Source organism: Python bivittatus, unplaced genomic scaffold (assembly GCF_059951505.1).
Source record: "Python bivittatus isolate LINGU-HERP-01145 unplaced genomic scaffold, Pbiv_v1 ctg000200_np1212, whole genome shotgun sequence".
NCBI lineage: Eukaryota > Metazoa > Chordata > Lepidosauria > Squamata > Pythonidae > Python > Python bivittatus.
Window position 1 is genome coordinate 863170 of NW_028277040.1, and position 1025296 is coordinate 1888465.

Here is a 1025296-nt window from a genome sequence, read left to right on the forward strand (position 1 = left end):
GCACAGGGACAGCCAGAGGACACGTCCACGTGCCATTGCCTGCATCTCATTGTAGACCTGCAGCTGAGGCAGCCCGAGGACAGCTTTAGCTTTTGCTTCGCTCTGGAAGCTTTGGCTTCCCTCTTATTCTGCTTCCAGACACTTCATGTGACTCCAAATTAAGTTCTTACAGTAACTTCTATTCATTGTAAAGGTTCTTAAGAAGCATAATGGCTTATTCTGGCACACCCAGTACTTTAGTACATTCCACATTCTGGTATGGCCCATACAAACAAAGGTGAATTTCCTGATATTCTCTTCCTTTCTCCATCTTATGTTTGCTATCTGACCTCATGTCCTGCTGCCTTTTCTGAAACTTGTCTGTTCATTTGGTACTTCTCTCTTTCATTTGGCTTTTAAAAGGATTTAATTCATAAGATCTTAAGTAAAACTTTGCTTGGGTAAGGGTTTGGTGCAATTTGTCAGTAATTCACACATTTATTTCTGTATTTGTTAAACTTACATACCCTGATGCGATATAATGACTGTCAGTGGTGGGCCCTGCATCTCCCTTCTTCAGAAAATATAAATAAATGCATACCTACATACCTAAGTACATATGCGTGCACAGAGACCTTTTCCAGTTCCAGGCCACACAGACTTATTCCATACAGAATTGCTGCAGAAGAGGTACTTCAACCACTCAGTGGGCATCGCCTGTGCAGCTAGTGCTTTCCTATTTAACAAGTAGTCTGTGCGGAATTGATTCCTGACAGGAGAGTTCATGGTGGGCTCAAAAAGTCAAGGCGGCAATCTTGGCCATGTGATTGAAGCCCCATTCCTTTGTATGTGCATGTGACATCTTTACTTTTTGATCCCCCTGTGGATGCCCCAGGTTCCTGAATGTATTGTCTCTGTGCAAATGTTTCTCTTAATTTGTAATCCCATTTGTAAATGGGTTTCAGTGTAGTTTTTCCATCCTCATTTGTCTTTATGATTACTTTCAAGTATTCCTACTGCTGTAAATTTTCCTGTGATTTTCTCTTTTCTTTTCTTGTTATTTCTTCTACTTACTATTTATTTCTTGTGATCTTGATAGAGATAAACTTTCTTGTTCTTCTTTGCTTGATGTTGAGTCTTCATTCATCTTCCTTGGTGCCTAAAATTTTCAACTTTTCTTTGGCTATTATGATAATTTGTACTGAAAGTTACTTGGATCTTTTCCTCTGAACTTTTAAAGATTTTATTCACTTTGGTTTATTTATTTATATAATTTAGAGGTTGCCTGACTCCAAAGTATTCTGGGCAGCTTAAACTTTAAAAACAACAAACAATAAAAATTAAGAAATAGATCATGGGTATCCAGAAAAGAAAACCATACAGAACAACAAAAAACAACATACAGGCTCAACAACCATCCTGCCCCAAAACCTGGGAGAACAACCAGGTTTTTCAAGGATGTTTGGAACATCATCAGGGTAGGCACTGTACAGATCTCTCAGAGGATACTATTCCAGAGGGCAGGTGCTGCAGCAAAGAAGGCATACTTCCTAGGTCCCAATAGGTGACATTGTTTAATCAAGGGGGCTTGGAACTCACTCCCTCTGCCCAATCTTACTAGATGGGCAGAAATAATAGAAGATAGGTGGTCCTTCAAATAGCCAGGTCCTATGCCATGAAGGGCTTTATAGGTGATACCCAGTAACCTGAATTGCTCCCAGAAGCCAACTGGCAACTAGGTGCAGCTTGTGGAGCAATGGGGTAATGGTCATACCGTGACATGCCCATCGCTTCCTGTGCCACCATATTCTAGGCCAGCTGTAGTTTCTTCAAAGACAGCTCCATGTAGAGCATGTAGAACATGTTGCAATAGTCCAACCATGAGGTGACTTGGGCATGAGTGACCATCTGAAGGGCTTCCTGATCTAGGAACAGGCACAACCAGCACAGGAGATGGATCTGTGTAAAGACCCTCTTGACCATGGCTGCCACCTGCTCTTTTGGTTCAGCTTCACTCCTTAACTCACAAGACTATGCCCCAGGCACCTCAACTGGATTTGCCCAATTCGAGTCCAACACTGAGTGAATATGAGTGACTTTATCTGACAGATAGATTGAATATTCTTTACAACAGCTTGTAGATATTCCTGTGGCTCATCTCAGGAACTCAAGAAATGAGTTACCTTAAACAGGGCCACCAAACAGTTCTCAGCAGATGTAGTAAGATAGGAGAAATAACACTGTTTTCCCAATGACTGCTTTGGATGATAGCCAAGCGCCCAACTCAGCAACCTAGCTGCCCCATTTTGCACCAGTGCAGCTTCCAGCCCAAGCTCAAGAATAGTCCTGCATAGAACATACTACAGTAATCTAAATAAGAAGTTACCAGTGTGCAAACACACCACTCATGACCACCCCTAGAGACTTTATATATATCTAAAATAGCACTGGGACAAAATGGTACAAACAGGTGTACGGTTCTGCGGGGAGTTGCCACGGGCAGGGGCTACAGAGCACGGGGCAGGTGAAAAAGCGGCAGGAGCAGAAGCAACTTCTGACTTCCTGCCAGCTTTCCCATTGACTTTGCTTGTGGGAAGCTGGCAGGCAATGTCGGAAATTGCAATCATGATTACAGCTTGCTGCAACATCATAATTGCGAGCTGGGCACCGAATGCCCAGATCATGATCACATGATCATGGAGATGCTGCAACAGCTGCAACTTCATGGACCAGTTGTAAGTGCCCCTCGTTCAGTGCCACTGTAACTTTGAATGGTCGCTGAACGAGTGGTCGTAACTTGAGGACTACCTGTAATCTGTTATGGTGACTACAGCTAATTCTGTCCCCACATCAAACCTGAACCCAAAATTTGTATGCCAGTCACCCAGAAGTACTATTATGTCCTTTCTTGGCAATGCAATTAGCATCCCTTACCATATGTCATAGAGGTCCTCAGTGTCTCCCACCAACTGCATCTGTAATAGAGGGATATACAGCCATGTGAAAAAGAAAGTACACATGTCATGTGTTGTTATTCATCTGAGGTTGTATTTACCTACTTTTGAGAACTGCTAAGGACCAGATGATTTTTATTATGTCCTGATACATAAAACCATAGAACTCAAAGGGGGTGTACTTTCTTTTTCACATGACTGTATCTGTATAATGCTGATGTTCACTGGATATCTACTAATGCTAATATAAGTGATTTTGAGTTATGGTGGAGCATATATTTAGTTATTTCATTGGTTCATGATTCTCATATTCCAATTTAATATTGTAAAATTATAAATGGTTAAATGTAAAATGAGGAAATGGTTAAGGGCTTAAAATAATATTATGTTTCTTATGACTAAAATTCCATTATAGCAAACATCTAAAGGACTCTATCAAGATTCAAGAGGATTTTAATAAGATGGAAAATGAGCAGAAACCAGCAAAATTAATTTGGATAGGGAAAACCAAAGACATGAGGATAGGTTAGGGGAAGGACCCATACCAGGCAGCAGTTCATGTGAAAAAGATCTGGATCACAAGCTGAATATGAGCCAGCAGTGTGAGATAGCTGCAAAAAATCCAAATGTAATCCTAGGGTGCATCAACAGAAATATAGTGTCAGAATCACAAGAAATCATTGGTCCTCTCTCTATTCTGCATTGGTCAGACCACACCTGCAATATTGACAAACTTTTGTGTATCCAAGGGTGACAGAGGAACTGTCATCCAGGGTGACAGAGGAACTGGCAGGAAAATTATGAGGAACTAGGATGTTTAGGTGTACAGAAGAGCTATGAGGAGACATGATAGCTGTCTTCAAGTACTGAAGGACTGTTATGTAAAAGACAAAGCAGACTTGTTCCAGAAGAAAGGACAAAGAACATTGTCTTAAATTATAAGCATGTAGATTCTGGATGGACACCAGGAAAAATGTTTTACCAATAAAAACTATTCAACAATGGAACAGACTGCCTTGGGAGGTGATGGACTCTCCTTTATTGAAGGCGTTTCTGTAGAAGCTGAAAGGGCCGCCTGTCAAATATGCTGTAGTAGTGCACTGGATAGGGGGTTGGACCAAATGATCTACTAGACCCTTCCAATCCTTACATGCTATGATTCAACAGTTCTAAAATTTGGTTAAAATCTTCAGCAATAATTATCTGATCCACATCTAAATTTCAAAAAATATTCAGAACTTCTGTGCAAAACATTTGGATGCTGCTTAGCAGGGCTTTGTTTGTTTATAAGATTTATAAGGCTGCCCAACGCAAACAATATAACTCTGGGCAGTGTACAACAATAAAAAGTGAACAATAAACCAGCCCATTGTTGTTGTTATTGTTATCATTATTTATTAGTATGTATTACTGAAGCCTGGCTGGAGCCGGGGGGGTTCCCCTTTCTGAGATGTGCTCAGCTGGATTTCGGATGTGGCATCAGCCAAGACCCCAGACACTTGGGAGGCATCTAGGGGCAATGCCCCACAGATTGCCGGTGTGAGACCCTATTTATTAACGTGGGCTCTAGGAATCAGTTGGGATGGTTGCTACTGTACTAGCCCCCCTGCTGTGTACCAACCTCCCTGCCTGAGCTCCTTGACTCTCTGGCCAAGTTGGCGGTGGAGTTCCCCAGGCTTATGGTCTTGGGGGACTTCACCTTACCCTCTCTGGGGGCAGGATCTGAGGTAGCTTGGGAGTTCATGGCCACCATGATAGCCATGGGCCTGTCCTAGGTCATCCAGGGCCTGATGCATAATAGTGGTCATATGCCTGACCTGGTTTTTCTTTCAGAGCAGTGGCAAGGTGTTCTGGATTTGGGGGAGATATTAGTTTCTCCCCTGTCCTGGTCAGATCACTCCCTGGTGAGCCTCCAGTTCTCTGGCACCACCCCACTGCAGGGAGGCTGGACCTATTAGATCGGTCTGCCTCAGGTGACTAATGGACCTGGTTGAGTTCCAGAGGGAGCTTGAGGTTTTCTGGAAGGTCTGCTGCATGGTCCAACTGAAACCCTGTAGGCTGCCAGGAATGGGAAGACAGCTGAGGCTTTGGATCAGAACAGACCTGAGTGGCCTCTCTGTACCCATGGAGCCCGGAACCCCCCATGGTTCACAGAAGAGCTGAGGGAGATGAAGCAGGTGAAGAGATGCCTAGTGCCACTGGTGGATGACAAGGAGCAAACCTGCTCAAACATGAGCTAGAGCCGCTGTTAGAGCCTACCTCATGGTGGTAAGGCATGAGAGCCACCTGACAACCCTATTTCAAGTAATCCAGACCCTCCTTGGAGGGAGCAATTCTGGTTTATTTACAGGACCACTGTGAAGAATATGCCAGGCATCTGGATAAATTCACTTGGATTTGCTCTGCGTTGGACTCTAGGTTTGAAGCAGAGCCAGTGGTGGCTACGGGGGTTAAGTCTTGCATGGTTATCTGGGAGGAGTTCGATTCTGTTAAGCCTGAGGAACTAGACAGGGCTCTTGCAGCCACCTCTGTATTAGATCCATGACCCTCTTGGTTGGTCAAGGCTGCCCGGGAGGGGATGTGTGATTGGGTTCAGGCAGTAGCTAATTCTTCTTTGAAGGAGTGGTGGTTCTGTCAGCTCTTAAGGAGGCAGTGGTGCACTCCCTATTCAAGGGGCCATTGCTCAACTCAACCAGTCTGGACAGTTTTGTTCAGTTTCCAGCCTTCCCTTTTTAGGGAAAGTTGTGGAGAAGGTGGTCGCACTGCAGCTTCAGTGGACTCCAGATGAAGCAGATTATCTAGACCCCTTTCAGTCAGGATTCAGGCAAGGGATGGGGTGGAGATGGCATTGGTCGCACTCTTGGATGACCTCTGGCAGGAGCAGGATGGAGGTAGTGTGTCTTCTTGACCTCTCAGCGGCTTTCAACACCATCAATCATGGTATCCTTCTGGACTGGTTCTCGGAGTTGGGGATGGGTGGTACGATGTTGTGTTGGTTCTCCTCCTTCCTCTGGGGCTGGTTCCAGTCAGTGTTGATGGGGGAGAGAGGCCCAATATGCAGCCCCTACTTTGTGGGGTGCTGCAGGGCTCAGTCCTTTCTCCCCTCTTGTTTAACATCTACATGAGGCCACTGGGTGAGGTCATCTGACGGTTTGGGGTGAGGTATCACTAACATGTTAATGATATCCAGCTTTATATCTCTACCTTAGGCTGCCTAAGTGATGTTGTGGACATTCTGTCCCAATGCCTGGAGGCTGTGAGGGCCAGGCTTCAGCGCAACCCAAGTGAAACTGAGTGGCTTTGGGTGTTTGGATCTTCTGGTGCTGGGAACCTTCCATTGTTGGTCTTGGATGGGGCAGCACTGCCTCAGACAGACCCAGTGTGTAATCTAGGGGTCCTCCTGGACTCATGGCTCCTGCTTGAAGGTCAGGTGGCAGCTGTGGCTAGGAGGGGCTTCACACACCTTCGGGTTTGTGCGCCAGCTGAGCCTGTTCCTGGACTGGGAGGCCCTGCTCACTGTCACTGATGCCCTAGTGACCTCTTGTCTGGATTACTGCAATGTGTTCTACATGGGTCTGCCCTTGAAGGTGTGGAATGCAGCAGCATGGATTGCAAAAGGCACCAGTTATTTGGCAGATATAATACCACTACTCTATGTGCTACATTGGTTGCCGGCGTGCTTCTGAGTGCAATTCTAGGTGCTGGTTGTCACCTTTAAAGCCATTCATGGCTTAGGACTGGATTATTTGAGGGACTGTCTCTCCCCAGTTGTTTCTAACCCGTCCGATCCGGTCAGGCACGATGGGCATGCTTTAAGTCCCATCACCAACGTACCTTTTCTACCGTAGTGCCCACCTTATGGAACATTCTTCCTCCAGAGATCAGGATGGCCCCGACTCTGCTGGCCTTTTGTAAGGCCCTAAAGACCTGGTTCTGTGCCCAGGCCTGGCACCCTGAGTGTGTGCAGGGCCCTGCTTCTTGGTTGTGTTAGTGATTTGGGTTGTTGTTTCTTGGCTGCCTGTATTTTTTAATTTTTATAATATTTGTTATTGTTTTAATCTATTTTAATTCTGTTCGCTGCCCAGAGTCACTTGTTGAGATGGGCAGCCACATAAATTGTATAAATAAATAAATAAATACTCCCCCCCACCCATAACATTAAAACATATACAGTATATTATTTTTTTCCCTGGTGCCTTTGAATCAGTCTTGACTCCTGGCAACTGCCTGGATAAGTCCCTGCAGTTTGCTTGGCAAGATTTCAGAAGTGGTTTGCTTTTGTCTGCTTCACAGGGCTGAGAGAGAGTGACTGGCCCAAGGTCACCCAGCTGGCTTTGTGCCTGAGGTAGGACTAGAACTCACGGTCTCCTGGTTGTTAGCCTGATGCCTTAACCACTACACCAAACTGGCTCTCTATAAATATGAAACACAAAATATAAAAATGGCAACCAAGCACCAACACAAAATAACCAAAAGGGGACTCCACTCAACTGGCTCCTAAAGCCTGGGAGAAATTAATAAATGCAATACAGTTATTTAATCACCTATATTAAGAAATATCTTTCAGAATAATATATTTATCATTATTTTACTCTTGCCCATGGATAAGGGGTTACTGAGAAATTCCCTTTTTAAAATAGCGAAGCTAAAACTCTAGGTATAGAGAGGAGCTTATTGGGAAAATGAAAAAGAGGAAAATCAAGTAAAAGGCAGCAAGCAAACACACAAAATTCCAAATAAAACCAGTACAGCCAACTTAGCTAAACTAGTTACTTATTACCTGTTTGAATAAGCACTTGGATAACAGCAAAGGTTCAGAGTTCATTGGAAAGAGACCACCTGGGCCTACCACTGGGCTTCCCTTCTTCCTGCTCTGCTTTCCCATCTTCTTTCTTTTTTCTCCTTTGAGCAATATCCTCAGCTACATATAATGTGGAGTATAAACAAAAGCCAGCCCCTGTGGGGAGACTGATTACTGCTTTGTTCTTTCAGACAAAATTCTTTATCTCTTATGTCCTGGGTCTAACCAAATAATCAGAAATTATCTTGCGGCTAAACCCATCTTCCTTACAATCCTTTGTAGAATGATAGTCACAGTGTAATTTTCATCAGTTGTGCCATTCCCATGGGAGAGTTTTCTGGGACACAAAAGCTGAATTCTATTTCTTCAGATCTTTCAGCATGGGATCAATTTACCAGATGCTGTTGTGCCATACCAAAAACCTGGGGTTTTTCAAAACCCCCTATCTGATGTATGAACATGGAAGAAAAAACAGCCCAGTTAGATCCTGTTTAGGCTAATAAGTCTCCAAGAAGAACATAGGTGTCTTACTGAACAAGTGTTAAAAGCATGTTAAAGGAGCAGGACTGCAGCTAGAGAGTGACAGACAAATGAACAGGGAGTTCCTATTGGGTTAAAACCTTCAGTATTCATACTCAAATATATGAGTTGCATCATTGGTACTAGCAGAAATTGCTGAGAGTCCCAATAAAATGTTATCCATTATCTCTTAGAGATCATAGTGAAGGGGTAAAGTACAAGTTGACTGGAAGAAGACAAATACCGTTTTTAAAAGGGGGAAAGAGGACTACCAACTGGTCAATCTGATCAACATAAGGGGACGTGGTGGCGTAAGGGCTTAATGACGCTAGAGTTTGCTGGCCAGAAATGGTCACCACTCCAGCAGTTTGGGCCCAGCTCTGCGTGACGGGGTGAACACCCATCATTCATCCCTAGCTTCTGCCCACCTAGCAGTTCAAAAGCATATCATCTGCGAGTAGATAAATAGATACTCCCATTTCGGTGGGAGGAACCGGTGGCGCTTTGCACAGGGACCAGTTCTGGACCCGAATGGTGGAAAAAACGCCGGACACCAGACACAAGTGACATGATGGCTGGACGCTGGACGTGACTGACGCGGTGGGCGGAAAAAGATCATTGGTGGAAGAAAGCCTGGATAAGATGACTCCCTTGTGACCGCTGCTGGCCACAATAGAGTAGGGCTGCACTAACTGTAATTAGAATAGGCTTGTAATTTGTAATTGTTAAGTTGTATATATGTTGTACTATGTGAGCCGCCCAGAGTCCCTCATTAGGGGGAGATGGGTGGAGATAAATTCGATGTAATAATAATATCAATATCTAGGAACTGATCCATCTCTAAGCATTGAAAACTATGCAGCAATTGAAGTCAGCATGAATTTGTTAAGAACAACTACTGCCAGACTAACATTACTGCTTCTTATTGTTTGATATTTAGTGGACTCTTGGCATGCTGCTGACAAAATAGATCTGATCACAGGCCAGTAGATGCAGGATCCTGAAGGTATTCTGGATAGTTGAGTGTAGGCCCGATAGCATAATTATTATGTGGGTCCAAAGCTGGCTTGAAAACTGTAGTGAAAAACTGTTCTTCTGAGCTTCTGCAATGAACTGGAGGATGGGTCTGAATTAGAACAAAGGGTGATGCAATGGTGGAAATGCTGATGACACAAATTGGATGAATAGTTTTTCTAGAATATAAGAAAAAATACAAAATAATCTTGATAAGATAGAGATATGGACTAAGAATGACAGCATAAAAGACCTTTGCATAATATTCTTCATTTAGGAAAAGGACATCAGATTAACAGACATACGATGGGGAATACCTGATCTGACAATGCTGTCTGTGAACTATATTGGATTACAAGCTAAATATAAGGCAGCAGTGTGATGTGACTACAAAAAGCCAACACAGTTTTAGGCTTCCTTTAGTGAATAATTGGTTACTTGATTCCTTTAATGAATAATTGTTACAATGGGACAAGGATCTCAGAGTAGCATGAGATGCAGGCAGAAAGAAGTAACTTACACTTATACTTTACAATTATAAAAGGACACACATTCAGAATTAAACTGGGAATTAAAGAATCTCTAAAAGGATAGCTATTTTAGTCTGTACAGTAAAAATAACTAAAGTGTTGTTGGTAGTCAACACCACACACATAAACACCTGAACCTCTATCTAGAAGAGATGAAGATCAAATGAAAAAGGTTATGTGGCCCATGTGGTTTGGGGTTGCAAGGATCTTGCATTTGCATAACAAGAGTGCATAACTGGCAAAAGGTTTGTTGTACAATATCTCTTTGCAGCTCTCTGAGGCTCAGAGGGGAGATGTGTAAAGTACAGCGGATACATTCTTGCAAACAGCGAAGACAGCCAGAATGCAGTCGGATAAACTCAAATGGCAATACACCCACATTCCCACTCAGAAAACTGCTTCCTTCCTTTTCCTGGGCCTCAGACTGCAATGAGTGCAAGATGTATCCCATCCAGTTTCTATCACTTTGCCAGCAGAAGTGGTTTATTATAAAGTAAATGGTTTATTTTCTACATGTCCAACTGCTCAAGTAAATGTGAGCAAAATGCCTCCAAATCCAACCTCAGTCTCTGATGTCCTTGGATTTGGAGGCATTTTGCTCACATTGGCTCACAGTTTCCCACAATGCCTCCGGCTCTGACTTAGCATTGCTTTGGGACACTGCGAGAAGTTTGTGGCTGTGCCATTTATGTTTTCCGTAAGAATCTGGAGAAAAACACCAAACCTGGAGCATACCATCCTTTTTCCATCTCTACAGTTTAGCAATATATTTGCTTGCAGTCCCCTATTCCCGTTGGAATAACTTTTATCCTGTCATATGAGTTGGATTTTCTTCTGTTAATCTTCTTCTTACAGCCCAGCAATCTTTGGCCTGCACCTTTCCTTAGGCTGAAAGTGTTGTTCCTTTTATTAAAAAAAACTTTGAATGTTCTTAATTATTTTACTCCTACTTTACTCTCCTCATTGGCATCTTCACCTCTGAAGAATTTGCATATTGTTCAATAAGAATATAAAGAATCCTGTTTTCATCTGGTTTGCTTCTGATAGTTTGTTCTGAACGAAACTGCTCGTTTTATGTTCCTTCCTTGTTTCATCTATGTTTAATCTTCATACTTAGCTTCCAGAGTTTCTTCACTACCAGTAATTTGTGGTATAAAAACCTAAATGTCTCTGGCACTGAAAAGTGAATGCTATTTTGTTAGAAGACACAGGACAGCAATAGAATGAATAGGAAGGAAGGAAGGAAGGAAGGAAGGAAGGAAGGAAGGAAGGAAGGAAGGAAGGAAGGAAGGAGCATTTCAACCAATTTTCTTACTATGGGATATCTGCTTTCACAGCTCTGACAATGAACATAAATACTTAACAGTCTGGAATTAACACAGATGTTCCTGTGTTCAGTTAATTTAGGTACAGAATTATGGGACAACATGGTAGAGAGTGCCTCTGAGTGAACTCTCAGAGAATTAAACACCCACTGCAAATGCATTGTTATGTTTTATCCCATTCTAAATGGAGCTCTTTGCATTTAAGTTATCTTTAAAATGAGTGGACAAAGGTTGCTAGTGAATATAATCTTTTTCCACATAGGAGAAACACACATTTGGATTTATATGGTAAACACCATAGTCTTACATATAACGTTACATATACTATAAAATGAAATATGGTTTGCATGTGAAATCAAAAGCTTTTGCATTTCTTAGTTGTAAAAAGCAGTCAGAAGAAGTAGGAAATAACAATTTTTCCTTTTCTCATTCCTGTCTACATTTTTATAAGTACATATTTTGCATGATGATCAGCAACATTTAGTGTGGACATGGTATTCATTTAGCATCATTTTAAACCCAACAGCATGTTCTGCTAGTGGAAACCAAGGAGGGAAAGGCTTGTTTGGCTGTGTGACTGAGGGGTAGGAGGAGCAGCAGGGAGTGCAAGCGGGTGCTGGGGGCAAGAATAGTCATGAAAAAGCCACTAACACTTAAGTGCGAGCAGCTGTTTACATCCAGCCAAAGCAGCTTTGTAAACAGGATGTGCTTTGTTCCCTATCCAGAGTGCAAAACTGCTGAGGCGATACCTCTTCTAGAAAAGAAAAAGAAGAAAAAGACCCACTTTCTCCCCTTTATTTTAAAGCATGCAGATAAAAATATAACACATCAGTCCTGCTAAAGAATTGGAAGCTTTCAGCACAAAAAGACAAAGAGTCGGGATCTGCTCTCTAACTTTAACATCAGTTCTGGCAAGGAATGCTAGAAGGCAGTTTAACATGGCCAAGTTGTGGATTCTCTCCCTGCTGAACAAAACTTTGGAGACTACTTAATTTTTTCCCCTTCCCATTCTTTGTTCGAAAGAACTCTCTGAAACAACCATAATAGAGGGAATACTGGATTATCCCTATGAGCTTTTTCAACTCCTTAAGCGTCACTGCCTGGGTTGTGTTTACCAATAGTGTGGACGGCTGCTAAGCTCTCATCAGGAATGAGTGAGAAATATAAACCTTATGTTCTGTAATTCTTGCAGTTCTTTTCTTCTTCCCAGCAATATGGATAAAACATTTGTATATGTCCATAAGCAGTCATGAAAAAGAATTTCAGAGCAGAAGTTAACAGAATTGCTGAACTGAATGTTTTTACCAACTTTCAGCCTTTTTTTAGTTTTATTTAATAGGCAATCAATATGCACCAACTTCATATTGAAGATTCAAGATCAAACCCAAGTTTACCTAATATTAAGGTCTTTGAAAGAGTGGCATGGAGAGACACTGGTAAATAATAATAATAATTTTAAAATCACTGATAGATACTGGCATTTGTCCAAGCAAGAAAGGAGCAGTCTTCAGGGCTTACTCAACAATCAGTCTCACAATATTGTCATAAAGCCAGCAGGTAAAGGGGGAGCTTTTGTAATATCAGACATGAGATCATGAGAAAACTTCAGAATTTATCCCTTTTATTTGCAGGTTAATATGGATCCTGCCAAAGAAATAGTATAGACCATTAAGGTTACTGTACAGAGAAAGTTTCTATTTCATTGATAATGAAATCCCTGCAACTTCCAGTATTTTATGTCCTTCTGAAGACCACCATCAGAACACCCTGCAGTTTCCAGTACAAATTCTATTTTTCAAGTATTAGTTAACTGTCTAGATTATCATTTGCAAACTTTGTTAGAAAATACTACTGCTTACATAAAAATCATGAAATATTGTCATTAGGAAAATACAAAAGATTGGGATGGGCAACGCATGTATATTAGAGACTACGTATGTTTAAATATGGATGAAAGGGCTAATATACAATATATATCAAAAAAAGTATTAATTGTGTTTCCTAGACTATTATGTAGGCATATATAAAAATAGAAATTCATATTTTGAAATAGCTGCATGTTATGTTCCAGGGACGAGTTTTGAGAAATCATTCACATGCCACATTCTGAATGATCTAGGGGAAAAAAATTCTGCTAGGTGACATGAGTGAGAACAAGATGACATAGTACCAAAAAGTGATTGGACCATTTGGAGACCCAAGAATGAATGAACATTTTATTTATTTTATTATTAATCAAATGTATATGGCTGCCCATCTCACAAAAAATGATTCTGGGTGGTGTACAAAAATGATGATTGATTAATATCTGCTTAGAAAAAGGCCTGTTAGTTCTGAATATGTTTACAGGTGTCCTTGCTTACTGTCTCATTCAGTGACTGTTCGAAGTTACGATGGTGCTGAAAAAAAATAACCTTACGACCTTCGCAGTGTCCCTCAGTCACATGATCACCATTACAGTCAGTATGCATCGTCCTGTGCCTCACCTGTTGCTTTTCTTTTTTTCCCCCTTTGCAGAGTGGAAAGATTGGAGAGGAGGGGATTACAAGAGAGTAAGCAGGCATACAATAGGGAATACACATTGAAAGTAATGTGCTGGTGCCAGCAGCCACTATGCAAACAGCCCATTTTATTTCCCATTCCCCTCTTTATAATCCCTTCCTTTCCAATGAATGTAAATACAAACATTAATTCCCTTCTTGCTAATTATCCCAGCGCTGGGGTGAGTATTCCAAAGGGTGGAGGAGTGGGGAAAAGGAAAGCACAGTCACAGTCATGTGATTTCCCACTTAGCAACCACTTCACTTAACGATAGAGCTGCTGGTCCCAATTGTGGTTGCTAAATGAGGACTACCTGTATTCAAATATAAGTCTATTCATGCATATACGTGAAGAAGGAAGGAATCTAAATATAAAAGAATGACTATTTTATTATTTATGATGAAAGACTAAAAATATTAAAGAGGGATACCAGGTTTTGAATGTGAAAAAAGTCTTTTTTTTATTGAAGTCAAGAATGGATTTTGGAGAAAAATGGACATGGATGAAAGTAAAGAAGCTAGACTACAGGAAGAGAAAGTACAAATATGAAAATGTGTTAGAAGATAAATTAGTCTTCCAACAGAATACATGGAAAGTAGATGTAAGCAAGAAGTGGAAGCTGCTTGGAACAGAATGAAAAGATGTATGTTACAAAGTACCATGAAAGAAAGGAATGCTTGCAGTGACAGTAGAGATAGGTTGGTTGGGGACATACATGTACATGGACTTTTGTATGCAGATGACGCCCTGCTGTTGGCTGAGAAACAATGATTTGCAGCAAATGTTAGATTTATGATGCAGAGGATTATGGATCTAAAAATGAATGTATTATACAACAACATGGAGTGAAAAATTAGAAGTTATAATTAGAGTAAGTATATTAATTTGCTTAGTAAAATGTTTATTAAAGATAGGGAAATGAATGGAGGAATGTTAAGACATGCAAAGACTGGTAGAAAGGTAGTAGCTATTATATGATGGGTTATATGGAATGAATGCTTGTTGCAAGAAGTAAAAATGGATGTGGGTAAGAGTGTGCTTCTGCCCCCTTTGTTATATGGAAGTAAGAGTTGTATATTTTAGGAGAATCAAAACTAGGTCAGTGCAGTGGGAATGGCTTATGTATGTGTGCCAGAACAAGAGATAGATTCAGGAATGTATGGGTGATGTACAAATATAGACTGAATATATTGAATGAGTGTGGACTAAAAACAAAAGTAAGTAATGAACAGGAAAGAAACACATTGAGGTGGCTTGGTCACACAGAGAGAATGAATGAGGACTGAGTTGCAAACCAACATATACTGTAAAGTAAGAGTGAATGGGCTAAGATGCATTTGTTGTTAAGGCTTGGTCTTGTGCAGCCAGAATTAGCCCCTGTCTCTTTCTTCAACTTTCCTGCTCTTAGCCATTGCCAGGTCTTCTTGTTATCTGCTTTGCCTGATAGTTTTCTTGTGTACTGGCCATGTAATATTTGCCTTGCCATGTCTCTTTTCTGTTCTTCATTTGGTGGTGGTGGTGGTTGTTTTTATTATTATTATTACATCTATCAAACTCAAGGCAGTGAACATACCTCATTCTCCTGCCTCCTATTTTCCCCACAGCAGCAACCCTGTGAGGTGGGCTGGGCTGAGAGAGAGTGACTGGCCCAAAGTCACCCAGCCAGCTTTCAGGCCTAAGGCAGGCCTAGAACTCACCGTCTCTTGATTTCTAGGCCAGCACCTTCATCACTACACTATGGTTTATTTGAAAGTTGGTTTTGAAAACTGTTGAAAACTGTGACTTGCTGCTTAGGGATTTGAATTTAATGAATCTCCCTCAAGTATTCATGGCATACAATTCCTCTTAAATCACTTTCACCCACTTTTCAATCACTCTGGAAACTCTCCATCTCTCACAGACTCTCCATGAAAACATCTTAATGGCAGCCCTACAGTATTGAAAAACAGGCTTGTGCTCAAAAGGGTGACACTGGCCAGCTCTGCAGCCTTAAGGATCCTCAGATGCTTGTTCCTCTCAAGGAACTACCTGACTGTTTACATGATCTGTGCGGCTCTTCCAGTTCAGTTGCTTCTTTCCTCTTTCAAAATGCTCATCAGTGCTTTTTCTTCCTTATGTTGACCAAGTGGTAGCACTGGTAGCCTGTGACTACCGAAGACATGGGTGAGGGGATGTATAATACCCCTTTATCTCTAGTTGTATTTTAAGCCGTCCTTGCAATCAAAGGATCTTCCAACAACACAGGATGGTTGAGGAAAGCAGGTCTGAGATTGCTGTATTGCTTGAAACCTAGCAGCCAACCAAGATGGTAGCCAAGAAGGGCAAAAACATTTGAGAATGGGATTCTCCAGATTGATAGGGTCCATTTAAAAACATTTGAAGATTAATACATGTGCATCTTCTACCCATTTGGGCACACATATGAGTAGATTGCAAATAAATATAACAAAAATGCGAGGTAACATACAGTTATATAGAATGTTGCAACCTCATTCAGAAAACTGGAATTCAGAAAGCCAGAGGTACTTTTTAATACTTTTTTCAATAAATATATATTCTTATAGTGAGGCTTAAAATGCTTTTTTAAAAAAGAAATATTTTGTTTATTGGTTTGTTCAATTAATACCTTGACTTCGTCAAGATGTTCAAGGCAGTGTATAGAGTTTTCCCTCCTCCCATTTCCCCATAACAACCCTGTGAGGTGGGTTGGGCTGAAGAGAGAGTGATTGGCCCAAAATCACCCAGGGAGCTTCGGCGGCTGAGCAGAGACTCAAACCTGGTTCTCCCAAGTCCTGGTGCAACACACTGATCACCACACTGTACCTGAGGTGCATCATTGAGAGAGACAGTAAGCTGAAGAAACTGGAATTGGAGAATATGTTATAATTATCAGTACAAACCATAATTGGGGAAATCAGTCACTTCAAATGGAGAAGGAGGACAAATGGAGGCAATTGCTTTGCTTTCTAAATGCTTCCCTAAGGAACCTGTAATTCTCCATTTTTTAGACTGGTTTTTGGTGTTCAAATTAGGGAGATTGATGTCTTACATTTTTAAATGCAGGCTAAAGAGAATTCCAGACAGTGATACCATGGTATAACCTTACACTTATCCCATCTTTTCACAGAACAGACGAAGAATCTACATCTGCTCTGAAGTTCTTTCTTCAAAAGACACCTTAATAATATAAGAATAATAACAATAATGCAAAAAAGAACAACAAAGGAAAACAAATCATAAGAGAAAGAATTGTAACCTCAGCAGTTGTTAGCATCAGTTATTTGACCCCATTATTAACTAGAGTTAAGTATGTTTTTCAAGAGACCATTTTTCACTTGGCTGCAACTTGAATGTTGTTCCTTTTTTGGTATTATTTTAATCAAACACCACGAAGAAGATGAAAAGTCGGGCTTAGCAAAAGTCATATTTAATTGCTGTATGTTACAAGTGAGAAATCACTCGCCCTGAGAATACGCAGACTGGGGAGGACTGCAAACACTTAGAGGGTCATCTGCAATGTCCTGTTTACCCGCTTTGCAACTGCCAGTTTCATTACCATTCAAATGAACCAACTCCCTGGTTTGTTTACTGGATTTTGATGTGGCTTAAATTGGGACTAACAAATCACCAGAGAGATGGCTAATTACAGCAATTGCTCTCTGGCAGTTTACAGGGCTGTTGTCTCAGGAACTCTGGGGGGTAATGATAGGGCAAGTAAAGCAGCTGGCAGCTGCTGTGCAGTAAGCAGGAGGAAAAAAAGTTTCTGGCAGCTGCGCAGTAAGGAAAAAATACCTCTGGAAGAGTTCACTAAAAGCTCAGCAGTTGTACACCACCCCTGGGTGGAGAGCTAATATTATAATTAGCTTTAGTAATGAGTGCACAGTAGGGACGTGTGAAGAGAGAAGAAAGTGTGCAGATGCAGCTTGTGAGCCGTGTGCAAAGGGTTAACAGTGTGTGTGAGCAAGAATCAAGGAGTAAATGATGTAAGGCAACTGAAAGTGATCAGGATGGCATGTGCAGGCGTCTCTTTAGTATCTGTAAAAAGTGTAGGTATAGAGTAGAGGGCAATGCAAGCATATCTACGGACTGAGAATTTCACACTCTGCGTAGCTTATTGCTTTGTGGCTGAAGGATGTACAATTTATGACTTTGTTTTTCACTTGTTGCAAGAATGTATAAAAACTCTGTCAACTTGAGAACTTTTGTGCCTGCTCTGGAAATTATTCCCGGGCACCTTACTCTGAGCAGAATAAATACTTCATTATCTCCACCCTGGTGTGTTTATTGGGCAAAATTGCATGCCAGGCAAGAATCCCTCAGAGTTCCTGGGACAACAATTTCTTGGTGACCCCAAGATGGGGCTTGCCTAAAGAGTTTTGCCTGGCCCCCTGGATCTTCAGTTCAGCATTCCATGACGAAGGACAGTGTGCACCAAAAGGATTATTTTGGAGTCCTCAAGCTTGAGGGACTTTGGATGGTTGAATCCCAGGAGGCTCAAAGTTGTAATGCCTAAACTGGAGTGGGGAATTCAGTCTTCTGGTGCCTTGGTTAGCTCTGTTTTCCTAAAATTTTTAGGAATCTGGTAAGGGTGTAAGTCCATTTCTATTTCTGACCATCCAGCTGGCTGCCTGATGAGGGCCAGTATCTGTAGTTGTTTTGGCCATCTGGCTGATTACCTGAAAGGGGCGTCAGCAATCTGTAACTATTCTGGTAGGGTCAGAAGATAATAGAGGGCAATGCAAAATGGAAAGAGGTCACAGTAAAATCAAGGACTGTACCCCACTAGAATGTGTGTTGAAACACTGGGCTCAGTTAACAGGAAGAAGTGAAAAACAAAGTCATAAACTGTACATCCTTCAGCCACAAAGCAATAAGCTACGCAGAGTGTAAAATTCTCAGTCCATAGATACACTTGCGTCGCCCTGTACTCTATACCTACACTTTTTGCGGATACTAAAGAGACACCTGCACATACCATCCTTATCACTTTCAGTTGCCTTACATCATTTACTCCCTGATTCTTGCTCACACACGCTGTTAACCCTTTGCACATGGCTCACAAGCTGCATCTGTGCACTTCCTTCTCTCTTACTGCCCTGTCAGGACCCCAGGGAAGCCATAGGAGCTCAATAGAAAGACGACCACCCTGCACTTTCCATTTTCCCTGTCAATGGAGAGTTCCCCATGTATTATTGGCAGGATTTTTGCAAGGCATGGAGGCATGAGGAGCTTGCCCAAAGAGCCTTTGCAGATCTTTCCCCATAGAGATCAAGGTGTGGTATACTTTCAGAAGATGACTTCCCAATCCAGCAAAGCCAGGTGTGCCCATTTCTTCTGACGCACAGGCAGAAAAGAGCCTTGCAGAGCAAGCAGAGTTTTCATTGGCCTGCAGGTGGCTGTGTGAAAGCATTCTTCACATCTGGCAGAACCCAGGAAAACCAGGATCACCATTAGCATTTTCTTTTCATGCTAAACACAGAGAGGGTGGGGGAACCAAAGGTCCAGTAGGCCTGAAAAGCCAAGGATGCATTTTACAATATGGAAAGAGGCATCTTGATCTTTTCTGTCAGTTACTTCCTGACAGAAAATCACTGGGATTCTGCTTCTGGTTTTCCTTTTGTATACTACTGATTTTGCTATATCTATTCTTTACCAGGGAATTTTACCAGTGATATTTTCTAATATCATGAAGTTTATGGCTAAAAGTACTGAAATCAATATACCTTTGTTGATTTAATGAGAATGGAAAAAAATCAGTAGAGTTATTCAAGTGTAGTGGGAAGATGCCTGCCTTTTTGGTCAGGGGAGATGGACTTAAATTTGAATGAATGAACAAATGAATGAATGAATGAATAATTGTAACCAAGCAGAATCAATAGCCATGGGGAAAGGATAAGTACTATTCCACAGTAAGAGAAACATATAGGAAAAGGAGCTCAAAAAGGGTGGGAGTTTCTAAAAAGGAGATATTAAGGGTTCAATTGTAATCAGAAAAATATATCAGTGTGGCTGCACAAAAGGCTTATGAAAATGTGAAAAAGGACTCGTATAAGAGGTAGAGGAAGGAGACCTGGGTCACCAAGGAAGAGGACATATAGGCAGCCCAGAACTTCAGAGAGGATGTCAGGATTGCTGAGCACTTGAAGAAGGAATCAGGGAAGCTGAAATAATTTCCAATAAGGGGCAGTGAGGATGATGAAGCATAATGGAATTCACTGGAAATGTTTAGCCTTGAAGAGACAACTGAGGAAGGATATGGTAGCATTGTTCAAATTCTTGAAAGGATGTCACAGAAAAGAAGGTCAAGATCTATTCTTCACTGTTCCGGAATACAAATCCCAGAATAATAGTTTCAAATTACAGGAAGGCAGATTCTAGTTCAATATTAGGAAAAACTTTCTAATGATAAGAACTGTTTATCTGTGGAAGTAATTATCATGGAAGGCAGTGAGCACTCCTGAGATGGATGTGCACAGAAACAAAGAGCCGTTGGTCAGGAGAGCTTTAATTTGGCTTCCTACATTGAGCAGGGTGCTTGACTTATGGCCTAATTGCCCTCTTCCAACTCTATGATTTTTTTTCTCACTTAAACTTTTTTCTCACTAAATACATGCTGAGAACAATGAATGTGATTTATCTTTCTCTACTGAACTTTTTTTTTTAATAAACATTGACCTCCATCAAATTTTCTTCAAATCCTTTGCCTTCTGGTCAGAAAACACCTTGGAAAGAAAACTTGTAAAGAAACGTTTATGTACATCTTCCTAATACAGATGCAATGGTCAAAATCTGCAGTCACATTGCTTCATTTCTATTTATCAGGAAGAGTCTGTTCATGGCTCTTGTACATTCATGCTTGTTCTTGAATAATCAGGGAGTAAAAAACTTCAACTCTACCTTCCCAAATAAATGTAGGAACTGAATAAAATGCTATGTTTGTGCTAGAGCTAATCATTACATACTCTTCGGGGAAATACACTGGTATTTATAATACTAATGTGAAAGTTTCAACCATTTGTGGTACACTTCATGATTTCAAAATATCTTTGTACTTCAAGAAGGAAACAAAATACTTTTTTTAATTGTCTGAACATTGTGAGTGTGGAATTAGCTGCTAGAAATCGCAAACAGAAGTATACTTTTAGTGTTATCGTCTTAGAAGTACATCTGATTTAGAATGTTTAAACATACTTAACAATGTTTAGAATCAAAGTGCCAATCACATCTAGAACAGTGCTGTTATACAGTACTGTAACCACTTTGTTTCTGCTTCTGAGGAGTGAATGTTGGTAAAAAGAAACTTGAACAAATCTGGAGCCAGCAGATATCTAGACCCAAGTTAAGCCTTTTGATTCATCTGTTTGGATAGGAGAATCTGCATATATTTACAGTCCTCCACTAAAATGTATGGAATTTAAAAGTGTTTGGTTTGATCATGTTAACAGATAAAGAGTTTATATTCGCGTTTGTTTAAATTAAATAACATTGCATTTTCTCAGATGGATCTCACTATATAGGCCAGCTCTTATCCTGACTCTTCCTCTGGATTGCAAAGTTTGAATAATAAAAAGTATTTAAAAAGTACTACTCAAAATGGAGGCTATTTTCTCTTTTGACTCCGGAAGCAATATTTCTAGCTGCAAAAAGAACATGACGCTTGGTCAAAATTCAGGATGTGGATCTTTGATGCTGATGCAGCATGGTGTGTGAAGTTCGGTTAATGACTAGAGGCTGAGCAACTTGCTTGAGTTTCAAAAGAGATTTCTGATGAAAAAGACAATCAGTAGCTCTTGCCTTTTGCAAGCTTAAATGGGCTTTTAGAATTGTGACTTGTGTCCCTAAGTACAAAAAAACCACATTCATCTGTTTGCTGTCATCCAAATATAAACATTTTGAGTGATTGACTCATATCTTGGATCATTTTACCTGCAGAAAGTCAACAACTTTGGATTTGAAGACTGAATTTGTATGTAGTATATATGTATGTACTCAGAGATTTGTACAACTTTTTGACATTGATTATTATAAGGTTTGTTATAGAATAGCCCTATGCATGTTTACTCAAAACTCAGTTCCTGTATTGGTCATGTTTATACTATAATAGGCTTGCTTAGAGTTTCTCTGTGTGTGATTGTACATGTCCATCCCTCCCTGCCTCCCTTTGAATAGCCAGACAAGAATACATACAGATACAGCTCAAAATGGCAGTTCAGTTCTAGCAGTGGGGGTTAAAAGATGAGGGATTCAGTTGGCAATGGCTGGAATGCGGCTGACTCAGGTTTAACAGATGATATGGCTTTCACAACTTCCTGGATCACTTCAGCTCCTAAAATATTCAAATGCTAAAACCCTAACATTTTGTATCTGAGTTATTTTGTTTAGATGAACTACTCAGATGTAACTTAGCAGTAGCACCACCCTCCTTGTTGCTTGAGATATTGGGTGAGCTGCTTTTATTTAAATACTGTATAAAGTTCGGTTAATGACTAGAGGCTGAGCAAGGAGAATTCAGCAGAAGACAGTGCCCTTTCATCAAATAGTACATTATGGTCTCTATTTTGGATTTACGGAGCAATCTATCTCCTGTTCAGTTTGGCAGCATAAGCCAAATTGATTTTCACCAGCCTTATTCAACATTTTTATCCTGGAGAAATCTTGAAACAATGTTCAGGTCTCGGGGAACCTCTGCATGAAAATTATTATATCCACAGCTCATGGTGCATTAGTGTGATCAGTAAGTTGTAGATATAATTATTCAGTAATAATTGTCAGTGCTCTTTTGAGGAGAGAATGTTACTTTCTTGGGGATCTGTTTATTCTGGACCACATTAGCCTCCTCTTTTTGTTTGGTTCCCGCTCCCCCACAAAGGACATCTACTCTAATTCAAGCCAGGTAGATGAAACCTCCATTTTCCCTTTTTAAAAAGATTTCCTACTTATTTTTTTACCTTATCCAAGTAGATCTGAAAGTCTTAACACAACTTGCTACTCTACAGTACAAGATGCTAATGAAGAATGGTATGTGCAAGCATACTTTTTTCCTCATTTAAAACTAAAAATGACTTTTTAGCCCCCCCACTTTCTTTTTTAAAAAAGTTATGTTTAGCTTACCTTTCTTGAAATTAATCTGTTTCCCTTTCATAAATTTTAAAAACTCATAAGGCCAACATAATACATTTCTGTTAAATAACTGGCTTAGACAAAAAACAATGTTGATTTTTTCACTCATGATCTCTTGCAGAATTCCTAGCAACCTGTCTTGGAACCCCAGCTGAGAAAAATTTCAACTGAATGAATTCATTTATTTGATTTATATCCCACCCTCCCTTCAGGAGCTCAAGATGCTTTATAAGGGGATCCCTCTTCATTTTACCCCCTAACAACCTTGTGAGGTAGTCTGAGATAAAGCAACTGTCCCAAAGTCATCCAGTCAGCTTCCAGAGCTTGCCCGTCTCAGTCTTAATATTTTAACACTACACCAAATGACTCATAATTGTTGTTTAACAACAATTCTTTCCTCTGAGCTCAAAACTATATTGCCTACAACTACAGCTTAATTATAAAAATAGTGTGTGTGTGTGTGTGTGTGTGCACCTTCGAGTCAGCATTGACTCCTGGCGACTGCCTAGATATGTCCCTGCAGTTTTCTTGGCAAGGTTTTTCAGAAGTGGCTTGCCCTTGCCTGCTTCCCAGGGCTGAGAGAGAGGGACTGGCCCAGGGTCACCCAGCTGGCTTCGTGCCTGAGGTGGGACTAGAACTCACCGTCTCCTGGTTGCTAGCCTGGTGCCTTAATCACTACGCCAAACCGGACCTCTGTAAGAATAGTAGGTTACAGTAATTAAATATCATTTCTTGCAATCAAAAGTCAGTTTTTTAAAAAAAATACTATTTAAATATCAAAAGAAACGTTCTTTGATTATGTAGATAATAAAATCTGATTTTCAAAATGTAACTAAAATTTTGTCACTAAGCACTCTTCTTAAAGAGTGCTTTAATAACGTAACTCATTAAAATGGCTATGTGGGAGGTTTTTTTATAACATTTTATTGTGTACAGTACACCATCCAGTATCTTCTGAGTAGACAGAACAAAAATGCTGTAAAATAAAAAAAGAATGCAAGACATAAACCAGGATATGCAAAACACAAATGTGTGCTGAATTCACACAGTGCTAAGCCAAAAGTCAACAAACCCCATGGCTTAATGCAGGGATGGACCCCTTTCTCATTTGGTCTCTGGCAGGCAGAGGGATCATTCTAAGCATCATTGGAGGGGGTGCAACCCAAGTTTTTTCCTGTTTTTTGGAGGGCAGGGGGTTAAGACAGGGGGCTTTGGGCAGTTCCTTATACCTCCCTACCTCCTGGCTGAAAATGTTGACTCCTCCCATTCTAGGGGTGTCCTGGGCATCACAAAAAGGATGCTTTTTATGCAAATTAGTTTATAGCAGGATATGAACTAACTCACTAGAATTCTCAGCACTACACTTAAGCATGTGTATGCTTACATCAGTCTTTTGCCATGACATTAAAAAAGTTTGACCATTAGAAGGCAACCTCTAGAGAGCTCGTATTAATGCAGTGGATGAGAGACTCGTCACCGTAGGCAGGACATTTTTTTTTGTTCAGGCCCTCAACTTAAACATATGCATAATCATACAGTTGTAAACATTATGACAGTAAAATTAATGTGAAGTAAGCTGAACATGTAAAAATGTTATACTCTTATTATATATATAATAAGAATATAATAAGTTATATGCTTGTTGTTACTTCTCTTTTCCTACTGGGGCAAAGCATTCAATCCTCACATAAAACTTCTGCTTGAAATGATCATGTTGTATTGCATCCTACCATAAGATCTGCACAATTGATCCTCTATCTAAACGGGATACATTATAATGATGATATTAGGTTGTGGAGTAAGTTTTGCTAGATATTTTCAAGGCAGAGGGAGAATTTTTCAGAAGGCTGATACTTTCCCCAATGTTCTTTGAAACATTTAGTTGTGTCCAGAAACAAAAAACTTATTTTGAGGATTCTGACATTATATTGATCCGATAGCTCCAGAAAAACATAATCTGCTGATATTAGTTGAGGAACAACATTTAAATTCAACAACAAAAAAATAATTTGAGAAAGGCATCTGTTTTAGCTCAATAGTAACATATGTGCTTGGCAGAAAGGTCCCACAGTCTTTTTCCAGGATCTCCACTGGATGGATTCTCAGGAAGGAGAGTTGAAAAAGGCTTCTGCCCGAGACCATAGAAGCAATGTTGCCAGGCAGAGAAGACAGGAGAGGGCTATATGGGTCAATAGTCTAGGCCAGGAGAAGCAGCTGCGTATATTCAGTTAAGCTTAGCTAGGGTCCAACAAATGCTGAAATGTCAACTACTGGTCATACAGAGTTTCACTTCCAGCTCATAACAGGGCCTCTTGCAAAACATCTGATAACTCTGGATCATTTCTAGGTGTCACACTGTGTCATGGAGGGAAAAAAAAAACTCTTTTAGTGGGATTACCACATGAGGGAGAAGACAGAGATGCCAGATAAAATAGTGATTACACAAACATTGCCTCTTTCGCAATGATTTCCTGTGGTTCTTCCAGTTCAGACATCAGGTTCCCAATTCCTAGTTTAAATTTCTTTATGGTAACAAAATAATGAGCTAAGTAAACAGAAGGCAGAGATAATGCAATTTCAAAATGTATGTGATGCTACCAGTGCATTTTTGCTTTTATTTTGCAGCATAACCATAAATCTTAGGTATCAAGATTAGGAGAATGGAGGAAGCAGCCTTGCTTCTCAGCAGCTTTCAGTGAAACTGAAAAGGCTGCAGTTTGGAAGAATCCCATCTGATACGAACGATCCAATACATCAAGTGTTCAAATTCTGTTCCTTCCTGGGATTGGTTGTTACCTTCTGCACCTAGATTTTTAGTAAACTGTACAGAAATCAATACAGGTGAATACAGAAATCATCACGGGATGCTCTGGAGAGGCTTTTTCAACCCCGTTGATAAATGGTTAGCTCTCAATCTTATTATTTATATTCTCTATTCATTGAGAAGCAAAGGAAAGAGGAAATGGTTGCAAATGGCAAGCATGAAAGAGACAGTGGATGAAACAGAAATTAAACAATTTCCCCGAGGAAAGAGTGAGATGGTACGTCACTCATATTAGCCCAAAATATTGACTGGCATCAATGCTGTCCTGAGTAGTTTAATCAATGGAACAAATTGTTCTCCCAGTCACCCACATGTAAAATCATAAGCTAATAAGACTGCCCACTGTGAGCAAGAGAGGAGAATGTGTCCTACTGTGTGAGAGTTTTGTTGGCAGATGATCCTATTGGGCAAGGCAACATCAGGAGAACATCTTAAGTATGCCTGAGGTGGTTTCTAGAACAAATAAAGATTCTAAAGGGACGAAGAGAACGTTTTTAAGGGTGAATCTGGCAGTCGGCCTCAAGTCTAAGAATTCTTAACTAAACGAAAAGGAATGATTTCCATTAAGGGCTAGGAGATACCACTAAAAGGCAGTTAAATATTTGGATTATTCATTAAGCTAAACTCACCAGCAAAAATGCAGGTGGTGGCTACTCTGAAGCCTCATTGGTTCAAAAGGATAATTAATCATAATCTACAGTGGGGAGAACCCCAAAGCAGACACCAAAAACGTCCTGAAATAGGAAGAAGGAAAAGCTAATATCAACCCACAACATTCTTCTTCTAATTACTGCTCTTGATACAACATAATGGTTAACATGATAGACTTTCTCTGGGAGAGATGTGTTGACATAAGATGGTTGTGAATATCTAAATTTGACACTGGCTTGAAATCTAAATATAACAAGGCTGCAGTTCTAAACATACTTTCCTGAAATCAGTGGGACTTGTGAGTAAGGCATGTCTATAGCTAATATTACAGCATCTAATAATAAAATGCAACAGGCTAATTGAGATAAAGAGATTAATTGCTATAAGTGATGGGTTAAGAAAATATGATTTAGCAGATTTGCAGAGGACACAAATCAAGCACCTTTAGGACTATCAAAACTCAGGAGGATCTTGATAAGCTGCAATAGTGGACAGAAACATGATGAATGTCAACAGGAACAAATGCTAAGTCCTACATTTTGGTGGGAAAAATCAAAGGCATGGGGGGACATACTGGGCAACATGTAAAAAAGATCTGAGGATCTTCATGAATCAAAACTGAACATCAGCCAGCAATGTGATGCAGCTGGGAAAATAGGTGGATAAAATCTCAGGTTGTATCAACAGAAATATGTCAAGAGAAAGAAAGGAAAAAACAAACAAACAAATCAGATGTAGACCACTTAGAGGCTGGGTATGTTTAGATATATGATAATTCTTTTCAAGTACCTGAAGGATTTTCATGGTGATGGACTCCTCTCTGCTAGAGATGTTGAAGCAGATATTGGATGGCCATCTCTCAGGGATGTTGTAGTAGCAGATTCCTGCACTGAGCTAGATGATCTTGTAGATCCTTTCCAATCCTTATATTCTATGATTATATTTAATTCTTGTGAAATGAATCAACAGTTGTAGATATTAAGGGAAAAGTAATGGAAGAATCAAATTATTAGCCATAACCTCTAAATCACTTTTATAAATATGATAGATAGATAGATAGATAGATAGATAGATAGATAGATAGATAGATAGATAGATAGATAGATAACTGTATGAGGGTTTTCCTATTTTAGTTTCATCCATTTTCCTCAGTAAACATCTGCAAATGCTCATATAATAAACATAACTGAGGGTAGTTGAAATTTCAGTACCAGACACCAGGGACTCCACAGTTTTTTATTGCTGACCTATGTTTCATTGTTAATCTAGCATCAAATCCATTGCATGATTGTGGACTGATCAAAGAGTTGTCATATACACTGGATTGTGAATTCACTAGCTGTCTTAGACTGTCCAATCTGGATATCATAGTCGATAATCCAAGTTATTGTAAAGATTTGTATGCTAATGTATGTGGCTCATGGTCATTGTGATAATTAAATTATAAGAGATAAACTCTTTAATTGCGTTGCCTGGAGTAACAATTTCTTAAAAGTATCTGAATTGCTTAATCTTATTTTGCAACTTTTCACATTGCAACTTTCATTTCTTTTCCCAGGTAATACTGTATAAGTAGTAATGTAACCATGCATAAATGAATAAATGCATTAAAAGAATATTATACAATCCCTATGGTAACTGGATTTGTCTCTCAAAAGATATTTTTGAGATTCTGATTTAATCCATTTTATAAAATATGGGTCTTTTAATCAAGATGTGTTTAAATACCATCTTAAAATATGATTTTTCCCCTTAAGAACAACTAATAATGTAACAGGTACATGGTCAGAAAACTGGATTTTCATCAGGATGGATTCAAAAGTCACCCTATTCACCAAATTAAACTCCACTAGGTGGATTTGCATCATTTTCCACCAGTTATGTCTCAGTTTACTTGAAATGGTTATATGATCCAGTGAAAGGTCTAAGACTTGATTAAAATCCCCAACCATAATTACTTGATCAACAGCAAGCGTAAAAAGATGTGCAAAACAGCTTTAAACATTCAATTCCATTTTGAGGTTGTTGTAAAATCAAAACTAAATCATCCGCAAAGGCTCTTAATTTAAAATTTTCTTTTTTGATTTGTAGACCCTTTATATTCACATCTTGTCTAATATCTCTATTTAACACTTCCAAAACTAGAATAAAAAGTAGAGGAGACAAGGGGCAACCCTGTCTTGTCCCCTTTTGTATCTCACATGGTTTTGGAAGTTCATCATTAACAATAATACTTGCCTTTTGGGAGGTATATATCAATTTAATCCCTTGTAGAAAATTCTCACCAAAATCCATGTCCTCTAAAACTTTAAACAGGAACAACCAATTCAAATTATCAAAAGCTTTCTCCGCATCCAAGAAAATCAGTGCTGCTTGCTTCTCATTATGTTGTAAATATTCTATTATATCCAGTACAATTCTTACATTGTCTCTCAGTTGTCTTTTAGGTAAGAAGCCACACTTATCTTCACGTATAAAGTCCAATAAAATCTTTTTCAGTCTCTCTGCTAATATTGATGTAAAAAGCTTATTATTTACCAAAGAGATCATTCTATAATTTTGAGTCATAGTTGGATCTTGACCCTCTTTTGGCAGTAACACTATGTTAGCTTCCTTCCAAGTCTCTGGTATTGCTGAGCCCCTTAAAATAGAGTTCATCACCCACTTAAGTGGTAATAACAATTCATCTTCAAAACATTTATAATATGAACTCGTTAGCCCAACTGATCCAGGGGCTTTCCCTATTTTAGCCTTTTTGATAGCTTCTGATATTTCAAAAGTAGTCACAGGATTATTCATAATTTGTTTTTGAGCTTGTGTGAGTTTTGGTAAATTTTGTCTTTTTAAATATGCATCAGTGTGGTTCAATGAAACTTCTTGTTTTTTATACAAATTTGAAAAAAAAGTTATGAAAAGATTTTTGGATGCTTGGATTATCCATGAGTGTAACATTTCCTTCTTGTATTTTCATTATCATTTTCTTGTCTCTCTCCTTTCTCAGTTTATATGTAAGCTATCTCCCTGGTTCATTTGCAGATTCAAAGTATTTTTGTTTTGTATATTTTAATTCTGTCTCTATTTCTTTTATAGTTAACGTAGATAGTTGCTGTTGTAGAAGCTTAATTTGGTGCATGCATTTAATGAAGAAATTGAAAGACTTTGGTGCATTTGCTGGATTTAAGGTAAACAGACAAAAAAACAAAGATGTTGGTTAAGAATATGACTATGAAAGACCAAGAAATATTGATGAAGAAGTCTGGCTTCAAAATTGAAAAAAAGGTTAAGTATCTGGGAGTTATATTGACTAATATGGATCATATGCTATATCAAAATAACTATGTTAAAGTTTGGAATGATATTAAAAAAGATTTATTAAGATGGGGTAAACTGCAATTGTCATTGCTAGGTAGAATCTCAGTCATTAAAATCAGTGTTTTACCAAGAATGCTTTCTCTCTTTCAGACAATACCGATATTGACAAATGGTGTACCTTTTAAACAATAGCAGAATGATATTTCTAAATTTGTATGGCAAGGTAAAAAGCCAAGAATAAAATATAAACTTTTACAGGATGCCAAAAAAAGAGGTGGGTTAGGTCTTCCAAATTTAAAGTTATATTTTGATGCCTCCTGTCTGGTGTGGATGAAAGAATGGGTGACTTTACAAAACAAGAGGCTATTGAAATTAGAAGGACACGAGTTAAGATTTGGATAGCATGGATATTTATGGTATGACAAAGTGAAAGTTAATATTGATTTTAAGAACCACTTTATCAGATGTATTATATTGAGAATCTGGAACAGATACAAAATAAAACTGTCTCCAAAAATTCCTCTGTGGTTGTTACTCCAAGAAGCTTTTTATAGAAGAGAAATGACACTTAAGCAACCATGGTTGATATATGTAATTCTCTTATCATTTTCTGAAGGAGAACCTAATCTGAAGAAGAGAGAAGAATTATAAATGGAAGGTTATGCTTGCCGATGGTTCACATATGCACAGTTGTTGGAAAGATTTAAACTAAATAAAAGAAGTTATGAATTTACCACTGAGAAAACTGAGTTTGAATATGCTTTGTGTACTAATGATGAACATCTTATTGCTAAAATGTATAAACTTTAGTTAAAGATGAATCTGGAAGATGAATATGTTAAAGACTGTATGCTTAAATGGGCAAAAAACTTTGGAAATAACATAATGGTAGACCAGTGGGAAAATATGTGAAACAAAGGATTAAAGTTCACTCTTAATTATATGTTAAAAGAAAATTTTAATAAAATGACATACCATTGGTATTTGACACCAGATAAATTGTCAAAAACATATAAAGGAATTTCAAATGTCTGTTGGAAATGTAATCAATGTCAAGGTACATCTTATCACTTATGACTTCTGAAAAGGCTAAGAAATATTGGAATATGATATGTATTTTGGTTCAAAAGATTTTGAAATTAGACCTGTAATTGAAACCAGAGACTTTTCTTTTAGGTATGATGGATAAACAAATGGAAAGACAACATGGAAATTTATTTCTTTATATGATAACTGCGGCAAGATTTTTATATGTGCAAAATTGGAAGGACTTACAAATACTGTACCTACAGCTGAAGAATGGCTATTGAAATTAATGGAACTGGTGGAGGTGGTGAAACTGACTACTTTGCTCAAAGAGAGGGCACTGTCTAGCTTTGTTTCTAACTGGAAACCACTCTTAGAATTTTTGCTTGACACTCAAAAAATGCAATTTTGATCTTAGGATTCAGTGAATGATTGATGTTATAGAAATATCTTGTACAAATTTACAGCTATGTAAAATATGTGGGTGATCTCCAGTAGGACTGTACTGTAGTAATAAGCACTATCCTTTTATTGCTTATAATTACTTTTAATTTTTAATTAAATTTTTAATTACTAATATCAAAAGAAATTCTTCTGAATGACTAAGGAGTAGCTGAATGTATGGAACTGTATGTACCTTAGATTGTGTTTCACTTTAACTCAGTCAAAAATAGAAGTGAGAGATGATTGTATTTGAGAATGCAAACTGACCATTTGCAAAGAGATGGGGGTACCAATGGAATCAAGCAATGCTGTCTAAGAGTGCCCTTTAACTGACATTGGAATCCAATTATTTATCCATTTCCATATGTGGGTGTTTTAGAATACATATCAGATCTGCCTGTTGTTGACCATAGTTCCAAAAGAAACCCCAGTGTCCATCAACCAAGCCTATGGTTTAAACTGCTGAAAGTAATTGTGCAAGGTTGTAACATCTTTTTCTCTAGGACTCTAATTCACTCATTTAGGTATCCTCTTATCAATGTTACCAGTGAAACATTTTTTAAAAGTTGTACTACCTTTCCATTGATACACCTCCAAAGTGTGGGGCATCTTTCTTCCAAAAAGAGTTGGGGGTTTTGGGTATTGAATCGCTTCCACTCTACACAATAGCTCAGCATTAGCACCTTCTCTGGTGGCAGGGGGCTTCCTGGGGTCAGGATTTCCCAGCCTCAAAAGATCCAGTTATGGAGATCAGGTCCAAAAGCCTTGCAGGGGCCACAGAAGGAAGGTTATGGCCCCTGCATGGCTGTCCCAAGAAGCCCGGGGTTGTCATGATTGAGAGTCACAACTTTTGCATTTTATTTCATTTCCTTCTGACTTCACACCTCACCACTTCTTACACATTTGCAACAATAATCCTGATAATAAAATTATATTTACATTACATTGTATGAAACAAAATATCAAGAATTGGTAAATTCTTTTAAATATTTTTCTTTTGAATACACTAAAAAGCTTAGCCAGTCAAGCTTCAGAGCCATATTCTCTTCAATACGTTTTATATTTTGTTTGATTGTAAACCATTAATAAAGTATAACATTTACTTATGATAGTTTTAATCAGAGGAGTTAAAATGCATATTTCTATACAGCCATTTTCCCAGCTGCACTTATGTTGGCTTGTATCGTGATGAACATAGAAATGCTGAAACCAAGGAAAACGCCATCCATGCATGTTGTAGTGGGTCGGGGGGGGGGGGCTTGTGGGTTAGGGAATGACTTTTATATGAGTGACCTGCTATAGCTAAAATCACTGTTCCATTCCAATGAGATATAGGGGTGGGATCCAGAGTGAGAGTGAATTAGATGTTTCTTTGTCCCCCAGGAACTAGAATCAATAAGATAAAGTTGGCAAGGAAAATTTCAGGAAGCTTTTATTTCTTTTCAAGGCTGTCTTTCTGTGGAGCATATCTAACTTGGCTTCTTTGTCCCTCTTTCTCTTTGTTTGTTTGCCCAGTCTGTTTAGAGGCAAACAGATTTTAGCTTTGGTATACAGATCTACCCAAGTAATAGATGAGCAGATTCATAAAGTTGGAAGGTACCTTAGAGGTCATCTAGTCCAAACTTCTGTTCAGTGCAGGATCAAGTACAGCCTCTCTGGCAGGAAAGGAGAATTCACCACTTCAAACATGGCAGCCTGTTCCACTGGCTGACAGCTTCAACAGTCAGGAATTTCATTCTGATATCTAGCCTGCACCTCCTTCCTTGTAATTTTAACACATTGGTTCTGATCTGGCACAATATAGGTAGTTCTTGCTTAATGACTACAATTGGGACTGGCAACTCCATCACTAAGTGACACGGTAATTAAGCAAGATATCAGGTGACTATGACTTGTGATTCACTGCCAGCTTCCTTATTGACTCTGCTTGTTGGAAGTTGGCTGGAAAGTGCGCAAATGGTGATCACGTGACTGTGGGGCATTTGTAATACCAGGACCGGTCGTATATTTACTTTTTCAGTACTGTGGTAACCTTGAATGGTCACTAAATAGGGCAGCTGGTAAGCGAGGACTACCTGTAGAAGGAAAACAGATGCAAAATAGAAGACATTCTCCCTTCTCACCATCACCCATAACCATTTCACAACCACCTTTCTTCTTGCAAGGGATCTTACACCCTCTTTGACTTTCTTTTTGTTTCTAACTTACTCAGTCCTTTTTTGTTGTTTTTGATATCTCTCACAAGCCTCAGCTCATTCTGAGCTAGACTATCTTGTAATTCTTTATTATGTTTCCCTCCTTCCATTTCTTATACATGTCCCTTTTTCTCTTCACATTTTCGGAGAGGTCTGTATGTATCCAGGCAGAGACATTGGGATTGTTAGCGATTGGGAACAGAGGCAAAGAGACGCAAGATAGGGATCAATGATGGAGACAGCAGATTGTTTTTGGCTGACTTAAGAATGAAGAACACTTAAACTCATCGGACAGAAATGATGTTGGGGAGAAACCAGGACTTAGAATCAAGTGTAAGGTAGTGTAAGTGTTTTGAAATAGTGTGCCTATTTCTCACCCTCCTTGAAATATCCAATCTTTTCTCCAGCATTTGTAATTTAAAGGCTTTGGATATTACTGTGAATTTTTTATCTGTTCACACCCATTCACACTTCCACTTTCTCAGCAACAAACAAATAAATAAAAATTGCCAGAGAGGAGGAAAAAAAACTCACCAAAGAAAAAAAGAATCCGAGGGAGAGAGGGATGGAAAAGGGAGAAAAAGAAAGAGAAATGGAACTGGGAACTGATACAAACAGTGGAGTCCTTGGGGTTCTCTGAGCTTGGTTCTTTTCTTGCAAACGTTTCATTATCCGGCTAGGTAACATCTTCAGTGCTGGAATGGGATGGGGTTTGCTCTCTGTTTATACGCTGTGGTCTGCCTTGCCAGTGCTGGTGAGGGTGGGGGTTTTGTTTTGCAAAACAAAATTTTAGTTTTAACTAGGAAACTATCAGCATTTTAGACCAAGCTAAATCCAAACATGCAAGGGAATGCTTGGAAGCTTAGTATTCAGACAAGGCAGCCATCAACAGACACACAGAGATAAACAGCATCTACACACTATTCAAAAGAGGCAACAGAAAAAAAAAACAAAAGACCAGAACATCTCCTCACCAGCAATCATCATCCAGATAAGCAGAGGTTACCACCAGGCACACAATCAAGCAGGGAACAATATTCTAATCAAGGAACTACCAGAGGAGCAAAACAAAACCCCCACCCTCACCAGCACTGGCAAGGCAGACCACAGCATATAAACAGAGAGCAAACCCCATCCCATTCCAGCACTGAAGATGTTACCTAGCCGGATAATGAAACGTTTGCAAGAAAAGAACCAAGCTCAGAGAATCCCAAGGACTCCACAGTTCAACCCTGAGCTACACATATTCACCTTTATTGATACAAACAGACCCCATGAACTGGGATCTGAGCGAATAAATTGCCTTAATGGGGAGGGGGGGCGCAGTGAGACTATTATCCCAGTTTAAACTAAGCCTATTAAAGCCATCGGTCATATTCATACCCATGATCAGTACACCTAAGTGCATGTGTATAGAACTTAACTGCAGATTTCATGGAGAAGTTACCATTCCATAACACTGGGACGGAACTATGTTTAGATACTGCAAGCGAGGGCTAAACTCGTCGCCCAGTCTTCCTAAAACTCGGAGCCTTTTCGTGACACCTCGAAGGCTTCAGTGACCCACTGATATCCCGGGGGTGCAGATGTGACCGGCTGGCGGGCATTCGTCAAGTTGCACTAAGCAAGGCAGCAGCCCCTGCTTTCACTCCCCAGAGCCCCTCTAGAATTTGGCCCCGTCCAAAGCCTTCGGAAGCGGGATCTTTGTTTGCTGTGGAATGCAACTCCCCAGGCCGTGACGCTATCACGCCGCCTGGGCCAATGGGAAAGGCGTTGCGGTCCGAAAGGGGTGTCCCCGCCGAGGCCCTCCTCCTCCTCTCCCCTGTAATGCCTCGCGGGGGTCTCCGCGGCTAGGAACGCTATATAAACCCAATGTGACCCAGGGATCTGCCCTTCTCGCAGCCTGTAAGGTTTGCGCCAGACAGGAGGAACGAAGGCTGAAAGGCGGTAAGGGAATTTGCACGTTTTTCTTCATCCCGCTTTACCAACCCAATAAAATTGGTTTCCCTCCTGTTTCAAACACGACCCGTTTATTCTCCCGACAGCTTTTCAAGATGCCCGACAGCCGATCGAGGCGACCGCTCCTCTTGGTGCTGACCCTTTGTTTGGGGGCAGGGGTCTGGGGTTCGCAACCCCGCGCCGAAAAAAGCAGAAGGCAGGCGCAGCATATCGTCCAGCCCTCTCTGCCGGGCGGCCAGAACAAACGTGAGTAATCCTGGGATGGGCAACTACGGCTTTGCAGGAGGGAGGAGACGGTCAGATCATGGACGGTTTGATAACAGCGAATTCAAACTTCAGAAGCCTACCGAAAATTGCAGCTTTGCATGGCTGTGGAGTTAGGGGGATAGATTTTCCCACATGAATGTGTTAATAGATCTTTCCTGAGTCTACCCAGATTAAGAGAAGAAGGAAGAATTTTGCAGAAAACAAAACGGATGATGGGGAGAAGTTTTTTTGAGTTTGGCTTTGGGTAGGAGTTTAGCGATGAGTGTCTCTTTAAATGCATTCCTTACTGAGCGTTACAGCAATTTAGGAGAACCTTTTAACCACGCTTAAATATGCCAAATTTACGTCCCTTGTGATCTCATCTCTCCAGTTAGCAGTTGCAATTTGATAATCCATCATAGGTTTTTGGATACGAGGACACTCTGGCTGTAAAGAGACAGCTAGAACATTTCCAGGCGCCCAAAACTGTTAAATGGTGAATCAGCTTTTTCAGGGAATTTGCAAGATTAATTGAACTGAGTCGCGTTATTGAGAGGGGAATCCTCTTGGTTATTGCATTTATACCCAGTGTGTCGGCCATGGAATTCAAGCTTGGGTTTCCCTTGAGACTCAAGCCTAATTAAGGGTGAAGGTTTATGGCTGGAGTATAAATTGCATTGCATTGTACCCAAAGGTAACGATGTCTGAGTGCTGAATGCCTGCTGATTAGATTGGGCATATCTAATCTTAGCGAGGTCTGGTGGAGGATTTGCCCCTTCCCAAGCTTTGCCAGTTTGCTCTGGCTGGGGTGGAAATGCTTAATTTTTGTATTTTTCTCATTGACTCCAGTGAGAAGAAAAAAACCTCACCAGTTTAGGCAAATTAAGTGTGAAGATGTTGGGAGAACAAAGTTTTTGGTTTTGGTTTTTAATCCAGTAGGAGGTGGGCCTTGATGGTTGAAATCCATTATTTCAGGGCCTGCTGTTGGTGGAAGGCTGACTTGCATAAGCATAGAGCCTCTGAAAGAAAGGCTCCCTAGTCTGCTGTGTTCTTCATTACTGATCAAGGGGATTCTTGTCCTGTCTCTCTTCCACATGTTTGGCTGGTTTAGGGTAAATTAATTTTCCTCATTTGAAATCCCAAGATTTCTCAAGAACAGTGTAATTAGCATTGCTTTTTTTTTTTTCTTCAGTGCAGTTATACCTGCTAAAGAGACATATGAGATCATGTAAAATGGATAGATTTCTATTTGTTTCTCCTTTTTCCTATGGAAGGACTCTAAGCAAAATCCCTTAGCGGAAGATAAGGGCCTGCCACAGAGTTAGGATTGCTGAACATGCTGAAGCCCACACATGCAGAGATAGCCAGTCTCCAAAGCAGCTGCATGAGCCTGGGAAAAGATGCAGCTGCTTTAATAGTTCAGAAAAAGTATTTGGTAGGTGCTCCTGAGCGTTCCAGAGCACCTCTTTCAAAGGATTTGCACAATCCTACACTTAGTCAGATAAACTTTCTGCATTTAATTATCTTTCTGTTCATCTCAGTGTTGTTTAGTAGATAGCTGTACAGTAAGTTAAAATGGCAATAACTTGTATATTGTTATAATGATTGATTTGAAAGTAAAAGGGGAAAAACCCTCCATGCTGTTTTTTGATATAGAAAACATTTTAAAATTAGGGTATTTGAATTAATTTTTAAAAGTATAGAATATAGTGTTACAGGTAGATTTCATTTTAAAATCTGCCTGTATGTGAATTGGGAAAAGTGATGCTGAGATAACATTTTTTAAAATTGTTTAGAAAGTATGATTTTTCATGAAAAAAAAAACATCTCAGGAAACGATAAAACTGTAAATGTAAGTTAGGAAAAACACTTGGAAATTTTAAAAAAAAACCAGTACTGCTTGGCAAGGATAAGCCTGCTTAGGGGAGAGAGCCAAGGTTTCTTTCAAATCTTTTGGGGTCTTTCCATAGGCTTGCATGAAACATTGGATTAAGCCTCCCAGCTGAGCAATCTTTTCCAGCTGTTAACATGCTCCTCCAGAATGTGAAACCTCTAGTGGTTTAATTCTGTACATTTAAAACATGGTTAAAAAAAGAGATGGATGGAACTGTTTTGAATTTAAGTCCAGTCTTGATTTGCCTGCATCTAAAGCCTCATTTCACAGAGGTTTCAAGATGTAGAAGGAATGTGGGGCCTGAAGTTAATGTCTATTCCATGCATGTGTGGGCTGACACTGCCTCTCTCCTCCACATGCTTTCTCCTTACCAGGAGAACCACCTTGGGTCTGGATGAAGGGATGTAATTAAACATTGCTTTTTCTTTCTCAGAGGGATGCTATGACAATGGGCAACATTATCAGATAAACCAACAATGGGAGCGCATTTACTTGGGGAACACTCTAGTCTGTACTTGCTATGGGGGCAGCCGAGGATTCAACTGTGAAAGCAAGCCTGAGCGTAAGTTGTAGGCCTCTTTTTACAATCTTCTGGCACAATAACCACTTTTTTTCTAAAATAAAAAGTAGACATTTACATGTATAGAACTATCCTATTGTTAGGTCTTGGAAAAGGCAGCATCTACATTTAATGTTTCTCCTTCATGTGAGATAGGTTACTGTAACTGTATTTTTACAGTTCAGTCTCTCCAACCTATCAATTTCTAACTGTTGTTCCTGTCTACTGCAGATTGGGAGTATTCTGGACAAAGTCTGCACTATTTTTTGCAACAGATTGTTCCTACTGTACAGTTTTCACACTAAGTAGGCTCAAGAACTGCTTGCATGGATTCATTTATCAATAAGCCTTTGGGGTTCCAATAGGGAGCTCCCAGGTATTGTAGAAGATGCTGGGGCATATTCTGTGACCCACAGATAATTTGTATGGAGCTTCTTGAGCCCCCTTGTTTTTATGACATGAACTCACTGGGACTTGAATTGCTTGACACATCCTTATGTATTGCAGAGACAGTTATTGTCGGCCCTTCAAGGCAGACCAGACTAGGAAACAAATCATGCATTAATACTACTTTTATTATAAGGTTATAGAAACAGAATCTTGCAAGTCTGAATGTGCTTCCCCGCCCCCCTCCTTTTAGCTTCATGAGAACTAGGGAGGGTCTTGTCTGAGGTGCTTTCTCAAGGTACAGTTCTGTCCCAGACTCAGGTTTCTTTTATCTGACTGTTGTCTTAGTAGTGGCTCTTCCTCCTGTTCCTCAAGGTCATTCCTTCTACCCATTACAGATATGTAGCAATAGGCAAGCTGTCTCTCAAGAAAGCTTTGTCCCTGGACTTTACTCCTTCTTTCTTTACATGACTTTCAAAAGAACCTTCAAATTCAGAGGCTATCCACCTCTGGATAGGACTCTTTGGCCCCTTGTGCTCTGCTGTTTAGCTTCTTGAAAGTGTATGACTTGGTCCTGTCAGAAAGAAGTCAGAGCACTCATGCTGTACAAGATAAGATAAGAAGGACACGCCCACATAAAATAGGACTTTGGAGGAAACAATGCAGCAATAAGAATGGGGGTGCAATTAAAAGCTGGCAGGTCAGGTTTACTATGGAAAACATTTTGAAGCAAAAGAAAAAAAAAGCATTTCCAAAAAGCTGTCAAGACCAAGGAAAATTTCTACTCATGCTACTTGAAGGAAGCCAAGTAGCGTTATATTCAGGTGTCAAACAAATTAAATTTATTAATTTTTTATAAACTTTATTGCCCCCTTGTTAAAAAAAGTGATACCAAAGTGGAGGTGCAATAAGATGAAAATAATAAAACTGTATACAATTTCAGAATAAGATAACCAATGGAAATTACAACAGATTACAAGCATTTTGCATGCTACCACACAAACTTCATGATAAAAAGAAGCCTTCAAAACAGATGTTGTATATTCATGCTGTCTTGTGCCTTTGAGGAACCTAGCCATGGTGTTCCACTCTAATGGCAAGTTCCTTGCCAGCCTCAGAAGCAGTCTCCTGTCAAATCCATTGCAGTTCTTTAGCCATGAGGTTACTGGTGCATAGAACTACAACCAGTCTGTCCCAAAAACAGTTATAGGGAGCAAAGCAGACAGCTTTGGAAAAAGGTGCTCCTTATCAGAGGTCATGTGTGCACCCACTGACAAACACGGGCATAGAATCATCCTCGAAGGGCATACCTACTCTTTCAGTGAGGGTGCAGTCCCATTCAGAATAGGCAGCCTCCCTATTTACTGGCCTAAGGCGCTGCCTATTCGTGGTGACTCTGTCTTCCTCTCTTTACTGACCATCATCCAGCCTACTGCTGCATTCAGTTGCTGGTCAAACATCCCCTGATTCAGGTGATAACAAATTATTTGAGTTGGGTATCATTAACAGAGAACTTTACTCCAAATGGATCTCTCTCTCTTTCTCTGTCTCTCTGTAACATAGCATTAAGCAGAATTGTACCTCAGTACTTAATTGTCCTGCAACTGACATATAATACTGTCATCTAAATACTACCTTGCACAGTGCTGTCTGAGATTATGTGTGTCAAAACATGTAAGATGGCAATTGTAGAAGTGAAACCCAAGCCTTGCCCTTTTGTATGTATTCCTGTGTTCATACTGCACACATGAACAAAGGGTGAGTCTTTGATCCTGACATTGCAACCGCCATCTTGCCTTGGATGCTGCCAGTCTGGTCAGCAGGAACTGAGTCACTGTAACATCATGCCCTGAATTCCTGATCCTCATGGCTGACTCATTAGGGAGACCAAATTTGTTTTGATCACATATCCAGGCTTGCGCCCAGACTGGAATGAGTTCAGAGAGTCTGCTTCTTCCAGGAATGTCTGAGCTGTATCACATCATCTGCACAAGCAGTTTCCTAAGGGGATATTAGCAACTGATGGATTGCTGTTAAGAACTCAAAGTCTAATGTGGGTTTCTTGAAGCCATACTATCACCTCCTTTAACATATCTAGCATCTACTGCTTCTATAAAATTTTATTTACTGGATCCATCCAACTCAGCTGAGTCAGCAATAATGGGAAGGTCTGAAAAGTCCATGCAATTGGGTGCATAGCTTTTAGTGTCCTGTTAACATATTCAGGCTTTAAAAGCTGAAACTAATCCCACAGAACTAGATCAATCAGAGCACCAAACAACAGACCTGCATAGCAATGAGCAATGTTATGTCTAACCTACCTTGCAAACATATCACACCATATCTTTGTAAGTTCCAGTACGGTCTTGAATCACAAAAAAAAACAAAAAAACAAAAAAAAGCTTTCCCGAGGTTGCAGTGGCAGCAGCAAAGAAAATATTTTTTGTTCCTTCATTGCCACATTATTTACCTATCTTGTCCTCTTGATAATGTGTTTGGCAAAATGTACTGTCACCAGACCTGCTTCCTCATCCATAGACCCTCTGAGTTCCACAGTGGTGGAGAGTATTTGGGAACAATTTTATTGACAGCCCATCTTGTTTCTCTGTTCCATAAAGAGACTACTCTTATTCTTGGGCAAGAATACCGTCCCTGTTACCTGAAAAATCCCTTAGACTGGATTTCATACATTCCTACGGGCAAAGTGTCTCCATGGATCTCTTTCCTTGTAGGTGGGCAAATTAGCATACCTGATTGAGAAGTTGTTTAGCCATGATAGTAGGATAATGACAGATCCCTCCAGTTTCAGATCATCTTGAGAGACCCAAAGCTTAAGAAGACTGGTGTGACAATCCTTTGGATAACCAGATCCCAACTTATTTACTTGACCCTTGTAATCTACTCTAGTGAGGGACTAAATATTTGACTAAAATATGTGAATTCAAACACATATTTTAACTTTGGTTTTCCTCACTTCTGTTCTGTATTTCTTGGTAGAATGCATCCTTCTTTATAGTCTTTCTCCCCTCTTTTTTACCTTACTTTTATACAACATTCCAAACCAATTCCCTGGAATCTCCCTTACATTTTCTGCTATGTTGATTTTTCAGCCTTCTTTCTTCTGCTTTCATTGGTCCAAGCACCTCTCCTATTCTTTGTGTTGTAGGCCTTCTGAGCAGCTACACCATTGTCATCCAAAGAGTTTTCTGCTTGTCACCACCATAGCAATCACAGTCAATGCCATGTTAATTTTTTGTGTATGCTTATATGAATGAGATAGGGGTAGGAGGTTAGAAGCTGCAAGCTGTAGATTTCTCTGTGGTCATTCTTCCTTTCCTTCCTACACAGCGGAAGAAACCTGTTTTGACAAATACACTGGAACTACTTATCGAGTAGGGGAAACCTATGAACGTCCAAAGGATTCCATGATCTGGGACTGTACTTGTATTGGGGCTGGCCGTGGTAGAATCAGCTGCACTATTGCAAGTACGTATTAGATCCTTAACTGAGATGCTTAGATGATATCCTCCAAAGTAAATGTTGATGTCTGTTTTAAGCCATTTATTCATGTTGCTGGAGCGTCACAAAAGTTAGTGGTTTTCCCAGTAACAAAAGGTAGGTACAGCACATAATGTTGCATGATTGTAAGGAATTTGTCAGTGGCAAAGTTCATAGAGCAGTCAAGATTATCAACATATGAACACTCAGAGAAGCACAAGCTATTCTCTAATTCTTTTCCTCTTTGCTAGAATACATAACCAGGCAGCATTGTTATAATAGCTGTGTGAAAAGAGACCACTGACATTTGTAGTATGTCAGCTTTATGAATAAGTGTGTAGATACTGTCTGATATTTTCTCCTGCATGAAGAAAAAGGGAGGAAGACTGAAATAAATAGTGGTTCAAGGAGGTGCTAGACTTCCCCCCTCCAAACTTTATTCCTTACCATACAGCCCATTGAGGCTGGCTTTGGTTCCCTGCCCTGATATACATAAAGTGGAACCCATATCTATGCAGCTGTCATGGCCTTTGTGGGGCTGCTCCTTATTCTTTTTTATATTGAATGTTTCTCCTGAAAGATTATTTTTCATTACTGCATTTCAGATCTTTGCCTTTATTGTAAAGCAAGGATAAACTGTTCTGTAGATGACTCCTGATGTCTGACCCCAATTCCTAGCAGTCCTAGTTAATATGGTCAATATGAGGGATAAAGGGAAATGCAGCTCAACATCTGGACTATACAACTATAAGAAGGGAAGCTAAATGTTTTCAACAAGGTTAACTGATGCTGATCTAGGGACACTTCTGATATGACAGGAAAGTGCCACATTACAGTTATTAGACATATTTATGTATTAAGTTATACTTATTTCCATTGTGTTGGAAAGAGCCCAGCTCTGGTTCTGGGAAGGGACTTTCTTATTGGAAATGTTAAGAAATTGGCTACTTTTCATAGCTGACAGCATTATGAAGAAATGCCCAATGCTGAACTGAATAAAGGAATCTAAACCTTTATTATCTTCCACCATGGAAAAGGGAACACTGCAGTCCAGAGCTAAGGCAAAGGTGCTCTACCTTACAGACACTATCATATAGTTTTCTTGGTCTCCCCTTCAAATATTAACCAGGCCCAACCCTGCTTAGCTTCCAAGGTCAGACCAAACTAGTCAAATGCTGCAGAATGCTGAGATCAGTTCAGTGGTAGACATGATTTTTATACAGTAGGTCCCCAATTCAATCACTGCTTAAAGGGGTCTCAGTAAAATAACTGGGACAATCTTAAAGAGTTACCAATAGGTAATATTGAAGTAGATACACTAATGATATAACTTGGTAAAAAACAGCTTTCTGTGCTCCATTTTTCAGATCGCTGTCATGAAGGTGGCCAGTCTTACAAGATTGGTGATACCTGGCGCCGGCCTCACGAGACAGGAGGCTACATGTTAGAATGTGTGTGCCTTGGCAATGGGAAGGGCGAATGGACTTGCAAACCAGTTGGTATGTATTAGTTTTATTTTATGTATTTCAGAGATCAAAAGTGCTAGGTATTTCAGTTGTTAATAGAGCTGTTTATGATAGTGACTTGAAGCAGGCTTTTGATTCTTTGTGATAACATGCTTTTTTATTTGCTATCTCAGTTGATGTATATAAACACTCAAAACACATATACAACCTTTTTAAAAAAAATATTTCTTTAAGTAGATTATAATATCACTAGCTTGATACAATATATAGAAAAGCAGTCTATATATTGAAATGATCAATCTCTACCTGGATTTTTGAATTGCAGGTGGTGCTTCTGAATATCCTTCTACACAATAAATACATAATTTCACCTAGAAAATAAGTATGTCATAGAAAAGATGCCTGGCTGAATCTGTTTCCTGCTGTCTAGCTTTTAGAATTTTTGATATGGAAGAGCATACTTGGTTATGAGATTCCTGCCTCAAAGTTTGATGTGCTTTATTGACATAACAGAAAATTCTCCCAATCGTTTCCAAATATAAAACTTTATATTGTATAGATCTAAATTCAAAAGGAGCATAAAATAAAACAAAGCTGACTGCAACTCCAATATTACAAACACTAAGAGACCTCTATTTCATGGAATCACCAGATTTCTGCATGCTGTTTTTTAATCCAAGTACAAAACTTATGGAAGCGGTTTCTTTCTTCCCTCCCCAGTTAAGAAGTTTGGGTCTTTCCTTAATGAAATTCTAAAGAAAACAGTGCAGTGAGGTTGTTATTTATTTTTCACCTTTGAAAATTAATTTCCTTTAGCTGAGCGGTGCTACGATAATACAGCTGGGACATCCTATGTTGTTGGAGAAGTCTGGGAAAAGCCATATCAGGGCTGGATGATGGTGGATTGCACTTGCTTAGGAGAAGGCAGTGGGAGGATTACTTGCACTTCCAGAAGTAAGTATGGACTCATGGCAGAGCAGCTGTAGAGCATCAGCATGAATTATGCTGTTAGGTATTCTTCATGTTCCCTGCTAGGATGAGGGAGGGCCCAAAGTCTGGAATGTTTTGCACACACTGGTTGGCTGTCTGGCTGTCTGTGTTCATGTCATCTGTGAAGCTATAGCAAATTATTAGCCTGAACAACCCTCATTTAGTGGCTGCTGCCTCCTCCAACCAAGTAGTGTGGCTAAAATGCCTGTCAGTGGTTTCCTTAAGTCAGGGGTGCCGGCCTTTCCCATTTTTTTCAGTACTGTAAAGCTACAAGGGACATGACAGATGCACAAAGACGTCACCAGAGGGGGTAGAATTTTCGCAGAACAATCATGAGGGGGATTAGGGTTGCAAAAAAAAAAAAAAGGATAAGCATATAATGTAACCACTGTTTTGGGGCCATACTAACTACAAAAGTTAGTTTTAGACAAATTCTGGTTTGCATGACTTGGAAGTAACAATTGAATGACACATTTCATCTTAACAACCTATGGATAGGAAATCTTACAGCTGTATTGCTTAGAATAAAGAGTTGTGGGCACAAGGAGGCAGGTCTGCACTTATTTACTGTGGCTTAGTTCACTATTGGGCAATCCATGAGCAGCTCTGTTTACCTCCAAAACCTTTTTTTTTTTTTTGGTAGCCCTAGAGCCTCATGAAATAGCATATCTAAACACTGAAGGTCTGATTTCTGATTTTTGTCAGGCAAAAAAATGGGTGTAAAGAATAAGTTTACCAGATTATAAAAAGCAGAGTTGTTTGGGAGTTGGGTGGCCTAGAAATGCAAGACATAAGAGTAGTGAAATCAACGGTCTCCTAGAAATCCTTCCCAAGTGTGTATGTGATATTACCATATCAGAATAAGACCATGTAGAACATTTTCAGGTTGGCTTCTAAGAAAATATGCATCAGACTGAGCTACATCAACTGACTCAGGTATACGTTAGAAGAAAGTACTGTACTATTATTTCCTGTGGATCTCATCCCTAAATAAGTACCCACAGGATTCTAGCAGAAGTGACATTTATTCATATTCTTTCAAGAAGATACATTTTATCTTCTTGTGATTCTGTCGTATCCTTGCTTTTTCTTGTTAATATCTATTTCTCTTATGTCTCTAAGATCATAGTTTGTCTTGTTTGTGCTGTTCTTGGACTTTGTGCTGGGAATAGTGTCTTATATTATTTAACAGTCATGGGAATATAAAAACAATCAGGAAAGCTGAAACAAGCCTTTTATTTTGGAGAACATGGAGATATGCCTTGAATTTCAGAGGAATTCAACTTCTTCAACTCCAGCTAACATAATTATTGGCTGTGATGGAGTTTATGAAATTGTACCTACTGGATATTGGTAGAAAGTAAGCCTTGGCACTATTCTGAAGAAGTTGGCTTGGATCCCAAAATAAATTTGTGAAAGTTTTGGTCATTTCTTTCATATATTTGAAGGTATTGAGAAGGTTCCGCTAAACAATATGAGAGTACTTAGGAAGAAAGGCAGTGTGAAAATTTAGTTTCATACTTAAGTTACCATAAATTGACAAATCAATCTTTTATAGAATTTCTCTTTCTCAGGAGCCCTTCCCTTTCCCACATTATTCAGGTGGGTCTCCTGGCTTTTCACAGAAGTTTTTTGATGGCAGGTGACTGCATGGCAATAGAAAAAATGGGAAAATGTTCCTTTGGTGAATTTTCTTAAATTCTAAACCATTATGAATAAGACTGACATTTTAAAGATAAAAGAATCTAAAAAGAATCTTTGAAATGTTCTTTTTATATGAAGATGTTAGCTTGTGATTAAAACTACTATAGCAGGGATCCAGTTATATGCAAGATAATCATTTACATGCATAGGAAGTATTTAAAAGTACAATCATTGGTTAAGTATAAACTCTGCTTAAGCTGTCTTGGGACACACCTAGTCTTTTAAAACTTTTGTTTGGTAGACTTTGAGGTTATACTGTTTAGCTTTTAATTGAGACTAATAACTTTTTATTAGCATAAACAATAAGATTATATAAAGTAAATCCTCAGTTTGAGATTAAACTTTAAAACCATAAAAGGCAACACTTTTATTTAGTGTTTTCCTCTGACTGGAAACTTGTGGAGGAAAATACGTAGGTTAGTGTCAAATGGGAAAGATACAGGGATGGAATGTTCTCAGCTGCCAGGAAAAGCATGATCAAATGAATCACACTGACAGTGTGTTTTAATACAGTATATGGTCCAGAAGTCTGTTGTTGGATTCAACAGGAATTCTGATTTCTTTTCTAAATATTTATCATTTGTATTCTTCGAAACTAAAACAAGCACTTGGCTCTAGTATAATAGTAATCTTAATTATTTATTCAGAATGCAAAGGTTATATAGTTATCCCAGCAGCCATATTAAATAAATAATTACTTGTAACAGGAAAATAGGTGTATAGGGTAAGTAATCATTTCCTAATGACATGCATTTGGGCAGATTGGATTTCTGTGTGCAGCCCTTTCTCTCTGAATGTTATAAAAGAATGGATCACCAGCATGATTCCTTAATTTAACATAGACTGTTTAGGATCATGCATCCTTGGAACAGACTCTGAAACTTTCCTCAGTGTTTTAGATCCCTTTATCTTCCTCTTAGAGACCTTCTATTCATCTGTTTCCATTTTCCCAAAGTTCATAATAATTTCTTTCTATCCCCAGATTAACACTCAGTTTGTAAATATATCTAGTAGGGACTGAGAGCATTGAGCTTAATGCTACTTTATAATGCTACTTTACTTTATAAAGAGTAAACATGTTTAAGTTTGCATTACAAAGTTTACCATTACATTATTTTTATTTTGCATTTTGTTTGACTAAAGTATATAGTTACTGAAATGATGGAGAACCCCTTATAAGTATGGTCAAGATACTTTTAAACATCCAGAAGGTTAACCCACTAGGTTTTAAATCCAGGCCAGTCCATTGTGTAACAACTGGTTCCCAGCTTTGAATATTTTAAAAAATATGTCAATCCATACAGCTGAAGCCGCAGACCAATTTCCTGGCAAGCTCACATACTCCATCAATCAGACTTCATGTCTTTCTTGAACATTTCCCTTATGTTCATTTTTTGTGGTCAAAGCACAGCAGCTGAGTAACTGTTTGGGATGACACAGTGATTTTCTTCCAGAATTGCGTGATAACAAATGGGGCAGAATTTCTGGAAGAAGGGGGGCAATTTGTCCCAGGGGAGATAGATTATTGTCCTCGTATTTTTCCCTTTCAATTCAAGGACGATTGATTATATCTGTTTATTTATACAATTTACATAGCCATCTACAGCAGTGACTATAGGTGGTGAACACAGGATTAAGAACAAGAACAGCAATACAATTTTCTAGAATAAGCACCCCAAAACTATAAAATGAAATATGCCCGAGGTCTTTAAAAAACAAAAAACAACCCTAACTCCATTTCTAATCAGTCAGACAAGAACTAACAAATAAACCAACAGCCTTGTTTAGCCTCCTGGCCTGAATGCCTGAGGGAATAGCCAGGTCTTTAATGTCAGCTGAATCAGGGCTGTCCAGAACTCCAGGGAGATGCTGTTCCACAGGGCAGGTAGTGTGGCAGAGAAGGTGCCACTCCTAGGTCCCACAAGGTAAGACTGCCTAACAGAGTTCTAATGGAGTGAGCAAAGCACACATAACCTGGTCCTGTGCCATGTAGACTTTGTAGGGAATAATTAGCATGTTGAATTGCCCTCGCTGGAAGCCAGTGCAGAAACCTGCTGGAAGCCAGTACAGTTTGCCACACAGAGGTGTTACATGAGAGTATCAAGAAGAGCCCAAAACTGTCTGTGCCATTGCATTCTGGACCAATTGCAGTTTTTGAATGCTTTTTTAAAGACAGCATCATATAGAGCACATTGTAGTAATCCAACCAGGAAGTGATTAGGGTGTGAGTGACAATGAGTAGGGCCTCCTGATCCAGAAGCAGGTGCAATTGATGCACAAGCTGAGCTGGTGCAGAGGCCTTCCTAGCCATGCCTGCCACCAGCTCTTTGAGCAGAAGTCCAGAAGGACCCCAAAATTGCATGGCAGCTCTGTCTGGGGGAGTGCAGAAAGGTGCGTGGCCTTAAGAGTTAGTTAATGGGGAAGCACAGAAGAGTCAGTAATGTTGCACAAAAGAGTCAGACATTGCAGAAATACACCATGTGGTTTGTTTGGTTTGACCTAGCATGCTGCCTAAACCCAGCTATTATGGCTTGTAAACCATTATTTATGCATGCAACCCAGCACCCTTTTTTGTGGCCCTCAGCATTTCCCTGGAATGACTGGAATCAAACTTTTGAATCATTTTAGTATTGGGGAGTTGCTTGGGATTTTTAAGGAACAAAAACTCTGACCTTGCTTTTCTTATGTACAAAATTAGAAGAGGACTGTTTCTCACACAACTGTACTGAAAATTTTTAAAAATCCATTTTCAATTTGAGCAGTTAAAATATGCCAGTGGTAGTTTTGGACCAGGCTGTATGAGAGCATTGGTTACGTTAAAAAATCCAGTATTATCAGTCCAAGGGGATAACCATCACAAATGGGTACAGACTGTTGAAATGGCACAGGCTTGATCCTCTGGTGCCTGGGCCCCCTTTCCTACAGACAGATGCAATGATCAGGACACCAAGACATCCTACAGAATCGGAGACACCTGGAGCAAGAAGGATAACAGAGGAAATCTGCTTCAGTGCATCTGCACAGGGAATGGCAGAGGGGAATGGAAATGTGAGAGACATTCATCTTTGCAAGCCACAGGCATAGGTAGGTGATATATCTGGGTATTTATTTATTTATTCTTTATTTGCTTTTATAAAAACTGCTTTGGAAAATCATACATTCAAATTCAAAATGATAATACTGTGTTAGAATCTGAAAACAATAAACCCAATACAATATATAAAACAACTATAAAGCCCATAAAAACTAAAAAAAACCTCTGCCAACTAATTAAGTCTGGCAAAAAAGAAAAAGCTAAAATCACTAGCATCACTGAGTCTCTTCCTGCTTGGTGGGCTTGACTTGATTTAGTTCTTTGGAATGATGGGAGCTTAACCAAAGGCTGAAAATATAGACTCAGTTACCCACAGAAATGTACTCAGTTTGGGATGTGCTAGTTATAGCTATCAGAAATGTTACTGAGGGGAGGCATTTTAGCAACCATGTGGAATCTGTATTAATGAACAACTGCAAGATATGTAAGTGGCAAAACCATGACCATGAATATAATCCAATAAAGCCTCGATTTAATGGACTATTCAGGGAAAAAGGATGTTCGTTAATCCAGGATGTATCTTAAATCCAAAGGTTCCCTTCTGTTTTGTTTTGTTTTTTAATTTTCCCTTTCCAGAAATCAACTACAGAGAAAAGGGCTCTTTCCTAACATAAAGAATATTTCTTAAAATATTTGAGTTATAGGAAGGTAGATTCCAGTTGAATGTTTTGAAAAATATCCTAACAATAAGAGTAATTTGGTAGTGGAACCAGTTACTGATGGACATACTAAATCCCCGCTTTGCTGCCTGTGTGCAAACAAAGGCTGGATCTTCCAGGGGATGTGTACAATTGGGCTCTTTTACTGGATAGTGGGTTGGAATTGATAAGCCAATTGGCCCTTGTCATCACGAGGGTAAATGCTTTGTCAAGATAATCTTAGAGCAAGGTGATCAAAAATATTGCTGCATTCCCAGCAGAAAGCATGCATTCAGGTTTGCTGTGATGTTGAGAAGACAATCTGGATGATAATTTTGGTTCCAGCCAAAATAGTAAAAACAATATTTTTATTATTAATGTTGGAAGTTCCAAAGTTCCACATTAATTCAACTGCAATAGATTAAGTGACTCATAGGAAACTATCAAGATTCTGTCTCTCCATCCGTCCATCCATCCATCCATCCATCCATCTATCCAATTATATGGCTCCCCATCACAAATCCATGACTGGCTGGCTAACGATGATTAAAAAGAAGATAAAAATAATCATAATCTTAATCAAGTGATATATACACTATTTCTTGCTGACTGTTGCAAAACTTAATTGCTTTTTTTTTTTAATGCAGGAAGTGCATCTGCAACTATCACAGATGTACGAACTGCACTCTACCAACCCCAGCCCCAGCCTGCTCCTTATGGGCATTGTGTAACTGACAGTGGCATAGTGTATACGCTGGGAATGCAGTGGCTTAAGGCCCAGGGAAACCAGCATATGCTTTGTACTTGTCTGGGCAATGGAATCAGCTGCCAGGAAACAGGTAGGACATATTTTTAAATATTTATTGGCATACAAAAGATGTTTCGATCATTTACCCTATGATAATGCGTGTTCCTAATGCACGGGCATAGGTTGGACTGAAGGTCACTACAGGTAGTCCCTGTGTTAAGAACACCCAGTTTACAGATGACCCATAGTTAAGAACGGAGCCTATTGTAGCAAAATTCGAGTTAAATACACAACGGTTTGAATTCATTGCACAATATTACTTACACAGTATTATACAGTAACACTGTTTCAGCTTACATATAAATTTGACTTAAGGACAGACTTTGGGAATGGAAGTCATTCCTTAACTGGGGACTACCTATACTACACTGAGAAAAACAGAAATTATTAGCATCATTTATACATGGTCATGTGATCGGTCTGGCCTTCATATGATTAATCCTATAAAAGCATGATCTCCAGATCAATGGATTTGATGTGAATATAGTTTAGTGTGGCTGGCCTTGGGGTCCTGTTATCTTCTCCCTCCAAAACCAGCTGACATTTTTTTATACACCCCCCAACACACCCAGAGTGAAATCTTGATTTCTTGGACCTCCGTACAACAGACTTTGCTAGCAATTTCCACAGTGATTTATGTCATTTGTGTAGTGAAATAATCATACAAATGACATAAATTGATGCAATTAACATAATTTGCATCATTTGTGTGATGACATCATATACAAACAATGACATACTCCAAGATTTAATAGTCAGGAACAATGATCATAATCCCACTAGTCGGTATAATTGAGGTTTCACTATAATACATTTTGTTGTATAAATGCCAAATATTATTATTAAATATTGCTCTGAAACCAGATAACACCAATTTATAGTACACAAAGTTATGTTGCCTTATGCCTGTAAGTAGACAATAGGATTATAATGTGATTCTGTGTTTTAAAGCTGTGACCCAAACTTATGGTGGCAATTCCAATGGAGAACCTTGCGTTTTCCCATTCACCTATAATGGAAGGACTTTCTACTCATGCACTTCTGAAGGACGTAATGATGGGAATCTCTGGTGCAGTACAACCTCCAACTTTGACCAGGATAAGAGCTACTCCTTTTGTACAGAACAAAATGGTAACCTTTTCAGAGGAAAAATCTCTTGGGGAGAAATAGGATGCAGATTTTAGCATGCATTGGGAAAGTGTGGGTAGTAGTCGAGACCATATTAATAGAAACCATATTAATTATAATTTTGCATTATTTCACTGAGTACAGTTAACACATGCTTTTTTAAACAGTCTGGGACTGCTACCTTTCCCTGGATCTCTTGGAAGGATCTAGTTGACTATTACCAGAGGCAGAATATTTATTTTAGCTACTTTTTACCTTGTTAAACTTCAGTATCCTACGTTTTCTCCTTTGTTCCTGCCCACTTTTATCCTGAGCATGCCCACTTTTGGAGTGTGGCCCTCAGTCTAAAAGTAGTTGTCTGCTCCTGTTGTAAATGATTGCTCCTTGTTTTTAGACTTTCAGAAAGTCTGAAACTTTTGTTTCTTGTTCCATGCTAAAGTAAAACTGGGCAACTATGGATTGGAGTCAATGTTGCAATTATTTCCTAGCCAAGGAATCTTGTTCATTAGGAATTATTGGGGCTAATCAGTGTTAGGGGGTTTGCCAAAAGTTGTGTGTTTTGTGGTCATCTCACTAACTAATCCAGTGAAATGCATACAGTATGCAGAAATGTTCACAGATAAAAATAGGGCGTTTGTGCCATTCTGCTCACTTTGTGTCTCCTACATTTGTGAGGAGGAGGGGGATTAAGAAGAAGTAAAACTAGTAGTCTGCATCTTTGGTTTTCTGTCTGTGTTTGGCTGGCATTTCTTTTTCTTTTTTTAAGATAGAAGTCCAATGACTATATTAGGCTAGAAGGGAAGAAGTCTCCTGAGTCTGATGAGTGCAGTGCTCTGATGTCACTCCCTAGTCAAGCTGGAATTCCAAGCCAGGTTGCCATATATAGCAGCAGTCAGAACTAGCAAGGCGCGACGGTGGCTTTTTTAGCCCACAAGGTCTGGAGGGACATTTGCCTTAAAACTGGGATTCATTCGTGTAGTCTAATACTTCAATGTCATTTTATTAAAAGAGAAATTGCCGACCCAAATAATGTTAAAAGTTTTTTTTTATGACTATCCACTATATAAAGGAAGCATACCACGTGTTAAATTGGATTAAATCAGGCATGCTTGTGAAATTCACATCTGAATTTCTCCTCAGACTTTGGGGGATTTTAAATGATAAGAGTATATTTTCTTGTTTCATCATAGCAGAGAAGCTTTAGCAATATGCCTTCCTTTAATTTTTGATCTTAGGAGGTAGGAACAGCATAATTCTGCTGCTGTCATGTACATGACAGTTCGTCTTGCAGAGGACTGTGTGCATAACCTGAAAACGCTGTGTTAAAATCTGCCTTACAGTTTCTCAAAAATTTCCTTTCCTGTACCAGAGGTTTCTATTTTTCTACCATATTTTCAGAGTACTTGTGATTTTGAAGTTGACTGGAGATGGTTGTTCTTTATTATTATTGTTATTAGATTTTTATCCCACCTTTTATATATTTTGGTCAACTCAAGGTGGTGAACATACCTAATACTCCTACCTCCTATGTTTCCCACCACAACAACCCTGTGAGGTGGGCCGGGCCAAGAGAGAGTGACTGGCCCAAAGTCACCCAACCGACTTTCCTGCCTAAGAGAGGCCTAGAACTCATCACGCACCATCATTCCAAAGCTCCCTAACTGTCCACACGTTCCTGATTGTGGATTTCCCATTTTTACCCATGAGAATTTTCCCCCAGTTGTCCTCTTTCAGTGAAATTCTGAAGCAAATAGTTTTTCATGAGATTGAATGAGACCTGGTAGAACAAAACTAGCTTGAATTTTTGGCAAGGAGCTACTGTACAGACCAGCTATAGATCTGCAGATGCTTTCATGCATTTTGGAACCAAGACAGGTGTGAGGGTAGAGTCTCCAAAAGAGGATGGAGCAAAGCATTCAGCCCATTTCTCCACGGGGAGAAGGAATGAACAGAAGTAAAATGGGTGCTTCAAGCTTTGCTGTAAGGTACTTGACACCAATTTCATCCCTTAACGTTCTTGAAGCCCCCCTTCCCAAATGGGGCCTAGTTGTGGCCACTTGGGAAATATAGTCTTTGACATGCAAAGCCCGGTGCAGCTCTTCAGCTGATGGAAGCTGCACGCTGACCTGACCTAGGAGTTCCATAACATGTCTGTTAAGTGCTTTGGAACTCTAGAAATCTGGCATCTTACTTTACAAATATGTTCCCAGCTCTTACACTTATAGTCAAAGACTTGGAAATGTGACCAATTTTTATTAGATGGCTGATAAGTAAAAAAAAAAAAGCTCTTTTTCACACTTTATCTTCCCAATAGTTCACATAAAATGGCAAAGGTTATCATTCTTTTTCTTTGTTTCTCTTTCCCATTCCTCAGTTTCTTATTTCATAACATTTATTACATTTTCTTTAAATGGTGATTTCCCATTTGCCAGAAGAAGAAAAATGATTTCCTAATAGAAGAAAAATGATTGTAGTAAAATTTTCAGAAATAATTTTTATGACTGTGGTATGCTGGACAATAGATACTAAAGTAATTGGCAGGTACTAAGCTTTAGTTATAGCATTTATTTGAATAACAACTGTTTCCTTGCAGTGTTGGTTCAAACACGTGGTGGCAATTCCAATGGTGCCCTGTGTCATTTTCCTTTCCTCTACAATAACCGCAATTACACTGATTGTACTTCTGAAGGACGAAGAGATAACATGAAGTGGTGTGGAACTACCCCAAACTATGATGTTGATCAGAAGTTTGGATTTTGTCCCATGGCAGGTATATTGCATATATGTTTTGTTAGGACTCAGTGTTATTTCTTAATTCTTGGGGAATTATGAAATATGATGTGTTATAAACATTCATTCAACTTGTATATCAAGTTAGGTGCTGCATATAAAGATTAACCTCACTAAATTTGTCTACAGTTTTATTGTGGGAATAAAATTTGTGGGAATCTATTCTTCCCTTAATGGACATTCAGAATACAGGGTTCAAATAACTGCATTATGAATTAAATTAACTCTTCTGAATAAACAGAGATTCATATTTGACGTGCTTGGAAGAAAATGGATATTATTAGCACTGGTATAAAGTCAGTATGGAGAAAAGAAAATTCCTAAGGGTTATTTTCATGAACAAGAAGCATGTAATAACCAAAATAAGCCTAATTCATTTTTATATGTTGACTAGCTCATGAGGAAATTTGCACAACCAATGAAGGTGTTATGTATCGTGTTGGAGATCAGTGGGACAAACAGCATGATATGGGCCATATGATGAGATGCACTTGTGTGGGAAATGGACGTGGGGAATGGACCTGCATTGCATATTCCCAGCTCAGAGGTATTTTTGGTTTGGTTTGTCATTATGCATAATTTGATATAGCCAATTAGAGTTTGTGCAGTAGAGAGTATGTTGGAGTTGGGAAATCCTTGGTTCTCCAGATGCAGTGGTTACTCACAGTAGCTCAAGTAGTATAGTCAATAGTGAGAGATGCTGAGAGCTGTCTCTGAAGGGCCACAGGTAACCCTCTCCTGAATTAATTTGTAGACTGCACTTGGGAAAGAAGGCTATGGTATAGGATCAATTTCATTTAGCTGTTAAATTTGTCTCATATACAGCCAACAATGAGTAATAATTTACAGAACTTCATTTCCTAAGACCTACTACAGCAGGAAAAATATGAGGAATATACTACAGTACATGTGAAAAAGTCAGTTCCTTGAAACCTCAGAGAATCATAAGCAAAGCCTCTGTGACAACATCTCATGCACAAATCTCTTATTTACTGTGTGTGAATCTCAGATTTGGTTCTCCGTGTCATTGTCCAAAGGAAAGTATGCACAAAGCCAAAACCAGTCAAAGGACATGACAAGATGTGTGAATGAAACCATTGTTATTTGTAAACTATGGTTTATGGCTTAATACCCATATAATGTGATTTGTTCACTAAACCATTATTAAACAAAGCGTAGTTTAGCCTGATGAATGAATCAAGTTACTTTATGATATAAGCAATTGTAGCCAGCTTACTACTAAGTGATAGATAGCAAGGTAGCGTTTATGTGGGTATGGGTTGGAGTGAATAGTCATTGCAACTTTGAGGAAGGAATAACATATTAGTGACTCAAGATCTGTTCAAAGATGATAAAGAATATGAAAGCTTATAGAAACTGCACATCATAATTGATTTCTTTTACACTTTATATGCCATTCTTGTTTTTTTTGCTGGAAGCTTTTTGAATATTTGAAAAACATGAACAGTTTGATTCATGAGAGAGTATGTGGAGAACAATATGCAGCCATGCAAAGTTGCAGCCATTATTTGTTCAAAGTAATCAATGATACAAATATGCTTCTCTCTTGAAATAGATCAGTGTATAGTTGATGGAATCACATATGATGTTAATCAGACTTTTCACAAACGTCACGAAGAAGGACACATGCTGAACTGTACATGTTTTGGCCAAGGTCGAGGGAGATGGAAATGTGATCCTATTGGTAAGTTCATTCCTTTCATGCTTATAGCAACATAAGGGGTTACCATCATGATTACATCAGTAATTTTAGGCCTGCTGCAAAACTGGCAGTAACAGTTTGTAATCGAATATTACCTTTCTAGAATTGTACTTCAAAGGAACCTCTGTGACTTATGTATGTCTATATCTTTCCAACACCCTCAGCCTCTTGCTTCTGTTCCCTTTTCTGTGCTTTCCACTCATTTGTGGGCTGCAGAAGACAGCCAAACAGTTGCTCTTTTTCCTAGTATGTTGTTATTCCAGCCTTCATGTAATCCTAGTTAGACGGTCCTATGTCTCAGTTTAGAAATCTAAAGTTTTGCTAAACTCATCAGAAGTATCTGGGCTGGGTTAATGTAGGCTTTCGCAGAAGGGGGCAGGGAGGGCAAGCGATGACGTGTACATCACAACACAAACTTCCCTTTTCTTTGTGACATTTGATGCAAATATATAAGGGGCAGAGCTTCAGTTGTGACATCAGAGTGCACATTGTCATCATCACAGCTAGTGACAAGCACCTCTGTGATTACGGCACTCCTGATCTAACACTATTTCTTCCTAAGAATGAAATTGCTACTTTTTTCTGTCAAAAACGCCCATAAATTCTGGTTCAGGAATTAAATTAGATATTTGAGCTCTGGGCTTTTAATATATTTTTTCTCATAATGAGTTCTCAGCACTCCACTAGCATTTTGTGATCATATAACACGAACTACAAATCAGCCAGCCCAAATTTAGCCTAGTATGTTGTGTGAACCCAGTCTGTGTGCTTAGTTTATGTTTCACCGTGTGGTGTGAACCAAAAAATTGGATTGAGGAAACTATGGTCAGGTAATGTGTGGTCATAGATACTAAGTTTTTTCTTATTTAAAAAATTGGCAGGTTTACATATTACATTAAGCCATTGTTAGCTGAATAAATTGTTATGTGGGTTCACACACTGTATCACATGAAAGTGTATTGGGTTAGCATGTTGTATGAATCCACTCAGCATGGAATGTAAACTATGTTTATGATTTGCAGACCATATTAATTCAACCATGTTTTTCTCAATCTAGTATTCTGAGTTTGCAGGACCATAAACCAAACATGTAAGCTGTATTTCTACAACACATTAGGTTAAAATGTGGTTAACTAGTTTGTGGTTCAGTGCATTGTGCAAACTAAGGGTTGCTTTACCTTTGGTGATAGAGACAGTCAGAACTTTTAAATAGTTGGTGTACTCTCCCCTTACTCCCTTCCTTCTCAAGATTAGATCTCATTTCCATCCCCTTCAGCTATGTCCCATGATCCATTTATCCTGCAGTTCTCAGTTTTTAAAACAAGATCATTACTTAGGCTAAAATTAGGACATTACATTATTAATTGGATATCCTTCTTCTCTGGTATCAGATGTATTCTGCATCTTTTCAGTGACACTCTTTGGCAGATTTACATTTCCAAAATAAAGGCATGCATATTTAACTAAGTACCTCTGATTCCAGGAAAATGTTGCTTCTAAAAATCCCACCCATTTATTACCCTGAGCACTTTTTGGCCATTCCTCACCTGGTCTCAGGAAAATCTCTTTTTTGTTTCCTTAGCTGTTCATTGTATTTGTCACACTGATTTTTATCGTTCTCCTTTCATGCCTGGGTAAGATGAGAAGGATATAAATTGAGGTAAAGGAGGAGGATTTGTCTTAGGATAGGGTGAAAGAGATGATAAGAACAAGGCTACGTGAGGTAGAGCTTTGAGTACCACTGCAGTTGGGGCCAATTGCTGTGATTTCCGACAGCTTTTCTGGGACTATATCATTTTAGGCTGCAGATTGGAATTAAGCTTGTCTGAATGTTCTCCTTGAGGCTGTTTATCTTCTCAGGTTTTTTTCTCTGAGGTTTAAAAAGAGCCTGATTTCACTAGGTTAGCTTCTTAGAAGCAGGACACTTTTTAAATGGGTCAATGTTTAACTATACAGTTGATTCCCCTCACACTGAATGGGCACAACTCCAGTTAGGGCCATATCAAGTGAGTCTGTGTGTAACGCATCCTTTAGGACTTAAAACATTTGTAAACACCATTTTTCCATCTTGTGCAGGCAGTACTGACACAAATTAGGACAGAAACTTTTCTTCTTCTTATCAAAGGCTGCAATAGTGTGGAGGCAGCAGAGAGAAGTAGAGGGTGCTGCCTACCCCATGGGGCAGGAATGAGAATGATGCCTCGTGTCTTCCCCGGAGGAAAGACACTTTTTAACCACTGCTTCTGCAGCACTTGAATCCATTCACTGGCACAGCTTATTGCCTCCATGTTAGAGGGGCCAAACAAACCCGTTTTCTCTTAATTACAGGAAGGAATGTCCAGAAGGTCCATAAATCCAGGCTTTTTACAACCTGTCCTCCCTCTTCTCCCAGCCCCCCAGAAGCTGTTCAGCTGTCTGCTGAACTGATAAGTCTCTGGAATGCAGCGCCCACCAGCCGGCAAGCTCAGACCTGGGGTGGGGGCTTGGAAGCAACTTACTCTGCCAGTGGCTATGCTGTTGAAAACAAGCACTAGGCACTGCTGCCTTTTTTCCCCATAGCAGTATCCTATAGCATACTGGCTTTCCGGAGCAGGACATTTTTAAAATTACTGAGCTGCTTTCTGAGGGTCCTTCCATCTGCTGTTGATCAGATTATCTGGTTTGTGTACAACGTACTAATTTGTGGTTTGTTTAACCATGGTTTATTGAATGAGCCACAATAGTTTGCTTCACCCATTGCACTAAAATGGAAACTATGTTTTACAATAGCAACCGTTGTCTAGTGAAACTGGGCTGCAAAAATCAGGATGGCTCTGGCTAGCAGCAGAGAGATCCTGATGACACAAACTCTGTCTTCTGCAGTTTCGCAGCCTGGATCTGGTAGCCCTACCATTGTGCTTACACAACATCCTAATATAATGTCAGGGAGATGTTTTTCAGCATATTTCCCTTTTTGGCTTTTAATCTTCATTAATGGCAGCAATGCTGAAATATTGATGAGGAATCAGTCAGCCAAATTATTAGGAAGTTTATGTATACAAAAGTATATAGAGCAGGAAGATGAGTTTATGGATTGTTTTAAATAAGGATCTTATTATTCTGTTTTTCTCTCCTGAAGAGGATTTCTTCATTTAGTGCAACAGACTGCCAATAGAGGCGAATATGATTGCTGCACCACTACCAGAGTATTAGATTTTGTTTTAGCATTGCAAATAATGGAAGCATTATAAGCCGTTATCTGGAGGTTGAGTCACGGCAGCTGGACTCCTCTTCTTTTGGTTTGGTACGTTTTGCTGCTTGTCCAAGCAGAACTGAAGAAGCTGCTTGGACAAGCAGCGAGACACATCAAAGCAAAAGAAGAGGAGTCCAGTTGCCGTGACCCAACCTCCAGACAATTCCACTTGGATGACTGAGAACCTTCATCAACTTACTATAAGCCATTACATTCTTAAGTTGTGTTTTTTGTTTGTGTTTCAAATGGTATGGTATCTTGTCTAAACTAGAATAATTTGTATGACAAGGTTTTATGAGCTATTTTACCTGAGTTTGTTTCACATGACTGTGTTTTGCAGTGCCCTTGGTAAAGGGTTATATCCAAAATACATCAGGCTCCTCTAATACAATGTTTCCCTGGGAATCAGGATATATTCCTTTTCCTTTTTTTTCTCCCTTTTTTCCTTTTACCGAACATACTGAACCAGGAGCAAACACATCGCATTAAGCTTAGTCTGACATATTAACCTGAAGTTTTTTGATGTGGAAAGGTAGCTCAATATGTTCTGCTCAAGTCAGAGGATAGGGTAACTCACACAATCTTTTCTTAAGATCTTTTCAAAAGTAACTTGGGATCAAATTCATATGGAAATTTCAGCAGCCATCAAAAGACCTGCTTAGTCTCTAAGCCAGCAGACCCCACCCTTGTAATAGGCCTGAAATAACTGCTTGGTGTTCTGTTTTTAGACCAGTGTCAAGATTCAGAAAGCCAGACCTTTTACCAGATTGGGGAGTCATGGGAAAAGCACGCTCATGGAGTGAGATACCAGTGCTATTGCTATGGCCGGGGTATCGGAGAATGGCACTGCCAGCCTTTGAATACATACCTAGGTAAGAATCCAAATCTATGAATGAGAGATGTCACATGACTTGTTTTCACATGACTCGTGGCATGTTTTCTGAGTAGATTGTGATACAACTTTTTAAATCACCATTTTAAATAGAGAAAAATTCAGAGGTCATTGAGTCAAACGTAAAGATCCCGTGATAGCATCAGTGGCTAGGTTTGTAGTTGTGCTAACTACTCCTTTTGAAATAAGCAACATTACACAGAAATAAGAAATGGTCAGAGAACGTAATGCTTCCACTGCATTCATATAACAATTTGTTCTTTAAAATTCTCATGCTTTTGTTTTTGAGGAACTCTACATATTTTTCTCTCTTCCCATTTTGACATATTCACTCTCCTTCAAATATTTGGTTTGCAGTTTGAGCCTTTTTCATTCTCTCTGTGTGACCCAACCAGCTCAATGTAACTTGTTTATACTGGTCACTCACTTTTATACTTAGTCCACGTTCATTCAGCATTCTTGAATTCATTCCTTCTTGACCTTTTTTACATACATTTATACACACTTCTTAAGTAACTGATTCCTATTGTATTAAACTTTTATGTCTTTTCTGACACGCACAACTCTTATTTCCATTTAACAAAGTGGGCAGAAACATACTCACCTGCAACCATTTCCACTTCTTTTAACAAACATACTACCAGATACTACCGACACCTTTTAGCAGCATTTGCAAATTTTTCCATCCATTTTCCCACCTTTAGTAACTTGGAGTTGTTACTATCAGACACAACTGCCTTGACTTTTGATACATTAATTTTCAGACCATCTTCCTTATTTCATCTGTCTTAACTTTGCTGCAAATCATTCAGGTTCTCAGCCAACAGTAGCATAGCATCGACTGCATTACTTGTATTTTTATCCATAAATACATTAAACAAACAAGGGGACATCACACCTTCTTGTCTTACTCCCTGATCAATTTTGAATCAGGGAGTTGAATTATTCACACTTGCTTTACTCCCCTCATATACTGCTTTTATTACATTTAGCAATCAACCTTCAACTTCATATCCATCCAGAATGTTCTGTAATTCAAACCTATCATATGTTTTCTCTGAATCAACAAATATAAAATACATTCTCTTTTGCACAGTCATATGTTTCTCAGTGATCTTCTGAAAAGCAAAAATCAGATCTGCACTGTACTTCCCTAGTGTTGCTTGTTATCACATCTCATACCCTTTCAATCAGAATCCTGCCAGACACCTTGCCAGGCACATTTAACAAGCCAATCCCCTGTAGTTTTTGCATTCAGTTTTGTTACCTTGTTAGCAGAAAAGAACAGTAATGGCATTCTTCTAATCCTCAGGCACAGATGCAGACTTCATGCACATTTAAATAAGTTGCACAACCAGCCAATGAAACTGTACTGGTATTTTAACATGGTCTCCAATTCCACCATCAGCATTTGCAGCCTCATCATTCTCAAAGATTCCCTCATCATTTATGACTCTTTTCATCAGTTTTGCCTTGGACACTAACATAGAATTCACTTCAGTTTTGCTCTTTGACATATCTTTATATTTCCCACACAAATATCTAAAATATTTATTTGAAGTATTCCTTCACTTAGTCTCATTCCAAATCATACCACCTTAATTTTTAATTCATTTCACTCTGTTACAGGCTCCTTGTTGAGCTCTTTTCACTCACTTCTAAAATGTTTTTATTTCCATTAAAATTACTGCATTTCCTCTGACTCTTTTAAGCTTAAGCATTCCTTGCTCTTACAGTCTTTACAATCCTGTTTTTTCTGTCTTTAGACAACATATGAATCTTCCTCTTATTCTCATTTTTTGCACCAATTATTCTCTCTGATGCATTTTTTCTCATCCAGTCTCTTTCACTTACTAATTTCATGCATTCTTTTTCATACTTCCCATGACTGTAATTGTACCTACTTCTTCAATACTTTGTAATGTAATCCTTTCACTGTGTTCCACAAAGCTTTCATACCGTCTTTTCTGCATCCAGCTTTCCATTCGTTTGTTGGGAGTAATATGTTTTCTAACTTTTTTTCATGCAGGACTTGTTCTTTCTCTTCTTGCAGGCACTCTGCTTTTACTCTAGTTTCTTTCATTTCTTTTCTTCTATGTTCACTTTTTCCCAAAATGCACTCTTAACACTACCAAATTCTGGCCTATCCTGCATTCAGAATTTCTCCTCACCTTTGTTATTCTCAGTAATTCTCTTAGTCTTTCATCATAAACAATTCCTTTTCTATCTGTGCATATTAATAGACTGATGCTTAAGCCACGCATCTGAAAAAAGCAGACTCTTTTCTAAGCAGTTGCTCAACAGTCACCATTCTGATTCATTCTTGGGTTGCCAAATGGTCCAGTCAGTTTTTCTTGTACTCTCTCATCTCATTTCCACCCATCCATTCTTGTCCCCTGACAAACTAGTTTTTGTTTTTGTTTTAACTTCAATCACACTCAGAATGTTGAATTTTTCCCAGAACATCTCCCTAGTTCTTCCAGTAACACCACTGACTGGAACTTAACATACAACTAACCACAACCTATAGTGAGTTGTAACCACAGGTATGGTGTGCCATAACATGCAATAAAATAACAGTAAAATAGTAAGATTGTAAAATAAAGTAATAAAAAGAGTATTAGATGTTACAGCAAAATGAGGCCAAAGCTGCAACTAAGAACTTAAGTAGTTATTTCTAAGTTTAAATGACAGCAGAACAAAAGTAGCAACTTGGTTGCAGACAGTTGGGAACACATCTGCAAGAAGATAGTTCAATTTTTCAAGGTCTAAGCCCTTGAGCTCACCTACGATCAATAATTTGTCCCTGATCTCATTGTTAATGGGGCAGTGGAAGGCACAATGGGTAATGTCCTCCACTTGACCAACACCACAAGGACAGAGACATTGTTCAACAGGGAGCTTACAAAATCGCCCTTTGAGATATGCTGAAGGCATGGTTTACAGATTCCTACTTTCATCACCATCCAGAACAACCTAGATGGCACTAGTTCACATATTCTGACATAGATTTTAGACCTTTCATTCACTTCCTTGCATGTATTCATCATGTTACATCCTTCCATTTCCCTTAGTTTTACAGATACACAACTTGCCAGCATACTTTTGTCTATATCCCACCAACTAGGAAGTACATATGTGCTGACGATGCATTCATGGATGTATGCTAGTCATACTCTCATGTATTTGGTTCATACAAAGCTAAGAGTATACATATATGTATAGTATAACCTTGATTTATGACTTTGTATTGGGTAAATCCAGGAAATTATAATTTATTCAGTAAAGCCTGGCTAAACTATGACTTAGTGCAAGGTGTGGTACAGATTATTGCCATTCTAGCTGAAGTTTTAGTGGCATCAGTTTCCAATGCATACTCAAATCTTACCATGAACAGACCTTTCTTTCTTGTAGCTTTCCCCAGTCTGGGTGCATAAACACTTTTTCATTAAGGAAAAATGAACTGGCAGTACTTTGGCTTGGAGAAGTAATATAGGGTAAAAGTTAGTTTCCCAATTTTCTCCTTCCATTCAGTTGTGAAAGGCTTCAAAACCACATTTGGTGGCAGTGGGGAATTGGTATTGCTGTTTTCCTTAGTTGAGTATTATGTTATGTTTTGTCAGTACCTAAAGTATAATGTGAAACTTTCCAATTTTGTTCTATACTATTGAATGAATTTTACCAAAATCCTAATAAAATATTCTAAATTTCCTTAAGAACTGGAACTAACTTTTGATTCAACTATCTTTGGCTTAGTATTTATATTGGAAGTTCAAGTGTTTAAAAAACTTTACATACACAATCTTGTAATTTGTGTAACAGCCTTGTAAAAAAGAGGTTGTATTATCTGATATGCTAATGGAAGATGTGAAATTAAAGGAGGCTTTCTAATATATGACTGAAATCCAGACTCAGTTAATGCTTAGGATAAAGCAAAATATCCCACAAGAGCCAAACATTCAAGTTCTGCAGAGTTCTTAATCTCAGTCCAGATGTTACAAAAAGCAGGAGATGAAGAAGAAATGTGAAAGTCCAAAAATTAGGCTGGATGTTTCAAACTCACTCTGCAATTCATAATCAGTGCCAAGATGGAGGTTGTGGACTGGATGCATTTTTGTTAGTGGTAGATGTTACTTTATTATTTACTATTCCTTACTTGATTTTTACAATATGCTACCTTTCTTCACCTAGTGTTAATCTGGAGATAGCAGCATCTGTGGGAGGAGCAAAGAAGGTGGGGTCAGACTGAGAAAAGTAGCATAACGGCACAAGCCCCGCCTCTTTTCTATATGCACATACATACCCTCAAAATGGGCAGAGCTTTTGTCATTCTGATGAAAGCAAGGGAGAGTGCAGATGCTGCTGTCTGAATGTTAAATATTCCTGGCATGATCAGATACCTGAGCAAAAAATTTTAACTTGACATCTATTTCTAGGAACTCTATAGATATGGATGATACCATTTGTTTATTGTGCTTCAGTGTAACGCACAGTCTTTGATTAAGAATGCAAATAACTAACATTTGTGCTTGAAAACCACAATTATTGCTGCAAATAAACGGGATAGCTCTAGTATAGTATTCCTAAGTAACAAGATCTGATTTAGGGTTGGGTGATCTTTATTTTTCTTATAAAACTATGGCTGATGTATGAATAGTTTTCAAATTCCATGGAACTTACATGAAAAGCTAGGTGTAACTAAAATATTTGCTTATCTTTATATCAACAATGATGCAATAAAAGGCCTTTCATCAGATTTACATCCAATATGAACTTAATGCTTCTTTTTAAGTGTTTCATTTAGTTAGGGATATGGAATGTGGGCATCTGTCTGTAGGGCCAGAAAGTTCTGAAAAGCAGTTAAGAACAGAGATTGCAAGGGCATTTTGATTATCCAGAGCTGCAGTGATGCTCATGCTAGAAGCAAGCTGAAAGCAGGAGTGATCCATCTGCCTCACACCAGGTTACGCTGCCATATAGATGGCCCAGTCACTTGAGTGATGGACTAAGTTAAATATCTCGAGAGAAAGCAACCTCACTCAGTTAATCAAAACAAAACAAAAATCCTGAGTCACGAACTAATCTAGAAATCATTTCCAAATATAAACATGAATGTAGCAACTTGAGTCAGATCATGAAGCAAACATACTTTCCATTTGGTTGGGAATCATCTTATCGAAACACAGAAAATTGCCTTAATCAGTATCATAATGTGAAGTTCCTGATGCAATGAAGCTTCTGCCTCTAGGCAGACTATTTCCCACATTTCTTTATTCTAACTTAAGAGCTATTCCTATATTATTCCTAACATACTATGTTACATAGTAACATACTAACATGAGCAAGAGATGTAGAGCTTTGCATGACAGACCTGCCATAACATTACCCAGGCCCCATAATAATTCACAACAAAGTTACAGTCAGTCTGACACATCACCATTCAAGGATAGTTTGATCTTACTCATCCCAAAATGCCTTCCTGAAAAGTCATGTTTTCATGGCTTTTCAGAAACATAATGAGGAGGAGGTGGTCTGGATATCGACAGATAGGCTGTTCCAAAGACTGTACGAGGTGGTTGCTGATAAGGGATCTCACATTCTCATGGATGAGAATGCGGACTCCTTGCATAATAGAGAGACTTGGCTAAGAGAACAGTTGAGACATTTCCTCCCTAGCGTTATCTCCCTAATCACTGCCTGTTTTGAGCCCATGCTGCTGAGACTGGGTGGCTGGGACTATATCAAAATCCTGTTGCACTATCCACCCTGCTGGTATCTCTTACTCTGGGAAAGGGAATTGAGAAAGTCACCGCCCCCAAACTCCAAGCAGTCCTCATGTGAGTTGGAATAATATTTATGAAGGTTTACAAATGTAAAAAAGAATTCTTCTCACTTTCAAAGACCAAAGACACCACCCCCCAGCATGGGGGTTTAGGGATTTTCAGGGATCCCATTCCTCTTAGTTGTGCTGATATATCCCATTTAACATCAGTGCCCGTTTAAGGCCTGGCATAATAGCCCAAGGGGATGAACCTGTGACAAGAAGATAAGATGAATTAGAAGGGGTTTTTTTTCTGGTCTGGTTTCTAGGCAGGTATAAATGAGGACTCACCAAAGCATTGTGCCATGCAGTTAACTGGTGGTTAGGAAAGGGCCAGGTCCCATTTGTCTGATTTTTTTCCCCCAAGGAAGAGTGAGGAAATAGAACTTTCTGTAGGCAGGATTTTATTATTGCCAGATAATGTGGCAATAATATGACTCAGGACTTGGACACCTATGAGACAACCTACTCCCCGTGGCTTTTGCCCATCCAGTCTCATTCCAGGTCCCTTCCTGTAGGGTCATCTACAGGGAACCAGGCTTTCTCTCTTGCAGCCACACTTCTCTAGAACAGCTTACCACCAAGATCAGACTAGCTCCCCTGCTGTATAGTAAGACAGCCATTGAGGTCTGGCTTCTTAACAAAATCCTAGGAGCAGATCTTGGGTAAGGTAGATTCTGAGCACTGAGTTGGGCTTGGATAATTTTGCTATTATTGTGTACCACAGTTTTACATTTTTTGTACCATTTTTGTATTTTAAGCATTTTATGGTAAGAAGAGGATGTAAGTCACTCAGCATCCTGCTGGATTGGAGTGGCATATAAGTCCCTAGGACAGCAGGTTTAAAATGGCAAACTGTTGGGGATGGGGGGACTTAAGCAGTGTGATTCTACACCTGTGCTGACATGGAATGTTGTTTGTGTGCAGCCATGTATAACCTTCAGTTGAGATGAATAGCACATTCTGGTGAACACTGAAGAGAAGCAGTATAAATTAAACTCTTAGATTCCTTTCATTGGCTTTTGAAATGATACTTGTTGAGCCCCAGGAAGTCTTATCCAACTGTTAAAACAAACTTCTAATGAAGTTATGTGAAACATGTGTACTCTCAGAGGGGTGGTCAATGCCTTTCCTTACATATACTTTGTTTGATGGAAAAGGAGAAATAACCGAGCATTGCTTTGGGAGTTGGGATGCCTTTGAAATGGGGGTTGTTTTTATGGAAGCTTTTTAAACATTCCACAGGTATGTGTGTTATACACTTATCCAAACAAATACATAAAACGGGGGACTTTTTAAAAAGGAAGAGTTTAATTGCTAAAATAACAGAGGTTTTTGCAGAGTAGACAGTTGTTTGCTGATGTGCTGTGGGAATTTGTGTCTTGTTCACAAAATTCTGTAGGCTCATTCAGTAGCTAAATGAATCAGTATTTAACTGGAAAATTTATGCATGTGGTTAAAAAAAGTAAATAAACTAAATAAACTAAAAACAGGAGCTGTGAATTTAGTGACCTTGACTACTTTTGAGTGATGTCAGCCAGTCAGTAAAGCTCCTGCTGAACCATAGAGTAGCCAGACACATTTTAATCAAGCATATAATTAGATTATGACACACTGTATCATACAAACCTAGGAAATGAAGCTAATTGAGCAAGCTACAATGGTTAATTTAGAGTTAATCTTAGAGTTCCATAGAGATCTGGGCCATGTTCAGCCTCTGAGGCTAAACTCTTGCTGAAAATAAAAAAGATAACATATGAAAACAAAATAAGAGCCCTTGAAAAGAGAGGGAATGCAATAGTTTTTAAAAATACATTTTAAAAAGCAAATGGCTAAACTTGAATTCTTTTAGCTTGAGAGGAAGGCCAAATGGCCATCCTGTCCGTCACTCTGCCCCACTGCGGTGGGGGAGGGTATATCGAAAGTCTCTGATTGCCTATTAAGGGTCTTGTATTGGATTCCAGTTAGAATTATTTTCTTTCTCTTTTTCTTAGCTTATTGTAAGCCACCCTGACCATACATATGCTATAAACAAACCAACAAACCAGAGATGTGGTGTAAACACAGAATCTTATATTCTATAGCCAATGGCAACTAGGATTGGGTTTTTAGGTTTAAAAAAAAAACGGAAGAGAAGGATTTGATTGGGGCTTTCCTCCCCAGGCTTCTACTTTTGACTTACTTCCTTTCCCACTCATGGGGGAGTATTTTTTTCTCCAGTGCTTAAGGCTGAATGTGGGGGGTGATTTTGGTGAGAATCACAATGAACTGTCACTTTACTTTGCAAAACCTTAGATATAGCTGCTGGTTCCCCACATACATAACATAAAAGACAGATTGGCTCTGTATTTCAGTCTAATTTTGTTCACCTGGTTGTGAGGAACGTAAAATGGAAACCCAGGAGCCCTTCAAGACTAAACGAGCAATAATGCGGTAAAATAAATATGGAAAGACGTACAAGTATGGCTACAGGGTCCACATGACCACTAGATGGCAGCAACGAGATAAAGAAAAGTGCTGTCATCCCACAATCCTTTGGGTTTTTGCAGCCCAAATTTAGAAGCCCCAACACTAAGTTCTGATGATTAATTTATAAAGATTACAGTACCTTTGAAAAGCATTTACTTGTGCCCTTATGTGGCAGCAGCTCTTGACTGGGTGCCAACTTTTTAGTATAGCTTTCCTCCTGGCCATAGAGCATTAGTTGCAAACAAATGTTAGTACAGGATTTAAATATACACCTATTTTCCCCCTCATCCCACTTTCCTGTAAATTGTCTAGGGGACTAGTTCCTAAAGAAAGAGAGGAAAGAATAATATTAAAAAGCTCCACATATGGAGTCATAATTTTTGATGCATAGACTCACTGACAGGCTATACCTTTTACTTGTACCCTCCCTTAATCAGTTTGGCTACAGATCTCATTACAAAGGTAACTAAAAGTGAAATGATTTGTGAAAAATAGTTCATTAAAACCAGGGATACCCTGTCTGGGCAGCCAAAATTGGGAGGACTATTAAATGGCAGCAAAGAGACTCTAAACTAATAAGGATAATTTTAATTTTAGGTTCCTCTGGTCCTGTCCAGGTGATTATCACAGATGTTCCAATTCAACCTGATTCTCATCCTGTCCAATGGATTGCACCTGAGTCCTCTCACATTTCCAATTATATTCTTCGCTGGAAACCGGTAAGCCCATTTGTCACATAGAACTCTTCTTCTTAGTTCAGACATTCAGAATTCCTTGCAAATTTATAACTGCAATTCAACAAGATCATAAAAAAGCCTTTTAAATCTAAGTTTAGATTTGTGTTAATACTTGGTTGTGCTTTCTAACTTGGTTAAGGACATATTTTGTGTGTTGCAAGAGATTCAGCAGCATGGAACATCAGTTGTATCAGCGTTGATGGGTGAATTCCTTAAAGGAACCACCTCTTTTTCCAGACTTGTGTGCCTTTCTATTTAGAAAAATGGTCCTTGAAGTGGGCAACATAGTTTATAAAGCACAGCTTTATTTATTTTTAAACAAAGTCACTTGGCTGGAACAGGAATAGATGCTGTGTTTAATTATGCCAGAAACAGGTGTTACGTTTATCTTCCCCTCTCTCCTTCTGGGTTTTTGATGTTAAGTTGCCCTGTGCAAGAGTGGATAGTTGATACCATCTTAGCCTTAGGCTAACACTAATTGTTCATTAGTGGAAACTGAGGCTAAATAACCATCTGCTGGAGATGCTGTAATAGTACATGCAGGTACTGGGTAGGACGTTGGACTGGATGATCTCTAAGGTCCCTAAGGTCAATATTTGCATTCTATGATTCTAATCCAGATGCTGTCTACAATATTACTATTCAGATATTTAAGCAGGGTGTGTATATTTTTATCCTAGAGTGTACCTCTTCCCTTTTTCTTGCTTTTCCTTTTCATCATTTTGTATTTTATTGTTATATTCTAATTGAGAAATCATCTCACCAGATCTCATTTTCAACTGTAGTCACATTTGCCATCCTTTACAAAGAGTACAGATTCATTTTGTTCATTTCCTATACTTTGAGCGTCAGTGTATAGACAATGAAGGTAATGATGAATTCTTCATTGACTTTTCATTGGGTGGTTTAATAAGCTCTGTTTCAGTCACATTCCTACATGGTTTTAGGATAGAAGAATGTTTGTCTGAAGTAAGACTTCAGGGCTATTTCAGCTCTTAAAGGATTCAGTTTAAAGCCTTTCTGAACAAGCTTGTCATCTCTGGTCAAACCCTTTTTTACCAATCTTTGTGAGATGCCACCAACTTGTCCATCTTCCAAATAATTCAGATTTTTTGGAAGTCCCAGAAATCCATTTCTTCCCTTCTTCCATTGAAATGCACATAGAGTTTTAAGACAGATATTAGCATTCTGTATTTTTGCAGATGACTTTTTGTTCCTTTCCAAACATTGTTGCTAAAATAATCTGGTAGAAATTAAAGCCAGTAGCAATAACCCCAAGGATGGCACATGTAACACCTTTGCTGTGGGAGCTGCATTGGGTGCCAGTTTGCTTCCGGGTCCAATTCAAGGTGTTGGTTATCACCTTTAAAGCCCTACATGGCATGGGACCAGGTTAATTGAGGGACCATCTCAACCCTGTTACATCGACCCATCCTACCCGGTCAGGTAGGGAATATATGTTACGGACCCCATCAGTTAGGGAGTGTAAACTATTGGGTCCAGGAAGAGAACCTTCTTTGTTGTTGCTCCCGCCCTATGGAACACACTCCCCCCAGAGGTGAGACAGGCCCCTGCTCTCCTGGCCTTCCAGAAAGGAGAGAAGACCTGGCTTTGCGTGGGGCTTGAGGAGGGGTAACCAACCCGGGGGGAGGCTGGCACCCTGAAGACGCTCCCGTAGGTCAATAACTTCTTAAATACCACCAATTCCTTGGGTTGTATTATTTATTTATGAACGATGTTTTTATTGTATTTTAAATGGTTTTTTATTCTTATTGTTTCGTAAACCGCCCAGAGTTGTTCTTTGAGTGAGATGGGTGGTGACTAAATTTGAAATATAAATAAATAAAAATAATCCCAATAGAAAGAAATATTGCAGAATTCTGCTACTAAAAGTTCTCATGCTGATATCCATTATGTTTAATTCCTTTAGAAAAATTCTGGAGTGCAATGGAAAGAAGCTAAAATTCCAGGCTATTTAAATTCTTACACAATCTCAGGTCTGAAACCTGGTGTCCTTTATGAGGGACAGCTTATAAGTGTGCAGCATTATGGCCAGAGAGAAATCACCCGTTTTGAATTTACCACCTCTAGTACAACAGCTATTTCCTGTAAGTGTGCAGATTTGCCTTTACTACATTTTATTACCCTGAACTGTTTGTATCATTTTCATATTTTATTGTTTCAATTTATATTTATATGTTGATGTAAACCGCTGGAGTTGACATAGCTTTTTGATTTTGACAGTGAACTTTGACCTGGAGGGCAAAGCAATGTACTTTTGTCACATCTTTTAGGTCTGTTTAGTTTGTATCTCTTCCAACTCTAAAACAGAGGGAGGACATAATTTATTGCTTTGGTAATTACGTTGCTGGCTTGTACCACTTTCTCTGTGTTGCTGTTTTCCAACAAGGTTACTTGCATCTTCCCTAAACTGAAACCAGAATATAATTTTTCTCTGCTTCTGCTGCTCTAAATGGGGTGCTAATAGCTGTAGAAGTTTTGCCTTAAGCCTTCATTGCCCTTAATTATTTTCCATCTCCCTTTCCCTAAAGAACAGGATTCAGCTAAGAATTTCTTATATTATTGGGATGACATAAAGCAGTATATGCCATCAGTGTTAACCCTGAATTAATAACAATATTATAGTACTAACTATAGCAGTGATAGTAATGAGGATAAATCTATATTCATTTTTAGGTTATTAAAAGATTGAGGTTTTTTTCACAGTTGTCATCAGCTGAGTATCTGTCCCTATATTTGCAGATTTTAATTACTTGTATGTGGTTGAAAGTCAGACTTGCCTGTCAAACATGGTTACTCTACTGTTTTCTGCACATCCAATCATGGATGGAAATACTTCTGTGTTTCTGAACATGATTTTTTTGCTAACAGTTTAACTGTACAGTTTATAGTTAAAAATATATAGAAATGATACTAAAACTTATTTTTTTATAAACAGAAACGAAAGCGAGGAACCAAGTCTTGTTACCTTATGACTTTCCTCCATGAAAAATACTGCTATTTTATACTTTGATCTTTGCTTTGCAGCTAGTCGTGTGACGGGAGAAACAACAGCCCCACCTTCTGTCGTCTCCATTTCTGAATCTGTCACAGAAATCACAGCCAATAGCTTTGTGGTCTCTTGGGTTTCTGCCTCAGACACTGTGTCAGGATTTCGGGTGGAATATGAACTGAGTGAAGATGGTGATGAACCTAAGTATCTTGGTAAGGAAGATACTCAATCTAATGAGTCACAGAGTCAGACGCCATAAATAGAGTTAATCTCTCATGTCCTAAAAGTCTTGTATTGTATAACTAACCTGCATAGTATCTGCTATTCAAAACCCAAACCTCAGAAGCCTGAATTTGAAGGTTCATAGAACTTCCTGAATGTATATTCAAATGCGTTTATGGCCTGCAGCCATGCAAATCTCTATGGAAAATTTCACTCCAAACTCCTGGGCTATGTCATTCCTTCAAAAGTGGTGCTTCAGAACATGCAGATACACATAGGAAGCATCTCTTTCTGAATCATTAAAAGTGTTTTGGGGCTCATGTGACTGCTTCAAAAGATGCTCCATGAGTGTGACAGAAGCAGCTACCCAAGCCTGCCAAAATGCACAATGTAACTCATCCACCAAAGTAGTCTCAATATCATATCCCAGAGGAAACAGTAATTGAAGTGAGTCCACACAATCAGTTTCATCCAAACAGATCTGAAGTTGCAAGGCCACTATGTTCTCCATCACCTTACATAAGAATGGAAGAGTACAGACTGCCCTGTAATTAGAGAGATCTGGGCCAAGGGAGAGCCTATTCAAATAGAATCCTTTTAATTCTTGCATCCTTTAAAGAAGGTAGAAATGGGTTGCATGCTAAAAGAGGCATTGATCACCTCTCTTTACCATGGGGCTAGTCCCAACCTGGCCAGTTTAATCAGCCAGGAGAAGCAAGCATCAAACAGACGGGCAGGAAACCTCATCTTCCTCCACTTCCTGAGATCTGCAAGCTGCAAATAATCCATAAGTTCAGAATGAGCAGTTGCCAAAGTTACCTCCCTATGACCAGCCCCAGCACTGGAGTCCATGTCAATGGCACATCTTACAACAGCAGGTCATAGTTGGTAAAGCCTACCAATTAAAACTCCTCTTCCCTGTTTATCTCCTGAGGCTCATACATAAAGATCAACTGCTTGGCTTCCCCAAGGGAGAGCTTCCTTCAGAATTGCCCCTTTAAGGGTAACATTCCTTTACATGCAGGCAGTAAGGGGGCTTCAGCTGGGCAATCCTGGCCCTGCAAAAAAAGCAGGCAGGGCAGTTGTTACCTCCAGATCTTCTCTCACAATGTTTACCCAAAATAGTCATTTTAAAGAAATACATCTATGGAATCTATGAAAGTATTTGACATATCATTCTGATCTGAAATTTTGCTAGGTAAACAAAATTCTAATGCCATTCAATTTTCTGGTACTATAGATGTATGAATTGAATGAAGTTTTTGTTCATTTTCATTAAATAATGTATCTTATAACCTTCAATTTTTTTGTCGTCTTCTTAAAGATCTTCCAAACACAGTCAATTCAGTTAGCATTCCCAATTTGCTTCCGGGTCGCAACTACATTATCAAAGTCTATCAAATTTCAGAGGAAGGGGAGCAAAATCTAATTCTTTCAACAACACAGACAACAGGTATGTTTGTTCACATATTATCAGATAGGGATAGATGGGCATAGGCATTTTCTCTCTGAAAACTAAAGATTTTCTTGTGCTCAGTCAGCATTCTTAATGTCATCTCTTTACACAGCACCTGATGCTCCTCCTGATCATCTTGTAGAAAGTGTTGATGATACTTCAATTCTTGTCAGGTGGAGCAGACCAGAAGCTCCAATCACAGGTCTGTATTGTCAGCCTATATCTGTTTTGGAACTTGGGAGGCTGGGATGGATTCCTTCCACTTGTAAGAGAGGCAAGATCATTACAGCATAGCTAATTATCAAATAGAATTGTACATCTGAAGCAAGACTGGCTTTTCTGCCTGTCTGACTGATGCTGGGGACCATCTAGAATTTGATTTATGAAGGGACCTTTTTCTTGTTTCTAAATTATGCTTGATGTAGACTCACTGTCTCTCTTTTATCCAAACCTATGGATTACCAAATAAAGACAGTGTGAACAAAGATGGGTAGTTTAGCATACAGAGGAGCACCATTCTGTTTTGACTGTGCTATGGGCTGACTGCATGTTTTGCTACACAAGGTTACCGAATTGTTTATACTCCATCGGTGGAAGGCAGCAGCACGGAACTCAACCTCCCCGAATCTGCTACATCTGTGACACTCAGTGACTTGATGCCTGGTGTTCAGTACAATATCAGTATTTATGCTGTGGAAGAGAACCAGGAAAGCACTCCTATCTTCATTCAGCAGAAAACCACAGGAGTACCACGGGCAGGTATTAATCTAATGCGTTTCTGTAATTTTGTGATTTTTTTTTGTCTGTGTGATTTTTGTGATTTCCTTTTTCTTTCCAGTACTCCAGAATTGTTCTCTTGAAAGCAGTATTTATTTATTGCATGTATGCTTTCCCTTTTTGACAACCCACTTAAAAAGGTTAGTTCTAGTTATTACCTGGTAGCCTTTTTTTGCCGAATAGAGCTTAAACTGCACTTAAGATTTCTACTATTTATTTATTTTATTTTTATACCACTGTCTGCTTCCCAGTGATCTTGGTCAGGTATGGGGAGATGATGTACAACCTATAAACTGGTTTTATCTTCAGTAAGAACATTTTTCATGGACAGTCTCCATGAGATTTCAAGGAACATTGAAAAAAGGAGCAGCGACAATTTTTGCTGAGAGATTAATTTTGAAGTGGGACAGAAGGAAGAGGGTAGTTGTGAGGATAACATTCTCAGAGTTTTTGTTTTCCAGCATGCAGTCTTACCAGTCATTAAAGGTTTTATCTTGTACATCTATTTGGCTAGATGAGATTCATCCTCCCCAGCATCTTCAATTTCTGGAAGTTGCCAGTGACAAAATTACCATCATGTGGAGCCCTCCTGATAGTGCAGTGACTGGCTATCGTGTAGAGGTTATTCCAGTTAACCGCCCTGGAGAACATGGTCAGAAGCTGCCTGTTAGTAGATATACATTTGCTGAGGTCACGGAGCTTTTGCCTGGAACAACTTACCTCTTCAAGATCTATGCTATAGGACAAAACACAGAAAGTGAACCATTAACTGGAGAACAAACAACAAGTAAGTCTACTTCCTCTAGTTCAGTGTATAGATTTTCTCCAAATTCATCCTGTCAGAAATTTAATCATTTCACAAAGTCTGTAATAAAGAATTTAGTAGGATGAATCCATTGGTTTTGCTGGATAAGCAGTGGGAGGTCCATGGCCCTGTAGCTCGAGCCTCTCCCCTCAGCAAAGTTTCCCTAAAGGGGCTGGTGAGAGGAGGTGGGAGGAACACCCAAGCCTTTCCAGCATCTAAGCAGCTATTTCTTTACACAATGCACAAGTCCAGAAGGTGGGCTGGAAGCTCCAGGAAAATATGGCGTTCCTTAGAGTAGCAACAGATAAGGGAAATGACATAATCTACAAGTGCTATGTAAGTCATCTACTCTCTTCCTTGTCTCCATTTGTCTTGGAGGGGGAAAGAGGAAGTGTCAATGTAGAGTAGAGTCTGTCTTTGTATGCCTGGTCCTTTGTTGTCCATATTAGCAGCAAGAAAGGAGAAAAGTGCATGTATACGTGTGTGTGTCTGTCCATCCATCCTTTCTCATGCTTTTGCTTTTCTTCCTCAGAATAAGAAATCTCCTTTTTACCATTCTTCCCCCTCTCCCCTTCCCACCCCCAACATACCTCTTCCTCCTTGTTTCTGGTCTTTTGAATGTTCTTATCTCCTGTAAGCAGTTAGTAGCAGATTAATGTGTGTGTGAGTGAGAGAGAGAGAAGAAAGGTGACAGTTCAGTCTACTTACAAGTAAGTCTAACAGGAAACTGTCTAGGGCTGCAGCCTTAAATCAAGTCTTGTCCAAATCTTGTTGCAACCAAAGCTGAATCATTTAATGCTTTCAAATCTTCACTTCCAGTACTGCCTTCATCTTCCTCAATATTGCATTCAAACAAATAAAAGAAAAAGGAATCTTCAGGTGAGAGGGAGAGGCTATAAGAAAGAAAATTATTTGGGATTTTGTTTCCTCCTGGATGCAGTCAAAGAAATGCATTAAAATAGTATTGGGGAGTTCAGAGGCAGCAATGGAACAAGGATCTGCAGCCCCCTTGACTCTGGCAGCACCATTGGAAGCAGCAAGAGAACCCATATATTTGGGGTACTTTCACTTGAAACCATAAAGTTCCTCATTCACAGAATTTCATAGTGTCTTTTCTTTCATTTGTAATTATCCCACCACTTCTCCCATTTCTTTACTTTCCACTACAAGCCACCATGGAGAAAAAGAGGAAGCAGTGGCCTAATGTATTTGAATTGACAGGAGCCCTTCATTAGAAATCATTCCATTTGTAAGGCACTGGTTGCTTTTCCAATTTGAGAGATCCTCATAATGAATAGGAAACTGCTGTTTTAGATTGTGATGTTTTAAAACCTATGGGTCAAATTATATCAGGCATTCACGTCAATCTCGTCTTTCATTATTCATGTTCACAATAGCTTAATTAATGCAGAGTGTTAGTACGACTTTGAAGCAAATTTAGTAACTTTCTATGCTCTCATGTGAGTTGATTTGTGTACTGAGAGCAAGATGCAGCAGAGAATGATGAATTTTATTTATTCATTTATAAATCAAATTTATACACTGTTCATCTCACTATCAGTGACTCTAGGCAGCTCACAAATAAGCATAAAAACATTTAAAAACTACAAAACACATTAAAAGACTACAAGTTAAAAGATGGAGAAAGCATCCTCAAGGCGCCAGCCACCCCCAGGGCTAGGAGCCCCCGTTGGATCCCCAGTTGGATGAATTGGATACCAAATGCTATTTTAAAAGGAAGCACACTTGGTTAGAGCTAATAACAGATCTCTGGCACTGCATTTTCTGTGATTCAGTTATCTGAGGAAAAGAGATCAGTTATTCTTTTATCACATTTTTCCCATGGGGAAGCCAGACTAATGTTTCCAATGCTGAAGAAAACTAATTCTTCAAAACATTTAAAAGCTTGCTTGGGAAATCTACATAAGTTTCTCTGTACTTGCACTGTAAACATATGTGCTAGTCTGTTTTCAAGCATATTGATCACGGTATAAACAGCAAGGCTTAGAATAATTAAAATATTGTGCATGAGGGAACAGTATAGAAGTGAATGTGTATTACTGTAAGAAACATGCCCAGAGGTTAAAAAAAAAAAGCCCTTAGGGATAAGTATGTTATGCTTATTTAGTTTGAATTATTAGTTTAAGAGAATAGGGATCTTAGGCTAATTTAAGTTTAACTCATGGCTTGTGTCATTTTGAACAACAAACCCACAATCTACTTACTGAAGCAGTAGACATCTGTGTGGCCATTAATAAATCAAATTATAGAAAGGTCATTTACAAAGGCTGAATTAATTGTTTTTCTTTAGCAGTATTTCCTTAAAATTTAACATCATAGAACACCAAACAGTATTTGTCTCTATCTATCTATCTATCTATCTATCTATCTATCTATCTATCTATCTATCTATCTATCTATCTATCTATTTATCTGTCTGTCTGTCTGTCTGTCTGTCTGTCTCTCTGTCTTAATCAGATGTATAAGTTTCAGCAATGCCCAGAATAGAATTTGTAGAGATAGTCTTAGAGTCAGCATTATATTCAGCATATTGATTTTGGTTTAGTGAGTGCTGAAAGAACCTTCAGGTCTTTTCATCTAAAAGCTCATATTCTCTGTTGAACTTTCATCCAAAAGTCTTTTTACTGATTATTTTTCCTTAATTGTGCAGTGGGCAGTTGAGGAGGGAATGCCAATTTCTCTTTTCATTCATTGATAGGGTACTTGTTTGACAAGTGAAATTGAAGATATAAGACATGATAACAAAACTTACCTTGGGATCAGCTTACAGGATATTTTAAGTTATTTAGAAAATGCTGGTGTTTTATAGAACAAAGTTTGAGAAATTATATTATGTCGGCTAGCATTCAGTCTGGTAGGACAGAGGTGTATAACACCTTCCAGGCCAAGGGCTGCATTTAGCTTCTGGGTAGCTTGCCAAGGACCAGACAAAAGGGATGTGGCTGGTATGTTGATGTGGCAAGAACACAAAAATAGGGGGGCCTAAACAAAAATAAGTTAAAAATTAATTCATGCAATAGACTAGAATTAATATAATTATGTCCCATATATTTAATAGTTTTCTGTTTTTATCCCCCCTGCCAAATATTCATTGGCAACTTTTTTAGGGCTTCTGGTGGCTGAATGCAGCTCTAATTCAAACCCTAGATTGTAGTTTGAAGTAGTTAACCTCAGATGCACATTTATACCTCAATGACCCGTTGGGAGATGGGCAGCATACAAGTCTGAAAATAAATAAATAAATAAATAAATAAATAAATAAATAAATAATCTTAAGGAACTGTATCGTCAATGTGTAGAATTTGACTAGGCTGAAAACTTAGTGGCATATGTGGTGCAATAGCGTAGCAGGTTATCCTATTCCAGATGCCACTTCCCTAGATTTGGACAAAGTGAGAGTGATGTGAAATAAGCAGAATGAAGGAAAAGATTGGGCAGGCAGAAGTTTTGTAAAACCCATTTAACTATAGATAACTTAGAGGTTGTAAAAAGTCAGTGTCTGCTAGCTTACCTGCTAGGTTATTACATGTTCCTAGTATTAGTAGTAAAGTGTTCATGCATTATGAAGAAATTCATGCATTATGAAGGAAAGAAAAATGATTTCATTCATTCATTCATATATATAAATTTATTGTGGTTTAATGGAATCCCTTGTTTTTATTTTGTTCACCAGCTAGAGTTTCTTGGGTAGATGGGTGGCCATATATATTGGATAAATAAACTTATATTTTATTATAATATTATCTAAAATCCTTTGGCTTTCTTTTCTAGAACTTGATGGCCCAACCAATTTGCGGCTTGTCAATGAGACATCCTCTACTGTGCTAGTAACATGGAGGCCCCCGCGAGCCCGTATTGGAGGATACCAACTTTCTGTGCAGTCCACCACAGGCAGTCACCCCAAGCAGTACACTGTGGGGCCATCAGCCACCAAGTATCTGTTGAGGAACTTGCAGCCTGGCTCTGAGTATACCGTGTCCCTAGCGGCTGTCAAGGGTAACCAAAAGAGCAATCCAGAAATAGGAATCTTCACAACACGTAAGTGTGAAGCAGTCTTTGTTTCACTAACCCTGCCCCCTCCCAAAAATGAGTCTGAGAACTACTTAGTAGCTAAATAAAGGGGAAAAAAATCAGAATGGAACATGTAAGATTTCATTAGAGAGGTGTTCAGATTAAATGTAACATTCTCCCATCAGTGGATTTTTTGAATTGGGAATTTTGTCAATCCTAAATATTTCTTTATGTTTAACAATGCCAAGTGCCTTCTGCTGGATGTCAGAAACAGAAAACGTTATGTATGTCTCTCTTTTTCCCAGGACTTAACTTGGGAGGCAGCATAAGGTTGCAAAGTCTTTAATGAAAACCACAGATTTCTTCTTTGGCTTCCTTTAATTTTAGCACCCTCCCTCCCAGAGCCTATGAATGAGAAATAGTTATAGGCTACAGGAAAGAAATGGAGCAGACTTCCTCTGGAACCCTGTAATTTCAGCACTTTTCCTGCCTAATATACCTGAAAAATATCTGTTATTAGTTAAAGAAAAATAGTAAGTTGTAGTTTTATGGCATGTCTCTCAGTCATCTATTTTGGTAAAAACTTATTGCCAATTTTTAGGCAAGAACTTAAAAGCCATCAGGAAGGCATAAAAAAAGGGCTGTAATTCCATTGTACCAGGAACGGCTTTGTTGCTTTCTTTAGGGGAATTGTTTTTTCTTTCCTATTATACAAAGATAACTAGAGTGTCTTCAGTCTGATTCTATAGTTCTTGTATTTTTCCAGAGAAGTCGTTCTCTTGAATGCGGCACAGCTTGAATTACCCATTTGAGGTAACCCCTATGCCTCATTCTAATATTGTTTTAAGTGAAAACATAGGCTGCTGCATAACTGTTGACTTAATAAGCTGAACACAGCACACTGTCATGAATAGCAGCCTTTCAGAAGCTCAGAAAATCTGCTTTTCTTGCCTTCCAGGCCCATGTTAGGATTTGTGTCTGATAAGCTACTTTTGTCTTGGTGGGTCACAAGTTATATTGAACTGAGTAGACACCCTAGTTAACTGCAGACTGTCGATCAACAGTATGGTTAAACCAGACCTGCTTGTTTTGGAAGAAACCACTAGATCAGTGAATTAACCATTGTATAAAAGCTGTGTTTGGCTGATAGATGTAAACATTTTCCAATTTAGAAAGGTTAGCTCATATCAGACTTGACTTACACTGTTACTGGCTGTTTTCTGGCTTGTGTATATTCCAAATTAAATGTTCCTGGTGACTGGGATCTAAGATGCATGCCCATTTATATTCCAAGGTCACTCTAGACTATGATTCAGTTGTGGTATCAAATATTCAAAATAAAATCAGAAGGTGCTCTAAAATATTTATATCACAGTTGCTACACTGTCATTTTAATGGGAGAGCAGACATACTGGATATTTTGCTTTTTTTTAAAGATAGGTTTTGATTCCTAAGCAGCTGTTTTGCTCAATTCCCTCAGCTGGTTTGAAATAAATAACGAAAACCGTTCTACTTTGCAAATGTGAAATAACCCAAAAGAATTATATTACTCAGTTGTAAAGTGTTATATTGAAATGGATAGTCCGTGATTATCACAGTACTCAAGACTAGCATAATCAGTGATTAGTATATGTAATGTAAGATGATATGCATTTTTAAAATTTGTGGTTTTAAATTTCAGTTACAATTTAATTCTATATTAGAATTAAAGGTGCTATCTCTAAGCTTGGCTTTACATTTCATTTGACAGTGCAGCCCACAGGCTCAGTTCCTCCCTATAACACTGAAGTGACAGAGACATCCATTGTTGTTACCTGGATACCTGCACCTAGAATTGGTTTTAAGGTAGGAAAATAGACTCCCCCAGTGTCCACCCCACTGTTAGTTCAAGAATTGCTTACTCATAGCAATTGTGGATAATTTGGTCAGGGAGGGTGTTCTGTGTCTTCAGGGTATATCATTACACATAGCTAGTGATAGTTTAACAACCTATGGTAGCTTTTGGTAGATTGATCAAAAGCCATACATTTAAATTCTAATGTGATGGAGGAAGAGGATAATGTTCACAGAGATCTCAGGCTTACTATGGTCCTGATGAGCTTTTAATAGCCATCCTGATTCATTTTATTTTAAAAATGCCATACTGCTTTCTAGCTAAGGACCATTCCTGAAATAATAAATGTTTTAATTTGCAAATGATAAAATAGTTAAAACAGTGTATAAATATAATTTTCTAGAACAATAAAAAACAAGAAGCAGTAAGAAATTAAAAGAAAACAAAACCACCACTTGATGAATTGAGGTTGAAAAACAGTGCTAGCATGTGATGTCCTTTTCACGTGGCCTTGTAGTTAAAACTGGCACTTTGTTCCAACATGTGCAAAGTTCTTCTTTTGTGGCTAGGGCATTTGTTAATCATTTGCAGTGCTTAGGCCAAAGTAATCCAGACTGCATTCCAGGAAAAATTAGATTCTGGGTCCAGAATGAACAATTCTACAGTAATATTTAATAAGAATAAAAGCTTTAATTGTTGATATTTCAGAGTTTTATAATAATCCTTTGGAGTTCCCAAGACAAGGGACAAAGAGAGAAATAAGATAAAGAACACTGAAAAAAAAACCCATTAAAATATACAAGAGGACAGAAACTTTTGGTTCTAAGCTTTTAACACACAATCTATGGAACAATTTCCAGCTTGATGAGAAGGAATGTCAGTTTTCGCAGTTAAAGTTGAGTGTAAGGAGAAGAGGGACTGGACCATGCAGACTGAGGAATTCTGGGAGTTGAAGTCCACATATCTTAAAGTTGCTAAGATTGAAAAACACTGGACTGTTTGCTGCCTATAATTATTTGAGTTCATTCTTAATATATTATTGTTAAAGCCATAAAAAACCTTATCCCTTCTCCTACCCATGCCTCTCTTTAGTCCTGCTTTGGCAACTTTAATTCCCTGTGTATTTCCAATGTGCATTTCCTGAGAGGTGACCAGATTCTCAGAAAGTTGTGGTTCATTATACTAGCATTTGACAAAAACAAATTTGTCTCAAGAACAATAGTATATGAACTATAGTTATCAGCAAATAATTTTTCATTCTTTTCCTGCTACAGCTAGGGGTGAGACCAAGCCAAGGTGGAGAAGCTCCAAGGGAGGTCACCTCAGAATCTGGAAGCATTGTTATATCTGGCCTAACTCCTGGTGTGGAATATATCTACAGCATTACCGTTCTTACAGATGGTCAAGAAAAGGACACACCTATTGTCAAGACAGTAGTCACACGTATGGGTCCTTTAAGTATCTCATTATATTCTGAGGCAAAGACACCAAAGCTACTTATTCCCTGAATGTCTCCCTACTAACTTCAGTGGAATTATTTTGGGCCAAACGGTTTTCTTAATAAAATATATCAGGAAAATATCTGATATAATTTGAGAAAAGGAAAGGTGGGAGTAGTGACATGACTTCATAACTATGTTTTCTTCTAACATAGTTGTATTGCGTGTCATCATGTTCTGTGATGGCAGTGGTAACCCTTTAAGGTTGGAGCTTCAGTCAATGTTCAGAATTGTGCCACAGTCCCATAATAGGTGCATCATTGACAATACAGATTGGTCTTATCAATTTAGAAGGAACCCTGGGGGCTGCAGTTGCCTACCCTCTATAGGATTAACCCACAGGGATCAGCTGCTGTTATTATTAAGCTATCACTAAGTTTCTAGAACTGAGTTTAGACTGTCACTTTACCATGTCTGTAGCACAGAGAAACATTGCAAATGAAAAGAGCAACTGTTGAAAACTTTTCTGAGTTTAGATTTTGTGTTTTTAAAGCACAACAAATGATAGTTGCATTTTTAGACAAATCTAACATATTGCTTTTATTCTTATAGCACCATCTCCTCCCACAAACTTGCATCTCGATTCTAACCCTGACACTGGAATCCTTACTGTTTCTTGGAAAAGAAGCACTACTCCAGGTATCTTTATCCTTGCCCAGGAATCCCCTTTTGACTGGAGCCCTCCAGCTCATGGGAATAGCTCACCAGTGGCTTATGCCAACTGAGCTGAAGTTTCCAGTGCTGTTGGTAATCAGGTTATTGGTACAGAATAGCTTCTGCAGATAGCTTACCTAACAGGAAGTGTCTCATTTTCTAGCGCATTTTGCACACCTTGAGATACTCTGCTGAGTTTTGAGCTTCAGGCTTTTAAAATAAAAGTAATGAAAAACAACATTGGGTGTGGTGGAATAAAAATACCTTGAAGTTTGATAGCCAGAACAGTCTTACTCTAATCTAGAAATAATCTACCTGTGGATTAATCTAGAAATAATCCACCTGTGCTATAATAATTAAATCTCATTATTTCAACAGTGACCAGAATGAGGATACTAAATACTGAATGAGCCTAAATCAATATTTGAAAAGCTATATAGGCAATTATAGTTGCTTGATTTGGAGTGTTAAAATAATTGGATATCTTAAAATAACCGCACTGATTTCTGTATTTTAAAGAGTATGTGTGCCTATTTATCATTTTGCTTTAGATATCACTGGATACAGAATTACTACTGTCCCTACAAATGGGCAACAAGGCTACACTCTGGAGGAGCAAGTTCAAGCAGAGCATACATCCTGCATTTTTGAAAATCTGAGTCCTGGTGTGGAATACAATGTCAGTGTTTACACGCTCAAAGATAACCAAGAGAGTTTGCCCGTCTCAGAAACCATCACACAAGGTAAATAAAAACTGAGTGATAGATCTCGCAAATTAGTCCTACAAGTGCCTCTATATGAAAGCTGCCTTTCCATGATTTTCCTCTGATTCACATACATTTACTCACAAATAAATCCTTCAGTACAATTAACCTCCAAGTAGAACTCTGGACTTTGAAAACAAGATTTAGCTTCTTTGAACTTTTTTCCATATCATAAACCTCTTTTAATTGATTAAATCAATAATCAGATAAAGCCCCACACATGCTTTGTGTAAGATTTTCTTTGCATAGATACAAAACAGTAGCAAGCGGATCACTCCTCAGTTCAGTGTCCCTTGGCGCGCACAGAAGGAATTGTTAACTGCTTGTCTCTGTGTTGTTCTCTGCCAGGTGTGCCACAGCTAGAGAAGCCATATTAGACATTATTCATCCAGAAAAGAGGCAGGAGAGTATTCTAAAACAAAGGTTCTACCTGTTTTGTTCATGAGTGGGCAACCATGGACTGCAGGCCGCATTCAGTTTTGTATGAAGGGAAAGGGGGCTGTAATTCATAAGTAAGTATGAGGACAGAGTAAAAATATCAGGGTATAAAATAATGCTCAGTACATTACACAAATGAATAAAGTATTCAGCCTTTGGCTTCTTAAAAGAGGTCCAAGAGATGGAGGTGAATACTTTCAGAAACATGACAATCTTACATTCTTTTGTTACTGTTGCTTAATATTACAGAATCAGGTACAGACCTAATCCGTTTTGTAATTAGGCAGGGCATTTGAAAATATAGAAGAAAAAATCCAAAATATTTCTGAGGATTACTGTAATATATCCATTTCCTTAAAAAACTATTACTATACTCTTCTTTTGATAAAGCTTTACATAGTTGCCAAGTTGATTACCACTGAAATTAGATGGAAAATGGCTTTGCCATTGATTTTCAGTGGCAAATGGGAAAGAGACTCTGGAGGTACAGCAAAACTTCAGGATTTACCCAAGGTGTAGCTATTGTTCGTTCATATTGTTTAGCTACTGACATTGCTATTGACTATTGCCTAATATTTGAAACATATATTGGGTCCATTCTTGATAAATATTACGAACTGAATGGGAACATGCCCTTAGCTATTATATCAAGAAAACTTCTGTTGAAGAAAACCTTTCATGCTATCAGGTTGCTGTCTAAGTCGAGATACCACCACATGGACCATGAAACACAAAATGAGCAAAGTGATCCAACTGACCCATTTAAAAATAGTCAGCCTTAATGCACATATTTACTCAGAAATAAGTCCCATGATGCGGCTTACCTCTTGAGAAGTGTGCATGTGGTGGCAGTTGTTATTTCTCTGCTCTTTTGCTATGGCCAAAGGACTATTTCAGAGCTGAAAATGTAGTTTAAATTTTATGAACGTTGGGCGCTATAAAATCATGTAACTATGAGATAGTCAATAATTAATGGATTTTGCTTTATTTTTATTTTTAATCTCAAGATGGCTCCAGCTGCTAGACTTCACAGATGCTTGCTGTTAACACTGCTTGACATTACTGTGCTTGCATTGGATATGTTTTGATCTTGTGATACCGTGATATGATATCCTGGTATAATTCATACATCAAGGGCTTAATCCAAAACCACTCTTTTAAGCAAGGAAGTTCTAAAAAAATATGTGTCTTGTGGTGCTTCTTTTAGGTGATATGGTAAGCACATCTCCTAGAGAAAAGTTTTAATGTGGCCAGTTCTTTACATTATACTTTGGTAGGTTTCCATTGCAGAATGAGAAGTGTTTGGTCTTCTTTAATGATTTGTTAGTATCCAGATTCCCTTTCTTACTATTTCCATTAGTGCCAAACAAAATACAGGTTTTTTGCTGCAGCCATCAAATACTCTGTCTCCTTCATGCTTCCCATCCTTCTAATGTCAGGTCATGAAAGGTTTTCAAATACAGTTGCCAAAAGAGACAAAGAACAGGCTTTTGTTGTGTTTGTTTTGTCTGCAGTTTTGTTAGATAGTTCTTAATTTAATGTGATCTCACTGAATCATTAGAGGAGCGTCCTGTGACATCTCAAAATACTCTCCAGTAGCACTGATGGGGCAGAAGAAATCCGTGCTCAAAGGAGCTGTGTGTGATGAATGTTGATCACTTTGAAGAGGGTCTGAATTTGGAGACATAACATGAAACATCTTCCCAGCCCCCTTTAGCCCCTGCCCCCCCCAAGATTGTGATGCCAAAATTCAGCAACAGGCTGTGGAATACAATAGCATATTCTTGCTCTACAAAACAAGTTGGTTCAAGAGATTCAGCATATCTGTTTTATATATGAAAGAAGTCTTGCCTCTGGCTTCAAGAAGATTGCTTGTCCTTGACCTGGCTCATTCCTGCCAGGTTCTCTCCCAAATTTGGAAAGAGCTGGACTTGGAGGAAATCAGGGAGAAGACACACAGACACACACACAGACACCCCCCGCCCCCATCCATCCATATACCCATATGCATATATTCACAGTTACAGACACACTTCTGGAAGACACAAAAATTCTAAGGCCAAACACCAGCTGAGGGAACAATCCTATAAACCATCAGTGAAAATACATTAGAATTCCCCCTTTGAGATTAGACCTTCTGGAATGAAATTCAACATTGCTTTGAGCCTTTGTTGCATCTGGTAGTTGTTGTCTTTTTTTGCATGGAAAAGCAATAAACTATCATAGATTGCTGATGGTTTTTACAAAGCAAACTTGATACTGGCAAGCACATATGCTGCAGTTGAAGAATTAAGTGGCAAGACAAGAGGGTGGAAGGTTGTTTTGTTAGATTTATATCCTGCCTTTTCTCCAGGAGTTCAAGGTTGAATATATAGTATTCCCTCCTCCAGATTTTTCCTACAACAACAGTCCTGTGAGGTAGGCTGGGCTAAAACCACCCAGTGAGGGTGGATAAAGCTGGGTCATCCTGGTCCTGGTCCTGGTCCTGGTCCTGGTCCTGGTCCTGGTCCTGGTCCTGGTCCTGGTCCTGGTCCTGGTCCTGGTCCTGGTCCAACACCTTCACCCCTCCACCTTGAGAGCAGCTCCTACGTTCTTGCCAAGCTGGTAATTTGTCTGGGAGATTTCTCAGAAGCCCTTTGGTGGTCCTTTTTTTTTAATCTTTGCTTAATTTTTGGCAGTATTTTTGTAGGATTGGACTCTAAATCTTAAAAATATTCCCTTATGATATGTAAAACAGTTTTGCAAAACTGGAAGAAGAGTTAGATACCTAGCCAAATATTGTCACTGTAAATTGTAGGGTTATTACTAAACCAATATTACAATATCACCATAAGTACTTTACTCTTTTCTTCATTTTTAGTTGAAGTAACCTGATGATCATTGCTTTTTTTTTTCTCTTGTTCTTTGTCATGTTTTGCCTCTGTTTGTCACTGCCTCCCTATTTTGCTGTCTAACTCAATAGAGGTGCCCCAGCTTACTGACTTAAGCTTTGTTGATGTAAGTGATACAAGCATCGGCCTAAGGTGGACCCCAATAAATGCTTCTACCATTATTGGCTACCGCATCACAGTAGTTGCCACAGGAGAAACTGTCCCCATTTTTGAAGATTTTGTGGATTCTTCAGTAGGATACTACACGGTTACAGGCTTGGAGCCGGGCATTGATTATGAAATCAGTGTAATCACACTCATTAATGGCGGAGAGAGTGCCCCTACTACGCTGATTCAACAAACGGGTGATTAGTGAAAAATTACTGTATTCAAGTGCTGTTTCATGGTGTCACTAGCTGCTTGGATGACAAGTAGATATAGCCCCTTTGCTGCTATTTTGGGGTGGGGGTGACCAGTAGGTAATTTTTGATTTTAGATAATAGATGGAAGTCAGAACACTTTGTATTACAAACCATTTATAACAGTCTGCATTTGGATTATTTAACTTGCAGATCTGCAATTGAAAATCTCAGTTTTCATCAGATCCTATTTTATTAAACTCTGATATTTGTGCCTAATTCTTAGGTTGATGGAAACGTGTAACATTCACTCTCATAACTTTCCTGTGAGAGAGGGCAAACTATACAGTACAATATTCCCCGCCATATCCCAGTTTCAAGTGTGCAAAATTTTAGCATGTATCATTCTCACATAGTGTTTAGATATTGCAGCAGCCCAAGTGTTGAAATAAATCCCCCAAATGATGTGGGGAAGAAAACATCCTCCAAACTCATGCTAGTGACAAATATGACAGTATGGGAAGATTCTAGGTAGTGCATGTACCAAACATGACCTGAGAATTCATTATGCATGGCAGACTAGTGTTTACTATACGTCTGTGGATACTTTATAATGATGAAGTAGTTTGAGTCCTAGAGACTTCAGAAATGCTGTTTAGCCGCCTCTTCTGCATGTGTGTGAAATGTGATAAAAGAAGTTATGTACTGTTTCCATTGTTGTGCTGCTGTAAAGTAAATTGAGCCTCTCTCATTTTATACTCTCAAAAGCTGTTACATAGAGACGCAAAGGATCTCAGTGTCTGTCTGTGAAGAAAAACAAAATAATAATAATAATGATAATGATAATGAGGATAATAATAAGAAGGATATAATTAGGATCTTTGAAGGCCGAACTGAGAGGCTAAAGATGCTTTACACAAGCTTTGATTTGAGTGGAATTAAAGACAGCAGTTTAGAAGGTTCCTTGCATGGGTTTGACTCAAGAGTGGACTTCCTTTGTGCATGAGCTTGACTATTTTTGAACCACTATGGAATCCACCTCTGCTTCCTCTGAAAATACGTAAGTCATTGTTCTTTGGACTCAGCTGTTCCTCCACCGACCAATCTCCGTTTCACCAATGTGGGACCTGACACTGTGAGAGTGACCTGGACTCCACCAGCATCTATTGACCTGAGCAGCTTCTTGGTCCGCTTCTCGCCTGTGAAGAACAAGGAGGATGTTGCAGAGCTTTCCATTTCACCTTCAGACAATGCCGTGGTTTTAACAAGTAAGAAGCTTCTTCAGACCGGAACCATTTGATCTTGTAATACTGCTATTTTGGGAGATGTAGGAAAGGGCAGGTACCAGGGCTTTAGCCACCATGCATTTTCTTCCACTTTTCGTAGGATTTTCTTGCTAATGATAAAAACAGTTAAACTTCCTGAGAGAATTTGCAGCATCGTAAATTAGAGGAGACAAAATATTGAATTATAAGGTCACACAGCTATATCCCTGAACATTTTTTCATTCTTATAGGTTTATCTAACCTTTTTTCAAGGTAGAGAAACTGGTTTATCAGACATTGAGCCAAAGTTCTCATCTTTCCTCACCATTGGCCATTTAATTCAGAAAAGTCTGGAAAGCCAGCAGTTAACTATATTAGCCTTCTTATTTTACTTGATATGATGGAGTAAGGGTAATTGAAAAGTTTGTGCTTAAACTCAACTTGTTGAGATACTGACTTCCCTGTGATAATCAGCTTATGGTAGCATTTTTCACTGATAACAGAATTTCTCAGAGGCTCCATAGCTACTGCCCTTCTCAACCTTTGGACCCTGGGGGAACCTTTGAATTAATTTTCAGATCTCAGGGAACCCCTGCATAAAAATGGCAAAGAATACAAAAACTTCACAGTACGATTCACCTCACCTGCGCAGTCCACATTTTACAATGTTTACAACAATAGCAAAGTGGTAGGCTGGCAGCTGAATTGTGATGTATATAAATTTCCACTGCTGCAAATGCTAGCATGCAGAGTTCAAAAAACAATGTTTGAATCTTTCTGTAATTTAGCTGCTATGTGTATTTTATGTAGTACTAAATGAATGATGGAAGGAATGAGAAATTCTCTTCAGATTCAATAGAATTTGAGGAAATCCTTGTAGATGAAAGCAATAATCCCAAGGAGCAGGGGCATATAGAGAGATTTGGGGTTAGGAATGAAAATGACCTTGACTAACTCTTGTATATCATTGTGGCTGTAATCTTTCAGATCTCCTTCCTGGCACAGCATACTTGATCAAGGTCTACAGTGTATATGAGCAACATGAGAGTAAGCCTCTAAGTGGAGAGCAGAAAACAGGTCTGTGAAATGACAAATATAAAATAAGTGTTTCTTTAATTTTTGCTTGGAAATAAAACTGTATTCATTATATATATGTATATATGTATATATGTATATATGTATATATGTATATATGTATATATGTATATATGTGTGTGTGTGTGTGTGTGTGTGTGTGTGTCCCTTTTATGATTGTACCATCAGTTTAGCTAGAGGAAAAAACCCCCGAAGATTGTTTCTGTATTGATATTGTAAAACATTGCAAAATATAGGACTTGGACCACGGCTAGCCAAGTTTCAGCTGGAAAGTAAAGGAGGGGCCTGGCAGTCCTTGGGTGGGAGACCTTCAGAGAATACCAGAGTTCGAGTTGCAGAGAGAAGTTGTTCTTTCCCAAAATGGATGTAGGCTTCAGTCTTTCAGCAAGCTAGCATGGCTTAAATTATTCCTGTTTACAAGCTGCACCTTTAATGGTTGTAAGGTATATGTAGTTTTCTCTTTGCAAAAAGACATTAACCATTTTTTGAAGTTTGTGCTTCTATTGTAATTTCATGTGAAACAGGCCTTGATTCTCCCACTGGACTGGATTTCTCAGAGATAACAGCCCATTCTTTCACTGTCCATTGGATTGCCCCTCGCGCTGCCATCACTGGCTACAAAATACGCCATCATCTTGAGCAGGGTGGAGGCAGACCCAAAGAAGTCCGTGTTGCACCATCTCGCAACTCCATCACTCTCACGGATCTGATTCCAGGGTCAGAGTATGTGGTCAGTGTATCAGCATTCTATGGCAAAGAAGAGAGCTTGCCTTTAATTGGACAGCAAAGTACAGGTAAGAGTTGAATAAGAAAAATAATTGCATATTAAGTTCTTGGCCTGCTGAAACAGATCTCACAGGGCATCACTGAAAAAACAAATCTTTCCCAAAAACTAAATAAAAATATTGGGTCAGAAACCTCAGTTTAATGGGGTTGAATACGCTATAAAAAATACAAAAACCTAAATGTTTACAAATGACTTTTTGAAATGTGAAAAGATATATTGTATCAATTTAATTTTTATAGGGATGGACTTGTAAAGTTTTCTTATGTATCTATCAACACTACACACAGAGATCCAAAAGATATAATCTTATCTTTCTGCAACTTAAATGCAGTGAGACTGTGAGAAAGTGGCCCCAAATGAAATTATTCTTCCTTTGATCGCTTTCTGTAGTTTATAACAAGTCAAGGAAACAAGTGAAGAGTGTTCACTACTGTCAGGTCTGATGGAGTTCATTGCATAGTTTTGGATGGCAGTTCAAGAGTTGCAGACTTCGTTGAACTTTATTTTGCTTTCACTGGGGGAGATGGGCAGTGTACAAATTTAATAAATAAACAAACACATGCATGTGTGCACACACATGCAGATCCTTTAGAGCCCTACTGAGGTTTACCCCATTATTCTTGAAGCTTGTCGGGCTAGATGTTGGCTGTTGGAAGGCAGGCTGGCTGACTGGCTGTAACTGACAAACAGCCCTGTATCTCTGCTTGCTCTCTATCCAACATGAAGAAGATGAAAGATGTGGCAGCATATGCAGCCAATGAGCTGGGGAAACCTGGAACATAGTGACAATAAATTTCACTTCATTGTTTTAGAAGAAGGAGAAGGAGGAGCTTTAAGTGATCATGACAAATGTGAATAAGATAAGGAATCTTTGGATTTTTTTGTGGAATACCAATCTAAAATACTGATGCTATGCAGGTTTTGAGAATGATTCAGATGAAGTGTTTTGGACCTCATGTGAACACAGGATCTCCCTGCTCTTAATGTTGCAGTGGTTTGTGGGTTTTTTCAGACTCCTATTAATGAATAGTAGCTGGCAGACATTGTGGGCATGTATGCAACATTGTGATGCATGTAGAAAAGGGCTGGGGCTTGTGATTTAGTGCTGCAGCACCCCTTGCCAGACACTGGTGGGTACTGTATGTATGAGATATCTGAATAATTTCTTCTGAATCATTTCAAAGCAGGCAACCACTAATAATAATCTCTGCAATAAGGACATTGGTAATTACGTGATACAATTTAGTGCAGGGCAAGGCAACTTTATTCAGGTCAGGGCCTGTACTTTTTTTTTTTTTTACAAATTGAACCCCAAGGGCACTAGAGAACATGACACTGAAGCAGTGGTGTGCCTTGAGGTTTTGGGCTGCCCCAACTAAATGTGCAAAGACTGCCTGTACTTATTTGTGTCTTAATTGCTTTAAAAAGAGGAGGAGGAATCCCATGGCTGAAAATTACTCCTTTGCCATTGAATCTTGGCAGCATGATTTTGGGAACTTTGAAGTCTGCAAAAATGGATCTAGACAGCTGCATGTAGTGCCATGGTCAAAGCATTAATGAGATAAATGTTAAATGTTGCTTTCCAAAAAAAATCCCTAGTTTCTGATGTCCCGAGAGATCTACATGTGACTGCCACTAGCCCCACTAGTCTGGTCATCTCCTGGGATGCACCTGCTGTTACAGTCCGATACTACAGGATCACGTATGGAGAAACAGGTGAGTGCCGTTTGATGCTGGTACCTGCCAGAAAAGATTAGCCTCCAGCTGAGGAAATAGAGGGACAGTAACAGCAATGCATAGAATCGGCGATTTAAGAATACTGCATCACGTTTAATTATTATGCAGGTCCTGAAATCCTGTTTGTTTACCAAGAGATACCTGGCAATGGAATATGAGTTAGAAAGGGAGTGAAGGGTCTTTTTTTCCACAAGAACACCCTCCTTTCCCATTTTTTTATATCAATAAAACATAGTGGATCTGGATCCAAGTTATGACTCACAGAAAATCTTGGTGTTTTACAGATTTGCATGGTTTGATCATGATGTAACGCAAATACAAAAACACTTAATGGACCACTTCACACGTTACACTTTAAACTGTAGCACATTGGCATACATACATTACGTTTGTTAGGCAACGACTTCTGTTCTGTTTGGAAGCACACTCATTGGCAAGTTTAGTTTTCATTTTGTGTGATGCCCGAAATGGCTCTTCAGTGTTACTCAGGATATCTGCTGGGTATAGTCCATGGATAAAGAATTTAAATAACTAGGGAAGATGGACTATCAGTTTAAAGATAGTTTTAGAGTCTAAACCTTTGGAATTTTAAGAACACTTTTGAAATAGTATATTTTGGGGATAACTTTGGTGTAAGTTATCTTACGAGAGCTAAGAACTAGTTTAAATTATCCATTCTGGTTTTTCAGATATTTTATAGTTTAGTTAGTAAATGTCATTAAGGCATTAATTGCTGTGGCTGGGTCATAACACTATATTAGTTTTTCCCAGTTGTGGGAAGTTAATGGAAAGCATTTCAAGATGATGATGATGATGTAATCTCTGATTGTTTTGCGCTATTACTCCCAGGTGGTAGTGGGCCTGTTCAAGAGTTCACTGTTCCTGGCCATGTCTCCACTGCTACAATTCCTGGTCTTAAGCCTGGAGTGGATTATACCATTACCGTGTATGCTGTCACCGGGCGCGGAGACAGTCCTGCCAGCAGCAAACCTATCAGTGTCAATTACCGAATAGGTAAGCCTGTTTTCTCTCTGGATTAAAGAGGCACAAAAGCAGTCCATTGCCTTCATTTAATCTGTTGTATGTTCAGATCTTTTTCTAAGATCATTTGCAACTTAATGAAAATATTCATATCTTGCTTTTATGGTGCACTGAAATGTTTTGCAACAGTAAATGAAAAGCATGGTTTTTTATTTCTGTATTTTTTTTATTAGATCAGAATGGTTAACAGTTATTTTAATTTAAAAAGGTTCACTGTCATTAGAAAGGATCCAAATAAACTGAAACAGGCACCTAAGAGGGATGCAGACAAACTGAAATAGGAAGGGCAACAAGGATGATTAGGGTTCCTAATGGTAAACTTCAGTAGAACCAGAATCAACAAAGGTAGTGAGCTAGAGGCTGAAAACCAGATAATTAATTAATTAAATAATATATAGGTATATTTTTGTGTGTGTGTGTGTGTAAAACTTGTAATCAGAACAGCAGTATTCCCTTGTTGGTTTTCTCTAGCATCTGGAATTTAGATCAGCAAGGGTTCTGTTGTCCTAAATATACATTCCAATTATCTGCTGGAGTAGGAAAAAGGAACCCAACATCATTGAATTTAAGATGATGAAAGATCCCCAACAATTGCTATCACTTTACCCTAAGCTGGATGAGGCCATTGTTAGGTATACTTGTAATAACCAAACTACTAGCAGCAATATAATATTACTTGTAGTTAATATATTTCTTTGCACATCATATTAAAATGGCATGAAAGACAGGGGAATAAACTATACAACAAATTTACAAAGAAAGCATTAACTAAAAACACAAAAGAATTGGTATGATAATTTTTAAATTTTTAAAAAATAATTAATGTTTAATAATAATATCATCATCTTAGTATGACACCTCAAAAGTTACAGAGCTGCCATAAGAAATCTGAAAAAGAACTGTATGAGGAATGTCCTTTCTCTGTATTAGCCTTCTGCCTCATCTCTCATGATGGGGCATCCTAAGTATTTTAAATTGGTAGGAATATTTGATTGATACAACCAAGAATTAATGTAGAGTATACATAATGCTGTGTATTTCTTTGGCTGTCAGATTTATTGAATAATTGCAGTGATGTTTTTGATTTCTAATCCCCTCTTTTGAAATGGCAGTTTTGCATAATTTTTAACAAGCTTAATTTTGTGCTTCACTGATTCTTGTTGTATTGGAATTGTGATTTTTAATGTGTTTTTTTTTGTGCATCAAGAGACCTTCTGATCAAAGGTATCAATAATAATATATTACATTAGGATTTAAGGAAGTTGGAGCCTGAAGGACAAAATCTAACATAGGAAGTTAATTTTTCATGTACAGAGATTGATACACCATCACAGCTACAAGTTACTGATGTTCAAGACAACAGCTTTACTGTGCAGTGGCAGCCTTCCTCTTCCCCAGTTACTGGTTACAGAGTGACAGCCACTCCTAAGGATGGCCATGGCCCCACCAAAACTAGAGTTCTCTCTGCAGGTAAGAACAAAGAAAGCACAGGAAGAGGGATGCTGTCTGAGTGTTCGAATGGAAGAAAAGCAATCTGTAATTTTAACTTGACTCACTTGCAAGCATAATGTGGGATTATTATTCTCTATTATGCCTGAGTAGATTTTTCTCCTTGGGAGCTTTTGTAGAAGGCATCTAAAGAGACTTTGTGTTGCTCTCACCTTCTGCAACAACATGTGGAAAAGAATAAGGGCTCACCATTGTGAAAGTGGAAAGATGATGCTCAGATCTCTGAGAAAAGTGGGCATCTTACCATGAATACCACATGGTCCACCTAAGAAACATTCTTAGATTGAACGAGCTTGGAGACCTTTCTGCTTCACTGGTTAGCATAATTGTCAGAGCTCTGGCTGCTCTGTAGAATACAGAGCCACCAGTTTGGTAAACCTATCACTCCTAAGTTTGGTAAACCTATCACTCCTATCACTCCATTCTTTCTTTTGCAGAGTTGAGCTAGCCTTATTTTCATGGGGAATTAAGAGCAATAAATTAAGAGGGATGACAAATGGAAGAAATCTCAGGTCAAATGAGATCAAGGGTGTGTTACCACCATGGAAATCTACTCCATGGCTGTGGACTAAGTAAAGAACATTTACTGGCCACAAAATAGGCTGGCCAGAACACTCTGGCTACAGAATAGGCCAGGCTTTCTTTTCTATAGCTTGTGGGATCTTTTTTACCAGGAAAGGCTTCTAGGAGGAATTTATATGATTCTTTTCAGATCGATCTTATCTTTGTCTTATCTTGGGATAGGCCATGGCAATATACCCTTAGCAACTACTTTTTATTTTGGATTCCTTTCAGCTTGTACATTTTCAGAAAATGAGAATGTGGGCTTTACTATTTGTTCACTCAGTGCTCAATTAAATCAACCATAACAAGAGTAAACAAGGGAAGTGAACAAGGTCTTCTAGTGGGAGATGTGAATTATCTCTTGCTTAAAAGAGACACCCATAAGACATTTATTAAATGAGCCTTTCTTAATTGGCAAGAACTAGAAAGCCATAGTAGCCTGTGGTATTAAATAGTTCACTCCTGGACAAGGTACTTGTAGTTGCACTTGGACTTGTAATATAATTAGATTTATTTATTTTTTTTGCTACCTTGGTGAAGTGTGAATTATTCGCTGTGTTTGGGGGGTTGTTTTGCAGGATTGGGCCACATCCAGACAACATTGCTGAAGGGTAACTGTTGGGTTTCCACAGAATCCCATTTTGTCCCTTATGCTGTTTAATATTTAATGAAGCTATTTCTTTCATTGTCATGCAGAATGTTGATGTAAAATCCCACCAGTATGCCGGAGCACCTTGATCTGCTTCTGTTTGATGTGTAACTCTGTGGAAGCATTTGATTCCCTGGGTGGTTGCTTATGCTTGATAATGGAGTAGATGAGAATGAATAAGCTGGAATTGCATCCAGAGACAAGATAGAGGGCAGTTGGTCATTAGAAAATGGGGCTGGATCTCTGAATGGTGGCAGTAGCAAGGAACATATTTGCATATTATATCTAACATGCAGGATGCAACTGTTCCTGGGCTGGTCTGATTACAAAGCAGCTATTGATGCCTTGAACACAATGTAATTAAATGACACAATCTGTGTAGGACTATCTTTTAAGAATGCCCCAAAACTTCCATTGATGCAGAATGTGGAAGCTAGACTTAACCAGAGCATTAGACCAAAACATTGCCATGTCCTGCTGAAAAAAGCTACCCTAATTGCCCATTTTTTCCTAGTACAGTTGAAGGTGTTGGTTTTAACCTTTAAAAACCCAAACCATCTAGGATCTAATTATCTGAGTGACTGTTTTCTCTCCTTTCCTGTCAAGACATTAAGGTCTGAAAGACAGCCCCTCTGCTTTTAAAAGCAGTGTTCTTATTGTTACCTGCACAGTGACCAAAATTCGCTGAGTAGAATATAATATTATTAAAACATCAATTATGCTGGTCTGTGACCATAAAAAGATTTGATTTGATTAAAACATTAAAGAACATTTAAAAGGAGGAAACAACTGGTAAAACAATAAAACGCAGTTGCTAAGTGGCACAGTAAATATAAAATCCACTGTTCCAGTGCAAAGTGGGCATTAAAAATACCCCCCCCCCAAAATGCTTGGGAGAAGAGAAGTAGCTTGACAGCCACCCCCTGTGATCTTGGTATGTAGAGGAGAGTCTCCTCCTTAGTTGCCCTTATACTGTAGAATGTGGCATTCCATGAACTCTGAGTTTGATCCACATTTCCCCAGTACTAGAAAAAAAATGAGTAGCTACCTCTTTATACAAGCATTTTGAATGTTTTATAAATATGTTAATAATTATGTTATTAATCATGTCATAATCATTCTAGTTTATATTTTTTGGAATGTTGATAGCCATTTGGTTTGTTTGAACCCATAGCATAGGGCCTAGCCTTGGATGATAGACAGCCACAGTGACCACCATCTGAAGAAGAAATGTGTTTTGGTTCATAAATTGTGGTGGTTTTGGCTTAGCATGTTATGCAGATCAAGCCAGATGCAGTTTATTCAATAAACTATGGTTAAGTAAATGGCAGTTTAGTATGAAGCATGAATCAAGTCTGTGTATCTCAAGTAACAAATACTTTTTGAATCTCTTTTTGGAGGATTTAAGCAATTTGTGTTAGGCATGGGGACCCACTCTTTAAAGAAAACAAAATATCTTAGTACATTTGAAACTTTGCATACCAACAGCTGCTACCATCTATCTAAAGGTCATATGGAATGAACTCATGGATCGTATATAGATAAGCCAGGCTAATATTTAGGTCAGCTTGAATGGCTCAGCTTTCCTATGTTGGGCAGATCTTGAGATGTTGCCCTAAAAGAACACTTGCCAAAAATATATTGTTAAACATGTAATTTATGTGTAATTAAAACTTCTGATGAATATGTTTTTTTTTAAAAAACCCTAAAGCGCAATGGACACCACTGGACTGTTTCTAGAGAAAAGTATTTCTGCATTTTACATTGTCAAAATATTTGTGAGTGTGAAATGTGTTAAAATTGTTTCTTTTGCTCTGGGACAGTTTCTATGCATAAATAATCCCATCCTAGTTTAGAGCTAGTTGCCTTTCTAACTGGAGGAAAATTGAGTAGTAGAAGACTAAATTTGGTTAAGATGAAAAGAGACCATATATAATTTTTTTTATTTATTGCAGAACAAACAGAAGTTACAATTGATGACCTGCAACCTACAGTTGAGTATGTGGTTAGTGTCTATGCCCAAGGGCCAAATGGAGAAAGCCAGCCTTTGGTTGAGAAAGCTGTTACAAGTATGTGCTTTAGATTTCCCACATTTCACAATAGAAGTATAATATATACAAACACCTGAATCCCCTGGGACATGTTTATTATCAGAATTCTGAGAAGATGGCAAAAAACAGTATTATTCTCATTGCTGTGTCATGAAGAAGCCAACTTACTACCTATTCACACACAAACTGGGCTTATAGTAGAACTCAAAATTATCAGCATTGAAAAAAATCCTTAATTGGTAAATAATTTGGAGAAGGGTAATCTGACTGGAGAAAATTAATTCTTCTTTATGTACTATTTGCTTACAATGCAACATTTTATTTATTTATCAAATTTAATATAGCCACTCACTCTGGTGGACTCTGGGCACCTTACAAAATAAAATACTATTTTGAGGTCATACATCTAACCTTTTTATTCTTCTCGAGAACTTGTGAGGAGCAGATAAGTAATAAAAGGGGCCTTTGCATTACAGAATTTGAAGCAATTTAAATCCAAACTTTAAAATCAGAGTATTGGGGTTTTTTCACTGAAATCTGGCTTTGTTTGGCACAAAACCAAATAAAATAACAAACTGTTTGGGATTTTTATTGCTCTCACACTGAAGCTGTCATCCCACAAATAAATGTGTATCTGGGCAATACCATTGTGGCACAAAGATCTTCTGGTGCCTTCCTGAACTGATAAGGTTGCTCCCAGCTATCTGCTCTGTCACATGGTACAGAATTGTCACAAAGGGTATGTAGGAATCAGCAGAGTTCTGAAGTTTCTCACTTAAATGCATTCACGGAATTTGACCAAGTAGAGGACAGAGAGCACTAGATAAGAACATGAGGAGAACTTTGATGGACCATGCCAGCCCCATCTGACCCAGCATTTTCAAAAATGGCCACTGATTGCTTTTGGGAAGCCCACAAGCAAGATGCAGAAAATGTTCTCAAGACTTCCATTCCCTGCATGGGAAGAAGGGGAAAAGCAGGGCTTTGTTTAATCCTGGGGATCTCTCTCCATTTACAAATATGCCTTGATAGGGAAACATCAGAAAGCCAGAACTTTTACTGCTGAGCTCTATTCAACCCCAAAGACCTGAAGAGCACAACATTTGCTTCACAATACATGGTGATGAAATGAAATCATAATTTGAATCTTCTACTGAAAATGGAGAGCCTTATAAACTCTTCTAGAAAAGGAGGTCCACTGTGTCCGATGGAGGTTACTCTCCAGGGTGTGTAGGATTGCAGTGTTACTATTCCTGCCTTTTTTTACGTGAATTCTTGCTGCTTCCAATGTTACCTGATATTATTTCAGAATTCTTGAAACAATATAGGTCTGTTCCAGTGCTGATATTAAGCATTAAGGCATGGGAGTAATTCATTAACATGCTGAAACATCAAAACTGATGTTTTGGCCAAAATCTTTCTATAATGCACAGTATCCTTTTTTTAGGCAAACATCTTATGCTGCCTTCTATCAATTGCAAAATTAATTTTATTGTTAAATAACTGGTCTGCGTGATCATTAATTTGTATAAAGGAATAACCCTAATGCATATTGCTATCAATTACAGCTCTACAAATTGTCTGATTTTGTTATGCTAGGCACAACACTTTTCTGTGGCAGGCTAAGAAAGGAGGCTATTAAGTAAAACTTTAAAAAATAAAATAAAAATGGGAGCAGGCCAACAGTAACTGGGTCTGTGGATAACAGAACTACATATAGCAGTCTTAGAAAGCCTGTGTTCATTTTAGTTGGAGTTCTTCTGTGACAGGAGATTTCTACATCCATCCATACTTGCTGCTTATTCTATTTCCTGGACTGCAGCAAAATCATTGATGTCAAAAAGAGCATTTCAGTTTGCTGTGATAACATGTCATCATATAAGTCTAAGGCTGCAATCCTATTCTCACTTAACTGGAAGTAAGCCCACTGAACAAAATGGGACTTCTAATCAAGTAGGTACCTGTAGGATTACTCTCTAATTAATAAGCTATGGTGCTGTAAGAGCCTTTGTGTGGTACCTCAGGCAGGACAAAAATAAAGAATATTTGTTAATATGCAAAAACAGAAGAGTGCTTTGCATGCTTATAACAAGAGTGCTTTGTGCCACCCCAAATCTGCTTTGCATCCTCCTCTGCTTAACTTTTCACCATTAATTTGCCTAACAGACATTGACCATCCTAAAGGACTGGCATTCACTGCAGTGGATGTCGATTCCATCAAAATTGCTTGGGAAAGCCCACAGGGGCAAGTCACCGGATACAGGGTGACCTACTCAACCCCTGAGGATGGAATCCAGGAACTATTCCCTGCTCCAGATGGTGAAGACGACACTGCGGAGCTGCATGGCCTCAGGCCTGGTTCTGAGTACACTGTTCACATTGTTGCCTTGCACAATGGCTTGGAAAGCCTACCTCTGATTGGGACCCAGACCACAGGTACAAGTGAAATAACGTCACCTGCTGGCCATGACAGCTGTCTCTTCTTGAGAAGGAATCCAGTTGCAACTAATTGTCTGTGAAGAGCTTGGTGTATGCAATGCTAAGGGCATGGGATCAGAGACACATGAGAGGGTCGAATAAGGAGGATTAATAGTTTCAAAACTTACTGTGCAACAAGTGAGACTTGGAGTCACCTATAAACTTCTCCCACCCATGCATTAAAAAAAAGGAAGACTTTGTAGTGATAGATTATTTTCCTGAAACCAAAGATGTAAAGCTGTTCCTCCTCTCAGTCTCCACAGCTTCCCTCTTCTTTCTGCAGCTGGTATCATAGCGCAGATATTATATATCTAGATATAATATATATGTGTATGTATATATAAGATATGATATGATATCAGCTGTAATAATAGATTTTGAGGGGGCATAAGTGGCTCAACAAGGAGTAGATCAGGATCTGTGACATTTGTGAACTTCTGTTTCATTTTTTTAAGTAAGGATTTCCTCTGACTCAGTTCTTGATCAGAATAATTGGGGCAGGATTCTTCATATTCCCTTTTCTTAAACCAAATGTTATGGAACAGAACTAGGCAATTTTTTTGAGATAGTGGACATATTTGGAATTTTGAAAGCATTTTTGCAGAGCTCTTCCAAAATGGCTATCACAGTGAGTTTTATCTAACCATAATATTGGTGATATGGTGACTGTGGCCAGTCTCAAAACACTCATTTTCCAGCAAGAAAATGGGCGGGGTTGCTTTGCACCTTCACCTTTAGTCTACTACCTCTACCATGCCAACTTATTTTGTCATTTTCTGGGCATGCATATGTTTGTATCTAGATTAAGTTGTGGTGTGATGGCTCACTTGTCATTTTGCACTGTGGGACCGTCTTTTACAATCTCCAAAGAAATAACTCATGTTTTGAAATTTAATGCTTTTTCTTCAATAGGGAAGTTGGGTTTAGACTTGTTTTTTAGCTTCATTTACAATGCATGAAAACTTTCAAAAAGCTGTTGTAACTATGCCATGAAATGGAAATACTGAATTGATAGTAGTTAAATAACCTAGATGTTTTTTGTATTCATGAGTACTTTCCATGTAATCTCAATTTGTAATTCTAAATTTAACAGCAATCCCATCTCCTACGAATCTGAAGTTTATTCAGGTTGCTCCAACAAGTTTCACAGTAACCTGGACTGCACCAAATGTGAAGCTTACTGGATATCGAGTGAGAGTAAATCCCAAGGAGAAGAATGGGCCAATGAAAGAAATTAACCTCGCTCCAGATAGCACATCTGCTGTTATCTCTGGACTAATGGTAATGCTTCCTTTTTTACTTTGCTGACTTGAGGTACTTGTTTAGCAGCAACTTAATATACTGTGGGAGAGAAATACAACTTATATACAGTTTTATTTAATGTTTAAAAAATCAGTTGGACTAGAAGATAATTTTTTATTTTTATTTATTTATATGTCAGATTTATATCACCACCCAACTCCCGCACAAGGAAGGGACTCTGGGCAGTTCACAACAAAACAATTTAAAATCAATAAAAACATAAATAATACAAATATAAAATACAATTATTAAATACAATAAAATCCAAGAGATGGTGATATTATTTCAGCCTGTGGCCAGATAACATCGGTCAAAGGTAAGACTAGGGAACCAGCGAACCCCAAAACTGACTATTCCCATCCCTACCCCATGCGTGATGGCAGAACCAGGTCTTCAGTTTTTTTCTGAAGTCTAAAAGGGAGGGGGCCAACCTCACTTCTGGGGGAAGAGTGTTCCAAAGGGCAGGGGCTGCTGCAGAGAATTATTTAGAAGACGCAAATTAAACATGAGCGTTTTTCATCCTTGTTTTTCTTCATAATTAACATTACTGTAATCTTTTGAAGGAAAACATATTTTAAAGGTAATAGAAATACATTCAGATATGTAGCAAGTTGTGTAGGATAAGGCCTTCTTCTCCTTGTAGAGCATCTAAGATACTCAAGGAGAAATAAAGGTAGGCACCAATATTGTGAAATAGGATTTCCTTCTCCTCTCCTTCCCCATTTCAGGCCTTCCCCATAACTTTAAAATCTTTGAAGCAAATTTTGAAGACCAAGGGACTGTAGTAGGAGAGAAAGAATTGCTTCCCATTCCATTAATAGAAGCCATATCCAAGCTAGGCTTGGGTATTAGTGTTTCGGTTGATGGAGCAGAGGGAGATAAAGTAGACAACCATTTGGTTGAAAAAAAAAATTCCACATCCCATTTTAGATGTTAATACAGCAGATACATAAAGTACATAATCTTGCTAAGAGCTGAGGTGAACCGAAGTGGCTTGTGCATCAGCTTTTTGTACTTTTTTGAAGGATGTAAATTTCTTAACCATGCACAATTTTTTTAAATGTCTAGGTGGCAACTAAATATGAAGTTAGTATCTATGCTCTGAAGGACTCTCTGACCAGCAGACCTGCCCAAGGTGTAGTTAATACTCTGGAAAGTAAGTGGTCACACATAATCAAAATTGCCATGAATTACTGAGCTGAAAGATGAAATACTAGGGCTTTTTAGACTACAAGTACAAAGAAGGGAGCATGAAGTCAAAATACATAAAGGCATTTTCCATCTCTGTCATAACAGAATTTTATGTCATTCAGTAAAGTTAACTGGTACAGAATTCAAGAGAGATAAATGAATGCCGCTTCACACAGCATATACAGTGGGGCAAAAAAGTATTTAGTCATCCACCAATTGTGCAAGTTCTCCCACTTAAAAAGATGAGAGAGGCCTGTAATTTTCATCATAGGTATACCTCAACTATGAGAGACAAAATGGGGGAAAAAATCCAGAAAATCACATTGTCTGATTTTTAAAGAATTTATTTGCAAATCATGGTGGAAAATAAGTATTTGGTCACCTACAAACAAGCAAGATGTCTGGCTCTCACAGACCTGTAACTACTTCTTTAAGAGGCTCCTTTGTCCTCCACTCGTTACCTGTAGTAATGGCACCTGTTTGACCTTCTTATCAGTATAAAAGACACCTGTCCACAACCTCAAACAGTCACACTCCAAACTCCACTATGGCCAAGACCAAAGAGCTGTTGAAGGACACCAGAAACAAACTTGTAGACCTGCACCAGGCTGGGAAGACTGAATCTGCAATAGGCAAGCAGCTTGGTGTGAAGAAATCAACTGTGGGAGCAATAATTAGAAAATGGAAGACATACAAGACCACTGATAATCTCCCTCGATCTGGGGTTCCATGCAAGATCTCACCCCGTGGGTTCAAAATGATCACAAGAATGGTGAGCAAAAATCCCAGAACCACACGGGGGGACCTAGTGAATGACCTGCAGAGAGCTGGGACCAAAGTAACAAAGGCTACCATCAGTAACACACTATGCTGCCAGGGACTCAAATCCTGCAGTGCCAGACGTGTCCCCCTGCTTAAGCCAGTACATGTCCGGGCCTGTCTGAAGTTTGCTAGAGAGCATTTGGATGATCCAGAAGAGAATTGGGAGAATGTCATATGGTCAGATGAAACCAAAGTAGAACGTTTTGGTCTAAACTCAACTCGTTGTGTTTGGAGGAGAGAGAATGCTGAGTTGCATCCAAAGAACACCATACGTACTGTGAAGCATGGGGGTGGAAACATCATGCTTTGGGGCTGTTTTTCTGCAAAGGGACCAGGACGACTGATCCGTGTAAAGGAAAGAATGAATGGGGCCATGTATCGTGAGATTTTGAGTGAATACCTCCTTCCATCAGCAAGGGCACTGAAGATGAAACGTGGCTGGGTCTTTCAGCATGACAATGATCCCAAACACAACGCCCGGGCAACGAAGGAGTGGCTTCGTAAGAAGCATTTCAAGGTCCTGGAGTGGCCTAGCCAGTCTCCAGATCTCAACCCCATGGAAAACCTTTGGAGGGAGTTGAAAGTCTGTGTTGCCCAGCGACAGCCCCAAAACATCACTGCTCTAGAGGAGATCTGCATGGAGGAATGGGCCAAAATACCAGCAACAGTGTGTGAAAACCTTGTGAAGACTTACAGAAAATGTTTGACCTCTGTCATTGCCAACAAAGGATATATAACAAAGTATTGAGATGAACTTTTGATATTGACCAAATACTTATTTTCCACCATAACTTGCAAATAAATTCTTTAAAAATCAGACAATGTGATTTTTCTGGATTCCCCCCATTTTTGTCTCTCATAGTTGAGGTATACTATGATGAAAATTACAGGCCTCTCTCATCTTTTTAAGTGGGAGAACTTGCACAATTGGTGGATGACTAAATACTTTTTTGCCCCACTGTAACTAAATTATAGAATTCATACCACAAGATGTGATGTGGTCAATATTGAACATGTTAAAAGGGGATTCAACAAATAAATAAGGGGGGGGGTGCGTGTGTTTATCAATAGCTATTAAGGAAGATGGCTGTACATGACCTTGAGATTCAGATACCTTGAAATACAGTTGTGCAGGGGGATTTTGACATCATATGGCTATTGTCGTCATATTCTGTGAGGGGCTTCCCTGTAGTCATTTGGTAATGCACTGTGAGAAACTGGACACAGTCTTAAGCTTTTGTCTGATCCAGTAAGACTACTGTTACAGTCTTGTAAAATTGCCAGGAAAAATGTTCCTAATCTATGAGGTGTAGACTGACTGCCATTCAGTTTAATATATTTTTCTCTGAAACTTCTAAGCTTGGTATGACCATTACATTAATGATGGACATTCTACCTTTTTGGTGCAGATGTTAGCTCTCCCCGTAGGGCTCGTGTCACAGATGTCACAGAGCGAACCATCACAATTACCTGGCGCACCAAGACAGAGGCCATCACAGGTTTCCAGATAGATGCTGTCCCTGCAGGTGGTCAGAATCCGGTTCAAAGAACAGTTAGCCCTGATGTTAGAACCTACACCATTACTGGTACGTGAGCATCATTCCTGTACCCCAAAAAGTTCTATGATAATACTTTGCAGGAAGGAAGAGAAACTTATTGCTTGAGGATATTGTGCAGAACAAAACCAGATCAAACCCCAATAACTTTCTAGCTCTTAAACCTTAACTGGGCTATTTTGTCCCTTTTTTTATTACCACATTTAAAACAATATAAGCAGCTGGGCAGTTCCAAGGAGAATTCAGAAAACACTGACTTTGATACAGCTGAAGGACCAAGTCCTGTAAGGCTTTCAGTATTTACAGTTTGTCCACCAGGATCATTTCTTCAGAGCTCCCTGTCCTTCTGAGTAACGAATACTTAGGAGTCACATTCCCTGTGAGCATTTGATAAATCATTTCCCTCATCACATCACCATGCAGTAGGTAGGAGAAAAGCAATTGTTGGTGGAATTTTCCTTTCAGGGCAGCTTGTAAAGGTCCCTTTTGGTTCCCCTTTGGGCTCCTTTGTCCTTTGTGATTTTGGAGGCTTGGGTTTTACAGCTTCCCTGCCTGTGCACGTGCATTTCGTTCTTGCCATCACGTCTTCTGCCCTGGGCCCCGCATCATCATTATAATCTAGTTCGACTTTCCTTCTTTCAGTTTCCCTAGTGCCCTTAGTTATTGTTTCTTCATTGTTTGCAGAATGATTTCAGAATTGTGCAAGCATTTGAATACAGCTGTGCACACTGCAGTCCAAAGAAAGCAGCAGAAGCTGCCTCAGTGTTTCTACTCTAGAGCTTGTGAACTGAATTTCTTTAACTCCTTGCTGCTTATTTTTACTGAATTTTAAGATGTAGCACCACTGATTTATTTTTTAATACTTTATCTTGATTTACAGGCTTGCAACCTGGCACTGACTACAAGATTTACATCTACACACTGAATGACAATGCTCGCAGCTCCCCAGTAGTGATTGATGCTTCCACTGGTAATGATACTTAGTAAAAATTCCTGTGGACTGAAAATAGGGCTTTGTTCTTTTGTCATATCAGTCCTTTCTGACGGGAGACAGCTACGGTTTCTGTCCCCACCCACCTTTTGAGAATGAAAAAAGGAGGATAGTGGCTGAAATACATGGAAACTGCAATAGTTGACATCACCTTATCTAATATTCATTTAAATGGTTTTGCTCCTTAGCCATTGATGCACCTTCCAATCTACGCTTCCTCACAACTACAAGCAACTCCTTGTTGATCAGTTGGCAGCCACCCCGGGCCAAGATCACAGGCTACCTAATCAGATATGAGCAAGTTGGGGGCCCAACCAGGGAGCTACTTCCTCGTCCTCGTCCTGGCATTACCGAGGCCACTATCACAGGTATGAACTTTTCATGATCGACTCTGCAGTGGAACATCAAACAGTATAGGGGCAAAGGTAATTTGGCGGTATCTCTAATCTCTGGGGGTTGAAGGCAGATGAGAATTTGTTTTTTTAAAAACAATTTATAATGCTGTAGTTATATAGCACTTATAATGCTGTAATACTGTATCCTACCAACATAAAATATTTAAAATAAAGTAACACATATTAGAAAAAAATAATGAAAGGTAAAGCAATAAAACCACAGAAACAGATAAAATTCTTATATAGTTTGACTATCAAAAACTGAGCAGGCTTTGCTTTTCTGAACAAAAAGCTCCTAAATCCTGAACTGACTCTAGTGCCCTTTTAAAATGATTTTCTTCCATCAGATCTGGAGCCAGGGACAGAATACATCATCTATATAACTGCTGTGAAGAATAATCAGAAGAGTGAACCATTGATTGGAAGGAAAAGAACAGGTAATATTGGTTTAGATTTCACTCCTATGTTTTGGAACAAATCTGTTGAATTCAGTGAGAAATATTTCTTGAGTAAACTTACATAGCGTTGCATGGTCAAATCAATCTCAAAAGAAAAGTCAAAAGGAACCTATTTTTGAATTTCTGTTAATGCTAATATGAGGCAATCAATTGTATAGTACTCTTACCACTTCACTGGCCTCTATCAGTTATATATCTGGATACAAGTGGATATACTGGTCTTTTATAATACGTATAAACATTGTTTACCACCTCTCATTTCTTAGATTTGATTTATACAAAATATAATAGAATTTTAGCTTATTATACTTTCATGGATTTAATTAACCTTTCTTTCAGCTGTATGTTCTTTGAAAATGATTGAGTTAAAGTGCTACCTAGGCACTTTAGGCACTTTAGGCTACCTAGGCACACATTTGGCAAAAGCTATGATACAATCTATTCCAAATAAACTGCTTTAGTTCAAATGTCTGTGCCCCACCCCAAAAGGAGTCGGGTCAATTTTTCACTCTCTCCTCCCACCCCCTGCAAGATGGACTTCTATGAATGCTAAAACCTCAGAAATATCATACCACTTCACCCCAGGTAAATAAGAGAATATTACATTATAGTTTTGAATTTGATTTCAGCTGCAGTTTAGTATTTCCTTAACTTACTTCCACTGAATCAGTAAAATTGAAAAGGGGATAATTTGGTTTGGACCATTGCTTCCAGTGGATTAAAAATCAATCTCTCTCACTCTCTCTTTAAATATTTTTAATACTTTCATTAGGTCTGAATCAGCTACTTTATATTTTATGAAAAATAATGGTTTATAATGAATACATTGATCAATTTTTCATGAAACTATACACTTCATTGATGAAAGAGAACTGCTGTTTTATGGTATTATCTCTTAACCAAAGGGCAGGAAGTAGATCCATAAGTCTCTTACGAATAATTTATTGGCTCTCCAGTTGAGACTGTTCAGCTGTGATTCACTGTTGAAGTATAGATGGGGACCCAAGGGTTGACAACTTAGGAGAACTGATTTTGTAAATATGCCCCAAGTGTAATGTGATATATAATATTTCTCCCCAAGGGAAAATATTAAAATAACAGTATAGCAGCAAAGGTGGGTAAGATGTTAAATCCATTTATTTATAAATATAGCAATAGAGCAATATTTGGTACTTTTGCTTTTTATGGATCGTTCAAGGCACTTTGGTTATCATTCTAACTTGGCTTTAGTTCCAAAACCCAATGCTTTCTTTCGCCTTCTGATTCAAGTGCTGTGAGATTAATTTAATCAGGCTGTGTAGAATAATGTTGCTCTTTTGAGAATGCTGCTAAGATTTAATTGCTTGAATTAAGGTTTAATGGGGCAAGTTTCCTCCATCACAAATGCAGCCCTTGCTGGAGCTTTCAGCATCTGGCTTTCACTGCTTCTAACCTTTCTTTGGCTAGATGAGCTTCCCCGGCTGGTAACGCCACCCCATCCTGGCAAAAGGGTGACGGATGTCTTGGATGTGCCTTCTGTTCTGGAGAATGTACCTTACCTCACAAACAACCCCTATGACAATGGAAATGGTATCCCAATTCCAGGTTCTTCTGGTCAGCAACCCTTCCTGAGCAACCCAAGTCAACAAGTCATTGTAGAAGAATTTGGGTCTCGAACCCCCACAACTGCAGCAACTCCAGGAAAGGCTAAACCGAATGGGGAACAGCCAGTGGTGGTGATCCATCATCCTATTCAAGTTCCTGATGTTGACCAACCCTCTTATCATCATACCCTTCTACCCAAGAACAATTATACAAAGCCCCAGGAAGCACTTTCTCAGACAACCATCTCATGGACACCTTATACAGATAGCTCCGAGTACATTATTTCTTGCCAGCCTGTTAGCGCTGAAGAAGAATCTACTGAGGTAACTTAGATGAACTGCCAGTGATGAAACAATATGCCCATTATTGCTTTTACTTTAGTAATACCCCCAAATATAAGATCCACTAGGTAAGCTGAACCAGCTGTGTTGGGGTATATGTCTGCTAAAGGCAACAATGAAATTGCATATATTGAAGATACAGTTTAAGAATGAGGATTTAAGGAGAAAAGTGGTAGTACTACCTGGGGTTGAGGATTAATGTGTGCTTAGAGAGGGAGTTCTGAGAAACAAATGGCTCACTGCCTGGAAAAAGTATAAGAACCAGTCTCCTATATTGCTAGAAAGCAAACAAGTTTTTAAAAACTGCATTTTAAACAATATTTTCTTGAACCACAGATCAAAGTTCCTGGCACGTATTCTAGTGCAACTCTTACTGGTCTTACTAGGGGGGCCACCTACAACATCGTAGTAGAAGCAGTTAAAAATCAGAGAAGACACAGAGTTCTTGAAGAGATGGTCACAGTGGGCAATGACAGTGAGTGGAAATGAAAAGATTCTATTCTTATTTTATGCTAATTTTATCTCAGGATCATTGGCATTTTTGACTTTGTTTACTAGGTGATGATTGCACTGATATCCTGTTACCTTCATAGTCCTTTAGAGAGCACACATGAAGCCTCTTTTTCTCAGTCTTATGTACACGCATAGTCCTGTTTATCTTTACAACAGTCCTGTGAAGGGACCCAAGTCTGAGAAAGCAAAATGGGTAATCCTATGGGAATGCTCCTTGTTCTAGTCCAGGATACTACCTACCATAGCCCCTCAGTTCTTCTGTAGGCTAGTGGGACAGAGTTAAAATGACCTGTTCAAAATACTTCTTGATTTTTCCCTGGCTACTACATCAGTGTTTGGGGATACTATTTCATGTTTCAGATGGTGATTGCCCATGTGACTGAAAGCTGTTCTCTATTAAAAAAAAAAAAACATTAAGGAAAAAAATATGTTCAAAGGGAAATATCTTAATGATAAGAACCTCTGCACAGCTGGGCTGAGTATCTAAGAAAGGCAGAAATCTGTGTTCTAAATTCTTCCTGTAACTCTAAATGCTCTTCTCAGCATTTGCACTGGCAAGCAGCAGTTTCCCAAGGTGGGAATGTTCTGCACACACAGGAGTTTCTCTGTCACTGACCTTTGGCCGTTTTTCTTCCCTGTAGCCTTGGCCTGTGGGACTTGAACTCCACTCCTTTCCCTGGACTCTCTTTGAGGAGAGTAAAGCCTTAGGGGTTGCAAGTGGACCTAGCAACTCTCCACATGAGATACAGAGTTCAACGTGGGAAGAGTTGGCGTTAGGGAACATAACTGCACCCAGTGGGAGCATTTACAGTCAGTTAAGAAATGATGTCTCCCATCGGAGAACCTTGGATACAAGCAAGAGTAATAAACGTTCAGTTTAGGGCAGGTCTCAAAATTCTCCCTTTCCCCTGCCCCACTACAGAAGAATGCATTCTTTCAGAGATGCGGGGCGATTTCTCTTTGTTCCTCTGCACAGAGACAGGGTTGTGCAAAGGTGGAGAAGTCTAGCCTCTGACAGCTGGCTTGTTGGACCATGTGAAGGGAACAGGTAGCCCTTTGGCCAGTTCAGTTCCCCATTCTGGGTTACAGTCTGAACCTAATCCTTGAATATGCATTTCAGCTCTTTAAATATGGTAGCATATTTCACTGCCTCTTAACAGTGGGAAGTACTGATTTATTTTGAAAACAACAAGGGAACCTGGGTGAGAATTCCGTGCCACATATTTATGATCTGTTTAGTGTAAGGAGGCTTCATCATTACTTGCAGAATGTGGGGGAGGAAAAACCTAAAACATAACAATGTTTTATTTACTTTGATTTCCAGTTTCTGAAAGATTAAGCCCGCCCACTGATGATGCATGTTATGATACTTTCACTGGTTCTTTCTACTCTATTGGGGATGAGTGGGAAAGGATGTCTGAAACTGGATTCAAACTCTGGTGCCAGTGTTTAGGCCTTGGTAGTGGACATTTCAGATGTGATTCTTCAAGTGAGTACCTTCTTGTACATCTTTTCCCCCAACAGTGCAGTCATACTTGAACTAAGAATTGACTTAACTACTCTTTCTACACCAGAATAATGCCCATACTTTAATGTCCCTTTTTTAAGTTAAGTTCCCTTTTTTCTAGTGCACTTTGTCATCTGACTGGAGGTTACTTTGTTGTACATTTGCATTCCCGTATTTATTTCTTTTATTACTGGCTCTTTAGCAGTTGACAAGAGTTGTTCTGAAAGTGTGATTCTTGGTTGGCTTGTAGCAGCTAGTCAGAAATATGGTAAATTAAGCTCTGATTATTCTCCTGAAGACATTCAGGAAGAGGGAATGTACAAATGTGGTGCAACTTACATGCTGAGAACCAGGATTCTGTATTTTTTAAGGTATGGGGCTAGGAACAGGGAGACTTAGGTTCTAGTCATTGACAGGGGGGACTTTGAGCTAGTCATTGTCTATCACTCAACCTACCCATTCATGTCTGTCACATGCAATTCCACCAACCTGATTTTATCAGAACTCTCAGACTGTATTGCTGCTCTTCAGGGGGCTATGGTCCTAGGCAAAAGAAGCAAAATACCTACCCCCAGAACCTCTGCCTAATTATGATTTAGTCTCAATTTAGTACCCTCCCCCAATGCAATCCATCACTATATCCAGGCAGTCACATAATGCAATCCATAACCACCATTCTTGCAACTTAAAACCTATATGATAATTTAAATTGATTGATTCAATCATACTGTGGGTTATTGCTGAGCCTTTATTCCCCCATGTTTCCAACCCACATGGAGTCATAAAGCTTGCTAAAACCACAATCATCATCACCTCCTTGAATTAGTTTTACCGTCTAAATGTATTTTTATGTTCAAATACTGAATCAGATATTGAGATGAGCTATTGAGAAGAAATTCTGGCTGACTCTGGGATGTGGATGCATAAATTGTTACACATTTGAGTAGAGGTCATAGTGGGAACCTTATCCTGAGTGAAGGCGTTGATTCACTGAGCTCAGTGGCAGGAGCTATTCTGGGGTTCAATCAGGGATTGTTCCAGCTCTGTGTACCCAGCGATGCTGGTAATTGAACCAGGGAACTTCACCACAATTACTAAGTTGTGGCTTGACCGTAGAGCAAGAATTCATGTTTGCAAAGGTAGGAAATGCTGTCTGAAATTTGCGTGGGGAGGACTGTTGTCGATAATCAATGTGCAGCCAACCTTTCTTAGTATGTCCAACTGTGATTAAGCTGTTGTTTCATTTCAGTATCTCTGGAGCAGAGCTCTTGCTTTCTCAGCTAAAATGTTGCTCTGTGTAATTTTATATCACCAATGAGCCAGTTTCAGCGGATAGGCAGTAGTCAACACGTATTGAAAGCTGCTGCAGTTGCAGGTGATCCAACTTCCACCTATTGTTTTGTTTCATCCAGAGTGGTGTCATGACAATGGGGTGAACTATAAGATTGGTGAGAAGTGGGACAGGCAGGGAGAGAGCGGGCAGGTGATGAGCTGCACTTGCCTTGGAAATGGAAAAGGAGAATTCAAGTGTGACCCTCGTAAGTATTTCTGATGAGTATTGTCTCTTCTTGTGCCATACTAAATGGAAATATATGGATTATTTTTCTGAATTCAGATAGTTAAATATACAGTAGTACCTCGGTTCACGAACTTAATTTGTTCCACGACTGGTCGCGACCCGAATTGGTCGCGACCCGAATCAAATTTTCCCATAAGGTTCAGTGTAAATACAGTTAATCCGTTCTGACCCCTCCAAATTTGGTCACCAACCAATTTTGGTTGCGACCTGAATCAAATTTTCCCATAAGGTTCAATGTAATTATGGTTAATCCGTTCGGAACCATATGTATTTTTTTTTTTAAACCACAAAAACATGACACAAAGTACAGTACAAAGAGAGAGAACGCTAACCTTGCTCATCACGACTTCTGGCGTGGAGGACAGGAAGGTGGGTGGGAAGGTGGTTATTGCTTGGAGGGAGAGTCCCCCTCCCTACAGGAAGCCACGACCACGTGTCACAGCAGGGAAAATGGCCGTGGATCCTGTTCGTCACCCAATCCGGCGTTCGCGAACAGAAGCAAAATTTTGCGGACGGTGCTGTTCGTGACCCGAATTGGTCGTGAACAGAAGCGTTCGTGACCCAAGGTACCACTGTAATAAGTTGGGGTACGACTCCTATTGTAATAGAAAAATGCCACCCCAAGCAGTCGGAAATCTGCGCTCTGATACACTGCTAGATTCCCTACAGCCATAATGGGGCTACAGTTTCCTTCACCCTTGATTGCAGCAGGAGTCCAACATTTTTGTAGGATATGGATTCCCAACTTTTTTAGAATGGGCTGAAGGCTGCCACTTGGCTTTTGAGGGCCAACTTCCAGAAAGTAGATGTGGTCAGGACAAAAAAGTGGCTGGGTGGGGACAAAGGCTAAACTTGCCTATATTTTAAATACTTAAATATAGTTTATTCCTCATGTTAAGCATTATCCCCTTCTCTCCTATTAAAAGTCGCAATCAATAACAACTTTTGAAGGGATTTTGAGAGCCACACATGGCCCTGGAGTACTAGATTGTGCACTATTGACAAACTCAGAGAGTTCTGGAATTGGACTTTCTTTTCCTTCTAACTTTCTAAGAGGGAGGGCGTTTCTCTCTTGCCCTAGAGGGCAGGACCAGAACCAGTGGATTAAAACTACAAGGGAGGAGGTTCAGGATAGACATCAGAAGGAACATCATACAGTCCTGGCTATATGAAGTCTCAGCCAGTGGAACAGGCTTCCACATAAAGTGGTGAGTTCTTTGCTAGAAGTCTTCAAACTGAACAGGAGGATGGATTCAATGATTTCTGTGGTTACTTCGAACTCTATAAAACGTTTTCTCTAAGATTATATGAAACGTTTTCTTCATAGATGATCACAGGGAAAGAATCTGCAAAAATACACTTGTAGCAGAAAACTATAGAATTATAGTAATAGAATTATAACTATATAATTAAGAATAGTTTGGCAATGTTTTAGGATGAAACTAATATTGGAGGTAATGACAATGTATACTTAAGTTAACAAAACATTGTTAGTCCTCCAATTTTTAAAACATTTATTGATTGATTGCAGATGAAGCAACTTGTTATGATGATGGCAAGATGTATCAGGTAGGAGAGCAGTGGCAGAAGGAATATCTCGGTGCTATCTGCTCTTGTACTTGCTACGGAGGACAGCAGGTAGGTATTTCCATCCTATGTCATATTCTTTGTCTATTTAATCATTCAATTTTTACCATCTTATGCTCCTGCTGAAAGCACTCAAACTGATTGTCCCCAACCAATTTAAAAGATGAACGTGTGTCTGTGTCTGTGTAACCAGTGGAAACTAGCCAAGTAATTAAGTTGATCTGATAAATAAAATATTTCAGTTTCAGAGCCCTGACAGAAGATTTTATGTAGTAAATTTTATACTCATTATAGTTTACTGTATCTTCATCAAAGCAAACTTAATGAGAAATGGCAAATCAGATAAAATTATCAAAAGGGATAGTGGAATTTTTTTTAAAAAGTGTGATATTTGTATATGATATACCTGTAACAACTATTATTTTCAGAAATTGGTATTTGCAACAATGCTTGATAAGAACAGCCATAAGACATGCTGGAGTGGGCAGCTATAACAACTTTAAATTAAATCTGATAAAATGCTTATCCTGGAGTTGTTGAAATTATATTATTTTCATAATACATTGTATAGCCACCTCATTGAAATCCGCATACGAAAGCAGATTTATCTCTGCTCCTCATATGCTTTTGGACTCTAACTATCAAGAGCCCCAGCCCAAAGGCCCAGGCCAGGAGAGAGGTATAGTCCAACAACGTTTGAAAGCAGCCCTTGATAACATAGAGGTTTTTCTTTTGTATTTGTAAAGGGCTGGCGTTGTGACAATTGCCGTAGACCTGGTGCAGCTGAAGGTTCTCCTAGTCAAACCTATTCACAGAGAGAGCAACAAAGCACGAACACAGTAAGTGAACATTTTTCATCTATACGATCATATATGGCTCTTAAATTCTAGCCAATACTTAGAATACAGAGTATTTTTCCACTAAGTGGACAACTTATTCCTGCTTCATTGAACCATCCTATTTATTATGTTTTTTCTTTCTCTTACATGAAGCTTGAAATGGGGTTCCATTTGGGAAATAGATCACATCAGAACTCCTTAGCTTCTGCAGCTAAGAGTGGCCTTCTCCCTTGCCCTTTGTTTTTTTAATGTTTAAGAATTTTTTTTTTTAAAAAGTTCTTTAAATGGAAGGCTGATACACAAGTTCTTGCCTCCAGTGCCATCTTTCATTTCCAGTGTTTTAAAAGTGCCAAATGGTAGTGAGATATGTTTTGTTTTTTTAAAAAAAACATGCCCAGCCATCCTACAAAATCCCCTTATTGCCAGGAGTATCCTAGTGATGGTGGATGGGGAGAGATATATTTATTTTTATTTATTTACAGGACTTACATGGCCACTTATCTCATGTATCGATTTTGAGATGAGATAAGGTATCATAGGGAATGAGCAGATGTTTTCCCTGTAGATATTTTTTTTTAAATGTATGCTAGGCTTTTAAAATGTATGCTCTCCTTTGATGTGTGTTTTATTTTGTTTGGTGTATGTTCTTTGGAGTCACGATGGCTGCGTACACTATGTTTGCATATTTTGTCCTTTTGATTATGGGTGAGTGTCTTACCTGTGTGCATGTTTCTCACAATATCACCCACTTGCCTTCTGTGAAATGGGAATGTTCTACTTTATGAGAGTAAATATGAAACACTGTCTTTTGTGCTCAGAGTCCCTTTGCCATATCCACTGGCCAAAATGCTGAAGCATATATGCTAACCGTTCTAAAGCAAGTTCCTATCAATATTAGCATGATTGATAGGAAGTACACATTAATAAGTAAACTCCATTGTGTAACCAGGCAGCCTTTGCCTGTCATAGACTTCCACTATATTTAGGATTCCAAGATCTTTTACTGTCAAAGAGACGGATATTTGAAAGATAGTTGTGTTAGAGTTCAACTAATTTCACTTTCTTTGGTAAATTGTATGGAGCCATTTGCATTCTGCACAGTAGAATTGCAGTGATATAAACTAGATGAAGGTGAGGTTTATGCAATATTTAAAACACTTTAGGTAAAGCACTTTTCCATGGAGTCCTAAGCATCATAACATTGGCATAGGTGTCCGTTGGTGTCAAGTGATAAAACATCCATCATAATGCAAAGTCTGTGATTATGTGCTTGGGCCAAACATCGGGATCTAAGTACACGAGGGCAGAGTTTGCATCCTAATGTCACCACACACATGTATTTTGATCTAATCTCAGGTTGCTGCAGGTGCTGAGCCACGCTGGGTTTTCCTTCTGATCTGGAATTGTCATTTTAAGATTCTTCATGAAGGGCCTACAGTGTGAATGTTGGACAGATTCAGATTGTCTACCATTTCAGTAAGATAATTGTTGTCTTTTAGTATTATGAGTGCTAATTTTATTTATCCATGTTTCCTCCAGCAGAATATCCATTGTCCAATTGAATGCTTCTATCCCTTACATCTACACTCGGATGCACAGAACCGACGAGGAGATTAATCATCAAGATTTGAACATCAAACAAAAAGAAGACTATCACTGTAAATGCTGCTAGAAAAAAGCAGATCTTATCTTGTGGAGATGAAAGCCTTTAGCTACCATATTTGGGTTTCATAAAATCTGGATGACCACAAGTTTGTAGCAAAGAGGTACAAAAAACTTCAGATTCTTTCCTGCCATCTGGTGGTCATCTGGAATTTTCCAGCCCAGATCTGATAGCTTTACAACAGCTGCTTTCTCCGCTTTTGCTCAATTCACAGCTTGTCCAAAGGAGACTCATCTTGATGTGTTTCAGGTCTTCTTTTCAGCAAGGAAACATATATGCTGTCCATTCTTTTCTCAAAGTGTTTCAATACTGTTCAGTATTTTCCTTAAAGCAACTATTGCTAATAATAAACGCTCAGCAATTAGTAAATATCCATGGGCCCATAAGAGATGGAGAGAGAAAATAATGAAAATTCAAATGAAAATCCAAAAAGAAATATGTTCTCTTAACTGCGCAGCTCTCAACAGGAACTGCATATCCTATTACTGTGATATTTATAATATGCACAGTCTTAATCTTTATAAATTACCCTAATTTTTTTCCCTAGCGGTATGTTTATATCTCGTACTGTTATTTATCAACATCAATTTCCTTTTATACCTTCCCCCTCCATCTCTTAATGTCTTTTGTATTTTTCTACAAGAAAATACATTAAAGACATTTAGTATACCGTTGACAGAAGAATTTGGTATGATTATGATCAGTGGTTATTTTTATACTGTGCCAAAGTGCCAAAGCTTTCTGCTGCGGGAGACAATTCTTTTAATAAAAGGTTTCACCAAACTGTTTTTTTGAATTACTGACTTTGTTAGGTATTTATCCCAGTAACCAAAGAGCACTGTGATATTAGGTACTGTAATTAGCCATAGAAATAGTTTACCAATTTTTTTTAAATGCCCTGCCCGTTTTGTTTTCAAAATAAGCCTCTGAAGGAAATTAGATTGAGAGTTGATTATTGCCCCATTATTGCCCAGTGAGCTTGATGCCTGAGTGGAAATCTGAACTTTGTCTTTCTAAACATCCATATTTTGGTCCCTATATGGGGATCAGAATGAAAGAGAATGGCTGGCTGGGGAATTCTGGGAGTTGAAGTCCACTCATCTTAAAGTGGCCAAGTTTGGACAATACTGTATTAGGCTTCTGGGACCATAGTCTGATAGCTTTGTCATATTCACCTGTAATGCATATCCAGTTTCCAAGATTCTATAGCCTAAACCCTTTTTCCTTGCAATAGATGTGACTAATGAGACAATGACCACCTTTCTTTCTCGGTTGTGAGCAGCCTTGCTGGAGCCTACTGTGCAATCCCACAGGTCCTTTAAAGGAGGCCCTGACAGGGGCTGTGTGCACATCCATGCTCAGTCCAAAGCACCTTCTCGGCTCCAAGGTGCTACACATCCCTTGGTGCACCTGTTGGGAGAAATCCTATGATTGGAATATAGTTGATCCTTCACCTGATGCTAACTAATAGGGAAGACTTACTTGGGGAAGTGGAAATATGCAGAAACATTGAGGGGAAATGACCATACAGTGCTGCAGCTCTCATATAATACTTGGTCACATCAGAAGCTGAGATGATCAGCCTGGAAGACTTCATTGATGTCAATTTGCAAGATTCAAGTTGCCCCTTCTTTAACGCCAATACACCTTTTTTGTTGTTAAGAATAGTTTTTTGCATATATGATTTTACATTCAAACTGCCCATAGAAACCATTAGTTGAGTTGAACCTTGAGACAATTCAGGTTGCATGAAGGGTGAAGAAGAGCATCTACTTGTGTTTGGGTGTGCAAAAATTTTAAAAATTGGCAAAAAAAAATTCTGAGATTTTGATGATTTATGAACCATATTTTCCATGATTTCTTGGACAGATTCCTGATTATTTATTCTGTAAAGTCCACTGTAAACACTTAAACTCACATAAGACTCTTGCATTCCATGACCAGCTCTCTGTCAAGCTGGAGAGATGGCCCACCTCCTCATGTTCATTACCCTTTCCCATTTTTGTGTAAGGTGAGGAATTTAAACACTTTCTGGATTCTCACCATCAGCAAAATCAGGCTACAGTATTTGATCCACTGAAAGGGATATACAGACTTGAGATCTTGTGACTTGTACATATATCCTACCCAATTCAATTTACAGTAAGCAGCTACCTGACTAGTCCACACAGGAGGTAACTACAGCTCAGATTGTGATGGAGAAAGGAAAATGGGATAAATGAAGGTATACATTCCAGGGTTCCACTCCAAGAGTTGCTTCTTAAGGAATCATTAAGGCTACTGGTGAAGTAGGAGTGTGGGAGGGTGGAGGCCACATCTCTCAACTCCATCTCCAGTGGTGATCCAATAGTTGGATTGAGAAAGCTGAATTGGGCAGGAAGGGAGCAGTTTTGAGAGGACAATGATATTAAGAATTCCAAAGGCAAGTGAAAGTACCCAATCTAAGAGCATTGTTTTAACTAGTTGGAAGACAACACAGCATTCAACTGCTCGAACAGAAGAAAGGTAGTGGTGAGAAACTGAAAGCTAGATTATATTTGCATAAAGAGAAGGATGGGAAGAGAGTCACTGCATTTGAAAATGGACTGGATATGCTTTCTTCACTGGATAGATATATGGTTTCTTTCACCTGCTGTCAGAGCTGGTCAACCTACAGTGCATTCGGAAAGTATTCAGATCCCCTTCGCTTTTTTCAATTTTGTTATGTTGCAGCCTGATACTACAATTGTTCAAATTCATTTTTTTCTCATTAATCTACACTCAGTACCCCATAATGCCAAAGTGAAAACAGAATTTTAGAAATGTCTGTAAATTTATTTAAAAAAAAAAAAACAAATATCACATTGGCCTAAGTATTCAGACCCTTTGCAACACTTGAAATTTAGCTCAGGTGCCTCCCACTTCTCTTGATTGTTGCTGAGCTGTTTCTACACCTTGACTGGAGTCCACCTGTGGTAAATTAAATTGATTGGACATGATTTGGAAAGGCACACACCTCTCTATAGAAGGCCTCACAGCTGACAATGCATACTGTATCAGAGCAAAAGCCATGAGGTCAAAGGAACTGCCTGCAGAGCTCAGAGACAGGATTATTGCAAGGCGCAGGTTTGGGGAAGGCTACAAAAAAATGTCTGCTGCACTGAAGGTTCCCAAGAGCACAGTGGCCTCCAAAATTCTCAAATGGAATAAGTTTGGCACAACCAGGACTCTTCCAAGAGCTGGTCGCCCGGCCAAACTGAGCAATCGGGAGAGAAGAGCCATAGTAAGAGAGGTGACCAAGAACCTGATGGTCACTCTGACTGAGCTCCAGAGATCCTGTGTGGAGATGGGACAAAGTTCCAGAAGGACAGCCATGACTGCAGCCCTCCACCAATCTGGACTTTATGGCAGAGTGGCTAGACAGAAACCTCTCCTCAGTGCAAAACACATGAAAGCCCGCTTGGAGCTTGCAAAAAAGCACCTGAAGGACTCTCAGACTGTGAGGAACAAGATTCTCTGGTCTGATGAAGCCAAGATTGAACTGTTTGGCTTCAATTCTAAACGTTATGTCTGGAGGCATCGCTCATCATCTGCCCAATACCATCCCAACAGTGAAGCACGGTGGTGGCAGCATCATGCTGTGGGGGTGTTTTTCAGCAGCAGGGACTGGGAGACTGGTCAGGGTTGAGGGAAAGCTGAATGGAGCAAAGGACAGAGATATCCTCATGAAAACCTGTTCCACAGCGCTCAGGACCTCAGACTGGGCCGAAGGTTCTGTCTGAATACTTTCCAAATGCACTGTATATGGCTATCACTCCTGATTGTAACAAAACATATTTCTTGGCCAAGTACTTGTAGAAGCTGCTTCAGAATTTCAGTCTTGGGATAAGCCTAATAGCTAGGCAGAACACTATTTAAATAGCTATTTTTAAATCATTTGAAAACATGCAATGCAATCTTTCTTATTCTGATCTTTTACTTCAAATCTCAGTGTCATATTTTGTAATTCTGGTGGTCCATAGATACTGCCTAGGAGCACTGCTGATATCTGCAGTTTCTGTGTTGCTGACTCCTGTTCTAGTCCAAAAATAGTTTGAATAACATGTCTAGTAATACTGTTTTCAGCAGTTTCATCCCATTTTCATTCCCCCTTAGCTAAAATCAGGCATGTGAAGGGCAACATCTGATTTGCAGGTCCTCCAAAGTTTCACTTAGATTTCTTGCCAATTTTGAGGATTCTGGAATACAGTAAACTGATAGTTCATGTTTCCCAGTTTAATAAATTGCAAACAAATGGCCTTTACAATTAAAAAAAAAAAACTGATTCAGTAGTCCAGTGAGGTAATTAGTAGTCAGGTGCAAGTCTATGCCACCAGGTTTTTTCCTAGACACTTTAACAATTTTCTATAGAAACATAATTTAGAAATGAAACTAATTATGCCTATAATGAAGATCTTTTGATTTTTAAAAATACTCATTTGATTATGGCAGACAAAAACATACCATTTGTTATTGAAATCTCACAATGGAGATTTAAAAGAAAAAAAAATTAAGACAACATGCAGACAGTTCCTTTTCTCCTAGTATTATTTCTACCTATCCCACTGTCAAAATGGCAAAAGATACTTCAGTCACTTTAAAATGCATTTATTCATTTAACAATTGGTACCATTCATATTCATCTTGCAGCCTGTTATTATCTCCCTATTTTAGAAAGAATGAATTTTAGCGCATTGAGGTTTCTATAATAACAGAAGAGATGTGGATATATTATGGAATACTAGAAATTGTAGAGATGGGACTGCAGGAAGGGATGAACTAAAAATGATCCTCTTCACTGTTCACATACCAACTTTATATGCTGACAAAATATGCTAAAAGACTTCCATCATACAGCTTTGCTTAATGAGGGGTTTTCTTTGCATGAGTGCCTGCCTTTGGATCAGTCTTGACTCCTGAAGACTGCTTGGACTAGTCCCTGCAGTTTCTTGGCATCAATTTCAGAATTAGATGGATGCATGTACACATACTAAAGTGATGCCAACATCCTCTTTCCCCATTCATTATGCTGCTGTTATCCACCCTTCTAAAAGCTATCTACTCTTAACAAATCATCATAAACATATTTCTATCGGCATGGGATCAATTTCAGGAGAAACTGTAATTCTACTGTTAATGAACATCTCAATCAGGTTCACTAATTTAAAAGTACAAATTTCCAATTTGTACAATGCTTAGTTGAACATGATAAAAGCAGTAAGTGATTGATTTTGCATGCTGATAGAAGCCATATCCATGACCTGAGTTCTTAAAGAATTCAGATGCACTATTGATAGTTTTGCACTTTTATTTTTCAACGAAGTTTTCAGAACTTTTTATCTTACTTTGGAACTCTCAATGGATTATATGTAGATTTTGGCATTATATGCAGATTTTATAAAGAATATGCTTTCAAATACTGATTTTTAAACATCAGTGGTGAAATAGGCGAAGATTGGTATGAATAAGAGTTATTCCCAGTTCATCACAGGCTTCAATCACAACTTGGTCAGCAGCAGAACCAGACGGGGAAACAATGAACTGGACTCCACTCTGAAAAAGGAAGACAAAAACAATCACCTTATTAACTTTTTTTGTTAGGTGTTACACAATTCAGCACAAGATACTCCCACTTAAACATGATTCAGCTTTAGCTTTTTGACCCTCATCCAATCTACTATTCCTCATGGACCAGTTTAGGTGATACACCCTCCCTCCCACTTCAGTCAATACAGAGAAACAGGGAAGTGACATCAGCAAAGCAATTAACATCTCAGCCCAACCCCCTAATGACACCACCCAGTAGTTTCATAGACAGGAGATATTGAATTGTATCAAATAGTATCAAGGACAGTATCTTGGGGCACTCCACAGTAAGACTCCAGGGGACCAACCTTCAGTCTCTCAATACGAATCTCAGGAACATACAATAAAAAGCAGAAGTATTACATAAAAGTCCCCCCAGTTCATACAGGTGATTGTGGAGGATACCTCTGTCAATTGACTCAAAAGCCAGAGGTAGACCAAGTTACAGTAAGAGACTGACCATCTCTGTTTCTCTCCTGTAAAAATCAACCAAGTCAAGGCCAATTTTCTTCACATAACCAGGATGAAACAGAGACACGGCCCTACAGAATCACTTGCCTCTAGGAATGCTTTCAGCTGCATCACCACCCACTTCTGGATCACCTTGCCCAGAAAGGGATATTTGCCCTTCAAACCTTTTGGCCCAGAGCAAGCAACTTCATGAAAAGAGTAGTGAAAGCACTGCCTCCTTATGGTCAAGATGAGCCACCTCTTTGTGCAACAATGCAATCAACCTCCTCATCAAGATAGCCTGATTGGCCGAGATGGGCAAGTGAGCAAGCTGCAGTATTCTGGCTTGTCTGGATCCTCAGCCTATAAAAATTTAGTTTGTTCCCATAAAACTGGGCAAGAGGCTGCTTCAGACATGCCATTTGGACCTGAAACAATGGCAGCACTTAAATAATTATGAAGATGAATTATTTTATCTTGACATGCCTTGCAAATCTCCCTTATCATGTAACACAGCAGGCCTTTGAGGAGTATGATACTAATCTCCATGTAACCTTAAAAAGCTCTGTAGATTTGCTTCTTGAGAACGCAATGGAGGCATCAAGAAAGTCCTTTTTATCACCCTCATTGCAATACAGTAGATGTAATAATCTAGATGTTTCCTTCAGCCTCAGTGACGTTCTAGACATCATCCTCCTTGCTTCCCTGATCGGAGCTCTATAAAAAATCTTAGCATTGATGAAGGCACTCAGGAACAATCATGTCAATGGCCCATCACATCCCACTGGATTCCATAATTTCAGAGGACAGACTATTTTGTCTTCCAGCCCTGCAAATTTCACCAAAAATGTGTGATCATGACAACTGAGTGATTACAATCCTGATTACATCCAGATTGCCTATCCCATTGCCTGAGGCAAAATCTAAATTAAAGGTGTGTCTCCTTAAAGGGTAACTCCCAAAGTACATTGCACTTGGCTAAAAGCTGAAATGGAAAACTGTAGAGAGACTTATCCTGAGTGTGCTGGGCTGGGCTGCTTCTGTGGGCTACTTTGCTAAGAACAGAATGGTGTCAGAAGTGGCTACAGATTGCTGAGCTCAGAGTAATTTAAAAAATTCAACAGTCAGTGAGAAAAGGAAAGGGGAGCAGAAGCAGCCGTAGAACGTAAGCCTAGGACTTATTTGTCATGGAAAGTTGTATGCCACCACTTCTATCCTTCTCAGGAAGCCTTACATGGCCCTGGAGAGGAGGGGAGCATCTCAGCAGATGATGAAAGGTCAGAGGACTTTCAAGTTTCTCCTTTGTGATACATGGTAGGAGAAGTGAGTCCTGGCTTTATTGAACTCACGCTGATCAACATTTTTTCCTTCCCTCTCCTTTGATTGGTAACATGCCAGTGCTGGGTTCTTCTTTAAAATTGCACTAATGTCTTATGTTAGTCAGTCAAGGTATTATGAATTTGGAGATTCAGAAGATGAGATGAAGCTTGTATTTAGTGTTAGTGCTAAACTGCCAAAAGAGAGACTGTTAAGGAGCCTGATTTGGAATTGCAGGAAGTAATGTTAAGTATCAGCCTGAAATACAGGTTACTATTTGTTCTCTAATTAACACTTGCCCACAATCATCCCAGTGTGGAATATCCAGCTTGCTTGTTACACTTCAAGCACGTTTCAAGGAGCAAAACATTTCCATTTAGAGTACGAGTAGCTGATTAAACAAGAACACTTTTCATTATGTGACTTGAACAAGAGATCACAATGTCACCAACTTACCCGATTTGCTCTATCCACATTATCCCTAAAAGGGAAAAATGCATCAGAGCTTAGTGAGACACCATTTAATTTTCCAATCCAGGCCTTTTTTTCTGCTTCAGTAAGCAAACTGGGGACTTCCTCAAATTGTGCCTTCCACTTGGCAAAATCTTCACCCTGCAAAAATGTATTTTTTAATCATCTGCTAGATGGAGGAAATCTCTTTCAGAAAAACATGGCAAATACAGTGGCAATTCTTTTTACCAGCCTCCTAATTTGAAACAGCACTCTTCTAAGAACTGCAGCATCAGTTGGAATGCTGGAATGTATCATAATTTAGGCCAAATATCATATACTGTTTTTTACTTCCTTGAGCTCCCAACTGCCTCAAGAAATTAACACAACTTGTTGACTTGTGTGTGTTTTATTATTCAATCTCATTTGAGTTAAATTGTTTTCTGGTACAGATAATAGCATTCAATTGCCTTATAATCATTTCAGCAGAGAGTAACAAAACTTTTCTGTGCATTAGTGTTCCCTCTTTCAACATAAACTTTTCTGGCAAAGAGAGCTCAGATAGTCCTGTTACTTAAACCCATGGTCAGTTCTACCATGAAATATTTTGGGCAATGAGTCAAGCTGTCATCTTTGGTGACCAGATTTGCCACTACCTTACTGGAGGGTTCCACAGAGTGAAGGCATGGCTCTTTCTGGTCGAGTACTCTCTGATGAGTCCTTAGAATGAGCCGCTGCTCCACAAGCCATGCCAGGTACCCCCATCCCTTCTTCTTAGGGCTCTTCCCCATGGAAATGTATCTGGATAGGCCACTTCCTGTGATACTTTGCTCTGAAAAGTCCTCTGAGCTAGGCATCTGGAAAGCCAAGCCCTCCAGGAGGCTCGTGTGCACTCCAGACAGCACAGTATGGTGATTCTTCAGGACCCTGCACCAGGTCTCCCAGTAAAGTGCTCGTAAGGAAGGGAGAGTCGTGACAGCAACCACTAGATGTGGTCTCCCACCCCTGACTGAGAGAGATGTCACGAGACCACATCACTTAACAGCAATCCCGGCAATTACTGTTGCTGTCGTTAAGTGAATTCCACCAGTTGTTAGCCAAGGACTCAGCCCAATCCAAGCCATTCCAAGCTTGGTCCCTCCCAGCCTTGAGCCTCAGTAAGATAAGGGACTGCCTCCAACTCCCCCCTGCCTATTTTCCCCCCATCTTAGCCCTTCTGCGGCTCAGGGGCTTCTTGGTCCTCCTTCTCATGCTGCGGCTCAGGGGCTTCTTGGTCCTCCTTCCCCTTTCACTCGCTTGCATGCACCAGCACCCTCCTTCCCCCTTTGCTCGCTCAAGGATTCTCCAGGGGCGCTTCCGGCATGTGCTCTGCAGCTCACATTGGAAGCTGCTGGCCATTCGTGAGGCTTTCTCCTTCCTCCTGCAAAGCCCCAGAACTGCAGCACAGCGTGAAGGGAGCAGCGGTGCATGCGAGTGAGTGAAGGGGGAAGGAAGCATTTCTTTTATGCAGTCCATACAAAATCTCATACTTAAAAATACAAAAAATCATCATCATTTGTATGGATTTTATGGACTGATATGAAAAAGGTACGAAATTCATGCTCTCTGAATTATTTTCTTCTAGTAATGCATGGAGATGTTAAATAGAGACATGATTAAATTTTCCAGGAAGATATGCCAAATGTTACCAGAAGTTACTCATCACTTCTGGAATTTAGCTTCCGTGAAGGACCAGAACCACCACAAAATAATGTCCCTATGTCCTATTCTAGACCCCTTCCCCAAATCTAGAATAATATAATAGCCGACAGTGTCCCAAACCTTTGAAAAACACACTAACTTCAATAGGACTCATTCCCATGTGATCCTAATCTAGCTCATCCACTAGGAATGACGCACGTGTGCAGCTACAAAGCTCCTCTTGGACATGCATGACATATTTTGGAAGAAAGCAAAGATAAATTTCACCATAGTTAATTAGGAGCAAACTGTAATGATACAGAGCAGTTTTTTCCCCCAAAGTTGGCAACTTTAAGATGTGTGGACTTCAACTCCCAGAATTGGAATTGAACTTCTCAGCACTCCCCAGCGTGGGAATGGAATTCTGGGAGTTGAAGTCCACACTTGATTCTGGAGTTGTTTCTAGTTATATGTCTGATTGTTTTACCTCACCAATGGTCCCAGTAACATACTGATCAACAGCATTGGAGATTTCTGCTCTTTTCACTCCAGCCTTGAATTTCATGGAGAGCACTCGTGGGTGATGTCTGAGCCACCAGTAGTTTGCCTTGTCTCCAGCCAGGCGGGTGCAGTGGATACGGGATTGCTGCCCTGCCCCAATGCCAATCACCTGAAACACATGGAGCAATATAATTAAAAGGCATATGAAAAACTTTTGTCTATACTTCTGCATTAAGTCAGCATCACTAAAGGTCATGACTGTAGAACCATGTTCATTTATCTTTGTTTTCCTTACAGCATTACCAGTAGAAAGGGTTTTATTACTTCAAATATCAGGCTTTCAAGTTAGTTAAGTTAGTCAACTTAGGGCCCTCTCACTACTGAACTTTTGTTAGCTTGGTCTCCACTTGTAAAGTTACCTTATTCCCAGTAAGCTACATTTCTCCTCCAGTGTCTGCACCAACATCCTCTGCTTACTCAACAGAAAACAATTATTCAGTCATCTCACTTTGCAAACCTCTCTCAGGCTTTCAGAATAAACAAATACACACCACTCCCTTACAGGCAACATTTCTTACGGAGCTCCTGCCTGAACTTCTCCACTGAAGTCACATTAACTGACTCTCTGGAAACTGACTTATATTCCTTCTACAGGTAGTCCTCACTTAACAACTGTTCATTTAACGTTGGTTCAAAGTTACGACAGCCTCGGAAAGGGTGCTTTATGGAACTAAATCTCTGTCTGCTTTTGGATGTCCCACCCAACAACACTAAATACGTAACAATCTTTTTAAGCTGTGGGACTCCAAGCAAATTCAAGTAGGGACAGATTTGTTATGTGTGCCCATAACCATCATCATTCTTTAAATCTATAAATTGGCAAACAAATCTCTGCCTAGGCCTATGGTATCTAAAACCATTAAAATTTTGTCATTCTAGGTATAGCCAAGATTTTTGAACATCACAAGCAGTTAGCTCAAGCCTCAGTAAACATGTATACAACCAAAGTATACTAGTCAAGTATGTAAGTGTCTGGAATACTCACCTGAGATCTGTCATTTCAACTGAGAAAGAGTTTGTATATCAGCAAAAGATCTCAGCACATTCTGACTGATTCTCTTAGTACACTTTCATGAGTACTACATAAAGTGAAGGGCAGCACTTGCCCTCATGTACATAAACTGAAATGGCAATAGATCCCTAGAAGATATATTACCCCCTGCCCCTGCTCAGCTCAGCTCAGCTCCTGAATAACCTCCTGAGGGCACAAACAAATCATAGGATGCAGTGAACTGAAAAGCTTTTGACTGAGGAAAAATATGCATGTTCTTAACAAGTTTGAGAAACTGCTGGCATAAAACAGAAATCCAAATGTAAGCACAGCTCTTTATTTACCAGCATCAGGGATTAAGCTCGTTCAGGTCAAAAACATGCTGTGCCAAAACAGAATGAAGATGTGTGTTATTTGCCAGCTAAATGCTTGCTTTTACTTAAATTTGCCCGGAGTCCACCTCTTGCCAAATTGCAGCTGCGAATTCCCTTATGACCACAGCGTTATTTCTGCAAAGACCAAAGGGGCTCCCGCACAGAACATGTTAAGATAAAGAGGAGATGAAAATGCTTGAACAAGAATGTGTTTTTTAAAAAATCCACTTTTATTTGATTAAACGTCTGTGAAGAAAATGAGCTTGGAATGAGATTAAAAGCTGTACATTTATAACCCACGTGGCTTCTTTAAAAATAAATGAAAACAGTAAGATGCCATTTGATGCCTTCACTTGAGAGAAGGCCCCATCATGCAACTCTGCCATTTATATCCAAGTAAACAGGCAAAGGAGCAAACTTCATGGTCATGGAAGCTTGCTTTTCTATCTCACTCCAAATGTTTTGTCCTTCGATTTGTCCTTGTGCTTAACAGAATCAGGTGGAAAGAGCCATTTACCTCATTCAGTCCAACCCTTCCCTCAGTGCAAGAATCCAAATTAAGCAACCCTGACAGATGACTGTTTTCTGCTGACTGAATACATCTGGTATAGGGAAGAATCACCACTTTTCTCAGTAGTTGGCTCCATGGTCAAACTGCTCATACTGTTAAGAAAAATTTCCTTTTGATCAAGATGTGCCTTCCCTGAGCTTAAATCTATTATTCTATGTCCTGTACCATGGAACAAAAGAGAACAAGTCTTGATATGCTGATGTGTGACATCATTTCATTTATCTGAAGAATGCTATTATCCCCCCATAGTCTTTCCCTTACGAAAGCTAAACTTTTCCAATTGAATCTTGGTAGCGCAGAACTTCTACTCTTATCAGCCTCACTGCCTTTCATCAAATCTCTTCTGGTTTGTAAGAATCCTTGTTAAAGTGCGGTACCACAAACTGGACTCAGTACTCAAGCTGGGGTTTGATCAAGCAGAATAAAGTGAAATTATTACATTCCATAAACTGTACTTCTGTTGATGCGGTCTAAAATTGCATTTGGGTTTTCAGTCGTACATACTATTACAATTCAGTATGCAGTCAGCTAGTATTTTAAGACCTTTTTCACAATATGAGCACAGTATTCCACATTCTATACTTCCACATTTTATTTTTGGACTTAGTGTCAGCCACTTAACATTTCTCTCTAATTTGCTAAGGAACACTTTTGATGAATACTTTTTGAGTATGATTTTCAAGCCAACTATGTATCTTCTTGATTGGCATGCTGCTCAACTCAATGTTCAATTAGCTTACTAATTAAAATACCGTAGGTTACTTTGTCAAATATTTTTGCTCAAATCAAGATACAGTACATGTACAGTATACCCACAACCTATTAAAGTTTTCTTATTAAAAAAATAGATCAGGTTTCTCTAACAAATCTTATTCTTGACCCATCCTTTCTGTCTACTAGTAATCACTGTACTCAAGGTACTTACACATCATTAACACCTTCATGATCTGCCACAGAAACTTCCTAGATAATGCCAGATGTCTGTAGTTCCTCAGATCCTTCTTTTCCCTGCTTTGCAATCTGGCACCAACCATTCTTAAGAATAATTTTATTTTCATTTCAATAAATGAGGTAAGCTCTCTCTCCCAATTATTTGGACATGTTTATGAAAGTACTTGTTTAAACCAAGAAAGGCTTAACTTCACATAATCTTCCATGATGCACATAACTGCATTTTCTAAACAGAAAGGGCCACGTACCAGCTTTGGCTTTAGGGACAGATAAAAAAACTGAACTCCTTTCTCTGTCCAGGTTAATTTCCCAGGATCACTATACAAAGTTGGGGAGATGACTAAGATGAATGAGTGCAGCAAGAATTCTGATTTGAGCTGCTGAAGGCCTGGAAGTCTACAACAATGGCAGAATGTACAGTCTGGTGTAGCATCACTGATTGCTCAGTAATTCAAAATATGAATGAAGCCTTATAACAGAAAGGCAGCCTTGTGCTTTTGTGCAATATTCAACTTTACTGTATGTGAAAAAATATTTATATCAGATCTGAGAATCTGATGATGGTGAGATGTTGTTGAACAATCAATCCCTGTCTATAGATCATGCTGGCTGGAACTCAGAAATATCTGAAGGATTACATCTTCTTAAATTAAAATAAATTAAATTATGAGCTTTTATGGAATCTATAAATACCCTCATCCCTTTTTGTCTGAGGGGAGATATTGTAGCACTCTTCAAATTCTTGAAAGATAATCTCACACAGTAAGATGAAAACTGTTATTTTAACTGTTATTGTTAGAAATGTTAGGAACAATTTTGTAACAGTAAAATCTGTTTTGATAGCAATCAGTTTTAAAACTGGGCTTTCAATGAGGAAGAACAACAAAATACTCTCCCTTAAATGTCCCTATGTACCTACCTGTCCATTCTTGGCATAACAAACGGAATTAGACTGAGTATATTTAACAGCAATAGTGGCAACAATCAGATCTCTGATAGCTGGATCAGGCAACTGAAACAAAGAAGAGATTATTACAAAGACATCTTGGAACTTAGCTGCAAATTAGCAAGGAAATGAAAACACTCACTGGCTAGTCAGAATTCTTGAAGGATATAACATGCTGGCCTAGGTTTCTGGCAATCTTTCCAACTCCTTACTAATAGCTCCTCTCTGGTCACATGACCAGGAAGGGGAGGGAAGTTTAGAGTGGAAGACTCAGCAATATTCCAAGTCACTGCCAAACTGCCTCTCTCATAGGGTTACACTAGGGAACATTTTCTTTCATTTTTTGTCCTCAGCCCAGCTGGATCCACACCATTTTCAAATTTAACTATTTCTTTTGTTGGTTTCTCTGCACACCAAATGTGGTCCGATTCTGTTCAGTTTTCAAGAGAGTTATCCTGCTGATGGGCAGACAATGGGCAATTAATTAAAGGCTGTTCTGAGCCCTGACTTTAAATAATCCCCAAATTGTATCATTCCAAATACAAAAGGTTGGATAGTTGAATTATAATAAAAATGGCTTCTTAATGGAAGGCAATTTCTGAAAATGTCAGAGTCGTGAACTCCAGTTTAAAAAGGTTACCAATATCTCTTTGTGTATATGTTCCACCAACATACTTCCCATCTCCTGCCCAACCATTCTGTTTCCTAATGTTCATCTTCTGCATACATGTATATAGCCAGGTAGAGCTGCAAAGGTGTGATTAGGTGGTTCTGCTGAATGCCAACTAGGTTTAAACATGTGCTGTAGCTCCACAAGCAACTATATCCTCTGTATGCAGATGATCCCAGGTTCAAACCTGGTGTCTCCAGACACAGCTACCAAAGAAATCCTAAAAAGCTGTTTTGAATAAAAGTTGCCAGTACTGAGCTAAACAGGAAGGCAGCTTCCTCTATTCCTAGCCAAAGTCAACATTTAAGCTTTGGCAGTTCTGAAAGCCATCTTGCCTTGCCCAGCCCAGCCCAAAGTTGCTGTTGTTGCAACTGGACCTTGAACACCAGAGAAGGCAAAGTTTCAAAGGGGCAAAACACAGGAGTGTTGACTTTTAGAGTTTGAATGGATATCTGGCCTGTAAGAGTAAACTGTTTCATAAGTCATTCACACAGGCGTCACGTGGAAAGGAATGGTTTATGTCAGTGGCACAGAAGACTCTCCTCCTGCATGACATTTTAATGATGCAATTGTAGGAAATCAGCAGCATGGCTTTTGGCTATTCTGGAGCAAGCATAAAGTGCCCAAAAATAGCAGTGTGAAGCCTAAAATAAGCTTACCCTAATTTAAAAAATAAATCCTCCCCTCTTCCCTAATCCAGATGAAAGCAGAAAATCCAAAACTTTTTTTTCAATAGTTACTTGCTTTTGAACCTGCCACATCTGTAGCAGCAACTGATTTGTCAGTATGTGTTCTACAGAGAGACATTAGAGCAAAGCCTGCCAGCTACATCCTCTTGGGGCTGGTTCTCTATAGAAGGAACTCCACTTTCTCTTTTGTAATTGCCACCCAGCTCTGACAAAGTGATCTTAGCGCCTAATATTTCAGGTCTTCTGTTCTTCTCCGTGCTGTTCCGTTTACACAGAACTTGCACAAACATAGCAGTTTTCACTCAGCACAGTATATTAAATTGTCTTATACTGTTCCATTACCTGGTTCATAAACAATCTTGCCCAGAGTTTTCAAAACAGATTGTTAATGGCCCTGTTGACAGAGATCCTTTTAACAGCAGATGCAACAGGACTAATCTTTACTACTGAAACTAGTCCCATTTTCATTCTAGGGGACCCACCTGTTATGTACCTGTTAGATACCTAACCTGCAGATAGCCCTTTTTCCTACTTACATTTTTATTTTTAGTAACAATGTTTTTGAATAGCGATCGATCAATCACACCATCATTCCTCTTCTGCATTAGATGCAATCCGAAGAGAGTGCGGATTTCATTTTCCTCCGGCTTGTAAGTTGGATCCATCTAAAATGAGAAAAAGATTTCACTTCCTTGACTCATTATTTGGTGTCAGTGAGAGAGTTACTGGAATATCCAACTCCCATGAATCACGAGGATTAACCTTTTGTTATTGTTTCATTTGAAAACTTCAAGAATGAATCTTAAAGTGTACTTATTACACATCAGGTACACTCATATTTTATAATCTAAATGTTGTAATAATAATAGCAATTTATTAAACTTGTATGCTGCCTGACTTCCAATGACTCTGGGTGCTCACAACAATCAAACAAAGCAATTACAGTAAAACCAATAAAAGATAAAAGATGACAAGCACAGGATGGAATAACACAAGGGGTCTCCCTCTCCTTGGCCAAAGGCCTGGGTGAAGAGCCAGGTCTTCACAGCTCTTCTAAGTAACAGCACAGTGGGAGCCATCCGGATCTTTGGGGGAACCTTGTTCCAGAAGGCAAGCGCTGCTAAAAGTTTCATGCTGATTTTTTGTTCGCACAGAAGCTTGAAACACCTATTTTGCCCTTTAAACCCCACCAAGAAAAAAAACAACAAATAAAAGGAAAAATCTGCCAGTTTGGTAGTGGTAGTGGGGAAAATTCAGGACTTGCCAAAAGGCCTGACACTCAACTACTTGGGGGGGAGGGGGCTAGAGAGGTGGGGCTACAGGGAGTTTAAGTGAGGTACTTGAGGAAGGAACATGCAGCCAAGGGATGATCAATCAGGATTGATCAGGCTATTCAAGCGTACTGCACTAACAAACCTTTGATACTCTAGTATAAAAACCACTGCATGCAGTTTAAATGGGTTTATGAATGAGAGCTCGTGGTTTTGTGATCTATATCTTTTTTTTAGTTTTGTTTGTATGAACACATTTGGAACAGGCAAATCAAGAAATCAGATATAGTATAAAATAGACATACATCTAAATCAATTATCATCAAGTATTTTGAAATATAAAATACTAACCTGGAGTACACAGTAGCTGCCATTTTTCTTTTTGGACAGAATTTTGAGAGCTTCTTCATCAAAGCCTGGAGCCACAATCCCATCAGACACCTACATGAATAAAGGTTAAACCACCAAGTGGGACAAAAAGACAAAGTCTGAGTGCTGATTCTCACATAGCAGAAACAACAATTTTTGCGTACAGTACAAAGGAGCAGCCAGAATTATACTAATGAGGAGGGAACTCAAAAGGACTGAGCTTGGAGGGAGAGGGAGAGAAAATCAGAGGAAGAGGCAATGGAATGAAGAATTTGGAGGAGGTTTTGGCTGACTGGTACTTTGAACATCTTGCCAGGCAACATTTTGCTTGTATGCATGGCACAGATTCACTTCATAAGAGTGATCTGAGCAGTGGAGACAATCAGATTTGCAAAACCAAGACATCACCCATCAACAAATTGGGGGTTCTGAGGCTCAGCAGTTGCATTCCATGCAGGGCCACTGCCTTTGCTGGTGGCTGTGGACCCAAAGTCCCATCTTGGCATATGCTGTGGGGCTCCCCACAACTCACATTGGAGCTGTCCAGCCTGGGAGTTCTTCTGTGCATACTGAGGAGTCTTTGGGCCGGCTGTGGATTTCTTGCCTCCTAGGTGTGCTGTGCAATTCCCTGCAGCCTGCGTTGGAGTCACCCAGCCTGAAAGACCCTTAAGTGTACAGAAAAGGCTCCCTTGATCCCTGCTGGAGTTGCCTAGTCTGGGACCCCTTAACCAACACTGCAGAAGTAGGCCTCTCTCAGCATTCTATGAGTTCCTTGCCATTTTCATAAAGTCCTTTTTCAATTCCTTCTTTGAAATGACTAGTTTCCCAATTTCCACTTTTCTTTGTTATGAATATTGGAAGCAGAATACTGATCAATCATCTAGGGCAGGAGCACATAACTACTGTGGCTGGGACCATTATTAGAGCCACAGGGCATGTAGCCATGATGCTGGGATGTCATGTAAATTTACAATCTGTGTTTTGGTTGCTGGGGGGAGAGTAAGGGACAAAAATTGGCCTTGTTTGAGGGGTTGGGGGAGGGGAAGTCAATCTCTTAACATTCCACAAAGGTTAAGATATCCTTCTGGCTCCTGAAGCCCCCCAACAGTGTCCCCAAACTATCCCTGAATGTATGGTCATGCACTGATAGACTTAATTTCAATTGCAATTACGACTGTAGTAGAAAATGCTAGAGTTACTGACCTCCCTGGAAATGATCTTCGCTGTAGGGACATCACAGATATCAGACAAAGCAATGAAGTCCCCAAAAGATGACATCCTATCAGCGCCTGGGAAAAAAGTAATGTTTTCAAACTAGGAAACTCTCAGGAGTAAGATCCAAGTCATATATATAAGAAAAAACATAGTAGCTGGATGGAACCTCGCCCAGGAGGGGAGTTTCTTCTCTGCACAAGCTTATCATGCAAATCTAGCAATTTCCAGCATATCATTTTTTGAATGCTGCTTTCTGCAGGTTGGTATGGTCATACTTTTTCTATATATGTCCAGTCCACGATAAGTATGTGCAAGTGTGTATAGCAATTAAAGTTAGATCCATTCATTGTAGATTTTTAAAATATGTAGATGCCTTTTATTTGCTGCTTGAACAAATGACTTATCTTTCAACTATTTCATAACAACTGGCATTTATAAAGTAACTAAACAGCATGAGGTTGGTAGTCTTTTGTATAAGTTAGATGTGAGAAAATGCCAAATAAGCCTTAAACAATCTGGCTGCCACTGCTCTACACCATCATTATATGGATAGGAAGAGAGGTGATTCTACCAGAATGTTAAATGAAAAGATCTGGCCCTCTTTTGAGACCCCACTCACCTCTTGCTCTGGCATATGCAGTTGCCAAGGGTGTAAGAGTGGGATACAAGTCGTGCACCATGCAGACTTCAGCTTCTTCTTTGGTGAGGGGTACACCAACAGCGGCACCTAGTAGACAAAGTAAGTGAAAGATGGTAAGTCTCTTCTCAGAGGTCTGAAGGTGACTTTTCAAGTCACAAAGGTATGACATTATTTCACATGTTGTCCTGAGGCCTGCAGTGATTGTTTCTATTCCACTTTAATAATGCACATCACTTGCTACACACAACTTTGCTAAAAAGTCAATTTCTCTAACTAAAACCCTGAACATGTTTTTTACAAACCCATCTCAGAAATGCAGCATCTCTTAAAATGTGAGCTAACATGCAGCCTGAAGAAAATACACCAGCAAGCAACCAGACCAGAACTTGGAGTTTCAGTATTACCTGCTGGACTGACATGCTTGAAAGAGGTGGCGGCAGGAATGCCCAAGGCTTGTTTCAGCTCCCTGACCAACTGCCAGGCATTCAGAGCATCACACAGGTTTATGAATCCCGGGGAACCATTCAGAACTGTAAAGAGATGAAAAAGCTCACTCAGTCAAAAAGGCCATACTGTAGGCACTACAAGAATGTGTAAACTACAGCTGCCATCAATTCAGGCTCAGAACACCAGTTCTGAAAGGTCTACACCTTAATCCTACTGGCTGTAAGTTAGTGGTGGTTCTTACTTCTTCTGCTTAACAAAATTATGTCACCTTGCTGAATTCAGCTTAATTTTCTTACTGTAAGAGGAAAAAAAGATCTTTACAGAAGGTATCCAACATAAGAAGGAGCCAGCAGAAATATGCATAACTGTTTCTAATAGAGGCGAATATGTATAGCTCAGGGTTGAACTGTGGAGTCTTTGGGGTTTTCTGAGCTTGGTGGTTTTCTTGCAAATGTTTCATTACCCGGCTAGGTAACATCTTCAGTGAAGATGTTACCTAGCTGGGTAATGAAACGTTTGCAAGAAAAAAACCAAGCTCAGAGAACCCCAAGGACTCCATAACTGCTTCTGCTCCCTGGATAAACCCTACAGCATGCCCTACGTGCCTGATGTGTAAACAAACTCTGCCTGAAGGAAACCACTCTCAGCCCTGCAGAGGTTTCTACAGAGGGACATGATCTGTGTCTGGCTTATTTCAGATAAAGGCAATCACACATTGGCTTGGGGGTGTTATCAGGGTAAGCAGGACAGCGATCCCTAGTTATGTTCCCATTAGCCTCTTTATCCATACAGAAGCAAACCCCAGAACAGGACTATTAACTTGTAAAAATCAGATGCAGATACATTTGTTTTAAATAAATAGGATCCCTATCTAGGTTGAAATCTGAAAGTTACTATCTGAGGGAACAATGAAAGAAAGAAAAAAAGAGGTAAATCTGAGAATAAGGGTAGAGCCACAGACTAGAGCGCAAGAAGGTATATGAATAGTTGGGTATGGAAAAAGAGCTAGATGTTAAATGCATCTATCGATTTATCCTAGGGTTATATGAGGGCTGAAGTTTCATTTACTGATTTAAAATAATTTTATGTAAAACTAAGATTTAAAAATACATATATAAATCTTATATTCCAGAGTTCCAAGAAGTATTGGTATGCAATGTATGTCAAGTCACAGGCAGGGAAGAAAACTCCAAGTGAAATCTAAGTCTAATTATCAAGATTTCTACAGCAGCCCAGAGCAAGCAGTATAGTTTTCATACTTAACTCAGAAGAAGCAGAAGAGTTAAGCCTAGAGACACTTATTGGAAAGAAGTCTTCCAGTAAACATGAACCTGAACCTGTGTCTACCCAAGTCATAGTCCAACTTTACCAATTAGACTGTGCTGCCTCTACTGCTACCAAGAGCTGGGAATCAGATTTTAGAATCAACTCTAATCCTGCTTCCAACAGCATATTTGCTTTTTCAAAATAGAATCACAGAAGAGTCCCCTAGAGATGGAAGGAACCACTTAGGCCACTGAGCCTAAACCTCTGATCAGTACAGGAACCCAGGTCAAAGGATCCCTGAGAGATGGGGATCTGTTGAAGCCACAGCGTCAACACATCCACTGAAGGGAAGCCCACCATGTCTCTGGGTAATTAGTACTACTGTCAAACTGCTCTTACATTAGGACATTTTTGCTAACATTCAATTAGAATCTGTCTTGCAATAACTGAAATCCATTTTTCCGTATTCTGCACTATAGAATGAGAGAACAGGCCTTGATTTTCTTTGTGACATTCTTTCAGTGTTATCGTATATTATCTCAGTCTTGTCTTCTCAAGGCTAAACATTTCCAGTTCCTTCAATCTCCCTTCATAAGGTTTTGTCTCTAGTCCTCTGAGCATCCTCACTGTGTTTCTCTGAGCCTGCTTTACTTTGTCTTCATTATTTTTAAATGTGTTACCCAGAACTGAATATAATATTTGAGGTGAGTCTGACCAACACAGGGGGAAAAAAACAACAGAACTATAACTTCTTGTCATTTAAAAGCTTTGTTTTGTTGATGTAGCATAAGATTATATTTGCTTCTTTTGTAGGAACATCACACTGCTCACTCACATTCCATCTGAAATCAAATATGATTTACAAGTACTATTGCCCAGCCAAATATCCCCCATCCTATACCTGTGCATCTGATTTCTGTTTCCTAAGTGAAAACCTCTGCATTTGCCTCTCTTAAATTTCATTTTGTTATTTCAGTACATTTCTCCAGCTTCTCAAGATTGCTTGAATTTCATTTTCTCTTTTAGGGCATTAACTATCCCAATTAACTTTGGGGCATTTGGAAATCTGATAAACATTTTCTCTATGTCCTCATCCATGTAGTTAATAATTGTCAAAGGGTACAGCATTTGATATTTCTCATGAGTTTGATGAATAAGCACTTTCTGAGTACAATTTTCCACTCAATCCAGCACACATTTAACTAACTTGCTCATCAGAATATCGTGGAGAATTCTGTCAGATGCTTTGTCTTCATAATCATTGCATTTTTTTTCAAGATGCTTACAGGCTGAGCTCTTTATGATCTCTCTAGAATCTTCCCAGTTACTGAGGTCAGACTGAACTGGCCTTTAACTCCTGGGATCCTTCTTTCCCCCCTTTTTGAAGACGGGGGTCCTGTGGGCACTTGTTCTATTCTCCACATAGCAAAGCTTTAGCCAGACTATCAGTACACTGCTTCAGATGCTACAGTGCAATTCATCAGGCACCAGAGATTTAAACTTAAAAACTCAGGCAGTTTTAAGCATAAGCTATTAGCATAATGAAAATAATGAAACTGACCTACCTGACAAAATTATTGTGAAGACTATGGCAACTTATTATACTTGAAATACTTTGAACACTATTGCTATTTATTAATGATCCTGCTGCAGCGCCTTCAGAGTGGATTTGGAGTGCATCTTACCTGAGAGAGGAAGTTGAGGCCTCAAAGTATAGAGTTGAGCAGGAGTCTGATGGGGATTCATGCCGTATCTCAGTGGAAGTTGAGATACTCCTTTGCTGTATTCTTTCCTAAAGTAGTCAGAAATTGCCGTATCGTACTGAGCAGTGTGAGTAAAGGCCTACAAAAAGTGTGACAGAGATGCAGCTGTCATCAAGGTATTTAAAAAACAAAGGTTGTAATAGGCACACTATATAGATTGTGATAAGTTACCTTCAATGCCAGCTGACGCCGAGTTTCCAAACTGGTATCTTTACCAGTGAAGTTTTTCATTTCCTTTGCTACAGTAGTATAATCCCCAGGATCACAAACAACAGTCACACGGGCATGATTTTTTGCTGCAGCTCTCAGTAAAGCAACACCTCCTGTGATAAAAGGAAACACAGAAAATATCATATACGCACTTCAGACACCAGCTCACTGTCTTTCACATCTACAATTTATAGCACAGGTATTACAGTCAGCCTTCCAATAACTCAAAAGAATGTATTACTAACAGAACCCACACAACAATATATCTGCAACCATTTCTGAATTGCCTTCTCAAAATAATGCAACAATAACTTTTAAAAAAAGTCTAGCACGGACATTTGTTTCACAGTTTCCAGAGGAATCATTCTGTTTGCATTATACTTTCATTCATGGGGATCAGGGGATCCTGCCCTCCCCTCATGAGAGTGAGCAGCATTCAGAAAGCAAACCAGGCCAAGTGCCAGGACACACTGGTTGACCAAGATGCAGCTATGGCCATCTCAACTGTCCCAGGAGGAGGGACGGAAGAGAAAGGAAACCAACAGCTAAGCTAGTAGCACTGGAAGCTGTAGAACTGTATCAAGCCCATGGAGACATACCACCTGGTCCATGAAGCCCCACCATTTCACAGAGAGTTGGAAAAGAATACAAGACTGGCAAGGCCATCTGATCCATGGCTGCGTGGAGGAAACAGGACAAAGGACTATCAAGATGTGTTTGAATCCCTTTCTCTCAAACTGAAGCATGAGGAAGGAAGGTTGTGTCTGCCTCCTTTCTCTAAGGAAGAATAAATGTGGCAAAGTTTTCTCCTGCTTCCCACTAAAACATTCACGTTTGTGCAGTACTGTGAAGTCATGCTTAAATGTTCCTTCATTAAAATTCTGATTTACAAAAAAATGTGCACATTAGCAAAAAACAGATGTGCAATCTTCTTATATAGTGGAGGGAAATTACCTGTACATTAACTTCCACTTGCAGTCTATGCACAGATCAATCACAGGCTGACCACCTCAGTGGAACTGAGGCCTAAAGATGTCAATACAGTAACTGATGCCACAAAGGAAGATGAAGAGAGAAAAGAATACAGTTGGAACACAATTACCACTCATTGTTTGATATCTGAACCATGTTATTATAGACAAGAGGAAATATACAATTGAATACTTAGTCTCAAAAAGCTCAGAGACTCCAGACAAACCCAATACTGTCAACATAAGCTACCCCTTTAAAACAATATCAGTCTCACAAAATCTGATCCAGTGGAAACAGTGATTCATGACATTTCATCACCCACTGATACCAAATAATCTGTCAGAATCAAAAGTCTTGCCTTCACAGACATTTAATGCTATCACATGCAAATCAGATCAATGTGCACGTTGATCTCTCTCTTTAATATACCTCCATACTAGCAAAAGGGGGGGAGGCACTAACAGGAGTTTGCCAAAGCAAACTGGCAAGGAAATTCCTAAAGGTGTTTTTCTCTAATTTAACAACATGCACTGGGCTAACCTGATAAGGGAACAAGAATGAACAAAACCCTTCTACTGGTGGAACCTGAAATAACAAACGTAACGATATAGGAATCTGCAGGAGTACCTGCAACGCTTGTGGCACAGTTCTGCTCCTGCACGAAATAACCTGGCATATATTTGCAGCATGTGCAAGCTTGCAGAAGTTCTTGAAAAAGTCAAAAGAATGGTCACACTTCAGCCGATGAGAGAGGATTTATCAGATGAAAGAAAGAAGAAAACAACTCTCTCTGATACTCAAGCAAAGGATTAAAAGTGACAACCAAAAATGAGATACAAAAGATATTTTGCACCACTGGAACTCACTGTTTTTGCATCCTACTATCAGCAGGTCTTTGAAAAAGGCACAAAGTAGTAACGATTTTAATTTCTACAACATATTTTGGAGGACAAACTCTGCAAACTTTTAGGAAAGCTGCTAACAACTTTCTCTTTCACAAGATGGTAGAAGGCACAAGAGGTTCAGCTACCCTTCACTTCTTGCTGATCACTAGGAAAGACTTAATGAAGTATCAGCAGAAAGAATACTGGGGAGAGAAATCATGTAATAACTAGTTCTTGACTTCAAGGAAAACAGAAACTGAGCACAAATATGTATATTGGATATTAACAAGGTCAATTCCAACAATAATAAGTAGGCAGGGGAAGTTAATGAAGAAAGGAGTTGAATATGGCAAAGTGTTATCAGGTAATGAAGAAAAGTTAGAGCTTTTAAACTTTATTTTTGTTCACTCTTATCCAACAAGAAGGTATCCATCTCACCAGGCAATTGGAAAGAGCAAGGTGAAATGGTAGGATTGACATGCGACCATTGAATATCTCTTGATTCTGAATGAATTTAAATCTCTTATCTTCAAATGAAGAAAAAAGACCCAGGGAATTAATGAGGACAGATTGAAGGAACCGGGAATGTTTAGCCTTGAGAATAGAAGGCTGAGGAGGGACATGACAGTGCTCTTCAAATATCTGGAATGATCAAGATCAAGACTCTGCTCCACAGTTGCAGAGTGCAGGATGCAAAATGATGGGTTCAAGTTCCAGGAAGGCAGATCCCAATTAAATGCTAGAAAAAAATTCTAACAGCAATAGTAGCTCAATAGCAGAACCCTTTTACTCAATGAATTAAAGCCATGTATTGGGATACTCTGATTTAGATCCCTTCACTGAGGAGAGACTAGGACTCAGTAGCCTGTGTGATCCCTTCCAACTCAATAATTCTAAATCTGTCCTTGGCAGAGTATCATTCAACAAGGTTCATGGAAGGAAATATATGTGAACACAATATGTGAAGGCTGTTTTCACTTAAGAGGTGTTGGTACCCACAAAGTACTGACTCAAAGCAAAATGTGTTTGCAATACATAGTCCATATTGACTTACCAATGTCAATCTGTTCAACAGCTTCTTGGATAGTTACATTTGGGGAGGCCACCGTTTTGACAAACGGGTAGAGATTACAAACTACAACTCTAGAAAAAGAAGCATGGAGTAATTTTAAATTAAATCCAAAAGACAGAACTATCATCTGCACAAGTGTTCCCCCAAAACATCACATGACGTTCTGCTGACCCAAGAATTTTTATCATGTCTCAGTGTAATGCAACTGTCATTTTATCCCCGCCATGGCCCATGAAGAGTCTCACGCTAGTTAAGACTCCCATGAATCAACACCTGACAATTGCTTTCAGGAAGTTCAAAACACTGGTATTTTGGTGATAGGGATCTTCCTAAAGTTTCTATCTAGTATGGCCAAAGGAAGAGCCCTGCAATAAGCTAGGGAAAAGCACTTCTGTGATCATGGGCTTCCTGCAGGTTAATACATGCTGCTGATACTATTAATCCCTCAGATTTCACTAATGGAATGTTTTGGGAACTTGCCTACATCAAACCAATGGTCTGCCTCCGTTATATGCTGCTTCTAGGGTGTTTGTAAACTAAGGAAAATAAATAGAGGGGGAATAGCCCAAGTAATGATAATTTCTCAGATATATTCCAAATAGGATGCTATTCATCCACCAGCAGTAAGGGGCTTAATTCTATTGAAAAATGGGATAATATTAACCAAAAGTTGAGTACAGCAACACTTACAGCTTCTACTTTCACAATGACTGCCTTCTGTTATAATCCAGCATTTGACATACATCAGAGTGCCTGACAAAAACTTTAAAGAAGCTTTGTCAGGGCAAAGTGGGAGAGGAGGTCTTATTGACCTCCAGAGAGAAGTGCTGCCAGAAATTTAGCTTGAAAGAGTTTTAGTGAGTCTTCCAAGTGCCAGAGGCATGGAAAACTACCAAGTGCAAATATCCCAAAGTCCGTTAGATGGCAGCAAAGCAATTCAGAACATTCTTAACACACCTTTCCAAAAGAGCTGTGCATTTCAGACTGAAATATTTTTATAACTGTTTGCTTTGATTTATTATTCAAGCTGTAGCTATGGTTGACTTATTTTCCCAGAACTGATAGCTCACAAATGGTTTTCTTTCAGATTTATATACTAATGTTTATTTCGTTTCACTCTTCCATAAGGGTCAATAAACCATATACAATAAAACACCATCCACCCGTGTGCTCTACACTGTGAAGTACTGAGCCCAATTACTTTTTGAAACTATGCTGTTTTATTGGAAAAGGAACATTCTTATTAAAGGATGTTGTGCTATTAAGAGTGGTATTAACTTTAAAATAGTACCATGTTTAAAACCGGAATACCAAGCATTTTATTTGTATATCTTCTTGGAATACATATGACTCCAATACTGGATTCACCGAATTTCATTTTTCTTTCAATGGTTGATTAAAGAAATGGACAAGAGTTATGTAGTGGCAGACAAAGGAAAGTGACAGACCAAAATCTCAGCATCAAAGACTGGCCCTGAAACTTTGTACTCTTACTTCTGAAGTTGATTTACATGTTGAAATCCAAATAAAGCTAGGTAAATCTCAAAAGGGTATATTTGCCAGTGTTTCAAAACAAATGATGAGAAGTCAAGATTTGTCAATCTCTTGCATAATTATAAGGAACCGTCCTTTCACAAAAAAAGCATCAATTCTGAAAATGTGTGTGCACCCACACACAGAGAAGAGAGGTATTTTATATTGGAAAACAAACTTTAATCTCTATACAAGTTAGCTTCCATCAACTGATGTCAAAGGTTTACTTCATAATTATTTATTAACTCACAAACTACCCTTTTTACCTTACAAGGCTGAAATCCAATTTTTCCATGTCAGTTTTATCTTGTGGAATGTCACGAGCCAGGATGCCTAGTTTTTGTATGAGGAAAAAGAAGGAAATGTTCAGAAAGTGTAAGACAGTCCAGTGACCCCCAAACCCATGCTAAAGATGGCCAGTGGGGAACTGCAGTATGACCTATAAGAAAATCAGATGAATATAGTTGGTGTATGAAGAAAAAAATATATCATCACATTCTTCTGTAAAGATTTTACTTCTGAAAGACAGGCTCGCTTCTCTTCTTCTAACCCTAGCTATCCCAATATTGCTTTGAAACATCCCAAGAAGTAATCTATTAAAAATGTAAACTGAGAAACGCTATCTGCAATGCACACTATCATAAGTTATTCTATAGAAGACTTAATTTCAGTCTTTGATGTGTGAAAGAAGGTGTCACAGAAGAGATTTCTATCATGTTGAAGAAATGCATTTGTATGGAAGCATCTTTTATGTTCCCAGCTGACAGTCTGAACTGATGTAACTGTGACACAAGTTAGCCATCTGAATAACACCAGTTTTCCATCAACCTTCCCCAACTGGCTGTTCTTAAAATGCACTGGACTTCAATCCCCTGAATCCCTTCAACATCCCCATTTTGGCTAAAATAATGATGAGAGTAAAAGCCCCAAACAGCTAAAGGCAACAGGTTGAGGAAAGCTGCTATAGATCAACTGGAACTTCAATCAATCCATCTTTTTGCAGATGCCATGCAAATTAAAGGATCAATTTCCTGTAAGAGAATATGTTCTTTATTATTAACTGTATTTTCATTGCATATTCATTCACAACAGAATTATCAACAGAGTAATATACTGATACAAACATACCTGCATGCACTGCAGGATGAAGAGTTTTCACACGTCCACCCAGCATTTCTGGAAAGCCAGTAAGATCGGAAACATCACTGTTCAAAAAAGGAGAGAGGAATAAAAACATTATATAGCCCCTACAGCATTCATGTAACGCAAGGGTCAGCATCCTACCTTCAGTTTCGCTGCCTCTGGATTGCTTTATTATTTACAAGAATACGTTAAGTCATACATCAAAAGCAAAGTGCCTGCTCTGTGGAATAAAGAATGATGGATACCATTTGCTTGCATGAGTTTCAACTTATTTCATGGCAAACTGGGATTCTTTGGGAGAAAGTGAAGGACTATTAATACTTTTGGCCATGTCTGTACCACCTGTAGAACATTTTGTATCAATTTTCCCTCAGATTGTAGCTTGGTGTAAATTGTATTGATTTGTTCCATAGACTGTTCCACTGTTATTGTCTCTTTGAAATTTTGCATCCATTTTTTATCTGTTCTGTCTCCATGTCATATTTAAGTAACAATTTGTAAATACATCCTAATAAATAACTTTGATTCTGTTTAAGTATTTCAAATTTTGTCATCTTTTTCAGGGACCCTCCTTCTTTAAGATCGCATTTTTTCAGCTATTTGCAAATACATTAACCATGGTAGATTCCTTCCTTTATTAAGCAATTCTTGTTGTGTCTTTAGTCTGTTTCTTGGGTCTAGATGTATTATGTTGGCATATGTAATCAGTTCCTTCTTACTGTAATTGTTTTTGAAATAAAAATCATTTGGCGTTAATGGTGAAATCATTCGACTTACCCTTGCTTTTAAGGAATTCCAAATTTTTCACAAAATGCATTTGTGATGGTCAATTTTTATATTTGCAGCATATACACAGTGATTTTTCCAAGCTGTAGTCAGGAATTCCTATTTTGTTTTTCGGATACAAGGCAGAAGTTGAAAGAGAATTATTTATTCTAAGCCAGCCTTATAATTCAGTGAGTGAGAATCTGAGTGCAAGTAATGAAGTCCAGTGTATAGAATGCTACTTGGATACAAAAATGGGTAAATTTTAAAGAATAATTAAGAGTAAAACCTCTGACCTTGGAGAACTAAAGCTGCTTCTAACATAAATATATTTTCCAAACTGATTGCCATTATTGATACCCACACTTCTTTTGCACTCTCCAGAACATTATAATTTTTTTATTTTTTCTGTTCTGATAAATTTGCCACTTCTTAAGACACTATATACATTATATAATTTTACTAAGGCATAGAATTACAGTCTGGACTTGGGTAGCAGACTCAAACTTTGTAGGAGACAAGTACCCATGGGAGAGGTACAATGCTTACTCTTGGAATAATACTTAGTACAGTAAAATGTTGATTTAATGGACCATTTTGGAGAGAAAGGACAACTCTTTATGTCACTGATGTAATTTATGTCACATGTAATTGATATTGTTATCTGCATCAATTTACCTCATTTATGTAGTTATGCGATCAGGCAAATGACATAAATGGCATGCCACACAGTCACGTATGGGAGATGGGTAACTATATAAATTTACCAAATAAATAAATAGACATGAATGATATAAAGCATTAATTACGCACTTATGCAAATGCAACTGTCTGCTTTGGAAACAACAGAGTTGGCTTGTTAGGGGATGAAGTCTAAAGTAAAAAATTGTCCACTACATTCAAAATCACTGATTCTGGAGATTAATGTTTCATTATATTCTATAAATAGTTGCTTAATATTCCTCTGGCTTTATGTACTTATTTCTTTTAACTGTAGAAACACTCATGAAATAATCCATAATATCAAAAGAACAGAAAAGCTTTCAACATATTTCAGAAAAGGAGGCTTTTTGAACCTCTAATAAGAGTTGGATGCCTTTCACATTTTCTTCCTCAAATTTTTAACTGAGAGACTATCCTTAGAAGATACATAAAACTAAGGTAGTTTATTCTGAGACAGACCATTCTGGATTTCTTTGGAAGGAAGAGTGGTATATTAAATAAACACATAGCAATCAATAACTTCTAAGAACGCTCAATATTTAGAATAAAATAATTTAAGTCAATATCATTTTTTACATCAACGTTCAGAGTCATCCTGGTCAATGCCCTTCCACAAGCTGAGCACAGCAGATGAGGATTCTTTGCCATTCCCATTGTTTCTGTTCCTTTGTGTGCTGTGGAGTTACCCTTCCAAATGGTGTGCTTGACAACTTAGTAATGTCTTTCTTAACCCAATTTCTTGCCAGCTCAGCAGAACAGAGGACTATCCTCCCCTGAGCTGACAGATTCTGGTATCTCCAGAAGAGCCACTAAATTCACTGTAATGGCCATTGGTATCAGAAGTCCAATTCTTAGGAATGTTGATCAGTACAATACTTTTTAATGTAAGTATTTGACTATAATTTTTGGTTATATGTAATGGATTTGTTGTTTTCTGGAATATTTGCTTTGGTCTTTGATCATAACATTAATAACATATTTCAACTACTCTATTCTAATCATAGGATCAACTGTTCAGTTATATCTACTAAATTGTATTTGCCTTCCTGTGCTAAGAGCTCAAGCTCATCTTAAATATTTCCTATACTCAATATAAATTGCATGAAAATTCTTCACAATAGTAGCTTGAAACTTTTCTCTGAGATACTTAACTTCCATTCACAATCTTCATCTCCAAATCCCATAAGATTCTATTTAAAGTCTAAGCAAACCTATGATGCTTCAGTTACACACATTTTTTAATAGACCAGGTAAGGTACAACCCATCTCATGCCAGCAGTTTATCATCCATCTAGTCCCCTGAAATAGAAATCAAGTATTTCCTGTAAATACCATAAATATTCTTATATTCCTTGCCCATCCTCTTCCAAGAACTGGAAAAATGGATTGAGCTAGACATCTTGATCCCCCAGGATCTTGAATTTTAATTCCTTTATCTTCAAAATCCAAGATGATTGGGTTGTAGTTGCCCCCAGAAATATAATTTGTCCTGACATAGGTTTGCAGGAAGGTAAAACTGTCAGGGGACTTGAGAAATCCTGAAAATTCCTGTCACATTCCTTTTCTGCATTCCTATTTGATAAACCTAGGCACTTTTCTTCTTTCCGTTTTTCATAGTAGTAAGTTGCCAACAACTACAAGCCTTTCTGTCCTCTTGCTGGGTGTGGCTGCTTCTCTCTATCCTTTAGGTATCGACCATCCTACCTCCTGTTCAGCAGTATCCCTTTTTGCCCCTGAAGACTCAGAACATTTTTTTTTTTTTTTTTTGCAAACATCTAAAAGCAATTTCTGAGTTCCAAAGTACAAAGTATCTTCTTTTCCTCTTGTTTCTGGTTCTCTCTCATCCACTGTTCTTGCTTCCTTAGTTTGATTTTCTTCCTACCAGAGGGTCTCCATTCCTTGATTTGATCAATCTTTATCTTGGCTGGTGTGGGTCTTCCGGGCTGTGTGGCCGTGTTCTGGAAGTTTTGTTTCCTAACATTTCACCAGCATCTGTGACCGGCATCTTCAGAGGGCAGGAGCACAGACAGGAGCAGTTCTCTCTGTGCCCAGGTGAAACGTTAGGAAACAAAACTTCCAGAATACGGCCATGCAGCCCAGAAGACCCACACCAGCCATCGTATTCCGGCCGTGAAAGCCTTCGGCAATCTTTATCTTCTCACATCAGTTTAAGTGTGGCCACTCATTGCTTCCATTTTTTTTTTTGTACTTTTCTTCAAACACTACTGTGTTGAGGGGGAGGTTGGTTGCACAAACATAAAGTTTGCTCATCTAGGATCAAATTTCGTTTGCTATGTGAAACAACAATCCAATTAAGAGAATACAGAACCAGGGCAGATCAATTACTTTCAGGTACTCAGTGTGAAATGTGATCTCATGAACAACTTTTACCTGACATTCAAACCTGCATCCCGAAGGACTTTTGCTGTTCCTCCAGAGGCAACCAAAGCCAAACCCAAAGAATTCAGACATTTTGCAAATTCCACCAGACCGGTTTTATCTGAAACACTAAATAAAGCTAAAAAGAAAGTAAAACAAATTCTTAGAAGAGAATATTAACATATAGCAAAAACCCACATTTATACAGGAGAAGTTATACAGCTAAGTTCACTACAGTTATGATTTTAAGAACTGCTAATCACCAGTGAAGAAACAGATTGCTGCTTTTTAAGAACTGATGTATTCACAATATATTCCCTTTCCTGCCACTCCCCAGCACAACTCTGCAATAACCTTCTACAATCTGGCATTTCCCACAGATGTTGGACTATAGTGCCTATCATCTTCCGTGTTGCTGGAGTTGTAATTCACCACTTCAGGAAGGCATGGGGGGGGTACTTTTGGGGAAGCAAGGGCGGACTGAAGACAGCTCCGCCTTCAACGACCAGAGTGGAAAGAGGAGCTGGTAAATGGATGGCTCCCCGGAATTCCTCACCAGAGCAAGGAGGGGCCAGGATCGCCCGCAAGTGCTCCATATAGAGGCTCCCCACAAGGAGACCATAAGACAGCAGTCTCCGGCGGGTTTTAGAGCTCTGAGAGCCAGGGGAAAGTCATCTTGCCTAAGCTGAGGTAAAAGTAAAGGACTATGAAATTGATTTATTTGATTAAGGCTAAAATATATATGTTATTATTTCTGGTAACTCTTAATGGACTTTTGCTAATTAGGACTAAATAAGACTTTATAACTTGTTTATTGATGAGAGATAAGATATGGGAAGAAGAGATATTGTGTTGAAATATCAGAGAAGGTCATATGTTACTGAAGTTGTTTGTACTTGTCTTGATGGAGGGGGAAGTCATTTCTTTATATATCTTTTTTTTATTTTTTCCCTTTTTCTCTTCCTTTATTTTACTTTTTATATTCTTCTTAGTTTGTATTAGTTTTTTTATTTTTGTATCTGCAAACTTCAATAAAAATTATTATTAAAAAAAAGGAAGGTTTGTGCAAAAGACATTTTGTTTATCACCAGAATGAAGAGGACTTGTATGACAAACAGCCTTATAGCTTTTACAAAGGCATTTACAAAATTTCTTCTGCCTTCTAACTGGGGTACTGTTTGGGATAACTGAGAATAATGGGGCAGCTGCTATAGCTCTTCCTTCTGTTAATTTGCTCCTCCTCACAAATAATTTCACGCATGTTTCCCAGGAATTCCAGAGGACAAAATTGAGAAAATGTATTGTCCATAAATAAGTGGGCAAAGTGCATTGTGAATGTGACATAACAGATCCAGGATGAAAAAGATAAATTTAAACCTAACACATGGCCTTCAAAATTTATTATTTTATCCTCCTAGGATGATAGAGGAAGCCTAACCCTTTCCACCTCCATTTTTTTCCCCTGGATTTAAAGTGTACCTCACAAAAGTAAGTCTGTCTATGTATATTGTTGGTATATTGTTACCAGCCTGAATCAATCCACTAAAGGATGAAGGCCTCTTCATTGACCATAATCTACCATGCTGTTCCAGTGCGGGTTGGCAGATACAGGTAGCCCCGAGTTAAGAGTGCCTGGTTTAAGGATGACCCATAGTTACGAATGGAGCCTACTGTAGCAAAATTTGAGTTAAATACACAAGGATTCAAGTTAAATACACAATGGTTCAAGTTTATTACACAGTACTACTTATTTAGTATTATACAAGTAGTACTGTGTAATGAACTCGAACCATTACTACTGTTCTGGTTATATACAAATTCGACATACGGATAGACCTTGGGAAAAGGTTAACTGGGGACTACCTGTAGATGTTTTTTGACTTCCTAGTCTAAGGGCCAAGAGAGAGAGAGTGCCTGATCCAAAGTCACTCAGCCATTTTCTGTGCCTAAGGAAGGACCAGAACCTGGGTCTCCCCACTCCTGGTCCAGCACCTTAACCACTGCACCGCACTGGCTGATCTACCCAGCAGGAAGCAGCAAATTCTGAATGGCAGTGACAGAGAAGGAAGAATTTTATACAAAACCTTGAATTCAGTGCTACTTTCTCTCTCCGACCTGAACTCTGCCCCCAGTTGCTTTTCCCCATCTCCACCACACATCTTGCTGGAGAAATAACCTCCCGTTCTCAGCACTACAGCCCTAATCCAATTGCAGATTGTTGTACCTATTTTGCAATCCAACCAAAAAAAGGCTCTATTTAGTCCTGAATAAAAAGTGGAAAGAAGGGCAGTTGGTGGGACTGTGTATTTGTTTTATTTCTCACACTTCTTCCTGCCATTCCAAGCAGTCATCCAGGGTGCTTCACAACGGGAGATAATAGCTCCCCCACTCTTAAGAATGTGTTGGTTTGTACTGTGTCCTTCAATAGGATTCAAAAGGCAACTATTTAGTTCTGAGTTTGCGAATCTGCACCTCAGAGTCCTGAGAATCAAATGGCGAAGAATGTGTTGCACTTTACATTTTAGACTGCAAATTGTCCCTGCATATTTGAAAGCTCTTCCCCAATACATCTGCAAAAAGGAAACCAGCAAACAAGGGAGGAATTGCTTTCCTCGGGAGCCAAAGGGGAGGCATCGAAAAATACAACCTTCCACCAATAGCTGAAAAGGATTCAACCAAGGAACAGAACTCCCCCTGATTCTGGCGATCTCCAAAGTGGGCCTTAATTTACAACTTGGACGGGGCGGGGTTAAAACTTTTAACCTATCAGGATACTGATTAACTTTGCACATTGATTTTTACCACACAATGAACAAGTAGTCCATGCAGATCTTGTATTTCCTAGCTTCTGCAGCTTTTGTGCACCAGTTTCCCTTCATCTGAGAACGCAACCCTGTATTTAGTCATATGGGAGAAGGCGCCAATACAGGTAGCGAGGCTTGCTTCTGGTAGGGTCGGACCCAATTAAAGCCTTGCCAAGCTAGGGGGCAATTTGAGCACACCGCCTGCAGCAGGCTAAAGAGGAGCCCTCCGCTGAGCCAATCATAAAACGGTTGGTGCTCCGTTCTCCTTTCAGCGAGGGGCGTGTTCTGCTGCTGCGAAAGTAAGAGAGCAAAACTTTTGCAGGGCAGCGAACCCGCAGCGCCGAGATGCCAGGCGTGGCGATCGAAAGACTCACCCAGCTGCTGCCTCGTAGCCATGTCTGCAGACCCTCCGCCCGGAGGAGAAAAGGCAGCGAGATGGAAACTCTGCCGCTCGCGGGTGGAAATAAATGAGGAGGTGGTAGTTGGAGTAAGGAGGTGGGGTTACGATTGCATGCTGGGAACCGGGGAGGGGGCACCTGAATCGCTGCCGAGGCTTCGGGGCAGAAGAGGGAGGAGGTGCCGAAAACAGGGCGCAGAGATCTCGCTCGTCCCGAACGAAAAGGAGAGCTCGGTCGCAGATGCTTTCCGTTCTGAATTGTCACCTCGGACTGGGTGGCTTTGATGCAGTAACAATATCTTCCCGCTCATTTGCACCATGCAAAACTCCCTAGTTCCACCATTGGGTGCAGTTTCGGTATACGATTGTTCTCAGCCTGCAAGCTTTTCTTTAGGTAAAGCGAGTTCTATAGCTATGATTTGCATGTTTCAGTAATGTGAGTAATAAGGAGTAGATAGGGCAATTATTTTTAGATTCTAAGGCTTTATATGTTCGTATAAGCTGCTTATATTACTGAGGCAAGTTCCATGTATTTCAGGGATCACAAATAAATATAAACTATTCTATATTACAAAATAAATACCTGAATAAAGTATAAATGCATATAAATATGTATTCATGTATATCTGAACATACTTATACAAACGTATAAATTTAAATATAAATATACATCACATAAAAGGAATACTTTTGTTTGTATAAATTTTGCACAAATAATAGAATATATCTGCTTTCTGTTAAATTCGGTTTTTCATTAGTATGAAACATCACAGAGCAGGTCTTGATGCTACTTGAGTGTGATATTCTTTTAAGTACTTTAACACCCCCAGTCTAAATCTTTTTAAGACAAAAGATACCCAACACCTCCCATCTTTCTTAATGGGATTTATTTTCAAGTCCTGATTACTTTTGTCTGCCCTCTGAAACTGTTCCAATAAAGGGTGGTGCGCAGAACTGGATACAATATTGAGGTCAATCTCACTCAAAGTGGACTGATTACTTAATGCAATTTGGAAATCAAATTACATAAACATGATTTGCAATCAACTATCTGTGCATTTGATTTCTTGTTCCTAAGTAGAAAACTTCGTACTTTTCCCTATTAAATTTCAAGTTACTTTCAGTCCAGTTTTCCAACTTACCAAGATTATTTTGAATGTTATTTCTATCTTTTAGCATATTAGCAATTCCAATTTTATGTCATCTGCAAATTAGAGGTTCTGCCTCAGCTTCTTCATTCAAATCATTAATAAAATTATTGAGGAGTAGAGGATGCAGTATTGAACCTTTTGGCACCCAATTAATATCACTCTCCAATTTGATAAAAAATGATGGATGTCTTTTCAGTATGCTTTTCAACCCAACTATGCATCTGCTTAATTGTCATATTGTCCATTCTACAATCTATTAGGGAAGTTACCAGATGAAAAAATGAGGTATGGTTACTGTTTATAACAAGCACCTCTAACAGTGCAAACGTCTAGAGATTCCTGTTGGGTCAGAATGCATCAAGAATTTACCTATAAATCAGTTCCTTCTACCTCTAGCAAAGAAAACCTGGGGCAGGTGGTGGGTTGAATCCCTTAGCAACTTCTCTTTAAGTAATGGGGGAGGAGTTTGATGAAGGCTTTAATTCTTTTGAATTTTCTGGGGAGCTGAGGGGAAGAAAAGCATCTAAGTGCTACCTCAGTTGTGTGGTGAAATCTTCCAGGACACAGGAATATGTAACCCATATCAGACTGTTAAGAGTAAGCAGATGGAGTGGCTTTAGGATTTGGTTGTATAAGTGCCCAGTTTCCTTCAAAGCTGTTTTTTCCCTCGGAGACCTAATAACTATCTGAGATGGATCTGCATACCCATTTTTCCTTTGTTCACACTCTTTTGCAGTATAATTCTGTCCTTTACACCTAATCCCCACATGTGTTTTTCTTTGTTGTTGTGTTGCCTTAATAAGTAACAGTTGGTGCCAATTTGTGTCTTGGGGTTGATCTACCAAAACTTCTTCTTCTTCTTGTTCAGTTGTTAAGTCGTGTCTGACTCTTCGTGACCCCATGAACCATATCGCGCCAGGCCTTCCTGTCCTTCACTGCCTCCCTGAGTTTGCTCAGTTTCATGCTCATTGCTTCAGTGATGCTATCTAACCATCTCATCCTCTGCCATCCCCTTCTCCTTTTGCCTTCAATCTTGCCCAGCATCAGCGTCTTTTCCAAAGAGTCCTCTCTTCGCATTAGGTGACCAAAGTATCTGAGCTTGAGCGTCATTATCAATCCTTCCAATGAGCAATCAGGGTTGATTTCCTTTAAGATTGACTGGTTTGACCTCCTAGCAGTCCAGGGGACTCTTAAGAGTCTTCTCCAGCACCCACAGTTCAAAGGCGTCAATTCTTCGGCGCTCAGCCTTCTTTATGGTCCAGCTCTCACAGCCATACATTACTACTGGGAAAACCATAGCTTTGATTATGCGGATCTTTGTCTCTGCTTTTTAATATGCTGTCTAGGTTTGCCATAGCTCTCCTCCCAAGGAGCAGGCATCTTTTAATTTCATGGCTGCAGTCTCCGTCTGCGGTGATCTTGGAGCCCAAATAAATGAAGTCTGTTATGCTAGACAGCATATTAAAAACTTAGACAGTTTAGCTACCCAGATCCTGAGCTTAAATGGTATTTTTGGATTAAAAGAAACAAGAAGCCATTTTCCAAAAGCCTTGCTCCTAACCCTGGTTGAAGAGAGGAAAAGAAAGGGGCAATAATGAATGATGTAATAACTGCTGCATCACCCCAGATTATCCTGATTGTATAGGACAGCAGAGACCCTTTATACAGTTACTCTATAAGACTTGTTCTTGACAAATCCATGAGGACTTCGAGTTACTGTGGTATTGTTTTTGAGGTGAATCTTTGTATAATTTGCTCTGAAATCTTTCCAGGTATTGATGCCAAACTGGCTGCCCCACCAATCATCTGGCCCTAATTCTCTGGAATTTCTTAAATATAATACATAAAGCTTCAGCCAATCAGTTAATTACTCCAGGACCGTAGGATGTAATCCAGCTGGTACTAGAAATTTAAATTTATTCAAAGTAACAAGGTATTTCCTGACCATGTTTCTGTCAGTCTTCAATCCTGCTCTTTACAGTTAAAATACTGCAGAATACTTTCTTGTTAGAAAATACAGAACCAAAATAGGAGTTGGAGTGACCTTTCTTTATTGTATTATGTCGTAGCCCTTAACTGTTCACTGAGTGGCTGATAGACCATTTCTTTGGTTTTCCTTTTATGTAAGTCATCTTTGATTTTCTTAGTAATTTTTGCCATCCTCTGCTCATTCTGAGCTTTAGCATTCCTGACATTCATACAGTTCTAAGCTGTATTCTTGTTCAGTATGTACTCTTCGTTGATGACTCAATCCTCATCCCATTTCCTATACGTCTCCTTTTTGGGGTTTAGATTTTCACCAAGTTGTTTGGGTAGCCACATTGTCTTTTTCTGACATTAGACTCCATTTTTCCCCTAATTGGAATTGTGTGCAGTTGTACTTTTAGCATGTCCTTCTGTAGAAACTCCCACCCATCTTGAGCAACTTTTCCTGTTACCGCCTTCTGTCAAGGAAACCTCTTTTATGAAAATCCAGAGTCCAACATATATGGTCAGCAACACTCAGCTTTCGTTTGTTAGATGCCATCAAGTTGGCTTTCATTTTCAGTGACTGCACAGACAAACACCACTTGATATGTCTTTAGCAGTAACTCCTAGTTTTTCCAAGGACATCTGAACAATGTCTTTGATTATTCTTTCTTGCCAAGCGTAATCACTTTTTCTAGTCTATATCCGCTCATATCACATGCCTTAAATTTGTGAGTTTTTGCTGGCTGAACGTACTTCAAAGCAATTGTCAGTCTATATTAGGAATGACTGAAGTCCATGAAACTCTCATTAACATTTCCAGATCCACAATTCAAAGATGTCTGTCCTTTTTTTCTCCGTATCTCATTGTCCTGCTTTCACAACCATACATTACTATGGGAAAAACTATTCCTGTAACTCTTCTGCTCTTTCATTATTCTGAAATCTTTACTTTTCCAGCATCCTGTCCATTTTTATCTATTCCTGAATCTAAGAAAACTATCTGCCACCTTCACTTCTTGAGCAACTTAAATCAACTACAATTTCACTAAGCGTGCAAGTTGATACTACTTTGTCATCTTAATATTTATTATTAAATCAGATGTTTCACTTTCACTTTTAATTTCATAATGGGCTTTTCAAAGCCTTCCTTTCTTTTGGATAATAAAGTGGTATATCTATATGTCTCAAATGGTTACTAATTTGATCAAAGAAGTTAGTTTATCCATTTCAGCAAGATCTGTCAATTTCACCAGTCATTCCTCTATAGTGGATAGTGTCGAATTTTTCCATCTCTGTGCATATAATATTCTCACCACAATAATCATATATTGAAATAATCTTCCATGGCTTTTTTCTAACTGTTTATCTATTAGTCCTAAAAGGAAAGTTCTGGCTTCAACTGAATATTAATCTTTAAAATCCTCTGTATCAAAAGTATGTATTTGAATCCAAAATTGTTTAGCTTTTTTGCATGTCCACCAAGCATGATAAAATGTCCCTTCATGTTGTTCACATTTCCAAAATTCTTTGATTAGAGAAAAGTCATTATCTACATTTGTTGGTGACTGGAAACCTCTTATGGACTTTTTGTGGAAAAATGAAAAAAAACTTGTGATTTATGGCTTTGATGATTAGACAGGATAGATTATAGAAAGAAGATTAATATGATGTAACTTTAGAGAAGTTAAAATATAATTGTACTTATAACTGCTCTGAAGAATATTGGAAGCCACTTCTTTGTATCTTTTTTCTTTTTTTTCTATTTAACTTCTTTTCTTGAACTTTTTACTTTTTCTTTGCTTTCTTTTTCTTTTTTCTTCCTTACTTTATAGTAGTTTGTGTTAGTTTTTATGTTTTTTAAAAAGTTTCAATAAAAATTATTACTATATTGTTACTAATTTGACTACAACAATCTTTTTCAACCCTGTCTTCAGTAAATACATTCTAAGAAGTGAACAGCTATGGAGACAATATACATCTTTGTTTCCCTTCTCATTCCAAACTACTGTTTCTCTCAATTCAGTTCGAACAGAAGCTTCTTGTTTATTTTGAGGACTCTTTACAATAAACAAATGGATTGGCATATTCATTGACCTTGGTACAGTCTACATTTTGGCATGATCTACTCAAAAGCCTGTTGTCACTAATTTAACAAGACAAACCTCTTTCTTGTATCCTCTTGCTCTATTCATTATCCTTCTTATGATCACATGTTCTTTTGCCATTTCTAAAATCTGTCTGTTAGATTTGGCATATCTCTCAAGGTTTATCCTCACATCCTGCTAACCACAGCATGAAAATGCCTTGCTACCCATTTTTAAGGGACATGTCTATATGACACTGCCTCTGTCTCACCCCAGCCCACTGAGGAGGGAGCTTTAACTCATTTTTAGTTATTCTGCTATTGAAGTGGAGTTTTCCTTCTTCTCCCAACACATCTTGCCATACAAACAATCTACAACTCAGTGTCAAGACTTACAGAGACATGGTAAGGATCAAGAATCTACCCAATTCCTAGTAGCTGCTTTTGATGCAGGGACACCCCTTCCCAGTTTGGTCATTGGACATTATGGGCATTGCCCTCATGACTGCAAGAGTGACTGGGCATCTGGCTTGTGCAGCCTTTTTATTGCTGTTTTTGACATAGAAATATCTCCCTCCTGGCACTTTTTAAATGAATGTCAGTCTTTCATAAGATCAATGCACTCACGTCAAAAGCAGATGATTGACAAGTCAAGATTTAAACACAACAACAAATGTCCATTGATGTTGTGGAAGATTGACATTTTAATTTTTCTTTTTTAGCATTAACATCGAGCACCTGGCATTGCCCTCAAAGTTATTTTGACTTGGGCTGAAAGAAAAACTGAACATCTGGCTTGTACAGAGGAGATTTGCCAGCCAGGATGATGATGATGATGATGATTTGTATTGCTATATCTCAGACTGATAATCCTACAGTCTAATGGCAAAAAAAAAAAAATCTGACCAAGCGGGAGTAGAATGAAGCAGGAGGGAGCTGTTGATCTTCATGTCAGCTCCATCCCAACTGATAGATTTGGGTTTTTTTTTGTTTTTTCTGTTGTTTTTGACACAGGACTATTAATCTCCTGGAAGGAGTGCCTAGAGCCTCCCAACTCTGCCCCATTGTAAGTTATTGAGAGCAATTGGTGGTGGTTTTCCTTTCCCTCTGGATGGGGGGGAAAGGAATGCACATTAAAGCAGCCATGAGGAATTGCTCTCCAAGTTTGAGTTTATTATTTTCTGTAAGATGTTAAGCAAAACCTAGACTGTATGAAGAATTAGTGCAATGGTTCAGTAATTTGCATATTCTTTTACATCTCTCTTCAGACCTTTTCAGATCTCTACACCACAGTGTCTCTTTACATAACTCTTCGGATAGAGTTCTTAGCACTTGAACTGCCTCATCTGCAGCTTTAAATAATTCCATGGCCCTTTCATCCCTCTATTTTCCTATTTGATGGTCTGTTGCCTGACATACCTTATTTTTCTAATGGAATCAGTTCCTGAATATATTAACTTTCAACAAATGCTTCTATTATTCTATAAACCCATTTTAAAGGGTTTTGGTACAGTCTTTCCATCTTCCTTTAACTTCATGTGTCTCTGTCAGATCTCTTCTGTGGTTATTGTTGAGTATTCCTACCCTAGCTATAAATCCTCCCATGATCTGTTTGATCTTAAAATATTTCTCATTTTTCTTTCCTTGTTATTTGTTGACATTCTTGGTTCACCTATCTTTCCTTCCTTGGAAGTCTGTCCAGTCATCATATATCCGTCTAGTGGCCCAAAATTTTCACCCTTCCTTTTCATGATAGCTTATTCTGAAAACTACTTGGACCTCTTCTGCTTTGAAATTTTTGAGTTTTTTTCCACTTCAGTTTTCACAGTGTCTCTTATCTCTTCCTGGGTCTCTTCAGGTTCACTTCTGTAAAAGTTAAATATACTAAATCTGTTCTTTACATTGTCGTATTTGATTATTGTATATTCTCTAGGTCAAATCTTACTAATAATTCATGGTCTTTTCATAGTCTGCATTCTGGCTGATTTGATTGCACTTCACTTTTTTTCCTATTATGTAGGAAATTCAGACCTGGTAATAACCATGTATAAAGACTGTGTTTATGTTGCTTAAACCAGTTGTTGGCATTGGACAAAGCATTCCATTCACAAACTGTATTAACACATACTGCATCCTTGAACTTAGCAAATCCAAATCTTTCTGTAATTCTAGGCTTCTGATGGTTTGCATTTTAGTCACCTATTAATACTACTATATCCATGATGCAATTAGCACCTCTTACAAATTGTCATAGAATTTCTTAACATCTACCTCCATTGTGTCTTGCAATAGATGTGCATGCTTGTATAATGCAAATGTTTACTGGATATCCACTAATTCTGATTGATATAATTTCTGCTTATTGAATTATAGCTGTACACATATATAGTTATGTCCTTTTTGGATATCACAGTCTTTTGACTCCTTTTGCTATGCTCTAAATAATTTAACATGGAGTCATCTGAGTTAAAGTGTCCCATTCAGGCCCACCTAAATTCACTTATTTCTAAGACATCGAATTTGGCATACTTTATTTCTGCTTTAACAATTATAGGTTTCCCTTGGTTCATGCTTTTCACATATTATGTTCAGAGAGTACCTGTCCTTTTAAAGCAAGGAATTCCTGCTAATATTGGCACCATCGGTGACCAGAGTTCCTTGCTGGTTTTGTCTGGCCACATCATCATCTTCCAATGTACTTATGGAAGTTCAGTGCACTTCCTAGTAACTAGACCCCTTTCAACCTGGGATCTTGTCATCTGGCACCCAAACCTGTCTCAATATTTCATGTTTATGCAGTTTTCTTGGCAGTAATGCAGAAGTGGTTTATCTCCTTCTGGTTTTAATTTTGGAATTGTTTTTCCTAGGTGGATTGGTCTCCCTCTTGCCTACACAGTCCCACCTGGCCTTATTGATTACTCACAGCTTTGCCCTTTCCCTTTCAGATTTACTGGCAGTGTTGCTCCCCTGCCTTTGGAGCTGCCAAGCCTTTCTATCACCTCAAGGTGGCAGTCTCCCAGAAGAGACAGACTGCTGAAATGCAAAGTGCATTGTCTATATTACAGTATACAGCTGGTGCCTAACTTTTCAGATTGCTAATGCTCAATCTATTTTTATTGAGCTTTGCAAACTCAGAATTATGAACTGTGTGCATTAACAGCTGTTGAGCTTTCAGGTTGCAAAACAGTAAATGCAACCCCCCCCCCTTTCTTTCTGAGCGACGGTAGGTACCAAAGTATGCATTGTACAGTATGTCTGCATTAGAAGAAACCTCAAGTCAGTCTCCCAAAAAGCAAATTTTGTTGCTGCTGTTGTGATCATGGAATGTTTTAAACTAAGTCTGATTGTTGTTGCTCAGTTCTTTGCTAGACTCAGATCTGTAGCTGTTTATGTAGAGCAGGCTGGAAGACCCATGGTTAATAGTTGCTTCAATTGTTTGCTATGAGATATATAAAGATATAGATATAGATACATGATATGTATCTATATGTATCTTATACTAAATTGGCAGTCTTTTTAAGTTTAAGCACTGTACTGCATTGTTGGTAAAGATGTACTTGCAAATTAGAAATCTAAAACATGAATGATAAAACTACATAGCTAAACTGACAGGCAGCTACACTGTAACTGAACTTAAGGGGAGTATTTCATGCCAGTTTAGGGCCAAATGACTTAGACTTGTCATCTGAATTTTTAGCAGCATCCTCTAAAAGACATCTACATGGTGCAGTTTACTAGCAAAATGGATCTCTCCAATTTAAATGCAACTACTACTGAGATAGTTTACTGGGAACCATATTTTTAGGGCTGGATCAGACTGAACACTAATGACTACACAATTCTCACTCAGGAACTTTTAAATCAGCTGGTAAATTTTACACTTGCTTGTTGCCCAGACAGTAATAACCTACCAATAATGTTGAGCCTTCACCCAACAGATAAGTATCTGTTTGTTAATCGCTCACTTTCATCAATTATACAGGTAGTCCTCACTTAACAACCATTTGTTCAGTGAGCATTCAAAGTTATGACAGTGCTGAATGAATGGTAGTTACACCTGGTCCTCAAAGTTACAGCCATTGCAACGCCTCTGCAATCACGTGATCAAAATTTGGGTGCTTAGCAACTGGCCTGCATTTACAACCACAGCGTGTGCTTCAACCCCCCGCCTATCTCTCCCTCATCTCTGCACTCTGCCACCGCCTCCTGCTGCTGCCCCCCACTGCCTCAGGCTGGCCTTTGCTGTCTTCTTCCTCCCACTGCTGGCCTGGGATCTAGGCTAGCACTGCAGGACAGTGGAGTCTCATCTGCCAAAGGGAGTCCTCTAGGCCTAGCCGGGGAGGAGGCAGGGTGGTAGTACAGGCAGTGGCTCCCTGAGCGAAGGTAGTGGCTGTCTGCACTGTGCAAGGCCTCTTGAGGTCAGCTGGGGGCAACAGAGGGCAGCAAAGGTAGGCCACGGTGGCAGTGGAGTACAGGGCATCCAAAAGAGCAGAGATGGGGGGAGATAAGTGGGGGGAGTTGAAGCAGAGGTGAACACGACAGGGCAGTGGAATTTTGTCTGCTGAGGGGAGGAGGCAGCAGGATGGAGCCAGCAGTTCACCTAGGGCTGGAGAAGCATGAGGTCCTCACCTAAACGATGGCACAGACCTTGGCTAACAACCACAGCCAGGACCATGGGAATTGCCATCAGTAAGTGACACAGTCATGTGATGTTTTGTGTAACAACCCTTTCGCTCAGTGATGGAAATATTGATCCCAATTATTCCAGTAATTAAGCGAGGACTACCTGGAAATGCAAGTCATGCCCTTGTATAAAATGGTCAAATGTGAGCACATAGTCAACATTTTAAACTAACCAATTACTTCAGGCCTATTGCAAACATATTACAGATGACCCAAATGAAAAAAAAAAGTGAGCACTATGAGAGATTTGGTTCCGACAACAGATAATAACTTTTTTCTTTTTCTTTGCATTCATAGACTCTCAGAATCCTATTGTTAAAAAGGGATGTAGAATTTGTTATTTTTTCCTAACATTCCATCAGAATCTGTCTTCCTGTAACTAAAATCCATTATTCTGTGTCCTGCATTCTGGAAAGAGACAGAGCAGGTCTAACCTTCAGTGTGACATCCTTTCAGATATTAAGTGTGTGTGTGTGTATCCCTCCATTATCTTTTCTTAAACAGTGTCTTGGGGGTTTAAACATTTTTATTTGCTTTCTTTTACAAAATTTTTTAAAAGATTTCCAAAACAGAGGAAAAAAGAGGGTAAAAAGTTACTATATAAAAGTCAGCTCAATGTCTAACCCACATTAATTAATCTTGATTATTTTTTCCACTATATTACTATAGAGCTAGTTTGTACGCAGAGAGAGAATACATGTCATCCATCAAAAACCATACATTTGGTGTGGCACTATCTTTGAATCATAGCAGAATAATTTCCTTCGCAGAGCTCCATGCTCAGTAACTCCAAAGCTCTTCATACATTGATGAATTCCAGATTTTTGATATGTAATGCAACACTGGGTTGTGTAAAAGAGTATTCATCTTGAAGAAAAAATGCTAGAAGTATTAGATAAACATCCACTTAGCCCTGGGAAGGAAGAGGGAATGAGAAAGAAACTCAAGGTAATTCCACCTTGATTCTTTTTAGCATAAGAGAGCAGAGGGAAATTCTGTCAGGTTGTTATACCCTCAGCAACAGAATTCCAGGAGTCCTTGCAGTGTCCTGACCCAGCCTACCTTGGAGGGCTGACACACTGGCATCTTTAAACCTCATTTTGCTTCTTAAGACAATATTAACAAATGTATGGATATTAAACCAAAATGGGATTATAACAGGACAAGCACATATATGTTTAAATATTTCCTCTAGCATTTTATACTTACAGCATAATGAAACTGACAGCCAGTACTTTCTAAACATTCTCTGAGGTGTCCAATACACAAGAATACAAAATAATTTTGGATTAAATTACACCCAAAGATAACAAAAATATACCTAATGTTTTTAAGATTGTTAACCATTGCTTTGTTAATATGAGTTATTCCAAAGTTCATGCAAATAATCAATATCCCCCTTAATAATATTTTTTAATTGCCTATAAAAAGAACACTGGATTTGCAATCATCCAAAACGCATTTCCTTGGTAATAGTACTTCAGGAGTTTTAGATGTTGCATGTGCATCCAGACCAAATAGCAAAGTAGAGCATGTGCTGGTGACTTGAGCTTCCTAGCCTAGCAAGAACAAAGGAGGGTTATTTACATCCCAGGCAACATTTCTCAAGGTTGAATACAACCAGTTCCTTTTACCTTTCTTCAGTGATCTTAGTTTCTAAATCTTTTGGTCATCTTTGCTGCCCTTTCTTGAACCTGTTCCAATTTCTCTGTATACTTCTTAAAATGTAATATCCAGAACTGGACACAGTATTCAAAGTATGATCTGACCAATGCAGACTAGAGTGTAATAAGTTCTTCCTATAATTTGGAAATTATACTTCTGTTGATGCACCCTAAAATTGTGTTTCACAAGTACCATTATCCAAGCAGGTGTCTTCCATCCTATACCTGTACATCTGATTTTGACTTTATTAAATGTCATTCTGTAACTTTCAGCCCACTTCTCCAACCTATCAAGATTGTTTTCACCTTTTTTCTGTCCTTTAGGGTACTAGCTAGCTCATTCAGTTTTATATCAACTTCAAATCTGATAAGTATTTCCTCTATCTCTTCATCCAAGTCATTAATTAAAATGATTTTTTTAAAAAATAGTACAGGCACAGGAAAGGATCTTGTGGCAACCATTTAATAATTTCTCCAATTTGACAAGGAACCATTGATTAGGATTCTTTGAGAATGATTTTCAATCCTAGTACATATGTATTTATTTGATTGTCCTGCCATCCAGCCCACACTTAACTAGATTACTTGTCAGCATGTCATGGAATAATTTGTCAGATGCATTGCTGAATTCAAGATATATGATGTCTATAGGATTTCCACTACTTTATTAAAGAATAAAATTAATCTGGCCAGATTTGTTTTTGACAATTCCATGCAGACTTTTAGTAATTACTACACCGTTTTCAAAATTTCTTTCCTTTCTTTTCTTATCAAACTGACTGGTCTGTACTTTATTAGATTTTCACTATCCCCCCCCCCCTTCCTTTTGAAGATAGGGACAGTAGTTGCTGTCCTCCAGTTATCTGGCATTTCACTAGTTCTCCAGGGTTTTAGAAAGGAAATATATAAGGATTCAGCCACACCAACAACTATTTCTTTCAGTTCTCTAGATGCAGTTCATTTGGTGTGGGAGATTTAAACTCATTCAAAGTCAAGAGGTATTTCCTGACTATGTTTCTATCAATGTTAAACTTCAGTTTTGCTCCTTCATCCTGCTCTTCACAATTTTCATATGGAATACATTTGCTAACTTCAATTTCAGTGTGTAAAATCGATTTATACTTCACAGAAAGCACAAATTATTGTTAATGGAGTTAACAATACCATGTGAGATACAAAAAGGAAAAAGACAGGGCTACCCATTGTCCCTTCTTCTGTTTATTTGGTTCTTGAAATACTGAATAGAGACATAAGACAAGATGAGAGGATTGTGGGAGTAAACATTAAAAATTAAAAAAGTGATTTATAAGTTAAGAGCTTTTGCAGATGACTTGGTGCTGGCTTTGGAAGATCTTTAAAGAGAATGGAAATATTAATGGATAAATTAAAAGAATTTGGTGCATTAGCAGGCTTTAAGATTAATAAACAGAAGACAAGGATATTAACAAAAATATGAAAATATAAGATTAAACAGAATTGATGAATAAAATGGGTTTTAAGATTGAGAAGAAGGTAGAATACTTGGGTATTACTATGACAGTTATGAATTGTATGTTATTTCAAAATAACTATGTTAAGACATGAAATGAAGTTTAAAAAGATATGTTAAATTGGGAGGAAATACAATTGTCATTACTGGGGAGAATTTCTGGAATTAAGATGAATGTCTTACCTAGAATGTTATTTTTGTTTCAGACAATACCTGTGTTGACAGCTGATGCACCATTTAAACAATGGCAGATGGATATATCTAAATTTGTGTGACAGAGAAAAAACCACAAGTTAAATATAAGGTGTTACAAAATGTAAAAGAAAGAGGAAGAATGGGTTTACCTGATTTGAAATTATACTTTGTAGCTTGTTGTTTAGTTTGGATGAAAGAGTGGGTGTTGCTGAGAAATAGAAGGCTTTTGGAGTTAGAAGGACATGACTTAAGATTGGGGTAGCATGGATATTTGAGGTACAACACAGCTAAGGTTAATGTAGATTTTAAAAATCATTTTGTTAGAAGTGTCATATTGAGAATATGGAATAGATACAAACCCAGATTGTGCCCCAAAGCACCTTTGTGGCTCTCAGCACAAGAAGCGTTTTATAGAAGAGAAATGATAAATAAACACAAATGTTTACCTATCATGAGATATTAGAATTTTGTCAAGGGGAATGCAAAATAAAATCAAGAGAAGATCTGATGGCAAAAAGATATACTGTCAATGGTTTTCTTGTATTAAATTATTAGAAAGATTTAAAGTAGACAAAAGAATTTTTGGTTTTGAACAGTGTAAGACTGAGTTTGAAATAGAATTGTGATGAACATGTAATTGCTAAAATATATAAACTTACTGAAATTTGAAACAGAAGAAGAACAAGTGAAAGAATATATTATAAAGTGGGCTAAAATTTTTGGTTACAGTATACAAATGGAATAATGGGAGTATATGTGGCTGAAAGGGCTGAAATTTACAATGTTTTCATCGTAAAGAGAATTTTTATAAAATGATTATCATTTTAGTATCATATTAGTATATGTCACTAAAGAAATTTTCTAGAATGTATAGCAGAGAAATTGTCTAGAATATATAAAGGTACTTCAAATTTATGTTGGCAATGTGAACAACAAGAAGTGACATTTTTTCATGTTTGGTGGACATGTAAAAAAGCCAGAAAGTTTTGGATTCAAGTACATATGCTAATTCAGAAGATTTTAAAGATTAATATACAATTGAAACCAGAGGCTTTTCTTTTGGGACTGATGGATAAATAGTTGGAAAAAAGTCATGGAACTTTGTGTTTATACATGCAGTGAGATTATGTGGAAGGTGGAAAGATTTGATGCCTCCCACAATGGAGGAATGGATGATGAAGATGATGGAACTTGCTGAGATGGCCAAATTGACCTCTTTGATCAGAGAAAAGACATTATCCATGTTTATTACTAACTGGAAACCCCTTATAGACCTTTTGCATGAACAGAAAAAAATGAACTTATGATTTATGGTTTCAATTATTAGAAAAAATAGATTATAAGAGTTATGTTGCAACCACAGAGTAAGAGGTAAATTTATATTCATACTTATAATTACTGTGCAGAACATCGGAAACTACTTCTTTATATTTCTTTTCTTTGACACTTTTGGCTTTTTCTTTTTCTTTTTTTCTCTCTTATCTTTATTCTATATTATTCTGTTAGTTATTATTTTTCTTTTTTAAACCTTTATTTAAATATATATATACCCTTCAACTTCAGTGTGACCCTGCTCCATGAGCTGCACTGGCTGCAATTCAAGGTGCTGGTTGTTATTATAAAGCCCTTCATGGCATAGGGCTTGGCTGTTTGAGGGACCGCCTGTCTCCGAAAGTGTCTGTTTGTCCAGTAACATTTGTCAGAGGGGTGCACTTTAGGTCCCCTCAATTAAACAGTGTCACCAACTGGGGCCTCAGAAGTATGCCTTCTCTGTTGTAGTGCTTGCCTTCGGAACAGCATTCCCCCAAAGATCCATATAGCTCTCATCCTGTGATGTTCCAAAAAGTATGAAAACCTGGCTTTCTCCCAGGCCTTGCAGCAAAGTGGTGGGTGAGCCTTTGTACGACTTTTTATGTTGTTTCTTATGTCTTTTCTGGACGCATATCATCTGTTTCTCCTATTTGTTGTTCTGACTTCTTTTATGTATAGTACCCAGAGTCAGACTTTCATTAAATCTGTGTAATAAATAAATAAAACTCATTCTGAAGTTTTGCTTTCCTAATATTAGCTCCACAGTTCTTGGCTATCTGTCTGTATTCTTCTTTTGAGCTCAACTTTTAGCAAGCACATTGATCAAAAAGACTCATTTTTTATTCAACATCCCTAGTAATGCCCAGCAAGATGAGAGTATGTTTCCCTCTCTTTAAAGAAGGTTTGTAAACATGGTGTGCTTTTTCTTTCTTGAAAATATTTGCAATTAAATTATTATCAAATTCCATTGTTGAAAGTTTCTGGAGATAGGAAATGGCTGTAGTTCATTTTCTGTCCATTGGAGGTACTAAAAAGCTTTACCGGTCTCTGAGAGCTTAAGGGAAGATGGATGGTACGTACCATTCTGATATTGTTTGTAGACCGTGTTCCATTAAATTTTAGAGCAATCAGGGAACAGCCCACATCAGCTATATTTGCCCTTTCTAAGTGTTGTATACTATGCTTGTGATTCAGTAAGTTTAAAGCAACTTGAAGATTTAGAAATACTGGGTGTTGTGGGGAAAATAGGAGGAGGAAGGAGTATTAGGTATGTCCGCCACCTTGAGTTATTTATATAAAATAATAAAGGGACAAAACATCTAAAAAAACCTATTTACAATTAAACAGTATCATCTTAGAGGCCTAGGGAACATATCTTCTCTGTCGTGGTGCCTACCCTCTGGAACAGTATCTCCCAGAACTTTGTACAGCCCCCCATCCTAATGATGTTCCAAAAATCTTTGAAAACATGGCTGTTCTCCCAGGCCTTGGGGTGGGGTGGCTACTTAGCCTTTATAGGTTGTTTTCTATTATTTTGTGTGGTTTCTGTCCTCTTCTGGACATTTATGATCTTTTCCTTATTTTTAATTGCTTTTAAAATGTAAGTCATTTGTGTAAGGAATGCCCCATTCGTCAAGAGAAACTCCTGTGACACGTGTGTAGCACAAAGAGGTTTACTCAAGCATAACGCAACAGTTACAAACAAAGCCAGGACTGGCTTGGCACATTTCTTGTTAGAATATATAGCTCTCCCCTTCCCGCGCTTCGCCCCGTCCTCGTGTTACATGTTGCGGCTTGTCGGTACCCCAGTAATCCCCCTTAATGGTCCAAATGGCAGGTTCAGCCAGTTTCCCATTGTCCCTTGATGGCTCTGCCCTCTGGCGTGGTCTTGTTTCCTCCGGGTCTTTTCAGCTGTGCACAAAGCCGGGGTTTTCTCGATCACACAGTGATCGCCTTTCCGGGGCTCGTGGCTTTGCCCTTTGTCTCGGTGTGCGCTGCACCGGAGTGGATACAATACATCCACTCTGCGGTTTCCTTGTTAAGTGGGCGCAGGTGGCCCATTAATCAGCCGCGGCTCTCACTTCCTCTTTTTCCCCGGCTTGCGAGTGGCCGGTAGAATTGGCCGGGTTTCCTAGCAGTGCCACACCGGCTGAACCTGACAATTTGGGGTTAAGCAGCTTTTATATTAATTAAATCCAATCAGTCTGAAAAATCTCAACTCTTCCAACAGCTAAACCAAATCATGAGCAGCTCTGAATGCACAAACATGACTGGAGGTGTGACCAGTACAAATGGTTTAAAAAGAATGGCAGTTGTTGCAGTGTGTGCATGTGTGTGTGATCCTTTTGTATAAACAATTTATATTAAGCCAAACAAGAAACTTTGCATATGAAGTGTGGACAAGATAAATGATAATGAGGTCTGAGCAAAGTGTGCCCCATGGAAATAGGAAAAACTGCACTCCAGGTCCCTTCCCCAAATGGTGTCATTGGTGGGACCTTGGAGCTGTTTCTTCTCTGGAGCCGTCCCAGCCCTTTGGACCCACCTCCCACCCGAGATCCATCTTTCCATCCCACCCTTTTAGCCTTCCAGAAGGCCATGAAAACCTTGGCATTGGGCTAGGAAGGGGCTGCGTCAGGGGATCCACAGTCTAGGTGATCCGGCACCTGGTGAGAAGGGGATGATCTCTTTTTATATTATTTTTATTGGCTGTTGTGAGGCACCTAGGGTCACTGTGTGAGATAGGTGGACATATAAGTTCTTTAAATAAATAAATAAAATATCCCCTGGTTTCATGTCATCCATACTATCAGAAGGTATTGAAAAGAGACTTCTTGGCTCATATAAAATTTTCAAGTAGAAAAGAGCTACAACCATCGCTTCACTAGACTACATCAAAGTGATACTATTCACAGGTATGCCGCAAATTAAAAAAAAATGAAGATGTGAAAAACAGAAAGAATCAGTCACAATTATTTACCTAATGTTACATAATAAGCACACAACAAATAGGTATGATGGGGTTTTTTTTTCATTATAAAAAACATCTGCCCCAAATCAGAAATGTTTCAGAGACTGTCACAGGGAGCAAGAATGGAGAGGGGCTTCGCTTAGCTGATAACAGAGGAAGAAGTCTAATCAGTGTAAAAAAAAAGGAGGAGCCATAGTAGAAACTGACAGCTGCAGAAGTTCTCCATAACCTTACTTTTATCTCTTCTCTAACCCACAGGTGAAACAGGTTAAAGCTATCTTTAGTGGTTCCAGTTTTATAGTAGTGTTTTCCCTCTTCTCCCCATACATATTTTGCCCTGAACATACTCCAGCATGGAGTTTCATTGACCCTGGAATTGGTAACACAGTCAGAACTGGGATACCCCCAGCTCCTATTCACCACTTTGAGCTGCTGCAGGCATGCCCCCCCCCCCGCTTTTGGGTTGTTCGGCATTGCCCTCTGTGGCCATTTTGGTGTGGGCTGCAGGATAAATCGAACACCTGGCTTTCCCAGAGCCATCTCCTTGTGCAATGCTTAGCTAACACTTTCCTAAGAGCTGCTCAGATCGTTTATAGGATCCTTTTTGGCAGAGCACTAAACCAGTTTTTTAAAAATCTCAGAAAAAAATTACACATTGTATTTCCAGCTAGCCAAATATGCCATGGAAATTAATACTTCATTAAAACTTTCCATGATGCCACATTTAAATCATATGGCTACCTCAGAGCCAAGATGGTGGGCATGACTGCATGTTCAAAGCCCCTCCCTTTTGTACAGACATGTGAAATTGATGCATGTGCAAAGGGACAGAACCACCTTGGTCCCTTCCCTACCCCCCACAAACACCCATGGGGTATAATTTGGTAGATTTAAATGTCCCCAATCCTGTATCCTATTGGTTACAGGATTGTAATTGGAAATGGTTTTTGTTTTTGTTTTGCTTCCAGGCTGACATGAAGTATGAAAACATCACTTCTGGTTGCAAAAGACTCTGACTTCATTATTTTTCAATCTGTTGCTATCATCTCCCACCCAGAGCTATCTGAATACAGTTAGTCCTCAGGTTATGACCACTTATTCAGCGACTGCTCAAAGTTACAATGGCACTGAACAAGTGATACTTATGAACAGTCCTCAAAGTTCCAGCCATCACAGCAGTCACATGATCGCCATTTGCAACCTTCCCTAACAGCTTCCCACAAGCAAAGTCAATGGGGAAGCCAGCAGGGAAGGTCACAAGTCACTCCTGTAAGTTGCTCCCACTTCTTTTTCTCTCGAGGAGCCCCATGACAGAGTAGGGAGAAAAATCCCCCCAGCCATTCTTCCTGCTTAACAACCTGGGTTACGACGACAACTGGGACTGCCGTCACTAAGCAATGTGGTTATGTGACATTGCGGTTAGCAACAGAAATTTCAGTCCCAGTTACTGTCGTAACCCGAGGACTACCTGTATGGCCCTTTGGAAGTACCTACTAAGGCTATTTCCTGCCAGCGGAAAGCCATATTTAGCACAGTTTAAATGATCTTAATAGGTCATCTCTGAAATTTAAAATCCAATATATCCCAACAGATATTTATCTAAAGAAAATTGTGGTGGCATCAAAGCCCTAAGCAACAAAACACTTTTTCCAAAAGAGGAGAGGTGTTTCATGAAACAGTCTGCAGAATTTATTGTCCCATTATTAGGGTTGCCATCCCTCTGATTACAGGATTTTTAACTGACTGAAAATGTAATATACAAGAAAAAAAAATCTTGATTCTACTGCTCTAGGAGCCACCCCTAAAAAGAAAAATAGGAGGGCTATAAGCTGTTCCTTAAATGTTAACATGCAGAACATTCTTCAAAGGTCTGACTCAGAGTACAAGAAAACTAAACACTATGAAGCTTTCCAAATATGAAACTCATGACAGACAAAGGCAAAATGAAGCCTGTTTTTGTCTTGGCTGCAGCAAATTCTTGAAACAGCTGCAATTCTGATGTAGTATTCCAAGAGCTGGACAGCCTACCCACATCTAACAAGAAAAAAGGCTTCTGGTAACCAAAATGAAGCAAGAGAAGACTATTTCTTCCTGAGCTGATAGAAGAAAGTGAAAATTGTTAAATGGTTCAAATGAGATGGATTTGGTCAGCCTCCAGCATATTACCACCAAACCTACCTTTAAAGGCTGGGGTGCTTTTCTGTAGCTAAATTAAATTCTTTAATAGGTGTTCTGTCAGTTACCCAAAAGTTCTGATTAAGTCCAATTGCTCAATCTTTCTCATGTGTTGTGTAGGACAGGGTAGGGGCAAAGTCATTTAACTGGTTTAATGTATAGTCCTGTTGTGCTTGATTTCTCAAAACACAACATTGCTGTTTACAAATGGTTCCTTTGTGGGTAGCGCAGTGGCACAGACAATCTGTGCTAAGCTTATTGGGGAACATGGTTGTGAAACTTAAGATAAAACCTCCCAGAGTCACTGGGAAGAATATAAATTATTATGATTGGTCATGCAGTCAGCCAGATGTTTAGACTGGATTTGGCATGATGATGACAACAATGATGATGATAACAGAAAGCTTTACGTTTTGTTTTTATTTTTTCTTATATACCATAATTTGATCATTTATTTCTAAATCACAAGAATGATCTCTTGAATTTTCATTTTAAGAGCGTTGCTACTGAAATAATGTACGTTGTTAATGGTGATCAAGGAATCTGGTGCCTATATTTTTCTGGGCTGAAGCAGGCCTTGCTGGCATTTTTTCTAAAAAAAAATCTCATGATGATTAAGCAAAAGGGATAGATTAGGGGATTAGGCCCTGCTGTCCTCTGTCAAATAGCTTTCCAGTTTTCTAATAGACTGTAGAACAGGATATTGACAGTCAGTCCCAGACATCACTGTAACAATTTCTCTTTGGCTAGCACTTAGAAAGAAATGCGCAAAAGAAAACATTCTGAGTGCAGAGGTTTCAAGATAGGATATGCTGTCCATGTGACCTGTAGCCCAACAAGGCATTTCTTCTGTGGTTTATTTCTATAAGGTGGTCAAAACACTACTCACTATCATATTGATTGCAGTTGGCAAGACTCAGCAAATCAAAATTCTGCTCTTAGTTTCTTATCTTAATCAAAGAATAGCAATCTCTCCATTCTTGCTATGATCAAATGGAGCTTTTGCATATTACTTCCAATTCATTAAAAGATACTTGTCTTTCATATCCTGGCCAACTATCAGTACTGTGACAGTTTCCATCTTCAAAACTGAGCTGGAACAGTTTCGTAGGATTCTGCTGTCTACCACCTAGATTGCTGTGAGTTGGTATCATCATGCTAAATTAACACAATTTTTAACCGTAAATATTGCCAAAAGAGTTATCAGCCAAATCTATAATTTATAATTGACCCCAGAAGAGATGTTCATGACTGTTGCCGCAGTTTCCTCTTGGGAAACTAAATATTCTCACACTCAGGTTGTGCATGTCAAAGTGTGTGGCAGTGGCTATCAGCAAAACCAGGCAGCTGGGATTATCGTCATCTTATTTTGCAACAGGGAGGCTCCCAAAATGTGCAATTTTTAATGGCTGTTATTTGACACATCTGACATTAGGCTCTTTCTTACCTATCAATTCAGTTTTCACATCTAAGCCATTTAACAGCCGTTTTTTTTTCCCTTTGGGAGGAAAATGTTCAGGATGGAAATTCTCCACAGATCTAATTTTTTAGTCTTTTTTAGTCAGTGTGTTACTGACTTTTGGCCTGTTGAAATAATGGATTTTCTCTCCAAAATCTCCTGACCTTTCCTGGAGTCTAATAAGCATTCTTTAGAGATTCTTTATGCTGTGCCATATTTCAGATTACTGATACACAAAGTTTAAAACAAAATATTTGTATTGATATCAACAAGTTTATTTCCTAGGATCCAGGCAAGGAATGAACCTGTAAATCATATGTTTATACTATGATTATAAACTCTTGATGGGGATGGGTAGATTATCAAGATTTGCCTTCATTACATCTTTCTGTATTAAAAAAAAAAACCCAAGGAAATAATTGAAAGATGGGCCAGTGTTGCCACCCACTGACCTACAAGTAGGCAACTCTGTGTCTTCCCTGGGTTCTTCATGGTCACTCATGGGGCTGGTCTTGTATGACACTTGGTTCCAGCAGCCCTGATATCTCCTCTGACTGCAGATGAGGGGTTGTGCATTTTGGCAGAGAGCTTCTGAGCATTCAGTGTGCTGTATATCAGAACAGTGTGGGAGAGCAGCTGAAGCATTGGCATTGCAATGAGTGGCAGAAGGGCAGGCCTTGCATCAAGGCTGTGTTCATAGTGGCTGGAGGGGAGGGATTAGATGCATCCCTGGGATCCAATGGGCTTATTAAAATGATAGTTGTGATGTAACCTTTTATCCATGTCACAGTATGGATACAAAAGGAACAGAGCTGATGGTCCGACACTTGTTTTCTCATTTGTCCTATAGATGCTTTTCCTGTTGAACAAACAGCAGAAAAAGAAAGCATAAAAGCACCCAGGATTAATATAAGTTTTCAAAGAAAATGTAAAAGGTTCAAGAAAGAAAGACAGAAAACATGGTAATCAATTACAGAATAAACCACAATATCCTCAGGATGTTACCTTGACCTCTCAAGGCTTTCCTACAAACCAAAACGACCCCCTTGAGTCATAGACTGTTCCTGACCAAAACATGTATGTGTTCTAATCAGTGAAGGGGGCCAGGAAGGCAACTAACAGCAGCTCTTATGTCATCTTGGCTTTGCAGATGTTCCCCACTGAGTTCTGTTTAGCAAACCATGAGTGCTGGTATTATTTGAAACTGATCATATCAACCACCTGATCCATTTCAAGACCTTTCCATACAACCCCAAGCACACCTGGCTTGCAAGTCCAATGGCAACATCTCTGCTATTCCTCAACTTTAGACCAAAGCTACTGCCAGACATGTTGGTATTTTTCAACCAGGTGCAAAAGGAGTTGTTGGGTGTCTGGTATTCATGACTGGCCGCACTCGACCCAGGAAGCTTCAAATGTCTACCTCCATGTCATATGATTCTTGAGCAGGGGTGCTCATAGGACACACTGACATGGAATCCAGTAGGAGAACCCAAAGAGAAACAAACTTTTGGAGGCAAGTGCTTGAGAGAATTATCACTGTCACATTGATTTTAATCCTTCTGCTCTTTAGAGGTCACAGAGAGCATGTTTTGTGCTCAGGTGGATCCCATGGAAATTTTCTCTCAGTTGTCAACCATCTGACTGAGCTAATTCTCCTGGAAAAGAGGGCTAAGATAAGGAAACCAAAACTCTGAAATCTCAAATGGAGAAGTTCCAGTTTCTATTTTTTTAAAAAATGTTGGAACCTATCAACATTTCATTTACTGATGTGGCTGCAAAGGTGTTCCAGGCTGTCTTAGTAATTTGCAAGATTCCACACCATCATGCGTGATAGTGCTCTGGGAATGTCTCTGTCCTGAGATATATTTCAACACTTGGTGGGCCTTGTGAAGATTAAAGCCCAACATCTGCAGAAGACCAACTCACAGTAAATATGGAACATAGCAATCTTTCACATAAAAGATAGATTGGCAGGCCTAAATAAAGTACTGTACTTTCTACATTTTGTGCCCTGCATTCATTGGTTCTGATGTCAGCTTCTGATGAGAAGATGTATGCAGCTGCAGAACTTCTTGCCAAGAAATAACATAGCAACCTGTTGGTTACAATTCTTGGGTAATTGCTGTTATTCTATTCATTACCAACATCAGATATTGCTAAAAAATCAATAATAAAGGAAGTTGCAGAATTTCTAATGGTAGAAAACCATGCTTTGTCATCAAAATTTACTGAAGTCCCTGTTGCACGCCTTTTTTTTTTTTTACTATACCTGGGACAGTCGCAGTTGCAAAGAGGTCATTCTTTAAACTTAAAAAAAAACTACCTACAAAGTAATATGCCATAAGTGTGTCTAAGAGGCCTGTTGGTCCTCTTGATTGAGAACGAGCATGCTAGAAAACTGACTATTCCAAAAATTTGCAGATGGAAAGTCACAAAAGAGTGATTTTTTACAATCTTGTCCCACAGCTGCACACAGCCAAGGATGATTGCTGGGGCCCATTCATTGAATCAGTTTAGTTGTACTGGCCATGAGGCTGCACAACCCATATCTACAACATGGATGCCCCATCCAGAGATTATAAAGCTGAGAAAGAAAAAGAGAAGAGAGAGAGGAGGACCAAGTAAATCTCTTCATACTGCTTACCTGGAAAGTAAGCCTCTGTTGTTTCAATTTTTAAAGATATAGTTGGAATGTTGACTTACAGTATCATAGAATTTAATGGTTGGAAGATACTATAGAGATAATTTAGTCCTCCTCATGCAGGAATCCATTACTATAGCATCTCCAACAGATGACCATCCAGCCTCTGTTTAACCCTTTCAGTGAAGCAAACGCCACCACCTCCCAAGATAGTCTGTTCCATTGTTAAACACTGTCACTCATGCCCTGGTCACTTCCATTCAGATTTTGTAACGTGCTCTACATGGGGCTGCCCTTGAAGAGTATCTGGAAGCATCAGCTGTGCAAAATGCAGCGGCGCAGGCAGTTATGTGTGCCCCTAGGGTGGTACATGTTACACCTCTGCTCCACAAGCTGCACTGGTTGCCAGTTTGCTTCTGGGTCCAACTCAAGGTGCTGTTTTAGACCTTTAAAGCCCTTCATGGCATGGGGCCAGGTTACCTGAGGGACCGCCTCTCCCTGATTACATCTGCCCATCCCATCAGGTCTGGCAGAAAAGGCATGCTGCAGATCCTGTCTGCCAGAGAATTACATTTGGTGGGTCCAGGAGGCGGGCCTTCTCTGCTGTGGCGCCTGCCTTGTGGAATCTTCTCCCCCCAGAAATGAGATTAGCTCCATCCCTTTTAACATTCTGCAAGTCCCTCAAGACCTGGCTATGTGATCAGGCCTGGGGCTCCCAGGGGACTGGGGAGATTTTATGATGGCTCCCTTATTAATTTTATCCCTTCAAATTTTGTGTGTTTTTACAGTTTTTTTATTTGTAATTGCTTTTATGTATTTATTCTTTTTAATTGTTGTACACTGCCCAGAGTCACCTTGTGTGAGATGGGCGGCTATATAAATATGATAAAACAAACAAACAAACAAACAGCTCTCTCCCTTAGGGCACTTTTTCAGATATCCAATCCGGTAATTTCTTGTCTTGTCTTCTGCCTCATATTCTCCAGAGATTTGAAGACAACTATTGCATTTTCTCTTCAGCAGGGCCCAATGCCTTCAACTATTCAACAGATTTTTCCTTCCTATGGTTGCTCGCCTCTGGACACACAGCAGTTTACATGGCCTTCCTAAAATATACTGTGCAGAACTGGATATAATATTCTAGGAGTGGTCTGACCAATGCAATGGAATATCAACTTCCAGTATCTTATTTCTGAGAGATTCTCAACCCTTCCAGACCCTCCTTGGATCTGAGGATTTTTTTTTCAGGGGATCCCACCTATCACTTTTCTAGGTTTCTTAAAATTGGTTTCCTAAAGTTCTAATGTGCATCAATAACTACTTTCTGTAGTATCTTGAACACCAAGATGATGTGCTCACTTGTTCCCAAGGTTCTCCTTGTTTTACTTCTTCAACCCACTCCTCTATTGGTCAGGCTAAGACCTAGGAGATCCAATCTTCTTGCCTTTTCTTCAACTTTATGGAGAGCGAAACATTTAGCAAAACCACTAGAAATACTTAACTGGGATTGTATGAACACTATGTAAGCCTGTTAAAAGATTAAACTTCTTTGAAGAGCTTTTGACAGGTACAGCATGTGCCCTCGTGCATCTGTCTCACTTTGTGTCCAAATAGCTGCACATTTGTAGCCTCTTTTTCCTGAAGTTTCTGTAATCTGGTCTAAGAGGGCATTATCTTGAACCTTTGCCTGGCTTGGTGGTCTACAACATATATCTACAATAATATCTTTATTGATTTCCTTTCTTTGTATTGATTTCCCTTCCTTGTATTCTCAACTGTATCCTCATGCTCATACTCCTAATCTCAATATATGGATGCACTTCGTTCAACATAATGTCACTCCTCTCTTTTTGTCTGGCCTATTCCATTTGTTTAAGTTGTACCCATCTGCCTTGCATTCCACTCATGAGTTTCATTCCACCAGGTTTCAGTCATGCCTACTAAATTAAATTGGCCTTCTTGCATTTTCTAATCTTTCCTGTTTGTTCCTCATATTCTGTACATTTGAATACAGACATTACAATCTTTATGTCTCATGACTCTTTATATTCATTCTTACATTTAAATGCTCATTACTGGGTGCCTCCACATCCTGTACTTGGCATCACACTTTCTCTCTCCCCCATAGGATTCTGTTTAAATTAGGTGTGCGAGGTACCTTCCAAAAACGTTCTTCCCAGTTCCTGTGAGGCGCATCCCATTTCTTGCCATCCCTCTCAAAACATATCCTTGTATCAGTGAATCCAAATAGTTGCCATTGGCACTATTTGTTTATTTTCCACATTCTTCAACAGAAAAGAGTGAAGAAAATACCACCTGCATCCCTACCTCCTTTAGTCCCTGTCTAGCACTTTGTACTCCCTTGCACTACCTTCAAGTGCAAGGCTCTGTCTGACCATGTCATTTGTACCCATACATATCAGGAGAAATGAATAATTGTCAGCACTGATCCAAATGTGTGCCTCTGGAAGGCATCACATTTCTTTTGACAGACTATATAGCTGACTGATTGCTCCTTCAGCCCTTCTCAGTAGGGAGTCTCCAATAACCACCACCCATTATTTTCTCCTTTTCAAGACAGAATCAGGAACTCCTTTGTGCAGTCTGTAGAGTCCTCTTCCTCGGTTCTTAAGGCCTGCAGTGGCTTCTCTTCTTTCAGGAGTCTAGAAACATCATTAAAGGGGAGACCTTAGATTCCAAGGCCTCCCCTTTGATGAAGTTTCTAGATTCAGTTAGACTCAACTACAGACTATTCTGAAGTTCTGGGAAACAAGAGCTCTTCTTAGAGGTTTGGGCTGTTATATCATGTTCCTCCATCTTTCCATCTGCCTGATTTTATTCTATCTTTTGTGAGGATGCAGAAACCTCTGCAAGTGTCCTGCATCTGGTCCAAGAATTCATCTCTTCCCTGATAAGCTGTGATGGGGAGACGGTTTTCCTTGTCTAAAATGCCCCTTGTATGTCATGAGAGCAATTCCCTCCTTTTTCATTTTCCTCAGATGAACAACAATTGAGCAAAAATAGCAAGTGCTCCCCTCCCCTTTTGACCTCCTCCACTAAGCTTCTGGTAGGTCCCCACACTTGTTTGCTCTGTGTGTTGTTTTATTTTATTATTGCACTCTGCATGTTCTTCATCTCAGTAGACTCACTTTGTTATCTGTGTTCTCTTATCTGTAGGCTTAAGGAGAGCGTTGAGCTGGAATTGGATGGGTTGGAGAAGAAGATAGCTAAGCAGTCTTATCTAGTTGGATTTTGATGATGGATTTTTCTCTCCACAAGGAGGGAGTTTTCTATAGGCTGTGACTTTCTCCCTTCTGCAAACTTTGAGAAGCACCTCTCTTTTAGGCATTTTGTGTGCACACACAGAACTTCTTTGTCCTGATTTTTTAAAAAAACTTGTTATTGTTATTACTTTACTGGTTTATGCATTTGTTGAATCCTTCAAATCTGTACATAGCCAGGACCTAAGCTTTCTGTTTGTAGAAACAAGATTTCAGTGTGGTTTCTATCTATGCATCAGTGTGCACCAAAACAGGAGAAACTGTTCTTTCCAGAGGATATTCAGCCATCTATCACAGATGCTTTAAACTTGGATTCCTGCAATGGGATGGACTCCATGGTTTAAATGCTCCTTTTCAAGTCTATGATACAGTCCAGACAAGGTAAAGGTTCTGTAAGACTCTAGTAATCTTTTACTACATTAAGCAGAGACAAGCAGGACTGTATAATAACCCACCTCCTTGTAATCTCTTTACAGGACTACTGCAGCATATTTCAAGTGGGTCTGCCTTCAATTAATGCAAAACATGGCAGCAAGCACTGATGGAAATTCAGTAGTGATAATGTGCAACTTGGAGTAGTACATGTCTGAATCCATTTGGAATCATAGTATTTGAAGGAACACCTCTGATCATATGTTCCTCCCTATATCCTTAAAATCTAGGGTTTATAATTGATAATTGTTGATAATTGTTGATAATTCTCTCCATGCACATTCTCACACAGAAGTATGATGGGTTATAGGGAGTATCCAGGAATAGGGCTTATCATTGGGATGTCAGGCCTATTTTATTATCTTTCCAGTGACCTTTCTGTTTTCTTAGGCCTTTATTATGTTAATGCTAATACTTAACATTTTTGCTGCCACAGAACTTCTTAATTAATTTTCTTTTTACTGTTTTACTCCTTATGTTCTAGCAATATTTTGAATTTTACATTTTAGCTTAAGCAGTTCTAGGAAAAGTTTGTTTTGCAAATGTGTGTGTGTGTATGTGTGTGTTTATGTATGAATTCTACTACCTAGAAGTAAGCCTCACTGAATATAATTATTGCACCCTTAAGAAGAAATTGAGCATCGTATTTTAAGACATATACTACAGCCTACAAGTTTAATACATTTCACGCTGGGTGTCTTTTTCTCCTTCAGAAAGATATAGTACAAGCAAAGACAGAATTGCAACAAGGTAACTCTACAAATGATTTCATGGGCTACATGTGGCCTGCTGAGACTCAGGTTGTGGATCCTTGTACATTTGTTTGGATTATTATTTTTTCTTCTTACACATTAAATAGATTTTTACTTTGCCCTATAATTCCAGAAATTAAAACTTCATTAAATAAGAATGAAAATAAAGTCTAAGATGCTCTTAAGAAACTCACCTAGAAAGTTATGGTAATTTATTTAATTACAATCATGTTATAATTTCTTATGGTCCTCTACCAAAGCACTCAATTCCTTCTTAGCTTATCCAGAAAGTCCCAGATTTTAATAACTGGTTGATCTGATTTGTGTGACATTTATAATGAGACACTCCTTAATGTCCGCTGCTGTTTTATTTGATTGTTTTAAATGGAATCATACTTTCCCCCCTGTTTTGATGGCAAACAATATTTATTGGCATTTTTAAAAAACAGATTTTTAAAAGTGAGTAGCTTTTAAGCCTCTCCATGACCTACAGTGTAGGAAATTTGGCACATTTCATCTACTTACAATGTGTTAACTTTCCAAAAAATTTCATCCTGTATTGTTACACATCCATTTCTGTATTACTACAATTTCATCCTGTAGTATTATTTTCTTTGTCATGTTTCCCAGGCTTGGTAATAAGAGGGTAGGGTTCAGTTTATTCTGATCCATGCCCTAGAATGTGGAGCTGGGCTGGGCCCTCCTCCTCAGACTGACACAAAGCCAGTTGAACTGCTTTCAGTGCCAGGGATCCAGCTGTCACAAAGCAGGTTAGACAATCCTTGAGCATTTCTAATATCCGCAGACTTCAAGCAACTGTTCAAGGATTCATTCAGAACGCATGTCTCACATAACAGAGTCTCCAACTAACCCATTTTATTAAAAGGCATAAACTTTCCTGAGCTGCAGCTTACTTCATCAGTTCACAAGAGCATATTACTTTTAATTAAGTTTGTTAATTGGAAAGGGTGCTGCTGGATATTTTTTTATCCCCACAGATTAACACAGATCTCTTCCTACAATATATTTCATAACAAGTAACTCTGATTCCAAAAAAAAAAAAAAACAGCCTACAGTGTACCATTAAAACTCCAAAAGAGCACAGCTTGGAAGCCAGTGTTTAAGAATGTAAATCAGATGCAATTATACAATGCTTTGAACTCTCTCCCTTTGCTGTAATAGGGAAGATTTCATTTCCTGTCTTCTGTTACTCAACAATCATGGTTGTTTTGCAACAAACAAGCTGGCAGGGAAACAGACCCAACAGACCTGTCAGTGAAGCCTTCCCACCCAGTCACATTACACAAGCAGCAGTGTGCTGACAACCATCAGCCAGGATGAATATTCAGCTGGTTTGGGCAATCAGCTGTGATGACACCGGCAATATGCTATCTTCTCTAATTGTATTAACTTTGCTGGACAAAAATGAGATGCTTTCAACTGCTTTCACATAGAAAGTTCAACTGGAAGCTTGGTCACTATTTGGTGACAATACACCACCACTATTATATATACAGAGGAAACTAAGATGTGTCCTATCTCATGTGAGCAATGCAGCCAGAGTAGAAGGATCTTACATGTGTCACATATCTAGATGTGTTGTCCTCATGGAATTCTATCACTTTCATATTTCTTGTTAGACTGACAAGGAAATAATAGAGACAAGACTTGGGGGCACTGGAGATCTATGGAACACGTGTACAGTGTACAATTACCACTGAAAATTGGTTCTGTAGCAGGGCTTGTAAAATTGAGTCCTGTTGTGAGGCAATATCTATAGAAATGTAACATCTTCTTGGGGACATACGTACATTAATTCAGAAATCCATATAATGTAAGAATTGGAAGGGAAGGTCTAGGTCATCTAGCCCAACCACCTACTTCACACATCTACTGAACCATCACTAAACCAAGTGGCCATCCAGCCCTGTTTGGAACCCACCAACAAGGGAGAATCTATCATGCTCTATAACATAAAATGTTTCCACTGATTAAAAAGCTCTTGCTGTCTAGACTAACTGAATTTTCTGAATCTCCATTCTTTTAATGCCAACATGTTGGCCCCTCTCTTGTCCTCAGTTTTAGCACAGAACAGGTTTATCTCATCTTGCACATGACAACTTTTTGGATATTTGTAGACAACAATCATAGCTCCCTTCGGTTTTCTCTTTTGCAGGCTAAGCTTGCCTAGATCCTTTAATTGTTGTTTGTAGGGCTTGGTTTCCAGGTGCCTCACAGCCTGATAGCTCTTCTCCGAACCTGCTTCAGTTTCTCCATGTTTAGAACCAGACTGCTTTTTAGACTGCCTATTGCCTTTCTTTTTTGTTAAATGAACTTTCTTTTGATTTTTGTATTTATTTTTGTAAAAATGCATTTTAAAAATGATTATTGCAATGGGTTTGTTTAAGATAGTTTTTATTGTCTTGTATATTGTACCAGCTCCTCCTAGATGAAGCCTTTTATAAATGTGGCTTCTAGAGAGAATTAGATATTGTGTCCAACCATGCAATTATCAGAAGAATCCTTCTTTATCTGATCAAACAATTGATTACTATTATCCAGTATTATAAATAACTCCTCTGCAACTTGACTGGCCATTTCTTTTTGTTCCTTGTCAAAATGACTCTATCACTTTAAAGTATATTTAAAGTATATAATGTGTACACTATACACATTAAGTATATTTGTGCTTGGTAAACCTAAGAAGGGAAAGTCTGCAAATACAAATAGCAACTAAATATCAGTAATGGGACAAGAAAAGGCAGACCAAAAAAGAGGAAATGCAACAAAAACATTTGTACAAAATTATCTTGAGTTCGCACATGATACTCAACTATGCCGTTTTAATCATATAACCTACAATAGATAAGCTGATCTTTTCCAGCTTGGGCACCTCCATATGAGTGAACAAACTCCCAGAATTCTGAGCAATGGCCAAACTGGCTAGGGAATTCTGGGAATTGAAATCCACATATCAGAAGGGCACCCAGGCTGGGGAGGATTGTATTAAGCAATACCAAAGTTAGAATTAGCAAGATATTTGAGTCAGTTCCAGCACTAAGATTGTGATTAAAAGAGAGAGTTGAATTGTGATTAAGACTTTTTATATTAACCATACTGTAGTACTATGGCTTGTAATTAGATCACTGTATGAAACCAGAGAAGCTGTTAAACACTGGTTGATTTTTTTTCTGCCTCCAGACTCTAGTCATACAGTCAAATATTGAAAACCAGAATCATTCCTGCTACAACATCTCCCTGCCCCCCTCGCCCTATTAATGTACAAATGGGGCTGTGGAAAAGATCAGTCTTCCCCTACCACACATAAAACTTCATTTTTCATCATTTTGCACTGTGCTTACTTATAGGAAAAACAAGACTACCACTATTACATAGAGTAATTATGGCTCCTGGCTTCAATTAGGTCACCATGTCTCTTTGCATATGACTGTGGGGAAAAAGGAGCCAATTAATCAGCACTGCAGGAATCACAGAATGGAAGGGTTGGAAGGAATCCTGTAGATCAGTGTTTCTCAACCTTGGGAACTTTAAGATGTGCAGACGTCAACTCCCAGGATTCCCCAGACAGCCATGCTGGCTGGGGAATCCTGGGGGTTGAAGTCTGCACATCTTAAAGTTCCCAAGGTTGAGAAACACTGCTGTAGATCATCTAGTCTAATCCCCTCCCTAGTACAAAAAACACTATTACAGCATCTCTTATCCAGTCTCTGTTTAAACATCTCCAGCAAAGGAGATTCCACCATCTCCTGAGACAGTTCTTGCTGCTGTTGAACAGCACAGGGAAGAATGGCTGGCATCCTGGCTGGCAACAGAAGAAACTGTCTAACTAAGTGGTTTGGCTAGGCCTACAGCTGCAACAGGATGAGATGGGAATGAGATGGTACAATTCTGATACAGTCAAAGGGATTTCATCACTTGTGACCGCAGGGGAGGATCATATTTTGAATGCTCTCTTGCATGTGAAAAGTTCCCTACAATTAGAAAACTAGTACAATAGTTTACACATTGGGCAAGGACAATTATCTCTGATGCCCTCACTCTTCCCTGTTGGAAGGATTTATTTTACACAAGGGAACATTAAAATAATAACCCACAATCTGCCTAAATTAAAGGTCTTCTTCTTTCCTGAAAAACCAATGGCTTTAGTTTTGACCAAATCTGGGAAATAGCACATAGGGCTGTCACCATCCTGGACCACAAACTCTTGAATGCTGTGCCGTAACATGTCAACTGCAGTGGCATTAATTATGTTTTAGTGACCATAGTGCAGATTTGTCATTGTCATGATCTAAGTTCTTCTGAAACTACCCAGTCTAAATTCTTAGAAACTCTCTTGAGAGTTCCCCAATGTGTTTCTATTTTTCTGCTGAGAATAGAATCTACGGACTCACATAAGACTTTGCTGCTTACAATTTTGCACTCAAATTAGTTTTTGGTGGCAGCTCTCTAGTTTTCTTGACTTTGCAGTGTAACTTTATATCATCATAGAGTGCAGGTAATGATCTAGATTAGCATTATATATGCTTATCAGCTTAGTAGTTGACTTTGCTTGGCCCTAAGAGAGCTTGGTTAGTAATGAGGATCCTTTTCCAATGCTAAGAATCTAGTTACTATTTGCTGGACCCACAGGAGAGCCCCTAGACTCATTCGATTTAAAGTTTTGTTGTTTTTCTCTACTGGAAGGAAAATATAATGATATTCCTGTGTACAAGTGAATTTGTTGTTGTCTGGGGATGGGCAAAAAAAATCAATTTATCATGTGTTTTTGTGCTGCTCTTTTTATAGAACTTGGTGAAATGAGCAAATAATGCTTTTATTAGCTAATATTTATGGGAGTTCACAGGGGGAGAATATTCTTCTTAACAGACAGGTCATCTGAAACCTGTCCAGTTCCTACTGTTGCTCAATACTTAACCTTTTATTTTACTAATAGATTTTTATTTGTATTTTTAATTCATTTTTTTTTTAGTGTATAACCCTTGGTTAAGAGTAAGATTGTTTTTGTTTGTTTTTGGTCTTTGATTACAAATCAGTAAAATAAAGTAACAGTGATGATGGTCTGCCCAACATATTTTATCATCTGCTATCATGCGACCTGCTGTTCAGAAGCAGACCTGAATGGTATTAAAGGATTATGAAGTTAATAATGCAAAAAATGGTCACATCTTCAAGATTGTCATCAGTCAGGCACCCTTATCTCTGATTATTTTTTGCTAAGATTGTTTATAATACTATAGCACAAAACAAAATAAATAATATAGGGGAAAAAACTTTTTCTATATGTGCTGATCTTTACCCTTTAGTGTTTATCCTAATTTCCCTTGTCTCATTAACATAACTTCAATAACCTACTTTGCAGACTAGGTCATTTTGAAAGTACACTGGAGGTAGGCAGTGGTATGATTTGCTGCTGGCTGAATTTCCAGCAAGCTGAGACTTGTCTTCAGGAGAATCTGGATGGCAGCTAATCTCTTTTCATATTTGCTCTTTTGCATTTGATTTCAGAAGAAGCTTGTCTGCATTTTCATTCATCAGTGAGTGGACTATCCCTGGAAAATTAATTTTAGGGTGTTTACTAAGTAATACCAAAAATGGCTTCTGTTTGGGGAATGGTGACTTGTAAATTTGCCTAATGTTGTATAAAAGGGCCATGGCAATCATCTGTATTCATACAATATGTCTAGCCAGGCTAGCCAGAAGGCTGGTTCTCAGCTGTCATTGACAAGACAGACGTGCATATTGGAATTTGTGCAATCCAACCTCCCTGCCCTGCTCAAGCATCCCACGTTCTTTTATGACTCCATAATACTGACAGTCTCTCACAGCAGCGGTCTCTTCCTCGCTGGCCAGGCCAGCGCTGGTGGGCACTGGAAATAGCAAAGGGGAAAAGTGCTTTAAACTCAGAGATACCACAACCCAGGTCATCTACTCACTTAGCCCACCAGTCCCCATCTGGCAGCTTTTTTTTCCTGCCATCATCTTCTGTTTATTGTCTCCCCTCCCTCTCACAACTGGCACTACATTTTACTCCCACTTTATATTTGCAATGGGAGTCGAACACCTGCAGTTGAATATCTCCAGCATCACCAGCCCATGTGCTTTGTTCTGACCAGGAACACAAACACAAACAAAATCACAATTATCCAACACTCCTAGGGCACATGACTGCAGCATCAGACATACATTCAACCAGGAAAAAACAACACAGTACACCAATGGCTTACTTCTGTATCTCTTTAGGTATTAAAAGTTCCAATGTTTAATTTAATTTAATTAATTTAATTTAAAATGCCTCCTTGGTCATCTTTTCTCAAGGCTAAACTTTTTTTTTAAGTTTATTTGCTTTAATGAACAGAAATAAAGAAGAAAAGGATACAAAAATATAAAAAGATATAATAAATAGAGAAAACAGATCAGTTTTTAAATATATTAAATAAATTAAATCATGACCACACAGAATACTATTACATTCATTCATTCCATGGGTATACAATCATTTATTTATTTATTCAATTTATATAGCTGCCCATCTCAGACCAGTGACTCTGAGTGGCTAACAACAAAAAAAGCAGTCAACACAAAACAGTATAAAAAAAATATAAACACAGCCAAGAGATCTTAAAAAACCATCGGTATCAGCAGAACCATGAAACGGGGCCCTTTGCATACTTGGGGCCCCAGGCCTGGGCATAAAGCCAGGTCTTCAAGGCCTTCCAAAAAGCCAAAAGGCTCGGGGCCATCCTAATCTCAGGAGGGAGGATGTTCCAGAGGGCAGGCGCCACAGCGGAAAAGGCACATCTCCTGGTCCCTGCCAGCCAACATTCACTGGCTGACAGGACCTAGAGCATGCCCATCCTGCTGGACTGGATTGGATGGGTAGAAACAACTGGGAAATGATGGTCCCTAAGGTAACCCAGTCCCAAGCCATGAAGGGCTTTAAAGTGACCACCAGCACTTCGAATTGCACCCAGAAACACACCGGCAACCAGTGCAGCTCCTGAAGCAGTGGTGTTACATGTGCCGAGTAGCTGACACTACAACCTGGGCAGCTGCATTCTGTACCAGCTGAAGCTTTCAAATGCTCTTCAAGGGCACCTCCGTGTAGAGTGTGTTGCAATAGTCCAAACTGGAGGTCACAAGGGCATGAGTGAAAGTGAGTAGAGCCTCCTGGTCCAGGAATGGGCGCAACTGATGCACAGCCCAAAGGTGTGCAAAGGCCTTCTTAGCCACAGCTGCCACCTGCTCTTCCAGCAGGAGCCGTGAGTCCAAGAGGACCCCTGGATTGCACACTGGGTCCATCTGGGGCAGTGTCACCCCATCCAGAAACAAAGATGGAAGAACCTTGGTACTGGGAGGCCCAAACACCTGAAGCCACTCAGTCTTGCTTGGATTGAGCCGAAGCCCACTGTGCCCCATCCAGGCCCCTACAGGCTCCAGGCACTGAGATAGGACATCCACGACATCACTCAGACAGCCCAGGGAGGAGAGATAAAGCTGGGTATCATCCAGATCCCGAACTGTCCGATCACCTCACCCAGTGGCCTCATGTAGATGTTAAATAAGAGGGATAAGAGAACCGAGCCCTGTGGCACACAGTAGGGGCCGTGGACTGGACCTCTCCCCTCCTACCAACACTGACTGGAACTGACCCCGGAGGAAGGAGGAGAACCAGCACAACCCAGTGCCGCTCACCCCCAACTCCTGAAGCCAGTCCAGAAGGATACCATGATCAATGTTATCAAAGCCACCAAGAGGTCAAGAAGAGCAACACTGTACCCCATCCCACTCCTGCCAGAGGTCATCTAAGAGTGTGATCAATGCCGTCTCAGTCCCATATCCTGGCCTGAATCCTGACTGAAAGGGGTCCAGATAATGTGCTTTATCCAGAGCCCTTTGAAACTGCCGTGCAACCACTTTCTCAACAACCTTCCCTAAAAAGGGGAGGTTGGAGACTGGCGAAAACTATCCAGATTAGTTGGGTCAAGTGATGGCCCCTTGAGGAGGGGATGCACCACTGCCTCCTTAAGAGCCGGTGGGACCATTCCCTCCCTCAAAGAGGAATTAACCACTGCCCAGACCCAATTATGTGTCCTCTCCTGGGCAGCCTTGACCAGCCAGGAGGGGCACAGATCTAACACAGAAGTGGCTGAACTAACAGCTACAAGAACCCTGTCTGCTTCCTCAGGTTCAATGGGCTCAAATTCCTCCCAGATAACCATGGCAAGACTCAGCCCCCGTAGCCCCCACTGGCCTTGCATCAGGGCTGGAATTCAATGCAGAGTGAATGCGAGCAACTTTACCTGCCAGATGGTCAGCATATTCCTCACAATGGCCCTGAAGGTAGACCCCCAAATTACTCCCCCTGAGGAGAGCTTGGGTTAAACAGGGCCACTGGGCGGCTATCTGCAGATGCAATAAGGGTGGAGAAATAATTACGTTTTGCCGCCCTTACTGCCACAAGGGTAGGCTCTAACTGCAGCTCTAGCTTGTGTTCGATTGTCTTCACTCCCCTTCTTCTGCCAGCGGTACTCTAGGTGTCTCTTACCCTCTTAAGCTTCCTCAGCTCTTCCGTATACCATGGAGAGCTACAGGAGCCATGGGCATGGAGAGGCTACTCAGGCACAGTCCGATCCAAAGCCGTGGCCACTCTCTCATTCCATGTAGCCACCAAGGCTTCGGTCGGACTGTGCAGCAGACTTTCCAGAACAACCCCAAGCTCCCTCTGAAACCCAATTGGGTCCCAGTTGCCTGGGATGGGCTGCAGGTGGCGCCAGAAAACTAGAGGTTCACCAGGACAGGAGAGAAACCAATTTCACAAACTCCCCCAATTTCACAACACTCTGCCACTGCTCCGATAGAAAAACCAGGTCAGGCGAATGGCCACTATTATGCGTCAGCATTATCCCAGAAGAGTTGGGATAGGTCCATGGCAGCCATGGTGGCCATAAACTCCCAGGCTACTTCTGACCCTGCCCCCAAGGAAGGTGTCAGATTCAGCCGACATGGCACAGTGAAGCACTGCTCAGCTGCGCCTAGTCAATTTCACCACCCCGGCGCTAGCCGAGAAAAAGGGGAAGTGAAACCGCGAACTGATTATGGCCAGGTGGCGACGCTTAACTCAAAACCGCAAGCGGATACTTTGTATCAGCACTTCGATCACTTTGCGGCAAACAGGCAAACCCAACAAAGGCAACAACAGCACAACCCATAGACTGCAATCAGAAAGACAAAAGCACCGGACTGAATCTGCCATTTGGGAGAGGGGGGATTACTGCGGGTAATCTGTAACTAAGCAACGGGTAAAGCGCGGGAATGGGGAAGCTATAAAATACCATGTAAGCTATGCCAAGCCAACCCTGGCTTTGTCTGTACTTACTTACGTTACACTTGAGTAAACTTCTTTGCTGAACACACGTATCACGAGAGTTTCTCTGAGACGAATGCGGTAAACCTTACAGAAGGCAGGTTGAAATCCCCCAAGACCATAAGCCTGGGGAACTCCACCGCCAACCCAGCTATGGACTCAAGGAGCTCAGGCAAGGAGATTGCTATGCAGCAGGGAGGCTGGTACAGTAGCAACAGTCCCAACTGATTCCTCTTAGAGTCCAATTTAACTAGGGTCTCGTACCCAGTAATCTGAGGAACAGCGCCCCTGAATGCCTCCCAAGTATCTCGGATGATCACTGCCACCCCACTGCCCCTACCCTGGGGTCTTGGCTGGTGGTACACCTGGAAACCAGCTGGGTACATCTCAGAAAGGGGAACTCTCCCTTCCTCTCCCAGCCAGGTCTGTGTAATATATGCCAGGTCAGCTTTCTCCTCCATGAACAAATCATGGATGACGGTAGCCTTATTACAAACCGACCTGGCATTCAGTAGCAGCAGCTGACAGCCCAGGGCCTTGAAAATCTGCCATCTGGGGCCTGGGAGTGAGCTCGAGGAACTGGAGCATGCCATAGGAACAATATACCTCTGGCCCGTTCCCCTTGTGCAGCCTGCTCTTCATCTCCCGCCAAATTTTCCCATACCTGTCACTACCAGGATGTTACAGCCTGTCCCCACTCCTCCAAGACTTTCCCCTTCCACCTGGCAAAATTGATCCATACCCAAGCCTGTACCCCCCCCCCCATCATACATACACCTCCAATTACAGCCTCCTTCCAGGCCGGGGTTCTTCTGCTTCCATTTAGCACTCAGCACCTCCAGAGAAACAGCCCACCCCACCCTATACTCTCATCCTCCCCCCACCAATCCACTCTCACTCGATTGGCAGGTGCTCACATAACCAGCATCAGATAGCTCTGAGGGTGATCAATCAGTCCCCTTCCCTCTGGCTCTCACCCGGAGGCAGGGAAACAAACCCTATTCAGGAGAAGAAACACCCCCTCCTACTCCCAACCCTAGTCCATCTAACTATAACTCCTGGAGATTAACAAAAAACCATACATAGTATTAAAACATCCATAGTAAACTATAATTGTGAAATTAATAGTAATATGCAGGTTTTTTTTTAAAAGTTCAGTAATGACAAAACTTCAATATCAGCTGCTAACACTCAAGCTAGACTGAAAAGGTGGCAGTTGAATGGTCTATATATAATAATTGCAAGAAGGTATTTAAATTGAAGTGTCAACATGAATTAAAAAGCTTCAAGCCAAACTAACTCATGATGTTCCTTTATTTAGAGTTTGAGATCCTAGCAAAGCATTTATGAGAGGATTGTTTATTTCTTTGGCATCAAATTTTGGCATCATATAGAAAGAAAACCATACCAGAAACAAAAGAACATATTGATGAATGAATTGAAGCAACTGAATGAATTGAAGCAACTGGAATCAAGACATAAGCAGAACCTGGTCTAGGACGTAAAGTAAAAAATCAAAGTGATTTGTAATCATTTGGACCTAATGGAAGCAAATGCAACTTACAAAATGAGTTTTGCTGAACAGAAATATTTTGAAAATGATAATAAACCAGAAAAACTGGTAGCCTATTAACTATGAAAAAGAATAGGAGAAAAAAATATTATTTCTATTTGGGATGGAAAGACTCATGTTTTAGCTACAGAGAGACAATGAATCAATTTATTAAATATTACACTCTATTATACAGAAAACAGACGTCAAACCCAAAGAAGATTTTTTTTTTAATCCGTTCAGTCACGTCTGATTCTCAGAGACTGCCCAGACAAATCCCTGCAGTTTTCTTGGCAAGGTTTTTCAGAAGTGGCTTGCCCTTGCCTCCTTCCTAGGGCTGAGAGAAAATGACTGGCCCAAGGTCACCCAGCTGGTTTTGTGCCTAGGCAGGACTAGAAATCATGGTCTCCTGCATTCTAGCCGGATGTCTTAACCACTACACCAAACTGGCTATCAAAAAAACCAGACATCAAATCCAAAGAAGATAGAATGCCTAAATACAACAATTAAATTTACAAATTCACAAAAGGAAGATTTACTTTTGGAAAACTACCTAACTGTATCTGGAATGCCTGGCTCAAGGGGTGTCAACCCCACTATGTAGGCCAAACCAAGAAATCAACTTCACAAGAAGGCTAAAATTGCTTTTATTAATATTAGCTATAGTAACAGAATCTTGGAAGTCTGACTGTGCTTTACTTCCCTGCCCCCCCCCTTCACAACCAGCTTCTGACAAACAGAGTCAATGGAGAAGCTAGCAGTAAAATTGCAAGTAATGGTCATGTGATGTCTCTCTTAACACCCATGGGTGATATGTTTAATGTCCACTGCAGAAATGAGGTCATAATGTTTGTGTGAAGTCTCCCTTAACAACTGTGTCACTTAGCAATGGAGTTGCTGGCCCAATTATGGTTGTTAAGTGAGGACTACCTGTACATTGATTCATTTGATATTTTGGATATATAATTCAACATGTTGACATCTTTACATCACTTTACTTCTCAAAAACATATTAACAATTTTATGGATATTAAACTGAAACAGGATTATAATAGGCCAAGCCCATCTCATACATATAAATATTTCCTCCATCATTTAAGTTCCACCATAATGAAATTAACAACCAGCCCTTTGTAAACATTCTGTGAGAAATGTTTATTTTAAGATCATAAACTTTATAAGACTCTTAACCTGCACATGGAAGAACGTTGAAAGGATGTCAGCCACTTATACAAAGACTTCAAAGGAAGAAATTGGAGGGCTCATAAGAATGATACATGAAAACTTCTCAAGCTAGCCATGATGAAGAAAATCATAGGATGCAAGTGGGTTTTCAAGGTGCCATATAGCCAGACCGGTGGCCAAGGGTTACACTCAGATGTACTGTATGATGAGGATTATGATAAAACTTCTGCGCCTGTAATCAAGGATGCTATTTAGTATAACAGAAGCAAGAAACACACAAGTAGATTGTTTTGATATAATTCCTGCATGAAGAAATTTAAGAAAACAACTATATGAAGAAGCCACCCAGGTTTGAGGAACCAGGATCTAATGTGCAAGCTTTTGAAGGGCATCTACTATCTGAAGCAAGCAGCTACAGCCTGAAGTAAAAAGCTGAACCAGAGGCTCATCAAGCAAGTCTTCATGTAAGGTATTGCTAACCCCTATCTTTACTCCAGATTTAGTTTAAAAGCAACAGAATACATCCTAACTTATATGGATGATGTAATTATCTGCCAGCAAGATCAGAAAAGTAGTCAATAAATTCTAAAGAATTTCAAGAAATAAATCAAAGTGAAAAAGCTAGGAAGCATACCATTCACACAGAAAGAAAGAAGGATGGGAATTACCTCATCAACCAAAGACAGGCAATAAAGTATCTTCTTCAGTGTTTATGCACAAATGACCAGACCCAAATTATCCTACAGGTAATCCTCGGGTTATGGCCACTTGTTCAGCAATCATTCAAAGGGGGACTTATTACTCGCCCACGAAGTTGCAGCTATTGCAGTGTCCCCACAGTCACATGATCGTGATTCAGGTGCTTGGCAACTGGCTCACACTTATGACGCTTTTTCTCCCAAGGAGCCCCCTGCTGGCTTCCTCATTGACTTTGCTTGTGGGAAACCAGCAGGAAGTTGCAAGTTGTGGTCACATGAGGTCCTTGATTAACAACCCGCAATCCTTGCTTAATGATGGCAGCAGGGACTGCTGGAATTGCCGTTGCTAAGCGATGTGGTCACATTACATTGCGCTTAGTGACTGCAATGCTTAGTGACAGAAATTCCAGTCCCAATTACCATTGTAACCTGAGGTACCTGTACTTTGGAAGCATTATGCAAAGACCTAGCTCTTCAGAGAATGCTCTAATGCTGGGAAAGGTGGAAGGAAAGAGAAGAGGATGACCAGCAGCAAGGTGAATGGTCTCAGCTATAGTAGCAATGAGTGCACTGTTGGGAGACCTGAAAAAACAGGTTGGGATAGATTGTCATGGAGAAAATCTATCTGTGTGGTCACTAGGAGTTGAAAACAACTTGATCATACATAATCAATCATTCAATCATGCTTATTGCTGACTGAAGCCAACAAAGTCAAAGAGTGACAAATATAGGACTGTAGTTGGAAAGTAACAGTCAGAATCCTGCTGTCACAAGACTCTGTCTGCTACCTTGAAACAGAACCTGCGTAGGAAAGTGAGTACTCCAACCAAAGGGGACTGAATTGGAGTCAAGAGGGTGGAGCAGATACCTAAAGGCCGTTGTGAACTTAGCTCTGAGATTTCCAGGCAACAGCAAAAACACAGGCTAGGCAGAAGACAGGACAGATCGTAAGTTCACAAGTTGACAGCTACTCCTGTATGGGATAGGGCAAGTTAGGCAAGCCACAAACAATCGTCTATCGTCTATCATCCACTAAAGCAGAGTATGTATCTGCAGCACAAGTGTATCAAGAGACTGTGTCAAGAGATTTGCTATATAAACTCTTAATGGACCTTAGGATACATGAGCCAAAGTGAACAGTTATGCTTGAAGACAAACAAGGATATCTCCAAATATTAACTACATTCAGGGCAAGTATATAGACATTGATACCACTAAGTGTGAGATTTTCAAGAAGAGGGAGCTACTGAACTGAAATACTGCCTGCCAGAAGAGATCCTGGCAGATGGACTCACAAAGTCCTTGCCCAGAGATTGCTACAAAATCCTCCAAGAGATTGTGGGAGTTGTGGATTGGTGCATGAGTCAGCGAGAAAGGGTGTTGTGAGATCTCAGTGACAAAGACTATTCAGCAACCTACTAACCACAAGGGACAGTCATGTGTATGTAGAGAGATAATGTAGACAACCTCATTCATATAATTGCTAATTCAGGTCCTTCTTCCTTTGTTTCCAGAAAAACAAATAGAAGTGTTTGCTTTCTGAGCTTTTGCCCACCCCCACCCCCAATGTTTTCTTCCTGTTCTCAAGAGAAAGAGCAGGCCAGTTTGAAAACCACTGCTCCCAGAGTGGTCTCCTTGCTGTGCCTCCAAAATGAGCTGGTAGAGTTGCTGTCCTCCCTCAGAGGCAAGGGCTGTGGCTGTTGGAGGCTGTTCTGGGGAGAAGCATGGAATTAAGGATAGATGCAGCCAAGGGGAGAAGAGCAGGGAGGGCAAAGGATCCCAGTCTCCCTAGGTTTTTTCCCCCCTCTCCAGCAAGTCTCTGTGCTAACTGCAGAGGAAAAACTACGGAGACAGAAATTGCTTGGAGAAGGCAACAGCGAGGTTACCAGCAGAAACAGCAACCCTGTAAAATACCTTCCACAAAGTAACTATTCTTATCTGAGCCTTAAATTAAAAAGAAAACAGAACAAAAAAGAAAACTTTGGTTGACAGGGAGATCCTGTTCTGGCAGTCAAAGCAGAAATGACCTTGGAGGCACGGAGCCCTGTGGCCAGAGGAGTGAGGAAGTCCCACAGCAGGTTTCAGGCCTCTCTCAGGCTCCTCCATGTAAATCAGGGAGTTCACTTAGAAGGTGGCATTACATTTTCCTGCAGGGCTCCAGTTGGCCAAAACTCCTCTTTCTTGCCCGATCATGTGATTACAGCCTGCCCCAGCATGTCCTCAACAAATTATTAGGGTAGAATTATTTTTGTCATAAGCCTTTTTCTCTAATCATTGCTCAAGTTACACACTCACTCATATGCCCACACAAATGCTCTCCTTCCAATGCCATGTTCTAGAATAGGAAAATGGGAAGACGCTTTATATAAGGCAGACCATGGACTGTAACTCAAAATTGTCTTTTTAAATTACTGAATTGCATCATGGAGAAGTTCAATTTCACTTAGATTTTGGAAAGCCCTTCCCCCCCCCCCATAAAACTTTAACTCAAGTGAGGCCATTCCATAGCTCTTTGTGCACTGCTTAATCTTTATACTCTTTCTTACATACCTGCCTTAAAATATTGCATAGTATTACTTGGATAATGCAACACTGCCCTGATTATTCTTTCCAAATTGTTTCACTGCCAGTCAATGTCTGTTTCATACTATGTTCACATTTCTGTTTTTCTTCACCATCTTTCTTTGGCTTCTTTAGTATTTCCCTTTATGCCTAATATTATGAACTCTTCTTTTTACTTATTTTTAAAAGTAAATACTGTTTTACTCTTTATTAATTTGCACAAGCTAAAAAGCCAGTTTTAGATTGCAAGTGAAGGGCTGCACATTTTCAGTGCACCCTTGCAACAACAACAAACCACAAAGCAGCAACTACAACACCTGAAAAAGCTGAGAAAAGCATTTGGTTTAGTCCACCCATATGTACTAGATATGTTTTCCATAAGAACTTAGGAAACACTAGAACAGGAAACTCTCCTCCTACAAGTTAAAGTGAACAGTTCAGGAGATATATTAGTGTTCATTTTGTAATCGCTTAAAAACCAAGACACTGTCTTGTCTTATCTTTTCAGTCTTTCCATGCCTCTTCCTTGATGCTTTTTTTGTCATGCTACTACAGTTTTCAAGCATTTGTTTATTTTATTTCGATGGGTATCAATACACAAAGGCTTTCTGCTGGTTTGGAACCAACTGGGATAGAACCGGGGCAGCTGGCTTTGAGAGCTTTTTCTCTCCTGACTCTGAAACTGGAGCAAAATCAGCATTTTCTTTGCAAGGCAAGCTGCTGGATGGCCTTTTTTCTCATCCGTAGGAACTCATCCTTTGCTCTGTAGAAATTTATTTATTTGTTTATTTATGCAATTTAGAGGCTGCCCAACTCTCAATGACTCTGGGTGGTTTACATTTAAAAAGCAAGGAATAAAAACAAAGGTACAAATGATATGTCTCCAAGCCATACTTAACAAATAAAACATCCCATAGGGGTTCAACAACCTCCCTACCCCAAGGCCTAGGAGAATAGCCAAGTTTTCAATGACTTTCTGAATGTCCTAGAAGCCAGACCAATCTCAGAGGGCAGGCACCATGAGAGAGAAGGCATACTTCCTAGGTCCCAATAGATGACATTGTTTAATCAAAGGGACCAGAGGCATTTTTGTTTTTGAAGTCCAAGATACTTGTTTGACTACATTCAATTTTAGTTTTACTCAAAATCAAGAGCACAGGATTCCATGGTCACTTTCCTGCAGTGTTCCTATGACTTGTCTTTCCTTGACTAAGTTTTCCCTGTTATTAATATCAAGGGATAGACGATTCTCTTATTCCTTTTTTGCTGTCAGCTTCATACATAAAAAGAAAACATGCTTGGCAGAGTCCTCCATCACTATTATTTCATGCCCCTCTGAAGACTTTGCTGGTTGCTTTCAGAAGGCACTATCTACAGCTGCTTCTTGGATGGCTGGATGATACTAAACACCAGCAACAGTGCTGTTCATTCATTCCTCTATTTCTTTTAACTCAGGTGCTCTTTACTGTATCATGATAGGATACAAGCTGATCTGTTTTTTGGAGTATCATTTATGCCCACATGGATTAGCAATTAAATAATTGTCAGTGGATTTGATAAACCTTATGTGTCATTCTGTTACATCCCTGATCCTCCTCCTAGCAGAAGGCATACTTCATGAACTATGAGTTCACTTGGCATTTTAATTGATTGGTTGATTATAAACCATCAAATTGGTGTTGATGCTTACTGACCACGTAACAATTTGTTTCCAACGTGTTCCTTCAGATTTTCTAACAGTGCTCCCATTACCATTGTAATTAAGCTCCTCTCCTCTCCTCTCCTCTCCTCTCCTCTCCTCTCCTCTCCTCTCCTCTCCTCTCCTCTCCTCTCCTCTCCTCTCCTCTCCTCTCCTCTCCTCTCCTCTCCCCTCCCCTCCCCTCCCCTCCTCTTCTCTTCCACCTTTCCCAGCATTCTAAACTTCTCCAGAAAGCTAGGTCTTCACATAACGTGTCCAAAGTACAAAAATTTGAACCTGTACTTTGGGCCTCAAGTGCATTGATTTGTTTGGTTTTTTGCCCATCTATGGTATTCTCAGCAGTCTTCTCTAACACCATAGTTCAAAAGCGCCAATACCTTTTCTTATCCTGCTTCTTCAAAGCGCAACCTTCACTTCCATCGAGTGTCACATGGAAAATCACTGCCTGCATGATTCTGATCTTTGTAGGTATAGACATGTCCTGGCATCTGAACGCCTTTTCCAAGCTTTCTTTGGTACTCTGTCAAATGCTAGGGACACTGGGACATATTTTTTGACTGCTGCTGTACACTTATTTTTATTTATTTTTATAAATGTATATCACTGGGGATGCTATTCCTCATAGTAGTTAACCACTGACTTTTCTCTTTGTTTTCTCATAGGGTGCACTTGCATACTGGGTCCTGTCTTTTATTTCTTAGTGTCTCTCTTAATCCTTCTGAAGATTCAGGGCCAGTTTCTTCTGCAGGGCTTGAAAGCTGATTAAATTCTGATGCAAAATATCTTCTATGCTTCTTACTTCTGGGTATTTCTACTGGGTTTATTCCTTTGATCATCTTCCTTATGGAGAGTTGCTTCCCATGTCAGGACATATTTCAGAGTGTTCTTCCTTTGATCTGATAAATCTTGGACCAGCTGTGGTGTGGCTGTACCAATCCTTTGGCTTTTTCCTTTAAGAATTACTAGAACCTTGGATTTGCAAATGCACGTCAGGTGGTATTCCTGCTTAAAAACAAAACAGGCCACACTGTATTGCAGATCATGGCTGAAGATCTCCATCATGCATAATTTAAGAGTCATATCTTTATTCTTTCTTGTCCCATTTTCCAAATTCCACAGGTTAGCCAAGTGCACACTGCTTATTTAGAAGGAATATTTCTTAGGAATTACTTATATTCCAGAAGACATTTTGCCTTTTGAAATCCTGTAGCTAGCAGTTTTTGATATATACAGCTTCTCCTAACCCTTCTTTCCCAAAGATTCCAAACAGAGCCATGTGGCAAGGAAGTCATATTTTGGGGCCCACAAATGGTTTGTTTCAGAGTATACTCTTTTGCACACACTTCCACTCCTTTCTTCCACTAAACCCATAGACCAACTTGACTTTCACTATCAAACTGGGATTTCCCAGGTAGATTTTTCTGACAGTGTCCCCAAACCATGACTGTCCCAACTAATCCATGACAACACTGTGTGGTGATGTGCATAGTTTTGAGGGAAGATTTCATTTTTTGTTATACTCAATTTTCTATTATGTTGGGAGGTAATTATCTCACCAGAAGCTTATCTATTATCTCCAACTGGACCACAATTCATCTGATTTAAGACCTAACTGCGGGCCTTTCCTCAGTTACATCTAACTACAGAACAAACATGTCCTGACGCTATATTGTTTCTGCTGAATCCCCACTGCCTTTATCTCATCCCCATCTCATGAAGGAGACTGGGTTAAGCTTGTCCTTAGTGCAGTATTTTTGCCCTTATTCTGACACTGTCCAAAGGCAGACTCAAGGGGTATAAAATCTCTTAGGTTTTCAACTTGGAAGAAAGGGGTGTATTTTCAATGACTTGGAAGAGAGACAATGGAGGCAGGATAGAAATCAGCAATGGGCACAGCAAATTCCACGCTGATATAATTTTATGCTGGCTCAAGGGTGGAGTACACTTCAGCTCAGCAGTGGAAAAAGACCCAATGTGTGATATAATGATAATTCATGAATCAGTCTAAGCTGTTTATTGAGAACTATCATGAACAAGTTTATGGTCTAGAATTTTTTACATGACCTCATGGAATAAAATGTTCTATCTTTTGACTTAGACCAACAGTAACGTGACTTTTATTTAAACGAACTACAAAGAATGCCTGTATCTATTTTTTATCATTCCTAGCCAATTTGTGTGCATTAAGTCAGGGAAAAGAAATAAAACAGGCCCGACTGGCTTGGGAAGCCACTTGGTTGCTTGCTTCTTTTGTCAGTTCTTCTGTAGGCTATATGTGTGGGTGGTAGGGAGTTCCTTGTAGGGGAAAAGATACGCTTCTTTAATTTCAGCAGAAGCATCTTCTTGGAACGACACCAGCCTTATCACACATGGATAGGAAGAAAACTGAGAGAGAGTACATAGTATTATAATTAGCACTCTTTGCTTCTCATTGGATGAATCAACCTGTTGTATGTGCTAGGAGCTATTGCAGTGGGCAAGTCAATGATGTGCACACAGCAGAGACAAAGGGATGAACTAGCTATCTGGGTTGTATAGAAAAAGTGCATAGGCAAAGTAATACAAATCTTGGTCACAGCATACATTTTTGGCAACCTAAGGCTGGGTGGGAGAGAAGACAAGAACTTGCTTCTTTTCCTGGAGCTCTTCCGAGGATGGCTTCGCTCTTCCGACACCTGTGGGTGTTGCTATGGAAGAACTGGCTGAGTGTCAAAAGGCAACCGGTAAGTACAGAAATTAAAATGAAAGAGTGTTAAGTCCCAGGGAATTCAGGAGAAAATATTATTTAAGAAAAGGGTAGTAATAAACTTTTTGGAAATTGTGAATGTCAAAAATATTTTCTTTAGTGAAATTTGATTATGAATGTGGTGCAATTCCATGTCTGATCAATGAGTAAGATTCACACATGCACACACACACACACACACACACACACGATCAATGAATAAGAGCGTATTTTTAAATTTTATGTTACTCGAGCAGAAAGCCAGCTTGGCAAGCAAAGTTTGGGGTCAGGATTTTTTCTCCATTGCTAAATTTCTACATTTTTGTTTTGATGAAATATTAAGTAAGCACTTCTTTGTGCTCTAAATATTATTTCAGTGTAATGTTTCTACTGAACTGCATATGTCTGTAGCTGCTCATCTCAAGAGTTGGCAACTTGTATCAGAGAGTATTTTGCCATTTCAGTAATTAGATCATCTTCCCATTTTTGGGGCTCATCTACTTCTATGCTGACTGGAAATTCTGGAAGTTTGGTCCCAGCACCAAGTTGGGGAAGACTGGTTTAGATTAAATTAGAATCTACACAAGGAAGCATTTATGCAACAAGTAATATATTAAAGGCAGCAGAGATGCTGATGGATTTTAGTTATTTATTTTTTAACCTTCTCTGTGGTGTATTCTCTTTCCCTTTATGAGGCCAATCCTTCATGTAAGAGTCTTTCATTCTTTTTTTTTTTTAACTAGGATATTTTTGTTCTATATCCCATCAAGGCTGATCCTTGGCATTTTTCATACATGAAGCTTTGAGGTTCCCCCACTCCCCCCCTGCTATTTAAACAATCATATGATAATTGCTGATAGGGGACAGCAGTATTTGTAACAATTTCACTTTAGCTTTCAGCCACATAAGCAGAGCTAGGCTGAAGTAAGGATGAGTATCTGGGTCAGTGTGGGCCCTTCCTCCAAGTATTCCCTGCTATCCCATTCTCTCTCTTAACAGTATACAGGTATTGGAAGTCTCATTCAGTTTCTCTAGACTTGCCCCTGGGGCATTTACCCCCTCACCTTTCCCAGCATATTTTCTGGTTTGGTAAGTACTAAAGTGCAGCCATCCACCTTGAGAAAGCGCATCGTAGAGTAAAGCAGCTCCACTCCACCGTAGAATAAAGCAGTTTCCTCCAGCTACTGACAGGGAGGAAAAGGAGAGGAATAAGCCCCGGCCCCAGCAAAGGCAGAACAGGGGGAACAATAGGAAGAGAGTGAGAAATGGTAGCAAACTTTCTATTAAGATAGCTGTTCTCTTGGCTTGCCACTAAAACTCTGGAGATTTTTTAAAGCCCATTCATCCAGTGATGTGTTTATTAATATACTTTTAGTATACTTTGTCTACAGTGTTTTTTTTCTCCCAGGTGGCATATGTATGTAAGTGAAACCCAAAGTTTTACTGATATTGTTCCAATATGTTAAGCATACAGTTCATTCCTTATGAGAGGAGACTGCAGTAAATGCATTTAGCTGATAAGCTATACATTGCTTGTGTTTTGCTGAGGAGATCAACATTTCACACTTGAGTTTGGTTTAGGCAAGTTTTTTAGCATATTTTAATTAATTAATTAATTAATATTTATTTATTTTAATTAATGATTATTCTGTTTTTACTGTAAACTGCCCAGAGTCACTTTGTAGTGAGATGGGTGGTGACAAATTTGAAATATAAATAAATAAATAAAATTTCTCATGCCACCTCAAAAAAAAATTAAGAGAAGCAAAGTTTGTTGAAAAATCATTATTACATACACCTAAATAATTTTAACAGTTTTTAAAGGAAGGATATTTGGATGTTTGTAAATACCCATTCCTGCACCAAGGATCTCTGTCTGCATCATTACACACTGGTTTGGTGGAACTGTATTTTAAATATATTAGCCGTGAACATTCCAGCTCGCCTTCATGCTTTCTGAAGTTATGTGTATTCTAGTATTTTTAGAAATTTATTGCCAAGCCTATTCTTGCCAAAGCCATGTGACCCCATAGATGCTTCTCAATCCAGGAAAAAGAATAAGTTTATCCATTTTTATAGTAATTTTATTGAACATTACAATTAAAAATATAAAAATACAAACTAAAAAAAAGAATAAAAAGGAAAAATAGAAAGTCCAGAAAAGAGAAAAAATAGGAAGTAAAATAGAAAAGAAAGAAACAATAAGAATATAGTAAAGAAAAAGAAAAGAAATATATAAATAAATGACTTCCCCCTTCATCACAACAAGTATAGACATTTTTAGTAACCTATCACCATCTCTTAAAACACAACAAATGATCTCTTCTTCCCATATCCCATCTCTTATCTATAAACAAATCCTTAAAACCTCGTCATTTCAGTCCTGATCAGCAAAAGTTCATTAAGGGTTACCAGAGATAACAACCTATCTATTTTAACCTTGATCAAATAAACCAACTTTATATTCATTCCTTTTACTTTAACAAACTTGATCTTTAATCCCTTCAAAAAATGTCCTAGAACTTCATTTCTTTTCATTTTTTCTTTGCCCTTTCTCACAAAATTCTACAAAACTCTTTTGTAAAGCCAATATAGGAAGGTTATCCAGGTCACTCTTTTGGTTTGTTATTTCTATATCCCTTTTAATTATTAAGACATCAGCTGGTTTCATTTGTATATCCAGTGTAGCATCTTTTTCCATATCATTCTTGTAGCCTGTCATTTTTAGATCCACTTTCAGGTCAGTCTCAGTCTGGTCTGATAAAACTTGTTCCTCTTCCATAACATCTTTTAAACACAGCCTATCTATAATGACAGACTCTCTTAAAATTAACTTCTGGGTCCACTGTTCACAAATATCCTTCAGTACATCCAATGTTAAAGTATTTTGCTCCATTCTGTGTTAGTAAGTCAGATTCTTCTCCTTTAATTGTAATCTTTAGTTTCTTCTGGTTCCCTCTAGTGTCCAACCTTCAAAGTCTCATCCTATCATATTTTTTTTAAAGAACAACAGCATTTACTTACAGGAAGGATTCTTATAATTAATTTCAAAATCTTATCTAATCACCCTTTTGCTGTTTACTCCAAAAGAAGTTTTTTAAAGTCCTTAAACTTGTATTTAAAACTTATTTTGCTAAGGATTAAAGGAAAGTCCCCCAGTGGTATAAAACTTGTAATTCCAAAGGTTCCTTATAGCTGAAAAGCAGTTAACATGCAATTTCCAAAAGTGATTAGAAAAGGAAATATGCAAACCCAGGGTCCTCAAAGGCGCTGAGCATGGGTTGAGCAAGGTGGCTATTCCATCCTCTCCCAGAGCTCCAACCTTGCCAAAGACTGCTGACTAGTGAACTCCTCACAAAGAGCAACTGTCTGGAGTACTTGTGACTGATCCCAAGTCCTCTCCTTGTCCGGAGAGGAATCATGAAGGACCGGTCCACTCACCAACTCTTCATTCTGCTGCGGTCATTGGCTCCAGTCTCAGCGGAGCTGTCTTCAGTTCACTATTCCTTCCCCGGAAGTCCCGAAAAAGAATAAACTTCTATGTGCACAAGATAGATTTTGTCAGGTTCAGCCCAAGAACAACAGTGAGACAGTCCAGAATCAGTCCAGCTCCTTTATTAACTTACACCTAATAGACAGAATCTCGCCAGACTAATTCTAATCCCCCACAACAGCAGCTATAACCATGATGCTCTTAGGGAGGGGCCAGTCTCTTTCTCTTGACTTTCCCACACTCCAGCTGGGGGCTGAGGAGGTGCTTTCCCTGGAACCTCTCTTCCCCCTCCTGGCAACCTTGAAGCTCCATTCCAGAATCCTCCCCGCTCATGTCTTCCATCACAGATTTAGGCCCATTCCATATCTCGGTTTTTCAGTTCATTGGCAGCACATGACTGAATTGGTAACTCATTTGCCTCTCCACGAACAGACGAGTTTCCCAGATGGTCTGGAACATGATGGGAGGCACTGCTGGAGGTTATAGGGGGAAGGAGGAATTGGAGAAATTTGTACCTTCTGTTGTCAGGAAATTTGTTAAGCTTAAGTCCACTTCTAATTCAACCATTTCATTTTGGCACCTTCTTTTAGAAAAGGAGTGGGTAAATTGTTTTCAGTGGAAGGACCCAGTTAATTTTTTAGAGAACAAATTCCACCTCCAAGAATTGCAAAGGGAATGGTAGAGGCATGTAACTTCACCAACTTCAGATCATTTTTCCTCTTAACAGTGATAAACAACATAATTCTGATGTTGGAAGGACAGAGCATGAAGAGAACTTACTGATTTTCTTGTTCATTTTCATAACTGTTGGCATTTTGGATAACCCACCAAATGTCCCAGTGTAACTATATTCCTTCCAACAATTTTTAGATACAGACCTTAGCATTTTTGTCAAAAAGATTAGAGTCTAACACCACTGGTGTATTAGTTTCAGTGGATTTTTCTAACACTGTCAGAACCAAATCTTAATGGTTTTTGTCTCCATGAAGTATTTTATTGCCAATATTTTTCCTAAGCTCCCATTTCCATAAATGTTTCAACATCCAGAGATCTTATTTCAAAGACAGAAGATGTCAGGCTATTTCCCTTGTCTCTTCATTGTTAGTTATAATAGAGCTTGGGGATGTTGTACCCAATTTAGACATAAAGTATTAGCTCTGTGGTTTATCTTAGGTATCATTCCTCCATTTATAAAACAGTCTTTTAGCTTGTATAAATCTGCCTGTTTCATCTCTTTATCTGGAGTGCCTTTAAATTCATCAGGATGATTGATGGCCTGCAAGAGGCATTAATGGAGAGTGACAAGGTGCTCAGTTCAGGTACTACTTTGACCAGATTTCAGTTATGTATTCCAGGAAAGCATTTTGTAGATTTTTTCCCCCTGCCAATTGAAATTTGATCTCTTGTTAAATAATACAGTATTATATACAGGTCTTGGCTATATGCAGTAAATGTGATTCCTCAAACTATCCATTTTAAAAATTTACCTTTCAATACAACGGAGAGTGTTTCAGTTGAAAAGATTAAAATTATAACTTTATATTAGGAAATCCCTATCCGCCTTTCAAGATTTTATATAATTTTTCTATTTATGTATGACCTTTTCCTTTTGAATGCAAATTTTATAAATATGTTTTGCCATGACACTAGGTTGTTCCTAGTTAAGGAGACTGGCAATGTTTGAAAAGTATATAATACTTTAAGAAGTATAATCATTTTAAAGGATGCAATGTTCTCAAAATAAATAGGCTTAATGAGTGCCATGCTTAAATTTACCCTTAATTTATAGATAAACAGATTATAATGTTTTCTACTAATAGCATTATGTTCACAATTTAGAACTAATTTGTTTCAATTAAAATCCCAAGATGTTTATGTGTTTATGACAAATCTTAAAGTAATATTTATCCTTTAGTGTTTTCTGTAATTTGGGGCCAATGAAGATAAACAGAACATCAGTCTTTTTAAAATTTATTTTAAATCCCACCATTTAACAATATTTTAATATTTCCTCAATAACCTTGTTTGGCTTAGGCAGCATCAAAGCAGTGCCATCATCAAAGGTACAAATATTTTTTTAATTTATGGAGCAAATATCTCTCCAATATTTGAATTGTTCTGTAGTTTCCATAGAAGGGAGCTCACTGACATTATATAGGGTAAGTAAGAGGATGGGCAACCTTGTTTTGTTGCTTGTGATATAAATTAGAGGTTATGGATAACCTTTATAACTGATTTTGATTTAAAATATTGCTTATATGAATTTTTTCCTAATTTATATTTTTCCAATGTCTTGAGAAAATATATATATATCAAGGTTCCTTGTCATTATGGGGGAATAAGGCTGGTATTTTTTTTTCTCTTTTTTGTTCCAATGAATCTGGTTTGCCCTTGATGAATTCATATTGATCCAAAATAATGTAGTTACCAATCAATTAATTAATTAGCCAATATTAATGTAATACTTTGACATCGTAGTTCAGTATAAAAGAGAGAAGAACACAGCAGCCCACAATACACGTTTTTCCATGTTCCTGCCCTTTTCAACGTTATATTATTTTTAAATAGTATATTTTAGCTACTAGTCAGTTTTAGTTAAATAAGTATATTAGGTTACTGTAGATTCTAATAAGATATTTATGGGGCTTACTAGACTATTTTAAATATACTCACAACCTTTTATGGTGTGACGGCAAAAGGTTTTACTGGTTGCCAGAAAGGCACTTGCCATAATGATAAGCTAGATCACTCTTATTTACTTACTTACTCATATTACAATTTATGTATAACATTTATATAATATAACCCCCCTCCAAAGACTCTGCCCTCCCACCCTGCACAATGAAGTAATATACAATGTATGTAGAGTTTTTTGGTTAAAGGACTTTTGTATGTAGTGAGCCTGCTGCCTCTGACATTGGACTAGCTTAATATGTCTTTGGGCAGGCAGACTGGGTAGGAGGGTAGGATACTCAGATGATCAAATGCCAGCACTAGTGGGAGAACTGTAATGCAGTAGTGTAAATTAAATTAGAATCATATCCATGTTGTGTAGGAGGGTATCTAGATTTTTTGCTTTGTTTTTATGGATCTTCATATAGGCCCCTAGCCCTAAAGAGCACCTAAGTTCATATCCTGGAAAACCTACAATAAATCACCCAATAATGGCACTGATTTCCCAATTCTTTTAATTGTCAAATGAGACAAACGTCTCCAATGTTCTTAAAGCATGAATAAACCATTTAAAAAAAAACTGTTCCAAGGAGGCAAAAAAGGAAGCAATTATCTGGCTTTGCTTTCGAGCAATGTCCTAAGATCATTGCCCTGTCCACAGTAGCTCATCAGATGAGCCCACCTAGCTCAGCTGGTCTGCCTTCTCTGGCAGGGCATGTCAGAGTTTTCAGCACTGAATCTTTCCTAGCCTAGCAGAACCTGGGGCCTCCTACAATGACCACTTGTTCTTTGTGCTAAAATAGAAACTAACTTGCTACAGAGTTGTTCTTTTGTGCAATTAATATTGTTAAAATGTTCCAAATATATCAAACTTGAATATAATTTGTTCTTCTTTCACAGCTTTGGTCTTTTGTATTGATTTCTTGGCCTGTATTTTCATTCATTCTTGTGGCCGTCATTCGAATACGATTTCCTCCAGAAGCCCAGTCAAACTGTAAGTAATTGTTGTATTCCTTTTATTCCTTAATTATTTTAACAAATATTAGTCCTGATTTTGTAAATGCCAATTCTGTGTCATTAGGGCTGCCCATGGAAAAGGAGCCCTCGGATGAGGCACATTTTTCTTATTCACTACCCATCTTTAAATTTCCAAGGTGATGATAGCATGAGATGAGGTGTAATGAGGAATTCCATTATGGCAGATATTCTCATGGTATCTGTCACAAACACATGACACAAGCCTGCCAGATCCCTTCCTGGAATCTCCTTCCTCCCCCATCCTCTACCTGAGTTTTGAGGGGTCTGGGTAGAATGTTCCACCCAGAATAGGCATTTATGCCACTGACACCTGGTTTTGAGCGAGTGGGAAGATGGCCCCCATTTCCCCATGGTTCTCAGGCGTCTTACGGGTCAGAACAGGAGATCCCACTTTCCCAGGACTAAGCTTTGAAACAAATGGCTCCAGTTTAGCAGGACCCAATGAGTAAAGGATTTTTTATTTTAATAAATCCAACAAAGTCTGTACTTGTGGAACAGGAAAGCTGCCCCAAGTGATAGAAATCCTTCCTTCTGCATAGAAATACTAGCAATCATTAGTCAGCAAAACAGACAAACAAAAAAATAGAGGGACAAAATTACCCAACTGAGCAAAGCAGCACTGAAAAGAAAACAACACCCTGAGAGTTTTCCCTATACAGTATTTCTCCTGATAAATTTCCTTTACTGATTCCAGTTCTTCCAAGGCTTTTAGGCAGAGGGCCTAAGTACAGAACCAGTCCGGAAATGTGTTCCTGTAGTCCTTGCTTCTCTGAGGACCCACAGCCAACAACTGACTAGGGAAAAAGAAACTTCTAGCTGCCTCTCTCTAAGCTTGAATCTCCATCCCCTGCTTTTCACTGGAAGATGACAGTATTTCTCTAGTTTTTTTCTTCTTCTTAGCATTTTTTCCCACAGGGGCAGGGTCCCCTTTTTTGGATCAACTGAATGTTGATCTGTTGTTATGACAGGAATTGACCAACTGGTTTGTTGCCCAAGCCTGACATTGTGGGCTGAGAGAGAGGGACTGGCCCAAAGCCACCCACCCAGCCGGATTTCATGCCTCAGGTGGGACTAGAACTCACTGTCTCCTGGTTTCTAGCCTGGACCCTTAACTACTAGACCAAACTGGGTAATCAGCTAACTTGCAGGACTCCATTAGTAGTTTTTTTCCAAGCTATCTTGAGAACATAGGGTTAGACCTGACATTATATACTAGCAGATATTTAATACAATTTAATACAACAGAGCTTCCTCTTACTCGTCTCACTCCTATACCTCCTGTTTGTGTCCAGGCTAATTAAGTGTGTGCTAAATGATGTAAACATGAGATAGATAAATAATTGGTTCAAAAATCACACTCAAAAATGTCTCATCAACATTATTGATTGTAAAGAGGTTCAGGTCCTGGGCCTCGTACTCTATCTTTATTAATGACTTGAACAATGAGGTGGAGGGAACGCTTATCAGATTTGAAGATGCACATAATTGGGTAGGGTAGATAATATCCTAGAAGACAGAAACAAAACTTGCAAGTTACAAAATAGGGCTGAAAGTAATAGGATGAAATTTAAGAGAGACAAATGTAAAATACTTCATTCAGGAACTACATAATCAAATGCACAGATATGGGATATTTGGCTTGATAATAACAACTGGTAAAATTATCTTGGAGTATAGTTGGTTGCAAACTGAATATAAATTAGCAGTGTGAGTGTCCTCCCCCCACCCCCAAAAAAGGAAATGCACGTTTAATTTGTAACAACAGATGTATAATTTTCACACCTTATTTGTTCTACTCCATTCTGTTTTTGGTCATACCTTGCCTCAAATATTGTGTCCAGTTCTGTGCACAAACTTAAAGGTTTCAGACAAGGAACAAATACAGAGATGGGTGATGATCAAGGACTAGAAATTAAGTGCCATGAAAAAAAAATGGAAGGACTGGGAATGAGATGGGAAGTCTGAGCAGGATATGATAGGACTCCAAATATCTGAAAAGAAATCACATAGAAGAAGGTCAGAACCTCTTGTATAGAATACTGAGCAATGGGTTCAAGTTACAGGACAGGAGATTCTGACTGAATATTATAAAAAGCTTTGTAGAAGCTTTGTAAGAGCAATTTGACAATAGAAGAATGGTAGTGGGCTCCCCCTTCACTGGTTGTATGCAAACAGAGCTAGACAGATATTCAACTAAGATGCTTAATTTGGGCTTCCGCACTGAGCAGGAGCTTGGATGTAAGAGCGGAAATACTCCCTTTTGATTCTGTGTTTTCAAATAAATTGCCCCCTCTAGCACCCAGAATGTTCCAAAACCATATTGACAACGCTAGTGGTAAAATGTCCAAATGTTGGCGGTGCAATTTTTGGGTCAGTTTTTGTGTAAGGAATGCCCCGTTCGACAAGAGAAACTCCCGTGACATGTGTGGTTCACAAAAGAGGTTTACTCAAGCGTAATGCAACAGTTACAAACAAAGCCAGGACTGGCTTGGCACATCTTCCCACACAATTTACAGTCGTCCCAATCCCCCGTTAGCCCCGTTGCTAGGTTACATAGTACATGTTGCGGATTACAGATTGCCCACTGTAATCCCCCCTTTTACTCTAATGTCAGGTTCAGCCCAGTTCTGTTGTTCTTTGATTGTTGTTAGCCGCTGGCGTGGTCATTGCCTTCATTGGGTCTTTGCGCAAAGCCGGGGAACTGATTGCTCTTCCTCGATCCGCGGGTCTCCCCTTTGTCCATAGCGCCCACAGCTATCCGGCGTTAATGCAACGCATCTGCTTGCAGTTAGTAAAGCGGTGCCAGCTGGCCCATTCATTAGTTTGCGGTTTCGCACTTCCTCTTTCTGCGCTAGCGCTCGAGCGGTAAAACTGACTAAAGCACAGCTGGGCAAGTTCCTAGCCGTGCTGCACTGGCTGAACCTGACATTCGGGGGTTCAGATGGATTAAAGGTAGAAGTAGGAGTGGTTTGCCTCCCACTCACACTTTTACCTTTATTTTGAATAAAATGTTGGTGCCATTGAATTTTGTATGATTTCTGATTGCTGTGGCTTGTGGACCATGTGGTTTACCATCCAATGCTAAATGGCAATCTTGAACAAAATGTTATATCTTGTCCTCATGTTAAACAGTTTATGAATCTTGCATTCTTTCCAACCCAGTGGGATGCTGGAAATAAATTATGCAAACAAGATACATAAACCGAGGGAGATATGGCAGAAGACAGGGGGTTCCACTCTTGGAGAAGGTGTCTTTGATGTTCAGTATCAAGTTGTCCTTCAGGCTCCTGTGCTCTGTCTCAAGGCCTGGTAATCAAGGCCCCAGAGACCTTGGGTTCTGGCTGCTGCTACTTAATGCATGGTCAGCCTGTAACAAGGCTTGCCTCATCCATGATTTAATTGTGGATGAGAGGGCTGACCTTATTTGCATTACCCAAACCTGGCTGGGCGCAGAATGGGGAGTTTTCTCTTCTGGAGATGTGCCCAGCTGGCTTTAATGTGTGGCATCAGCCACAACCCTAGGGTTGGGGTGAAAATGTGCTGATTATCATCTGGAAAACCTTAGTGGCTTTCTGGGGTGCTGCTCCGCATTGCCAGGTGCGAGGCCTTGTTTGTGAAGTTGGGCTATAGGGATTAGAAGGGACTGTTGCTTGTATATCGGCTTCCCTGCAGCATAGCAACCTCTCTGTCGGAGCTGCTAGAATCTGTGGCTGCGTTGGCAGTGGAGTTCCCCAAACACTGAAGTTCTGGGGGACTTCAATCTGCTGTCCTTGGGCTCAGAGTCAGAGGCAGCTTGGGAGTTCATGCACACCATGGCAACCATCGACCTGACCCAAGCCATGTCTGGTCTAACTCACAGAGAAGGCCACACATCAGACCTATTCAAATGGTCTGCCCCAGGCACCTGATGGACTCTTTTGGGTTCCAGAAGGAGCTTGGGGTTGTTCCTGGGGCTCTAGTACACAGTTCAATTGAGGCCTTGGTCATTGCCTAGAATGAGAGGGTGACCTTGGCCTTGGAACAGATTGTGCCTATGCAGCTTCTCTATGCTTGTGGATCCCAGTGGGCCCCCTGGCTTTTGGAGGAGGTCTGGTTGATGAAACAGCATAAGAGACACCTAGAGCACTGTTGGAGAAAAACAAAGAGCGAACCCAACTGAGCACAGGTACAAGGACTACCTTGTGGCAATAAGGGCAGTGAAGCATAGTTAATTATCTACCCCTATTGTGTCCACAGAGAGCTGGTCACTGGGCAAGAGAACTCTTGCAGGGCTGCTGTGAAGATTATTCTAGGCACCTGTTGGATAAAGTTGCTCAGAGTTAGAATTCTGTACAGGTCCTGTGGAGTTACCTGAGGCATAGTCTTGCCCCATTATATTGTGGGTTTTTCTGTGTATGTGCTCTGTATGCTTTCCCTAACTTATTGCATTAGATCTTTTGCAGAATTTTCGTAGGTGACTTAACAATTTTCTTATACAGGTAGTCCTTGTTTAGCAGCTGCCTCAGATAGTAACCATTCACAAATGTGACAGCAATAAAAAATCGTTTTCCAACCAACGTGCATATTTAAGACAAAAAAAGCCTTCAGTGTGAAACTGATTAAGGTCTGGTCTGTTTCAGGCAGCAGCTATGAGCAGCAGGAGGATTCTAATCAACTAATTAAGGTCACAGAGCTGAGATTGTTAACTTGCAGTTAGCATTTTTTAGGGATACTGCCCTTGTGGAAAAAGCAGCTCAGGAAGAGATAGCTTGTTTAAGCAATCTCTCTATTCTGCAAGGGAGCAAAAAAAGGGGGGGAAAGGGTCAGGCACAAGACACTATCTGAGAGAACGTTATCTGAATGAGACAGCAGCAACCAGAGATCTCAGCGTCTCTCTCTCTCTCTCTCTCTCAGTCATGTGATGGTGTCGCTTACGACCATTTTGCTGGAACCAACTGCAGTCAGTAAACGAGGACTACCTGTATATAGGCACTGTGGACAGAAAAGGTCAGAGTGATGGTGGATGTAGAATGTTTCATACAGATCAAGAACAACATAAGTAACCAAAGAACTTATTCATGGCAGAAATCAATGAAGAAAACAACACACATGCACACTTTTTTTTTTTTTTTTGCCTTGCTTCCTTTAACCTGAGAAGATTAAGGCTTGTCTTGGTGCTAGAACCTTCCCCCACCCCTTTTTCCTTGTGCTAATTACAAAAACACACCTTAAAAATAATATTTTTCATCAATAACAGAAAAGAAAGCCATGCTGATGACATTAAACAGTCTCAGGACAACTATGTTTCTTGATAAACTCATGATTTTTTAAAGTCTGGAAATCTAGAAACTATTGTCAGCTGCTGGTAAGGTAGCCAAACTTAGATTTCTACATTTGGATGGGCTAACAAGTTGTCAGGTAGATTAGGGTTACATCTGTGCTTGAATAATTGTGCTGTCATAAAATGCAAGGCATTGTCTTCTTACAAAAAGTGTTGCTCAATCCTGGGAATCAGTGCCAGTCTCCTAGTAACTGGCTTCTCCATCGTTGCTGTTGCTACGATTCAGTCCCTCTTTTCTACTTTTCTCTCCTGAAACACAGTACTACGGTCTTCGTGTCTGTGCTGTTTCAGCAAGCTGCACCTGCAATCCAGCCCTCTTCCCGCGTTCTGCACCTGCACATTCCAACCTTCCAAAGCTTAGATTTTGGCAGGAGCCTGCCCTCCATCACTGCATATCCTGGACATGAGTCCTACTATCTCTTCAGTTTTGTTTTAGGGACACAGTCTGTTCTTCAGGTTGTTTTCTACTTACTCGTCTCCTATTTCCATTGCCTCCTTCTCGGAAAGCCTATAAAGTAAAGGAGAGGACAATGTGTTTGTAAGATGAGATCCCAATATGTGACCAGCTACTGCTTCCAGGCCCATTGCAGAAATTTTGTAAATGCCAGAGCAAACCTTCTCACTCCAAAGGTCACATGGTTTGTCTCAGAAAAAATAATGTGGTAGAATTCTTCTCTCATGCCATGGAACACTTACCAATATCACTATCTCCCAGTCTGGGAAGAGTCATGGCTTCATCGTGTCCTTCCCTGAGAAAAAGGAATAAAAGACCAGATCTGCCCCAGTTTGCTACTCCCCCATACCAAAATCCATTTTGGAGCCGCTTGTGAGAAGATCTGACTCATCATCCTTATTTTTCTGACTTGTTGCTCAAGCATTTTGTAAAAGGGTGAAATAACTGAAGCAGGTATAGCACTCCTCCCCTTCCAACATGGAGCCTTATGCCTAAGGCTCTTTGGAGCCTCTAACCACATGCACCTTCCATCTTTTTCCTTGAAAGACAGGTGCTGTCTTTTAGGTCACTGCTTGAACTGATTGAGTGAACTAAGTACTTTCTGTTCCATCCAATTATATTATTTATGTGAATGGGTGGCTACTTTCCAGTGCATCAAGTTCTGCCAGATATATGTGTTTACTATTACACTCTACCTCTCAGAGGAGCTCACAAAATGAATGCCATCTCACATAAAACCATTACAGTACTGTAAGACTTAAAACAGTAAGCACTAGAAATAAAACAAAATTCAATTTAAAAACTTGAGAAGCAGCATAACAGACAATATGAAAGAGAGTCTGGCCCCAGAGTAGTAGTTATCCTACAGATGGCTGGATGAATAGGCCTGTATTTGGTTCTTTTCTGAAAACAGACAATGCAGGTATCAGCTAAACTTCCCTTTGGAGAGAGGAATTTTTGCTGGATAACAGCTGCTCCAGCCAGACTGCCTTTTAGACAATACTTTAAAATGAACATTAACTGTTACAGCCTTATTTGTCATCTGGGTAGGCAACTGAGATATAAGTAATAATCTAGAATAATAAGAATACTAAAGACTTTTACTGAAGATCTGTATCTGGTACTCTGGGCTACAGGAGGAAGAGTGGCATACAAAGACACTCAAGTTATGCCCAGTTATATTTTTCATTCCCAAGTGTGGCTCAAGAGATTGTTCTTCCCCCATTCTGATCACACAGTGCTCCTAGACAGACCTTGGCATACCCTGAATATCTGAAGCATGGTGGGGTTTTTATCTGAAAAGCATTACTACATTTCAGAGGGACATTTCTTTGCATTCAAGGGCAGCCTCTTTCCAAGTGGTTTGTTGCAACGATGATCTCTTTTAGCAGCTTGACAGTAGCCTTAGCCCTTTTCCAATTAAGAGATTCTCTACCTGGACTGTTTTTGTATTGGCAGCTATTATGAGACATAATTCCCTCTGCTGGAGCCCTACCAACCAAGTTGGAACCTGGTCCCTGCCTTTGGCCACCATTCAACACTCTGAGCTTGAACTTTGTGCCAAAAACTGCACAGTACCAGTACAGCTGTATTTCCTCCTGATAACGCCCACTTTCTGTTAGGCAATTTGCTATTCACCCAGTAATACAAATCACAGAAACTAAACTGAAGAGTTATGGAACTATGGCTAGGACATGTGTGGTTGAAATGGAGAGTAGGGCTTCTAACCAAAATCTAAGCTTGGGAGGTCTGATCAGAGTTTTGTGCAGATACAACCCATCAGTATGAATTCACAAGTGACCACTTAAAAGCCCATAATTACAACGGCAGTTGTTCCCTTTTATTATTGCTGTTATGATCCATCAAGTCAACCCTGACTCCTGATGACTACAGAGATAGGTCCCTGCAGTTTTCTTGGCAACTTGTTTTGGAAGTGGCTTGCCAGTGCCTTCTTCCTATGGCTAAGAGAGAATCACTGGCCCCAAGTTACCCAGCTGGCATTGTACCTATTATTTAGATGCATTTCTTGATCTGGGCAGACTGCCTCCTCAATAACAAGCAGCGCTTCAGATCCAAGGTCTTCTTTTGTTGAGCTTATCCCTATAGAGTTTGGGAGTGGTAAAGGAAGAGCAATACAAACAAAAAAACAAACAAACTGCAATACCCATATTCCTCCTTCTATTCTGAAATGTTAGCTGGCCACCATCACTTTCTATTTATTTAAATGTTTTTTGAAGAAAAAAAGAATGTGGTGGCACAGCCATAGTCAGAGCCACTATACACACGGGTGAGAAATGTTGGGCTTCCCTATTTTACTTGATTTCATCTCTGGTTGATACTGTCCCTACATCTTGTGTCTGTTGAATATAAGATTCTTTTTACTGTTCTGTTTCATATTTGCATGTTACTGTTTTACATATTTTAGATTAATTGCTGTTTTTCCATGTTAATTATTATTGTTGCAAATTCTGTGACATCTTTTAACTGTTTTTAAAAAATATCTCCAAGAAAAATGTTAAAACTGGACTGTAGTTAAACATTTAAAATTTGCTAATAAGAATAGTTGTTGCTGTGATTTTTTTTTTACTGTAAGTCTGCCTCTACTGTGTTTAAACTGCAGTGTCACTGGGGTATGTGTGTTGAACTCATCCACTCCCTAGTTTTGTTCTATTAAACTAGGTATGTAAAAGAAGCATTGGGGGAGAAAAAATGGGGACAGGAAATAGATTCAACATCTGTTTCCATACTCATTATTGCATTTGAATTGTATCAATGTATGTTGATATATGTATGCTTCAGATCAATAACTGTTTAATGATAATGATAAGAGGATTCTAGGCTTAGAGTAGATTCACTGAAATAAACAGGGCTTCTGTTAATCACATCTAGTTTAATCAGTTACAGGTAGTACTCATTTAGCCACTGCCTTGTTTAGCAACCATTCACAGTTATGACATTAATGAAAAAATAACTTTACAACCAATCCACACATTTATGACTTTCACATGTCTGTAAAACAAAGGAAAACTGAAGTAAGATAATAAGCACCATCACGCTTTCACTTAGCAACCACTTCGCTTATCAACCAAGTTGCCGGTCCCAAGTATGGTCTCTAAACGAGGTCTACCTGCATTTCAGTGGATCTATTGTAAATACTGAATGCAACCTATGGATTTTGATGAATTTGGATTAATTTAAATTAATTGAATCAATATAATGTAATGGCATTATTAATTACTTTTATGCACCTTATAGACCATGTTTGCACTACAATCATTTGTGGCAGGAGCCCAAAATGAGGAGTCCCTTTGTAGCAGCAGGACAGTCTTACCTGTAGGATTCATTTCTGTGCTGCTTGAATCTCTGCTTTAAAAAAATCCTCTTCTTCATTTGTACCATTTCTTTTTGTGTATGATTCTGTTCTATTTCCTTTTGTCAGAAACTTTAAATAATTTTTTTAAAACCCTGATAAGTAGTTTCTCACTAAATCTCCTGGTTATCATTTTTGTGCCCTTTTATTTCATCCTTTTCAGGTCATCTGGCCCCTCGGAATCTTCCCAGCACAGGTTTCTTGCCATTTCTCCAAACTGTGCTTTGCAGTTCTGATGCCACCTGTAGAAGTACACCATATACTCCTGAAGATCTGCTGCCCAAACTGAATATTTCACTTATAAGCAGGTAAAAAAATAAGTTGCTTGGCTTCCTACAACTACACATGTGTGCAGTATATTGTACATGAACACGCTAATTAAAATGATGAAACATGGAGGCCACTGGCCTAATCTCCACTGAGACAGTCATCCTCTCTTGGAGGTTTAACCTCAGACTCACATGCTCTTTTCTAAGAGGAGAAATTTTCTTCCTGGAGAAGCTTCGGGGGGGCGGGGGGGCTATTTTTTGTTAAAAGCACAGAGCAACATGAAACTAGGCAGGGTCAAAACCAGAAGGGAATCCCACTAAGGATTTGATCCCTTTGAAACTCTGTTGAGATTTGAAATATGTTAATATGGACCACTTGGACTCTTCCAAAGTAGTGTCTCATATCTGAAAAATGGAATAATGCTGGATGTGCACAGCAAAGACAATACTGACTGAGCACAGTTGTGTGTATGGATGCAGTCTGGTTTATTCTGGCTTATTCTGCCATTACTTTGGCCTGGAATATTGGGAAATTCCTGTCATGCCTTGAAAAAAAAAAGCTGTAAAATTAGATTAGATACCTTGATGCGCCTAACTGGAGATCCCTTTGCAATTGGTTGCTGGGTGACATACGGAGCAAGGAGATGGAGAACTGCCTCTCTTCTGGCCTTGAACATGGTTTGTGATCTGCAAGGTTTTTTGTGGCCACATGGAATACTGCATGGACCCAGAAAGCAGTCAGGACACTGGATGGTCATTGGCAGGCCAGTAAAAGGAGGCCTCTCCTGGTCCACCTCAGGAAAATGAATTCAGGACTTCCAAAATGAGGTCCTTCTACCCTCTGTATATCCCAGACATGCTCCCTTTGTTTACTTCACATTTATTTTCAGAGCTGGAAATGCATTTTTACCAACAGATTTCTAACTCTTGGCATGCTCATTTTCCTTATAGCAATATACTATGTTGAACGGCTACATTATGTATTTCCTTGTATACATGTTTCAAATATAACTTGTTACCTGAGGCACTGGGGGCTTTGGGTGAAATCCATTTTGTAGGAAATTGGAGTTTGAGACAATCTACAGCTGGGGTGAGGTCCCATAATTGAGTACGGCATCCGTTCTTTAGGCTCTTCTGTCTTCCAGCTCAAGACTGATATTCTGACAATGTTCAGGTAGATGGAAGGGTTGATGTCATCAGCTCACATCAGGGTAACTAATTTCTTTTGCCTAAATCACCAACTAGGGAGAGGAGGACCGACTGATCTTTTCATGAATTATGCCAGAACAAACCTCTGTATGCTAAAATCAATACATCTGTAGTAATTTTATTCATGCAAATATGTTGCAGTTGCCTCTGGCACCATAAGAGAACACTGTCATGAATTAAAGAAGTGAGAAAAAAAACTATATTTTGTGAATGAATCATTTAACCTTATGAGAACTTACTTCATCTGTCTTTTATTACACATTCTATTATAACAAAGAACCTACATTGGAAAATGAAACATTTAGTACAAAATTATTCATAGAATCATAGGATATAAGGGTTGGAAGAGATACTGGAGATCATATAGTCCAACCTCTATATTGCTCCGTGCAGGAATCCACTACTATATCATTTATTTATCTATTAGCTAAAGCACCAAATAATGCAAGGACGTCTGACCAAATTGTCTCAGATTTCTGTCAACTATTCATGGGAACCTGAAAAACTGAATTTATTTTTCTTTCTTTTGCATCACAAGATGATTTATTCTTCCAGCTCTGTAGAGTCAGTCTCCTTGCTATAAGGAAGACACTGCCATTTTATATAATCAAGGCATATGTTTGAGATGCAAAGCAAATATTTAAGATGAAACCAATATGAAATGGCTTTTGTTTCATAAATCGTAAGCAGAGAACCTTTTTTCTTTTTAAAGACAATATGATTTCAGAGCCTCAGAGTCTTAGGTCTATCCCACAAAATTATTACAAACTGACAGAAAGAGGAAATTATTAAACATAGGGACTAATCATAGCTACTATATTTATGTTGTTTTCTTTAATGTTAATTCAATTTGACCACTCTCCCTTGGTCATATCCACTTTTTGGGGTGTAATACCTGGCAAGCTGTGGCTGTGTGCAGGTATTAAGTGCAGCCCTCAGGCCAAAATGGATGGTGCATCCCCCCTTTTTTACAAGAGTGTTTAAAATGTTGAAGATTCCAAAGGCTGTGCATTAGAGTAGCACATTTACTCCTTTAGAAATGGTTTCACTTGACATTTTCAAAAATTCAGCTTTAATTTTCTCCTATTAAGCTAACATCTTGCTTGTATGATTTACTGCTAAGGACTGCTATGGAGGAGTACCCATGTCAATTGCTTTCCAGTAATCAATATATTGGGATGTATGGGTATTGTGCAGGTCCATTTCTAAGCCCTGGGGCAACTTAGACTATTGTACGTTTTTGAATTCCAGATATTCTGTGGTTTCAATCTTGCATGGAGATCCCAATTTTGCCAATGTGGATCAGGTTGCAATTACACCCTTATTCATACCTCATCATGCTCAAACTTTTGCCAGTATTTGATTAATTTTCTTTGTCATAGTCATATAATCATAGAATATAGGAATTGGAAAATCATAAGGTACGAGATCATCTAGCCCACTGCAGGAATCTACTAGTACTGCATCCCCAACAAATGATCGTCCAGTTTCTGTTTAAAGATCTATAGTAAAGGAGAAACCACCACCTCCTGGGGCAATCTGTTCCATTGCTGAACTGCCCTTACTAATTTTTCTTGATGGGCAACGAAGTCTACTTCCTCTGGACAATTCTTCCCCATCTCCTATGACAGCCTTTAGATACTGTTAGGTACTTGTCTTCTGTCTTCTCTTATCCAGGCTAAATACATCCAATACTTCCACTTGTTCCTTGTATTTTTCTTCTTGGTGTCTTATCAACTTGATTGCTCTGCTCTGGAGATATATTGATGACACTTCAAGCCAAACTGCTGAATGAGCTCCTCCAACAGTTTCACGTAGATATTAAATAACATGGGGGATAGTAATGAGTGAAAGTATTCCACTCTTAATTTCCCAGAGATTTAAGCACTTATCCACAACCCAACTACCAACTGGAACTGCCTGCCCCCTGATGTAGACCCACTACAGAAAGGTGTTTCTCACTTCCGACCACTACAAGCTGTCCAGAAGTATAGGCAATGGGACTAAACATTGCTGAAAGGTCTAACAGGAACAAGACTGGTGCACTCCTCCCTTCTAGGTCCCAAAGGGGGTTACTGACCTGAGCAATTGATGCCATTTCTGTCCCATAACCAGGCTTGAATCCTGACAGAAAAGAGTCCAGATAATCTTCTTTCATTTAGGATCCCTTTTCAACCACCTACTCTATGACTAAAGTTAAACTCTTCCATTGCAACAGTTTTTCCATGGATTGAAATACGGTATTTATCCAAAACAACTTTAACTTGTGAGAAGGTACCTTTTCATCCTGGTGGTTTGAAGAAGTCCATTGTACTGGAGCTTCCAAGCAGTGCAGCAATGCAGCCCTTCAAACAGTATCTTCCTTCTGGTCTAGAGCTTGTACTCTAAAATCAGGTCACAACACCTAAGTGAGGCTTGATCATCATTTTTGGCATTCTTAGAGGGTTCTTCACATAGACTCCCAGAGAAAGTTGTATCTTAAAAATCTTTATTGCACCATAGTTTTAGACATAGCTCTCTCTTACTAGGACTTATGGATAGTCAGTTAGAAAAGAGTCATGGACGATTGGTTTTATATAAGGTAACTGCACCAAGGTTATTATATGCACAAAGATGGAACAATACAGAAAGACCCACAACAGAGGAATGGACTGTGAAGATGACAGAACTTGCAGAAATGGCTAAATTCACTTGTTTGATTAGGGAGGGAACAACTACTACTTTTATAAAAGACTGGAAATCCTTTATGGACTTTTTGCTGAAAGTGGACAAAAATGAACTGGAGATTTCTGGATCTACCAATTAATAAGGGTTGAATATGGGGAAAAGGGAACCATGTTATATAATTTAGAAGTGGGGAAACAGTTTCAAATATGTCTATAACTGCTGTAAAAAAGAACGGAAGTGGCTTCTTTAAGTATTTTTTTGTTTTCTTTTTCTTTCTCTCCTCTTTCTATTGTTTTCAACATTTTTCTTTTTCTATATTGTTCTGTGTTTATCTTTTAACTTTGTAAAAAAATTATGTGTTTTTTATTTTGCTTTATTTAAATGCTTTTGTCAATCATAATAAATTATGTACTATTGTAGCAGATGATATTTTTACTTCAGACATCCTATCTTCATTAGGAGGAGGATTTGACCGTGTGTCTCTTAGGTCCTCATCCAGCAATTTTACTGGTACAGCACACTGGCTGTTTGTGTGTATCAGAATATATTTAGTTTGGTGTTGCTGGGGAGAATTTAACACTACCCTTAATAATTTATTCATCATTATTACTATACATATGCATGAATGTCTGCTCATTCAAAATTTTGAAATTCATGATATTTCCAAATTTAGTAATATGGTCAATTGCCAAACTGACTAAATTATAAATTCAGATTTTGATTCCTGTAATTAAAAATATAATCAGAATATTGTATTGTTATTAATAGATTATAATAAAATGATATGTAGTTTATTTAATAAAAACAAAGCAAAGATTTGAATATACAAATAAATTAATGCAATTAAACTTGGATTCTTGACAATATACCAGATAATATTTCAGGTGGAAGCTTAACAGGAAAATTATTTGAAACAATAAATATTGTTTGTATTTGATGCAATTGTATTGCTTGAATTTGATGCAATTGAAACTAAATATAATGATGATTCTGATGATCAGGACTGGTGTCAGAAGTATTACACATCTAACAAAAGGTTTGTTTGTATTTTCTCATCATGTGTACATATTAAATTACAGTGTTCAGTGAATGTCAGGCTTCCAATTATCAGTAAATACTGAACTTATTCTTATATGAAATATTAGTTGATACTGAGGAATATGCAAATTTTGCAATTTATGTTGATTCTATTAAGACTGCTAAAATAACTATTGCACACACTGGAAAGCGCCTAAATATATGTCCTTAATCAGAAAATATGGGATTAACTTCGCTTTTAAAATTAACTAACTTATTTTGTTGGATGTTAAAACAACTCAAGCAATAATAAATTGACCAAAATTATGATAATTTACATAGTATTTTGCTATGAAAAGATATGATTCTTTTTTATATATATTTTGGATTTTTCAGAGAGAGAGATAGCTTCTTGGCCTTTTGGCTTAGACCAAGTGGTGTGTGTGTGTGTGTGTGTATAAAGTCTATGTGGTAGCTAAGATGGCATATTATCTGTCTGTCTGTCTGTCTAGTTTCATTTTTAAAGAAAAATTCGCTGCTGAAATAAACTGAGTGCTTTATTAGATGCCCATATTCTGAAATGAGTTTTTAATATGCTTGATATATATGTAAAAGCAGTGGGAAATTAAATATAAAGGATGATATAGATTTCTTCTTACTTCTTCTTTTCTTAGCAGAAGACAGAGGAAGTCAGCTAAACTGTCAAAAGGTAGCAACCTATCATCCTGGACTGATGATGTTCTCCAAAATAAGAATGGTCTATTGGGTAGGTTACTCAATTCCACATGAGTTTAGTAGGCTTTCTTTCTTGTTCCAAAATAAAAATTTTTATGGGAAATTTTCAAGATGGGTCAGTTTTTTAAAAACAATTTCTTGGCTTTCAATGTATACTTGAATGTGAGTAAGTAGACATTTTAATGTTAAAACACAGGACTTTGTTTTCATAGCCTTCCTCATGCTGGTTCCAAAGGAAAGAAAATGAAGACAGGAGCTGCCAAAGGCCTTTGTGGTGTCAATTTCATCCCATCCCAATTCCCCTCCTGAAATTGATTATGGTGGTAGTTAGACTTGCTCCGCAAATTATTTTTTTAAACTGTTGGGAATAGTTAAGATGTGCTTTTAAATATCCACAAAGAAATGCCTTAGACTTTACAAATTCAAGACTGAAACTTGGTTTCTGTCAATTTGTGTGCATTTTATAGGAGGAGAGAAACTTTGCACATCTAGAGGTAGTTTGAGGACTTGAGCAGAAAATGACCTCCTGGACAATTACAGTCATAAAATATATAGATGCATTAATAAATTATACTGGATGAAGAGTTCTGTGTAGCTAAAATTTTCAAGGTCTTGCATTAAAACAAGTGGGCTGGTTTTTAATGTTATATCAGCATAATAATAGATTGGATCATATATTGAAACTTCATTTAATAAATGGTAATTTAACAACAGGGCAACTTAGAGAGATAGAGTGATATCTGCCTGAAGCACCTAAACCTCCACTTAAGTATTTAAATGTCACTAATTTCAAGAGAAGTTTACTTCTCCTGATAAATTATATGCCTCCTGATATACAAATTAGAAAACAGTACTTTGGAAAGTATGTTATGTTGGACATATCTGAGCTTCATGTTTTTTATATGTAAGCGAAGTAGGGAAGTGGGGGTCTGCTTCTTTTCCATTTATTTTAAAAATATTTAAAATTTAAATTTAAATTAAATTAATTAAATTAAATTAAATTAAAATTAAATTAAATTAAATTAAATTAAATTAAATTAAATTAAATTAAAAATTTAAAATTAAATTAAAAAATTAAATTAAATTAAATTAAATTAAATTAAAAAATTTAAAAATAAAAAAATATTTATTTTAAAAATTTAAAAATAAAAAAAAATTTATTTTAAAAATATTTAAAAAAAAATGCTTTTAAAAAAAGAAAAGAAACAGTTTTCAATGAATGAAGTAGAATGTTTCCTGATTTAAGTTCAGATTCCCCTGTACAATTACCTCTTTCTTTATAGAGGATGGAGAGAGTAAAAGACAGAATAGGAAAAAGAGAAAAAAAGAAACAGAGGAAAGGATAGAAAAGCACATAGAATGCAAATTGAAAAGTGATGCCATATTGCTGAATTGGAGGTATGTCTCAGAACAGAGAAGCCTGAAGGCCCAAATCTACAAAGAAAACAATTTCAGATCTCATAGAAAGTTAATTTTTTTTCAAAGTTTATCCAATTCTTTAAAAAAAATTATTCTTTATCAAGGATTTTTGTAACCTCTACCATTTTTTAAAAAAAGAAACAAAGCAGGTTATTGTTCTTCATATACGTTCACCTGGTTTCATTCCACCTTATACAGTAATTAAAATGTATACGTAACACCTTTTATGACTGGTACATTTATGTTTTCTAAATTATGCCATAATTTAAAATTAGCATCTCTTATTATTTCTCACATATACACACTGCCAGAAGTAAAACAGTAGTATAATACTAGTAAAATCTAGTAGTACAACATATAATATAATCACTGTTGCCATTATTTTTTTTATCCCACCTTTATTATTTTTATAAATAACTCAAGGTGATGAACATACCTAATACTCCTTCTTCCTATTTTCCCCACAACAACAACCCTGTAAGGTGAGTTGGGCTGAAAGAGAATGACTGACCCAAGGTTACCCAGCCGGCTTTCATGCCTAAGGCAGGACTAGAACTTGTCTCCTGCTCTCTAGCCTGGTGCCTTAACTACTACACCACACTGGCTCTCTTATGTATAAATATGTATATATTTATCACATAGGCATATATGTTACTTGATATTTATTAAAACTATTGCACAAACTGAGGTATTTTCCTTACATATACTGTGTGTGCAATAATAATTTGGTTTGAGTCTGTAGCAATACACCTCATTTACTGAGGAGTTATTCTATAATGTTAGCCATTGCCTCTCAGGGCCATGAAATATTTCTTGTTACAGTAAAGTTCATGGGATATATTTTTTCTCAAATATTCAGTCAGCTTGAGTGATTTGGATTCTTCCTCTTTATATTTCATTCCAAGCTGTATATATTAATGGTGAGATAAAACTTCTGCAAAGAATCATCAAAAGCAAACTTATGAAACATTTTCTTCTTTCGTTTACAGAGATACATGATTCAACATTCAGTCTGAAAGCCTTTATTGAAAATATTTCATCATCACCCAGCTATGCCAGTATATATTTGCTTAACGAGATTCTCACTCTGGCAGAGGTAATTGTCTATATGTAGGTCATCTTTAAAATGCATGTTTTTACCTAATGTTAATGTAGGTACATGCATTTTAATATTCTTATGAGGAAATAAAACAATTATTCTAGTTTTAAAGAGCACCCAAATTTAGTTTGCTTAAGCTATAAGTATGCTCCTATATGTGCTGCATGTAGATAGTGCAGAAATTATAATTCTGATCATCAAATAAAAAACAAATTATATTAATGCTGCAAATAGTACAGCATGAAACAGTTATTTTTGTTTAAACTTGAAATAACTGAAACCTTAACTGTTCTGAAGAAAGCTAGGGCATCTCATCTTTTCTACAGCTTCAAACTTCACACTACATCTGATTTCCAAGTGACACGTAAGTGAGAGAGAAAGTGTCTGTTTCTAAAAGGCTGTATATACTTGGAAGCCGTAGCAACTGTAATGTTAGATGATGGGACAGGAAGCATTACCCAGTTCCCTGACTAAGAGGTCTTCCATACAGCAAAAGTATCAATAGTATTGATCCCCCAGGAGAACTTGCCACCTGCTGGTTGTACCAACAATGCAACAGCTATCCTATCTGTAAAGCAATTTATGTACCTCCCTCTCTCCCAATAATAGAAACACTTGATTGATGGGATTGGATTGGATTGGATTGATATCCAGCCTTTCATACAGCAGCTCACAGTGGCATATACAGTGCTCCATCTTTGCTTTAAGTTTCAGCATCTTTCCAGCACTGTTTAAGTCACAACCCAATAGACGCTTGTTTTTTTAAAAACAATTATAATTATTTAACAAGGAACCATTCCAATGCCAAGTATTTGTTATTTTAGAAGAATTCCCCAGTTGCAAAGGGTAGCCTGTTTTCCACTGGATGAAATTCTACTAATTTTATACAATCTTATGGTTATTGAAAGCATGCTCAGAAGTAGTGAACAGTATGTGTATGAACTGTTTAAACACATTTTCCTCCCACACAGTTTAATACCTTACAGTCAAAAGACTTCTGAGACTTCTAAATGCATTATTTTTACTTCGTTCAAATGAGCTTCCCTTGCGCACAGACTGAGACAAATATACATGACTACATGTAGACAAAATCATGGAGTGTATGTGGACCTTTTGGGTTGGGGGGATTCTAGAAAGTAGCTTCCTTCATTTCTGTAAAAAGGATGAAGGGATGAAGAAAATCTGATTCACAGACCTGGTGAATGGGAGGGACACTGAGCTATTTTCAACCTTGAAGAAAGAAAGTGAGCACAGGCTCTGCAAACTCTTGAATTGCAAACATGTAGATAGGGCCATCCTCACAGCATTTTAAAGCAAGAATAGAATTACTTTAGGCTTCCTGTTACTTCTGAAATCCTGTTGTTAGCCTATATTCTAATCTTTATACTAAATGTCATGCTCTTCCAAACTTTTGATCAACTCATTTTAGAAAATCTAGATCTAGTCAGAACTAGATCTATAGATATCTATATCTAGTCAGAACAAAATAACTCTATTTCATTATTTCTTATATGTAATTTTACTATATAGATGCAGAGGCAAAACTCTTCTCAAGCAAGCCTTAAAGTTGCTATCTGTGAGGTTATATCAGTGAATGCATCTTTGCAAAGTCTCCTTTGGGAAACCCTTGGAACAAACATCTATAAGCCATTCTGCCTCAACAATATGTCTCTTATGGAATCATTTTTTCAAGAATTCAGAACTCAGATTTCTAAAGTAAGTATCGGTCCACCTCTCATTCTCTCTCTCCCTCCCCTCCCTCTCTCCCCCGAGGGCAAAAGTGTTTACTACATATGACCTTTATCAAACTGCTTAGAAAAGGGCTCCCCCCGTCCAGTTTCTTTATTTAACAGGCTTCCCACTCTCTTAACTATTTAATCACCCTGCATATACAACCTTGAATCTGGTTATTTTGTAAAAGAGATATCATGAATTCCAAGAAATGAAAAAGAGTCATGGATGAAAGAGTAGCATTCATCTGTCTGAAAACAGGAATAGAAACTTCTCTCAGGTGAAGGATAAAAGCAGAAGATGAAAAATGTTGGAAGTAGTTGTTAAAATAGAAGCCCACCCATATGACGACAGCAGATATTGGTATTTAAATACTGGTCTGCTCTGTCATTGAGAAAGAAGGGATGGGTGGGTGGAGCTAGCAAATTAGGTGAACAAGAAACACTGAGCTTTCCTTTTCCTGTGATTAGCACAGATGAAATTCTTTCAGCTGAGTTATGATAATCAATGTGAGCTGAACTGGAATAATAGAATCAGGGAGCTGGAAGGGGCTATCTTGTTCACTGATCCAATTTCAGGGTAGGAATTCACAGGAAGAAAGGAAGACAAATACAACAAGTGCAGTAGTCATAGGAAGAGTTTGATTCTCCCCACCTGTATGGCCCTTTTCTTTAAAAACTGCTTTTCTACTATCTGCCACCTCTGTATGTGTCTCTTGGTCATACCACTTTGTCTTCAGACTAGTGAAAGATCCTAAGAAGAGAGGAAAAAAAATTAATGGAGAGAAACCTCTGTATTCCTGAGAAATATTTCAGTAAGGGCCATCCCCTATTCTGGTGTCATTCTTAAATCAGCAGAAAACTATGCCAACACAAAATCTGCTTACCCCTATTGCCAATCCCTATTCTGCCTCCACTGCCTGTGTTCTGACTCATGGCTGAGTGATACTGTCCTGATGGTGCTTATGCAAAGTATGATAAGCAAGGTGATAAATCCATTCCTCCAGTTTAGCGAGTCTTCCTCTTCCACATATAACCAGTTTGCAGGAAAAAATGCCTATCAATTATAGCATAGCAGCATAATTGGGGTGGGACTGGCTGCAAGACTCTGCCCATCATCTCTACATTCCTTTCTGCGCCCCTCCCTCCATTCTGTTGTATATGCCTGAGCTGAATGAAAGTCAGTGGGGGTGTAGTGGGATTTTGATCCCATAACTCCACTGTTTCACTCTTTCAGCCTTGTGCTATATCCTACAAAGGATTTAAAGTACCAATAGATGACCAATCTAGCCCTATACACAATTCTGGGCCTACAGCACAATGCTGCTGTATTACAACAGCAGAACGGTGGCAGATGAAGGGAGGGGAGGGGTATACTTGCATGAAGCTGTAACAGCCAAAAAGCCATTCTCTGATCTTATCCATCCCTAGTCACCTGATATAATGGGTGCTAACAGCGTAACATATTTTTGTACACCTTGTGATTACATTACATTTATGCTAGTACAACTGTGGACAACTTAAAGCTTTGGGGACTGGGAATGAGATAAAGGTACACTGTGAGCTAGTTGCTGAGTGCCTGAGTTGCAATCACGTGACCGTGGGGACACTGCGATGGCCTCAACTTGGAGGACTGGTCATAAGTCCCACTCTTTCAGAGCTGTTGTAACTTTGAACAGTCACTGAATGAATGGGTATAACCCGAGGACTACCTGTATAGCAAGAAAAAGGGTGGTCCATCTGTTACTCCTTTTTAAAAAGACGTCCTTTGCTTTCTCATTCTAGTTACAGAAGGATCCTTCTTATCAGAGGACTTTTGTCCAGGAAGCAGCATCATTTTTATCACTCATCTCCCAAGTGCAGAATGAAACTTCTATATGGAACCTCCTCCTGAGGGCCCCGGATATCATTCAAGGTGCCACCAAAGTGAAAGATATGGTTGATACCCTTCAGAGCACAAAAAGGTAAAAGAGAGGAAAGCTAAAAACTGTTGTGCTCAGTATTTCACTTACAGTAGTTCTGACTGTTGCACAAATGAACTCAGTTTTGGTGAACTGAGGTATTTTAAGGTTTCTTTCTAAATATCAAATTGGGTCCAATTATTCCCCAGTGGGTAGTGATTATTTCCATATGAAATAAAATAATGAGGGAAAAGTTTATCACTTTATCCTGAATTTATAGACTTTCAGTAAGATTTTTTTATAAAGCATGGTAAAATTAAATTTTGGCAGGAAAAAGGCCTGCATTATTATATTTATGAAGAAATGTGACAACAGAAATATACTTCTACTTTATAATGAATGGAAAATTGAATCAAATGAGTGCAGTTGAGTTCATTCTCATTATCCCACTTTTCTTGATGGGGGATGTTTCCTTTCAGTAGTAGCGGTTTCATTAGTGGCTGTCTCCTGGTAGCTGCCATTTTATCTTCCTAAAATGCCTTAGGCATTGGTTGGAAGTAACTTATTTTCTAAAGAGCCAACAGAATCAGCTCCCATGCTGTCAAAATCTTTTTTTTTTTTTTTTGGCCTTCAAGTCAGTGTTGACCCCTGGCAACTGCCTGGACAAGTCCCTGCAGTCAGGCAGTGGGGAAAAAAGAAAGGACTGTACAGGGAGCAGGGAGGGAATCACTGAAATAAATATGAGGAACAAATTAATACATTCTGCAATGTTTTCTCAAAGGCCGCTTCATATATTATTACACTGGTGTCTCGTTATATGAGAAAGCCACAGATGAGAATGCTGCTTTTAAACCAGTCCCTTCTGGGTCTTTCATGGTAACATTTTTTTGCAGATGAAAGGGGTTAGAAAAGGAGCAAGGGTCTGGCTGTAGATTTTATGTGAGTGTTGTTTTTCTGCTGCTATGAATTCTAGTTCTTTCAAGATTTTTTCAGGGACATTGCCTAAAAGCTTTTTAAAAATGTATATCATAGAGGAGCTGGGGATGTCCCTTACATGGAAACTTGTCAGTTTCTTTGGATATATTACATTATGCATTATTTTGGACAGGCTATAGGGAGTTAACCTTGGTGCCTACTTGTCAGGTTCATATGGATTCTTTTTGGCTTATAGAGGTGGACAAGGTAAATGGAGAAATGAAGGCCACTATCTGCTGTAGCAGGATGATGAAATTAGCCAGGTTGAGGAATGTATCCTTAAGCATGAGATGTATCTCTGCACACTTAAAGAAGGCTGTTTTCAGACCTTTGCTTAAAAAGACTACCCCTGACCTGGAAGATCTTTTAAATTATAGATTAGTTTAAATATTCCACCCTTGGGCAAGAGATCAAGAAAGTAGTGGCCTTACAACTACAGATACATGGGATTTTATCTGGGATACTATAGCAAGACTGTTTTGGTCACTGCAGTTAATGATCCATGCTGGAAATTAGATGGGGAAAATATGACACTGCTAGGTCTCCTGGGCCTCTCAGCAGCTTTCACTACCATTGACCATGGTGTCCCTCTGGATCCTCTGGTTGTATTGGGGTTCAGGGTCACTGTCTTGCAATGATTCTAATCCTACCAGTCAGGATGCATGCAAAAGATGGTGCTGGGGGGACCACTGCTTAACACCTAGGTGTCCTTCAGGGTTCTCTATACTGTTCAATACATGAAACCATTGGATATTATTTGGAGCTTTGGAAGGGTGCTATCTATTGTATTGTCGAAGGCTTTCACGGCCGGCATACGATGGCTGGTATGGGTCTTCCGGGCTGTGTGGCCGTGTTCTTGAAGTTTTGTTTCCTAACGTTTCGCCAGCACCTGTGACCGGCATCTTCAGAGTGCAGGAGCACAGACAGGAGCAGTTCTCTCTGTGCCCAGGGTGATGTGACCCTTTTGTGGGTATTTATAGAGATCTGGGGGGAAGGGGGATTGGGTGTGTGTGGGGGGGTTGAGTTACTGAGTGGGTGCTTGTGTATCTTCCTGGGGATTAGGCAGGGTTTTTTCTTATATTGAATTGTTAACATTGAATTGTAACTCAACCCCCCACACACACACAATCCCCCTTTCCCCCTCAGATCTCTATAAATACCCACAAAAGGGTCACATCACCCTGGGCACAGAGAGAACTGCTCCTGTCTGTGCTCCTGCACTCTGAAGATGCCGGTCACAGGTGCTGGTGAAACGTTAGGAAACAAAACTTCAAGAACACAGCCACACAGCCCGGAAGACCCACACCAGCCATTGGTGCTATCTATTGTTCCAATTCTAAGAAAATTATCAGTACCCTTGAAAGTTACTTAATCTCAATAATGGGCTAGAGAGAGAATAAGCTGAAACTAAATCCAGGCAAGGGGGTTGCTGTTGGTAAGGAACAAGCTAGACTCTGGAATCAAAGGGAGGTTGGTTCTGGATGGGGTTGTTATTCCCTCCAGAAGGCGCACATTTGCAGTTTGGGAGCGCTGCTTGATCAACAGCTATCAATGGATTTATGGGTAGCAGAGTACATTTGCACAATTATGGCTAATGTGCCAACTGTGATCCTTTGTGAGCTGGCTGGAATTAGCAACAGCATTCCTTTTACAATCTTCCTTGAATATTGCAGTGCACTGAACATGGAGCTACAGTTCAACATGATAAATGCTTTTGAATATCCTCCCATACCCAGAAGCACAACTATCTTGTATGCAAGAAAAGTCTTTCTCCTATGTGGTTCTCAGGCTGTAAAACATGCTCCCTAGGGAGATACATTGACCCCCCCCCCCATTAAGGAATATAAGAAAAACCCATCTCATCTGCTATGACTTTTATTGTTGATTTATTTCAATGTTCAATTTAAATTCCAATTTTAATTGTTTTAATGTTGCTTTAGTTTATATTTTTCATTTTTGTAATTGTAAGCTGCCTTGATTGTTGAAGAAATAGAAAAGCAAGGTAGAAATATAATAAACAAACAAAATCATTATAAATTAAAGGTAAGAGATGGAGGAGGAACCTGCTGATTTAGGAAACTGGATTACTTAAAGTCAAGTGATTGATAATTTCATGTTGCATTGTATTTAACACCAATGAAGTTGGGGATCAACTCAATATTAATTAGAGAGGGGAAGTGGGAGACCGGATTTGTGAAAGGCACAGAAAAGACAATGGGATAGAGAACAGATAGACTGGCTATAGCTATCTGCTTCCTATAAATATGTGGATTGGACCCTCCCTGCTAATGATATCTGCTTCCATGCAGTTCTTCTTGGTATAAGGAGAGGAGAAATGGAAAAAATAAGGCCTTCCTATAGTCGGGTGTCATTTCACAATCCTGCCAGATATGGGGGAAAAGAATAGGGTGCCTATTTTCTACTCTTCTCTGTAAGAGCTGATGACACCAATATATAAATAAGGACCAAAAGAGACCAGAAGCAGATGGAAGGGCAGAGTGTCTTTCTGTAGCCCAAATAAGTTTGGAGGGCATAATTATCAGATAGATTCCGTTCTCTATGTACGTGTCACTGTCTATGTTGATTGCAGTATTCTAATTTAGGGATGGGCAACTTTGAGTGTTTATCTTCTGATATTATTAATTTTTAGATTCTGAGGGTCGCAGAGGTTGGGTAGGGCTGAAAATTGTGTCCCCTTTCTCAAACATGATGTTTCATGTTGGCTTGACACATTCAATTTGTGATTTATTTTGAATGAACAACTTCATTAAAAAAATAAGTGCCAATTTTTGGTGGAACAATATGGGGGAGTTGCAGAAGTAGAGTTCTGGGCATGTGCAGATCATACTCAGGACATTTGCATGATCCAGTTGCATGATGATACTCAGGACATTTTCTTTCTTTTTTTAAAGGTTTATGAATACAGAAGGAAAGAGTGACAATAGTCCCCAAATGATTCTAAATATGATTAGCTGGCTGTCTACTTTGAACTGTTCAGAACAAGGTAAGACTAGTCCATTTGGTTATGCCTTTATCAGAGACCTAACTAATGCTAATGGAAACTCCTGTAAGATAAACCAAAATAATTGTATTCAGACTTGTAATAAACCATGTTCTTGCTTAAGGTCTCTTAGATAGTTAATTGAACATAGACAAAATTCTCCCCCAATACAGCATTTGGCAAGAGAAAAGCTGACATTACTGTAGAGTATTGTAGCCAATGTGTAAGATTCTTATTTTAAATACTAATCTGTTAAATATGAAAGAGATTCTCTTCACTCATTCTTCCTGATGAACTTTGGCAGTGGCATGTCAGCCCCGGTTTGTCTTACCAGATTTCTCAATAAACAAACAGATACTGCATAATGATCTGAAACAACCCTGAAGACACACATTAGCAAGGTGGAAGACATGCTTTGTACTCTTCTTGGGAAAACCACAAAAGAAGCAGTTAATCTCAGAGAGGCATCTGTGAGGTTCCTTCCAATGTTATTATTTTATGGGCAGAGAGATGGCACATACATTTTAAGTAATAAAACAATAATATCATCACACAGTTGAAAAGACTGCAATTAAAATTAGTGATTTAACTCGTTTCTTGGTTGGCTTGTTTTTGTAGACAAAAATAATTTCTCAATAAATTACATTTGTGAACAACCCGTTTCCTGGAAAAAGATTCAGAGTTTATTTGCTAAAATGAAAGATGTTTTAAGGTAAGTTCTGAGTCAAAGTCATTCTTTCTGCTGCTGTAAAATGTTATGTCAAAAGAAATGAATATTCAGTGGAGAACTTTCCAGAAATTACCCTGTTTTCTTCCAATCATTTGAGTATTTCTCTAGTTCCTGTTACATTATTAAGAAAACACGCATATAAACTTATCAGCATTTGACTGAAATATACAGTACACACGTGAAAGCTAGTATTCATATAAGATCAACAGGAGAACTATGCATTTCTACCCAGAAATGAGTTCCATTGTTTTCAGTGGATTAATTAATTTATAAAGTAAACTGATTTGTAATTTCAGCATATGACAATAAACTTCATAAAAATATAATTCAATGGAACAGACATGAACTTTGAATTGCCACATTTCAGCTGAATGTGGAGCTGCTTCATGGGTAGCTACTTCCACTGAAAATGCTCCCATGTGTCAATGTGCCTTAAAATAGCAAGGACTACTATTTGCACATTGATTGAAGTAGTAGGAAAGAGCAGATTAGATCTCCTCTATACATCAGCAACTGTATCTTTTGCAGTAAGCATTTAAGATACCATCCACAGACATTAATAGAGGCTATTAATAGAGTTTTTTTAATATTTCTGGTTTGGGCAGAGAAGAGGAATCTGAGGATTGAAAAGTGACAGCGCCTTGGAAGAAGACAAAAAGCTGGGTCAGGAACCATGAGGGACAGTATTTGGCTCTCATTCTAGCATTCTCCATGTCTGATTGGAATCTTAGTTAAAACCAGCCCTAAACATAAGGCTTATGTTTAATGGCAAAATATGATTGATTAAAAACAGAAGCAAATGCTTACAAGGTGTAAGGAGGAAATGGGTGGGGAGACAGTTAGATTATAAAAAGACTATCACAAAAAGGCAAAAATTTGACACCTAGATAGTTGTTCTGAAAGGGGAAACATATTTCATGGCATTTTCATCATTTTTATTCTAAGATAAATTATGCACTGAAAATAATACACTGATTTTATATTTCTGTATATTTTTATTACAGGAATCTTTTAGCTCTTGATTTTGCTGATGAAGATTTTAAGACTGGCCATTTTTTAAAGGATTTTAAAAAATTTACAAAATCTCAGAATAGCTTGAAGAGGATGCCATTATTTGACTTAATCACTGACTTAAAAGAAATTCAAAATATCCACAATTTAAACAGGAGCATCAGGGATCCAGTGCTTTTAAATAAGATTATTTTTAAAGCCAAAAAGGCATGGCAAACTATTAAAATGAGTACTGTCCTCAAATTCCGTTTCCTGCCTGAAAAATCTAGAAGTTACTTAACTTCACTGAAAGAAGTGCCATCATTGTTAGTAAACTTTCTGCTTAAACCTGCAACAACTGACAATTTTCTTGAGAAATTCCTGGTACTTCAGAAAATATTTGATATCATAGCAAATAGCAGCAGAAATCATAACTACTTACTGTTCTCTTCCCTGATCCACATGATGCAGAAAATCCAGAATTCCATTAATGAATCTCAGTGGAATGAATTCAATACTTATTGGCATATTGGTGAAAAACTGAGGTCTGCAAAATGGAGTGATACAGCCTTTCTTGTCTATAGACAGATTTTAGATATATTACATGACAATCTGTATATCAACCATGACAACTTTGGACTTCCATTGGAAATAGAACTTGAGCAAATGATTAAATTTGTAAACCATTTATTGAATGAGTATGATATAGGGAGCATTAAGGGAGCAAATGTTTCAATGGTTTTAAACACTATCTTGAAAAGTTTACAAGTGTTAGAGAACCTGGAGAAAAAGTACATCAGTGAATTCATTATTGTTAATCCACTAATGAATACCAGTAATGAAACTGTACAAAAATTATTTCAGATAATTAAGGAGGGCATAAATATGCTTTCTGATCCCAGTCTAACAGAAACATTCAATATTAAAAAAATTGATACGCTCCTCAGATATTCACAAGCATTATCTTTGCTGGATTTATATATGACTCCAGTGTGGCAAAATTCTTCAATGCAAGCAAAAATGTTGCAACTGTTGTATTTAACACCAAGCCTTCTAATGGGAGACATTCAGACTAGCAAAAGGTTCTCAAACTGCACTGTTAAGGACTTCCAACTCATTGCAATTGAAGTATTTTTCAATAATGCCACACTAAAGGAAGCCTTAAGAGAAAGCAAATGTAATTTCCTTTTCTCTTCTCTGGATTTTGAAAACCAAACAACCTATCACTATACATTTACTCAATTGTTTCAGCTTGCAATAAAAAATCTGAAATCAGCATCACTTTTTGAGACAGTCCAGGAAAACAAAAGGAAACACTTCTCAGATGAATTTCAGTGTCTTATCAAATCATTACAAGTTTCATCAGGTTTTCTGTCCAAATTAATTGAGTTCCATAAATATCAGAATCCCTGGGTACAAAAGATGCATAGAAATCTAAGAGCCCTCTCTCTTGACCTGTCTCAAAGTAATCTGACTTGCAAAGAGCCATTGCTTAGCAATATCATCGACAAAATTTCTGCTTTACGGATTCAGAGTCCTTTCATTTTGAACAGAACAGAAGTGGATGCACAAAATCTCCTGGATAACCTGTCAGTTTGGAATCAAACTTCTGTACCTTCTTTTTTGCTACATAATAAACACCAAGAGATTGCAGCAAAGATTTTAGAAGTGAGCAAAATGAGTAAAAATTTTGTTAACCAATCAAAGTGGAATGATTTCTCAGAGCTCTTGAGTGAGACTGCAGAAATATTGAACTCCAAACAGAATGTGACAAATACAAAGGAGTATGTTCAACTGCTAGAAATGTCCAGAAAAGCACTAATTCTTGTTGGCATAGGATTAGCCAACAAGGAAAAAGAAACATACAAGTTTCTTGAAACTTTAACCTGGGGGATGCAAGTTTCCTCTTTAGAAGATGCATTAGATTTGTTAACATTGTTCCTGAATTCCAGCTCTGACATAGATTACAAAACCTATTTTGGAAAAAAAATTAATACTTTTTTATCCCCTACTGATGCTCTCTCTCAAAGACTTTTCTACATTAATCCTTATCGAGAACAAATCAAACAGGCATTAAACAAAACTACAAGAATATTGAATAAATTGTTTTTAAATAAGATCAACTTAAAACTTGCAATGATATGGAGAACTATCCAGAAGATGATGTCTATAGCAACCACCTGGTTTCCAGAGAATATACCATGGGCTTTTGATGCAAGAGAAGAAATTCCTTTGACATTTTCAGATTTTCTTCTTAAATCTTCAGTAATAGAAGCCATTCTGGAGCCATTCCTGACCCCTCAGAATAACTATCATAGTAAAACAAGCGTAAACCTGATTACTTATCTTTCAAGATTAATGCAAAGAATCCAAAATGCAACAAAAAAATCCTGGTCAAATGAGTTGAAGGCCTTTGTGAATATTCATAGTGATCTGAGACCTGTAATATTGCATAACGCACTTATTTTAAATACATTATATAAACATTTCTCTTTACTGAATAATGTTTCTAATCTTCATTGTAACCCAGAACTGCAAGGGTTAACTCGATTTTTATCCCACATACTACAAAAATATGATGAAGAAAACCCACAGAGTAACACCTCAGAAATAATCAATATTGCTGTTAGGAATCTGTTATTTCAGCAAAAGTTTGGACATCAATTTAACCTCAGTCGATTAGAAACCATCCCCCCATTAGCTAACAATAGCCATACAATCATTCAAAGTGTGTATGACATACTGAATCAAGGAACAATAATACTATCCGACAGCAAATTGGAAGAAACTGATAAAGGAAAAATTGCCTCCTTGTATGGTTTTTCACAATTTCTGTTTCAAAAGGAGTTCAATGAGTCTTTCTTAGGGCATAGAAATTCAGCAGAAACAAAAATAGTGGATGTCTTATATTTAACTCTGAGTCCGTTTTTAGATATTTGGAACAATAGAACTGGAATGCCACATAACTGCAGTGTCCAAGATGTAATTCACATAATTTTTCAAGTGCTGTTCAAAAATATCACTCTCTCTGAGGCACTTAAACAAAGCCATTGTGAACTGCTTTTTACTTCTGTGGACTTTGAAAACAGAACAAATCAAACATTGATTGACTTGTTCCTTTTCTCCCTAAGAAATTTCCAGCAGACTCTAAAATTAACAAATCTTTACCAAAAAAATAATGTATATTTTTCAAATGATTTGTCATGCATCATCAAATCACTACAATTTTCCTCTGGCTTGCTTTTGAAAATGGATATACTCTTTGATTTCCAACATCCTTGGATAGAGGAGATGTATTCAACTTTAGCAACAATTTCTAAAGAGTTACCATCAAGTAACTCAAGCTGTTTCATCCCAGTTCTTGATGGTGTAAATAATGTAAATTATAACCCTTCAAAAATTGCCTCACTTTTTTCGGGTAATGAAACAGAATATTATATACAAAATTTCACTGACAAATTAGTAGACTGGAATGATTTATCAATATTCTTCAAGCCGCTTCAAAACTATGCACATCTAAACATTCCTGTGACTGATGCCACACAAATAGATGAAGAAGAAATCTCTATTCCTTCTAAAAGTAATTTTTCAAAGATTTGGACTATGTTGTCCAAGTGGTACCATACAGAAACTGAGATTGCAAGATATGGCTTGGAAATTATGGGAAAAGTTCTGGATCACAATGAGTTAATTCCAGAAATATTTAATGCCAGTATTTCTATTTTAAACTATTGGGATTTACTGAAGGAGCTTAAATCAAATCCAGATCCAAATTTGCTGTCAAAGAGAACTGAGCTGCAATATAAATTTGACCATGCTAAGCATCCTTTTGTCATGGTTGCAGAAACACTTTTGAATAAGACATTTTGGAAAGAATGGGAACAAGCACCATCTCCAAACAGTTTGATTGCACAGTAAGTAATGTTTCATAATTAGTTGAAGGAAGAGAAATTCAGGCAAACATTAAAATAATAAGAAATATTTTTGAGATGAGGTTGACATAAGAAACAATATTGTACAAAATATTCAGAATAATGCAGAATAACAGAGGTCTGGTTCATAATTATTTTTTAAATGTATTTTTATGTATAGTTGACAGGATGAACTCACAACAGAGCAGAGAGGGGCTTCATATGTAGTAGTACGCTTGTGTATCTTTTGGTAACCTCATGTGACTGCCAAAATCCATTTTCTGGTCAAACAGTAATTGCTCTATTTCCTCTTTGTGTTGGATTAGATCCCTGCAATGCTATGTTTGCTTAGCTGGAAATGTCTCACGGCATTCAGTGGTATGCAAAGGACTGCAATCTCAATTAGCATAAGGATAGTATGAATATGGAGAACTATTCAGGAGAATTCTAGAGTGTTGGATGGGAGCATTATAAGAAGAGAGTCTTGGGTGAGAGGAGGACAAAGAAACAGCAGATCAGGGTGTGCCTATTGGAAACAAACCAACTCTCCCCCTCAACTACAGCTGCCTTTACAAAAGTCCCAGGCAGCAGTTTCTCTTCCTTTCCTCTTGGGTGCTGTATCTGTCTTGCACCTCCTCCATCCTTGCCTCCATCTGAATCCAGTCTGCTTCTCTTCCTCTCAGCTTTGTAAGGTATGATCCTCTCCCTAACAGAGTTAAGTAGGCGTTCCCTTGCTAGTGAAACTTGCCAGTCTCTCTGTGTTAAAGTTGATCAAATTACCAACTGAACTGAATCCCCCCACCCCACCCCAAGTTGCTCATTCCCTTTATAGCTGCAGGGAATGGAGTATCAACCAAGCCCAGTACTGTTGGCTCCCTTTTGAGTCATCGTTCTCTGTCTTGAAAGTTTATCTCAGATTCCCTTTATTTCCCAGTTTGTTTCCCATTAGGCTAACCATTTCCATTTCTTTCGCCTTCTCCTAGCCATTGCTCCCAGGCTATGCTTCTTTTGCTCCTCTCCATTCTCCCCAGGTGCGTGTGCATGGGAGTCAGTGTGATGGACTGTCTAACAGACCCCAGGAAAGTGGAAGAGGAAACAAGATCATTACAAAAGAGACACCCAGCCCAGGGGAGGGGGGAAGCATCAGCAGGAGACTCAGAGCAACTCTGTTTACACATGGTATATCACAAAATGGAGTCTTCAGATTCATATAATGTATGGAATATATAACCTTAACTGTGCTTTAGTAATGCATAGACAGTTGAGATTTGGGAGATAAGAGTAGTGTGTTACATATAGCTAACCTGCATGAATGTCATCAATTGGCCTACTCTAAACAACTGCTTTAATGTGTTTTCTATACAATACAGAAGTTCCATAGAAGTTGCTAGGTATACGTTGAGCAGGAGTATTGCTTTGATAGGCTTTCAAGATCCTGTTACGTTACCCTAGTAACAGTAAACATCTTTTGAGAAATCCAAGTGGTTCTTGTTTTCTGAGTTGGCCAGCTTTGTGGGGCTTGACAATAAGTCCCATGCACCCACAGCTTTTTATACATTTCCTAGCTGATCTAAGTTTTGTTTCTTCCCTCTTTATTCTTTAGGAAACTCTCTCCTTTCTGTATATCTTCAATTCTGGTTTCTTGGTGGGCCTCATGCTGTCTACCAAAAAGCCCCTTTCTCCTCCTGTGATCTCTATTATCATAGTATATCTGAGTATTTCCTCTGCTTCTGCCTTTTCCCAGTTACAGCCTTGTGCAACCAGATCCCTAACATTCAGTTTAACATCCCTGTTTTTTCCTTGCAAAGCTCTACAAATTTGCACCAGATGCATTTATTACCCAACTCTACTGCAATTCTCTGAATTGCACTAGCAAGAGAGAGATTGTGTGGGACCTAGAGTTTATGGATATACAGCTTGTAAATGGCTGTCTGATAATCTTTGACAGTGACAATGGTCAGGTGTGGCACATGATCTTTGATGTAGTCTAGAGAATTTTGTGTTTTCTTAGTTCCAATAAAAATAATTGCAGCACTTAGTAAACATTTTACTAAGCAAATCTCAATAGTTTCAGGATTAAACTGCAATCTTAAATTCACTCAGAAGAAAATCCAATTGAATAGATTAGAACCAATTTGTTTAGGGTTGTGTTGTGCAACTCTATAATCTCAGTGGATTTTTAGATCTGTTCATTTGGTCTGTTACAGAATCAGAAACTTCTTGTTGCACTAATATCTAAGATTATTTGGAAAGATCTGGGAGGGTCTTACTGATTGTTTTTTCTGAGCCCAAATCTAAGAAGTTTAGAAAATGATTCTTGGTAATTTGTTAATTATGGTTGAGTATTCAGTGATATAAGTCTACTGAATTAAGTAGAACTCTTCTTATTTAGGATCTGTTAACTACTAGAAAGCAAAATTTTGGTACGATTCCTGAATTAAACTGGTTTAGTGCCACTCTAAGTAAGCTGCAGACTTTCTTTGATTGAAATACTTTGATTGTAAGCCATTCTTTAATGTGTGCAGCTTCACATGAGATGGGCCTGTTTTTTGTTTTGTTTTGTCCCAGGTTTCTGTTTTCAGAATTTGAAAATGTCTTCCTAAAAACATCTCATAATGGTGACTTCTCATCATATTTTATTTGCATACTGAATGTGTTTGAAGGGCAAGATGGTGAATTGCCAGGTAACACATATTTCGATAATAGCATACAGTATATTTGTTTTTAAATCTTTCCCTTGTGAAAGAGTTTAATGCCTCCTATGGCAGCTGGATGCTCTATGGCCACACTAACTGCAGTTCATGCCCAGATAAAACCCAGGAAGCCTGATCAAGAAAAACCTACTGGATCTGTTCCCCCCACATTTAATAAATATGCATCTGCCATTTATGCTGATAACAATAGTAGCATAAGTCTTAATGCAACTGTGGTAGAAACATTATTTCATAAAGTTTTATTGGGGACTTATCTTAAGAAAAGTGACTGAAGACCCCATATTGCAGTGGCATTAGAAGTTGGTGAATTAAAAACTTACAGAGAGAAACATTTTTCATTTTAGTTAATACAGATTAATGGTTCTAGGTTAAACCTAAAGAAAGAAAATACATTCTGAATTCATTCAACGGAAAAGCTATTTGATGAAAGAAAGAGCATTCTAAAGTTAACTCAGGATAAAAATATGTGATGGGTTTAGAAAGTTTATCCACTGGATGAACCTTAGAATGTTCTTTGGAAATGAACAGCCAATGCAAAGACTTGTTTCTGTTTGTGACAAAGAGCTGGAACATGAAACAGGGCAATAAAGAAGAGGGGTTTGGGGCATTGTTTAATGTGCATGCAGATTTAATTCCTACATTTTCTTTTAAAGCTTGATTCAGCTCATGATGGTTAAATGTATATTTTTTTTCCAATTCTGTTTTTATCTAAAGGAATTTCAGGTTTAAGTGGAAGATATGGGTAGGGAAACTGTTTCACTTCCAACTATTTTAAACAGAAATCAAATACAGTGGTACCTCGGGTTACGAATTTAATCCGTTCCGTGACTCTGGTCGCAACCTGATTTGTTCGCAACCCGAAGCAAATTTTCCCATAAGGTTCAATGTAATTACCGTTAATCCATTCCGGCGTCCGCGGACCACACGGCAGGGCGGAAAAATGGCCGCGGACCACGTGGCATGGGCGGAAAATGGCCGTGGACCACATGTGATGGCGGAAAATGGCCGCAGATCCGGTTCGTACCCCGAGGCAGAGTTCGCAAACCGAGGTAAATTGTTGCGGCCGGAGCTGGTCGCAACTCAAAAAGTTCGTAAGCAGAGGCGTTCGTACCCCGAGGTACCACTGTATATCATAGTTGCCATTCAGTGAAGCTAATCTAAGGGACAAACACTTGCTGGTACAACATTGCTTTTGCTAGTTTGCAAAATGCCTGTTAGTGTTTGTTAGGGATAGTGGAAATCTACCAAAAAGAAATGCAGTAGTTACAATTAACTAGCTGTTGTTGTTTCTTACAGGAAATTGTACTCTTCCTCCAAAAATAAAAGAGCTAAAAGGAGTCCTTTTTACTTCCCAAAATGCTTATGCCACAGTTCCAGAGATTCTGATGTTAAAAGTAAGTAAACGTATAATTTGGATGCGAAAAATAGCAATGATATGAAAGTGCACGCTCTAAGCTGTTACTAAGGCTTAACAAGTTTTCAAAGTTTAGATGGCCGCTTTTCCTAGGGAAAAATAAGATTGCAAGGGAAAAGGACAGAGAGGTGCTCCCCACCCGCTGCTTCTCTGCTCCCAGTTCTTCTGCCCCTTGCTTCTTCAGCTATGCATCCGAAGTCCTGCACTGAGCGCAGTTTGGAGCAGGAGTGAGAAAGGGCTAACCTCTTTTTTCAGAGCTAGAAGAAGCCAGTTCTTCCGCCTGTATTTTATCAGGGCTGTCTCTAGATATTTAGGCGCCCTATGCAAAGTCATATTCTGGCGCCCCCTGCCTTTTGGCTCATCTTCCGATTTTGTTAGGAATTTCGAAACGGCGCCCTCTTGTTCTTTTCTTTCTTTGAGCTTTTGAGGTATACCCTTATGATTTTCAGTTCGGACATTTTTTTTCTTTTCTCAGACATTTTCACCCTATTTACACAGTAAGTAACTTTAATTGCATCAGCACCCATTGTTGTCTTATGGCAACCATTCTGGCCATTAAATTTTATTTAACCCTTGAGTGGGCTGGCTGGCTCGCGGAGTGCGCTGTTACCTCTTGTAACTTTGATAAGCTGATAGTTACGCGACTCGTTCGCTCAGGACTTTCCTTTCAGACTTTGTCTTGCTTCAGTAATATTATCAGCTTCCTGAGGTCAATAATTGTAATAATATATTTTTTTCATGATCTGCAGCATCTGATTAGTGTGCTGTTCACTACCTCTCCACCGACTTTGTGGATAAGTGTTTTCAAAAAGCGTAGAAAGAAGTTCTAAGGCAATAAGGAAAGATTATCATATGTTATACTCATATTGTGTATTTTAGAAGTCTTTTCAATTTTAGTGCCCTCTAAAATTTGGTGACCTAGGCGACTGCCTAGTTTGCCTAGGTCTGGGCCCTGATTATGTGCAAAGGCTTTCACCATTCTCATGAAATAGTATTTCCCTGCAGTATTGCCTAGTTTTCTTTCATTCTTTTTATTACTCATTTGTGACTAATTTTGTGTCCATTTTGATTGTTTAAAGCTAACCCGACTGCAAGGCTTAACATCACTCCTTTGCGATTATGAGAGCATTAGATGGTTGCAGCAAACATGCCAGCTCCCTGATGTTAGTTTTGCAAAGTTGTGCAATCAAAGTGAATTCCACAAGACACTTCTTCACAGCAGAAAACGAAGCGATCCTCCACTGACCAATTTAATTAGCCACAGAGGTCTCTTTGGAGAATTTCAGGAAATAGTGGTTGGGAATCCCCAAAAGCTTCTGCAACAAATTAAGTGGTAAGATCTTTTGCAAGTAATCTGTATCAATTAATGTCTGTTGGAGAGGGCAAATACTTACTCCTTTCTTTTCTTCAAAAAGGTTAAAAGAAAATGTCCCTCAACTTAAATATTTCCGTGATATCGCTAAGCATATCTCTTCCTTGAATTCTATAATGAATATCACTAAGAATACACCACATTCCAGAAAACAAGGTAATCTTTGCTTCCAGCAATTATTGATTGATTGATTTTTCTTTATTCTGGTTTTCTGCCTGCACCATTTTTCTAAAGTTTTAAACTAAGTTTGTTGGAGAACTTAGGTGTGATAAGATAGGTGGGTTAAACCTTATGAAAGTTAGATGTATCCATTTTGTTTATTGATTTTGCAGCCAGAAACACCCCCCCCCAACTTTTTAAAATCTCCAGTGACTGTTGGTGGGGGCATAGTCAGTAACATGATGACAGCATTTGAAAGACAAACTTCTTTTTTATTTGGTGGAGGTGTGTAGATGGTTGGTTTCATTTAATATGGGGAAAATGCCATCAAAAATTGCCAGGGCTATCTGGGGGTGTGTTGGGTAGAAGAATAGGGCTGGGAGGGCCTTGGGTTACCAACCTCCAATCTAGAGTGAAAAATTGTGAAGAGTGGGGCTAAAACCAGTCAAGCACAGGAAAAGCCATGTGACATTTTTATACAATGCTTAAGTACACATATGTTAGGTATGCTGGCCAAACACAAAAGCTGTACAGTAATTATATAAAAATTTAGTTTTGCCATGTGAATGGAATACTTCTAATGGATAAAAACTTTGTTCAGAATTCTGTCCCCAAAATAGTTTTTTTAAAAAACTAAATATTACCATAGAGCCTCTTGGTCCTTTTAAAAAAACCATTTGGGCCAATATATTTGCACAATATATTATATTTTATTTGGCATTTTAGATTTTAAAATGCCAAATAAAATATAAGGAATAGGAAGGGGAAGGAAAATGATTGCAGTATGTGTTTTGGGATGCCACCCTGGAAGATGATCCAGGGAGTAGAGCTGGACCAGAATGCAGTGTCCCAGGTGTAGTGCTGCTTCTCCAAGATCCCAGCAACATCCTTGAATGTTTACTGGCTTGGTGGGTTGGGGGGACTAATTTAAAGGTCTCACAGTGAAACCACACATGGGTGAAGCCCAGGCTACCTACAGGAAGATCTACTCCCATGCCTTCTCCATTTGTCAGTGTGGGTTGTGCCCTGAATATGTTTCAGCTTTTTTGTAGTAAGGGAAGAAACTGCCTCTTCAGAGACAGTAAGCCTCATCCTTGTTATAGTTTAGAATCACAGATTCAAATCAAAGAGTATGTTTCTGCCATTTAAGCCATTTATGGAAAGGTTAAAAATAGCCAGCGTAAGCAACACTCTGAAAATGTTGGCTTTGACATTTTATGTGGTTCTTTATGAGGGTCTCAACAAATGAAGCATTGAAATGCTTACATATCTGACTTGAGAATAACAGAACATTCTAAGGCCACTCAGAACTAAGACCAAACAAATAATTGAGATAACGATCTATTGTGTAAATGCCACAGTGTTCCAGTATGATAGCAAATGCTACAAACAACGGATTGCATGGCTATGTAATGTCATATCTCCCTTCTCAAACTGCCTTTTCCCAAAGCTGGCCATATGCAGCTCCTTCAATCTCTGTTCATAGGATTTCTTTTCTAGTACTCTGATCATCCAAATTACCCTTCTTTGAACCTGCTCTAATTTCTCTGAATCCTTCTTAAATTGTCATGCCTTGAACTGGACACAGAACTTCAGGTGAGGTCTAACTGAATCAGAATACTTACTTAAAATGTATTTATTTATTTATTAAATTTATCTCCGCCCATCTCCCCCTAATGGGGGACTTTGGGCGGCTCACAAAATCCATTAAAACAATAAATATATAAAACATAAAAACTATACAAAACATTACCAAACAAGAAAAAGTCCAAGAGGCTGATGGTTACCACAGCTGCAGACGACAGGCCTCTAAGGGGCTAGCCATCCCCACACTTGGTGACTTCCCTCCCCACCCTAGGCCAAGTGGCAGAGCCAGGTCTTCAGATCTCTCCGAAGGCCAGGAGTGAAGGGGCCAATCTCACCTCCAGGGCAAGATATTCCAAAGGGTGGGGGCTTTCTGCCCCAAAATTGGAAATTATACTTCTGTTGATGCACCTACAACTACACTTGCCTGCTTTGCAGTTATAACATACTGCTGGCTCATATTCAGTTTGTAGTCAACTGAAACTGTTAGGACCATTCATTCTGCAACTGTTTGAAATTACAGTGGTGCTGAAAAAGAAAACTTATGACCGGTCCTTGAAGTTGTGGCTCTACCAGCACCCCCACTGTCATGTGATCCGGATCTGGGCACTTGGCAACCTGTTCACACTTACGACCAGTTGCCAAGCATCCTGCGATCACGTGATTGCCATTTGCAACCTTCTCTGCTGGCTCCCCCAGAAAGTCAATGGGGAAGTCAGTAGGGAAGGTCGTAAATCATGGGTAAACCTCCCCAACGCCTCTGCACTCACACCACACTGGCCATTCATGCACCCTCCCTGTCCTGCGCCACACCCATGTGCACTTCCCCTGACCCATGTGGCACCTTTTGCACACCTCTGTGTACCCCTGCACACTCTCCGTGTGGTACCTCTTGTGCACCCCCACGCACCCTCCCCGACCCCCACAGTGCCTCTTGCGAACTGCTGCGCACCCTCCCCAGCCCATGTGGTGCCTCTTGTGCAACCTCCACAGCTCGTGTGGCACCTCTCATGCATCCACCCCAACCCGTGCAACGCTTCTCACGCACCTCTGCACCCTCCCCAACATGTGCATCCCTGCACATCTCCACACACACCCCAACCTGTGTGGCACCTCTCACGCACCAATCCTGATCTGTGTGGTGCCTCTCGCGCACCCCTGCTCACCTTTCCCGACATGTGTGGGGCCTCTTGTGCACCGCCACACACCCCTGTGCACCCTTCTTGACCTACACAGCACCTCTTGTGCATTGTGCACACTCCCTGACCCATGTGGGAGGGACCCATGACCCTCTTGTGCATTGCCACACACACCCTGCACCCTCCCCAACCCATAAAGTGCCTCTTGTGCACTGCCGTGCACCCTCCCCTTGAATTTTTTTTTTTTCAGTGGGGACTGGTAAAGAAGCAAATAGAATATACTGCCGATCACCAAACATTCAGCTGATATGATTTGAACAAGATGGGAAATTAAAAATGCATTTAAAGAGATGCATTTCTTAGGCTTCTGGAATGAAAGTGTCAGATAAAGTTTAACAGGTATGAAAGTACTGTCTTGATTTTCCATAAACAGATATGATTTCTTTTTTAAATAGTGCCACTTCTATGTTTCTAAAATGTCTTTTTTTAAAAAAAATATGACCTAAATACTGTATGAATACTAAATAACTTGAAATGTATGTACTTGCTCAAGTTTCTCTTTAGTATAGAAATACAAATTATTTGTAAATAGGGGAATAAACGTTTTGAATATTTTCTTGTTCAGTTTATTACCTTATAGCATAAGGCATTTTTATTTTCCAAACCATCTTTTAAGTACTCTGTTTATAACATTTTCTGAAGGCTGGAGTAAAACAGACTTTAATTTTAAACTTTTATTCTATGATGTTTTAAAGATATGATCGTAGATCTGTTCCGAAACGTTGATGGCCTCAAGAATGATCTCAAAAATATTGTAGGAATGTCTACAGACAGTATCAGTGCTTTGACAGAAATGCCTCTTCCAGAAAACAAAACACAGGCAAGTTTATTATGAATAATAGCTACAACCTTAGCTGACTTTTCACAGAGCTTATACCATAGACACTCATCTGCGTAAAAACTCAGTGACTGAATGATTGATATCAGTGGGTAGCTCATCTTTTTCACTGATGTATCTGTCTATAAAGTGTGTTCCCCCCTAAATCAAATTGCAATATTTCAGCCTATGATAGTCTGACATTCTATTCAGCAGGCAAAAAAGTGATGCTGATACATAGATGAAAAAATCTTCAAATTCCAGTGCTACTGCTGTAAAGGTAATTGTTGAGAGAAAGGGTCATTAAAGAATAAACTGGCTGAATGTCAGATGATGTCCCAAACTGACAGGCACACACAGAGAACTAGGCAGTGCCTTCCAGAAGGTTTAACCTCTGTTTTTCACATTTTTTATCAGTCTGTATGAGTAAGGCTTATAAAACGCTATGCTGCCTTTCAGGGTTACTGAACATGGTGTATGTTTCTGATTTTGCTTTTGGAAAGTATACCAGGCAGGTTTTTGAACTGGTAAACACACATAGCTTGTTTCACACTGCAATAAAAAAAGAGATGTGTATGTGTTCACCAGAGGAAAGAAAACCTATGTTAAACCACATCCAGCTCAGGAGGTGTTAGGCCAGAGAACAATATTGGAAACAGGAATATAGTTTATTGCTTGCTCTTCGTCAATAACTTCTTGTTCTTCATCATAAAGTACCAAGATACAAAAATTAATATATTGACAGTAAAGGCCCCAAGAAACAGAGTGCTTTGATTTGTATTTTTGCTTACAAGAGATTAAGAAGCCCCCTGATATGCAAATGGTATATAACTGCTGCTTTGCTATGTGGCCTAGGTCAGTGGTTTTTAAGAGAGCTGCTCAGTTCATCCTCATTGGAAAGAGTTTACTATTTACCATTCTACTTTTTCCCATGCCAATACAGCTGATATTTCAGATACTGCAGCTGGAGTCCTGTGATACTGATGCTGCTGATGCTAAGCTGGAATTTATAGCAAAGCAATTCTGCAACCTCTCCCTTGCAGAAAGGGCTCACAAGTCTTATCTTTTGGGGATCACACTTCTGCGTCACTTAGATGTCTACAAATTCATCTATAAGGTTTGTCTTGTGCGTTACACAACATATGTTTGGTTTTCTTTGCCATTCCATACATAATGGGAAAGAGATCCAGAGGATCAGCAGCCTACTTTAATGGATGGTGGATATATCAGTTTAATGGGACCAGATATGGTCTGGGCAACTACTGTGCTCCAACATGATTGAAACTAAAATATTATGAATATGATTAGAGATGAACAGCATAATCTTTAGCAGGTTTATTAGGAAGGGAGGAAATCCCACTAGCATTGATGGAGATACTCCCCAATAAATAGATGGCAGACAGAATTATGGAGCACAGGATGCTTCATATAAACTCCTCTTATGAGTGAAAAGTAAGGTGAGCATAGCAGTAGTATTTATAATACATGAGCATACATAATATTTATTTGTTCATTAACAAGTTATGTATGTTTTCTGTAGCAGAGGGCAGAAAACAGACTACTTATACTTATGAAATACATAAAGTAGCCTGAATGTCACACTCCTACACACATATAGATGCATTTTGCTTTAAAAGGGTTGTACTGGATTTATGCCTGAATGTTTCCTTTATACCATTGCACATGGCAACACCTAGCTGACTTTGGCTGATCACAAATAGCTAAGCTGATTTAAACCTGGTAAAAACTTCCATGAAAGGTCATTGGGAAATCTCAGGCCTATAAGCTAGACTGGGAAGTTGAGAAAACATGCTGGAAGAAGGCAGTGGCAAGTCACTTCCATGTTTTTGCTAAGGAAATCATATGCACATGTCCTTGTAGTCGCCAGGAGCTGGACTTGGCTTAAGGAGGACCATGCTTAATTCCCCCATTCTGCTGTATGCAGGCACTGATCTTCCTTCACCTACCTGGGCAGAGGCATGCAACAGGTTAAGGGAAGTTACCTTCGTTTCACCATAGAAGGTTTTAAAAGTTGGGGACATAGTAGTTTTTGAGGTCTCTCTTCAGTGATTGCTTTGGTAGCAGATGGAAGGGTCAAATCCCTTTACTTCCTGTCTGAAGCAATCCCTGGAAGAATGAAATTAGATTCTTTGGAGCTGTTTTTTTCTGACTTTATTTTAACTTCCAGTGAAATAAGAATAATAAAAAACAACCCTACTTATGTATTTTTTCTGGATTCCCACTTAAAATTACTCCAATCATTTAAAAACAGTACCCTAAAGAAATATAGTTTATGATTATGCTCAAAGTCTTTGTGTAACTATTGCCACTACTAATTACTGCTGTGCTTCCATGGCTTATATGTATTTGAACAGTGTATGTACACCTTTGTAGAAGATTTTTAAATGTGTAGAATTCATTGAAACATTTGGAATTATGTGAATATTTAAATTTGAAACTAAAGTACATATTACATTTATGCTGCAGTATACAGTGCTCAAATTAGCATCTGCAAACCTCAATGCAAAATCTAAATACATTTTGCTTCACAGACAGGGTGGATGTATTCAAAAGGAATACTATTACTTAACTAATAAGAAATCTGAAACAAGACATTGTTCATTTGAAATACCTTTTCCCATCATTGTAGCAAGAGAAGTGCTTACATTATTAGGTCTCTTGAGGTTCTAAGCCTGGAAGTTAATGGGCGATATGTTGCAGATCAGGAAGTGGAGTGAAGGGAAGTATGGTTGGAGCTTAATGTTGCTTGCTGGAGGCAGAAAGTTGCAACTTGGCAGGTCAAGGATTAGCTGTGTTTAGTGTCATGGTAGGTCTGATGGATGTAGGGTGGGACAGGCTGAACAATAGGACAAGTCAAGTTTGTTCTCTTGAGTCTAGCCCTGCATTTTGATTGAGAAGAAGTCTACACTCATTAGGTTAATGTTGTTTATTTGATTCATGAGGATGCCTTCACACAGCAATAGACTAGCAAGATACCCAAAGTTCACGCCCTTAAATTCAGCAGGGAGAACCTTGAAATTAAGAGTACTGTAGTTACTGACTTCCTGGCAAGGGGTAGAACCAGGAATGGTAAGTGATGGAGCCAACAACTGCATACTGATTTAAAAGGATGCAATAGAGTGAAGCATGATGAACTTTGCATGGATTGGAGAATACAGGAATAATTAAAAAAAATTCTTATTGAACTAAGCAGAGAATAGACTGTAGTTCCATTCGCTTTCTCAGATATATGAAATTTGATATTTTGAGAACATGGCCTCTAGGCATATAACCTTTTAAGTCCAATTCAATCAAAGAAGGCTTAAAGACATTTTGGTTTGAGCAAGAGAATTGATTAAAAATAAATCCTTCATTTGGTATCAATAGAATGAAAAATATCACAAATTTTCCTAACATGTACCTCTTTTAAAAAATATGTTTAGTTTGGATTGTGATATTGTTTTTTGTGGGCTTCTCTAGATGCTTTTGCCTAAGGAACTCCAAATTCCTCTAGATAAAGGATTACAACTTCTCAAAGATTTGGATCACTTGAGGATGCAAGTTATATCAGATGTTCATCCACTCTTAGATGCAATTCATTCCCTGAAAAAGCTGAGGCTGTCAAGACACGCACCACTTTCTAAGGTTTGTTTTTAAAATGTGTTAATTCTTAGAAACTAGAATTACAAAAAAAATAATGAACAGTATCAGAGGTCTAGAAAGTGTATAATTTGCATAGAAGTCAGAATATCAGCTCCAACATATATTATGGAAGGGATTCTTAGTAGGACACTAGAAACCACAATGTCACATTGAAGGAGAACATCATTTCAGCATTTGAGAGAAGAAATACTGTATTTACCACTTTTTATTTATATATTATTTTACCCTGCCTTTCCTATAAAAACAATAAAGCTGATGTTAAAGGTTAAAAAAAGAATCTAAAAACCAACTTAACCAAATAAATCTTACACTAAGGATTAAAAACAACTGATCCAATAAGATCATTTCATTTTAAGAATCCTAAAAAAACAGCCATTAATTTTTGGAAGGGGAAGCAGAACCATTTTAACCTGAAGAGGATCAAATTTAGTTTGAAAATAATAGGTCATAAAGAGAATTCTATAACTCTTTCCTCTCATAACTAGCCAGTGGACTTTAGAATTTAGTCCATAATTTCCTATAGGAATGGGTGATGAAATTTTTATGCTCAAATGGCTGAAGCATATGTTGGAATCAGAAAACCTGCATGCAACCCTCAGACACGTTTTTCAATCCTGCAGAACCTCTAGAAGTCACTGAGGCATAAAGTTGGAAGGAGGTATTGAGGACCACTGAATCAATTGTCCCCTTCTTGAAACCAGGTTAAAGCATCCATGGCAGATGGCTGTCCAGGCTCATCTAAAGACCTCCAGGGAGTTCACCATTTCTCTCTGTTCATTATTCTGTCTCCTGCATTCTGGGATGGTAGAAAATAGATATTGGCTTTCTTCTGTGTAGCATCTTTTCAGATACTTGAGTACTATCAAATCTTTCTATCTATTTATCTGATTTATAAAGCTGCCCAACTCAACCAGTGTAACTCTGGGCAGCAAACAGCAAGAAAACATCTTCCAGGGCATTAGCTCTCCCACCCAATTTAAGTCATCTGCAAATTTTCTCCACCTCTTCATTCAAATTAATAAAAGTATTGAAAAGTAGAAGTCTCGGGAATGAAACTTGCCCCTTCCATTTTAATGAGCATTTGAGAGTTTTCAAAGCAGCCATCTGGCCTACACTTAACAAGCTTGCTAATCAGAATTGTGTGGGTACTTTGTGAAATCCTTTGTAGAAAGCAAGATATATTAGGTCTATACAGCATTTCCACACTATATTGAGGAAGTTACCTGATTCAAAAAAGAAAAAAGAAGACAGAAGGCTAGTCTGGTAAAATTTGCTCTTGACAAATCCATGCCAATGTCTGGTAATTACTGTGCTATTTGAAGGTGCTAACACATTAATCTCTTTGTGATCTACTTTAGAATTCCAAGGTTTTTATGTCAGACCAATTAAGCTGTAGTTTTCTTGATCATAATTTCTTCCCTTAACAAAACGGAGACAAGGGGCTAAGAACAGTTAATTTTTGGCTACTTGTAACATACGGTACAATTCTTACTTCTAAGTTTTCATCTCCATAAGATTCTGTTTAAAGTCCTTCTAATCAAGCTCACTTTGATGACACATTTTTACCAGTCCTTGTGGGATGTAACTTATCTTGTGCCAGTAGTTCTTCAACTAGATAAGTTACGCTGTGGTCTCCAAACCCAAATCTCTCCAGTTAATACCATTCACACAGCCAGTCATTTAACTTGCAATATTTTCTTTCTCTTTCTAGTCCTCTTGAGGTACATGTAAACGTTACTTTAGCTTCCAGGTTCTTGAGCTTTCTTTCTAGATTGAAAGCCTATGGTGTGCAGCTGTAGCTAATCTGGGCATTGCTGTTTGTCCCTATATGAATTAGGATAAAAGAATAATTGTAGGTGGATTTGGAAGTTGTTCTGTCACTTGCCTAATTCCAATTATTGGTAATTCACAAGTTGTAATTGGAACTTGGTCTAATTAGAACATATATTTTCACTTCCTCACAGTTTTACCACAACTGTTTCTATTTTCTTGCAAGATGCAGCTGCATCCCCTCTGCTTTTTAGTGATCCGCTATTTTGTCCCCCATTTGATCCACTGAAGGTTCAGAGCCTTATTCATCTGCAAGGTTCTGTTAATGGGTTCCAGCAGTTTAGAGTGTTTTCTACATTTCTTGCACCTATCATTTTTGTCCACTGGACTTGCTCCTTTGTTTCATTCTCTTTCTTATGGGCAATCAGCTGGTCTCAGGATATTCCTGTAACAATCTGTAGCTATTTGGGAGAAGACCTTTTCATCGTACACAGTTGAGCACACAGTCATGTAGTTCTCTGGTCATTCCCCCCCCCTTTTTTTTTCTCTACCTGTTGAAGTCTGCTGCCAAACTCTTATTAGCTCTCCCTTTAACTTGGAATTGTAATACCTTTAATATATTGCATTCTATTATTTCAATTTTTTTAGTGGTTTCACAGAATAGCATCTGTGGGCGTTTGTGTGTCACAATCAGCAAGATGGTGGATGGAGTGTCACAATGCAAGCCTTACCCCTTTTGAACATGCATGCAACATGGACAAGTGCACAGAAGGGATGCAGCTCACATCACAGCAGTCTTAGTCCCATGTTGCTGATTTTGAGAATTTCCTGCATAGGTCTCTGTTTTCACAGTGGGTTGCAATGATTTAGGCATCCTGTTGCAATGTGGCTGCATGCAAAAAAGCTTTGCATTTTTATAATTCATGAGCACCACCATGGTGGCTTTCCCAAAAAGAATAATATAATGTTTTTAATAATGTATATCATCAAATAAATATAACTTTTTCCATTGAAAGGAGCAGAAAGTAACTATATAACATTTTTTTTAGCATTTTAACAGCTAACGTCATCATGGCACAATGTCCCATGCAATAAAATCAATTTCCTCTGATACATGAACTGTTATTCTGTGTTAGCAGAAGGTAAAAGTTGTAAAACAACAATGTAAGTAGAAGATGAAATGCAAAGCCAACCAACTGTGAAAATTATGTTGTGCAAATTCTTACAATCACTACTCTCAAAGCAGTGCTGATAAAAACATAGTTATTTTGGTACTGATAAAGTGACACCTCTTAGTAGGATGAAAACTTGTTATCATAATTCACAAGGGATTCAGTAAGAATGGATTGTGTAATTCAACTAAATATAGAGGACAGTTTACAAGTTACAACATTTCATCCTGTCTTTGTTACATTTATTAAGAATTTCTCTATTGTTTCTTTATAGAGCCTGCTCTATTATTCTTGTATTCTTTATCCATACATATCCTTTGCACTGCAGATTAGGATGAGATTCAAAGCCATTTCTATATGAATTTCATGACCCAGAGACAGATATAGCCTAGTATTAACCATTTTCACCCCATTTTGGCTTCCAATGTTAGATGGTGCCATGTAAGTGTTATATCCTAAGTAAATCTGTTCTTTCTTTCTTTCTTTCTTTCTTTCTTTCTTTCTTTCTTTCTTTCTTTCTTTCTTTCTTTCTTTCTTTCTTTCTTTCTTTCTTTCTTCCTTCCTTCCTTCCTTCCTTCCTACCTACCTTCCTTCCTTCCTTCCTTCCTTCCTTCCTTCCTTCCTTCCTTCCTTCTCTCTCTCTCTCTCTCTCCACACATACATACATACCTTGGTACCGTGTGACTCTAGACTGACTCTAGGTTTCCACCAATGTAAAAAACAAATACAAATAGATAAACACCATAAGGGAAATAAACAAAATGGAAAATCAGGCCACTAACATCAAAATATACAAACATATGTTAAATACATCTAACAAGGGATTCCATCCATCCTACACTGAGGGACCTGGGAAAAGAGCCAGGTTTTTAAGGCCTTCCAGAATATCATCAGGGTGAGAGCTGTCTGGATCTCAGTGAGGATCTCATTCCAGGGGTCAATTAATTATCTCATTAATTTGCTTTCCTTTCTGTCAATATGCCTTCTGTTTATTTTCACAGGCTTTGTTTGAGGCTAACAATCTAACAATAAATAGCAGAATGTTTAAAACTATATCAAAAACTCTCTGCAACCAAGAAATCACTCCCTTGTTTTTTGAATCTCTGCTACCTGATTTTGAAGAGCAGAATGTTCACCATTCTTCTGCACAAGAGGAACATGTGCAACATATTATGAAGAAATACAGTATTCCATCTGATTCTAGTAAGTTTGACAATTGAAGCTCCTTGCAAAATCTAATGGGCCCCCTCCAGCAGATGACCAAACAGAAACAAATTAAAATTAGTGGGAGTGTGGGATAATCTCATTTTACTTCATTATACTGTTTTTATAGTATATAAAAGACAGTAGACTTTTATAACTTTCTTTGCAAACTTTCTTTGCAAAGACTTTATAACTTTCTAGACTGCTTTCCAAATTCAGACAATGAGGGATGACAATTTTAAGTTTTTTAAAGGCTTAAGAGATCAAATCTTATTCTAATTTCATAACTGATATTAAAATTGTGCTCTGTTTCTTTTTTAAAAAATTATGTGGGCAAGATTTTAATAAAAAAGATGAAATAAAAAATAACTTTTGTTTTGTGGTTTACTCCTAATTGGCATATGTAAAGACTTAATCCAATGCACGGGAAAGAACTTCAAATAGGAAGCTGAGTTAAATCTATCACCAGGGCCTTGAAGAGCTTTGCTGTCAGAAACTGGCCTTGATGGACTATCAGTCTCACTCAATGTGATAACTTTGCATGATTGTTAGAAAGTGAGAGCAATCTTTGGCATAGCATAATTCTATATAAAAACAGGCATTCTTTAGAAAAGGGAAAAATTGACACTGTACTGGCAGTTAGTCCTTCCAGATTTCCATTTACTCTTAAACAAAAGGGATTTTCCTGAACATTAAGACTTTCTGGCTGAGTTCAGCAAAGGGAAATCTTTGGGGAGGGTTAGCTTTGTCAGAAATTATTACATTGGTATATGACCACAAGACTATGAGAGGAACCAATAGGTTTATGTTAGTAACAGACCGGTGTATTTCACTGAATTGGGTGTGCTTAAATTGGTTGGCCCAATATTTTTCTTGTCTTTTCTGTAGCACCTTTCTGCTTATCGTTGTTTCTGGACTTGGTTAAGACACCTACTGGGGCTTTAATTTGGTCTTTCTTAAAGCCCATGTTGCTTGGGCGCATTCTGTATTCTCCAGATACCCCTGAAACTCGTGCAATCATGGAAAAGGTAATGCCATATTAAATAAAATTAACAATTCACTGTGATTAGAATATTCTTGATAAAGCAGCAGAAACTGATTAGAAGATTGCTTCTACAGTGACTTGTTACATGAAAAATTCTATTACACTGGTACCTCGGGATACGAACTTAATCCGTTCCATGACTCTGGTTGCAACTTGAGTTGGTCTCAAGTCGAGGTAAAGTTTCCCATAGGGTTCAATGTAAATCCGGTTAATCCGTTCCGTGTCCGAATTTGGTCGCAACCCGAGGCAAATTTCCCCATAGGGTTCAGTGTAAATCCGGTTAATCCGTTCCGCCCTCCGCCCGAATTTGGTCGCAACCCGAGGCAATTTTCTCTTCAGAGCCTTACTCCCGCCAAGCCTGCTCTGCATTTTCTTTGGAGCCATGCTAACACGCACACCAAAAACCTTCGCAAAACACCGCAAAACACACCACAAGCCTCACCGAACGTCTCCTTGCTACCGTGACCTCGCCCACAGGAAGCCGCGACCGTGTGGCAGCAGGGAAAATGGCCACGGATCCGGTTGGTAAGTAGAGGCGAGTTCGTAACCCGAGGTACCACTGTAGTCTGTTTCTAGAGTATGTAACTTGGTGGGTTTTACAAAAGCAGCAACTCAGAGATTGTTCTTAACTGAAATGAGAAGGGGCTTAATTGGGGAATAAACTAAACTTTCCAAGCCTCAAATTCTGAACATTTGTACTAGCATATTTGTCTTCAGAGCTATTGTTATCTTATTAGCAATAGTCCCTTGTTTTTATGACAGCATGAAAGCAAAAATTTGTGCCAAAAGCATTAATCTTTAAAATCACTTATTTGCCTGCCTACAAAGTGTATTAATGTTCAAGTTGTTTGTTTCAATTCTATAAGTCTAATTCAACATTGAAACTGATGGCTGATTTAAGACAAAAAGCCCAGGAGTGGCTGGACAGTTCACCGTTGCTCATGGATTCACTAACTGTGTTAAATGACACTCTTCCAATGGTGAAGGTATGAAATGTCAACTTGTTACTCTCTTTCTTATATAACAATAGTTTGGTTTAATAATTATTCTACACATTCAGTGTGCAGATCTTATCCAGAACTTACAGTAAATTATATGGTGAGATATTGAGATATATGAGAAGTTATCTCTTCAGATAGAAAGCATTATTGCCCAAATATCCAAGTGTGAAAACTTTTCGTAAGCAACAACTGTCCATAACAGAGAATATTATCTTTTCTTCCAGCATTAAAGTCATGGAAGGAAATGGGCCAAAAAATAATTTAGAGTAAGCAATGAGCCTTTATTTGTATGTATTGTAGCTGTGTGTATGTGTGAGTTATATGTACGTAGATAGATGGAAAGATAGGTGGAGGGAGATGTGGGGGGAGCAAGCAAAAGAAATAAATTTGGAACCTGAAATGATTCACCATTGAAATTCTACTGCATAAGTATCTAAGTATCCTGCCCCAAATCCAGGGCATTGGTCTATCAGTATAATGATGACAGTGAGTTGTTGCGCTGATATATTTTCAAGAGGTGCTAAAAGCCTTCAGGGTAATGGTGATTTATCACTTTAATTTTTTTATTATGCCTGTCATTTTCACTTCAAATTTAAGTTGCTAGGATATGCATACATGGTGCAGGATTTTTGTTACTGTTGGATTTTACAAGGAACAACTCTGAAGACATGGAAGCTGCACTACCTATCACCAGCTGGAATTGGGGTCCATTGTGGTTCATTTTCTAATAAATAAACAACTCTAGTTAAATAGCTAAGATTGTTAGCTTTTGTTTTAAATGGAGTTCTTACCAGGCTGTTAATTATTTTGCACAGTTTTTGGATTGTATCAGATAATTTTAATATGTAACTGTTTAGAATCTTACTTTACATCGATTTATGCTATTATTTTATGGAAAAGAATGCAATCTAAAGGTTTCACTTTCCCCCCAAATTAATGAACTTTTACAAGGATTTCTCTAGAATATATTCTCTAGACTGTATTCTTTTTTCTGAGCACTATAATATGAGAAATTCAAGAACTGAAATATTTCTGTATCATAAATCACAATATGTCTGAATTCAAAATATAAAATTCAGAAATATAATTTCTTCATAAATCAGTGTTTAATCCCAAAAATACAGATATGGCTTCTATTTTCCTCTGGAAATCGTATTTACTATGAAGTTGCAATCAATCTTGCTGTCATTATTCATACATAGCAGCAGATGAAATTCATGATAGTATAGCACATTCAGTAAAGCTTATATATTTATTCCGCCTTTCTTATTTTTATAAATAACTCAAGGTGACGAACGTACCTAATATTCCTTCCTCCTATTTTCCCCACAACAACAACCCTGTGACGTCAGTTGAGCTGAGAGAGTGACTGGCCCAAAGTTACCCAGGCAGCTTTCATGCCTAAGGTGGGACTAGAACTCACAGTCTCCTGGTTTCCAGCCTGGAGCCTTCACCACTAGACCAAACTGATAAACAAATAGATAACCTTCAAGTGTTTTATGTTTTAGGACATTGAGAATTATCTGGGTAGCAGAAAATGCAGGTCCTTCCTAATGGCTGGATGAAGCAGTACTAATGTTTTTGTCCCAAATATGCCCCTTAGAAAAGTTCATACAAAAGATGTTTGTTGGAGCTATTAGTAACAGAACTCTCTACTTGGATTAGGAAAGTGTTTTCCTTTCTGTTTTTGAGAGAAATTATTTTTATAACTTTTTTATGGCAGCATTTCCATGGATTCCAACCCTAGTTTAGATATATCATATCATATAATATATCATATTTTTACTTAATTAAAATGTGATTTATGGTGTGAGTTTGTGAGTCCACTTGCTTTCCACTGAGTTATCAACAGCTGCATAGCTTATGGGGAAACAAGTCTTATGAGGGGATGTTGTGTCAGAAATACAGGTAGTCCTCATTTAGTGACTGCCTTGTTTAGTAACCATTTGCAGTTACCACGGTGCTGAAAAACCTTTACAATCAATCCTCACATTTACGACCTTTGCAAGTCTGTAAAGCAAAGGAAAGCTGAAGTAAGATTGTAAAATTGTGATGTTTCACTTAGCAACCACTTTGCTTAATGACCAAATTGCTGGTCCCAATTGTGGTTGCTAAACAAGGACTACTTGTAGAGAGCTTTTCTTTCTCATTTTTGCATATGAGTGTGGCTTGATAGCAACCACAAATGTTCCATTTATTTTATTTGTGGTGTAGTTAATATAACAAAATAAGATTAATTCTGAAATGATCCTCTACATAAGAATGACTAATCCCGTGATCTGCTCTCAACTCCTAATTCCAGTCTGAACTAACTCCCTCCCTCCCTATAATAATAAGACCATCGGCATTGACAAAATCACCATCAGTCAATTGCAAAAGGCAGCTTTCTTGGAACAGCTTACATCCTGCAACAATACCTTTAACACCATCAAACAACAATATCTGCCTATCCCACGTCCTTGGGAAGGACTCGATAGGTGGATAAAAATGCCAAATCCAGTCTAAACATCTGGCTGACTGTGCAGCCAACAATAATAACTTTAATTCTTAAAATTTGGTCCCTGATTCTCAGTCAGGTTGAAAGGACACTTCATTGGGAAGCGTCAAGCTTTTTATCTGAAGGGAATAATTTCCTGTTTTCACAACTGCAATTTTGAAAAATGGCTTAATGTACTTGAAGTTGAATATTAAATAGACTCATCCTGTCGTTTGACAGAATACATTGCAGAATCCTTTCGTGCAAGTGTTCATCAAACTCATGGTGAAGCTGGATGCTGTTGAACTGTTAAATCAAATTAATGAACTGGGTAAGTTGTTACATATCTTCATCTTACCAATCAGGTATAGATTCTTGTCTGAATGGTGATGGCGATAGATTAGGAAAGTGAAAATATATGAGGAATATGAACATATAAGATAGGTATATTCTTCATAAATGTTGAAAGATTGAAAATAAATTTAAGACAAAAGAGCAGAGGGATTTTTTAAGGGACTAGGGATCTGGGAATGCTAAGCACTGAGATTATTAAATAATGAATTACACTTTGGGTCATAGTTTTCTAATTCCATATCACTGAATTAAAATGACTATCTTTTCAGGATAGTCAAGTCAAATGAGCTAAAGTAGTGATTTAAATCCAGTTCTGCTTCATTTATATAGTAGTTTCTAAATTGGCAAAAATGCCATCAGCTAGTTCCTTCTGTACCTTAGGATGTAGTTCATCTGATCTTGGAGATTTAAACTCATTTGAAATAAAGAGTTAGTCCCTGGCCATGTTTCTGCCAATCTCAAGCTTCAATACTGTCCTTACATCCTGTTCATCCAATTTGCTAGAGGAACAGATAGTTTTTTGTTGGAGAAAACAGGACCAAATGGAAGTTGAATAGGTTTCCCTTTCTTTTGATTCCTTTGTTCTTTTCACTGAACTGTAATATACTGATTCTTTTCTTTGTTTTTATTTTGAACATACCTAAAAAAGTCTGTTTCTGTTATTGACAGTAGATACCCCCCAAAATATGGCATTGCTAAGTTCATTGTTTTGGATTTCTGAGCAGAAATATTTTTGATGTGAATGTTGATTAATATATGGCGCAACTTTCCCTTTTTATTGCTCTGTTCCTTTAAATTGCTATATTCCAGTCATAGAAGTCACCCCATCAGTTCTCTTTTTCTTTCTCTCTCTCCTCTTTTTTTTTTTTTTAATGCTTTCAAGTCTGCCTTGACTACTGGCAATTGCCTGGAGAAGTCTATGCATGCTTCTTGGCAGCGTTTCCGGAAGTGGTTTGCCCTTGCCTTCTTCCTAGGCCTGAGAGATTGTGACCAGCCCAAGGCCACCCAGCTGGCTTTGTGCCTAAGGCAGGACTAGAACTCATGGTCTCCCAGATTTTAGCCTGGTGTCTTTAACCACTACACCAAACTGGCTCTCACCAGGTCTCTGTTGTGCCTGTTAAATTGTATTTGCCTTTCTGTATAAAGAGCTTAAGCTCATCTTGCTTATTTATCACACTCTGACCATTTGCGTCTGACCAGTTGAAGACCATGAACTTTATGAGCCTACATTCTTCTGATGATCATTTGAATGGTTTAAGAGGCTCCATTTCAACAATACTTCCAGTTTCTATAGTTTAGCTGAGGACTCTACTTCATTTCCATCTCCTTCAGGATTCGGTTTAAAGCCCCCCTAATCAAGACGGCTGTGCTTTGGCCAAACACCTTTTTACCAAAGTTTGTGAGCTGCAACCCGTCTTGTGCCAGCAGTCTATCATCTAGGCAATTCAGACCAGGGTTCCGGAATTGCAGTATTTTCCACTGTCTTTGTTTCCATATCCTTTCATTGTCCTACAGTATATTGTTTTTCCCTTGCTGGTCATCTTCCATGAATTGTAAAGATGGATGAGAATACCCCCTGAGCCCTCAAGATCTTCAGCTTCCTGTTGTGATTTTCAAAATCCATGGAGATATGGTTGTAAATGTTCTTTGTAGTATCATTTGCCTCAGCTATACATTTTTGAATTTTTTCCTCTCACATTCTTGTTCCTGACAAATTGAAGTTCCATTTGGCTTATGTTTCGTTCAATTCTCCATTAGCAAGTCACCAACTACCATGACTCTTCTGTTTTTCTTCTTCTGTGGCACAGTTTCATCCTCTTTGCTTTTTAGGGATCCATCACCCTGTCTCCTATTCTGCTTTGCCTCTTTTTGTTCCCCTTAATGCTCAGAGTCTGTTTCATCTGGAAGTGCCTGAAAATTCTGTGTATTAAATGAAGCATCTGCTATGTAGTGTCTTAACCTTTTCTAGCCACTGGAGTATGCTGTTCTGCCATAGTAATGTAACAAGTTACTTGAAGGGCTGAAAATAACTATATGGTCCTTATAAATGATTTTTGCATTAAGTATACGTTATTCTCAGTGAGACAAGTTATCAGAGAAAAAAACCTACATTAATCCTTCACCTGTTTCCTTCTTTGGAATATAATCCTATGAGTTTCCCAATATACTCTCATCCTTATAACAAGAGAATAGAAATCAAGCTGGAAATATTTTTGTTGTTGCAATTGTAGTCATAATAGTAATAGTTATAAAGTGGTAGATTTTTTTCCACACTTGCTTACATTAGCTAAATATTGTACAAACATCAAAATAAAAAAGAGACCAAAAGAAAGGAAATAGGGAAAAGATAGGATGGAAATCAGTTTCTCAATACCCAAAAAAGTGACGACTTCTAATAGCAACACATATGCAGACTAACCTCTCTTTGCTGAGGTTCTTGTCTGGACAGAGGTGATACAACAGAGATTCTCTGGTCAACTACTTCTATGGGGATGCTCCACCATTATGCTTGGGAGTAGACAGAACCAAGCACTGAGCGATAGATGCTTAAGGTTCAGAATGATAGATAAGATGAATCAAGGTAGTTCCATGTTATAAGCCTCCATATCTGAGCTTTCTGTTATAATGGGAGAAAAGAGAAATGGGAAAGCGCTTGTTTTATGTCTACATGCTGAAGGGGGGAGAATTTTCCAATTAGGAGAAAGCAGAGCAGAGTAAAAAAAAAAAAAAAAAGGAACAAAGGGGGGAATATTTGCTTGCTGCAGTATTTCTCCTCCTAAAGCTCCTAGTGATCAGTAAGATAAGAAGCTTCTGGAACTGAATCTCTAACAATCACCATAGTCACAGAATGATTGCAGTTGGAATTGTGTTCTTTTGCACAGGAAACAAAGAAACAAATCCTTGGAGTTATTCCTTTTCTGAGGAGGGAAACTAACTGTTCCCTTGCTGTGGTGTACACTTCCCCCAAACCACTGAAATTGCAGTGCTCTGTGGTTATTAATACCCATGGCACAAATTTCAAGAGTTGGATGTGGTAATTTACTGTATGTCATTGAACCCAATCCTCTGGTCAGTGCAGAAATTGAAATTAAAACATCTCTGATAGATGGTTGTGCACTCTCTGGTGAAAGAGAACCTACACTTTTCCAATTCCACTGTCAACTGCTCTTAATCTAGGAATTTTGTTTTAAGTATTCAATCAGAAATCTTCCTTCCTGTAATTTAAAGCTGTTGTTCTGTGTTCTGTATATGGAGAGACAGAGAATCAGTTTAATTTGCTTCCATGTGATATTTTTGAAAAGTGCCATCATATCTCCACCCCATCACCACTCCGTAGTCTCAAGGCTAAACAACTGCAATTATTTCAATTTTTCTTTATATGACTAAGTTTATGGTCCCTTGATCATCCTCATTGCTTTTCTATTAACTCATTCCAGTTTGAATTTTTCTTAAAGAATGGTCTCCAGAACTGGACATAATTATGAGTACTGACCAACCCTGAATGAAGTGGAATGATTAATTCCAGTGTTCTGTTGATGCATCCTAAAGTAGCATTTGCCTTTTCTTAAAGCTGTATCATTTTGCTGATCTGACCCATATTCAGTTAACAATCAGATTCTATTCATAGGTGTCTGCAGCTAGAAATGGTAGCTCCAAAATGATGAAATGTGCATCATGACCTCAAAATGCATATATTGTCACATGTCCCCCAGATACCTGTGCTCCTATTCCAAGATTTCAGTAGGTGGCAATACCTGGCCAGTCTTCCCTGAGCTCAGAAGCTAAGGTGGGTGAGGTCTGCTGAATACTTGGGTTGGGGACTTCTGTGGAATGCCAGGGCTGAAGTTGGTGAAACATTCCAGAAGAAGGCAAACCATTTCTGCCTTAACTACCAAGAAAGCAGTACAAGCGTGTCTATGAAGTCACCAGGAGGCAGTGGACTTAAAGGCGATTTTATTTCTATTCCAACGTTTTTCACTGTTGCCAAATCAGATACTCTGAATTTTAAAGCTCAGCATCTAAATTTCATTCTTTCAGTCATGTTCTCTAACCAATATTTTTTTAAAAAAATATTTCTGTGTTCTAGTGTATTGTCTATCCCATGAGGAGATGGAGGGAATGCTTATCATTCTTTTCCAAAATATTCCTCGTCCTACTCGTGATGTTGAAGAGTAGAGGACCCAAGACTGTACCTTGTAGAACCCTATGCAATGCGCTCTCCAGTTTGATGAGGAATTATGGATAAGCATTTTAATTTATTTTAATTTTACCTTCCAGTCAATGTTGTCTCCTGGCAACGGCCTGGACTAGTCCCTGAAGTTTTCTTGGCAAGATTTTCTGAAGTGGTTTGTTTCTGCCTGCTTCCTAGGACTGAGAGAGCATGACTCGCCCAAGGTCACCCAGCTGGCTCTGTGCCTGAGGCAGGACTAGAACTCACGGTCTCCTGTTTTCTAGCCTGGTGCCTTAACTACTACATCAAACTAGCTTGTTCTCCCTTTTTTAACACTACATATCTATTTAATTCTAATGTCATCCAGCCCACAATAAGAATGTCATGTAGTAGTTTTCAAATATTCTGCTGAAATCATAATATATTATATCTACAGCATACCTATATTCTATTAAGGAAGTTATCTGATTAAAAAATAGATAAATATTACTCTGGCAAGACTTGTTCTTAATAAATCAATGCTGACTTCTGATAATTTCTGCATTGTTTTCAAGGTCCTTACAGAATGATCAGTCTCTTAATGATCTGCTGTAGAATCTTCTCAAAGTTTAATGTTAGACTGTCTGTAGTCCCTGGATCATTTTTTTCTCTTTCTGACGATATTATTTGCCCTCCAGTCATCTGGCAAGGAACCAGTTCTTTACAGTTTCTCAAAGATAATAACTGAGATTTCAGCCTGACCATCAGCAAATCTCTAAGATGCAGTTTAGTTGGTCCTGGGACTTAAACTCATATAAATAGATATTCCTGACCCTGTTTCTTTCAGTCTCAAGCTTCAGTCCTTTCCCTTCATTGTTCATCATTTGTTCACAATTCTATGGAATACATATACTCTGGTTGAAGAAAACGGACAAAACAGAAAACAGAAATTTAGTAATTCTTTATTTTGCCATCTTTGCTGAACAGCTAGTATACCAATTCCTTTGTTTTCCTTTAATTTTGAATCTATATTATCAGTCTGTCCCAATGTACCTGCTACTTCACCTCTCTAACTCAGTCTTCCCTCTTGGTTAATATAAACTCAAGAATAGCTGATCGTTTGGGGCCTTCTCTGCCCTCTAAAGAAGAAAGTCAGTAGTGCAAGTGAAAATTTCTTGGCAGGAACATGGGCAGAACTTGTCTCCCAGTAAGCATCAAGATAATTAAAGTCTTGTATAACTGCATACTTTAAAGATTTGCAGTTTGTTTTTATTTTAATTCAAGTCTTTCCACTCTTACCAACTCCGTGCACTCCAATATCTGAGCAGGAATAGATTCTTTTAACATATACTGCAACTTTTTCTCCCATTCTGTTGTTCTGTTCCTTTTGAACAAATGATATCCTTTATGTATGCCAGTCATGTGACCCAACCCACCTGGTCTCCATTATATCTAATAAATTATATTTGACTTCATGTACTATGAGTCCAAGCTTCTTGTGTATTTTCCCTACTTGGAGCGTTAGTGGGTAGACAATGATGGCCGTAAACTTTATGAGCCAATATCTATTCTTAGTTTTCATTGTATTTTGTAATAGGCCCTATTACAACAGGACTCCAATTTTCTTCTATAGTGCACCATGACTAAGCTTCAATTACAGAATAGGTCAGACTTGTTCCTGCCTGGAAGCAGAGGCAACTAGAAGCAGAGGGCGCTTTTAGCCCCTGATTATACAGTTACTGTTATCACATAAGTGGACATTTGGCATTCATCTGTAAGGAAAATGATTCCTTCTAATATTCCGTAACCCAATCCTCACAAAGAGAACCTGGCAGGTTGCCTCTGGAGAGGCTTCCATCCCTTTGAACCCTCTGCTTGAATGATTAATGTGAGGTAGTTTTTCACCACTGTTCTCTGTGACACATAGTATTTAGATGGTGATGGCTGCTCTTTAAGAAGACCTATGTCTGTGGTGACCATATTTTCTTGAAAAAATAAAGGACAAACCTGAAAAAGGGGCAAATCTGAAAGAGGCTCATCAGGATAACAAATTTTAATTGTTTAGGTTTGTTACTTTACTTTACAAAGGAAAATTCAAGAGAAAAACCAAGAAAAACTTTACAAAAACACATATTCTAATAAAAATATCTAAAATCAAAGAGAACTATAAATTTATTTAAAAAGATAATTCAATTTCCATATTTTTCACATGAATGTGAAAGACTGCATTAAGTGTTACCATTTGTATGGTAGAAGTTAAAAAACCAAAATAAAGGACAAAAGTGAGTTTTTGAAAAGGAAATAAATCTAAAGGACAGCTTTCTGAAATAAAGGACTGTCCTTTAATAATAAAGGACATATGGTCACTGTACCCATGTGTGAAGATATGTCTCCTAAAAAGAGGCTTTGATTAGTTTCAGTAGTTCTACCTTCCAGAAAATTGTTCCAGATTATTTCTGCTAGGAACACTTAAACAGAGACTCAGGAATCATTGTGTTACAGAGAATTCTGGGAAGGGTTTAACTGCATTATTCTGCCATATAAATTAAAAATGAAGTATAACTACATCTCATTTTAGAGGATAATCAGAAATTGTGGCAAAACTCACAAAAGCTGGTCCTGCAACTCCTTATCTTCCTGTTAAGAAATGTTGTTAAGATTCTGAGAAACTCTGAGATTTCTGAGGCAAACCTTGCCATTGATGAAGCATCTCTGAATAGTACTACTTAGGACAAAGTCTATTATATGAGTATTTGTGTATATTCTGGCATATACGTACTCATATATGTGTATACCTATATGTAGAAAGCTGTGTGGATAGAATGCTAAGATACAATTTTCTGTGTAAAGAAAATATTTCATACAGATAATAAGGAAATGAGGAGCATTTACTGAAAAGTCCCTTGTCTACAATCTGAAACAGATCACACCTGCAGCAGCCTTACTTATTTCGTTGTATCATCATCATCATCTTATGAGAACAAATCTATTGACAAAGAGCAGAGTGTTTAAAGCTTTAAGAGTTTTAGAACTAAATTTATTAAACTAATTACTGAAAATTTGGGGGGGGCTTTTTGTGAATTTTTAAAGTGGGTGAGACATAATTTAGAGTTTAAAGTTTTCTTACTTAATTTATTTTATTTCAGATGATATACGTTTGGAACTACAGAATAGCACTGACATCATAAATCAACTTAACATTTTAGCAAGACTGTCAGTAAATGCCTCTTCATGTGTGCTGTTTGATCGCATTCAGCCAGGCAGAACTGTAGAGGAAATGGAGATGATGGCAAAAGATCTGTTTTTGAGAAATGAACTTTTGGCAAGTAAGTAACATCATATGAACTTAGATGTTTTTCCACTTGAACTAAATAATCTTTAAAGAAATAGCAAGATCAGACATATTACTTGAGCTAAATGTAGTCTGCCGTGCCTGTAATTTCAGAGTACTCATCCAATCAAATCTGATGCACAATGACATGTTTTTCAATTTTCAATGAGTCAGAACTTCTACAACAAATAAACTATCCTGGAACACATATATGTGCAAAAGCCAGCAGACTACATACACCTCACTGTAGCCCTCTGGAAACATTTGTGTTTCATGAGAACAGGCATAGAATTTGGGTTGAATGAAACCTCAGTAGTATCTGAATTACAGAAATCAGGCGAAAATTACACCAACTTAACTCTGACATTATTCATTTTTATTTTATTATTCTCCCTACATTTGTTTCCCAAGGGAAACTCGAAAGAACTAGTCAAATTAATGAAGTGAACTGTTGCTCAGCAATGCTTATGGGCTAATAAAGTTACTTAGTCTTGAATGTGCTATCACACTCCATGTCTGCTTTGTTGCTGTAGACTAACATGGCTCTTTCCTGCATCTCTGCATAGAATCATATATATTAACCCCATTCATTAGATAAGCAGAAATGGAATGTGGGTACTACATTGTGACAAGAACATTACAAAATAATGCATGTTGAAAAATTTTCTCTTGAATCATGAGGCTTCACTATTAACATAAAGAAACAGAATTAGCTTAAAAAAAACCCTTTTTATTAGCTTACTGCCGGATATTGAATTGGCTCATTTTGCCAATAGAGCAAAGCTCCAAACTATTTGGTATCAATTTTCTGGGGCCAAAATTATGTTTTTTGTTTGTTTGTTTGTTTGTTTGAATGTTACCTGTTTTTAAAGATCTTCATCACAAATATGTAATGGATTTGGGAGAACATTTTAAGAGTCACGTTTTGTGAGATGGGTGGCTATATAAATCTGCTAAATCTGCTAATAACTGACATCTAATTTTGCTTATTTAATAGCAAATTTGATTCTACAATATTTAAAGAATTATGCAGTTTCCCATGTGTGCTGGAAGGGCTCCCACTGATACATCTGGGACATTCTTGATAGAAGTGCTGTTGTAGGAGGAGAGTCATGTTAATCTGTGGTAGCCAAAAATCAGAAAGAATCTGGTAGCACCTTTTCCAACCAACCAATTTTATTAAGTGGGCGAGCTTCAGCTCACTTCATCAGATGAATAGAGTGGATAGAGTGATGTAGGATTTAAACAGAAGTGGGGGGGGGAAGATAGGTTAGGCAGATATAGATTAAATGTGAGACAGATTACAAGTACCTGATCAATTAACAGTTACAGTGTGTTCAAAACCCATTGTGTTTGTTGATATCTTGGGCAACTTAGTTGGAGTCAAATTGCCAGCTTGTTGAATTTTCTGACTTTGGTTGCTGCTGAACAAAATTAAAGTAACAAACGTGCAATGTATTTAAAAAGAAATTAAAATGGTGGATCATCAAGGATGGATCATCAAGAAGCCTCTGTTACATATGTTCTTTTCATATGCTAGGTATATTTGAGAATTGCAAATGTTTCTCCCTTTTTTTTAAAGGTGTCATTTTCAAGTTACCTTCACATGGAAAAAGAAAGCGTGTAACACCTAGTGGACTTTCCCTTCCACTACTAGTCAATTATACTATCCGAATGAGCAGCAAGATTTCCCAAACAACAAAAAGAATACGGGAAAAAATTTGGACAGTGGGACCACATAATTCAGCCTCACAAAGCCAAATCTACAGTCGAGCATTTGTCTACATCCAGGATAGCATTGATAGAGCAATAATTGAACTACAGACTGGGAAAAGTGCAGAAGAAATAGCTGTGCAAGTTCAGGCTACACCATATCCTTGTTATAATAAAGACATGTAAGTCTGTGATGGTAGGCTGGGTATCTAATATCTTAACAGGACAAAAAAAAAAAAAAATAGCTAAAGCTCCATTAATTATGTGAGGGTCCACTAACAGAATACATGTGGTTTGTTTTTAATCAAAACTTTATTATATCTGAACTTGCAAATTATGAGTGGGACTTCCAAACTGTGATGTGCAATCATGTGTGAGAAAGTTTATTCAAACAGCAGTTGGCTTGGATATAATGACACTCCTTAGCATAATCCAAATCGTGGACAATGAAATATTTTAACGCATTGAGCCTCTATTCAGTCATTCCATTCTTTTGTGATTTGCTTTATTATGTAATAGACTGCAATAACAAAAGATTTAAAAAATCTCAGAAAATATATTCTCACTCAAAAACTCCACCAATGGTTGACTTATTTCAGCTGAACCCTATAAATTAGATTGCTTTCTCTCTTAATTTTAACAATAAAATCATTTTTTTATTTCTCAGCTATGTGTTGCATCTTAAACAAGTATCAAATGATAGTTGGGATAAAGTTTGGTTTATGGTTTCCATTAACATTAATTGTAATAAATTATTTTTAGTCACAACTGTGTTTATAAAGTTAGGTCAATCAATGTAACCCCTGCTTAATTGCGTGAATTCTTGACAGATGGCCATCTAGCTTCTGCTTGACTGAGTACAACTCATCACCTCCTTTAATAATTGGCTTTACTGTCAAACGAATCTTTACTTTTATGATTTTTTTCCCCCTAACATTTAAGAGGAGTCTGCCTTCTTCTAACTTAATCCACTGTTACATGTCCTGCAGTTTGGGATGGCAGAGAGCGGGATATGGCATTCTTTTGTGAGGGACTCCTTCAGGTATTTGAAGTGTTATCATATGCCTCCTCATTTGTCTTTCATCTATCTAGTCATTATGTACTGAATAGGATGCTTTGCTTTGCATAGGATGAATAGGATGCTTTGCTTGCATATAGGAGAATATGTGTTGTTGCAAAACCCAATATATGGAATGGAATGATCTCCCTGTTATGATCAGGAAGGTTACAAGCGTGAAGTGATTCAGGCAAAAATGAAAGAGTGCTATTGCCTGGTCAGTTCCATGATTCCATCACTGCCAGCTATATGTAATAATCATTGATAGGAGATGGCTTTAATGTTTTTATTGATTGACTTCACTGTACAGTGCATTCAGAAAGTATTCAGACCCCCTTCACTTTTTTCAATTTTGTTATGTTGCAGCCTGAAACTACAATCGTTCACATTCATTTTTTATGGGGTAGTGAGTGTAGATTGATGAGGAAAAAAAATGAATTTGAACAATTGTAGTATCAGGCTGCAACATAACAATTGAAAAAAATGAAGGGGGTCTGAATACTTTCTGAATGCACTGTATGTTACTGTATTATATCATTGTAGTTTGATGGCTTCATTGTGCATTGTTCTGGGATCTTTAATGAAAGGAAAAGTTGTAAAGTGCTATGTGGGCATTAATATGTTGCTATTTTGAACATATAACTAGATATTGAATTTTAGGGAGAATATTGAAATATAGAACAACAGTTCCCAAACGTTGGCTTTTGTGGACCATCTTACATTAGCTATTTCTAAGAATTTAGTATGTTCACACATAAGCATATATCATCTGTAAAACACATTTATCTGTACTTAGCCTACCAGTGGGAAAAATATTATTTTTATTAAATACTTTCCCCACAGACCATAGTGCCTCAATAACTTCTCCCAACAAAGAAGTTCTTGTCTTTTTACAACTTTCATTCCATTCCAGTTGATTTATTTTGTTTGCATTAATTCCATCACTTATTATATGGAAGTATATTTGCAAAATACTGAGACTCTTCAAGTTGCTTTATTATGAAGCTGAAGTTTTAAACTCAGTTTTAGGCTCTGATCTTAATATAGACATGTAAACAAACTTCAAGAATTTTCACACTTAACATAAAGTAACAGTTTAGACTGAAACATTCTTTCTCAGTGAGTTCAGTAGGATTTGCTTCAGGATACAGTAATTCTGCGAAATCTTGTTGCCTACTCACACATAGTTCTTAACAGGAGCTCAGATGTGTTTTAACAATTCAGTTCCTCCCAGGCATTGTTTGTATGACTTTAATTTAGTTTAAATATTGCATGGCTTATAAAAAGTTGTTGGGGATTTTTGATTTGGATTGATTCACTTCTTTGATTTTTAGGGGGTGTGTGTAAAAATCAAATCAGTGATCAGGAGTGATGCAAGATGCAAATGGTTGTACATATAGTATTGTGCAATGTTTTGCAGTGCAGGGGTTCATATCTCTGTACCAATGTGACTGCAGATTGAGGGAAGATATGGGATATTGGTCAAAAAAGGCTGAAGTTGTATAGTGACCATTAAATTTAATGTAGTTTTCTATTTTACAGCAAAATATCTTTCTGTTCTTAAAATGATGAAGTACTTTTTAATTATAGGCTGTGTGTGAGAGAAAACATATTTTTACTGTTCAAAGGCTTTTATTTTGAAAATTATCTTAATTATAATTCACTAAGGGAAACTACTTTGCATTTACTTAAATAATTACTTTGCCTTTTACAGGTTTCTGACTAGTGTGACCTACTCTCTTCCATTTACATTAATGGCTGCTTGGACACTTTTCATTGCAGCTTTTGTGAAAAAGCTTGTTCAAGAAAAAGACCTGAGACTTTATGAGGTAGGCTGAAGGTTTGAATACTTGCCAAAACCTGCAACTGTACTTGCATATTAGTCCTGCAGAATTGGTCTATCTGGGTGTGGAAAGGATCTAGTCATAGTCTTTCTGGGCAGTAAAGCTCTGTCTTGACTTGTTCACAGAGATAATAAAAATCCAATCTTCTCTCCAAACAATACAAGCAAATTCACTGGGAATTGCTCTTAGAGGCATGGCTATGGAGTACATAATGTCCTGAGAACATTAAAGACTTTATTGCTTAGGTAGGCTGCTCATAGGGCTTCAGTGGGGGGCTAATAGAGTAAGCCTTCTGCAAATGCAGAGAGGCACATGTGTGAATAGTGTGCTGCTGGTTGATATCTAGGACCCTCAGGCTTCCTTTCTGAATGCTTCTTTGGTATGGGATACACATTTAACACATATCTTATCTGCAATGTGTGCTTTATTTATTACTTGGCTTACAGATTCCTCCAATCATAGTAGAGTCTGAGCAATGTATATACCTAATACAGCAGTCAAACAATATATAAGAATAACACCTAAAATACCCCAGGCACTGTTACCAAACAGTTCATGTACAAACATTTTTGCTGCAGAGAGGAACAAGATAATATAACAAGTTCAAAAGGCACAGAGAGAGAGAGAGAGAGAGAGAGAGAGAGAGAGATGGGTAGATCTTTTCAAAACCTTAGGAGCATGAGGACTGATCTAATCTCTGGGGGAATCTTGTTCCAGAGACTGGGGGAAGCAACAGAAGTCTATCCTCCATGGACCTAGCAGATGTCAGTCTGTAAGAGAGGGGACTTGTATGAAGCCCTCTCTTCCTGAGCTTAATGGATTGGCAGAAAGTACTAGGCACAGGCGGTTGTAAAGATACCCAGGTCCTAAGTGATGAAAGGAGACACCAGCACTCTGAATTCACCCGAAAGCAAACTGGTAACCAGTGCAGCTCTCAGAGCAGTTGTGTTATGTGGCTGAACTGATTCATGTGCATAACACCCTGAGCTACTGCATTCTGAACCAGCTGTAGCGTCTGAGTGGTCTTCAGAGGCAGCCCCATGTGGGGTCCACCAGAGTAGGGATTTTTTAAAACAAATAACCTAACCTCCTCCCAGTGAAGGATATTTTAGGTCATAATCTAGTATAAATATGATGGCATAAGGAGTGATCACAGCTTAAGCTTCATTCTCAGGATTTCTCATATTATTTTTGTATTACATGTAAGAGAGCTTGGTTCCACTGAGTACTCTGCACTGTAAATACAGCATGGAAAAAAGGTGGTTCTTAGATTTCCTGTACTTAAAGAAAACCAGAGCAAAGCACTTTTCACTACACTCTAGCATCGAAGTCCATTAAATCTTCTCAGATTAAGACAATCTACCAACTAACAATTAGTTATGAATGTTCACAATAGAGAAGAAAAAAAGCCCCCAAGGAAATTTAATTTGGCTGTATTTCAGAATGAGCTATGTGATTTGTTCAGTGGATTGGCTCCCACTAGAATCAGGGGTGTTTTTTTTCTGAGATAGGAGGTAAACTATTTGCTATTTAATTATTTGGCTGATTTTTTTTTTTTTTTTTTGGTACAGTTCATTGCAAGCTAGAGACTCCCACTTCTCTCACTGTTTATTAAAGTTTAGTGCAGGGAAGAGGACCTGCCAAGACAAATTGGCAGAATGATAACTAATGCATTACTCAGCAATCTCTATTGGGAGAGCAATCCAGTGATCTGCATATTCGATCCCTGGCCGTGTAAATCAGGCTCATGATAGGTGTTCTGGCTTGCTTCTTGGTCTGAGACTGCAAAAATAGGAACTGGGAATGCAAAGGATTTGATCCGCAGTTCATGAAGTGTGGGCTGTATTGGGTTGCCATTTGCATGTGACCTATAGATTGGCGTTTCCAAGTCTGTAGAAATGAAATTAATAATGCATGCTATTATCGACCCCTTCTGTTTTAGAAGAGAAGGCAATGAAATGTGTCTTAATAAGCCTGTATTTAAGGATTACAGCTGAAGTACAGATTATGTGTTTTACTCATTAAGAAGTTTTCATTTTTTTTTTCTTTTCCATAGTATATGAAGATGATGGGTGTAAATTCCAGCAGCCATTTCTTTGCTTGGTTCATTGAATGTACCATATTTCTCCTGCTTACTATCACATTTCTTATTTTTATCCTGAAGTTTGGGAATGTCCTTCCAAAAATAAATGTTGTGATTTTGTTCCTGTACCTTCTGGACTACAGCTTCTCCATTATAGCCATGTGCTACCTCATCAGTGTTTTCTTCAACAATACAAACATCGCTGCTTTGGTTGGGTGCCTGGTCTACATCCTGACCTTTTTCCCCTTCATTGTCCTACTAGTTGTTGAGAATCAGATGAGCTTCACCGTCAAGAGCCTACTGGTAAATCTGTCCTTGTATGCATTTTCTGGAAAAAGAGACATTCACAACTGGACTTTTGTGGGGGAAGCAATTTATAGTACCTATAGATCTGGGTTTGCTTTGCTTTGTTTTGCAACCACAGACAATAGTAGTATGAATATATAAAACTGTTTTTGCAGTATGTCAAGTGATGGCCCATCCAACTTAATATTATCTGTTTTAATTAGATGCAGTACTTCTCTGTTTGAGATGGAAATTGATGAGGACTTCTAAATTGTTCATTTGACTTCCCAAGTACTGAATCTGACAACACAAAACATACTTTCTGTGATGGTGCTTCTCCACCACAACTGTAATCCTTATTCACTGAGCACCTAATATAGAAATGTTTAAAAATTTATTTCACAGGCCAATAAAATAGGGGGGAGGGAGGGAGATAGATAGATAACTATTTTAAACCATATATATGGTTTAAATAAATATTTATTTTAAATATATATATATACAGTATGTATGTATGTATGTATGTATGTATGTATATATATACTAAAATAGCTTGCCTATTCACAAAATTGTTGTCTGACTAATAATAAAAAATTGAGAGGATATCATTCCCACCACTTCTATATGTTGAAGACTCCTCAGTGCTCTTCACTATCCAATTTTAACTTTGTCTCTTTTTCTGAGTAAGGGTGCCTTTCCCAACAAAACAGTGGGCTAGAGACCCAGAGACAACTTGGTACATAAAGATGAGACAATAAATTGGCAATAAAACCATCTATCTATCTATCTATCTATCTATCTATCTATCTATCTATCTATCTATCTATCTATCTATCATCTATCTTAAAAGTAAAAAGAAAGAAACATAGCATCAAATGGAAAGGGTAGTAATAATATATTACTAACAAAGTGCCCATGGCCATCAGGGCACAGTCTTGGATCCCTGCCAAACCCTCTCTCACACCTGATTTCTTAATATTGTTAGCTCCCGTCTCATCTTTATGTACCAAGTTGTCTCTGGGTCTCTAGCCCACTGTTTTGTTGGGAAAGGCACCCTTACTCAGAAAAAGAGACAAAGATAAAATTGGATAGTGAAGAGCACTGAGGAGTCTTCAACATATAGAAGTGGTGGAAATGATATCCTCTCAATTTTTTATTATTAGTCAGACAACAATTTTGTGAATAGGCAAGCTATTTTAGTTCTGAATAAGCTATTAAAAATCCTTCCAAAAATTGCTTACTCCAGTATAAATGTCTTCAGAAGGTTGATGTCTGTGACTGTTATCTACAGGGAAAATGAATATTATGCATCAGTTCTAAGTCAAGTTAAAATCTGATTTTCAACAAATGTTTATTTTCTAAACATATGGTATAATGATAGTGTGGTGAGTTTGAATTCATTAAGTCCTAGTTAATTCTGTGCTGGACTATGAACCTTACTAGGCAACTTAAAATAAGTCATTGCCTCTAATCCAGTTTCCTCAAGGATAGTTGTGAACATGTTTCTTGTTGGAAAGATGGGACTTAAATTAAAATCCATAACTATTAATAATGAGTTTGGATAATGAGTTTAAATAATCAGACCATCACAACCAGAGCCAAATGGACATGCCTTTCCTGTAGAAATAATTTTTTTTCTCCTTGTGTTCTATTACTACTATGTTTTCTATTATTCAAGACTGACTAAAATATGTTGTAAATTTCCACATGTTTGCAAATATTTCAATTAATTACCTTTCTTCCTGCTTTTCTTCCAGAGCCTGTTATCTCCAACTGCATTCAGCTATGCAAGCCAGTATATTGCCCGCTATGAAGAACAGGGCATTGGTATAAATATCTACGTATAATTTTTTATAAGACAAATCTCTTAATAGCCCAAATGAAATATGTTAATTTGCTAATGCAATAGTTATTCTGTGTATCCCTCCTCTCCTTTTTTATAGGTCTGCAGTGGGATAATATGCACGATTCACCAATGTCAGGGGATAACACTAATTTTAGCTGGATGTGCTGGCTAATTCTGATAGATTCTTTTATTTATTTCATTCTGGGCTGGTACATCAGGAATGTTTTTCCAGGTATGTAAAGTGATCTATTAAATCTACTGGATTTTGATGGATACCATCTGACAATTAAAAATGTAAAGTTAGGACAAATTATATTATAATAACCATGCTATCATTATTTCTGGGAATTCATTAAAAGCATCTTCTGCATAACATCATCTTCCTTCAAATGACATGTATCTATCAATATATATATATATATATATATATATATATATATATATATATATTTAAATACATACATGAATATATATATTTAATGAGAAAAGATTTTAATGGGAGTTTAAGGTAGGTATCATTGTGTTTAGTACATACAGAATAATGACTAGTGACAATGAAGAAATAGTTTTTGAAGCATTTCAAGAGTGACATAATATGAAGATATAAGGCCCCTCCAAACACACTGCATGTCACTGCTAGATTGGCTCTGGATAGTCAGTCCTCATGATAAGGAGTTGGTATTTTTCTCATTCTGTACTGATTTATCTGAAGTTGGTTTTGTTATGCTGGCTTTGGGTTGGGTTGGGTTGGGTTGGGTTCAAGGAAGATTTTGCTCTTCCTTGCTCAGAGGTTGCTGAAACTATCTGGGAAAGGAGAACAAGTAGTTTTAACAGCACATGTGACTTTACTCCTTCTGGTCATTTCCAAGAGTCCCTGAAAAAAATGAGCTGCTGTTCTCCATCCCACCCATCTCCCCACATGTAAGATTGTCTACTGCAACCTGGTTGCAAAAATGCCACCATGCTCTCCTTCTAGCTTCACAGTTAGCAGAGGCTTTTTAACAGAAACAGAAGGAATTAATTCTTCATAGCAGGGTGCTTCCTGTTGTAACAACTGCTATGTTCTCACAAAGGCATATTCAAATGGATTCTGCATTACACTGTTTCCTGCTCTATTTTCATAGATTTCATTTCAGATGAATTCAGGAATGCCTGCCTTCAATTTCACATACATATTTAGCAGCCAAGTGTTCAGTTGAAATAATCTGGCCTTCATTTTCTGGGGAGAGAACAGTATTCTCATACTTTGAGATGATGAAATCACACAAAACTCATCTATTACTTTCCTTGGGCCTGATACTGTTGAGATAGTATCAAAACGCTACTACAGAACTTTTCAAATCTCTCTCCTACTTTTTGTCACTATTCTCATTACAGGGAAGTATGGCATGGCAGCTCCATGGTATTTTCCACTCCTTCCATCTTACTGGACCGAGCGCTATGGTTATTTTCCATTGTTGAGTGAGAAGTTAAAAGGCTATCTTTTCACCAGTTTCTTCTTGAGAAAACAGCCCACTTTCTCTGAAAAGATGTGTATGTTTGCTAAACTTTTAAATGTAAAAAATATCTTTTGACAGATTGGATGAATGAAAATATAACTGTCTTAGACCGGAATGCAGCTAAAGTGAAATCAGTATAAACCACAAATTAATAGATAAAAGCAGTAGTAAAATAATAAGAAATCAATATATTCAAATTTTTAGAAATCTTGTCCTAAAATTCTACATAATTATTTCAGCCCTGGGGTTACAAGGCTTTTGCAAATGAATATGAAACTTTTGAAGTCTTTGTCTCTGAATAGATATTAAATGTAAAATTTATCTGGGTGGCCTGGAAAACTTATTTAATAAAGGCTGGATTAGCCTTTGCCAAGGATCAGGATAAAATTTTCCACATAGAATTGTTTCAGTTTCTCTTTACACAGGTAAAGCCTATGGGGTACGGTTACCAGATATCTGAATAGGCAAAGGAGGACACAGACAATTAGAAAAGAAGACAAATGGGGGGGAAAGAAGGACACCCTAACTGTTTACCTTTCTTGGCATCCGCTACAAAAATTACAGCAAAAAGCTGCAAAAAATGTAGTTAGGCCTACCTGTATATGAAATAACTTTTTCCAGCATCAGAAAGACTGGTTTTTCAATCACAATATTTTCCCTCATATCTTTAGTTTCAAGAACTTATGGCTAGTGATAATATAAAATCAACAACATGCTTTTCAAATTTCACCATAGAAATGTATGATGAGTCATGTGATCTACAGACTACAGTGATCATAGATTCGAAGGAGGCGGATTGAACCTGATTGCTGGAATCACAGAAATAAGTAATGTAAATCTAGGCTGTTGAGTCTGTCGACGGGCAAGGGAAAGAAAGAAGCAGACAATTTACAAGATCACAATATTGTACACAAAAATTTGACTACAGTTGTGAAAGCAGTCCATTTTTTAAAAAAGACAACAAAACACTCAAAAATCCAGACAGTATTTGATTTTAAGGTTATTCCTACCAGGTGGAAGACATCAGGGCAAAAAGGAGAACATGTCCTCCTTTTGCCAGACATCTGGTAACCCTACTCTTGAGGGACTGGGATAGCATAGTGTGTACCCTCTAAAAATGGTGAGGGGAGACCATTCTAGAGAGCACTCTAGAAATTGACCATTGGTACTTGGGATAGATTTGTGTGTGTGCCTATGTGCCTTCGAGGTAGTTTTTTGACTCCTGGCGACTGCCTGGACTAGTCCCTGCAGTTTTCTTGGCAAGATTTCGGAAGTGGCTTGTCATTTCCTACTTCCTAGGGCTGAGAGAGAGTGACTGGCCCAAGGTTACCCAGCTGGCTTTGTGCCTAAGGCAGGACTAGAACTCACAGTCTCCCATTTTCTAGCCTGATACCTTAACCACTGCATCAAACTGGCTCTCTTGGAAGAGATGAGTAAAAATAAATAGGCTGCTGGATTCCCCAGTGGGTCTACAGATCTCTGTAATTTGACTTGTTATTCTGTGACTCTGTATGCTAGATCCACTTTGATTACTTCTTATGCCCTGTCACAACCTAATAATAGTAATTACTTTGATGATAGGCTGTGGGAGAGCTGATTAATTAACTGTAGAACAGCCTTCTTTGACAATGCATGATTTCTGTGGATGATGGGGTCTTGTTTTAAGAAAAGGAGATTTGGCACAACTCAAAATACTTACATCAAAGCATTATGAGATGGAAAAATAAACTTTAAGGGCAAATTGAAATCCTCATTCTACAAAACAGTTTGTATTTACCATAAGATTGCCTCTATTTGTACATTTCCTACTTTAAAAACACATTGGCTAATCCTCATCAGGAAATGTAAAGGTCAATTTAGAACTGATTCCTGATTCGGGGGGAAGATATCACAGACATTTGGAAGGGCAATTGTTTATATTTAAGTTTTTGTATGTAACTATATCCTTTTGTGGTTAAAAAGCTCTTGAATGTGCTGTTGTTAAAGCCAGAATTGCTCTAGTATGCATATTAATTTATTTAAAATCTCTACATACTGTCCGTTGGCTGTGTATAATGCTGTTGTGCATCAGAATTTAGTAAAAGGCCAAGTAAAAAAGGTTTAGGAGGAAATATTCTTTTTTAGAAAGAAGAAAGAGAAAGGGAGAAGAATGGATGACAGGACAGAAAATTAAAAGGTGTTTCAGTGATCCATGGGGATAACTCTCTTGTTTTGAGTTTGCTGCACAGATTTTTCCTTGCTCAGAATCTCTTGAAATCCTGAACAGTTCTTGCACAGTGCAACAGATTCTGACAGGCAAGCAAGCGGGAAGGAAAAAGGCACAGCAAAAGCAAAACAAGACCATGATCCTTTCAACTTGAGTTTATCAGAGAAAGGCTGGAATCAAAAGCTAGACCTGGTTCTAACTTCAAACGTGGTTCAAAAATAGCGTTCCCCCTCCCTGCCACTCCAATCTACACAGGGGAGGAAATGACAACAGGGAAAGGAGAGTTGAAAGAGGCCATTCCTGGGGTATGCTCATCAATAGAGGCATGGCTCTCACTTGGACATGCTAATTTAACTTAACTACAGGCAAAAATCAATGTAAATTATTTCAGTTCAGTTCAGTCAGTCAGAGACCTGAACAGTATATACACGGCTTCTTGCACTTTCAAAATCTCTGTGAATTCTGACCAGACATTTCAAACAGAGTCCCTGAATTGAATCAAGCAGAGGAGAGAGATGTGGACAGAGGGAAGATGCTATATGGAGTTCTTTACAAATTTGGCATCTTCTGTTTCTTTAGATGGCCACAGTGCTTTGCCTTCTAACCTTGAACCTGAACCCACTCATCTCAAAGTGGGAGTTTCTCTCCATGGAATAACAAAGATTTATGAATCCAAAGCTGCTGTTCAGAATCTCAACCTGAACTTTTATGAAGGAAATATCACCTCATTGCTGGGTCATAATGGAGCTGGAAAAACTACTACAATGTAAGTTACTTTTGAAGAAAAATGGCTGAGAATGGCTAAAATAGTTTATTGACACAACATGATGTAATCTTTCTTTATTTCTGTTATCTGCCAGGCTGGGACCCAGTACATTCCCCTGAGCTCAGGGGATCTTTTTGCTTTCAGAGCTGGGTTGAGGATGCTGGAAAACAACCATTTTTCCCCTTTATCTCTGAATTCTGTAACCCGATGTTTTCAATCTCCATGTTGAGAGTCGTTTTGAAGACTGATTGAAGCTTTTGGCCTTATTTCTGGACTTTCCTAATTCCTCCCCCATCCCTGGAGAATTCAGAAGAAAGGTTTTTGGGCCATTTTGGATGAAAGTTTTGGTATAGTGTGTATATCGGTCTTTTCCAACTGCTTTTGTATCACCAAAGCCGGGGAGAGCAGCTTTCCAATTTGCTGGGTCCAAAACTGCCCCATTCCAGTAGATGGCCATTCGAGGCAGCCAGATTATCCCAGGCCTGGGGTTCTGCTCTCATGCTATTACTGGCAGTGGATGAATTATGATTACAAAGAATTACTGGCAGTCTCAGCTTCACCCTGATCCCACTTAGAATTAGTCTGCTTTTCCCATCTTTCAGTGTCTATGCTATAGTGACTGCTAAACTGCGACAGAATAAAATGTTGGTAATTTTTCTCAAATTTTCTTCCCTCTCTCCCACATAGATCTATACTGACAGGTTTGTTTCCTGCTTCATCTGGCACTATATTTGTTTATGGCAAAGATATCAGATATGACCAGGATTTCATCAGGAAAAATATGGGAATTTGCATGCAGCACAACGTATTATTTAATTACCTCACCACAAAGGAGCACCTGCTTTTATATGGCTATATCAAGGTACCCCACTGGAACAAAGAAGAGTTACAGGAAGAAGTAGAACGGTATGTCATAGTTCCTTTAACAGCAGACAACACTCTTCCTTTTATGTTTGTTACATGTTATCCTTTTGCAAAAATTGTGTAATGGTATAATTAGTAGCACTAAATACACTTCCATGTGGAAAATAAATGTTCTGTTGGTCATGTACATTTATATTGGTGTCTTTAAAATATCTACCTTTAATCTGTGGATTGCTCAGCTCTTAATATTTTGGGGAATCCAAGAACCATAATAGATTGGACTAGTATTTTCATGGGGGTTTCTCTAGGCTTCAGAGAATTTGACATTTTTTCTCTTTGTTTTTTAACAACATGCATTTTATGGCTTCTGCTATGGTTTGCATGAGTTTTCTACCTTAGAATGGCAGGAAACGGCTCTCAGTTTTCAGTAACTGTAGCTGGAGGGAGTTCTCAAGCAGAGTAAAATGGGTGCAGGGCTGTATATAGGCCTGGGGCTTCATGTTCCCCATCTCCGCCCTAGCTTAGTTTATCACTGAGGACTGAATTTGAGGGAAATGCTTATATACATACATATATACATACATACCTGTAATGCTAATTCCTTTTGGGATAAGCAATAGCATACAAAACACACTAAAGAAGTAAAAAACAATAAACGAAAGAAATCAAAGGCATAAGAAGAAAAGGAAATAAAAATAAGCCTAGTCTACACTAACACCATTCACTATACAGTACCTGTCCACATCTTTCATTTCTGCAAACCATTCTTGTTTCTACTATATCCACAAACTAATTCATACATTCCCTTTTGTTCTTTAAACTGATCTTTCTCTTCTTGAGGATCTCATCAATTCCATTGTCTCACAACTTTCTCAGTCTTCGCTTCCTTTCAGCCCATTCACTGTTCCTTCATATATTTGTTTTGCTGTTCAGACCATTCAATCTTTCTGCATGACCAAACCATCTCAACACACATCTTCTGTACAGGTCACTCACTTTTTCTTTCAAATCCCATTCATTCATTTACTCACTCTATACATTATACAGTATATTTTTATCATCCTCATTTCTTGCTCCCCATTTGTATAACTCAACCTTAACAAATTCCAGATGTGTGGACTTCAACTCCCAGAATTTCCCCATCAGCATGGCCATTGGTGAGGATGTAGGAGTTGAGGTCCATACATCTGGAAGTTCCCAAGGCTTGGAAGCACTACTCTAACTCTTCAAGATTGCTTTGAATTTTATTTCTGTCTTCTATCATGCTAGCTATTGCATCCCATTTTTTGCTCTCTGCAGACTTGATAAGCATTCTCCACCTCCACATTCAAGTCAGTAATCAATATATTGAGGAGGAGAGAGCTTGTGAATGCTTGTAACTGCCCTTTTTATTCACCTTCAGTCAGATTATGATTTTCTAGGAAGTGACAACAGAACTAGAACAAACATTTCTTACATGGAAATATACTCTGAGCCACTAACATTCTGGCTCTGTTGGCCAAGATCTAGTGTATAGATAGTTGGGACTTACTACACACTTGATGGAAGCCTTATAATGTTCTGATATCATGCTGAGTTTGCTAGCATTTGTCCACTACACAAGTGGGTATTAAGGTCCTTTAATGCTGCCAATTTTTTAGTAATGTGTCATAATGAAACACCTCATTTAAACAATACTTGGCTGATTCTCAGTGAAAACCAGCAGGATGCTAAATAACTCATAACATTTTCTACCTCTTCCTTGGCTGGGGGTTTTTATGCTGGAACTAAGATATGTTGTTAAAAGGAGAGTGTAGTAAACAAAGGAAAGTGATTGTAGTTTAAGGTTTATTTCAGGAACTTTGTTTTGCTTTAAAAAAGTTTATTTTTGTAGTTATGACTATGTAGTGCCTCCCTCACACTGAGATCATTCTGTTGTTTTTGAGGTTGTACCCCATTACTGCCTTTCCCACTCTCTTATTGACTATAAGACTCAGTGCGAATCCAAGGCAAACCATTCAACATCACAGTAATCCAAGTCTATGCCCCAACCACTGATACTGAAGAAGTTGAAGTTGACCGGTTCTATGAAGACCTACAACACCTTCTAGAACTAGCACCAAAAAAAGATGTCCTTTTCATCATGGGGGATTGGAATGCTAAAGTAGGAAGCAAGAAATAATCGGAATAACAGGCAAGTTTGGCCTTGGAGTACAAAATGAAGCAGGGCAAAGGCTAATAGAGTTTTGTGAAGAGAACAAGCTGGTCATAGCAAACACTCTTTTCCAACAACACAAGAGATGACTCTACACATGGACATCACCAGATGGTCAATACCGAAACCAAATTGATTATGTATTTTGCAGCCAAAGATGGAGAAGCTCTATAAAGTTAGTCCAGGAGCTGACTGTGGCTCAGATCATGAGCTTCTTATTGCAAAATTTAGGCTTAAACTGAAGAATGTAGGGAAAACCACTAGACCATTCAGGTATGACTTAAATCATATTCCTTGTGAGTACACAGTGAAGGTGATGAATAGATTTAGGGGATTAGATTTGGTAGGCAGAGTGCCTGAAGAACTATGGACGGAGGTTTGTAACATTGTACAGGAAGCAGCAACTAAAACCATCCCAAAGAAAAAGAAATGCAAGAAAGCAAAGTGGCTGTCTGATGAGGCTTTACAAATAGCTGTGGAAAGAAGGAATGCAAAAAGCAAGGGTGAAAGGGAAAGATTTAAGCAACTGAATGCAGATTTCCAGAGAATAGCAAGGAGAGATAAGAAGGCCTTCTTAAATGAACAATGCAAAGAAATCGAGGAAAACAATAGAATGGGGAAGACTAGAGATCTCTACAAGAAAATTGGAGATATCAAGGGAACGTTTTGTGCAAGGATGGGCATGATAAAGGACAAAAAAGGCAGGGACCTAACAGAAGCAGAAGAGATTAAGAAGAGGTGGCAAGAATACACAGAAGAACTATACAAGAAATATTTTAATGTCTCTGATGTTCACGCCAGTGTGGTCACTGACCTTGGGCCAGACATCCTAGGAAGTGAAATCAAGTGGGCCATAGGAAGCATTACTAACAACAAAGCTAGCGGAGATGACAGTATTCCAGCTGAGCTATTTAAAATACTAAAAGATGATGCTGTTCAAGTGCTGCACTCAATATGCCAACAAGTTTGGAAAACTCAACAGTGGCCACGGGATTGGAAAAGGTCAGTTTACATTCCAATTCCAAAGAAGGGCAATGCCAAAGAATGCTCAAACTACCGTACAATTGCACTCATTTCACATGCTAGCGAGGTTATGCTCAAAATCCTACAAGCTAGGTGTCAGCAATACATGAACCGAGAACTACGGGATATACAAGCTGGGTTTCGAAGAGGAACTAGAGATCAAATTGCCAACATTCTCTGGATCATCGAAAAAGCACGAGAGTTCCAGAAAGACATCTACTTCTGCTTCATTGACTATGCAAAAGCCTTTGATTGTGTGGATCACAACAAACTCTGGCAAATTCTTAAAGAGATGTGGTACCAGACCACCTTACCTCTCTCCTGAGAAATCTGTATGCGGGCCAAGAAGCAGCAGTTAGAACCAGTTATGGAACAACCGATTGGTCCAAAATAGGGAAATGAGTACAACAAGTCTGTATATTGTCACCCTGCTTATTTAATTTATATGTAGAGTACATCATGAGAAATGCTGAGCTGGAAGAATCACAAGCCGGAATTAAGATTGCAGGGAGAAATATCAACAACCTCAGATATGCAGACGATACCACCCTAATGGCAGACAGTGAAGAAGAACTCAAGAGCCTCTTGATGAGGGTGAAAGAGGAGAGTGCAAAAGCTGGCTTGAAACTCAACATTAAAAAAACTAAGATCATGGCATCTGGACCCATCAATTCCTGGCAAATAGATGGGATAGAAATGGAAGCAGTAACAGACTTTATTTATTTGGGCTCCAAGATCATCGCAGACAGAGACTGCAACCATGAAATTAAAAGCTCCTTGGGAGGAAGGCTATGGCAAACCTAGACAGCATATTAAAAAGCAGAGACATCACCTTGCCGACAAAGATCCGCATAATCAAAGCTGTGGTTTTTCCAGTAGCAATGTATGGCTGTGAGAGCTGGACCATAAAGAAGGCTGAGCGCCGAAGAATTGATGCCTTTGAATTGTGGTGCTGGAGAAGACTCTTTAAGAGCCCCTGGACTGCTAGGAGGTCAAACCAGTCAATCTTAAAGGAAATCAACCCTGACTGCTCATTGGAAGGACTGATACTGACGCTCAAGCTCAGATACTTTGGCCACCTAATGTGAAGAGAGGACTCTTTGGAAAAGACCCCGATGCTGGGAAAGATGGAAGGCAAAAGGAGAAGGGGACAGCAGAGGATGAGATGGTTAGATAGCATCATTGAAGCAATGAACATGAAACTCTGGGAGCCAGTGAAGGACAGGAAGGCCTGGTTCACGGGGTCATGAAGAGTCAGACATGACTTAACAACTGGGGAAAAAAAAGTGCCTCCCTCAAGGCCTCCCTCTGGTTTTAAAGAATCGTAGAATGCTCAGGGTGGAAGAAACATTGGAGATCATCTAGTTCAACCCCCTACATAGTCCTACAACATCTCTGACAAGTGGCTATCCAACCAACATCTCTAGTGAAGGAGAGTTAATCTCCCCCTGTGAACAAGTAAACTGTGAATGTAATACCTTTGTTGCGTTGTTGAACAGGTCTTACTAATAGGAAACTTCTTCCTGGCGGCCTACCAAAATCTACCTCCTTGTAATGTAAACTTATTGTTTCTTTTTTCTTGATGAGCATTTTGCTTTATGTAATAATTTCTTCTAGTTACATGTAAAATAATGTTTTTTTTCTGGGTGCTATTTTGAAGAATTTTGAAGGAAACTGGATTATATAACCACCGTCACAAGTTGACTGGCTCTTTATCAGGAGGGATGAAGAGGAAGCTGTCAATTTCAATTGCTCTACTTGGAGGTTCAAAGGTTGTAATTTTGGATGAACCAACCACTGGAGTTGATCCCTGTTCTAGGAGAGGCATTTGGGAGATCATATCAAAGAACAGAAAAGGTAATATGGGCAGGTATACTGTCATTCTAGCTTTTCAGAGCAATGGCATGTAATACTATAATATTAACAGAAAAAACAGGATAAACTTGAATGAGTATAAAAAATACAATCACAGATGTGGGAACCACAAACACACATTAAAGAGAAGATTTTAAGCCTTTAAGCTTTACCTTTGATAGGAGGGACAAGCGCCTGCAGCTCCCCTCCAGTCAGAAAAGCCAAAAGCATCCATGGACTTTGTCTCTTCCTGCTTCATGTGATGCAGATTAGAGGCCAAGGCATCATTGCCTGGCTAGGCTCTGGCAGGTGAAGCATCATCACAGAGAATGCTGTAGCCAAGCACGAGGAGCTCCTTTTCTTGGGGGGAGTAGAGCCACCAACACATACACATTAGAGACCAGTCTGGTGCACCTTCCCTTTCCCATCTCCTTCCCAGAAACCTCCCCATCAGTGGCAGCTGTCCAGGCAGCCTTGGAAGTGCCACAACCCTCTTGATGCTCTCTGGGTGAAGGAAGAGAAATGAGATAAGCAAAGAAGCACTGCACATGGGGAAATCAAACCATTGGCAGGAGGAGAGGTGGTGGCAGAGATCTCTTGGCTCAGCAGGCACTGCTAGCCCATGCGGTTTAACATGTAGATGTAGGCCTTGCAGTTGGGGCAGGTATGGGTCATGTCCTTCAATTCATCTATCAGGCATGGGATAAAACAGCAACCTAGGTCACTCCCTATAAAGCAGCAAAAGCCCAGCAGAAAGTTCATGAAGCCAATTTCATGAGTGATATTGCTGGTGACGGCCTGCTGATAGTGCAGGCACACTTTGAGGATGGGGGCAGCCTGAAAGATCTCACCCTGCAGGACTGTTGCAGTGGTTGTAGTCCCTGCTGGCATTAGAATGGTCACTGCCCTCCTGCAGGGGCGTAGAGGCCAGTTGGAGGGTAATAGCCCATGGAGGCATGTGGCCTGGGGGAAGGCAGTAATCACCAGGGGAGAGTTAGGGCATTGAGCTATCCACTGGTGCAGGTGGGAGGATGAAACCCAACTGGGGTGGTGATATTATTTCATAGAGTGGAGGGCCAATATTTGAAGGTGGTTGTACCATGGCTGGAGAGCACCTACCCGCTAGGAAAGGGAAGCCATCCTTCTCTTCTAGGAATGATGCAGATGGCCCCCCCAGGGTAGGGTGGAAGAGGATCACTGGACATGCTGCAGCTGCTGCAGCGGATCAAACTCTTCATTATAGACCTTCCAGACTTAGGAATGGTCTGCCACTGAGGGCCAGTTGCTACAGAGCAAAAGACATGGTGCAGCTGAAGAGGCGACGGGATATGGTTGAGTGCCACTCACTGCCATGGACAGAGAACCAGCAGCCCCATGGCTCTCGAGTATAAGGTTGGATCACAGGTGAGGCTGATGAACTGAGTAGTAGGTAGCCATATGATGAAATGTGCTGAAGATCTCAAATTGGGGTTTCTGGTAGCCAATCTCCAGCATTACTGGAGGCTGAACTGTTCTAAGAACTTAGAAGAAAACTGGATTAAACAGCCATTGTCACACGCAGGCTGGCTCTTCCCCGGGAGAGAGGAAAGAACTGTCAGTGGTTATTTTGTTCTTCCCAGTGGTTCCAAGGAGAGGTATAATCCTTTTCTGGCCTTTGTACCCAATGAGTTCTTGAGTCTGAGCAACTCATTTTCCACTTGGCAATTGTTCTGCTGCCTCAAGAACCTGTATGCAAGCGAGTGTTATTGCCCTTTTTATATGTTCTTTTCAGGCAGGACGATAATTCTTTCTACACATCACTTGGATGAAGCGGAAGTCTTAAGTGACAGGATTGCATTCTTGGAACATGGAGGGCTCAAGTGCTGTGGGTCCCCATTCTACCTTAAGGAAACTTATGGTAGTGGATACCACCTGACACTTACTAAAGAAAAGGTTTGGAACAGTAATACAAAACACTGTCAAATTGTAATAAATTCTAACAGAGCTCAAAGCAAAAGTAACCCCAGGTGAAAAAAAAAGTATCTTAATGAAAATGTTACTGAAAGTGGCTATAAATAATGTATAGGTTTCAGTGACAGGGAAGATGAAATCTGGAGACAGTCTAACCATTGCTCCTCATGGTATCTGTAATTTTTGAACAAATGCTTTAGACGTGGGGAATGTTTAATCCACAAAATCTTGAGCGAGAACTCTTCCTTTCCCAGACAGGTTAAATACTGAGCTTCTCTAGGTTGTACTTTCTCCCTGTGGGAAAGGCACGGGGTTATTAAAGCCACTGAGAGCCATGCTTGTGGCTGCTGCCCAGAGTGCATGGAAGCACAGCTTTGCTTTGGCCTCTGTGTGCCTGTAACAGAATATCAGGAAGTGAGGATTTGCTGTTCTTTGTGCAGGAGGAGACGGAGAGTTCCATCTGGGATCCCTGTTTCATCCTGCATCAACTGCCTTCTCCCAGGATATTCTCACATTCTCCTAGCCATCAGTGGAGATGGATTTAATAATAATTTATGAAAGTCCCCAACTTGGCTAATATAGTCAATAAAGGGCTATGGATACAGCACAGTAATGATAGTTGATGAATCACTATGACTTGATTACCTGCCTTCGTCTTTGCTGCCCAACTCCTCCTCAGGCAAAATTGCTAGAATCTAGAAGTAGTTAGTTGTTCACATTGAGTTTCTTTTAGAGTATGAGAAGACACTAACTTTGATAGTTAATTTTCAAAAACAGATTTTCTTGAGTGTCTAGGCAAAAAAGGTATGTTTTAATTTCTGTCTTTTAAGTTGACTGAAGTTCAAAGTTTGTGTTGCTTGAGGAATTTAATATCCAAAAATGCCTAGGTGGTTCATAATACTTGGGCAGTTTGGATGTGGTACAATTTAAACTTATCAAAATATCTTTTAAATACCAGTATGTGTTTTAAAAGAAAATAGACATATTTAAATATGTGCATTGTATGGACTTTTTAAAAACAGAGTAATTAATGAAACAACAAATTAAATTAAATATCAAACTTTGGCATGATCAGGTTTATACATACCATGCATGTTTTAAAAGAATTTCACTGGATACCTATTAAATTTTGGACTTTGTTAAGGTGCTGGTACTTATATCTGAAGTCCAATATTGCCTATAGCAACCTGCTAAAATCTTTTACCAAGGCTCTTTTTCAAAGATTCAGAATGAGACAAAAGTTAAGAGCATCTGCTTCTGCTTCTTTGTAGCTATGCTCCCATAACCAAATGCCCTCCATAAAAAGGCCCACTTGTTGCCCATGTTGAATCTTTTTGGCCAAAGCCTATGCAAGTTAGGATGTCTAATCTAGAGACTTACCTTGCAAGCCAACTTACTGTTGCCCATATCCCACCAACTAGAAGGTGCAGTTTATTGATGTACTCAGGATGCCTGAATATCCAATACCCAAGAATACCCAATTGTTTCAAAACTAATTTCCTTCTCATGTGTCATGATTTAAATGGTATATTATGAAAATTAACATCTCATAATGGGGTGTTTTATTGTCTCCTTATGCTTTCCCAGAGCTCAGCTCTGAATGTGGCAGAAGAATGCAATACCTCTACAGTGACAGCCATGATACAGGCTCATCTTCCAGAAGCCTATCTCAAAGAAGATATTGGTGGAGAACTTATCTATGTACTTCCTCCATTTAACAGTAAAGTCTCTTCATCCTATCAGTCTCTTCTGAGAAGCCTGGATACTAGTTTAAGCGATCTTCATATTGGCTGCTACGGAATTTCAGACAGCACTGTCGAAGAAGTGAGCACCTAACAGCTTTTAACAATCAGATGACCTCTTACTAGTGTTGCTATTTTATATTTTATTTTATATATCATTTCATTTCATTTTTTGTTTTATTTTATGCTTTAAATCTTGTAAGTAGCCTGAAGGGTGGCAAATGAATATGTGGGTGAAGGGATGTGTATGAAACAAATCTTCCCAGAATGAAAAAGTTATGATCAAGATGAAGAAAATTAAATATGAGTATATATTGGATTGGTTCATCAGTTCATTATAAAATTATGCTAGGAATGCACAGAAGCGTGTAGAACAGCCTTTTCTGGTACTTTACAACTCATGACATAGTTTGAAGAGAAGAACCTGAAATTAAGAATTAGGAAACAGGGTGGCAACCAAACTTCGTAGATGACAAATAGAAGAGTTGCCATGTATAGCGGCCTGGCCAGTGGCCACTTGAATTTAGTCCTTCTGTTAATTTCTACTCTCTCTCAGCCAGAAAGAGAGGACAGAATGAACTGATTCAGGAGCTGATTGATAGGATGATGCCACCCCACAGAAGCAAGCCTATAGTTGTTTTACTGTTGATTTAATTTCAGTTATTATTATTCACTGAATATTTAATTATGTGTAAAGATAGGAGACAAATTTTGTTCAGACTTCACTTTAATATATCTCATATGTATACAACCTATATATAATTTGTATACCAAAATAGATATTTGAAAAATTGCATGTAGTTTTGCATCACAAGATTCAGTAATATATTAAGTAAATTGCATGTGAAACCATTTGAAAAAAATGTACACATTAGGTGAAAGTGCATGTGGACTTTTTTTTAAGTTGCAAACTGATTTGAAAATGAAGGAATAAACTTAAGATGGGAAACAAAAGTGACACTTTCCCTAATTGTAGGGTGTTCTTTATTTAGTAGTATATTCTTGTCAGTCTGTGCCAAACTCTGGGTGCAAAAATCTTCATAGAGGAAATTGATATTTTTTTCCCCATTATGTCTGCATGTTATATCTATGCCATGCCTTCTTGTGAGGATGGCCTTTTACAAAATGAAAATAGTATCGATAAAAGTTGATTACAGAACCATGAACTGGCGTAAGATTATGCAGACAAACTAGAAATAATCAGTCTAAGTTAAACATAAATAGAATATATTTCACTATGCAAGGGGGAAGTTGCCTGTGTGCTCAGTCTTCTGTCCAAGTAGCAGCTGTTAGTAGCAAATCCAGGGTCCTCACTTTCCTTTTTAATGGAACTTTATTTTTAAAGTTGAATTATTTAATGGCTGCCCTCTTTAAAACCATTCTATGGTTAAAACCATTTATGACCATTCTGTTGTTTCTACCTTCCATACTGCTAAAGAGCAGGGAGTGCTACCAAAGAAATGAACTGAGTTAAAGTAGGATTTGTGAGAACTGAAATTAAAATATTTTTAATATTATTGTTTTGCAGGTGTTTCTTAATTTGACCAAAGATTTTGCAAAAGATGAACAAATGGATGCAGAGTTGTCTCAAGAAGGGCCCAGTTTTGCTGTGGATAGTGATGGCTTGTCCATGAACTCTAACAACTTCTCTGAACAAGATGGTATTAAGATTTAATTAAAATTTAATCAAATTTTAATTTTCCACTGGCTGACGTTTTTACCAAAGGAAAAGCTCATAGTATCTAGAACAGTGTACAGTGAATTAGAGCAGGATGGGACTTTTTAGCAAGGCATAAGGTTGTGAAAGATCAGTTTGACTTCACAAAGATGCAAGCTGAATTGATGATAAAATGGGGGGACAGGGCAGAATCAGTCAGTATTGCTGGTGATGGAGCAGTTTCAGGCTACAGTTAGAGATAAGACAGCCTTGTGAGAATTCAAGTACCTCTTAACCTAAAATCAGACATTGATCATGGCTAGAAATATAGTGGGAAGTTCTTCCGTGCCATTTTATCCTAGATAAAATCTGCCTGGCCCTTCAGAAATTAGCCTACCAAGAAAAGCTAATTCCACCTCAGACATTGGTGAGAAGGGGGAAAATACTGACATAATCTAATATGACCCTATGCCTAGATTAAGGGATGGATCCACTTGCTACTTACATTTCAGACAATTGTAAAAAACTGCCACAGTTCTTTAAAGAATGATCAGTTATTGAGATATGGGCTGGGTTTTAATTAAGTACAGGGCAATCCACAAACTCCCAAATCACCTTGTTTTTTTTCAATTACCCTATGACACAAGAGCACTGAATGACTCAGGGCTACCACTAACTTTTTAGATCTTGTTTTTGCCAAAGATTGTCCCATCCTCACAAGTATACCTTGTGGTGCTAGAAACCATAGCTGATTCAGGAAACCAGACCTCTAACACCTAGAAGTCCTGGCTGTAGGGAAGAAATTCAATTTTCAGTATATCTGGCAGCAGCACCTCACTTCCTCATAGTCTAGGAATGGCCTTATTGAAACTCTGTGATCCCTCAGGCTGTTTAATCTGCTGATCATGTAGCTTTTCATTCTTTCCACTGTAAGGACAATGCAGGCCTAAGGAGAGAATGTTGGCAATCCAGGATGAGGGGGTTGGACTGGTTGGCTTGCCAAAAACAAAAACAAAACCCAGCCACTCCCAGAAGTAAATTTGGAAAGGAAGAATCATAGTGTGGGTCCTAACACTGCTAATAAGGCAGCAGCCAGGATTTAGGATTGCCAAGGATTTTAAAAACAGAAATAATACTTTTCAAAGTGGTTCACATGTTCTGGTGGGGTGAATTGGGTAAAACTAAGTATAATAAGGAAACAGAACTAAACACTTATGGATTGTTGTGTCTCTTTCCCTTTTTGATCAATAGATCAAGCACTGTTTAAGGTGGGAAAGCCAAGCAACCTTTCTCTTCTGCTGAGGAAGGCCACAGCCTTGTTCATTAAACGATTCCATCACACTCGGCGCAACAGGAAAGGTTTTATTGCTCAAGTTATCCTTCCTGTGCTCTTTGTGACAGCTGCTATGGGCCTTGGCACCTTGAGAACAAAAGTGGCAGAATACCCAGCTCTCCATCTCTCACCAGCCCTGTATGGCTCCTCTGGCCAGTCAGACTTCTTCGGGTGACTATCTGTTTTTAGTTATTCAATTAGCTTGAGGAAACGTCATGCACTGGGAGCAAGGGAGCTGACCAGACCTTCACCAGGGCATCTAGAATCTGAATATATCCTTGTGTGGCAGTATGAGATGTGCTAAGAATATGATTGGGGAAGGTTAAGAGAGAGAAAAAAATAATTTTTTTTAAACCCAGCAATATAATACTTTCTAGAGTTATAGGAGTAAAGCAAATTATGAAATTATTATTATCATGGTTTATCAATACAGTCTATCAATTCAGTAAACTATCAGATTATTCGATGGCTGGTGTGGGTCTTCCGGGCTGTGTGGCCATGTTCTGGAAGTTTTGTTTCCTAACGTTTCGCTAGCACCTGTGACCGGCATCTTCAGAGTGCAGGAGCACAGACAGGAGGAGTTCTCTCTGTGCCCATTATTATTCAATTATTATTCAATTAACTGGAGCAAATCTCATATATTTGCCATAACTCTTATATATCTTTGAAACCATTTATTAATTGGGATTTTACTAAGCATTTGGAATATTTTAAATATCTTAGAATATATTCAAAATAATCCAAAATAAACTCTTTTTCTTTCTAGCTATAAGTATTTCTGTGGCCCACCTTGTTTTTTTTAAATGTTTATTCAGTATTAGAAACATTACAATTAATATTTGTTTAACAACCTCTTAAGAAATGTGTAATATTATCTTTTAACTAAATAGCAATATAACTATATAATTACTTTATTAAACACCCATATCCTTTAAAAAAGAAACCAAAATACCAAAGTTCCTTCACATGTATTACATCTGCAGCATAGAAAGGATGAGAGCCAACCTTTTTAAAATATTGTTAAGGTGTCCAATCCTAATGAAGATTTTTTTTTTGCTGAACTAAACAGTAATCTCTCTCAGATTAATATTTATATAAATAGGTGATTCAAAATCTCAGTTTGTTTATGGGAAAATATAAATGTTGTGACAATGAATATTGTTTCAAGAATGATAAATGGATTTAAGGCATCCCCTTGTAAATCCTTTAAGGTATTGCAAACAGACTGATACATTATTAAGATGCTTTATGGAATTCAAGTAACCAGATTTAAAAACTATTACAGGCATAATTAGAAAGATACTATTATTCTCCTCGGATATTCATTTGTTCGTTCATTCATTCATTCAGTTTACATGGCTGCCATCTCACATATATGACTCTGAGCAGCTCACTACAATTAAAAACAACAATGGTATCTTGGCAGGGGCTTGGTTCCTTTCTCTGTCAAAAGTTGTATTTTAAGTATTAAAGGTTTTAAGACATGTTTGGAAGGTGTTAGGACAGAAGTATAATTTTATCCCTTACACCCATGGTAAATTTATATTCTGGGATAATTCCAGTTTGAAAATTGCAAGTAAGTATTTATTGTTGAAATTCATAGTCTAATAGGAGCATTGGTACTTAAATCAGCTTATTGCCAATCAAGTTTTTAAACCATTTGAGTTATTGAAGGAGGAATTTGGATTGTCTAAAACTTCAATATATTCAATTTTACAATTTGATTTCACAGTATGGTCCAGATTCATTAGCAGCATCTAAAATTCCAAAATTATAATCAGCCCTGAAATGTGTTTTGAATGATTCCAGGTCTACATTTTTAACAGACAACTAATTATTAAGTGGGTTATTGGTTACAGTATTTACAAGAATATTGGAGTATTTGGAGTAAAGTATTGGAAAACTCTGTGTTATCAAATCAGTGGTCAAGAATTTAGTTTAAAAATATTAAGTATGCTTTTTTTAGAATCTAAAGATGAGATTTGCCCAACAATTACTCATTTACTTATTGGACATCTCAGAGAATATTTTAAAAGGATCGAGTATCAACTTTATTATGCTGGAGGTGTAGAATGATGAGACTTTTACATACATAATATAAGTTTGCCTCACTCTTGTCCAATTTGAATACCCATGCTTGTTAAAATAGGCCCTATAGAAGAACTACACTTTTTGTGTTGTGGCAAGTATTTTATAGCTTTTGCATGTTTCCTGTTTCAGAATAACAAGAAACTATATTTCCTGTTTTCAGCAAACATGCCATTGAAATCTAGCTGCATGGCCAGACATAAACAAGAACACACACAACACAAAACATACAGAGTGAGTGAGTGAGTGAGTGAGTGAGTGAGTGAGTGAGTGAGTCTGACAGCTGCATGAAGCTCTAGGGTTGAAGTTGACCATTCCTGACCTGAAATTTAATCTGACTAAGCTTTTGTTATATAGGTGTTAACTTTAACATGGGATGTAGAGATTCAAAAGAATGTTAGACTATCCTGTTTATTATTTATGGTTGTCTTGAAATTACAGTTAACCATTTGGTTTGTTTATGTGCTTAACTTTAGGAATTACAATCAAACTACAGATGCTTTGGTTGCTTCAATGCTCTCTTTTCCTGGAATAGATAATACCTGCCTAAACAAAAGTAATTTGTAAGTAGCTCTTCTCCCACTTGTCCCTCCCTACTTTCAACAACTCCTAATGTAGGAAGACAAATGACTGAAAGTTATGAGTCATCAGGATAACCTGCACAGCTATGATACCCAGGAATATTGGAACAATATTCTAACAACAGTCAGATGGTGATTTGTAAAAACTGCAATCTAAGGCACACTTAGCTATTAAAATTAGGTCCAACTAAATATCTACTACTAAATGTGCAACATTCTGCATCAAAATACTGTGTCTAGATTTTCAGGTCCCCTTGGTATTAAATACTATCAAAATTAAGATATTGTTTTAGATGTGTTGTGTCATACCTTGGTGGTTTTCAGTAAAGCAGTATAAAATTTACTAGAATAATGGACTTGTAGTATATTCCTGTGCTTGTTTACTCAAAAGTAAACCCAAGAACCTCAAACAGGCTTATTCCTAAATCAATGTGCATAAGATTTTAAGCATTTTTAAATATTTGCTTATTTCCAGCTAATGGAGCTCATTATGATGTTAAGCAAGCATAGATATAGTCTTACTAGTCTATATCTTCTGATGTCTAGTCAGAAGTAAATCCCATTGAATTAAGCAGGATTGAGAGAGAAGGGTCTGTAGGACTGCAGCTTTAGTTACCCATCAAGTTATAGTCACTGATGGAAGAGGAGGGTTTGAAATAGGGAGGTGTGAAGATTCTTGTGGAACAGGGGTCAGTAGGTTTTGGATGGTGTCTGTAGATTGCCAAAATTAATTTACTTGTTAATTTAAAAAAAAATTGAAAACTTCTGTTCATCACCATATGGGACATTGCTGGCATTCTCATGTGAGCTTTTATAAGATTCTGTGCAATTTTGATGTTTTTGCATGAGATCTCAGTGGTGAAATGGATGACATCTTATGTATCTTTGGTCATGTGTGTTGTCAGTACCTTTACTATCGTACTACATCACATAATGGCATCCAGCACTTGAAAAAGTTGCCACCCTTGCTGTTTGAGGGAACTTTTGGGTAGACCAAGAATGGGAAACCTTTGTGTGCCTATGGTAGCTCTTAACATTTGAGGGGAGGGTGAAGGCCATGGTAGGCAGGACAAGGATGCAAAGTGAACTGAGCCAGGGTTTTATTTATCTTCTCTTCTTCAAACTCTATTAAATTTATTTTAAAGGCATGCACTACAGTTTTTGCTGTAGAGTACAGTACAGTATTTTCCCACCACAGGTGACAAAAATTATGCTTTTGATTTTCAGCTATTATTGGATGGGGCTCCCAAGAACTATAAAAAAGTGATACAGTATGTGGGCCCTTTTATTTATTTGTACATATAACTATTTTTTGTCTGGTTTTCATTAAAATAATTGTGACATGGGCTGTACATACAGTAGTTGTAATGTATCACAGGATTTTATGGGCAAGCACTTATTAGACAGTCTCTCAGGGCACAGGATTCCCTTCTGCTTTCAATATATTTTTTCTTAATTTAATGTTACTGTCTGTAATTTTTTGCTAAGGGGAAAACAGGTCTCATTAAACCTTTCCACTCAATTTTAGTATTGAACGAATAAAAAAATATGAACCATTAAGAACCAAGCAGAGCTGACTGAATTTAGCTTCCCTTGAAACAAGTTGGAAATGCTTTAGAAAATTAATAAAATGAGGCATTCCTGCCCAGGGCTCTATATTACATAGGAATTTCCCACTATGCTGTGTATGCAAGTTTATAGGAAATGTCAGTGTTAAATCTGCTTGCTTTCAGAGCTTGTGTCAAGGAAGATGTGGCTGATAAGTGGATATTCAGTGGGAATCAGAGTGCTCACTATGCTGCCTGCAACTGCACACTCAGTGGAGAGGTAAATCCAAATTAGAATCTCATGAGATGAGATCAGTATAAGATAGAAATCAAAAAGTAAAGTTCAGTTTCCAATGAAGATTAAATAAACTGATTTTTTTCTCCAAGCCCCAACTTTGAACAAAAAATAACAGATACGCTTAACATCCATCTTTTGTAGAAGCTAATTTCCCAAACTGCCAATTAATATACTTAACAATACTGCACACATGTCATAGTAATGTATGGTTACAGCTGTTGCTTCCAGTAGAATCCTTCCTTCACTTTCTCAAACGTCAAAACTACAATGGCAGCCTTGGAGACAAAAATAAATATAATGTTAATTTCTATTTTTATACGAAAAGCCTTGGGAAGCTTAAGAGTTTTGGGAACAGTAGGAGTCCTCTTTCTGACACAATCCTGACCAAAAGAAGTCCCTTCTCAGAAGCTGTAATTTTCATTACAGGGAAGTTTTTGTGGATGAGTTTTTGTAAGGGTGGAAATAGAGGAAAAAAGAGTAAAACTTCTCCAGGCCCACCTTTGCCTTTGAGGCTTGAGAAGGCTTGAGGTTTGGGGCAGATCCATACTTTCTGCTCGGCCCATTGCCAGTACAGGCCGCTCACTGCTTCCTGAAGACAGGATGGATGGTGTTGTCCTCCTCCCGCTTCCAGGCCATTGCAATTGTTGCAATGTGTTTTCCAGCTATGGTTCAAAACTCCTTCTGACCTGAGCCAGAACATAATGGCCCATTACATCAATAAACTATCCTGGCCTCTAGAAGCTCATGCCCCATTCAACCCTTACTTCTCCCTGGGGGCATGCTTTCAGTTTCTATTGTGAAGCTTCTGTTCCCTTCCCATTTTTTTTTTTTTAACATTTAGGTTGCAATGTGGGTACATTGATGCTGTGTTTCTATGAAGCTGAATTATCAGTTCTTCCTTGCTACAACTTTTCCATGGAGCTACAGAGGAACATAGGAGTAAAAGAACAAGCTGTTCTCGATTACTTTGTTTATTGTAGCATCACAGCAACAATGGAATCATAAGGAAAAAAAAGAAAAAAGAAGGGGTCTGTCTTAGTGTCAGAGGAAAATGGGGGTGGGGGTGGGGACTAGGAAGGAGGAAGCAATCCCTAAAAGGAAAAAGCAAGCACGGGTAGATCAGTCTGCACAGCAGCCAGTCAGTGAGCTTTGCCTTCTCTGCAGGGATGAGAAGGGTGGGAAGCAAGGGTGGGAACCAATCCAATCTTGCAGTACAATCTGGCCTGGAATTTCTGAAGTTGGTTTCAGAAATAATTGGGAGCAACATGCAGAGGCAAGTGCCTTAGGCTGCAGTGTGGAATTGCCCTTCCCCTCAAACTATAATGTGTATTTAATCATAGCAGCTGGCAGCATCTCACTGACCTTGATTGATCTCAGCAGGCTAGATCAGAAAACCCAGGGTCATAGACTAGACTGAGAAGCTGAAAAAATATCCTAGCCAACCACTTCTACTTCTATATTGCTGCTAAGAAAACTACGTGGCCAGAGCCATTAAGCTTGACTAGAGGGGCTTTTTATGTGCATTTAATTGCAGTTGCACACTTAAAATCAGTTTGATCCATACTGCACATGGAAGGAAAGCAAATATGCAGAAAAGTAAAAGGAATGATTTGCTTCAAACATCTTGATTCTTGAGATTAAAAGAACAACATATGTAGACAGTACTTACAGTTTTTTTAAATTTTAGATTGGTTTCACAGGGGGAGCTAGTAGATTAACCAATAAATGTAGTTAATCATTGCCATACAATATAGAAAAGTGTATGTGCCCACTGAAAATAAGTATGTATATACATGTTTTAATTTTTAGAAGCAAAGGAACATTAAGTTATAAACCTTTCTCTTGTTTCAATTGCATGAAGTATTATGCATGATCATGATATTGCATAGAGACACTAAAGAATATATTAGTATTAATTGTTTGTCAAAATAATGTAATTTTTAGGTGTAAAAAACTTCTGTGTTCACAGATTCCTTTTCTTTCTAGACTTGTCCAAAGCTGAACTTTTTACCACCTCACAAGAGAACATTCTCTTCCCGGACAATATATAATCTTACTGGGCATGATGTAGAAACTTACCTTCTAGTTACTGCCAAAGATTTTATACAGAAGAGGTATCTCTTTTATTTTATTGCTGTCTCTTGCTAGCTGTATTCAAGCATTCATCTTTAGCAGAAGATCCCGACTGAAAGCATTATTGCCAAAGCAGCATTGCATCATCAATATGTAAGCCCCACCCCTTTCTTACATATATATAATAACATGATGCATATACAAAAGTGGCAGAACCTGTGTTGCAACAGTGTGATGCCATTGTCATCATTGCCCCCTTGAGATTCCCACCACCATTCCTGATGCCTCTCGTTACCACCATTTCTCCTAACACCAGCTCAGGGAGAGAATGGGATTGCAAGTCCAACAGATGGTGGTAACACATTTTCTCAGTTAGTGCCTTCCTTAGCATTTGCTTTTCTTGCAGTAATTATAATTTTTAGTTGCATCACATAATTAAAATTGATTTAAAGGAGTAATCTGTGGTGGTATTTCTGAAGATATATTATGCTATAGCAAGACAGTATTTGATGTGTTATATTTACATAACTTCTTAGTCACCAATTCAGTGAACAGAAGGGACTTAGGTTGCTTAGATTGTTCCTGTGGCCATAATCTTTAATACAGATTAAAAAGTCAGGAAGCACCCATAAGAAATTAGGATTCTAGAATTATTTTGTTTCTCTTTTTTTTTTAATGCTAGTCCATAAATCTTAAAAGATAATCATGAAAATGTACATTCAGTTTTGATTAAAATCTTGAGATTATACATTTCTTGGTAGCTCTTCCAGTATTTAGAAAAGAACAACTTGGTGCCGCTGAATACCTTATCTCCTTAGGACCTGGAAAAGGGATGGGCTTTTTTTAGATCTGAGTCATGAGCCTGCAGGTTCCTTGTGGGCTTGATCTCCCTCCTTTCTGTACAAGAAACCCTTCATGGGACACATGATATTAGCATATCCAGATGGCACAAGACTGTGGGAAACTTGCTTAAGGAAAGAAAACTTGATGGTGCCATGGTGATAGAAAGCATTGGCCATTGCCTACTATGTCAAGCTGTCAGAAGTGATGTACAATTTATGACTTATATAACCTGCATGGAATTTGATTATATGAGATCTAAGATGTCTAAATCATGAGAACTTGATTTTCTAAGGTGTTCTTTTTCCCCTCCCACATCTAGATATGGTGGCTGGAGTTTTGGGCTGCCTTTGACTAGTAATCTCCAATTTGATATAAGCCCAGTGCCTGCTAACAGAACAATAACAAAGGTAAACTATGGGCAATGCATTGTCACGAAATATAGCAAATCAATAGGTGATTATTAAATTTAATATGTATATAAAACATCTTGTTAAAATTTGCTGTTTAATTGCATTAAAAGCTAGGTTCTTATTGCAGATTTCTCAGGTAGGTCAGTATTACTATTTTGGTGTTGTAGACAGAAGAATTGAGAAGGGAAAGAAGGGCTCTATTAAGGCAACTTAGCAAGTCCTTGAAAGACGTGAGATGCAAACTGATGACTTCATGATTCATAGCTCAGATTCACAGTCACTATGTTTTATCAACTTTACTGTAATTTTGTATTAATAAATTATGTTTTATAACAGTATATTATATGCATAAAATATTTCCCTTGACTTCTTGGTCTAGGGGATAATGGTCCATTTTGGGAGGGACCATTCTAGCAAATGTGTTATGTGCAGTTTCTGTTTCTTTCCACTGTGTTGTTCTCATAATCTTCAAGGGATGTATATGCTGCAATAGCAGGAAATCTACTTTTGGGCTATATCAGCATTCATTTAGTGAAGGAATTTTTATTTGTTCCTAATGTGCTGAGAAAGCCTGTCAATGCTAGAAAATTCCTCTGACAGTACTTGCTTCAGGTCTAGTGGAATTGGACATTGACTCTTATCTGAGCTTTCTCAGCAAAGTTATTTTTAAATGCACTTTCTGTCCTCAGGTATGGTGGATGAAAGAGCTCTGACTCTACTAAAACTGCACCTTGAGGACCTGCTTTCTTGCTACCTTGTTTGATTTTTGAGAAGAACTGTGTTTCTATTTTGCAAAGATTTTTTTTGGCCAATATAAATTTTATTTTGCTTCTACAAAATGAGGAAGAATCTCTTTAAACAAACCCTAAAATTTGAACTATAGATTGGAACTATTATCACGCAACTCATGAACTTACTAGCTGAACCTAGATAAGCCATAGTTTTCTTTAGTTCTACAAGGATTCACAATCTAGAGCCCTCCAAATGTTTCAGAATCCCCATTGACATAAATATAAACACAAACACACACTTTAGTTTATTAGTCTTACTGTTGTCTTATGGAATAAAGCCATAGGCATATTCTGTCTCTTTGCTCACTTAAGATCTAAGCTTCACTGTGATCTATTCAGTTTTAGATAGGAATTGTAAAAAATTACAAATGCATATATATTGCCTGTTATTTTTGTGTCTGAAATTTAAATATAGGTCTGGTATAATCCAGAAGGATACCATAGCCTCCCAGCCTACCTTAACAGCTTGAATAACTTCATTCTCCGTGCTAACTTGCCGGAAGGAAATTCCTCTGGATATGGTAGGTATCCACCTGCCACATAGTTTTTAATTTCAGGATGAGAGCTTTTGTTTAATACATTATAATGTGTAAAGCATTATGTTATTGTTCATTCCCACTAAGAATGAATGTGCAGAATAGTTGATCCAAGTTTTAGGTTTTTCAGGGCATCATTTATTCCTTTCCTAATTCTGCTATAAGGTGTTGGAGAAAATACAAATTGGTCTGCATTGCTGTAAGGTGAAAATCCTTACAATGAAGTATATTTTTTAAAAAAATTAAGATAAAAAATTATCTTAAATATACTCAAGTAATAAGGTATGGCAAATCCAATGAATTTGAAATAGAAGAGGTGCTCTGAAGGGACTTTTGCCATCAGCCCTTTATGTTGCACACGTTGCTTTGACAAGACAACTTCAGGAATACTCGAAATGTCCAGTTAACTATTATTATTTTATTGGTTTAAAATAGATAACAACAATCCAGAGCCTGGCCTCTATCACTGTGTTTTCTAATTTTAATCTCCAGTGCAGCTTTAAGATTAGAATTAGGATAGAAGCCAAAATCTGGATTGCAGCTGAAGTACAGTGGTACCTCGGGTTACGAACGCCTCTGTTAACGAACTTTTCGGGTTACGACCAGCTCCAGCCGCAAAAATTTACCTCGGTTTGCGAACTCCGCCTCGGGGTACGAACAGGATACGTGGCCATTTTCCCTCCCGTGACACAGTCCACGGCCATTTTTCCGCCCCTGACACGTGGTCCACGGCCATTTTCCGCCCCTGACACGTGGTCCGCGGCCATTTTCCCCCCCCGACACATGGTCCGGAGTCATTTTTCCGCCCCTGACACGTGGTCCGCGGCCATTTTCCACCCCTGACACATGGTCGTAGGGAGGGGGACTCTTCCTCCAAGCAATAGCCGCCTCCCTGTCCTCCACGGCAGAACAGATTAATGGTAATTACATTGAACCTTATGGGGAAATTTCCTTCGGGTTGCGACCAATTCGGGGTGCGACCAGAGTCACGGAACAAATTAAGTTCATAAACCGAGGTTCCACTGTACTAGTTTAGTGTTGTCCAAACTTGGCCACTTTAAGATGAGTGGACTTCAACTCCCAGAATTCCCCAGCCAGCCATGAAATAAAATGTTGAAATAAATGTTTACCCCAGTGGGGCTGGTGTCCCTGATCAACAAGGATAGCTTCCAATCAATCATCAGAGGAAAATTGACTGGCTGTGGCTTCTCCAGTGAACCAATTCAGAAAATGGAATATGATCAAGTAAAATGAATACTGATTCTTGACATGGGATGGCAACAAGATATTAGCATGGCACTACTCTTGCAGGCTTGCCTTTACTGTTAAGCCAACTGAAAAAGGAAAGGGGTGATGATAGCCAGAAGCTCAGTGGGCATAAATAGAACATAAAAAATAGAGTAATTTCAAGATATTTTTACTATTTTTGATTTTTAAGTTAATTTCATTCATTTTCAAACTTCCATTTTTGCATGCAGTATGCCATATTGTAGGATTCTCGCTTTAAACATGAATAATGTCATAAATGACCTTGTTTAATTTTCCCAATATTGGTAAAGGCACTAGAATTAGATCTAGGTTTCGTGTAACACCTTGTATTGGAAATGGATTTTTATAGTGTTTGATAAACTACCCTTGATGGTATTTTAGCCTTAGCCCAGATAATTCTGACTGGAGATAAAAGATAGGTTTGTGAAAATCCATTTAGGCATTTTGAATAAGTTTTTAATTATTGTCGGTTCCAATCTGAAAAATGCAATTATTGCATTTCTGTGTCTCATCCCTTTTTATTCTCCCAGCAATGCAATAAGAAACAGGACAAGATGAGGCTCACAGCTGCCCAGTGAGCTTCATCATTAAATTGTGAAATCAGATGTCCACATTCTGAGCATGAGACTCTAGCTGCCTAATAAGAATCTCTACCTCTACAGTAAAATGACATTGTTAGCTTATCTCCATCCCAGGTCAGGGATTTGCATCCCAGACAGATTGCCTCCATTTTAACACATCCACCATTCTCTGGGCTTCTACTGCTTCCTGGCTTTTACTTACTTGCTCTTACTGTGGCTCTAACACTCCACCAGAATTTGCCTTCCTGTAACTTCAGTCCATCATTCCCTGCCCCACACTCTGGAATGAGAGAAGACAGGTCTTGACCTCCTAATGTTTGACTTTAGGTATATGAAGAGTGATGTCTTATCCTCCCTCAGACATTTTTTCTGGAGGCTGAAGGGTTGTGCAGCAATCTAGATATGAAGGGGGAAAGTAATTTAGAGGATGCAAAAGAGGACCTCTGTCAACACTTCCTTAAATCCAATGCATGGTTCTTAATTGATACACAGCTGTACTAAACATACGCAGCTTCTTCATTCTCTCTTGGTTTGGTCCTCTGATTATCCCTGTTCCCCTGCTCTGAATTTGTTCCAATTTCTATTAATTGTTCTTAAAGCGTGACCAGAACTGGATGCAGTACTGTGCTCAGAGTGGAGTCTGACCAAAGCCAAATATAGAGGAGTGATTATTTCCTATCATCTGGAAATTATGCTTTTGTTTAATGCAGCCCAAATTTGCATTTGGCTTTTCTTGTGTTCCCATCACACTCTTGGCTCTTACTTTATTCAGTTTACAATCTACTACTATTCTGAGATCATCTGGTCTTTTTAATATAGTGGTATGCATGTATCAGGGATAAAATGTTGCAAACGACACTGGCAACACAAGCCAACAAATGCCAAAAGATCTCATATGGGTAATAACGGCATCCTCACTCCCTTTAAAATGAATTTGGTCATGCATAAACCAGAACTCCATATTTGAGTTATTTCTCATATAAATATTAATTTGTTTCCATTGCAGACAATACCTGATTGCTCTTTCCTATTTTCTGCATGTTTGGTTTTCCAGTATATTACCTCCTTCAGCATCTATTCATTATCTACATATACCATCTTCTTCCAGTTCAACAAGTCTGGCACCAATTTATTAACTTCATTCCTATGTTTCCTTTTACTTCTAACCACCAAATATTTTTTTAAAAGATCCAGCCATAGCTATTTAGTACTTTTTCACAATGCTACCACATGACACAGGTTTATGAAAATCAGATCTTTTATGTTTCAAGTGAATCCTAGTTATTATATTTAATATCCATTCCTTTGGAAGTTCAGACCGACTTATGTAGGGCTGCCAGTGAATTTTCATTAGGCAGAGATAAAATCCACATCTTCTCTGAAACACTTTGCATATAATTGTGGCATTGTGAGTATATGCCTGGATGGAGACACGCTTTTCCCACTGTTGTTCCCCTGCAACTGATGTTTGGAGGCATGGTGTCCACCACTCATGAGTGGCAATCAGTGGTTCTCAAGCAAGAAAGAATCACTGTGTAAATATAGAACAGATGTCTTCAGCTCTCAGAACTGGGAAAAGAATGCCCTTTGACTCAAAACGGTAGGAGGAGGAACGTTTTGCATGTGTTAATTATGCATTATATGAAGAACTTTCTTTAGTCTGTTCTAAATCTTCCTCCAATCAGCTGAATGGGATGACTCTGATCATTCAATATTTGAAAAAGGAAAAAAACAACTTCCCCTGTCCACTTTCTAAATGACACTCATGATTTTATACATCTTGATCATGATCCCATTCATTCATCTTTTTCCTAAATGAGGTTCCCAAATACTCTCTTTCACAGTGTTTGAGCCACTGATCATTTTAGTTGCCTTTACCTTTATTGCAGAAGATGGAAACTAGTGACAGAAATTAATCTGTCAAGCTTTCAGTTTTTGAACTAGCACCTGTATTCAATAGTGAAGTAAAGAAATTTTCTAAATGTATTTTCATTATTACTGTAGGCATTTCTGTTGTTGCTCATCCATATCCTGGTGGAGAGAGTCAGGAGCAAGCCATGTAAGATGTTAATTTTATCATTTTTCTCCTTAATACAGTTGTAAGAAAAGTAGACTGATCTTTTCCATTATAGATATTTTGAAGCATAATCTACATTACATTATATGGGTGTCAGTCACTGTGAAGAGGGATTGCTTATGTTTTGTATGAATTGATTATAAATATTATCCAGAACAGTAGAAAAAGTGTCTTGGATGAGTTGCATAGTCCTAAAGATTACTATATATGTATTTAAATATTTATAAACTTCTGTAATTTTTATATCTTTCCATTACAATCATTATAAACAATGCAATAAAAAACAAGTAAAATCACCTGATTAAAAATAGAGTAGAAACTGAGTTATTATAACTGCAATTGAAAGCATGGGTTGATAATCTGGTCTTTACTTGGCACTGGAACCTATTTTGATAGTAGTCTGGTCTCCAGGGAGGAAGAAATTCCATAATCAGGATGTCATAACCAAGAAGGCCCACTCTTGCCAGTTCTTGTTATTTGTGGTAGATACGTTCTATAAAGTCACCATGAACACTAAATTAGCAAATACTGAAACCTCAGCTGGGAACACACGCATCAGGCAACTCAAACTTTTTGCTGCTCTGCATGTCCGCAAACGACCACAAGTATTGATTTTGTGGTTATAAATACATTTTAGGGAGTAGGCAAATTCGCAAATACAGAATCCATGAATAACAAGAATCGACTATATTCTTAAGAGACAGTCCAATCAGCAGATCTTAGTACATGGGTGAATATCAAGAGAGGTGCTGAAATAATCTATGTCTCCAACTATTTAAAGGTTTAAACACCATCACTACTACCTTTAACATACATAGCACATGCATTTCTAGCCAGTGCACAATATGTTTTCTAAGTAAAGTTTCGATAGGAATCTAGCTGCTATATTCTGCTCCAGCAATAACCTTGATAGCACAGGTAAAGCAAGCAGGAGTGAAATTGAACCAAGATTCTGCCTGTTTCTCCTTTCTTTTGGAACTTTAGAAAGCTGCTTTTTTCCAGCAACTGCCTCATGGAGGGTGGGGGAGTTGCTTGGAACTTCTTGTCTTTCCCTTTTGTGTGGAGTATTAGGGTGAATTATCTTTGCTATTCCAAGACTTTTCTCTTCACACTCACAGCTTCACATCTACACTTTTGTAGCAATAGCTTGGTGTTTGGTGTTTGTTTTTTGCTTTTTGTTTTGTTTTATGTTTTGCAGATAGGCACACACAGCAGGTTTTGGAAAGATAGATAGGAGAGGGGTAGCAAATGATTTTATTTCCTTTTGCATTGAGTGGGGAATGAGAGGATTTTTGTTTCTCCAGGGCCTGCAGTAGCACTGATTTTTTATAGTCACATACTGGTCAGGTGGAGAGAGCACTGATTCATGGCTAAACCAAATCCGTTTTCCTGCATTCCAAAGTTTTTGGGAGTGAAAAGAATTACACAGCTCGCATCAAAATTGGTTGGAAGGACTGGGGAATGGAAATAGTACCATGGGCAAAAACCCTTGTTTGAAGGTTCTCCCTTACAAAGAGAATACTTCTCTGTGATATTTAGAAATATGGAAGGAATGTTTGGGCACCAAATCGTATGGCATTAACTCTTTCAGACCTACTAATGTTAGTAATTGTCATCCTGAATTATTTTTGACAGCAGTTGTCAATTCAGTTATGAAAAAGGATTATGGAATACAAATAAATGTTTGTATTTTATTAATTATATCTCTGAAATATATCTGCATACAGTGCCATTCATTAACATCTGACATCCTAATAGGGCTCATTGTTGATGCTTAACTTTACTCCTTCCTTTTTTATTTCCTGACCAACTTTCTTAGAAACAATAGACATTTACCTCCAGCCAACCTTGAATTTCTTTCAGTGCCTCCAACCTAATTTTACTCTGGGCAGTGCAGGAAATTAAGCTGGCCCGCTGGAAAACTCCAGCAGAAGCTAGGCCCACTGGAAGATTCTTCGTACTGTAGAGAACATCTTCAAAGCTGGAGCTGGCCATGGCTTGCCTGTTCATTTTAAACTTTTTTCATTACTTTTTCCTCTCCTCAGGCTTAGTAGTTTACTGGATATCATAGTGTCCATGTCAGTCCTGATTGGCTACTCCATCACAACAGCTAGCTTTGTGCTTTATGTGGTCAAGGAACATCAAACGAAGGCAAAACAGCTGCAGCATATCTCTGGCCTCGGTGTGACCAGCTACTGGGTGACTAACTTCATTTATGACATAGTAAGTAGCTTATCTCTTAAATATACATGGATAATACCGCATGATGAAATGCAGCAAAGAAACTACTTTTAAAAAATGCAGGGTTCAGTTTTATCTGAGTTAATTATTCTGACTCATATAATTCCATGCTAGGTTTGTACAGTTTTTAAAATCTTAGAATTAAGCTGTTGTGCCATGCTTGGTAATACATGGACTCCATCCCCCTTGTTGTTGTTGTTTTGTTCCTATGCTGTATGCATAAAACTCAGCATCTTTATACTGTAATAGTCAGTCTACTACTAAGACCAGATTTTCACTTTATATTTAACTAGTAAGCAGTAAAATTGCCCTTAGGTTAAATTGTAAAAAGATAAATAAATCTGAAATATTTTCTCATAGGAATTGTCACAAACCATTTCTTATAGGCCTGTATAGTTCAAACAAGTTGCAGAGAGCTGCTTAGAACTGAAAAATTAACCAAACACATTTTTCTGGATTTAAATTCATTATAATAGATCTGCCTCTTTCATGCTTTGGCGGCTTGGTCTGAAATGGCACGTTTATGCATTTTCTGTTGGACAGCACCCCAAATGAGCTAACCGAAGCCAGCATTCAGCAGACTGAAACTAATGTAGTGATATGTTGTTACTTGATACCTTTTCACTGAACTCCTGCTGCTAAAAAAATCCTCATTACTAGAAGAAGAACTGGAAAATCTTGTGGGTCCTGCTAATTAGGAACCAGAATAGAAACTATATGAGACACCAATATCCATGCTGCTTGTGGCCCTTCGTAATTTATATATGCCCAGAATAAAAGAAAATAATATGCATGGATCTCAAGGGTTAATGTGGCCCAATTATTAAATTTTCCTAGGCTACTAACCTCAGGACACGTAAGATGCTGTATATTTCAGGGAATCAAATTCCTAGAATTGAAAAAATGTTCTAAAATGTGACACAAAGTTCTTAGTGGCTTAGCTATTTTACTGTTTTGGCTAATTGCATTCCACCTTGTGTATGGGGTGATTTATAAATATTTTCAAATAAATAAGCATCAACATAAATTCAGTCAAGAAACTTGACTCAGCAAAGATTTTGTGAAAAAAAACTCAACTGCAGAATTTGGCCTTTCTATAGGTTACATAATTACATAAATTTTAAATGTAAACTTAATTGTTTATATTAATCTTTTCACACACATTTTCATAATGTGTATACCCATTTTTCTCTTTCTCTAGAAAAAATATATACCTTTTTCTCTATTCCCATTATTGCTACCATTTCATGCCTAACTGACCTTATAAAATGATATGTAAAATGTAATACAAAAAACAAATAGTCTCTTTAAGCTGTCTGCTGAATGATACAGTCTTGCCCAGCTCTACAATTTAAAATGTACTTTATATTATTGTACTTCTTTTTTCTTAGACTGGACATGTAAGAATAATTAATAACAAAATAATTATTAATGCAGTATGGAAGAGGTTGACACACCAGTAATTTCTGAATAATGCAAAGAACACTTGAGATGGAACTGCTGATTATGTTGATTAATCCATTTTTCTTTCTGGTTGGCAGGTTTTGTACCATTTCAAAACTCTGTTCAACTAGCAGACACAAATAACCTTCATCCTTCTGAAACACACTGCTTCTCTCAAATTGCTTTGAGCTGTCTTAGAAATGTTGATAGTTTTCAGGTTAAAGTTATCTACAGCGATTGTTTTCTCAGACCCCTGTAAATAATGTCTGCTTCCTTTGTTACCTAACTTTTCCATAGTTAGAAGAAAATCCAGTTGTTTCAAATTTTTAGGCAACTCTCTGAAGTGGTAATTCAATTCCATGATAATGACTGAGCAAATAATGGGGAATGGTGACTATTCCAAAATAAAAATGGATGATTCTATATTTATATCCTATGAAAGGGTTTTTTTCCCATGCAGCTTGAGCCACATTTGATCCATACGTGGTCTATAGTATATAGTACTACAATGAACAGGCTTAGTATTCGATCTGTGATAATCAGTCGTATTTATAAACATTCTACAGGTTTACTTTCTGGTGCCTGTTACACTCTCAGTGGGAGTTATTTCAGCTTTTCAGATACCAGCTTTCTTCAATGATAATAACCTGTTGGCTGTATTCCTGCTTCTTCTATTATTTGGGTAAGGATTTGGTTCAGTTTAATTCTATTTGAATTGAATCTCCAATTCTAGTTCTGAGCAGAGCTATTGAAATTTTTTATTTTTAAAACAAATAATTTTAAAATGTTATTACATTTTTTTAGATAGCTAGCTATAAACAAAACATAAAAGAGGGTAAATAAAAATCAACCAACCAACCCTAGAAATAAGGCATATACATTGGAAAAAGCCAGTCTAGCTGATGGGCTTCATGGATACTTATGGTACGGGATTATGAAAGAGGACAAAAATTTAAAATGACATATTATAAGACAAAGCTTGATGGGAATGGAAGCTTATGGGAAAAATAATTCGTCCAACAATCTCACCACTAGCCTCTCCTTTAAATGCTTTTCATGTCAGAGATAACTATAGTAGGAAAAGTACAATTACATATATGTGTACATCTCTGTGTGTGTGTGTGTGTGTGTGTGTATAATTATATGCAGATATGGTCCATTATTATATGCAGATATGGTCCACATGATCCATTATTATATGCAGATTATTGTATGGTCCATTATTATATGCAAATATGGTCCATATGGTCCATTCACACCCCATGAATAGACAAAAGACACAGCAAGAACTACTTCAAAAGGCCAGGATGTATCATGATTGATGTACCTACAGATTGCAAATGACAGAATTTGAAATGCTCATACAGCATCAGGACCAGATACTAGGGCATATATATAAACTGTTACTCAGATAGAACATGGAGACAGAACAAATAAAAAGTTGCATGATAAAATGGATGCAAAACTTAAAAAAAAAATAGACGCAATGCAATAATGGAAAGAATTATGGAACAAATCAGTAAAATTTACCCCAGGTTATAACTAGAGTAAACTGGTATAAAATGTTTTATAGATGGTATACAACTCTGTCAATAATTACCAAGATAGACAAATCATATAGTAATAAATGTTGGAAATTCCATGAGACAGAAGGAACATTTTACCATATGTGGTAGACATATAAAAAACCTGGAAAGAAACACTCAACACTATTCAGAGAATTTTAGAATACTAGGCATAATTCCAAAACATATAAACAAAAAAAAAATCACAATTTATTAAGATAGGTGTTTATGGCAGCAAAAATAAATTTAGCACAACACTGGAAAAGAGATACGTTACTGAAGATATCAGACTAGGAACTTAAACTTGGAGAATACGCAGTAATGGCAAAATTAACAGCATATATTCCCAACAGTAATCTAACTGAATTTACATAATAGCTTCCTTATTTATTTATTTATTTATTTATTTATTTATTTATTTATTTATGTATACATCACATTTATATATAGTGATATATATATAAATGCAAGGCATTTAAAGTATGGTTTTTAAGGGGAAAAACTGACTAAAGAATTGAAATCAGAAACATACAATCATTTAAAACGTCTATAAATATTGTACATTAGTCAGAGTACAACAAAAGGGAAGTTAGAAACTGATATTTAGTAGGGGGTTTTTTTTACATTCTTAAACAACAATTAGATTTTGGCACTTAGCTCAGAGATTCAAATCCTTACGTTGTTAATGATTTAATGTAGTTTGTTTTTTATGGTTAATTCCTCATTAGTGATACATTGAGGACTAACTGTACAATCTTGTTAATTCCTTTGTCTGCATACAGATATTATATTTCTGTGTCAATTTTTTTGCATGTCTGTTTGAGTAGAAGTAGAAGAAGGAATAGGAAGGTACAAATAAATAAATAAAATAATAAATTATGGCTGTCAGAAAAAATGTAGATCCTTGGCAATTAAATTAGTTCCAAAATAAGAAGATTTATTATTTCTCATCTTTTCTACTTATTACATTAAAAAAGTCATGTCAACAGCAGACAACTTATGGTTCTTAAGTTTTTGTCAAGAAAAGATGAATGAAACAGACCCCTTTTATTTTTAGCTATACAGAATAGCTCACAGAAAACTGGACTAGAAGCCAATTAAGTGCTTTGCTAATCTGGATTGTTTGCTTTATTTTACTTGCTGTTTCTAATGATCTGCAGATATGCAACATTTTCATGGATGTACTTATTGGCTGGAATCTTCAAGGAAACTGGGATGGCCTTTATTGTTTATGTCTGTATCAACTTATTCTTTGGCATCAACACAATCATCACTCATTCAGTTGTTTTTTTACTTTCCCAAGAAAAAGCTACTGATAAGGTAATAAACCCACAAGCATGTCACTGGCACCAACATCCAATTAATGACTTGGATGAGGAGGTGGAAGGAATACTCATCAATTTTCCAGATTATATAAAATAGGATAGAATAACTACAGTAACGTCCTAGAGGACAGAAACATTAAACATTGACAAGTTGGAGAAAATGGAATTTTAAAAAAGAATAAATTCTTATACAGACAAATGCAGAATTCTTCACTGAGGAAGAATAAATTAAATTAACAGTTATCCTTTATGTGGCTTGGTAATGATTCGCATGAAGAGGGTCTTAGATAAATGTAGTATCACATATGAATATGAGCCAGCAATGTGATATGCAATAAAGGCAAATTCTATTTGAGCTTGCATCAAAAGAAATAAAGTTTTCAAATCCCAGGAAAAAATAGTTCTGCTCTGTTCTGTCTTCATCAGATTCCTTCTCAAATACTGTGTTTTGTTCCAATCTTTAAGAAAGATTCAGACTAAATGGAACAGACACAGAGGAGGTCAGTAAGAATGATTAGGGACTGGAAGCTAAGTCCTATGCGGAGAGGTTGAAGAAATGGAAACTGGGTATGTTTATCTTTGAGAAAAGATGCCTGAATGGAGATGTGGTTGCACTTGTTAAGAGTCCGAAGAGGCATCAGGTGCAGTTTTCTATTCTCCCAGACAGCAAGGCATGGAATTATGACTTTCAGTTTCTGCAGTTAAGTGTTAGAGAAAAAGTTATTAATGATAAGAGCAGGCCAGCAGTGACCAGTTTCCTAGGAAAGTAGTGAACTCCATTTCCCTGGATGTATTGGATCCTGTCACAAAGCAGTTGAACATGATAGCTGAAATATCTCTGCCTGGGTGGAAGTTTTGTGCGTCTCCTTCCTCTTCCTCTTCTTTCCTTTTGGGAGAAATTTTAGATGCTCCAGAACTGTCACTCCACTCTCCATCGCATCATCAACTAGTGAATTTGCACTAGTCACACTTTCTCAGCCCAGCCTACCTAGTTAATGATCACCACTGCTTACCAATAATACAACACTGAGTTATAAAATACAGTCTGTTATACAGATTTTTTTTTAAAACAATGCAGGTTATTTTGTATTCACAAAACAAAAGTACAATAACCAAAGAATATTTGTTTCCTTCAGGACTTGCATGACCTTGCTGAAACACTGAGACATATTTTCCTGATATTCCCACAATTCTGTTTCGGTTATGGGTTAATTGAATTATCCCAGCATCATGCCCTGATGGGTTTTTTGAAAGCCTATGGAGTGGTTTACCCTGACAAAACATTTGAACTAGACAGGACAACTTCCAAACTGCTTGGGATGTTCATCCAGGGCACTCTGTTTTTTACCATCCGCATTTTCCTCGATGATGGAACAATTCAGAAAATCTGGTATAAAATATTAGAGTAAGTAACCATGAGGATATGGGGAAAGTTTCAAAATTGCAAATAAAATGAGGGGTAGACAAAGAATAAGTTGCAGGCATAAACTTGCTATGATTTCTTGTTTTAACAGGGCTTTATAAAATGCTTTATTAAATTAAACTGGTTAAGTTTATTATTAAATTAGGATTATATTGTAACAGGAACTGTCAAGTACACTTTGATCTACTTTGCAGTGAAAAGGCACAATGTTTATTTTTTTGCATCAAATACATGCAATTATGGAGATGCTTTATTACAGTGCCAAAATGCCAGAAACAACAAGGAAATTACCTCTGTTCTCATGACAGCTCTTTGATCCACAAAACAGTTTAAGCAAGTAGTTGTTGTATTTGGTTTAATCTAGCCTGGGCTGCAGATTAGATTAAGCCACATATCTATTCATCTAAGCATATGCCCCACTAAGCTTCACCAGTAGGTGGAAACATCTGGTTCTCTCACTTGAGCTCAGATGCTAAGTCAGGTCAGCCTGATTAGTACTTGGATGGGAAATTACAGGGGAATTCCAAGGCCATTGACTGTTTGAGCTCAGATTGCACCTTCAGCTAAATGTATAAGGCAGGGGTGGGGAACCTCTTCTCTTAATCTCTGGTCATTCTGGTTGGAATTGCTATTCCTAGTCTAATTCAGCAGTACCTTTCCAGTCATAACAATTGGGAATAAGCAGTGATTGCAAACTCAGCCCTGTTTTACTGCTTTATACATTTCACGAGTATATGAAGAAGATGGATGTTAACCAAAATGCAGCAATGGGTAGTTTTCAGTTGAGAAGCATGGGCTTCCCACTTAAATCAACAGAATTATTTTGATTGGACTGTGTCTATAATTGGGACACTACGTTCCTGGAATGCTTAAGCACAAATTACATAATATTTAATGTTTATTGACCGGTACTAAATCATTGAATTTTTAAAAAGCTTCTGCAAAGGGCTCTTGTTACATCCACAAAAAATATTTCATAAAATAACATTTAAAAATAAGGAGATAAAAATAATGATACTTGGTTTTAATTTTTGATAGATTCTTATTTAATAAAGTGCATGGTAAGTCTCCACTCTATCTTGAAGACACTGATGGGGAGGAGGACAAGGATGTCCGTGCGGAAAGAGAGCGAGTAACATTGGGCTTGGCAGATTGTGATGTGTTACAGCTCCAGAATCTTACCAAAATCTACCATCTTCCCCACCGAAGGATTGTAGCAGTAAAAAATGTCAGCGTTGGAATCCCAGCAGGAGAGGTAAGTCAGTAAAACCAAAACTACTATTTCAAAATTGGGAATTATGAGAGGTCAGCACTCTTAGTCACAAAAAATTGCTCACAGCATAAGAGCCATCTTCAGGCATTCACCTGAATGCATGAGGCACACATAGCCTGCTCATTTCTTTCCTTGCCTTCCTTATGTTCAGCAGTAGCAACACATATATAAACATAACCAGTTAAATAACCTTTTGCACTTATTTCACGTGGATCAAAATCTGCTGCATAAGGCAGATACCTTACTTTGTATAAGGGTGAGGCTGATCCTGCACAGAACTCAATCAGCCAAATCAACCCTGGCAATCAATGGGCTGACAGATGATGCGGCCAGATCACACTCATATCCCAGAACTCGATCATTTTAGGATTAGAATGGGAGGACTGCGAAAAAGTGAAGCATTTGTCTGAATGTTTCTGCTGTTCCCCCCTTGAAACTGATAATTTGGTAGCTATGAGTGCATATAAGCATGCTGTTTTCTAGATTTCTTGGGCTTTTGTTTAGTTTGTTTAAAATTGCAAATGTTATGAATAATATGAAACAATGTTTGTGTTTCAAATGGATTTTAAGTCAAAGAAACTTTGAATGCCTTAAAACTAAATGTTGGTCTTTCCCCCCCATAATTCAGTGCTTTGGCTTGCTTGGTGTGAACGGGGCTGGGAAAACCACCATCTTCAAAATGCTGACAGGAGACATTGGTCCAACTGATGGAAAGCTACTGGTGCAAGATGAAGCTGGGTATGGAGGACAGATTCATTCTCCACAATGGAAAATAAGCAAGTTAGCTGAGAAAATACATCCAATATGGAACAAAATAATTTGTGTTAAAAAGAAATCCAAATAGTAGAATAGTTTTCAATTACTTTGATGGTGCTTATTTCTGTAATGCATTTCTAACTATAATACAGAGATTGAGGCCATATGAAGCTTAAACACAAATTTTGCTTAATTATAGCATTTCAGAGTAATTCTCTTTCAACAATGTTATTTTTAATAAATTCACAAGAACTGCAAGTCACAGTTGCCAATCTCCCACTTCAGCTGAATAACTATGTGACAAGTGCTTAGCCATGAGTGACTCCCATGGTGTTCTTATGCAGCTCTTGAGCTCTTGAAAATGTGGCCTTAAAAGGGAAATGCAAAATGGACACCAAAATCCTCTTAGATTCCCCCCAAAAAACAGAGAGAAGATTGGTCTTTTACAGGCTGGATGTGTTAAGTGCAATGAATTGGCTTAAGCCAAAATAAAATCATGCTTTATAAGCCAATCAATAGAAGATTATCCATAAATGTGGATTTAGCCAGATGCAATCTCAGATGTGTAGAAGTCAGGTATGATGAGATAGCAATGCCAGGGACTGTGTACCTCCTACTATAAATGCTTGTACAAGTGTTTGCACAGGACTTGCTGCTAATGTTAACTTCTAAGCACTTTTGAGAACAGTAACCTTTCCAGACTTAACAAAGAATCAATTTTTGCAACTCAGATCCTTGAGTGAAATTAATGGTATGCACTGGTCACGATTTGGGTACTGTCCTCAGGAAGATGCTCTAGATGATTTGCTGACTGTTGAAGAACACATGTATTACTATGCACGATTACATGGCATCCCAGAGAAAGATATTAAAGGGGTAAGTAAAATTAGGATTAAGTAGAAGTACAGGTGCTTTGCTGGGAAGTGACATTGTAATGCTGGAATTTTGCTTTTAAAAAAGTTTAAAACTGAATGTAGTCAAATGCATATTTTGGACTGAAAACCCTCTAACTACTTCATGCAACTTCTCCGTGGTGTTCAGTTGGGTCTCTTTCTTAATTTTCCCCTTTGAGGCTTGTCCAGGCTGTATTTTCAAGAGTTGCATGTCTGGTCCCAGCTGCATTTCAACTGCTGGCCTGCATTTGGAAGCAGGTTTGATTGAAAGTAGAGGCCAGAGTTTGGCTGTCTATAATTAATCTTTGGCTATGATTATCTTTCTTCCCAACAGACCTAGCTCCTTTCATGGTGGAGGATGAATTCCATTGCTCATGGAAATGGATCCACTTATAACTTATTCTGGGCTACATGGAACATTTCTTCAAGCAGCAAATAACAGATCTAGGGTGCCTTGTGCTGTAGCTCATTTCATCAGATGCATGCAGTGGCTGTATCAGATCAGCCACTCTGTCCATCAGTTTACCAGACTTCTGGCTACTACAGACTAACACAGCTCTCCTATTAAATCACAGGAACTAATTATTCCATTTCATTTGGCATTAATAAAGATAACTTAGAACAGTGTTCCTTAAACTTTTTTTCTCTCAGGACCCTTTCCCACTTTTACAAATTATAGACGACCCCAAACGAGCTTATATTTATTGATATTTATGGTATTAAAAATTAAAATTGATGCATTCCTAGAATATTTATTTATTGAAATGTAAAAATAATATTAAACTCTTTAGTTATTAATATAAATAAAATGTTTTTTATGAAAAAACCCTATATTTTTAACAAATAAAAAATAATAATGATTTAACTTTTTGTAAATACCTTAAATATCTGGCAAATAATTTTGATTTTGTGGACACTTGAGAAGATCTTGGGGTGACCCCCAGGGGTCCTAGGACCTTCTGAGTACCACATTTTACAAAGGATTTAGAGAGATTGGAATATATTCACAGCAAGATGATTAGGGAACAAGACTAAAGGAACTGGAAAATTTTAACCTTAAGACAGCTCTCTTTAAGTATCTTCAAGGATGTCACTCAGAAGAAGGCCAAGGTTTGTTCTCTTTCAACCTGGGAACATGGGATCCTGGATATAAATTACAAGAAGGCAGATTCTGATTGAATATTAGAAAAAAACTTGCTAAGAGTAGCATGACAGTGGAAACAACTACCTAGAGAGTGGTAAGCTCTCGTTCACCAGATGTGTTTAAGCAGAAACTAGACATTCATCTACCCTAAATGCTTTAATTTAGATTCCTTCATTGAGCAGATGGCTGGACTCAGTGGCTTGAGTATCCTCTTTCAATGTTATGGTTCTAGGATTCATGGTTTAGTCTTAAACTGCAGGAAGGCTGTTAGTTAGTTTACTGCAAAAGATTACCAAAGCTTACTTTAAATTCTCATTTTAAAAGATTTTAAAATGCCTTGTATTCCAAATGTTCACTCTTTGAATTCTGTCTAATTTGAATAATTATATGCATATAATTAAAAACAGGGACGGGAATATAAAGGTAGTACCATATAAATATTTGCAGTGAGTAGAAAGTTTTTCTTGTCTGCATAAAGAAGCTGTTGTACATGATTAGGAGGCCATTAACTTATTCCTACTACTTGCCAGAAGCAATTTTTAAAATGGAAAAAGGGTATACTTAAAAATAAAGGAAAAAAGTATGTATATGTAATTTGACTGAATAAATATAGACATACAGATCTTTTGAAAAGTTCTGAATCATAATGGAGATTAGTAAAAGACAGACGTTATGTCAGGTTTGGATTTACTGCCCAATACATATGTTATATGGATTGGGGGGGGCGGAGAGTATGGGAGCCGAGTTCAAGTGGCACGAGAACAAATATGCAAAAATACAGCCTTACAAAACAAAGTTAGCATGAGAGTCTTGTGCACACAGTTATGTCTTCTTTTCTAATCCCAAACTGGTTGCTACAGATTTAGCTATTTTTGATTTTAATGTGTTTGCTTAAAACTGAGGGTTAATTAACATTAAGGATGAACTTTAAAAAGCCAACAATTGATAATTGTAAAACTGGCAAAATAGTTCTTCTACCTAAAATTAGGTACAACTAATTATATTGTCATACCATAATTGTTGAAGAATGATCATTTTTCTGAATCTCTTCTGCACAGATTGTGCTTCACCTTCTTTATCGACTTAATCTGATGCCTTACCGACGTAGAGTCGCCTCTATGTGTAGTTATGGCACCAACAGAAAGTTATCAACTGCTCTAGCCCTTCTGGGGAAACCATCAATTTTGCTATTGGTATGAAATGTAAACTTTATATAGTGGGGAATTATTGTGATTTTTCATATTCTCTAAAGTCTTGCAAAGTAATAGCTGCAACAAGATAGAGAATACTGTTTTGTTAAAGCCAGAGATTGTGCTCAGCATGTTTAGACAATTAATTACTGTTCTGCACAGAAAGAGCTTATTCGAGCTTGACCAGAGAAGATCTCCCCTTAACACAGCTGGAAATATCCTATTTTCACTTATTTTCTTTTCTAAAGTCTCCTGCTATTTAATACTGAGAGGTTCTAGGGGTAGGCAAGTGTTTAGTTTCCTTTTGTTTAATTTTATGTAGTGCTCCATGGGTTTGCATACTTTAAACTTTCTGTCCATAGAACTATGGATCTGATCCACATGTCCTGACAACTCCACCTTTTCCTTTTGGTTGCACAAATAATAAACATTATTAGGTTGCCACTTGTTTAACGGTTTAACAGAATAAACTATTAAGCCTACACTCTCCACTACAACTGCAAGGTGTGTACAAACTGTCACGCTTTGCTCCCCATGATTTTGGAGGCAAGTAGATTATGAACCCACTTGTGGTAGGGTTACTTTGAGACATGCTCCCTTCCTTTTGGATGCTAGCCGGTGTTTCATCTCTCTACTATCATTGTTTCACCTTCGCTCCCTCCCTCAATCTTTTTGAAACCAGCTTCTCTTCAGCCTTTAAATAAGCAGCCTCACTTTTTCTCAGTGCAAGGTCTGGATAATAATGGAAGATCTCCAAGTGGGCTTTTGTCGGCTTGTTTGCCAATTTCCCTGTATGTGCTGGTTTCAGTCTCTTCTCCCCCTCTCTCCCAAAGCCAGATCATGCGGTAACCCATCAGCTACAGTTATTCTGCTCTATTGAATCTAGCTAGTTCCACAATGATAATGTTAGGAGGTCTGCCTCCATCCTCTCTGACGCTATTTCTGGCCTGTTCTCTTCCTGTGTGTCTCTTGAGTTCATATTATTTTACTATCCCTGACTGGGATATGGAAGGCAGACATACAGCACAGAGAAGTCCTAACACAGATCTTGAAGTTATTCCCACCCCATTTGTTCTGTATTGCCCCATTTTTGAATGTTTCCACTGCTGGATGGTCATGTGCTGAAAGGAAATGGGAGCAAAACCAGAGAATAAAACCAATCACGCTACTTATAATGAGCGGCACACTCACCAGTCAGGACAACAAGATGCAGGAGAATCCACAAGAGGGGCAATAGAGGGAGGATAGGGATTGGTGATGGGAGCAGCAAAGTTATGCTGACAATGTTTTATGTCAACACAGAGGGCAGTAGTGTGGAAATGAGCACTTAGTCAAAAAACACTATTTCATAAATAAATTCCGGGGGGGGGGTGCCATATAAATAGAAAAACAGTGTTTAGAAAAGAACCTGACCCAAGTGTCAGTAGGAAACATTTCTATAATGAGCTGAGGAACAATTTCCTCCTTAGGGCAATGGCATTTAGCCTTCTATCTGATTATCAGACTGTAATGTGTCTGGATAATATGTTACCACCAAATACTTTTATCTCTATCACTAGCTTCCAGTCTTGCACATCTGCATTGCTACATTTACTTTCAACCCTGTAATATTCTTTAGATCTCTTTTATAATACAATGTGCCTATATCCAATGTTACTTTCATCTATTATATGGTTAGAATTGACTTCAGGTTTGCCATTAAAAACATTTTTGACATCACTCATTATTTTACTGCTGTTTTTGATATAAACTCTGAATCTTCTATGCTACCCTGGGTTAATACAAAGGTATATATTAAATCTCCAGGGATTGCTCTCATTTAGATGAAATTGTGGCTCAACCCCTCCCTAGAAACTCCTGGGACCCCATTTGGACCCTCCCTCTTCTCCATTCATCCAGGTTGTTTCAGTCCCTCTCCTGAGCACATTGAAGTTATGGACAACCAACAGTATTTAAATTAGCAAACAACAGTGCATTAACAATAGATTGGTAACATAAACCAAGCTGCAAAAATAGAACAAAACATCCTATTTCCTCTCAAGATCCAGGTTTGCTAAATGGCTTTCTATATCACTCACCTTATTCACAGTTATTCCATGCCTGCAGCAACACAGAGACCACACATTTACAAGCATTGTATATCCAGTAATTCTCCATCTTAATGGCATAGGTTGTTTCCCTTCAGCTTTATATATGTATGCTTAAATAGGGAATAAGTCCCACTGAGTTCAAAAGATGAATATGCACAAGACATATTTTTCATCCTATTGCTTATTGGGCAGTGGATAAGCTTGTTGGCATTATGGATTATTTCTGTGTTCTGTATGCTCTCCACTTCCCACATCTGTTCTGGTATGTTGGGAGAACCTTCAAAGCATATTTGGAGGGATTGAAGAAAGGGTATCAAAGGTGTTTGCTTGATATTGGATTCTACCTTTTATGTTTATGTTATACAATACAATATGTATAACATAGTCCCATAAAAAGTAAGTGCTGGTGTACATTGTATGACATCTAGCCTCACAGCACCATATCTGCATTGACATTACAGTGGCACAACTCTGTGTCCCCTGAGTTTTTGAGAAGAATTCAGAAAAAGAAGAAACTTCATGTACTGCTTATTTTTCTTTCTATTTTCAATCATTAAAAGGAAAAGGAAAAAATAACCAGTTACATTTCAGGTCTAATGGAATTCAGCTCATCCTTAATTAAATCAGAAGCTCAGCTTTCCTAGCTAAGAATTCTCATCTTTTTTTTTTCTTTCTTTCTTTTGTACAATGTCTATCCATTTTGTTGCTTAACAGTGAAGTCCTATGACTCTTTACTCAGTAAGAAGCCCTTCTAAGATGGCCTTATTCACAAGTGAGTGAAGAATTTCACTGTATAGCAGCAGTTATGTTGTAAATGTTTAGGGTAATGTTCAACAAAATTGCTGGAAGAGCTAACATGAAGGCTATTGGTGCTTTTAAAAATATTAAGGAAAAAAACCTTTTCTTGTAATATTCATTGTCAAATGATTTTATTTTAGGATGAGCCGAGTTCTGGCATGGATCCTAATGCGAAGAGGCATCTGTGGAAAATCATCACTGAGGAAGTGCAGAACCAGTGTTCAGTGATACTTACTTCACACAGGTAGAATATATAAACGGATGCATAATGAAAACGCTCAGCTCTACATATCGTATTTCTTTGTGAGGTATAATTTAGGCAATGTGTTGGAGGAATTTAGTTAAGTTTCTTTAAACTCCAGCGATCTCCTTATAATTGTAATGGCAAGTCTAACTCAGTGGAGAACTCTGATAGACCTCTGCACATTGGGGATCACTGCACACTGGCTGGGCTCAAATCCAATCCATGAAGGTTTCATGACCTCAGATGGTTTAAAGAGGTTTTTCTCCGGGACAAGCAAAAGGCTGGCAATTGGCCAGGGTGGAGTGGGGGTAACATCCAGGGTTGGCTGCCCTGCTCCACATGTCTTCTGAGTGGATGTCTCTACTAAATAAAAGGAACTCAGTGACCTTAATTGCCCCTTCCAGCTCCAAAATCAAATGGATCCTATGGATCCTCAGAAGTCTACATTGCACAAAAGGAAGTTGTTATAAAATCGCATGTAAAAAGAAAGATAAGGAAAAAAAATCACGATTGAATATGAGTGGTAATTAAACATTAATTAATGAATAATCACATATTTGTCTTCAAACAAGTTATATCATGAAATTGCAAGTTTTATTTATTTAATGACTTAATCCCATCTTTCTGCCTTTAGATAGAAAGAATTCATTGTCTGATCCAGCCAATTGATCTTCATCCCGGTAGAAGTCTATTCTTTTCTATAAGCTCAACTCCATTCCTAGGTCCATATACTGTTGTTACTACTGTTGTGCAGCAGGTTCATCACTCAGCCAAGTGCAATATAAACTTGTGGGACCTTGCACTTAGTGGAACCTATCCTCCAGGACCTGGATAAACCAGAGGTGACAAGTGGAGGAACATAGTTGGAGAGTGAGATTAGAATCACAGAGAATGGCCCATTGAGGCCACTGAGTCCAACTCTCAGCTTTCTGCAGGAATCCAAACTAATCCCAGACAAATGGCTACTCAACCTGTACTTTAAAAATCAGGGGAACTCACCTTGAAAATTGGTTCCACTATTGATTAGCAAGGCCATTGAGTGATTTGCTACTAAAGTAATAGAAAGCATCTCTTCTTCCCTATTCCTGGTGTTTTCATCCCTAGAGAATCTTCCTCTGATTATCTGATTAGCCTGTCAAGCAATTCCAGTCCTTCTTCCAAATCTTGTGAAATGTGATTCCCACTATCTTCTCCATGAGAGGACAATGCTTCTGATTATAACTGTATTGTACAACTATCCTGCTAAACTGATAAGAATTCATACTTTTCAGTCCCATGTTGCTTGTTATTGATCGATATATAGATTGGATATTTTTTAGAAGATTGCAGAGAACAAGATGTGTTCCAGTCATCAGACATTGTTCTAGTTTTTCATGCTGACAATGCAGTTCCTTTTGGTTTTCAGCATGGAAGAATGTGAAGCTCTCTGCACACGCCTGGCTATCATGGTAAATGGACGTTTCCAGTGCTTGGGTTCACTGCAGCACATAAAAAGCAGGTTGGTAAAATGTCTCTTTTGTGACAGCTCTTACAGATTACTGTGCCACCCAACTGAGCAAGGAGTAAACTATGTAACAGCAATTTTTGCTCTTTTATAGGGCAAAGGGAGGAAATGATACAAAAATTACTGAACAAGTCATGTTTTAGCTTTATGGATAAGTGAGCCAAGGGCATCTAATATCATGATGTCATTGCTTTACACCACATCTTTGTACCATAACTTAGATATTCAGAGCATGATTTGTCATACTCAAGCACCAAGGCTGAGCGTAAGAGTCAGCATGCTGTAGTAGGAGCCCTCCCTATGCAAAACAGCTACGCTGCAGCTCTCAGATCATTCTAACCTTCTGAAATGTAAAACTGACCCAGATCCTTAATGTGCTTTTGGTAGTACTGGAAATTAGATTTCATCTGGTTTTCTAGAAGCACTGCTTGGGATTAGTAGAATTTTTATTTCACTTTGTATTCAATAAAATATATTTTTCATGTTTTCCTCTAGATTTGGAAAAGGATTCACTGTGAAGATGCATTTGAATAACAGTGCAGACAGTATTGAGAAGCTGACACAATTTTTGCAAACAAACTTTCCAAATGCACATTTAAGGGTATGTATTTTTACATGCCTATATTATGAAATGCCTCTGTGTCCCATTAACTACGGTCAAGTTTTCACTTAAAAGTCTGGTTACGTCTCTTCAGGCTGCAGGGAGGTTTCTAACATGATGGAATATTCTTTCATGCGCTTAAACGAGCAGCGTATCAATAAGGCTAAGCTAAAGTGCAAAAAAAGTACAAGGAATGTTTTGTATAGAAGAGAATGTAGTAGTATGAGTACCTGTCCAGCCACAGACTAAGAAGAGGCCAAATTATTCTTATTAATGCTCTGATAGGAATTGTTAGTATCCTGAATTGCCTGCAGCACTCACAAGGTAATATTACCAGCCAAATATTATCACGGGTCATTTTTGTATAAAATTAGAGTATGCCATGAGCTTTATAGCCTTTTTCTCATTCAACTTTAAGGATCTCACCACATTCTTGTAAAAAGAGGAAAACAGAAGTCAACATTCACACTTTTGTAAGGTTCCTTTGCAAGTTTGGATGAGTCAGTTTTCTAAGAGGCTGGCAGCATAAAAGGACTAATGGTTGAATTAGTTCCTGATTAATGCCACCTACTAACACTGGATTCTTATTTATTTATCAAATGTATGAGGCCATCCAGCACTTAATGACTCTGACTCTTATGGTTGATTCTCAAGCTCCTTGTAGAGAAGTTGTGAAAAAGCATCCAGGATTAATAGAGAAGGCCCTGGGAATAGTTGTACACTAGTGTTATGAAAGAACTGGCACAATCCTGTAAAAATGCCAGGCACAAGTGAACCAAGATTGGAAACATGCTGACAGGTGGACATCGGTTAATTTCCAAATCTACATTTGTCTGCATTTAAATTTTATTTATACAGGACCATCAACTGAACATGGTGGAATACCACATCCCAGTGTCTGCAGGAGGTGTGGCAAACATATTTCAACTTCTAGAAATGAACAAAGCAGTCTTTGAAATTAAACACTTTTCTGTGAGTCAAACAACTCTGGAAGAGGTAAGCAATAAACTTGTCTGACTTGTTATTGACATAACCGCCCAGAGCCACTCTGTAGTGAGATGGGCGGTGACAAATTTGAAATATAAATAAATAACAGAGTTAAATTGTAAGAAACATAGACTTCTGGATTGCAGCCCCTGGAATATTGAGTCTCTTTCTCTAGTTTGAGGCACGATAGCTTACAACTAAAGCTTCCTGACATAAGCAATTTAAGTCCATTTCTGAAAAATTTACAAGAAAGCAAATTAATTTCTTTTTCTTTTAAAGTATTCCATCTCATTTTAGTGTATTTTCAAAATAGTTAATAAATTGCTATTGCAAGCAATATAAAATACCATACTAACATCTGAACACTACAACTTCAGTATTAATGTATTCAGTATTCCTAATGATCAAGGACTTGGAAAAATAGGTGAATTTTAGCCTTATACCTAAAAAATAACACTCTTGATATTTGGGCAAAGAATTCCACAGTAAAAGCACAATCATCTTAATCTCCAATGGTCATTGGCGTAAGGGCTGAAATGTGAAGGCTGATACAGGAGACGTGTTCCAATATGAACTGCATTTGTGCTCCACCTCTCTGGGTGGAATGTAAGCCCTCAGCCCCCAGCATAGGAATCATCTGTTGATACCAGCCAGAGGCACATGAGTCGGTCGGCTTTGTCTGAATTCCTTCCATCCGATCTCTGAACAGGAAGAAACCACAATGTACTGTTTGGTTCATTGAGGTTTAATTTTACAAATGTGGTATGTGAACTGCCAAATATGAGATATCCTAGCAATAGCTGCAGATTTCTTAGTCCTTCATAAGCAACTGTTTTATTTTAGCAACCAGGACATAAATGCTTAGATTTCATACATAAACTAGTTATACATATGTACATATATATCCATGTGGCAAGAAATCTCATATGTTTTCTGAGTAGGAAGATTAACATATGTTTTAACTAGTAGGAAAGTTATCTTTATATGCTCATAAATATCCTGACTTGTATTGATATCACTGTTTGTTAAATTAAATACCAGACGGCACTCACAGCCAGTCTCTTTTTTACAAAAATGTTCCTCAGACCTCCTCCATGCATAACAATTGGCATGAGAAATTCCTTGGTGCTAATGGTACTGTTTTTCCTGTTGCTAATTGTCAAATCTGGGTGGAATTGCTATTGATATTGGACCAGAGAGAGAACTCCCATTCCCAAATATCTGGTATTTGATTTTTTAAAACAATCTGATTGGTAATCATGTTTTTGGCGACTAAATGTTGCCTTCTAGCTGCAAGGATTTGACATACGTTCTATGTACAAACTCTTATTTCGGATCAAAGGGACTTGACCTTCCTGGATGTTGCCAAATACTATTATGCTGCCCGCAAGATAAGATCCAAATTGACTTAAGCCCCACAATTGTAATATAGCACAGTTGTGGCTAACTCTTGAATAATTTGCAATAAATATACACATAGATAGATTTTACATTTTGCCTAGTTCTGTCTTAGAATCTTAGTTTTATGTCACTAATGTTAAGTACTTAAGACAAAAACCCTGTTTCCTAGCATTATAGACAGTTTATAATATTCTGAAGTATTAGAAATTGTAATATTCTGTTCCAGCCTTTTGCTTGTGTTTCATATCTGGCCTTTGACTTCTACTTTTAAACTGTTAATTGTTTTGTTCTGTGCTGGTCTTTGAAGTAAACATTGAATTGAATTGAATTGAAGACTTTGATATATGATTATATTGATTAATGTTTATTTGACTTAGATTTTTGACAGTGGTCTGGATACTATCTTATTTAATGTTACATTATATTACTTTTGTTTAATACAGTTATCACATTTTATTTTGACTTCTATTACGTTTTTGTCCTGTTCTGTTCCTTGACCATAATAAAGTTTGTTGTTGTCCTAAGTAGGTACACTAGGTGTAAGAAGTGCATCTAGAAACTCTATAAAACAGAATATATTTAATTACATATAATATGTTTTTGTTTCATTTTAGGTTTTCATCAACTTTGCTAAAGCTCAGACTAGCCCTGATATTTCAGATGCAATCTCCAATACAAGTTCAGAAGCTTAAGGGAACACAACTGCTATTTACTAAGCCTTATGCCAAAAATTCCCGACTGCTCTATTAAGGCTTTATTTTTTGCAAGTTATTTTATGTATTCATTTTGTAATCCTACCATGAATCCTGAACGAAAGCACTCCTCTTTATATCAGATTGCTCTTTTACTTCTTTCTCAAGTTTCATGAATTACTTACATAAAGAATACAGAGCAGAAACAGGTATATTTCTCTTTGTGGGTTCATGAAGTTTTTTTTCCCTCTCCAGTTCCCAAGAAGTATATTGATTAAAAAAGAAGAGCTGTGTGTTCAGGAATATGAACTAAAGATTGCTATATACATGGTTTATGACAATGTTAAATAAAATTATTTAAAATGATTGCATAATCTGTTAATTTCTAGAGCCTTCGTTTAGCCTTTTGGCAGAAGAGAGTGTTTGTATTTCCTTTTTCCTTAAATGCTTTAAATGTATTTTTCTTACTCCTTTTCCTTAAACAATGTTGCTTACCTGAAAGGGAATAGCATGATGATGGTTATGTATGAATGTATGAAAGTGTGGCAAAAGATATTTCCTTACAGTGGCCAAAATTTGGCCACCTATAGTATATTCTGCATGGAATTTGGGGTAATATTGCATAATATTAATGAGGACCTTACCATTTCATACCTGTCTCTTTGTAGTAAGTATTCTTTTTTTTTTCTTTGGAAATAAATAAAAGCACACACTGTACTCTGTAAACATACATGAGTACTAACAGTTTATTTCCTGGGTATGGAGTGCAGGGTAAGAGGACTTTTGCTGCAACAGGATTTGCAAGTAGTTTGATCGGACAGGGCACTGTGAATTATATTTCACATTCTTCCTGTTGGTGAGCTGGGGAGAGGGCAGTGATCTGCCCAAAATGGTCTTTGCCTGTTTGTACATTTCAAGATCAGTGGAAGGTCAGTGTTAAATTGGTGAATCAGCAGGGGAGAAGTGGAAGAAATGTAGAGTGGAAATGCCCTAAAAGTTACAGCTGCATTTAGTCAAACTTCCTTTGAGCTTGAGTCCTAGTGATTTCAAAGTCATGTCCATGCAATTTTCTTGCTAAGAGGATAAAACAGTTTGTGATTGCCTTCTGGAATGTTTTTGACTCCCAGACTAGCCTACAGCTTTAGAATTCTCTAGATCTCCCATCTACCAGGCCTGATGGTGCTTACCTTCTGAACCTGACAACACCAGCTGGTTTCTATCACCTGCTGAACAATAAATATAAATGTGCCACAGGTTCTTCTTCAGTCCTCAATGCATCTTAATATTGCTACAATCACCATCCTTTTCCCTGCCACAATATTATAGGTGATTGACAGACAAGAATGGGGGGGGGGAGAGAGAGAGTCAAGTGTATGTGCTTTCTAATTCCTCTCCCCAAAAGAAAGAAAAGAGCATAAACACTTTGCTAGCAGAGTTCAGTCTCTCCAACACTGAGGAAGAGAAGGAGGAAGCAGAAGCAGACCAGAAGGCCACTTGTCATGAATTCTGGTCCAGCAGGAGTGGCATCTGTTAATAAGATGCCCCCAGGTTCCACTCTGGACTCCTCAGAGCACCACCCCAAGTACATGGTGACACTGGGTTGAGAATCTGAAGGCTGAGAGGAAGAAAAGCCCTAGGATGGGGAAAAGCCAGTGCTCCCAAGTAAACCAGATAGACGTGATAACCAAATACAGTACACCTACATAGACTGGGTGGGTGGGTGGATTGGGCTTAGAACTTGGGCTAGGAATCTTAATATTTAGGGGTGACCCTGCATTGGGAACATCTGGCTACCTGCAATCCTGTCCTGAATCTTTGGATTAATGGGACTTCTACCTGATTTTGCCTAGGTTTATTCCTCTTGGATTAGGGTCTTGCATGTTTTGGGTTGATTAAAATATTGCACTGCTTTGGGACCCCATTTCTGCCTGCCTCTTGTAGCTTGGAAGGTCCCTCTCTGCCCGAGCATGGCTTGTGGGGACAGAACAAATATTGCCAGGGTTTTTGCAACATGTAGAAAACTGCAGGGACTTGTCCAGACGGTTGCCAGAAGTCAACAGACTCGAAGGCACAATAAAATTGTTTTTACTTTTTGATGTTTTGAAAGTCAGAAAAGTATCTTTAAAAAAATTTAGAAGTCTTTTAGAAAGATATCTTTAGAAATTCTAAAAAGTGTTAGAAATGTTTCAAAATTACAGAAATGCCTGCCTTTGCTCTTCCCTTTTCCTTCCAATCCTTTTTTTTTTCCCATCTCTTTCTGAAGGGACTGCATCATGAGAAAGTACAGTGCCCTGACATTTGGGTGTTTGTAGGAGAATCAGCAACCTAACAGCCAATGAAGTATTTTATCTTCATTCTTTCAGTTTCCAAAAACTGCTTACATGTTGCCATCAAGACCTTTCTTATAAAGAACTGTATTTTGTTCTCAAAACTATTTTAGTGCTTGATCCAAAATACTATTTTCTTCTTAAAAATTGCTTGTGCTCATGTTGTTTCTTCCAAATGCTATTTTATTCTTAAATCTTATTATTTTGTTATGCTGAAACCAAACTCCAAACAAAAACATCATGAAACTATATTCAGTTCCTCAAATTCTGCAGAGGACTGAATTATTATAGCCTTAAGACTGTAGATAACATGACCAGAATTACAACAAGCTACTTGCAGAAAACAGCATAATGCATTTTCAAGTTCTTCCTAGCTCTTTTTCTGCTTTTCAGTATTATTGCTGTTCCCATCTTGCATTCTATTGCATGACACACAGCATCAAATTGCCCGTTTCTTTAATGATAGACTTGCTGTAGCTGCAACGGGTTCAGGGAATGAATGCTAATGCTTTGAAGCCAATCTCTAATTCCAGGCAGCACTTCTCTTCATGATGTCAGTGGCATATTGCTGGGTAGAAGAGGAGTCTTCATTCTGATTTGTCCTGTGCTGTTTTATGTTTGATTGAGAGGGGTGGAATGAGAACGCCATCCTTTGAAAAAATAATCTATTGAAATGGTTTAGTGAACTATAGCATTACGTTACTACTTACATGAAAACAAGTCCACTTATCCTGGGATGTCATTAAATTTAATAAGACTCTGGAATGTGGGGTGAGATTATTAAATTGTTGCCATTTCTAGCTTTAATAACAATTTTTAAAGTTTAAGTATGCATTGGGTGGCAGCTTAATGCATATGCCCGGCAATGAACAGAAGATACAATATAAGAGTGTTTCTAGATTGTTCAAGACCATCCCTTGAGAATAAGATTTTTCAATTAAGTTCCAGGTCTTATATCCTGAATAGAGAATAAAACTGTAATTAGTGCTCCCACAATTTTATGTTGTTTAAATGAATCTAAGCTTATAGTATAATTTCCAGTACTTGAGATGTTATAATTCCACTTTATTCTGCATTGGTCAGAACCCAACTCAAGTGTTAAGTCTAATTCTGGACTCAGCACTTCAAGAAGTATTTGGAGAAATTGGAACAATTCAGTGAAGGTTAAGAAGGATGATCTGGAGATTAGAAAGTAAATTCTATATAGAGAGACCAAAGGAGTTGACCATATTCAGCATTTAGAAGAGAAGATTCAGGCACTACAGCACGCCTGAAATACTTGATGTCACACAGAAGAATATCACACTTTTTCTATTGTTCCAGAATGGAAGTGTCAAAATAGTGGGCTTTATATAAAGGCAGATTCTATCTGAATGTTAGAAAAAACTTCTTATCACCTAGAGCAATTCATGACTTATTAGGAGAGATGGTTGGCTCCTCTTCACAACAACCTGTCATGGATACTTTTATCTGGATTTTCACACTCAGCGAAGGCTAGCACTCAGTGATTTAAATGGTCCCTTCCAACTTTATGATTCTGTATCTAGAGTCAAATTATTTCTTTAAACTCAATATTCTTTGGGGTTCTTCTCTTTCTCACCTCTGTAAAATGAAAAATAAAATCAATGGTAACATGGCTCCCTTAAAGATGAGATGCAAAAATCTATTTATAATCCACAATGACTACCTGCCAAAGTTAATATAAAAGTTATTTAAGAAAGATTGAAAAATAAGCATGCCATTCCTATTTGCAGATATTCCTTACAAACTTGACATTCACAGGTGGAGAATTCATCATGGACACAACCAATCCAAATTATTGTGATTAGAAGTCTTTTTTTTTTATTCACCAATTTGCTTTTGCCCTTTGCTTTCATCTGTATTATTTAATTTCAGGACTTCAAAGCATCAATGCTTCTTTTACTTTTTGGAGAAAGTACCTAATAGATTGATGATGTGTCAAAATGTCCTTGAACTGTGGTGCCCAGTGTCCTGGAGTCTCTAGCTATGATCCCACCAATGTAGAATAGAGGAGATTAAGACCTTCATATGCTGCTTCTAATGCATCCCAGAAGTCTGCTAGCTATTCTAGCAGCTGTTTCGCAATGACGGCTTGTGTTATGCTTGTTGTCAATGAACCCACTCAAGTCCTACTCCAGTGTAGTGCTTCCAAGCTACAAATCCCCCATCTTGAATGTGTTCTTTCTATCTTTCCGCCAAAATGTAGTTTTTCCCTGGAAAAGGACATCTTGTTCTTCTTAGTCCAATCTTCCACACTATCTGAATTAAACTACAGACTCATTCTGTCATCCTGGGTATTAAGATAATCACAAATGTGATACCTAATTTGATACCAGCTACCCATCCATCCTTTCACTAGATCATTAATAAAAAGTTGAATAATACTTTTCAGACAGATCCCTGAAGGACCCCACTGATTACTGCTGCCCAGTTCAATGTAGATCCATTAATGCTGATTCTCTGAGTGTGGTTAGCCAGCCAGTTGTGGAACCATTTTACTGTAGCACCATCCAAACCACACTTTAGCAGTTTGTCAATGTCATCTGCAACCTTGTGAGAAGCTTTGCTGAAATCACAGTAGCATCTCGTCCACTGAAATACTTAACTTGTTAAAGAATAAGACAAGTTTCATCTCAGTTACCTGTTTTTGACAAAGTCATGCTGACTCTTACCAGTTATGGCATTGTCTTTGGTATGCTTACAAACAGCCTGCTTTATTACCAGTTCTAACATCTTTTCAGGTACAGATGTTAGTACTGGTTGATACTTATTAGGATCCTCTTTTTTCCCCTCCCCTTCTCCAGTCTTGGCATTCCCCAAGCTTGCAGGATTCCTCAAAGATAATTGACAGGAGTCCTGACAGTTTTCAGCCAGAACCTTCAGTATTCTAAGAACTTGAAGGCATTCAAAAGAGGATCTTCTACGACATCTGTTCTGACCTGCATGCTCTCCCACTCTATGCCACTCAAATCACCATTTCCTTTCAAAGTAAAGACGGAAGCAAAATAGGAGTTGAGTTCCTGTGTTTTCTCTTGGTCATCTGTTCAGATTTCTCCATTTGGAGTGAGCAATGAGTCCACCACCTCCTTTGTCCTCCTCCCACTCTTGACATATTTAAAGAAATCCTTCTTGCTGGATTTTGCCTCTCATGCTAGCCTCAGTTCATTTTCCACCTTTGCTTTCCTGACTTTATTCCTACATTTCTGAGCTGAAGCTTTATATCCTTCCTTGGCTGTTAGCCCTTCCCTCCATTCTCATTAAGCATCCTTCTTTAGTCTCAGCTCATTTGTAAGTTATCTAAAGGAGCCAACTTGGTTGATTGGACATCTCCTAGATATCTCTTTAATTTCTTTGTCAAATACCTGCTGGCTATAAGTCTTCAAAGGCATCTTCTTACTATTTCTTTTTTACTTATTAAAATAACCCCTTTACTGTTTTTTTTAAACCAAGCTTTTTGTTAAACCATGCATGGTACCCCTCACTGCCCTCCTCAGGGTTTTGAAAGAGAAAATGATTACCGATGCAAGCCAAGAATTTATCTGACATTTTTAATAGAATTACTCTTCCAATAAAAGCCTGGGTAGTTGAATCCTCCAACACCACTGCTCCGGAATTTTTTAAGGCTTCAGTTACCTGATTTAGTACATCTTCATCTATCTTTTCTGGCTGTTTTCGTGACCCGTGGCAGACTCCAAGCAAGAGCCCCCCTTCTGTTAGCTTGCCCTTTTTTTCCCAGCCAGGCTGGTTCAACAGCCCAGCACTGGACCATCAGGCCAGTGGATTCTGCACAAGTAAGCCCATCCCTGACACACACAACCTCCTCTCTTGGGCTGCCTGTTCCTCTGAAACAAGGTGTACACAACAAGCCCGATGTTCCACAGGTATGTCATCCCACCACGTTTCTATAATCCCAAAGATATAATACTTGCCTTTGCACTCCACAAAATCCGACTCATCTTGTTTGTTACTCATACTTTATGCACTGGCATGGAACATTGAAAAGAATGAGTCTTATTCTCTTTGTTCAGTTTTTCTTTTCCTTTATGCCTGTATTTCTTTGGTTTCTTTGTTAAATTAGTAATTTCCAAAACACTTCACTTTGCAGCTGTATTCAATCCATTAGTTGCCGATTCGTTACTCGCCAATGATCTTATGACTCCCACCCCCTTTTATTCTAGTTTCTAGATATAAACTACAACCAATCTCAGCTTTTAGAAGAGATCACCAAAAACCAATTTAATTAAGTAAAAACACCAGGTTACTTTGTTCAAAGCACTTAAAAACTTTTGTTAACAGTTACTTATATTTATTTAGTAATTATAAAAAGAAGTAACTGGCTGCACTGCAGGGATAAAATTTAGGGAGATGGTTTACCTCCCTTCCCCCTTTATGTATAATAAATATACTTAGCAAGGCAAACAGCAACTTCAGTTTGGGTCTTAGGACCATATAATTGAGATGTGTCTTTTCAATACCCTGGCTCTCATAACAATCAGAGTGATTTCAGAGATTGGAAATAGAGGATTGAATAATTGGGAGGAAATGGGGGGGGGCTACTAGGTGGATGGGATTTAGCAACTCAGTCAAATCCATCCCTTGCTAGGAAGTTTAGTAATGGAACAAAGGTTTAAGCTTTAGACTTCAGAAGTGTGTGAAGCTTGTAATAGTTTATTATGATGGTGGAGGTGTTTAGAGTAACATCTTTTAACGTTCAGGTTTAAGGAGATACACTGAAAAGATACAAACTTATATTTAATTTTTATTTAAAATGTGTACTTATGTTTCAGTAAATTTTTAAGCTAGATAGAATAAATATTATGGCAAACAATATTCTGCTCCAGGTCAAACAAATTAAAGGCATTAGTATTCTTATCAAACAAATATAGTTTTTAAACAAGAGAGAGAGAGAGAGCGTGAATATGTGAATATATGTGTAAAACATATTTATTTGTTTAAATGGGAAATTGTACATGTTTGTATTAATTTATTCACTTAGACCATTGCACAAACCCAGTCCTTGTAGAAAATGGCAAGGAAGTTGAAAAAAAACTAATCTGAGAGGTATAAACCGAAAAGAGATCAATAAAACAAAAAAGTGGAAGCTATAATCAAATTTAAATATTTTAAAAAGAAACACTGGGAACTTTTAACCTTTATTTTATTTGGTGAGACATCATTCTCTATAGATTATATATGAATTGAAATCACTATTAAACGGAGTACAAAGAGCCACAATTGGGCATATCTGAATTACAGATCATACTCTGTTTAATGGAAATGCAGTCAGTGGTAGGTAGGCAATTTTTTTTTTTTTTTTGGAAATTTAATCCCATCCTATTATCCAATCAACAAAGGGAAATATTCATAGAAATTTAATAAACATTTTAAAAGAAAGTGATTTAGCTGAAACATCTATTTTAATTCAATGGTAAGCAAGGAAGTGAGTAATGAAAGGTATTATGAGTCAATTAAGTATTGTTAAAAGATTCACACCAAAGACAATAATCTGATTAGCTAAGGAGGAAAAAAGGGTTAAGAAACAGGGATATCCACTGTAACCACTATTAATTTCATTAATCATCAAATCATCTTTGGTCACCCTATGTGCAAACAAGAAAGATAGGGATATTAATATTAATGGAGCATAGTATCTCCTAGCTTTTTTTGTAGAATCTATTATCTTAACCATATCTAAAGTCTAACAAGCTATGCCAAATTTGAAAGTCTTTCAAAATTTTGCCTTGGGCCATCAGAATTATATGACCATCAGAATCATTTGTTTTGTTGTTTAGTCGTTAAGTCGTGTCCGACTCTTCGTGACCCCATGAACCATATTGCTCCAGGCCTTCCTGTCCTTCACTGCCTCCCTGAGTTTGCTCAGTTTCATGCTCATTGCTTCAGTGATGCTATCTAACCATCTCATCCTCTGCCGTCCTCTTCTCCTTTTGCCTTCAATCTTTCCCAGCATCAGGGTCTTCTCCAAAGAGATCTCTCTTCGCATTAGGTGACCAAAATATCTGAGCTTGAGCTTCATTATCGATCCTTCCAATGAGCAATCAGGGTTGATTTCCTTTAAGATTGACTGGTTTGACCTCCTAGCAGTCCAGGGGACTCTCAAGAGTCTTCTCCAGCACCACAGTTCAAAGGCATCAATTCTTCGGCGCTCGGCCTTTTTTATGGTCCAGCTCTCGCAGCCATACATTACTACTGGAAAAACCATAGCTTTGACTATGCGGATCTTTGTCGGCAAGGTGACGTCTCTGCTTTTTAATATGCTATCTAGGCTTGCCATAGCTTTCCTCCCAAGGAGCAAGCGTCTTTTAATTTCATGGCTGCAGTCTCCGTCTGCGGTGATCTTGGAGCCCAAATAAATGAAGTCTGTTACTGCTTCCATTTCTACCCCTTCTATTTGCCAGGAATTGATGGGTCCAGATGCCATGATCTTAGTTTTTTTAATGTTGAGTTTCAAGCCAGCTTTTGCACTCTCCTCTTTCACCCTCATCAAGAGGCTCTTTAGTTCTTCTTCACTTTCTGCCATTAGGGTGGTATCGTCCGCATATCTGAGGTTGTTGATGATTCTCCCTGCAATCTTAATTCCGGCTTGTGATTCTTCCAGCCTGGCATTTCTCATGATGTACTCTGCATATAGGTTAAATAAGCAGGGCGACAGTATACAGCCTTGTCGTACACCTTTCCCTATTTTGAACCAATCGGTTGTTCCATGACCGGTTCTGACTGTTGCTTCTTGGCCCGCATACAGATTTCTCAGGAGACAGGTAAGGTGGTCTGGTACTCCCATCTCTTTAAGAATTTGCCACAGTTTGTTGTGATCCACACAATCAAAGGCTTTTGCATAGTCAATGAAGCAGAAGTAGATATTTTTCTGGAACTCTCATGCTTTCTCCATGATCCAGCGAATGTTAGCGATTTGATCTCTAGTTCCTCTGCCTCTTCGAAACCCAGCTTGTACATCCGGTAGTTCTCGGTTCATGTATTGCTGAAGCCTAGCTTGTAGGATTTTGAGCATAACCTTGCTAGCTTGTGAAATAAGTGCAATTGTGCGATAGTTTGAGCATTCTTTGGCGTTGCCCTTCTTTGGAACTGGAAGATAAACTGACCTTTTCCAATCCCATGGCCACTGTTGCGTTTTCCAAACTTGCTGGCATATTGAGTGCAGCACTTTAACACCATCATCTTTTAGTATTTTAAATAACTCAGCTGGAATACTGTCATCTCCACTAGCTTTGTTGTTAGCAATGCTTCCTAAGGCCCACTTGACTTCACTCTCTAGGATGTCTGGCTCAAGGTCAGTGATCACACCAGCGTGGACATCAGGGACATTAAGATCTTTCTTGTATAGTTCTTCTGTGTATTCTTGCCACCTCTTCTTAATCTCTTCTGCTTCTGTTAGGTCCCTGCCTTTTTTGTCCTTTATCATGCCCATCTTTGCACTAAACGTTCCTTTCATATCTCCAATTTTCTTGTAGAGATCTCTAGTCTTCCCCATTCTATTGTTTTCCTCAATTTCTTTGCATTGTTCATTTAAGAAGGCCTTCTTATCTCTCCTTGCTATTCTCTGGAAATCTGCATTCAGTTGCTTATATCTTTCCCTTTCACCCTTGCTTTTCGCATTCCTTCTTTCCACAGCTATTTGTAAAGCCTCATCAGACAGCCATTTGCTTTCTTGCATTTCTTTTTCTTTGGGATGGTTTTAGTTGCTGCCTCCTGTACAATGTTACGGACCTCCGTCCATAGTTCTTCAGGCACTCTGTCTACCAAATCTAATCCTCTAAATCTATTCTTCACCTTCACTGTGTACTCACAAGGAATATGATCTAAGTCATACCTGAGTGGTCTAGTGGTTTTCCCTACATTCTTCAATTTAAGCCTAAATTTTGCAGTAAGAAGCTCATGATCTGAGCCACAGTCAGCTCCTGGTCTTGTTTTTGCTGTCTGTATAGAGCTTCTCCATCTTTCGCTGCAAAGTATATAATCAATCTGGTTTCGGTATTGACCATCTGGTGATGTCCATGTGTAGAGTCGTCTCTTGTGTTGTTGGAAAAGAGTGTTTGCTATGACTAGCTTGTTCTCTTGACGGAACTCTATTAGCCTTTGCCCTGCTTCATTTTGTACTCCAAGGCCAAACTTGCCTGTTATTCCGATTACTTCTTGACTTCCTACTTTAGCATTCCAATCCCCTATGATGAAAAGGACATCTTTTTGGTGCTAGTTCTAGAAGGTGTTGTAGGTCTTCATAGAAGCGGTCAACTTCAGCTTCTTCAGCATCAGTGGTTGGGGCATAGACTTGGATGACTGTGATATTGAATGGTTTGCCTTGGATACGCACTGAGATCATTCTGTCGTTTTTGAGGTTGTACCCCATTACTGCCTTTCCCACTCTCTTATTGACTATGAGTGCAACTCCATTTCTTCTAAGGGTTTCTTGGCCACAGTAGTAGATATAATGGTCACCCGAATTAAATTCACCCATTCCCGTCCATTTCAGTTCGCTGATTCCCAAGATGTCGATGTTCAATCTTGTCATCTCATGATTGACCACATCCAGCTTGCCTTGGTTCATAGATCTTACATTCCAGGTACCTATACAATATTGTTCTTTACAGCATCGGACCTTCTTTTCGCTTCCAGATACATCCACAGCTGAACGTCCTTTCGGCTTTGGCCCAGCCGCTTCACTCTTTCTGGAGCTACTTGGAATTGCCCTCCGCTCTTCCCCAGTAGCATATTGGACACCTTCCGACCTGAGGGGCTCATATTCCGGCGTCATATCTTTTAGCCTTTTAACATTGTCCATGGGGTTTTCTTGGCAAGGATACTGGAGTGGGTTGCCATTTCCTTCTCCAGTGGACCACATTTTGTCAGAACTCTCTGTCATGACCTGTCCGTCTTGGGTGGCCCTGCAAGGCATAGCTCATGGCTTCACTGAGTTACGCAAGCCCCTTCGCCACGACAAGGCAGTGATCCATGAAGGGGATCAGAATCATAAGAAATCAGAAATATTATGTGTTTATACATCCCCCATATACACCAAGTTTTTACTTTAATGAATACCCCATTAGCTTATAAGAAAATTACATATCTAGGAGTAAATAAATACACAAATACCCAAGGATACCATGGCAAAATTATACAGACTGTTGCTAGTCCCTGAAAGAAACAGTGAAGAAGGGTTGAAACAGATATTGTGGCTGAAATTAAGGAACATGTTGTTCACATTTTGAGTGAGGAAAACTTCAATTTTGTTATCAGCAAAAATACAAGAAATGTACCTTAAAATACTTTATAGATCATATTTTACACTGATGGAAATCCCTCATAGGACAATCACTGTTCAGTTTTATATAGAAGATACAGGAAATGGGGGCTTTCATTCATTTTCTATAGACGTTTTGATCAGAAGTCTTTCTAGAGGTAAGTTTAATAACTGGTTAAGGGGTAGGAACAGGAAGACCCAGGTTCCCTTAGCCATGGAATCTTCCTGGATGGCTTTAGGCCTGTCAGTCTCTCTAACCCTACCTCACAGGGTTGTTGTGGAGGAAAATAGGAGGAGAGAGTGCTATGGATACTGCCTTGAGTTCTTGAGTGAGAAGGTGAGATATAAATCTGACAAAAATAAAACATTTTTACGCAAACACCACACCTCAAACTTTTAAATATATTTAATATAGAGAACAAGTATTTAAGAAAGGGAGAAAAAAGCAAAATATTACAGTATTTCTCTTTTTATCGACAGCAGCAAGGCAAGCTATGGGTAACTACTAGAAGTACACAAAATGGGTTTTGTTAAAGGTTTGGTGCACAAGAATTTAGAACTTAGCTTTTATGGAAAAGATAATTTATAAATATAAACTATTAGAGAAACGAAATGGAAAGGTCTATTTTATGCAGATTGGTATAACTTTTATGTCCTTCTTGAAAAGTCCAAATATAAGGAATCTACATTATTTCAGAAACTTTGAAAAGAATGAAAACCGAAATATAATGAAAAAATGTACAATTTCTGAAGGTTAGTTGGACAGAAACTGTATTGAACATTTGGTTTCCATTAAAACACGGTTGCTTGTTCAGACACTCCATGTGACTTGGATTGTTTGTTATCATAATCCTGGTAAGATGGAAAATTATCCTTCTGAAACTAGGTAAAAGTGGGGAAAAACTCTTTCTTCTCTGCCAGAGAGGAGAGCATTAGAGACAGTAAAAGCATCTGAAAAATGAGACAAAGGAAAGGAGAGGCAAAGCAGGAAAGGATAGGGAAACAAATTAAGAGCATTTTTTTCAGCAGGGAATTTTCTTTAGATCCTGTTATCTCAAATGTTCTTTCTGGTGTTGGGAATCAATTCCGCATCCAATTTTCTTGAGAGGATTTTTAAGGTAAGGCTTTTCTCCCAGTTCAAGTACTGCGAACACCCGTATTGGGGACCCATGATTTAAGCACCAACACTAAGACCTCCTATCCTGCAATTGTGCTAATAGGTTCAACCAACGTTGGCCGAACTGTCAGTCGCAAACCACAAGCAAGCTACTGAAGCAGTGTGCCAGCAACCTGCCCATACAATGCCATGGAGGATTTGCAGGGACTTAGATTGCCATCATTCTAGGAGGTATGTGAGTTAATCAAGGAAAAGAGCACCCTGTACAGTTATAAATATTTATGTATGCATAAAAGTGCCCATACAAAACAAAGAAAAAACATTTCTACCAATTCTGAGATTGATTTGCATTTCCAGGCATAGACAATTATGTCCTCAATGACTCTTTCATCAGGAATGGAAACAGATTCAAAATCTGTTTCAGCCACACAGAATAGCTATTAACATGCAAGTTTCATTCTGAACCAAACCCGGTGCCCTATTCTTGTTCTGCTGCAGCTGTCGCGATGCGGATACAATGAGCTTTCTTTCATTTTCTATCTTTGACCTTGCACATCAAATGCAAAGCTACTTAATTCCCTTCTGGCACATTGTGTTGATGAATTCTTACTGGTTTAGGTGAATCAGTCTCAAAGAGGGGGACAGGTCTTAATGGCAGAGTGTAAGATATTTGGGAAGGATGAATTCTAGGACAAAATGGAGAGTCCTGCAAGAGGCAGGGCCTTTCTCCTCAGGAGCAGATCTTCACAGGCACACAAAATACAAAGGCTGCCCAAGGGAATGATGGAGGCTACAGATGACCCAGGAGCTGCTTCTGGCATCCTTTCACTGCTTTAATTGGCTCGTTAGCTTCAGGAGGGACATCCTATTGTGTCCCAGCTCATCAAACTTTTTATCTGTACAGTATGCATTTATAAAATTATCTTTATGGATATTCTTCTCAGTACTGAAGATAGATTGACTAGTATGCCAGCCAATCTAAAGGTGTTTAAATCAAATACGCGTATATCCTATTCCTCGGTATAAGAAAACCTTACACAAAATGAAAATAACAAGACAACAAATCATTGTTTGGCTTCAGACTTTTAAAACTCACAATATTGTATTATTTTCCCCACTTTAATAATGGCACATCATTATTTTTCCGGTAGCCATTGGATAAAAGACTTTTCATGCATATATTCTCTGGAGAAGCCAGAGCAATGCTGCCATTCTTCAAAGCAGCGGCATAAAGAAATGTCAGATGTGAAAGGAGAAATCCTCAGCCACTCAGGGTCTGTGATTCAAAAACTTTGCTATTGTAACAATTTTGAGATAAAGATTATAGCCTTTGGAGTGAGGCGGTTTATCAGTCTCACAAATAAATACAGTAGTAGCAGTTCTCTAAACAGGAAATTCTTATTTGAAGATACAGCCCTCAAATTACTACTTCATTAGATAGCCTTATTTCAGCAACGTAGGGCAATTTTGCACAGCAGCCTTAAGCTGCTTGCCTTCCATGTTGATACCAGTTGGAAATGAAGAAATCACAGATTTCAAGCTTTGGCAATGGTGCCAGCCAGGTGTTTTGTCTGGATGGTGGTTACCACAGCCCCTGATTGGCAGACTCCCTGCTTCTTTATCCCTCCCACCTGTGCCAGGAAACCAAGTGCCAACGGCTTTTTCATTTGCATGAGCCAACCACATCCAGTGTTCATAGAACTGTACAGTTGCAACTGACCTTCAAGGTCATCCAGTCCAACCCCATGTTCAGCACAGGACTTGTTTCTCCCAATGAATATTTCATTTGTCCAGTGGTGGGGAAAAATAAGCCCATTATCCTTTCATTGTCCCTGCTGTCATATGAGGTACAAAGGGAAATGGAAAAACTCTTGTGTTGAGTCCAATGAGATGCATTCTCCCAGCAATTGGATTTATAAGCCTCAATAGGAGAGATTCCAAAGGCCAAAAATGTTACTGGATTGAATAGCACCATTTTCCCATAGGTTAACTTAAGGAAAACAAAAAAAGCTGTAACTTTTTTGGGTTTTAGCAAATAGGATGTCACTTGCAGATAAGGTAGAACATTATGAAGAGCAGAGGGTTACCAAATTAAGCAGAACTTTTCTTTGAAATCTTACTTGAATTGGCTGGAACTTAAAAATATTACATTTCTGGCAATTATGGACTCTACTGTAGAGAACATTTTGCCAAATTTGAGTCAACTAGGTGAGTGGATTTCATACAAAAGAGATCATACCCTTCCTGAATGCTAGGGGTGAAGTATAAGGGGCATAAGGGATGAACCTATTGGTAGAATAAATCTGTTGGCAGGGTAGCTCACTCAGATCTTGCAGTTCACACAACATCATTGGATAAGCATTCAGTACAAAACACTGGGAAACAATGAAATGAATGGTAAGCAAAGGATCCTTCTCCCAAGTCCTCTCTACTGTCAAGACTGCTGGGAGGTTCACAAATGGCCTGATCACAAGGATCAGTCAGATTTCAGAGCAGATCTGTTGATCAGTGCACACAGTGCTCTCCATTTCTCTATTGCCCACCGTGGCATTTTATGTAAAGCAAGAATGGTTTCCTCCCCAGCTCTACTATCTTTTCTATCACATCTTCAGTGTTCTAAAGAGCAAGGCTGTAATCAAAGCTCCAGGGAGGCCCAGAATTAGAATGGGTTCAAACCTACCTGTTCTATTCCAGGTACGAAACTGTCCTGCTCAGTACCGTGAGAGGCCTTAGCCAAATCCCAACCCCCGTTTCCTCCTATTCCTCACCACCCTTACCTTTAGGCTTTCTGACTCCAGTCCAACAGCCTCTGGCTTCCATTCCCTATACATCTCCTTTTGGCATCTCAGCTTGTGGAACCTCTACAGGCCTCTTAAGGCTTTTTGTATTTTTCCTTTTCATGGGGATTTTTTCTGCCTGGACCCTCAGTATTCACTTTCTCCAGATCTTCTCACTTTGACTTGTTTATCCTTTAGGATTTCAAGTCATGGGATACTGCCTCCGCCTGAGTTCTTTAAAACCTGCCTTCTTAAACTCCAAGTGATGTGACTGATTTCTCTCACTTCCTCCTCCAGCTACTTTCACTCAACATGAGGGGGTCGCAGGCCCCAAAAGTGTCTGGTATTTTCATCCATCCATCAATTCTTCTCTGTTGGCCCAGGATAGCTGACCTACTTGTTTCTTCTTTCACCTGCTGAAAAATGAAGTTGTCAGCAAGAGAGAGAGAGCTAGATTAGTTTTCTAGCAGATACAGTTATCAGGGTGGCTGGTCTGCCCCCATTACCAGTACAGCCTGCCCATTTCAGAACTTGGTGAGCTGATCTGGAACAGCACTGTCCACATCTTCTGCCTGGGAAGGTGGCCTATTACGTTTGTTTCTCATTTCCTTTCATCTTTTCCCCACAATACCTTATTGAGCCCTCATGATTAACAACATGATTAAGAACTGGGGTGTTTAGGAGAGGAAACTGGGTGGAAAGGGAGATGATAAGCAAAGCAAAGAAAGCTAACCAGAATTTGGCAACAGAGTTCCATAGGAGGAAGAAATAAAGAAAAGAGAAACGGTTGCATGTTGCAGTTCCCAAGCCTGGGTTTTTGGGGTTACTGACAATTCATTGCCCTCCTAGGCGACAACATCAGTGTAGGAGCTTTAGAGAGGTCAGGTTCATGGGTGGGTGGGGATTACTTATCCTTCTGTCTTGCCTGCTTGGCAGGTGCTGGATGGCATGGCCCTGTGGGGGAAAGTTGTTTTGCAAGGGATTTAATTTATTCCTTAACTTTCACAGATGTGGTATCCCCAGATGCCAGCCAATGGTATTTGTAATGCTTTCTATCAGACTATCAGCTGCTTCCCAGAAACCTTTTCTGCTTTTTGCCATTTTTCTTTATTTACATCATTAATGATCTCATCCAATTTCAGTTGTGTGGGTAGTATTACTTTTGTTTCACTGGCATATTGGAGCCCAGAAGATTCTTGTCAATACGGATGTTTTGGACAACTGCTTTGAGATGTCAGAGGCATCCACCACACCCACTGTATCCAGAGTTCTGATTCCTGGTTTTGTAACCGTCACTGCCTGGTCCTCCCCACCCTTCATTTCCAGGACAGCTCAGTTACTGGGATCTACAAACAATAACTGAGCAGCCTTTATGCTTCAGCTGATGCCTCTGCTTTTTGCCACCCTTATTCGCCTGGTCCCTAGAGTCTGGCTGTTTGGGACCAGGTAGCCCTTGCTCCATATCCCCTCTTTGCTCCAAAGTGAAACAATAGATATTAGTCAAGGCTGGGGGTTCTCCTGAAGCATGTCCTCCTCCTCTACCACCCAACAGCATCTCTTCTGCCAGGAAATGGATGCAATCCTGTTTGTACAGCTTAGGGCTTTACCATCTTATGTTTCTATAACACAGCTTTTTGATAGCCTCCCCAGCATGCATAATAAATTCTCTCTCTAATCCTCACTACATTCAGTAAAGAAAAGCTGCTGTTTGTTGAACCTATTTTGCATTTTCTCAGCCTGGGCAATTAACAAAACTGTTCCAGATAACTATTTGAATCTGCAGCAGGCTGTGTATACAAGTAGTAAAAACACCACACATTTTGGCATGAAGAGAGTATCCTAAAAAGATCTCTTACCGGTGATACTGGGTTATGCAATGGATTTCTGATGCAGTTCTGAGCTCTCTCAACTGACATGTAATTGCAATGGCAGGCTTGATTTATCAATTAATTTTCAGCCATTAAAGCCTGCAAAACTAATACTAGTTGCTCTACATTGTTTTAAATCACCTGTCAATTAGTCCCAACTGAAAAGAAATCACACACACTTATTGTCATTAAGCACAACTGCAGCATGATTAGTCTATCATTTTTTATTTATTTTTATTGCTTTTAAAATAATAACAGAAAAAGAAAAGGAACAAAACATGAAGATAATTATGATAGAAATACATGCATTGTCAAAGAAAAAAATGTTATGCTTTTTTTCCCTATGATTAGTAGTCTATCATGTCTCTAGATGAAAGACTTGATTTTTACTTTGTTGACAAGAGTCTTCAGATTCATCTGGGGTTACATGTTAAAAGTGGCCACTAGAAGACACCACATTACCAGTTTCATCCTTATTGGGAATCCTCAGACACAGGTAGCCAGATGTTATTCTGCTGAGAGCGCAAAGGGAGGCGGACCCTATGTACCATTCTGACCAGAGCTCTTAAGATATCCCTTTCTGCCACCGCTGGGCACCTAGACAGCTTCTAAAGTTAATCTGCTGTACATACCCATCTAAAGCGTGAAGGTCCATGATTTCAATTTCTGGAAGAGGGTTTGAGCCCATAAAATAACATCTGGCTAGCCGTGCTTAAGGGAAGGTGGGCTCTATAGTATACCATTATGATAGCTCTGGCGATACGTGAGCTCTCTAAGAACTAGTGCTTAAAAGCAGCTGCTCTTATCATGTTCAATGCTGGATACAGTAATTATCTTCTTGCATACAGTAATTGCCTGTGGTGTTTGCAGAGGTGTGATACCATACACTAAGGGGCAAGGTGGACCATTGTGTCTACAGGATCTGACTGGAAATGCAGGTGTCCTACAAGACATCTGTGGAAATGATATGAAGCCATTCTGTTTTACACAGAAGCCTGCACCATGAAAAGATTAAAAAAAGGGGCTACAGGAGAAGATTTCTAGCTGGGTATTCAACTTTTACAGGGTAAAATGTTGTGCAGTAAACTGCCGTTATGGTAAACAACTGCAAAAAATTAAAAGATGGGTAATTTTGAGTCTGAAATGGACTACAGATTTAGCTAAATACCTTTCCAATTATACAAGTCTTTGTCAGGTACAAATGCCCACCTCTAAGAACTAATCTGATTGTCCACTAAATCCTATTTGGATTCCATAACCTGCTGCATTTGAGTCAATTTCCAAGTCTGTCAAATTAACTGTACTGCTTCTTCTTGGAATTCTGAAGTTGTTCAAAGTTAGAATCACTACAATCAAGTTAGGCCACGCACAAGTGTTCCTACAATGCTGACATAGCATTTTCCTATGGCTATAAGCCTCAATGAAAAATTGTTATCTAATAATTCCGACTAGGTGATCTTTTCTTTATTATGACTTCACATATGCTGAATTTAAAGCCATATACAGTTTACTGCTCTGTGAGTAATTGTGTAAGTTAAACTAACTCACCAATTTGTTACTATATTTGAATCCATAGCACATCACATCCATTACCTCCTCATCCCAGCAAATATTCTGCCAGGCAGGTCAACATTACTGTATAATGCCCACAACTTACTTCAGTGAATTTGTAGCAGATATAATTGCATTTATTCATTATGAGGTAATGAATAAATGCAATTATAGTAAATGAAATAAATGTCTATTATATTTTAAACTTGAACAACTTCACAACTAATCCTTGAAACGTGATTTCTTGAAATACTCTCTTTTTGAGTGTCCCTCACAGTTTTGAAGTAAAATCAAGTAAAGCGTAAAATCCAGTATTAATATCCAGGTTATAGCAAAGAAGTACTGGTGATAGATTCACTTGTCTGCCTTTCCTGGCACTCTATTTATCTCCTAACCTGCTGCACCAAAATTGTCTTTGCTTTATAATCATGAATAATGTGTGTGAGAATGAAACTGCAAAGAAAGGCAAGATTGTTTTCTTGCTTCAAAGCAGTTTCTTTCTGATGCTTTGGTGATTGTGAGCTACCCTCATTAATTTATTACTTCCATTCCTGATAAGCTTGTGAATGAATCAGTAAAGGAAATTAGGTAAAAAGTGAAACAAGTACACTCTTCCAACTGTTCTGGGAAGAACTTAAATTGTTCCAAGTCACAGTTCACTAAGTGGTAAAGGGATGGATTTAAAAGACTGTCTTAGTATCAAGTCAAGAATATTTGATCCTCATGTGTCTTCTACAGCCACTGTAGAACAAAGTTGTCAACAAGAATTATCTGGAGGATTATCCTTGGCAATTTCTGACCGAAGAGATGTTGGGATAATTGATAACTGGGATAATTCATTACTGTTTCGTATCGCCACAAAATATCAACAATTTGCTTTTGGAAGGCATCAACTATATCCTCCTTGGCTGGATAGGTGATGCTAAGCACCAACAGCTTTGTTGTTATTTACTCCTCAATTTATTTTAACCCAAATGGATTTCAGAGCAGGAGCAGATATATATGGTGCAATTCATTCAGTTTTTCTATTTCTTCTCTTCCTTTTGAGCAAGTTGATTTCTTCAACAGCTATACAGTATTCCAATCCTGAGACTCACCTCCCCAGGTTGCCTTCAGTGAGCAGGGGGTTGAACTCAATAGCTAAGTGATCTCTTTCAATCCTAGGATTTTATGATTTTAATACAAAGCAGTGTAATTGTCTCTAGAAAAATTATATAAAGGCTGCACTTGAGCATATAGATGAACTCAACTCTCAAACTCTCTTTTGTCTGTTCTTCCCATGTCTATTCTTTCTTCCCATTTTATGCATTACATATTTAATCACTCTTTCCTCTTTTCCTCTCCTCTTTTTTGGTGTTCAAGCTATTTTCTGTCTAAGAAATCAATGGTTATCCTGCCATTTAATGAGTAATTGTTTTAAGTACATTACAATATATCTAAATAAAGGGAAAAGTGTTTAAATAGTTTCTATGTTTGGGCCCCACTTTTAATTAATACTATCAAGAAGATTTCAGTTAAGAAATAGAATCAGAGAGCATTCAGAACTAATGCTTCTTGTCATGAGAGTTGTTTCTTGCAAGGAAATAAAATCTGATGATGGCTTGCCAAAAAGAAAATAGCTGGAAGCCCAATCCAATAATTAGTAGAACTTCACTCAGATACAGAATTCTGCTGCTTTCTGGCATTTTGTTGCACCTTTCCACCCAAAAGGTATAGCTGAGCCATCTACCTCTATTTCTTTTAAGATCTGGGTTGAACATTTTAGGGTTGTTTAGCTAAGGGTCAGTCACTAGGGTTGGCCTGACCAAGGCCCAAGGCTCCTGTGGAACAGTGGGCCCCATATTTTTTTCTCCAACTCTTATTCAAAAATGGAAGAAACAAGGATGATTTTTGGCTCTCCTCTTTTTAAATTTTATATTAATTATTTGGTTCACGTTTTGACTTGGGCAACTGATCTGTTTTGGTTCTGTTGTATTTTGATTATGCAACTTTTCTCTACAGCTAGAGAAAACTTCTAAAAAGTTTGCCATTTCCATTGCTCCTGAAAAGTCAGTAGTTTCTCTATTGATCAAACTAAGGCATTTCAATACCTGGGTGTCTCCTTTTAGTCTTCAGATCTTTCAGATCAACTAAGGGCTGCCTCTGCTTAGACCCATGCTGCAAATGTTATTTTGTGTTATGTCAAGTGGAACAACAGTAAATATGCACCTGCCATAATAAACGTTTTCAGAGCAAATGTAATTAGTTGTTATATGGAACACAGTCCACAATTACTAAGACATAAGACCTTGAGAAGCTATCCAGTGCAATTTTTAAGCTGAAAGTTCACAAGTAAGTCCCCAACTACAACTGAAACCTAGTCTAATTTATACCAAGTCTCAGTTGCCCCAGGTTCTGGCTCAAATTAATCTTCACTGACAAGTCTGATTCTACAAGATAACTTTATTTCAGCATGGAAGAAATGGATTATTGATCAGGACTTAAAATTTTATGGCTTATCTATTCAATCCTTGACTTTGCTTGGCCTTGAAAGTACCTGGCTGCAGCTGAAACAACAGATCTTTGATAATGATCACAGAAAGATTTGAGCTCAAACCACACCTTATATAAAGGTTTGTTTGGAACAACTTTTTCCCATGCTAGTTATTGACGTTGACTCATCAATTTAGTATTCTTTCTTCCATGTTATTGGATGGAAAATGTAACACTGCTGTGCGAGAGTGTCTATGTCTCTCTCTGGTAGGGGAAATAGAAACTGTTGCATATGTACACAGCCTGGTGGACCGTTCTGATAATGTCACCCTAACAGCCAGCCACGATAGTTTGGAAGAAGAGGACACTTTCACATATCATACTTATTCTCTTGACATTTTAATTAGAGAAATATGCAATAGTAGTTATGAATTCATTTTTTAAATTAATTTTTATTGAAGGGATTTTTTACAAAGTAAAAATGATACAAATTTAGAAAAGAAAAAAGTAAATGATAAGTTAAATAAGGAAGAAAAGAAAAAGAAAAGAAAAAGAAAAAGAAAAGAAAAAGATATAAAGAAGCAGCTTCCAATCTTTAAAGCAATTATAAATGCATTTGTATTTTATCCTCTCTCTAAAGTTATATTGTGGCTCCCTTCTTTCCATATTCTACCTTTTGTAATTGTCAAACCCATAAATCACAAGTTCATTTTTATCCTTTTTCAGCAAAAAGTCCATAAAGGGTTTCCAGTTGCTAACAAATGCAGTTATTGCCTATTCTCTAATCCAGTGTTGTCCAAACTTGGCCTCTTTAAGATGAGTGGACTTCAACTCCCAGAATTCCCCAGCCAGCATGGCTGGCTGGGGAATTCTGGGAGTTGAAGTCCACTCATCTTAAAGTGGCCAAGTTTGGACAACACTGTTCTAATCAAAGAAGTCAATTTTGCCAACTCTGCAAATTCTGCATTCTTCACCTCCATTGTGAGTATTTCAGGGTCTTTTCATCTTTGTGCATATAATAATCTCCCTGCATTTACCATGTACAAAAACAATCTTCCATTAAGTCTTTTCTAGTTGTCTGTCCATTAGTTTCAGCAAGAAAAGTTCTGGTTTCAGAAAAGTTCTGGTTTCTTGACATTTTAATTAGAGATATATATTAGTTATGAATTCAATTTTTACTTATTTGTCTATATATAGATTTCTCTTCAGTAACTGTGGTCTTCAACTGCAAAATAATGTAATGTAATATAATAAGTCTCCATTGCTTGTGTAGTGGGAGCTGTTTGTTATGTTCTACTGACAGTTATTATTTAAGGAATATTGTCAACTAAATTTTACTGCTCTGCGTCACAAAATTCTTATGATGAAGCTCCCTCTAAGAATAACTTGCCTGCTCTAAACACATTTGTATAGAGATTTATGACTTGAGGTAGGATTTCATGACACAAAATGTCAGTGAGCCTGTTATAAATTGCTTTTGGCATCCCCATTCTATCTTTTATTGGGCTTAGAGTATTTCTATCTGAAAGTGATAAATTCTCCTATAACTGCTTTGTATGCTTCAGTAATTACAAATATCGGTAGAGGTTTGGGTATGCAGGTTTCTACAAAGGTGTCTTTAAAAAAAACAACAGTATTCAGTAAAAAAAATGGGATGGGCTGAACCATGAAATGTTACTGCAGAAAAATAATGTGTCAAATAATTTGATAAATGAGTGAGATATATAGAAAAATACACGTTAATAATGCTATGACATACAGGTTTTTCAAGCACCAAGTATGGGTATTTGAAACAGACTGTTTTTATTTTCTACACAATTTTTGTCCTTTTTATCCAAAAAAGCAATTATGCAGATTAATACTCATGTTTAAATTTTGCTTAAACTTGGATGAGCTATAGTTTATTTTACCATCTCTTGTTCCTATTTGGATGCTCAAATGTAAGATATTTTAGGAAGCATCTGTGTAGCAGCAGGATGAATCTGGCTCTGTGAGAAGCAAAAGATACAGGATGCATAGATAATAGTGTGAATTACTGGTAGCCGTATCATTGGATCAAGCACTTAAAAGGCTCAACTCTTAGAACTTCTTCAGACAATGAATTTAATTTCAAACATCTCTCTCCACCAGTTGGAGATGAGGAAATATTTTAATTGTCTTTCTTCCATTTAGAAAATTGACTCCAATGAAATTGGTTAGAATAATTGTGGTGTTTCCTATGATCATATAATATTGTATAGGATTTAATCAGTTGTGTTTCTGAGGCACTGCTGTGTGGCAGTGCTTTTCCAAGTGGACACATCAATAAACAGAATGCACCATGCACTGTTTTTATAATACCCTTTGGAACACCATCCCTAAAGACGTGGGTGTGTTCCCAACCATGGGAGGCAGGAAGTTAGTTTGAAGCCCATACGTTGTGGTCATTTTAGTGTGCGTTGGAGCCTTGCCTCGGCTGTCATTGCAGATTATATATATATTGTTCTTTTTGGGGGAAAAAATTGTGCTGGGTTTTTATGTGGTCTTAGCTGTCCAGAGTCACAATGGGGAGATGGGCAGCGATGTAAATCAATTTAATAAACTAAATCAATAAATATGAATATCAATTGTAGTGTAATCAGTGAAAAAGTAACCAGTGTTTGAAATATCATATAACTTTTATCATGTTGTATGGCACCATATTATTATTGCATTGATATCCTGTTGTTACTTGGTACAATTCAATTAGCATACATAATGCTCCCACCTCCTGTTTTCCCAACTACCCTGTAAGTTGGGCTGGGCTGAGTGCAACTGGCCCAAAGTCACCCAGTTGGCTTTCACATCTAATAAGATACCTACCGCTCTGCAACTGCAGATAAAGGTGGAAGTCATATTGCCAGGTTTCTTTTTTAAATGCCCAGAAACTTCCTAAGACCATAAGCAGTCTGTACTCACAGTGGTCAACCAGCTGCACAAGGAAGCCCTCTACTCGACCTTCAGGTGGCCTTCAGAGGCAGTCCCACGGCCATCAAGGCTAACAGACTGATCGATTGAGCAGGGTGCATTGCCGCAAAACCACGGCAGAATTCATGCTGGGATTTCAGACTGCCTCAAACAAAGGTATGGTAAGGAATAATTATTATCTATGTGCTTATTTAAATCTACACTCACTGTTAAACCATAATGCTGCTGGAAGGAACACTTTACGATGCACAGAAACTGCAACTGTAACAAAATACACGCATTTCCAGACATCGACAAACGTTACTGGAGATTATAGTATCCTTTGTCTCCCAAAACTCTCTCTTCAGATTTTTTTCTTAAGTCATCGTTTGGAGGAAAAAAATCTTGTTAGCTTAACACTTAGAAACCACTTCTGCAATATTCAGCTTTACGACAATTAACGAAAGTATTCGGAAAAGCTCCACACGGGGCTGGCTTAGCACCACAAACGAACGGAAGCAAATTCCGTTCTTTCTGCATACGCGCTCACTTCATTTCCACGATCAAAAGAACGAAGACCAAAGATCTTCCTTCTCAATAAACCCGCACACCAGCAAGCGGGAAAAGCCCTCTGAGCTCCTATCTGGCCGCCCCGATCAGCGAATGGAACAATCAACCAGAGGCGCAAAACGTCGGCGTCATCGCAGACGCATGCGCACACATGCAAAGTTTTCCCGGGCTCGGGAACGTTCCCTTCGTCGGGTTTCCCGCGCGGATGCCGAAGGCGGGGAAAAGGTCTTCTTGCAAACGCTCCGCTTTAAGCGCCTCATACAGCTGGTTTATACGTGGCCCTGGCCCTTTCTTCTCTCTGTTAACTAAGCGGGGATTAGAATTGCCATAAGGATGAAATCACTGTTTTTTCATATATGTTGTTTACAGGGGCCAATTAAAAAAAAAGCTTCAAGCGGGGCGGGGCTAGGAAACCGAGCAACCAAATCTCTGCGAGTATTAATCCGTCCTCTCTACGGTTCCACGCGTGCGCCCTCTTCGACTGACATGCGCGTCTTGCGGAGGTTGGAAAGCGCAGAATTTGAACCAGCTCTTCGGGGCTGAATGAGTTTGTCCTCCGGCCTATAGCTGGGCGGGAAGGGAGAATTATGAGACCTGCTAAACTCCGGAGCCGTTCCGGTAATGAGCCCGCCGACCATATGGCGCAGAAGCAGCATCCGCACTCCGGACCCCAGTGGAAAGAGACGCGACTGGCTTTGAGGCGGTTGGCGGAGAGCCTGAGCTGCTCCCTTTGGTAACCGTTTATTCCTGAGCAAGAGGAGGGCGGAAGGGATGGTAGAGGGGCTTTGGATGGGGAAAAGGATTTGGAAATGCGGTCCTATGAAGTAAAAATGGTTATTTGGCATATACAAACGGTTCGGTCAACGGGCGCTTCTTTCAGAAGTGTTGCACGTTTGAAATTAATGACTAAGCAACGAGGCTTAACCACAGTTTATGGAGTAAATTGCTATGATTGGGTTTCACACATCATCTAAGGCAGGGCGAGCAGGTCACAACTGCAAACATCCAGACGATATCAAGCAAAGAAGTACAGAAAGCTTCATCTCTTTGCTGCTATTCAGTGGTCGTCCGGATGTTTGCAGCCCAGAACTGGTTGCCCTAACTAACCTGTGCCAACAGACCATATTGTTTAGCGAGTTGTGTAAAGCCTGTCAATAGTACCAAGCTAGGGGGATTCATGATTTGAGGCAGCACCCACTCCAGCCTTTTCCCACTCCATATAAAATATTCAGCAAGTGGTATTTTTAACAGAATCAAGTGGCACAGACAGTATCTAGCCATTAGCAAGGGATTTTTTTTTTTTTTGGTGCCTTCAAGTCAGTGTTGACTCCTGGCGCCTGCCTGGACAAGTCCCTGCAGTTTTTTTGGCAAGGTTATTTTGACCTGTTTCCTGCTTCCAGAGCTGAGAGAGAGGGACTGGCCCAAGGCCACCCAGCCAGCTTTCATGCCTGAAAGCTCATGGCCTTCTGGTTTTTAGCCTGGTGCCTTAACCACTACACCAAACTAGTTCTCAGCAAGGGATGTACTGCAAGCAAAATTCTTTTAGTTTTTCTTTTTAAGATTTGGTTCTCCTTGAAATGGGACCTTTATTATTTTGGGTGGGGTTACTTTAATTGAGTGCTCTTCCACGTGTCAGGGAATTCCCTAAAATATAGACATTTTCAGTTTAGCATGCTAGGTTTTTTATGTGCTGGGGATGACTTTCTTTGGAAGAATGTTCAGTGATGCAACTCCCTGACTTACAGACTTCTCAGATAGCAGTTGATTGCTCTGTTGGCACTGGTCAGCCTTCCTCAATGTAATATCCATCAAATGAATTAGGAATTGCAGCCTTAACATCTAGACAGTGCCAGGTTGTAAAGGCTGATCCAGGCAAGGAAGGTTGCTCTAGGGTGTACTGTATGTATGTCATTGTGTTTGGGTCTGATGTTTCAATGGCAAAATCACTGCAATATTGCAGAATGAATAAAGTATGTTTCAACATAGTGCACATCCTGTACATTCGTTACAGAAGCAGGTTTACAAAAACAGTCTGTAGCTTCCTATCAGCACATTAGAAGGCTCTTTCAGATTTATATGGAGGTTTTCAGCACAGTTGAATTATACTAAAGAACTTACCATGAGAAATATTCTGAACAATGCTGTAATGAATTGATTGTGAGAGAGCATGTAAAAGACGCTCTAATTTCTGGGTCTTTAATATGGATTTTGTGGACCCCTCTGGTCCTACAGGGCTCTGTGCCTCACCTGATTTTATTTTTCAAATTCTTTTAATTAAATAATAATTAAGAAGATAATATGCTGCAAAGTACCAACCTGATGCATAAACTTCATTTTCAGCAGTGCTTCTACATTCTGTATATTCCCTGGAGACATTTTGAAAAAGTAAAAATAACAAGGTGCTACTTTATTAAAAGAGGGCTGGGGGTGATTTGCCCATCTGCTCAATAGTGGTGGGGGATTAGAGGGAATGTAATTTAGCTGCTTTGCTGCTACCACATGGGTATTTTGTGACTGGCTGTAGCCATTGGGTGAGTGGGCCCATAACATGGTTTCAAAATTCCAGATGTGCTCCCAACCTAAAAAGACTAAGATTCCTGGTAGTTAATAGCTAATGAGTTTGAGGTGTCTTGACACAACCAAACAAAGCTTCCTTTAATTATTGTAAACCCACTTGCTTCTGCCTTAGAGGGAAGTTTAAACAGTCCTCCAGATTCTTAAAGCACACCCATGGGATTTACAGCCCATCATTGACACCACATTGCCAGCCATGTTTTGTTATATGGGAGGTGGAATTCTTTGCATGGAAAGCTCCCAACGAGCAGCTGCCTGGAGTGACATTATTTTAGTAGAAAGAAAGAACAACACCATTTTTTCTTAATATACAGTTTGTTTTTCTTTATGTAGAAGAAAACTGTGTGTTACTGTAGCTTGTTTATCTTGATATTATTTATCTTGAGGATGCATTGGAAATGCATTGTTTCAAATATTTAGGACAAATAACTCAATTCTATTTAATCTATTCTCTTTTTGACAGCAGTAACATTCTGAAGAAACCTGTGAACCTAGGAAGTTGTGAACATGTCTTCTGTCTGTGAGTCATGACATAATGAGCTGTTATGAATCTTCTCCCAAACTTGCCTATTTTCATCATGTTTTTAGACTGAAGTTTCTCTAAATATGCTGTGTTGTTGTTTTTAATTTGTGACTGCAGGGTATGTTTTTATCTCCTTGTGTAACTGTACCTGTCCCTCTCAGCAAAACACTGATTTGCTATGGTGCTTTTTTTTTCTTTTTGCCATTGTAGATGAAATAAGGATTAAATTATTTAAGTATCTGCTAGGCTTGATATACTTATGTTGCATTTAAATGCCTCCAATCTCACACACACACACACACCTACCTGTCCTCTGGAATTGTCACCCTATCACCACAATATTCATGAAGCACTCAGAACCTATATATACAAACTACAAATAGCCCTCACTTACTGACTACCTCATTCAGCGACCATTCAAAGTTATGACAGTGCTAAAAAAAAAAACCTTTACAACCAATGTCCACATTTATGACCTTGGCATCATCCCTCAGTCACATGATTGCCATTAGAGTCAATATATGTTGTCCTGCTCTTGACCTGTTGCTTTCCTTTTTTTTTTCCCCTTGCAGAGCAGAGAGATTGGAGAGGAGGGGATTACAAGAGACTAAAGAGGTACACAATGGGGAATACACTTCAAAAGGAATGTGGTGTTGCCAGCAGCCCCGAGCACGCTTGGGGCTGGGAGCCACAAGCTCACCACACAAACAGCCCAGTGTATTCGCCATTGTGTGCCTGCTTACTCTCTTGTAATCTCTTCTTCTCCAATCTCTCCGCTCTACAGGAGGGGGGGAGGAAGGAAAAAAAAGCAATTTCTGTAGGCAATCTCCTGTGCCTGACCTGTTGTTTCCCCCACATTGCTTTCAATGTGTATCCCCCATTGTGTGCCTTACTCTCTTGAAATCTCTTCCTCTCCAATGAATGTAAATATAAACATTAATTCCCTTCTTGCTAATTATCCCAGCACTGGGCAGAGGAGTGGTTAGGAGGCAAACAAAAGCTGAAGGAGTGAAACTGGTTAGTCTTGTCAGTTTTGAGCTGGAAAGCACAGTCGCAGTTGAGTGATTTCCCACTTAGTGACCGCTTTGCTTAGCGATGGAGTTGCTAAAGGTCACTAAATAAGGACTACCTGTATATACAAAATGGCCATTGTCTGTAACTGTTTTAGGACTATTTCTATCTGTCTTTAGAAATAGTACTTCACATTGCATATGATAATGGTTCCACTACATATGAAAGTTTCATCTGGACTGGATTTCCCAGAATAAAATCAGACTCAAATGCAATTACCCATTGGGTTGAAACAGTTTGTACTTTCTTTTAGTTTTATCTTGAATTATTCTGTAAACCTTTTCATGTAATATTTGTAATTTCTATTTTTTTCTCTCCTTCTCTCCTCCTTTTCCTTTTAAAATAGGTAAATAAATGTTTTTTTTAAAAAAATCTGGACAATTCTAGAGAAGACTGTAAAGAGTTTGTCCTCTAGCATCTTGAAAACAATGTGGCAGCAAGTCATGCTTGCCAGCAATCAGCATGTCAGTTTAATCTTAGTTGGCTCTTCAATTGGTTAACTTCATTAATAGATTGTAGGAATTTTGTAGGTATAATATATCTTGTTTTCAGGAAAATATTTGACAAAGTATTGCATGATATGCTGATTAGTAAGCTAGTTAAGCAAGGGCTGATTGGCTTGCAAATTACACTGGAAGAGTGCTCATAATTAGTTCCTCATCAAGTTAGAAATAAATATCGAGGGTGCCTCAAGTTTCAGTTCTGGGCCATCTACTTGTAAGGGTGATAACTCTTCAATATCTTTATTAATGACTTGGAGAGTTGGAAGGAATGTTTATAAGATTTGCAGGTTACACAAAATTGGGTGAGATAGCTAATACTCTAGAAGATAAATAAAATTCAAAATGATCTTGATAGGGTAGAAAAATGAGTTGAAAACAAAAGGATAAAATTTAAAAGACAAATGGAGACATTCACTTAAGAAGCAAGCATCAAATGCACACGTATAGCATGGGGGATACCTGGCTTAGTAATGATAATACTTGATTTATTGCTTAGCTATTTATGGTCCTAGACCAAAATTAATACTCAGCTGAATGTGAGCCAGGAATCTATTGTGGCTACAAAAATGACATATGCAATTCAACAACAAAAAGTGTCCAAATTACAGGAAGGAAATGTTGCTTGAGTCAGATCTCACCTTGGTGGTATATCTGGTTCTGGGCACCATGCTAAGTGAGATTCAGATTAACTGGAACAAGCTCAGAGAAGCTCGTTGAGGATGATGAGGAGAGTAGAAATTAAGTCCTATGAAGAGAGATTGAAGAAGGTATCTATGTTTAGCTTTGAGAAACGACAACTAAGAAGTATGTGATAGCATTCTTCAAATACCTAAAAGGATGTCACACAAGGCGTCACATGTTCTCTCTCTTTACATAGTGCAGGAACTGGAATAATGGACTTATATTATAGGAAGTCAGATTCTAATCAATGCAGAAAAAGCTTTCTAACAGAATGAACTGTATGACAGTGGAACTAATTAAGCAGAGAGGAGGTGAGCTCCTCCATATTGGATATGTTCAATTAGAGCTAAACAGCCACTGTCTGAGATACTTGAATTTGGATTCTTGCACTGAAAAAGACAATTATAAAATTGCCCTTTCTACCACTATGATTCTAATTATTGGGAATAATTCTGAAAAGCCTTAGCTAAGGATATTCTGTAGGCACAATGAGAAAATGGAACAATTTGTCTTAATGCAGACATGGCTTTTCCCTAAGTAGAGAGTCGCTTTTCTAGAATCTATCTTTACGCTTACGTTTCTTTTATCCTACACTGTAGAACCTTACAAAGTCTTGTTTATTGTTCTCATTTGAAGAGTTAACCAGAGCTCATTAGGTAGGATGGGGATTAAAAATCTATTTTGCTGATTTTATACCTCAAAACGTTTTTGGCCTAATTATGCAAACATTAAGCATTTCAACACCTCACTGATAACTTATATCTGATAACTTATTTTTCTCTTGATTTTGGTCAGATTTAAAATGTGCTTAATTCTTGGTTAGATCATGACCAGTTTTCAGCACAGTTACTGAACCAGTGTCTCTAACAGAAAACAAAAGCTTGCTTTTTATTTGAAGCAGATTTGGTTTTTAAAATTCATTTATAACCTGTTTACCTTGCTAAAACTTATTATTAAAAACAAAACCTATAGTAATATTCAAAGCAACTTTATACTTTGTTTTCATACCAGTGAATGCTGAGAGGTTGTATAAGTTGAATATATTTTAACCATTGTTAAATACTGAGTGAAATGAAATGAACCCACAATTTCCTAATATATTGCAACCTGTCAGCAGCTATGTTGACATAGATTGTTTGTAATAATATGAAGTATCAGAAATAGAGCTTCAGAGAACCTTGACTGATTTGTTTTGACTACAGTGAGTTTCCTGTTTGATCCAGGGATTGTAATTATCACCAACTATGGTTTAAATAAACAAGTTAGCTTCAGAAGCAAGTATGAAGCCAGCTTGTTTGAAATATTTGGTTATGGATAGCCTCAGTTAATTGTGCCTGGTGACTCCAGAAAGTTAAAATATATGATCTGCACAAAAGGAGAGAACATGCAAAAGTTAAAACTACGGTCTTTCTGTCTAATTTCTTCTTACTTGTGCATTTTGCTCTAAATTACGGTTTGGTGTGATGTGCGAACATAGCTAGTATATCAGACTATTAACCTATATAAGCTATCAGTGAAGACTTCTGCATTTTAAGTGAATTGTAAATGATTGTCTTGTTCTTATGTAATCTTAATTTCTAAGGTAAAGACTTCCTTGACCACTTGTTAGAAATTGTTGCTTGTCCCTGTGAAAATTTCATGTTTACATTTTTCAGAACTTGTGTAGACAACTGTATTGGCACAGCTTGCCCAATATGTGAGGTGCCAGCCATGAAACAAGATATGAAAATAAACAGGAAGCTAGATAACATCATCAAACTCTACAGCAAACTGCAAACTCTGCAGGACAAGGACTTCTCAGGTGAGTGAAATAATGCTTTTTTGAAACCTGGAATGCTGTAGTTTGAAAGAACAAAAACATCTTATTGTGAAAGACAATTTAGTGCAATGTTTGGGGATTTACAGCAGAATCCAAATGTATTTTTCTCTTTTCCAAAATCCAGCGAGATGTTCAGTAAAATAAAAGGGAAAGTCTAATGCTATAATTCACCAGGATCTGCCAAATTTAGATAGAAGTGTTGCATTGTATAAATGACTGCCAATGCATAAATATTTAGGTTCTTGGATTCTTATGCTGAAGGTTCTAAGGTTAGCTTGCCCGTTATGTATATTAACCTCCACAAGTTGATCATCTGTCTTGGGATCAATTAACTTTCACGTTCTTTATGATGTAAGATGTGTTTCTACATAATTTTTACATTGCAAACTTTTTTCCAAGGTAACTGAACGTATTGCATATTTGTATGTGATGTTTTCTATTAATAGTCATTATTCATGAGTAATTCTATTGTATCTGGAGACTTAGAAAACTTCTTGCAGAATCTCTTGCAGATCAATTATCCTTTTCCTGTATTAGTTGCACTCTTTCTAAAAATGTTCAGTTGAATATATAAAAAAGAGAAAAAAACTAAAAAGAAAAAAGAGAAAAAACACATTGCATACAAGAAATCATTCAGCCTGGTTTTAAATAAATCATTACAGCTTGGCCATAGAAAATAATATTGATATTGTTTCCATTATATTGAATGTAGGTAGTATAATATAATGTAATGCTAGCTCATAAACAGAAAAAGTACACATATTTTAAATTTAGGGTCACAATGTTTTTTTTCAACATTGAAGCATGATTTTTTTTTGCTGTCCCCAATACTTGATATTCCACAATTCTTTATACAGCATTGGTCGCACTTTTGGTTGATCTCTGGCGGGAGTGGGATGGGGGTAGTGCATCCATCCTTGCTCTTCTTGACTTCTCAGCAGCTTTCGATACCATTGACCATGGTATCCTTTTGGGTTGGCTTGGGGAATTGGGGGTAGGTGGCACAGTTTTGTGCTGGTTCACCTCCTTCCTCCAAGGCTGGTCCTAGTAGGTGTTGATAGGGAGTGAGAGGTCCAGCGGCCCCTCCTTTGTGGGGTGCTTCAGGGTTCAATGCTCTCTCCACTCCTTTTTAACATCTACATGAAACCGCTGGGTGAGATCATCCGCCACCATGGGATGAGGTATCATCAATATGCAGATGATGCCCAATTATACATCTCCATCCTGGGTGATTTGAGGGATGCTCTGACCACCCTTTCGTGGTGCTTGGAGGCTATGGAGTATGGGGATGGAGAACAACAGGCTTCAGCTGAACCCTGGTAAGATGGAGTGGCTGTGGGTTGGGGGCTCTTCTGTATCTAGGAGTGTTTGGTTCTGGATGGGGTGGCACTGCCCCAGACAGACCCAGTGCGGAATCTGGGGTTCCTCCAGGACTCACAACTCCTGCAAGGAGCAGGTGACAGTCGTGGCCAGGAGGGCCTTTGCTCAGTTTTTTGTTGCGCACCAGTTACGGCCTTTCTTGGATTGGGAAGCTCTCCAGTCAGTCACTCATGCCCTAGTCATCTCCGATATAGACTATTGTAGTGTGCTCTACATGGGGCTACCCTTGAAGAGTATCTGGAAGTTACAGGTAGCTCAAAATGCAGCCACACAGGCAATTTTGGGTGCCCCAAGGATGGCACTTGTAATACCATTGGGTGCCAGTTTCCTTCTGGGTCCAATTCAAGGTGTTGGTTATCACCTTTAAAGCCCTACATGTCATGGGACCAGGTTACCTGAGGGACTGTCTCATCCCCTTTACATCAACCTGTCCCACCCCTCAGGCAAAGAAGGTATGTCATGGACCCTGTCTATGAAAGAATGTTGACCGGCAGGGCCCAGGAGGAGAGCCTTCTCTGCTGTTGCCCCTGCTCTATGGAACACTCTCTCCTCCAGAGGTGAGGCGGGTCCCCACTCTCCTGACCTTCCAGAAACCTGGCTCTGTCAACTCGCATGGGGAATCAGGAGGGGTAACCAAACCTGTGGGTGGCTGGCACCCTGAAGACACTCCCGTTGGTTAATAATCTTTATTTACCATCAGTGCCTTGTAAGATATTATTTATTTATGAGCATTGTTTTATTATATTTTAATTAGTATTTATTCTTATTTTATTGTAAACCACCCAGAGTCACTCTTTGAGCGAGATGGGCAGTGACTAAATTTGAAATATAAATAAATAAATAAATAAATAAATAAGATTTTTAAAAATTGTATTCCATATGTTTGGAACAGAATTCCAAAGTACAGTACATTCAATGTAATATTGCATTAATAGTATTACAGAAATTAAATCAAAAGGGGGCAATAACATGATAAGTCCTTATCATATGAGCAAATATGCAAGTAGTAGACTTAGGCATAATAAATTCAATAGCTATCCTTTTTAAAGCATTCTCTGGGGAATCCAGTATACATGGAAAATAATCTTTCCTTGAATTAATTTCATTTTAAAACCATAAGAAATATGCTTAATATTCTTTAAGACTATTTATTCTTAATATTCTTAATATTCTTTATTATTTAAAGAATATATATTCTTAATATTTAATATTTATTCTTAATATTCTTAAATATTTATTCTTAATATTAATATTTAATATTTATTCTTAATATTATTAATATTCTTTAAGCTATTTATTGATTAATATGGGACAGCCCATCTGTGTATTCTAGTGTTCTTGCAAGGAATAATATCTGTTTAGTAATAGTAGTAATTGCTTTTTAAAATAACAATTAAAAATATTGTAGATTTAGAATAATCTGAAGGACTTTTAATACTGCTACTAGTAATTTAGATCAAATTGTGAAATCAAGAAATTTATCTGACTATTGCAGAATCAAAATGCAGGACACAAGTGCAAAATAATCAAGGCTTCGCTGCAGTGTTTATTAGGCAGTATGTACTGGAGGGGGACCCCATCAAAGATTAGTGGGAGACACTCCCCTGTAGGCAAAATGGATGCCCTGATATTTATACAGTTCTACAAGAAGGGGAAGGGAAAAAGAACGCATGCGCGTACATATTCATATGATGATGCAGGCATAACACCTAAATGAGCAATACTTGTCAAGTTACCTTCTGCCCCTCTGTTATCTGCTATCTTCAAGGACAACTGCTATCTACCAGGAAGAAGAAGAAAATTAGTTCAAGGTGCCAAATGCCAGGAAGAAGGCATCCTCCCTTAAGTTGCTATGGGGATGTTTGTGATAAGGAGTTTACAATCCGCTTAGTTCACACCAGCTTCAAAGGTGCTGCACGTTCCTTTATGTTTCAGTTTTATTAAGGTGACCCCATTCATCTGAGGCCTCTAAAAACTTGCCTCTTTCACCCAAAAACTTGCTTCTTTCACCCAAAGGTATATTTTCCTCATACTATACTGCTCTTTCGTGCTTTTAGGCAAACCAAAATCCTCTTGAAATAACTCTTGAGGTTTTTAAAGCATGAATGGCAATAAGGTGATCTAAAGTAGATACTTATATGAAGTATGCCCCAACTTGTCTGTTACTTTTACTTTCTGTATTCAAACTGGGATTATCCCACAGTGTAAGTTTGTTGGGTTAATAAGGCTCAAACTTCCAAACATGCCTCAGACTTTATTATAAGAAATGCAATATATCTGTTGCTAAAAATGGAGCCAACCCCTGCCATGACATCAAGTGTAAATTTTCTTATGCTGACTATAGTGATTTTTACTTGGTCAGTTGTGGTTGATAAAGAAATTGAAGTTGAACTATATGCCTGATGTTAAAGCTGAAAGTCAGGAAAGTTAAAATATTATAATTGTAATTTAGATAAAGAAAATCTAGGGATTTCTCCTTCCTGCAGAATTTTTTTTAATATGGTAAATCCTCAACTTAACAGACTAATGGGGGAAGGAAGGGAGATGTTTGTTAAAACATAATGCCTATTATATCTGAATGGGATTTTTATGCCAGCACATTTTATGCATTCATAAAATGGAAATGGGATTTATACATGTATAGAAGCATACATTATATGGGCAGATTTTTCTGTTGCATACAAAGTCCATTAAACTGACATGTGTAACACTGAGAGTTATATCTTATCTATCTACTTGAAATGTTGAAGGTAGTAACAAGAATATATCTAAGTAGACATATCCATCTTGAAATCTTACTAATTTTAATCTATCCCCATAAAATCAGTGAGATTTCTAATTACCTGTTCGTATCAGTTTTCCTCTGGGATAAAAAAAATTGCTATGTATATAGCCATAGGTTTTCTTGGAATAACTATTCCCAATATTTAAAACAATTTTAAAGATGTTAAAAGAATTAAAACAATTAATTGGCAACAATTAAAATCCCAGTTATTGCAAATTTCATAGAGATTATAGAGCCAGAGGATGCATATGGGACTTAATCCAGTTAATTTAACCTAATATATTACCAAACTACTGCACAATATCAGTGTTTTTTGTATTAAAAATAAAATGTGATATATCAGTACAGGTAGTCCCTGGGTTAAGAACACCTGGATTACAGGTGACCCATAGTTATGAACAGAGCGTATTGTAGCAAAATTTGAGTTAAATGCATTCAAGTTAAATACACAATGGTTCAAATTAATTACACAATTCTACTTATACAGTGGTACCTTGCATTACGAACGCCTCTGCTTATGAATTTTTTGTGTTACGACCAGCTCCAGCCCCAAAAATTTACCTCGTGTTGCGAACCACCTCGAGTTACGAACCGGATCCACGGCCATTTTTCCTCCCGTGACACGTGGTCCGCGGCCATTTTCCGCCCCTGACACGTGGTCTGCGGCCATTTTTCCGCCCCTGACACGTGGTCCGCGGCCATTTTTTCGCCCCTGACACGTGGTCCGCGCCCATTTTCCGCCCCTGACATGTGGTCCGCACCCATTTTTCCGCCCCTGACACGTGGTCCGCGCCCATTTTTCCACCCCTGACTCTCCCTCCAAGCAATAGCCGCCTCCCTGTCCTCCACGCCAGAACGGATTAACGGTAATTACATTGAACCTTATGGGAAAATTTGCCTCGTGTTGCGACCAATTCAAGTTGCAACCAGAGTCACGGAACGGATTAAATTCGTAACTCGAGGTACCACTGTAATTGTATAATACTGTTCCAGCATATATACAAGTTCAACTTAAGGACAGGCCTTGGGAATGAAACCTGTTCTTAAACTGGGGCCTACCTATATATAATAAAATTTATATTCAACTTCAGCCACAGTTCTATCCCACATGTCCCTCTTTTGTCTAATCATACTTCACAATTCCAATACCAGGCTAAAAATAAGAGGAGATGAGAAATGCCTTTCACATGTTCTGTGAAGTAGAGTACCATATATTGATCCAATTGATCAATCCATATTGAAGGAGAACTTTTTTCAGAAATTTTTACTACATTATATGAAAGGCCTTTTCTGTGTGACATGAATCCACTTCTGCTGAAATTTGACTTTACTGAATGTACAGGTGGTCCCCGCTTAACCACCACTTGTTCAGCAACCGTTCGAACTTACAACGGCACTGAATGAGTGGTATGTATGACCAGTCCTTGTATTTACAACAGTCACAGCATCTCCATGGTTACATAATCACGATCCAAGAGCTTGGCGAGTGGCTCGCAATTACAGTGTAACAGCATCCTGTGGTCATATGATCGCTATTTGCGACCTTCACTTCCAGCTTCAGATGAGCAAAGTCAATGGGGAAGCTGGCAGGAGGTTGCAAATGGCAACCACCCGGCATCATGCTTAACAACAGTGTGGGATTCACTTAATGATGGCAACAGGAAGCACCAGAACTGCCATTGGTAACTGGCGCAGTCACTTTATAACTGCGTTGCTTAGCAACAGAAATTCTGGTCCCAAGTACCATCGTTACATGAGGACTATTTGTATATCCAGAATATCAAGAACAAAAATTAATATTATTAGACACTTAACAACTGATTTTAAAACCAAATAGTGCAGGGTGACAATGTACTCTATATGCCAGAGTCATTCTCTAAATTTTTGTGTCAGCATTTAGCAAGGAATTTGGACTTTCACTAATCCAGTTGGTAGAGTCTTTATCAGACTTCAGAATCATAGGTATGTAGGTCTTGAAGTGGGGAAAAGCTTTTTTTAATTCAGCATTATAAATCTTTAGTAATATTAGGTAAAACCCAGTGTACATCATCTCCCACTTTGTAGGATAACCATCCAGACCAGGAGCTTTTTCCTATTTTCTTGGATTTATTGGTATCTTATTTCTTGGAAAGGACATAAAGGAGCAGTTAATTAGGCAGGTTGACAGACCTATATTATGAAAAAATGCATTCATTTCTATATTACATCTAACTCAGTATTCATTATAGAGTTAAGAGTAAAAATAGGCTGTTGATTTATTCAGACTCATTGTGCATTTTATCCTGGGTGTCTTTAATAATCAAAATTGTTGCAGTTGTTGCAGCTGAGAGGCTAATAATCTTTGCTTTATATCATTCAGTGAATAGTCTGTTTCAAAAGGGAATTAAATTCCTGTTTTTAGTACTCATAAAAACTTTGTATAAATCTGATGTAGGTCATTTCTCATACATGCTTCAAAGTGCCTTAGATTTTTTTCCAAATATATTTATATTCTGCCTTTCATTCAGGAGCTCTTGGTTCACTTTTTGGGCTTTCTTTTTCCATGAAGCAAAAGCAATTTTGTGTGTGTGTGCGCGCGTGCACACACCTTAAAGGCATCCCAAACACCAGTACATTGCAAAAGTCTATCATTGTTCAAATTTGTGTTGCATCTGCTTCATTAAAATAAAGATTTAATTAAATATCATCTAGAAAAAATGGAACATTTGTTGTAATTTGTTATAGTAACTGAAAGTCATGGCATGGTCTGACATAGGTATAACACCAATATCACATTTATTAATTCATTCAACTAAAGATCAGAATACCAAAAATAATCTAATTGAGAACTACCAAATGAAGGTAATGATTAAAAACAAAAATCACCCAAGTATTACCAGTCCTTTTAAAATAATTAATCCAAACTGTCAGTTTCTTCCAAGAAGAAATATAAAATTTCAGTTTTCTGTCTAGCAAGGCAGATAGGTCTAACCACTTTCAGTGAGGGACCAAGATGGGAGTGGTGCATTCCTCCTGGCCTGCCTTATTTCTTGGTGATCAACACCATTGATCATGGTATCCTTCTGGACCAGTTCAAGGGTTGGGAGTGGGATGCATGTTTGCAATAGTTCTCCTTCCTCCAAGGTTGGTTCCAGCTGATGTTGATGGGTTATATGCATGCATGCATGCATGTCTGTCTGTCTGTCTATCCTCATTCATTGTATGTATACTTAACTTTTCAAGTGAACCTTATTACTTGTATATATTTATTCTTTATTTATGAGAATTAGAATTACTTTATTCATTCTGATCTCAAGGCAGCATAGATACCATTCCCTCCTCCTATTTTTCCCCACAACAAGAGCCCTGTTAGGTAGTTGGGGTAAGATATGAGGGACTGGCCCAAAGTCACCAGGGAGCTTCCATAGCTGAGGGTGGAGTAGAACCTGGTCTTCCTGCTCCTTCTAAAGGTTATAATTAGTGCAATTAAGGAGAGTAATTAGGAATAATCTACTTATTGTGTGACATAATAGATGTTGCATGCTAAGGATGAAGAGCATTGATTTATAGGAGTGTTTTCAGGGTGAAATTCGCAAGTTTATTCTGGTTCTATGTATTTTAAAATGCACTTGTCTGACAGGTAATTTTTTTAAAAAAAATATTTGAAACAAAAATATGTTTTCAAAAAAGTTATCTACAAGTGGACAGATAATTACTGAAAATATTCAGTTAATGCTCAATATAACATTAATAGAAGATACCAAACACACTGAGTTGATTTCATAATATAAGAAAGAAGTATACATTTTTTAGCTTAATGCCAAAATTTCCACTATATTATTATTTATAAATGTTCAAAAAACAAAATTATTTACCCATATAAATAATATGGGTAAATAATTAATTTCTGACCTCCCCCTTCTTTATACTTCTTTATGCTGACTTCCCCCTTCTTTATACTCCAACCAATTTGAAGTATATTGGCCTGCTTTAGAATCCAAGTATTTATCTTGCTGCATAATATATAGTATATATGGAAGCCATTCTTGCTTAAATTTAGTTGAACTTATATGTGTGTGTGTGTGTGTACATACATACATACATACATATGCTCACACATACACATAGTGTTAGTTTTGCTATTGCTGCATGTTTTCCATGTTTAAGTTCCCCATCAGATATCGTCAGTACTATGTCTTTTTCAGTGTGGCTCAAAGCTTGTCCTCACAGCCATAAGCATGTATTTTAATAAATTATGTCATTTTTTGTTGATGTGTTCTAGAACTATATCTAGTAAAAAAAAATGTGGTTTCATTTTGAATTTGATCCCTAAAAGTTTTTGAATGTGTTGTGTATATGTTGTGTATATCTTTCCAATACTTCTGAGGTTTTTTACATGTTCACTGTCTGACAGCTTTTCCTTCATTCTAATGAAGCACTTAAATATTTTTAGTTACCTAAATTGGTAGATAAAAAGATGGCTTGTTAGTGCTCTCTGCACTATTATAAGTGCATTCTAATCCAAGTGGACAGGACTACAATATATAAATGGTCCTAATTTTCTTGCTTGGTTGAGATGCAGTTTTAATGCTTTTCTGTTTCATATTATTTGATAAGGTTTTCATAAAGGCTCAAAACAGGTGTTTAACTAGCTGGAGATTTCTCCTAATCTTTATTTAAGATTTATTTATTTATCAGTGTTTTAGCTATAAACATTTGTAGCTCTCATTTTTCTGCTTTGAAGTATTTTAAAATTCAAGAATTATATTAAATTCCAGTGCGAGGTGACTTAGTTGTGTTACTTTTCAGTCTGGGCAAAAGTTATTTTTTAAAATTACATTATTGAAAGGTTTATTAAATCTAGTAATACAGAATTTTTGGTAGATGGGTTTTATTACTTAACAACTGTAAATAAATCCTTTCCTGTGTTAATGTTATTATGACTGTATCCAGTTATTCAGGTCTTTTAACTACTGAAGACTAGGAAATTGATATTAAATTTAGTAAACCTCATTTTTGAAGAGTTGATTTTCATGTGATAAACATACTGTTTTGTGTTGAGGTTAAGACCAGACTAAACATTATGGAAATAGGTATGCGTTCAAATATATTGTCTGTACCATTTGTATCTAGAACGGAGTGGTTAATGTAGTTTCTGGAGCCAAAGGTACATTAGGTGATATTGTTTTCTCTCGCTGCTTTTAACCATCTTCCAGCTTATGGCACTTAGTGCCATATAATCAGAGCTATAAGGTGAAGAGTGTATGTCTGGAGAGGACAGAGAACATGGGGTTGAGTGATGAGATGCTTGGAAGAACAGAATGTGGGGCAGTTGGTGAAGATCAAGTTTGAAATAGAGTACAGGCACTCATTTTCTGTTAATTAGCCTGTCATCCTGGACCTTGGACTTTTGTTTTAAGTCTGCCATAAAAAGCTGGAAGTAGTCTGCTTGGTCAGCTTATTCAATCCAGCATGTATTCCAGAAAGGCTTAATCCAAAGATATCGAGAAATAAATATCCTGTATTCTTGTCTGCTTCTGAACAGCCAGCTCCAAATGGCTCTCTCCTGAGACAGATCAAAACTGTATTTTTTAGGTGTAGTACTTTATGGAGCTAAATGTGCATCATCAACACACAGATACAAACAATTTTGGCCTTCTCAGTCTTGAAAGCTTCTTCCCATTCTCATTGTGCAGCAGGTTGATAACTGTAAGTATAATTTGTCATTTCAGGCATTAAATATGAATCCATTAGCACAAATCTTGTCCTTTAAAAAAAACATTTTTTTTTTTGCCCTCGACAAATGATAGTTTTCATCTGGCCATTGCAACAAATTGCAGCTCAGTTTCTTTAGCCAAAGATTGATATGGTGCCTGAATAAAACCATGCAGAATTTGTTTAATATACACATCTTTCACTAATGGCTAAAATATTAATGTACAGGCTCTCTGCAAATGTGTGGTTTTGATGAAGAATAAAAAATATTTGCTTACAAATGCAGGCAATTAAAAACAAAGTTGACAGCAATCCCCTTCCTGTTTTCTGCATATGAATATTTATATCCAGGTAAATATTTTGCAATTAATTTTGATGAGGGTAAATAGAGAATAAGAGGAGTAAATATAATGTGTAGAGTGCTTGTTTCTAAGCTTGCTGGCAATCAGACTTCGCAGATGCTGTTGTTAGGCTGGAAGATATTATTTAAACTTTTCCTAGTGATGGAACAGTGTCTTATTTTTGTTTCCGTTTTGTTCTATCCATGGCTTCTAGCCAGTTCTTTAATAGGTGAGACTAAATGTACCAATGAAAAGTTTCTACATTAATTGGTCATCATTGCCTTAGGCTATGTTAATAACTTATCAGTGCAACTTCTTTTATCAACAAATATGAGATTTGCATTAAATTGAATATATTAAATTTTATATAGGATGTTATGAAAGTTACAACTTGATGCCCTATGTTCTGTTAATTTACTCTGCAAATTTAGATTGCATATGCTGCCCTTGAGACACAAATCACAGAGATTTTCAGCCATAAAAATAAAATACCTACAATAGAAAATTAAAATAAGAGTCGTTGAGCACGAATCCATTAAGAGGAGCCAAGGGCCATTGTAGTTTGATTACAGTGATTTTAATCTTTCTTTTAAATGGAATGTTTTATACGTTTTATTCCTCTGGTTACATTAAATTGTTAATAAAATATCCTAAAAATATATAACTGGGATTTTAATGCAGTGTGATGTAAGTAATGTTAAATTCAGTTAGTCTCAATGGATTCCAATTTTTGAAATATTGCATATTTTAACTTGCATGCCCATGTCCCAGTATGTTAAGTAGCTAAAATTTTCCATAATATATAATGTCCTTGTCTTTCACTTTTTAAAACGTTTTGTATTAGGCAAGATACTTACATAGTGTTTGAGCTTCTACAGTTGTTTGTAGTAATGGATGTACAGTGATGCTTAAAAGTTTGTGAACCCTTTTGAATTTTCAATATTTCTGCATAAATATGACCTAAAACATAATCTGTTTTCCACGCAAGTTCTAAAACTAAATAGAGAGAACATGTATCATGAATATTCAGAGGTGACATTGAGACAGATATGCATGGTACTATAGATATTAATGGGGTTGTTGCATCCATGGAAAAGCTTATAATGCTGGGCAAGTTGAGTGAAGGGAGAAGAAGAGTGACAGCATATGAGATGCATAGAGTACTGGAAGCTACAGAATGTCGCTGGAAGAATTGCATAATGTGGTAGGTTACAACTCAATGGAATGTAATATAACACATTCTAGATATGGATGCTGAAATGCTGAATATATGCACCTACAGTTAGAGCAGTGATCTGTGCAGCTCACCAGACTGGCTGTGGCTGTCCAGGAGTATCAAGAGATATTTTCCCTAGACCTGTCTGGATAGCTCATATCTTCTGTAAGTAAAGAATGTGCTGTACCATTAAACAACAACTTTATCCTCCTTCCTTTGTTCTTTGTTTGGAGGCAAATCTTAGTTTAATGTAATGGCAACATATATTTTGCTGCAAATCTGAAAATAGTTATCTAGGTAAGAGGAGGAACAACAGGACATACTGTACTGTGAGTAACCACAATACCCATCTCTGTGGTGCTGAATTGTGATACGACCTTGCATGGAAACTAGCTCTATATGTATGGATATGTGAAAGTATTCTGATTCTTTGCAGAAATTTTGGTCATATATCATACCCAAACATGATAAGGAACTGTGGAGAAATTGGAAGGAAATGTTTACCTAGAGAAAACTAGCATGCCAGAGATTGTTGGGAGATGGAAAAGCATTTCATTACAACTGCAGCCTGAAGTGAGACAGTGCAGATACAGATAATCCCACCAGAAAATTGTTATGGCTCACGTATAACCATTAATGTTTTTTCCTCCCTTCCTTCTGTTTCCTTGTTAGGTCCTGCAGATAACCTGTCTGCTTTGGGAAAGAAAATTGGAGAGGCAGAAGCTAAAAAGAAACAAATAAAAATGAGGTTCAGTCCTCACAGTAGGAGGATGAGATTCACCCTGAAGACAAGCCCAAAGAAATTAGAGCAGGTGAAGAAACCAGTCAAGGACAGCTGGCCTTGTAACTTAACCTCCATCTATGACTTTGTTTCTTCACCTCCTCATCAGAAGCCTTTCAGAAAGGAAAAGACACCTTGGCAGGACTGTAAGAAGGAGCTAAGAAAAAAGACTTTAACAAACCTCAACAAACAGGGGGACATGCTCAGGGGCCAACAGGAAAACTCCGGTGGGAGGAATAAAGTGAGCCTAAATGAAAGCAAGGACCCAATCCTCAGCTCTGGCTCAAAAAATATCTCAGGGGTGAGGCTGATAACCAGGACAGAGCTTGCAGAGAATGCAAGTGAACTTGCTACAAGTGGTGGTGGACCTGTGAAACCTGAAGAGAAGAGCAGCAATTGTAACTTTTCTGCTACATCTAACGTTGGAGGAGATCTGACTTCTGAAGAGTGGCTTTCCTTAGCAAGGGAAACAGCTCAGTTGAAGTGTGGCAGGCAGCCTTCTGGATCTCCCATTTCTTTGCCTAAGCATCGCAGAAGGAAAGAGTTGACCAGCCACCAGAAGTCACAACTGCGAAAAGAGGCTCCATGGCAGTTGCCTGGGAATTCCCCTGTTGTGACCTCTCCTCTTGGGGACTGTGCAGTTTCTTCCCCATCTCTGCCGTTGTTTGGAAGCTCATCACCCCTGAGAAACTCAGAAGACTTTCCATGTGCCAATGATCCAAAAGTTTCAGAAGTGCAACCCCTGTCCAGAAATTGTGCTGAAAGGGAGACCTTCCTCAAGAAATCCCCCAATATTTCAGCCAAGAGAAACCATAAAGGGGAGTCTTTACTCCATACTGCTTCCATTGAGGTAAGCAAACCTCTGCTCTTGAAACTTTTTAAATGTATAAAACAACTTATTTTTTTCTGTTTCTCTATTACAAAAGAGCAAGAAATATTTCTAAATCATTAACCCATGTGACAGTCTTATTTTCCAGAGATACTGGACTATAGTATATGCATGTGTACTTGCTTTCTATCTTTCTGTGTATATTAGAGTCATGCAAATTCTTTCAAAGAAATGCTTTTCAACATTGGGAGTGTATGTAAGGCTGTTTCAATTATTTGAAGAGAGATGCTTCATACTTGCTCCTGTGGGTTGCAAGAATATCTTCCAAAGGATTTGCATTGTGTGTGTGTGTGTGTGTGTGTGTGTAGCTCCCATTTGTATGACATCTATTGATGTCCTAATTAAAATGTTCACTTCCCACTGCTCTACAAAAGAATACTTTTTACCAGTTTCCTGAAGGGCAAAAGATTGGGGACCGATCTATCCTCAGGGAATAAATGATACCAAATGCTGCCACTGAGAAGGATATCCTTTGGCTCTCCCTGAGTGGAAACCCAGAGCATCTGCTCCTTGCTAACCTGCGTAGGCCAGGTAATTCTTTCTGGAGAAAATAGCCCCAAGGGTAACAGGGCTCAAGCCATATAGGAAACTGCCAAGCCCCTTGAATTAGGCCCAGAGGCCTCCTGACAACTAGTGAAGCTACTGCAAGATAGATGTTTTTCTCCTGAACCAGCTAGCTTCAGTCAACAACGGGATAGCTGCATTCTGGACCAGCTGCAGTTTCTGAGTCTTCAAGGGCTGCTCCCCCCCACCCCAAGTAAATTGCAGTAGCTTAGCAGATAACAAGAGCATGAGTCTGCGGTGTCAAATCACAGCAGCACTATAGAAATGAATATTATAGTTACTCATAGTTAAGCTGGCCAAAGCTTCTCCTGGCCTCGGCTTCTATCTGCTGTTCCATCGGAGATTGCAAGTCCAGAAGAACCCCAAATTGCACATCAGCTGCCTCAATTTGAAAAAAAAATAAAAATGGCAAATTTCCAAGGTTATCAAGGCTTACAAAATTTTGCAATATTGGCTGTCTTATGAGATTTCAGGCTGTTTGCAGGATGGGAATATAGACTCTCAAGTAACATTGCACAGTTTTGCTCAGGACCTGAAAATTTTGTTGATCCCTTAAGTATAGCTTACTGTACAGGTAGTCCCCAGTTTAAGAACGAGTTCCGTTTCCAAGGTCTGTCCTTAAGTCGAATTTGTATGTAAGCTGGAACAGTATTGTATAATACTGTATAAGTAGTATTGTGTAATTAATTTGAACCATTGTGTATTTAATTCAAATAATTGTCTATTTAACTCAAATTTTACTGCAATAGGCTCCATTCTTAACTATGGGTCGTCTGTAAACCAGGTGTTCTTAATCTGGGGACTACCTGTATGTGTATAATTGATTTTACTGGATTTTTGTGTAACCAAATGTTTTGTTTTAATTGGAAATAGAATCTATGCATTATTGCATATAAATTCCCTACCTGAAATAATTGATTTTTAATTATTTGTTGTGGGACAAAATTGTATGATGAAGGTGCATCTACTTAGTTGGAATTATTATTGTTTTGGTTCATTGAAATCATTATTCTGAAATCATTGAAATGCCACATTCAAATTATCCCTGGACTTTTTCCATAGAATTTTTTGTAAAGAAAGATGCTGAAGTATTGTAGATTATTCTGGAAAACAACTTGGTATAGCAGCTTTCTTTTAATGAAAATCTCTTTCCCTCAGATTTGCAGTATAGCTGTATATTTTGAAGAACAATATAATAATGGTGGGAGTGAACAATATGAGCAGTCGCATTATTTTTCCAATACTCTGCTTTTTGGAGGAAAATTCACATAAAGCTAGGTAATTAATTTGTTTTGCAAATACATTAGATAAGAAAAATGAAGTTGAAGTTCTAAGTAATGTATTCTTCCTGGTTCTTCCTGTATGACCCTAGATAAATATTCATGTTTCTGATCCATGAAAAAGGGTAGAAATCATTCTGTATACATTCTAACTAAATGGAAGGAGGCATGCATATTTTTCCCCTAAACCCAGGTTCAGTGTCATGGCTGAGTAGTTCTGTGTACTACTTTGTTTACTTTTTCTGGTTAAATATCAGTATTATTTGTTCCTTCTAGGATGTTGAAGGAACCCAAATAGTTCCATACCTTGCATAAGAGGAAAATGTTAACAGGCTGGCTTGGGACATACATATCTAAAACCATTTGAAATGATTTCCTTATTCTGGAAGTACTCTTTCAGCAGCAGCTGCCCATTGCTTACCTATTTGTTCCTGCCTCTACTTTCCTCCTCTTTTTCTGTTGTTCAGATGGGACAAGGACAAGCATCATATGTCCTTGTGCATTATTAGTATTCTCAGTAACAAGTGGCAGAGTGTTGTTTTTTTAGATTTTTTATCCCGTCTTTCTTATTTTTATAAATAACTGAAGATGGCGAACATACCTAATACAGTGGAACCTCGGTTTACGAACTTAATTCGTTCCGTGACTCTGGCCGCAACCCGAATTGGTCACAACCCGAAGCAAATTTCCCCATAAGGTTCAATGTAATTACCGTTAATCTGTTCTGGTGTGGAGGACAGGGAGGCGGCTATTGCTTGGAGGGAGAGTCCCCCTCCCTACGACCACGTGTCAGGGGCGGAAAATGGCCACGGACCACATGTCAGGGGCGGAAAAATGGCCACGGACCACGTGTCAGGGGCGGAAAAATGGCCGCGGACCACGTGTCATGGGAGGGAAAATGGCCGCGTATCCTGTTCGTACCCCGAGGCGGAGTTCGCAAACCGAAGCAAAATTTTGCGGCCGGAGCTGCTCATAACCTGAAAAGTTCGTTAATAGAAGCGTTCGTAACCCGAGGTTCCACTGTACTCCTTCCTCCTCCTATTTTCCCCACAACAAGAACCCTGTGAGGTGGGTTGGGCTGAGAGAGAGGGACTGGCCCAAAGTCACCCAGTGTTTCATGCCTAAGGCAGGACTAGAGCTTACCATCTCCTGGTTTCTAGCCTGGTGCCTTAACCACTAGATCAAACTGGTTCTCAGTTTAGTACTGTCCTGTTCATGTAAGAATAATGAGGAGAATGGAGTTGCCAAGGGAACTTAAGGAGGATGAGAATCAGAGGGAAATTTTAAAGATAGTGTTGTTCATTTCTAAGTCCTCTGTTAGCCTTCATTTCCCAAGGGATATGATGGATAGGCCTGGTGAGGAGCATCCATGAACAGTTGTGAGGGTTATGGACTCAGAATAGTCCATAAGAGTTAGGAGTGTACACTCACATTCGTGATCATCAAATCTTTGCTTTGGAGTATTGTGTGAATTGAATCATGAGGTTGTCAGAAAACGACAGACACGGGTTCGGTTGTCCAGTAGACAGAAGTTTTTATTGGGCACGTTTGCAAAGGTGGGTCCCTCCTGCAGCAATGGAGGAACCCCGAAGCAAGGTCTGACAGGTTTTTATACCCCCTATCTGTCCTCCCCCTCCTACGAGGGCTTGGCTCACAATCTCACCTTTTTTACCGCCCCGGAGCACCGCTAATTAACCGCAAAACCGCAGACATTCCACTTTCCGAATCCAATCAGCGCAATACACATTCCAATCCCCACTTGACCCGACAGCCGCCCCCTGCCGTTTCTCTTCACTCTGGAGCGAACGTGCCTCTTGCCTGCAGTCTTTCCTCCCTCCTGCCATCCCTCTCCACTCTGGTGCGAGTGTGCCTTCTGCCCATCCTCCCTCCTGCCACCCCCCCAAGGCTGCCCCATGGTGCACAGCGCTCTCCCCTAGCAAACATGGTTCGTTTGAGGCCCTCACTTCTCCCTGCCTTCTCACAAGGTGATTAGGTAATAAACCCTCACTAAATGAATGGCCAGGACATGGAGATTCATGTCCAGCAGCAATTGTAATTTACAGTGATATTAGACTATTTTTGTGCAAGAAAACACAAGATGATTTTATAAATGAACAAAACTTGCTATTTCAGTTTTGTTTTGAACAAGCAACTTGATTCTTTGGAATTCTAAGGCTGTTTCTCATGTGATTTTTAGAAGTGAAATTCAAGGAACGAATTCTCTCAAATTGTCCAGGTGTTTTCTGGGGATCAGCTGTGCAATGTGATGAAATTCCTTTCTCCTAGTGCTTTACAAAGATGGAGTGGGATGACCACAAATAAAGCTGTGGTTGCACCTCCTATAAATGCTTTTCTCACACATTTTCTGCACATACCACAAATTTGGGAAAGAAAAAGGTTGCTATTACCTACATGCAGTTGTTGCCAAACCAAGTAAAAAATTACAAGGTTGTTATATTAGGCACTTCACTGAGCCTAAATCAGTAAACTTAAGTGGCTGTGTCTGTACATACATATAGACCAGATGGGAGCAACATCTGGAAACGGACATGGTTACTTTAGCAATTTTTCAAAGATTTGCATAGCCTCAATCTTAACTGGCCAAAATGAGGCCAGCTAAATTGATAGTAGATTGCTGGATCCTGCCATTCAGGATGGGGGTACTTTAAGAAGGAAATTAGGACTTTTGTATGTTTGTTTTAGTTCCCACTGGATTAAATTTGTTGGAAATTAGTTAGGGCTGCCCTTAGTTTAAATATCTCTTGCCTGGAGGAAGTTTACATGTAGCAGGAATTGGTTCTTCCCTCTTCAGCCTTTTCTGGATTCGCTTGTTAGCCAGTCTTTGCTGATAAGGCTGATCAAGAACTCCTGCTAGCATGTCGCTGGTGGAATTGGCATGTAGTTTCCCTTCATACAGTGCAATTGTGATTTCATTTGTAGTCAGCTTTTACCATATGTGACTCCTAATTAATTCCTTAATTTTTTAAAGTAATCTTTTACTTGTGAAAATGGAAAACAAAAGGAAAATGCCCAAGACTACCTTTAAAGCATGATAAACTCTTTTATGAAGGATAATGATTTCTATCAACCTATATATGCCACCCCAGTCGCATGAGTAATCATGGACAGTATACAAACTAAAGGCTAAAAACAGCAAGTAGACAGCTACATAATGAAAACCAAAATGTATTGATGCATACATACAGCACTTTGGGGAAAGACACTGTCTTGAAAGGTCTGGAATTAGCTAGTAGGAAAAGTTTCCTGTTTCATCCTGTTCCCCACCCAGCCATATATCGTTCCGTTTCAACTGCACTGCTAAATAGCTGCAAATGTTTTCAGAATTTCTTATCCAATTAAGCTTGTCAGTGTAATAGAAAGTCTCATGGGAGGGTAAATGGAAATTACATTTAATTCTTCTGGGACTTCATTAATTATCAAATAAATCTATATTATTTTCATTAGTTTGTAGGGCTTAATACACCAAATGTAATAAAAATTAAATGAGTTGTACTTTTGGATTGTTAAAGAGAGACTGTTAAAGGCATTTAAAATTAAATATGTTGGCGTATCCTAGATCAATCTAAATCCGAATTACAGGGTGGTCTTTCCCATTTTACAACTTTGACACTCATATTAAATATCCTAAAAGCACATTGGCTCTGAAAAAGGATTCCAAAGTTCGATGAGTTTGCAGTTGAACTGCCTTAATAAATTGAAACAAATGTAGCCATTTGCGTAGTAAACTGGAATCCATGTTTTTTATTACTCATTAAAAGTAAAATGAAAGTAGTTTAAAAAAAGCCTTATGCTAGACAAAATCTCTAACTTTCCTTCCTGCGAACATGTCATGCACTCTTGATCTTTTGCAAGAATTGCTCTACTTTGTGTAAGTGTGTGTAAATAAATCATCTTTTTATGGATACACTGCTCATCTTTTATATGGATACACTGAATGATATCATGGAGCAACCGCACCAAAAGCCTGCTCTAAAATATTATTCTAAAACCAAGTAAAGCCAGAGATCTATGGATAAAGTCACTGAGAACTTAACATGTTTAACTAGGTTTGTTGGTTCACAAGGTACAAAAAGCAGTAAAAAGTGTTTTGCAAAATGATTCATGATTTTGCTTTTCAGTTTCATGCTTCTTGATAATGTACACAGCAGCAGCCAAGGAGTAGTTTGGATTTTTTTTTTTCATTTAGATGGAAATGTACTCCACAGTTTTAGAAGATCTCAGATCCTTGCAGATTTGTATTCTGTTGTATTGAGATGACATTTACTCTACGTATCTGTGTAAATCTCCATTAATGCTGATAACTGCCCACAGATCGAACTTCCAAGTTCTAAAATATCCATTTCATAGATGGAAGCACTACCTAACATCTACCACAAATAAAGTTTACTAAATGTGGATGTCTCAGCAGGTGGCAACAGCACCTGATGAACCTGATCTGGGCTTGGAAGGTAAGAAGAGTTAGACGTCCTTAGCATTTGCGCAGGGATAGCAGTGGAATTCCAGGGCATAAGCTAGACTGGGATGCTGAAAACTGGTCTGAAAGAAGAGAGTAGAAAACCATTTCCATATTGCTGCCAAGAAAACAAGTGTGGATGTGATCATGTTGTTGCCAGGAATTGAGCTTGATTCAAGGGGAGATTTTCTGTAGTTTTGGTGGATACGGTTACCACATAGCAAGAAATCAGTTCTTTTGTATGGACTTCAGTAGTCATTACAGTTAATAAAGAGCACAGTTTCTTAGATTTCATGTTCCTCAGACTGCCAGTTGTAAACTTTTGTGCAAGGAAAAATAAGGGTAAGAAATCAGGAAAATAGTTCATAATGTAAGGCAACATTTGAATAAACAGCAAGAGATGGAAAGCTGCTTGTGAGGTCAGGAACCTGACTGAACTGAAGTAGAGACACAAGAGTTCATTTAATGGCAGTTTTTGAGCACAAATTCATAGCAAATCAAGTTGAGCCCTCTCTAGAAAGGATCCTTTTTATAAAGTATATATAATTTTTATTAAAGATTTTCACAGAACTAAAAGATAAACATGAAACGATATGGAGTAAGATTTTTAAAAAGTGTGAAAAGTAATACAAATATTTTATATTTAACCCTTGGTTTCTTACCCTGCCGTATACATTTAGATGTGTCTTTTTGCCATTGCTTAAACAGTGCATCCTTTGTCAGAATAGATATTGTTTGAAATAAAAACATCATTCTAGGTAATACATTCATTTTTAGCACAGAAATTCTCCCCAACAGTGATAATTGTAGCTTTTCCCATCTTAACATTTCCTCCTTAATTTCATTCTGTAATTTAACATAGTTATTTTGAAATAACATACAATTTATATTAGTCATGGTAATACCCAGATATTTTATTTTTTTTCTCAATCTGAAAACCAGTTTTTGCAATCAATTTTTTTGATTGTCCATCTTCATATTTTTTGTTAACATCTTCGTTTGTTAATTATCAATTTTAAATCCAGCTAACACACCAAATTCCTTTAATTTTCCCATTAATAATTATCTATTCCTTCCATAATATTTTCCAAAATTAAAACTAAATCATCTACAAATGCCCTTAGTTTATATACTTCTTTTTTAACCTTCACCCTAGCAATTCTCTCATCATGTCTTATGTCTCTATTCAGAACTTCAAGAACTAGAACGAATAACAGCAGTGAAAGCGGGCATCCTTGTCTTGTCCCTGATTCTCACAGGGTTTTGTTAGTTCCCCATTAACTATAATTTGTGCCTTTTCTGAAGTATATATTGATTTCACTCATTGAATAACATTTTCTCCAAAGTCCATATCTTCCAGGATTTTAAACAGAAAAGTCCAGTTCAAATTATCAAATGCCTTTTCTGCATCAAGGAAGATCAGTGCGGCTTGATTTTCATTATGCTGCTCCAAGTATTCTAATATATTAAGAATATTTCTAATATTGTCTCTTAGTTGTCTTTTGGGTAAAAAGCCACATTAATTTTCATGAATAAAGTCTTGCAAGACACTTTTCATCCTTTCAACTAAGATCATTGTAAATATCTTATAGTCATTATTCAGTAAGGATATTGGTTGATATTTTTTTGGTAAAAGCAGGTCTTGAACTTGTTTTGGGATTGGTGCTGAATTTGCACCTGTCCAGCTGTGTGGTATCCTTCCATTATCTAGAATAGAATTCATCATTTTTTGAAGAGGTTGGAAAAATTCACTTCAGAGTATTTGAAATAGTAAGCTGGTAGTCCATCTGGACCAGGCACTTTCCCTATTTTAGCCTTTTTTATAGCCTCACAAACTTCCCTTATTGTTATAGGTCCATTCATCATCTGCTTTTGTTTATCTGTTATCTTTAGTAAATTTTGTTTCTTTAAATATTTGTCCATTTCTGCTGGGGAAATTTCTTCTCCTTTATAGAATTTTGTGTAATACTGATGGCATGCTTCTCATTCAGCTAGCTATATTAAGAAGGAGTTAGAGGAATCTGCAGAGGTGTCAGGAGTGTCAGTTAATTTTCAAAAATCACATTTGATGTTTTTTTATACACTCCCAAAAACTCAAAAGGAAATTTCCAGAGTTTTAGGTATTCCAATAGTATTGAAATCTTTAAACTATTTAGGCGTTACCAAAACTAAAATATTAATAAAATCTTTACAAATAATTGTGTACCAACTTGGAAAAAATTAAAGAAATGAAAAACTGGGCTTCAAAACATTTCAATATTTTAGGGCAAATTGCAGTGGTTAAAATAAAAATTCTTGCATGGCTTAACTTTTTATGTCAGTGCCTCCCAGTGGTAATTCCAGAACAGGCTTTAAGACATTGGCCAAAAAAAAAAAAAAAAAGCTTATGTTTCCAGGCAGAAGAACTGAGACTAAATAAAAGGATTTTATATAGACCTCAGAAACAGGGAGGCCGGGGCATGCCCAGTTTGTTAATATATTATCAGGCAGCACAGGTAGGGCATATGATTCCATTTATTATGGGAGACTTTTCTGAACAATGGGTTCATATGGAAACTATGCTAGAGCCAGATAAGTGTATAAATCAATGGTTTTTTCACCCAAAATATTTTTCTAGAATAAAACAGATTGAAAATGTTTTTACTAAAACAATGCTTCAAATTTGGAAGAGTAGATACACAGTTTTGATAAAGGATGCTTCGCCTTTAGCTCTTCCAATAACATATATCAATCAGGATGATTATTATGGTTTGGCTGAAATAAAATCTTTGAGAGAATATGATCTTTATATACTAAAGGATTTTTATAGTAATAGGGAACCTTTCAATAAAGATCAGATTGGGCAATGTATAGGTGATAAGTTACCATGGCTCTTCTGGTATCAACTTAAATCTCTTTTGGCCATCAGAAATATTAGAGACTCAACAACATGGCCTATACCAATTTCAAGAATTTATTACTTCATTATTTAAAACAACCAAAAGGTACAATTTCAAAAATGTATAGGTTATTATTGCAATCAGAAATAGGGGATCCACCATATGGTTTAAAGGAAGCTTGGGATACTGATCTTGGTAATCCCATACAGGAGACAAACTGGCAGAAGTTATGGAAACCGGGCAGATTTACTTCAGGTTCAGTGCAAGAATTGCAGTGGAAGATTATACATTGTTGGTATTTGACTCCTGTTAGGCTGGCTCATATATATCACAACTATTCTCCCAAATGTTGGAGAGGTTGTCAGAAAAAAAGGTCATTTTTTTCATTTGTGGTGGTCATGCAATAAAGTTATACCTTTTTGGCGAAAAATCTTTGGGGAGATAGGTACTATCACTAATCAAAGAATTGAATGCTCCCCAGAGCTAGGCTTGCTGCATTTATTTACAGGGCCAAACCATAAGCTTAAAAATAAAGAACTTATTATTGATTTAATCTTAGCAGTCAAAGTAATAATTGTGCAACATTGGAAAGCTCTAGGTAACATAAATGAGTTGTGTATTAATAAGGCCTCTACTGTTGCTACATTAGAAAAAATTACAAAGTTAAATTAATGAGACACCAAAGGCAGGAACCACAGTTTTATCAAATTTGGATGGATTTTATGGTTTATCTCACTAGCAATAGATTATAATATGGTATACTTTGTATACATGGCAAAGTTTCATATGTATAGTACCTGTCTCTTTATTAACATTGTAATAGATCTCCATTCTATATATTTTTTTTCTCTATAAGTATCTTGGATTTTTGTAAACATAGTTACCTGATATTGTTTGGTAAAAACTAATAAAATATATAATAATTAAAATTGTTTTCTTCTCACTTAATAACTTAGGCAAGTTCTTAGACTGAGATTCTTGTTGAGATCTCAAAGTAAAACAAGAGTTTCAATAGCTTTCTGATCCCAAACTGAACATCAAGAGGATCCTTCAGTGCTTCTTCCCCAGCCAGCTCTTACTCTGAGTTTCTTGTCTACAGGCTCCTGATCTGGGTAGCCAAAACTCTTGTCCTACTTGCCTGTGAAAAACAGCTCTGCCTTCAGAATACTTTCCTAACCCCCATAACAAGGAATCTTTCTTTGACTTAGAAGGCTCTAATCAATTATTCTATAGAAAGCCAGTTTGGTGTAGTGGTTAATGCATCAGGCTACAAACTGGGAGACCATGAGATGTAGTCCTGCCTTAGATATAAAGCCAGCTGGGTGACATGGGGCCAGTCACTCTCTGTCAGCCCTAGGAAGGAAGCAATGACAAACCACTTCTGAAAATCCTTGCCAAGAAAACTGCAGGGACTAGTCCAGGCAATCACCAGGTATCAAAAACTGACTTGAAGGTACCAAAAAAAAATCACAAGGCTGGGGAAATTGCAGCCCTCAACCCCCAATTTACTTTCCCCAGATCTTCCAGAAATTGCCTCTCTGAAATGAGAGAGTAAATCATCAGTACAATTTCATGCTGGTTGTGTGTGCATATCTGTGCATGTGTAAAAGCATTAAAAACAGTGAATGATTTTAATTCAAATGCTAGGACTGCCTACAGAGCCCGCATGCCTGCAGAAATGCCTATCTTACATGCAAACCTATTTTAACTATCTTCTTGCCCTATAATGAGGGGATATACACTGAATGGTAATACAAGACGTGGCCTTGCATCTTTACCCAGGCATTTGAGTAGCTAGTATTACAATCTCAAATGTATTGGAATCTAATCTCTGCTGTTTCTTTTCTATACTGGCTGATTTTATTGATGCATTGATGGTTTTATAGATTGAGTTTAATGAAAGGCAAGATAAAAATAGGCACAATTAAATAAATAAGGGATTTGACAAGACTGTGATGCATATTTCTACATTAGTGATTGCTGACTTATTTTGGAAGCGGACAGGTGACTGACAAGTGTTACAAGCTGAACTGTGAACTCTGAGTATAGCCGGGCCTGTGGTTGAAAATCAACAGTGGCTGTATGTATTGCCACAGGTCGGTCAGCATGCCTACAGTTAATTTGGGTAATCATATTTTCATCATGTTTGTAGCGCACAATTTTATCCCAGACTTGAATTCTTTAACCATCTTTTTTTTTAATTCACAGAATATTTCAGGCATTTTTCATTAATGGAGAGGGAAATTTAATTTCAAAAGAGGAGTAAGAAGGGATTGTAACAATTGTATAGTTCCCTAGATGAGGGAAATAAGCAAAATAACGGCTCAGAAATTGGAATTAATTTATCTGCAGCATATATTTAGCATTATTTAATATAGTGATTTTTAAAAATCTGTATTTCTAAAAAACTTTCTCGTGCTTACTTTTTTTCTGTTGGATTTTTGATTTCCTCTTCCCTTATTGGTCTTCCTATTTTTTTTATTTTGGCGTTATATTTATTCAGTAAACTTAAATTGTTTATTAAAGTTTAATAAACTTTAATGCTTTATGTTTTTATTTCCTTTTTCTAGGGGGATCTTTCTGCTGTTGAATGCTTGTTGAAAAAAGGAGCTGATCCCAACATTAAAGACTATGCTGGTTGGACACCACTGGTAATTTAAATGGTTCATTCTTTCCATACTTCCTTTGTTCTTTGTATCACTCTTGTTGATACTAAGTGACACAAGGGATGATTTAGATGACCTTTTTTCTCTCAGATTGCTCTGAAGAAGGAAAAACTGCATTTGCTTTAATAAACTCAAACAGTTTTGAGATCTTCTTTCTCTTGCTTTTCCTTCTATTTGTTCCTACATTGTTATGTCTGAACAAAACCAGTGTCTGTCGTCTGATGAATTTGTATTGCATTTTCAGAAGCAAGAGAATGGATTTTAAAAGTCTAACCTGAATCTGGAAACTGTGAAAATACATTACTGATAGCTATTGTATTAAAATGAGTTCACTTTTTTCCTGCTAGATAAAGTTCAAACACAAGCTTTTTCCATTACTTATAGCAAAGATTCCCTAGAATAGTTAATTAGAGCTGTAAGCTACCTGGGAGTCAGACTCAGTTGTAATAAGTTAAGTAAGTAAGTAAGTACATACATACATACATACATACATACATACATACATACATACATACAACCTGTAATTTAGGGGCATAATTTTCCTGCTTTGTCAAACTTCAGTTTTTAATTGATCTGATTCTTATTCTATCACTTCTGTGTTACTTTTACCCAACATTAGCATGAAGCTTGTAATCATGGACATAAGCAGGTAGCTGAGTTACTGCTACGACATGGAGCACTGCTGAATGTGACTGGGTATCAGAACGATATGCCGCTTCATGATGCTGTCAGGAATGGACATACAGAAATTGTGGAACTGTTGCTTTTGCATGGAGCTTCTCGAGATGCAGTGTGAGTAACTGTAAGAACTCTTATCTGTTTTTAAACAGATTAAAAATCTGGAGGTTTTTGCATCCCCATATTCTAGAAAAGTACTCTCTGGCATCTGATTTTTTGTTGATGAGGCTGTGTTTATTTGTATGGAGGAGCACATGATGTGAACCCTTAGCTACCATCTAAATGGGCAGTCAGAAACTTACCACTACAGAGAACAAGCCTTTGCAAAAAAGATGGAATTCTCTGTTTCCCCAAGATTTTAATTAGAATTTGAATCCATATCTCCCTCACCCAACTCAAAATGCATTGTGCTCATCCACACTGTAATTTCAAAGTAAAGATGTTGCGTTTAACCAACACTGCCAATCTGTAGAGCATGGAGTGGCAACCTAGTGCACAACCACGTAGTGCACCACAGCGTTTGTAGAGGCTTAGGACATTACTAGCATGCCCTAAAAGTCTGACTCTCTTCCCCTCCCAGTCAGGTCATTTTTGTGAAGGGACAAAATTAGGGTTAAGAGCCTTAAACCTCTGTAGTTTGAATGAGAATATAATTGTCTTTGTGATTAGATACCCTGTTTAATCAGAAAACCAGAATGTGTATGGGATACATTCTGTAGGCTGAAGTTGGTGAATTTTTGTCAAGTATCTCCTCCTTTGAAAATCTGGCCTGTCCAACAATTAATCTGATGCTTTTTATGTTTGAAATAGAGATTGTGAAGAGGTTTTCTTCTTTGGCTGCTTCTTAGTGACACTGATCAGTAACTGTTGATCGTCTTCTCCTTAGCAGTAATGAGGAAATGCCTGTTTGATGTACCAATCACAGATGATGAATTGTAGCATATATCTGTTCCTTGGTTTTATACCACTTTCTCTTGCAGCTTGAAAAGCCCACTTGAAATTCTTCTGAATTTAGTATGCATTTTACTATATGTAGTGTGTGTGTGTGTGTGTGTGTGTGTGTGTGTGTATGCATACTATTTAGATATTGGGGAGGAAAAGAAGCTCCATGAATCCAGGACTGCTTTTAGCTTATACAGCAGCTAAGAGAGCTGGAGACTGAGGTAGGCAGTTTGTGATATAGAACTGATGGCCACACCTATTTACAAAATTATATAATGTGACTTTGTTACTGCCTAGAGGTTCTGCAGTAAGGCAGTTTATAAATCTTACAAACAAACAAATAGATAAAATTAGGGATTGGTATGGTACCCATAGCCTCTCTGATACTCATAATACCACATAATGGTATCCTTTGACTAGGAGGAATATGTGGCTGTATATATTGACTGGAATTTAACAAGATCTATGTTTTCACATGAAAATTTGCAAGCTTTCAGTCATTTTTTATTTTTTTTAAAAAGTTGTTTTAAGTTTAAGAAATGGGCACCTATGGTACTGTGCCAAATTTCACAATGGTCTTTACCACCTGAAAAGTTGCTGACTGGTCTTATAAACTTTAAACAAGCTTGCCTTATTTGATTCTCTGCTTCTAGCCAAAATATATTTTATTGGAAAAATGTGTTTGGACAATTAATTAAATGGGAGAGGGGAAAATCTCTGTGGGCTGACTCAGGAGGTCCAGTTTGAAAATAATAAAGATGTGTCTCCCTTGGAATCTGCAAGGTCCTACTTTTTAAAACTTTCCTCTGACTAGCAAAACACACGAAACTACAAGCAGAAACTATTATATGAATCAGTGGACCTGTTAATTGCTCTGCTTGGCCTAGTTGATTTTTTTAAAGTTAATCTTCTGCATAAGCTAATTTATATTTTATAGCTTTTTTGTGTGTTTGCTCCTTTGAATTTCCTGCCTGTCTTGCTTCACAGCCAGCCAAGTGACGTGAAAAATTAGCTCTTGGCATTTGCGATTTCACTTGTTCGTAACATATTTCATTCAAATTGGCTTTTTTTCCATCTTTTCCTCCATGCACAGTGTGATTAACATTAATAAAAGATGTCTTGCTTCCTTATTTTTTAAGCAAAGAATGAATTTGAATCCAAAAAGTTTGAATCTGCTATTCGAAAGTTATTGAAAACATTTTTTAAGATCAGATAATGCTGCTTTCCTTTGCCAGCGCTTTGCTCAGATACCTTCTAGCTGCAAGATTTTTGGAGAATTGTGGCTCATACATCCTTGCAGACAATGGCATTGCTCCTCTCCACTTGGAGCTTGATGTCAGATGAATGGAGTGAAATCTTTGAGGTTACCTGGGAATGTGTTTGACTCTGTGGATCCTGAGAAAGTAGAAAGGTCCTTTGCAGCAAGAGTTCTTCCTTTGTGAGTTGAACCCCTGCCCTGCCTAACTTATTCAAGAGTGGAGGCTGGATCAGGGAAATTATGAATGCTTCTTTGAGGGAGGAGGTATTGCCAGCCACTTAAAAGACATGTTGGTCTCCCATCCTGAAGGGACCTTTCTAGATCTGGCAATATTGGACAACTTCTACCCCTTTGTTAACCTTCCCTTTTTGGGAAAGGTTCTGGAGAAAGCAGTTGGGGCCCAGATACAGAGGATCTGGGAAGAAGCAGATTACCTAAATCCTTGCCAGTTGGGTTTTGGGCTGGCGTAGGACAGAAACTGCATTGGTCACTCTTGTGGATGACCTACATTGCAGTATTTGATGGGGAGAATACAACCCTTCTAGTCATCTTAAATCTTTCATTTGGCCTTGCCATCCCTGCTTTCTAGGCTACCTTTGTGGGGGTGCGGGGTGTGTGTGGAGGCATTGCCTTTAAAGTGGTGGAAGAGGGTTCAAGATGCTAATGTGAAGTGCCTCAGGGCTCAACCCTCTCCTCATTTTGCGTAACATCTATATGAACCCACTGGGAGAAGTCTTCATTTGTTCAATTTATAAGCTACCTTAATTGTCCAAGCGACTTTGGGCAATTAAAACGATAAAACAAGTAGAAAACATTCAAACACAACATATAATATTATGTCAGGGTAGGAAACACCAAGAGCCAAGAAATAAAATCTCAGGGCTCACAGGCCTGTTGAAAGAGCCACAAACTAGGCTGAAGCCATGCAGACTTTTGGCAGGAGGGGTGTGTGTGTGTGTGTATGTGTGTGTGTATAATACTAGTCCACAGAGGAAGAATGGCCACAGAAAAGGCACATCAAGATGATATAATTTTGACTATGGAATTTGGAGCATGCCTGCTCTACTGGATCTAACAGGTTGTGTAAACATAAGAAGAAAGCCAGTTCCATCTTTGTCAAAGCAAAGAAAACTATGTGGGCATGTCCATAATGTCATCAGGAGTCAAACTGCTTGAAGAAAACAGTCACTAGTAAGTAATTGTTTAATGAAGAAACTCCCCTGTGAGTTAGTCACTTTAACATGGTCAGTGAAATCCCATGAAAATTTATAAAATAAGATGGAGACCTATTCAAATCTAACACTGATTTATTTCTCCTTTGGGTAACGAGATCATTTTATGGGAATATTCTATTCATGAATCTCTGCCTATAAAATTATATTGCCTCAAAAGGTCTTATCTAAAATGGTCAGTGTACTTATTCAGCAACAGTGCAGTCTTACATATGTCTACCTAGAAATCAAGACCATAAAATGAGATTTAATTCCAGATACATGTATAAGATTGGAACCAAAATATTTATTTTTATAGCTTCTGAAATTGTAATTAACATTTCATGTAACCTTCATTGATGAACAATATGCTTTAATTTTTAAAAACTTTATATTATTTATTATTTATTTCTTAACAAGTTTTACAGAAAGAAATAGAAAAATTACAAAATAAAAAAAAAATCCAGGAAAGAAATACATGAAAAACTACAAAAACAAAAGAAACAAAGAACAGAAAGGGGGGAAAATATTGATATATGTTACATATTAATCAAATGACAGATTCTTGAATCTATATTAGGGAAAAATAATAATTAACGATTGTCTGACTTTGCAAAATATCATAAAATCTGTGCCACAGAAAAACATATTGAGTCATTTTATGAACAGATAAAATTGCCTTTTCAAAAATGTCACACATCTCTTGAATCCAATCCTTAATATCAAAAAAATTACTAATTTTCCAAGTTCTTAAAATAATTCTCTTAGCAACACCCTAGGCCTGACACAACACAACTCCTCAAAAATAATTAAATTTCAGAGTCTTGGAACATAATTTAACATAATATTAGCACGTTTAACATACAAAGAAATCCCCATAAATCTTTTCATGTACATTAAATTATTTTTCCAAAAGGATGTGAATGATTCACAGGACCAAATCATATAAGTCAAGTGGTCCCTCAAATTTTTTATATCACCAACAAACAATCCGATGTCTTTCTTCTGAATACATTCTTTGGGGTGCCCAGTAAACTTGAAATAAGATATTTTGATGAGTTAGTTTTAATTTTAAATCCATTGAAGCAAACTTAACATTTTTTAAAGCCTGGAACCATTGATATTCCATTATTGGGTGTTTCAGTTCTTTAATCCATGAACCATAAATGTCTTGTGTCGACTTTAAGCATGTTATTTCAGTTTTTGATACAAAAAGAATGTGGTTTTAATTTCAAGCATCAACTCCATCAAATAAATTAGCACCTTGGGTTTCTCAGATGCAGCCCAAGCATCTGGTCCATATTGAGACATTAAATATACGCTTGAATTGAATATATTTTCATGCTTGTGATTTAGGAGCCAGAAGCTGAAAAAAAATCTTTAAAATAGTAGTTACAAAGTATGTATTTGAGATTCCACCAATAGCTTTCAACAAAATGTTTTGCCTTCTATTTTTTGGATAGAGTCTTTCCATAAAATTAAATATTCATGAGCCTCAACATAAAAATCCAATCTACAATCCAATAAGACCCAAACATGTCTAGCTGCTCGTAAACTGGGGAACAAAATACCTGTCTGCTATATATCGACCCTACCAATTGTCAGAACCTTAATAGAAACCATAAAGACTTTCCACAGAGCAAGGTTGATGATCTAGCAGGTGTCTACTCCACATACCGTAGATTTATTTGATAAAATATAAGCCCAATTATATTTTTGAAAATCTGGTAAATTAAAACCACCATCCTCAATAGATAATCTCAGTTTAGTTAACTGAATCCTAAGTAGTCTCTTTTCCAATATGAATTTCCTCGGTGATTTATCTGTCTGAAGAAAATATTTATTTGGGATTAACACTGGAATATCTCAAATTAAAAAGATTAATCTTGCAGCAATATTGATTTTAATAACATTAATTTAACCCAGCAACGTAATGGAATTTTGATCCAACTAAGGCACCGTTCTTTAAAACTTTAAATACAGTGGTACCTTGGTTCACGAACGCTTTTGTTCACGAACAATTCAGTTCACGAACAGCTCTGGTCGCAAAATTTTGCCTCCGTTCGCGAACTCCGCATCGAGTGACGAACAGGATCCACGGCCATTTTCCCTGCTGACACGTGGTTGTGGCTTCCTGTAGGCAAGATCGCAGTGGCAAACAGACGTCCTGTGAAGCTTTTTGGTGTGCTTGTTAGCATGGCTCCGAAAAAGGTGCAGAGCAAGCTTGGTCAGAATAAGGTTTTGAAGAAAATAACCATTGAATTGAAGAAGGAAACTGTAGAAAAGCATGATCATGGTATTTGTGTGACTGATCTGGGCTCGGAGTACAAGATGGCGAAGTCGACAATCTCGACTATTTTGAAGAATAAAGATGCCATCAAAGGAGCTGATGTGGCAAAGGGAGTAATGACATTAACCAAGCAGAGGACACAAGTGTTGGAAGAGGTGGAAAACTTTTGTTAGTATGGCTGAATGAGAAGCAGCTGGCAGGTGATAGCGTTAGTGAAGCTATGATCTGTGAAAAAGCCAGGAAATTGCACAGTGATTTACTGCAAAAAAAAACCCTCTACAAGCGCAGCAAGTGAAGAATTTAAAGCCAGCAGAGGCTGGTTTGAAAAATTCTGCAAGAGAAGTGGCATCCACAGTGTGACAAGACATGGTGAGGCTTCCAGTTCTGACAAGGCTGCTGCAGAAGCCTACCAGAAAGAATTTGAGGAATTCATGAAGGCGGAAGGATACGTCGCTCAGCAAGTGTTCAACTGCGATGAAACAGGGCTCTTCTGGAAGAAGATGCCAAAGAAAACCTACATCACGCGGGAGGAAAAGGCACTGCCAGGGCACAAGCCCATGAAGGACAGATTGACCCTTTTGCTGTGTGCGAACACAAGCGGCGAGCTGAAGATTAAGCCACTACTGGTGTACCATTCCCAGACCCCTCGTGCATTCAAGGAACACAATGTGAACAAGGCCAGACTGCCTGTCATGTGGAGGGCCAATGCGAGAGCTTGGGTCACAAGGCAATTGTTCATGGAATGGCTGCACGAGGTGTTTGCACCCACCGTTAAAAAATATCTTTCTGACAACCAACTGCCTGAAAGGTGCCTTCTTCTGATGAACAATGCCCCGGCACACCCTCCAGCCTTGGTGGATGATATGGACGCCGAGTATGACTTTATAAAGGTCAAGTTCCTCCCCCCCCAACACCACACCTCTTCTGCAGCCCATGGACCAGCAAGTGATCTGCAACTTTAAGAAGCTGTACACAAAGGCGCTCTTCACCAGGTGTTTCAATGTCACTGAAGAAACATCCTTGACTCTGAAAGAATTCTGGAAGAAACATTTCAATGTCCTCCATTGCATCAGCCTCATTGACAAAGCCTGGGAAGATGTCACCTACCAGACCTTAAACTCAGCCTGGAGGAAACTGTGACCAGAACGTGTCACTGAACGTGACTTTGAAGGGTCTGATGTAGAGGTAGCGGAGGAGATTGTGTCCATGTGCAAGAGTATGGGTCTGGTTGTCGATGGTGCAGACATAGAGGAACTTGTTGAGGACCATAAGGAGAAGCTGACCACGGAAGAACTTGCTGAACTCCAGAGTGAGCAGCAGAAAGCGCTTGGTGAGGAGCATTCCACTGAGAAAGAGGAACACAGGGAAGAGGTTAGCAGTGACATGATTAAATCCATTATGGAAAAATGGAATGAGTGCCAGGATTTCTTTGAGAAGCACCACCCCGACATAACTGTAATGAACAGAGTGCTGAATCTGATGAATGATAACGTGGTCTCTCATTTCCGGAGGGTTATGCAGCGCAGGAAAAAATAACTGACTTTAGACAGATTTTTCCCCAGAACTGAGCGTGCAGCTAAGAGACAAAGAAGAGAGGAAACCCCTGAAGGAGATCTCCCCGATGTCCTTTTGGAGGGGGACTCTCCCTCCAAACAATAACTGCCTCCCCACCCACCTTCCTGTCCTCCATGCCAGAAGTCACCTCGAGCAAGGTCAGCGTCCTCTCTCTTCATACTGTGCTGTATTGTACTTTGTTTCATGTTTTTGTGGTTTAAAAATAAAATACATATGGTTCAGAACGGATTAACCGTATTTACATTGAACCTTATGGGGAAATTTGACTCGGGTCGCGACCAAAAATCGGTTGGCGACCAAATTCGGAGGGGTCAGAACGGATTAACCATATTTACATTGAACCTTATGGGAAAATTTGATTCGGTTCACGACCAATTCGATTCGCGACCAGAGTTGCGGAACGAATTAAGTACGTGAACCGAGGTACCACTGTATATTTACTTCCACATACTTAGAAATATTTTTAGGAATATAAAGTCCTAGATATTTAATATAATCTATGGCAATTACAATTAAATTCAGATATATTCTCATCTCACTGTCTTTCTGTAAGTGATTAAAAGTGGAACTTTCCAGAGAGCTTATGGAGAGTGAGATGTGCATCTCTGTGTTGCTATGAGTATTGGTATTATGTTGATATTGTGTTGCCCTGTGATACCTCAAATTATGTATAAATTATTGGCTTAGTTTTTAATTTAAATTATCCTTCACCATGGATGTTTTAGTTATATGGTTTGGATTATGCTGCTATTGTTAACCACCAACAGCCTGATCTGACTATGGCGGGAACAGTTTCAGGATAAGAATCATTATGCAGAATAGTTTAACATTTGCTGCAAATTATTTGGGTTCTTAGCCAACAACTCATCATTTGCACATACTTATACATTTGCAACCCCAAACTACACACCTCTGACAAGCACTCCATATACAATTATCCATGAATACATTCAGGTACCAAGGGGATATCATAAGTCCATCTTATTCCCTGTTCAATGTTGAACCTTGAAATATTTTTCAGGCCTCAGGGACCCCCTGCACATTCAGACTGAAATATAGCCCAGAAGTTACAAATTTATTATATTTGTTTCATGTGTAGCCCTATATATGTGCATTAACAGTGTTCCTAAACTAAAAATAAAGAATGAAACTTACTTCTTTAATGTGAAACCTGTGCTTGTTTTTTGCTGCACAAATACTCAATTCTGGGCCAAATGTGAGATAAGCACACATGGATTTCATCTTCAACTGAAATAAGACAATTTCTATCTTTGCTTTTGATGCTTGTTAAATAAGAAAAAGCTTGCTCACACATGTAAGAAGTTGAAAACTTCAGCAAAATGTTCAGTGCCTTCCTATGAATGGCAGAATACTCCAAGTTTTCAGGCTGAGCAGAAGATGCAGAGAAACGATCCCTCACTCAGTACTGATCAGTTTTGTTCTGCAGTACTTCCAGGTGGTTTTCAATTAGATTTGAGGCTTTCTGGTATCCTTACTCACTCTCAGGCCCAAGCAGCAATGGAAACATTTCAGTATTTCCTTTTGCAACATGAGTTTTTGTCACTTGAAGTCAAAACATTTTCTCCAATGCCTTACAGAGACCTGTTCAGCTGGTTCATGTGATGGAAGATGTCCACTAAGTATGTTAGTTTCTACAACATTCTCCATCTTCAAAGCACTCAGCAAAATGTGGAATACTATTTTCTTGAAAGTACTCTTGCAATTCTGCCTTCAGCTCAACACCCTGTTGAGAACTCTTCCCCTGCCGAGCCATCGTATTTCTGTGTGTAACAGGAGACTTATGTGCTTTTTGTCCAGGTTTCACACAGTTTTAAAACATTCTTGAGTGAATTGGTCTTTATTTAATAAATTTAACCATTTTTGTAGCATCATTCAGAACTTTTTCATTTCATCTCCAAGAGTTTTTGACACCAACACCTCTCCATGAACAACGCAGTATGTTGTGACAACCTCAGGATTTTCTTTTCTTACAAGAGAAACAAAACCTCTCATGGAGCCAACCATTGATGGAGCACCATCAGTACAGATGCCAACACAGTTCCTCCAAGACAGACAAAACATTAAATACATCTTGGTCTTTGCATGTTTCATGTAGTTCTTTGCAGCAGAAAAAGTTTTCTTGAATTTCACCATCATTTACAAATCTTACAAATGCCATAACATGATGAAATCTGTTGACTCATCAACTTGAATAGAAAAGTTGATGTTCTTCAGTTTATCACACAAACCTCTTCAGCATGTGACATGTCATCAATATGCTGACTTACTGTACTTTTGACAGTGGAACCTTTTCAATTTCTTGTATTGCATCTGGTCCTAGCATTTTTCCCACTATTATTTTACATGTTGGCATGATTACTTTCTCACCCAAAGCATGACTTTTCCTTTGCTGTGTAATATGTTCTGCTACTAAATAACTAAATAATTCTTGTGCTTTTTTACTGACTGTCATTTTATTAACAAAAGCTTTACTCTGTTCTGTGATTCCAATAGCTGTTTAAAATAATCAGAACTTTTACTTGTGATACAGCTGTGATTTGTAGTTAAGTGTCTTTTTTAATTTTTCTGGAGCCATTGCTACATTTGTAAGTTGTTTTCCACAGATGAGGCACAACGAAATAGGACAACTTGGACCACCAGTCCACGTAAAACCCGTTGATAAATAGCTTTCATTGTAAAGACATCCTCTTCAAAAATCGCCACATTGGACCCTCAGACTTGACTGAATAAACATGTATGAAATTTATTTAAAATACCAGGATAAAATAACCAGAGGAAAACTGCAGGGAAAATATACAGGAGGGAGAGACTGATGTCCATTAATTTCTTGAAGAATGCACTTCTCCCTCCCTTCCTTCAGTACATTCCTCCTTTCCTGTAATAGATTCCTCCCTTCCTGCAATATAGTGTTCACCTGTTATCAATGGTCTCCCCTTTGTCACATCAAAAATTAAGAATGGATTCAACCAAATAAACACAGTCCTACAGTGCAGTACCAGAGAGCTCAGAAAGAGTTGTAACTAGATTTTTGTGTGGTCTCTGCTTATCACTGTGAGAGTGCATTGCCTGAGTTTGAATTTTTTTTTTAATAAATCATGACCTCCCAGGGAGCTCCTAGTGACCTCTCGTGGAACCCTAGGGTTCCACAGAACCCTGGTTGAGAAACCTTGGTCTAGAGGAATAGTAATGGCATTTTGCCAGTCATCAGGCACAGATACAATTGTCACAAGCACATTACACAGGTTTATTATTTATCCAATTTATATAGCCGCTCATCTCAACAAATGACTCTGTGCAGCGAACAGAATTAAAATAGAATAAAACAATAGCAAATATTATAAAAATTAAAAAATACAGGCAGCCAAGAAACAACAACCCAAATCACTAACACAACCAAGAAGCAGGTCCCTGCACACACTCAGGGCCCCAGGCCTGGGCATAGAACCAGGTCTTTACAAAAGGCCAGCAGAGTCAGAACCATCCTTATCTCCGAAAGGAGAATGTTCCATAAGGTGGGCACTGTAGTAGAAAATGTATGCCTTCTAGGCCCTGCCAACTGTTATTCTTTGGTCAACAGGACCCGAAGCATGCCCATCTTGCCTTACCAGGTATACAGGTTATACAGCTGCTCCATTAACCACATCTATATTTTAATATTTCTCCAATTACTTCATCTACACTTAGAGCCTTACCCTTTTTCAACTTTCTCACAGAATTTATAACTTCCATTTTATCAGTTTCTGTCTTGGACACTAATATTTATAGCTTTCATTTCAATTCTACTCTTTGGCATAGGACTGTCTTTCCTATACACATTTCTAAAATATTTCTAGCATTCCCTCCCCCCAGTTTCATCCCAGATCATTTCTGTTCATTTTGCTGGAGGTTCCTTCTTTAGCCCTTTTCACTCATATCCTAAATTCCAAGCAGCTTCCATATCCTCCTTTCTCATGTCTGCTTTCCATTCATTCTGTTGGGAGAGTAATCTGTCTTCTAATATTTTTTTCATATAAGACCCATACTTTCTCCTCCTTCAGTCATTCTGTTTTTACTGTTGTTTCTTTCCTTTTTTTCCATGTTCATTTTCTCCCAAGATCCATTCTTGACACTGTCAGATAAATGTCTTTGTTGCATTCAGAAACTCTCATCTTTTTATCCTTCACTAATTCCTTTATTCTTTCATTATACTCTTTTAGATTTCTATGCATTCCTTTTCCATGTATGCATATGAATAGCTTAAACCACAGAATTGTTTATTTCCTCCTCCTCCTCCTCCTCCTCCTCCTCCTCCTCCTCCTCCTCCTTGACAAAGGCCATTCCAAGCACAATTTTCTATTTTAAGAAATCCAAATACAAAGCAAAATAACCTGTAGGGAAAACATCAATTTCATAAGTTCATTTATAAGCATCAAAAATGGAATGAATAGTGACAGTGAAACTAAGATATCTTAAGGCACAATGCTAAAAAATAGGAGACCTGCTTTAGGCACAAAGCCAGCTGGGTGACTTGGGCCAATCATTCTCTCAGCCCTAGGAAGAAGGCAAGGGCAAACCATTTCTGAAAATATTGCCAAGAAAACTTCAGGGACTAGTCCAGGCAGATGCCAGGAGTCAACACTCAGTTGAAGGCACCAAAAAAAAAAAAAAAAAATCAGTGAAAAGAACTGAACTCTAAAATAGATGAGTGGTTATCAACACATCATGCATAGTTTGGGGGTGCTAACATGTATTAGTTTATCAATAATTTCAATACTTGGGGAAAATATCAAATTTTCAAGTAACAAGGCAAGATGCTATTCTCTTTATACATCTTTACATTAAAATAATTCTATATAATAGTTTTATACATTATACATTATACATAAACCACATTAAGCATGTTTAAAGTTTTTCTGTCAGATATTCCTGGTGAAATGCTTGTAGAGTAATGTGATAAAAATTAATAAGGTATACCTATCATTAAATAAAAGTAAAATGAACATACTGAATTAGACAATTTTCTAGAGCAACAGAAAATGTTGTAATGGAAATTATTATATGAAAATTAGCCTAATGTGTATTGAAAATTGCAGCTTATGCTTTTCTGGAAAACCCACAAGTAAAGCTAGGATTCATTGTTATTTTACTCTACCCATTATGCTCTCACCCTTTAATCTGCTGCTATTTTGTTCATATAAGGACGCCAAACTTTCTTGCTATGAGCAGCAAAAAATGGCTCTCATAGATGACAGAAGTGCCTTCATCTCTAAAAGGTTGATGACTAACTCCTCTACCAAAATGTTTTCCTTTACTGGATAAAATGAGACTTTTTTTTTAAGAGTCAGCATAAATCTCATAGAAAAGTAGATAATGGGAAAGATTTTCAATAGCTCCATTTCCACAAAATCATAAATGGCATTCAGGAAGTTTGAGCATGCCTCTCATCAGTCATTGCATAGAGAATTATTTGAAGCCTTAACTTATAAATGACCCTTCAACATGAAAGAATTAGATTGTGGATAAAATTGTTTATTGTGACTTTTTTAAAGGGACACAATAGAAAAATCTGTAAATAATTAACACCTTGTGTTAACTGTCCAATCATAATTATACGTATAACAGCATCACATAGCCAGTATCATGTACTGGTAAAGGTGTTGGACTAGGAGCGGAGAGACCAGCTTCTGCTTCACTCTGAACCATAGAATCTAATGGGGAGACTTTGGGCCAGTCACCCTCTCTCAGAGGAGAGAGGAATGCTGTCATAGAGAAAAGAGCAAGGGAACGTTGTATATGCCACCTTAAGCTCATTAATGAAAAGGCAGGATATAAATCTGACTAAAAGAAAAAATACTTTTGGCTCCAGATGTGGAAATTCATTCATTCATTCATTCATTCATTCATTCATTCATTCATTCATTCTAATCTTGGGAGGAATGGACATTGACTGAAGGGGAATGAGGAAAAATATGTATAACATTTTTGTTAGTCAAATCTGTGCCCAGCCCCTCAATTATTTCTAAATACCATAAGGCAGAGTAATGGTATTCTGGCATCTGAGTCAGCCTACCACATTAACGCAAAGTTGACTTGTTGATTCTTTTCTTAACGGATAATAGACTGTCTTTGTCTAAAGTATCAGGCCCTGTCATTTCCTTATTCCTTATATCTGCATACTGTACAAAATTTGAATGATTGCTTTCCCCATATAAAATGTTAATGTAGGTCGACAGTGTTCGGTTATTATAGATATTGGAACAAGGATGTATTCTCAAACAACTTTCCCCAGCCTGGGCACCCTCCAGATGTATGGGCCAATTCCAAATTTCCTAGCAATCTTAGCAATCTACATGCTGGCTGGGAAAATCTGAAGTTCATACATCCATTATGTCTAGATGTCCAGGGTGAGTGTGCTCCAGGTCCCATTGGTTAAGTAGTATCCTCAGAAATGTGCCTTCTCTGTCATGATGCTTGTTTTGTGGAACAGTCGACCCTGATTCTGCTGGCCTTCCAGAAAGTCGTGAAGACCTGGCTGTTCTCCCATGCACTGGGGCCAGTGTTTTAAAGGAGCTCTGATGTTGGTGCAGATGTGTCTGTTTTTAGGCACCTCAATTTGTTTATTGCAGTATGGACTGTAATTTTATTCTGTTTTTATCCACCCAAAGTGCCTTTGGTTGTTGGGCAGCCGAATAAATAAATTGCATGAGAACTAATGTATTCTGATATTCTATTGCTGATGAACAAAAGGACAGATGTTAATATTTAAGCTGGAAAGAAAGTAGGCCTGAGTGCATCCCTGTTGAAACCCATCTATCAATTTTTATTTCTACCGATAGGAAGGAAAGGCTCCAGTTTGGTCTGCAAATAATTGTAATGGCATAGTTTCTACATCAAAATCAATAATTTAAGTTCATATACTGTATGTTTAACAATATTGTCCACAATCTTTACCTATTCACAAAGTGAAATGCAGATGACAAATCCACAAAAGAAGCATGTCTTTATTTATGCTTCACATATTCTTGTATTCACAGCTAATTGGTGCAAGGCAAAACTGACAATTTGTGCTCTTTTTCTGAAGCCTGCATTTACTTCCTTCCATTCTTTCATCTTACGTAGAAAATGTTTACTACCTATTATACAGCTTGGATGCAGTATACTGTTACCGAACATTTTAGAATATGTTTACTTTTGTTTGTTTGTTTATAAATGGGAATAGTTACACTGAGGTATCAGCCTCCTGGAATATATTTGCCAGAGAAGCTGTTCACAATATAACTGATTCAGTTAATGAGCATGCAGTTGACAATGATGTCTCTACTTCTGGAAAAAAAATTCCTTTCTATGGAGACCTCTTCAAAACTCTTTTTAACAAATTGCCATAAAATCATACAATTGGAAGGGCCATTGAATCCAACCCCTTGCTCAGTGCAGGAATCAAAATTAAAGCATCCTCAAGAAACAGCTGTTCAGCCTCTGCTGGAAACATTCAGCAAAGCGGAGTTGCCACCTTCCTTCATAATGGGTTTTACTGGCAGACTGCTCTTGCTGATAAGGTTTTTCTAATATTTTATCAGGCTGTGTCATTTTTAAGACTATTATTCCATGTCCCCACTCTAGGATAGGAGAGAACAGGTCTTAATCATACCTTGAGTTGACCAAAATATATAAAAGGTAGGATAAACATCTAATCATCATCTTGAGGGACAACTTTTCAAATACTTGAAAACTGCTGTCATATTGGTCATTTTTTTCCTCATAACTAAACACATCTATTTTCTTTAGTATTATCTCCTAAAATTTAGTTTCCAGTCTTCTAATTGTCTATGCTGCCATTCTCAGAATCTGTTCCAGTGCATATGTTAAAGCATGAAACCTAGAACTCTTAATATTTCTTGAGGAGGAATTGGACTATGCAAAACACAGCAAGAGAAGCTACACTCTTGTTGATGCAGCCAGGAATTACATTTTCCTTTTTAGCAGCCACAACATATTGCTGATTCAAATTTAGCTTGTGACCAGTCACAGTTCCAAGATCCTGTTCACATGTATGATTGCCAAGCCAGATTCCCTCCATCCTGTATCTGTATTAAATTTTATTCTATTATTTTCAATCCATCAGGCAAATGTGAACAGCAAAATGAAATGGGTTCAATAGAAACTTTGTAAGCAAATACTCCATTTACTTTATGTGAATTTAAATGTTGAGGACCATGGGGATTGTTTACTAGAATACTGAAGAGCTTGCCAATAATATGACTGAATGGAGAGGTGGAGAGAATAGTCATTCAATTTGTTAAGTTCATCAGTACCTTTGCAAATGTTCCTATAGCCCTATTAAGTTTTAGAATCCTTTGGTTTGGAAAACTGAAGCTCTTCAAGAAAGTTAAACACAGATCAACCAAATAAAGTGTTGGAACAAACGAATCAAGAAAATTATCAACCTCCACTGATTGAGGCAAGGAAAATCAACTTGGTTTTCCAATTATTCATGTCAGCACTCCCCAAATCCCTTATTTAGGCTGAATCTGGTTCTGCCTTTTTACTGTGAGGGACTGAAGAGACTTGTTATCTTATTCTTTGGGATCTGCAGAAGGGGAATGGGGGTTTTACTATAGGATTTTACACTGCATCCAAATTCTTTGTATCAGAGTTATATATAAAAGGAGGCTTCTTTGAAACTTTATATTGAAGCTTAGTGATTACCTTTCTAAAAATGGCTTAAGAAAAGAGGGAACAAAGTGTAGAAAAGGAAGGAAATACGGAGGATCTTTTCGGATTCCACTCTTTGATTTTGGTAGAATTTTTCTTCAACAAAAAATACAATTCTAAAATAATGTTTACTGGAAAAAACAAGGCTTTCTCTGCATGCTTCCAACTGTGATGTCAAGGCACTGATGTGTGCAAGCCTGCTTTGAGGCAGTTGCAGATAGACAGCTTTAATTCATTCAGGTTTGTGTGGGACAGTTATAGCATGAGGCTTCCAAGCCCAGCAGTCCCTACCCTTAAACAGGGTGGACAAGTATCTACAGCCTCCCGTATCCTCATCTCCCCATAAGATGGACAGTGCTGAATTGTTTGGACTCTTTAAGGGACGAAATGGATGTCTTTTAGAGCTTCAGACATCCGTAGAATTTCTTAAAACTGAAAAATCAAACGGTTTAGTTCCATGGGGGTTAAGGTATCAAAGGATGCCTTGAGCCTGGTAGATTTTGTGATCTTAAAAGAAAACCCAAAGCTGAAGAGACAAGTCCAATCACCTTTGTCTCACCCACTCCAGTGATGTCAGAATGTCACTGATTAACTCAGTGTATTCTCTAGGAAGGGAGAAAGAGTAAGAAAAAAGAAAATTCCCTATTTCTAACTTAAATTAGCAAAAGGTCAAGTGTCTCTCCTGATAATAAATGACAGCTCTTACTGGTTTGATGAAATTCTCTGGAGTAAAACAAGGATTTATGTTTTGCTGTCTTCACCAGATGACTTTTACAATGTATCTGCTCACTGGAGGCCAACAGAGCAGTAAAATGAAATGTCAGCCAATGTTGAGGGAAGGTGGTAAAGCAACCAATTTCACAGAAAACTATACCTGGGAATAAACAATAACAGACCAAGTGCAATTCTTTGTGATAGATAAGAGTATATGGCAATCTGGGTGGTGGTTTCTTTGGACTTCCATATTTTCTTGTAAATAAGTTGCACAAATTTGTTCAGAAAAAAAGCAGGCATGGCTGTGATAAGAGGGAAGAAAGTTTTTAATTCATGGTAAGGTTCTTAACTTGATCTAGAACCTTTATTTCCACTGATTTTGGCATTGCACCAGTCACCACGTTGAAAGATTTGATCATTGCATAATGTGAGATCACTGAAAGGACCTGCTTAGTAACAGTTTGCAGTCTTAATATATTGCTTCCTTTTTACAGTGGGGCAAAAAAGTATTTAGTCAGCCACCAATTGTGCAAGTTCTCCCACTTAAAAAGATGAGAGAGGCCTGTAATTTTCATCATAGGTATACCTCAACTATGAGAGACAAAATGGGGGGAAAAATCCAGAAAATCACATTGTCTGATTTTTAAAGAATTTATTTGCAAATCATGGTGGAAAATAAGTATTTGGTCAATATCAAAAGTTCATCTCAATACTTTGTTATATATCCTTTGTTGGCAATGACAGAGATCAAACATTTTCTGTAAGTCTTCACAAGGTTTTCACACACTGTTGCTGGTATTTTGGCCCATTCCTCCATGCAGATCTCCTCTAGAGCAGGGATGTTTTGGGGCTGTCGCTGGGCAACACGGACTTTCAACTCCCTCCAAAGGTTTTCCATGGGGTTGAGATCTGGAGACTGGCTAGGCCACTCCAGGACCTTGAAATGCTTCTTACGAAATGCTCCTTCGTTGCCCGGGCAGTGTGTTTGGGATCATTGTCATGCTGAAAGACCCAGCCACATTTCATCTTCAATGCCCTTGCTGATGGAAGGAGGTGTTCACTCAAAATCTCACGATACATGGCCCCATTCATTCTTTCCTTTACACGGATCAGTCATCCTAGTCCCTTTGCAGAAAAACAGGCCCAAAGCATGATGTTTCCACCCCCATGCTTCACAGTAGGTATGGTGTTCTTTGGATGCAACTCAGCATTCTCTCTCCTCCAAACACAACAAGTTGAGTGTAGACCAAAACGTTCTACTTTGGTTTCATCTGACCATATGACATTCTCCCAATTCTCTTCTGGATCATCCAAATGCTCTCTAGCAAACTTCAGACGGGCCTAGACATGTACTGGCTTAAGCAGGGGGACACGCCTGGCACTGCAGGATTTGAGTCCCTGGCGGCATAGTGTGTTACTGATGGTAGCCTTTGTTACTTTGGTCCCAGCTCTCTGCAGGTCATTCACTAGGTCCCCCCGTGTGGTTCTGGGATTTTTGCTCACCGTTCTTGTGATCATTTTGACCCCACGGGGTGAGATCTTGTGTGGAGCCCCAGATCAAGGGAGATTATCAGTGGTCTTATATGTCTTCCATTTTCTAATTATTGCTCCCACAGTTGATTTCTGCACACTATTGCAATAGGCAACTGCTTGCCTATTGCAGATTCAGTCTTCCCAGCCTGGTGCAGGTCTACAAGTTTGTTTCTGGTGTCCTTCAACAGCTCTTTGGTCTTGGCCATAGTGGAGTTTGGAGTGTGACTGTTTGAGGTTGTGGACAGGTGTCTTTTATACTGATTACAAGGTCAAACAGGTGCCATTACTACAGGTAACAAGTGGAAGACAGAGGAGCCTCTTAAAGAAGTAGTTACAGGTCTGTGAGAGCCAGACATCTTGCTTGTTTGTAGGTGACCAAATTTTCCAGCATGATTTGCAAATAAATTCTTTAACAATCAGACAATGTGATTTTCTGGATTTTTTCCCCCATTTTGTCTCTCATAGTTGAGGTATACCTATGATGAAAATTACAGGCCTCTCTCATCTTTTTAAGTGGGAGAACTTGCACAATTGGTGGCTGACTAAATACTTTTTTGCCCCACTGTATATTTGTTTTCCAGTTCTTTATCCATCTGTCATAAATATTAGTGGTTTAATTGTTTTTTATGCAGTTTTTCCTGGAAATACCTTGTGAAGAAGATAAAAATCCTACAGTGCAATTATAATCAGGTGATTAGTAATCTAGTTTCATCCGTTGTTTATTTAAAATCCACCTGTCCTTCTTTCACTAGTAATATATTTGGTCACAAACCTGTGGATTATGCTGAAACAGAAGAAATGAAATCACTTCTAACGCTACCAGTAAAGAATGATTCAACTTCAGTTATTCAGTATGTAGAAGTACGTATTCTTTTCTTTTCTTTTACTAACTACAGTTTGGAATTATGTAAAACTAGCTTTGTTAAGTAAGGGCAATGTACAAATTTTGACAATGTTATTTCTAATACTTCTCACTATTTTATCAAAGTACCTAAGTCATAGGAAATAAGAAATTATAATGTGATAAGAAAGAAGATATAAAACAGAGGTTCTCAACCTTATATGATGGTTCTCAACCTTATATGATCTGTTCAGTCATGTCTGGTTCTGGACAATTCTATGGACCAGCTCTCTCTGCATTTTCCGATCTTATACGGCTTCTTTCAGTTGTTTTATGCGGTTCTGAACAATTCTATGGACCAGATCTCTCTGCATTTTCCGATCTTATACGGTTTCTTTCAGTTGTTTTATGCTCTGGGTGGTGTCAGCTTTGATGATGTCTAGCCACCGTGTTTTTTGGTAGCCTTGTTTCCTGTTACCGCTGACCATTCCAAGCATAACTGCCTTTTTCAATTAGTTTGATCCCATGACATGGCCGAAATAAGTAAGGTGGAATTTTGTGATTTTGTCTTCCAGTGATATGTCTGGTTTTAAAACTTGCTTGTTTGTCACCTTTGCTGTCCAAGGAATGCACAGGAGCCTTCTCCAACACTACAGCTCAAACAAGTCAATTTTCCTCCTGTCTAGTTTTTTTATGGTCCAACTTTTGCAACTGTAGGTAGCTATGGGAAATATGACAATGTGGACTAATCTGCATTTAGTTGCCAGGCTGAGGCCCTTGCTTTTCCATATTTGATTGATGCTCATAATTGCTGTGCGACCTACTACGATTTGACACTTTATTTCTGGACTGCATTCACTGCTTTGATCGATCTGCAATCCTAGAAAAGTGAATTTTTGCATGCATTCAATCTCTTCACCGTCACTTGCTATTTTGATATTTCCGTTCCTTGCAGTAGTCATGAGCTTAGTCTTTTTGATGTTCAAGAAGAGGCCGAATTTCCCACTTTCTTTTTTCAATCCTTTTGATTAGATGTATCAGGCCTTCTTTGGTTTCTGAGAGGAGAGTTGTATCGTCAGCATATCAGAGATTGTTGATGTTTCTTCCTCCAACCTTTACTCCGATTGTTGATTCTTAAAGTTCCAGCTTCCTTGTGATCACTTTGGCATACAGGATGAATAAGAAAGGTGAAAGAATGCAACCTTGGCACACTCCTTTCTCTATCTTGAACCAATCAGTGTCTCCATATGATGTTCGCACAGTGGCTTCCTGATTTGTGTACAGCATCTGCATCAACTTGACCAGATCTGTTGGCACCTCCAGGTCTTCTAGGACTCTCCACAGTTTGTCATGGTTGACATAATCAAAGGCTTTCTTGTAGTTAATAAAGCAAATGTAGATGTTATTTTGATATTCTTGAGATTTTTCCATGATCCAGTGTAGATTTGCAATATGGTCATGAGTGCCATGACCCCATCTGAATCCAGCTTGAACATCTGATAATTCCCTTTTCATGGTCAGTGCCAGACGTTGTTGTATGATCTTAGGGAGAATCTTGCTAGCGTGAGGGATGAGGGCAATTGTGTAGTAATTGGAGTAGTCCTTGGAGTCATCCTTTTTTGGCAATTGAATGAACACTGATAGTTTCCAATCCTGTGGCCATGTGTCTGTTTCTAAAACTTTCTGGCACAAGGCTGTGATGGTTGTGGGTGGTACAGGCCACAGCAATTCTGCAGGGATGGTATCAGCACCTGGGGCTTTGTTGTTTGGCAGTTGGCTCATTGCCCACACTTCTTCCTGAAGGATGGCTGGTTCTATTTCTGCTTCCCTTTCCTCCTCATCCTGAGGAGGCTGGGCCTCTTTGCTGCTGGCGTATAGCTCTTCATTTACAGTGGGGCAAAAAAGTATTTAGTCAGCCACCAATTGTGCAAGTTCTCCCACTTAAAAAGATGAGAGAGGCCTGTAATTTTCATCATAGGTATACCTCAACTATGAGAGACAAAATGGGGGGGGAAATCCAGAAAATCACATTGTCTGATTGTTAAAGAATTTATTTGCAAATCATGCTGGAAAATAAGTATTTGGTCACCTACAAACAAGCAAGATGTCTGGCTCTCACAGATCTGTAACTACTTCTTTAAGAGGCTCCTCTGTCCTCCACTTGTTACCTGTAGTAATGGCACCTGTTTGACCTTGTTATCAGTATAAAAGACACCTGTCCACAACCTCAAACAGTCACACTCCAAACTCCACTATGGCCAAGACCAAAGAGCTGTTGAAGGACACCAGAAACAAACTTGTAGACCTGCACCAGGCTGGGAAGACTGAATCTGCAATAGGCAAGCAGTTGCCTATTGCAACAGTGTGCAGAAATCAACTGTGGGAGCAATAATTAGAAAATGGAAGACATACAAGACCACTGATAATCTCCCTTGATCTGGGGCTTCATGCAAGATCTCACCCTGTGGGGTCAAAATGATCACAAGAAGGGTGAGCAAAAATCCCAGAACCACACAGGGGGACCTAGTGAATGACCTGCAGAGAGCTGGGACCAAAGTAACAAAGGCTACCATCAGTAACACACTACGCTGCCAGGGACTCAAATCCTGCAGTGCCAGGCGTGTCCCCCTGCTTAAGCCAGTACATGTCTGGGCCCATCTGAAGTTTGCTAGAGAGCATTTGGATGATCCAGAAGAGGATTGGGAGAATGTCATATGGTCAGATGAAACCAAAGTAGAACGTTTTGGTCTAAACTCAACTCGTTGTGTTTGGAGGAGAGAGAATGCTGAGTTGCATCCAAAGAACACCATACCTACTGTGAAGCATGGGGGTGGAAACATCATGCTTTGGGGCTGTTTTTCTGCAAAGGGACCAGGATGACTGATCCGTGTAAAGGAAAGAATGAATGGGGCCATGTATCGTGAGATTTTGAGTGAACACCTCCTTCCATCAGCAAGGGCATTGAAGATGAAATGTGGCTGGGTCTTTCAGCATGACAATGATCCCAAACACACCGCCCGGGCAACGAAGGAGTGGCTTCGTAAGAAGCATTTCAAGGTCCTGGAGTGGCCTAGCCAGTCTCCAGATCTCAACCCCATGGAAAACCTTTGGAGGGAGTTGAAAGTCCGTGTTGCCAAGCGACAGCCTAAAAACATCCCTGCTCTAGAGGAGATCTGCATGGAGGAATGGGCCAAAATACCAGCAACAGTGTGTGAAAACCTTGTGAAGACTTACAGAAAACGTTTGACCTCTGTCATTGCCAACAAAGGATATATAACAAAGTATTGAGATGAACTTTTGATATTGACCAAATACTTATTTTCCACCATGATTTGCAAATAAATTCTTTAAAAATCAGACAATGTGATTTTCTGGATTTTTTCCCCATTTTGTCTCTCATAGTTGAGGTATACCTATGATGAAAATTACAGGCCTCTCTCATCTTTTTAAGTGGGAGAACTTGCACAATTGGTGGCTGACTAAATACTTTTTTGCCCCACTGTAAGTGACCACTATGTAATCATTAAACCATAGAGAACTACTGCCTGCTAAAAGAAACTAATTAATTTTTGATTTCCTGTGCAAGTAAGTAAACATATTGTTGTAAACATAGGTCATAACAATATAACAGAGCAAAAAATACAATAAAATAATAATAGAATAATAAGAATATAAAATGAAGTAATAAAAAAGAGATAAAGAAAGTTAAAGCAAGATAAGGCCAGAGTTACAACTAAGAGCTTAAATATTTTTCTAAGTTTAAATGACAACAGAGTAAAAGTAGCAACCTGACTACTAACAGTTGGAAACACAACTGCAAGAAGTTAGTTCATTTGTTCAAGACCTGAACCCTTGAGTTTACCTACCAGCAATAATTTGGCCCTGATTGCATTATACATGGGGCTGTGGAGGACATAATGAATAATATCCTCCACTTGACCAACACCACAAGGACAGAGATGTTCAATAGGGAGCTTACAAAACCTCCCTTTGAGATATGCGCAGGGCATGGTCTGCAGGCAAAGGGATGTTAAAGCTCTTCTTAGTGAAGCACTGGTTGTATTAACCAGGTACTGGGAGAGGCTTCTATGTTTTTTATAGTGATGTTACCAAGATTAAAATTTGGGTGACTGTACTGTAGTGGCATCTTTATTGGCATGCAACATCTATTCTAATAGTGATGGAAGTCCTTAAATGTGGGGGTGCCCTGGAGGAAGTCCAAATCTTCCTTATGAAGTTGTTTTGGACTACTTCCAATTGGGCAATAACTTTCTCATCCCACAACCAGATCTCAGCCCCAAACAGCATCTGGGCAATCACCTTGCCCTGGAATATTCAAAGTGCAGGGGCTACTAGCTGCCCTCATTTGGAATAGAAAAACTTCAGAATAGTGCCCAGTTTACGCTGGGCAATTGCTAAGAGAGTAGATAAATGTGTTTTCCATATAAGGGACTTATAAAAAGTGTTGCCTAGGTCTTTAAAGGAAGGGCATTACTGTATTTGTTGGGCATTAATTGTCCATCTGTATTTAGTATTACTTCTGCCAAAGACCACTAGTTTGTTTTACTATAATTTATCCTCACTTTTTCACAATAATCACCTAGTCTGACCCATTATCTTCTAAGGTCAGTCTTGATACAGGCAATAAGAGCAATGTTGTGGGCATACATTAACACTGAAATTTTGTCCATTAAGTTGGGGGGGGGAGGACTTTGTGACTTCATGGCCACTACAATGTCATAATAGAAAAGTTAAATGAGAAAGGAGCAAGTAAACAGCCTTGTTTGACTCCTTGCTCCAATTAAATAGGGTCTGACAAGGACCCTTGTGGGCCCATTCTTACTCTAGCTGTAATGACAGTATGTAATTCAATTATTAATTTGAGAAGGCACCTATTGATGTCTGTCCTTGCTAGTTCCTCCCATAGTTGAGACCTGTCAATTAAAGGCAGAGATAAGATTTATAAATATGACATAGAGTTGTTTTGAATGTCCATTCTTGTATTTTTGAATAAGAGTGTTCAAAGTGACACGGTGATCTACTATGTATTGTCCTTTTTGAAACTCTACCTGTTTTGGATGGAAGAATTGTGTTTCTTCCTCCCAATCTTCTAATTTATTCAGAAGATGTTTGGCATACAACTTAGAAGAGATATTTAGCAAACTAATAGGACAATAATTGGCCTATTGCCCTTTTTTGAAGATTAGGTATATTATACTTTGTTTCCAATGGGGAGGTACAAACATGGTCTCCCATGCAGACCACCAAGTCTGCAAAGGATGTGAGTTCGAATTGCTATCGTGCAAATATGCCACTGTGTACATCCAGATAATAAAAGATATTTACACAACAGTGTGAAACAAGTTACATTATGAATAGTATAATCCTTAATATAATACGTAAGTAGTAGACAGAGTAGTTATATTTTATTATTTTCTCCTCAAACTACCTACAAAACCCTCACAGGCCATTGCTGCTTCACGGACCATCAATTAGGAAATGCTGCAGTAATATAATGTAATCCCTGCAGCAACAGTATGCAATTTCATATCAAATAATTTCCAGTCAATTGTACAACTGTAAAACAATAATGCAAGGATACATAAAATCACCCCCAAGATTTAGTACCATGATTTTCCATATTCTAAATCTCCTGGTGTTTGTGTCTCTGCAGAAGAAACTCCCAATGGCAAGCATTTACCCTCTATAACCACAGATTGGAGTTGATTGTAGAAAGTGGCAGGAGGCTATGTAGGGAACTTAGTTCTTGCAAGACAAAAATAGATCATTTATATTCAGTATGACCAGTATTAATAACACTCAACCCGTTCCATCTTGACTCTTTGAATTCCATATTAAAGTTGAGCTGATCTACCTCAAGGGCTTCACAGTTAGAATACATAAGGTCAGACTGTCTTATGTACAAAAATTACATTTACACATATAGAGCTAAAACAAAAAAGAAAAATGCAACATTTCAACTGTATGAAGGTGTTTTGTTTTGTTTTTTGAAGTTACAAGAAAGCTGTACCCTAATTGGCCATGCTTTTGGGACCAATTGAATTGCTGTAGGGATAATCGGTTTTTCAGAGTTCCATGAAAAGTTTTCTCTATCCAGCTGTGGGAGATGTCTTAAGTAACAAGAAATGGCTTTGATAGTCTAAAGCATGACTTCTAAGTGAGGAAATGGTGAACTAGACATCTCTGTCTAGGACAAGGAGTGGAGATAATGCTGAGGCCAGGACCGACAGACAACAGAACCTCTCCAGATAAAGGAGAGGGTGAGAGATTGGCCACTTGTGCTCCAGACAGCAGTTCCTCATGAGACAGGATAGCTGTTTCCCATTGAGTGCCAGATGAGGGAAGCTATCAAGTTTTCAACCACAGTGGAGCCTTTTAGGGACACTAGGTTTGTTAAGCCTCACTTTCTAAACACCTTTGAAATGTAATTACTTTAAACTTGAAAGAGATCTTCAAAGCAACGAGTTTGAAAAACCCGTTGAATGGGTGAATTAACCTTTGTTCCTGTACAAAAGACAACAGCCTAAATAATTTAAAGAAATTGAAGTAAACAGCAAAAAGCTTAATAAGGACTCAATCTAAGAAAGTTACAAATGAATTAAGGGACTAGACAACTTTGGAATATTAGGACTTTTGCTAAAAGATTTGGGAAATAATTAAATAAAACAATACCTTCATGGAAACTTAAATTGTTTAGTCTATTAGAAAATAAACAATAGATATTTGAAATTTTGCAATTTTAGAAATGAAGCACTAGAGGAGACTAAAGACTTCAAGCAGGAGAAAGAAGGAAGGGGAGGGGAAAAGAGAGAAAAGCCCATCTTTCGTGGAACCTACAAAATGACAGACAATGCCATGACATTTGAGACATTTCAGGGGATTTTTGAAACTAGTAGCTACAATGTCAGCAACAATGTTTACTTATATCGATGTATTATTTACAAAAGATTTTAAAGAAGAAATGAAAGATGTGAAAGAGAATATTTTGGAAGACCAACAGGATGAAGGGGATAAACAAATATTACCTGATGCAGAAATACTGAAAATAAATAAATTCTGGATTATAAAACAGAGATGACAGTCAAAATGGAAATACAAATGATAAGCCAAGAGAATGACCTGGATATTGACTTTTTACTAGATTTACAAATGAGGGTTGTTAAAAACTTGAAGAAACCTTTGAGATGGGAGAAAGAAAAATTGAAGGGAGATCAAATCCTACAACAGCATCTGAATGAATTAAGGATTAAGATTGTTAGAAGCATAAGGAAGGAATACGAAGTCAATTTGTTGATCAGGTTTAAAATAAGACGTACTTTTATAAAATTTTGGGAACCCTTTACAGACTTTTTGCCATCATCCAGATAGAAACATTAATGTTTCATGAATTTGTGAATGGGTTATGGGAAGAAGTGATCCATGTATGTAACTTTTTAGGAGGTGGAGAAATATTAAATTTGTATTTGTGATGAAGATTGGAAGTCACTTCTTTAAATATTGCTTTTTCTTCTTTTTTTCTTTTCCCTCTCTTTTCCTTTTTCCTTTGCAGTTTTTATTTCCTTTTTTCCTATTTTTTCTCTCTCTCTCATTTCAGTTTGTATTATCTTTTATTATTGTTAAAATCCTTAATAGAAATTATATATCTCCACCCTGGACTGCCTGAGTGATGCTGTGGATGTCCTGTCTCAGTGCCTGGAGGCTGTGGGGCCTGGATGGGGCACAAATGGGCTTTGGCTGAACCCAAGCAAGACTGAGTGACTTTGGGTACTCAGGCCTTCCAGTACTAAGGTTTTTCCACCTCTTGTCCTGGATTGGAGGCAGTGCCTCAGATGGACCTAGTGTGCAATCTGGGGATCCTCTTAGACTCACAGCTCCTGCTGGAAGAGCAGGTGGTAGCCATGGCTAAGAGGGCCTTTGCACACCTTCAGGTTGTGTGCCAATTGCACTCATTCCTGGATCAGGAGGCTCTGCTCATGGTCACTCATGACCTCCAGTCTGGACTACTTCAATGTGCTCTACATGGGGCTGCCCTTGAAGAGCATTCGGAAGCTTCAGCTAGTACTGAATGCCACTGCCTGGGTTGTAAACCCTGTTGGCTATTCAGCACATGTAACACCACTGCTTCAGGGGCAGCCTTTGTTGCCAATGTGTTTTTTTGGTTCAATTCAAGGTGCTGGTTGTCACCTTTAAAGCCCTTCATGGCTTGAGACTGGGTTACCTGAGGGACTGTCTTCTCCCAGTTGTTTCTACCTGTCCAATTCGGTCCAGCAAGGTGGGCATGCTCCAGGTCCCATCAGCCAAGGAATGTCAGCTGGCAGGGATTAGGAGATGTGCCTTTTCTGCTGTAGCGTCTGCCCTCTGGAACATCCTCCCTCCTGAGATTAGGATAGCTCTGACCCTGCTGGCCTTTCAGAAGGCCTTGAACACCTGGCTTTGTGCCTGGGCACAGGGTCTCAAGTGTGTGAAGGGCCCTGTTTCCTGGTTATGTTGACACCAACATATTATAATATCTCTTGGCTGCTATTTGTATTTAATTGTATTGTGTTTTAATTGTTTAATTGTTTTTATGGTTGTTCGCCACCCAGAGTCATTGGTTTGAGATGGGCAGCTATACAAATTGAATCTATCTATCTATCTATCTATCTATCTATCTATCTATCTATCTATCTATCTATCTATCTATCTTTGATAATCATAAAGTCCTTTTGGCCCTATTAATGCTATTTTATTAAATACATTTCACCTATTTTTATCTATGTCCTGAAATTATACCACAAATTATGCTCATTTTGAAATAGTTCTTTCTTATGTAATAGAAATGTTGAGTAAAGTTTGGTTATTTTTTAATAAAGGAGAAAGAAATATAGACTGTTTGAAATGTAATGCTTCTCTTTTGTCTTTAGTCCATAAACCTAAATTACTGTAAAAAAGGGCCTATTGTTCTCCTTGGGAGTGGTCTGGATCCAGGTCAACAACTACTGTTAAGCAAATTGGCTACATTTTTGAAGGCTAGAGTATGTACAGAATTTAACAGCTCCGGTAAGTTATCATCTTTATTTAATATAATAATATTTTATTGTTTAGCCATAAGGCCATAGCAGAATACAAGATACAGAACAATAATAATAAGACCATGTGTAACAAGATACAGTAAAAAGCAAAACTAGAAGGAAATACATACCATATTTCTGTATCACCCCTACAGTTTAGGGGGTGCTGTACTGTACTGTTCAATTTAGATAAAGGGCCACGTTATATGTAATATTTGGATTCTGGACTCACATGAAATGTTGTTTTAATGTATGGATCCCAATAGGCTGTTCATCTAATGTGTAATCCAAGATATTGATCTCTCTCTCTCTCTTATACAGTTGGCATTCAAATAATGTATGAGCTATGTCCTCTATCTCTGGAGTTCCACAAATACATGTACATTTGTCATAAGGAACTTGGTTAAACCTTCCATATTTAACCATTGTGTCCAGCTGCTCAAATCTTGCTTGAATAAATACCCCCCTAAGATGCTTGGGCATTTCTTTATTTAAAAATTTTGCAGTTTGGAAGGTGTGTTTATAGCAGCTCATCCATTTCAGTGTGCTGGCCTTACTGAGGGTAGCTATAGCTCTCTGAGCTTCTATATACAAAATTCTTTGTGTAGCAATCATTTTGACTTGTTTTCCAAAGACAGTTGAACAAGAAACAGGGAGACCACAACTTCTAATATAGTTTGTGAGTTGTTCAAAGAGATCTTTAATTGAGATTTACAGGTACTCCTCACTTAATGACCGTAATTGGGACCGGCAAATCTATCACTAAGTGACACGGTCATTAAGCAAAAATCAAGTGACTGTCCTGCTTAGCGACAGCAGTTCCAGCAGTCCTAGTTGCTATCATTGAGCAAATCCCACGTGGTTGTTAGGTGAGGACCCACCCAGATTCAAGTCATTCTTGGAAGAAGGTAAGGGACTGCCTTCACTTCAATTCACCCCCCACCTATCTCCCCCCCAACTTTGCCCATTTGGCCACCTGCCCCTGCCCGCCAGCACGCCTGCTGCACCACATGCCACTACCAGCTGGGGCCTTCTTTCACACTACCTTACTTTGCACCAGCACAGCCGGGGCCTTCTTTCATGTTGGCCTCCTTTCATGTACTGTCCAGGGCCTCCTTTCATGTACCGTCCAAGGCCTTCTATTGCATGCCGGCTGGGGCCTTCTTTCACAAAGAATATAATTCCTTTTGAAAAAGGAGTTTGGTGTACTCTTGAATCTGTCACTGTCACAGCTTTGTATGTGGGGCTAAGTTAGTTTGGAAGTTTCAATCAGTCCAAAACAACTAAACATTTTCTAACTGGAGTGCGTAATGTGATATTAGGACAATGATTTGTATTTCTACTGGCTTCCATTCTCATTTTCAGTTCAGTTCAAGGTTTTTGTGCTGATTTTTAGAGCCTTGAATTCCTTGAAGCCAGAGAATCTCATGAATGTATTCTCTCTTATCTGGGTGGCCTATCAAATGGAATCTATCTAGTCTTACCCTTTTGAGTATAGAATTGCTATAATAGTGGATTTCCCTGATAGAAGACCATTCAGCCTCTGTGTAAACAACTCCAGCAAATGAGAGTCCATCATCTCCTGAGGCAGTTCTTGTTATATTGAATAGCTCTTACTATTAAGAAGTTTTTCCTTATGTCCAATTTAATTCTACTTCTCTGTAATTTAAGCACACTAGTTTCTAATATTTTAGAACTTTTTAAAGTAACATTTTAGCTATTGGATTATTGAGTAGATTAGGAATATAATGATAATTGTAACATACTAGCAAGAAGGACACCTAAAAAGATACACATCATTACTTTCCTCCTCATATCATTAGGGTTTATATACAGCAGCAACTGAAGAAGTTCTGGTAACCATTTCTCAGAGGTTGAAAACTTGAAAATAATGGCAATGGGTCTGTATATTTATCTGTTCACTTCTCTCCCTTTCGTGGGACCTATTCTGCTTGTGTTGTAGGCTAGTGGCTGTAAAATTGAATTATCCTTCGGGTGTGAAGGATCAGTTGTGGTTCCTTTACATAGGGAAGAATTCATCCTGCAGTTTATACATTTTAGCAAACTCTCTTTCATTGTAGTGACACACGTTGTTGTTCCTGTATATCCTGTGCGAACTACTATGAAGTGCATGCTGGCAGTTTTAACTGGAAGTTGGATCTTGACATTTATGTGTAAGTAATTAAAATTATTTTGGTACTTAAGAAAACGTATGTTTGAGATGAAGGCACAAAGATAACAGGAATGTAGCACAGATCCTGTTTTTTCACACACTTCTCAGAAGCAATAATTCTAAAGTTGTGCAAAATGTTCTGAACCTGAACAATTCCAAGCTTAGAATAGTTATTCCAAGTTCAAGGCAAGACAATGTGTACTCACATGTTTGTTTTAAGATCAGTACAAAACATGTATGCATTGATTGTAATTGATTATCAAAAACTGCTTACAAGATAGCAATAAACAAGGATCATAACCTGCTTTGATTTTGCCAGGGTAGGTTAACAGTATTGTGAAAATAAAATGGGTGTGCAATTTGAAAGAGTAAATACTGTCAGGTTCAGCCCAAGAATCACCACAAAACAGTCCAGAATTCAGCTTAGCTTCTTTATTAGCCTACATCTAATAGACAGAATCTCACCAGACTAACTCTCATCCCGCAGCGATAGCAACTATAACCATCATGCCCTTGGGGGGGGGCGGTCTCCTCCTCTTGACTTTCACACAGTCCATCTGGGGGCTGAGGAGTTACTTTCCTTGGAATGTCTGTTCCCCGTCCCTGTAACCTTGAAACTCCATTTCAAAATCCTCCCGACTCATGTCTTCCATCACAAACACTAGCCTTTGGAAAGAGAGAATTAATCTTTTGAAACCAGCAATGATATCCTAATGCACCAGGTCATTTTGGAAACATTCTCATACTTCTCTGGTAAAATTCCTATTCATAATAGGATAACACAAATCTATTTTAGAGTATTGTTATAAAGATTAGATTCCCCAACTCTGTTGTTTAGAAGAGCTGTAAAGACCTGGCTCTTCATCCAGGCCTTTGGTGAGGGAGAGTGAGAGTTTATCTTTTATTGATTTTATTGTAATTTCTTTGATTGTTGTGAGCCGCAATTTAATTGAGAAATTTCAAGTTTTGTATCTGTATAGGAAAAATATAAGAGATACAAGTACAGGATGAGGGAGACATGGCTTGGCAGTAGTACATGTGAAAGACAGCTGGTGTCCTTGTCAACTACATTAAACATGACCCAGCAATGTGATGCAGCTGTTAAACACTATCTTCAGGTACATTAACAAGAGCATAGAGTCCAGATCATGGAAAGTAATTGTCCCACTCTACTGTGTCCTGGTCAGACCCCATTTGGAGTACTCTGTCCTAGGCACCAGGTTCAAAAAGGACAGTTGACAAAATGGAGTGAATTCAGAGAACAGCTACCAAGATGGTGAAGAATCTGGAAAGCGAGCCTTATGAGGAATGGTTAAAGAAACTGGGTATGTTTAGCCTACAGAAAAGAAAACTGAGATGAAATATCATTTAAATTATGATATTTAAATATCACTTTAAGTATCTGGAGGTTGTACCCCGAAGAGGGACTATACTTACTCTCTATTGCCCCAGAGGGTAAGACCAGAACCATTGGGCTAAAATTACAAGAAAGGAAGTTCAGACTAGATAGCAGGAGGAACCTCTTGACTGTATGAGCTATCAGTCAGTGGAAGAGGTGGCTATATGAAGTGGTGGGTTCTCTTTTGCTAGAGGTCTTCAGACAGAACCTGGAAGACCATCTGTCAAAGGTGTAGTGGATCCTGCACTGAGCAGGATTAGACCCAATGGCCCTTAAGGGCCTCTTCCAACCCTAGGATTTTATGAATCTAAGACCTTAAAAAGTGTTTATTACCTCATAAGCTGTTATTTTTATTGAGCATGTCAGAAAATGTTTGATAAGGGTTGTTTGCAGAAACCTAATTCAAAAAATGTACTTCAAGAGTAGAAAAATTGATTCATGTGGTCTGGTGCTTTTGCCATATCTCACATGTAGCATTCCTTTCAGTATAGCATCTTCTGCCAACAGCATTCTGTGCTTCTCTGTAATATATTCTTTTTAGATTTATGACAAGTATCCCAGATGACTACTTTGATTATTTAAATCTCATCTGGTCTTGAGCCTGTCTGTTACACTGGCACGTGTTCCAGCCAGTCATCTTCTGGCCATCTTCTGGTCTTCTAGTCCTTCAGTTCCCTCCCCCTCCCCCCACAAATCACTTCTGGGTTTGCAAGAAACAACCACATTTTCTTTTCTTAAACTTTGTTTTCCTACTTACAGGGGTAGAGGCCAGCTTGAAGAGAGGCGCTTGGGAACAAGAAGAGAAATATGAAATAGATGGTGGTCCTCGGCAAGGCCGCTTGAACAAGGAACAGCTTGTGAGGACTTATTTACTGATGTTTCAGTTACTTTGGTGTTATGGTTTAGAATTTTTTTCATTTTACTTTTTCTCCAAACAAAGGAGGAATAGTGCTTCGTACCAGCATTTGGTTTTGAGAAATGATAGACAGATAAATTAAATTAGAAAAGTAATTTCTAACCATAAATGGATTTCTATTGTCAATAAAAGCTGTTAAATATTGTCAGTGCTTTTTGGTAAGTTTTGGAACAACATATACAGCTTTTTTTTGAAGTAGAATGGATTCATAAACTTTAGTACATTGGTGTTTTTGGTTCACAAAACGTTTTGGTAGCCTCGTCCCTTCCCCTGTGTACGTTTGCGTGCAAAAATGGGAAATATAGTCAACTTGTCCTACTGAATCTTCAGTTTGTTTTTTCCCCACATCTAGTTATACTTTGTAATAATTTGTTAATTAAGATTCAACACATGCATACAAAGATCTAGCTGATTATTTTTAATCCATATATGAAGTTTAGCCCCTTTCATTCTCTCTACCTGTTTCCAACAGCTTTTTCTATTGCAAAGTTCCATGTGACTTTTTTTTTTTTTGGTCTGTTTAATCTATTTCCTATCCCTCTTTTCTACAGCACAACTCTTTGAAAGTTGCTAGTGGCCTGATGTGAGATTTTTTCACAAGACATTCTTGTTCCTTTTTCTCCCTTTCTGTTTCTTCCAGCCACAGGACTGTTGACTCCTTTTTTATCCCTTAGAATACAGACTACCTGTCAATTTTCCTCCTTTGGAGCTACTCCTCTTGGCTCCTTCTTTGTTGCTGATGAGCTTTTTTTCCTATTTTTGCCAATTCTGGGCTCTTCTTTCTATCCTCATCCACTTTCTTTTAACAGCTTCTAATCCTTAGTTTGCTCCTGCTTGATTTGGTATTTTACATGCCATACAAAAATTGTATTATTTGTTGCAGTATAGCTCACAGATCAACAAAAGCTAGTTAGCTTAATATTAAACTAATATTCAGACTGGGACATGACAAAAGAATTGATTGCAGAGGTTCAATAAATAAGAAATTATGGCTTCATCTCTGAATTGTCAGCTGTATAGATAAGAACAATCTGCTCTTTATTTCAGTTGCCGAAACTTTTTGATGGCTGCTACTTCTATTTCCTGGGAATATTTAAAGAGCACAAGAAAGATGACCTCAAAGAATTGGTGAAAGTTGGAGGGGGACAGATTCTCACGAGGAAGCCTAAATCAGATAATGATGTGACACAGACAATCAATACAGTAGCTTATCATGCTGAGATTACTTCTGACCAGAGTTTCTGTACACAATATATAATCTATGATGCCTCTTCTAACTACAAACCACAGAAAGTTCGTCAAGGAAAAGTTTGGGAAGTACCTTCCAGCTGGCTTATCAACTGTGTGATGTCATTTCGACTGTTACCTGTTCAGAAATGATTTTCCCAGCATTGTGATAACATAATTGTTTGGATTTCAATTCTACTGAAATTTTATTAAAAGATACTGAAATTACATGCTGAAACAAGAAATAGATATTTTTCTTTACTCCTTAGACTTATTTGTGGAGAGGAAGGATGTATAAAATTGAGTTACTCCTCAAATCTTAAAACGTATATTTTAAAAAATAATAACTGAAGATTCAGATTCCCAAAATTTATTGTATGTTGATATTAGGGAGGTTCCCCTTTTTTTTGGTCTGTGTTTCTGCAAACCACATTAATTATTATTGGATATTCTGAAATTATGCTCATTCTACACTGAACTTCTATGAAGTCCTCAGAAAGGTCAGTCAGGACCATTCTGGTTATCAAGATCCTAATATGACCTTCAGCATGCCAAAATTATTAAAGAGTTTTTTCCCTTTTTGTATATGGTGAAATTAACATTGTCATTAAGTTTATTTAAAGGGATTACTTGGGTCTATAATCATGATTTCCACTGAGAGAGATTCCATTGAGAGATATGTGTTTCCATTGAGAGAGATTCATTCACTTTTAGTGTTTTCTATATCACAAATAATAAATCACATTCTGAAGCATTACCATGTAAACTGCATTTGTATGTGTGTGTGAGAGAGAGAGAGCAAGTGCGAGCGCGCACAGGCAATATAACCAGTCCTCACGATCAGTAGAGTCCTTTCAATTATAGGCCAGGGTTGAATTGAATCAAATCGTTTCACAACTTAAAAAGATAGGGATCAGCTTTCTCAAATGGTTTAGGCCAGGAAGTTAATTTGCAATCATTCAAATGTTATTGAAGGGCAGGCTAATGGAAGTTAGAGTTCAACTGCATATTGAAGACCATATTTGGTTGCTTTTCCCTGGTTTAATTGGAGGGTTACAGTTCATTGTATCAGAAACATTATTTGACACTCTCTGGACATTTATGTCATCTTACAAGGTGCAAGAATCAATATATTTGTAGAGAACCTGTGGCCTTACAAATGTTGGATTTTCCCCCAGCCCCAGGCAGTATGGACAATGCCTTGAAACAATAGCATTCTCTAAACACAAATACAGGAGTAGAGAAATACTGAACTTCTGCCTCAGGCAGAAGCAATGGAGGAAAGCTGATTCTTATTCAATCTCTGTTGTGTATTTTTTTTTACTGTATTGGGGCATTGTGAAATCACCTTTGGGAATTCTAAAACTGTACCTCTCCAATTATGTATCCTCATATAGCTGAATATACCACATGAATAAACTTTGCACAGTTTCTCCATAAAGAAAGTCATAAGTGTGCAGGCATCCCTTATTATATATTAGAACAGGTTTTGAATCTCTTCCTGTCTTGCAGCTGCCAGAAGAATGTGCTGAATTCTATAGTGATACACTATGTTATGAAAACATACATATGTTCAGTAGTGATTTTTTAAAAAATGGCTTCAAAATGGCTTCAGGCTTCAAAAACCAGAGTTTGTAATAAAGGAAATCCCTCATATACTGTACGTCATGTAAATTGTAAAGAGTTTGTCTGCACTATGATGGACTAGAGTGGAGGAGGGGCATTTCTGCCTGTACAATTACCATGGGAGATGAATTTTGGGAAGATATGTCTGTCAAATGTTTGAGGAAGAGCTTCTGTTGAGTGTTGGCTTGCATGAAATCTCTCCTGAGCCCCAAATCAACATAAAAGAGGAAGGCAATATTCATGCATGACTTCTGTATAGAACAGAACAAAGTCTCAATGGTTTATGTAGTGTAGGATTATAAAATGTCTTTCTTGTAGTTTGGTTTTTGAAGCATTATACATTATTTTTTAAACATTATTGTTGAATTAGATGACAGGTGAAGAGTTTTATCCTAGGCTGTTGGTTGGATTTTTGTTTCAGTTTTTCTGCTATACTAGCTATTGATGAGCGGGAACATTCTGTGTATAGAGGCTTTAACCTGTAGGCCTTCACCAACTATCTGAAGTGATACAGTGTGATCCTGCAGATCAATGTCACAAAAAACTTTAGCTAGATTAAAGCCATTGCATATTATTTGCATTCAGCCAGTTTATTCTGAACATTTATTGGTGATAAGGATTTCAATTTATATTTTGATTTTTTAATCCATAGTCGCTCATATTAAGATATGGGAACAAATTTATTAAATAATGAGATTTTTAAAAGATAAATTTATAATGAGTTCTCAAATATCTTCCTCTGACTTTTGGGTAAACAGGCAAAACTAATCCTAATCTAGATATGAAGATAAATTATCTCACCCAAAGGACAATCCTGGTTTGAATCAACAGGAGGGAAAGGCAAAAAAACTATTTCTTTTATTGCTTTGTCTACTAACAGAAGGAAATTAGTGGGGTTCAGAGGCTATCTGACATGCTTCATGGGTGGGAGCTGAGGCTCTGGAAATAGCCAACCCACTCCAGGAAGTCTGACCTGATTCTGTTTAGTTTCCAAAATGTGATTTTTATATATGATAACTGCAGCGAAACTTTTACATGCTCAGAGGTGGAAAGACTCAATATTACCTACAATGGAAGAATGGATGGTGAAGTTGATGGAACTAGCTGAGATGGTGAAATTGACATCTTTGATTAGAGTAAAGGCATAATTTTAATGCTAATTGGAAGCCCCTTTTGGACTTTTTATGGGAAACAGAGAAATGAAACTATAATACAGTGGGGCAAAAAAGTATTTAGTCAGCCACCAATTGTGCAGGTTCTCCCACTTAAAAAGATGAGAGAGGCCTGTAATTTCCATCATAGGTATACCTCAACTATGAGAGACAAAATGGGGGGGGGGGGGAAATCCAGAAAATCACATTGTCTGACTTTTAAAGAATTTATTTGCAAATCATGGTGGAAAATAAGTATTTGGTCACCTACAAACAAGCAAGATGTCTGGCTCTCACAGACCTGTAACTACTTCTTTAAGAGGCTCCTCTGTCCTCCACTCGTTACCTGTAGTAATGGCACCTGTTTGACCTTGTAATCAGTATAAAAGACACCTGTCCACAACTTCAAACAGTCACACTCCAAACTCCACTATGGCGAAGACCAAAGAGCTGTTGAAGGACACCAGAAACAAACTTGTAGACCTGCACCAGGCTGGGAAGACTGAATCTGCAATAGGCAAGCAGCTTGGTGTGAAGAAATCAAATGTGGGAGCAATAATTAGAAAATGGAAGACATACAAGACCACTGATAATCTCCCTTGATCTGGGGCTCCACGCAAGATCTCACCCTGTGGGGTCAAAATGATCACAAGAACGGTGAGCAAAAATCCCAGAACCACATGGGGGGACCTAGTGAATGACCTGCAGAGAGCTGGGACCAAAGTAACAAAGGCTACCATCAGTAACACACTACACTGCCAGGGACTCAAATTCTGCAGTGCCAGATGTGTCCCCCTGCTTAAGCCAGTACATGTCTGGGCCTGTCTGAAGTTTGCTAGAGAGCATTTGGATGATCCAGAAGAGGATTGGGAGAATGTCATGGTCAGATGAAACCAAAGTAGAATGTTTTGGTCTAAACTCAACTCGTGTTTGGAGGAGAGAGAATGCTGAGTTGCATCCAAAGAACACCATACCTACTGTGAAGCATGGGGGTGGAAACATCATGCTTTGGGGCTGTTTTTCTGCAAAGGGACCAGGATGACCGATCCATGTAAAGGAAAGAATGAATGGGGCCATGTATTGTGAGATTTTGAGTGAACACCTCCTTCCATCAGCAAGGGCACTGAAGATGAAATGTGGCTGGGTCTTTCAGCATGACAATGATCCCAAACACACTGCCCGGGCAACGAAGGAGTGGCTTCGTAAGAAGCATTTCAAGGTCCTGGAGTGGCCTAGCCAGTCTCCAGATCTCAACCCCATGGAAAACCTTGGAGGGAGTTGAAAGTCCGTGTTGCCCAGTGACATCCCTGCTCTAGAGGAGATCTGCATGGAGGAATGGGCCAAAATACCAGCAACAGTGTGAAAACCTTGTGAAGACTTACAGAAAACGTTTGACCTCTGTCATTGCCAACAAAGGATATATAACAAAGTGTTGAGATGAACTTTTGATATTGACCAAATACTTATTTTCCACCATGATTTGCAAATAAATTCTTTAACAATCGGACAATGTGATTTTCTGGATTTTTTCCCCCCATTTTGTCTCTCATAGTTGAGGTATACCTATGATGAAAATTACAGGCCTCTCTCATCTTTTTAAGTGGGAGAACTTGCACAATTGGTGGCTGACTAAATACTTTTTTGCCCCACTGTATATGGATTTGATTATTAGTAAAATTAATAGATTGTAGAAAAAATTGATGTTATGTTGTAATCCTAGAGTAAGAGTTTAAGGTATGTTTTACTTATATCTGCTGTAAAAGAAGTCAGAAATCATTCTTTTTTTTTTGTATTTCTGTTTCTATTTTTCTGCACTTCTGCTTTCCTTCTTTCTCTTTATTCTTCTATTCTTTTTCTCAATTATCGGTTCTCATTAGTTTTTATCTTTCTGTTTTTAAAATTTAATAAAGTTATAAACAAAACAAAATGTGATTTGGAGAAAACCTCCTTTCTTGCTTGGCAGATTTTCCACGTAGCATTTTAAAAAATGTACCCTCTGCTGAGGTGAGCATCTCTCTTTGGGCATGACTTTTAATTTAATTCTTATCGATAAAGAAAATGCAACTCCAGAGATGTTTGTGATCTTAGACCAGTCCTTTGTCCCTTGAGATCAAAGGAACAACCAAAGACAACCCTTTCAATGAGATTTAAAAAGAGCTCTTAATTGTTATTGATTGTGGGTTAAAAAAATTAAATTTCATCAGCAACTGCATCTTTGTAAAGTCTAAATGAGAAAAGCAGTTAATGGGTCTGATTAACCCAGTGCTACAATTAATCAAAAAGGGATGAGAACTTTAAAAAAAAGATTGGAATCTGACTGGATAGCTTTGGAAGCATTCATATCAAGACAACTTCCATCCACAAAAGAATATAAATTACATTTGTGAATTTTAATGTTGTGAAGAAGGAAAAAAATCCATACGTTGATTAGACTGAAGAAAGGTCCTACATGCAAATGTGTATCTAAAGCCGGTGGCTGTTTTGTTTTTGGGGAAAAGACATTTCTAGAAGGTATGGTTTTCATTAATGTTGCTTTTCCTGAGGTTCCTATTTTTCCTTGCCTCTTTTTAAAGTAAGGCAAAACAAGAGTGCACCATTTCATCATTTTCCTGGTCACTTGAGATAGAAGGGTTTCACTCCCACCTCTCAGATGTACCTTATTTGGCCTATTAAAAAAAAAAAACAAAAGTTCAGGTAGTCTTCGCTGAACAACTGCCCTCTTAGGGACCATGCTGAAAAAGTAACTTTACAACTGGTCATCGCACTTGTGACCATCACAGCATCCCCACAGTCACATGATCACCATTTGCACACTTCACAGCTGGCTTCTGACAGTAATGGAGAAGCTGGCAGTAAAATCACAAGGTGCAGTCATGTGATGTCTTGCTTAATGAATGTGGGTGATTTGCTTAACAACCGTAGCGTAAAGTGAGGTAAGTCCTTGAGAGGGGTTGTTTACTTGTTCCCCTGTAGCTCAGCTGAATACAAGCAGATGCAGAAATTTGGATCAACTGTGGTAGTAGTTGAATCCTCCTTCAAAACAGTCTAAAGGTGATTAGCACCCTGCCAAGCACCTACAATGTTTTGCTATGTTGAGGACACTACACTCACATGGAGGTGAGTGGGTTGGTGATTGTCCCCATTGTTTAATAGCTTTTGAAACAAGTTTATGAGATTTTGAAACACTGCCTTTCTAGAAATGTAGCTGTGCCACTAGGTGGAGGATGGAAAGCTGATTCAAAAGTCCCATCTCTGAACCAGGCCAAGCTAGACGGAAGTGATGGCAATGAGTAATATGTTGATTTAATTTGTGGATCATACAATAGGACCATAAGTTCTGCAAAAGCAGTGTGTGGAGAAACCCAAAATAATTCATTCTAGCTAGAATAAAAAGGATCAGCTGGAATATCAACTGGAATGAAATATTTTGGATGGAGCCCCTCACTGACTGAATGGTAGTTTAGTTGGAATTGTGAGAGCATATCATGGTCACTTTCACAGGTAACCAGGCCACCAAAGAAGCAGATTTTGATGGCCAGTTTCAGAAGCATGCTTTCTGAGCCCTTGCTATGCCCTGCCATTCCAGCTAACTCTCGCGTTTGTTTTTCTGAACAGATGGTCACATTTGCCAGGAAAGTATTTGGCTGCAACCACCCACCTTTTTTATTTTAAAAAATCCTGTTTTGGGGGGGGGGGGGGGTACAGGCATGCTTTGTGAATAAATACTATTCTAAAGGCTAATGTCTTGCAACATTTCATTTGTTAATTAAAATTAAAACCTGATAGGCATAAAATTGCAGAAATCATGGTGACCGTAGGTATCACATTACATACTCCTGCTTCCAGCGTAACACCCCGGGGCTTGAAAAAGACATACAGGAGCTGATCACCTATTTCCTTCCACTGCTGATCACTGGAGTCCCCCACCATGCCATCAAATGATTCTTTCTGACACTCTCACATAGCAGATTGTGAATGTTACTAATCATAGCAAAGCTATGGCAGGTAAATGTTCTGTCTGGCCAATGCAGCCACAGTGGAGAGTTTGCCATTTAATTCTGCTTTCCTTTGAAATTATCCCCAGCACTTGCATTGCCATATTTGTATTCCTGTCCTGATCAGCATCTAAGCCACTCACCTGCAACAAAATGAGCACAACCTGCCAGAGTCTCTTTATCTCCACCATTGCTCTGATTTTCCACTCTAAGCGCAATGTCATTAAAAGTGGTCTAAAGGCAAATTTCCAGCATGGAATTTTAGTAGCTTTGCTTTTATTTCCCATAATCCAAACCCTCCAAAGCCTACTCAATGAGGCAGGAAAATCTCATGTGGGGGACAAATAATACATATTTGTCATATATGATTACATATTTACATATATAATACATATTTATCATATATGATTACATGTAATACATATATGATTCCAAAATGCACATTAGACAGGGCCAGCAAACTGAAACTGCCTGATGACCCCGAGGAAAAGACAGATAACCAAGGTCAGGTGGTTGTCTTTTTGCCAGGTGTGAAGGGAGTCAATATATGGGTATAGTAAAGGACACTCTTTCTGTTAGAAGGTGCTAATACGGGCAGAAAGGATGGGCCTGGAGTCTCTTCAGAAGAGCCAAATATAGAGGCACTGGGTCAGCCCTCAGCAAGGTCACCCTGTGTCGTTATCAGATCCTACATTCCTGCAATAAGGGTCCTGCTACAATTTACACTGATCTTGTAAATCCTATGTATCATTTCTAGAGGGTGTGTATAACCTGTAACCTTGGGGCCTTGCGGCTCTTCCACATTCTTTTGACGAGAGTCTGGTGATCACTGAAGTTGTGCGTGCGCATACAATGCATTTTGTTGCGTCTATCTCCAAATGCTTTGGTTCCTTACTTAAGTGGATGTTGAAACTGAAAAGAGAAGCCTATGGGTGTAGTGCAGGGAAGAACACAGGAGACATTTGCTGGATAACATTTTATATTTAACAAAATATTTTAATATATTTTTTCAAATATTGTTTTCTAGAGTCCTTTTTTTTACAGTAGCGTGTTTTGTTTTCACTAGTTTTCAGGCACACTATTGTTTAAAAGTGTAAAAAATCTGACAGGTATCCTCTTTATGAAGAACACAGCTCCCTCTGTTTCATTAGCAGTTTAAGTACTTAATCTGATCTCCAAGCAAGTAGGGTACAGCAGAGCTTTATTCAAAACAGGTAGATCAAATTATACCAACATAATGATCTGGCCCTATGCTATGGCATGTATATGTATGTACACGTTTCTGGAGCCTCACTCTGCACAGGATCCACCCCTATATAATGGTAGGTACCTTTATTCCGATGCACATGCTTGGGGAACTTCTTGAGCTCCAGACCTTGTGGTAAGCAACGTTTCTTCAGTCCTTCTAAGATTCCAGTAAGCTCCAATCAGTGACCAATGGTCTAGTAGGATAGGACTTTGTAGTCCAGAATACCTGAAGGACCTCAGGTGGAAGAAGCTGTGCAAAAGGACAATTAGCTTCTTCATCCTAATAGGATAACTGTTGAATTTCCCTCATGCCTGCACATCCAGGGTATGATCTGAAGGCACATGCTAGAGTATCTGTGCTGGAACTAAGCGGATAGTGTCTGGTCAGTAACTGAATGGGAAAATACTTGAGGCCACCTTGATTTCCATGCCAGGAAAGCATGTGAAAGAAATACACAAATTAAATTTTTAGAATGATCAGTATACATGACCAACATTTGTAAATTGCAACATACTTTTTTGATTAGTTGAAACACTATGCTTGAGAGTCAGTGATGAGTGATTCTTCAATCAAGCAAGACATTTATGTACAGACATATGACATAGCAATTATTCATAGCCGCTTGAACAACACAGTGTAGCCATTATCTGTAGTGTAGAAGGACTGGAAATGACTAATGCAGAGCTTTCTCACCAGTTCACTAGACCCACCAGCTTGCTCCAGGGAAGATGGAAAAAAGAGAATAACCCTAACCCTTAAGAGCACAGCACAAGACTTTTAATAAAATCAGCCAAGCCTATTTTAATTATTGAACTCTCCCAGTCACTTTCTCTCAGCCCTAGGAAGGAGGCAATGGCAAACCACTTCTGAAAAACCTTGCCAAGAAAACTGCAGGAACTAATCCAGGCAGTCTCTGAAAATTGGACATGATTGAATGGAATGAATGAATGAATGAATGAATGAATATATATATATATATATATATATATATATATATATATATATGGAAAATATGAATATCTTTGGCTTTCATGTGCCACAGAAATGGTATCTGACATAAAAGCAAGGGTGATTATCCATGTTCTCCAAGGGCAGTCAATGATTCCCTTAAAATCCAATATTACTTACAAAAAAAATCCCACAGTACAGCTTTTCTAGACAAGTCCATTCAGATGGGAATAGCATGTTAAAAGGCTTTCCCCACATTCAGAACATTTTGTTGTACATATAATGCAGTAAAAAAGGATAGAAGTCAATCTGGTTGACATGCTATTGACATGGAATTTTATTTTATTTCATAAAGCATTTAATCAGTGGTCTTTTCACTAGCATTCAGACTGGGTGCACTTACCACAGGACTTTTTTTTTTAAAAGCCTAGTAATTTTTTAAAATGTTCAGATTGGTCCTCAGAGTAACAGAAAAAAAACCCCAAAACCCTAGGGCTGTGCAGGGCTTCAGATGTGAAAGGGAAAAGGTGCTTTGGTGCACACAGAGGTGGTCTCACAGAACCTGTTGACAACTCTTTAAAGCAGCTGCATCTTTTCCCAGGATCACCTGGCTGTGAAAAAGGTAAGCAGATGCCAGAAGTTGGTAGATTTAAAGCTGGTCTAGATGCTGCATGGAAGAGAACAGAACAATTTGGGAAAGAAGTACAGCTGTTGAGCCATCTGAAGCCAACAGTTGCCTTTTCCTTCACTAGGAGAAATAAGCCAAAATCGTATGGCTTCCATTTTTCCCAGAGAGGGAGCTGAGGGCAAAAGCGGGGCTAATTTATCAGTATCGGGAGGGTCAGGCTGAAAGGAAGCCAAGGAAGCAAGGGAAAAATTGAATGGAAGAGAAAAGCCAAAGACAATACTAATTAATTTCTGACTGATACAAATAGATAGTCCAAAATCCTGTGAAGCAAGAATGGCATTCAAGGGTCATTTACACTTACAATATTGTAAAATAGTGCCTCCTGCAAAAGTGAGGATTTTTAAAATGTCTCCTTGCAAAAGAAAGTAATGTCTATCAACCTGGCCTTCTAGCGAGGCAACAAAATATATAACTGTAATTCTGGCTCAAGCCTCAATGAAGCTCTTGACATGATTCTTCCCATGCAGAAAGGCAAATAAATAAAAAACAAATGCTTCTTTCCAAATTATAAAGTTGTAACTCTGAACTTCTTTGTAAGAAATGTGGTATTATGAAGTGCCCCTTAATGTATCTCATGGTAATAATTCCAGGCAAAGACTTCTTGTTAACAAAGGTCTTATCCGTGTAGTTTCGTGTGAATTCAGACTTCTCGGCCCCAATAAATTCTCTGTACCACTTCTAATATGCTTGCCTTTTGATGGATCTTAGCCAATGTTCTCTTTTCCCCTAAAGATTCGGGAGATTCATTAATAAAGGTAGGCTGCAATACTTTATAACTCTACTTAGCATTCTCATGGTTTTTTAAAAGCCCAGGTAAGCCGTTTATTTTTTATTCAAAGATCTGCTTTAGCTTATTTGTATCTAAGAGGAAACAAAAACAGAGAATTAATTTATTATGAAATGGGAAAGTGAGAATCTCTCTGCTCTTTGTAGAAAGATGGCTAGTGGGGAAGAACAATGAGACATAAATGATTTACTAATCTGCATTCATGAATTCATGGCCACAGCTGCCAACCATTCTTCAAATGAGTTTATTAAAGAAGAATTGTCTGGTGCAATGTCAGATGAACACAGCAGGTGTAGGTCCCTCTCGATTCAGAACACTGTTGCTTTTAGGACTTCCTATTAGTATGAGCAGAAGCCATATCAGCTTGCTTATATAATAGGATAAAGCCCCATATCAGTGCTTCTATATGAAGGGCACTAAAGTACAGGAAAAAGAAAAAAAAAAGCTTATGGATGAGAATCCACAACAAGGTAATGTGCTAGCCAAAACTTACATGGCATTTGGTATTCACTTTTTTTCATACATTCTTATGGTCAAATTACAAAAAAGTGGGGAGCTGTGACTGGACTGTCCACATTGCTAAAAACAAATGGCAACCATGGGGATGAGAGTAAATCAAAACCAGAGGAGGAGATCCTAACTTAAATTTGCCATTACCACAATTTATTTCGACTGCTAAAAATGTGGAACTTTGAGGTTAATTTTCAATCATTATTGCTCCCGTAACTAAGTAACTTTGCATTTTATACTTTTGTTTATAGGGTGTATCTTCTTGCTTTAATAACTGACTCTACTCTTAGGGCACAAAATATGATTATCTGCACTTTGTGTACAATATAGCTTCTTAACCCAAAAGTAAGCAATATTTCATTTGCTTGAAGCCATATATGGATGGAGCCTGGATTAAAAAAAAGGAGGCAGGAAGGTTGGGGGTATTTTGGTATGTTAGGTGTTTAGTATGCTAAGTTTAAGCAAATGTCTGCATTCCTGGTGAAAAAAAAAAAAAAGCAAAATCAGATTGCTGTTCCATGGTGGTTCCTCGCTGACATCCTTTCTAAGGGCTCTCCAGGTTGTAGAAACTGGGAGTGTGACTCATTTGGCCTACTCAGTAACATGGTTGATGGAAGATGGAAAATTTGATTACATAGTACATATTTCTGTGACTTTGGTGTTTCAGTCACTTTCCAGTTAATACAATTTTTTCTCCACGAAAGATTTTGTTATCTATACTAATGTCCCAAAGAAAACTACTGTATGGGAAATGTTCTCAACCTTTTGCAAGAAATTGCAAAATTTTAAATGGATTTTGGAATGTTAGATCTTGATGTTTATTTCATGAGATATTCTTACCTAAGAGAAAATGGAGCAATGGACAAAAGCTTGTCTGTATTAATTTAGCCCCATATATATGCATTTGTAAGCTCAAGCAAGGAGGACGTCTTCACTGGACTTAGAACCATACATTGTAAGGAAAAATAAAAACACAATTTTAATTCAGGAAACTTGAACAGTTAATTTTCTTTGGGCTCTTAAGCCAAAGAAATTGGATTACATTGTATCTTAGTTTCCAGACATCCTGGTCAAATAAATCTCTTGTGATCCCCCCACACCATCCAATTTATAGGAATGTAATTCAGTGTTAAATGTTTTAAAAATATCTTTGTGCTGATAAATAACACATGAATAATCATGAATTGCAACTCCATGTCAGATGGTTTCTTCCAGTAGAGATGTACGTATTATCTCTTAGGACAAGTTGATTTCTACATTCATGCTGAGATTATTCAAAGGTGGTGAGAGAGCAAAGAAGGCAGTAATTGTCGCTGAAATTAATCTGAGTAGGCATGTTTAGTCTGATGGGTTAGGGAAAAGCAACTCTCTAGGAAGCTTCAGCTTCTTTCCTCCTTGCCTAGAACCGAAGAGATGGGGAAAATGATAATGCAACAGAGTGACACTGGTATATGCTGCTGAGTGATGATCTTGAGGGTTGACTTTCTTAGGTTGTATAATCTCTTTCAAGAACATTGACTGCTTACACTGGTTGGCTTTAGCTTGGTTTCTATCGAAATTACAGTATACATTTTTCTTTTCAATTATCCCCACGTGGTGGAGAAAACATAAGCCATCACCAGAAAAAGAAGCTCTGTAGAACATTCTTCTCCTGACCTACTTTACCAATCTGTGTTGCTTGCTGTAATGTCAGGCATCTACGTAGATTTTCTCAGAGAGGAAAAGAGAGTGAGAGAACAAGCTCACAGGTAAAATAGTCTTATTTAACCCTAAAAGATTTTGCTGGTGACCCAACTGCAGCTGGCAGATTTAACATGGGAAGCTGTCACAGTGGGTATGCAAACATCATTGCTTGGGGTTTTGCCCTATGCAGCTGGCTTGCCTTGGCATTCACGTTTGGAACACTGAGCAGGCTTCCACCAGTCCCCGTGATGACAGTGACAGATGTTACACTCATCCACTTTGACTTCGATGCCAGCCGGAATGATGGTGGTTCCTGCAAAGCAGTTTGGACCTGGAAATGTATATACATAAATAGATTAAATAGTTAAGTAGATTGGAGAACATGGGCTTGATTACACTGGGCACAGTCCATCCAAAATTAACACTTTTAATTCCACTGTAGCCATCAGAAAGACTGGAACCCAGGTTTAGAATTGCTTTACTTATAAATAATAATAATTATTATTTATAAGTAAAGCAATAAATAAGTAAATGGTAAATAATAAGTAAATAATAATGTTATTATCCATGAACTTTGTGTCCTTTTATTGATAGTAGAAAGCTCATCTAAATACTGTATTCATGGTGTAACATTTAATGAAAAAAAGTAATTTCATTCCATGTACAAAGACCAACAACACCTTACCAAAAATGGGAAAAACAGAAAAATCACCATATGATATTTTGAAAATATTTTCAAAGCCATTTTATACCTATTACAAATAGCCATCCTCTTTTGTCCTCTTCTTTGGTGATGTGTAAACAGATACTTTAATGCCCAGGGTATTGAATACAGAATTCATAATGATAGGCTTTGGTGAGCTGTTAGCCTCCACATAATTATTTGAACATCTTTTTTCCCAGTCTTTTTCTAATGTTTGGAGAGGAAACAAATCCAAATCTATTTACTGCATATATATCTTGCCTGTTCTCTGACAAGGATCTCCCCTAATTTTATTTCCTCAGCAATGTGAGGTAGATTGGCCTTGAGAGAACCCCACTAATCCAATTGAGGATAGTGATAATCCATAGTTTATTTAAGCACAGTACGGAAAACATAAATAGCTTCATCTGGCAAAGCAAACCATGTTTTCAAACTTCAGTGGCTGGGTTCAGCCCATGCATCAATTCAGCATGTGGTTCACTTTCTGGACAAGCCAAAGTTGAGCCACCAGATGTCTCATCTATACTCCCAGGTCTTGCCTAAATAAGGCAATATTTTGCAAATTCCCCACTGATGATTGCAGGTAAAAGGAAAATATGTAGCGCTTTCTACTTGCCTTTATTTTGATGGCAGAATGTTGACCCTGTTGGCAGAATTCTGATTCACCACATGGAATGCCCATGTCTGATCCTTCTTTATATTATCTTTCTGTAATGTTAGGATAACATCTACTAATGTATATGTCATAGCAAATAACTACCATTACAATGCTAGGTAGGTATTTGTTTAATTATTATTTCTATATCAAGGCTGCCAGCTCCACAGTGACTCTGGGTGGCTTACAATTAGAAAAAGAAAACAATATATATCAAAGAAAAAGAATACAGCTAACTGGAAGGCAAAACCCAAAACCAAAGGGGAGAACAACCAGGCCTTAGTAGAAGAGAAAATAAGTAGCCCAGGGTTGAACTATGGGATTCTCTGAGCTTGCTTGTTTTCTTGTAGACATTTTGCTACCCATCTAGGTAACATCTTTGGTGCAGAGCTCCATACTTAAATGCAACAAAGTGAACTCTCCTGAAATCTTTCTATAGTTGCAAAGACCACCACCAGCCAAATACTAGTTGGAAGCATCTCCAGCTTTTTATTTTTGAAGTCCTAAATTGGTGATTTAGCAATGAATTATTATATGGCAAAAATGATTTATTCATATATATTTATTACATGTATTATATTATACATGGGATTTCTTAATCTGTTTATCTTTCTTTCCCCTTCAGTTATTCATGAGAAAAAAATTAAAGACAAGCCATTTCTAAATCAGTAGGAATTTTACTTCCATGCTAATTAAAGTTGTGCTAAAAACAATGACCCACACCATGTTTTATACTTGCAGAAAATGTTTAGCTCACACATACCCATTTATCATGGGATATTACCTGAGGTAATATCACAACAAATGCAAAATGAAGCAGAGGCAGAAGTTTGGGCAATCTGATAACTGGAGTCAGAGACCAAACCTGCCAGGGACCTTAAGTGCTGTCCTCAAATCATGCTCTTTACTGTTTGGCTCCTGATTTCCTCACATCTAGGAATCAAAACCTGGGGGACATTAATATTTCACTGGATTTGAGTCTACTGCTAGAAACTAGTGGGGTGTCTCAAGAAAAGCCACAAGTTAGTGATAAACTCCGTTCTTTGCATGTGATGCCCTAAGTCAGTGATGATGAGCCTATGGCACCCGTGTCAAAAGTGACACGCCAACATTTTGGGTGACACGCCAACAACGTTTTGGGGGACACGCCAGCGTTCATCAACACCTGACAACTGTTCTCCCTGTTTGAGTTACCAAAGAAACTGAGTTTGTTTTACTTGTATTTCATTTTTGTAATTATTTGACATTTCTTCATATAATACATAGCACCACACATGACTGGACTGTATTTTTTAAAATAAATCAATATGTAAAGAATTATTTCTCTTTTGTTGGAGGGGGGTGACATGCCGGCAGAGTCAAATTCGGCATTTTCCGAATTTTTGACACGCTGAGCCCAAAAGGTTCGCCATCACTGTCCTAAGTTCATTTTCTACTACCTTCACTTCAAAAAACTGGTCTCACCTTATCTTGGAACTGCATCGCCATTCAACTTACATAATTTTTTAAAAAGCAAACCCATTTCTAATGGATGTGGTAAGGACAGAGGAAAGCCAAACTTGGAACGCACCGAGGCTGAAGGTAAGATACTCATACTGCAAATATCTAAGTATCCCCAGGATCTCAACATCCAGGCTGGGCATGAATAGAGATCGGAGTCGCAAGCCAAGCCCTCCGCCGATGGCTCCCCGGAGCTTCCGTTGCTCCCGCTGCAGTAGCAGCGCTAGAGAGGCAGCTGCTACGGCCTTCCCCGCACCCCTCCTCGCCCCGTTTCCAGCCGAGCCGTACCGAGCGGCCGCCGCTCTCCCACCTGCCAGCGGTCCGCTCGGGGGCCGCAGGCGCTCACGAGCCCCCGACGAGAGCGGGGAGCACCGGCTCCCGACAAACCGAGATGCCTCCACCCTTGGGCCGCCCGAGCAACTCAGCCTCTCCCACCTTGGCAGCTGACCCCAGCCAGGTTTGTTCTTTTCCTTCCACCCCGCCCGAAAGACAGAGGGTTGCCCGGGCCTCCTGGGCTTGCGGGCGGGCGGCCGCCTCCCCTAGGTTTACGACGCGGCCCGGGCAGCCGTGCGACAGCGCACGTGGGCGTCAGCAAGCATCTGCGTGATAAACCTGCTGTTGCACTGAGACTTAAAAACCCATCGAAACTGTATTTTGTGCCGTAATTACACTCCTAGAGATTCGTAAATTAACCAGAAATAGCTTTGTGTTGAATATTTTTCCCCGATTTAAAGTAATGGAATACAGTTAAGTGGGCTTGTCTCTGAAGTAGTTGCAGTGCACGTTTCTTTCACATTTAACTTTTGGGTGAAAAATCTGATATTTATGTTTTCTCGACCAAAGGTAAAAGTTATGACATTGAATTTCACACCGTTTCCTCCTTTCCTACTCGTTATGGCTGCCTGTAAATAGGTTATTACAGACAAACCGCTGCCATCTGCGCTGTTAAACTGTAGTCTAATATGGAGGTCCCGACCTGTTTAAAGGGAGAAACGAGCCGCCGCTGCGTAGTCCTGTTTTTCGTCCCTTGTTGCCTGACCGGCGTCTTGTTGCAAAGGCAGTGGGGTATCTGTGGACTGCCTTCAGCAAAGGCCGTTGCGTTTTCCGGCATTATATAGGGTTGGAAAGGCCTTGGAGGTCTTCTAGCCCCCCCCCCCCAGTTCAGGAATCCTCAGACCGTCCTGGACAAATGGCTGTCTAGTTTTTTCTTGAAAACCTCTATGATGGAGTACCCACAAATTCAGGAGGCAGGCTGTTCCACTGCTCAGTGGCTCTCACAGTCAGGAAATTCTTCTTCTTCAAAGTTTGGATCTCTCGCTGTGAAGCTTCCACTCACTGGGTCTTGTCTTACCTTGGGGTGCTCTGGAGAATAAATCCACACCCTCTTTCCTGTGACGTCCCTTCATGTACTGGAACACTGCTATCACGTCTCCCTTCAGCTTTCTCTTCTTTAGGCTAAAAGTTCCAAGTTCCTTTAACCACTCTTTGTAGGATTTAGCCTCCAAGCCCCACACAATCCTTGCTGTTCCTTCCACTTCCTGAGTGGCCTTTTTGAGAGCAGTATTATCATTTCCTGTGATCTTGACAAGATACCTCTGTTGATGCAGCCCCAAACTGCATTGGCTCTTTTGGCAGCTGCCATTTGATAATTTATCTCAGCTTCTCAGAGAGTTCGGCTTTTTAGATTGTAGAAAGGCCTGAGTTTTATCTCCTGGGAGGTAGAATAAGAGATCATTCCTGATGTTGTCCACATCAAAAATATTGCTTCTGATTTGTTTATAACCACCACCATTTTGTTCCTATTTGAACCTGCTTCTGCAGCCCCTTACTAATTGATAAATAATGCATAGTAAATAAATAATAGGATAAATAAGTTGTCCTCAGGTGACTGTCACAACAGCTTCTTAGGTTCATGGCAGTCATAATCAAGTTGCTGATGTTGAATACTATCTTTGTTTATTTCTGACTGTCTTTCAAGCAGTATTCATTGGCTCAGATTTTTGTGACATATGTGAACTGATATGTTATCAGTATGATATGTTATCATTCAAAATCCAGTCTTCACAATGCCAAATCTTTTTTGTCAGAAAAATGCAAAATGTTTTATCATTCCCTAGTTATAAAATTCAGTTTAATCATTGTCTGTTACCATGTCATTTAAATAACCCTTTTCATCATCTCATTGATTTCTGTAGGTCTTTTGATCCATCCAATGGTCTTTGGTCCATTCTAGATTAATGGAGTTTTAATCTAAACATTAAGTAAAGGCAGTTAAATTGAGGCTGAGCAGACAGTGACTGCTGAATTCTCAGTGGTTCCTACTGAGTTTTTGTGGGATAAATAAATGGTACAACTCAGGAACTGACCCTCTTTGTCCAAATACTGGAATCCCCTGGAATAAAATGCATGTTTGGCTCCCTTTTGAATGAGATTCCTTCTATATTGTATGTGAATTCTATTCATTTTTATGTAGAAACACCCAGCCATCATCCATATAACCCTCTCATACTGGATGGTCACTGTGGGGCTCTCCAATTTATATGGTTGGATTACAATTGGTGCGGACCCTCAACATTAGCCACACCCTCTAAATCATCTGCATTGCATTTTCTGTCCTGCAAAATGAATGCAATATAGAGGAGCTTCCACATCTGGCTTTTAAGATCCTTTTTAAAATTTATCAACTTTTGATAGTTTTGTCTTTGCAGTGCTGACTAGAAAACTGATTAACTTTGCATGCATGTCATTTTTGTATCTGTATAAGTAGACTCTTTGTCACAGGCTATTTTCTGCGTTCTACTTGATTTCACAGCCAAGTTGATGAAATTCAGTTTAGGTTTTATGTCCTAGCTAATAATCATTTCTGTAAAAAACAGGCAGCAGTGACCAGAGGAACAACAGCAGTCCAAAATCAGAGTGCAAGGGTGAGCAACATTTTAAGGAGCACAAACTACAAAGTTCTTCACTTTGGAGACAAGTGAAATGCACAGGTATAGAATGGGGATATCTGGTTTGTTGATAACACTTTAAAAAATAAGAAGAAACAGTTAATTGGAAACTGAATGAGGCAGTAGTTTTCAACGTGAGATGCTTTAAATTGGGTTTGAGCAGTAAGCAAAGGATTGGACTCAAGGACTCTATGATCTGCAGATGTGATCCTATCACAGGAAGGGATGGGGCTGAGATTTGAGGCCTTTTTGTTGGGGCTGGGTGTTGTTCAAGATGGAGTGGCTTTCCAGTCCCATTCTCACCCTTAACTTGAAGGAAGGGATGAAAAGAAAACACTGCTAAAGTCCAGCCATTTTTGTGGAACTATAAATGGGGTCTTGGGATGGAACCTGCAGCCTTCAGACCACATGATTTCACCCTTAATCTAACAGAAGATTAGCTTGGAGAAAGAAGATTTGTCCTAAATGTTGATCCCCATTCAGCTGGGTGAGTGCATTTCCATGTGATATCTGAGAAAATGGCCATTGCCAAACTACTGGGCTGAGATCAGATCCCATTTTATCCCAGCCTTCCTGATCAGTCAACTCAGAATAACTCCAGAGGGATTTTGTGTAGGCAACCTTGGCCAAAGAATTCAAGCTGCCCCCATCACATGATCATTCAAGTTTACTAGTTCCAAGTCTCCGCAGCATGTGAAGTAGGCTTGTGGTTTCTGTAAAGGAAAACAGGAAGCATCCCCTTCTTTAAGACTCATCTTGACATCTTGTCAAGTTACTCTTGACAAGAGTAACTCCAGTATCTTTGAGATGGTACTGTTGCCCATTAATTCAAGAAAGGTATCTTGCTCATGCTTTGCTTCTGTTGCCATACTGTTCTGAAAGCTTCATTTAGTCCTAGGTGAGAGCACTGCTTCCCTGCCTTTTCTTCATCTCTCTTCTCCTGCCACATGGTTTTACCATCTATGTAAAGCCTGTGATGGAATGGGCTTGTTTTCTCTGCCTGTGCAATTGCATTGGCACCTCTTGAAATGATAAACTGAGGCTAGGGCTTCATGGAGACATCATCATTGGAACCATCCATCCTTCTGTCCCAAGTATAGACCCAGGTTGGGGCTTTGTCCTAATATTCTGGAAAATTTTAATCTCAATCTGCAAAATAATATCCCACCTTTATATCCCACCTTTTCTTCAGAAGCTCAAGGCAGGTTTTGGGGGAAGCCTCCTGGATGCCACATACACCTTTCCAAACCAGCCAGAAGCAGGACCAACCAAGCAGCAGCAGGAGCAACAGCTTCCATTTTTGCTGCTCATTGCAACTGCATGGATACTTAACTATCAGGACTATCATAATAGAACTGTAAAAATCCAAACAACCCTTAGATGGGAACTTTGATGTAGAAAATATGAGCTGCTGCACTGAGGCACCAGAAAGGTGGAGGAAGGTAAAAAAGATGTAGAAATGCATTTTTTCTCTTGTTCTATAAGTACCTACATAATATCCTTGATTTTACCTTTTAGCCAACAAAGCCTAAAATATTTACTATCTAGCCCTTTACAGAACAGTTTCCATTTCATCAGAGACAGAGGGGCATTGTCTATGCAAAAGGGACATTTGATCATATCTACAGTCAGTAGAAGATCCCTGGGTGACTTTGGGCCAATCAGTTCCTCAGGAGGAAGTGCTATGAACACTGCCTTGAGCTTCTGAAAAAAAGGTGGGATATAAATCTAACAAATGAGTGAATGAATGAATAATATCATTTTGCACACAACATAAGAGCACAGTAGGGAACGGGAAGTGTTTGACATTACTCAGAGCTGCTTCATTTCAGAAAAGTCCTTCCAAGCATTAAATTCCACAGTTTGTTTCTGCAATGTTCAATTGGGACTCTTGGGAAATTACCGATTGACAATAAGTATGCAGATGAATGAAAATTAATAACAAGTTTTACTTGATGTTTACTCATACTTTGCATTCTCTATTGTTTTATTAAAAGAAATGTAAATCTGGAAATAAGGTCTAAAACATCAGCAGAATAATTGGTAAAAGTATCACCAGATAATACGGAAAATGTAAACAGCACTAAAAATATTTAACGCCTGGGGAAACGAGAGTTTGCAAGCTGGACGACATTTAGTAGCAATTGTTTATTACTGTAGTATTTTGATGTATACACTAAACTGAATTGTCTAGTCATCTCAGTGTATGAAGAAGCAGTATTACTTCTTTGGATGCTACATTTAAAATGCATCCTCTTTTTTTCTCCAGCAGTGTTTCCCTGCATTAATGTTAAAGTTTTCAGATGATTTAACTTTGGGGAGTTCTACAGATGAGTTCTAAAGCAGCGAAGGAAGGACGGGGAAGCAGCTGCCTTGGGGCCCTGCGCTCTCCTTGCCCCATGCTTCAACCACACTGGTTGCATATGCAGGGCCTCAGGAGGACCTACAGCTGCAGAGTGGTGGCAGGGGAGCGAGGAGGGCCAGAGTGCCCCCACTACATATGATTGCCATAGGGGGATGCTAAATCTTGGCAATTTAAGCCATTATTTAATGTTTTAATCAATGAATTGGCATTTTGGAATTGGCACTTTTGGAAATATTGTAATGTGAAGTGACTGAAGGACCATGCATTAATCTGTTGCTTGAATTTATGTTTCTTGGACCCAGTCCATTCAGACCCATGGACTGGAAAGTCAAGAAACATTCACCAAACAACCCACACTGGATCCGCGTGGTACACTGTGATCCATAATCTGTAAGAGGCCTTCATTCTTCAGTGGATTGATTTGGACTGATGCACACACACACACACACACACACAGAGAGAGAGAGAGAGAGAGAGAGAGAGAGAACTGCTATGCAAATCTCTACACTCTTTTGCCCAGCCCTTTCCCCAATATGAAATGGAATATGCAGTAATAAGCAAAGATGCTCCTGCAGTTACAGCACTTAATTCTCTGCTGCAGGAACATCTAATCTGCAGGAAGAGATTTGCAGCAAATCACTAACTCTTTATATGAAATCAGAACCGCTGTGCTGCCAGAGCTTTTCACCCCTAGTGATTTACAGCATCACTGGAATGGTCTGGCAACCCTAATTTTACCCCCTGCTTGCATGACACTAATCATGCCTCATCCTAGACCATGATTTAAGCTCGCTTCTCCTGCTCTTTTTTGTCCCGTCAAATGCCAGCCAGCGCGAAAATACAAAGGGATAACGTGAGTCAAGACAAGGCTTCCTGATGCTGGCAGCTCTTCTGGTTGCCACAGCAAGAGCTGAGTTCCACCAAGGCCTGCTGGTGGGGAACGGCTCTGCAATTGCTAAAACAACGTTGGGATAAGTTCCACAGCTGAGAACAATTATGATAAACAGCCGTTCTTTTTCAAAGTAAAACACCAGATTGCTGTGGCATCTTGGAAAAATATGTGTGAAAGCAAACTGGAAGCAAAAAGCATGTGGCTTAATTGTTTTTAAAGCACTAAGCATATGGCAAAGTGCTAGTATTATGCACATTAAAGAGTTGCACATCAGATGCCATAGCAGTTCCAAAACCCAGCAGAGATTAAATGTGATTTTGTTATCTCAGGACTCCCTCTGCTAGCCAGAGACCTCCACCAGGAATTCTGAATGTAAAATAAATCCCAGAGTATGCACAAGGGGAAAGCGGGGGGAATGCCCTTGGTACTGAGTAATAGATGAAAGGCTGTGAATCGAATACCCTGTAAATTATTTTGGAGCATTAATAAAAGTATGATCTGGCCCTTATGCAGTTTTTGACCTGGTTACTGAAAGAAAAGGAATTTCTGCATTTCTGTTACTTGATTCAATTATTTGTATGACAGCCAACTTATGGCTCTGAAAAAGTACAAAAAAATTTAAGCCCTGCACAGTATTTTAAGAAAATAGTAGCACATATATTTTAATATTATTTCACCACACTCATTTTAAATCTGTTGGTTACTCAGGTCCTTCCAACAGCTCCCAATGACCCAGCTGTGACTTCCATATACTAAGCTGGGAGGAATATATAATTCAAAAAGTTCTACTGCATTAACTTTTGCTATTGAAATATTGAGAAATGCATGCACATAACCCATTCAAGAATGGAAAAGTAACCATGACCAATTCTATCATTTTTGTTTAGAGACCCTGTTTGAAATGTGCATCTCCTATGCTAAACAAAACCAAAATAGTACACATATATCATTCTAAAAATGGAAATTCTCTGACATTTAGCATAATATTGCAAAGCAGATTTCCAAAGCAAGCATAAGAACACAAAAACTGCTTAGCTAAATCACCCCGAAGGCATATTTCAGAATGTTTGCCTTGCATAAAAAGCATTGATATGATGCCTCTGGAAACTCAGAAGCAGGTAGGAAGGTGACCCCGCAGCCATGTGGTATTTATTCTTTATGGCACATGGCTATGCCAAGAAGGAGAAAGGCCGGATGCGTCAAGCCTCTTTGTGCTTTGACCCACCTCCTTCTCTGGGGTCGTGCTTGTGTAGCTTCTGCTAGCCTCACCTGTTTTCACCTGGCATCTTCCTTCTCACCCTTGCGTGTAAGAGAGAGAGAGCTCCCGCGACCTGTGCTGTTTTTCTAGCAATTAAGAGGTGCAAAATACAATAATTTCAGTAGCACTCTATAGTGCTTTGTAGGGTAATGGTGTGTAGCTAGATGGTTTAGCCCTCCCTGTCTCCTAAGAGACAAATATAATTTACCATTATTCTAAGAAGAAAGTTTAAATACAACCCTTTTCAAAACTTTAAATATTAAAAAAGAAAACATTTGAGTAGTGAAGTAGATCAATTACGGACGAGGGAAGGAAGGAGCCGGATGATTTGGTCTAGTGGTTAAGGCCCCAGGCTAGAAAGCAGGAGACGGTGAGTTCTAGTCCCGCCTTAGGCATGAAAACCAGCTGGGTGACTTTGGGCCAGTCCCTCTCTCTCAGCCCAACCCACCTCACAGGGTTGTTGTGGGGAAAACAGGAGGAGAAGGAAGGAATATTAGGTATGTTTGCTGCCTTGAGTTATTTATAAAAAAAATAAAGACGGGATTTAAAAAAATCTGAAAAAAGAAGGAAGGAAGCTCCAGGCAGCCACAAATAGAGGGAACTCTCCCCTAAAGTCTCCATTAAAAAAAGAGAGAGAATGATGGTTTCCTAATTAGTATTAAAGATCAACAGAGGATTTCTGTAGAGGAAAAAAAACATCTGGAACATAGTCTGAAGTAGGAATCCAAGCCGAGATTTAAGCAACTGATGATAAAAGGTATTAGAGACAATGATACTTAGCAGCACACAGGAAAAAGAACCAACATTCCTTTCAAAATCCTTACTTATTTCCTCAGTTTCTATTTCTCTGCTTTAATTTTACTCAAGTTCCCAGTTTCTTGGAAATTCCAAATTTCACTACAGGCTGTTGGGGACCAGGTAGTTCCCTATTTTTTCCCAGCCTGAGGGCACAGCTTTTCCACAATTCCTGCTTTAAGTTGTAAAATGACCCATTTTTTCCCTGTATCTAGCAGAGGGACTGGAGTTACCTGCCTTTGTGTACATAACAGAGAGCATCTGTCACTTGAGGGAATGTGAAATGGGAACCTCTGTGGTCTGCAGAAGGCAATATCTGTAAGGAAAGCCTGAGTTCTGTTGGCTGGCAAGGGAACTGCATTCACAATATTCCTGTCCACATATCTTTAGTCTGTTCTGATATTAGGTTGATAATCTGTTATGTCTTGGACATGGTCATTTTAGGAATAACCATAAAATACCCAGAAAATCTACTGACATGATCCAGCATGCTAAGTAATGCCTAAAAGTGCACTTGGAGGGCATTTGTGACATCTGTGTGCACAGTATGAATTGAGGCTGGACTTTTTCCTTTCTCTTTGCTCCTGGTCTGTCCTTTCCATCCCATCTCAATGTTGGCCGTTATGCTGAGACAGCACAACATGCACCTGCTTAGAAATCAGTGCGTTCTCATACATTATAGCAGCAGAGAAAGCCACTTTTTTTGTTGTTTAATTGTTGTTAGCTACCTTGAAAACATGCCAGAGAGGGTCAGATATCTTACTTTTAAAATGAGTATTTTTTCTGAGTTTCTAAACATTTAAAAAGCATTTTATACAATGAATGCATACAGATGGAAACCCACATTTATTGCAAAAAAGAAAAAAAAAGGGATGGTGACTGAAAACCTGTGTTACAGTGGGGCAAAAAAGTATTTAGTCAGCCACCAATTGTGCAAGTTCTCCCACTTAAAAAGATGAGAGAGGCCTGTAATTTTCATCATAGGTATACCTCAACTATGAGAGACAAAATGGGGGAAAAAATCCAGAAAATCACATTGTCTGATTTTTAAAGAATTTATTTGCAAACCAAAGTGGAAAATAAGTATTTGGTCAATATCAAAAGTTCATCTCAATACTTTGTTATATATCCTTTGTTGGCAATGACAGAGGTCAAACGTTTTCTGTAAGTCTTCACAAGGTTTTCACACACTGTTGCTGGTATTTTGGCCCATTCCTCCATGCAGATCTCCTCTAGAGCAGTGATGTTTTGGGGCTATCGCTGGGCAACACGGACTTTCAACTCCCTCCAAAGGTTTTCCATGGGGTTGAGATCTGGAGACTGGCTAGGCCACTCCAGGACCTTGAAATGCTTCTTACGAAGCCACTCCTTCGTTGCCCGGGCGGTGTGTTTGGGATCATTGTCATGCTGAAAGACCCAGCCACATTTCATCTTCAATGCCCTTGCTGATGGAAGGAGGTGTTCACTCAAAATCTCACGATACATGGCCCCATTCATTCTTTCCTTTACACGGATCAGTCGTCCTGGTCCCTTTGCAGAAAAACAGCCCCAAAGCATGATGTTTCCACCCCCATGCTTCACAGTAGGTATGGTGTTCTTTGGATGCAACTCAGCATTCTCTCTCCTCCAAACACGACGAGTTGAGTTTAGACCAAAACGTTCTACTTTGGTTTCATCTGACCATATGACATTCTCCCAGTTCTCTTCTGGATCATCCAAATGCTCTCTAGCAAACTTCAGACGGGCCTAGACATGTACTGGCTTAAGCAGGGGGACACGCCTGGCACTGCAGGATTTGAGTCCCTGGCGGCGTAGTGTGTTACTGATGGTAGCCTTTGTTACTTTGGTCCCAGCTCTCTGCAGATCATTCACTAGGTCCCCCCGTGTGGTTCTGGGATTTTTGCTCATCATTCTTGTGATCATTTTGACCCCACAGGGTGAGATCTTACATGGAGCCCCAGATCGAGGGAGATTATCAGTGGTCTTGTATGTCTTCCATTTTCAAATTATTGCTCCCACAGTTGATTTCTTCACACCAAGCTGCTTGCCTATTGCAGATTCAGTCTTCCCAGCCTGGTGCAGGTCTACAATTTTGTTTCTGGTGTCCCTCAACAGCTCTTTGGTCTTGGCCATATTGGAGTTTGGAGTGTGACTGTTTGAGGTTGTGGACAGGTGTCTTTTATACTGATAACAAGGTCAAACAGGTGCCATTACTACAGGTAACGAGTGGAGGACAGAGGAGCCTCTTAAAGAAGTAGTTACAGGTCTGTGAGAGCCAGACATCTTGCTTGTTTGTAGGTGACCAAATACTTATTTTCCACCATGATATGCAAATAAATTCTTTAAAAATCAGACAATGTGATTTTCTGGATTTTTTTTCTCATTTTGTCTCTCATAGTTGAGGTATACCTATGATGAAAATTACAGGCCTCTGTCATCTTTTTAAGTAGGAGAACTTGCACAATTGGTGGCTGACTAAATACTTTTTTGCCCCACTGTATGCCAACCTTGCAAGGTAACCCATAATTCTTACACCCATGACTGAGGAGTGGAAGGAAAAGGACCGCTGTAGGACCATATGCAGAATAATCTAGTACAGGTAGTCCCTGGATTAAGGACGCCCGGTTTACAGATGACCCATAGTTAAGAATGGAGCATATTGTAGCAAGGTTCAGGTTAAATACACAATGTTTGAGTTAATTACATAATACTACTTATACAGTATTATATAATAATACTGTTCTGGCTTACATACAAATTCGTGTCCTTGGGGTTCTCTGAGCTTGGTGGTTTTCTTGCAAACATTTCATTACCCAACTAGGTAACATCTTCAGTAGACAGACCTTGGGAATGGAAATCATTCTTGAACTGGGGACTACCTGGGGAAACTGTAATCCAGTTTCCTAACACATTGGTTTCTTTTTTTACCTGAATGGGTATATGTACCTCGTTGATTAGTAGTGCAATTTTTAAGGTCTGGAGGGACTACAGGCTATCCCAAGGGGGGTAATCTCAAGGTCAGGCCTACCTATTTTGATAAATCTGTTACCCAGGTTAATCTGTCAGCAGAACTTGTAGGCATTACATAGCTGAGGCATACCAAGGAAAATGTTTGATTTGTATCCTATCATTTTTTTCCAGAATAACAGTAAGTAGAGATGCAATTTCTTGACTGCCTTTGACTAAAAGCATCTGTGTCATTTGGATCACGCATAATTTATTTTCCTTCAGTAACAAAAAATGCGGTGGCACAGTGGCTTAATGACGCTGGAAGTTGCTGGCCAGAAATGGTCAACACTTCAGCAGTTCGAGCCCAAGCTCCGCGCAGCAGGGTGAGCTCCCATCTTGCCCCCTTAGCTCCTGCTCACCTAGCAGCTCGAAAGCGTGAGTAGATAAATAGGTACTCTCACCCCAGTTGGAGGAAAAACGCTGGCAGCGCCTTGCACAGGAAAACGGGAATCGGTTGCCAGTTGCTGGATGCAATGCAACGGAAGAGACTCGATTTCTTGCAACCGCCAGCCTAGGAAGGAGGCAATGGCAAACCAGTTCCGAAAAAACCTTGCCAGGAAAACTGCAGGGACTCGTCCAGGCAGTCTCCATAGAATTGGTCATGACTGAAAGCGGGATTAAAACAAAAACGAACCCCCCCCCCCAAACAAATGACTGTTCTAGCACCTTGTCCCTGAGGATTTTAGTTAGAGGTGGGAAGATCATTGTTTAGATCCCAGGTTGATAACTGAAAACTTAGTACACTAATGTCTGTCTGTCTTAGTATGCTTGCAGTTATGCTTTCTAAAGCTAAATGTTCAGTCATACACCAATCCTACACGTATGCAACATAACGCTTAATGCAAACATGTTATGTTACCTAATGAAAAAAGTGGCTGGCTGGCAATATCCCAAGTAAAATGAGCTCCAAAACTTGGTCAAATACATTTCTCTTCATCTTCACTGAAAAAGACACTCACCAGAGATTTCACTAGTTGGAAGTTGAAAGTTGGAAGTAAACACAATAGTATAAAAGAAGCTTGACAGTCAAGAAGCAAAAATAAGAATTTTAACTGAGAAAGTACAAATTATAATTCAGAATGACCAAATCCTAGGAGAAATTTGGATAAGATTTTTGTAAACATCACTATTAATTTTGTATTCAGTAGTTTAACATATACTGCATTATTTTAATGCTTTTATTTAAAAAACCGCTACAACTGGAATGAAGAAGAATATTGTGCATATCAATCTGCAGGGCCTTAGGCAGATTTTTATGCCATCCCATCTGCTATCCGGAATGCTAATCACTTGCTCGCTCTCTTACTGTTATGTTGATATTTTCCAAGCATTCCTGGCCATAGAGCAAACAGGAAATGTCTTCACTCAGAGAACCCTCTTAGTTTACCTTTCAGAAGCCTATTTGCACTGTTTTAAATACTTCCTGTTGTGGGAAATAACTCTTGTTAGTTAATTTGTTAGGGACAAGGAGAGGGAGTGAGAAATGCAATTTTTTCTCCAGGATATTTTTTTTTGTTTACTTATAAAAATGAATTATTCTGTAAATCTTTTGGTTTGATAATGCAGATATTCCTCACTTAGTAACCACAGTTGGGACCCGCAACTGACAAGACTAATCAGTTTCACACCTTCTGCTTTTGTTTGCCTCCTAACCACTCCTCTGCCCTTTGGAAAATGCTCACCCCAGCTCTCGGATAATTAGCAAGAAGGGAATTAATGTTTGTATTTACATTCATGGGAGAGGAAGGAATTACGAGAGAGTAAGCAGGCACACTATGGGGAATTGAAAGCAGTGCTCCGGTGCTGGCAGCTGCAGGTGTGCTATGAAAACAGCCCAGTGTTTTCCCCATTGTGTGCCTGCTTACTCTCTTGTAATCCCTTCCTCTCCAACCGCTCTGCTCTGCGAGGGGGGAAAAAAGAAAAGCAACAAGTCAGGCACAGGACAACACATACTGACTGTAATGGTGATCACATGACTAAGGGATGCTGCAAAGGTTGTAAATGTGGGCATTGGTCGTAAAGTTATTTTTTCAGCACTGTTGTAACATTGGTCGCTGAACGAGGCAGTCGGTAAGTGAGGACTACCTGTATACAGCTTTCAGAAAACAAATACATATAAGAAGCAGTACTACTAGCTTCCTCCTTCAATACTACTTAAATAAGAGCTAGTTAAACTTTGCTGTTATTTAAACTGCTCTTTTTAAAAGTGATTCTACATTCTGTATATGCTTCCTTAAGGGGAAACACCATCAAGAGACTTGGACACTACCTATGCATATAATTGTGTTTGGTGCCCATGAGAGACAGGTTTAGACCTTTCTTTTTCATTAAATGCTGGGAAATTTTGCCCATGCATTAACAAAAGATATAATAATTCACATCATAAAATGGGCATAGAAGTAGACATCACCTGCCTTGAGGAGCAGGGGGATTCCAAGGGCTAAAAAGAGTATTAGAAAAGTTTAATTAAATAAAGATCAAACAATGAATCAAAAAGTTTCTATTAAGAAATAGATTACCTGGCAGGTTGTACCACTCAAAGGCTGTGGGGCTATTATAGGTCAGATGACTTATCTGAAAGGTTCAAGGAAAGATTGGTAGGCAAGCCAACCAGCCCGCTGGTCACAAGGGAGTTATTCACCATGAAATACTATTTTCTACAGTAAGATTGAGAAGAGTTTGTCAAAAGAAGTACATGTTGACTGTGGTAGTACTTTGAACCTGGTTTGTAACTTCTAACTCTCAGCTGAGTGTAGTGCATTAGCAGGCAAATTCCCATAGTATTCAGGGGCTTTTTTCCTTGGGGAGCATGTAAATGAAGACACCAATGTTTGTCAGTGAATTTGCATAAATAGATCTTTAAATGATTTCCCACCTTATATATTAATTGAGTTTGTACATGAGTGTTTCTGTAGAATATCTTAAACTCAAGGAGTGAACTTTTTAGATTTAATTTGCATTTGCTTGGTGAATGAGTGCCCAACAAAATTACTTTATGTATGAGAATTATAATCTAATGTATGAAGTATAATCTAGCTGTTTTTGTAAGTAAATCCTTTATTAGTCTTTTGTGCAATATATACTGTACCAAGGAGTGATTTTCAATCAGTATGTACATACCATAATTTATGCTTGGCATCTATACATTACAAAAATCACATCCTTTGTCTGAAAAATACAGGGGGGAAAAATACTTAGTGAAGAACTTGCTTATATTTATTGAGCAATGACTATGATCTGTTTTTGAATGACTATAAAGCATCATTCATGACATTCAAAATAACCCATTCTGATTCAAACTAAAATAAGCCTTAGAAAATTAACCAGGATCATAGATATAATATAGAGTAATCGAAATCTCTATAACAATCCTCTGAAAATCACCATCCCAGTTCTCTTCTGGCTCAAAAGCCAAATTCATGAAAGGGTACATAGGATCATGTGAGGCTATATTCTGCCTTTGATGCATCTGCCAAAATGTAATCAAATCTGCTAAATAATAATTGAGATTTTTACTTGGGTGTTTATGGATCAGATTCCCTGTTGAACCGAATGAGAAAGTTTATTTCCATGAAAGCAGTATCAGTATCTGCTAGATACAACAGTCTTGTTTCTACGTTAATAAAATTAGAGTGGTCACCATGGTAGACCTCCAGTTAAACCCCACCTCAGATGACATCGCTCCAAAAGATGTCATTCTCCTGCAGTCTTATATTCAGAAAAAGATTGAGAATAAGCCTTCATTAACCTCCAAAAGAGAAGAATTGATAATAATAATAAAAAAATATTCCAACGCAAAATCTTCTGTAGAAAACATCCACAAGGAGGAGATCATTCTGGTCTATCATGGTTCAGAATTCTTTACTACAAATTACTAAGAATAAATATTGCTTTGGGATATAAAATTTTCAAATGCAATTTTTCTATAGCATAAGTAGGAAAATGGACCTTTCAGCTGTTATTTTCCATCAGACTCTGCCAGTGTTGATGGAAGCTTTAGTCAGCATCTGTAGGGCAACAGATTGTCCTCTGATATGCAAGCATTCTTCCATATAAGTGGAAAATATTGTGCAACCCCATGAATATAAGGGAGATAGAGACAATCTGAACAGGTTTCTTTCCCCCATTCCATATGAGACATATGAGATGGAAAATGCATCTGAATAGTAATTGCTAGAAAAGATGAATAGAAGGATGCCATGGGCTTTTATCCTCTCCACTCCTAGACCAATACCTAGTTGGTATTGTGCAATGTCAAAACCAAATGATTTTAAAAGATATATTGTGCTTCCTTTGAAAAAAACTAGTATGGTTTTTTGGGAACAAATAATACGTAAATTAGTTACCTTCAAAACCTTAATTATAATCAATGGACAATTTGGCATGCACTTCACCAAGATCAATTTGATGTAGTGACAGTGTAGTGACCATACACCATCACTATCGGTTCTCACTGAGTGACCTTGAGTCAGTCACTATCTGTCATCTTCAGCTGCCTCATAGGGCTGTTGCTGTAGGGAAAGACAAATAGGAGGAGATTATATATGGCATTGAGGAAAGGCCAAATAAAAAGCTACTAAATAAATATGTCCAGCAAATAAAGTGAGTTGGCTTTGAAATCCTGAAGAATCTGTCAATAAGATCAGCAATGGCCTAGATTAGGCTGGATAGATGTCTACTTTGTTTATTACAGTAATTCAGTATATAAAAAATGCAAACCTATATTTCAGTCAGAGACCATTTCCAGAGAATCAGCCTTACAATACCCGGTCTTTGGATGTCACAATTAAAATGCAACAAGAATTGAGCAGATTAGATATGTTTATACGCCTGAGAGTATAACTGTTGGTTGTATAGCTGAACAACAGCTGATCTTCATCTGCCAACAGTTGTTCACAGAGAACTGTGAATCAGTCAGAGCTTGTTCTCCATCAAAACAATATCCCTTCCTTCTGGTAAAAAGAAATGAAAAATAAATGTATTTATTTATTTATAAATATTTTTATTTATAAATATCTTTATAAATAAAAAATAAATATCTTTCTATATGTTGAGAAATAAAAAAAGATAAATAAATATCTTTCTATATGTTGAGAAGGATATAAATATCTTTCTATATGTTGGTCAGTTTGTGTTTGCAATAATGTTGTGCTTTCTCTTTAATGTTCTCATACATGTTGTTTTATGTTTGGTCTCATTATAGGAATGCTGTCATCCTGCATTGTGTTGGTTTAAAACATTCCATAGTGCAAACTCTTATGAAATTATTTTACAAAACTGCATTTTTAATGCTTCACTTCAACAGATTTATGTTTTTCTGGCCAATTAATTACTTAATTAGCAGGGTAACGTAAGAATAGGCTGTGAGAATCCTGTTCTTTGTGCAGAAGCCTTTTATAATGGCTAATTAAACACTGTAAGAAAGACCTGATTATACTGCTAAGTACTTCCTAATCTTAGAGAAAGATAACACTGTCTACAATCTATGCAATAGAAACAGAAATTGACAGCTGTTTGGCTATTTCTCAAAGAAAAACCCTAGCAAGAACAATTGATAAGCGATGATAAACATGGTTGACATAATCTATATTTTTATGCCCTCCCACATTTGGTATCCAAAGACATTTAGATATGTCTTTAGAATATTAAATTTTGGATAGTAAGATAGTACTTTCAGCCAGTGAAAACGAACAGTAGTGTGAATAAGTTAAAGGGAACCCCCCCACACATATAAACAACCCCCCCCCCAAGCTGGACAAATTAATGCATTAATTATAAAATTTCCAAACAGATTTCCAGGTGGCTATTAGTTTTTTTTTTTCATACTCATTCAGAACCTGTAAAAGTTAGTCTTTTCAAGGGGATTGTAATTTTTCCAAGTTTTGAAACCATGCCTGCTTTGAACACTAATCAAAACCTTTTATCTCTTGTTCTCATTCAAATTGTTTTAACTATTTGTCATTGGAACTACAGTAAAAAAATCATAAATAGCACTTATTGTTTTGGATGTACCCTCCAGGGGGATAGCCATGCTGATGTGCAATTTCAGTGCCTCAGAGGTGACACTGGCAGCAGCATGAGCTTCAGGGGGATTCACCTTTGCTGATAAGGTGAAATGGGAGGGGGAAAATAAGAATAGTCCATAACAGGGTGAAGGGCGGTGGGGCTCTGAAGGCATCAGGGAAGCCAATCCACCGAGGGAAGGAACTCCAGATTTCCAACCCAGGAGAAGGCAATGGCAAATCACTTCTGTATTGTTATCAAGAAAACAGTATGCTCGTGACTGCAACAGTTTGGGTGCCAGATGATGAGACACCCATCTCTTTAAGATTAAGTTATCTAGTTATTGGGGAAGATTGTTAAATATCCATGAATAGATTTGCAGGGGAGGACATTGCAAGACTAAACCCATAGTAGTGTTACTAATAGATGATTGGAAGGAAAACATTGGAAAAATGAAAGAACCTGGATTCATCAGACAATTCGTTTTGTACAAGCACAGAAATGCAGGAGAAAGGCTTCTAGAGTTTTGTGAACCATTGTTTATTACCAGCACTTATGTCAAACAATATAAACAAAATCTGTGCTTGGACTTTACTGGATGGACAACATCAGAATCAAATAGACTACATAATCAGAAACAGAAAATGGAGAAGTACTATCAATCAGATTTTGGTGTCCAATATAAAAGTTAAACATGAGATCAGAGAGCTAAAATAAAATAAAATAAAATAAAATAAAATAAAATAGATAATAGCAAAAGAATACAAGAAGTTGGTTCATGATTGTTCATTAATTGTAGCAAGGCCTTTGTCTATCTAGATCATGCCAGAATGTAGACTATATTAAGGCTAATGGGAATGTCAGAACATATAATTAGTCTTCTGAAGAATGTTTACAATGTATGAAAAAATAATATAAACATTGAATTTGGAGAAACAAAGTAGTTTAGAAAGGGGAATGGAGTGAGATAAGGATATTGTCTGTTTTATAGCAAACGTAACATATAAATGGTAATAGGTAGGTCCAGAAAAGATCACAACTGGAAAAGTGAGAATACACTATACCTATTTTTTTTTATCTGCGCTCAGTCGTTACCGACTCTGCAGTGACTGCTTGGACGAGTCCTTTGCAGTTTTCAAGGCAAGGTGTTTCGGAAGTGGTTTGCCAGTGCCTCCTTCCTAGAGCAGAGCCCAGCTGGCGAGCGCAGGAGGCGGGGTTTCCGTTGCTTCGCGCCCTTTTCGGGCGCATGGGGTTTTTCGCGCTTACCAGCAACTGCTCCCGACTCCTTTTTGCAAGGCGCCGCCAGCATTTTTCCTCCCACCAGAGTGAGAGTACCCATTTATCTACTCACGTGAGTTTTTGACCTGTTGGGTTGACAGGAACTGGGGAGGAAACAGGAGCTCACCCTGCTAACGCGAAGGCTGGACTCGAACCGCTGAAGCGTCGACCATTTCTGCCCAGCAACTTTCAGCGTCATTAAGCCGCTGCGCCACCGCGTCCCCCTCTTATACCTATACCTATACCTATACCTATGCATGTATATGATATATACAGATAACACTCCTTTATTGCCCAAAAATAAGACTTAGAAGACTTTATTATAAAGGTAAAAATGGAAGGTGAACAGTCAGGGTTAAAGTTAAATGTTAAGGGCAAAGGTAATGTCAGTGTGCATGTGAACTTATAAAGGGGTGGTTCAAGAATAAAAATGGACAATATACTGGAGAGGTAAAAAGATTAATCCTAGGGAGAAAGGCAGTTGCAGTCTTAGGCAAGATCATGAAGGAAACTCAGATACTTTGGGTGTAGGATTCAATATGAACTAGAAAAAATGGTTGCGGTATGAAAGTGAAGATCAAATTAGCAAAGGTAGACAATGGACAGGATCAAAGAGGTTACTGGAGTATCCTTGGAAGAAACAGGTTCAGATGGCGAGTACTTGTCAACGAGCTGTTGAAAGTGATTTGATGGCATATAACTTACAGACTTGTGTCTCTGAATTGCCTTTTGTTTCCTTTCTATATTTTAATAAAGCTGTTTCTGGTCTGTGTCTATAACAGTAAAATACAATTGTAATATGGTAACCAACATTGCCATATAACGCAGACTTAATTATTTTTCCTTTCATCTTCTTCCTGTCTCTTTCTGGTTCATATAATATCTATATCTATATATCGCTATCTCTGTGTCATCTATATCAACATACATGTACCAGAGAAGCTTTGCAGTGGTAGACTACCACGTAGTGTTTTTTTTTAAATCTCAAATTTTGTCTCCCTGCCCCCCACATGCCTTCAGTCCTCCATCTTGTCTTCCTCCTACACAGCTGGGCAGCTTGACTTAATGGGATGACATAAACATGGCAGATAGCCAGCTTCATCCATCCATTCTGCAATTGCTTTTGATGACAAAAATAAACAAAGGAACAATAGACCTAACCATGCACTGTGGAGAAATGGTAAAGCTGTCCTTCTTAGGGCAATATTCTAAAAGGGGGCAGGTGGGAAAAGGACAGATGATGCCCACCAATGAGAAATCTCTTGCCCTCCAATGAGAAATTGTCTTCTCACTGATTGTTCTGAAGCAGGACTGAGCTAGTCCTTCTTGAGCTTCAGACAAATCCTGTAGTAGGAATCTCACATTGGCACAGAACCTACAGTTGGAAGGAGCTTCATACTTTTCCAAAGGAACAGCAAGTCCTGCAGAAAGACTGAGTTGTGGAGATGTCTGTAACTTGCAATTCTAAACATATGCAAAGGATATTATACTTTTGATTTGTAGGTTTTCTGTTCTTTCTTAGATATTGGTTTAACGTAAAAGTAATCCTACCATGGACTTACAGAACAAATACACAGTTGCTTTCAGAATTTTTATACCAAGGAAAGGGTTCATTGAGAGCCAGTTTGGTCTAGTGGGTGCTGAACTAGGAGTGGGTAGACCTGAGTTCTAGCCTTGATTTAGGTGTAAAAGTCAGCTGGGTAATCGTGGGCCACTCATTCCCTCTCAACCCTAGGAAGGAAGCAATGGCAAGTCACTTCTGAAAAACCTTGCCAAAAAACAGCATGACTGACTTGAAGCTGCCAAAAAAAAGCGGGGGGGGGGGATGGGGGGATAAATCATATAATATTTGAGGGGAGGATCTGGATCAAATCTCATACATGTAAATTACCCATAACCTAATTTGCAAATGTGCCCTGCCCCAGCCAATTCTGGGTAGTCCCTGCCATAGCAACTTAATCAAAATTGTGAGATTTTGCATAGCAGAATTATCTGCAGTTAACACAGAATGCATAAAGCACACAGAATTCAAGTGTTAAAGTAATTTCTTTGGGGAATAGCAAAATATATTATTTGAGGTGGGGAAAATCAGTAATTAATATCGCTTGCAGATTGGGTGGGAGCATCTGGAACACTGAAGCACTTTGGTAGTTAGTTCAATCTTGGCACCTAACAAGGATAAGCTAAGGTGCCTTGGAATTGTGTTGGTAAGGACAGTGCATGCCATTCTGTGTGCAAGTCCTGTGTGTCTGACAGAGTGCACTGGATGCATCAATTTCTGTGATCTGTGTGTGTCAGGGATTTGTGGGTGAGAAGTCACAAAAATGTCAGAATTTGGTTGTTAGCACTGCAAATTTGAAAATGTTTGGCTTTGCTTAGAAGTAATTGCAGTGGTATTCCCCCATCACTGATGTCAGAGCCATATTGGAAAGGGAGAGCAATGTGCAATGTAAATTGGAAACTTTAAGAAAGTTTCAATAAGAAAGAATTAATGTCTGGGGAAGCTCAGTGTTTTGAAAGCCAGTGACCACAATGAATTGACTAAAGAGCTGACAGTATGAAATGGGACTTCTGAGAGTTTCAGATGAACTGCTCTTTTGAAAAGTGCTGATGCAGATAGATGAAAGGTGGTGTCAGGACAGATGGAGAGGGATCCTGAGGTTGCAAAGTCTGAGTGGCAAAAACACAGATGTGAAGTGCAGTTTGAGTTGTGAGAGGCATGAGGCTGAGATTAGTAAGCTTAATGGAGCAGGTAGTCAAGCATCAAGGTGGAAATGCTGCTGTGGGCTTGGAAAGCATTGGTGATTTTGAGTTAGATTTTTCTGCAGAGGAAGAATGATGGTTGCATAACCCAGACTGGCAAAGTAAATTGCTCCAGTTTTGGACAACACATTGCTGCTAATGGTTATGGATTTAGGGAGGAAACTGCAGAACCTTTTAGGTGGCTATCCAGTCAGATAAGGCTATTACAGAATGATTGGACCCTCTACATTTTAAGATTGGCATTACTTGGCTCTCAGAGGTGTGACAAAGATACTGTCCAAATACTGAGAGCATTGACTTTTCCCAGATTGCGATGGCCAATGTGACTTCATGTGATGCTCATTCTGGAGTCTGATATCATGCGGAATGTCTGAATTTTAGTGAGCTAGTGGAAATTAATGGATGAAGACCAAGCAGTTCTCAGGTCTCAGCAGAGCTTTATGAGGACTTTGTTAGTAGGAAAAAATTGATAGCAGTTTTTGTCTGAGAGTGTTACCAAGTTATTGTTTTACAGTAATGGACTCTATGTGACCTCTTTTTGTTAAACATCGAGCGTCAATGCCCTTTCCTCCTAGAAAGCTTGTGCTTTGATTGCAAAAGTCAAGATATTCTCTTACAACAGTTCTGAAGCCAGAAGCTCAAGTTAGTTGCCCCGTCTCAAGATACCTCAGAGAACTTTGAGTGCCTGGCCACTGTGCTTAATATAGGCAAATTACTATGTCCATCTGAACCGCCAGTTAGTAACTTGATATATGTACTGATGGCTCAGGAATCTTTTCTATTTTATATACATTGTTTTGTGTGTTCCTTTCTTGCAATACTGTCAACTCAGTTCCTCTTTGTTCTTTTTATTAAGTTTTGAGTTCTGATATATTCTTCACCGTAGGGAAATGTCTTCGGGTTGCTAATCAGAGACACTTTGGAGAAAATAACAAAGTTGGTATCTCTAATACTTGAGGCTAAGGCCTCTCCAGGGTTTGTAACTGATGGCAGGTATTCCTGAATTTGGGAGAGATCATCTTGTACTGCTTGTGCTCACTTTGCACTCCATTAACCTTGCGGCTCTCCTCAATTCCTTGTAGTGGTATGCAGCCTTCCTGCCTTTCCCCTGATCACAGCTCCACCAGATGAAAACGAATGATTGGTTGAGGTCTCGAGCAAGGCATTCATGGATCCTTGCTCATGCTCATCCCAATAAGGCTGGAATCGGCAGGTCGCACTATGCCAGTGTTGTCCAAACTTGGCCACTTTAAGATGAGTGGACTTCAACTCCCAGAATTCCCAAGCCAGCCATGCTGACTGGGGAATTCTGGGAGTTGAAGTCCACTCATCTTAAAGTGGCCAAGTTTGGACAACACTGCACAATGCCAACAAGATAAAAGCAAAATGTACAAAAATCTCCCCCCCACACTTTTCCATATACACTTTTGGCTGTTATCAAGCATGAATGACAAGAAAGGTACCAAACGTCAGTAGGAAAATAAGGAATTCACAAGTTGTTATACTATGGATAAGAGTGAAGTCTTTTTAAGGCCCTCATTACGCCTACCATTGGCTTGGCAGAGCAGGCAGAGGCTAGAATCCAGAAAGACAAATAAAGGGAGGTTACCACTGTCTGGCCAAAACTCAATTTTAAATGTGACCACCATTTTCAATAAACTGCATGAGATCAGCATATAATCGATTGTACTTGATCCCTGGACCCCCAGTACACATGATCACCTTCAGGATCACCTTTTCCTGGACTATTTAATATACAGAGAGAGAAATTCCTGGCAAGCTGTACCAAGGGCCATAATATCATAGTTCTTCCAGGAAGCCACTTTGTTTTGGTGGACTAAAGCCAATCAAGATATTTTCCAGCCTTTCTTTTATTTGTTGCTAATTCTATAATTGTAGTCTCTTAAGAACGGCAGTTTGGAATTCAACTGTCTACTTTGTTTGGGCCACACCTCCACTGTAAGCCAGCAGAATTGAATGTCCCCAGATCCCCAAAGCTGTATTTACTTTCCTACTATTTCTTGAGCAATCCAAGAAACTGTAGCAACAGTGTTTGCAACAAGCCACAATGATAGGAAAATGATCTCTCTCTTTCACATGTGCACACATACACACAGAGTGACATCATGATGCAAATCCCACCCTTACATATCTGCATCCTGATGTCTGAAGCAAGTCTGTAAGTTGTAGTATTTGCATCATGATGCAAACTGAACCTCCTTACCCTGCATCATCCATAGATTACAGTTGAGAAGAGCCCCACACTATTGCTGATATTGGAAGCCTTGTCGCTCTGGTGAGGTATGAGTCCCATGGATAAGAATTTCCCTGCTTTTCCCAGACCAATGTGTCCTGGTCATGCAGACAAATGTAATAAAAACCTGTGATATTAAAGCTGCATAGCTAATATATTTGGGGCTTCATTTAATTTTGCACTTTACAGTCTTTGTGTTTTGAACTGAATGATTAATTTCCCTCATTTAAAATAATTAGAATTTGTTGCATTGTTGTTAATGCCCAAAGAAATTACTTGAATATTTTAATTCTGTTTATCATATATGTATCCATGAAAACATTTGGAAGACATTGTACTATGTTGGGTATCTGTATTCAAAATCACTGCAACAAGCAGTGTTTAAAAATCTCTTGCTGAATTTCTAAAATGAGTTAGTTGTCTAAAGTTTGAACCATTTAACTGAATATACTGGGAAATGTTTCAATTCAGAAATATTCTCTGATGTTCCTCAATTACTAGATTTGCAATTCTTGAGACTATAGCAGTATATCCCAAATCATGGGGGCAAATTTTCAAACACAACTTTGCATACCCATTCAGAAATAAGTCCCACCAAGATAAATTAAATATTTTAGTTGGTGTTGGCAGGGATAAATCTTATACATACAAATTCACACACATGAATATTATACAATTTTACACTTGGCAAAAACCTGTTTGGATGTTAATATCAGTCAGTTATATTTTCTTGTTTTTAATTAACAGAACAAACTCCATAATTCCTTATCTGGTTTAGGATGGGCTAGGGCAGATTACATTAATGCAGCATTAAATTAAGGAAAACCATCTGTTATATTAATTTTATGATTGTTGCAAAAATCACTATAATGTTAAGGAAGTCTCCATGTGAAATGGCTTATTTTTCTCCATACTCTTACCAGCCACACTGAAATGAAAGGTATGGTCAGATTCTGACACTGAACTTGTACCTCTAAATGGTTTGGCAATTGGATTGTCCTGCATGCATTTAGCCTAAATGTGTGCTAGTTTTTAGGAAGCATTAATTTTTTCTTGTAATTACTTTTTCATTTCATGTGTGAAAATCCTGCATATATCCCTTTCTTTGTATTAAGTTATTTGGTGAATGGCTTCTTTATAAGCTCAATTCTTGTTTGATGCACAATTCCTTTTACACATCGAGTCTCTGTACCACCACAGAAACAGTTATGGAGCAATGTGTCCCCACATTAAATTAATTTTTAGTTCAGCTGTAGTGTATTTAAAATCACCCCCCTCCAAAAAAAGTTATGTTTCAGTTTGCAGTCATTAAGCATTTCAGGATGGTCTGCTTTCTGTGCTCCTAAGCTTCACTTGATGTTAGATTCTGTTCACAGGTCCTTCAAAGTGAAATATTGCTTGATGGCTGTTGTCTGAAGCCTTCCAGAGAACCATCTGTCTTTCAAACGATGTCCTAATGATAGGCATTTGGGATGTGAAATATATGTGAGACCGATACATTATCGGTATTTCATTTCCCTTTACTCCAACAGAAGAGACTATATGTAGCTCAGGGTTGAACTGTGGAGTCCTTGGTGCTCTCTGAGCTTGGTGTTTGCTTGCAGATATTTCATTACCCCACTATGTAACATCATCAGTGCTAGTGAGTGTGGGCTTTGCTCCCTGTTTATATACAGTAGCTTGCCCTGCCAGTGTTGATGCAGGTGTGGTTTTCTCCTTGGTAGTTCCTTGACTAGGGTTTTGTTTTCTGTTTGATTGTTTGTCTGGTGTTAATCCCTGCTTATCTGGGTGTTGGCTGCTGGAGAGGATTTGTTCTGGTCTTTTTGTTTCCTTAGTGTTTATTCATTTATTGTGTGTGTGTCTGTATAAAATCTGATGTAGCATATATAAAACAGATTTGGGAGAAATAGCACTGAGATTCCATTTCCTAATGTCTTTGGCAGTATAGATAATTTAATTCTTAGTCTAAATGAAAGACTAATATTATGCATTGAGTCCTAATCTGATCTAACCAATCATTATTCCCATGGTTTGGTCAATTGTAATTTCCACTATTTATATTAAAAGTTTAGGGAACAATCTAGTTGAAAATTTTACCTCCAATGACTTAGATGAAGAATTTTTAAGCAAGAGTTTTAATTATCCTATTTAAAGTATCTTACTGGGACTTAATATAGTGTTTAATTCCAGCTGGATCATACTCTTAGCTTTTACTGTTGTGTGATAGTACTTTTGATACTCCAGTCAAGATTATGAAGGAAAATTAGATCAAAACAATTTTTCTCTGTGATTTTATAGTCCTTTTTCTGTACATGCTGCTCCACAATTCAGTCCTTTTGTTAATTTCCCAGTTACTCACTGTATTTATTTGTTTGTTGATTTAATATTAGATTGCCAATTACCAAACATATTTTAAATATTTTAACATAGATTCTTAGAGCAGCTTTTTCCAGCTTGGTGCCTTCCAGTTATGTTGTACTGCAACTCCTGCAGCCAATGTGGTTAATACTGTTCAATGCATTTGGAGGTCTAAGGCAGTTATGGACAGTATGCATTGCATCCACAAACTCTAGCATTAGTATCCCTCAAGAGGTTTCACAACAATTTAGTTCACAGCTATGGCCTTTCGGAGAGACACTGCCTATTTCAGAGTAAAAATGAAGGTACAGTGCAAGAGACAAGCTGCCTTGGAGTGTGACACTAAATAAATTCCCTCTGTTCTTCTCCCCCAGCAGAGTCACACATCTGCTGGTTGAGTGGGGAGACTGGCAAAGCGTTTGGAGCACATTCTGAAGGTGGGTCAGGGGCTGCAGGCCACTCATCTGCTCCAGTTTAGAGAGTGGTTGAGAAATGAAAAACAAAGACTGTAGCTCTTTGTGTTAGCAATTCGATCAAGGGAAAGGTTTTTTAAAAATGCTGCTTAATATTCTAATGCAGTAAAAATTCACAAAAAAGGCAGCTCTGATTTAAAGAAATGTTAAAACAGTAGCCTAGCAATGACAGATTTTTGTTTTGAATCACACCTTCTTTCAGTTTTTAAAATAATTTCTATTCTACATTTCCTGTAACACATTTCTTTTATGCACAGAGACCACTTGAATGGTAACCAAACATTATGTCCCTAGCCAATTTCCTTTCCCTGCAACTTTTATCACAACACAGGAGATATGCAAATTAAATGGAGGGCCTTAAATGAAGAGAAATAACATTATTTCATGATTATATGACATTGGCTGTCCTGGTCTGTATTTGCAAAGGAAAGACATCTGCAGTTACCAACAGTCTTGAGCTATTCCGGGACTTGGCTGCATTACTCAACTAGATAATCTTCACTTGTGTGAATCGTGTAATGGCTCCAGAGGAGCTTTTTGTGTGTGCAAGAATATTCATGCAGCTACTGTGCCCAAAAAAACATATGCAACAAGAACGCTCAGGCTAGCATCTGAGGATTATTTTGGAATATGATTAAAGATTTTTAAAAAACCACTTTATTTTAGATCATAAATGAAAAGGCACTGCATGCCTATATATCCTACATAGCAAGAAGCAAATCTGAAGGGCCAATAACTCTAATTAGGAAACATCCTTCTCAAAATTCAGAGATAACCCAGAAGTTATTCATATAGAGCTTGGATGGCATCTCCATTCCCCCAAAATAGATGAGCAGGTATTTTATGAGTGTTCACCTGCATTTTCATATATTGCATAATTATAATAAAATGGCCTAGTTCAGGACTGGCAGACTTTCAGCTTCAGCTTTGCTTTTTACTAAAGGCTCATCTATACTGTCCCATCACTAGAACAGGCAGGCAGCTGTTTCTGGACAATATCAGACTCTGTTAATCCCCCACTAATCATCAAACTGACCTGGGCATATTTCTCTGCTCCACTTCTGAAGTATACTTTTCCATGATATGGCACAGATCTTTGGTTTGTTGTAGGCTAACCCTAGCAATTCACTGGCTACTTTGCAAGGAAGGGCTGCCCCTTCAACTGAGTCAAAACGTACATGCTCTCTAATACGTTTTAAAGCTGCTTTTTATCATTAGGGCTATAATGACACAAGGTTATAACACTTGCTGATTGCAGATTTAAAGCCTGGCAGAAATGTTTTTAATGCTATTCCTGCCCCCCCCCCCAGCTCTTCATGTGCTTTTTTTTTTTTTGCAAAGAAAAGGTTCACTGCTGCATTGTTTTACCATTTTTCCATTCACTTGGAATGAAAGGGTTTCACACCCAGCCCCCAGACCACTAGAGGGTTTATTTTTAAAAGCAAAGGGAAGCAGGAAGCTCAGAGAAAGAAAGGGGGGGAAAAAATCAAAAAAAGGTTCTTTCCAGTCTTCAAACCAGCAACTTGCTGGTTCCAAGGCAATAGTACTCAAGTAAGGGAAAGTCTGAAAGACGTTAGACAATCTGACTACTTTGTGGAGTCCTTGGTGCTCTCTGAGCTTAGCTATTTACTTGCAGACAATTCATTACCCAACTAAGTAACATCACCAGTGCAAGCGAGTGTGGGGTTTTCTCCCTGTTCATATACAGTAGCTTGTCCTGCCAGTGTGCTGGGGTGGTGGTTTCTCCCTCTGTGGTCCTTGATTACAGTATTGTTTTCAGCCTGATTTTTTGTCTGGTGTTGATCTGAGCATTGACTGCTTGGAGGGGATGTGTTCTATTTTTTGTTTGTTTGTTTGTTTCCTAGGTGTTTTTATTGTCTCTTTTGAAGGGTATGTAAATGCAGTTTATCTCTATGTGTCTGTTGAGGGCTGATTTGTCTGAATGCCAAGCTTCCAAATTGTTGCCTGTCTGGGCAGAATTTTCTTAAACCAGTTTAGAGTCAAATCAGCATGAATACAAGACAGGAGCAGCTTTAGTGGAAACTGTGGCTACACCTTAAAATATTGAGGTCCACAAAGCAAAATCAAGTGAAATATGTTGCCTTTGAAAGGTGACATAGAATTATTGGAAATTGCTCCTGAGCCTAAGAATTCACTTTCATTATCAAAACTGTAACTTACAGAACTATCATTTTATGTACACATCTACTTGTATTTTTTCTCAAGCTTTTTTTACTTTCATCAGTCTAATTTAGGAGGAAAACAGCCTTTTTGTTATGACTTCTGTTAAACCATTAGGAGCTTGAAATCATGCTGATCAACAGCAAATCACCTAGCCCAGTTTTACCTTGTGAATGCTGATAATCATAATGAAAAAGTATAGCCTTGCCACACACCTTTCTCTCACTCGTTTTCTTATTAGGTTGGTATCCCAATTAATGGGGTTTCTGAATCAACAATTGGGTTTTGCTGCAAAAAAGGTGCTAGGATTCTAGTTAGCAAATGTAAAGAATAAGAAAGCAGATGTGTGCATGCATAGGTTAATTCTAGTTTAGGACACTATTAATATTGTACAACTTATTGTAAGTACAGTGCATAAATATTAGTGGTAGGTTTTTGGAGTTACACTTGTTAAATTTTAATTGACTCTAGTATCCCCTGGTAAGCACACACTGGATATACAAAGGAAGCTACCCAGAGATCAATCAGATCTCTGGACAATTTATTTTTGTCCATCCACACAAAAATCAAAACAACTTTTATTAGGATATATAAAAAGTACAGTTAAAATACAAATCAGAAAGTATAGAAAGAAGATAGAACTAAAAGAAAAAGACAAAAACTAAAATAGTGAGATCGAGTAGAAAGATGAAATGGAAAGTGACTTCCGACTATCTCCAATACAGATATGAGTACAAATTTGAAAAAAGTTAATCTCTTACCACTAATTAATCCAAATTCACATTATTTCTATCAACACAAACCATCTAATCATTAAATCCCACAATCATTTTTTCCCAACCCAAGCATGTAATCTAGGAAGGGTTGCCAAGAGGAGACAAATTTAGAAATGGTATTATCTCTTATTAAAGCTGTTAACTTTGCCATTTGAGCCAAGTCCATTAGTTTGATAATCCATTCTTCCACTGTAGATATTTGTGAGTTCACACAAAAATCAAAACAGAAGGTTCTGTAGTTTTATTTTTACTGCAAGAGTCCCTAATAGGATAGTGATTTCTAATTATGATCTGTATGTAGGCATTCAAGTTAGGAGAAAGAAGTTCTCACAGGATATGACTAAAATGGGAATAAGACTGGAGAAACTGCTAGATAATAAAGCATTCCAGCTTCCAATATTGTTAAAATGCAGTTAAAAGCTGTATGATTACCAGAAGTGTTCGTTCTCTAACCAAAAGCACCTAGAAATTTTCACAAGCTGGTCACATATCATGTCACACATTACCAACATGACAGTAAAAAATAATATGGAAAAATATATCTCAGGAAAATGTGTAAATGAAACATGAAAGTTTGGAGGATAAATATATAGAGTAGGATAAAAGAAAAGCAATGTCTTGGAACATAAAAAGCTGTAGAAGCTGCTAGATTATATTTGAATGTTGGGAACATTAGTCCCTGTAACAGAGGGGAATCAAAATTCAAAAATAGTACGAAAAGGAACAACAGGAAGCAAAAATCACTGGTCCTGGACAAAACTAGAGAAACTACTCCATTTAGTTTTGTAAGAATTCCAGGTTCATAATTTCCATGCTGCTTGTAGAAACATCTGTTACTCCAGTTCTTTGTGCTGTAAGATAGAAGGATGACAGGTCTGGATCACAAAGACTTGGAAGGGGCCACTGAAGACACTGAGTCCAACCTCCTGTCTAAGCTAAGGGACTGGTTCTCCTGTTACCACCCTGTTCAGTTGTTAAGATATACAAACTCTTTTGAAGATGTCACTGCTGTCAGTGGTCCAGCTTTCTGGATACAAGACTTTCTCCAGGGCTATGGAATTCACCCCCTGAGAGACTGTGCTTCACCCCCACTGTTGGTATTTTGAAAATCTATAAATCTGAATTTATTTTGCCAGGCTTTTAATTGTGCATTCTATAATTTTGGATTGCCACAGGAAAAGGATTCTCATTGCAGACCTTAATGTCTAGACACGTTCATAAAAGCAAAGTTGGTTCCTCAGAGAGACCAGCATCTTTTAGGTTTTTTTAAATGATATTGTATAGGCCTATATAAAGTGGCTTAGATGTGCCTTGATGAAGAGCTGACTGCCACAGAGGTGGTAGGATCTTTTTCCTCAAGACAAACATAGAGCACAGTTTATCTCATCAAAGCTCTCTGCATCTTTTTTCAGCCTCACACCCTTCTTCTGGACTCTCACCTCCTCTCTGCAGCATCCTCCACCACTCGCAAAGCTAGAAGCTGCTGGGCAGATGCTGCAGTTTGCAGAGGCCCATTCCAGCGCTTGCAGGGATTTCTTCTGGGCATCAGAAGGATGGGGGAGTCTGCGGGGTGGTGGGGAGTAAGAGAAGCAGAGTGAAGTAACGCAGCTGCTGCTTGGGTGTTTTAGAACCAAGAGGTGCATTACTTTGCTGAACAGCTTCAAGGCTTGAAGCAAAGCACCTACCCATTCAAAGATTGGCACAGCCCTAAAAACCTTAAATGTTGCACAGAAAACTATTAGCAGCAATAAATCTTTGAGTATGGACCTGATATACAGTGGGGCAAAAAAGTATTTAGTCAGCCACCAGTTGTGCAAGTTCTCCCACTTAAAAAGATGAGAGAGGCCTGTAATTTTCATCATAGGTATACCTCAACTATGAGAGACAAAATGGGGGAAAAAATCCAGAAAATCACATTGTCAGATTTTTAAAGAATTTATTTGCAAATCATGGTGGAAAATAAGTATTTGGTCAATATCAAAAGTTCATCTCATACTTTGTTATATATCCTTTGTTGGCAATGACAGAGGTCAAACGTTTTCTGTAAGTCTTCACAAGGTTTTCACACACTTTTGCTGGTATTTTGGTCCATTCCTCCATGCAGATCTCCTCTAGAGCAGTGATGTTTTGGGGCTGTCACTGGGCAACACGGACTTTCAACTCCCTCCAAAGGTTTTCCATGGGGTTGAGATCTGGAGACTGGCTAGGCCACTCCAGGACCTTGAAATGCTTCTTACGAAGCCACTCCTTCGTTGCCCGGACGGTGTGTTTGGGATCATTGTCATGCTGAAAGACACAGCCACGTTTCATCTTCAATGCCCTTGCTGATGGAAGGAGGTGTTCACTCAAAATCTCACAATACATGGCCCCATACATTCTTTCCTTTACATGGATCAGTCGTCCTGGTCCCTTTGCAGACAAACAGCCCCAAAGCATGATGTTTCCACCCCCATGCTTCACAGTAGGTATGGTGTTCTTTGGATGCAACTCAGCATTCTCTCTCCTCCAAACACAACGAGTTGAGTTTAGACCAAAACGTTCTACTTTGGTTTCATCTGACCATATGACATTCTCCCAGTCCTCTTCTGGATCATCCAAATGCTCTCTAGCAAACGTCAGACGGGCCCAGACATGTACTGGCTTAAGCAGGGGGACACGCCTGGCACTGCAGGATTTGAGTCCCTGGCGGCGTAGTGTGTTACTGATGGTAGCCTTTGTTACTTTGGTCCCAGCTCTCTGCAGGTCATTCACTAGGTCCCCCATGTGGTTCTGGGATTTTTGCTCACCGTTCTTGTGATCATTTTGACCCCACGGGGTGAGATCTTGCATGGAGCCCCAGATCGAGGGAGATTATCAGTGGTCTTGTATGTCTTCCATTGTCTAATTATTGCTCCCACAGTTGATGTCTTCACACCAAGCTGCTTGCCTATTGCAGATTCGGTCTTCCCAGCCTGGTGCAGGTCTACAATTTTGTTTCTGGTGTCCTTCGACAGCTCTTTGGTCTTGGCCATATTGGAGTTTGGAGTGTGACTGTTTGAGGTTGTGGACAGGTGTCTTTTATACTGATAACAAGGTCAAACAGGTGCCATTACTACAGGTAACGAGTGGAGGACAGAGGAGCCTCTTAAAGAAGTAGTTACAGGTCTGTGAGAGCCAGACATCTTGCTTGTTTGTAGGTGACCAAATACTTATTTTCCACCATGATTTGCAAATAAATTCTTTAAAAATCAGACAATGTGATTTTCTGGATTTTTTCCCCCATTTTGTCTCTCATAGTTAAGATATACCTATGATGAAAATTACAGGCCTCTCTCATCTTTATAAGTGGGAGAACTTGCACAATTGGTGGCTGACTAACTACTTTTTTGCCCCACTGTATTCCTGCTATTATCCCATACTTAGTTACCAATTAGCTAACCAGTCGGTTGCACAAGTTATACCTACATAACTACTAAGTATTCTTAAAGATGACATAATAATTATTTTACCACACTATAACCAATATGGGATATATTTTCCCAAATAAGTACACTAAATATAACCCTGCGAATGTGGTTCTTGCATAGAATTGCTGAGGATTATGGGACTCAATAATTAAAACTGAATAGATGTTATTGCTGCTGTTTCCCTGTTAAAGAGAAAGATGGTATACGTATACAAGTCTAATTCAAAACAAGTCCCACTGAATTCAGAGAAGTTTGCTCAAGTTTAGATATTCAGCCTAAAAGATATTATAGAGCCTCCTTCCTGTTCTGTTTCAAAATGGAAGGCATGATGGATTTCTCATCCCTTTCGTTAGCAGAAAGTCCTGGAAGAGCTGTTCCAGACTTAATGGCTGGGTGTTATGGAAACTGAAATCCAACACATGTAGAAAAGAGCTACTAGATGAGAGTGGAAATATATTAAAAGACAGTGAAAGCTTCAGAGGATGTGATGGTAGTAATGATTTGCAGATGTAGAATTGTTCTTTTTTGGTGTTGTTTGCTATTACAGGTAGTCCTCACTTAACAACCACAATTGAGACCAGAATTTAGGTCTCTAACTGATGTGGTCGTTAAGTGAGACATCACATGACCACTTGACTTAGGAATGGCAATCGCCAACAATTCCCCTTGCTGTCGTTAAGCAAATTTTACCAGTTGTTAGCAGAGGACCCACCCCAATCCAAGCCATTCCAGGCTTGGCCCCTCCCAAGCCTCAAGCCTCAGTAAGGTAAGGGACTGCCTCCAACTCTCCCCACCTGCCCATCTCCCTCCACCCCACGTCTCTGCCCTTCTGGCCGCCCTGCACCCTGCCTTGTGGGGCAGCGACCAGCCCCAGAACCGCACGGCTCTGCCACTGCTTGCCATGCCCTGGGAAGCCGCAGCCGCCCCAGCCCGGTCCCGCCTCCTATGTGCCCCTCCATCTATGCCTTTCTGGCCCCGGCCTCCCTGCGCTCCGTGGCTCCAGCTGACCTTGCCGTCTTCTTGCTCCTGCTGCTGACGAGGCGTGCCCGGCTTGGCTGCTGGTCTGGTCTGGTCTGGCTTTGGCTGCAGAACAACAACAAAGAAAGCTGAAGGCAGCCCCTCAACGGCAGCATTCTAAAATGCCTCTTTTCGCCGCTCTCCTGGGCAGGGCTGGAGCTGGCTTCGGCTGCAGAAAAAGGAAAAAAACCTCCCAAACCTGTCCCTTTGCAAAGAGCTCTTGGGCAGGGCTGAGCTAGCTTTGGGTTCCAAAAAGGGGGGGAGAAAACCCCAAATCTTTCCCTTTGCAAAGAGCTCTTGGGCAAAGCTGGAGCAGGCTTTGCAAAGGGACCGCTTTGGGTTTTTTTCCCCCCTTTTTCCACAGCTGAAGCCGGCTCCCATCCCACCCAGGAGTGTTGTGAAAAGGGGTGTTTTAGGACGCTGCCGTTGAGGGGCTGCCTTTAGCAGTTTTTTTTCTTGTTCCACAGCCACAGCCAGCCTGGCCCAGCCCAGCAGCCCGGCTGGGCACGCCTCGTCAGCAGTGGGAGCAACAAGGTGACAAGGTCAGCTGGGGCAGCGGAGTGCAGGGTGGCAGGAGGCCAAAAAGGCATAGATAGGAGGGAGATAGGTGGGTGGGGGTAGTTGCAGCACCCCTGTGGTCACAAGTGCGGGTGGGCTGCCAAGTGCCTGAATTTTGATTGTGTGGCTGTGGGGGCACTGCAGTGGCCGTAACTTTGGGGACTTTTTTCAGCAGTGCTTATCTTCAAATGGTTGCTGAACGCATGGTCAAGTAGGCGAGGACTACCTGTATTTATATTGTATTTTATTGTTGTTACATTGTGAACTGCCCAGAGTTGTCTGGAGTTGGGAGGCACCTAAATAAAGTAAATTAAATTAAATGCAAGAGAGAGAGAGAAGGAATATTATTGAGCTGTATTTAACGATATAACGTAAAAAGGAGAGTCTGAAGAAAATTTTAAGAGCCCTTTTAAAGTTAATTCCTTAATTTCCTATAAAAAGGCCAGACCAAAAGTAAATTATGTATTACGGTTCCTTTTACATACCTCCTTTTCTCATGTCTGAAGAAATCAACAGGAAAAAAAACATTAACTACAGCATTCCTCGTTTAGCAGCTACCTCATTTAGCGGCTGTTCACAAATACAGCGGTAATAATAAATGTTTAAAAAATAATTTTATGACCAGTGCATGCATTTATGCCCAAATTTCTGCACCTGACAGCAATGCACAGCGAAGTGAGAGCTGGCGTAGCTGTATGAGAGAGATTTATCTAAATGAGACAGCAGCAACCAGAGATACTTGCAGTCTCTCTCTCTCTCTGTCATGTGGTTCGCTTAGTGACCCTGTCATTTCCGATTTAGGGAATGAATTGTGGTTGCTAAACGAGGAGAGGGGGTGTTGACTCAATTACAGACATGCAAATATATAAATGTTTAGAAAAATAGATAAATGCTACAAATCTAAGAAAACAGTATTTCATCTCTCAGTGTTTGTAATGATTTCTCCATTACTTCTGTAGTCCCCACTTGGAAATGATTCTTAGAAATAATGATTTACAGAGTCCAGTGGATGACTTGTACTTCATGGTAGGCCAACCCCTCTCCCCAAACACATCTATCATGGCTTAGCATGAATTGTGAACTAGCATTGCCAGGGTTGCTTCTAATGAGCAAGAAAAATGATTGATTCAGGGATTTTGATCAACTGGTCTGGTTTACTGATAAGTTTTTGGCAACTTTGACCCTATCTGAAGCTGTAGATAAGAGCATAGAAAAGGTGTGCCGAGACTCTTAGCAAAACATGTGATAGCCTGGGGAAACAAGAAAGCACAAGAAAGAAACTTAAAGTTGTCTGGCTTGACTCTCTTTGGAGTAAGAGGGAGGGTTGTCAGGCTGCCAAAATTCTGCTACTATAGTCTATCTCAGTAAAGTAGAGTTCTAGTATTTCTTGTGGTGCCTGTCTCCTGACCTGGCCTATCTCGAAGGGCTGACACAATTCCAGTTCACATTGACACATGAAAGCTTTGACTGCATGATGTACTCCAAACTGCAGGTAGAGATACACACAACAGAGTGCTTCTGTTTAACCCAAAAAAGTCTTTGTGCATAGAAAAGAAGGCGGTCAAAGGCTATTCCATCAAGTCTGTTATTGGCATCAAGCAAAGCCTATGACTTTGACAATGTGTTTGTCCAAATACACATCTGTCTAAATGTTTATGCAGGGAAAGAAATATGTTCACTGTTTAACTTCATCAAAGCACATAAAGGTGTATTTTAAAAAAGGAAGGCAATGCCCATGTTGGTAACTGATAGGTCAATATCTGAAAATTGGGAAATGCTCAGCACTGTGAGGAAACATATACATGAAAAGGCTTTCTGAAGGAGTCCTAAGATCCATTTAGTTCAACTTTTATTCCAAATCATGGACATTCAAATTTCTAAGAAGATTATGAACTGATCACCAGGGCAATATCCCCATTTGTTTGCCTTCTTGAAAGTGAACAATGCATATTTGTGTCTTCTGATAGCCGTGTTTCATAAATTATGTGATGTGGTGAAAATATATTTTCTTATATGCTAATATTATGCTAATCAATTAACTGAATTAATTTTCAGACAGTTTCTTGCATTTATTATGAGTTTACTCACATTGGAGATATGCAGATAAATGTCCCGTGTTTGTAAGGACTCACATAGTAGGAAAGTGGTGCATTAGTAATAATCACAAAGAACTTATCTGAAGGAATTAACTGAATTGTTTCATGTGTAATTTTTCATCAGCTGCCTTTATCTATTAATATTTATTTGATACATTTCAACATGCCTCCCCCTCCTCCATTTTGTTGGATTATCTGAAATAATGGAGGATATCCAAAATCTTCCCATCTGCACTGTAACTACCTCATTGTACTTTAGAAGGCTTTTCTGTTAGTGGTGTCTATTTCTTGGCAGACTAATATAATTCAATATCACTTAGTGTTATTGGAAGAATGGGAATTAAGAAGGGATGGCAACTTTGCTCAGTATATTACCAAGCAGTTCAATCAAAATGGTTACTAAATGGTATAGTAGCACACAGAGGATCAAGAGAAATTCCATCATATGAAAAATCTAAGATGTGAGATCAGAAATAGTTACATTTCTTTCACTACAAAAATGGGGTTGGGGGGAAGGATATTATTAACTAAATTTGAAATGAAAACTCTCAAGTAAAGCACTATAAGAGCTATAAATAATACATTTCCAGAAAAAAAATGGAAATCCCAAAATACGATTTCTTAATAATTGATCCATAAAACATTTTCACTTTTTTTCTTAAAAAAGTAGTAGCTGACGTTGTTTGTTTCTATGAGGATTTTCTTGGAGATCCAGACTATTCTTCAGACAAATGAATTTGAAGTCTTCTGTCATCTCTTCTACTCCCAAATATTCTGTGTCGTCTTTATCCTGCAACAGTTGTATACAATCAAAAGGCAGATAAAACAGCTTTCCATTCTTCAATGATTTAAAAATCTTGTTGACCTAATGCCCTGGTGAACCATCCCTTAAATAATTATGGAAGGGAAATGAAAGAGCAGTGAAGGGGGCAAGTTTGATTGGATCTGAAAAATTTGCAGCACAAAGCTATACCTGTTTCCTCAAAAATGCCGCAATTCATTTACTCTGTGCTCCTTACCAAGGGAGTTCACTATCTCCACGGAGACACAGGTTCTGTGCCATGTGGTTAGCTGTTCAGATGGAGATGCAGAAATGCAACCCCAGCCACAGCAGCAAGCACAGAGCCATTGAACTCAATGAAACACAAACGAGCATCCTCCACTCTTTCAGTGGCTTCTCTCTTCTCTCTCCCTATCAGTTTTCTAGTCGAAATAATTCAAGGTGCCATCAGTAAACGGTTGTGATGGTATAGGAAGCCAGTACGGTGAAGTGGTGAAGGTGCTGGCCAAGAAACCGAGAGACGGTGAATTTAGGCAGAAAAGCCGGCTAGGTGACTTTGGGCCAGTCACTCTCAGCCCAACCCACCTCACAGGGTTTTTGTTATTGTGGGGAAGATAGGAGGCAGGAGAATTAAGTATGTTCGCCACCTTGAGTTTTATTTATATGTATGTATGTATGTATGTATGTATGTATAAATAAAAGGCAGGATAAAATAATAATAATATAATAATAATAGTGGTGGTGGTGGTGGTGGTGGTGGAGGAAAGATTCAATAGGTGGATAAAAATGCCAAATCCAGTCTAAACATCTGACTGTGTGACCAACCATAATAATAACAATAATAATAGAAAATCACAAAATACAAAGATTTGCAAATGGAAATAGAATGACTCTGGCAAAAGAAAGCAAAGATAGTACCAATAGGAATAGGCACCTCCAAAACATCTGGAACAGCACTTGAAGACCATGGGCATTGACAAATTCACCACCAGTCAACTGCAAAAGGCAGTTTTACTTGGAACAGCTTATATCCTGCGACGATACCTTTAACACCATCAAATTACAACATCTGCCTATCCCAGGTCCTTGGGAAGGACTCGATAGGGGAATAAAAATGCCAAATCCAGTCTAAGCAACTGGCTGACTGTGCGACCAACAATAATGATAATATACTGAAATGCATGTTGCAAAATAAATTGTTTTAGCAGTTTTTATGGCCTACCCATGCTTGAATATCTGAGAGTCCAGGGATCAGTGTTGTCTCTTTCCAAATATGATCAATAGCACAGTTTGAATATGACAGCCTAAAGCTGCCAACTTGAAATAGGAAAGCAATTATATACATTTCCAAACCTAGCCTTGATGGTATTTTTTTAAAAAATATTGATAGCAAGGAACATATAAATAGCTATTTCACTAACTGTTTTGATACTATATTAATGGAGGTGTAAATATGTGCATATGTTTCTTCAGTATTGCTTGCTATATTGGTTTGGGGGAAGAATCAAACAGAGCCTTGTGATGCAAGCCCCAGTCCTTTGGTCTGTGTGTAGTTGTACCCATGCTTCAAAGGGGTGGGGCTCGCATTGCAACACTCCCTCTGCCACCTTGCCAATTATGACACCCCCTGCTGTGAATGCTGAGGACGCTTTGAAAATATCCCGAGTCAGCCCTGTGTGGTCTAGAAGTAGTCCATTTCCAATCCAGACATTAGTATCTGGATATAGATCTTCTGTTTGTCTGATCTAGATGAGTTGAAGTAATCTTGCTGACTCTAGAAGGCAGTATCTATGAAATAGATCATCAATTGCTTGAGAGATAGATTGCCCAATCCAAAGGAGTACATAGTAGTAGATAATAAAAATTAAGCCTTGAACCTCCAACTCCACCCCCATCACATTCAGGAAAGCAGTCAGTGGGTGATTTCCTCATCAGTAGAGGACACAAGATGGAAAGGGAAAAGATGACAGGGATTCCACCAACAATTGCCCCCAAAGGAGCCCTCCATTAATTTTTGTGAGGATAGCAACACTACCCAATCTCTTTGCTGAGGTTCAGTAAAAGTAGCATGTGGGGGCAGTCTAATCTATGATAGTTCAAGGATGGCAGTAAAGAACATGCATGTGGCTGCCAGAAAGAGCTAGGTCATCCCCAATCATAGAATTCGACACAGAATCACAGAATTGGAAGGGACCTCAGAAGCCATGTAGTCTAACCCCCTGCTTGGTACATGGTAACTGCAAATTACTCCTAAGCCCTAGTGCATCCTGGATGTACTATTGCTTAAGCAACTAATTGTCTGCATTTGTATTTTGTTTAGCCACTTAATTTATAAGGACTCTTCTAGCCTATCACATCTTGACCCAGGGAAAGCCTATCACATCTTGATATTAGGGAAAGGGAAGGAATAGCTATTTAATCAGAAGCTTTTAAAAAGTAAGATTTTGTTAAAACAAGAGAGTCCTGAGTTTTGCAAAATCCCCAGATTGTTCTATAGTAGCTTCAATTTATTGTCTTCTAGATTACTGATTTATTTACACTTATTTCCTCTCAATAATGCCAATATTTACAAAGCTTGAAGCAAAATTATTAAAGGCACAATTTTGCAGTCAACCCCAAATAAAGCACACTAAACACTCTAATGAGAAAATAATGGTAGCACACGCTTTGACTCTATCTGCTTGCAATTTTCTTAAAAATGCTTTCTAAAACTATTAGCTAAGGTTGTGGAGATGATGGTGAAGTGTGAAATTCATATTTACTTAGATTAAAAACCTTCCATCAGATTAGACAAAGGTTAGAATAATTTGCCTGTTGCTGCCATGGATCTGTAAGCTATTCATGCATTCAAGTGTGGTCCATTTGTTTGGGATCTTCAGTTTGGGTGAATTAAGTAGGGATCTATTTGGACTAGCAGACAGCATAAGCCAAAGCATGGGTCTAGAGCAGCTCTGTTGCTGTCAGGCCCAGCCCAAAAACAACGATGAAACAGTCCAGTCGAGTATAGTTCCTTTATTTGCTTACACCTTATAGACAGAATCTTGCCAGACTAAATCTATACTCCTGCAACTAGTGGATATAACCCTGGGAGATTCTAGGGAGTGGCTGTCCTGAATCTCTTACTCTTCTCACATTCCCCCTGTGGACTGTGTTGTCTTCTGCCTCCTTTCCCTTCCTGGAATGTGCCCCCTCCTTCCTGATAGCCTTGCTCTCCCACATCACTCTCCTCCTGGTAGATACATTCCATCACAGTTGCCTTGAGCTAGGAGCTTCCATCCCAAGTGGGAAGGAAAGAAGCCTTCTTCTACTGTGGGATAAGTGTGCATCCAGAAACTAAGCAAGACAAGCCAAAGTGAAACATTAAAAAGGCAAGTGATCCAGTGACAGAGTGCTGAAAAAGCACCTCATCAGTTTGATCTAGGAGGCTAAATGGAACTTGAACATAATCTGAAATCTTTTCTATCCAGAGCTTCCTCCAATGAAACCAAGAAATAATGGGGGTGTAACATAATAAACTCAGGAGAGTTAAAACAATAGCTTTATAGTGATGCTATAGCTAGTCTCCATTGCCACACCTCACAGGAGCACATGAAGCAACTGAAAGATATCTGACTCTGATATATTGATTCCCTTTTGTAATCCGCTGCTGCTCATTGTCAGCTGTGGAGGGATTGCGATTGTATAGTCTGGCCATCCCATTCCATGCTACCTTACTCCACTAGTTCACCTCTCTGGCTCTTTAACAAATTCACAAATATACAAAAATTATTTATAATGGTCAGAGCATGGTCCAACCAACATATAACATTAACAAATAAAGTTAAAATTACATAACAGCAATACAATCAGTATGTACCATACTGTATTTACAGTCACAATAAAAATTACATTTATACAAGTAAAAAATTGTAAATCTACCAACTGTCTAACTTTACAGCAAAATAGCCCTGCCAGCATTCTCAGCATCTGCTCACTACCATGTCCAGCAATGAGTCTCTTATATTACATAAATAAGTTTACAAATCTCATTTGAAGTTGTATATATAAACACTGACTATATAAAAAATTCTGACTGTTGTCTGATGACATAATATTCAGATCCTTGGATAATTGGTTGTTGTTATGGATGACCTACAGCAGGAGATGAATGAAAATGGTGTACTTGCCTTGGTTCTGCTAAACTACTCAATGGCATTCAATATCACTGCTGAACAAATGTTGGGATACTGTTTTGTAGTGATTCCATTCCTTTCTGAGTGGGATTCTAATCTGTGATGGTAGGGAAAAAGTGTCTGAATCCTTAGGCACTCCAGTGTGGGTGCCCTAAAACTTGGTCCTCTCCCCTATTCTCTAACATCTACATGGGAGAGATCTTCAATCAGCTTGGAGTGAGAGATCATCAATATGTTGATGACACCAGTTATATATGTCTAACTTGGGCCAAGCAGGAGATGTGTTGGAAATGTGTTGGAAATCCTGATCTGGTGCTTGAAGTCTCTGAGGGATCTCTTTTTCTATTTCATAATGAATCTATTACTTAGCCAGGATGCATTATCCTGTCAATGTGATGCAGTTTTATCTATTTTTTAAAATCCAACCAAGGAAGTTTTAAAACTGGAGTAATTAAAAGCTCTTATGTCATTATTTATTTACTGAATATAGAGGCAGCATCTTCTGGACAGTACATACAATAAATTGAAATCAATATGTTATTTAAATAAATATTATGGTGCCATAAATCAGAAGAAAAACAGTAGGCAAGCTCCTGAAAATATAAGAATCACCACTGGAAATGCAAATTTGGCTCCCAAAGGAATATTGTGTTCACCTCAGAAGAATTTTTCTTGAGAAGGAAGTCCAAAGTCGTGGTGCCATCAGAATGAAAGCCTTTTCTTTGTTATATATATATATAATGTACTTTTCCTATAGATTAAACATTGAGATGTGTCTTCTGCAATGTTAATTCTCAACCTGAAGGTAAATGTTCTTTCATATATTTGGAATTTATGCCATTTGCTGTTTTTAAAGTATGCTCCACCAAATTAAATTGAGTCAGTAGCAATTAGGTAGCCACTCAGATATAATATGGTTCCACCAAGACTTTTTAAAGATGTTGAGTATCTGCTCCTTGTTTGAGTCGAATGGGGGGATATAACCAGTGATAGATGTCAGGCAGTAGATAAGCCACATAAATAAACCAAATACATAAATGGATACCAACTGTGTAAAATAAATAAAATTAATAACCAATGCCTATGTATCAATTGAGAAATTTGGAAGTTGCAGCCCTAACACACATGGAAAAAACTGAACCAGAATTCTAGCGGACAAATACTGTACTAACTGAAGTATCCCAACTATTTTCAAAGACTGCCCCTGTATGTTCATAGAAATTACACTGCATTATAGCAATCCTGGTGTTTACCAGGGGATGAACCCCTGTGGCCAGACTACGCTTATACAGGAAAGGAGGAAGATAAGGAACAAATCAACATTGGAGAAGGTGCTTCAAGTCACTGAGACACTTGGATCTCTAGTGACAATATACCAAGGAGCATCACAGGTTAGATGCTTTGCTTTCAGGACAAGCAGGTTCTCATTTCAAACAGGCAATACACTCGTTCCCTTTATGCAGGAACCATGCACCCACAATACTAACCTGCATGTCTGTTTCTAGCAATGTTTCACTTCAATCCATGTCTGTCTCCTTCAACACTACTAGTTCTTTGCCCAGAATCCCAAAGCTTAGGGGACAGTATCTACCAGTTTCACAGACAACTTTAATCAGAAGTAGATAGCAAAGAGCAGCAAGTTATGATCTTCTCTTTCAACCCATAACAGTTACCTCCACCACATTCATGAAAAATCATCATCATCATCTAGAAAAGACCTTCTTGCACAATAATCCTTCAACCTCTCATCTGAAAGTTAAAATTGATAGCTTAAAACTCCATGTATTGTTCTCTAAGCAATTTGTAACTTACCTGAAGATTTCACACCATACTGCTGAAAATCAAATCAAATCAAAATAAAAATGTCTATAATTTTTTTGCTTTTGTGTGGCTTCTATTGCTAGACAATGGGATGAATTATTTCTGTTTAACTGTCCTGTAGATTCAGATGCAGTTGAAATGATATATGATCCAGAGCAAATCAGGCCATTCCAAAAACTCCAGATACAGCCTTTGAAATTACCTATTACCCATGTGTATTTTCTTTTATCTTTTAACTAATACAAACTAAAGAAAAAAAGAAAAAAGAAAAAAAATAGAAGGTACAGAAAAGAAAAAAAATAGTAAAAATAGAAAAGAAAGGAAAAATAAGAATACAATAAATAAAAGAAATATAGAAAGAAATGATTTCCTCCTTCATCACAAGTATAAACAATTTTAGTAACTTATCACCTCTTAAAATACAACAAATGATCTTTTCTTCCTATATCCCATCTCTTATCTATAAACAAATCCTTAAAACCTCGTTATTTCAGTCCTGATCAGCAAAAATCCATTAAGGGTTACCAGAGAAAACAACATATCTATTTTAACCTTGATCAAATAAACCAATTTTACATTCCTTCCTTTTACTTTTAACAATCCTGATTTTTAGTCCCTTCAAATAATGTCCTAGAATTTGATTTCTTTTCATTTTTTCTTTGTCCTTTCTCACAAAGTTCTTCAAAGTTTTAACAAGCTTCTTTTGTAAATCCAATATAGGAAAATTATCCAGGTCATTCTCTTGGTTTCTTATTTGTATATCCCTTTTAATTATTAAGACATCAGCCAGTTTCTTTTATATGTCCAGTGTAGCTTCTTTTTCCATATCATTCTTGTAGTCTGTCATTTTTAAATCCACTTTCACATCAGTCTCAAGCTTGAAGTCTATCTATATTAACTTCTGGGTCCATTGTTTAAAAATATCCTTCAGTATGTCCAATATTAAAATAGTGTGCTCCATTCTGTATTAGTAAGTCAAATTTAAGTGTTTTCTCCTTTAATTGTAATCTTTAGTTCCTTTTAGTTCCCTTAAGACCAACCTTCAAAGTCCCATCCTATCATGTTTTTTCTAAAATAATTCAAAACAGAAGCATTTTCTCACAGGGATTCTTATAATTAATTCCTAAATCTTATTTCAATTCCAACTGGACCCTCAGTCCATTTGTAACTTTCCAAAATCAAAATTCTAATCACCCTTTTGCTGTTTATTCCCCCCTCCCCATTTTTTAAAGTCCTTAAATTTATATATAAAACTTTTTTTGCTAAGGATTGAAAGAAACTCACCTCGTGCTGTAAAACTTGTCAATCCAAAGGTTCTAATAGCTAAAAAGCAGTGAACAAGCAATTTCTGAAAGTGACTAGAAAAGGAAGTATGCAAACCCAGTGTTCTTTTGCTGGCACCAACCATGGTTTGAGCAAGACAAAGCTATTCCTTTGTCTCCCAGAGCTCTAAACCTGTTGGAGACCACTGTCTTGTGGTCTCCTTGCAAGAAGTAACTGTCTGGAGCACTTGTGGGCAATCTTAAGTCCTCTCCATATCCAGAGAGGAATTAGGAAGAGCTGGTCTACCCGCCAGCTCTTCATTCCGCCACGGTCGTTAGCTTCACTTTTGTGGAGCCATCTTCAGTTCACCATTTCTTCCCTGGAAGTCTGTTACCTATGTCTATTTTCCATATTTAATTATAAACTACATTACAAGTAGTCCTCGTTTGGTGACCACAATAGGGACCGGCAACTTGGTTGTTAAGTGAAGCGATTGCTATGTGAAAACGTGACTGTGCTTACAATCTTTTTTCAGCTTTCCTTTGCTTTGCAGACCTGCAAAGGTCGTAAATGTGAGGACTGGTCATAAAGTTACTTTCTCATCACCATCGTAACTGCAAACATTCACTGCATGAGTCAGTCAGTAAGCGAGGACTACTTGTAGCTTGTATTCATCCCAGTCAATGTCCAGGTGAATATTAGTCTACAATCCATCCCTTCCTCTCTCTCCGTCCCATATACCATCGTCCTTTACAATCATCTATACAACAACCCCCAACTTGTCATCTGCCTAATCTTTTCTTGCCTCTCACCTATTATCTGGCCTGTGATTGAAAGAATGGAAAGAAGAGAGGAATGTCTCCCCCCCCCCGAGAAAAATTGTGTACAGAAGTACCACATGTGGAGACAACTGGAGCAACTTACAAAGCAGCTGAACCTTCCTGGAAGAAGTTGTGGCTGCTTTATTAATTTGAAGAGGTGTACTTTATACCCAATTTTGCATGTTGCAAAAACATTCTTTCCAAGGATTGAACAGTCCTATTTAAAACATCAGCCCTATTTGAATTCTATGCATTTTAAATACATGCATAGTTGCACCCAACATGATACTGGGTGATTGTCTCAGCCCCAAATTTCCTTTTTTCTCTGTATAGTTTTATTCATTGTTTTAGCTAGAGCAGAGTTCTGCAAAAAGAGCCAAATCCACAAGAATAACATTTCTTATCAAAGCACAACTCTCCTTGGGTTGTTAATAACGATAATTTTATATGATCATGTATTGATACATACATGTTTTCCTAACCTGTGATATGTAACCTGTAATTCACCTGTAATCATTAGCACTTAGGGAAAAATGTATATTTATCAAACATAGTTAATGCCTGGGTTCCTACCATGATAAAAATCAAGGACTTATATGCACTTCCATCCAGATACTGATTTGCCATGACAATTGCTGTATATAATCACCAAATCTTATCTGTACTGTGGAGTTCTTTCATTGATGAAAAAAAGAGGGTATAGGTGGAAATGTATATGTTAGATTAGTAGACAGAGGTCTGCTATAGTGGGTTAATGGCAGAAATCAATAAAGAGGATGAAGCCTTGTTTAATGGCTGATGTCTCCTTGATACATGACACCCAGTACAATGGAGTTAAAGCACATTTTGTTACAGCAGTCTAGATGAAAAGGTAGTAAACCACCACATTAGTCCTTAGTCCATTAGATCTATATCCTGAAAAGAATTCAAAATAATAGGACTTCAAATTGCTGAGGATTTATCATTGTTACGTGCCTCGAAAGTGGAGTCCAAATTGAGCAGATCCAGTTGACTTTTTCCACAAATAAAAGTGGATAAAGACCCCCATCTACAATTCTGACTTTGAATGCAGAGCATAACAGGATTCAAAATTTTTGCTCACTCTGATTCAGTCCAGGAACTCCTCTGCTTGAGTTCTAGCTGCTGGCTTAAGTGTTTCGCCTGTTTCAACTCCCTGTTAAACCCAGGAATTGATTTGCTTCTGCTAGAAAAGAGAGGGCACTTAAGGAGTCACAACGTCAGCTACCCAGACTGTTGCTATATTCCACAAATTAGCCAAGGTTTAACAGTATCATCACAGATGTGTTAGGAAGATCCATTCAGGAACTATCCATTTTCATCAAACACTTAGGCTGAACCATTTTAATCAGTCTTCCTCCCCTGTAGAGATTTGTGCCATCCAACAGCTAAAGCTGACCATTGTATCTCTTCAGGAAGCAGGGGAGTGGAGTGACTGCAGGCTCTGTTCTGAAATAATAGGGAACAGGGTCCAGGGACTCTTTGATCAAAGAGAGAGGATGTGAATGGAGATATACTGAAAAGTACCATAAAGGTTCATTGCAGTGTACTGTTACATTTTGAAAGACCCTATTTTACAATCCATCTTCAGATCAACACAGATTGAACATATTGTACCTGTTTTTAGGTACAACATCCCCACAACAAAATTTTGGTTGAAACAGTAGTCTTCCCAACAGATACCGTATAAAAAAAGTATTGTTCATAATCTGGCAGGTTTCTTGCTGAAAAATACCGCTAACGTGTTTGCAGTTTGTATTAGCCATTGGGGCCGTGTGTGTGTGTGTGTGTGTGTGTGTGTGTGTTAACCACAGATTTGTAAAGAATGCCTTTATGCCAAAAAACACCACAGATTGGTCAGAAATTTAAAATGCTTTGTTCCCACAGAAGGATTGACTATTCCTTCGCATGTCCATCTAAAACTATCTAAAAACCACAAAGTATAATGCCCTTTTTTTTTAGAAAACCCAGAATATAAAAGTACCTACCTGCAAATGCCCTGCAGCCATTTCTAAAAGAAAGCTGGGGAGGAGAGGAGAGAGAAATGGCTTTTTACTAGGACTGTGCAAAGCTTCCACAAAGCTTCCAGCAAAGCTCGCCTTTAAAGCTGCTTTGCAGAGCAGTGTTGCCCAGCCTCCTTCTTCAAAAGAGGGAAGCGAGAATCTCATCTTGCTTCACTTCCTGTTACTCTAAGCCTGAGCAGAAACCTCCTGTGGTTCTTCCAGAGACCTAGAGGAAGTAGCTTCCATGAATGTGCAATGCACAAGGGGAAGTCCCTTCCAGAGTTCCTGGATGTCCCAGAGGAAGAAATCAAACAGAATGTGAACACAAATTAGGAATCTAGTATTGTACTTTATGGGTTGTGTGTCCTTCCAAATGGAAGCTTTTGCTGTCCCCACCCACTCAATAAATCCATAGTTTTTCATATGGTGACACATTTAGGTTTTCTTGAATACCATTCAAGAGTCCATTCACATCTTTCGACAATAGTGATCTCTGTCCCACAATGTTAACTCATTCGTGGATATTAAAACTAAATGGCACAATAGTGGGAGAAGCCCATATTACATATATAACTTTCTCTTCACCCATTTTACACCCCCAGCATAATGAAGTTAACAACCAACCTTTTTAAAACATTATGTGTGAAGTTCAGTAAATATTAAGAAAAATCTTTCATTGAATAAGTCTCATCTTAAGATCACAAGAAACATATGTAATATTCTTCAAGGTCTTTAGTTATAGATTTATTAATATGGAATAACTTTATTCCAGAGTTGCTACAGGTAACTAGTGTCCACCTTAGCAATATTTTTAATTGTCAATTAAAATTAGACTAGATTTAGATTCCATTCAAATCATAAATAAAAATATGGAAGGGTAGAAAGCCCAGGGCTGAACTCTGTGGCACCTACCTTGATACCTGACTCGACTTTAATATGGAGCCATTAATAAGCACCGTCTATTATTTTAACCCCTGAGATCCAGACAGTTCCCACCCTGAAGATGTTCAGGAAAGCCTTAAAGACCTAGTTGTTCTCCCGGGCCTTGGGGTAGGGTGGATGGAAACCCCCTTGTTAGAGATTATTAGTATTTTTTGTTTTGGGGTTTATGTCATCCAGATTGCCAGTGTGATATTTCTCTTACTGTATTTTTTATTTATGTCATTGTATTTGTATTATGTTCTGTACTGTGAGTGACCCAGACTTGCTCTGGAGTTGGTTGGTGCCAATGTCAAATAAATCAATCAATAACTTTTATGAACCAGCTGTGAATCCACTTAATTGTTATGCCATCTACTTCACACCCAACTTTCTAATCTTAATGCCATGGAGCACTTTATGAGATGCTTTGCTGAAATAGAGGTCTAGTACTGTCATAATTGATTAAGGCTTAAGGCTAGAGTGAGTTTAGTTTGGGCAAGCCATCTTGAGAAATCCAGGCTAACTTCTGCATGATTCTCTAAGTGTTTACAGATCAATCTTCCAAGGTATAGATGTTAGAAAGGCTATCTATGGTTCTCCAGATCCTCCTATTCTCCCTTTCCCCTCCTCCAGCCATTTATCATTTCTCAAAGATAGTGCAGGAAGATTCAGTTACATCAACAGCTAGTTCTGCAGAGCCCTACAATGCCTTTCATTTGATCCTGGAGATTTGAACTCATTCAGAGAGAGATAGAGGTGTTCCCTGAATTTGCTTCCATCATAGTCTTCAATTCTGTTCCTTCATTGTGCTCTTCAAAACTTGGTGGAACAGATAGCTCTGCCTTAAGTAGCTGAATTCTGATTCTATCTATTCTTTTTATTTTACCATATAGAAAGATGTTTTTTCTTGTTCTTAGTAACTTTCCCTATCCTTGTTCTGAGCTTTAGCTTTCTTGCCCCCCTTTCTGTAGTGTTAGGCTACCGTATGTTCTCTTCCTTGAGAGCCTGGCTCTCTTTCCATCAGACATGAACTTTTGGTTTTGGGTTTTCACTAAACTATCTGTGTTGCCACACTGGCTTTTTTCTCTCACTATATTGTATTTCAGTGGTGATGATGATGATAATAATAATAATAATTTTCTGTTATTTCTGATTCTGGGTGTTGTTCTTTTCAAAACTGGTGCATTCTTTTCAGATACCCTCTTCTCATTGGACTTGATTTGTAATAGCAGATCATTATTTTTTTGTTTACAGTCTTTGTATATTTGTGATGGTAATCAACTTTTCTTTCAGTTCATAGCTCCTGGCCCTGGTTGCTTAGCCAACAGTCCTGAGTCCTGTATCCCAAATGTGCAGGAACTAGAACACCTAGCACGGTCCTTGTTCACCCGGGCAGCAACTGATCCGGTATAGGTTTCTGTAGATTATGTCTCACCATATTGTTTATGAGACAGACACTCTTTGTCTGGTTTTATTAATATATAATAATAATTATTATTATTATATCACCCTTTTTAGGAACTCCCTCTTAAAGTGAGTTCCTTTTCCAATTAACTTTTCCTGCTGTGGAATCCTACTTATCATTGTTTATATTAAAAAATCTCTCTTTTTTGAAATCCAAGACATATTTTTGACGAAACTCAGCTTTAAATTTTATTTAAAATTAAAAGCTCCAGTATTCCATATGGTCATGGTCACTTTCCACAAATACTTCTAGGGAAATACTTGGACTTACTTTATGAAGTCTTCCCTATTGGCTAGTTTCTGCTCAAAGATAACTGATCATTTCCCCCTTTCTCTTCCCATCTAGGAAAATGTTGCCTACAAGACAAGCCAGGAATTTCCTGGAAAGACCATGTTTAGCAGAGTTAATATCCCAACAGTTGTCAGGATAATTAAAGTACTCCGAAATCCATGCCTCTGCAAATTGCTTTTGGAATGAATTGTTCAGTCCTCTTTGCTGGGTGGGTAACAGCAGACACCATCACTCACATCACTTTTATATGCTCTTCCACTTATTGTAATCCGGATGGCACTTTCAAGTTTGCTAGGATTTACTGAACAGTGCAACTGCTATATTCCCTTTCTACTGCTTCTCTTCTTTTTGAACAAACTGTATGCCACTCATGAGACTGATCCCATCAGATCTATGTAGTACCTAATAAATTGCATTTGCCTTCTTGTGATAAGAATTCAAGTTCATCTTATTTTCCATTCTGCGAGCATCAGTATATAGAAAATGAAGGTCATAAACTCCATAAACCTGTGTTCTTTCTGATTCACTCCCATTTCATTCTACAGTTCACAAGTCTTTATCTGAGATCCTTAGCTTATTTTTCATCACTCACTCTCAAAGAACAGTGTAAAGTCATCCTAATCAAGCTCTCTATGCTTTGGCTCAAAACATTTTTACCATTCCTTGTGAGGTGCAGCTACAGTAATAGAAAGGCTCATATTTCCTTTTGTTGTTTTCTTTTCAAGCTCTCAGGTTAGCTACTTTTATTTAGAGGATTTTTTTTCTATGACCTCCCCATTAAACATTTCCAAGGAACTCCAGCAGCTCATGTTAGATTTCCCTGTTTGTTCACTTGTTGGCTGCCTTATATTTCTTCTACAGTCTCTGCTTAATCAGGAAACTCAAGAAGCTATCATTGCCACCACTTCAATTATCCCCTTCCTTAGCCTGAAGAAATTAGTACATTAGTGATTCCCTTAATTGCAGCGAACTCTTAAGTGTAAATGTAATGCCAAACTAAGAAAAAAAGATGAAATACACAACTGGTCCATGCATGTTTGTTAGTGCTTATTACTAAGCATCTATGAAGGAGGGACAATCCAAATTTGATTTAAGCTTCTTTTGTCCACATCACAGTCCAGATGTGGATCTACCCAGCTTGTGCAACTCCTATTTACAAATGAAGAAAATTGTTACTAATGCCAATGAAGCTTTCCCATCAAATAACAAATAGAATCCCAGGGGAAGGGAATCTGAATTGGGAGTATGCCAGGACCAAGGATGATGTCTTTCCCTACACTGTAATACTAATCTGGATTCTTCCACTGCAGCAGCTAACTTATAAACTCAAGCCAGGGGAAAATCCCTACTGTGGGGATACTCCACTGAAAAGTTTAAAATGCTCATACTCCACATGTCAATTAATTGTTTGTGTACTGTACTTGCCAGTCAGCACTACCACACTTGAGCCACACATAGTTGATACACAAATCCTGCAGATAGCTGTATGGAGCCACAAATGCAGCAGAATGTATGATACATCAATTGGGTCAGTAGCTCAGTGTTGTCCCGACATGCTTGAAGGTAAACGTCAGTATCAAATTGAAAGGAGATTTAGGAAAGAAATGAAATGAAATGAAAGTCAGAATATGTTAGCTTTTGTGTTTGCTTTGTATACATATTAAAATGGCCCCATTTCTTAAGATAGGATCTAGTTTGATTGAGCACTGGTGCCACCTTTGCATGATAGCTGAAATAATCATGTGGCAAAAATAAAGGGTTAGGAAAAGGAAAGATGTGCCTCTCTTAAGAATCTTCAAGGCAAGATGGTAGGTTCAACAACTTTCTGCATTAACCTGACATTTGTTTAGTTTTCTGTTCTTGGCAATTTATAACTAAGAAAGGCATAAAATCAATCTTGCTATACTCAAAATAAATTATTGGCCAGTTAATTGTCTGCAGTATTTTTGCAAACAGGTAGGCCAAACTGCATAGCACAGCAAAGTACTGAAGGAGTCTATCCTAGCCACAAATAATTGGTATTGTGTTAAAATAAAAAGAACCAATAACTTTGAGACATCATAATGTATGATCTCTAATAACATCTTATTTTTATACTGTCTTTCTAAAATAGGAATGAAAATGACAGAACACACTCAGATATTACGTTAGCCTTGAAATAAATGTATTGTCAGCTTCCTGCCTTGAAGGAGACAATGGCATGTCTTCTGAAAAAGCCATGTCTTATCTGGCCATGCTGGATAACTTCCAGCTGGTATCCAACTCTCCTTTTGTGGAAAGCATGAAAAGTAGTTCTCACAACCTAATACCACATGATATCTTTACCAAAACAAGGACAGATGGATACTCTGTTTCCTATCCCAAAGATTATCTATTTTAGCCTTTTATCTAGAATGGGTGCGAAAAGGACACTACAGTAGAAATTTGAACATGGATCAATAGAATTTGCATTTGCTACCCAAGAATTGCTGGAGTTCTTTTGTGATGGCTTCTTAGCTTTTCAACAGCAAATTGCTTATTACTGGATTCCTGTGTGCCTGTGTGATCATTTCAAGTCCAGCCTGCAGGAAGAAATTGATGGATGGTATTGGAGCAGGTGCAGCTGCAATGAATCTTGGAGGAAGTGGCTTGTCTCGTTTCCTTTCAATCATGTTAACCTTGGACCAGATAGGAGATCTGGTGAATGTTTCTTACCCCATGTCTGGAGGCAGAAATAGACCGGATGGGATGAGACAACTGAATTCCAGCATAATGGAGTTGTTTGTCCTGAAGCTGTCAGAGTTGATCACAACCCCTATCCTGACTCTGGATTGAGGTATACTTCCTTGGAAACAGCAGGCCCCAATTTGGGAGTCTTCCTGGGCTCATGGCTTCTATTTGAACAGCAGATGGAGAAGGTGGCCAGGGAAAACGTTGCCCAGCTTTGGCTGGTGTGCCAACTGTAGCATGTTTTGAAATGAGAGGCACTGGCAGCCATGACTCATGCCCTCATGATTCCACACTAGATTATTGCAATGAGTGTACTTGGGGCTGCCTTTGAAGAGAATCCAGAAACTGCCACTGATCCAGCTTGCAAGCTGGCAGGTGAGAGCTGTTTCAGCAGTGCTACATCTATATTGTTCATGCTGCACGTGTTGCCACTATATGCTTCTGAGTACAATTCAGAGGGCTGCTTTTGACTTAAGTCTTATGTGGCTTAGGTCCAAGTTTCCCGTGAGACCAAACAGAGTCTGTTCATCCTGTACCATCAGCCTGGGGAGCAATGCCTTAAGTGTCCTTTCTCAGGATGTTAGAGGACTGGGGGTCCAGGGCAGGCATTGTTGGAGGCAACCTGGTCACTTTGGAACATGCCGCCCCTGAGGTCCACGTACTTTTAAGAGGCAGAGAAGAAATAGTTGCTCCACTGGATTTGGGGAACTTGAATAGCCTGTCTTTTTATAGCTTTCTTTTAGGATGCTTTTAATTGATTGTATTTATTATTTTATGAAGGCTTTTGGCTGGAGCATGTAGAACTGAATGGGGCATAAATTATGTATGAAAGTAAACAAAATCAGCTATGGTTTTACCTCCCAGCTTCTTCTCCCTCTAAGCAACTTGCGTGGCAAAAAATTATTGACATTCAGGAACTTGCAGTGAGTTTTGTAACATTTTCTGTGGTCTAATGAAAATGGATTTTGGATTTTTTTTCAGAGTCAATGATTTTATTATTGTTTCTTTTGGTTTAAAGTTGGCTATCAACTGTTCTTTTGAAATATAATATTCTGCATCCAAGAATTATCCCCCAGAAGGTGGATAATTATCTAAAGTATAGTATCTAAAGTATCTAAGTATCTAAAGATTTACAAGGAACGATTCAGGGTCCAAGAGCCTTTGAAACAAAAGAGTAGCATAGAAAATTCAGGAAGGTTTCTTATCTAAGTGAGTGGATAAATCTTAAACAGCCTTTTAGTTCATGTGGGACAGATTTTCAAGGATGTTTATATCCTGTCAGTGTGATGACTGCCTTACTCATGAATCATACAACACATCATCCATTTTCTTCACTATTATCTCCTAAAAAGTCAGATTTGGTTCCTGGTATTTTTTGTAATGAATCTTTTGGGAAATTACACCATCTGTGCACTGCTGAGTATGTTGTCTTTCAATATTGTTGTAAATGTTAGTTTTACCTCTGAGATGCTGCTCAGAAAATTTCCAGGTTACCTTTCTAAGCAGCTGAAATCAAATGGGGAGGGTGGGGTTTCTCTTCCTTTTTCTTTTTTTAAGGAAGGTGAAATTGACTAAGACTAGATCATGTTCTCCAACTGGGAAATTGACTAAAGAATTGGCAAACTACTAAGAGCATAATGAAAAAACACGAGCATCCTGACCTCTAGAGACCAGGATTTCCCAAATTCTGAGCTGCACCTCCCTTAGATAGTCCAGGGGAGGTGGGAAGAACCATTTAGTTACATTGTTACAATAAATCCTTTTCCCCCCAAAGTTTCATTGTGTTGTTTTCATTGTTCTTTTGTGTTCGTTTTAGTGTTTGGATTTTTAGGGGAGGTGTGTACATTAAGATTACACTAAAGGGTGGTGTGATGGCAAAAGGTTTAGGAACCCCTGCTATAGACGTTGGTGTATAGAAAAGAACTGATTCCTTTCATTAAAACAAAATTACATTAAATATGCTGGAACCTTGGAGCAGCTGTTCAAACTTAGGAACTCTTGCAGACAGAACAGTGAATTAAATGCAAACACAACAGCAATTCTAGCTTGCAGTTTGAACCTTATTGGCCACCAAAGACACAAGGCCTGTCTGGAAATGTTGGCTTCTTCTGTAGTTACAAGGTGTATTTATCATGCTCATGTTCTAAACACAAGGGATTTTGTATTGTCCTTTGGTATATGCTGAAGAGTGCTTCATATATGAAAGAGGATCCAGTGTAGATCCTGACCTGTGTTCTGTAAGATAATTTCATTGATTAGACCTTCAGTTTAGAATTGCAAAGAAGACCCTTCTAGACTGCTTCTTTGCACATGTACTATGACTTAGTGTTTGAGACTCTAGTTTAAGACATAACAAACTCCATTTTAATATTGGAAAAGGCCAGAAGCATCAGAAGCTGCTGAGTAGTGACAGTCCCAGGAACCATTATGTTTTTTAATGTAGTGTTTTAAAGATTTCTTTAATCAGATTGCAATTAAAATGCTACATTCTCTGCATCAGGAACCACTTATTAATATGGATTGCTGATTACTTATGACAAATACATCCCAAGGATAAGAACCTACTGAAAATGAACTTTCCTAAACTTGTAAACCCAACAGAGAAAAGCCACCCACAATCTCATGCATTTGCTGGATGTTCTTTTGTTTTCCTCTACTAAATATTTTCAAGATACAGCAACATGTAATGTTGGCCTTTGTATCTTTTTAAAGGATTTTTTTGCCAGAATGTTTTTTTTTAATTGGGTTTCATCTCATGTTGCCAGCCAAGTCTGAGAAAAGCTTACCTTAGAGGAGGAGGATTTTTTTCCCCCCTGAATCACTTAACTTTCCCAGGGAGACAGAGCCAAAGCAGCATCATGGAAACTTTTTATTTCAACTTTTTATCCATGATGGAAACTTTTTATTTCAACTTTTAGTTGAAAGAGCCTTTTGCACAGAGCATTGGGTTGTGAGAAACAAGCCTACAGTATTCACTAGACTTTCAATGTTTCCCATTGATGGCAATTTCCAAGTCTGTGGACTTCAAATCCCAGAATTCCACTGCCAGCATGGCCATTGATGAGAATTCTGAGAGTTGAAGCCTACAAACCTGGGAAGTTGCCAAGGCTGGGAAACATTGCACTAGAGAAAGCGAAATTCCTTGAAAATATGATGTTCTCGAATAGTAGCTGATATAATTTGCAGTGAAGGAAGCCCCTGTGATAAGATTCTTTTATAGCCCAAAGAGAGGAAGTCAGCAAAAGGAATGATGATACCTGGCCCCTTGTAAATGTAATGGAGCTGATTTTTGAGTATTGAAGGAGAGATATAATCAATTAATTAACTGTATTTGTCAAAATATTTTATTGCACTGTTGTGGCTGTCATTTTGACTTTTTTTAACCACACCCTGCAGACACTTCTATCTTTCTTCCTCCCTGTCTCATTGTGGGGGTTTTCATCAACAACTGAACACTCTTAGTCAGCACTGCCATGTGCAGCATGCTAGAGCTCCAGAGAAACAAATCAAGACTAAAATTTCATGGAAGGTTAGGGATCAGAATGATGTGGATTATACCACCTAGCCCACTTGGGATGAGAGAAAATATACTCCAAATAACCCAGTTTTTCCCAGGCTTTGTCCATATCCCATGGTTGCTTAGGAAAAACAATGGACAATCAGTATTTGTACCTCTGGCATGTGTGACATTAACTTTGTTATTGCAGTAGCTGTCCTGTTGGTTTGGACTTAAGGGAGGTTGTGGAGAAACAATTCAGAAGTGGATGAGAGGACTATTTAGATGGAGGGAAGGTGATGGCAAGAACTATCTAATTTTCTCTTTGGCCTTGGTGGAATTAAGGGTTAGGTGGTCCTTGTCCAAACAGATTGTTTATTCATTTCACCCTACGGGAGCTATTTTCTGTGTAATTGTGGTTTCAACTGAAGATGTTTTATTCATGTAACATCCTTTATAAATATTATTTCATATAATATGGATTCACACAGGCAGAGGATATAATTATAATAAAGCACATAAGGGGAAAAAGAAGAGGAACTTTCCATATGGAGACCTCCAAGTACTTTATTTACATTTTAATATGTATTAATATAAGCAAGTTGTTCCAGATTCCCCTCTTAGAAGTCACACTTGTTCTGATGAATTTCTGACATTACATTCAGTCCACAATTTTAAGACAAGTAATTAAGGTAAAGGTAGAATATTATCTTTGGCTGATTCTATTTTTTTTTTGGTTGCAAAGTCTGTGGACCATGGAAATTATAGATACCTTGGAAATAGAAAAAAAGTATTGATGAACTAGAGATGCATTCAACCTTTAGCCCCAATTTAATAATCTTTATCTAATTAATAAATAATCATCATCATTTAAATTAATATTCTAAGTATTTTTAGGAACAGGGTTTTTAGTAACAAGATTACTTAGCACAGATGGAACTGGATTTCCTAATAGCCAGAAAGACCAAAATCCATGAAGTTCTCTAAAGCAGCACATAGCTTGCTGTGTCACTGCAGCTTTTCTGTAAGCCGATGTGACATGACATTTAACAAAGCCAAAATGTGACATAATTCTTATAATGAAGCCCAGTTTATGGTATAGCTTCAAGCCTCAATAGCAATCGCATCACTGGATTTTGATAAATAGCACTTTGGAATACAGTTCATCTCTGTCTCCCCTTCCACTAATATACGAACCTTCATCCTGCTGTGATAGTAAGCTAATTAAAGGATTAAGGAACAGTAGGAAATAGAGTTTTCCCAATATGTCTGATAGATGTCAAGGAGGAGTAATGGGGAGGAGTTGTGCCCCTTCAAGCTTCTGGCAATATCATTGGGTGTGGCCAAGGCCAACTGGCGTCACCACTACATTTGGAATATCTATCCTTGTTATGACATATGAAATATTAATGTTTATTAATCCAGTTATGATATAAACCCGAGAGTACTCATCGCTCCTTTATTCTTTTCAGATTAGAATTCCATTAACTGAAAATAGTTATTTAGCTATGGAAAATAATAATTAAAAAATCCAGTTCTCATAATTTTTAAGGTGTCTCAGCAAACTTTAAGAGATTGCTCATCTGTGTCTTGCATTGTGACCTGTCTCTCTTATAGTTACCAGTTGTCCAATCCAAGTCCATAAACCTTATAGGTACCACATATCTTGGTGCATATACCAATAAAGAAGTTTACCCATCATTGACATACCCTTTGTGAGTCTACTCTACAAATAATGGTCTTTCCTAATGAAGTTAAGTTTCTAAGTGTTGTCAAAACCTTAAAAATTTTCTGATGACATGTTTCTTTTTATGTATTGAAAGCTTACCATTTTTGCAGACTGGACAACACTGTTCTGGTTCATAGACTGGGTTGACACATTCAGGGACGGCACAGTCTGCTACAACACAGTGAACTTCATTGCTGGGCTCACAACGGCACCATTCGCATGGCGAGGGCTGGGAACAAAGCTCAAATTAGCCCATTTCAACCCTTCTGGTAGTTCAGTAAATAAAGATACTCTGATCTAGAGTTATACATTTCACTTAACTTATTCATTGCACATATTTGGATAATACAATGTATGTATATAATGTTATAAAATGACCTTTGTTTTATAGACAACTGTTCAACACTTACTCACAGATTCATCATAAGGCTCCATAGCAGTCTTTGTTCCTGCTGCTTTTTGTGGTCATAGGAGCTGCTGACTAGTTAAAGGGCCTAACAGCTCACATTAGGTGGGAGATAATGTGCTTTTACTGCTTGTGTTCTCACACCTCAGAACCACATTACTCTCCTGCCATTGTTCTTCTGGAGCCGGCATTTGGAGGAATGCTGTGCTGCCCCCAATGACACTGAGTTTCAAAATGAATAGCCCCAGATAGATCTACCCTTCATGAATTTATCAAATCCCCCTTTAAAGCCATCTGTGTTAGTTGCCATCAGCACATCTTGCGGGAGTTAATTCCACTGGCTAATTGTGCACTGTATGAAGAACTACATTGGTCTGTTCTAAATCTTCAAGGGAAGGCTCCTGGGGGACCTAGCATTCTGAGAGAGGGAGCAAAATGTATCTCCGCCCACTTTCTTTACACCATGTGTGGTTATATACACTTTTATCATGTCCCCACACCTAGTCTGTCTAAGATAATATGGAGAGACCACAGGATCTACTTCAAGCAGTGCTGTAACTCTGTAAATAACTCGCCAGCTCTGGATCACTCCAAGGGTACACTGAACTGCAGACCAGAAGCTCTGCCTTCTTGTCATATAATACAGGGAGTGCATATAGGCCTTTCTTGTTCATTGCAGCTATGCTTTTATAAGCACAGAAAGTGTGCTGGCTTTCACAGAATAGAGTTTTTAAAAATGGCAATTACAAACCTTTCAGTAGAAAAGGATGAAAGCCTTAAATCTTATTAATTAATTAATTAATTAAATCCTTTAAAGGATGTAGCATAAAACATTTCCTAGAAATTTGTGCTGAAGTTGTCAAAATATATTGCTTTAAAAACTTGTTTTTTAAAGTTCTCATAATTTTACTGACTTCCAGAACACAGTTCTAATTAATTTCTTTCGTATAAAAAGTGGATTTAATTGAGCGGTTTCATGCGTTTGGATGCTGTAAAGGGTTAGGCTTTAGAGAATCCTGAATGCCTTTGCTTTCTTGAATTTTGAATGCAAAATCGATCAGTTTAGGCTTGCAGGAACACAAGACCATAAGGGGATAATTCCTTTATAACATCATTGCTCTAATATATAGAAAGAAATAAAAGGAAAAATTAAACCATAATGGAAACAAGTATAAAGAAGTGAAAGCAAAAAGTATAAAATGTTATATATTTTATATATATAGATATGAAAATAAACCTCAGGTTAAACCATGGCCACATGGGAAATTGTTAGATTTTTTTTCTCCATGTGGGTGTGATACAAGCTCATAGGTAGAGAGGGAACACATTTCATTCCTCCAAGTTTTAAAATCAGGTGACATTAAAAAAAATAGCTGCAGTCCATGAAGTGTAAATCCAGATTTCTTCATATATTGTTATGTTCCATATTTTAAAGGGATAATGGTATTTCTACTCATGAATATTAACAAAGAGATAAAAAGGAGAGGAACAATAAAGGCAACGAGTTGACAGCAAAGGAATAAGAATGTCTTTCTTCCTTGTGTAAAAATTTAAATTCTGGCCTCTTTCCTTTTTGGGAAATGACAGCTCACACTGTATCTTTTATTTGTACATTTGTATATGCTTCTGCTAATAAGAATTTGGAATCACTTTGCAGTGTATGTTTGCCCATACAGATTTTAGAGGCAACTTCAAGATAAGTCGTTGTTATCTGAATATCGTAATGTGTTGTTACAGCTACTGGAGGAAGACGCAACTGCACACACAATCCTCTTGGGAAGAAATGATGGTGCTCTGCTGCACCCAAAGCTGTGGGATGCAAGTCCCCCCCATCCAACACCTTTCAAATGTTTTTCTTTTTCCTTAGAGGTAAACCCCACTTTGGTTTACGGAAACTTTGTGACACCTGCCTTCAAGATACACCAAAGGCATGGTATGAAATATAATGAATGTCTCCCTTAAAAGAACAGGGGAAATTATGTAAAAATTGTGAAACATTTTTTTTCTTAAATTGGACTTTGAACCAAGCCAGCATTTGCTAACATTCTCTTCAAAAGCCAGTCACAATATCTTAATTCATCTAATGGAGGCAGGAAATACATTTTCAGGAAGGGTAATATTTGTGCAAGTACCCAATTGTGTTATTTGTGCTATGATGTTGTGACACATTTTTGATGTCATTTTGATGGCATTGTGGCTTGCTATGGACACCTATGGAGGGCTGTTAAGTTTCTGGAACTACTCTGACTCACATTGTCATCATTCTGAGATGTATGGCAGGATTCCCCCAGGAATATCAAGGATTTTCCTAAAAAAAATGTTTTTAACTGGGTAGCCATCTTTTCATTTCACAGTATGGGAACTGACATAATTGCTTTGCTTTGTTTTGCTTTGCAATAAAGAGCAGGGATTACTAGCTGAATTCCCTTGGAACAAAACATCCAAGCAAGTCTCCAAATTGCACTAGGTAGTTCATACAGCTACTTTAAAGGAATGTTTTCCAAAATAATGAACCCTGGAACAAAATATCCCAATATTTAAAAGAGTGGCTTTGTTCTGTTTGCTGAGTGCTAATTGTCCAAGGAGGCTTACTCCTTCTTCTGCCAAAGACTAGGTCCTCAACTTTTCCTTTTGACAGTAATCAGCCTGTCTAATCAGTATAAGTCAACTCTCAGGAAACAATATATATATTTTAATTAGAAATTCTGAATAGTTTTGCTCTTTTTTCAGTTGCATACTAATGCTGAATTCTTGCAAGCAAAAAGACTTTTGCAGTTCATCTCAGAAATGTTCTCAGTTTCTCATGAATCAATTCCCTGAAACTTCACATCAACCCAGAAATTAGCTACTTAAAGCTCCCCCCACTTTTTCTATTAGCAGTTTGCAATCCTTATTTTCACTTAGTTTCCTTGTAACCTTTGCAGTTCAGATAAATATTAGTATTCCTTACATTAAAAGCTAATTCTATGCAATTTAGATTATCCAATTACCATTCCAACTTCATGGAGCTGCTGCTTCTTGTTTCGTCTGTCTATTTTGCATTCGAGAGTATTGATAAGGAAATAATATGCTGGTCTATGACTGTAATAAAGATTTATTTTTACAGAAATATAAATAATACTTTGTTAATGCATCAACAAAGGAATCATTGTCACTACACACAGAGTTTGGTGGCTGTAACCCTCAAATATGTTAAGCTAGGGTTTGTTTTTTTGTTTTATAATGTAAGAGGGTTTTCTTATTTGTATGTCCCATAGTATTTGCTTTTCACTGATATATAACACTAATTTTTTAAAATATCAAGTTATGTGCCACCCTTTTCCAGTAATGCTATAGCCTAGTTATATATTGGAGGTGGAAGAGCATCAATAGATAGAAACAATGACACCAAATGACTTTGCTCTGAGTAAATGAGACATGACAGATAGGTTTTTTAGTTCTGCAGTATGGTATCTGAAAATAACCCAGAAGAGAAAAATGATGTTGTATGACATTGAAAGCAATTGTCAAAATGAGAGAAAATCATGCCACTCTAACTTTCAAGGAACTTTTCAAATCTCAAAAAATCTTTTTTGAGATCTTTGGAAATATATTATTTTCTATCCCATTAATATTCAGGGGGGGCTTGTGAGTTTCAGTTCTGTGCTATAAATCACAACTGTCCCTCCTCCCACATACTATTTTTCTTTATTCTAAGATAATTTACCATCATCCATACCCAATATGTTTGACTCTTTTGTGCAAGAATAGTACAAGTCTTTCTGTCTGAGAAACCATGAAGGCAGGAAGGTGCTCCTCCCAAGAGCTTTCATATGCCATAGATTTGAGCAAGAACCATTAAAACTGCACACTAAATAACCTTCTTAGAGATATATTAGAAGTATGTTCTATTGACTGTATTTTTGAAAGTATCTCTACTGAATGTGTGCCCTGAAGCAGGCAAAGAGGCCAGCAAAGAACAGAGAGAACTTGAGATAAAGAGAATGCAGGTGCCCTTGTCCTCCGTATTCCTTTCTAACCAAAGAGCACAAAAGGTCTGTTACCAGGAAAGGAGATATGGGATTTAAGCCCTGAAGGATGACATGCACACACTCACTTACCCACTCCCAAGCTGGATTTCTAGATTCTGTAGTAGTTGTGTAGATATGTCTACACCGTTTTTATCTAACAGTGCTGACTCCTTGAAGATTCTGCTGTTAGCTAGTTACTTAGTGTAGTAGGGGGTCATGAATCAGGCTTCTTAATGGTTTTCAAAAAATTTCCTACCACCAAATTGATTCCCATTCATACACACTTATAGTGCTAAGGTGCTGCCAAATGAATGGAAAAGACTGAGGGGGCATCAAAATTCACTTCTCAATGAGAACTGACTAATGCACAATCCAGTAGTCATTGATTATGGAGTCTAAGCACAGAGTATCTTTACCCACTTCCCCGGAGCTGATGGGTTTTCATATTAACCCTCTGACAGCTGAACTCCTCCTTTTGCAGCCATGAATATCAGTCTGAATGTGGGACAAGTCACCCAGGGATAAGCCTTTCCCCTAAAAAATTGTTTTAGCTACTTGAGTTGTGAGAGGTTCCCAAAGGTTGCCTATATATGCATACCTGCATAGTTGCAAATGCACAAACTATATACCACTTCCATAAACTCTAAAAGGAAATATATATATGTAAAGCAAAACAAAAATACTGGCTTTAAAGTAGATCACCTGCCCAGTTCTCATAGACATTCCAAAAATTGCTCCTCTGAGATTGGGTTGCTTTAGTTCTTGTTTTACCTTAAAGCTTTCATTGTGACCTTTTTAAAGATTTCATTTAACAGTATTTCTTCGAACTGTTGGATTACATTTCATTCCTTAGTGAAAGTTTCATGGATGGATATGCATATATTGTATAGAAAAGTGGCGAATAAAGAGCTTAAGCAAGCAACTCAACAAACCAGCCATTAGAATTCCTCTAGAACTAGAGTGGAAGATGGTATGTAAAACTATGTTCCGATGCTTATATCATTACGTACTGCCACCCAACTAGGAAGTATATGTAGTGTATTGACACGTGCATTGTGAGTGTGTGTCAATACATTGTTATATATTTTACTTGGTGGCATGTAGAGAACAGTGTGTTGGCTTGCAAGGTATTCCCTTGCAAGTGTAACAATGCTTGGGGATAAAACAGGGCTTTGGTGACACTTATGCTATACTGGCCCAGAAAGTGTCAAAACTGACCGTCCCTGTTCTTACCATGCACAGGGAATGCCTCGTGTATAACTAAGGCTGATGACTTAGTCTACATATTCTCTAAACTGCAAAAGAAGTGTTATGCAAAAATCTCAGTTGACCAAAGTCACAATGGACAGCAGAGGTAAAAGGCTACAGGCCCATCTGGTGATGACCATAGCATATGGAAGACTGCAACTTGGAACGTAGAGGCTTTACCATTTACTTCCTGACATGTGTCTTGCCTTCTCTAATGATGTCGGGTGCTTCCTTGCTTCTTCATTTACCCAGCTGCAATCTATTTTTCCCAACCAAGCTGAGACTCATGAGATGCATAAAACACATTGTCCATTTGACTCTTACATCTCCATTTAGGTAGTTTCTTTTGCCTGTTTCTTATAGAAGTTGTATGCATATCTTGCAAACCTTGCAAAATTCTTTCAGTAAGCCAAGAAAAGAGCCTGTCCTTTGCTTGTGCCTCACCATCTAAAACTGCATCAAAGTACTTTCAGGAGAAGAAGCTTACTTGCTGCTTCCTGAATGTGTGCATGCGCTGAGTTGGGAGAGTCACATAAAAGGGTTTATGAGTCAGAGACATCTGGATGTGAGCACTGGACCCTAGGAATATTGGGTTAGATGATGGCTTGCATAACCAGTTGAGTAAACCTTGGGAGACAGGAGGAAGAGCCACAGACTAGGCAAGGTCCAATAAACACCAGCTGAGCCTGCAGAAGGAATGGAGGCATTGCAAACATTTCAGAAGCGACCCTCCCTAATTTCATGGACTGTAAAGGCGAGGGGAGAAAGATGTACTATCAGACTTGCAAGATTCTGTTAATGTAACCTGACAATAAAGATAGAGCTAGTACTTCTGGGTGTGCTGCTTGCCTGGACTACCTCGCAAGACTGACAGGTACATAGTGTGAATGGGGGCTGTCAGGGAAATTGCTTCTTATCTGTGAAAGCCTCCCCTGTTTCTTTTGCTTTTCTTCTCATGGCTTTAAGATCTTTTCTATTTGCTACTTTTCTGTACTTTTCATAATGCTGCTTACCCCAGGATGGAATAGCCCAGTGAGTATATACAGATGCACGTAGCCGTCTCCCACTATGACGCTGAACCTGAAAGGAGATGCTGAGAAAGGGTTGAAAGTTGAAAGCTAAGCCTGAACCTCCTCATCCTTCCTCTGGAGACGGGCTGATTCTTTTTGGCAATAAAAAGCCAGATGCTCCAGGCAGGGTCAGGATGGGAACACAGGAGGCAACTGAGGGCAGGAGCTACTCTCTGAATGGAGCAGGAAGAGGCATAAAACACTGGAGGTTAATGCAAGGAGGAGGAGGTGTGTGAACATGACTGGAGATATGTGTTTGAGAGCACATGTGTTTGGACTCTTCTAGCTGCAAAATATTTCAGGCCTGCCTGAAATTTTGGATATAAACAAAATAATGATTCTGGGAAGATGATGAGCCATGGAGCACAGGGCATATAATGCAGTATTTATGCCAAGGTCAATAGAAGTTGAATGATTCTTTCTCTTCCCCCACCTCTAACAACTCTGGAAATAACAGAATTGTAAATACTATAAATTGTAGATAGTAAAATTGGTGTTCAAAAAGAAAAGAAACTGTTGCGTCTGGAGAGGTTTTCACAGTTTACTGAAAAGTCACCCTCTGGGGGAGATGGGCGACATATAAATTTGATAAATAAATAACATAAATAAAATCAGTCATATAGTAAGAACATTACATAATAATTCTTGAGTCTTTGAGGAAACCATCATGGTTAAACTATTAAAAATGATTGTTTGTAGTAGAAATATAGTCCCCTTAAGGCATTCAGTTGTTCTGATGCTCCAGGCAGGGCACCTTGACTCTGTCTTCTATAGGCCTAGTCCAGCTTCAGCCTTTTGTGTTTTCAATGTGAATGGCTGAAGGGAGAAGTCTTAAGACTTACCACTATTTTTAAAAAGCTTTGCACTTACTTGTATTATAAAAGCAAATTGCATAGTGGTACAAAATAATCAGGAAGGGTCAGAAAATGTGGATGCAGTCCGGCCACAAACATGGTTCATATTATATCAGAGGCTCAGAGAGAGCGAGACTGAGAGAGCACACGAGAGAGACTGACTTTCCAGATGCCTTTCTGGCTGGCCATGTCAATCATTTCAGCTACCTAGACTGCCTCTTGTTCCATGTCTGTCTATGATGTTTTCCAGCTTTTTTATTTTCCAAGTGTTTTAATTTCCAAGTACACATTGAAACTGGAGGCGGTTCGTGTATTTCAAAAAGGGGATTGTCCAGAATCAAGAGTGGTTTATCCAAAAGGGGAAGAGAAAATAAGGTAGAAATAAACCTTTAAATGTATACATAGTGCTTTTTGGTCAAATGTACTTACTCTTCAGTATTTACATATTTTTTAGCTGCAGTCATTACACCAAGAATGTAAATTAGTTTTTATTGTCTTTGTGCTGTGAATGGGCTGAAAATAAAAGAATAGTAACTTGATGAAAATCATCTTGTGAAGTCTTGGTTTACATGTAATTCAAATGAAAGCCTTTGCAGTTTAGTGCTTAGTCTTTTGGCCATTATACCATACTGCAGGTAGTCCTTGAGCTACAACTATTCATTCAACGACTGTTCAAAGTTACGGCAGTGCTGAACAAATGGTACTTACGCCTGGTCCCTGAAGTTATGGCCATTACAGTCCACCCATGGTCATGTGATCAAATTTTGGGTGCTTGGCAGGGGTGCTTCAACTCCCCCCACTTGCCAATCTACCCCCATCTCTGCCCTTTTGGCTACCCTGCACAGCAGCATTCCTCAGCAGTGGCAGCAGCACTGGGGCTGAAGTAGAGGCCTGGTGCCTTCAGTAGCTGGCCACCACTGCCTCTTGGCCTCAAGCGCAGGCTAGCAGGACAAGTGGAGAGTAGGCTGGCAGGGATGGCAGGCTGAGTGGAGCCCAGGGCAACAAGTCCAGCAGAGGTGGCAGAGTGCAAGGCAGCCAAAAGGGCAGATGGGGGGAGATAGGCTAGTGGGGGGAGTTGCAGAGGAGGCAGAGGAGGCAGTCCTTACCTTACCAAGGCTCAGGACTGGGAGGGACCAAGTCGGGAGTAGTTTGGACCAGGGTGGCTCCTTGGCTAATGACCAGTGGGATTTAGTTAATGACGGCAATGGGGAGTGCCAGGATTGCTGTTACTAAGCAATATGGTCATGTGATGTTGTGCTTTACAACCACATTGCTTAGTGACAGAAATTCTGGTCCCAATTGCCATTGTAATTCGAGGACTACTAGTATTGTCCAATTTAAATCTTGATATTAAAGCTTCTGATGTACAATACTGACTTGAATGAAGGGCTAAGTTACTGTCTCCAGAGATATAAAAAGAGCAGCATAATAACCAAGTTAATGATACCATGGGAGTTACCAGAAAAATGCAAAAGGATTTTCAAAACTCATAAAGCACAGTCATGTGAGAAATAGGTGTCAGTCTATGAGAGGACCCTAGCTTTGTATGGTACAACAATAGTTTGAAGGGGTCTGATAAATTGACCCCATACTATTGAGAAACCTGAATAAGGTGGAATTAGCTGCTGCTTTCAAACAGCTTCTCCCTTTTATAGAAAAACATACCTGGTGAAAACCTGGCTATATCTCTATAAGTTTACCAAGGATCATTAGCAAGGTAGGTTAAGGCCTAGATAATGTCTGATTATCTAGATCCAAAACAGCAGCGATGAAGGATTGTCCCCTTGACTGAGTAAAATATCACTCATTCTGCCCAAGAGGCTTATCCCCCACCCCTGGATTCTGTAAAATTGAAGCTAAATGCTTAAGAAGCCATAAGGAGTGCCTGGGAACATCCAAGCAGGAAGCTCTGATGTTCTTTCCCTTCTCTGTAAGGAACATTTGTTGAAATTCAAAAGCTTATTTAAGGAGAAAATGAGTAAGAAATTTAACTGGTCTGACTGTATTAGTTTTATTTGGAATTCACTGGGTGTGATTATTGCCTCCCCTTATTTTCTATATATTTTCCTTTTCCCAATAAATTCCTTTGTATATCTACATATTTGGCTTTCTTGATTTTAGAAGGGAATTTCTTATTAAAACTTTCCCCATGTGCAAGACTGAACAGCTACTCCTTGCCTCTCAAGACTGGCACAGCATTTGTTACATTCTGTATTTCTGGGCTGTGGGTGGGAAATCCCAGTTTCTGTCTTCCTAAAGCTAAGAACTCCCTCCACAGCTGGAAAGACCAGGGGGATTCAGAAGGTTCAGTCTGACTACAAGAGACTACCATACTTATTTTTTACTGGAGAACCCTTGGAAGAAGAGGTTGACCAGGGAAGTTTTAAATGATCTCTTCACCTGGTTTGTGACATAGTTGCCGTGAAATAATTATCCAGCAAAATCAACAACAGTGACAAATACAATCTGGAGTGTTTTTAAATTGCAGAATGTGAAAGGCAAGGATTAAGAAGCAAGAGGCACAGCCATTAAGCAAAGCATTCAGATGCCACCTGAAATATGTCACTACTCTGTAAAGCACCATGCATAAGATAATTAAGTATAGATAATTCTGATTACAAAGTAATCAGTTGCTTTCATACATCTCTGATGATAAAGAGGCAGAGAAAGTATACCTGTGAAGTGGTAAAATGATGCTGAATAATAATGACACACTCTGCATATAAAACCAGTTCAGTATTCCACTGAGGAGAGCCAGTTTGCTGTGGGGATCAAGGTGCTGGACTAGGAGTGGGGAGACTTGCGCTCGAGTCCTGTCTTAGGGCTGGAAGCCAACTGGGGAACTTTCTCTCAGCCCTTGGAAGAGGCAGTGGCCAGCCACTTTTGAAAATGTTGCCAAGGAAGCTGCCTGGACTTTCCCATGTAATTACAAAGAGTTGAGACTGATTTGAAAGCAAATATGTTTTCTGTTGATAGGAACATAGGTGCATTGATCTGCTTCCTTTTTGGAGGGTGAACCCAGCTAAAAGTGTTTGACTGGCATGACAATTCTAACTGAACATTCTCCCAACCCCGATCCCAGTTTTGTTGTGGCTTACACAAGGCTGGCGCTGTGTCCTGTGTTGTCTCCCACCCTAAGCACATAATTTAGAAACAGAATCACACACGGTTTAAGACCAAAACTGGATGGAAGAAAGAGGCTAAGTGTAGGGTCCAGCTCCACTCCAAGGGGGAGAACATCTAAATAGATGCAGGAATTTTATGTATGTGAAGGGAGTGGAGACACTAATGCCTATCAATGTCATACAGAACAGAGGTAGAGGCAACATTAATCATCCAAGCCTCTACGATTGCTATTTACATGTTTTAATATTTATATAAAATTTAAATATATACATTTTCTTTAATGGCTGAGTGCATGTGACAATCCCATCACTGCTGCATTTCCACTATCATAACATAGGAGAGAAAATATTTTAAGGGTTAAGAGGGTTGGTGTTTGGTTCTGAGGTATGAATTTCTCCATGTTGCTGTTTTGCAGCAAGAAAGGCTGCAGACTTAGAGCTGTGTGAATTTTTGATTTGAAGATTTTACTCAAAGCCAGTTTGATCTGTCTCCCTCTGAATGCAAACGCCAACCTGGATATCAAATGAGTTTAATTCTTTAGATGGTATCAGATACCTTTGAGTTGTTCTGAAGAACTTGTTTGCATATATGCACACAATTTTCTCAAATCAAAATTTTAAATTGCATCAATTTGATTTTATGATTTGAATGAAAGCAGTTCCTCAAATCAAATTGTGTATTTAAAATTGATTTCAGGTGTGAATTAGATCTTGGTTGATTTGTATACCAGTAACTGATGAAATGATGAGCCAGTTTGTTGTGGTGGTTAAGGCAGCAGGCTAGCAACCGGGAGACCATGAGTTCTAGTCCCGCCTCAGGCACGAAGCCAGCTGGGTGACCCTGGGCCAGTCCCTCTCTCTCAGCCCTGGGAAGCAGGCAAGGGCAAGCCACTTCTGAAAAACCTTGCCAAGAAAACTGCAGGGACTTGTCCAGGTAGTCACCAGGAGTCAACGCTGACTCGAAAGCACAAAACAAACAAAAGCCCTCCAACATTTCCTGAATGGAGCATTAAAGCTCTAGAAAACTGGGCACCAAGAAGTGAAATTATAAATCAGTAAGAAGGAGTAACATGGAAATAAGCCCAGTGCTTATGCCAACTCAATCCTGTTTTATCTTTGGTTTCTACCAGAAGGCATTCTATCAACTCTGTAATGTCATTACTAGAAACTACATGACCTGAAAGAGAAAGCAGAAATGCAGGCTCCGAGTGTTGAGATTTATTCCCCAACTTATCTTCCCTTGTCTTCCAGTTGCTTTTTCAGCCCAGGATTCTATAGACTTCAACATTCTATGACCTATATTTAGATTTAAGCTGAACTACAGTTATTATGGATGGCAGCTACTTTAACTTTGGTGTGAGTATTGCAACCCATGTATTGAAGCAGTAAATGGTGTCCTTATGCTGAAGGTGGAGGCAATATATATACAGACGTCTCTCTCTGTGTTGAGAAAAATCTCCACATGCAAGTGTTGCTGCCATGCATGCCACTCCGATCAAACACACCTGAAATTCTGCTGAAGGCAATAGATGATTTTTATTGTCTTTAACCCTTGTCTCTTTGCTAAACTTATTGGTGAAATTTCTGGTTTTGGAAGAGGGTTTCAAACGAGCTGTCTTCACAGTTGGATCAGGCATGGATTAAAAAATCCAAAGAGGGAATCCTACAGCTTCATCTTACTAAAGGTTCTGTTTAGCTACCATAGATTACCTCAAGATTTGTGGTAACGATCTATCCTTTTCTGAAGCAGCTATTATGAAGAGGGCAGATAGTATGTTTGGAACCATCTTGTACTCTCACTTTGAAAAAAAAAAATTACTGACTTATAGTTTTGCTGGGGCACACAATTATGTGGAGCCTTCTGCCCTATTTGGATTTACTTCCCATCAAGGAAAAATAAATATTACAAGCCAGGACAGGTTTAACAATTCAGTACATTCCACTAAAAGCAAAGGACAGCCCCTACTCTTGGCTGGACATTTGATTTATGCCTGCTGTTTCTCAAAGTAACTGAAGGTCAAACTACACTTAACACCAAGTCAGGAGATTTAAAAAAAACAACGCTATGCACAGTGTCCCCCACCCCCACCCCCACCCCACCCCCTTTTCACTGGCATCACAGGTTTCAAAGACACAGGAGCATAGATGCACTGAGGGTTGTTTTAAAAGCAACATTTCCTTGGCTGGTATGGGGGGTGGGGGTGGTCTTTCCCTCCCTCCTGAAGTTCTGATCAACTGGGCAGCAGCACAAGTCAGCTGTTACGCACTGCTGCTCTGGCTGGCTGGCTGGCTGGGAATCCACAGCATTCCAGGATCCTGGTCAGAGAAAGCTGGAATTTGGGCGGGTGGCCCCCACTCCAGAAGGCTCCTGTTAGGAGACCTCAGGATGACTGGATGGAAAAGACCCACGCAGGACCTATCTGAAGAGGTAGCACTGTAATGCTGAAAGGCGGCAAGCTCTCTTTGGGGCTCATTATATATGGCCTCCAGACATGATTTGTTTTGCTGTGCTTTTTAACTGGCCGCGACCCTTCTGCTGAACGCCTGATTACAGTGCTCCTTTTCGGAGGAACACTGGAGAAGCATATAGACAGACAGTCGACTATAATAATGACAGCCGCTAAATAAATAATTTACTTTTAATATAGGTATTATTATCGTTGGTTGTCTGACACGCCCTTCTTCTTGAATATGCATTGCTTTTATCAACCATGACAGAAATACAGCAAGTCAGTAATTTCAGATACTCTTGCATAGGCCCTGTGTCACTACAGTTTTGCTGAGAGGGAGATAATAAATCATGTGCTTCCATTTGACATGTTCGGTTTCTCTTGTCTGGCTTCAGAGGCTGGGTGCTGTACAGCAAGCCAGCTGGGTTTGCGGAGAAGAAGGCACATTACTGAAAATGCTTTGGTCTGTCCAGATATTCAAGCTATATATATGGAATTCTAGAAAGTACAGAGCCCATAATTTTTTTTTTTCAGAAAACCCCCACTAGTCCGATTGTTACATAGGATGCTATTACTCATTGCTTTTAGGAAGAGGAAAAAGGTTCTTTTGAAAACTGACCCTCGGGCTGTGTGTGTGTATGTGTGTGTTAGTCATCTGTTTTTGTAAATTATGAGCAGCTCACCATGACTGGTGACAGGTATCTCTGGGGAGCCTCAGTGCCAAGCAGTTTTAGGATGCTCACTTAACCCTGAGCTGATCACTTTCTAAGAGGAAAGCAAATTGAGAAACCCTGTGTACGTCTACCCATTTGGGAGTTAAAAGAGTTAAACTCTTTTTTTAAAAAGATTTAAACAAAATTTTTTCCCATTTTTTCTCTTAAGGCATATTAAGTAGGTTTAGGTTTAGGATTTGGAGACAAAACAGCCTGTTTTCTGCTATTTGACTCAAATATTTTAGCAGCTTGCCCTGTTTACTGTACTTGCAAAGAAAATGAGTACAAATTAATCTATGTAATTGCTGGCCTATGTCATCAAGACTGCAAGGCCAGTGGTGAGAGGAGTTGGAAATTGCTTTCAGCCTACCTTTCTCACCTCTATCAAGATAATTATAAAATTTTATTTCCTTCTTTCAGGATATTACCTACAATGTGTCATTTGCAAATTTAATCAGCATTCTCTTTATTCCACCCATGCCATTACTAAAAATGTTCTAGAGTGCTGGGCCCAACAGCAAACCACACGCCTTCCCAATTCAATACGTCCCTGAGGTTTGAAGAGAACTCGTTTACTATGATTTTTGAGACAGCTGTTTATCCACTTAATCACCAAGCCATCCAGCCCATACTTGATAATCCAAATGTTATGGGGAATTTTGTCATCTGATTTGCTGAAATAAAGATATCTTATGTCTACAGTATTCCACCAATCTACTTCAGATGTTACCTGATCTATAAATGAGACGCAATTAGCCTGGCAAGATTTGTTCTTGACAATTCTATACTAACTTCTCCTAATAAGTTTAGAGGGTGCTTACATGTTGCTGACTTTAAGATCTGCTTTAGACTCTTCCAAGGCATCAGTGCAAACTAGTCAATCTCCAATCTCTTTTCTCCCCTGTTTGAAAATAGGGACAAGGTTAGCCTTCAACTGCTTTTTCCGTTCTCCAGGATTTCTCAAAAGAGAATGGAGAGAGGGTCAGCCAAGATATCAAGTGCAATACACCTGACTGTAGAGTTCTGAACTTAAAATATGCTGCAGACTTAAAAAGGCCAATTACCAATGATACATTTTAGCCTTGAAAATAGAATTGATTGTGTTGATTATGAAAGCCAGCTGGGTGACTTTGGGCCAGTCGTTCTTTCTCAGCCCAACCCACAAGGGCTGTTGTGGGGAAAATAGGAGGAGGAAGGAGTATTAGGTATGTTTGCTGCCTTGAGTTACTTATAAAGTAATAAAGGCGGGATAAAAAATCATATGTGTGTGTGTGTGTGTATGTGTATATATATATATGCCAAACTTTTGCTACTGTATATGTTACCTGCTGCTTACCGTCTGAAAATGCCTGGGAAAATACACACTTACATGAAAAGCATTATACTTATAGCACAAACATTGTTAATATAATTGACTGAAACCTTTTAATGGAGACTTAGCAAGGGAGCAGATGTTTGATATTTCCAAAACAAATGTTCTCATAATTAATTGGTCATTAGTGCTTGACAAGGTTATTAAGACAGCTATTAGCTAGAAGATGGGAGAGTTTGTTGCAACAGTCGAAACTAGACTTTATTATACTCATCTGGAAACAACAACTCTACATACAAAACACCTTCATAAACCATGCTGATGTTTCCTTTGTCATACTATAAGTACATCGCAGGCATTTTCAGTATTGAAAGCTAATCCATACTTTTCCATGCCATATCAAAACTTATGAAGCACATTTTGTAAATTTATTTTAGAATTTGACTCAAATTATTTACTTATGTAGCTTCTACTGGCTATTTTTCTATTTCATCTAAGAGTAATAAATATGAGTTGTTTATGTACTGTCTGAAGATGAGTAAAAGATATTTCAGCAGGTAGGCAGTGGGGATATAAATTATGTAAAAGATACTAAACCACATAGCAATGGGAAAGTAGTAACCAGTATCATCTAATGTGTCCTTGAAAGCCTGTGCTACATGCAGATAGCTAGCAACAAAAGAAATACGCAGCTTATAATTGAATTTGGAAAAAAAATCTGGGTCTTGTTATTTTTCTTTCTGCTGTTGAAGTTAAGATGAAGATTTTTTTTTTTTTAAAGACCAGGGATTTGGGTGTAAACATACCAGTCAGAATGTGTCTATCATTCTTAGCTGCACTTGAAAATAAGCTGCATTCCTGTGTTAAATTCTTTCTCAAGTAGGCCGCCATGCATCAGATCCTGTTTCATACTGCAAATTCATATTTAGGTAACTTTATGGCAGAACATTCAGTTGAGATTTCTCAATCTGAGCACTGAACTCCTTGTCTTATGTAGGCTGCCTATACCTGGTGACAGGAACCATTTTTCTGATAAGCCTCACCACAACAGCTCTGGTTTGAGTATAGAACTAATATTTCCCTTTCTAACTTGGTCAGTAAGTGGACATGAATGAGAAAGAATGCTAATCAGCCATCTGAATACAGTAACTTATTTTCCACCATTATTATCACCAATGGAGTCATGTTGTGGCTATTGACACAAATCACAAAATCATTCTAATTAGTTTCCTTCCCCAGAAATCTAGAAGAAGTGACAACTTTTATTTCATTATTGACAACTTAAAACTTTGGGAGTGGAAAAAAACCTTGCTGCTAAAATAGAGTCCTGTTTTAAAACAAAAGCTGAGATCAGACAACCCTATTCATCGTGGCAACTAATTTTGGAAAAATGCTTATTCTGTCAGGAAAAGCAGTGGTGCTTCCCCACTTATGGGAGGTGTAGGGGGTTTGGGGGCATGTAAGTGCTGTTTTTCTGTAGCAAGTCCTGGCCCTCTGGAGTAGCTTCCCACTGGAAGTTATATTAGTCCAAATTTGGATGTCTTCCAAAAGCAGTTGGAGCTATTCCTGAGAGCGTTGGAGACTTGATGCCCCTTTATGGTTTGTTGGTTCAGTTTTCTCACCTGTTATTGGAGAAATGAAGCTGAATGGGGGAGAACACATTAGTAAGACAACTCCCTGAGAGCATCACGCTACGCCCATGGGTACTAGTGTTCTAGCAGATACTGCCATGAGGGTTTACTAGACTCTCCAACCTACCAAACTTTGCTTTCTTTAAGATGCTTGAAAAATAACTAAATGGCCCTATGTCATACCGCAGAATCAAGGACCAACCTGTAGCATCACCTTTATTTGCAGATGCTTCTGGGCCCCAGAAATGTAGGAATAAAGTTGGATACTAAAGAGCATGGTCTGTGTGAGTATATGGTGAGACTCCACCTCTCCATTCTACCCACTGTTAATGACTCTTTTCTGCCTACAGTAGCCCCATCCACTGTGAGGCTCTTTCGTGAAGACACTCCAACAAGCTGTCCAAATTCCAAAGGTGCCAATTGCTTATGTTCTGCCTCAGTGAATTCCAGTAGCTCTCAAGACTCTTTTTCTTTCCTGTTGAACACAGTTCTTTGAATTCCTACCAAACTCTGCTCAGCTAAAGTGCTACTTAATTTTCCTTAGGTAAGTAACTATGGATAAATTGAGCATGGACTGGACTGATTCTTCAGTTGGTTCCACGTATTTGTAGAAAAATATTTGCTTGCTCCGTAGATAGGACTATTTCTACTTCTAATACTACTTCTTATCCGTAGATAAGAATACTATTGCAGTATTCTTATACTATATTGCAGAATCTTGCTCTGAGTTGCCAGAACTACAAAATGTAAGAAGGAATTGTAGGCTCATAGATGCCACTCTGGTGTGATTTAAAATTAATCATGTCATGCTAAAAAGATGTCTTTGAAACATATAAAAGTTGTCCCTTTTTTACTCATTTTGTTATTGTCTAGAAATACTTCAGACTCAATTATTGTTTTATGACTAGGTGTCTTGGAGCTAACCCATCATGAAATTTCCCTTGGCCTGACATACAGTCCCCACTCCCTCTGCCCCCCCCCAACCAGAAGGGCCACAGGGTGCAGAGGTTGATCTATCTGTGAACAACCCAGGAAGGCAGCACTAAGCAGCACTCAACCTTGTCATGATGTGAGCGATAACGTCATGTAAGACTATAAGATATTTTTCTTTGGTTTAGTGTGTTTTATAAGCTACTTTATAAGTAGACTCTTGTCCATGATTGGAATATTTTTCTGAAATATTCTTAATAGCCATGCAAAGTCAGAGACTATCATATGTGGCAAGACATTTATTTTGAAATGTTATTTTAGTGGATAAATAACTCCACTAATCATCAACCCAGTTCATTTCTCCCAGATGAAGAATGTCAATCTCCACTATAGGCAATGATCTTGAAACAAACAAACAAACAAACAAACAAAAACTTAGCCGAAACTTTTAAAAATTCTTCTAAGACTCTAACTCAGCAACTAGAGTCACAAAACTTGATTATTTTTTGTCCATTATCCCTGTTTTATATGTCAGTAGCAGCAGTGTTGTTTTGTGGCAGTACAGTACTTTCAAGTATAATCATGGAGGTTGAGTGTTATTTAAAGTAGGGACTTTCTGATCAATCTCTAGCTTCTTAATCATTTACCTAATAATCATTTGTTAATTCAGCCTAATCCATGTACAAGTTCTTTGTGAGGAAGTGTCAGCCTTACAAGGTAGACCAGACAGGAAACATGACCAGATGAGCTAATTACACTTTATTGTAAGGTTACATTGACAAAAATGTAAATGTAAACCTAAAAATTGCAAGTCTGAAGGTACGTCTCTCCCCCCACATCACCTTTTCAGCCCCAAAACTAGGGAGGGTCTCTTCTGAGCCTCTTGTCCTGCCCACATTCCTGCTGCAAGTTGCCTTTGATCTGACTGTTCCCTTGGCTGTGTCCCATTGTCCTGTCTCTCAAGGCCTTTCCCACATACCATCACAGCAAGGGTTCTTTGTATAGGTCTGGCAATTTGTGCTGTAGTATGTCACATTGCAAAATGAAGTGGATTTATTATTAAGCAACGGTGATTACTGATCCCACTTGAAGAACTGTTTCATGTGAACAAATTGTTAGGTGGAAAAAAAGAGCATCCAGCCGTGCTTTTATGGAGCTACTGTTCTGCAAATAGCACACGTGAATTCACACATTCAAACTTTCATGACAAGGTCTTCATAGCAATGTTTGCAACAATTCAACCGATAGTTTTAATACTTCTCTGGTTGACATATGTTATGGCTAACCAAGAATTGATATTCGTCCAAACTCTCACAGAAGTCTACCTGCTAGACTGGAGTGGGTTTCAAACATTATGTGGCATCTAGGCAGAGGTCATTAATGGCTCACATAATCTATGGCAATGGGAAGGGGTGAACCACTTCCACTAGAACAAACCATCAGAGCAGACAGGAAACCTGAAGAAGATATTTGAAATATCCTAAAGCAGATACTTTTTCCATACACATAAGTATTCCTGATTATTCCATATTATGACTTGTGTGGAGAAAGAAAAGGTACGGTTCGTTCTAAGTTTCATTTACTGTAATGAAATATGCTTAACTGTTCTACTGAAATTTTATTGCATTAAATTATTTTTCATCAACTCCCTGAAGTCTTTTCTAGATTTCATATGGGAATAATCCACAGTTTGTAACACATAGTGCTTTGGAAGCCTCTGCCACATTTCTCAATGCCCAGCTAAAGACACCACGTTAGTACCAGCTGCAGCAACCTGGAGCAAGCTTGCTTAAGAAATGGGTAAGACAAAACCGTCCCTTCCCCATGATCCTCTTGACAAGGAGCAGCAGGGGAACACAGCAACCTGAAATAAGATTGTGCATGGGATTATAGATTTCTTAGAACCCTTCTAGCCTCTTAATTACTCTTAGCTGGATTGTGCCCACAATGTGGAAACTTATTTTTCTGCAGTGACTCTTACGACCAAAATAGCACTCTTCCACTCATTATCCCGATTGAAGGAGCAGGGAGCTACTATAACAAAAGACCTTTAACATAACATATAATTGATAGCAAATACCCAGTGTCATTAAATCTAAAAGATTTCTTTAGATAGATATCAAGGTCAGAAATGTTAGGGCCATGTTGGCAGCATCACTAAGAATTCACTAAGACTTTGGGATGGAAATCTGGGAAAACTGTGATTAAAGAACCCTTGAATGAGAATCATGGTTAGGCAAAAATGGGCCCATACTTGAACTAAATAGAATTATTGGGCCCACTTGGGACACAGAGTCCAATCTTCAATTTTGGGCAGGAATCCATATGAAAGCATGCATGACAGATGGCTGCCCATTTTGTTTGAACACTCCAATGAAGGGGAATTTGTTTTGCTATAAATTAATCCCTTATTGCTGCTCTGGCATAACAGAGAATAGTTTCTCTTTCCTTGTGTGACATCCATTCAGATATTTGAAGAGCAGTCTCACATCATCCCTGAGTCTTCTCAAGACTAAACATTCTAATTCCTTCAATCTCTCTTCACAGGACTTAATATCTAGTCCTCTGATCATCCTCATTGGCCATTTCTGAACATGTTCCATGCTGTCTGAATTCTTCCAAAAGCCTAGTGCCTAGAACTTAACACAGTACCTATGGTGGGATCTGACCAATAAAAATAAAATGGAACAACTCTCTTTCATGATTTAAAAATGATACTTCTGTTTACAATGTGTAGCCTAACATTACATTTGCCTTTTTTAAAACCACATCACATTGCTGACACTTACTCAGTTTGCTATCAATCACTATTCCAACATATTTTTCAGAAGTACTATTACCAGGCCAGGCATACCTTGTTGCACATGGTACATTTTGGTTGCTTTAGTGAATAACTTTGTCTTGTTACATTTCAGTCAGCCAAAGAGTTCAAGTGGTGTCTATGTTGTGTTTCTCTGATGCAAGAAACAAGAGCTCTGACATATCTTTAAAAAGGAATATTTGGACTGACATATTCCTTTGAGTTATCTCATAGCTCTGGACTCTATATAGTCCAAAAACTCAATTATTTTGTTCAGAAAAGTATATAACAAAAACATGGCTTAAATGGAAACCCCAGAACTGGATACCAATAAAGTAAAATTGTTAACTACATTTCCTTTTCATATCCTGTTTTTTTTTTGGCTTGTATGATATCCATTAACTACTATGGCAGATCACCAACTACTTGCAGAAATTACAATTAATGTTATAAGGAGTTTGAAAAAAAAATCTTCCTAAAACCTGATTGGTCTAGCATTTGATACTGTGTGTACATAATCAACCAAGTGATTATATCAATGAGCATTGTTTGGTCTTACCTTAAATTCCTCCAAGATTTTGTAACTTTTCCCATGGTATTCACAAAAGTTCTTCACTTCTTTGCATTCTGGACAGCATCCATTGTGTTCTACTTTAGTACACTTTGGGTGGATTTTGGGGCATTCTGGTTGGTCACAAACAGGCCCATCCTCAGTACAAACACATGGACAGTTGGAATGCCCAGGGAAAAAACGCTCCCCTAGTTTGTATACAAAACCACTGTCATCCACACATCCTTTCCCTCGATAGTCATCAAAAATCAGATTATTATCATTACTTGAAATCTGATCACCTTCATCAGCAGGGTAATCTTCATGGTTGAAAGCAGCTGGGGTGACCAAAGAAGGAATTAGCAAGAGAAATATGTAGGCTTCATGAATATGAAGAGCCATCCCCCTCCTGAGCTTCTGAATATGGTGCTAATATCAGATATGTATGGATGCTTCCATGGAGAGGCCAATGTGATGCTCTGAAAACAAATATTAAAAAAAAAATTGAAACACATTTTTTAAAAATGCATTTTCCCCTACTCTTTTGTGACACATCCATCTGCCAGGCTTTAGCTGATTAGAAATCCTGTCTTCTATCAACTCCTAAGAGAGCAAGTAAACTTAATCCATATTTCAGTCCTGTCTGTAATGGTAACAAACTGGAAAGCGTGCACATAACCTGGATAATCTTCAAGTTGCACAGGCTCTTGTCTTTTGCCAGGAGCTGTTGATTCATCTTCACTTGGATGGCATGTGCCTTGTGCATTTTGATATTATAGTTCAAAAATGAAATGGAACAATATTCTCACCAAATGAAAGCAACAGTGCAAAGAATTTCCTTGCCATATTTTTGAATCAAGCATTTCTTCAAATTATACATTGTTGTAACTAGAAAAGTATAAGAAAATGTTATTCACATATGATTGGTCATTGTGCCTGTTAAGATGAACTGATGCATCTTGACATTAGTCAGGCTATTATCTACTTAACATATTGAATATTTATATTGTAAACAATTGCAAATCAAATCTAGTTTAAATTTGGATGGCTTGCACATTGATTACTTACAGATATAGTTCTTTAGTTTTTTTTTTTTTTTTGCTAGATTGCTATAAGCAAGTCTTTCAAAGATGGGTCTAAGACCAAAGACATTGCTTCCAATCCAGTTCAGCTGTCCAACAACATTCAAAATATAATTAGGTCATATCTTTTCATGAAAAATAAGAGGTTAAAAGAAACACCATCCTGAAATTACATTTGATTTAAATACTAATAAGTTTAATCATTTAAGGTAGCAGAATTTTACATTGTATATTGTAATCAGTTCTTAGAACTGGTTCATGCTGGCTTTTTCTTAGCAAGACCTCCATTGTGCCCTCCAGGAGATTGACGTCACATGAAGATCAAGTAGTAGTTGCCCCTGCATGTCTGTGTTCATCCTTTAATTTTTTAGTTGATTTTTCTCCTTCTTTTACATTTTCCTTCTTCTTTTTTAGGTTTGGGGAATGAAATTTCGATAAATTATTATAAATATGATACCTTACCAATATGCAATTCAACTTTAATAGGTACACAGAATTTCTCAACAGGCCATGTTACTTCAGTTTATTTTACAGCCATATGCGCATGGAGAACCCCATAATTCACACCATATGTTTAATTTGAAATTGAAGGAAAGCCTTGCTCTTCTGTTAGACATTATTTCTATTCTGCTGCTTTCCTATTGACTATAGTCAATAGTGTACCACTCCACATTGGAGCGTACAGGCTTACTCTTGCATCACTTCTCTAACCAAAGAATTGATGAATGACATGATAGGATTCCATCTCTTTTATGAATTTTGACAGAAAAATAAGTTATAATAAAATAATTTCTAACAAAAATTATAATAAAATGCTCTAGTGTCAGGTGATATTTTGATTAATTGTATATGAAGCATGCAACTACAATTTAAGCAATATCCTTGCCTATTTTGCTTGTCTAATACTATGGGACCAAATGTGTTAGTGGTTAATATTATACCACTATGGAGATTCCAATAGCAATAGAATATGTAATTCTCAGACAGGCAAATGCAAAGTATATATATGCATTATTTACATATTTATATCAATTTATTATTTCACTGCCCAAAGAAATGACTCAGAGAAAAAGGCATCCTTTGTATTTTACAGAACTACTAAAATAATTTGGTTGACAAAGCAGGCTCTTAAAATGCTTCTATAAAGAAAGATTGGGTGTTTCAAAAGCCTGCTGTCTCATTACTTATGTTCTAGGTTATGATTTTACTACAATGGTAAATTTTACTGCAATTATGAGAGTCTTTGTTACAATCATGGTACTTTATTTCTGGGTGATACAAAATTGTTTAGCTTGTCTTTCAGACCTGAATAGACAGTCATTTGCATTCTACAGGTAGGTTTCAGTCTGCCAGGCTTAAAGCTGAGGAAACTTAAAAAAAAATTCTAGCAAAATCAAAAGAAGCTATTTATTATAGGGACAGCAGAAATCAATCAATTTAGTCAGGCATCTGAATAAAAGCAAAACACATTTCAGAAAGAGGTACAATATTTCACTGCAGTAGCTGATCATCCTAAATATTTTGCTTCTGATTTATAAATCTTTATTTTGATAGAGATAAAATGGAATGATGATGAAGCCCCTTGGTTAAAAATCAAACAAGCAAACATTTAGATCTACAATTTAGATTTATTTTGTTTCTAATAGAAGATATTAAGGTACTATCAAATGCTTGGGAAGCCAACATCCCTTTCTTTTGAAAAATGTGCACTTACCTACTCAGAGTGAATGGTAGGAAGAGTCACAAACCACAATGGATTCGTACTTCAGTAATGTAGTAGAAAAAAAACTCTTCTTAATTATATTGGTAAGGAAGAATCATGAAAAATCCTTTTCCTAAAGCCTCCCATATCACAGAAGAAACCCAGCAGATACCCAAGAGATATAAGCTTTAACCCTATGTTCAGAATTCAAAGCAATCAGTCATAAAAGGGTCCAAAGATGAGACTGCTTGATACAAAATCAGAGCCCAAAACAAAACAGTAAAAACAAAAAATAAAAGAATCATTGTTCCAGGTATCTTTTAAAAAAATCTCCTTACTTCCTTGGTTGCAGTCTTCAGGTCAACCAAAAAATAACATTAAAAAAATCCCACCAATTCACTATTTTCTGTATATCAGCAAAAAGGCACACAAGGGTGGAGAATATGCTATGCTTCCAATTCCAGAAACAGCAACAGCATGCTAGAGCTCAGAGCCAATCCAGACTGAAATGCAGTCAGCAGCACCATCATGCTATGCTGCTTTCTAGAGGCTCTTCCCCAAATAAGCAGTGGGGTTCATGTGGCTCTTAATCACAATAACAACTTTCAGCAAGATTCAGTATCCTGGATAGCAGCAGCACAGCAGCTGTTCCTCCGGAGGGCATTCCATCAAGCAGTTGGAAACCTTCAGCACCACGGACAGCAGCCTGTGACTCTCATTTTGCATCATGCAGGCAGAACGTGCCGCTCCTCTGAGCAACACCCCCCGCAACCCCAATCCGATGCATCTGCTCACTGGAATTAGATTTATCCTTAGACACTTTCCTTAAAAGGTTGTTTTTTTTTTTTAAATGCCTCATAAATATTATCTACATCTGATGAGCCCATTCAGTTAAAAAAAAAAATCTGCTGATTTTCAAGGCACTAGGATCAGACTGCAGGACTACGTTACAGGAAGTGGAAGTAGGTAGACTAAAGCTCTGCATTTACTGAATGATTTGGCAAAGGTAACAGTCAAGGCATCGGTCTGATTCTTGCCTTGCTATCATGCAGAATTCTTTTTTCAGAAAAGTACCACATTCAGTACATATGAGTCTCTTGTGTGTTTGTGTATGCATGCATATTTTTTTATGTGATATGGAGAAATATTGAGCTCCCTCCCCCCCCCAAAAAAACTCTTTTCAGAAGCTGTAACAAGTTAAATATTTTATTATTTTCACAAAAGGAGACATTCAGTTGTAGCTTTTGCTATAATAACTTGAAAAGGGGTGGGGGTAGGGGTTCTCTGCAGTTCATGTTTTCTGTCATTAGATGTCAATATAAAGCTATTTCTCCAGGGAAATGGCAAATGATATATATTTTAATGCATATTTAAAACCATAAAGAAAGATACAAGAAAAAGAAAGTTTGGATTTCCCCCCCATTTTAAGTAAAATATGTAGAGTTCATATCTCGCTTTATTTCATGTTTATTTCAGATGGCATAAGCCACCTCCAGTTCTATGAGATTTCTCAAAATAGTGGTCTCAATTCCAAATACGAACAGTACCATCAGAGCCCCCTGAAATTAGATGTTCTGCCTTGTGATCAAATATTACACTCTGAACTTCATCTTCATGGCCCAGTAAGCTGGAAAGATGCCCCGATTTGAGTTCCAAAGTCTTAACGGTGCCATCATTGCTTGCAACAGCTACAATACGACCTGTAATATAAAGTAAAGAGGTTTAGAAGATGGAAAAGCAACTCTGTCAGCATAGTGCTTGAGATACTGTAAATGATTTGCTTAATTTGTAACTTTCTGTATACAATGATGAACTCATATAATCCTGTGCTTTTTTAAAAAAGGCAAGTCAAACCAGTATTAAAATACGATCACTCTTCATAAACAATGAACCTGTGAATTTCATTTTGCCATTCAAATAAAGAACTAGGAGCAGATTTATTCATCTTGAATGCTCACATTCAGTGCTAGGGAAGCAAAAGTGAACTGCTCTTTGATGAAAACATTTAGATGCATTACAATCAAGTTTATGCCAGGTTTGGTTCCCTAAGTAGCTTTGAAGTTCTCTGTCAAAAGGGGGACTGGGGAGGGAAGTCTGTTAGTAAAGTACCTTGCTGACGTTTTGAGTGATGTTGATAACATCTGCCTTGGTATTTTACTTGACCATCTCTGTGAGTGAGTGACTAGTGATGTCGTGGTTCTCCATTTCTCTGCAAAGTTAGTTTCAGACAGTAATAATGAGGGCCTTCTGCTCAATTGCATGAGTTTTGAGATATGAGTTCTGAAAGATTCCATCTGAACCCCCATGTCCCTTTAACAGTTAAATGAAAGCACTAAATAAAGTCATCCTTGTATTTGAAATAAGTATAACCAGTATGCTGATTATATTTATCTCTATTTCTTCATATCATCCAAATCAGAATGTGCTGAACCACTGAATGTAGATGCTGAACTATTTTTTGGAGCTGAAACAGGATGGATGAAGGCCAAGAAAGTGAAGCTAAACTTGGACAAGATGGAGGCACTCTAGGTAAATAGTTCTACTTCAACACATCCAGGGGAATCCATCACCACCATAATCCATTTACTCTTCCTCTTAGGAAATTCTTTCTAACAATCAATCAGAATCTGCTTTTCTGTAACCTGTCCTGCACTCAGGAGTAATAAAGAACAGGATTTGGCTGTCTTCCATGCATCATTCTTTCGGATACTTGAAGAATACTATCATATTATCTCTTCTTAATACTATGTATTCCCAATTCCTTCAACCTCTCTTCATATAACTTAGTTTCTAGTCCCCTGATTATTCTTGTTATCCTTCTTTAAACCTTGTCTGAACCCTTCTTCAAATGTGATGCTCAGAACTTGACACAATTCTTGAATTGAAGCCTGGCCACAGTGGAATCAAACAGAATCACACTCCTATGAATTACGAATTATACTCTGTTGATGCAGCCTACAGTTGCATTTGTCTTATTTACTGACACATCACACTGACTCATATCCATAGTCATATTTCCAAGCAATGACTTCCATGGTCTGCTTCACAAGTATTTTGCCAAGCCAGGTATCCCACATTCTATGCCTGTGTATCTGATTTATATTCCAGTGGCACAATTTTGCATTTGTCTACTAAATCCATCCCATTATTCTCAGCCCATTTCGCTAAACCTACAATGCAGTTTTGAATTTTATTTCTATCTTCTAGGGAATTAGGTATCAATTTTTGTGCAAATTGGATAATCATTCCCTCCACCTTCTCATTCAAGTGAACAAGGAAGCCCAAGATTGAGGTTTGTGATACTCCATTCAGTACCATTACTGATTTTTGAGTAAGACATATATCCACTTAATTGTCATGGTATTCAGCTGTTCATACAGAGCTTGCTTGCTAATCAGAATGTTATGAAAGCCATTTCGTAGCAGAACTGTAACTTTGGAATGATGTGCTGATAGCTGATGCCAATTCCATATTCTCTTCAGTGCCAAATTAAAAAGGTCCTGTTTGTTCAGACACTTTACAAAATATTAATGTCTGGATTAAATTTCATTTAAAATCAATATTGGGTTGTTTGTTTTGTAGGAAAGCCTTTTTGGTTTAGTTTTGTTGTTACTGTTGTTGTTATTGGCTCTTGGTATTTAGAATGTTACTTAAAAATAATATGTACATCATCTGGTAACACAGATTATGATCTTACTAGAACTAATAAATGAAATCATACATGCATAGATATTTCTAGTAACCTGCAAGGACTGGAAAGACACAGGCTATTATTTTTCTCAGGAATCATCACAGTGAACAAGAAGCTATTATAAGAACTTAATTTGGACACAGTGGTTCATCACTGGGAATGGAGTGAGACAAGGATGCATATTGTTCCTGAAGCTGTTTAACTTAGATAGTGGCAATACTGGAAGAATTGACAGCTGGAATCAAAATCAGAAGTCAAAACACAGACAATTTGAGATACACAGATGACATGATTTTATTAGCCAAGAACAAAGAAGACTTAGAAGAGCTCATTCTGAAAGTAAATATGGAAACTCTGCATTTAATGTTAAAAAGTAAAAGTAATGCTAATCTATATGTTTAGTGAGTTTACAACAGATGGCAAATGAAGAACTAATAAAAATAGGCAATGTACAGGAGTAGTAAAGAGATTAATCCTAGGGTGGAAGGCAATTTAAAATGTAGGTAACTTCATAAGAATAAGGATATTTCAATTGCAACAAATATCAGAATAGTTAAAGCAATGATCTTTCATATGGCTATGAAAGCAGGATTCTGAGAAAGCAAGAAAAAAAAAGTTAGATGCCTTTGAATTATAAATTTGAAGGCAATTAGTAAGAATAGCAGGAAAAATCAACCCATCAGTCCTGTCTGCTCCCTTGATCAGTAAACATAAATTCACATACTTAGGCATATGATTTGAGTGAATATTGGACTAGAAAAATGATTATTAAGCTTGAAGAAAGTAGAAGGGGAAGGTAACAGAGCAGAAGGACCAAAATAATGAAAGAGATTACAAGAATATCCTTGGAAGAGCTATTAGGATTATTGCTGGAGAATCTGTCTATGATGGATTTTACCTGGATGAATTTACTAAACAGATGATGAGTTGCAGTTAACTGCAGTGTAAGGTTTTTTTTTGTTCCCATTGAAACCAATGAACTTTTATTCATATGTAACTTGTGTATTGACTTCAGCTAATGCCACTGAGATCCTGTTTAGTGTCTTCTCTATTTTAATATTTTTATCCTAGGGATTTATTCTATTTTCTCCTAATTTGTATTACAAAAACTGAAAAAGAAGGTAGAAGAGTTACATTTTTCAGCAACACAATGCTAAAATCCAGTTGCAATTTTTGCAGTTGGAAAAAATAATTAATCAAGTAAACTGAATAATGACGACAACAGAGAAAGCATACAGAATAAGGAAAGGACAAAGACATTTAATTTAGATTTTAATTTTTGCAGGAACTTAAGTACTTTTAGAAGTACTTTTAGTTACATGTTACAAATACTGTTAGAACAAATCTGCAAATCTTAGGTGAAGAATACGGATATTTGTAAAAGAGAAGCCTGATAAATATTGCTTCATTGAGACCTTTTTATAACACTTGGGTTGCTTTGCCTAGAATGTCTGACTCAGGCAAAATCTCTGTAATTATCAAGGTGTCCAAATAGCAGATGTGAATGTTAGCTTCTCTTTGTTGACAGAAATATTATAAGATAGGGCTGTGTGGTGCTTTGTATTCAAAGGGTTTTGCCTTTGTAGAGTGTGTAGACTCTGTGTAGAGGTATGAAAATTTCCCCCCAGGATTGTGCAGCAACCATGTGATCTCAGGAAAAGGCACAGCTGTTTTAATGAACTGCAGACAGGTGTTGCTACATTCACAAACTGTGTGCTCCATAGCATGTTTGGGACTTCAAATACAAACCACTATACAGTGAAACGCAAAGATTTAACTTGCATATAGATTCTAAGCAGTTGAAGAGACTGCAAGAAATATTTGCTAATTGTATAATATTTGGTAGAGGTATTCTCCAGATTTTCAACCAATGAAATGGGTTTTCTGATATTTACTCTTTGCAGTAGGTTTTTGGATAAATGCATCTTGTGAAAATATGGTGAATTAAGTTTTTATTTTTGAGATGTTGTACTAGTAGATTTAATTAAACATATACCACATTCAAGAGGATTAGAAATAAGCTATGATCTGAACATAAAAATGCACACTTAAATTTAATTATTCCACTGAAATGAAAAACTGGAAAATTATGACAGAAATTCTGTCAGAAATATTAAATGTACAATTACCATTAAATCCATTCATTTGTCTGCATACATCTGAGCATGCAGTACTCAGACAATCTAAAATTAAAATTAAAGCAGTTTGTTCCTGCAAAGATGTCTCTGCCAGAAAGCCTAAATGATTATATCAAAGCTGAAATGGTTAAATAAGTATGGGAGAAATGCTTCTTCTAAAAACAAAAAACCAGTTTAATTAATATCTGAAGTTAAATCTCTGTCATTAAGAGAAGTTTGAGAGGTGCTAAGAGATTAGGAACTGAACCATGAGCAAAGGATTTTGCTGCCTCTCTTGGTATGTCCACACAAATAGGGAACCATTCATTCTTACTGTATATGAATTTGTTCGCTAAGCTACAATGTTTTGCATCTGTCAATTGAATAACATAAATAAATTCTTTGCTCAGTAACAGAAAAGTAAATAGGTGAGGAAGAGAAGGGAAATGAAAAGCCTCAGAATGGGAACTTTCATCACCCTTTACATCAACACTGGTCTACTTGCTCTTCATAATTTGTTATAATGTAAATTCCCTCCATCCTTTCCTACAGAAAGAGATTTCCTTGTTGAGGGGAGTGGGAACAAAATGGGATTGTACTGTTGTCTTAAAATCTTTTCAAAATTATCAGCCCTGCCTCCCATGATTTTTGAAATAATAATGTAAGCTATATTTACTAATGGTCCATTTCCATGTTCCTAAAAATAATACATTTATGAAATGTATAAAGGACATAATCTATGTTCAGAGGAATGAACCATTACCATGCAAACTGTCATAATTCTGGTTTTACCTGTCTTCCAATTAGTGTTCACTTTGATTCTGTCTTGTTTTGTGAAATCTTCTGTAGAATAAGGAATATATTTCAACTCTTTTATGGTCTACATACAGAGTGCAATCCCACAAGCAACTTTCAGCAAGGACAGGACACATGCCTTCTTCATTACTGACTACCATTTAAGGGAAAATCGTCTGTGATGGCTGAAGACCAACTGTTTAAATACTTCCCTCTAAATTTTTAATCCAGTGTTGTTCTCTGCCTGTTTTTCTCAGCTGTAATGACACTTTTTATTCTTCACCTTTTGTCTGAATGAATCTGTCACAGTTGGCTGGGTTCATTCAACTTATTAAGCGAAAAGTAAACAAACCACAATAGTTTGCTGCTATTGCTGCAGGCTGTAAAGTGCAGTAGAAATAAAAATCCTTCAAACATCAGGAATCAAATCAGTCTAATGTTTAGTAAAAAAGTGCCTACAATATTGCTAGTACCCCATGCATTGTTTTTGAAAGATGAGGACGCATACATTATAGTTTCCACTTACAATCTAGGATGGTCTAGCCAAGATAAGTTTCCCATCTTGAAACAACTTAACTGAAAGCTACTGTATGAACAATTGCTACTCAAGTCTAATTTGCTGAGCTGCTAAAGCCAAACTGCCTATAGGAGAAGGAATACAACCTGCCTTTGTCACAGAAATTTACACTTTCTTTCAGTATTACTTTTTAACATCCATTTAAAAGCCATCTCTAATTGACAGTTCTTGGCTTAATATTTCTTAGAGGATTCTCCATTGAAATAACTTATTGGTTTGCCTACGGCACTGATATGTGATATAGCCGTCTTTATACTCCACTGCATACCAGAACCCAGCTAAAGTTTCATGTGAAGGAATTATCTCCAATAGCCTCATCTCTGGTTTTAAAAGGTTGCTGAGGCACATTCTAATAATTATCTCAAGTAGCTGCTGGGCTGGGATTTAGAACAGTTGTGTATTCTTTCCTTCTCTTTGTCTAAATTTATCGCTCTCCTAGTTCCAAACATATCAGTCAGGAATTAATTCTCCCAGGAATAACACGTACAGATACTGTGTATCTCAGAATGCCAGCTACTACAGAATGAATGATAGGGAAGGGCTGTGGTTTTTCAGCCCTTCTAATGTGCTGCTGATTCTTGGAGACAAGATGCTGGACTACATGAGCTCTTGGTCAAATCCAGCAACACTATTCTCATGTTCTTGCAACTGACGATGAAGAAGATGGGAAATTGTCTTACATTAAGTCTGCCCATCTTATTACATGAGCTTGGTGTGGCTCTCCAGGGTTTCAGAAATGACTCTCTCTGTCCTACACAGAACTGACGAAACTAAACGTGGGGTTTTTCTGTATTCATATTCTGGAGTATATGGAATAGGATGGATTACAGACTGCACATCTGAAGCATGACTTGTCCAGCTTAATTTGCTATTGGATTTTAATGCTTTGGTAAGTGATGGTGAGCATTAGGTCACAATCTAAGGAAAGATAGGTGGGACTAAATGCCTGCAGGCATGCCAGATTAATCTACAGGTCCCTTTTTGCAGATAAAGTCACTCATATCCTCTCAGGGTTGAATGCTGGTTGGGCAGAACTCAGTGGTAAACAAGGCAGCATCTTATGATGTGATCTGGGATTCTTCTCAACTTGTGGAACCCAAGGAAGTGGATTGGAAACCCTGTTATTTGAACTTATGTACTGGTCCATGCCCCTCCTGGCTCCTTCAGTATGAATGGCTGGATCTAAGAGGTTAGCAATGCTTCTTTGATGGAGGGGACACCCGATGGATGCAGTTTTGTGCCCTATGACCCATCCCTGTATCCAGCTGTGAAAACCTTTACACTGCTAACAACCAGAAAGTGGTGGGAATCAGCTACAGAGAATCTTAGAAGAAGTGTGTGGTTCCTTTTCAGGATTCAGATCTAATCATGGGACATAAACAGCCTTGGTAACTCTGGTAGATTGCCTTCACTGATGAGGGGGTGTACTTATCTTGGTCTTATTAGACCTCTCATGGGCATTCAGTACCATTGAACATAAGTGCTGTGAGTTGGCACTGTTTCACAGTGGTTTTTTTACCTAAGTGGATTGTTCTAATTGGCAACTTGGGGAAGATGCATTTGAATCCATAAGGCTTCACTGTGAAATCCCACAGGGCTCAGGGCTCTCCACCTGTTGTTTTACATCTACGTATATGAAGTATCTATATGAATTAATTCATTTACAGTGAAGTGTCATAAATATTTTCCTGATTTTCAATTATTCCCTGCCCCCTTGGACTGAGTCAGTGATGCCCTGGAAGTCTTGAATGGCATCTGGAGGCTGTGGGGATCTGGAAGGGGCCAACAAGCTCAGATGAAATCCTACCAAGATGGAGTTGCTAGTGGTTAATAGGTATTTGGGCACTCCAATAACACCGGCCCTGGTAGTTATCCTGGATGGGATCATTACTTGCTGGGTTCATGCTTCCTGCTCAGATAAAAGGTGGAAATTGTGCTTGGGGGGGTGGGGTTTGCCCAGTTTCAGCTGATGTACCTGTTATGATCTTAATGGACTAGGATGGACTTCAGTGATGTCCTGATCACCACCTGGATAGATGACTGCTAAGTGGGGCTGTGTTTGGAGACAACTAGATCTGCCACTGGTACAAGACTACTGACAGGACAACAGTACCACCATAGAAATACATCTATATTAAAGTTGCTGCACTGGTTATCAGTAGGTTTTTGGTCCCAATTCAAAGGGCTGGTTGTTATTTTTAAAGCCCTAAATGATGACTTGCCACACCCAGACCTGCCTTTCTAGCCTGGTCATCAAGAGATGGCCTGCTGGAAGTTCCCCCTCTTTGTAAGAGAGAAAGCAAGGCTTCTCTGTAGCAGTTCCCACATTGGGGAATACTTTGCAACCAGAAGAATGTGCAGCCCCCATTCTTACTGCCATTCTGCAAACCACTGATTTCAACATACCTTCAGGTTTTTTCTTGGCTTTCTTTTTGTGCTTGCTATTTATTTGATCTAGCTATTCGTTACTATATTTTTTATTTTTTATTTGATGTACACTGCCCAAAGTCCTTTGGTATTGGGGTAGATTATAAGTACTGTGAAATAAGCAAGATATATACACATGCAAACACACACACAAATACACATGTACACATACATTCTTAACATTCTAAATACGGATTTTCTCTCTATAATATGTTTCTGTTGGAGGACATTTTTCAGACAGAATTTTAAAGTTAATAAAATTCTGCTATATATCTTGCTACTTAATGACTATGCAAGATGTTTCATTTTAAAGCATTATGATTCAAATGCATATCATAAATTTGCAGTCAAGGTACATTTAAAAGGGGATGCACAAGACATCCACAATTTAATACAACATTTGACTGAGGCATTAAAAAGGTAAAGACACCCTTGAGTTAACCTCAGCTCATGATGACTTCATCCATGGCAGCATTAGAGAAGTGGTTTGTCATTGCCTTTTTCAGGGATTTGTTTTTGACTTCCCAGCCTAGCCAACAACCCTGGAAGGACCCCATTCAAGTTGTAACTAAGCCAGATTCTGCTTCATTTCCAAGCTCAGCCAAGTTTGGCTAGAGGTCAAAATGACCTCCTGTCAAAATGACTGACACATTAGTACAAATAAATAAAGATGTAATTAGTCCTATTTTCTATATTTAATTACATTAGTGCATACTGTCAATAATGGAAGTGTAGCATCTTTAACTTCAATACCAAACATAACACTGTAGATTTCTGGACTACTCTCTTTGAGGTTTTTACCTCTAGGGTGGCAAAAGAAGGAATTGTGAATGTTAGATGCCAGAGTGGGAGCTTTGTTTCCAACAACCTGAAATAAGTAATAAACAATTACATTCTCACATGAAAATAAATAAAAAATATTTTTTCAGATTTTTTTTTTTAATGTGAGAGCAAAGCAGTCTTCAGAGGAACTAGAAGTCATTTTTACAAATTCCTACTCTGTTACATTTTTCTTACCAAGTTTATCAAAGCCACTCTCAATTATGTGTTAGAAAATATGTAATAGCATATTCTGAAGAAGATGAAACACTTGTGATCAGGAAGTTATTTTTATGCACATCAGAACCAATTTAAAGCGATTCTGCAGGATCAATATAAACAGAAATGCTGCTTGGCATTTTTATTAACTGTGGATGGAGATATTGATCACCTCAATTGATTTCTGAAACATGTGTGGAAAGACATGTTATTTCTCCAGAAAAGTGCAAAAGTGAAAAATATTAACAAATGCTTGCACTTAAGAAATCAAAATGTGTTATTTTTTAAAAAGATTTTGGCTCAGCTGAAGGAAAAGTAACATAAAATATAACATCTTTTGATGACTCCATGCATCTGATAAGGTGTGGTCCACAAACGCTTATGAGAAAATGTTTCCCATAAGTCTCATGGTTGTCTATTGAAAGTTTTTCAAGTGCTAAATTTTCATATTTATGAACTAATATTCTTGGTTTCACTGGATGAAAGACTAGGAAGTCTCCTATTTGCTTTCAATAAGCTTTGCTTTTAGATTTGTAATTTAGTTTCCTCACTCCCACCCCCACCCATGATATTTCTAGTCTTTTCCTAATCCAGAAGAAACAAAAACTTTCAGCACAGTCTTTGGAATATTCGATGGTGCTTGGAGAATTTAGAATACTTAATTAATTTTTCTACATGAGATGAATTCAGTTACAAGAACTGAAATCTATAAAACAGTTTCAGGATCAAGTTTCTGCCCATCTCTTCTTTAACTATATGACCTTGTCAATTTAGAAGCTGAAAAATTAGACTGGGATAGCTTGCTATACTGCACATGGGTAATCTCTGAGTGGGAGACTGAGTACAAGAGGTAGAGCTAGGAAGAGATGGGCAGAGGGGCAGAGCATTTCAACTCAGTTTCAGAGGCCTCCATCTTCTCCCCAGAAAACTATGTTCAAATGGACCTAAGCAAAACAAGTGACAAAAGGAAGATATGGTTACCCAAGGTTAGAAAGAGATGGCTAGGGAGCACTTGGCCACTGTGGATAAATTTGAGTTTCCAAGTCCAGACCAACTAAATCTGAAAGCCTTGAAACAACTTTCAGATGTCATCCTGGAGCTCTTTCTGTGATCTTTAAGGAATTCATGGAGAGCAGGCATAGTGACAAACGAGTGGAGAAAGAGAAATATTTTTACCTTCAAAGCTGGGGAGTGGGGGAATGACACAGGCACTATAACTACAGACTGGTAAACTTGATGCTGGAAGTCTGGAACAGATTATTAAGGTATTGGTTTGTGAGCATTTAGAAAAGAATGGATTGCTTGGCAGGAACCAGCACAGGCCTACCAAGAATAAATTATGAAACCAACCTGACCTCTCCTTTTGATGGAATGAACAGTTTAGTTGACCATGGTAATAGGGGTGGACATATATACCTTGACTTCAGCAAAGCATTTGAGAAAGTGCCCAAGGGGATTCTAGTAGACAAAATGATAAATTAAGTATGCTACCCTAAGATGAATACATTGCTGATTGGACCACTGTACCCAATGACTGTATGTCAATGGTTCTGTATCAAGCTGGAAGGAAATGCTGAGTGCAGGTCACAGCTCTGTGGGGTCCTCTGCTGTTCATCATATTTATAAATGATTAGGATGAGAGATTGGAAAATATTACTATTAAATGTACAGATGACAAAGGCAATATTAAAAGAACAAAAGGCAGTGTATAATTAATGGAATGGACATGACGGAAGCAAGGATGGTCTGCAAAGATAGAAAGAAAATAGTGTTGGTATAAACTAGATCTAGTTAGAGTTCCTTTTGTTTTCTGTTATCTCCTGAGTTTAATTTCTTTTGCTTACTACTTCTCACTCTTTGCTGCTTTCTATGTTAAGTTGTGATGGTTCTGTCTGTCCATTATAATTCTCCATTAATTCAAATGCAGCACATTTGTTAACTTTCCTATAGTTATTGAAACTAGGTTATTAGAGACCTACAGGATATCAGGGACTCAAAGTGATGGTTTACTAAGAGTCTAACAGCAATGTCATAGTGCAATTGTTTCTGATTTCATTTTTTATTTTTTGTTTTGCTGAGTATGTAAGAAAAAAATCAATCCTATGACATCTATGGATGATAAAGCCAGACTGAGATATGTAAGTGAACTAGTCATGATCTCTTCCCTTATATAAAAAGATATCCATATATTATTATACACTACGATACTTTTTATTTCTTTTGCTGGGTTGTAAAGAAAGTAGTGGGAAATATGTATTGTGCCACCTAATACATATTTAGTTTTGTAACTATAATAAAGGAAAGGGTATATGTTTGTGTGTGCGTGGGGGGTGTTTGTCTGTGTAATCAGTTCTTTGTACAATTCAGACTCCAGAAGCCAATTGCTCTGATGAAGTGATCATTTCCTTGAGGAGATGCAAGCCAGTTTTGCTTCTTGTGCTTCTTCAAGCCCATGTTTGAGTTCTGATGCTAGAGGTAGTCTTTGTTTAGCGACTGCTTCAGACAGCGACTGTTTGTGGTTACAATGGTGATGAAAAAGTAACTTTACGACCAATCCTCGCATTTACGACCTTTACAGGTCTGTAAAGCAAAAGAAAGCTGAAGTAAGATTGTAAGCGCAGTCCCAGTTTCACTTAGTGACCACTTCGCTTAATAACCAAGTTGCCAGTCCCAGTTGTGGTTGCTAAACTAGGACTACCTGTATATTCTTCTCCATGTATAACAACAAAGAAACTGTAAATTGTAACCAGGCTACTACCTATTTCAGTTCAATAATTTGTTGTAAACACTACTGTATGGGTAACTTCTTTATATACTACCTGTCTGTGGTCCCAAGACAAATTCCTCCAGGAACAGTCCTCTGCTTCCTCCAAGTGAGGTGCAACTGGGCTCAGGCATTCTTTTAACACACTCTTCGAAGAATCTGCCCTTTGGCCTTGGCTCAATCCTTGGCTTTAAAGTGTCTCTAATAATTTTTCCATGTCTCCCACTCTTGTCTGTCTATTTAAATTGTCAACTCTGTACTCATAAAATACTGCATACAACTGAGCCCTGACCTCAGATAGGGTCACCCAGTGCAACAGTGCTGTAAATTGCAACAATAAATAATATTTGGCTTCAGAGGCTAGAAGCAGACTGCTAGCTATATCTTCTGCTCTGAAAACAACTGAAGAGGTGCTTGCTACAGCAGTAAAAACTACAGAGTTAGTAATCTTTTCATTTCTGAAGGAGAAGAGGATGACTTTAACATGTGCCTGGAATTGTTAGCAATGGTATGTCTGTTAAGCATGCTCTTCAAAAAAACATGCTTATTACTGTCACTACTCGGGGTTGTCATATTCACTGCTTTGGCAGCTCCAATACAGTCATCTCAGTGCTTCAGACAGGGTGGTTGCTTTGCTCCAGCACCTGGTGCTGCCAGCTTCTGAGATCAGTCTGGCGGGCCCAAAGAGGAAGATGGGCTCACTCCTGGGAGGCTGTTACAGTGACTCTCCAGCAGAAAAATTTGACTTTGACAACCATTATATTTTTAGGCAGAGAAACGTTGCTGCACTGACCGACTGTGCAGTGGAATCAGCTATTCACGCCGGCACATCATGATCACAAAATAAACAATTTTTTCAAAAGGTGCCATTATTCCCTAAACCATTTTTCATGGTTTATTTTCTGTATATATTTTCTAATTTATTTTTAATTAGGCCATCACAACATTTTATTCTCTTTCATTTTCCAACATCTGCATTAAGCACTGGGGTGCATGGGTCAATCCAGAATTACATTTGTGAAGTAAATATAAATGTATTTCTGATCAGTTAGTAGGGATGGCCTTTCATGCATGGTTTAGTGACTTTGACCATTGAATTCCATACAGTTAAAAACTCTTTCTCCCCAGAATGTTGAAAAGGGAAAAGATGTGACTGTCAGGGCTATTTTCATCAAGGGCTTCCAATCCTTTCAACAAATTCTTTGCTTACAACAAATGGGGATATATATATGGCCACTGCAGCCCACTGGTTCATTGGAAGATTTTGAGGACTTTAATAAAAAATATTTATTGTAGCTCTTCAGATACTGTTAAATTGTAATTCCCATGATCTCTTACCACTGAGTATCCAGGGTAGGACTGATGGAACATGGAGTTCAACAATATTTGATGGACCTCTTTGCCCATCTTTGCTAATAAACAAATATTGGCTGTTTAATGTTTTAAAGAATCATATCCTTAAATAAAAATATTTGTTGAAATAGTGGCCTTTCCAGGAAATACAATTTGTGTTGAAAACTGCTCAACTGTTCCAACTTTTTCTCCAAATAAGTTATTAAGGTTCCTTGCACTGTATCTATTTACCCTCTTAGCAATTTTATCTGAAGTTTCTGGGCATGAAAACATAGCAGTTTTTAGAATGGCCTCTCTCTGGGAGAGAGGAACCCAGTCCATCACTTCCTGGCAATTCATCAATAGGAAAGATTAATTAACCCTTTCTTCCCAAAATGTTAAAGACTCCCTTTGCACAAAAGAAAGAAAGAAAGAAAGAAAGAAAGAAAGAAAGAAAGAAAGAAAGAAAGAAAGAAAGAAAGAAAGAAAGAAAGAAAGACGGACGCAAGCAAGCAAGCAAGCAAGCAACCAGTTTTGCTGAAATTTGACATGGTTAATTCTTATAGCAATAGCAACTATGCTTTCAAAAGTAATTTCATTCTATCTTTCAGAAAGTTACAAAAACTTTTTTTTAAAAAAATCAGAATGTCATAGAACTATAGAACATAAGGATTGGCAGGGGTCTTGGAGATCACATAGTTTGTGGAAGTCCAGACTTCTCTCCCTTCCCTGGAATGCTAATGAAAATTCTTCTCCAGAAATCTGTGAGTCAGCCACCAGGGGAGGACCTGAAATTGATTATGCAATTTCAGTGACCATCTCCTGGTTCTCTTGGTCCTCTAAGTTACATACTATCAGCCATTCTTCTCCAAGGCTCTTGATTTCTTTGTAGTGATCTCTTTCATGCTCTGTCCTTTCTGAAGGCATCCTTCTGCCATATCCAGAAACTCTTTGTCTTCCCTAACCAGTCTCAATGTGACCAGACATCTCTCCAGTCCCTCCACTTTCTCCTCCAGCAGCTCAATAAGTCCGCAGATAGGGAAGGTATAGTTGAAGTTAAAATGTTTTTAAAAACAGTTAAAAGCCATTTCCTTGGCCAATTTTTATGTGACCTCAGCATGGCCTACTAGCCTAGCTGTTTCTGTGGCTATAGGCTGAACAAAGAAGGTAGAAGTGGCTTGTTTATTGTGGCCAAACACTAGAAACCTTTCTGTCATTGTTCTGTTTCACTACAGACCACCTGAAACATTTGAATGAAACATGCTGAATGGGACTATTTTTCATTTCATGTAGACTCTGAATGCTTATTGGCTCTGCTAGAGAGCTGTTATGGTATTGTGAGTAGTGTGTTGGACTATAGCTGGAAAGACCAATTCCATGCTTTGTCATGGAAGCCCATGATGATTCTGAGGCAGTCATATGTCTAAGCTAATCATGTATCTTATAATAATGTTGTAGGAATAAAACTGGATGGAAATATATGATGTTATTTTGCCTCGATGTCCTGGAGTGAAGGCAGGATGATATGATGATGATGATGATGATGATGATGATGCTTGGTCTCACAGTCAGCCAGATGTTTAGACTGTATTTGGCATTTTTATCCACCTGTTGAGTCCTTCCCAAGAACCTGGGGTAGGCATATGTTGTTGTTTAATGGTGTTAAAGGTATCGTTGCAGGATATAACCTGTTCCAAGTAAAGCTGCCTTTTGCAATTGACTGATGGTGATTTTGTCAATGCCAATGGTGTTCAAGTGTTGCCCAATGAGTTAAATCAAAGATCTCACTGTCTAGTTATGTGGAATGCCTGGAACTGCACAGATTACTTTACAGAGATGTACTGGTAGATGAAATCAGATTCTATTTAAATGGAGAGTGAACTCCTTTCTTCTGTTTGGGAGATAATGTTGTTGATTGATTGACTGACTACATGCCACCAAGTTGGTATCAACTCTTAGCAACACATACAGCAGACAGATTGTCTCCATGACGATATGTCCCTAACCTGGTCCTTCAGGTCTTCCAACAGTGTACCCTTTGCCACTGTAACTTAGTCCATCCATTTTGCTGCTGGTTGTTCTCTTCTCTTTCCTTCCATCTTTCCCAGCATTACAGCCTTCTTCAGAGAGTTGGGTCTTTGTGTAAGGTGTCTGAAACAGGATAATTTGAGCCAGGTCATTTGTGCCTTGAGTGAGAAGTCCAGATTGATTTGTTCTATGATCCATTTGTTTATTTTCTTCACTGCTCACAGAATTCTCAGGAGTCTTCTCCAACACCAAAGTTCAAAAGTCTCAATATTCTTTGTATCCTGCTTCTTCAAAATCCAACTTTCACTTCAAAAGTATTACAGGGAAAAGACATCATGGCATTTGAGTATCTTTTCCAAGGCTTTCAAGAACTACAAAGAATGTTGTAGCAATCATGAAAAGTATGATATAAATATTATGTAAAAATAGCTGCAAACAAGTTATGCAGAGGCCTGATGAACTTTCATGAAACCATGGTTTCATGGTTTAAACCAGTTACATTGGTTTAAAAATGTAACTATATAAAATATAATTTGGTAATGTTAGCTTTATTAGCTTTATTATAACCTACCCATAAATTATGCCAGAAATAAGTAAATAAATAATGGTTGCCCTGTATTTATTCTAAAATCTAACAAAACGTGGTAGAATCTAACAAATTTAAAACAGGGCATGTACAAACCCAAGGTCAGCATCTCAGATAATAGGGTTGAGAAAGCTAAACAAGATGGGATCTGACTCTGTATATTCTTTATATAGAAAAGAGTAGGTGGAGAGTTGTTACACGTAATTTTATTTGAATAAAATAAAATAGCATTTGTGTGGTGAATTACTAGGTCACAAGATTGCCTTAGATGAGTTTCAGTGGAAGACTAACATAATCTGTCTTTTTGGATTTTAAACTCACCCACTGGTGCAGTAAATGGTTTTGGCAAAATAATTCAATATTTATATAGCATGTTCTTTAGAATAGGTGTTGCTGCAAGCAATTTCAACAGCCAGTAGTGAACTGATTCAAGGAAAAAATAATTTTGTTACAGTTAATAAAAAGTAAATATAGACATCAAAGCTACACTGAAGAACCTAAGCACGTTAAGCCTGCTCTTGGGGTCAATATTTTTGACAACATTCCTCTCAAACCACTCCTGTTCTTTATGGGAGGATATTAAGGATGCTTTAAAAAGAAGATGGTCACTGAAGTTTTTAATGTCATCCTCCCCCCCCCCCGCTCTTTAGGGTTTTTCTTCCTATGGGCAATAGACAGTAGGCAAGCTGCGAGGGAGCCAGCACCCTTCTGCAATCCCCACAGGACTTCCAGGGTTCTGTGCAGGGATGGCATTTTGGGCCCATCTTTTTGAGGGTGGTGAGGGAATTGGTGAGTTATCTTACCCTTAAAAGACACGGTATCCCACTGTTATTTGTAATTCCATTCACACTGAAAATTTGTTGCTTACACTTGTTTCACCCACTTCCAAAGCAAGCTTTATTTCCATCACAACTGCTGTGCATCTTCTCTGTCTCATTTAATCTTAACCATTCCTTTGGCTGTATTCTTTGCAACTATATGTTTCTCTAGATACACACTGTGCAAAATATTTTTCTCCTCCTCACTTTTTGCAGGAATCACTCTCTGATATGCCCCCGCCCGCCATCTACAGCTTCTTTCAGTGTTCTTTCAGTGTGCCATTCTACCAATTATCCTTTTCCATACTTCCCATTAGTATAACTCGACACACTTCCTTGGCACTCTAGATCTCTTTTCATTCTGTTCCGAGCAGCTTCTACATCCTCTTTCTTATGTCCACTTCCCAGTTCTGTTGGGAGACTCATCTGTCTTCTAATGCTTTTTCATACAGGACTTATACGTTCCATTTCTGCTGCCATTTTACTTTACTCATGTTTTACCTGGTTTAGTTGGTCAAGGTGCAGTTGCTGCTTCTGAAAGTCCCCAGTTCTTAGAGGTTATAAAGCTTTGGCTCTTAAGCTGATAACATTTATTTATAACATGTTGAAGGAAGTTGATGACATTGATATTAGTTAATTATGTGACATTTTGAATGACAAGGTTGAACGTACTATCCTATTAAACTGGAGGAGAGGGGGAGTTGCACTAAATATGGAATTAGTTTCCTATTGTTCTTCATTAGGTTAATATAACAACAAATTGTTAAACCTCAGAGAACATTCAGTAAGGATTTATTACAATAACCCTATTCCTGAGGATGTAACTTGGGAGTTGGAACATTCACTTACATTCTTATCCTATTGTTCCATTTGAGGCTGAACGTAACCGTCTTAATATAACTTTGGATCAATCACAAAAGTTAAAGATGCATATGTTCTTGGCTTATATTCCCAGTATTTGGGTAGCAAGGTATCAAGAACTGTGGATTTTTCAGGCATGGAGAATTATGTAACATTGGAAAGAAAAATCTACACCAGATTAGAGCAACAGCTTTTTTATATGTGTAGTTTGTTAATGTTTGAATTAGCTTGTTTGACAAGAGGGCAAGAAAAAAAAGCCTGCTGAGCAGTATAGTCACTCTGGGGGGAGTTGTTCTGTTTATAATTTCAAGGTATTTTCTTTTTCTTTTTGCAGACATGTCTTATAATGTTGTATTCTTACACAAAATGTAGAATCACAATTCATACTGCAGCTTTGCACTTTTAGAGAAAGTTTCTGTAGACACCCATGTGGATGGGGACATGTTTCAAGTGGGCTCATTCGTGGGGAGGGAAAAGCTCAAAAATTCCCTTTTCTCCCAAGCTGCAGTGATTAAGAATTTAAACAGAAGGTATAAGTATGAAAATAAGCATTTATGGAGGACAAATTTCTCTTCCAGATTTATTTATATAGCTGAAGACTGGAAAGGTGATAAGAGAGAAATATTTTCTTTGAAATGTATGTTGATACTAGTAGCTCTTAAACTACTTTAAAAAGCAGAGTAGGAAAAAAGGAGAAAAATATCCACAGTCAGCATGGCACAGCAAGCATTCCATTTTCTCTTGAAAAGTCCAAAATATCTTCTATCACATGTGGTTAGTATACTAGGGTATGACTCAGATTTAGACAAATCCCAAGAGAGAAAAGGGTAATTCAGAAGCAATTTTCATTTAAACAGGATGGAGCAAATGAGTTAGCAGAGAAACATTTGTACTGGTATGTGTATATTTAGAAAATTCATACTACCATTTATAGAACCATTTATTAAGACTTCAGGATTCATAGGCAAAAAGGTACTTAAAACACTACATTTTTTCCCGGCATCACATGGACTGCCATTCTATATTTATTATAGCTAGGTATAGCAAAAGGCAATGATTTATACACAGCCATTTTACTGTGAATGCAGAATGAATGAAAAAAATGTCTGAAGCAAAACTTGGAAAATCACAGACAGCATGCATACACATAAAACAACAGATGTGAACAGGAAGAACAAGGCTGATCATCAAACAAGATAATCAACACGGAAGACTCAAGAATGTCAACAAAGCTGGGAAAATGATGTATGGAATGTTAAAAAAGAAGACTTGTGAGATATCAATTATATAGAATATCAAGGAAAAAAAACATTTCATGCTATTGTGACAAATGATAACAGTAACAGAAACAAGTTTCTTACAACAAAAGACAATTAGGCCAAGACACTGCTAGAAACCAACAACAGAATAGTGAGAACCAAAAGCCCAGGGCAACTATGCAACAGCACTTCAGACTGGAGAGAAAAGGGTGCTTGTGTCTAGGCATTATATGTTTAGCACATTCAGGAGTGGACAGTACAATTTCTTATGAACATCCTTTTTCTTACAATTCCCTCCAGCATATATGTCTAAGATCTGCCAAAGAATGTAATTTGAAAAGTCTACAGCAAGTTCAGGATCTATCATCCCAGCAGAGGTTCCAGAGTGCCTGAAGATTTCATCTTATTCTGCTGAAAAACCAAGGTATTTCTCTCTCTCATCCTGTTTTTTTCAAAGCTAGAATGTGGGAGAGTGGAGCATATTTTCCAAATGTCACTCAAGATTCAGGCAATCAGTTTGAAATGAACTAGCTCCAGAGTGATTCTAAGCAGATCAAGCCATTTCTGGGGCTTCAGTTTAGGCCCTTTTAGCAACAGGATGATCTCAGCAAACTACTCCAGTATAACGATAGGAAGAACAAGGCAAAATGGTGGAACTAAGGTGGAAGATTATAAACAGAGTACAGATGGTCCTTGTTTAATGACCATTCATTCAGTGATCCTTTGTGTAAGGATCGCTGCATTCGGCGCTGAACAAAAACTTCGTGAGACACAGGCTCGGACAAAGGTGAGTTTACTCAGGCATAATGCGTAACGGTTACAGACAAACCCAGGATTGGCTTGGCACAGTTCTTTACAGTGTTTTATAGGGTTCCCCTGACCTGTAGTTAACCCTGGATCCTCCCTCCCTCCTTAATGGCAGATTCAACCAGGTTTCTTTGTCTTCGTGACTGCTGTCTTTTGTCTGCACTGGTGTTGTAATTGTGGGGCTTTTCTCATGCGGACAAAACCGGGGTTTTTTAATTGGTTGCTGATCACCTCTGAATTGCTGTGTCCCCGAAGTACTGTGTTTAGCATTGCCTGGGGTGTTTGGGGAAGTCGGTTGTGCTATAAGGTATCCGTTTCTGCCCTGAGTTAATTGCCGCCGCCTGCCGGCAATTAACTTGCTGTTTGCCCTGTTTCCCTTCTTTGGCTGCTGGTGCCTGAGGTGGTGAAATTGACTAGGGGTGGTGAAACTGAACAGTGGCACTGCTTGTGCCAGGCTGAATCTGACTCGTTCACTTGTGCCACTTGTGATGGCACTGAACGAGTGGCATTTGTCACTGGTCCTTGAAGTTCTGGCCATTGCAGTGCTCCCATGGTCATGTGATCACAATCCAGGTGCTCAGCAACTGGCCCAAATTTCTGACTGTCACAGCATCCCGTGATCACATGATCGTAATTTGCAACCTTCCCTGCCAGCTTCCCACAAGCAAAGTCAATGGGGAAGCCAGCAGGAAGTTGGAAGTTGTCGCTTAACGACCCGCATGGTCCTCGCTTAATAATGGTAACTGGGGATGCCAGAACTGCTGTCACTAAGCAGCACAGTAACATGAAGTTGCGCTTTACGACCACATCTCTTAGTCCCAATTATTGTCGTTAAGTGAGGACTATCTATTTTTATTAAGTTGGACCTTTGGGACTTTAGGGTAAAAGGGATGATTCCTGTCACAGGTATCAGAGATAAGTAAGTCCCACTGACTCATTGAGATTTATTCTGAGCAGCAATGCTGCTCTACCTTTTTTAACTTTAATCTTTCCTTCTTCACACTAATCAATTTTCTTATAAATTCCCAGCCATCTGTAAGTTTTTTATTGATTCAAACTTATGCTAAAACTTAAATTTCCCTTCTGTATGGGAACAAATCTTGAGCTACATATTTATTTCTCTGCACATAGAGAAATGGGGTCATGTTACAATACAAAAACCTGAACTTTCCTTTTCCTTGCTTCCTCATGTCTGGGGAATGCTTCATCACTTGAAGCGTTCTTAGTTCAATCAGGTTGAATCCCTGAAAGTAAACTAGGTGAAGACAAGAACTGTGTTCAAGGGATGGTTGTTACTTGACAAGGGGAACAGGGTTGCCTAAGTTCTTCTGATGTTTACCTGCTACTTTTGATGTATAAAATACATTTCCAGCCCCCTCATGTATTGAGATTAATGTAGGATTTAAATATGTAGTCCTGCCTTTTAAAACAGCTAGGAATGATACGTTTACTAGGTTTGTGTGATTATATTCGATTTGATTAGAGATTCAAAATTCAAAGAGAGAATGACTCCAACCTGAGTTTGCAATCTGAAGGAAAACTTATCTGATTGAAGCAACTTTAATTTCCCATAGGCCATAATGGGAAAACATCAAATTGCTTGCAGCTGTTTTGGTTTTTTGGAAAAACAGGATAAAAATAGCTGGGATGGTAGACACTTAAATAACATTAACCTTGCCAAATTTAAGCTAGAATCCTTTAAGGATTTTCCTACAATTAATGAAATATTCCCCATACAATATTCTTTTAAGGTAGAGATAGCTGGGATGAGGAAAGGATTGCATAGCAACCTTCAAATTGTTCAGCAAAGGGCCTATGTTGGATTCAATCAATGTAGGAAGTAAGTTATTCAGCTTAAAAATAAAACATAGCAAAAATTGTTTAAAAAGAAATCTTTTTTCTTCTTCTTGCTTTTCTGAGATGTCAAGATTGGCATGGCACTGGAGAATGACCACTGATTGCCTTTGTCATGGCTACCTCCATTATCACAAATGTCAGTGGGTGCCAGCTGGGCAATGCACATTAGCAAAGCTTGGCCTTTTCTGGGCAGTTCTTGGAAGAATACCCATTGACTTGCACTTGTAGAGAGGTGTGGCTTTGCTGCCTTTGATCAATGGGTTTCCTATGCTATCAAGAAAGTAAATGTTTAGGCTATACCCTGTAGGTTTAACTTGGCACCCACTTACCCATGAGTGAGAGACTCAAATCTGCCCAATCATACAGAATTTAAAAGTAAGGTTTGACTCAAGACTGCATTTCAGGCTCATCAGCCTTAAGTCCATATCTGGAGTAGTGAGAGCTGTTTTGAACACACAGTAGGGTTGGAAGAATAACACAGAACAGCACCGAAATGTAACAACCAGTAGTACAAGGCTCATTTGAGAGATGAGCAAATGTATGAAATCCAAAGCAATGTTTGCCTTGCTATTCAAAAAGAACTGTTAGGCAGAGACTATAATGAGATGATAAAGCTCGCTGACAAATTTCTAACGTCAATACCAAGCAGTCCATCATACTGTTCAACCACTCCTACTCTCAGCCTTTTCTTTATATTGAAGTGAAATTGCAACAGGGTATATTATTGGTAATAAACCCAGAATCAGCAAAAAAGCCATCAAAATTGCAGAGTTCTTCAAAAGACTACAAAGCATTTGGAAGCCACCTGATTCAATTTGCTGCTTCAGAGCAGGTCTCTGTTTGGATTCCTGACTCTCCTTTGATGGCATGACTTAACTGAAGATTCATCAAACTGAAGCACCCTTTGAAGCTTTTCACAGCTTTTGAAAATATTAGTTGTTATGAATTTGCAGGACACTGATGCCCTGAGAAAGTAATTAATTCATTACCGGAAAAAGTATGTCTATCAGTAGGACTATAAATTGACCTCAGAATCGAAAAGCTATTGTCTAAAATCCTTTGAGATCAAGTAAGTTCTTCCCTGCATCGACATAATTTTATGATATTACAACTTCTCTAAAATGAGAGGAATCTGTATTTAAGAACTGGTTTCTGATCCAGGAATTTTTCAATAAAATTTTACTCTTAGAAAAATGGAGATAGATTTTTCCCCCATTTAAAATAAGAATGCAGGATGCAGCAGCATAGGCAATTATGTGTGCCTCTAGAACAGCACGTTATACTTCTGCTTCACGACCTGCATTGGTTGCCAGTTTGCTTCCAGGTCCAATTCAAGGTGCTGGTTTTGACCTTCAAAGCCCTTCATGGCTTGGGAGCAGGTTATCTGAGGTAACGTCTCTTCCTGATTATATCTGCCCATCCCATCAGATCTGGCAGAGGGGGCATGCTGTGGGTCTTGTCTGTCAAGGAAGTACACTTGGCAGGTCCCAGGAAGTGGGCCTTCTCTGCCGTGGCACCCGCCTTATGGAACATTCTTCCCCCTGAAGTGAGGCTTGTTCCATCCTTGTTAATGTTCCGGAAGTCCCTCAAGTCCTGGTTATGTCATCAGGCCTGGGGGTCCCTGGGAATCTGTGAGATCTTGAGGTGGCTGCATTACTGTGGTTAACGTTTCATTCTCTCTTGTGCCTTGCGTTTTTAATAGTTTTTAATAATAACTGTTTTTGTATATTTATTGTTTTAATTAATTGTTGTACCCTGCCCAGAGTCACTTTTTGTGAGATGGGCATTCATGCAAATCTGATAGATAAATAAATAAATAAATAAATAAATAAATAAATAATCACCCTTAATTGCTTAACTGTGTTATCCAGACACTAAAGTTAAATGACAGATTTCTATGATAATCATCACAGATGCTTAATGTATTTCCTTTGAATGATATTTTGGTCTTGTATTACTTCTGAAACTGTACATGTATTTATTTACAAATAATATTTTAGCAAAATAGGAAAAACAAAAGGGAAAGCGAAATGGAATAATATTTTAATAAAATGGGAAAAAAACTCGTGCAGATGAAAATGAAATATATTAGGCTGAACAGGAGATCATAAATTGGCAGACTTCTTCTTGGGTTATAAAGAATGCAAAGAATAAGGTTTGGCAAATTGTATCTATTAATATCTCTTTATAATAACATTTCTGTTCTACAAGTACAGTCTTTGAATACTTTATAACTGATAAAACCAATTAGTAAAAAGATAACTCCCTAATAACTTGTCTATATAAACTATTCATTCTAAGTAAAACTGATAATAACCAAACATATCTCAGTATCTAATACTCAATAATAGTATATTGATATGATAGCTAGGACAGGAATAGAAACAACCTCCACAGTTTTCATCAAATTATTCAATATAAAGATATGTTCAATTTAATTGGAAGCATTCAGGATCTTGCTACTTCTCATTATCCTAGTCCTGAAATTTTCCTTTTGGGCTTGCTTGCTTGCTTATCTTAGAACTGGTCTGCATTTATTTTTGCTCTTTGTTTTTAATCTTTTGGCAAGAAGTGTTTCAACATTATTTATGGCATTATATAAATCTGCAAGTCTTTAATTTTAATTTGCTGAAGATTTTTAAGAATTGTCTTTGCACATAATATGCTGAAAATCTTTCTGATTTTTTTCCCCTGATTTTCGGAGTTTAAGTAGAAACCATCACCAGCAAGAAATTTTTCCTTCTTACAAAGTTGCAGTATATGGGTTGAAGACTTTTCAGTGCTCAAGGGTATTTTAACAGAGATTTGGAAAAAAAATCTATATTTGACATCCTCAATATCTCAGCTGACCCATCTGACAAATAGCTGTTAGTATTGTTTTTTTCTTTAAGTGGAAAAAATTAAATCTGGTAATTTTGCCTTTAGGAGAGTCATCTTTTTATCCATCTGCCAAGTGCTCAGTGAATTCTTTAGAAATCTTCTGCTGTAACTTCAAAGCCCAAATTCAATATATTAAACCAATTAATAAGGAGAGGGAGTTACATTCCCATCTTTTCTTGTGGAAAATTGCATAAATGAATGCTTAATAATTGATTACAGTGATGCTTCCAAGTGAACTTAATAATTGATTAAATTGATGCTTCCAAGTACAAATAGAGAGGTCTCAAAACATTCTGAGTTTAGAAATGTCCTCTTTAATATACTTAGCCAGACAGAACTTCTTCTACTTTAGAAGTCAGGCTATGAATCTTTCCTTCCAGTGGCTTCAAAGCAGAAGCCCAGTCACAGGCCAAGGCAGGCTGACTGATTCTGGGCATCCCACACAGGTTCAGGGTAGTGAAAAGACTTTCCTTCTTTCTCCCTCCCCTGCCATCCCCTTTCTTAGACTCATGCCTCCCTGGCTACTGTATATCTGGCTAATTGCCTTCACTTTCGAGGCTTGAAATTTGGATAATTAAATTCTTCAGCTTCTGTTAACATGTTGATTTTGCTCTGGTGAACATTACTTTCCAAATAATTTAAACATCTGAATGAGGTTACAGGTAAGTGGCTGATTTTTGGGGAGAGGAAGGAGAGAGAAAACCATGGGAGAGAGTGAGTGGAAATGGAATCCTGCACAGAAGCCCTCTAAAAGTATCTTTTGTTAGAGCTCTCACTTGTTAGTAGCTGAATTCCATATACTGATTTCACTCTTGTTCAGCATTCTCCCGTAAAAACGGAAGGATGCACCTAATGTTTTCATTTTTGCAAACTCAGCTTTCAGAAATGGTAAAAAATAACTGATAATTTAGAGCAGTAAAGCCCTAATATCTGGAGTGCTCTGAATTTATGTATTATTGTATATAGCCTGTGCATTTTAACTTCACTCATGCTCACACAATTTAAACCCTATACCAAGGATATTGAGGCTGTCACTGTCACTGTAATCATGATCATAGTTACAGCTTTTAATAAATGACAAAATAACACATCATTGTGTTTGCATAGAGTTTATGGTCAGTACTGAAACCAACAGCCCTATGAATTCTCTTTCCCTACCCTCTACCCCTATCCCTTCTAAAGTTTGGTAAACCCAAGGGTGTGTTTTGTTCAAAAGAAAGAGAAGTAATAGAAAGGGAGGAGGAGTTGCACAGTGTGTTTAAAAGATTCATTCCTGATCAGAAATAAAATGAAAGAACTTGGCAAAGCTACAGAGAGGATCTGGGTTATAAATGGAGGGACAAAAGACCCCAGTACTCTTGCTGGGCTCTCAACCAAGCAGAAGATGTGGATTATGCTTTCCAAAAGCAAACTGCAGCTCTTTCAAAGAAGCATGAATTCATACTGTTGGGAAACTTCAATTAGTCCAATATCCATTGAGAGACAAATCCTGGCAAATATGGTTCTTCCAGGAAATTACTCAATTGTCTTGCTGACAAGTTTCTCCTTGGGAAGGTGGAGGAACACAGCTATTTTTTTTACTTTATTCTGAGTACAAGCTATTTTTTTTACTTGATACTAATCAATAGAGAAGAGTAGGAGGAACATTGAGAGGAAGTGACCAAACAATACTGGAGTTCCTGATTTTAAGGGAGACTAAAATTTGGCATAGAATCTCGACCTTCAGAAAATAATTTATTTGGACTTCAGAAAAATGGATGTTAATAAACTCGGAGCAGTGATAACTAGGAATCCATGGTAGGAGAAGCTAGTGAGAAAAGGGGCTCAAGACAGGTAGGAGTTCCTAAAAAGGAATTAATAAAAGTACAAGTGCAAAGATTTCTGATAGGGAAAAGTTGGAGGGCAGCTAAAGAGAATCTCACAGTTGTTTGGAGTGCAGCAGCATAAAAAAAAAAAGTCATAAATAAATAAATAAACAAGCAAGCAAGCAAGCAAGCCTGTGTGGTTACACAAAAAGCTTAGAAAAGACCCCAAAATAGAACACATACAGGAAGGGCCAGAATGCGTATAGCTAATCTAAAACTGTAGAGCTCGTGTCATGAAAGTAAACATGCAGAATGAGCAGAAGGTAGTAAAAAATGCTAAGAATAAAAAGGGATTCTTTAGGTATATTCAAAATAAAAAGGGAAACGAAAAGGGCAAACAAGTTAACAAGCAGAGCCCTTCAACTCCTACTGTGCTTCAGTTTTCAACACTCCCTGTCCTCCCGCCCCAATATGTGTTCTATTAGGAAATTGTGAAGGACAGTTCTGAAGTCTGAAACTTACAGAAACATGGTCTTGGAAAACTTAGTCTGAATGAGTTTCAATCTCCAGGATTAAATAAATTGCATCCTATGTACTGAAGGAAATAGCTGATGACCTGAAGTGCCAAATGACTAGATAAAAGCAAATGCTGTTCTGTTCTTCAAAAAGGGGGAAAAGGCCACTTTTTTATCATGTTTGGTGGACATGCAAAAAAGTTAAAAAATTTTGGACTCAAATGCATACATTAATTCAGAAGATCTTAAAGACTAATATACAATTGAAACCAGAGACATTTATTTTGGGACTAATGGGTAAACAGTTCCTTGCATCTTTGTTTTTATATATGATAAAATATGAGATTTTTATATGCACAACTGTGGAAAGATTTGCTACTACCTATAGTGGAAGAATGGATGGTGAAGTTGATGGCTGAGATGGCTGAGATGGCAAAATTGACAACTTTTATTAGAGAAAAGACATTGATTAATTTTAATGCTGATTGGAAATCCCTTTTAGACTTTTTGCATGAAACATAAGAAAATTAAATCCTGATATATAGATTTGATGATTAGAAATAATAGTAGATAATAGAAAACATGAAAGTTATGTTGTAAACTTAGAGTAAGTGTTTAACATATATGTTGTAAAAGAAAGTCAGGTCATTTTTCTTTTGTATTTCTTTTTCTTTCTGCACTTTTAACTTTCTTTTCTTTTTCATTCTTTACCCTTTTCTCTTCTCTACAGTACTTTCTGTTTTAATTATTAGTTCTTGTTAGCTTTTATCTCTTTATCTTAAAATTTTAATAAAGTTATTTTAAAAAAAAGGAAAAAAGGACATTCCAGAAAACTACAGACCAGTTAGTCTCACATTGATATTGACCTTGATTCTAGCAGAACATAAAGACATTGATGTGTAAGCGTCTCAAAAACAATGAGGTAATCATTAGAAGTCAGTATGGATTTGTGAAGAACAAATCTTGCCAGACTAATCTTATATCATTTTTTGATCAAGTAGCTTCTCTGTAGATAATAGGAATGTAATAAATATAATATACCTTGCTTTCAGCAAAGCATTTGACAAAGTATCCCATGACATGCTGCTTAGCAATCTAGTTAGTCTAGGTGGCAAAACAAGCGGACATATAGCTGGCTCAGAAATAATACTGAAAGAGTGTTCCTTATGGTTCCTCATTGCATTGAAGAAAGGTACCAAGTAGGCTGGCACAAGGATCCTAAGTCATCTAAAACAAGAGCCACTTGTTTTATGAGATGGGTGGCTATATAAATTTGACAAACAAACAAACAAATAAATGTTCAACTTTTCAATAATGATTTGAAGAGATAATGTTCATCAAATTAGCAGATTATAAAAAATTGGATAGCATAGTTAATATCCTTGAAGACAGAAATAAATTTCAAAAGAATCTTTATAGGTTGGTAAAATAAGCTATAGTATCAGAATCAAATTTAACAGGGACAAGTACAAGTACAAACTTTTTTTACTTAGGAAACAGAAATCAAATGCAATTACAGGATGGGGACTTGGAAGAGCAGCTGGATGGAAACTGAATATGACCCAGCTATGTAATATGACTCTAAAGAAGGTAAATGAAATGCTAGGCTGTATTAGCAGAAGTGTATGTTCAACATCATGGAAAGTGATTGCTCCATTCTATTCTACTTTGGTCAGACCCTGCCTTGAGTATTAGCCTTGAGTATTATATCCAGTTCTGGACACCAGGCTTTTCAGAACTACCTTTTCCTCCTGTGCCAGGGAAGATTCCATCCCATTCCTTTCTCTCCTAACTGGTTCTATCACCATTGCTGTAAACCTCTTTGACCTGCATATCTTATCCATTTCTTCATTTACCTCTTTCAATCATGCTTTGTGATAGTGGCATATTTTTTTACTGAGGGAGTGTGGATATTTGCTCTAAATTCGGGGGAGGAGGAGAGAGAAGAAGGACTGATCCAAGGTAATAGAGTAGAAAATCCATGGAAGTTCTCTGGGAAACTTTAGGACAGTCACAGGGTTGACTGTTGACTATTTCACAGGGTTGTTATTGTGAGGACAGATAGAAAGTCGAAGCATTATGTATGCTGCCTCGAGATCTGGAACAAAAGGTGGGATAAAAATCTAACAAATGAAAAGAAAAGATTGCTTTCTTTTACATTTGTAGATGGGCACTTCAAACAGTTATGCACTAAATACTGACTGAAACAGCTTGACTAAATTAATTCCCAACTGAATCTCCCAAAGAAATACACAGGTGTTACTTAAAGAAAATTCTTCTTATGAAGAGGGAATGTAGGAATTTTATTAACAAGCGCATTGAATGGGCATGTTTTTCTCTCTTACATACAATGTAAATGTACAAAGTATTTTAATATTGCAATGCAGATCTGTTTCTTCTAAGAATGTTCTATCTTTGGCAACTTGATAAGGTGTTTGAGTTTCCCTAAAGAGAAACTACTTTTGTAAACCTTTATTTATATTATTCTTCAGTGTAATTATAATCTTAAAGATAATGTACAGGATAACCACCCTTATCCATGGTTTCACCTATCCACGATTAGAAAATGCATACTAGATCTTAGATCTCCATGGCAAATGTTTCATGTCTCCATGGCTTTGGACATATTTTTGTTCATTTTGCATAAGCAAAATGACTGATGGGCTTTCACACACAGGAAAAGTATATTTTCTGTTTTATTTGTGGTCTTGCTATCTGTGTTGATTTGGCTGGAACAGAGCTCCCATAAAGAAAGAGGGCAACCTATATAAGATTATCTCTGAGGTTTAAGTAAAAGAAAGGCCCTCCTCTCTGAAACAGCATTTTTTAATTGAAAGTTTTTCATCTGTAATCATTGTGAAGCATTTTGAATAACTGCATTCCTTTGGTCATCCTGAAGTTGCAAGCAAGAGTAAAAAAGATGAATATGAAATAATTCTAAGATACTTCCTTTCTCCCACTTCTCTGATGTCATTGATTGTAGGATTTTTTGTGTACAATAATGCAAGAGGCAATCACATCCTTATCTGCATGTGAGAATTGCACTCAGCTTCTGTGGGCTTTTACTGGCTGTAGAGCTTTAAAAGCTGGCAAATACCTTAGGCCATGCACTGCTAATCTTCTGGCTAGTGGGTACATTTGGAATTTTGAGAATTTGTCATGGGCATTCTCCAAAATGACTGTCATCATGGGAAAGGCATGTCACAAAGCATGAATTTACCAGTAAGTAAACTGATGATATTGCTTTCTGCCATTGATTCTAGTTTCTGTAACATCTTAGCCTATTTTTGTTACTGGTATCCGGGCACATTTCCAAAGGGAACAAACCTTCTGTGGGATATGAAGGGCAGAGAAACACTCCTGAGGCTGGCCCTTTGCTTTACACTTTGGCAACTTCCCATTTAATTTTTAAAATGTATAAGAATCTTTTTTAAAAATCAGGAAGTGGGGTATGGAGCCTGGTAGGCACCAAGTGATGTGTCTGCATCACTTTGGGAAGCCAGACCTTAGACAGTTTGTAGGTAGAAAGGAAATGATTGGCAAGAAAATAATCCAAGCAGAGCTCTGTCATGCAGGAAAGCAGCAGGACAGCAGCACAGGGAAAGAAGCCATCCGCTTTCTTTGGCAACAAGCTGTCTGGATTGAGGAAAAGACAACAGTTTGGCAAGCTTAGCAGCAGACTATAAAATCGACCCTTGGAAGTCAATTGACTCCCTGGGCCAAACAAATTTTGGGATGATTTTCAAGTGCCAACCAACAACTTCAACTGCTCAACTCAAGCTGTTCAAGTTGGTGATGCAGTGAATAGGGAACCTGTGTAACAGATCTGCGTCTGTGAGGATGCTGTGAATTAGCATTACTTGCATAATTAATCATGTTCTGATCCCAATTTTTCAAAGACATGTAATTTCTGTTAATTAAATTACATTTTTTGTCTAAGCTTTATACCTAAGAAGAAATGTGTCCCTAAACCAAAATAAGTAAGTAAGTAAATGTGCTTCCTCCATGAGTAATAGTTTCTATTACAATACCACCATGTGACTTGTCACATTGGTCAATAGTGATAACATGTGCAAGTTGTACAAGTACAAACTTGTCACACAATCTGTCTCTGGAACATACACATTGAAGTGGCAATTTGTTGACTGGACAGCCTTCCTGGGGCATAAATTAGGGATGTGATGGAAAGTCTCCCAGACTGTTTAAGCCCATTGACAAATATCCAGATCTATTGACACACACAGTCTTGAAGACACTAGACAGGAGGATGCTGGGGGAACAGGTAGCATTTTCTTCACTCCTTCTTGTCAAAGAAAATGGCCCAAGAAGAGAAAGAACTCTAAAAATGAATCATGCAGATGGTGCCCACAGGAATTGCTTGGTTTCTTTCATCACAGATGTAGAGAATAAGGGAGGTGACCTTGATAGAAACATGCAAAAAGCATTACCTAGGCAAAAGGGTACTGAAACATTCTGTATGTCTTGGGAAACTAGATAATATTCAGAAGTGGCTCAGGCAAACACCTCTTTGATCCACTGGAGTAGAGGAAGGAGGGGAAGTACAGCACAGTCAGACATGCAAGATTCTGCTATTATTGCCAATCTCAATGAAGTGTAGATCTGGTCTTTCTGAGGAGCTGATTTTCTGGACTGGTTTACATAGTGGGGCTGACATCTCAATGCATTTCTGGAATGAGGGATCCCTAGACAAAATGTATTTGTAATATGCCTTGCACACTTGATCTAGAGGGATCTAAACTGAATTTGGGAGTAGGCAGTGAGTAGGGAGAAAAGGGTGACACCAAGCATCAAGCACCTGAAAAATGGCATAACACTAAGCACTGGAAAGGGGACAGGGAATGATATGCAGGATACTGAATCATTCAAAAACAAGCACATAATTATAGGTAGGAAACTCTGTGACATCTGTTGGAAAACCAACTTGGCTGAGTGTTTTATTTTCCATAAAATCAGAGACAATGAGATTGGCTCTCCTAGATCAGATGCTAAACAACAGGAAATTGCTAGCTGAGTTGGTAAAAGCAGTAAGGACTTTGGGAGTAGGTGACCATGTCATCTTGGGGTTCAAGATAAAAAGAAACTGGAACATGTTGGTACATGCAGAATAGATTTCAGGAAAGCCAATTTCAACACCTTTAGAGGAATACTAGTGGGGATCCCATGGAAACAAATCCTCAGGCTTAAGAGAGCACAGGAGGGTTGAGAGTGTTTCTAAAATAAGATACTGGAAGTACAATTGTACATCATCCCAATGAAAAAAAAGGGGTCAGCTTAGGAAACATTTGATCTAAGAATTTAAAAGGACATGTGGGAGGCGATTGCAATCACTCAAGGAAGTGTACCATCAAGTAGTTAACATTGACAGAAGGAAAGTTAGAAGGGCTTATGCTCAAAAGAAATTTAGGTTAGCAAGGGAAGTTGAAAGCAATAAAGTGGGCTTTTTTGCCTATTCATTAGTAAAAGGAAGGGATGAGCTCATTGTGAAAAGATGGTAGGAGGGTAAAAGGTGATGGTCCTCAACTTTGCTTTGGTCTTCTCCTCAAAGTAGAATTGTGTTCAAATGGACCTAAGCAAAACAAGTGACAAAAGTAGGAAATGGCAGCCAAGAAGTAAAGGGAGAACTGGGGAATACCCAGGTACTGTGAATGGGTTTTCAGGACCAGTCCAATTATATCTGAGAGTCTTTAAGGAGCTAATTACTGTCTGTTTTCCAGTTTCAAGACTATTTTCTAATTTACGGACTGTTAATTTAAATCTCCTGGATTTGATGTTAAGATACCCCAAATATAATTCTGGTAGGTGATCTTATTTATTTTGTGCAATTTATCTACAGCTCAATCTGAAAGGTTTACAGACATTAAAAATAATAGAACAACAACAACAATACACTACAAGTTCTTTAATACATTAATACATTAACTAACATACACACTAATGGCTCCACACCAATTCCTGAATGCCCTTTGGAGAAGCCAGGCTTTTACCGACTTCTGGAAGGCAATGAGAGCGGGAGCCATCCTTGCCCAGTGAAGATGCTGTTTCGTAGGAAGGGAGCTCCCACAGAGAACCCCTTAATAGGCATTCCTACTGTCCAGATCAAACAGGCAGAAAGTGGTCATTGGATTGAGTTTTGTTTGTTCTCCAACAGTGAAAAAATTCTTAGTTATGCAGTGTATCACTCCCACACAAGACAGATTTAACTTTTTTGCTAATGGGTTTTCATTTCTGATTTGTAATAATGTCAGATTAACAAATGACAAATCTAAGAGGCTTGGTTTGGGCCAAATGGGTAAAGTGACCAGGAACGTGCCAATCACTATTTTTATTTGAGCTATGCATGAATATAGTATTTTTGGAAGATAAATAGCTTTAATTCCTGAAATGCTATTCCCTAAGAGAAAATGGCAGATAAGGCAGTAGTCCTTGTGGAATGTCCCTGTATCTGTCCATATCTTGCTCTTTTACTAGTAATAAAGTGGCCTAGGCTCAGTCATCCATAAAGCAATGCATTGTGAAGGCACCAGCAAGCTTTTTAAAGGAACTGCATAGCAGGGGAACAGACTTTGGGCTCACTGAAAGAAAGTTATGCATACTTTCTATTCAGGGAGGTTTTCTGCTTATCCAAGGAATGTTCAATGGTATCTGTGGTGATAAGAAGTAGACAGGTAGTCCAATAGGCTGATCCAAGTAGAAACTAGGGACAGCTTTAGATACAAAAATAATACTAAGTCTCAAAGTTACTTTATGAAATTGGAAGTAGAATGGATCAGCCTTAAGGGCAGAAGAAAAGCTACTTTCATGCTAAGAAACCACAGAGCCACCATTGCCATCAGCTCAAATGGTTGTAAAGTAAGAGAGGTAAGAACAAGGGATAAGCTTCATGAGGAGATAGGAGACTTTACTGGATGAAAGATATAAGAAAGCCTCTGAACAATTCAGTTAGAGGGCAGGAAATCAACACTGTAGCTGAAACAGCTGTGGCAATCCCCAGAGGGAAGAGAGGGTCAGCTCTTTAACTTCAGAGAATGCAAAAACTGAAAAAACACCTGAAATAAGGTTGGTGCTTAGTATGCATACAAATGGCAAAAAATGAGTTTACTTACATATGTTGCCTACAAACATATGAACTCTGCTGAGAAGAATTGAAATGCTAAGCTTCAATGCAGGGCTAGCAGTGTAGGAACATAGTCACTTCAGACTTTTCCTGACAGTAGATCAGTTAAAATTCCAGTTAATATGGAAAACAAGATAAATCTGAAGCAATAAAGGTAACTAAAGGTGGAAGGCCATTAGGTTAACTTGAGCAGTAATTCAATGAATATTCAATGAATCAGGCACTTAGTTGTCTTGTCTGGCCTTGCTGGGATAAATGCTTACTGGATTGTGATAACCTGTGGGTATGTTTCACAATCTGCAGCTTCTGGGTATGCCTGTTTGGGCTGCTTAAATTGTTCACTAAATCACTATACCACTTGCAGCTCTGCAGGAACTTAAAGTAGGAGAGAAGAGAGGAATGTCACTGAAGGGAAAGATCAAGGGTGAAAACTATAACTAATGTTGAAGGGGGAATTGTAGAATCAACACGTGTACTGTTTGGAAAGCAAACTCAGTTAATGGAAGGAGTTGTAACCAATTATCCTGCTGATAGTTTATGTAGCAATATAAACACTGTCTCAGAGTCATATTTATGTATTCTGTTTGTCCATTAGACAAACATATGTGATGGACAAGTGCAGTTAAGAATGATAGTAAACTATGCCAGAAACAGGCTGTAAATTGATAACACCAGGCTGATACTGTGCTTTTGGGCAGCCTCTTTAAGCAGAACACATGTTTGAGGAACATTTGAGCTGTCCCCCAGGCTGGTGGTAGCATTCGGTAGAATCAAAATGAACTGTTTTGGAGAACAGATCTACCAAAACTAAGAGGGCATATTGCTCCTGAGAGTGTGCTACACCTAGAATCATAGTTTTAAGGCCTGGTGTATCGCAAAAATGGCAGCAGAAGACCTACAAGCCTGGTGGGTGGAGTTATTAAAATGCTGGCATGTTGCAGAAGCAGCTATTTAGTATTGTATATTCACCATAAGGCTCAGCCATCAAAACCACAGAGAAAACAACTGTGTTGTTTTATATAGTCTAAAGTGACCTGCTGCTAGATTGTCAAGGCCCAGCCACAGTACTTCATTTTGCTCAGCAACAGTCCCTTTTGGTAAGAATGAGGTGTTGAGGCTTATAAGGTTCAGCAAACTTTTCTATCCCTTCCTGAGAGGGATCTAGAGAGCATTCTGAATTTGGGTAGATGTAGAATAGTCATTTCAGGAACCTCGCTCTGGTTTTAGGGAACCCTGCTTTCCATTTTGGCTATCCCATTTAAGGAAACAGGTGCATAACTGGTAGGGCAGGGGCTTTCTTTGATTCCAAAGAGAAGCAAAGGTAGCTTGAGTGGTGAAAAGGGCCTCTGCTCCACTTTACCTGGTGTGCCAGTTTTGACTCTGCCTGGCCTCTGTCTTAATAACTTCATGATTAATGACCTGAAATCTGCTTAATATACAGTTATCCTTAAAGATAGTCCAGACACAGCTGAGGCAGAATTGTTAAGAGGGGCAGCTAAATGGGACCATACAAAAGTGATCTTTAAAGACGCTTCTGAAGTACTGGGCTCAATTCAAAGTGTAGTCTATATACCCCTCACTGGCTTAGGACTCAGTAAGTTTGACACTATAGGAGAAATATATTAGGACTGTGCAGTGCTTCAGATTTGATTCCAGAAGTGGGGGAGCAGGGACTGCCATGAAGTTATAGACTCAGAGAGTGGGAAGATCTATTTAGGCTATCAAGTCTAGCTCCCTGTGCACTACAGAAATTCAGATTAAAATATCCCACAGGGAAATAAAGTTTAGCCTCCTCCCAAACAATCCAATGAATTAGATTCTCTCTGGATAATTAGTTTCACTGTTGAACTATTACAGAAATATTTTAACATTCATACAGAATCTGCCTTCCTATAACTCATCCCTTCAGCTATTGAAGAATGCTATCGTATCGTTGCTCAGTTGTATTATCTCAAGGCTACAAATATTCATCACCTTCAATTTGTCTTCAAAGGGCTTAGTTTTTATACAGGTAGTCCTCAGTTTACATCAGCAGTTGGGACCGGAATTGCTGTTGCTAAGCAACATGGATGCTAAGCAACACGGATGTAAAGTCATCATCACATGCCCAAGCTGCTTAGTGAGGGCAATTCTGGCAGTCCCAGTTGTCATCATTAAGTGAATCACTGCAGGTCACTAAGTGAGGACATTACATGGTCGCCATTTGCAACCTCCTGCTGGCTTCCCCATTGACTTTGCTTGTCGGAAGCTGGCAGTGAAGGTTGCAAATGGTAACCATGTGACCGCAGGGATGCTGTGACAGCTGGAACTCCGAGGATGGGTCACCTTTGCAAGTTTGAACAGGTGCTGAATGAGTGGTCATAAACCAAGGACTACCTGTATTCCAATCATCTTTCCTGCTGTTCTTTGAATCTGGTCCAGCCTGAATCCTCCTTAAAGTGTGGTGCTTCTAACAAGACACAGTACTCAAGATGGGGCTTAGTCCTGGGAAAAGATGTAATTGCTTTAAGGAGTTTCAGACAGCTACTTTGTTCATGCCACCACATGCTCTTAAACAACATTTTGGATTGACTTTGAAGCCCTTTTAGCAGAGTGCTAAAACATGTTAGATACTAGTTAAATGAGACATGAGCTATAGAGAACAAACTGGATTCATGAGTAATTATTCCAAGCTGGACATAAGCTTTGCTCTAAATCACCAAATATACAAATATGGGACAGTGAAGAAGGGCTAGCAATATACAGGGTGCACCAAAAGTCAGCCCCCATAGGACAATCGCAATATGTTTTATTAATTATTTGTTCAAAGAAAATGCTACTGTATTTAGTAATGTTCCAAAGTCATTCATCAAACAAGTAAGGAAGTGTTTAGAAGAAACTAGCAAGCAATTTGAAAATGTAATTTATATAATAAATTATTTATGGGGCCTGACTGTGTTGGGTTGGATACATTACCCTTCACAGTCCTGGGGGTTGTTATAAAAACCTCCCTGTTCAACAGTGCCTATGCCCATGTGGGGATGGCTCCATGGAGTCCCTGAGCCACATGCTCCTCTAATGCTCTTTTTACAGGGAACTTGGATGACATTTATCTATTCCGTTTTAAAGAAGTAACCTGACATTGAGCTCAATGCTTATTTGTTGCTTCTGTCTAACAAGGACTCTGATGATCTTCCCAGGTTGCCCGATTCTGTGCCTCTATTTATTCTATTCATCCCACCTACAACTGAAGATTAGTGCTAATCTTGGTTCTGCTACTATTACTTGTACTATCTTTATATTAATAGTCATGTTATTGTATTGTGGTTTATGCCTACTTTTTATTCTTATCTATAATTTTAGGTGCATGTGTTCTATGTAGTGTTTTCTAGCCTAAAGGCCATTAATAAAGGCTTGTTCTTGTCTATGAGACCTGACCTTGTTTCATGTTTTAAAAATAGTGCTTGATATTATAGACAGAGAAATTTTGTTGGGCAAAATGCTGGAGATAAAAACTGATAACCATTTACTATACTAAATTCAGTCTTCACTCTACAACATTTTTCCAAAGATACTACTATTAACTTCAGTGTCTTTTTCTCAAACTGCCTAATCATTTGAGAAATTAAGCAAGGATTTGATCTCTTTTTGGGGGCCATATGGTATGCTAGGTGAGAAGTACTTTCATTCAAAAGTGTGTGAGATGGAAATCTCTTTTATTTTATGCAGACAACTTGCTTTTACATTCTTTTACTCAAACTTATAATTAATTGTTAGTTTTTGATATAAGGACAGAATATTTATTTAGAGCTAGATTAACAAGACTTCCAATTCATCTGAATTAAACTTCATTTGATTTGTCAAATCCAGTCCCTGATAGTCTGCAGCTTGATAAAATGCTACATCAGTTAGAGAATCTAAAATATACAGACCCTGAGAAAAAGGCTTATTTCTTGCCTTCTTTGGATCCAGGCATGCTTTTAACACCAATACCCTCCTATAGTGTAACTCCCCAGTTGTATCCCCTCAAAAATACTTATAAATCATTGTGGGGGCTAAATGGGGATGCTGAAGATCCAACTGACAAAGGAGAAGAATTCTTATCTTGGCAATTAGCAACCATGCAGAAACAGAAGTCTGCCTTTGAGTCTCAGGCCATCCCTGGAATTGCCTCTTCTGATATTGATATTGTTTTCTTTGATCCCCAAAATATACCCATTCTCTGACAGCTGAACGTAACACCAAACAGTATGAACCAGCTTATGTCCCCACCATTCTTGAGGATCAATGACCACTACTGGGAACTCAGATTGACATTTGGATACCTCTAAAACCCTAACAATTCTTTCATGGAATATCACAGGCTGGAAGGCTAAATCCAAAGATTCTGCTTTCATGGATTACATTGCTGAATTTGACATACTCCTGCTTCAAGATACCTGGCTAGATAACAGCTTGTTTTTAAGTGGGTATAAGTCTTTTTTACTAGCAGCAACTCCTGGAGCAGGACGAGGTAGACTGTGTGGTGGCCTAAGTAGACAGATTTCAACTAAGGTACATTCAAACATTATACAGTTAGACCCAATGGAGCACTATGCAATGTCTGTGTTGCTAAAATTTAATAATGCTCTATTAGTATTGGTCAATGTCTGTCTTCCACTTTCTCAAAATAGGTCCCATTTTAACAGGTTATGGACCAAATCTGAAGCACACATAAGCACCCATATGTTTAATTAAAGGGGTTCCTCTGCTTATGTAAGTTTCTGGTGACCTAAATGCAAGGGTGGGGTAAATAATAAGGCACTTTTCACTCAGTTCCACCAATACCCTTCAGAACTAGTTACAATCCCCCCTTTTTCAACCCGGCAATCTAAAGATTCAAAAGGAGATTACAAGTGGCTGTGTTTATTACAAAGATTTAACAAACTAAATTTATATCTTTTGAATGGCTCTATCAGTAGTGGTTTTTCTGGCAAATTCTCCCATTCAAGACCTTCCTCGATTGATTACACTTTAATATCATAGAATTCAATTATTTTTGTACAAAAATTTTATCTAGATAATTGACTTGATAGTGACCATCCTCCAGGTATCACAGTTATAAAAGCATTTGATAATTGCTTTCTAGAAACAGACCCTACTCCAATTTTGGAACCAGACTTAATGCTGGGGGTGGTCTGGGGCTGGTCCCTCAGCACTCAATGAGGAAACATCTCAGCTGCTTCTGCTGAAACAGCATTGCAATTTCACTTTACTATAGTTAAAAAGAGGTCTGGGAATTCCCTTCTGCAGACATTCACCAAACTGATTCAGTTACTCCAGCCAGTACTCTCCAATCAGATATTGAGGAAGAGAGAAAAAACATGGGGGCAAGGCTTATCCCTCTCAGTCCTGGGTTGACATGGAATGTTTTGAGGCCAAGAGTAATTTGATTAGGAAATTCAATTTATATAAAGAGAATCCAGCTGAGCACTCCATCCAGGACTTTATGCTCCTGAAGAAACAATACAAACATCTATATAGTACTAAAACTCTCGTGTCTGTAACCTTGAACTGGGTGAAATGGTGCGTCATAGGGCAACAATTTTTGAACCAAGGTACCTCAAATGGGCTAACATACAGAATGCATCCAAAATCCGGGATCCATTACTCCTGCGGGATTGAAATTTGGGGAATCTGTGGCTGCTTCAGCACTGCTGTGCTGTCACATTGCTGTGATCAGCCCAGGTCTTGTGATCATCATGAGCGTATCCCCAACCTCTTTCCCACTCTCGGTCCCCTGCGCCCAGTTGGCTGGCAGCAAGGCCTGACCAGTGAGTGGCAATTGGCTGCTTTGGAAATGAGGCAGAAATTTTAAATCTCTTAACAGCAGTGGGCATTGAGGGAAGGATGAGGGAGCAACTTGGATGCCTGCTGGCGAGGTAGGTCTGCCTGGGGGGCACTGGTGGTCAACAGGTGAACCCTCTTCCTCCCTTGAGGGACGGGGCCCTTGGGGACATGCCAGAATGAGGAGTGAGGGTGCAGTTTTCCTTGTGGTCTGCAACTCCCTTTGTTCCACCTCCCTCAAGCAAAGTAGCAGGCAGTTTGGTGGGTCAGCTGAGGAGGCTCCACCAGTGCTCTCCTGAGGTGAAGGGAGGGCAAATGGCACAAGCCTATATTTTACATGGGGAGGGAGGGAGGAAGGAAAAGGGAGGGAGGGAGAAGGGAAGGGAAGAGAAGGGGAGGGGAGGGGGGAGGGAGGGGGGAGGAAGATTTCTGATGTTCCCTGCCAGCCTCCCACAAGCAAAGTCAATGGGGAAGCCAGCAGCAAGTTGTAAGTTGCTCATACTCCCACTGTTTTTTTGCCCTTGGTCATTCTCTTCCTCTGTTTACATAAGGAAATATATCTGAAACGATGAGTCAATGAGTCATGGGTTGTCTAGTCTATTACAAAAGAAGAAAACAGAATTCAATAGGGTGTCCTGGCAGCAACTGATAACAGCATCTCAAGCCAGAAACCCCATTTTATTCTGATGCCTGATAGCTTCTCACCCAATTGACAGGCCCATTTCATTTCCCCACCTCTTATCTGCATCTGGGAGGACCACTTTTGAGCATTATATGCACAAGAAGAGTCTCCTAAATTCAACTTAAATCTTAATGCTAACCTGCTCCCTAATTGGGCCCCAGTCTCAAGTGCTGAAATAAAGATGCTTTATAAATCAGCTAAAGCCTGGTAAAGCTCCAGGCAAGGACTTTATTACTCCCGAAATATTATGCAATAATTTGGAATGGTGGACTTCTGTTTACTCATATCGATCATACTGCCAAATCCCAGAGGACTAGGCCCTAACTGTCATGGTGCCCATTTGTAAAAGGGCGCCTGAGACCTGCCTGCTAATTATAGGCCTATTAGCCTTTTAAGTATAATAAGTAAGCTCTAGGCCAGACACTTATACAACAAATTAGCTGACTGGATCGACCTAGAGCATTGGCAGACGAGCAAGTGGGCTTCAGGACCAGACATTCTATCTCTGGACATGCCCTTATACTTCAACACCTGGCCAAAAAATACACATCTAAAACAGGCTTAATATTATATACTGCTTTTATTGATTTTAGGTCCGCATTTGATCTAGTTTCCTGAGCAAGGCTATGGACTAAGCTTATGAATGCTGCCATTGATAGATGGTTACTGTTGCTTATGCATAATCTTTATAAGAATTCTAGAATCAAAGTTTGATGCAGTATGCAAGGCCACCACACTAATGAGATTCCAACTTACAGAGGAGTGAGGCAGGGATGCATTTTAGCCCCCCTGCTGTTAAATCTGGACAAAAAACCACTCGTGGCCAAAATAAATCAATGAGAACATCCCTCCCTCCAAAACCAGCAAACAGACATGTGGCAATGTTAATTGGACTTAAATGAGGTCTGAATGCTCCGGCCAATTACTGCTCTGAGGAAGCAGCTGAAATCAATCATAGTAAAACTAAGAACCTAATCTTTGCAAAGAGACTTAGACTCCACACCTGGAGGATAAATGGCTGGAGTATTGAACAAGTGAAATATTTTAAATATTTGGGCATGGTTTTCCACAGCACCACCAAACACAGTGCACATCAAAATTATGTTATACAAAATGCTCAAAAAACAGTAGCCACAATTCAATCCTTTCATTTTACCAGAGGAGCACAGCATATCCCAGCCACACTGAAACTATATTCAGCTAAGGCTCATGCACAACTGCTTTTCAGTGCCCAGCTAGGACCTTATACCTCTTAGACTCCTCCTGAAAGGGTCCAATCTAAATTCCTAAGGGCTATATTGTCAGAATACAGAACACAGACTCAAATGACGAGGACATTCGGGTGAGCCCCATGACGGTTGGGGTGAAAATAAGGGCTCTGAGGACCACTCACAAAGCGGAGTTAACAGCTTTAATAGACTCTGGGTGCAGAATTGATTAACCCCGTCCTGGTGAATGGGTTGGGGCTAAGGGTGCAGAAATTAAAGACACCTATTGTATTTAGACAATTAGATGGATCTACTGCTGGGGGGGACCCACTGAATACTACATGGAGGCTTTGATGATCGGCTTAGATGAGGATTGGCTCTCATCTAGACATTTTAAAGTGCTTAGTTGCACCAACTGTGGGTCACCCTTTGATCTTGGGGATGTCCTGGTTAGAACAGTGGAATCCTCAAGTGGACTGGGGCACCAGGAGCCTGATTTTCCAGGATGGGACTTATATTGTAAAAAAGGAGAGCGCCGCTGAAACCTCAGGCCCGGAGGTGGTGGCAACTAGTGCGCAGGTCCCAGCCCAGGGAGGCTCGGACGGTGCCATATCAATTCCAGTATATAGAGACTTGGCAAAAGTATTTAGTGAAACCAAGTTGGGTCAACTGCCGCCTCATCGTGCAACTGACTGTACAATAGAACTGGAGGCAGGGGTGAAATACCCCATGCCAAAAATGTACTCTATGACTCCGAAGGAAATGGTGGCTTTAGGGAGTTCATTGACAAGAATTTACAAAGAGGTTTTATAGAACCTGCCAAATCCCCCCTGGCAGCACCTGTGCTGTTTAGGGAAAAGAAGGATGGCTCCTTAAGACTGTGTACTGATTATAGTTGAATGCCATTTGTAAAGAGAAATTGACAACGGGGTGTTATATCCCTGTGCCTACATATCCTGAAAGTTCACCAAAATGGAGAGGAGATGGTTAGTGTGGGAGAAGGAAGCATTCGCTGTAAAATGGGCATTGGTGAATTGGAGGCACCTCTTGGAGGGAGCTGACTCACCTTTTGAGGTTTGGACTGATCATAAAAACCTCGAGGCGTTGAAATCCCCATGGAAATTGTCTCCTAAACAAGTCCGGTGGGCTCAATTTTTCAACCGGTTTAAATTCACATTGAAGGGAGGAAAGAATTTCTTAGCTGATGCCCTCTCTTGACTGCTACAACACAACAGCCAGAGAGAGAAGGTCGTATCAGCAATTATTCCAATTTGCCAGGATGCAGTGGCAGCAGTCACCAGAGGGCAAAGTAAGGGAAAAGAGCCAGAACAGGAACTGTTAAAAGAGCTAAATTCGTATTTGGAAAAAGATAAGTGGTTCCTACAGAACAAAAACTCCCTAGCAGAAAGGAATGGAGCTTGGTGGCTGGGAAATAGACTTTATGTTCCAGCCGAAGCCAGGAAAGTGGTGTTGGAAAGGGGCCACAACAACAAAACTGCTGGACATGTTGGGTTTGTAAAAACCCTCCATCTCCTCCGGAGACAATTTTGGTGGCCTGCAATCAGAAAAGATGTGGCCGAATATGTAGCTAGTTGCCCTACTTGTGCTATGGCAAAGAAACGGGGGAAAACCAATGGGCTTGTTACAACCAGTGGCGAAACCAATCAAACCCTGGAAAGAAATTGCTATGGACTTTATTATAGATCTCTCCAAAAGCAAAAAGCGGACTGTAGTCTGGAAACTTACGGACCTGTTTTCAAAACAAATTCATTTCATAATGCACGCGGCAATCCCGTCAGTGATCCAATTCGCGAAAATGTTTATTCAACATATATATCACCTACATGGAGTCCCCGATCAAATAATCAGTGATTGCTGGATTCAGTTTACCTCAAAATTTGGCAAATGTTCATGAAACTCATTGGAGCCAAGCAGGGTCTGAGTTCGAGTTATCATCCCCAGACGGACATGGCAAGTGAATGGAGGAATGCTGGTTTACAGCAATATTTAAGATGTTTTGTAAATCATCAACAAGATAATTGGGTTGATTTGTTGCCTTTTATGAAAGTGGCTTATAATAATGCCATACACGATAGTACTGGGTTTACCCCTTTTAAAGTAGCCACGGGTCAAGACTTTGTGCCAATTCCCGAACTTCCTTGTGAGAGGACTAGTGTATTGTCGGCAGACGAGTGGGTTGAGCAAATGAAAGAAGAAAGAGAAAGCTACAAAAAATATGCAGACCGAAAGAGGGCGCCTAAAAAGGAATGGAAAGTAGGCGACAAAGTATTTCTTTCAACTAAACATTTGAAATCATTACAACCATCAAAGAAACTGGGACCTAAATATCTAGGGCCTTTTGAAATTGAAACAGTGATTAACACAGTGACTGTTCACCTCAAACTGCCCAAATAATTAAGGGGGATTAATCCCGTGTTTCATTGTAACTTGCTGAAGCCTTATAAAGAATCAACACGGTGGCACGTGGCTCCACCAGTACCAGAACCTGTAATGATAGAGGGTGAGCAACATTTTGAAATAAGGGAAATACTAGATGTCAGGAAATATAAAGGCGAAATACAATTCCTAGTCCAATGGAAACATTTTCCAAAGTCTTTCTCTGAATGGGTAGCTAGGAAACATATGAAAGCCCCAACTTTGATTAGAGAATTTTATAAAAAATATCCTGATAAGCCAAAGTGAAGTCATATTGTAAACAATAGTAATGTGGTATGCATATATATATATATTTCTGTTCTATTGTCTTTGTTTCATTGCAGGTCTTCGAGAACCAACGTTGAAGTTTTTTTTTCTTTTGAGGGGTGGCATGTCAGAACCTCCAGCAATCAGTCTATCAGCTCATTAGTTGCTTGCTTTGTTTCTGCCATATTTCAGTAGGGGGGTGGGGGGAATAAGGAAAGCGAAACCGTTAACACAGATGGACTGTTATCTAGGGCCAGGAATGTCCAAGGTTGTACCAGCATGAGAACCAAGAACTGGCTAAAGAGAAGGGGGGTTAAGAAGTGAGGGTAAAAGTGGATTGGGAATGCACGGGCTTTTAGCTTCAGCAATGCTTTGAAGATGCATGTACATCTCAATAAATGAATTTCTTTTTGAACCTGACTCGGGTTTCAAGAGATTTTTCTTCATTAGGATTTGAACATCGCAGATCTGACATATATTCTAGGTAGCCCCTTGCGTTCCAAATGTAGTTTTAAGGAGGTAGGCAAGGCCGAAATGGGTGCATGAACCTACATCATAGCACATTGGCTGAAGTTACTGTTCTTACCCAGAGGTTTGAGATCTTTCCTTATTGAGCACAATTACAAATCAATATGGTTCAGGACAATCTCACAAAACCTTAAACATCTTGTCTTTTCTTAATGATGGGTTATAAGCATGCACTTAGCACATTTAAACAATATATTAAAGAAATGGAAATCCAACAAGACCAGTCTGCTCTGCCCAAGAATGTTTTTCTGCAGAGTCAAGTCCTTTTTTACAAACCAGCGAGATACTTATACCACATACAGTAACTTTTTCCAAATTCTGAAGAGTACTAACTTTAGCACGCTTCAACACTCCTCCCACAGCAGTTTTGGAGGGCTGATACAAAAGAGTCCCCTATGAGCCGAGACTGTGTCCCTGTGGACAAGGAGCTATTGAAGCTACAGCTCCTGTCCTGCCACACTGTACCCTCTATAAGGACTCAAGGACCCGCCTTATAACTCTTTACCTGGTAAAACACCTGGGAAATTCTGTTTTTTTTTTTTAATGTACAGTTGTTAATGGATCAGTATGATTCAGTCTCCTTGAATGTAGCTAAATTTTGTTATACTGCCTGTAAAATTAGGCAGACTTTGATTGATCACCGATGAACCCACCACCAATCGTAATATTTTATCTTGTTTTGTTTTTATTTTTAATGTGTTTCTGTTTGCAATTCTGGTCCGTGACCGTAATAAAAATTCTGTTCTATTCTATTTGATTTGTCTTGCCTGCAAGCACAACCAGTTCAAATCTCTGGGGTGTACATCTGATTGAAGACTATGTCTCACTTTTGGACCATAAACATTCAGTAACAAAAATTATTATCTATTATGTAAAATAGCTAAGCATGTTTAAAGCATTGCCTAGCCAAGTTATAACACTTAACAACAGGAATTTAATTTACATAATTATATACATTCTAAAAAATATAGGGATTTCTTTTCTCAAAAAGGCTGTAATTTAACTAAGGAGACTGACATTTATAGCAAAATGGATCTGTACAGGAAGATTTTACCTTATTTTTCAGTAGGAGTAGTTGCATTTGGCATAATGTACTGTAATAATAGAGGCATTGCTGAATTAAAATCAATAAATTTAATTTAAGGAAAGAACTCACTTTTGTTGTAATTCATGCTGCAGCTCATCTGAAGTATTCAGTAGTTTTGGAACACAGATGAAATAAGTGAGGCTTCATCTCATTTATTCAGTTGTGCTTTATCTCAAAATGTTCAGGATAACAAACATTTCATTTGCTTCAGCTAGTTATTAAAACAATTTACTTTTTAATAATAATGCTAATTTATTAAATAAAATTGTTATTTTTTGCAGGATTAGCTAAATTACATGCCAGATTTATTAAGATTCATAAGATCCAAGTATCTTGAATATTGTATTTCTATAGGCATTTTACTTTTGTAATGGCTAATGACCAAACAATAAATCTGATTAACTAATCATAACGTTTATTCACATATACTTTGGATTCATCCGTCAATTGTGCCAGTATTGCATGGTTCCATTATTCCAGGGATCTTGATTTTTAGGAAAATTCAAAATTCTCAGAATAATCCCTTTTCTCATGGCCACATGCAATAACCTTGTAAAATAAATCAGTTTGAAATCAGTGCTTCCTCTCTCACCTCTACAACTGAAGGAGTGGAGTTCATAATAAGGTTCATCTTTTTAATCTTTCAGCAGTTTTGAATGTATTCTTGCAAAGTGGCTAACTTTTAACTGAATGTCACTCTAGAGGGATACATATGCTCATTAAAATAAAAGTATTTGCCTCCTAACTTCAATGTCATCACATCCAGTTAACTAAAAGTAATATTTAATGGGAAAAGAGATGACAAAAGGATTGTGAAAAGAATAGGCATAACAATAACAGGATTGCTATTTGGAACCTATGAAATGATTCCCTTCAAGGTAAAATGAAATCTGGGCCACATCTGCCTCAGCATATCATTTCTAGCTATGTCTTCTTTCACTGCTTTTAAAGTTCTATCATTTGGAGAGTTTCCAATTTCAGTAGTTAATCACATATGCTTTATTAATAAAATAGTGTATAATATGTCTAGCCCACTTTAAAAATGAACTCAAAGCTCTAAGTAAGAATCAATTACAAATTCTGTGTATGCATATACATATAGTATGCTTGGTATACTTTATGAAAACATTAAAGTTATCCTTTATCCTCCAAAGTAGTACACTATCTTTTTTAGTTTCCCATATTATACAGAAGCTGAAAATCATTGAAGAATATCATCCTAGGGAAATCTGCCTAAATGTTCCAAAGTCAAGCTTGCTTTACTATACAATAGTAGCAGTAGCAAATAGTCCATAAGTTTAAGTTAAATCTAAAAGATTTTTTATTGGAAATGCAATGAGTACACTTTTAGAAACTATTTGCCCCTTAGAACAGAATCCATCATATATGCAGAAGAGTCTGAGAATCTCTTGTTCATTTTATGTTATGCTGCCCAGTTAGTGATGAGTTGAATCCTAGAAACCTGCATAATAAACAAACAGCTCTCTGAAGTGCTTAGAGAAAAATATGATTCCTCTGTTATATACACTATTTGCAAACTGCAGTAAACAGACAAATTCGTAAACTGGTAAGCCTGAAGCCTGTTCTTCCCCATCCAGACCCTCACAGCCTCCAGACACTGGGATAGAACAGCTTCTCTTGGATGCCTGGCAGCAGAGATGTACCAACTGAGTATCATCAACATACTGGTGATACTGTACCCCATGCTGATGGATGACCTCACTCATGAGTTTCACATAAATATTAAAAAGAGAGGAAAAGTGGTGTGGGGGGGAGAGCCCTGAGCCACTCCACAAAGCAAGGGCCTAGGACTCAACTGCTCTCCTCTCACCAACATTGTCTGAACTGGCCCTGGAGGAAGGAGTGCTCCCCACTTCCAGCCCCTGAAGCTGGTCCAGAAGGGTACCATGGTTGAGAACCAGTGATGGATGAACTACCCCCATTCTGGCCTTGCCAAGGCCATTGACAAGTGTGACCAAAGCCATCTCACTACTATAATTTGGTCTGAATCCTAACTGGAAAGGATCCAGTTAATCTGCTTCCCCCACTCCTCTGAAGCTGAAGGCTAACCACCTTCTTAACAACCTCTAAATCAGAAACAGAAGGTTGGAGACTGGATTAAAATTTTCCAGACTGGCTGTTTTCAGCTATGGTCTCACCTCTCTCCTCAGAGAGGCATTTATACCACATGGATCTACCCACTTGTCCCCTTTCTGGAGGCCTTGTCCAACCAGGAGGCTCATAGATCTAAAATACAGGTGGGCAAATCCATAGCACCAAAGGGACTGTTTATTTTGGAACTAATAAGTTCAAACTCTTCCCAGATAACATCACAAGACTGTCCCTCAGTCACCACCACAGGACTTGCCCAGCTGAAGTACACTCAGATTACATACATCACTGGAAGGAAAAATCTACATCTGATATTCAGCACTAGATTCTTGATACATATGGTCTATTAATATTTGAATAGGGACAAGGCATAAGATTTTTGAGCAATGTGGTCAAATTTTTTTAGAGTTGTTCTGGTTATAACATTATTTTCCAGGCTTCTCCCCACCTTTTAAAATTATCATTATACATTCTGAACTTACATTATATTGTTAATACTGTTATATGAATCTATACTTTTTCTTCAGCTAACTAAACTTTAAAAAAAATAAACAATTAGTGGTTCTCTGAAAATACAAGTTTGGAAACTTATGCAGATTGAAACAGATGGCAAGCAAACAGGTATCTGGTCGACATAGTGCCAAAGTAAATTCCCCTCAATTTTCAATAGCAGAGATCCAGCAGGGAATTCTTAAACCCTTTGGGAGTAAACACTTCATGTAAAATCTGAGTAGGGTAATAATCAATGAAACTATTCAGCTTATAGTTCATATAGATATTGTACTTATTAAATACCTACAAAATGTCTTGCAACTAGTCTAGACAGAAGATTTATATTCCTGTTCCAAGCCATTGTCAAACCACTTGCTGCTGTATTATGCTTAAAAGTAAAATGTGAAAAATGATTCCGAATATGATTACTTAAAACTAGGTCCCACTGCTCCTAAGTGATGCTCTAAAATCCAAAGCAATCCAATGACCTGCAGTCTAAAACCTGAGCATATGTAAGTTTTCCTTTTTGTTGCTGCTATGGTTAAATGGGGCTGAACATGCTTAGGGGTGAGGGCCCAGGGTGGGTTTTTACTCCCTGTTTGGTATCTATTGTGACTTGAAACAAAGATCCATACATTCAAATAGCAAAAAAGCAAACTAAACCAAAAACAACAGGAAAAAAATGCTAAAATCTTAAGTGAATGAAAGTTTGGAACATTTTCAGAATTATCAGAGTAGCACCTGAACACTTCTGGTAAGGTAAAAATAACTGCTTCAAAACTGAAACAGTGTTTTGAATTCAAATCAGGATGTTTTGAGCACAAAACATTTCATATTAAAAGCATTTTACACATTAGTAGAAAGTAGGTTCTCTGAAGTAGATTATAATGATTGAGCACATTCCTATGGGTACGTGCAAAAAGCTGTTTTGAAACAGAAAAGGTTAATGCTAGGATGTTAAATTTGACCCAGCTTGGGATAATCTGCTCAAATACTTACTAACAACCTAGTGACCCCTTTCTATGTTAGTTGCAGTTTTTAAAACATTTAAGGCAGCCCAAAGTAGAGATAAATACACTAGTATAATCCTGAAGATCAAGAAGAATGCATTTTAAGACTGCATATTTTATCTATTTATTTATTTATGAAATTTATCTGCTGCCTGACTCTAGGTGACTAACAGAATTATCTTTCAGAGGGATGGAAACCCATCAAGGGCAATATGTAGAGTCAGATAAGCAAGTATCCTGATTCATCTAGATTAAGCTTCACTTTGTTCACCTTCCCTCCAAACATGAGCTATATAAATAACTGATTTAGCACACCCATTGCCTTGCTACATCAGAAGCCAGAAATGATAGGGAACATCGCATGCTGAAGAAGTTTAACTGATACTGTTAAATTCTCTCACCTTAGCATTCAAGTAAATGTTAAACAGCACATGGGAGAAGCTATTGGAGCATTCTATGTGCTAGAGTCATGAGCAGAACAGCACTCTTCCTTTTTCTGAGAATGATTCTCTAAACACTGTTCAGATGATGAACTATAATGCTTCTAGCCCCTGATCAAAGTAGATGATTTTAAAAGGTCCCATTCTCAACAGAACTACCAAGAGGTCTAGGAGAATCAGTGTGATGCATTACCTCTAACAACTTTTCCAAGCCACTGTTAGAAACTAGACTGCAAATGCCAGAGGACTCCTAAAAGAAGTCACTCTTGGTCTTCACTTCAATCAGGCATATTATCTTATCTTCATGGCATGAAGTACTGCACTGACATGAATCAAAGTCTACTAATTAAAAAAACGATGGAGTATGTTTTCATTTAGCACAGATTTCAAGATATAACAACAGAGCATTATTGTTTATCCTCTTTAATTGATTTTTTTTTTTTTAATCTGCGCTCAGTCGTTACCGACTTTGCAGTGACTGCTTGGATGAGCCCTTGCAGTTTTCAAGGCAAGGTGTTTCGGAAGTGGTTTGCCAGAGCCTCCTTCCTAGAGCAGAGCCCAGCTGGCGAGCGCAGGAGGCGGGGTTTCCGTTGCTTCGCGCCCTTTTCAGGCATGCACGGTTTTTCGCGCTTACCGGCAACTGCTCCCGACTCCTTTTGCAAGGTGCCGCCAGCATTTTTCCTCCCACTGGAGTGAGAGTACCCATTTATCTACTCACTGAGTTTTCAAACTGTTGGGTTGACAGGAACTGGGGAGGAAACAGGAGCTCACCCTGTTAACGCGAAGGCTGGACTCGAACCGCTGAAGCGTCGACCATTTCTGGCCGGCAACTTTCAGCGTCATTAAGCCGCTATGCCACCGCGTCCCCTACAATTGAAATTTAGAAATGTTTAAATATTTAATATTTGACAGGTGTGTGACATGTATTGATAGTTTGCAATTTCTTTTTTCTCATTTCTTTTTGTTCAGTTTTTTATTCCCTTTTCCTGTTATTTTTATGTTTCCTTTTGTTTTTTGTGTGGTATTTTTGGTAAAAGATGTTAAAATAAATAGTCACTAAAGAAGACATTGATCAAAGCCACCTTGGATAGGTTTACTAGATACTTTGCCCATGAGTTTTAGGTATGACTGCACAGGTACTGATATATCAGCAAAGGTCAACACTATATAACATTTCTGGAAATGTTGCAGAACTATCAAATGCTAATCCAATTTATAAGAAATGTTGAAGGAACTACCAGTATGATCCTAGGTAAGCCATTCACAACAAAAGATAAAAAGATTTAAAAATCCTTATATATATCAATAGCTGGGATTTGAGAATTAGGCAGGGGCATGTTTTGCTACAGCTAAATTGACCTGCATAATTTACAAACTGAGAATTCCAAAACCACTACGAGTACTGACATGGAATGCAGGATTTAGTGCTAACAGCCCATGAAAAATATTCTACGTTAAATCATAATAAGACAAATTTCAGACAATTTGGTATAGTTGCCTCAAACTATGAGGCAAATAAAAGACTACTGCCAGCAAGAACTGAAATGACATACAATATGAACGAATGAATGACCTTTCCTTTCCTTTCTTGATCTTTCCTCTCTCCTGCCTTTCTCTCTCTTTACTTTCCCCCATCTTCCCTTTGCCTTGAAACTGAACAATGGCAAGCAATTGGTACTAAAATAAAACTGGTAAAATGGAGTTATAAGGGAGGAAGTAGTGAGTATGAGGAGAAAATGGACAATTGTAGGTGAAATATCTTGTAGGAAGAACTAGCTGTTAATTGTTAACAACAAAATGTCATATATATCATGGCTTTTTAATATTAGAAAGAAAAAAATAGCCAATTAGTTGAACATCGTAACATAAAGAACTGCAGTATTAGCCTGTGTTCAACAGTGGGATAAACTTGGCTGTGGCTTTAATGCAAACTGATTCCAAAACCCAAAAATCTTGGAGATTTTTAAAAATCATATTCTGAACAGATAGAGTGACATTTCATAGAATCATGAATTAGAAGTGGTCATTTAGGCCACTGAGTCCAACACTATGCTCAGGGCCTTGAATTAAAGCATTTAATGCCTTAAAAGTATTAAATATTCACTGGAGGAAAAAAAAAAGCATGTTATTCTAAACAATAGACCTAACATGCAGCATTGTGTTGCAAGGCTACCAAATAATTTTATAACCAAAAAACAAACAAACAAACAAAAACCCCAACACATTTCTGAAAACTTTCCCATGAAACATATGAATTGAATATCATGCACTACAATATCAGTCTACATTAAAATAGTTTATAGCTTTGAGATGTTATCCTAAAGACACCTCCATGTGTAGAATTGCCTTAGAAACAAACTACAGTAGGTTTTCTTGGAATTCTTGTTTTTGGAACTGTCACTGACCCCCATTTGTCCTTATACATCTAGCTAACCCACTGGAATATTGTCACCATAATGGACTGTGCCATTTACTGGTATTGCAAAATTGAGATCCTTCTTAAAGTGAAGCATTTACATACAGAAGAGAGGAGGGGAGCCTGGTGTCTGCTTGTCTCTTCAAATATTTTTATTTTGTTTTTACCAAACAAGATAAGGGCAATGAAATAAAACCACAGGTTAAAAAAAGCACTGATGTTCACAAAACTTCTGCAAAACTTCATACACCTGAAGAATATCCATCTTCAAAATCTGCTCTTTGACAGTGTAAGTGGAGAACAAGGAACCTGGTGTGAATAGGTTCTAATACACATGTATTTTTTAAATCTAAAAACTATGTTGCAGAACTGACATTAACTCTTCATTGAAATCAATCTACCATGTTTTGGGATCACTTTTTTTTGCTTCCTACTGTACAAAGAAACTGGAGTTTTTTCTATTTACAAGATACTTCAGTAAATCAAGTAAAGTCGAAAATAAAGGCATGGTCATTTCCCACCATACTAACATTTTTAAAAATAATACATTGCCTAAAATCACAACAATTCTATTCATTAATACAGTCAAGTAAATAAGCTTTAAATCCCAGAGCCAATTAAATCTGCTTAGCTAGGTTTGAGAACTAATTAACACCAAAGTTTTGATTTTATATGGATTTCAGTTTCATGCTATAAAATACGGGAAATCTAATGTAACTGTAAAAATCTAACTGTAAAAAGATGTTAAGGCTTAAAATATTCTTAATTTCATGATGACAATGAAAAAACTATTCATGTGTTATTTTTCACTATTTTGAAAGCATGGATTTTTCTCTACAAGAAAATTTGTTTAAAATTTTTCCAAAGGTCATATATCACTGAAACTATATCCACAAAGAAACTAAAAATACTACAATAGAGCTAGTTTATTGATTCTTGCTTTAACTTTTTTTTGTGGTATCAAATGTGTGATTTTCAGAGTCAATGTTAAATTGAAGATGTTAAAACCTGACATTTAAGAAACCATTTATGATATTATGCTAGTTCTTCACCAGCTTTGCATCTGGCAGAGTAGCTTTGATTAGTAAATAGTCTCTTTGGTATACAGTATGTTCTGAATTAAAACAGCTTGAGTTGCTAAGGCCTACTATAACCAGTTTGTTTGTATCTGGCAACCTGGGCAATTGTTTTGACAGAATCTAAGCCAGATGGGACTCGTGTACCACCTAGTTATATTATTATGCATGTTTTTCAGCACGGACATCTGGGAATGTGAAAAACAACAGCAACCTCTATTTCAAGAATTGAGATCCAATTTTATTCTGAACAATTTGTTATAATGCACTAGTTATGTGCAGGCTGAGCCAGTCTAACCCATGGTTGTCCACAATCAAAGCATCCAAATATTTCTTTTAAAACAATGAGAATTCTCCATTCCTGAAGGAGTCATTGGCCTCCTCCAAAGATCAAATGTTCAGTTCAGCCTCAAAGACTTCATTACTCTGTCCCATTGGGTATAAATGTCCTCTGTTTCCTTGCACAGTCATCCCTTCAATGGCATGAGGTGTTTCTAGTTTAGCATGCTTCAATTAAATTTCCAGGAAAGACATCACAATGGAAAAAATCCATTGGGCTTTTTCAGTAGTGGTGCTCCTGTCACCACTGAAAGAAAGTTCTGTTCTTTAAAAACAACCCTTTTTTAAAAAAAATTAAGGATAAGTTGAAAAGCAGTTTTCTTTCTATTGCTTTTAATAATTAAAAGGGTCTATCAAATCAAACTCAGCTCTTGGTGATTTCATGATCTGCTTTTCTTGACAATAATATGGAAAGGGCTTGCCCTGACTTCTTCCAGTCTTCCAGTCAAACCTGCAGAGCTGGAACTTCTTGGTGGTCTCCTAGTCAATCCCTGCTTAGCTTTTGAGATGATGGTTTTGAACTTGGACATGATGTTTACTTTATGGGTTCTACCATAAAGGCACTTTGGGTCTTCAAGACTCAAGCTGCTGTATCCTAGGGTTGATACAAAGGAAGCCCTTCAATCACCTGAAAAGGTTCTGCTAAATGATAGCGAGCAGACACAGCAATAATGGAGAGAGATTTCTGCAACCTCCATAGTTGACTAAACATGGTTTTACCTGGGTACATTTGTATTATGTATGAGCATTTGCCATTTGGGTTCTAATGGCAATTCCTGTTGTTTCTTCATCCTCAGATCTTCAGAATCACTAGGAGGAGATGACATAAGTGTACAACTTTGTTGAGGATATTGGTTAGTAAGTGTATCAACTGTTCAGGTTAAGACTTAAAGAGGCATCTGGTAAAGCCACAAAAATAGTAATGTTATGGAGGAACAGGTCCAACAAAGGTGATTCTGTAAAGATGTGAAAGGAAACATTTGGCTGCTATGAGGAAAACAATTTAAGTCAAGAAGAAAAGGACACAGATTGGTTAGTTAGCACACTGTACTCATATAAATTATACATCTAAGGCTTCACTGAAAGTCATATATTAACAGATTTTTAATTAAGTAAGGCTATTACATTGATCTACAAAAAGAAAAAGAGACTGAACCAATTCTTCTGATTAAGATATAATTACAAACAATTAACCTGCACCTTAATTTGGCCTTATATTACGGATAAACATTAAAAACACAGAGCACAGAATTTATATTGTTTGAATGATGCTATTTTCTATTGAAGCTGTTGCTCAGCTAAGGCTTCAAATCTAACACACTGGCTGCTTTCAGACATGATATTGTGTGGATGCCTTGAAAGACTGTGTGGGTATCCAGTGCTATGAAAATAATCCCTACAATCCTCAGTGGAAGGGAAGGACTATAAAGATAATCATCACTGTACATCCTGCTTCCTCTGTAAATTGTTCTTGTTCAAGATGGGGCAGGCCACTTTCGGGAAGGTGGCCCTGGTGTTTAATATTGGTACTGCATTCCGGCCCCTTTTGCTCAGCCCCAGAACCTGGTTTCTGGGGCTTTAGTGGCTCTGGTCTCCAGCTGCCACTGCTTAATGCCAGGTTGACTTCCAATAAAGCCCACCTCATCCATGATTTGATTGTAGATGAGAGAGCCGACTTGGCTTGTGTTACCAAGACCTGGGCAGGCACTGAAGGAGAAGATTCCCCTCTCTGAAATGTGCCCTCCCAGGTTTCAAGTGGCATCAGCCATGACACCAGGGCAGGTATGGTGGTTGTTATTCGTGAGTCTCTGATGGCCCCAGACATCACTGGATGTGAGACCCTCTTTGTGAGGTTGAGCCATAGGGATCAGTGGGGATTACTGCTCACTTACCTTCCTCCCTGCAGTGTAGCTGCATCCTTGCCTGTGTTCTTGGACTTGGTGTTTGAGCTGGTGGTGAAGTTCCCCAGGCTTATAGATCTGATGGATTTCAAGCTGCCAACTCTGAGCCCAGGATCTGAGGCAGCATGGCCACCATGGCAACCATGGACCTGGTTCAACTTATTCACAGGGGGTCACATACTGGATCTGGTGTTTGCTGCTTAGAACGAGAAGGTGATGGGGGCATTGGACTGAATTGTGTCTGTGCAGACTCTCTTTGTACACGGATCTTGTAGAGTGTCTTGGTCCTGGTTCGTTAAGGCCTCCTGGGAGGTGGCATGTGGCTGGGATGAACTGACTTTGGCTCAACCCTGGCAAGATGGAGTGGCTCTGGGTTTTTGGGCCCCCAGGGTCTGGTGACTTGTTATCTTTGACTCTGGATGAGGTTGTACTCCCCTGGACTGAGCTGATGTGCAATTTGGGGGTCCTCCTGGACTCATGGCTCCTGCTTGATGAGCAGGTGGCAGCTGTGGCTGGGGGGGTGGCCTTTGCAAAGATCTGTCTTTTACACCAATTGTGCCCTTTCCTGGACCGGGAGGCCTTGCTCATGGTCACTCGTGCCTTAGTCACCTCATAGTTGGATTATTGCAATGTGCTTTATATAGAAGTTACAACTGGTCCAGAATGTAGCAGTGCACACAGTATTGAGTGTCCATAGCTATGCCCATGATACACCTTTATTGCGTGAGCTGTACTGGCGCCTAGTTTTTTTCTGGGTGCAATTCAAGGTGCTGGTTATCACCTTTAAAGTTCTACATGGCATGGGACCTGGTTATTTGCAGGACTGCCTCTTCCTAAGAATATCTGCCCGTCCTACTAGATCAGATAGGGTGGGTACACTCCAGATCCCCTCCCGGAAATCTTGCCATCTAGTGGGTCCTTAGAAATGTGCCTTTTCCATGGCTGCCCCTACCTTGTGGAATACCCTCCCACCAGCAATTTGACAGGCTACCACCCTTCTAGCCTTTTGGAAGGCCATCAAGACCTGGCTTTTTACTGAGGTGTTGGGATAGGATGGTATAGGTAAATAGTATGGAAGGAGGGCAGCTGACCCTGCTGTGGGGCATCCTAAGGGGATGATTAAGGTGCAGGATTTTTGTTTTATTGTTTTACTGTTTTTTACTCTTTTATTATTTATTGGTTTTATTGTTGTTGTAAGCCACCCAGAGTTGCTTAAGGTGGGCGGCCATATAAATCAATCAATCAATCAATCGATCGATCAATCAATCAGTCAAATAAATAAGCCAGCCAGCCAGCCAGCCAGCCAGCCTGTCAGATGGTTATTTCATGGTTAGGATGAAGCTTGATAGCTTCTGCCTTTAGGATTGACTATCAACAGTAAACGAACTAGCCTTTACTAGTCAAGAAATGTACTAACGCTTGGTAGAATAGCAATGAAGGCCTTGGGAAAGATATTCAGATGCCATGATGTATATTAGGTAGTCCTTGCTTAATGACCATTTGTTCAGCAATTGTTCAAAGTTACGATGGCACTGAACAAATGGTACTTATATCCTGTCCTCAAAGTTATCAAAATTCAGGCACTTGGCAGCCCACTTGCTTTTATAACCACAGGGTGTGCTTCAACTTCCCCCCACCTGTCTATCTTCCCATCTCAGCCCTTTTAACCACCCTGCACTCCACTGCCCCTGCCACATTGTGCTCTGCTCCCCCTGACACCCTGCTGTGCCCAGCTGCCGTCTTCTTCCTCCTGATACTGACAAGGTGCTGCCTTGTGAAGGGCCAGGTCAGGTATGTCAGCATTGGGAGGAAGAAGACAGTGAAGGTCAGCTGAGGGCAGTGGAGCGCAGGGTGGCGGGGGCGGCAGGGATGGCATGGGTGGTGGAGCGAGGGTGGTGGGGCAGCAGAGTGCAGGGCAGCAGAGCAGCAGAGGTAGCAGAGTGTAGCGTGGGCAAAAAGGGCAGAGATGTGGGGAGATAGGCGGGTAAGGGGAGTGGAAGTGGAGGAGAGCGCGGCAGGGCAGGAGAAGCGTGAGGTCCCTACCCAACAATGGCACAGTTCTGGCCTAATGACCACAACCAGGATTACTGAAACCACTGTCGCTAAGTGGTGCAGTCATGTGATGTTTCACCTAACAACCGCATTGCTTAGCGATGGAAATTCCAGTGCCAATTAAGGTCGTTAAGCAGGAACTACTGTACTGTATACCTACAAAGATCAAAATCATGCATGAAACAGTTTTCCCTGTGGTACTCTATGGAAGTGAAAGTTGGATTTTGAAGAAGCAGGACAGAAAGAGTATTCACACTTTTGAATGCTGGTGTTGGAGAAGACGCATGTGAATGCCAGGGGTAGCCAAGAAAACAAGCAAATGGATCATCGAACAAATCAATCCAGAGTTCTTATCTGAAGCACAAACAACCAGGCTTAGATGATCATATTTTGGACACATTATGCAAAGACCAAGCTCTCTGTTGAAATTTGTAATGCTGGGAAAGCCGGAAGGAGAAAGAAGAAGACGACCAGCAGCAAGGTGGATGGATTTGATTATTGTAATGGAATGTGAGAATGACCTTGGAAGATTGGGGGAAGAGATGCTGTCTAGGGAAAAATCAGACAAAAGGGGGAGGAGCCCACAAATGAGTAATGGGCAGAGAAAGAAACTTAGAAAGGATCTGCCCTAACCTTCAGGTGGTAAAATGAGACAGTGGGAGATTTGTACTTTCAGACTTGCAAGATTCTGTTAATGTAGCCTTACAATTAAGTAGAATTAGTTCATCTTGTCGTGTTTCCTGTCTGGTCTACTTGGGAGGCTAACAATTATAGCAGTGTTGGGTATACCACTGGAAGATCTGAAGGACCAGGTTGGGGACAGAATGTCCTGGAGAAAATCTATTTATATGGTTGTTAATAGTTGACACCAACTTGATGGCACATAATCAAGTCTGGCATTTGCAGATATTTTGATGACATGATAGAGAAATATTTTATGTTTTCTCAGTCACTTCTCATCAGGAAAAGAATGTCCCACCAAAATCATATTGACTGACAATACTGGGAACAAGGAGAATTTCAGTCACATTCTGACAACAGAGCTTGTGTTTCATGCAGCAATATATATGCATACAGTGAGAGAACAGTACATTACAGGTAGTCCTTGGTTAATGACCACACATTCAACAATCATTCAAAGTTATGACAGTGCTGAATGACTGGTACTTATGACAGGTCCTCAAAGCTTTGGCTGTCCCAGTGCCCCCACAGTCACATGATTGCAACCCGGGCACTTGGCAACTGGCTCGCACTTACAATGGCTGTAGCATCCCACATTGCATGATTGCCATTTGCAACCTTCCCTGCCACCTTCCCTCAAGCAAAGTCAATTGGAAAGCCAGCAGAGAAGGTTGCAAATCACTCTGATAAGTCACTTGCACTCCAGCGCCTTTTTCTCCTGAGGAGCCTTGCTGTGGTGCCTGTAGGTCTTTCCCTGCCCACGGTAGCCACCTGCACACCCTCCCCCACCTGGCAGCAGCTACCCCTGGCCCTGCCGTGCTGCGCCCTGATGGCCACCCATGCACCCTCACACACACTCCCCTACCCAGCAGCTGCCAACCCTGGCCCTGCCCTGATCATGCCGCATCTCAATGGCCACCCCACACCCTTGCGCACCCGGCAGCAGCCACCCCCAGCACCACCACACTCACACTCCAATAACCATCTGCACACCATTGCTGACACTCCCCCACCCAACTGCAGCCACCCCCAGCCCCACCACACTCGTGCCATGCCTTGACCACCACCCGCGCACACCCTCTCCCACCCAGCAGCAGCCACCCCGGCCCCATTGTGCTCATACTGCTCCAGCCACTCGCGGACCCTCCCCCCCCCAGCAGCAGCCACTTACTTGCTGACTGGCCTGCTTGCAAGCCACCTGAGACTTGCGACTTCCTGCTGGCTTCCCCATTGACTTTGCTTATTGGAAGCCAGCAAGAAGTTGCAAGGAGGTCCTCAATGAATGATCTGTGATCCTTGCTTAATGATGGCAACGGGAACTGCCAGGACTGCTGTCGCTAAGCAATGCGGCCACGTGATGTCACACTTTATGGCTGCATCACTTAGCAATGAAAATTCTGGTCCCAATTGCCATCATAACCCGAGTACTACCTGTATTTTTTTAAGGTGTGTATTTTCTTAATGAAAACAAGTTGAAACCAGCAATAGAAAGGAACAGCAAGTGTACAGCAAATACAAAATAAAAGCAAGGAAAGACAAGCAAGCAACTAAAGCAGAATTTTTCACTGATAGCTCAGTGTATGCTCAAGGTATGCTACTATAGATGAAAGAAAAATGGAATAAAAAATTCATATAGAAAAGCAATATAATGTATAAAAGCATTATACATTAAATTGCTTTTGATGTATAAAAGCAATTTAAATCTTAAGTAATAAAAGTGATTTTCAAAATAAATCACTTTTGACTTCTTTATCCCTTTTCTGGTTCAATATTGTAACACATTTGAGTTATTCATTATCTCACATCCTGTAGTACTATTTCCTTTCCTTTCCTTTCCTTTCCTTTCCTTTCCTTTCCTTTCCTTTCCTTTCCTTTCCTTTCCTTTCCTTTCCTTTCCTTTCCTTTCCTTTCCTTTCCTTTCCTTATTTATTTATCGGAAAAATATATTCTATATTGGGACACAAACATATTCCATTACAGGAATAATTCACGAATTGGACTACAATCAAAACATATACCTTCTACAGAAAATGAGCTATATTGTCACGAAAGTCCATAATCTTTCTTAGTACTTACCAAGAAATGAGGTAAACAGAAGAAAACAGGTGAAAAAAACCCTACAGATTCGTAGAGTTGAATGGGGCTATTCAGACAATGAGTTCAACCTCCTGCTCAGTGTAAGAATTCACATTAAGGCATCCTAGACAGATGGGTCTCTAGCTATTACTTGAACACAACTTGAGCCCACCATCTCTTTGGATAATTGATTTCACTATCAAGCTGCTCTTACTGCAGGGAAATATTTTCTAACATTCAGTAAGAATCTTTCTTCCTGTAACTTAAATCCACATTTGGAACCAGAGAAAACGGGTATTTGCACTGCTCAATGTAACATTATTTTAGGTATATGAATAGTGCTATCGTATCTCCTTTCAGTTGTATTTTCTCAAGACTAAATGTTCTTAGCTCCTTCAATCTCTCTTCATAGGACTTAATTTCTAGACATCATACTTTCTGCTCTTCTCTAAAGCTGTTCCAATTTCTCTAAATCCTTCTTAGAGTATGGTGCCCAGAACTGAATACACTAATGTTCTCTTCACCAAATCCTCCCTTTTTCTCGCTGTAGTTCTTCAAGGACATGCTGCTGAAAACTGAGCAATGGCCATTTAACTATGTATTTCCCCTTATGACATATGATATATTCAAAATTATTTTGAATTTTATTTCTGTGCTCTGGAATATTAGAAATCTCACCCTCCAACTCTGTATCATCTGAAATTTTAATAAGCATTCCCTTTACCTCTTCATCCAAATAATGAAAATGTTGAAGAGTAGAGGGCCAATCCTTCTGGCACTCCAATTGATAACTCTCCAAACTGAAGAGATAATATTAGTTTTCAGTACTATTTTAGAATCAGCTGTATATCTAATTTACTATCATGCCATCCAGTTCATACTTTAGTCTCACAGTCATCATCATCCAGCCAATTTGGCTTGCTAATCAGCATGTCAAGGGGTACTTTCTCAAATGGTTTACTGAAATCAAGATATATTATATCCATGGCATTCCCACACTCTATTATGAAAATTAGCCAATCAAAAATGAGGTAAGGTTAGATTTATTCCTGACAAATTGCTTCTGACTTCTGGTAATTACCACATTATTTCAAGGTGTTCACAGATCTGCTCTAGAATCTTCCCAAGTATTGATGCCAGATTGACAGGTTTATAGTCTTCTGGATTTTCCTTTCCCCCATTTTTGAAGGTAGGAACATCTTCACCAGTTCTCCAGAATTTCCCAAGGATAATACATAAGGGTTTAGCCAAACCATCAGGTAGTTCCTTCAGTAATCTACCATGCTGTTTAACAGATCCTAGAAATTGAAATGCATTCATTGTAAAGAGATATTATCTGACCATATGTCTATCAATCTCAAGCTGTATCCTGTGCTGCATAATTTCGTTGTCGAACAAAATCGGATTAGAGTAGCTCTACCATTTTTTTGTTACCTGTTAGCATTTTACTGCCTTCACTGAGCAGCTAGCATACTGAATATTTTCTTTTCCTATCTTTTTGTATCCTTCACTAGCTTCAGCTCATTTCAAGGTTTCATTTTCCTGACAACAGCTCTACAGTTATAACGAACCTGTCTGTAGTTACCTGGCCCTCTTTATCTTTCTTGTATGTATCTTTTCTTGTTTTCAGTGCTGGACAGGTTAGAAAAATAGGTTGAAAATAGCAGAATTAAATTTAATGGAGACAAACACAAAGTTCTTCCCTTAGGGGTAAAAAAAGATGTACAGGTATAAGATTGGTGGTGGAATCTGTCTTGGTAACAGCATGTGTGAAAAGGGTAAATGAACAGTACATGATCATCAGCTAACATAATTCACCTATACCCAATGGTGTGCTGGAATTGGCTTGTACCGATTCACAGAGCCAACCATATTTTCTTAGCCTACTGGCTTATGTTGTAGGGCTTCTGTTTCTCTCTCACTTGGAGATTCCAGATGGGTGAGTCACTTGGCTAAACTTCATCTTTTATCTCAGTCTGTAGATTGTTTCTTCTTTGCTTACAAGTAGCTCTCAGCTGATTCTGCTTCTTCTGTTGGTCCCATGTAGTTCTCTTCCCAGACTAGTGTCTTCTTTGGACACCGATAAGCTCTAGGTTCAAATACTCTGCTAGCTTCTCCACTAGCACACTTCAGACACCAGCACCACTAGCTACTCAGATACATCAGCAATCCTACCTTTGGCACTCCTGAGCTCTGAGTTCCACTGATCGGTTAGCAGCTGGCAAACAGGCAGAAAAGATACAGAGACTGTTTCTTCCAGAAACAGAAGTTTCTTTTATCATATAGGGAAGAACATAGCTCTCTTCTGAAAGCTTAGCCGCTTCTCTAAAACATCAGGCAGAGGGGGAAAAAACCTCTGCACTTTTCCAATCTATTACAGCTACACTTCTCCCTATGCCTGCATGTGAAGGAAGAGTTCACACAAACTCTTCTATAAGAGCTTCCTTCCACAGTTCCCAAGCCTTCCTATCTTCCCCTCCATAAAGACAAGTACTACAGCTTGACAAATCATCTTCTCCTTCATCTATAACAATCAATTCCTTCACCATGGCCTTACATGAAGGAACCATTAGGTTAATCTATTCTTCCAGTCTTGGCTAGCATTTTTTAAGAAAGAGGACAGATGATTGGGAGTTCACATCCAGAAAACTAAACAGGAAAAGGAGTTTTTTTAAAGTTATTACCAGGAGAAGCGAACAGAAGCAACTTCAGATTCTACTGAAATGATGAACACTGAGGGAGCAGTGATGGTGTGAGTGGGTGTTGTGCTTGCTTTTTTTAATCAGAAGAATGAGCTAATCATACCTATTGCAAATGAAAACTTGTCTCTTTGGAGAGGTGAGAGATCTTGAGATCAACCTTTCTTGAAGACTCATCAGAGAACATGAAGAGCACATAGACATCACATAGGGTATATGAAGTTACCCAAAAGCAGAGGAAGTAGTGAGTAGCTGTAGGCATACAGCAAGAAGGAGTGGATGAACAGGAGGACAGCCATACTACAGTAGCCTGCCAACCAATCTGAAACTCTGGACATGGAAGGTGAGCTCCTACCATGTGAGATTGCTCTATTATCCCAATCATTCCAGAGCAATGGAAAGTACTCTCAACACCACAGGGATCAACAAAACCAAAGTTGTCCATTGAGGAGGAAAGAAGAGTGATTATGATGAGAGAGTCAGTATTGTGAGGGACAGAAACAGCTGTTTGTAGGCCAGATCAGCTATTCTATGATGTGCACTGTCTTCCTGGTGCAGGCATCAGGATGGTGCAGGCATCCAGGATGGAGTATAAAGATTTCCAAAGCTCATGAGATCAACCAATTGTCATCTGTTTCTATTTGTCCATGTGGGGACAAATAAGATTGAAGCTAGAGCACTAGGATAAAATTGGATTCCAAACCGTGGCTTACTGTGTCAGTAAAAAGGACTCTTGGGTAGGCATGGGTTGGCAGAGCAGGAAAAATGTGTTTGATCAGACAAGGACAGCTTTAACTAAGCTGGAATGGGGAGAGAAATGGAAGTATAGATTCAGGTAGAGAAGTGCTGGGCTGCATGTGATAACAAAAGAGATATAAAGTAGGGGAAAGTACTCAGAAATCTTCAACCATAAAGAGATGAGTAAACAGTGAACCCTCTAATTTCTGTATATGGTTAACAAACAAGAGGAACTAGAAATCATAACATGGGGAAGAAATGCCTCCTCTTGCATTTATCTACCCAACCAACCAGACTTTATAGGGCCAACTATTACCAAGACCCATCCCAGCATGACAGTTATCCAAAGGGCCTCGAAGGTGGGCTTTTTCCATCATTACCTCCATTCTCTGGAACTTCCTCCCAGTGGACCTTTGGTTTGTGTCATCATTTCTGTACTTCAGGAAACTTGTAAAAACTTTCCATCTGGTTTATAATATGCAGGTAGAGTCTGTGGCACACATGATTTATTTCTATAGGTTTTTTTTTTTTTTGGTTTTGTATGTATTTGGGGTTTGGGATTTTAAATGGTTTATTGTTAGCCACTTAGAGCTTTTGGGAATGGGTGGCATAAAAGTATAGCAAATAGATTTTAAAAATCCATCCTGAGAGAAACCTGGTGGGATGAGTCATAAATGGAAAATAAAACACAAAGGGTATTATTTGTTCAAAAGAAATAGGCATGGATGCTGAATGACTTTGTACGTAAAGAAACCATGAAGTGAGAAATTGTAGGAGGCTGAGAAAGAAATGGGAAGAGCTCTAGCTATAAGGAATCAATGACAGAATTTGTTAGTCTAGGAAATGGCAGCTGACTCTGAGTTGTAGAAAGCCTGGGAAGAAGAGATTCAAAAGTTTCAGAGACACTCCACCTTAATGAACTCACTAATAAAAGAGGACTGGAAGTTCCTATTGCCATTTCCAAGATTCTCTAGTTTACCCCTAATTGTTGCATTAAAACTTCTTGTAAAAGTCTGTGATTCTTGCTTCTTTGATTGGGCTCTGCTGTAGGGGGATTGACATATATGCTGTGAATAATTTCATGTCCCTAAATAAGATTAAAAGGAATAAGGAACAAAGTGATGACATGTGGGAGTTTATTATGCCACCTACCCAAGCAGATGATGTGGGCAATATCTTTGTAAATCATCTCACCAAGTTCTCAAGAGGGCACAATATAGTGGCAATAGGAGACTTCAACTAACTCAATATCTGCTGAAAAACTACCATAGTCAAGTGGGAGATCTGAGAGATTTCTGATCACTTTTGCTAGTAAATTTCATTTTTCAGAGGGTAGAAGCAGAAACAAGGGGGTCAGCTATCCTGGATTTAATTCTGAGAAGAGAAAAAAAAAGATCTGATCACTGGAATGAAAGTGTCAAGCACCTTGGGGAAAGTCAGATAATGCTGAAGTTCAGGATAGGTATAGGGCAGAAGTTGGGTTGGATGGCTAATATCCTAGAAGAAAGAAAGAAAATTAAAACTGATCTTGCTGGGTTAGAGAAATGGGCTAAAAATAACAGAATCAAATTTAACAGAGATAAGTCCAAAGTTCTTCCTGGAGAAAAATAATGTGTTATTACCATGTTTTGTATCAGTCCTAACCCTAAACAGTTCTATGCATGAAAGGAGAAAAGCATGTACAGTGGGCAAGTCTTTCTTTGTAAAATTTAAGTTCATAGGAAACTTTTTTGGCAAAGAAGTCCCTGTTTAAGCAAATACTATCTTGCATACAGCACTAACACTGAGGATTTCATAAAGTTTCTCTATATCTCAATATGAAATCTTCTTCAAGCATATCTCTAGTTTGACAAGACACATTACTGTGCAAGGAATACATGTTACTTGGGTGAGTGGTGGTAGAGAAAGAAAAAATAAATTTTCTTATCTGTCTACACAGCTTCCTGTACCATCCAGATTTCCAAAGAGTTTATTGAATCATTCAACCTCCTATTCCTTTTATCAGTAATCTCTAGAAAGTAATAATTCATTTTAACACAGGACATAAGAGGTTATCATCTGACTAAAACTACAACATGATGCCCTATTTGCATTTCAGTTACAAGAGGCAAATGGTCAAACCAGCTGTAACTGGAACAGAGTAAGTTGAAGAAATTGGTCCTTAGAATCAATAAAAAAATAATATAGATAGCTGCACTTGAGGAGCAGGTAATTTGAAGGGAAAAGAGAGAGAGAACAGGAATAAGTTATCACTAAGCACTTAAAAGTTAACAGTTATTAATGGAAGAGTTTAGCACATACAAGTTGATCTGATTATAATAAATAAGATCTAAAATAGATCTTGCATGTATGGCTAGACGCTAGGGATAACTTCAGAAATGCTAGCCTTTGTGTACTGAGTGAAGTATTTACATATTGCTCTAGTCCATTCAATAACCTAGACTTTGAACAGGTTGGAAACTGTAAGCAGATGAACAGTTTACCTGTAACTGTGGCCCTTTGAGTACTCATCTGTACGTTTACAGATGGGCTCTCTTTCTTTGCAGAGCATCTTTTAGAACGTTCTACAGCTGGGATACTTGGAAGAAAGCCTCAGCTGCATCCTATTATATCTATCCAAAGGCAATCAGATCAGGGACCATTTAGCATTCTGCCAAACACAGGAGTAATGTAACTATGGAGAGGCGGTGGGATGAGTCAACCTGCATATGGTGACTCAAAAAACAACTACAGATGAGCAACCTTGTTTTTGTGGTGGTCTCTATTCTTCAACTGAATGGGTGAGGAATAAACTTTTTACTGACCACTTCCGCAGTCAAGAAATCTATTTGAAAGAGCAACCTATTAAATAACTGCCTTCCTAGCCAATAAACAAAAATTTCAGGAAGTTAACAGTTCCAATTACTTTTCCAGTAACTGAGAAGAGCTGACGAACTCTAAATAGGAAGCAGAGGGTACATTGGCAGGAATAAATTCTAGAGAACCTTCTAAAATTGTTTAGTGAAAGCGTGAGAATATTCCAAGTGGTCTGAATCCTGCCCTCCGTGTTAGCAAAATTCTTCATTCCCTGTGAAAGGGGCCATGCATGTGTGTCTGCTGTGGGACACTGCCCCATTTACAGGGAGTAAAGGAGGTAGTTCTTTGCAATTCGGGGAAAGAATACACATGATCTGGTGATTGTCTTAATAGTTCAACTTGGAGTCACTGCAAAAATTTCAGTTGTAGCCTTGATGATAGCAAGATATCTGGTGTTAAAGCATGTGAGGTTGGGCTCTTCATAATGTCAGGTGGAAGGATTATCACACATACGCATGCATCACAATGATAGAGACTTTAGCTTCTCATTGGAATGAGGCTGAGAATCAGTGAGGTTTAAAATCTATCAAGATAGAAGGAGGACCAAAAAACGCAACTGCTATGATCCCTAGTGTCTTGTAAGTGTAAGTGTAATATTTGCTCTGCTTTGCATCTGCATAGTTATTTCTTACTTATGTACTTGGATTTATATGCCCCTCCATTTCAAGAGATTCTGAGTGGCTTACAATATACCAACAGATACCATTAGAAATAATAAAATCCATTCCCGCAAAAAATACTAGGTAGTATAGTTGTGTTTATCTGCAAATGTCTCCTGCAGAGCCACATTTTCATGGCCTTTCAGAAATATATCAGGAAGGGGTGGTCCAGATATCCAAGGAGTAGGCTGTTCCAGAGGAGGGGGAAATCACCAAGAAGGCTTGATCAGTGGGTCCTTAAAGATGGTATTCCCTCAGTGATAGGTGAAAGTGAAAAGCAAAAACAGTGAAAGCAAAAGCTTTCTATCCCTGATCTCCCTGGGAAGGCAGATTCAATCAGGGAAAGTAGTCAAGATATCTGGGCCTGAGCTATATATGGCTTTAATGATTAGCTTTTTCAGCAATGGAAATGGAGGATTGTAGAGAGTAAGGAAGATGACCTTGATGGAGATATGCAAGTTCCGTTGTCAAGGTGACAAGGAGTAAAACACTGTCTAAGTGCAGAACATCGAGATAATGTTCGGAAGCAACTCAGACTGACACCTCCGTAATTCACTGAACCGTAAGAAGGAGGTACAACACAATCAATTTTGCAAGATTCTATTACAGCCAGTCTCAATAAAAGTAGTTTTAATCTTCCTGTGAAGTTGGTCTTTTGGTCTGGTCTACCTAGTGGAGCTGACAGGCTTAAGTCATTGGGCTCAACCATTAGAATAAAAAGGTATTGTCTGAGAGTACTTACTCTCCTGTCTGCTAAACTGCAAATAAGCTACAATATACATGCTGAGAAGTGAAGATCTATCTGTGTATGAATAAATCCCATGATTCAGTGAAGTCCTTAAGGTGACAATTACTATTCATACAGTTCTTAGTGACACACAGCTTGAGGCAATCCACCAGCTGGTCTCCACGTCTGGTCAAAGGAAGTATAATCAAACAAATTTGCTAAGAGTTATGTCAGTTTCAAAATTAGAGAGTAAGAAGGACATAGTTTATACCTTCTTGTTTGTATATGTAAAATACAGTAATTACATTGCCCATCATGACCTCAAGAATTTGATTACACAAAAGGAACATGAATGCCCAGATTGCCTTGAAAACTGTCCCTACATTGATCTGGAGCCTGATCTCAGAGTCTGTTACTGGTATTAAATCTAAAAGATTCAACAGTTGGTGTTCCATTCTACTTGGAATGAAACTGCGATAGGCAACATGGGCAGAACCTTGGAGGAAGGTGATAGCCACAGTCCACAAATGGAATCCTGCACTTGAGAAGGATTTGTGGACAGTGATGGGAGGAACCAGTTTGGTAGAGTGTATGTCTGTAGGGTGCTGTCCAGTACAATATATGTGCTTACTAGCATGAGTTACAATAAGCATTGGACTGTTGGTGCTTAAGAATTTCTAGAAATGCACAGGTAAGGTACCAATGATATAAGGTTTACCCCAGAATGCATCCTGTATAGCTTTGATTAATTGTAAAAGTGAAGCTGAAGTCTGGATTTTTGTAGATTGACACAGATACCCAAAACATGTAGGAACAAAATAGTGTGATAAGTGGGAGAGTGTAGAAATTTTATTTTGTGGGAGTAACAAGATGTCATCATAAGGAAAAAAGTACCATATTCTTAAGCTACAGATGTGACTGCACAACTGCCACACATTTAGTGAAATCTTAGGAATAAGAGTCCAAAGTGTCCAAAGAGAAGGACAGAAAACAGGAAACAGGAATATCTGATGGCAATTCAAAGACACTGACAATGAGTTAGTCTGTTATTCTGTAATACAACCGAATTTGTACATTTATTAAAGTGGAGTACAGCTTAGAGGTTGTCACAGTAATTTGTGTTCAGTATAATACAGGTGAAAGAGCCAGTTTGGTGTGGTGGTTAAGGTACCAGGCTAGAAACTGGGAGACCATGAGTTCTAGTCCCACCTTAGGGACAAAGCCTGCAGGGTGACCTTAGACCAGTCACTCTGTCTCAGCCCTGGGAAGGATGCAATGGCAAACCACTTCCAAAAAACTTGCCAAGAAAACTGCAGAGATTTGTCCAGGCAGTCACCAGGAGTCAACACTGATTCGAAGGCACAAACAAACAAACAAGCAAACCAAAAACAGGTGAACTCCATTTATGGAAATCTGAGTAGGACCTAATGTGGAATCATTGTTCAGAATAGCCATATGGACATTGAGAATAGCAGAAATCTCTGCCTGATGAATCCAGAGAAGGTTAAACCCGTAGGAAATTGGACACTGAAACAATGAAAAGGACTACTGAAAGCTGAATGATGGCAGTGCAAGAAAGTAAGTTGAAGACCATAGTAAGAGTGGCAGATGAAACAGAAAGAGTCTCATATGTATCAGTGGTAATGAGATTAATGTTATGCCCAGTCTCTCCATCAGGATCAAGACACACGTGAAACCATTAATTTCACCTTTTAAAACCAAGCAGCTAGGCATACTTCATGTCCCCTTGGGGATATGTACCATCTGAATTTCCCAAAACTGATTCTGGAGAGTGGAGCTGTATCTATATTGTTAAAAACCAAAGTACTGTAAAATCTAATTTTCTTTTACTCATTAGCCCTGTCACTCTCTCTCAGCCCTAGGAAGATTTGGAGAAGAGACATGCTTACATCTGGTCAGTTTAGATGGACAAGTTTATGAATAATATAGGGATTGCTGGTAGAGTCCTGAAGAAAGTTCCTAGTGGTAAGACAGCTGTTTTGTTTTTGTGCCTTCAAGTCAGGATCGACTCCTTGCAACTGCTTGGACAAGTCTCTCCAATTTTCTTGGCAAGATTTCAGATGTGGTTTGCCATTGCCTCCTTTCTAGGGCTGAGAGAGAGTGACTGGCACAAGTGACCCAGCTGGCTTCATGCCTAAGGCCGGACTAGAACTCACGGTCTCCTGGTTGCTAGCCTGGTACCTTAACCAGTACACCAAGCTGACTCTCTAAGATAGCGGTACCTCTTGTTATTTTTGATGTTCAGAACTGACCTAAGCTTTTAAAAAAGCATACTACTGTGCATAAAGCTAAGGATTTTTCTTCTTTTTTTCTTCTTTTCTTTTGGGTTGAATTCTCCCTAGCCTCTGGAATCAGGTTACTTAAAATAACAAAGAGCAAAATTAGTCCTCTGGAAGCAAATACCTTAAGTCAGTCTGGTGTCTTGGCTCTGTGACTCTGGGGGAAGACATGGTATGAGCACAGAACCCCACATTTAATGAAACCAGTCCCTCGGAGGAATCCTGGAGAACAAGCCAGCCCTCTAGTCAGTTATTATTCCACACTCATTCTCCAGATAAATAGTCTTTCAGAAAGAGTAGACAAAGGACTTTTAAACAATAAAGTAATATCTAATATTACTTTCCTAATATGAAGTTCATAGAAGTTAGACTGGGGGGAAAAATAGAAACTAACCATCTCAAATCTTCAATGTTCTATGATAGAAAATGCCCAAATGCTTGCTCATCTACTCTGAACGAATGAGATGGCACAACCCTAATATGCAACATTCTTCATCATGGATTAGGTCTCGTTAAGGAATATTGCTGTGGAAAATCCACCTCTAGTTGTGAATGAGACAAATCTATCAAATATGTGCCACATTTCAGATCCTACTAATTTTGATTTCATATAATTTTCTAAACTCCTTTGTTATTGCACTAGCTAACCTTCTTTTTATATCAGCTATTAATAGGAGAACTGTAATAGCTTTGCTACAGAGAATGACACAGAATTACAACCACCTATTTTAATCTGAAACTCAACAATCATTAGAGAAAAGTTCTTATGAAATTGCAAGACACAATGTCCACTGATTTAATGGCTCAAGAGAGGTGAAGCTTATAGATTTTTAGTCAGATTTTTAACAATCTAATTATTTCTGTTAATATGCGCACATTAAGCAGTCATATATCAACCCTCTCCAATGCCTTACTTGCTTTGCTGCCTGTTATCAAAGCTCAAGCTTTCAAATTCTTCTGTTTGCAATTTAATTGGGTTTGGGAATTAGCAGCAAAAGAATGTAGAAAAGTAGTGGCAACATTAATGCAAACCATTGAAATCTCAGGGTAAAATACAGGACTATAACTAACAGTTGTTTGATCAGGACAGGCAGTTTTTCAGATGGATTTAAGCCTAATATTTTATCATATGAATAGCTTTTCCAAATCTGAATGTACTGTGTGTACAAGAAGGTCTTGTATCCATTGTACTAGTCTGCATTCCAGATGTCATTACAATAGATAAATTCAGTCCTGTAAACAGCAACATACTGAAGTGTATACATTCCTTTGTTTGCTTTGTTCTATTCTAGATAGGATTTTTATAGCAGCCTTTCCAACCTGGAGGCCTCTACTGACTGTACAACTACAGAGCCCATCATCTGTGACTATCATGCTTGCTGGGGCTGATAATTGCAACTCAAAACATCTCTTACTACAAGACTGGGGAAGGGTGCTATATACTGTCATGGGTGCTTGCAGTTATCCAACTTTCAGCTGGATAGCAATATCTAGCTTTTAGAACATAGGCAGTAGTAATAAGCAATAATAACAGTCTCCCCCCCACACCCTGTTCCTCTGTTTTTCTTCCCTCTTGGAATGGATCATTTTATAGTCCCTATTGAAATTGATAAAATCAGATAAACTGAGAATGCATAACTAAATAAATACTAAGAAATGTTACCTGAACATTTAGCAAAAAGAAATATAATTTATATACCTGAAGAACAATATGTTTCAAAGGAGGTTCGTATACCACATATAGTATGCAAATTTAGAAGTAAGTGTTTAAAGTTGATTATCAAGTATATGTCCACAAGTGTACATAAGCTCTAAGAATGGAAGTATACATGGCAAATGCTTTTTCCCCACACACAAATGAATGCCAGTTACAAATAATGTTGAAATATAAACTTTTTTTTTTGTACCTTCGAGTCAGCGTTGACTCCTGGAGACTGCCTGGACTAGTCCCTGCAGTTTTCTTGGCAAGGTTTTTCAGAAGTGGTTTGCCCTTGCCTGCTTCCTAGGGGTGAGAGAGAGTGACTGGCCCAAGGTCACTCAGCTGGCTTTGTGCCTAAGGTGGGACTATAAGTCATGGTCTCCGGGTTGCTAGCCTGGTCCCTTAACCACCATACCAAACTGGCTCATCAAAACATGTATGTAGGGAAAGATTAACCACCCTTGTCAGACCTTTTCTGCAAATATAGTATTAAGAAAACCTATTTACATTGAGATATACAGTCCTGCTTTTAATCACATAAGCAAAGTTGCCTTATATTTTACCATGTGAACAAACACCTTTCGTTAAAAAGCTAAATATCTTTCATTGACAACTTGAACAGCAATATTATTTAGGCTGCAAATGAATTAAATGAAACTTATATTTGAAAAACACATGTATCAGATGCACCATTAGAAGCAATAATAAAAACATGTTTTTTTGTTTTAAAAAAACCAGATACGTTTTTCTGAATAGTTTCATCCAACTCTAATTTCTCTTCTTTTGACATTTTTTTAAAACATCTTAAAACATGTTCATACTAGAAATTTTCTCCATATGTATCCACACCCATACCCACATCCTGAGCCTGATACATGAAAGAGAAACATTTAGGTACCTTTCAAAACATGGCTAGTAAAATATGTAGTTCAGTGGGCAAGCGTAGCTCCTGAAAACCTTAGGCTTTTGGAAAACAATGATAACCCCCACTGACATGATGAATAAGATGCATTCAGTTTTTAATGGCTTTTGTGATTTTGCTTCTCTGAGCTGCATACTACATGAAATACTGTGTCTTGGAGTACTTGAAACCAAGCACTGTCATTATAATTCAGCATTATCTCCAGCTGCTGATTCGATGACTGAAGGCCGATTGGCAAGATGCAAATTCAACTTTCTAGCATTATTCTAATAAGCAGAAAAGCCAAGGGCCTGTCATTTAACAACCCAAAGCCTATATAAATCAGGATAATAATTTTATGAAACTAAGCTGGATGCAATTATTATCAGAAGGAAGTACTTAGTTTGTAAGGGAACATTTGCTTGAAGAAAGAAAGAAAGAAAATGATCTTATTTTTAAGGATAAGATTCATTCAATTAAAAAAAATGGGTATTAAAGCAGCTCTCTAGGAAAAAGACCAGGGATTTTTTGCTTGCTTCAAAGGGAGGTTGCATGGCATGAAAAATGTCTTTCTCCTCTTCTCTAAAAGCATTAAAATGCTTTTTTTTAAATGCTTCCCTGCAAAGCTTAAAGAAATAAGTTCTTACCTGTCATTTTGAATCTACAGAGGTTATTATGTGTCATGAACCTTTTTGTTTAGAGGCTCCTCATTTTGTATTATGATGCTATAATTAACAGCAATATATTATTGTTTCAACTGTTTTAGTCTACTTCAGTTCTGCACTTAGTTATAAACTCAAAATAAATAGAGCAATTACTATTACTTCTCACAATGTTAGAATTCAGAATCATCCATTCAAATTAAATGAGGAGATTCAGGATCAATAAAAGGAAGCCCTTTTTTCACAAGGTACAATTAAGCCATGGAATCTGCAGTCATCAAATGTGATGATGCATACACGGTATTTATGGTTTTAAAAGGGACTGAATAAATTCATGGAACATCAGGTTATCAGTTCTAATGGCTGCCTTGAGGAATAGTATCTATGTGTAACTTGTAGCAGGGATGGCTTAAAATCTCACTATGAATGGGCCAATTCCTGGAACAATAAGACATCTAGACTGTGGAGTTCTTGGTGCTCGCTAAGATGTTTTATTACCTAACTAGGTGCTAACTAACTTGAACCAAGTTCAGAGAGCACCAAGAATTCCACAGTTCAACCCTGAGCTACATATACTCTCTTCTACTGACATCTAGAATGCCTGATTTGAGTATTTTGGTAGCTAGAAGACAACTATCTGAGTCTTCTGAATTACGTTTATGTGAGTAAGCGAGAATGAGCAAGTTTGTGGCAAACTTTCCTTTGAGATAGTTTTGGGTATTTGTGAAAGAAAGCTAACTGGGATTGGACAGTAGAAAAATGCAATTATCTCAGCCTAAGAAATCTTGAACATGGTCAAGAAACCTGGATGTTTTTAGGGAGTGCTTAATTCAACATTAAGGAAAACAAGCACTACTCGCAGACAGGTGCAATTTCTGCCCTGGGAAGCATTGTAGAACTAATCCATCTACATGGTTGAGCTTCATATATATTTATTCCTTGTAAGTTTAAGACCATTTGTTACAGTATGAATAAAGTCTACTGTAATAATATGTATTAGGAATACTTGTATAAGTGTTGGAATGACTGAAAGCAGGAATCCTTCAGGGGCTCTGCTCTGCAAGTGGCTGGATGTGAGACCCAGTTCCTGAGGTTGGGCACATGGGATCAGTTGGGAGTGTTGCTTTTGTACCAGCCTCCCTGCTGTGTAGCAACCTCCCTGCCTGAGCTGCTGGAGGCCATCTTGGGGTTGGCAGTGGGGTTCCCCAGGCTTATGGTCTTGGGGGACTTTAATCTGTCATCCCTGGGGCTGGCCTTGGAGGTGGCTTGGGAGTTCATGGCTACCATGGTGGCCGTGGACCTTTCCCAAGTCATCCACAGCCCAACTCGGGACAGTGGTCACACCAGATATGGTTTTCTTGTCGGAGCAGTGGCAGCGTGATCTGGTGGGGGATTTGATATTATCCCCTGTCTCATGGTCAGACCACTCCCTGGTGGCCTTGAGATTCTCCTATGCTGCCCCCCTCCGCAGGGAGGCGGGACCTATTTGAACGGTCTGCCCCTGGCGACTGATGGACCCGCAAGGGTTCCAAAGGGAGCTGGGGGTTGTTCCTGAGGCCTTGCTGTACAGTCCAGTGGAGGCCCTGGCCGCAGCCTGGAATAATAAGGCAGCTAGGGCCTTGGACAGGATCGCGCCTGTGTGACATCTCTTGGCCTATTGCCCGTGACATTCCCCGTGGTTTATGGAGGAGTTAAGGGAGATGAAAAGGGCCAAGAGGTGTCTTGAGTGCCGCTGGCAGAAAACTAAAGATGAGTCAGTGGGTTACAGCCACTATTAAGGCCTACCTTGTGGCGGTAAGGGTGGTGAAACATCAGCATTTCTCCGCTCTTATTGCATCCTCAGAGTGTCGCCCGGCAGCCCTGTTCAGGGTCACTTGGTCCCTCCTGGGTGGGGGTGGGGGGCTTGGAGAACTATCTACAGGGTTTTGCAGAGGAGTTTGCTGAATACCTGATGGATAAAATCACTCAGATCTGTTCTCACTTGGAGGCTGAGCGTGAGGCGGATCCAGTGGGGATCCCTGGGGAGCAGTCTTACCCAGTTATCTGGGAATGGTTTGATCCTATTGGCCCTGAGGAAGTGGACAGGGTCCTCGGGGCTGCTAGCGCGACTATCTGTATTTTATCCTTGTCCCTCCTGGTTGGTTAAAGCCACCAAGGAGGTGACTTTAGGGTGGGTACTGGCAGTGGTCAATTCATCCTTGCAGGAGGGGTGTTTCCGAAACCTTTTAAGGAGGCTTTGGTCCGCCCCCTCCTCAAGAAACCTTCACTAGATCCCACCCTACTGGACAATTTTCATCCAGTTTCCCACCTTCCCTTTTTAGGAAAGGTGGTGGAAAAGGTGGTCACGCAGCAGCTTCAGAGGATCCTGGAGGAAACGGATTATCTGGACCCCTATCAGTCAGGTTTCAGGCCCAGTTATGGGACAGAAACAGCACTGGTCGCACTTTTAGATGATCTCTGGCGAAAGCGGGATGGGGGTAGTGCATCCAGCCTTGCTTTTCTTGACCTCTCGGCGGCTTTCAATACCATCAACCATGGTATCCTTTTGGGTTGGCTGCAGGAGTTGGGGCTGGGTGGCACAGTTCTGTGCTGGTTCAGCTCCTTTCTCCAAGGCCGAACCCAATCGGTATTGATAGGGAGCGAGAGGTCCAATCCATGGCCCCTACTTTGTGGGGTGCCTCAGGGTTCAGTGCTCTCGCTGCTCCTATTTAACATCTACATGAAATCGTTGGGTGAGATCATCTGGCATCATGGGATGAGGTATCATCAGTATGCTGATGATACTCAATTATATATCTCCATACGGGGTGACCTAAGTGATGGTACCTGTGGCTGTGGCTACCCTTTTGCAGTGCCTGGAGGCTGTAGGGGCCTGGATGGGGGACAACAGGCTTCAACTGAACCCTGCTAAGATGGAGTGGCTGTGGGTTCAGGGAGCCTCAAGATCTGGGAGTTTATCATCTTTGGTTCTTGACGGGGTCGCACTACCCCAGACAGACCTGGTGCGTAATCTGGGGGTCCTCCTGGACTCACGACTCCTGTTTGAAGAGCAGGTGGCAGTCGTGGTTAGGAGGGCCTTTGCACAACTTTGTGTTATGCGTCAGTTATGCCCCTTCCTCGATTGGGAGGCCCTCCGCATGGTCACTCATGCCCTGGTCACCTCCTGGCTGGATTACTACAATGCGCTCTACATGAAGCTATCCTTGAAGAATATCCAGAAGCTACAGCTGGCGCAGAATGCAGCGGCACGGACAGTTTTGAATGCCCCTAGGGGAGCCCATATAACAGCACTGGTATGTGAGTTGCATTGGTTGCCAGTTTGCTTCCGGGTCCAATTCAAGGTGTTGGTTATCACCTTTAAAGCCCTTCATGGCACAGGACCAGGTTATCTGAGGAGCCGTCTCACCCCTGTAATATCAGCCCGCCCCACTCAGTCGGCAAAAGGGGCATGTTGCAGACTCCACCAGTCAAGGAATTTCGATTGGTGAGATCTAGGAAGAGGGCCTTTTCTGCCATGGCCCCCACCCTGTGGAACATCCTACCTCCCAAGGTGCAGTGTGCTCCCATTCTCATGGCCTTTGAGAACAGCGTGAAATCCTGGCTATGCCAGATGGCCTGGGGGCGGCATGGGGGATTACACAAGTAGAAGTGGCTGGTGGGGTAATTGATGTTATTTCCCCATCATCTTGAATGTTTTTTAGTTTTTATGTATAGGGTTTGTTTCTGTATCTCGACCTTGTAATTAATTAATTAATTAATTAATTTTAATTAATGAATGGGGGTATTTATTTTTTAACTGTTTGTGGCCTTTACTTTTGTTGTGAGCCGCCCAGAGTCACCCACTGGGGAAATGGGCGGCATACAAATTCAATAAATAAATAAATAAATAAATAAATAAATAAATAAATAAATAAATAAAATATAACCTTCGTATTTCTTCTATGAGTTTTTTTTAACTTCATTAATTTCAATGATAGTAACAACATTTTATGATTTGTTTCTTTTTCACCTGTCAGACCTGTTCTACATACAATAAAGTAGTAGAATTAGGTCTCTAAAAGTGTTAATAAATCCAGCACTGAAGGCAAATGGCCTTGCTAAAACCTTTGTCCCTGATATCTCATGTCAAGAAAGATCTTACCAGAAGGATCAAAAGCCACCTGATTGCCAGGGTGTGGACCAGCATCAATTGAGACCATTGGAACTCCCCTCCGAACATCCCAAAGTTTCAATACACCATAAGAATCACAGGAAACAATTGTATCTCCCTGTAAAACATTGGGGGGGGGGGACGAAAAATGTGTTTGTAATATAAAGGAAGGCATATTAAAAATTCAAATGTCTTCATATAGGTGTCTTCAGGGGGAAATTACTAAACATGCTTCAAAACAACAACACATATCCCACAATTTTCATACTTGCATCCGACACTGGAGCACAAGTACAAACCGGTTTGCACTGTTAGTTCATCATGTCTATACCATTGTTTTCTTTATTGCTACTGTTAGCTGTGAACACCTATCAGTCTTCATAAATGTCCCATCTGTTTTAAAGTTATGCTTTAAGAAATGCATATTTAATGCATTTGTCAAAAATTGTATTTCAGAGGAAAACCAGACTGATCATTCTAATTGGAACACAAATGAAAAACAAGTGCTATATGGTTTTAATAACATACAGTTATCACTAGACTTCAATGATGTGAAAATACTGACACTAAACAATAAAAGAATTAGAAGTTTCTAGTCTATTTCTACAGATTGAGATAATAACTGTTTCACATGCATACACCATAGTGAGATAAGCTTCTTTTTCCATGACTCCATCAACTAGAGTCTCAGAAGAAAAGAAAGGTTGAGTCTCACATATTCTTCATCACCTTTGTATTTCTTCTGCCTCTTAGAGAAAATTTAGAAATCATTCTCTTAAACGTTTCATTCTGAATCTCACTGTAAGGCTGTGTAAATCTTTTGAAAGAAGTACTTGCAACACATAGGAGAATGTTCAAAGTACCTCTCTATGCATCAGTAAAGAATCTGCATTTTCTGCCAAACTCACATGCTGCTTCATAAACTGCTTCTGGCGGTCTCTGCATGTAGGTCCATATACAGCCACTTTGTTCTGCTTCTCTCTTAACAGGAGATAGCACCCACATCCTCTTCCATCTCACTCTCATCTTTATAAATAAACCCTTGTTCTCAATTAGATTACATATGCATAGGAGGAAAGGTTTTCAGATGCATCACTGATAGCCTCATGCACCTCTCCTGCTGATTCCTCAAAGATTTGTTTTCCTCTTATCCATTATTTTTTCTTCATATTCTACTGTCCTATCAAATGGTCTCAGTGCAGTTCCCCACCCCTGTCTTAAACAGGAGCTTGTGTATTTTGGAGCAGAGTATATTGATGAAAATCTTTCTTATAAGAAGGGGGACATCATTTATTAGACCAAGGTCATTATTAGAGCAGGATATAATAACAAAAGACTGCAGTATATTTGAGTTCAGGGTTTCAACCAATAAAATTAAGTTTGGGAGTTATAAATAACTTTTTAAAAATTCCATACTCTACTGTGCTGCATAGTCAAAGGTTGGATGCTGATTGAACCTTTTAGTTGTATAGGAAAGACAGTCTGTCTTTTCTGTTGTGGCACCCGCCCTCTGGAATATCAGACTGGCCCTGTTCCTGCTGGCCTTTCACCAGGCCCTGAAGGCTGGCTTCTGGGCATTAGTCTGGGGCCCCCAGTGTATGAGGAAGCCTGTCTCCTGGTTATGTTGACTATTGATTATTGTTTACAATTTCCTGGCTGCTCTGGGTCTCGTCTTTTTATACGCTTTTAACATTTTAAGACTCTTACCTGCCCAGAATCATATATTTGAGATGGGCAGCTATATACATCCAATAAATAAATAAGATTGGTAGAAGAATATAATACAAGGAGGACAGTGGCTTGGAAATCTCATGAAATGTGTCCTCCTATCTTTGCTTTACAACTCACTTTTAAGCTTACTATTGAAGGGGAGGGGGGAGATTTTCTTAGCCTGGCTCTCGCTATCTCGCCTCTATTTTTTTGCTTGCGCTAGGAAGAAACTATTATCTTGAAGCAAGAAGGACATGTACACAGAAGACCTTGAGGGGGGAGAGCGCAGGGAAAAGGTCTTGAGGGTAAAGGGGGAACCCGGTTCAAACTGCCTTAAACTGCCTTATTCATTGCAATCTATTGTCCTTGCAAAGCTATAAAAACTGCCTTTGAAATCTTGTTGGTGTGGAGCTTCCCAGAACTTTTTGGGATTGCTGCCCACCCAGCTGCTTCACTCAGCCGATTAAAGAGCTGTTTTCTTTTTAAGAGCCTCTGCCTGAATTCCTGGTTTTGGATTTTCTGAGATTCAGGTCTACAAACCTTACACTATAAATGTGGAAGGGTTTTTTTTTCCTTGCCCCAATTTTCCATTCTCCCCCACTCTCAAATTAAGTTAACAATTTGTGGCTTAACTCCCTTCAGGCAAAGATAAAATCAATAGAGGCGAATATGCGTAGCCCAGGGTTGAACTGTGGAGTCCTTGGGGTTCTCTGAGCTTGGTTCTTTTCTTGCAAATGTTTCATTACCCAGCTCGGTAACATCTGCCGTGCTAAAATGGGATGGGGTTTGCTCTCTATTTATGTGCTGTGGCCTGCCTTGCCAGTGCTGGTAAGAGTGGGGTTTTTTTTTTTTTTTTTTTTTTGCTCCCCTGGTAGTTCCTTGGTTAGCATATGTTTACTGCTTGATTGTGTGCCTGGTGGTAAACATATGCTAATCAAGGAACTACCAGAGGAGCAAAACAAAAACAAACAAACAAAAAAACAAAAAAACCCAACCCCACCAGCACTGGCAAAGCATGCCACAGTATATAAATAGAGAGCAAACTCCATCCTATTTTAGCACTGAAGATGTTACCTAGCCGGGTAATGAAACGTTTGCAAGAGAAGAACCAAGCGCAGAGAACCCCAAGGACTCCAAAGATAAAATCTTGAGACAAGCTTTACTCCTGGTGATTTCATGGACATATCCAACAATATAGATGAACTTTACCTCTGTTTTCTTGACCTCCTAGGATAGCCAACAGTTCTAGGATTTTCTGATAGTCTCCCATCTAAGTACTAACCATGCACAACTCCATTTTGTTTTTTGAGATGAACCAATGTTAACCATAGACAGTACCTAGACTCAAAGAAGCTGAGTTCACATGTTGTACTATATGTCAAGAACATTCTTTAACTCTTTTTCTTTTTAATTTATATTATAGATCCTACTCTTGCTATTAGAAATGCTGAAAATGCTGTGTAACAGCTGACATACTGTTACATGTGGATGATGCCTCATGTTTTATAGATATGCCAAGGATTTCTTTAATAGAAGATTTTGGTATCATATTTGGTCTCTCTATAAATTGGAGTAAATCAGACCTACTGCTGTAATCTTTTCATAATAAACCTGGTATGTCTAGGGTTTGAGGTTTTAGACTGTATCCAGATATTTTAATTTATCTTATAAACTTATCTCCTGTTTTGGTACCACACCAAGTTCTATGCGTATTTTGCTAAGGTAAGCGTGCTGAAATGAATCAAACTCAAAAATTGATTTATATAATTTAAGAGACATTTCTACTTGCATTCCTTCACATTATTTCAAGTTAATAGTTTCATGAACCCACTAGAAAGTCATGTTTTGCATTTATAAATACATATACATAAATACAAATAAACTATTGGACAACCTTGTTCAACAGGTTTATTGAAACAATTTTCCACACTTTCAGCCCTATCATTACACATTTATGTTAACTTGTATTACAGATTGGAATAATGTGAGGAAGTGAAGCTGGGACTGTTGTCTGAACTTGGCAAAAGCAGCTACAGAAATACTTCCCACCCCACTTACCCAAGGCTCAGCATAGCTCATGGTTCTTCTCAAAGGGTTGTAAAAGTTTACAGCCCCAGAAACCTGAGAGATGGGCTCCTGCATGCATTCATTTACTCACAAGCATCTACGCTGGCATTCCAGCTGCCTGTCTAATTGAGCCACACCCTGGCATTTCCAAGGATGTGCCAACATCCAGAGGCAGCCTCACACCATCCAGGCTCTTAGCTTACAAAAGCAAATGCTAAGACAGAGTGTGGGTGGGTAAGTAGGAGAAAAGGAGATAGGAAAATAGCGAGCAGGGGGGGAAGTGGAAAGCAACATCTGGAGATTGACAGCTATTACTGGCAGGCAAGAGGACTATCAGTCAACTGCCAGGACCACAGCTATGGTAAGCAGCATATCCTGGTGGGATTTCTGCCTGGAGCTTGGCTTGGGAGCTCACCTGGAGTGCTCAAAAGCAACACTGCTTACGTTTATGAAGATTCTCAATCATCCAGGTGGAATTGTCTGGAGGTTGAGTCATGGCAACTGGACTTCTTTTCTTTTTGGTTAGAGATGTTTCGCTACTTGTCCAAGCAGCTTCTTGGACAAGTAGTGAAATGTCTCTAACCAAAAAGAAAAGAAGTCCAGTTGCCATGACTCAATCTCCAGACAATACTGCTTAAGAGCAGAGCTTGGAGCTGGGCCTGGAGCTTGGCAGCAACTAGAAAAAGAGCAACCACATTGAAGCAGTCCCTCATCCCAACTAGTGCAAAAACCTTTGGGAAAAGGCAACGGTTGTATGCGACTTTATAGACTTTGAGACTCTTGTTTGAACTGAGTATTAAAAGACTTGAATATAAAGGACTGAGTATTAAAGATGTATTTACGTGGCAACAGCAACTTGCAAGTCCTAGATGAGTTGACCCAAAGCCTATTGTTGGAGAAGGTGCATGTTGCAATAAAGCATTGTGTAGAGATTTGCAACGCTGTAGTGGGTCCGGTCCTTGGAAAGCAAAGAACCCTCACAAATAACAAAACTCAGAAAATGGAAGTCAGCTGTCTCTGGGTTCAATTTGAGAGTTACAGGTACTCCCCAGTTTAAGGATGAGTTCTGCTCCCAAGGTCTATCCTTAGGTTGAATTTGTATGCAAGCCAGAACAGTATTATTGTATAATACTGCATAAGTAGTATTGTGTAATGAACTCGAGCCATTGTGCATTTAAACTCGACTTTTGCTACAACAGGCTCCAACTATGGACTATGGGTCGTCCATAAACTGGGTGTTCTTAACCCGGGGATTCCCTGGATTTCACTCCTTTGTAATACTGGCAAGAATTGCAACCCTTGCTTCTTTGAGGATCAGTTTTGTACTCTTTGTTGCTGCAAATTCATGTAGAAAATACTAGCTCATAACTATAATTATAATCCTTTTACCTGCAAGTTATGGGGAAAACTCTACTTTGTGGAAAAAATGGGACTTTTCCCTAATTGACAATTTATTTAATCTAAGCATTGGCTGTCTGTTTTGTTTTATGCTGATCCTATTGCTGCCTTTAAAATTCCATATTTGTGGAGACACTGAGATTTAGGATTTGGTATCCCTAAACTAGTATCTTATCTTTATTATATTATCTGCCATGAAGTCATTGTTGATTCTTAGCAACTGCATAGATAGATTTTCTCCATGAATCTTTATTAGAAGTTCAATCTAATACATCTGTAATTGATATTAGCGCTAACCTTTGAAATACTGAGCTTGAATATCCTATTTTTTTGTAAATTGATAGCAGATTGTTTTAAAGTGTGAAATTAGCTTCTTTTGATGTTAATATGAGACTAATACAAGAAAAATATTTATTCCATATTTATTGGACAAACTATACCTGGACTGGTGGATTATTGAACTATAATGTTCTCTATGAAAATTTAATCCTTTTTTTTTTTTTTTGGACACAGCAGCAAGCAAGAGTACTTTTGAACAATTTTATATAATATCATTGAGTTGTTCTATCTATGATATATAACTCCAGGCATTCTTTTCTTTTTCTTTCTAACTTCCTTTTGCATACTGAGTTGTCACCTACTAATGGAGGACACGCTTCCCCCACTATCTTCAATGGTACACCCTTCCTTGGTCCTCAGTCCCTGTCACCATCTACTCATTCAGAGTAAATTTTTCTCTGCACCTTTACTCAAGAGGAAGAGAGTACTTGTGGCTTTCTTACTTTTTCTGTAGCTAGCAGAATGGCTGAAAAGCTGGTAAGCTAAATTCCCTGTCAGAATGGGACTCTTGATTTCAGAAGAAGGTACAAGTCATTGATTATGTAAATGAAGGTCAAAAAGCTAATTGAGACAATAGGAGAAAGCGAAAATCCTGCAGGCTTAATTCACTGCTAATCTCCCAGGCAGGAATATGTAACCAGACACAGACATAATACCAGAAAACAAAATAAGACTATCGATACAAAGAAACCACTGTGATCACTCCATAATGTAAGTAAAGAAAAAGATCCTAATTTGCATATACCATATATACTTGCAGATAAGCTGAGAATTTTAGGTTCCAAAATACACCCAAAAAATTGGGTTTGGCTTATCTGCGGATGGGCTTATCTGCAAGCATAGACAGTAATACTTTATTAAAGTACCCTTATGTACTCACAGATAAGCCCATGCACCACCCATGGATAAGCTAATTGTGAACATTCAAAACAGAATCTGTTCTGGAAAACAACATTTATTGAATCAAAATAGGAAAACAAATGAAGTCCTTCAGAATATATTGAAAAAACATACAAATTTTTTGAGGATTGGCTTATCCATGTGTGGCACATTTTCCATGGCATTTTTGTTAAAAATTTGAGGGTCAGCTTATACGTGAATGGCTTATCCATGAGTATATACAGTAGTTCCAAAGTATCTTTTGGTTGGAATACATTTTCTTACTTGATGGGAACCAGTCTGAGAAGAGATACCCTCTCCTCTTGGGATGGAAGACAAAAGAACAAAGACAAAAAGAAGTTTTATGTCCTCTTTTTAAAAAGCCACCTGGGAGAGAGGGCAACTGTACTGCTTCTGTTTGTTATTATGTACCATCTTTATTTTTTTTACAACTCAAGGAAATGTACATAATGCTCCTGCCTCCTATTTCCCCCCAACAACAATCCTGTGAGGTGGGTCAGGCTGAGAGAGAGTGACTGGCCCAAGGTCACCCAGCTTTCACGCCTAAGGGAAGAACAGAACTCATGGCCTCCCACTATATAGTCCAGCACCTGAACTACTACACCAAACTAGGTCTCTGTTACTCAGGATTTGAGGTTCCTGGGCTCTACTACCAACCTAGATCAACAGGCTTAGATTTGATTCATTCTTTTACACTTGAATTATTGGGGTATTTATTTATTTATCATATTTATATATGCTCTCCCTTTTGCTCTCCCCTTACTACAAAAGCACATGGATTGGCAATATCTGAATAGTAATGAAATTGACAGTTGTATTTATCGTTCCTGTGATATTATTAACATCACCATCATGATAATGATCATGATGATCATCATTTTTTGTTTGTTTGAGAGTTCAGTAACAAAACCACCACATCAGCATCTCCTTTTTGGAGGTTCCCTTCAAATTGTTGCTATCTAATCTATTGAGAGATGCAGGAAATGGGGAGATGTATATAAAAGAAAAGACCAAAGTAGTCTTAGATGAAGTTAGTTAGGAAGTTCTTTGGATCCCACCCAATCTCTTCCTTATACAACTTCCTTAAAATCTATAAATTTGATCCTGAAATAAACTGAAATACCACAGAGAAAATAATGTTAACAAGAAACATTTTAAGAAGGACATTCTGTTTTCAGGACTGATGTTTTAAAGTATTGATAATAAATGGACTTCTGACTATGCTTTTTTCCCTAAAATGCTTAAATCAAATCTAGGGAAGCCTTTAATCCTTCCATAACTGTTATTATTTTGCAAAGCGCCCTGCCCTTCTCTTTGCCATCTTCTATTGATGTTGCTTGCCATATAGCAAAATCAGTTCCATGCAGGATATAACATACTGCTAAGAAAGAGCTGTGCAATCTTCTTAGATTGTAGAAGAATGAAAGTAAAAACTTATTGAGCTCATATTCAAATAACATAAGAATAGTTCTGAATTATTGCTCTTATGGGTTATATTGTCTACTTTAAGAAATATCAACTGTAACATTTTTATTTCATGGAAGATTGCCATCTCTCATCAATTCAATAATTAATCTTAGCAAACTTACATTTCCATAATCTTTTCCTTTCATGCACTATTGAAATAACGGGCAACTTAATTACTGGCCAGCTCTGCAACCAATAATATAAAAAAGACTTTCCAATTATACAGCACTATTAATTCATTTGGTATCAATATGCAAGCAGTAAGTAACTGGCTGCTATAAGGACAAGTTGCAAATTGCATTGGAACTTTCTAAAAAGTTTAAGCTTTGGTCTGTAGATGTATTTTGAGTTAGGGTGGAATATGCATATTGCTAAGTTTATCAAATGTTGGGACTCATTGGATTTCTCCATCATTTGTAGATACAATCATAAAATGTATCAACTTGTTTAATCACTCCTGGAACCCACTAGTACTGTATCCCCCAAAGACAGCCATACAGCTAAACAGCTCCAGCAAAAGAGAACCCTCTACCTCTAAAGCCAGAGAATAGCTTTTACTTTTATACAAATTTTCCTGATGTTCAGCTGAAATCTACCTCCCTATAATTTAAATCCAAGTTGACTTGACATGCAAATGCAATCTGACCAATGCAATAGAGAGAAACAGTGACTTTTTTTTAACTTGACACTATTCTTTTGTTGATACACTCCAGGGTTTCATTTGCTTTTTCTGCGGCTGCATCACACTGTTCACCCAGATAATTTTTGCCTGTGCAATATGCCCCCCCCCAATCCTCATGCCTTTGATTTTTCTTATACAAATGAAGAGAGCCAGTTTGGTGTAGTGATCAGGCTGGAGACTGTGAGTTCTAGTCCTGCCTTAGGCACAAAGTGACTTTGAGCCAGTCATTCTCTCTCAGCCCTAGGAAGTAGGCAACGGCAAATCACTTCTGAAAAACCTTGCCAAGAAAACTGCAGGGACTTGTCCAGGCAGTCGCCAGGATTCAATGTTGACTTGAAGGCAGCAAAAAACACACAAAACAACAATAAAAACCCAACAAACCCACAAATGAAAGGTTTTACATTAGTTTCTGTTGAATTCTATCTTGTTGATTTCTGCCCATTGTTTCACCTTGTCAAGATCCTCCTATATTTTGATATTGTTCTGTAAGGTATCTCAATCAAATCAGTTTCTTACACTTGTAAGGCCAGATATAGTAAAATATCTAATAGTAGAACTGTTAGATATATACAGTGTGTGTGTGTGTGTGTGTGTGTGTATGTATACACACACACACATATATACCAGAAAAACAATAAGGTTCTAAAAATAAATAAGAACATATATAATAAACTAGAAATAGTGAAATAAAAAATGATCAATAAATGAGTATCCAAGCTTAATTAATGGTGCAATGTATTGTACAGATGGTAGCACAAAACTGGGTGACTTGAGAGGATATTTTTGAGTTCTTGTCTGAAAGAAGTAACAGTAAGTAGAAATCACACTGCCTGGAAATTTCTTCAAGATTGGATAAATGAAAGTCTGTCTAGAGTCCTTATATAGGGAGAAGCATAGTAGCATATGTCTTAGAGATTTTATTGAGCCATCACCATATGGACATAACCAGAGAGACATGGGAGTACCCTTAAAAATTCAAAAACTATTTGCTCTCTCCCTTACCTTTGTCTTACCTGGAAATTCTGAATTCTAAAATTGTATTTTCTAACCCTTCATCCAGATCATTTAAAAATACACTGAACAGCAGGGGACCTAACAATGGGGCCCTGCAATTTGCTTCCTTCCAGTTTGACACAGAGCCATTGACTCATTGGGTAGGACTATTCAGCTAGTTCTATATCCATCTATTGGTAGCACTGTCTGGCCCACATTCTGCCTTCTACTAAGATCTCATGAGAGTCTTTATCAAATGCTTTGCTGAAGTCAAGATATATTATGTCCACCACTTTCTCATGCTTAACTAAGCTGGTTACTTTATCCAAAAAAGAGGGTTAATGTCATTTGAGTTATTCTTGATAATCCCATCCTGGTTCCTGTAAAGCAATAGCTTCTTTCCTAAGCTACTGTTTAGCATAAAGAATGCATAACTTAAACATGGTTAATATCAGTATAGCCTTATAATGATTTAAAGAATCTTTCTTTGCATTAACATAGTATGTCCTGGCACAAATGGGTACTGTTTAAAGAAAAACAAAAAAGGTTGGAAACTCTGCTGAACTGTCTGCAGCAAGATGGAAAACTGATAACATCAGATTTCAACCAAAAGCAAGGAATTAAGAGCCTGCTATAATCAAGGAGAAATTGGATGGGTAGCGTTTTTTAGAACCACTCTACTCCTTTAACGTCTCTGAGTAGGCATGCTTCCTGTCCCCATAATGAACAGGAATCTGTAAGGCTCAGCTGACGTCTGAGGGAGGCTTTACTATGTTTTGTTATAAGAAAGAGATTATCATCTCACATTTATCCTCACTTTGATTTAATGGCTGTTTTCCTGCAGGAACTGTTCCGTACAAAAAGAAGCAACATTGGTGCCTCCTTTCAAAAATATATCCTGAGCTACATCTGTGTGCTTTATATACTGTACGTAATACATGTTTAGAAGTAGCCATCCTGATTGATATGCTGTACTGTAATTAGGCTGTAATAAGTAGGACTGTTTATAAAATGCCTGGCTTCTTTCTTGAGCTCCCTCCCACATAAATTTAGCTGCAGAGCAATTACTGCTCACTTGTGCTGCTAGGTGAATCTGATTAGCTTCAGAGAAGATAAATGAGGGGTTTGAATGCCCCTTGACCAGGGCAGGAAAAAATGAGGAAACGGCCTAGGAAAACCCAGCAGGGAAGAACGTTGGCAGCAGAAGGAAAGAATATCCACAACCTGATGGAGCTGGAAGGCTTCCATTTAAGCCATTCACTGTAAATGAAAGAGAGTGATTTTTCATTTCAGTTGTGCGAGCACAAGTAAAATCAAATCAAATCAGGAAAATAAACAGGAAGAAACCAGACAAAACAAGATAGAAACATAAGCATACTTGAAACTGTGTTTGCATACATTCCTCCCTACAAAAAGCTGCAAACCCTACAGATTTTCTAAATATTAGTAGAAGACAGAAGAAAAATGATTTTATAAATGGCTTGGCCAATACATGTTGTTCTGCAAGACAGGTGACAGAAATGTTTCACAGGGCCTTGCAGAAACAAACCAGAAGAGATCCTTAGTCACATTTGCTCCATGTGGACAAAGGCATGAATGATGGGGAATATTTTGAAACCTGCCTTCCAGAACTGCAGGTGGCATCAGCTGTATTCACCACTGAGTTAAAGCCTTTCTCACTGGAAAATTCAGAATTGATATTTGTCATAGCAATGAGGATGTTTAATTAAAGGGAACCAAGGTGACACCTTATTACTCACCAGGGTACTAATAGCTAATTGAATTGCACAATCATAAACAGGCTTCTTTATTACCTCCTTTGCCATGAAAGAGGAAAGTTGAGCCTGGTCAGTGGAAAGCCATATGCTAATAGCTGATGGGCAGATCTAGCCCATGTACTAAGGGACAGATCAGCCAGCATCAGTTCCAAAAAGCATGCTGTGGCTATTCTAGATGAGGCAAGCCCCACCTCTTGAGATAGATAGATAGATAGATAGATAGATAGATAGATAGATAGATAGATAGATAGATAGATAGATAATAGATCGATCCATATCATAGATCTCTCTCTCTCTCTCTCTCTCTCTCTCTCTCTCTCTCTCTCTCATTGCTGTTATGGAGATTATCCCAGTTTCTAAATGGAGAAAAAGGGTAGCATATACCTAGGCATACTTAGGATAGCTTTCAGAATTTTATTCTGGTTGGCCTCTAGGACTAGAAACCTTGGAGAGGGTTGCAAGCCCCAAATTTTCATTCACTGTAGAAACTATAACTGTTTAATAGTATCATCCTATGCATGTTTTCTCAGATGCAATTCCCATAGAGCTGAGTCTTTCATTCTCAGGTAAAAAGATAGAAGATTCCAAACTTAAATATTAGGAAGGTTTCCAAACATTCATACTAGCAGCCTGATGTAAACTCAGGAGTTTTAATGGTCACTGATTTTTTTTTCCAATTTAACAATACAATTCTAGTGGATTTGTACTGCTCACCTCATTCAGATGTCTCCAGTTAGGATGAGCTGCAGAATTATTTTCTTATTACCAAGGCCCACGTATTTTTAAGAGCACTGCTGGCAAACAGTGAAGAGCAAACCTGACCACACACAGGCTAGAGCCACTGTTAGAGCCTACCTCATGGCAGTAAGGGTGGCGAACAGAAGCTCCACCAGGGAATCCCAGAAGTGTAGGCTAGACTGGGAAGTTTAAGAAACATCCCAGAAGAAAGCAATGGCAAAGCACTTCTGTATTCTTGTTATGTGTCTATGTAGTCATCATAAAGGAGATTTTCCCATTAAATTACTCTAGTTTGGTTTATGTTTATCACGTTACGTTTATGTTTCCTTGTTCCCCACTTTCCCATTGTGAACTTTTTTCTGCTGTTTGCCAAATGAAAGACTAAGAAGTTTCAGAGTTTGAGAAGAAAAATACATGCTGGGCTTGCAAATCTTTTGCATTATTTTATCTAGCAGGCTCAAGATTACTGCATACCCTGTAGGATTCTTGCTGTATAAAGCTGACAAAGCATTTCATATAGCAGTTTCATCTGCTCTACCCTTTTTCAAAAAAATCATGTAGGCTAATCAACATATTATTCTTTTTATCAACAAAGGAATACCATGCATTTCCAAGGATTATGCAGTCAAATGAGAGGAAGAATGAAGTGCTATAGTTTTTACAAGAATTTTCTGAACTGACCGTTATCATACTATTATTGAGAGATGCATTAAAAAATAATTAATGGTCGTGATGACTCAGTGCCTATTCTGTAAGCATTCCCACAATTTTCTTTTTTGGTGCCTTTGAGTCAGTTTTTGACTCCTGGCAACTGCCTGGACTAGTCCGTGCAGTTTTCTTGGCAAAGTTTTTCAGAAGTGGTTTGCCCTTACCAGCTTCCTAGGGCTGAGAGAGAATGACTGACCCAAGATCACCCAGCAGGCTTCGTGCCTAAGGCAGGACTAGAATTCCTGGTCTCCCGGTTTCTAGCCTGGTGCCTTAACCACTGCACCAAAGTGGCTCTCCCACAGTAGGGGTAGAGGGATAATATTACTAATTCATGAGAATCTGATAGTGACCAGGTATATTGTGTCAGGTTCGGTCAGCACGGGGCTTCGGGGAAGCTCGCAGCCAGACCACGCGAACTCCACCGGCGGCAGCTAGCGAGGGAAAGAGGAACTGAAAGCGCCGCTAATTAACGGGCCACCTGCGCCCAGCCAAACAGGAAAACCGCAGCGGAAGTTTTAACTCTACACTGATAACGGCGCAAGCCAACAATGAACAGGGCCGCAGGCAGCGAAACAAGATCGCCGCGCAACGCAGAACCCTCGGGCTTGCACGTAACGGGGGGGACCAACCCAAACCGGGGGGGGACTGTCAATCAAGGACAATGGACCCTGACCGAACCTGTCATCATGGACAATTAAGAGGGATTATTGGGGGGCCGATAATCCGCAGCGGTAACGCGATCGCGGGGCGAAAAAAGCGCGGGAAGGGGGGAATATAACGAGTGATGCAATTGTACCAAGCCAGTCCTGGTTTTGCTTGTGACTGCTACGTTACGCATGAGTAAACCTCTTTTGTGAACCACACGTGTCACGGGAGTTTCTCTGTCAAACAGGGCAAACCTTACATATTGTTCCACAGGTGGGCATGTGAGGTCCTCTACATGAAATTGGATACTTGGGACAAGCTGCAAGTTTTGCTGGCATATCATCCCCTATGCTACTTAGGCTCTCTCTTTAGGTTCCTTGCCCTCATTTCCAGCTGACTCCTCCAGGCTGTTTTTGTTGGGAGGTTTTAACCTCCATGCCCTGGGGGAGGGGTAATGGATGATGAAGAATTCATGACTGCCTTGGCAATCATGGACGTGTTCCAAGAAATCGTGATACCAGTTCACATATGAGGCCACGCTGGACCTGGTATTCACCTCAGAGGAACTGATTTGTAAGATAGAGGATATTAGTCCACTGTCATGATAAGATCATTATCTTATTGCCTTGGAACTCACAGTCATCTTTGATGTCTGTAAGGGGGATGAACCCATCAAGCTGACCATCCCAAACATGTTATGGATCTGATTGGTTTCCAGCAGGCACTGGGAGAATTTCCCAGTGATTAAATAGGCAACTCTGTGAGGAACCTGGTTGAACTCAGGATCATGGAGAAAGGGTGCTAAATAGATTTGTTTCTAACTGGCCTTTTAACAAAGAACTCAGAGAGGACTTAAGAAGATGCCTGGGAAACACTGGTGAAAGATAAGGAATGAGGATGATCAAAAGTGGGTATAAGCCACATTAGGGCCTATGGCATCAAGGTAAGAATGGTGATGTCAATATTTTTCTATGCTTAGTGCATCCTCAGGATGTTGGCTAGTAGTGTTATTCTGGATAACCTAGAACCTTCTTAACTCTGGGACCCCAAGAATCCTCCTGCTGACCTCCTATAAGTAGTTTGTTAAGAACTTTGAGAAGAAAATCACATTTGCTCTGGTGGTCATTGCTGAAGGCTACACTGGAGTTGATCTCACTTTCCACTTGGAACTCCTAACAACTTGCCTGTGTTTTATGCTACAGAGCAGAGGTTTGATGATAAAATCACACATACAAAGTTTTGGATCAATCTGGAAATATTCCAAATAATTCCTCATTTTAAGTAACATGAACAGAATAATTGAAGTTTTGAATTGTATTAGAATTCTGCTCCTGTGAAAAGTTCAGGGAAGCTACTCAGTTGCTTCTAAATTGGGACATATCTGGCATAGAGAAAAAGTAATTGCCTTGTGAGAGACCCATCTGTTCTTGTTAAAACAGCAAGACCCTGTTCGTGCTGTTTTTAACAACAAGCAATATTTGGACAGTCTGTAATACATACTGTATGTAGAAGAATCAGCAGACATGGGAGAGGCTATGAGGGATTTCAGATTCCTGGCTAGAAATGGCATTTTAGGTTATTTCTAAAGTGGTGTAATAGTCCTCTCTCCACCTGGGGGAAGCTGCCTTTCAGCAGATACATAGGCAGATGATGCAGCACATCAAGCTTCTCATTAATAAATGCAAGATTTGGATAAGGCAAAGCAGGTCAGTGATGCCATGAGGGATCATTCACTTGTCAGCAGACTGGAGTGAGAGCAAGCTGCCATGGAATTCCTGTGTGGGCTCATCCCTCCCTGGGTTGTTGAGTTGTTTGTTTGGAAGTAATGCTGAGTTCTGGGAAGGAAAGGGGCTAATTATATTGTTTCTCACTATAGCTTCAATAACTCTAGGAGGACAAATTGTTTAAGGTACGAAAATCCCCACTGCCAGAATTAGCTTCCCAATCTTTATTTGGGTGGAACTTGGACATTCAGAGTTCATTCATACCTTCTTATTTTTCATCATCTGGCAAACAAAGAAGCAATCCAAGGAAATATGCTTCTGCTAATTAATGGCCATTTGGGAAAAACTGATTTAGGCAATCCAGGAGAAAAATAACACCATGTTTTGGCACCTTGTCTCTGACACAATACCCACACCCCAGTTCTGGTGTTCAGAATTCAAGTTCGCCTGAGATTTAACTTTAATGATGTTTTCAGCATAACAGAGCCCTAGGCCCATGCCCACCTTTTCCTTACCTCTTGATTAGGCCCCATCTCCAGAAATCCTCAAACTTCAAACTTTAATTGAAAAATGGCAGTGGCTGGGGTAGATGTGATTTGCTCAGAACTATTAAAAATAAACCCCAAATTGTGGGCAGCCATAATGGACCTCTATTTATGTAAATGGACAACTCCTTTGAGATGCCCAAAAAGTGTAGTAATAGTAATAATAAAATATAATAATACCAGTTTATTTCTTTATTAAAGACTCTGGGTAGCATACAACATTAAAATAGTTAAAACAACTTTAAAACAACTTTAAAACAAGAAGAGTATCTTGAGAAAAAAAATGTATTAACAGATAAAATACCATAAGGGGTTCATCACCTACCCTAACCCATGGCCTTGGGAAACAGTCAGATTTCTAAGAACTTAAACTTTTTCAGGGCGGAAGTCATACAGATCTCGGGTGGGATGCTATTCCAGAGGGCAGGCACTGCAACATGAAACATGAGAAATCCAGCCCAGCCAGCTGTTGCCTAATCAGCCTGTTAAGCATTATCAGCAAAGTTATAGCCAAACATTTCTATTATAAATTTCATGATTTCTTAGCCACAGAAGAAATTGGCTTCAGAAGAGGCTATTCAAATACTGACCAATGTATTACACTATAGCATCTAGTTGAGAAATACTCTGGCGTCTCATGGGGAATCTCTTCACCATCTTCATCAACCTGAAGGCAGGCTTTGACTCAATTCCCCATGAAGGTTTTGCAGGAAATCTTTTGCCTGATCTGCATACTGTTGTCTCCTTCACTTGATAATGAAGGAAGAAAAGGTGCTCTACAAAAACACTTCTCTGCACTCTAAATACACTCAAAACAACAACCTAGCAGCCTCTATTCCTACCTATAAAGGAATCAGATAGATTACATTTTGGTCCTGTTATTGTTTCATTTTTATAACAATTGCAATGTATAGAGGGTTTTTTTTTGCTAAATGGCAATTCCCAGTTTCTTTCTTTGTTTTTTAAATTAGATTTACAGAAACTTTCCTTGGATTGTTTCTGTAAAGAACGGAAAAAGAAAAAAAGGAGATAGAAAAATTTACAAGCATTGTAAAATTAACTTTGTATTCTCATTGTTGCGTGTCAATTGTTCTATTTAAATTCTGCATCCATTCAATCATACGCTCTTTGACTTGTTCAGTTTCTGAATAGTACTTCGCCAGCAACTTACAAATAAGCCTCAGTGTAGATGATCTGAATTTTTAGTGGGTGATAAATTTTTTGAATTCAGTCAAACTTCTAACCTTGTGTTTCTAATTCCTTTAGAATTATACTGCTTATTTGTAGATATTGAAACCAATGAGGTGATTTTGGCCATTCTGAAGTAAAAATCTCAAAGAATCTCATCTTTGTTTTATTAAGTCTTGCAATCTATACAAATTATTATACCTCCACAGATCAAATTTCTCTGTACATTCTTCTACATGAAAATAAATGTTTAATATTGAAGCAAGAGGTGATAAACCTGCATTAATTATTTTCTGTATTTTCTGTATTTCTCCCATTTAAAATGCTACTTATTATTGAATGACCCCTTATAGATTGTATTTTTCTACAAAGATCTTTGTGCAAATCATCTGCTCCTTCCAGAGAAACAATTCAGCCATAAGGTGCTATAATACAAGCTAAGCAACCACCTTGGTTGTACAATTTAAAATTTGGTACTGCCAATCCATCTTGTTCTTTTGAATCTTGTAAAATCTTAAGCTTTGCCCTGGGTGTTTTATTAGACCATATACAATTATTAGTTTGTCTCTGCTAGTCATTTAGTGCCTTATCTTTAATTCTTACTGTAATAATTTAGAACAACAAAAAAAAGAACCTTAGCAAAATGTTCATTTTTACTGATGCAATTTTCCTAACCGGTTTTAATTTCTCCATCTTGAAATGTCTACCATTATACTTCTCCAAGTCTGGAAGTAATTGATCTTAAATAAATCATTATGAATTTTATTAAATAAATTCCCAGATACCTAATTTTTTAGCAATAACGTTGAAGCCTATTTGCTGTAAATACTGTTTTTCTTCCTCAGATAAGTCCTATGTCATAATTTGAGTTTGTTCTTATTTATCTGATATTCAGATAATGAACTATACTGCTCTCTATATTCCATTATCAATTTTAAAGAGTCTTTTGGGCAGGTAGCTGCAAGTACATTATCATCTCTAGAGGGGGCAATTCCCAGGTTCTTATATGCCGGTGACAAAGTCATTTTATCTGTGTCCAAGGTGGTTTGCAGCAATCCCCATGTGTGTTATTATATTGTCAATATGAAAAACTGGAAATTAATTATTTCAAAACAAAGGTGGTAATTTTTTCTAAGCATCATAATACCAGTCCACATAACTGGAAAATTAATAACAACCAAGTTGGCCTGGTCAAATTCTTCTATATCTAGGTATCTTCTTCTACTTGTTGGAAACATCAGATCAGTGACCTCTCAGTTTAGGCACAAAAATTCACCAGTGTAATAATTAAAATGCAAAAGCTACAAAGGCTATAATTTGTGTAGTGGCAGTGCTCTAATTATTTAAACAAAAAGTGGTAAGCCTCCTCTATTTTGCTTAGCTCTGTACTTATCAAGGTATATCCACATTAGAATCTATTCAGTCCAAATTCCTGAGAACCATGCCCGGTGTGCCCATCAGTAGCAAATGCATTTCTCTAGTAACTAAAGGTAAGCTGTATAGAAGTCAGAATGAGAATCTACCAGCTAATACTAGCTGAAACAAGTCTGGAAGGAGTGGTCCCTAGCTCAAATTATCCTGGTCAACAAATTCACTTCCTCTTGGAAGAGACAAATAGCTTTGGCTTACTATGGTCTCTCATCTGATAATCTGTTTATGATGAGACTAGGCCTGGAAGGGAGGGTACCTTTCTTGGAAATGTGGCCACCTGGGTTTCGAGTGTGGCACCAGCCGAGAACCAGGGGCAGGGATGGTGGTGTGGCGATTGTTTTCTGAGAATCACTTATGGCTTTCAGGAGTGCTGCCCCACAGGTCACCAGATGTGAGACCCTGTTCATTAAGTTGGGCTCTAGGGGTCAGTTGGGACTATTGCTGTTGTACCAGCCTCTCTACTGCATAGCAGCCTCCCTGCCTGAGCTCCTTGATTCCATCTCTAGATTGGTGGTGGAATTCCCCAGACTTATGGTCTTGGGGGCTTCAATCTGCCTTCTCTGGGAGTGGAGTCTGAGGAGGCTTAGGAGTTCATGGCCACCATTATGGCCATGGGCCTTTCCTAGGTCATCCAGAGCCTGACACAGGACAGTGGTCACACACCAGATCTGGTGTTCCTGTCAGAGCAGTGGCTATGTGATTTGCAATTGGGAGAGCTGTTGGTATCCCCCTTGTCATAGTCATATCACACCCTGATTACCATGGGATTCTCTGGCACCACTCTCCACTGCAGAGAGGCTGGACCCATTAGATTGGTCCACCTCCCAGCGACTGATGGACCTGGATGGGTTCCAGAGGGAGATGGGAGTCATTTCTGCTGGTCTGCTGCATGGCCCATCCAAAACCCTGGTTGTTGCCTGGAATAAAGGGGCAGCTGAGGCTTTGGATCGGATCATGTCTACACAACCTCTCCCCTCTCATGGATCCCGTCACTCCCCATGGTTTATGGAGGGGTTGAGGGAGATGAAATGAGAGATGTCTAGAGTGTTGCTGGCACTCATCTTGGGATGAACTTGACTGAAGGCAGGTTAGAGCCGCTATTAAGGCCTACCTTGTGGCAATAAGGGTGGTGAAGCGACAAAATTCCTCCACCCGTATTGCATCCAGATTGCTGCCCTACAGCCCTGTTCCAGGTGATATGAGCCTTCTTGGGTAAAGGGGAGCTAGAGAACTTTTTCCATTGTTGTGCAGAGGAATTTGCTCAGAATCTGCCAGATAAAATCACTCAGATTCATTCGCAGTTGGATATTAGCTTTGCTGCAGGTCTGGGGGAGATGCCTGGGGGGGAGATGCCTAGGGTGGAGTCTTGTCCAGTTATCTGGGAACAGTTTGAACCTGTTGGACCTGTGGAAGTGGACCTGCTCCTTAGATCCATGCCCCTCTTGGCTTGTGAAAGAGGCCCAGGGGGTGTTGTGTGGGTGGGTTCTAGTGATTGTAAATTCTTCTCTGAGTGAGGGGGTTGTTCCTTCACCTCTTATAGAGGGTTTGGTTTACCCCCTCCTCAAGAAGCCATTGCTAGACCCCACAATACTGGACAATTTTCATCCAGTATCCAACCTCCCTTTTCTGGGGAAGGTGATTGAGAAGGTGGTTGTGCAGCAGCTTCAGAGGGCCTTGGATGAAGTAGATTTTTATTTATTTATTTATTTATTTATTTATTTTATTTATTTATTTATTTATACATTCGATTTATTCTCCGCCCATCTCCCCCCAATGGGGAACTCTGGGCGGCTCACAAAGTATATATATATATATAAACCTAACAGTGAGAAATCTTACAATTAGTGCTATTATGCTATGTGACCAGCAGGGGTCGCTAGGGGGTCATCCGGGCTTTTTTCCTCCTCCATAGATCTTTCTCGCTGCTCGCATCACTCGTCCCTCGTGCCAGCTGCGTTCGGAGTTCGGCCAGCACCGGTATTTTGCTCCCCCACGCAGCACCGCTGGTTCCTCCCATCTAAATGGGAGTCCCCATTTATCTACTTGCAGATGGAATAGCTTTCGAACTGCTGGGTGGGCAGGAGCTAGGACAAGGGACAGGAGCTCACCCCGTCCTATGGAGCCGGGCCCGAACCGCTGGAGTGCTGACCATTTCTGACCAGCAAACTCTAGCGTCATTAAGCCCTTGTGCCACCGCGTCTATCTAGATCCTTTTCAGTCAGGGTTCAGATCTGGGTATGGTACAGAAACAGCATTAGTCGTACTTTTGGATGATCTCTGCTGTGGGTGGGATGGTAGTTGTGCGTCCATCCTTACCTTACTTGACCTCTCGGTGAATTTCAATACCATTGACCATAGTATCTTTCTGGACCAATCAGAGGATTGGGCGTGTTATGCTGGTTCACCTCCTTTCTATGGGGTCAGTTCCAGTTGGTGGAGATTGAGGAGGAGAGATCCTGTCCTCAGCCCCTGCTATGTGGGGTGCTCTCCTTTCCTATTTAACATCTACATGAGACCACTGGGTGAGATCATCCGTTGCCATGGAATGAGGTATCGTAAGTATGCTGATGATACTCAATTGTGCATCTCTGCCCCTGGCGAATTAACAATGCTGTGGCCATCCTATCCCGGTGTTCGGAGGCTGTGAGGGTCTGGATGGGGAACAACAGGCTTCAACTGAACCCTGGCAAGACTAAATGGCTTTGGGTTTTGAGCCCCTCTGTTCTAGGACTTTACCATCTTTGGTACTGGATGGGGTCACACTGCCCCAAACAGATCCTGTGTGCAATCAGCGGGTCCTCCTGGACTCACAACTCCTGCTCACAGTCACTCATGCCCTGATCATCTCCTGGTTAGACTACTGGAATGCTCTCTATGCGGGGCTGCCCTTGAAGAGTATCCAGAAACTTCAGGTGGTGCAAAATGGCTACTACCAATGCACTTGGTGGTGATGGCTACATACTGCCAGTTCAGGCATGGTGTATGCACATATGAGCTCTAAAGATGTAGCTGGGGCAGATGCATGGTCACCAGTATATTGGCAATGTGGGGGGGGCTAGTCTGCATTGCCATATCTTGTCTTTTTGTGAGTATTTTTGATACCTGGGTGTGTGGTATGAACTGCTCTTTTGCAGGAGGATAAGGCTGAATAAAAAATAGTGGAAGCCACCATGGGCTCTGAAAAAAATATCTACAATATTCATAGTAGACCAATCATTTATTAGAAACAGCCAAAACAGAGCAAAAAAGAAGAATGCTTTCAGGCTTTCAAGCACTCTTCACCAGGCAAATGTGTATATTGAACACTCCCATCCCCATTCATCTCCAGAATTAGTTTGTTTGTGATATATTTTACTTTATCTTCAGGGGCACAAACTTGAGAAATCAGCTTCTTCTTTAGAATAGGCTTTGAAAACTGCTTAGCTTCTTTAAGCTGTTAAGAATTCCTGATAATCTTTTTATTTCATGGGACTTCCCAAATGTCATCCTATATAATCAGGATAAATATATCTACTTTGAGAAATCACTGTAGTTATCCCTTTAAAGAAATATATTGAGCTTCACATATGCTCTCCTTCTGTATATTTAATGAAGGCTTTTGATCATAAGAACAATTTCATTCTGCATACGATTCTGAAATAAAATTAAGAATCCTGTTGTAATTTTGTTTTGATATTGATTTTTTGTTCACAAGGACCCTTCAGTACTAATTGTGAAAAATAACAGGAGTACAGTAATAGCTATATTTCCTTCCTCATGCCAACAAAATCCTATCACTCTTTTTACATCTATGTTTGTACATGTATTATGAAGTAATCTTTTCAGTGGTCTGAATTCATGCAACATTCAGACTATTCTGAATATGTAAGCAACCATAGACACAAGCATATTTTCTGTTCTATGCTTCATCTGGTTTCTTTTAGTCAACTATAGCCAGGAAAACCCTTCATTGTTTTTGCCACTGGTAGAAGAATTAGAAAAAACTGGTTTCAGTAATGAGTAAGAGCTGACATTGTACATCAGTACTATTGGCCATGCTAAATAGTAACTGACATCAAGTTGGACTATTGAAGAGATAAACAAAATTGGTATAAGATGTGTCTGGCATTATTTGTCCTTTGATAAATCAATAGATGACTGACCTGCAATGTATTTTTGCTGGTGTGGGCAAGGGAAGCAAGAAAGAGGAGAGGATTTGCTGGTGTTAAAAATATTTTCCATAGAAAAAATTTCTATAGCTTAAGAAAACTGTAAATTCAAAATCATTATCTGTTAATGGAAGACTACCAAGAACTTAAAGAAAAAAATATTATTTGGTTCTACTGTATATGCATAAGTCATCTGCAGCTGAAACCTATGCATTTTTGTTCTGATTTTTATTTGCATATGGATTATCCTATTTGATTTAGGATAAAAGGATTTATTTGAATTTGCTGCTGGCTTTATTTTTTGTTTTAGAAGAAATGTGGCACAGAAATAGGTTCAAGAAATTAAAAAAATAATGGGGCCCTGGTGACTGCCTACCCCACTGATGTTTGAGCCTCTCTCATCCAGTTGCAGCCAGTTCTCCCCTTCCTTACTCTGAATCCTCTTCTTTTTGGATATTCTCCTCGTCTTCTGATTAAATGAAACAATTTGAGAAGGTATCAAATCTACTGCTGATTGGTGTTAATGTATGGGATGCTGCCTTTCTCCCACCTAGCATTATAAAACAGGCAGGAAAAACCTTTCTTTTCTCCAAGGTGTGCAGGAGTAATGTAGAGCTTTATGTATAAATGGAGGAGGTTTGGCTTCCCCTTCTCACTACAATGGTTAAGATAAAAGAGGAGTCACTGAAAAACCTCTCCCTTTGGCACGTGAAAAATATCTCAATAAGACTATGTTTCAATCCTTTTTAGCATACACATGACAAAAGTTGTGGGGGAAGGGTACATTTAAATGCACATACCATAAATGTAAATAAATGCTGCTTGGTGTTGGACATGATAAGCTTAAGGGGAAGAGAGCTGCAATAATCTGTTCAGGAATGCATATAGGACTTGGACCATTGACTGAATATGTCTGTCCCCAGCAATCTAACAAAGTTTGGTATTAAATGTTTATTCATTAATTAATCAATCAAGTTTATATAGCTGCCTATCTCAGTACATGACTCTGGGCAGCTCACAAACAGTTGAAAACAATATAAAAACAGCAAAACAATACAACAATTTAAAACAGTAAAAACAATACAAAACCATATATAAAACCATATATAGTAGCAAAATTCAAAATATAGCCTATATTCAAAATATATAGGACATTATAAGGGACTAACAGAAACTTTTATTATTTTGTTCAGAGCAGTGGCAAGCTCTCCTTCTTTAATCTTTGGAATTTTGCTGAAGGCAAAATATTGCATTTTTATCTGGACATTCTTGCCGACTAAGGGTTTGAGCATCACATTCACAAGAATCTTTTCAATCTGCTATTCCAGTCATCATTCAAAACCTTTTGAACAGCATGTGCCTTCAGTGAACTGTTCCCTAGAGAAATAAGCAAGATTATACATGCCCTTCTATCTTATTGCTCATTTTGTTCTATTCCTTCCAAAAACTGAAGGACTGAGATTTCACTGAAAAAGTTATCTTGAATACTTCCTGATGGCCAAGCTACCAGTTTAAACAGAGTAACGATGTAATTTATATAGAAATGCTATCTTTTCCCTTCATTTTCAAATTAAACATGATTATTAAGGTTTTAAAGAATTAATGTTTTGAGGAATTCCTGTGGGGTTTTGCCAAAAATTGGTAAAACTGGAGCCTCCTCAAATTGATACTGACAGAAACATTCCTGGAGGATGGAGCTTACTTAAGAGCTTTAAGAGCTGAGTCTGTTAAGTTGGAACCTCAGAGAGGAGTTCCTGGGTGCTGGGTTAGTGAACATATCTTGCATTGGACCATACCAAAGTGGTCTGTGTTGAAAGTGTATGAGCGCACCCCTAAAGCCCAAATGGGCACAACAAACTAGCAAGGGGGAAGGCAAAAACTACAGGTTTGTTATGTGTGCCCAGGAAAGTGTTTGGCAGAATGATGGAAGGGGTAACCAATGTAGCAATGGCCAAATTTGGGAAGTTCAATGTGGCTTTACGCCAGGCAAGAATCTGCAGACCAAATTTTGGCTCTGCAGCAAGCCACTGAGAAAAATCTGAATGTGAGAAGGTAGGTTTATTGTACATTGATTTAGATAAATTGGTTGATAAAGTGAAAAGGCTGAATTATAGAATTTTTTGCAAATATGAAGTTGAAAGTTGATTGCTGAATGCAGAACACCATGAACGTAAAACATTCCTGCAAATAGACAGAATACTTAGCAAATAGTTCAGCACTGAGCCAGGAATAAGACAAGGATGGGTGATGTCCTTTTGGTTGATTGTGTGTTCACTTGGGTTAACATTAAAGTTTGTTGGTTGGGGATGTTAATATACAGTACTTGTACTTCTGTATGTGGATTATGCCATATATTGGCTGAGGGTCTGAATGATTTGTAGTGAATGTTAGATACTTAATGGTGAAAAGAGGAGTATGAATCTGAAACTTAATGCATCAAAGATGGAAGTGGTGTTTAAAGGGAAAATGGAGAGAAAATTGCAAGTTAAACATACATTGAGAAAAACTAGAGCAAGTGGATGAAATTGTTCATCTTTGTGAAATGTTTACTAAAGATGGGGAAATGGAAAAATACCATTAGAAAGGTTATAGGCGGTATGTGGTGTATTGTGAGCAATTAATGTTTGTCAAAAGAATGGGTGTATATAAGAGCCTGCTTCTGCTCTGTTATTTGGAAGTGACAGCTGGAAATGTCAGGAGAAACATAAAAGGTTGAATGCAGTGGAAATGGGATACTTAATAAGTGTGGGTGGTAAAACAAGAAGAGATAGGGTCAAGCATGAATGGGTGCTCAATGAATGAAGACAGGACTTGAGTTTTCAACTTGAGTTGAAAAAAGTACTTTGAGATCACTTAGTCATGGAGAAAGAATGAATGGGGATCAAACTATAAGACCAATACATTAAGATAGAATGAGTCAAGTGACAGAGGAAGACTGACAAAAGTGTAACTGGAGTTGATGAAATCCTGAAAGAGAGAGGTGGAAGGGTAAAGAAGAATAGGCAATGTATGAAGGGAAGATGGGAAAGTATAGAGAGGTATACTAAAGGTTGTTGGTGCAGACTAATTTTAGCTGTTTGCTTTTCTCATGCCTTTAATTTCTTTGACTTACTATTTCTTAGTCCTTTTCTGAACTCTGCAAAATACTGCTACCTTGAAAGGAAACAGCATGATGGCTATGTACATATCTGAGGTCTGGGTAATTACAGTCCCCATTACTATTTCATTCTTTTTCAAAGATCTGCAGTTTGCTTTTGGAAAGTATAATACACATTTTCTAGATTGGATGGTAATAGTTGATACCAACAATGATACTGTTTTTATTTGTTCTACTTATTTCAATATTAGATTTAATATGTAGATATTCTCTATAGCAGTTCATTCACTTGTTCTTCTGAGAGAAATTAATATCTTTAACTTATAGTGCAACTCCTCCCCTCTTTCGACTGCTTCTGCTCCTTTTGAACAAACTGTGTAACTTCAACTTCAACTTCAATTCCAGACATGGCGGTATCTCACTAGGCCTCCAGCACCTGGTGCTAACTGACCAGCCTATTGAGAGCATGGATTTGTTGTGTAGATGGAGCCCTTGATCCAGGAGAAGAGGGGGATGGGTTTGGGAAGAGTTAGGTATTGCGGAGGTAGGGGCAGGCAAGAATATTGCAGTGATGATGAGTAACGGGAGATATGGAGGAAGTAAGGGGATGGGCTGCTTATGGGGAACACAGGCCTGATGTCTTGTACCAGTACTGTGTCCTTGCCCCCAAGGGCAGTCACTGAGCCTTAGGTGGCTATTGCTGCTTAATGCCAGGTTGCTCTCTAATAAGGCTCATTTCAGCCAGGATTTAATTTTGGATGAGATGGATGCCCTGGCATGTATCACCAAGACCTGGCTGGGTGTGGAGGTGGAGAGGGTCCCCAGCTGGGTTCCAGGTGAGACAACAGCTGTGAGCCCAGTGCAGGGGAGGAGGAATGGCTAAGGTCTTTCAGAAGACTCTGAAGGTTGTCAGGGCAGTGCCTCACAGATAGCCAGGTGTGAGACTCTACTTGTGAGACTGGGCCATAGGGATCAGTTGGGACTGCTGTTGCTTTATCAGACTCTCTGCTGTGTAGCAGCTTCCCTGCTTATGCTGCTCCCTGTGGTTTGGGCCAGTGGTGGAATTCCCCAGGCTTCAAGTTGCCTTCCCTAGGACAGACTTAGAGATAGCCCAGGAGTTAACTTTCACATCAATTTGCTATCTATGTTTATATCTAGCGGATCTCTGTGAAAAGACCATCGTTTTTATTTTTTTAAAGTTAATAACTAGGATATTTTCCATGCAATAGAAGGCAAATCTTAATGCTGTCTTCAATCCAATAGAAGAAGTTGCGGTAACATCATCTGCACATAAAGGTAACACAACAGGTCTACCAGCCAGACTTGGCAGGTGATATTCCAGTTTTGTGATTTTTTTCCACTATACCACTAAAATAAATATTAAATAGTAAAGGAGCTAAAATATACCCTTATTTATCACTGTTGGAAAACAGGCATGACAGCAGAAAACTGATCTTGGTTGTAAAGATATATTTAGATATAGGTATTATCACTCAACATTTTAAGAAGTGCCTATGAGATCTTGAATTTGTTCCACATTAGTTCTCTAGAAACAGAGTTAAAGGCTGTTATGAAGTCAATGAATTCCATATACAGGTCTCCTCTGGGGACTAATATGTGTTTCTCTATAAAGTAACATAAATAGTTACTGGTCCATGGTGATCTCCCCAACCTAAACCCAGCCTAGTTCTTGGCAAATATGTTTCCTGATTTATCCAGTCCAATTTCCAAAATAAGTATCTAACTTATTAATAATACTTAGTAAACTGATTATATTCCTAATCCTTGCTTTTAGGAAGCTGGACCTCTCACAAGTTGATGGAACTGGCTAGCACACTTTTGTTTCATTTCTTGATAGTACTGAGACACCAACCACCATATCTTTTCCCTCCACCCCTCTTATTTCAGAATGTACAGTAGCTGCATCTCCCCACCCTTCAGGAATCCACCATTGCTATATATTTATAGCAATAGTTACTATATAGTAACTATTAGTATACAGTTATAGTAATGTAAGCAATCCTCCCTTTTCCATAATTCAAAACCATGGTTTGAACAAAAATAGGATGAACTTCATCCATATACTCTATTAGAGAACTATACAAAGTCAAAAGCAGTATAAATTATTGAAAAACAATTAAAAAGAGAGGTGTACCAAAGAGATGTAGTACTGATTACATAAGCTATTTACATAGCAGCTATATGCACAGCTGTATTTTCCCACTTCCAGTAGAGGGGGCTGAGTTGTTCCAATAATGGCCTTTAGTGATGATCCCAGAAGTATCTAAACAGCTGAAACATGGAAAGCACCCAGACTAGGCTCCATCTCTTCTGAGATAATTAAAAAGAATCTTAAATGGTGGGCCCCAGTACAGGTTTCATGCTTGATATATAATTGTCAACTTAGCTAGAATTCCAAATGATTGGGGTTTAGCAATAATTATTCATACTTATAAGAAAGAAAATAGAGATCACCCTACTAATTATTGTTCACTCCGTTTATTAAACAAAATCAGTAAAAACTATGCCAGATATCTGTACTGGAAGCTATTAAACTGGTTGGTCTCAGAAAACACCCTGGCAGAGGAACAAGGTGGCTTTAGAGCAAATCATAGTACAACTGATCAGTGCTTAATCATCTAGCAGAGAAATATATCCCAAAACCAACATCCATTCTATGATTTTAATTAAGTCTTTGACTGCATTCCCAGATAAAACTATGGAATAAACTTAAAGCTACTGCAATCAACAGTTGCTTACTTACACTCATATACAAGCTCTACATGAACACATAGCAGGGCATTTGTCAGGAGCCGTACCCATTATTTAACTTTTACATCAATTTGATGGTTCAGTGTTTAATTAAAATGGGCTATCTTTTACTTAAAAAATGAGCATAGGCATGTAGAATTACTTCTATAATTGGTGATGCAGTAATCCTTTCTTAGTTACCAGTAGGCCCAAGGAGGGCACTGTGTAATGAATTTAAGCCTTATATATATATATAAATCTATATAATCATATAGCCATAGAACAGCCATGTTTATCCTATTCATGAACTTTAATAGGAAACTCACGTTGCTGGTATGTAAGAATGTTGGAATGTATGCCAGACCTGGTACGAATGAGTTCTCAACACTGATAGGGCTGGAACGCTGGTGGGTGTAAGGAATAAACTGAAATATCATGAATTTCTGAGATAACGGGACGAGAGGTACCATTCTACAAGTTGCCTTACCTAACTGAACAGACACGAAATGTTCCTGATATGTAACGTACCTGGATGATGAATTGGATGAATTCTAAGTAAACAAGTTGGGTATAAAAGAAAGGATGGAAACCATGCCCATTTGGAAGTGCGAGACGACTCTTATTGGAGCAGGGGACGCCCTGAGTCTGATTCCCAGCCCACTCTAGCACAGCCTGATCAACTGTGTTGAGAGTGTATGTAAGTATTTTGTGTGAATGAGTAGCCTTGTTGGGCAGAAATATTTACAGCAACTTGGGTAGCCTAGTAGGGCAGAATTGTTTATTGATATACTGCTGTTAGCCTAGGTGGGCACTTACATTTATTGATAGCCTTTAATGAGCATATATTTTACTGTAATACATATTACAGGAATTAGAGAAATCGTATGTATTAATCAACTTTGGTTAAACACTGATTAAACACTTGCTTTATTTTCTGTCCAAATAACACAAGAATAAAAAGAACTAATTTTTAACCCCAATTTGGAGTGGATTCAATTAATCATTTTGTAACAACTGTGGATCTTTTTCTTTATTGTAGAGAACAATCCATTTTGAAAAACAAAAAATTATGATTTTCTCTAAAATATTTAAGTAAGAGCAATCAGGAAATAGTATCTAAAGTTAAAGCATGTGATATAGATACTATTATAATCTCAGACTCATTTCAGACATAATTTGAGCAATAAGCTCCTGTGAAGCTTACTGCTCTACTTGATGAAAAATTGCATATATTCTTTAAGTGGCCCTTCAATGTATCATTGATGCATGACACAGGTTTTGTTAAGCAAAGAGGATAGGAAATAATAAGGTTCTTTCATAGTTACAAGACTTGGTTACATCATTGTATTTGATATGGGTTACAGCTAAAGCATTTATCTGAAGTCTTATTATGGCACATGCTTCATGTACAAAGAAACAAGAATTGGTTAAAATTAAATTTTCAGAGGAGAAAGTTAAAGAATTACTTTATGTTTCCCACCCATCTCCAGCCTAATAGAGATCACTGACCTCTGGTAATGTCTGGCTGACCAAGGGTCAAATCCTGAAAGGCGGTTTTATAATCACATGCATATTTCTACAGGTCTGAAGTTCACAGGACCTTGAATTTTGAATCCTGTGCTTTACAGAATGAAAAAATGAGTTTAATTTACCTCACACTGCTTCTTAGTTATTTGCTGGTTTTGGGCAGATGTGATTGCCAGTATTAACGTCTCCTGCTCATTGTGTCTTTTATTGTAAATTATGGGTACCATTCAGCTGCTCACCTTGTATTTTGGTCTATGACCATAGCAACATTTTATTTATATATCTGCCTAGCATCCAAGTGGTTAACGAGCTGGGGCATGATTAGAACAGAGCATGAATTGGATAGATGAGGAAAAAGCATGCTTTCTGCTGCAGACCTCATTTTGAAATGACCAGGAAGACTGCTAAATTCTGTCTAGTAGCTATTGCCATAAAGAGAATTTGGGTCTACTGCTGGAATCGTTAACCTGGAATTCACACTGCTATTTGATTAGATATTGTTATATATTCTATTAATTATCTTTTCCTTGTCAGTACAGGTAGTCCCCCAGTTAAGAAACCCGGGTTACAGATGACCCATAGTTAAGAAAAGAGCCTTTTGTAGCAAAATTTGAGTTAAATACACAATGATTTGAATTAAATACACAATGGTTCGAGTTCATTACACAATACTACTTATACAGTACGACACAATAATACCGTTCCGGCTTACATACAAATTCGACTTAAGGACAGACCTTGGGAACGGAACTCATTCTTAAACTGGGGACTGCCTCTATTCCTTTAGGTTTATTTTTACCTTGTAATGATTGTTGCAGATTATTGATGTTTATTCCTCCAATTTTAAAACCATGCTCATCTTCTTCCAACCCAGCTTCCTTTAATATATAAGTTAATATATAACTTCCAACCCAGCTTCCTTTAATGTATAAGTTTCAACTTTGCTTTCAGCTAAACAACAAGAAATCTATTTTCTAGTTTTAGGGGCATGTTTTTTTAAACTGGGAAGAACCACAAAGCTTTACCCTGCTTTTTCATCTTAGCCTCTCCAATTACATGCTCCATGTTAATTTTGAAATACGGTCTAGTGCTTCCTTCATTCACAGCAGAGGCTTCACCAGCTGGAAACATGATGGTGGCAACAGTTGTATTCAAAGCACTGCCTCTTTTTAAATGTGTTGCATACACATGGTGCATGTTAAAAAAAAGTGTTTCAGTTGTGCAGGCACCAGCTTGCCTTTTTTGATCCTCCCTCTGGACACCCCTGGTACAGAACTTGTCCAAAGACTGGACCCAACAGCTTGCTTTAAATTTCCACTGCAAAGTTGCTGCTTTCCCCTGGTTTCTCCTCTGCTTTGTCATTCCTTATCAAAGTTTTTAAAACAAATTTGGCTGCAATGAACAGAACAGGTTTTTTAGACTGATTTCTCCCCCTCTTCAGGGGATTAGAGATATTTTAAGTTTTAAAATTTGTTAAACCTATACATGACTTAATACAGCTACTTTCTTTAACTTCCTACTATAAATCACCAGAAATTACACTTTTGTTATTCAGTGATTTGTCCCTGAATCTCATTGGTACAGACTTGGGGTTTCTGGGACTAAAAAAAGAAAATATGAAATCCGCATGCAGCGCATGTAACTATTCTGTACTGTGCATTGGTCATCCCCAACAAGAATCTCCCTGTCGTATTAAGGCAATCTAACTCTCCCTAATGTGGCAAGTATCCTGATTTTTCAAAGAACCTGTATCTCTAAGGCCTTGTCTCTGTAAAGGTCCTGTAGAATAGCTATCTTTCTTAAAAGAGAGAGTGCCCAACCCCACTGCTTTTTCTACACACAATTACCATTAAACTGTGATATGCTTATAATTTTCTGCATGAAAATATTTTTGATCCTGTTTGTATTGCAAACATTTTTCTGCTTCTCTAATGTGTGTATTTTCATATTTATTTGCTTATTTATTTATGATACTCAGATGCTATAAGCTACTCTATTATTTTTGTGGGAGATGATGCTTAAGAAATCTCTTCTGAGTTATAAGCTACATTTTATTTTGCTCCTTCTTAAAAATCACATTTATATATACAAACCCACAGTAGGATATGCAATGATGGAGTCTAAGCAGATCAGATAGAAGTAAGTTAAAGGACAGATAGAATCCCCTGGGGAGTTTTTTTCACAAATTAATTTGTGGATATGGAGTCACAACAATGAGAGTCCACAGATGAATAGTTCATAGTCCTGTTAAAAGAACTACATCAGAAGATAGCCTCTTTACTGGAAAGCAGGATAACTGAATAGAAAGAGAATTAAGTTAAAAAAAAGTTAATTAATTAAGTTTTAAAAAGTGGATTCCAATAATGTTTGTCGGTTTTTCTCTCATTTAGTCCTTCATTATTTTGCATCCAAATCCAAAGAAATGCATCCTACTGTAGTGTATTCTACCAAATCAGGCTTTAATGACATCTAAATTGCTCATCACTAATTCTGCTTAATGAGAAGAGGCACAAGCCTTATTTTATTAAATTAATCACAATTCATGGTTGGCAACATAAAGTATAGGTTACAAAAGACTCTTTACTGAGCAGTGGGTGCCCACAAGGAGAGGAAAAAGCAGTGTGGTGGCATCATGATCAAATCTTACTCATTTTCTATGTGGATTGCAACTTTGCACAAATGTCCAAAAGGAGCAGAGCTTGCCTATAGATACTGCTTGAGTCTTCCCTTCAATATTATTTGAAATCTGTCGGCAAACATACGCTACTACTTTGAAGCATGTGATAAATGGCCTTCAGTGGCACGTATGTCTATTATTATTGTTAGTAACATATGATCACGTTCAGAATAAAATGTGTGCCCATAAAGCAATCTGATCAGATGCTAAGCTGATCTATAGCAAAATATTTTCAGTAGGTGGCAGCACTGGGCTGCTCTTGAAAAGCCGCCTAGGGTTGGAGTTGCTTAGTACAGCTGTGTGATGATTCCAGGGAATGCTCTGCCTTAACAAAGCTTCATAGGAAGCATTCCTTTGAAGTTGCTTCATTTAAGAGTGAAAAGTGAAGTGAAGCAATCTTATAGCTTTGCCTTATTCTACCTCAGAGGAGTACCTCTCAGCCTTCTCCCACAGAGCTCATGCTGTAGGTAAAAGCTGAGACGAGCTTTCCTTCTCCCTCTCCCATTCCACATTATTGGCCTGAAGAGCCCAAAGGTACTGAAATTGCTTTGTTGAGATGAATTGGGTGGACTCTTCACAGATTGAAGTAATCAGCTCATCTTTGCAGCCCTATTTGTGTTTGCCACTTTGCATGGATCTAATAGGTGGATGGGAGACCACCTGGAAATCCTACAACAAGCAAATAGACTTGGATGTCACAAATGGGAGCAGAAAAATTAAAATGATCCTTCATACTGCCTTTTCCTATGAATTCCTGTGAACTGAATTGAAAAATAGTCTTACTTTCCAATACTAAGCTATGAAAATTTCTTGCATGAGAGTACATTGAGTGCTCTAGTTTTTAGAATGAAAAAGCAGTTTGAATAATTTGATAGTTACATGTGTGTACACCTACAGTTCAGCTGTCTGAGTTCCATAGATCTACAATTAATTTCTGCAGCTGTAATTACAGCTTCTAAAATTGCACCCCTCGTTCTGTTTAATCAGCCTTCTACTGACAGTTTCCAACTTTTCTAATTAGGTTGCTAAAGATGTCAACCAGTAATTCCATCACAGTGTTTAATGCCAGATGTAATATTCTTTATCAAAATAAATGTTAATCTATAAAATCATCAATATACAAAAGTTTGTGTTTAATTATTTAACATTATGAAGAATAAATACTTTGCAGGAGAATACAGTACTAGACTGTTAACTGACAAGTCTTGATGTCAGCATATAGCATCCTTTCCAGAAAGGGAAGGCAGCTAATGCAACAACAGAAATAAGGAATGCTGTCAGTATATGCCTCTTGCCAAAATACATAGGAATGTTTTGCTTTCTTGTTCCATGTTTGGAGGTTTTTTTATATATTTAATGAGTTGTGGAGGAAGGTACAATCTGAAATTCCCCAAAGATTTAACAGAAATATTGCCTGATAATCATCCAGCAATCTGAAGGAAATCCCATCAAAGGTAAGCGATAGGGATGAGACAATTAAGCAACAGATTACACCATTTTAATTGGCTAAAACTGAACATAAGATCAATAGAAGTCCTTACTCTAAAGTATTTTACATATACTTAGCACCATGAATACACAGCAGTATCATAAATCCATGATAAATGAAACAAGAACCAAGCAGAAAATGAATAGCCATGAAAAAATAGTATAAAGGTTCCCCACCCCCACCCCCCGCCGCTCAGTAGGGAGAAGGTATTCTCCTTGTTCTGGAATTATTGATTTCAGGAACTAAAAATCCCAGTAGATTATATCCAGCCGCAATACCATTTAGATATATTCTGCCCGAACCACAATTAATTTTACTGTTTTTAGCTTACCTTCATGTTGAATGTGGCATGATTACAGGAATGCAAGTGACCACAGAATGTTTGAGCACAAAGCCCCTAGGGGGAAAAAAACAGGAAAACCATAAAAATCAGAAGAGGGAAATCATATATTTGCATAAGCTGCAAAACATCACATGAAGCTGGAGTTTAAGTACAGTGTTCTGTCTGGAAAACCAAGTCACTGGGAAAAGGAACAATAAAGTATCATCCTTAAAAACACACCAGGATGAAATGTGACTTAAAAAAAAAAATGAAATAGTAGTTCTCTTAATATTATAGTTCCCAAATTTATAAAAATACCATACTTATAAGAGAAGCTCAGGATAATATACATACTTGTTCAGAAATAGGTTCCAGTGAGGTCTGTACTCAGTTCCAGATACATATGTAGAGAAATGTTAACTGGTGACAAGAGTTATGATGCTAAAATAATGTAAAATAAAACAATGATTTACTTATTTCAAATAGAAATAAAAAAATTTCTATTTCTCAATGATATGTCTTTAATATTTGGTATTTTGTTGTGTTCTGTGGGTGGAGATGCACCAGATAAATCACCATTATGTTAAAGTTGGATTGGTAGCTTTAGTTCCGTAGAAGTTCTGGCCAAGGTATTAAAGTGGTGTAAAGTTATTCTAATACTTCCCCTTTGGACCAACTGATAGATGATGAAGATGAATTTTTAACATATTCTGTGTTTAAGAGATAAATATCATCTATCAGATGCAACCAATGGCAATATTTATAGTTACAACATTTGGACCAGCAGCATTTTCAGCTTCTGAGATACCTGAGATACTAGAATTTGTTAAATCTTTTAAAACTAAAAACCTACAATTAGTTTTTATAGATATTTGTTAACAATAAGTCAATTTGATATGCAGATGTTAAGAAATGAGTGGAATAAAGAATTAGAGATTCCTACAGTGCATAGACAATGGGAGAGTGTTTTAACTTCTATAGCAAGAGTGTCAATGGACCTCAAATTACAATTTATACAATAAAAAATAATATTTAGAATTTATTGGACTCCATTACGTTTGTGCAGAAAAGGATGATCAAAAACAGCATTTTGTTGGAGATGTATAAGGATAATGCTTCTTTAAAACGTGTTTCTACAATGTCCTATACTTACCAAGTTTTGGGAGAAAGTAGTGGACTATATAAATATGATTGTGCAACAAAAGCTAAAATTTTCAGAGGATATTATTCTTTTGAATTATCTACCTAGCACATGGAATTTGACAACTGGACAACGTAAATGGATTCTCCGGGCCCTTACTAGGGCCAAAAGACAGATATTGCAGCATTGGAAAGATAAATGTACGGCCCCATTTATTCAATGGATTGAAGACCTGATTGCGCTTGCCACATACGAGTGGATTGCCTATAAATGTAGACTTTGTATGGACAAGGATAATGACATATGGGACTAATTTATACAAAATACAGTAGGTTAAAAAAAACCATGATAGTTAGATAAATGTATTAGAAATATATACGTACTTGAATAATATTAGCATTAGATAAGTATATATAGAATTGTAATTGTTTATTGTTATAATGACATATTAACATATTTTTTTCCTTTCTTATATTTTTGTTAAAGCACTTTTTGTATTTTTTTCTTTTCTATTTCCTCTCCTTGACAATGTATGTATCCCCATTATTTTTATCTTTGTATTTTGTTCTTTTTCTTTCCTTTTTGTAATTAATTAAGAAGCAATCTAAAAAATTAATTTAAAAAGTTGTTCTAATACTTCCCAGGAAGGTGTTTTAAGATGAATTACTATTCCAATTTTTTTGTTTTTATTTTTCCAGATATTCTTGACTTAACTTTTTCTGTTTTAACAAATTGACATGGTCTATGTCTTGTAATCAAACAATATCAGCTTCGGAGCTTGTTGAAAATTGTCCTTCTTTTGCTAGGTAAACTAAATTAGTTTACATTTAATATGATTAATGTTGGGGTTTTTTTCCCCATTTTGGTTGTGATTTGGTATTAATTGTAGCCATACTCAGTTTCCAGTCTCCTTTATTTCCAGTTTCCTTCCCTTCACCAGAAAGTTCCTTATCCTGAGCAGGGGGAGAGGGGAGTAAAGCATAGTCAGACTTGCAAAATTTTGTCACTATAGCCAACATTAAGAATAGTTTTAGTCTTCTTGTGGAGTTGATTACTTGGTTTGGTCTACATAAGTGGGGCTGACATCAATCTTGCAAGTCTGACTGTGCTTTACCCCCCCTCCCCCCGCAATAGTCATGTGAATTAGGGAGGCGTCTGCTTGAGTTGCTTGCATATACCTTCCTGTTTTGGACTTAAGCCATGTTTTCACCCTTGCTGTTCTGGTAATGGATTGGGCCTATCTTTGTCGATGTCATCTTCCTTACTCTCTACATGCAATCAGTTCCTTTCTCCCACTCTTATCCTTCCACTCCAGCATGGGAACCATTGGGAAAAGCAGTCAAAACAATTGTATTTGTAAAATCCAGTACAGGAAAGTGATTGTCATTGTAAGATCCAGTACACAGGAACAGTAATCCAATGGTTTATTCTTTCAGAGATGTTTTAAATCATTCTGCCTAAGAAAATAGAAAGGAAAAAAATGGGGGAGGGGAGTTGGCTTTGAAAACCCATATCTGTGTGGGTGCTAGATGGTGAAAAAAATGGCCTGTGGGGAGACCAACCCCCCCCCCGGCTGTGCTTTCTTAGCTTAACTCATGACTTAGATGCCTAGGAATTAATAAAAATACCACAAGCTTCAGAGCAGGACAGGAGAAGATTCTGGTCAGTAGGTGCCACTGCCTCACCTCTGCAGTTTGAAGATGTGTTTGGACCCAAATCTCTCTAGTTTTCTAGTTTGAGGCAAAAACCAGGAATGATTTTTATCAGCTTATTTGATATACTGTACTAAAAGAATCCTGTTCTGGAAGAAAGTGTCTTTAAAACCATGGTGCAAACACCACTAATCATTAGGCTTGATTATAGTAATGTGACTGATATGCAGTTGCCTGTACATTTGGCCCAGAAATTTCACTTGGTACAAAACCCAGCAGCCAGGCTGGACTTGGGAAGAATGCAAAGAGGCCAGCTGGCACCCATGCCTAAAGTACTCCACTCGCAAACTACAAAGTGCCAGCTATTACTTTTAAAGCTAGCTCCAGGCTATTTAAGAGGATGTCTCTTTCTCTTTAAAACTGTTTTTATACCAAACCACCTTTATAATTGGCAGTGTAATAGCTAAAACAACACAAAATAAAAGAGCTCTAGGACCAGCCAGCACTATTCATATTCTAGCTCTGGTGCTTCAACGTGTACCTGCTCAGGGCAGTGAACTTTAGGAAAGAAAAATCTCACTCATTAATCCATGAATTCCTGAACAGAGACCATTCCTGGAGGTACAGCCAACTGTACTGCAGAAAGAAGTAATGCGGAGGTGACACCCTCCCTTTAATCTGGCTCAGTTAGCCATTGCTGCTCAATCTATATGTGGCAGGTTTAGAAGTCCTGCAGTAGGACAGTTTATTGGCATTTAGACCAACATGTCTTCCCTCAGAGGAAGTTGCCATGAGGCTCAGACAAGAGTTCTACTACATGAATCAAAAATAATGAACCCAGTGTAGAATTTTAAATGACTTCTGATTCCTATTTCTGATTTTTTAAAGAGTTGTAAAGATCAGATGGAGGAAAGGCATACTGTATAGATACCCTCTCATTCATCCAGAGATTTCTTTGTCATTAGGTTAAGTCTTTAATAATTTTCACATTTGTACAAATGAGCATTATGCAAACTTTTCCTATAATAATAATGTTATAACTCCACATAGTTTACATTTTGGCTCACCAAGTTGTTACTTATTTTGTCCTTACTTAGGTTTTATTCCTTACCTAGGTTTCATTCAGGATAATGTTTTAGAGTTCTCCAAAATAGTTTTATTTGGAAGAGCATGTTGGCTATCTGACATTAGAAACCAGGCTCAACCCACAATTCTGCATCATTATGACTATTAGCAGCTATGGCTGCGGCCCAAAATTGCTTTCCCATCATGTCCACAGGAGAGACAACAGGAAGACATTGATGAAAAGTATTTCCAAGGGTTATTCTTTACTTGTCTAGTAAAGTGCAATTCTGATGCTCTCGGATTATTCAAGAACTGTGTAAAATGAGTTGGCAACTAAGACTTAGAGTGCACTTAGGTTTCCTGAATACTGCCTTGGTATACTTGTCAGAAGAGTCCTTCACAAATTGGTCATTTCCTGTTAGGATGTCTGCAGATCATCCACAAAAAGAAACTGTTCTTTAATCATAGGGCTAGTTAATTTAATTAGGAAGGGCAAAGGTCAAGTAAACAAGTGTAGCCCTGATTTTTCCAAACACACAGTTCATGTAATTGAGATCCATAAGCTGAAAATAAGTAGATAACTACTTAACAAGGGAAAATCACTGTTTGGTCCATCACTATAGTCCAAGATTAGGTGGATCTGATCCACTGTGTGAAAAAAATGACGCAAATTGCTACAAGCAAGCGAATGACTGTTCTAGATTTCCCTCTCCAGAAACTTGGTAAATGATGTGCTGTGTAATGCAGAAAAACTATGTTAACCATGAATTATTTGTGAATTACAGTATTACCTTAATTTGCAGAAACAATTTATTTCTGGTTTGTTTGTTTTTTTCAAAAAATCCAAACATTAAACTGGCAGCAAAATACTTATTTCAGAATTGATAGGGAATGAGATTTTACAAGGATACATGAGGCTAACACAAAGATAAGCAATTTGATACTCTCCAGATATTTTAGACTACAGCTTCCATAAGTCCCAACCAGTATGGCCAGTAATCACTAAATTGGAGAGTGGTAATCTAAAACATTTAGAAGAAACCAGTTTGTATGGCTGAACCAATTGAACCAAAGGTAGACCGATCTCTGTTACATGCACACACATACATGAAACAATAATTACTGTACTGACATGAAAGCACTGAAGGATATTTAGAGTAGACCAGGTACTGGAAATTATGTGAAAGTGACAGAGATCTATTCTAAATATGTCATGAGGAGAGAGAGTGCCAATGTACATAACCCACCCAAAACAATTGCCTTTGGATCTCCTTGGAGGAAAACAGTGCTTGAATAGAGAGAGATTTATGGAAGTAAATCCTATTCAAGTATGCTTCCTAAATGAGCATCTGATAATACAGCTGTAGCCCTAATGGCTCCTAAAGATCACACTGGGAATAGGAGGATATATAATAAAGGCTACACCATGGTTGCTGGTATTGTCTCCTCATGTTCATTCTAGCTATCTGGCATTAGAAGAAAAACATATCTTACTGAAATCAACAGTTCTAATTATAATTTGCAGCTGGAAGTTATTGTATCATAATAAGACTGTATAAGATTTGAGTACAGCATACCTGTATACTGTAAGTATACAGTTATACCAAAACTGTATTTGAATTAGTTTTTGGCATGAATTGACCTTTCTGTCTTATAAAGTACCATTTAAGTTTTAATTAACTGATAACAAACATATTGATATGCATGTATCTGTCTTAAATTAGAAAAAAATAGAACATTTTTACTGTGTGGAAGACTTTTAAAGATGTGCATTATCTTCACAGGACTAAATGGTAGATTCATATATGTGATCATTGGCAATATCACCGTACAACAGCTTTTAAGGGTTAAAATTCCATACTGAACCTCACAGGTATCATAAAATATACTTATTTTTCTAGGTGCAAAACCAAAAAGTGGGATAAACTGAAATATTTAATACTCCTTTCTTATGTTTTCAAGTGAATAAAAATGAACAGCTAAACCATAACTAAACATGACAGCAGTGTTGGCCTTTAGAAGACACTTTGGCCATTTAGAAGGAGGAGGGGGAAGAGGAAAAGGAGAACCATTTGCTTTCAATTGCCAACATATTGTTGTTAATGAAGAGATACTATGTAATGCTCTGGCATTCGTTTCAAGAATGCTCTTTGCAAAGGAAATGATGCATGTGCAAGAGAAAATAGCAGATGTCCAAATGAACAAACTGGATTCTTAATATATGACTGTACATGCATTATACCTTTTAGTTCTTTCTTCTGAACATCATTGCCTCTATTTCTGCTGCTCAAGTGGAGCCCTTGCTTATACAGCCCTACTGACAATATCCATGGACAAGAGGAATGTTCTGGCATACTGCTGCTTGACAGCTAAGGGAAGTAGAGACAATGGAACGGAATATCCTGGAGAAAAGCATGGCTGACTAAGTAAAACTAAACAGGAAAATCTTTGCTCTAAGTCTCTTTCTGAGCAATCAATACAATTAGAAGTAAAAAAAACCCCTTTATTTCTAATTAACAGTTTGGTTTTTTAAATAAATGCATTTTTCAGTGGGGGGCAATCTGATGAAACATCTCAGAGCAGTTGCTGGCCTTTTGTCCTTTACACTTTCTGGACAGGAAGCTTGGCAGCCAAGTTGACATCTGATAACTGAGAAAGTATAGCTGCTAGTTTTCTCTTGCCTTGGGGGTGGAAAAATTGTTATTTTTCTCTTACAACCAGATTTGAAACACTCTCAGTTGGGTATGATTTTGTGTGTACTCTGGACCTATAGTAATGTTATAGTTTAACCAAAAGGCCAACAATGTTGATTTATTAATTGAAAAAAATTATTCCGTAGCTAGTGTGGGTCTATTTGATACTCAGTACTGAAGCAGTAACATAATTGGCCAACAAATCTGGATTTCCAGCTCTGAATAGATTGATCATTTTTGGCTTTATAGGAACATGCTCAAGACCATTTGTGTGCAAAATTTAGATGCTCATTGGAAAAGAGATGAAGTCCCTTTCTCTGTTCCTGGCATGCTTGGCAAGGAAGCTACAGTCGTGGTGAGAACAAAGATTTAGAAGCAGCACAGTTGACTGCCCATCTAATAACTAATAAGCAATTATCATCAATCAATTTCATGGGTTAGCAGCTTTACTTTACTAAAACACCAAATGTTTTGTTCTTTTTTTTTCCTTGCAGAAATCATTTCAGATATTGTTGCTAGAGCTGAGTAAACATTTCTCATGTAAGAATGATACCTGTGAGGTACAGTATGGAATTTTAACCCTTAAAAGCTGTTACAACAGAGGTGGAAAGATATACTTTAGTCCAGATTAAGGAATCAATGTGTTTTACTTTTTGAAAAGAGTACAGCACTTTACTGCCATACTGTAATAGGAAAATATTTTAAAAAAGAAATTAATACTGGAAAAAGCTACCTTGAGTAACTGCACAGAATTGCTCTTAGAATGTCAGATTACAGTTGAGAAGAACAAAATTCAAATCATCACTCGGAAAGTGCAGGATTTATTACATGACCTTTATCCGATAACTAGTTTACTTTAGGTTCCCCAAGATAGATCGTTAAAGTTGCAATACTGTATTGTTTCTTGCAGATAATATGCTGAATTATGAGCAGAACAAAATACATCAAAAATAAAAATTCAGAAAAAAAGTCTTATAAAGATCAGTAGGGACCTTGGGGATTAAATTATGAAATTACATATTATATTATTTGTAAGAAGAACATTTGAGTAAAAGGTTGTTTAAAGTTGAGCAGTACTTGACAAAGCACAGGTGGCAAATGATGATTTGCACAGGTGCAAACTCTTATGTGTGATATGCAGAGATGATGAAGAATAATAATTTAATTCTAATTAAATTACAACTAGAAGATTCACACAATAAATCATCATTGCCTTGGACTTATTAAGGAAAAGGGAGAGTATAAATGCACCACATGATAGAGACTGGTAAACATGTAAAAATTCTCCTGAGCTGAGCTCAGCTCCCAGGGGCTTTATGGACACCACCTTCTTCTGGGAAGTTTTTTCCCAGCTTCTGCCCTGGGATTTTCTTGTGTTCAGGTGCTGACAAGTATAAAGTATTTAGCTTTTGGGGGATCAATCAAGATCAGTCAGGTACTACTACAACTGTATGGCTCTATTTTGTGTAACATAAAGTCATCCTAATTTAGACTATGCTGTATTTTCACAACAACAATGGTATTATCAACTGTTTTACTGCTATCATTGGAAATACCATTTTGAAGCAGTAGGCAAGACTAGTCTGTCTGGATAATTAAAAATTGCTACTGGCATTAGGGAAAACAGGGAATGGGAATGATGTCCCTCCTAATCCCGTGCACCTCTCGGGTCAGAGGGGCTGTGTTCCTGTCCCTGGCCTCTTTTTCTGCCCATACCATTTCAGGTCCATATCTAGTTCATTGAGCAGATAGTCCAACTTCTGGCCTCGGTCTCAATAATACTTTCCATTTTGATCCCATTTTCATGTGGTTAATATGCTTTATTATTTTGTTTCTTTATTCAGAAGCTTATAAAATAACAGAAAAAGAAAAACTAAGTATATCTAAGTAGAAGTTATTGAAACTCATACGAAGCAAGAACAACACATGCAGCACAAATCATACTTTTTTATTTCTTTGGACTATTGTATTTCAATTTAGAATTCATTCTGCGCTTTCCAAGTAATTCATGTCTAGCTTCCATGGATTTCAGTAGAGCCAATCACATTGACAGTCATTCTCAATTCCTGGCTTATGAGTGTTCTTGTCTTTTGTTTTATAGCAAACTTCCTTTAATATATAAGTAAAGGTGCTTTCAAACCAAGCTTGGCTCCTTGCATCTATATCTATCCAGTTTTCTTGACAATCTTGTGAAAGTTGCCTCTCTCTGCCTTCTTCCAGGGTATTTTTTTTTAACTTCCTAGTCTAGCCAAGCAGGACTGGAAATAATACAAGCTGACCTTGCGTAGCTTTTCAGACACCTGATGGTAAGTTTGACTAAGTGCCCCACCAATTAAGGCTCTCCTTATATACGTAGTTGTTAATGTAACTCCCCTTGAAATATATATATATTTTAATGTGAACTACCCTGCTTTTGTTCTATTTTCCTATACTTCCAAAATGCAAGTTTTTAAAGCATGACTTGATTCAGTGTAAGCTTGCTTTTTTTTTTCTTTTTTTTTTGAGAGCCAGTTTGGTGTAATGGTTAAGGCACCAGGCTAGAAGCCTTGAGTACTAGCCCTGCTTTAGGGCCAGCTGGGTGACCTTGGGCCAGTATCTCTCCCTTAGGCCTAGGAAGGGCAAACCACTTCCAAAAATCTTGCCAAGAAAACTGCAGGGATTAGTCCAGGCAGTTGCCAGAAGTCAACACTGACTTGACAGCTTTTTCCCCCTTACATAGCTAAAGCTGCATTAGGGAAAGAATAATTCACATTTTTAAACTGATCTTTAAATGGACCAGAATACTGTCCTACTAAGACGGACAGAAAAAATTAACAAGATTTATGAGTTGCAGCTGTCTAGTATATACAGTATAGCTACTACATACAGGGCAGAGATTGCACTCCTTTACTTCACAAAGTAAGGGATGCATTTGGCACCTTTGAGGAAACTAACATATGCCATAAAATGTTAGCTGAGGGACCCTTTTCAAAAACAGCCTTGGCCCTTTCATCCCTCCCCATTCAAGAAGACAGAACATATGCTTAACAGCTATAAAATATACAATGATTTCAGACAGAGGTTCTTCTCCTATTAATCAACTGGAAATAATAGCAAAAGCCATTGGTATTTGCAAGGAAAGAGGATGACAGATACAACTGGTAGAATGAGAGTGCAGGAGAAAGCAGAGAGCATGCTTTTCAGAATAATATATTCTTGCACATGATTCCAAAGAACACAGAGACACAATCAATTGCCCATCCTTACAAAAATAAGCTCATTAAACAAAACAGAAGAAATTAGTCAAAGTACTCGCTGTAATTTCTCAGTGCATTAGAAAACAACAAGCTACCTTCAAATTTAAAAAGAATGCAATGGAAATAGTTAATATTAATTCAAACAATGAATTAATGAAAAGCAGATGGCTGCAAATTTTGTAGAAGCTCAAAACTAATATAATTAAAGGGAAAGTTCTAGGACTCAAATATAACTTCTATTATTAGATTTAATTCATCCAGACACATCATTTCATTTAAAAATGCAGAGACATTCCTAGTATAACTAACATTCATAGTGGCAAATAGTACAAATCAGGGTCACTACTAAATAATGTTGGATGATACCTTCAGGAATCCATGTTCACACAAGAACAATTATGTTTCTTACAAGTTGGTCAGTCACCTACTCCCAGCCTAGCATATGCTACCTTTCAAAGTTTCCTTTTCAAAGGAAAAGAAAAAGAATACTTCCTTTTTAAAGGAAAAGTGGGATATAAAAGCACTAGATAAACAAACAATATACAAACACAAATAAATTTGACCTTTTATTTTGATTTTTTTATTCTGAACCTGATTTCATTTTCAATTGTGCATCCCACAGGCAAAAGGTCAATCCATTAATCAAATCAGGAATTAGATCTAAAAGCACAGTATATGTGACATGCTACTACCTGGAACAGATTGAGGAATGCAATCTTTACACATTTTGATTGGATTGCTTCTATGGCCTTATATCTTCATAGGTGCAAAGTTGCACTCCATATGGAAGAATGCTTAGCACTTTGTCTACAAATAATTCATCTGCTAGGAATAAATTATTATTCCTGCAACTAGTGAATCTATTTACAGCATTAACTGCCTTTTCAGCATGTATGATAAATTCTCAAAAAAAAAAAAAAATCCAATTGATGGAAGACTGAAGGTGAATTCGTAAATATTTAAAAACCTAATCTGCTCAATTTGGATGTCACTGATTTTCCAATTATGGCGGCTGTCAGTAAGACTCTTAGTAAATAAGACAACCTTCATTTTAGAATAATTCATTCCTAGTTTTTCATCATGGCAGAATATTGCTTAGTGCATGATATCTCCATCAAAGGCTAAGTTGAGTCAGGGACAGAACGACAGTATTGTTGGCATACAGGCTGATCATTTAGTGACGAGGAGTGGAACACACATTTTCAGTCAGTCTGCACTATTGAATTAATGTAAAAATTAAATAACAAGTGGGTAAGGATACATCCCTGTTTGGTTCCCTTTCAAGTGGGAATTGGTGCAGTAAGACTTCTACTGTTAGCATGGACCTGCATGCAAGTATTCTCATAAAGCAATCTATAGACATGACTGCAAGTGTTCTTGATAGCCTCTCTCTACAGATCAAATCAGAACTTGCCTTCAGATCAATGAAGGTGGCATAGAGAGTTTCTTGAGTGTAACTGGAATATTTTTCTGCCAGATAGAAAGAGATGTGGTGGTTTAAGCTTGATCAAACAAGTCTAAAGCTGTCTGACTTCTCAGCATATCCAATCAGGGAATTTATTATAAAGGTGCTTAGCATACAGTTTAATCATAATATTGGCCAGGAAGGATTTATTACTTTTTAAAATACTTGTTTGTATTGTTATAAATGGACCCCACTATTTGTGTATCTATAAGAAATGGTCAATATGGTTGAATAAGGATTCTAGCACAGGAGCCCACCATAGAGAATTTGATTTTAGGAGTTCCACAAGATTCAAATTTCTCCTGGCAGCTTTACAATCTTACAGCTGAGCAATGAATTTGGAAACCTCTGAGGTAGTGATGGGAACCAGTTAGCGTGAATGACCACTCATGTGCCCAATTCATTGGTTATTAAATAGCTCACATAAGTGTTTGACCTATGCCTCAAGTGAGATTGAATTCCTAGCCCCAGAGCCCTATTTTGGAGCTAACTTGGCAACTATAGGCAGTAGAATTTTTCTTCTGGGCTGGTCCTGTAGTTTCTCACAGTTGGCCATTTGCTGCATCAATTCTTCTTTTTCTAGGGGGCAAAAAGCTCCTGAGATTGACGTTCACTGCTATATTCAGTGGTTCTACATAGATCAACCAATTTAGCCTTGGCTAGAGAACTTTATCAAACAAAGTCTTGGAAAACCTTAGAGTGAGTTTCTGACCAGAAGTAAAGTTAGACTTCAGGAGTTGCATGAGATCGATCATTTGTTGGTAAACATTTAGGGCTTCATAAACATCCTTCCCATCCCCCAAAGACTATGGTAGAATGCTTTGGATGTATTAAAAAGCTATGAGACTACATCCCTAAGGTCATTAGTCCACTTAATTTGGGAATTTTACACTCAGTCTCTTCCAAGCCTTTCTCATTTTGCCTACAGACCTGGGTGTTAGGAGCAAAATTCTCTTAAGTTGAAAATGACAGCTGTCAAGATGGAGAGCTATTTTAAAATCAATACTACTGGAGGGCAATTTATGGGATATTATTACATTCACAAAGGTGCAGCACACAGAACTCCCAGAAAGTGAATTCTCCCTCTGAATTGCCTGTCAGTAGGTCAATTTTAATAGCCAGTTGGGCTAACATTCCCTCCCCATTATTAACTCCTTTAACTTTAGAATAGTAAGGTCCAAACTGAGGTAGCTTATTGAGAATAACACTTAAAATGTTAAAATTTGGAAAAATACGCTCCAATACGCTCCACCATTATTTAGAGTTAAAATTCCACAACATAGTAGCCTACTTTGATATATTTTAGTACTGTTATTTTAATTACTAGATTAAATAATATTAATTGTTTTGTTTTATAGATATATATAAATGTAAGATGGTTGTTATTGTATAATCTCCTGCTAAAGGGGAAGTAGTACAGTAGTTGTCCTTGAGCAAATACCAAGTATTATTATTCTGGAATAGCAACCAGTGGTAAACATTAAGTTACCCAAAGCTTTGGCTTCCAATTTTCACCCTAGAGCGATAGCCAGAGAATTACAAAGAAAAGGGACAAGGCAACTCCATATAATTTAGTGGAGATTTTAAGACCAATACTCCTATGAGCACTGCCATCTTTTAAGTTAGGACTCACTTGAAGTGAGCAGAATATGCAATCTTGTAACTCCACGGAATCTCATTCCTAGTGTTTTTGCAAAAATAATAATATTTAAAATTTTCTTAAGAGGCAGATGAAGGCAGGGTCTCCTTGTTTGGAATGTCAGTCTGCTGTATTCCATGAAATCAACCATAGATAATGTGAGATGCCCAAATGTCATTCACCAATAATTACCTCTGAGGTTGTCTTGGGGTGATTCATTGTTATGTGAGCAGAAGAAGCTAAAACACTTGGAATCAGGTTAATTTCATATGATCTAGTACTCTAATTAGATACTTTTGGTTGGACTCTCTGATGAATAAACACGTACTCCAGGGATTAAGCTGCAGCTAGATTAGACAGGAGATCAGTAACATAAAAATCTCCAGCATTTTCATTGCTTTGACACTTCTCTACAACTTTTAACTTTTAAAAAAAGTTGATTAAATTCCTCAAATATTTGAACTCAACAAATGATAGTAGTTAAGGGGCTGACTAGGAAGAGGATAAGATAGAGCTGTCTTCAAATTACAAAGGTCTATAGGAGCTGTGTAGTTGATAGGATAGGACTGCTGAATTCACTTCTCAGAATTACAAACTTGGGAGCTGGATGTTGAAATCAATTTCAAGGAGTCTACATCAATGTGAAGTCCTGATAAGATCCTCTAATCTCTGGAAAATCATAGCTTGGTCCTTTGGCAGCTTAGTAAAATATTCTTAGTAAAAAATTATTTATTAAAATTTTCTCTAGGAGAACATCTGGGGATGACAGTTAAAGGCTCCCTAAATATGGTTTGCCTATCTCTTTTCAAGATTGTCTTATCCAGCAGGTTGGTGTTATTTGAATAATCCTTCTCAGTTAATTAGCTTGAAATTATCCCTCTGCTTTTTGTTAAATAGCAATGGATCACAAAAGCATGTTTTTGGTAAATCTGGAAAGACACCAGAAATTTCCTCTTTTTAAATAACATAAGTGGAATAGCTGGAATTTTACATTTAACTAAAATTAAAATTTAATTAATATTCTAAAGCTATTGAAAGACCTAGCAAGCCATTCTACCACTTCCACAGTAATTTGGGATACTGGAACATGAAGCAGCTGGCACAAAGAGAAAATGGTCGTCTTATGTTACTGACCCAAATTTTGAGGGGTGAATCCCTGGTTCAGCCAATTCTTGTTGACAAGTTTATTTTTTCTTGGAAATGATCTGGTTTACTGTGGCCTCCCAGCCCAATTTCTATTAATGCTTGGAGTGGAGAAAACTATGTTAGAGGTCATACAGACTTAGACCTGCAGGATAACACATCTAAAGCTTCAAACTATTGTTACTGGGCTTCAGTAGTAGACTTTCCCCATTCCCAACTATTTTTTAAAGATACTCTCTATCTTGTATAGAAGGGCATTTTACAGGTAGAGAGATTTAAGGCCTTCCTCTCAAAAGGTTTGAAGGGACGTTCACTAACATTCCATATTCAGAGATTCCATATTCACCTCTGCCTATGTTTAGGTGATATTATCAACACAATCTCACATATCTTGCTGGGCTGTTCCTTGTATTATCCTTGGTGCTCTGAGTTAATATTTCCTCTCATTATTAAATGTGCAGGCTGGCTTGAAGTAAAAGTCATGTGCCTTCTACTAGCAAATCACTGTTCTGAATTTCAGTGAAAGTTGCTAAATTCTGTTCAGTTGCAATTGCTATCAGAAGGTGTTGAATTTGAATCAGGCTTTGATTGGTGGTTATCTTTGTTGGTCATAGAAAGTTGATGTTTGCTACAATTTCTGCCTCCCTAATGTGTTAATTTCTCAGTTTGATCACTGTTTTATATATATATATTGTGTGTGTTTGTTTATTTCTTTTGGCCTTTAATAATAAATACAAGAAAGAGAGAGAGAGAATAGGAGAGAGAGAATGAAATCCAACTACTAGCTTGGTAACAAGTGGCCTCAGAAGCTACCATTTCTGGGGAGTGTGTATGTCGCATTTTTCAGAATCGAGACTCTTGGATTCCAATGCTTTAAGAGTAGTGGACATACACTTAATGTCAGGGCCCAATCTGAAAGTTCTTTCTTTAGAAAATATGGCCAATCTCCATATTAGTATTTAACTCATGGTACACCATAGCGCTAATGGATAGATTACACAAGGATCATGATAATAAAAAAACATTAGTCTTTTCTTGCTTTCAAAAACTCCTCATATAAACACCCTTTCACAAATATCTGAATGAACTCTACATGAATATATTACATATAGTATTTTATATCTTTGAAACTAGGAGACATTATATATGGTACTTGCTCCAGAACTGTAATTGCATGGCTGGTAACAAGCTGTTTCCGTTTACTGAGATGACATAAAAGAAGATTAGCGGTTAAGAAAAAGATACTCTAAAAAGTAATATGGAAGAAGAATGAACATGTTAAAATACTGTCTTGGGAAAAAAGAAAATCAATTAGTCTGGGACCTAGTTTTTATTCACTCCAGAAATGTAAGCGTATTATAAATGCAGTTTTTGCAACTGTCACTTATTAGTTACCTAATGAGTGCTCCCCTTATATGTTTTAATTATTTACTTCATATGTATAGGCGTTCCAATTCAGGATCAACAGATTAGTTATTAAAAGATAGCTTTTGTGATTCTTCTTTTGCATTTTATTTAGTTTTTTCTCATCTTATCAATGGCTGCTACCATTAAGCAATTTATTCTACTATAGCCTGCTTCCTTCTGTACTTTTCACCATGACAGGAATTTAGCTCTTCTTAAATGTGTTCAATAATATAGCTAGCTCAGCATGCTATTGTAATCTCCCATTGAAACACCAGCACCTTTCTTTCTATGTTATTTCCCCTGTTACAACATTATATAGAATCATAAAACCATAGAGATGGAAGGGGCTGTTAAGGCCATGAAGTCCAATCCCCTGCTCAGCTCAGGAATCCAAATTAAAACATTTATAGTCAGATAGGTCTTTAGCCTCAAATGCACAGATAACACCTAGCTAGGAAATTGGTTAGTGCCTTACAGGACAAAAGAATGATTCAAATGACCCTGACAGACTTGAACATTGGGCCAAACCCAGCTGAATTTGAATATTCAATAGGGTCAAGTGTAGGGTCTTGCACCGGGGCAGGAAAAATAAATTCCAGTTCATGGATGGTAATAATATTGCCTTTTTCAGAAACTCCTCCTCACAGAATTAGAATAGAATTACAGAATGTAAGGCTTAGAAGGGATCTTGCAGTTCATCTGGTAGGTCTTCACAACTACATCATTCTGACAGATGGCCACCCAGCCTTTGTTTATACACCTTAAATAAAAGAGAGTCAGACATTTCCTAGAAGAAATTTGGCAGTTGGTGTCTCCAAAGTAATTAAAGCCTCCCATCACTTCTACTTCATGACTGCATTAAAATATCTGCAGTTTGTTTTTGGAAGGCAACATCTCCAATCTATTCTTGGTTGAGAAGGCAATAGCAGACATCAGCTATCATATACTTCCACTTATATTAACCCAAAAGCTTTCTTCAGCATTGCTAAGTTTATTCATTTGAACTTCTAAGCAAGAATAGATATTTTTAACATACAGTGCAACTTCTCCCTTTTCTCTGTGTTCTATCCCTTTTGAACAAATTGTATCCTTCAACTGCTGTATTCCATCCACAGAACTAAACCTGCCAGGTCTCAATCTCTATTATTCACATTAAATAATATTTCCCTTCCTGTCTTAAGAGTTCAAACTCACATTGTTTATTTTCCATGATCTGAGCATTAGTGTACAGAGTACAAAGGCTCATAAATTTTATGAGCTTGATTCTGATTTTTCACTGAGTGGTTTAATAGATCCCATTAAAGCATGCCTTCTGCAGTGCTTACCTCTTTATCTGAGGTCCTTAATTCAGGATTTTTGCTTCCTACCTCTGCAGAATTCAGTTTAAAGTATCCAGAGCAAGCTTATCATGTTTTAGCAAACTCATTTCTATAAGTTCCTTTGAGGTGTCACTCATCTTGTGCCAGGACTATAAATAATTCAGACCATGATTCCAGAAAACAACTTTGCCATAGATATCATTGAACAGGCAGTCATTCACTTGAGATATTCTTTCTCTTTCACATCTTCAGTGGTTTGGAAGGATGGATGAAAACATGACTTATGGGGCCACATTGGGATTATCTCAGAAATGGACATCAAAAAGGTCAGTTAATTATCAGGTAAGTAATTTGCATGCACAGGGAATGCTGGATGACTGGTGGAGTTAGTTAACCTTCTCTGGGTTCATTTGGTTGGGTTTGATTAGATGGGTTTTGGAAATGTGTATAAGACACCTGCCCCACTTATAACCTCATAATACTCTTCTCCTAATTGCTATGTGTTCCTCTTAGCACACAGTTTCACACCAACTTAAAATTTGTTCTGGAAAATGTCTTGTGCATCCATGCAGATTTCACACTTATACCTGAGAAGGAAACTGGTACATGAAATAGTACAGTTTCCAATCAGTTGTGTTCCTACAACAAGCCACATTGATCTTACTTTCCTGACTGACCAACTTTCTGCACAGAACTCACAGTTATAACATGTAAGCCTTGAAAAAGTCTTCCAGAACTGAAAGCCCAACAGCACTGAAACATCAATGTACTTTGAAAAAAAAAACAATGTTGAGATCTTTTTTTCCTACTTGTTAAGAAAAGGCTCTCATCTTCTACAAAGTCTTTTTTGGGCTATCATTGACATTCAGCTCCCAGCTCTAACAATAACAGAAAAGATTGATTTGTAAACCCTGTTATCATTGTGTTCCCTCCCTCTGGTGCTTCCAGAGACTTTGTGCAGAAGAAAACTAAAGAGTAAATATGGACAAGAAAAAGCATCTTGCCTAGTATGGAGAAAATTGATTACAAATTCCCTTTTCAGCTAGGAAGAACATTTCTGCACAATTCAAATAGCCTCAGAGGGGTTTCTCTAGACAACCGCAGCTGGAAGTCTGAATAGATGGTATGATAAGGGCAGTACACAAGAGATCATAAACCCATCATTGATATAAAGGTTATAGATAGATTTCCACTTTAACAGCTTCGGCCCCAATAAATAGAGTGTTCTTCTCCCCTTTTCTTTAAAACTGTTTTGTACTAAAAACGTTACCTTCTATGCTCAAGTTCTCAAAAGCAAGGAACTATTAATGTTATACACCATGCAATGAGATGGAGGACTTAGACAAGAAAGAATCTAGAAAATGAGATGGTTCAGTGTATCAGTAAAGTCAGATGTATTGTATTATGCTGGATTCATCAATTAGGATTTTATGTGCTTGGTTTCAGAAATTAAGAACCCTCTACATTTGAACAGCTAATAAGCTACCTAGTAATGTTTCTATTATTGTTGTCATTCACATTCCTTTCCAAGTGCAGAAGTATGAATACAGAGTTTTGTTTCAACAGTGAAAATTATTTATTAGCAACTGCTCCATTTTTATTTTCCAAGTTTTTATTAAGAGCTTAGGGATGAATAAGGAAAATGCTTCAGTTAGAACCCAGTTATTCAGAGCTTCAAATAAAGGGATCTGAGCCCTGAATAGTCAACATACTTTGAATAAGCCTCTTCTAGATGTGGCCTGCTAAATCTTACCCAGACAGGAGTTCTGTACAAAAAGCTACATAGTAATACCATATAAATAGAATTAAGCACACAGAGTATTAAGAAAGTTATTGATATAACTATGATGTTCTATATGTTTCTAAACCCTGGAATGTACCATGATTCCTGTTTTTTTAGGTATGGAACAAACAAGAATCTTTGTTTTTTATTTTAATGTCGATTGAGACCTATGCTGTCTCTCCTGGAAACTCCTCAGAGTACTCCCTCTAGTCTTTAAGGGAGAGGGATTCATAGGCCTACAGTTCACAGTTAGTTTGGCAAGAGGTGTTCTTGACATTTTGGACCTGGAGCAATTGTTATCCTAGAAATGCCCTGGTAGACACATACATCTTCACTTTACATATAAAAGAAGGCCACACAGGGACCAACCATACTTCCCCTAAGCAAGAGTTCCAAACTTAGGTGACTGAGAAGCCTCTACTCCTAGACATTACACTATGAACTGATCAACCAGTAGGATCATGAACAGGTGCTCTTAGCTGAGTTTGGCTTGCTGGATGGAATGTGTACTGGAGGGATCTTTTAAGTAGTTAGTCCCTAAATCGTTTAGAACTTTAGCTTTATAAACTAATATTACTGTAATTAAGGCCAGGTAGCTCATGGGCTGCAAGTGCCATGCTCTTGTGACCACTTAACAATTAAGAACCTGTGTGCTTCAGTTTCCAGGATACCTTCAGGTGTAATCCACAAAGAAAGTACTGCAGTTGCATTTGTGTCAGCCCAACAAGGTAGACAAGATTAAGAAACCAATGCCATATAGGTCAGGATTGCTTTTATTGTAACAGTTATAGTAACCAAATCTTGAAAGTCTGAATATGTTTCTCCCTCCCTCACTTTATCTTCATGTGAACTAGGGAGGGGCCTCTCTGAGACATTTATTCAAACTAATTTCCTGGCTCGGGCTCAAGCCCCTCTTATCTGACTGTTGCCTTGCTAGTGGCTCTTCCTCCTTTCCTTCAAGGCCATTCCCTATTCCCTCTACAACATGACAATCATCCAGGCATGAGAGTTATGAGGATTCACTTAGGTTTGGTTATCCCAGGTCCAGTGGGATAATAGGCGATGCAGCAGCTGAAACTGAGCACAGATGTTCTTCCCCAACAGTACCTTTAGTAACAGACTGAAATCAAAGGGAGATCCCAAGCTAACTCCTAGGTCTCAGGACCAGCTAATTATGGAACCTCCATTTTATCTGGATTCAGTTTCACTTTATTGGCCTTCATCATTTCCTCCAGATAATTGCCACCTACCTGCATAGCTTCTCCTGATTAAAGTGGAAAAAAAGAGATAAACTGTCATCCAATTCCAAATCTCCTAATAACTGCCCTAAGAGCTTAATACAGATACTAAATAACAAGGTGGAAAGAACTGAGCCCTTTTAGACTGTGCCATAGGGCTGAACAGAAATCTCCCACTATCACTCTCTGGTGGTGTTCCTGCAGATAGGAATGGAACAACCATAACACTCCCAAGCCATCAAGCTGCTGTGGTAATATTACATCAGTAATGTCAAAGACCTTGGAAAATTCCAGCAGAATCACAATGTAGAACTCACCTTGTCTCATAGTAAAGGTCATCCATCAGAGCAAAAAAGACTTCTTCAATGCAATATTGAGGCCTGAAGCCAGACTGAAACAGATCTAGATAACTGGCTTCTTCCAAACTGGATGCCACCATTCTAACATTTTGCTCAAGACATTAAGGACATTAACAGAAACAAGCATTTCAGTGTTACCAGCAAAAGATAGCTTACAGTAGATGCCCCTGTGACCACTGAAGAAAGGTATATTATGTAGTCTATGACAAATTACAACTCAAAATAAATGTTTGGAAATAATACATCCTATACAGCTACTGGTCATATAACACTCAGCAGACTCTAAATATAGTCTCTATAATCACACATTGTCTCCCCAGAACTTGATTTGTAATTGAAACAGATTTAACTCTTGCCTATTAAGCAACCACTGAGCTCGTCCAGTTTATATGAATTAGTAATAGATCCCAAAGCAATAAGCTTGCCTACCGTTCTGGCATCCCACAGAGATAAAGTCTTGTCTGCAGAGCTGGTGAGAATAATATTGGAGAAAGGAAGGAACTCAATGCTGTTTACTGAATCCTTATGGCCACGCAAGGTATACCTGCATCGTTCGCTGTAAAATAATACAATTACGTATCCTGAGCAATTGTGAAATAAATTAGCAAGACCAAAGGACAATGAGTTGGCATCAACAATTCTCAAATGGACAATACAGTTTCCCCCTAATATTTATACCCTCTTTTTTAAGGAATTCAATTCAACTATTTTTTTAATGTTAGAAACATTACAGTTAAATGTTCTTGAAAGACATTACATATCAATAATGTAGTAGGAAATATATATGTAAACTTGATGTAAACCATGTTCTTATATATAGTATGCATAATCACAGTCCAAGAACTATATATTCAAAGTTCTTCATAGACTGAGAGATTCCAAATTTATAGGATATAGTTTAAAAGCACATTAACAACTTGGACTCTTATCTTATTTCAAGAGCCTGGTTTACCATAACAATAATAATATCTAACCAATAAGGAAATTCCACTGCACATATCCATAGCATTATGCACTAAGATTCCTTCCTTATTACATCTCCAACACAGGAGGTCAACAGCCAACCTTTTCTAAACATTATTGGAAGGGTCCAATACCAATGTTTTTAACTTATCCAATTTTTTAAATCATATGATACATATCTAACAATCCTTAAAACCTGAAAATATTGATTAGGCAATACTGGATACTCCAATTCTCTATATCAGGGTCAACAAACTTTTTCTCTAAAGGGCCAGATCCCGCCCTTCCTCTGCTTCTGAAAGCGCAGTTGGCAGGTCTGTAGGCCAAGGAGCATGGCAGCCATTGGATGGCACTGGCCTGCCAGCAAGGAGGCTGCTGTTGCCCAGGACACCTCACCCCACCCCTTGTCCTCACCCCTCGCCCCAGGAGCTTGGCTGAGGCTCAGGCCTGGTGATCTGCTGCCTGTCTACCTGCCTTCTGCTCTATATTATATCCTAATATACTGTGTAAATAATCAAGACAAACAGTCTATCTTAATTAAAAGAGGCACTTCAAACTGAGAAACCTAATTCCAGGTTTTTTTTACTTGATGTACTTTTATGTGTAGAAAATGGTAGGAACTTAAAACTCTTTATTGCATCATACCAATTTCTGATTTATCAGTTTTGCATATGTTCAATCAGAATACTGTTCTGATCCAATTTTTTTATTTCACTGTATCTAAATTACGCATATATTTCCCAAATAATCATTTTGTATTTAGTTACCATTAAATACACATTAAGAATTGTACTGTAACATTCAAACAAGCACACAATCCACATTAGCATGGGAGACATGGATCAGAGAGGTTGTCTTTCTTTTTTTAAATAGTTCTTATTAGTCCATTTTCAAACAACCATAAAATAATGTAAAATAAAATAAAAATGAACAATGTACCTTATACAAGTATTCAAGGAAAGAAAAACATTTTACAAAAAATAAAAAGAAACAAATAAAAACTGTGTTTACAACTATATCCTGAGTTCATTTGATCTTGTAAGTCTTAAAAGAAGAAAACTAAGCTTTCAATGCTGACCAAGCCTGCCCAAGATTTTTTTTTTCTAAAGGGAAAGATAATGTGATATTTTCTGATTAACCAAATATATAATTTTCTCAAAAATTGTTAAGTCTGAGATCCCTGAGATCCAATATTGGGAGTTATAGTATTTTTCCACCTCTGAGAAGTATTCTTTTTGCTCTTATTAGAGCACAAAAAAACCCATCATTGTTCTGAACATGTTAAATTCCAAGTAGTCAGCATATAATTCAGTACAATACACATGATTTAAAAACCAGGGTTTTCTCAATAATTTTGTCAATGTATTGTATAACATTACTCCAAAAGGGGTGTAGGGAAGGACATGACTATAGCATATGAGTTAAAGTGCCCTCAAATTTCTTGCAACACCAACATAAATAATCATTAAAATTCTGCTTCTAACAGCATCCAGTCAGAAGTTTCTAGAAGCCTCATAGGTAGAACATGAACTGCATTTCCTGTTTACTTGTTCCCTACCAATTAGTCTTCTGAGATACAATTTGTTCTTTGAGTTATACTTGCCACCAGGATGCAGTTCACACAACCAGTTTCATTCTATTTGGAATCTGTCATACAAGGTATGGGATTCAAACTCCCTACCAGGAATTAAACTTATGGACTCTTGGACTTAGGTGACTATATATAGTACATTAGCTTTAGGATCTATACAAGTCCTGGTTCTCCATCCTACAAGAACAAAGAAGGCAGCCAAGCACATTCTCCAGTGTGATGTCCAGCACCAGCATCTAGGAGAAGCCACAGTGATTTCACATGCCTTTATGTCATTGCACAGATAATGCAAATTATGGAATTTGTGTTACTTGTGTCATGATGCAAATGGCATTATCATTTGTCACTTGCCCACTCTTGCCCCTTCTGAGACCCATCATGTCTGGTCTGGCACCCCAGAAAAAGGGAGAGCTTATTTTTTAAACAGTTTTTAGAGATTTTAATGTTTAAGTTGGTATACCACAGTTTCTGTATTATTCTGTACAACTTTTCTATAGGTTTTTTACTGCCTGTGCTATGCTGTTCTTTCCTCACCCCTGCTATCCCTGCTTTAAAAGAGGTATGGAGGAATATTTTGAAGATAAATTGGAGTAAAACTCTTGCAGGTATTCAACTGAAAATTCTCCATGTTAATGTTCTCTAAAGGGTCTATCATCCTGCTTTTTCCATTCTATTCTGTCAAAAAAAATGAAGCAGCTCCAGGAATTTTGGTGCTTCCCTAAACTATGGATTAATCTTTGATCAAGTCTTAAATCTTAATTCCTGATCCAACTGGTTTGCTGTTGAATCTCAAATTGCAAATTCAAATTAGACTATATCTTTTTAAAATCTCTAAATCAAATTGTATTAGGGCTTATTTATAGAAGCCTACTGCTTATGTTTAACACATTCAGCTATTTAGCTAAATCACAGTGGCAGTGGCCATTTTTGTGAGTTAACAGTCAAGTACATAAGAATTAAATTACTAGGAATCCAATGCAATATTGAAATTCTAGGACATTTTTTAAAAAATGGGTGATAGCTGCAGCCTCACTTGGTACTTTGCCAGTGCTTCACTTTACAAGATTTTTAGAGGGCACTGTTTTGCAATCATTCTAACCTTTCAGTCAGGATGCATTTAAGGGGTGGTGGTTATTTGATACCTAGTCATTGACTTCTAGTGTTCCACAGAGTTCCATCTTGTCTCCTATGCTGTATACATGAAACTGCTGGGAAAGTTCATTCAGAGCTCTGGATGGGATGCTGATGAAACTTTACTGCTCCCTATCATCCAGCTCCAAGGAAGACATCATTCATCACTTTGAATATTGCCTAATTTTGATTATGGGCTGGATGAGGAAACTAAAATTAAATGTAGAAAAAATGCAGATTAAAAAAATATCCCTGGATCCTGGAATTGAGGTGGCATTGGATGAAGTTGCATTCCCTCAGAAAGAGAAAGTTGGCAATTTGAATATGCCCCTTGACCTCTAGTTATCACTGGATTTGCAGGTGGTAGGTATGGCACAATTATAGCTGCAATCCAGCTGCAACCCTTTCTGAGCTTGTTGGATTTAGCAACAATTATCCATACCTTTGTTACAACCCTTCATAATCTCAGTTGCTGATATGAAAAAAGGATCCAGAAATTACAGTTGGTACAAAATGTGACAACCAGGCTGGTGACCAGTGCAAGATGCAGAAATTGTATGATGCCTGTTCTGAGAGTTCTGCATTGGATACCCGTTGCTTACTATGTCTTATTTAAGGTGATGATGTTGAGCTTTGAAGAGTTTTTTTTTTTAATCTGCACTCAATTGTTACCGATTCTGCGGCGACTACTTGGACGAGTCCCTGCAGTTTTCAAGGCAAGGTGTTTCGGAAGTGGTTTGACATTGCCTCCTTCCTAGAGCAGAGCCCAGCTGGTGAGCACAGGAGGCGGGGTTTCCATTGCTTCGCGCCTTTTCCGGGCGTGCGCAGCTTCTGCGTTACCAGCAACTTGGTCCCGTCTCCCATGCAAGCGCCGCTAGCATTTTTCCTCCCACTGGGGTGAAAGTCCCCGTTTATTTACTCACGTAAGTTTTCGAGCTGCTGGGTTGGCTGGAGCTGGGGAGGAAGCAGGAGCTCGCTCTGCTGTGCGGAGCTGGGCTCAAACTGCTGAAGTGTCGACTATTTCTGGCCGGCAACTTTCAACGTCATTAAGCCACTGCGCCACTGCATCCCCCTTTGAAGAGTTTAGGACCTTATTATCTGTAGAACCTGATAATCTGCCTCTCCCACCATGCTTCTGCCCAATTACTCAGACTGGCAGAAGAGGATCTTCTGAAGTAGCCTCTGCTACCAAAAGCATAACCACCAGGTATATAGGAAAGAGCCTTCTCCTATCTGGCTCCCAAGCTATGGTGTATATTTCCTAAGGAGATGTGTTGGGTCCCATTTCCTAGTATTTAGGGATACGGTAAACACACATTTCTTTTGCCAAGCTTTTAATTGTTGATTATTTTAATGACATATTTTAGTTCTGGAATTGATTATATTGATTTTGTCTTGTTCTATACTTTGTACTTTTTATTGTTGTAAGCCATCCTGAAGGTTGAATAAAAATAGAAATTCAGTTAATAAAGTTAATATGCAAAGTTTCTTGAAAGAAAGGAAAAGGTAATGGAACACTCCCTTCCCCCACTATCTGCTGCCTTGTGAGTTACCGAAATGGGGTGGGAAGCTTCTGCAGAATGGCAAAGAGCTGACCCTGAGTATGTTCTTGAACCATTTCTCTATTAAACTTCAAAAGCTAAAGTTAACTAAAACTAGCCTAAGGATATATTCCTGCTGAGCTAGAATGGGGATATATTCCTATGAAGTAGAATGAAAGCATGTTTGCTTATATCAGACAGTTCCCAATAGAGAAATTGGAAAGCTGAAATGACAATCCAAGAAAGAAATGTATATTCTGAGGAACTCAGATACAATAAGGGGAGTTGCAATCAGACAGGCAGCAAAAACAGGTTTCTGACAGTTCAGATAGGTGTGAAAGCAGGGAGACCATTAAGAATCCTTTAATGATGTGAAAATGGATTGAAAGGTGCACCTTAACTCCTTGAGCAAAAAAAAAAAAAAAGTTTTGTAAGTTTCCACCAAGATAAGAAAAACCTGAGCTCATTTTCTTTCTCCTTCTTTGCCTCTTTTATATGCAAATGTAGCTATGAGCAAACTCCCTTCACTTTCTCCAGATTTAATTGTTCATTCTGATAGCTCTAAATGACTGATTCTCTTCTAAAACCCTGACTGCTATAAAACAAACTCATATTCTTCTGAGAAAGGTGGCAGCTTGTTTGGGTTGAAATGATTTTCTAAGAGAAAAATGTAAGACTTCAAGCATCTCTCTTTCCCATTTGCTTTTACATTTCTTCTCTGATCTTCCCCCTTGGGTAAAAAAAGTATACTATGGAGCATGGACAAATTCTGCTCTATGCAGTTAGTGAGTTTGTAAGGAGCTGTCATGTCAGGCTTAACATTTCGGCCTGTTCTCTGAAAGAACTGATAATATTTCTAAAATCATTCTAGCCTTTTTTTTTTTTATCCTATCCATCCATATTATCTGTTTCTATTTACTGATCACCATTTCAAGGGAATAGTCAGTCTTTATTTGGTCAAGATTCACTGGTTTTTCTTGCAGTCCACAGTTCCCTTAGGAATTGTCTCCAAATCCATACTTAAAAGGCATCTATCTTCTTTCTCTCAGTCTTTCTCAGTATCTATCAGACCCCGACTGACGGTTTCAAACTTGGTTAAAGCTTCCCAGAAATTCAACCCAGCATGACTAGTAAAGATGTTTTATTATACACCAGGACTGAAACCATTTCACTTGATTGTTTTCTGGCAATTAATCTACTCTTATACCCTATTGAGTTTACATTCAGCATCTTTTCCTCCTGCCCTTTCTGCATCTTAATGGAATCCCTACTTTACAACTGGCTAAGTGTCAGTTGGTTACAGTATTGACAATTTCAAGAGTACCTGTCCTCAGAAACTCTAGCTCTTTGTAGTGTGCTCACACATTTGTATAATGATTAAAGACACAATATATCCATACATTCTAATTGATATGATGTCACTTATTGGGTTATAGTTAAGCTCATCCTTAACAATATTATTTTTGAATATCATTGCAATGGCATTTCTTCATATGGAAACATGCTGTGAATCTTCAGAATTAAAGTGACAAATTCCAGTTCACCTATTTTAACTTACTTCTGCAATACCCAATTTAGTACATTTAATTTCTGCTTTGACTACTTCAAGATTTTGTTGTTTCATGCTGCTCCCACTCCATGTTCCAACTGTGAGTCCTTGTAAAGCAAGGAACTTCTTTTTCAAACAGTGACCAAACTTTCTTGCAGCTTTAGTTTGATCATAACATCACCTCCAGATCTATTCATGACAGTTCTATGATCTTCCTCATTAACCGAAGAATGTCTTCTGATATCAGGAATTCATCATAGGACACCAAAACCTATCTAAATGTTTCAAGCATTCCCATGCCACTTTTTGGACACCAATGCAGAAAAATGGTTTGCCATTGCCTTCTGGGTTTGATTTTGGAGTTCCTTCTTCCAGATGTGTTTGCTTCCCTCATACCACAGAGATCAAATTGCCTTCCCCCCTGTTGTGGATACTTGCCCTTATCCTTTACTTTCTGACCTTGTCAACAAGGGTGACCCTAATAGGAGCTCCTGCTTCTAGCAGCATTGCCCTCTTTTCACTGCAGACACTATTAGGCAGTGACCCAGAACACATTTGGATCAAAGGTGTCAGACATGAGTACTTTATATCTGACTCTGGGGCATATTGCCACTCCAGCAGTTCATGGAGCAGCACTTCATGGGCATGGAGCAAAGGATAGGCCACATCAAAGCAGCTTGATTTTTCCTATGCTGTAGTCAACTTGAATGGGATATGGTTCAGAATGCCTATCAGAATCTCCCAATTTTCTTTGGTGTACACACATACTAGACCAGCATTAGAATTTGCCTTTTCCTCCTCCTCCTCCTCCTCCTCCTCCTCCTCAAAGCTGCTTCATGAAGTTAGCATAGTTCCCTTACTTATAACAGCAAAATGAAACATCCATTTTGGTTGCTTCAGTCTGCTTTGGAGGTACTCAGCCTTCCCTTGAAGATCTCACTCTACAGAAGATGGCTATGAGATGCCTCTTCAGGGGATGATGCAGGAAAAGGTTGACTCTCTCAGGCTGGAAGACCTTCAACATGGGAATATCCAACCTCTCAGCCTTCTCCCCAAGAGATGGCCAAAGTGCTTTAAGGTTTTAGGAGTATTCACTGAAACTGTCCAGTCTGAAAGACTTTCAGCACATATGCAAAGGTCCCCTTGGCAAGCTAGTATGGATTAGTATTGACACAGAGTCAGATCATATTAGATTTTCCACAGATTTAATAATTAGAAATAGGACATTCAATGTATTTGAAAAATCTCTTTACAGAAAAATACAGTAGAGTATTTACCATAGTATATTCAATATTTTTCCCTCAGCAATTCTAGAAAGTTGGCTTCTCAGCATTTTCCCCTAGAGCTAGCTGTACTGCTTCCAGGCTAGGCTGCTTCAAAAGTATTTACTGACTTAAGCACTGAGGGAGAGGTCTGGGAGGAGCCTTCTCCCCAATTACTAAAATATCCACACTGAAAATCTCCCAGTCTGGATGACTTCAGCAAATGCTCCAGCCTGGAAGCGCTTTATCCAACACTGTGAGAGAAAGCTGAGATCTCCAGTGCTGGCCTAAGCAACTTGAAGACATCTGAGTTCCTTCAGAATCAATCTGGTGGTCTCTTCACTTTGACCTACACAGGTCAGCTCTATAGCTGAAATCTCTTCAGTAAATCTATGTCACTTTGCACAGGCCTAATATTTGATATCCTCAAGTTTAACATGCTAACCAGTGTCTCTTATAGGAAGTGATCTGATCTTCACATAAAACTAAATCAGAGTTTATTGTTAGAAACTCAACCTTTGGATTTGTGTAATTCTGTGTTTTACCCCCCTGTGTTCAGCTCCAATGCTGTTATTAGATACTCAGTGGCCCAGTGAATGCTAGACTGACATGTAATAAGACGTATCTCATCCAAGATTTAATAATGGATGAGAAGGTCAACTTAGATCATTATCATTATCATTAACATTATTAGATTATTATCACTGAGACCTGGTCAGGTGTGGGAGGAGGGGCTCCACTCTCAGAATTGTTTTCAAGGGTGGCACCAGTCATGACCCCAGAGTGGCAGAGTGTCATATGAGAGCCCTGCTGGCTTCCAGAGGTGCTGCCCTGAGGATAACTGGGTGTGAGACTCTGTTGATTAGGTTGGACTCTAGGAATCATCCGGGACTGCTGCTACTGTACCAGTCTCCCTGCTACCTAATTGCTTCCCTGCCTAAGATGCTTGATGCTGTGGTGGTGGAATTCCCCAGACATATGGTGTCTAGAAATGGGGTTGGAGGTGCTTCAGGAATTCATGGCCACCATGGCAGCTATGGGCCTCACCCAGATTATTGAAAACCCAACTCATAGCAGTGGTCACACATTAGTCCTGGGTTTTGTTTTGGGCAATAGTAATATCATCTGGAGTTGGGAGATGTTATTATCAATCCCAAGTTGTTGTCAGATCACACTTGCAGTTCTTTGCAGCCACAAGCAAGAAGGACCTACTTGCATGATGGACTCTGTTGGGTTCCAGAGATAACTTGGAATTATTCCTAAGGCTCTGGTTTGGTTTGACTAAGGCCTTAGTTGCTGTCTGGATGAGGGGATGGCAATAGCCTTGGATCAGATCATTCCTATGCAGACTTTCTCTGCTCCTGGATCTCAGAAAACTCCCTGGTTTTCAGGGGTGTTCCATGAGATGAAGTGACAGAAGACATGCTTAGAGCACTACTGAAAGAAAACAAAGAAAAAATCTGATCAAGCATGAGCAGGAGTTTTTATTAAAGATTACCTCTTGGCAATAAGATCAGCAAAATATGATTATTCTCTGCTTTTCATCATGTCTGCAGATAGCCAGCTAGCAGCCCTGTTCAAGGCATCAGTTCTCTCCTAAGTAGAGATGATCGGGAGAACACTGCAGGGCTGCTTGGATCTCAGCGTTCTGCAGGTGCTGTTGGGGACCATTATGGCATGGTCTAGCATGATTATCTGAGAAAAGTTCTACCCCGAGGAAGTGAACAGGGCCCTCAAGGCTCTAAGTGAGGTCATCTGTGAATTAGATCTTGTCATTCCTGGCTGACAATGTGTGGTTGGACCCAGGCATTGGTGAATATAGCTATGAGACAGGGAGTGGTTCTGCCATCCCTGGAACCAACAGTTCTGGACAATTTGCATCCTATCTCCAAACTTCCCTTTTTAAGGTTGGTTATTGAGAAGGTGATCAGCTTGCATCTCTAGAAAGCCCTGGAGGAAATAGATTAACTGGATCCTTTTCAGTTGGATATCAGATTGGGATATAGCACTGAGATGGCACTGATGTACTTGTAAATGATCTATCGTGGGGCCAATATGGGAATCCATCCATCCTGTCCCTCCTTGATCTCTCAGCAGCTTTCAGTACCATTGTTCATGGTATGCTTCTGGATCAGCTTTGGGGGTTGGAAGTGGGGGGTATGATATTATGGTAGTTCTCCTTCCTTCAAGAGTGGTTCCAGTCAATGTTGGTGAGGGATGAGGTCCAGCACTAGATCTCTGCTTTGCAGGTTCCTCAGGTCTCTTCTTTCTTTCTGCTCCTATTTAACATGTATGTGAAACCACTAGATGAGGTTATCTGTTGGCACAAGTTTAAGTACGTTCATTATGTGTAATGGGCTGTGAGAATAAGGTGGAGGAAGAGGAGGAAGAGCTGCAGCCAAGGCAACAGGCAGATAAGAGAAATCTCAGCCCAAAGCAGGAATGGAATTTGAGACAGTATCACAGACTTGACCTTCCCTAATTCTCTTTAATATAAAGCCAGGGAGGGGAGAGGCACATTCAGAGTTGCAAGATTCTGTAACCCTGTAATAAAAGTAGTTTTAGTATTCATGACTTTGGTGTTCAAGTCTGATCTACCTCGAAAGGCTGACACTATATACATTAATATATACATTTATGTCTCTACCTCTGGCTGACTAAGTGATGCCATCAAGGTTCTTTTCTAGTGTCTCAAAACTGTGTGGTTCTGAAAGGGGAAGAACAGGCTTCAGCTCAATCCAAGACCAAGCAGCTGTTGGTTTAGGGACCTCCAGAGAGAACTGGTATGCAATTTGTGGACAAGTGGCAATCATGGCCAAGAGGGCCTTAGCACAAATCCTTCTTGTGTTCCAATTGCACCTGTTCCTGGATCAGGAGGCCCTGCTTATAATCACTCATGCCTTGATTACTTTCTGCTTAGGCAACTGTAATATGCTCTATATGGGGTTACCCTTGAAGATCATCCAGAAGCTACAATTGGTCCAGAATGCAATGGCTAGGATACTTAGGGGTATACTACAGCATGCCCATGTAACACTACTACTTGCGAGCTACAATGGCTTCCTGTAGTTTTCCAGGTAAAATTCAAGGTGCTGATTATCACCTATAAAGTTCTTCATGGAACAGTTACTGGTTATTGGCAGGACCACCTGTCTCTGGTTATATCTGCCCAACCCACAAGTTCTGGCAGAGCAAGATGCTTCAAAACACTGCCATCAAATGGGATGCAGGAGGCACGTCTTCTTTGTCATGGCACCTGCTCTTTGCAGTGGCAAATCCCTGAGATTCGGATGGCCCTGATCACACTGGCTTTCTATAAAGCTTAAAAACTTGTTTCTTTTTTTCCCTAGAGCACTGGGTACATGGGACATTGGGTGAGCCCATGTAGAAAACTGGTTTAGGACTTTGAATATGTTGTATTTCCAGCCTTTGTACTATTTTATATTGCATTATTGTGGTTCTTTTATGTTTATTATTTACCTTGTTTTTAATCCTATGTTAGCTGCCTAGAGTTACATTTTGCAAATTGGACAGCCATACAGATTGTTTAAATAAACAAACAGCTGGTATTACAACTATAAACAAATAAATGCACTGAAAAAGAGGAAAGCCATAATGGGTTAGTAGAATCAACCATTACTAGCAGCTAAATAAAATGATATCAGTGTCTTTTGGAGATTGACATCTGGTCTTTTGTATATAGAGCCCTCACATATGGAATGCCATATTTCAGTAATAAGCTGAGAAGAAGTTTTCCGTGAGCTATATGAAGAGGAGGCTGATCCAAAAACCTGTAAGAAGTTCGATCTCTCCCACACTGGCCATGTGTCTCCAAACTGGTATGACAGTTGAAACATGGAAAGGCACCAGATTAGATTTCACCCCTCCAGAATTAATAAAAAACAAGATGGGACAAACATATGTATGTATGTATGTATGTATGTATGTATGAATTATGTTTGGAAATAATTGTACCAAACTTTAAGAAGGACCTTTCTGATGATTATCAGCCAATTACTAAGTAGTGTAAGCAAGATCTATGTAAGACTCTTAGGAAACTATTTGGCTGAATGGAGTTTTAAAAATTCTTGCAGATGAACAGGCAGCTTTTAGAGATGGTAGAAGCCAGTAAGGTACTGGACTAAGAGCAGAGAAACCCACGTTTTGGTCATGCATTAGGCACAGTAGCCAGATGGGTGATCTTTGACTGGTCACCCTCCCTCAGCCATAGGAAGAAGGCAATGGCAAACTATTTCTGAAAATCTTGCCAAGAAAACTGTATAGACTTGTCCATGTAGTTGCCAGGAATCAAGGTGGATTCAAGGCACACACATAACGTACACAGCATGTATACTAGAGTAAGGATTTCCGCTGAGCTATTTTGTTGGGAAATATTTAACAAAACCCAGGTCTGTCTTGTATGCTATATGTATTGATTTTAAGTAGGCCTTTCATCATATCTGTAGAAAAAATATATAGAAAAAAACTTAGAGGTACAAGAATTGATCATTGTCTGTTCACTCTTAACTGTAAGAGTACATGAGAATGCTAATTTTAAAATAAAATGTAATGTTGGCAAGTCAGCTTTCTTACTTGTTCCATATTAAAAGACAGGTTAAACAAGTGTGTATTATTGCCTCCCATTATTTAATTTTTATATTTATTACATGGTTAATTATTTAAAAAAAAAACAGAATTTCACCCACCAAATTAGGCAGTATTGCAAGTAGACACATAAAAGTGGAATTATATGCATACGATGCAGTGACCCTGTCACTAACACTGGTAAGACTAAAGATGGTTTTCCCTCTCTCTCTCTCTCTCTCTCTCTGCAGGGAATAAGAACTACAGTTAAATAGAATTAAGATCATGATATTTTCAGAAAGACACAGAAGCGTGACCTAAATCATTAATGGGCAGAAGTTCAAGCAGGTTTTTTTTTTAACTACCTAGGGATGATTTTCCATTCAACTTAAAATTGAAAAGCTCACTTTTTACATGCAGCCCAGAAAGTTCAAAGAAGCACTGCAGCTATTTTCTTTCTTCTACACAAAGTAAGAAATATATTTCAGTCGCTATTAAGTGATTTGTGGCTAATCCATAGCACAATTCCTCTATGGAGTGGAATTAGGTTTTTAAAGTAAGACACTTCTGTTTATATAAGCAAAGGAAAGTATTCTAAGTGATGTCTTACATTCCAAGTGTAGAATTCTGCTCAGGGACTAGATAAGGGCATTTGATTTTTGATTAAAACTAAATTACTCAACACAAGGCTTAGTCACCTAACTCTGGTAAATGCATCCTGGAAACTGAAGGTAGTGCAGAAAACACTGCAGAATGGGCTTTGTTCTCAAATGTTAGTGGGAACAGGCTATGTCTGAGTTAGCTAATAAAGCAGAGGGGTACAGATATGGACATGTAAGAAGATCAAGGTAGAATTTTGGCAAGAGAATTAGCTAGTACAGGCAGTCCTCGCTTAATGACCACAATAGGGGCCAGGAAAATTGGTCATTGAGTGGGGTGGTCATTAAGTGAGTCACTATGTGACCAGACCCAATTTTATGGCCATTTTATGAAGGTCATAAAGTGAATCGCCACTATCGTTAAGCAAATCATGTGGTCGTTAAGCGAATCCAGCTGCCCCAATGCACATTTTTGCCAGAATTCGCTTAACAACCATATGATTTGCTTAACGACTACATGATTCACTTAATGACCACAGTGATTCCTTTTACGACCATCGTAAAAAAGGTTGCAAATCGTGATCACGTGATCACGGGGGGATGGTTTGTGATGGTCATAAGTGCAAGTACAGGTTGTAAAGACCCTTTTCTGAGGCTGTTGTAACTTTGAACCATTGTTAAATGAATGGTCGTTAAGCGAGGACTACCTGTATATGTTTATATAATCCTCAAGTAGCATCATATCAAGCAACTTACTCTTCTGAAATGTTGCAGAATGAACATATTTCCACATGCTAACATCTTTTCTTCAGCAATATTTGATGGTAAATATGAGAATATAGGTAAGTCTTCACTTAATGACGCTAACTGGTACCAGAAACTCTGTTGTTAAGTGGCATGGTAGTAAGTCAAAAAAACCACCTGACCACGTCACTTAGTGACAGCAGTTCTGGCTGTCCTTGTTGCTGTTCTTAAGCAAGGACCACATGGGTTATTAAGTGAGGACCTCACATGACCGCAACTTCCTTCCTGCCAGCTTCCCTACTGATGTTGCTTGTGGGAAGCGAGCAGGAAAGGTTGTAAATTGTGTTCACATGACTGCGGGATGCTGCGATGATCGGAAATATGGCCAGTTGCCAAGTGCCTGGATAGCGATCACGTGACCGTGGGGGTGCTGCAACAGCTGTAACTTCAAGGACTGGTTGTAAGTATCATTCACAAGTTCGAACAGTTACTGAATGAGTGGTCATTAACTGTGGACTACCTGGAATCTGCTCAGTGACTCTCCCCATGTGAGGAATGTGTGACAGAAACACTGACTCACCTTTTTCTGTATTGCCTCTTCTATAAGGACATCCACAGAAACATGATAACTCCTCTGACAAAAAATTCCAGGTGCTGCAAGTGATTTTTATATAAATTATGTACTTGAAGATAAAACTCCAAAATCTTGTGGGATGTAACAAAATTCTGCTTGGTAGTTTGCCAAGTAGAACTCTATTACAAGGAGGAACAGAAAGCACAGGAAGACAAAAATCAATAGTCTTCTCTTTTATTATCATATATTAATGGCTTTTATATTCATTTTACAAAATTTTATGCAGCGGGTTTTTTTACATCTGAAGCAATGTAATGAATCTTTGATATTGAATTGTGACCACAATACAGTTGATTGATTAGGATAATGTATTTAGCAAGTGAAGGGACAGCAAAAAGATTTCTCTTCACAGTTGGAAAGATAGTGTGATCCAGATTTACAATCTTGGATTGCCAGTGTGCATTCACTTTTTTTTTTTATGAACTGGCACTCTGTCACTGTAATGGAAAGACTTATCAATATTATTGTTTATGGTCAAAGTTTAATAATGTGTTCAAAAATTAGGCTGACTTATTTCTAAAATGGAACATAACTTTTAAAAATCATTTCATTTTTTTCCTTTCTCTTTACCTTTCCCCCCTTTTTTGTATATTTAATCAATATGCAAGGAACACAGGGAACACATGCCAAGAGTATACTTACTCAGAGCAATGTTGCCCAAGATGTGAAGGTTATCCCAGCTGCCCAGCTAAATCAAGCAGGCACCTATATGAGGCAGCAGTGATAAAGGAAGATGCTAAAGGCAAATGGTCACTTTAGTGAGAATGGCAAAGTCATCATTTCACACTGTGTGGGAGAAACCAATGGTAAATCACTCCTATATTTTACCAAGAAAACTAGATGAATAGACATGCTAAAGCAACTGACAATATAGTGCTGGATGATGGGCTCCTCAGGTCTAATAGCACTCAACATGCTACTGAGGAACAGCTGAGGATCTTTCAGAGTACTAATGGCATTTATGACATAGCTAGATTAGAGCCTTCAGGATACCTAGTTGCTGATGTTATCATGCAGAAAAAGAAAATCCAAAACTGCAAAGACAGAATTACTATCAACCCTTTGAGGTAGAATAGGTCAGGTGTAGAGAATAAGGAAAGTACCCATGACAGAGATATGCAACAAAAAGATTATATTCAGAAGTGGCTCAGACAGACACCTCCCTAATTCACTGAACTATAAGGCGGAGGAGGAAGTATAGCACAATCAGACTTGCAAGATTGTTATTATAGCCAATCTCAATAAAATTAATTTTAGCCTTCCTGTGGAGTTGATTTCTTGGTTTGGTCTACCTAGTAGTGAGGTTGACATCAGGAAACAGACATCATATAAACCACTGGAAGTCTACTTTATTGTTATAGGATATGATAACCGAATCTTGAAAGCCTGTCTATCCCCTCTTATCCTAAAGAGGATCAAGGCAGGCCAATACTGAGTTTTTCCCTCACATTCTCTGGCCTCCCCAAGACTTAATAGATTGTGCAAATTATCCTATGATATTCTTAATTTCACCTGCTAGCAAAATAATGCTTAGAATCATCCAATGCAGATTAGATTAGACCTGGAAAGGGAGATACCAGATATTCAAGTTGGTTTTAGAAAAGATCAAGGGACAAAAACATTACTGCTGATACATGACAAATAATTAAGAAAGCCAAAGAATATAAAAAAGAAGGCAATTAAGTTTTTTATTGATTACAGAAGGGCCTCTGAGCTTGTGGACCATGTCAAGCTATAAAATGACCTATATACAAGACAGAAAGCCATAGTCCAGATGAAACATGGTGAAACAGACCAGTTCCAGTTTGACAAAGGAGTTAGACAAGACTATATATTCTCTCCTTATTTATTCAACCTATATGCTGAATACATATTGAAGGAGACTGGATTGGAAGAAGAAAAGTGGGGTTTAAAATTGAAGAAAAAAACATCAATAACCTGTTCTATGCAGATGGAATTACTCTAGAATTACCAAATGATTTTCAAGGAGCACAAAGGAAAAAAACAAGACTATGATCAAATATAAAGAAGACCAAACTTATAACCACAGATACAGCAACCAGCCTTAGAAATGACAATGAATGTACAGCATGTGGTATATAGCTTCTCCTTATTAGGATTGCCTATCAACTGAAAAGGAACCAGAAGTCAAGAAATACGACATAAATAGCACTTGGTAGAATAGCAATGAAAATTTTGGAAAAGATATTCTGATGCTGTGATGTGTCTATACCTAAGAATATCAGAATCATGCAATAACTGATGATTATCAGACAATATTTTTCCTGCGGCATGCTATGGAAGTGAAAGTTGGACTCTGAAGAAGCAGGATAGAAAAAGTATTGACACGTCTGAATGTTGGTGTTGGAGAAGACTCCTGAGAATACCATGGACAGCCAAGAAAACAAGCACATGAATCATCAAACAAATCAATGCAGAGTTCTCACTTGAGGGACAAGTGACCAGTCTCAAATTATCATATTATACAGCATCTGCCATTGTGCTTCTCTCTCTTTCCTTCAGTCTCCTCAAGCCAAACTGATTTTTTGTCTGAGTGCAGGAGGGAAGGTGACGTGATAGGGATGCAGGCCCCAGAGGAAGGAGAGTATGATGCAGGAGCGGGGGAGGCAGCGAGATACCTTGCAGAGAGCTAGTCATTCTTCACTGGGCTTGTGCCTTCCCATTAGTGCTTTCCTTTCATTATGCCTATTATTAGTGCTGTTCAGAAAAATTCTCATGAAGTTTTTTTTTTCTATTACCTGTAATTCAGTTTGATGAAAGAGAATTTACTTTCAAAGTTTCTTTCAAAGGAGTGGAAGTATACTCAAAATTGCTACTCTGCATGCTTATTCATGAATCATTTGCATTGAACTAAAGCTCTCTGGCAGCAAGGAAGGTGGAAGACTATCCCTCAGCCAATACTCCCCCTGTTCTCCTATTTGCTGCCACCCTTTGTTGGCTGCCAGAGTAGAAAGGTAACATAAAATCAAATAAAAAATAATAATAATGGCAGAATCATTTTGTTGCCTTTAATATTAAATATGCACACATTAAATATTAAATGTAAAATAGTTCAAATGTTTCAAATATATGTATGAGACTAAATGCCTGTTTGCAGTTTGAAAAAGATCCTTTGATCTTTGAAATTATTTTGAAGAAAACAGCTACTGTTATCTTTTGCATACAGAGGGTTCCAGAAGGGGAAGGTGACACAGAGAGAATAATTTTTACATTGCTATCTACTAAATGAATGTTGCTACCATGTTTTGTTGTTGTACACTTAATTTTTTCAGTCCAACAAGATTGGATTCCTATTGTTTTCAGTCTAGAAACTAGATGGCATAAGCACTTTTTGTTGGAAAGGATGCCATTTGCTTAGGTTTTAAGAAAGCACACCTTTTTTATTCCACTCTCTTAGGTTGAAAGTGTGGGCTTATTTAACAATAAACAGAGGCTTATGGAATTGACAGCTTCTACTAACATAATAGGAAAAGGCTTTTGGGAAACAATGGGCAGAAACATGTTTTTATTCATAGCTCTGCAAACAACTGGAAGATTGGTCTCCTTTACCATAAAGCATGGGTTGTCAGTCATTATAACAAGATTAATTGCAATTGTAAATCTCTTCAGAGATGGAGAGTTTTATCTATGAAATGCAAATCAATCCACCATTATACAGAAAAAGGTTGCCATTCGTTTATTTCCAAGTGCAGACAGTATATAATGCAGATAAACCAAAATGACATTTTAATACTTTCAGTCTAAAATTGTTTTGTATCTAAGTTATATCATTTAGAGTTTCTGAATCAACAGATTATTCTATTTTCAGTGAATCTAAGATAACACTGCTATATGAAATGTAAATTATCGGGAGGTGGGGAGGAGAATAACACCCTAATCCTTCCTCATAGGTAAATACCATAACTGGAAAGAAAATTTAGCAGATCCGACTTTACTTTGGACATTGATGTTATTTCAACTGAAAACGATAAAACAATAAAATCATACCACTATTTATATCTATAGATTTTAGATTACAACATGTTTTATTTTTATTTTTTTTCTCTACTGTGTTTAATAAACACAGTTTTCTGTGACTGGTGTACAGAATTAAAATAGTTACTTTCCTTGTGCACTGTGTTAGAGTGAATGCTTTTTTGACTTGAAAGTAATAAAAAGGAAAGGCAGTAGAAGAAGTGGAAGTAGGAAGAACACTGGAGGAAAGTGATCAAGAACTGGAGTTCTTGATTTTAAGTGAGTGGAGGAGCAACATGGTGACAGGTGCCTTGCTCTCCCTGAATGCTTTTGGTTTTAAAGGAAACTAAAACAGGGCATAGTCAAACATGTATCTTGTTCATGGCATAAATGCTATTGAAAAAGGAGCTCAAGACAGAAGCAAATTCCTAAAGAAGAAAATATTAAAAGCATAATTGCAAATAATTTCGATCAAGAGAAAAAAATGGGGGATATCAGAAGCCAATATCAGAAAACAAAACAAACAAAAACAATATTGGAAAACAAAAAATGAAACATACATACCTAGAACTGCCTTTCTATAACTTAAATGCATTATCATGTGTGCTACCTTCTGGAATGATAGAGAAATAAAGAACTATTGTGGTCATTGGTAATCAGTTGTTTTCACCAAACAACTTCTTTTCTTTTCTTTTTTTAAAGAAAGCCAAAAATAATTAACATTCATTAGACCCTAATGGTTTGAATTCATAGTTTCTACATTATTGGGAAGTGGGGGAAGGAGTCAGATGGATTTAGAAAATATTCATACTATACTGAAAAAAAAACTTTTGGGGTGAAATTGAAAAGATGCAGACACTATAAAGGATAAGTGGGGAAAATCAAGTGAATTTTTTAAGAATTTCACTTGAACACAATTCTAGGCTGCACCAACAGAAGTGTAGTGTTACAAAGAAGAGAAGCCATCTTACCTCTTTATTCTGCACTGGTCAAATCAAACCTAGAGTATTGCATCCAGTTCTGGGCATAACATTTTAGGAAGATCATTGACCAACTGGAGCATATCCAGAGAAGAACAACCAAGATGATGAGAGGCCAGAGAGGAAAAAGTTATGAAGAACAATTGGAGGCACTGATTATGTTTAGCTTGGAGATGAAAAGACTGCAGAGAGACCTGATGGCTGTCTTCCAATATCTGAATGGCTGTCATGTATAACAGCAGGCAAAATACCTTGGAGTTGTTCCAGAAGTCAGGACAAGAAAAAATGGGTTTAATCCACAAGGAAGGAGGTTTTGAGTGGCTATCAGGAGAGCTGTTTAACAATGCCTTGGGAAGTGAGAAGCTCTCCTTCACTGGAGATATATAAGCAGAGGCAGGATGACTGTTTAATGGGAAGGTGGTAGAAGAGGATTCCAGCACTGGGAAGGAGCTTTAGACTAGATGAGACAACGAGGCTGTGTGGATTGGCTCCAAGTTACAGTTTACCTCCCTAAAATCCCTCCTCAGGACTCACTTATAAGGGGTGCAAATATAGATACAAATGGAACTTTCTGGTCATCAGATTTAAACAGTTGCAGAAGTAAAACATAACTTTTAAATCAGCCTTCTGCTGATAAGCAACTGAAAAATGAACCTGACAGCTCAGGTTCAAAGAAAAGCATTTCCTCTCTTGCTGCAATCTAACATGCCTTCCTCCTTTGGAAAGTTGAATTAGGAATACCATGTGATTTTATTACAAAAGAGAAATTAGTAGGGCATACACTATCAGGTTACAACTGCCAAAATTAATAGTGAAGATATTGCAGAAATTAGAAAACATTCTCTGTTGCTCAGCTCAGTAATCTAAGTTGTATATTTCATGTATGTTTAATATATGTTCTATGTATAGATAAAGATATTCTTTCTCTCTTTATATATTAAATGCATGTTCAATATCTAAAAACTTTCTTCATGAATTTTGTGTATATCCCTTATAGTTGTATTTTTAACCATCTGGGCTTCTAATTGAAATTTCCAAACAATTTTATTGCCTGTCTTACAATGACAAGCTATTATAAAAATAAGCATAATCAAACATTTCACCATAGTGAATTATTCAAACAATTACAAACATTATTTTAGTTTAAAATCCTGCTTAAACTAATTTTATGTTTCCATGTCACAGACTGTCAGTGGTTGTATTCAAAATCTTAATTGCCGTAACCTCTGTTGGGAGACAAACTCTGCCAAACATGGTCCTTCCAGGAAATTCCTGATTGCTCTTGCTGACAACTATTTATTTAGAGAGTGCAGCAAAGCACAGGAGTATGCGCAATCTTTGAACTGATACTAACCAATGGAAATTGGAAGTAGCAGGAACAATGAGGGGAAAGTGGGCATATAATGCTAGAGTTCTTGATTTTATGGGAAACTAAAATTCAATATAATTAAATATGTATCTTGGACTTCAAAAAAAGTGAACTTCAAATAAACTGAGCAATGATAGGTAGAAGATATTAATGGGAAAATAAGCTCACAGTAAGGGGGAAAAGAGGATAGAAATAAAGATAATGGCTACCAGAAAGTTAACAAGATGTGGCTCTGGTGATGTTGACTGGATAAAAGGTATGTTTGAAGAATATACTTTAAAAACAACACAAATGATCACCCAAAGTGTCACTCAAGCACTAGATGTAAAGTTTCTTGAACTTGAAAAAAGGTTAGATCAAAAAATTGATCAGAAAATTGAAATAATGGAGAAGAAACTAGAAGGAGGGATTAAAAATCTTAATGATAGAGTTGACCTGCTGGAAAATGAAAGGGAAAAAGACCTGGACAAAATTGCATTATTGGAGTTGAGAGACAAAGAGTTCTGTTTGAGGCTTAGGGGAATCCCTGAAGTTAAAGAAGAAAACTTAACAAATATGATTACATGTGCCATGGTGGAACTAACTGATTGGGAGGAAGATAAAATGTCAGATGAGATAGAAAAAGTTTTTTGTATAAACTCCAGATATGCAATTATACATGGTAAGCCAAGAGATGTGCTGGTACAGTTTTCTAGGAGAAAAACAAGGGATTTGATTTTGCAAGCGCATTTTGACTCTAAACTTAACATTGAAGGTGTGGATATAACGGTCCTTAAAGAAATACCAGTAAGGATTTTAAGCAAGAGAAAAGAATATGCTTTTCTGACAAATGTCTTGAAAAAAAATAAAATTCCCTTTTGTTGGGAAAAACTGGAAGGGATAAGTTTTTCCTATCACCAACAAAGTTTCAAGTTAACTTCGATCTCTAAGGCTAAGGATTTCTTAGCTAGATTTGGAACCAACTTGGAACAGGATACATTTGGAATTAAGCAAATGGATGTGGTTACATATGGGGAAGAGACACCTGTCATTTCTAAAGACTGTGGTGAATCATCTGCATAAAGATGGCTTTGAAATGTCTTACATGGGATATAAATGGGGCAAATGCTCCACAGAAAAGAAAAAAGGTTTTTCATTATTTGAATAAATTGAAATATGATGTAATTTGTTTGCAAGAAACACATCTAAAGAAGAAAGATACAAAATATTTGATGAATAAGAATTTGGGACAGGAATTTGTTTCAGCTAATTCAAAGAAAATAAATGGAATTGTATTATATGTTAAAAACCATTTGAAACCACATTTATTGTTAACAGATGATTATGGTAGATAGGTAGTTGTTGAAGTGGAGATTCATGGACTTAAAATGATTGTTGTGGGAGTATATGCCCCAAATGATGACGAGTAATTTTTTAATGCAACTTTTGAATGAATTGTCAGCTTTTTCATACCAAAGCTGGTGTTTGATGGGAGATTGGAATGGAGTTGCTTTACCATTAATTGATAGAACATCTGAAAAGCAAATTAAAATCAAGCAAGGAAAATTACCAAAGTCCTTTTTTTATTTAATGGATAATCTGGTGCTTATGGATTCATGGAGATATAAAAATGGACTGGCAAAAGATTTTACTTTTTATTCAGAGAGACATAAATCTTTTTCAAGAATTGATATGATATGGGTTTCAATGGACTTAGCAAATAAAATTTCTACAGTGGATATTTTACCAGAGACTTTTTCAGACCATAATCCTGTAAGCATGATAATTAAAAAATGTACTAAGTCCTTTAGGTGGAGACTGAATGAATCTATTTTGCAGAAAGAAAGTGTTGTGGAAGACTGTAAGAAGAAATTAAAGGACTTTTTTGAGATTAATCTAAATAAAGGTGTAGTTTTAAAAACAGTTATGAGGGGAAATTTTATCTATCACAATTGTATTCTTAAGAAAAAGTCTCAACAAAAATTACAAATGATTTTAGATCAGATTAAGTTGAAGGAAAAGGAACTCCAGAAAAAACCATCTCATAATAATATTGTTTATCAACTCAAGTTACTACATCAACAAATTTCAATGTTGACTGTGAAAGAAATTGAAATGAAATTAAGATATACTAAACAGAGACACCTTGAGTTTGCAAATAAACCAGGAAGATGGTTAACATATAAATTAAGGAAAGAGAGAGACAAGAAAATGATTTCTAAAATTCAAGAAGGAAATGTAGAGCTATTGGACAATGAAAATATTAAAAAAGCATTTCATAATTTTTTTTCTAATTTATATAAAAAACAAGAAATTTCTTTAGAAAAGGTTGATGAATATTTGAACAAGCAAAAATTACCAAAACTTTCACAGCCATAGAAATTAATATTGAATAGTCCTATAACTACTTTTGAAATAGATGAAGCTATGAAGAGAACCAAACTGGCAAAAGCACCAGGACCTGATGGATTACCTGCAATATATTATAAATGTTTTGAAGATGAGATTCTTCTACCTTTTAAAAGATTGATGAATTCCATATTGCTGGGTGCGGCAATGCCTGACTCATGGAAGGAAGCTAACATTGTGCTTCTACCTAAAGAAGGACAGGATCCTTTTTAAATTAAGAACTATAGACCAATCTCACTGTTGAATAACGATTACAAAATATTGGCTTCAGTGTTGGCAGAAAGGTTAAAAAAATTCTGCAGGAATTTATTCATCATGATCAATGTGGATTTCTGCCTAAAAGACAATTAAGAGACAATTAACAATGTTAGAGTCACACTGGATATTATAGAATATTTACAATATCATAATGAATGTCAAACGGCTCTTATTTTTTTGGATGCAAGAAAGCTTTTGATAATTTGAATTGAAAGTTTATGTTTAAATTTTTGGAAAGTATGGACTTCGGAGAACATTTTATACAGGGAATAAAGTCAATATATACGCCTCAGAAGGCTAGTATTATTGTGAATGAAGAATTAACTGAATCATGTCATATACAAAAAGGAACAAGACAAGGTTGCCCGTTGTTGCCTTTGCTCTTTATTTTGGTTCTCGAAGTTCTTAATAGAGAAATTAGAAGGGATGAACAAATAAAGGGCTTAAAGATTAAACAAAAGGTTTTTAAACGGAGGGCTTTTGCCGACGATTTAGTTTTGATACTACAAGTCCCTCTGGTATCTGCCGAGTACTTGATGAAGAAACTGAAGGAATTTGGCTCATTTACTATTTTAAAGTAAATAAACAAAAAACAAAAATGTTAATTAAAAACATGACCCTACCTGATCAAGATTTACTGATGAGCAAGACGGGTTTCAAGACTGAAAAAAAGGTGAGATATTTGGGGGTGATTTCATCTACTAAGAATAGTGTGTTGCTTCAGAATAACTATGGCAAAATTTGGAATGAAGTGAAAAAAGATTTGGTAAGATGGGAAAAATTACAATTGTCTCTCATGGGGAGAATTTCAGTGATTAAAATGAATGTTTTGCCTAGGATGTTGTTTCTTTTTCAGACTATATCGATTCTGACTACAGATTTACTGTTTAAACAGTGGCAGAGAGATACAGTGGTACCTCTAGTTACGAACTTAATCCGTTCCATGACTCTGGTTGCAACTCGAGTTGGTCTCAAGTCGAGGTAAAGTTTCCCATAAGGTTCAATGTAAATCCGGTTAATCCGTTCCGCCCTCCGAATTTGGTCGCTCCCCGAGGTAAATTTCCCCCATAAGGTTCAATGTAAATATGGCTAAACAGTTCTGAAACATATGCATTTTATTTTTAAATCTCAAAAACCTTCCAAACGCCACAAAAACCTTCCAAACGCCACAAAACACACCACAAGCCTCACCGAACGTCTCCTTGCTACCACGATCTCGCCCACAGGAAGCCGCGACCGCATGGCAGCAGGGAAAATGGCCGCAGATCCGGTTCATAAGTAGAGGCAAGTTCGTAAGTAGAGGTAAATTTTTGGGGCCGGAGCTGGTCGTATCTCGAAAAATTCGTAAGTAGGGGCGTTCGTAAGTAGAGGTACCACTGTATATCTAAATTCAGTTGGCAAGGCAAAAAACCGAGAATTAAATATAAATTGTTACAAGATGCCAAGGAATGAGGAGGTTTGGGTTTGCCTAATTTAAAATGTTATTTTGATGCCTGTTGTTTGCTTTGGATGAAGGAGTGGATAACCTTGGAGAATAAAGAATTATTACTACTTGAAGGTCATGAATTAAGATTCGGGTGGCATGCCTACTTGTGGTATGATAAAGTTAAAGTTAATAAGGATTTTAAGAACCATTATATTAGGAATGCCTTACTGGGATCTGGAATAAATATAAGGTAAGACTGTCTCCTAATGTACCTTTGTGGTTGTCACCTCAGGAAGCATTTACTAGAAGAGAAAATGTGGGAGAAATGAAGTGGTTAAAATATAAAGATTTATTAAATTTTGAGGAGGGTGAATCAAGTTTCAAAACAAGAGAACAGTTAGAATTAGAAGCTTTACATGTCACTGATTTACTCATATGCAATTGTTTGAACGTTTTAAGTTGGATAAAAAGAATTATAGATTTGTTAATGAAATATCTTATTTTGAGACTCAACTTTGTACAAATGATGAGCATGTGTTGTTGCAGATGAATTTAGAAGATGAACAAGTCAAGGATTGTATGATTAAATGGGCCAAAAATTTTGGATACAATATCATGTTGGAGCAATGGGAAAATATGTGGAACAAAGGTTTGAAATTTACGTTGAACTATAACTTAAAAGAGAACTTTTATAAAATGATGTACTGCTGGTATTTAAATCCTGATAAGTTATCAAAAATGTATACTGGTGTAATAAATGTTTGTTGGAAATGTACACAGGGTGAAGGAATTTTTTAACATCTTTGGTGGACTTGTGAAAAGGCTAAAAAATTCTGGGACCAGATATGCAATGTTATTCAAAAAATTCTTAAAGTGAATATTAAAAAAAAACCAGAACTGTTCTTACTGGGTTTGATGGGGAAAGGATTGGAGAAACAACATGGAACTTTGCATCTATATATGACCACAGCTGCAAGACTGTTACATACGCAACGATGGAAAGACTCACAAATACCTACAGTGGAAGAATGGACTATTAAATTAAGGGGCTTGGCTCAAATGGCGAAGTTAACAGCCTTAATAAGAGATAATACTGTTTCTAAATTTGTTTCCTCATGGCAACCCTTCCTAGACTGCATGCTTGGGTCAGGAAAAAATGAAGCTTTGATTGTGGGGTTTAATGATTAGATGGTTTGTGTTGATAGAAATAATGTGAATTAGGATTAAATAGTGGTAAGATTTTAACTTTTTAAAAATTTGTACTTATATCTGTATTGGAGATAGTCGGAAGTCACTTCTTATTTTATCTTTCTATTTGATCCCACCTTTTTAGTTTTTATCTTTTTCTTTTAGTTCTATCTTCCCTCTTTTCTATATTTTCTGATTTGTATTTTAATTGTACTTTTTATATACTTTAGTAAAAGTTTTTTAAAAAAATGGAAAATAAGCTCACAGTGAGTGGGAGTTCCTAAAATAGAAGGTTTTAAAAACACAAGTGGGGGCAGAGGAAGACAGCAGAAAAAGACAGCATGTCCGCAAACAAAAAACTGCTATAGATCCAAAGCCAAAAAAAGACATATAAAAGCAATGTAAACTGGTCATCATGAAAGAGCATATACAGATTTATATAGGTGGTGGCCAGAAAGCTAAATAATAAAAAAAACTTTTCTCCAAAGCATTCAGATTAAAAAGAAGAGGAAAAAAAATATTCCAGCTGCTCAGAGAAAGTAGTAAATTGGTAACAGACAACAAAGCAAAATTAGAATACTAAGAGAGTACAAAATTCTTCAAATATAAATCATCTTGAGTTGGGCAAAGAGGCAACCAGTATGCACCCACCCTGATTAGGTATGCACCCACCTCTCTTTTTCTCATACAAACACATACATACACATGTACCAATACACCAACAAATATACATATACACACATATAGGGAGTCAAATATACATATACATATAGAAACACATCCTAGGGAGTCAGTGCACACTCATACACACAAACATATGGCCATGCCTCTTGTGGCCATAACCCGTAAAAGGCTTGGAAAGAATTCCAGAAGCCAAGCTCTTCAGATCTTTCCTAACTTGTTATTGTTTCAATCCAAGAGAATGTTGAAAAGATGCAGGGCAAAGGGGCTGGATTTATTGAAGTTTGAAGTATTCTGACTATGTGAATGAGCGTTCCTGAGATCAGGAATCTAATCTGGGCAATAAAGCAATGAAGTGAAGCAGCTTTTATAGTTATAAGAGCACAGTGATTTATTTACAAGTAATACATTATAGAAATAGGCAAAGCTTATATCCTATTGAGGAGAGTCAAAAGAGCATGTGCTCTGTGGATGCATGGCTGTGAAGAAGGGCAGAAGGTGATACCCTCCAATTAGCAATCTAATAGACAAAGAGCAGGCAAAGTGATAGACAGAGAGGGGGCACAGTAAATCTATTTCTCCCTATTGACACCTTGTGGTCAGTGGGTCATAAAGTACTGAAGTCAGAACATTGGATATGGATCTTCAATGGGATCACCCTAAAAAAACTGAATAGAACAGGATCAAATTTGGTGTGGAGAGAGAAGCCAGCAAAATCAAGTTCAAAGACAGCCTGGGGTCTGTGGAGAAAAAGAATCCAGAAAAAAAAATCCCCCAATGCAACTTTATAGGAGATCCAGTTGGGCAGCAGCTCAGAATGTTGCTGACTCCTCTGTTTTAACTCTCCCTCCCAGTCATATGACCCAGAGGATCCACAGGATCTATTGATTTCATCAAAATGTGTCACACTGTTTTCATGATGGAAGCTCCTCTGCATTCAAATAGAGGACCAATGCATTTTACAAATTATATGCCTTAATATACCAGCAAGGCAAATAATTTTAATCAGTACCCTTTAATTCAATTAATATTTCTTTAATTTTTATTTTGCTTCTTTTGTGTACGTGAGGGGTGGAATGTAGTCTCTGTCTGCATGTATGCATCCACATGTAGAAGTGAGTCACATCCATACATCTGCTGAGGTAAAGAATATTCAGGAATACCTGTAGTTTCAGTTTCAATTGAAAATTCTAGGTGACACAGTACAAGTGGGCTGTGTGCAAGGTTTGTGCGTATATTTACTAGGGGAGTACAGATCATAGGCAATCTGTTTAGATGTGGCACACTTACAACAGGGAAATACGTTTTGGGGGCACATTGCTTCTCCTTGACAAAACATCAAAGTAGAGCTAATTGGTCTCAGCTGGCCAATCCATCTTGCTAACTGTGGCTATCATGCATGCTCGTAGGCCACTGATAAATGAGTGAAACCAAATGGCCAGCTATTCCTCTTGTTAGAAATGGGGCATTGCCTTGCTTTGTGGCAAAATTTTGAAGAGGAATTTTGCTTGAATATCCCACCAAACAAAATGCCCCTTTGAAGATACACATAGCCTTAATATCAAACAAACAAACAAACAAACAAACAAACAAACCTTTTTGGGATCTAATATGGGGGAAGGGGAGGTTTAAGGTAAAATACATGAATAGTGCACTAAAGGGTGGTCTATGAACGGGCAGTTGTCTAGATATGGGCAATGTACTTTGCAAGTGTCAAACCTGTCTAGTTCTATGTAGGGGGGAACCAGGAAACATGGTAGAGGAAGGGAAGAATAAGAGCTCCTGTTCATGGCACATGGATTCCCAAACATCTAATTGCAAAATGTAGGATTACATTATGTCTTAATGCACTGTATGTATGAAGGGGTGGGATTCAAATATGTTCCTCTTATTCCACTATTGTCTGAAGCATTATTGTCCAGCAATAGCTTTTAAAAGGTAGATAACCTGGAATATAAAACAATCTCCCTCAAAAAGAGAAGATTAGACTGAAATTACCTTGTCTGCCTCTATTACCATATTCCCATATCTTTGTTTTAAAGATAATATTTTTAGGGGGAAAACTCCTAATCTTTCTTGCAGACAAATGCATTAGAACTACATTTGATATTATTATTACTATTATTACTTATTAATTTACAATCCAAGATCAAACCAATACATTTGATGAAAATTAAGAAGCCTTCTTTCTGATCATAGGAAAAGTATATAAGGTGTCAATCATATGAACAGCAAATTTAAAAAATGAACATGTTTTTAAGAGCCAGTCATATAAGTTACGATTTATATAAGTTATGACTTATATAGGGAGAAAATAAAGAAGCAGGATGGAACACTATGATTATTCTCAGTTTCACAACCTAGGGCTGTATACCAGCATTATAAGTCAACCTAAAGTATCACATCTGCACAATTGAATGAGTGCCATTATTACATAATTCAGAAACTAACAACAACAAAAAGTGGCAAAATTATGGTATTTTTCAATATATTACTGAACTGAAATACAAGACATAAAAGAAGTAAGATACTTACAAAAGGTTCTGCTTCTCAGATATATTATGGTAACAAAAGCAGTTTACATTAGAGAAAATCAGGAGTAATCAAAATACATAGTATTGTTCTGCATAGATCTTGAATACTGAGCTCAGTAAATGGGCAATAAAATATGCATGACAATCAAAATGGCCTTTGCAAAGTAATTATTTTAATAAGCCAATAAGATACAATAAATTGTGGTTTTCCTTGCACTGATGGGCAACGTACAACATCCCACATTCTCTTCTAATTCCTTTTGCAATCAAGCAGTTCTGACTTCTGTCAAACTAATCTGTCCCTGCCATGTGATTGGGGAACTGGGGCAGGACAGGATTATCAGATAGAGTCTGAGCATCCATCCATTTTTGTTCTGCTCATTTACTTAAGTACCTAGCAGTTATTTCTTAAGTTGACATAAATGTGCTTGTTTCATTTAAGGATAGAATAGCTACATTCAATTATTATTAATATATATTTTTTGTCCCTTTAAGTCAGTTTTTGACTCCAGTGACTGCCTGGACTGGTCCCTGCAGTTTTCTTGGCAAGATTTTGGAAGTGGCTTTCCCTTCCCTCCTTCCTAGGGCTGAGAGAGAGCTACTGGCTCCAAGGTCACCCAGCTGGCTTTGTGCCTAAGGTGGGACTAGAACTCATGGTCTTCTAGTTTCTAGCCTAATGCCTTAACCACTGCACCAAACTGGCTTTCTAAATTATTGTTTGTTTTGTCTAAAAACTCCACTCTTTTCTCTACTTGTTTAAATTCACACATAAAAAAATAAATTAGCAGGTTATAAACAGTCACATACCTGTTCAGGTCCCAAACTTTGCTTGTTTTATCCATAGATGCAGATGCCACAAAATTGCCACATGAATGCCAGGAACAGTCCCACACTGCATAGCTATGACCTTCTAATGTCAGAATGCAGCCGCCCTTTGTGAAGTCCCATATGCGAACTGTTGTGTCTCCACTTGAAGTAACCAGTTTGGTTCCACTGTCATTGAAAAAAAGAAATCTGATTTGCACAGGAAAGTTCTTACACAGCTGTTCAGCTAGATTTCCCAAGCCAATATGATAAAAGTCTCTATTTTCTATACTACTAGTATTATTATTACTATTTATATATTACTTTAAAATGTTCTAAGAAACATAATACTTTATAAGAATGTTCAGTATACTTCCAGTTGATTGGAAGCTGTGGAAAAGGTTCTCTATTCTTGTTTAAGTACTGAGTTAATAACAAAGTGGAATAAGGTGGAAACAAAATATAATGAACATGATCAAAGAGGAATTCAGGCTACAGTATGATCCCAGTAATATATAGGGCAGGACTGGTTCCATTTTTTAAAGCTAGGCTTTCAGAAGTAAAGTAATTTTTCTACTTAAAATGTGTAATAGTTTTAAGTAAGCACATTTTTAATACAGTATATATGAAATTATTGTTTTTAATGTTTGAAATTTATTTCCATCACAGAATTAAATTCTCAACAATGTCAGTACTCCCCTCAGAAACTACTTGTCCAATAAATTGGAAAAATAAAGAAAAAAATCTATATCTAGTTAACCACACCTGCCTATCCATCTTCATGTATTACTATTATTACATAAGATATTTCATAGAAGAGTGTAATAGAAATCTGATCAATTTAATAGAAGCTGAGAGTTAAATTCATTAGTCTGTATGAAAACTATGATTAGGCATTTTCCCAAAGGAATCTTACAGCAGTTTAGAATTTCTAGCCTTCAACTGATACTGAAAACCCCTTATTTTCCTTATCATATTCTTCAGCTTAATGCATTTTTAATATTTTGAAGGAAAAAAATGCTTTCTGGTATTTCATAAATAAGAATAATCTTTATTGTATTACTTATACATTCACAGAGGAAGATTAGTCATAGAATCATAGAAGGTGATTTAGATCACCGAGTTGAACTTCCTACTCCATTCAGGGATGTACAGTTGTAAGAGTTACCACATTCAGCGCCGAATGAAACTCTTGCGAAACACAGGTTCAGTTAAAGAAGTTTACTCAGCAAAGCAAGGGTTGGTTTCGTGCGGTTACATACAGCGGTTTTATAGGGTTCCCTCCTTGATCCGGAGTTATCCCCTTTTTCCCGCCCTTCTCCCTGTTGCCTGGGTTACTGGTTGCCCGCGGCATTCTTTCCCTCGCCCAAATGGCAGATTCAGCCGTGTTTCCCTGATTGCTGTCCTTTGTTTGTGGGGTTGTTGAGTTCGTTGGGCTTTTCTTCTGCAGGTTAAGCCAGGGCTCCTTAATTGCTTGCCGATTGCTGCGCTTCTGAGCCTTGCGGTTGCCTGGGGCGCTCAAGGGAAGCCGGCTGTGATACAAAGTATCCGCTCCTGCCCTGAGTCAATTGCTGCCACCTGCTGGCAATTAACTTGACTTCCTCTTTTCTGCTGCCTGGCCTGAGGTGGTGAAATTGACTAGGGGCGATGAAACTGAACAGCGGCATTGGCCATGCTGTGCAGGCTGAATCTGACAATAGTAACATATTTTTGAAAACTGTCTACAGATAGTCCCCAGTGAGTTCCATTCCCAAGGTCTGTCCTTAAGTTGAATTTGTATGTAAGCCAGAACAGTATTATTGTATAATACTGTATAAGTAGTATTGAGTAATCAACTTGAACCATTGTGTATTTAACTCAAATCATTGTGCATTTAACTCAAATCATTGTGTATTTAACTCGAATTTTGCTACAATAGTTCTTAACTATGGGTCATCTGTAAACCGGGTGTTCTTAACCCAGGGACGACCTGTATTCAGTGTTCTTCTAACTTACATATTTCATAAACATGATCATTAAAAGGTGATCATCACCAGTTCTAACAGACCAGTGGAGAAAAAGTGCTTCTCAGACTTTAGGCAATTCATTCTAAAGTTCTTTGCTATATTTAAAACTAAACATCTATGTAGAAATACTGATCTCAGCTATTACAGAAAGATGTAACTAGAAGAAAATATTATGTGTACCATAATGTTAAAAAAGGAATGTATTTATTTGCCAAAATTTATATGCCACCAAGTCTTCTGATTCCAGGTAGTTTATAACATACGAGATAAAATACCAACAAAAACAATAAAATCCCTTCATAAAACCAATAAATAATAAGCAAAACTATTAAAAACTACAAATAAACCCATCACTGGCTCAAATGAGTTTGAATGCTCTCTGAAAGAGGACTGTTTTAATCATCTTCTGAAACATTACCAGGTGGGGGGGGGGGTAGGGAGAAGGTGTTCCAGAGAGAAGGGGCTACTATTAAGAAAGTCCATATTTAGGTCCCAGTCTCCATGCTTTCTTTTATGGTGAGCACCCAGAGCATCCTCTCCCTATGAGATCATGTAAGTTAGGCATGGAGAAGACAGTCCTGAGGGAACAAGGATCCAAACTGTAAGGAACTGTATCACTAGCCTCTTGAATTGGTCCTGGAAGCCTACTGTCAATCAGAGCAGTTCCCACATAAGAGGTACTATTCTGTTAAACTAGCTAATACCAGTCAGCAAGTGGGCCACCACATTCTGTCTCAGGTGTAGATTCCAAGTCACCTTCAAGGGCTACACCAAGTAAAGCAAGCTGCAGAGAGGTGACAAAGGCATGAATTATTGTCTTCAGTTCTCCACTGAAGTGGAGTTCTCCACTGTTTTGTAAAGATGTGATTTGTAAAGAAATCAATTGCTTTCTACCTCCCTCTCTCTCTTTTGGGATGATGAACTAGTTTTGTAAATCTAGTATATCTAAAATATTTAAAACATTATGGAGCTTGTTCTCCCATCCCCATTGAAGTGAGACGAGATAGAAGATCTCATTTGTTCCTAGATCTCCAACTACTTCAAACTACTCCCGTATGACCATACTATAGCTAATATGTAAGTATCTTCCCTTTATCCCATTTATTAAACTTCTACTCTTAAGCTATTACTCTCAAGGCATTCTAAGAACTATGTATGTGTGTGCTTTGAAAATGACTGATATCACAAACAGATATGCGATGCTAAGGATGGATATATATGAGAGCCAGTGTGATATATTGGTTAAGGTGCTGGACTAGGAGCTAAGTTACAGTCCATAACCTTCAATGAAGAGACCTTCATCCTGCAGGGGATTGATTCAGATTGATGATTATATAATTTATATATTTGCACACAGACACATATTAATATATTAATATATAACCCACCCCCCTACTACCCAAGTGCTGCTCTGCTGTCTCATCGTGCTGCAGGTCTTCTTGGAAGGGATGAGTGAAAAATGCCAGGAGTGTATGACAAGGGTATATAATCCCAGCATGGTCACCCAAGGCAGGAAGATTATTCCAGCTGCCCAGCTAAAGCAAGCAGGCAGCTATACTGGGCAACAGCAAAATAGGAAGATGCTGGAGGTTGAAGATCACTTTAGTGACAACAGCAAAAGCATCATTTCATACTGTACAGAAGAAGTCAGTAGTAAACTATGCCTGTATTTTACCAAGAAAACCACATGGATAGAAAATATAAAATGACTGGCAATATAGTGCTGCATATTGGGCCCCTCAGGCTGGATAGCACTCAATGTGCTACTGAGGAATCTTTCTGAGTAGTAATGGTGTTTAGGATGTGGCTAGATTAAAGCCTTTCATGCTTCTTACATTCCATTCTAATTGCTGATGTTGCCATGCAGAAAAAGAAAATCCGAAGCTGCAAAGACAGAATTACAGTGGGAACTTGGAATGTAAGAAGAATGAACACAGGAAAGTTCAACACAGTGAAAGATGAAAAGAATTAATTATACATTGACATCTTAGGCATTGAGATGGACTGGAATTGGACACTTTCAGTCAGAAGATCACACTGTTTACCACTCAGGACATGAAAAACAAAGAAAGAATAGTGTTGCTTTCATAGTCAGGAGGGATGCAAGAATAATACTTGGCTACAATGCAACCAATGATCAAATAATATTAATTAGACTTCATGGACAACCCTTTAATATGAGAATTATCCAAGTTTTTGCTCCAACCCATGATGCAGAAGAAGAGGTTGATGAGTTATGAGCTGCTTCAATTTCAAATTGACAGAACATGCAAGCAAGATATGCTAATTGTGGTTGGAGATTGGAATGCCAAATGTAAAACGAGGAAAATGTAGTTGGGTTGTCTGGCTGTCAACCAACCCTACTAGGTAGATCGGACCAGGAAATCAATTCCATGGAAAGGCTAAAACTATTGTTATGGAGTTTGGCCATAAATAACAGAATCTTGCAAGTCTTACTGTGCGGTACCTCCTCCTTCTCCTTATACTTCAAGGAATTCTTATGTGAGCAAAATCAGACTCAAAATTAAAAGAGGAATTATAGCTACAAATTCCAGAAATCTCAGAAAGTAGAGAGGTTCTACAGGTAGTTCTTGTTTAATGACTGACTCATTTAGTGACTATTCACAGTTACAATGGTGATGAAAAAGTAACTTTGCAACCAGTCCTCACATTTAAGACCTTCACAGGTCTGTAAAGCAAAGGAAAGCTGAAGTAAATCATAAGCACAGTCGCAGTTTGACTTAGTAATTGCTTCATTTAACAACTGAGTTGCCAGTCCCAACGAGGGCTGTATGCACCTTCTCTCTATGGGACTCAGCACCTCTTACTACCATGTCCCAACCATTAAAAACAGTTATCTTACAGTTTACTAGAATTTCTCAAAGATAATACTTAAGGATTCAGCCTGACCATCTGCTAGTTCTGTTAGTTACCTAGGATGCAGTTCATCTTGTTGTGGGACTTTAAACTATTCCAAGATTTTTTTCACAAGTACTATTACCAAACCTTGTAATATTATTACAGTATTATTACCAAGCCAGGTATCCAACTCCTTATATTGGTGCATTTGATTTTTGTTTCATAAACAAAGAACTTTGCACTTGTCTCTGTTAAATTTCATTTTGTTACCTCCAGCATATTATTCCAACCTATACTGAAGAGAAGAGGATCTAAAACTCTTCCTTGTGCTATCCCACTTGACACCTCTATAAAAGTTGATAAAATCTCACCTAGGATGCAATTCATCTGACCCAGGGGATTTAAACTCTTTTAAAGTAACAAGGTATTCCTTTCAGAGGTAATAGGTCTGGCTACTGCTGCTGTCATATATAACACTGCTTTAAAGTCTCAGCACAGAAGGAAAAAGAAAAATAGTTTGGCGAGTTTAGTGGAGTAGTAGCAGAAGCTCTTGCCAAAGAAACAGACCAAAAAAAGGAAGCAGAAGATTGGACAGGAGGAGACTGAAGAAGTTCTTCTTTCCATCTCATGTTTGTGAGAGACAGAAAGCAAGAACATATAGAAATGTCCAAACTCTTATCTGCATACTTGTACTATAATCTTCCATGAAAATAGCTTTTTTTAACAAAAATATATGAATTGCTATTCAGTATTCTTGCACCAGAGTACAATATAAATTCTCTCTTCTGATGATATAGTTTTTTGCTGACAGATCATTCACACATCCAACTTAATAAAGATAATAAATTAAAAGTGAAAGCCAACTTCATCTTACCTCAAAATAACTAAACAGAATTGGATCTGACTGATACCTGGATGGGAGTCTACCAGAGTGTTTTAGGATTGTAGGCCTGTGGGAAGTTGAAAAAACTTTCTGGAAGAATGCAGATGGCTTCCACAGTGTTGTAAACAGCATCTAAGAATTGAATTCAAGGGACTGTACCTTTTTTAAGTTGGGGGGGAAAAACCCACAATAATCCAGAGGGTATATTGTGCTGAAAATGAGGAAATTCCATTTCAGGAGGTTCAGACACTGAAAACATTAAAGGAAAGTAGCTCATGTGTAATGTGGTAATGAGTAGAAAATCTGAAGCCCATGAAAATTAAATGCTGAGGGGACAACCAAGAGAGTGGTTTTCCCCTCTCAGGAGGGCTTTACAAAAGGGAAGGACAGTCTTAATTTTATATTTGTCTCAGTGTATTTGTGTTTTCCTCCTTGGAGGCTTGTTGCAAGCTAAGTAAGAGAAAAGCTCCAGCTGATAGCAACCAGGCAGGCATTTAGTGATTTTGGACAGCAAGCTAGGATCAGAGAAGCTTGTTGCAGTACAGATAATATTTTATTTTATGGATTGAAATCTGGGTTGTGTAAATTTGTTCTGGTGCATATGCTTGTTTGAGAACCTAGAGGGAGCCGCTAACCAGCCTTTTCCTACAATTGTTTATTCCTTTTCCTTTTTTTTCCTTTTAAATTTTCTTCTAGGTCTTTGACCTTGCTTTAGTAAAAAAGATTCAATATTCTTAGTGAATCAGTGGCGTTCACTCCAAGAAAGGGATCTGACACACCTCCCACCCAGTCAAGCTATGGAAGAAAGGGAGTTGTCTCTTACATCCTCATGGATAAATAACTAGCGGGGATGATTTCTGGCTGGTAACAGCAAATTCAGCTCTGCACAGGAATGAAGGTGTGGAGATGCCTTGTGTGGATCAGTGGAGACTCAAGCCACCACATCCTAAGTATGCGGATGTATCCCAATACATATATGTGAACAGTACAAAGGAGAGTTTTCCCCCAAATCATATAACACACTGTGTTACCTTCTGAACTAAAGAAATAAAGTCTGCTTTTCCAAAGTAACATTATATTTCTTCTTTGATTTATAATGATAGTGAAACAATTACATTCTAAGCATCAATATCTTGAATGATTGCTGATATACTATTGAGAGAGAAATAACACAATTTTCTCTGGGTAGACTGCGGAAAATATCAATGACAAAAATAAAATTGACATTAAAATAAGAAATTAACATGTATCTCTGTAACATGTATAAGACTAAAAGATTAAATTAGATGAGACCTGGAAATCTGATATACAAGGCTGTGGACGAAAGTTTATGATGTACTGAAAGTAATCAATTTTAATAGATTAAAGTCTGAAAGAATCAATGCTGGTTTCCAACACTATTTTTACTCACCTTGGATGGAAGCAGCATCCAGAAAGCCAATCAGTATGGCCTTCACCTTTCATGATAATGTTCCCATTCGGAAAGGCCCACATTTTCCATAAGCGATCATCGCTTCCAGTGACAACAATATCTTTCCTTGGATGTAAAGCCAAGCTGTGGGTAGCAAAGGGAGAAAGTGGAGATTAAAACTGAACAAAAATGATATAGTTAAGAAATTTAACTAAAAGAGCACAGAGACTATCATGACAAGAGGATGCTTAGATTCTCTTTTCCATTCTTTGCTAACTCTTGCTATCAAAAGCGGTTTTCCTGGCATGAGAAAGCATAACAAGGAAATGGGGTTGGAAATGAGCAGAGATCAACACAAAAGATGTTTTAGATCTAAAAAGCCCAACCCTTCTTCACATTTTCAAATCAGCAACCACTAGGGAACACTACTGTATTTACCATAAGGAACATGACCCTGAATTTTGACCCAAAAATCAATGTATTCCTGATATACTTTTATATGTTCATGCATATATCTGCCAAAAGCTGGAGTCCAACAAAGAGTGGGGCCAAGACAAAAATGAATTGATATTAATTGAATTGACTGATTAAAAATAATTATCTGTAAAAAGTGTCCCATTTATGAAATTAATCCCCCCTTTTCACATAGAGGTAGTCCTCTACTTAGCAACAGCAATCCCTGCAGTCCCAGTTACGTTCAAAGTCAGTGGGGAAGCCGGCAGGAAGTTGCAAGTTCCAGGCCCATAGGCAGGTCAGTGGCTGCTGCCAGGTGGGGGAGTGAGAGGGTGAGTGGGGGTATGGGGGAGGGTCAGGGAGAGTGCATGAGGGTGTGTGAGAAGCACTTGTGCGGGTCAGGGAGGGTGCATGGAGGGTGTGTGGATCTCAAGAGTACTCGAGATGCGCCATGTGGGTCGGGGAGGATGTGTGGGGGTGCATGAGTGGTGCTGCGCAGGTCGGGGAGGGTGTGTGGAGCATGAGTGCAGAGGGGCTGGGGGAGGGTGTGCAGGTTGGGGAAAATTGCAGTCTTCCCCAGCAACTTGCAATCTTCCCTGCCGGCTTCCCCTTTGACTTTCTGAGGAAGCTGGCATAGAAGGTTACAAATGGCAATCATGATTGCAGGACACTTGGCAACTGGTCATAAGTGCGAATGGGTTGCCAAGCACCCAGATCACAATCACGTGATTGTGGGGGTGCTGGGATGGCCACAACTTCAAGGACTGGTCATAAGTCTTCTTTTTCAGCACCGTCGTAACTTTGAACAGTTACTGAACAAATGGTTGTAAGTTGAGGACTACCTATACTGTTACATACAGAAATACACATACAACCTCCTTCTAACAAAAACAACAAAAGGGGGGGGGGAGAATAAGATGTTACCAGGATTTTGTCAGAACAGGTCAACGGAAAAGAACTGTTACCCCTTAAGGCATGTGCTTCAGGAGATAACACCCATGCTATATATCAGTTAGAGCTAATGTTTATAAAACATTGCAATGATATACTATTCTATAAACAGAGAGGTGGTGTGTGTGTGTCTCTGTGTATTAGAGCAATCCCAATATTCTAGTTATTACAGGTCCAGAAATCAATTCTTGGGGGTGGGGGGGAGCTTAGATTCATGGAGTTGGAAGAGGCCATTTGGCCAACAAATCTACTACCAGCTCAGTGTAGGAATCCAAAGTAAAGCATCTCATACAGATGACTTTCTAGCCTCTCTGGGTAATTGATTCCACTGTTGAACTTCTCTTACTATTAGGAAATTTCTTAAACATTCAATTGTAATCTCCCTTCCTGGACATTACATCCATTGTGCTCTGTTTACCATCCTGAAATGATGAAGAACAGGTATTTGAAGAGTGTTACCATATCCACTTCAGTCTTCTCTTAAAACTAAATGTCAATCAGATTGTTCATTCTCTCTTCATAAGACTTAGATTTTAGTCCCCTGATCATCCTTTTCAACTCTCTGTGAACCTTCCAAACTTGACTGAATCTTTCTGAAACAGTAGTTTCCAAACCTGGAAACCATATTTAAAGTAGGGTCTGATCAAAGTTGAATAAAGTGGAACATTTTCTTCCTGGAACTTGGAAACTTTACTTCTTTTGATGCAACCTAAAACTGCATTTCGTAAGCACATCACACTAATTTATATTCAGTTTCTTAAGAACAAAGATCTTTTTCGAAAGCATTGTTATTAAGCTAGGTCATCATCCTTAAGGGAAGAACTTTGCACTTGTCTCTGTTAAATTTCATCCAGTTCTTTTCAGCCTATTTTTCTAACCTATCAAGACTGTTTTAAATATTATTTCTCTTTTCTAGAATATTACCTATACAACCCAATTTTGTGTCAACTGTAAATCTGATAAGCATTCCTTCCATCTCTTTATCCAAGTTATCAATTAAAAAATATTGCACAGTACAGTACAGGGCCCAGAAGTGATTCAACATCTCACTCCAATTGATGAGGAATATTATATAAGTACACATTTCAAACCAGTTGTATATCATGCCATCTAGTCCAGAACTAACCTGCTAATACTATGTCTGCAGCATTCCCACAATTTACTACGGAAGTTAATATATTAAAAAATGAGATATTAGTCTTCTAAAACTGGCTCCTGACAAGTCCATGCTGGTTTCTACTAATAATTGTTTCCAAGCTGTTACAAATCAATGTCATTATGACCTCCTCCATAGTCTTCCTGAGGATTATAGTGTCAGAGTAACTGGCCCATTGTTTTTTGGATCATCCTCTCCCCACCCCACCCACTTTGAAGACTACCCAGTTTCTTCAGGACCCTAGATGCTATTCACTTGGAGATTTAAACTCTTTCAAAATAAATACATTCCCTGACCATGTTTCTTTCTATCTCAAGCTTCAATCCTGATCTTTGGAGTTACCTGGTGGAGCACTCTCTCTTCTTGTGGAGAAGATTGAAGAAAAATAAAAATTGTCTAGCTCTCCCCAGTGGTATCCACAGCAGCTGTCACTGGCTTTAAAATGGCAGGCACGACTGAATAATTGAAGTTGCAATGAGTGCAACTTTACAAGTTAAAAAGGGGGAGGATTTTGGTTGTGTGATCACCCACCAATCTGAAGCCAGTGACTGATGCCCTGCTCTTCCTTATTTTTGTCTCCTGTTTCTATTTTCTATTCTCCTCTGAGCAGCTGCTATATGAATTCTTGTCTCTTCCTTAAATTTTGAACATAAGCTTTTTTGTTGTTCTTTGCCAACCTCACTTCATTCTGAGCTTTATTTTTCCTGACAGAAATAGGTACCTACTGTCAGGTTCAGCCAGCGCGGCATGGCTAGGAACTTGCCCAGCCACGCTTTAGTCAGTTTCACCGCTCGAGCACTAGCGAAGAAAGAGGAAGTGCGAAACCGCAAATTAATGAATGGGCCAGCTGGCGCTGCTTTACAAACTGCAAGCGGATGCCTTGTGTTAACGCCAGATGGCCGCTATAGACAAAGGGGAGAGCCGCTGATCGAGGAAGAGCAATCAGGTTCCTGGCTTTGCGCAAAGACCCAATGAAGACAACAACCACACCTGCAGAAAACAACAATCAAAGAACAACAGAATTGGGCTGAACCTGACATTCGAGTAAAAGGGGGGATTACAGTGGGTAATCTGTAATCTGCAATATGTAATATGTAACCTAGCAATGGGGCTAGCAGGGGATTGGGATGACTATAAATTGTGTGGGAAGATGTGCCAAGCCAGTCCTGGCTTTGTTTGTAACTGCTGCGTTACGCTTGAGTAAACTTCTTTGTTGAACACACGTGTCACGAGAGTTTCTCTAGACGAATGGGGTAAACCTTACATAAAGCCAGGACTCCCCATTGAGTGCTACCTGGTACACACCGAGGAGCGCTCACCCTCTTTCCCTGCAGCCAGACTGGAGAGGAACCAATTGACGGCACCAGGAGATGGCCAGCGATGGGGAAACCGCTAGCCAATGGGGCAACCAGAAGCCTGGATCCGAAGGCGCGATGGCAGGACTGGTCCAGTGCGAAGGGCACACTGATGCAGCCGAGAGGGCGCTGGAGGACAGGTGGTTGTTTAGCGGGGGCAAGGGCCCTGACGGATTGCCAGGATGGAGGGTCATGACAAGTTGTGACTTGGGACCCGAGACCCGGGAGCTGGAGGAACAGCTCACCTGACTGGAGGCCAAGATCGAGCAGTGGATGGACGCCGTCCAAGTGATGCTGCAGACCATACTCTGGCGGGGCAAAGCCCCTAAGGCAGAGATGCAGGCGAAGGAGGAATTGGGCGATGCCAGCAGCGGCGAGGGCACGAGCTCGAGGAGCCGTGCGGAGCCCAGACCAGAGGTCATGCAGACGGGGCCAGTGCCAAGCGAGAGGAGAGGACCCGCAACCTCAGCCAGTTTGCGGGACACCAGGCAGGCGTTCAGCGGCAGGATGGAGCCAGAGGGGTCGATGGGACATGAGGCCACTGGGAGCCACGGCGAGGGGTCCAGGACCCAGGAGCCGGAGAAGAGGCTGGACCAGCTGGAGGGGGACCTCCAGCAGTGGACAGCCATACCGGGCATGTGGCAGGCATTGCATGGCAGACCCAGAGCCCTGGCTGGGGCAGCTGCAGAGGGCGGCGCAGAAACAGGGACTGGTGCGAGGCCCCTGTCCAGGCTGGTGGCGGTTGTCAGCCTGACAGGAAGCACGACAGAGAACCAGTGGGCAGCAGAGACACCCCGGTTCAGGAGCTCGAGGAGCAAGCTCTTGGGGGGTCCCAAGCAATTAACCTATTCCCGTATGCAGGATAGGCTCCACTCGGAGATCCGGGGGAGAGCACCCAGCAGGGATGACCCGGAGGCTCTAGCAGAGTGGAGCTGGCTGATGGGGACGGCGGAAGCTGCCTGGGACCAGGGAAAACAAGAGACTTGAGCCCCGATACCAACCACGCCCGACTGCAATGAGGCAGTGCTGAAGGCGAGGTGCAAGAGCCGATGGCAGAGGCTTGAGGATGGAAAGGCCTGGCAGACTGCAGGTACTTGCTACCATTGCGGAGGAAAGGGGCACCAGATGGTGCAGTGCCCCTCGAGGCGGGGAGCCCGGACGCACTGCACAGAGGGAGGGGGCCAGCGACCTCCGGCTACAGGAACCCCCGACCGATCCCAGAAGGAGGCAGCAGCTCGCAGAGCGGCATGCAGCGGAGCTGGCTGGCTCACGAGGAAGTCCGGCTCTGCAAGGAGGGGAGAGTGAGCCAGCGGAAGACGACGAGCGGCTACGCTGAGGCGCACCCCAGATACTAATGTTTCTGAATATGAAACACATAATTATATACAACTTCAAAATTCAGCCAAATCTTATTTGAGATGCTTAGAATGCAATGTATATATTTTTAAAATTCCCCAAAGTGTACTACACTTCCCAAACCATGAATCCTGCCATTCTTTAGTGTTTCTTTTAAAAGTCTTGTTTTTTCATTAAAAAGTAGTTTCCCCCCCCCAAAAGACTTATAATTTCTACCAAGTCTGGTTGCTGAAAATTACAAATATAGCATATCAGAGAAAATAAGCTCTTGCTATTGGAATATAATGCAGGATGTACAATTCATAGAGTTTCCTGCTCTTTAGTTTAATAAAATCCTCCTACAGAATGCTAAAGTTGTTCAAAAATTGTACAACCAGAAGTGAATACTACTTAATTAGTAGCTGGGGGAGGAGGAAGTGTCACAAGTATGCTAGGGTTGCCTCTTGAAATAAGAAATCACATTCATTCTCCAGAAAGTACCACGTGTGTAACATTAATTAGGTGTTTTATTCAGCATTGTTAAAAAGTTTTATTTCATCTTTTTTCACAGGGTCTTCTTAGGGCTTTGCAAGCTTTGGATGAAATACTTCAGACATCATTTAAGTGCAGCAACTCTCTGCTATTCATTAAATCAATGTTTTTTCAAACTTCCATATGAGCCTGAAAAAGATTTGCTGCTGCTGCTTTAAGAACTACATTAACTTTAATGAGTGGACTCCTTAAAGCAGCAACAGCTTTTTTTTTTAGTCAGCAGAGAAGCCTGAAACAAAGTCTTCTTTAATGTACATCAAAGAGGAGCTGAGCTTGCCCAAGTTCTGAAGTTTTCTTCTGAATTATTTTCAAAATGTGTACAACTCCACTAATTATTCCAAATGCAATGGTTTTGTAGGTTTAAATGAAAGTACATTGAGATTTCCTGTGATATAAGTGTACTTTCTATCTTTCTTTAACAGAAGACTGAGTCTGATCATTAGGCAATTTTGCCAAGGCCACTGCTTTTATATTTACCTGGCGCATTTATAAACCTAATGAGAAATTTAATTCTCTCTGAGCATGGCTTTAAAAGGACACACTTGGGTGAAAATATTAAACAAACGTTTAAGAATTTGGGTTGCAAAATATAGAGGCTAAGCAAATTCAAAAAGAAATGTCTTTCTCCTGTCATTATTATTAAATACTATTAAATATTAAATTTGTTAAGGATGAGTGATATAGCCTAAGATAATACCTCTTAGGAGGACATTTTGCACTGTAGACATGATGCATTTTTTGCCTTATTAAGGCATTAAGGTAATACAATACACATAGCCTTGGAACTTTTACTTTTGTTGTTGTTTTTGGTTCTGTACCTGCATTGCACATGTGCAGAAACATCTGCCAAGCCTTCCAGTAGTTGACCAGAAGTCTTGCAAAAGGTTTCTGTGCATGTGCTGAACATGCACAGAAATTTCTTCTGGCTTTTGGAACTTTCAGAAGTGAGGAGAAGGGAAGCAGTATAGCTGCGTTGCTGCTAGAGTGGAGAGAGTATGTGCCAGGCCCAGCCCGAGAACAACAGGGAAACAATCCAACTAAGAACAGTTCTTTATTGCTTACACCATATAGACAGAATCTTGCCAGACAAAATCTGTACTATGCTAATCTAATAGATATACTCTGGGAGAATCTAGGGAGTGGCTATCTTAAGTCTCTCCTCCTTCCGATGTGCCTGCTCTGGACTATGTTGCCTCTTGTCTCCCCCCTTTCCCTCCTGGAATGCGCTCCCTCCTTCCTGAGGGAACCCGGATCTCTACTATATTCCATCACACACACACACACACACACCCCTTCATAGATACATTCCATCACAGTGCGCACTGCTTTTGTGAAACAGCTTCACAGGAATTCTCTCTACAAACTTTCACTTAGGGGTGGCATTCATCTGAGGTTTTGCACAGGCATAGTATCTGTTCCCCACTTCTCATTATTACATATTGGAAAGTGGTTTACAATCCGCAATTACCAGACAAAAGACAAACAATAGATTAAAATTGTATAAAAATAATATATTTGGGGAAGAGGTAAGTGAACAGAGAAGAAAAGGTGGCTCCTTTTCTTCATCTGAACTAAGGCAGGACAGTCAGCAGGTGGCACAGAGTTGGGCTGGAGGAAGAAGGTAGGGCCTCAAGGATCAACTGTTTATAAGAGAAAGACCTGGTGTAGATCAGCCTTCACCTACTTGTTGCCCTCCCAAATGTCTTGAGCAACATCTTTTATTTTCTCCAGACAATACGGCCATACTGCTTGGAAATAACAGAAGTTGCAGATAAATACATGTGAAATGTCTTTCAAGCTGAAGAAAGATGGCCTGAAAAACTACTTTGTGGGGTGAAAGCCACTGCTGACCTTTGAATGGTATGTCAGGGCTACACTCCAAAAACTAGTGGGTGGGTCTAGGGCCCAAACTACAATTAATTTCATTTGTTTTCATAAGAGTTAAAAGTATTAACCTCCAGTAATGCATTTAGTAACTTCTTCATTCTGTCACATTAAAAGTTACAATTTGTTTAGAAGTTCTGGAGGGGTTCTGGAGAAGTTCTAGGGGTTGTAGCCAAGGCAACAGTTACCTTGGAGCCTCAGTTTGGGCTCACTGGTACTGTACAGATAAGCAACTTGTTTTTTGTGGCACGGTTTTGAGGATACTTGTGTGTTTAAATGTTATTATGTGGTAGAGAAATATTAAGAAACCAAAATTCTCAAACTGCAGCAGTCTAATCACAAAAGGCAAACCTCTCTGCTATGCTGTTTTTCCAGGTACCAAAAACTGGTTTACAACATGATTACTGCAAACTGGTTGTGATAAAAACAATTTTTTTTTTGCTATTTTCTTTGCTACACTGCTATTGCAATGGGTAGGATAAATGTATGCGAATTTTTTAAAAATACTTTCCTTATAAAATACATGTGCAAGGGATAAGCTAACTGCACAAAGTAGGAAGTGTGAGAGAGAAGTTAAATGCACAGTCCACCAATGGTGGAAAGGGAAGCAGACCAAGCAGAAAGCAGACAGCAAGAGGCCATGCAAGTGATGTTTTCCAGCTGCATCTTTCACCCCCCCAAAAAAGTGGATTTTTTTACCAGAGGAAGAAGGAACTAGCCTAGATTTAGTTAAAAGCTGCAAATAGCCGCATCCATTTGACCTGCAAATTTCTTCCATAGTATGTAATTTCTTTTACTTACTACTCAAAAATAAGTTTTCATTGAATCTTAATAATTCCTTACCCCAATAGCCTCAATGTTTTCTTGTCCTAACCAGGGCAGGGAGCTGGATGGGTAGGTTTAAAGCTATATTTTTAATGCTGAATTATAATACAATAAGATTTTAGTACTATGTTTGTAATGGCCCTAGACATGGTTGCTACCATTGTTTTGTATTACGCAAAACTCACAGACTACTGGAGGCTGAACCCAGGTAAATGTGGGTATATGTATTAACTTACATTTCAAACAGACGTGACAACCTTGAGTCTGTAAGTTTTGAGTTACTATTTTTTCAGAAGTTTTAAATAAAACTAGCAATCTCTGTACAATTGCAGAAAGACCAGATAGAATGTTCAAATATGAAACAAGCAGATAGCAAAATGTGAAGTACAGATACTGTGGATTCAGAAAGTCATTTCCTTCAATTTAAACTGCCAATTACAAAATACAAGTATTTATGTATACATCCATGGAGGTACACAAATATACATGTTTCTTGGAGCAATAAAAGAAAAATATTCCCACATGTAACTTTGAAATTAAAATGATGTAAATTGTTTTTGTAGCAGGTATTACTTTGTTATGGATTAATATTAATCAACATCATCATCATCATTATTAGCAATTCCTGGTCTTCTGTTGCATGGCAGCTTTTTCATGGATGATTATAATCACTGCATCAATCTGTACATAGAGAGAATGTGACATGAAATCTTACACTTGGCAAGTTCTGAATATAGACCACACATACACATATATGGCATACAAGTAGTCCTGGAGTTACGATGGCAATTGGGACTGGAATTTCTGTTGCTAAGCAATGCAGTCGTAAAGCATGGTGTCATGTGACTGCATTGCTTAGTCATGGAATCCCTGCAGTCCCTGTTGCTGTCATTAAGTGAGGATTGTGGGTTGGTAAGTAAGCACCTCCTCGCAACTTCCTGCCAGCTTCCAACAATGAAAGTCTGGAGGAGTTGGCAGAAAGTTGCAAGTCCTAGGGCAGGCAACTTGCAAGCCAGCCAGCCAGCAGGCAGGTAAGTGGCTGCTGCTGAGTGGGAGAGAGAGCAAAGGGATGTGTGGGTGGCCGGGGAGGGTGCACAAATGGCTGGGGAGGCACAGTGCAAGCGCAGCAAGGCTCGGAGAGGATGCATGAGGGTGTGCAGGTGCTGGGGAGGCATGGTGCACGTGCAGCAGGGCTTGGGGTGGCTGCTGCTGGGTAGGGGAGGGTGCACAAGGGTATGCACAAGTGGGTGGGGAGGCATGGCACAAGCGCAATGAGGCTCGGGGAATGTGCATGAGGTGCATCAGTGGCTGAGGAGGCATAGTGCGAGCACGAGGCTCGGGGACGGTGAGTGAGGATGCATGAGTGGCTGGGGAGGGTGTGCAAGTGGCCAGGGGAGGTGCAGCGTGAGCGCAGCAAGGCTGTAGGAGGATGTGCAGGTGGCCGGCAAGGTGCAGTACAAGCACCTTGGTGCTGGGGGAGGGTGCACAGGTGGGGGAAACTTACCTGAGCAATTTGCGACCGTCCCTGCCGGCTTCCCCATTGGCTTTGCTAGTGGGAAGCTGGCAGGGAAGGTCACAAATCATGATCACAGGATTGCGGGATGCTGCAACTAGTGCGAGCCAGTTGCCAAGCACCCAGATTGTGATCATGTGACCATGGGGGTGCTGAGACGGCTGGAACTTTGAGGACCAGTTGTAACTGGTTGTAACTTTAAATGGTTGATGAACAACTGGTTGTTAACCAAGGACTACTTGTAATTCTAAATTAAAAATGCAGTATTAATCTGCCACTTGAAATGTCTTAATATCAACATGGAATCCATTACTTTTTTAAAGAGCTTCTACTTTGAGAGTTTATTTTCTTTTAGAATGAAGCCATTTCCAGCAGATTAGGTTCATATAGTGGTTGTTTGGATCCTACTCCCCCACCCTATCCTCATTTCAGCAAACATACTCTCCACATGCATAATGATGCTGCTGAGAGTAGAGAAATAAGCTAGGGTCCCACTCCTGGCCTACTCCTATTATACTTCCCATGTATAAAACAAACTATGTACTTGGTAGAGTGAAACTGCAACCATGGCAAAAGAGAAGAGCATACAGGCCCAAGAACTACCTCCAATTTTGCCATGTTATAGAGCTCTCTTCCAGGGCAAAGGGAATGGGGTCTTTAATCTCCAAATGTTCTGATTTCAAAGATTTGTCTCTCCTTTTTAAAATTAACTATGGAGAAATTATTAAAATTGAATTCTAGCTTAGACATGGATTAAATCCTATTACATTGTCCTCTATTCCTAAGGGGCTTTAGGAATTTATTTATAAAACTGAAACAAATACTTTTTATAATTCTTCTTTATAGTTTTGAATGTATCCCCCTCCCCCATCAACTATAAGTTGAAAAGGAATTGGGACAAGTGAGATGGGAAAGAGGAAAGGAATGTGACCAGAAATGGAAATTGCCTAATACATATTACCGGTTCTAAATTGTGAATAAATTCCAATTAACTGCATTCACACAACTCACTGAGCCAAAATCAGAAAAACCACATTTTAACATAATATTTAATTACAGTATTATATTAAAATTATTAGAAATTTATTGCAGACTTTTTATAATGTCATCAAAATTAACATGTCAACTATTCAAGTATTAATAAGAGCAGAATTTTATATAGCGATATAATTATTGTTGTAGACACCAAGCATCTAAAGCAGATTTCTTCATATTTTCTGGTTCTCAATACTTATTAAACTCTGGAATGATGTATTAAAATATTTATCTCTTTAAAGAGATACATCTACTCAGAAGTAAGTCTTTTAAGTTAAGTAGAATTTACTCCTAAAGATATACAAGACTAAAAAAATGGTTTCTTTGTTTTGTTTTCATACATTTTGAATATTTGAGAATTTGAAAGATTCATTTGAATTTGAGAGAGGCATTTGAGAGATCTAAAAACTACTTTAGATTTAGTGGATGTTATTATAAAAACATTTCCTTTAAGGTCAGAAGAATTACAGTTTATTGACATCTACAGGAGTAACAAATTATAGGTTATAAAAATGTTCAACAACTTCATAAATCACGTAATGATCTGACATGACTATATTGCAGAAAGTCAATAATATTCTTATTCCATCCATCCATCCATCCATCCATCCATCCATCCATCCATCCATTTCCTGGATGCTATTCCAACAGAATTAATTTTCCTTGCCTGTACAGGTAGTACTCAACATTCCAGAAGCACATCTCCTAACAGTTTTGTCTCCCTGTTACCTGGCACTAGTGTTCAAGTTAGTGTTGTATGAGTTCAAGCTTAAGCATGTACACTTTGTGAACCCTATGTGTATTTTGATGAATTTGGGGGGTTGCAATGGAAGGAAGCAAGAAGAGTACTAGTCATTACATAATAATTACTCCCTCCGGGGAGATGGGTGGCATACAAATTTAATAAACAAACAAACAAACAAATAACAACCTAGTGATTTGAAGATTTAAAAAATCAAATCACCAAACAAAAAGGCATAGCCATCATGTGTCTCAGCTGAAGTGGCGGAAGGAAGATATATCTTCCAATATAGCTGTCCCAGCAAAGATGTTGTTGTAACCAGTATGTCACCTGCCCCCCTTGAGAGGAGGCAGAGGTAAGTAAGTGGTCAGGAAGGACTAGGTATGACAGTTACATTTGTCCAAAAAGAGATTGTAAGTTAAGAAAAGTGACCTCAGGGCATGATTTAGTAACTGTAGGGCAATAGCTATCAGGCACAGGCTTTACCAAATCATTTAAACCCTGGCTTGATTATCTATGTGGGATTAAGGGAGGTGAACCTAAAACAAAGTCTCCTTATCTCAAATATGAGCACTGGAAACTGACAGGCAAAGCCAAGTAGAGGCCTCAGAATGCCCAGTCAATCAAATAAAGAGGACTGAAAAAGGCCAATATCAGGCTAAGGGTCTTTGCTGTCTACAGGAAATTTTGATTGGCACAGAATTTGCTGCTTCATTGGCAATCTCTGTGCTGCCTCTACTGTATGCAGGTTCTCACACATTCCTCTATGTTGCTCTTCTGATTCTGCATGTGCAGTAACTGATCAGCAGAGCCCTTGGTTGATTCCTTTGGCTTTGTTGCCTGCTGTTTTCAGGAAAACCATTTGCCTGCCACAGTAGACGGCAGGATGCCAGAATGGGGTAGTGCTGGTTACAGGATTCTTCTCACTAGGCTCCTTTCTGTGCCCCTCTCTGGGGCCCTATTCTGTCATAAGCAGAACTGAATTTTTTTAAAAACAGTTTGAAGTTATAAGGGGAACTGAGTCACAAGTTGAAATTTAATTTAGCCCACTGAACTACCCCACTAATTTGCAGATGGAAAGGATGTGAAAAGATCAGTTTGGAGGCTCAACGAAAATACTAGCCAAGTATTTTAGCCAATAGGGCTAATAGGCAGGGCCTTTGTCCACATGGAATTCAATTACATTAAATAAAGGTATCAGGTATACCAAGCATTTGATCCCAATGACTACTTAGCCTACCATTCAGAAAAAATCCACACACACATGGTACAAGAATCCCTGCAATCAGGTGGTACTGATAATCATGTGAAGCTGGAAAATGGCCAAAATGATCTATATGAATACCTTTTAAAAAGACAATATTGCTCCTCTCAGATACCTTGTGATGTATACCACATTTAACTGCATAGTGGCTGAACAAGTAAAGCACTAACTACAAATAACTGTATACCTGCCTAAAGTCCAGTGCAGGATATAACTTCCATGGCAGAGGTAAACAGGCTGGGGTTGCTCCTTATCATCATCACCTTTGACTTGGATGAGTTTATCATGCGGGACAGAGGAAAGACACTGCTTCACCCCACTAGAGGGAAGGATGTCAAGCAAAGAATTGCCATCTTGCACATGAGAACAAGTGTTAGGATACCTTGATGTTTGCTCTAGACATACCTGTGAAATAGGAGCTAAGGCCTCCAAACAGTGAACCTGAGTCTAAATATGCACTGCAACCATGATCCATGTGGCAGCCTTCTTTGCAGCCACACTAGTCACACTCATTCCTAGGGCTTGAACCACACAGGATTGGTGAGCTGAAACATGTTGAACAGACACCATTTAGATCCCAACAAAGAGTGTGTAGTGGCCATGTTTATTTACTTCAGGGCTATTTTTAGAATTCACACAGTCATGCTGCAGAATTAACCTCCAGGAAGGGTAAAATTCCTGTAGGTGCTTGCACAAGCATTTTGTGAACTGTCAGCAAGTCTGCTAATTATGCACTGGAGTCTCCAGACAGAGGAAGTTTAATTTCCTTAGTAACAAATGCTAGCTCATGATTAAAGGAGCCACAAACATAATCAGCTCCAACTTTGTATTTAAAAGAACTGCTGTATATATTAAAACCACTGCCATCTGTGCAATATCTTCCGACATACATTTGCAAAGGTAGCTCACCACCCTGAAATACAGAAGAGAGTATAGATAGATCACCTTGAGGTGTAAGGGCATGATCAAAGAAATATTTAACTTTAGGGATTAAATTATTAACACCCCACATTCCCCAGCAGAGATAGAGAAATCTTGTTCACAGGATAATGCTCTGTAGGCAGCTCCAAAAAGTGGAATACCAGCATGCCATGAAAGCATGCTTTTCCTGCCAGGAAGTATTCCTAAACAAAGGCTGCAAGCTGTCCAAACCCTTTTATTCAGGATTTAAGTTTAGTTCTGGCTGGGTCACCATGACTAATCAACATTACGGTGAAACCAAGAGAATCTCTTCAAAAGCAGTTTTCTCTGCCTGCTAGCATGAAAGCCATTTTTAAAAACTCTGCAATTCCAAGAGAATAGTAGAGTATGCTGTTGCCAATGGTAACAGGAGTAGCCAGGCTAGATAAGAGAATACAATGGTCTATACAGAAAAGCAAAATGTAATAGAGATGGCTCCCTGCCCAGGAGAATGCCATTATAAATCAATAGACTTCCTTCAATGGATAAGGGGAGGGAAGAAAAAAGTTGTACTGTTTATACTTTTTTTTAATACGCTAAAGTTCAGGAATCATGAATGATCTGAATGGTAAAAATTAGAACAATAGTGACTTGGCCACACACAAGTGCCAGGAGAAGCTGTAAGAGCCATCAGAGTGCACTGGGGCCATCAAAGGAATATTCATTTCTGAAGCACATTTTGTGTAAGCAATCAAGCTGAGAAAGCAGGAAGCGGCAGTTCCCAGGCCAGAATGAATGGTTATAACAACATCAGTCAGTTGTTTTCCAACGCAATCAAGAGAACTTGCCAAGCTTCAGTTGACATGGAAAGATGGGAGAAAAAGGCCTGGAATTTAAATCCAGGAGGACATATATAATAGTCATGATTTCTGAGTTCAGTAATGGAAAAATCTTCTGTGTGGATGTGGTTTCATTCTTGTCTACCGTAGAGAAACTCATCAATCCAAACCAAGTATGGAATCCTTCTACTAAGTAAGTCAGGTATTGGATAGTGGACTATGTATCTGAAAGCCAAAATTTACACTTAAATATGGGGTGAAGCTTGACACTTAATTTTAAGTGCAGAACTCACTGGGTCCAAGAGAGCATCCAGCTATGTCTGTGAAATGGGAAGCAGCAGATTTAATAAGGTATTGCCTTTGGTTGTTTTATGGAACAGGACAATAATATCATGAAAAGTTTTAGAAAAGTATCCAGAGATTGGCACCAAGCTTCTGAGTGCAATTTGGGAAAAGACAACAAATCTTTTATCTTGGGTATAAGGACCTTAATTAGGATAACCATAATAAGGCAATAAGACACAAATGTCAGAGATCCCAAGAAATAGGAGATGCCAAACTGATAACAAAAGGAGGATTAAAAGCAAGGATGAAATGACTATAAAAGCAGCCAGATATGTTCAATTATGTTCTTCATTGCACAATGAGGAAAAACATCTCCTTCTGCTATCTCTACCCCTCTGTATTAAATGGAATTTTATCTCGTTAGATATGCTGAATTAAGCAGTCAGGTGGTTGCATTGTAGATATTGCCCACTCTGGTCAGATTGTTGTTGTTACCCACCTTGGCCTGTTAGTCTAGGTCCAGGATTTGGGGGCTGAGAATGCTGACCTAGAGAATTATATTTCCTGTGGTGTGCACATTTGGATTCCTTCTATAGTCAAGAAACTGAGCCTGTGTTTTCACGGAGGCATCACAAAGGCCTCGTGAAGAACCAGCAGCTGCCTTGGCCAGGTGCACCTCATCAGCAGTGGGAAGTAGACAGCGAAGGTCAGCTGGGGGCAGCAGGAGTAGGTGGTAGCAGCGGAGTACAGGGCAGCCAAAAGGGCATAGATGGGGGGGGAGATGGGGGGGAAGTTGAAGCAGAGATGAGCATGGCAGGGCTGGAGAAGTGTGAGGTCCTCGCCTGTAATTGGGACTACCAAAACTGCCATCACTAAGCAGTGTGGTCACATGATGTGCCTAACAACCACTTTGCTTAGCAATGGAAATTCCAGTCCTAATTAGGGTCATTAAGTGAGGACTACCTGTATATCAAGCCCTTGCAGAGTGGCGAACTCAGGAAACAAGAACCATTTGGACTTCTGGAATGATCTTTATTGCTAGAAGGGTACCGGTCAGAACCACGAAAGCCTGCCAAAGCAGTTCCTCAGATCAACTTATAAACAGTGTAATTAAGATGAAGTTATTCTGGGTTTCTTTCTAATAGTTCTACTCTTCCTGAACTAAAAAAAAATCTTTTCTGTAATGCTCCTCCTCTGTCCTTCATGTCTCCAGAGTCTGCCAGACTTTCCATCACAACTGGTTATCCAGCCTCGGAGTCATGAAGCCTGCCAGTTTTGCATCTGTTAAGGGATGCATTTGTAATGAAGCTGCAGAAAAAGTGCTGGATGCTATTGTAAAGGGCTATGATACTGGCTACCCAAAGATCACTCTTTGAAACCAAATCACAGGTCAAGAATATGGAATAGGTCCTTCTGAAAAATCCATAAATTAAAAGTAAAACTTATATTTACAGATGAAATGTTCCACCTATCTCTGCATTTTTTCTAATTTTTCAAACAGGTATCTATAGCCAAAATGGCTGTCTCCCAGTTACTGAATAATTAAAATATTGCCCTATCATTTTCTTACATGAAGGCTAGTGAAATGAATGTCTTGAAGCTAATTGGACCTAAGTTAGATGGCATTAGCCATTTTTGACTACTATTTCTTGCTTTAATTTGACTTTTACAATGAAGAAAAACAAGTTGGTTTCAAACTACTTGTTAAGATTTTTTGCAACAAGAACAAATGAAAAGATATATTCCACAGTGATAGCAAAACTTTCTTTATCAAGAATACTGTCATGTTGTTATCAATTAGCTAATCCTATGATTGATTTAGCAGTGCTTAGCAGAACAAGAAAAGTCACGTGTTTCCCTACATTATACACTCACCCTATTAGATCAATGAGATGAGTGCACCATTGGGAGACCTGAAAGGACAGGTTAGGGATAGATTGTCATGGAGAAAATCTATGTGTTTTCTAGGAGTTGAAAACAACTTGATGGCACTTGATCAATCAATCAATCAATCAATCAATCAGACCAATATTGTCTATTCTGAATGGCAGTGTGTTTTCAGGATCCCAGGGAGAGGGCTTTCACTGCTGTGACAAATGGGGCCAGTCACTCTCTTTCAGGCCAACCTACCTCACCTTGTTGTGGGAAAAATAGGAGGAGGAAGTATTATTTACATCTTCTGGAGTTGTACAAAATAAAGGCAGGATATAAATCAAATAAGCAAATATTTAGTTTGTGATAACACATCTGCTTGACCTTTTTTTTAATATATGAATAGCAACATTTCTGCATTTTATAAAAATGGTCTTTAGCTATGTGATGGGATATTTGCCCTGGAATTCATCAATTGCTATTATTCTAGGTAACATATTCATTTTTACCACAGAAATTCTTACAAACAATGATAATTGTAATTTTTCCCATTTTAGCAAATCTTTCCTAATTTCATTCTACACCTTAACATAATTATTTTGAAATAACCTGAGGTTTGGTTGGAATGGGTTTTTATGGTACAATAAAGTGAATGTACATTTTAAAAATTGTTATGTGAGAAGTGCCATATTAAGGATACGGAATAAATACAAACCCAGGTTGTGCCCAAAAATACCTTTACTGGTCTCAGGACAGGAAGCATTAGATAGAAAAGAAACAGCAGGCAATGAGAAATGGTTAACAGATCTATTAATACAGGAAGATGGACAACTTAAGATGAAGTCAAGAGAACAAATGTGTGCAGAGACATTTAGTTTTCAATGGTTTTCATAAGCACAATTAAGAAAAAGATTTAATATAGATAAAAAGGTAACAGGAATTAAACAACATAAGACGAAATTTCAAAATGAACTGTGTACAAATGATAAATATGTGATTGCAAAAATGTATAAACTATTGTTGAGATTTGAAATGGAAGAGGAACAAGTTAAGGATTGCATGATAAAATGGGCTAAGAATTTTGGTTATCACATACAGATGGTTCAATGGAAGAAAATGCAGGTAAATGGAATGAAATTCACATTGTGTTACAATTTAAGAGATAATTTTTATAAAATGATGTACCACTGGTATATGACACCAAAAAAATTATCTAAGAAATATAAAGGTATTTTTAGTCAATGCTGGAAATGTGAAGAACATGAAGGGACATTTTACCATGCATGGTGGACTTGTGAAAAAGCAAAAAAAAAAAAAAAAAAGGATACAAATACATATGATGATATAAAGAATTTTAAAGATTAATATTGAGAAGCAACCAGAATTTTGGGGGGGAGGGGACTTATGGATAGCCAATTAGAAAAGACTCATGGAAGACTGATTTTATAAATGGTAAGTGCAGCAAGATTATTATATGCACAACGATGGAGAAATACGAAACATCCACAATGGAGGAATGGATTGTGAAGATGACAGAACTGACAGAAATGGCAAAACTGACCTGTTTTGTCAGGGACAAAACAATAAATACTTTCATAAAAGACTGGAAACCTTTTATGGACTTTTTGCTGAAAATGGAAAAAAAAGTGAAATGATTTCTGGATTTGATTATTGAAAAAGGATTGAATAAAGGGCTGAAGGGATTTTTATAATATTAAAGAGGGAGGAGGGACAATGAGTTTGCTTATAACTGTTCAAAAGGTCAGAAGTTGCTTATTTTTTCTGTTGTCTCTCTCTCTCTCTCTCTCTCTTTCCTTTTATGTAAAAGCTCTCAATAAAAATTACATTAAAAAAGCCTTTGAAACCAGGTGCTTTGTTTCAGTCTTAAGCCATACAGAACAGAGATGTTGTGCTTGTTTTGCACACCTCTTTTCTGGAAAGTTGAGACACCCTCAAGCTGATATTGGGACCTACAGGCAGGAACACAACATTTTACAGAATTAATTGAAGTCAGTATCTGCAGTAGTGAATATCATCCAATAATTTTTAATATATTAGACTGTATTGGCCCTTGGCACAGATAACAGCTAGCTTAGCTAGGTGGCAGCATCTAGCCAAACTTGATTAAGTCTGGAAAGTTATGCAGAGTTGGACTTGCTTAGAACTTGGATGGGAGACCATCAGGAAAACATGAGCTGTTGGCTAGATTGGGCTATTTAAGAAACATACTGGTAGTAGGCAATAGTAAATCAGTTTCACGGTGCTACAAAGAAACCTACATAGAAATAGTCCATAAAGTCTGCAGGTATTGAATTCCACTCAAACAAGACATTATTTTTTTAAAACTGGGGTTAGTTATATGAAAGATTACTGTTATATTAATAAGGAACTGCAGTTATGAACAGCAAAAAGTTGATAATTAGTATGGGAATTCTGCATGCTAATATGCAATTTCTTAAAATAAAAGTATGGTTTATTTTCACCTAACATCATAGCTGGGGGTAGGTTTTTTTATTCATCTTTTCAACAGAATCTCTGTAAAGTATCATGTGAATACATGAAAGTAACTGCCAGTGATTCAATAAGTAAAACATCTGTTTTTATTGTTTCTATGGATATTCTATTTATTTTATAATATTGGTGTTTTGGTAAATTGGAAATATCTTTTCTCTTCTGTTTCTCATCCAGCTTCATAGAAGTAATTTAAAACAGAAATTGCAGGTGCTAGGATCAAATGAGAAGCCAGTTTCCTTTTTCTATTTATTATACTACAATTCCTGATACATTTGTGCTTGAAATGGAAAGTTATTTCTATACTACTAATACCAGTATATCAGCGTCAAATCAGCTGGGTAATGGGAACATTCTAGAGAAGGATTTTATGCAAACCAAAATGATTTGCATTTTATTTGTCATCTGTAATAAATATATCCTTTCCTCCTTTTGATACATTAAACAAGAAATCAACAACGTTTTTCAGACATCTCCTATTTTATTTCATTTACCAATCTTATAATATGTGCTGAAAACAAAGCTAAATATGATTTCTGAGGTTTGAAGTGGTAAACTGATTTTCATTTTTATAATACATTAGCTATATTGGGTTACTACTTTGAAAAAGCAGATTCTTTGATGTACCCTGTTTATTTTCTTGTTCTGGTTGGTGCAATAATTTGGATTAAATGTAGCTTTTTTTTGTATCTTACAAGGGAGTTGAAATAATTACTCATAAAAGTCTGTTGATTTCCCCCATATATTCCAAATATTAAAAAAAATAATTAATTAGTATTAAGAATATGATTTACATCAAGACGTTCATTTTACAGAACACAAATGTTATTACGGTCAGCAGTTTTCCAACTCTTCTTCTTAGACTATACTTTAGGGGTACAGAAATATTTATTTTAGATCAGCTACTAGCAATTTCCTCTCATGCTCATCTTGTTGTCAGAGCTCTACCATTCCCACGTATATGGAAACTCATGTGCGCACATGCACATGGACAGTCAATCTAAGAATATTTTAAGTGAGGTTCAGTGTCCATGCAGCAGATTTATATATGGTCACTTTTCCTAACCAGAGGAAGTAATCTCAAACTCATATCCAAAATTTGCAAATAATAGGGAGGTTAGCCAATGAGTACTTGCATTCACAAACTGTAGGAAACAATTAGATAAATACTCTTCAGAATATTTTTTCCAATCAAATCTTTATTGCAGACTTTGACCACCTTGAGAGGATTTAAACAGAGAAATAAGAAACAGCAATACTAAAATATAAATTAAGAGCTATTAATTAAAATTAATTACACAAATATTGGGACCATACATAGAATAATATACTTTTAAAGTCACTTCTAAAGTCAGGATTTGGTAAAGTTTTATGTAGTCTAATGCACTAAAAATAAAGAGAATATTAAAAAAATAATAGAAATATATGGATATAGCTTTTATCTTAATAAATCAGGTGTTAAATTGTTTAGAGTAAGAAAGGGAGCACCAGCAGCAGCAGAAAATTTAGCAACCACGTATGTTATTTTGGAATCTTTATCTAATACGAAATTTTCAACATAAAATTCATCAGAGTGGCTGGGGAATAACTTTAACAATGATCCCAGTAAAGAGCTTCTAAGATCTCTGTAGAAATTGCTATATAGCAAGATGCGAGCCAAGGATTCAATGGCCCTTGAGCCACATGGATTTTGATTTATGGAACTTAGTTTGTGCAGTTTTATGTCATGCACGTAAGAGTGTTTGTCCATAAATATAAATTACATTCTGATAATGATTGAGCAGTTTTTCATCAGAAGGATTTGTAACTATTTTTGAGCAAGCCCAAATGAGCTGATCAGAGTTTAAAAGCTTGGCTAGAGACAGGTTCACTTTATAGTTGATGGCCTGATCTCTGGATTGGCCAGAACTAGGGGAAAAAATTCTTCAAGCTCTTTTTCAACAAGAGGACATAGCTATAGCACCAAAGGTAAATGGTCTCTACCAGAGGAGCCCATTATCTTGAGGTGTGTCACATTCCTTACAAGACTTTTCAAAAACGTAAAGTAGTCAATAATACTACATTAGAAAGAACATTCCCTGGGCTTATCCCCATCAGTGGCTCTGTTTAGCATGAAAAGGTCAATTTCATTGGTACACTGTGCCAGGCATATGTCTGCATAATTGCATTTTTTGTCATTGTGTCCATTTTTTGTCCTTTGCTGAGGTTCAGTAGGTGGAATCATACAGCTGTCTTGAGGGTACTGATGGAACTTTGTATACAAAGGTTTATCATATGGGCCCAGTCTGAGGTTAAAATCTCCATCTAAGATCAGCTGGACTTTGGGATGAAAGTCTATCAGATGGAGAATATAACTTTCCAAACCTGCCACAATTCCCTAATTTGTGAGTGAATCCTTAGAGGGGATAAATGAACATGTACTAGCAACAGTGAATGTATTTCTGGATGTTAACTAGTTTGCCATTGCTATTTAACCAGTGTTACATAATGCATTTTATACAGAGGCTGGTGGAAAAAATATTTCTAAACCTCCCTTTATTTATTTTATATTTACCTATATTTCCAATTTGGTCACTGCCCATCTCACTAGGAAGTGACTCTGGGCAGTTTGTTTGTTTATTTATTTATTTATTATTAAACTTGTATGGCGTTTACAGTAAAAACAAAAAAAATTAATTAAAATACAATAAAAATACAATAAAAACCATAAAAACCCTTTGATCTACTCCCACCCAAATTAAATGATGCTACCAGCAATGATGAATGGTAACCAGATAGTAGGGTTTCTTCTTCCATCCAAGTTTCCTGCAAGAAAACAAAGTTAAATTTGGAAATAATAAATTCTGTGTTTTTATTTTCAGATCTCCAACCTGCTATGTTCCATGATAATATAGCCAGCTGTGGAGGCATAAGTAAATGTCAATCTTCCATTTTCTGGATCTCCCCCCCTCCCCGATCCTTTAGTGGAGTTTTTTCTACTTATTACATGCCACCATTATCTGTTTGGGTGTCACGCTGATAGAATTTGGGTTTGGGAGATCTTTTAATTTGTGACCCATACGGCTAAGGAATATTTCAGGAGGAGCTGTGTTAGATCTTGAGACATTTCCTTTTCGCTTTCCAGTGTAGCTCATTAATTTCTCTTAATACCTCTGGATACTCCTTAAAATCCAGGTTTTTAAACTGAGGAATACAATCTTTGGAGGGTGCCTTTAATCTTTAGGTGCTGGAGCCAACCAGCTTGAAGGAATGTCCATGAGATAGACCTTATATCATCATCATCATCATCATCATCATCTGCCGCCCAACTCCTAGCAAATTTAGGTCAAATCTTTGGTTGTGGAATTAGACTGAGTCAGAAGATGGATTTCTTCCTAAGGGATCTTCTGTTGCAGAGCAGTAAGATATATCTTTGCCAGTTAGCCAGGAGGAAGAGAGATTTCGATTGATACACAAAAGGAGGCCTTAATTCCATAAATTCAACTTGTAAATTATCTTTTATAGGTGAGCAGATCTGGATCAGAGTACAAGGCACCTCTTCAAAGACGAAAAAGTCTGGTTGTAGATGAAGACTAACTTCATATATATCCTTAGGTAGAATATCTTTGAAATTCCTTAGGTTGATTGAACAATGATTATTTAAACTCTTCACAGGAACTGGAGACAAAATTTGTGTCGCATATTGTAGAGGGCTGATGAAGGAAGTGCTTTATTAAGAAATTGGGCTGTATTTGCTATGGCGGTTAACACAGCCTTTAACTTATCCAATCTTGCAGTGATGTTGGTCTCTCTGGTTGAGGTAACAACCTATAAGGCCTTTTTCTTCCAATCCATTGAGAAAATTGGTCTTTATTGGGATGATACCCTGACTTCTGGCCTTTGGCTTTGTAGAGAGTACTGTGTTGGGTTGAGTAGAAATGTTCTCATACTGATACTCTTGTCAATTGCTTTCAAGACAATTTTGTCTGAGACAGTAATAAGCAGTTTTTCAAGTGAGTGCCATAATGTATTAGTGGAACGGGTTTGCATCCTTAAAACCTGGAAAAATCAGAAACTTCTAGGAGTTTCTTTTTTAAAAAATCAGTTGTGGAATTGCAACTGCTTAAATGTCATCAGTAATCTTTTACAATCATTCCAGCTGGTTAGCCAGAAGATTTCATCCACATCATTAAGAGTAACATTTGAGGATGTAAGGAATGATAGAGACTTTAACACTATTCTTCTATTGCTCTCTTTTCCCTTGTTGAAAGGATTATTATTTGCCACACTGCTCTTTTAGGTTGGAGAAAGTGATAAACAGTCTGCATGGAGTCATTAAGGGCTTTCAAGTCATCCCGATTCTCTTTATGAGAAAGAGAGATCTCATGGAGTTCATTCATATCTCCCCCACTTAAGTTGCCACTGCCACTAAAAATAACAAACTGTAATTGGAGGGGAGCATTACTATATCTTTATGATGGCTGTTCAACTTTCCCAAGATTGCAGGCTCCTTCCAAGTCTGAATCTGAGGCTAGGTGTTCTGCACATTTCCTATACTGTATAATCTTCAAACAGAGACTTAAGCTCTTCAAGTTTTTTAACAACTTAATAGTTGCTAAAAAGTTGAGATCACTGTATGAACTGCGAGAAGGCAATTCTGGCCACTAAATCAATATCAGAATGAAGAGCAAAACCTTCCTGAGACTGAAAGTGAAGGGAGATGCCAGCCAGCACATCCTTCTCATCTGGGACAAATGTCAGCCCCAGTTAGTAATGTATCTCTGTCTGCTTGTTGCTGTTTGTTACAACTCTGAGCAAGGAACTTAAATGAATCTGAAGTATTATAAGGTAAGAGAAGTGTGTTCTTACTTGCCATATTTGTAGTCTTCAGTAGTTCATAATTTTTCTCCTTACATTATTTCTTAGCTTCTGTGGTTTTTATGACTTTGGCAATTTTGGGAGATCTATTAGATTTATTGCTCACAGTGGGCAGTCATAGGAAAAGGCTGTTTATGCCAGAAGAGGATATTAAAACCAGCAGAAACAGGAGAAAGATTTAAGGAAGCAAAGAGCTCAAAAAAGTTGACAGTACTTTTTCCTGCCTTTTTATTTTTACCATTAAGAACAAAAAATAAATCTCTGATGGCTTAATTAGGTTTGGAGCCACCAAACAATCTTTTTATAGGACAAAAAATGACTTGGTTATCATGATCATTCCTAGCATGTGTACCAGCACACTAATCCTAAATGCTCTGAACTAAAGACAGGAAAATGCAAGGAGTTGGGGCTCAAAGGGAAATGTGGAAGGCCTCTTAGGGATCAGACACTTCACCTTCTAGATACCACTAGAATGAGGGAGCAATTCATTTATCTCTCCTTTTAATGTAAGTAGACTTGTACTTCTTGTATTAATACATTGACTAGACTATTTATTTTACAATCCTCTGTCTCTTATGATACACTTCTCTGATCAGAAGCATGACCAACATGTGCAATATATAAGCATGTTTAAAAGAGAAAAGAGGACACCAAAATGCGTGTGTAAAGCATTTAAAAATATGCATATATTCATGATACAGATTTTTAACCAGAAAGTATTGCGGAACCAAGATGGAATTCTTAAAAAATTGAAAGGAGAAAAAGAAAAATCACAACTACATCGTTTTGGGTCAGTTTTATGTTCAATTATTCTGTGGTAGGCCTAAATCCACACAATCACCTCAACCCCCCATGAGCATGCCTTACCCCTCTGCATCTATCCCAGGGGCAGTTTTCTCCTAACCTGTAATATGCAGGCACACACAGCTTACCAGGAGGAAGCATGTCACAATGTGTTTCCTCCAGTCTTACCTTATCAGTTCTGCCCCCCTTCCATGGTATTGCCCTGGTCCTTTGCCTCTTTGTCTGCCCTCAGAGCAACTGACTGGATGCCCTTTATCTCCTGTTTTGTTTCCTGTTTTCCTGTTCTTTTATTTCTCTTTTTGGAGTATGGGCAAACAGGTTACCCAGTTGACAGACATCAGGTCAGTAAATGTATATGTAAAAAAAGAGGCTTCAGCATTTATCCTACACCTTCACTTTATTTCTTCCTTCAATGCTTTCCTCAAGTTCCTCCCTCCCATTTCCCCCCTCCCTATTTCCCATCCAAGGTAGAGAGGGAGTGAACCAGCTCCACTGGTTGAACACTCAATCAAATAAGATTGATTTGAGGAGAAAAGAGAATGTGGCATGTCAAGATGCACAAGGAGTTCTTTGTGGCTTGTGCAAACAACCAGGAATGCCTAGGAAATGAAGCAAACAATTAAGGTGAAAAAACAAAAATGAAATATATTGGTATGTTTCTAGATATAAAAATAAAATAAAATAATGAAACCTCTTGCAAGCAGTCAACCACTCAATGAAATTAAATTTTAAAAAAGGTTGCAGGGCATTGATTACACTGCAGTTACAGTTGCTAACATCACTCGGTGCTATCAAGAAAATCAGATGAGGGTCATCAATACATGATTTATTCAATCCATACAATGCTTGTACCTACTGTATAGATACCTCCAATTGGATTGTATCACAACCAAATCAATTGTATCTTACACAGCTAACAATGTAAAAACACTGTTGCTTCTGTTACAATTTTACCTGGTGCAGACTGTGGCTCAGATCATCAACTACAGGTATTCCTTGACTTACAACCATTCATTCAGCAACCCTTCGAAATTACAACAGCACTGAACAAATAGTGATTACAACTGGTTCTCAGAGTTCCAGCCATCCTGACACCCCCATGGTCACATGATCACAATCTGGGTGCTTGGCAACTGCTTCGCACTTATGACCAGTTGCAGTGCCCTGCAATCATGTGATTGCCATTTACAACCTTTCCTGCCAGCTTCCCCAGAAAGTCAATGGGGAAGCTGGCAGGGAAGGTCACAAATCGCTGGAGTAAATCTTCCCCACCGATGCACCCTCCCCCAGCCCCTCTGTACTCATACCATGCCGACCACTCGCATACTCCCTCATACCTTCGTGCACCCCCTTGCACCCTCACACCATGCCTCTCATGCATCCCCTCACTGACCCACGCTGCACATCTCACACACCTTGTAGCACCCTCCCCAACCCGTGCCATGCCTCTTACACACCTCCTTGCACCCTCCCCAACCTAACATGGGGCTCTCATGCACCCCCTTGCACCACTGCACACACCCCCAACCCATGTTGTGCATCTCACACACCCCCTCGCACTCCCTCGCCATGCTTCTCATGCATCACCTCGCACCTGCGTGCACCTTTGTGCACCCTCATGCACCCTCCCTGACCTGTGTCTCTTGTGCACCCCTTCACACCCTCTCCGACCTGTGCTGCATCTCATGTGCACCCAGTGCACCCTACCCAACCATCCCTTGCACCCTCATGCACCCTCTCTGACCCTCCCCCACACCCCCTCGCTCCCTCTCCCACCTGGTAGCAGCCAGTTACCTGCCTGCTGGCCTGGGACTTGCAACTTCCTTTTTTTAATAGTAATTTTTATTAAAGTTTAAAAATGCAAAGATAAAATACTAATACAAACTAAGAAAAATATAAAAAGTAAAGAAAAAGTAAAGAAAAAGTAAAAGGTGCAGAGAATAAGAAAAAAGAGTAAGAAAACAAAAAACAAAAAAAGGATATATAAAGAAATGACTCCCCCCTCCCTCCAGACAAATATAAACAACTTCAGTAACTTAACACCTTCTCTAATATTTCAATTTTTAAAAAATCTCTTCTTCCCATATATCATCTCTTATCAATAAACAATTGTAAAAACTCATCATTCAGTCCTAATCAGGGAAAGTCCATTAGGAGGTACCAGAAATAATAACATATATATTTTCACCTTAATCAAATAAATCCATTTTGTATTCCAACTTATCACTTTCTCTGAAAAATAAAGCAAAAGAAATCTCTCCCCATATCTTATCTGTTGTCTATAAACAAATCTTTAAAGCCTCGTCATTCAGTCCCAAATAAAGTTCCATTAATAGCTACCAGAAACCACAACATATATATTTTAACCCTGGTTGAATAAATCCATTTTATATTCCTTCCATTCACTTTTAAAAAGCCTGATCTTTAATCCCTTCAAATCATGTCCCACAAGTTGATTTCTTATCATTTTCTCTTTGGCTCCTCTCAGAAACTTCTTCACTAGTTTAACACCTCTCTTTTATAAATCCAAGATAAGAAAGCTATCCAAGTCAGTCTTCCGATTTATTATTTGTATGTCCCCTTTAATTATTAAGACATTAGCCGGTTTCATTTGTAAATCCAATATGGCATCTTTTTCCATATCACTCTTGTAGTCTGGCATTTTTAAATCCATTTTCAGATCCACATTCAGATTAGCCTCAGTCTCTATTTTGTCCAGTAAAATCTGTTCTTCTGTAGCCTCTGTTAAATCCATTCTTACAGTAGTAGACAATCTTAAAGAGTAATTTCTAGGTACATTATTCCAAATATCTCTGATTTCTTCTATAGTGAAATAATATTGCTCCATTGTATTAATGGGCCTCTTCTCCTTTAATTGTAATATTTAGTTTTCTCTGGTTCCCTCTACTCAACCTTTGAAGTCCCCTCTTATCATATGTTTATTTTCCAATCAACAAAACTTTCCCATGGGAGGATTTCTTATAGTTAATTTCAAAATCTTCATATATATTTTTATAAAATTTTAAACAACCCACAGGAAATATTCTTTCAAGTCCATCTGGCTCCTTAACTTTCCAAAAGTAACGTTCTAGTCCCCCTTTTGCTGCTTTTCAAACATAAAAATTTTTTTTTTAATCCTTAAACTTGTCAGGTTCGGTCAGCACGGGGCTTCAGGGAAGCTCGCAGCCAGACCACGCGGAATCCACCGGCGGTAGCTAGCGGGGAAAAGAGGAACTGAAAGCGCCGCTAATTAACGGGCCACCTGCGCCCAGCCAAACAGGAAAACCGCAGCGGAAGCTTTTAACTATAAACTGATAACGGCGCGAGCCAGCAATGAACGGGGCCGCAGGCAGCGAAACAAGATCGCAACGCAGCACAGAACCCGCGGGCTTGCACGTAACGGGGAGGAACCAACCCAGCCGGAGGGGGACTGGCAATCAAGGACAATAGACCCTGACCGATCCTGCCATCATGAACAATCAAGGGGGATTATTGGGGGCCCATAATCCGCAGCTGCAACGTGATCGCGGGGCGGGAAAAAAGCGCGGGAAGGGGGGAATATAACAAGTGATGCAATTGTACCAAGCCAGTCCTGGCTTTGCTTGTGACTACTACGTTACGCATGAGTAAACCTTCTTTGTGAACCACACGTGTCACGAGAGTTTCTCTGTCGAACGGGGCAAACCTTACAAAACTTACATAAAACTTCTTTCATCAAGGATAGAAGGAAACTCTCCTGGCATAATGAAACTTGCCCTTCTGAAAGTTCTTAACATCCAAAAATCAATAATAGGCAATTTCCTTAGGTAATTAAGAGAGGAAGTAGGTGAACCCAGTGTCCTTTTGAAGGTGCCAAACCATGGCTTAGTCAAGATGATTTCCCCCCAGCTCCCAGAGCTCTTAAACCCGCCGGAGATCACTATTGTATCACTATCTTTTTGCAGGTAGCCTCTGTATGGAGCAAATTTGTAGGTGATCCTAGTCCTCTCCTTTATCCTGAGAGGAGTTCCAAGGAACCAATCCATTCATGGGCTCCTCTTTCTGTCATGGCCATTGGCTCCGCTCTTCATGGAGCCATCTTCGGTCCACGATTGCTTCCCCTGAAGTCCTGAGACTTGCAACTTCCTGCTGGCTTCCCCACTGACTTTGGTTGTGGGAAGCCAGCAGGGAGCTCCCTCACCTAACAACCATAGGATTCGGTTAATGACGGTAACTGGGACTGCAGGGATTGCTGTCGCTAAACAATGCAGACGCGCTTTATGACTGCATTACTTAATGATGGAAATTCCGGTCCCAATTGCCATCAGAAGTTGAGGACTACCTGTACTTGTCACCAAAGTCTGTTTCAAATTCAAATTCTGCAATACCAAAAAGAACATAGCACCCAGGATATCTAATAACAAAAAAAATTCCTCTCCATATGCAGTGGAAGAAAGAAACAAATTCAACTCACTGAACTTCATGGAAAAAATAACCAGGTGAATATGGGAAGAAATTAAAAACTTTATCAACATATGCCCAGAAACATAACAAATGGTTGTCAGAAGAAATCACCCAAACTGCTGAACAGAGAAGGAAAGTTAAAATCATGAATGATTTTATGATGATGAAACAAGGTGGCTAAATAAGGAATTTCAGTGTCAAGCTAGAAAAGATAATGAAAATTACTGAAATGAGCATTGTCAAGAAATGGAGGAAATAAACCACAAAGGACACACTAGAGATCGGTTTGCCCTAATAAAGAAAATTCAGATAGTATTCACTGCGTAACAGAAATGGAAAATGCTGAATGATCAGAAGCAAATCAAAAATAGATGGAAGGAATATACTGAGTATTTATATATAATTAGTAATGTTCTTCAACCATGTAACAAACAGACTTCTGAAGCAGAGCCAGATATATTGGAAGGTGAGGTAACATGGGGACTGAAATAGCTGCAAAAAGAAAAGTCCTGATTGGTGGCATTCCATCAGAAATGCTTAAATTAACAGCAACAATTTCAAAACTATGTAAAAGATATGGGATATCAATGAATGGCCAAAAAACTGGAAAAACTCTGTTCATCCCTATCCCAAAGAAGGGTGACACATGCATCTGCTCCAACTACTGCACAATAGCCCTGATATCACATGCTAGTAAAATGTTGCTGAAAATCATACAACAATTGGGTCCAATCATAGAAAGAAATCTGCCCAAGATACAGGCTGGTTTTAGAAGAGGAAGAGACACTTGAGACCATACTGCAAAAGTCTGATAGATCACGAGACATGCATTTAAATTTCAAAAGGATGCATATTTTTTCTGCACCAATTATAGAACAACTTCTGATTACACTTGAACATGAAAAATTATGGAAGTACCTAAAAGAAGACTTGATTCAATTAATAAAATCACTGTACAACAACCAAGAAGCCACTGTCAGAACAATTATTGAGATACTGACTGGGTCAGGAATGAAAAGGTGTGCAACAGGTCTGTATTCTATTGCCATTTCTATTTAATTTGTACACCAAAGCAGTTTTGAACAGTCTCAACTTAGACAAATTGGAAATTAGAATAAAAATTAACAATCTAGGATATGCAGATGATACCAGTCTACTGGTTGGACTGCATCTAAACATCAAAAAGATGAAAGTAATGACAACAGCTGGAAAATTGTGATATCAAGATAAACATGAACAATGAAGAAATTGAATCAGTCCAGGACTTTATTTTCTTCAATTCCAAAACAGCAGAACAGGAAACACTTAAATGCAGAATACCACTTGGGTGCACTGCAATGATCAGCATAGAGAAAATCTGGAAAAGCAGGGACATTGTTCTTAATACCAAGTGCAGAATAGTAAATGCTACTGCTTTTCCTAGAGCTACCTACAATTGTGAGCACTGACAATAAAAAAGGAGATAGAAGCAAACTAGATTCCTTCATATTATGAGTTTCAAGATGTGCTTATCTTGCACAGCAAAAATAATGAACAAAAAGAGTTTAGACCACATCAGGCCAGGCATAGCCATGGAAGTTAAAATTATTAACCTAAGGCTGTCTTATTTTGGCCATGTCACATGTTCAAATTTCTTAGAAAAATCAATCATGGTAGGAATAGTTGGAGATGTTAGAAGACAAGATTGGCAATTGATATGCTGGATAGATCCCATCAAATAAGATACTAGTTTAAACCTAGAAACATTAAACAAATATGTAAAACATCTGAAAGAATGGAGAGAGCTACTCTATGAAGTCCAATAGTAGAAAATACATGTAGCTCAGTGCTGAACTGTTGGATTCTTGGTATTTCTGAGCTTCATTATTTTCCTGTGGACATTTTGTTACCAGGCTAGGTAACATTGTCACTGCATGGGAGAGTGAAGTTTACTAATTGTTTATATATAGTAGCTTGTCCAGCAATATTGGTTGGGGTATGGTTTCTTCCCGGATTGTTTATCTAGTGCTGTTCCCTGCTTATCTGGGTATTGACTGCTGGGAGAATATGTTCTGAGCTGTTTCTTTCCTGCTTCCATCAAACACATCTCAGACAACCAACAAAGTACTACAGCATCTTGCCATCACTGTAGCATGCAAACCACCAAAATCCCTCCAAAAATCTTAAGCAAACCCAAAGACCCAGTTACCAAAGGGAAAAAAGGAGTCACCTGCAAGATACAGTGTAAAGACTAACTGCCTATTTGTAGGACAGACGGGTAGAAAATTGGCAGAACACATCCACAAACTGATAGTCAGAAAACATGATGAAAATTTATCTCTCAATATAGAAACAAATTCAACCACAATTTCAACTGGAAAACTATTGGCATTTTAGATCAAGTCATATCCAAAAATACTAGGGAATCTCTAGAAGCTTGGCATTCTGACAATCAGCCATCAACAGACACACAGAGACCAGCCCAATCTAAATACTATTTAAAAGACATAATGTCAAGGAAAGCAAAAAGAGCCCAGAGCACATCCTCCCTGGCCTATCTCACAGGGATCATCAAACAGAAGCTTTATAAGATGTGAGAGCTACCTTTACATGAATGCTTACATGAGAAGTTAAGGGAAAATGATATTAATTTAGTACTAGATAAATTCATGATTGGGATCCATTTAGAACAGCATTAGGCAATTGTAAAAGATATTGGCAGACCAAGCATGGGATAGAAATGGACTCTATTTTCTATTCATAATCATCCAAACCTTATTCTGACATTACAGAAATTCTTCCTCTCTTGGAAAAAAAAAATTTATATGCATTTGGTATATACCACAGCCCAGCCTTACTCAGGCTTGAAAGAGGAATCTGAAAAATTAAAACTTCAAGCATTTGAAATATGTGATACTAAAGCTGATGAGAACAATTTTAAAATGACTTAGACTTACTGTATAAGTCTTACATATAGAGGCTTACTGTCAAAATTTTATAATTAACTATAAAGAATATTCATCCTCATTCCACAAGGCTAACTAACTAAAGAAAAGCTCTTATGAAAACTGAGCACTTGCTAAGCCTAGGCAGTCTCTAGTCAACAAAGCAAACTAAACTCCTGTAATGTGGTTTTATACGTGGCTGCTTCTGAAGCTTGTTTGGAAAGAAGAAGCTGTTTCAAAACTCTTGCAAGTTTACAGGTTGATACTGCAGAGAAAGTTTCAGAAGTGAGGTAAAGCAATACGGCTATTTTGATTCATCCGTAGCAGTCTGGCATCCATGTTGCTTTGCAAAGCAAGAGGGCAGCTTCTTGAAAACTACAGTACCATCATTACAGAGTACTTCACAGAGAATGTTGAAGGTATGTATCCAATGGCACTGACTCTTAAGCATGACATAGCTCACCAATAAGAGAGATGAAGATTTACTCTGTAGTCCCTCTTTGTCCATCATTCTGCTTGTTCTGGGTGGAAGAGATTGCTCATTGAATCTGGAGAATAAAGCTTTTGTTACTGAAGTATAGTTGTGTAATTAGCTGCCAAATGTATTTATCTGTTTCCTTTAAATTATTTATATGGCTGCCCATCTTGGTTTCTGCAACTCTGGACAGCTAAAAGCAATTAAAACCATAATGATCAACCCACCCAACAGATAAAAATAACCACAACATTATTAATATAATGCAGCTGAGATCCTCAAAAACGTACACCCTTCAACTGCACAACCAGGCTTATTTAACATCTGAGCACAATGCCTGAGAAAATCACATTTTTAAAGCTTTTCCAAACACCAACAAACATCTGAATCTTGGGGGAGAAGGTCTTCTATAGGCACACCTCCTGGGTCCTATTAGATGTCACTACTTCAAGGAAGGAACCAGGAGCATGCCTACTCTGTTACATCTGATGGAACAACTCCAGCTCCTCCACACCCCTCAACTAAATTTGGTGACATCTTCCTTGGAAATTGTCTCTTAGCTTTTGTTTGTGTGTGTGTGTCCTCAAATGAGACTTGATTCCTGGCAACTACATGGACAAATTATCCAGGCATTTTCAGCAGCAGTTTGCTCTTGCCTTCTTCCTGGGGCTGAGAGAGAATGACTGGCCCAAAGCAACCCAGCTGGTTTTTGTACCTAAGGCAGGAGTAAAACTCAGGTTTCCCCACTCCTAATCTAGTCCATTAACCACTAGATCAGACTAGCCCTCTCATTTGTGAGTATTAGGAAAAATAAGTTGATAGCCAAAAAATATCCCAGGACTCAAAGAGCTTCAGTGCACTCTGAAGGGATCCAGGGTAGGCAGCTTTGGGGTGCAATACTCAAAACATACATTCCAGCCATCCAGCTTGGAAGACCAACAGGTGTTTCCAGACTGGATGGCTTTGGGATTGCCTGCAGCTTCCAAACCCTTTCTGGAATCATCTGACTGAAAACAGAATGTTTATTTTATTTTTTGATTATTTAAATTAATCTGTACTCTGGCCCCACCCCATCCACATTTTGAACACATAAGACTTGAAGATAGCCTGAAAAAATTGCAGGTCCTGATCTAAATCCTCCTTTTGTTGCAATTTAGACATTTATACTGAAGAAGCTGCCTCAGCAGGAAGCAGCACCTTGTTGACCATGGTTGAGCTCAAAAGCTATATAAGGTCAGGCCTAGTACTAATTAGATGGAAGACCGTTAGGTAAGACCAGGGATAGGCTGGACAGAATCCCCCCCCCCAATTCTAAAGAGAACTAGCAGACACTTTAAGATTCTACACTGCTTAGTTTAGTCCCTAAATAATTCTGTGGTGCTGTCCTACAGATACTTATAACTCCTCCACATTTATTAGCATATAACTGAACACCTTTCAACTCCATTCTTCTAAAGTTTGATCCAATGATTATAGACTAATTCTTGCCTTTGATGACTATAATTACTATAGTGATGTTTCTTCACTAAATTATTTTTAAATTAAGAAAGACTTATTTTATGCAATAATCTTCTCATGAGCATACAGACAGTATAGCTGTTAACCACCACATTGGAATTAAAAGTCTTCAGCTTTATTTATCACATGTTTTTTGGGGGATAAATACAAATGAAGAACCAAAGTTTTTAAGTAAATTTCTATTCATGATGTTTTCAAAATCTATTATTTTTACACTAAAGATTTGCCTGATTACGGTTTTTAATCCAGAGGCTATGTAATAACATCAAGTTTAGAATACATTGTGACACACCATTAAAGCCAATTCCTGTATACAGGAGAGCTAGCTAGGCAGAGTTGTATTCTTGCTCTTTCCCTATTTAATCTATACATAAACTCATTGACTAAGGAGCTTTCAGACCCAAACTTTCATCCCTCAGAATTGCAAATGTGAATGTTCCACTATTATTTTATGTAGATGATGCAGCCATTATTTCTAGAACTCTAATTGGCCTTAGGCACACTTTTAACAGCTTAGTGTGCTACTGTAGGGAACACTAGCTTGTGATAATGGTCTTTGCAAAAACATTCAGGAAGCCCTGATAGGTAATAAAGGAGCAAGAGACTGAAGAGTTAAGGGCTTTTAAATTCTTAGGTGTGATCTTTCAAGACATGGGGTCACAGAGTACATATATTGACTCTGTGGTCTTGCAGGCTCGAAGTGCTTCAGTCATTTTAAAGCTTTCTCACACTAACAGCAGAGAATTCATCCCTGCAACTTTAAAACTATTCACAGCTAAATCTCTGGTTCAGTTGCTTTATGATTCTCAGCTAGGATCCTGCCCAAGTTATAGGTCAACGGAAGAGGTGCAAACCAAGTTTATGAGAGCACTGCTCCATGCCCCAAGATGTGTATCCAGAGTGATTTTGAGGCTTGAGACTGGCCAAACAAGGGTTAAGGGCTTGGCGGTCAATTATTGATTACTAGCTTAAGTGCCATTATTTCCAAGTTAGACTGATTCTATCCATCCTATCCGGTAAATTTCAATCTTCATGGCTGCAAGTAATTCTAAAATCTTTCTTCTTGTGGCCTTTTTTTTGAGTCTTTACAGTTTCTTGAATTCACCCAGACTAAAAGAGTCATTAGAGAACAGCTCATGAACATCGATCATCAGAATGAGAGAGGTCTTATTCCCAAATCTATCTCTGTGTGATTTAACTACCCAGACAGAACTCAGCTAATTATATTAATTAATTAATCTCTCCTTCACAATTAACTTTCCTTTTTAGGGCCAGATTCAACAGCCTGCCCTCACATTCCTATCTGGAAAGTTTAATGAGGTTTCTAGTCAAACCTCCACTTGTGGTGAGGTTCAATTAAATCTATTCTTGACATGCTGTTACATTATCCAGTTTATAACAATACCCAAAGAAAGCATGTTCCAGGTTGGTCTGAGATATTTTATGTTGACTTTTTTCTTTCAGATAAGAAAAATCCTAGCACATATAATGTAGCCACGTGTCAGAACCCTCTCAATCAATCACTTGTACTGATAGTTTGCTTGCTTCGTTTCTGCCATTACAGAGAGAGGGAGGAAGGGGGGGGGGAAGGATGGGAATGTGAACCATTGGGCACAGATGAACTGTTATCTCGTTCCCAGGAATGCCCAAGGCCATACCAACATTTCCAATAAATGAACTTTTCTTTGAACCTGCATTGGTTTCAATGGGAGTTGCTTTCATTGGGAACTGAGTACCGCGGTTCTTACATCACGTTTTGTATAACAGCAGTGAATGTCCGTAAACAACTGGTCTGAGGCTTACCTTAGTAATTATTCCTCTACTTACATTTTAATAATTATTCTGTTATCTATAATTAATAACCCAGATATATAAATTTTATAGGATGATTTTATGTTTATATTGACTATTTCATTATAACGTGAATATTTATTTCTCCTTTTAGATTTAGATACAATTTTACTCAATAATTTTAGTTGTAATAGTGTGTATAGGTTTATTACTTATTTTATTCTGTTTATTCATGCCATATTTGTACCCTTGATCTTACTGTACTTTTTCTTTTTGAAAAAAAAAATCATCGGTCAGTGACCAAAATTAATAACATCTAAGAATCTACATTATTCTTTTTTTTAAGATATAAAAACCCTGTCTTTATTTTGATTACTAATAAGTCTAGTAATGAAGTCATTTCCATCCCCTACAGCAGTGTTACTCAACCTTGGCAACTTTAAAATTCTAGGTGGGGAATTCTGGGAATCCACACATCCGTTGCCAAGGATGAAAAACATTGTCCTAAAAGAATGCAGGATTCAGATCAGAAGCAGGCCAGAGTACTTCTGATGCAGCAGAGGTACTGATTGACTGTTTCTTAAAGGGGCTGCAGCTTTTCCTAGGCTCATGCAGTAGCCATTACAGGCTCAGGAAAATATGTGTATGAATTGAGGAGGCACTTCTTTCTTTCCTTATTATTCTAACAATTTTAAATAAGATACAATTATTTCTGTACGTATAATATTTATGAATGTGTTTTGCATGCTCCAACAAATGGCTGCTGTCAAGTATCCTCTGACAAAATCACTGTCAAACTGGATGAGGCTAGTCATAAAACATCAACTTTCAGAAAGCAAACTGATAAAAAAAATAAATTTATAGATCAGGGCCATCGGGGGAGTCAAAAACATCCAGATGTCAGCCACTACTGCTTGTTCAAAACCCTATCCCTTTTTTATGTGTTGCATGTAAAAGGGATGGGGCTTCTATTTCAGGGTCATGGCCACGATCTTGATTTTTTTGACCCTGTTTGAAGATGCCCTTATATAAGATTCAGAGAAATATCCACACAATCAAACTCACAAGGAAAATATCCATTTACACCAAAAATATTCAAATAGTTATACACAAATATAAATCCTAGACAAAACATCTGCTATATTAAACGAAGCGGAAAACCTCAAATGCCCAACCTACAAAAGCTAAAAGCACTTTCATAATAAGCTGTATTCGATTTGTGAATAGAGATGTATACATTATACTTTTAAGAATTACAGTTTTTAAATTACAAAATAGAAGGCTAGTTTCAATAAGCTACTATCATACAATATTAACTGCTTTTTGAATTAATCTTCTAGCTTTGTTTCGACTTCAGTCCTGCTTGCCAAATTCATAGCAAATACCTTCAAAATATTTTTGAAACTATTTATCATTTGACTGTGACCTGAACATCAGATTAATGGGTGTTTTAAAAGGTTATATTGTTATTTTACCTTAACAAAGATGATGATTAATGATTTAAATTATAGTTTGAAATAGCTGTTTTCCTTCTTTAAAAGGAAAAATTATCATAAAGTAGTTGCTCATGTGCAAGGCAAACAGTTTGTTATGTTAATGCAATCTTGGCACAGGTATCATTCAGTACTGATGGTCTACTATGCTATGGATAATAAAATGAACATTCAAATATGTCTAGATTATTAGTGATATTAAAATAATAAAAAGATATTGAACATGGTTGTTTTAACTCAGTAAACAGAACTGAATTTTCATAATTTCTTTCTTCTCCAGGTTTTAAGGCATAAAATGATCAGATCTGACCAAGACAAAGTAAGGAATGAGACAAATATTGAAGGGGAAATTTAAAATGAAAATCCAGTCACATAAGCTATAATTACATTTTGTCCAAATTTATGTGAATATGGAATGATCCTCAAAATGTGTTTCAAATTAACTTTTCTCTTTTCTACTTCTATGATAATCACCATTTAACATTTCCAAATACACGTTATTGAAAGAAAGTGTAATAAGTTGGCTGTTTAGATGATAGTCTTCATTGTGGTCTATTTGGTTTTCATAGCAGAATATAGGAGTGGTTTGCCATTTCCCATTCCACTAGATTGCATTTAGTTTAATCCTTGATCTATGACCTGCCATCAAGGATGACCTTTCTGGGAGTGTACATTCCTAATATATAGCTCATTGGGTCATTGGGATATACAAGGCCCTTCCCATTACAAAGTAAAGATCCAAGAAAGGAATTTAGGTGAGAGTTAAAAGATGAAGAAAGTGGTATTTAGTCATCCCTGAATTGAACTCCAAAAGGTGTTGACACCTAAAGTAGGTAACCTTTTGGATTGCTTTAAAGTATCCATCTCTGGAATCATACATCTTGATCTTTTTGACTAGTTTAAGTACAGTTTCATTTAATATTAGGCAGCTAGTATTTTTTTTCCAGGTGGCTTTTTAGTTTTCCTTGTTAATTATTTATTAGATTTACAGGTAGTCCTTGACTTTTGACCACAATTGGGACTGGAGTTTCCATCGCTAAGCCATGTAGTTGTAAAGCATGATGTCAGGTGACAGCATCGCTTAGTGACTGCAATCCCAGCACTCCCTATTGCTGTTGTTAACCAAATTCCACCGGTCGTTAACTGAGGACCCACCCCAATCCAAGACATTCTGGATTTGGTCACTCCCAGTCTCAAGCCTCGGTAAGGTAAGGGACTGCCTCCAACTCCCCCCCACCCACCTATCTTCCCCCCCACCTCTGCCCTTTTGGCCACCCCACACCCTGCCTTGCAAGGCAGCAAGCAGCCCAGAACCGCGCAGCTCTGGTGTGCTTGCCATGCTGCGGCTCAGGGGCTTCTTGGCTCTGGGGCTGCAAGAGCCACAAGCCACAGCATGAAGCTGCAGCCACACCTGGAAGCCTCAGCTGCCCCAGCATGACCCAGCAGTGTGGCGCAAGGGGGCTTCTGGGCACACTGTGGCTCTCGGGCTACAAGAAGCCCTTGAGCTGCAGCACGAAGCCCAGCCTCAGCCCAGCCCAGCAGCATGGTGCAAAGGGGCTGCAAGAAGCCCCTGAGCTGCAGCACAGCACGAAGCCCTTCACAGCAAAAAGCTCAGCCCCAGCCCAGCTCAGCAGTGCGGCGCAAAGGGGCTCCTGAGAGCAGCATGGCTCTGGGGCTACAAGAAGTGAGGCCATCTTTCCCAGGTTTCACAAGGAAGCTGTCATGTGCAACCTGGGGAAGAAAGCCTCCTGAGGTCAGCCTTGTGAAGGGCCAAGCCGGGCATGCTTGGTCAGCAGCAGGAGCAAGAAGACAGTGAAGGTCAGCTAGGGCAGCAGGGGCCACTGAGTGCAGGAGGCCAAAAGGGCATAGATGGGGGCGAAGATAGGCAGTTGGGGAGAGCTGAAGCACCCCTGCAGCCGTAAGTGCTACCAAGCGACCGAATTTTGATCACATGACTGTGGGGGCACTGCAATGGCTGTAACTTCAGGGAACGGTCATAAGTCCCTTTGTTAGTGCCATCGTAACTTCGAACAGTCACTGAACAAATGGTCGTAAGTCAAGGACTACCTATATAATCTGCCTTTCATTTAGGAGTACATGGTGGCATGCCTAGCACTCCCTCCTCCTGTTAGGTTGTTGTTGGCAGAGCAAATCTGTGGCTTTTTGTTTTAGGCTCCTTGTTAATTCTAGAAGCATTTGTTTGATGGTTTGTTTCTGTTTCTTAGCTGCTGTTGCTGCTATTTGTTGTAGGACAGAATTAGTTAGAAGAGCCAGGTGCTATACAGATGTATAAATAGCCATCTAGTTGCAGGAGCTCATGATACAGGATGAATGAAAAGAGGATTGCAGAAAGTTTCAGATAGAAGTAATAGAAGAGTCAAGAGAGGCTAAGCTTGTGGATTCTTTCTGTACGGTTGCTTGGTATTTTCTGACTTGTCTGGATTTTCTTTACCTTCTATAGTTTCATGTATCATCTTCTCTAGCAAGAAGTTTTTCATGGGAGTTTATCAGGGAAGTCCAAAAATAGCTTGCGTAGGAATCGGGTACTATGAGCACAAGCAGAAATCTGACTTCCAGACAACTCAAGCAATGGGCAGAAGAGACCACACTCAATACAGAACCAGACAGATGACCCAGGCAAAGGTCTGTCACACAACTGGTCAGTGTGTGGTAGATTCAAAGCAGCACAATAACAGGCTGATTTATATAAGATAGATAACATACTGCTAGTTGCTAGTAAAAAAAAAAAAAGCTCCACTATTGCAGCTAACTAAACCCTTGGGAATTGAAACAGCCAACTAATTCTTTATCCACCTTGAGATATAAGGTGGTCTATATATAAGAAGTTGCCTTCTAATAAGATTTGGGGTTCCTAGGGTTGTTGTTCTGGACAATGTCAATAAATTAATGTTTATCAAGGTCCTTCCTATGGGGTGGATCAGGATTTCCAGGGGAATTATGGATGGTCTCATTTGGTAGTTCCATATAGATTACAGGAGTCCTTCTTTTTCATATTTAGTACATTTGGGGAAATATCTTATTGCTTTCCAATAGCTTGCATATGATAGTAATAACATTTTTAAAAATTAAAAAGGACACTCTGGAATGGGGAAAGGCTCAATCACTCCAAAATGCTAGAGGAAAACTTTGGAGGGATACTCTTGATTTATCCAATATAACGGTTGTAGTCCATTTCTTATCTATTCTGTAGAGTAAATGACAGTGAAGCATTTTTACTTTTTAGCTATTATCACTTTCAGACAGCAGAGCTCTGTGGCAAAGGTGCTACTATGTCTTGGCCCCTGTCAAGGAGCAAACAAGCCTTCAGAAGTTCTGTGAGCAATTTGTAGATAAAACTGATTATTCAAAGTTGAAATCCAAGTTAAAGACATTTGCTTTTATGAACACTTTCCAAGTTTTACACCTCAGACTGTCAAGAAGATTCTTAAAAGTTTGAGTCTGGGTTTAACTTCTACTCACTCTAATTGATAAAAGCAATCAGAAGCAAATAGCACAGATGATGAAGGAATTATAAGCACATGAACATAAAATTTCAGTTGTTCTGAAGCAATGAGATGACTGCTGAGAGTGCTTATTTGAATTTCTCCATCAATTTGGGGACAGGTTCCTGAATGTGCTACAATAATTCCAAGTTTTCTTATATAAGATTATCTCAAAATTGGTTTCTTTGTTGTTTACGGACCAGTTGATTTGTTTACCTTGCTAATGACCAAAGCTGGCAATTAGAAAAAGGCTAGTAATCTAACTATTCTGCTGGACTCCAATTGGTTTGTTATTCTTCTGAATTAGTTTGCTATTTAACTGGACAGTATTTGCTAGATAATAGTGGTGGGAAATTATAGTTTCTCTTGTAAACTTCTGGCCAAGATTATCCCCACCGCACACACACACACAGGCACACACATGCTGTTCTATATGTGCATGCATGGTACCACTGGTCACGGTCATATTTCTACCTTTATGTTGTTTTCTTCAAGTTCTATTAAGTGTACGCAGTTCCTTAGATTTCATCAGTTTCATGCACATACATTATACTGTTTGCTTTTAAAATAAGCAATGTTATACAAAGTACAAAAAAGGAGTAACGATAGTGAGCAAAAGAAATCACAAGGAAGAGATGAGAAGGAAAAAGGGAATATAGCTAAATCTACTGATAAAATCTCCACTCTCTCTCTCCACAACTTTCTAACTTTACATTCCATCCTTGCTTCTACCACATCCATACAATGCTTCGAATTTTGCCATTGGTTTTCAAACTTCCCACTTCTCTCTTTTTCAGGATATAAGCAACTCCAGCCAACCACAACTTTCTTGGTCTTTCCCTTACTGTTGACCCATTCATCCTTTCTTCATGTATTTGTTTTGCAATTTTACCTTCATACATTACTAATGTATGACTCGGGTACTGTACCTTTTTTTTCCTTCATACTGATCAATCACATTTGTATTCAAGTCCACATTTGCTAAATGTCCATTCATTCTTAACCCTAAACACCCCATTTCCTTTGCACTGAACTTATTTTTATGCTTAGTTTGACATACCCAACTCTAACTTTGATATAACAAAGTAGCTATTTTCACTTATTTTAACAAACATTCATTCCTTGCAATAGACCATATCCTATCCACTATCTTTCTACCAACATTTATTTATTTATTATTTATTTATTGAATTTATATGGCTGCCCATCTCACGTGCATGTGACTCTGGATTGCGTACACAATTAAAATACTAACAATCACAAAATTCAACCTTTAAAACAATTAAAAACAGTTAAAAATTACTATAACGAAAAGACAGAAGAGAGTCTAAATTCATACTCAGTGCAACCATTTAATGGGGTCCACACTTCCATGGGATCCCCAAGCCCAGTAGCACATCCAAGTTTTGAAGGCCTTCCAAAAGGCCAGCAAGGTTGGGGCCAATCTCACCTCGGGAGGAATGATGTTCCAGAGGGCAAGTGCCACAGCAGAAAAGGCTCTCTTCCTGGGTCCTGCCAAACAAACCTCCTTGGCCAATGAGACTCGCAGCATGTCCCTTTTGCACATCTTAAAAATTTCTCCATCCATTTTCCCTTCTTTAAATCACATCAGGCTGTGTGGCAATTAAGATTTGAAGCAGAAAGGTGATTTGGGCATAAACATATCTACTGACAACTCCTTAAAACAAGTGTATCTTTTCCTAAAACCAAGCCCAGGAAATGGCACAGCTTATCTGCACAGTTCTAGTAAATATTCTACCAAGGTAGGTACACAAATTTATCTCTGTCCTCTATCTTTTCACAATTTATGCATAATTTACCATTTTCACTCCACTTTCCTCCACCTTACCTTCATCTCTGATACATTAATTTTAAGTTCCATTCTCCTCATTGTAGTATACAAAATAGCTACCCATTCATTGCAAATCATTTGGGTTCTCTCCAACCAATATGGCATTGTTTGCATACAAAAAAATTTGCACATCTATATTACCAAACAACACACTTCTATTATTGTTATAAATGATTGTTGCCTGCATCCCATCAACTAGAAGTACATGCAGTGTATTGACATAATCAGGATGCATCAGTTTTAAGGAGAGGAAAATAATATCTAACAAATTGCTTCTCTAGGAACAGCGTTCCCTGGATTTCTGAAAACAGCTTTCAGCTTTTACATCAGAAAGAAGAACCTGTGTTTAATAACTATTATGGGTTTCGTTGCAACACTAAGTGTAAAACCCTCAGTCTTGATCTCTCTTGCAAATGTAGGCACCTAACAACAGAAGAATCCCCGTGTTCCAGACTTTGCTAAATGCTACAGCAAAGCCATGCATAAGCACCATTTGGATATTGCTCCTAGCTCCAAATGACTGAGTGACCTCTAAAGTATCTTGTTTGTACAACAGCAATAATGTTCCCTTTTTCTAGCTCCCAAAGACTACACCCCATTTTTGTTGAAAATTCTTATTTATAAGGTAGTGACATTCTTTCAGGACAGATGTATTGAATTTCATTTGAATTCGCAATACAGTTAAATACTGCAGAGAAGCCTTTCTCGGGGGAAACCTTTAAAGCACATTCATAGTATTATTCAAACTATCAGTAGTCTCTATTCAGTAGTCTTGCCTTTCATATTATATTTTTTCTAGAAAGCCAGAGACAAAGAACTAAGGATTTCATAGGTATGAATATCTCAAAAGTTTTCTGCAACACACTTGCACATAAATGGTATATTGTAATTCCACTAAGCAACCTGATGACATTCTAAAGCTAGAGATGTATTTTTTTCCCTTTGGTGATTTAAGCCTGAAATACAACCATAAGACACAAATCTAAATTTAAAATGCTGCGTCCCACATTTAAAAATGCACTCTGTGTATGTGTAGAAATATATTTTGAATGGAGTGGAAGACTTGGACTTTGAAATTATTTTTTTCTCCATCCTGACTCTGGAAAAAAAGCAGCATAAGGAAAAGGTCACTGGCTGCTCTATGGGAGTCATGAGATCTGTGTATTGTTTAAAGTTTCATCCAGCTCTCTGATTTGTAGGAAAATGTTGAAATGTTAATTTTTGCTGAGGAAGGAGGAAACCTTACTTAAATCCAGGTGTTGGCAAGTATATTTCAAGGACAGAAACATGACTGATTTCACTCATCAATATTTATTATTTATTTGCCACTTTGATCCACATACTGTAAGTGGCCAACAAATTCCCACTTTCAGTCATCCAGTTTAAGAAATAATGAACCCTAGAATAATAGTCAACATACAGATCCATCTTAATAATAACTCTAACCATTGGTCCACCTGGATTAACATTTCCTGGCCATATGCTAATCTAAATAAAAGTGGCCAGAATGAATCAAAAGAACGTCATATATATTTGGAATACTTCCCCCCTCCCCGATTTTTCCCACACAACCCATCTCAGGAGTCTAATTCTTTTATTTTGCTGGGCTAAATCAAATCAAGGATGTTTGAGCCTTTCTTTTCTTTGTTTGGGGATCTATAATTTTGTCCATTTATTCTTGAACCATCTGCTTAGGGATCTCCATATGTCTAGCCAAGTAGAACTAAATGATCCAGGGTCTCAAACCTCTGTCATTCATTCATTCATTCATTCATTCATTCATTCATTCATTCATTCATTCATTCACTCACTCACTCACTCACTCATACACACACATACACACACACACACACACTAAACTTTCCTTGAGAAATTGGAATTTGCCTAGAAAGACAGTGTAAAACACTGCTGCATGAAACCCTTTGGGGTCCAGTGAAATCAGCTTTGTGTGAACCTACAGAGAATTTCTCCAATTGTCAAGACTGAGCTCCATACCTGCCTCTTGCTTGAATAAATTAAGCCTCTTCTCTGAAAAATCACAGCAGATGACCTAGCTGATCTTGGAAAAGCTAAGGGTGATTAGACCTGGTTAACACTTGGATGGGAAAACATCAGGAAATTTCAGGGCTATAGACCAGAGTGAGAATTCAAAACAGAAACCATTTCTCTATTTTGCCAAGAAAACAAGATGGCCATGGCCATGTAATCACGAGGACTCTGTGCTAGTTTCACAGATTTTACTTGTCTGAAAGAGCAAACTAGACAATTCAGACAAATTGAGAGGAAACTTCACAAGACAGTCACTGCTAAAAAAGGATGGAGATATAGTATATTCAGTTATCTCTAATTATTTATTGAATACTGGAAAATTATAACAGATTTGCAGATCTGTTCCTTCACCTTTTTTATTGTTTTTTTTCCTTCTTTTTATATATTTTACCAAAATCTTCAATTAAAATTATTGAAGAAAAGGATGGGGGAAAGGATATTCAAAATATTTAGAATTGAACACTGGTTTTGTCACTCCATTCTAAATTCTTTTGATTTTAAGTCTCCACTCTCCAGTTTTTTCATTAGGTCAACAATCCTTAACAAACAAACAAACAAACACATGCATGCACGCACACAATAAACCCTCTCCTCTCTTTGAGGAGGAATTAAAACTGGAATCTCCAGACACTTTTACCATCCCCTTGACGTTTTCATGAGGAATGTGTGTAGGTAAAGTAGGTTGCAAATCTGGCTCTGCTCCTTTTCTTCAGTTTGCTTTCATCAGTATCTCTGTTGTCATGTCTGACCATTTGAATGGATTTCTAGATATATTCAAGAAACAGGTCCACAACAGAGCAGAAGATTAAGCTCATGAGACGGACAGACTTTGTTCATAATCTTCCTCCCTCGTGGTCTCTTCTAACCTCTAACTTCTAACCTTTATAGAAGTACACATTTGGAAGTGGCTATTTATTCTATCAAGTCTAGCACCCTACTCAGTGCAGGAATCCATTTTAATAGTTCCTAGACAGATGCCTGTTTAGCTTCCACTTCAACACATCCAACAAAGCTCACCACATCTCTGGATGATTAGTACCACTGCTGAACTACAGTTATTGTTATTTTTTAATATTCAGTTGGAATATGCTTCAGTTCTGGGAAGAGTAAGGCCCTTGTAGGCTGCCTGATGTTGGTTTGGGGCTGAGATTTAAGATTGCTCTAACTTCAAAAGCAAATTACTGGAAGAGTAAAATCTGACCTCAAAAACAAGGGAGGGACATTAAGAAAAATGACAGAATTTGAAATGCTCACACAGAATCAAGGCCACCTATTAGGGTGTATATATAAACTCTTACTTAAATATGATATGGAGACAAAACACATAAAAATGCATGATAAATTGGATGCAAATTTTTAAAGAAACAGTCTCAATACAACAATGGGAAGTTGTGTGGAACAAAATAATATCCCAAGCTATAATTTAAGAGAAAACTGGCATAAAGTGTTTTACAAATGGCATATAACTCTGTCAATAATTGCCAGAATAGATGAATTACACAGTAATAAATGCCACGAGACAGAAGGAACATTCTACCACATGTGGGGGACATGCAAAGAACCTCAAAAGTATTGGAAAGACATACACAGCACCATTCAGCAAATCCTAAAAATCAAATTTTAAATGAATCCACAGTTTTTCACTAGGTATAATTCCAGAACATATCAATTAAAAATATAATATATTAAGATACATGCTCATGGCCTCGAGGACAAACTTTGGACAACATTGGAAAAAAGACACAGTACTGAGAATATTTAATTGGGAACTTAAACTTGGAGAATATGCAGCAATGGCAAAACTAATAGCATATATACATAATAGAAGTTTAACTAAATTTAAGCAAGATGGCTTCCATATATATTATATATTATGCAGCAAGACAAATATAAGCATTTAGAGATGGTTTCTAAATTTATGTCAATAAATACTGTAAATCGGTTGGAGTCATAAATTAAATACTTATCTATACTATTTTTATTATTTTTTTTATCAGATCCTTTTTATGAAGGATGTGAGTCCTGGACTCTGTACCGAAAGCACATCAAACAACTGGAGAAATTTCACATGCACGCTTTCCGCTCCATCCTCAGAATTCGTTGGCAAGACCGTGTCTCCAACCTGGAGGTTTTGGATCACGCAGAGTCCACCAGCATTGTGTCTCTGATTATCAGAGCCCAGATGTGGTTGGTGGGCCACGTCATCAGAATGGATGACCACTGTATGCCTCGCCAGTTGCTCTATAGCGTACTGGAGTCTGGGAAGAGGCCTTGAGGTTGACCACACAAGCACTGCAAAGATGCTGTGAAAGAAACCCTATGCCACTGTGACATCCAGCCAAGGGAACTAGAAGCTGTGGCTGCTGACAGAACCCACTGGCGAGCCTGTGCTATTCACTAGCTTTGAAAACAGGCACCACCAAAAACTGATAGAAAACTGTCAGCAGCATCACAGAGTAACACCCACAGTTACTACAATAATGGACTTCCAGTGCCCCCATTGTACTAGATTCTGCGCTTCCAGACTGGGACTGCAGAGTCACCTCTGTATCCACAAATGAACTGCACAACAGCATTTTTCTTTGAACCTGAAGGACTGCCATATACTATTTTTAGCAGTGTTTTTTCTTATTTATTATTATAAATATTAATACGCTGCAGATTTTCGCACTAATCTCAAAAATTTATATTACTTTTTTATATCATAAAAACTCAATGTACTTTGCTTGGCATGGTTTATCTTTTATTCAGGTTATATTGATCATTAATTTTATAACTTTAGGAATTCTCTATCCACTTATTTATATTATATTTTCTGAAAATGTACCCTTGCTTTAAATAAACAAAAATCCTGAAAATCCCCCCTCCAAAAAAGCAAGGTGAGAGAGGTACTTGAATTAAACAACCAGTCTCAGACTCTTCTAAATTATTACTGTATATGAATTATCCTTCCACATTGTCAGATAAATTTGCAAGGATGTAGCAGAGTCTGGGGACACCTGCCTAGGCATTCAAAATAGCCATACACTATATTTAATCATTACAGCATAAATATTTAGAGTTCATAGTCACCTTTCCTGATTTTTAGGGTCAAGAGGAAGTGAAGAATCCAAGAGAGACAAGAGCAGTATAAAGGTTTGCAGGAAGGGAGAGATTCAAAGGTATAAAACACAAGAAGAGAAAAAACCAAGGCTCACCTTGAGTGAAGGCAGAAAAACAGAGGCACCTGGCAGATCACACTAACGTCAACTTATTTTCTTGCCTTCTCTGCAATGCAAAAGTTTAACCCAGCTTTGGTGCTTCTAAGCAACAAATAGGGAGGTATCTTCTCCATGTTAGCAATTTCACTTGCAGTTTTCAATAAATAAATCATGCAGAACAAAACTCTTCTGAGAAGTACTGCTTACATGTCTACAAGATGACAGAAAAATAGTCTCCTTCAATCTTGCTAGTTGATATTTTTTATTGACATGGATACCATTAGTACACAAAGAAATGACATGGCTGATACCTAATATGATTATATGAGGTACCACTTTGTGTCTTTCCTCCTATCCATGATTCAACTGAATTACTAGATAAGTGTATGGATTAGTTTCTGCCATCTTAACATATCTTTTTAAACTTTATTCCATGTCTTAACATAGTTATTTTGAAATAACATACAATTCATATTTGTCATAGTAATACCCAGATATTTTACCTTTTTCTCAATCTTAAACCCATTTTATTCATTCTGTTTAATCTTCTATTTTCACATTTTTGTTAACATCTGTCTTCTGTTTATTAATCTTGAAACCTGCTAATGCACCAAATTCTTTTAATTTGCCCATTAATATTTCAATTCCCTTTAAAGATCTTCCAGAACCAATAGCAAGTCATCTGCAAATAGCAAGTCATCTGCAAATTTATAAGTTTCTTTTTTAACCTTTACTCCCACAATCCTCTCATCTTGTCTTATTCTCTATTCAGTATTTCAAGAACCAAAATGAACAAGTGAGAAGATAGCGGGCATCCCTGTCTTGTTCCTTTTTGTGTCTCACAGGGTTTTGTTAGATCTCCATTAACAATTATTTGTGCTTTCTGTGAAGTGTAAATCAATCTTACCCATTTTATAAAGTTCTCTCCAAAATTCATATCTTCCAAAATCTTGAACAAGAAAACCCAGTTCAAATTGTCAAAGGTCTTCTCTGCATCTAAGAAGATCAATGCGGCTTGTTTTTCATTATGTTGCTCCAAATATTCCAAAATGTCCAACATACTAACATTGTCCTTTAACTGCCTTTTAGGTAAAAGCCCACATTCATCCTCATGAATAAATTGCAAAATTATTTTCAGTCTATCAGCTAGAATTGTTGTGAACAACTTGTAGTCATTATTCAATAATGATATTGACCTATAGTTTCTTGTTAAAGTCAAATCTTGTCCCTCTTTGGGTATTAATATTATACTGGCCTCTTCCAACTCTCTGGCATCTTTCCTCCCTACAGGATAAAGTTCTTCATGTTTTGTAAAGGTTGTAAAAATTCATCCTCAAAACATTTATAAGAAGAACCTGATAATCCAACTGGTCCAGGCACCTTTCCTAATTTAATCTTTTTTATAGCTTCAGAAACTCCCTTATTCGTATAAATCCATTCATAATTTGTCTCTGTTCCTCTGTAATCCTCGGTAACTTTTGTTTCTTTAGATATTCATCTATTTTCTCTAGAGAGATGTCACTTCCTTTAAACAAATTGGAATAATATTGATGAAATGCTTTTTGTATGGCCACATTGTTCATTAATACAGTATCTCCCTCTTATAATTTCAACTTCATTTTCTTTTCTTTTTCTTTTCATAATTTATAAACTAGCTACTTCCCTGGTTTATTTGCAAACTCAATTTTTTTTTGCTTTGCATAATTCATTTTTATTTACATTTCTCTTACTATTAACATAGATTGTAAAAGCTTAATTTGTTGAGAATTACTTATCTTCTCTGGAAATTTCTTTAATTCTTCTTTTCTCTTTATTTCATTCAAAATAGCTTGTGTTTTCTCTTGACTCTTCTTTTTAAGTTCACTATTATGTTGTAAAAAATAACCTCTAATAAAAGCTTTACTTGCATCCCATACCATTCTTAAAAGTGATAAAAATTAATGTCTTGCCTAGAATGATGTTTTTGTTTCAGACAATACCTGTTTTGACAACTGGTGCACCATTTAAACAGAAGAAGAAGGATATATTTAAATTTGTATGACAGGGGAAAGGTGTTACAAGATGCAAAGGAAAGAGGAGGATTGGGTTTACCTGATTTGAAATTGTATTTTGCAGCTTGCTGTTTGTTTTGGATGAAAGAGAGGGTATTGCTGAGAAATAGTTGACTTTTGGAGTTAGAAGAACATGACCTGAGGTTTGGGTGGCTGGATATTTGTGGTACAATAAAGACAAGGCTAATGTGGATTTAAAAAATCTTTATGTTAGACATGCCATATTGAGAATATGGTGTAGATACAAACCCAGGTTGTGCCCCAAAACACCTCTGTGACTCTCAGCAAAAGAAGCATTTTACCGATGAGAAATAATAAGCAAACTCAAAAGGCTAACTTATCACGAGATACTAGAATTTTGTCAAGGGAAGGTAAAATAAAATCAAGAGAAGAATTGGTGGCAGAGGGATATATTTGTCAATGGTTCTCTTATTTACAATTACTAGAAAGATTTAAAGTAGATTATGTTGTAACCATAGAGTAAGAGGTAAATTTATAATTGTACTTATAAGTGCTATAAAAAAGATTGAAAGCTACTTCTTTGTATCTTTTTTCTTTTTTTTTCTATCTTTCTTTTTCTTTTTTTCCCTTTCTTGCACTTTTAGTTCTCTTTGATTTTTTTCTTTTTCTTTTCTTTTTCTTACTTTATATTAGTTTGTATTGTTTTTTAAAAAGGAATCTAACTTTTAATTAAAATTTTATAAAACCAGTGTAGGGATTAGTAAAAAAGAAATATGACTTTTTAAAATGTTTATCCACTCTCTCTTTCAGTGTTTCTGAAAGTGCCAAGTCTATTCCAAAACGTACAGCTAAGGTTCCATTATGAAATGCTTTATCTATCTACAAGATAGAATGAAAGTTGCCCACTTTTACAATTAAAAGCAGAATTAAAAATACTTGATACTGTTTCCATAAAACATATAAACTTTATATTTATTACTAGAATAACTTCCCAATAACCCATGACTGTTTTTAAAATTAAGGAAATTCTCAGTGGGAAAATAATGCAAGGATCCCCTGCATTTTTAAAAGTATTTTCTCATTCCATATCGGAGTGTCTAAATTATAACCCTCAGAGTGTATGTTGTATGAAATGTTTTCTAAAATTTATGCAATGGAAAAATAGCTAAAACAAAGCATTCCTTGGAAGAGCAAGATACTTTTCTTTTCTTATGAAAAGGTATTAAAAAATTTTTTCCCAGGAGTGTTTTTTCTTTTCTTAGGCTGCAATGAGAGGGGAGAAAGCTGTGGAGGGATTGAATGTGTGTGTGTGTTTCCGGACTTCAATAATTCCAAATCATGTCTCTACATTCAAGAGCACCCCAAATGTCCTTGCTGTGAGATTTTAAGTAACTGAGACCAAGAAATGAGATTTGGTATATACTTGTCACTAACACTCCCCTACTCTAGCACAGGGCTTCCTGATGATTGCTTTGTTATAGCCATAGCTCCTTCGCCTGTATTATTTCATGACTGTTATTTACCAACGTTCATCATTCTCTGTAGCTCCATTTGTCCTTGTAAGAGCTCAACAGTATAATGCACATATTTTGCAATATTTAGCAATCTGTCTAAAAAAGAAAATAAAACACAGAATATAGAGGGACAACAATCTTACTGTACATTCCAATCTCAGAATTCTAGTTTCCCTATATTTTTCTTTATCATATGGCGCATTCACATCGCAATTCAGTAGAATAAAAACACAAGAGATAAAATACAAAATATGAAATATAAAATTATAACATATGTCTAGATTACAAATATAATTTTTTACTTCATTTGTCACAGCCAGGAAATCAATGAAATCTCCATCATAGGCTTTGTTTTGGCACTTGGTCACTATATGTTGGATAGTTTGTTTTTCAGCCCCACAATCACAATTCAGCAATCTTATTTTGCCCAATTTATAAAGGGCATCTGCACATCTACCATGGCCCGTGCGAATTCTATTCAATATTGTCCATATCGCATGGGGCTGGTCAAATCCAGTTGTTTTCTCTGAGATGCAGAGCAAGCTTCGACATTGTGGGGGGCAATTTTCTAGCCAGTACTGTTTCCACATGTTGTGTATATTAATGATTTTAGGGAGGTGGATCACAGGGTTTGGCTGTATCAAAACCTGGACCATCTTGATTGTTCCATGCTTTTGGCTGAGTTAATGTGCCTCATCCCTCTCTCGTCATCCTCTGCAAGGCCTGCGTGCTAACCTACTCACACTGATTCTCTCAGCACTTCCTCTTCCCCTCCCTACCTTCAATTAGCCACTATGCTGCTTGGCATATCCCAACTACCCACCCATCCCTGATCTTCCCAGCAGCCACAATGGCTTCTTCTGCTTTCCTCAGTTGTTTTCCTGACTGGAATTGTTTACAACTATAGCACCTCTTTTTTAAGGAACTCCCTCCTCTCTGGAGTTCTTTTTCCAACTGTTTTTTGTTTTTCTGTCATGAAATCCTACTTATTGCTCTGAGTTTTTTTTAATTAACTTTTATGAAGTGAACTGTGCAACTATACTTAGATTTAATTTCTATTAAAAATCAAGAATCTGCAATATGTGTCCAAAATGGTTCTCAATCTCTAAATATTTATTTAACTGATTCTCTCTTATACTGTTTTCTCAGCTGAGTTCAGCCTATGGCAGCATGGATGGAACTTGCACTATTATTGAATAATGGATTCTAGCGCAGAATGCTCAGAATGGCCATTCCTGGTTCTGAGCATTTTGTACATTATTACTGTAAAGCATTTTAAAAATCTCTGTAGTTCCTTAAAATATTCATTTGTAGAGGCTGAAATCAGTGCATAAGAATCTCTCTTCTCTGTATTATGTAGGGCAACCTGTCTTTCATATATTGAGGACTTCTGAAGGCTATTTCATTATAGTATAGCTTGAGGTGTCTGCAGATCAGGAAAAAAAAAAAATCTCACCAGACATAGAGAGGCTTCCTGAGGATGCTTGAAGTGCCTCTTCAAACCTGGTCATTATTCAATACATTACTGCAATTTCAGCAGAAATGATTAGCTTCCTCATTTAAATTTTTTTTATATATAAATATACAATTGTTTAATGAAACCTGGTTTTAAAAATGTTCCATCTCCAGATATAAGGCTCTTTGATCCAGCAGAGGATTTTACTCAAATAATGAGTAAAAAGTGGCATAGAGTGGGGTTATTTATTCCCTCTTCCTTTTCCACCAAGTTAGCGGTCTCTCATGAGCAACACAGAAAATGCCACAGGAACAACAGAACCCTTGCCTAGAGGAACACACCTGTATGCAATCCTAACACAGTGGTACAATTCATTTCCATTCAACAGAACAAAATATTTAAAATGTGAATCACTTGATTGTTCAAGTAGTTCTAGACAATATATTCAATCCTACCAGATAACATCTTAAAAACAAGAGATAATTTTAATATTGTACATGCTAGCAAAGTTTATTTTTTGATAGAAGCCCTTTCCAAAGGATATTCTTTAAAATATGTACATGATACTATTGAAAAAGCAGCATTATTTCAAAAGCTGGCTGGCTGGCAGGCAAGCAGGAGACAGACCATCAGTGTGAGATCCTGCCAACTAATAAGCAATTCTTTTTCCTAAATTATTAATGACACATATTAGTATGGTATATTTATTTAACAGGATATGAAGTGGGCTTTCTCTTCTGTATGTTCTTTGTATTCTACTAAGACAAAGTAACTTGTGTAGAGTTGTTCATTGTAGCATTTTGTTTTATAGCATAGTTTAAATATGGGGTCCAGGAATGAAAATCTGGTTTGCCTTTCTTGGGGAAAAAAAGGAACTAGTGTTTACTCATTAACATCAATGTAGAATGGAGTCTAAATAAGGCAGAAATTAGTGTAAATGTAAAACTGTAAACAGGCTTAGTTGCCTTTAAAAGCCAAAACCCTTGTTTACTAGTTGTGACATAAATAATTGTTTTCAGAAAACTTGAAATTATATGCATCCATTGTAGGAAGATTTTTTAATTAAAGGAATTAAGTAAAGGAAAAGGTTTATATAGTATAAACAGAAAGTGAATTTCCCTTTAAAAAAAACTAATTCAATAAAGCACTATTCAGAAACATTAATTTATATGTTCTGAAAAGCACTCAACTGTGTAACTCATTATAAACAGCAGTAAAGTACTATTATCAGACTTCCTTATTTAGCATCTTTAATAGTGGTATAGTTATTAAACTTTCTGATTGACACCAGGGAGACCTAGGGTCTAGTCTGTCCTCAGCTACAGAAGCTCACCGAATGATTTTTGGGCTTGTCCCTCTCTGCTCAACTTATTTTACAGGGTAGTTATTATGGAGAAAAATGAGAGGAGGAAGCACTATGTAACACCACCTTGAGCTCCTGAGGGAAAGATGGGATATAAATCTAATAAATAACTAAAATAAACCTTAAATATGTGTAGGAATTATCATAAATTTCCCCACTTAGGTTACATAATTTTCATATGAGATACATATTTATGCCAAATAAATTATGAAAATGGGAAGAAAGTAAAGTGGACAGGATTTAATGGGACTGATTATAGGCTGTGCAAAGCCTTCAAAAGAAAGCACAAGTGAAACAGCCCTCCTTGAAGGGCTAAAGCAGCTTCTAGAAAGCCTGACACAACTGATTCCAAAGCTGTTGCTGTTGCCTAAGGTGAACACCGGCATAGACAACATGTCCACTGGGACTGCCAATGAAGGAAAGTGGTGGTGCATGAACATGCAGGCAGCATACAAAGACAGCTGAGGACAGCTTTCAAGGCAAACATATGAGCCTTGTAAAATATGTAGCTCCTCTAATGCTGCAGAGAGAGGTGCTTTGCACAGACCTAGTAGTTAATTTATTTCTGTTGCAGTTCTCAGCAACATTTTATAGCCTCCAACATCTCCCACTGGCAGTCACTGTATTTAAGTAAATAATCCAGAATTCAGTGAAACAATATAGACAAAAAGGGTTTATGACTGCAGCTCAGTTTTGTATTCATTTAAACCAAGATCAATATTTGGATTAGCATGCCAATTTCTTCAGCAAGATTGCAATGAGTTATAATGTTATGTTTTGGCTTAGCATGTTGTGTGAACTCAGCCACAAGAGTTTATTGAATAAACTATGATTAAATAAACTACATCTCCAACCATCCCTAATGATTGGCATGTGCTAGCTAAGTTGCTAAGCCCCATAATTCTCTGCCAGCATGCATTAAAAGGTAGCATTATGCAGCTCACTTTTCAAATTACCCACAAGCAAGCCCTTTAAAAGATTATAAACTGCTTTTGATTTTTTTCCCAGTCAATCAATGTTACCACACCATTCCTTGCTCTCATGAGCAATTGAGCTTCTCCAGTTCTACCTAGCTGTCCAACCCCTTATATTTCCTTATGTTTCCCCTTACCCTCCTCCTTCATACTTGATGAATGCTTCCTTCTGTTTTTCTACCTTTCCAATAAATTATGTTTAGATTAGCATACAAGTTCATGTACATGAGGGCAGGCATATTGACTGGGAAGTTCAGTCTGAATCAGATTGAGAGAAGACATGATAGCCACATTCAGATAAATAAATGGAAGGTACAGGAAAGATGGTCAAGATCTATTTTTCACAGGCACAGATACTTGGACTAGAAATAATGTATATAAATTGCGGCTGCCTGGATTTTGTATAAGGAAAGCTTCCTGATGGTAAGATCTCTACAACAGTAGAATGTTCTACCTATGGAAGTTGAGGTTTCTCCATCTCCAGAGGTTTTTAAGAGGCTGAAAAGCCACCTCTCATGGATGGTTTAATTGGTTTTCCTGCACTGTGCAGAGGTTTGGACTAGATGATCCTTGGAATCCCTTCCAACTCTACAATTCTGATTCCACAATTCAAGCTGCTTTCCCCTCTGTAATTTGAATGACTGCTTTCATGTGTGTTTGTAAATACTCTTCAAGCTATTCTTTCTCCTTATTTGTGACTTTAGAATTAAAGTTTCCCCAAACTGGAGAAGCAGAAATAGTTATTCCACAACTTAGGAAAGCTGAAATAGTTACTCCACCACTACTGGGTCCCTTCATGCCCTACCTCCTGGTATATGGGGATCCTTAGCAGGCACTCCCTAGTTGCCTGGGTAGGACGGGCAAAAACTACTGGGGAAAGTTTCCAGATAGTCTTCCAAGAGCAGCCCCATGTAGAGAGAATTATAGTAATCTAATTGAGAGATGACAAGGGGATGAATTGCTGTCTTTAATGCATCCTGTTCCAGGTAAGGCCACAGGTGGCACAGCAGAGAAAGGCATGTAGAAGCATTCCTGTTTTGTTTGATCCAGGCCTGGCCTTTTAAAGAGCTGGTGAAGCACAGCCTCTTTAAGGCCTTCTGACATCTCTTCCCTCAAAGAGGCATTGACTACAGCATAGATCTAATTCCCAGTCCCCTCCTGGCTGCTTTAATTAGCCAGGGGTCCTATCCACAAGTGGCAGAGTTCACATTGCAGAGTACTTTGTCCACTTCCTAAGGTCTACATGCTCAAATCCCTCTCATATAAAATATCCTCTCTGTCATCTCAGAAAATTTTGTTCATTCAGCTCCCAATCAGGAGCAAATACAAGCAACTTTACCCACCAAATGCTCAGCCAGACAATCACAGTCTACAGTGACTGAGTCTTCCTGGTTATGTGATCCAGAGAGCAACTATTCTTAAGGGATAGAATTCCCCAAGCTATCCACAGCATGCTTTTCCTACTTGGTTTATTTAACTCAAAAGCAAGAGAGAATACAATTCAAAAAAATATGTCAAAACAGTACAACAGGCATTTTATTCCACATTCTTGGAATATGCATGACTTATTCTGAGCATAGAAGCTCCATTCAAACTTAAAACAGTTTGTACATCTCTAGCCAAAACAATATTAACTGTTCTCTTTTGAAATTGACAGAAATTAAGACCATCATGGATTGCCCTCAAACTGATTCTGAAGGATTACAGAATGGAAATAGTATCAGTATGGAAGTGGAAATAAGAAACAGCAGATCCATATTACAGAGAACTTTACAACTACCAAGTTTTAAGTAAAAAAGCTAGGAAACAACTAGTACCACTTTGATAACAGGTTGCCTTTTACCCAAAGTTTGAAGCATAATTCTAATAGGTTCAAGGGATCATAAGAGATGGAGAGGTGTGTTATTAGTTACATTAGGAAAAGATACTGTTTTTGAATTAATTGACTAGTACCACTATCATTAAGGATGCTTCCTAAAGTAGGAAGTGGTCCAGGAGCATCCCCAGGCTGCATCTTTCTTATATCAGGAGAATAATGATCAGACAACTCCACTGACCAAGACAAGAAGGCTCACCAAGAAATGTACCTTTCATCTTATCTTAGTTTTAATTTAGTCTTTCAAGTAGGGCTTCCAAGCATCATTTCATTTTTACTGCAAACCTTGCTTTTGACTCATATAAAGCTAACATTGTATATAAGATGTAAACTCCACCTATCACCTAATGTGGACTGCTTTAATCTGTGGAAGGGCCAGCATTTTGGCAAGCCAAGGGGGAAAAAAAGGCTGGAAATGAATTAAGGTAAACTGCCTTTTAAAACTAGAGTATAATAATCTAATTTATGGTTACAAAACACATTGTAGTATGCATTTCGATTCTGGTTTCATTTCAGCATTATAGCAATCCTAGTTGCAAACAGCCTGGAGGGATAAAGAAACTGGTTTCTTTGATGCAGTCCATTAACTTGCATGATTAAGAAGATTCAAACCATAGCAAGTGCTCATAATCTTGTAAAGTCTTTAAGGATGAATTTTCCTTCTTCAAATTCAGGTGCAAGGTCATGTAGATGCATAATGAAGTTATGTAATATACATGATCTTGTATATAATGTAATAGGCTATACATATTGTGAAATAAATAATTTAATTTAATTAATAATCTATAAATATAAATATAGTTTGAATTAAAACTAAACCTGCTACATGAAGTATACCCTCTACTAATACTGTGTTAGCATCATATAAATTTCAAAAAAACAAATATTTTATTAAGTTTGAAAACCAGATTTTGAGATCTAAATTAATAGCTCAGTGTGGCCACTTTCCGTAGCAGACATGGAGAGCAGATGCCCTAGTTAAAACTGAACAGCTATAAAACCTGCTGGATGACCTGAGCCATTCATAATGTCATTGGGAAATTGAAATAGGGGGAAAAAAGCATTTAAGTGTCCTGACTTTGGGGGGAGGGGAGAGAGATAAAATCTTTTTAAAGATTTGGGATACTACACTGGCACTAGGGATATAAAAAAAAAATCTATTATGGATATCTTTCAGCATGAAATTATCTGAGCCACTTATCTGGGCTCCATTGTAGGACATTAACAAACAGCAAACAAACAGCTTTTAGTGGGAGAATCCAGTCTAGGACAGGGGCATTTAGCCATCAAATCCAATGCCCTCTGCAGTGCAGGACTCCCTATGAAAGCATCCCAGGCAGATGACTCTCTAGCTTCCACCTGAACGCATCCAGTGAAGGGGAACCCACCACTTTTCTGCCTAACTGGTTTCACTGCCAAACTCTTCTTACAGCTAGGAAGTTTCAACTGGAATATTATGAATGTTAGGAAAAATTAAATCCATTATTCCCTGTCCTGTTCTTTAGAATGAGAAACAAACCTTGATCTTCTTTTATGTGACAACCTTTCAGATATTTGACAAGTGCTATATTATCCCAGCCACCCCCATTTGTCATTTTTTCTCAAGGCTAACCATATCCAATTCTGTCACAAGACTTAGGTTCTAGTTAGATTCTTCTCTAGGAAAGGGCATACGCTTGGTTAAAAGTGATCTCATTTCCCCACAGAAACACCGTCTCCTCTTCTTACGAGCTCTTTTTCTTTCCTTTCTCTTCTGGAACACAAAAAAAGGGCTCAGGAGAAGCATAACATTCTTAATTAGCAACGTAACTAAAATCCCCAATGAATTTTAGAATACACTCAGCTTTTCCCGGAAATGTTCGCAACTAACATAACTAATAATACATTATGAACAGCTTTTGGTGGCAGTATATTTCATATACTAGACTGCAGAACTGTCTTCTATATCCTTAAGGATGTTTACTTATTTATTTTTATTTGTTCAGTTTATACATCTGCCTATCTCACACAGTTAAAAATAACAAGAAACAAGAAACAAATGCAAATAAGTAAGCAAAACAACAAAACCATTAAAAACCAATAAAACAATTAAAAACAATTAAAACCATAAAACATATTTTTGTGTTGCTCAGAAAATGTTAAAAAGCCCGCTCAATATTGAACTATCATTACAAATTTATACTTATGCTCCACAAGCCACTCTGCGAATCAGGTTTTTTAGAATTTAATTTCCACTCTTTTCACTTTTTCAACCTATTTTGAGAATGAGTCCACATGGACAAGAATTGTGAATGTGAAGATGTATCTTCCATCCTTCAAAACTGCAATATTTTCCATAGCTGACAGTGCAGGGTGGCAAGCAGCCCCAGAACCGCGCAGCTCTGGGACTGCTTGACATGCCCTGGGAAGCTGTAGCTGCCCCAGCCCGGTGCCAGCTGCAATTGTCCTTGTCACCCTGCACTCTGAGACCCCTGCCGCCCTGCTCTCCACCACCCCAGCTGATCTTCACTGTCTTCTTGCTCCAAAAAGCCCCTTTGCAAAAAGCTCCTGGGCAGGGTTGGGCTGGGCTTTTGCTTCTGCTTCATGTTGTGGGGGGGCGGAGCCAAAAGCCCAGCCCCGCCCTGCCCAGGAGCTTTTTGCAAAGGGGCTTTTTGGCATGCTGCTGCATAGATGTTTTTTCAGGGCAGCAGGGGGCCAAGAGGGCATAGAAGTGGGTGGGGGGAGTTGAAGTGCCCCTGCAGTCATAAATGTGGGCAGGCAGCCAAGCACCCAAATGTTGATCATATGATCATGAAGGCACTGCAGTGGCCATAACGGCCAGTCATAAGTCATTTTTTTCAGCACATTAGTAACTTCAAATGGTCGCTGAATGAATGGTCATTAAGCAAGAACTACCTGTATACTATATAAAATAGACTGCAGAAATAACATGCTACTTAGTAACCATTAATGCGAAGGGGAAAAAGGAGAAGATGGCTGCTCTCGTGTCCTCTTTCTGAAACTCACAGAAGTTGATCTGGTTAATCACTGTAGAAAGAGAAATGATGGGCTAGAGGTCCTTCTGTCCTGATCCAGAAGCATATACATAATGGAGTTAGGTGAAGGCTGACAAATGTAATTTCACTCAGTAAAAAGAAAGCACAATTATGGCAAACACATCTCTTCACTACATTAAAATGTTCTATACTCACTTGTCATGATTTGAAACATGTTGGTGAATTGCTACTTGTCTATCAGCTTTGTATTTTATTTTCTTCTTAAAATAATACTTCAAAATGTAGATATGAATTTCTAGAAGTGACAAGTTCTGTCATCTATGTGTCATTTTCTAAAGCAGCCCAATAAGCTATCCATTCATGACTTTTTTCACACATTCCTTCCTTGGAAACAGACATTTTGTCACATAATGCTAGCAGTCTCTAGTGAAATTTTTCTGAAGACTCATGAATTACATTCTCAGGATGGGAAAACTACAAAAGGAAACTATTGGGAAATATTACAGGTGAAATGTGCTCATAAAAATATAGCTTTAACAGACTGAAACATACATCCAAAATAATTTATAAAAGTTCTGGACAGGTTATGTCAGTTTTTTATTTTTAAAGTTAACCTATCTACATTGGGTAATATGTTGTATTTTCTAGTAATCACACAAATCTTTGAACATCTTCTAGTCCTAGCTAAATTCATTTCACATTTAGGTCTTTCTATGCAATAACTAAGATCATTGTAGTTAGGCTGTACTTTAATTATGTGACATTTGGGGGAATCAGAAGAGATTACGTGCACACAATATGCAAACTGTGTACAAAATTAAAGCTGAACTTAATGGTCTTTGTGTATTACATGTCAGTGAATAATAGGCCTGTGATTATGAAGCCTAACCTAGAGCAAAAAGGTGTAAGTGGGGTTTAAAACTCACTCTAGTTGATACACAGTGTCTAACCTGTCCTCATTCCAGTTCAAAATAATCTGTGAAGCTCTACCCTCAGTATGTAGTTTGGAAGCTCAACACATTGGAGAAAAGGTGATGCTATGTGCAAAAAGAATAATTCTAACAAAAGGTGCATTTGGTACTTGTTCATGCAATGCCTGAATAGAATGGGGAAGAGGAAGTAGTAGAGGGAGGGGGGAATCATTGTTGCTTCAACACATCTCATTGCTGTCCAGATTTAGTGTACAGGATGAGGAACCTCTTTTTCAATCCATCATTCCTACTTTTTTTTAAGTTTTAAGGGCTTTCCTAAACAACAATAGTGTTGAAGCTATGCAGTCTTCAGGAGGGATCCATCCCACAGGGCAGGGGCAGCCACACAAAATGCACATCTTTGTGGTCCCACAAGACAACATAATTTTAATGATAGGACCTGGAGCATGCCTGCTCTGCTAGATCTAATAGGATGGGTAGAAAGGTAGTCCCACAACTGACGAAGACCTGAGCTTTGAAGGGCTGTATATATAACAACCAGCACCTTGAATTCCATGTGGAAGCCAACTGGCAACCTATGCAATACACAGAGCAAAAGTGCTATTCTGGTGAACTGAGGTGTGTCCATAACCACTTATGCCCATTGCTACATTCCAAATCAGTTGTAGCATCCAAATGGTCTTCAGAGGCAGCCCCATTTAGCATATGTTGCAGTAGTTCAACTATAAAGTGACTAAGGCATAAATGTCTGTGAAGAGAGCCAGTTTGGTGTAGTGGTTAAGGTGCTGGCCTAGAAACCAGGAGTTCTAGGTCTCCCTTAGGCATGAAAGCCAGCTGGGTGACTTTGGACCAGTCACTCTCTCAGCCCAACCCACCTCATAGGGTTGTTGTTGGGAAAATAGGAGAAGGAAGGAGTATTAGGTATGTACACTGCCTTGAGTTATATATAAAAAAGGTGGGAAATCATCATCATCATCATCATCATCATCATCATCATCATCATCATCATCCCCAGTGAGACACTACCTTGACGTGGTTGTGGGGCTTGAGTGCTCTGAGGATGACAGCTATGCCACCATAAACAATATGGTGAGACGTAATTTATAGAAACTTATACCAGATCGGTTGTTGCCTGGGTCAACAAGTACCATGCTAGGTGTTCTAGTTCCTGGACATCTGGTGACAAGTGGGTTACAGAACTTAGGACTGTTAGCTGAGCAACCAGGGCCAGAAGCTGCAAGACTAATGGAAGAAAAGTTTATTACCTGTCGCAAATATACGAAGACTGAAAACAAAGAAAATGATCTGCTATTACAAATCAAGTCCAACGAGAAGAGGATAACTGAAAATAATGCACCAGTTCTGGAAAGAGCAACATCCAGAATCAGAAATAACAGAACAGAGGCTAGCAGATCAGTGTCGATTTATAACACGAAATAAAGTATTCACAGAAGTAGAATTGGAAGAACTGAAAAGTTCTACCCAGGGCAAAGAAATCAAAGCCTTGCCAGAAGTAGCTCAGACTATAGAGGCAAACCAAGGGAGTCGGTAGTACAGGAAGCCAGCATAGCTATTGAATCATTTTCATTCCCAAACCAGGCACCCTCTCCTCTGCCTTCTCCTCAGAAAGAACAAAGCCCTCTAACTAAAAAAAAGAGGAAATGAAACAAAAAATAAATGAGCATCTAGAACAGCACAAAAATAACAGAATAAGGTTGCCTGCATTGAGGCTTGTTACAAAGAAACAGCTAGCACAAGTATTAAAAGATGCAAAATGCTGTAATATCAAATATAAGCATCAGCAAACTGCAAGAAACAAACCAACTAATGTACAGCACGGCTGCAGTTATAACGGAATACCTTGGATGCAAAATCAACAAACAAGAAAAAAAGCCAAACAGTGCACCACCAAAATGGAAGGTCAGGTCGGAAAATAAGATCAGCATGCTAAGATCAGATGCAAACAAGCTAGAACAGAAGAAAGAAAAGAAGCTGAAGAACAAGAAGACCAAAGAATACCTGATCAAGAAATATCACCTAGAAACAAGGAAGATCAAAGAGGTGCTGGAAATAATAATGCAGCAACAGCCATAGCCAAAAAGATCAGCAGATACAAAGCTCAAATTGCACTCTACAGGCAGAATCTCCAATTTCAGTCAGATCAGAAGTGTTTCTACTAATACATCAATGGAGAGGCTGCAACGAACCAGTCAACACCTGACAAAGAAGAAACATTGCAGTTCTGGGCACAGCTATGGGACAACCCAAAGAAATACAAGAATGCAACTTAGATAAAGGAGGCAGATAAGAATGAAAAAGAAGCTGAAATGAAAGAACTTGTAGCAGAAATAGTGGAGAAAAGGGCAAGGAAGATCAAGAATTGGTCAGTACCGGATGAAGATGAACTGCATGGTTTTTGGTTGAAACATCTGACTGGTCTGCACCCACTCATTGCCAAGCAGTTAACAACATACTGCAAGAAGGTGAAACTGAAAATTGGTTAACATCTGGCAAAACCTACCTGATAATGAAAGATCCAACAAAAGGGGAAGCAGCAAGCAACTACAGGCCAATTACCTGCTTACCAACAACTTCAAATTGCTAACTGGTGTGGTAGCTGTTGCAGTCCAACAGCATCTAGTTGAAAATAAACTCTTTCCATCTGGTTTGAGTGTTCCAGTCGTAGAAAACAATGGGAAAAGGACTAGCTGCTATTCCCTTGTTTTTCATTCCAGGTCCACTCTGTACTGAGATCTACTTTCCACCCAAACTGCTGAAAATCTGACCAAGGGTATGATTTTAAAAAATTTCCTCACTCACTGAAAAAGCTGCCGAGGGCAGAATCACTGATCAAAAATGGAATTCCTGCCCTATCCACTTCTCAATAGGCAAAGGTCTTCATTTCTTTAAATGAACCTTCTGGGTCACTCAGTCAATAGATTATAAAACAAGGAGAATAGCTAATCTCTTTAACATTCCTTTCAATTAGTACGTCTCCCCTATGAGGCTTCCTTAGTGTATTGAAAAAGATCACCTTTTTAGCTTTATTTTTTTTTGGTAGGCACCAGACTTCCATTTACTTAGCAAGATCAAATAATAGATTTGGCATGCTTTTGCTTGTAATTCACTCTGCCTGCAGTCAACAAAAGAAATTGAGTTATTCTTTGCTAATTTAACTTGCCCACAGGGATGGTTGCTGACATATGAAAAAAGCGGGCTATTCCATCTCCTTACTGCATGAATAACATTAACATTAAACAGCAAGGCAGAAGAGCATGCAAATAGTGCATACACATACCAAACTGCAATAGACCAGCCCAAATCAGCATAGAGGTTTTGTATTTTCAAATGCACCCTGAAGGTCAGCATTAAGCAGGACTAGAAAACATGGATGAGATGCACATGCCCATCAAAATTTAACAAACTGATCAAATCAACATTGTACTACTAGCCTTTAAATTAAAAAGCTCGGCAACATTAGCAGTACTTGCTTGCAAAATTCAGTAATGTGCAAAGTCATTTACCAGGAAGGCTTGCGGTATGTAGCTGTGAGCAAGCTACTGTGCCCAGCAAAATACCCAGTACAATCACAGTGTTTGGAACAATCAGAACCCTCAAAAGAACACATCTCAAAACACCAACTCCACATTTGGGACAAAATACTATAACCTCTTTTGTTCCATCCTCAAAACAACCTCTCAAAATGCATATATTTTGTTGTATGTTTAAAACATTCAAAACAGAACATTTCAAGGTCAAAATGTTTTGAACATCCCTAGAACTCTACCATGAAGTTATCCAATTTCTTGTCTGTTACCCAGACAACAAAGCTAGGAATGAGATTCAAACTAGATTAAGTGACATAATACAGTTGAAGAAAGCAAGGAAAGAATTCATCAATTCATAACCTGTTTTTCTTCCCAAAATGATGTTAAAAGTAGTAAAATTACCAAGCCCCACACTAACCCACTTGTCAAATGAAAAGGGATTTAAAGGCCATCAAGTTTTCACAGAGATGCAGGGATGGAGTGGGCTAACCAAGAGTCCCAGGGTCTAGAGTCTGGGGCCTGCAATCCTAGAATGGGGGAAGAGAAAGACCTTTGTAAAAGAAATTATCATTGTATTTTTATCCTGCCCTTTTTTATATATAACTCAAGTTGTCGAAGACACGTAATACTCCTGCCTCCTATTTTCCCCACAACAACAACCCTGCGAGGTGAGTTGGGCTGAGAGCAAGTGACTGGCCCAAGGTCACCCAGCCGGCTTTCCTGCGTAAGGGAGGCCTAGAACTCACCATCTCCTGCTTTCTAGGCCAGCACCTTCACCATTACCAAAGTGGTTCTCCTCACAGAATCCACTATTACACTCTACAGAAAGTTCATCAGATAACGGGATTTTTTTTTTATTATTTATTTATTTATTTATTTATTTATTTATGACAGAGTTTTAGCTCTCTGTCCTTCTGCACTTGCACGTAGAAGATAAGAAATTTAATCCCTGACCCTTTCTGAGAATGTGGTTGGGAAAGTGCTATGCTGAAACTCAAGGCAGCTTTTTCCTGTAAGACAATATTGAACTAGATGGATCAGGTTTGAATTCAGATTTCTATTTTCCATTTCCAGTCTGAATTCCACTTTCCTAGTCTAGATTTTTTTTCTGACAAATTATGTGAAGGCTGTCAAATTTATGAAAAATATTTTGAAGTAAAATATTTTAAAAAATATAAAATATAAAAATATAAAATTTTATATGTAGAACTTGGGGGTGGACCTTAATTTTTTTTTTCTGAAAGCTTTTTTAATGTCACAAATGCCATGTGGACTTGTAGCTTATTTCTTGTTCAATGATCATTAAGTGCCTTCCAGAAAGAAAAAAAGGCAGATGTATTATCCCAGCTCTGAATAATGAATGACCTTTGTTTATATTATCAATCAAAATTTATTTATAGCCCAAGACCAAATACAATAAAAAGACCAGCAATACAATACAGTAACTATAAAAAGGAATTTTTAATATTGTGAGAAAATCCTAAAACAGTTAGCAGCCAACAATTAATAACGTGGGAAGAACTAGACGGCTTCCAACAGCTATGTTTATATTAGCGTCTTAGTGATCAATATAGAAGATATTTTACCTTACATAATATTTTAAAGAAGTCAAGTTTGTATTATTCTCCTTGTGAAAAAGATAACTTGTTCAAAGTGGAATAAAAAAAGGGTGGAGGATAACCTATTCTTGAGCTATACCATTAATTCCTTCTTATATAAACTTTTCATTTATCTCTATTAAATTTCCTTCCTCCTAAATAAAATTCATATTTATTTTCATTAAGTTTAATTCTATTATTTTCAGCCCATATTTTTTTCTAATCTATTAAGATCATTTTGAACTTCATACCAAAGTAACAACCCAACCTCCCACAAGAGGAGCTGTGTAAGAACATTATTCAAACGAGTACAAACTCATTGCAGCAACCCAGAACAGCAGAAAAAGGAAACAAACCACCTATACATCTTCCAACAAAATGGATACCCATGCAACTTTATCAAAAAGTGCCCGACCACTCAACCTACTACAACACAACCAACACAAGCTATGAAAAGGATCACACTACCATACATCAGAAATGTCTCAGAAACTACCAACAGACTATTACAACCACACAGCATCTCCGTAGCACACAAACCAACTAAAGCCCTCCAGAACATCCTAAGCAAACCAAAAGACTCAACAGCCAAAGAAGAAAAAACAGGAGTCATCTATAACATACGGTGTAAGGACTGTAACAACCACTATGTAGGATAGACAGGCAGAAGGCTTGCAGAACACATCCATGAACACCAACTAGCAGTCAGAAGACATGATGAAAACTCCTTAATCTTACAACACAGGGACAGACTTAACCATAGTTTCAGCTGGGAAACTGTCAGCATCTTAGACCAAGCTAAATCCAAAAATGCAAGGGAATTCTTGAAAGCTTGGTATTCAGACAAGGCAGCCATCAACAGGCACATAGAGATAAACAGCATCTACACATTATTCAAAAGAGACAATAGAAAGGAAAACAAAAGACCAGAACATCTCCTCACCAGCAATCATCACTCAGATAAGCAGAGATTACCACCAGACATACAAGCAGCAATCATCACTCAGAGAACACCAAGATTACCACCAGACATACAAGCAGTAAACAATACCTTAATCAAGGAACTACCAGAGGAAAAAATAGAAAGAAAAAAAAACCCCCACCCCCACCAACACTGGCAGGGCATGCCACAATATATAAATAGAGAGCAAACCCCATCCCATTCTAGCAATGAAGATGTTACCTAGCTGGGTAATGAAACGTTTGCAAGAAAACTACCAAGCTCAGAGAACCCCAAGGACTCCACAGAACTTCATTTTTTCTTCTAGGATATTAGCTATCCAATCCAACTGTGCTTAATCTGCCAGCTTGATAAGCATTTCTTCTACCTCTTCTTCCAAGTGATTATCTTGGAAGATAAAAGATAAAATCACTTCTTCCAAGTGATTATCTTCAAGATAAAAATCTTGAAAAGTAATACTCCTACAGCACCCTAGTCAAAATATCGCTTCAGTTTGATGAAAAACAGTTATGAACATTCTCCTAATATGATTTTTAATCCTCCTTTGGATCTACCTAACACAAATTACATCCAACATTTAACTAGCTTACTAATCAAAATGTCATAGTTACTTCCAACAGAAGAGAATACATGTAGCTCAAGGTTGAACTGTGGAGTCCTTGGTGCTCTCTGAGCTTGGTTGTTTGCTTGCAAATATTTCATTACCCAGCTAGGTAAAACTGATAAGCAAACAACTAAGCTCAGAGAGCACCAAGGACTCCATAGTTACTTCATTATATGGCCTGATAAAATAAATATATGTCTGTAACTTTCCCATAATCTGCTGAAGAAATTCCTAATCAGAAAATGAGATTATGTTAATCTGGTAAGGTTTATCTTGACAAAAATCTACGCTGATTTCTAATAATTCCATTGTTTTCAAGATGCTCCAAATTGATCGCATTGATAGTACTGAAAGCCAATGCATAACTTGTAATAGTTGTAGCATTATTGTTTTCCTGCATAGTGTACCTATGAACCAACTGTAAGTTTAACTGTGCTGCTTAAAGAAATGGTAGCTGAACTATAGCAGTGATATCTCATAAGAGAGGAAAAGAGTTTTGTAAATAGGAGACTGAGGTGTTAACAGCAGAAGCTAAAAAAAGAAAACTGCTCTACAAAATGCATTTATTTTAATGTTTGCTACAGAAATGGATGTTAATTTGAGTAATTTGGTTTATGGGTCAATAATTACCATTGTCTGGACAAAGAAAAGAAAGCTTGAGAAAGACTGCACTATGCAAGATTGGGAACATGTTTTTGGCCCAGCCATGATTAAACTGATGAAGAGGGCTTTAAACTAAATTCTGTGAGGACCGGAAACAAAAATTCAGAAGCAACAGCTTCAGATGAAGATATATGTCCTTCATAAACTAAAGAGTGAGCAAGTGAATGAGTTTATTAAATTTATATGGTCACCCACTTCACAAAAAGTGACTCTGGGAGACTTACAATTTGTAGGAGTATAAAAACAAGGAACTAGAAAATAAAATGCAATAAATATCTGGAATAGAAAAGAGAGCAACAGTAACAGAAGAACAAAACAACAGAATGCACTAAGGCCAACCAAAGGCAGGATTAGAACAAGTGCTCAGTTCAGTTCAGTTCAGTTCAATTCAATTCAATGGATTGAATTTTAATTTCGAAGACAGTACACCAACCAAGTGATCATCATTGTGGAGACTGTTTATTCTTGCACTGAAGTTCCTTTTTGGCAAACTGGTGGACTCAAAAGCAGAAGAATAGTATGTATGTTATTGACCACAATACATAGCCATGCTCCTGGGCTGAAGGTCTTAAATCAGTTACAGCATCTAGCCTTTTTGTTTGTGTAGAATGTGCTCATGATAGTTTACTGCATTTTGACATATGATAGGCTTGTGGTCCTCAATCAACTAAAACATAGCTGCTATCTGTAAGGTTTGCCCCGTTCGACAGAGAAACTCTCGTGACACGTGTGGTTCACAAAGAAGGTTTACTCATGCGTAACGTAGTAGTCACAAGCAAAGCCAGGACTGGCTTGGTACAATTGCATCACTTGTTATATTCCCCCCTTCCCGTGCTTTTTTCCCGCCCCGCGATCACGTTGCAGCTGCGGATTATGGGCCCCCAATAATCCCCCTTGATTGTTCATGATGGCAGGATCGGTCAGGGTCTATTGTCCTTGATTGCCAGTCCCCCTCCGGCTGGGTTGGTTCCTCCCCGTTACGTGCAAGCCCGCGGGTTCTGTGCTGCGTTGCAATCTTTTTTCGCTGCCTGCGGCCCCGTTCATTGCTGGCTCGCGCCGTTATCAGTTTATAGTTAAAAGCTTCCGCTGCGGGTTTCCTGTTTGGCTGGGCGCAGGTGGCCCGTTAATTAGCGGCGCTTTCGGTTCCTCTTTTCCCCGCTAGCTACCGCCGGTGGATTCCGCGTGGTCTGGCTGCGAGCTTCCCTGAAGCCCCGTGCTTCCCTGAAGCCCCGTGCTGACCGAACCTGACATACCGCCCCCCTGAAGACAATTCCCCCCCCCGGCTCTATTTCGGCTTCCCGGGGTATTTCTTGTAAAAGTCCCGCACTAGGTCCGGTGCCCTTATGTGGGTTTTACTCACCCATTCACTGTGGGACTTGGGAAAATGTTTCCATTGCACTAGGAGCTGGGTCTGCCCCTTGTGCCTCCGGGCGTCCAGTATCTGGTTGATCTCGAAATGCTGCTCCCCCCCGACCATGATGGGTGGTGGCACTCCCTCTGTCTTGTGCCAGGCGTTCCCCGGCTGGTGCAGCTTTAGCAGGCTGCAATGAAACACCGGGTGGATCCTTCCGAGGCTTTTCGGGAGCGTCAGCCTGACGGTTACTGGATTGATGACCTCTGCAATGGGGAACGGCCCCACAAACCTCGGGCTGAGTTTTTTCGATGCCTGGTGCGTCTTTAGGTTTTTGGTTGACAGATACACCTGGTCCCCCACTTTCCACGGCTCCTCGGGGAGCCTCTTGTGGTCCGCGTGTTTCTTGTAGTCGGCTTTGGCTCTTTGCAATGCCGCGTGCGCCGCTCGCCGGGTCGCGTCGATTTGGGCGAACCAGGCGTCCAGGGAGTTGATCTGGGATTCCGGCTGAGGCAACTCCGGCATGGGGACGAAGTCTCTCCCGGTGGCTACTTTGAACGGAGAGAACCCGGTACTCTTGTGGACGGCGTTGTTGTATGCCACTTCCGCGAATGGTAGTAGCTCCGCCCAATCGTCCTGTTGGTGCCCCACGTAGCAGCGCAGCTACTGTTCGAGCCCCCCGTTCAGGCCTTCCGTGGCTCCGTCCGTCTGCGGATGCGCCGTGGAAGAAAGGGCTTGTTTCGTCCCCACCCGCTTCAGGAACTCCCTCCAGAACCGTGTGATGAAGTTGCCGCCCCGATCGCTGAGGACCCGTCGGGGCGCGCCGTGGAGCCGGTAAACATGTTGCACGAACAGTCTTGCCAACCCCTCTGCCGTGGGGACTCGCCGGCACGCTACAAAGTGCGCTTGTTTAGAGAATAAGTCCGTAACCACCCAAATGGCGGTCTTCCCCTTACTCTCCGGGAGCTCTACTATGAAGTCCATGGCGACCTCTTGCCATGGGCCGTCGGGTTCCGCTACCGACTGGAGTAGCCCTCTAGGTTTGCCTTTGGCCCCTTTCGCCGTCGCGCACACCGGGCAACCCCCCGAGTACGCCTCCACGTCCTTACGGAGCGTGGGCCACCAAAATTGCCGCCGGATTAAGTGGAGCGTCTTTACGAAGCCATAATGCCCCGCGCTCCGGCTGTCGTGGGCTCTTTCCATGACCTCCCGTCGGCAACCCTCGGGCACGTACAGCTTTCCTTCGTGCCACCACAACCCCTCTTGGCAGGTTAGCGCCTCTCGGTTCTGCTTGAGCCAAGCGTCCCGCTCCGCCGCCTCTGCGAACCCTCGCCTTACTTCAGGCGCCGCGTCCCGTCGCTCCCCCTTGGTCTGGCTTCGGGTCACCGCCTTTGCAGCCAGTCTGCTGGCAGGGATGATGGAGTCCACGATCTCCTCCCGTAGGCTGGCGTGCTGGGGCATGCGAGACAGTCCATCTGCTAGGAAGTTGCGCTTCCCGGGGATGTGTTTTAGTGTGAACCTGAACCTCCCGAAGTACTGGGACCACCGCGCCTGTTTGGGGGATAGCTTACGCGGGGTCTTCAGGGCCTCGAGGTTCTTATGGTCCGTCCACACCTCGAACGGTTCAGCTGCCCCTCCAGTAGATGCCTCCACGTGGCCAGTGCCCACTTGACTGCGTACGCCTCTTTCTCCCACACCATCCACCTTCTCTCCGTCTCGGTGAATTTGCGGGAGGCGTAGGCGCATGGGTGGATGGCCCACTCCGGGCTGGGCTGGAGCAGGACTGCCCCCGTTGCCACGTCTGACGCATCTACTTGGATTATAAACCGCCGATCTGGGTCAGGATGGCGCAGGATCAGCTCCGCTGTGAACCGCCGTTTTAGCTCCTCAAACGCCCCCTGGCATTCTGCAGTCCACGCAAGTGCCATGCTGGGCTTGGGGGGTTTCCCAGTGCCCTTGGTCTTCAGCAGATCGGTTAGGGGAAGGGCGATTTGGGCGAAGTTCGGGATAAACTGTCTATAGAAGTTCGCAAACCCTAGGAAGCTTTGGAGTTGCCTCCGGGTTCGCGGCGCTTCCCAGCCCAGGACATCCTTCACTTTCGCCGGGTCCATCTCAATTCCCCGGCTGGATATTCGGTAGCTGAGGTAGTCTAGTTGCTCTCGATGGAACTCGCATTTCGATAGCTTCGCGTACAGCTGTGCCTTCAGCAGTCTCTGGAGCACCGTGCGTACCAGGCTCACGTGCTCCGCCAGGGTTTCGGTGTAGATGACGATGTCGTCCAGGTAGACCAGGACGCCCCGATAGAGTAGGTCGTGCAGCACCTCATTTATTAGCTGCATAAATACCCCCGGGGCCCCTTTTAATCCCAACGGCATCACGGAAAACTGGTAGCTTCCGAGCGGCGTGTTGAACGCCGTCTTCCACTCATCTTTTGCGCGGATCCTGACTCTGAAGTAAGCTTCGCGCAAGTCCAGTTTTGTGAACACCCTCCCCTTAGACAGATGCGACATCAAGTCCTTCATCAGGGGGAGGGGGTATTTGTACTCCGTGCTGATTGCGTTCAGCCCCCGGTAGTCCACGCACATTCGAAGCGAGCCATCCTTCTTCTCCTGGAATAGTACCGGGGCCGCTAATGGCGACTTCGCGGGTTGGATGAACCCCCGCGCCAGGTTCTTGTCTATGAACTCCCGCAGAGCCCCCATTTCTCTCCTTGACAGGGAGTACATTTTCGGCTTAGGCAGGGTTGCCCCTGGCTCTAACTCGATGGCGCAATCACTGGGCCGGTGTGGTGGGAGCTGGTCAGACTCCTTCTCCCCGAACGCTGCCGCCAGGTCTCGATACTGCCTCGGGATTCCGCCGCCCGTCGTGGGTTCCCCGGGCCCGGCCTCTCTCTTTGCGGTTGTCTCGCCAGTCGCCGCTGCCTCCCCACGCCTCGGGATCGTTGCAGGTCTCCGGGGTCCCGGCACTGCTGCTGCTGCTGCTGCCGGCCGGGTCTCAGGCTCCGTCTGCTCTCGCCCCGTCTCCCGGTGTCCCGGATCCTCCACTTGCCCGTCTGTGGTTGCGGCCGCACCCGTCTCCACGGCTCGGTCCCCTCGGCTCTCGCACTTCGCCGGCCTGTCGACCCCGAACCGCACTGCCTCCGCCGTCCAGTCGACCTGTGGGTTCCGTCGTCGTAGCCACGCCAAGCCGAGTACCACCGCGTAGTCGGCCACCGGGACCACCACAAATCTCAGTTCTTCCCGGTGACTCCCGATCGTCATCTGGACCGGCTCGGTGTAATACTGAGCTGGCCCCCCCCCTGCCAGCGTGCCGTCTAGCTGGCTGAATGCAATGGGCTCCCGGAGGCGCCTCAGCTGTAGTCCGAGCCCCGAGACCACAGCTGGGTGCATCAAGCAGTGGGTGCAGCCTGAGTCCAGTAGCGCCCGCAGCTGTGCCTCCCCTCCGGATCTCACCCCCCGGATGTGTATTCTCACCCGGAACGGAGGGCAATCCTCATCTCCTATTGGGTCCGCGCGCCTCGACTCCTCTGCTCGCACTGGGACGCCGTTCAGTGCGAGCGCGCCTCGTTTCCCGCCGGCTCCGAGTCCTCTCCGGAGGACGCTGTCTCCGGGGTCGACCACCCCCCGCGTCCTTTCTCGGTCACCGCCGCCACTGCCCCCTTCCGCGGTCGGTCGCCGGCCCTTTTCCCGGTCGCACGCGGGGGCTTGACTTCAGGCCGTGGTGGGGCTCCTTCACGCTCCGTCGGGCACTGCGCCGCTCGGTGGCCTCTGCCTCCGCACCGGAAGCACAGGTTCGGGGCTCTGTTTGCCTCTCGCACCCCGGTGGACTGCCGCCGACTGCTCCGCCTTTCCTCGGGGGTTCTCTCCCTCGGCTGGTCCCTCGTCTGGTCCCGTCGCCTCGCGCTCTGTTGGATCTGCCGCCACGCCGATTCCGCCGTTCCGGCCAGCCAGATCCAATCTTTCACTGTGGACGGGTCGTCCCGCCCCAGTGCCTGCTCCAGGATCTCTGGATTGAGCCCCCTCTTAAAATACTTCACCCTCAGGGACTCCGGCCAGTCCGTGAGCTTCTCTGCCAATCTCCGGAACTCCAGGGCGTACTCTGATACCGACTTGCCCCGCTGTCTGAACTGCAGGATGTCGTCCTCCGCCCGCTTGGCGCTCAATGTGTCCTCGAATCTGTCCCGGAGCGCCTGCATGAAGTCCGGGAAACTCCGTAGTTCCGCCGCATTGGCATCGTATAGTCCGATCACCCAGCTAGCTGCTTGACCATCTAGCAGCTCGGCCACGTAGGATACTCTATCCTCGTCCCTAGCGAATAGGTGACCACCCCTCTGCATGAACCCCCTAACGTGCGTCAAAAAGTGCGGCAGCTGTTCAGGGTCCCCTGAGAACTTCCCAGTGATACCTCGAAGTCTCAGGGCGTCTGCCGCCCGTCGGTCCACCGACCGGGGCGTCGTGGGCGATGCCGGCTGAGGTGCCGGACCGCCACCCCTGTTGCTCGCCCCCTCGCTCACCGCAGGTGGTCCCACTCTCTGTAGCAGGGTCTGGAGCATCGCCTCCATGGCGTCTAGGCGCCGCTCGACTCTCTCCTCTAGTCGGGCGAACTTCTCGTCCCACTCGCGGTTCCGGGATCCTGAACCTCGGGTCATCGTGACGCCTGAACCGTCTGGCCCTTGGTTCACGCCCATCGACCACTGCTCGGCTGGAGGGCGCCCGGTCCTGGCCGCTGTCCCGTCGCTCCCGGGTGGCTCCGACCGTCCCTCCTCGAGCCTGGGTTCCTTGTGCTCCAGCTGACCCACGGATTCCTCGTCGCTGGTCATGCCTGTATTGGAAAAGGAAACGCTCCTCGGTGATACCGGGTAGCGCTAACGGTGAGTCCTGGCTTTATGTAAGGTTTGCCCCGTTCGACAGAGAAACTCTCGTGACACGTGTGGTTCACAAAGAAGGTTTACTCATGCGTAACGTAGTAGTCACAAGCAAAGCCAGGATCGGCTTGGTACAATTGCATCACTTGTTATATTCCCCCCTTCCCGTGCTTTTTTCCCGCCCCGCGATCACGTTGCAGCTGCGGATTATGGGCCCCCAATAATCCCCCTTGATTGTTCATGATGGCAGGATCGGTCAGGGTCTATTGTCCTTGATTGCCAGTCCCCCTCCGGCTGGGTTGGTTCCTCCCCGTTACGTGCAAGCCCGCGGGTTCTGTGCTGCGTTGCAATCTTTTTTCGCTGCCTGCGGCCCCGTTCATTGCTGGCTCGCGCCGTTATCAGTTTATAGTTAAAAGCTTCCGCTGCGGTTTTCCTGTTTGGCTGGGCGCAGGTGGCCCGTTAATTAGCGGCGCTTTCGGTTCCTCTTTTCCCCGCTAGCTACCGCCGGTGGATTCCGCGTGGTCTGGCTGCGAGCTTCCCTGAAGCCCCGTGCTTCCCTGAAGCCCCGTGCTGACCGAACCTGACACTATCAACTTAGGCTAGTTTTGATAGATATTGCAGCTAACTGCCCATTCTCCCTGGGATTCCTTAAAGGTAGGTGGGATAGCCATTGCTTTCATTTTACTGTTCTTCTGTGGCAAAACAGAATGCTATGGAAAGCATTACTTAATATAAGGATAATATTGCACCTGCCTTTTCTTTCATGTTCACGCATTATTATTTGCTAGATTTCCATCCTGCCTTTCATTCAGCAACGCCAGGCAACATGCATAGTGCTCCATCCCAAGCACTTAATTTTTTATTCCTTCTTTCAAGTACAAATGATTTTGATGGCATTAAGAAAGAAATTGCAAGTGAATAGACAAAGAAAGGCAGAATGACAGAGAAACTCTATTAAACTTGCTATTGATCTGAACTGTAGAAATCTGCTGTGATAAGTTACAAAATCAATTATAGGGGAGAGATTAAATGTCAAACATTGTCATAACTGAGAGATAGACAGCTGCTTTACATTTTAAAGAATATAGAATCTTTTCCAAAAGAAGCAAGAGGGCTCATGATTCCAAGACCCACTTTCCAACATTCATTCTCTACACTGTACTTTCAACTACAAGGAAGAATACCTCTTCACTGTTTAAAGAACTGATTTCATCTGACACAATTTCTTCAGTTACTTTGCCTAATGTAACATTCTTACAAAGGCCTTGAACATAAATTGTTCTATTGATATGGTTAAATAACCAATAATGCAGATAGTTAATTATTTATAATGCTAAACAATAAATTGAAATAATTAAGACATGTTTAAGAACTCCTACCAGCTCACTGCCAAATCGTGTACTTTCAAGGTGTTGCTCAGTCTATATATTCCAGACTTCAATGGCCGCACACATTCTTTTGCACGGGCAAGGTATGGATTCACTTGGATATCTTCAGGAAATTCTGAATCCTTAAATCAAAATAAAGAAAGAAAAATTAAAATTAACTAGTGGCATTCATTCAGAATTTAAGACACATTTATATTCATAGTTTTATTAAAAGTGTTTTTTCATTGTTTGGTTTGTTGATTGTTCTCTACTCAACAGTGTCTAACACTGGGATGGCATATACATTTTGTGAATTACATTAATATTCAATTTTCCATTTAGTGTGATAATGGAAATTGTTCTGATCTGTTAAGTAAACAAAGAGGGCTGAAACATTTCTTAAATCCTGGGAAGCAAGATAATATTTGGAAGCGACAGGCATACATAGTTGTCCCTCCTCCTATTTCTCCTCACAGCAACAACCCTATGAGGCAGGCTGGGCTGACAGTGAATGATGGGCGCAAAGTCACCCAGTGAGCTTCCAAGGCTGAGCAAGGACTAGAACTTGGGCTTCCCTATTCCCAGTCAAATTCCTTAACCACTACACTACATATAGAGTTAAAAGGAGTCTCAGAGGTTGGGAAGTGTGGATGAAGAAGCGTGTAGGGTTTGGTTCCAGTTCATCATCCATCTCATTAAGCCGCCTGAAATGGTTGTTTCATTTCATTTAATGATATGGCTGATCTTCTGTCCATTCACTGGGATCTGAGTATCTCATAGGCCTTTTAATAGAGAATTATTAAAATATGCACAGTACCTGAAACTGTGTTACAGACCAGCGTGCTCAGTGTTGAGCTGAATTACATGCCAATAATAAAAAGATATTTCCTTTTTTTTAGAATAACTTTTATTAAAGATTGTTATACAGATAAAGCAAATACAATCTACATAGTATAAAATTTATAAAAATAAAAAATAAAAAAGTGCAGAGAAAGAAAAAAAAGGAAACCTCTCCCTTCATCCCCAGCATTAATGTAAAAGTTTCAGGTACTGTGCATATTTTAATAATTCTCTATTAAAAGGCCTATGAAATACTCAGATCCCAATGAACGGACAGAAGATCAGCCATATCGTCTTATCACCACCTCTTAAAAATAAAATCAACCATCTCTTCATCCCACATCTCACCCCATTCTCTATAACCAGTCTTTAAAGCCTCATCACTCCACCTTAATCAGCAAAAGTCCATTAAGGGTTATCAGAAATAACAATGTAGCTATTACAAACTATATCTAATAAATCCAATTTGAATCCTTCCTTTTACATTTATATTTCCTTTTCTATTTAAAAAAAAAATCCATCTCCTCTCTTCAAATCAACAAAACCTTTAAAACATTGTCATCCAGTCCTAATCAACAAAAATCCATTAAACATTATGAAAGATAGCAACCCATTTATTTTAGCCTTGATCAAATAAACTGATTTTATATTCTTTCCTTTCTCCTAAAAACCTTTAGTCCCCTCAAGCAATGTCCCAACATCTGCTTTCTCCTCATACTCTCCTTGTCTTTTCTCCCAGAATTGTCAGCATCTCTAACAAGCACCTTTTGTAATTCCAGTATAAAAAGGTTATCCATGTCACCGTTCATATTCTCATTGTCTCTTCTCATAAAATTGTTGACAACTTCAACAAGTCTCTTTTATAAATCCAGTGTAAAGAGGTTATCCACATCACTCTTCTGATTTAGTACTTGTGTGTCTTTTTTAATTGTTAAAACATCAACTGATTTCATTTGTAATCAAATATTTCATCTTTTTCCTCTTTCTTATAGGCTGTCATATAAAATTAAATCCACATTCAAATCAATTTCAGTTTTATTCAATGGAAATTGCTGTCTGGAGTACGTATGGGCAATCTCAAGATCTCTCCTTTCTCTGGAGAGATTTTGGCAGTCTGGATCCAGCATCCAGCTGCCGTTTTTGGCCATAATGTCTCCCGCTGTCAGCGGGACATCAGTTCGCCATTTCCTCACTGGAAGTCTCCCATAAAAAGATATTTTCTAATTTCTCCCCATCCAGGCAGCATTAATTTCTCCCTGGGGCCCAATTAATTATCTTATAGTAGCTATCTTACATTAGCAGTTGCATTCAAAATCAACCCTGTATCTGACAGGCAAAATAATTTCATACTCTTACACATGAAAAGTTTTCAGCAGTGTAATTTCAGGACATTTTGAAGATTTGGAGTTCTTTTAAGAGTGAAAATGGTGCTGTTTGCTTGCCAGCACTGCTGCTACCCTCTGAAAAACAAAAAGAAGCAAAAAGGGACCTTCTAGTTGGTTAGGGAAATAGGTTGAATATTCTAATCTATGGAAAGTTTCCCATCCCTTTTTTGCATTGTCCTAGTTCAGTGTTTCCCAAAGAACTGGTTTTAGACTCCAATAAACTATTTAAATTTAAAACCATTTAAAACACTGATGTCACATGGGTTTTATAACTGATTGTTGGCTTGGAAGCAGATGCAAAGAGCAGAAAATTTAAGTCCCTGTAACAAATACTGATCACAGTGTTTTTGTTTTTGTTGGTTTTTACACTAATGAGATACTTGAATAAAATATTCCTCAAGTTCTGGAGAAGTGCCAAATAACCAGAGCAAATATTGTCCCAGTCTTCAAAAGGGAGGGTGGAAGAAGCACAATCCAGGAGTTTAAAGACCAGTCAATCTGACATCAATATCTAGAAAGATTATAGAGATGATAAAGAGTCTGCACTATAAGCACCATAAAAACAGTACAGTAATTAATTAAAATTTAGCACAGATTTGACAAGAAAAATATTACCAAACAAGTCTTCTTTCATTTTTTTGATCATGTTAATAGGTTATGGGCATGCTGTAAATTATATACCCTGATGTATTGTCGAAGGCTTTCACGGCCGGCATACGATGGCTGGTGTGGGTCTTCCGGGCTGTGTGGCCGTGTTCTGGAAGTTTTGTTTCCTAACGTTTCGCCAGCACTTGTGACCGGCATCTTCAGAGAGCAGGAGCACAGACAGGAGCAGTTCTCTCTGTGCCCAGGGTGATGTGACCCTTTTGTGGGTATTTATAGGGATCTGGGGGGGGGAATTCAATAGAAGAAAAATCCCTGCCTAATCCCCAGGAAGATACACACAGATTCTGACACCAAAACAAGCAGCCACTCAGTAACCCAAACCCCCACACACACACCCAATCCCCCCTTCCCCCCCCTCAGATCCCTATAAATACTCACAAAAGGGTCACATCACCCTGGGCACAGAGAGAACTGCTCCTGTCTGTGCTCCTGGACTCTGGAGATGCCGGTCACAGGTGCTAGCGAAACGTTAGGAAACAAAACTTCCAGAACACGGCCACACAGCCCGGAAGACCCACACCAGCCATAGTATATACCTTGACTTCAACAAAACATTTGACAAAGTGCCCCATGGCACGCTGATCTACAAGTTAGTTAAGTGTGATTGGATGGCACAATAAATAAGTGGATATTTAGCTATCTCAGAACTAATACTCAAAAAGTGCTCATCGGTGATGAAGAGATGACATGAAATCTTATGGGATAGCTACTTCCTTAGAAGACAGAAATATTATCTTGACAGGTCGGAGAAATGGGCTGAAAGCAACATAATAAAATTCAACAGAAAAAAATGCAGAGTCCTTTGTTTAGGAAACAAAAATCAATTGCCTTGGTAATGGTTTATTGCAAACTAAATATGTGCCAACAATGTCATGTGGCTGCATAAAGACACATGCAATTTTAGGTGTAATAACAGAAGAATAATTTCCAAATCATGGGCAGCAATCTTTCCCACCTTGTTCTGCTTTGGTCAAATCCCACTGAAGCACTTTAAGATTCAGAGATTCTGGAGCTGGTTCAAAGAATGGCAACAAGGATGATCAGGTGACTAGGACCTAAGCCCTCAAATCAAAATCAAATCAAGTTCATTTAACTATGGTCAATGACCAGTGAGAAAATTAAGCCCTATGAAGAGAGATTGAAGGAGATGGCTATGTTTAGCTTTGAGAAAAGATGACCAGGGAAGGGGGGAAATATGATAGCATTTTTCAAATACCTGAAAGAATATCATAGAGAAGTATGGCAATGGTGTTGTAGAAGTATGTCAAAGCAGGGCGTAGTGTAATTTTATCTATTTATTGATTTGATTTTTATAGCTGCCCATCTCAGCAAGTGACTTAATAGATTTAAATTAGAGGAAAGCAGATTCCAATGTTACTGTCTGTTAACAGAGAGAACAGTTTCACAATGAAATCAGTTATCCAGAATAACGGTGGGCTCCTTCATTGGGTTTGTTCAAGCAAAGGCTAAACAGCAATCTATCTAGAATACTAGATCAAGTTTTTACTTCAGAGTAGATGAGACATGATCTGGAGATGAAAGATACTGACAATTTCCCTAAGCAATGGTCAGATTATTTTCTTGTCTAGTTGTGTCTCACAGACACCCCATGGTGGGCCCTTTTAGTTGTGCTGGATGAGACTGTGCCTGTGAGGTTTTTACCTAATCGCCAATAGTGTATAGCTCCTTGGTTTACTGAGATGCTGAGGAAAATAAAGCACTTGAGAAGTTGTCTCAAGCAACAATGTTGAAAAAGCAGAAGCAGATGAGACTGAATATTCGTAAGAACTCATCTTGAGTCTACACAGTAGCAAGAACAGTGCTGAAGCATCAAATCATCTCTCTGCTATGTCCACAGACTGCTGCCTGGCAGCCTTGTTCAGAGTTACTTGGGCCCATTCAAGAAAGGGGAAGGGGAGGATAAGATGCCTGGAGCTTGCTAGATGGTTTTGGGAGTTTGTTGCAGATAAAATCACTCACAACTACTCTGGGCTGGCCACCAGTTGGTTACAATCCATTGTGATGAGCAAAATAAGGTACTCCATGTGGGTTTGATCCATGTCCTTCCTGGCTTCTTTGGGCACTAGGAGGCATATAAGTAGCTTGATCAAGGAAACTGTTGATGTATCTTTAAGCTTTATGCTGTTTATTTTAAAAGATGTAGTTGTGGATCCCCTCTTGAAGAAGCCCTCCCTTGACCCAACAGTTTTTGGTAACTTTTGCCTGGATTACATACATCTGGACATTGAGTGTACCCCTCTTGGTCCTGTTAGATCTTCAGAGGCATTTGATCCCATTGGCATGATACTTTGTTAGATATCTACTACTACCGTTTCAGTAATTCCACTCCTACTTGTGTGGGCAGTTCCAGTCAGTAATCATGGGAGTCAGTCTTCTCCCCATGTTATTTAACATCCATATGAAGCCACTGGGTGAAGTCATCTGGAAGGTAGTGTGTGATGTATCAGTATTCAGATGACACACAGCTGTGCATTACCATCCCAAGCCAGACCTGGGATATTGCTGAAAATTTGAGCCAGTGACTGGATGCTGTCAGGATCTAGATGAAGCAAAATAAGCTTAGATGGAATCCCTCCAAGACCAAGTTGTAAACATCCAGAGACTTTAGTTTCAGTAGTTACTCAGGAAGGGATTACACTCTTTTTGAAGGAGTTGGTTCATGATCTGGGTATCCTCCTGGACTTGCAACTACTTCCGAAGCAGCATATGGAAGCTGTGGCCAGGGGCACCTTTGCCAACTTGTGACCCTACCTCAACCAGGATGCCTTGGCAACATAACTCATGCTTTGATCACACTCACTGGATTATTGTAGTCAACTGTACATAGGGTACATTTTGGAGATGACTTGGAAGCTGCATCTGGTCCACAAAGAGTGACCAGATTATAATGGAGTACTAAAGTCACTGTATGGTTTACTAGTATACTGGGCCCAATTCAAAGGGTTGGTGACAACCCTATACAGCACTGCCTTAAGATTATACAGTGGTACCTCTAGTTACAAACTTAATCCGTTCTGTGACTCTGGTTGCAACTTGAGTTGGTCTCAAGTCGAGGTAAAGTTTCCCATAAGGTTCAATGTAAATCCGGTTAATCCGTTCCGCCCTCCAAATTTGGTCACACCACAAGGCAAATTTCCCCATAAGGTTCAATGTAAATATGGCTAATCCGGCCTCCGAATTTGGTCGCACCCCAAGGTAAATGTCCCCCATAAGGTTCAATGTAAATACGGCTAAACAGTTCTGAAACATATGCATTTTATTTTTAAACCTCAAAAACCTTCCAAATGCCACAAAAACCTCCAAACGCCACAAAACACACCACAAGCCTCACCGAATCATTCCTTGCTACCGCGATCTCGCCCACAGGAATCCGTGACCGCGTGGCAGCAGGGAAAATGGCCGCAGATCCGGTTCGTAAGTAGAGGCAAGTTCGTAAGTAAAGGTAAATTTTTGGAGCCGGAGCTGGTCGTATCTCGAAAAATTCGTAAGTAGAGGTACCACTGTATCAGGTATTGCTTTGCCATGATTAAATCTGCCAATCTGTTAACAACATAATGAGAAAGCCTGCTTACAAACCTCATTCTATGTGATGAGAGGGAGACAGACCTTCTGCTGTGGCCTCCAGAGTGTCAGGTTCAGCCAGTGCGGCACTGCTAGGAACTTGCCCAGCTGCGCTGAGTCAGTTCTACCGCCTGCTCGCAAGCCGGGGAAAAGAGGAAGTAAAAGCCGTGGCTCAGTAACGAGCCACCTGCGCCCACTTAACAAGAAACCGCAGAAGTGGATGTTTTGTATCCACTCTGATTAGCTGTGAGAGCTGAGACAAAGGACTAAGCCGGGGCTCGTGGAAACACAATCAGCGCGCGATTGGGAAAACCCCAGCTTTGCGCGCAACTGAAAGGACCCAGAGGAAACACGACCATGCCGGCGGGGCAGAGCAATTAAGGGACAATGAGAACTGGGCTGAACCTGCCATTGGAGCAAAAGGGGGGATTACTGGGGCAATCGGTAATCTGCAACCTGCAATATGTAACTTAGCAACGGGGCAAAGCGCGGGAAGGGGAGAACTATAAACTGTATCATGAAACATGCCAAGCCAGTCCTGGCTTTGTTTGTAACTGCTGTGTTACGCTTGAGTAAACTTCTTTGTTGAACACACATGTCACAAGAGTTTCTCTAGACGAATGGGGTAAACCTTACACAGAGATCGGAGCAGCTCCTTCCCTGCTGGCATTTCATAAAGCCATTCACACAATACTATTCCACCACATTTTAACCTGTATTGAAGGGCTCCAGCGGCCATCTGAGGGATTTTGTTTTGTTTCTATTTTGTATTTTTACTCTGATGTATGCCACCCACATTTCAAAAAAAGTTAAATAAATAAGTAAGGGCTACTGCACTGAACAGGAGATTGTACTTAACCTAAATGGCTCCTTCCAATTCTAGGACTCTGATTCTACTATTGTAAATTATAATAGCTCAAATTCTACCTAAAATAAACTATCTCTGAAACACCCCCCTCAGATACATCTGGCCTCCACCCCTGGAATTGTTCAAAAGAGCTCTGAAAACCTGGCTCTTTCCCCAGGCTTTTGGTTAGAGTGGATGGTGGGTCCTGTGAGTTTCATTGTCTTTTACTGGTTACTTTATATAGTGTATGGTGGTTTTTTGTTTGTTTTAATTGTATTGTATTGTATTGTTGTTTTTACTGTGTACTACACAGAGTCATTGGGTAGTCTTATAAATTTCTAAAATAAATAAACAGATTAGAATATTCATACCTTTGGATATCTCTTGTTCATCTGCTTTGCTGGATCTTTGGCTGAATTGTGTGCATTAACTCCAGAATGTACTTTCTGTTCCTTAGCTTCTCTAAGTGCTCTTTGAGAAGGTCCCTCTAACCCAGCCTCTCTATCACACCAATGACCTACTATAAAGCATAAACAGTTTATCATAGAGGGGTGCAGAAATTCAACAGAAATAAATTTATTTCATTCATTTATGAACAATTTTTATACTGCCCATTCAGTCAGAACATTTTTTTAAAATCCCAGAATGGTAAGCCACAATAGAATTTGTAATTCTGTTCCATCAACTTATAGAAAATCTATGAGTTGTATTGGGATCTAAATTGGCATTATAAGTCCAATTATTCAGAACATAATGACATCCAATCTTGATGTCAATCCCAAACTAGGAAAAAGCAGGTTGATTATATATCATGGGTGGGTTCATACAACATGGCAAGATCTAAACCAGAATTAAGAGAATATAACTCCTATGTTCACCTAATTTGCTATGCCATACAAATAAAGCATATTATATTCAGACAATATGCCAATATATGACTGAGTTCCCAGAACATAATGAACCACAAATTCTCCAGCGTCATGTAAGAATAACCTAGCGCACTATACATACATGCACCCCCCCCCAATTCTTTTGTCCTTAGTCTCCTATATGATGAGTGGATTACATTACGTCTCCTTTCAGCTCTGTTGTCCTAGAGTGGGAAGCCTGCAGGGAAGGTTGCAAATAGTGATCATGTGATCATGGGGTGCTTGGTCATAAGTGCAAACAGATTGCCAAGCATCCAGATCGTGATCATGTGACCGTGGGGGTGCTGTAATGGCTGTAACTTTGGGGACCAGTCATAAGTCCATTTTTTCAGCACTGCTGTAACTTTTAATTGTCATTAAACAAATGGTCGTAACTCCAGGACTACCTGTACTACTTTTGCAGAGATTCAATAACCCAAATAATCCAAATGGTGAAGATCAACATTTTTCCAACTTAGCAAAAAGCTTGTGTATATGAAGAGGTTCTAAGACATTTCTGATGTGTTTCATGTAAGGATGGATCTTCTGAAAAAATCAGAAAGTCATCCTAGAACATCAGTATATATTTGTCTAAAATATTGGAAAACATTTCATTCATGAATCTGGAGAAGACCACAGAGCAATTAACCAATCCAAAGGGCATTACTGTGGATGTCAAAAGCTATTAAACATTCATGGAACTCTTTCATTCAGATCCAATTGTAAGTTCCTCTCAAGTCCAGTATAGAGAAAACACATTATATTCTGAAGGTAATTCAGCAGATCTGAAAAAAGAGGCATTGGGTAGTGGTCCCTAATGGATACAGAATTCAGGAGTCTATAATCATGCATGATTCTCAACAAATTATCTTTCTTTTTTTTACAAAAAATGTAGACATAGATACTGGAGATCCCAATGCCCTAGCTTATTTATTGAGATTTTCTGAGGAGGTTCACCTGTAATTTGTCTCACAGCAATTTAGGATTTCTCTTGTTTTTTGGAAGGTACTCAGTTTGGAATGTTCTCTCTTTTGAATTATGGGACTTACATTATTTCTGGGTTTTAATGTTGCATTTAATTGTTTTTAATGGTAGTTTGTTTTTTTAAAATGTTGATTTTATATGTTATTGTAAACTGCCAAAAGGAAGTCAGCAGTATAATAAGTTAAATATGTAAATACATAAACACATGCATAACTTAGTATAAAACAGCATTAGTTTTGAACCATTTGAGTCTCTGTACATTGAAGATTATTTAAATAGTGTCTAAATTTAATATGTAGAAAAATGTTAATTTTCTAGAAATATGCATAATACCATGAGATGTAAACATTTTCTCTTAAGCTTTCACTTTTTGTTTATAGCAAAATATTTACCTCTCATCACAGGAATGTGAATGTTGTTTCCAGATTCTAAGCTTTGTAAAGTAGCTTGCAAGCCAGTAATCTGAACAAAGAAAGAAAAAAAATATATCAAGAACCTTTCATTTCTTCCATTTAGAAAATCAGAAATAATATATAAGACATTAAGTATAAAATATTTCAGCATAGTTAAGAATCTGAGAGTACTTAGATTACATATAATATCTCAACACTTCATTCAGGGTTAAAAGTTGTCTCTTTCAGTGCAACTCTGCATAGAAAGAAGAAAATGGAAGCAATTCCTCCCTCCCTCATCAACCTTCATGCAAAAAGAATTTGCCACTCAAACTTGCATCTTGATCAGGAACCATAGGATACTATCATAGTGGTCAAATAGGGGAATGTTCCTGTAATCAAAAAGCCATAATGGAGCCTATAATTGTTTCCACTCTGCCTTACTCATGGGTCTGAGCACCTTGGAGACCTGTCTTTGTTGAACAGAAATTGTCTCTGTTTTCCCAGCCTCAACTGCAAAGGAGCTATCTCTAATCACACTCTGTTCAGCACTGGAAAAACAATTACAGAATTGTGGAGTTCGAAGGGCCATTTAGCCATCAAACCCAACCCCTTGATCAATGCAGAAATCCAGCTTAAAGCATTAATGACAAATGGTTATCCAGCCTTTGTTGGACATTCAGCAAACAGGAGCTTATCACCTCCATCTGTAATTGGCTTCATTGCCAAACTATTCTGACTGTTAAGAAGCTTTTTCTAACATTTAGTCAAAACTGCTTTGTTTAGTTATTCTATATCTTAATTTTCAGATTATAAAGAACAGGTCTTTATCTTTTGTGCGACATCCCTTCAGGACTTGAAAACAGTTATAAGGTTAAATCTCCAGGACCAGATGAATTGCATCCTAGGATACTAAGGGAACAAGCTGATGGTGCAGCTGAACCCTTATATTTTATCTCCCAGAAAACTGGAGAATTGCTAAGGTGCTACATGACTGAATAGAAGCAAATACCATCTCTGCCTTCAACATGGGAGAAAAGGAAACTAGAGACTGATGACTCTGTAATTTGGATGTTTGCAGGTAGATCACTTTATGATCTGCTCTAGCATCTTCTCAGGTATTGAAAAGAGAGATCTATCTGTAAACACCTTAGGGGGGGAAATGAAATAATTACCAGAAGTTAGCATGATAGTTTGTCCTAGCAGTCAAATAGGCTCATAGATGCAAAGAGATGATACAAACATCTAACAACTCTTCAAATATCAAAAATACCTGCTTGTTCTCATACCAGAGAGCAGGACATGGAATAGCCAGTTTAAATTATAGGATGGTAGATTCTGACTGAATGTTAGAAATAGTAAGAACAGTTACTCAGTGAGGTGAGGGGCTCCCATTCATTGGATGGGTAGAAGCAGAGGCTAGATAGCCATTTGTCTAAGATGCTTTAATTGGATTCCTGCAATGAATAGGGCTTTGGCTTGATGGAGTAAATGGACACTTCCAGCTTTATGATTCTGCATTATCATATTAATGCCCTCAATCCTTCCTTCACATTATCTCAAAATGATGCTACTTATGCCTACCAAATTTCAATTTATTTCAGTTAGGTTTATACAAGCCATAGTAGAAAACAGTGAATTCTGCTTCTATGTTTAAAATAATGTTCTGCATATATTTAATTACAAATTACAACAGATTGAATATAAATAGTTTCAGAATACTTTAAATCAGGAGTAGAATTCTTCATTCACTCCATCAAAACTTCCTGAGACAGGAACCTCAGTGAAAATAATGATAATTAGCAGTAGCTTTTATCTGGATTTATGGATCTGAATGAGAGGTATGCATCAAACATGGAAATACTACTCATAGTATGAAGCAATAGCAGACAATATTTAACTTATGTACAAGTGTGGATTGCCATGTGTTTTCATACACACACCCACACACATAATATCTACAATAGTACAGGATGATTGCTATGAATATTGTGATGCTAAGGACTGAGGCATGAAAAAAATGTGTGTTTTTTCTACCTAAGAAATTAATACTTATTAATATTACCTTTAATGAGAATTCTGCTTTAAAATGTCAAATTACAAAATGTCACTTCACACTAAGAAATAAAGACCTGTCAAACAGTAGACCTGAGAGGCTACAATTGTAAACAAAGGGCCACTAGTGTGTTTAGACTGGTTTTCCTCTCCTTTCCCCAACACACTTTTCTAAAAAAGACAACCCCACTGTTTAAAAGAGAGAAGATTCTGTGTATTTAGTGCCACACTCAATTAAAAATTTAAAACTCTTTGGTGGGCATTGTTTAACTTTGGCTTGTATCTTTGATCAATCTTGAATTTTGGGGAATAGCACAGAATAAAACTTTAACCAAAACATTAAATAATTTATTACAATACTTAAAATGGTGTCCATAAAAATGTGGGCTAAAAGTGCTGCAAGCTTTACCTGCCCGACAGCTCTGTCTCGTTCCAAACTTGTAAGCATTTTCTCTCTTACTAGAATCTCATACTTTTCATTCAGCTGTCTTAACATAGGCTCATATGATGCATAGTGTGTCTTTAGCCTATGGACAAGAAAATGTTTATAGAATGGTCACCAAATATGAGAAAATAAAAATTATTTAGCATTTAACTCCACTGCAAGATAATTAGTTTTTCAGCTGCAGAATCAGTATTTAATACTTTATCTAATCAAATTACATTGAACAAATTAATACATTGGCCCTTTTTGCAGATATATATTATGGCAGTCATAATGGTCCATGTTATCCCCACATCCCCCCATGTTGCCACTGCCATAACTAATCAGAGGAAGAGTAAGAAGGATGGCATTCATATTCTTTTCTAATATGAATGTGGTCTTGGCAGCCCACTAAATTGCTAAATACTGTTTTGCTCCCAATTGTTCTGCTGAAGCCTACTTTAACAGGCTACTTTAACAGGCTACTCTATTAGAAGTATACTATTTAATAATAAAGGAAACGGGATTCTTGGCAGTGTCAGTCTCCAGCTGTGGAATATCCATCCTAACAGTAACTCACCCAATGACTAGAGAACCATTTTTTTTTTGTATCTGGAGAAAAATATTTTATTTATTCAAGAATATTAGCTTGTTTTATTTTATGATTTCATCCTTTAATTTGTTCTGCCTTCAAAATCAGCAGAATGAAGGGTAATATATATTTAAAATAAACAAATGCATTATGGCATGTGAATTAACTACCCTGTAAATTACAAATGAAGTAGATCAATTTCAATTTCTCAGATGTTAATAAAAGAATTTAAATGCAAAATGTTCTATCATGCTAACTGGAAAACTCAGCATTTAATTATTTATCCTGTATTTATAAGCCATCTTCAGTGATATACAACAAAAATATAAATCAGAGCATAAACATTTATAAAACTAATGGAGGAGCAAGAGTCATACTATACATTAAAATCTGAGAGTAGCTTTAAAATGAGAGCATAATGAAACATATAATATTAAAAGCACAATGGTACAAGACAGTTTTTATGTCCAGTATATTAAAAATACCTACATTGGCATATCTATTCATCTATTTATTTGGCCTTATTTCTACATTATTCTTCCTCCCAAAGAACAACAGGTTTAAAATATAACTATGCATGGTCAAATGTATGTTAATTAGATAATGAGTAATGTATATAGTGATTATATAAATATAAATTTCTGAGATGAGATCTTTGAGCTATATCATTGAAAGTATGTAAAAGTGTATTCTCCCTTGGTGTCAAGTAAAAGAATCTACTGCAGTTGACCATCTGAGTGACCTTATTGGGAAGTTGACAAAATCTGCAACAAAGCTATCACCACTATACCACACTATAGAAATCTCAATACACCAAAAGACTTTTATCTTTATTTATTTATCCCATTATCTATGTGTCACCTACTCTCAAGACCCTAGGTGATTTATAATTATAAAAACATAGCAACAATCATTAGTTTTACACTGATGCGCTTGAATGATTTCCCCAGTCTCAGAGGTGAGGTATAAGAAGATCCCATATATGGAACATCTTTGCTAATGGAGACTGCTGAGCAGGTCATTCTTCAGTCTCAGCTATACCCTTATCTCTCCAACTTCAGTCCAGATGGACCGAGGCAATGCAGAAATTTCATAAATAAATAAATATTGTCAAGACTGTCAAGGCAGGCTAAGACATATTTGAAGATACTAGTATTAGATTAAAATCCCTCACTGACATGCAAAGTTGCTTATTTTGAGCTGCAGTTCATAAAATTTGTTACAAACGAATTAAGAGGAAGAATGAATAAACGGCAAATTCTGAGTTATTACACAGAGTCTTACATTTCATAAATTAGAGCTAAATTGATCTTATATTAAGCTTTGGACATATAGTTGATTAATTCTTATTATTAACATTTATATTACTGTATCTTGCAGGTTATACTTTTTAACTTAGAATTTAGTGTCAACTTTATAATTTTATTCACAGAACTCAGAGCTATAATAATTTACATAATATGTTATTAATATTGCGTTTTATATACTGTTGGCTGTCATTCTTTTATCTTTGTAGTCTATGATATCCTCATCTATGACTACAAAATTGTTGTTGTGGAAACTTAAGATGGTGGCTCATTAGGGAGGCAGCAGAATTTCTTTGGTGGAGATATTTCAAGTTTCCCCTTTCTGTACTAAGGAAAGAAACCATTCTTAATGTTTGTTAACTGTCATGGACCTGGGAGAAGAACAATTTTCTTCTGAGGACTGCTCCAAAGAGGCAAACCCACAAGATTATAAAATCTTCAAGAAGATTTATATCTTTCTTGACAGCTATATGATTTTATGGCAGGTAGTGACCAACTTCTACTTTTTACTATTTCACCTTTTGGTGAGAAACCCAAAGAGAAACTTGGATTGATAAAAAACCGCATATTCAGTACAATTATACAATTGTCTGGAAACAATTGTTTCTGATTATTAGCCTATCTACGTTATCTGGATTTATATTCCTGTAACCAGCTTTGTTTAACCTATAAGTTTTCTGGGACTTTCATGCATTCCTCTTTTTAATGAACTTTACTGGATTTTTTCTGTCCATAAGAGCGAGGAATATCTACTCAAGGTTTTCAACTTTGAAACAAAACACAGATTAAGACATTTAGACTGGGGAATTGCTTGGACTTTTAGTATAAAGAAAGTCACTACTTAAATTTCTTCTTTTAAGAGCTTAAGACTAGGGTGTTGCCTTGCAATCTGAATTTTTTTCTTGTATTATCTGGACATTTGTATATATTACAATATTGAGGTGCTATTGATTTTTTGTTTATCTAATATATTATTCTCAGTTACATAATTTGTTCTGTTCAATGAAAAGAATTTCTGGGTGTAAAATTTCTATCAAAAATGATAGATGACACAGTAAGAAAGGAATTGAAAAAACAAAAGAGGTCCCACATTTGTCACATGAACCTGCTTTACTTTATCACAAATTATAGACTTTGTCAAAGATGAATTGCATATACTGGAATATAATATCATCACATGAATTCAACAAAAACAAAAAGATTTAGAAATAAAATTGAATTCTTTTAAGGCTGACTTTAATGAAAAATACAACAAATTAATGGTCACCAGATGTTGTCTTCAGTTCAGAAAACCCAAAAGACAAAGCTAAACATGTTGGAAGCCGAACTGGAAATAGCTGAAACAAAACTACATAAAAAATAACTTAAAATTCAGAGATATACATGTGGATTTTAGGAAAGATGATTTAGAAAGAGAAATGGAAAACTTACTCAAAATGTGATGTGAATATAGATGAAACTTTGGAAATACAAGAAATCTTCAGAATAAATTCATGGACAGCACAAAGAAGTAAAATGCCACACTACTTGTTAAATTCACATATTTCAAGATTAAAAAAGCAATACTAGAGTTAAAAAGGAGTGATACTCCCTTAAAATTCAGAGACAGAATAACTGAGATTCTACCAAATATACCTAAAGATATACTTAGAAAGAAGGGAAACCTGAAAATTCTGACAATGGTTCAAAGAAAGAAAGATCTAATATGGATGGCCATTCCATTTCATCTATAGGCCTCTATGGATGGTGGCAAAGCTTTTGTATATTCCACTGATGATCCCAATAGAATAGAGTCACTCTATTATAGTCACTCATCTATACTGTATTCTATAGAGAATACAGTAGTAAAAGCAGACAGAAAACCAAAAGTTGGACAAAGCTCTGAAAGGAAAATGCACATATTACATGTTTTCAAGACTCCCATATTAAAAAAGAGAATGCAAATGTGTTGGAATGAAAATATTTTGATCACACATTTGTGGCCTCAGGCAGACAAGAAAAAATGGACTAGCTGTATATTTGAAAATTTTAATATGGAATTTGAAAAACAAATCCAAGATGAACTTGAGAGATTTATAATATTATGTTTTCAGACTGAATTTCGGAAAGTAACAATTGGTTCAATTTATGTCCCATACAATAACAAAATAAAGGTCTAGTAAATATTTTTTTTCAATCTTTTTGTAAGGTGCAAAGAGAGATATTCTGATTCTCAAAGATATGATTAAGGGTTTTTTCTTCTGAAACATGGACAAATCTGCTTTATCTAAAAGGAACTCTGGTAAACTTCCCCATAATGTTTTACTCTGTATGTCATTAGTATCTCTTTTCAATGTATTCTGATGCAAATACCTTGCAGAGAAAGAACTTATTTACTATTCTTTAGTTCATAATGAATATGTGCTGGATGTTATAATGAATATGTGCTGGATTTCTAAGTCATTGTTAACTAATCCTATAGATGTGGAAGTAGCAGTGCTACATATGCATATATTATTCCAATAATTGTAAGATTAAATAAAGAAACCTCCAGGCTGATGAGGTGGAAACATAACAAATTTTTACTACTACAAGTGGACGCAAAAGTGAAATGACAAGAATTAAAGAGTTTCCAAATCAATTTAACCTCTAATTTTTTTTATCTACAGTATGGCACTCTAGCAAAGCACTTATGAAAGACTGCATATCTCTCTAGCTTCATATTGAAATCTATGCAAAAGCAGAAGGACGTCCTGTGAATGAACTGAAGCAATTAGAATTAAGAGACAATCATAACCCATTTAAAACAAAGGATTAAAGACATTTATAATCAACTAGATTTAATGGAAGTAAATGAGACCCATGAGAACCTGAGTTCCAGAACATGATGACATCTCAGCAATATGCTACACGTTTCTAGAAAATTTGATTAAATCATTCGCTCAGGTATTGAATGAGATTCAGCAACATCAAGAATGTCCTTCATTGTGGAAAGAAGCTTTCATCTCTCATCTGTTCACCAGCATAGATGCAATATTGCCTGGTATACCTCAGCAAGAGAAAGGCCTTGAAGTGTAGGAGTAGGCCTTACTGCTCTATTATATAAACTGCATCAGTCAAGGCAACTATATATAAAAAGCAATAGCTGAAAATATTTTCAGAAAATAAATCTTTGTTCAGAAAATTTCTATGGGGTTCTTCAATTCTGAGAATATCTTTATAGAAAATGCAATTACCAATTAATGAGGGAGGATTTGGTTTTCCAATTCTGGTGTTATATCATCAAGCTTACCTATTGTTGAGTATTAAATAGTGGAAGCCAACAATTGGTCTTAATTTTCCAATTTGGCAATATATTTTTATTTATTTATTAAACCAATTTATATAGCCACCCATCTCACCACAGGCGACTCTGGGCGGCATACAACAAAGCTTAAAAAAGTCAATAAATACATAAAAAATATAAAAATCAAGATCTGGTGGCCATGAACTCCTGAGCCCACTCCCAGAGAAGGCAGATTAAAATCCCCCAAGACCATAAGTCTAGGGGACTCCACCGCCAACCTGGAGATGGAATCAAGGAATGTGAGACAAGGCTGAAGCTGCCATAACTAAAAGATGAAGCAGGCATGTACGCAGAGAGGACAAAAGGCCAGGAATCTTGTCTAAAAGATCTGTCAGAACCTGGATCAATCAAATGTTAATCACAAGAAGACTGATTTAATAGCTATAGTAGTCAATAGGAGTTTGCTTGTTTAGTCAATAGGAGTTTGCTTGATTTGATTCTGCCATTTGTAACAAGGGGGGGAAACAGTAGTTACTAGGTGTGCTTGGGGTATTGCTTTGAGATGGAGAGGTGCTTACATTGATATGGGAATTTGCAGCAAGACTTGAAGGCAGACAAAACCGGTGGTAGCCTGAAGGCCAGGAAGGACTGTGATATCAAGGGGAGGAATTTACAAGGCCACAATCTTGTGAGAAAGAAATCAGGCGCCAAATTAGAGGGCGGGGGGAGGGAAAAGTAGAGGGAAATTTACGTGGGCTTTAGTTTTAGCAATGCTTTGCTTCAAGCTGCATGTACCAACCAATAAAGGAGCATTTATCAAATTCTTCTGAATCGGGGTTTGGACTTTGTGGACTTGACAAGATCCTTTAAGGAGGTAGATAAGAAGGAAACAAAGAAAAAAATGTCACCTGAACCAGACAAAGGAAGTTGGGCCTGAGCACATGGAAACCTCCCCCAATCCCATCAACAGCTACCAGACTTATAAATTAACAAGGCAAGAGTAGCTGCCAGTCTTGTGAATTGACAAAGCAAGGACTTTTGGGGATAAAAGGGTTCCAGAACCCCGCCCACTCCTGAGTCGTCTTTGGATCCAGACTTGGCAGCTTCCATCCCTCTAACTAGTCCCTGGCAGTTGAAAAGGATGTGGGTAAGTGTGGATGAGTGTGTGTGTGCATGTGAGAAAGAGCATGTGACTTGGCAGCTTCCATCCCTCTAGCTAGTCCCTGGCAGTTGAAAAGGATGTGGGTAAGTGTGGATGAGTGTGTGTGTGCATGTGAGAAATGTACATTGTAACCGGTAAAGTTTTGCTATTACTTTAAATTCACTGGGTCTCCGTGTATTCCAAAGAACCTGTTGTGTCTCAGTGTTCCGCTGAAAGCCATTTGTGTGGGTCCCTAATTACTTCCCACCTGTTACCCAGAGCTGTGTGTCTCATCTGTTCCAGCTGCACCTATCTGGAAAACCCAGGTAGAAAGCAAGGAGGACTTACAAGATCTGCATGCCTCAACAGGCTGTGAGTATGTGAGTGAATGACCATAAGCTGAACCTGCGAGCCTCTGTAACAGGAGCTCAGGCAGAGAGGTTGCTTAGGGAGGATGGTACAAGAGCAGCAGTCCCAACTGATCCCTAGAGCCCAACTTAATGAACAGGGTCTCCCATCCAGTGACCTGTAGAACAGTGCTCCTGAAAGCTGTAAGCGATTCTCGGATGACAATCGCCATACCACCACCCTTGCCCCGAGTTCTTGGCTGATGCCACACTTGAAACCCAGCTGGGCACACCTCCGAGAGCGGCACCCCCGCTTCTGGGCCGAGCCAGGTTTCAGTAACACATACCAGGTCGGCCCTTTCATCCACGATCAAATCGCAGATGAGGGAGGCCTTATTACAGACCAACCTGGCATTTAAAAGCAACAGCCAGAAGCCAGGACCTCTGACGGTCTGCTGTCCAGGTATTGGAGTTGAGACCAAGGAGCTGGAACATGAAACAGGTATAAAACATCTATCCTGCGTTCCCCAGGGACAGCCCGCTCCTCATCTCCCACCATATCTCCCCATGCCTGCCACCACCATAATAATATGGCCTGCACAGGTCCCCCCAGTGGCTACATCATCTTTTCCTTCAGGCCCCTCAATTCCAAAGGCCTGGGGGCTCCTGTAACAATCAACTGCATCAATCCCCCGGGAGGGGGAAACCAAGCACCTAAGGTACTTCAGCTCCACTGGCTCTCAACACCTTCAGGCATCTGGTGCCTGCCTCCGCCCACTCAGGAAACAAGCACACACATACACAGAAGCATCCAATCTAACACCTAAGCCCCTCCCCCAGCCCTCTCATCCACTGGTAACAGTACCCTTCTCATCCACCCCACCAAGTCAACTCCCTTCTCAGGCTCTCACCCTTCTCAGGCTCCCCTCTCATCCTGAGAGGGGAAACATACAAACTAAGCACTTGGCTGACAGGCAAAGTCAGGAGAAAGATACTCCTCTCCTTTTCTTTGGAACTATCAGAGAAAAAGGCCCTGCGGGGGCAGGGGGAGAAAGGGTCCACAGCAGACTGCCACTCTGCTATCCCCACCACGCAGCCACTGCCAATTCTCAATTCTCCAACACCCCAAAGTCCTGGCTGGCTTCTCCAGATGAAAAGTCCCATGGAGTCATAGAGTCTGTACAAACACATTGGCCCATGGGCATGGCCCGACCTCCAGCCTGCCCCAATGACCAGTCCGCTGGCTTTTCCTCCAGCCGGCTCCAGCCAGCTCTGTCCACTGTGAAACGCCCCAATATAGTTAAATTACAATCCCAGCCTCCTAGCATTGTAACGCACTCTGAAACGTGTAATAGTGTCTACTCTGGCCGACTCGTCTCCAAGCCTCATTGCGTGCCCTAAAAACATAGCAGCATCTGCTCCAGCCAACTGCAGCCTCCAGACCTCGTAGCACGCCCCGAAAATGTGCCTACTCTGGCTGACTCACTGAAGCTACCCAGCAGCACAGCAAGGCACAGGCACTGGCATGGGTGTGGCAATGCAGCAGTTGTGGCAGCAAAAAAAGGTTGCTGGTATTGGCCCCAAACAGCTGACAAAAGCCAAGAGATCGAAGAGCCTATCCGAGGCCCAGTCCAGTCCAGTCCAATCCAATAATAAAAATAAATGTAATATAAAAAATAAAAATCAAATAGGTGCCAAAGATGTTAATAATCCAAACACAGCTCTGGGGGTGGGAGGTGCAATCAAGTGGCTGTTGTCCTCCTCCCTCTTACCAGAAGTAAGATTTTATATATTTATACATATATAGCACTTTTGGTTGGGTGGACAATATTAGGATCTGAATACAATAGAACTTTAGTATCTCTGGAAACAATTATGTCAGTTAGAAAGTTATGAGATGTAATGTCTAATAAAAACAGATCTGATCCTTTTTTTTGCTAAATTGATTTTATGGGGAAACCCAACATTAAAAATTGGGAAAAAGATGGCGATATGGAAAAATTGGATGGAAGTGGGAATACTGACTTTGGATCAATTGATAGATGATGATGAATTTTTAATATATGTTGTGTTAAGAGATAAATATTATCTACTAGATGTAACCCAATGGCAATATTTACAGCTACAGCATTTGCTAACAACATTGTTTGGATTGGCAGCATTTTCAGCTGCTGAGACAGCTGAGATACTGTAACTTGTTAAACCCTTTAAAACTAAAAAACCTACTATTAGCTTTCACAGATATTTATTATCAATTAAGAAATTTGAAATGCAGATGTTAACAGATGAGTGGACTGAAGAATTAGAGGTTTCTATAGTACCTAGACAATGGGAGAGTATCTTAACTTCTATAGCTAGAGTGTCAATGGACCTCAAACTATGACTTATACAACAAAAAATAATGTTTAGAATGTATTGGACTCCATTATACTTGTATAGAAAAGGACTGTCTAAGACAGCATTTTGTTGGAGATGTAACAAGGATAATGCTTCTTTAAAACATATGTTTTTACAATGTCCTATACTTACTAAATTTTGGACGAAAGTAGTGGACCATATAAACATGACTATGTGACAAAAGGTAAAATTTTCAGAAGATAATATTCTCTTGGATTACATACCTAGTACATGGAATTTGGCAACTGGGCAATGTAAATGGATTCTCCATGTCCTTACTACAGCTAAAAGACTGATATTGCAACACTGGAAAGATAAATGTATGGCCCCATTCACTCAATGGATTGAAGACCTGATTACGCTTGCCACCTATGAGCAGATTGCCTATAGACGTAGATTTCCTATTGACAAGTATAATGAAAAATGGGACTTATTTATACAAAAATATGGAACTCATTTATACAAAATACAGTAGGTTAGGAAAAAGCACAATAGTTATATAACTGTATTAGAAATACACACACACACACTTGCATACTATTTGCATTAGATATATATATAGAATTGTAACTATTGTTGTGACAACATATTATACTTTATATTTTATATTTTTATTTTTTCTGTTGTATTACAATTTATGTAATTTTTTTATAATGTACGTATCTGTGTTTTGTTCCTTTTTGTTTTTCTCTCTTTTTGTTATTATTATAAAATAAAGGAAAAAAATAAATACAAAAATACAAAAAGCAACAGCTGCAACTAATATGATAATAGTAAAATACAACAGTAGCTCTTCTAAATGTCAAATAGATTCAGTGAATTCTTTGTATTCACTTACCTTTTAATGTCATTAATGAGCCTGTTCTTTTCCTGGACTACTCTTTTATGATGCATTCGATGGAAGTCACGCTCTCTCTGCATTTTTAGCAGTGCATCTTTAGCTTTGCTGCATGGAAGCAAAAATGAAATTATGATTTCCCAATAAATTCCTACTCTTCAGGCAAGTAAGGCGTCTATCATGGGGACTAGTCATCCTGTTTCAGAAAGGTAGAGAGATTCTTAAAATTTCCAATAAAAGAAGCAAGTTTGGCACTTAATCTAACTCATCTGCCTGTCCTGGTTTCCTTTGACCCTGTTATTTGCATTCTTCCTTTGTTTTTGTCAACTATGGATATAATGGTGGGTACAGCTGGATGTATGGCATATCTGCTAATTTGGTATACATTTTGCTGCTAGCCTTTGCATTTGCCTTCTTTTCTTACTGTCAACAAAATTTGTGGAGAGACTGAACTGCCCATTAAATGATCTTGATTGCCCTTGCTCTGGCCTAACAACTTGGTTCTTTTCCTACCTCATGTGAACTTTGTGTGTTTTACAACAGCAGCAAGTAACAAAGAAACCAAAAGACAACAAATGTCTGCTGTTTCCATCTTCCTGAGCTCATGATTTGAAAACCACATCACAATCTTCCTCCCAGCTCAGTGTTTTATATAGTAAAACTAGCTAGCAAGTTTCCATTGTAGAAGTCCTGAGGCTGATGGTGGCATTTTCCTCATCAAACTGATTACTAAAGACAAATAAAGGTTGCAAGCATTTGTCTATACAATCTCCAGAAGTTAAGCTACATTCCATAGCATCCAAATAAAAGTTCGTTCTAAAGCAGAGAAGAAGGTTGAATGGAAATTAATTCTTGTGATATCAAGAATACTCCACAGACAAGGTAGGAGAAGGCATCCCAAGTATCAGAACATATGATGCCAGGCCCCAGCAATAATGCCAAGCAAGCCACCATTCCTGCCTGGACCCAGCAGAATCTGGCCCAGATCAGCAGTTTCCTCCACACAGCCCTCAAGAACTTTAGTTTTTTAAAGATAAAAACATCAAAAGGCAGAGGGGCACAGGAGTACTCAGCTATCCTGAAAAGCAGCTGACCTGGCAGGGCACCACAGGAATAACTTATTGAAGAAAGCCAGATCTGAGGAGGGCCAACTGTGCTTAAATAGAGAGCAACCTGGATTTGGCAAACTCCCTGGAACAAAGTTCATCTGTGAAGGCCTCAGCATTGTCCATTGTAGAAATACCAACTGCAAAATCATGAAACAAACCAACACCCTGACGAGGAGCTCCTCCCTTCACCCCAACGTACTTCAACGCATATGCAAGACAGAAGCCCTTACACCCAGACTATACGGACTCCCCAAAATCCACAAAAACCCGATCCCACTCAGACCCATCGTAAGTGCCATTGGCTCCCCGACATATGAATTATCCAAACATCTGGCCACCCTTCTAGAGACCCATGTTGGACAGACTCCAGCCCACATTAGAGACTCAGGACATTTCATCAACAAAATCAGCACCCTGAAACTCAACCCCATGGACAAACTGGTCAGCTTTGACGTGGTCTCCCTGTTCACCAAGGTACCAGTGAGGGACACCCTGGCACTCATCAAACAGATCTTCCCAGAAGACATCACAGCCTTATTTCAGCACTGCCTAACAACCAGTTACTTCCTATGGGATAATGAGTACTACGAACAGATGGACGGTGTCGCCATGGGAAGCCCCCTGAGCCCAGTCGTAGCAAATTTCTACATGGAACATTTTGAAAAATGGGCTTTAGAAACCGCATCCGTTACCCCAACAGTCTGGTTCCGATTTGTGGATGACACCTTCACAATTTGGGGTCAGGATGAAGAAGACCTAGAGAAGTTCCTGAACCACCTAAACAGCGTCCACCCCATTATACAATTCACCATGGAAAAAGAAAAAGAAGAAAAAGAAGGACGGCCAACTTCCATTTCTAGACACGTTGGTCATACACAAACCAGACCTCAAATTAGGACACAAAGTCTACAGAAAACCCACCCACACAGACCGGTACCTACACAAAAACTCCAACCACCACCCACGTCAGAAAAGAGGCATTATCAAAACCCTCATGGATCGTGCCAACCAGATCTGCGAAACCCAGTTCCTAAACTCTGAACTTAACCACCTTAATTGGGTCCTACAAGCGAATGGCTACTCCAAGAATGAAATAAAAAGAGCCATCAAACCAAGAAAACAACATGCGACTGAAGCAGAAAAACAGCCACCCACCAACAAAGTATTTCTGCCCTACATCAAAGGGGTCACAGACCGCATGGGAAAACTGATGGAAAAACACAATTTCCAAACAATCTTCAGACCCACCAGAAAAGTACAAGAAGTGCTAAAATCAGCAAAAGACAAAAGGGATCCCCTCACCGCCGCAGAAGTATACCGCATACCATGCAGTTGCGGGCAAGTATACATCGGGACCACAAAACGCAGCATCCATACCAGGATAAAAGAACACGAAAGACACTGCAGACTACAGCAACCAGAAAAATCTACAGTAGCTGAACATGCTCTCAAGCACACTGGACACAAAATCCTATTTGAAAACACAGAGATACTGGACAACACCAACAGCAACTATACCAGGCTATATCGGGAAGCCATTGAGATTCACAAACACTAGCACAGTTTCAATAGAAAAGAGGAGAGTCTAAAAATCAACAAAACCTGGCTACCAATCCTGAAAAATACAGCCTGCAAAAGGTCAAGGAACTCAGCTCAACCACCAGGACACGTGAACAGTTCACACAATGAACTTGCTAATCACCCCCAGCAGCCCCTTGTTAACAATTCAATAGAAGAAAAAACCCTGCCTAATCCCCAGGATGATACATACAGATTCTGACACCAAAACAAGCAGCCACTCAGTAACCCAACACCCCCCCCACCCCCCACCCCCCCTTCTCCCCCCCAGATCTCTATAAATACCCACAAAAGGGTCACATCACCCTGGGCACAGAGAGAATTGCTTCTGTCTGTGCTCCTGCACTCTGAAGATGCCGGTCACAGGTGCTGGCAAAATGTTAGGAAACAAAACTTCCAGAACACGGCCACACAGCCTGGAAGGCCCACACCAGCCAACTACAAAGGCCTTTCCTTGGAATTTGACTTATTTTTGTCTTTGAATTATCACTCTGCTCCTTTGGATAATGTATATTTGGTGAGTCTCCTTATGTATGCATAAAGTTTGGCCTGAATTTACAACTGTGAGATAAGTCTGACAGAGTAATATAAACTTAACCCATTAAGCACTGTCATTTATATGACCAGGGCACATACTTGACTTCTCAATTTCCTTCTCATATTGTTAGCAATTCATTGTAAATCAGGGATGGGTAGATTAGATGGAAAGTCAATCAATTACTCTTACATATCTGGAAATAAATCCAGGTAGATCTATCAGTTTGTTCCTATGCACAGGTTCTTAGTAGAGTACTGGGAATGTATTGGAGAAAAAGGTCTAACAATATTACTTCAGAGGAAAATCCATTTTTTCTATGCTCAGATTCTCAATTTGAATTGTCAACTTGTTAAGATTGTTTTTATTAATGATAAAATCAGTGTTCTCAGTTAAGTACTTTCTTAGAGGAATATCAGTATTTTGGTGAACATCAGATTCACAAAACTTGGTTTTGTTAACCCTTCATTGACAATAATTTGCACTTTCTGTAATACATAAATCAATTTCCTGGCATTATGGATTTTGCCTCTGATATAAAATAAATTTAATATTTTATAGCAAGTTATTTTACTGTACATTGAACTTAATAATTCTATCAAGGTTTTGTATTCATATATTAATATATAAATAAAAGATGTATATTTTCATTTCAAATACTAACAGAATTTAAAATACAGAAAAATGCATTTCTAGACATTTTCATTAAAACCAATGCAGTATGAAATACAGTACAGTATAGGCAGTCTCTGGGTTAAAAACAAGTTCTGTTTTTAAGTCTGACTTTAACTCGAATTGTATGTAAGTCAGAACTCGTACTTAAAAACGGGCTGCCTGTTACTAAAAATGGTGAACAGTGTTCTCCTTTCTGGAGCCAACAAATCACTGAAGTTGCATGATGTTTTCCTGAACCACTGAAAACAGGCTGTATATTAAAAACACGTGGCTTCAATTTTAGCAAGAAACATCTGATCACAAATGCCAATCTGGACTAAAAAAGCAGACTAAAGACACAAGATTGCTGAATGAAAATAGGAATCTACCATGACTAATATATTTGCAAATAACTGGAAAAATAAACAGCAATCTCAAAGAAGGAGAGACTTTGAGAAAGATGACAGAATTTGAAACACTTATATAGAATAAATATAATTTATTAGGCCACTGTTACTCAAATGCAATATGAAGATAGAACAAATAAAAAATTGCATGATAAAATGGATACAAAACTTCAAAGAACTAATAACAGTGGAACAATGGCAAAAATTATGGAAACAATCAATAAATTTTACACCAAACCACAATCTGAATTAAAATTGCTACAAAATGATCTATAGATGGTACATATAATTCTGTCAACAATTGCCAGATGGACCAATCATGCAACAATAAATGTTGGAAATGCCATAATAAAGAAGGAACATTTCATCATTTGTGATGGTCATGCAAAAAGATTTTAAGTACTGGAAAAAAATACACTAAAACATCCAGAAAATTCTGAAAATAGAATTTGAATTGAAACCACAAATATGTTTATAAGGTATGACCCCAGACAGCACTAACGAAAAGCATCACAATTTACTAAAATAGATGCTGACAGCAGCAAGACTCAATCTAACACAACACTGGAAAAGAAAAACCTTGCTGACAATACAAGATTGGGAGACCAACACTGAAGAATATGCAGTAATATAAAAATTGACTATACATATTCATAACATGTCTAACTAAATCCAACCAGAAATTACTCCCTTATATACAACATATTATGAAGCAAGGCAAGCTAAGACATTTAGAATATGGTTTTTGAAGAAAAAGAGAAACTTTTAAAAATAATTAAAATGACTTAAATAGAAATGAGCAATAATCATAGGTGTTTAAAGCATAATATATAAAAAAGTAAGTAGCAGTTAGCAATAAGGGAAAAAGAAGAGAAAAAAATAAAAGAGGCAGGGTCTATTTGAATGCTTTTTCTTATAATGTCTTTTATTTTTTTATTGTAATTGCTAAATCTCGTTTGATTTTTCACTTTAACCTTCATCTTAGTGCAAAGCTTATGCAACAGTAATAATATTAACAACAACAAAAAAGATAAATAACATAAATGAGTGAGGGATTACAATGTTATGTATATTTTTTATCTATGTATATGTATTCCTTTCCTTCTTTTTTGTTCTTTTTCTGCTGTTTTTCTACTTAATTAATAAAAATAAAAAATAAAAGAGAGGCAACCATCTGGTCCCATGATTATGTGACAGGTGAGAGTGCCAAGGCTGCATCTGGAACCTCATCTTGGATAGGCTAACTTGGAGGAATGGATTGGAATGTTTAGGAATATTAGTTGATCGACAGAAACCAAATTAGGGTGAGTGAAAGACCCCAGTTTATAAACAAAAGTCATGTAAGCGTGCTAATGTTATGAGCCTGTCACAGATTATAACCCTGCACAGGTTATAGAAACTGTTCAGATTGGGACCCAGCAAGAAGTTTCTCCCAGTGGTTTCTGGTCAACCAATATGATCTAATAGGGAAGATACTCCTTGAGGCTCATCCTTGAGGGACTGTCACTATCAAGAACCAGGAACGCATGCCTTTTCAGTAGTAGCCCCTCTGCTTTGGAATAGTGTTCCATTTAAGGTCAGGTCAGCACCAATCCTTCTGGCATTCAGGAAGGCTGCTAAGAGTCCTGGATGTTCCAGAAGGCCTTGGGAATTCACTGTATGGCAGGTCCCCTCCCTGCAGTAGGCAATTACTGTTTTGGGCGGGGGGTTCTTTGTTTTTATTTTTAATTCTCTCTAGCTTACTTTTGTATTATTGTAAACCACTCAGAGCTTTTATTGAGTAGCATATAAATTGCAGACATAAACTTGGGTCTTGATGTATTAACAGATACTTGACCCACTCTCTACTGGATTGCAAACATCAACAGTGTCATTCAAAACTGATCACCTTCTAAAATCTGGTGTCAAGAATCTTTCTCTTGATCCAAATCCATAAAAAAATGTAACATGGTAACAACAGTGAGAACATACTTGGCTGCAAATTTATAGCTTTCCATTTCTTTTTTCAAACATCTGTTTTCCCTCTCCAACTGTTGATTGCAGGTATAGGCATCTGGAACAAATCCAACATCTTTAGGTTCAAGCACACCCCTCTGCATCAATTCATACCTGAAATTAAGCAAATGAACTTTAGTCTTTTTTTTCCCCACTCTTCTTGGTTATAAGGATTACAAACACCATGAGCAGGAATATTTATCCATAGCACAGCACCTTCTTCTTGACTGTGGGTTACTTTAAATAGGAGCCACTACAGTACTATATTACTCATGACTAAATAGAATTACCCCCTAAAATAGGAACCTTTCCCCTATACTGGGAAACTACTGTTATCTCTCATTATTTTTGAGAGGTCAAGGAGAGGAAAAGAACATGGGTGGGAGGTATCAATCAAATATCTTCAGAATGCAGTATTGTAGCAGTTTCTAAAAGAAAAAAAATAGACCTAATTTTATTGGAAATAAAGATCAAGCAATACATATTTTCGGAATACATATTTATTGATCCACAGCTTCCTGTGGACACAGAAATTTTACAGAATTATACTCTTTCTAGAGGATACCGTTTGAATAAAGCAGATAGGGCAGAAGATATTTTTGGTATGCTGATAGATCAGTAATTGGGAATAAACAATGCATTACACTTTTGAAAAATCCTGTAAAATGTATTAGACTAAGTAATTCTTGATCTTATTCAGCAAAATAGTTCTTAGTTGTCTTAAGAAAGAACATAAGCTTAACATTAATTTGGGACTAGACTTTGCAAAAGCAGCAAAACTGAAATAAATAGTAAATTATAGTATAAGGAATATGGGGAGGGATTCAAATCTTTTTTAACATGTGCAAAGGCTGCTTAATCAGATTTTGAAATAGCTCATTGAATACAAATTTTGGAATCTTAGTAATGAAAATATTTTTAGTAGTAATGAAGAGGTCTGGAACTATCATGAATCTGTACAATTCAGATCTAAAAGCTGGTTTTAGAAACATGGAAGATATCCCAATGAACTAGCCTAGCAGGAAGTATGTTGATTAGCACTACTTTAGGAGCTGATTGCCTATTCCCATTTACTTAACTATGTGTGAAAAATGTAATCAAAAAATAAAGTCATGATGCAAACTACTGCAATTTAAGCACTCTTTATAATCTGTTTTTAATGAGACTAGAATTTTATGCTGAGTTGAAATTTGTCCTTGAACATGAGACTATAGCTTGTTATTTCACTATCTGGTCCATGCATCAAAAAATTGAATGACATGAAATCAACACTAAGTAATACAAAACCACTACAGTGCATAACACCATCACAATATCACAGCTCAAGAAATTATTACTTATCAGACAATGAAAATTCACAAGCATGTGGATAACACATTCAAGCCATTTGGGGCAAAGTTTATTTGCCCGTGATCTAAGCTTTTATGAAGGACTACAGGTAGACTACACATTCCGAAATAATAATGTGCAAATACATAATAAATACACATTTATACACATTAACTTATTTGTTAATGCACTTTTACTGCATTAACAAATATGTTATTGCAGTAAAAGAAAGCCTGCTTTTCAAGCAAAAATTAATGCATTTTTAAACACAGGTAACACTATTTCAATTTTACTCAATTTCTAAGCAGACACTTCATTTTTGACCTACCAAGAAGCCCAATGTATGGGCAATATTTCTAAGGCACTTTTCTACTAATGTATCTAAATCCATGTATAACTCCTCAAAAAACATCACAGAAATATATAAGAATAATCTGTTAAAACAAACAGTAAAGGAAAAAAAAGTTAAACATCTGGAAATTTTAAAAAAATCATGTTATGATCAAAACTATATAGGATTGGAACATGTCTTTTTCCTAAAGGAAAGCTATTCTGCAGCAGAGCTTTTCTGGTTCAAACACTGCAAAAATTTATCTCAGCAGAATCCAACATTTCAGTTGCTGACTGAACTGCAAGTTAAGGAGCCCCAGATTCAAAGCCTGCCTCTGTTATGGACTTGCTAGGCATACTGCAATCAGGAAAAACTGAAAGTTGACTATTAAAAAATGAAGGTGATGATATTTATTAAGCACTGCAACAATCATATATGTAACGGGAAAATTAATGGCAACCAAATAGAGCAGTCAAGATGAGATGATTCCCTCAAAAATGCAGTAATTCAGAGGAGTTGATGGCTTCACTTATCGACATTGTGATCTTAGTGACTAAGAATATTCAATGAGGTTGATTGTATTATGGCAATTAAAGCTATCAGAAAAAAAACTAGAGTTGATCCTTCAAAAAATAATACTTTTTTACATCTGAATAACATTGACAAAGATTTCTTCCTTTGTCCCATTCTTCCCTGAGAACAGTACAGATCTTTCTGTTTTTTCTGGTAGTACTCAGTACAGTACTGAGCTTGGCTGTGTAAAACTGCACAGAAGAAAGCAGAGGACAGTTTCAAACTTCACTTTTACTTCTCTTAAGGAATGGTTTCTCATGGGATCTCTATTCACTGTGTTTCTGGGGGAGTCTTGCCATCAGTACAAGTCATAACAGTTAGCTATCCCCCCCCTTTTTTTTAACAATCTAAAAATGTCTAGCTCCAAACTGCTGTATCTATTCTCTGTAGTTTGGCAAGTTTTTGCCTTGACTGTTTTTAATTACTGTCTTCTTTTTTTTCAAGGAACAAGCAACAATTAAGGAAAACTGCAGACATAACTATAACAATAGCTGTCAATCTTTTTGTAACCACCCCAAGATAATGAGGACACAATTTTGCATTAAAAGCTCCTATTTTTCTGAAATATGGCAGGGCATGATCCACAATCATGCCTGCAAACATTTAATTCAAAGAACAAAATCAAAGGTATTCTAAAATGAAATCATAAGTCTCCAAATTTCACTGAAGCTAGATAGGTTTTACATTTTCACATGAATTCAGTGTGCTAAAAATTCCCCCCATTCTGTTAAAAGCTAAAAAAACCCACACCCAAATCCAATACAACCATTCTTTAAGACTTGATCCTCCAAAGCTACCAAAAGCAACATTAAAAATTTTTTAAACTAGTGGCACATTATACTGCAGGCAAATCGGGCATTTGCCTAGTGCCCCACAAAAAGAGGGGGAGACCCTTTCCTGCCCCACATCTGGTATTAAAACCTAAAAGCTACTCCTGGAGATGGTGGAGAATGGGGCACCCACTGCACGTTCTCAGATATAATTACAATATTTTCTTTGTAATACTTAAAACATTATACTGAAAGGAAAAACTGATTTTAAATATCTAAATAAATAATCAAAAAGCTATGTTCAAACCATGCTTATAAGCAGATTCATCTCCCTGCCTAATTTAATTAAATATTAATTCTTCAACAGGTTTTCATATCTGAAAGGGCCATTTAATCTGGGTTCTTATACATGTAAATGAATACATTTTCACAGCATTAATTATTTGCTCATCCCATTAGTGTTTCATCACAGCATGGATCAGCTAGCTGTATATTACCAAATGAAAGATACTTGTACAGAGAGAAAATTAATAACTGTAATTTGACTTACATTAATGATTAACACTTTAAAGTTATTTATAAAATATGCACACCTATATAGCTGCATACTTTTTCAGGGTAAGGACAAAAAAAGAGTAAAACAAAGCATTTATAAAATATATATATCTAAATAGTCTTTCAATAGAATATTTACGAAAAGGAGTAAGAAATACTAAGTGGAAGAAAAATTAAAGGCCTAAGATAATAAATTGTAAATAAGCATTGCTAAAACTGCTTTACACCAACACCATTCACTATACCTCTCCTTTCATTTCTTTCCTTATAAATCATATCCATATACAGCTTTATATATTATCTTTTATTTTTTTAAACTTATCTGTCTCTTTTCAAAGTTTTCATTCACTCTGTTCAACCATACCTTTCTCTCAAGCCATGCACTCTTCCTTCACATATATGTTTTGCAATTTGATTACAATTCATTTTCTCTACATTATTATTTACATACAAGTTCAGTTTCTAAAGCCACCAACTCACAAAGTTATTTTGGGCAGTTTATAAAGGATTTAAAAAGACAAACAGATAAAATACATAAATATCACACCATAAAGATTTTGCCAGATGTCATTACTTTTTCTGTGGGCAAGTCTTAGTGGACATATACTGTATACTATATGAAAAACGTAATGCTGTTTAGAAAGTAAACAATGTACTTCTTTCATACTGGTCACTCACTTTTGTATCTGACCCACATTCATTCAGCATGTAAGGTTTACCCCATCGTCTCAGAGAAACTCTCATGAGACATGTGTTCAGCAGTTTACTCAAGCATAACACTCAAGCATAATGTAAGTAAGTACAGACAAAGCCAGGATTGGCTTGGCACGTCTTACAATGTATTTTATATCTTCCCCTGTTCCTGCGCTTTTCCCCGTTGCTTAGTTACAGATTATCCGCAGTAATCCCCCAACCCCCCCTCCTCCAAATGGCAGATTCAGCCTGGTGCTTTGTCTTTATGATTGCTGTCTATGGGTTGTGCTGTTGTTGTCTTTGTTGGTTTCCCCAGTTGCGCAAAGCCCTGAGTTCTCCATATTGCTTCGCTTCCGAGCCTCTGCACTTTCCTTTGTTTGGAGCGCCTGAGTTGATACAAAGTATCCACTTGCAGTTTTAGTTAAGCACCGCCACCTGCCAGTAATCAGTTCATGGTTTCACTTCCCCTTTTCCTCTGCTAGTGCCTGGGCAGTGAAATTGACTAGGCGAAATTGAGCATTGCTTTCGCTGTGCTGGCTGAATCTGACACAGCAGCCATTCATTCTTGACCGTCTCTCTTGTTCTACCACACATCCTTCTTCATTGCCCCTTTCCCACTGCATTCAACTTACTTTAATGTTTCTCCTGACATACTCAACTCTTGTGTCCGTATAGGAATGGACAGTTATTGAGTTTTCAAACAGGAACACAATATGATCCGCATACTAAAGTAACATATATTCTAAACCCCAAGTAACATACCTCTAATGTTACTCTAAGTATTTGTTAACACATTTAGCCATACATTCATTAAACTATCAAAGGAACCTCATACCTCCCTGCTCAGTATTGAACAATTCACTAGCATGCAATGTATTCTCATGCATGCTTTACTTCTATCATATACTGCTCTTATCACGTTAAGCCACCATATTTACACAGAACATTCCATAAGCCAACCCTATTTATAACACATTTTCTTCAAACAATAAACTACCTCATATTCATATATTGCTCAATGACTTGCTGAAGAGCAAACATATGTTCTCCATACCCTGTGTCCAGCATAAATCATACTGCGTTTGCTAAATTTTCCTCATTATCATAACTGATACCCTTTCAATCAGATTTTTTTTTCAAACACTTCCCAAGGCACACTTAAGAATAATCCCCTTGTTCATTCACTGTTGCTATCTTTTCCTTTAGGTAGTGACACAATATTCTTCCAATAGTCATATACAAATGCAGTCTTCACATAAATGTTAAATAAGTTGCACACCCACTCCAGAAGCTAACTGTAACTATAGTTTATAGTACAAACTATAAGTATAGTTTATAGTACATCTATAGTTGGCGGCCTTCAATACCATCAACCATGGTATCCTGGATTGGCTCTGTGGGCTGGGAGTGGGTGGCAAAGGATTGCACTGGTTCAGTTCCTTTCTGCAGGGCCAGTACCAGTCAGTGTTGATTGGGAGTGAGAGGTCCCACTCTCAACCCTTATTATGTAGGGTTCCGCAGGGTTTGGTACTCTCTCCACTCCTATTTAACATCTACATAAAGCTGCTGGGTGAGATCATTCATCGCCATGGGGTGAGGTATCATCACTTTGCTGATGATACTCAGTTAAATATCTCTGCCCTGACGAATGAAGTGATGTGGTTGACGTCTTGTCCTGGTACCTGGAGGCTGTAGGGGTTTTGGATGGGGGACAACAGGCTTCAGTTGAACCCTGGCAAGACTGAGTGGCTCTGGGTTTTTGGGCTTTCTGGTTCTGGGACTTTATCATCTTTAGTACTGGATGGGGTGGCACTGCCCCAAACAAACCCAGTGTGCAATCTGGGGGTCCTTCTAGACTCACAACTCCTGCTTGAGGAGCAGGTGGCAACTGTGGCTAGGAGGGCCTTTGCGCAGCTTTGTGTTGTACACCAGTTGCGCCCCTTCCTGGACTGTGGAGGCAGAGAAAAGAGCATTATGAACCAAGCCTGGCAAAATTCCCTCTATTCATTCTTTAGTATATTAGAGAAAAACTTCAGAAAGGTTGGTGGGAATAAAGATAAAATAAGACCTCTACGAATCCCTGACACTTGTTCTCTAATAATCAGCCTCTGTAAGCACTATCAGGTGATCAAGATGAACATGGGTCACCTCCCTATTCAAAGAAAATTAAACCTGGAACTGCTTCATATATGTCCTTCACTGTCTTGTGATAGAGGTTTCTGGACCATTCTTGCCATGTTATAAATGGCAATAGAAGAGAAGATGGAGAAGAACATATCTTACTGTATTGTGGCACATTTAGAGTATCTTCTCTAAATGAGTGATTTACTACTACTTCTTATTCTTATTCTTATTATCCCACTTTTTATATATATATAATTCAACGTGGCAACGATACCTAATACTCCTGCCTCCTATTTTCCCACATCAACAACCCTATGAGCTGGGTTGGGCTGAGAGAGAGGGACTGGCTCAAAGTCACCCAGCCACCTTTATGCCTAAGGGAGGCCTAGAATTCACTGTCTCCTGGTTTCTAGGCTGCCACCTTCATCACTAGACTAAACTGGCTCTTAAAGATTCTGTTTTGTTAGTTTCCTCTATTTCAAACTCCCCCCCCCCATTTTATTATATTGTTGTAAATCTTGATACATTATATTGTTTTGATACAATTATATTTGTACAATATTAATTCAAATTATTGACATTCTATTGTTTGGATAAGAGTATTAGAAATAAAGAAAAGCGAAATAAATATTCTATCAATATTAATTAGAATTTAGGATATCAATATTTCAAGCATAAAGTTATTTGACTTTCTTTCAAATATTTTTAATGAATATCTTTAAAAAAACATGCTTTATTATTATTTCATCTTAATCACTTTTATTGTAAACTGCGTCAAGATGTGATTGTATGGAAGGTGGCATAAAAAAACCTTCCCGCAATGGCTCTATTGTATCCTACAGAAAAGAGGAGAAGCTCCGAAAGAAACCAGTTTTTTAAAAAGAGAAGGGAAATCTTACAGAAAAATTTTGACAGAGTATTTTTAAATGCTCAGTGTATTTCAGAAATGTATTTCTTCTTCCTCTTACATTCTTTTGCTTTTCTAAAAAAAATAGAAGATAAAATCCTTACAAGTCTGCTGAATCTCTGTAAATGTGAGATTATCATCATATTCTTAATCCCAGATATTTCAGTGTCGGTAGGGAAATACAAGAATGTAAACTAAATAAGCCCTTTCATGGGCTATGACAGACCAGAAATTTGGACACTGAGATATATCAAGTCTCCCACTACAAGGTTCAGTGAATTGACTGCCTAATGTGAATATATGAGAAAACCTGTCAGTCTAGTTGTTAAACAAAGAAATGATGAGTCAAGCTTCCTTTTTAAATCTGACAGGATAAGTGAAAAAAGATGAATAAAGATAAACTCTTATTCAGACAAAAAGAAAAAGAAAAGCTCTGGAATAGGAACAAGTATAGGAATGTGCAATCCAACTGTGAGATTAGATCTAGAGCTCCGGAACTAGAATAGTCTGGTTTAGGTCATCCCAGATCGACTCGAGCCCCAATTTTGGAACAAAACTCAGAAACAAACTTATCTTTGTTTTTCAGGAAAATACAATTTGTTTGTTTGTTTGTTTTCTGGGCTTACATGCCTCTCCAACTGATACCAAGTCTGAGCAGTTTATATGCCTCATTTTTGTAAATGAGGTTAAAAATATACAAACCAGTAACAACACAATAAAATAGCACAAATCAAAGTTTAATATCAGAGATCAATAAAATAACTTTAAACAAGGTGAACTAGTATGGGGGATAAAGTTGACAAATCTCATGGAAATCAATATTGGAACTTTCAACCTATGTTCAAGAAGCTGTTTTTAAATACCCATAACACTGTTCTTTGGACTGAACATTTGATGAAATTTTAAGTAATTTATTAAAAAATATCAGTGAGGAACACTTCATTCAAATTTCAGACAGATACTGAAATGGGAAAGAGGTGCTCATATAGAATATACTGTCCTGAAGGAAATGGGACTGAGTTGACTGTGGTTGATAACATAAATTTAAGGAATTACAAATTGTCCTTTCTTTCTATTTTAGCATTGAATCATGTAGTTGGAAGGGACCATTTTGGCTATGCAGTCAAACTTCTTGTTCAATGCAGGAAACCATATTAAACCATCCCAGGGAGATGTCTATCTAGCATCTACTTCAACACATCCAGTGAAGGCAAGACGATTATCTTCACAGGTAACTTTTCTATTGCCAATTCACTCTCTTTTCTAAAATTCAGATGGAATTTACCTTTCTATAAATTAAATCTAATATTCTGTATCCTCCACTCTGAAATAAGGGAGAATAAGCTTCAGCTTCTGTACTGTGACATCTTTTGGGGTATTTGCTCTTTCAGTCTTTTCTGAAATCTACACTTAACAAGCTCCTTTGATTTTTCTTCGTAGGACTTCATTTCTAGCTCTTTTAATCATTCTTACTGGCCTTCTGAACCATTTATCAGGACCTTTCTTAAAGTATGGCGCCTAGAACTAGACACAGTACTTTAACTAAAGCCAAATAAAGGGGAGCAATTATTTCCTGTCCTTTGGAAATTATATTTCTTTTGATGCAGCTTAAGTTACCTTGACTCTGGTGACACATATTCAGTCTGTCAACTACTATTTCAAATTATTTTTTCTCAAATATAATTACAAAGCTAGATATCCCGCATCCTATATCTATGCATTTTATTTTTATTTCCTAAGTGAAGAACTTTGCATTTGTCTCTGCTAAAGTTCATTCTGTTAGTTTCTCTAATCTGTCAAGAACATTTAAAAATCTTATTTCTGTCTTCTAAGCAATTAGCTATCTCACTCAATTTTGTGTCTGAAATTTGAAAACCATTCCCTCCATCTCTTCATACTCTCTCATCAGCTGACTAAGTCCTCTAGGCATAAAAACAGATTCATCAATCTAAGTTAAGCAATAAAGGAAATAATTCTTCCGTGGTAAAAAATAGTTGTGAAAATGTTCTTATCTTTATTCAGCAGCACCGTGAACCAACATGAATTCAGGGTTCTAAATCTCCACCCTTAAGACTAATAATTATATGACCTACATAGATAATTCTGAAGATCCCTTAAGAGGAGCCATTTTCATGATAAATTTTAAACCTTTTTAAACATCTAAGCAGCACTTCTCTTTTTTTCCCATTTAGCCACCTTTTCTTCTCGCTTTATCTTCGCCCAATTTTTACCCCTACCCTTTTTCCCTTTTCTTTTTTTGCTGTTTCTGCTGGAAAGATGACAAGGAATCTGTGTGTGTGTGTGTGTGTGTGTGTGAGAGAGAGAGAGAGAGAGAGAGAGAGAGAGAGCAAGAGACAGACAGACAGACAGGCAGCCAGACAAACAGAGAGAAACAGTAGTTTGTGTTTTTATGTGAAAATGTGGTGTGATTGGTATGTTAAGGTGGGGGAATCAATTTTATAGGAGTGCTTTATTTTACAGGCAATTAATTTTAATTGGTAGCTAGTAATTCAGTTGATATAGTTTTCATCTCTGGCCTTCTCTGGGGCAGGGGACGAGGATGGGGGAAATATGGCCTTTTGCAACCACAACACATTTACTGAGGAAGAGGCATCTTCAAGACTGATCTTAGCTAAAATTGGCAACCCCAGGTTAACAAGGGCATTGCAGATGAATTTTATATATATTTATTTTGGGAGAAATATGTGAAATTGTGGGTCATCTTCCTTTCAATTAAATCTAGTAACAATTTTAGCACAAAGTTTTTTAAGGGATATTGTCAATAATGTTAAGTTTTGTTTCAAAATTTATAATAAAACATTTAAGGAGAAAGTTAAAGAGTAGTTTAACACAAATCTTATTCCCATCATGTCTAGAAAGAGAAATCAATAGTCTATACCAGTATATTGCCTTACTTTGTCTCCAGTTTGCATAACCATTGCGGTCTCTTAAAGCAATAGCTCTCTTATCAGTTTCAGATTTATAATAGAGATGATGAATGTACATTGATATAATTTTTAAATCAAATAGCTGGATATTATTTTTAATCCTTTAAAAAATCTATGGCTTGTTTGTAAGATATCCCAGATAATCTGTTTTATCCAGAGCTCAAGCACCTTCTCAACAACCTCCCCAAGAAATGGAAGAATGGAAATAGGTTGAAATTGTCCAATACCATTGGGTTAAGTGGTATTTTTGAGGAGGGAGCAGACCATTGCCTCCTTAAGTATAAGTAGAATCAACCCTTCAACTCAATAGTGAATTCATCACTACCGGAATCCAGCCACACGTCACTTCCCTGGAGGCCTTGACCAACCAGGAAGAACATGGATCTAATGAACAGGTAGCCAAACTGACAGCCATAGTTTCAAGCAGCTCAGACAGGGAAGCAGCCTTGCAGCAGAAAGCAAATACAGCAATCCCATTTGTTCCATAGATCCCAAGTTCACAAACAGAGTCTCATATTATCTGCAGCTCCCTCACTATAGAAGGCCTGGAGCTACCAAATGCTAATTTAATTTTCCCAATGGAGGAAAGCAGAGCTTTCTTCTGCAGAACTCTCTGAGTCTTCAAACAATATAACTACCCACACTTCTCTCCTAATCCTCCTTTTGCCATCCTTCCCCTGCTAGCATCAAGCTCTTCTGAATCTCTGAACTTCTAGGATCTACCTAACCTTTTTCCCCTTTGGCAGTGCAGGCACAGTGAACAACTCCCAGCCCCACAATTCCAACTGGCCATTTTTGCTGCTAAGTGGGATTAGGCTGGTGTTGCAATTCAGAGAGTCTTCTGACTCAGCAATAGTTTTATTGGTACCAGTTTTCAATTTTGTTTTGCACAGGGTTATATTAGCACTGTTTTAGACCTTATGATCCAGATTAACCATCCATTTTAGGATATGGAAGAATAGAACTAAATTTTAAGCAGTCGGGGTGGCTTGACTTTTAAAAAGGGTATTTTATTGGCTTGACATTTTAAAATATTGGTATTCTAATTAATGGCAGACTCAAAAATTACATATAGAAAAAAAAATCCCTAGTATGAAAGCACAGAAACAAAACCAAAAAGCAACATTCCAAGGTCCAAAAATGAATAGTAATTTGAAATACAAGATCCCCTATTTAATAAGAAAGCTTTACCATTCAGTTTGAAAGCAATCTAGTGTCCTGTTCATTCCCATTCTGATTAGAAAATTGCAAAGAAAGTCATCTACAACTTCAGGTGTTTCAGACAAGGACTGTTTAGTGATCTGGCCTGGCCGCTGAGCCTAGAAAGAAAAATTCAGGAGATGCTTTTAGAAACACCATCTGCCTCATCATTTGTTTCAGGAAAATATTTTTTAAATATTTTAAAACATTTTTTGAAATATTTTTTATCTTGTAAATTACAGTGAGATATATAGGATATATAGTTTATTTCTTATTATCCAGCTTATTAGAGTACCTTCACAAGTATAGTCATGAATTTAATTCAATGAATTGTGATTAAAATTTATGCTGCAACAGTCTGGAAGTTAACTTTGTCCAAGTGTGGCCAAACATCAAGAATTGTGTTGGATTCTATAATCTGAATTTTTAAAAATTTTATTCTCCTTTTCTTCACCTTCTAGTGGCCTCACCTTTTGTTCCTCTTTTTTTTTTATTCTGTCTCCTCCCCTATATGGCCCTCTCCTACAAGTCTACGTGGCACTAAATTAGATTAGATGATATTTTTTGCTACCATCATAATGTCTGCAGTCAAAACATAGTAGCCCTACTTTTTTTACTACTTTGTAGGGGGAGAATAGACATTATGTAAGAGTGTGGAGGAAGAGTCTGTGTTGGTTTGATGAGTACACATGTAACACTGCACTTCATTAATATATAGTTAGATTTTGTTATGGACATCCCTGAGAAATTCACACATTTGAGGGAAAAAAGGGGGAATATCAAATATCTATACGTCTTAGCCTTAATATAAGGCAATCTTACCCAGTCTAATAGCTCAACTCATACAAACTGCTTGTTTTCTCAAGTCAGCTATGCAGAATCTTGCATATTAAATCATTTTTATTACATTATTTATTATGAACTCATGCAAATTAACATAGCCTCCTATTTTGATGTATAACATACTTACCATAATTTGGGCATCAATGGTCTGTTCCTGCATTGTGTGTAAAGCTTTTGCCAGATCTTCATCACCTTCCTGGAAGCTAAAATCCTCATCTGCTGGAATCTAAGTCGCAATTATAAATATATATAAAATTAGTATGCTCACTGAGAAGAGGGGAAATGTTTCAGTGTTAAGCATCACAAACTCTTTTAATTTAGCAAGGAAAGGCAGAACTGAAATGGGGCTCATGTGCAGAAGGTATCATTCTGTGCATTTGTTAGAACCCAGCTTCAGTCTCTAGCATGTCACCCAAATAAGATTTAAATATCAGATCTGGAAAGATCCTTTGTCTGAAATCCCAGAAAGCAATTTCTAAACAGGGAATATTGCATTTAGGTAAGTAGAACCATGATTGGACTAGGCACACAAACCGTCTAATTTGTAGTTTGTTCACAATTCTAAAACAGCTCTTGTTCATTTCATCAGGGTAGTTAATCAAACCATAATGCACTTATGTGAAAAAGGAGATGTTTGAGGTAACCTGTGCAACCTGCTTTTGTCACTGACAAAAACAATTAGTGGTCAAAATCTGCCAGAAAAAACTAATGAATCTTCAGATCTCTAAAACAGATTTTAAAAACCATGCCAACTCTGGTGCTGACATAGTCAATAAGAAAGAAGTTTGTTTTAAGTTTTAAAAAGGATGTAAATGGCAAAGAAGGGGAAAGAAGTGATACTCAAAAACACCCCAAACATATTTTCCCTCTTGTCAATATTTCTTCTTTTCCCATAAGATCATTAAACTTGTTTCAGAGGTTTTTTAAAATTTTTACAAAAAAATTAAAACACCTTTGCTATTGGTGAGATATGGGTTCTTGAGTTATGTGGGGTTTTTTTACAGCAAGACAACATTTAAGTGATCCCAAAAAACTTAAACAAGTATTGCTAGTAATATTTGTCTGTTGCCTATAACATGTGAAGTCTATATATTTTTATTTATTTAATGAGTTTTGGAGTCTGCTCTTTGTGAATGCTCTTATTGATGTTGAGGTTTCAAGCTGCTTGTTAAATCATGTTACTTCTGTTTTTGAGCATGTTCTTCCTGACAGATTTCAGGCTGCATGCTATTTTTTTAAAAGAAAAGTCTTGGCCAAGTTTTCTGTAGATTGGATGGTAAGTAACAGTGAGCATGCTCTACTATCCACCTATTTTTTGTGGCCTAATGATAAAAAATAAGGGAGCAGGAGTATGCTTTGAGTTCCTAATGTTCCGAATTACAAACCATTTTAAAAAGTACTTGAGCTTGAATATGAAAAGTATTGTTCCATGTAGGAAAACAAACACTACTTGAGGTTTTTCCAGTTTTGTATGGAACACAGCCAATTTAGAATGTTCTAATTAAATATTCTGAATAAGGCTTTTTTGTCTAAAGCTCAAAACAAAATACATCTCCCCTTTTGCCCTGACGATCTTGACTCTTCTAAAAAGTCATGATCAACATGATTTTTGAGGAGGCTTGAGACCTGCTTGAATCTATTAAAAATAATTATCATACAGGTTGAAATTGGATTTTTCCATGTTATATTAGAAACAGTATTCATGATATCTACCCAGTAACCATTTGTCTATGAACAAATCCATAATATGTAAAGAACCTGAGCTCTGCAAGCTTGATATTCTCTGCAGTTGAATACATAAATATGATTCAGGAGTAAAATAGTATGAAGAATAGTATTTTTCTGGCTTACTTATCATTTTCTTTAGGGAGGAAAGATTTTTTTTTTACTGATTTTGAACAGAGATTGAGACATTCCCTCCCACCTTGTTTTCCCATGAATTCAATAAAATAAGCTTTACCCTTTGACTTGTCTTTCTTAAGTCATACAATTTGGTGAATTAATGACATATTAATAATAGCTTTCTGTTGGACAGACCCTGAAAAATTCTTGTTTATCCCAACTTTGGAAGTATTTAATTTGCAGACACTGAAACCAAGGAGGGTGTTTGACTTCCAGAATCAACACCAAATTGCTGCCCAAAAATGACATTCTGTAAAAAGAAATAATCCTGTTCATTTTAGGTTGGTCCTGGGCTCTGAAATCTGAAGTTTGAGGCATCTAATCAAAATTCTCATGCCTAATTACTATGCTAACAGGGAGACCCCAGGGCTCATGCGCCTCCTAATTTTATTCCAGAATTAATTTTTCCATTAATGAGATGGTATATCTTCCTTGTCCATCCACATTAAACTGCTCCAGTTTTGGAGCTGAATCATTCTAATTTAGATAGTGGCACTAAAATAATCATTTTAATAATGTGGCTTGGTAATAGGATTTAAGGTGGGAAATTGACAAGCCACCCATTTGTTGTCCAACTTGCATTTAGCATGTTTGAATTCTCATTAGCTTATCTTCACATATAAGAAAATTAATAATCTTTTGCCACAGATTTTGATTTCTCAATAATTTACTATTAGAGGTTATTAAAAATAAAATAAGAGGTTTGGCAATAATGATATTTTAGCAGCAGCTGTACTGGCTAATACATTTTTCCATTTCTTATCTTCCTGCTTCATATATAAGGGATGATCATTACTACATTGCTCATGTTCACAAAGTTTTTAAAAAGCTTTTCCTAATTAGATCAAAATAAATTCCAACTTCATAATACTGATTTTATACACAGAGAGAGAGCTAGAGAAGAGATATTTACTATTAATTTATCAAGATCTGATAGCAAGATCAGATGATGGATCAGGGAGATCAGAACATCCTATGCATAAAGTGCATTTTATGTTCTTACCTCTTCATACTGATAGTCATCTTCAGAACCTTCAGTTATTGTAACCTCTGCATGTTTAGTTAAGACTAGAACATGAAATTGTGTTGGTTACAACATGATTTAATATCATACCTGATACACATACATAGTGCTATTTTAATTATTGTTAATAATTAAACAATTAATATTGTTAATTCTAATATTAATTCACTAGAAGATTTTCTTCATAATTTCAGTGAATACAACTTTTCGTAACTATGGAGGCATAAATAATTTATTGATGTGAAGCATTATTAAATGGGCCTTCACATAGCAGCATTCTGCTCTGAACAAAGTTTTAAGAATTTGCATAATCTACCCTGGTCACCAAAATGTGAAATCTTTTCCCTGCTGCATTCTCCTAAGTTTTTAAAATCTTAACTGTAGTCCTTGTAGCAGCAGAAGTAAAAATTAAGATGCATTCGCTGTTCATGGCAGTATGATTTGCCCTGAAAGCAGCATTTCCTGAAATTAATATTATGTAGCTACATATTCATATCTCGCACTGTTCCTTTCCCTGAGCAATAGACCCATGATATATTTCTTTTTATTTCCAAATAACTTTCAGAGTAAATGAAAAAAATTAATGGGCTCACTTCAGAAAATGTTGGTATCTGAACTGAAAATGTTAACTGGCAACCACTATGACCACATTAATTAGCTCTTTTGCACAAGCCACAGGACATGAATAGCAATTGCACAAATAGTACTACTGAGTTTTTGCACAGCTTATTAGTACTGAAGATATGGTTTGCTCAAATTCTGAATTGAATTAGGCTAATTAAGGCCCAATTCAAGTAATGTCTTAATTAAAGTACTTTTCTTTTAAATCAGACCAAGCCCAAATTTAAATATCTCTAAAGCACTGATATTTGATTATGGATTCCTGAGGATGAAGAAATACATTATATTTTTATCCAAACATTCCGGATAGGAAAATGCCAGGGTAGGAAGAATTGAAGAGGAAATGGAAGCATGCATTTTTGTGACTGATTACTTCTTTTCACAATAAATGTGTTCACCAAGATTCTTAAATCACAGTGTTCTGGCAGAAAGATTTTGAAGTAATATATTTTGCTAGCTTTCTTTCTTAGAATCAGAGACACTATAAGCATTTGCTCAAAATCAACAGGACTCAAGGCTCTAGCACTGGGTATTTGCTGTAAATCTGGATGTTCAAACTCTTTTATTTTTGCTTTGTTCACTCCCCATCTAGCTCTACAGTTATGCCACATATTAAGATTTTTGCTGATTTTCAAGGAGAGATTGTAATTTTAATGTTTGAACTGAAATTCAGTTTTGTCCCACAAATCAGTCAGGCTGTTCGCCATTATTAGGGCATCAGTGCAGATACCTATTTTTTGCAATGGAGCTTACATGGGAAAATCCTCTAGGTAATGGTTCCCTCATACTTTGCAACCATTAAACAATATCTTTCTCTCATCCTCATTTTTGCAGCAATCATACGCATTTGTTCTTCACAACTTCTTTCATCTCATCATTCCACCAAGCGTCTGTTACCATACTTCCTGTTAACATAATTCTACACATTTCTGTGATCTTTTCAGTGTCTTCCAAACTGACATTTGCATTATTTTTCCTTATCTACTGTCAGTTAAATTAATCTATCTTCAAATATTTTTTGGTAATACCTTGGTAAATACCTTGGTAAATTAATCTATCTTCAAATATTTTTTCATACAGGACTCATACTGTCTTTTTCTGCAGTCTCTCCACTTCCATTTATTTTTCTTTCCCTTTTTCCCTTTTCTTTGATGTCCATTTTTTTTTTTACTCTTGATACTAGTAAGTAAGGGTCTGTCCCATGTTTAGAATTTTTAGTTATCTTTGTATCCTACACAATTTATCTAAATCTTTTGTCATAAATGATCAAATAATTCTTTCAGATTTATATCCATTCCTTTGCCATTTGTACTTATAAAAACTTATGTTTAAAACACATATTCAAAACAAACAGACTTTTTATAAACAGATACTCACCAATCTCATTCATTACTGGATCTCCAAATGGTCAAATCACTTTTTCTGTACTCTCATCTTGTTTTCACTCAATCATTCATGTCATCTAAACAGGGAATGTTTCCCGTGGATCACATTCATTTAGCATGTGCTATAATTTCTCTGAAAACTCATCTCTTGTTCTTCCATGATCACTTTTCACTATCATGCAAATATCACAAAACTACAGGTTTCTGCTTTCATATGTATTCATAATAATCAAGTAATATTTTCTGACATACATTTTCTCTCATTCATTCATAACAGTGCTTTTTAGTAAGATAGAGAAGGTGTAGACTTGGTCACCAGCCTTAGACATAGCTGGGATCTCTAATCTAGAGGCTACCTTGCAAGCCAACATACTGTTGCCCGCATCCCACCAATTCAAAGGTACTTGCAGTATACTGACACATATTCATATACACTTGAAATCACCATCTAATTGTTATTATTATTACTATTAGATTTTTTAAAATCCTGCCTTTTATATATTACTTAAGGCAGCAAACATATCAAATATTCCTGCCTCCTATTTTCTCCACAACAACCCTGTGAGGTGGGTTAGGCTGAGAGAGTGAGACTGGCCCAAAGCCACCCAGCTTGCTTTCATGCCTAATAAATTGATACCTGCAGAAAAATATGAGGCACTGCTTTTGGTTGGGCAAATAAACCAACCCTTAAACTCATTTCCCAAATTCACAATATCTTTATATGTTTAGGAGCAAAGAACCTACGGTCCTATCCCCAACTTGTCTGTCCTTGGCACTTCAAGGTTGATAGAAATGAAGACAATCAAAGGACAGCTTCAAACTCATTTGTAAGGGAAGCAGAAACAGTGAAAACTATGTCAGAGGAAATGCCCAAGGATAGAAAGATAGCCCAGGGTAGGAGCCTGAGAAACTTGCGGGTGGCTATCCTCAGAAACCTGAGCGGGATAAGGAGGACTGCTTCTCCCTGAGGGTATCTGCCCATCCTACTAGGTTCGATAGGGTGGGTGTGCTCCATGTCCCCTCCCTTAAATGTTGCCATCTGATGGGACCTTGAAGACGTGCCTTCTCCATGGCCACCTGAGCCCTTTGCAATAGCCCCCCACCTGAGATCCAAGGGATCTCTACTCTTTTAGCCTTCTGGAAGGCCATGAAGACCTGGCTCTTCCCCCAGATACTGGGCTAGGATGGGGGTTGAGCTGGGAGGCTATTTGGTCTGGTGCCTGGGGAGAAGGTACTTTTGTTTTTATCTTTGTTTTTATGGGTGGTTGTGAGCTGCCTAGAATCATTATATGAGCTAGGCAACCATATAAGTCCTGTAAATAAGTAAATAAAATAAATGAAAAGCAGCAGAATCTAGTTAAATCATAGTTGATCTGACCAGATGAGTTAATAAACCTGAGTGTCTATATTTCTGTTTGGCATTTTAATGGTTAATTTAACAGGGTTATTGTTTACTATTCTGTAAACACACATGCAATTCATTTTGTAAGTATATGCATTACCCTGAATAGCAATGTCCTGGGTGATAAGATGGAGGGGAAAGAAGATTACTTTATTCTGACTGGCAGAATAAAGGCAGAAACAGCTGAGGGCTGTATTCGTCAGGTCAGGAGAGATTAGGAGTACTTTTGAAAGTTGACTCCTTGGCCATACTCCCCTCCATTGATTAGAATCCAGGTTGCCTGTCAGCCTAACCTCTAGTCTAGTGGCGCTATGCCATTCTAGTTTAACATTTATCATCCATGACTCATTTGTGGAAGAGGAAGGAAACCTGGTATGCATTTCTGAGTCCTGAGTGGAAGACCAGATTGGAATTGTTCTGACCCATTTATGTCTATCTGAATATTCATTTATAGTATTAGAAAAGAACAGAGGGCAACAGGGGGAGAATGACTCTCGTTCAAAAGGCTTTCCACTCAGATGCAGAAGTTAAGCCTTTGAGGATTCAACTGATTTACCATCTACCTATTTGCCAAGCAGCCTCTCTATAAACTGCTGCAGGTTATCTTGAATGTAGTTAGAGACTCTAGGAAAAATGTTTCTTGGAGATTTCATCATCAGGGCTGCACCATCAGTGTGAACCTAGAATTCCATAGCAACCATGACAACATGTAGCTATTTCCACATATCACTGGCACAACATATACTGTAGAAGATATATGCTTGCTTTGACCCTGAAATATAAGGAGGATATGATGAAACTGGAAGGGTTCATCACCATCTCACTGTCACGATCAGAAGTCTGGATTAATAATTATCTTACCTGAAGGGATGAAAGGTCCATTAAGATAGCCCACCCACCCATTTGCTGAATCTTAAAGAATCGAAAGATCTGCTGAATGCTCTGCGAGATTTTCCAAGAAACAAGCTTTGCAATTTGAATAACAAACTAATGCAGAAAAAGTGAAACACACATTCTTCTGCCTTATCATATATGGTAACTTTACCCAAAGGAAATGCCTGAAGCTTCAGTGGAACTCTTTTACTCCTTCCATTACTTCACCAAAGCAGTAAAAGAAAAAAAGTGAACTTGCATAGTACTGGACTGCACATTACTGTAAAATGCCTTTAATAGGTGTCATAGAAACGACTGCCCCCTCTCAGCTTTTATATGAAAAAGCAGTCTTGAAAACCTGAAGGAAAATGAATGAGAATTTTTTTTTTAAAAATTGTAAATAGTGCAATCTATTTACCTACAACAGGGTAGTTGGTAGGTTTTAGGAAAACTCTCCTAGCTTGTCAGATGTTATACAACTCTATATACAAATTAAAATGTTCATCCCAGGGGGAAAAAAAACTAATTTGTCATAGAAAGAAAACTAAAAAACTAAACAAAATGAAGAAAACTAATTATAACTATTCACACCAAATACAAATACCAGAGGGACAGGAGAAACTGTGCTATTTTAATATGGGCATCATTTATAGACTACACAAATTGTAAATCCACCAATAAATGCAAAGTTGTAATGAAAAGTAATTTAAATAAACGTGCCAGGTGCAACTATTGCCAGCCAAAGGATTATACTGTTACCTTTTAAAATCTGTATATTTAATGCAAGTAAGATCATATTTTCTTTCTTTTTGTTTATGTAATCTTTAATATGTAAGATATTTGGATATTACCCTCTTTTACCCCTTTATAGAGAGGTAAATTGTTTCAAGATACAAACAACACAATCCAGTTATGTTTCTACTCGGAGTAAGTCTCACTAAATTCAGTAGGACGCACACGCACTCCCAATCAGCTTGCATACAACCGCAATCACAGAGCCAAGCCTTTATCCATCTAGTCAGAGATCATGTCTTGAGTCTTGTTAGATTTTCAGAGCAAAGAGCGAGATTTGGGGACGGCTGTCTTCTCCTCCAAACCCGCTGAGACCCCCCGCTTCCTTCCTTTCGCCTATGCAGTACGATTTGCTGCTTTCCACCCCGCCTCTCCAGGGAGGGCGAAGGAAAAAGCCAAGGATACGCTGCAGGCAGAAGGTGCTTTCCGCGGTGGTCACAGTCGCCGCTTCCTCCATGTTGGCCTCCCCTCCAGCAGCTCCGCCCCGACGCGTTCTTGGGTTGCCCCGGGTAACCGCTCGGCCACCCTCTACGGGGACTCGCGCTGTCAGTTTAGGAAGACTGGCGCGAACCTACGTTAACCGGATGATTGGCGGGGTGCTGAGGTTGGCGCCGCTCTGTCCTCGCCGTCTCGGTGGTCAGTGCCCTGGAGGAGACTTTTCATTGGGGTGTACTTTATAGGCGAAACGCGGGTCTCTTCGGTTTGAGACTGTCGCCTCTCTCCTCGCTGGAAGGTATCAGGGAGGTGTTCTTGGCCCGTTATCGGTTGCTCCTCTGATTGAATCCCCCCATCAAAAACAAACCAACAGTTTTTAACGCTCACCCAAACGAAACACATCAAAGTCTTCCCCAGAATCCACTCGTTTTTGGCATGCGGGGAATGTTTAGCACCTTGTTCAGCTACCTTCATTTCCCTCGCACTGAAGGGTTGCAACCCGGATATTGTTTCATTATAAGCGGTATATCCAAATGAAAAATCCTTACCTCTAAAATTAGAAAAGCTTGCTTCTAAAATTCTTCAAATTAATTACCTAGCTGTTTGAATGCAATCGTTGCTGTCATTTCGTTTTCTCATATTGTTGCAATCCATTCAGATGTAAGATTTTTTTTTTCTTTTTTGTGCTAGCTCTGTAAGTGTTACAGGCCGTGATTTTTTTTTTTTTAAATAAACCTTCCCAGGAGGAAGTAACCAAATCCACTTCCATAAGACTGCCAAGAAAACTGTGTGAGTGCAGGGCAATTCAAAGTATTGCTAGTAACCTTTAAACTGTAACAAATTTGTTCATTACATAAAATAATCTGGAAAGCTGTATTATTTATTTTGCATCCTGCCAAGATAGATTTCATGGTGATGTATAAGAAAATCTTTTTGTGATAGTATCCCAAACGTTGAACTAGTTTCTTTGGTGAGCTTCTTTAGTTGCTGCTTAGCAGTCTTTAAATTAGCCACACAATCTACAATGCTTCATGTATTGTCGAAGGCTCGGAGGCTTCCAGCCCGGAAGACCCACACCAGCCATACAATACTTCATGTTTAACAATTGTTGCAGCTGACATCAGTTCATACTGTATCCACAGACGTGCATACCCATCATGTTATTCCCTTTGGGGATAACCAACAGCATGCAGAGTACAGAAAAGGAACATGAGCAGTATGCCAAAGAAATCCTCACCTCTCTTTTTCAGGATCTCATCAACTCCATACAAGCACAGCTTTTTTGGTCTTTTCCTTCGTCTCAGTCCATTCCCTCTTTTATATGTTTGTTTGTAATTTTATTTTCATACATTCCTTCTATATGACCAAAGCACCTTAACTTATTTTTTCCTACTTTTGATATTCAATCCACATTTATTAGGAAGCTGTTCATTCTTAACTCCCAGACACAAAGGTTCCTCATTCCCACAGCATTTAACATACTTTTATGTTTCTCTAGACATACCCAACTCTCATTTCCATAATGTAAAGTAGGCAGACACCTGCTCTTTCACACAGACATTTTTTATCTTTTTGATGTTCACTTCTCATAAAAGAGCACATGCTACCCACTTCCACTCTGCTGGCATTTGGCCTTTTTAATATTTCTCCATCCATTTCCCCATCTTTAGTAAACATTCTGCCAAGGTACATATTTGTCTACTCTAATTTTTCACTCTAATTTCATTTATATATAAATTGCAATTGTTCACAATGGTAAGTGATAAAGACAAAATAAATACAGTGAGATGATTGGTCATATAAAGAGAATAAATGAGGACTGAATTGCAAAACAATTATATGTAGAGTGAATGGGTTGAGAAGAAGGAGATGACAAGAAAGTTGTGATTGGATGGAATTTATAAAGTGAGAAGAACACTTTATGAAGCAGTATATGGATGTGGCAAAAACAAGGATGGCTTGTAAGGAAAAATGGTATGGAATGGAGTAATGAGTGGTATTGGTGCAAACTAATTTTAGCTATATTTCTTCTTTTTTCATGCCTTTAACTTCTTTGGTTTACTACTTCTTACTTTCTTGGTATATCATTGCCTTTTCTGAAATTTGCTATCCTGTATTAAGAATTCAACTCATCTTGTATATGTCCCATATTCTGAGAATTAGTATTTAAACAAACAAAATTAGTTTTGTATTCTTTTGGATTTTGCATTGAATAGTTTAAGAGTCTCCATTATACTGACAATCCCACTTCCGCAGTGCATGAGTCTGTGAATTTATTTATTTATTTATGTTTGTAACTCCCACTGAATTCACTTTAACATCTCCCTGACCAAACCCGCCGCACTTCAATAATGGACATTTTTACCAGTCCTTGAGAAATCTATCTGATCTTGTGCCAGTAGTCCCTAAGGCATATAGAGGAGGTAGAAAGAGGTGCAGGTCACCAAGGAAGCATACAGAAAATCTGGTGTTGTAGAAATCGTGTCAAGAAAGCTAAAGCTCAAAATGAGCTGTGATTGGCAAAGGAACAACAGAAAGGACTTCTTTAAATACGTTGAAAATAAAAAGAAAAGAATCTGTAAATCACCTGCTCACTGAAGATGCCTTCAAAATTGGGGAAAAGGAAGATCCAGGGAACTATAGCCCAGTTGGTTTGATAGCAATTATTTTATTTATTGACTTATTTACTGGGCTTATAAACAGCTCCAATAACAAATGACTGAGTGGCCCAACCTTTGTTTTAACATTTGGATTTAAAATATACAAATAAAATAAAATATTGATAATATCATATGTCACATGTGTATATCACTGGAAATATTAATCAAATAAACCAAGAAATTCCACTGTCAAAGGAACAATATCACAACATTCCAAGACCTGCTGGAAACTATGTTGCAATGGCTAGCTGCGGGAATATTCTAGAGCAGGCCATAAAGACTCCATTTAAAGAGAGGCAACAGGCTGTTGTTTATTGGATATAGGCAATTATCTTCTAAGGATGCTTGAATTTCCTGCACTGGAAAGGGTATTATACTCAATGGCCAAAATGGCCTGTTCCATATTTGCAATTCTATGAAAAACAAACAAATCTGGTCATAATTTTTTTAGCTTGTGAAGTTTAAAAAAATTAATAAAATAGATTAGTTTTGTTATTCTGGGGAGAGATACTGTATAGGGATGTTCAATATATTTGTGTTTCCCCTCAAGATAGACAGAAAGATAGATAGATGAACCTGCATAGATCATGTGTACTGTCAAGTAATATTCTTATATATTACATTTGTTTTCTTTTTTAAAAATAATAATTTTATTAGAGTTTACAGGTACAAACATAAAAGACTAATACAAACTAAAGAAAATATAGAAAGTAAAGAAAATTAAAAAAGAAATGCAAAGAGATAGAAAAAAGGAAAGAAAAAAGAAAAAGAGAATATATAAAAGATGACTCTCCCGTCCCTCTGGAAAAGCAATTTCAGTAACTTAACACCTTCTCTAGTATTTCAATAAAAGAAAAAGGATCTCTTCTTCCCATAACTCATCCCTTATCAATAATCAAAGTATAAAAACTCATCATTCAATCCTAATCAACAAAAGTCTATTAAGAGCTACCAAAAATAATAACATATGTATTTTAACCTTAATCAAAAAAATCCATTTTATAATCCAATTCATCACTTTCTCTAAGAAGTAAAGCAAAATAAATCTCTCCCCACTAATAAACAGATCCTTAAAACCTCATCATTCAGTCCTGGTCAAAAAGAAATCCCACTGATAGCTACCAGAAACCACAATGTATATATTTGACCATAATCAAATAAATTTACTTTGTAAATCTTCTGTTTACTTTTAAAAAGCTGGATTTTTAATACTGTCAGATAGTGTACCACAGGTTGATTTTTTTATCATTTTCTCTTTGTTTCCTTTCAGGAACAACTTCAATAGTTTCTCTTTGTCTCCTCTCAGAAACAGTTTCATTGATTTACCACATTCCTTCTGTAAATCCCAAATAAGAAGGCCTTCCAAGTCACTCTTCTGATCTATTATTTGTGTGCCCCTTTAATTATTATAACATCAGCTAATTTCATTTGTAAATCCATTCTGGCATCTTTTTCTATTTCACTCTTATAATCAATTTTCAAATCCACAGCATCTTTTTCCATATCACTTTTATAATCCGGCATTTTTTTAAACTTCAAATCCACATTCAAATCAGCCTCAATCTCTGTTTTGTCCAATAAAATCCTTTGTTCTTCTATATCCTCTGTTATAATATCAGACAATCTTGTGAGTAATTTCTGAGTATATTGTTCTCAAACAGCGTTCATTTCTTATATAATCAAATAATATGCTCCATTGTATTAGTGGGTCTCTTCTCCTTTAACTGTAACCGTTTGTTTTCTCTGGTTCCCTCTAGACAACTTTCAAGTCTCCTCTTATCATCTGTTTATTTTCCAGTCCACAAAACTTTCCCATGGGAGGATTTCTTACAATTAATTTTAGCAACTTCATAAATTCTTTTATAAATTTTTAAACACCCCACAGGAAATATTCTTTCAAGTCCATCTAGCCCCTTAACTTTTTAAAATTCACACTCTAGTCTCCCTTTTGCTGTTTCCCAAAAGTAAATATTTTCTTTTTAATCTTTACACTTACATAAAACTTCTTTCATCCAGGGTTGAAGGAGATTCTCCTAGCATAATAAAACTTGCTCTTCAGAAGGCTCTTAACTTCTAAGAAATCAGTAAAAAGCAGCTTCCTAAAGTAATTAAGAGAGGAAGTAGGCAAACCCAGTGTCTCTTTGAAGGGTGCCAAACCGCGGCTTAGGCATAATGTTTTTCCCCTGGCTTCCGGAACTGTCAAACCTGTTGGCGATCATTATTTTACTAACTTCGCAGGGAGATTCTGTATGGAGCAAACTTGTGGGCAATCCTTGTCTTCTCCTTAATCCGGAGAGGGATTCCGAGGAGGCTGTTTCTTCACCAGCTGCTCTTTTCGCCATAGTTGTCAGCTCCAAAAAAGCGGAGCTGTCTTCAGTCTGCCATGCTTCCCCAGAAGTTATATATTACATTTGTTTTCTGTTGCTTTTCTTTTTAACTTTGTATTGTTACTAAGGAGTTTGGGGGATGGGTGGTATTTTTTGTTTTGTCTGGCAAAAATAAGACAAAAATACTTTCATATCTGTGTTATAAATTAAATAATCAAACATTCCATCATTATTCTTTAATTAGCATGGACTATGAATTTGATATGGAGATCTATATAACATGAATCCTGGGTCTGAGGTTGACACTAGTTCATTTCATCCTTATTATTAAAAACAGTCATATCCATTTTTTCAAGATTGTGAAAAAGGACTTTGCTATTAATAAGTAAACTGTCATCATAATAAAATTATTTTTGTAATAACTTAGTTAATAGTAAAGAATTTTGGAGTGATAGCTTCACAGATCTTATTGTACCAAGCAGAATATTTCTGTTAATTTTAAGTGTTGTTACGCATTAAAAGTTGTTAAGATGTGTCCAGTGTGGGCATAATGTTTCAAATATTGGCATTTGATTTTACTGCAGTTTTCTAATTAAAAAATATGAAATATTTCGTACAGTTTTAAGCTTCTTATCTTCAGGTGGAATGACAATGGTGACACCTCCTGTTTAAGAAAGGAAACTATTCTACTAGGTGTATATCTTCAAAGATTTGATAATATTTTCCTGTGGTTACAGTATAGTTTGTCACAGTACAGGGAATATACTAATTAATCCACTGATTAATAAATAATTAATTAAATATTTATTCATTTGTGTTTTGATCACATGATCAAATAACAGCAGAGTAGCACAAAAATATAAATTATAAATGCAAATTATTAAAAACTCAGCATCACTTATAATTTGCTAATTTAATGCAAAAACTGAGTTGTCAAAGAAAAGTTAGTCAATTCTAAATAATTGTTAAAGCTGTATGCACATTACCTAAGGAAAAGAATCTTGCTCAGTACCCATGGCGTAACCAAAAATAAAAGCAAAAGAAAGTATTTTGCAAATGTATATTCTAATTATCTAATATTTATATATTCTGATTTTTAAAATACTTCTTGAATTAGGAAGAGAGGACATTGGCCCTGTGTTGTAATTGGCCATTGCTCAGTAGTAATACAGGTAGTCCCCAGTTCCATTCTCAAAATCTGTTCTTACGTTGAACTTGTATGTAAGCCAGATCAGTATTATTGTATAATACTCTATAAGTAGCATTGTGTAATGAGCTCAAACCATTGTGTATTTAACTCGAATATTTGTATATTTAACTTGAATTTTGCTACAATAGGCTCCGTTCTTAACTATGGGCCGTCTGTAACCTGGGCATTCTTAACCTGGGGACTCCCACTTGGAAATATTTTGGAAGCTACATCAAAAAAATAGGTTAACTAAGAACAATTTATTTACATTTAACAAAGACATAAATCTATCACTCTTCTAGAATGGGGGTGGGGTGGCTTACTGCCAAGTAGCATACAGTACTGTATTATACAGTATCCCTGTTATTCGGTGTGTTAAAGACTTTGGCCACTAGGTGGCAACAGACAAACATAAATTCAAAATAATTGCACAGCCTCAAGTTCAGTTCCTTCTAAGACTTCAGAAAGCCGCTCTGTTTTTCTTACCTTTTTGGTTTGTTTGTAAAACATTACTAAATTAGTGTTTTCCTGTGCTCTGCCCATTTGCCTCACTCTCATCCTCACAAAATATAAAAATGGGTGAATTTAAATAAAACACCAATACAAAAAAGACATGTGTGTACCAAGAACATAAAAAATTAAAATCAACATGTTTGCATATTTCAGGCAGCATCTCCTTCGTAAAAGGGCAGAGGAGAAGAGGACAACCAGTGCAAGGTGGATAGTCTCAATCACAGCAGCAGTGTTTGTAGGGCCAGGCTGGGGACAGGTCGTCATGGAGAAAATATATCTATCTGTGGGGTTGCTCAGGTGCAATACCAACTCGATGGCACATAATCAATTGCTGTAAGAATTTGCACATTTTTAAAAAATATATTCTTGCCTTGTATATGCTGACCACTTTGAGGTTGCTTTGATTAGCATTTCTATAGCCTACCTTTTCAATGTGGACAAAATATCTGAAGCATCTAAGGATCATAAGCAAGTAAATATGTCTTCATTTGCCCTGTTTTTGATCGTGTGCTAAATATGTTTGCAGGAATCTAAGCAAACATAGCATGGATTCTATAACATTTATAGGAATAGTTGAACATGATGTTAATCCTAGTGCAAGAGGCAGCCCCAATATTGTTAGAACACAATCTGTCCTAAGCAGATTTTTATGGTATGAGGCACAGACCCAAACCACTATTGAAATCTTGATTGTAGCTAGTGAAAAAGTTCATTTTTAGTTTTAGCCCCAAGTTCCATTATAATCTGGTGATCTTTATAATTGGAAAAATAGCCTCATTTAGATCAGTGTTAATGAAAAGATGACTCCAGAACAGCCCACCAAGGATTATACTCATGTGCTCCCAATATAACTAAGCAAACTATTAAACAATTCTTCAACTGCAGATATTGCTATATAGTTGCAGGTAGCAATCCCAAATCCACCTGGATTACCCAGTTGTCTGAAACAGAAAAAATGAACATCATGAAACATTAAAATAGAATATTCTAAATTAGATTCAACTGAACCATGTTTTAAGAAAAATGTTTTCTTGCAGTTATCCCCAGTCAAAATCCTTATATCTTTCAAAGAAAAGGTCAGAACATCTTTTCCAGATTCCCCAGAGAAAATTTCCATTCCCAATATGGTTTCAGTTATTGTTGGCCACATAGTCAGCCAGATGTTTAGACTGGATTTGGCATTTTTATCCACCTATCAAGTCCTTCCCAAGGACCTGGGATAGGCAGAAGTTGATTGTGATGGTGTTAAAAGTATCATTGCATGGTGTAAGCTGTTCCAAGTAAAGCTGCCTTTTGCAATTGGCTGATGGTGATTTTGTCAATGCCCATGGTCTTCAAGTGGTGCTCCAGATGTTTTGGGATTGCACCTAAGGTGCCTATTACTATTGGTACTATCTTTGCTTTCTTTTGCCATAGTCGTTCTACTTCTATTTGCAGGTCTTTATATTTTGTGATTTTCTCCAGTTCTTTCTCTTCTATTCTGCTGTCTCCAGGTATTGCAATATCCACTATCCAGAGTTTTTTGTTTTTCTTATCAACAATTTTTAAGTCTGGGGTGCTGTGTGGCAGGTGCTTGTCTGTTTGAATCCTAAAGTCCCAGAGTACTTTAGCGTCTTCATTTTCTATTACTTTGTTTTGTGGTCCCACCAGTTCTTGCTTGCAGGCAAATGGTATTTCTTGCAGGCATTCCAGTGTACCATTGTTGCTACTTTGTCATGTCATTGTTTGTAGTCAGTCTGTGCAATCTTTTTGCAGCAGCTAACTAGGTGGTCCCCTGTTTCTTCAGCCTCTTTGCAGAGGTGGCATTTGCTGTCTGTGGCTGTCTTCTCAATTCTGGCTTTGTATGCATTTGTTCTTAAGGCTTGGTCTTGTGCAGGCAGAATTAGCCCCTCTGTCTCTTTCTTCAACTTTCCTGCTCTTAGCCATTGCCAGGTCTTCTTGTTATCTGCTTTGCCTGATATTTTTTTTTTTGTGTACTGGCCATGTAATACTTTGCCTCGCCATGTCTCTGTTCTGTTCTTCATTTGGTCTTTTTTGTAGGCCAGTTTGGTCTCTTCAGTATTCAGTAAGCCTTCATGGTGTACTAGCTTCACTTATTATTATTGTTGTTATTGTTATTATATACACAACAATGTGAAATCACAGCTGCCAGTTCTTTAGCTGGTGTTGGCCTTCATTTGCATTAAGTTCTTCCCAAGAACCTAGGATGTCGTAATGTATCAGCATAATCCAAGCAGTGTGACCTTTTGTAATTGACAGCTGGAAATTTTTAAAGTGCTGCCCAAGGTTTTTTGGTATGGCACCCAGTGGGCTGATAACCACTGGGACCACCACTGCCAGTTTATGCCATAATCTTTCAACTTTGGTTTTCAGATCTTGATACTTTATGATCTTCTCCAATTCTTTGTCTTCTATTCTACTATTCCCTGGTATTGCCAGATAAATTATCCACACCTTCTTCTTTTCAACCACAGTTAAATCTAGTGTGTTATGCATCAAAACCTTATCAGTTTGTATTTGGAAATCCCACAGTATTTTAAGCTGCTCATTTTTAAATACTTTTTCAGCTATAGGTTCCCACCAATTTTTCATTACTGGCAGATGATAATTTTTACAGAAGTTCCAGTGAATCATTTTGGCGGCTGTGTTATATCGTTGTTTATAATCAGACTATTATTGTTATTATTTACTTTTCAACAAAAGTTTTCAAAGCAATTGATATAGTGCAAGGCAGTTCATAGATATGTTTGAAGAAATTAGTTTACTTTTCCATCAAGAGCAGGCTTCCACATGTAGTGGTTTCAGCCTCAGCAAGGCTAATAATAACCCTAATGCAGGTAGTTCCTGTTTGCTCCTCTTCCTTGGCAACAGTTTGGATCTTTAGAAAAAGAGGCTGTCTGTGGCAGCTGTGCTATGCCCATTGAAATTAGGCAGAGACTGATCTTGCCAGGCAGCTCTTAACATTCTGCTTGAAAGAATAACCTGGAAAGACAGTGATTTGGATCAAAGCTGTAGCACAGGAGAATATTGTTGGCCCAAATAGACAGAAAAGATATGTCACAGATCGACCAATGCAAAAATACGCTAAGCTCCAGTCTTTAAAGAGAGGGGCAGTAACATTCTGCTCTTGCAAAATGCTCAAGGCCAAGATTAAGGAACAAGAGGTTTCAGTTTGGGATAGTAGCATGGGTTTTCCTTTAATTTTATGTAAGCCATTAGACATGATGAGAAATCACCTCTCCTTGTGCTGGTTGTCTGCCACCAATGTTTAGTGATACAATTTCTGGAAAGAGGAATCCATGTAAACCTGCAGACTCTCTGATAAAGCTTCCATAGTAAACTTACTTAACTGCTTGGTACCTAAACCTAATTAATATTATACCGAATCCCCATCAGTGGGATAGAATAACCAAACATTTATTTGTTCATAAGTTTGAATTATTATAAAATTATGCAGCCCAAACATAAATAATATAGTTTATATGGAACTGGAACTGTTCTGGTAATAGCATGCTGAGTTGACTTGTAACAGAGACCAGGTTAAAGGAAGGGTGCAGGTCTCTTCCATATGTGTCCACTAGGCAGGAATGACACTGGAATATTTGCAGTAAAGGTGAGACTGTGGATCTGCTGTTCCTTTGCTTCCCTTCCCCCTTGAGTTCTTCATCCACGCTGCATGGCCCTCCTGTGCCTTTCTATCCAGGAAACAGAAATGATGCCCACTCTCTCGTACATGCTTCCATGCCCTATCATAAGCTTCCTTCCCTCTCAAGACACACTTCCTCCCAGACCCCCTTTCCCTGGTGGGGTCCTCAGAGCAGCAACACCTATAGGAAAAATGCCAGCCAACTGCAACATGGAGAGCGGGAACTCAGAAGACTTTGTGGGGTGGGGACGTGTTTAGGGAGGGAATGTTCTCTGGCAAAAGACAACAGGTGGGGAATCCCCCCTTTAAAAGTTCAAACTGGTACATATATTCAAGCATTAACTTGTCAGTTCAGCCAAACACATAATCTCAATGCCAGATAGCTTTGCCTTCAACATAGGAGGCTATCTATAAGTCCTCCCAAAGTCGTCCATGCATAAAGCATGAACTTTTCATGGAGATAGTCTTATATCCTCCATTGTTGGGGAGAGTGGAAAATAGAAGACAAGATTCCTATGTGCAACCTTTAGTTCCTGGAGGAATGATGGAAAGTTAATCTATGAATGAATAATGAAAAATAATAGTTTTGGGTTTCAATCATCACAACAAGCCTAGAAATGAGAAAGTCTGACTTACCTATGGCTACCAAGTGAGTCCAATGTCATCCATGTCCAAATGTGGGTTAATTATGTTTTAAGATTCATTTGGAATTGGTGTGGACATGCTAATCTCAATTAGAAAAGATGGCAATAAATTTCACTGCATTTTTTCCCAGTATATGAGCATATTTTTTTGAGCAATGATTTAAAGAAGGAAGGGAAGGGAAGGGAAGGGAAGGGAAGGGAAGGGAAGGGAAGGGAAGGGAAGGGAAGGGAAGGGAAGGGAAGGGAAGGGAAGGGAAGGGAAGGGAAGGGAAGGGAATGATAAAGACACACCTGCAGCTTATATTAATATGACTGGAGGTTACTGCATGTCATGAGTTATGATATAAAAAGTACTCATCTAGTGTATAATAAAAATAATACTTGGTTCTCAGAACTAATAATAGCTTTTATCTTTAAGTTAATATTACCTATAATTGTATATACTGTATATTAATGATATTTTGCTACAGCATTTTCTTTCATTGCTTTGTTAAGCTTACTTGAATTACTTCAGCACTTAAAAAAAAAAAAGAACATGAGAGGAAGCATCCAAAATAAAAACAGACCCTAGATTCTGTATTTCCTAATTTTAGCTCTATCCTCAAATCTATTAACAGCTGTCAAAATTTAGACAATGAATTTTAGAAACACATCAGCACCATTTTTTGCCCAGTACTGGAAAACATATTAATTACATTTAACAAACCCCAGTATTTAACAACATTGTTAGAAGGGAAGCAAAATAAATACATTGCCATAAGGTTTCTTTTTAATTTGTCTGTGATTTTTAAATTGGTTTATGAAACACATGTTCAAATGATTTGAATCATTTCAAATGATTCCTGAGACTTTAGTTTGACAAGCAGACAAAACTGAGAAATGATTGTCAGCTACAGAGAAGAGAATAATAACCCAAAGTATTTGTCCCCAAATAAAGCATCTCCACCTGATAGTTTATCTGACCACCACAGGGTGCCAGGTGACCTTCAGTAACTTGAGGCAGGAGTACCAAGAGCACCTTCCCTACCCGAGGAGGAAAGCAAGATCATTATGTTTCTCAGCCTTCCTCCCAAATTCCAGATGGCTCCATCACTCCTTTAGTAAAAAAAAAAAATGAAAATTCAGCTGTTCATAAGGGAACATAGTTAAGCTCTATCATCACTAGGCCCTATTATTATTATTACTGTTGATTTTAGATTTTTAATGAAGGGTCTGATAGTTGTAAGGATAATTATTTCTGTATCACAATTATTTATTTTTATTGAACCCTTATATGAGTCCATGGGGAAAGTGGGGGTATATAAAAAATTCAATTAAAGACAGAATAAAAATCTTTATAAGTTAGAGAAATGGATTAAATGTAAGAAAATTAAATTTAACAGAGACAATGCTAAGTTCTTCACTTCAGAAACAGTAATGAAATGCATGAGTACAGGATTACCCTAACCCTAACCCTAACCAGCCTTGGTAATTGAACTTATGGAAAAGATTTTAACATAATAGTTGATTGCAAATGAAAGATTCAAATATTAAACATTAAAAGCTGCAAAAAAGGCAAATGCAATTTTAAGCTGTATAATAAAAGTGTCATTTCCAAATCATGGAAAGAAAACATTCCACTTTTATTCTCCTTTGATCAGACCTCAAATACTGTGCCTAATCCTTGGCCTGTCCATTTCTTTAACAGTTTTTTTCAGGTATTTTGCCTGATGATTAATTATAATTTCTATTCATTCTTTATTCTTTTCCTTTTTAATGATTGTAGCATTTTTTCCTTTCTTTTTCCACCTTAACAAATCTGCTTTCTTTCTTTTCTAAGGTCTTTAGGCATCTGGTACAGACCCAGTAACTCCACTCCTTTTCTCCTTCTCCTCTGATAGCTCTGATTCTACATTGCATTTTCTCAACACTCTGTTAAGGTTACTTTGTGTTAAAAACCACTTCTGTTCCTCTATAACTGTAATTATAGAAAATTATATCATTAGGTATAGATGAACACCCTTTATTTTGTGAAAAATTAGCTTTTGTGAATTCTTGCAAGAAGAATTCAGAATATTAAAAAACCCAAAGATTTAACTCACATACAAATGTACAAAAAGAAACCAAAACAAAACAGCGGATACAATTTGCAAATCTTCCTTGGCACAAAAACTGAATTTCATATCAAACAAGCTCACATCCTTTTACACTATTGTCTATGAAATAATTTTAAAAAGAATGTAAGAAAGATAGCAAGGAAATCAAACATCATGTAATAAGAGAGATCCTCCTTCTATCCACCTCCTAGAGCAAATTTTAAAGTTTGTGGGATGAATAAGGAATCATCTGTTCTTGGGAACAGGGCAGTGAAAGAGAATAATGGTTGTTCATTCACAATTCCAAAAAACACTAAAAATCACTATGTATCTAAAAGAACACCTTCAAATTAGTATATGGATAATGGTTTTCATAATGATATGATTTCCTTTGTGAATTAGTTTTGTGTATAACTTAATGTGAATCTAATATGGGTTTCATATTCAAACAATGTCCATAAACTTTAAAGTTTAAAGACCCTTAGGAGGGGGGAGTGGACATAAAACCTCTGAAGTGAGTAAGAAAGAGAGGGAGGGACGGGTTGGGCACAGAATGGAATGCATGCGAGCAAAAATATGCTGACAAGAGGAACAGGTTGGGTGAAACAAAAGGCTGGATTTTTTTTTTTTTATATATATAGTATCAATTTTGATAAAGTGCACAAGGCTGAAAGAGGCTAAAATTTTCATGAGACAAAAGAATATATGTACTGGCCACAACTTCAATGTGCCTGGTGTGTATAACTGGAACAACCATCTGACCTAGCCATGTGATACTCTTAACTGGTTAGAATGCTGATTTATAAGTCATATTTCAAATGAAAAATTAACTCAGTTTTAATTCCACGTATATTCAAACTGTTCACAGGTCTGCTGGATTGGAACTGAAACAACTCATCCTTTCCTGCATGGAGTTACATTAGATCAAACAAGATGTTTCAGATATCCTTTTTCATTTATATACCAAAGCTGAGGCAGAATCCATGTTTGATCAGAAAGTAACCTTTTTTTATAACACACTCAGTGATTGTTTACTACGTGACTAATGATCATCTGAATGAAACAAGTCATATTAGAATTATCCATTCATCTGCAAACATGACTAATGAAAGGAGTCATGCCAGAATGTAGAGGAAGACATGCAATTCCATACTAGCACTATTGTATCAAAGATGGGCACAGAATAGCTAGTAGGGCATAAGAAAAAAACCAGCGATGAAAAGTCAAAATGCCCACTTTGATGGATGAAGATATTATGGAATGTTGTTACCTGAAGATAGCATACCAAAGGTGTCTTCCTATTGTTGTTGTTTCTTTTTTGTTCTATGCTCATAATAAAGTCTCTCTGTCTGTCTGTCTGTCTGTCCAAAGATCAGAAGAAAATAGTTTGTTTCAATGTCTACCCTCTACACAGGGAATAAAATTATAATAATGTCCAGATTTTGATTAATTGGGAATTGCTAGTCAAAGTCCAGCACATTGTTCTGCAAAGTAGTATAAGAAGTTCTGTTGGATTGGAACAGCATATACCTCCCAGTAAATAAAAGAGGATGGTGGGGAGGAGGAATAATTTAATTGATTGAGCTTCTCATTCAATTTTCTTTCCAGTGACAAACCCTAGTTGATAACTTCTTCTATTTGCCTTCATCTCAATGAATGGGGATCCTGGCTGGCCATCAAGTTTCCTTATGCCTGCATGTAGGAGTAACTTACCATAAAGACTCTGCTATTTTAATCCTTCTTGAATAGGATTAATTACATAGGAAATTCAAGATTTTCAATAAATTCAGGACCTTCAGTAACACAGTATATCAGGGTTATTTATTTTATTGTATTTATTGAAAAAAAATAGACAGCTTTTTAAATTTAAAGACCCTCTCAAGTTAAAGGAGGATTAAATACAATTTCTAAAAGAAAGACAGAGGAAGAATCAAGCAATGATCTGTACAGAATAACTCAAGCTGGTAAAAACATTGGGTTGGGGAGTTGGCAAACAGAAGTTCAGAAGAGGAAAATTATACAAAATTGAACTAAGTTATAATAATTATTACTTGAACCAAAAGAAAAACAGTGCTCCTTGCCTCTAAGACACAACAGGTAAAAAAAGGAGAATACAGGCAAGTTTAAAATCTTTGGTATCAATTTCCCAGATGCTCTCAATTGCCAGTGTGATAATCACAACCATTCACTTCGAATATATGTGTTGTATTAGTTGCAGGACATTAGAAATGAAAAAAAGGAGTTTTACCAGTTATACCTTGCCATGTAAAGAGTCAAATTTTGGCTTAGAAGCAGGATCCCACGTTTATGGATTTCCAAAATAAAATGGATTCTTAAGCTATGGTATTGGAGTACAGTAAGTAAGCAATACTTACATACTTACAAACATAAAAACTGGAAATCTGAACTCCTTTATAATAATTTACTTTATAGTAAATTAAGTAATTAATTTTAATTAATTATTTACTTTATAGTAATAAGGGATGCAAAGATCTGGAGGATTAGTAAAATTTAGTGAATAGTGTAAGTGTCAAACAAACAGAGTTAGCGTATAAGTACAAGAACCCACTGACACATAAAAGTAGAAAAGAAACAAGAAATATTTGAAGTTATTCAATAATTATAATTTTATATATATAAATAATATATATATAATCTTTATAATAATATTATAAAATATTTTTATATTTTTAATATTTTTATAAATTATATTTATATATTATATATATAAATTATATATATATTATATATATATATATATATATATAAATTATATATAATAAATTATATAATAATTTTATAATCTAACTCCTATACAAAAAGCTGAATTATAATACGGTTGGGGGTTTTTTGGCTTAGTATATTGCATGAACCATTCTGTGTATTATGCTTCTTACTAATATTCAAATTCCAAGACACAAGACATTTTATGTGTAGAAACTTGATTTTATATTCTATTTTTGAAAAAAGCTGCAGTGAAGTAAGTTTAGACTGCACTGGAAGAAAGTCAATGGAATATTCTGCATGCTTCATCCCAAGAGTGACATCAAAGCAAGCTTGAGTTGGTTTCCTCCATGAATTTGGGGGTCATGAGGTCTGTTTCTGACTTATACCCTGTAGCCTAGCATCTGACTTGATATTTGTGGTTCCACCCACAATCCAAGCTTGTTTCAGGTTTCTCTTTCTCACTCTTCCTTTTGGGTTCCCTGAGTACTATGTCTGGCATAGTTCCAGCCAGTCCCATTGTACAATCCTGAAACCATCTCCCAGGCAGACCTGTAAGCTATAGCTTAGATTCATCTGTGAGTTTGCAATTTCCAGTAGCTGTTTACTGAGTTCCCTTTAGCCTAACATTTCCTAAAAGAAAGATCTACTTGATCAATAGAGGACTTATTAAGGGGCATCCATAAAAATTCATTAAAAATGATGCCATGTTCATATTTATTAGATTTTTCTTATACAGCACAAAACTACTAAGAAATATCAAAGAAAGCTTTAAATTATTTAAGTTATTTATTTGTTCAATTGTTCAGTCACTGCTTGTGGACATCATCTTACCAGGAGCTCTTGTAAACTCAAGCTTTTGCCACCCATAATAATATCTAGTCACCTTGTCTTCTATTAGCTTCTTTTTTGATTGCCTTCATTTTTTTCATGTATCAAGATCTTCTGCAACAACTCTTGGATAATGGATCCAAAATATTTAAGCTTAACTTCATTTATTAGTGCTTCCAATGAGCAGTCTGGTTTTACTTCATTCTAGTACAGAATTATTTGTTCTTCTTGCAGTTTAAGGTGCTGGATTCTCAGCCATTTTTACCAGCACCTTTCTGATCTTCAACTTTCACAGCTATATATTACAACTGAGAAAACCATGGCCTTGACAATATGTGCCTTTGTTGTCAGTGGGATTCTCTCTGCACTTCAAAATTTTGCCTAGACTTGTCATAGATTTTCTCCCAGGTAGCAGACCTCTCTTTATTTCATGGTTACAATCACCATCCTATGAATTTTTGAGCTTAGAAAGATAAAGTCTGTTACTCCTTCAACTTGTTCTGTTTGCTCTGGATTGGCACTGCCTGCTGACATACTGTATTCTTAGAGGATTTTGAATATTGACTGCCAGAAAGGCTTCCACACTCTCTTCTTTCATCTTCAAACTACTGGTGTGGCTTCCATTATTCCTACTCTGAAAAGCAGAATGAGTTATGGACTTGTAATCCCAATCATTCTATGAGAAAATACATATTTTTGTATGTGTGTGCATATTGCAGAATAAAATGCAGCACAGAGATGTAGGCTCAGAGTGTGCATATTCTTCTTCCATATCCACAGATAAAATTAATTAACTGAAGTGGAGCTCATGTGTGTACTTAGAGCAATTAAATAAAATTAGGCACGTGCTTTACTAATTTCACCACCATAAGTAAGATTGAAATGAGAGTGACTCACATTGAATTATTTCTTCATTAGCAAAGCTCATGAACCATCTCCACAATTACATAATTAATTTTAATTGTGTATGAGTGTTTCTGTATCATGGGTTCAATTATTCCATAGCGGAAGACTTTATTAATATATTGAAAAGTATAGACAAGCCACTAGTATTGATTTATGTAACATTTGCATACCATTCTAGCTGTCAAGATCTTCATAAATCCTTGCCACTGTGTAAAACTACTAATTTCAATGAAAAACATAGATATGAAATAATTTTCTGTACCCAGAAGCTATTTTTTTACATCTGGTAAAAATTCCATGTTGGATCCATAGCAGACAATTTTGGGTTGTTCTGTAAAACAATGCTGTGTAACACAGATGAATAAACCTCTCAGCCTCAAGGGCCATATTAATATTGGGTCATAGGCAGGAGCTCCATATGCGCGTATAGCCATATGTGTTTACAGTACATGTGTGCATGTGCACACTCATATCTATAATCTTTCACACAAGTGTACATATTGACTTTAGCTGTAGTTTTGTTTGGAAAATAAAGCCGTATCCCTTAACTTTTATTAAATGCATGGATTTATATTGGTTGGCTTCTTATCTGATATTGTATTTAATTAGAATGTTGATATTTCTGGACAGATCATAGCTTAATACCAGAGCACATCTTTGGCCTGCAGAAAGTTCTGTGTTCAGTTGTTGCTAGAATTTCCAGTTAAAGAATATCAGGTAGCAAGGCTCTAGGATTGGATTGAAATGCTCTGTTTCATAGATGGCCAAAACTCAAATTAAGGATCAGGGTCTGCATCTCCAAATTAAGCCCAAATACCAACATGAGCAAAGAGACCAGAGGGAGAGCAGAGGCAAGCAATGGGGGCGGGGGGGGGGGATCAGTTTTAGAAAGATTTGGTCTGTACATATATCAAGCTAAGCCAAAATTTAACCATGGTTTTAGTTAAGCAACAATTGGTTGACTTCACATATCACACTAAGTCATAAATCATAGTTTGAAAAATGCAACAACTAGATTCACATAACACCTACCACAATACATAAGCCCTAACATTGACCCATGAGTAGCTATTTTGGGTCAAAGGTACTAAAAACCAATTGTTCTAACATATAAGTATATCCTAAAGCCCTATGTAGCCAAGAAGATCTGACTAATTTCTTGGTTCACCTCTCTAAAAATTGGGTTAACTGGTAGAAAACGTAATGCTAATGTGGTATCTCCAGATAATATATTCTCACACTTCTTTTAGCTGACTCACTACCTCCTTGATAGTGCAGAATGAAAAGGATTGAAATTCTGGTTTGACCTTCTTGTATGCTTTGTCAGGTACCTTTCACATGTGGGTTAATAATGGCCTTTTATCAAGTACTACTTTTCAGACCATTTCAGCAACAAGCTGTACCTGCCAGGGTTCCAGGGCCCAGATGAATAAGGCAGCTTTGAGCACACCGCAGGAAGCTTAGGTATGGCTGATGTCACCAAATGCCTTTCCCCATTTGAACTGCAGGCTCCACTGGCTCAGTTTCAAATGTGTTTTAGCTTGTGAAGTAACAATTGTTCAAGAAACAATAACCCCAAAACTGGGATCTACAGCATCGTGCCACAGATGTTGCTACCCTGGATCCTCTTTTTTCAATTAAACATAGAGGAACTCTTGGGTGAAAGCTGGCTAATCCTGTTACAGATATTTAATAATTAACTCTACTGTAATACACTGAAATTTTAAACATGATTCTTGATATGGACATTTTGTAGAACCAAAATGGCAAAAGGAAAGACAGGTATACACCTGGAGAAACAGCATGAATCCCTATATCTTTCCAACAGATTCGTATCCATCCATCCATCCATCCATCCATCCATCCATCCATCCATCCATAAAAGATAGTTTACTTGATTTCTTTCTTAAATGGGAAAAGCATACATCATGTGGATGCTGCATGTAACCAGTGTTACTGTAAAAGGCATATTTGTTTGCATTTCTAATTGGAGAAGCACAGATGGCGGAGACTTCTGTTACAATCATATGCTCTTTAAAATGTTGATATTATAGCAAAGTGTAATCATTAAATAAGTATGCAGCTAATTCCCTGAAGCCAAATGTTGATTATTTGGAAGAAAGGGTGATGTTTTTTCCTAATGAAAATTAAGACAATAGACCAAGTTTTGATGAATAATTTGAATATTCTATTATACTGTTACCTAAATGCCTGGTTTGTCAATGGGTTCTGTTACTACAGCAGCTTCTACAGCAAATTTCAGTGTATAGAATACTAGAACATTTTTGCTAGCCTTCCTGGAAAAAGTGTGAGGCTGGGATAATGACAATTCATTCATTCATTCATACATACATACATACATACATGCATACATACATACATCAAATTTATGTGGCCCCCATCTCACAAAAAGTGACTCTGGGTGGTGTACAAACTTCTCCACCCAGTGAAAGAAAAACTAAGTGCATTTTTCCAGCCACATCTAGGTGACATGCCAGATGACATGATAACCCAGCCAATTTTATCTGACACTTCCTTTTTGCCTAACTTTTAATTTTAAATTAAATTAAAATTAAAATTTTAATCATTACAAAGAGCATGGTGGCCTAATCAGAACTGGATTTGACATACAGAAAATAGAGACAGGTTGAGTAGATCTGCATTCCTTTGATATCTTCCTTCTATACCCTTCTGCTTACCAGCAGGAAGGGAAAAGAGAATTGGGAGTAGTGAAAATACTACAGTTGCTCCTGCCTTTTTATCCTTCTGTCATGAGGTCAGAGAAGGAAGTTAACTGGCCTAGGTTTAGATAACCTGTAGAGGGCATGGATGAGGAAAGTATGCCTTACACAGAGGACAAACATGACTAAGAAGCCTCAGCCACAGCCAACATTTTAATCTGGAAATGGATCCTAAAACCTTCCAGTGATTTCTTCTCACTATTTGGAATGAACCAATGCAATAGAATGTTGCCAGCAACATGAAGGTGGGCTAAAGCAGAAAAGCCTCTGAGCTGCTGGCTGATAATGGTATCTGGAGGCAACAATATCCATAGGAGCCAAACTGGAAACAGGTCTGTGGATACATAAGGAACAGGCATGTGCAGCAATCAGCACACAGGCATTTGGGAAAGAGGGAGGATGGAAATCAAAATATTTGGATAAAGGAATCAGCAGAAGGACCACCCCAACCAGGAAAGGAAGATGTTCAGGATACTCACCCCTACCCCCCAAGTGGCAGTGGCATCCTTCTGCATGGATAAGGGCCTGAGAAGAGGTTGATGGAGAAGTGAGGTTCTACTGCTGTGGAGGGAATGTTTCTCCTTGCGGAGAGAGCATGACCTGGGACTGAGGCCATAAGAGGAAAGCGAATTCCATACGTAGGCACATTGGACACACTGTTAGCCGTGCAACAGGGCAAGGCCACACTTTTCTTATGTGGCTCATGTCCAGCCCCAATCTGGAGCCTATCCCCTTCTCATGAATCAGCAGGGGCCCACTAGGCGCCTTCTCTTTCCAAAGCCTTTATGAGGGGTGCACTTAATCCACTGCTTAAACGTTTCTTGGTCCTGCAGCTAATTTACTCCAAGACTAACTTTGATTGAACAAGACTCATCCTTTATAGATGTTGATATGGGGCACTGAGGTGGCCATTGTGAAAATAACAATAGCACCTTTCTGAGCATAGATATCTTAAATGCTCTAGTTGCTCGATCTATAGCATCTCTCATTTAATTTTTGCCACCACAACCCAGCCCATTTCTCTCCAATGCTGGGACTCGCATTCAAACACAGGATACTAATCTATACTCCCAACCTTTCCTTGTATTCTGGTTACCATTATTTCTGGCTGGGTTTATGCAACATGCTAAACCATGATTTGTTTTAACTATGGTTACACTGAGCTTACACTAAGCTGCTGCCCCAACATACTATATAGCCAAAACCACTATACAATAAATCAAAATTAAACAAGTTACATTATTGCTTACACAAACCCAGCTAGGATTTTTGCCTCAGAATTTGGGACTGTGACATTTCCACTCATTTTTCTGCTCCATCTCATTCTTTTCCATCTCCTATTTTTCTGGTATCTACTTCTATGACCTTCTTCTCTTGCTTTTTTCCTTTCTTTTAAACTAGGCCCCCATCCTGGCGGCATTCGGTTCTCTCCTCTCTTCTGGCCAGATGAAAACTTTCTCTGTTTTCTGTCCCTGTGATCACTCAGTGCATCAAATATGAGTATATTTAGTTTCTTAATTCACCTCTCCTGTTAAAACCTCTGATTTTAAAAAAGGTGGGAGAAGGTAGTTAATGTTTTTTTAAATAAATGTAATTTATATGCCCCAACCATTTCCCCCCGTATCAGTTTCATCAAGTAGAATTGTACTTGTTCAATGGATAAATCCATACTCTCCTATTATGTAGGAACTCTTAATACTATTAATTAATAGCATTAATTAATTAATTAACTAATGATGACTTTTAAAGAAAACCTGGCTTAGTATTATGTGCGAATCAGACCAATAAGAATTTTGAAAAAGTTAATACAAATCAGTTTCTAATGGGCCAATAATATGTCAGCTATATTCAGTACTGGGCAGTTTGAGTTCTCCCTGTATTTGCTTTCCATGATTAAGGAATGTATACTGTAGGATCTTGGCTGCAAAAAGGTTTAAGAAACTCAAGCGTTCCTATCACTATGTAATTTCCTAAATAAAGCTTATCTTTTTTTTTTCCACATCAACGCCAACCTCAAAAATGTCTTACAAAAGTTTTTGTATATCGCATTACTGATATATTCTTTTCATTGTACAAAGCCAGCTGCAGCAGCATCAATGGGGGTTCAAATTTGGCAAGATGGCAGATGTACAGTAGCATCACGATGCATGACCTGCCCCTTTCGAATATGCATGTGATGTTGGTGCAAACAGGGAGTTGCATCCCAATGCTCTGCCTGCCGTCTTGCCGATTTGGACTCCCCACCCCTGGCAGATGATGGTGGCCATCTGCTTACCAATGCAGGGCTATGGGCTCAGAGTACAGGGGGATTTAAAGATAAGGAAGAAAGAGAAAAGTTTTTTTTTTTTTTAACAATGCTTCTCCCACTGCAAAGTAAGCAAATGAAACAGGTAGAATAGTCACCTGTGGTCTGGTAAGGAGAGCAGACTTTACTGAGATACTGAAGAGGAACTACAGAAAATGGTCTATTTGCATAAAAATGCTGAATACTGGAGGAGGGCGCATGAAGGTCAAGACAAGACCCAGTAGGTGGGAGCTTTACAGTGAGAGATCCAAACTTGAGCTAAGGAGGGATTTCCTGACTCTGAGAGCCATTAAGCAGTGGAACAGCCTGCCTCCTGAAGTAGTGGGTACACCACCACTGGACGTTTCCATTTGTCTGGGATGGTCTGAGGATTCCTGCACTGGGCAGGGGGGTGGACTACAAGACCTCCAAGGTCCCTTCCAACCATACAATTCTATGATTCTGTGAAACTGGGAAGAAACAAAATGAATGTCTTCAAAAGCTAAAACACATGAGACTTGCTGCGATGCAAGCAAACAAATCAGTCACTTCATCTGAAATGGGCGGCCATATAAATTTGAATGAATGAATGAATGAATGAATGAATGAATGAATGAATGAATGAATGAATGAATGGTTTACCAAGTAATTCTCCGTTATCATTTCAATCTAAAACTAATACATTCCAAATGTCAAAATTTAGATATAAAGTGGTGCTTAAAAGTTCGTGAACCTTTTTGATTTTTCAGTATTTAATTCTTCATAATGGTGAACAAAGTAGAATAAACACTTTAATACTCCTAGTCAGACTCCTAGAAGGTATAAGCATGACATAATTTGTCGCATCAGGCAGAGCTGACTGCCTTAACAGCAAAGAAAGCAACACAAACTGTCACAAACTGGCTAGTACCTTGTAAAAGGAAATTCAATTTACTTTCAACATTCCAGTTCCTCATCATCAAGGGTCGAAAATTAAATAATGATCCCTATATTTAACATACAACTGGCATTCCAGTATGTAATGTGCCAGATCTTCTGCTTCACCAGCTCCACAGAGTCTGTCTTGCACTGGGATTTGCTAGAATCTAACTTACTGTATCATTGTATCCATTTGCTCAAGGCTACACAATAATTCCTTTTCTTTGAAAAAGACAGATTCTTCTTTACTTGAAATTGGGATTTAATTCTTGCCATGCACTTCACTGACTTTATAACCAACAGAGATGCTATGTCCACTTGTCCTCTAATATCTAATATTCTTTGTTTGAAAACATTTCTCATATTAGTGCTAGATACAATTAAAGTCTCTAGACTAAATCATACTGTACTGTAGTGCCAGTTTTGAAAAATTACACAACCAGGTCAAGGGTTTTAACCATCCTAGGAAGTCTATCATCACTCATTTGGGTTAACTTGACCCAGTAATTAAACTGCCTAAAACAGGTTATTCTACAACTGTGAGCAAGTTCTGCTCTGATAGTAGATGCTGGGGAAACTCTCAGATCAAACATAAGAAATTATTCTGGACACTTTCAGTTCCCTTAGTTGTAGCCAGATTTGTGTAGTGGTTAAGGCACTGGGCTAGAATCCAGGAGACCAGGAGTTCTGGTCCTGCCTCAGGCACGAAGCCAGCTGGGTGACCCTGGGGCAGTCCCTCTCTCTCAGCCCTGGGAAGCAGGCAAGGGCAAGCCCCTTCCGAAAAACCTTGCCAAGAAAACTGCAGGGACTCACCCAGGCAGTCGCCAGGAGTCAAAAACTGACTCGAAGTCACACACACACACACACAAAGTTATAGCAAACCCCCATATTTTGGCACAAAGGTCAGCAACAGATGGCAACTTTGCCTAATAAAGCTTTATGAAAGGTTGAAGTGAATTTGGATATCTATAGTTCAACAACCTGTTCAAAATTTGAATGCATTTGCTTCCAATTTGTTCCTCTTTATCTGAGGAATCCAAGGAACCCACAGATAAAAAAAAACTATACCTAGATAAAGAAAAGATCCAAACTGTTATACTTTATGGGAATTTAAAGCCCCTTATACTGCTTTCTTTTCCTGCCAAAAAGCACCACTTTTGATTTCATGCTATTAATTACTAAGTCATTCTCCCAATACATACCAAAACATTCTCAAAGATCTATATAACCCCACTGGAGATCTGGATAACAAAATCATGTCATTGGCATATAACAGAATATTTACTTGTCTATCCAAAACCATTGGCCTATGAAAATCTTGGCTATACACAGTGGGTACAGCATCATTAATACAGAAAATAAAATGAAATGGAGCTAATATGCAACCCTGACATACTCGTTTAACAGCAGTGATCTTATTTCTCAAGGTGTGATCTACACCTGTTCTCATCATTAAACTTGGGCAGTATCTGTATAAAGAGCCTTTAAAAGACAGAGCAGTCTTCAATCAACACTAGTTTTTAGCAATTCCTTCTGTAAAAGATTTCTATTTATAGTAGAATCTAATGCAGCACTTTAATCAATAAATGCAGCATAAAGACACCCACCATTAGTTGTAAATTTTGTTATTGGGTGGGATAGGATAAAGCAATTATTGACTTACAAATCAGTCTGCTCCTCTGCTAAGACAGAAATTTATTTATTTATTTATTTATTTAAAATTTATGTCATCACCATCTTATCATCATGATTCTGGGCAGCTAACAACAGTTAAAAACACAAGACAACAGCAAAATAATAAATATGTAATTGGCAGCCAAGATTGCAAAAAAACATGAACATAACCATCACATGGGCTCTGCCCAATCCTATATTTCTGGAGGAGGAACTTTTCAAAATAAGTTATTGATTTGATTTTTCATGCCATCCAACTTGAAAATGATCCTGGGTGGTTCACAATATAAAAACAAAATACAAATACTATATGATATGATATGATACAATGCAATAAAATAACATAAAAAATAAATAAATAAATAAATAAATAAATAAATAAATAAATAAGAAATAGAGTAAGGCAAATAACAGAATGGAGATCCAGACACTAACATCAAAACAGCTACAACAGATATCAGGCACCTCTAACAAGAGGTGTTCCATCCACCGTACCCCAAGACCTGGGAACAGCCAAGTCTTTAAGGCCTTCTAGAACATCTTCACGGTGGGAGCTGTCCAGATCTTGGGGGTGGGGACTTCATTCCAGAGGGCAGTTGCTGCAACAGACAAATCATGCTTTCTGGGGTTCCAAAAGATGACACTGTATAATCAGAGTGGGGATCTGGAGCCACTCTGTGCAACTGATGAAGTGAACTGCCACCCATGAAAGGTTATGGTTTTTATTAAAATTTGTTAGTTGGAAAAGGTGTTCCAGATTCCTCCTGATTTTTTGCCACCATAAACTAACATGGCTCTCCACCTCAATGACATTTTCTTCAAGGTATAATACAAAGATAACAAGGGCTGTTTTGAGTCTCTATCTCATGTTTTCTGCTTTCCCAGGACTGAGCAACCATTTTATTTCCCTCACTACCTTCTCAAAGCCAGAGCTAGAATTCTCTACAGAACCATCAGAACAGAGATTGACATATCCCAATCTAGTTCCTAGCATTGATCATCCAATGAACCTAGATTGGAAAGGATCTAAATAATCAGTTTCCTCCTGGACAAGACTTTTTCCTTAAGAATTTGATTTCTAGTTTCATGGCATGTTTAAGTACATTTCTGCTGAAATCATGGTATTAATGAAGAACTATGTAAATGCTAGCCCAAGCAATCTCATCTCAGATCCCCAGCAAAAACTCAATTCACTTAATGATGGAAACAGAGACTGGAATTTCCATTGCTAAGCAATGTAGTCATAAAGTGCAATGTCACATGACCACATCGCTTAGCAACAGCAATCCTGGCAGTCCCCGTTGCTGTTGTTAAGTGAGGATCATGGGTTGTTAAGTGAGCACCTCCTTTCAACTTCCTGCCAGCTTCCAACAAGCAATGGGGAAGCCAGCAGGAAGTCTCAAGTCCCAGGCAGCTTGCAAGCAGACCAGCAGGTGGGTAAGTGTCTGCTGTGGTACGGTGTGACTGCAGCAGAGCCGGGGTGGCTGCTCCTGGGTGGGGGAGGGTGTGTAGGGGGCTGCCGCAGGCAGGAGGGTGCTGTGGGCACATGCACACTATGGAGTACAAGATCCCTGGGAAATCCCTGGGAGAGATCTCATACTCTGTAGCTGGGCTCCTTGGGAGAAAAAGCTGCAGGAGTGCAAGTGACTTACAGGAGCATCTTGCAATCTTCCCTGCTGGCTTCCCTACTGACTTTGCTTGTGGGAATTTGGCAGGGAAGTTTGCAAATGGAGATCACATGACTGGGGATGCTGTAACCGTCATACGTGTAAGCTGGTTCCAAGATAATCACATGACCACAGAGGTACTGGGACAGCCAGAACTTTGAGGACCAGTCGTAAGTACCACTCATTCAGCACCGTCATAATTTCAAATGGTTGCTGAATGAGTTGTTAACCAAGGACTACCGATACCTTTTCTGTTCAAAACTAGTGAGGAAAGTGGCTGGGGTCCAGTTTTGAACTGTTGAAATACATAGTGACTATTATTTAGCACCGACAGTCGCTACTAAGAGATCCAGATTTTTATATACATTTATTCTCTGGTATATATAATCACAAGAATAACGTGTGTTAGCTGGGTTGGAACCAAGATATTGAAAATAGAACAACCAGTGGCTGCTGCATCTCTCTAAAAGTGTAGTTCAGACTGCAGCAACATGGAGACCATATATCAACAAAGCAAGTAAGAGTGGATATCCTATTTCAAATTCTTTTCTGCAATTAAACAGAAATAAACAAACAGAAAAACAGTTATTTGGAAGTTATCTATATTCTTATAACCACTTCATGACTGTGTAAGATAAATCTTAGAAATCCCAAGACATTATTATAGAACAAATTTTGTTTTTTAGCATTAAAACAATTATAGCAGACACCCTGCACAATAACATATTTTTTTATAAGCTCAAAATCATCACTAAACATTAAAGTGTCAAAATCAATACATGGTGTATGGCCATTGGTTGTACCATGTGGTCTAAAGTTATTTCAGTAATATTGTTATTGTGCAGTGAAAGAAGATTGTATGTCAGGTTAAATATGAAAGCAATTCACATTTTGAAAGTGCAATCATGTTTCAGATACATATTAAGAATTCCAGGTTGAGACATTTTGAATTTCATGGTGGAATTAGAGTGGTAATCATAATATAGCTGCAATAGCTAACACTTATTTGAACAAAATAATAATAAAAGGAATAATAGAATAAAATACACAGTTCACTGGCTCAAATAAGAGAGTAAAAAAAGGAGAAGTTGCTTTTTTTTTGTTATTGGTTACCAGCAAATATGTAGATAGATGAGGCTGTTGCAACAGGAGTGGTTTGGAGGTAGTTAGCAGAACACAGTTGCTAGGATGTGAATAACCAAATAGTGGACGATGGCATTTTTTGCAGACGGTCCCATGTTCAGGGCAAACTAACTGCCTGCTTGCCTGCCAGCCACACTAGTCCAATGTACGATACAGCAATCAAAGCAGATTTATTTTTCAGGAAATCATGCATCAAGGGCTAATCTCACAGCAGACAGGATGGAGGAGTAAAAAGAGTCACAATACTTAGCATAACAATAATCAAAATCTCTTCCAAAATCAAAATCAAAATCCCACCCATTTTGAGCTCCTTCTTCTATTACTTTCTCCTGCCATGGAATTCTTGTTATTGTCCTGAGTTTAACTGATTTTAAACTCCATGGTCACTTTCCTCCAAAATTGTTGCTACTTCTACTTCCACAACTAAGTTTTTCCCTGTTCCTTTTGAAGAACTTTGCACTCTGAACAAAACAGAACAGGACTTCATTTTCTTTTATATGACATTGTTTTCCAGGTATATGAAGAGTGTTATCATATTCTCTCCCTCAGCCATCTCTTCTCAGGACTAATCATACTGCTCCTTCAACCTCTCTTCATAGGGCTTAACTCAATATCATCTTGCCCTTTTCTGAACCTGTTATAGTTTTCTGAATTCTTCTTAAACTTTGGTGCTCAGAACTAGACATTGTACTTGAAGTGAGATCTAGTCAAAGCAGAACAGCATTGAATAAATACTTCCCATTACTGGGAAATTAAACTGGGGTTGATGCAGCTTCAAATCACATTCTCCTTTTTTGCCGTCACATGACAGTACTGGCTCATATTTTGTTTGCAATCAACAACTATTCCTAGCTCTTTTTAAGTCTATCTAAAGCTAAGAGCTTGTAGTACACTTTCCTCCATTATGGAGAGCTGAACAGACTGAACTAAACTGAGATGGGATGGAGGTTCAGAATGAACTAAAGTTGGTTAAAGCAGCTAAGTACAACAAAAGGCCTTTTATTTTTACAGAATCAAACTTTAGCTCAACTTCAGCTCCAAGATGCCTTGTTAACTGTTTCTGAAGGACACTGCAACCTTTGTCTCATCCCTAGCCCAGACCCAAGGACAACTAACTTTGGCTTTATCTGATCCGGTATGGAAGTGGGGTTTTCCACCTTCTCCTGACACAAATCTATTTGCACTATGTGTGGTACTTTGGCAGTGAATCTGGTGATGACTAAGGGTTGGGATCTCTCAGCTCCTATTGGCTGCTTTTAGCTGCTATGAACGTGCCTCTTTCTCTCTCTGGTCACTTCTGGCTTCCCTTCATGGCTGCATGACCACATGCAGAAACTTTGCTACCATCTAGAGATCTTCTGGATTTTTGCAGCCCACATCTCATAGCTCTATGTCAAAGAGAAGCCTTCTTTCACTTATATTAAAAATGTTCTGAGAAAGGCAACAAGCACATATATAAGGAGAATCTGATCAATTTTTCTTTTAATTTGAGCTTTCAGAACAGGGTTTCTTACCAAAGACTTCTTCCTGGAGGAAAATATTATTTTATGGATTGATAACTAATTGAAGAACATAAAGCAGATAGGAGGAATAAATGAGCTATAAACAATAACCCTACCCCCACCCCCATATACATATATCTGCATTTGGCTATGGTTTTTAACCATAGCAGTGATATGGAGTAGGGTGAATAATGAGGTGGTAAAGATTGCTGTTGCAAAATCAAATTATTTATGGAAGTTTTAAAAAGAAGAAGGCAGTAAGGAGTTCTAAAATAATTTCTCAAAGGTCAAGGGCACAGAAATTAAAAAGAAAAAAAACTGCAAAAGGAAGGATCAGGAACAAGCTTATGAGGAAAAATTACAGTATTTGAGACTTTGTAGCTTAGAAAAATATGGATAAAAAGGGACATGATAGAAGTATATAAAATATGCATGGCATAAATCAAACTATTTGAAAAATAAAATAGACTTCTGATAACGATACAAGCTTCTCTTCACCTCTCTCCATTAATAAATACATGCTTCCAAACTACTCATATTTTTTAACAAAAATAGTGGCTTATAATAATGCAAAACTGGAATATAATGTAATATATATAATATAATAAATAGTGGCATATAACAATGCAAAACAAAAAATAATACAAAATTGGTATGTAAAGCATCCTGTTAACAGTAATATGACAAGTCCTGCAGCTATTCAAGAGGCTTGTTATTTTCTTTATGGCTTTCTTACTGATACTGCTACATATAAACATGGAAGGGAATACTTCATAAAAGGTACTATGGAGAATTTATTATGGTGCAGAAAGTAAAATGCAGCTACTCTGATAGTGCTGGTCAAGGGCAAAGATTAAGTTCTTTATACTGCTCATTATCAAAGCTTTAGCTTAAAAGACCTTCTGAAGGTGGAACTTTTCTGTGATGATGTCCTGGTGATGAGATACTGTCCATGGAATATTCTGAGTTAGTTAATTTGAATTAGGTTTCACTGAGTTTAGGAGAAGCTATTTCCAATGCAATATTCATATGTCTTATTTTTCATTCAAGTCCAATACTAGCTGTTTTTGCCTTGTCACAAGTTGAAATGGGCACAAATGTTGTTCCAATATTCTCCATCAAATCTGTGGGTAGAGAAATTGTGGGGAGAAATTCTCCAAATGTCTTCAGGAAGGAAAGGACCTTCCCTTAACAGTAATAGCAGCACTACTACTGAAATAATGCATGGAAAGAAGTCCTGCAGTGCTGTCTAGCCCCTGAAAAACCCCAGGCTCCAGATGAAATCTATAGATTTACTCTATCATAATTTCACATTTTTTCTGTACATCTGAAGTTGTACAGCTGTACACAAGCTAAACCACCAGATCCCAGTTTAGGGGAGACAGTTGTGAAAACATATCTTGGCTATCCAAGGCCACCAAACCAACCTGCAAGTACCTATTAACTCAGAAAACTGGGAAGAAAAACCAAAAATTAAAAACCTGGAGTGTAGATGTAGAAAGACCTTGAATTCTTTGCTGTACAGCTGGCAATCAGTGGTTGTATTAAGGCTTCATCCTTGTCTGCTATAAACAAATAAAATTGAATCATATCTGACAGTCTTTTGCCAAGACAGGACAAATGCTGAATAAGAACTAGATCCTCATGATTTTTACATGGTATCCACAAAAAATCACCATCATTCATATTACCAGTCATATCTATCTGCGTAGTATGAGGCATCATAATCAAAGAGACAACAATTTTTAGTAATTGCAGATCCAAAGGTTTTTGGCATCCTTGTGCGCCAAAACTTGGATTTGAGACAAAGATTTCATTTTTTTTCATATTACATATGAAAGGATTATATTTAATTAAAATATTCCTAGTTGCCATGGGAATTCAACTTTCAAAATTTGTTTATTTTAATATAAATCATTTTCCAAAATTAATGAGTTTTACAGTATCAGCACCAAATATGAAAAAAATGATCCAACCTTATTACATTTGCAACATTTTTTAGAAAATGAATTGCTCATTTTAGTGATCAAGATTAAAGTAACATACCAATGACAAAACATCTTAGACCAACTTTCTCCGAATATAATATTAGGAGTGAATGTAATGTTCTTCTTCCACTGAAACCCCCATTTTGCAACTGTATTACAGTACTGCATTCAGATTCTGGATCCATTTAATCATACTGTATAGTCTTTGATCTGTTCAGACTCTGAGTCATACTTCACTAATAGTTTATAAATTAAACCCAGCAAATGTTTGGAATTGCATTTTATAAGGTTTTCAAATTCAGTCAAGTGTCCCAATATTCCTCCTTGTCTCTACAATTCTTTCAGTGTTATACTACTTATTTGAAAGTACTGAAACCAGTCAGGTACGCTAGACCATTGTGAGGTAAGAGTCTCAAAAGATTTTATCTTCATGTAGTTGACAATTAAATCCTGCAGTCTGAACAAATTATTAACTTTCTTTGTGTCTTCCTCTTCTTAACAGTAGACATTTAATAATAATACAAGTAAGGAAAAGGACTTCGTTCTTATGTTCACTGCATTTATGGGCATCCATGTTGCAGATATTCACAGAAATGAGGGTGATTTTTAACTGTGCTCTTTTAAAAAGACATGAGCTACTATATGATGGCAATTTTAATTGGTACACATGTAAAAATCATGTAAAATGAAGAGGCTGTGGGTCTGAAATCCATGTTTTTGCATCATGATGGTGCCAAAATGATGGATTCATGATTATGATGATTCATTATATGCAGATGGATATGATCTTTGATTTGATCATGCTTTCATGGGGATTCCATGTAGAAATCTCTTGGATCATGAGAGTCCACGTTTTTGTACCTTGATGCCAAAAAATGCCAGATTGCTACAACATATTGCATGCAGACAGCTGAAATCTGTAACATGATGGTGGTTTTATCCAGATCCCATGTAAACCTTTATGGATCCATGTCTCAGTTCTAGGTTTTTGCAGCATGTTGGTGGCAGACTTTCCTCCTTGCAATCTAGACTGGAAACAGCTAATTCAAGGAACAAGAATAAAAAGTTCTGCTTCATAGCGTTTATGAGAAGGTAGGTGAAGGTTATAATGCAAAAGTTCCAGTGAGTGCTCTGTTTTCAAATCAGAAACCTACATAGTGGCAACTCCAGGGCAGCCACATTCTTGTTTGCTTTTTCCTGCTTCATCCGTGCAGAAGGATGGAAGCCTGCCTGTTTTGTGAAGAAGAAGCAGTTTGCTTCTCTTCACTGCTTTGGATAGCTATCAGCCTTATTGTCCATCTGAATCTGTAATTATGATGGTTTATTGTGTGCACACATACAGCCTGTGATTTGATAGTGGTTTCAGATGGATGCCATGTTAAAATAATGCAGAATCAAGAGGATCGCTGCCGTGGATCTATAGTTTAGACTCATACAGTACTGGATCCAAATATGGTCAGAACAGTGGTGGTTGGGATGTACTGTTTGCTGACAAGTATGATCCATTATTGGGTGCTGGTTTTCTCATGTAAACATAGGGCTACCATCTCTTGGCTTCCAAAATCCAATGGCTATCAGTCAGCAGCAAAGAGACTGTATCTTTGCTACCATCTCCTGATCAACTGAATTTTTGCAGCCCTGTGTGAAAAGCATATGAAATCAGGAGCATCTGTTTTTGATTTCAAAGACCTAACTTTATTCAGTCCTCAACATTTATCTTCCTGATGTTACTGCAAGCATGATAATTTTGCAACTTTTCAAGTTAAAAAATTAAACTTTTTAAGAGCAAAGACAACATAATAACTGCAACAACCCTGCTAAATTCCCCAGTTTACCCAGTGAACTACTACTACATTTTAGGATTAACTTCTCTTTGTGTATGTAGGACCTCCAGAGTTTATTATTTGTGGATCAGACAGATTTCTGAGGAAACCTATCCTTTAATGGCACAAATTATAAATATGCTTTTCCAGGATTGCATTGTGCAAATAGCAATATATTCCAACATACTGTAGGGGGGGAAATTGCTCCTGTCAATGTTTTTGTATTGGCTAGGAAGCAAAAAAGGAAGCATTGAAAGAATGTGCTGCTGTGGCAAAATTATTTAATTCTCTGACAGATTCTTCTTCCTTAGGAATAAGCCATATTGACTCTAGTGAAAATACCTTCTGAATAGGTATGCAGGGAAAGAATATATGCAAATGAGGTCTTTGATTATTTTAGAAATGACATGGGGGGGCAGAGAGGAAGATTATCATCTTTAACATTGTCTCCCTTAAAACTGGAATATGGCCTTTGAAGTCTGTTTTGCAGTTGGTCAGTAAAAGATTCTCTATCCCTGGAATAAAGACAGTGAAGTAAATGTAAAGGACTCCTGGTTTGGATCCCTTTTCGGTTGGGCCTTTATGGAGAATCACCCCTTTAGGATTTGGGAGAGAAAATGGGTCCAGTGAGAGGCTGAGGGCATCAAAACAATGGTGTAGGTTGTGTACATCACATTCTGAAATGTGGGCAGCCATGGGCATGGAATTGCAAGAGAGTCCCACAGTGAGAGGGAAGATTCATGCATATCTTGACCAGTTTGTACTTTTCACTTTTCATTCAGGAGCTCAAGGCAGTATACATTGTGCTCCCTCCCATTTTTCCCCACAACAGCAACCTTGTGAGATGGGTTGGGATGAAAGAGAATGCAAATTTCTCTAAAATATTCTACTCCTTGGAAATACTTCCTAAAAATAATTAATTTTTATCAAGTTGAATGAGAACTGGTAGAAAAAATTACAGAAGCATCTCTTTTCCTTGCACTACTGGAGACAAGACACTGGGAAGAAACTACTAGGATTCTTGACTCCTTATCACTAGAGTCTGATAGTGTTGATGACCCAGGGAGGCCCATGGAAGCTTGCTCTGCCCCTATTGTGGAAGGAGAACCATGTTAGCTTATGGTAGCCAGAAATCAAGAGAAGTCTGGCAGCATCTTTTCTAAAAATTTTATTAAAAGGCATAAGTTTTTCTGAGCCATAGCTCATGTAATCAGAGGCATTTGTGCCCCCAGACCCTCTAGATTAACGTTTCTCAACCTTGGGAACTTTAAGATGTCTGGACTTCAACTCCCAGAATTCCCGAGTCAGCATAGCTGGCTAGGGAATTCTGGTGGTTGGAGTTCAGACATCTTAAAGTTCCCAAGGTTGAGAAACACTGCTCAAGATTCTCTTCTCAGAAGCCAAGGGTGAGGCATTGCAAACCTAGCCCAGAGCCAGTTTCACTGCAGGTAACCCTTCGGGATAAAAGGTGCAGACCCATTAAGTCCCAAGAATTTTCTAGACTCGGCATAGCTGCATGAAGAGCTGCTACTTTTGAGAACTGCTCACTACAGAACTGTGTTGAAAAAGCATTGTTGTATTTGTGCTTGTGGTTCCTGTTAACTAAACTCCAGATTTTCATTTTTATAGACTGTCCAAAGGGAGTTCATAAGAAACTTTGAAGCAAGTCACAAGATTTATTTTTTAAGCTGCTCAGACTTACCCCCACTTTGGGGTAAGCAGGCAAATCAGGAATGCTGTCAAAACTTACCCCCACTTTGACTGGACAAGCCTGCAATACAGAGTTGCCAAGTTTGTGACATATAGATTAAATTGTAATTATTAAATTTCAATTATAATTAAAAGTGATATATTTATTTTTAGTCCAAGCCTACTGCTAAAGATATGGTTAGTTTTATTCATGGGAGAAGATCACACATTCATTTATCATTTTAGAGAGTACCACAATATTTGAGAAGTTCTGTTTTCAATAACTATAAACAAGATATCTGGCTTTGGGAGACATTTTAAATCTCTCTCTCTTTCTCTCTGTCTAAATTATACACACCTGTTTACCTGACCATTAAGAGTTATTTTGGATTATTGAGATAAAAAACTAAGCTATTGTAAATTTAATAGGAGGAAAAAAGAAATCCAAGGAATGGACTAGCCCACTTGATGAATCAAAGATACCAAGAGGAAAGCTGATTACTTTTATGGTATGAATGTTGCTCACTTCATTAAAATCGATCATTCATAAGAGCAGTTTTAAAATGGATATGCCAGTCAAAAATAAGTCTGTAGTTTTAGTTCCTGATCTGATTTTCATGTTTCTAAAATTGCAATTCAGCCACTTCTATCTTCTCTTTTAAGTGAATTTTAAAAGCAGCAGTTAATTGTAAATATAAATAGATCCTCCTGATTTCAAGAAGTCTTGATTCAATGTATGAATAATTTGGGAAAAATAGATTTAGTTCTATGAACCCTTTAATAATTGGTTTGTTGTGCCATCCCTTCATACTAATTTTAAGAATGCTACCAAAAAAATAATAATCTTAGGCTCAGTTAATTACATTTTCCTAAAGAATTAACATTATAAGATAAAACTTCAAAAGAAAATTTTGTGTAAAATTTAATTTTCCAAATTGCTCACATAGCTTTATTTTTCCATTGAAATCCTTATATTTAATTTAAAATCTCTATATATTCTGTGGAATTTCCTATAGTAACATATTAATGAATATTCTAAAATCCCATAATTGATTCAAGACAGAAAGCAACAATTTGTTATGAAATTATGTCCTATTTGGTTTAAGAATAAATATAAATCTCTCGGTTGAATCTTTTAATGGAATATGGATAGTTGAGCTAAAATTAGCATATACTGAATTTCCAGAATATATAAATCAATATGGTATATTATTATTTCAAAATATAGGATTGAACTGAATCTATTTCCAGGTGTGACATTAGAAACATCCATGACTAGCAGAAAAGGTAGACTTACTACAAATCTGGTTGAATGATAGTCTCTGCTTTGAATGCCAGAGCGATTCATCTTTCATCATCTGAAAATTGGATAATTTTGTAATGTATGTATTCCAGCTTTTAATACCAAGAAGTATAAACAATCCTGATGATCCAATTTTGAGCAACATCTATAGAAAATAGATGGTCAAAGACATGACTACATTGAGCCCAAATTATTTCAAGTAATTGTTTGATTTCTTAAAACCAAATCAACATAGTGAATTTATCTATAATACCACAGTAGAGCATATGCTGATTTCTAAATAATTAGAAACTAATATTGAAAACTTTATGAGAAGTGCCAATGATTTTTAGTGAGCATCACTCTTTAGAATTAAGAATATGAATCCTGGAATTTTCCTTACGTAGTACAGAAAGTACGGAAACAAATATAAAATTTAAAATACTTCCATACATTAAATTCTGTATTTGTGTTTCATTGGTCAGAGACTATAAATGCATTCAATTATTTCCCTACATGGTAAATGTTGTGAATTTCTTTTTAAACAATTCAAAAATTTTTAATTACAAAATAAATGATGTTTAAACCTATACTAAAACTATTTCTCTATTTTAAAAATGGTTCAACAGCTTATGGTTTTTCAGTCATACTTTTAATGACTATCTTATACATATTCAGTTAACAAGTCAACATACCAACTCAGAAATAAATCCAGCAGCGCCAAAGCAGGGGGTGGAGTACAGAAATAACCTTAACAAAGGAATGCAAGAACCATCAAGTAAACATCAACTTTGTCCTGAGAAAGAAGAAGAAGTGAGAAGGAAACTCAGCATACCACCACCATCACCACCACCCTGTTTGGTATAAGAGGGGGCAGAGGGAAACTATCAGGCCTTCAAAATTCTGTTATTACATCCAGCAACAATAGAATTCCAAGAATCTTTCTAGAGTGTTTCTTGACCTGGCCTGCTTGGAAGGGCTGACATCAATCCTGAAAAATCTCCCTACTCTCTACCCAGAGAGGCATCTTTGATCATGGAAATGGCATCAGATCCTTGGGGTGCCCACTGTCTGAAGAACAACTTGCTGAAGCATTGCTACAACATCAACAGCAAGCATATATACAAATAACAAATCTGTACAATGCCATGGAAAAACTAACACAGCATTTGGTCCAAGGAACAACTCTATTTCTCTGCTGTCATGGACATTTGCTAGAGAAATTTAGGAGAGCCCAGGACCAATTTCTGACTTTTACAACTCTACAATATAGAGTTCCAGCAGTCCTCGCAGGGTCTGTTCCTGACCTGAAGGGCTGTGTGTGTGTGTGTGTTGTGTTCAAAAAATGGCAAAAATCAGCAAAATGGCAGGCATTGCATGGTGATCAAAACCTTGCCTCCTTTGTATGCACAGTGGTGTCACACTTTGATCATGATGCTGCCTCCACAACCTTGTACAAATGCCCACAAATAAACCTTTATTTTGATAAAGACTGTAAAAAATTAAAGAGAAAAGGTCAGTAATATGAGAAATATAGAGTTCCTGATGCTAAGGAATTATCCTATATCCATGTGGAACTGAAAAAGAGCTATTAGTAGAGAAGTAGAAAGAAATTGGTGGAGATTTTGGAATATGATTTACAAAATGATTGCACATTATTTTGACAGTTGTTATATACTTGCAGTTGCTTGGGTTTTTTTTTATTTCAACTTTCAGTAGAAGGCTATCAAGGATGGGAGCCAATATCAAGACCAAGCACAATTAAATCTTGGGAAAACTCCAGATTTTAGAGTTATTCTTTCTGAGTTAATTAAGTCTGATGCCAATGATTACTACTGCATGCTTCACTTTTCACTCTATTGACAAATCAAAGCAACTCTCTTTTCTAAGGCCAAATGATATAGGAAGCCAAGCTTCAAATAAGGTAAGGCATTCTGCGTGACACGTTTTTGTCTGAAGCTCCAGATTAGCATGACAGGCCTTTAATATCCAGACTCTGTGTGTCATGAGAATGCAGCTGTAGAGCAGGACAGGGATGTATTGAAATAAGAGAGGTATTAAACAATGCTCATCAATTTTTCTTGCCTCCAAAAAGTTCTGATTATCTTTTGGTTTCTTTATTATTGGCAGGAACCAATAAGGTGACCATTTGAACTCCAAACGTAAGTTTTATGCTGCTGCAAATTAGAAAAAGATAAGAGGTATTAAAGGAAGCTGAGTTGTTTAGAATCCAATTTTATTATTTAAAGAAGACATATTCATGAATATGTCTTGGTTGGTCAGCAAAATCTTAATGTATCCCTGGAAAGTATTTTAGAATTGCAATTTTTGCCTCAACCTTATTCACCACAAGCCCCTCCACACAGCCCTGTCTCCACTCTCAACCATTTTGAATTGGGCAGTACACTGACCTTCACTCTGTCTCACGCCCATGGAATGCTGGGAAGGGGTAGGAAGCCAAGCCCCTCCCCCCATCCCACCCTGGAGACTGCAAACATGGTAATTGCAGAAGTCCTTGCCTCCTCAGCTAATGCAATGCCTTAAGCCAACAAAATCCCTCCACTCAGCTATACACAAAAAGGGGGGGGGGAGTGTCCATTGTTAGCCATCTTGCCACTGGCCATTTCCTGAAAGTATTGGACCAGTGGTATGAGAGGAAATCTGCTTAGCTATCAAAATATTATTCTTTCCGCATGCAAAGTCCTTGGAAACTGGGATAACCTAACAGTAGTTTTGCACCCAGGCACTTTTCCCAACAGCTGCATCTATGGAGGTCAGTTGCAGTGCAGAGTTTCTGTGTTTCAGTGGGGAGAGTGAGAAATGCCTGGCTTGAGCCTAGAGACTAGGAGGTGGAATGGGGCACTGAGGCTGAAGTTAGAATTCAGGGTCGGTTGCTTACAGAAACAGGAAAATCAAACCTGTTTTATTTTTAGGAATGGTGAATCTGACCAGAAAGTGGCCAGAAGCGTTAAGATTGGGCTTGTTGCTAAAACTGCCTGTGAAATTTTTAGAGATCTCTAAATTTAGGAAGCAGGGCAAGGCGAGCATTCCTGCAGATGGTAAAATGGCCCTCCTGCAAATCCCATGGAGCTCTGATCTCCTTCCAGGGCTAAAGCTGGAAGAGAATGGACCTGCCTGCCCAAGGACATTGGGGGAGCACCGCACAGCTGATGCTGGACTGGGGCACAAGCCACAAGTAGCAGGGGTGTACAATTTCCTTTTTGCTGACTGATAGGGAAGAAATGGGAGGAACAGGATGGGACTAGAAATTGACTGTAGTTGATTAAACAATTACATTTGCACTAAACCTATATACAATCATTCTGAAGCAAAGCAACAATTTTTTCAGCTGAAAGTTATGTCTATGTGGCAGAGCAGGCATTGACTGGGGCTAAGTCATAATGCAATTTGTTCCATACTGCCTTAGAGTGAACCTAGGCATTTTAGTTTCTAAGCCATGTATTGTGATTTATTGAGTAAACCCAGCCAACTGTAGTTTATTCAATAAACCAAGATTAAATAATCTATAGGTTAACATTCATATGAACAAAACCAGTGGTTTAGAAGGACCCATTTTCCAGTCAAGCAAGTTAAGCGTCAATATAATGTTTGGCATAAGCATCTTAATATTTATTATTAATACATTTGTAATCTATTTTGGCCTATAAATCAATTTAGCAGAATTTACTTTTGAGTAGACATACATTGCCTACAGCAGGTGGCAGCACCTTACTAATCTTGAACAACCTAAGCAGAAACAAACCTCACTGGCCTTTGGATAGGAAGCCACCTGGAAATCCCAGGGTATAGATTAGACTGGGGAGCTGAAAATCCATTCTGGAAGGAAGTCATGGCAAGCTATCCTCTTGTTAAGAAAACTACAAGGGAGACATTAATTTAGGCATGGATAAGATCACACAAATGGTGGCTCAGGCCTTTGAGTCTCAGTTGTGTCTCAGTTCTCAGCAACCAAACATGTTCAGTAGTAAAAAGGAAGGCCTTCTGATTACATGGAAAATGCCCTTCCTTGAGTTTTTCTTAGCCACACCACTGCCTGAGTGCCCACTCACAAACACGGAAACCTATTTGAAATTTGGGAGAGTAAGATCGAGTTTAACTGAAGAGTGAGATTTCCTATAGTGTACTTGGATTAGAGACCTTGGTTTATTTCAAGTTTAAAGACTAAGGCTGTTTCCTCACAATATGCTTAACCTTGGATTAACTATTATTTCACCAAATTAACCCAATTATAGTACCTGCATTTGGCTATACTAAAACATAAGCTAATGGCAGCTGCTCTGTTCACGTGACATAAAGGTAAAATTTCCTTCAAGCTGAAGGCAACTATTGGTGACTATGAAATACATTCCTCTATTTTTCTTGGTGACAATAAGGGAATAATTTTATTTTGCCACCTTCTGGGATATATATTATCGATACACATAAAAACTGCCCAGCTCAGCCTACGGCTTTGCGAATTCCTGGGGTCTCCCATCTCAGTATAAACTGGATCCAATCCCGCTAAAACGTTTGAGATCAGCCAAGGGTAGCACAACGTACTGAACCACAAATCAGCCAATCACGTTAGCCCAGTGTGTTTTGAGAGCCCATCTGCTGGCAAGCCTTCATTAGACTATTTTACACCGCACACACGCTCTGAGAGTCTTACTTTATTCGGTTTCGCTTCCGTGTTACAGTTATGTTGAGGCAGGCAGCGCTGGAAATACAGAATGCCCAACCAGCAGAGTTTCTCAGCAAGAAAAATGGAGAGGTGAAAGCCCCCTCCCCCGAAAGTTTATGCAGTTGCGACCGCCGACCCGGGGTCACAGCAGGGCCCGTCCTTCTCGCTCCCGTCCCGGAGCGGGGTCTACCCAGGCGCCCAGCGCCGCCGGCGGGGAAGAGCCGCCCCAGCTTCGGAGCAAAGAGGCTGCGGGCGTGTTCGGGGACTTGTCCTGTAATCGATTGCCGAGTCAGCTGAGCAGCGCTGCCAAGCCAGACAGCGCGCTTCCCCGATCGCTCTCTCCAGCTCAGGGTGTCTGGGTGAGACGTCTGTGATGCCTGTGTGTGTGTGTGAGCGAGCGAGCGAGCGTGTGAGTTGCCGGATCGGTTTCTCGGGGTTTGACCAGTTGTCCCAGGCTAACCCTGCTCTCTGAAGATGGAGGAAGTAAAAAACAGGATTACCCTTAGCTACAGATCCACTGCCTTAGTTTCCATAACCAACTGCGGGGCACAAACACACGATCGCTAAGCCTAGGAAAGAAACCAAGAAAGGAAAAGACTCATTAACAAAACAAACAAACCGGGGGGATGATGGAATTGTTTCCCTACACGCACTGCTGAGGTAAATCTTTGTTGGGCTATTTCTTCGGCTGGCGGCGGGTGGAAACAAGAACATTTATCTCTGGAAAGGCTGCCTGGCGGGCTCTGTCTTCTGCGTCGCTGGGGTGCTTTGGTGGATAGGGGTGTGTTGGTGTGTGTGTGTGGTTGCGAAGGGGCAGGGAGGCGGAGAAGGTCTGTCACGGAGTTCCGCGTAATTATGGAGCATCTCTTACCCCGGGGTCAACAGGACTTGTTGCTGTTTAATCCCAAAATAAATCTTTAGAATTACGTGAGGATGCGAAAAGGGTAGATTTGCATTTCTGTTTGGAAAACCATCATTTAATGTTGGCCGACCGACCCAAGTGAATGTGGATTAAAGGATGCTTTAAGAAACAGAATTCTGATTTCTAAGAGGTTGATCGATTAATTCGTCCCCAGTTTTGATACGATTCGCTTTTGTTTTCCCAACTGAGCTGGGCTTGTCAGTTGCAGTTAGAAGCAGCCTCCTATCCAAGATGCACGCGGATCCTCCGATAAAATCTCCCCGAACGATACACACAAGATTTCATGGCAGACCACGCGTTCTGTTTAAAAATGCAGGGCTTAAATTAATTGACAGGGCGCGGAAAGAAACATAGACACCGGTAAAATTAGGAGATCTTTTTATTTTGCCTGGGGCCAAAAATAATGATTGGCCTGAGTTTCTGGATTCTTTTTCTTCTTAAACTCCCTGATCTACTCCTCCCAGCCCCCCCCTTCTTCTTCTTCTTTTCTTTCCTCCAAGATTTTCCCCCCTTCCCTCTCGGTTCTTAAGGAACCGGTGGATCAAGTTTTCTCTCGTCTGGTTAATCGCACTGCTGTAGCTTTGGCTGACCTCTCTCTCCCTTTTTTTGTTCTTCATCTTTCCTGAAAGTACGTGCCATTCCCAACAAGCCCATCCTGAAAGGGGGGGGGGGGGGAGAGAAGACGCTTCCTTCTTCATTTTTGCTTTGTTTCCCTTCCGATCCACTTGCTCTGAATGACCTACCTGTAAGTTTTCTTCATCTTCCCTTGAACTCTGGAGGCGGGAGGGGGATGAGGAAAAAAAAAGAGAGAGGGGTCTGGCTTATTCAAAAGGCGCCCCCATCTTGCTGTAGTTCCAGGGCACCATAATTCCGTCTGTCTCTTCGTTCTTGGCTGGGAGGAGGGGTTAGAAGCTGCCATCAGAATCTGGAAATGGTGAACAAACTTTGTTTTAACCGTAGAACTTTTCTTTCTTTCTTTCTCCCCCCCCCCCCGGCACTGTTTCCTTACCTTTCTATCCATCTCATTGGCTGGGATAGTATTTCTCTCCTCCCCCGTGGTCTTTAGGAACTTTTTCCCTTGTTACCGTGTATGTTACCTGCAGAAGGTGGAAGATAAGGTAATTTTGGAAAGGCATGAGGGAATTGCTCTTATGCTAAAACATTCAGCTCTCAAGTATTATTCTTAAAGCCATGTAAACATCAGCGTGATGGCAGCGTTGCCCGTTGAAATCTAAGCATTATACTGAGTATCTTGGGAATTTGATATGTTGTATGCCAAAGAGAAAGGAATGAAGGCAGCAGAGAAGTCTTTCTTTCTTAAGGAGGGGGATGAGGTAAAGGGAAGTGGTTTAGGAGACAAGAAATGGAGCTGCCTGTTTTCCAGTAAGTAATGGAGAAATTCCAGGAGCTGAGGCTAAATATACTTGGCAATCAATACAGAAATGGTTCATTGTGAATAATTTAACTGCTTGATGTAATAAGAGTTTTGAAACTAAAGGCAAAAGGGAGCTGGGGAACTAGGAGGGAAAAAATGAAATTCTTTTGGGGGCATGATTTTTTTTCCTTTTAAATTTCCACTTAAAAGAAAATGTTGATTATTTACTTTTTATTTCATTTTTATTCATATAGTAAGTGGCTGAGTGTCATCTAATATAGTTATTTGGATTTCTGGAAGGTAATAGCATGTTCCTTGCTAGCAAAGTGCTTCAAGAAACTTTTGAGATTGCAGTAATGCATGCAGTCTGGAACTACTTTAAAAATTGCTCCAGGGTTAAAAAGTTAGATAAGCTAGAATAAACTGGTTCCTGTGCAAAAATGTTATATCAGTGCTGTGGAAGCATAGATTTACCATTTTTTTGTTCAGCAGTTGAAAATACCATAGAAGAACCATAATGGCAAGAAACTCTGTAATACTGACATTTGACAGTACTTAAAATTCAGTCCAAAAAATATCTACTTGAGATATTCAGATTCCCTGTTGGATTTATTAACTAATACACTACTGCTCACAGCCTTAGCATAGCAGTAGCTGTTGATTGTTAAGGCACTGGCAAGCCAGTTAACACACACCTGACCTAAATAGGATTTATTTAGAAACTGGTTAGTAATTATTTTAGTGTGATTCTCCCTCGCCTCCTCCCCGGGTTCATTTTTGGAAAAAAAACGTAATTAACCTATTCTGATCACTGGGTGCTTTCAGAAAGATTCTAGGCAGAAAGCCTTCTGCTACTCAAACACTGGTTTGATTGGCAATGACAAAAAGGAGAGTTCACTAGGAAACCTAGATCTTCAAGAGTTGACAGAGTGAGGGCATCTTTGACGGTATACTTTTTGCTTTATAGCACTGCACTTTGATTATGGAAGTGGAGGCTACTGATGGATACCTGCCCTGTAAGTATCAGTTTAATTTTCTTTTCACCCTTTGGACTTTTACCTTATTGGAAGATGAAGTATTATGAACTATCTGTACTATTTAAAAAAAAAAAGTCTAGGTTTGGTCATTTCGATGACGCTGTGTAGATGTCTTGAAGGACAGAAGGTAGTAGACAGCCTATATGGAATGTAACAGTTCCCTCTTCGTGTTCTTTATTTTTTTAAATAAACTATACACTGTATGCAAAGGAACTGAATGTGAAATAGAAGGGGGTGTGGTCATTTCTTTGGCCTCTATTGACTCAGGACAATATTAAATTAGTGTTAATGCTGAGCAAGCCAATAAACAGATCTTTCTGCTATATCTTGTAAGCAGTTGTAACCTGAATGCTAGCCTTTAATATGTGGAAGAATCTAATAATCTTGGGAACAGAGTTACCAGAAACAGTTTTGTCCTGAGCACAAATAGCATTTTTTTCTATATAAAAACTGACAAAGTTTTTTTAAAAAAAATATAACAGGTGACCATGACCTTTCACCTGAAAGGAAGCACTCCAATATGGCAATTGACCTTACTTCAAGCACACCCAATGGGCAACATACCTCACCAAGTCACCTGACAAGCAGTAAGTTGTCTTTTAAAGTCTTTCGCATAATAGATTAATCTTATCCACTCTATGTGGTTGGTTCATATACATAGAATACAGGGCAGATTGATTCTTCATACTAATACCTAATCTAAACCGGAATGTGATTACTAGTCTGAATTATTCCTAAATTGCCAAGGAGTACTGGTGTTTAGTTGAACCTGATAGAAAAACTTGTTGGAAATTGGTGTAGCTTCTTTTGTGTTTACAATCATATCTACAAATTAGTTCCAAGCAAAAGCGGGACATTTCAGAGTATTCAGATATTCCAAAAATATATTTGGTGGACTGAATGACTGAAAAAACACATAAAGTGTTCTCTGTTACTGTTCAACGTCCCCTCCTTTACTTTGTGAGACTTTTTAAAATGAGTTCTGTGTTGTTGGATGTTTGTAACACTTTAAATGCTTAAAGAAGAGAATATACATTTCTCCTGGCTATAGTCACTTAGATTCATTTATCAGATAGCTGTGGATTGCTTCAGTGTTGGTTGGAATATTAGATGTTTGTTCTGGTTTGTACAACTGAGAATTTTGATTTTATAATTTTTCCATCTGCCTGATTTTCTTAAGAACATATTTTCATGTGGATTGCTCCAATTTTATGTTATTTCACACTTGACCATACTAATTATTTCAAGCCTGGTTTACCAGGTACTTTTTAAATTCTGTTTTTGTTGTGTTTATTGGCTTGGGACTGCAAGTAAATAGATAGTTATGTATTATACCAGATTAAACTCTGCTAGAAAAATGAAGTTTCAAGAATAAATTTGCAATAATAAAATATGATCTTTCTATTACTCATTACTGAGAGGGAGGCATTGCACTCAGCCATTTCTCCTGTCCTCCAGCAGTTTATGAGTAAAACACAGATTTTATGGGTGCCTGAATTGCAGGGTTATTAGGAAACACTCAGTTATTATTTACATGTTGCTAATTAATATGGTTATTAGTATTCTGGACTAAATTTTATGGATTAGTCTCTCATGAGGTATATAAACAGCTCTTATACTGTGGAATAGAAGTTCAAATACAGTTTAGGTTTAGTTTTTCTTATGAGACTAGGAAGAGTGAAGCGTATAAGGAGCCAGTATTTTCTCAGTGGGTTTGATTTAGTTAAATATCCTTAAAACAAAATATAATGTAAAAATAACGATGTCAGAGATAGGGGATTTGATGTCTATTCCAGTTAATCTACTATGTATTTTTTGTGGCTAAAACTGAGACCTGAATAATAGGTAATAGTGAAAACTTTCTCAGTAATTCAGTCTTATCCTGTTGCTCTTCCAGGATTTAATTCCTTCAAATAAATAATAGAACAATTTGCACTGAGGCTCCTTTGAAAAGATCAGTTGAGAACTACATCCCTTACCATGGTCTAGTTTATTTGTATCTCGTTGAAACAAGAAGGAAGCCCATAACAGGCAATTTACTTGGTTTTTATGTACTGTAAATACTGTGTGTACCAGACAGCAGAAAGAAAAAAAAACTGCTTTCGAAACAAACCATTCTCACCCAACTATATTAAAATTACATGCTTTGGAGAGAGTGTTTTTTCCTCGTATTTATTAGCCTGTGGCAATTCCAAGTGAGTAAGACTTGGCTATACTATGAATGTTTTCATGTTTCCTTCCAAAAGGTTGCAGGTCAGATATTTTTGGCACATGTTTCATAGATGTCAGCTTCATCTTTTCATTACTGCATCTATAATTACATATACATAGATTATAGATGAAGCCAAGTTCTCTTCTTTTTAATGAGAAGTGCTACCTGCTACATTAGATTGGCTCATGTAATGTATTACATATACTTTGGAGAAAAACAGGCTGTGCTTTGGATTATTAATTTGAGTACCTTATTGACAAGTTTATAATTGAACATTGATGGGAAATATAAATAACAAACAGACCTTCTCTCTAATTTTGTTTCAGTATTGAATGATAATACAGCCTCTGATTGGTCTCATGGAAAAAAAGTTTCATTCATTGTCCATATTGAAATTGTAATGAATGAGTTGCATGAGCCTTTGCTACTGCAGATAGGAAAACTTTGGACCACAGTTGGTTCAAGGAGTTTTACTGATCAATACACTCAGGGGTGCTGATGATGCAAAGTATTGTAGACACTTATTTTTAGTGGGCAACAGTCCATGTATTTCAAGATTTTTATTCTGCTCTTGCCTGGCGGATGTCCTTCACATGTTGCTGTCCTAAGTAGCTGCATTGTTTGCCTCTACAGCTGAGCTGGCTTTGCCCTGGTCTGATCAAGGAGGAAAGATTGCTGATGGTTTTCACCTGCATGAAAGGAGAGACGAGACCCTTGCTCAGTCTGAGGAAGTAGTTGTAGTTAAAGGGTTGTAGCAGTGTGTTCATCACACTGATCTATGTAGCTATTGATATTCATATATCCACTCTCGGTTTCAAGCTCAGAATGTTTCTAGAATGTTGAAAACAGCCTGTTGAAGGGGCAGGGGGTTTGCGAAGGTTTGCACTTGAAATGATTCAAAACAAAATGTTTTGCACACCTCTGTAATTTAGTGATCTTAGTTGTTTCAGCATTGAGAAAAATATAGCAGCGGAGGAAATTTAACACCCTCTGGTTTCCTAGTATTGTTAAGAATTTTTGCATCACTTTACATACAACATAGATACTATATATCATAAGCAACAGTAGATTGCTATATGGTAAATAACTATCTAGATTTGCCCAAATGTTTGAAATAACTTCCTTAGCTGTGGCCTGTTAGTTCATACTCTTTGCTTTGTTCTGCTGTTGGATGTATCAGCTCCTTTGGTTATATGTATATGTTTCTTAGTTCTCATAGAAATGGTTGGCTTATATCTTGGTTCTTTTATCCTTACACATAAAGAAAAATATGTATTTGGAACACCAAGCTTTCTATGTGCAGGAAGTGTTTTTACATAGAAGAACAGGTGGGCTTGAAGTGGTGCTCTTCAAATATGAACTCTCCATGGGGATTTGTACTCATATGATTTAATTATTTTGGTAATGCATGGGAAAGGTTTTGCCGTGCTGTTAGTGGACTGGCTCAGTTCAACTCTAAACTTTATTGGCTCTTTATTCATTATTGCCTGATTAATTTGGTTAACTCACCTTCTGAAATTTGGTGGCTTTTAGATATATAGCCCTTCAAATCCTATAATGCTTCAGTAATTCTGGGAATTCGGGAAGTTGATGTCCCACACCTCTGAAAGGCATTAGATTGGGTAACTCTGGGTTAACTGCATGAAAATGTAAGGAATTCCTTCTCTAGGTTTGCTGTGATTTAATAAATGTAATTCATTTTTCCAATCTATTATCTGGCTTTCTGATTCATATATCTAAAAAGACCAACTGATAAAATAAAGTATTGACAACTTCTGTTAATTATCTTCTGTTAACAAGCTTTAGCTATAAGCTTCCTTGTATGTGCACAGTCAGTATATAAAACTGTATTAAGATTGGATGATTTTAACTGAAAGACATTTTTTGTAAAATAAAGTAGGTGCTTTTTAATCTTAATTGGAACAACATTTAATTTAGCATATCAAAACATTTTAATAACTAGAAAACTCTATTGTGTTGTTCCACATTTAAGAAGTCCTCTTAACAGGTGTTTTGTGTATCTTCTGTAATATATGACTTTTATTTTGTTGTTTCCCCATTCTGGGGCTCAGTTCACAAGACTGACAAATCCATTATGTATAAATGTTTTATTTGAGATTTCTTTATACATGTTGCACTCTAGTTCATTAACAGATTCCACATGAACTATTGTACAAGCATGTTATTACTTATTTTCCCAACTTTTCCAGAGAGTGAAGAAGAGAAACCCTGAACTTAGTTTAAGCTATGACAAGAGTGCTGGCAACTTTAAGGTATCTTTGGAATTAATCTAACAAGTACAGGCACTGAATGCCAGTTGTATTTCAGCTGAAACAGGAAAGAGGCATTAGTCCGCCCTGCCATGCAAAAGCCTTCCCCCCCAAAAGCAGGCTTAGGACTGAAGATGCTCAGCTAGTCAAGGGATACTGACTGTCATTTGGGAAAGAAAACGAAGTGTGGTCCTGAAAATGGAACTGAACCATCCTGGTGAAAGCCAGCATGCCACCTCCCCCCCCCCCCAAAAAATGTGTTACCATCCTTACCATCACCTTCAATAAAAGACAGTAAAAATTGAACAAGTAAATATCTGGTATTTCTAAGGGGCTGTTTCTTTCACAAGATATTAGATAAGAATCAGGTTGATTTCTGCGTAGATCAACCTGCCCAATTCCTCACCATCCTAAATCACAACTAAAAACTCCTTCACCTGCTGCTGCTGCTGCTGCTCCTCCTCCTCCTCCTCCTCCCTTGAGCCCAGCACTGTAGTGTACCTGGAGAGAGGTGGGGCAAGAAGAAAAAAATGAAGCTTCTTCCTTGTTCAAGCTTTGTATTGTAAGCTCTCTAGCTGTTTTTCTTGCACAGCCAACTTAATAGGAAAACTTTACTGTGTTTGAAAAAGCAAATGCACTGCAACTATTTATTGCAGGGCCTGTTTATTTGTTCTGTTTCCAGCTCTTGTAAATGAGGTGTTTAGGGTCTGTGTTAGGACTGAAGAGACACATGTTAAAGTTTATCCTTAGCCATGGAAGTTCACTAGATGACTTGGGGCCAGGCACAATCTTTCAACCCAACCTATCTTACAGGGCTGTTGTGCAAAAAAATAAAGCGAATGTAATTATGCTGTCGCAAGTCGCTTGAGGAAAATGGGATATAAATCTATAAACAAAGAGTAAATCAGTTTCAAATGGAAGTAGTATGACAGACAAGAAAACCACCAATGCGATTCTCCATTTTAGTTAACACCTTTCATCCGCAACTTTGCTTTCACTGAGACATACATGCAGAACATGGCTGCTTGGGTGAGTGATCTATTCTGGGGAAAATATTGTAATAGAAAACTTTTATGTTCTAGTTCCCATTCAGGCAACATCTTTAGCAAAATTATACAGGAACATCCATTGAATAAATGAGGATAGCCCAAACTCATAGGAATACTAGAAGCAAGAAAAATTGATTCTAACAGTTTTGACGCTTCCAGTGTAAGATAGGAGAGATTTTTTAAAATGTCAGGGTAAGGAAAGAATTATGAATTAAAACATATTTTTAAAGTATTTGAATGGCCCTCCCATTCTTTGCTTTCTGATAGTACTAGACCCCCATTTTTTGTTAGAGTTATATCCTATCTTTTCTCCAGGAACTCAGGCTGCTTCCATGGGGATTTTTTCTCTCACAGTAACAACTCCTTGAGGTAGACTAAGGTATGAGATAATGTTTGGTCCAAAGTCACCTAGAGAGTTGCCAGGTGGCAGCATGACTTGAACCTGGTTCTCCTCAATCCTAGTCATAACTTTAACCACTCCACCCCACTGGCTCACTCAATTGAATTTGGATATAGAGAAAATGAACTTATCTGCATGGTAAACATGAACAGCTTGCCTGCTGGTAATGGCTGACATGCTGCAATCTGAAATGGTTTCAGTCTAGTGGCTGAGATCTGGCCATCGCTTGTCTGTCTTCATAATACCTCCCTCACATGCCTCCCAGCTCTTCCCTTGCAGGCAAGAAGAATAGCAAAGGTTTGTTGGCTTTGTCTTTAAAGGAACAGGCTGAGATTCATAGAATGTCAAATTGAACATTGGCATCCTGCTTGAGTCAAAGAATTGTGTGTCCCCTCTAGAGATGTGTAGGAGGAGAGCTGTGTTAGCCTGCAATAGCCAAAATCAGGAGTCTGGCAGCACTTTTTCAAACTAACAAATTGTATTTTCATGAGCTACAGCTTGCTTAATCAATGCAATGGAGTGACTAGACTGAGACAGGATTTACATTGGGATGAGGTGTGGCGGGGGCAGGGAAGAGAGAAGACCAGGTACCTTTCAGTACAATATGTTCGTCTGAAAAGGTGCTATGAGGCTCCTTGTGACTCTGGAAACCTATTACTCAGGAAAGAACAGTGGTGGACCCCCATTTTTGTAAAAGACAAAATATGTAAAAAAGAGTGATAAAAAAGGTTGTGTTGTCTTTGTTTCTGAAAATAAAAATAGAATGGATATGGTTGGGAGGGGTGTGTGCATACATAGAGACGTACAACTTATACACACCTATTCATATTATGTGTCTTACTTTGTCACATACTGTACACACTTACATTTCTGTAATGCTTGCTTGCTTTCTTATCCTACAAAATAGAAAAAAATGTCCGCAGTTGCTGGAAATGCACTCTTCTCAGTCTTGGATAAGAGCTGGAGGCTCTACCTCTGCACCAGGGCTAGCTCTTGGCTTTACTCCTCTTGACAGGGTGCTTTGCCCAGTTGGCTAATTCTTGGCAGCACTCCAAAAATGTTGCCGACTTTGATCTTCTGGGATATTCAGTAATGGCAGCTGCCTATCCTGTCCCTCCCTGAATTTTGCAGAAAAAAGATACTTCCCATGCAATGTACCTACATGAAAAAAAGAGTATTTACCAAGCAAAAACACATGGTATCAGTACGTGTTAAATAAACATGTTATTCAATTTTTTTTCTGTTTTATTCTGTATTCTTGTACCTACCTAGCCACCATTTACCTTCAACCTGTAGTTTCATGACTGAAATTTGGTTCTGGCCAAATAAACAGAAGTATTGTTGTGGATTTAAGGATAGACACAGTCTTTCCCAAACTAATAGTTTCTAGAAGTGCTGGATTAAAGTCATCATCCCCAGCCAGCCAAATCTTTGGCTATACTGTTTGGAACTGTAGTTCAATACTACACAAGTGGTAGCTTAGGAAAGGCTGGTTAAGCTAGCAAACAGTTGCAGCCCATTAATAAACTTAAGCATCCATGATTGTTGTAGGTTTTTATGTTAGACTTGTCCTTATAGCCTAAATTTCTCGACAATGGAACATTGAAATTGGCAAGAGTGACACTTAGTCCAGTTCCCATCAGGGAGGTGACTTTTCTTCTCTCTCCCTCTCCCCCCTCCCACAACTTTTTGGTGGAATTTTCTACTGAAATATTCAAAAATCTGAATTGATCTATATGATTCTTGTATGTATATTTTGAGATCACATACAGTGTGCTCTTTAGTGGTGTGTTATGTTTTTCTTGGGCAGAAAATACAAGGTGTGGGTTCAGCTGTTCCTTTCTATAGTTTGTGGTGTGTCTGAGCAAGATTTCCAAGATTTCCTCTTCTTTTGCCAATTTGTCTGTTAATAATGCTTATGATGCTAGTAGTTATTACAAAGTAAATTTATTAAATTTAATTCCCTCCCTGGTCCCCAGCCCTTTAAATTGGGTTCCTCCAAAAAAGCTTCTCCTTGTTTAATCCACAGTTATATGCAGTTACTTTCCTTGGAGTATTATTATACCAGACGTGACTCATCCATTGGCATATGACATGATTCCACTTAATTTGCATACTGTAATTGTATAGCAATGCAGCAAAACTTGTTTGAGACTATTTCTTCCCTCACACCATAAGTTTGTCAAATTTCATTACTGGGTGTAATGCTTGTTAAATACAGCTTACTAGTAATAGATGTGAAATTATACAGTGTGTTGTATATGTACACAAACTTACACACGTACATAAACATGCTTGTTCCTTTGTAAATATTAAGGAGGCAACTGGTAGGCTGCATGTGGCTCCCATTATGCTCTTTTGTAACATCTGAATAACCTATATTTTGCCACTGAAAATCACAAGTTGGTGGCAAACTGCCATTTAGCGGACCTCTGCCAAAAAAAGGTATGTCTTGTCAATTCCAATGTACAGATTGACATGCTTTTAGGTGTTCCACAAAATATTGCTAAATCCAATGCTAAAATCCAACTAGTCCCAGATAATGCAATATTTTTACATTCATAAAACTTGCAGACTTGTCAGTGATGGAGTCTGGGTAAGAAATTCCATAGCTGAATTAAAATAATCATTATGAATGACACACATAGCTCAAAATAGGAAGATCTTGCTTATTTATTTATTTATTTATTTCAATTTGTACACTGCCCAACTTCCAGTGACTCTGGTTTCCAAAAAACATGAGAACTGTAAAGTAATAAAACAACAGCAATACAAGAAGGAGCAAAGATGACAAAACTGGGCAGCAGCAAAAACATACTCACTCCTATACCCATCCATATTCAAAGGTCTAGGTGAAGAGCCATGTCTTCAAGGCCCTCTGAAATGCCAGTAGATGAGGAGCCACCCAGATCTCAGGGGGAACCTCTTCCCAGAGGGCAGAGGCTACAACAGAGAAGGCGTGCTTCCGGCGTTCCAATAGATGCCACTGTTTAATTGAAGAACCTAGAGTGTGCCAAACCAGCCAGATCAAAGTGGTCCCTCAACTAGCCTGGGCTTATGCAATGCAGAGCTTTATAGGTAATGGCCAGCACCTTGAATTGCACCTGGAAGCAAACTGGCCACTAGTGTAGCTTGCAGAGCACAGTTGTTACATGGGCATGCCCACACTGCCCATGCCACTGCATTCTGGATAAGTTAAGGCTTCTGGGTGGTCTTCAAGGACAGCCCCGTCTGGAGTGCATTGCAGTAGTCAAGCTGTGAGAAGACCAGGGCCTGAGTGCCTGTCTCAAGGGCCTCTTGATCTAGAAAGGGGCACAACTGGCACATCAGATAAAGTTGTACAAAGGCTTTCCTGGCCACAGCTGTAACCTGCTCATTGTGCAGGAGTGGAATACTATATTTTTATATAATATACTATATTTTAAAAATATAGTTCATGAATGCTTAAAGGTATAAGTAAGGATGCTTACTTATACTTACATTACCTTTGCTGCATGATACTGTACCTTCCAAATCTTGAATTAGGCAAACACATTGAGGAACATATATTTGCCATATCAGCTTTAGTATAAGGACTTCCTCTTCCATTTTGGCTGTGAAACTAGCAGAGAAAATTGGTATGGCATCTGTGGCATTGTGGTGAAATAGAAGGTCCTGGGCTATTAAAATGGTAATCACTCTACAAAAAAAAAACAGGACTTGGCTGTAAATGACAGGGCCGTGGTAAAAAAAAGTTCCACTGACATCATCATTACAACAACTTATAGTTTTTAAACTTCTTAAACTGACAAGATCTTTATAGCTGAGAAATATTAACGTTTGAATAGGGATAGAATACCAGCATAATTTCACATCAAATTATCCTCAAATACAACCGGCCCTTTTGGAAGCCTTAAAAAATATAAAAGAGAATTTCAGATTAGAACTCGATGAATTATCTGGGGACTCTTTATGATGTAAAATTCCTTTCAAATCCATCTTAGTGTATCTTCAAGTATTGATCATAAAAATAATTCACAAATGATACTATATCTTCTTAAAATTGCATTATATGAATTGCATTCTTTTTAGAAGAAGTTGTAATGGAATTGATACATATTACTATCTATAGTGGCAACAGACATTTAATTACTCATTTTGATTTAGCATTTTTTAGGAAAGTGGGAAAAAAACCCTCAGCAAGCTTTGATAATTGATTCTAGGGTGGCTTCATTGTCTATCTCCCCAAGATTTATAAAATGATGCAATGTAAGAAATGAATCAATTTTTTTTTTTTTTTTGTTAGCTGCCAGTTTTACTGTGGCAAAGCACCAGGTAACTACAGTACATGATTCTTTGGATTAATAGTATTTAAAAGTGTAAGAAATAGCATTGGCTAAAAAATTAATGCAATAGCAGAGTCTTGAAGAATCCTTCATTTAAAAATTAGGTTATTAAAATTTCCCTCCATTCTTAAGATATATTAACAAACAAATTCCTAATAAATTACATCTGTCTGTGCAACTGTATTCTGGGACAGAAATATTGTATATGGGTTAGTACCTTATCCGATTTAATTTTTTATGTTTAGAAAACAAGTAACCAAAAACCTTACAGTTTTTGATGATAGATTTCTTTTTTGAGGGAGGTCTGACATAATGTAAGTTTCCAAGTTCACTGAATGCAGTGTAGCTAATATTCATTAATTTTGTGACTATAATATGTTCAGATTTTGAGTCAGTTAAATCATGCAGCATCTCTCTGCAAAGTGATGAAGTTTGAGCTGCTTGTTTCATAATTGCACTTGAAAAAACTTTATTGTGCAGTTTAGTGCTGTCATACATTTGGTTCTGTTTATTGTGATTTTTAGGCAGCAGTTGTAATCTCTTAGTAAGAACTAAGTAAACACTGTTGGACTTACTTTGCAGTCAGCATACACAGAATTGTGTGATTACTTTCCTTTTTATTTTTACTCATAAAAATGTTTAACCATGGTCGTTAAATAAATTGCAGTGGGCCAGGATTACACAGCACTACAATCTGTTGTCCATTATTTAATCATGGATCTAAGTTAGCAGCTATGACAAGGTCAGTTAGATATGTCCTCATGCATAGGGTGGCCAAATATTATTTTGAAAAACGTTGTTATATGGACTGACATGGTTCTTCTGTCTTCTCACCAAACCAGGAAAATATGGTGGAATATTAAGTGGAATATTAAGATAGCTACCATTTGAAAACTCTGTTAAAGCTACTAGCAGTGGGGAAAGTGATCTTATGAAGAGCTTTATTTTTCTGTGAATGTTGAGTTTCTCAAGATACTGTCATCTTGTTAGGAACGGTAATCATCAACCTGCCAACACACCACCACTCATTGCCACCCTGCTGAATATATTATTTACAGGTGACTGAATTTTATCAGCCAGGCCTGTCACCCTCACATTTAGATTGCTTCAAAGCTAAAGTTGCTTCAGTGGTCACAACTTTTGTCATGTCCCCTAACACTGGAAATTTATCACTGTAGAGTCTGTAAGTTTAAATTGTAAGTCTGCACATAGTTCTTTGCCAAGGCAAAAGGCCAGAAATATCAGGCATGGGTTTTGTAACCTAATTTACTTAACTTGCCTGATTTTTGTTAATTTCCCAACATTTTTCTGTTTTACAAATTATTTCTATATTTTTTGTATTGATTATCTCCAAATGCAGATATTCACAGTGGCTGCTGGAACCAGCTTATGGAAGTTGCCTTTACCCAATTTTTATGAATTGCCCTGACCAGTAATGTTTTATGGTTCAATAACATTTTCAAGATCTAGAGTGTTTTTTATGGAGAATAGGAACCAAGAAGTTTACTTCTGACAGCTTAATTGGCTGGATCTAAATATGAATTTGGGACAAGGGACGAATGAGGCTCAGAAGTTAAAGAAAAACAAAAGTAACTTGTCTTGAAAATTGTAATTAAATAATTTACAATGAAATAGTAACATTATCATAATTGTCTCAATTCTCCTATATCTACATTACTGCTTTTGGACTTTAGTAAAAGTTGCAATGAAACCAATCATATATTGAGCAAGTTTTATTTAGATTTAGCTATAATGATACAGAATTGGAGTTGCAAGATGAATACAGCCTGATTCTGATTCTTCTGCCATCAAGGTATTTTCCTTCCTTCCTTCCTTCCTTCCTTCCTTCCTTCCTTCCTTCCTTCCTTCCTTCCTTCCTTCCTTCCTTCCTTCCTTCCTTCCTTCCTTCCTTCCTTCCTTCCTTCCTTCCCCTTCCTTCCTTCCTTCCTTCCTTCCTTCCATCCATCCATCCATCCATCCATCCATCCATCTAGGAATTTATGAATTCATTATTCAAATCAAATCCTTTATTACAAGTGAGCAACCCAGATTAAATAAGACTTATTAAATGAAACCTACAGAATACAACCTACAAAATAGAATATAGAAAATAAGGCATACAAGGTGAAAAATGTACAGTCTCAGGCTTGCACTATTTTGCTATCAACAATGTGTGAGTTTTACAAGCTGCGGAAACAAACTTTGTAATGGTGGGAGATACTTTGGGGTCCTTATCTGCCAGTAAAAATTGAACATTTTTTCAGTCTATCCCAGAAATGGGGTTAGAAGATATGTTAGTAGCTTTTTACGTTTGTTTCAACAGAAATGACAATACAATTGAATGTGAGTTTGTGTTTCAATATTACTCTCTTTACAAGGGCATGTAGGATTTCTGCATGTGGGATTTTACAAAATTTTGTCTCCAGCTTTGCTGACAGTATAATACTGAACCTTAATAATGTAAATGATAATCAAAATGTATTGTTTGTGAGTTGATGTAGATACAGCGCTGCTTTAAAGCGTGCATTGCTATGACCCACTTGGACCCTAAGTGAGAGTTTATATTCCATCCCCTCCACATATGTTTGATGAAGAAGACTGTGCTGCAGAATATACCTAGCTGATATACAAGTGTCAAAACTGATGAATATCTATCGTATGGAATTCATGTGGGAATATTACTTCGGAGGTAAAATAGGTCAAATTAATTTTACAGCTTAAGGGAATCTCTTTCCAGTAATTGTATCAAGTGCTATCTTTGACAACTTGTTTGATTTTTACAGACTAAGTAAAGATGGGATCATGTGCTATACTACCAGTTGTAAAGGAACTGCTGTAGCAAAATATCTTATGTTCAGTTCGTGTCTTTCTATCTCATGGTTTCTTGATATCTTTTTGTCAGCTATTTTGGTATGGATTTCAAAATGCAGTCTAAATTTAAAAGGAGCAAAGTGCTACTAATCAGTGAACATGGGAAAACATCAGCTGTTTTCCAAGATTCAGTGGCTGCTGCAGCCACACATTGTGGAAATAAACATGGTTGTTTTAATAAGTCACTGAGAGATGGTGGATGCACATTCCTGTGATTTGGAAGCATGTCTTCCAAATCAAATCAGCAGCATTGCATCATGGAGGTATTAATAGTCCAGAGGGCTGAAATCAGCAGAGGCACAGGGCACTCTTTTGATTTTTTTTTTTTTTTGTTCTATACATATTTTCTCACTCCTAGATACTGGAATTCCAAGTACATCTCTGTAACTCATGCAAACAAATTGGAACAAAATATCCATATGTTTGTAAAATCAGTATTTTCTCTTTTTTTTAAAAAAAAATCAAAACAAACCATTTGAATTCCTCTTTAAATTTCTAACTCTGTTTCAGACACAAATAATAGTTTTAGGTGATAAAACATAATTAAAGATAGAGTATTGTGATAATGCTTGTAAAGATTATTATATTATTATTATAATAATATATTATTATATTATAATGCTTGTAAAGATCTGTGCTGAATTATTTAGATTGGCTGGTCGTATTGTCTGAACAATGATGCCAATTCCAGTTGAAATTAATGGAAAACTTTGCACTTGGCATCTCTGTGGCACTCAGTGCCAGTACTACTGAATGAAAATCATTCATTTGTAAGACAAAGTAGGCTAGAGTAGGAGCAATCCTATTTTATGTGCCATTCTTCCCTAACCCTTGCCGTCTTCCTAAAATCTTTGGCCATTATCTTAATGTAACTGTTTTCAGGCTATATGTTTCAGCTTTTATCTATAATAGCATATGTTTTAAAGTGTTGCTGTAATGCGGTTGAGGCCGAAGAAATAGAATATTGAGCTATTTCCCGACAGATAACAATCTGTGTGTTTTTTTTTTAATTTCACTCAAGGATGCTCAACATGTTCAGAGAGGGTTATAATTATAATCCCAAGATTGATGCTTTTGGCAGGAGTGTAAATTTTGTCCAGTAGTAATCCATTAAGAAATCAATAATCATCTCATACTGAAATACAGTTTGTTTTCCAGTTGCATTTAGGGTATTTTTTAAAATTTATATTTTATTTTATTTTTCTTCTGAATTCCTAGGACAGTGACTGGCTTTGGAGAATTGGTGAATCCAGTAATGTGTTTACTTACTAATTAAAAGTTTTCTTTCAGGGCATAATAACTATCACAATGTAGTGTGTGGTTGTAAAATAAAACATAATATATGCAATCACACTTTAAAACGCAAACACTTCTTTATTCAGCTGTTCAGTCACATATGATTTTTTCTGACCTGATGAATGTCATTTCACCAGGATTGTCTGACAATAACTGTTCTTTGAGTTTTTGTAAGCTTATGCTTCTGCCATCAATGATGATATCTTGCTATCATGTCTTCTTTTGGTCTCTTTTGATTGCCTTCGATTTTTCCAACCATCAGGGTCTTCTCAATTTACTCTTGCTTTTACATTGGGTGTTCAAAATATTTAAGCTTCAGCTCTATTTTTAAAGCTTCCAGTGAGGACTCTGGGGTGTGGGGTTTTTTGGTATGCAATTTTTTTTCTTCTTGCAGTTAAGGTGTCTCAGCTATGTTCTCTAGTACAGTAATTCAAAGGCATCATTTTTATTTCATTCAGCCTTTTTAATGGACCAGCTTTCACAACCTTATGTTACAAATAGGAAAATCATGGGCTTGATAATATGTATCTTTATTTCAGTGTGATGTACAGTACTTTAATATTTTGTCTAGATCTGTCGTGGTCTACTTCCCAAGTAGCAGACATCTGTTTCTTTCATGACTACAGTCACCATTCCTGTGAATTTTTGAGCTTAAGAAGATAGATATAATTTCAGCTCCTCTGCCTAGTTGCATTGGGCTGACAATTCCTGTTGAAAATACTTCTTATAGATAATGAATTAATAAAATGCAGATTTTTTTACAAGATATTAAGAGAACTAATTCTAATAACACTTTACAAATTTTGGGGGGAGTAAATTTCATATGCATGAGGCCACTACTGGAAAACCCCTGTAATTGTTATCTATTAATTTAGGATATTACACTGTCAGGCTAGACAGCAGGGACATAGATCTTAGTGATCATATTCACGAAGGAGATTCTTTTAGTGAGTTAGTTTCTTACAGGCCAAAATCAGTACTTTATATTGGGTCTGGAAAGAAACAGTAAGATAATGTATTTTCAGTGGTCCCAATAACCACTGGAAACACAATGTGGGTTTTTTAGCTATATAGAAAAATAAATAACATTCCACTACATGAGAACAATAGAAGAAATACAAACATATTGTCTAGCAGTTTAACTGAACCTATTCATCATACTATATGTGCAACATAAACACACTCAAGCCATCAAGCAGAAGGAATTTTATCCAGCGTATATAGGTCTAGTGGTTAAGCCTCCAGGCTAGAAACCAGGAGACAGTGAGTTCTAGTCCCGCCTTAGGCATGAAAGCTGCCTGGGTATCTTTGGACCAGTCCCTCTCTCTCAGCCTATGATGTCAGGCTCGGGCAACAAGCCGGTCAGTTAATTCTTGTTGCAACCAACAGATCAACATTTGTTTGATTCCCCCCAAAAAAGGACCCTGCCCACGCAGGAAAAATGCTGGAAACAATAGACAGACAGACAGATAGTAGGAGAATTGTAGCAAGATCTAGTTCACAAAAACTGCTTTCATTGGTTTCTCACTAAGCTGTCATAAAGCAGCTGATGTGTGGTTGGGTTCAGCCCTGGGAAGGCTGAGACTAGCCTAATTTGGAGTAAAATGAGCTGGTACGTGCAGGTTTTTATATGCTGCTCCTTATTCTTCTCTTTACTCTGTCACTAAACTTTAGCCTGCTCCTAGCCATGCTATCACTACATCCAAAATAATTGCAGTGATACAATCTCCAACCAGCCTTTTTCTATGGCCTGTATAGGGAAAATGAGACCAGTTTTCATCCAGTGGCTGCCTGCCAATGCTATGCTTGTGGCTTACAGGAAACAAGTAGCTGCCTTACTAAACGGCCAAAAACAAATATAAATATTATATATATGCTGTGTGAACTTTCCAATATTTCCGTATTTAGGTAGAGGCCATTTCAGTTCTAGCTGCCCAGTATACGTGTTTTGCATATCAACAAAACATAAATGAATGTTGAGTTCCATTTAATTTCTCATGTACATGAATTTGCAGCTTATATGTTTATAGTTCCAACCTAAGTATGAAATGAACAGCAGTATACCTGATACAATGATGAATGTTTCATTAGTGCCAGTGTTTGATTTCCTTGTTTGGTGAAATGTTTCTGCCGAACAACCTACCATATTAATGTTGGTCTAAAAAGCCATTCTGTGGCATTTTAGTACATATTTTATTTGCTATTTTTCTTGGTTTTGGTGAGTACGAATGCAGAAAGCAATTTTTTTCATTTTAAAAAGAAGTTTTAATCCTCATGGTTTTGAAGATGTTTGAAAAAGAATCATCCGTTGGCAGTGAGGTTGATTAGATTTTCTACCAAATTATAGTTTGGCATTATGAGAACAACTCTCTGATTTGCATTTTTTTTCTTTCTCCTGCATGATAGCAAAGTCCTGGATTTCTGAATTTTAGAGAACAATAATTGCTTCCCACCAGGAAAAAAAATCTTTATTTCTGTGAAAATGATTTGTTGCCTTCCATCTCCATTACTATGTGTGTCAATGATAACTAGGACTGTTCGTTGTCTAGAATACTGAAAAGCAGGAAATACTTTTCTTACAATATGGACAAAACAATGTTTTTGAATAATTAATTGCTTCAAATTGTCACTTCTAGAAAGACTAGAGTACTTTTCTTTATTTTCAGATACAATCTGGATGCATCCAGGTAGAAACCTCTTTTGCCCCTCTTGCAGACCCACTTGGTTGTAGCTTTTCAGATGGCAGGATTTCTTCCCCTCATATTACATTCCTCCTTCCTCTGCAATATATGTCAGGACCCCACTCTTGGCAATCTCAGTGAGTAGGCTGCTCTGGAGGCTCAACAATAAGTATGCAGATTTGTTGATTGTATTTGGTTAATAGCACATTTTGTTTATTTACTTTTCTTTTGAGAATTAAATTTGAGTTTCTGTGGCATGTTATTTAGCAACTAGATAAACTTTGCAGCAATGTGTTAAATGAAGTGAAACAGTAAATGAAAATATCTAGTTAGATGTTGTATATGTACGACAAATTAAATCTCTATGTTGGGATCCAAATGTATCCTAAAAGTATGTGAAGTAAGTGCAGTACTATAAAACTCAGGATCTTTGCAAAGCACCAGTCATCAACCCTGGTAGAAGCTGAGGAACTTGTGCCTGTGAATTCAGTACAAAATTTGTTTTTGAAAATATACTGTATATTTACATTTTAAAAGGGGTTAAGTTTAAATCTGTACATGGCAATATTTTGTCTTTCCCTTATTAATTTTCCTAGCACTTTAATTTGTCCTGGAAGTTGGAGCTAGCATTAGCTAGCATTAGCCTGAAGGACTGGAGTATTTTTTCAAACTTAGAAACACAAATTCAAATTTGTAAAACATAGACAAGATTTTTCTTAATGTAAATTCTATGCCAAGTCCATGGCAGGGTGGAGAAACAGCATGGCATGCACCATACTACAGATTACCTCATCTGTGATGGAGAATGAGGTCATTGGTGGTGGGCTGTTGGCATTGCCATCACCTCATTGAAGAAGCCACCAGTTCCTGAATAGGAAGCCACAAAATATCATCAACTACAAACAGGCTGGAAAGTTTTGGAAAGCTATTTTTACTCAGCTCTTAAATGATGTGTAGTTTATTTATTTATTTATCATATTTATATAGCCGCCCATCTCATAAATGGTGACTCTGGGCGGCGTACAACAATTTTAAAAATATACACATAAAAACTGCTACATATAAAAAACAGTAAAAACACACAAAACAGAGGGGGATCTTTTTCTTACAATACAGTGGTGAGTGTTCATTGATAGAAGATGGATGGCCAGCACCATCCAAGTGTTCTACACCTGCCTTTCTTACAAAAGGTAGGGGCTTTTAGATTCATAGGAACTTCGGAAGTTTCATAGGAACTTTGGAAGATTCCTTATACAGAGTCAGATCCTTGGGCCGTCGGACTAGTATTGCCTGTGCAAACTGGAAGTTGCTCTCCAGAGTTCCTAGGCAGAAGTTTTTCTAATTTTATCTGGAAGTGCCAAGGATTGAACATGGAACTTCCTGCAGGCCCTTCCAAGGCATAATTACACTGGCAATCACTTAGTGGGTAAATGACTAAAGGAAGGAACTCAGCCTGTTATCCCTTAGATTGTACTGTAGATCTTTGGCAGATATAGATGGTAGTGCTAAAATCATACATAATGGCTTTTTCATGATTCAGGGCACTCAGTTTACAACAATAGCCAGACAGATAAGTTCCATAGTCTTACCTATGAAAAGGCCCTTATTCAGAAAGAGTAAATTAAAATAACGCACATTTCTACCACAAACATTTATCTCGTTACCCTTGTCATTGATAGCAGTTTCCTTAGTGTAATATTTTGAAATACTGTATGTGCGCCAGTACCTCATGTGGCCCATAATGATTATTGTTTAGCTCTTCCATGGATTACATTGTTAAGCAATTACTTTTTTTTTTTTTAACTTTCCAATTGTAATGTGTGAAACTCTTACAAATCAATGTTAGGATTGCTACCTTTTTACTCTGACAGAACTCCTGTGTCTTTTACAGTAGCTTTTCAGGTAGAAATAAGAATCTTTAAGTGGAATGGAGAAAAGGCAATTTAGTGTTTCCAGTTTTTTGACACCTTTGTAATTTTGATAACATGTTGTATATGCTGCTATAAAATAGTTGCCGTAGGAGGTGGGGCTTGCTCATTCTCAAAACAACTGCCTTAGTGGGCATAGATAATCACAAATGTTCAGAAGGCAAACTGTAAGAACTCAGTCAAGTTATTTACTTTTTAGCCTTAAGTAATATGACAGAATGAGGGTTGAGCTCCGCTACCTTCAGATTTTATTCTGTTCTCCATTACTCATAGAAGGCAAACTGATGTAAGTTAGGCATATATTCATTAGAAGGCAGAGGTGGTTTGAGTCTCATATACTAAATCACATCTTTTTTTCCACAGACCTTAACAAAATACTATTAAGCAAAACAGCGATGTTCAGAGAAGTGAATACAGAGACAAGATGCCCACTCACTCCTCATGAAACTTCCTCCACAACCTCTTAAATTTCGTCTACATGAAACTTAATTGGAAAAATGTTCTTGGCTTAATTTCTATATAAAACTTGTGCAAAAGACATAGTAGTAAGGGCAGTTTTTTTTAAAAAGTCCCTACTATTTGAAGGTATTGGTATTACTGTTACAAAAATAACTTTTAACAAAGATGGTGGCTTCATTTATGCCTTGTATCTCTACTTTCCCTGCCCCCTAGAGTTGGTGTGTGTAATACATTTATTTATATTTCAGGCTTGCAAATCAAGAGAGCATCTTCATGATCTCTTAACGATTAAGACATGACTGTTTTATGTTAATTAATTCAGAGTATACTATGTATTGTGATTTAAGGATATAATAAATGCTTTTCAAGAACAACCAAGGTCTCCCTTGCATAGAATTCTCTATGAGAAACCACCGAGCATCATGGAATTAAGTCGGTTTCTTCCAGTGGACTTGTTGAAGATGCTGAAGGCGATTATTGATTAAAGTTTAACACAACTGTTGGGCAAGTTAAAAAGTATATTGTAGGTAATCAACTTGAAATTGGTCAATGGCCACCTACAAATTAATGTCTATATTTATCCCATATTCCTAATGTGTTCAATAGAGAATACAACACATTTTTATCTAGTTTGTTTTGTTATCTGGCAACAAGAGTTGATCTCTTTTCCTCACCGTCAGTGGGCAAGCAGGGAGGCTGGAAGGTTCTGTATGAAAAAAACAAGTTAAGATCTAGCCCTCTGCATGACAGTGGTACTGTTTATCCCGAGGCCACTGAGCATTTGGCCTGCTCCAGTGTGAATTCTAGACAGGGAGAGAGTTTCCCTGAAGGAGCAGGTCCATAACATGGGGGTCCTCCTAGACTCGCAGTTGGTGCTGGATAGGCAGGTGGAGGGTGTGGCATTGAAGGGTCTTTTGCCCAGTTTCAGTAGTCTGCCAATTGCAGCCCTTCCTGGAACACAATGCCCTGGCAACAGATATTCACAAATTTACAACCCCACAGATTAACTGCTGCAGTGTGTTTACATGGGACTACATTAGAACAGTACCCAAACTGTACAGAATTCATGGGCAGGAGCCACCAGTGTCATCTATGTAGACTGCCAGTAGCCTTCTAAGTACAGTTCAAAGTTCTGCTTTTAATCTATAAAGCCCTATATGGCTTAGCATCTAGCAATTCACTTGATCGTTTACTCCAAGGAGAACCCATTAATCTATTGTAGAAGGCCCAAAGGGAGATACTGAGATTTCCTCTTGAATGCAAACAGAGGCTAGGATGTGTTGTTTTTCATGCTGTGTCCTGCAGTTACAGAAGATCTTGTCTTAAGGTCCAGATGATGTCCTCCCTTATCATATTCTGGAGGTCAGTCAAGATGGTACTTTCTTGTAGAGCCTTTGATGTTGATTATAATGCCCTGGCCTAGCAGAGGTGATATATTTGGGGAGTTATATTATTGTTGGTTTTATGTATTTTATGCATTTGTAAACTAGTGGTACTGGGCAGGAGTAAGTGGTCTAGAAAATAGTACAGAGAAAAAATGAGAGAGAGAGAGAGATTAGTTGAATTCAGACTTGAAAATATCTTGTTGGAATAAGGTGGAAATTAGTAAAATCCAAAATCCATGCCTTTATAAATTGGATGATGCTGGACTCAGAAAGTTCCTTTGCTTTGGAATCAAGATGTGGATTTTGATTCCAGCTTTCATTGTTCAAGAAAGTTTGAATAGCATTTGTAAAATGACATTAAGTTTGTTTATGAGGATGAGCCTGACTTGATACAGCATACTCAAAAGGAAATCTGCCTATGCTACACAGCCATGGGCCAATTTTTTCATCTTCCCTGTCAGAAAAGAAGAGGAATGGCAACTGGAGGAGGAATATTTTCAGTTGATGGGTCTATCTACAGACTATTGCTTTCTTTGAAGTACAAAACCTTAGAAGCTAAGACTTTTAAGCTATTTTTAATGTATTTTCTAGTACTATATTATTAATTACTCTTTTTTCCTGCTGGTCTCATACTCTGTGTGTGTGTGTGTGTATGAACACATATCTACATGTATGCACAGACTCATACACACACACTCTCTCTCTTATATGAGGGAGACAATAAAATATTTCTTGGGAAACTCAGCTTAATATGCAATCGTAGCATCCTTGGATAAAATCAAAGAAAACATTAAAGGAACATCATTGGTTTCTTCACACCTTATTGTCTAATAAGGAAATAATTGGCGTGTAGGAGAATATAAGTATATTGTAAGGTACATATTGTGAAGATTAGTATAAATCTTTTTTCCCCATCTCTCAAATGCAGAAATCAGGTGGTTGGTAAGAGCAAGAACTATTTAATTGTTTCAGTGTTTATCCAGTGCTAAAAGTTGGGCATTGGTGTTTTCTGCGGGACTGAATTTGGCACAAGATCCATGTGAAATTGCTCAGAACAGAAGAAATATAGTAGAGGTTCCCTCCTGTTCCTCCCTTGCATTGCTGGAATAAGTAAAGGGTGATAGAGTTCTTGTTTTCCTGGATTTATGAGTGTATTTTTAAAAATGTCTGTTTCATTCAATATAATTTCCTTTTAATACTGTATTAATAATTATAAGGATGCTGGATACTGTAAACCTTAAGGCTGGGAAAGCTAAGAATTTTCTACATTTAAGCCAAGAATTTTCTATATTTAAGCCAAGAAATGAAGAAGACAAAGTATTTTCTGTTTAACTTCACACTTCTACATAAAATAACATACATTGTGACACTTCAGTTAGCTAAATTTATATTGCTATTTTTTTCAAAAACAACAGAAAAAAGAAGAAAACAAAGTACTGGACATTCTACCGTTTCGCTACAACTTGAAGTAATTTAGTTAGTGTGAATTGAATGCCGTGTGTGTGTGTGTGTGTGTGTGTGTGTGTAGGAGCTACAATATTTGTTTTGAGTTATTCCCAAGTTGGAGACACTGATATAGTGCAGTGAAGAATCAAGGCTAAAATACTATGAAGAAGTTATAACTGTCCTCAAAATGGAGAAAAAAATAAGCATAATGTAATAATTGTGTAGATTATTCCTTAGAATTGAATGGATTCATCCTTTGGATTGTCAGGATGAATCATCTTCCTTTTCACTTTGTTGTTTTTGAAAAGATACAAACAGCTGAGATTAACTTGACATTAGCAATTAAGAACATGTATCAGTAGCTTTTTCATAAGAGAGGGCTGATAGGAAATTGTGTGAGACGGTGAGAAATCCAATTAAATTTGATTCTGTGAATGCTGTGATCCATTCATCGTACAGCACTGGATAGTGCTTTGTTGATAGGACAATACTGTGTCCAGTGTTTAGTTAGTTGATGTTGACAAAATGCAGAAAGAACAATAGGTATAGGTTTAATGTAAACTATGGCAAAATTAATATTCTATCTCCTAAAGCACTCTACTGCTGTCCTGAAGTTGCTATCAGCATAGGAATTTTAGCAGGAAACTTACATTACACTTATCAGGATGTTTGGATTAGAATTAGAGGCAATTGTTTTCTGTCTTACCATATAAGTCAATTAAAATAGAAAATCTAGGACAATTTTGTTATTGCTAATCATTGTAAGCCTGAGTGCAGCTCCAGGCAGCCTAAACCAGCACAGCCAATGAGGAGATGGTGCAACGACTGTAAACATATGCACAAAACCTGATTGACACTTCTTTTGGTTATTTTTAGCAGGTTTAAGAAAATAAAATGACAGAATGATAGATTTTAAAACAGCCTGTAGTAAAGGAAATTATTTTCTGTAATATCACATTCTATAACCAGGCATCTTATGATGCAACCAGAGGATTATATTTCTTGATTTAAGATATATTCACAAACATCTATCTCTAATTTGCATATTTTGTAATAATTAGGGAAGAACAGAATAACAGTTTCTAAAGAGGAAGTGAACAGAAAGGAAAAGAAAAGAAAGAAAGAGTGACCAAAAAAAAAAAAAATTGTGTTTGGTGGGATCCTTAGTTCAGTTAGTTCAGGAGTGAAAAGGTCTCCTGAATGGTTACTGATTACAAGGGATATATCCTGAGTGCCCATTGGGCATGAATGAATTACTACTTTCTGTTCTTTAAGCAGAGACTATAGGAAGAGAATAAAGTAGTAATTTCCATGGAGAAGACTCACTGAGGGAGTGATGAGGGACAGCCATCAAGAGTTTGCAGAGAAATTTAAAGGAGAGTCCCTAATGAATTCAGCCCCTAAATAATAGTATGTACTTGGCTAACCTGAGAGCCAGTCGAGGGAACAGGAAAAAAATGGAAACCTTCCACCTGATACAGCCATGATGATGCATGTTGCAGGACTATACACTCAGGACTTGCAATGCTTATGGCATGTTTGTCTTCCAGTTGGAAAACACCCTGGAATTGGAAGCAAATGCAAGCTTGTAGCAGTGTTTGGAGAAAAAAAAATAAAGATTGGAACAGTGAGTGGCCACCCTTCCACATATATGAAGTATCTTTACTAGATCAAACAGTGGAGATGATACTACAAGAGCTACAATATGATTATCAAGTAAGATAATCAAAGGAGAAAGTTCAGTTGAGAAGTAACTGTCAGAAGGAAGAGATACGAAGGTGCTGTGCATCACTGGAAGTCAGAAACAGTTTTCAGGCTCTGAATCTTGAGTGAAAGAACAAAAGAAAGGATGGCAGATTCCTGAAGGGCAAATTAGTTGCAGCATCATTCTTGCAAGAAGAGAAAGAGAAGAAATTTGATAGTTCACCAATATGTAGAAACAAAATGGGTGCCAAGTGGAGCTCTTGGCTTAGTGTACTGTCTGCCAGAAGGAAGGATCACTGATGTGAGAGAACAACATCCAAAACTTAACAAATTCACTGATCATTATCTCTTAATGCAAACCCATATGAGTTCAAATGATACTGCCAAAAATAGCTAGAATGATATCACTGTGTACTTGGAAGATCTAATAAGGAATCACATGATATTGCAGATTCAGTGGTCTTTAATCCATCCTTCCAATACATGGAAGAGGACAGAAGCAAGAGCTCTTGTAGGTGAATCACTGGCTACTCAAATGGTGTCAGTGAGAAAGACGTGGTTTCAAGGATCATAGTCTGCATTATCTGAAAGAGGAGGTGGTTGCATCTTGCAAGAAATAAAAATGTGTTTGGCTGAAGCATAGGAAACTTCCTTAGGTGGGATTTAAATTTGATCTTCAAAGGGTTATAGAAGAAAAATTTGAAGTAAAGATCTCTAGTAATGACTTATGCACTGCAAAAAAAAAAGTGGGAGTGATGGTTTAATTGGGCCCATGCTTTGAAGATGTAAAATGTTGGGAATAATTTTTAAGTCTGCTGGTATAGAAATATAGTAAATAAATTTGGGAAAGATATTGGCTCGTAAAAGTCACAGCTTTCATTGCTTATGAAGTAATGCTCAGAATTTGGGAGATAAACAAGGAGCTTGAACTGTTGGTGCAGGAATGCAGACATGATTTAACAGGTGATTTGGTGGGATTGCTCCATAATTACAGCACAGCAGTTGAAATATACGATTTGTTAGAAGGAACACAAGTAATAGTAGAGGAAGATTGGCAGTCTGTGTTAAAACTATCTACACCTGCTCAGAATTTCAGGTGAATGAATTCAGCAATCCAGGGATAGCAATGGGAAGCCTTAATTAGCTTGACATAAGTTGGGAAACAAACTATACAAGTATGGCATTTCTAGTAACATCCTAAACTACCTTGCTTGAATATTTCTCCTTCAAAAGTTGGAGGAAGACAGCTTTCTTTGTCTTGATATGTTACGGGTCTGTCCACTAACTGATGGGACCCAGGAGGAGAGCCTTTTCTGCTGTGGCACCTGCCTTTTAGAACATGATCCCCCCAAGGGTAGATTGGCCCTGACCCTGTTGGCCTTCAGGATGGACCTGAAGACATGGCTTTGCATCATGCCTGGGGATCTGGCGGTAGTGGTGTGGAGCCTACAAAATGGTTATACTGTTAGCAAGATGGATCACACTCTCCTACAGATTATGATTTTATGGTTTTTAATAGTTTTAATAGTTTTAATTTTTTGGTTATTTTGGTTATTTTTTGTTTTGAACTGCCCAGGTGCATGTATGTGAGATGGGAAGCTATATAAATTGAATGAATAAACAAACGAGTACTAAAGACTTAGTTGAGGAAGTGGAAGTAGCAGGCTTCCTGGGGAAAACTGACCATATGATTTTTGAGTTGTTTTTAAGGGAAATCAAAGGTGCATGTAGCTGAACAGGATATCTCGGATTTGGGTAAAGTGGATTTTAATAAGCTCAGAGCAATTAATATGTAAATCCATGGCAGGAATAATTAATGTGAAAAGGAGCTGAAGATGGCAGAGGTTCCTAAGTAAAGGCTACTAAAACCACAGTTGCAAATTATTTCAATGAAGGACAGAAACAAACAAAAACCCACTGTGTGTACACACACACACACACACACACACACACACACAACCCGCTTAGTGAAAATCTGAAAAAAGGAAAGGAGACATACAGGAGGTAGAAAGAGGATAGCCTGTAATTGTAGAGATAATGCTGAAGTAGCCTGTAATTTTAGAGATAATGCTAAAGGCTTAAAATGAGGTCAATGAATGATTCTAATAATTAGAAAAAGAGCTTATTCAGATATGCTCATAATAAAAGGAAGAACAGAGAGCATAACAAGTGCTCAGTGAATATGGAAAATACTAACAAGTAACAAAGAAAATATGAAAGTATTCAACTCTGACCTTAGCTTAATCTTTGGGAGAAGAGGATATATTTTCCATGAGATGCCTATAAAGAAGCAAGACTGAAGACCGAGATTGACAGAAACATAGTCAAGGAATATGCTACCTACTTGAATGTGTCTACATTTCCAGGACTAGATAAATTGTACTCTAGGGTACTAAAGTAACTTGCTGATGTTCTCATGAACTTGCTGAATAAAGTGCCAATGATATGCAATGTTTTGCATATCTTCCAAAAAAAAAAAAATAGGGGAGGAGGATAAAAAGTTACAGACCAGCCTGACATCAATACCTGTAATGGTATGTGGGAATGACCTTGGGAGATGGGGAAGAGATATGGCCTAGAGAACGATCATATAAGAGGGGCCATAGCCCACAGCTGCATAACAGAGAAAGAAACTCAGAAAGGAACCTCCTTAACTTATCAGGCTGTAAAAGATGGCAGGGGATTTGTACTTCTAGATTCTATTAATGTAGCCTTACAATAAAGTAGAATTCACTCATCTGGTCTGGTCTACCTGGGAAGGGTCACAATACCTGAGAAGATTCTAGAGTAGCCTACAAAGCTATAAACATGTTGAAAATAATAATTACCAGAAATTAATCATGCTAACTTTCTCATTTTTGATCATTAGTAGATTGTGGGAATCCTGTAGCAGTAATATCACTTGATTTCAGAAAAAATGCTTAACGAAGTACTCAGAACATTCTGATTAACAGGCTAGTTGATCATTGTAACATCCACTTAAATTGTACCATTGTACTTAAATGGATACATAGTTGCCTTGAAAGGCATAGTACTTATCAATGGCTCCTCAGCAAATGGAGAAAGAAAGGGTTGCCACAGGATTTAGTTCAGGGGCCTCTATTCTCTGACATTTTAATTAAGGACTTGGATGGGAAAAGGAAACTACAGTAATGCTTATCAAATTTGCAGATGACACAAAATTAGATGAGTTAGTTAATACTATAGAAGACCAATGAGAAATGAGCTGGATGTAGCAAAATGAAATTTAACAGAGATACAGTGGTACCTCGGGTTACGAATTTAATTTGTTCCGTGACTCTGGTCGCACCCCGAATTGGTTGCACCCCGAAGCAAATTTTCCCATAAGGTTCAATGTAATTACCGTTAATCCGTTCCGGCGTCCGTGGACCACGCGGCAGAGGCGGAAAAACGGCCACGGACCACGCGGCAGGGCGGAAAAACGGCCACGGACCACGCGGCAGGGCGGAAAAACGGCCACGGACCACGCGGCAGGGCGGAAAAACGGCCACGGACCACGTGGCACGGGCAGAAAAACGGCCGCAGACCACGTGGCACGAGCAGAAAAATGGCCGCGGACCACGTGGAACGGGCGGAAAATGGCCGCGGACCACGTGGAACGGGCGGAAAATGGCCACGGACCACGTGTCACGGCGGAAAATGGCCGCGGACCACGTGTCACAGCGGAAAATGGCCGCGGATCTGGTTCGTAACCCGAGGTACATTTTTGCGGCCGGAGCTGGTCGCAACCCGAAAGGTTCGTTAGCAGAGGCCTTCGTAACCCAAGGTACCACTGTACGTGTAACCCCAAGTGCTTTATTTGTGAGGACGTTTGATGGGTTGCACTTATTGCCTTGTCATAGTACAACTGTGACTGATCTCTTTGGCCCCGCTCATGCTAAATGGTCACCTCGGCAAGAAGCTATGATTGCCAAATTGATTATATCAGAGCCAGCAATAGTGTGTAGTATGTCAGATGATGCCACACTGGATAACTATAACAATTTAATTATGTTGTTTCAGTCAATGTTAACCACCTCACAATTCTCTACTATCGGAAAACACACAAATATGCACTGTGCTTGGTTTAATCTTGAGTGCCAAGATGCGAGGAAGCCTCTGAATCGATATTTCAAACTGCACAAAAAAACCCCTGTTTTTGTGTTCAACCTCTGAGTTATTGAAACTGAAAAAAATATATAAGCAGTTGATTTATAAGGAAAAAAGGAAAGCTATTAGGGAATTCTGGCAATGTCTGAGAGAACTCCACAACTTTTTGTAAGTTGGTAGTCCCATCATTCTTTTACATACCTGCTGGTATCTGGGAAAATAGTTTTTCTGCTGTATATGTGTAGACTGAAGTCCCTTGTGTGGACATGGAACTGGCTATCATGTCTTTACTCCAGTGACCCCCAATTTATGCTCAGAAACTAAGGGCATATTCAAACAGTTTAAACCAGAAAAAGCCCCCAGTTCTAATTTCATTCCTTATGAAGTCATAAATAGAAATCTGGGTTGGTGGGTTCAGGTATTGACTTCTGTTTTTACAGCAAACAGTTCCTCCAAGATTTCAAAGGGCTTGTAAATTCCATTTACAAGAAAGGCAAAACAGATGATCATGCTAATTACCACCCAATTCATCATTTAAATCAGATTAGCAAAATGTATGTCAAACACTTAGAGATTAAATTGGTAGAATTCAAATCTGGCTGGATGGATGTTCATCCAACCTGGGTTTAGGGCAGGTTGATGTATGTTAGGCCATGCTGTGGTACTATAGCACTTGACACAGAAATATACTCATAGACCTGGCTCATCCCTCTATGCTGCTTTCATTGATTTTAGGCTTGCATTTGACACAGTGTTCAGAACTAAATTGTGGCAGAAATTTAGAAACTCTTCAAGAGATAGATGTCTGCTGCTTTTAATATTCAATATTCATGATGATTAAAGACTGAAAATTACTAAAGAAATCCCGGTAAGGAGAGGAGTTAGACAAGAACCTGTATTGGCTTCTGTTTAATTGTTACACAAATTATTGGTGCTTTGTCTAAGTGGTCTTGCTTTCTATCTGCCTAAACTAGCCCAAAGGCATATCAGTGTAGCAATTCTGTCCTATTGCCTTAAACAAGTTTTGCAATCACTCTTTTCTTTCTTCTACAAGGAAAAATTAATAATGATTTTGCCAAGATTCTTCACATTTTCTAAATGCCCAAATCAGCAAATCTGATGTTAGGTGAATACATCATTGACCAGGTTAAAACCTGCAAAGTTTTAAGGGTGTTTTTTCAAGCACTGGAAAACCAAAATGCTCATATAGATTATGTCTCTCAAAGTGCACAGAAATTAGCCTTAGCTATACAGATTTATAGTTCCCGTGAAGCACACAGCTTATACTCATTGCAATTAAGTTACTTACAACTACAACTACAAGCATAGCTGCTGTAAGGGGTTCAACATGGCTTTTCTAGGGAGAATCAAAACCACATTTCTTAAAAAGGTTTCCCAGATTACTTGTTGTGTTTCAAACATAGTCCTCTGGCAGAAAGCAGGCATTAGTAAAATTGAATATAGGTTTTAAATGAATATTTTAATGTATTAACTAAAACTGTTTCATAATCCAGTTGGGTTGGCCCATGTAATTTTGGCAGATAATTTCAGTTTGTCATGGGAAAAAGCTACCCTATGAAAACGTAATATTTATGGCTTTTCCTGTGATGCTCTTTTGCCATTGGGCCAGATCAATTAGAATCTGCTGTTCATCTCTGAGGCTTATTTATAAACAGATTACAACCAGCCTTTTATTTATATCAAATCACACCCCCTAAATGTAGAAGAGCTCTAACTCTTGCCCATTTTAATGTGTTCCCAAAAAGCAGTTTTGGAAGAGAAGTATAGAAAAAAACCCTTTGCAGCACATTTGCTTTGCCCTTGTCTCATGGGTGCCATAGAAACCATGGCCTATCACCTATTTTATAGCCATTGTGCAGGGACATCCATCTTCAGCTGAACACTCCTCTCTTATCCAAATTTCCAGGGCACCCTGATATGCTTTGCCTATGCTTATTTACTAGATGGCCATTTTACTTCCCTAAATGTATAAACTCTGCCCACAAATGGGCAGTAATAGTCAGTGATGAAGTTAGGTGCTTATTTTGTTATGTCACGGTCCATGACCATGCTAAAGTAATTCATTCACAGCCATTAGAGCTGTCACACTGAAAAGACCATTCCCATAAATATGTATGTTACTGGATTATTTTTATCTATTTAGTTACATTAGTTTCATTATTAATATCAATCATAATTTTACTTGTAGATTTTAGTGATAGTTTTATATTTTGTATTAGCTATTTTTATTTTTTTAATAATTTTTATTGAAGAAATTTTTAGCAAAGTAAATACCGTAAAAGATAATAAAGAAAAATAGTAAATGGTGAAAAAAGAAAAAGAAAAAGAAAGACTACAAAGAAGCAGCTTCCAATCTTCTTGACAGCAGTTATAAATACAATGTATAACCACTGTCAAGAAAATTAGCTATTTTTATTTTTATTTATTATTTCATAGTTTTATATATTAACATTTATATAACAAAAAGTACTGCATTACACTGTAGTTTTTATGTGTATATAATTAAAATTCTAAATTTTGTTTATATACATCCAACTGTCACAATGAGATGGTTGTAAATTTTAACAATGTTATCTTATGCTAATCAATGACCAAAATAGAAATTAGTTACCAATACAAAGTTATTCTCTTAGGAAACCAAAGTCAAATGCACAGGCATAGACTGGGGGTCTAATTGGCTTGGTAACAGTGTTTCTAAAAAAGACCTTTGAATAGTAGTTGACTGAAAACTGTGTGACATGGCTGCAAAATGGAAATACAATTTTAGGCTGCAACAATAGAAGAATAGTTTCAATTTCATGGGAATTAATTATTCCTCTTTATTCTGTTTGATCAGACCCCACTGAGAACCATGTCCAGTTCTGGGTAGCACATGTCAACATAGTTTGAGAGAAACTGGAAGAGGTTCAGAATGGACAGTGAGGATGTTCAGGGGACTAGAAATTAAGTCTGATGAAGGGAGAGATTGAACAACTGGACCTGTTTAGCCCTGAGCAGAGAAGACTGAGGGAGCGTGATAGCACCCTTCAAATAATTGAAATGATGTCATCTAGAAGATAGACAAGACTGCTCTGTACTGTTCAAGAAAGGCAGAGATGGAATAACCATCTTAAATTACAGAAGACCAAAGTGTTAGAAAAATCTTCCAAACAGTAGGAATAACTCAAATATGAAACCATCACCCGGGGTGATAACAGGCTTCCCTCGTTGCATTCACATTGTGTTTGGACAGCTATCGGTTTTGGTGCTTTTCTTGTATGAGGAGGATTTGGTATCTGTTTAGGGTCAGGACTTGTGAGAGACAATGCAGTTGCCAGCTGTTCAGGAGTAGCCTGAGGGAAACTTTTCTCTTAAACAGGACACAGCTGGAAAGGAGGAGTTTCTGGAATCCATGTCTCCCCTGGGTCCGAGAGAGCAGAGACAACTTTGGCTGCAGAAGCAGAATGAGCACCTGAAGTTAAGAGCTGGCAGGATCAGGACTGCTCTGGCAGAATAATTAGGCAGCACCTGGGGAGATGCCATAGTTGGCAGATTTAAGCCTGCTCTCTAACTTCCCTCAGAGCTGCCTACTTTCCATTGTGCCTTGTGAATCCCCTTGTATATTCCAAACTGGGTGCTAAGACACCATCTCTTCTAAATTGCTCATTAAACTTGCCTCCCCCTCCTCCAGAATACAACCTGGCTACAAATCTATGGACTATTCATGCAGAAGTGGCTAGTTAGCACCTGTGCCCCTTGGCCTAATGTAGCCATGTTTGTTTATTTGTTTGCTTATTTAATGATTTATTTGGGGGCCTTTAGTGCTCCCTCTGACTGTAATGCTGGATATTTGCAGCATGGTTGCAAATCTCAGTGGCACAGTCGCTCACTATTTTGACCCAGAAAATGCATGAATGTTCTATCATAAGCTGTAAAATAGGCTTACTAAAAATTGTAATTATCATTCATTAACTGAACAAGCTGATAAAGGCTTCATGTTACTATGATATGATGCTTGTTTTAATCCTATTTAGCTGTGTCATATTGGTTATATTAGCTTCATACTTGAGTTTCTTCATTTCAATATATAATCAACTGTGTGAAACCTGAAAAGATATCATTCTATGTTCCGAATACTTTTTCTACATATTTGATATTCACATTAATTTAGGGGCAAGGGGTGATATCTAAAGAACATTTTGGAATGAAATGCTTTATGTAACATTTAATAGAAATTTCCATTTCAATAAGTGCATCATTGAATAAAGTATAAACTGAGAAATCATCAGTTCATGATTTCTTGTGAGAACCTTGCGGGTATGCCCTTGGGAAAGTTTTAGACGGCTAGAAAATGTGGAAAAACAGGAAGATTGTGCAAAGAGGTGGCTGAAACATAGGGAGGTGGGTGAGAAAAATGCTACCCCCCCCTATAATAAGAGCAAGGTTACAGATTTGTCTCATGAAATGCCAGAGATCGGAGATGGCAAGAAAGAGATTTAATAAGCGTGCCTTTAGAAGAGTATGGAGATCCCTTGAAGAAGGAACTCAGTGACTGCTGTGTAAATATCAGCTTGGTCTGGATAGACAGGAAAAGGTGAGGGAAAAAACTCAAGATTGTCCTGCTTGATTCTCTTTAGTACAAGAGGGGGGGGGGGATCTTGTCAGGCTTTCAGGATTCTGTTATATCCTTAACAATAGAGTTCCAGTTGTTCAAGCAGTGTCTCTTTCCTGACCTGGTCTACCTCAAGGGCTCACAGTGCCACTCAGGACTGGGCTAAATGTGTGCAGGCTATTTGGTCCTCTACAACATTATGAAAGTGAATCACATCTATGCACTAGGAAGGAGTAAATGGACTTGTGAATGTTAAACTCAGAGACATGAGAATATTACTAAATGTGGCAACTTCTCCAGAGACAGAGAGAAATATAGGTAGTCCTTGACCTACAGCCATTCGTTTAACGACCATTCAAAGTTACAGAGGTGCTAAAAAAAGTGACTTACAACTGGTTCTTGCACTTACTGCTGCAGCATCCCCACAGTCATGTGATTAAAATATGGGTGCTTGGCAACCAGCCTGTGTTTACAACGGTTACAGCGTCGCAGGGTCACGTGATCACCATTTGTGACCTTCCCAGGAGGCTTCAGACAGGCAAAGTCAATGGGGGAAGCTGGATTCGCTTAATGACTGGGGTGATTCACTTAACGACTGGCAAAAAGTTCATAAAATCAGTCACAACTCACTTAACGACCACATCATGATGGAAGTTCTGGTCCCAATTGTGATAGTAAGTTGAAGACTACCTGTATTCCTATTCACCAGTACTTCTCTTTGTCTGCTTCCATCATTAGCCCTTTGTTCCTGTACTTGTATGTTTTGATCATAAGTAATTAGAAAATGACCAGAGATATAACAATTTATAAAGTTTCCTCTTCAGAATTAAAGATTGTTGAAAGTGATTGAATATCAGAAAAAAGTGCTATAAGCATTTGCTTTTACAGAAATGAACATGTGTTGTAGGAATTCACTTCACGGGCTTGGTATCTCAACTAATTTTATATTTGAATAAATGCTTTCTTTTCCCTCTAACACCTGTATACTTGGCAACCCCAAAAATATGTTTTTTGACTCAGCCAAGTCTTTACAACTACATTCAAGCAATCTTGGTTTGGTTTGGTAGGTTGAAGGATTAGCAAATATTTTGACTGCAGTTAGAGACCTTTATTCTTCCCTTCATGTGAAGAAGCAAGCAAACTAGTTATCTTCGATTACCAATAGTTTCCTGTTTCATCTGAACTGGAAATCAGTAGTTAACTGCTTCAGAACAAACTGCACTATTTGACATTGGTTTACAGCTTGCAGGTCTGAAATTTGTTAACCATGTTTCTTGGTTAACTGATACAGAAAATTGTGGTTCAGTGTAGCCAGGAGCAAAAGGAATTTGTGCTCAGTTGAAAGGTGATTCCCATTACAACTTATTAGGATTTGAAATGATGAAATGCTAGATGTACATAAATGTTTTAAATACAGTGCAATAAAGTGTTAGTGGGACTTGATTAATAATCACAGCCATTGCCAAAAGAAAGCCAAGAGCTCCAAGGGGAGTTCTGGTAAAACATTAATCCATCATCTCTTGTGAATAAAAGTGACCAATAGCTACTTACAGCCAAAGCCCTGCTTGAAGAATGTTAGTGACACAGCTAAAATGTAATATTTTAATGACAGCTGGAATGGATTGGGCTTGTTGGATAAAGCCATCCAGCCCTTATGTTTTGCAGACCAACCGATTAAGCTACTTTTAGTTCATCTGTTTCCACTTTGGTTTTCCTCAATTCCCTGTTTAGTACCCAATTGATTTTCATTACACTGACAGATCGGAAAGGAATTTTTTTTCTTTACTCTAAATTTATTCAGATATCATGCTGGTAAATAATAATGGGCACAAACATCTGCTGAATTCCCCACCCCCTACATGTGAAGACTTTTAGGAAGGTTTGGGATTTTGTTTCAGCCCTGTTACATATGAAGTCATAATTACATAGTTCAGAGTACTTTTGAGCATAACCAGAGTACAGCCTCTTTATCAATTGGAAATTGCTCCTAAACATCTTGGATGATTTAGGAGACCTTCCAGATTGCATGATCTGATTTCTGGAGAGGCTTCTGCTCTTCCAGGACCTCCCACATCACCCTGTGGAATTTCAAGTACTACTTGTGATCCAAGGCTGTGAATAGGTAGAAGGGCACGTTAATTAACTGCTCTTGTACTGCAAATGAATTTTTCATTCATATCGTACAAAAATAATTATTTTGATCAATGTGTATTAAATGTATCAGCCAAAATGAAATGTTGAAGCATTGTTAATATAAGAAGGATTATCTGTTCTGTGAACCACTGCTCATTTCTGGCAGTTTCCATCATCTCCAGCAATCTATCTATCTGTTTTACCCACTTTTGCTTAACACTGAACCTCAAAGAAAGTACTGGTGAGCTCAGAAATTTGCACACTGCATTCTACTGCTTGAACGGCATTAAAATATATATTGTTTTAACTAGCCCTGTATAGAGTTCAGAATGAATACATGGGACTTCTTTACCCACTAGTTATTCTTCCCCATCCCTAGCACATTTTGCTGATATTCACCTTTTTTATAATAATAATGTTATAAATAACCATATTTTACAAATCATTACATAATTTGGAAGGAAACTATTAAGAATTTCATAAAATGGCTTTTAAAATACAGGCTTCCCTTGCTTTATGCTAGAGATGTTCCTTGAAAACCTTGCATAAAGTGAATTTGCATAAAACAAGACACTGAATGAGTAGAAGAAAGTGGGTTGTGGGGTATGGTGTCAAATTTTGTAACCCAAATGCATTGGCAAATGAAATCATAAATTCTTAAGCACAGCATTACTCAAACGTATTTTCTTCCTTGTCTCCTGTTCTGTGTATAGTGAAAGCATTTTCTCCATCATTTCTGCAGCTGGACTTCTAATGCACACAGTTATCATGGCAGAGATTCTGTCATGGCACTATGCATTTTATTAGCATTCTTTGTTATCTCGCATGCAGTAGATTCGCCCAATTAAAAGCTTGTCGTAGGACTGAGATTCCTTCACCAGCTTTAGTGTGATGTGGTATGTCCAACTTTGTTTCTAGTGTTAGATCTTTTTCCTTTTCATTTTGAGTAAGGGGGTCGGGCAAGATGTTGATGGCCTTTTTGATCCCACAATAATAGTAGTAGCTGTTGTAGGTATGGAAGTACAGTGGTACCTTGGTTCACGAACACTTCTGTTCACGAACAATTCGGTTCACAAAAGCTCCATTTGCAAAATTTTGCCTCCGTTCGCGAACGCCGAATCAGGTTACGAACAGGATTCGCAGCCATTTTCCCTCCCGTGACACGTGGTCACGGCTTCCTGTAGGGAGGGGGACTCTCCCTCCAAGCAATATCCGCCTCCCCACCCGCCTTTCTGTCCTCCACGCCAGAAGTCACGTCGAGCAAGGTTAGCGTTCTTTCTCTTCGTGCTGTACTTTGTGTCATATTTTTGCGGTTTTAAAAAAAAAACATATGGTTCAGAACGGATTAACCATAATTACATTGAACCTTATGGGGAAATTTGATTCGGTTCACGACCAATTCGGTTCGCGACCAGAGTCACGGAACGAATTAAGTTCGTGAACCGAGGTACCACTGTAAGTTGGGGACAGAATGCACAACTAAAACAACTGCCATAACGATGGTAAATGAGTATGAGTGAGGGCAGAAAGGGGTTTTGACAGGAAGAAGTCTTGCCATGTTTCCAATTTGGCACAAATTGACTATGCTGGTATTAATTGTATAACAGTGATTTTTTTCTTCATAAAGCCAATTCCTGAACAAAAATGATCAGTTGCTTAATAGAGAAATTTGCATAAAGTGAGGTATAAACTAATATGTATATGTCTTTTGCTTCCTTCCTGATGGCTCTCCCCATGGAAATAGGGAAAATCCCCCTGGTAGAGATGTGTCTGGGTGTTCCTGTGGTCAGTTTTCTAATTTCAGTGCTGTGAAATATTAATTCCTAAAGCAATCCCTCTAGTCCCTTCTTATGCACCATTGAACATTCTGCTTTTACTGGTCAAAAGATCAACACAGGATGGCAAAAGTATATGCTCAAATTTTTTTTTTACTGGAAATCATTATGCTGTATGTACTCGTGTTAACTACTGTGTTTTACCTTGTATTTTAATACTAACAAAGCAAATAGACTTTGATATCTTCATATTAGGCTTCTCAGCTGGTTAATAAACTTTCTCTGCTTTGTAGTCCCATGCATACAGTATTAGACTTATCTAATATCAAGATGGTTTGGGATTTTATTACTGTCTTCTGGGTCATTACTATCTTACCCAATTTTGTGTCATCTACAAATTTAGTAAGCATTCTTTTAGCCTCTCCTTCCAAATCATAAGAGCATACCAGACTGGAACTGAGCCCTATGGCACCCCTCATGATACCCCTCTCCAACTGATAAGAAACCATTGACGCAGACTCTTAGTATGATTTTTTAAAACCATCTGTGTATCCCCAGTTGTCATGCCATCCAGCCATGCTAAGGAAATGAGGTAAGGTTTGTGTGACAAGGTTTCTTCCTGTTAAATCCACATTGACCCCTAATAGTGTCCACATTATTTTCAAAGTGCTTACACATTGATCTCTTTATTATCTCCTGTACTGTAGAGTCTTCACTGGTGTTGATGTCTGGTTTGTAGCCCCCAAATACTATTTTTCCCTTTTCATGACAAAGCAGAATTGCCCTCCTCTAATCATGCGGCACTTTTTTGTTTTCAGATTATCACTAAGCTTTTTGTACAACCACATTGGCTTCTGTTCTTTCTCCACAGTGGTGTATTTTGAGACTGAGAGACCTATTAAGCAGTGAAACAGCCTACCTTCTGGAGCTGTGGGTGCTCCATCACTGGAGATTATCAAGCCAATTTGGACAGCTGTTTGTCTGGGATGATATGAGCATTACTGTCCTGGGCAGGGGGTTGGACTAGAAGACTTCCAAATCCCTTCCAACCCTATGATGCTCTGATTTTTCAGGAACCCCCACGTGCTCTGAGCAATTTTTCCCATTAATGTCTCCTACTGTTGAATCCTCCTGATCATGACTCTGATTTTATTAAAATATTGTTTCAAGCCCAAGGTATTCATTTGACTATACTCAGCTTTACTTTCCTGTGAAGCCAAGGACTTCACCATTACATTATAACTTTCTCCCATTGTTTCTGCTACTTCCATTTCTTCAGTTAAGTCTTCTATATTAATTATATTAAGTCAAGGATCACTGATTCTTCCTTCCTCCATTGTCCAAAGAAATAAGTTGACAAGTTACACATTTCCAGGAAGGACCATGGTTGGCATAGTTTGTCTGGGTAAATAAAGCTCTTTATCACTCGTATTTCATACTTCTGTGAAAAATCTGGAATTTGCCTTTGGAAGGCATCTTTTCCATATCTATGAAACTAGACATCAACAACAATATTGCTTTTATTTATTCTACCTCTCGTTTTAACCCAGATTACCTCTACTGCGTTACCAAATTAAGTCACTTGGATTTCTGAACAGGCGTGGATACTATTATCCTTTCCTCTTGCTTCTGTTCCTCTTGAATTTATATTTCGATTGCTATTTTACTGTGACTCTGTTATAGCTGTTAAATCGTATTTGTTTTGTTATAAAAATTGAATGACTGTTTATTTCCTTTATTCTGAGCATCAGTGTATAGACAGTGAAGTCTGTATCCTGAATATGACTGTATATGGCATATACTTACTAGTTGTGGACTGTGGGCAACTATTTTTGGTGTTGAGATTCGTGGTGTTAATCACGAATTAATTAAATGAAAGAAAGGAAAATAGATATGTTGCATACTTGTAAAACTAAGGGAAAGGATGTAATACATCTGAATGAAGATGGTCTGATCTTGTGGAATGGATGAGTACATACATGAAGATGAATATATACATTTAATTAAGACTAACATGTATCTCAGAAAACATTAATTGATGTAATCTAGTTTGCTGAGGGTGCTGTGAAAGAAGGAATTCAGAGATTGTTATGCTTCAGAAAATAGTATTAATAAAAGAACTAGGGATGAGTTTTGGCAAAAATAGCATAGTATTCTGAATGAATGCGATCTAGGTAGGGATGGGATATTATTCTGTAGGTGACACAAATGGATGGGTGGGATAGAGATGAAAGAGTACCAAAAAAGTAATCCAGCCACGCAGAGATCCAAGAATGAATGAGTGGTGATTGTTTGGGGAATATCTGTTTAGAAAAACACCTCTTTAAAATAGGTGATTTAAACATAAACATATGTGTGCATATACTTGATAAAGGAATGAATCTACAAGTATGGTTAATTTGATTTTTACAATGAGAGACTGGGAAAGTTAATGAAGGATACAGTGAGACTCTGAGTGCAGCACATTATTTTTTAGTGTCAAGTTGAATCTTGGCAAAATGGTTATGGAAGAAAAGGAAAGAACCAAGAGTGAAAATTGAACAACTGCCGGACGAGAAAGTATGTGTCCTATATGAAAAGTTATTAGCAGATACAGTAGTCTTCTAAAGAATTAATTGCAAGTGGTCATAAGGGAAATTGTGTGGAAGTTGTTTGAAACAGAGTGAAAAGAGTACTACAGAAGCATGTGGAGTTACACTATCAGGAAGTATGCTTGATGAAATTATGGTGAAAGAGGCTGTGGATGAGAAAAGAAACCATACGCTAAATCCTCAACTTAATGGACTGATAGGAGAAAGAGGTGTTTGTTGAAGTCAAATGCTGCTCTGATTGGCACAATCAATCAATCAATTGAATCTATATGGGCCTCTCCAGCAATACTAGAAAAAGAGGATGTAATATCACAGACCATTGGTGTAGTAGGTTCAAACCATGCAGACAGTCACATCAAGTACCGGTAGAAGAGAATATCTGTAGCTGTTACCCAAAAGGTCTGCAAGAAAACAACCAAGCTCAGAGAGCACCAAGGACTCCAGTCACATCAAATAGCAGAAAAGATAGTGATTTTGTTCATTATGTTGGGAAGCCACTAAATTCAGGTTCATTAAACTATAGATTTACTGTATATGATCACCGCAAAATAGGAAAAAAGAAAAAGTAGGTACATTATAAAATGTATTTTATAATGAGCATAGCAAGAAAAGGAAGTGCAGATAATCTAATCAAATGGAGCAAGGGACAGTTAAGATTAAAAGAGGCAGAGGAAATATAGATGGAAATTTTAAAAATGTTTTAGAAGTGTGTAAAAAGGCTAAGCAAGCATCCTGCAGTCATGTGATCGCCATTTGTACACTTCACAGCCAGTTTCTGACAAACAGGATCAATGGGAAAGCCAGCAGTAAAATCACAAATCACAGTCCTGTTGTGTCTCGCTTAACAACTGCAGGTTATTCGCTTAACATCTGCAGTGGAAGTGAGGTCGTAAGTCCATCATGGTCACATGATGTGTCATTTAACAACCGTAGGTGATTTGCTTAATGTCTGCAGCAGAAGTGAGGTCATAACTCCATCATGGTCACTTGATGTCTCACTTCCAGTGCCAACTGTGGTTGTTAAGCAAGGACTACCTGTAATAGTAAATGTAAAAACTAGAGGGAGGTTAGTTTACTAAACATGCCTAGGAAGGTATTAGGCAGAATTTTGATTGAAAGGATATGAGATATGACAGTGAGCAAAATTTGAGAAGTGAAGAATGGTTTCATGATGGGCAAGGAGTGTACAGACTAGAACTTTGCTCTTCAGCAGGTCATTGAGAAATGTATGCATTTGAGAAAGGAAGTTGACTCTGTGTTGATTTAGAACAAAGTGTATGACAAATTTAATGGGTTTCAATTATGAAATGTTTTAGTTGAATATGGTGTTGAAGATTGGTTTCTGAAGGGGATAAGAGCAGTATATAATGGAAATAAAGCATGTGTGAGAATCAACAGAATGCACATTGAATGGTTCAGCATTGAGCAACGATTCTGAGTGAAGAAATAACCTCAGAATTTGGAGCTTGGTTCATTTCTGGTGACATTGGTGAGAGCCCGTTAAATGGCTATATATCTAGGAAAATCAATGGTACTCTCCCACAGACTGTGTTTTACTCGTTTTAAAAAAATTCCCCTCTCACCCTTATGGGTGGTATGTGTCTTCCTCAATCTCGGGACCTCTACCAGAGGCCTGGGAGTTTGAGGGTTCTGCGCAGTATCTTAGCTGTTCTCTTCTGGACAGAGAGCTCTGATGTTGTTCCTGGGATCTGTTAGATCCACTCTCTCAGCTTAGGAGTCACAGCCCCAAGTGCTCCTACCACCACTGGGACCACTTTGGCCTTTACTTTCCACATCCTCTCTATTTCCTCCTTCAGGCCCTGGTACTTCTCCAGCTTCTCATGCTCCTTCTTCCTAAAGTTGCTGTCACTTGGCACTGCTATATCGATCACTACCACTGTCTTCTGGTCTTTGTCTACTACCACGATGTCTGGTTGACTGGCCAGTACCTGCCTGTCTGTCTGGATCTGGAAGTCCCACAGGATCTTAGCCCTGTTATTCTCCACGATCTTCTGTGGAATCTCCCATCTGGACTTGGGGTCTAGCCCATACACTGTGCAGATGTTCCTGTACACAAGGCTAGCTACTTGGTTGTGCTGTTCAGTGTGTGCCATTCCTGCCTGCATCTTACACCCTGCCACTATGTGTTGGACTGTCTCTGAGGTCTCTTTGCACAATCTGCACCTTGAGTCCTGTCTAGTGTGGTAGACCCCTGCTTCTATGGATCTGCTGCTTAGTGCCTGTTCTTGTGCTGCTATGATCAGTGCCTCAGTGCTGTCTTTTAGTCCAGCCCTTTCTAGCCACTGATAGGATTTCCCAATGTCAGCCACCTTAGCTATCTGTTGAGGGTATATCCCATGCAGGGGCTTGTCTTGCCATGCTACTTCCTCCACTTGAACTTCCTCCCATGTCTGCTGCTGCCTCAGGCATTCTCTCAGCAGCTCATCTTTGGGTGCCATTTTACTGATGTACTCCTGGATGCTCTGGGTTTCATCCAGGACAGTGGCTTTGACACTCATCGGACCCCACCTGCGTTCTTTGTGGCTGGTGTACAATCTGGGTGTTGGACTTGGGATGGAAACCTCCGTACATTGTGAGGAGCTTCTGGGTCTTCACATTGGCAGCGTCCATGTCCTCCTTTGGCCAGGTCACTATACCGGCAGGGTAACTGATGATTGGCAGGGCGTACATGTTGATAGCATGGATCAGGTTCTTCAGGACCTGTCTTATCCTTTAGTGGTACTTGGATATTGCTGTCTTCCTTGCCTCCTCATCATGGTTCCCATGTGACTGTGGGATACCAAGGTACTTGTAGATGGTCTAGGTGTCTGCTATGTGGCCTGCTGGTAGTTCCACCCCATCAGTCTTAAGTACCTTCCCTCTCTTTAGTACCATCCAGTCACAGTCTGAATGACATCCGAATGCCCTCACTAAACATCCATGTCAGGTGGATCAGCGAATCAGTGCCTCCTTCACTCTTAGCATACAACTTGATGTCATCTATGTAGAGGAGGTGGCTGATGGTAGTTCCATTCTTGAACTTGTATCCAGTCCTTGCGATTATCTGGCTGAGGGGATTCAAGCCTATGCAGAACAGAAGTGAGGAAGGTGCATCACCTTGGTATATGCCGCACTTGTATATATATAATTTTTTAACTTGTAAGCTGCCCAGAATCATAGCAGTGAGATGGATGGCCATATAAATGTAATAATAAATAAATAAATAAATATTAAATTTCTTTCACAGTAGTGAGCCACCAGCAACCTTAAGTCTTCTCTTTGTATTCTTCCAGGGCATTGCCAGATCCCCTCAGCCCTTTTGGGATCAATATGTCTTATCTCCTGTTCCACAATTTTTCTTTTTCTTCCTCTTAGAGCTCACAGCTCAGTATGGTCTGAAAGCTGTTTCTGTCTTCCTAGGGGTATGAAATGTCTTTTACACCTCTTGCTTCTGGCTGTCATTCTAGTCCACAGCCTAGTTCATTTTTTAGATTCCATTCTTTATGGAGAGTTGTTTCCTTTTTCAGCTCCTGTTGTGGTGTCTTTATGTGTGATTTGATAAATCTTCACCCTCTCCCAAGTGCTGAAGTGTAGCCATTCACTGTTAAAATCCTCTGCCTTTTTTTTTATAAAATACCACTACAGGTTTTCATTGTTCGCTAGGATATGCCAACTTTTTTTAAAGCAGGTGCACAAGTATGCTGCAAACATTATCAGTCGTGAATGCAGAGTCCTGACCATTCACTGTCCATTTTTATTTCTTGCCGTATCATTAATAGAAGGTATTTATTTCTATTTGTTTTTTGTTTTGTTCAGACTCTCAGTAGCTATATACCAAGTCTTGAGTTAGAACATTTGTTAGGAACTCCCTGCTTTAATTCCTTTGCCAAACACCACCATTTTATATGCCATTCCTTATAACCTACTTTAATGCATTGTATAATAGAATCTTAAGCACTGTGTAGCCCCATCTCCAAGTGCAGAAGCACAAACGTAGCACTGTCTGCAATCTTTAAATCAGCTGCATCTTTTTCCAGGAACACACAGCTGCTTTAAGAAGTCTGACAGCATGAAGTGAAAACTTTATTTCCAGATTCCCTACTTCTACCTCAGGCAAACAATGGCTCCCTAACAGAATGAATTGCATGGCATATCATATCTGTATGATGCTTGTTGAAGACAAAATATCAGGGCCTGATCTGCAAAGCCTATACTATACTCTGTGTACATATGCCCTAAAGTTTTTTTAAAAGGGTATTTTTTTATTTCCATAAATTAACAGGAAAAAAAGGGGAGGTATCAAAAGGAATGTAACTAGTGATGCACCACAATGCAGCACTGCAACTGTAGTTTGCCATCAGTCCCCTAATACCAAATAAATAAGTCCCCTAATACCAAACCGATCAACCAAATAAATCCCAGAATTTTAAGATGGAACAAAAGCAAAAGTCAGTACTTCATTTTCTAGCCTTGTTAATATCATCATTTTAGTAAGCAGTTTATAGACTGAAGGTATATAGGATATTGAATGTTCAAGTATAGATAGTCCTCAGTTATGGTGGTTATGAAAAAGTAACTTTGCCACCAAGGCGCACATTTATGACCTTCAGTGTGTCTCCCTCAGTCACGTGTTCATCATTACAGTCAGTATGCATTTTCCTGTGCCTGACCCTTTTTTCTTCTTTTTTTCCTCCTCACAGAGTGGAGAGATTGCTTAAACAAGCTATCTCTTCTGAGCTGCTTTTCTCTGCAGCCTGTCCCTAAAAAGTGCTAACTACAAGTTAACAAGCTCAGCTCTGTGATCTTAATTAGTTGATTAGAACCCTCTGGCCTGCTGGCACTGCTGCCTGACACTGACAAGACCCTAATCAACTTCACGCTGAAGGCTTTTGTTTGCTTCCTAAAGCTGCTGGAGGGGAGTTAGTGCATTCCTTATGATGTGTATTCCCCATTGTGTGCCTGCTTACTCTCTTGTAATCCCTTCCTCTCTAATGAATGTAAATACAAACATTAATTTCCTTCTTGCTAATTAACCCAGAGCCAGGTTGAGCATTCCAAAGGGCAGGGGAGTGGGGAAAAAGGGCTATAAGATTTGCCTTTTTACCCGCTTCCTAGTGAGTCAAGTTCCGGAACCTTCTCCGCCTTTTGGACTCACCAGCTGTTTGGGGTCATATTCTTCTGATGCTGTAAAGCAAAGGAAAGCTGAAATAAAATCATGAGCATAGTTGTGGTCACAAGATTTTTCAGTTAGTGACTGCTTTGCTTAATGACTGAGTCGCTAGTCCCAATTGTGGTCGCTAAACGAGGACTAACTGTAATATATTTTAGCTTCTTAAGAGGCCAATCTTTATTTTATGCTTTTTATAGTTAACAGTTTTGGGGATTTTTGTAGTCATGTAAATTTTAAAATGGAAAATGTGTAAATGTTGCTTGCTGTATACAAATAAAAACTATATTTTCTAAGAAGTTTTATTTTTAGAACAGATTCATGGAGGTATCTGAAAAATAATGTTCTGCTTCTCCCAATGAGTCTCAGAAACTGCAAATGTGCAAAGAGTATCTGTGTTAGCTGGACTTTGCTAGTTGTAGCATGGAGTTAAAGATATTTGGGAAAATGGAAAAGCCTCAGAGGGAGCAGTAGTTCAACTGGATCATCACCAGTCAAACTGGTTTTAACCAGGAAAATGCTGAAGAAATTCTAAGAAACTTTTTGCGCAATACCTCAGGCAGTAGAGCATTGGCTTCCCATGACATTTTTCCTAGTCTCAACTCCCAAACAGCTACATTCCTGAAAAATAACCCTTTCTCTGTTAGACTGAGTTCCCTTTTTCTCAAAGAGATTAGAAAAGAACTCAGTATAAATTGCATGTTGTTTCTTTTCTGTGTCTTTTTAAGTGGATTATAACATGGTACATAGAGAAAGTTCCATGTTTAGTCTCATGCTATCTACAGTTTACAAGTGGATCTCAGGTTGCAGGGCTGAGAAAAAACCTTAAGATCTGAATATGAGCAAAAATGTTAATGTTGAAATATGTAATCAGATATTCATATTTGTTGTAAGTATAGAATATCAGGATTAGCTAGATGAAATGGTATGATTTCCAAGTACTTCATTTTTGCGTCCTCATGAAAAGAACTATGGGAGAATGCTTGAGTGTTCGGTAATTACCTGATCTCTACCACATCTATTCTTCCCTTTACTATTGCAGAATAATTATAAATATTTTTTTTAATAAAAACAGTATGAGAGCCAGTTTGGTGCAGTGGTTAAGGCACCAGGCTAGAAACCAGGAGACGGGGAGTTCTAGTCCTGCCTTTGGCACAAAGCCAGCTGGGTGACCTTGGGCCAGTCCCCCTCTCTCAGCCCTGGGAAGCAGGCAAGGGCAAAGCACTTCTGAAAAATGTGGCCAAGAAAACAGCAGGGATATTTGCCAGGAGTCAAGACTGACTTGAAGGCACCCCCCGCAAAAATAAAAACAGTAAGCAATACTGTATTCAAGCCTAAACAATTAAAATAAAATAGAAAAGAAGTGCACTAACAAACTGTGCTTGTGTTCACATGTAATATAAGATGATATTTTATTCTTTATATCAGGCAGAATTAATGGCATCTCTGAATGTAGAGCCTGGTCTTACATAGGTACAATGTGAATTGTATTCACGAGCATTTACTTGAACTCCAGTTGGCTTTCTTACAACCAGCTAGCTTAGGTAACCTTTTGAAGCTGATCAGCCTTGAACAAGCAATAGACAATTTTCTGAAGACTGCATATAACCTGCAAATACTATCTAGGCTGCTTTGTGTTGTCTTCAATTGAGGAATGAAGCTTCTCATGCAAAATATGCTCACAATGTTTGTTTAATTCTAGGGTTTGCAGATAAATAAACCATTCTTATGTCCATAAACTAGGGAAAAAATCTAAATATATCAGTCTCCAATAATATATTAATTTGAAATTTGAGCAAGACTAAGAAAAAGGCACAAGGGTTGAGTCTTCTTTCGTGCAGTACTCATTGTGCAACGTTGATCTTCTCAGGCTTATAGTATGTATTTTTGTTTGAGGTTTTCATGATCTAATACTGTACATCTATGTTAAATGGCAGTACTTATACCCCATTCTAGTCAAGTCAACTGAGAGGTCCCAGTTTGCTAAAGGAAACTATAGTAAAATATATTTTTATGCAGGCCTTATCTCTGTATGATTCTATATTTATTTTTATTTATTTTATCAAATTTCTCCCCCACCCATCTCCCCCCAATGGGGGACTCTGGGCGACTTACAAAAACATTAAAACCATAAATATACATAAAATACATAATACATCTAAAATTTAAAAACAGTACTAAGAAAGGAAAATCCAAGAAGATGGAAAATCGGGCTGAGGACAGCCGGCCACTATGGGGCTAGCCATCCCCCTGCTTGAAGTATTCCCTCCCCATCCCAGGCCAAGTGACAGAACCAGGTCTTCAAGGCCCTTCGGAAGGCCAGGAGTGAGGGGGCCAATCGCACCTCCGGGGGCAGAATATTCCAAAGAGCAGGGGCTATAGCAGAGAAGGCCCGCCTTCTGGATCCCACTAATCGAAGTTCTTTTACTGAGGGGGTCCGAAGCATGCCCTGTCTGTGTGATTGGATGGGATGGGTTGAAGTCATAGGGGAGAGGTGGTCCCTTAGGTAACCTGGTCCCATGCCATGTAGGGCTTTAATGGTAATAACCAACATCTTGAATTGGACCTGGAAGCAAACTGGTATCCATTGCAGCTCGCGGAGCAATGGGGTTACATGGGCCCTTCTTGGGGCTCCAAAAATAGTCAGCGCGGCCGCATTCTGGACCGGCTGTAGCTTCCGGATACTCTTCAAGGGTAGCCCCATGTAGAGTGCATTGCAGTAGTCTATCTGGGAGATAACAAGGGCATGAGTGACTGTTCGAAGGGCATCCCGATCCAGGCTAGGGTGTAACTGATGCACAACCCGACGTTGTGCAAAGGCCCTCCTTGCCATGGCTGCCACCTGCTCTTCAAGCAGGAGCCGTGAGTCTAGGAGGACCCCCAGATTACGCGCTGAATATTTGGAATTCATTGTATTGAATACTGACCCGGCAGTGCCTATTTGGTATCTTTGGATGATAATAAGATGTCTGACAGGATTAATACATCATATTGTTGAGTCACTATGTGTGGCACATTGTGCAAAAACACATAAATTGCTTTTCATGACTAGGACCTACAGAACTTTATAGCTCTTTCCAGAAGGCTGCAAGGAATTTGGACCATTTTTTTCCCTTATAATCTCTCAAATTGCATAACCAACTACTTTTGAAATTAAGATTTTCAGGAGTAATTTATAATCTGGTGTAGTAGTCTGGGGTTATGCTTCACTCATAATATTAATTTGTGATGCGATTGTGTAATATAATGTCTGACATCATCCCAGGAAATAAACTCTTTTGCAAACCACAGTGGAGCAGTTTACCTATTGCACTAAGCAAGAACAACGGTACTATAACAACAGAATAAACAGTGTGCCTCAGCATTATATATGGCCTCACATATCCTTTGGCATGGCTAAAATCATTCTTTCAATCTTGTCCTTATCAGCCATAGCTCATAGCTCACATTTGCTATTAAGAGATAGATGAATGAAAATTATGCTAGATAATCAGATTCATAACCACCCATCTGGACTTGTGGAGGAAGTTTAACCTTCGTGATCTCTTCCTCACTCTGAACCTGGGGCATAAACAACCAGGGAACGTTATACTCTGTGTAAGTATGTCAAGGTTCAGTCTTTATAGAATCAGGAACACTTTTTTTTCAAGAATCACAGGCACATTTAACATATCTGTTTCAGAGGCCGAGTTCTATGTTCTATTGGGAACTCACAGAATGGGAATCCTTTGACTTTGGCATTATTATCCTACATAGTGAACTGCTGTGGCTACAGACTAGAAGACTTCTAGATTGTAATAATCTTAACATTTTAAGTACACAGTCCCTTGGTTTTCCCTGACCTGCAAAGAAAACTAAAAAAAAAGAAAAAAAGACAAACTCTGCTGTTACTATGCCTGAACGCTGCCTAGAGCCCAGCAACAGAACATGCTTCTTATTGTATTCAGCAGCCTCAAAATATACTTTGGATATTCCTCCATGAAGAAATATGAATGTTGTTCCAATAATCAGTAGTTTGATTGAATTGTTAGCAGATTGAGAGTTCTAGGTATGTAAGTACTTAGAATTTTTATTTTTTTTAAAAATAACTTTCAAATTAGTGAAGACATAATTGCTGATGAGCAGAGGAAATGAATGGCAAATAATCCATATGAGCAATTCAAAAGTATTTTCTGTGTGCTTTTTCCCTTTGTCTTTCTTGTGGTTTAAAAATGCTGCTGTGAGAAAATAAACATAAGCAAAAGGTGTTGGATGAACACTGTGCAGAAACAAATTGCTACACAGATGTATAGATTTAATGAGATACCACCGTGCTGTTTATTTCTTCTAAGAACAATGATGCAAACAAGAAAATTTCACATTCTGAACTAGTTTATATATTTTTTGAAATACCATCTGTCACTACAGACAAAACAATGTAAATGTAGCCTGCATGGGCCACCTCCTCCCTTTGAAACAAATATTTATTTGCATATTTTCAAAACTGAATAGATGACTATAGGGCCTAGAATAGACTAGAGTCCTATGGAGAAACCTGATACAGTGAGGATACTAACTGTATTTTGTGCTACTACCTAATATTTCAGTTTCAGTGTTTGGAATTTTTTGCTGCTCTTCATCTTGGAGAATCCTTGTGCTCCTTATGCCCCTAAATTAACTGAAATCCAAATTGCTTTAGTTTCACCAAATGTTTCAGTGCTAAAATGTAGGGCTGTGCAGATCTTTCAAAGAAAGATCCCAGCCGGCATGCTGTTTGAAAAACACTGCTCTAATGCAGCTGTTCCTGCAATTCTGCTCCAAAAGAGGACCCACAGGCTCTTCTCTCCCCTAGCATACTCCTGCTCCCAAACAGTTTGTCAAAGGTCCGTTTGGAGATTATTCATGCTGATGAGAACAGACTTTTACTTCATATTTTTCCAGCCTTGAAGAGAATGGCTGCTTCTTTGCTGCTATTATCAGTGGGGTAGTGACCATCTGTAGGGATTGCTGGCATCTGGGAGATATAGGTTAAAAATACCTCATACTGTAGTGAAGGATTACTCTGCAGGTAGAAGGAGAACAGGCTTCAGTGTTGCTCCCAGAGATTTTGGTCAAGGTTGCTCCTTCTCTACCACATTTGTTTGCTGGGCAGAGCAAGCCTCTCCCCTGAACCCCTGGGGTCTTGTGTGTTTCTATCTGTATGCAGGGGGGATGGGGAGAAAGGGAGAGTGAGTGTATTGTGGGACAACCACCCACTCCTGAAGAATTCCTAAGGGACTGATTAATTTTTAGTTTCTCCAGTAAAATTGATGTTAAAACATTGTTTAGTTTTGACAAAAAGTATGAATGTTTATTTGTTTGACTGTGGTACCTTTGGACATATGTCTTAGATATATCAGTGTTTTAAAGATAAGAAATTTCCACTGAATTTTGGACCTCTTTAAGCATTTTCTAATCTGGGACTAAATAAGGCAAATTAAGAGTTGAAAGAGTTGTAGGATATAGCTGTTTTGTATTTTGAATGGTCAGCTATCATTCAAGTTATAACAACATTACAAATTAAATAAAGGAAAGGGAATTCTGCGTTTCTGCATGGAAATGTATAGCAACATTATTTCAATTATGTATTTCAAAATTATACTATATTATTTCAAAAAAATATACTATACTATAATTAGATTTTTTCAAAAAAAATCTGAAATATCCAAGAGAGATGGATGTACATGGATTCAAGCTGTCTTTGATATAGACTAAATGAATGGTGTCAGACAAGTCAGGACAGCTCCAGGTGTTCTCTCTGATAGGTATCAGTGAAACAGGGAGTGTAAAAACAAGGTGAGTAAATTTAAGAAAGCAAATATAGAAATAGCTAAATTTTAAGTAACTTGAAATCTGATTTATTTCCCTGTTTTTAAAGATTGGCTTGGTTAAAACCCCAATAAACTACACGTGCAGATGTTTGCAGACATGTGCATCAAGTTATGCTAGGCAGAAGAAATTACATAACTATTTGTAAAGAGTCAGGGTGATCCCTTCTGTAGCAGCATTCCCCTCCTTGGAGATCTGCAATTTTTTCTCTTAGTCCCAGAAGGAGAGGAAATCTTCACTCAGCAACAAGTCCTTATGGCAGGTTCCTGGTGATGTAAGGACAGAAGAAAGGGACGAGTGAATCCTTTTCATACTGAAAGTAGCTCTGATTAGGGACCAAAGTTATTTTCTGTGGAGTGTGAAGCTTAACAATTTCTACAAATAAAGTAGAGTCTGATAAAGAACTGCACCTAAACATCAGTGTAATTCAAAACTAAAACTCTCTTTTGTTTTGTTGATTATTCTAGCCAGAATTAGGAGGAAAAATTCAGTATTACAGGATAAGGAAGATGGTGTTAATATTTTAGGTATGTTGCCAGCATATTGTTAGACCCACTAACTGTCACTAGACTTCTCTCCAATGGACGGACCTAAGAAAGTTTCTGAAAATCCAAGACTTTTGTTCTTAAGAAACAAAATAAGAAAAGAAATGTAAATATTTCTTGTCTAAAAAAATATTCATTTCCTTTATTTCTCAGTAGATGCATATTTCTCAGCTTAAATTATTTGCATGTGTGCATTTTATTTTTGTCTATAGAGAAAAGGGTGTTTCAGTAGTTTGGTTGATTTTGGAAGAACGTTTAGTTATTTTTGTTAAGCCACAGATTTCCATTGGGAGGGGTAAAAACTCAGGAGTTGAACGTATGTGTTGCATGGGAAATGGCTCAAGATCAGTCATTTGAATCTTAGTTAAAAGGAATTTTGGTATATTAAACTAGAAAGAGTCTGCTCTGCCTGAAGTGTTGTTGGTCAAAATATAACATGATTCAATATAAAGCAACTTGTATGTTTCTATACAGCAAAACTTGTTCACAAAATAGCAGCAGCTGAATTTGGATTGATTCACGTAACCCTTTTAACTTGTAAACTGGTGCCAATTAGCATATTACTCCAAGTGGATTGCTATTGAATCCAATATTAAAGATGGAGGAATTGCAGACATGAGTTTTTGATTATTCAGTAGCTAAGGTAAAATTTGAATCCAGTTCCAAATGTGAATGTTTTTGCAAGTGGCTACAAAAAAATTGCTTATCCTGTTCTTAAACATGTACTAATAATAGAGCCTTCATTTAGTTGGGATCAGTATTAAAAATAAACTTGGCCATGGATTATCTACTTTGAACCTTTGCTATTGGATGATATCTTAGCTCAAATAAATATTATTGAACCAGCGTTGTTGGGCAAGGAGGGGTGGCATGGTTGGTCATAAGAGTATGATATGTCTTGAGTTCAATATAGGTTTGCCACTAAAAGTTTGACAAGTGTTCTAGGGCTCCCTATCACAACTTGGTGATCAGATGTGTTGGTGATACTCCTTGTATTTCTAGCTGTTACTAGAAGTTTGGGGAAGGCTGTCTAAGGGAATAAAGAAAGGAGTTACTGGGAACTAATGGATCTTTAAAGTTTAATTAGAGTACCTAGGGTCTCTAGATGGCAACCAGGGGATGGGAAAACAGTTTAAATTTACCCTTTTACAACAGTCCAGATCTCCTTATCAGGGATCCTTGTAACAGGAGATGCTTGTGACAGAGTAATTTCTTGTGGGTTGCTAGTCTTAGCTTCCTCTTGACTGAAAACATGAAGTACTGCAGTGGCCACATAGTTATAGCTGTGGCCTAGTCAGATGATGTCATCCCTGATTTTTTCCTCCTAGGCTAGTGACATGACAAACCAGCCCTTTGTGAAATACAGCATACCTTGATGGGGATACAGAAATTAATAGGAGTAATACAAAATAGGATTGCTGGTTTGGTGTGATGGTTCAGGCACCAGGCTAGAAGCTGGGAGACCGGGAGTTCTCGTCCTGCCTTAGGCATGAAGCCAGCTGGGTGACCTTGGGCCAGTCACTCTCTCTCAGCCCTGGGAAGGAGGCAAGGGCAAACTACTTCTAAAAAACCTTGTCAAGAAAACTGCAGGGACAAGTCCAGGCAGTTGCCAGGAGTCAAGACTGACTTGAAGGCACAAATTATATTTATATATAATAAAAAATAGTAGCAGCTCCTGCTCCCTGGTCCTGCTGTACATATAGTAGCATGTTCGTATCCATAAGTCCATAATGTGCTCTACTCTGTGGAGCAAGTTTGCAAGTTACATACAACTTTCAGGAATCAGAAAATCCCTTATGAACCATATTTTGAAAGTGAGATTAAGATTAATGCAATAGTATACTTGTGGATTATTTCCATTTGTGAATGAATTTAAGGGAAACAATTATTGTTAACATGATGTCTTCTCCTCTTCCTTTTTCTTCTTCTTCAGCAAATTCCATAAAGCTGGAAATGCAAAGTGATGATGAGGATTCTGACAGAAAGCCTCTAAGGCAGGAAGATGGGATCATTGGGCAGGATGAAGGGAGCAGTTTGGAAGAGCCCATCACTGAGAACCAGGAGATTGTGGAGAACAGAAAAATACAGGAGCTGTCAGGCGAGGGAGGAATCCGGCTTCCGAATGGTAAACTGAAATGTGACGTCTGTGGCATGGTTTGCATTGGGCCCAATGTGCTTATGGTACATAAAAGGAGTCACACTGGTAAGCAGCCAAAAAAAAAAAAAATGTGATGACTGCCTTTGGCATCTGATGTTGATATTACCTGACATCTATTCTCTAGTATTTCTCAAGTCATCATTGATAATCAAGTGCAGTAATGGAAAATCTTTTCCTTTCAAACTTTGCTTATTAGGAAGTAAGTTTAAAAAACATGAATTTACAGTCTTATTTCTTTCACAATAATGTTTGAGAAGTAATCACTTCCATATTAAGTCTCCTTCACTATAAAGGTACAGTATATCCCAAACGGGCTGTCTTTTAACACAAACCTCCCTTTTTATTGATTTTACAAAATCCTCCCCTTCTACTATTTCTTCAGCTCTGAACACTTGATGATGTAAAGTATTTACTAACATTATGACATCCTTCACAAAAAAGGACACAGACCAGTGAAAGATTTGGCATGGAAACTGTCTGTCAGCTATCAGTCTCTTGTATGCCAATCAGTCTCCATTTTTAGAGAAATCTGAATTTATTGGGGAACTGTAATGTATGGCTTGTGGTTAGGCTGGACTTGAAAATCAAAATGTTGGCATATTGCATATCCACAATGAAAACTGTATCCTTGAAAATATTGATAGCTGTCATGCCTCAAACTGATTGATACATTCCTACCCAAAGAATGCTGGGATCAGCTTGCTTGGACTTTTCCCTCTGTTTTGTCAGATATTATAGGAAAGATCTAGCCTGTCACTGCTTAACTAAATAGGTCCTTCATCTGACCCTACCAGTGCTTCTTCCTTGGTACTTCCTGGACTAACTATGGGTAGTCATTCTACTATCAAGAACCCAGGACTTATTTTTTCAACTTCAGTAGCGTTTAGGTATGCCTGTGGAGTGAGAGGACTCTGTCCTTAATCTGAGGCAACTTTCCATGAAAGCATGTCTTAGGAGAGTTGATGGAATTTTCTGATATGTAGATGCACTCAACAATGCTTAGTGGAAGTTTCATAATGAAGTTTGCCCAATAATAACTCCACTCTGAGGGTGCTGATCTCTTCACTGTTGTCTGAATGGCATTTAGAAGGGTTTCATTCCCTTCTTGCCTTTCACAGAAATACTGCAGACCCTTTTGGCAGGGGCCATTGGTACACCATGTTCACTTTGTCTCCTGTATTCTGCTTTCCCTTCATTTGCAGTGTAACTGCTTTCCCCAGACAGTGTCTTTTGCACCCTTCCTCCAGCACTGTCCTCCTCCAGAAATTCAGGAACAGCTTCCATCTTTCACACTTTAAATATATTTCTCCCAAATAACTGCTATTTAGCAAACTGTTGTGTCAAGAGCAAGAAAGGTTTGCTTCATACATTGATTAACTGCTTATATAGGAGAGAACAATCTTTCCCTCAACTTTTCTCCATTCCCTGCCTCCACATACAGTTGACTTCTCCTCTTTCTTTTCCTTCCCTCACAAGAAAGGAGGGAACGAGACTAACTCCCTTTGTTTTGTCCCCTGGAGGCTGATTAAGGTGAGATACAAAACAACAACAAAAGGTCTGTGTTGTCAAAGGGAATTGTTGCAAGGAAAGAAGAAGAAACTAGAACAAGGTTTTTTGTAGGGGGAAGGGTGGAGGTTTTCCTGGGGCCCTTGCAGATGGCCAGCCTTCCTCTTAGCCAAGTGAAATTAAACTAAGCAGAGCTTGAATAGGTTGTTCTGACTGTTTAAGGACAGAAGGACACTACTGGAACACGCAGGTTTGCTTTTTTTGTAGGCACACAGGACTTGCAAGGAACCAATTGCCAGTGTTTCCCCTTGGTGACCATTGGGCCAGTACAGAGTGCCTCATGCCCCTCCCCCCAGCTTTGCACCTCAACACAACAACCTTCAACTTCTGTAAAAGAAAGAAATAAAAGGGGATGGGAATAAAGCCAGGGTTATCCAGTGCTTATCAGAATGGCAAATTCTGTCTGTTGCAGCCCTTTTGCCCAGTCTTGATTTCCTGCTGCCAAGGAAGGGTTGCCAAGAGCTGGAAGGCAGGAAAAGGGAATGGTCCCCTCCAAGTAATCAGCAAGCCTGTCCCATGTAGCTGAATCCTGTGTAACCCTGCTGCTTCTGCAGCAAGATTCCCTGGCTAAAAATTTGCACTATACTTTATGACTGCAACAGGAAGAAGCCAGGACATAGTGGAATGTCCCAGCAAGACCATCAATCAGTGGCAGAACAATTTGCTTTTATTTTGCAACTGCACCCCTGCCTGGAAGAATCCATACCCTTTTTAATTCTATTTTGAAAACTGGTACTCAGACCTGCCACAGCAGTGAGGAACCTGTAGGAGACTTAAATTTATGAATGTGATGATTGGTCTGGTAGGGGACAGGATTCATCTGGCCACTTCAGTCCAACACCCTTCATGATTAATGTATCATTATTGGTGTATGGGGCATGCGACAGGACTTTGCCTTGGAAATGAGCTGTATGTACAATGAACTGTCACTAGCAATGCAGAAGGCTGCAATACCTGAAGTAGGGAAGTCAAATGAATCTTTATTGAGGCTGCAGAATAGCAGAAAATATGCACAATAATAAAAAGTTGCACAAGCAAAGAATCAACTGTCAATATTATGCCAGTTAGTAGGAGAAATTGTGGTTCATTGGGCAGTACTGTTGATCAGAGCAGAAGAGACCCTTATGGGAAATGATTCAGTGGTAGTTGTAATCCATCACTGAGAGTCGAGAGTAGGTAATTGGCCCCTAGTATAGCTTTTGTTTTTCCAGACTTGTAATACCAGCAGATGTCATAGATTTTGTCCCCAGTAATGACTGTATCTGGTCTCTAGTAAATTACAGACACTCATTTTTCATCTTTTGAAACTGCATACCTCTTTGAGTATTAGTTAGCAGTCCTTGGTCTCAGCAGAGACACATGGCCAGTGAGTATCTTCCAGGTAATGATCTCATTCCACAGAGTAATTCCTCTTCCTGTTTGTATCAAGGAAGTTCCTGTTTGTATCAAGGAAGGCCCCAAGTGATTTTTTCAAGGGAGTATGACTTCAGCCAGAATAGGCTATTTTCCTAATTCCTGGGTCTGAGATCCAGCTACCCACTGTTCCTTCATCTTATCTAGATTCAGTTTGTTTGTTGGACCATATCTAGTCTATAATAGCCTCTAGGAAACTGCAAACACCTGCACCTTTTTTGATTCTGATGGAGATAAAGTTGCATATGATCTTTGTATGGATGACACCATACTCAAAATTCCAGATTACTTCCTCCAGTGCTTTCATGTAAACTTTGAATAGTAAGAATAAAAGGATAGCACCGTGTGGTATGAACAATAATATTCTGCAGTTACTCTCTAGTATTGGTTCGGCAGACAGAAATGGAACCTCTAATTTCCCAAATCACTGAGCCATCTATCAATACCTCTTATTCAGTAGTGTGAAATGCTGCTGAGAGATCTAGAAAAATTAGCATGATAGTATCCCTCCATCCTTCTCCTTTTAGAGGTCACTGTCTTTCACTGCTATTTCTAGGCCCAAAGTAAGAGTGAGATGGATGTAGATAATTGGCTTCTTTCAGACAGGTAACATCTTCCTTGCTCCCAAAAGTGGATATATTTCAATGGGTAGTAGCAAAATCATAGGATCCAGATCTAAATCACAGCAGAGCCTCTTTCAAGATAATGGGTATTGGTTCCTTGCTTAAAGAGCATTAACTGTTTCTCTCCCATCTGGCTACACTTTCCTGCTCACCTGATCTAGGGAACAAAAGGTTGCCTTGACCCTCAGTATTTTCCTGGCTGCATTATTCATCCTTAAAAGTAGGACACCAGTGATCTGTAGTGACATATTTTACAGCAGCTTGTTTTTAGCATTAGTTGGCAGCAATCAGCATCTGAAAAACTATTCTGCGTATTGTAGCATTAGGTATGACTGATTCTGTTCACACAAAATAATAAGCCAGATTGCTTCCCCTGCCTGTGGAAGAGGCTGTAATTACTAGGAAGCCACAACACATAAAAGTATGTATGTATGTATGTATGTATGTATGTATTTATTTATTTATTTATTTATTTGGCTTGTCCCCGCCCATCTCCCCACAATGGGGGACTCTGGGTGGCTTACATCAAATTAAAATCATAAATACATGATTAAAAGTTATAAAAAACCACACTTACAGAGATAAAAAGGCTAAAAAATCCAAGAGGCCGATAGAGGCCACACCAGGCCGCTAAGGGGCTAGCCAACCCCATTTCTGACATCCTCCCTCCCTGCCCCAGGCCAGATGGCAGAGCCAAGTCTTCAAATCCCTCCGAAAGGCCGGGAGTGAGGGGGCCTGTCTCACCTCCGGGGGCAAGATGTTCCAAAGGGCGGGGGCTACAGCAGAGAAGGCCCGTCTTCTGGACCCCGCTAATCAAAGTTCTTTTACCGCGGGGGTCTGGAGCACGCCCTCTCTGTGAGATCGGGTGGGACGGGTTGAAATCGTGGGGGCGAGGCGGTCCTTCAGGTAACCTGGCCCCATGCCATGTAGGGCTTTAAAGGTGATAACCAACACCTTGAATTGGACCCGGAAGCAAACCAGTACCCAATGCAGCTCATGGAGCAAAGGTGTTATATTAGTGTTATATCCAACATTAAGAAGCCTGGATCTGGCTATTATGGCTTGAAGACTTGGTTTATAAGAAGAGAACATGCTAGCAGACCATGTTCAGCTGCAGCATTAAAGTTCCACATAACATAACAAATCACAATTTACTGAATAAGCCATTAATGGCTGGATTCACACAGCATACCAAGCCATAAACTTAGGTTTACAAAACACACTGGCTGGCTGTAGAAAATACATTTTGATTTGGTGGATTGTGTGAATCAGCTTAAGTTTTCTATGGCTGGCAAGTTCCAGAATCCCAGGAAAGCCAAATAAAAGTGATTAGGTCATCACCATCATAGGCAGCCTTAATTTGCATACTTGCTTATCACCAGTAAGTCAGAGGCCTCTAATGTTTTGCCTTTCCATTTTTTGGAAACATAACCATAATGTTAAATTCAGAAATTAAAAAAAATAAATAAAGGGGGAGAGATTCTAAAAAACACAAAGGTTTAGCAAGCAAAAATAGGAGAGAAGTGAAAAAGATCCAATCTGTAACAAAACACAACTGCATATTTTCTTGAAAATGAAGAAGACTAAGGTGACTCAGTGATAAAACAGATACTTTGCATATAGAAGATTGTGGAATCGATCTATGTAAAAAGGATCCCAGACGGTGAGGGAAAACTCACTTCCTGAGGGTTCGTAAAGTCGGTGCCATTTATAACAAATAATGCTTAACTTAATACTCAGCTGAGGTGGCTCATCTCAGAATAATATGGCTTCGTACATTGAAGAAAACATTTAATTATGTGGATGTTTTTATGTGGAGAGCAGTGATACAAAGTAATTGTCACTAATGTACCCTGGATATAAAACATAGGAATTCACTTTAAAGCAGTTTCAAATGTTAGACTGCGTTATACTGGCAGAGATAATTTGGACATTTTATACTTCAGGCACTTCAGCATTTTTTCTAAAATAACATTATGATTTAAAAAAAAAAAGAAAAAAGATTATATAAGCAGTGCTCTTCTCAGAGCCATTACATTTCCTCTACTGAGGAATAGTTTTTGTTCTTTCTGAGAATAAAGCAGTGGTGCATTGACTATTCAGATGTTCTCAACCGTACAGAAATTATTTCTGTTTTGATGTAATTTTGTTCTCTGTTTTTGCTAACCCCAGGCATTGCTTAGATGTTTTATTATATGAAACTTTCCCTTTGTGGAAAAATAGTTTACATGTTTAAGTCTTTTAGTTTAATTTCAAAGAGAAAATGGAGGTTGTTCCTAGGTAAAAGGTAGCACTTTATTACCAATATAGGACAAGCAAACTGATGGGCTGGCAGGGTTGTTGCAGATGGTGATCTAAGCGTGCAGCAGAATGAAATGTCGGAGTTCTGAGATGGTAGAATGAACTGGACCCTTTTCATCTACAAGGGAGATACTGCATTATTAAATTATTTTCCTCTATGAAACCCTTCTTCGCCACTAGCACCATAGGCTAGGATCCTCTCTAACATGCTAACTTTTTTACTTTTGCCAAAGTTTATCTTCTACCTGCTGCCTAGAGTGGCAGGGTCTATTCGGCTATCTCAGAACTCTTATCACCCTGTCCAGCTGCAGGTATAAAGTAGTGCTGAAATAACACATGAGAGCTGCTTTGAATACCTGAAAGATGACAGAAGGATTGCAAGACTGGCATGCTATTCACACACACGCACATACATATACACATATGCATATTGTACATATGGACATGCATATATATATGTATATATATATATACATATATATACCCCCACACACATACATGCTACAGGAAAATACCCTTGTAAGTATATGCAAAAGAATATGTGATCTGCCTTCCATGCCTACACATACTTAGGTTTCTTTTTAGTTACTAGTTGCTTGCACATGAAGGAACCTGGAAGAAATAAAATAAGCTTATTAGACATCCCCTGCCTGGTCTCCTAGAAGCTTTTTTTTTTTTTTTTAACTTGTGGTGATGTAACACCCACAGAGTAAACAGAAGTAGGCAGTAATTGTGGTTATGAAGTATAATTAGCTGCTGAGCTAGTCTTCTCTGGGATGATATTAATATGCACCATGAATTATTTCTTAGCCTTTTGTGAAACTGTTATGCCAAATTCTACAAATTAGTTTTGATATATAGGTATTGACTGGTGCATATCCAAGGATACGATGTCAATTACTTAAAACCGTTTTCAATAAAAGAATGGCCAAACTGTAATTCTGAGTCATCTTCCAGAACTGTGCAATACTCTGAACAGTAAAGTTCTTCCTAAGGCAAGGGAACTAAATGGTCGTACCTTGGAAATTGGTAGATAAACTATGGGATTTATGAAATAGGCTGGTGAAAGCTTTGAAGACTCCTTTTAAATGCCAGAGAGTGATAAAAGTTCAAATCCTGCGATGTCATTGGAATGATTTACAGGTCATGACTATGCAGAGCAAAAGGAAGGAATATAAAGTTGGACTATTTGACCAGGGATAAGGTAATGGTTGGATATTTCTGGTAACTCCTAATGGACTTTTTGCTGAACTAGGATTGAAAAAATTATGATTTCTGGATTGTATATAGAAATTCACAAGTTAGGCTATGGGGAGAAGAGGATTTTTTTTTTTTTTGGTAACTTTAAAAGAGAGTGAAAAATTAGTATGTGTGATGAAGGTTGGAAGCCACTTCTTTATTATTGTCTTTGTTGCCTTTTTCTTTTTCTTTTTCTTTTCTTTTCTTTTCTTTTCTTTTCTTTTCTTTTCTTTTCTTTTCTTTTCTTTTCTTTCCTTTTCTTTTCTTTTCTTTTCTTTTCTTCTTTTTTCTTTTTTTTTTCTGTACCTTCTGAACTTTTTCTTTTTTCTTCTAGCTTAGTTTGTATTAGTTTCTACTATGTTTACTAAAAACTTCAATAAAATTATTAACCCAAACGAAATCTGTATTTGAAACTCTAGAGCACTATTCAGCTCAGGAGGAAAAAAAAACAGGCTGTGCTTGGATCCTTTCTGCTTCTGTTGCAGAAAATCGCAGAAGCCCTCCTGCCATCCAGTGGGTATACTTTCTGCCTGATTCAGATCTGCTTAAACACACACCCAGGGAATGGCATCCCACTCTTTCTCTCAGCAATTGGTTCCACAGCCAAACTGCTGTTACACTTGGGAAGTTTTTTGTGATAATCAGTTGAAATTCAGCCTGCCTGTCATTATTCTATGACCTGCACCCTGAAACAAAATGCCTTTTATTCTTTCAACTATTTGAGGGAACATGCCCAATTTCTTCCATCTCTCTTCATAGGCCTCACCTGGGCCCAGGTCATACTTGTTGCTCTTTCATGAACTTTTCCATTTCCTTTTGAATCCTTCTTAAAAATGTATTCAGAGCTGGATACTGTTTGACCCATTCAGAATAAAATAGGATGATTACTTCCCGGGATTTGGAAATTATACTTCTGTGGATGCAACTTAAAAGTGCATTTGCTTTCCTTACTTAACATCACACTATTGGCTTATATTCAAAGACAATACATGAGGAGTTGACAAGACTATCAGCTAATTCGTTCACTATGCTAGGATGCAATTCATCTGGTATGCAAGATTCATTCAGATAAGGAGATAGCCCTTGATCATGTCCATCTCAAATTTCATATCACTCCTTTGCCCTACTTTTTACAATTTGCTGGAAGAATGTGTATTTTTTTGGTGCAAAAGTAGTTCCGACTTTTCTTTGTTACCTGTTAGCATTATGCTGTCTCCAATGAGCAGCTGATATACTGATTCTTTTGTTTTCTTTCTGCTTTGAACCCATTCAAAGAAGCCCTTTGGTTTTTGTTAGCATCCTTCACTAACTTTAGTTCATTTCATTTTTGCTTTCCTGCCACTGTCTGTACAGTCCTGGACTATCTCTCTGTACTCTTTCTTCATAATGTGACCTTCTTTTAGTATCCTGCATGTGTCCTTTTTTTGTTGAAATATATAAGATGCTATTAATCCACAGAAAATAGCCCCCAAAGCTAAAATAGTCAGCTGTTTCATAATTAAAAGAAATTAGGGAAGCTCTATCAAAGAACAGCATTACATTTTTTTTCTCTGATCATACAGCCCTTTATGCAAAAGGGGCTACCTCCATATAGGCCTCTGGGCCTGAACTGGCAAGACTGAAAAGGCTTGTGCCTTGGGAATGGCAAGTAGACCTATCTAAGGCTATTAATAGTCATATGAAAAGTTTGCCTATAGCTGAATTAGAAATGCAATTTGATTTGTAAATCTAAGTCTACAATTTAGTTTAAATTCACAAGAACTGAAACTACAGTCTGTTTTAGATTAGTGTTAATTATATTTAACTATTAATCAGTGTTAATCTGTAAAAATTTACAGCTTCAAGTTGCTTAGAAGTTGCTTCAGTGTTCCCTCACTGCAGCTACCTAAGTGATTTAATAGGAACAATAATATAAACAACAATGATGTTCTTTTATTGCTGCAGGGTTAACATGCCTGTTAGTTTGTCAGTCACATTACAACATTGCGGAAGAGTGTTTTGACAATTATAAATTGAGGATTCCCTCTGCTGTGTTTTAGGTGGTTATTTACCTGCAGGTAGGAGAAATGCATTTGGCCATGCAAATGTCTGCTTGAAATGTGGAAGAGTACTTGTCATCGGTGAAGCTTAAAATATCTGTATACAATTCTTACATTTGCAGTTTTAATTCTGTGGTAGGAGATAATTTAACGCTTCATTGGAAGATGATTTTGTAGCTTTTTCTTGGATTCTACAGGGTTATATGAACATAGCATACTTAATTTGATCATTGGTCCACCTAGCCGTTTCTGAGCTTTCTTTTTCTACAGCTGACAACTGACCTTTCTTTAGCACAGCTCTTGTCTGCTTCGAATATTGCAATTGTCCCATTTAATTTTAGATGCCAGCGATAGCTGAATAGTTACACCATAGGGCTTGCTTATCAGATGATGATGTCTGAAGACAAGGCTACAAAACAGCTTCAAACTAAGGCTAAGCTAGTTGCTATCAATTTAGTCATTATTTTTAAAAGGGATGTAATGTATGTTGAGGAAGATTTACAGCCTGTCTAGATGTTAGTAGTCTCTCAATCAGTGTTTCTTAGGCATTGTTTCTCTTCTGTCATCTGCTATAGGTGAGCGTCCCTTTCACTGTAACCAATGTGGAGCTTCCTTCACCCAGAAGGGGAACCTACTGAGGCACATCAAATTACACTCTGGAGAAAAACCATTCAAATGTCCCTACTGTAGCTATGCCTGCCGGAGGAGGGATGCCCTCACAGGACACCTCAGGACACACTCTGGTGAGTCTCTTGCATTTCAGCTTTTAGCACTACTCCCAGACTGAAGCCAAGTCTGCACAGCAGTGTTCTTTCAATCTCTGCAAGTGGAGTGCTCTCACGTCAGTCCATCTGGATCTGTAAGGTCTCCATGGATTGACCGTGCAGGCTCCAGGGCAGCATCATTCCTAGCTCCATGCTCTGAAATTATTTCTAGGCACAGATGTCAGCAACTGAATCTTGTCATGCCGTGTGCTCTAACATTGAGATAGGTATCTTTCCACCATTAAAACTGTCTGCTGCCTGAAAAGACATGGTTATCTCTTATCTTCTAATTACTAGTGGTATTGATGAAATTGGATCAAAACTAAATTGGGAATTAAGTATTCTGGAAAATTTAGACTATCACCTGGAAAACCATGATAGCTTTCCCTAAATTCTCAGAACTATGAATGAGTGCCCTGTCAATGAGGATATATTTTTGTTTTACTCTTTTTATATTTGCATTTTCATAAGGTAGTTATATTTTAATAACTTAATTATATGAAATAAATCAGTATTAGGACAATAACTTTTTTAGGCCAAGATAATTTAAAAGGTCACAAAATAGTAAGCTGGTTTTCAATTTCCCCAGAATGCTGAACAATGTAATTTTGTAAACCAAGTTCATTTCCACTCCATCATTCCTACCTGCCAATTTCTCAAAAAACATTTGGGGTGGAAACCAATCCACAATTTATATATTTTGTTTTTATTTTTTGCAAAAATTCCCATCTGGGGTGCTTGCAGATATATGAAACAAAAATGTTGTGCAATTATCAGTCTTTTTCTGCTTAAATATTTTTTTTCATAGAAAGAAAAAAGAAAGAACAGTTCTGACATGGAAGGCTTACAAATTGATGATATTGTTGTCTGGAGCATTTGTAAAATTAAGTGAATGAATTAGGTTGGTTGCATGATGGAAGTCTTTCTGATAGCACCTTCAATACTTTATGAAGGAGTTAGAATGAATTCTGCTTTCTCTGACTATGGAAAATACTATCCTGTTCTGATGATACTCTGCCTTTGAATTTTTTCCTTACAATATCTTCAAGATACTCTCAGTTAATTTTACCCCATGTGAAGAGAAGTCTGTAAAAGTTACCAAATCTAGGGAGCTAGTTTTTGTGCTATAAGCTAAAGTTCAGTAACAATACTGAAATCAGCTCACTTCAGTCTCATAGTGAGTTGATTCATAGTGTTACTCATACTATTTCTTTAGTTGTTTATTTTTTGATAGATTAAACATACAAAAGCGCTTATATCAACAGACATATTTCAAGCTAGTATTTTGTTTGCCTTTTGCCTTTCAAGCTAACACTCTGCAAGTAAAGTTGGGAAGTTCTAAGAAAGTTGTGACTGATGTTAGTTTCAACAAGTAAAAGGGAACTAGGGCAACGGGTATGAAATTTGCATATCCAAGTTACCAAAATGAAGTAATTCATTCTTGGTTGTTTAGAACAAAACAAATGGATCCAGAATAACTTAAAATGCAAGGGGGTTAATGGGAGCTAAGGGGATAGAGACAAAACAAAAAACAAAACATAACTTCTCACCTTGTCCACAACCCATAAAAGTATAAAATGCATTATCTTTTTCTGCTTCTTTCTGTAATAAGCATATATCTTGGTTTCACCAATTTCAGTAAGTCTACTTATCAGCAACATTTTAAAGTGTAATCCCCCAGCCCAGTCAGTACCTCACTTGTATCCAAAAGTATCTATTTGGTGTAATACCATGCTACAGAGGTATGGTGGGATAGTATGGTTTTTTGAAGTTCCCTAGGCTTAACATTGGTAAATTAAAGTTCTTAAATGTAATCAAATAAAAAATAGGCATCAGTCCTGTACCTGTCCTAATGACACTCTTAAAGCTACCAGGAATCATATGATTTTGGCAGTATATTAATGAATTAATTAATTATCACGTGTTTTATTGTGCACAAAAAGCAATGAAGTTTTGTCCTGTGGGTTTCTTACTTTGGAAAAGTGCTTTCAATTTGATTACAAATATTTGACCACACTTCTGGTTAATGCATGGCCTTTCTCAACCTTATATCCCTGCTTTCTTTGCGATGGTGGATGGTTAAAACTGATATTAATACCAAAATTATACAAAAAGCTTCTTATTCTACATGTAAAAGAAGAAGAGATTTATATATTATAAGTAATTAAAATTGTGGTTTCCCCAATGCTAGATGGGTAGAGGAAACATGCAAATGTTTGTGGGAGGGAGTGACATATTTAAAGGATAGACTAAAATGCAAATAGTTTGTGGGAAAAATATAAATTTCAAGGAAAGAAAGTCTCAAAAGATTTCCTTGAGATGTAGACTTTAATTAAACATGATAAATGTTTAATGATAGTGATAATGACAGTGAAATGATAATGATAGACTTTAATTAAACAAAGATAGCTTTTAATTGAAGAAAAACAAACACCACTGGAAGTTGTAAAGAAACATACACCTAGTTTTAGAATACTTGTCTAGTTTAGGTACATGGTAATCATATTCCCTGAAGTGATTTGAAAATCAGTATGCCAGAGCCCAGGGTTGACTTCTTTCAAGCTCTTTTAAAATACTAACTTTTTAGAAAAGTCTTCCCAGCTGTTAACCCTCCAAGGTTTTTTCTTTTGGAATTCTTTCTCTTAATGAGAAAGCAGTATAAAAAACTTTAATAAATAAATGATATGACTTTACTAAACCAGCAGAACTCAAAAATATAAACCAACTATTAAAGAAACTTGGTATCATCCAGGAGATAAAATTATGACATTTCTGATCAGCTATTTTCAAGGATGCTAATTATAATAAAAATGAAACTTCCTGGGGATTATTTATGGATTATTGGTGCTCCTTGAAAATCTAATGGAAATGAAGGCATTTTAAAATGAACCAATACTGTCAGGAATATAGTTTGGCATTGCTATTGCTGCACATGGGGCCAGATGCAAGAAGGACAGGTTCTTCAAAGTGGGGATTTGACAGGCTTGAGGCAGCTTTTTTTTTCCACAGAAAATATGAAGACATTTGAGCTACAAGAGAGACAGAAATGAACTTCAGGAACTCTGAGACTAATTAATGGGAAATATGCTACCCTACAGCACAATAAGAAACTCACATAACAGCCTATGGGCATGAAACCTCATTTGTACTAAGAATGCTTTTTCCAGTGTGGCCTAGAAGTTCATAAATTCTAGTGTTTTAGTTAAATATATGGGGCAACATATAGAAAGGATTCCTTTAACTGTCTTTTAAAATCTTCTATTAAAGGTATCAAGGATAACTCACACAAATTTGTTTTGCATTTGTTTTATAGTCTTGGAGAACTTGTCATCTTTACTTCTATATGCACACATAACTGCACACAGACGACAACTCTTATCTCTTCCCTACTTTAGGGCCTAATAAGAAATTCTAGAATTAGGGTAATAGGAGTTCTATTTGCTATAGGTAAGACAGTCACATTTATTTTATTTACACATAATAAACAGGTTGTACTAGTGTCAAGTTGATTCTTAACATAAAATAGCTGTTAATTTTGCTACAGCGGAGTCAGGCATTCTCTCGCTCACGCTGGAGGTGGGGCTAGAAAGGATTCTGATGTTGGTTCCTGTGGGAAGAGATACTCCTTTCCCCAGTCCCAGTCCTGCCTTGCTTCAGAGGGCTTGCACAACTGTGAGCTCTTCCTCCCATACTTGTGGCCAGGACCACTTCAAGAGATCTTTATTTATTTTCCTTGCTTTTGTTTCTTTTTTCTCTGGCTTTTGCCTTCCTGTTTTGAACTTTCAGAGAACCAATGGCCAGCAAACAACAGACAGCAACACACTCCAAGAATCTTTCCAGTGATAGGAGTGAACAAGAGATTCAAACTTCAGTTATGCAACAATATACATCTCCTAGCCACAAATCCCCCTAGAAGGACATGATCAATGTTTGTGTCTTCTGACAGTGATAGTCTGCAATTGGCCCAGGACCTCCTATTACTTGGACACAAATGAGTCTGCCAAAATCCCAACCATGGAGTGTCCCAGCAATACTAAACCTGCTGCAAAGAGGGATTCAACTACCTGAATCCCAACTTATTATAACTACATATCTGGATATTGAGCAGGATCATCTCAACAGCTTAGGCGAAGATAGCAAAAGCATACAGATCATCACAGAACCCTAAAGAACCTCCTGAGCAGAACAGAGGAATTCTGAGTACAGTATTTGAAAATCTCCTTGAATTTCCTTTCAAGAGTCCCACCAGTGCCACTAAGCCTTCCCACCATGATCTCCAGGCCTTGGCCTGCATCAGACTATCCTGCAAGACTCAGAATAAGCTGGCTTCAAAGGGGATTGTTGCTCACTCCATGAGAAATGCAGCCAACTTGGCTGTCCTCAACACTGATGCCATTCTGGGGGACAAAGGTTATCATGTGTCTTCCATGTCTTTCTTTATAAACACTATCAAAATAACTCTTATGCCTCATCTGAAGCATCTTTCAGCATGAAGGTAATACAGAATATAGCTCACAGAAAGGGGTAGAGATACAATTTTACTCCCAAGGATAGCTCTGATATATCCTGATTCTGCTGTAGAAAAAGAATATATTGGACTTATCATGAAGATTATTTTCCTACCATGAATTCAGGTCATCCAGCCCATCCAAGTATTATCAGGAAAAAGTCTGAGATACTTCTCTAGGGCTCTATCAATATTGACATCTTGTATGGGGTTTAACGTATCTCACCTGTATTCCTACCTTCTCAAGTTCTAGTTCCCTGAGCAACCTGTCTGGCTTATCCTTCCATGATAAGGAAAGGAACTATTTACTTCCATAGGAACTGATGTCAGAATCCTTTCTTGCTCTACCTCTGCCTCTGAAACAAGTGGGAGGAAGGAGATGCCTACTTCCGAATGCACTCTCTCTGCTGTAAGAAAAGAACTTTCATGGTGATTCCAGTGTACCATTCTGCATCAGCTTCCAGAGCCCCTGTCAGAGACAGCTTCACTTCTATTTTCCACTTCTCTAAATCATATTCAGAGACCTCCAAATTTCTCTAAACCATTCCTATCTGAAGATCTAAAGAATTTTTTCACCTGAAAGCTGCTCTGTATCCACTTGTACACTGCAATCAAGAATATTTGGAAATGTCCATAGCTGCACCAACTTTTAGATACATGTTCTACATAGGTGCTGCATTGGTATAAAAGCTTAAAGTGACAGTATTGTAGACATAGTTCCCCCAAGAAAAACAGGAAGCCCAACCATATATAATTTAAGGAGCTATGAGTGCATGTTGAACTCTGTTGTGCAATTTTCTGATAGGATTAAAGGTTAAAGGTATATCCATATTGTTCTGCATAAACTTTCTTATACTTCCTTGTATGTCAGACAAGGATATGTTTTTATATTAATTATTTAATACCAGTTCAGTGAGTCATACTTTGGTGGAGAGAACTGGTTTATAAAGTTGTCATTAAATAAATAATAACTGATTTTGGAAGAGATTGCTATCTGATTCCTAATACAGTCTTCTGCCGGCACATATGAATGTACTTCTGGTTTCCCCTTTCAGGGGATTATTGCTTGATAAAGTGGGAGGGATCAGTAGCTTCAAAGATCCTATAAATGATAATGGCAGGAGCAAGAGCTCTTGTTAGTGTCAGCCTTGCCAGTAGAGTCAAAGGAAAGAGGTGAAATTAAGAAGACAGGTAGGGCTTTGCAGGTATGAAGTCAAACTACCTAGGAGAAGGAACTCCAAACTCAAATCCAGAAGAAGGCAATGTAACACATCTGTATGGTTGCCACAAAAACTATATGGACACAACTTTGGACAAATTTGGGTGCCAAATTTGGGTGTCAAGTGATGAGATGTCCAGGTTGGAAGGCACTTTTCCAATTACTGGAGAACAACACCAAACTTTGACAGATAGAACTGGACACTCCCAGACCAAAACCACAAGGAAGCCAGGTGACTGATAGTGCCAATATTGAAAGAGGAGTTCCTCATTTTACCATACAGCTGAAACATGGAATGTGAGAATCATGAACCAAGGAAAACTTGAAATTGTCAGCATGAAAAAAGAATACTGAACTGATTTGACTATTCAGGACCTTATGAAGGTGTAAAATGACCATGATACTCAAAAAGGACATTGCTAATTATGTACTTGGATAATAAATAATTAATAGGATCATATTTTAAATAAATAAATTGGATAATAAATAAATAATAGGATCATATCTATTAGCATTGATAGGTATCCAGTGAACATCAGTGTTATACAAGTGTCTACTACAGTATGATGGTGGAAGACATTGAGGAATTCTGTGGCAAATTGCAAGAGGTACTAAATGAAACATCAAGAAAGGAGGTATTACTATGAATGCTTGATTGGAATGAAAAAGCTGGAAAACAGAGGAACCTAAAATTACAGGAAGATGTTGGATTGGGTAAATACAATAATGAAGGAGTTAGAAAGACTTTTGTGAAGGCAATTAACTTTTTGCCAACACCTTCAAGCAATGTAAATGGAGGCTTACCCCTGGACATTTCTGGCTGCATTGGTGTCAAATATATCGGTTAAAGTTAGAAAATTGAAAAGTGTAATTGTAGAGAAAGATTTGACCTGTAGGACATACAGTCAGCATGAGGTATCAGTGAAACAGGTTCATTTCATTTATGTGAATTGTGAGGAGCAATAGAAAAAGACAAGAGACATTATAATAACTGAAGGGGAATAATTTCAAAGGTCCAGGGAGTGATTGTGAGGAGCAATAGAAAAAGACAAGAGACATTATAATAACTGAAGGGGAATAATTTCAAAGGTCCAGGGAGCTTTCTGAAAAAGCTACCACAATAGCCAAAGAAAGATGGAAGATGAAAGTTTTGGGCAACAAGGATATATGAACACTGAAGACATCAAAAGCAAAAAAAGGACAAGGAGATAGATCTCAATCAAGAATATCCACAAATAGAGGAAATTAGACAAGAAAAGAAAAATGAGAGATTTTTTAAAGAAGACTAGTAAAATCACTGAAAAAAAATAACATAGAATACTCAAGAATAATCATAGGAAAGTCAACTAGAAACAAAATGGAGGAAGATATGCTATATTTAAACCCTTTATAGTCTTGTAGAGTGACAGAAACATTTGCAGAGAGATAATATGTTCCTGAACCTCCTCCACTAGAAAATGAAATATGAACAGCAGTAGATCAGCTGTTAAATAGGAAAAGCACCAGGCACAAATGAAAAACCCGCTGAATTGTTTAAAGCTGCAGAAGAGGCAGTTAACTGTGTCAATAAATATGGAACAAGATTGGGTGGCCTTGGAAAATATTAGTGTACATACCTATATGAAAGAAGGGAGATGTAAGAGACACTGCAAATTGTTGAACCATTGCACTAATCCCTCATGCAAATAAAGTTTTGATTAAGATCTTTCAAAGCAAAATTCAGCCATACATGAACAGAGAAATGCCAAACAAATAGGCACATTTCAGAAAAGACTGAAGGCCATGAGAACAGAGAGCTAACTTAAGATGAATAATGGAAATAATGAACAATATTCAAGAGAATATAAGGTGGAGGTTTACCTTTGTTTCATTGCTTACACAAGACCTTTGTGTATATGGTGGCAGAATATTATACATATTAAAGGTAATGGATGGGCCAAAAGGAATTCTTCTTTTTCTGAAGAACCTCTAAAGTAAATAAGGAACTTCTGTAAAAAGGTGAATTTGGAGAAATGGATTGGTTCAAAATTGGACTCAGTGGATGAAAAATGGATGCATATTATCTATATATCTGTTTAAATATGGCATAGGGCCTGGTTATCTGAGGTTATCCAATGGCTTCTGCCCACCTGGTACATATGGGCAGAGTGGGCATGCTCCAGATCCCCTCAATTAAACATCCTGCGGGACCAAGGAAGCGTGCCTTCTTTGTCACTGCCCTCATCCTGTGGGAACAGCATCCCCTCAAAAGTAAAAATGGCACCCACTCTCCTGGATTCTTGAAAGCCCTTAAGACCTGCCTCTGTTCCCAGGCCTGGGATTAACGTGTTGTTGGGATGGGGGAGCTTTAATGGTTTTATTGTTATGGCTGTTTTTAGTCCAGGCTGTCAGTTTTGTTTAATGTTTTTTAATTGTTTTAACTATGTATTTGGATTTCATAAGTTGCCCAGAAATCCTGGAGTAGGCAGCCATAATGAATTCTAATAATAAATAATGATAATAATAATAATGCAATTAATATAATGATAGGATTGGAAGGGATGACAGCTGCAACCAAAAACAGGTCAAAGCACTAACCATCTGAGATATGCAGGTAATACCACTTTGTTCCCTGAAAGTAAGAAAGAATTCATTATGAAATTTATTTATTTTTACTGTGTTGGTATCCCACTGCACTCGCTTGTCAGCCAGCGCGTTTAGTGAATCTATACTTGACAGTGAAGAAGTGAAGAAGAATGTTTTGTTTTCTTTGGGTTCATAGAGATGAACAGTGTGCTAGTAAATTAATCTCCAGTAAAGTGGAGATTAATCCTAGAAATGAAGATAAAGGTAAACTTAAAGTCATGAAGAATAAGGATATTTCTATACCCTCAAAAATCAAAATGCTTAACATCAATAATCTTCCAGGAAAAGGTTCTTTATTTGAAGAATAAAGTGATGTGATGGTCAACAAGTAGAAACTCCTGCACTTTGGATATGTGATGCAAGTGGTTGATGGACTTGAAAAAAAAATGGCTGTGCTTGTCAAGTTTGAGGGAAATAGAAGATGCAGAAGACAATGGGCAAGACAGGATCAAAGAAATTACAAGAATGGCCTTAGAAGAGCTGCAAGTTATTTTTAGAAACAGGTTAAGATTTGTCCATGCAGTCATTAGGAACTGAGCCCAACTCAGTGGCCTGCAACTAACTGGTTGTTCGCTACTTGTCCTATTAGAACAACATGCCCTTTGACTATTAAAGATCTAGCTTTAGCTGCTAAAGACTAGGCTTGTGAAGAAGGTTGAAGAAAACAAAATCTCTAAAAGCTTAGGTATGGAGAACTCTATCATCTAAGAAAAATGTATTTTAACATACAAAATATTTAAAGGTTTGAGTTTCAACACAACATACTATTGAAATTACCTTCTGTAAAATGTAGTAGTGACTAATAGGGCTGGAGAAGCATTTGAAAAAAATGTGTTGCCACAAATGAAGCACTTTCCCTCAAAGTGTTAAAGCAACTATGTCCTGTAGAAGGCCTTGGGGAAAGACTGTCCCCAGCTATGGGCATGCATGGCTCTCTCAGCAATTCTGCATGCATGCATATACAAACACATGCATACACACACACAAGCTGGGAGCAGTCATCAAAGCAGCCACACAGGCTTTCCAGAAGTCACAGCTGCTTTAACACTTCAAAGTGCTTGGCTCATGCTAATGTGTTTGTGAAGCACCTCTTTCAAATGCTTTGCAGACCTAATGATTAGTGATGTAACTTGAGTTCAACCACAAGTGAAATAAAATACTTGATAGCTATATTGCTAGGAGGGAAGAACCTTTCCTCATCCTTCAAGTGCCTTGTTAATGGTAAACTATCAGATTAATGAGTAAACAATTTAATAAACTGATTTGGTATTATACATTATTTGTATATACAATTTTTTTCACATAATTCAAAGAGACTGATATGCATTTAAGTAACAAGTAACTCTTTTATCTAGTATAATGTTCCCCTTTTTTAAAAAGAGCTACCCAATAACCTGCATAAAACCCGATTAGCGGTTCTTGACCTTTCTCCTGTCCTTTTGATCTTGTGGGTGCTAAAAGGCACACTTGGAACTCAGCAGCAACGTGGCCAGGTCACTCTGTGTCAGATCTTTTACCTGTTCTATAGGATTGTGTTATACATTATTTTTCAAAAAGTAGACAATCTCATCTCAATATGTTCTTGAACTGTTATTTGTGTAGCTTTTCATAGGTGGTGTTTCTTCTGTATTTAATTTAAACAGCATTTGTTATGAGGCTCCCAGAAGTGCATATAACTTAAAACACAAATAACATCAGGATTAACGTTTTTAAAAAAGCAACCCCATGATTCAAGCTAGAACGTCAGATTCCAGTAAAGTATAAAGTAATAAAGTAAAATTAACAATAATCTAGCAAAAGGTGTCAGTCTGTAAAAAGATTAGGGTTGGTGAAATCTTTGCAAGGTGTTACGCGCTTTATGTGAGCTGAACAGGAGGAAGTTGAGAAGAGCTGCCTTTGGCAATTACTATAGGAGAAAATTTGAGAGGAGTTTTATTCTGCAGCAATTGGCAAAGTGCTTCAAGGCAAAGCAGCTGCACAGAACACTGCCGTCCAGCGTGCAGCCCTCGCAGCACATGCCAAATCTGTACAGGCAGGCTGCCTTTGGCAAACGCTGCAGGGACTCACATCACTTGCCAAACTGCCTTCAAGCTATACACCTTCAGTGAAATCTGAGACTGCCTGCAATGGTTACCAAAGCTGCTTAGCTTGTGGCCCTCACAATATATCAAGGCTGGGGACTTCAGCAAACATTGCAAGAGTTTTCATAGCTAACCAGCCTGGAGCTCCCATAGTGTGCACCACTATCACCCAGCCTGGATGCACTTTGACCAGTGCTGGGGGAGAAGGTTGAGGAAAGCCTTCTCCTGCAGGACTCATCCAAAGGGCTTTTGGTGGATGCAGAGCATTTTGTAGAGACAAGCTGCATTGTCTCTCTTTGACGTTGCCTCCATGTCATAAAGTTTCCATTGACGTGAATGTAACTTGCTTTATACAAGCCTAAAAAGATGCTACCTGATGGGAGCAAAACATCAATGCTGTATCAGATAAGCCTTCCTCAGGAGAACATGCCACAGTGTTCTGGGCTTCACAACAGAAAAGGCCTTTTGCCATATTCCTCACTTCCATGAGTAGAAGGAGCACTGAGATGAGTCACTGTGGGAATTTGCATAACAGAAGTTAGTTAGTATTCTGTACTGTATGCAGTTGCCTATGAAGAACAAAACCCATCAATATTTTTTTCCTTTGAAGTTCATCTTAATTACATTGAAGATCTTCTGCAAGGTTAACTGATAGTCATAGCTAAATATATCAACTATGATTTGGTTGTAAATCTAAAAAAAAAAAAGACGTTGCCAGTATGGAATAAATATCCTGCTTATATTGATGATGCTGTGGTCCATTAGATTTATTTTCTCCTACGTAATATGATCTCAGTGATCAAGATTTTTTTATAGCTGATTGGATGCATGGAGTGAGAAAAATACAAATAAATTAGATTTCAATCTTATTTTTCATAATGCTGACATATGTCAAGAAAAAAAAAATTCAAATGTCATGAGATTCCTTTTGGCAAGATGTTGAAACTATCTCTCTATCTATCTCTCTATTTCTATCTCTATCTCTATCTATCTATTCATCTATCATATGCCTGTCCTGCCTCTGTGCCTACATTAAATTGTATTTTGAGTGTTTGTAGATAGGTAGGCTATTAACATTTGTATTGCATAGTTGGTTGTACCTTGCAGTGGGCATATGCCCTGTTTTACAAAATATATTCCTCTGTTTGAAGGCTTGTTGGAAGGTCATTCTTAAATCCTCCATTCCATTTCTTATTTTAAAATGAAAAAGAAAACACCCCAACCTTAGTCCAGGTGCTTCCAGTGCTTTTTACACAGCAATTAAAACTTATGGCCCCTTGTTGTATGATAGCAATAGCTTTCTTAGTCTAGTTTATTAATGGCCTTACTACACAACTTCATATTTCACTTATAATGTATTCTTATTGCATACGGATAGAAAGATGAAGGCAGTTTAATACTTTCAAGGAATATACAAGTTCAAACAAACATCTTGGCAGGGATGATTCAAATAAATTAAGATTTATATTCAAATTGTGGCCCTTGAGCCCTTGGCAAATTGCCCATGTATTCCTTGATGTTAAGTGAAGAACTTAACACAAGAAAAACTATGATGTAATCAAAATCACCTGTACACATAGACAGGCCTATTCATTTTCTCCTCTTCAATAAACAAAGATCTACAGAATGATGGCTATATAGGTTTTGAAAACCTCATTTCATACCAGTTCCAGATTTGGGGAGGCTCCCTTTGTCCTGACATGCAGTGTTGTTCCATCCTTCCTCTGATCCATCTCTGTTGATCTCAGTGAATAATTGAATATCAAATAAAAGATCAGGCAGCAGCAAGGAGAAGAAAGAGGAAGACTTTATCATGGAGTTGGAAGAAACTGTTTAGGCCACTGAAGCCAACCCCTTGCTGAGTGCAAAAGTCCAAATTAAAGCATCCCTATAGATAACTGGCTAACCTCTCTTGAACGCATCCAATCAAAGGAAGGCCACCATCTCCTGGTACTTGGTCCCATTGTAGATCTGCTCTTACTCTTAAGAAGCTTTTTGTAAGAATCTGCCTTCCTGAAACTGAAGTCCACTAATCTGTGTCCTGCTCTCAGAATCAGGGGGAACAAACTTTGACTTTATAAGTGACACCCTTCCCAGTATTTGAAGAGTGCTTGCTGTCATATGCTCCCTCAGTCGTCTTTTCTAAAGGGTGAAGATTCCCAGCTCTTTCCATCTCTCTTCACTGGACTTAGTCCCCTCATCATTCTCATTGCCCTTCCCTGAATCTGTTCCAGTGTCTGAAATCTTAAAGTATGCTATCCAGACGTGATAACAGCACTTGAGATAGGATCTGATCAAAGAAGAATAAGTGGAGTTCCATATTTCCATGTTCCATGATTTGAAAATTATACTTCTGTTGATGTAGCCTAAAATTGCATTTGCCTTTTTTTTTTTTTTTTTGCAGTCACATCTACTGCTGACTCATATTCAATTTACAATCAACTGCTATTCCAAGATATTTTTCACAAGTACCATCCTCTACCTTTGCATTGGATTTTAGTTTCCTAGGTACAGAACATTTCACCTGACTCTGTTAAATTTCATACTGTTACTTTTAGTTCATTTTTTCTAACCCATCAAGATTGTTTTGAATTCTACAGGTATCCTTCCCAATTTTTATGTAATTGTCATTTGGGGTGCAGAGGGCAGCCATGCTAATTTAGGGGGAAAGATACAGCTACTTTAAGGAATAGCAGAAGGTGCTACATGAACCTACATTACAAAGCACATTTGCCTTTGAACTCAAAGTGTTCTACAGCCTTACTTCCCACTCTTACCTAATTAGCTGTCATGAAGTATTCCAGTTTTGCTAAAGTTAAGATATGTGATGTCTACAGAATTCCTACAATCTGCTAAAGGAAGTTAGCTGATGGGAAGGAAAAAATAGATTTCTTTGGCAAGCTTTGTTAACAAGTATATTCTGATATCTGATAGTTACTGCATTTTTTCTGGGTTCCTTATAGATTGATCTCTTTATAATCTGCTTCTCAGATATCAGTTTCGTACTGACTTTTTCCCTTTTTGTAGATAAGGACAATATTTGTTGTCCTTCAGACTTCACTAGTTCTCCAGAATGTCTCAAGAAGAATAAGTGATTGGCTGGACAACTAGTTAGTTCCTTTCAATTTTGTTTCATCCTGGATACTCATTCAATAAAGAAGTATTCTCTGACTATGTTTTTATCAACTTTAATCTTCAGTTCTGTCTCTTTAGCCTATTCTTCAATATTTCCTGGTACCATATGTACTTTTTTATTGGAGAATACTGAACCCAAAAAAGTTGATCAGGAACTACCATCATCCTGGAGGGAAGTAGTGAGTGGAATCCCACAGAGCTATGTTCTCAGCCAAGGTCTCTTCAACATTTTTATATTGACTGGAATGCAAGAGTATTTTCAAATTTTTATATAGTACAAGCTTTGGAATTGAGATCTATTTCATAATTGAGATCAAAATAATAATTCCAAATTATTTTGACAGTCTTGAACACTCAGCCAAATTCAACAGGTTGATATTCAGCTGTGATAAGTGTAAGATCTTGCATCTGGGTGGGAAAATCAAAAGTTATAGGTATAGGGTTAGGGAGGCCTGGCTTGAGAGAAGGATCAAGGATTACAGTACTCCTGAAGAACCAGCTGACTCTGCAAGCAATGTAACACAGCCACTCAAAATGCCAGTGGATAGTCTTGCACTGCATTAACAGAAACAGAGCATCAAGATCACGGGACATAATACTTCCACATATACTCAGTCCACATTAGAAAAGGTGTGTCCATTCTGGTTGCCACACTTAAAATGGACATGGAGAGGCTGAAGTAGGTTCAGAGGAAGAGTAAGCTGGAGAAATGTAGTGGTTAAGATACTAGATCAGGAATGGGGAGCTGGTTCTTAAACATTTAGCAGTATGCCACTGGATATAAATCTAATAAATAAATATCAAGGTGATAAGAGGGCTGGAAGTTGTTCCTATGAGCAACAATTAAAAGAACTGGACATATTTACCTTGCAAAAAGAAGAGAAGCAAGGTGATGATCAATCATGCTGTGCAATTGTATCTATCCAAAGAAGCCAACACAGATGCCAATTCTGCTCATATTGTGCTTGATTTTTGTTGTTTTTAAAGATATTTCATATTCAAATTGTTTTGCAGTTAAAATAGGTATAGTAACTAACCTGTAACCTGCTCAGTACTTCAGGATTGAAAAAACACCGTTCCTGTTTTTGTTACAAAGCTTTTGAAGTATTCTGAGTGTGTCAGTACAGTGCATGGACTTTTGAGTTGGTGAGATGCAAGTCAGAGTATGCTGGATTGTAAAGTACTCTCTAGATTAGAGTTCCTAGTTTGCATAGAATAGCATGAGCGTACTTGGGGTAAAAGTATTGACTCTAGTATTGACCCTAGTATTGACTCTATCATTAGCAGGGAATGTGCTTGTGGCACTGGTATGACTAAGACTGGTAACCTGACTATATGTATCATATAAGCTTTTGAAGAATAAGTGGTCATTTTCACTGTTTGAAACATTGCAGACCAAATGATTTCATAGATCTCCCATGTTGCAACTAGTATACAGTGAAGCCATCAAGTGGCCATTTTATTACAATAGAAATTATGAGAATTATGAATGTTTACTTTTAGAGTTTTTGTCTTAAATTTTCTCTGATCCTTTAGCTTTGTTTTTATCACACTTGCATACTGTTTTTGTTTGTATAGCTTTAATGTCTGAATTCCCTCAGTACTTTGATTTTACAGCCAATTCTTTTAGGAAGCAACAAATATACATTCCAATCTTTTAAACTATTTAAACACTCTAAAAGAATCTGGAACAGGAATTGCTCTATTTTGTATTGATAAATGAAGCAAGAACAATAATTTGTTTCCAGTGTATGGTTCAGATTGGGTCCAGTCTTAGTCAAACGTAGAGTAGATCTACTGGAAATGTGTTTAACTTAATTATGATTAATTTAGGTCCTATTCATTTGGATATAACTTAATTTGGATTCAACTCTATATTTTAATTCTTTCCATTTATAAAACAATTTATGGTAAGTACAGTGTGTAAAATAGATATATACTTAACAAAAAGCCATTTGTTGATTTGTTTAATATTAAATATTTCTGCATTACTCCTTTTAATGCTTTTCTTTTTAGTATGGCAGATAAAATGCACATTGAGGTTCTACCCTGATGGATAAGTATCTTTATCATAAATTAAAATGAAGATTTGTTTATGAAAAATATCTTGAAATAATTGATTGAAAGGTTATCACATAGAAGAAAGTCAGGGTACAGCCTTGAGCACAGGACTGACTGCAAATAATGCAAGATTACTTCCAACTGAATGTGACAGAACACTTCCTAACAATAAGGGCAGTTTGACAGTGGAACCAATTGCCAAGAGAGTTGGGTGGCTCCTCTTCACTGGATGTGCCTAAGCAGAGGCTAAACAACCTACGGTCTCAAACGCTTTGATTTGGATTTCCTGCACTGAGCAAAGGGTGGGACTCAGTGGCCTCATAGGATTCTGTTACACTGTGATTTCTAAAGTGAAAAAGTCATGTCAAAAGATTCATAAAGTATTGTTCCATCAATGATGCTTCTTTTACCACATATCTCTTTAGTATTGATCATGGACTTTCATGGACTTTCTGATATTTTTTATCTTTCATAATTTACCTGCTGAATTCAACATTCACATCCTATTTTTGAAAACTTCAGTTTTATGGACCTAATGGTTATGCATTTTTCTGCTTCAGATGTGATGTATCTCTTCTCCCCCCAAAATTACAAAAAACAACAACATGCAAAACATTATTCTAGAATGCCTTGCCCTAATATGCAACCTTAGGTGCAGAAGGTGACTTAGGCAAGAGAAATTGCTAATTTTCCAGATGAGGAAAAATGCATAAACGGTTTCAGAGAAGGGAATTTTTAAAATCCCGATCTATTCAAATGTGGCAGAGTGCTCTTTCTTTGTCCAACAGGGGTTGCACGGATGTGCTTGGCCACCCAAATATCTGGAAGCTGCTGGCTGGCTTGGACTAGGATCATTCTGGGTGGAGTTTTGAAAGAGTCAGCAATGCTGGATTCTATTCTCCCAAAGCTTTAGCTATGTTCCAATCAGTTTTAGAAGTCATACCATTCTCTTCATTACTTCTACTTAGAATGCAAAGAGCTGAATACTTCTACCCTGTGCATATTTGGAATAAGCTGACTGGCTTGCTAAGTAGTGTCTTGCTTCCCTATTTCCTCCCCAATGAGGATGAGGATAAGAGGAAAGAATGCTGTTCTGTTACATTTTCAGTGGGCTTCCCTCTCTCCCTCCAAGCAATTCATAGATTTCTAAATACATATACATCCCAAATGGGAGGGACAAATACTGCTTCCTCCTCCATAGAAAAAATTGCTGAACAAGTTGACAGTCCTAGACTGATCACACAAATGATATGGCTTTGCTACACATTTGATTATACAGTTTCTGCCCACCTACCAGCAAGCACATCAACATTTTATGTCTTTAGTTTCTAGTCCATATGAGACGTAAACACTATCTACAGTTGCTGTGTGCTCCAATGCAATAACTGAAGCCATAAGAATACTAGTTTAACACCACAGCCTTACAATTAATGTGCTTGGCATTCATTCCTGTTTCTTCTTTGTTTGGCAAAACCACTAGAAACATGTTTTTTGCTTGGGCTATTCAGATCCATGTTAGAAAATATTGACCACACTTTTAAGTATCACCAGATCTTTCTTGCCTATAGTATCTTGAAATCTCAAGTTCATCTCTGTTTTGCTGCAAACAAAAATGTGTTTAAGCTGCACATGCACTTGGTTTGACCACTCTGTGTCTGCCTGCATGAATGCAATCGATTTTAGAAATAATTTGAAAGTAATATTTTCAGGAACTGTATGAATCTCTTTCATAGTAGTGCAGTGAAATAGAAAAAGGGGAAATGGATGAAGATTACAGAATAAAATCAGTTTGTAGGTATTTTTCTGTTTGATTTTAATTAGAATATCAAGTGACCTTTGGTAATGATGTCAGCAATACTGATTTAACATAATAAAGTCTTTTTTTCCCACAGTGGGTAAACCTCATAAATGTAACTACTGTGGACGAAGCTACAAACAGCGCAGTTCTTTGGAGGAACACAAGGAACGCTGTCATAACTACCTTCAGAATGTCAGCATAGAGGCTGCGGGACAAATGATAAGTCATCATGGTGAGTGGAAACCAGTGCAGATCTTTCCTACTTGCAATAGACAAGAAAGAAACAAATATGTACAGAAGTAGGCTCATGTTACTTAAAATGATCCAAACTTTAATTGAACCCCATTCCTAAAAAGTAGCATTATAAAATCATAGAATTTAATTCTATAAACCCCCAGCTTTCACAGAAAAAATATCCTAACATCCTCAGAATCGTTTGGTGGAGGGAGAAAATGGTGGTTATAACTTTTGACATGCATGCAAACAAACTGGCTATCCTGTTCTGTTATTAACTTGGAGCTTCCTCCCCACTCTGCTTCCTTCCTACCCCTAAATCCCACCCCACTAATGAGCACAAAGAGGAGAATACAAAGGATTTGGGCATAGGTGGTTGGTTTCCAAGATCTCCAAGGCGGAAACATTTCTACTGGTTAGAAGGATTACTTTGTTAATTTCCTTAAACTGAATGGCTCTGAAGTGGCATTAATGAATATTAACATCTGATTTTGCTTTAATTAATGGGCCATCTTGGGCACATAAGTATTTCATGTATCATAAGTTGTTAAACTTGACAACAGATAAAGTTTGTTCCAATGGTATGGTTTTTCCCCTTCAGTTTCCATAAATATGGTTTTCATATGTTATTGATAACATATTGCTATGACAGATATGGTGGAAACAGCCTGCTGTTCAAATGGAGCATTATAAAGTGCATTGTGAGACTGATAACGTTGGCAGCTGTTGTGAATGCACTTGAAAAATATTCTACAGTGAAGCATCTGGATAGAGATGACCTTGCCTGAGATGCAAGTGAAGTTTTAAAAGCAAATTGAAAGAAACACAAATACCATTCAATATAATTATTTAAAACACAAAGACAAGAGACCCTCACAACTGTGTACTTTTCACTGCTTAGTATGGTGTAGTATAGTGTAGTACAGTAGGCCTTCTGTGGATATTCTCATCAATCTATCTGTATGTGATCCATTAAAAGAGGGATAGGTAACTCACCTTTCCAGAAGGCCATATAATAACATAGAGACATTACTGAAAGTAAAATTTGGGGGCTTTTTTTTCCCCCAGAGTTTCAAGGGTTGGGATATGAAGGAGGTTTTTAGAGGGCAAACTGCTCCAATTCTTATCCTTATTTAAAAAAAAAAAAAAAAAAGCTGAAAATTCATAGAACAAAAATCAGCCATTTTCCTTTGGAAGTGAAATTTGGGGGCTGCAAATGGAGACCAAATGCAGCTGTTAGCTGCAGGTTCCACCCACTCACATTGAAGAACAGGTATCTTACCCAGCAGATTTTTTTCCCTCTATATATCCAGTACGCTACTGTGATGCCCAGAGTGATCTACAGTTTCTGTGAGAGGAAGTGATGAGTTCACCAATTTCATTTTAAAGTCTCAAGTGTCACTTGTCACATTGTTCCTTTGGAGTGACTTTAGGGATGCTCCAGGGAAAGAGGGAATTAGCCCAAATCACCTCCTCCCTTTGATTCAGAGAAGCTTTAAAAAGATGAAAGAGCCTTCCATGTATGGGAGAAAACTACTGGGGACCATTCATGGCCTTCATTTGAACATAATGCTGAATCATTACCAGAGTTTTTTGTGACATCTAATTTGGCAAACTTTGTTAGTGTCTTTGTAAATTATAAGGAAAAGGAGGAAGGCACCACTTTGCCAATTTGGACATCCTGGCAAACTGTACAGTTAACAAAAAGCAGGAAGGGAGGAGGAAATCTGCATGCAAGAGGGAAGGAGGACTGCAGTTGTGTTGCCAGACTATGGCCTCATTTTTGACCTGAGCCGTTGCAGTAAATGTTTTAGCATAGCAATCCTGTCTCTCTGCCTTTTGATCTTCAGTCATGCAGTAGACTTGGAAGCAGGTGACTGTTCTGCTGCATTGTTAGAAAAGAAAAAACTCTCTCTCTCTCTCTCTCTCTCTCTCTCTCTCTCTCTCACACACACACACACACACACACACACACTTTTTTTTTCACATGAGCATCTAAGAGAATAGGAACCATCTGTGACCAGGAACATGTAGTCAGGAATATGAGTGGTTCAGGTCAGTGCTAGTCAATGACTGAAATAAAATGACTGAGTCAGGTGAGGTAGACTTGTATTACTACTTTGGTTTTGATGAATGAGTAGTAGTGATTTTTTGCCCAGAATTCAACTCTTTCTGCTGCCTATATCATATTTTGTATTCTTTTTCTGGGTTTCAGGGTACCATGAGTATGGTTTCTAGAGTACCTGCATCTAGAGTTAATTTGTAAAACAAGAAACTAAATACATCTGGAAGTAACACCTTTCCTTTGAAAGTTCTCTCTCATCTCTGATGTGTGAGAAATGGCTCCACTTTGTGATGGTTTTTGCAAACTTGGAGGCATTATACTGTATCTATAATTCCAGACAGTATACTCAGTCATGGCTTCTCTTTTCTCAAGTTAAAGCCTTTTCATGGTGCTTTTTAGTGATTCAGAGTACTTCTTCCCTGAAAATATTTGTGTCTGTGTGTGTTGCTACAATTTATTGCATCCATTACAAGTGACGAATTTCTTCATTTGTCTATTTAAAGTTATTTAAGGATTATTTTTAAATGTTGGATTTGGGGTGGATTGGTGCATGGAAAAAACAATGCTTATCTGAATAAATACTTAAACAACACAAAGCAACATAATCCTCAGGAACAGTGTCCCATCGCTTCAAGCTTCTGTATATTATTATTATTATTATTATTATTATTATTATTATTATTTAAATTGATATGCTGCCCATCTCCCCCATGTTCCAGTAATATTTGCCTGGGTTACTCTGCTGGCTGTCCCAGTTCTGATTTGGACCATTGTGTTGGAGCAGTAGTTAGTACTCTCCATTCCAAGAAATGATTGGCTGGCCTGCATAATTTAAATTCTTAGATCAGGGCAAGGGAAGTGAGTGAAGCATGAGAAATATTTCAACATTCTTTGTGGTCAAATATAGCTGGGGTATGTTTTTGTAATAGATGAAAAGCACAGAAGCAATGAACCTATAGATCCCATACTATGAAGAACCTATTTAAATATTTACATACTAGAGTGATATTATTTTCTCTGTGCTTTACTGTTTTACTTAATTATTCGTAGTGAAGTTTCACAGTGAATAACAATATGGATCATGGAAAGTTATCCAAAGAGTAAATGCAAAATTAAAAATTTAAAAGGGAGGTCCTATGCATATTTACTTCATTGAGCATAAGCCCCATTGAACACGGGGGACTTGATTTCAAGCCAGTATTTTGAAGAAAAACATTTACACAAACATCTAATAATTGTTGATACCTCACTAGTTTTGACTTAAATTTCATGATTACAGGGAAAAGGTTTTATAATTATATTTTGGCACCTGTATATCAGTCATCTTGAAAGTAAACATGAACTCTTGTTTGTACTTCCATTTACTGGCAGTTGGATTCCCATAGTAAATGAGGGTCCATTGTGTGTGGCTGAGCAAAAGATTCCTGAACAAATAGTAACAAGGAAATAATTGGCATAGCAAATGGGGTTTTAACATTTATATCTTCTTCCTTGGTAGCCTACTTATAAAGTAGATTAAGTTAATTGTCAGTTGTATCATTTCTGTGAACTGGAGGGTTTACTAAAATCTATTACTATAAAGAGGACACCACCACCACACTACAGACACATATTGTAGGTTTATCCTAAATCAGCATATTTCAAGCACACCTACGGCAGGTCATTCATGAACACCTAATAAAAAAAAATAAGAGAACAAAGAGATATCCCTCCGGAAAAAGAAAAACCATACAAACAGAACAAAATCTTGCAGTGGTTCACCAAGCACTCTACCCCAAGGCCTGGGAAAATAGCCAATTTTTTAGTGCCTTCTGGAATAGCATCAGGGTGGGAGCAAAATGGATCTCTGGAGGATCCTATTCAAGGGCAGATGCCATGACACAGAAGGCACAGTTCTGGGGTCCCACTAATGACACTGTTTAATAGAAGGGAGCTAAAGTGCACACACTCTGTCAGATCTTATCGGAGAAGAAAAACTATTGGAGATAAGCAGTCCCTCAAATAACCAGGCCATATGCAATGAAGGGCTTATAGGTTGTAGCCAACTGGCAACCAGTGCAGCTCGTGGAGCACTGGTGTCACATGGGCATACCTTGGAATGCCCATTACTCCTCCTTACTGACCATGCTGCCACATTTGAGAGCCGGTGTTGCTTCCAAGTAGTTGAAAACTAAGGGCAGCCCCATGTAGAGCACATTGCAATAATCCATTCCATATCATGGAATACCCCATCATATAAAAATATCTGTAGAAACATCATCTCAGGGGCAGGTCATCTGCACAGTTCATTTTCATGCTTCTTTAGAGAGAGCAAGTGATGGTACCCTATGGGCATGATAATGGTTTGGGAGTAATGGCTTTGATTGTTTGAAATTGATTAAACCAGAGGAAAGAACACTTATGCTTACAGTGTTCAAGATGAGGCTTTTGATATATAGTCAACATTGCATGTAATTTATGAGGGTCCAAATTACATTGATGAGAGTCTTCTCCCATATTTTCCCATCTATCTTCCATCTGTTTTATTATTGCAGAAAATCCATTAAGAAAGGAAATGGCAAGAGTAGCACCTTCTCTTTGCAAATGTGGATAGAAAATGTATGATTGAGGCTCAGGAGGGGGAGTTGTTCCTGTGAATCGTATTTTGGAGACACCCGTCTTTTTTTTTTTACTGTTATGTCTGCTTTCAGAACCCTTCTGTCTCTTTTAGAGCAAGTCCAATAAGGAATCATGCATCGTGCAAGTCTGTAGGGAAAATCTAGCTGTGAACTTTTCTAGCCTGGAATTGGTTGTGAAGCTGTGTAGTTGAGTTACTTGGTAGGATACAGCAGTAAAAGTGACTAGATTTAAGATTAGCCATTCCCAATGAAATTGATGGGATTATAGCTTATTTATTTGGAACTTGGCTTTGCTTCAAATCCTATAGTCATGTGCTACAAGTATTTTTGAAGGGTTTTTTAATGGTGGAATTGCACAAATCATAAAAATGAAATCAGCATGTTCTCTAACTCTTATGAAATTATTAAGATTTATGAAATAAACTAGACTGGGTTGTCAGATTAGATCCAGCTATAAAACAGATTTGTGATTGGGCATTCTCAAGTGAAATCAATGGAGGACAGACTGATCCACAACAATATTAACTTGGTTAGCTACGTCTTCTTGTCTTGTCCAGTTGGCATTCTTTAAAAAAATCTCCAAAATGTTTGGAATACTTGTGGTTCAAAAATTGAAAACACACACAACACACACACAACTTGGTCGTTGAAATGCCTGCTTCAAAATCTCAGATGACTCCTGACGGGTGTGGGGTAAGGGAAGGCAACAACATTGACCATATGAACTGGATCAAATATCATGAAATGCAGAAAAAGAAAAACCAAGCACCTCATCAGGGTGAAAGACAGGTTGCTGCAATTTTTTGTAACTTACAGAAGAATTTTTAGCACTAGAACCTCTGTTTCTGAAAACATCCTTAGTTTTAGAAAAAGATAACTGGTTAAAATAATCTTTAAAGACCAAAGTGATATTTGTGGGGAGAGACATAATATACCTATTTGGTATTTGGGGAAGACATGAGAAGAGTAGCAAGGGTAAAGAGAATACAGTGTAATAATTTGAGAGAACTGAAGACCGTGGTTTGGCTAAAGACTTGCTAGTACTTCTCTAGATAGCTATATCTATGAGTCATGATGGGAAAGAAAAAATGCAAAAGAGCTGTGGGGACTTAGGATTGATTTCTTACTCAGCCAATTCCAAACAGAACCAAAAATACATATTTTCTTAGAGGGCATATAAATTAAAGCGGTTTCCTATAATGTCTTTCTAGAAACCTACTGCTTTATGTGCAAATTGAACTTCTGCTGCTATCTGCTTAGCTCAAGGATATCCTTGGCTGAATGCATTTAGTTTCTATGAATTGCGCAGAGACATGGGGATGCTATGGAATAATCGGAACATGGAATTGTTGCCATAAATATAACTGAAAGAATTTATAGACGCTAACTAATAGCAATTTATTATTATTATTATTATTACTACTACTACTACTACTACTACTGGTGATGGTAGTATATACAAAAGTGAGAGGCATTGGTTTGGGATGCTAGCAAGTTCACTTCCCAAATTAGTCCATCCCAAGGGCTTACAGTTGGCAATTCTAACTCCTTAAATTCAATAGGACTAATCTGGTTTAGGAGAGCCAGTTTGATGCAGTGGTTAAGGCATCAGGCTAGTAATCGGGAGACCGGGAGTTCTAGTCCCGCCTTAGGCACAAAGCCAGCTGGGTGACCTTGGGCCAGTCCCTCTCTCTCAGCCCTAGGAAACAGGCAAGGGCAAGCCACTTCTGAAAAACCTTGCCAAGAAAACTGCAAGGTCTAGTCCAGGCAGTCGCCAGGAGTCAAAAACTGACTAGAAAGCAGCCCCCTCCCCCCCAAAAATGGTTTAAACTGAAGACTGTCAAACTATTAAGTTGATCCAAGAAGTAAAATACTCCAGTAACAGTTTAAGTCCAAAATAGTTATTATTCATGAATAGGTTTGTGTAAAATTCAAAAAGTAACTGTGGTGTTGTTTGTTCAATCAGAACAGTGATGGGAATGGGGACAGAGATGTTAATTAGTATTTCCCTTTCACTATTTTTCTACTCAGAATTGGGCAATCCTAACTGCTTTCTGCCTTTGTTAGAATAGAATGGTATATTCCACTTTCTTACATAAATATAATCAACCCTGGCTTGATCAGCTCATACAGAAAGCATCCCAGTTCATTTTTCTTTCTCTCCCATTTGGATCTTTCTATCATGAACATTTTTCTTCTCTTGGATGGAACAGCAGCTAGAAAAGGCAAATTTAAAATGTCATCTAACATTTAAACCCTTTTACACGTCTGTTTGAAGCCTCCCTTAGTTGTTTTTTCTTTTCAAAACAAAAACACTAAAACAGAACACTGTTCATACATTCCGTATATTTGTTTACCTTTTAAGTTAAACCTGGATATTTACCCCACCCTTTTTATAGTGATTTACATTCAGTAATAATGGAATAGGCAGGATTGCAACTTGATATTTATAAAAATATGGTCAGATAATTACATAGTTACCTTGAAAGAGTTTATACCTTCATGACCAAATAAATTACATCCTGTGGTATTAAAGGAACTGGGTGATGAGCTGGCCAAATCCTTATGTTTTGGGATTCTTTTTGAGAAATCCCAGCAAACAGGTGAAATGCCAGATGACTAGAAGAGAACAAATGTTGCCCTTATATATATATAAAAAATATGGGGGAGCGGGAGTTCCATCAAATTACAGATCATTTAGTCTTACAGTGTTACCAGGAATATTCTTAATCATAAATTAATTGATCTATAAGCCCCATAAATATCATGCAGTGATTCCTAGACATCAAACTCTATTTGTCAAAAAGACTTGCCTAACTAATGTTACTTCATTTTTGATAAAATAAGTTCTGTAATTAATTGTCTAATTGCTATAGTAATAATATATTTTGATTTCAGCTAAACATTTCATAAACAATTTCCATGACTTTGTGATCTGCAATTATATATATGTATAGGCTGGATAGCATCTCTGTTGGATGGACCTTCAGCTGGCCTGAAAAATGTACTCAGAGAGTAGCTATCAAACTGAAGCGTTGTATCAAGGAAGTACTGCAGCCTGATAGTCTTCAGCATTTTTTTCATCACTTGGATGACAGAATGAAAGGAATCTATATCAAGTCTGCACATGACCCAAATTTTGGCTAGAATAGCTAATACTCTGGAAGAAGTAAAAAAATCAGAAAGATGTTGATAAGTTAGGAAAAAAATAGTTTCTGCCAATGTTGTACAATTAGACAGAGTGGGCACTCTCCAGGTCCCATCTATCAAACAACATCACCTGATTGGACCTAGGAAGTGGCTTTCTTTGTCATGGTGCCTACCTTTTGGAACAGAGATTCATATAACCTCCACCTTGATTATCTTTAAAAAGTCTTTGAAATAAGTCTTTTTCCCCAGGCCTCGGGTTTGGGTGATAAGCCCCTTTAGGATTTTAGAAGCTAGCTGAATGTTTTCCTCTGGGACTCACATTGTTCTTTTCTCATTCTTCTTTGGTTTCTGTTGCTTTTAATGTTTTGGGCTTATGGTTTATTTATTTATGGCCCAAAACCAATCATAAAAGTAAAGTACAACAAATATGTGAATAAAAGAAAAAGTAATAGAAAATTACATGGAATAGTTAATAATGTGAAGGAGGCACCAGATGGTTTCTAAAACCCTTGGCTATGGGTAGGAATTTTACCACCTTCTTAGAGGTTTCTGAGAATTGATCACATACCCTTGACTTGGATGGTAGTGCCTTGATGCAGTGATATGTAGTGATGTAGTTTAAGGAGACATCATTCAATCAAGGGGGCAACTAATTTCCTCCAGAGTCTTTTCCAAGCTATTGAATCAAAGGCTACCTTTCAACCTATAAAAGCAACATAAAGGACACATTTAGGCAAGTTATAATATTTCTCACTGAGATGATGTGATATAACACATTGGTCCATGGTCAAGTGATCATACCTAAAGCCCACCTGCTCTGGGGCCAACTTGTTCATCCAGTCCAAGAGTTTATGATATAAAAATATGGCAAATCGTTTTGCTGATTACAGGTAGTTCCCAGTTTAAAAATGAGCTCCTTTCCTAAGGTTTGTCCTTAAGCCAAATTTGTATGTAAGCCAGAACAGTATTAATGTATAATACTGTATAAGTAGTATTGTGTAATGAACTCGAACCATTGTGTATTTAACTCAAATTTTACTACACTAGGCTCCATTCCTCCATTCTTAACTATGGGTCATCCTTAAACCAGACATTCTTAACCCGGGGACTACCTGTATAGTAAAATACTAATTGGTGGTAATTTGCAGGATCATTTAAATCATCTTTTTTATATATTGAAAGCATGAATTAAGCCAATCATTAGGGATACACAAGGAATTATTTATAGCTGTGAAAAGAGGGGCCAACACAGTGGCCCAGCAAGATAGGGGAGATGTCAAGCATCAAGTTCTTATTCACATGTGTGTGGTTTAAGTTGGATGGCTTACATGTTTTTTAAAGACTTAAGACAGAGACTACTTAAGACACAGAATAATATGCCTTTGGAAATACTGCAGGTTATTTCAGAAGCTTATTTCAAACATTCTGAAGAATTCTATTGGACCAACCCACTAATGTTAGCCAATATAAAGGGCTTTTGTCATGATAATGAAGACTGTGTTATTAGAACAATTTTGTTTATCTAGCTTTGATTTCCCTAACCATTGTGCTTTTAGTTTGGTACGTTGGATATATCTTGTCAACTTTAGAGAATGCATAACTAGATCAAACAAGTAAAAATACACTGAAAGATAAAATTACTATACATTTAATCCTGTCCCAAGTCAGTAGTCTGAGGAGAGACTACTGTATAAAACTAGGAAGAACAGCTGCTGAAACTGGCCGTACCGCCAACCTACACCATTCAGGAAACTGTTCAGAATAGGCTGTGGGGCACATCCCCCAACCATTCCTCTTGAGCACCTCATTCTCTTCCTGAAGGACAGCTACAACTCACTTGCTTTCCTCAGGCATGGTGGACAGCCTATCCTACTGCTGTTGCCAACTGAACAGCAGTAGGATAGGATCATTGATCCAGTTGGTTTCCATACCTCTTGGCTGTTGCCTGAAGGAGCAATGTGTTTGTAAAGAATAGTCTTTGTAAAGAATAAATATTCTACACAGGCATTCAACAGATGTATAGGAATGGGATGATGAGCAGAACCTGCCAGCATCAATTCCCCACACCCACCCCTCTGTCCTGAGAATGGGGATACAAACATTTCTTTTTTACCCTGGGAAGAAAAGGTGATACACCTATGGTCAATCTTTCTGATCCTGCAATAACCTCCCTTCTCTCTATGCCTTGATGTGGATTGTTTCATGTAAGCCTTCATTTTTTAATCTTCACAGAATAGGGTTGCTTAGGCAGCCCAGGACTTTTAGCTTTCTTTGGTTGGAGAGAACAACGTTGTGTATACTTTGGCATCATGCTGGAGTATGAGAAAAGTGGAGCCATTTTAGAAATAAAATATAGAAACCAGCCTATCCCCTAACACAGAAGGCTATTTTTATTGGTTTTGCCTTTGATAATAAAATTAGTAGTATTTCGAAATGTTGCCATTATAATGTGTTTCGTATACAGGCTACTTAACTTTTTATTGATTCATGAGAATTAACATGTTGGAGAATAATGCATATCATTATCTAAAAGTCTTGCAGATTCTTGGCTTATGCAATGACTTAGAGAAGCATATCCTCATATCTGCGATCACCATCTCCATTCCTAAATCTTCCTCTTCCCTATCTTTTTGCTAGGAGAAGCAGTGCAATTGTTTCTTGCACCCTCACATTTCTTCCTTCAGATGTGAGTTCAGACCATGGAAGGGAAGACGCAGCCCAGAGTGTCCCCAGCCAGTCAGTCATTATTGAATGACTTTAAATCTCCCTTGTGCTTTTAATGGCACATGTTGATAAATTATAGTTTGCCAAGTTTACCGTGTTGATCATTTTATTTATTAGTTAAACATTTCTTGGAAGTGTAGTTAGATCTTTCTGATCTGGCTTTTTGGTTTTATGTAGTCTCTACTATGGAAGATTGTAAGGAGCAAGAAGCTGGGATGGACAACAATGTTACTCTGGTGCCTTTTGAAAGACCTGCTGTTATAGAGAAGCTGACAAGCAACTTGGGAAAGCGTAAAAGCTCCACCCCACAGAAGTTTGTGGGTAAGTTTCAGATGAGCACTTTTGTTGTTTGTAGCAAAAAGGGTAGTTTATGATTAAATCCTAAACTCTTGAATGTTCCCATTGGCAATTTCAGTATGGGCATATATTGGCTGGGGGAGATAAGGTAAAGCAAGAAGGTCTAGAAAAGTACAACGGCCATAGCACCAGTACTGTGCAATATGATATGTAGCCCCCAGGAACTGGTGAAAATCAATCATTCACCTTTTAATAAAAAAAGCATGATTTTAGCTCCTAGGAGTATATGTAAGCTTGAAAATCTGGCGGTAAGAAAGTATGACAGATTGTTCAGAGCTTCATGAGTAAAATAGAACATTTGTTCACATTATATTAGAAGGGATTTCTTTAAATCAGAATTCATATTTAACACTCTTACTTTACCCTCTGCTATGTTATACAATGCTATTTAAAACAGATATACAGTTGAAAGAATATTTTTCTTTAGTTCTATCTAAACCACAATAGAAGTATTCTAATCTAAGTGTCATTGGTATTAAGTGGACTTGCCTTGTAAATGTTGGTTTCTCTTACTACAAGATCAGGGCATGGGAAGTCTGTGAGTACATGGACAGGAAGTGAGGTACAGCTGGTATTTCTGTTTTGCCCTGTGAGGGGATTGAAGCAGTCAGGGAACAAAAAGGAAATCCAGCTGGATGAACTGAATGCATGTTGGGAGAGTAAATGGAAAACTGGTAGGGTAGCAGAATTTTTAAACGCTCAGGGGATGCAAAAACAATGGATTAAGACAGCCTGAGGACACTCTGAAGTTCAGATGAAGTCCAGAAGAGTTCTGGGTGGGGTGAGTGAGTGAGGTTGCTGCAGACTCAGAAGCAGCTGTGAAGGGCCTATGTCAGCCTTACCAGGTAGACCAGACAGGAAACACGACCAGATAAACCAATTCTACTTTATTGTAAAGCTACATTAACAGAATCTTGCGAGTCTGAAAGTACAATTCTCCTGCCTTCACCTTTACACCCCAAGAACCTAGAGAGGGTCTCTTCTGAGCCTTTTGCTCCATCCACTATGCAGCTGTGGGCTATGCTGTCTCTTATCTGACTGTTCCCTAGGCAGTGTCTCTTCCCCCTGTCTCCCAAGGTCTTTCCAACATACCATTAGAGCCCAACATGGTTTGGGCGAGCTCGGAGTTTCTCCACTTGGGCCCTGGGTTTGCTCTAGGAATTCCTCATCCCACCCTAGACCATGGATGTTGGTAAGGTAACTAAGAAGTTGTAGAAGATTGCAAGCAATCCTAGCATTCACTTTAACAATTTATATCATCCCTAGTGATCAAAAGATCTCCTGGGTGGCCAGTAAAATAAATAAAAACCTGGAAGCTCAAATGGGCTGCTTTTGACAAAAAGTGTTACCTTGCTGAAAGAATTATATTTCATAAGAAAGTTAAGCATATTCTGCCTGGTCCTTTTTTAAAATGGTGTTGGACTATGATTCTAATATTCATTGGTATGTAATAAATAAATACATTGGCAGTAATCCCCATAGTTAACGAATTTTTATTCTACATTGTTTACCAAAGCTTTACTTCCATTGAAGAATGAATACAGTTAATTGAACTATTATGATGGTTCAGAGTTAACTCTTGTATTTGTGTACGCCCAATCTCTGGATTCATGTTATCTTGGTGGAAATTCCAGCTACTCCGTCCTGTGCCAGTAGAATAACCTCAGAAACACAAAAACATGAGGATAGAATCTATCATATGATTTCTTAGATAGAGAAATGGGAAGATAATGTATCTTAAAAAATAAATAACAAAAACAAAGTTGCTTCATTTGCAATGGTTTAGGTATTTGCACAATGCAATAATTATTAAAATATGTTTCCTTTTCAGAAATTATGCAAAAATATATTATCTGTCTTTTCGATGTATGCCTAATCACATATTAATTTGTATAACACCTGTAAAGAGAGATAATTCTATTCTTTGTGGATGGGATGATAGTTCAAGCAAAGAGCCCAACAAAATACAGTAGTTCTGCCTTTTCAGAGAAAAGCACCGCACTCCAGTATAGTGAAAGCCTATGTCTTTTTAATCTACAGATTGACCTTTACTCTGAGATGAAACTGAAGATAGTATTGCAGTCTTACTGTGTAGTTCAAATTTCAGGAAAAGGGAGTGAAAATATCATGCTTCAGAGAAAAGCTGAAACAAAAAAAGTAAAACCTGGAATTCAAAATATAATCCTCTAGAATCTGAGAAAATAAAATAGCTCCTCACTCAGTGTCATAATAACTACTGTAACTTCATATCCAGTGAATAAATATGCATGTATTAAAATTAACTATAGCTTTATCAGTATTTATCTTTTGTAGTTAAACATGTAGATGCAGGTGCAGAATTAGCTAGGTAAGCATATTTCTTACCAAAATACCAGTGAGATATTGGGAATCTATCAGTTTTTAAAGGTCTGTCTCCACTCTGGGATGGGCAAGAGATATGGTGGAGGTCCTGACCTGGTGCCCTTGAGTGTGGATGGAGAGAAACAGGGTTAGACTGAGTCCTACCAAGGCTGTGGGTTTGCGTCCAGAGATCGTCCATATTTGACTCTTGATGGGTAGTCCTTCCCCAGATGGAGCTGGCCCACAACTTGGGGGTCTTGGACTCCTGGATCCTGTTTGAACAGCAAGTGGAGGTTGTGGCCATGAGGGCTTTTGGATAGCTACATCATGTGCAGCAGCTGTGGACTTTTCCTGAATCAAGGAGCTTTACTTACAGTTGCCCAAGGCCTTGGCATTTCACAGCTGAATTAGTGCAATGCACTCTACATGGGGCTGCCCTTGAAGACCATCCAAAAGCTTCAGCTGGTGCACTGTGCAGTGGTTCAGGGAGTTATGCGTGGGTGCCCTGAGGTTCACCCCTTTAATTGCACTACTACAGGAGTTGCGGTGGCTGCCAGTTAGCTTCTGGATACAATTCAAGCCCTGCATGGCTTAGGCCTTGGATATCCCCATGAACACTTTCTCCATGTTGAATCTGCCTCTCCAGTAAGATCTGGGAAAGTGGGCTTGCTGAGGATTCAGGGACCCCAGACTCAAGTCTTCTTAGTGATCAATCCCCTCCTTTGGAACATCTTATCCCCAGAAATCCATACTGCACCCATTCTTATTACAGTTCCATAGAGCTGTAAAAACATGGCTCTTCAGAAAGGTATTTTGGGATGAGTAAGACCAGCCTACCCCAGCTGGTGGTATTAGTAACTGTAGACTTCTGAGAGTCTCTGCAAATGGAGGGGCATATAAATTGCAGCCATGAACAAACAAACAAACAAACAAAATTACAGGGAAATCAATAGGGCAATACTATATACATCTTTTAAAAATATTTATTTTTTTCTTTTTATACAAAAAATAAAACAAAATATATGGCAGGTAAGATATGTAAGGCATATCATACATATACTGTATAATCACACAACATATATTGATTTTTGAAAAAAGTAATTAAACCTTGACCATTCAAAATAATATTCATCAGTCTTCCCATTGCATCAATGGAGTGTCAGTTCATAATCAAGAAATGAGCAGTTATCTATAATCCAAGACTGTAAATCGTTCCATCATTGAATAATTATCTTCTTTGCTGCTGCTAATTCATGAAACCTCCATAATTCTTTGTAGAGTTGCATACCATTGAAAAAGTAAGTGTGCAAGTCCATTCCAGATGCTGTTTCATCAAGTTTATATAAAAATATGGATAAAACAAAATACTTTCCTTGTGTAATTTGTTATGTGGATGTCTGCACATGTTACTGTATAAATGTATAAAAAGTTTAATGCCTTTTTTCCCAACATTAAGGAATTGCAGAGTAGGATTATGAAATCATATGAAAACAGAACTATGTAATATTACAGAGTAAAACCATAAAAGCAAAATAGTAAACACAGCCATGCAGATATCTCTATTTGCAAGCTGCATTGATTAGCAGAAGGCTTCTGGGTGCAATTCAAGGTGTTGATTGTCATCTATAAAGCCATTTGTGGTTTAGAGCCTTGATATTTACAGGGCTTCCTGTTTCTATTTCTCCCCATCCTATAATATTTGGCATGGTCAGCTTGCTCTGAGCCCCTTAAAAAAAAAAAAAACAGTGTCATCTTATGCGACCCTGGAGCTGTGCCTTCTCTGTGATTCTGAATAGTGATTCTTGCCCTCTGGAATAGCATTCCACCAAGGTCCTTATGGCCCCAACCCTTTAGAAAAGATTTTAAAATGTGGCTTTTCTAGCAGGTCCTGGACAAGAGCAACTTGTGAAGCCACTTAAGTGTTATGGTGTTTTAAATCTTTTGAATTTCCACAGTGCAAATTCTTGTTTTCATTGCTCTTACTGTATTTTTTATTATGTGTAGAATTAGGCAGCCTGACAAATTGAATCAGTCAATCAATCACTGACAGTGAGCTTCAGATCTCCAGATGCTAACCTATAAGTGACTTCTTATCTCTTATTTTTTTTTTAATCCCTTTTTTATTTGTTAAAAACAATCCTAAACCTCCCATGTAGAAGCTAAACAGCAGAAGGATGAGAACTGAGTCCTCTGGAACAAAAGCTTCCTACTACCACTCTCTGGCAGCAATCCTGTAAACAGGAACAGAATTACTGAAACACAGTGCTTCCAGTTCCCTACTCACAGGGCTAGTCCAGCAAGGTACCATTTTCAGTTGGTTTCAAAGTTAATATTCCTCCCATCTTTCACTTAGCAAAGAATATTAGGGCAACCAAGGCTGTATCAGTGATGCACATAGTCTAAAGTCAAATGAAATTTGTCTAGATAATAAGCTTTCTCCATTGTAGCTAGCCAAATGATTACTCTCAATTATATTCTCCAATAAAAAAGAATTTGCAACTAGATTATCATTGTTCAAGACTTAGGGTTCATACAGAGCCTCTTAAAGAGAGGTTACACCACTACTGTACATCTTACTCTGGAAGACATATTATCCTCCCCTTTAGATGGCATTAATTTCTCTCCAGACCCACCAGTTTGAACCTTCCTGCTAGATCTTGCCAACCATGATAAGCAAGGATTGAGAGAAGTAGTAGTTTCCCTAACCATTGCAAGCAATTTACCTAATCCACAAATTTCACCTAGAGTCTTGAGAACTGGCTGGTATACAAAGACATGTAAGTAAATAAGTAAGTAATTGCAGTAGCTGACATTGATCCCACAAATTCTGACAGCCATAATCTCTATAGATTCTGCAGTAACTGTGGCATCTAATTTGGCATGGATGATGGACATTTTAACTCTCAAGCTACATCATGGTGTTTTATAAACCAATGAATAACCATCTGAATCTGGCCCTGAACAAGCTTTAAACTTTCTTCACCAACAGTACTACCACCACATGAAAGTAACCTGTACTAGCTCACTTTCGAAACAATAAGATTTATTCATGTCTACATTCTAGCTGAGTACAGGCTTGTTTCATCATCCAGAATGCATGAAAAAACTAAGGAGCATTCTGAATGCTCCGCAGTCAGAGATGGTGCTCTGGAATAATAATTTTAATCAGTGGCCCATCTCACCTCGCCATTCTATTATGTGACCATGGTTTCCGTGTTGCCTGGAAAATCACCCAGGGCATTCAAGAATCCTTGGATTTCATAAATCTCTGGAGGCAGACCATTGTAACAGGTGCCAGTCATTGCCAGCTATATCTTACTAGGGAGTAATCCATCAGTGTCAAATGAGCAGTCTTCTCTCTACCAGTCCACAATAACCCAAAAGCCAAATTGAGAAAGTGAGCTGTAATGTATGTTATCTCTGTAATTGATATAGATAGTCCCACAATTATCATGATAGTTATAAATATGGGTTGGACTTGATAGAGTTAGTCAGTATAGGTACTGAAATCCTCCAGAATAACTATCTTTGATCCATAGACTAACTCTGCCAACTCAAATGAGAATATGAGTAGAGAATAAACAATAAATTTCTATATTTGTTCAAACCTTTGCAGCTGTTACCAGTAAAATTATGTGTGCATGTGGTGTATGTTTTGGATTTTGAGTAAGATTAATGGAATTTTTGTGATGATTGAAGTCTTACACACACCCCGTCCTGTTTCTCAGACCTATACTGCTGTTGCATTGAGTACGTACCTCTTTAGGATAGTGCAAAATTAGACTTTGCTCCTCCTTCAGTCATGCATACCTGATCCAACTCCTTCATCCATGATCATATTGGGGTTGAGTGCTGTTCTATTATTATGAGAGTGAAAGTCAGCATGACCATCCAAAAGTCATCAATAGAAGAAAGGGAAAAAGTATAAACATCTGGCTCCTCTGCTTCTCCGTTCACGCAATCCTTTTACTATCTCATTCTTTCCACTCTTCTTAACCTCCTCCTTTAGGCTTCTTAGGGCCTAGATTTCAAACATTAGCCTTCCTCTTCTTCCTTGACTTCTTGATTTGCTCAGATAGCCAGGACATTTGGGCATATACAGACAGATTCTTGACCATATCATGGTCCAAAATAACTGAGTTCATTTCTGAAATTGGTAATGTAGGGATGTTACTTTGAATGAACAGTCTGCAGTGAACATGGGAAGAGGCATGATTTGTGAGCCACACATTTCTCGCTTCTGATTTAATGATATTTCTGAAAAGACTAAGTGATTCTAACAAATGTTGTCATCTGTGCATATGTAATGTCCATGTTGTTTTATACGGTTGTTTATTCCCAAATGAAACAACAATGTTTTAGAAATTAAAGTAGGATGTCTCATTTTTCTTCATATCAGTTTTGCTTCAATGCCTGAGGGCTCCACATCTTACACAGATTTTCACAACATATTTAGCAGAAAGATACATGAATTTTACCTCTGTGCATATGTAAACTTGGTATTCACTGCATTATTTGAAAATAGCAATCCAATTATTTCACTGTTTAGAAATATTGTAAATCAGTGTGTATGTATTTTTTAGATTTGGAAAGTAGCGTGTATTTTATATTCTAATTTCTGTATTTGTAAATGTGAAGTAAGAACACATCAACAAAGCAAAGTGAAGTACACAAATTGTTGGTATTTATCAGTTTGTGGAGCTGCTACATTGGTCCATGGATTGTGAAAGTTAATTAATTAATTAAATTAAAGTTAAATCACAGAATGTTAAAATGAAAAACTAAATAAAATGGTTTTGTTATATTTATATTCCATTCTTGCTAATTTAGCAAATACTTCAGATTCTGCCAGAATTTGCAATCTCTTGCACAGTTACGGGCTGGTAAATCCCATGGAATATAGTTTCTTTCTGAGTAAATGTTCCTGGGATGGTTTTTAAGTAGCAAAAATGTGTGAATCAGTTTCTGCCAATGATTTGCACTGTTTATCTTTCATTTCTTACCTTATTAGTGATATTTTTTCTTCTTACTGTTGTTCTGATGTAGGTGAAAAGCTCATGAGATATGGTTATCCAGATATTCATTTTGACCCAAGCTTACCATATGAGAGAGATGCTGAGCTGATGCAAACTCACATGATGGACCAAGCAATCAACAATGCAATCTCTTACCTTGGGGCAGAGGGACTTCACCCATTGATGCAGCACACACCAAGCACAATTGCTGATGTCATAAGTTCAGCTTATGCTCAGGTCTACAACCCTAACAGGATAGAAAGACCAGTGAGCAGAGAAACCTCTGACAGCAATGAAAATAATGTGGACGGCCCTCTCTCCCTCATCAGACCAAAGAGTCATCCCCAAGAAAGAGAGGCTTCACCTAGCAATAGCTGCCTCGATTCTTCTGACTCAGAGAGCAGCCATGAAGACCACCAGTCCTTCCAAGGAAACCTTGCCTTAAATCCCAAACGAAAGCAAAGCCCAGCTTACATGAAGGATGACTCCAAGACTTTGGAGGTCAGTAAAGCATCAAAGGGCTCTTTAAAGGATATCTATAAGGTCTTCAATGGAGAAGGAGAGCAGATAAGGGCATTTAAGTGTGAACACTGTCGAATTCTTTTCCTAGACCATGTCATGTACACCATTCATATGGGGTGTCATGGCTACCGGGACCCCTTAGAATGCAACATTTGTGGCTACCGGAGTCAGGACCGATATGAGTTCTCTTCCCACATTGTCCGAGGAGAACACACATTCCATTAAGCCTTCTTTTCCAAAGGAGATGCTGAAGTAGAAAAACAAACACTGCACATGAAGAAATACTGCACTTGCAAGCCCACTTTTCCTCAGATGTTGACCCAGCTTTTCTCATTGGTTCTGTTTCCCAGGTTCTGTTTTCCTTTTTAATTATTGTTATTTTTGTTGTTGCTGTTTTGGGGATCCAGTCTCACGTTACCACCAGTGGTGAGGTGAGAAGGAAGGAAAGGAGGGACCAGAGAGTAGTTTGGCTTATTGTTTTTGCTATGAAAATGGATGTCGCCCTTTCATAGTGGAAAGTGAAAGGGAGTTCATTTCTGTCACAATTTTTCCTATAGCTTTTCAAGTATCTTGGGTACTGCTGAACTCCACAAGGTGCTCTGACATCTTAGCAAATTATTATTTTGGGGGAGAATGATAATTTCAAAGGTATAAAACCCTTTTAAATGTGTAGCTAAAGTTTTGTTCAGGTTGGGAGATGAGATTCTTACTTTGCAAAAATTTCTAGCAAAAGGGTTGCGTGTAGGGGCAGAGAGAGGTTCCACTTAAAGCTAACCTATCTAGAGATTTAGGAGCACAAAAAATATCAAATTTTGCTCAGATGTTATTTCCTGAGGTGAGGTACTTTCTTACAAGGTATTGTTTGTCTGGAATGTAAATGAATTCTTTATATCTGAATACTAAATCACATAAATGAGATTTGATTTTATACATGATGTGACATCATCCAGGAAATCTGAAAACATAAAATGTTATTTTACTTACCCCAATATGCACTTTTAAAAAGGAAAGAAAAATAATTGCTAGGATGTTCTTACGTCCTTAACATTCATTTCCCAGCTTCCTGTGGGCCTTAAATGATGGGCCCTGTGTATTTTTTTAAAGTTGTTTAGGTGACTAACAATTGGAGTTGGTGTATGTTTACTCAAAAGTAAGCTTCACTTAGTTCAGAAGGGGTTTATTTCCTAGTAAATATTCTTAGTTTAGAAATGCAGATATCAATACAAACCTATGTAGCAGGTTTTGCTGCTTTAGAATCTCAGATATGCTCATCACAAATGCATTTGAACTATGAAATACTTATATTTTTCATTTTATTTTCTGTAGTGTGAAGCATTAAGAAGCTGACTAAACTAAGACCTTTAGTTAGGAGATCTGTATCCTGTATCAGCTGGCTAGAGCTGCCATAGTGATTGAGGCAGCCTACAAATTGATAAATAATTAATTTATCTATACAAGGATGTGAAGAAACTGTTAGAGCTACTTCACAAATGCCACTGTTTCTACATACATGTAGGGGAATAAATATTCATTTTGTGCAAAAATATCTTTTCCCCCCCAGGTACATATTTAAAACTGCAGCATGTAGAACCTTCCAAATATACGTATAAATATTCTAGTAAATACTCACGTGAGATGCAGAGAGCCTGTAGTCCTTTAATTGTTTCTGAACTGTAATTCCCAAGCATCTCTCACCATGTTGGCAATTGTGGGTCAGCCACATTTGGAGGGTCACCAGTTCTCAATCTCAGCCATACTTCCTCAAGGAAAACTAATCTGTAAGCCAATCTTTAGTCTCTTTCTAATTTTCTCTCTCTCTCACACACACACACACACACACTCACACACTCACACACACTAATTGTGGTCATAAATATTTCTTACTATATAGGAGAACATTTTTTCAAATGAAACTGAATCAAACCACGAGCCTTAGATTAGGCACAGGTTGATTACTTGCCTGAAAATAATTTCAGGTTTTAGTTATCCCCTTGATCATATTAGCAAATGAAAGACTACAGTGAATTAAGAGGTTGAAATATTAAGGTTCAAACCTTCTCTCCTGATTATCTACATAGCTCTGAGTATATGATCTGGATTTAGAATATTTAATTTTATCAATCTTTTTCCCCTCAACTATATTGGTTGGTTGGGTTTTTTAATAAAATCAGTGACTACCTCACATTTTTCTACATCCTTGGATATTTGCACACCTGGCTGTAAAATTACAAAGAGAATAGATTAAAAACCATACCTTCAATGACTTTAGATTATGGGGAAAGGGTCCTGTGACCCAGCAGATGTTGCTAAACTACAGCACAGCAAAGGGAAGGGGTTACTAGGAGTTGCTTGCAGTTAAAAATACCTTCAGCAGCACAGGTTACTGCCTCAGGTTGCTTCTCGAAACAAACCATTTGGCGTCTTTGGTTTTTCATATTTCTGTCAGCACACCCAAGAATAAAGCAAGTTCATTGGTTTCTAAAATGGAGCTGGAAAACTAAAATATACTGTTACTCTCTTTCAGTACAAAATGGGAAGACCGGGCAGCTATCCTATCCAGTCTAGTAATTGATAGAAATTAAAGTGATCTTGCTTTAACATTTCCCTCAGAAAACATGTTTAGCTTGTACATTCTTTGTCCAAGAACAGGGTACCCTGAAGCTAGATTGTTGCTTCCCACAATCTTATGTAGAAGCAATAAAGATTTGAGTAACAAATTTGTCTAAAATAAATACAAGCCAAAAATCACAAACTACACAACTGGTATTAATATCAGAGAAGAATTTCATGGCAGGAAGCCCCAGAGCAAAACAGTTCTGTCAACAGTTGCTTGGCTGAAATTGTGGGTTGTATTTCACTGTTTTGTCCTCCAACAGAACAGATTCCCCTCCCCTCTGCCACTCCCCACACACCCCACAAACTTTCTCTGGAAGTTTGGGGACCTTCTGGATGTTGGATGCTGCCCACTGACCTTTTATGATTTGCATGATCACTTGTACAAGGTGAAACAAAGCTAAATCAGGAACCCTATGATATCCAGAGGCCCAGCTGGTCAGTGACCTGAACCTCTTTTCAGTGGCAATTAAAGTAGTTACTGTTTGAAGGTTATGAATGAATACATTTCAGATGAATACTCTGTTGTTTTTCTGAGCACTCTCCCCAAAAGCTGAACTACATATAGTAGTGAGATTGATCTTGAACTAGTCCAAATTCAAGAAGCAGATTGTACATCACCCTTGCTTCTACTATTTCATTTCTGAACATCTTTTGCACCCAATTGCTGACCTGCATTTCTATCTTAATGGCTGTTTAGAAAGGTCACTTGACTTTAAAAGAATTTTAGGAAGGAAAAGGTTCATGAACCTGCACAAGAGCATATTTCACTTAGATCCTATTCAATAATTTTCAAAAATATTTTCATTGTGCCTGTTTGTTCCTGCATCAATCATAATGGAGGAAGAATTTAAGAAAGAGCTGACACCTCCAAAATGGTAAAAACTGAAATAGTTATGTCTGACAGGAGTTGACAAAAAGCCATTCATAAGTTATTACCATGAAAAGTAAAATCACACAGAGACTAAACAAGCCGCAGTGGCCCATTACATGTTGCAATTATATAAACCTGGAGAGTTACTAAAAGAAAGTGTTCTCTTGCAGCCCCATCACAAAAAATATATATATATATATTTGGGAGGCCCATCTTCAGTATAATAATAATCCTTTGTTTTATTATTTCCTATGGAAATATATAAAATTTAGCATCTCTACAGATTGATAATGGAATTATATATGTTACCTTTTCTGTTTCAGTTCAGGATTTTCTTGTTCATTTTGCATTCATCACAAAAAAAGATGACATGATCTCTCTCAAAAAGTATTTCATGCTATATTCTGTACAGTAAGGGCTGTAATGATATTTAATATTCCTTATAAAACAGTGTAGTATGTTTATTAGAAGAATGTTAAGTATTACTGCAAGAACTGTGATCAAAATGGACAAGGTGACGGTATATTTGAATTCATCAGTCTTATAAAAAACATTGAAATATATTTTTGCATGATTAGCATTTCAAATTTAGCTGCATATGAAATGTAATATTGGATTTTCAGAGGGAGGACATGAATTTGTAAAAAAAAAAAATTAATTGGAATTCACAAATGAAAGATAATCAATGTTGAGATACCAGGAAAGGAAGCCTTAGTTTGATTTATCATGCACAATTGTTATGGAGCCTCTTTTGAGCTCAAAAACCTCTGATGGTTTTCAAAAATTGGAATTTCACAACAATTTAACTTTGATTAATTGTGCAAGAGAAAACATTTCAAAGTACTTTGCGAAGATTGTCATTACAAAGTAATTCAGTTAGTTTTCTTTAAGGGACTTACTTTTTGTTCCGACAGTAAAAAAAGAAAACAGTTTAAATAAATAAAAATAACTTTGATTTGGTTTGATTAAAATTTAATTTGGCTGTTTTCAATTAAAGAAGGCTTTGTGTGCCAGGGCTCCGCCTGCAAACCTTGCCAGGCCTGGTCCCTACTTTCACAGGAGATGCCTAGGAATTAAAAGAGTCAAAAAACAGCCCAGAAGAAGGGAATAGCACTCCCATATTTTGACCCAGAAAACTATAGGATGTGCCTAGGAAGTCACCAGAGGTTGAGTTTGACTTGACCTTTTCTCATGAACAAGAAACTCAAATGCCACTTGAATGAAAACTTCTAATTAGCACAAGTCTGACTGTGGGTTTCTTAAACAATTTACTCAGCTACCAGGAGAGTCAAATGTATTTTGCTAGAATAACTTTAGGTGAGTTATGTTATACTGGGGCTTGGGAGTAGGAATTAATAATATTTCCTAAACTAGAGACTTCTGGGCTTCAGAGAATCCTTTCTGTGTTGATCCTCTGCAAAGGGAAATCTGCACGGATTCTAGTCTGGGCTCACATCGTTTCTGGTGTGCACAGACTAAGCCCAAGGAGCCTCAAAGGGGCCTTTTTGGAACTGAAATGCATCCAGTACTGTAGCTCAGAGTATGAGCAATGCTTGCCACCTCATCTTTTGAGGGAGTTTGCTTATCATTACCGATCTCCAATTGATGAAGATGGCTTTTACCAAATTCTGCAGTTCCTTCTGTGGAACAGTTTCAAAGCCACCTCTTAAAAAGTTGCTGCTTGGTCTGGAATGCTTTGAGAAGAGACTGTTGCTTGGATTGAAAGTGAGACACAACACTTGAGGATTATTACAAAAGAAGAAAAACAGATATGTCCATAGAAGCTTTAAAATAACTAGTTTGCAAGGAAATTTAGCCCTTTTTTTTATTTTGAACATTTTAGTGTAACTTGAGATTATGTAGAAAGTGCTGATTATTTACTTCCAGTGCTGGTATATTAATAGAGATAAAGGTTTAATTTATAGGTCCACCAATTCAGAATTGATAGTATCAAACAAAAAAGCGGAAGTGAATTTTGGTGCCAAAAACTTGACTGTATTTTTCAAGAGAAACCAATATATGCACCCTTAATTCATCAAGACATTCTGGAAGGGGTTGGGGCTGAAGCCCCTGCAGAGGGCTTTAGAGGGTTTCCTTTCCTACCCCCATGCTTCCAGAACATGCTCCAGTTCCTATGAAGAGCCGGAGCTGCAGAAGGGGACTGCTGGAAGCTGCAGGAACATGGATGTGTTTGGGCTTCTACTGGAGATGATTGGCATCAGAGGCCTGAAAACCGTTGTTTCAAACTGAAGTTTTTAGTTTAGATTCTTGTCCACCAAATTCAGATAGATAGCTTTGGTTAAAAAAATTGGGGGCATGTCCCACTCAAACTTACAATTCTTTAAACTGTTAATTTCACTGGGAGATATTAAAACACATCTTTTAATTCTTCCATGATATTCAAACACTGGATCCTGTTCTTTGATTTTCAGATTTGTTTCAACTTTATACTGCATGACATAAATAGATACTCATGTCTAAGAGAGAATGGTTTTTACTTATTTTGTAGTACTTTGAAACTGTGATCAGAGATTTGTCCTGTTATCAAGCACTCTCAAATCTTGATCATATTTACTTTTTGTGTCACTTGTAGGAGTTTTATTTTGCTTTGTTTTGGTCTTTTCCTGCCCATTTTTCTTGTTTTCAGTTTTACACTATCATAGCTCTTGTTGCCTGCAACTTGATCTTGTTTTTAATTTTAATTTGTTATCTGTTCATTGGCTGTACAGTGTGTTTACATATTTTTGTACTTGAGTGTAGTTTTGTATTAAAAAAGAAAAATGATCTGGTAAATATAGCTAAATAATCTTTCTAACACTTTTAAATTTAGGATCATTAGAGATGGCAGAGCTGTGGAACTGTAATACTAAACATTTGCCTTTCTTTATGTTGATGTTATTTTCTGGTTGTACTTTCTTTTTCTTAAGATGTATGACTTTTTGACAGATTGGAAGCTTTTAATGCATAACTGTTTAGAAAAATTTAAAGTGTAAAAATGTGTCATTTTTTTCCAATGGAAGACTATGCTTTAAAAGTTTTGCTATTATTCTATTCCTAGGCAGAATTTCTGCACCCAAAATGTTGTATTTTTGCATCTTAATATTAGAACATGCTTTTAACAAGTTTGGAGCCACTATCCAGATTGTTTAGTTTAAGACAGAAAAGACAGATTGTTTCATTTATGTGCAATAATCTCTGAAAGTTTTATAGTGCATTGAACATTGTTTGAATAATGACATTACATTTTGAAGCAAACTGCTGACCAGACAAAGGCCAGTGTTTTGATACATTGGTTTTTAAAAGTTGAATCTTCAGGGAACCCCATCCACTTTGTTACTTCTACTGCTGGCACACTGCACAGAATACTGGGGCATGTCGCACGGTACGCATATTAGTTCTGGTGGAGCACTGCTCTGACTGCTCATCACTGACTCACTTGCGCTAAGAGCGTGACCGAGAACACACCCAAACGGAGCAGCCCATTGCAGGGGAAGGAAAGCTGCCTTTCAGGAACCCTGGTGTTCCATTCTCTAGAACACACGGTTTTAGCTGATGCTTTTGCTCCAAGGTCTGTGTAGAACAACAGCTCAGAGAGAGGGAAGAAATGGTTCAAGGTTGCCCTTGGCCTGGACCACATGTCTGATTGTGCTGAGAGGCAAGGAGCAGAGGCTGCCCCAAAGCTTAAGTGAACCAATTTAGTGGTGGGGATGCAACTGATAGGTGTAGATGTCCCCTTTCTTCTTAGTGCTATTATCCATAACGTGCCTTTGATCGGTGCGGTCTCAGTGGGTTGCTTGCTAAGGCTAGGCATTTTGGATTCCTCTTTGGTTGGGGTTTCACTCTTTTTTTCATTGGGTAAAGCACTTAACACAAATGGGCCTGATCCTCGCTGAAAATGCCCTTTGCATTGAACCATCTTGGGTCAGACTCCAAATTCTCAGTCTAGGCATTTATGTCTGGGGGATTTTTGTCTGCAGGGAGACGTACAAGGCAGGCATTCTTTCACCAGGAAAGCTTATTTTTAATTCTTCTTGCCTTATCTGTTATGGTAGGGCTTATTTTATATGTCATGCTTTATTTATATATCTAGAATATTTTAATACCTATTACTCAAATAGGTGGAGACTGCTATGCTGTAAATATGTATTTAGGTACAGAATAAAAATCCTTGTGAATATTTGGTGGGGGAAGCTGTTACTGGACGCAGAGGCCACTTCGGGGTGGTTGCTGGTTTAGGGGGTGGGGGGGATGTGTATGTGCAAGATAAGGGAAAATAACCTTAGATTTTAAGCACTTGCCAAAAGAAAACAAGAGTTTAATAAATATTTTTATTTAAAGAAGTGAAGCACTTCATCAAGATTTTCATTTGAGTTAGACTGTTTCTGGAGGAAGGTCCATAAGTATTGCCTAGCTAATCAGCTAAGCCAGCATTTGTGGTCACCACCAGTTCCTCCAGCTCATTCCCTTCAGTTTTCTGGCACACCCAGTGGAGTTTAGGACAGAATCCCAAGCAACTTACCAAGTAAATAGGGAGCAAACCCCATGGAATACTTACTTCTGAGTAGACATGCTTGGGATTGTACTGTTTTTCTCTGAACAGAAACTGTGAGAAACAGAATCATTTGTACCAATTGGAACAGATTCCTGCTGCTTCTTCCTTCTCCAGAATCCAGTGCAAATGAGAGGTCTGGAAAAGGAATCCGTGGACTCCTGGTGTTTTGCTTCCCAGAAGCACTTGTTTTTGGTAAAGTGGGAGATGGATTCGTAGGTACCTGTGTTAGTGGATGGGTGCTGCTATGCTGCATGAGAACAATCTTTCTGATATTTAGGTCATGGTGCAGAATTGGATTCCTAAGAATCTTAAAGGATACATGTCAACTTGCCATCAGTTCTTATGCTTTCCAAGTTTCTGTCTTGTATAGAGCAGAAAGCATTGTGAAGTGGATATGTGATGTCATAAGTCCATTGTACTCCTTCCAGGATGGAGTTTTCTTCATCTCCCAGTATCTTCCTCACTTTTGTCATTTGCCAGTCAGTTCCAAACTCTGTAATTGCTTGTTTCCCCCATTTTAAATTTTGTGATCAGGTATAAACCAGCCTCTACAAAATATTCACATTGTTTGTATTTATTTTCATCCCAAATATTCTTTGCTTTATTTAAAGGCGTTTGAAGTGACTCAGTGGTCAGGGTGGGTAGAATATGAACAAGCCAGTTTGGGATGTTTACAAATAATAGGGAATGGTACTCCATGGATTTCCAGTCTGGCTATACTATGATTGCATTTGATGTAATTTGATATAGTGGGCATAATTTAGTAATAACTGTAATACATCCCGTCCTAGGTGAGGTCACTCATGCTAACTTTCAATTAATGAGAACATGATTTATAACCCAAATGTTAGAGACCAGGGCCAAAAAATACATTTGAGTGACCTCTGTAAGATTTGAAAGGGCTTTGGATCAGATCTATATCAGAGTCACTTGGAATGGTCTCTGTGGTCAACTCTGGAACGCTCAAAGCTGTCTGTCTTACTGGGTAGATGGGGCAACTGTTCCATTATTGTCACATTGTTGGGAGAAATGTTTGGTAGTCCCTCTCTATCCTTCCTGCTCAGTCTTGCTGGGAAAGAAGTATCTGCTATGGATTTAACTCAAAAAAGGATTTCTTATTCAAAGTGGAAAATTGACAAATTAGATAATCCTACTCCCAAGAATGGAAGAGATGCATCTATAGATGAGAGTTATAGATCTGGTCTATGCTCTCATATACACCTGGGGAAGCCTATGATCTAAAACTAGTTCTAGGGGCATTTTAAGTGGAGTGTTAGATCTAAAGTTGAATGGGAGAGTTCAAAAGCAAAGAATTCCTGGTTTGCTATCAAAGTCTACAACCGCTAATTAGCTTTCTGTAATTGCTGGAATTGGACATTTCCCCCTTCCTTACATGCATACAAATGAGCACCATATGTATGTGTGCAAGGTATATGGATATGAGTGATGAAAATGCATGAGAGAGTGTTTGAGTATATATATATAAATAAGACAGAGCTGCAGAAACTTTGTAATACTTTGTGAAAATAATTATATTATGGATGTTTGTACTGTGCACAGCTACTGGAATTAAATGTAGGGAATCTCAGGAACAAGCATAAAATTTGTCCAAGACTTATTTCTCAAATGTGTATGTGCAGTTTTTAATTCTGTATACTATTTAATATTTTACCAATAAAAATAAACTTCTCACATGAAAGAGTTCATTATATAAAATTTCTCATGTCAGTAATGGATCTCATTGATACTTCTTTTGGTGAACAGTTTGGAAGGTGAACAACTCTTTAACAAATATGGCACACGTATATTTAAATATATATAGGATACCAGAAACACAGTGTGTGCAGTGTCAGTTGCAGGGCTGAATAGAGGAAGGGGACAAATGGGTTGCTTTGCTCTCTGAGTATTTAGAGAGGGAGAGAAAGATTGTTGTATTTGTATGGCAACATGCTGGAAGACCTTCTCTAGGTGGCAGATCCCCAGATGTCAAACACCCTGCCACAAGAGGGAGATCCTTATCCTCTTGCATTTCACTGGCATTTCTTTTTAAACAAGTATTTAATCTTGTAAATAAGTTAATTCTATTTAATTATGGTTGACTTTTGAATTTTTTGGGGTTCATTACCACTGCTATTAATTTGTGCTCATATTTTTAATTTTTTTTGTAGCCACCTTCATCATCATCTTTTTTTGCAAGGAAAAACAGAGTAGAAATTACTTAAATAAAGAGGGGAAGAAACAAATTTTATTTAGCACAGGACAAAACATCAGTATTAAAAGCCACCCAGCCCACCAAAGACTTCACCACTGCTGATTAAGGGTGAGGATAAGACTATCAGATCTGGGCTACAAAAATCAGATGATCACTAGACTGCATCAAAGACATACAGAACACTCTCTTTGCTGTCATCTAGTGGCTGAATGTGTTTTTGCAGTTCTAATGAAACTACTCCCAGGAGTTTGATTAGAAATGCTATCCCAGTTTGGATTGACTAGTGACTAAGTAATGGCAAAGGTAGGTTAGATCTCATGATTTTCTTATTGTTCCATGTGAATTTCTTTTGCAAAGGATGCAGTGCTGTATATACAAACTGCGTACTAAATATTGTGGGCTTATTTCCAAATTATGATTAATAGAACCTTAGACTCAAAAGGCATGTTGCATCATGCTCTTTGTTTAGGATGTGTCATAATTTTTTTTCCTGTTAATTATGAAATTTGGGTTTCATCAAAAGACTATGCTATAACCTTGTATGATAAATTTGAAGTTTTGTACCATCACCCACAACTGATTAGAACCAAAGTGCTGGAAGGGACTGTTTTAGGGCATTGTTTGTAACTCACTACTTGGTGTAGAAATCCAAATTAAACCATCCTTAATAAATGTCTATCCAGCTTCTTCTTGAATGCATTCAGCAAAGGAGAGCCACCCTTCTTATCCTAGGAAGTTTTCCTTATTTCAGCTGGAATCTGCCTTCCCAGGAATTAAGACCTTTGTGCTGTCTCTTCCTCTCTGGAATGATGAGAAGATGGCTGTGTGACGCCCCACCCAGTACTTGAAGATATCATCTTTTCCATTCCTACCCTCATTGGAATCATCTGTTCATCTGTACCAAGCACCCTCAGCAGCTCTTTATAGGACTTAATTGTCCTAAGACTTGGAGATAATGTGCCTTTAATTACAGCTCCTTCGCTTTCATTATGCTACATTGTAAACTGCTTCAGAAACAAATGGAGGTCATCACATGGCACTCAAACCTTCTGTTGAAAGAGAAAAGGAAAATCTATCACTGTGCAGACCTGAGGCCTTAAGCATAGTCAGAAGGTGTTTGGATCCTAACCCTATTTAAGCACAGAACAGCAACCCCAAGTCTGTATTATGCCTCAGGTTGTATCAGTAAACAGGTGTTTAATGTCCATGAGTGCAAAGGAGACATTTGTAGAATGGGGGTGACAAGGGATTGTTCAGCCTTTCTCAGGTCTGCAGATTTGGAGATAATGAGGAAGAAGCTGACTACTACCTGAAACCAGTGCATATAGTGCTGAATCTAAGTACCACAATATTGCTTGAACTCAGGAGTGCTATGAAGCTCTACTGATATTGAAAAATGGCATATATTGCAGCATCTTGGCTTCATAGCATATAGTCATGTGAAAAAGTACACCCCATTGAAATTTTTGACTTTTCCAACATATTTCAACATACAGATATTTGATCTTCTTTCCAACAGTATTGATAAAAGGGATATAATATAACAAATATCATGCACCATTTACATTTTGTAGTCCATTGTGTAAATTGAAATAAACATAAATGCAAATTTTTCAAGTGGAAAAAGTAAATACCCCTGCATTGATCACTGCCTCAAATACCAAAAATTAGAATCAGGTGTGCTAGATCAGGAGCAAATGATCAGATCATCATTAGAGAGGTTCTGGGAAGTACTTGTCTTATTAAAACCCAGGCATTTAGTTTGATTTGCTCTTCTTGTTGGAAGTGTGTGGTATTACCATGCCTAGATCAAAAGACTTCTCTGAGGTCTTCAGAAAGAAGGTTATAGATGCCTATGAGTCTGGGAAGGAGTTTAAAAATATCGCAAAACAATTGGACAACAGTCATTCCACTATCCAGAAGATCATCTACAAGCAGAGAAGATTTCAAACAACTGCCAACTGGCCTAGGCCAGGCCTTCCCAGCAAGCTCAGCCTGAGAGCAGAACTCAAAATGCTAAAAGAAGTCTCCTAAGAACCTCAGAATTTCATCACGTGACCTCCTATTGCCACTTGCCACTTTTGATGTCAAAGTGCATGAGTCTACCTTTAGGAAGAAACTGACCAAATTACATCTACATGGGAGGAGGAAACCTTTGTTGTCCAAAAAGAACATCAGGGCAAGACTAAACTTTGTTCATGAACATCTAGGCAAAGACCAGGACTTCTGGAACAAAGTGCTCTGGACAGACATAGCAAAGATAGAGTTATTTGGCACAGTGCCAGAAGACACATTTGGTGAAAAACCAAAGAGAGCATTTCACCAGAAGAACCTGATCCCAACTGTAAATGGGTGGAAATGCTATGGTTTGTGGTTGCTTTGCTGCATCAGGGCCTGGGCAGCTCACTCTAAGATAATGTGAGACCATCTGGCAGAAGATTGAATCTCAATCGAAAGTGGACTTTGAGACATGATCATGACCTTAAACTTTCCAGTAAATCCACTAAGGAATGGCTGAAAAAAAGAAAAAGAAATGGAGGGTTCTGGAATGGCCAAGTCAAAGTGCAGATCTAAATCCCACTGAAATGCTGTGGGGTGATTTGAAATGGGTTGTGCGTGCAAGAAACCCCTCAAATATCACACAGCTGAAAAAAATATGCATGGAGGAGTGGGAGTTATAAGAAATGCCTACTCAAGATTGCTTCTGCCAAAGGGGCAGTACTAAGAATTAGAGCCAAGAGTGTATTTACTTTTTTCACAGAAGGAAATGGCATATCTGTTATTTTTTTGTTGAATCAATTATTGCAAAGTCAATTTTTCATAGTTTCTTTGTTCAGTTACATCACCTTTATCTTTCTATACTGTTTGAATGAAGGTAAAATATTGATATGTCCACATACATAAAAAAAGGAAAAAAAAGTTACTTTTTCACCTGACTGTAATAAGGAGCAAGAAGCAGCTTTGAAACAATGCCTTGTTCTACAGTAATATTTGTCATTGATCTGCTGCTTTACCTTAGCACTCTAGCCCTAGAATGATGAATCCTGGATTTGGATTTGAGGATCTAGCTGGTGCCATTTCATTACTGATGACATTCTTGGTCATGAGTGTGAGAAGGGGGGCAAGTTGGATTATATAGTTTTTAATTTACCTGAAACCTGGGAAAATGGACCTAAGCCGAACAACTGTCACTAGGAGGGAGAGCCAATCCGAGGTAAATAAGGATAGTTATGAAGTCCCTGCCTACCACAGGCAAGTTTAAGTGTCTGCCAAACCTCGTAAAGGAGCTTGCAGATGTCATTTCAGAGCTTCTTTTGTGATGTCAGAAATCATGAAGGAATGATGCAATTTGGCCTGAGGATTGGAGAAAGTCAAATATTTCTACCTTCCAAAAGGGAGGGGGAGAGGTCGGGTCAGGATGGATTAGGATCTAAAACCAATCACCTTGGCATCAACACCTGGCAAAACTCTGGAGTAGACTATTAAGCAGTTGATCTATAAGCATTTTGAAAAGGATTTATTGCTTGGCAGGAAGCCTGCATTGGTTTGTCACCAGCAGCTCATGCCAGACTAATCTGACCTTTTTTTGACAGATACCTTGCCTTCAGCAAAGCCTCCCATGAAATCTTAGTAGAGAAGATGGGAGATGTGGGCTGTGAAGTGCTACCATTAGATGAACACAGAGCTAGTTGAATGTAATATAATGTAAAGAATGAATGTAAATCACTGGATCCACATCAAACTGGAAGATGTTGAATAGTGTACTTTCAGTGTTCCATATTAGACTTTATGCTGTTCAATGTATTTATAAATGACTTAGATGAAGGATTTGAAAATATCAAGTTTTCATCTAATACAGAAATGGGAGTAGCAAACATCTTAGAGAAGAAGAAGAAGATTTAGGAGGATCTTGACAAGTTGGAATAGGGGTAGAAGACTGCAACAAATATTATTAGAGACAAAAGCAAAGCTCTACATTTGAATAGAAAAAAGCAAAGGCATGAGTAGAGGGAGGAAAAGGTTCATCTCAATGAAGAGCTTTGCACTACAGAGGCAACACTATTCTCTGCATCAAGGTAAAGAGGCAATGTGATTGACCTTGCTGAAGGACCCTGGGTTGCCCTGAAACCTTCCCTGTGGTGCTTCCTTCTGTCATTTGCCACAGCTGGAAAAGGCTTCTGCACAGGCCTTAGGTGAGGAGGAAAGCACTGTCCCGTAGGGTTCTCCAACATTTCTGAAAGGCGACGGGCACTTGTGGAGAAGCCCCTTCTGTTTTGCCAAGTGCTGGAGAGGGCGGAGGGGGGGCTTGCTGACAGGCAAAGTATGGAAGTCACGTTGCTTCATGAAGCAGCATTGACACAAACCTTCCACAACATAAAGCACACTTTGAAGATCTGCCCAGCTTGCGGGAATAAGCTGCCATTCTGATTGGGCATAGGGGAATGTATTAGATTAAGGAAAGAAAAATAGCAGCCCTCTAGTAGCCCCATCTTGCTCACATTTGTATCGAGGAGTAGCACCACATTGCAAGGATCTTGACATTAATGTCTACTGCCTCCCAATCACCAAAGTAACTGATTGTTGGTCCAAATAGCTGTGGGAATGTCTTAGAAAAAGAAAGCCTACAGCACCAGTAGAGTGCTGCTCATGGGTATACCCCAAAATCAAGTCTGCAAAGCTGTATCACTGCTGTCATTCACAGCACTGTATCACTGCTGTCATTCACAATACAAATCAACTGCTGTTCCAAAGGAGTGCACGGATGTTGCCCAACTAGCAACTGAAAGTTGATCGTAGGGGCAAGAGGTGCCCCAAGGATACTGATAGCACTACTCTTCCACAGCATGTGCTGCTCTTTCCATGTACCAGTGAGAATCATTTGCTCAAACAGATGCAGCAAAGAGGACAGGGGGCTGGGGAAATGGTGAAGTCATGATATCATGTGACAGATTTCCCTCAGGTTACCTAACAGAAGTGGGCAGTTCCTTAAAAAAGGGCCCTATTCCATGGTGGCCTAACTCCTGAGAGGCTCTTTTGACATTTCCAGTATTGTTTTTCAGCACAAGCTGAAAGTGCTTACATTCATTCTAGCCATTTAAACCGTGGTTTTAAAATCTGGACTCTCCATGACTGATGGGTAATTTATTGCAGATGTGGACTGTGAAATTAGTTTTATTACTTTTCTCTGGTAGTGGGACTTATTTTATCATTTTGCTTTGATATTATACATTTCAATTTTACTATTTATCTATATTATGAACAGCATATGTAAATATAGTTAATCATAAAAAAAAGCTTGCTATCTCCAGAGAACTAGAGGTCAAATGAAATCAGCTCCTCATTTCTAAATTATGATGGTGCTGTAGATTCAAAACACAGCTGTTGATTCAGTTACAAACTGGATTAGCAACAGCCATCTAACTGGCATTATACAGGATGGCTAAGCCATGAAAGACAGGAAGGCCTGGCGTGATACGGTTCATGGGTCACGAAGAGTCGGACACGACTTAACAACTGAACAAAAAGCTGTATGCAAAAGAACTAAGGGAATAGGGATCTCCTACATTGTTCAGTTTAAATAACAACTACCCAGCTAGGAAGCTTATGATTGCTTTTAAAGTTAAAGAAATTACATTTCAAAACTAGGGTAAAGTATTTTTTCCTAATTAACATATTTAGGAATATGACATAATTTTAAGAATGGACAAGTGTACCTCTATATTTTTTCATGCACAGGTAGTCCCCGGGTTAAGAATGCCCAGGTTATGGATGACACATTGTTAAGAATGGAGCCTATTGTAGCAAAATTCGAGTTAAATACACAATGATTCAATTTCATTACACAATACTACCTGTACAGTATTATACAATACCATTCCAAGTTACATACAAATTCAACTTAAGGACAGACCTTGGGAACAGAACTTGTTCTTAAACAAGGGACTATCTGTATAAGTTTATTTCAGATCATTTCCATGTAAGTTGTCAAATTTATTTTATTTCTTTTTTAAAAAAGTTATAAAAAGAAAAAAATACATAAAAGTGGTTTAACAAAAAACTGAAAAAATAAAGAGAAAAAAGGTGTTAATATATCATTATAACATTCAATTCTATATATCCTTATCTAACACAAATATTATTCAAGTACACATATATTTCTAATAGATTTATATGACTATCATGTTTTTTAAATTCATTTTAGAAATCTGTATGAAAATTGATGTGCATTTTTTTGTTCATAAAACATCTGTTTCCATAATATACATTTTTTTCTGTAAATGGTGCTATGTAATGTATGCGTTGTTTTCCTATGTACAGAAATTTAAATTATTGATTAGCAAACAGTGGCATAATAAATTTTGATAAGTTCAGAAAACAAAAGATACGGTTATATTCCAGTTTCTGTGTTGGCTTGGGAGATAGTAGTTAAATCAGTTTGCATTAAAAGTTGATCCCGAAAGCAAATCATTTCTGTTTCTTCTATGTAGCTTATGCTTTTCATGTCAAAGTAATTTCAGGTAGAGCTGGGAAAAGTTCCTGTGTGACACCTGGAACACTCCTGACTAAGCTAGATCACCAGCAGTCTGATTCATGCTGTTTCCTCTTGGGTCATTTCTCCAATTTAAACATGCATACACAACTTCCATAGATTGGGGAAAAGGCACAGGGTAAAAAGATTACAACTCCTTCTCAGGGCAACTGTTTTTCAGAACTGCTGTCTTTGAGCTGCTATTTGAAAGAAATCAACCCAGCCTATCTGGTAAATCCTGATCATAGGTGATCATTTTACATCTAGTTTGGAGCTCCAGTTAAGCCACTGGGTGAACCACCTTGGTTTACATTAAAACCCTTGTTTACATTAAAACAAGAAGATGAATATATATTTTCTGTTTTGTTTTGTTTTATTGTTTGTTTTTTGTTTGGTCTCCTTCTCCCACATGCTACAAGGTCAAGCTATTGAGGTTCACTTGTCATTAGCTTAGCAGGGTCTTCCTTGCCTTCTGGATATACGACAGGCCCACTTAGAAATTCCTGCTTAGAAATTGTAGTTACTGTGTTGTTTTTAGCCATGAGAAATGCACCTGCAATTTCCTCCCACAATACACTTGATAGCAAGGCACTAATAATCCCCATGGTCCCAGGGCATAAGAACATTGCCTGGTTATGTAAAGCACAATATATCTATCATCTATTTATTGCTTTCCATTTGTTTGTGATTCATATTTGCATGTATAAATGCCTGTTTAGTTCTTGGCAGAAGGATCTGGCTCATTAAAGAGAGGAACTAATAGCATTGCCTGCAGCAAAGCGTTGCTAAGCCAAATGCAGAGCGAGTTAATACAACAGCTCAGTGAAGATACCCAGATCTTGGCATGTGGAATCCTTATGCACCTTACTTTCGACCGTTAAAAAAAGAAAAAAATCACCATAGTTGTATTAGTTGCAGCTTGGTGATATCTGCAGCATTGCCAAAAGACAGTTTTTGTGCTCAGATGTTTTGCAGTCCCCTCGAGTGCCCTTTGCCTTTCCTTAGACCATCCTCGCTGGCCTCCATCTTCCAAAGGAATGCCACCTGCATCTGGTGTCTGGGGAGTTCCCTGCAGTTTCAGGAGAAAGGAGGGGCCAGTTTACTCTGCACATCTCCCACTTTCTCCACTTTGCAAGCCGTAAAAGCAGGGGCTGTGGTTTGAGCCCACACTTGCAAGGCATCCCGATGGGACAGTCAAGAGCATGACCTTTGTCCAGCAGGCTTCCCAAATTTCCCACCATGGCAGGGCATGAACATTGAAGAAATGTTTCTTCATTGGTATTGGCTTACATTACATTCTATGCCCCCCCCCCCAATGTTCATGTCCTGCCACTGTGGAAAAGTGTTTAGTGTTGCAGTTTCATAATGTTACTTTTATTCAAGCAGTTCAAATCATTCCATGCACATTTTTTGAGTTTCTTCTAATCTACTATTAATGTTACATAGTTTGTATTTTTTTTTTAGATTTTTTTATCCTGCCTTTATTATTTTTATAAATAACTCAAGGCAGCAAATGTACCTAATACTCCTTCCTCCTCCTCCTATATTTCCCACAACAACAACCCTGTGAGGTGGGTTGGGCTGAGAGAGAGGGACTGGCCCAAGGTCACCCAGCCGGATTTCATGCCCAAGGCGGGACTAGAACTCACCGTCTCCTGCTTTCTAGTCTGGTGTCTTAACTTTCAGGGAATTATGGGATCCCATTTAAAGTTTATTAGGTGTTCCTCAGTAACACAATGAGAGAAACATCTCTGAAAGTAAAGAACTTGTCATCTACCCATCACCTTCCTTTGCAATGTGTTGTCATAGGAGCATTTCAAATGTAGGAGACATGGCTAAAGGTGCCATAAGACAAAGGAGTGGACTAGATAGCCCCCCTCAGAAGTCTGGACCCCAAATACGTATCAGCCATCAATCCAATCAGCAGCTATGCACTTCCTCAGTCCTGGTTGCCACAGCTCTCCCTAATCCACCTACCCACTCCACTTTCTCCATTACTGATTTTGGGTGCTCAAGGTAAGTGCTATTTATGGCTAGCAACCTTGTGGGGAACTGCCTGACCAGCAATCACTGAGTGTAGGATCGTGTTCTGTGGTAGAAGTGAAGGGTCTCTCATAAGTTTCCCATAAGAATGTACCATAAATAGTTTTTATCATAATAACTAAACAGCTATTGCAAAATAAGTGTAAACTAATTGGGAAAACACAACACAAAATATTGTAATACTACATACATGCGTGCGTGCATGCATACATACATACCATATTTATTGGCATATAACACGCACTTTCCCCCCTAAAATTTGGGGCTGAAATCCTAGCTGTGTGTTATACGCTGATACTCAAGCGGCAGGGCTGGGAGAATGGAGCCTTTATTTGAGCCAGGGCTGTAACCGGGGCTGCAACCGTGTACTTCCCACCTCCTCCTCCGATTGATGGCACTTAAACCATGCCTCCTCTGTTTGCAATCTTTAGTAACATCACCCATGCGGTCTGGCACTCAGTGTATCAGAGCAAAGCACCGGCACTTTGCTCTGACTCATTACTACATGCCGGACCACACGGGTGATGTCACTAAAGTACTGTGAGCTTCCCTCCCCTCTTTGCAGTGTTCCGGCATGTAGTAATGAGTAATGAGCACCTTGCTCTGACACACTGAGTGTTGGACCGTGCAGGTGGTGTGAAACACTACTTGTTTCAGTTTCTTAAAACTACCGGTATCCCTAATGGAATCAAGACAAAAGCGTTTAGCACAGGAGTCCCCAACCCCCGGGCCACGAACTCGTACTGGTCCGTGGCCTGTTAGGAACCAGGCTGCAGAGCAGGAGGTGAGTGGCGGGCAAGCGAGCGAAAACCGCCGCTCCCCATCGCTCGCGCTACCGCCTGAGCTCTCTTCGTTCAAAGAGGTGCTTTTCCTTTCGTATTACGTATTTACCTTATAAGTGGTATAAATATTAATAAACAGAAAGTTCAGAGCTCCCTTTATTTTGCTTCCAAGTCATTTATTTTAAATTTAAGTTTGTTTCCTCAAACTTCCTTCTTAAAATTAAGGTGCGTGTTATTCACCTGTGCAGGTTATACACTGATAAATACGATATGTATAATTACAATGTTATTAAAAATTTTAAGAAAGAAGAAAAAAACTAATAGAAACTAATATAGAGTAAGAAAAAGAAAAAAGGAATCAAAGAAAGAACTAAAAGTGCAAAAGCAAAGAAGAAAAAAGATACAAAGAAGTAGCTTCTGAACTTTACAGCAGTTCTAAATACAATTATAAATTTATCTCTTGCTCTATGGTTACAATGTAACTCTATTTTTTCTATAATCTATTCTTTCTAATCATCAAAACCAATAATCATAAGTTTATCTTTTTCTGTTTCACGCAAAACATCTATAAGGGGTTTCCAGTCAGCAATAAATGTAGAGATTGTCTTTTCTCTGATCAAAGAGGTCAGTTTGGCCATTTCAGTAAGTTCCGTCATCTTCACTAACCATTCCTCCCTTGGGGGTAGTACCAAATCTTTCCATTTTTGTGCGTATAATAATCTTGCTGCAGTAATCATGTATAAAAACAAAGTTCCATGAATTTTTTCCAACTCTCTGTCCATCGGTCCCAAAAGAAAAGCCTCTGCTTTCAATTGTATATTAATCTTTAAAATCCTATGAGTCAGTGTATGTGTCTGAATCCAAAATTTTCTAGCTTTTTTACACGTCCACCAAACATAATAAAATGTCCCTTCTTGTTGTTCACATTTCCAACATAAATTTGAAGTACCTTTATACATTCTGGACAATTTCTCTGGTGACATATACCAGTTTCCCTGGTGACATCATTTTATAAAAATTCTCCTTAAGATTATAACGTAATATAAATTTCAATCCTTTCAGCCATGTATTTTCCCATTGTTCAATCTGTATATTATAACCAAAAATTTTAGCCCAGTTTATCATACATTCTTTCACTTGTTCTTCTGTCTCATATTTTGGCAAAAGTTTATACATTTTAATGATTACATGTTCATCATTTGTGCACAGTTCTATTTCAAACTCAGTCTTACACTGTTCAAACCCAGAAATTTTTTTGTCTACTTTAAATCTTTCTAATAATTGTAAATAAGAAAACCATTGACACCTCTGCCACCAGATCTCTTGATTTTATTTTACATTCTCCTTAACAAAATTCCAGTATCTCATGATAAGTTAGCCATTTGTGTTTGCTTATTATTATGAGAATTATTATTTCTCATTTATAAAATGCCTCTTGTGCTGAGAACCACAAAGATGTTTTTGGGCACAATCTGGGTTTGTATCTATTCCATATTCTCAGTATGGCATGTCTAACATAAAGATTTTTAAAATCTACATTAACCTTAGCTTTGTCGTACCACAAATATCCATGCCATGCAAATCTCAGGTCGTGTTCTTCTAACTCCGAAACCCTTCTATTTCTCAGCAGCACCCACTCTTTCATCCAAACCAAACAACACGCTTTAAAATACAATTTCAAATCAGGTAAACCCAACCCTCTTCTTTCCTTTGCATCTTGTAACACCTTATATTTAACTTGTGTTTTTTCCCCTGCCACACAAATTTAGATATATCCTTCTTCCATTGTTTAAATGGTGCACCGGTTGTCAAAACAGGCATTGTCTGAAACAAAAACAACATTCTAGGCAAGACATTCATTTTAATCATAGAAATTCTCCCCAGCAATAACATTTGTAGTTTCTCCCATCTTAACATAACTTTTTAAACTTCATTCCATGTCTTAACATAGTTGTTTTGAAATAACATACAATTCATATTTGTCATAGTGATACCCAGATATTTTACCTTTTTCTCAATCTTAAAACCTGTTTTATTCATCAGTTCTGATTGATCTTGTATTTTCATGTTTTTTGTTAACATCTTCATCTTCTGTTTATTAATCTTAAAGCCTGCTAATGCACCAAGTTCTTCTAGTTTGCGCATTAATGTTTCAATTCCATTTAAAGGATCTTCCAAAACTAACACAAAGTCAAATATTTTAATAGAATCATAGGGTTGGAAGAGAACTTGGAGAGCAGGAATCCTCAGGCCATCCTAGATAAATCGCTGACTAACCTTTGCTTGAAAACTTTTTCTTATTTTATAAAACTTTATTGGATTTTGGAGGCCTTGTGAGACCAGTCCTATTTCTGAGAACTCAGACCCATGAATTTTCCCTTTATAAGCCTTAGAATCCAAAGACCACTGCCTTTGTTTGAATTTTAAACAGCTTGTTTCATGTGTGATGAACTTATCAATTTCCATAATCACCTTGAATTGCTTCAGCCACCTAGTAGCCTGATCTAAGCTCCAGAAATTCCTCTGGAATTTCTCCACCAGAGTTAGTCTGGTGAGATTCTGTCTAGTAGGTGTAAGTTAATAAAGTAACTCAACTGTTTCTGAATTGTCCTGCTGAGTTTCTTGGGCTGAACCTGACATCAATCTCACCAGACTCACTCTAACCCCTGTAAGGTTTGCCCCGTTCGACAGAGAAACTCTCGTGACACGTGTGGTTCACAAAGAAGGTTTACTCATGCGTAACGTAGTAGTCACAAGCAAAGCCAGGACTGGCTTGGTACAATTGCATCACTTGTTATATTCCCCCCTTCCCGCGCTTTTTTCCCGCCCCGCGATCACGTTGCAGCTGCGGATTGTTGGCCCCCAATAATCCCCCTTGATTGTTCATGATGGCAGGATCAGTCAGGGTCCATTGTCCTTGATTGCCAGTCCCCCTCCGGCTGGGTTGGTTCCTCCCCGTTACGTGCAAGCCCGCGGGTTCTGTGCTGCGTTGCGATCTTGTTTCGCTGCCTGCGGCCCCGTTCATTGCTGGCTCGCGCTGTTATCAGTTTATAGTTAAAAGCTTCCGCTGCGGTTTTCCTGTTTGGCTGGGCGCAGGTGGCCCGTTAATTAGCGGCGCTTTCAGTTCCTCTTTTCCCCGCTAGCTACCGCCGGTGGATTCCGCGTAGTCTGGCTGCGAGCTTCCCTGAAGCCCCGTGCTTCCCTGAAGCCCCGTGCTGACTGAACCTGACATACCGCCCCCCTGAAGACAATTCCCGCCCCCCCCAGCTCTATTTCGATTCCCGGGGTATTTTTTGTAAAAGTCCCGCACTAGGTCCGGTGCCCTTATGTGGGTTTTACTCACCCATTCACTGTGGGACTTGGGAAAATGTTTCCATTGCACTAGGAGCTGGGTCTGCCCCTTGTGCCTCCGGGCGTCCAGTATCTGGTTGATCTCGAAATGCTGCTCCCCCCCGACCATGATGGGTGGTGGCACTCCCTCTGTCTTGTGCCAGGCGTTCCCCGGCTGGTGCAGCTTTAGCAGGCTGCAATGGAACACCGGGTGGATCTTCCCGAGGCTTTTCGGGAGCGTCAGCCTGACGGTTACTGGATTGATGACCTCTGCAATGGGGAACGGCCCCACAAACCTCGGGCTGAGTTTTTTCGATGCCTGGTGCGTCTTTAGGTTTTTGGTTGACAGATACACCTGGTCCCCCACTTTCCACTGCTCCTCGGGGAGCCTCTTGCGGTCCGCGTGTTTCTTGTAGTCGGCTTTGGCTCTTTGCAATGCCGCGTGCGCCGCTCGCCGGGTCGCGTCGATTTGGGCGAACCAGGCGTCCAGGGAGTTGATCTGGGATTCCGGCTGAGGCAACTCCGGCATGGGGACGAAGTCTCTCCCGGTGGCTACTTTGAACGGAGAGAACCCGGTACTCTTGTGGACGGCGTTGTTGTATGCCACTTCCGCGAATGGTAGTAGCTCCGCCCAATCGTCCTGTTGGTGCCCCACGTAGCAGCGCAGGTACTGTTCGAGCCCCCCGTTCAGGCGTTCTGTGGCTCCGTCCGTCTGCGGATGCGCCGCGGAAGAAAGGGCTTGTTTCGTCCCCACCCGCTTCAGGAACTCCCTCCAGAACCGCGCGATGAAGTTGCCGCCCCGATCGCTGACGACCCGTCGGGGCGCACCGTGGAGCCGGTAAACATGTTGCACGAACAGTCTCGCCAACCCCTCTGCCGTGGGGACTCACCGGCACGCTACAAAGTGCGCTTGTTTAGAGAATAAGTCCGTAACCACCCAAAATGGCGGTCTTCCCCTTACTCTCCGGGAGCTCTACTATGAAGTCCATGGCGACCTCTTGCCATGGGCCGTCGGGTTCCGCTACCGACTGGAGTAGCCCTCTAGGTTTGCCTTTGGCCCCTTTCGCCGTCGCGCACACCGGGCAACCCCCCGAGTACGCCTCCACGTCCTTACGGAGCGTGGGCCACCAAAACTGCCGCCGGATTAAGTGGAGCGTCTTTACGAAGCTGTAATGCCCCGCGCTCCGGCTGTCGTGGGCTCTTTCCATGACCTCCCGTCGGCAACCCTCGGGCACGTACAGCTTTCCTTCGTGCCACCACAACCCCTCTTGGCTGGTTAGCGCCTCTCGGTTCTGCTTGAGCCAAGCGTCCCGCTCCGCCGCCTCCGCGAACCCTTGCCTTACTTCAGGCGCCGCGTCCCGTCGCTCCCCCTTGGTCTGGCTTCGGGTCACCGCCTTTGCAGCCAGTCTGCTGGCAGGGATGATGGAGTCCACGATCTCCTCCCGTAGGCTGGCGTGCTGGGGCATGCGAGACAGTCCATCTGCTAGGAAGTTGCGCTTCCCGGGGATGTGTTTTAGTGTGAACCTGAACCTCCCGAAGTATTGGGACCACCGCGCCTGTTTGGGGGATAGCTTACGCGGGGTCTTCAGGGCCTCGAGGTTCTTATGGTCCGTCCACACCTCGAACGGTTCAGCTGCCCCCTCCAGTAGATGCCTCCACGTGGCCAGTGCCCACTTGACTGCGTACGCCTCTTTCTCCCACACCATCCACCTTCTCTCCGTCTTGGTGAATTTGCGGGAGGCGTAGGCGCATGGGTGGATGGCCCCCTCCGGGCTGGGCTGGAGCAGGACTGCCCCCGTTGCCACGTCTGACGCATCTACTTGGATTATAAACCGCCGATCTGGGTCGGGATGGCGCAGGATCGGCTCCGCTGTGAACCGCCATTTTAGCTCCTCAAACGCCCCCTGGCATTCTGCAGTCCACGCAAGTGCCATGCTGGGCTTGGGGGGTTTCCCAGTGCCCTTGGTCTTTAGCAGGTCGGTTAGGGGAAGGGCGATTTGGGCGAAGTTCGGGATAAACTGTCTATAGAAGTTCGCAAACCCTAGGAAGCTTTGGAGTTGCCTCCGGGTTCGCGGCGCTTCCCAGCCCAGGACATCCTTTACTTTCGCCGGGTCCATCTCAATTCCCCGGCTGGATATTCGGTAGCCGAGGTAGTTTAGTTGCTCTCGATGGAACTCGCATTTCGATAGCTCTGCGTACAGCTGTGCCTTCAGCAGTCTCTGGAGCACCGTGCGCACCAGGCTCACGTGCTCCACCAGGGTTTCGGTGTAGATGAGGATGTCGTCCAGGTAGACCAGGACGCCCCGGTAGAGTAGGTCGTGCAGCACCTCATTTATTAGCTGCATAAATACCCCCGGGGCCCCTTTTAATCCGAACGGCATCACAGAAAACTGGTAGCTTCCGAGCGGCGTGTTGAACGCCGTCTTCCACTCATCTTTTGCGCGGATCCTGACTCTGAAGTAAGCTTCGCGCAAGTCCAGTTTTGTGAACACCCTCCCCTTAGACAGATGCGACATCAAGTCCTTCATCAGGGGGAGGGGGTATTTGTACTCCGTGCTGATTGCGTTCAGCCCCCGGTAGTCCACGCACATTCGAAGTGAGCCATCCTTCTTCTCCCGGAATAGTACCGGGGCCGCTAATGGTGACTTCGCGGGTTGGATGAATCCCCGCGCCACGTTCTTGTCTATGAACTCCCACAGAGCCCCCATCTCTCTCCTTGACAGGGAGTACATTTTCGGCTTAGGCAGGGTCGCCCCTGGCTCTAACTCGATGGCGCAATCACTGGGCCGGTGTGGTGGGAGCTGGTCAGACTCCTTCTCCCCGAACGCTGCCGCCAGGTCTCGATACTGCCTCGGGATTCCGCCGCCCGTCGTGGGTTCCCCGGGCCCGGCCTCTCTCTTTGCGGTTGTCTCGCCAGTCGCCGCTGCCTCCCCACGCCTCGGGATCGTTGCGGGTCTCCGGGATCCCGGCGCTGCTGCTGCTGCTGTTGCCGGCCGGGTCTCAGGCTCTGTCTGCTCTCGCCCCATCTCCCGGTGTCCCGGACCCTCCACTTGCCCGTCTGTGGTTGCGGCTGCACCCGTCTCCACGGCTCGGTCCCCTCTGCTCTCGCACTTCGCCGGTCTGTCGACCCCGAACCGCACTGCCTCCGCCGTCCAGTCGACCCGTGGGTTCCGTCGTCGCAGCCACGCCAAGCCAAGTACCACCGCGTAGTCGGCCACCGGGACCACCACAAATCTCAGTTCTTCCCGGTGACTCCCGATCGTCATCTGGACTGGCTCGGTGTAATACTGAGCTGGCCCCCCCCCGCCAGCGTGCCGTCTAGCTGGCTGAATGCAATGGGCTCCCAGAGGCGCCTCAGCTGTAGTCCGAGCCCCGAGACCACAGCTGGGTGCATCAAGCAGTGGGTGCAGCCTGAATCCAGTAGCGCCCGCAGCTGTGCCTCCCCTCCGGATCTCACCCCCCGGATGTGTATTCTCACCCGGAACGGAGGGCAGTCCTCATCTCCTATTGGGTCCACGTGCCTCGACTCCCCTGCTCGCACTGGGACGCCGTTCAGTGCGAGTGCGCCTCGTTTCCCGCTGGCTCCGAGTCCTCTCCAGAGGACGCCGTCTCCGGGATCGACCACCCCCCGCGTCCTTTCTCGGTCACCGCCGCCACTGCCCCCTTCCGCGGTCGGTCGCCGGCCCTTTTCCCGGTCGCACGCGGGGGCTTGACTTCAGGCCGTGGTGAGGCTCCTTCCCGCTCCATCGGGCACTGCGCCGCTCGGTAGCCTCTGCCTCCGCACCGGAAGCACAGGTTCGGGGCTCTGGTCGCCTCTCGTACCCCGGTGGACTGCCGCCGACTGCTCCGCCTTTCCTCGGGGGTTCTCTCCCTCGGCTGGTCACTCGTCTGGTCCCGTCGCCTTGCGCTCTGTTGGATCTGCCGCCACGCTGATTCCGCCGTTCCGGCCAGCCAGATCCAATCTTTCACTGTGGACGGGTCGTCCCGCCCCAGTGCCCGCTTCAGGATCTCTGGATTGAGCCCCCTCTTAAAATACTTCACCCTCAGGGACTCCGGCCAGTCCGTGAGCTTCTCTGCCAACCTCTGGAACTCCAGGGCGTACTCTGATACCGACTTGCCCCGCTGTCTGAACTGCAGGATGTCGTCCTCCACCCGCTTGGCGCTCAATGTGTCCTCAAATCTGTCCCGGAGCGCCTGCATGAAGTCCGGGAAACTCCGTAGTTCCGCCGCGTTGGCATCGTATAGTCCGATCACCCAGCTAGCTGCTTGACCATCTAGCAGCTCGGCCACGTAGGATACTCTATCCTCGTCCCTAGCGAATAGGTGACCACCCCTCTGCATGAACCCCCTAACGTGCGTCAAAAAGTGCGGCAGCTGTTCAGGGTCCCCTGAGAACTTCCCAGTGATACCTCGAAGTCTCAGGGCGTCTGCCGCCCGTCGGTCCCCCGACCGGGGCGTCGTGGGCGGTGCCGGCTGAGGTGCCGGACCGCCACCCCTGTTGCTTGCCCCCTCGCTCACCGCCGGTGGTCCCACTCTCTGTAGCAGGGTCTGGAGCATCGCCTCCATGGCGTCTAGGCGCCGCTCGACTCTCTCCTCTAGTCGGGCGAACTTCTCGTCCCACTCGCGGTTCCGGGACCCTGAACCTCGGGTCATCGTGACGCCTGAACCGTCTGGCCCTTGGTTCACGCCCATCGACCACCGCTCGGCTGGAGGGCGCTTGGTCCTGGCCGCTGTCCCATCACTCCCAGGTGGCTTTGACCGTCCCTCCTCGAGCCTGGGTTCCTCGTGCTCCAGCTGACCCACGGATTCCTCGTCGCTGGTCATGCCTGTATTGGAAAAGGAAACGCTCCTCGGTGGTACCGGGTAGCGCTAACGGTGAGTCCTGGCTTTATGTAAGGTTTGCCCCGTTCGACAGAGAAACTCTCGTGACACGTGTGGTTCACAAAGAAGGTTTACTCATGCGTAACGTAGTAGTCACAAGCAAAGCCAGGACTGGCTTGGTACAATTGCATCACTTGTTATATTCCCCCCTTCCCGCGCTTTTTTCCCGCCCCGCGATCACGTTGCAGCTGCGGATTGTTGGCCCCCAATAATCCCCCTTGATTGTTCATGATGGCAGGATCGGTCAGGGTCCATTGTCCTTGATTGCCAGTCCCCCTCCGGCTGGGTTGGTTCCTCCCCGTTACGTGCAAGCCCGCGGGTTCTGTGCTGCGTTGCGATCTTGTTTCTCTGCCTGCGGCCCCGTTCATTGCTGGCTCGCGCCGTTATCAGTTTATAGTTAAAAGCTTCCGCTGCGGTTTTCCTGTTTGGCTGGGCGCAGGTGGCCCGTTAATTAGCGGCGCTTTCAGTTCCTCTTTTCCCCGCTAGCTACCGCCGGTGGATTCCGCGTGGTCTGGCTGCGAGCTTCCCTGAAGCCCCGTGCTGACCGAACCTGACAACCCCAACGACAGCAATTAAATACTCTGAATTCCTTAGGGTGGTGCCAGTCTCCTTCTCTTCACTTTAACACGCTCTGGTTGAGGGCTGAGGAGATGCTTGGGATTCCTCTCCCCCTCCCTATGACCTTGGACCTCCATGCCATGATCCTCCTCACTCATGACTTCCATCACAGGAAGAGGAAGAAGTACTGAAGTTGTGTATACAGGTAATCCTCGTTTAGTGACCACAATGGGGACTGGCAACTTGGTCATTAAGCAACATGGTTGCTAAGTGAAACTGCAACTGTGCTTCCAATCTTACTTCAGCTTTCCTTTGCTTTAAAGAGCTGCAAAGGTTGTAAATGCAAGGACTGGTTGCAAAATTACTTTTTCATCACTATTGTAACTATGAATGGTTACTGTACGAGGCAGTTGCTAAACAAGGACTACCTATATAATCCCAGGTTTCCTCACAATCTTTGTTGAGTTAATCTTTCCTTGTTTGAGGACATAACCATCCATTTCAGGCCTGTATCCCTTTCATCCCTTGAAGCTAAGAATTTGCTTTATACTGGTTCAAATTGTTGGTCCATGCAGTTTAGTATTCCCTATTCCAACTGTCTAAGACTTTGGGAAACAGGAGCTTCTCAATCCTGATGAATACAGTTCCCAGAGACCTAAGCAGCATTCTAGGTCTACTTCCTTCTGGACTGCAACAGCTAAGGACTCAAGGTTCCATTTCTGATTCCCTTGTAGACGGGCAAATCTTTGGTTTAACCATGTCTTGTTTTTAAACCTTGTATTGTTTATATTTTTAGCCTTCTGTAATCTGTTCAGAAAACTTCTGTTCTTGGGCAAATCAAACACATAATAAAAATAGGCCTATTAAAATCGTTCCCCCAAAATGCATGGTTTTCACTGATATGTAATTATGATAAATTGCATTTAAATTGAATTATATATAGTAATGTTTATACTAAGAAATAGTGCAGATTCATGAAAGCATATTCTTTCAATCTTTTTTTTTTCTGAATCATAACAGTGCAGTAGGAATATCAGTCAGAGTACTATAATCGCTGTTGGAAGTCTGTGGTTAAAATACTGTGTCTCTTCTGTTATAACACAAATTAATCTTAGGTTTTTGATATTGCTTTCCCAGTGTATGTAATAAAGATATAGAGATATACACACATGTACATACACAAACATGTATACATACAAATATCAGGTACCAAAACTGTGAGCATATCATTTGAAGATTATGCAAGGCTACTTGCACCATATGCTGCTCATATCTGTAAGGAAGGAATGTGAACCATTTGTATCTTGTTACCTTCCAAGCCTCTGCCATTAATTTCAAAGAGGAGGGAAACCTGCCTGTTCACTTTCTGTAACCCCAGAGGAAAGAATGAAACATTTACCAATTTATCGTTTTGGCATTCAGCACTGTAAATCTGTAAAAGAAATACGGCCCAGACAGGCGCGGCACTTTCTTACTTAACAGTGCAAGGATGGAAAGTTCAAGACTTCAGTGGGAAGGGTAAAATGCATGGGAATTGCCTGATAGCAGATCTGTAGCTGGGAATGTCTGCTGATTTATATCTCGGTGTAAGGAGGGTCAACTTCCACCATAGGACAACACTGAGTGAGCTGCATCTGAGCTGTCTCCTCTTGACAAACTATATCTGAACAAGGATTCCACCAATATAGTTTGGATGAATCACTCTTGGTAACTGTGAACCAGCCTTTCATAACAGTACATGAAAGACCCTCAGCCACCCCCTATATTTGATGGTACATAACCAGCCTGCCAGTCTCCTCTCTTTGAAGTCTTCTAACTTACACAAAATCTCAAGTGAGTCTTGGAAGGAATCTGCTCCCTTCAGCTTCCTTTAAGCATCTGCAAATTGCATATGAAAGGGCATAAAGGAACCTGTTGCTTTCCTGAATTTGGAGGAGAGAGACATTTACTTTAACCAGCACTTCCATCCCTCTGAATTATTGTATAGTCCAGCACAAGATCAAAAGCTGAATCTTCTTCACCTACTTCTCTGCATTCAACAGGACCAAGAACATGAAGAGCTGATCCCCTCAATATGTGTGTGTGTGTGTGTGTGCGTGTCTTTTTAGTGTTTGTTCATTTGCCATTTTTTGTTTTGGTATAATACAACTGAGTATAACAGAATAAAACACAAGTGTATAACTTACTGCTTTCTCTTTTTAAGTACAGGCAATGGGGATCACCTTAATCATATTATAGAAACCAGGTTTTTTTAAAAAAATTGCATTCTTTGTGCATTTTTCAGCTTCAATATTATGACATTTTCTTCCATTTGTTCCTTCTAAAGGATAATTTCAGGATGTGCATTCCTGAATTCCAAGATATGTAAGGTTTTGAATAATCCCAGCAGAAATCAGTTATTCCATCTCTCCATCTATTGGCACTTTACTTCTGGCTGGTTCATAGATGTGGATACATTATTTTAGTTCTTAGTCCTTGATAACAAAATACTAGCTGAAATATTTCAATATATCACAGTTAAAATATAGTGAATTTATTCATTTCTTTAATGACAATATATGTATACTACTTCTCATTTTACAAAAATGCTACAGTGATTCATAATAAGTGAGATGAAAGAATGGTTTGTTAGTTCAGACTGCAGAACACCATCCTTTTTTAAAATATCCCCCTTCAGATAGAAAACAAACACAGCAAAACCACTTCCAGGAGTATTTCAGTGTATTGTTGTCTTTCAACTTTGCTAAGAATTCCAAATGACTACTCCCAGCTTCAAACTGAAGTTCTAGTTTTTTTCCATCACCTTTGGATTCCACCAGCTGATTCACCTGTCTTCATTTAAAACTAGGCCAAAATGTATAAACCATCTCCATTGAAACACCACAGATGAAAATGCCATCTGAGTAGTACACTTATGACAGCTCATTCATTCGACTCATCACCATGTCACCAACGTGCTCTGCTAAGTGAACTCAGATTTCACTTAGAACTCCTTGCCAAAGAGAGTTGGCATTTTTTAAAATTCTAGTTTGACTGTATATATGGTTCTTGTTGTACAGTGCCAACTGAAATAGTACATTTTCAGACTGATAATTAATCCAGGACAAAAAAGAGGGAATTGTGCAACTTGTCCTATTCTAGAAGCTCTGAACACAAGGACCTGTGCATTTACATCAAGGTCAATGCGAGGCTAGGAAGTGCAAGCTGATGAACATAAACATGCTGTCATGAGACAGTACGTGTGCATGTGTATGCTGGGGTTTAAATGCTGCTCCAGTCCAGCAGGAACTGGGTTTATACTGGGACATACTGCATCATTCTTTCTGTGGACCCTGCGGTCTGATTCTACAGAAACCCCAGGGAAGAGCCTGGGAGTCTCAAGGAAGCAGCACAAGGAGGTGATAGTGAGAGTTGCAGTTTTGTTTAATAGCCTTCACTAGGAGTGAAAGAGATTCATTTGATTCACATACAGATTTCTCTGTACATTTTCCACATTAATATACAAAACAAAACACTGTTATTTAGCATTTGCAGTTCCCCAACTTTTGCAGTGCAGTTCTTAAATTTAAAAAAGTAGGTATAATAACTAATATATTTTCTTTAACATGAATTATTGTTCTTATTTTTTCATGTAAAAATTGCTTTATGTAAGAAGTGCTTACTGAGAAAGATTGTAAACAAAAATCTATAAGCATTTCTCCCTTTTTTAAAGAAAAAATCTCAAGGAAGAACTGGGGTTAGAAAAAATGAGAATAAGACAAACCATCACTTATACCCTAGTCACCTTGTGGCTTGAGTACTACAATTTTCTCTACATGGGGCTGCCCTTGAAGACCAACCAGAAGTTTCAACTGGCCCAGATTACAGTGGTGCAAGCAGTAATGGGCATGCTTTGGTATGCCCATGTAATCCTTCTGCTTTGCAAGCTGCACTGGTTGCCAGTTTGCTTCCGGGTGCAATTCAAGGTGCTGACTGGCACATATAAAGCCCTACATGGCATAGGGCCTGGTTACTTGAGTGAGACCCTTCATTTCATCACATTTGCCATCTTTTATCTTTATCTTTTATGTTTTATTGATTTGATTGTAATTTCTTTGTTTGATTATTGTGAGCCATCCAGAGTTGTTGAGAGTTGGGTGGCATACAGTTTAATAAATTATTATCAATTTTTATTAATGATGAAATGGGCATGATGATGTCATCATGCAAATGCTATGACTTAGGTGTTGGTGACAGGTGGCAGGATGCAAATTTGTAATGATGTCATGCATTTGCCCTTGTCTTGGTTTGCTGTGGATGCTGCCAGGCATAGTAAGTTGCACTTGGAGAACTGAATTAAGAGTTGTTTCACATTTCACAACATTGTCTTACTATTTAGTGCAATAGTGCTGAAAGAAAGATGTCCTGAAGAGGCAGGTGGGACTTACGCAGTGCAGCAGCTGCCTCTTTTTCCCAGGCCTTTTTGGTGGGATAGTTTGTCTTGTAATCCCATCCCTACCAAGTCACTTTATCTAAAGTTCTCCATCATTAATGTAGTTTTTCTCCTGGATAATCCTGAAGCGACACTTCTTCTACATGCTCAGTATTGTTTCCCCCAAATGCTCAAGACAACTCCAGAGCATGTAAATGCCAAGCCTTCGCTTTGAGTTTTGTCTGGTTTGGGGAGGATGGGGAGGGGAGGATGACAAAATAGCTATAATGAGCTGTAATAGTTAAACTGCAGGAGTCCTTGTTTAGCGACCACAATTAGGACTGGCAACTCAGTACAAGGCAGTTGCTAAACAAGGATTACCAGTGGTTATAAATTAAAACATGTCTGTTATAATGACTTTTGATTCTAGTTATTTTAACAAATGCTTAAATTATCTTGCATTTTGGTATTCTAAACTATTCAAAGCAAAGCCTATTTCTTTGCAGACTGATTATCCAGGTATATAAGAAGCAGCTTTACACCGTTTAGCTGATCTCATCCTCTCTATTCTCCTTCTAAAGTCTCAGGCAGATTTTGTCATCACTGGAGATACCAGGAATTTGAAAAAATAGTTTACCACTGAATTGTGGTTCCTTCCTTCATCTGTCTCCTCTCATACATACACAGTTTATCAGTTTAAAGATACATTTTCTTTATTCCATGCAGGAAAGAACCATTTTTTAAGATGTTACTTTCCAAATTTTTCTCACAGTTAATAAGTCTTCAATATACGTAGTTTTGCGCATTGTAGTATCAGGTACTTCAAACACTTTGGCATGACTGTTCAGTACTGCACAACAGCCACATAAATACACAATTCAGAGGTTTTCTCTTTTTTAAAATTAATTTTTATTTAAAAAATTTACAGAATAAAAACATTTAAAGAAAAAAGAAAATAAAGGAAAGTAAAAGAAAAGTGGTGAGAAAAGAATACAGAAATGAAAGTAGAAGAGAAATAGAAAAAAAGAAAAAGAATATAAAGAAATTACTTCTGATCTTCTTTATAGCAGTTAGTACATTTAAAGTTTACCCCCTCTCTCTCTAAGTTTACACCATAATATCCTTTTTTCCATAATCTACACTTTCTTAATCATCAAATCCATAAATCACAAGTACATTTTTTTTCCATTTTCAGCAAAAAGTCCACGAAGAGTTTCCAGTCGTTAACAAATGTAGTTATTGTCTTTTCTGTAATTAAACAAGTCAATTTTGCCATCTCTGCAAATTCTGTCATCCTCACTAACCATTCCTCCAATTCAGAGATTTTCTTTCTTGTTTTATTAATTTGCTGGGGGGGGGTGTTGCAAGGTTTATAAGCTGCTCCAATCAAAGCCAATTCTGAGCAATGTACAATACCCATTTTTGTAACTCAGATTAAAAACAAATAATATAACACTATAAACAATCCAGCATATCCGGAGGTGGGAAAAAGAAAGAAAACAGCGATACTCCAATGGCCTAAAATTAAAACAGTATGATTCATCATAAGGAGCACTCGTACTGTTCCAGCCATATGGCTTGATGGAGTTACCATGTTTTAATGGACTTTCTAAAAGTCAGGAAGGGGACATTTGGATGTCCAGAGAGCTTATTAACTCTCATTACAACTGACCTTACTAGGGCTGAGCTGAAACTTGGTGCAAATCCCAACCCCAATGGAGAATAAAGTGGTTATGGGGTGATTTGAGGCAGGACAGAAATTGACTGGGGCCTTATCCACATCGCTAGTTGCCTTGCAGTAGGAACAGGTGGGCAGGATGACATTACCCTCTATTAATGCACCACTCACTGTGAATGTGATCTTGGGGTACATTTTCTGAAGGCACTTCTGAAGGACCATTGCCTATGTCATGTCACTTCAAGCTCCTGAGCATTTTGGATAGTGCACTTCAGGTTGTTGAAGTTCCAGGAGTTTGTTGGTTCCTTGGTTTGTTTGCAGAGGTAAACATGTCCCTTTCGCTGAATCAAGGCTCACTATAGTCTCCATTTTCTTTCAGAATGACCTTTACTACAAATGCTTTAATGGCAGAAACAAGCAATTATGTTTTCAAAACCTGGGAGAACTGTTGTGGTTTTTAAGATGACATTGGAGTGATTCTGGAACTGAGGGTGAAACCCTTTAACTAAGGGGACTGGAAATGGTGCACCAGTGGACTTTTAAAAAATAGGAAGCTCAAGGGAAAAGAACAGTAATTAACAAAAGATCTCCCTGGTTTAAAACCAACAACCTTCTGTTACAGGGTAAGTGTTATAACCATTTTGCTATTATAGCATTCATGGCAAAGGTGGCACTAAAAAGCATTAGAACGCAGCAGAGCAGTAAGAAAAGGTTTTTTAAAAAGTTGCTTATTGTATGTGCAGTTTGAGGTTTTAATTTTGTACTTCTAAATTCAATTTAACTCTGTGTGTGTGTGTGTGTGTGTGTGTGAGAGAGAGAGAGAGAGAGAGAGAGAGAGAGAGAGAAGCTAGCTCCAGGAAGACCAGCCCACTTGCAAGCTGTTTAGTCTGGAGAGCAGTCTACCATGGTCTGCCATTGTGCAATTCCTCTGTTGTTGTGTCCTCCCATCTTTCTGTTCCAGGAAAGGAAAGTGATTGGCCATTGCTTTCCTGGAAGGGACAGATGGAGAGGCACAGCAGCAGAACTGTCCAATGGGAGGATGGGATATGTTGCTGTCCAGGCTGAACATGGTTTTCAAAAGCCTGCTTAGAGTCAAGCCATACGAGTATAGGGCAGCAGCAGCTTCAACTGTAAGAACAGATATGCCCCAAGTGAAAAAGCAGGATAATTTGAAGGCACCTGCTTTGATTTCTATGGAATTTGGCATGTTCACCCTCCCATTATCATTTGTATTTCCTAAAATATCCATCCAAGTATGCTGAAAAACAAAACTTTATGGGCACTTTAATAGCCAATATTGTACAAAATCCTAACTTGAAAATCCACGCACCAATTTGTACAAATGGTAACAGGCTTGATCACCTTATAATGGTCCACCTTTTCTAGCATATTTCATCTCTTTCTGAGGAATAATAAAGCAAAAAAAGGAAAAGGTAGAGGCTGTCCAGCATTGTTTCTTCTGATACTTAGATTACACTCCAGAACCAGAAACCAGTTAGGAACAACTATTCATTCAGAAAGGCTATCCTTGCTCAGCACCAACCAAATGGACATTTGCTCCATCTGAGTGTGTCATAGAAAATTAGCATGTTTTTTTTGATAGCAGTAAGGAGTACAAAGCAACAATTAACTTGACGTTGTTGCTCATGATGAGTTGGATTTGGACTGGAGAGACATGCTTCAAATCATCTTTTAGCCATGGAAGTTCCAGGGAAACCAGGGCACAGTCCCGGTCAGCCCAACTTGCCTCACAAGCTTTTTGTGGTAGGACACAAAGGTTGTAAGTAAACTAATAGCACTGGGATGAACTGTTGTGGAGATCCTACAACAGTGGGATCTTAGTCAGAAAATAGAGAAGTAGAACTATAACTAGCATGTAGGATTTGGCATTCATGAGATTGGCTTTTTTTCTTTGCAATCCTATGTTTTGTTTATGCTGGGATGCGAGTGTACAGTATGTAGCTTCCTGTGCTGTTATTGATGCAATTTCCAGTAGTCATTTTTTTATGGCTTCTGAAGCTGTACTGATACAACTTGACTGAATTATAACCGTTAAGGATGTTACCCTTTTTTGATACAAAGGCTCTCTGTCATATGTGCCTTTTGCTGCAATCTGAAATCATGTGTCATAAAACAATAATACCAGGTATTAATATTAGTATTAATCTTGCTCTATCGGTCCTGAAGGCAGAGAAACTTTTAAACACAAATATTCTAAAATATAGCTATAGCCAGAAAAATAGATTTTGTTGTGTTCTGTAAAGAAAAGAGGGGGAATCTCCAGAGTTTAACTAAGAGGTAAAAACAAAAATCAAGAAAACTTTTGACTGGTGAAATGTGAAACAGTATTTATAATTCTTTAACCTATCTTTCAAGCCTGCTTAGCACCAGAGTCCTTGAGACAAAGACACATGTGTCACAGATAAATGCAATAAGAAACATAATTCCAAATTTTCAGTTGTGCAATTAAAACTCTCCAACTTTTCTTAAATCAGTCCACTTGGTAAAGCTAACCTCCAGCAGAAAGCAGATCAACAAAGAAAATGTCTGTAGTTTATAAAGCCAAAGGAATGCTTACAATAATAGCAAGCCAGCCTGCAAAATGGTATAAAATCTGCTCGATGTCCTGTTCTTACTCCACCCCTTTCTTTGAGGCCCCATTTTCCAGTTTGTTTTGTTTTCTTCCGGCTAAGAAGAACGGGCCCGCAGCGGTGCCTCGCCTGCCTGTCAGTAATGCTCTTTTTACTGAGCAAAGGGATCAGGAGTTGATGGATTTCAACCACTCCCTCCTCCTCCAGGGGCTGAGAAGGGCTGCTCGATCTTTGTTCACAGTCTCTGCTAGCTCAGTCAGGAACATCAGGTTTTGGTTTCCCATATCCCAGATGCTACCAATACACTTAGCTTGCCCAATACTTCTTGAAAAGATGACCCTTCCCTCCTTCTTGATGTTTCGCCTGTGAGTAGGACAACCTATGATTTCTACTGCTCAGGGACAGCACTTCTTTTGTAGCTCACTGAATCACTTCCTTTGTAATGAAAGATGAATCAGGAACCCCTGAAACTGATAGAGTATGTGTACCCTTTCAGTTTAATTCAAACCCTAATTTGCTTATCACACATTCAGTTAAAATGTTATTATCCCTGAATATGACCACCAAAAGATCATGGAGATCCTACTGTAGCACTGGGAGACTAGATGGAGATGTAAGTACCCCAAGTGAGGTGGGGGAGGGGAGGGGGAAGTTAGTGAAAACGTAGGAGCAAGGAATCAAATGAACAATGGTGGTGACTAAGCAAGAAAAATCTGTCAAGGAAAGGCCTAGTATGGATTAGTGATTTCTGCTGATGAATCTCTCCAGTCCTGTTTTCACCTCACCTCATTTGACTGTTCTCTTTCTCCTTGCTAGGGGCAAGCTTGAGCAGTTAACATCTTGTTCACCTTTCTTGTGACCCTTCCATTGCCACACCTTAGTTGGGTGACGATAACAAAAACAGAGCTGAGAATTCCCAAAAGGGCGAGGTCCAGTTAATCCTTTCAGAAAAACACCAACCTGATACTTCATGGGTGGGTCTCTGGTAGTTTCAGAGTGAATTAATGTCTCCTATTCTCTTCCTTATCCACTTCTCTGACTGTCTTTTTTCCTTTCCTGCCTTCTATTTTATTAAGGCAGTCATGTGTCCCATTCTCCTGCGATGACTGCCAGGCCTCTCCTTCTTAGCGTTCCTGCCTTAAACAAGCAATAGACTTTCTTGTTTTCACACTCTTTTTTTCTTCCTCGCTGATACTTGCCATCAGTAAAATATGTGGAAGCAGTTAACTTATTTATGTCTCTTTTATGCCATCCCACCATTCTCCCCATGGATTTGGGGAGAAATTATGAACGAAATTATAAATGTTTAGATGATCTGATCCATAGCTTGAGGAGAACCACTTTTCTATCGGGGTGAATCCCTCCATCCTATCAGCTTCCGCAGAAAGAATTTAGAGGTATTATTACGTATCAATGGACTGCTTATGTAGTCTACTTGCTCTCTTCCAGTTTCACACTTATGAATACCGTGAATCTTCTCTGAAGGTTTTCCCAGTACTTTTCTGATGCAACTCAAATTGTTACAGGTGTCCAACATTGCTAAATCTTGTATAATATTTGAGATCCATTTGAAAACTGCAATGTCCAGTTGGGCTCTCTAAACTGTGTTTTTATGGGTAGATAAGGATGAGCAAGAGTTTAAGGAGGAAAGACCAAATATATTTGGAATCTACTAGTTCTACCTTGTACAATCCACCTGCCCTTGTGGCAGTGACACTTGTTTTTCAGAGAAGAAATGTTCAAATGCTTAAAGTAGCTATGATAATTCCACATAATTAAAATTCCCGTGATAAACACAACAATCAACACCATTTCAGATTGCCACAATCCTCTCTTTTCCAGCTTCCATATATATAGTTTAGCATTTCTTAATGTAAATTAGGATTCATCTTTCCAAGTCACTGAGCCAGAAATTTCAATCAAAATCAAATTGTGTCATGTGAGTCCACAAGTCTGTACTCAGGCCCAACATTGCTGGTGGTTAGAAACCTGTTCCTCCATTTCTGAATCCATTTTTCTCTAATAGCCAAAAACCACTGAAACATCAGCACTATAAATATAACCCCCCACCCCTGAAAACACTCTAGGTAATTGTGAAACAAAAGACAAAAAAAAAAAATCTGAATTATTTCATTGAAAGCACACATTGCCACAAGTTATACTCAACTTTTATTTTATTAGAATCCCATTATAAAATAAAGTAGATAAAAGAAGAACATTTAAAGCCAAAGAAATGGGAAAAAATAAAGCCTGTTAAGTCCTTTAAAAGGCTGGCTCTACTAATTTACTACTTTAATTAATGGATGTGTGTTTAACAGGTAAAACCATTACATTTGCTTTAAAACAAAAATAGGAAGTCATGGAAATCAAGGAAAAAGTATATGGATCAATCCAACATATGTAAAAAAAGTCTCTTCAAGTGCAGCTTGACTCATGATGCTTTCACGCTCATTGTAGTTTTCTTGGTAACTGTCCCAATATAGTTTGCCATTGATTTCTTCCAGGATTGCATATTGTATGTTATATATTGCATGTATGCTGCATTGTATATTAGGGACACCATATCTGGTCTGTAAAAATCTGGAGACCGCTAGATGGCAATAGAATTTTGGGGTTTTCTTTCTATATGCCTCTGATACTTTTTAGCGGTTGTCCAGATTTTTTTAAACCATAAGTGATAGCCCCACTGTATACATCAAGCTTCACATTTATCTGAGTTGCTCAACAAAGCTGGAATACTTACTCAACCTCCATGAAACAAAGCTGGACTGAGGAAAGATATGGCAACATCAATGTCTATGTATTTAAGATTAATATCTCACCTAAGCTATCTATTCAGCTGTTGGAAGAAATATGTATAATTGCATGTTTTTACAGTGACTCTTCTATGAGTTGTCATTCTTTTCTTGAATAAGCTTAGAACACAATATGGGACTGCTCTGTGGATCTATAGTGAAGTGTAAGAAAGCATTTGCCTAGAGTGGAATACCCCCAAATACACTGAATTTAAAATTTTTGACATTAATTTGTCTTCACAGGAATTCCTGAATGCTGCTCAGGGATTTTAAAGCATATTTCCAGGTAGAAATAAGCAATCTTTATTTTTCTAAAAAGTGTCTTTGGTGCCATCTTAAACACTAGAATATTTAATACAACAGAATAAGTGTCCTTTACTTGGCCTTTATGCCAGAATTTAAAGAAAATGGAGGGAATTTCTCCTCAAGCCATTATCACGTCCAAAACACTTTTGGTGGGGTTGGCTATATTGCCTCCCTGTAGGAATGGAGGCTCTATTAGGATGGCCACGGAGACTGAAAGATTCCTAAATATGCTAGAACCTTTTCCATACGATAGAACTTGTGATTCTGCCAAGGCACTAATGTGGCTATGAAAGGATTCACTGGTGTCATTGCCCCTCAGTACCTTCTCCTCCACTGTAGAGCCTGAAACGACCCTTCTTATTCTGAATACCTATGGGCAACGGAGCAGACCAGGAGAAGCTGGAGAACAGAATACAGAAATCTTGGAAGAAGATGACTGAACACATGTCCGAGCACATGACTGAGCACACAACAATAAGAATGTCCTTGAAAGCCATTCAAATGTGTTCTCTTACTTGGCTGCTTGAAGTCATTTAACATGTATTACAGTCTATTTGCAAGGCATTTTAAGAATAAAATCTACTGTCTCAATGATGCCATGTGTGGTGCAAGTCCAAATGGACATTTGCTCCAGTCTGAGAGATCAGTTCATAGCTGTGCATTCTTGACTCCTGTTCTTCTTGGCTGATCCAGTCTAGTTAGAAAAGATTGTCTGACTTAGTGCAGAGTGTGGTAAATGCATCTCTGTGGGAAATATGTGTGTTAGAAAACTGGAAGGAATTAGAAGCATTTGCTTCTCAAGAAACCCACTTTAGATTCTTTGATTCCAGTTTACTACCATCCATATGCTAATGTCCTTTTTCTAGGGAAGATGTTTGAGATGGTGGAAATCCACAATTCCTTCTAATTCTTCTCATATGTTCCTTGGGTCAGCTTTATCTTTTTTTACTGGACTAGTGGGCACATTTTCAAACAAAGGCTTGGGCTGTAGCCTACCCCAATTATTTCTAAGATTATCTATGGGATTGATGTGATGCCTAGTATTATCCTAAATCTGTCAATTGCTATTACTCCTGACTGAGCTTTGAAATGAAGAAGTTAAATTTTAGCTTAGCATAGATTTTAACTTCTGTTTTTTTTCCAAGAGTGAGAAGACAAAACACAAGTTGAAACAAGATGATACCTGAATCCATGAATGTCACCCTGCTGCTCTGCTGTTTATGTTTATTTTGTAATTCCAGGTAGGGTACAAAGGAACTAGCACTTGGTGCCTTTGACTGATATTCTCATCCAGAAACAGAGCACTAGAAGTGCTCTGAGTCAAAATTTTCTTCTGTAGCCAAGGTGGAGCTGAGAAAATGTGGAGTGTTCATTTCCACGTGTGAATCTGTCACTCAGCATGCTTAAATGCAGAACTACCAAATGCTGCAGAAATAAAGCAACTGGTCTCATGCTGGTGATTTTTCCTTATTGCAAATATTGCCCACATGACTTTCTTCCCACTTTTAACAGTGAAATTATTCTATTGGACTGATTGTAACTGGACCTCTGCCAGCTGATTTGAAAACTGGTCACTTGTATAGCCAGATGTCAACGTGGAAACCATGCTCACCCCATTGAAAGCTTAAAACAGGAGTGCAGAATTTTGTTTTCTCTTGAAGGCCATGCTCCCAGGAATAACCTTTGGGGAACTGCATCAGATGTCCAAATTAGACAAGAGTAATTTATTTATTTAATTACTTATTTAATTTTTCAAGTTTATATATGCTACCCATCTCACTGTACAAGTGACTCTAGGTGGCATATATGAGTAATTTTATATTTATTTATTTATATTTCAAATTTGATCACCATCCATCTCACTAGGAAGTGACTCTGGGCTGTTTACAATAAAAACAAAAAATAAATATTAATGAAAATACAGTAAAAATAGTTAAAAATACAATAAAATAGTATAAAATGCAATAAATAGTATAAAAATACAATAAAAATACAATAAAAACCAAATAATAATACCTTCCAAGGTGCTGCTGGTAGAAAAGATATTAACATACAGGAGCATCTTCAAGGTGCTAGCCACCCCCAGGGTTGGTTGCCCCTTTTCTTGCCCCATGCAAGTTGGCAGAGCCAAGTTTTGACTGCTTACTGGAAGGTCAAGGGAATAAGGGCCTGCCTCACCTCTGGGGGGAGGGTATTCCATAGGGCTCTCCTCTTGGGCCCTGCCAGTCAACATCCTTTCATCAACGGGGTCCGCAGCATACTCTCTCTCCTTGACCGGGTGGGACGGGTTGATATAATGGGGTGAGATGGTCCCTCAGGTAACCCGGTCCCATGCCATGTAGGGTTTTAAAGGTGATAACCAATCAGTAATGAGTGATAGAAGGACCAAATATGGGTGTCCTCCCTTCCTACCTCCCTTTCATGTTGAGGATAGCATGTCGTTTTTGCCAGAAATCTGGCTGGATTGCTTGCAAAGGATTTTTAAGGTAGGCTGAAAGTTGCATGTGACTATAAAGGTGGGCATTGTCTGCCTATGGTTTAAACCAAAGACAGAGTACAGAATATGTTACTTTCAACACCTTTCTTTCCCTGGAATTTTATCTCTCACCAACTACAGCAGCAAGACTTGTCGCACAATTTCTCCACAGTAAATCGGAAAGGAAGGTAGCCACAGGAAGGAAGCTGCTGGGAATGGCAGTGGCTATATTGTCTCCCTCTGCTTCAGAGCTTTCAGAGCAATAGCCAGGATCTCCAGGATCCCTTGGAGATCTAGTATCTCTTCTATATGTTTCCAATCTCCCAAGTTTTGTAGTAAGGAAATCCAAAAATTTGGCTTGAATTATATAAATATATAACTTATAAACATATTATGCAAGTCTGCATTTTTATTCCCTAACCAGAACCTGAGTTTTTGCAGGATCAGCTCAAGAAGATAGTGGCGGCTTGGAAAAAGGCTACAAATAAAATGAACAAGCAAAATAAAATGACCAAGCAGTGCAGAAAATTCCAAGGAGGTAGGGAAACCCAGGGACCAGCCTTTGCCCATAACTCTGAGAATTCCCAAATAATGGCTGGGAAACATAATGGGGAGGTGTAGTCCAGACACCCCTGAACAGTATCAGGTCAAGGGAGTCTTCTCTATGTACAGCCATGAAATCTTCTCTTCCAAACACTTTTATAAGCCTTTTGTAGACATGAAAGCCAGCATCCTGTTTTACCAATATAAAAACTAAGCTCAGGAAGTCCTGCTCCATATCCATAGATCTTGAGATGAAACTTTCAATTAGAACAGAATAGCTCAGTAACTGAAATGCAGCTTAAAACTCATTAAAGTTCCTCAGCTGAACAACAAGAAGAAACATATTAATAATGTAAGGCAAATAAGACAGCAGTAAAATACTCTAATTTTTTGAAAAGTGAATTTAGAATATTTTGTTTGTGAGAGGGATGGCTTATTAAAGCAATGCACCTGGCTTTCCAACTCAGTGTCAATGTAAAATGAATCTAATAAACATTTGGATATAATGTATACTTGTAATTATAACTCCTTGCAGTGTTAAGCTCAGTTATTCTAAACTTTCTATCTAAATCGAGTTATGGAAATCTTTCATTTTGATTAAATCCACCAAATAAACAAACAACACACCTTTTATTTTAGAGATGATTCCTGGAAAAGATGACTAAGTCTGAAGGAAACCTTTTACAATCTGATCTTACCAGCTCCTGTTACTACATTCCATGGAGGCTCAACAGTGTTTGAAACCAAAAGGGTTAAAACTCGAACGTGTTTCTTACAGGGCTTGCTCTGCTTATCCCAGAGCAATGGGGCAGAGATAGGTCCTGCTGTCTTTTTCCTCCTCCTTTTCACACTGAGTTTCATTATATTTACAGAAAGATGGGTCTTTGTTGCAATTAAAAGATTCCAGTGTGGCAGCCCAACGCACCAGTAGAGCAAGATTCCAGCTTTCCATGGTAACAGTCGCATGTTTAGCCAATCCCACCCAGACAACCTTAATCCTACCTTTGTGGTCACCCTGAAAAAGCTTCCAGCTCTGTTATCAAATGCAATCTTCCGTAGGTAAATATTTACTAGCATTGGGTTAGATTTTTCTTGGGGCGGAAGCAAAGGAAAGGCTTGTTCTATTCCCAGCTCTTGTCTCCTTGCGTACAATGGATTTTCAGTGTCCGTATTATTTGTGCCCTGATTTCCTGGTTGAAAGCAGATTAAGGTGTTGTGTGTGGAGGGGGTGGGGTGGGAGTTGTATCACAGCCTCACTTTGGTTTCACAATTAACTGTTGGATTGGTTTTAGAGGAACAGCCCAGAAGCTAGGGGTTCCCTTTGGGATATGTGCTGGTGTGTACGTGTTCCTGGTGTGTGTGCTCACAAATTTACAGGGTAGGACTGGATCCCCTGGAAAGTAGAGCCTACAGTACTTTCTTAGCCAGCCAAGAGATGGGTAATTCTTTAATCAGACTATTACAATCAATTCGTCTTAGAATGGGGGTACAGTGAGCATTCCTCCACTGGTCCCACCTTATAGGATTTGCTCACTGATCTAGGAATAGCTGCTGTTGTGTTCCAAGTGTTCCAAGCCGTTGACCTCTGCCTACAGCCACAGGCTGCATCCATGTAACTGTATTCATGGGGGGGGGGGGGGTGGAATGTGTGACAATGGAAAAAAATAGTTCTCATGTTTTTGAAGAAGGGAGAGGTCAATGGAAGTTTGGAAGGTGAAATAAACTTTAAGCAATGTTTGTCATGATTTGAGGGAATCAAGCAAATATGTGCCCATGAAAATATATGGATTTTTTTTTCTTTCCAGGCCCCAAAGTTAATGGCTTGTTCTGTTTTGTGCTCAGGAAGAGCTTGAAAACTGAAATATTCTGCTGTTTCCCACAATATCTGGCAACTAGTTCTAGTTATGCTTTTGCATGAAAGGTTTTTATATATTTAAATACTATTACCGTGTCTCCCCTTAACCTCTTGCCCATATTATCAAGCTGTTGCAAATCATTTTCACTGGACTGCACTTCCAGAGCTCTCACCATTCTGGTTGCTTTTCTGTGGACATACACCAGTTAGTCAGTTGTCTTCTTATGAGATCCAATCCAGAACCCCTACTGGACTCCAAACACAGCCCAGCTTTCATAGCATAAACCCTAACTCTTGCTCTGTTCACATGTTCCCCTAAACTCTAAGTGCTAGGATGCTAGGACATAAGTTAGAATAAATCAGCATCCATGACAAAATAGAAATGGTGAACAAAGCCCCCTTTGACAACTTGCCACTCGGGACCTGTCTGCTCAAGAAGCCAAGAGGTACAGCCCCTTCCCTTTACTCTTGCTGGGTAAACAAGAGCTTATTTATTTATATTTTATTTATTTATATTTCAAATTTGTCACTGCCCATCTCATTGAAACTTCCCATCATCCAAAGGGCAAGCTTCTTTCAAGACCAGCTGAGTTGCAGTGCTGGCTGATCCAATGCTGACATCCCTCATTTATTTATTGGGAAATGTACAGCCTGCCTTTTAGTCAAAAAAAGAGCACAGCTAATAAAAATCATATTACAATAAAACTGCAGAGAAAGAACATACATCAGTAAGCATAAAACAGGAAAGGGCTGCCTCTTTTAATGCCATCTTGCCATTGTGAGGAAGCTAAAATATCCAAAGCTTAGGGATATTTCCAAACTAAATCTTCCATCATTGGCCAATAAATGGCAGGACTGCCTGTGGTTACCACCACATGTTCTTAAAGAATGGGAAAGCAAATATGGAAAAAAGCATTCCTACAAATATCTAGGCTCATAGCAGAAAGGGGTTTAGAGGTAAACACATTAATACTTTAAAATTGCCAGGGATCTTTTCCAGCTAGAAATGGTATCATTCACATGGAAGAAAACAGATCAATAACCAGCACAAAACAGATGCTAATGTGGTTTGTATGACTAATGTTGGAAAGTAATCCAATTACTACACTTATTTTGAATCCATTCAGGTTTCAAAGGCTGTGCATGCACACTGAAGTACAGATAGAGATGGGTATGTACTCATCTCTGGCCCCTGAGCAATCCAATGGAAAGCCAGAAGCTCAGAAGGTCCAATCCCTGCTTATCCCTGAGATAAGCAGACTCTGGCAGTGTTAGTGCCTCCGGTTGGGTCTCTTTCTTGATACATCTTTATCTCCTTCATCAATACATCTTCCCCTGTGCTTTTTCAAAAATTTCAGGCCATGTGTACTGATGCTATAGTGTTTTCTTTTCCTGGAATAATATCTCTCCCAGTGGAAAATGATTCCAGGCAGAAGACAATACTGCAACCTCAAAATGCTACCACCTGGCTAAGAAAAAACGATAGTATCATGCAAGGTGTGGATTCTTAGACCATCAGAATAAGGAACTCTTAGGCAAGATGGACTGCATCTCACAAAAAGGGAGGGGTTATAACTAAATCAGCAGGGGAATGCACAGATTTAGGTACAGAAGTGCTGAGCATCAGGAATGTGATTGCAATCAAGGAAACATAAGGTCAGAAAGAGCACTCGGAAATCCTCAACTCATGATGCGAAGAGAACAGTAAACATGCACAGGTTGTTATTAATTAGGCCCAAGAAAATGGAGCCTGGGGTGGAATTCTATTTAGAGAAGCAATATGCCTATGACAGAGTCATCCATAGCTTCAGTGACACTAAAATGCTGAAATGTGTATTGTGATGTCACGATACAAGCTCTGCCCCTTACGTTCTTGCATACAGTGTCATGAGGCAAATACAAAATGGGAAGAATTTGTATTGCAACACTGCAGTGTACATTTCATCAGTTGGCCTTCTTTAGAAGACATGCACAACCTGAGAAGAAAATCAGGACCTTGAATATGTCAACTCTGTTGAAAATATCTGGGTAAAGTTAAAAGCAAAAGTGATACATTGTGGGAGTCTGTACAGGTCACATAGTACTTAAGCAGAGAAGGCGGATGGTGCCTTTTTAAATCATCTCACCAAGTTCTCAAAAGAACAGGCGTACGGTCTAGGGAAACTTTACCCTGATAACTGCTGGAAACTAACTCAGCTCAGATTGGTAAATTCAACTGTCATGGGTTCAGGGATGATACAGATTCCAAGCAGCTTGTACACACTGCAATAAAAATATGTTGTTTTTATTAGAAAATCAATCAATCAATCAAGTTTATTACCACCCTAAGGCCAAATACAGTCAAAATATCTAATAATAGCAGTATTACATCCATATATATATGACAGAAAAACAGTAAATATAAAAGGGTCTAAAATAAATAAAAATAAAATACTATTATACAAAACAGGGCAACTTAGTCTTTGTCCAAAAGAAGTAGCATTAAATAGAAATCACATTTCCTACCTGGACATTTCTTCAAGATTGGATATATAAGGGTCTGTCTAGAATCCTTATATAGGGAGCAATATAGTAGCATACAGCTTAGAGTTTCTATGGAGCCATCACCACATGGAGGCAACTGAAGGTGCATAGGAATGCCCTTTAAATGTCCAAAAAAGTCTTCTTGGCCTTTTGACTAAGATCAAGCATAGTATTGGAAAAAAAGATTAGCTATTGCTTTCATATTTATAATATTTATATCCTATGCCACCAATTTTTTTGGCTATCTTAATCTTATAAACTCTGTTCTCTTTATTTATCTCCATTCTGTCTTCTTTTTCTATCCTATTTTCTACATTTATGCTTTCTTTTCTTAGAATAAAAAAAGGAAGTCTTACTTCCCATGTCCTGTTCTAATCTACTTCTTTTATCTATAGCTGCTTAATATTCTTTAACTTCACTCTTCTGTAATTTGTATTACCTACACAATTCCATTCTTCTTTTCTGCTCTGTCTTAACTCTTCAGCCAAGCCGCCATCTCATCCCCTACCAGCCACCTGTCTCTCTTGGCTGCTGGGATGGTCTCCTTACCAACTGCTAGCTGGCTTTGACTGCTGCTGGTGTCTCTTGACATTAACACCATGTCTTAAGGCCTGCTCTTACCACGCCTGGCTCTGGCTTTCTGGTGGTAGCTCTTCTGGCTTTGGCTCTTCTCTTGGCACTTTAGAGGCTTTAGCTGGCTGTGGTGGGAAGGCAGGATGGGGGGACGAACCACTTTTTCCTCCCTTTCTTCTCCTTTTGGTTCGGTTCTCTCTTGGATCACAGCCCATCACCGGTAGGCTTTCTGCTGCTTTGTGACCTCTGTAACCTCACTCAGGTGAACCTGGCATACGCAGCAAGGCTGCTGCCTCTTCTTCTCCCAGGTTCGGCTGGGCCTGCCACCACCAGGACCCTCTGGGGCCTTTTCTCCAATGGTCGAAGGCCTTCTCTCCGCCCCACTGCTGCTCCCGAGTACCTTTGCACAAACACATACGTGTGCTGCAGGCACTCATGCTAGGAAAAAAATGGTAAGGAAATAAATGTGAACCTTTGGACATTTTAAAAAAAGAATATATAGAAATACGTAGATTTGTGACTAAATACATGTGAAATTGATGGGCTGAATATAGACTGATCTCTACCTTTCTTCCAGAGGGTTCAAAAAACCTGAGATACACACAGACAGTGTATTGAAATAATGTGTGCAGGAATCAGGCAGAAGATGCAGAACAACTCGTATGTGTGTAACACAAATGGAATAAATATTTGTTTCCCAGCTTGTATGTTAACACTAGGGTTCCATGGACCAGACAAGAGGTTCCCAAACTTTCTTGGTTCACAGTGCCCTTGGTGTCTCAATAATTTTTCCATGGTGCCCTTAGGCCAAAAGACCACTAAAACCCCAGCTTTGCAAATGGATGTCACAAACATTTAAAATATCCTGTAGTGCCCCTGTGAGTTTGCTGCACACAGTTTGGAATGGTGGGCCTAGACTTTCAATTCTGTATTTCTCATTTTATTTGCAATCAGTAGCTGTATTACAGCAAGGTACTGCACTATTAGGACATTATTGCTATGGCAATTCATCATTTGTCCTTCCATTTCTACCAGCAGCAACATTCACAGTAATTTACTGAAGTATGTGTTTTACATTGTCACTCCTAAAATAATTGGATCTAGAGACTTCTCTTTTTTTACACAAAATCTGAAAAACAAGATCTATTCCATGCATGTTTTTAATATTCCACATCTACTTTTCTGCAACACCCACCTTAAAGCCAGTTTACTTACAAATGTACTTTCTATAGATTTGTAAGCACATGCTGTTCTGCATGCTCAGAAGGTGTCTGTTGTCCCTAGATAGAAAAAGAATATGTGAAAGCAAGTGGTTGTTGGTATAGCTTGGGGAGGAATGATCCTTGACACTATCATGTACAGTCCTGATTGAATTTATCAGCAAGTACTTAATTGCTGTTATTTTAATTATTATAATTATTACTATTATTCCATGGGTGGAGCTCTTTTAGTTACTACTGCTAGAATTCAACTTTTTGTGCAAAGCCTTTACCTTCTGTCTCTTTTGTGAGAAACCAGGTAACTGTGGAGGGATATTTTACATTATTATCTTCCAGCTGCTTGCTCCCTTCATTCCAAGCCTCCCCAAAAGGCATCTTTCCCTTCCAGCTGTTTATAGCATTTGGAGCAGGGTAGCCAGAGACTGCCCTCATCCCAATGCTCCAGCAATAGATGGTGATAGACAGCTGCCTCAGTCGGTGTGTATGTGCTTGTGCATGTTTGTACACACACTCAGCAGGCAAAGGCCAGTACCAGGTTAATAAGATCTTAAATCCAAATTACTACACTTTAGAGCATAGACACCATTAAATGTTTGATTAATTCTCCGAAGAATAATTTCATGGCTTTTAAAAGGTTAATACTTCAAAGGGGAGTTTATGGCTTTAACCCTAAATTGTAGCTTTAAACAGTTACTCTGGCTTTTTTGTTATGCCAAAAATGTATTTTCTGAGAAATAGGGTCCAGTTTTGTTCTTCTCTGTGGAAGTAATAGGCTTTTGAGCAAGCTTACCAAACGTTGCCTTGCCCTGGTGAGAAAAGTCAATGGGACTTTTGCAGAGTTAGATCCTACATACTTGTAAGGCATTGCTTGGGATCGTTGGGCATTGTGGCCAACAGACAAGAAGGACGGGCAGCAGCCTCTCTGAGTAGGCTCTACCTAGGAGGATCTCTTGGCTCTGCCTCTAAAGAGCTTGGCATCCACCCTCGGGGCAATAGCTGCCACTGATTCTGCATCTTTTCTGCAGTGGTACCACAAAACCTTCCAGGAGATTGCAGTTTCCATTAACCCTCCTGCATGTTTTGTATCATCTGCATCTTAGGTAATCCAGGCCACTAAAAAAAATTGAATTCTACAGGGCCTAGGACAGCATCCTCTGACACTCCACTCAGTATGACTCTCTAAGCTGTTTTGGAGCCTTTTACAGAATTCTCCATGGGTGGTCATTCAGCCAATTATAAATTCTTTTAATGGCTTATCATTTAACCCATATTTTACTATTTTCTTTATGAGGAGTCACAAGAGACTTTATCAAATGCTTTGCATTTGATACACTACATCCATGACATTTCCCCAATCTATTAAACTAGTAACTATGTTTTTAAAAAGGAGGTAATTTTAGTCTCATATGACTAGTTTGTGACATACCCATACTGGCTCTTACTAATTGTTGTGTTCCTATTCAAGTGCTTGGAGACATGCTGTTTAATCATCTGCAAGGCATCTTGCCCAGTATAGATGTCAAGGTGACAGATTTGTGATTTCCCAGATCCTCCCTTTTTCTTTTTTGAAGATAGAGTATTTGCTCTGTCCCATTTCTGGCACCATGCCTGTACTCCAGGAGTTCTGAAAGACCACAGGCAGCAGTTGTGCAATCGTGTCTGTTAGTTTCTTCAGTGTCCTAGGATGTAATTCATCTGGCCCTGGAGTCCTGAACTCATTTAAATTTCTTTTGCCCTTTCCTTGTCTATCTTGAGCTGTAGCTCCTTCCTTCCACTAGTGGCAAAACAATAGCCAGGCTTTTCCTTTTTGAGAGAAGACAGATGTAAAAATTGAGTTAAGATGTTCTGCCTTCTCAAAGTCATCCATTACCATTCTCTCTCTCTCTCTTTCTTCTTGCAACAGATTTACAACCTCTTTGCCTTTCCTTCTGTTTCAGACACAGAAAAGAAAAGAGTTTTGGTTTGTTGGTGTTTTGGGCCTCAGCTCATCCTGAGCTTAATCTTTCTGACAGAGTTCCTACTGCTTCTGGTGACTATCTTGTATTCTTCTTTGGCTGTGTTCCCCTCTATACATGACACTTTTTCTCTTCAACGATTTAGAGATCTCTGCCTATATGGTGGCCTCTTTTGATTTTCCCCATTTTTTCTTTCAGTAGGAATTGTTGGGGATAACACCTTCAGCACTTCATTTCCCAGCATCTCCCATCTTTCCCAGATACTTTTCTCCTTCAGGATTTCAAGCCATTGGATCTGACTTATTTTCTTCTGAATTCATCAAAATCTGCCTTCTGAAACCCAGGATGTACATCTGACTCTCCTCTATTCCTCCTCCCCTTGACCTCACAAAGTCAAGGATAACCTCATCATCACTTCCTCCCAAGGTTCCATCACCTTCACTTCTTCAACCAATCTCTAATATTGGGCTCCCTAGCTCCTTCTTCTACCTTTTGACAAATCAAGTTGTCATCAAGAGACAACAGGAATTTGTTGGACCTCTAACTCTTTATAGAGTTAATTGAAATCTCCCATTGTCACTATTGCCAGCCTCTTTGTAAAATTTGGCCAGCTGACACAGAATGGCCTCATCCATACCTTCCACCTGTCCAAGCGATTAATAATAAACTCCTGCAGTGATTTTGTTTTTATTTTTCTTATCCTTACTCAAATGCTCTCAACAGGATTTCCGTGCTCTGATCTGTGAATTTCTGTGCATCCATATATGGTTTCTCTTTGTATAGCACAACAACCCCTAACTTTTTGTCCAATCTGAAATCAGTGTAATGCAGTAATCACAAATATACGTAACATGACATTTATATAACAGAATGCCTTAGTATAACAGTTGAAATAATGAGTAGTTAGAAAGATGTGTGCTTCTTTTGCTGCAAACTGCAGAAAGATTTCCTTCTGGAGTAGCAGCTGAGAAGCTCTTGACTGACGGAGCTGTTCCTCTGGATTGAGGCCAATACCTCTGAAAGATAGAATAGGGCCATTAAATAACAGTGAAAAGCAGATCTTCTTGAAAAACTAAAGAATGAGTCACATCCCCTGAATTCATATAAAAAGTGAACCTGTTGGTAATTACCAGGGTGTGAATTGTTTTACCTTAATTACCTGACAGCCTTGACAGTGCTTTAATTTATGTCCTTAAGCTGTCTATCTCCAACATTAAAAGTTAATTCTATAATTAATTTAATATTAATAGTAACCTTTTAAATGTTTATAAGAGGTTTATGAGTTAATGGGATTCACAGTAACAAAACAGGAAATTCTTAAGAGAAAAAAAAACATTTCTACAGAACATCAAAGTTATGCTTCAATCTGCAGTTGCAAATTGCACCGTTAGTGTCTAGTTTCCATTTTCTTCCCATAAAAGCTGAGTGACACATTAATCTTAAACACATTAGTCCTGATCCACTGGCCACACTGTGCAATAGTGTCTGTTAATGCAGACCATTGGAAAATCTGGGCAAGTGTTCTAAATCTTCAAGGTAGTGACAGGGTGGATCAATGCAGTTTTCCTTAAATAGCCTGGGACACTGACCATCAAGACTTGGGTTAGGGACAACTGATAGATGAAATGCAACCTTGTTCTCTTCCCATCTTGACTCTGGTTCCATACATATATGTACAGTGTATATGGGGAAGATGGTGATCCCGAAGAAGAGTAGAGTTGATGTATTTGATTATCATGGCATAAACTGTATCTGCTGAGAGTTTTACTTGCAGTGGTCTATTCCTTCTGCAAGGATAAAAAAGTTACTAGAATGATCTTCATCTACCTAATGGGTTTTAGTGGTATCCAAGGAACTCTGGAAGATTTTACAGGTGGTATGGTGTTCTTGTCAACACCCTGGTCACACTGTAGAACACAGAATCCACTTAGTTGATACAATTGCCATCAAATGCCACTTTCTTGTTAGCAAAGCCAAATTATTTGGGCTGTGCAAAGCATGAAAGATACTTCACAAAGTACATGAGCACAAATGAAGCACCTCTCCTTGAAACATCGTCCTTTTCAAAGCTTGCTCAGCTACTTTGCCAGCTGTTCCTGGCCCATGCATTCAAGGACAACCTTCAAAGCAGCCGTGCAAGCTTGCAAGGGATGCAACTGCTTGAACACTTCAAGGAGAGCTGATTGGTTTATGTTAACACTTGCAAAGTGCTTCTTTTGAATGGTTTGCACAGCTCTACAAAATAGCTTTTTGGTATAACTTTGAAGCTAAGGGCAGTGAAATCAGAAAGATAATGGCTAACATGCAAAGAAGACTCATGCTGAGTCTGAGTGGAATTAGTTATTGAACCTACTGAGGAAGGTGACCAAAAATGTTTTTCCCAACTATATTTTCAGTGTTGTCCAGCTGAGCTGTTTTAGGTACCACAAGTTTCTTATGTTCTGACCCTATCAGAATCAGTCACATGCTCACCAGCTTGCTATGATAAAGTTCATCCAATTATATTAGTGGAGGTATCCAAATCTTGCCTGTATCGTTATTTTGCAGAAATTGCAATTATTGAGACCCAAGGAGGCAAATAAGGTCACTGGATGAGTTCAATCAATCACATGTACGCTCAGTTTTTGCCTGTTTTGGCTTGTTTGGTTTAGTGAGGAGGAAATCATCAATTGGGTACAGAAGATTATTATCTCATCCTTGACACAGGGAGTCTACCAGTCTTTTTGAAAGAAGTAATAATTAAGGTGTTCCTAAAGAGAGCTATCCAGAATCCAGGCATAGTGAATAACTCCAAGCCAGTTACTAATACTCTCTTCTTGGTCAGCTCCAAGCAATTTGAGATGAAATTAATTTTCTAGATCCATTTCAATCCTGCTTTAACCTTATGCTTGGGGTAGAAACTGAGTTATCCCAGTGATTTTTGCCCACAGAGATTGCTGAGTACAATTCTCTTGATTCTCTTGGACCCTCCAGCATTGTTTAATATTCGAACCAACATTTTTCTGTACCAAAAATGTGAATTGAGAGAGTATAGTTTAGCTTGGAGCTCAATTTTATCCTCCCCTCCATTTAACTCCTTATATATGAAACTGTGGAGCAAGATTGTCTGGGGATGTGAACTGAGATGTTGTCAGTATGCAGCTTATGTCCAATTTTCTCTTTCTTTTTCTTCTAATCCAGGTGACAGTAGATGTCTTGAACTAATGCCTGGGACATGGTTATTTAATTGGATGAGGTCAAATATTGAAACTTAGTAGTGAAAGGTGGTGGCTGCCCAAGTGAGTGATTTAAAGCTATGCTGGAGGGTGTTACTCTGCCTTTGAAAGATCAAGTTTGTAGTTTGGTTCCTGGATGCATTACTGTCATTGGTGGCTAAGAAAGCATTATATCAGCTTAGGCTAAAATACCAGCTACAAGCCTTCTATGTACACTCTGGAAATCTCTTCTGAATGTATTATACACAGGTTATCTTTTGTGTCAATTTATTAGACAAAAAGGGGTCCTGAATCAGCACATTTAGCATTTTGAAAGCATGTTATAAGCACTTTTAATGATGGCCATGACGGAGTGACCAATATACCAGAAGGAAAAGCAATATTCAAAACACAAATGTAGCAGAAATCAAACAAAGCATTGAACTGCAGTCAGTATAGAGGAGAATGAAGCTAACTTTGAAGAAGGAATGCAAGAACAGTAGGTAAATTTCCATTTTGCCCTGGGAAGGAAGAGACAGTAAGAATGGAACTCAAGATAACCTGCTTTGATTCTCTTTAGTATGAGGGGGCAGAGGGAAACTTTGTCAGGCTTTCAGGATTCTGTTATTATACTCTACAACAACAGAGTTCCAGTAGTACTTGTTTCTTTCTTGATGTGGCCTACCTTGAAGGGATGACAGTCATTTACCACTTTGTTTTCTGAGAATGTGTCTAAGGCCTTAAGCCATTGTTGTAGGACTGTGCAATTTTTGCACATCTCTATAAAAATATTCCAGGAAACACAATAACATTCCATTTTTCTTCTGTACTACATTGATTCAGACATTATGGGGAGCGGTCCTGTAGTTTTCTAGAAGTAAATCTTCCACAATGAGAAGTAGTTCCTGATGGTGAGGTACCCATCACCCAAAATATAGCTGCAAATTACTACAGAATTAACCAATAAAATAATGTGATGGCATTCTATATTAGCTGTTACTCTATTTCCAGGCTCAGTTCAAATGTTATTGATGGTCTTTAATGCCCTGAACGGCATGGGGGCAGATGGTTGGCTTCTCAAAGAGATAAGGATGAACATAGCAAAAAAAAGATACCTTTATTGTAATACAAAAACATGGTAACTATATAAGACAGTTAATCATTTCTCAGCAAGCAGAAATGGTAACTTAGAATTTATACCAGTTCTGGTCTCAAACCCTTCATGCTCTTTTGTAACATCACCTTCTCAGAAGACAGGTTCTTACAAAAAGTCTCTGTGATGTCTTTTGTTTACCTTTTCTCAAAATTTTAATTTTCCAAAATACTATTCAAAACTACAATTAAAAAGAATAATCAATATGTGAAAATTAACTGAATGTGGGGTGGAAAGCAATAAAATGGTTCAAGAATGAATGCAGTTTTTATAAAATGTATGAGGAAGATGGTAGTCTGCTTTTCATCCAACTCTGATTTCTCCAGGTAGTTGACAAACAAGTATTTTGCAAACCTGTTCTGGCAAGATCTCATGAAAGGAATAGGAGTGACTCGCTGTCTACTAAGCATCCTTGGAATTTTCCAAATGAATAAAATCTGTGGAATTGGAATATGGTGATGCTTTCTTGTGAATGCTTTTCTCTGTAAATGGACCTACATTTAATTAACTACTGTCAGAAGAACAAGAGTAGACAATTGCCCCTTTCCTTTTTGGTTAATATCAAAAGAGGATGCAGTATAAAAGGAAAGATTACTCTAAATTGAGCTCAGCTCCTGGTGACTACATGGACTAGACTATATATTCCTAGTTTAGCCTACAGTCCTGGATTTTCTGGTTGTCTTTTAACCAAGTATTAACCAGGCCCAGCTAAGCTTAGCTTTTCTGAAACCAGCCAAAGTCAGCTAAGTGCTGTCATTTGCTGTGACTTCTTAAATGGCTTGATTCACACTATATGCCATAGAAATTACTACAGAAGTTATGGTACTATATTTAGCATAGAAATCAATATTGATTCCCCAACACAACCTTTATAGTGCAGCTAGCTGATAGAGAGGAAGAGACCATGAGGAGGTGTCTTTGGCTACAGAAATCTGATCCTCAACCCCCACCCCCACCTTGAATTCTGTGAAATATTCTTGTAGGAATGCAGAAATTTTAATCAGGTTTTTGCTTCATTTTACTTCAAATCTTAACTGAATTTCCTTCTTTAACAAATAATTTTAAAAATATATAATCTATTCACTGATAATAATGATAGAGTAATTCCATATTGGGAAGCTACTATTCAATTTAAATGTTATTACTGTGATCATAGCTGTAAAATTATTCTACAAATAATCTTATTTGTGTACATTCAGTTTAGTGAGTTGAAAATGCATTTTCACCCCAAAATCTATTTTATAAACTCTAAAAAAATCTTGACCAACATTTTAAAAGAATCTTGGTTTCAGAAATGTGCAAATTGATGAAACTGAAAGATGTAAAATGAATCTATTACAGTACATTCAAGTCCAAGTCACCTGAAACAATCAGAAATAGAAACATGTTGATCTGAATTCTCCAAAGCATTGTTTTATTTATATACCTGAGCTAACGTCAACATTTTACTAGTATTGTTTCATGCTTTTTCTCAACTTGGGTATGTTTTTAAATTTATATTGCCATTACTGAATATGAGCTTCCTTCAGTTAATTTTGGTTCATCTACAGCTGAAGATGAAAACTTGTAATGAAAAATAATTATGGAAAGTGCAAAGGTGACCAAAAATTCTCCATTTTTAAAATGTAGCGTTAATAGCCTTAGAATATGAAGCATCTTACTTTCAAATGAATATGTGTCTGTCCCAAGGTTCCCCCCCGCCCCCCCCCCAATCAAAGAGTCTCTAGAAGAGCCTAGCATTTGGAGGGCAACATATTCCATTCGTCCACTCATTTTGTTTGCCTAGGACCACAGTCTGTGCCAGAGCCAGGCCCATCTTAACTCCATGCTGGATATTTGGTGAAGGGTGTTTTCCTGATATTTACTGCTTTGAAGACCATCCAGACAAAGTTCACATTATGAAGGTCCATTCTTGTTAATGGTGAAACCAGTCAGATTAACTGAATCATGCTCATTTTTATTTATGTAATTACATCTCTTGTACTGTCATGAGAATAGAATCCTTTTCAGACAACTGACTTTCTTTCCATCTGCCTGCCTGTCTTTTTCTCCCTTAGCACAGTAATGTGAAAAATTCAGTTGATTAATTCAATCTCTAAGACAGAAATAGTCTTGTGCAGTGTTACTCCTAGGCATACAATGCAACTTATGACATGCAGTATATCTACAAACATAGGATATGAAATAGTTCCTATCAGTTGACAAGTGTCCATTCATAAGCCTAAGATATTTTTTACATTAATTTGCAATAAAACATATGTGCCTGTTTGGTTAAACACACTTTTAACCAAAAATGTATATTTAATATGCATTTTGGCATATTCCCTGAGCCAAGAGGGAATGTGGGCCTGGTTCAAGAGCCAGAGGTTCCATCTCCATCAGGAAGGAAGTGAAGGATGTCTGTCTTGTCAAGGAGATGGTTGCTTCTTATTTTTTTCCACATGTTGCAGGGTATATGTATGTGTGTGGTACCTTTGAGTTGTTTCAAAGAACCATCTGAATTTTCTTCATGCTTGTTGTAAAACCACCATAAAATCAACCTAAAGCACCAACAAAAAACAGGTTTAGCAAAAAAAAAAAAAAAAAAAGCTAAGAAAGCTATTTCTGAAACATCCAATGGCATTTCCTATACTATAATACTTTTTTTTTTTTTTAAGGGTCCCACTCTTTAACTCAGGCAGGATTTAGAAAGATTTAGAAATGGGTTTTTGACAATAAATGATGGACAAGTGTTATATTGTTGACAGGTAAACACAAGCACCACCAAACTAATCCTTTCCTACAATACACCCACACTTTTCAGCCCTGGCAACTGCCTGAGGGATTATTTAATCTCCTGAAGAGAAAGTGAGGACTCTTTAAACAAAAACTACTCCTTCTCTTCTCATTTGTTAGCTGATCCCACTTCACCAATGCCCCCCCACCCTTGGGGATGCCGTCTCAGATTTTGTTTTTTAAGACAACTTTTAAACACAAAAGAGCAGTAAATCCATGTTTGACTACAACTTTCAAAACAGTGGACAAGAGTGGGGGTAGGTGCTTTGTTCACTGGAAGAGGCCCTTCTCACTTCACCTTGCACGACCACCACCACCACCACCACCATCACCACCACCACCTGTCAGTTGTTTTTAGAGTAAGTTTTCAACATGGGTTTAGCACTCTTCTGAGTTAGGCTTAGCATTCTCTCGTGATGCCTTCTCTTGATCTGTAGTTGGAATACAAGAAGCCAGAGAGGATGGAGACCAATGGAAAGAGGACCATAATACTGAAGGTTGGGAAACTTTCTCTCTCACACATACAATGGCCAACTTTTAAGTACAGTAAGTGCCAGAAAGCTACAGCCTAGTCATGAAACCGTTTCTAAAATTTTATTTCCTCTTGATTTACCCCCAAACATTTGGGAGAAAATGATACAACATTATAAAGATCTTTTTGTTTTTCTCAAATGAAACACAAATCTGAATTCAGGTGAATATTTAGTTATGAGCCTGTTGTAAAAGTATAATTTACTTCTACGGTCAGCAGGTGGTGCTGTATTTGTGATGTAACTATGTATTTAAATATATTTATACAACCAAGTTGAGTGCATTTCTTCCTGCTGCAATGACTATCTTGTGACTCATTTTCTTTTCTTCTCCCTCTGCTTAGCTCCATACAGGTGAGCAACACCCCATTCCCCAGGTAGAATGCCTCATCCAGTGCCTTTATTTTGGACAGCTTCCAACCAGCCAGGATAGAATGAAAAGGCTAGAGCAGAACTTCAGGGCTAGTAATAGCATCTTATTACTTTAAATCAGTGTGGTCAAGTATATTTTTATTCTAAGAGTAATGGTTATTTAACAGATAACTAGATAGCTGAAGTTTCCTATTCTTCCTATGTGTCTCCTCCCTGAAAGTTCTGTAATGTGGTCCAGGAGGGCATTATCCTTGGCTGTCTATAATACAAGAGAATATTTGTTGTTTCCCCTTCCTTGTACTGTATTATTTTCCAAAAGGCAAATTCTTGAACCTCAATACATTCCTTTAAAAAAAGTGTCACCCTTGGTCTCCTCATGTTCACTTTCCTGCAGTAACACTTCTATATTTTCCTCTTTGTTCCTCATACTGTGCATTTGTATAGTCACATTGGAATCTTGGGTCACAAGACCTGACCTATTCCTTCCTGCATTTATGTGTTCATTACTGGATGTCTCCACACCCTGCATAACCCTCCCAGTCCCAGTCCTTGGTGTTGCCCTATTTTCTGAGCATTTTTGTCCCATAGTTGCAGACAAATCTTTTCTCTGTTTGCCCCAGAAGCTGAAGCTTTGATAGTCTTTCCACTTCCTAAAATCTTCTTGCAGTAGCCCTCCTCTTTAGATATATAATATTCATGCTGTCTCCATGCAGGGCCTCTTATTTCATATTGATCTGCTTTCCTTGCCTTCAGATTGGTGAAACACATACCTAGGAATCTGACATTTCTTTCAGTGGGCTTTGAGTTGCATCTTTGCTGATCTGTCATCTTGACCTGGCTGCCTTTTTTTCTGGAAAAACGAAGACTGGAATGAAAAGCAAGCTGCATCAATCTTTCTAGATTCAGAAAAGGCTTTTGACAATTTGAACTGGACTTTCTTGTTTAAAATTTTGGAAGATATGGACTTTGGTGATAATTTTATTAAATGGGTGAAATTGATTTTACAAAAGGCACAGATAATTGTAAATGGAGAATTAAAAAACATTGTGAGATATAGAAAGAGACAAGACAAAGATGTCCCTTGTCATCACTGTTATTCAGATTAGCTTTGGAAGTATTGAACAGAGACATAAGACAAGATGAGAGAATTGCTGGAGTGAGGATTAAAAGGAAAATATATAAATTACAGGTGTTTGCTGACGATTTGATGATAATTTTGGAAAACCCTTTGGAAAGAAGAGAAATACTAATGCAAAAACTAAAGGGATTTGGTTCATTAGCTGGTTTTAAAATTAACAACCAAAAGATGAAGATGTTAACAAAAAATATGAAAATGGAAAACCAAATGAAACTGCTGGAAAAAAAACTGGTTTTAAAATTGAGAAAAAAGTAAAATACTTGGGTATTACTGTGACTAATATGAATTGTACAGTATGTTATTTCATAACAATTATGTTAAGACATGGAATGAAATTAAGGACATGTTAAGATAGGAGAAACTACAATTGTCATCATTGGGGAGAATCTCTCTTATAAAAATGAATGTAGTGCTTAGAATGATGTTTTTGTTTCAAACAATACCAATTTTGACAACTGATGTACCATTTAAGCAATGGCAGAAGGTTATATCTAAGTTTGTATGGCACGGGAAAAAGCCAAGGGTTAACTATAAAGTCCTCCAAGATGCAAAGGAATGAGGAGGATTGGGATTGCCTGATTTAAAACTATATTTTGCACCCAGTTGTTTGGTTTGGATGAAAGTGTGGGTGCTGCTGAGAAATAAAAGCATTTTAGAATTAGAAGAGCATGATCTGAGCTTTGGAGGCATTGTTTTCTATGGTACAATAAAGTTAAGGTTATTGTAGATTTTAAAAATCACTATGTCAGAAGTGCTATATTGAGAATATAGAATAGATATAATCCCAGACTGTGCCTGAAAATGCCCTTATTGGTCTCAGCACAAGAAGCATTTTACGGGAAAGAAACAGTTGGTAAATAAAAATGGTTAACTTATCGAGAGTTGTTAGAACAAGAACATGGAAAATATAAGATAAAATCAAAAGAGCAATTGGGTGCAGAGGGATTTAGTTTTCAATGGTTTCGTATGCGCAGGTAAGAGAAAGTTTCAAGGTAGATAGCAGGACATTTGGCACTGAGCAACAAAAGACAGAAGTTGAAGTTGAATTGTGTACAAATGATGAACACGTAATTGCCAAAGCGTATAAACTCTTCCTGAAATTTGAAATGGAGGACAAACAAGTGAAAGAATGTATGATAAAATGGGCTAAGAATTTTGGAGAGGGCATATTGTTGGAACAGTGGAAAATATGTGGTTGAAAGGATTGAAATTTACATTATAACTTAAAAGAGAATTTCTATAAAATGATGTACTGTTGGTATATGACTCCAGAAAAATGAGCCAGAATGTATACTTCAAATTTATGCTGGAAACATGGGCAACACAAAGGAACATTTTATCATGCCTGGTAGACTTGTAAAACATTTTGGGTTCAAAAACATAGACTGATACAAAGAATTTTAAAGACTAAGATTCAACTGAAACCAGAACTTTTCTTGTTGGGATTAATGAACAGACAACTAGAAAAGAGCCATGGAAGACTATTTTTTATATGAGATCACTGCTGTGAGACTACTATATACGCAAAAATGGAAAGACTCTGATATACCCACAATAGTTGGTGAAGATGATGGAACTAGCAGAGATGGCAAAATTAACTTGTTTGCTTAAAGAAAGATCGTTTATTAGTGACTAGAAACCCCTTTTTTCCTGAAAAAAGAAAAAAAATGAACTTGTGATTTATGGGTTTGATGATTAGAAAGGGTAGCTTATGGAAAAAGGAAATTATGATTTAACCTTAGAGAGAGAGGGTAAAATATATACGCATTTATGTACACTGTCAAAAAGATCAGAAGCCGCTTCTTTATAGTCTTGTCTGTCTTCCTTCCTTCCTTCCTTCCTTCCTTCCTTCCTTCCTTCCTTCCTTCCTTCCTTCCTTCCTTCCTTCCTTCCTTCCTTCCTCCCTCCCTCCCTCCCTCTTTCTCTCTCCTTCCCTCCCTCCCTCCCTTCTTCCTTCTTCTTTCTTTCTTCTTTCTTCCTTATACACTATTCTTCTTTATTTTCTTTGTTTCTTTTCTAATATTTGTATTGCTTTTATCTTGTTAAAAAACATTCAATAAAAGAAAAAACAAAGACTGGGCTGCAAAAATCCAGACAATCACTAGATGGCAGTATTGGGTTAGAGTGTTCTATGTCTTTTTGCTGCCCTTTAGTAATTGTCTAGAGTTTTACGAGCCTGATCTGGTAGCTTTAGAAAAAGCTACCTTTTGTTATAAGAATGCTCTGTCACACTTTGGCAATGCATGTTGAGACAATGCCTTGGATTCACCTGTGGACTCAGCTTCACTGTTATTATTCACTTTCTGTTCTATCTGTGATTTCCCAGTCTTGCTTAATCCCCTTTAAAAATTTCCACTTTTCTTCTCACATACTAAAATGGCTACATACAAATTAGTATATATATATATTTTTGGTTACATGTAGTTGTGCCATACAGAACACCATACCAAGGATAATGTAAGTTGTCACAGCATATCTCAGATGACTAGTTTGCAATGTGGCTTCCCCACAGCTGATTTTAAAAAATGCTCTTGCTTTCTGACCAACTCAAAGTTTATTCAAAACTAAGTCCTAGTTTGTTTAATTTCAACACTGCAGCCCTACGGACACTTGATTTCAGCGTCAAGTGAAGTAGCACACGTTTGTCTTAAACTTCACTTACTGGGAAGGTAGATGTCATTTGAAATCGCTTGTTCTCCTTTGACTTGAGTGGAACTGGTTGGAGTTTCCTGAGTTTAAAAAAAAAATTGCAAAAGATGGAGGGAGAGGAGAGCAAGCAGCAGGTGTTCCACTCTGAGACTGGAACTCAGCCACTGAGTTCTGTGGGAAAAATCTGACTAGTACATTGTCCCTGGGGCCATAGTATTACAACCTGGATAACTCAGAGGTGAATAGAATAAATGTGATATGTTGCAATTCTGATGAACTCCATTTAGGGGGTGGGATAAACCTTTCAGTATGGCCCATAGGGATTACAAAGATCTATTTCACAGCTTACTTGGAGAGAGAAATGTGAAGTAGGAGTGGCTGCAGTATGGATGCATGACTGCCTCAGTGTCCCCACTGTTCCCAGCTGTTTTCACTCCCCTAAGCATGTTTGTGTGTTGGGGATGGGAGAGAGATGGATTGGGGGTATGAGGAGGATGGAAGGAAGTTCATCTTCCTATGCCTCTCTGTGGTGGTTCTGGTTCCCAGTGAAAACCAAGAAGTCTGCATCTCTATAGCTCAATAGTAAAGCACGTAGTAAAGACACATATTTTGATTCCCAACTCTTGTCTAAGAACCACTGGCAGTTTTATAGGCATCACTGACTAGACTCAGTAGAACATAGCTTCCTATTCTTCTCCCATTATAGCTAAGAAGTGTGACTTCAGTGAGCTTTCCATATTCTGTCCTTTCTCTGCTATTTTTCTTTGTGATGTAAAGACATGTAGATATTGGTAAGATGGAAAAAATGGTAAGGGAAAACAGTTTACTAACGTTTTTAGGAAGTGCAAAGTACTTTATAATAATTTAGAAATAATTCACCAGAATTAAGTGCTCGTTATTTTCCAATTAATTTGGTCATATTATCCACTGCTATCCATTTGGTAATAAATGCCATTTATTTATTTATATTGTTTTATTTTGGTGCTGCCCAACTCCAGAATGATTCTGGGCAGCTCACAATGTAAAATCAAACACAGATACAGTAACATAAACAAAAAAATACCATAAGAGAAGTCTGGACAACAACATCAACACAAAAACAAAAAATATCAATCACCACTAACAAGGGGAGGGATTGCTGCAGCCTACCTCAATGCCTGGGAGAACAGCCAGGACTTCAAGGTCTTCCTGAATGCCATCAGGGTGGGAGCTGTCACTTAAGTTAAACATGTAAGCAGAAATTTAAGTCATAGTTTTGCTTGGTAAAATGAAAGGGGATTCAGTGCTCACAAAGAGTAGATAAATAATTTATTTGGGCTACTGACCTTTTATAGAAAAAGATAATGTGTGCCTAGAATACTAATAGTTGTTATTGAGTGGTTAAGCTATGCTAAATTGGAAGTTGAGAGATCTGGACTGCTGTTTGTGATTTCGAGCTCTGCCATTTACCAGGAACTCAGCTGAAGAACACTGAGTGTTGCATATACTGTATGTATTAAACTGCCTGACTCAGTAATACTCATCCACATGTTATACACCAAGTCCATTGGTACCTCTTTTGCTGGAAAGGTGCAATTGCCTAAGAGCTTTATAGGGCACAGCAGCAGCACACATTTGCAATTAATCCAAACACCATCAGAGGACAATATGTGGATAGATATCAGAAATAAGATGAAGGTACCAGTATCACTAAGCTAGATGGACTAGTGTTTTGACTCAGGTTTTGTTTTTGTTTTGGTCAATTGCAATAGGTGATCTATTCAGGTCCCTGCCCTTGATGTCATCTTGGGAAATCATTTTACTGCCCATGAACCATGGATATTTATCTCTTCTTTGGTGATTGGGAGGTATGTAACCTAGAGAAGTTGAGAGCCAGTTTGGTCTAGTGGTTAAGGCACCAAGCTAGAAACCAGGAGACAGTGAGTTTTAGTCCCACCTTAGGCATGAAAGCCAGCTGGGTGACTTTGGGCCAGTCACACTCTCTGAGCCCAACCCACCTCACAGGGTTCTTGTTGTGGGGAAAATAGGAGGAGGAAAGAGCATTAGGTATGTTTGCTGTCTTGAGTTATTTATAAAAAATAAGAAAGGCAGAATAAAAAAATCTTAAAAAATAGAAATATTTATTTAATGATGCCATGACTGATGCCTACAACCATGGTCCACAGCTCCAATAGCAAATCTTGCTTGCTTAGCTGCTGTCCACCATGCATGGTGGAACATCCAAACAAGAAAAGCAAAAAGAAGGTAGGAATCAGAGGTAGTAAGCTCCAGTTTCCCTTTCCATTTCTACAGATGCCAAGATGGAATTTTGTAATTTTAATATGAAAAAAACACACAATGAGCTTCAGAACTTTGGACAGTTCCTGTGGATTTCACAGAACTTCACAGGATTTCATGAGACATATGGACAGTAGTTTCATACAATATATTTTTTTATTTATTCATTTATTTCATGTTTATAGGGCCACACAACTCAAACAAAGTGATTCTAGGAGGTGTACAACAGGAAGAAACAATAAACAAATAAAAATAACCATTTAACATTAGAAAAGTACAACCAGATATATAAAATATAACATGATAACCAAATGGGATAATTAGACAACCAAAAGGGAATTCCACTCAACTGGACCCAACCCCCTGGGGAAAAAGCTAGGTCTTAATGGCTTTTCTAAAAACAAGCTGGGTTGGGGCCCTACGTATATGTATATGTATATGTATATGTATATGTATATGTATATGTATATGTATATGTATATGTCATCACTAAGAGTCAGGCCCAATTCAGTGGCACCTAATTAACTATTCCATCCTATCTTTTTTCACTTTGGCTTAAGGGTAACTTTAAGATTAAGTTAAGATGGCAGCAGATCCATACACCCTAGGAATCTACAGCAGCCCTGATTATACAGTGTTGCCAACTTGTGAATAAAGGCACCATTCCATCGTATCTTTCCCTGATCACTTTTTTGTCTTTGGGCAACATTTAACCACATAAACAAAAGAAGGATCTTTATAGTGAAAAGTGAGAAACAGTACTATGTTATGAAGGTGCAAAAGGGTGCTTGTGTTCCCAATTTATCCAGCTTTTTATAATGTTCAATAACTGTTTTCAATTTTTCCTTATTTAGGAATTTACTTCTGATTAAGGATCAATGAGATTTGTTGCGGAATAAACAGAAAAAGGATCATGACTTTTCTTCCAAGCATTTTCTACTCCTGCAAGAAACTCTTACACATCTTTCTTGCTCACTTGTTTTCTGGTCCTAGCACATGTCACTGGAAGTCAGTCCAATTTAATTCAGCGAGCCTTTCATTCAGGATTGCTACCCTGATCTGACATGTCCTGCAATCATGTCTACATGAAATATATTTAACTAAACAAGCTCAACTGGTCTGCTTGCTTTCTGGAAATTTTTACGAGCTTTGATCTGCAGTCAAGGGAAGGCTGCTAAAAGTGGGAAACAGCAACTAATTGAAAGCTGTATTCCTTAGTTACAACCCCACCCAAGACCCCTTAAATAACTCAACTTCATTGATAGGAGTGGCCCTTCACTAAGCAGGTGGAAAAGGATGGGAAAGTCATACAAGTAGCAAAAATTTTCTTTTCTGATCCAAATACCCACCCACAAACATTTCCAATCCAGATATTTCTTTCAGATCATGAACACTTAAAATATAAGCCATCATATTATCAGTATGATTAAGAGAAAACCTCTTGAGGGCTTGAAACCACTGCTTCTCTTTTAAGCTGAATAGAGTTCTGTGTCATTCTTTCTCCAGTTCAAAAGCCATGAGCTTGTTTAGTATTGATGATTAGAGTGAGACGTGCTAGAGAACCATTGCGTGCAACTGACAAAACAAGATAAACTTTTATAGAATAGGGTAGACAAAGAACTACCAGGATGACTTCTATTTATTTGAAATGTGTATATCCATCTTTTCCTTAAAGGTCCAAGGTGGCTAAAAACCTTTTTTAAAAGTATAAAAGATAAAGCATGATTTAAAGCAGAATAGAAGCCTAAAAGGCCCTAAATATAAGGAAAAGATAAGGAAATCCCTGGTTAAAAACAGTCACAATAGAGATACTTCAGGAAGTCTAAAGGCCAGACATGAGGGGGAGGGGCTACTGAGCCTCTGGTCCCCAGGAGGAGGCAAGAAGAGCCATCTGTCTTGGATTTTGAATGGAGCTGGGAGCCACATCATGCCAAGAAGCCATGGCTATCTTATGACAAACAACATCTTTCCCATGCTTTATAAATATTCCCCAATAATATTAATATTCTTGAGTATATTTTATTCAAATGCATATATATTTCAGTTACACATTTGCAAAAATGATGCCTGTACTTTTCATGATGACTAAACATCAGTGAAATAAAGAAGAATATGAGTTGGTACTCAATGAATGTGAGCTGGTACTCAATGAAAGGACACCCTTCTTCATGGTCACTGAACTGCACAAATTGCTTATTTCA

At 38.5% G+C, this 1025296-nt stretch overlaps 7 protein-coding genes, 3 long non-coding RNA genes and 1 pseudogene across 29 annotated transcripts; 7 read left to right on the forward strand and 4 right to left on the reverse strand.

Annotated features, from left to right (window-relative positions):
• Nucleotides 1-35027: 35027 nt before the first annotated feature.
• On the forward strand, nucleotides 35028-118280 carry FN1 (fibronectin 1). 9 transcript variants are annotated; one of them, XM_088135575.1, is made up of 47 exons: nucleotides 35028-35182; nucleotides 35281-35440; nucleotides 37768-37896; nucleotides 41629-41766; nucleotides 43146-43277; nucleotides 44061-44198; nucleotides 48864-49022; nucleotides 50318-50509; nucleotides 51430-51609; nucleotides 54200-54376; nucleotides 54791-54943; nucleotides 55973-56101; nucleotides 60080-60223; nucleotides 69131-69252; nucleotides 71201-71378; nucleotides 72319-72495; nucleotides 73830-73958; nucleotides 74074-74163; nucleotides 74526-74720; nucleotides 75253-75525; nucleotides 79336-79602; nucleotides 81326-81420; nucleotides 82684-82852; nucleotides 83461-83547; nucleotides 84114-84305; nucleotides 87727-87999; nucleotides 89079-89261; nucleotides 90246-90335; nucleotides 90878-91147; nucleotides 92740-92856; nucleotides 93727-93891; nucleotides 95233-95388; nucleotides 98596-98709; nucleotides 100858-101127; nucleotides 102263-102450; nucleotides 103540-103627; nucleotides 105894-106070; nucleotides 106921-107010; nucleotides 107220-107399; nucleotides 107774-107863; nucleotides 109331-109791; nucleotides 110146-110284; nucleotides 111647-111811; nucleotides 113242-113367; nucleotides 114940-115046; nucleotides 115742-115834; nucleotides 117374-118280. In XM_088135575.1, exons 2-47 carry the CDS (start codon nucleotides 35290-35292, stop codon nucleotides 117449-117451), a joined length of 7416 nt encoding a protein of 2471 aa, XP_087991701.1. In that variant the 5' UTR covers nucleotides 35028-35182; nucleotides 35281-35289; the 3' UTR covers nucleotides 117452-118280. The 9 variants fall into 9 exon arrangements, with proteins under 9 accessions (XP_087991701.1, XP_025019900.1, XP_087991702.1 ...); XM_025164132.2 differs by having other exon boundaries at nucleotides 117377-118280; XM_088135576.1 differs by having other exon boundaries at nucleotides 109469-109791.
• Nucleotides 118281-122107: 3827 nt separating this feature from the next.
• ATIC (5-aminoimidazole-4-carboxamide ribonucleotide formyltransferase/IMP cyclohydrolase) lies at nucleotides 122108-152690 on the reverse strand. 2 transcript variants are annotated; one of them, XM_007424270.4, is made up of 16 exons: nucleotides 152582-152690; nucleotides 149416-149542; nucleotides 145522-145598; nucleotides 144660-144726; nucleotides 142843-142931; nucleotides 139894-140045; nucleotides 139645-139801; nucleotides 136651-136776; nucleotides 136226-136333; nucleotides 135595-135680; nucleotides 134374-134463; nucleotides 133288-133416; nucleotides 131366-131458; nucleotides 127486-127668; nucleotides 125325-125480; nucleotides 122108-123068 (listed from the first exon to the last, which is right to left on the reverse strand). In XM_007424270.4, the coding sequence occupies exons 1-16, from the start codon at nucleotides 152601-152603 to the stop codon at nucleotides 122949-122951; spliced, it is 1782 nt and encodes a 593-aa protein (XP_007424332.1). In that variant the 5' UTR covers nucleotides 152604-152690; the 3' UTR covers nucleotides 122108-122948. The 2 variants fall into 2 exon arrangements, with proteins under 2 accessions (XP_007424332.1, XP_007424331.1); XM_007424269.4 differs by lacking the exon at nucleotides 152582-152690 and adding an exon at nucleotides 150929-151003.
• LOC112540199 (uncharacterized) lies at nucleotides 149563-168028 on the forward strand. The gene is made up of 4 exons (XR_003084264.2): nucleotides 149563-150093; nucleotides 150822-150891; nucleotides 152530-152998; nucleotides 165852-168028. It is a non-coding gene; the product is annotated as an uncharacterized LOC112540199 (long non-coding RNA).
• A 32572-nt stretch (nucleotides 168029-200600) lies between these two features.
• Nucleotides 200601-329042, forward strand: ABCA12 (ATP binding cassette subfamily A member 12). Its single transcript, XM_088135812.1, has 54 exons — nucleotides 200601-200669; nucleotides 207738-207831; nucleotides 217183-217327; nucleotides 222859-222947; nucleotides 225325-225431; nucleotides 226965-227150; nucleotides 228950-229128; nucleotides 232953-233044; nucleotides 233660-233753; nucleotides 234776-238675; nucleotides 241241-241356; nucleotides 242683-242780; nucleotides 243880-244133; nucleotides 244216-244328; nucleotides 247810-247934; nucleotides 248875-249048; nucleotides 251412-251576; nucleotides 255538-255739; nucleotides 256628-256767; nucleotides 257651-257770; nucleotides 260502-260592; nucleotides 267912-268091; nucleotides 269679-269991; nucleotides 272581-272695; nucleotides 274767-275096; nucleotides 276836-276905; nucleotides 277022-277156; nucleotides 278302-278457; nucleotides 281209-281395; nucleotides 282083-282301; nucleotides 287137-287333; nucleotides 289102-289262; nucleotides 290868-291104; nucleotides 292551-292683; nucleotides 293931-294183; nucleotides 296577-296663; nucleotides 298415-298508; nucleotides 300513-300640; nucleotides 301762-301849; nucleotides 303059-303164; nucleotides 307034-307088; nucleotides 309152-309329; nucleotides 311357-311472; nucleotides 313516-313675; nucleotides 314817-315085; nucleotides 316142-316358; nucleotides 317005-317114; nucleotides 317864-318008; nucleotides 320228-320362; nucleotides 323388-323491; nucleotides 324897-324989; nucleotides 325491-325596; nucleotides 326455-326592; nucleotides 328599-329042. The coding sequence occupies exons 1-54, from the start codon at nucleotides 200601-200603 to the stop codon at nucleotides 328674-328676; spliced, it is 11646 nt and encodes a 3881-aa protein (XP_087991938.1). The 3' UTR covers nucleotides 328677-329042.
• LOC112540200 (cell death-inducing p53-target protein 1 pseudogene) lies at nucleotides 287946-288535 on the reverse strand (annotated as a pseudogene).
• A 24742-nt stretch (nucleotides 329043-353784) lies between the features above and the next one.
• Nucleotides 353785-423103, forward strand: BARD1 (BRCA1 associated RING domain 1). The gene is made up of 11 exons (XM_088135580.1): nucleotides 353785-354311; nucleotides 356616-356672; nucleotides 360586-360731; nucleotides 372838-373796; nucleotides 385603-385683; nucleotides 386318-386490; nucleotides 405364-405472; nucleotides 414377-414512; nucleotides 416605-416697; nucleotides 418855-418952; nucleotides 420059-423103. Exons 1-11 carry the CDS (start codon nucleotides 354166-354168, stop codon nucleotides 420389-420391), a joined length of 2331 nt encoding a protein of 776 aa, XP_087991706.1. The 5' UTR covers nucleotides 353785-354165; the 3' UTR covers nucleotides 420392-423103.
• Nucleotides 423104-427989: 4886 nt separating this feature from the next.
• On the reverse strand, nucleotides 427990-515194 carry VWC2L (von Willebrand factor C domain containing 2 like). 4 transcript variants are annotated; one of them, XM_088135585.1, is made up of 3 exons: nucleotides 514802-515194; nucleotides 493793-493922; nucleotides 427990-433206 (listed from the first exon to the last, which is right to left on the reverse strand). In XM_088135585.1, the coding sequence occupies exons 1-3, from the start codon at nucleotides 515192-515194 to the stop codon at nucleotides 433058-433060; spliced, it is 672 nt and encodes a 223-aa protein (XP_087991711.1). In that variant the 3' UTR covers nucleotides 427990-433057. The 4 variants fall into 4 exon arrangements, 1 of the variants encoding a protein (XP_087991711.1); XR_015795169.1 differs by lacking the exons at nucleotides 493793-493922; nucleotides 514802-515194 and adding an exon at nucleotides 436169-436281 and having other exon boundaries at nucleotides 433073-433206; XR_015795170.1 differs by lacking the exons at nucleotides 493793-493922; nucleotides 514802-515194 and adding an exon at nucleotides 436044-436176 and having other exon boundaries at nucleotides 433081-433206.
• On the forward strand, nucleotides 435756-563790 carry LOC148216522 (uncharacterized). Of its 4 annotated transcripts, XR_015795171.1 has the most exons (6): nucleotides 435756-436190; nucleotides 438610-438723; nucleotides 510863-511056; nucleotides 519996-520105; nucleotides 538170-538293; nucleotides 563344-563790. It is a non-coding gene; the product is annotated as an uncharacterized LOC148216522 (long non-coding RNA). The 4 variants fall into 4 exon arrangements; XR_015795172.1 differs by lacking the exon at nucleotides 519996-520105 and having other exon boundaries at nucleotides 435758-436190; XR_015795173.1 differs by lacking the exon at nucleotides 510863-511056 and having other exon boundaries at nucleotides 435758-436190.
• On the reverse strand, nucleotides 518786-855279 carry SPAG16 (sperm associated antigen 16). 4 transcript variants are annotated; one of them, XM_088135582.1, is made up of 17 exons: nucleotides 855002-855279; nucleotides 851028-851128; nucleotides 850348-850408; nucleotides 805800-805898; nucleotides 804821-804948; nucleotides 793376-793513; nucleotides 787122-787229; nucleotides 777220-777337; nucleotides 774756-774825; nucleotides 772843-772991; nucleotides 765164-765294; nucleotides 688692-688835; nucleotides 681536-681721; nucleotides 651761-651887; nucleotides 631201-631266; nucleotides 596859-596985; nucleotides 518786-519276 (listed from the first exon to the last, which is right to left on the reverse strand). In XM_088135582.1, exons 3-17 carry the CDS (start codon nucleotides 850396-850398, stop codon nucleotides 519101-519103), a joined length of 1818 nt encoding a protein of 605 aa, XP_087991708.1. In that variant the 5' UTR covers nucleotides 850399-850408; nucleotides 851028-851128; nucleotides 855002-855279; the 3' UTR covers nucleotides 518786-519100. The 4 variants fall into 4 exon arrangements, with proteins under 4 accessions (XP_087991708.1, XP_087991707.1, XP_087991709.1 ...); XM_088135581.1 differs by lacking the exons at nucleotides 850348-850408; nucleotides 851028-851128; nucleotides 855002-855279 and adding exons at nucleotides 808578-808624; nucleotides 814077-814595; XM_088135583.1 differs by lacking the exons at nucleotides 850348-850408; nucleotides 851028-851128.
• On the forward strand, nucleotides 664349-667091 carry LOC148216523 (uncharacterized). Its single transcript, XR_015795225.1, has 3 exons — nucleotides 664349-664422; nucleotides 665588-665755; nucleotides 666546-667091. It is a non-coding gene; the product is annotated as an uncharacterized LOC148216523 (long non-coding RNA).
• A 170-nt stretch (nucleotides 855280-855449) lies between the features above and the next one.
• On the forward strand, nucleotides 855450-974410 carry IKZF2 (IKAROS family zinc finger 2). Of its 2 annotated transcripts, none has more exons than XM_007432079.4 (8): nucleotides 855450-855673; nucleotides 858278-858326; nucleotides 858830-858934; nucleotides 911087-911356; nucleotides 921068-921235; nucleotides 938777-938914; nucleotides 949651-949794; nucleotides 957217-974410. In XM_007432079.4, exons 2-8 carry the CDS (start codon nucleotides 858293-858295, stop codon nucleotides 957930-957932), a joined length of 1575 nt encoding a protein of 524 aa, XP_007432141.2. In that variant the 5' UTR covers nucleotides 855450-855673; nucleotides 858278-858292; the 3' UTR covers nucleotides 957933-974410. The 2 variants fall into 2 exon arrangements, with proteins under 2 accessions (XP_007432141.2, XP_025024863.2); XM_025169095.2 differs by having other exon boundaries at nucleotides 911087-911278.
• Nucleotides 974411-1025296: the final 50886 nt, after the last annotated feature.

Excerpts from the sequence above, each read along its gene's own strand:
- FN1 (XM_088135575.1), top strand. The coding sequence starts at position 35,290 with ATGCCCGACAGCCGATCGAGGCGACCGCTCCTCTTGGTGCTGACCCTT. Across the intron at positions 60,224-69,130 it reads GCCTTTGAATACATACCTAG|GTTCCTCTGGTCCTGTCCAG; the intron begins GTAAGAATCCAA and ends TTTTAATTTTAG. Across the intron at positions 69,253-71,200 it reads ATATTCTTCGCTGGAAACCG|AAAAATTCTGGAGTGCAATG; the intron begins GTAAGCCCATTT and ends TAATTCCTTTAG.
- ATIC (XM_007424269.4), bottom strand. The coding sequence starts at position 150,968 with ATGAAGAGGCCTTCATCCTTTAGTGGATTGATTCAGGCTG. Across the intron at positions 144,727-145,521 it reads TCATCCTGCAGTGCATGCAG|GCATCCTGGCTCGTGACATT; the intron begins GTATGTTTGTAT and ends TACAAAAACTAG. Across the intron at positions 125,481-127,485 it reads TTACTGGGACCATTGGTGAG|GGTGAAGATTTTGCCAAGTG; the intron begins GTAAAACAATCA and ends ACATTTTTGCAG.
- ABCA12 (XM_088135812.1), top strand. The coding sequence starts at position 200,601 with ATGGCTTCGCTCTTCCGACACCTGTGGGTGTTGCTATGGAAGAACTGG. Across the intron at positions 251,577-255,537 it reads GACACGCACCACTTTCTAAG|GCTTTGTTTGAGGCTAACAA; the intron begins GTTTGTTTTTAA and ends TTATTTTCACAG. Across the intron at positions 291,105-292,550 it reads CAGACAGCACTGTCGAAGAA|GTGTTTCTTAATTTGACCAA; the intron begins GTGAGCACCTAA and ends ATTGTTTTGCAG.
- BARD1 (XM_088135580.1), top strand. The coding sequence starts at position 354,166 with ATGAGACCTGCTAAACTCCGGAGCCGTTCCGGTAATGAGCCCGCCGAC. Across the intron at positions 354,312-356,615 it reads AGCCTGAGCTGCTCCCTTTG|CAGTAACATTCTGAAGAAAC; the intron begins GTAACCGTTTAT and ends TCTTTTTGACAG. Across the intron at positions 416,698-418,854 it reads TTGGATCTTGACATTTATGT|GGGTAGAGGCCAGCTTGAAG; the intron begins GTAAGTAATTAA and ends TCCTACTTACAG.
- VWC2L (XM_088135585.1), bottom strand. The coding sequence starts at position 515,194 with ATGGCTCTTCATATTCATGAAGCCTACATATTTCTCTTGCTAATTCCT. Across the intron at positions 493,923-514,801 it reads AAATCTTGGAGGAATTTAAG|CCCTCGCCATGCGAATGGTG; the intron begins GTAAGACCAAAC and ends CTTTGTTCCCAG. Across the intron at positions 433,207-493,792 it reads TTGTCCAGTCTGCAAAAATG|GTCCAAACTGCTTTGCAGGA; the intron begins GTAAGCTTTCAA and ends ATACATTTCCAG.
- SPAG16 (XM_088135581.1), bottom strand. The coding sequence starts at position 814,128 with ATGGAGGAAGCGGCGACTGTGACCACCGCGGAAAGCACCTTCTGCCTG. Across the intron at positions 787,230-793,375 it reads AGCTATAAATTTGCAGCCAA|CAAAGCTAAAGATGCACTGC; the intron begins GTATGTTCTCAC and ends GCTTCCATGCAG. Across the intron at positions 519,277-596,858 it reads GGTGGCTTTTGATCCTTCTG|GTCGTATTGTAGCTGTTGCA; the intron begins GTAAGATCTTTC and ends TTTATATTACAG.
- IKZF2 (XM_007432079.4), top strand. The coding sequence starts at position 858,293 with ATGGAAGTGGAGGCTACTGATGGATACCTGCCCT. Across the intron at positions 938,915-949,650 it reads ACAAATGATAAGTCATCATG|TCTCTACTATGGAAGATTGT; the intron begins GTGAGTGGAAAC and ends GGTTTTATGTAG. Across the intron at positions 949,795-957,216 it reads CACCCCACAGAAGTTTGTGG|GTGAAAAGCTCATGAGATAT; the intron begins GTAAGTTTCAGA and ends GTTCTGATGTAG.